Source organism: Macaca thibetana, chromosome 18 (assembly GCF_024542745.1).
Source record: "Macaca thibetana thibetana isolate TM-01 chromosome 18, ASM2454274v1, whole genome shotgun sequence".
NCBI lineage: Eukaryota > Metazoa > Chordata > Mammalia > Primates > Cercopithecidae > Macaca > Macaca thibetana.
This window is the reverse complement of record NC_065595.1, coordinates 45408848-46487280: the sequence shown is the minus strand read 5'-3', so window position 1 is coordinate 46487280 and position 1078433 is coordinate 45408848. Positions and strand designations below refer to the sequence as shown.

Sequence of the window (1078433 nt, the reverse complement as noted above, 5' to 3'; positions counted from 1 at the left end):
GGGGGACGACTCCAGCAGGGTTTCCATGGAGATTCCTCTGGGTCTAGCCTAAAAACAGCAGATCAGCTGACACCATTAGCTCAGGACCTAATTACTGCTTATTGGAGCAACAAATGAGGGAGAGGGCCAGCTGCAAAGGAAGAGTTTATCCCCCCACCCCATTCCCCCATCTCCTCCTTTCTCCCCCTCTCTCCATTGCTCTTGAGTCCCGGGTGAATTCTCATTAACTTGCAAGATTCCTGCAACAACAGCTCCCCTTCTCCAGAGGCCACCCCGACTGCTTTTATTCTTTTATTTCCTTCTTTTGTATTAAAAAAGTACTAAAATAAATCAGTTGTTCTCAGTCCTTGAATTTTTGTTCAATACATACTAGACCATAGAGCTCAGAGAAGACACTGTCCAATAAGTCACAAGTGAATCTAATACAAGGGACACAGGGGAAAAATATCACTTTCAATTTATTGAGGTGAACAATAATCTTTAGATATTTCACGTTAAAAAAATCTCAATATCTTAAATACATAAATAATTTTAAACACGCAATTGGACAGAAGAATATTCTGAACCACCCTTCTAGTGGGGTATACTTCACAGGAACAACTCTGTTAAGTTTCCCTTTGTGGCATTAGGGCTCGATTTAGTTAGATATTGGTCATGTGTTTCCTGGAAGTTTCTGGAAAGATAATTGGTCCTGGGGTAGTCATTCAAGAATAAGCTAGTTCTATAGATTTCACTTACTCATATGGTTATAGTTCACAGTTACAGAATTATTTTATGCAGCTTTTCATCTGAAAAGGCATCCCATCCCCTCTAAGCTTTATTCCTATACTTTCAGCCTCCAAAAACCTTCCTTAATCATTCAACTTAATATTACTTTCTTCTATATGCCTCTGTATTGTGTCTTTCAAACATTTTTGAACCCTGTCTTGTAGTTAGGTATACACTTTACATCGACATGTAGTGCATACATACATTTGTTCTGCAAAAATTGTATGAAAACATCTATTTTATTATGTGCAATATACATTGCACTGATTTTTGCCTTTTTCCCTCCTATTTGTTATTATTATTTGGTAAAGTATGGTCCCAACCAAATAAATGTATTTTATGACCCAGCAAAAAATGAATGGCAACCTACAATTTGAAAAATACTGTTTTAGATTATAGTGACTACACTGCTCCTTTTACCTTATTTATATTTTCATGTGAGTATGTTTTGTTGTTCAAATTAAATTTTAATTGGAAAACCCTTGAAAGTTTATGTCTTTTTTCTTGTTTTGTGCGGTGAACAATGTACACAGTAAGTGCTTAATAAATTGAGTTAATAAATTAATGAAAGAAGGAGAATAAGAGTAAGAGAAGGAAGGAAGAGGGTAGGCATAATCTTTGTTCTTTCTTGTTGGCTTTTGCTGGGTAGTGTTTGGTTGAAGTTGGTCCCCCGTCTTAAGGAAATGCCAGGGCTTTACCACACACACACGTTGTTCATTGTATTTATAACTATACTTGACACCCTAATGCATAGCAACTAGAACACCCTAGACATACAGAACTCCCAGAAGATAAAAATGTCATCAACCCCCACTTGTATTCACTACATTTGATATACAAGCACAAAAACCCCACAAAATAAAATACATTATATGAAATACATTCTTTTTAAGAAAAGTTAAATGATTAACTACTGAAAGAGTATTTGCATTGGGAGGAAAGGAATACAGAGTTCAAAGATTTCAAGGGTCGTAAGTCTTAGAGCCTTGCAGATTCTCTTGTTTCTAGTGGAACCCAAAGTGTAATATGCTCTGTACTTGCACCCATTATTAATCGTGCTGGCTGAGCCAACACCTTCAACCATATCTTGTCTACGTAGGAGGGTAGGCACCTAACAAAAATCTAAAATCTGCTTCAGCAACTTACTCTGGATTAATTTTCCTCCTTTGAACTTCTCTAGAGTCAGGTCTGCCCAGCCCCATCTCAGGGTCATCCTGAGCTGCTTCCTCAGCTATATGGTTCATGTGAACAGGCTGCCTGGGATTTAACCTGGTATATTCCCAAGACACTTTCCTCAGAATTGCCTCGCTACAACGCATATCTCTCCAAAATGTTTTTCTTCACCCCATCTGAATGCCAATTCCCAATCTGGGCCCAGGGGTCCTGTCTGCCTGACAAGCAGAGGAAGAAAAGAGAGGAAGAGGAAGGCAAAAAGGCATGTAAACTTATATTTTAATTTAAAATAATCCAAAACGTGGGCTATCACAATATGATTTTGTTATAGAAGTAAAATTTCTTCCAACTTCATGGTCAGTTTATAAGTGACATTTTAAAAATTCAGAAAATCTTGCACTTTAGTATCAATCACAAATATTTACATAACACTATGCATTCATCAGCAAAATGTTAGAGTACAAACAACATAGAATCTGTGATCAGAAAATCCGTGTTCAAAGAATAAACAAGCTTTCATTCCTTCAAATAATTGTGGATTTTATTAAACAAATATTAACCAAGCGTCAGTTACTCTCACAGGTTCTAGGGTTAACGTCGTTAGCAAGACAGAGGTATATGCATGGTCCTCATCTCATGGAACATAAATTCTTGTAAGGAGAGCAGACAACAACGCAAAAAATAAATAATTAGAGCTTTATGTAAGTGCTACGAGGCGGAAAAATGGCAGTGTAAGAGAAAACAGTGGCAAGGTAGAGAGACTTGATGAGCTTAGGGAAGATCTTTCTGAGTAGGTAGCGTTTATTATGAGACCTGAAGATTCAAAGGAGTCAATTATGTGAAGCCAGGCAGGGGAACTATAGGCAAAGCGCAAAGGTCCTAACGTAAAAGAGCTCTTGGCATGTTTGAGGAATAGAAAGGCGGCCAGGGCAACTGGAGCTTGAAAGAGAAAGGTAGAACGTGAGATCTGAGTAGCCTTCTGCAGCCAGATCTTGTAGGGCACTGCTTACATTTTATTGATAAGTGCTTGTATTTTATTGGTCCAGTAGAAAACCAGTGAGATATCTCAGGCAGGAGAAATGATATGATATGATATGATATGATATGATGATATATGATATGATATGCATTTTTATCCGTGTCACTGGCCACTTTGAGGAGAAAGGATTGGAAAGGGACAACCATGAAAGCAGGAAGACCAGCTAAAAAAATGGTGATAGTTGTAGTAGTAGCTTAGATGAACTATTACGGTGATAGATTAGAGTATTAACAGAGGAGGTAGAGGGAGAAAAGTGATGGGTTGAAGATACAGTTCAAAGAAAGAATAGAGCTTCCTGAATGTGTATCTCCTTCATTCCCCTGCCCCCACCCACAATCCATATGTTGAAATCCTAACCCCCAAGGTGATGGTATTAGGAAGTAGTACCTTTGGGAGCTGATTAGGTAATGAAAGCAGAGCTGGCCATGAATGGAATTGGTGTCTTTATGAAAGAGGTCTCACAGAGCTCCTCTGCCACTTCCTCCATGTGAGGACCCTGAAAACATGACCATCTATGAAGAGGAGTCTCACTAGACATACATTTGCCAGCATCTTAATCTTGGACTTTCCAGCCACCAGACCTGTGAGAAATAAATTCCTGTTGTTTATAAGCCACCCAGCCTATGGTATTTTGTTATAGCAGCCCTAGTGAACTAATACACTGATGGACTGCATGTATTAGATGAGAGAAAGGATTGAATCAAAGATGACTACATGATTTCTGGCTTTAGTAGTGAGGCTAGTGAAGCCATTGACTTACAGAGAAATGTTTGGGGGAGGAACAGATTGGGAGTTGGAGGCTGAGGGAGGAGCAGAAGCAAGTTGGGGTGGAGAGGCAGGAAGAAAGAATTTAATTTCAGAGAAGTTAAATTTGAAATACCAGGAGAGTTGTTCATGTAGGAATTGAATATAGAAGCTTGAACTACGGAGAAAAGTCTGGACTGGAGATATAAATACAGGGAATTTAAAGCCATAGGAATGAATGACATCACCTTTGTCCACATTTCCTACAAAAAAGGGAAAGCCCCCATCTTTTGATATTGCGTTTGTATATACTAATACCTTATGACTAAAACAGAATGTCATGTACTGAGCAGCAGAAGTTGGCTTCTATTGCTATAATACTGGTATTGGGAAAAGCCTGAGAAAAATAGCAAAGCAGTTTGGATGAATCCTTGACTAGACCTAAACTGTTAGTAATTTCCAAATTTACATGGACTTAAAATCATTTAAAACTTAAAAATGAAGCTGTGAAAGCTTTGGTTAGACCTATTCTGGATTAGATCAGGACCTGGAGGCATGCTAAAATAGGAATCAAATTTTAGGATGTCCTGTGATCACATTTCCCACTAAAGGGGTTGACCAGAGACTTGTCTACTGAGTTCAGTTCATGAAAGAATTTGAGCCTTTCAGCCAGATTAGAGATTATGGAGGATAGTACTTGCTACTTTGAAAGCTGAGGTTCTGAACATCATTATGCATTCTGAGGGTTAAAAGTCTGTTACTAACCCTGTCAAGGAAAAGAAAGTTGTAAAGGAAGCAAATGACCAACTCAATCAGCAACTTGATTATTATATAATTTATTAACTTTTCAAAATGAACCAGAATAAACAAAGTTAAAGCAGAAATGCCCTGTTCATGCAGGTGGAGAAATTTGGAACTATGTAAAAATTGTCACAAATCTGATTTTATTAGTTGACTTCCAATGTATTGACTCTTCTACCAAATAATTTTGAAAAGAGCCTGTCTTTAGTATGCAATAGCTATCCTTTAATTAAGAAAAGAAACACTTTTGAGCGAGTTTAAATATTTTTCTGATCTTTATGGCTGCTATTACTAAGACACAGAGAAACACGTATTTTAATTTGTAAATTGTAATATCAGTATCTTTATTCCACTTTCTAACCTAAAAGAAAAGATCAAAAAATTGATGTTTGTTGTTTTGCCCAAATTTACTGATATTGATGTTTGGCAAGAATTTCATTAAATATTATGCATTAACCAAAATTTAATTTCCATAAATACTTAAGTGTGCAAATTAAGACCAAATTAGATTTGATAGTCTAGTTGATTTTCTAAATTTCTCTTTAATTTCTACTTTTAACATGATCCTATGAGCAAGTCCATGGTACAGCCAGTTCCTGCATTTTGACAGCGGCATATGGATTTATTCAACATTCATCCACCCGACATTTTCATCTAGCTGCAATAGCTATGATAAAGTCCAAAGTTAACAGTCTGGTGTTCGTGTCCCTTGTAACAGAGAAGAAAATACATTTTTTTCTGGCCCCAAATATTGCTTTATTTCCCACTAGCCATATGGCTTATCTTTTCTTCCAAAATATATGTCTTAAAACAGTAATCCACATATTCGTCCTCAACTCAGTGGACAGTACTATTATAGAATTTTTAGATTATTTTTAGAAGTTATTTTGTCAAAGAAAATAAAAACTATTTGGGGATGAAGAAGCAACACACCTCTGCTCAATTCCCATTATATTTTCGATACTTCTAGTTTTTATTCTGATTTCTATTGAGTGAACCAATTCATATCTTACCATCATCATGTAGCCCTTATATCTTATTTTAAATGCATGATTAATCATTTTAGGACATTTGTTTAACTTGCAGTATAAAAGTGACAAGAATGGCACACAAAGATTTCTTGGCTAAAACCACAGACTCCAGAAATAGTTTTTACAGGGGAACCATCTGAGCTTAAACACCAGAATCTGTAAAATAGTGGTAACAATGCTAACTTTGAAATAAGGGAAGCTGAAGGAATAACCACCCCCAGTTTCCCTGGGACCATACTAATAGGATTTAAGAGCAAGGTAAGGAAAAAAAGTTTTAGATTTCCCTTTTATTTTTTCTCTTCTAAAATGAACATCTCCCAAGTCTTTAAGAACGTCTTTAACTAATCTTCTTGATCAAAAAACAGAGTAAACATTTAGAGGTTCCAAAAATTTAAGTGCTTATTGTAGTTTATATGGAGTTTTGGAAGTGAAAGCTAACTTAAAAAAATTAAGTGTTCATGTTAAATGTAAAAATACATCGTAGGCAATTAAACTTCAGCTATCTCCTTTCCTGACTCTGCTAACCTGATAAAGAAGAGCACCAACATGAGGGTGATACACTTGCATTTATCTTAATGAATGTTGTTTTTGGATTAAATCAATCTTCAAGGCACAGTCTTACACATTTGTGAATGACACAGAATTTGTCTAACATATTGCACAGCATAATTTATTAACAACCTCACTAGTACAATGAAGCTATGAATCAATCGAACATTGAAGAGTCATTTTAGCCAGTAATGTATAACTTGGTGTGATGATTGGAGCAAACACCTACATAGGAAGGGAAGATGGAACAGCTTCTCGCGGGTCAATGGCAGAGAATGCGTTATGAACAAAGCTGTTTGAGATAATACTTATGTATGTATGTGTACATGTAGGAAAACAAATACAAATGAATTTTGAAATATGGATGACCCTTGAAAGTGCAAGATTTATTTCAAGAACACGTAACAGTTTTTTAACAGTTTATGCACCTAACAACAGTGCCTAAAAAATGTCAGGCAAAAATTGATAGAATTGCAAAGATAAATAAACAAAGTCACTACTATAGTTGAGAATTCAACATTCCCCTGCCAGTAATTGATAGACAAAGCAGGCAGAAAAATCAGTGAGGCTATAGGCGACCTGAACAGTGCTATCAATCAACTTGATTGAAGTGATATGTTTAGAGTATTCCTTCCAATAACAGGAGAATGCACTTTCTTCTCAAGCTCACATGGTATGCCAAGGTATAACACATTTTGGATGAAACAACAAAACTCACAAACTTAAAAGAATAGAAGTGATACAACATATGTCCTCAGACCACAAGAAATTAAATTAGAAATCAATAACAGAAAGAGAGCTGAAAAAAATTCCCCAGATTTGGAGATCAAACAAAACACTTATGAATAGCAATTGGGTCAAATAAACTTTGACAGAAAATTTTAAAATATTTTATACAAAATTATAATAAAAATGCATCTTACTAAAATTTGTGATATGTAACAAAAACAGTCCTTAGGGGGAAATTTATAGTTTTAAAAGTGTATGTTAGAAAAGAAGATCTAAAAGTGATAAACTAACATTCCACCACAGGAAACTAAGAAAGATCAAATTAAGAAGAAGAAACGACATAATACAAAATTAGAGCAGAAATTATTGGACTTGTAAATAGGAAAGCAGTAGAGAAAATCAGCAAAACCAAAATCTTATTCTTTGAAAAGAGCAATATAAATTTTAAAAAACGTATAGCCAGATTAACCAAGAAAAAAGAGAGAAGACACAAAGTACCTAATGCAGAAATAAAAGAGAAAATAATATCCCATGGACACTAGAAGGATGGTAAAGGAATAGTATGACAAATTCTACGCTCATAAATTTGATAACTTAGTTAAAATGGACCAATTTCTTGAAAGACAGAAACTACCAAGCTTAAAACAAGGATAGATCAACAAGTTTAATAGATTTATATCTATTTATAAATTTGATTAATCAATTAGTGATCTTTCCAAAAGAAGGAACCTGACCCAGATGATTTTATTCATGACATTTTTTCTGAATTCTACCACTAAAGGGAAAAATAATTTCAATTCTCCATCATATCTTCTTGAAAATAGATTCAAAGGAAATACTTTCTAACTCATTCTGTGAGACCTTCATCACCTTAATACCAAAACCAGATAAAGACATCTGAAGAAAGAAAACATACAGACCAATATGTCTCATGAATATAGACGCAAACATGCTCAAAAACACTAGCAAATTATGTACAATATATGTTTATAAATACATCATGACTACATGAGATTTATTCTAGATATTGAAGGCTAATTCAATATTTGAAAACTAATCATTGTTATCCACCAATACAGAGGTTAAAGAAGAAAATTCATATGACCATATCAATTGACATCAATAAAGCATTTGACAAAATCCAACACACATTTGTGATAAAATTGTCATCTAATTAGGAATAGATGAAAACTTCCTCAGCGTGATGTTTAATGATCTACAAAACTTCTAAAACTAACATCATACTTAGTGGTGATACTGGACACTTTCCAAGTAGGGAGCAAGGCAAAAATATCCAGTCTCTCCACTTCTGTTTAATATTGTATTAGAAGTCCTTTCTAGGCCGGACGTGGCAGCTCACACTTGTAATCCCAGCACTTTCGGAGGCCGAGGTAGGCGGATTACAAGGTCAGGAGATCAAGACCATCCTGGCTAACAGGGTGAAACCCTGTCTCTACTAAAAATACAAAAAATCAGCCGGGCGTTGTGGCGGGCGCCTGTAGTCCCAGCTACTCAGGAGGCTGAGGCAGGAGAATGTCGTGAACCTGGGAGGTGGAGCTTGCAGTGAGCCTAGATCACACCACTGCACTACAGCCTGGGTGACAGAGCGAGACTCTGTCTCAAAAAAAAAAAAAAAGTCCTTTCTAGTACAATGAAACTATAAAAATATATATACAGATTGGAAAGAGAGAAAACTATTATTCCCAGGGAACATGATTGTCTATGTATAAAATCATAAATAATCTACAAACCAAAATTCCCAGAGCAAATAAGTGAGTATATAGCAAGGTTTCAGGACACAAGTTCAAGATACAAAAATCAACTACTTTCCTATGTACTAGTAAGAACAGTTAGAATTTCAAATTTTAAATTACCATTTACAATACACCAAAATAAAAATACCTGTGTATAAATCTGACAAAATGTATAAACTTTACTTGTAGAAAACTACAAAACTCTAATATAAGTAATCAAAAAAGATCTAAATCAATGTAGTGATGTCCCATAGTTATGAATTGGAGATTTGTATTTTAACAATGTCGGTTCTTTCCAAATTGTTTATAGATTCTATGAAATTCCAATCGAAATCCCAGAAGCTATTTGTAAATATCAACAAGCTGATTCTAAAATTTATACAGGGAGTTAAACGAACTAGAATAATCAACATACTACTAAAGAAGAACAAAGTTGGAGGATTTACCCTATCAGATTTCAACTTGTTATAAAGCTACAATAATCAAGACAGCATGCTGTTAGTGAAACACCAGACACATAGATCAATGGAATAGAGAGGCCAGAATTAGAATCAAACAAAATATAACTGATTTTTGCAAAAGTGCAAAGACAATTCAGTGGAGAAAGGTAGTCTCTTCAAGACACAGAGCTGTAACAATGGGATGTAAACGTGCTTAAATATGAACCTAGACATAGATCTTACACAGTTTACCAAATGAAACTCTAATGGATCATAGACTTAAATGTAAAATATGAAACTATAAAATTTCTAGAAGAAAACATTGGAGAAAAATTGCTGGAACCTTGAGTATGGTGAGGAGTTTTCAGACAAACACTGTAAGTACCAATCCATGAAAGAAGAAAAAATAGGTAAGTTGGTGTTTTAGATTAAAATACTTTGATTTTTAATTTATTTTTATTTTTTCAAATTTATTTAGTATTTTTAATTGACAAAATTATATATATATATATTTTTCATATACAAAATAATTTGAAGTACATATACATTGTGGAAAGATTAAATCTAGCAAATTAACATATGCATTACCTCACATAGTTACCATTTTTGTGGTGAGAGCACTTCACATCCACTCTCTTTTGCATTTTTGAAGAATACAACATTAGCTTTAGTAGTACTTCTTTCCAAGTAATCTCCTATGCAAAGACTAAACACCACTAAAGACGAAAACTATGGATGTAATGTCCTTATTTGGAAAAAAAAAAATCAGTGTGTTTACCCTGTGAATTTGTGTATAGAAGACCCTTAATACTCAGACTTGAGATTATTCAAATTCAAGAAACTGCTTCTACTCCTGGTTCCAGGGCAAGTCATTTAGAAGACCAAACTGTTTATGTAAATTATCCATCTGCTGATTGGTCTTTAGATAGAATTTAAGGGTGCATTTTGCTGACGAGTAGCAAAAAGAATGTTTTTCTTAGTTACGTCCAGTTTTCTTAAAGGGTATAATTATTTCTCTCCCAGTTATTTCCTAACTATAATACTTACACATTTTTTAACCGACATTTTGAGTCAGTTGACAAAGAAACAACTGAGAATAAATCAAAGAAATAAATTATAAGATTTTGGTTTTCTTATCCAAAACATGATGAACTTTAAATTAATTTTTTTACTACTCTATAAGTTACAAGACACATTTACATATATTATCTTATTAAGCTATTTCAAAAAAACAAAGAAAGTGTAAACATAATATTTGATAATTCTTTTGCAAGTAAAATAATTACATTATCTAAAAAGATACAAATCTAGGTTATGTATCAAGTGGCAGAAGGACTGGTGCCCCAAATAAAAATTCACAATCCATTTTTTCCTATGAAGCCACAGTAAGTCTAGTACTCGAATATTTTAGAGAAATTATATAGTGTCACAAACTGTGTACATTCTCTTTTTATTATCTCACACAAGAATTTAGCGAACTTTATTGCCCTCTTTCATCTATTTGCATTACATGAATCAAAGTAAAAGACCGCCCTTTTTTTTAGAATTAAGATTCTGATGTTTAAAAATTATATGAATCGCTGCCTGGCACAGTGGCTCACGCCTATAATCCCAGCACTTTGGAAGGCCAAGGTGGGTGGATCACAAGGTCAGGAAATCGAGACCATCCTAGCTAACACACGGTGAAACCCCGTCTCTACTAAAAAATACAAAAAAAAAAAAAAAAAAAAAAAAAGGGCATGGTGGCGGGTGCCTGTAGTCCCAGCTACTGGGGAGGCTGAGGCAGGAGAATGACGTGAACCCAGGAGGCAGAGCTTGCAGTGAGCCAAGATCCGCCACTGCACTCCAGCCTGGGCGGCGACAGAACACGACTCTGTCTCAAAAAAAAAAAAAAAAAAAGAAAGAAAAGAGAAAAAGAAAGAAAAGAAACAAAGAAAAAATTATATGAATCGCTTCATTATAAAAAAATAAAGTTGAAGGCTTATCCCACATTAATTCCTGTGTAAGATGCTGGTGATAAAAAGTTGAGTAAAATAAGATCCCTTACTTTGAGGAAGTAAGGAAGTTTCTCTTTTTTTTTTTTTTTTTTTTTTTTTTTTACTAAATAAGTATACCTCCCAGTAGTCGCTGACTTGAACGACTGAGATACAGGTTTGGCCTTTAATTCTGCAAAGGTTTGAAAGAGGCCTCAGGTGAAAATAGTACATAGAAACAAGCAGGTGAGGCTTTTTAATGAAAGTCTTACAAAGGCAAGTTTGATTCTGACTCAAGCATTGACCTTGCATCATGGTGCCTTGGCATGACCTTTCTTTATCCTGAAGAGGGTCTTTTTAGAATAGTCTTTTTAGATCATAGACATAGAATATTGATTTTTATATTTACTTTTGTTATGATGACCACAATAACATTGATTTTTGCAGGGCTTTGTTTTTTCACTTTTACATGTCTATGATCGTCTCACATCTTTGTTGGTTCTGGGATTCTTATGGTGTCCAAAGACAATATAAACAGCACTTGTTTTTAAATGACTGTATTGTAATGATGGTGAGTACTGGAAAGACAGCTGCATTCTGCCCTTAGGAGAGCTGCACTTTACTGACTGGTGGAGTGATGGACGTAATTTAGAAGACAGCTGTGGGGAATTTCTTCGCTCACAAAGCAAGAAGCACTTTACTTCACAAAGCACATTAAAGCTTGCTCAAATTTTCCAGGTTTGGCCACTGGGAGCTGTTGTAATTGGCTCCTGTGTTCCTTTGACATAACTTATCACGGTTTCTTATTTTGCTTTATGGTTTTGTTTTGTTTTGTTGGTCTTTACATTCTGGCACTACAAGATCTCCAGGATCAACTTTAATATTAATTTCCTGCCTCAATCCAATAATCAGCCATTTCGCCAAGAAGTCCTGGTTCCTTCTATTTTACAAGATCTCAGTGTTAGCTATGCCCATTGCTGCAGGGGTGTTATTCCAGACCCTCTCAGATCACAGAGCAAGGAAACATACATGTGTATACACTACCTTATATATTACATACCTATAAACACTTCCACATGCAGCTGTCTGTCTGTATTAAGTTAAAACTTGAGTTAACACTGATGTCTCCAACTCTAATCCATGAACACATAGGTCATTCTAACTCCCTCCACTTGCTTATCTGTAAACTTCCATCCCAACAGTGGGAAATCTGTCTCTTACCACCTGACATCCATTTACTTAATTGTTCAATTCATGTATACATGTATATAAGCATCAGCATTGTTAACCCTTACCCTTATGGAAAATAAATTTATTAACTGAATACTTTCTTTTGCTTTTAGTTTCACAGACTCCTTATTTCCAAGGCTACTTAGGTTTTCACCTCTTTCCACTTCAGTGAGATTGTAATCATATATCTGTAATATAGTTTTTTGGGGTTTTTTTTCTGTCCTATTCTGCATTCCATCTTGGGATTCCCTGACCTTGGAAATGTTTTTCTTTTTTAAATTTGCATACTTTCAGGTTCACTCTGTAATAAAGGTCTATGGTTTTTGGTAAATGTATAGTATCTTATATCCACCATTACCGTATTTTCCTTTAAAAACTCCCGTTCCTCACTTATTCAAATCGTTCCCATTCTAATCACCTGGGAACCACTGATTGTTTACTATCTCTATGGTTTTTCTGTTCCAGAATGTCATATAATTAGAAAGAGATAGTATGTAATTGTTTTAGACTGTCACCTGGCAATATACATTTAAGATTTAGCAGTGTCTTTTTATGGCTTCATATTTCATTTTCTTTTCTTTCTGAACAAGATTCCCTTGTATAGATGTAGCACAGTTTGTTTACCCTGTCACCTACTAAAGGACTCTTGGTCGTTTATAGTTTTTGATGATAAAGCTGGTATAAACTTTCACAAGCAATTTTTTGTGTGGACATAAATTTTCAAATTACTTGGGTTGAAAGCTAGGCATGCAATTGCTAGATGATATGACAAAACTATGTTTAGCTTTGTAAGAAACTGCCAAACTCTTCCAAAGCAACTGGACCAGTTCGCAAGCCCATCAGCAATGAATGAGAGTTCCTGTTGCTCCACAACTCCCAGAAATTGGTATTGTCAGATTTTTTTTAAATTTTAGCCATTCCAATAAGTATATCATGGTATTTCAATTTTGTTTTAATTTGAAATTCCCTAATGTAATATATATTGAGCTTCTTTTCATAGGCTTATTTGCCATTTGTATAATTTCTTTCTTTGGTGAGGTATGTGTTCAGATCTTTAGCCATTTTTTAATTAAGTTGTTTGTTTTCTTATTAAGTTTTAAAAGTTCTTTGTATATTTTAAATATAAGTACTTTATCTTGTATATGCTTTGCAAATATTATCTCCCAATCTGTAGCTAGTTTTTCATTCTCTTAATAAGGTCCCAATCTCATTTTTTCTCAGATCATGCTTTTATTATTGTATATAAAACTCATTTCCAAACTGAAGTTCACATAGACTTTTTTTCTAAGTTTTATAGTTTTAGGTTTTACATTTAGGTCTATGATACTTTTTAGTTAATTTTTATGGAAAATATAAGGTCTGTGTTAGCCTTTTCTTTTATTTTGCATATGACTGTCCAATTGTTCCAGCATCATTTGTTGAAAAAATATCTTTTATTGCATTGAATTGCCTTTGCTCCCTTGTCAGTATATTTGTGTTCATTTCTGGATCTCTATTCTGTTCCATTGACATGTGTCTATTCTTCAGCCAAGATAGACACATGTTATCTTGATTTCTGTGAATTTATAGTAAAATTTGAAATTGGGTCTTGTGTGTCTCCCACATTTTTGTTCTCCTTCTTCAGTTCAGTGTTGGCTATGCTAGTTTTTTTATAATACTTTCTACATAAATTTTAGAATCAATGTGTTAATTTCTACAAAATAATTTGAGTTTGGTAGTTTTCTGCATATAGATTTTCTACATCATTTGTTAGATTTATACCTATTTCATAGTTTTCTGGTGCCGTTGTAAATGGTATTTTAAAATTTCAAATTAAAGTATTCATTGCTGCTTTATGGAAAAGCAAACTGACTTTTGTAATATTGATCTTGTACCTTGCAATCTTGCTGTAATCACTTGTTTTTTCAATAAAATTTGGTTTAAAGATTATGTAGGGTTTTCTTCATAGACAATCATGTCATCTGCAAACAAAGGTAGATTTATTTCTTCCCTCCAAATGTACCTTTTATTCTGTCTCTCTCTCTTTTATTTTATTTTATTTTTTTCATCTTATTTCACTAGCTAGGGCTTCTAATACAATGTTAACTAGGATTCCTAAGACAGGACATTCTTGCCTTGTCCCTGATCTTAAGAGGAAAGTGTCAAGTTCTCATCATTTAAGCATGTTAGCTGCAGTTGGTGTTTTGTTTTTCAAATGTTAATCATTGAGTTACAAAAGTTTCTGTCTACTCCTAGTTTGCTGAAAGATCTTGTAATGAATCGGTGTTGGATTTTTGTCAAATGTTTTTATCTATGTCAATTGATATGATATTACTTTTCTTCTTTAGTCTGTTGAAGTTATAGAAAACAATGATTGATTTTCAAATGTTGAACCAGCCTTGTATACTTGGAATAAATCCAAGCTGGCTGTGGTGTATAATTGCTTTTCTATGTCATTGTATATAATTTGCTAATATTGTGTTGAGGATATTTACATCTTTGTTCATGAGAGATACTGGTCTGTAGATTTCTTTTTTCAGATGTTTTTATGGTATTTATAATACCTCACTTCGGTATTAAAGTGATGATGGCCTCATAGAATGAGTTAGGAAGTGTTCACACTGTCTCCATTTTTAAGAAGAGATTATAGAGAATTGAAATAATTTATTCCTTAAATGGTATACTTCCATAAAATTCACTAATGAAACAATCTGGATCTGGTAACTTCTCTTTTGAAAGGTCACTAATTGTTGATTCAAATTCTTATTATTTTCTTCATTGTTTTGAACTGTTATTTTAGATTCGGGGGTACATGTCCAGGTTTGTTATTTAGGTAAACTTGTGTCACAAATTTCATCAGCCATGTATTAAGCCTTGTACTCAATAGTTATTTTTTCTGCCCTATTTCTCTCCCTCTCGCCCTCAAGTAGACTGCAGTGACTGCTGTTCCCCTCTTTGTGTCCATGTATTCTCATCATTTAGTTCCCACTTATAAGTGAGGACATGCGATATTTGGTTTTCTGTTCCTGTAATAGTTTGCTAAGGATAATGGCCTCCAGATCCGTCTATGTTCCTGCAAAGGACATGATTTTGTTCTTTCTTACAGATGCATAAATTCTCATGGTATACACTCCAATCTTCTTCATATAACTAGACAGTTATCCCAGTACCCTTTATTGAATAGAGTTCTTTCCCAAGTGCTTGATTTTGTCAGCTCTGTCAAATAACAGATGGCTGCAGGTGTGTGGCCTTATTTCTGGGCTGTCAATCCATTCTATTGGTCTATGTGTCTGTTTTTGTACTAGTACCATGCTGTTCTAGTTATTGTAGTCATGTAATATAGTTTAACATTGGGTAAGGTGATGCCTCCTTTTTTTTGAAGCAGCTAGTTGACTGGGGTTTATACACTGGGGTTTGTTGTCACTTGCCAGGAAAATTTAAGACATGAACACACATGAGGAGTTTAGGAGCGGAGTTCAGGTAGAGGAGAAGAGAAAGAGAAATGGCTTCGTTTATAGAGGAAGGGGTCGCTGAGCAGAAAGGACCAGCTTTGTGAATGCCCCAAATGTTATAGTCCAGTTTGAAGAGGCCATGTCTGATTTACATAGGGCTCATAGACTGGTTTGATCAGGTATGACATTTATACACGGCACAGGGAAGGCTTGTTGCCCCACCCTAATCTTATTATGCAAATAGGCTTTCCAGTTGATCCCTGCCATCTTGTCTACTCTCAGTACACGTGGTTGGCAGAGAAGGGAAGATGGAGTTGCCATGTTGAACATTTCTAGTCCTTAGTTCCTGCCGGCATTCATCCCTTGCAAGCTCCCAGCTTGCTTGTCTCTGTCTGGGGCTCAACTTTACAGGCTGCTCTTTGTTACAAAATGATTTGGAGATGCTTTTCATTAAAAAGAAAAGCCTGGACCGGGAACAGTGGCTCATGCCTATAATCCCAGCACTTTGGGAGGCCGAGGCAGGTGGATCACCTGAGGTCAGGAGTTTGAAACCAGTCTAGTCAACATGGTGAAACCCATCTCTACTAAAAATGCAAAATTTAGCCGGGCATGGTGGCAAATGCCTGTAATCCCAGTTACTCAGGAGGCTGAGACAGGAGAATTGCTTGAACCTGGGAGGCAGAGGTTGTAACTGAGATTGCGCCATTGCACTCCAGCCTGGGCAACAAGAGTAAAACTCCATCTCAAAAAAAAAAAAAGAAAAAAGGAAATAATAAAAGAAAAAAAAAGGCCTTACTGAGGACTCCTATCATAGTCTTGCTATCTGCTTAAATAATTCCATCTTAACTCCTATATCATTTTGTTCTTTTTGCTTAGGATTGCCTTGGCTATTCAGGCTGTTTTTTGATTCTACAGGAATCTCAAAAAAGGTTTTCTAGTTCTGTGAAGAATGTTGTTGGTAGTTTGATAGGAATAGCATGGAATCTATAAATTGCTTTGGGCTGTATGGCCATTTTAATAATATGTATCCTTCCAAACCATGAGCATGGAATGTTTCTCCATTTGTTTATGTTATTTCTGATTTCTTTCAACAGTATTTTATAATTCTCATTATAGAGATCTTTCACCTCCCTGGTTAGCTGTATTCCTAGGTATTTTATTCTTTTTGTTGCAGTTGTGAGTGAGATTGCATTCCTGATTTGACTCTTGGTTTGGTTGTTGGTGAACAGGAATGATAGTGATTTTCGTATGTTGATTTTGTAGCCTGAGACTTAGCTGAAGTTGTTTATCAGCTGAAGGAGCCTCTGAGTGAAGACTATGGGGTTTTCTAGATATAGAATTACGTCATCTGAAAACAGGGATAGTTTGAGTTCCTCTCTTTCTATTTGGATGCCTTTTATTCCTTTCTCTTGTCTGATTGTTCTGTCCAGGACTTCCAATATTATGTTGAATAGGAGTGGTGAGAGACCAGATCATTATCTTGTGGTGGTTTTCTTTTGTTTTTATTTTTATTTTTATTATTTTATTATTTTTTTTTTAGACAAAGTCTCACTCTGTCACTCTGTCGCCCAGGCTGGAGTGCAGTGCTATGATCTCGGCTCACTGCAGCCTCAACTTCCTAGGTTCAAGTGATTCTTGTGCCTCAGCCTCCTGAGCAGCTGAGAGTACAGGAACCTGCCACCAAGACCAGCTAATTTTTGTATTTTTAGTGAAGATGGGGGTTCACTGTGTTGGCCAGGGTGGTCTTAAACTCCTGGCCTCAAGGTGATCTGCTTGTCTCAGCCTCCTAAAGTGCTGAGATTACAGGCATGATTTACCTTGCCTGGCCTTGTGCCAGTTTTCAAGGGGAATGCTTCCAGCTTTTGCCCACTCAATATGACATTGACTGTGGGTTTGTCATAGATAGCTCTTACATTTTGAGGTATGTTCCTTCAATACTTAGTTTGCTGACAGTTTTTAACATGAAAGGATTGAATTTTATCAAAAGCATTTTCTGCATCTATTGAGATGATCATGTGGGTATTGTCTTTAGTTATGTTTATATAATGAATCACATTTATTCATATGTGTATGTTGAACCAACCTTGCATCTCAGGGGGAGAAGCCTACTTGATCATGGTGGATTAGCTTTTGATGTGCTGCTGGATCAGTTTTCTAGTATATTGTTGAGGATTTTTCCATCAATGTTCAGCAAGAATATTGGCCTGAAGTTTTCTTTTTATGTTTTGTCTCTGCCAGGTTTTTGTGTCAGGGTGATGCTGGTCTCATAGAATGAGGTGGGGAGGAGTCCCTTCTCAGTTTTTTGCAGTAGTTTTTGTAGGAGTGGTACCAGCTCTTCTTTGTAAATCTGGTAGAATTTGGCTGTGAATCTGTCTATGCCTAGGCTTTTTTGTTATTATTTATAGGCTATTTATTACAGATTTAATTTCAGAGCTTATTATTGATCTGTTCAGGAATTCAATTTTTTTACTAATTCAGTCTTGGGAGGGCGTATGTGTCCAGAAATTTATCGATTTCTTCTACATTTTCTAGTTTGTTTGCATAGAGGTATCCATAGTAGTCTCTGATGGTTATTTATATTTCTGTGGGGTCAGTGGTAGTATCCCCTTTGTTGTTCCTCATTGTGTTTATATGGATATTCTTTTTTCTTGTTCATTATTCTAGCTAGTGGCTTATCTTACTAATTTTTTTTTTTTTTTAAAAAACCAAGCTCCTGGATTCGTTGATTTTTTGAATGGTTTTTCATGTCTCAATGTCCTTCTGTTAAGCTCTGATTTTGGTTATTTCTTGTCTTCTGCTAGCTTTGGGGTTGGTTTTATATCTTGCTTCTCCGGTTCTTTTAGTTGTGATGTTAGGTTGTTAACTTGAGAGCTTTCTACTTTTTTGATGTAGGTGTTTAGTGCTATAAATTTCCCTCTTAACACTGCTCCAGCTGTATCCCAGAGATTCTGGTATGTTGTATCTTTGTTCTGTTTAGTTTCAAAGAAATTCTTAATTTCTGACTTAATTTTATTACTTTCCCAAAAGTCATTCTGGAGCAGATGTTTAAATTTTTATGTAATTGTATGGTTTTGAGCAATTTTCTTAGTCTTACATTTCATTTTTATTGTGATGTGGTTCTAGAGTGGTTGGTATGATTTCAGTTCTTTTGCATTTGCTAAGGATTATTTTATGTTCAATTGCTAGGTCAATTTTAGAGTATATGCCATGTGGCAATGAGAAGAATATATATTCTGTTTTTGCATAGAGAGTTCTGTAGATATTTATCAGATCCATTTGGTCTAGCATTGCGTTCCGGTTCTGAATACCTTTGTTAATTTTCTGCCTTGATGGTCTGTCTAGTACTGTCACCAGGGTGTTGAAGTCTCCCACTATTATTGTGTGGGAGTCTAAGTCCCTTTATACGTCTCTAAGAACTTACTTTATGAATCTGGGTGCTTCTGTGTTGGGTGCCTATATATTCAAGATAGTTAGATCTTCTTATTGATTGAACCCTTTATCATTATGTAATGTCTTTTTTTGTCTTTTTTGATCTTTGTTGGTTTAAAGTCTGTTTTGTCTGAAATTAGGATAACAACTCCTGCTTTTTTCTCTTTTCTATTCGCTTGATAGTTTTTTCTCCAACCTTTTATTTTGAGATTATTGGTATCATTGCATGTGCGATGGGACTCTTGAAGACGAATACCGATGGGTCTTGGTTCTTTATATAGCTTGCCACTCTGTACCTTTTAATTGGAGCATTTAGCCTGATTACATTTAATGTTAGTATTGATATGAGTGGATTTGATACTGTCATCATATTGTTAGCTGTGTATTATGCTTATTTGTTTGGTTGTTTTATAGTGTCACTGGTCTATGTACTTAAATGTGTTTTTATATTGCCTGGTAATGGTCATTCCTTTCTATATTTAGTCCTTCTCGCAGGAGCTCTTGTAAGGCAGGTCTGGTGGTAACAAATCTCCTGAGCATTTGCTTGTCTGAAAAGGATCTTATTTCTCCTTCACTTCTGAAGCTTAGTTTGAAGGGATATAAAATTCTCATTGGAATTTATTTTCTTTAAGAATGCTAAATATAGGTCTCCAATCTCTTCTGGCTTGTAGGGCTTTTGTTGAGTGGTCTGCTGCTAGCCTGATGGGCTTCCCTTGGTAGGTGACCTGTATTTTCTCTCTAGCTGCCTTTAACATCTTTTTTTCATTTTGACCTTGGAGAGTCTGATGATTATGTGTCTTGGGGATAATTTTCTTGTAGAATATCTTACTGGGGTTCTCTGCATTTCCTGAACTTGAATTTTGTCCTCTCTAGCTATGTTGGGGAAGTTCTCATGGATAATATCTTAAAATATGTTTTCCAAGTTGTTTCCATTTTTCCCATCTCTTTCAGGGATGCCAGGGAGTGGTAGATGCACTCTTTTTCCATAATCCTGTATTTTTTGGAGATTTCGTTTGTTCCTTTTTGTTATTTTCTCATTATTCTTGTCTGTCTTATTTCAGAAAGCCAGTGTGCAAGCTCTGAGTTTCTTTTCCCAGCATGGTCTATTCTGTTATTAATACTTGCAATTACATTGTGAAATTTTTGTAGTGTGTTCTTCAGCTCTACCAGGTTGCTTACATTCTTTTCTATGCTGGATATTTTATGTCCAATATTATTTTATTATGGTTCTTACCTTTCTTAAATTGGGTTTCCATGTTCTCCTAAATCTTGATTATCTTTGTTCCTATTGATGTAATTAATTTTATTTCTGTAATTATAGCCATCTCAGCGCAGTTAATAACTCTTGCTTGAGACTTAGTGTGGTTGATTGGAGGAAAAACACACTCTAGCTTGTTGAGTTGTCAGAGTTTTTGCACTGATTTTTTCCAATATTTGTGAGCTCATGCTCCTTCGATCTTTGAAGCTGCTGTTCTTTGGATGTGTGGTTTTTTTTTTTTACTTCATCATATTTGATGACCTTGTGGGTTTGATTGTGGCGTAAGGTGGGTTCAGGTAAATGGCTTAATTTCTGGAACATTTTAGGGTGCCACAGCTCATCTCAGGGCTCCTGGACTACATGTTTAAACTTTGGGGAATTGGTGTTGGACCCATCTTTTTTCTTTGGCTTCTCAAGTTTGGGAACATTCTGCAATGGAGGGGGCAAAGTGCTCCTGGACTGTTGTTCATAACACTCTGTTGAGTGGTCCCAGCCAAAGCATGTCATAGGGTGTTAGAAGCAGGATTTATCCTCATTTACACCTGCCAGCACCAGCAGCAGTATGGGGGGGCAGTGCACACTTGTCAGTCATGGCAGGGTGGTAGTGAGTGCCATGGTGCCAGCCTCCATGTGGATGTTTGCAGCAATGACAATGGCATCATGGCTCAGAGGTCCTGGGGGCCTGCACCAATGACTGTGCATACATTTGTGCCAGTGGTGGTATTAGCATGGAGGCAGGACATTGATTGGTGCAGGATTATGTGCGCCCTCTATGCACATTGACATTGGTGGCAGTGACCACTCAGCGCAGGAGGTAGTCCACTGTTCACTGTGCTTCAATTAAAATTATTTAATAGATATAGGTCTATTCAGCTTGTTGATCTTTCCTATTTTAGGCTTGGTAGTTTTTGTCTTTAAAGGAATTGTCCGTTTTAACTACATTATCAACTGTGTGAGCATATAATTGTTCATACTATTCCATTATCGTCTTTCTAATGTCCATGGAATAAATAATAATGAACTTTCATTTCTTCATTAAGTACTTTGTGTCTTCCCTTTTTCTATGTTTAGTATATCTACAGGTTTTTTCTTTTATTGTTCTTTTCAAATAACCAGCTTTTGGTTTTGCTGATTTTTCTCTACTGTTATTCCTATTTACAATTTCATCAATTTCTGCTCTAATTTTGTATTATGTCCTTTCTTCTTGTTTTAGGCTTAATTTGATCTTCTTTCTGAGTTTCATATGGTGGAGGATCAGGTTACTGCTTTTAAATCCCCCTTTCTAATACATGCATTTAATGCTATAAATTTCCCTCTAAGGACTGTTTTTGCTGCATCTCATAATGTTTGGTAAGGTGTATTTTCATTATCATTTAGCTCAAAATATCATCAAATTTCTGTGAAGACTTCTTTTATCAAATGTTATTTATAAGTTTTTTCTTTCAATTTCCAAAATTTGGAGATTATTTTTATCTCTCTGTTGTTGATTTCTAACTTAATTTCATGTGGTCTGAGGACATACTTTGTATAATTTCTTTACTTTTAAGTTTGGAAAGTTTATTTTATGTTCCACAATGTAATATGTCATGGTAAATGTCCCTTGTAAGCTTGAGATGACTGTCTATTTTGCTATCTTCATATATAGTGTTCTATAAATGTCAGTGAGATCCTGATGATTGATAGTGTTTTCAGATCATATACAACCTTGGTAATTTCTTCCTACTCTATCAATTACTGAAAGCGAGGTGTTGAAGTATGCAACAATAATGGTGGAATTGTCTATTTTCCTTTCAACGTTTTCAGTTTTAGTTTCTTGTATTTGAAGACTGTCATCAATTACATATACATTAGAGACTGTTATGTTTTTGGGGGTAACTAACCCATTTATCGTTATATAATTATGCTTTTTACCCATTATAATTTTTTGTTACGAAGTCTGCTTTGTCTAAAATTAATATTGATATTTCGGCTTTCTTATTATTAGTGTCAATATGGTATATCTTTCATCACTCTTTTACTGTTAACCTGAGCCTTTACATTTCTTTTTTTTTTTTTTTTTTTTTTGAGATGGAGTCTCGCTCAGTCACCCAGGCTGGAGTGCAGTGGTGCGATCTCGGCTCACTGCAAGCTCCACCTCCTGAGTTCACACCATTCTCCTGCCTCAGCATCCCAAGTAGCTGGGACTACAGGCACCTGCCACCACGCCTGGCTAATTTTTTGTATTTTTAGGAGAGACAGGGTTTCACTATTCACAGGATGGTCTCGATCTCCTGACCTCATGATCCACCTGCCTCGGCCTCCCAAAGTGTTGGGATTACAGGCGTGAGCCACCGCGCCTGGCCTGAGCCTTTACATTTAAAGTGGGTTTCTTGCAGATGCTGTCAAGTTTGGTCTTGTTTCATTATTCACTTTGATAATTTCTACCTTTTGTTTGTCATTTTTGGAGATTTACATTAAAATTGATTAATAATATTGTTTGATTAATATCTACAATTTTTTTACTATTCATTGCAATTGGTTTCTGTTACTTTCTCCTTTTCTCTTACCTTTTTTAGTTTGAGTTTTGTATGATTTCATTTTACCTCCTCTTTTAATCTACCAATTACAATCCTTAAAAAAATTTAAGTGACCCTAGTGTTTACATGACACAGTTTTTACTATTCTAAGTTTACTATCACATAAGTCATGACCATGTCATGTGAAGTACAGAAATCTATGAATTTTTTAATCAATTAATTAATTTTTAAATTATACTTTAAGTTCTAGGGTACATGTGCACAACATGCAGGTTTGTTACATATGTATACATGTGCCATGTTGGTGTGCTGCACCCATTAACTTGTCATTTACATCTATGTATCTTATAACAGAATATTTCCAATTCTTCTGTCTCATCATTTGTGGCAGGGTGTAAATGGGCCCACATTTGCCTGCTCGTCAATCGAAAGCCAGATGCAAGAGACAAGGATTGGTAGTAGGAAAAGCATGTTTAATTGTACAGTGAGAAATTGAAGAAGATGGCAAACCAGATTTCTGAAGTATCATCTTAAATTATAAAATTTACCATAGAGTTTGTATTAGTCTGTTCTCATGCTGCTAATAAAGACATACCCAAGATTGTGTAATTTATAAATGAAAGAGTTTTAATGGATTCACAGTTCCACCTGGCTGGGGAAGCCTCACAATTATGGCAGAAGGCAAAGGAGAAGCAAAATCACATCTTACATGGTGGCAGTCAAGAGAGATTGTGCAGGGGTACTCCCATTTATAAAACCATCAGATCTTGTGAGACTTATTTGCTACCAGGAGAACAGTATGGGGGAAACCACCCCCATGATTCAGTTATCTCCACCTGCACCAACCCTTGACATGTGAGTATTATTACCATTCAAGGTGCTATTTGAGTGGGGACACAGCCAAACCATATCATTCTGCCCTGGTCCCTCCCAAATTTCATGTCCTTGCATTTCAAAACAAATCATGCCTTTCTGAAAGTCCTTCAACATCTTAATTCATTTCAGCATTAACTGAAAACTCCACAGTCCAAAGTTTCATCTGAGAAAAGGCAAGTCCCTTCTGCCTATGAGCCTGTAAAATTAAAAGCAAGTTAGTTACTTCCTAGATATAATGGGGATACAGGCATTGGGTAAATATACCCATTCCAACTGGGAGAAACTGGCCAAAATGAAGGGGTTATAGGCCCCACACAAGTCTGAAATCAAGCAGGGCAACCATTAAATATTAAAGTTCCAAAATGATTTCCTTTGACTCCATGTCTCACATCCAGGTCATGCTGATGCAAAAGGTGGGTTCCCATGGCCTTGGACAGTTCCACCCCTGTGGCTTTGTAAGGTACCTCCCTGCTCCCAGCTGCTTTCATGGGCTGGTGTTGAGTGTCTGTGGCTTTTCCAGGTGCATAATGCAAGCTGTTGGTGGATCTGTCATTTTGGGATCTGGAGGACGGTTGCCCTCTTCTCACAGTTTGACTAGGCAGTGCCCCAGTTGGGACTCTGTGTGGGGGCTCCAGCCCTGCATTTTCCCTCTGCACTGCTGTAGTACAGGTTTTCCATGAGGGCTCTGCTCCTATAGCAGACTTCTGCCTGGACATCCAGGCATTTCCATATGTCCTCTGAAATCTAGGTAGAGGCTCCCAAGAGTGCACCCACAGGCTTAACACCACATGGAATCTACCAAGGCTTTGGTTTACATTCTCTGGAGCAGAGGCCCAAGTTGTATCTGGGGCCCTTTTAGCCACGTTGGAGTGGCTGGGACACAGGGAGCAGTGCCACCCTGAGATTATGCAGGGGAGCAGGGACCTGGGTCTAGCCCACAAAACCATAATTTTCCTTCTAGGCCTCAAACCCTATGATGGGAGGGGCTGATGTGAAGTTCTCTCAGTTGCCTTTAAGGCATTTTCCCCATTGTCTTGGTTATTAATATTAAGCTCCTCTACTTATGTAAATGTCTGCAGCCAACTTGAATTCCTCCCCAGAAAATGGTGTATGTGTTTTTGTCTTTTTGTATGAAAAAAAAAAAACATTTTCTGGGGAGGAATTCAATCTGGCTACAGAAATTTGCATAAGTAAATTTAATCATGCTGCAAACTTTCTAATTTTTTCTGCTCTGCTTCTCACTGAAATATAAGTTCCAGTTTCAGATCATCTCTTTGTTCAGGCATATGAATATATACTGTTAGAAGCAGCCATGTCATATCTTGAGCACTTTGCTGCTTAGAAATTTCTTCTGCCGGATACCCTAAATAATTATTCTCAAGTTTAGAGTTCCACAGATTCCTAGAAGAAGGGCACAATGCTGCCATTCTCCTTACTAAAACAGAGCAAGTGTGACCTCTAAACCAGTTCCTAATAAGTTCCTCATCTCTGAGACCACCTCAGCCTGGACTTTATTGTCCATATGACTATCAGCATTTTGGTCACAACAATTTAACAAGTCTCTAGGAAGTCCCAAACTTTTTCCTTATCTTCCTGTCTTCTTCTGAGCTCTCCAAACTGTTCCAACTTCTGCCCATTACTCAGTTCCAAATTCGCTTCCATATTTTCAGATAACTTTATAGCAATGCCCTTGGTACCAATTTTCTGTATTAGTCTGTTCTTGCACTGCTATGAAGAACTAGCTGAGACTGGGTAATTTATAAAGAAAAGAGGTTTAATTGCGGTTCCACAGGCTGTACAGGAAGCATGGCTTGCGAGGCTTCAGGAAACTCACAATCATGCCAGAAGTTGAAAAGAAAGGAGGCACATCTTATGTGGCCAAAGCAGGAAGGAGAGAGAGAATGGGGAAGTGCTACACACTTTTAAGCAACCAGATCTCATGAGAACTCACTCCCTATCATGAGAACAGCATGGGGGAAATCCACCTCCATGATCCAATCACCTTCCACCAGGACCCTCCTCCAACATCAGGGATTACAATTCACCATGAGATTTGGATGGGGAAACATAACTAAACCATATCTGGAACATGTGGAGTTGAAAATATTCATGAGTCTCTGGGCTTACGGAAGAGATCTGCTGGAACATCATGAGATGAGGGGTCACAAACTTTTGTGAAAGCTTGTCTTGCATTCCCATATACAGTGTGTAACATCAATACAGTTTACAGCAAAACTTATTCTTATAATCATAGCTAAAATCATGAGTAACTTTTTCCACTAGAAGGGGACTGATAAAAACCATGAAGACAGTCATTGTTTTAAAGACCTTGTGGGATCAGCCATAGCATTAATTTGCTTGCGCATGACTTGTAGGGCTAAATACATGTTTCCAGAGTTATCCAGAACGTACATATAGCATTCAGTCTTAATTACAGCACATATTCCCGACTCTCGATTATACCCAGAGCTCTTGTGTGTTTATGATGACAGATTGGCTATGATACATATTTCACAGGTTACAGGAGAAACTTTGAATATTTAGGAAGGTAGTCCTGACACATGTGTTTTGAAAAAATATGCATGTAACATATGACCCATGTTCATTTTGGGGTGGAGACTTAACATTTAAATGTCGTTATACATCAAAGGAGTTTCTACTAGGATACAAAGGCAAACAAGTATACAAGTTCTAGCAACTGGTCAGAATGAGTTCACAGTCAGTAGTCTTTTTAGCAGGAAAAAGTAACTGAAATCAGCCTCTTGTTTAATTAAAGCTATAGTTATGGCTGGTGGAACAGGGGCTAGGGGTCAGTTAGTCAGCATTTGGTACAGCTGTAAATTGTTTCAATATTGCTTATCTTGAAGTCCGTGCTTATTTGGCTGCTTGGGAAAAATAAAATCCTTGTGGCAGTTAGAACATGGTTCACCTTTTAAGTGTACAAGTGTCCGACTTAACCTTTACCTGTCATAGTCTTATGTCTGGTTTATGATTTGGTATCTTATTATTACAGAGAGTCTGTTTTGTCGGTTTTATGATCTCTATTTTAATGTTAATGTTGGTCAGTTGTACCTGAATTCCAATGGGGGGAAGATATAATGAGTCATGTCCAACCCCTTCCTGTCATAGCCTGAAACTAGTTTTTTAGGTTTCTTTGAGATCCCCTTACCTATAAGGAGGAAGGTCCATTCAGAGCATGGACTTGGGTTTTTTTGTTTTTGTGTTTTTTAGTTTATCTTCCTCCTTTTTTGGTCAACATATGCCAGGGGCAGTATCAATGGCCAAGTGTTTATTTTGTTCCATATCAATGCTGGGGTGCTGTGGTTACCTGCACCAGATCTGTCATGTCTCTCAGTGGAACTCGTATGGCAAAAGGACTTAAGAGTCAAAAGACTTACAGATAGCCAATTAAATGTTCTAGGCCAGATGGGAATGAAAGTAGGCTGGCGCTCATTAACCCTTTGAGCAGTATGAGAGCCAAAAACTAAAAGCCAAACTCATTTAAGCAAAATAAGAGCCCAAAACCAAAAACCAAAAACCAAGGTTATAAAACTGACTTGTCTATAAGTTCTATATACTGAGCCAAGGGTCCTGAACCCCCAGGCCATTGATTGGTACTGCTCCCTGGCCTGTTAAGAGCCAGGCTACACAGCAGGAGGTGAGTGGTAAGTGAGCAAACATTATCATCTGAGCTCTGCCTCATGTCAGATCAGCAGGGACATTAGATTCTCACAGGAGCATGAACCCTATTGTTAACTTCACATGCAAAAGATCTAGGTTGTGCACTTTTTGTTTGTTTGTTTGTTTTTGAGATGGAGTCTCCCTCTGTCTCCCAGGCTGGAATGCAGTGGCGTGATCTCTGCTCACTACAATCTCCACCTCCTGGGTTCAAGTAGTTCTCTGCCTTAGCCTCCCAAGTAGCTGGGATTGCAGGTGCCAGCTACCACGCCCAGCTAATATTTTTCTTTTTTGTATTTTTAGTAGAGACGGAGTTTCACTATCTTGGCCAGGCTGATCTGGAACTCCTGACCTCGTGATCCACCTGCCTCAGCCTCTCAAAGTGCTGGATTACAGGCATGAGCCACCACGCCCTGCCAGTTGTACACTTTTTATAAGAATCTAATGCCTGATGATCTGTCACTGTCTCCCATCACCCCTAGATGGGACTGTATAGTTGTAGGAAAACAAGCTCAGGGCTCCCATTGATTCCACATTATGGTGAGTTTGTAATAATAATAATAGAAATAAAGTGCATAATAAATGTAATGCACTTAAATTGTCTTGAAACCATTCCCCTCTCCCATCTGTGGAAGAAATGTTTTCCACAAAAGTGGTCCCTGGTGCCAACAATGTTGGGGACGCTGTGTTGAGCATCTGTATACCTGTCTTTGATTTGGGGGTCTGAACTAATTTTATCCCTCAAAACTGGCCCTTAAAATCATGCACCCACCTCTTCCACAATAGGTCCTGGGCCTGGAGGGAACAAGACATAAAGAATTAGCAATGTGGACCAAATGCAGTGGCTCATGCCTGTAATCCCAGTACTTTGGGAGGCTGAGGCAGGCAACATGATGAAACCCTGTTTCACCAAAAATACAAAAATTAGCCAGGTGTAGTGGTGTGTGTCTGTAGTCCCAGCTACTCTGGAGCCTGAGGTAGGAGGATTGCTTGAGATTGGGAGGTCGAGAATGCAGTGAGCCAAGATCATTCCACTGTACTCCAGCCTGGGTGCCAGAGTGAGACCCTGTCTCAAGCAAACAAATGATCAATGTTTTAAACATAAAGGTCATAAGCCCTGCCTAATTCTGAGAATGACAGGAAAAGGAAGCTCACATGTAGCTAAACCTTTAAATTATTTAGTATGAAGGTATAGAATACATTTTATTAATATCTATTAATAATAATGCATTATTAATAGATGCAAAATTATTAAATGAATCTTAATGTTTTTGAATACAGGCCTATCTCTTTGTCTCATGAAAGCAGTTTACTTTGATTGTCACCTTTACTAGGCTCTAAAAATGAGGCATTGGTTAATTTGAATTTGGTGTCAGATAGTGGCAGGAGTTGATGCCTTCTTTAGATGAGATATGTTTACTCAAGACTCAAAGCCCTGTAACTTAACAGCACAGGATTAGTTAATAGCATGTGATAAGGACATTTTCAGGGAGCTGGAGGTGGTGATACTGACTCTCTTTATAGTTTTTATCAGTCCCCTCCTGGTGGAAAAATGTTATTCATAATTTTAGCTATGATTATAGGGATAGGTTTTGCTGTAAACCATATTGATGTTACACACTATGTATGGGAATGCAAGACCAGCTTTCCCAAAAGCTTCTGACTCCTCATATCATGATGCTCCAGCAGATCTCTTCTGTAAGCCCAGAGACTTTCTGTGTTCCCTTTGAGTTATTTTAATTATCACTCTTGGTTAAATGAATGATTATTTTACAATAACTTGTGATTCTGTTTTGATAAAATGTGTTGAACTTTTTAACATCTTTGACAAATTTTCTCAAAATCAAATCTTAAATTAAGTCTCTGATTTATTGCTGGGGCTTATCAAAGCTATAAAAATTAGGGGCCGGGTGCGGTGGCTCACCCCTATAATCCCAGCACTTTGGGAGGCCAAGGTAGGTGGATCATGAGGTCAGGAGATCGAGACCTTCCTGGCTAACACAGTGAAACCCTGCCTCTACTAAAAATACAAAAAATTAGCCAGGCGTGGTGGCAGCGCCTATACTCCTAGCTACTGGGGAGGCTGAGGCAGGAGAATCGCTTGAACCAGAGAGGCAGAGGTTGCAGTGAGCCGAGATGGCGCCACCGCACTCCAGCCTGGGTGACAGAGCAAGATTCCATCTCAAAAAAAAAAAAAGCTATAAAAATTAATCACTGCAAGATTGTAAAATCTTTTACAGCTTCCACTGAGTTGATGGACTGACGAAATTGGAACCTGTCCACATGGCTAAACTTTGTTTTCCCCCAATAGATACTCCAGTGAAGGCTGTGGATCAAGATCTTGGGTAGTTTCCTTAGCAGTTTACTTTTTGAAAAACCTCTTTTACCCCCTTTTTAAATTCAGTTTCAAGTGAATTTCCAATGTTTATATTTTAGCTAGAACGGGCATAACTGTATAAGAAAAATAAAATATCTTTGGTATCTGACACTAAACTCAAATTAATCCTTGATTAGTGAGTTTTATCTCAACACCAGTAGCTTAATAACCTCCGGTTCAAAGTAGGTAGAAAAGATAAATAGATACACAGCTTTAGAAGAGTCTACTTAACAAAAAAGTTGCAGGATAACCATTTCAGCTCTGACTTTTTCTTGCTGTAATTTACCTATTAGTTTAAGATATGTACAAAAACTGACCATAACATGTAATTAGCTGGAGCCCCAGAAAACTTACCATGCCTTTGAATTTTCCATGTTATTAAACATGTAAGCCCAGGATCCACAAACAGACAAATGCAAATGAACTAGTTCTCAAATTGGTAAAAGTCCAACAACTACTCATCTCTCCAAAATGTTACCCCAACCAAAAAAAAAAAAAAAAAAAAAGTAGTTTATTCCAAGGAAAAGCCCAAATGGGAAGGAAGGTAGTTCTTGGTTGAACACACCATAGTGACTTACCAACCTTTCAACCTGTTAACTCCTCAGACACCACTTTTCCTTGCTCCAACAAAGCATTTCAGGCAGCTGATGCCAGAAAGGGAAAAGATGGGAGAATTCCCAAGACAAAAGCGTTCTTGGCAGCTGCTGGGACATCTCTGGAGTCACAGCCATGAAGTCACCTAACCACGAGTAGTTGGCACTCATGAGCATCTGTTGCTCTGCCTGGTAGCATAAATGGGTAAGCCCTGGCACACTGCTGTAGTAAATTGCTCCATCCTTTGGAAATCAGGCAGGCTAGACCACCCAAAGTGCAGCCCCACATTTGGGCACTGAATTTCTAACTGAACTTAGGTGGGGCTGCTCAGTGCTTGCCAGCAAGACACGAGAAGTGAGGGTTGGAGCAAGGAAAAGTAAGTTTAATCAGAGAGCCAGTAAACCAAGATGATGAATTAGCATTCTAAAGTAACATGTTAAATTTTAAATTTACCATAGGGTTTTTAAAGGGAAATTTGGTACAGGAGGCATGGGAGTGGTGCAGGTTGCAGGGTGTGTGTGTCTTCGTTCTGATGGCTGTCTTTGGTAATTGCACATCCAGAAGTCTGGTTGGCATTACATTGAGTTCAGCCTGACAATTCCCCTAAGCAGGAAGCTTCTGCAATTGGGGCTCCATGCCTGGTTTGTTCCAAGATTAGCCACTGAAATTTATAAAACAAAAATTTAATTAGATAAGCATGGATTGTCAGAAGGGAGTGTCTAGAGAGGGAAGAAATAAAAGGGTAAGAGGGGAGGGAAGAAAGAAAAAGAAAATGGATGATTAAGATATATTTTAAAAACTGAGGTCCTTGGTGGTAATAACTGTTATTCATTTAATGTATCCATATGATATAATACCTCAATACATGAATATTGCTTTAAACAATGATTATCTTTTAGATCAGCTAAGAATCAGCCAGCCAATGGTTATCTTTTAGATCAGCTAAGTCAAAGAAAAATATTATTTTATCTTCTTTTATTCCTTATCTAATATTCTTTCTTTCTTTATATAGACCTGAGTTTTTCACTCATTTCATTTTCTTTCCCCATAAAAATTTATTTTAATATTTCTGGAAAGGAAGGTCTAGTGGTATTGAATGACCTGAGATTTTGTTCATCTGAGAAAGTATTTCTCTTTTGCTTTAATTGACAGTTTCTTTGGATATAGAATTCTAAATTTGTAGATTTTTTCTTTCAACATTTGAACACTTTTCTTTCACATTATTCTTAGTTGATTTCTGACAAGATGTTTGTTATAATTTCTATCCCTGTTATTATATAAATGTATGTGTTTTCATCCTCTGGCTTTTTTCAAGATATTGTCTTTGTCTTTGTTTTTCTACAGTTTGAATATGATATGGATAGGCGTATGGGGGTTGTTTTTGTTTGTTTCTTGTGTTTATCCTGCTAGTGTTCCCTGAGCTTCCTGCTACTTGAAGTGTTTGTCTCTCATTAGTTTGACAAATTCTTGGCCTTGTTACTTCAAATATTTCTTTTGATACATTATCTTTTTCTTCTCTTTCTGGTATTCTAACAATGGGTATATTATACCTTTGCAATATTGTCCTACAGTCCTTGGATGTTCTGTTACGTTTTTATCATTGCTTCTTCTTTCCTTTTTTATTCTCTTTTCTGTTTTTTTTTTTTTTGTTTTTTTTGTGTGTGTGTTTTTTTTTTTTTTTTTTTTTTTGCATTTCAGTTTGGGAAGATTTTACTGACATATTTTCAAGTTCACTTATTCTTTCCTCAATATGTTCATTCTACTGATAACCCATCAAAAACTTTCTTTATTTTTGGTACATTGTTTTTTATTTCTAACACTTCTCTTTGCTTCATAGAGTTTCTATCCCCCTGCTTACATCTGTCTTTTTGCATGTTTTCTATTTTTTTTGCATTAGAGCACTTAACGTAATCATCATAATTATATTACATTTTCTGTCTGACAATTCCAACATTTTGATCATATCTAACCCTATTCCAATGATTGCTTTGACTCTTCATACTGCATTTTTTATTGCCTTTTAGCATGCCTTGCAATTTTTTGTTGAAAACTAGACATGTATCAGGCAATAGGAACTAACATAAATAAGCTTTAGTGTGAGTAAAGAGTTACGCTCATCTGGGTGGAAGTGAAGCTATATTTAATGTTTACTATAGTTATAAATGGCGGAGACTTCATAATCCTTTAGTGTCCTTATTTTTGTCTCACCTCTTGATTTTGGTCTTCTTTAAGTACTACGTCTCAGAGATAGTCTGTGTTTTCAGCTTTCTCAGCTATAATCATGGATATTATATTGGAGCCCTACTGGGAAAAGAAGTGGGTGAGGGGACTTTCTATAATTTTTAAATAAAATCTCATTTTTTCTCAGCATGTGTTTTCAAGCTGTGACCATCAAAAGTGTTTTCCAGTGGTATAGCTTTTTATTTCTCTTGGCCACATACTCCCTTCCCTGAAATCCCGACCCTCTACTAACTATTCCCCAACCTTGCCCCTTAGGTTAGACAGAGAAGTTAGAGGGAGATGAAATCAGGCAGCGACCCCTCCCCCAGGGAGCCTGCAATAAGGCTCTGGCAAGGTCTTTTACTCCAGAGGTAAGCCTTTGTTTTGAGGAAGGCTTCGGGCCATATTTCACAATGGTTACTCTTTCCCAGCCCCTGCTAGATCTTTGAGGATATCTTTCTTGGATCTTCATCTTGAGAACTTAGTGAGATTCTTAGAGGAAATAACCAGGAGAGTATGGGTAACCACCTCAGACTGCATCCTCATGAATTTTTCTCTCAAACTAGTCCACATTCTCTCTCAAACTAGTGCACATTCAGTCTCCATGAATTCATCAAAATTAATGTTTAAGTGTTTTGATCAGTTTAGGATTCAGTGACTTCTGTTCCAGTTAGCACATATTAGCTGCACCTGGCTGGATATGTCTTTCTCTCCAGATTTCAGAAAAGTGATTTGCCCTGCAACTTCAATTTTCTGATTGGTCCAAAAGTATGTCCTTTGATTTTCAGGTTTTTTCCAGGTTTCTCTTGATGTAATTAAAAGAGTGATGATTCCCAAGTATCTTACATATCAGATTTAAAATCAAAAGTCACAAAAAAGTTTTAGATTTGGGGTACCTGGGTCAATAAAAGATGCTTCAATATTATAATGAAAATTGTTTGAAGTTTTGCAATATTTATATTCTGGATTAGCAATTGGGTCAAAATGGAGTTAGAATGAGTCTTTTTATTTATCATAACATTGAACTGTGTACACCAGAAACAATAGAGACATAATACATTAATCTTACAATTTCAAATTAATATTTAGACCAATGTTTGTCAATGTGTAGTCCCCAGGACTATCCGTGTCAGCCTCACCCAGAAAACTTTTAGAAGTGCAAATTCTTAGGCCCCACCCCAGACCTACTGAATTAGGAACTCAGAAGTTTGGCACCAAAGAGTCTTTGTTTTTAACCAACTCCCCAGGTGGTTCTGATGCCCTCTTGAGTTTGAAAACCACTGATCAGCAGTTACGTTTAACTGTAATTGTCTAGTCCAGTTATAATTTGAAAATTAAATTGTCTGTTAGCTTTTTACCTGTTGTAAAAAAAAAAAAAAAAAAAAAGACATTACGCAGTCACTTTTAATGATTTTATTACTCTAGAGATTTTCTCAAACAATCACAAAATGAGCTCCTAAAATCATACAAAAATTTGAATGTGTGAAGATAGAATGAAAGATTTACACGTTTTAAGTCTTAATGGACAGAAAGGAAGTTTCATTTTAATTGATAAAGTGTTTTTAAATTAAGATACTTTATATCAAATTTTAATTTTTAACTTCTTTATTTTGAAATGATTTTGTATTTGCAATAATAGCACAAAGAATTCCGACACAGCCATGATTTAGCTTAGCCCAAATTAATACTTACAATAACCATAGGGTAATCATCATAACTGGAAAGTTGAAAATGTATTAAACTATAGACATTTAAATTCCCCAATTATCCCATAAATGTCCTTTTTCTGACCGAAGATGTAACCCAAGATTGCACATTGTATTTAGTTGTCATGTCTTCTTCTTCATTTTTTTTTAAGCTTGCTTAAGGTTTTCTCCTTTTAAAAAAAAAAAAATTATCCTTTAAATTCTGGGGTATATGTGCAGAGCGTGCAGGTTTGTTACATAGGTATACATGCGCCATGGTGGTTTTCTGCACCCATCAACCCATCACTTACATTAGGTATTTCTCCTCTTTCTGTCCATCCCCTAGTCCCCCACCCCTGAACAGGCCCCAGTGTGTGATGTTCCCCTCCCTGTGTCCATGTGTTCTCATTGTTCAGCTCCCACTTATGAGAGATAACATGCGGTGTTTGGTTTTCTGCTCTTGTGTTAGTTTGATGAGAATGATAGTTTCCAGCTTCATCTATGCCCCTGCAAAGGATATGAATTCATCCTTTTTTATGGCTGCATAATATTCCATGATGTGCCATTCCATATATGTGCCACATTTTCTTTATCCAGTCTATCATTGATGGGCATTTTGGTTGGTTCCAAGTCTTTGCTATTGTGAATAGTGCCACAATAAAAACACGTGGGCATGTGTCTTTATAGCAGAATGATTTATAATCCTTTGGGTATATATCCAGTAATGGGATTGCTGGGTCAAATGGTATTTCTAGTTCTAGATCCTTGAGGAATTGCCACACTGTCTTCCACAATGGTTAAACTAATTTATAGTCCCACCAACAGTGTAAAAGTGTTCCTATTTTTTCACATCCTCTTCAGCATCTGTTGTTTCCTGATTTTTTTAATGATTGCCATTCTAAGTGGCGTGAGATGGTATCTTAATCTCTCATTTTCGATAGTTCTTTGTCTCTTTGATTTTCATGACCTTGACTTTTGTGAAGAATGCCAGCCAGCCAGTTACTTTGTAATATATCCTTCAACTTAGGTTTGTCTAAAGTTTTCTTATGGTTAAATTCAACTTATGCATTTTGGGTAAGAATAACATTGAAATGATACATGCCCTTCTCAGGATCATATCAATGCGCTATTATGGGTGCAGTTAACTTTGATGACTTGGTTAAGATAAGGTCTGCCAGATTTCTCCATTGTAAGGTTACTATTTTCCCCTTTATAATTAATAAGTATCTCATGGGAGAAATGCTTTGAAATTAGAGATTCTCTTTCTCATGATAGTTTTCCCATTAATTTAAAAAAATTCATTGACAATTCTTGTCTACAACAAGCATCACTGAAATGGCGATTACACCAAATGGTGATTCAAAGATATATGTATCATTTCTTCTGCACTTGTTAAATGGAATTCTACAGTAATGAAGAAATATTCTTTCCTTCCCTTTAAGTTTTCATTCAATTATAATAACTATACTAGCATAAACTCACTGAAAATTGTTTTATTCTACTGGCTATACTTCATCACTGTCACTTATTTTGTTGCTCAAATTGAACCAGATACAGCCACTGGGTACCTCAAGTTGGCTAGTGTCCTTTCAAAATACTTTCATCATTTTCTGAGCTTTTCTTTACTTTCTGGCCCCACAAAGTATTCAAGGCTCATTTTGTACTTTCTTTGTCCCAATTTTGGAATCAGCCATTTCTTCAAAACACAGGTTTGTTTTATTAAAGAATGATATTTAGAACCCAAGATCTAGGCAGTAGGTGTGCTCATGCTACTAAATTGTCCTTTCTTCCAGACATTCTCAATGGAGAAAGTTGATAAATATATGTATACAAACTTACCTGCATCCATGTGTATTTTAAATTTTAACCCTTTCCTTATTGGTAACTACTTTCCATAAAAATATCTGGCTCTCATTATCCACAGTACATATATATATATTTGTTCAGTGCTGAAATACACATAAAGTAGTTTCAGAATTGCTAACCCATACCTCTTTGAAAAATAAATTACAGTCTAAAGTACTATAAAGTTCTTATTGTTTTTCATTTGGACAGGTATATATTTCCAGAATTTCGGATCTCTAATTTTGCTATTTAACTCAAAGTTGAACACAGTAAACCCAAAGATCTTCCATCCGGGTCTAAAATTTTCCACTGTTGCCACCTAATTTGTCGCAATTACATAAAATTGTGTGTCTTTCATTTCTCATAGTCAAGCTTTCTTTATTTTTCTGGATTTTTTTCCTCTCATTTTTATTTTAAAAGAGGACAAAGTGTAATAACATGTAAGCTCCACAAAGGCTGGAGTTTTGTTTGTGTTTAATTTTGTTTTCTTTTTTGTTGTAGACCTTGTGCCTGAAATAGAACTGAGCCTACAAATGCAATTCAATAAAAATCAGTTGACTAGATTATTGAAATAATTAGACAAACACTTGTATAACAATGACAATTATGGCAAAATTAAGTTGTTAGTGGATATGCAATCACCACTGGTTGACAACACTATAAAACATTCATACATTAGCCAATGTACAACTGTCTAAATTTGTCCTAGATAAGGAAAGTTAATCATGTCACTATGTAGCGCACAGAGCTTGACATAGGGAAATCTTGGTATATCTATATAAGAAAAGCATTAAATAGAATGTACAAGCCTAGTAAGTGATCATCTATGATAATAAGATTAACATTTTGGGAATTGTAGTTCTGTTTAAAATAAGAAATTGGGTTGGACCACAGAGAACTTTGTCTTTAGACAAAGTGAATAGGATCGGAGTAATAGTGAAATCAGAGAATGAAGTAGAAGCTGCTAAAGCCTCAGGGATAGTAATAAGGTAAACATTAACCAAGAATAACTTGAGTGCTTTAGCGTTAAATGAGATCCTAAGTCACTGCCAAGTTGAGTAGTAAAGCAACATGTAGGAAATGCTGGTAATATTTTGTCTCTTTTTAAAGAAATGAGAACATTGAGATGAGTGCATTCTTAATGTCATATAGCTATTCTGACTCTGGAATCCAGGCTTTTTCCCACTACTTAAAACATCCTCTTGCTTCCAAACTCTTGGTAATGTTAATTATTGGATTGGAAATAGTGTCTAAAATTGCTCCCATGTTGGCCTTTCAAAACCTCTAAGAAAACTACACTATAGCTGATTAAGGTTTTGTTTTGCTTTAAACTTATGTGTAAAGATTTTTGCTTAAGAATGTTGACTGTTTCAAAAGTATGTGAATTAAAATACACAAATTTCATTCTTTTTCATAAATAGGAGTTTTAATAATATGTCACAGTTTTAATGAGAAATTAAAAAGTGAGGGTGAAAGTAAAATATTCACCTTAAATTGTTTCTTCTCTGGGGAAAAGAGAAGCTATTTGAATAAAGTATGTTAACCCAGAATTCTGCTTTCCACATATTCCTAGAGAGGAGAGATGACTTTACTGCTAAGTGGGACGTTTTTCCCTTGAAGGTTTTAAGTGCATGTGTTGAATTATAAAGAGAAGAAGCATAACAAAACATGTGACATATTTTGTTTACATTTACTGTGTTCCATTAGTCTCTCCTAGAGTATAATTGATTGTTTTAAGATAGTTAATCTCTCTCTCTCTCTCTCTCTCTCTTTTTCTTTTCTTTTCTTTTTTTGATGTGGAGGTCTCACTCTGTCGCCCAGGCTAAAGTGCAGTGGGGTAATCTCGGCTCACTGCAACCTTCGCCTCCGAGGTTCAAGCAGTTCTCCCGCCTCAGCCTCCTGAGCAGCTAGGACTACAGGTGCGTGCCACCACGCCCAGCTAATTTTTTGTATTTTTAGTAGAGACAGGGTTTCTTGATATCCTGACCTCGTGATCCGCCCGCCTCAGTCTCCCAAAATGCTGGAATTACAGGCATGAGCCACTGCACTCGGCCAAGATAGTTAATCTTTCACAAACCTAAATATAATTTTAATAAAACATGTCTAAGAATAAAAGACCAATTGGCAGTATAGATTTGAAGTAGAAAATAACAAGAAATGTATTATTTTGGTCCTTCATTATTAAATCTCAATGTGTTTGTCTTAACTAAGCTTTGGATATCATTTACGTCATTTACCTATGTCTAAAATGATTAATTGAAATTTAAAAGTAATCGAATTTTATACTTTTAGCAGAGAAGTTAGTATTTCCACATAATGATAGCTATAAACATGCAACAGGGTAATATCTAAAGACACAAATGGAAAATTTTTAATGTTAACTTTTATTGATTTTTCTCATTGTTTCATTAATTGCCAGATTTTTATGTTATATTCCCTCATTAGTAAAAAAGTAAGAAAAAAAGATGACAAAGATGCTCATGTGAAAAGATCCAAAGTGGAATAAACATCACTTGTTTATAATAAAAAGAGTTAAATTCCTGGATAAATAAATACAATAGATACTCATACTCAAAATACTATGCAATTTTGCTACGTTTAAATAATGCATAAAAGGAGTAACTAACTCCTATATATACTGACAAATGAAATACGATAAATGAAAACACAAGTTATTGAAAGATTGGTAACATTAATGTAATCACAAGCACATGCTTTGCACATGTATTATGTACTTTATAATGTAGTTACAAATTATTCCAATAAACTAGACTCTAAATTATGAAAGCATTAACTTCATACTTTGTGAAAAAGATAAGTTCACACAGTGGGTTTTGGCAATTTATTTTCCACAGGAAATGGCAAATTGACAAAAATAATTAGATGAATTATAATCCTCAACCATTTATGAATAACAGTTAAAAATATAGTTAATATTGCCTATTATGTACTCTAGGTATATCTTAAAGTACACAACCAAAAACAAAAACAAAAACAAAACCCTTCAAAGGACCAAATAAAAATTTTAGATTAAAAAATATTCTTATGCTATAATTTGCTATATACCTAGTGCTCAGGATAAACAATTGCTGAAATTTTGCTATATGTGTGTGTGTTTATATGTAGGTATATATATTACATATATGTGTGTGTATATATATTCTGAATCATTTTGAAGTGAGCTGTCAGTATCGTAACACTTTATCATTAAGTAGTTCTGCAGGCATTTGCTAAGAATAATAACTTGCTTCTACATTGATACAATGTTGTAATGGTTAATTTTATGTGTCAGCTGGACTGGGCCACAGCGCCTGGTTATTCGGTTAAACTTTATTCTTGGTGTCTGTGAGTGTATTTTTGGATAAGATTTACATTTAAATCAGTGGAACTTGAGTAAAGCAAATTGCCCTTCATAATATGGGTGGGCCTCATTCAATCAGTTAAAGGTCTGAGTAATACAAAAGCCGACCTCCCCCAAGCAGGAGGAAATACTGCCAGCACACAGTCTTTGACTTGAACTTCAACACTGGCTTTCTGGTTTACCAGCAGACTGCAGTTGAATTTGACCTCTGATATTTCTCCTTAGTCTCCTTCCTGCCAGCTTCCTTCATCATATTTTGAACTGAGCAAGTTTCCATAATTGATTTGTTTTGACTCTGTATCCCCACCCAAATCTCATCTTGAATTGTACTCCCATAATTCCCATGTGTTGTGGTAGGGACCCAGTGGGACATAATTGAATCATGGGGGTGGTTTCCCCCATACTGTTCTCATGGTAGTGAATAAATCTCATGAGATCTGATGGGTTTATCAGGGGTTTCTGTTTTTGCATCTTTCTCATTCTCTCTTGCTGCCACCATGGAAGAAGTGCATCTCATCCTCTGCCATGATTGTGAGACCTTCCCCAGCCACATAAAACTGAGTCCAATTAAACCTTTCTTTTGAAAATTCCCCAGTCTCAAGTATGTCTTTATCAGCAGCATGAAAATGGACTAACACAGTAAATTGGTACCAGTAGAGTGGGGCATTGCTAAAAAGATATCAAAAAATGTGGAAGTGACTTTGGAATTGCGTAACAGGCAGAGGTTGAAATAGTTTGGAGGGCTCAGAAGAAGACAGGAAAATGTAGCAAAGTTTGAAACCTCCTAGTGATTTGTTGAATGGCTTTGACAAAAATAATGATAGTGATATGAACAATAAAGTCCAGGCTAAGGTGGTCTCAGATGGAGATGAGGAACTTTTTGGGAACTGGAGCAAAGGTAACTGTTGTTATGTTTTAGCAAAGAAACTGGCAGCATTTTGCCCCTGCCCTAGAGATTTGTGCAATTTTGAACTAGAGAGGGATGATTTAGGAAGAAATTTCTAAGCAGAAAACCATTCAAGAGGTTACTTGGGTACTGTTAAAAGCATTCCATTTTAAAATGGAAACAGAGCATAAAAGTTCAGAAAATTTGTAGCCTGATGATGCAGTAGAAAAAAAAAAAACATTTTTTGAGGAGAAATTCAAGCTGGCTGCAGAAATTTGCATAAGTAGCAAGGGTCTAATGTGAATCCCCAAGACCCTGGGAAACATGTCTCCAGGCCATGTCAGAGACCTTCATGATAGCCCCTTTCATCACAGGCCTGGAGGCCCAGGAGGAAAAAGTGGTTTCATGGGCTGGGACCAGGGTCCTCATGCTGTGTGTAGCCTAGGGACTTGGTGTCCGGTATCCCAGCTGCTCCAGCTGTGGCTGAAAGAAGCCAATACACAGCTCGGGCCATGGCTTCAGAGAGTGGAAGCTCCAAGCCTTGGCAGTTTCCACATGGTGTTGGCCTTTAGGTGCACAGAAGTCAAGAATTGAGGTTTGGGAACCACCACTTAGATTTCAGAAGACGTATGGAAACACTTTGATGCCCAGGCAGAAGTTTAATGCAGGGGCGGGGTGCTCATGAAGAATGTCTGCTAGGGCAGTGCAGAAGGGAAATGTGGGGTTAGAGCCCCCACAAAGAGCATCACCTACTGTGGCATCACCTAGTGGAGCTGTGAGAAGACGGCCATCATCCTCCAGACCCCAGAATGGTAGATCTACTGACAGCTTCCACTGTTCACCTGGAAAAGCCACAGACACTCAATGCCAGCCCATAAAAGCAGCTGAGAGAGAGGCTGTACCCTGCAAAGCCACAGGGGCAGAGCTGCCCAAGACCATGGAAACCCACTTTTTGCATCAGCATGACCTAGATGTGAGACCTGGAGTCAAAAGAGAACATTTTGGAGCTTTAAAATTTGCCCAGCTGGATTTCAGATTTGCAAGGGCCCTGTGACCCCTTTCTTTTGTACAATTTCTCCCATTTGGAACAGCTGTATTTACCTAATACCTGTACCAACATTGTATCTAGGAAGTAACTAGCTTGTTTTTGATTTTAAAGGCTCATAGGTGGAAGGGACTTGCCTTGTCTCAGATGAGACTTTGGACTCTGGACTTTTGAGTTAATGCTGAAATGAGTTAAGACTTTGGGGGACTGTTGGGAAGGCATGATTGATTTTGAACTGTGAGGACATGAGATTTGGAGGGGCCAGTGGCAGAATGGTATGGTTTGGCTGTGCCCCCACCCAAATCTCATCTTGAATTGTACTCTCATAATTCCCACATGTTGTGGGAGGGACCCAGTAGGAGATAATTTGAATCATGGGGCAGTTTCCCCCATACTGTTCTCATGGTAGTGAAAGAGTCTCATGAGATCTGATGGGTTTATCAGGGGTTTCCGCTTTCGCATCTTCCTCATTCTGTCTTGCCGCCACCATGTAAGAAGCGCCATTTACCCTCCACCATGATTGGGAGATCTTCCCCAGCCATGTGAGTCCAATTAAACCTCTTTCTTTTGTAAATTGCTGAGTCTCGGGTATGTCTTTATCAGCAGTATGAAACGGACTAATAAATAATCATAAAAACCAAGTCCCTACAATAAATCTCTCTCTCTCTCTCTCTCTCTGTATGTGTGTGTGTATATGTGTATACGTATATATATATCTATCTATCTCTATAGATATACATAGAGATACATATATATAGATGTGTATCTATCTATCTACACATCCTCTTGGTTATGTTACTCTGGAAAACTCTGACTAATGCAAACATCATCATATTTTTTAAATTACCATATAGATTAAGCATCCCTAATCTAAAACCTGAAATCTGAAGTGATCCAAAATCCAAAACTCTTTGAATACTGACATGACACCAAAAGTGGAAAATTTTACACCTGACCTTATGTGATGGGTCACAGTCAAAATATGGTTGCACAACACAGTTTATTTAGTGCCTCCAAGGGAAAAAAGACCCTCTCAGCTCCCTTTTGCTGTGGTATATTGTTTCCACACATGTCCGGATTCCCCCATGAAGCACATGCACAAACAGTAACAAAAGAGCTTGTTTGCAGGCTGGCCATAACAAGAGCAGGTTCCCCAGTGCCCTGCATAGGACCAAGACCTAATGCATTACTCACTGTTTTGTTTTGTGTGTGTTGTGTTGTTTTTTGTTTTGTTTTGTGCTGTTTCTTTGTTGTTGTTTATTCTCTATTCTATGGTATGAAAGTATTGCTGAGATGTTAAAAAGGCCTGCAGATACTCCTGTGATAACAAAACGAGGTGGCATTTATATTTATCTATAGCACAGAAAGTCAAGCTGTTGGAGAAACTGGACAGTGGTATAAGTGTGAAACATCTCAGAAGAGTATGGTGTTGGAATAGCCAACATGTGTGACCTGAAGAAACAGAAGAATAAACTGTTAAAGTTCTATCCAGAAATTCGTGAAGAGAAGTTAATGAAAAAAAAATTTTTTAAGCCACATACACCTAAAAATGAAGATCTCAATTGTGTATTGAAAGAGTGAATCCAACAGGATCACAGTCCATACATGTACCTTAATCATATGCTGGTCATGAAGCAACAAAGATCTATCACAATGAACTGAAGAATGAAGGGAATTGTAAATATCCAACAGCCTGCATGAAGAAATTTTAAAAAAGACAGAACATTAATTTTTTTAAAGACTTTTGGTGACAAAGCATCTGCTGATCATGAAGCTGTGGAGAAATTCATTGATGAGTTTGCTAAGGTCATTGCGGATGAAAATAAAACACCAGAACAAATCAATAATTCTGACAAAATATCGCTGTTTTGCCATTGCTGCCCTAGAAAGACATTGAGTACAGCTGAAGAGACAGTTCCTACAAGAATGAAGGATGTCGAGGACAGAATAACCATGCTGGATGTGCTAATGCAGCAGACACACATAAGTGAAAATTTGCTGTGATAGACATAAGCTTGCATCCTCACTGCTTTCAAGAAATGAATTTCTTCCCAGTCCATTATTATGATAAAAAAGTATGGATTACTAGGGAAATCTTTTATGATGGGTTTCACAAACATTGTGTACCAGTGGCTCATGCTAACTGCAGGGAAGCTGGACTGGATGATTACTTGCAAGATATCGTTATTCCTTGAAAACTGTTCTGTTCATCCTTCAGCTGAAATTCTCATCACAAATGATGGTTATGTTGTGCTCATCCACAAAATGTAACTTTATTAATTTAGCAATGTGACCAGGGTATCTTTAGATCAATGAAGAGTAAATGTAAAAACACTTTCTTGAACAGCATGCCTAGCAGCAGTGAACAGAGGCATGGGCGTAGAAGGTTTCCAAAAGGAGTTTAGGATGAAGGATGATATATATATAGTTGCCAATGCTTTTAACACAGTGACTAGAGACACAGTTCTGGATGCCTGACACAACCTCTGGCATGCAACTATGTTCAGTTATCATGATGAACAAGGTGGTGACTTTGAAGGATACTGCATGTCAAATGAGAAAAAATGATGCCTGAAATCCTTATATTTTAAAAAATATGACTTTAATCAGTGAGCTGGAGAAAGTAGATATTGAAGTTTTTAACATCAATAATGAGGCTTCATTTGTTCATTCCTTGACTGATGGTGAGATAGCCAAAATAATTCTGAACCAAGGTGATTGTGATAAGTAATGACAATGAAGGTGGCATTGTTAACACTATAGAAAAAAGTGCCTATAGATGACGTGGTGAAAATATATAATGGGCTTATTGAAGAACTAGAACAGTATGCATTCATAACAAGAAATTGTGTCAGCTTGTACAATCAACAAATCAAAGAGTGACTTCTAAGACGACAATTGTTGTTAATGAGGCACATGACTCTAGGAAACATTTTTTAAAAGCCATCCAGAATAATGCCTTTTCATCAGTAGAGAACCCACTTTCTGGTCCCTCAACTGCTTCTGATGTTTCTTCTCACCTGAGAAAACTATCAAAATAGAGTGTATAGTAACCTTTTAGCCAAAACACAGCATTGTAAGTGGAGACAGAAAACCTGGCATTGTTCATTGTTGTTCTTGTTTAGCAGCTGAAACAGGTATTTTAGTGATGCCATTGGGCTGCTTAGTTAACCTGGACACACTATTTTTTCACTGTATTAATTACATGTCATACATTTAATCATTAAGTACTTATGTGAGAATAAGTGCAAGAAAATTATTGCTTATAGCATACAAATTGAGTCAGGAGTGGCAGTGATGCCAAACAACCACAGATTGTCAACATGCGTGACTGAGATAATGACACCTTTGCTTCCTGATGTTTCTATGTACAAAAGCTTTATTTAATGCACAATATCATATAAAATATTGTATAAAATTACCTTCAGGGTATATGTATAATAAAATGTGTAATGAAAGATAAATGAAGCTTGTGTTTAGACTTGGGTCCTACCCCTAAGTTGTCTCATTATATATATGCAAATATTCTAAAATCTGGAAAAAAAATTCTCAACTCTGAAACACATCTGATCCCAAGCACTTTGGATAAGAACTACTCAATCTGTAATTCTATAATATTATTTAAGAGCCAGTCCATTCTCAAATTTTCTCAGTTTTCTCCAGAATATACTTTTAGCTTTTTTTTAGAACTTTGACTCAATCAAAATTCACACTGCCCACTTCTCTTTCTCTTGTGCATTTGACATTTTGAAGAGACTTAGGCAGTGTAACCATACAAGGTTCCACAGTCTAGATGTGTTCTTTCCCTCATGGTGTCATTTTTCTAACCCTGTGTATGTCCTACAACACAGGAAGTTAAAGAGAGAGGCTTGACTTTATCCAGGTGAAGAACGCTGGGCAAGAATAAGTTGCAGGCCCTGCCCCCATTTCATCAGGAAACATTTGATGTCAAGCAGTCCACTGTTAGAGAGACTGCTTTTCATCCATGGTCAAGATGATGACTGCCAAATCTTTCCATTTTAAAGGTAAGTATTTTTCCCCTTCTTCATGCAATTAGCAAGTGATTTTGTTGTGATGCTTTGCTTTTAGTAAATACCCTGTTTCTCCAAAACATTTCCTTTAATGACTTTAGCCTCTAAGTCCTTTTCTGAACTATTTTACTCAGGGTTACAAAATAATCATTTTCTAATTCCCTCATTCCCTCCCTTCTCTAAACTGGCATTAGTAAACTTCTGGTATTTGTTTGTTTGATTGTTTTTAAAGACCTTTATCTCATATCATGGTCTGAAATGTACTTCCTCCAAGCGTTATAACAAATGATTAACTTTTCCATTAATTACTAATATTAAAATTAAATAGTATAATAATCTCCTCATTGCGGCACGTCTCTTACTGTCTGACACCATGGTGGTGTCATAGATTTTTATGTATTTAATGTTTATAGTCAGTTATGTTCATTATCCTTTTTGATGCTCAAATTATTCCAGAACTGATTCTGGGTTTTTGTGCATGTCTCCATTAATACAGAGCTTGCTTGTTTTCTGGCATAACAGGATGTATCAGGTTCACTGTGTACTCTCCATGAGCCAGTCTCACAGCAGCCATTTCTCAAAAATAGTATTTAGAAACCACAATCTGGACATTAGGTGTGCTCATTAGATAAAATATTTTTAAAATAATTTTTAAAAGGAATGGTTGAGTTGGCAGGAAAATAGAAGCTTTTGGAGGCATCAAAAGAGGTAAGAAAACACTTATGGTGGTGTAGCATTTTGGCCTTTAATGAGCCACAGACATGGGGAACAATCAAAATTACTGTTTATGGAGCACTCAAAAAAGAAAGATAAAAACAGAAACCACCACACAGAACCTGATATCCTGAAAGGCAATGCAGTGTGTGGTTGAATTAGGAAGATTAAAAAAAGAAGAAGAAAGAAAAAAGCAGAAGGACATGGTAGAATATTTGCCTAGTTTAGCCATGAATCTATGTAGAACTAGAAAGAAAAAGAAAATTTTCCCCTGAAATTTTCCAAATATTAGTGTGCCTTTACTTGAGATTGAGAAATAAATTAAGTAGCATACCTTTCTGGTCAACAAGTTCTGTAACTCAAACACTAAGTAATCCTACCCCCCACACTCAACTATAGAAAACAGAAACATTCTTCTCTGAAGAAATGGGTCTTACATCTCAACCTCATAACATTTTCACATAAGCAAAATAGCTACCATCAGAGAAAGAGAGAAAAACTGAATTATCAGGAGGGAATTTTTTAAAACCTACAGAATATTGCCCCAAAGATACAAATATTGGTATTATCAAGTAAGGAATATTAAAACAAAAGGCTTAAAGAAAAAAAAAAAAAAACAGGTAAATGTATAATACAGAACAAGAGATTATCAAAAATAACCAGGGAGATATTTCAAAATTTCTAAATAGACTTTTTACAATAATTAAAATGAGTAACTCAATAGATGGCTTAAAAGCAAACTCTAGGGGTCAGGCATGGTGGCTCAGCCTGTAATCCCAGCACTGTAGGAGGCCAAGGCGGGCAGATACTTGAGGTCAGGAATTTGAGACCAGCCTGGCCAACATGGCAAAACCTCATCTCCACTAAAAATATAAAAATTAGTGGCGGGAATCCCAGCTACTTGGGAGGCTGAGGCAGAAGAATCGCTTGAACCCAGGAGGCGGAGGCTGCAGTGAGCTGAGATCGCACCACTGCACCCCAACCTGGGCAACAGGGTGAAACTCTGTCTCAAAAACAAGAACAAAAACAAGAAGCAAACTCTTGGCCACTGGGTAAAGAGAGAATTTATTTAAGAGAATATTGAGCTTAAAAAGTGACGCAAAGTGTAGCACAAAATCATAAAGAAATGAAAATATGAAATAGAGGTTAAGAGCTATTGAGGATAAAGTTAAAAAGTCACTATATGTCGATTCATAGTTCCTGAGAGGGGAATAGGGAAAATGGATAAAAGGCAATATCCAAAGTGATAATAGCTGAGAATTTTCCAGAAATGATAAAGACACCAATTCTGAGGCTCAGAAAGTCCAATAGATTTTAAATAGGATTACTGAAGAGAAATATACGCCTAGATGTACTATAGGAACTACAGTGGCACTGAAGATCAATAAAGAGAAAGTGAAGACTTTAAAAGCAGTCTGAGGGAAAAGACATTCTTTATGAAGGAACAACAAAACAGCTGAATTCTCAAAAGCAAAAATAGAAGCCAGAAGACAGCTGAATGTATATCTTCAAAGAAGAGAAAATAGATGCCAACCAGAATGTTATGTCTTCCCAAAACTATCATTCAGGAATGAGAGGGATATACAGACATTTTTAGCAAACAACAACAAAAATGAAGATGAAATAGAGATTACTTTGCCACAAAAATAAACACAAAATCTTATAAGAGAACAGTGAGCGAATATACTTTAGAAATACAAGGTTTCAGAAGGAAGGCCCGAGATACAAGAAGGCACAGCTATCAAGTTGCCAAATTTAAACAAAAATGGCCCTCAGGGTTCAAGGAAAAATTAAAATTAAATTCCAGATAAAAAACTGCATCACAATTAGGCTACATGATTTGAATTAAAGTATCAGAAAATATGTGTATAATGATAAAAGGCCCAATTCACCAGTAATATGTAAAACTCTAAACTTTATCCAGTAATGTATCTTTTGACTTTCTAAAACAAAAGGACAAAACTATATGGTAAAATTGACAAATTCACTATTATAGCAGACTTTAATATAACTTTCTCAGTAATTGATATAGGTCAGACCAAAAAATTTGAGGATGTACAAGATTTAAATATCACAATTCACAAGCATGTTCTATAGAAAAAACACACTCCCTAAATTGAAAGTATATGTACTTTTCAAGCACTCAGAGCAAAATTTGCTCATTTAATGAACCACAAAACTAACATCTACAAATTCTAAAACATCATTACCATAACAGCTAGATATATCTTTTCTGACTACATTTAAGCTAGAAATCAGTTATGAAAATGAACTTTAATCACTCACACATTTGAAAATTTTAAAATATGCTATTAAATAATTCAGATCATAAAATAAATCTAAAAAAATAGAAAATACATTGAAACAGTCATCATAAAATTACTATGTACCAAAAAGTATGAAATGCAATAAAGCATTACTTAGAGAAATGCTAATGTATTTAACATTCTTATACTTGAAAAGAAGAAAAGCTGGAACTTAATGAGGTAATATTCTAATTTAAGACTTTAGAAAAAAGAAAAACAGAATAAATCCAGTATAAAGCTAAAGACAGAAGAAATGAGGAAATAAGAAAGATAGCTCTGAAGTTAATGGAAAACTAAAATAGCAATACTTTCTTCTGAATAGTAGTTCTCGGAAAAGGCCGATAATCTGACTGTCCTCCGGTAAAACTAATCAAGAAAAAGAGCACGCACTATAAATGTGAAATGTATAAGAAATTTGTTTTTTTGTTATTATAACAAATTTGTTTTACTATACTTAGTTTCCTGTATATAATCTTGTGTGTTTATTTTTTGCATATTTAAACATATTATTTTGCCAAAGGGTCTATAGGTTTCTCTAGACTACCATGGGGTCCACAGCACAGAAAAGTAATAAACCCTGTTGTAACTTAAATATTGGGTTAAAGAGTTTTAGGGCCATTATCTTTTTCCTTACCTGGAAGGCTAAAGAAGTTGGATATTTTTTAGTTTTCTTTAAAACTCGTTGCATAGATACAGGAAAAGCAGGATGAATAAAGCAATAAGGAGACAAATATATGGATGAATAGACAAACAGATGTACATATCTACAAAATATTGGGCTATCTACTACAAACATACTGACAGTGCATATTAGGTCTGCAATTACCAGTATGTCCTAGGTTTGTTTATATTAATGATTCTAAATTTTTGATCTAAATGATTACACTATATTATATATCTTAATTACTGTTTTAGCAATATCTTGCCTTATTCTAGGTCATAAACTTACTGAATCTACTCATTAATGTACTTCAACATATTGATATCTATATGCATTTTTCCTTTTAATTAATTAAAACCTATCATATGCTCATCAGGGTTTTCAGTGTAAAAGTTGTCAAATTTAATGCAAACAACTATCTCCATTTATTTTTGAGGTCCACTGAAATGTTTTTTAATGAAAATTAGAATACGTGGGGGAAAGGTGAGCCAACAGTATACTAGAAAGTTTTAGAGAATATAGCAAATAATTTGGATAAATTGGGAATAAATAATTAAATTGGGATCAATTATATATGAGATCAATTATAGCAATAATTGGAAATAAATAATTGGGAATACAGCAAATAATTGGGAAGAGAAAACAGGACAGAGAAAGCCTCAGCTCTAAACACTAAATGAAAGATCTGTCCTTCTCAAAATAACCAAGGATTAGCTCAAAATTTAAACAGTCAAAACTGTTCCATTGTTTCATGCTCAGTAACCTAGAGAGCAATACATTACTGACACATACTCTCCGTATGAACAAAGCCCCCCACCCATAAAAAATCACACCTCTCATAATTGAAGGTCTGTTAGGAAAACAATACACTAACTCTATTAATCATCCTAATTTTTCATTCAATAAATATAAACTGATATCTAAATATCACCACATATTGGAGGAAAACCAACAGCATCCATAGCAAGAGTCAAAATAAATAAACCAAAAAGTTAGCCCCATAGGAAACAAATAACTTAGGAACCAAAATGAAAGTTAAAAATATTCCTATTAGTTCCCTCAGAGAAGTTAAAGATGATATTGCATCCATAAAACAAAAATGACCTATTACAAAAAAAGAAACACCAGAGAATGAGTTTGTAGAAAATGAATTTTAATTGTGATTACAAAAGAAATAAATTAATGCATTTAATAAGAAAATAATCCAGCAAGACCAAACTTAGTATTGAAAAGATTATGTTTTAAAAAAAATCCAATGCTATTTATTTCCAATATTTAATTCCAATATTTATTTATTTATTTATTTATTTATAAAGTTACAATATGCAGGTACAATTCCTGAGTGCCAGTGTTAATCTAACAAGCATTTCAGGAGGGGTTAATGGAGGAAAGAAAGTAATCAAGGAAATAATAGAAATAATAGAAAAAAATTATATTGAAAGGCCCTATCAGGTGCTGAGCTGGTTACATAGCAGAAAGTTACATATCGATAACACTAGTAAAATTTCAGGACTTTAAGGATAAAAAAGAAATCAATAAAATTTTCAGGAAAATATAATAAGAAACATGTACAACAAAAGAAACCAAATTTATTTCAACAAAATTGGATGCTCAAAGACAGAGGAAAATATTAAAAAATTTGAGTGGGAAAATGATTCTAAATAAGAATGCTATGTATAGTTAATCTATTAATCAAACTTGTATAAAATAAATACATTATTAACCGCCAAAGATAAAAAAGTTGTACAAATCCTTCCTGCCCACTATGAGAAGTAACACCAGGAAATTACAAAATAAGAAAAAGGCATCCTGGCTAACACGGCAAAACCCCGTCTCTACTAAAAATACAAAAAAATTAGCCAAGCGTGGTGGCGGGCACCTGTAGTCCCAGCTACTTGGGAGGCTGAAGCAGGAGAATGGCGTGAACCCGGGAGGCGGAGCTTGCAGTCAGCCGAGACCGCGCCACTGCACTCCAGCCTGGGCGACAGAGCGAGACTTCGTCAAAAAAAAAAAAAAAAAAAAAAAAAAAAAAGAAAGAAAAAGAAAAAGAAGTGCAAGGGAAAGAATGTCATAAGAAATGAACACCGTGAGTATGAACTAGAATAATGGTCCTCAACTTTGCACAAACATTAGGATCACTTCTGGAGCTTTTAAGACTATTGATGTCCAGCGAGAAGTAGCATCAGGAATTCTGGTAATATTTATTGTTTGGCCAAGGATTATAGGTACACCGATGTGTTTACCTTGTAATGTTTAATCACAACAAATACATATGCCTAATTTTCACTCCAGACATCAATCAGAACATCTAGGGGTTGGGTCTAAGAGGGGGCATTGTTTAAAAGCTCCTTGGGTCACTACTATTTGCATTCAGTATTGAACCACTGCCCCCAAAGAAGCTAAAATGCAAACAAATTAGTACTTTTTGAACCCCTGGTGCAGAAGGTTAAGTTAATCATACCCCTTAAATCATAGCATGCTGAAATCCCTTTTGTTTTAGTGATTCATTTATTGATTTTTTAAATTGTCATCTCCCACTCCCATTCTCCATTCCTTCCCTGACAGTCATTCTATTGTGTTTAGTGTAAAACTTTTTGTTTATATGTTTTCATGAAATATGAATTGTTATGTATGCTTGTAATTTTATTTATTTATTTTTAATTTGTGTGGGTACATAGTAGGTATGTATATTTATGGGGTGCATGAGATGTTTTGATACAGATACGAGACGTGAAATAAGCACATCACGGAGAATAGGTTATCCATCTCCTCATTTGCTTATAATTGTTTTAAAAGGTATTGTGTTTGATATCTCATTCTGTTACTTCAGACAGCTACTGCCTGAAATGGTAAATTAAGACCCACAAAAATAATGATAATGAGTATGGTGGTTAACAACACAATGAGCTATAAAACAAAGTATTTCAAAATACTACTTTTAGACACTAGAGCTGAGCAAGGGAGTAGATTTCTTTCATTTTATTAGACACTAATTTTCAAGATGACTTCTCAGAATAATCAATTGCTTTTACTTTTAGGGGCACGTAGTGCCATTACGGCATAGTTTATGTAATACATGTTTAATTATTATTCCTCTGGCAAAGTTTTAATTTGCATATGACTTTTTTGCCTTATTAATGTCATGTTTTGGACTAATTTTTATGTTCATGTTTAGGCTAGCATAGAGTAATTTCAAAGTCCATGGACTGGTCATAGACCTCTATCTTGAATGTGGGAAACATTCTTAAGTGACATTTTTCTTTCATTGCATTACTTTGCTGAAAATATTTAGCTTTCCCACTGACAAATTCATGATTTCTTGAAAACAGTACATTAAAAAGTAGATCTGTCACTGGATAAGTATAATAGTTTGTTCTAAAAACAGGCAAATATCTATGTGTTGTACATATTCTAATACATACACACTGGAGAGCATTTAATTGGACATAGCTAAATAGTAATGCATATGTTTTAAAAAGGCAAAAGAACAAAATATATAGAAATATATGAATTCTTTTGTTATCTATAATATGCTGATCTCTTATTAACACATGTGGAATGATTAGATAAACTCTTCCATTCCACAGATGCTGGGAGAAGAACAGCTTCCATCTTCCATTGAGTGAGACAGCTACTTACCCAGGGATGCCTTAAGAGTCGGTCAAAATGGTCATAGACAGTGAATGCCAAGCCAAATCCCCAACAAAAGGAAAAGCAATTGTATATGTTCATTCTAATGAGAGTTTTCCATTGAAATACCTACATAATTGAAGTTGGAATTGTCAAGACCATGTTGTGATATGATGTAAAATATTAAGTACAGAAAAATTTTTGCAATGTAGAACAAACATGTACACAAGCATATCATATTTGTTTCCAAACATAGGACTTTAAATCAATTAAAATTAGACCTTAATCTCATTTGTTGATTACTGAGTAAGTTTGAACAGTTATCATTGATGAAGAGATTAAGAAGGTGTGCATTTTTGGAAGATGTATTACTTTTTCAATGAAAAAGTGAATTAACCTACTCTATACAAGCCCATAAGTAGACACATAAAGCAGAATGCATTTAAAAGAGAAATTTGGAGGAAGGTTGAATCTGATGACCCTATTACCAACTGTTAGTGTGTGTGTGTGTATATATATATATATCATTACGGAGAATGAAAGAACAAACCATGTAGACACACACACACACACGTATGTATATATACACATACTGATTTGATCTATTTAATAACCTTGAAAAATAAATAGCAGTAGAGTTATTATTTCCATGTTACAGTTGAAAAAATTAAGAGGAATAGAAGAAATCAAATGACTTGCCCAAGGTGCTACAGCTAGAGGCAGTACTGGGCTACTGGGCAAACAGCCAGGTCATCAAATTTAATGTTATTCTGCTTTATATTTTATCTTGTTACTTCAAATAACCACAAGTAGCTGCTGTTTCATGTTCATTTTTAAAGTAGTCCCTAGTTCTCTGTCTTTTTAGCAACATCATCATGCTTGATGCCTTGATTACAATACCCATACTGCGGAATAATAGCCCCCAAGAATGTCCACATTTTAATCCCTAGAACTTGTGAATATGTTAAGGCTGCATGACGAAGAGAAATTAAGATTGCTAATCAATTGACCTTGAAATAGATGGTCTTGAATTATCTGGATGAGCCCAATGAGATCATGAGGGTCCTTGAAATTAGAAAAGGAAGGCAGAAAAAGACATTCAGTAGAAGATGTAAGTGTGGAATAATGGTCAGAGATGCTATATTGCTAGCTTTGAAGATGATGGAATGGAGCCATGATCCAAGGAATGTGAGCAGTCTCTAGAAGTCAGAAAAAGCAAGGAAACAGATTTTCTCTAGAGTCTACAAAAGAGAACATAGCCCTGCCAATATCTTGATTTTAGCCGAGTAAAACTCATGTCAGACTTTAGTCCAAAAGAACTAAAGAGAATGAATTGGTGTTGATAAAGTTACTAAGTTTATGGCAATTAGTTACAGCACCAATAGAAAATTAATACATATACCTTATCATCTCATAATACATACACCTTATCAGTTCACAATGGCAAACACATATTTCTTGCTCAAATCACCTGAGGTCTGCACGTCAGCTGTGGCTTTAACAGGTTCTTCTCAGTTCTGTGCTCTGAGTTTCCTTTCTGGAAACCACTCTGAAGAAGTAACCACTGTCTGGGTCATGCTGTTCTCAATTAAGGGAAGCCACAAAAGATCCAAAGCCAAGCTAATGCTAAGATTTTGCTCAGATGTATTTGTCAAATTTAACAGGGCCTTTTGAAGAATTGTAAATAATTCTTAGTTGATCCTTCCTCCAATCCCCTCCCTACTATGCTACATACCCATTTATATCCATTACTAGACCATGGGCTCCTACAGGTCCAAACCTATCCCCCTAAAAATACAAACATGTTTCCTGGGAAGAATACTACTTAACTCCACAAATAAATCCACCCATTTGACACTTGTTAAGCTTACCTTCTACTCAAAGCAATGTGCAGGTAGCAGGGCATACAAAGCAGAAAAAGATACAGTTTCTGTTTCTAGGCAGCTCGCATTCTTAGAATGGAGACATCTACATAAACAAACATAATGTGAAGCACTAAGTGCTTTGTGCTGGTTCCGAGCTGGTCCACCTTAAGATTCATGCCTCCTCCTAGCTCTGTTCCACCCTGGAACACAGGAAGCTAAGCCCTGAAGGTGATGTTTCTCAGGATACTCTGTCAGCTGGCTTCCTGCTAGATTTAGCCAAAGGAGGTGCTAGCTAAAGATTGGAGGACATAAAATAAAGGTGAATAAATTAGTACCTATTTTGTTCTTACCCTCACTTTTCCTCTTGATCTTGAGAGGATATTTTAAGTGTGAATGGCCATAGAAAAGAGTATCTGGAGCAATGCAGTTCTGATGGATTAGCATGTAATTAAAAATAGGAAAGAAAGGAAAAATGGATGTACGTAGGTATCTACATAAAACACAGCCATGGGAGGTGCATGCATCTGTTCTTATTTGAGGGTCACTTCATTAACTGAAAGAAAACCATTAGAAACACTGCAAAATTCTACATACGCATAATTCTATAAATATACGAATAAGTGAAGAGTATCAGAAATGTACCAAATATGAAATCCTTGCTGTGCAATATATATTATTTGAGGGAAGATAGTTGATTTGGTACAAAACGAGCTTAAGCATTATGCTTAACCTCCTGGCTGGGCGCTTAAACAGAGCAGGCCAAACTCTGAAGAAGCTCTTTTCTCCCTCACCCAGAGGTGGTTCCCATAGAGACCACGGGAAGGCACCGGAGTGAGCTGACACAGATGGTTGTGCGCCTATCCTGTCTGGTTAAATCCCTATCTGTACCAAGTAGCAAAAAATGACTCCAGAAAAATCTTACATTCATCCATTGTTTCTTAACATCTACAGTGTGCCAAATACTGTGCCAGGGATCCGGGTTACAAGGATGAACAAGTTAGGCATGGTCTCAACTTAGAGTTGAGTGAAGAAACTGAAGAGTGGGGAAATTTTGGTTTATGACGTTGCCAAAAGTCACACAGCTGGTAAAGAGCTGGCCAAGGTTCGCACCCCCATTTGACTGCCCTTGAAAGTCCATTCCCTCAACCCCTACCCTATGCTTCCCTTTCTTTTTCCTTTTACCCTCTGAATTTTTTTCTCCTGTAAACTTCAGGATAACAATTTTTATGGTGGCAGTTTGTCCCACTGCCTAATGAATGTTTCTTAAAATATACATTGAAGGTCCTTGGAATTGTATTAGGTTGCAATTTTGTGTTATCTGATAAGCAGCATGGGTCAGGGTCTGCCAAGCCCTGCCTTGACTGAATTAATCAGCCCGAGGCTGTCCCAGGGAAGCCAGCAATTCTGCAGTGACTTTCCCCATACAGATGGCCCCTTAGTCAGCTCTGAAAATGCAGAGGGAAGTCTGGCATGGCGTTACAGCAGCAGACTGGGTGGACAAAGGCCTGGGTGGACACAGATGCCCAAGCAATTGTATTGCATCTATTTCCTGTCATTTAAACCCAGTGTCATTTATTATTCAACTCTGAGTGTATTTTGGAGATTCAATTTGTAGGGTGTATGACACACAGAGTAAATTGGTGTGTGTTATCTCAACTCATTTGCTGGAGGACAGGTGTTCACATCACAAGAACCAACAGCCCCATCCACAGTAATTGGTGCCTTGGCTGGCAGTGTGAGCCTAGAGGGCAAGGACCAAAAGTGCATGAAGAATGAACCAATAATAATTTCCACACGTGGCATAGTGTGTTTTACTTGAGGCTCTCAAAGCACATTTTAGGCATTCATTCTCTCTCACTACAATACCGCCCAGGCTTGCTATTACTCTCATGCTACAGCCAGGAAAACAAAAGCAGAGAGTGGCTGACTCAAGAGCACAGAGGGACACAATGGTAGAATGGGGAATAAAAATTCAGGAGGCCTGATCTCTCATTCTGTCTCCTTGGAATCTCCCCACATCCATTCTCCTCTCATTTATTATTTAATGTCTTAGGCAGGATATTATTAAGGAACCTAGACTGGTGAATTCAATTTTGTTCAGGTTAATTAATTTCAAAATGCTTGCAAGTCTGCATAGTGAACAATATCACACTCAACACAAATAATAGACCAAAAAAAAAAAAAAAACAAATATAGTTGCCATATGTTTCAAATGTAAGTAGCATACAAACAATAATCACCACAAGCTATTGAACACACTTTCAGTAACATGCATATTGTGTATGAATAAGTATTTCCATGTGCACGGAGTGTAGTCAATCAAAGTAGGATATAAAGATTTGTATGAAGTGAAGAAACTCCAGAGCCAACATATCATCTTAACTACATAGCTAATCGTCATTTCAGAAAATTTTGCATGCAAAATTCACTTAAAATATGAAATTTAAAAACCCTGTACTTGTGGGGTTTATTAATAATGAGCAGGGAAAAAATGGAACTTTTGCCCTGGAGCTCAGGTGAAAAGACGTAATTAAAAATACTGCACTGGAAAAAGTGATTTCTACTTCCCAGATGGCATTCAGTTTCCTCATACTTACAAATAGCCATATAGAGCAAAACCAACATATTCCATTAAGCTCCTTCCATTTATAACAAATGCAGGTTTCTTTATCACTGCTTCAGAAATTCCAAAATAAATAAATAAATACATGAAAAAAGAGATTGACTGCCATCTTCTCTTTTTGGGTTAAGGTATGCAAACGTGAAATAATTTAAGAGATTTCTCACCACTAGAAAATTAAATTTTATGTATAACATGACAAGGGCATACAGGGTCACTACCCACAGCCATACGGGCAGTACACAGCACAACCTCAGGGAACCCTAACATAACCCAGGCTGAGAATGGAGACCTTGGGGTTGAACAGGTAGTACTTAGGCATTATATTAGGAAAAGATAAAATTCCTTTTCTATTACGTCCAATCTACCTGTTAACTGACCAAGCCTAGGCATAAATGCAGAGTATAAAGTTATCTAAACCTCTTCATGGAGGGGCACCAGCTTTTGTTTTACACAAATACCAAGATGTCATGAGTGATCTCTACCATAACAATATTTTCAATGTAATTTTCATTTTCATCTAAAATGAAAGTAGAAATAAAGGAAAAGGGGATAGTGATACCTTCACAATAGCACTACAATGTGTTGGGGGAAGAGGGAGAAAGGCTCAGGAAGTTAAAGTAATGGGTCCACAGTAGTAATCAGAGGATCTAGAAAGATGTGATTCTATGTAATAATCATGATTTTCCAATTTCCCGATAAGTTGTGGGATTTCAAACTATTAAGAGGATATAACCTTATTGAATAAGTTTCTTTCAAAGCTGGTTTCCACAGCTGAGTAAAGTTTTATTTGTGGGTTAAGCCTCATCTGTAGCTCTAAGACCTGATATTCAAGAGGAACAAAAAATGAATCAAGCCATAAACCTGGTATCTCTCTAGCCGAACACTCTGCATTAATAATTAAACCCTTACCTTGTTTTGGGGACATATTTTCCATCTGTATCCCATCTACAGTGCAACTTGCTGAACTTTTTGATGTCTCAGTTCCTCCCATGAAAGCCTGATTGCCTGTTTTTGTCACTGCCTTGCCACACCCCTGCAAGGGCCTGCCTGGTTCCTGGACCACGGCCTCTACTTGCTCACCATGGTGGTCACCATGCTTTTAGCTTTAACTAGTCTGTCTGCATCTGCATTTGTCATTGGAGAAGCCAGTTCCCCAATACAAAACAGAAGAGCAATAGAGAATATCAGAGCAAGGAACAGGAAGGAATGTGTTCATAGCTACCATAATTTTATTGATATCAATAATAATTTTCCATATGGTCTTTGTCTTCATCCCACATTTTGGCCCTATAACAAAGGCAAATGTTGAATTCATTTCCTGACTACATGTGGCTTTCCGTTGGTCCTTTCTTCTTCTCCATCAGTAGACACATTTATCTTCTGCTCATTAATTCAGCTGGCATGGGTTTGCAAGCATATGTTCACTGGAAGAAATCTAAATGATAGTGACCTCAGCCTCAAGAGAAAAATCTCTAGTTATTTAAATAATTTTAACATAGTTAATACACTAAATGCCTGATAGATCATGTGAAGATCAGACATGTCTTTATTCATTCAAAAACTAAGAAATGTCAAACGAATATTGATGGCTTCTGTTTCCATTAAGAACAGAAAATTCCTTGGTTTTTACATGCTTGTCGCATCTAGAACAGTGCCCAGCAGGTAAAGGGCCCTCAATAAATACTTGCTGAATGAATAACTTAGGTAAATGGGAATTATTTATTGGCAGATTTCTTCTCTTCTCAATATTTTCTTTCCTTCTTTTGCATTCCCCATAATATAAACTGGAGTTTTCCATGAAAAGGTGATGAATGCCCAGTGAATGGACTGGTGAATGAGAGACCCAGTAATGCCAGCTATAAACTCTTTCTGTATTATGATCTCAAATATATCTAAACACCTGTATATAAGCAGAGAAAAACATTGCAGAAGGGAATGCAGCAAAATCTGAACAGTGGTTGTCCCTGTGTTGTGTGATTTTTTTTTCCTGTTTCAATTTTTCTATGATGAATATGGATAACTTTAACATGTATTATAAAAACCATCACACATAATAAACAGAACTCAAATGATATCAAAGCTGTTTAAATATAAATTGTTTTCATTTCAAACCCTGTTGCCCAGAGATAAATATTATTAGTACTCTGATGTAAATATACACACACACGTGCACATGCACACATTTTGTACATAAATGTAAAATGGCTCAGTCACACTATATATACCATATTTGAACCTACTTTTTTCACTCAGTGACAAGGGCTGTTTGTGTATATTTATATATTTATATATAAACTTATTTGAACAATTGCCAATTATTTCATTGAATTGATGGGCCATAATTTATTTTTATAAGTTATTATTTAAAAATTTTAAACAATTATTTTTAATAAGTAATTATTTCCAATTTTTTGACTTAATAAATATACCATTTTACACTTGACTGATTATTTTCTTATGTGAAATTCCTATGAACATATTTATTATTCATAGAGTCAGAACATAGTTAAATATTTTGATGTATTTTTTTCAGATAGTTCTCCAGAAATGTATCAATGCACCCTTATGTGTAAAATAAGTGTGATGTGTTTCCCTGTGACATTTACTAAAATCAGACATTGAAAACACTGTTGTTCATTTGATAATGTTAACATATCTTATTGCTGTTTTGTGTTGTTGTTTTTGTTTTGTTTTGTTTTGTTTTGAGACACAGTATCGCTCTGTCAGCCAGGCTGTAGTTCAGTGGCATGATCTTGGCTCACTGCAACCCCCGCCTCCCTGGTTCAAGCAATTCTTCTGCCTCTCGAATAGCTGGGATAACAGGCATGCACCACCATGCCTGGCTAATTTTTGTATTTTTAGTAGAGATGGAGTTTTGCAATGTTGGCCAGGCTTGTCTTGAACTCCTGACCTCAGGTGATCTGCCCACCTTGGCCTCCCAAAGTGCTGTGATTACAGGCATGAACCACCCCACCTGGCCTGCTGTTTTAATTCATAAATCTTTGGCTCTTATTAACATAATGTATCTTTTCATTTTTATGGGATGTTTATTCAATCATGAATTGCAGTTGATGCCCTTTGCCCATTGCTTTTCAGTGGTCTTTGGGTTTTATGTTTTGTTAGAAAGCACTTTCTACCTCAAGAACGTTAAAGTAGTCTACATTTTCTAACAGTGTTACGTGTTACATCTTTTATATTTATATTGTAAGTACATCTAGAATTGAGCATGTGTGTATAAGAGTTGCAGATACTTGAATTAACATTTTGTTGTTAAATCGAGAGCTAATTTTTGCCAATGCAATTTATTCGACAATCTATTTTCCTGCATATATATGGAATATCACTGCTATTCATTGTATGCATCCATATATTCATAGTAACTTCTTAGTACATTTGTAGATTCATAAGAAAATATATTAATTTTGAAATCTAAAAAATATAGCATAGAAAAAAGAAAAGCATAAAATTAACAAAAACTAATGAAAAAAAGCATGAAATGGCATGAGGTCCCTCTGCTATTATACATCTTCATAATTTCTGGCAATTTTCCATCTATAACCTCAGTATATTTATAATTTCTCATTCTATTTCCTCTAATAAACCTTAAGTACTCAAAGGCAGAGACCATATCTTTGTTATTAATCTCAAAACCCTGGACTGCAGATTTCCCAACATATAGCAGGTATTAATGCTATTCACATGTTTAATGAATAAAGTGCTCCTGATCTTACAGAATTAGCCAAGAGAGACATTTCTGATGCCAGAAAGTATAAGGTAAAATTCCAGAATGAGTAGTGTAAATAATAAAGTGCCAAAATATTTCAGAAGACAATTCAGCTTCATACTTGTTGAGCTGATCTGATGTTGGAGTGTTAGCAAAGATGTCCTAAAGTATTTCACTGGGTTCTAAAGCATGGATTGGAATTGTTTGGTTAAATGGAGGAGAGAGGAGTCCAACAAGTTAATCTTTGGCATTGCTTGGGAGACGAATTTTATCAAAGAAAATTGAAGAAACCAATTGGGTGAGTCATGTGGATCATGTTAAAGAGACTATGAAATGCATTTAATTATATAGTGTGTTAGACCATTCTTGCATTGTTATAAAGAAATACCTGAGGCTAGGCAATTTATAAAGAGAAGAGGCTTAATTGGTTCACGGTTCTTCAGTATAGGAAGCATGACATCTGTTCAGCTTCTGGTGAAGGCCTCTGGAAGTTTACAATCATGGCAGAAGGTGAAGCAGGAACCTGTGTATAACATGGTGAGAACAGGAGCAAGGTGTAGGGGAAAGGTGCTACATACTTTTAAACAACTAGATTTTCTGAGAACTCACTCACTATCATGAGGACAACACCAAGCCATGAGGAATCTGCCCCCATGACCCAAATACCTCCTACAAGGCCCCACCTCCAATGTTGGGGATCACATTTCAATATCAGATTTGAGCATGGATAAATATCCAAACTACTACATCATTCAGCCCTTGCTCCTGTGCCCCCAAATTTCATGTCCTTCTTACACTGCAAAATATAATCATGTCTTCCCAATAGTCCCCCAACATTTTAACTCATTCTGCTATTATCTCAAAAGTCCCAAGTTCACGTCCAGTCTATCATCTGGAGATAAATTCATTCACCTATGAGTCTGTAAAATCAAAACAAGTTATTTACTTCCAAGAAACAATGGGGGTACAGTCAGTCATTGGGTAAACAGTCCCATTCTAACAAAAGAGAAATCACCCAAAAGAAAGGGCTACAGGCCCCGTTTAAGTTTGAAACCCAGCAGGGCAGGTATTAAATCTTAAAGATCCAAAGTAATCTCCTTTGACTCTGTGTTCCAAATCCAGGGCACACACTGGTATGAGAGGTGAGATTCCAAGACCTTGAGCAGCTCTATCACTCTGGCTTTTCCATACTGAGGTTGCAAGCTTCTGGTGATTCTACCATTCTGGGGTCTGGAGCACAGCAGCCCCCTTCCCACAGCATCACTAGGCAGTACCCCAGTGGGGGCTTTGTGTGGGGCTCCAATTCCACATTTTCCCTTACCACTACCCTAATAGAGGTTCTCTGTGAGAGCTCTACTCCTTCAGTAGACTTCTGCCTGGGCACCCAGGCTTTCTCATACATGCTCTGAAATCTAGGTAGAAGCTTCCAAGCCTCCTTTACTTTTGCACTCTGTGCACACACAGGCTTGACACCACATGGAAGCCATCAAGGCTTACACCTTGTGCCCTCCAGAGTGGTGGCCCTAGCTGTACCTGGGGCCCTTTGATCCATGACTGGAACTGGAGTGGCCAGGATGTAAGGAGCAGTGTCCCAAAGCTGCAGTGCCCCAGACCTGGCCCCCAGAACAATTCTTTCCTCCTAGACCTCTGGGTCTGTGATGGGAGGGGCTGCCCTGAAGATCTCTGAAAAGTTTTCAAGGTCTTTTTCCCATTGTCTTTGCTATCAGCACCTGGATCCCTTTTAGTTAGGCAAATCTTCCTAGGTAGTGGTTGCTGTGCAGCCTATTTGAATCCTTCTCCTGATAATGCTTTTTATTTATGTGCTACATAACCAGGCTGCACATTTTCCAAAGTTTTTTGTTCTGCTTCTTTTTTTAATATAAATTTCAACTTTAAGTCATTTGTTTACTCTTACATCTGAACACAGCTTGTTAGAAGCAGCCACACTATTTCTGAGGGCTTTGCTGCTTATAAATTTCTTTGTTGCTTATAAATGAGATATCCTAGCTCATCACTCTTAAGTTCAAATTTGAATTCTGCTATATCCTACGTCATCACTCTAAAGTTCAAATTTACATAGAACCCTAGGGCATGAACAGAATTCAGCCAAGCTCCTTGCTAAGACAGAACACAAGTGACCTTTGATCCACTCCCCGATAAGTTCCTCATTTCCATCTGAGATCTCATCAGCGTGGACTTCACTGTCCATATCACTGTATCATCATATTGGTATAACCATTTAACCAGTATCTATGAAGTTCCAAACTTTTCCTCATCTTTCTTTCTTCTTGTGAGACCTCCAATCTCTTCCAACTCCTGCCTATTACCCAGTTTCAAAGTTGCCTCCATGTTTTCAGGTATCATTATAGCAGCATGCCACTCTTGGCACCTAATGCTGATTGGTCTTCACCCAAGGATACGTAATGATACATGATCAAAACCATGAAAAACCAGACCTTCACTTCCAGTAAAAGCTTATGCACCCCAGGTATATCTAGGTTGTATTAAATTGACCTTGGTTTGTTTGTTTGCCTGTTTGTTTGTTTGTTTGTTTGTTTGTTTCTCCCTATCCCTGAGCATTTGGGTATTCTTTTATGGAAGGGTGACATGGTGACAATCTTTTTCCTTTAGTTATATGTGCTTACTTTAATAGTATCATTAAACCCATTATTTTTATTTTATTTGCCCCACAAGGCTATTATAATCATACAAATAGAAATTATATGGGCCTAGGCAAGAAAAGTAAAAATGTGAATGGAAAGAGGAAGATTAATGTGAATTTGGAGTGAAGACTCAAAGAGACTATGTGAACAATAGAATACAGAAGGTCATGAATATAGAAAAGCCAAAGACAACTCTAGTTTCCATTCCTATTGGCCTAGGTGAAATCTATCACCACTGACAGACAGAAAAGTCACTAGAGGAATCTTCTTAGGGATCAACAACAACAACAAAAGATAATGAATTCTCTTTAGAAACGTTGACTTTGAGACAACAATAGATTTTCCAAACAGTGGCAGTGGCGTTTGTCAGTTATCAGATGGGGCATTAGTCCTCTTAAACACTCTAAATGAGACAGCTAGGATGCTAAGACTAGAGAGACCCTCCAGAGGAAAATGAAAGGACCAAAAATCATTCAGCAACAGGTGATAGGAGGAAGATAAGTTGAGCATCAGGCATGTCAGAGATTGCATAATACCTAACAGTTCAGACAGGCAGTTTGTGGCATAAGAAGACAAAAGTGGTAGAAATTCTGCCCTGTGGATTGCTGTTCATGGCCATAGTCCTATTTTTTTTGGATAACTTGGAATGACTGTTTCCACCACAAAACAAGGACTCATGTGTAGAGATACAGGATATGGACCAGGAACATCTAAATTAGTATCCTACTCAGACAAACACAGTGAAATTTGCTCTCTAAACATGGCTTTTAGTATCTCCATGACAGTGATGAGCTCTAAAAAAATGCTTACAAATAGCTTAGGATAATGCATAAAAATAACTTAGAAAAAAATAATCATTAACCTCAAAGATTGCATTTATGTTTTTAGATGCTTATTTAGTTTTCTGCCTTGGAAACTCAGAAAATGAGAACAGTAGAGTTTGAAATCTTCACTATTACTGATACATCTTCTTTCAGTATATTTAATGGCAGTTTTTGTTTTTAAATGTCTTTACATCTACCATTACTTCTTGGTTTTCAGTGGTGCTTGTGGTATTTCCTAATGTGTGATCTTCTGCAAATTTTGTTACAAGCTGTCTACTCCTACAATTAATAGAGATGTTAAATAAGGTAAGCTATAAAACTCATATTGCTCACCACCACCATTAACTTGGTACCTTGCCATTTATTAACATCTTTGTTTTTGTTTGTTTTGTTTTGTTTTTTGAGATGGAGTTTTGCTCTTGTTGCCTAGGCTGGAGTACAATGGTGTGATCTCGGCTCTCTGCAACCTCTGCCTCTTAGGATCAAGCAACTCTCCTGCCTCAGCCTCCTGAGTAGCTGGGATTACAGCCGTCTGCCACCACGTCCGGCTAATTTTTGTATTTTTAGTAGAGATGGGGTTTCACCACGTTTGCCAGGCTGGCCTCAAACTCCTGTCATCAGGTGATCCACCCACCTCAGCCTCCCAAAGTGCTGGGATTACAGGCATGAGCCACCATGCCCCGACAACATCTTTGTTTCCATCCTTCATCCAGATTTCAACCCCTGAGAAGGTGCTTGAACTTTATCCAATATCAATTGATATAACAGATTTCATGAGAAACATAGTCCTGAATGTTACTCAAATATTGGTTTAGTATACGTTGATTAGTATAGTCTTTCTATGATATCAGAATGGCAATTACTTTATACATATATGGTTTGTCCTTTAGAATACAGTGGCACTTGAAATTTTAAAACAATAATTGCCAAGATTAATCATTAGTATTTCATGATATACATTGTTTTATCATGTTTAATTGTTTTATATTTATACATTTTATCTATTGAACAAAAAGCTATGCATTTGTGGGCTCTTTCATTTACTCATTTATCAATATTTATTAAATACCTAGTACATTGAGATCCTGTCTCCTTTTCCTTTTATTTATGGATATTTGATTTCAAAGTATTAACAAAGATTTTATTACACAAAAATCCTCTATAAACATTAATGTAAACACATGAGGAATTAAAGACATACTACTTTCTTTAGAAAGTGATCTTCATTTTTATTACCATTCTAAATTGTTTTGATAAACTAGTCTTATTTTTTAATACCAGTAAATATTTTATTATCAAAGAATGTGTTAAACATATTTTAAAGCTAAGTAGTTTTTTTCTGAGTTTAAATTTTAAAAATCAAGCATGCTCTAGCACAAAAATATATACAATATTTAGAATATTTTGTGCCAAGATCCAATATGTGCTGCATGAAAACTGGAAAGATGTTCGTCAATATTATTAAGATATATATAAACTGAAACTTGATGGTAAGACCATGAAAACATACATGTTAAAGTAAAAAATAAATACCATGGAAGATATATATTCCATGGAATAATAAGAATAATAATAACTTATTGAACTTACAATATGTGCCAGGCAATCTGCTAAGTACTTCACATAAATTATGGCATTAAATATGCACATATTATTTTATTATACAGGAAACTGAGAGTCTGAGGCATTAAATAATATAAGAATACCTAGCTTGTAATAATTAGAACTCAGTGTTGATTCTAGGTCTGTTTCATTCCAAAGCCTGGGTTCTTAACCACTCTGTGATACTACCTTTATTACGAAGAAGGTGGCATGCATAATTCTATGGAGAAAGAATAAGAAAGAGAGTCTGTAATTCTTTTTTCTTTTTTCTTTTTTTTTTTTAAATTGAGTGAGGGTCTAACTATGTTGCCTGGACTGGTCTAGAATTCCTGACTCCTGGTGATATGGTTTGGCTGTGTCCCCACCCAAATCTCATCTTGAATTGTAGCTGCCATAATTCCCACATGTTGCAGGAGGGACCTAGTGGGAGATAATTGAATCATGGGGGTGGTTTCCCCCATACTGTTCCTGTGGTAGTGAATAAGTCTCTTGAGTTCTGATGGTTTTATAAGGGGTTGCCCCTTTCACTTCGCTCTCATTCTCTCTTGCCTGCCACCACGTAAGATGTGCCTCTTGCCTTCTGCCATGATTGTGAGGCCTCCCCAGCCATGTGGAACTGTGAGTCCATTAAACTCTTTTTCTTTATAAATTACCCAGTCTCGGGTATGTCTTTATCAGCAGTGTGAAAATGGACTAATACACCTGGCCTCAAGTGATCCTTCTGCCTCAGCCTCCCAAACTGCTGGGATTACAGGTATGAGTCACCATGCCCAGCCTATAATTCTTAATATGCCCAAAATTATTTATGAAACTCAGAAGGTTCAATTTACAATTGAGCAGAAAATGCATCCTCTCCTCTTTATGTGCTTTGTCTAGAATTCATATATGTCAAAAACAAAAACAAAAACAAATCCCTCAGGAGTCTTACATGTATTCAAAAGTCCAATTCAATTTGTTTCACTTTATCCCTGGAAATGAAACTCAAAAGCAACCCTTCAGCCTGGTGAACTCCTTAACCACTGCCAGGTTCTGGTTACCCTAGAATGTGCTCCCATTGACTTTCTTTCTCTGCCACCAAAGATGGAGGCCTATGTCATAGCTGAAATACATACAGTGTATAAATACTAGGGTTTTGCTGCTGCTTTCATGTTGGAATGTCATGACTGCTGTTTTTTCTCAGACACTGGGGCTTCTGCTCTGGTAGCCTCCATTACTGGTGGCGCAGACTTCTGCACAGCTGAGTGTTTTCTTTGGGGTGATATTAAGGATGATTCCCATTTCTGTAGTATGCTCATTCAGTCATGCAGTACTCACTATAAAACTGGCTCTGGCACCCAGTGATATAGCGTCTTAGATTCACCAGATGAATCTTCCCCAGGGCATAAGCCTCCTACCCTGTAAGGACACCCTATAAAAACAGGTTTGGTTTAGGGCTTCACACAGCTAGAGCTACCCTTTGGTCTCTTTATCCTTATCCATGCTGCAAATAATTGAATCCAATTAGAGTGAATTGGCTGATAATGGGTAAGTGAAATAATTATTGGAGAAAAATTACAATATCACATTGGAGTTCATGATGATGTAGAGAAACAATGCTGATTATGGGTCTGTTTAAACAAAAGTTTTAGGAAAACAGAGTCCCAAATCAAATGAAAAAATTATATATGTGGTCTCATGGGCAAAGAGAAGGAAACTAAAACAGAAGAGTGATTATACTCTCTAAAATAAAATTCTGACCTGAAGAACTAGTTCCAATATAAGGGAAACAAGCATGCATGTCTAAGGAAACCAGATATATTGCATTTGGAACATTAAGATGAATTCATATTAAAAAGATAGGAAAGATGATGAAAATGTTGCAAAAATGTTAAAGTAAAATAAAAAGTTTTGGTGAACTTATAAGAATTTCAGAAAGACTGAACCTCTAAATGACATGAGGCTTAGGGGAGAAAAGGACAAGAAAAATATACACAGCTTAAAAAAAATCATTGAGACATATCTTACATATGGTAGAGTGTACAAGATTTAAGTGTGCAGCTTGAATTGTACATACATCTATATGCACATAAACCCAAATCGAGACATAAAATTTTTTTAACACCCAAGTGACTCTCTCATACTTCCTCTACAAGTCAACAGTCCTCCAAAGGAAATTGTTATTCTGACTTTCATCACTGTATGTTAGCTTGGCTTGTTTTTTGAAATTTTAGGTAAATGAAATTATATGGCATGTATTCTTTGGAATTTTGTTTGACCCAACAATATGATGAGTTACTCATTGTTGAGTTTTAGCAATGGTTATTTTCCATTGCTGTGAAATATTTTTTTTAATGAATATACCTCAACTTATTCATCCATTCTGCTTAAGCTGAAGACCTGTTAACTAAAAGGACAAGCCATCTGCCCTATTCTTCCTATCCTCCTCTGACACCCAACAAACAGTACAGGGTGATGACAGTTAATGCCCTTATATGGAAGAGTGGGGAATGGGAGGCATCTAGCAGTCTTTGGGTCAGAATAATTCTGAAATCTTGAGGTATACATGTTGTAGGAGCCCTCTATTCTCACGGTGAAAATTGTTCCTTGATTAGACCTTAGTTTTTGTTTTGGGGAGTAGCTTCTTGGTCCATTGTTTTCTGTAACACTTCATTCTGCCCTCTGGGAGGTCCTTCCTTTCCCCTCTTGGCCACATCTGAATAGGCCACAGCTATGAGTAGTAAATAACTTTCTCAGCTTGTTTTGTTCCCAGAGAAGACTGGGGACCTGAGGTTAGTTTAAGGCTCAAACAATTACTGTCAATTTTTATCCACGATGATATTCCTTTGGCAGTAACACTCTTTGAAAACAATAACTTTTAATCTATTTGATTTTGTTCCATGTGCCAATACCCACACCAACAGTTCTTTTCAAGAGATGGCTCTTTCTAGACTTAGTTGTAAGCTTAGTAGTCCATTGGAGAGCCAGTTCTTTAGTCTCTTTGTTCTGAGACATTTTCTTCAACTAAAAAAATTAGCTGGGTGCTATCTGAATCAATATAAAGTTTTTAGCAAAAGGCCTGGAAGCCACACCCAAACTTGCTAGATATGAGAAAAAGTTGAATCTTCTACCATGCAAAGTTCCAGAACTTGTGGCCTGTTCATGTTTTCTTTCATCCTCATATTCAATGCGGCAAATTCTTTCTAAAGGTCACCTTTTTCTTGTAGAGTATTTCAAATGACCAAAGCACACAACCAATATTATTTCCCCCACCCATTCTTAAAGCACAGGCTCTTTTGCAACATTATCTGCTTCCTAAGTTATGTCAGTGGATTGTTTTACCAAAGGCATTTTATCTGCATAATGTGAGTTGACATATTCTCAGCCTCTAAACACAGTTTTCTTGCCACCTACTGCCACATCCTGTAACCAAAGTCACAAAATTTAAGCTTCTTCTATATGGCAGCACCCCACTCCTAGGTACCAATTTTCATATCAACAAGAATAGGCAATGCTATGTTATAGTAATCTGTAAGTTTAAATCTCAGTGGCTTACAAAAATGAAATTACAAGTTTCACTCACAGTATATATCCACTGTAGGTCAGTCTGCTCCATGTGTTCTTCATCCCAGTACCCAGGCCAGCAAAGAAGCTTCTATCTCAGACACTGATAATCTTGTAAGGAGAAAATGTTTAAAGGCAAACTTGAATTTTGACACTTGGAGTTATTCTCTGAAAGTGGCACATGGCACGTTTGTTCATACTTTACTGGCCAAAGCAAGTCATATGGTAAAGCTTGATATTAAACAGATGAAGATAAATACTCCTTTCATGGGGAAGAATAATTCATACTTTGAACAAAAAAAGTACAATCTACTATAATAAGGTGCAACTTTCTAGCAATTAGAGATGAATAGCAGTATAGTGAGCAATAAAAATATCTCAACAAAAGCTGGAAAATCTTCACTATTATAATAAATATAGCTACTATTCATTAAATATGTAATAAGATTCTAGATTCCTGTCTTCATTTAATCCTCGTAAAACATAAACAATGATGGGAACGTTGTTTACAGAAGACACTTTACTCAAGTGGCAAAGCTAGAATTAATAGCCAGGTCTGAATTGAAAGACTATATGCTTTCCCCGCTTTCCCCATTGCAGAACAAAATGGTAGCTACAAAATTGTTTAACATAGTGAATGAGGCATCGGATTGATATCACCTATCATTGGCTTCACCACTGAAATTTTTTATTGTGGACACTTTAAATAAAAATAGCGATTAACCCTTTATTGGGTTAGTATTTAGCAAATGTATATTTGGAAAGCAATATCAATTGTTAAATATTTAAAGATTTCTGACTAGCTAAATAACATTGTCCAAAGCCCCCCAGTATCAATTTCAGACATGGCTGTGGTCCCCCAGCACCACATTTTGATTCAGCAATTAAAGGTTTATTCCTGTCCCATAAGGGTTTACTCAGGATCCTGCTCAAATGTAAGCTTTTGGTAATTGGTCAATTCTTGCCCCTTACTGGCTGTTAAATATTATGAAGGCCAAACTACTCAATAACTCTCATTGTTGACTAATTAATAGATTAAGTAGAGATTATGAGTCTTCTGAAAGGAAAAATGAGTTAACTGGGACCAGCACTGTTCCTTAAAAAATTAAGATTGTTAACTATTGTATGTGAAATATAAAAGGGTCATATTTTTAAAAGGCTTAATTGTAAAAATGCATAATTTAAATTATTTGGTTGCAATGAATCAGATTAATAACTAAATACATACTTCAAAAAATTGAAGATAAAATGAGAACTCTGTTAAACCAGTTCACGTTAGCTTTTTCACAGGCTATTTCATGTGATCATTGATATTAAGCTGAACTTTAAATATTATATCACTAACTGGTTCTAAATAGGACTCAGCATCATTAACTCAAAATATATTCATGTTGGATAAAGAAAGGCAGAGAAAGATGGTAGAATAGAATCTTTCACCAATCATCCCTACCACGGGAACACCAAATTCAACAACTGTCTATACAAAAAAGCAATTTCATGAGAACCAAAAATCAGGTGACCTATTACAGTACTGGATTTTAACATCATATCACCGAAAGAGGCACTGAAGAGGGTAGGAAAGACAGTTTTGTATCACTGACAAACTCCCCCATCCCCTGGCAGCAGCTGCATGTCACAGAGAATCTATGCGTTTGTTAGAGAGAGAGAGAGCACTGCCATTACAGCACGCTGTTTTGAACTTAGTGCTGTCCTGTCACAGCAGAAAGTAAAACTGCTGAACTCAGCCAATGCCTGCCCATGGAGGGAACAAAAATTGGAACAGCCCTAGCCAGAGGGGAATAGCCCATCCCAGCAGGTGGAACTTGAGTTTTGGCAAGCCTTGGCCACCACAGGCTAAAGTGCTCTGGAGCTCCATATAAACTTGAAAAGCTGTCTAGGCCACAATAACTACAATTCATAGGCAACTTCTAGCACTGAGCTGAGCTCAGAGCCATTGGACAAGAGGATATGAGACCTACTGAGACACCAGTGAGGGCAGCCAAGGGAGTGGTTGCACCCTTCCACAAGCCCAGGCAGCATTCCTTCATTTTGCTTGAGAAGAAGAGAGGGAATAGTAAAGAAGATTTTTTCTTACATCTTGGATACCAACTTAGCCACAGTAGGAGAGGCATAAGGCAGAGTTACGAGGTTGCTATTCCAGGCCCTAGCTCCCAGACAATGTATCTAGACACACCCTGGTCCAGAAGGAAATCCACTTCTTTGAAAAGAAAAAACCCAGGACTGGCAGGATTCATCCCCTGCTGATTAAGAGCCCTTGGGCCCTAAATAACAAACAGTGATACCCAGGTAGTACACTGCAGACCTTGGATGAGACTCTGAAATGGGCCGGCTTCAGATGAGTCCCAGCATATTCACAGCTGTGGGGGCTACGATGAGAGACTCCTTCGGCTTGAGAAAAGCAAAAGGAAAAGTAAAGGGGTCTTTGTCTTGCATCTTGGATACCAGCTCAGCCACAGTAGGATAGGGTGCCAGACAGACTTACAAGGCCCCTATTCCAGGACTTAGTATTGAGACATATCTAGACTACCATGGGCTAGAACGGAACCTACTGCTTTAAAGGAAGGGTGAAATCCTGGAAAGATTAATCACCTGCTGACTGAAGAGCTCTTGCACCCGGAAGAGCAAGCAGCAATAATTGCAGATAGTAAGCCATGGGCTTTCAGTGAGATTTTGAGACATGCCGGCTTCAGGTACGAGCTCAGCCATAGTGGAATAGAGTACCATATGAGCTCTTGGGATCTATCATTTTAGGCCTTGGCTCTTAGATAGCATTTATGGACCTGCCCTGGGCCAGAGGGGAGCCCACTGTCATGAAGGGTGAACCTAAGGCCTGGAAGCATTCACCACAAACTGAGTGAAGAGTTTTGGGGCCTTAAGTGAACATTGGCAGTAGCCTGGCAGTACCCCCCAACCATGATCTGTGATAGTGATGGCCATGGGTGAAGTCTCCTCTGATGTGAAAGGGGGAGGGAAGAGTAGGAAGGACTTTGTATTGTGGTTTGCACACCAGCTTAGCCACAATAGAACAGAGTGCCAGGTAGATTTGGAAGGTGTTTGACTCCAGTTCTCAGCTCCCAGAGAGCATCTCTGTGCACATATGGGGCCTGGGGGAGCTTGTCACTCTGAAAGAGAGGACATAAGACTGACTGGTTTCACCATCTGCTGATTGTAGAGCCCTAGATCTTTAAGCAAACATAAGCAGTAGCCAGATAGTGGTTACAGGGGGCCATGGGCCAAACTCAGTGCTGTACTAGCTTTAAGTCTGATTCAGCACAGTCCAAGTGGTGCTGGCTACAGGGGTGCATGTCTCCAACCACCCCAAGTTCCAGGTGGCTCAGCACAGAGTTTGGGAGAAAGTCAGGGAAGAGAACAATAATCTCTGGTAATAATCTGGTAATCCAGATAATTTTTCCAGATATTATCTAAGGCCACCATGGCAGTACCTCCATGTGTCTGGAAAAAATCACAGCATTACTGGGCTTGCAGTGCCCCTAATGCAGATACAACTTATACCACAATACCCAAGACCCTTTGAAAACTTGGAAAGCCTTCCCAAGAAGGGCAGTATAAACAAGCCCAGACTGGAAAGACTACAATAAATACCTAACACTTCAAGGCTTAGACTCTGATGAATATCCACAAGCATCAAGACCGCTCAGGAAAACAGGACCTCACCAAATGAACTAAATAAGGAACCAGGGGCTGATCGTGGAGAAGCAGATATATGTGACCTTTCAGATAAAGAATTTGAAATAGCTGTTTCAAGAAAACTCAAATAAATTTAAGATAATACAGAGGAGGAATTCCGAATTCTATCAGATAAATTTAACAAAGAGAATGAAATAATTAAAAAGAATCAAGCAAAAATTCTAGACCTGAAGAATGAATCAGAGTCTCCCACCAGCAGAATTGATCAAGCAGAATATAGTGTTAGTGAGCCTGAAGACAGTCTGCTTGAAAATACACAGTCACAAGAGACAAAAGAAAAAGAATAAAGCATACCTACAAGATCTAGAAAATAACTTCAAAAGGGAAAATCTAAGTTATTGACCTTAAAAACGAAATAAAGAAAGAGATAGGGGTAGAAAATTTATTCAAAGGGATAACAGATAACTTCCCAATCCTACAGAAAGATATAAATATTTAAGTACAAGTAGTTTATGGAACACTGAGCAGGTTTAACCCAAAGAAGAATACTTAAAGGTTTTTAATAACCAAACTCTTAAAGGTCAAGAATAAAGAAAGGAAAAGCAGCAAGAGAAAGGAAACAAGTGCCATACAATGGAGCTCCAATATATCTGGCAGCACACTTTTCAGAGCAAACCTTAAAGGCCATGAGAGAGTGGTATGACATATTTAAAGTGCTGGAGGAAAAAATATTAACCTAGAATAATATATTCAGTGAAAATATCCTTCAAACATGAGGGAAAAATAAAGTCTCTTCCAGACAAACAAGAGCTGATGGATTTCATCAACACTAGACATGTCTTATGAGAAATGCTAAAGGGAGTTATTCAATCAGAAGGAAAAGAATGTTAACAAGCAGTAAGAAATCATCTGAGGGTACACAACTCACTGGTAATAGTAAGTACATGGAAAGACATAAACTATTACAACACTGTAATTGTGGTGGGCAAACTACTCTTAAGTAGAATGACTAAATGATAAATCAACCAAAAATAATAACTAAAACAACTTTATAAGGCATAGAGAGTACAATAAGATATAAACAGAATAAAAGGTAAACAGAACGGGGATGAGTGAAAGAGTAGAGTTTTAGTTTTCTTTTTACTTGTTTGCTTGTTTGTTTACAATCTGTGTTCTGCTGTCATCAATTTAAAATCATGGGTTATAATGTAGTATACAAGCCTCATGGTAATCACCAATGAAAAAACATACAATGGATGCTTAAAAAATAAAAAGCAAGAAATTAAATTCTACCACCGGAGAAAATCACCTCCACGAAAAGGAAGATAGGATCGAAGGAAATAAGGAAGACAAACCACAAAACAACCAGAAAACAAGTAACAATATGATAGGAGGAAAAGTCCTTACTCATTAATAATAACTGAATGTAAATGGACTAACTCTCCAATCAAAAGACATAGAGTGACTGAATGAATATAAGAACAAGACCCAATAATCTGTTGCCTACAAGGAATACACTTCACCTATAAAGACACACAGGCTGAAAATAAAGGGATTAAAGAAGATATGTCATGCCAATGGGAATTTCAAAACAGCAGAAGTAGCTGCACTTATATCAGACAAAATATATTTCAAAACCAAAACTATAAGAAGAGACAAAAAAGTCACTACAAAATGATAAAGAGGTCAATTCAGGAAAAGAATATAACAATTATAAATATATATGCACTCAACACTGGAGCACCCATATACATAAAGAAAATATTATTAGAGTTAACCATATACATACAGAAAATATTACTAGAGCTAAAGACAGAGATGGACCCCAATATAATAATAGTTGGAGAATTTAACACTCCGCTTTCAGCACTGAACAGAACTTCCCAATATAAAATCAACAAGGCAACAATGAACTCTATCTGCACTATAGACCAAATAGATCTAACAGATATTTACAGAATGTTTCATCCAATGGCTATAGAATACACATATTTCTCCTCAGTTCCTGGGACATTCTCAAGAATAGACCATATGCTCAGTCACGAAACAAGTCTTAAAACATTTTTTTAAATACTGAAATAATATCAGATATTTTATCTGACCACAATGGAATATAACTAGAAATCAATAACAAGATGAATTTTGGAAACTATACAAACACATGGAAATTAAACTATATGTTCCTGAATAACCAGTGGGTCAATGAAGCAATTAAGAAGGAAATTGGAAAAAGTTTTGAAACAGATGATAATGAAAACACAACATTCTAAAACCTATGGGATACAACAAAAGGAGTACTAAAAGGGAAGTTTATAGATACAAGTGCCTATATAGTAAAAGAAAAAAACTTCAAATAACCTAATGATGCAGCTTAAATAACTAGAAAAGCAAGAGCAAACTAAACCCAAATTTAATAGAAGAAAAGCAATAATAAATATCAAAGCAGAAATCAATTAAATTGAAACAAAGAAAACAATTCAAAAGATCAATGAAATGAAAAGTTGGTGTGTTGAAAAGAAACAAAACTGGCAAACCTGTACCTACACTAAGAAAAAAAGAAAGAAGACCCAAACAAATAAGAAATGAAAAGGGGGACATTACAATAGATAGCACAGAAATTCAAAGGATCATTAATGGCTACTAAGAACAAATACATGCCAATAAATTAGAAAACCTAGAGGAAATGGATAATTCCTAGACACATGCAACCTACCAAGATTGAAACATGAAGCAATCCAAAATCTGAACAGACCAACAACAAATAACAAGATTGAAGCTGTAATAAAAGGTCTCCCAGCATAAAAAACCCCAGGACCCAATGGCTTCACTGCTGAATTTTACCAAACATTTAAAGAAGAACTAACACTAACCCTACTGAAAATATTCCAAAAAATAGAAAAAGAAGGAGTACTTGCAAACTCATTCTACAAGGCCAATGTTACCCTGATGCCCAAACTAGACAAATACATCAAAAAAAAAAAGAAAAAGAAAAAGAAAAAAAGAAAAGAAAAGAACAAGAAAGAAAGAAAAAGAAAAGAAAACTGCAGGCCAGTATCTGTGATGAATATTGTGGCAAAAGTTCTTAACAAAATACTAGCCAACTGAATTCAACAACACATTGAAAAGGTCATTCATCATAACTAAGGGGGATTTATCCCAGGGATGCAAGGATGATTCAACATACACAAATTAATCAATGAGATACATCATATCAACAGAATGAAAGACAAAAACCATATGATCATTTCAAATGATGCTGAAAAAGCATTTGACAAAATGTGAAATCACTTCACGAAAAAACCCTAAAAAAAAATTGGGTGTAAAAGGAATACACCTCAACATAATACAAGTCCTATATGACAGACCCACAGCTAGTATTACACTGAATGGGGAAAAAACTGAAACCCTTTTTACTAATATCTGGAACATGACAAAGATGACCACTGTCACCACTGTTATTCAACATAGTACTGGAAATCCTAGCTATAACACTCAGAGGAAAGAAGAAATAAAGGACATCCAAACTGGAATGGAAGAAGTCAAATTATCTTTGTTTGTAGATGACATAATCTTATATTTGGAAAAACCTAAAGACTCCACCAAAAACTCTTAGAACTAATGAACAAATTCAAGTAACGTTGTGGGATATAAAATCAGCATACAAAAATTAGTCACGTTTCTATATGCAAACGACAATCTGAAAAAGAAATCAAGAAAGTAATCCCATTTACAATAACTGCAAATAAAATAAAATACCTATAAATTAACGAAAGAAGTGAAAGATCTCTTCAATAAAAACTATAAAACACTGATAAAAGAAATGGAAGAAATAAAGGGCAAAGTATAAAACACTGATGAAAGACTGATAAAAGAAATTGAAGAGAACACCAAAAATGGAAAGATATTCCATGTTCATGGATTGGAAGAAACAATATTGTTAAAATACCTATAGTAAGCAAAGCAATCTACATATTTAATGCAATCCCTATCAAAATACCAATAACATTCTTCACATAAATAGAAAAACCTATCCTAGAATTTATATGACACCACAAAAGACCCAGAGTAGCCAAACCTCCATTGAGCAAAAAGAACAAAACTAGAGGAATCACATTACCTGACTTCAAATCATACTATAGAATTGTAGTAAGCAAAACAGCACGGTACTGGGATAGAAACAGACACACAAACCACTGGAATGGAGTACAGAATCCAGAAACAATTCTTTACACCTACACCTACACCTACACCTACGGCGAACTCATTTTTGACAAAGGTGACAAGAATATACACTGGGGAAAAGTCAATCTCTTCAATAAATGGTACTGGGAAAACTGTATATTCATATGCAGAAGAATGAAACTAGATCCCTATCTCTTTCCATATACAAAAATAAAATCAAAATGAAATAAAGACTTAAATATAAGGCTTCAAACTATAAAACTACTAAGTACAAACAATGGGGAAAGTCTCCAGGATATTGGAGTGAGCAAAGATTTCTTGAGTAATACACCACAAACAAGGCAACCAAAGCAAAAATGAACAAATAGGATCACTTCAATTTAAAAAGCTTCTGCACAAAAAAGTAATCAATCAACAAAGTGAAGAGACAACCCACGGAATAGGAGAAAATATTTGCAAAGACCCTATCTGACAAGGGGTTAATAACCAGAATGTTTAAGGAGCCCAAACGGCTCTATAGGAAAAAATCTAATAATTAAATTAATAAATGAGCAAAAGGTCTTAATAGACATTTCTCAAAATAAGACAATACAAATGGCAAACAGGTCTATAAAAAGGTGTTCAAAATCAGTGATTATCAGAGAAATGCAAATACAAACTATGAGATATCATCTCACCTCACTTAAAGTAATTTTTATTCTAAAACGGGTAATAATAAATGCTGGGGAGGATGAGGAGAACAGGGAACCCTCATACGCTGTTGGTGGGAATGTCAGTACAATCACTATGGAGAGCAGTTTGAAGGTTCCACAAAACACTAAAAATAGAGCTACCATATGATCCAGCAATCCTGCTGCTAGATATATGCCCACCCTCTCCCCTGCAAAAAGGAAGTAGTATATTGAAGAGATGTCTACATTCCCACGTTTATTGCAGCACTACTCACAGTCAAGATTTGGAAGCACCCTAAGTGTTTATCAACAGATAATGGACAAAGAAAATGGGATTCATATATACAATGGTACTATTCAGCCATAAAAAAGAATGAGATCCCATCATTTGCAACCACATGGATAGAATGTAAGATCATTATAAGTGAAATAAGCCAGGCACAGAAGGAAAAACTTCTCATCTTCTCACTTATATGTGGGAACTAAATATTAGGACAATTAAACTCACAGAGATAGAATGTAGAAGGATGATTACCAAAGGCTGGAAAGGGCAGTGGGCTTGGGATGTTGGGGAAATGGGGATGGTTAGTGGGTCTAAAAAATAGAAAGAATGAATAAGATCTAGTATGTTCTAGTATAACAGGGTGACTATAGTCAACAATAATTTAATTATTCATTTAAAAATAACTAAAAGAGTATAATTTTATTGTTTGTAACTCAAAGGATAAATGCCTGAGGTGATGGATACCCCATGTACCCAGATGTGATTATTACACATTGCAAGCCTGTATCAAATATCCCATGTACCTCATGAATATATACACCTACTATGTACCTACAAAAATTAAAAATAAAAATTTTAAAGTTAAAAAGGTAAAATACACATTAAAGTTGGAGATTTAACACAGGAAATAGAGAAAACACTTAAATGTCGCCATGTCAGTAGTTCTCAACCTTGGCTACACATTGGATTCACCTGGAGAACTTGTATAGCCCACATCCCAGAACAATTACATCAAGATTTCTGGTGTTAGGACACAGGTACTAGTGGTTTTTAAAGCTCCCCAGGTGATGCCAATTCACAGCCAAGGTTGAGAACCATAACCCGACATCATCTAAAATGCTATCCAGTCCTTTCTTTTGGTTATGCTCCTTAGGTTTTATCAACTGCATTGCCCTACTTCTCAGGTTTCTGATGCACATCTGCAAATAGCTCCTGGAAACAAGAATGAAAATATACTAGGAGCTAGTGTGAGCAACCATCCTGATTTGCCGAAGACTGGGAGCTTCCCAGAATATGGCTTTCAATACTAAAACCTTAACTGGCATAGTCTCCTCTGCCCTTTCTCTGGGGTAAACTCATTCTGGCTCACTCTTGGTCTGGGATCAAAAATAAAGTTAAGAATTTTATTATTGATATGGTCTGGCTTTGTGTCCCCACCCAAAGCTTATCTCAAATTGTGATCCCCAGGTGTTGAGGGAGGGACCTGGTGGGAGGTGATTGAATCATGGGGGCAGTTTCCCCCATGCTGTTCTCATAATAGTGAGTTTTCACAAGATCTAATGGTTTTATAAGAAGCTCTTCCCCCTTCACTTCCTCTCTCACCTGCCACCATGTAAGATGTGCTTGCTTCCCCTTCATCTTCGACGGTGATTGTAAGCTTCCCGAGGCCTCCTAACCATGCTTCCTGTTAAGCCTGCAGAACTATGAGTCAATTAAACCTCTTTCCTTTATAATTACCCAGTCTCAGGCAGTTTTCTTTATAGCAGTGTGAAAATAAATACATTATGAAAGGAATTGAACAAATTCTCTGTTCCTTTATGAAACAGTTTACACTCAAGAAGTAATATAGAAATGGTGACACCTATGAAAACTCTAGACAGTGGAATTTTTCCATCATCAGGAGTTTAATTTTGTAGAAGCCTAAAATACTTGCACATATGATAGCAGTTTGACTTTTTAAATTCTTCTTATACCCTCAGGCACTTGGTCCACTGGCTGGGCTAGAATTTAGCAAGCTTTGCCAAAATAGGCCAACATCATCGACATTAAAAAAAAAAAAAAAAAACTATTTATGTGACTAGACTGTCAAAAGGGGAAAGCTGTAAAATTGTTCTGTAACTTCATGGCTTTCTGTTTTGTTTTTTTAAACCAGTTACACCTAGCCTTCTAATATTGTGTCTCACACAGCTCAGTCAACAGTGTTTGCATGCAAAATCCTTTGATTCTTCAATTTGCACTGAGTACAAACAGAGATGTTTGCTGGGAATGGGGAAGTTTTGAATCATGGTGTAGGACAGTTTATATGCATCACCTGATGACTGTCTACTGCAGCGCTGACATCAGCACTCTACCCTATTAAAGTGAGCTCTTCTCTAACAATAGTGAATGGGCCACAGACAGCTGTTGGGTTGCCTTAAGCATGACACTACTTGAATATTGATGTGCTTTGAGACAATAAAAATGAATGAAATTTAGCTTGCCTTCTCTCTAAATGCTTTCTATAGAGGTATACAAAACCATTTGCATACCTACAGTTTTGTTGTAGTTTTTTCTCCTGAGTTCCTACAGTCTTAACTGTGGCACAGTGATGCCCTTGGGAAGAACAAAGGTGAATACCATACTGCCATTACAATTTGCCTTCCATTTTTTTTTCATTTCCTTTACTGCCACCATCTTGCTGCTATTGCTGCAACTCCTTACTGATCCCTTTGTTGTGTTCACTTATTTTTTTTTCTCTTTATTTCTTCCATCACCTTGGCTTGCACACCAGCAACTTGGCTTTAAAATCAAACTTGTTTTTTTCTGGTCAGTGAACTAGCCAGTGGCTTTATGTCTGATATAGTCTTGGAAGCTTCTTCAACAATGTTTTCCAGGAGCTGTCCATCCTACCAGTGTCTGTTTTTCTGGCTCAGGCTTTTTACATGCTTTTAAGTTACATGAAGATTGGCTTCTACGTTCATGAGGCATTATTATGTTTCCGTGTATACAAGCATTATGAATTCACGTTATTCAAAGAGTTGCCTGTCTGAACCAAGGAAGAAGTCTCGTATTTTGGAAGAAGTTTACAAAAATAAATAATTTCCCTCAAAATGGAAATAATGGTGGACATGGAGAGGATAATCTGTAGATTATTACAGCTATGTGTTCTTTTTTTTTCTTTTTTTCTTTTTTTGAGATGGAGTTTCGCTCTTGTTGCCCAGGCTGGAGTGCAATGGGATGATCTCAGCTCACGGAAATCTCCTCCGCCTCCTGGGTTCAACCAATTCTCCTGCCTCAGCTTCCTGAGTAGCTGGGATTACAAGTGCCTACCACCACGCCCAGCTAATTTTTGTATTTTTAATAGATTCAGGGTCTCGCCATGTTGGCCAGGCTGGTCTTGAACTCCTGACCTAGGGTGATCCTCCTGCCTCAGCCTCTCAAAGTACTGGAATTACAGGCGTGACACCTATGTGTTCTTTTATTCCACATGCAGTCATTAAACACTGCTCTACATTAGGCATTAGGTTGGGTGTTGGAAACACAAAGATGTCAGAGTTTGGGTTCTCAGTAAAACCTTCAGCTTGCCTTGGAGATAGACTCACAAACCATGAATATTTCATTTTCTCTTAAACTTTCTATTTACTCATTTATGAAAGTCATATTTAAACAGCTTTTGATTTTAATACCTTTTATTAAGTATTTTTCTCACATTGTAAGAATGATTCTTCAAAAATAATCTATCAGAATTAAAACCATGCTTTTCACATGTGGGCATTATGTAGCTATCTTTTGACGGTTGCTTGGTATTCAAAGAATAGAGGATATTGATCATTACTGTCATTCAAAAAAATGAAAGAAAAATACATTTGACACTATTCAGAATCTTTTAATCTCAACAATGTTACTAAGTCATAAGATGTGTTAAATTTCATGAAAACATTCAAATTCTTTTTATTGATTTTAATACTGTTTATATAAATGTTACTATGTCTATAGGTATAAGTCATGAAGAATAGTAATCTAATAATTGTGTGAATATGAAACTGGGTAGTCATCCCTTGGTATCTGTGGATGACTGGTTCCAAGACATCCATGCATACCAAAGCCTGGGAAGCTCACGACCCTAATATAAAGTGGCATAGTATTTGCATATGACCTACCGACATCCTCCTGTGTAGTTGAAATCATCTGTGGATTACATATAATACCTAATGCAATGTAAATAGTTGTTAGAATGTATTTTATTTGTATTATTTTATTATTGTATGGTTATTTTAAATTTTTTATTTATTTTTGATCTGCAGTTATTTGAATCTGTGGATGTGGCACCTGTGCAGACAGAGGGCCAACTATAATTGCTACTCATAAAATACTGTATATGTGAGTGCTTCTGTGTGTGTGTGTTTGTGTTTATGAGACAGATAAGAAAAAACAGATTTCTCAAATACCTGAACTAAAACTAAATTTAATAATCAAGTAAAGACATAGCTCATAAATCTTAGGACTGAACTATATTATGATTCTTTTTGGAAAATAGACTAACATATAGAAAATACCCCTAAGGGGCACTGCTTTTGATATCTTATAAATATGTTAGGAGGTTAAAATGTTTTAATAAATTGCCTTTTATATTTTAAAATTCACATACTGGCATAGAAAAAGTGAGTCTTCTTCAAGTTTTCTATTACATGACATATCTTGAAGTCCATTGATACTGGATGCATCTGTGATTCTATTAGCTTAAAACATCTCTGAGATAGGATCTTTCCACTCACTTTCCTCTTGGAGCTCTCTCTATGAGGCTCATTCTGTGATACATTTTTCAATTTTATACTTCAAATCTGATCTTGAGTTACTTTATTTGACTTACATTCTTGTAGAATTTTTTTAGCATTAATTTTATCAGCCGTTTGCAACACACTCTGGAATTCATCACTTGAAAGACACTATTGAAGGGGAGCTTAATTGGATGAGATTGATTTCCCCACACACATCATTACACATGCTATATATATGTATGAATGCTGCTAAAGGAGAAATGGGGGAAATATGTTATTCTTTCTCTGACACACTATGTAAATAATACTATTAACTTGTTAATCAGTACCAGGAGCGATGTGGGATGTATAGATTTGGTCTTCTGAATTCTGAGTGACACTGAAAATCAAGTGATAGCTCTTTTAAATTGCTACTCACTGATTTAGAATGAATGCTTATCCATCTAGAATAAAATAAAATCTTTCTGAATAATCAATTTAACCACAATTATTTATAGAGAAGTATGATGTGTCTATAAAACTTCAGTAATCATACTGAAGCATGGGTAAGCTGGTTATACTAATACACCAATTAAGAGTGTCATAGAGTCTTTATGATTATTCAAATATTGTACATTAATAAATTCTAAAACACTCTGAATATACCACATTTATTTTTCTTTTCAAATAGCTACACAGTTTCTTACTAACTTCTGGGGGTGGAAGATGAAGAAAGCAAGCATACAAATGTCATCTCATTTGCCTTCAAAAATGGTTCCACTTTTTACACAAATATCAGAGCCCAGCATTTGGGGAAATCATAAGAGTACATAGTGGAGGCTTCCTGGGAAGAAAAATAAATCTAGGATAGGGGAGAATAAAAGACCACACAAGGCAAAGCAAAACCTAGAGGACTAGAGCACAGCCAGTGTGGGATAATCTGAACATGGTAATGACAAAAATATATAAGCATGCAAATATTTTACTACCTGTTCAGAATCTTCCTTGAGTTTGAATTGCTTGGCTGATGGAAAAAGTCAGACTTTTATTTTCAAAGTCTCAGAACGCTCAGTAGTTTTATCTGTTCGTGTATCATTTTTGACACTGACAATTTACTTTTATCACTATGTATGGAAGCACCAAGATACACTCCAGGGAATTCCCTGGGTTGCAGAAGAACTAGTAGCAATTTCCTATTAGCAATCTTAGTTCTGATAGTAATCAGTTCCAATTCCTTCTGCCAATATCGTACCTCCTTTCTTTGTGTGCAGACGCACTAGCAGAAAGAGCCAAAAGTGGTCAAGTGATAGTTAGGTTAAGTGGAATCTTTACTGTGTCCCTTAATGGAAGTATCTCCCACACCCAAAGAACTAAGAGTTTTATTCAGTAGGGACTAAAATTGCTAAGACAGAAAGCACAAATTTCATAGGTGGGTTGCAGGGAATATAGTGAGAGAGGCCAATCTTCCTTTTACTCCTTGCTTCTCAGATCTGTGCATTCAAGCTGTTTTGGAATATGGTGCCTTAATGTCAGCTATTGGCTCAGTATAAATACCACCTCCTGGAGGTAGCATTCCTGCCCTACATGGCATTGTCCCCAAACTGGCACTTCTATGGTATCTTATAAACCATTCCATCATTCAGTGAGGTTGACCACTTTCAGGCCATATAGTGTATGTTAGAACTGGTAGATCTTATGTTCATGCAGTCATTGTTACCCTTATTAATTGTAAAATGTGTCCCTTTGTCTGATGTAATAATTTGTTGCCACTGAACAAGTCATCCTGTCTCCCTAGTTGTTGATTGTCTCCTCTACCACAGATGCTCTCTGGTAAGCAATATCATGGCGTAGAGATCCTTATGTTTGTGTCAACTCTTATATGTCCATCCTGAGGGGTAATAGTATGGTGGCAGTCCACTTTCACCTAGAAGCAACATACACAACCATCCATTTGTGAACCATGCCTCGGATTTCATTTCTGCTAGGTGGTGACAGAGAAAATCCATTTCCCACTACAAGACTATATGTGTGAGCTGAGAGAGAAGAGCATGCAACAGAATTAAGGGGTATGGGGATCTAAATCACTTGTTCATGTTACTTAATAATGCCCTTTAGACCTCACTAAGCCCAAACTCATATGTGCTATTTCCATCCTATGGGCAGATTGCTATTGTACTGTTCATGTTTCTTACTTGGTGAGTGTGATAACACCTGGTTTAGGATGAGAAGCTTTGGTCACATAATAACTTGATATTCCATGATCAGGCACTCGTCCTCTAGTAGTGCCCAGGAGAATGGCAGAGACTGCTTTTACAAATGGCAAGTAGTTCTCTAACTCACAAGGTACAGACTACAGGATGTTGCTTAAGGATTCCAGGCATCTGCCTGTGCAACGGCTCTTCTTGTGGTACTAGAAAGAGACTATACACAGCCTTCGAAGTGTTGGTCACATGGATTGACTGCAGAGTTCTCTCTTACTCTGGGCCCCATCTAAAAGCCTCAGCCTTCCAAGGTGCCCGTTATGTTGGTTACAGCAGTAATCCTAAGCTCAATGTGTGTAGCCTCTAAGATTCAAAAAATCTCACCAACAGGCGTGTCTTTTTGTGGGTAGGAGTACATGGGTGACAATTCTTTGCCTTAAAGGGAATGCTACTCTGCCCCAGACCATTAGACTCCTAACATCCTTACTGATATCACAGGTTCCCAAATCTCCACAGTTTTATTCTCCCACTTTCCCTTACTATGGAATACATAGTACTTGCCACTTCTTGATCACCAAGTCCAATTAGCATATTTCATCAATATAGTAGACTGATGCAATATTATTCAAAATATGAAAGTAATCAGGATCCTGGAGAATTATATCATGACAATGATCAAGAAAGTTAATAGAGCCCTGGGGCTACAGCCTTCATAGTCTTCCAACATAATATAACTGCTTTGGATCATCTTTATGAATAGATTGGAAAACAATGCCAGTTCAATATGGAACCCTCATCAACGGTATAAGTGCCCTTATAATGGAGAGCTGATAGAGCTCCTATGCCTTGTTTACCAGGTGAGGCCATGAGACAAGGTGCCATCTATGAGGAAACAACCCTCACCAGTTACTGAACCTGCTGGTGCCTTAATCTTGGACTTTCCAGCCTCCAGAACTGTGAGAAATAAATGTTTGCTGTTTATAAACTGTCCCATTTCTGGTATTCTATTATAGCAGACCAAGCAGACTAAGAATGCTCTAATCTCTGCAGTTTTACCTGGGGTGTGATTTTCTATTTTGGCTGGGCTGGGATCTGGGCGAGAGGTAAGACAGTTTCTGGGACGTCTACTTAGCCTTTCCTACAATAATGGTTATTACTCCACAGGTCAGTGAACCAATGTGAGGGCTCTGCTAGCTGCTAAGTACATTCACATCAACCATATACTCAGGAAATGAGTAAATAACCTTAGAGTAGGTTCATGAACCCATCATCAGAGACTTGAACCAGAACTTTGTATATTTCCTGGTCTCTAATTACTCTAACCCTTGAATCATGTTGAACTGTTGGATTTTTGAGTGTCAGGTCAGATCTAGTGTCTAAAAACACTCAAATTGTTAAATATTTCCTTTCCTCCAGGTAAATGGCTGAAGATTCCTTTGGGGGAAGATCAGGTAACATGATTATTGTATATATTTGCAGTAGTACTGCAGGGTTCTTCTTCAAGGGGACTTGACTTCCACCTCAATCAATCAGTTTGGATCTGAGTGTTATATCTGTAAACCAGTGGAATTATACACTGGCTTGAAGCAGCATCAGAGTTACCAAGATTTTCATAGGTGGTGGATTGGACTGAGTGCAATGGAAGATGAAGTGTTGGCTTTTCTAATAGCTGCCGTGCTTCAGCAGTACAAGGACAATGGTAATAAGGGCTGTGAAGTCGACTTGCTTGTATAATACAAGTGCTTTTAGTAGCTTTGAAAATAGAAAATAGGCTTTGAAAAGTGCTCAGGTCAAACAACCAAACAAGGAAAGACACATAAAAAGAGACTATAAATGACACCTTTCTGATGCTATTGGAATCTTATTTGGATCTAAGCTTCCTAGCTGGCCTCCCATTCATGCTTAGGCTTGTTAATATGTAGAAAGTGCATGAATAAAGATTCTGTAGCAGAAACAGATCAGCTTTCATAGCATTTACCACCATTTGTTACTGACATGCGCTGGTGGCTTTATAGGAATGACTCCCCACTGAACTGCGAGTTCTTGTGTCATGAGTCAGGGATGGGAATCGTGTCTCTGCAGTTTACTGTGGCACATGGCTTCGCACATGGAAGCAGCTCAGCTTTTCTCAAATGAATAAAGAATAAATGAACTCGTCGGGGAAAACTCATGGTTTTATATCTCAAAGTAAAGTTTAAGTAAATAGGTTTGGAGATGGGATGAGTCTATTCTTACGGGTGCACCTGCTGGATGAAGTTTAATTCAACTGACTGCTTTTTCGCATGTTGTGTAAAACCACGGTGTGGGTGGATTCATTCTCAGGATCAAAATGCTACCTCCCAATTTTGGATGATGTGACACTGGAGCTGCTAAAACTAAAAGAAAAGGAAGCAGGGAGGGGTAGACTTGAGTATTTGAGTATTTTCTGTGTTTAGAATTTAGATAAGTGTGTGAAAGGTTTTTTAAAAGAATTAATCTCATTGATCACTAAAAGAGACATTGTCTTTGTCTCAAAGAAATAGGAAAAACTTAAAATGAGAGACAGAGACCAGAACAACCTCTAGGAGACCCATTATCCCACCAGCTCTGCCACTACCTGGTCGAGTAGATTTTAGCCAGGTCTTTTCATCTTGTTGATCATGTTTCCACATCTATGATTTAAGGGGGTTTAATGAGATGATTCTTAAAGTTTCCTCCAGCTCTAAAATTCAATGACACCATGACTTCCTACCCCGGTGTCCACATATCTTCATATTATATAGGTCCACTGGAAATATAGTTCTATAGCTTAACCAGTGGGACTTAAGGACCCTACCAATTCCTTCAAATGGGAAGGGAGTGGTTATTCTGATGGGGTATTAGAGGAAAAACCTGAGTCCTATATCCCATTTGAAAGCTTTTTTTTAGCTAACACTGACCTGAACATTGTCTTATTTCCATTTCCCTGAATATGCTATTCCCTCCCATGACCCTGTTTATAATTCACCTACCACCACAAATCTGTACCTTCTTAGGATATATTTCATCCAGTTGGAATTTCATAAATTGTCCACGATTTTGCTGATGGTCAATAATTTTAAATGACTCATTCTGCCCCTGCCTTTGTGACAGTTTCCTTACTGTGGAAGTCACCTGCCTTTTTGTGCAACTTCTTTGAAGTTTAATTTGCTCCCTTCATCATGATTGCTTATGCAGAAGCTCCACCATGCACCATTTTGCTTTAAAAGCAGAGTCTTCTGACCTCCTATCTTCCCTTGCCTACTCCCCAGCCCTCTGTCAGCTAGCCCTCAATTGGCTTCTAATGTCCTATTCATTGGAGCCCCTTGTCTGCAGGCACATGCTGTCACTTGCAAGGACATTTTTCATCCTGCACACTGAGTTACTTTAATACCAATATATTTCAGAATTTGCAAGGGACACCATGTGCTATAAGTACTCAGAGATGCCAAGATATTTAGCATCTCCCCCTTTCCTTAATATCTTGATTTTAACAAAAGTATTAGACTAAGTGCTACATGATGTAAAGCTACTTTAACATGGTCCATTGTAAAGGCAAAGTGAATGTGGGAAGTGTTCTGGTGCTCTTTCTAATCAGTGGGTTCTTCAAGTTACTGATTAAGGAGCTAAAAGAAGCACCTTTTTACCCAGGGAAAGCTGGATTATTCTATGGCAGCAGCCATCACTGCCCTGGCCTGTAATTCAGTTGCTGTAGGGCTTTGCAAAGGCCTATCCCAGGTGTATACAAAGACGGCCTTTTGAGAAGCAGAGACTATTTTAAAAATTAGATGTCCAAAGCTTTGTAATTTCTGACTTTAGATTTATGTTTAGTTTTTGCTTTTATAAATAATTATACACAAAAGAAGAGGTTTATTGCTTTCTTTTTAATACAGCATCACATTCACATGCACAGATGAAAATAATCTATAAAAAAACAAGTATCTGGCATTCTAGGTGTGGAATGTCACTATTATCAAACAAGTACCTGAAATTCAATATTTTTGTGTTGGATGACAGAAAAAGAACTACGGTCAGTTTCAGAAATAAATATAAAAGCTGAGTTTTAGCAGAAGCCCACTTGAACAGATATCATATGCTAGAGAGAAGGACAACAGATCCGACAGTTCTATGTGTATAAGAAACACAAATAGACATAATTATCTCTGCCCCAGGGACTTAACCCCTCGGGGAAAAGACCAGGCTTCCAGGCTCCTTATCAAACTAAAATAATTTTGAAATACATTTTTCATTTCCTCCAGCTCTGGTTTAAAAATGTTTGCAGATAGATACTGTTTGTTGTTGTTGTTTTTTTCTCCCTTCATTTTGTTTTCAGTGTTCATAAGGACAATTAAAACCCAGGCTGTAATAAGGCATCTGTCGTAAACAAGTTCAGACAAAGGAAGCAATTTCTCTGGCAAGTAGGAGGCATAAGGAGACGTAAAGGCCTACATTATAGAAAGCATAGATAATAACAGAAAATAAACCCTTTTCACCTCCACCCCACTCCACATACTGTGTGGATCTCATTGGCTAAAATTATCAACCTTGTAAGTTGTTTTTGGAATCATTAAATAGCAAATATATTGTTAATCTTTAAAATTTACATTATGGGTTCTGGCCACAACCTGTATTTCTCCATTCTAAATTAACAGCAAATAGGATTTTCCTGCATTTCTCCAGTCTAAATTAAGAGCAAATAGGTATTTGCCTACAGCATCAACAAGAATACACCCTGCTAGAGTCTCTTCCTTAGTGTGTGTGCGCACAATCACATACACAAACACACAGATGCGCACACGTGAGACACACTGACACACTGCGCCGCGAGCACAGACTTGTGCAAGGAGATACACGTGCACACATGTGCACAGATATGCACAAGTGCACACTCACATACATGCACAGAAATGTATCCACAGAGACACGCTTACACACAGGCACATGCACCCACAAACACACACAATTCCCTGGCCAGTCACTGAGAGGAGGTATCTGTCTTTCCAAGCTCTGTTTTAGGCCACCGGGCTTCTGAGCTTGTGCTCATTTTCATTGCTGAAAATAATCATTTTCAGCCTAACTCGCCTCAGTGCCTCAGGGAAAGTTCATTCCTATTGCTTCCTCAATATCCCTTTCCCACATGAGGCCCCAAAGCCAAATCTTTCCATTTCAGAGAAAAACTGCTGTTCACCAAACTGGACAGCATCGATATTTGCCCATTGGAAGATGCTGCTTTTCACATCTTTCGCTGAAATACAGGTACAGGACAGTGACACACAGTTCTTAGAGTGTTCCTTTTCAGGAGACAATTTAAGTGGTAACTTTCTGCCTCCCTGCTTCTACTGGAAAGCCAGTGGAGTGGTCATCAAAAAACTAAGTCTATTCCCTCACTGCCCCGGGCAGGGATTGTGTCTTATTCATCTTTACCTCTACAGTGCCTAGCAAAGCGCCTGCCACAGAACAGAATCCAGTAAAGATCTCTTCAATACATGCAATTTCAGCATTAGATCCTTCTCCCTCAATTTCTCAAATGTGTGCATGCGTACTCACAGGGGTATGCACTTATGTGCCACGGAGCATGAGCAGTCACAAGATAAACATAGAATCTCTCCAGCTTCTTGGAAAATCCATTTATTTTCTAAGTCATGTTTAAGAGATTATTTTTCTATTAAAGCAAACATTGGATAAGGAGAATCTAATAAATGTCATGTTGGTAGTTGTGGTAAAGATCATGAGCTTTGAAGATAGTTTTAAATTCTGTACCTACCACTGATTGGTGATATGACCTCAAATACATTTTAAAAAATTCTTCCAAGCATTTTTATTCTCAGTTGTAAAATGAAGATAATCATAACTGTTTTATAGAGACTTGGGGATTCAAATAAGAGAATATACGCAATTGTAGTTAATGATACTGGAGATAGTCACCGTGGCACTAAATGTGATTGCAGCAGTATACTAATATTGGTAGTAGCCACAATAATGTTGAGATTAGCAGGGGCAACTGTAACAGCCACAGAAATAAATAGCAAAAGGAGTGAATGAATAAGCAATTGAATGCACAAATAAATAAGACAAGTTAACCTAAATGTAAGGGCACTAGCTTTTTAAGTCAGTAGCCACCAGTGAGAATTGCTTAATCCTACTAGTTGGTTTTACAGGTACAGACAAGGAAACTGAGACTCAGAAAACTTAACGAAGTTACTCACCCAAGTTCATCACACTTGCTGACAATATCAAGACTATAACCCCCTTATTCCAGGTTTAGGGGGTATAGGTTACAGTATGATCTCTCATCTCTGAATATCATTATTATCCCTATGCAACAGTAAAGAGATATGCCCAGGCACAAAAGTGGAGAATTGACAGTCATGCACACTGTAGCAAAATGAACCTGGACTATAGAGCCTGAGATTGAAAATCATCTCTGCCATTTCCAAGATTTCTGTCTGTGGCCCAGTTATTTAATCTCTCTGAAAATCGTTATCTACATGTGGGGTAAAGACGATACTATCTGCCTTGCAGGTTGATAAGGGAATTAGAAAAACTGTATCAAAGTGCCTTGTAACACATAGTGGTAGATACTAAATGATAGTTTTTCTATATCCATTTTCTTTATTGTCACTCATTTTTAATGTCTTTTCAAATACAGTTACCAATCCCATAGGAAAAATAATTATCATGCACAGGATGTATTCCAAACATGACAGGAGCTACAGTGATAGAATACATTAGAAATTCAGGGGGTTTATGGCCTCATCCTGACAGTCGCTGGAGTTTCAATGATAATACTTGACTTTTCCAAGTGGTAAATTTCTTCACCACTGCAGGAATTAATACAGGGTGGGGTGAGGGTATAAAATAAATCGAAAATTTTAAAGACAGTGAATTTTCTTAAGAACAATAATAACTAGAAAGCAGACTAAACACTTGATATAGTTGTCTCATACTATTTTTATTTTGAATGTGGTTTTCTTTTTTCCTGTTTTAAAGGAATTCTCTCACATTCTGAAGAACATGATGTCATATTTGTCAACCAAGCTCTGACCTGGAAATCAAAAAAATTTATATAGCTAAAAAGTGAATTACAGAATAACAGGACAAATCAGTTCTCTGTGCTCTATGTAGCTCATTCCTCACCATCACCAAAAAAAAAAAAAAAAAATTAAAACATTAAAAAAAATTTTTAAATGGTGGAAGTAGGCAGTATGATCACATAATAAAGGAAGATTATTTAAATCAAGAATAATGTTATTGAAAACTTACTAAATTATTCTTATTTTCTTCATTTTCCCTGGGCCTGGTGACAAGCCTATTTGGAGCAACACTGGCTGCTTGGAAGAGGCTAGCAGGGCAAACTAGAAGGCGATGGCCACACCAATCACCCTCTGTGTGACCCTGAGCTGTTTCTGAACTCCTCAGTCTCAGATACATTGTACTCCTCTCTAAAGTCTGTTCCAGTTCTAACTTTATATCCTCTGACTCAGACCAATAGAGTGCCTAAGAACTAAAACTATAACCCTTCCTCAGGCAGGGTAAACTGGGACTCTCTCCTTAGCTTTACTGTACGCTGGTGTCAGAACAGGTGTAAGGCAATGAAGTTATGAGGAAGCCACTATTTTGAGGTAGTACACTGACCCTTGGGGTATCCACACCTTCTCCCAGTCATTCAATCAAATGCAAATCTAGGTTCGCTGTGAAGGGGTCTTGCAGTTCCACTGAAGGACCCATGTCAGTTAATTTTAAGAAATGGAGGGATTATCTGGGTGGACCTGATATAATCAGTCTCATTGGTCCTTTAAAAGCGAGAGATTTTTTATTTTTTTCAAGCAGGCCACAGAGGAAGAAGTCAGAAACACATTTTCTTCTAGGCCTGGAAAGAAGCAATGCTATGCTGTGAATTTCCAATAGGAGCCACATGGCAAGAAATTGTGAGTGGCTTCTAGGAGCTGAAAGTGGTCCCTAGCTGACAGCAGGAAAATGTGGACCTTAGTCACAGGACCACAAAGAACTGAATCCTGGCAAAAACATTGAGCTTGGAAGCATCTTGATGTCAACGCTGTGATAATTAGAGCACAGAATTCCACCATTCAATTCCCAGACTTCTGATCTACAGAACTGTGAACTCATAAATGGATATTTTCAAGCCATTAAGGTTATGGAAATTTGTTACACAGCAGTAGAAATCTAATATGCCTCTATGATTAGAGAAAATAGTAGATAATTTAATAGTTGTTTCTTACATTGAAAAATATTTCTTAGGCATTCTACTTATAATTTCCTCTTCATGTAGCTCAGCTGAAAGGTCATTCTCATCCACAGTTTGAGATAATACACTGGCCCCTGGTGTACATGTACCTTCTGTTAATTATGTATAAATCACCAGGTCAGCCTTTCTCCAGGTAGGCAGAACTGGACCCTTCTCTACCTTAAGGCCGTTTCTCTCAAGGGAAAAGCAGAGGATTCCAGGAGGCAAAACACAAAACAAAACGCTGCTATTTCAGAGCATTCTCTACCCTAGGACTGTTTGCTTTGTGGAGACTAGGAGTCTAAATTTAAATAGCCTCATACAAGGACTCTACCCATTAAACTTTGTTTTTCTTTATCGCAGTAGTACATTTTATTTCAAGATGGCTAGAGCAAGTGAGCAAGCTGTTGGTCAGGAAGCTGGGGTGTGCTGGAAATTCCCCGGTGATTCATTTACAGGGAGAACGACAAGAGTTCTGAATGGACAAGAGGGGAACGGTGGCCACAAGAAAGCTCTGGGAGTATCATTAAACCAGTTTCCTTATTGTTCAGAACCAGGCAGGTTCCACCTGGTCTTCACTCTTGGGTCCAGGAGGCTCCAACTGCATGAACCAAAATAAAGGGCATCTGCAGGTTTTCCAGAGGGAGAATGATGCAGAAAGGAGGTAAAGAAAACATTAAAAAGAACACTTATTTTCTAGGACCATAGAAAGCTGAGTAGTGATTATTTTTTTTAACTTCATTTTTTGATCAACCCTTTTCTTGAAAAGAAAACGCTAGCGATTTCACTTAAGACACAACCAGAGCGCCACCATGTGGTGGAGTCTTTATGGACGCACGTGGGCTTAGAGTGGGTTTGCAGACTGTATTGCAAGAAAATTGTACATCGTGACAAAAGCCAGAAAACTTAATAATAAAGATCATGCATGTTTTCAAAAGTTTGGTGATAGCCTTGTTTATTTTATCATCATATTTCCATAAGGTGTGACAATGACTCTCACATTTAACACTGCATAAAGTTATCATTGGTGTCATTTTTAAAGTGAAGTTATTTTGTTTAATTGCCTTATTTAAAAAAACAGAACAGAGCTAACACTAGTACACAGGAACAGAAAAGTATATGCTCTAGTTCATGAAAACTCACATTTTTTTGCAAATTCCTCATAGAGATCAGCTGGTATTAGCGGATTTCTGGATTATTTGTTTAGTTGTGAGGTTGTTGTTTGTGAGCAGATAGAAAAAAGTGATCTCATTCATCAATTAGAATAATCAGTTCAATCATGATGTGTAACACTCGGCTTTAGGTTTAAATTCTGGAAGAGAGTGCGTGATTAGCTTTGCTTCATCTTCTGACCAACCTTTGTCCAGGGGCCTTGACTTACAGTCTGGCCAAGACTACATGCAATGAAGGGTAGTTCACAAACTCAGAAGTAGGGTTAGAATAGTAAGGAGGTAGGAAAAAGCCAGCATATGACTAGTGTGCTTTGTGTCATTTCAGGGACTAGTTTATCCCTGGATACCACTAGGAACCAAACGTATGGCAACATACATGTCCTAACTCCCAGCGTCTACTCACTGAATGATGCAGAGCCTCCTGAGCTGCCTGAGATCTTCTGGTCCATGGACATTCTGCCACTGTGGGGTCCTGGTCAAATTTTAATCTCAGAGTCACTGAGGTCACCTGCTACTATATTATAAGCTTCCCGGAAGTTCACGTGATATCTGCTTTCACTGTATCTCAGGTCCATTTCTGGCCTGAAGATATTCATGTTTTGTTCTTATGCTGCATATTTAGGTATTTCAATGGGAAACTACCTAAAAAGGACCTGGAACCTTCTGGACACCTTGGTGAAATGGCTTTTTCCTTTTGCAGGGAGATTAAGTCATCATTAATGCTGTCCCTGTTGCTTTCATGCAGTGTGCTTTGTGTCCTTGCCAAGAAAGAGCATCTTGTGATGAAAAAGACCCATATAGTGTCTGAAGGTTCCTTACTCTTTCAAATTTTGCTTTGAAAATTACAATGTGTTTAAATATTCTTTGCCAAAATATGTCCCTTTCTTCGAGGACTTATGACTGCTTATTCTTTTGGTTATTTTACAATATACATATATATGAGGCAGAAGTTGTGATCAGTGTCCCAAATCAATGAAAAAAAGTTGTTATAAAATGTCGCTTAATTTATCACCTGGTTGAAAATTATAATGGAGGTCAGAACATTTCTTCCCCACATTTTTCTGCCTTCCCAGGAATTATCCAGTTGTACCCCTCAAGAAACTTCTTATTTACAGGCCTGCAGTAATCTCTACCGCATATACCTTCATGGCTGTTTCTTGATATTGCATAATTGCTGTATCACTGTAATCAAAGAATATCTTCAGAGAGAGAAAGAGAGAGCCAGATTTGCCAGGAGAACTGGAAGTCTTCTGACTGAAGTCACGGCTTTCCTCATAGATGACTTTGCTTCTCCACAGTTGTGATCTTTTCTCTTACTGATGTCTAAATGACATTACTCTTATGTTAGAAAATACTGAAAAAGAGATTATTAAAATATCTAATCAGCTCGTTATAATAATACATCTATGCTATTTGGTAGCTTTAAAACCTCTTTACAAACTGTTGGTGGTGGGTTCAGACAATTTCTGAGCAGAAGAAGCTTCTATTCCCTTAGTAGCACATGCTTAATAGTTGATTTTGAAACATTCTTTGTCTTGGAGGATTATTTTTTAAACTGTCTTAATGACGAAGTGTCAAATTATAAAATATACTGAGCTACAGGGTGGTTTTTCATTTTTGCACTTGACTTATTTGAGCATTTCACCTAAGTGCTGCTTTTTCCAGTAGCTTTTTCCCCAATTTCTATAGAAATGTCATTAGAAGGAGTAATTTTCCCAAATGCCCTATTATTTCTAGGTGAGTAACAAAAGTAAATTGTCTGCTGAAGACAGAGTAGGCTGAGAGGATATATCACTGACACATGTGCATGCTGCCTTTCTCAGGTTCTTGGTACTTGCTGTATGGACAAAAGTGTACACAAAAAAAGTTATAATGTGTTTTTAATAATGTAACCACAGCCTGGTGGCTCACGCCTGTAATCCCAGCACTTTTGGAGGCCAAGGCAGGAGGATCACTTAAGGTCAGGAGTTCGAGACCAGCCTGGCCACATGGCAAAACCCCATCTCTACTAAAAATACAAAAATTAGCTGGGCATGGTGGTGCATGCCTATAATCCCAGCTACTTGGGAGGCTGAGGCAGGAGAATCCCTTGAACTCAGGAGGCGGAGGTTGCAGTGAACCAAGATCGTGCCACTGCACTGCAGCCTGGGAGACAGGGCAAGACTGTCTCAAAAAAAAAAAAAGAAAAGAAAAGAAAAAAAAGATCTAGCCACTGCTAGCCATTAAAAATGCTGAAATCAGAATCTTTATTCACTTTGTGTGGTTTTTTTTTTTAACAGACTTTCTTCTACCACTGACTTTGGAAGATGAACACGTTGATTTATACAGATTTTAGAGGACAGGAGCTCATTTTGTAACTCCCTGCAGGGTAAAATCCAACTTCTTACTTTGGCATATGAGAGTTTACCAAATGTAGCCTTAATCATTTATGTGCAGCTCATTTGCAGCATTCCTTATTCCGGCTATATTCAGGTTGCTATTACCCAGGGATACAGACACTCTCTTGCTAGTGAGCTTTTATCATACTCTTCCTTGTGCCAGAAACACCTTGATCTTACTCATCCTCCCTGATCTAGATTAGGGATTAGCAAACTATGACCATGGATCACATCTGATCTGCCACTCTACCTCTTTTTGCAAGTAAAGATTTATTAGAACACAGCCATGCTCATTTATTCCTATATTGTCTATTACAGCTTTTGCACTATGACTGCAGAGTTGAATATGTACAGCAGAGACTAGCCACAGAGCCTAAAATATTTCCTATCTGGCATTTCACAAAAAAAGTTTGCTGATACATGGTCTATATTATTATTATTTTTCTGGTGAAGCAGTCACTCTATCCAAGTGTCCTAGTCAACTTATCATTCCTATAGTACTAGAGCATTCTTCACAAGCCACTAAAGAGTAACTAGCATTGTTAGAAAATGTGTTTATTCTATACTACAAGGCAATAGTAACCAAAACAGCATGGTACTGGTACAAAAGCAGACACATAGACCAATGGAATAGGTTAGAGAATCCAGAAATAAAGCTGCACACCTATGACCATCTGATCTTTAATAATGTCAACAATAACAAGCAATGAGGAAAGAACTCCCTATTCAATAAATGATGCTGGGATAACTGGCTAGCCAGATGCGAAAGAATGAAACTAGACACCTACCTTTCACCATATGCAAAAATTAACTCAAGATTGATTAAGGACTTAAACATAAAATCTAAAACTATAAAAACCCTAGAAGAAAATCTAGGAAATATTATTCAGCACATAGGCTTTGGCAAAGATGTCATGATGAGGATTCCCAAAGCAATTGCAACACAACAAAAATTGATAAATGGGACCAATCTGATTAAACCAAAGAGCCGCTTCACAGCAAAATAAACTATCAACAGAGTAAAGAGACAACCTACAAAATGCGAGAAAATATTCACAAACTATGCATCTGAAAAAGGTCTAATATCCAGCATCTATAAGGAACTTAAATAATTGAACAAGTGAAAAACAAATAACCCCATTAAAAAATGAGCAAAAGACATGAACAGACACTTCTAAAAAGAAGACATACAAGCAGCCAACAAATATATGAAAAAATGTTCAACATCAGAGAAATGCAAATCAAAACCACAATGAGATATCAACAGTAAAATAACAACAGATATTGGCAAGGCTGCAGAGAAAAAGGAATGCTAATACACTGTTGGTGGAAACGTAAATTAATTCAGCTAATGTGAAAAGCAGGTTGGAGGTTTCTCAAAGATCTTAAAACAGAACTACCATTCAATCCCAATACTTGGTATATACCCAAAGGAATATAAATAATTATACCATAAAGACACATGCACATGTACGTTCATTACAGCACTTTTCATAGTACCAAAGACATGGAATCAACCTAGATGCTCATCAGTGGTAGAATAGGTAAAGAAAATCTGATACATATATACTGTGGAACACTACACAGTGATTAAAAAAAAGAATGACATCATGTCCTTTGCAGCACACAAATGCAGCCAGGGGCCATTATCCCAAGTAAATTAACACTGGAACAGAAAACCAAATGCTGCATGTTCTTACTTTTAAATGGGTGCTAAGCATTGAGTACACAGGGAAACAAAGAAGGGAACAATAGATACGAGAACTTACCTGAGAGTGGAGGGTGGGAGGAGAATAAAGACCAAAAAACTACCTGTTGGGTACTATGTTCATTACCTGGGTGACAAAATCATTTGTACACTGAACTCCAGCAACACACAATTTACCAATGTAATAAGCCTGCACACGTACCCTCTGAACCTAAGGTAATAATAAGAAAAAAAAAAAAAAAGACAATTTGTTTAAGAGTCTATCCATCCCAAAGCAACTTTTCATTTCCTGTAGCTCAAACTATTTTATTTTATTTATTGCTACATGACCAGTTCCAAGAACAATGACAGAAATAGAGAAAGTGCTCAGGCAATGTTTGTGGAATAGTGAATAAAGTATTTGAGGATCCAACTAAAACCCATACAGGAGGAAATGAGAAGTAAAATAAAATATTTTCCACTTTTTTTTCATTGGATATGTTACTCATTATAGTTTTACAAGAATTAGATATTTCTTTGGGGATAAATTGCCCTCTGGTTTAGATAACTTCCATAAAGTGAAATCAAATGGTGCTATAGTCCTATTTGACTAGGTATGTCAAGATGACTATTTCTAGGCAGTTCAGTGTACAAGGATAGCTATAAAATATTGGTACTGATATTTTAAAGTGGCATCAAACATATGAACTGGAAAAATTTTTCCAGTCTTTGGCACATGCATTTATGTCTCCGATGGTGGTAAATCCTCAATCTTGGGGTGGGGGATGAAGGGATTTAGTTTTTTAAATGTTCCATAGTCATCTGGTGACACATGTTATGAATAAGGTAGGTAACAAAGTTGAGAAATATTTTTAATCTAACAAGGAATATTCTTATGAAGGAACAAGAATGATGTTTCGTGTATATCTGAACTTCGCTCATTCAACAAACAACAATTGAGTTCTTATGGTATAAGAAGTGTTGAGAAGGCAATTTCAGATGAGGCCTTCCCCAAATGTTGGAAGAATGCAGGATCATAAGAGTATAAGTAAGGCCCAGCACACATGTGATGAGTATTTACAAATGAAGATGAGCCAGACAGACTCAGATATGAGTGGAGGACTGATGAAAACTCCTACTTCTTCATACCAAAATTGGGCAAGAGAGCACTGGCTCTTATCACTTGAGAAGGAGTGGTGTCTTCCTCCTTTGTTGGGTCAGTCACAAGAGCACAGGTGGACAATGCTAGGCTGGTATGTGGGAGTCAGAAATAGAACACATAGGAGGAAGGGGCAAAATTGAGGCTAACGGCAGATTTGAGGGTCAAGTTGGAAAAGTTGAAGTAGAATTTGATCTCAGAGGCAAGTGTTAGGCTATAAACAGGAAAGTCAGAGGTCAAGAGTCGAGTGAATACAAATGAAGCAGAATAGGGGAAAAGAATAAGATGAAGGGTCAGGCACGGTGGCTCATGCCTGTAATCACAGCACTTTGGGAGGCCAAGGCAGGCGGATCACAAGGTCAGGAGATCAAGACCATCCTGGCCAACATGGTGAAACCCCGTCTCTACTGAAAACACAAAAATTAGCTGGGCTTGGTGGCATGCACCCGTAGTCTCAGCTACTCGGGAAGCTGAGGCAGGAGAATCTCTTGAACCCAGCAGGCGGAGGTTGTAGTGAGCCAAGATTGCGCCATTGTACTCCAGCTTGGTGACAGAGTGAGACTCTGTCTCAAAATAAAAGAAAAGAATGAGATGAAGGAACAGGGTCCAAAACTTTGGTTATGAACATCACTTGGGCTCCTAGAGTCCCCTTGTATTGGATGTTGACAAAGTAGAGTGTATGGGGTCCGCATGGGCTAAAGGCACAAGGTCAGAGCGAACATAAAGAAACTGTGTTCAGATTGGAGGAAACAACTAAAGGAAAATGTCAAGATTATCACTCTTAATAGCAACCTGCTACTTCTATTTTTTCATGCTGAAAAATTATTTACAAATACATGTTTAGGCTACTTCCTAGGACACAGTCTTTAAAAATTAGTAAATACAAAATGCTTCCACAGGAAACTTCTTCCCTGACATTTTCTCATCTGTCGTCTTTCTTTCTTCCAGCCCTCAGAACAATCCTATCAGATACAGATGAGAAGTCTCTGTCAGGAGGCACTCCCTTTATGATCCGAATATTTATAGTCTCAGACACCGTAAGACACGTAACTCCTCTACTAACCCACAGAAGGTAAGGTCTCCCTTAAAAATTAGAAAACGCTTCAGAGGCACAAACCACTGTTTCATTTTTTTTTATTTTGTCAAACTGGAGGTTATATTCACCAGCAAATGAGGTACAAAGAGTCAAAATCTTTGATCAGAATCAAAGATCTGTGCTTACTAGTTACCTTTTTACTGACAAGGAACTTCACACAAATAGAACAGCAATAATGTTTATTTTCCTGGCAGTCAAAACCATAATACTCTTACAGATATTCAACTGCCTATAACATTCTTGAAGAGTAAGAAAGGAGAAAAATGACTAAGCAGCCAACAAGGTGAGCAAAGCATTCAGGACTTCATATGTGGAAATATCTAATTTTTAAGCACCATGGGTCATCTTAAGCCCCAAATGACTTGTAAGGTAGGCAGGAATACGCCTAGTCTGATTTTCTAAAAAGGCCCGCTTTACAAACTGGAAACTTTTTATAACACCCCCTTCCTGACCTGTCCTGAGAAAGAACTAGACTTTAGTACTCTCCCGAAAGAATTAATCTCTAAAACAATAATCGCTAGGAAAGGAACTTGAGAAGACATCTGGAGATAGGTTTCCAAGCTGGGCGAATTATCACATTCCGTTGGGAGCTATCAAAGACTACAGAAATAAAGGGAGCAAATTTGTGGGCTCCATCCCTAGAGAATGCTTCATAAACCTGGGGTGTGGTTCAGACTTTTGCATATTGAAGGACTTCCCAGGTGACAGTGAAGATCAGCCATGTTTAGGAACCACTGATTCATTGTATTCTCCTCGCACCAGAAAAGGGCACCCCTAAATTACCCTCCACAAAAAAAATTTAAAAAACAACAACAAAAACTTTAAAGACAAAATTTCCTAATTTCTTCATGTAAAATATATTTATACTGTAAAGCCGATTTAGAAATAATCGACACATCTAGAGTCTATTTAAATAGCTACATTTAGATTAAGATTTCCCTTTACAAAGTAATTTGTTTGTGAAATTACACACATGTTCTGTCTTTTACTGTTATTGTATTGCATTTTGGAAGGCATAATAAAATATAGTCAAGTACAAAGATAAAAATCCACTGTCCCAAAACAGAATATGTTGGCTTATTTTTATATTTGCTTCAGGTCTTTTTTGTTATTGTCAGTTTGTTTTGGAAAATAAAACTGGAGTAAAAATTAAACCCCTCCATTTCTTTCACCACTTCTACCTACCATCTCTCCTTCTCTTCAGTTAAATAAACACTATCATAGATTTGCTATATAGTTTAAATGTTTATTTTCTACCACACACCTGTATCCATTAACAATATACACATATTATTTTTTAACTTATGTAAATGGCATTATATTGTATTTAACACTTTGAAACTTCATTTTTTCTTTCAACATTGCATTTTCAACATCTATCCATGTTGAAAAATAAACTATATTGAATTCATTTAAGTGCTATATGAACATTCCATCATATAAATATGGCACCACAATGTAGCAGACCATTCACTTAATGGTAGATATTTGAACTTTTCAAAAATGTTTACCTTCAGAAAAAATGCTGTTAGAGTGTCCATATATTTCCGCATTAATGCACATACACAAGAATTTCTGTAGGTATTTTAGTTCAACTGCAAAGTTATAAGATATGTACATTTTCAAATTTACTAGAAAATATCTAATTTTTTTCCAAAGTACTTATGAAAACTTTAATCAGCAATATATGATAGGTGTTTAGCTTCCCACAGTTTTGCTAACACTGACATTTGCAGTTCTTTGTGAATTGTGTCAATATGATGGTGTCTTAGTGTTGTTTTAATGACACCTCCTCAAATGCTTGTGACATTGGACATATTTTTATGAAATTATGTATTCAACATTCTTTAATACATTTATCTTCTGAACAAAAGTTTTTCTCTCAGAGAAATGTCTTGGTCTGCTTCTCTTCCTCAGTTTTTGTATCCATTCACTTGGTTGTTTGTATATATTATCAACAACAATGGACTCATTTAGTATAAAATTCTATCAGGATAAGAAGATTCTGAAAACAATTAAATGAAAATACCAAAAGCACCTTAAAATATTCTATAAATATTTATTGAACACTTACTAAATGACAGTACAATATTATGATAAAGGGTGCAGTCTTTGAAGCTGAACCACATGGTTTTAAATTCCAGCCCCACCCTTTTATAACTGGGTGAACAAGGAAAATTCCTTAACCTCTCTGTGCCACAATTGCCACATACATAAAATGGACATCATAATGGTACTTTTCAGTCAAATGTTATATAATACACATAAAACATTTAGCAAAGCATATAGTACATCCTTCCCATTAGATGCTCCTTCCCACTATAATACAGTTTCACTTTAATAGGCGACTTTCTTTTCCAGCAAATTGATGACTACATCATACCCCTTATGTCATGTTTCCCTCAAATACATAATATCAATTTGTTAACTTCTTCATTGTCTACATTGTCTTAGATTGGCATCCTTTGAATATTCTTGGTGTACACTGCCTCATTAAATTACAAACTCATGGTTACTATAGTCATGAAGATGTCACTATATGTGGAAAGAGAGTAGTGGTGATTGTCAGGAGCTTTGTTCCTGAGAAAGTAGAATCTAGATAGAAATTAGCATGCAGAAGCTTTATTAGGATGTGCTCTCGGGATTACCACACTGAATGCAAGAAAGACAACAGGACTGGGCAGACAAATGAGATTGCTAATGTTGCATGTTTTGCGGTGATTCAATACCTATATTTGCAGCTTATCAGAAACACGAAAAATACTGCCATTGAATCATAAAAATTATAAGAAGAAGAAAGAGGAGACAGAAGGGAAGAACAAGAGGAAGAAGAACAAAAGAATAGTCCCCGGCACTATTCTAAACATTTTACATATTAACTTATGTAATCCTCACAATATTTATAAGGATAATCCTGGTTTAACAGATGACAAAAGTGAGGTAATTTAAATAAATAGTCCATGGTCCCACAACTAGGATGTCATATAGCTAGATTTTGAACCCCAGCAATACAGCTTCAGAAACCATGTTCTCAACCACTATCCAGTATAGTCAGAATGAATGTCAATACCACTAATAAACCTTATCAGTTTGTTATTGTGATTTCTATTATTGTTCTCTACCAGACGTTTTGCTACGTGTTTTACTTACATTACCTCACTTAATCAAATTCTTGTAGTAACTCACAAAGGGTTATCCTCATTTATAGATGAGGAAAGTAGGCGATGTTTAGTTACTTTCCCACAGACAAGTTATTAGTTGAGCAAGGATTTTACTGTGTGCTTGTTTGGCTTTAAATCCCTTGCTCCTTCCCACTATGATACAGTTTCTCTTTAATAGGCGACTTTCTTTTCCAGCAAATTGATGACTATATCATACCTCTTATGTCATGTTTCCCTCAAATAAATAATATCAATTTGTTAACTTCTTCATTGTCTACATTGTCTTAGATTGGCATCCTTTGAATATTCTTTGTGTACATTGCCTCGTTAAATTACAAATTCAGAATTGAGCATGTAGAGGTTTTGACAGTTTTGAGTACCTAATGGGAAAGTTGCCAAGTACTTCCCACACTCTGAATTCTCATTTAGCATGCCAATGCCATAATTACTTCTTTAATAACAGAATCGCTGAGCTGACTCATATTTAATATACTTCTGAAGTGACCAATGGACTTCTTTCTGTGGTGCTCTTATTTCAGATTTCCTACATGTTCTGTCTGTATAATTTGCTTTATAACTATCCTGAGAATTTTTACCACCTATCAAGTTTGTGCAGCTATTATCCACTCCTAATCATTTTATTTTCAAATTAAAGTGTTTTATAAATATGCAATTTTTAAAAAATTTGAAGGCTTTCCTACTAGATTTATCCGAGTGAAAGATTTTATATAGATATGGTATAAAAGATGGAATATATTACATAAATTATGAATATTATTTCCTTATCACTAGCCATAGGTGCAGCTTAAAACCCTTAATTCTAAAGATGCACCTCAATCTACTTCTTGGAAATGTTTGTGTGTGTTTGTATATATGTACTTATTCACAGATGTATAAATTGATATAATAGGACTCTTAAAAGTAGGAACAGTCTAGTCTTGACAACTTACAAACTTCAGTCCTCTAAGAATATCTTAAATATATCCATGAGAAAAGCTGTCATATTATATTATAAAACCACCACCATGGGCCTTTTTGTTTTGCACAAATAAATCAATTGCAACACCTTTTTCCTGAAAAATATCTTAACTGCAGTGTAATTTAAATGCAGTTGTTTCAGTCAGAGACCATAACTATTCTGGATAGTCATATAAATTACGTCTCCACAGATTTTGATGCTTTGGTGGAAAAAACGTTCTTTTTCTCAGTATGAATTTAGTGATTTGTACTTGTGCTTAGATATTTTTATTGAAACAGTTAGCATTACAAAAACTGTAAGTAGAGACCCTAGGGACTCTTTGTGGAATGCAGGTATATTCCTGGTCTCATACTGGAGGAGGAGCTGGAAGTGTCTGAGAATGGATGGATCTCGGCTTGATGCAGCTCCATGCTGACAGATCTGTTGGTAACCCACCATTCCTACGGAACTACGAGATTGCAGGAAAAGTTCTGAAGCTAGATTAGTTTATTCTGATGGGTTTTGAGGGCTCTAGAGCAAGGCCTCTTGCCTCTGGATGGGGATGTAGTTTACTCTTAAGGGGATGGATTTACCTACTGAATTGTCAACCATGCCTTTTATATCTGTATTTATTCCAGTCTCATGGTTTTGAATAAAACATATGCTGAAAACTTCTAAATTTTTAACTTCAGTCAAAATCTCTTCCTTAAACCCCATATTCATATATCCAATTGCCTTGTCAAAATATTCACTTGGATGTTTAATACATTTCAAACTCAATACGTGTTTAAAACCGAGCTCCTCATGTCCCCAGCAAACTTATTCGTCCTTCAGTTTTGTTCAGTTTTGTTCTTTCAGTTCCAGACAATTCTACTCCTTCATTTGTAAATAAACCCTTAGATTCCTTTCCATGTCTCACACCTCGTATCTGACACATCTCTCAACTCTATACTCAAAGTATCTCTTTAACCTGATCAATGCTTAGCCACCCTGACTGCCACCACCAGTCTATACACGAAAATCTCTCCCCTGGATTATTGCGATAGCCTCCTAACTGACTGCTGTGCTCTGCCCTGACTCCCCTACAGGCTATGGCCAACAAGGCAGCCTAGTAACTCTCAATCCAATGGTGTTACTCCTCTGCTTGGTGCAATCCACTCTTCCTCAGAGCACCTGACAATGGTCTACAAGGTCCATTACAATCTGATTCCCCTCATATCCATTATGCCCACCCCCAATCCCATCTACCCACATCTCTGACTTCATCTCCTAATATGGCCCCATTTTTCATGTCACTATAGACATATTAGCTTCTTTACTATTCCTTACACATGTGAGAAATTCTCCCAATTCAGGGCCTTTGTATCTGTTGGTCCTTGTGCCAAGAATGCTTTTCCCCCATTAAATGGACTGAATATTTGTGTGCCCTCAAAATTCACATGTTGACATCATGACCCTCAACATGATGGAGATGAGGCCTTTGAGAAATAATGAAGTCATGAGAGTGGAGCCCTCCATGCATGTGTTCTAACCAAAGACTGTGCTAAAATCCATAACACAGAGCTGTTCCATATAGTTCAGAAACTTTAGTTTTAGTTGAAACAAACTACTACGGGCACATTTTACTTGGGAAACACAAACATTAAAGAGATCCAAGGATACCCCATTTTTTTCCATCAGTGAAATATATTTCAGAAGGATATAGGGAGGCAACACCACTTTAGGATGAAATTTGAATCCCCATTTTTGATTTAGGGAAGTGGTTTTACTAAGAGTGTACCTCAGGCCCCTGAGGATGAATCCCAGTAAACAAGATCCAATCCATGGGGCCTGATCAGACACCATGTTCTCCAACTGACTGCCAGTGTGGGACCCTGGTTATAATCCAAAAAGATGGAGCCATGTGAGTACTTTAACCTCGTACCGATTAGGACTTACCAGAATAGAATTGCTCTTGGGGGTGGGGGATTGTTGAAATTAAAAAAAAAAAAAAATATATATATATATATATATATATATATACACACACACATATACTGTGTGTGTGTGTGTGTGTGCGTGCTTGTATCTGTCTACATGTTCACACAGTATATACATTCTATTTGTGAAGAGAAAAGGTTTAGACATACTTTTAGGGTTATGCAGGGCATAAGAATTGTATAGCCAAGGTGGATTTTTAAGGGAAGTGAATGATACAGCAACCTATACAACTATATATATTTACAAAAAAGTTGATGGCCACTGCCAAGAGAAAGAGTATGGGATATCTAGGACTCAGAATTGAGGTTATTAGGTAACCAGAGAACTGCTTGGTTTACCTTCAAGTTTGGGGCATGTCCCTGGCTCTGTATGTAGAGATATCTTGCATCATGTTCCTCTGGGAACTCCATTCACCATCCAGATCACCCTTAAACCTAAATGCAGGTGCTTCTGAACCTTGTTTAGTGCTTTGTGAGAAGAGATTCTGAGAAAACTGGTGAAGGGGCTGGGCTTTGTGGCTGAGTGCAGAGCAAAAGGAAATAGCGTAAGCAGGTGCGGCGTCCACCATCAGTGATGACCATGACTGAATAAATTACTTATATTTCATGAGGCAACAAAGTTCCATTGACTTCAGGGCTTTCGAGTGAGAACTTAGGAGAGAGAAAGAAAGAGAGAAAGAAGTTCCATTGCCTTCAAGGGCTTTAGAGGCAGAATTTCGGAGAGAGAAAGAAAGAAGCAGGAAGGAAATAAAGGTCAGTATATATTTCTAACCTTTCATCCCAAGCATTTCCTCACAGCATTTGCTGCCTGCTTCTCTTGCTGTCCACACAATATCCACTGTGGGAGTAATGAAACTCTTCCAGGAGGCTATGTAGAAACCACTAAAATGAGTAAGCAGCTCAAAGCCCCATTCCACATCCAGAGAGCAGTTAATCCCATGCCTCTTGTCCCCATCACAGCCTCAAATGCCAGTCCCTTTGTCATCTCCATCTTTCTAGACTCATTCCCTAATGTTTGATTTTTCTTTCCAGCTGACTCACTTTTGACCTCAGCAACGTTTCACCTAACCTTCCCATTATTCTGAACTTTTACAATATGTGGTTGACAGGGCCTCAGTTGAGAGATTAGACACCGTTGGTTTTAGGAAGCACTCAGACACGGGTGACTTTCTAAAGCTCCAGGAGGTGATTCTAATGTGCAATGCAGTAAGAATCTTAACCCTCCATGCTCCCCAGATTCTAGTCCTATCTTCAACTTAGTTTTCCTCTCCAAATACTGCCCTTCCTCCAAGTTCTTTCAAGTTTGGACTCTTTCTCAGAAAGCCCAGATGCCTCAGGCCGGGAGGTGTGACTCACCATCTGGCTCCTAAATGCTGTATGAAATTCCTGAAATAACTCATCCTCCTTGGAGACCTGCCTTTCCTGACCCCCACATCTTTTTCCCACCTGCTGTTCATTTTCCAAGCCAACTTTTACCATCATTCTGGGGACTTCTATGAATGTGTAAATCACCCATTTTTTACCCTGGCTTCATGGTTCTTTGACCTTCACAATTAATTCCAATTGTCTCCTTATTTCCTTCTCTTCAGCATGAACACAATTTGAGCTTTGTCATTACCGACAACTGTCGCACCTCAGAAAGTGTATTCACCAACACTAACCTGCTGAGCATAATCTCCTGTCCTTCCAGCTCATACCTGCAATACCTTCAGTCTACACCTAGTATAGACCATTTGATGTGGTCTCTGCACTTCTCCAATTTCTCCTGTCTTGCCCCTGTTCAGGGCTTCACTTGATTCAACCTATTCCACTAGGCACATTATATTAATCATTTCCACACCATCTCTCTCAATCCCCTCTGTCCTGCTATTCCATTCCCACCCTCTGTGATATACACATTTATGGTACCTGATCTTGGTTTTGTGGTCACAAAGAGAATAAATATATTCTAACACTTGCCAGTAAAATATTCTGTTAGCCACAAAAGCAAACATAATGTTATTGTCACACCAACCTTAAGAGGCAGTTGCAATTGTTATTGCCATTTTACAGATGAGGAAAATGAAGCTTAGAAAGGTAAATAACTTACTCACAGCCACATAGGTAGTGAACACTGGAGCCTACATTTAAACCATTATCCGTTTAACTCTTGAGATTGAGTTCTTGAGCTGCTCTGGCTACAATGCCTCTATATACACCATTACAACTGTTTTCAAAGGGGTCCAAACAATAAGGTTGGTCTTCAAATTTTGTTTCTCTATTCAATCAATTATGTTACAAAAATATGATTTGGTTACATGTTATATTGCAAAATTACTTGTAAGGTAAAATATTGAGTATTTTCTGTTTAAATCAAGTTGGAATGTTATTAAACTTCATAGACAATCTCTGCTAGTCTCACGACTTTTCCTATCTCATTGATCTTGTGGGTAGAACTTACTCCATCTACTAAAAATCGTCTACTTGAATGCTTGCTTTCTTTGGAACTGGGAGACATTTTTGTAGATTCAAAAGATACCAACTTCTCATGTCAAAATCACACAGCTAGCAAATTCAGGTATAACCAAGGAACTGAGAATGACTTACATATTTTAGAAACTAGCTTAGTGACCACTACTTAGGTTTTTTAAAAAATAATATTTATTTATTTATTTATTTTATTATACTTTAAGTTCTACGGTACATGTGCACAGGGTGCATGTTTGTTACATAAGTATACATGTGCCACATGTATATATAAATTAGAAAATTTGTATTGGCTTGGATTGGGTAGTAACTGGGTTATAAGGAAATAAGGCTATTCATTTTTTTGTATGTGGATAAGAAAGAGATTTTATTGACTTCATTCTTAAGTTATGAGTGGTATTCTCCTATTTATACCTAATCATATACCTTAAAGGAAATCTGGCCTAAGTTCTATAGGTACAAAAACTTCAATGCCCATTTTAAAGCTGAGAGACTACTAATTTCAGAAAGCTAAATGGCATCCCGATAAGTTGCGTGATAGGATGGCCCTAGAATCCAGGTTTCTTCCATTCACATCCATGTATTTGATTCCTAGTCACATTAATACCCATGGAAGTGGGAGGGGGTGGAATGCACCCATTAACTCATCATTTACATTAGGTATATCTCCTAATGCTATCCTTCCCCCCTCCCCCGACCCCACAACAGGCCCTGGTATGTGATGTTCCCCTTCCTGTGTCCAAGTGTTCTCATTGTTCAATTCCCACCTATGAGTGAGAACATGTGGTGTTTGGTTTTCTGTTCATGCGATAGTTTGCTGAGAATGATGGTTTCCAGCTTCATCCATGTCCCTACAAAGGACATGAACTCATCCTTTTTTATGGCTGCATAGTATTCCATGGTGTATATGTGCCACATTTTCTTAATTCAGTCTATCATTGATGGACATTTGGGTTGGTTCCAAGTCTTTGCTATTGTGAATAGTGCCACAATAAACATACGTGTGCATGTGTCTTTATAACAGCATGATTTATAATCCTTTGGGTATATACCCAGTAATGGGATGGCTGGGTCAAATGGTATTTCTAGTTCTAGATCCTTGAGGAATCGCCACACTGTCTTTCACAATGGTTGAACTAGTTTACAGTCCCACTAACAGTGTAAAAGTGTTCCTATTTCTCCACATCCTCTCCAGCACCTGTTGTTTCCTGACTTTTTAATGATCACCACTCTAACTGGTGTGATATGATATCTCATTGTGGTTTTGATTTGCATTTCTCTGATGGCTAGTGATGATAAGCATTTTTTCATGTGTATGTTGGCTGCATAAATGTCTTCTTTTGAGAAATGTCTGTTCATATCCTTTGCCCACTTGTTGATGGGGTTGTTTTTCTCTTATAAATTTGTTTGAGTTCTTTGTAGGTTCTGGATATTAGCCCTTTGTCAGATGAGTAGATTGCAAATTTTTTTTTCCCATTCTGTAGGTTGCCTGTTCACTCTGATGGTACTTTCTTTTGCTGTGCAGAAGCTCTTTAGTTTAATTAGATCCCATTTGTCAGTTCTGGCTTTTGTGGCCATTGCTTTTGGTGTTTTAGACATGAAGTCCTTGCCCATGCCTATGTCCTGAATGGTATTGCCTAGGTTGTCTTCTAGGGTTTTGATGGTTTTAGGTCTAACATTAAGTCTTTATTCCATCTTGAATTAATTTTTATATAAGTTAACGAAGGGATCCAGTTTTTTTTTTTTTTTTCAAAATAAAAGGAATGTGTTTCTGGAACTAACTAGGCATTGGAATGGACAAGCCCAGCCCCTCACCACTTCAGACTCCACCTATTTCTCAGCAAGACTCCCCACCATCTCTCACTATTCTTATGCCCACAGTCACTCTGTTCACCTTCTGAAATGGCAGATGTGCCAGTAATCACTCAAGCTGTAAAAACCTGAGAAACAATCAAACTAAGGTATTAAAGAAAATAATTCCACCCCTCCCACTTCCATGGGTATTAATGTGACTAGGAATCAAATACATGGATGTGAATGGAAGAAACCTGGCTTCTAGGGCCATCCTATCACTTATGCACCTTATCGGGATGCCATTTAGCTTTCTGAAGTTCAGTAGTCTCTCAGCTTTAAAATGGGCATTGAAGTTTTTGTACCTATAGAACTTGGGTCAGACTTCCTTTAAGAGGTATGATTAGGTATAAATAGGAGAATACCACTCATAACTTAAGAATGAAGTCAATAAAATCTCTTATCCACATACAAAAAAATGAATAGCCTTATTTCCTTATAACCCAGTTACTACCCAATCCAAGCCAATATAAATTTTCTAAAAACTGAATTGAATTCACATTTTCCAACTCATCTTCATCATATGCATTTAATTCTTCCTACTTCCATAATATTTTAAAATATTTTTAAGATAATGAAAGGTGGATGGTGGTAACTACTGTGGAGGTTAAATAACTGGTAAGAAAAGTGTCCAGGGACATAAGACAAAACTTCTAACCTTCAAATAAAGTGTTCCTAATAATTATGCAAGTTTGGCTGTGCAAAATTATTCCATAGATTTTACATATTGCCAGTGCCAGTAACATATGGGTAGTGGATGATTTCTGCCCACACTTTGTGAGCAGCCTCCTCATAAATCCCAAAAGTTAATAATGACAAAAAGCAGTCTTGTCTATTCTCTTTAAAAGCCTGAAGCAATTTGTTCAGCAACCACACTGCTAAGGTAGAGATAAAGAAAAGGAGCATTGAGGGCAGAAAAAAAGGATCAAAAATGTAGAAGAATGTGTATGGAATTAAAACAACCATGGTAAAGAGAAACTGCTCGTGGACCATTTCACCTTATTACTCTGGAAATATATTGCTAGTTATAAGGGAGAATTAGGAATTGAAATTTTAGGAGAACAAATTGTGACTCATTCCTCTGTGCTGAGTAACTTCTGACTCCAAAGTCCATTCATTATTTATTCAATAATTGCAAAATAAATGATTATAAGTTCCTCACAGCAATTTTTACATGTAATGCATGGTAAACCAAAACAAAACAAGAAAAAAAAAAAAAAGAAAAACACACAGGCATCATTTCTGTATTCCAGACATGCCCCTCCTTATTCTAACTGTATAGTAGCAACCAATTTCCTATTGATAGGAAAATATAACACACCCAGTACAGTCTTGTCCTTGTTTGTTTCATGATTCAATGGCATGAGACACACAACTTAATCAGGTGACCATCTCAGCTTCCAATTCAATTGAATTATATCCTCTAGTAGAAGCCTTCTTCCTGTTGTAATTAAATGCTAACAAGTAGAGCCTAAAGTTATGGGAATAGGGAGAAAACATTTTGCTAGTGGACTTACAGGGTTAATATTGAAAACAGCCACTTTAATTTCTATTCCATGATTTCTGGACCTAATCCTGGTTATTGGAGAAAGAGCACCAAATACTAGATTCTGATTTAGCACATACGCCATATCCTGGAAGACACTGCCAACCCCAAGTTATTGTACCTGAGCTGGTGCCATAATCAAATTCTTAAAAGGCCATTCCAGCATCCTAACAAGTCAGCTCTTTCAGGACAATGGTGTCATATGATACGTCAGTGAATTCCATGGGCATGGGCTTATTGCTCCAATTCATTTGCTGCGAAGTGATTTCCTTGGTTATCAGCAATGCTGTGTTAATGTCATAGTGATGGATAAGACATTCTGTAAATCCATAGATGGCAGTTTTGGCAGAAATACTGCCAACAAGGAAAGCAACTTGGGAGCAGCTTGGGTACTAAGCCATGACTACTGCCAGACTGGCCTTAGTGATTTAAAGGTTGTTTGCTGAGCCCATGTTTACCCTCCCTTCCTGTCACAATGGACTCTTTTCTCCTAAACCCGACAGGCAACAACAGGAATGGCTGAGGATGGAAGTTCACTGACATATACATAATAAGTCATCTTTTCCACCTGACTATTAAAATCTCCTCCTGCTGAGATCACTCTTGGGTGAGCATTCACAAGGGACATAAACATCTTTACACCAAGGGCCCATTCACGGAGGACTAGTGACATATGTCTCTCCTAGACTTATTTGTAACCAATTTTCCAATTATGTTCTTTCCAAGTTCCAGACTATCCAGCCAACCCTTTAGCTGTAGTCCAGAAATAGGTATAGAACCATACCTCTGGCCAGCTCTTCCTTTAGGAAAAATAAACAGCTTGAATTTCTGTCCACTGGATGGCTTCCCTTTATCACTGCTTTTCAGGGCCATCCTGGAGTGGAGCTACAGTGCTACAGCCATTCACCTTTAGGACGTGCCTGTATATTTTGCAGAACCATTTGTTAAATTAGGCCTGGTTTCTTTCTTCTATAATCAATTTGTCCTAGGGAACTTCCTATGAGATTAGGTTAAGAAGTTTGAAAGAAATAAGACAATGTAACAGGAGAAGAGGCCATGGGCATCTGAATCTTCCTCATGCAACTCAATTGTGCCTTTGGGACCTACCTGAGCCTAATCTAGTATGTTCGCCCTTTCATTTGATAATGGATTTCTGCTGTGCATGCTAAAACTTATGGCTTAATGGGTCAAATAATACCAGTTTGTGATGGGCAGCACAGATTGCATGGTAACTTGGTAGCCTGTGGTCAAATGTTCAGTCTCCACAAAAGCCCTGTAGCAAACCAAAAATGTTTCTCAATTGGAAGGTTGTAATTCATAGAGGATGGCAAAGCTTTCCTCCAAAATTATAATAATCTGCTCTGTCATTTGCCTATAGGAGCCTGGAAAACACTCCATACAACATTCCTACTCACCACTGCCTTTTCAAGTAGGAACTAGTATGCTGGAGGACCTGTTGATCTGGAGGATTCCCTTTCAAGATGGTACACTCACACGGCTATTGGCAGAATTCAGCTCAGCTCATTGCTAATTGAGCCTCCACACAGGGCTTCTTGAATGTGTTCCCCCAGAACAAATAAACCAAGAGTGAGATTGCAAGGATTAAACAGTGATGCATTTTACAGTCTAGTCACGCAACATCATTTCCATCATATTTTGCTTACAAGAAAAAAGCAACTAAGCACAGACCTCAATCAACGGGAGGTGAATTTGGTTTCACCTTATGGAGGGAGGAGCTAAAATATTTGTGGACATATTTTAAGCATCACTATATCTTATGTATAATATTGAAAAATAAAAACATCCTTATGCAAAAATCTTTTCTCTCATTAATACATAATAATGCATACATATGTGATACATTTGATATTTTGGTATATTCTTATGATCTGTAATTATCAAATCAGGATATTTAGAATATCCCTCAATGTTTATCATTTCTTTATGTTGAGACCATTTCAAATATTACCTTCCAGTTATTCTGAAATATACAATAAATTATCCTTAACTACATTTATGCTATGGTGCTATCAAGCATTGGAATTCATTCCTTCTGTATAACTGTGCATTAGCACCATTAACCAACCTCTCTTCATTCCCCTCCTCACTCATTTCAGCCTCTAGTAACTACTTTCCTACTCTCTATCTCCATGAGATCAAACGTTTTTAGCTCCTACATATGAGTGATAGTATGCAGTATTTGTCTTTCCGTGCCTGGATTATTTCACTTAAAATAATGACACACATCACGAAATGGAGAGAAAATATAACACAGAATACCAAATAACTCAAAAAACAAATTAAAAAACCCTAAATAACAAAATGCATACATAATCTTGGGTAAACAAACCAGCATTGACATATACATTAGAAACATATTTGAGTATATGCGTCTATGCTTGTGTAGGGAAAGAAAGTAGAAATCCTTTAACTCAGGGTTAACTGCACAAATAAAAGTATTTCAGGGTTTTGGTGCTAATTTCTCTAGCCTATTTTCGTTACTCTGAGAGATTTCCATAGAACTTCCTAAAAATTGCTAAGGGCAGAGAAATCCTGACCCTGGAATAAAAGTTCAGGCTGAATCTGTCAGAAGGCTTTCATTACATTAAGAGATAATTCTACATTTCCAATTACTTTTCTTAATGGAACCACATCTAAATTGAGTATACTCACATGGGATTTATATCTTGTATTTGTCCAAGGAAGCATGTGAAGAATCTAGGAAATCTGCCACTCTCTGTAATATGTTAACACATGCATGTTCTTTACCATAAAGTTCTAAGAGTCAGAAAATATGCAGCCTAACAAAGATTGCTTTATCAAAATTCACACTTTATCAATATTGCCTAAGGATGTTAATATGCATATTCCTAGATTGATCCCCAGAGATTCTAATTCACTAGGTTAGGGAGAGGACCTGATTATCATTCTGGTGATTCTAATGCAAGGAGCCTGCAAAACATACTTGAAAAACACTGGTTTACATTGACAAAAGTGGCAATGTCCTTAACCCTGACCTAAGCTATTTTTTTGTATACAATAAGGAGCAAAATGAATTAAAACCTAAAATAAAATTGAGGTAGGAAATCAGAAATGATAAGGGGGATACGACCACTGACCCCACAGAAATCCAAACCACCATGTGACAATACTGTATACACCTCTGTGCACATGAACTAGAAAATCTAGAAGAACTGAACAAATTCCTGGACACATACACCCTCCAAATGCTGAACTAGGAAGAAACTGAATCCTTGAATAGACCAATATGAGTTCTGAAATTCAGGCGGTAGTAAACAGCCTACCAACTAAAAAATAAATAAATAAATAAAAGTCCAGGACCAGATAGATTTACAGCTACATCCTACCAGAGGTACAAAGAAGAGCTGATACCAGTTCTACTGAAACTACTACAAAAAATTGAAAAAAAGGGACTCCTCCCCAACTTATTTTATGAGGCCCGCATCATCCTGGTACCAAAACCTGGCGGAAGTAAAACAAAAAATAAACTTCAGGCCAATATTCTTGATGAACATTAGTGCAAAAGTCCACAATAAAATACCGGCATACCAAATCCAACTTCATCAAAAACTTATCTATCACAATAAAGTTGGCTTCATCCTTGGGATGCAAGGTTGGTTCAACATATGCAAATCAATAAATGCAATTCATCGCATAAACAGAACTAAAGACAAAAAACACATGAATATCAAAATACATGCAGAAAAGGTTTTTGATAAAATTCAATATCCCTTCATGTTAAAAACTTTCAAAAAACTAGGTATTGAAGGAACATATCTCAAAATAATAAGAGCTATCTATGAAAAAAACAGTTAATATCATCCGAGTGGGCAAAAGCTGGAAGCATTCCCCCTAAAAACCGGCACAAGACAAGGATGCCATCTCTCACCGTTCCTATTCAACATAGTATTGGAAGTTCAGGGTAATCAGGCAAGAGAAAGAAATAGTGTATTCAAATAGGAAGAGAGGAAGTCAAACTATTCTTGTTTGCAGATGACAATATCCTCTATCTAGAAAACCCCATAGTTTCAGCCCAAAGTTTCTTAAGCTGATAAACAACTTCAGTAAAGTCTCAGTATACAAAATCAATGCGCAAAAATCACTATCATTTTTGCATACACCAACAACAGGCAAGCAGAGAGCCATGAATGAATTCCCATCCACAATTGCCACAGAAATAATAAAATACTTAGTAATACAGCGAACAAGGGAAGTTAAGGACCCCTTCCAGAACTACAAACCACTGCTAAAATAAATCAGAGAGAACACAAACAAATGGAGAAACATTTCATGCTCATGGATAGGAAGACTCAATGTTGTGAAAATGGCCACTCGGCCCAAAGTAATTTATAGATTCAGTGCTATTCCCATTATATTGACATTCATCACAGAATTAGAAAAAAAACTATTTTAAAATTCATATGGAACCAAAAAAGACCCCAAATAGCCAAGACCTGGGCACCCCTGTGCTCTTGGAAATTGGGAGTAGGCAGGAGCCCTGCCCTCCTGGGCAGGGCTGCAGCTGCCCAAATTGTGGCTGTGGATCTTGGCCTCCCACCCAACAGAGAGGGCAGAAGCCCTGCCTCCAGGGTGCAGTTGCAGCCACCCAAACCAGGGCTGCAGACCCAGGCATCCCTGCACTCTTGGGGGACCTGGGAAGGCCCCCTTTGCCCATGCAGGCCCTAAGATCCCTGTTCTCACTGCCTGGTTTCTCCCAGCTCCTGGAACCTGCTCCAATCTTGGGGGTTGGGACCAAACCTGGGCACTGTCACAGCCCAGCCAGGTGTGCACCCGCTCAGGGCAGTGCTGACATGCCAGCCCCTTGCTGCCTCTGCCCCCTCCCGACTTTGGGGCCCCCTCTGGAAGGGGAAGCTGACGTGAGGTTGAGGGTGGCTGGGCACTGGCCTGCAAGTGATCCTTGGTGCCAGCAGCCTGGGCACCATAGATGGCCACAGGAGGCAGACAGCCTCCTGGGTGGAAGGGGGCAGGTCTCCAGTGAAACCCCATCTCCAGGCCAGGGCAGGCCTGAAGCCTGGGGGGTGGGCTGGCAGTCCTGCACCCTGCAAGGGGAGCTCATGATGCTTTATCCTGGGCCCGCTCATGGCTGCCCATGGACCAATAAGCATACACTTCCCCTCTTTGAGGCCCATAAAAGCCCTGGGTTCAGCCAGAGCAGAGCAGAGGATGGGAGGACCAGCTGCAGAGGCCCTGGAATGAGCTGCTGGCAGAGAGGAGGAGTCACACTCTCCAGGGCCTCCTCTCTGCTGAAAGCTGCAGACATCGAGAAGACAAGTTGCAGAGAGGAGCTACCCTCTCCAGGACCTTCTCTCTGCTGAGAGCTGAACACTTGATGGGATGATGATCTGCCTACAGAGAGGAGCTACCCACTGCAGGTCTCCTCTGAGCTATTGTAACACTCAATAAAGCTCCTATCTTTCTTGTTCACCTTCCACTTTTCTGCATATCTCATTCTTCCTGGATGTAGGACAAGAACTCGGCCAAAGGCACCACTGGCCACAGAGGTTTCTGGCCAGGAAAGCAACACCCCAAAGATCTCATAACACCAATGCCATGTCAGTTTACTATTGCCATGGCAACACCTGGAAGTTACTGCTCCTTTCCATGACAAAGACCCAGAAGTTACCACCCCTTCTCTAGAAATTTTGGAATAACCCCTTAATTTGCATGTAATTAAAGTGGTTATAAATATGAGTGAAGAATGGGTACACTGCCTATGGGGTAGCCCTGTTTCACAAAGAACAGTATCTCTGCTGCTGCTGTACACTGCCGCTTTAATAAAAGTTGCTGTCGCACATCACTGACCTGCCCTGGAATTCTTTCCTGGGCTAAGTCCCAATTTTGGGGCTCTCCTGTCCTGCATCAAAACTACTCTATTCTATTTGGAAATCAATTAAAATCCTGGCGGGCCACAGAAGATAACAATAGTCACTGGTTGCTGTTGAAATCTGATCCACTTCCACTCTACCTCACTTTCCCAGCTCCAGAACCATTCTGACACGGGGCGAGATGCCGTCAAAATCAGGTTATCTCCCACTTGACTTCATCATCAAATATTCCCCACAAACATGTCAGTTAAAAAACTCCTAGGCAATTAAAAAAAATCTCCATTGTGTCACCATGAATGTAGTTCATTGCTTCTTTTACTCTTAGCAACAGCAAGTGGAAACAAAATATCAATAGTTCTATATTTTATTTTGCCCTCATTTTGTGAAGTATCTACAGGACTTCTTCATTCTCATGGGAAGGGTTCTCAGAAGACAAGTGATTTTGTAAATGCTCTAACAGAAATTTAATACAGGCAAAGTGATGGAAGGGATGATGTTTATAGTCCTCTCCACCGGCTCAATGTTTTTCCTCTTCCTCTCTAGCAGGTGTGCACAATTGATGCTTGTAGTTGCAAGGTGCTCATTATCCTGGACCTTTGAGAATGTACATAGACGTCAACTTCACTGTATTTAGCTTTGTGATTGATAGCTTGAGTTCCTGACAATGCACCTAGAACAGTGACTGTAGCATTTCTCTCTGATTGTTTATTTATAACATTTATCTGCTTTTAACATTTCATTTAATGTTAACTATTCCCACTTACAGAGAAATTGAGGCCAGGAACTCAGACAGGCTCGTTCTGCTTCAGCAACCCTCTAATTCAAACAAATTTCATCCCAATGCAAATATTTGTTCATCAAACAACAAACACTGAAAAAATATTTTATCTTCTGTAGAGAAAAATAGGGCTGCCTCTATCCTGTTTTCATATTTCTTAGGGCAGCTCACAACATTCAGTAAACAAAATGTCTGCCAGGGGGCAGCAGAATGTAATGCTTTCATTCCCAAGGGATTCTAAAGGGTTTTATGAAACCTACTAGCATATTATGATAATTAACTTGAAATTAAGGCTTCATGATAACCATGTTACACCGCATTTAGAAGAAAAGGCTTGTCTGAGGGTCTTTTATTAAATCATATTAAGGGCTTTCATAAACTGAAGCTATATGTTCAGACATAAAAATCAAAGGGAAATTCGAGTAAGTTGGTGTTGCTTAAATCATTTGCTCCCTAATTCTGTCCTTCATAACTCCCCCCAAGTTTCCTTGCTCTTTTGAACCATCTGTGGACAGCCACATTGCTTTCTATAAGCAAAATAAGATATTTTTAAAATTTAAGAATACTTGGCTATGGTCTCAAAAAACGTGACTCATCTTGAAAGAAGTTGGGAATTGTTATTTTTGTTGCTTATGACAGAAAAAATACTTCCATAATAAGCTGTCATCTGGCAAATTATTTTTGCAAAGAACTTCAAGTATATGTGAATTACAGAACTGCACTGTAGCAGGACAGTGCCTGGGGAAGAGGGAGGCTTGAGAGAAAGAGGATCCATATTGCATCCTTTTGAAATCTTGTAAGTCTAAGCAATATTTATATAGAATCCCTGGCAAGAGTGCTTTTAAGAACATCCTTTGCCTGCCTGTGTATTGTTTTTTGTAATATGCACTTAAAAAGGGGCCCCCAAGGTAGTTATTTAGGGAACTTTAGTGGCTGGAACTGATGTCTCAAATTTTATAAAGTGGGCCTTCAGACTTACCTATTTGTAAGTAATTAGTTTTAATCTACTTGAAAGCACTATTTATTTTGTTTACAATGTTCTATTCTGAGTAAGGTCCTTTAAGAAAATGGTTTCTAGAGATGTCTGGTTAAAGATACAAAATAAATTAATCCCTTAAAAACTATAAAACCACTAAGACAAAATTAACAGCAGAGGAATTAACTGAAACAGAATTCTGGAAGCTGGCAAGCAGATGGGTTGGAATAACTGCTCAGAAAACTTGAGATGAATTCTGAGCTTCATTGGTAGCAGTTGTGCAGCAATAGAATTTAACTATGGAACATCCAAACAGTTCAGAAGCTGATGGCTTTGGAGGTAGCGATATGGCTGAAAAGCAGGGGATTGTTTAAATGCCATTTAAAGGAGCAGTTGGACCCTTAAGCCCCCATTCTTGCTCTGCAAGCTAGGAGACTGCCCCAACAAAAAATTGGAGGTTTATTCTTTGGAAAGGAAAGAAACAAAGATCTTGTGGACCAGAGATGTTTATCTAATCTATTGCTGTGTAACAAATCATTCCCCCAAACATAGGTATAACCATCTACCATTATACCTCATGGTTCTATGAGATGATAGAACTCAATTGAGCACATCTCACTGGGTCTCTCTAACATAGTTCCAGTCAGATGTCTATTGTCTGGCCTGGAATCTCCGAAGACTTGAATGATTTGGATGTCCAAAATGAGTTCTTTGCTCACATGCCTGGAACCTCAGCTGGGATGGCTGGAACAGCTAGAGACTGACCAGGTGCTACTCTCTTCACACTGACTCTCCATATGGCTGGTTTGGCCCATCATAGCTTGGCAGTCTCGGAGAAACTGAAACTCTTCCAGGGAGGTTGGCTTCTTCTAAAGCAAGCATTCCAAGAGATCCAGGTGGAAGCTACAAAGAGTCTATGTCATAGAGTTGGAAGTCATGCACCATCACTTCTGCCACATTATATTGGTCAGAAGACACTCAGAAGGCCAGCACAGATTTAAGATGAGTGGAGCACACAAAAACATGACCACCAGGAGATGTGGGTTCATTATGGGGCAGAGCCATTTTTGGAAACTCATTACCGCAAGGAAACACCAGGTACAGACGAGGACTGAAGAATTTATTTTTATTTTTTTTCAAGTGAAAGTAAGTTTATTAAGAAAGTAGACAGAGTTTACTAAGTTTATTAAGAAAGTAGACAGAACAGCTCCAAGGATTGCTGGTTGCCCATTTATATGGTTATTTCTTGGTTATATGCTAAGCAAGGGATGGATTATTCATGCCTCCCCTTTTTAGACCATATAGGGTAACTTCCTGACATCACCATGACATTTGTAAACTGTCATGGGGCTGGTAGGAGTGTAGAAGTGAGGACGACAAGAGGTTACTCTCATCGTGATTTTGGTTTGGGTGGGTTTTGGCTGGCTCCTTTACTGTAAAACTGTTTTATCAGCAAGGTCTTTATGACCTGTATTATGTGCTGACTTCCTATCTCATCCTGTGATTTAGAGTGCCTTAACCATCTGGGACTAAAGGATTTAAAACAGAGAAAATAAGTAAAATATTAAACCTTATCTTCCTTTCTTCATTGGATGCCCAGAATTTAGGCCTCTAGGCCTTTGCCTTCAATATAGGAAATCTGAAGAATTTGCTGCAGAGTATAAATACACAGTCCTTGGAGGTCATGGGAAAAAAATGGTCCCACTGCACCCATCCAAACCATCCAAGATTAAAGTGCACTAATTGGCAAGCCCTAAATGCACACAAAGTGCGTCAGTTCAGCTAGTTATGCTCCACTTCTCATTTACAAAAACAGATACCCAAACAGACACAAAACAAAAAGGAAGTGAGTAAACAATGGCGGGTGAAGAAAACATCAAATAATATCACTAATGCCATTAGATGGAAAAGGCAATATAATATGATCTCGAAACAAAAGCACAATGGTATAAAAACTAACATAGTAAGAGAATATAGAAGAGTCCTTAGATATACACATAGACCTAGATAGTGTGTGGGTGGGGTATTGTGGGTTTGTAGACGATAGGAAATATAAAACATTAAATTAAAATATTGAAAGGTAAATGCTTTAAGAGAAAGAGATGAAAAGGAAGAAATAAGTTAATACACCTAAAAGTTTGCTTCACAAGTTCTATGATCAAAATAGCAAATGTTCCAGAGAGAACACAATAAACAAAAAACAGGAAAATTTTCATAGAGTCAATTCAAAGAAATTCTCAGTATTAAATAATTAAATTTCTAATTCAAAGGTGCTATTACGTGTAAAAGTGCACTGAAGTCCTAACTCCCAGTAATTCAAAATAGAATCTTGTTTGGAACTATCATCTTTCCAGATATAATCAACAAAATATGAGGTCATTAATCCTCACCAGTCCAATATGACTGGTGGTGTCATTTCAAAAAGGAGAAATTTGAACACAGCCCTAGAGGCACACAGTGAGAAGGCCATATGGAGATGCAGGCAGAGATGGGGTGAAGCATCGACATGCCAAGGAATGCCCAATATTGCCAGCAAACCTCCAGAAGTTAGGAGAGAGGCATGGAATAGATTCTTCCTCACAGTTCTCAGAAGCAACTGTCAAATGTAATCTCAGTCTTACAGCCTCTAGGGCTCGAAGACAATAAATTTCTGTTCTTTAAGCCACTCAGTTTGTGGTACTTTTTTACAGCAGACCTAGGTAAATAATACTGGGTCCACCAAGTGTCCAATAATACAGATGAAAATAGATCCACAGGAAAGCACATTACAGTGCAATTGCAGGATCTGAGCGAGTGTAAAGAGAAGATTCTAAAAACGGGGGAAGGGAGTAGAAGAGAGCTGGTTTTGTATGAAGGATCAGTAATAAAAATCTATCCGATTTCTCAATAATAATGGAAGTAAGAAGACAGTAGGGAAATGTCTTCAAATTTTGAGGGAAAAATAGTAATTTCTAACCTAAAATTCTTAATCAGCTAAAACACCAATAAAACGTTAGGGTAAACAAGGACATGAGATTGCAAACATTCATTTCTCAAGCATCTATCGAATGGCATGGTCCACCAAAAGGATGGCATAAGCAGAGAGAAGGAAGACATGGGATTCAAAGAATGAATCCAATGTAAGAGAGAATGGTAGAGTGGCCCAAGGCAATTGTTGAGGATTCTTCAGAATGGGAGCTGTGGAAGAGGCCCAGGGAGCACCCAGCTCCTTTTGGAACACGTCAGATGACAAACAAGAAAGAGGAGGAGGAGGACAGTGAAGAAAAAAGGGACAAGGGGGAGGAGGAGAAGTTGTTAATTAATTAATGATACCTGATTTGTTTGAGAAATTTTATACTTACGACAGGGGATAGTAGATGAATGAATAATCACTCATCAAGAAAGAAAACTTAAGGGATTTAAAAAGTAAAGTAAAAGAAAAAAATTAAATCTCTAACTACAGTTGTAAATAGGATTTTTCATAGTCATATCAATGTAAACATTGAATATGGATTTAAACAAAAATTATAAATCAAATTAGGACAGCTAAGGGAGAATTTTGATTATATGGGGTGGGAAGTAGAGGGGAAAGAGTGCTAAATACTCATCTTTTATAGTGAAAACTTAGTAGAAATATGCTCAATATTAAAAACAGTAATGACAGAAATATAAAAATAGTATCTATGAGTACAAAATAAGTACCCCACCAAAGATTGCCTTTGCAGAACCAGAATGGGGGAACAGGTGGGATACTGTCGTTTTTAATCACAAGCCTGTAAAGCTATTCTACCACTTACATATCATTTATATATAACTTTGAAGAAACTAGAAGTTATTAAGAGAGAACTTCTTCTGAATAATTCTATATTTGAAGTGTAGAGGTAAACCTTTGGTCATTTAATCTAGGCCAGTATAATGTAGCCAGGAATCACTTGGTATTTGGTTAAAATGCAGGGCTAGAGTAGGACCTGATATTGTACATTTATCTTAAGCTCCCAGGGAGTGTGAATCCTGCTAGTCCCTGAACTACATTTTGATAGCAAGGCTCTAGAACAGCATTTTTCAACTAATTTTCAACTATTGAAGTCACATGAGGACCTTTGTAAAAAGTGTAGATGGCTGGGAATTATTACATTCTTAATGGCTCCTATATTGCTTGTGGCCTGGAGTTCAAACTCTCAGAATGGCACACAAGGCTCCTCCACACAGAATCCTGTCTGCTCTGCTACAACTACTCCATTTCTTCTAGTAGCTCCAACTAGTCATCTCCCCCAAGCCCACCATACTTCCCGTAGAGATGACTCAAAGATGACCTTGGTGTATTGGTCTCTAAATTGTTTACTTCTTCACAGCAGGTAGAGTTCTGTTAGCTCAAAGCCCACTCCATACCAAACTCGAATTTTTGTACAGTCATTTCCTTCTTATCTGCCATTTTGCTTTCTGTGGTTTCAGTTACCCTTAGTCAACAAAAGTCTGAAAATATCGAATGAAAAACTCCAGAAATAAATAACTCACAAGTGTTAAATTACTGACTCTTCTGAGTAGCATGATGAAATCTAGCTCCATGCTCTGTCTCGCCCAGGACATTAGCCATCCCTGTGTCCATTAGATCCGCATTGTGTATGTTCCCTGCCCGTGAATCACTGAGTAGCCGTCTGGGTTATCAGATTGACCCTGGTGGTATCACAGTGCTTGTGTTCAAGTAGCTCTTATTTTATTTAATAATGTTCCCAGAGAGAAGCAGTAGTGATGCTGGTAAATTAGATATGCCAAAGAGAAACCATAAAGTGTTTCCTTTAAGTGAAAAGGTGAAAGTTCACAACTTACTAAGGAAAGGAAAAAAAATTGTATACTGAGACTGCTAAGACCTAGAGTAAGAACAAATCTCTCTGTGAAATTGTGAAGATGGAAAAAGAAATTCATATTCATTTTGCTGTCACACTTCAAACTGAAAAGTTATGACCACAGTGTGTGATAAGTCCTCCGTTAAACATTGTAGGTATGTACACACAGTGAAAACATAGTATATATGAGGTTTGGCCCTAACCAGTTTCAGGCATCCACTGGAGGTCTTGAACTGTTCCTCCCAGGTTAAAGGGGAACTATTCTGTAGGAAGGCACTCAGAGGAGATTGTATATACAATTATTTTTTTAAATAGCCTAAACAAGCACATTTTTTAGCTGCTGTGAGCCTGTCCGACCCTTACCCACCCCAAACCTCACCTCACATCTGCTGGAGAAAAACAAGAGAAGGCCTGGGGCATGAAGATCCCTACCTGCTGCTGACCTTCAGAGATCTCTGACCCAAAAATTCCTCACTGCGCTGCTGAGCTGACGTCACCAAACACGTAAATCTCCTTTCACGCTCTCTCCTCTGACTGTCTCCTGGGAGTTTCTCTGCCCTTCTCTTCTGAGTAGCAACCTCTATGCCTTTGCCTGAGAACACACTCCTGCTGGAAGGGACTTCCCCTGCATCCAAACCTGTCCAAGTGTCACCAATAAAGCTTGTGTGTGCTACTGCCACATCATGATCATATTTTTTCCATGATCGGCCTCCACATCTCAATCTCCCTATAAGGCTTTAAACACCCTGAAATTCACTCCACTTTAATTGGCTAACTTCTTTTCATCTTTTAAGACTATTTTTAGGTGGCAAGTGCCACAGGAAGCTTCCTTGGCCTATAACACAGAGAATTAATTAGTGTCCTGCCTTGTAGCATCTCTGCATGGAACATAATCACAAGTCAGAAGTTTCAAGGCCTATTTTGACCTTTGCTGATCTAAAAATACCTTGGGGAAAACCGTTCTTTTCTTATAAATGGTTTTCTTTCAATCAAATGAATAAAATGTTTATTGAGCAGTATCTATGCAAATATATATATACACAAATATAGCCTCTGGATTGGATTTTCAATGATAAGAAATAAAATATTGGAGATTCTACTCCCGTGGGGTTTATAGTTTACTGAAGTAGGCAGGCATTCGTCATACAAATAAGTATAAGTGCAATTGAGATAACTTCTCTGGAGGAAGTCACTCAGAGGAGACTGTGGACCAAAAATTATTCCAGCAGTGCAGAGTACAACATAGACAAACATTTTTAATTTCATCCTGTCTTGAAGCTAGTAGTCTTCAGACTGTTCTCTTTCTGGACTATGCCTTTGGATGATCAAGCTAAAATCACTATGCCTGTGCATTACAATGAAGAACCCTGGGCCTTTGAGTTTATTTATTAATTGGGCTGAACCCAGATGGACTTTCAAAGAGAACTCTTGGCACAGCTGCAGGTGCTCTCTTGGCCAAACCCAGCATGAAAACGGGGTTGCCATATATCAGGCACATATTCCAATGAAGATGTTCTTTATTTCAACCATCTTCTGATTATATATGTCATACATCATAGAATACTTTGAAAATACAATTCAGTTCTAAGAAGGAAATAAAAATCACCTATAATCACAACCTAAATGAGCACGGTTGACATGTTGCTGTATTTCCTCTCCTTTGTTGCTATGCCTCTGTAACAGAAGAGGTATATTAGTTGCTGTATCCACCCAAATTCTCCTGCAGCCATCATCTCCTCACTGGACATGTGATTTCCCTACCTATTTCCAGAACGATCAGTTAGTGAACTGCCTGTCGGAACCAGTTGGATGGAGGCAGATGATCTGGGGCACCAAGCTGGTAGTTGGTAAAACTCTCTGACCAGCAACAAGAGGACTCTTCGCATTGTGTCACCATCTATACTTCCCTGGTACTTGCAAAGGAAGGTTCTGTTTTCTTCCCCAAGGATTGAGGTATCTCAGTTCCTTCCTCCCATCTGCTTGTTCTCTCAGCCTTCTTCACTCTCTTCCACAGTTACACATCTTTCAGGGAGTAGAAAAAGCTGCTCCTCAAGCAAGCCTGTGAGTATTTTTATGCAGCACATCAGTAGCTTGCAACTTCTGTCTTTGAGATTTACAGTTGTTAGAGCTGTTTCTGAAGTGGGTGATCCATGCCTACAGTGTGAAATAGGCTTGGAAAAAGGCTCCTTGGAGTAGGAATGAGAGAATTCTATGATCTAGATAGAAAAGAAAGACTGAAAAGAATTACAGTCTAATAAAGATTAATAACCCCACCACACACGTATGTACCTTTATTTTACAAAATCACGAGCATACATAGCCACTTTTATGTCTTGATATATTTTTATTCATTATTGCCTTATAAACATTTTGTCAAAGTCTTACAATTTTGTTTGAGAATTGAATTTCAAAGTTTTTAGAATATTCCATCCTCTGATCTGTAGCTGCTCACCTGGTTGCCAGTCAGTAATTTCATGTAGTGGTCAAGAACACAGGATCTGGATTCATGTGACCTAGACTGGAATCACAAGACTCTCACTCACCACTTTCCTGTGACCTTGGAAAAGGTGCTTAACCCCTCAGTTGCCCTCTCTGTTAGATAGAAATATTAATATTATCTGTCTCATAAAAATCTTAGGAAATTTAAAAGTTAAGATATGCATAAATAGCTAGATTGACAGTGAATAGTCAATATGTGTAGTTGTTGCTGTACTAATCTTAGTTTTGAGTTGTTTCTAATTATTATTTTTTATAAATAACTTGATTATGTATGTATTTAAAATTTTTATCTTTTTCTTTTTTACCTTTCTAGATAGAATTGTAGAACAGACCAAGGGCTATGAATTTTTAAAGGTTCTGGATATATTTTGCCAAATCGTTTATCAGAATGATTACATAATTTTACACCCACACAGCAGTTAAATGTTCTCCCTTCAATGAATTTTCCATCAGTAAGAAGAGTAATCTTTAAAAAAAAAAAAAAACAAAAACAAAACCCAGACCGGATGGAGTCCCTCCTTAAATCTTTGGTATGGCTTTGTGGGACCTGAGTATGCTGCCCCACTCATCTCGCCCTCTCCTCTTGCACTTCTTTCCTATTGGCTCACTGTCCTCCAGCCATGCAGGTGTCCTTTCCATTCCTAAACAAGCCCACTTTCATCCAGCCTTTGGACTACAGAGTCTGTAATCATCCTATTCCGTCTACCTGGGATATCTCCCCTTCCACATGTCACCTCCACTCCCCAACTTTGTTTAGTTCTTAGTCACACACACACACACACGTGCATCAGAACTCGTTATTCTCCCTTTTTGTATCCTCTCACAGCACTGTCTTTTACTCCAAAGCACTTAATGCAAGTGTAATTCATTAACTGATTATGTAATGATTTCTTTAATGTTCTTTGCTTAGTTTGTTTCTAAGCACATGACAATAGGAACTGTGACTAGTTTCTTGATGACCATAGTATTTGTGTTGTCTATTGCAGATGCAAAGTAAATACTAAATAAATACTTGTTGGGTGAATAAAAGAGGAAACGAAACAAGATACACATGACTTGATCTTGCTTTTCTGTAGGTTAAATTTGTCTTTCAAATGTCCATTCACCAACTGAGGTATACCTTTTATACCTTTCTCCTGTATGTAGATACCCCATTAGAAAAATCAGGACTGTACCCGTAACTTCAAGCAATATATTACCCCACCCCACTCCCAATCCAGAATTTAAGCTAAAGACAGAGCCCTCCTTTTTGGACAGGAAAGGCTGCAGAGAGATTCTGGACATAGACCCAGAGGCAGGGCTGGAGTGAGGCAAGTTGCGATCATGAAACAGGGAGTTTAATGGAGCTCTCTCCCCAGTTCCTTTCCCCATTCAGCTCATTGATCACTGATATGGGCTTATAACCCAACAGAGGTTGAAAGATTTCTGTCTTAGCAAATTGGCTCACTCAGGATCCTGACCTTTGAGGGTCCCCACAGAAGGGCTACATTCACACCTGGTGATCCATCTAAGTATGGAGCTGCCAGTTAACAAATCCTATCAAAGTGTACAGAGCTTCCAATCAAATTCAAAGTACCTCACTCTTAAACCTGAATAGAGAACCAAGGACCACCAGATATTTGAAGGAGGTATCTAATGTGAAAAAAGCAAAACAAACAAACATAAAATGGAACTTGGAAGAAACAGGAACAATACAGATAAAAAAATAAAACTTCTATGAAAATAAATTTGCCATGGTACAAGAGATAAGATAATTTAAAAAGAATAAAATCTTTTGAAGAATATTTGAAAAACAGGAAAGAACTACTGGAAATTAAACATGGAATACCAGAAATTAAAGATTCAATTGAAGGTTTGGAAGATATATTTGAGAAAATCATTATGAAAAGAGAAAATAAAGACAAAGAAAAAATATGGGAAGAAAGATAAGAAAAAAAGAGAATCAACATAGGATGGGCAATATCTAAATGACAAATGTTTCTGAAAAAATAAATAAAAATTTATTATATGGAGAATACAGATGAGGAAATTATCAAAACAGTAGTATCGATTATGAAGCTAGATTAAAACATTTTTCAGAAATTCAAGATCTCAATGATGAGCTTTTCCAAATGAGAAAATAAAAGAAGAAGAAGACATGAGATCCTGGAGATAGAGAATTCAAGACAGGAGAGAGAAGGCAGTTCCAGGAATAATGGCGGATAGAAGTTTTCTAACAGCTGAGCAGCAGATGTGGGGAATAGCCAGGTAAAACTGCAACAGGGTCATAGAAATGCCTTGATAGGATATGACATGCCTGGAAATATTGAAATGACTTCTACACTCTTTCAGAGACTTTTAAAATAAATAAATGACAGGGTATTTTATCAAATCTAAGTGATCAGATTCTAAAATGTACCCTCATTTTATGTACTACTAAGAAAAAAGATGGTTTACCAATTAAACATGACTGATGTTTTATTTTATAATTATTGAAATTCAGACTTTTATAGACATAGATTTATATCACACTGGCTGTATATAAAGAGGATATAGAAACAAAATAAACTGATCAAGGCATTTCTAAACTCTTGTTTATGGAGTTAGGATTTCAGGTATGTTAACATGAAGAAAATGACGGAGAGAGCATGGCTGAGAATCCATAAATTGTAGTAGGAGAAAAAAAACAGAGCAAATAAAAAACAATGAAATATAAGATGTTTAAGATAGGAAATGTAATAATGGAAGAACATCATGTGGCTGCTCTGGTGGAGTAATATTTAGTCAAGACAATGACATGTACAATGGCATTGTGACATGAGAAGTATACAAAATAAAATTGAATGCTATTCATATCTGTAGCTGTCTGGATCCTATCAAACTTGAAAAATATTAAAAGAATTCAGAATTTGATCAATGAAATAATCCAATCAAAGATGAAATAACTTGACCTTTGGATTATAGAGCTGGAGGGATTCAGACTCAAATCAAACTTGAACATTAAGTAATGAGTAATAACTTTTTTTAAGGCTTTACCTATAAAAAATATAATTCTACACTTTGGCCTGGGCCAGCACCATCTACTGAGGTGAGAATCCCAATTGTTTCAGAAAGAGGTAATTATTTCCTTAGTGTAACGGTCTTTAAAGTATGAAATAATAGATAAAATATAAAATAATACATTAAATATATCCCATAATGAATTCTTGAATATCTTTGTTGTAATTAAATATTTAAGAATTTGGCATGCTAACTGATTAGTGAATTCAACAGATTAGTCCTAACATTCTGGAGTATTTGGTTTTGTCTTGTTGGAAATTATGAGAGAATTTTTGAAACTATATCAATCATGTTGGGATGTTTAAGGTAAAAGGAGAATCACCATAGTTACAAGTTTACTTTGCTGAATTTATTATGAATGCTTAAGTTCTTGGCTTGATTAGTCAGCAAAACAAAATACTTTAAAAATATTAAGTAGAAAACAAAGTTTAAAGTTATTTACAGAATTTTAATAAATTAACTTTGTAAATGAGACCAAACATTAATATAAGGTCCCTTTACACGTAACTGTCAATACTAATAGATTACGGATAGAAAAATAAAATTTGTAAGCTGAAGTTAAAAACTTACAGTAACACATTTAAAAATTGTTAACACTAAGAAATTGAATCATGTTTGAAATCCAAAGTAAACACAAATATTGTTGTAAGTGTATACAAATGACTATCTTGAACACACACAAAAAATGCCTTCTCAGCGTCTCAATAATGTAAATAACTGTGATAACTGCAACAAATATAGTTGTAAGTGTATACAAATGACTACCTTGAACACAGACATAAAAGGTCCTCTCAGAGTCCCAATAATGTAAATAACTGCAATATCGACTTAACCCCAAATTGCAGAACAACTATATTTGGGAAATGGAAAAGAACATAGCTGTATGGAAACGGAGGGTGTGGTGATAAGTGGATTAATTACTCCTCTTTCAGAGTAAGAGTCAATAAAATATGTCTGAGATTAAAAAATAGAGACAACAATATAAGTATATTATTTAGAAATATGGAAGAAAATAAAAGAAACAGTTTAAAGAGTTGACAGTGATTGCCTCCAGAGAACCAGAATCAGGAGGGAGGAGGGTCAAGGCAAATTGCTGTTTTTCTAAATGCGCTTATTGAAACTAAAAAGCAAAACAAAACAAACATGAGTATGTATTATTTGATTAAAAATAAACATTAAATTTAAAAAAGAAATATTGCGAAAATTACTCAGTTTTGAATTATCCATACATTGAAATTTTAGTATATTTTTGTTATCCTCTAAAACCTCAAATTATTAATTTTCTTGATGTTTTCATCCCCTTTTTCTATTCTCTTGCCCAGGATTTTTTCTATCTTCTCTCCTTCTGCCAACTCTAACCATACCACCAAAGCACATGCAAGCATTTATCATCAGGGGTTAAATACAAAAAAAGTTCCTTGTTAAGAAACAGTTAAACATTTGATGCATCTGGAAGTGGATATTTCCACCCATGGGGTTTCAGGATGAGATGTGCAGCCATTTGTGCAGTGGAGCCTTAAAACAATCAGAACTACATCCTCCTAGCTAAAGCTAGATTTTGACAAATTAATAGCAAATTGATTCTCATTTGTACTCAAATCAATACACCCTCAGAGATCAGCAGGCTTTATACCTTCTGCTTGGGCTACTTTCTCAAAAACCTATCCACCTGTTAATTCAAATAGAAGTTGTTGATTTTTTTTAAACGAGTATTATTTATATCCCCATAAGAACATTTTTCTAATATAATTCCTAACCCATTCATTACAGTTAGTCTTTTTCCTTACCATCCTTTAAAAATATTTTATACTCTGCCAAACCAAAGGGATTTAATTCATTAGTCTATTATTTTTAAAGTCACTGTTAGCAAAATGAGCAGAATCATGATGTATTTACTCTCACTTATGCCTGTGCCTAGAATTTTCTTCTGCTGTCTGCCTACCTGGTAAATCTGTCATTAATTTTCATGATGCAACATAAAGGTAACCTGTAAGTTTTTCTTGATTCCACCAGGGAGAATTGGCACCTCTTTTCCATGTGTTTCTACTGCTTCACCTATTCTTCTCCCATTCACACTTTCATCCTAGCACCTGAGTGTCTGGTGAGCTTTATCAGACTCTGGGTCCCTTGACGATAAAGACTACACCTTAGTCATCTCTATCTCCCAAACTCATAGCACAGCGCATGGTACAGAGCAAATACTCAATAAAAAATTGGCAACTGAGTGAATGACAGCAACTACAATAAATTACGGGGCAGAAGACAGAGAGTCTAATGCTAGTTTTGCAGCATATTAGTTACGGAACTCTCTAAAATTGTTACTACTTTTATAATGTGGAATACTAATACCATTTATTTTACAGTTACAGAGTGATCGCGATCAAATGAAGGAATGAATATAAAAATACCTTACAAGTTGTAAAGGAGTACACAAAGTATTGTTTCCTCGCTTTAGTCATTCATTCAACAAGCACTCACTGAACACCTGTTTTGTGCTAGGCATTATTTTAGGCACTGCGATAGATCAGTGAATAAAATATAAAAATATCCCTGTCCTTGAGAAACTCAATTTGGGGATGGTTGGGGAAGGGGGAACAAACAATAATCAAATCAGTAAAATATATAGTCTATTAGATGGCGATAACTGCTATCAATAAAAATAAAATAGAAAGGGGGAACGGAAAGTATAGGTGAAAAAATGGAAGCTGCAGGAGAGAAGGAAGAATTGCTGAAAGACTGAGCTTGAAGAACTATGAGAGAGCGGGATCTAGTAGAGGAGTAAGGACAGCTCATCCTTGGCAGCAGGAGAGAAGGTTGACCGTGTAAGTCTAAACACAAGAAGGTGGTTGGGGTGGTAGTATGGCCTTGTGTAAGTTTTCTTCTCAGTAAAATCAGAACAAGAATCTCAGTTGAAAGTGAGGGGAAGGGCAGCAGTGTTCGATGTTCAAATAAAAAGGAAAAATAGTCTTAGAAGAGTATGGGCAAATGGAGGAGACAACTATGGGTTTTTTCCAGCTGAGATGTTTATTTTACAAAATTTTTAATGATTTGATTATTATATGATATATTCATGTATCAAAACATCACATTGTACCCCATACATGTGTACAATTATTATGTATCAATAAAGAAACAAGCAAACAATAAAAAGAATTATGGTTTAATTGCCAGGCAGTATTAAGGAACCACTTAGAGATTACGGATTTAAGGTATTACCAGTTACCATGGTTGTGTTTTTCTTCACCATTGATTGACTCTGCAGGTGAAAGTACGGTAGAGGCAAAAGTTTGGATTTAACTGGATTTTGACTTAGATAAGGGAGTAGAATCCAGTGGGAAGCAAGAGGTTTGAGGCCATCTGCAAGGGACAGTGGCTCATCGTAGGCTAGACATCACTTTTCATTTTGGATCTATGTAAATAATATGTTTAGCACAATGTAATAAATATAGAATTTCAGAAAGAATAAAATATTTTCAAATCATTTTTGCAATCAAATTCCTTAGTTCTGTTCTATCATTTGAGATATAAAATTGCTTCTAATAAAAAAAAAGAAATGAAAGACAAATACAGTGAGACTAAGACTGCATTCATTAATTCCACAAAGGCTTATGAATTATCTATTGTTATGTGACAGGCACCATGGTAAGTCTACTGGTACAATAGGGAGCAAATAGTTGGCACAGTTTTTCTTTTTCATGAATGTTACAACCAGTGAAGACATACAACTTAACCAAATAATTATACGAATTAATTTCAAACTGAAATAAGGGCTACCAAGGAAAAGAGAACCATTTTATTACCTCAGTTAAAACAAAAAAAGGAATTTAAAACTGAGGACAGAAAAGGACACAAAAGTCTCCTAAAGAAGTGATTCTTGTTCCAAGATCTACATTAGAAGGAGTTAATCAATAAAGAGATGGGACAAGAAAGGAGGAGAACATTTCAGGCAAAGTTTTCTAGAGGAATGTAACATCTCCTTCAATGGTCTTATAAGATGTCATTCTACCCCACTCTTCCACATTGCTAGCAATGTCTCATAGGCTGCATTATCCAAAGCAGTAAGTGTCACTAAAAGCCTGGCACATTGTCTTCTTTATGAGGATGGTGGGATTTTTTTTTTTAAGTTCTTAAAAGCAACATTATTTTGTGGTTAAGAGCGTAGCCAAAGCTAGACTACCTGGATTCAAATATCAGATTGGTATTTATTTGTAATAAAGGGATCTTATCAATATATCATTGCTAATGGCTTAATAGAAATGTGGGATCTTGGGAACACCAATTAGCCTTATGTGACTTAATTTGTAAAATGATTATAAACATAGAACCCATTTCATTGGGCAGATTAAGTCAGTTAAAGTACACAAAGGCACTTAAAATAGTGCTAGGTGTATCAGAGACAGTACGCACAATAGGAGTATTAACTATTTTAGAAATAGTTTTCCTTCTGCTAAGAATTTAATCTGGTTTTACTTTATATATGCTATGAATTATGAATTATGTTACAGATCAGATGTAAACTAATGTATGTATCTTTCTTTGGATTTGATGATAGAGAGCTTGGAACCAGTTTGTTTTGACCCATTGGTATAACTGTGTGCACCCATATTTTGACTAATATTTAAATTTTGTTTGTTTGTTTTTTCAGTTGAGTATACCTACTGTCACAGAAATGTTTACCAACTGGAATGTTATACTGAGCAAATTGTTCAATAGAGTATAAAGTGGTGTTAATCTTGCTGCAACAAGGTAAGAGAGTCCTAAAGAAAAATTAAGCTGGTACTAAAAGGAAGGTGTTTAAAGAGCATGCAAGACCTTTGTCCCATTATTTATAGAATAAGGCCTAAGCAATAAACATTTCTATTTAAGCAATGGCTGTGCTTGAGGACAATCAAGTGTTCTAACCACGATTGCTTTAATAAAAATGGAAGATAGAGTTACAATGGGGCAGTGATTGTTATATAATTATCGGTTACATAATTAGTCTTCTTTTGATTCTTTTAATCCCCTCAGAAATGCCACCAAAAATTATAGCATTTGAAAGTAAGATTTAGACCCAGAGTTTCAGAACTACTGATGTGGAAGTCAGAGGAGGTGTACAGGACCTCATTCATGTGCATTCTCAAGTTGATTAAATGTCCACATCCATTTTATATCTCTATCAGCTTATTTCTTTGTCATATCCTTTTCACTTCGTTTCAGTTTGTGTCCTTTTGCTATTTTTTTCTTTTTAAATAAATTATCTTGTAGTAGGCGTAATAATGATCCCCAAAGATGTTTACCTCCTAAACCCTGTAAACTGTGAATATGTTATGTTCTATGGAAAGGAGGCATTAAAGTTGTAGACAGAATTAAGATTGCTAATTAGCTGGCCTTGAGCTGGAGAGAATATCCTGCATTACCCAGGTGGACCCATTGCAATTACAAGGGACCTTGTAACTGAAAGATGGAGGCAGGAGAGTCAGAGTCAGACTGATGGATTGATTGATGTGAAAACCCAACTCATCATTGCTGGCTTTGAAGATGGAGGAAGGGGACTGTGAATTAAAGGAATCTTGGCAACCCTCAGAAACTAGAAAAGGAAATGGATTCACCTCTACAGCCTCCAGAGGAACATAATCCTGCTGACACTTTGATTTTAGTCCAGTGAAATTCATTTTGAACTTCTAAACTCCAGAGCTATAAAATAATAAATTTATGTTTTTTAAGCCATGAAATTTTTGGTAATTTGTTACAGGAACAATAGGAGACTAATGAAACCTTAAAACTTTTTTGAAACATAGCGATTCTAAAATTTAAAAAGTTTTATTAAAATATGGTAACCAACTTAAAAAAAAAAACTAATGAAATATGCCCACGTTCAAACATTAACTCAGAGTAGGCAATTAAAAAAAAAAAAAACACTTTTAAAATTCTTAGTAGCTATAAAGCTGAAGTTTTAGCCATTCGTTTACTTATTTTGGGGACAATTGATTATCCTGCAGATATGCCCATTGCCCCATCCAGCTATTCAGATTTTCACTTTCCACTATTCAAAATAGCAATGATCTCTGACTTGGAACCCAAAAAAGGCATATTTTGCTTTCATCGCTTTGGCAAATTACCCTGTTTCTGAGTGTCTGAAGAACTCACTGTTGTTTCCTTCACTATTAACAGACACTTGCTCACTGCCTTTAACACATTCTGTCGTCTGCACACTTGTCATTCATTATTTTAAGAAAAAAAGAGGAGAGAAAAATAATTATGAAAATAGCCTAAGAAAGTTTTTCTTAGGTTTTCTTCCAGAATTTTTACAGTTTCAGGTCTTAGATTTAAGTCTTTATTCCATCTTGAGTTAATTTTTGTACTTGGTGAGAGACAGAAATCCAGTTTCATTCTTCTGCATGTGGCTAACTTTCCCAGCACCATTTATTGTATAGGGTGTCATTTCCCCATTTGATGTCTTTGTTTACTTTGTTGAAGATCAGTTGGCTGTAAATTTTTGGATTAATGTCTGGGTTGTCTATTCCATTCCATTGGTCTATGTTTCTACTTTTATACCAGTACTATGCTGTTTTGGTTACTATAGCCTTGTAGTATAATGTGAAGTTGGGTAATGTGATGCCTCCAAATTTGTTTTATTTGCTTAGAACTGCTTTGGCTGTTCAGGCTCTTTTATGGTTCCACATGAAATTTAGAATTGTTTCTTTCCTAATCCAGTGAAAAATGATATTGGTATGTTGATAAGAATTTTACTGAATCTGTAAATTGCCTTGGGCAATATAGTCATTTTCTCAATATTTATGAGTAAGACATCAAAAACAAATGCAACAAAAAGCAAAAGTACATAAATGGGACCTAATTAAACTGTTACTAAAAAGCTTCCACACAGAAAAAGAATAAGCATCCATGTAACCAAAAAGTGCTTGTACCCATAATGCTAGTGAAATAAACAAATAAATAAAATAAAAAATAAAAAAGGAAATAAGCAGTAAAAGATAAATCAGGAGATTTGACCTTCAAATTGATACACTTTCAAAAATGTTTTTATTCAGGGAAGGTAAAGGCTGTGCATAGACATTTGCTCGGAGCCTATGTTCTGGCACAGTTCTCAAATGTGGGTGGTGTTGGCGCTTGTGTGCCAAACTTATTCTCTAGGAAACAGAGATCCTCTGATTTGAGAAGCCCTGAGCTGGCATATTCCATTGGCTTTAAATTCAGCATAAAAACTCAGAAAGAAAATTGTTAAAAGGACACCTCTATGGAAAACACTGGGACCAAACTCATGGGGTAGAACAATGTGTTTGAGCTGAGTCACTGGTAAGACACATATCCCCCTGGATCTCTCAAAAACTTTCAGGCATCAGGTAAGAGAGACAAGGTTTGCCATCAAGTGTAAGGTCTGCTTAATATTATTTGCCATATTGAAGACAGATATTGGAGACATTTCTCTCAAATTTCAAGGATATTTTAAAAAGGAAAGAAAAGAAAAACACAGTAGGGCATTGTTCTTTGCATACCCTCACATGCACAAATTAATGCTGATCACATGCCTACATCTACAAAGCAATCGGGCCAAAAATAAAATTGGACAGATTGCAAAAATACAGAGAAAATCACAACCTCTTCAATCAGGATTTCAGAAACCAGTAATATGATTAACATTTTTCACATAATTCCTTTCATGAGCCATCATGTTTAGATAAACATGTAACCTTTCTTCAGAGTTTGTTCATGTACTGGCAGATATTTACAGGCACCCAATACATACAGTCTCTATGATGAACACTGAGACTTCAAAGTCACAGGTATGTGGTACTGGATCTTGTAGGCCTAACCAAGGGACAAGTTAGACAAATATTATATCATGAAGAGATGTCTTTTTAAAGAAATATGCACGGAAATCTGCTATTGAAGCAGAGAAACAGATACTTATATCATGAGGAGGGGCAGACATGTGTTACTCTTTTCAGCTGCTCAGCATCTGTCTATCTGAGTTGCCCCAAAAGCTGACACTGAGAAAAATATTCCAATGCAAGGTAATTATTTGAGAAGTAAAAGAAACATTGCCAGGAGAGGGGAATTGGCTTAGGGAAGGGATGACAGCCAATTAAGAGTGTGTTTTCAAGCCAGCTGACACAGTGAGAGATTAGAATTTAACCTCACTTGAGAATTCTGGGAAATGGTCTAAAACACATATCTCGTAGTTATCCCACCCAAAGAGAGAGGGGAGAGGGAGCTCCCATCAGTCATTGGCTGGAGACTTCTTCTAGGGTGCTGAGTTCTCCCAGTGCATCTGGCCAGCCCTGTGACCAAGCTGAGTTTCTTTACTGACTTTCAAAATAGTCTTCAAGCAAAGACTCTGGAAGTTGGACGTTACAGTCATCCAGAGCCTGACAAAGTGGTAAGGTTAAAATAAGAGCAAGCCACCAACAGTTTCATCTTCAGCCTCTGAACTACTTCTTAGGCTTAGACAATTTCTAATTGTATAACCCTTAGTAGAAAAAAGAGATACCTAACACTATAGAAACAAAATGTGAGATGTATGCTTTCTCAGCCTCCCTTGCAGCTAGGGCACAGGCATATGAACTAGGTTCCACCAATCAGACACACCTGATTGATTTAAGCAGGAGGCTCAGCAAAACTCTCTCCTTCCATCAGAGGTGATAGCTAATTTATCTATTAAATATTTATTTATCTTTAGCTATCAAAATTCAGTATATCAACAGATGGCTTTTTCCAGCTTTCTTCTGTCTCTAGCTTTTGTCTTTCTGCTGCTTTCTGAAACCATGTAAAATGTGCTTCACTCTTTCCCATAAATGTACACACACATGGCTGGCTACAAAACTTGCAGAGCCTAGTGAAAATTAAAATGCAGTGCTTTTGTTTAAAAAAAAATAGGAAGTGGCCTTAAAAGTACATGTACAGCGTTTTTCCTGTCTTCCATGATCTCCCTCTCTCCATTTGTCACGCTGGTTTTTTTCTATTTAATGTAATTCTAAGTACTGCATAGTAAAGTTAAAATGTTAAATTTCTAGCGTAAGTTTTGCCATTCATGTTTACACTGTGCAATGCCAGTCATAAATGCAAATATCAGCACATTTAATTTTTATGTGTCGTCACTAAAATCATAAAAGTCATGTTTTGTAGTTCATCCCCAGAGAGTGCCTTAAGCTATTCAAGATAGACAAATACAACCCAGAAAAGTTGAAAAGAAGAGCAGATCCCTCCAGTCACATCCTGACAGCCTGTGAGTAAAGACACTGACAGGTACCCAGGGAGCTCCTGCATCACGTGGGGCATTTGCGCTGGCTACTGCCTTATGACAGCCAGGATCCCCTTTGCACCAGCCCCACCGATGCACCACAGGGGTGGGGGCTGGAAAATGTAGTCAGGCATCATCTCCCTTTTTCATAGGCTTGTGACTCCAAGTCACAGCAGATGGGTGAAACCTAAGGATCTTTAAACCTCCATGCCAGGAAGAAGTAAATACCTGCACAGTGGTGGGTCAAAGATGAGCTATCATATGGCCTCTGTCTAGCCACTCACCAAACACTCTGTGATACTGCCAGCTAGCATGGGGACAGCTGTCACCATTCCCAGCCCTAAGATGCAGCAGGACTTCTACACCCAACCCTGACCCTTCTCATGCCTCATCCAGGTTCCTTCCATGGGCGAAGGCTATAGCAGCTACAGATGGGGAGAAGGGAGGTGAAGGCCAGGTGGACCCAAAAGGCCAGAGGATTGGGAATAGGATAGCAGAAAGCTTCTCCCATGGAAGCAGGAGGTAGCAGGGTGAGGGATAGCTCCAGTACATGTTTCATTATCTGATCAGACCTCACAAAACATAAATTAAATATGGAGTTGTTAAGAATCTCAAGATAGCATTGGAAGGGCATTAAACCCCAAGTGTGGGGCCCTTCCTAGCATAAACCACCATGTGACTGTACTGGACACACAACCCTACAGTGGGCTTAGTATATACATACACAACCCCCTTGACCACAAGCAAAGTTCCTTTACAAAATTGATACATAATAGTTGTACATACGTATGGGGTACATGTGCTATTTTGGTACATGCACACAATGTGATATGGGCAAATCAGGGCAATTAGGAAATGCATCATCTCAAGCATTCATCATTTCTTTGTGCTAGGAATATTCAAGAAGAGACTACGCTGATCAGCTGTCGTCTCCTAGCCCATTCACATCTCAACTCCTATTGGGCTTCCATCACCAAAATCAGGAGTGACTTAGGTTTCATGGGACCTAAAGCTTACAGTTTTGAGGCCTGCTCAAAGAAATGAGTTACAAATTAGGAATCTGAAAGGGAATGTGCATTCGAGTGATCCTGATGCTTAAACTCCATTACCTACACAGTAAATCCTCCTCTGCTCACAACTTGTCTCCAACTGCTCCCCTACTTTCCCTCCATTTTTGTGAAAGATACGCAGAATTGGTTATTCTAACAGACGAATTTCAGTCTGAATCTGACTTGATTTCTCTCCTGTAATTGGTGTGGATAATACTGATCATTCCCTCCTTGAAATCATCTATGTTGCCTTCTAAGACATCATCTATTTTGATTCATTCACGTCAGCATCTTTCATTTGCTTTCTCTTTTCTATCCCTTCTACCTGTGGTACCTGGATAATTTTTAGTACACAGATTTAATTTAAGGGAAGATATTGGTTAAAGCCATGATGATATAATATGTAAGGAAGTACTTCATAAATTGTAGAACGTCATATAAATATGAAATATTATTATTACTAGGTGATTGATTCTATAATTTGTTCAGCAAAGACTTTATCTTGACTTTCCAAATGATCTTTTTATGTCCTGAAAGAAATATGTATGTAAGGGATTCATGCAAGCTGTATAAATGACTTTATGATTTATACAGTCTTTTTATGTGTTTTACATATTTTGTATTACCCATTACAAAATAAATAATACTGAAAAATTAAGGGATTGACATTTATTGTGTGTATATCTCTGTTTCTCCAGTTATAAGAGAGAAATTTTTATTTTTATGGAAATTAATTGCATGAAACTCAAGCAAATGTGCCTAAATGTGACAGACATATTTCCTCAACCAAAAGTTAATCTGTCCGAAAGAAAAACAAACCAAAAGACAAGATTTCTTCCTCCTTGAGTTTGTTCATTTATGTCCCTCAAAATAATGATTTCATTTGGCTATAAATAATTTTTCTGCTGAATTTCTTGGAGTAGTTTTGTCTCTGCACTGATCAGGATCAATTTCTCTGAAAGCAGAGATAACTTACAAATTGTTATTATCTCCTTGCCTCAAAGTTAGTCACAGTTTCAAAGGGTGCCTTCACCATAAAAAATAAAATCTATTTTGGTTTATGAATTATTTCATATGGGGCAATAATACTCATAAAATAATGAATCTATGCCTTACAGCTAAAATATTAATTACCAAAAGAAAAATAATAGATTCCGATTTATAATGGTGATTTACTTTTTCTCTGAAGAGTAGAAACAGCATTCATGATCTTACTATTTGGGAATACAATTATTTTAATTGAGAAAGCCGGTTTTTGTGGCAAAACATTTTTTTTAAAATTATTGTTAACCTTCTGAAGAGTGGAAAAGAAAGTTTTTGTGGCAGAATATTTGTTTAATTGCCATTAAACCCATTGCTGTCTTCATTACAAGTTTTGTTCAGATTTTGGTGGTTTTTTTTTTTAACCTCAAAGGGAAAAATATCGATTGTCGTCCTATAACCGTAAGTTTTACAGATATATATGGCTTCAATGCTGATCTTGTTCATCGTTTTCCCACAAAGTAATAAATCATCTTTCCTATGGTTACTTCCTTAATAAATTCAATGGGTTTGGAAGGTATCACAGAATTACAACAACTAGAATTTAACAACATTGGTAGCTATTGATTTTTTGTCTTAGTCAGTTTGGGATGCTGTAATACCATAGAATGGCTGGCTTATAAACAACAGAAATGTATTTCTCATAGTTTTGAAGGCTGGAAATATGAGATCAGGGTGCCATCATGTCCAATTCTGCTGAGGGACCTTTTCTAAGTTTCCAACTGCCATTGTCAAATTGTCTCCTCACGTGGTGGAAACCGCCCCCAGAGAGCTCTCTGAACTCCCTTTCATAAAGGCACTAATCCCATCCATAAGCGCTCCACTCTTATGACCTAATTACATCTTGAAGGCTCCATTTCTAATGCCATCACAATGTGGGGTAGGAGTTCAACGTACTCGTTTTGGGAGGACCCAAACATTCAGTCTATAACAGATTTTATAATTTGTTTCTGGACTTCTTTGACAAGCTTATTTTGGGTAAAGGCACCATGACAACTATATTGTACTGGATTCTGACAAAATTCAGATTTTCAGGCACTATTAATTCAACAAGTTTAAGTCTGGTACTGTTTGATGGGCACAGACATCTTAGGAAACCTGCCCAGACATTACTTTTTTTCCCATAAGGCAGAGATAATCTACAGATTCTGACCAGAATAATTATGTACATTTGTGGATCTTCCACTGTAAAGCTAACAGCAGAAATGAGATCAGACATACCTGTAGCTGTTATTAAGAGTCCCAGCTCAAGAGGACTGTATGCAGTCCCTATCTTTCACGAGTTACAGAATACTATCTGACATCCACTTTTAAAATTAATTTTTATTTCTATTTCTGGGGTCCAAGTGCAGGATGATGCACACATATTTTTACAAACAAACTTTTATGTGACAATCTTCCCGACAGGCTACCAAATTCCACACATAATTACATATATTATACCCCAAATTACATGTTGAGAAACAAACATCTTCATTAAAAAGTTACACAGAGGCTAGGTGTGGTGGTTTATGCCTACAATCCCAGCTACTAGGGAGGCTGGGGCAGGAGGATCACTTAAGTACAGGAGTTCAACATCGGCCTGGGCAACACAGTGAAACCCCATCTCTAAAAATATTTTAAAAGTAGCTGGGTGCAGTGTTGCATGCCTGTAGTCCCAGTTACTCAGGAGGCTGAGACTGGAAGATTGCTTGAGCCCAGGAGTTTGAGATTACAGTGGGCTATGATCATGCCACTGCACTGCACCCTACGTGACAGAGTAAGACCTTGTCTCTAAAAATAAATAAATAAAAGTTACACAAAAAGTCTCTGGACCTTTGTCTCCCCTATCAACTTCACTTTGTAATTAACTCAATGTATTATATAGGAAATGACTTTTCCAACTTGGCGCTATGAAAATTTAATTCTAGACCCAAGCAATTGAATTCAATGTTTTATTTCTGTTACCTATTTAAGTTTCAAAAACTAAGTTTGTGTTGTTGTTGTTTTGCTTGCATTTTTCTGCACACTTTAATGTTACTGCAATAATGACCTATCTCCCATCTCTAGTCTTCACACTAATCTTCACATGTTAAAATTTTTGTTGCATTTGGAATGGTGGATATGATTTATTTCTTTCTTGTTTCATCTTCCCAATCCATCATTAGTAAGCCTTCACATAAAAGAGAAGCCCTACTTCCTGTAAAATGTATATTAAATATGGGCAACTTTGCCCCTGGTAGTGTAGATAGACAGATAGATAGATAGATAGATAGATAGATAGATAGATAGATAGATAGATAGATAGACAGACAGACAGACAGACAGACAGAGACACACAGACAATATATACATTTATATGCTCCTGACTTACATTCAAGTGATGTCTAAAATGAGGTGGTCCTAATCTTTTCTGTGGTTTATCTGTGCTTCTAACTCTTACTATCCAAAATTAGGGGATGGTAGTAAATTTGTTACAGATCCTTTGCTATTTTCTCTGTTTCTATACCCCTTAATTAAAAATAAAATTTGTGATCTTGCTTTTTGTGTAAAACTATTTCTCTCAACACTATATGTAAAGGAGGTTTCTCAGAATCTATAAAGTTTGGAAGGCATCATGTTCTGGGTTAAGTGCTGATGTAACTTTTCATGCTTTATATTTTTATTCCTTCATTTACTATAATTAGTTTTAGGATAACATAATTGATAGAAGTCCTTCTATAATATTTTAATATTATGTTTACAAAAGAGAAGATGGAATATTACTCACAATTTAAGTTTTTCATGAAATATATAAATTGCAAGAAAAGGCAAGACATAAGAGCTACACATTGTTTAATTTGTAGAACTGAACTTTTGCGTTTAACTTCCAAATAAATTTTTTCTTGTAGTTTAAATGTGTATTTTAATGTACATTGTAGTACATTTTATTTTAGATACCAATCATCCAGTCACTAATTTTATTTCTCATTTGGATTCTTTTTTACTACTATCCAAAATGCCTCTTTTATACTCACAAATAAGATATAATAAATGAGAAATTGCATGATTCTGTCCAGCTCTGTAATGTTAATGGAGCAAAAATATTTTAGTTTAGATATTTTAAAATATAACTTTTGTTAATAATTGGATTAATCCATAAAAACTGTATGATTCTTCAATGAGATATACAGTATACAGTGCTACACAAATATTAGTTACATTACACTTTTTGCATTCATTTTCTATATTAATAATAAAATAGACTCATTCTATCATCTTTTCCAATAATTTAACTATATTAGGCATTAGATATTTTTATTTTGGAAATAGCAATAATAATTAATAGAAATAAATGTTGATTAAAGTCCTACCAAGTAATTCTATACTATTCTGTACTTGTAGTCAGCTTTGAAACTGATTTGTTATATTGTTTATTGGCAAAAATCACTAGTGATATGTTTAAGAATTGTTTAACTCAATGCCAGATTCTAAGTGAATTAGTTCTTCTTCTAATTTTCCCATTACTGTAATAATCAAATAGACTAGTTTTACAAAATCTGATCTTTCAAAGAGGCAAATAAGAGCCCAGTGATGGTCCATCTTCTCATACTTTGTTCTCCTCTATCATGGCCTACCCGCTCAAGGCTTTTCACGTTGCCGTGGTGGGTAGAGGGTCTTTCTGCCTTGGACAGACTAAACAGACTCTGCTGACAGTCTTACTATTAAATACAAGCCACTTCTTAGGCCCAGATTCAATCTTTATACTTGTTTACTCTCCCTGTTAAAAGGTCCCAGACACTCATTTAGTTTAATTTCTCTTCACAGTTGGTTCAGACACACAATATTGCCCAACTCCAGTGGGCACCATTCGCAGTTTTAGTTCGCAGCTCAGAAACCCATAAAGTTGCCACCACCCACTCTACATATTGAAATTTTTTTTCTCATGAGATGACTATCTACAAAGTAGAACTTAGTCTTCCCAGCTGTCCTTTTCCTTGGGGACTCCGTAAACCAAAAATGTTTGGTGGTTTTAGGTATCAAGGAGCCAGAAATTCAAAAATAGATCAGACATAATCCATACCCCGAATGAATGGTGGAGACACACAAATAAATAAACAGTGGCAAGATAGCATGAAAATTATTATGGTAGAAGTATCTACAAGAAAATTTGAAAACATACAAGAAGATGTGATAAACATCTCCTCAGTTTGAGTGAAATAATCAGAGAACACCCCTGGAGATGACACTAATGCTCAACTTCTCTTTAAGCCCCACTTAGGGAGGAGCTCTCCAGTCTAAACAACAGGGTCATATCAGACAAAGGAAACATGTGCCTGAAACCTCATGTCATGTTCAGAGGTCTTAGAATGGTTTAGAGCAAAGGTCAACAAAGTACAGCCCACAAGGCAAATCTAGCTCTCCACTGTTTTTACACAGCTTATGAACTAAGAATGCTTTTTATATTTTTTAATGGTTGAAGGAAAAATGAAAAGAAGAAGAATATTTCATGGCACATGAACATTTTATGAAATTCAAATTTTAATGTTCATAAAGATTTATGGGAATACAGCAATGCCCATTTTTTTCTGTATTGTTCACAGCTGCTTTTTTGCTACAACGGCAAATGTCTTTGTGGCAAACACTTTGTGGCCACAAAACTTGAAATATTTATTATCTGGTCCTTTACAAAAAATGTTCCAAGTGTTGGTTTAGCAGGACCAGAAGAGAGAGCCTTGGGCTGGGGGGATGGTGTGACATAAAGCAAACAAAGAAGAAATAACAAGGGACCTACTTTCTTCATGCCAGATACGTAGACTGTAGGTGAGGGAGCTATTGAAATAGGAAAGTTCTAAATAGTGTAGCAACGTATTGGGTTTAAAGTTTTGGTAGCTTGAAGGAGCAAAGCTGGAAAGAAAGAGAATTGTTTAATGATCAGTGCTATGCTTCCAGTAAATAATGGTGAAGGTCTGAACTGGAACAGTAACAGTGGGACTGAAGGGGGAATGGTTGGAAGACAGAATTAATAAAACATGATGAAAAAAAGGGAAGACAGTAGATTCTGATTTGATGTCAGGATTACTGGTGGTGCCATTAGCAAAGACACATGATAATGCTATCATTTAGAATGGATGGAGACAGAGAGAGAGAGACAGATGGAGAAAGAGAGAGAGACAGAGACAGAGACACAGAGAGAGAGAGAGAGAGACAGAGAGAGAGAAGATATATCCCAGACTTCATCCCGGGGCAGGAATAAATTATATATAAAACAAATACCACCCTGGGTGTTCTTCATTAAATTATAAGATCCTTCTTGGATCTTATAGTTTCTATTCCTCTACAAGATCCCAGAGGGGTTCTTACAAGAACTACAAGATTCTTGAACAATACAGACAAACTGAGAATTGCGATTAATTAATAAAAACTAAAATTAAGGCATATAGAATGCCAAAAAAGGATGTATGGGAGATATCAAATGAGGCTGGGGGTGGGAGAATGCAGAGGTTCTTTCTAAGTGTGGGAAAGGTATCGCCAGGGGAATACTTCAGGTAATTTAAATAGCATGTGCAGAAAGCCAAGGTATTCTACAAATAAAAGATATTCAATATACTTGGAGCTTATATTATGAGATGATAAATAGTGAGGTAAAGATGGAAAGTCCATTGGAATCCTATCACACAGACTTGTTTATCAAGCTAAAGAGTTCTTTATGAGGAAAGGACCTCATGAAGGAGACAAAGGCACCACCAGCAGACTGAAGGGAAGTGTGGCGCCACAGTGTGGCATGGCAGTCTCTCTAGGGACTTTTTGCTATCACCTTCCCACTGGAATTTTAACACGCTCAGAATCTCACATTAAACACAATCTCCCTTCACAATAACAGCTGACATGAATAGAGTGTGAACCTGGGGTCAACCCACGTAATCCTCACAACTCCATGAGATAGGCTGTATTACTACACACACATATACACACACATATTCCCTTTTGGTTTTTTAATTTTTTATTGATACATAATAATTTCACATATTTATAAAATACCCTTTTTAAATAAACAGAAACTGAGCCATAGAAAGACTGAGAAATGCTTTAGACCGTGCAGCTAGTAAGATTTAGAACCCAGGCTGTCTTACTCCAGAGTTTGTACTTTCTGACAACTACACTGACCTGCCTCAGCTTCATGGCCTTCTCTGGCTTGTTCCCTGTTTTTCTCTCCCACTTCATAGTCAAAGGTGGTATTACTACTAAACCCAGGGGAAAATTTCCATTTGTGTCTTCATTATTCTTTCCTCTGCTTCAGAAATGATTTTTTTTTTTTTTTTTTTTTTGCTCTGCATCCTTTTCCTTCCCACCTTTTATTTTTTCTGCCACATTCCAGACAACACATACACACAGTCTCAGTGGGTGATCACAACCACTGACAAGGTTTTCATCATCATTTACAGACATAATTACAAAGTTCTATCTCTATTCCAGAATACTCACTTTGGCTCCTATAAAGGTTTCTCTTTATACACACCACAAGGACCTCAAAAAGCAATATTTCAAAATCCAATCTCATCACAGTCTCTTCTGTTTCCTGGGTTCCAATGAAAGGTGTAATTATCAAGCAGTTGCCCAAGCATGACACCAGAGATACACCTTTGAAAGTATGTCAGGAGAGGTATGAAGTATCACTGAACCCTCTTGATTTCCGATTTACACTCTGAAATTCTCTTGCCTGCCTCTGTCAATCTCTTCTGATTAAGCAATATTCTCCTGTGATAGCAGGGTTTTCTAGTGTCAACTCTCCCCAGTATATTCTCCATACTACATTTAAACTGATCATGCCTTTAAAATAAACCTTATTATCATATATTTCTGCCTAAATCTATCAAAATTCCTCACTAAACAACTACAAAACTCTTTAACAGGGGATAAATGTCTTCCCCAGTTGACGTTTCCACCACATCTGACCATTCCCTCCATCTATCTGTACTTCAATTTGCTTCCCTCACCAAACTCTCAAACTCTTTGCTTCATTGTCACAGAACAAGTTGCAGTTCTGTGAACAAACCTTCCTTGGAATTATGTCCATGGTGCTTATATTTGCAGGTGTAAGGTTTCTAATCACATGCTTGGAAAAATGTGTAAACTAAAAGTAAAATCCTAAGCCCTCCACCAAGTGAATGGACTTGCTCTTGGCAAATGAGACCCCGGAAAAAACTTAAAAACGGAGTTCCCATCCATAACAAGACAGGAGTTCGCACACACTTCATTATAACCCTTTCTTTTTGCAATTTAGACACAACACTTGACCAGCATTCATGTTAAAATAGAGATCTCAAGACTGACAAAATGGACTCTTTGTGGCAATAAGATACCAAATTATAAACAAGGCCTAAGATCATGCCAGGCAAGGATTAACTCATGCACTCCTACACTTAGAGAATAAATGATGTTCTTCTCTGTAGACTTTACAGAGAATTTTACTGTAGACTTTACAAACACTGTCATAAAGTTTTTCTTTTTCTCTCTTAGCTAAACAAGCACTGGTCATAAAATAAGCAAGATAAAAACAATTGCAACTCATCCAGCTCACAGATGCCAAGTAACCAAACACCTGTTTCACCAGCCTTAACTACAGCTTTTATTGAACAAGAGACTGATTTCAGTAACTTTTTACTGTTAAGAAAACCACCAACCATGGATTGGTTCTAGCCAGTTTACAGAAGCTGAGCCCTTGAATGTCTTTGCATCCTGAAAAGACATTTTGACATGTAGGACCTAATTGTAATACATGTAAATGTTAAGTCTCCACCCCAAGGTGAATGTGGGTCATATATCACATGCATGTTTGTTAACATGTATGTGTCAGCACAATCTTTATGAATATGCATAGCTCCTTCTGTAACCTGCTGAAAATGTATATTTAGCCGTTACATTCAACATAAAGCCCTTACCTCTTCTTCAAAATGCCTGTCTCTGGTCTTTGCTGGAGCTTTCCAGCCTACAGCATGGCCACTGTGCAGGCTACAGCCTTTTCTAAGAAATCAAGTTTCCTTTTCCAAATTCATAGATCTTGTGATTTTTAAGGTAACAAATGCAATGTTTGTAATTTCTCTCCAACTGAAATTAAGTTGGTTCATGAGTTCTGACACATCTCTATTAGCAGAAAACATAACCTTGCCAATTCAAAAAACATGTTTAAGAACAAGTCCTATAATTTCAACTATGGCCTTCCTCCGTCTCTTGCCACTAGAGAGATATACGTCTTCCTCACATTTGGAAAGGGGTGTCCAGCCCCAATGCGGTCCTCTATTGGTGGGCTCTGCTGATAGATTTGTCTCTCCTTGTCATGGTGTTGCCCTTGGCTTTCTCTGCTGAGGACTGTTCTAAGTACTTCTCCATTTTCTCTGCATGGACGAAGTAAGGTGGTCACTGGGGCAAGGCCAGCATGAGTGGCCCATTCTGCTAATTCATCCCCTCTCTCATTACCAACCCTCTGGATGGAGAAGGGAATCCCCCAAGAAGCATGCTGGTTCTTCCCAGATCTCTTCTGCACCCTGCTTTGGCACACTGGAACTTTTTGGTCTATATTATGTCACACAGAGGCTGAAAGACTTGGGATGCCACATCATCTCTTACCTTCTCTACATTGCCCCTCTACTCTGCTGGCATTCAGGCAGGCTGCAATATTGTCTCTCCTCAGAGTTCAGATCTCCAAACCCATACAGGACTTTCATTGCCCCTCCTTTTTCAAGGTCCTCACTCTGAAGAAGAGGCCAGAGGACAACTGCAGAACTCTACACTGACCTAAATGTTCTTTTTGCCCTTACCAATGTTCTTCATGTTCCACCTCAGTTAAGAAGGATCTTAAGTCTTCTCACTGTATAACAGAAAAACTATTTTTTGTCATTATACATCTTTCTGTTCCCTGTGGTTAAGAGGTGGAATTCAATGCCCTGATTCAACCAGGCTTTACACTTGACATGTAAATAAAAGTCCTTAGCATTCCAAAGCATTTTTCTCTCTCTCAAGTGTCTGCCTCTTGCAATTCAGAATTACTTTCAAGATACTGCCTGCTATGAACTTAGCAAAAAGTACATAATGAAACTCAAAATGAAGAAAAGAATTGACTCCATTCTCCTTGGGTTATTTTCTTCCCTTTCCCAAGCAATAAATCCAGTCTTGAAAAAAAAAAACAAAAAACATTTATTTACATTAATTCAAAATGTCTAAAGCACAATATGTTAGAGTCCATTAGCATATAATTTTAGGATTGACATATACACAAGTATATGAACAAATGCTACTTTGCTGGAACATAGGTTTTATAAATTATTCAGACACGTTGGCTTTCACAGCCACATACTTATGGCAACAAACCATTATGATTTTAGACTTTCAATAAGGACTTTAGTACAATGCCAGGAAATGTACAGAACGAAAAGAAAACCATAAAACAAATGTAACTTTCTTACATGGTAACACCATGAAAGGTATGGTATTACAGAGTAAATTTTATCAATATAGTCTGTTGAATCTGGTCTGAAATGATGAAGTTAGCTGAATAATTCCTAAACATTACTTCACTTTGTGCTTTATAAATAAAAATTGCTTTATTCTTTTTTCTACATTTCTAAGAAATAAAATAGAACACTGATTCTTTTCTTTAAAATAATTCAACTTTGGTTTTAATAAGTCAGCAAAGTCCATTTTTAAGAACATTAATACATGAAGATTTCTTCCTATTTTTATTTTTTGAAGTCTGGTTTTAATGTTGGAAAGGTTTCAGGGAAAAAGAAGTCACAGAGAAAGAAACACACATTTTTCAAAGTAATAATATTAATATTTCAATTTATCAATCTTCTATACTCTTTCATATTGAAAATATTATTTCTCTCATACCTAACCTGGTTTATTTGAACTATTCCTTCAGCACTCAATCAAGAAAAAACTTTCTGAGGATACATATTTGTACCTTCCCACAGCTGTACTGATGGCAACAAGAGGCAGCCAAATTCCTACGCAGATAGGAGCAGGTCCCTGGTGAAACCCACCTCCAAGCCAAAGGCAGTTTAAAGCCTGAAAGCCAAGCTGCAAGTTAAATCCTCCCATAGGATTGAGAACTTGGCTTCCTGTCTGGCACACTTACCTCTGATTGGTTCCTATCCTTCACCGGTTTTACATATACCGACCCTTTCCTAATTGGTTTTCTACACTGTCATGCCCACCTTTGAGTAGTGTCTTTAACCTTTTTTGCATACTCACAAACCAGTCAGCATGCACTCCCCATTCTGAGCCCATGAAAGGACATGGACCCAGTCATAAGGGGAAACTTTCTAACCTTTGGGCACCAACCCCATGTACCCTGTCTGCTAAAGCTGTTTTCATCATTCAATAAAATTATTCTCCACCCTCCTCACTGTTCAATGTCCAGTATATCCTCATTCTTCTTGGGCATGGTACAAGAGCTTGGGAATTGCCGATCGTGGGTACAAGCTCTAACACGGGTGAGCTGGGGCATGCCAGCATGTTCGAGCCAGGCCCAGGCAGGGCACTGCTGGCTGGGGGTCTCCAGCTTGCAAAGTGAACAAGAAGAAAAATCCTACATCAGTACTAGGTGCTTTGTCATGCCTACTTATACCTATGGCACCTAGCACCTACCCTCGTATGGCATGTATCATCCTACATTGTAATTGCTTGTTTAGCATTCTTTGTCTTCCCATCTAGAGTGCAATCTCCTTGAGATAGGAAGGATCTTATTTGTTGTTCTCTCTCCCATACCGGCATATTTACCAGCATAGTAGAAACTGAATAAATAGTTGCTAAATAAGTAAAAGAGTGGATGTTGGTACCACCTTATAGACAAACAAACTGATAGCAAAGAGATAAATTGTCTTACATAACATGCCAGCTATAAATCCAAAATCAGAACAATAACTATAGGCTATTTGCATAATTTTACAGAAATATTGAAACACTAGAGTGGAAGCAAAAATTCACTTTTTCTTTACTTAAACATTCAACAATAACTATACCCCAAATCAGAAGCTCGCTTATTGACTATAAATTAGATAGTTAATTTAGACTTACAACAAATTTATTTAGTCATATAAATAAAAATTATACTTTGGCAGAGATATACATTCAAATTCTAGCTGTTTGACTTACATGATTTAGTAGAATTCTCTGAGCCACAATTTCTTTACCTGTGAAATTTAAAAGAAGAAAATTGTGAGGATTAAATTGGCCCTTATAAAATAAAATTAAAATGTAAAGCAATCTTTACAAATAGAAAATAAAATGAAATAAATGAAACTAAATCTGTATCTAACTGGTGGTATAACCACATATAAAAGAACCACTCTAAGTGACCTTAAAGCAGAGTAATTTCACTGCCTGGTAGGGTATAATTTAAGGACAAAAATAACTGTAAAAACAAAAACAAAACTTTACTCTTTTTTCACTTATTATATTATTGGCAGTAGTGTTGGTAGTTGGCATGTTGGTATTGTTATTATGAAACAGTTATTTGTGAGTTGTGGAATAAAGTAATTGAGTAATTATGTGATATTCTAGTTCTATAATTCCCAGTGTGGTATTAAATCCTGATTCTTGATTTTTGGTGTAGGAGGATGAAGAAGTTTACACAAAAGATGTTAGGTTAAAAAACAACAACAACTAACTCATCAAAATTAACCCTGTAGTCCTGAATTCAAATTTGAAATAGATGTATCAATAGAATTCATACTGATATATACATATATTTATATTAATATTTATACAGATTTTTTATATTTTGGGCTATGTATATTTTTTACTTTATCCTCTGAAAATAATTTGAAAACAATGATAAAACCGATAGAAAGGAGCCCCTTATTATGACCCAGGTTGTGGTCTCTAAATGCTACTTTCCACTAAAAGGAAACAAAGATCCTTAGAGAAATGGCTGATTCCAGATCTAGGGTTAGCAATGTATAACTCTGAAACATCTTGTTATACCAGATAGCAAGGAAGTTCTCAATGACTGCTAACGTGATATCAATAGGACTTAGGGCTTAGTTAAACTGGTACACAGTGGCCACAAATGGGTTACTTTTAACTTTGGTAATAATTACCATAGATTGAGAAGTCAACCATGATTAAGTCCATAAGTTCATAATAGCAATAAAAAAAAATCTAATTAGTCACCTTCTAGACTATTTTGTAATAACACTTAGCTTAAAACACATTATACATCTATACAAAAATAGTTTCTACCTTTATGTCCTTATTCTATAAGCTTTTTCTGTTTTTAATTTTAAATTTAAAAAAAAAACTATTTTTGTTAAAAGCTAAGACATAACACACACATTAGCCCAGGCCTACACAGGATCATCAATATCACTGTCTTCCACCTCCACATTTTGGTCCCTGTAGAAATTCTTAAGGGGCAATATCACACATGGAGCTTCATCTCCTATGATAGCAATGCCTTCTTCCGGAATACCTTCTGAAGGGCCTGCTTGAGGCTGTTTTACAGCTAATTTTTTAATTTTATAAGCAGAAGGAGTACACTATAAATAGTGATAAAAGGTACATTACAGTAAATACATAAGCCAGTAACATAGTCATTTATTATCATTATCAAGTATCATGTAGTGTACATAATTGTATGTGCTAGGCTTTTATATGGCTGGCAGTGAGGTTAGATTGTTTACACCAGCATCACTACAAACACATGAGCAATGCATTGCACTAGGACATTAGGACAGGTATGGTACCACTGAGATATAGAAATTTTTCAGCTCCATTATACTCTTACAAGACCCCCACTGTATAGGCAATCCATTCTTAACTGATACATTATTATGCCGCACAAGAATGTAATAGGTAAAGAGAACAAAAGAAACTTAATAAAAGTATCCCAAATAATAAATGACCAGAAAAAAATGGTAGTTAAGAATACCATTTTTATATAATCCCCAAGAACTAATGGATTTAGACAATGAGTAACTACCAATGGTTGCTGACATCACCAAATGAGAAACAGCCAGACCTTGAACACCTCCTGATGGAAGAATTTACTGTCTTGCCAAGGCAATCATACCTGAATCTGATCAAGTCTCTGCAGCTAATTTTGATTGACAGAAAATACGTAACACAGAGCGACATGATGAACAATTTCACAAGGATATAATCTGCACAATCCAAACTGTGGGAAAGTCCAGAGAAGCATTACCAATCAATCAGAATATATGACTTACTAAATCCTGACTCAAACAATTGGAGAAAAAATATATAAACTGTTATGATGGCTTAAAAAAAGAAAAAAAATACATAAACTATTATGATGGCTATGAATAATTAACGGGTTAAGTCAAAGAGTCAAAAATGTTGAAAATTTTGTTTTCTGTTATAAAATATATGCCTAAGGAAAACATAATTTTGATGAGATTAATAATTAGCATGGTCAGTATGAAACATGTGACCACAGCAATAGCTTTTTTCTCTTATATGGCCTGTGGAAGCTTTTATTAGTTATGATAATTTGTGTTTTTAATCTCTTCAGTTAATATATCCAGAGGCAGCGGAATTTGAGCAGCCAAGAAGGCGTAAATAAATACAACATCCTGCATGAATTCAAAAACATTAAAAAGCAACTCTATTCTTTGAATTTTGAAATTAAATAGGTCAAAGTGCTTAAAGAAAACTACAAAACTTTTCTCTTCCTTTTTGATCACTAACCTTTCTTATCACACATACAAATTACAAATTTTAGTGAGTAAATCTAATGTCTGTAAAAATAGGAATATTAAACTCAGATTTACAGCATTCATTTCAAATGAAAACACTATTCCAGAGTGCTGATTGTCTTCTTGGAAGTACTGCTCTATTTGCTTATGTTTCTGGGAAATCATTTTCCTTATTATGGCACCCTCCCAAATCTCAGTGCTTTGAAATTTAAGAGTAGTTACACTTTTGTAATAATGTATTTAATTGTAAAAATTGTATTATTATGTATCAGTCACCATGCTGTGTGCAATAGATCCACCAGAACCTATCTCTCCTATCTAAATGAAATTTGTACCCTTTGACCAACATTTTCCTTTCCTGGCCCACACCTTCCGCAAGACCCTGGTAATCACCATTTTACTGCCTACATCTACAAGTTCTACTTTTTAAGATTCCATATGAAAGTGAGATCATGCAGTATTTATCTTTCCATGTCTGGTTTATTACACTTAGCATAATGTATTCTAGATTCATCCATGTGTCACAAATGACAGAATTTTCTTCTGGTTTAAGACAATTGGGTTGATGGGATTTTAAATGTTCTCACCACAAGCAAATGGTATGTGAGGTGATGCATATGTTAATTAGCCTGATTTGATCATTCCACAATATATACATGTATGTAAACATAACATTATACTCCATAAATATATACAAATGTCAACTTAAAACTATTTTTTAGATTAAAAAAATTAAATAAATATTGCACACAATGCGTGACTTACTATGTTTTCTTTGTCTGTAATAGGGAATGCCATTAGATATCTCCCTTAGTTTTAAGCTCAGATGCCTCCAGCTTCACCAGAGTAGTTTCTCCTCTAATGCTTGCATTAGATCTTTGAAGCTTCCAATTCTGAGTTCTGAATACTTCAGGTAAAAGCAGTTCTCTTTGATTCTGAGTTATCAAGCTAATTTTCACTTCTTTACTCTAAAGCTGCCTTTTCTCACTGGGAGAAAAAAAATAACCATTATTCTCCTACCAGCACACACTTGATGGAAGAAATAAGTATACTCATCAAAAAGATACTAGTCTTCTTTTTATTTTTTTCTACAAGAAAATAATAGTTCATAGTCATACTCAGGCACCATCTTCTCCTTCTGATTTGAAGCCATCTTTAAGTCTTTTTGTATCATCTCAAATACTTTCACACTAAGGACATGGTAAACTATAATATTTAATGGTAAGTTCAGTAATATAAACATTTCTCCAAACACTAAGCTAACTAACTCTTCTGAAGTCCATTGCAATAATACATGTAGATCATTATTTTTCACATTTCAAAGAATATACTTAAAAACAAAATAATTTCTTTTTCTCTGACTCTTAGACAATACTATTGTCCCCTTTTAGAAAGTAGAATTGAATAATTGCTCAAAGAGACCATTTTCTCCCTTATAGAGAAATAAGGAGATATTTTATCCTTATAAGGAGATAAAATTTATATTAATGAAGGATATCATGCATCTTTTAAACTCACTATTACTTATTTACTAAGACTTCATTTCAGTGAATTCTAAATTATTTTTGAAGCCATTCATAAAAAGAATGAAGAGGTTTAACAGAAGAGTAACAAATATTTAAAAACCATACAACTTCTAAGCACAGAAGTCATAATTCATTAATATTATGTGCCCACAACAGTTTATGGCTCATAGTATAGCCTCAAACAATATATTCTGAATGAATATGTGAATAAATGTTATAGCAATTTCAGCACAATAAAATATAATGACTTTTTAAAATATATGTACATTTAGCCAACCACATTGTGAACTCTTGGAGGACAAGAAAAGTGCTTCATTGCTTGAACAAATTCTAGAACATAAGAGATGAAAAGTAAAGACTAAAGGAACAAAAGACATGATGAAGCCTAACTTGAGAAAATTATATGTTAATGTTAGACACAATGTTATAGTCATTGCTATCTCTGTGAAATTAGCTTTTACGTGATAAAGTGCAATTACTATTTTGCACAAACCATTAAATTCTTTATCACAAATATACTGTAGCTGTTGTATTACCTTGGCTGTTTTTAAACTTAGTGCTAATATTTACTACCATTAGATTGAGATATAAGGAAAATCATAAAATTTTACAGAGAACTCCCTTTTCAGATGATACATTATTAATGTATACAAATGCAATAAATTTTTATGTTGATCTTTTTTATCCTGAAACTTTACCGAATCCGATTATTCATTCTAATACTTTTTTATAAAGTCTCTAGGGATTTCTACATAGAGGATCACGTCATCTGCAAACAGATATAAATTTACTTCTTCTTTTTCTGATTTGGATTCTTTGTATTTCTTTTTTCTTGCCTAATTGCTCTGGATGGAACTTCCAGTACTACATTAGATAGAAGTAGTGAGAGTGAACAAACTTGTCTTGTTCCTGATCTTACAAAACAAGCCTTCAGTAGTCTCTGTAGTCTCCAGGAGGATGTAGTCATAGATTTATTTGAGATTTCAGTAATGCCATCTAAACGACCAGATTCCTTAAGGCCATGATAACTAGAGCTATCCCGGGTCTAACAGAGCCTATCCTTCAGAAAATACCAAGGCAGAATGCCATTTCAAGTGAGCCTTTATCACAGGCCTGTTAATAGGCAATGAATGCATACATTTTCAGTTAACTAAATGAATAATATGATAGCATAGAAAGTTATCTGTGATGAGCAAAGCAAAAGACAAGATATTCTAAAAGCATAGAATTAGTGGTTTGAAAATATGTGTATGCATCCACGAAGCAAAGACAGAAGTTATGCTACAGGAACACAAGTATAAAACCTCACACTTCGAGGAGCTACTTGAGTATGAGATGGAAAAAGACACATTGGAGGTGATGACATTAGAGAGGCAGGAAGTCAGTTCATGTAACTCAATGTTCAACACATGTGACAAAATGTCAAGAACCGGGAACACAGGACCAATAAATAGTGGTCCAAATGATCAACTGCTTTGTGGTCCAGAAGCCAAATTTTGAAACATATAAATTAAAAAAATCTCCATATGTTACAGGTGCTATGATAAGATTTATAACTGGGGCAGAGGATAGGACAGAAAGTAGGGAGTGTGAATTATTTCCAGGTTGGGGGAAGATTGAGAGGAAAGCCTTGCTACCAAAAACCCAGTGGAATAAACAAATAAGTAAACAACTAAGACACAATGTACCTGGCAAGATTAGGTTATAAATCATGATGTTCGGATGCAACTGTTAAAGGCCATGAATATTTCACAGCCTAAACATTTTAAAATTAAATTTCAACTTTTCAAAATTATCAAACAGTGTATAAAACAGGCTCCTTTACCATGTCTTTGAACTTCATTCCTTGTCTAAATGTTGTCCCATTCCTGAGCCCGGATCGGAGCTATGGAAATATGAGAATGGATTCAGTGCAGCGATTGAGTGAGTGACTGATACAGATGAGATATAATGCTTTGGCTTGTAGGGTCACAAATAGCTGGAATGCTAAAATATCTACTAAATCCCAATGTCAGGTACTGCACAGAAAAGACTTTCAGTAGACATCAGCTGGGTTCTGAAGGATGACTGAGAGCTGCCCAGGTGAAGAGATCAGGGAAAGTAGAAGAAAGCTGTGACAGGCAGAAGGACCGGGTAGGTGGTGATGGAGAAATGTTAGAGAATGTGGCTCCTCTCACTTTGGATGGCTGGAGGTTGGGAAGCTAGGGCGGGAACCTACGAGAGATGAACCAAAATAATAATCAGGGTTAGAGATGAGACCAAAATAATAATCAGGGCTTTGCGTTGTGTTCTCAGTAAAGCATGATTATCATTTTGAACACTCCTGGGAGATTGTAAGCAGGGGAGTGGAATGACTATATTTTTGTTTTATAAATATTAATACAAGATCAAAAATCCCTCCTTTGTCAAATCTATATTGCACACAATTATTTTATATCATTAGCTACTGTTGTCACAGGTTTCTCAAAGTTTGTGATACAGTTACTTAGGGGTCCCTAAAACCCTTTAAGAGAGCCCTCAAAGACAAAACTATTTTCAAAATATTACTAAAATCACAGGTTTCCAAAATTTTGCAGAGGAAGCACTTCAAATGGAAACCCTCAGTTGTCATTTGAGGTCCCTGAAAGATTTTGCAGATATCTCTAAGAAAACCAACATTTCTAACCTTGCCAGTATCAGAAATTTGCTGGTCTCTCTTATAGCAGATGCTGTGCTCTCTCCATATAGAACTTGGTTCACAAGTAAAAGGATGGATATACCCTTCTCTTGTTTTGGCTTTGGCCCCAGGAAAGCAAATCTGTATCAGACCCTCTTCTGGTTCAGGGATCTTGCTAAATACACTTGAATATGCCTAGCTTTTGCAGTTGATGTTTTGGAATGCATACATACTTAACTTAGTCTGACAAACCACCAGATATTCAGGATGGAAAGATCCCTGAGATTCTGAGTTACCAAATCCTTACAACCCTTATGAGCTTCTGTACTATCATCCTGCCAAGTTACCACAAGGGAGGATATTTACGAAGAGAATACCTTTACACAGCAGTTCTCTAAGTATGATGCATAGATAATTGAGTGTCCCTGAAACCCTTTCAGAGGGCCCTCAAGGTCAAAACCATTTTTACAGTAACACTAAAATGTTGTTTGCCTTTTGCACTGTGTTGACATTTGCACCAATGATACAGAAGCAATGTTTTGTAAAACTGCTGGTGAGTTAGAACAAATCAAGGCAGTGGCAAGAAAATTGTACCAGTAGTTGTAACTTTACCACCATTCATTTTTTCATTTCCAATGCAAAAGAAAAAAAAAGGCCAAGTTCAATTAAGGATATCTTTAATTTCACAGTAAAAAAAAAAAATTACATTATTAAACTCAACCTGTGAGTGCATGACTTTTGAATATTCTGTATGACTAAATAGGAAATACACATAAACAACTTTTGCTACATTCCAAAGCATGAGAGTTGTTGCAAGCAAAAGCTCCAGAGCTCAGCTGAGCTGAGAGTTGAGCCTTCATGTGACAAAGTAGCTAATTTAAGCAATAAGCCAAAAATGGACAAGTAAGGGTTGTAATCAGTTACTGTGATGATATAAGCAAGAAGCTAAAATAAGGAAGAAGCCAATTCCCCTTTTCCACTTCCCCCCACCAGAAAGGCACACCAGTGGAGGGTCGGGTAGATTAGCAGGGACATGGACGTTGGCTCACCATTGAGGGAGCCCCAAGCAGAAAGCTCTGACAATTTTATGGACCCTGAGTTGAGGTAGGAGAGGGTGAAGGAAAGGACTGGGAGTGGAAAAGTACTGGGTACTGAGTCAGATTGAGGAAAAGTATCTTCAAGTTTTCTATCTCCTCCCTGCATAAAGTGGCTCGTGAAGACCACTACCAAAGCCTTAGATAAAGGGACCTAGAAATGAAAGTCCTGGAGCTAGTACTGTGAATACGGGAAGAACAAGACAAACCAGGTGGCTGAGTCCATGACCACAACTGCTTTCAGAGACTGCAATATGCTGACCATGCACCAACCATGGTGTGGAAAAGGCAGCGCTCCCAGTGAGGGGTGCCAGGTCAAGTTTTTATAGCTGCCTATGGTCAGGCTTGAAAAGTCACACATATGTTTTTAACCAAGAGACTGACTCCTCATTCACCATGTCACAGGGAAAAGTCACTGAGTTGCAAGCTGAACTAGCTCCTTTTTAATGAAGCACCATTTTTATTTGAAAGAACTACTGACAGACAAACTGGCTACTGAAACTTAAGTATTTGGCAGGCATTTTCTTAAAAATAAAGTGAGCCTGTTGCTTCAAGGAAAATAACTAAATAATAGTATTTATTGTCAATGATAAATTGCAATCTGTCAAGCAAAAATCAGAATTTTGTAAAACTTGTAGCCATCACTGTGATCTTGATCTCTTCATAATAATTAAAGACTTCTTTGAATGAATTCAGTGGTGATATTAATGATTACAATTCCCATGGGTTGAATTTTGCTCCTTCCAAAAAGATATGTTGACGTTCCAATGCCTGTTCCTCAGAATGTGACCTTATTTGGAAATAGGGTCTTTACAGAAATAATCATGTTGAAATGAGATCGTTTAGATCATTAGGGTTGGATGATCTAGGCTCTAATACAATACAGCTGATGTTCTTTTAAAAAGGGAAAATTTGGACACAGAACAGATATAAATATAGGGAAGATTAAGTGAAGACACACAGCAAGGACACCATGTAAACACTAAGAATTGGAGTGATGCATCTGCAAGACAAAGAACATTAAAAAGTGCCAGCAAACCACCAGAAGACAGGAAGAGGCAAGGAAGGATTCCTCTACAGGTTTCAAAGGGGAACATGGCCCACTGACATCTTGATTTCTTCCTTCTAGCCTCCAGACCTGTAAGACAGTAAGTTCACTCAGTTTGTGATATTTTATGGCAGCCATAAGAAACTAATACAGCATTTATTTTTCATACTGTTAAATGAAACTGGGTCAACTTTTGGAAGATCTCTATGTTAAAGTGAGCTAGTATTTTCCAAATAATAATGTGTGAAGTTATAAAATTATACGTGGATAACAGATCCATTCAAGGTTGTAATGGGTTTTAATGTAACAGTGCAAAAAGTTCATTAAAATGGTTTGTCACAATATATTACAATGAAGTTTTTAAAAACTAACACTTGTTAGCTTTTGGTACAGCATCAAAGAAGAAAATCTACAACTGTCTGAAAAATCTATTAAAATATTTCTTTTTGAACTATATGTCCATATGAGGCTACACTTTTTATGTGCTTCAAATAAAATAACACTTTTCAACAGATCAACTGCAAAAGAATATGTAAGAATTGTCTTACATTAAGCCAGACATTAAATATATTTATAAAACCATAAAATACCTCTTCTCGTAATTTATCTTATTTGGATAAATGTATTTTTTCAAATAAAAATGTGCTAATTATGTTAACTTATAAATTTTTAAATCAATTAATCTTTTAAACTTCCTCAATTTTAATTTCTAATATGGTAAAAACTGATAAATTGAACATAAACAAAAGATACTCGTAATTTTTAACAGTGTAAAGGGAGAGTGAGATTTTAAACAAATTTGAAAATCAATGCTGTAGCAAATGTCCATTTTTATCACTAGCTGAAGTTTGGGTTCCTAAACTCTGTTCTATCTGCCACCTATGAACTGAGCTAGACCATGAGTGAGCCCTTCCTTTCTCATTCTTAGGCCTAGTTGTGTTTTCTGATTCCTCTGCTAAAGAGTGAAGATGGAGACATCTGAATTCATTTACTGCATGTGTCACATGGGACATGCCTCTAAAGATGGAAAGCCAAGCCTACATGAAAACAGCATGGTGCTTGTCCCACAAAAATCCTACTCCTAACCCCTTGACCTACTCCCAGTTGGTTTCTGAGTTCCTCTTGGCAGAAGAGGGAGGGAAGGATTCTAGGAGCCTTTCCGTCATCATCACTAGCAATAGTGGATCTTATAAAGGTTCCTGGGACCCAACCCCAAAGAGTCTGCAGATCTGGAATAAACTCCAGCATCAATATTGTAACGAGCAGCCTAAATGATTCTGAAGCAGATAGTGCCTGGACCATTTGTGGAATACACTGTGTTATGGGTGAGAGTGCACCTCTGACCATGGTAAAATATGAGATAAAGGTTTTGTAGCTTAGAGCTAAACATTAAGTGATTATCAGGATTAACTGTTCAATTACATCCAGAAAGAACACCTTGCCTCCTGATTTCACATAGATCAAGGGAGACGTGTGCTGACTGCCAGCAGGACATGAAGACTGATCTGGTTAAATCTGAGAGGAGTTAAAAATGGATTTGCCAGTCTGGGATCCTAGCTGGAAGAGTGAGCCCTTGAAATAGATTAACTCTGAAAATAAAACGTATGCAAAATAAATGTCAATTACCATGTTCCAGTGGGCCTGTCCATCTTTGCTTAGTTTTTGAAGTGTCATTTGCTGTGTTTACTTCCGTAAACCATCCATGAGGGTAATATCTGAGTGCCCTTTAGACTCTTGAGAAATGCACAATTCATTTAACTATTGAGTGAAACACAACCTTTGCTTCTCTTCACACAGAGGCATAATGACAGTGCAATAGTAGGTAGAGTTGGAAAATCATTAATACTATATTGCATCCCCATATATTTTGCGTGAATAATGATTTTTAGAAAGGGTAGAGGATATCAGTATCACATACAGTAGATGTCCATATTGTAGAGACCTTATCACAAGTAAGTAAATTAACATTTTGCCTTGGGAATCAGCCTTTTGCACTATGTTATTGTCCCAGACTTTCAGAGCTCAGTTTTGGGATTTACACCAAGCCCCCCAGCTCTCACTCTACTCTGTTTATCAAACATATCTAAAATTAAAGTCTATGTCAGTTTACTCTGCTGACTGTTCATTTTGTCAGGCAAAAGCTCTTTAGTTTAATTAAGTCCCACCTATTTATCTTTGTTTTTACTGCATTTGCTTTTAAGTTTTTGGTCATGAAATCCTTGCCTAAGCCAATACATAGAAGGGATATTCTGATGTTATCTTATAGAATTTTTATAGTTTTGGGTCTTTAAGTTCTTGATCCATCCTATCTTGAGTTGATTTTTGTAGAGGTGAGTGATGAGGATCCAGTTTCATTCTCCTACATGAAGCTTGCAAATTATCCCAGCATCATGTATGTAATAGGATGTCCTTTCCCCACTTTACATTTTTGTTTGCTTTGTCGAAGATCAGTTGGCTGTAAATATTTTGGTTTATTTCTGGGTTCCCTATTCTGTTCTATTGGTCTCCGTGCCTGTTTTTATGCCAGTATCACGCTGTTTTGGTGACTATGGCCTTATAGTATACTTTGAAATCAAGTAGTGTGATGCCTCCAGATTTGTTCTTTTTGCTTAGTCTTCCTCTGGCTATGCAGGTCTTTTTTGGTTTCACATGAATTTTAGGATTTTTTTTCTAGTTCTGCAAAGAATGATGGTGGTATAGCAATGGGAATTGCATTGAATTTGTAGATTGCTTTTGGCAGTAGGGTCATTTTCACAATATTAATTCTACCCATCCATGGGCATGGGACGTGTTTCCATTTGTTTGTGTCGTCTATGATTTCTTTCAGCAGTGTTTTGTAGTTTTCCCTGTAGAGGTAACCAGACTACCTACAGAGTGGCAGAAAATCTTTACAATCTATACATCTGACAAAGGACTAATATTTAGAATCTACAATGAACTCAAACAAATTAGCAAGAAAATAAAAACAATCCCATCAAAGAGTGAGCTAAGGACATGAATAGACAATTCTCAAAAGAAAATATACAAATGGCCAATAAACATATGAAAAAATGCTCAACATCACTAATGATCAGTGAAATGCAAATCAAAACTACAGAGCAATAGCACCTAATTCCTGCAAGAATGGCCATAATCAAAAAATCAAAAAATAATAGATGTTGGCACGGATGCAGTGGAAAGGAAACACTTCTACAATGCTGGTGGGAAATGTAAACTAGTACAACCACTATGGAAAACAGTGTGGAGATTCCTTAAAGAACGAAAAGTAGAACTCCCATTTGATTTAGCAATCCCACAACTGGGTATCTACCCAGAAGAAAAGTCATTATGTGAAAAAGATACTTGCACACACATTTATAGCGGCACAATTTCCAATTGCCATAATGTGGAACCAACCCAAATGCCCATCAACCAACAAGTGGATAAGGAAACTGTGGGTGTGTGTGTGTGTGTGTGTGTATATATATACATGGAGAGAGAAATATATATATATGTGTGTGTGTGTGTATATATATATATATAGACACACTACTCATCCATGAAAAGGAAATAATTAACGGCATTCACAGCAACCTGGATGGAATTGGAGACTATTATTCCAAGTGAAGTAACTCAGGAATGGAAAACCAAACATCATATGTTCTCTTATAAGTGGGAACTAAGCTATGAGGATGCAAAGGGCTAAGAATGACACAATGGACTTTGGGGACTCAGTGGGAAAGCGTGGGAAAGGAGCGAGGGATAAAAGACTACAAATTTGGGTTCAGTGTATACTGCTCGAGTGATGGGTACACAAATTTCACAAATCACCAATAAAGCACTTATAATCAAATACCACCTGTTCCCCAAAAACCTACAGAAATAAACAAAATTTAAAAATATAAATAAAAAGTCAAAATAGGGTTTTAAAAAAAGTCAATGTCAGGTCTTTTTATATTATGCCAATGCCACCACACTGCTCTCCTTTTCTGATTACCTTCTGTGTGTTAGCAGTTCAGTCAGGCGGTTTGCACCTACGATTACTTTTCATCACCACAGATCCATAGGGTTAGTCTTATTCTCCCCATTTTGCACTTGTAGAAGATGAGGCTCAAAGAGTTTAAGCAAATTCATCTAGACCAATAAGGCATTTGCTACCTGAGCGAGAAACTGCCCAGTTGGAAGCATCCGGTTTCTAAGCCCATATGTTATCACTTCCATTAGCCTGAATGTGCTTAGGTAAACTGACACTATGAGATTGCTAAGGAAAAAAAGAAAACCAAAAAAAATAAAACCTGAGATCAGTTTCCTTGACTTATAACTCCTGAAGCCCGCAGTTGGCTTCACCTATTTTCCATAGTAGGAAAATGGAATTCCAGTGGAAAACAAAGTACACAGCAGGATTAATCTGGCTTCACTAAAGTCCCATCAAACCACTGAGTGGAGTCAGAACTCTTCCTGCATTGCCAAGGATAGTTTTGTGGCAAGCTATTCAATCACACAGCAGCACAATAAAAATAAGAATGACTAATACTTTTTGGCCTCTGTCACGTACTCTGCCAATTAGCAAAAAATAGAAAGATGTTCCCCAAATGCCACATTAGGAAGAGTTCAGGAATAGTTCCCACACTGTATGTGTAAATATTACTGCAGCCGGGGGACCACCGCTGATACATAGATGTGATGGGTAATCCTGCTGTTTTTTTAGTATTTCAGGTTCTAGACCTTTTTCAGTAATCCAATGTGCTATCTTTTTTAAATGAGCCCGAGCATCAAGCTTGAGAAATCAAAATTATTTAAGGAAAAGAAAATAGTCTTTCAATATTATGGTTTCTAATGCTGTATTATGTTTTAAAAAATAAATTGGAAATGCCAGTACTTGCTATTGTACTTGTTTCTATTTTTGAAGAATGTCTGTGGTAAAAAGTAAACAACAAAATAGAACATACGTATCCTTTGAGTAACTCAAATCCCTCTGAAGTTTTCTTGTGGTATTATTTTTCAAGTCAGGACACTCAAAACTAATTAGTCTCTTTGTATCTATTACCTAATCAATAAGAAATAAAACCTCTCCTTCTAACAAACTGCCATTTCAGCAAAAAAGGATTTATTTTTCTTGGCCTGTACTTTCTCATTAGTAACGTAAATGCAAGAAAGTCTGATTTTTCTGGATTTTTTCCCCACTGAACAAAAAGTAATTTGGCCGACCTAGAGTTTTATTTTTCATTGTATTTGTATTGTAATTTTTTAATTAAAACTGGCCAATGGAACCTCTCTATCCCCAAATCACTGCATGTATTAAATTTCAAGGAATCTTTAAACAACCCAAGAGACTTTTATTTTTTGCAAACTGCAAGGCACTAAGATCAATAAATGATCTGAAGATGCAATTAATATGCTAGAAGCCTTTAATGGAAAAACAGAAGATTTAGTGTTAATAGCCATTACTTCTCTCAGTTTAAGAAATTTCTAAGCCTTTGCTTTACTAAGTGGACTATGTAATCAGGATCATTGAATAAGTAGTTGTATTTTCATGATAGTTAATATTAATTAGCGTGTTTATTCTTGGTATGATTACTATTAATGTACAGATTTGGATGCCGTTCCCTGTACAGTTTCTGTATATAATTCTTAAGCAAGAATACATCCACTGGCAAGGTGAGGAACTCCAGGAAAGCATTTAATTCATGATATTATTCAGTAGCTGACACAGTATAAGTTTAACCAGGATCTCTCTGGATCAGATTTCCCTGCAGTCATCTCCATTAACTCCTACATTGCTTTTCTGTAAAGATGATAAAAATAGTGACATTTAAACATGTTTTGACATTCATTTCGTCTTTTAAAGGTATCAAATTATTTTAGTAATTACAAATCAAAATATAACAGGCTTAAGGCAATACATGAGACTGCAAAGCTGGTAACGGGTGCTGAGAAGACTTTAATTTGAACTCCAGCATGAGGAGTTTACAGACTAGTAGAGGTGATACATTTTCTACCTACATGCTGAGATCTCACAGTTATTCACAGATGAAACTCTATATCCTTTGGAATGGAGCAGGCTGGAATTGACGTCCCAAATTGGAAACTCCCACTTACAGGAACTGAGGCAAATCACTCTGACTCTCTATTTTCCAGTTCACAGTCTATGAAATAAAAAGACTATCTAACATGCAACATTATTTTGACAATTATTTGGGATGATGTACATCAAAAATCTAGGTGTGGTGCCTTATATAGAAAACAGGTGTTGGGAGTGAACCTACTTTCCCCCTCCTTCACACTACTTTCACCGCATTCCAAACTTCAAGCATGTGCTATTAGAGAACACATTTTCAGGTCAGTTCCTTCATCCTCAAAGGAGGTCGGTGAACTTGGACACCAACGAAAATACAACACATTTTCATTAATTTCATCTGGAGAACTGAAATTTTGCATGTCTTTTAATGATCACTGTAGGCAACAGACAACAATGGTATTTGCAGTACCTATAGCTTCGTTACTAATATAAATGATGCATATTTTTATACCACATTACCCTGTTTACCAAGATATAAAAATATCATTTATATGTTGGGCTCAATGTTAGATATTTTTATTTAATGCATTAATTAAAAAAACACATACATAACCATAACACAAATTTTAAAGATTGTTTGATAACTGTTCTTAGTAGTATTGGTTCCCTTTATTCTAACAAAAGGCTATCAGGCTATACCAGGCCTCACAAAAGGGAGACGGAAAAACAGTTAAGAACCCCCAATCCCACTGCCACCATAGAGACAGCCTATATCTAGATGCTGCTAAGAACTGTTCTGGTAGAATCCCTGATAGAGAAGCCACAGTGTAAGTAATTGGGAAGCAACTCTTCAAATATAGGAACAGACATATCAAGTGACTGTAAAATCTCTGGGCAGATCTGAAGGATAAGACCAGGGAGACAGGACTTTAAATACTTAACAGCATTCTTGGGTGAGTTTTAGGTGATACTCCAATTTGTAGGTGGCAATTCCATTCTTCCAGTAGCTCAGGTTCACATAAATACATAAACGAGAATCTTTGTTACCATTCCCTTTCTCTCCACAACACCTAACCAATCTAAAATCAAATTCTGGCTGTTCAGTCTTTAAAATGCACCCAGGTTCTGATCATTTCACCCTCTCCCAACACTGCTACCTGGATCCAAGTTACCATTTTCTGACACTTGGATAATTAATTGACTCCTAACTGCTCTTGCTATTCCAGGCAAGGCCTGAAACATTCATACAGTTTGGGGATCACATGTTGGAGGTAAAGGATTAACAACGCCTCTTGCAAAAGTGTAGAGAGGAGGTTCTCTCATAATATATCCCTGGGGTTCAGAGAAGAAATGGAAATTAAAGCGATCCGAATGTGATGGATTAAAAATACAACTGAAAATAAAAAGTAAATGTCAATGTGATGGATTAAAAATACAACTGAAAATAAAAAGTAAATTTCTGCCTGTGGCTGTTGCCAGCATTGCACCTTTTAAAAATTGCAAGAAGTCAGTCAAATGTCACCATGAGAGAAGGTAATAGGCATAGGTGAATGTCTGTTCCCCAGATACGATAATGAATCTCTCATGCAGGGAGAGTTCTCCCGACTGTTTATTTTCAGGTCATGGACTCAAGACAACTGGCTTAGATTGACTGGGATTCTGGAGAAGCAGATATCAAGGTTTTCCCTGTCTGGTCCTTCTTCCCTCAGGATTCACTACATCTCTATTATGACAACATTAAGTAACGGGTTCTGGCAACATATATTTTCCTTAGAATACTTCATTAGGCATTAGCAATGTGTGCTTCATTTTTAAACATCGTGAGTGAAAGGGTGTGTGACCTGTAAGTGCTATCACAGTGAAGCATGTCAGAGCCTAAAAGGAATTGTACCCACTCCAGTGAATTTTAACCCCAGATGTGGAACTGAAGAGTCTAACTCTACAGGAGGCAAAATGCCTGGACATAATCTGGGGTGGTAATAGAATAGGGAGTGAAGTTTTAGTCTTGAATACAGAATACAGAGTGGCCCTGGAATCTTTTAAAATAGCTCTCCATGCATATTCCCAAGTCTTCTGCTACAAAATAGTGACCCCGACAGGAAATCCACACAGGTGTGAGGTTTGAGAAGCAGGACCAGGAAGGTAGAAGCAGGACTTTCCAATAGGGTGCTGATCACCTCCCCAGAGGAAAACAGATACACCTGTGCACACCTCTGAGCGACCAGGGCTCAATGATTAAGTCCAATCAATTAAGAGACAAAAAAAAAAGCTAAGTAGTGTTGTTGGGGAATGTTTGGGTTTTCATGAGGAAGGACTATCACTAAATACTATTGCCTTCTCAAGTCTTTCCCACAAATGTGAAATAAATTACCTGACAGTGAATTTGAGAGAGGAACTGGATATTCAAAGTCAAGTTCCTTTCTTCCTTTTCCACTTGGGAGTCAGTTGCATACAAAGTGCGGAATGGAGTCTCTTCTTGTACACCACAAATTGTACAAAGCCAGCATTGCTGATGACAAGGTAAGTAGTGCTAGAAATCACGTTTTTGCTTTATTAGTAATTAAATGGCTATTTGATTCATCTGTTAGACTCTTATTTGTCACTTAGTTCAAAACGCAGGGAGAAAAGAGATAGCTGTGTGTACTGGGCCACTTTGAATCCAATGTATTAGCTATTTGATACACAGTTCCTTAAAATAGTCAAAGATTAGCAGTAATGAGTGTCATAAGAAAAATCCACATGGGTACAGAGCTGTGACAGCTGAGAGAGAAATAGATTTTCCTGGTTGATTGGTGAAAGGAAAGTTTCACTGTGAGAGTAAACCATGAGGTGGGCCTAGAAAAGGGGAAGAATTTACACATGAGAAATCAAGAAAAAAATCCTAAGCAGTTTGACATAAGCATATGAACAAAAGCGTGAATGCATGAGAACATGGAGCAAACCATAAATATGGACCAGAGAACAGGCCAGTTTTGTTAACACAGAGCAGGGCCTTGAAAATCAGTTCTACTCAAGGACATTGAGTTGTATGCAGTGAAAAATAAGGAACCTCTGAGGTCACACAAAGATCCTAAACGTTGCAATCAAAATTAATCTTTAGATGTCTGTGAAACATTAAAGAAAATCCTTATGAGAGTACATTTATGGGACATACATAGTAAAATTGGAACAATAGGAAGAAAAGTAATATGGCTCCTTTATAAAAATTTATGAAAATCTCTATTGGTTTAATGTAATATAATCCATTTTATACACTTGAAAATTGTGCAGTCATTAAAATGATGTTTTTGAAAAGTACTTGCCAGGCTCAGTGGCTCACGCCTGTAATTCCAGCATTTTGGGAAGCCAACGCAGGCGGATCACCTGAGGTCTGGAGTTCGAGACCAGCCTGACCAACATGGAAAAACCCCATCTCTACTAAAAATACAAAATTAGCCGGGCGTGGTGACACATGCCTGTAATCCCAGCTACTCAGGAGGCTAAGGCAGGAGAATCTCTTGAACCCGGGAGGCACGGTTTGCAGTGAGCCAAGCCATTGCACTCCAGCCTGGGCAACAAGAGTGAAACTCCGTCTCAAAAAAACAAGATGCTAATGACCTAAGAAAATGCTAAAGATATGTAAAATATTTAAAAGGCAACTCAAAGCATTATAGTAGAATTCCAATTTTCTGAAGGAAAGAAATAAAGAAAAATGTGTTTGGGTATGTAAAATACAAAAATTGAATATGTCAAAACATAAAATGCAGTATGTGGAGTGTTAACATTGTTTGTTTTATTTTTCAGAAATTCCTTATAAGTTTGTAACTCTATAAAACTCTGTGTAATATCCTTCAAAGTACAGAGACCTCTGCCTTATGAACCATTCACATATATCTAATTTTGGATGCCAATTAATATACTACTACTATATATTTCCAGAAACTTCTTTAGTGATAGTAGTAGAAAAATAATGTGTACATTTATTTATGTAGTTCTTTATAATTAACATACCTTTTCAGATGGCTCCTGGGCCACTATGTATAGTTGGCACCATACTAATAAGCAGTATGTAACTATGTGCTTGAAGAAAGTGTATTCCAGAGAAAAATCTATGTTTCATATTCATACAGAATCCTCCTCCTAAATAACTGTGAAACTTACACTTTCACAGATATCATGGCCAATTATTTAATTAGTTGTATCAATATAAGTTAAGAATCTCATTAAAATTAGATTATCTCTGAGTTCTAGAATGTAATCTATCTGCTGGTATTGAGGAATATAGTAGGAAGAGAAAGGATTTGATGCAGTATATGGTTTGAATACTTGTCCTCTCTAAAATTCATGTTGAAATTTAATCCCCAATGTGGCAGTTTTGAGGGGCGGAGCCTTTAGGACATGACTGAGTCATGGAGGTCCTGCCCTTGTGAATGGATTAACCCATTCATGGATTAATGGATTACTGGGTTAATGAATTAACATGTTATTGAGGAATGAGAATGGTAGATTTATAAGAAAAGAAAGAGAGACCTGAGCCAGTACGTTATTCCTCTTGCCATGTGATCCAGTGTGCTGCCTTGGGACTCTGCAGAGTCCCCACCAGCAAGAATGCTCTCAGCATATGCCACCCCTGGACCTTGGGCTTCTCAGCCTCCATAACTGTAGGAAGTAAATTCATTTTCTTTATAAATTACCCAGTTTCAGCTATTGTTATAAACAATAGAAAAGGAATTAAGACATAGTGATATAACGGTTAAATATGAATCTACATATTTCTAAATTTTGAAGTGTATGACTTTGAACAGTTATTCTAAGCTTTATTTATCTCATCTATAAAATATGGAGAATAATTCCTACTTTATAGGATTTATGTGAAGACTGAATTAACTAATGTTAGCCAATAATTAGCACAATTTGCAAGGAGCTCAAAAAAGCCACATTTATTCCTTTGTTCTGCTGGATAGGTTAATGCCCTCATGTCTGTAAATGTTCTCGCCCATAGCCCTACTATTTCCCCATCTTATAGGCTAGGCATTCAGACTGTACCTGTTTCAATGAGTTCTATAAATAGCCATATTCTGTTCCAGAAGAACATCTTTTCTTGGCCACTGCAAATGGAAATTAAATTATTACTTTACCCAAGAAAGAATAATCTACAGATTCTACAATGGCTTGTAAGGTGGCTTGTATGAGAATTTTTCCCACCAATGGTTATGCTGATTACATCAATAACAATAATGTACAAAATTCTATCTTAGAAGTTTGACAATGGAATAGATATTGAGAACACATTATGAGAAAGAGTGCACATATACTATACATCTGTAAAAAGCAACAGTAAGTAAAAGCCATGCAACTAAGAAGAATTAGAAAAATTAGTTGATAATGGCTGAAGCAACAGAAAAAAAAATTAGTCCCCTCCGTGATTTTTCTGTCATGTAGAATGTAATACTCCTCAAATTACAGATGAGATAAACAGTATTCTCCAATTACATAGTCTTTTGACAAAAAAAGAAAAAGCTAACTTTGTTATATATGTTTCATGAGACGGTTTTTGTTGTTGCTGTTGTTGTTGCTGTTTTCTTTTGTTGTTATTTTGTTTTTTTTGTTTTTTGTTTTTTGAGATGGAGTCTGGCTCTGTCGCCCGGGCTGGAGTGCAGTGTCGCAATCTTGGCTCACTGCAACCTCCGCCTCCCAGGTTCAAGTGATTGTCCTGTCTCAGCCTCCCAAGTAGCTGGGACTACAGGCATGCGCCACTACGCCCAGCTTATTTTTGTATTTTTAGTAGAGATGGGGTTTCACCATGTTGGTTGGCCAGGATGGTCTTGATCTCTTGACCTCGTGATCCTCCCGCCTCGGCCTCCCAACATGCTGGGGTTACAGGTATGAGCCACCGTGCCTGGCTGTTGTTTTTATTGTACTTTAAGTTCTGGGATATATATGCAGAACGTGCAGGTTTGTTACATAGGTATACACGTGCCATGGTGGTTTGCTGCACCCATCAACTCATCATCTATATAAGGTATTTCTCTTAATGCTATCCCTTCCCTAGTCCCCCACCCCCAACAGGCCCCAGTGTGTGATGTTTCCCTCCCCGTGTCCATGTGTTCTCATTGTTCAACTCCCACTTATGAGTGAGAACATGCGGTGTTTGGTTTTCTGTTCCTCTGTTAGTTTGCTGAGAATGATGATTTGCAGCTTCATCCATGTCCCTGCAAAGGACATGAACTCATCCTTTTTAATGGCTGCATAGTATTCCATGGTGTATATGTGCCACATTTTCTTTATCCAGTCTATCATTGATGAGCATTTGGGTTGGTTCCAAGTCTTTGCTATTGTGAATAGTAAACATATATCTGCATTTGTCTTTATAGTAGAATGATTTATAGTCCTTTGGGTTATTGTTTGTTTTTTATTTTTAACTTTCCCACAAAACTGAAAAACATTATTTAATGCTTAGAGTTAGGTGTTATTTTCTCCCTCATGGTGAAAGTTTAAATAAACTTTGTATAGAAGCATATTCCTGGATATTATTAAGGATGGTTACTAGAGAGGCGTTTCCTGCATTATCAGTTTTAAGAGCAAAAGGAAATTTACAACAAAGTAGATAAGAGTTGTCTTCCAATGTTATATGTGTCTCCCCTCTGGTTAATTGAATGTAAAAGTCATTGTTCGATGTGTTTCTTTGTTTGTGGTTTGTAATAATCTAAACGAGTGATTCTCAGGTTTTTGTACTTTCATAGGCCAGAAAATATTTTCAAGAAAAATTGAGAACCAAATAAAGCTACTAAAAATAAAACAAACCTACCAAAGATTATCATTGTAATTTACTAAAGAAATTTATTTTAAAAGTACAATTTAGAATAAAGAACTGAGTTAATTTTGTTTTAATTAGAAAAATTTTCTAAAATGCCCTTATTTATTTTATGCCATTATACACCAATAAAAATATTTGCAACTGCTTTTACTGGTCTGTTATAATATTTCAAATCAATAATGGTGGTCTTTATTTGGTGGGTGGGGTCCAGAGAGTAATTTTCAAAAAAAAATAATAACTTACAAGATTCAGCAACAACTCACCTATAATAAATAAATAATTTTTAAAAAAATTCAGAAATTTGGTAGATGATGATTTGGTAAAACCTGTAAATGACTATTAGCCCAAACATGTATATCCTCTACTTAGTGGTTAAAAAGAAAAAAATCTAAATATCTAACTCAATCATTAAAACAACATGATTGAAAGAGCCAAATTAGTGACAACTTTGGAATTCCCATATACATATTTTAAACAAATGTCATTGATGATGTATAATCATACAAAAAATATTGTATGTGATGTTTCTCTAATTAGACTTTCTATCTCTGAGAAAAAGATTGTATTTTTTCCAAGCACCCTAACCTTTAGGGGTGATTATATCATGCTAAACATTGAACAAAAAATTTAAAATTCAGATATACTGATATTTGCAAATATTCATAGTTGTGTTATTTAAACATCTGAATGTGTGATTGATTTTTTTTTTTCTGTTATGTCTGAACTTTTGGTCCACATAGGACTATTACCAATAAAATTGAGTTAGGATTTGTTTTCATAGAGAGAGCTCTAACATGTTAAATTTTGTAGCTTAGAAAAAAAGAAAAAGTCTTCAATCAGGGCTTCAGGTTTAAATATTTAAATAAGATAATAGCTCACTAAAATTCAAGTGCTAATTAAAAATCAGAGAGAGTTTTCAGTTTTATTTGTTGTCCTGTTGCAATAAAGCTTACCTTAAGAGTATGTGATATGATCTAGAATGTAATAGTACATTAAAACAGTGCCTTATGGTTCAAAAGGGGCATTTTTTTTAAATTTTACTTTAAGTTTTGGGGTACATCTGCAGAATGTGCAGTTTTATTACACAGGTATACACGTGCCATGGTGATTTGCTGCACCCATCAACCTGTCACGTGCATTAGGTATTTCACCTAATGCTTTACAAGATAATTTCATTGTGTGAACTAACTTTCTTACTTTCCCTAAGAAGGCAATGTCCTTCCATTTTACTTCCAAAGTAAACATTGGGAGCCTAAGAGTAACCAAATTTGTCTAAACCAAATGTGTTATATTAATATATTTCCTATAAAAGATTTTGGTGTTTTTAAAAAGTTATGGCTTGTCTACTGGCCATTTTGTTTTCATTTGAGAAAAATAGTAATTAAAAAAATAAAAATAGAATGTTTATTAATTAGTAAAAATAAAAATATTAATTAATGCATTCAGAAGATGTGACTATGAATACAACTTAAATTGAAAATGTCTAAACCTAAATATTATTTTTTCCTTCTCCCTCACCCTCAACATCTTGTCACAGTCCCAATAGTTCCATTTTCAAATTCTTCCATTCCTTTCTCTGACCCCAATATTTTCTGAGGAATAAGGAATGAGTATGGGAGAGTCAATATGGCGGTGAAAGTTTCAGGGTTACACCATGGACTCTTAACTGACCACCTGGATTCATGTTCTGTCTCCACTAAGCCACTGTGTGACCTATTCATGTTCCTCATCCACTCTCTCTATTGGTTATCTCCTCTAGTTTTTACTATTCCATGCTGAGGTATAGAATTCTTTTCATTTATTTCTTTTTATATTTACTGGGCTTTCTTCTTTAGTTGGTGTGGTATTTCTGTCTTTCTAGAAATTTTCCCATTTCATACAAGTTATCTAATACTTTGGCATACAATTGATCACAATATTTGTTGTAATCCTTTTTATTTTTATAAATTTGGTAGCAATGTCCCATCTGTCATTCCTTATGTTAATACTTTGAGTCTTCTTTTTTTTTCCTAATAATTCAAGATAAAGACTTGTCAGTTTTGTTGGTATTTTCACAGAGCCAATTTCTGATTTTACTGATTTTCTCCATTTTTTTCTAGTCTGTATTTCATTTTTATCTGCTCTAATATTTTTCTTTCTTTCTCCTTGCTTTAGATTAGCTTTTAGAAAAGTAATCTAACTTTAGATTTTGTTTTCTCTTCTTTCTCGAGTTTCTTGAGGTGAAAACTTAAGTTGACTTGAAATCTTTTTTGTTTTCCGCAAATATGAATTTCCCTCTAAATATTACTTTAACTGATTCTCCAAGTTTTCATATATGATGTTTTCTTTTTTATTCACTTCAAGATGCTTCTTCTCTTGTGATTTCAACATTTTAGTTATCTTATGAGTTTGTTTAATTTTTGCATCCTTTTGAATTTCTCAAATTTACATCTGTCATTTGCTAGTAATTTCATTCTATTGTGATTAGAGAACATGCTTCATATATTTTATATTATTCAATTATTAAAATATTATTAAGGCTTATTATGGCCCAGCATATAGTCTATTTTGGAGAATGTCCCATTTGTGCTTGGGAAGAATATGTATTCTGCTTCTATTGAGCAGCCTGTTCCATAGATGTTTCTTAGGTTTAACTATATATATGGTTATACATACACATGTATAGTGTTGCTAATGTCTTCCATTTCCTCGTCAATCTTTATTCTAGTTATTTTATTATTCATTATTGAAAGTGGATTATTAAAGTCTCCAACTATTTTTGAATTTTCTATTTCTTCCTTCAATTTTGTCAGGTTTTGCTTCATGTATCTTGGGATTCTGTAATTGAGTACATATACATTTATAATTGTTGTATCTTTCTTTAATCACTAGGAAATGTTGCTATTTTTCTCTAGTAACATATTTATTTATTTCAAATTACATTTTGAATAATAATATAGACATCCCACTTCTCTGGTGTTTGCTATTTATATCATAGGTCTTTCGTAGTACTCTCAAAATACTTGTATTTTTTAATGTAGAGAGTCCTACAGACAACATACAGATAAATCTTTTAAAATTCAGTTTTATAATCTCTGCCTTTTGATTGTATTATTTAATCCATTCACATTTAATGTTATTATTGATATGGTTAGAATAAGTCTGCCGTTTTGCTTTTTGTTTTGAACATCTCTCAATCTCTTTTCCTTTCTCTATTCCTCATTTTACTATATTTTTAAATTGAGTAGATGTTTTCTAGTGTAACATTTTAATTTAACAAATTTCAAATTGTATTTAAAAATTATTTTATTAGTGGTTGGTTTTGTCTTATACCTTTTAACTTATCAAATATCTAGTTCAAATGTTAACTAATTCCAGGAAAATATAGAAACATAATTCCTGTATAGTTCCATTCCTTTTTTCTCCTTCTGCCACTGTTGTTATACATACTGCATTTGTATATGTAACAAAATCAATAATGCATTGTTATAACTTCATACAATTTTATGTTTTTTAAAAGAAGTTGAAAGGTGAAAGGAGAGCACAGGTTTGTCATATTAACCTTTATGTTTACTATTTCTGATTCTCTTCATTTCTTTCTATGGAATTGTGTTACTATATGGTATTATTTTCTTACTTGAATACAGCTTTGTTTCTACCTGCCTCCTCTATGCTGGTATTGTTTAATGAATTTCACTTGTATATGTTATTAACCCAACTATACAATCACATACACACAGTTATATACCTATATACACACATATATGTACACACATGCACACCTATATAATTGTATAGTTGGGCTAATAACATATGCAACGTGTGTGTGTGTGTGTATACGTATAGTCTTACAGACAACATACAGATGAATCTTTTTAAAATTCAGTTTCATTTTCTCTGCCTTTTGATTGTATATAGATAATTGATTTTTAAATAAGTCAGGAGAACAAATGAGAGTAAGTACAAAATTACATTATTGTTAATAGTAGTCTACAAATTACCTCTATCAGTGCTTTTTGGGTTTCTGTGTAGATTCAAATTACTGTCTGGTGTCACTTGCTTTCAGCCTAAAAATTTTTCTTTATTTTTCCTTGTAAGGAAAGTTTACTAATAATTAATTTTATCCCCTTTTGTTTATCAGGAAAGATCTTTATTTTGTCCTCCTTTTTGCCTTATTATGCATACTAGATTCTTGGTTCATATATGTAGTTTGACTTTCAATACTTTGACTATAGAATCCAATTTTCTTCTGGCTTCTATTGCTACTGAAGAGAAATCAGCTCTTGATGTTATCACATAGTGTGCAGCCTCTGAGGTTTCTCCTTACATTTTTTTTTCTTTGCTTTTATCTTTTAGCTTGTCTACTTCTACATCACCATGGGTCAGCATAGGTCACTTACTGGTTAAAGGCTGTATCTAAGCCGTCTTGGCTAGTTAGACTTCAGTGTTTTATCGTTGCATTTGTATGTGATTTGGAGGCTGCAATCACAGTTTAAGGAGTTTATGTTTGTTTTTAGTTTCTGAGATGCTAGAGATAATGTTAATTAGCAGCATCAATGAGTAAAATACTATGGTGCTGTCACTTTTTGTTATTTTCCTTTTTTATGAGTTATAATGCACATGACATAATCCACTCATTCAGTAGTCTGTGGTACCCTCTCAAGATTGTACAACCAACCCCACTATTTAATTCCAGAACATTTCTTATCACCCCATAGTCGTGAGCAGTAACAGTCTACTCTGTCTTCCCCCCAGCTCCTGGCAACCACTAATAAGATTTTTTTTTCTCTATGGCTTTGCCTGCTTTGCACATTTCATATAAATGAAATTACATAATACGCCGTTTTTTTTAATCTCTAGAATCATGTTTCTACTACACGGGGCTGGGCTGTGGTGATAAGAAATGTCTGTGGCCTGCCCCTCCCATAGCCCTAGATTTAGAGCTGGTGGGAGAGAGAGCACTATCTTCTTGTCTTCACTCTCCCACAGTAGTGGCCCAGAGAAAAGATTACATAGATGGGGACCGGGCAGAAGAGTAAGTTGTGGCTCAAGTGCTACAAATTCTTGCTGTTCTTTCACTGACTTAATTGATTTTCCTAGATGATTATTTCGCTATTTTCTTGATGCTCTTATGATGACGGCCGTTTCCACCAACTTTAAATAATTGGTTTCTTTTTAATCATTTTATCCAGTTAGATGATTACTTTCTGGGTTGGTGGGGAGTCTGCCACGCTCATCATTCTGTCATTCTGAAAGTCCTGACTTTCATGATATGGTCTTTTACTTGCAAAGCAAAGCAAACACAGAAACAAAAAAACCCATAAACTATAACACATCATGCGCTTAATTTTGCATGAAATTTTTTTTTCATATTATGATGTATAATCTCATTAGGCTTTGGTTGATTTTAGGCCATGTTAATAACTCCCATTCTTGGAATTTTTTCTTTCAAGGTATATCCAAAATCTATCATTCCATTGTATAACTTTTCTTTTTCTTTCATCAGGATTATAATCTCTATGCCTCCTGAGATGCCTACGGATAACCTGTTTCTAATAGATGTATTAGTTAAGCCTTCCTCAAAGAGTTTTAGAGCAGGGCTTAGTTACACTTCTGGTCTCCGAAACTCAACTTCACTGCATAAAAACGGTGTGGACTTTGCAAGTCACTTAGCTTCTCTAAAATAAATTTTTTTTAAATCACTTTATCTGAAAAATGTGGATGATATTAGTAACTATCTGCAAGAATTATTGTCAGGATTAAATGAGGTAAAATGTTTAGACCAATCAATGTCTTGCACGCAGTAACTACCAATAAGTGTAAGCCCTCAGTAGGTCAGGCTTAAATAACCTAGGTGGGCAAGAATATGATACACCATTCATTCTTTGAGGTTTTATTTTCTATAAAAATGAAGGATTTATTTGCAAAGCACATATGCTTAAATTATACCAATTTCTACCTGTAATTATATATGATGAAAAAATATAAAACTAAAAAAACTGATTTAAATAGTCATAATGGTAAAATGAGTAAGTGGTTTTTAGACTTATATACATAAAATGTTGCTATTTTTTTCAAATTCACTCACCTTGAAATACCTTGGGATTATACATTAGTTTGTTCCCATCTGTTATCAGCCTATTCTCAGTTGGTGTTAATTAAGCAACCTTATCTGTTCTTCTCAACATATATCAGAAGAAGAAACTACTTCTGATTTCTTCAAGCATATATATATGAAGGAGGAAGAACAAAACAATGAATGATTCTCAGAGCCCACCAAATCAACACAGACCATTGTACTCCCATGCATAAGAAGTTTAGCCCCAAATTAGTTTTCCTAAACAGACTTCTGACTCTTTATTCCATTCCCCAAAATTTCCCTAATAGAATACTGATGACTATAAGAAGGTACACAGAACCCAAGCAAGCATCATTCTCCTCCTCTTCCCTAATAAATGGTAACAGTTTTGACCGCCTAGAAAATACTTTCATTTCTTCCACAATAACTGAGTTAGAATATCCCTGCTACACACACAGACCTCCAGCCCCTGATTCATGGTTGCTGTCCCTGTGATCAAGGCTGCAGGAGCACAAATACACTGAGAACTTGAGGGTTTCGGCACAGAGCCTGATTCTCCAGCATTGCTGGGTATTACGTGGTCTTTATTCAGAAAACTTCTGAGGAGATCATGTGCTGCATCTGTGGCAGTCAATTTTAGTCCACGCCCTCAGATTAAACTGGGTAGGATCCTAAACAGAAAAGCACACTCTAGGAGTGGTTACGTGGCACAGAAAAGCTGCTGTCCAGAACCCACCCTCCAGGAAGGAGTCACAGATACATCAACTCTTCATCCCCAATTAACACCATTTCCTCCTTCCTCCTTCATATATGCTTGAAGAAATCAGAAGTGTGTGTGTGTGTGTGTGTGTGTGTGTGTGTATATATGTTGGGGTCCACGTGTTTCCTAAACAAAGGAATGAACACACAAGACAAGACAAACATGGCGGCCACCTCAAATGGTGCACTCTGCTTTATTTTATACAGTCGTTTGTGGAATGTTGCCAAGTCACAACACACATTGTTGTTTTTCTGACCTTTCCCTGACTTTCTGGATTTTCAAGATGTTTACACATAAACAAGCCCCCAGGGTCTGCTGTTTGCAGCTGGCTCCTTTGTCCTCCCTGTTTACAGGGAAGGAACGCCCAGCTTCTTTTGCAAGAGCAGGACTTATCAGGAACGCCCTGCTTTGTTTGCAAGAGCAGGACTTATCCGAACGTCTCGTTTGCGAGCACATAGTCCTCTACATATATACACACACACATACTTCTATATACATATATATATATAACTTTACTGCCATCTTTCCAATGTCATTCTACAATATAATCATTGGCTCTATAATGCACGTGAAGTACTCATACATTTGCCTAATGAACGTTTTTACTCAATCTGGGTAGATAATGGTTTCTAATAAATGTCAGTTTTCCATTTCCATCTATATGCTTAGGTTTCAGTTCTTATAATTAATGACATCTAATTCTCCCCTAGGTGTCCATTAAAATTTGTAAATTGTGACTTTTGTCTGTTATTCTTAAGTATAGTAAAATCTTGAAGTCCATCTCCAGCAATTAGTTGGAAAACATATATATATATATGAAATATTATTGTGAAAAACCTCTGTCTAGAAATTACACTTCTTTTTTGATGTTTTTTAACGAAAAAATACACAAGAAAATGACTTAAGATCCCAGAAATTTTATCCTTCCACTTTTCCTCCCAAATTCTGAACCAATTATGCAAGAAGAAAAGTTAAAAAGCAGGCGGGAAAATAAAAGTATGACTTTTAGTTTTGGTAGAACTGTATTGAGAATGTGACATACTTCTGAACAAGGCAGATATGACACATGTGGGCCTTCAAATATCAAATCTGAGTATCGGACTGACAAAGCCAGTGTAGGACCGAAAACAAAAAGCTTCCTCACAGAGGAACCTACTCAGTAAAACTCATGGAGGAGCTGATCAGAAACAAGTCCTGTTGTACAAAACGGTGTTATGCTTGATTGTCTCTGAGTTCCTCAAACAACCTCAGGTTCCTGTGGGTGAGACATCTATATCCACATTAGCTGAAGTGACCCTGGTGACCAATGCAGAGTCACTGACATTAGTAGCCCACTGGGTCACAGCCACCTGTTTCCCTTACAATCAAAGATCCTTTACTTCATTAATCCTTGAAGTAAAGATCAAAAAAGTGATAACTTTTTTTTTTGTCACTCTCTGTATCCTTTTTTTTTTTTTTTTTTTTTTGAGACAGAGTCTCACTCTCTCACCCAGGCTGGAGTGTAGTGATGTGACCTCGGCTCATTGCACCCTCCGCCTCCCAGGTTCATGTAATTCTACTGCCTCAGCCTCCCAAGTAGCTGGGACTACAGGCAATGCCACATCACACCTGGCTACCTGGCTAATTTTTGTATTTTTAGTATAGATGGGGTTTCGCCGTGTTGGCCAGGCTGGTCTCAAACTCCTGACCTCAAGTTGTCCACCCACCTTGGCCTCCCAACATTCTGGGATTACAGGTGTGAGCCACTGCACCCGGACTGTATCCTTCTTGAAGATATTAGTGGTTTTTTTTTTTTTTTCAGTGAATATTATAGACCATATTTAAACAAATAGATAATGATAGCAAAAACTTGTACATTGTTTACTATGTGCCAAGCACTTTTCTAAGCATGTTACATATATTAATATATTTTATCCCCAGAAAAAGAAATATTAGCCATAGGTACTAATATTATTTCCATTCTACAGATGAGGGAAAAGGCTTAGATGAATAAGTAACTTCTACCAGGTTATACAGGTTGTAAGTGTGGGTCTCAGATTCAAATCACATGCTCCAAAGTTTATATTCTGAACCATCATCCAGTATCACCTCTCAAGGGGAAAAACTCATAGGCAGAAATAAATAGCTAATAGATGCCAGATGAAAAAAATACCAACTTCTCCATAGCAACAAATCACAATACATATGTTTTTGTCATTTTAATTATTATAAATATATCATTGCATTGGTAAAAGTTTCAAAATAAATTGTGAAATACAGAGACATAGATGATTAAAATGGTAGGGAAGAGGACACATTACTTGATTGTTGTAGGAGTGAAATTTTCCAGGATAAGGTACTCATCTTTTCTGTCATTTTATTTTCTGACCTTGTAGACTATTTCTGATTTTTACATTACTACAAAATAAAACCAGGATTTATGTTTTATAATTTACATAGCTGCTTTATGTAGTTTTGATAGTTGCCTTTTTTTTGTTGTTGTTGTTGTTGTTGTTAGCCTATGGGAAGGAAGAGTTTGGAGGGCCTGGAGGAATTCTTGTGGGTGGTGAGTGACTCTTCTGTTTATATATGTTCTCATTCTGATTTTGCTTGTAAACCTAATGTCTTGGAACTTACATATAAATTTTAATAACATAGTTAGACAAGAGCTTAATAGTATTTACACAGTAGTCTTTGCTTCATTTTTTAAATCTAAAATTATAATGCAATTCAGCAGAAAAAAGATGTCTATTTGAAGTTAGGAATAAATTCCTTGACTACTCAGTGTAACAAATGTTAAAAAAAAGTTACATTTGTCCTTAAGTCCTTCAACTTTATCCTGTGAGATTTTTATTTAAATCATCAGTGATCTTCATTACATTTACTTTTCCAACTTTTATATTGTTAAAGAGGTTAGGTAGGCTTTTATCCCTTTGTTTTAAATGAATCTTGATAAATGTAACCATAAACAGCTTTGTAAAGTTCATATAGTTTTAGACCACCTATTAGAAATGAATAATAAACATATTTATTAGATGTTTTGAAAGTTACTATAGCTAATTACTCTAAATTGAGTCTTAAAAGTTTCTGGTGTATTATAGGACTTGATGAACTTAATTGGCTCTAAAAAGCTCCCACAGGCAGTGCATGACTTTTATGAAGAATAAATTACAGAGAAATAATAATTTATCAGCTCTCTGTTTAGAAAAATAAGATCATGAAAAGTCTTTTCTAATACCTGAGAAGTTTAACAAGAATATTCTGTTAATAGGAAGCAGTTAAGTTTTTTTTATCAGCTCATATCCAATTCAGTTCTTCAGAGTTTCCCCACATATTGATCATTCCACTTAGATCTTTCTTTACCAATGCAGTGATAGCACACTTGTAACTAAATGAAGTTAGCCCTTAGAAATGATTATACCTTTTCAGTCAGCAAATATGGAATTTCATACTTATCTATCTGCTTTAAAGTCAAAAAAAGAAATAAAAATTCTAGATCCATACAAACTTTGGATAAATGAAGACAGATAAAATATGGCAAGTTGCCCTAGCCATTTGTGAAAAAGGTGTTCCTACCTGATTTGTAAACAAATAGAAATTCATTACTAGATAGCTTGAAAAAGACAAATTACCCAGAATTTATGGGAGAGTAATTTATTTCCTTTAAGTCATGATAATGACTCTCCATTATCCACCATTTTTACTTTACCCTCAGACCTCAGAAATTGGAACAATGATTATAGGCTTTAGTGAAAAATGTTTCCCATTTTCTTTCTTTGATTCTCTTAAATATTAGGAAATGGGATTCTCTTTGGGCTTATCTTTGCTGAGTAGAGGATTTTAGAGATGAATGTGCCATATGTTAACATTATTTCTAAAAGTTATTGTTATTATATTATTACTAAATTCTGGAGGAAGAAATAAAAAAGGTTAACAATTCTCAATTTAAAAGCACATTACATTTCATTACATTGTCTTGATTTCATTTTCTTTAATATTTGAAATATATTTTCTTGTAGAAGGGATATTACAAATAGTTTATTATAGTAACTTGCTTCCCAGTTAAAACCAGAAAGGCTTGCTCCATAATGTAGCCAACCTATAAATATACAGATTTATATTATCAGTAACAGAGTAAATTTATCCTCTTATCCTTCCTCCCTCCCTCCCTTCCTTTCTTTTCTTTCTCTTTCTTTCTTTCTCTCTCTCTTTCTTTCTTTTATTCTTTTCCTCTTTTTTTTTCCAAGACAGAGTCTCGCTCTGTCACCCAGGCTGTAGTGCAGTGGCACAATCTTGGCTCACTGCAAGCTCCGACTCCCAGGTTCACACCATTCTCCTGCATCAGCCTCCCATGTAGCTGGGACTACAGGTGCAGCCACCACGCCCGGCTAATTTTTTGTATTTTTAGTAGAGACGGGGTTTCACTGTGTTAGCCAGGATGGTCTCGATCTCCTGACCTCGTGATCTGCCCGCCTCGGCCTCCCAAGGTGGTGGGATTACAGGCGTGAGCCAACGCGCCTGGCCTCTTTCTTTTTTTTAACCAACCAGCATAGCCCAGTACCTCTTTTACATAAATACATATAAAGAAACTCTCATATCTATACATGTTGAGATATGTCTATGGGTGTTAAAACCAGCAGTGTTTGTGGTGCCAAAATCTTGGAAACTACCCAAGGGTCTATTCTATTGATAGGTGAAAGGAACTAGATCAATGTTACATATATATTTATTTATACATAAAAAGTTGAATATTTATATAATGGAATGTTGTACAGCCTTTAAAATAAGTAAAGTTTATCTACATGTGCCAACATGTATATTAGGGCATACTGGAGAGAGGAATAAAATGGTTTGCATAAAAAGATGTTTAACATAATAAAATATATAAATATAATGTAGGTAATGTTTGAAACCACCTAAAGTGGTACATATTGTGGATCAATATGTACATATGCTGAAAAAGTTTACACACACTATGGTAAGAATGCACACTCACTTAGGATAGTGTTCCTCTCTAGAAAGGAAGAGGGACAAGTAAGTTTTAGTTTGGAGGAGATAGGGTTTTAAATATATCTGCATTCTTCACTTTTTAAAAATCTCACCCTTTGAGGTAGTTTATGAGGTCAAAATTCAAAAATGTTAGTCTTTTTTATTGGGCTAACATTTGCACAGATGGTACAAAAACAAGGTAAGACTGCTGGCACCTTAGCATGATTCAAGGCAGTAACACCCAACTGTGCCAGTAATCACAGATATGCCTCCATCCATAGTGAAATATAGATTCACTACAAAATGCCATTTAAGTAGAATTAAAAAGTTCATTATATTACATTCCAAATCTCGAGTGCATATACTTTTAATATTATGTGCAACAAAATTGGAAGTTTGCATAAAGTATTCTGCTGTACTGTGGAATAGGACAGCTGTCTTGAGAAGAAGCACTTGTATGACTGAGTTGCAAGTTGAACAAACTTCACATTTTATGGAACGCTTTTTTTACTTGTCAGAACAATTTGCAGACACACTATGATTATCAGACTAGAGTATTATCGACATCTTTTTTAATATAAAGGTAAGCTTCTCATTTTAAGAAAAGCAAACATATATCAAGATGTTGTTTTTCCTAAAATTGTTGTCAAGGACAAAATTTTGCTCTCGAGAGAAAATTAAAATTTTGGAAACCTTGTATCTGCCACAATGACATTTTCAGTTTTTCAATACTTAGCACATTTTGTGATGAATAAGTGATGACAGAAACAAAGGATTTTAAAAATATATTATGATGAAATGTGTCAACATTTAGATCTCCATGATGTATAGATGTTACAAAACCCTGGTGGAGAAAAACATCCATTCAAAAGGCAAAGCTGATCAATGGACTTTAATATAATCAAGCACATAACAAATTAAGCAAAGTTATTTGATATTTTTTCAGATAAGACATCACAACTAAACTTTAAGAAATTATTGTCAAGTTTTGGTGTAGTATCAAAGAATATTCACAACTATCTAAAAAGAAAGCTATTAAAATACTGCTGCTCCCTTTTCCAAATACTTACCAAACATACCCCAATCAAAACGATAAATTGCAACAAATTGAACACAGATATGAGAATCTATTAAGCTAAATGTTAAAGAGATTTGCAAACATGTAAACCAATGGTGCTCTTCTAAAGCATTATTTTTTCATTTGGAGAAACTACAGAAAATAAAGACTATTAAAAATTTTTAAATACGAAAAAAGAGTAAGAGAAAAGATAGGAAAAGAAAAGAAAGACTGTCCAGGATCTCTTCCCATTTATAACCACAGGCAACAGCTTGATATATTTCATTTCAGACACTATGTTTCTTAGCTTGGACTTAAAAAATGTTTGTTCTCCATCCTGAAGTGTCTCCAGTAGCTGCTATCAATTGATTAGGGGAACAGGCAGGGAATGATCCCGTTTTTCAAGCAAGCATGCCCACACATGTTATAACCTCAGGTTAGAATGACAGATGATAACTATACATAGACCTGAGAAGCATGGATGTTGGGCATGGCAAATTCAATTTAACTAATTTGTGCTTGAGCACATTAAATGAATTTAAAGCTTTACTCTGTAAACTTGATACATATTTTTGCTACTATTCTCTTGCTATATATACTCTCAACTTGCACAGAGTGTCCAGAGAGTATCCCACACGACTGCCTTCTGTCTTTTCACGCATTTTTCCATCTCTATAGCACATTGACTCTTCTTACTATCTCCTCCCCCGCCCTGCCTCACATAGTCCTCACTTACACTTTCCACACACACACTTTCTTTGTAGTCAGGGAAATCTCCATAGACTCTTTTCCTTCCATTCCTTCTAGGATTCTAGAGGCTGATTACGGGTGGGGGAAGAGGATTGGTGTTTTCCTTTGTTTCATACCCAAAAGGGGAAGGTAGGTAGAAAAGGAATCCAGGAGGGAGGGAGGGAGGGAAGGAAAGGAGGGAGGGAGGGAGGGATGAAGAAGGGAAGGGAGGAAAGCAGGAAAGGAAGGAAAGAAAGAAGGCGGCAAATAATTTTAAAAATCACAATTTAAAAAGGACAAAAATTCCTTTATTGATTCCTGAATGTGGAGAAGAAAGAATGGATGTTCAATCCTTTCGCACACTTTGTTGAGTGGGACGCTTTGCCACCTAGCAGAGGAGAGTAGAAGTTTCCCCATTATCTCTTAGGTGAAGAGGAATTAGAAACTCCAATTTGGTATTGCAGCCTGTGCACCAAGCAGTGTGAACTTAGCAGGAAGGTACCTTTCGCAAACATTTCCAATCTATCATTATTATCTAGATCCCAGTGAAGGGCAGGTTTCTACAGAGGGTTGACCACAGCTATTCTACTTCTCAACTAGTTCTTTCCTCCTTCATGGTCTAATGCATCATACAGCAAGCTTTTTCTTTTCCTCCATTCCATCCATCTTTTTTTTCCACCTCCATAGTGCCTTGATTTCTTCATTACTGCCCTTGCATTGAAGTCTGCCAAGGAAAGCATGCCAAGTTCCCCACCATTTTCATAGGTTGATGGGTGGCCAGCCTCAGGAGGCTCATGGCACCCCTGGTCTTCACTGTCATTTTCTCTCTCACCCTGCGTTCCTAGCATAATGGGAGCCTCTTTATAGATCCATTTGAAAGCATATTTGTTGACATTGTTTGAAGGTTAATATAAGGATTCTTGATGCGATAATTTAATGAAGTAAATCATTTATTTTAACTTTCTCCTATGGCATTACGTTGTGTATTCTCTGTCTTGCAATCAAATATTCTTAAAAGCAATAAACCATGTCTTCTTACCAAAAGTCCATGAGGGTACAAATTCAACTATCGTCTCCTTAGCAATAGGCAGTAATTTTCTTTTTAATCTTTCCTTATTTGATATATAAAAATAATATCTAGTTATCTAGTTATTTTCATTTTCATATTCTACTTGTAATTGGACTATTTGTTCATGTATTTATTAGTCATTGGATTTATCTACACATGATCTTTTCGTGGTATTTGTTCATTTTCTTTGAGAAGATCATGAATTCTTCATCTATAAAAAGTATTGTAAACTTTTTGTCATATTTATCATAAATATTTTATCCGAATCAGTTGTGTCTCAAAAACCATTTTGAAAGACTGAATAAATATCATGTAGATGGGCCAGGTGCGGTGGCTCATGCCTGTAATCCTGGCACTTTGGGAGGCCTAGGCAGGTGGACCACCTGAGGTCAGGAGTTCGAGACCAGCCTGACCAACATGGTGAAACCCCATCTCTACTAAAGATGCAAAAATTAGCTGGGCATGGTGGTGGCCACCTGTAATCCCAGCTAGTCAGGAGGCTGAGGCAGGAGAATCGCTTGAACCAGCAAGCAGAGGTTGCAGTGAGCAGCACCATTGTGCTGCAGCCTGAGTGACACAGTAAGTCTCCATCTCAAAAAAATATATATCATGTATATGGTTGATGAGTGTTGAGCATATAAATCATCCTAAGACTCTGGTATGTCATCCCAAAGCTTTGAGGTTTGCAGCAAGCAGGTCAATTTTAGAATGATTTACTTTCAAGCTACTTTTACTCACTTCCAAGCTAATTAAAGTTCATCTACATTATATTGTTCTCTCCCGTTTAGGTTCCAATAAACTTTTCTGATGGAAAGAAAAAGAACTGAGTTAGTAGCCTTGATGGTAATTGAACATAACTTTACTGCCAAACAGGCGGTATCTCACTGGAAATATCATCTATTTGGGGGTCTGTGGCAGAAAAGTAATTGAGAGTTGCTGCTTGAACTAATGGAACTGATAGAAGTTCTATGTGATACATCATGAGCCCTTATTATGCTTTATGGTAATTAGTTTTATAATTGTCTTTCTTCCCTACTAAATTATAAACTCTATGAGGACAAACTTGGATGTCTTGTTCATCATTATATCCTGGTACATAATTGCTGAATACATGGATGAATGTAGAGCAAAAATAAAACAGTCGTGTAGTATACTTCAAAATGTGCCATTTTAATAGTTAAAATCAGAGCAGTAGAACTGGCATTTCAGTTTTCCTGTAAGTGATTTGGCTGTGTAGCCTTGGCTGTTTGACTGAATTAAATGTTACAGAAAAAAATCTTCCAAACCCTTAAAAATAATGTATTTATTTATTATCTATTTATTTATTTATTTTTTCCATTTAAGTTGGAATACACATTGAGAAGAAAGTAAAAATATCTGAGAAACCTTACTAAAAATGGTGAGCTGTTTTCCCTCTTGAAATGTAAATAAATGTTAATTTCTGAGAAATTAACACAAAACCTTGAGTTTAGACTAAAAATGAATTGCAATATGCAACAGGTCCTCGAATAACATTTTCTTGTAACGTTGATGAGAAAAATAATCAATTCCTTCTGAGGTCACTGTCTGTTTGGAGTTTGCACATTCTCCTCATGTCTACATGGGTTTTCTTCAGGTCCCCTGGTTTGTTCCCGTATCTCGAAGCCGTGCACATTAGGTTAATTGGCATGTGTATATTGTGTCAGTTGGCATGAGGGTGTGTGTGTGTGAGCGTGCCCCGCAATGGAATAGCATCATCTTGTCGGGGGCTGGATCCTGCATTGCACCCTGAAGTGACCCTGAACTGGAAAAAGTGGGTTGGAAAATCAATGAATGAATGCAGATGATTGTAAAATAATAATTTATAAAGTATAAGATAATCATACAAATGCATTGCAATAAATGATGCAGGAGAAAAGAGCTCAGCAAGCCCACCATGTTTTTATTATACTTTAAGTTCTGGGGTACATGTGCAGAAAGTGCAGTTTTGTTACATAGGTATACATGTGCTATGGTGGTTTGCTGCACCCATCAACTCGTCACCTACATTAGGTATTTCTCCTAATGCTATCCCTCCCCTAGCCCCCCACCCGCCAACAGGCCCCAGTGTGTGATGTTCCCCTCCCTGTGTCCATGTGTTCTCCTTGTTCAACTCCCACGTATGACTGAGAACATGCAGTGTTTGGTTTTCTGTCCTTGTGATAGTTTGCTGAGACTGATGGTTTCCAGCTTCATCCAGGTCCCTGCAAAGGACATGAATTCATCAGTTTTGATGGCTGCATAGTATTCCATGGTATATATGTGCTATATTTTCTTTATCCAGTTTATCATTGATGGACATTTGGATTGGTTCCAAGTCTTTGCTATTGTGAATAGTGCTGCAATAAACCTAAGTGTGCATGTGTTTTTATAGTAGAATAGTTTAGAATCCTTTGGGTATATACCCAGCAATGGGATTGCTGGGTCAAATAACATTTCTAGTTCTAGATCCTTGAGGAATCGCCACACTGCCTTCCACAATGGTTGAACTAATTTACACTCCCACTAGCAGTGTAAAAGCATTCCTATTTTTCCACATCCTCTCCAGCATCTGTTGTTTCCTGACTTTTTAATGACTGCCATTCTAACTGGCATGCGATGGTATCTCATTGTGGTTTTGATTTGCATTTCGCCAATGACCAGTGATGATGAGCATTTTTTCATATGTTTGTTGGCAGAATAAAGGTCTTTTTTTGAGAATTGTCTGTTCATATCCTTTGCCCACTTTTTGATGGGGTTGTTTTTTTCTCTTATAAACTTGTTTAAGTTCTTTGTAGATTATGGATATTAGCCCTTTGTCAGATGGATAGATTGCTAAAATTCTCTCCCATTATGTAGGGTGCCTGTTTACTCTGCTGATAGTTTCTTTTGCTGTGCAGCAGCTCTTGAGTTTAATTAGATCCCAGTTGTCAATCTTGGCTTTTATTGCCATTGGTTTTGTTTTTTAGACATGAAGTCTTTGCCCATGCCTATGTCCTGAAATGGTATTGCGCAGGTTTTCTTCTAGGATTCTTATGGTTTTAGGTCTTACATTTAAGTCTTTAATCCATCTTGAGTTGATTTTTGTATAAGGTATAGGGAGGGGTACAGTTTCAGTTTTCTGCATATGGCTAACCAGTTTTCCCAATACCATTTATTAAATAAGGAATCTTTCCCCCATTGCTTGTTTGTGTCAGGTTTGTCAAAGATCAGATGGTTGTAGATGTGTGGTGTTATTTCTGAGGCCTGTATTCTGTTCCATTGCTCTATATATCTGTTTTGGTACCAGTAACATGATTTTTTGGTTACTGTAGCCTTGTAGTATAGTTTGAAGTCAGGTAGGGTGATGCCTCCAGCTTTGTTCTTTTTGCTTAGGATTTTCTTGGCTATGTGGGCTCCTTTTTGGTTCCATACAAAGTTTAAAGTAGTTTCTTCCAATTCTGTGAAGAAAGTCAGCGGTAGCTTGGTGGGGATAGCACTGAATTTCTAAATTACTTTGGGCAGTATGGCCATTTTCACAATACTGATTCTTCCTATCCATGAGCATGGAATATTTTTCCATGTTTGTGTCCTCTCTTATTTCCTTGAACAGTAATTTTTAGTTCTCCTCAAAGAGGTCCTTCACATCCCTTGTAAGTTATATTCCTAGGTATTTTATTCCCTTTGTATAAATTGTGAATGGGAGTTCAGTCATGATTTGGCTATTATTGGTTTATAGGAATGCTTGTGATTTTTGCACATTCATTTTGTATCCTGAGACTTTGCTGAAGTTGCTTATCAGCTTACGGAGATTTTGGGCTGAGATGATGGGGTTTTCTAAATATACAATCATGTCATCTGCAAACACAGACAATTTGACTGCCTCTCTTCCTATCTGAATACCCTTTATTTCCTTCTCTTGCCTGACTGCCCTGGCCAAGAACTTCCAATACTATGTTGAACAGGATCGTGACAGAGGGCATCCTTGTCTTGTGCTGGTTTTCAAAGGGAATGCTTCCAGTTTTTGACCATTCAGTCTAATATTGGCTATGGGGTTGTCATAAATAGCTCTTATTATTTTGAGATATGTTCCACTGATACCTAGTTTATTGAGAGTTCTTAGCATGAAGAAGTGTTGAATTTTGTTGAAGGCCTTTTCTGCATCTATTGAGATAATCACGTGGTTTTTGCCATTGGTTCTGTTTATGTGATGGATTATGCTTATAGAGTTTTGTATTTTGCGTATGTCCAGCCTTGCATCCCAGGTATGAAGCTGACTTGATCGTGGTGGATAAGCTTTTTGATGTACTGCTGGACTCTGTTTGAGTTGAGGATTATCATATCGATGTTCATCAGGGATACTGCCCTGAAATTTTCCTTTTTTGTTGTGTCTCTGCTAGGTTTTGGCATCAGGATGATGCTAGCTTCATAGAATGAGTTAGGGAGGATTCTTTCTTTTTCTATCGTTTTGAATACTTTCAGAAGGAATGGTACAAGCTCCTCTTTGTACTTCTGGTAGAATTTGGCTGTGAATCCATCTGGTCCTACATGTTTTTTAGTTGGTAGGCTATTAATTACTGCCTCAATTTCAGAACTGATTATTGGTCTATTCAGGGATTCGACTTCTTCTTTGTTTAGTCTTGGGAGAGTGTATGTGTCCAGGAATTTATCCATTTCTTCTAGGTTTTCTAGTTTATTTGTGGTGTTTATAGCGCTCTCTGATGGTAGTTTGTATTTCTGTGGGGTTATTGGTGATATCCCCTATATCACTTTTTACTGCATCTATTTGATTCTTCTCTCTTTTCTTCTTTATTAGTCTGGCTAGTGGTCTATTTTGTTGATCTTTCCAAAAAACCAGCTCCTGGATTCATTGATTTTTTGAAGGGTTTTTCATGTCTCTATCTCCTTCAGTTCTGCTCTGATCTTACTTATTTCTTGTCTTCTGCTAGCTTTTGAATTTGTTTGCTGTTGCTTCTCTACTTCTTTTAATTGTAATATTAGGGTGTCAATTTTAGATCTTTCCTGCTGTCTCTTATGGGCATTTAGTGCTATAAATTTCACTGCACACACTATTTTAAATGTATCCCAGAGATTTTGGTACCTTGTGTCTTCGTTTTCACTGGTTTCAAAGAACATCTTTATTTCTGCCTTCATTTCTTTATTTACCCAGAAGTCATTCAGGAGCAGGTTGTTCAGTTTCCATGTAGTTGTGTGGTTTTGAGTGAGTTTCTGAGTCCTAAGCTCTAATTTGATTACACTGTGGTCTGGGAGACTGTTTGTTATGATTTTAGTTCTTTTGCATTTGCTGAGGAGTGTTTTTCTTCCAATTATGTGGTCAGTTTCAGAATAAATGCTATGTGGTGCTGAGAAGAATGTATATTCTGTTTATTTGGGGTGGCGAGTTCTGTAGGTGTCTATTAGGTCCACTTGGTGCAGTGCTGACTTCAAGTGCTAAATATCTTTGTTAATTTTCTGTCTCGTTGATCTGTCTAATATTGACAGTGGGTGTTAAAGTCTCCCATTATTATTGTGTGGGAGTCTACGTCTCTTTGTAGGTTTCTAAGAACTTGCTTTATGAATCTGGGTGTTCCCTTATTGGGATTGGGTGCACATATATTTAGGATAGTTTGCTCTTTTTGCTGCATTGATCCCATTACCACCATTATGTAATGCCCTTGTCTCTTCTGATCTTTGTTGGTTTAAAGTCTGTTTTATCAGAGATTAGGACTGGAACCCCTGCTTTTTTTTTTTCTTTCTTTCCATTTGCTTGGTAGATTATTCCTCCATCCCTTTATTTTGAGCCTGTGTGTGTCTTTGCCTGTGAGATGAGTCTCCTGAAATCAGCACTCTCATGGGTCTTGACTCTTTATCCAGTTTGCCAGTCTATGTCTTTTAGTTGGGGCATTTAGCCCATTTACATTTAAGGTTAATATTGTTATGTGTGAATTTGATCCTGTCATTATTATGTTAGCTAGTTGTTTTGTCCTTTAGTTGATGCAGTTTTCTCATAGTGTCAATGTTCTTTACAATTTGGTATGTTTTTGCAGTGGCTGTACTGGTTGTTCCTTTCCATGTTTAATGCTTCCTTCAGGAGCTCTTGTAAGATAGGCCAGGTGGTGACAAAATCTCTCAGCATTTTCTTGTCTGTCAAGGATTTTATTTTTCCTTCACTTATGAACCTTAGTTTGGCTGGATATAGAATTCTGTATTGAAAATTCTTTTCTTTAAGAATGTTGAATATTGGCCCCTACTCTCTTCTGGCTTGTAGGGTTTCTGCTGAGAGATCCCCTGTTAGTCTGATGGGCTTCCCTTTATGGGTATTAGTCTGATGGGCTTCCCTTTATGGGTAACCCAACCTTTTTCTCTGGCTGCTCTTAACATTTTTTCCTTCATTTCAACTTTGGTGAATCTGACAATTATGTGTTGCTCTTCTTGAGGAGTATCTTTGTGGTGTTCTCTGTATTTCCTGAATTTGAATGTTGGCCTGTCTTGTTAGATTGTGGAAGTTCTCCTGGATAATACCCGGAAGAGTGTTTTCCAATTTGGTTCCATTCTCCCCATCACTTTCAGGTACACCAGTCAAACATAGGTTTGGTCTTGTCTCATAGTCCCATATTTCTTGGAGGTTTTGTTCACTCCTTTTTATTCTTTTTTTCTCTATCTTGCCTTTTCTCTTTATATCATTAAGTTGATCTTCAATCACTGATACCCTTTCTTCCACTTGATCAATTCAGCTATTGACACTTCTGTATTCTTCATGAAGTTCTTGTGCTGTGTTTTTCAGCTCCATCAGTTCATTTATGTTCTTCTCTACACTGGTTATTCTAGTTAGCAATTCGTCTAACCTTTTTTCAATGTTCTTAGCTTCCTCGCATTGGGTTAGAACATGCTCCTTTAGCTCAGAGGAGTTTGTTATTACCCACCTTCTGAAGCCTATATCTGTCAATTCATCAAACCCGTTCTCTGTCCAGTTTTGTTCCCTTCCTGCTAAGGAGAGGAGTTGTGATCCTTTGGAGGAGAAAAGGCATTCTGGTTTTAGAATTTTCAGCCTTTTTGCGCTGGTTTCTCCCCATCTTTCTGGATTTATCTATCTTTGGTCTTTGATGTTGGTGACCTTCAGATGGGGTCTTTGAGTGGACATACTATTTCTTTCTGTTTGTTAGTTTTCCTTCTAACAGTCAGACCCCTCTGCTGAAGGTCTGCTGGAGTATACTGGAGGTTCACTCCTGACCCTGTTTGGCTGGGTATCACCAGCAGAGGCTGCAGAACAGCAAAGATTGCTGCCTGTTCTTTCCTCTGCAAACTTTGTCCCAGAGGGGTACCTGCCAGATGCCAGCCAGAGCTCTCCTGTATGAGGTGTCTGTTGGCCCCTCCTGGGAGGTGTCTCCCAGTCAGGATACACGAGGGTCAGGGACCCATAGCACTGCTCTCTTCAGAACTCCAACACTGTGCTGGGAGGTCTGCTGCTCTCTTCAGAGCCATCACACAGGAACGTTTAAGTCTGCTGAAGCTGTACCCACAGCCACCCCTTCCCCCAGGTGCTCTGTCCCAGGGATAAGGAGGTTTTATCTGTAAGTCCCTGACTGGGAGCCCACCATTTTTATGACTGTTTTTGAACTGCATGGTGGTAATGACAATTTTTGCTTGGCAAACATTTATTCCTTGAAAATGAGAGCAAATGCAAAAGTTAGCAAAAGTTCTTCAGCAAATGCAAAAGAACTAAAATCATAACAAACAGTCTCTCAGACCACAGTTTAATCAAATTAGAGCTTAGGACTCAGAAACTCACTCAAAACCACACAACTACATGGAAACTGAACAACCTGCTCCTGAATGACTTCTGGGTAAATAAAGAAATGAAGGCATTTATTCCTTGACTTAACCCATCACCACTACAACTTCCTTCATTCCTGATTCACCAAAAATTAGGTAAATAATTATGTTACTCGTTTTGATTAATCTTTCTTAAATGTATATATAGCTCACATTTATTTCAATGTTTAATATAAGTGCTTGGAATCTTTATTTAGAAGTGTAGTGAGGTTTTCTGTGACCAGAAGTATGCAGTAGCAACTTAACTCTTATGTCAATTAGCCTATGGTAAAATTGGTTTCATTAAACATCATTTTGCTTCAAGTTGTGGTTTCCAAGTACCTATGGACAATAGTGAAGATTTACTGTACATGTTTTCAGATAAGACCCATTACAGTTAATTCCCTCATAGATATGTTATAGCTACTCTGCTTTATTTATCTAGCTCTGGTGAAGTTTCTTGACTAGGAACTCTGAACACTTTTGTTTAAGCTTATTTATAAAGTGTTATGTCCACTCTCATTTTCTTTATAAAATGACAATTATACTTCTTCTGTTACCCTTCTTTGCATTAATTATCCCAATACATGTAACTGAAGAAGGAAGCAGGGGATGATTAGGGTCCACACAGCGAAGCGGCCACCATGGTACCATGTTTTATTCTATGTGGACTGCTCCAAGAGTTCAGTTTCATCAATTCTCCCTGAACTGATAAGACAAATTTGTCAAGCCCACAAGACACTGTTGAAACCAGAATGCCGGTTTACTAATTTAAATTAGAGTGTACACCGATACCTCAGCCCATTAGCCAGGGCAAATCTTTTCCTATAAATCAGACGTTCAGGAAGTGAATCAGAAAAATCTATTTAGTGAGCATAAAATAAAAGATCATTGGATGTTCTTGAAAAATATTTCACTCAGATTGTAGGAAACTCTATCAATTCCCCACTATAGAGAAACTCTCTTCAGAGACAGAGTACTTAAGCCTGCTAAATTAGTATTTCTTTCTCCCCCTAGAAGAATGTTGCATATATAGATATATATATATATATAAATAAATTGATGAACATTTCTGAGTAGATTGCAACATTCTGTGTATCACTGTCACTCAAGCTGAATTTGTATCTTGTATATATTTATAAGTAGTCACCAAATGTTATCTACTATTATTATAGTTTTGTATATCAGTGCCTATCATGGGCCTAAGATAACTGTCTACTACAATCTTTGTATAAATCAAAATTTTCCCAGGTTCACATCTGGGTCAAATAATCTATTTTACAGACTAACTTTCCTACTAAAGTATCGTTGTTAAGCAATGCATTGTCATGTACATAAAGAAAATGTAGATTATGCTTTACTTCTCAGGTTTATTAACATTTTCTGTATCACTTTAATGTCTGCAATATTTGTAAATTTAATTTAAATGATGGAATTATGTTTATGAGTCATTTGAAGAATGTGTACTAAATTTGAGTCTGAATTACCTTATGACTATAATAATGATTTATCATCTGCTAGGTTCATGATTGTATTCTAAGCAGGCTAAGAGAGATGAATAAATATTAGCAATAAAAATTACATCATTCTCCTCTTAATACATATGTAAAATGTAGTAAGAATGATAGTTTAAATTAATTCAGTTGGAATCCTAAAACCACATCTAGAAAATTGACTTGGCATTCGTTCGTTCAAATATGGTTATACATTTTAAAACTAATTCATCTAGTTTATTGCACAAGATTCCTCATGAATAAGCCAAATATTTTCAACCTGAGGATATTTTATTGTAACCAATGTAGATATTCATTGGTTGTCACCTCAGGATCCATTCCTATTTCTCACCAATGTTACTCAGATTTTCCATAAGGAGTTTACTCTACTCAAGTCCTCAGCCTGTAGTTGGGTGTAAGATGAATCCCATCTCCAGCCTTTGAATTAAGCCCTCTGATTTGTTCACAAATGCAGACTTGTCCAATTTTGGACCAATAAAGAGAAAAAAAAGCCTATGATGTGCATAGCCATGATCACTGATCTTTGTCCTTTTAGGTAAGATGTAAGTGTGTGAGGCTTGGGGATGCCTTAGGTGTAGGGGTAGAATATGATGTTTTGATATATGTCTACAATGTGAAATGGTTAAATCAAGCTAATTAAAATAGCCACCAGCTCACCTATCTTTTTTTATGGTGATACATTTGAAATTTACTCTTGGCTATTTTGAAATATACAATACATTGTTATTGACTGTAGTCACCCTATCCCTCCTTTCTATCTGAAACATTGTACCCTTTCATCAGCAACTCTCATTCCCTTTCTTCCCACCACACTCCTCTACCCCAGCCTCCAGTAACCACTAGTCTACTCTATTTCTATGGTTCAATTTTATTAGATTTCACATGTAAGTGAGATCATGTGGTATTTGTCTTTTTGTGACTGGCTTATTTTACTTAATACAGTGTCCTCCAGATTTACCCATATTTTCACAAATGACAGGGTTTCCCCCCTTTTAAAGGCTGAGTAGTATTCCATTGTGTGTGTGTGTGTGTAGTATAGTGTATATATATATAGAATAGTATTCCGTTTGTTTGTGTGTGTATATATAGTATATGTGTGTGTATATATAGTACCGTATATGTGTGTGTATATATAGTATTATATATATCATATTCCTTTGTGTGACACACATATATATATATATATATATATATATCACATTTTATTTATCCATTCATCTGTTGATGGGCACTTGCGTTGATTTCGTATCTTGGCTATTATGAATAGTGCTGCAATGAACATGGGAGTGCAGATATCCCCGACATAATTTATTTCAGTTCCTTTGGATACGCACCCAAAAGTGGAATTGCTGGATCATATGGTAGTACTGTTTTTAGTTTTTTCAGGAATCTCTATACCATTTTCCATCATGGCTATACTAATTCACATTCCCATCAACACTGTGCAAGAGTCCCTTTTTCTCCACATCCTCTCTAACACTTATCTCAGTGATATTTAATTGTGGTTTTATTTTGAATTTCCCTAATGATTAGTAATGCTGAACATTTTTTCATGTACTTCTTCACCATTTGTATGCCTTCTTTTGAGGAATACCTGTTCGAGCTTTTCTAATTTTTTAATTAAGTGGTTTTCTTGCTATTGAGTTTTTCGAGTTGTTCCTTTTATATTTTAGATATTAGTCCCTTATCATATGCATGGTTTGCAAGTATTTCTCCCATGCTGTGGGCTATTTCTTCATTTTGTTAATTGTTTCCTTCGCTGTGCAGAAGATTTTTAGTTTGATGTCATCCAATTCATCTATTTTGGTTTTTGTTACCTGTCCTTTTGGGATCATATCTCAAAAATTATTGTTCAGGTCAATGCTGTGGAGCTTTTCCCCTACGTTTTCTTCTAATAGTTTTACAATCTGAGGTCTTATACTTGAGTCTTTAACCCATATTGAGTTGATTTTCATATACAAGGGTCTAATTTTTTTTGCATGTCAATATTCAGTTTTCCCCACTATTGAAGAAACTCTCTTTTTCCATTGTATGTTCTTGTGCTATTGTGAAAAATCAATAGACTAAGAATGCAGGGGCTTGTTTTTCGGTTTTCTTCCTGCTGCTTCAGTTGATGTCTGTTTGTATACAAATACCATGGTTTTTAAATAACAATTGCGTTATGTTTTGATATCAGAAAATGTGATACCTCCAGTTTTGGGGCTTTCTGCCCAAGACTTTTTTGTCTATTTGAGGTCTTTTGTGGTTCCATGTGAACTTAAGAATTTTTTTCTATTTCTTTGAAAAATAATATTGAAATTTTTATAGGGATTACATTCAATCTGTGAATTGCTTTGAATAGTATGGACACTTGCACATTGTGAATTCTTCCAATTCATGAACAAGGGTTATCTTTCCATTTATTTGTGTTTTCTTCAGTTTCTTTTGCCAGTGTTTTATAGTTTTCAGTGTACAGGTCTTTTACGTTCTTGGTCAAATTTGTATCTAAATATTTAAATTTTTGTTACGATTGTAAATGGGATTGTTTTCTTAATAGCTTTTTCAGATAGTTAATTATTTAAATATAGAAATGTTACTGATTTTTGTATGTTGATATTGTATTCTGCAACTTTACTGAATTTGTTTATCAGTTCTAACAGTTTTTTTGGCAAAGACTTAGTTGTTTTTTGACCAGCAGGGGAATCACCATGTAGTTCCTAAGGATAAAGCTGGCATAAGTGAAGGCAGAACAGAGAGAGATAATCCAGATGTTAGTAATATTGTTTAAACAGCAGAGTAAAGTTTCATCCAGAGCTAATTGTACTACTGGATTTTTAAGATGTACAGCCAATGTATATTTAGTTCATTTGTGTATTTTAGCTTTTTGATTTTGTTTTCTATTCCATGCAACCAAAAGATTTCTTACTGACATAGGAACTGACAGATTTGATTTCAGTATTACATGGAGTTATTATGTATATGTATTTAAGAAGAAACAGAGTAGAAATTCATTTCTGCACTTAACAAATGTTTATTGAGTACCTATTTATTCCAGGGAATGTAGTAGTACTGAAGATACAGGGAGTAAACAAAACCTGTCTGGTACCTGTTCACAGAATATTCTTCTTACATTCTAGCAAGCAAGAAGATATTTAAAACTAATCACACATTAATACATTCATCTTAATTTTGAAAGGGCTGTAAAGAAGAGGAACAAAATCTCATGGAGGTTTATAAAAGTGAAATAGATCTAGTCTGGGGTAAATTAGCTTCCTAGGGCTGCCATAACAAACATCCACATACTGAAAACAGCAGAAATTTATTCTCTGACAGTTCTGGAAACTAAAAGTCTGAAATCCAGGCGTTGGCAGGACCATATTCTTTGTGAAGGCTCTAAGGAAAACTCCGTCTCTGCCTCTTTCTAGCTTCTGGTGGTTGCCAGCAATCCTTGACATTCCTTGGCTTGTAGCTCCATCACTCTGGTCTCTTCCTGAATTAACATATGGCCTTCCTCCTTGTGTATCATTATGTCTCCAAATATCTTTCAACTATCTTTTTGGGGGGACATAATTTAATCCACAACAGGGGTTTAGGGAAGACTTCTCTGAGGAGATCATCTTGAGCTGACATCTAAGGATGAACCTGAATTTCTAAGGCAGGAACAATGAGAATGTGTATTCCAGCTATATATTGCATTTGTTGCTCTTCCATTATTTCTGCCTTCATCCATCATTACTCCTATATTATATTTTAGTCTTCCATCTGGAACCCCAACATTTTAAAGAGAAGAAATTGTGGAAGGGCATCTCCTAATAATGGTCATGATAGCATCTCTTGGACAGTCACAGAGTCAAATGATAAATGAAGCCTGTATGTGTTTGTATTCACTAAGAATATTTTTCTAAAGCTTTTGTTTAGAATAAGATAGGATTAGATTATGTTTTTTATGTAACTATGCATTGTAAGTGGCAGAGGAATTTGGAATATCTCTTTTTTCCCCAAGCATAAAACTGTATTTAATTGTTATTTTAATTTTGGAAGAAATACACATATAATCTATTTTCTACCTTGATTTTCACTGATAATGTTAAAGTATTAGCACATAAAATTTGTTAATTGCAGGAAATAATTTAAAATTTTCTCTACTAAAAGGTCTCAAAACAAAATTTCAATGCACTGCTATTTTTCCAAAGGAACCCTGAGTTTAGCCACTTAAATCAGTGAGTTCTTTTACCAACTAAGAGCTTTTATTCAGAACAAAATCTTTCCACATAACCTTGTGTCTTTCTCCCTCATACCCTAGGAGCTGAATTCATTTTTTTTCTACCATAGATTACTTGTACATTGGGTTTATTCAACACTTTACTACTTACTGACCATGAAAAAAATAAATTAACATCAACTTTTAGAAAAAAAATTATGAGTTAGGATTTCTCATTTGTAATAAAGATAATAGAATTTTTTCAATTATTTAAATAAATTTCACTGTGAGTGCAAAAACATTTTTTAGGTCATGAAACAGAAATATGTGTATGGAATCTCACTATTATTTATTAAATCAGGCATTTTATCACACTTATTTTGCTGTCTGATTTTTACAACTTGGCTTCATGGGTGGAAAACTGAGGCCCAAAGTTGCATAACAAGTAGATATGCTGAAGTAGAGAATAAAAATTTAGGTTTGACTATGAAACCTGCTCAGTTTTCCCATAGAACTGATGTTCATGGTTCATTTTGAATAAATATAAAAAGCGACCCTCCCAGTCTTCAAACTTGAGAAATTTACAACTGTTTTATCTGAGTTCCTTTCTCTGGAAACTAATCATCAGGCTGCCCAGATAGTATCAAGGAGCTGAAACTTACCAGACCATTGCATCTAAAAAATAAAGAGCCAAACCTCTTACCCATCATGATTGCTAATTCAATCACCTGCTTCCTGTTGACCAATTCCTCTTCCTTACCACTCCTTAATTCCTCTTTTCTGCATCTAGTTACATTTTTGCTACAAAACCCCTTAATTTCAGTCAGACAGGGAGAAGGAGCTGAGACTGATCTCCCATCTCCTTGGCTGTAGCACCCAAATAGGTCTTCTTCCCGGGCAATACTGGTTGTTTCAGTGATTAGCTTTCTGTGCACTTAATAGCAGAACCTACTCTGAACACCTGGTATTTTGGTAACAACCATCTTTAATGAAAACTTAATTTTTAATTAATGCCATTTAAATTTTTCCCAGGGCTACATACAGAGAAACTAACACTTAAATACTTAAACTTTATTTCCTTTTTTTTTTTTTAAGTCAAGTTCTCCCTCTGTTGCCCAGGTTGAACTGAAGTGCACTGCAGCCTCAAACTCTTGGGCTCAAGCAATCCTCCCATCTCAGCCTCTTGAGTAGCTAGGATTACAGGCATGCACCACCATGCCCTGCTAAGACATATATTTTTTCTCTCACTATATTGCCCAGGCTGATTTCAACCCTCAGGCCTCAAGCAATCCTCCTGCCTCAGCCTCCCCAAGTGTTGGGATTCAAAGTGTAAACTACCACGCCCAGCCTACTTAAATGTTTTTAAAAGTATACATTATCTCCTCTTTAACCTGTTATTCAGTAGCTCTTAAGGGATTACTTTAAGTTATGTGCTCTCATAAAACTAATGTTCCAGGAACACGTCTTCCTTCTCATTAGTTTTAGCCCCCTACTATGTATAAAACACTGGACTAAATGTTTATATCATTGAAAGCACAGGAAACTGAATTCTGCCACTAAGGGATTTATAATCTATAAAGGAAGTCAAGACACATAAGGTTATTATCTAATTTAAAATTCTTAATTTACTTACTATTGTCCCTAGCATCAGGTCCAAACTCCCTAAAAGACTGCATGATCTAGTCTCACTTCAGCCATTCAGCTTTACTCTTTTCCATGGATGACCCCTTTTCCTTACCCCAAATTCTAATATATAGCCATAATGAAATTCAGGCTCCTACACCCCTATTGCTACCCTCAGCAATGTCTTTGGGACCTCTAGCAATCATTTGATCAGGTTTGCTCCTACCATCCTTGACTAAATTGTGAGCTACATGGGTGTAGGTTCACGTCTTCTTTGTCCACTTTGGTAGTACTTGGAACATTGAATATGTTCAACTGTTTATAGACCGAAAAAGATCTAAAAGATCTGGTTGGTTGCTTGGTTGGCCAGTTTTCCAAATAAATTCATCCTTTGAGAAATATATTTTATATAAGTAAGTATAGTGTTTCTATAATGATGTCTACATTAGGGAAAAATTTGTAATGTCTTTTCATGTCAAAGAAGACTTTTTAACATTGTTATAATTTTTTAAACTAATTCTATGTAATAAAAGAGAGTTACTTTCTATCATTAAAACAGTTTTATGGACTGATCATACAACTTCAGACTCTGAATTAATTAAAGAAAGTCATATTTATCTGTTTCTTCTAATTCTCCATCCCATGCAAACATTCATTTATAAACACTAAGGTATTTAATCAATCTGTGAATTATACTCTCTTATAACTATAAGTATACTAGTTAATAATGATGTGATAGCACAATACAATTCCAGCTTCAGAATTTTTTGGTGAAACCAAATTGTAAAGTTTTAAATTACTCTTTAATGCTTTCTATATTTTCTAGATGTTAGCATTGTGTTTCTTTTAAATAAAGAACTATTATATGCCCGGGCATGAGGCAACCAACTTTCAGTTGCAATATTCAATATCTCTAACAAATGTTTAAATGAGATTACTCTGCCTTATGCTGAGATCTCGAAGTCTAAGAACCATACAATTGACACCAAATATTTTTTAGATCTTAGAGTGAGAGATTACATGCAAAACGTACTACTCAACTGTGAAACTGGCTCTGCCAACTTTAGATCACTTCCCTCTTTGTTTAACAGGGAAGAAGAGACCACCTTTGGAGAAAATCCTTGAAATGCTAAAATCTTTCCTCTCACTACAAGCTAAGGTAAGAAGAGCCTAGAAAATAAGGAGTCCAAGAGAAAGTGAGTTTGGGGATACTTGTTGGTGGGCTGCATGTATCTTCCACCCTCAACCATTCCCTACAGGGGTATCATAAACATTAACTGCCAGAGAGGCTTGAAGGAGATCGATCACTCAGAGAACCTGATGAGTGTCCCATGGAATTTTGGCCTGAAGTCAGCAAGGAAAACAAAAAAGTAGAAGGAAACAGTACCTTAACCAAAAAAAAAAAATGGGGCAAGGAAGCATGAATTTTCTCTTGGGCTAAGCTAATCTTTGGGAAAACACAAACCCGAGGGAGGCCATTGTAAAATAAAAGGAATTCTGCTCAAGAGGGTTACTTTTCTGGAGAACAAAGGAATCCCAATAGGGATCATCTGTGTGGACAGGAAAGCCAGAACAACAGCAGGTGGAGGGAGAGCAAAAAATGGCCATTATAACAGAGACATTCCCCTGGACCAGGAACACCATTGAAAGATCTCCAAAAAACAAAAAGTTTTAAAAATGCACTCATGAGAAAAAAGAGTCAGCAATTGTGCATCAGCCCCCAAAGAAACAGCCAAGGGCCATGCAACATGGTGCTTTCTCCCCTAATGCTTCTTTCCTTGAGCTTAATCCTAGTGGGATCAAAAATGCTGCCTAGTACACAGAGGACATCTATGAAACTAGGATCAAAGAAGGAAAAAAAAGAAACAAGAAGAAACTCCTGCTCCCTGCCATCACTGCAGGCCCCAAGGCCTGAGCAGGGAAGAGGTGAAACTTCAAGTTGAGTGACTTTAATGTTTTGCTTATTATACTGGAGGACGCATTTAAATTGCTGAGATGAAATTTGTTCTTGTGACTAAAAATGGTAAGAAAAACTATGGGGCATATCAGCAATCTTATGTAGGAAACATAAAAATGAATGTATGTAAGCTAGTGTAATAGGCAAGTAGCAAAACAAAAAAATATATATACTGCCAATAATTACTAAGAAAAGAATTACGTATTTATCAGTCATTTACTACGTATCAAACAGTGCTAGGACACATAATTCTATGGATATCTATATCTATATATAGATATATAGATATAGATATATAGATGTATATAGACAGATATCTATCTATCTATATATATCTATATCTATATATCTGACTATCTTCCCTTCAAACCCCTTGGAAGATGATATTATTATTATTATATGCTTTTACAGATACAGAAATAAAGCAGTTGACTTGTACAAGTTACTCAGATATTACCATGAGGAGGTAAAATTCCCACACGTTGCCTCTATGAGGCAGAGTTCAGTATGAAGTGATGATGTAGATATTTATCATTCCATTTCCAGCTCTGAAATGCCCTCTTGCAGTACATATGATCTAATAATAACTGCACCTACATTAAGCATATGCACCAGGTATATTATATATTAACTCTAATACCCAAAACTCCACAAAAGGACATTGATTTCATTTTGTAAATTTACTTGACAAGTTTGAGTAACCTGCTTGAGATTTCACAGCTAGTAAGATTTCACAGTTCTTAGAACCGTGCTGTTTCTAATACTCTATCTGTATTGTTAAGATAAATTTCCTGACATAGGACATAGAAGCTACAGATGTTATCAAACTACAAATGTTGTCAATCAAGTTTAAATGACAAATTTCCCATTTAATGATATGTTTAAATAAATTAAATAATTTTCACATCCTTAATACCTGAGCAATATGGGCTATCATTATTTACAGTCTACTGATAACTGAGGCCCCCTGCAGACTGAAATATTCACAGGCACAATGTGAGTTAATGACAGAGATGAAACTAGAAAATATCCTGATTTTCCTGTCTAGTTTATTTCACAATATTATGCATAATAATGGAGATTATTGGATAAACGTGGATAGGTACCCAGGCAGTGGTTGTCCCAACTAAAATGGTGAGAGAAAGAGAACTTTATTTAAACGTCCTTCTTCAAAATAGTAGGAAAGAACTGTGTAGTTGTAGTTAACTCACTCTCTCAAACAGTGAAAGTCTGAATATGAAAATTACAGTAGGCTGGGTGTGGTGGCTCACGCCTGTAAACCCAGCACTTTGGGAGGCCAAGGTGGGTGGATCACTTGAGGTCAGGAGTTTGAGACCAGCCTGGCCAACATGGTAAAATCCTGTCTCTACTAAAAATACAAGAATTAGCCGGGCATGGTGGCATGTGCCTATAATCCCAGCTACTAGGGAGGCTGAGGCATGAGAATCGCTTGAACCCAGGAGGTGGGGGTTGCAGTGAGCCGAGATCATGCCACTGCACTCCAGCCTGGGGTGACAGAGAGCTAGACTCCATTAAAGAAAAAAAAAAAGAGAGAGAGAGAGAGAGAAAAAAAAAATTATAGTAAAAAACTGCAGGCTATTTACTAGTTGTAAAGTAAGGATTAGGACAAAATTTCTTTACAATGCTTAGGATATGAAATATTTTCACAGGAATTTTACTGACCACTTTGTTATGGCAACATTTTTTCTGGACCTTTTGTAATAAAGTTCCCAGACAGAAAATATTTGGTGTCAAAATACATAATTTTGCATTCAAGATTTTAACAGCTGCCTTATTTCTATTACAATTTTGTAGAACAGAACTTATAAACCGCAGTTATTATAAAGCCAATCTGAGAATTGAAGCTTCACAAGCCAGAATTACCTCTGTGATTTAAAAGTCATTATCTGTATTTGCCCAGTATTTCATTGTAGTTTTACACAATCTACATTTAAAAGCTGAATTATGAACCAAACAGTCATGGCTATGTTTGTATTTCCTTTCTTTTTTTTATTTACAAAAATAAAATTTAAGAAATACGGCAGTTACATTCTATTTCCGAGATTAAAAGAAAAAAAAATGAACAAACTTATCTACCAAAACTAATGTTTAAATTATGTGGATAACTCTGAGGGAAGAAAATAGTACTACCCTGGTTTATTTCATATTTTTATATGTAATTTCCTCCATGCTTAGTGATCAGGCTATTTTTCAAATTAATTGTAGTATTTTCATGACTGTTTGACTTTGCAGGATAATATGTGTTTTCATTTTCCATAACACTCACCTCCTGCACAAAGGATAATATGTTTTATATGTGCAGATAGCTTGATGTTGTCTGGTTTGAAAAGAACTCACATTTGTTGTATTATCTTCAGTGAAATTAGTTGTATCTGCACTGTGGTTTGCCTTTAAAAATAGCCATTTCAAACTACCTGTTGACGGAAAACAAGATAGAGGCAGCAAAACTTTGGCATAGTTCAATTTTAGCCACCATCCCCAAATTTTATTGGCATTTTGGGTTATAAAAATTAGAATGTCACTGAAAAAAAAGGCAGTTTTTACTGTCAAAGACAGTTTTTACTTCTTCCTTTGCAATTATTTTCCTCATGTATTTTTCTTGCCTTATTACATTGGCTAGAACCTCAGTAAAATGCTGAAAATAAGTGATGAGAACAGACAGCCATACTTTGTTCTTAATCTTTAAAAGAGACCATTCAGTCTTTCACCATGAAGAATGTTATTAGATAAAGATTTTCCATAGATACCCTTTATCAATTTGAGTAAGTTCCCTTATATTCGTAGTTTTCTAAGAGTGTTCATCAGGAACAGATGTTGAATTTTGTCAAATATATTTTATTTACCTATTGAGATGATCATGTGGTCTGTTGATATCATGAATTATGGTTGCTTTTTGAATATTAAACCAATCTTACATTCCTGGGAAAAATCTCACTTGGTCATAATGTATTATCCTTGTTACATATCGCTGGATTCAAGTAGCTAGATACATTTGTGTTAAGGAATTTTGCATCTATTCTCATGCAGGATAATGGTATGGAGTTTTCTCCTTCTACAAGGTCTTTTTTTCTAATTTTGTATCAGGGCAATGCTGTCCTCATAAAATTAAGTAAAAATAGTTCACAGGTATTTTATTTCCTGAGGAAATCTGTGTCAATTTGTATTACTTTTTCCTAAATGTTTGGTAGAATTCACAAGCAAAGGCATCTGAGCCATAAGGTTTTTTGTAGGAAAATTTTGAGTAAGTAAGTTTCTTTACTAAATATAGTTTTCCAGATTAAATTTTTGTATGAGTGAGCTTTAGTAGTTTGTGTATTTCAGTAATTGTTCCATCACATCTGATTTGTTTATTACCACATATTGCTGAGATTATTTCCTTGTTATATTTAAGTGTTTTGTAGCATCTTAAACATCATTTGTATTGATGTTTCTTCTTTCATTCCATATGTTGGTAACTGTATCTTTTTTTTTTTTTCCTGACTAGCAGCTTATCAATTTTACTGATTTTTTTCAAAGCTTTTGGTTTCACTGATTTTCTTATATTGTTTTGTATATTTCCCAATTTATTAATTTTGGAGTTTTTATTATTTCTTTCCTTCTTCTTACTTTGATAAGTCTGCTTTATTCTAGTTTCTTAAGGTAGAAGTTTAAATAACTGATTTTAGACTTTTTTATGACATAGGTGTATAATGCTGTGAGTTTTCCTCTAAGAATTGCTTTAGCTGCATACCACAATGTTTGATAAGTTGTATTATCTCAGGTTCCCCAAAAGCAGTTTTAAAAATAAGGTTACGTGTTCAAGAAATTTATTGAGGGGCAGATATGTTTCGGAGGCAGATATGTTTCGCAAAACTTCAGACTAAAATGCCTATGTGGTACGTGTGAAAGGAGAGAAGGAAGGAAGATAAATTGGTTAGAAAGAATATAAAACTGTAATAGAGCTCTGTAGCAATCTTATCAAGGCCACTGAATAGCCTCAGTGAAAATACTGCCTATTAGAGGAACTTTCATTAAGCAAGATGGCCTAACTCTATATCCCCACCATGTTCAGTAATAGCCAAGAAACAGCACAAGAAGAGCAAGGCCTTCGAAATTAGTGCTGCCAGAGATTCCAAAGATGTTACCTAATCACACTCTTCAGCAAGTTTTCTCTTGTGGGAGAATCTAACCAGCATACTCCCATGGCTGCCACAGCTCATCTTTTCTGCCACAATGATCCATTTCTTCATTTATTTTCAGCAAGCAACTTCTCCACAATTTCTGTGGTTCTTTCCCTCTGAGAGAAAACTTACGAAAGGGAAAGTAAGACAAATTCCAGTCCCCATCACTCCATTTGGTCTCCAGATCACAAGATGTTCACTGTCTTTCCCCACTATCTATTCATTAAAAGTGCCCTCACCCTTAGCTATCACTTCTGAAGATCTTAGTAGCTTATCCACCCCAACTTCTACAGATCTTTATAGCTTACTCACCAGGGCACTCCATCTACCTAACAGTAGCTTACCCTAACCCTCACTCCTGAGGGGTCTAATTTACAAGAAAATCATCAGCTTCTTAGGATGGAGTCACTGTATGTGTTTACTCACATTTACAACTGGACAAGGAATACCAAAAGGGACCTAAATGGATCACCTTGGTTCCACATGTAGCCCTTGTTCCCCACTGTAAAAGCAGCCTTACTCCTCCTGCTAATCAGGGTCAATTACCCCTGTCAACATGCTGACTTCTTGACATTTGGTTTCTGGAAACAAGGAGACAAAAGTGGCAAGGCAGTATCTGTGGCTTACAGTTCAGATATATCCATGCTATGTTCCCTATCAAGAGGACATCCTCTTTGCAGACCAGGACCTTTAACCAAGCAGATCCTAGAGTTGTGTCAATGTAAGACACAAAGCTTTCCAAATGGGTCATTGGAAGTGGTAAGTGAAGTTAATCTGGCTTCAATTCATTGGTTTCTAGACCCATAAATTCTTCCTATTGGAAACACAGAGCCATAGGAGTCTCTGATGTAGAGCATGTATTGTGAAGCAAAGGATGACACCCCATCATTGCAGCGTATTGCTTTGGAGCTTGTGCCTCATTCATGACTCCACAGACCATTTTAATGCTCCATTGGACAAACTTCTTCTGGATGGTGTTGCATGTTATATTTTTTAAATTAATCTGAATCTTACACCTCCTTCACTATGAAATGAGTCATCTATTTACATATTACAATATGTAGGATTCCTTACCTATGGATCAGGCATTCCTACAACCTCCCAGTTAGTGATACTGGCTGAGGACATTTTCCTTGGTCACCACCACTAAATTCTTAAGAAGGAAGGCATCATCACCTCTCGTTAGAGATTATTTGTGCACCACATTGCAGCTAGAGAGTGGGTGATCCAGTCGCAAAACTCAATCTTATTGCCTATTTTCTCAGACCTTTACCAGTATTTGCTGTCAGTTTAGATTCCTAAGAAGCAGATGTCAATACAGAATTTGATACCTAATAACTTCCTTGGGAAAAACACCTGTAAGCAATAAAAAGGAGAAGGAAACAGGAACAGGTGTGGAGAACCTTCAGAATATGATGGAGAAAAGTGAAAAGAGTGAGGGGAAAAATGATTGGATGGAAAAAGCCTCCTACTGAACGAAAATTCTGAGTATCATAGCAAAGCTGATAGGGAGTCCCAAGGTAAACATTACTCATCAAAGTAATTAGAAGAGTTTCATATTGGGTAAGAATGATCCAGTCTATGTTCAGCAGTTATTGATACAGCAATTATTGACACGCTCATGGGACTTGGGAACAAGGGGAACTGATGTAAATATGCTGATTCTCATGTTGTTTGCTAAGCCGTGGGTAATAAAGTACTCTGTCTCTAATCTAGCATTTAAGAAACTGTGTTAGGTTTCTTAACTTTAACGCAACTTGTTAAATTAACAACTTATTTAACTAACTTGTTAAGTTGAAAGCACGGTAAAAATTCAGATTCTTCACAGTTCTCAATAAGTTTTCTTTTACAAGCTGTTCCAAGAGGCACACTCCCATGGCTAACACAGTTACACTTCCAATCTCAATCACTTCAAAGTATCCTTTCCCCTGTGATTTCTTCTCTGATTTATTGATTCAGAAGTATGTTGTTTAATTTCCCAATATTGGAGGATTTGATGGACATCCTTTATGTTGTTGATTTTTTAATCTAATCCCATTGTCATCAGAGAACATATTTTGTTTTAAATCCTTTTAAATTTGTTCAGATTTGTTTTATGACCCACACTATGGTCTATCATGTAGACCATATGGTATTCCACATGCATTTGAAATGAATGTGTATTCTGCTACTATTGAGTAAAGTGTTCCATAAATATCAATTTGGTCCAGCTGTTTGAGTTGTTTAATAACTGTAGGGATTTTCTGTTTATTTGTGCTACAACTTACTGACAAAGGACTGTTGAAGCCTTTACTTATTACTATGGAATTTTCTATTTCTTGCTCAATTCAATGTATAAGACTTTTCTGTATGAATTTTTAAGATCTGTTAGTGGGTGAATACACACTTAAGCTTTTTATGTCTTATTGGTAAATTGAGGTCTTTATATAATGTCTCTTTTTATCCCTCATTTTGATTCCTTTCTCCAAAGTCTAGTTTGTCTAATAGCAATATAAATATTTCAGCTTTCCTTTAATTAATATTGTTGTGGTAAATCTTTTCTATCTTTTTACTATTAACCTATGAATCTTTATATTTAAAATGGTGCTCTTATATATAGTTTATAGTTGAGACTTGCTTATTTTCAACTCCATCTTCTCTGCCTTTTAATTATAAATTTTATACCTTTACATGTAATGTAATATACTTATGCAATTAAAATCTAATATCTTATGTGTTTTCTATTTCTTCTATTTGTGGTTTCTTTTTCCTTTTTCCTATGTTTTTTGCATTTAGAATTTTTAAATTCCATTTATCTCCATTAATGTCTTATTAGGTATGACTTTTTGTTGTGCTTGTGTAGTTATTGATCTAGTCTTTAAACTATGCTTGAGAGGTAATATGATTTACCTTTGGCTGATTTTTAAAATGTTTACAATTTTTCTCTATCACTGGTTCTCAGCAGTTCAATTATTGTATATCATTGATTGTAGTGTGGTTCTCTCCAGTTTATTACCTACAATTATCCTGATCTGTCTCTCTGTGCAGCTTCATCTTGGGGTGTTCTGGCACAGCAACCTTTGCCTCCCTAAACACCTATCTTTGTTTCCTCAGTTCAGTAAGTCTGCTGAACTCAGTCCAGGTTCCCCATTTTTAAACTGTGGTGTCAAAACTCTACCAGTAAGCCAGGGCCAAGTGGTAGGCATAACCTCATTTGTTTCCCTTTGTTAAATAATCAGTCATTTGCTTTCTCTTTTCCAATGTTTAAAAAACATTGTGTCAGCATTCCATCTATTTCTCTTGTTTCTGGGAGGGCAAATCCTATACCCATTAACTCTTTGTGGCTGGAAGCATAGATTATGCCTACTCAAATGTATTCAGTAATACAGAAATGCACAAAATAAAAGGTAGAAATATTCATCCTCCTTATTTGTGCTTAGATGCATATTTAGAATATATTACTTGAAAATGTGTTCCTATGCAAAATAACTTTATGAGTACAGTTACTTTTTGTTTTTATAAAATTAGGACTATACCTGGTTTTCTTTTGAAATTTATCTTTCTTAACAAGAAACATGGATAAAGTTCTGTTTCCATATATATAGCTCTATTGTCAAATTTTAGACTGTTGAGTCATATTTTATCTCTCCCTCAATTTACATATCTAATTCTTTAATGAACTGCATTTTGATATTTTTCATTTTTTCTCTATTACATATTATGGTACAGTGTATATTCTTGCCTTACTATTTACTTTAGTCACATTACACTTGAATTTTTATAAGAGAATGTTTTAGATGTGCTGTATCAAAGACTATGTAAATTTATATTTTTAATGAATATCACCACCCTCACACTTCTTCCAAATACATTGTCATACTTCATCTGAATGAAATGGGTTTCCAGAATTTTTAAAGCATTTTTGTTGCTCTTTATGTGCTTAGTTTAATTAAAACCAAATGAATTTAAATATTGTGATATAGCCACTAATTCTCTATCATCATATAGTCATAATCCATGTTTCAAAAATAGACATGCATAGGTTTAAATGCATCTAGGATCACTGATTCTCAACATGACTTTAGAAAGTCACTCCATTTGTGCTATTCAAAATCACAATTCAAAATAATTGTGAGTAAAAAAAGACTCAAGCATGTGATAGAGAAATTGATTCACATTCTTGAAAGTCTTGTTTCTATAATGGTATGTAACTGCTTTATATTTAGGTATGTGCTTCTTAATATATTCCATTCCTTTTGCAGAATGTATTATTTTACCAGAACAGCATGTCTTAATATATTCCTTTCATTCTAATAGTACCTCGTACTATAAGTTCAGTTTTTATTTTATCCTAGAGCAATATATATAAATTTGATCTTTCACCCTCCATGCATAACTAATTCCTTCATTAGGCCAACTAGAGTTCAAGTCTAACCAAGTGAGCTGAATAAATGCCATGTTAAATCACTTCTTATTAGTGTCCTGGTGGTAGGCAGAGAGAGAGAGAGAAAGAGAAAGAGAGAGACAGAAAGCATGCCAACTTCTCTTGGATTTTCAAGGTCTAGAAAAATGATCAAAGAAGATAAAACATGACACCAGTATTTTATGAAAGCTACTCTGAATTGTTTCCTTGTCAGCTAGGGTTATCTCTGCTTCATGCTCAAGGTGACAAAAGGGGAGCATAAATAGAAACGACTACCACACAAAGAATTGATTAAGATATAGTAAATTACAAAAATATATGAGTTTAACTCATATCCCCTTAGATATTAGAACTTCATTTCTGCATTTCAAAGATTTTCTAAAATACCTTCAAATTTTATGGCAAAAATTTATATTTAGCCATCTGAGACATTCACTCATTCAAGAAATATTTATTAAGCATCTATGATAGTTCAGACACCATTTTAAGCACCACTGAAACACATCAGTGAACAAAACACATAAAAATCTCAGGTCTCATTAAGCTTTTATTCTAAAGAAGGGAGATTGACACCAAACAAAAATAAACAAGGGAATTGTATGGTATTTGTGTTAGAAAGAATTCTAAGATGTCACCTAGACCCTTGCCCTTGTGTGATCCTCTGCCCTTGAGTTGGGATAGAACCTGTGAATGTGATGAAACATATCACTCCTGTGATTATTTCACCATATCTGGGAAAATATTTTTTTAATGTAATTAAGATCCTAAATGAGTTGAACTTAAGACAGGGAGATTATCTGAGGGGACCTGACCTAATCACATGAACTCTTTAAATCTGGATCTTAGAGTTGGAAACAGAGAAAGATTCAAAGTGTGACAAAGATTCAATGTGAGGAATTATTATCTGACTCTGAAGGTGGAGGAGGACTACATGGCAAGAATCTGAAGGATCCTTTAGGAGCAATAAACAGTCCCAGGCTGACGGCCAGAAAGAAAAGGGGGACATCACTTCTGCAACTGCAAGAAACTGAGTTTTCCAACAACTCAATTGAGTCCCAAAACAGATTTTCCTTAGAGCCTCTTGTCGAAAATTCAGCCCTGGCAATCCCTTGATTTTAGCTCTGTGAGACACTGAGCAAAACATTCAACCATACTATGCTGAACTTCAGAGCTTCAGAACGTATGCTAATAAATGGCTATTATTTTAACTTGCTAAAAGTGTGATAAATTGCTACGCAGCAACAGAAAATGAATACAGTATTTTAGGGGCTAATCAGTGCTATGTAAGAAAGAGAAGAAAGATGACAGGGAATGCTAGGAATGAGAGTGGAATGGGTAGCAATGCAAGTCTAAAAGTAGGCAAAATGTGAGTAAAATATAGAAAAAGGTGAAGGATATCCTTGGATATATAGCCTTGTGGATATCTGAAAGGAGAACTTTCCAGCATTGAGAACATCTACAAAGGCCTTAAGGCTGGAGTATGCCAGGGGTGTTATAAATCAATTAACAGAGTCTATGAGTTACACTTTGATGAAGTTCCTATGAGGCATATATCCTGCCTGCTGTAAAGGGTTCATAGTTTAGATGAAATGGGTAATCCCTTCTTTCCTACCTACCTTTCCCTTCTTCCACCTTGTTTTCTTCCCTTCTTCTTTCCTTTCTTCCAACCTTTTTTCAATAAGTGCTTACTATATGTCTATTTTGTGCCTGGAATTGTGCTAGGCAATAGAAATATAGTGAGATGGACGTAGCCATTGCTCTCGAGTTTACCCTCTAGAGACAGTAAACAGGCAATCAAGAGCAGTATGGTTGTGTGTCATACAATCATACGTTGCATGACAAAGAAAATACACTATGGTATAGAAAAGCAAAGGAAGAATGACTAGTTCAGAGTTGGTGACCTAGGGAAGTTGTCTACAAATGAGTGATGTCTAGGCTGAGACCGGAGAAAAGAGTGTTATCCAAGACAAGGGAGCCAGAAGGGAGACCACATTTCCTGGCAGAGAGAAGACTAACAGACTCAAAGATCCTGGGGAGGAATAGAGCATGCTCACAAGAGGAGCTTCAAGGAGATCAGGGTGACTGAAGCATGCAGTACAAGGGACATGGGATGAAGAGAGTGGGGAAATCTTAAAATAAGCCTGGGAACAGAATGTACAGGTCTTGTAAGCCATGTTAATGAGTTTAGATTTTGCCCTAAGAGTGATAGGAAGCCATGGATGGATTTAAATGGGGGGAATTTGCCTTTTAGAAAGATCGCTTAGGTTGTTATATGGGGTATAGACGCATACGAGTCAAGACTTGGGAAAGGGCATCTAGTTAGAAGGGAAATCCAGCTAACAGCAAGAGAAATGTAGACGGCTTTGGTAGAAATAGTGCAAATAGGGAGAAACTGATGGATTCAGTAGAAAGGTGGGGAAAAATTCGAAAAAATTATGTGGAGGGACTGAAGATTCCAGAATTGCTTCCAGGTTTCCGATTTAGCCCACTCTGTGAATGTCAATAACTGAATTGTGTTCAAGATATATATTAATTTTCTACATAATCAAGTACGTTATCAAGGTAAGTGGTACTGTGTAAAAACTGTAAGCGTTGAGGAAAAAAAAGAGGATTTTGGACATGGGAAATGTTAGAGAAGGCTTCTGAAGAATACGAAAACTGAACCCAGATGAAAATACAATTTATGGCACAATCACACAGAGAGGCACAATTCCCAGTGGCTTCAAAGTATAATAATTTGACTCAGATATAACCTAATACAAAAAGAAGTGCAATTATTATACTCATAATTCAGCCATTTTAAATAAACATTGCTGGTGGTAGTGCTACTACAGGTATTCTTTTTTGTTTGTTTGTTTGTTTTTTGACAGTCTCACTCTGTCACCCAGACTGGAGTGCAGTGGCATGATTTTGGCTCACCACAACCTCCACCTCCCAGGTTCAAGCGATTCTCCTGTCTCAGCCTCCCAGGTAGCTGGGATTACAGGCATGAGTCGCCACACCAGGCTCATTTTTTTCATTTTTAGTAGAGACAGGGTTTCACAATATTGACCAGGTTGGTCTCGAACTCCTGACCTCAAGTGATTCGCCCGTCTCGGCTTCCCAAAATGCCGAGATTACAGGCAGGAACCACCGTACCCAGCCTACTACTAGTATTCTTAAATTGTTATATACAGGTTTACCTCAGCGATATTTTGTGGTCTCCTCCAGCACTGCAATAAAGCAGATATGCAATAAAGCTAGTCATGCAAATATTTTGATTTCCCAGAGCATACAAAAGTTATAATTATACAATATTATATTAAGTGTGTTATAACATTATGTCTTAAAAATGTACATACCTTAATTTTAAAATACTTCATTGCTAAAAAGATACTGACAATTATTTCAGCATTCAGCAAGTGATAATCTTTTTGCTGGTTTGGAATCTTGCCTCCATGTTGATAGTTGCTTACTGATCAAAGTGGTGGTTGCTGAAGGTTGGGTGGCTGTGGCAATTTCTTTGTCTTTTTAGACATGGTCTTGCTCTGTCTCTCAGGCTGGAGTGCAGTGACATGATCATAGCTCACTACAGCCTTGAACTCCTGGGCTCAGGTAATCCTCCTGCCTCAGCCTCCCAGGTAGCTAGGACTACAGGCATGTGCCATGATGACTAGCTAATTTTTTATATTATTTTTTTGTAGAGAATAATACATGTCTCATCATGTTGCCCGGGCCAGTCTCAAACTCCTGGCCTCGAGCAATCCTCATGCCTTGGCATATGTGTGTTCACTGGAGTAGCACTTTTATATACAGGCATGAGCCACCACACCTGGCTGTGTGGCAATTTCTTAAAATAAGACAACAGTGAAGTCAGCCACATCAATTGACTTTCCTTCTCACAAAAGATTTCTCCGTAGCATGTGATGCTGTTTGATAACATTTTACTCACAGTAGAACTTCTTTCAAAATTCAGTCCTCTAAAACCCTGTCACTGCTTTATCAACCAAATTTATTTAATAATCTTAATCCTTTGCCATCATTTCAATAATGTTCACAGCATTTTCACCAGGAATAGATTCCACCTTAAGAAACCACTTTCTTCGTTCATCCAAAAGAAGCAATAGCATGAATTAACTTCTCATCAATTAAAGTTTTATCATGAAATTTCAGTAATTCAGTCATATAATCAGGCTCCACATCCAATTCTACTTCTTTTGCTATGTGTACTACATCTACAGTTACTTCCTTCTCTGAGGGAGTACATCAATTTACTTAGCCCAGATTTCTCAAATATATCCTTATATATGGCAGCTAGATGCTTACAAAATGTATTTCTTAAGTAATAATATTTTAAAGTCAAAATTACTCTTTGATCCAAGGACTACAGGATATTTATCGTGTTGTCAGGCATGAAAACATTAATCGCTTTGTACATCTCCATCAGAGCTCTTTTGTGACTAACTGCATTGTCAATGAACAGTAATATTTTGAAAGAAATCTTTTGTATTCTGAGCAGGAGATCTCAACAGTGGGCTTAAAATATTCAATAAGCTGGGCCGGGCGCGGTGGCTCAAGCCTGTAATCCCAGCACTTTGGGAGGCCGAGATGGGTGGATCACGAGGTCAGGAGATCAAGACCATCCTGGCTAACACGGTGAAACCCTGTCTCTACTAAAAAATACAAAAAATTAGCCAGGCGAGGTGGCGGGTGCCTGTAGTCCCAGCTACTCAGGAGGCTGAGGCAGGAGAATGGCATGAACCTGGGAGGCGGAGCTTGCAGTGAGCTGAGATCCGGCCACTGCACTCCAGCCTGGGCGACAGAGCGAGACTCCGTCTCAAAAAAAAAAATAAATAAATATTCAATAAGCCATGCTATAAAGAAATGTGCTGTCATCCAGGCTTTGTTGTTTCATTTACAGAGCACAGACAGCAATTTAGCATAATTCTTAAGAGCCCTAGGACTTTCAGAATGGTAAATGAGTATTGGCTTCAATTTAGAGTCACCTGATGCAGCTTTTGTAGCTTTCAAGCCAGGAGTTGACTTCTCCTCTCTAAGATAGTCTTACGTGGCATCTTCTTTAACAGCCAATTGTTTTATCTATATTGAAAATCTGTTATTTAGTGAAGCCATCGTTCTCATTATCTTAGCTAGATCATCTGCATAACTTGCTGCAGCTTGTACATTAGCACTTGCTACTTCACTTTTCATGTTCATATTACAGAGACAGCTTCCTTCCTTAAACCTCATGAACTAACTTCCAGTAGCTTCAGACTTTTCTTCTGCAACTTCCTGAACTCTCTCAGCCTTCATAGATTGGAGAAAGTTAGGATCTTGATCTGGATTAAGCTTTGAATTAAGAGAATGTTGTGGCTGGTCTGATCTATCCAGAACACTAAAACTTTCTTCACATCAGCAATGAGGCTGTTTTACTTTCTTATCATATGTGTGTTCACTAAAGTAGCAGTTTTAATCTCCTTTGACAAATTTTTCTTGCATTAACAATGCGGCTAACTGGTGCAAGAGGCCTACCTTTTGGATTATCTCGGCTTTTGACATGCCTTCCCCCTTAGCTTAACCATTTCCAGCTTTTGGTTTGAAGTAAGAGATGTGCAACTCTTTCACTTGAAGACTTAGAACTCATTGTAGGGTTATTACTTGGCCTAATTTCAATATTATAGTGTCCTAGTGAATAGAGAGGCCTGAAGAGAGGGAGAGAGATGGGGAAATGGCAAGATGGCTGTAATTAAAAAGTCAAAAAATAACAGATGATGGCGAGGATGTAGAGAAAAGGGAAAACTTATACACTGCTGGTGGGAATGTAAATTAGTTCAGCTACTTTGGAGAACAGCTTGGAAATTTCTCCAGGAACTTAAAACAGAACTACCATTTGGCCCAGCAATCCCACTATTGGGAATATACCCAAAGAAATATAAAGTGTTCTACCATAAAGACATATGAATGCATATGTTCACTGAAGCACTATTCACAACAGCCAAGACATGAAATCAACTTAGATGCTCCATAATGGTAGACTAGATAAAGTAAATGTGATACATATACACCATGGAATATTGTGCAGCTATAAAATAGAATGAGATCATGTGCCTGCTTTTGGTTTTCTGACCTCATGGACCGAGCTACAGGGGATTATCCTAAGCAAACTATGGCAGGAACAGAAAACCAAATATTGTGTGTTCTCATTTATAAGTGGGAGATAAACACTGAGTACACATGGACACAAGGAAGGCACAATAGACACTGGGACCTACTTGAGAGTGGAGAGTGGGAGGAGGTTGAGGATTGAAAAACTACCTATAGGGTACTACAATTTTTATGTGGGTGATGAAACAATATGTACACCAAACCCCTGCAACATGCAATTTATTTATAGAACAAACCTCCACTTGTTTCACTTAAACTAAAGTTAAAAAAAAAAGTTTGCCATGTTATACGAGTGCAGTTCTTTGCATCTCAAAACAATTACAGTAGTAACATCAAAGATCACTGATTACAGATCACCATGACCAATAAAATAATAATGAAAAAGTCTGAATTATAGCGAGAATTATCAAAATGGACACAGAGACACGAAGTGAGAACATGATATTGGGAAAACGGCACTGACAAACTTGGTAGACACAGGGTTGCCATGAATCTTCAATTTGTAAAATACAGTATCAGTGAAGCACAATAAAGCAAATTGTAATATAATGTTGTATGTCTATACACATTTTTGGACCATAAAACAAATAAAATTACATGATGCTCTAATTTTTATTCCCAGTTAATTTGAGACTTGCATTCAGTTCAGGAGAAAAGTAACTCAAAGGCTGACTTTGAGTTTGCATTTGCATTGAAAATATAAACAAAAACTCAGGATGTATTTCAAATCTTAATTTTCCCCTGAATTCTACTCATTGAAAGGCCTAGAAACACTGAGCAAAACAATGGTAATACCCTTAATGCCCAGATTCTGATCCTGAAAAACCATTTTTCAGATAGATAGATAGATAGATAGACAGACAGACAGACAGACAGACAGACAGACAGATAGATAGATAGATAGATAGATAAAATAGGGATCCTTGGAGAAGGAACTGATTTCTAGGGCCAGGAATGTGTAAGATGAGTTTAGAACATCCAATAGTGAGAAAGCTGTCAAAGGCTATTAGAATTATGTCAATCAGACATGTAACCAACTTGAAGAAACTCCCACTAGCCAAAGATACGCAATTGAACTGTCAATAAGAATAACTGAAGAACATCCATAGTTTAATACATGAATTCATAATAATATTAAAATACATTCATTAGTCACTACTGGAGGGTATAAGCCAACTGAATATTCTGAAAATAGTAATTGGGGCCAGGCTCGTGCTTGTAATCTCAGCATTGGGACGCTGAGGCAGGTGGATCACAAGGTCAAGAGATCGAGACCATCGTGGCCAACATGTTGAAACCCCGTCGCTACTAAAAATACAAAAATTAGCTAGACATGGTGACGTGTGCCTGTAGTCCCAGCTACACGGGAGGCCAAGGCAGGAAGATCGCTTGAACCCGGGAGGTAGAGGTTGCAGTGAGCCAAGATGATGCCACTGCACTCCAGCCTGGTGACAGAGTGAGACTCCGTCTCAAAAAAAAAAAAAAAGTAATTAAAAAATTCAGCTCTTCCAACATGTACTGTACCCCTGAACAACCAAATAGTAGATGAAAAGTTGTGCTTCTCAGTTTTCATTTTTTAACAGAAGTAGCCTGGTGACAGAGTGAGACTCCGTCTTAAAAAAAAAAAAAAAAAAGTAATTAAAAAATTCAGCTTTTCCAACATGTACTGTACCCCTGGACAACCAAAGAGTAGATGAAGAGTTTTGCTTCTGGGTTTGTTTTCATTTTTTAACAGAAGTATTCCAACCAATAAATGAAGTAGAAATAATAGAATATAGCTCTTACCATTTTGCAATAACAAATGGAACCACACTTTGAGAATCAATGGCTACTAACACCACTTAAAGAGAGGCAACTAGAGATTAGGTGTTTCCTGATGAAAGAATAAACCACCACCACCTGTGAAATGGTCCTTAAAACAAAAAAAGGCAAAAACTAGCCTGAATCTGACAAAGTCCTACCACCTTCTAACTACCAGTTTAACAGGAAATACAGTTTAGAGAGACATATTGCATTAACACTATGGAGATGCAAACAGCAAATTTCAAATGGTGAGAAACTTTTCAAACAAATAAGTTGCAAGGGAAAAAAGAGAAATGAAAGAAAACTATGAATGAAAACAGGATTAAAAGACATGATAATCAATTGAAATATAAGAACCTTATTAAAATCTTGGTTCAAACTATTAAAAATATAAGACAGTTGAAATTTTGAGCACTATACATTTTGATGACATTAAGGAATCATTCCTATTTTTATTTGTAACAATGGTTAATGCTAGGTATTTTTAAAAGATTCCTGACCTTTTAGAAATACCTGACAAAATATATAAGATTTCTTCAAAATAATATGGAAGGCACAAGTGGATGGAGGTGTATATAAAATGAGATTGGCCATGTGTTGATAATTATTAAAACTGACTTATGGGTATATGTGGGTTCATTATATTTTTCTATGTACTTTTGTATATGTTCAAAATTTTCCAAAATAAAAAATAAATGTAATATTTGGGCCATCAGCTTAAACTACACAAAACAATTGGTGAAATTATCTAAACATCAGCTTGAACTTCAAATTTTACTCTCACTAGAAAGAATCACAGCTATGAGATGTGCAAGTGCTCAATACAAAGCTGACTGGCATGAATCTGCTTGATGCAGAATAAATAAGTAGATTATGTACAATCTGATTTTCTAAAGAAGAGAGAGGATTTGGATCAAAATCAGGAAAGGCATTTTCCTAGCTACTCTTAGATTAGGATGTCACTAGTACTCTAATTAGAAGGTAGACCAGGCAGTGTCGAGGCAGGAAACAGATAAGATACCCCAACTCATTTAACTAAGGAGATTTCAATGAAAAGACTACTTGCAGAAGAGAGGGCAGATGATGGGACCAGTAAGGGTTAGGAAACATTCAGGAGGTGGGACAGCGGGAAGCTGAATCCAGTAAGAGCTGTTGCCCTGCAAGAGATCTGCCCTACAGGAGCTGTGGCTGTGAAGTAGGTAACCACTGCCAGAACCACAGTGAGACAACACTGGAGAAATGACATAAATACCAAACTTGTGTCTCCCACTGCCCTCTGATCTCCCGCAGTTTTTTCCATTGACAAAGACAACTAGAAGCCAAAGGGCAAAGCAGCCAGTGTGATGCAGTCCTCAGAGGTCGTTCTCTCAAGGCAGGACACAGAAAGATAGACAGTGGACTCAGAAGGGACAAGCTGACGATAACCAGAACAAAATGTACTGTTCATCAGCACCAAGTCTGTACTGTACATTTCAAATCATTTGTTTGTATTAAATGTGTGCACATATTAACTGTACATTTCATGTATTTTGTATATATTAACTTTATGCATATAGAAACACATGTCAGCTTCTCTGTGTGTGTGTGTGTGTGTGTGTGTGTGTGTGTGTGTGTAGCGAAAGATAGATTCAGAGTATGGATTCAGTACACCTTTACCTCTAATCTTCCATTTTAAGATATTAAAAATAATTCACAGCAAAAGGAAACATAAATGTCTGATAAACTATAAAACAATGTTCAGCATTGCCAGAAATCTGTGAAATTGCAAATTAAAATAAAAAGACACTTTTTTGTTCATCGAATTGGCAAGTATTTAAACATTTTATAATATCAATTGGTATTGGTAAAGCTGAGGGATAATGGGAACTCACATACAGGGATAAGGATGCAGGAAAATCTCAAAATTGGGGCTCAGCCAGACAGGGTTCTTACCTTCAGGTACGAACAAATTCAAGAGTGAAGCGAAAGCAAAGCAAGTTTATTAGAGCAAGAGTACAGGAAAATGGCTGCCCCAAGAGCAGGGCTATCTCATAGGCAGAGTAGCACTCATGGATTGAGGGCTAGCTATATTTATAACAACTCTTTAACAATATGCTAAATAAGCAGTGGGTTATTCACAAATTTTCTAGAAAAGGGATGAGGAGTTCCTGGAACTGAGGGTTCCTCCCCTTTGAAACCACATAAGGTAACTTCTGGGTATTGTCACGGGATTTGTAAACTGTCATGTCACTGGTGGGAGTGTCTTTTAGCATGCTAATACATAATAATTAGCATATAATGAGCAGTGAGGGCAACTGGAGCTTGCTTTCATCACCATCTTGGTTTTAGCTGGCTTTGGTTGGTTTATTTAATGCATCCTATTTTGATCGGTGGAGTTGTGACCAATACTCAGAAAACAAGTCCTGCTGATTGCCTCCCTCACCTGGAAGGGTGCAAATCTGCTTAGGTACTTGTTCAGTTTGGTAGTATGTATTATAGAGAGAGCATAACAACATGGTGAAGCGTGCAGACATACTTTGGGTTCAAATCCTTGTTCTACTACTTAATCTCCATGTAATCTTCAGCAGGTTCCTTAATCTCTCATGGCTCAGTGTGGGGAAAAGAAAGAGAGATCAGCCTCTTACTGTGTCTATATAGAAAGAAGTAGACATAAGAGACTCCATTTTGTTCTGTATTTGAATTGCTGTTAATCTGTGACCCTATCCCCAACCTTCTCCTTGCAAGAGACATGTGCTGTGGTGACTCAAGGTTTAATGGATTTTGGGCTGTGCAGGATGTGTCTTTGTTAAACAAGTGCCTGAAGGCAGCTTGCTGGTTAAAAGTCATCACCATTCTCTTAATTTCAACTACCCAGGGACACGTACACGGCCAAAGGTCGCAGGGACCTCTGTCTAGGAAAGCTAGGTATTGTCCAAGGTTTCTCCCCATGTGATAGGCTGAAACAATGCTGCTAAAAGGTTTATGGAGATGTTTGCATATGCAACTCAAGGCACAGCCTTTTCCTTTAAACTTATTCATGTCACAGAGATTTTTGTTCATATGTCTTACTGCCGATTTCCTCCCTACAATGATCCTATTGTCCAGCCACTCCCTTATCTTTAAGATGGTAAAGATAATTATCAATAAATACTAAGGGAACTCAGAGACCAGTGCCGGCGTGGGTCCTCTGTAAGCTGAGCGCTGGTCCCCTGGGCCCACTTTTTCTTTCTCTATACTTTGTCTCTGTGTCTCATTTCTTTTCTCAAGTCTCTTGTTCCACCTAATGAGAAACACCCATAGGTGTGGAGGGGCAGGCCACCCCTTCACCTCGGTTTCTATATTTTTATTAAAAATACTTAACCTCCCTATGTCAGACAGTTTCCCTGTCTGTAAAATGGAGAAATAACAGCCTACCTCAATTCATAAGACAGCTAAGTACATACATAAGTGCTCCATAAACACAAAAAACGCAAATACACCAAGAGTTAACAATTTTACTGCTATGTACAAAGAAAGCAACACAAGGATATTTATTTTGCTATTATTGTACTGATTCTTATAGCACATGAATGAAAACAAACTTTCATGTTCATTGCTAGCTATGGAAAAATTCTTGACACAGTGTTGAGTGAACAAAATATCAATGAAAAATATGTTTTCCATGGAACTCTATTTGTATATACTAACAGCTATAATATATTTATAGGGTGCATCTGTATAAAAGTTTAGAAAAACTCTGGGGTAGTATATCTAACTTGACAATGGTTCTTTCTGTAAAGTGACTGGGATTGGAGGTGGGGAAAGATTTAGATTTCAATTCATCTACTGTATTTGAATTCTTATCACGAAAATGTATTCAGAAGGCACTTGTGTGATTAAAAATTAATACAGTTTTGAAAAACAGTTCAGGTACATCTCACTCCAAAACCAATGCATGCCATCATTAAACATCAGAAAAACATTTTTACTAACCAGGAAAGCTTTTTTTCTATGGTTGTTTCTTCATTCAATCCATAAAAATTGAAGCCATGTTTAAAATTGTTTTCACATACTGGATTGCTGAAGTTTTGATGTTAATCATTTATTTCCTGCTAAATGTGAGTCCTATCAAGATGTATGAATAGTAGCAATGATTTGTATCACTTCCATTAGTCCATATTACTTCCATCTTTACTTTAAAACATTATTTTTTCTTGAAAAAATAAAAGAATGACAATAATACTAGTATACACTTATAGTTCATAGTTACCCAACATTCTCATATAAATAATAGGAATATTAGAAAAGTGACTTAATAATTTTTTCTCTAAAGAGTCATAAATAAGATTTAAAATGTATGCTATGGAATTAAAAATCAGAGATGGAGACTGAATAATTTTGACTAATTCAAAGTTCAGAGTGAGTGAGATGAAATCTGAAATAAAAAGATAGGAAGCAGATGAAGTTTGGTCAGGGAAATACCCAATTATAGTCAGAAGTTTGAATTTGCTTTACAAGTTGCTGAATAATATGATGATTAAGATATGTCTGTAAGCATTAGAAAGTAAACAGGGACAGTTATTCTTTATTTTAATAAAAATATTTTATGTCATTAAAAGCAGAAAATGACTCAATTGTGTGTTTACATCTTTTTCTCTTTGGGATTTTTAATTCAAGGAAAGCGTGCTTTTTGTAAACAATTATAAGCTACTTTTTAAGGTTCATCTGAGAGCAACTACCCTGATATGGTTTGACTGTGTCGCCATCCAAATCTCATCTTGAATTATAGCTCCCATAATCACATTTCATGGGACAGACCCAGTGGGAGGTAGAGTCATGAGGGCAGGTTTTTCCCATGCTATTCTCGTGATAGTGAATGTCTCATGAGATCTGATGGTTTTATAAAGGGCAGTTCCCCTGCACATGCTCTCTTGCCTGTTGCCATGTGTAAGACATGAATTTGCTCCTCCTTTGCCTTCCACCATGATTGTGAGACCTCCCCAGCCATGTGGAACTGTGAGTCCATTAAGCCTCTTTTCTTTTATAAATTACCCAGTCTCGAGTATTTCTTATAGCAGTGTGAGAATGGACTAATACATACCTAAAATAGGGTCTTAAGGTTTGCAAGGAAATTGCCTCATACACAATCAAGAAGGCCAAGCGATAAACCCATAAATCAGCTGTCACCAACATTTCAGTCAGTTCAATTACTCTCTTGGATGTTGACATTCTCCTTGACTATTATTAATATAACCATTTGAGAACTATATACTGTATTATTTATTATTTGTTAACTTTGACATCAATTTTACTTTATTCTTAATAATACAGTAACACCTTTGTATTACAGAATTGATGTAGAGGAAAAATTTAAACTCTATATATTAAATATTTTATTTGTTTTTTTTATTCATTATAGTCATTTTACATTTGTTAACAACAATACCATAAAAATTAGAGTTCTCCTTTAGGTTGTCCCCAACCCCCAGATAATCTTTCCCTGTTTTAAAAAGTACTAATTTGAGGACTGAATAATTCAAATTTTTACTCTTAAAATATGGTGGCATTATTTAATGTTTTCAAAATGTAATTAATGAATTTTAGCAGTTCATTATCACCATATAGTGCAACAACTGGTTATATTAGGGGTGAAATATATTAAAAATAGATATTTTATCAATTTTTACATGTTTAATCTGTTGAAGGACATGGAACAAATTCCAAAGAGCTGATTTAAGCAAATTTCAAAATACTTGATTTCACTTTCCTTTAAAACTTAAAAATCCAGTAAGTAGATTATGTGGTACTTTACTTGATAAACGCCAATGAGTACCACTTTAGGCTAACTGATCATCTTCTCGTCTTTCTTCTACTCTCACCACTGGGATATAGCATTTTTTCCTTGCTGCTGCAACCTCAGGGGTCCCATACTCTCAAATTCCTCATATGTTAGGCAATGTTAATAAAGATAAATTTTTAAGGAAGGAAAGGCAGCCTTCGCTTGGAACCTAATTATAACGTTTAAATATTTCTGGGAGGGTTCTTTTTTCCTAAATTCACTCTCATTTTCTGTGTCTCTTGCCAGCCATTCTTCCCCCCTGTAAGCCCCAGATACTGTTTAATATCATTGAATATTAGCAGCAGACGGTATTAAAATCACACGACAAATTATTGAGAATACCCAGACTGTTTCATTTTGTTTTTTAAAATTTGATTTAGATTTATTTCATTTTTAAATATGCAAATTTTTTAAAGATACCAAAAGAAGTTTAAAAATCCCCTTTGCCTCACTGCCTACAGGCATTTACAATTAACATTTTGTCTAGTTCTTTCCAGAGAGTTTCCTATATATATGGCTATCTACATATTTACTTCTTCTAATAAACACAGACGCCTTTTTTGTATAAACTACTTAATAACAACATATCGTAATTTTCTTTGCATATAAATATTGATTTACAAAAATTATTTTAATAGCATTATAGTATTTAGATTATTGTATTAGTCCATTCTCACACTGCTGGGAACAAATGCCTGAGACTGGGCAATATATAAAGAACAGAGATTTTTTTTTTTTTTTTTTTTTTTTGAGACGGAGTCTGGCTCTGTCGCCCGGGCTGGAGTGCAGTGGCCGGATCTCAGCTCACTGCAATCTCCGCCCCCCGGGTTTACGCCATTCTCCTGCCTCAGCCTCCCGAGTAGCTGGGACTACAGGCGCCCACCGCCTCGCCCGGCTAGTTTTTTTGTATTTTTTTAGTAGAGACGGGGTTTCACCGTGTTCGCCAGGATGGTCTCGATCTCCTGACCTCGTGATCCGCCCGTCTCGGCCTCCCAAAGTGCTGGGATTACAGGCTTGAGCCACCGCGACCGGCCAAGAACAGAGATTTAATTGACTCACAGTTTCACATGGTTGGAGAGGGCTCAGGAAATTTACAATCACAGTAGAAGGTAAAGGAGAAGCAGGCACCTTCTTCACAGGGTGGCAAGATAGAGTAGTGCAAGGAAGAGAAATGTCAGATGCTTACAAAACCCATCAGATCTCATGAGATTCACTCACTTTAAGAAGAATAGCATGTGAGAAACCACCGCCATGATTCCATTATCTCCACCTGTTCTGCCTTCAACACGTGGGGGTTATGGGAGCTACAATTCAAGAGAAGATTTGGGTCGGGATATAAAGCCTAACCATCTCGTTCTTCCCCAGCCCTTCCCAAATCTCATCTTTTCATATTTCAAAACACAATCATGCATTCCTGACAGTCCCCCAAAGTCTTAACTCATTTCGGCATTAACTCAAAAGTCCACAGTCCAAAGTCTCACCTGAGACAGGCGAGTCCCATGAGTTTGTAAAATCAAAAGCAAGTTAGTTACTTCTAGATACAGAGGAGATACAGGCATTGTGTAGATACATCCTTTTCAAATGGGAGAAACTGGCCAAAACAAAAGGCTACAGGCCCCATGCAAGTTCAAAATCCAACAGGGTAGTCATTATACCTTAAGGTTCCAAAATGATCTCCTTTGACTCCATGTCTCACAGCCAGGTCATGCTGATGCAAGGGGTGAACTCTCTCAGCCTTGGGCAGCTCTGCTCCTATGGCTTTGCAGGGAACAGCCCCACTCCTGGCTGCTTTCATGGGCTGGCATTGAGTGCCTGTGGCTTTTCCAGGTGCATAGTGCAAGCCAATGATGGAACTACCATTTGGGGTCCAGAGGACAGTGGACCTCTCCTCACAACTCCATTAGGCAGTTCCCCAGTGAGGACATTGTGTGGGCCTCCGATCCCACATTTTCCTTCTGTACTGCCCTAGTAGAAGTTCTGCATGAGGGCTCTGCCTTGCAGTGAACCTCTGCCTAGACATCCAGACATTTCCATACAGCCTCTGAAATCTAGGCAGGGATTCCCAAACCTCAGTTCTTGTTTGTTTTTTGCATATCTGCAGGACAAACATCACATGGAGGCTGCCAATGCTCGGGGCTTGTACCCTCTGAAGCAATGGCCTAAGCTGTATCTTCGCTCCTTTTAGCCATGGCTGGAGTGGCTGGGATGCAAGGCACCAAGCCCTAAGGCTGCACACAGAGTGGGGGCCCTGGACCTAGCCCACAAAAGCATTTTTCTCTCCTAGGCCTCCAGGTTTGTGGTGGGAGGAGCTACCGTGAAGGCCTCTGACATGCCCTGGAGACATTTTCCCCACTGTGTTGACAATTAACATTTGCCTCCTCATTACTTATGGAAATTTATGCAGTAGGCTTGAATGTATCCCCCCAAAAATTAGTTTCTCTTTTCTACTGCATTGTGAGGCTGCAAATTTTCCAAACTTTGTTGCTCTGTCACCTCTCAAACACTTTGCTGCTTAGAAATTTCTTCCACCAGATACCTTAAAATATCTCTCTCAAGTTCAAAGTTCCACAGATCTCTAGGGCAGGGCAAAATGTTACCAGTCTCTTTGTGAAAGCATGCAAGATTCACCTTTATTCCTGTTCCCAGTAAGTTCCTCATATCCATCAAGGACCATCTCAGTCTGGACTTCATTGTCCATATCACTATCAGAATTTTGGTCAAAGCCATTCAACAATTCTCTAGGAAGTTCCAAACCTTCCCACATCTTTCTGTCTTCTTCTGAGCCCTCCAAGTCTCTAGGAAGTTCAAAACTTTCACATATCTTCTTGTCTTCTGAGCCCTCCAAAATGTTCCAATTTCTGCCTGTTACCCAGGTCCAAAGTTGCTTCCACATTTTGGGGTATCCTTATAGCAGCACCCCATTCCTGGTACCAATTTACTGTATTAGTTCGTTGTCCCACTGCTATGAAGAAATACCTAAGACTGGGAAATTTATTTTTTTTTTTAAAAATGGTTTAATTGACTCCATTTTGCATGGCCAGGGAGGCCTCAGGAAACTTACCATCATGGCAGAAGGAACCTCTTCACAGAGTGGCAGGAGAGAGAATGAGTGCCAGCAGAGGAAATGCAAGAAGCTTATAAAACCATCAGATCTCAAGAGAACTCACTATCCCGAGAACAGCATGGGGGAAACTGCTCCCATGATCCAAAGACCTTCTACCAGGTCCCTTCCAGGACACATGGGGATCATAGGATTACAATTTAAGATGAGATTTGGGTGAGGACCCAAAGCCAAACCATGTCAATTGTATAATATCTAACATGTTAAATAATATATAATATGCAATTTGTAATCTATAAACATAAAATTTTGATAAAAGTAAAATTTTAAACCCTATAAATAAAACTTTAATTTAAAAAAAAATGTTTCCCAACTTAAATATTAACTATTAGAGGACTGTTTAAATTTTACTTGGTTTCTCAGTTACCCAGATCTGCAAATCAAGTCTTCAGATAATTATGCAATCTCTGGGAATAGTACCTTCTCTTTCTGCTTCATCTGTTGTTGGGGAACATTACTCACTTTGGACTCTGTACCTGCCCATTTATCCTCATCATTAAGAATATTTAGTGTTTTCCCCTTTGTTCCTTCATTTAGCAAATATTTATTGATCCCCTAAAGTACTATAACATTGCCATTACATTTCTTTTTGAAAATTGATGAGGCTTAATTTGCAAATTACACTGGGGAATCTTCTGTTTCCCCCTCCTCTTGGCATTATATTTTACCTTCCTTCTCCAGTTACCCTGGGAATACCCTAGTAAGTAAAGAAGCATGTAAATGATGATGGTTTAGAGAGAGGGTTAAAAAGGAACGGTGATAATGGCAGGCTAAACAGGGTGAAAATAAAAATCAAGTAACTGGAAAAGATTAACTAAAAGGAGGTAAAGCAATGCCCATTTACATGAATAGTCATTTTTTCACCCAACAATCTTCTTTGATTATCTGATATGTGCTGCACTGTGTGATGCATCAGAAAAAGAAACATCAAAAAAGAGATTTAAATTATCAAAAAGAATCAAGTGTAAATTACAGAGTTGAAAAGTCCAATAACTGAAATAATAAATTCACTAATGGGGCCCAACGGTAGATTTAACTGGGCAGAAGAATTAATAAAGTTGAACCAACAAGACCTAACAGGCAATATAGAACACTCCACTCATAGCAACAGAACCTACATTCTTCTCAAGAGCACATAAAATATTCTCCAGGATAGACCACATGCTGGGTCATAAAAGAAACCTCAATACATTTCAAAGGAAAAACACAATACAAAGTATTTTCTCTAAATACAATGTAATAAAATTATAAATCAATAGCATAAAAAACTGAGAAATCACAAATGTGTATAAATTAAACAACACACACCCACATAATCAACGCATCAAAGGAGAAATGAAAAGCAAAATCAGAAAATCCTTTGAGATGAATGAAAACCAAGATAAAACATACAAAAATTTATGGAATGCACTAACACAGTGTTTAGAGGAAAATTTATAGCTGCAAATGTCTATGTTATGTTAAGAAAGAAGATCTCAAAAAATAAAAAGTCATCCAGATTGGAAAGAAAAAAGTAAAACTATTCTATTTGCATATGGCATGTGCCACATAAAGAAAATCTTAAAAATTCACTGAAAAATTATTAGAACAAATTAGCAAGTCCACCAAGCTAGCAAGGTGTAAGATCAGTATATGAATATTAATTGTATTTCTATACCCTTGCAAAGAACATTCTGAAAATGAAATTTGAAAGATAATCCCACTTCCAACAGCATCAAAAAGCACAAAATATTTAGGAATAAATTTAACAAGAGAAATGTAAAATGAATACTCAAAAAACTATGTAACATTGTTGAAAGAAATTAAGGAACATCTGAATAATTGGGAAAATGTCCTGTATTCATGGATCAGAAGACTATTTTAAGATAGTAATACTCCCTAAACTGATCTACAGATTCAGTATAATATCACCATCAGAATACCAGATGACTTCTTTGTAGAAATTGACAAACCGATTCTAAAACTTATATGGAATTGCAAAGGACTGAGAATAGCTGACAGAATTTTGAAACAAAAAACAGTAGAATGATTCACAATTTTTTTAAATTTCAAAACTTACTAGAAAGCCACAGTAATCAACACTGTGGTAGCTGCATGAGGATAGACATGTAGTTCAATGGAATAAAATTGAAAGTCCAGAAATAAACCCAAACATCTATGGTCAACTGATTTTTGGCAAGATGCTAAGACCATCCAACGGTCTCTTTTCAACAAATGGTGCTGGGACAACTGGATAGCCACATACAAATAAATTAATTGCCACTCTTACCTCAAACCATATACAAAAATTAACTCAAAATGGATCAAGGAACTAGACGTAAGAACTAAACCGTAAAATTCTTAGAAGAAACCATAGTAGTAAATCTTGATGACTATGTACTCAGCAAAGGATTTCTGGATAGAACACAAAACCCAAAAGCAACAACAAAAAAAATAACTTGGACTTTATCAAAATTAAAATTTTTTTTTTTTTTTTTTTTTTTTTTTTTGAGACAGAGTCTCGCTGTGTCTCCCAGGCTGGAGTGCAGTGGCGTGATCTCGGCTCACTGCAAGCTCCGCCTCCCGGGTTCACGCCATTCTCCCGCCTCAGCCTCCCAAGTAACTGAGACTACAGGCGCCCGCCACCACGCCCGGCTAGTTTTTTGTATTTTTAGTAGAGACGGGGTTTCACCATGTTAGCCAGGATAGTCTCGATCTCCTGACCTCGTGATCCACCCGCCTCGGCCTCCCAAAGTGCTGGGATTACAGGCTTGAGCCACCGCGCCCGGCCCAAAATTAAAAATTTTTGTGCTTCAAAGGACACAATTTAAAAACTACAAAGACAGCCCACAAAATGGGAGAAAATATTTGCAAATCATGTACCTGAAAAGGGACTAGTATCCAAAATTTATCATGAAATCTTCTATCTCAATAATAAAAAGACAAATAACTCAATTTCAAAATGGTCAAAAGACATGGTAGACATTTCTTCCAAAAAAGATATACAAGTGGCCCACAAGCACATGAAAAGATGGTTCATATCATTAGTCATCAGCAAAATGCAAATCAAAACCAGTGAGATATTACTCACACCTACTAGGATGGCTAGACTCCAAAAGTCGCATAACAACAAATGGTGGTAATGATGTAAGAGAAATCAATACCTTTTTCGCTGCTGGTGGTAATATAAATGGTACAGCCACTTTGGAAAGCAGTCTGGGAGTTCCTCAGATGATTTAACATATAATCCAGAAATTCTACTCCTAGGTATATACCCTAGAAAAATGAAAACATATGTCCATGCAAAAAACTCATACACAAATGTTTATAGTAGCATTCTTCTTAATAGCCAAAAGGTTAAAACAATCCAAATGTCCGTCAACCAACAAAATGTGATATAGATTTTAAATACAATATTGTTTGGCCATAAAAATGAAAGAAGTATTATACATGCTACAACATGGATGGACCTTGAAAATATTATGCTGTGTTAAAGAAGCTAGTCGCAAAAGACCACATATTATATGATTCCATTCATATAAAGTGTCCAGAACAGAGAAATCTACAAAGACAGAAATTAATTTAGTGGTTACTTAGGGCTGGAGAGTGGAGGATAATTGGGTAATTAGAGGGATAACAGTTAAAGGCTGGGAGGTTTCTTTTTGAGGTTATGAAAATGTTCTAAGATCGACTGTGGGAATGATCACACATCATTGAATACTTAATGAGTGAATTATAAGGTATTTAAGTTAGATTTCAATAGAGCCTTTTTAAAATATATATATACATCATCTGAGTTATGGAAAATAGTTCTTCTTTTCAGAACAAGCAAAGTTTTTTAATTCTGTGATTTATTTATTTCTATTTTTAATATTTTTACTGAGGGAAAAATCAACTGCATTAGTTTATAGTTTGATACACACTTATTAATGTAATATTCATGTATCTGCCACCCAGATAAGAAACAGATCAGTTCCATTACCCTAGCATGCACATTTTTCCTCCTTCCCAGATATACTCCCTTCCAAAGGTAACCCCTATTTTGACTGTTATTCGAGATTAGTTTTGCCACCTTTTAAGTTCTACATATATGTCCTCTCTTTTATCTGGCTTCTTTTGCTCAACATTAGTTCCCCAAGACTTGTTCATGTGTAACAGTCATTTATTCTTCTTTGTTTTTATTACCTGAAGCCCACACTTTACTCAGATTTTCTTAGTTTTTACCTAATGTCCTTTTTTCAGTTCTAGGATCCCATCAAGGACACCACAATATGCTCGTTAGACCTCTTTAGGCTTGTTGTGGCTGTGTCAGCTTTCTAAGCTTACCTTGTTTTTAATGACCTTAACAGTTTTAAGGATTACTGGTCAGGCATTTTGTAGGATGCCTCTCTACTGAAATTTATCTGATGTTTGTCTCATAATTAGATAGCAATTACGAGGTTTCAGAAGGAAGGCCACGATAGTCAGGTGCAATTTTCATCTGATCTTATCAAGAATAAATATAATCACATAATTTGTCACTCTTGATACTCACCTTGAGCACCTAGCTGAAGTAGTCTTTGTCAAATTTCTCCATTGTAAAGTTACTTTCCCCCCATGTCCATACTATACTTTTTGTCAGGGAATGACTATATGTGCCCATACTAAAAGAATGGGAAGTTATGCTCTGCCTCCTTGAGGGTGGGCTAACTATATAAATTACTCGGAATTCTCCTCTACAGCAGCGTTTCCCCTAATGTATCTATTTACCTATTTTATCATTTATATCAGCATGGAGTCTGTATATTTACCTTATACTCTGGACTTCAATCCAGTTTTTTTTTGCTCAAACTGTTTCAACTCCTGTGTCTCTTTGACATTCTCCCATGAATTTTTATTTCGCTTTTTTCTTTTCTTTTTGAGCATTTTTTTTTTAATTTCAACTTTTATTTTAGGTATGGGGGTAAATGTGCAGGTTTGTTACGTTGCACCCAGGTAGTGAGCATTGTGCCCAATAGGTAGTCTTTCAATCCATGTGCCCTTTTCTCCATCCCCCCACAGTAGTGTCCCCAGTGTCTACTGTTCTCATGTTAATGTCCATGTATGCTCAATGTTTAGCTCCCACTTGTAAGTGAGAACATTTATTATTTGGTTTTCTGTTCCTGAGTTAATTTGCCTAGGATTATTGGCCTCCAGCTCCATCCATTATGCTGCAGAGGACACGATTTCATTTGTTTATGACTAGGTAGTATTTCATAGTATACATGTACCACATTTTCTTTATCCAATCCATCATTGATAGATACCTAGGTTGATTCCATGTTGTGATGGTTGTCAACTTGATTGGACTGAAGGATGCAGAGTATTGTTCCTGTATGTGTTTGTAAGGGTGTTACAAAAGGAGATTAACATTTGAGTTAGTGGACTGGGAGAGGCAGACCCACCCTCAGTCTGGGTAGCCATCATCTAATGAGCTGCCAGTGTGGCTAGAATAAAGCAGGCAGAAGAAAGTGGAATGAGAAGACTTGCTGAGTCTTCCGGCCTTCATCTTTCTCCCTTGCTGGATGCTTCCTGCCCTCAAACATCAGACTCCAAGTTCTTCAGCTTTTGAACTCTTGGACTTGCACCAGTGATTTGCCAGGGGCTGTCAGGCCTTCGGCCAGACTGAAGGCTACACTGTCAGCTTCCCTGCTTTTGAGGTTTGGGGACTTGGACAGCTACCTTGCTCCTCAGCTTGCAGACGGCCTATTGTGGGACTTCACCGTGTGATAGTGTGAGTCAATTCTCCTAATTTGTGTTGTCTCTGATTTCTTTCCTAATAAACTCCCGTTCATACATACATACATCCTATTAGTTCTGTCCCTTTAGAGAACTTTGACTAACACACGTGTTCGCTATTTGAATAGCATGGCAATGGCACATGAGTGCATGTGTCTTTTTGGTATAATTACCTACTTTCCTTTGGGTATATACCCAGTAATGGGATTGCTGGGTCAAGTTGTAGCTCTGTTTTAAGCTCTTTGAGAAATGTCCAACCTGCTTTCCACAGTAGCTGAACTAATTTACATTCCCACCTTTTCTATGCAGCCTAATCAGCATCTGTTGTTTTTTGACTTTTTAATAATAGCCATTCCGACTAGTGTGAGATGGTATCTCACTGTGGTTTTTATTTGCATTTCTGTAATGATTCGTGATGATGAGCATTTTTTCATGTTTGTTGGCCACTTTTATATTTTCTTTTGAAAAGTGCCTGTTCATGTCTTTTGCCCACTTTTTAATTGGTTATTCGGTTTTTGCTGTTTTGGTTACTGTAGCCTGTAGTATAGTTTGAAGTAGGATAGTGTGATGTCTTTGGCTTTATTCTTTTTGCTTGGGATTGCTTTGGCTACTTAGGCTATTTTTTGGTTTGATATTAATTTTAAAATAGGTTTTCTTTCTAATTCTGTCAAGAATGACATTGGTAGTTTAAAAGGAATAGCACTAAATCTGTAAAGTGCTTTAAGTAGTATGACCATTTTAATTATATTGATTCTTCGGAACCATGAGCATGGAATATTTTCTCCATTTATTTCTGTTGTCTCTGATTTCTTTCAGCAATATTTTGTAGTTCTCCTTTTAGAGATATTTTACCACCTCGGTTAGCTGTATTCCTGGATATTTCATTTTCTTTGTGGCTATTGTAAATGGGTTGTGTTCTTGATTTGACTCTCAGCCTAGATGTTATTGGTGTATAGAAATGTTACTGATTTTTTACATTGATTTTGTATCCTGAAAAATTGCTAAATCATTAATCAGTTCTAGTAGCCTTTTGGTAGAGTCTTTAGCATTTTGTAAATATAGAATCACATCGTCAGTGAAGAGACATAGTTTGACTTCTTTCCCTTACTTTTTGGCACAACAAGAAGTTTCAGGCTCATTTCATATATTTCCACCTCCAGTCCTAGAATCAGCCATTTCTACAAGAATTTCTGGATCCTTTTATTGGAGAATGGTATTAAAAATGAAGATCTGAGTGCTACATATGTTCATTGTAACTCGGGTGCCATTAATTCTAGTCCCTGTCAGCTGACAGAGCAAGGAAATATATGATTGTATACTAACCCATGTGTACATACATTATCTATAAATATTTCTGTATGTAAGCATCTGTATTAGTTTCTTGTTGCTTCTGTAACACACTGCCAAAAATCTAAATGCCAAACGTGTATTATCTTTTTAGTTCTGGAGGCTAGAATTCTAAAATGAGTTAGCTTGGCTGTCATCCTTCCAGATGCTCTAGGGCAGAATTGTTTTCTTGACATTTTATGTTATAGAGGCCGTAAGTTCCTTGGCACATGTTTTTGGCTCATGGCTCCACATTGCACTTACCTCTGGTTCCACTGTCACACCTCTTTCTCTGACTCTGACTGTCCTGTCTCCCTCTTATAAAAACTCATGTGATTACATTGGGTTTGCCTGAATAATCTGGGATAATGTTCTCAACTCAAAATTCTTAATCACATTTGCAAAATCCCTTTTTCACATAAAATAATGTATTTACAGTCTGTGAGCATTAGGATGTAGATTTCTTTGAAATACCATTATTAAGCCTACAGTGGGCTAAATTATGCGCCTCCAAAATTCACATGCCTAAGTCCTAACCCCCGATATCTCAGCATTTGACTATATTTGGATATAGGGCCTTAAATGAGGTCATTAGGGTGGGCCCTAATACAATCTGACTAGTGTTCTTATAAGACGAGGAGATACCAAAGGTTCACGCACACAGGGAGAAAGACCATAGCAAGAAGGCAGCCATCTGCAAGCCAAGGGATGGAGCCTCAGAAGACACCAAACGGGCAGAAACTGTGATCTTGAACTCTAGCTTCCAGAACCATTAGAAAATTAATTTCTAATATTTAAGCCACTCAGTCTGTGGCATCTTGTTATGGCAGCCCTAGCAAATGAATACACCTACAATACCATATGTATCTATATTAAGCTAAGCATCAGTTCATACTGATTTCTCACACTCTAATCTGTTATCCCTGTCTCATTCTAGCCTCCTCTGCTTACTCATCTACAATCTCACATTCCAAAAGTGGGAAATGTGGCTCCCAACATCCACCATCCATTTATATAATTGTTTAATTCCAATATATATGTGTGGTGGTATCAGAATTATTAACCCATACCCCTGTGGGAACAATTTTATCCATTAGAATACAATGCTTAGTACAGTTGTGCCATTAGTTTTACAGACTCCACACATTTTCAAAGCTACTTATCTCAGCACATTTTGCCCTTGCCCCCTATAATTAGATTGAGATTGTTTTGTCACGTTCTGTATTCCATCTCTTAACTTTTTAAATTACTTTTTAATGTGCATAGATTAAGTATTACTTTATAGCTTAAGGCCCTATAGATTTTGGCAAATGCACAGTGTCATATATTTATTATTACAATATTATACAGAATAGATTCAGCACCCTGAAAAATTTCCTGTGCTTGAAGCACATTCCCTTGCTACCTCAAAAAAAATCCTAGCAAATATTGATCTTCCATTGTTTTGCTTTATTTCATAATGTCACATAATAAAATCATATATTATGTAGACTTTTTATGCTGATCTTTTTCACTTAGTAATATGCATTTAAGATTTATTCATACTTTGGGAGGCCGAGGCGGGCAGATCACGAGGTCAGGAGATCGAGACCATCCTGGCTAACACGGTGAAACCCCGTCTCTACTAAAATACAAAAAATTAGCCGGGCACGGTGGCGGGCGCCTGTAGTCCCAGCTACTCGGGAGGCTGAGGCAGGAGAATGGCGTGAACCCAGGAGGCGGAGCTTGCAGTGAGCCGAGATGGTGCCACTGCACTCCAGCCTGGGCGACAGAGTGAAGACTCCGCCTCAAAAAAAAAAAAAAAAAAGATTTATTCATGTCTTTTCATGGCTTCATAGCTCATTTCTTATTACTAAATAATATTACATTGTATGGACGTACATTGTTTATCCATTGGCTTATTGATGACATCTTGGCTTTTTCCAATTTGGGATAATTATGTTTCTATAAGCATTCAAATGCAGGTTTTTACATGGACATAAATTTCAACTAGTTTTAGTATCGTTGTAATGCTAGCTTCACAGAGTAAATTAGGAAGTGTTCCCTCTAGTTCTATTTTCTGAAAGATACTGTAAAGAATTGGTATTATTTATTCTTTGAATGTTCAGTACAACTCACCCGTAATACCATCTGAGCCTGGTGCTTTCTTTTTCTGAAAAGTTACTAATTATTGATTTAATTTCTTTAGGAAATATAGGCCTATTTAGATTATCTAATTTTCTTTGCATGAGTTCTCGTAGTTTGTATCTGTCAATGAATTGGTCCATTTTATTTTAGTTATTAAAGTTTTAGGTATATGTCTCTGTGCTGTGACCTTCATAAGTGCATCTCTAATATCATAACATTTTTTCACCCTTAGGTAAGATGCTAAGGCTCAAGAGAGCTGAAGTAACAGCAGTGTGCTTACCCCAGCTGAGAGAATACTCGGTTAAAAGATATAGTCTTCCTTGGAGAGTAGAACTTTGTTATGGAGAATGCTCTGGGCTTTTTGCACAATTATTACCCTACTCCTTCTCTTTCTAGAGCCATAAGGAGATGTTTCTTAGCTCTTTTTCATGAAAATTTGGAGGAGTTCCTGAAAGTAATACCCATAAAAGTGTGAGGCCCCCAAAATGCACCCCCAAGAATTTCTTACCCTCATACTAGTCCACATTCAGCTTCCAACAATTCATCAAAATTATCATTTAAATCTTCCCATAACCGCAGTTTTTTTCAAATTTTGTTTTATTTTTAATTGACAAATAATAATCATATATATTTATGGGTACAGTGTGACGTTTTGATGTATGTTTACATTGTGGAATGATTAAGTAGAGCTAATTAACATATTCATCACCTCACATGCTTGTCAATTTTTTGTGGGAATATTTAAAATCTAGTCTTTAAGCAATTTGGAAATCTAAAGTACATTATTATTAACTATGGTCACCATTCTGTGCAATAAATCACTAAAGCTTATTCCTCCTGTCTAGCTAAAACTTTGTACCCTTCCACCATCATCTCCCTTTTCCCTATCCATTTGCCTCCCACAGCACCATTCTACTTTCTACTTCTCTGAGTTCTACCTTTTAGATTCCACATATAAGTGAGATCACATGTTATTTATCTGTCTGTGTCTGGCTTGGCTTATTTCACCTAGCATAATATCCTTGTTGTTCACAAATGACAGAATTTCCTTCTTTTTAAAAAGTGATAATATTCCACTATCTTATGTCCCACATTTTCTTTATCTATCTGTTGATGGACACTTAGCTCCAACCTCAGTTTTTTGATGGATCCCAAGAGAGTCATTAATTTTCTATGTATTCAGCAAGAATAAATAGGAATAATGAGTTCCAAGCTCTTTACATGTTGGTGCTAAAACAAGAACAATAAGCAAGAAGTTTATTCTTTTTATTGCTGAATAGCATTCCATTATATAAATATGGCAATTTTTTTATTCACTATCCTGCTGATGGATTTTTTTATCGTTTCAAGTTTTTGGCCATTATGTATAAAGCTACTGTGAACCTTCTTTTAACTGGCTTATGATGGACATAAGCAATCATTAATTTTATAATTCCAGACTCAGACTAAACCACAGATCACAACAAGGCACTTGTATATAGTAAAATCTCTTTACAGAAAATGAATCACACACAACATAACGAGCTTTGTAACTCACTAGGCACTGGGGGACTGGACATTCTCTGCAGAAAACAGATTTGAATAGAACATCTAACTTACTGTTAATAGGCTTCTTTCTGAGAATCATCAATTATTATGGCACAGGCCATGTACTCAGGTATGCATAGAAGTAACTTTATTTTCCTAAAACATATGTTTTTGTTGAGCCACCAATTGACTTGGTGACAGCATATGCAAGCTTAATCTTTTCTAAGTAAACCAATTGATTCAGGATTTCACTCAGCCAATAAAAATTTCGTATTCTTACTTGTTCTCTTCCCCTTCCTCTTCCCTCTCCCTGTCATTTCTCTCCCTGAATCTAAGCTCTGGAGTATAGAGAGTGCCATTATATTGGAGAAGAGGTGACATCTTGATCTTCCCTCTCTGGAACTTGCTGAAAAGAAATTCTCTAGAGGACTCTTTATCTCATTGGTGTTTACTCTTTTTTGAGAATTTATATACTATTTCATTATATTAATACTTTGTCAACTGAAAATATTATTTTCATAAGTTATAATAAATTATCAAATATCTGCAATTATTTTGTGTGTAAAACTTAAATCGCAGTACAAACGTTGTCTGGAAATCATATCCCTTTTAACTTTAGGTTATATCAAATCATTCAGGTGTATCTGCAGCTGATTCACTTTATGGTAGTGCCAGCTGGCTAAGAAAATATTCTATAACCAATACAATCATCTGTAGTAGGTTATTTCAAAGTCAACATAGAATGTATTTTAATTCTTACTTTTAAGAATGTTAATCTATAATGCGTACAAAAATACACTTAGAAGGAATAAGTTGTAGTGTTCAATAGCACAGTACGGTGACTGTAGATAGCAATAATTACTTTTTAAAATAGCTGGAAGAATTGTAATGTCCCCAACACAAAGAAAAGATAAATGTCTGAGATGATAAATAACCCAATTACCCTGATGTATCATTACACATTGTATGCATGTATCAAAATATGACATGTACCCCATAAAGATATACAATTATTATTATCTATAAAAACATACATTCTTCAAGAATAAATGTTTAATGGGTACCCAGAATGAAAAAGAATGTTAAGTTGTATGTGGCAGGTTCTATTTATCCTTAGTATAAAGGAGAATAATTCTGCTCTATCACTATCATTTCTTATAAAAGGCTATTTTTTACCAAGTTTTAGTTGACCTACTTTTTACAGTCATCTAATTTGTCCGCAAACCCCTAAACACACACACACACACACACACACACACACACACACTCTCTAATAAGGCTTGAGAGAGTTTAACATGCTACTTAAAAGCCCAGCTTCTGAACTCTTACTAGAACTGATCATGATATCCGCAAGATAAACTGAGCATTTCTTTATTGGAACCAGGAAAATTACTTAGAGTCAATGAAGTCAGTTCAGAACTTGTTGCTAGCCAGTCCACAGAACATCTAGGAAACTGAGCTTCATTTGGATTTTCTTGAGATAGTTTATGATAGCCAAATTGGGCAGATATTTGGTCTTTAGAAAATTTTAACTTGACCTAAACTTATATAATATGGTAGATGTGAAATGAATCACCTAATTTTTAAATAACCATTAGTATAATTCTCATTAGATATTAGTAAATATAAACCTAAATTTTTCTGATTCTTAGTTTCTTCAATGTTAAAATGGTACAAGAGGTAAGAAGTTGAACTAAATTAACTCTAAAGATTCTTTCCAGTTAAAAATGTTGTACTTTTCACTTTCCACTTAAATTTACTTCTACCAGAACAGAGGAGAAGGGAATGCCTATAAAACTAAGAAAATGGCAAAAGATATAAGGGACAGAGAGTACACGACATGTTTGGGAGATAGAATCAAGCAACTGGATTACAGTAGAGGGTTTATGTTGAGATTAGTACAAAGTATAGCTTGAACGGTAGTTTGGAGCAGAATTATAAATAGCCTTGAACAGTGGGCTAAAACGTTTGTGTATCATTCTACAGATAATGGAAAGCTATTTCAGGAGTTCGAGTTAAAGTGAGCATAATAATGGTTTAAAAGGAATGATCTAGTGTTAACAATTACAAATGAATTAAAAGTGAGATAGGCTGGGAGAAGAAAAATCAATAGAGGGGATGTTTGTAAAAATAGGTGTGAGCTAATTATAGTTTCAGCAAGGTGATGTCATAGAATAGCAAAAATTCATAGACTAACAAAATCTTGTGGAAAAAAGAATCAGTGAAACTGGCTGATATACCAAGCTAATGAGAAGAAAGTCAAAGACAATTCCAATTTTATGTTGGGAGAAATATATTTTTACTTTGTTCAATATGGAAAGCTCTTAGAGAAAACACAAAATATGAGTTCAGTTTTAGAGGCTTTTAATTTGAAGCATAAATAGACAGAAAGGAAATATGCTGTTTGCAGTGAAAAATGCAAGCCTGGGTGAGAGGTCAGAGTTGTATCCATTTTAATTTTAAATAAAACTTCACTTAAAAAAACAGATAAAATAGTAAGGTTTCAATTTGAACATCGTATTGAAAAACTGAAGAGATTTAGTCATTTATATTACTTACCACGTTTTTAATTTATACTCAGACATATTATTTATCTTCTCAATTCAATCATGTCTCTTTTATACATGTGCTTTGCTGGAACATTGTAAGCAATATCTTCTGATTTGGCAGAGCTTAGCTCTGTAAACTGAATGTTTATTATCAAAGAATAATTTTTACCATTTAATTAAGTGTTCCCAATTAATACTTTGAACAGAAATGAGAAGTGCTAGTTTTCTTAGCAAAAGAGGTCTCTGAATATATTGTGCCTACTAGGGCCAAAGTAACTGGTTCAAAGCAGTGGGAAAATAATTCTGTTTTATGGAACTGATTGCTTAAGTCCCAATCAAAGCAGTTAATTTAATATATTTGGGGTAGCACCACACTACGATCTTCTTCCAAATCAATATAATTTCTTTTTGCATGTTAAAGAGCCTCAGAACACGTAAGTGGTCAAGTCCTGTAATTAAACTAGCCCCAGTCTCCTTATTTGTGAAATGAGAAACTGGAATGATGGCTAAGTTCCCTTTCAGTGAGTATATTTTATTACATATAAACACTACATCATTGAAAAAAAAGAGCTTATTATTGAATATTTCAGGCATACTAAAAATGTGTCCAAATTTAAAATTCCAAGAAATTCTAAAGTCATGGAGTCTCCTCACTAATATCACCTGGAATTTATTTTATTAAGTTGGTACAAAAGTAATTGCAGTTTTTGCCATTGAAAGTAACAGTAAAAACCACAAAAACTTTTGCACCAACCTAATACGCAACGTATTCTATCTAGCAAATGTAAAGATTCCCAGGGTTGCATTAACTACCTTTTTAAAAGGGAGGAAATAACAGCAAATATCCTAAGCCCCATCTCAGTTGACATACCAAGCAAGTCTGTAGTATAATCTAGCAACTGAAGTGTGGTCTTCAGATCAGCAGTACAGGCATCACCTGGGATCCTGTTAGAAATGCAGACCCAGATTCTATTCCAAACTTGCTGAATCAGAATCTGCATTTTAACCAGATTTCCAGGTGATTCTTATCAGCACATTAAAGTTTGAGAGACAGTGATATATAATCCCACTAAATCTACACCCCAAAAATAGGGAAATTCATACCATCTATCTGTAGCAATCCCATCTGTCTTATTTGTCTTCAGTTAATTAAATTTTACGATACCACCCACTCTAATGTCACACACTTAGTAAATGAAAATATGTAAACCTGAAGAGGTCCTTCATGAGGAAACAGCTTGAATTAGACTTCTCTTAAGAATGATGCAGGCCGGGCGCGGTGGCTCAAGCCTGTAATCCCAGCACTTTGGGAGGCCGAGACGGGCGGATCACGAGGTCAGGAGATCGAGACCATCCTGGCTAACACCGTGAAACCCCATCTCTACTAAAAATACAAAAAACTAGCCGGGCGAGGTGGCGGGCGCCTGTAGTCCCAGCTACTCCGGAGGCTGAGGCAGGAGAATGGCGTAAACCCGGGAGGCGGAGCTTGCAGTGAGCTGAGATCTGGCCACTGCACTCCAGCCTGGGCTACAGAGCAAGACTCCGTCTCAAAAAAAAAAAAAAAAAAGAATGATGCAGAACATTTATGAAGACCTCCTCCACTCTAGCCAAGAAACTAGTGCCTGGAGAAACTTAGCTTAAAATCTTAATCGAGGTCCTTTATTATTTGTACCTTCATTCACCAGGACAAAAGCAAAGTGAATCCAGAAAGCTACACAGAAGATCCATATGTTCTTATTCGTTTTACAATAAATGTTCCACTCTTATCTACTCTACAGATTGCTTTAAGTAACAAACAAATGAAAATTTCCACTTAAGCTTCATTAAGCTTTATTAACATAGAGGGTTGCATCTATACTTGAAAACTAGCAAACTGAGCTGTTTGAAAAGAGTACTTGTTTGATTTGTTATGAATACCAGAAGGATGAGGCAATACAGAAATAAACTAATATTTCTTGAGTATGCTAAGTGCTACAGTAGCTGTCTTATATAAAGAGAGTCTCTAAACTGTTAAATTTGAGATCTGCTCTCTAATCACATAAATGTGGCAGTATTGTGATCTGTTAAAACTATACAAATACTGATTCCTACTCATTTGATGACACAAAAATCTATGTGTTTAAAACTATGCTTTATTATTGAATAGTAACATGTCAAGCCTTTCCCATCTCCCCAGCTAGGCATTATTCAGAAATATCTAAAAGTAGGACTGAAGTGGTCTTGTTATTATAATTTCCAAATAAAATGTCTATTTTAGCTCTTAAACAAGCATAGAGATCTGATGTGGACCCCTGTGATTATATTGTTTACCTGGTTGCAGTCCCTGGAAGTATCTTTTGAGACTATAATTAAAACCATTTTGCTACCTAAGTTTTATCATCATGAAAGACATCATTTTGGTCATGCAATGTTTCACCCTTTCATTCCAGGCATATCTATTGATTGCTTCCAATTTGTCACAAAATTTTAACAAAACAGTCTGAAAATAAATAAGTACAAAGACATAGCTATAACTATAAATAGTTACAAATTGTGAAAAGGGCTATGAAGTAAAAAAGCATGAGACCATTATAGAAAATGATCAGGAGAAAGAGTTCCTCTTCTGATGTGGACAAAAAAGATCCAACAAGAATAATCCTTCTGAAGACAATTATAGACTCTGGACAAAAATATAGGCAGCCCGCGTGTTACCTAAAACTATGTTAAAAGTCATGCGTATCAGAACCAAGTCACTGCTTTATATAGTTCTATAGTATCAGTTAATGTGCAAAGAGAAGACGCAGTTACAAAATTCACAGGTTTCCACTGACACAGTACTGTGCATAGCAAGGACTGTGCATAGCAAAGACTGCCTTTATAACAAAACAATCATTTGAAAGCACCATAGAGTGAACAAAAGCAAATGGATATCAGGGGTGGTCAACACTTTAAAATGGAATAACGCAGAATATTTTACCTTTTTTACAGCTCTTAGGCTAAAAGAATGCTGCAGCAGGCACCATGCAGAGTGGATACAATTCCTATAGAAAATCTACAAATTTCCTGACTCAAAGAAACAAAGGATAGAGTTCAAAGACACCACAACTTGTGAAAAGTAAAGGAATAATCCCTGGAAAGGAGAGACAGAGAAAAGAAACCCCAAGTTTTCTTAACAAGTTCTGCAGAACCCTAAAACATGCATGCACGAGGCAGACCACAGAAGCTAACTAAGAATGAACTAACTATATTGAGATTTAAGCTGCTGCAAAACACATTGTTTGCAGCTTGACTGCAACACACATTGTTTGCAGCTTGACTGCAACCAAGTTTATTACCTGCTAATACAATCGAATGAAAAAAATCAACACTCTTTGGAAGAATTTAAAATAGGTTATTTCCAACATTATATACACAGTGTTCAGATAAAATCCCAAATTACTCAAAAAGCAAAAACAAAACAAAAAAAATGTGAGCCATTCTCAAGGATGAAAAACGTAGAAACCAACTCCAAGACATTCAAGGCATTGGCATGAGCAGACAAAAATTCTGAAGCAGCTATTGTAATTACGCTCAATGACATTCGGAGGCAGAGGCAGGAGAATCGCTTGAGCCTGGGAGGTGGAGGTCGAGGTTGCAATGAGCCGAGATCGCGCCACTGCACTACAGCCTTCGCGACAGAGACTCCATCTCAAAAAAAAAAAAAAAAAAAAATGCTCAATGACATAAAAGAAAATATTCTGAGTAAAAAATGGAAATCTCAACAAGGAAGTAAAAAATATCAAAAATAACAAACTAAATACTAGTATTTAAAAATAAAATATATGAAATAAAAAGTCACAGCATAGGCTCAAAAGTAGAATGGTGATGACAAAATGAGACAGTAAACTTGAAGATATATAACTATAAAGAATGCAGTCTGCACCTGGCATGGTGGCTCAAACCTGTAATCCCAGCACTTTGGGAAGCCAAGAGGGGTGGATGACTTGAGTTGATCAGCCTGTGAAAAATGGTGAAATCCATTTCTAAAAAAAAAATACAGAAATTAAATGGACATAGTGGTGCATGCCTGTATTTGCAGCTACTCTGGAGGCTAAGGTGGGAGACTCACTTAAGCCCAGGAGGTCAAGGCTGCAGTGAGCTGTGACCATGTCACTGCACTCCAGCCTCTACAACAGAGTAAAACCCTGTCTCAGGAAAAAAATAGTAATAATAATAATCTGAGAATAGATTGAAAAAATTAACAGGGCCTCAGGTTCCTATGGAATAATGCCAAATGGTTTAATATATATGTAATTAGAGTTTATTAGGACAAGAGTAAGAATATGGGGGCACAAATAATATTCTAATACATAGTGGTTGACTATATCCAAAATTTGGTAAAACATATATTTACCAATTGCAGGTTATAGAATTACATCAGGATAAAAGGAAATGATACTAGAGAGAAACTCAGGTATTTAAAAAGAGATAAGAACATTAGAAATAGCACATATCTGGGTAAATATAAAACACTATTGATCCCTCTTTATTTTTTTAAAATGCATATTACTGTTTCAAAAAATTACAAATTCTGGGATGTTGTTGTTTGGATGTGGTTTGTCCATGCCAAAACTCATGTTGAAATTTGATCCCCAATATGGCAGTGTTGGGAGGTGGTGACTAGTGGGAGGTGTCTGGGACATGGGGTGAATTCTTCATGAATGGCTTGGCGCTTTTCTCCAGGTAGCAAGTGTGTTCTCACTCTTGAGAGACTGGATTAATTCTCACAGGAATGGATTAGTTCCCCTGAGAATGGATTTGTATAAAGGGAGGTTCCTACTAACGTCTGGTCCCTCTTTATAGGTGTCTGCTTTTATATGACCTTCCACCATGTTTTTACTCAGTATAAAAGCTCTCACTAGAAGCTAAGTAAAAGCCAGTGCCATGTCCTTGAACTTCCTAGCCTGCAAAATCATGAGCTAAAGAAACCACTTTTCTTTATAAATTACCCAGCCTCAGGTATTCTGTTATAACAGCAAAAATTGGATTAAGGCATGGGGCCTATACCATAAATAGAAAAAATATATACAAAAGTTTTATCATCAAAGTTAAGGTGGGGGAATACATTGACCTATATGTTTGAAAGATTTATATACTTTACACAAAGTGGTACAATAGAAACTCTGAGTAGATTGTAAAAAGGTAAGAATGTATGTTGTAATTCCTATAGCAACCATTAAACAATAATTCAAAGAGCTATGTTAAAAGCCAATATATTCAAGATTCTAAAAATATTCTATGACTCACAACAAAGACAGAAAAGGAGGACAAAGGAGACAAGTTGAAATTAAATAACAATATAGGAAACCTAAATCCAACCATAATAGGAATTACATTAACTGTTAATTAACATCCCATTTAAAATACAGTGATTTTCAGAAGACATTAAAAAGCAAGACCCAAATGTATGCTAAAAGTTGTTTCTTCGAGAGTATCAACAAAATGGATTAACCTAAAGCAAAACTGTTCAAGAAAAGTAAGACAGAGAGAGAAAGAAAATCAGGAGAGAACACAAATGAGAGAGTGAAGAAAAAATTAAGGTCATTTGATAGTGAAAAGGGAGTCCGTTCTGCAAGAGAGTGTAAGAATCCTACATGTTTATGCACCTAATAAAGAGCTTCAAAATGCATTAAGTAAAAACTGATAGAAATAAAAAGAGAATGCCACAAATCCACTATTGTAATAGGCAGCTTCTGATCTGGCTCCCAATTATCCCATCTTCTAGTGTTCATGCCCCTGTGTTTGTGCTGAACCTCATGACTTGCTTCTAATCAATGGAATATCGTAAAAGTGATAGGATGTGACATTTGCGATTAGGATACAAGGTCTTGCTAGAACTCCCTATCTCCCTGGCACTCTCACTTCTTCTTTCAATTCCTCACTTTTTTGAAACCACTGCCAGGTTGTAAGATGCTCATGTGGAAAGGAACCAACTGGGCAACAGCTCTTAAAAATCTGAGGCCTCGGCCCAACAACCCAAGAGAAACTGAGTCCTGCCAAGCAGCACATGTGTGAACCGGGAAGTGAGTCCTTCCCATCAAGCCTTGAGAAGACTGAAGACTTGTGAGAGATCCAGAGCCAGAGAACCCAGCTAAGCACATTCAGAATCCTGACCCACAGAAATTCTGAAATAATAAATAGATGCTTTATGTCACTACATTTTGTGGTAATCTGCTATGGGGCAATAGATAACTACCATAGCCATTACAGGTTAAAGGTTTCAACACCCCTTTTTCAATAATTGATAAAATAAATAGAAAACTCAGGATGTATTACAGAAGACTAAAAATATTACCAACCAACTTACCCTAAATGTAATTTATACACTTCATTCAATAACAAAAGAAAATATTTTCTTTTCAAGTGAACACAGATTATTCATTAGAATAGATCATATTCTAGCCCATAAAATAGTCCTCAATAAATTAAACAGGATTGAAATCATTCAGAGTAGGTTCTTTGTCCACAATGGAAAGGGAAATCAATAGCAGAATAATGTCTAAAAACAACCACCCAATATACTGAAATTTAAATCACATTTCTAAATAAAACTGATCAAACAAAAGCCACTGGAAAAATCAGGAAAAAATAAACTAAACATAAATGAGAAACAGCAAATCAAAATATGAGGGATGCAGCTGAAGCAGTGCTTAGAGAGAAAATTATAACATTAAACTCTAATATTAGAAAAGATGAAAGCACTCAAATCAATTATCTACATTTCCACCATAAGAAACAAGTAAAAGAAAAGTAAATTAAACCTCAAGTAAGCAGAAGGTAGGCATAAGGAGTAAAACCAATTAAAAAAAAAAAAAGATAAAAAAGACAGTCAAGTAAAACCAAAAGCTGAGTTTTTGAATAGGTAAATGAAATAAATAACCTCTGTAAGACTTACCAAGTATTTATCAAAGAAAAGTGAAAACGAGAGGTGGCAACGTGCTGGCAGACCTCGCTCTCGGCCCCTCCTGGGCCTCGGCACCCACTCTGACCGTGCTTGAGGAGCCCTGCAGCCCGCCATGGCACTGTGGGAGCCCCTCTTTGGGCTGGCCGAGGCCGGAGCCGCCTCCCTCTGCTCGCAGGGAGGTGTGGAGGGAGAAGCGCGGGCGGGAACCGAGGCCAGAGTGAGTTCCGGCGGGCGCCGGCGCAGGCTCGGCAGGCCCCGCACACTGAGAGGTTGTCCGGCGCCCCGGCCCAGGGCAGTGAGGGGCTTAGGATCCGGGGCAGCAGCTGCAGAGGGTGCCGGCCGGTGGGCACTACGATATAGTTCTTGCCAGGCCTCAGCTGCCTCCCCGTGGGGCAGGGCTCAGGACCTGCAGCCCGCCATGCCCAAGCCCCGCCTCCGCCGTGGGCTCCAGTGCGGCCCAAGCCTCCCGGACGAGCACCGCCCCCTGCTCTGCGGCTCTCAGTCCCTATCAACCGCCCAGGAGCTGAGCTGAGCAGTGCGGGTGCAGGGCGCAGGACTAGCAGGCAGCTCAGCCTGTGGCCCCGGTGAGGAATCCACTGGCTGAAGCCAGCTGGACCCCTGAGTCTGGTGGGGACTTGGGGAACTTTTATGTCTAGCTAAGGGATCACAAACCCACCAATCAGCACTCTGTGTCTAGCTCAGGGTTTGTAAATACACCAATTGGTACTCTGTATCTAGCTAACGTAGTGGGGACTTGGAGAACTTCTCTGTCTAGCACTCTGTGTCTAGCTCAAGGTTTGTAAATACACCAATCAGCACCCTGTCAAAATGGCCCAATCAGCTCTCTGTAAAGTGGACCAATCAGTGCTCTGTAAAATGGACCAATCAGCAGGTTGTGGGTGGGGCAAGATAAGGGAATAAAAGCAGGCTGCCCAAGCTAGCCAGCAGCCACCTGGTGGGCTGACGTGTGACGCTGGAAGGTTTGCTGTTTCTCTCTACGATAAATCTTGCAGCTGCTCACTCTTTGGGTCCACGCTGCTTTTTCTGGGTTGTAACACTCACCACGAAGGTCTATAGCTTCACTCCTGAAGCCAACGAGATCAGGAACCCACTGAGAAGAACGAACAACTCCAGATGTGCTGCTTTTAAGAGCTGTAACGCTCACCACGAAGGTCTGCAGCTTCACTCCTGACAGCGAGACCACGAACCCACCAGAAGGAAAAAGCTCCAGACACATGTGAACGTCTGAAAGAACAAACTCTGGATACACCATTTTTAAGAACTGTTAACACTCACTGCAAGGGTCTGTAGCTTCATTCTGGAAGTCAGACCAAGAACCCACCAATTCCGGACACAAAAATATAGATCCAAAAAGGTAAAACTGATCATCTATTTACCCAAGAGTTAAAAATAGAAACTCTCAAAAATACTTATACAAAAATATTTGTAGCAGTTTTACTCATAAGTGCCAAATCTTGTAAACAACTCAAATGTCAATCCACATGGGAATGGATGATCCAATTGTGATATATTTACACAACGGATTAGAACTGAGCAAAGAAAAATAAAAGAAACCAACTATTGATACACGCAATAACACTGATGAATGTCACAGACATGATGCTGTGCTGAGAGAGACGCAAAAACATGCAATACTGTATAATTCCTTTTACACAAAATTCTAGAACAGTCAAATCGAATCTATAATGGCAGATATAAAGCAGACATTACCTCTGGGTGGAGGAGATAGGCAAGGATTTACTAGGAAAGGGCACAGGGAATTTTCTTGGTGATATCAGTGTCTGCGTCTTGATCGGTTATTGGTTACATTTCTCAAAAAGTCAGATTGCACTGAAGATCAGAAAGAGCTAGAGAAGAAGGGAAAAGGAGGCAGAAAGTGGGGAAAGTGGGAGAGAAACAGGAGAGAGAGAGAGAGACTATAAAGGGACAAAAAAAAGAAAAAACTGGCCAGGTATTAGGGGAAAAATTTAACCTGGATCAGGGATAAAAGCATAGAATAGCAAAACATCAACTTTGAGAAAAATTCAGAAATAAACACTAAGATAAAAAGAAACAGCCTTTAGAGAATGGATAGAAGCTTCCAGGAATGAGCAATCTAAGTTATTTACTGTATTTCTAAGCATATGTAATTGTGTTTGTGTAATGTCCACTTTAAGTATCACATCGGCTTTAAGCATGTACGTGTGCTGCAGTAGAAGACAAGATTTTTAGAACCTCTATGCACAGAAAATACAGTTTTCTGACTTACCTACTCACATAATGTAATTTTAAATTAAAATTGTAATAATGATATACTATAATATGGATGGATAGATCTTCTTTCTAGTCTATGCTTCAAAATAATATGGATAGAGGGATGAACGGGTGTGTGGAAAGTTCGGCCATGCATTAGTAATTGCTGCACCTGGATGATGGGTACTGTTATACATGTTTGAATTCTCTGTAAAGGAAAGCTAAAAAAAAAAAAAAAAAAAAAAAAAAAAAAAAAAAAAAAGCCAGGCGCGGTGGCTCACGCCTGTAATCCCAGCACTTTGGGAAGCTGAGGTGGGTGGATCACCTGAGGTCAGGAGTTCAAGACCAACCTGGCCAACGTGGTGAAACTCCGTCTCTACTAAAACGACAAAAATTAGCCAGGCGTGGTGGGGCATGCCTGTAATCCCAGCTACTCAGGAGGCTGAGGCAGGAGACTAGCTTGAATCCCTGAGGTGGAGGTTGCGGTAGGTCGATATTGCGCCATTGCACTCCAGCCTGGGCAACAAGCATGAAACTCCATCTCAAAAAAAAAAAAAAAAAAAAGCAAGCTTAAAAAAAAATGTAGTGACCATAAGATCAGTGTGCTAATTCCAGAGAAGTTTTCATTTAAAAGAATCTTTTAAGTATTTTAGTACCCCTGTGGCTAATGTTAAAAGCCCATGCATAGTGCACCTACTGGATTATCCTGTTCCTGTTAGACTGAGGATTGCTGGTTTTGCTTGTTTTAAATCAGGAAAGTTTCACAGGTTAAAGGTGCCCCAGGGTGGGCAGTAAAAATAAAAGTGAAGGGAATGAGTCAAATTCTTCATCACTGCCCAGTAAGGATCATCCCAACTAACAGGAAAGTGACTGGAAATGTGTTCATGTCAGATGGGGTGAAGGTAGCGGTGGAGCAGGTCCTAGTGTATTTTTTTTTTCTATCCAGGATGTGAAAAATACTATAATTTGGATTTTTATTTTAGAAAAGAAAACTCAGGTTGAATTTCCTGAAGACTAGATATTGTAGATAGCAACTCTTTGATATGACCTATTGTTAAACAAATGTGCTTATTATATATTGGGCATTCAATAAATATTTTTGATTGTTGAAATATTTGTTCATTTTTGAACGAATATAAACCATTTTGTAATATGATTGACAAATAATTGAAAAAGTAAATCAGCTTAAAATTTTAAATTATCAAAAATTTGTGAGAACAAAGAAAAAATGGCAGAGAGAAAATTGTATTTAATTAAGTCCAGATGCATTTTTAGAAGTTTCTTAATATAAGAAATAAAATTACATTACTCAACAAGAATGGTAACTACAGTAATCCTGTCTGGTTAAGGTAGGAACTTAAAAGAACACATGTACAAATAAATTGATTTTGGTTTAATTTTTATTTATTTATTTATGTATAAATACAGATACAAAACTTATCAGTTTTATGACATTATTATAAACAACTTTAATGCTGTACTAGGAATATATTTAAATATTTGGAAACTCATAGAGATTAATAATAAACAGAAAGAGAAGAAATTACTCTTTCCTATTTGGGGCACTGTCATGTCACAATAGCAGTCTATTTTCAGTTAATCAACAAAGCTATCAGCAAGTATTTCTAGAATAACTGCAAGATGCTGTGAAATGTACAATTGGTATATTGGATTAGAAGTTTACAATCTTGATGTCTAATACACATGAAATGGTTAGATAACAATATAGCACATTATATGAATAGGTTTTAAGATAGTATTTCCATGAGTAAGTCTTTGATATGAGCTCAAAGAAAATAAATAACACTGGGCTGAAGGATGCACTTTGAATGATGGTAAGAAAATGAGAGAGAATATTTATTATGGAATACTTTATGTACCATAATCCTTAAAGTATTCAGTCCACTTCTACTATAAAACAAGTAAATTGTTTTTATTTTCTTTGAAATAAAAAACAAAAGATCTTAAACTATCCACTATTTCTTTTATATATATCTTAGCGTAGGGTCTTGCTCTGTCACCCAGACTGGGTGCAGTGGTGCAATCATAGCTCATTGTAACTTTGAACGCCTAGGCTCAAGTGATTCCCCGCCTCAGCTTCCCAGGCAGCCAGTACTACAGGTATGCACCACCATGCTTGGCTATATAAAATATTTTTTAAATGCTTACAGTCTTTGACTGTAATCATTTAAGACATAGATATAAATAAGGGAAGTTACAATTATTTTTCTTCATTAAACTAAAGAAGTGTCATTACAGTAAGAAGTAGACTGCTATGGTATTGATCACACAATTTAAATGAATACCTTTCCATATACATAATTCTGCCATCCAAAATTTTTTTGATTTGTTTTAAACATACAAACCAAAAGGTACTCCAATGGCAAAAGCAAACCAAACAAGGTATCCAGTTCATCTTGTTCATATAAAACATAAAAACATGATCTGTCAAAGGAATTCACAAGCTCAAAAAATTATTTCCATATGCTATGTAATGCCAGAGGTAATTTTTAAAAATATTCCTATCATCCTAATCTTATAAACATTTTCCAAGCACCTTCTACATGATATAAACATGCTTGATTTTCTAGGGAAGAGAAAAGTAATAGAATGTTTTTCATTATAGACACTGTCCTTGAGAATCTTAAAACGCTTTTTGAGATATGTGCAAATGAAAATAGTAACAATTTCAATATCAGGAAATTTTCTGATATATCTACTGAGTAGCAAAGACAATGCTGACGGCAGACTAAGAATTGGGTACAAATTAAAGCTTTTGGTTTTTGGTTATGATAAAACACGTAAAATCCCTGCTACCCCTGTTTCTTTCAGACTACCTGATTGACATAAAAAAGAGGGAAGTTAAAGCAATATGTAAATGAAAAAGCACTGAAACAAGGTGGACTATTCAGGCTGATCTGGTGATGCAGGCCAGGGGCAAAAAAGAGGAAAGATCAAGATAATCTTGTGTGATATTTGTGGCACATATAAAATACAAGCATCTTGATTAACAAAGAAAATTTGCATATTATTAGAAAAATCATTACACATATAAATACACTTTGAACTATCTCAAAATGTATCCCCTAAAGGCTAAAATATTCTATTTCCCAACAATAAGTTTTAATTATGGATCTACCCACATATTTACTACACAGTTTTAAAGATGACAAATTGGTTAGTTTAGCTTCATCCTCCCTCCTTTATTTTTCATTTAGTTTTTCATAACACATAAGGCTTCTCAGCATCAAATAAATTATATGGTATTTGCTGTAGGAATTATCTTTCAAATTAAAATGTGTGCTTGTTAACATAGTTCCTGATGGTCTACAAGAGATTTGGGCTGTATCTACTTGATATGTAAAGAATCATTTCAGTGGGAAAAAATTAAATCAGGCAAACTGATTTTTCATAAATAAAATTGTTTTGACTAAGCTTTTCACTTTGTAACAGCTTCTTCGGTATTTTTTAAAAACATGAGGTTTTCTTTAGAAATCATCAAAGAAAAATTTGACATTTTCCTGAAATAAGTAGATAGCTATTCAGATAATTAATGTACAATAAGTAATAGGGGTTTTCTGGTCTTTAATTATTTGGGTGAGTCATCTACATTGATCACATTTATTTGCCAGTATTTGCCACTGATATCGCTGATTTATTCAATATAATCCATGGTTACATGTATCAAGATATTCTGTATTCTTGGGCATAAACACACACACACACACACACACACACACACACACGCACACACACACACATTCAGCCAAAAAGCAAATTTAAAGTAGAGTTAAAAACAGTTTTAGCAGGAAAGTGAGTAGATTATAAGCACCTTCTGAAAAGCTATTCTTCAGGTGACTTTTTCCTGCTGTGGCTTCACTGTGACAGTGCATTAAAGTTTCATCTAAAACATTTGTATTTTGTTTACAGTTCATTGAGAAAATAAATTCTCCCAGGAGTAAAGGGAATGCTGGTGTGATGCCATTGAGAGATGTGAACACCATAATACGTATTTAATGAATTGCCATTATAAGGTGGACTTACAGCCATTTAGAATGTCAACAGATTTGTTCATTCTAACACTAGGAAACAAAATATACTTGACCGCTTATACCAGTTCTGAAGCTAGGTTCTCTCCTTCAGTTCGAGAAGACCGCGGAGAATGGAAACAACATTTCTCCTGAGGTTGTCAGCCAGACAGGAAGATCAACAGAGGAGATATCACAACAGAGCACCATAATAAGCACTGCCAGGGACTGCTGAGCTCGGAGGCCCTGCCCATGTGCAGGGGGCTTCAGTCTAGGTAAGGAAACAGAGCATAGGTGGGATGAAAGGAAGACCACCTCTGCTCTCTTGGACTTAGCAATTACCCCCTAACAGCTGACAGGGCCATGTCTTAATGCTGAGTTTCACAGGCAAATACATATTAAGCTTATATAAATATACACCTTGAAGTGATGCAGAAGGAGACTGAATGGACAGACACCTTTGGTGGTTTTTTTTTGGTTTTTTTTTTTTTTTGAGATGGAGTCTCGCTCTGTCGCCCAGGCTAGAGTGCAGTAGCCGGATCTCAGCCCACTGCAAGCTCCGCCTCCCGGGTTTACACCATTCTCCTGCCTCAGCCTCCCAAGTAGCTGGGACTACAGGCGCCCGCCACCACGCCCAGCTAGTTTTCTTGTATTTCTTTTAGTAGAGACGGGGTTTCACCGTGTTAGCCAGGATGGTCTCGATCTCCTGACCTCGTGATCCGCCGGTCTCGGCCTCCCAAAGTGCTGGGATTACAGGCTTGAGCCACCTTTGGTGTTTTTTAATACAAACACATACTTACATCCCTTCGGGTTTCATGAATACTTAGGACACCATTTACACATTTCAGGGGAGGTCAGAACATGATATCTATCTTACACTGCTGATGAGTTCCACAATGCGGGTATGCAGAAAAGCGAGAGAACAGCAAGTGGTTGCTGACTATCCCTGGGAGCCCAAGGACAGTCAGGGCTTCTGCAGGAAGAAGGAGACATTGGGGAAAAAAATGGAGAGAGACAAAATTCATCTCCTTCATAATTCTGCCTAGGGCCCACCTTAGCCTCAAAATTTGGTAGTGCTCACAAGGAAAAAGAACTAACCATGAATTAATTAATTCCCCAAGCCACAGCTCAGCTGATCTATTTTCTTGACCTGTGTGGGACTGCTAACATACTTCTCATTCTTGAAAGCTAACCAGTTGGTTGGGGAAGCAAAATTTATGTATATTTTGTTTTTCAAGACCCCATTCTTCCCTGAAACAGTCTACATCCAAGGGGTAAGAGTTTCTAATTGATAAAACAGCAGTGCCTTTATTTTTTTTAACTCTTTTGAATTATTTAAATACTCCAAAATTGTTAATTCCTCATGCCCCCAAACTATTATCAGTTCATAGATAATAGTAAACATCCCCATTTGATCTAAAGCACATGTATACTCTATATGTCATTACATATTAAACCATAGGTACACACATAGAGTTTTACTATTAACATAATATAGTGAACATTCTGATTTTACCCATGGCCATTCTCATATCAATTATAATTTTAAAAAGCAAGAAATTATAAGAGCAAAACAAACATCAGGAATGTATTTTCATTGATAATGATAGTTTAAATTAGTATAAACCGTAAATGTTTGTGCATAACCACATTAAAAATATTTTTCCCTAAATGAAGGAATTCTGACACAAGCTACTAGTAATTGTTGAGCCACTGAAGTTGTAATGCACTTCTGAAACACATGTAATAATCATCAAACCTAAATATATCTCTAATTAAAACAAATCCTGCTATGAGTATGCTGATCAAAAGGAAAGTGCTCTTGATATATTGCTGTTCAATTTAGCCCTCCATCTCTTTTGCGGAAATCTCCCAGGATGATGCAAAGCCATTAGAGTCTGCTACACACTAAAGCTTCTAGTTTAACTCCAATGGCATGTGTAAAATCCTGGATTATAAATCAGTGTTACAATCTATGCCCAGAAATCCATCTAGACTTATTGTTTAGGAGAAGTATTGGAAGAAGATACACTAAGCAATAGTTAGAGTTGACTTATCAGAAAATATAATAGTTTCAAAACAATGAGTGAAAATTTTCAGTACTTCTCCATTCAACATGTATTATAAAAAATTAGGAAGAATTATCACTTCAAAAATGAAGTCCATAAAGGGGTCTACTTCTGATTATTATTAGACTCCATAAAAATGTATGAAAAGATCTGGAAAAATCTGAAAGTACTTTAAAATATTTTATTATTAATATTATTTTCTTTAAATATTGCAAGCTTATCTCTTCATTGCCTACTTTATTATACCACTGTCTTTGCTTTCCCATCTATCTCCCTGAATTTCAGTGTTAATTTCTTCTTAAAAATGTATATGCCATGGCTATTTGATCCCACTGTCACTTTTATTATTACATTATACTAATAAGTCTAGTTATTTCTTTTAGTGGATCCTATACTTTTTTAAAAATTGAGATCTTTCAGTACATCCTCTGCAGAACCGACGCCTGGTGTCATTGCCATCAAATTCCTGTAAGTTTGTTTAAGAAAGAAAAAATTCAGTAAGAAAGTCCACAATTTCCTGAATTTGTTTTCCATGCACCAAAATTTGGAAAATTTTAGCTTTCACATGAAAGTTGATCCTCTTTTTCTTCTCCTTTTGTTTCCTTCTCTTCTTTACTTTCTTATCTTGTAACTTCATTCCCCCTCCTTTTCCCCCCTCTTGACTCCTTTCTCTTCTGCCTTTTCTCTGACCATTCTCTCTTTCATACTATTTGTTTTCTTTTTGGGTTATTAGAAGGCTAGTTAGCTGCTGGAATTTCTTATCTACACTGAAAAGAAGCTACCCAAGAGTGTTCTTTCTGAGAACTTTTACAATATAAATCATTCCCCATTTACTGTTTATGTGAGTATGGTGAAAGTGTAAGAGAAGGGCAAGGTTACACATAATTACGTTGGCCATTTAGAAGGTAGGAGGGTTAATGACAAGACTGAAATATAGGGCACATAGGCAAATGAGATGATTTTAACATGGAAGAGAAATTAAGTAAAAAGAAAATAAAAGTATCTTGTGCTTTCTTTGTGATAACTCACAACACCAAAATAACAAAGATTTTTATCTGCAGTCATTCAGTATATGTATCTTGTCTCAACAACTAGATGTAAACTAAAAAGTACTTGTATTAAACTTCTTTATGTCCTTCAAAATGTAGCATAGCTCTTCATATACACCAGGTGAAAAGGGTTTCAATGACATATACAAATTATGAAATTGGTGACTACTTCAGAAACATTGGCTCAATTTGCTAGAAATTACTATCTAAGCATTTAAACAATGCAACTGGATATAAATGTACGCATACACATGCATACACACAACACATTCCCTGAAAAAGAAATAAAATTATATGAAAACGTGAAATTGGAAATACAATACTAGAGAAAATTATATGAAAACATACATATAGTAAGAAAAAATAATTTTCAGTCTTGGTAACTTAAAAATAATCAACAATGTTTTCATTATTTTCAGTAACCTAAGTATCTGAGAATTGATTACAGTGAAAAAGCAACCTGTGAGTAGCTGTGCAATTAATATTTATAGTGAGATATTGACTTATTATGTGTACTTGGGTAGGTCATGTTATCTTACTTATGCTTCTGTGTCTCTGAAGTGACAATACTATTTGCCTTTTCATCTACCTCCTCTGCAAAGATGCTCTGCAAATAAATGAGGTAATGTTTGGGGAATGTTTGCAGCTTGGGAAAGAAACCCACTGCATACATCTAAGAATATTCCATATTCAAGCCTGGTATATTTTGCCTCTGTTTTAAATTGAAATTGTACTGTTTAAGTTCTTGGGTTCTGACCAAAATCTGGGTCAACATAAGAGAATAATTATTTTTAATTTTAATTCTGAGTCTCTGTTCCCATCTCCTGCACGTGTGAGGGAAAACTGGAGGAAATAAACAAAGCACATAAATCAAGCTTTGGAAGAGAAAAATCTCTATCTGGAAGGATTTCTTTTTTTTCTTTTTCTTTTTCTTTTTTTTTTTTTTCAATGATGAGCGTGCCCACTATTTCCCTAGAGGAATATTTCGGTCCAGGAAGGAGGATAGTGCATTCAGTGTGAGAGTGTGTGTGTGTGTGTGTGTGCTGTGCGTGCGCGCCCGCGGAGAGAGGGGCGGGGGAGGCGGATGAGGAGGATGAGATCATAGTTTCAGGATCCTCAGGAAACCCTGGTACTGGCAGCAGCCAGCCTCTGCTGTGCCCACATGACCCACAACTCTGGCAGCGGACCCGGCACTTCCAACATTATTAAATAATAAGAAAGCGGCTCCTACTCCAGGCTCAAACCTCCCTGCAGACCAATGGACGCCTTCTAAGAGTTTGGCGAGTCGGTGACTGAAGCGCCCGTCCATTCCAAGGTGTGTGCAAGGCGTTTTCTTCCTTGACAGCTCCAGAGTGGGGGAGGGCGCGGGGGTGGAGGAGGTCCGTGTGCCGGGCGAGGAGTGGGCGCGAGGCCGGGCTGCCGCGCTGCCCACGGCCGCCCGGTGCAGCGGGGCCCGCCGCGGGGCGGGAGGTGCACATGACGCGCAGCCCCGAATGCGCAGGGACCGCAGCCGCCCACGGCGCCGGGGCGCGGGCAAAGGCGGCTCGGCGCTGGAGCAAGGGCAGGCGCCGCACACCGACCAAAGTCAAGAGTGGAAGCGGGCGGAGAGCGCCGGCGGGGGCAGGGATTCGCCTCAACGCCCACTCGCGGGGTTCCCACCTGTGCGCCGGCGCCGGCCGCGGCTAGCGCAAAGCATGTGCCGGGCGCCGCAGCCAGGACTGCGGCGCGGCGCCTCCCCGGGCGGCGGGCGGCGCCTCGGGCCCGCGGGGCGGCGGTAGCGGCTGCTGCAGGATGTCCGGCCTGGGGGCGCGGGGCCGCGCAGGTAAATCTCCGCCGCCCTCGAAGGCCCCCGCAGCGCCGCAGCCCCCGCTGCTGCCGCGGCGCCGCTCGGGGGGTGGCGATGGCAGCTGGCTCCCTCGCGTCGCGGGTTGAGTTGTTTTTGTTGTGGTCGCTGCCCTCTTGGTCATCCTCGCGTGCTGAGCTGGTGGGAGGTGGCGTGTCTACCTCCATTAGGGATGATACTCACGTCGGGGAACAGTCTGAGGGGTATTGACCGGGACATCCGCGATGGGTTCCTTTGCAGCCAGCGGCGTCCTCTCGTGTTGCAATGCACTGCGGTGCCCGGGCCGATGCCAGAGTGGGAGTGGGCTCTGGGCCCTGGGGACGGGGGGCGGCGGGGACGGGTGGGGACGGGGGTGAGTGTCTTCGGCGTTTATAGCCTGTTGCCCACTTCGAAGTTTTCTGCTGGACAGAGGGCAGGCGGGAGGTTCCTTCTGTTATCCGGAGTGGGAGGTGGAGAGAGGTGTCTGTCAAAAGACCAAAGCCAAAGAGAGAAGGGGGTGGCGACCCCGGGGCTGGGAATCAGTGGTACCACTCCTGGGACTTGATGGTAAAACTTTGCTCTTTGGCAGGCTTAGGGTATGACTTTGGGAAGATAACTGTAGAACTTGGCAGGGAGGGGGCAGAGGGAGGCGCAGATATTGGATGTACCTTGCAGTGAAGCTTACCATGCTTTAGGCTCTTACTCTAAAAATTGTCTTTTAAGTTGATGCTTATGTTTTCCTGTTATATGTCATCACTTGGCATTTAATGTGCTTGTGTTTCCTTTCTAATCTAAGAGATACTTGTACTGTTGAAGTGTACAGTTACTGATTTCTTTAAAAAAATAATGTTTTTTTTTCTTTTGCTTATTCCAAAGGTGGAAACTTTAGGAAAAAAGTGTTCCACATGTTCCACGGTTCTATATGGTTTAGATTGATTCACCGTCTTAATTCTTAGACCACCAGGGGGGTAGATAATATTAATAAACAACTTTTGCAGGTGAGAAAATCCAGGCACAGAGAGGCAAAATAACTTACCCAAGGTCATACATTTATTAAGTGTTAGAGTCTAGTTGGACTTTTCATGTGCCCCTAATCAACTCATTATACCTAAAGTCTTCTATATTGACCACATCTTTCTATGAAGATGAGCCTTAATAGGTATGTGCTGCATGTTCAGAATAATTAACTCTTTTTCCACTTTTTCTTCTTATTCTAACTTTCAATACTAAAATTATGGCAAATAATGTTTGAGTAGTTTCCTTTCACCACAATTAACCAAGTGTCCTACAATAATTAAAGTTGCATGTCCTACAGTGACTAAAGTTGCATTTCACAACAAAGTTGAGATTCTCAGCAGGTAAGATGTATCAACAAGGTAAATTATTGTAAAGCAGATGGCTAAAGCTATGTGTTTGCAATTAATTTTAAATTTCCTAGGTTATTAGTCTGTTCTTTGTTCAGATCATGGCCATCGTTTTCTTCAGAACACCACCATCTTGCAGATTTTTGAGCAAGTTTAGTTGTATTTAATCCACTCACTCTGGCGAGAGTTGGGCAGTTTTAAAAGAATTATGCAATTCTCTTTGGACTATCAGTGATTAGAAGCAAGCTGTATTTTAAGGGCATTCGAGTTTGTCATGTCATTTAGCCAATTGTATGTACTTTATACTGAATTGTGTAGCAGTGAAGACTGAAATCAGATTTTCTCATTAGTTCTAAGTTGAAATACTTTTAAAATCTCCACTTGTTTTAAATGAACCATGATGTGAAGAAAGGTCTCAATGGGGTGAGCTCCAACTTACATGGAGAATTACTCTCACATATTTAGAGAATTACTCTTTATTTGAGCTTATCATAGAGCTTTCACAATATTCATTTTATTGGGCAGATGTCTCTTAAGTCTTCATCTGTTATTTTTTTTTCAAGTAAACTTTAATTGCTTCTTCACATAACGAGTTTCAAAATTATTTTGACATTCATAGATTTCCTTTAATTCTCATCTTTCACTTTAATTAAATTCAATATATATAATTTCAAACTCACACTTACTCAACATTATAAGTAAAAAGAGACTAGAATCCAACTAAACGGCATGGAAACATGATCTGTGGATACGAGAAAAAATATTCAGCTCTTCAGTGGTTAACCATCCCCTCCCCGAAACACACACACACACACACACACACACACACACACACCCCAGAAATATGGCTACATCTTTATTTTGGGATGCTACAGTGCAGTCCTGTGGTCAGAGTGCTTGTATGCCATCAGTCACAAGTATTTTTGATATTGAAATTGAATTGATTTTTCCAAGTCCATTTATATATAGTGTTGATTATTATCAAGACAAATTCTGTGATACATACATATATCCTTTCTTAACTCAGCGTTCCAGTTTTCTAGCTTCTGTTACTTATTTTAGAGACAGCTTGCTACTTTTATCTCACTTGGTAGTTTTGACATGACCTTTTCCTTTCAAGTCCCACACCTCTAGTTTGAAAGAACTGTACTGTCTCTGCTTCTACAGAGCCTCTTTTCTCCAGGTGTGAGGTGCAAGAGTGGGGTTCAGTAGTGAGCAGAAAGATCTGTGAGCCCTGACTGCACAGGGGGACAAGCTTTAATAAAATAATTATACCAATAAATTATTACTTGTAAGTTGAGGTAGGTTTCCTGAATGAAAGAAGGAGTTCTATGAGAATATCTATTAAAGGATTCTGGACTAGACATGGAGGTCAGGACAAGGTGCCTGAAAAGTCACATATTTGTGCGGGAATGACACGTGAGAAGGTGTGTAATAATTCCAGTAATCTTTTACTAAATGCTTGCATGTTAATTTTCTGAATTATGTTCTGAATCAGAGATATGTGTCACTCTAGTTATCTCTTTACTTCTGTATTCACCAGGAGACATACTGTTTCACCTCATTATCCATCCGTGGACATGGGGGGAGGGTTTACAAAACTATCAGTACTTTTTTCAAAGCACACGGGGCATGTGCTAGCTTTATGTGGTTACTCACCTATTTGCAAAGAGTGATTTAGGTTTAATGTAATATAGTCATTTTCTTTCTTTTCCTTGGCAACTACTTTCAAACTAAAAGAAGTAGTTCTGTGTAGTTTGGGAGGTTTGTTGTTGTTTTTGTTAAAGTGCCAGGATGTCTCAAAATAGAACTTTAATTGGTTTATCACACAGTCACTGACATTCTCTCAACTACCCAAAAGAAGAGAGGAGGCTCCATAGTGATGGAGATGATATTGAGTGCTGAAGATGCTGGAGAAATTCATATTAATGAGTTCAAGCAAACATAGGAGTGACTAAATTTATTGAACACTTACTATGTACTGAGCGTCATTCTGTGGTCTCTATATAAATTATGTGATATATTCTTTACAAAAGCCATATGAGGCTTGCATATCATTATCTCAATTTTATAGAAGGGAAAACTGAAGCACAAGGAGGAGAGTAACCCTGACCACTGTCACATAGTTTGAGATGGTCTTTAAAACAAAGCATTCTGATTCTGTATTTCATACTATTAAATATTGATATATAATACCTGGCTCAGAATCTTACTGCTGAATTAAATTTCCATTGCTGTTGAAAATCATAACACTACCTAATCTGATATTTTGATTGTTTTTTTTAAAAAAAGCAGTGGAAAAATAGAACTTCCTTTATATGAATATTTTTGCCCCATATTTTATAGGTGAAAAATATACAAAACATGAAGATATATAAATGCTAGACAAAAACAGATGACTAATAGATTATGAGAAATGTTTCGTTATATTATGTATTTTTAATTCAAAAATGGTAAATTAAGCAACATTTGAAACTATTAAGGTTGTTAAAATCAAAAGTGTAAGAGTATCTATATTAGCATTTCAAATGATCAGGAAAATATCTTTAACAGCTAAAGATTCTGTGATCATTAATTAATGTAAGAATTTTAAGGCTGGGCTCGGTGGCTCAAGCCTGTAATCCCAGCACTTTGGGAGGCCGGGGCGTTGGGGTGGATCACCTGAGGTCAGGAGTTCGAGACCAGCCTGGCCAACATTGTGAAACCCTGTTTCTACTAAAAATTCAAAAATTGACCAGGCGCGGTGGCTCATGCTTATAATCCCAGCACTTTGGGAGGCCGAGGCAGGCAGATCACAAGGTGAGGAGATCGAGACCATCCTGGCTAACATGGTAAAACCCCATCTCTACTAAAAATATGAAAACAAATTAGCTGGAGTGGTGGTGGGCGCTTGTAGTCCTAGCTACTCAGGAGGCTGAGGCAGGAGAATGGTGTGAACCTGGGAGGTGGAGCTTGCAGTGAGCTGAGATCGCACCACTACGCTCCAGCCTGAGCAACAGAGCGAGACTCCATCTCAAAAAATTAAAATAATAATAATAATAATGTAACCATCTAAAAATGATTTATTCCTCAATTTAAAAGTAGATTCATCAATAAGTGATGCTCTCATTCTTTTCCAGTGAGAGTTGTATTTAGTCAAGGAATAATAAAAGCAATGGTTTATTTTTGAGTGAATGCATGTGGTAGCCTATTTGACAGCAAGTGAAAGCCAAGAACAGTGCCAATACCTGCCCACAGCAACCAAATTGGGTTTTCTGAACAGATTTGATAGTATCAACATGGTACAGAAATCAGAACAGCTATGTGTGTATCTTTTCTTATCACCTACCCCAAAATAGACAAAAGTATAATTTCTGCTATCACACATTGTTATAAAAAGTATGCAAACATATAAATCATACTATACATTTATTTTGCGTTGCCAAATGTAATCTGCATAATTGGAATATATTCAATCAGTACTTTTAATTAAACACTTTATTTGGAGATAATTCGAGGTCCATATGCAGTTGTAAGGAGTAATACAGAGATCCCGTGGTCCCTTTACCCAGGTTTCCCCAATGGTAAATTCTTGCAAAATGATAGTACAATATCACAACCAGGATGTTGACATTGACACAGTGGTGAACAAATTCCAGCACCAGAATGATAATTCCTATTGCTCTTCTATGGCCACACCAACTTGGCTCTAACCACCACCCACGTCCAACCCCTTAATCCCTTGCAATCATTAACATGTTCTCTATTTCTATAATTTTGTCATTGCAAGAATATTATATAAGTGGAATTATACATTATGTGAACTTTTGGGATTGGTTTTTCCACTCAGCATAGTTTTCTGGAAATTCATCTAGGTTGTTGCGTGTCTCAATAGCTTATTCCTTTCTGTTGCTCAATAGTATTTTGTGGCATACATGAGCTATAGCTTGTTTAACCATTCACCTATTGAAAGACATCTGTTTTGTTTTTTTTCCAATTTTTTTAACTACTACAACTAAAATGTTTTGTAGTACTATAGACATTCATGTAAATATTTTTGTATTAATGTATTGTAAGTATTAATTTCTTTGGGATAAATTCCCAGAAGTTGCATGTTTACTTTTATAAGAGACTACCAAACTTTTCCAGAGTGAATGTGCCGTTTTACATCCCCATCAACAGTATATGAGAAATTAGTTTCTCTGTATCTTCACTAGCATTTGATGTTATTGCCGTGTTGTATTTTAGCCATTCTGATAGGTGTGTAGCAATATTTCGTTGTGATTTCAATTTGCATTTCCTTAAGACTGATGATGGTGAACATCTTTTAATGTGCCTATTTGTCATTTAAATATCTTCCTTGGTGAGATGTCTTTTCATTTTCTATTTGGATTGTTTGGGAATTTTTATGCTATGTTTTGAGAATTCTTTATATATTGTCAATAATGGTTCTTTGTAAGGTATGTGGTTTGCATTAGGAATATTTGTTTGGATTTATTTTGGGGTTTCTTATTCTTTGGAAACCTATTATATAGATTTACATATAAGTAACTATTGAACTCATAATAGATTGATTCCTCCCACTTTTGTTTTTTTTTCAAAATTGTTTCAGCTATTCTGATTCCTTTGACTTTTCATATACATTTTAGAATTATCTTGTCTATATTAACAAAAAATCTTAATGGGATTTTGATAGGAATTATGTTAAAACTGCTTAGCAGTTTAAGGATAATTGATGTTTAACCCATACATGTGGCATGTTTCTCCATTTATGTGAACATCTTTGATACCTTTTATCAGTGATCTGTAGGTTTTGGGATTAAGTCTGGTACATATATTACTGGACTTACATATGAGTAACTTTTAAGCAATTTAAAATAATAATGTATTTTTAATTTCATTGTTGAGGTATTCAGTGCAAATATATTGAAATTTAATTGATTTTTATGTTTATCTAGTATCCTGGGAACTTCCTGAACTCGCTTATTAGTTCTGTGTGTTTTTTTGTGTGTGTGTGTGTGTGTGTGTGTGTGTGTGTGTGTGTATAGTTGTTGTTGCTTGTTTTGATACTGAGTCTTGTTCTGTTGCCCAGGCTGGAGTGCAGTAGCATGATCTATGCCCACTGCAACCTCTGCCTCCCTGATTCAAGCAGTTCTCCTGCCTCAGCCTCCTGAGTAGCTGGGATTACAGGAACCCACCCCACGCCCACCTAATTTTTGTATTTTTCGTAGAGAGAGGGTTTCACCATGTGGGCCAGGCTGGTCACAAACTCCTGACCTCAGGTGATCCACCTGTGTCAGCCTCCCAAAGTTCTGGGATTACAGGCATGAGCCACCGTGCCCGAGCAGTTCTGTACTTTTTTGGCACATCATAGTTGTATATGTTAATGAGGTACAATGTGATGTTTTTATATGTGTGTTCAATGTGATATGTTGAATCATGCTAATTAACAGATTAATTAGGAGATGGTAGACCACCATCATGTCATCTGAAAACAGAGACAATTGTATTTATTTCTAATCTATATGCTTTTTGTTTCATTTTCTTGTCCTATTGCACTGGCTAGAACTTCTGGTACTATATAGAATAAAAATAGAGAGTGCAAACATCTTTGCCTTTTGCTAATCTTCAGTGGAAAGCATTCAGTCTTTCTGCATTAAGTATAATGTTATCTGTAAGTTTTATGTAAATGTTATTTATCAAATTGAAGAATTCCACTTTGATTTCCATTTTTTCCTGAGTTTTAAAAAAAATCACAAATAGGTATTGATTTTTGTCAAATGCTTTTCTTCACCACATAATGTGATCATATGATTTTTCTTCTTTAGCTTCTTAATATGTTGGAGTACATTGACCAATTTTAAACTATTGGACCAGCCTTGCATTCTTGCAATAAACTCCATTTATTCATTATGTATGATTAATTCTTTGTATGAATTACCAAATTGATTTGCCAATGTTTTGTTAAAGATTTTTACATCTATATTCAAATGAGGAATATTGACTTGTAGTTTTCTTTTTTTTTGGTACTGTTTTTGGTATTAGTATCAGGATAATACTAGCTTTATAAAATGAATAGGGATGTGTTCGCTCTTCTATTTTCTGAAAGAGATTACATAGGATTCGTGTTATTTTTTTAAAAGACCTTTGGTAGAATTCTCCAGTGAAATCACCTGGGCTGGGAGATTTCTTCTTTAGGGTGTTTTTGGTTTTAGTTATGGGACTTGATTTCCTTAATATCTATATGAGTGTGCTAGGGCTGACATAAAATACCACAGACTCTGTGGCTTAAACAACAGAAATTTATTTCCCCACAGTTCTGGAGGTTAGAAGTCTAAGGTCATGGTGTTGGCATATTTGGTTTCTTCTGAGGCCTCTCTCTTTGGCTTGCAGATAACTAAGTTCTCACTGTGTTTTCACATCATCTTTTCCTCAGTGCTCAAGCATCCCTGGTGTCTCTCCGTGTGTTCGAATTTCCTCTTTGTGTAAGGACACCAGTCAGATTGTATTAGGCCCTAAACACACCCTAACAGCTACATTTTAATTTAAACTCTTTTTGATCTTAATCAGTTTCTTTTAGAGTCCTATCTCTAGTAGAGTCACTTTTTGAGATCCTGGGGGTTAGGACTTCAACATATGAATTTGTGGGGTGACACAATAATGGTCTGTTTCATATTGTGTGAGTTACTGTGGTTTAAGTTGATGGAGGAATTGTTCATTTCATCTCAGTTTTCAAATTTATTTGTGTAGAATTACTCCTAATATTTCAAATTATTCTTTGGATGCCTGCATGGTCTTTAGTGCTATTCCATGTTTCATTCCTGATGTTACTAATTTGTGTCTTCTCTCTTCTTTTCTATCAGTTTTTCTAGAGGATTTCAATTTTATTCATCTGTTAAAAGAACACATTGTTTCATTAATTTTTCTCTATTATTTTTCTGTTCTCCATTTCATTGATTTCTGCTCTTATAATTGTTATTTTCTCCTATTTTTCTTGAAGAAAGATAATATCTTTTTCTATATTCTTGGCAGGGAGCTAAGATTATTGGTTTGAGATCTTTCCTCTTTTCTAATGTATGCATTTAGTGCTGTAGATTTCCCTCTCAGTTCTGCCGTCATGGTATCCCATACATTTTTGTATATTGTATTTTCATTTTAATTTAGTTGAATGTATTTTTAAATTTCCTTGAGATTTCCTCTTTGACTAATTGGATATTTAGAATTATAGTGTTCAATTTCTAAACGTTTGAAGATTTTTCCTGCTTTCTTTCCATTATTGACTTTTAGTTCGATTCTGTTGTATTCAGAGAACACATGCTCTATGATTTCAATTCTTTTAATTTGTTGAGGTTTATTTTAATGTGTTATACCTTGGTATATGTTCCATGGGCACTAGAAAAGAATGTAAATTTGGCTGTTTGGGGGCAGAGTGTTCTATAAATGCTGATTAAATCACGTTGGTTGATGTTGCTGTCAAGTTCTTATGTCTTTGCTGATTTTCTGTCTAGTTTTCCTGTTAATGAAAAAGTATATGCCGTATCCAGTTATAATTGTGAGTTTGTCTATTTCTCCCTTCACGTCTACCACTTTGGCTTTACATATTTTATAGCTCTGTTATTTGGTGCATACATATTTAGAATTGTTATGTCTTCTTGGTGTATTGACTTTATTATTAAATAATGCCCTTCTCTCTTTCTGGTAGTTTTATTTGCTCTGAAGTCTACTTTGTCTGACATTAATATAGACATTTTAATGTCATTTTTCCTTTAATGGATGTTTGCATATCCCTTTTTCCATCCTTGTACTTTCCACTGGCCCATATTTTATATTTTATTTGAGTTCCTTGTAGACAAAATATAGTTGGCTCTTATTTTTAATGCACTCTGCTAATATCCGTCTTTTAATTGGTATATTTAAACCATTTACATTTACTGTAAATATTAATACCATACTTTAGTGCTTACATCTGCCATTTTTTGTTTGTTATCTCTATTTTGGATTTCACTGGGTTTTTTTTCCTACCATCCTGTTATTGAGGATTTATAGAATTCCACTTTTATGTGTATAGTGTTTTTAAGTGTGTCAGTGTATAAAGTTTGTTTGTTTGTTTTTTGAGATAGAGTCTCACTGTGTCGCCCAGGCTGGAGTGCAGTGGTGCAATCTCGGCCCATTGCAAACTTTACCTCCCGCATTCACACCATTCTCCTGCCTCAGCCTTCTGAGTAGCTAGGACTACAGGCGCCTGCCACCATGCCTGGCTAATTTTCTTTTTTTTCCTTTTTTTTTTTTTTTTTTTTTTTTTTGTATTTTTAGTAGAGACAGGGTTTCACTGTGTTAGCCAAGATGGTCTCGATCTCTTGACCTTGTGATATGCCTGCCTCGGCCTCCCAAAGTGCTGGGATTACAGGCGTGAGCCACCACACCCAGCCAGGTTTTTTGTTTTCTTTTTTTTTTTTTATCATCACTCTAAGTGTTACATCATATACACATAATTTGTCACTGGCTACTGCTGTTGTCATTTTATCAATTTGAATGAAGTATAGAAACCTTACCTCCCTTTACAACCTCCATTTATAATATGATTGTCTTAAATATTTCCTCTACATACGTTTGGAACCACATCAGACAGTGTTACAATTTTTGCTTCAGTAAGCAAAGACAGAAGGTCTGTTGCACTTGTTCATATGTTTTGCTTACCATGTTCTTTTTTCTTGAAGTTCTAACCTTTCTTGTTTTATTGTTTCCTTTTTGTTTTAAGAGCTTTCTCTAGCCATCCTTTGTGAGCAGGTCAGATCTGCTGGTGACAAAATATTTTTGTTTTCCTTTAGCTGAGAATGTCTTGATTTTTCCTTTCTTCCTGAAAGATTTTCACTGGATATAATATTCTAGGTTGACAGGCCTTTTCTTAAAGCAATTGAAAAATGTTGTGTTACTTCCTTTGTACTCCATGTATTCTGATGAAAATCCATTGTTGTTCTAATGGATTTTCTCCTTTGGTAAAGTAACATTTATCTCTTGCTGTTTTGTCTTTAATTTTCGTAAATGTGACTATAATGTGTCTTGGCATGGATATCTTTGGAGAGTTTTTTTTGGCATTCAGATTTACTCAGGTGTTTAGGTCTGTAGGTCTATGACTTCTGTCAAAATTGGGAAGTTTTCAGCCATTTTTAGCAATTTTTCAGCCTCGTCCAATTTTTCCTTTTCTTCAGGTCTCCAAGACATGAATGTTAGACCTTTTTATTTTATTGTCACACAGTATATTGATTTTTTTTATGGCTACTGTAACAAATTACCATACAGTTCATGCCTCACGGAAGTGCACATTTACTTTCTTGTGGTTCTGAAGGCCAGAAGTCAAAAATCAGTTTCATAGGGCTAACATCAAGGTGTTAGCAATGCTGCTTCCTTCTGGAGGTTCTAAGGAATAATCTGTTTCTTTGGTTTCTCTAGCTTCTAGAGGCACCTGTATTCTTTGACTTACAATCCCTTCCTTGATCACTCCAATTTCTTTCCGATGTCATCGTATCTCCTACTTGCTTTTCTGTGGCCAGATTTATCTCTGCTCTCTGCCTCCCTCTTTTAAGGACACTGTGATTACATTTAGGACCCACCTAGTTAGTGCAAGTCACTCTCCCTATCTGAAGAGCTGTAGTATAATCACATCTACCAAATCTCTTTTGCCATTCACAGCTGCCAGGGATTGGAACCATTCTGCTGAATATCTTTGGGAGCCATTATTCAGCTTACCACGCACAGGTTTCTGAGGCTCTCTTTCTCTCTCTTTTTATTCTCTAATCTGTTTTCTCTGTTACTCAAATTGAGTGATTTCTATTTTTCTATCTTGTAGCTCCCATGTTCTCTTCTGTCACTCACATTCTGCTATGGAACCCACCCACTGATTTTTATATTTTGGTTATTTTTTTCAATTCTAAAATTTCTACTTAGTTTTTCCTTATGTGTTCTATTTCTTGGCCAAAGGTTTCTGTTTTTTCATTTGTTTGAAGCGTGTTTATAATCATTCAATTGAAATGTTTTTCTTATGACTGCTTTAACAATTTTGTCAAATAATTCTAATATCTCTGGGATCTTGTTTTTGACATCTGTTGATTGTCATCTTTCATTCAGTTTGAGATCTTCCTGGTTATTGGTATGATGAATGATTTTCAATGGAAACTTGGCCATTTTCTTTTTTTTTTTTTTTTTTTTTTAAGACGGAGTCTCGCTCTGTCGCCCGGGCTGGAGTGCAGTGGCCGGACCTCAGCTCACTGCAAGCTCCGCCTCCCGGGTTCCCGCCATTCTCCTGCCTCAGCCTCCTGAGTAGCTGGGACTACAGGCGCCCGCCACCTCGCCCGGCTAATTTTTTGTATTTTTAGTAGAGACGGGGTTTCACCGTATTAGCCAGGATGGTCTCGATCTCCTGACCTCGTGATCCGCCCGTCTCGGCCTCCCAAAGTGCTGGGATTACAGGCTTGAGCCACCGCGCCCAGCCGGCCATTTTCTTATATGTTAAGAGACTCTGAATCTTATTTAAACTTTCTGATTTAGCCAGATTCCACTAACATCACCTCAGTGAGCATCAGTGCCAGGTGGGGAGTAGAAATCAGGTTCCTCACTCAGTCTCCCTTCACACCTGAAGGGACTTCACATTACTGTAGGGCAAAGTGGGAATCCGGGCTTCTCACCAGGTCTTCACGGATTCTTCAAGCTGTGAAGGGTAGAAGTGCCTCCTTTGTGTTCCCCATGTGGTCTCTCCACTGACACACTACGGGGACAGAAGAGGTGGCCTAATGACTGCTGGGTCTTAATGACAGTCCTGACTCTCCATTAAGTCACCCGTGACACCATTCCAGCAGAGAAGGAGAAGGGAGACTGAGTACTGCAAGGTAGGCGTAGAACTCCAGGATCCTCCCATAGTTACTATTGACAACATAGTGGTGGGGAAGAATAGGGGAGTCTTTATTACCATTCGTGAAAATGAAAGTCCCAGCTTTTTACTTGGCCTTCTATGGCATCATCACAGTGGGGATGCGAGAAGTTGGGGTGTCTCGTTACAGCTTGGCAAGGGTGGAAGTGTAGGTTTCCTACACAGCTTGTGTTGGCATCGGTGTGGTAGAGGCACAATTATTTCTGTCATCTGTGGCTATAATAGAGCAGTTATTGCCTAAATTGGTTTTTTATCTAGCTATGCTGCTCCTTTCCTTTTCCTTAGGTCAGGGAGGGTATAGTTTTGTTGGCACCCTTTTAAAAGTTGTACCTGATGGCATTTCTGGGTTTCCAGTTTCTTTAGCCCCAAGTATTGGATATGTGAGGCAACATATCCAATGAATTTCAGGGAACTCACCATCTTGTCATTCCTTGAGCTCCGAGGTACCCTAGCTGATTTGTCTTCTTTTCTCCAGCTTTCAGTGTCTTTGTATGTTTATTTTATGTATAAAATACAGGGGTTTTAGTTGTACTTAGTAAGAGGAGTAGGGAAGTGTTTTTTCTCCTTCTTCACAGAAGCAAAAGCCCAATCTATATGTTTTATGCAAGCGTAATCTGAGAAAAATCACTCCCATTGATTCTCAGAGGATAAATCTCAGAGGGTTACTGCTTATCTGTTTCTGAATAATCAACACTTGACAGGTAACTGGGATGAGTGAGTCCTCAAGTGGTGATGCAGATAGATGTGTTCACAGTGCAGTCCGTCAGTGTAGGATTCATGGACCTTAGGCAGGTACTCTTACTCCCCCAAATCAATTCTCTCTCCCCTCCTGGAAAGCCATTACTGTAGGCTGTGGCATCGTTGGAGATTTCCCCCACTCTCAGAGATGTCTTCTCTGGTGGGATTCTGGAACCACATCATCCCAGCTCTTGCACTACTCTCACTAAATGCTCTTTATTTGCAAGAATACCATCCACCTGAAATGTAGTTTTGAACCAGTAAGTGCGTGAGAAAATGTTCATAAACTAAGAAATCGTGAACACAAAATCCATATTTAAACTCTGAGGAGCACCTCCTAGAAAGCATTCTTATTAATTTCTTTTGATGTAAAAATTATGCATTAAAAATAAATGTACTGATTTGTCAAGTTGTTTGATCACTACTTGGTAGGTTAAGTACAAAAGATGGAGCTAAGAATTCCCTGCTTGAAACCAATATGCTGAGGAATTACAGCTGACACAGAGGAGATAATAAAGAACAACAGTCTAGAGAAATTCATAAAAAAGACAAATCAAGTTATTAACATTGTAGCCAACCTTGAAATTCTCACTCTACCAGAGCAGTGGTTCTCAAAGTGTTGGCCTCAGCAGCATCGGCACAACTTTGGAACTCTTTGTTAATGCAAATTCTAAGTGTCTATCCTGGACCCACTGAATCACAAACTATGGGGATAGATCTCACAATCTGTCTTGTAGCCAGCTCTCCAGGGGATTGTGCTACACACTAAAGTTGAGAACCACTGCACTAGAGTAACCCCTCCAACCATTGTAAAATATGCTAAATTTATGCTTTCAGTGATCCTTGACTTATCAGTTTAGGTTTTTGGAAAATGTATTTATTGTGTTTAACATTTTGTGTGCTTGTATTACAAATGTTTTTTCAAGTAAATATAGTAAGGAAATTAAAAATGCATTACCTGAAACTATTCCTTGGTTGATACATATTAATGATTATGCAGTTATTTTCTGTCCTTAACGCAGATCTACTCCATGTCTGATTTTGTGGTTGACATCAAAAAAATGAGCCAGGCCTATACTTCCCTCGTGTTGTTTCTCATAGTTGCCAAGTCATACATTAATGGATTTTGTAGCTGTTTTTATGTTCTTTTCTAGAGGTGACACCCGTCATTAAGGTATTTGGAGGTGAGAGTGGGGGTGTCTCTGCATTATTTGAAGAAGATACTTTTTAGGAGATCTTGTCACACAGTATTGTTAGAGACAGATGCGTATGTGGATGTCCAAATTAATCATTGTCATTACCACATCAGCTCCACCATGGGGGATTCACTGTTTACTGTATGCTGGCATTTTTCTCTGGGGTCATGTGAGATTAAAGGAAATCTTGGCTAAAAGGCTGTCCTGAGGAAAGAAAAGCTGCATTTTTATATAGATATTTTATAAGTGAGATATAGTTCCAAACCCCAGGATAGGGTAAGACAAAATCAACAAGAAGTAAAAGGTTAAAAGGTTTTAAAATGTTTTGTGATGGTACTGAAATATGGACAGATACAGATTTGAGAAGTAGTCTGTGGCTTCCAGCCCTGAATATGGTTGTTTCATTGTATTTTAAGGACAATATTTTATATAATTTTACACTTTCAGCTAGCAATTTGCTAAACTGAGAGGGCATAATTGGTATTCACATAGTATCCACCTCTTCTGATGAATAGTATTTTAGCTTTTGGATTAGGCATCACATTTTACTGTGTATAAGCTGAATTTTTTAGTTTCTATAAATCATATGTTTCAATTACATACACCATTTATACACTTTTTTGAAAATGTCTTGTTCTGTGTAAACTGAGTAAATCTGCTTTTCATTTAAGATGACACATATTCTTGGTTTAGAAAAATATTATTTTCTGTCCTTTCACTGTTCCTCACCACCAGTTGTCTTAGGCTCTTTTTATTCCTTCTGTTTCATTTGTACTTTCAATTTGATACTATTTATCATTTACTCATTTTGCTTGGGCGTTTAAATGGTTGAGCCTCTGCAATGTTTTGGGGATAAGACTTTTCCAAACCTTCATTATACAATGTTTGTTCAATAATACCATTTGGGCAGGTTGGAGGAACCACTCCTTTAAGAACAGATTTTTAAATGGTATAGCAGATGTTTCCTCTTACATAGAGTCATCCTTTCTAAAATAAAGGCCCCCAGCCATGGCAATACTAATCAGATGTCTTCTTTCTTATAATCATTACTTGGTTGACATTTTTTAAATGTGGTAATTAAATCACTACCAAAATGCTTTGATAGGAAGTGCACACTGTGCCTTCTGTGGGTAGTGGTCCAGATTTTCCCCTACTGTGTTCATTGCTATTTATAAACACAAAATGTGTCAGGTGATTTTTTTTCCACATGCAAATAAATTCTGCCTCCTCCTTTTAACCCAAACACTATAAAAATAATGTTTATCATAAAAGTGTGTACAAAATAATAATTTTTGCTCATGATGCTAAATACCCTTTAGGAAGCAATATATGAGTCAGATTGATTTTGAGAATTTTATCAAAATATGAATCATTTTCAAAACAGGAAAACATTTCAAAACATCTAGCTGTTCTCTTTTTTTGTTTGCCTTAGTGTCAACATAGTGCTTAAACCTTTTTTTGTTTCTGCTTTTTGTTTGCTTGTTTTGGGTTTAAGTTTTTGTTTCTGTTTGATGCCTTACTTTCCAAACATATGATGTAATAGCTAAAAACAAAAGTTCTCTAAATACCTTTAATATTTCAGATTGAGATTAGATATGAGATTGAGAGTTGTCCCATGTTTCTACAATCTGAATCCTTGTATAGACAAGGAGGAAAAACAACTGAAGTGAACCCAAAGGAAATGGTATTCTGTTACCAGTCTGCTATGGACTGGTTTTATAGTGGTTATAAAAGCAAAATAATCTAACTTCACTCAGCCAATAGTAGTTTAAGGGATAAAAATAGTCCTGTGGTTTCATGTGAGTGAGTATGTGTAATTTTGTGTGTGTGTGTGTGCGCGCGTGTGTGTGGTTTTTTGGTTTTTTTTTTTTTTTTTTAAGACTGAGCTCGGTCACAGGTGGGAGAAGGTGACAGATATCAGCGTTTCACTTCTTTCTTAGCTTTGACTGCTCCTGCCCATTTATGAAGAGATGCTAATCTATACCAGTTAGATTTTTTTTCCTACAAATTTATCTGTTCTCTCCATCCATTTTGTTTTTGTGTGTTTTCTGTTTTTCTCTGAGTTTTCATCCCTCAGTACCCCAACTAGCATCTAGCATCTTGGATGGTCATGAAAGGAGACATGCTTCTAGCATAGTGAAATTAAGAACATTTTGGTTCCTTGCTTGCGCTTCTTAAAGCTTTCACCAAGGCCCTGACAAGACTGCATATTTCAGCTTTCCTTCCTCCCTGTTCCATCAGTCAGTCATTCCATATTATTTACTAGGAGTCAGTATTTTATAATCAGTGACAGAACTAGTCTTTGGCATAGTTTATCCTTGCCACGCCTTTTGTTAGCTCCTGTGGCTCAATGTGACTAGGACACTGGCCATTTTTTTTAGGTGCTTCTCAAATATATTTCAAGGACCACCTGCATCAGAATCATCTGGGGGCTTTGCTAAAAGTACGGGTATCTAAAACCCATTCTGGAGCCACACATTGAATCAGAACCTGTCTTTATGAGTTTAGAATTTTAAGGCTAACAGTAATGATAGGGGCTAATCCAGATCTGCGAGTCACAATCCAGGCAACTTTAAAAAAATCGGAATGCATAGATCTCATCCCCAAGTTTCCCAGTTAAATGGCCTTGTGTATTTTAATCATGCAGCTGATGGTAACAACCAGAAATGTGCTGTAGAAGTTGAAATGTAAGAATGGAGATTGGTATTGACAGAGAACCATTACTTTCAATGAATTCGTGAAAGTCCATGGATCTATCTTCATTTATAAATTCAGAACCCAGATCCTTCTCTGAAATACAAAGCCACATTAAGCTTATAGAGACTGAGCTATAAATAAGAATTTGCTTAATCACAATTAGAATTATCATTGTTACTAGGATCAGCATGAATAAGGCAGTCTTACCTTACTGGCTGCCATGGAAAGAAAACTTATTGTAAGTTTCCTCTTGAACCTGGAGTCAGACTAAAGAAAGTTATTTGAATAAAAATGATGAATATATACTTAAGACTTATCTGTCATGAACAATTCTAAACATTTCATCTGTATTATCTCAATCCTACTCAGTAACCCTTTGTGCTAGTATTATTAGCTCTAATTTCTAGATGAGAAAAAGATAGGAAAACGGATCCTATGTAACGTGTTGAATATGACAGAGCCACCAAAAAGGTAGAGCTGAAATTCCTGGGCTGTATGACTTAGTTATTTGTAAAAAAAGAAAGAAGCTACTATATAACTTAAGAGTTCGCTGGGCTTTAGCATCTAAGTAAGCAATCAGGTGGGGCCAGCATAGCTCCTAGTTGGTGAAGAAGAAAGAAATGTGCAAACTGCCATTCACATGGATAGGATGCTTTCAAGTCATGTGTAGCTACAATGAATAGCCCCTGGGTGGATCAAGAGTGATATCGTGGTCAGAACCTTGTGGTTTGTCTAAATTACCTCTCCAGAACTGTGATTAAGTGAAAGATGTACAGAATCAGAGTCTGCTCTCAAAGTTGCTTTTGGAAAAATGAATCACAGTTTATAGAAACAGCTAGTATAAATATTAATATATAATAATAGGGGCATATCTAAATATATTAGGTGAGTATGCATATATCAGTTTCTTGCATGTCCCCAAGTCCTTAGGTCACTTTGACTCAGAAAATTTGAGTGAAATTGGCTTAAACTTCCACTAGCTCCAACTCAAGCATATTTTCTGTTATTGGGGGGATTTTTGTGGAGCTTACATTTCTCCTGTGACTCTGTTCTGAGTCTCTGCATCTACTGAATGCCCAATCATTACTCTGAGTTTTATTTCCTAAGCACAGTGCCAACTTAGGTCACCCTGCTGGTTATGCCCTGGATTTTTTTAATCCCAGAAGTCCCACTGGCTCTAGGCTGTGTTTTTAGGAGACTTTGCTGTAGGTTTAGGCAATGGAGTTGTGTTATGGGACAAAAATGTTAGATATCCCTAGTATTGAAACTCCCTCAATCATTATTTTTTTCTAAAAATATAGTTCTCCTTTTTAACTTAAGCTTCTGTACCTTACTGTATGAGAAATGGGGTTATTTATAAGTGTACAAATTCATCCCCAAACGGCAGGTACACACTAGTAAGTCATATTTCTGGCTTTCTGTTTTCCTCAGTTAGTCGGCTAGGAACTATTAGATTGTTAGCTACTATTGAAATGTAACCCTTACTCTCTCAGAAAGGAAAAGTGAATGGCCCTCTCATCTATGAAATAAATGTCTGCCGCCAGCAGTCCCTGAAAACCCCTCAGCATAAACAACCCTTACCTCTTTTATGGTGGTGAATCCAGCAGATGGATGGCACAGTGGCAGTGTGTGGTATTGCAGTTGATACTATAGGATTCTTTTAAGTAGGAGTGCAACTGTAACTCCACAATGGTGGTGGTGTTACTGTTCTCTGGAAGGTATATGTGAGAATTATCTAAATTGCTGAGCATGGGAAACTTTAGTCATAAAAACTTTAGCTCTAGTCATAAAAACATGGTATATCCTTGAGTTGATATCTTTCAGAAAACAACCCTTTCCAATGCTTACATAAGCATTGTTTGCATCTTGCAGGTTATAGTTTACCAGATTTTGCATATTTGGTCAAAAAATAAAAATAAAAATATTCCCCTGTGATGAAAAGTAACCACTGCTTTATGGAATACAAATTAACAAACCAGTATAGAAGAAAACTGGTTTCACATAAGATGTGACCACTGCTATAATCAAGATGACAACAGTGAATGAAGTTTGCTTGCATGAATCTAATAATCCATGGAAAATTTTAATAGTTGCCTAAGATTGATGGTAAACCTAACAGCAGCACTGTTTTAGATTGTCATGTGTTTTTAAAGACATAGCTATTAGAGCTCTGTTTATTTTCCCAAAGCCTTTTGCCTCGTGTCCATTAACACTGCCAAGGTGCACATTACTGTGAGCTGGATTTGTTATGCTAATCCAGAAAACACTGGTTGAGATTGATAGAAATCTGTAACACAAGCAGAAAGCTTAATTAACAACACCTATATGCTAATAGTAAATTTGACATAGAATAGTTGCAAAACTAAATAGTTATGGTCATAACATGTACCAGTCTTTACCTAGTGATAGGCTAAGAGGAAAATATGGCAAATTTCAAATACAAAAGTAGTGTTTTATTGGTAACACCATTTTCTTTAGCAATACCTAAAGTGTTACTCTGACTCTGCCAGATACAAAGCTGGCAATTGAATGATTTGCTCTAAATTCTCATTAGGCAAGCCATCATCTACTGCAAGGTGACATCTCAGCTATCTAGGTGATCCAGTGTGGGACTGGAGGAAGATGAAGGCATCTGCTCATCAGTGTCTATGTACAGTTGGACCACACTGAACACCTGGAGACACCACTCCCTTGTCCTTAGGGAGCTTACATTCTACTTGGGAGATGCAATTAAGAAACAATGAAACAACATGAGATGAATAAAGAAAAAATTGTGTTGTATGAAACATGAGAAAATATCTAAACATTCTGAGAAGCAGGAAGGTTAGGAGGAGATATGTGACAACATTTTAGTGGCTTTCTTGAATCAACAACTGCATGAACAAGTAGATTTTACCGTTAACTATTACCTGCACCCTACCTCAAATCTCTTCAATAGAAACCTAGATAGAACTTGAGTCCTACTTGGATACTTCCAAATTCTAAGTTCTTTGCCTGTGCGGGTAATGACTCCTAATAAGATAGATTTCCCTACCTGTAGGAAACTGGGAGAATGGACCAGAAAAAGATAAAATCTGGTTTAAATTGTGTGTAGAGGTTCTAGTGGTCAGAATTCACTCCACAGTGGCTATTTAAGGACTCTAAAGTTTGCTCTTTGTTATCTGTTATTTTATTAGGCTGAAGGATCAATTTCTATCTTTAAGGAAATCTATGATTTTATTATCTTTGTCCTAATTCCACACCAACTCTGTGTGTGCATGTGTTTGTGTGTGTGTGTGTGTGTGTGTATAAATGTGTGTATAAAACAGTAGTTCAAACCTTTAGCATGCATAAGAATTACCTGGTTGATGGGGGGAGCTTTTGAAAACAGCTTGCTGGGTCCCACTGCCAGGGTTTCTGATTTAATCGGTCTGGACTGGGAACCAAATATTTGCATTTCTAACAGGTTACCAGACAATGCTGACACTGCTGACCCAGGGACCACACTTTTAAGAGTCATCAATATGACACATAAAGCCCATGGTGAATCACAGTGGCTTTATTAAAAAGTAAATCATTTAAATGCAGTATCTAAGGCAGTCTTAAAGAAGAAAGGGGGTACTGAAATGTTGCCAAATGAGTGTGTCTTAGTCTGTTCAGACTGCTATAGCAAAATACCATAAGCTGGTTACTAAGAAAGAACAAGAATTTATTTCTCATAGTTCTAGAGGCTGGAAAGTCCAAGATTAAGGCAGTTTTGGTGCCTGGTAAGGTCCTGTTTACTGGCTCATATATGGCACCCCTTGCCATGTCCTCACATGGTGGAAAGGGCAAGGAGTCTCTCATGGGACTTTTTTCATAAGGGAGTTAACACCATTGATGAAGGTTTTGTCCTCATGACCTAATTACCTCCCAAAGGCTTCACTCCTAACACCATCAACTTGGGTGTTAGGATTTCCACATATGAGTTTCAGGGGGACACAAATATTGTGACCATAGCAAGATGTGTGTTTTAATAGCCCATGACACTCACCCTGTGCTGGCCTTGAAATTTTGCAGTGTCGGGTTGGGAGGGTAGACTGAGTGTATGGGTTGATAAAGCTTTGGGGGTTTGTTTAGTTCATCTATTAGAGTAGACTCCCTATGCTTGATGCCTTTTAAAATTCTTGCTCAAAATATTGCAAAACAGCTGGCTCAACTCATTCCACCTGACTTTCTCTTTCACAAGCTCTGACCCATTCCAAACAGGATTTTTCACTTCTCTCAGTAAGCTCGCTGGCTTTGTTTGGCTTGTTAGATGGCAAACTCCCTTGAGTTTTCTTCCCTTGAAGAAGAAACTCCCTTAATTTTTGTTTGGACTGCTGGTCAGCTAATCCTTACAGTTTTAATTATTGCTCAGGAAATCTGGGTCCTTGTGCATCTCCAGTTTTAACTTCCTACAGAGACCTTTCCTTGCAAAATACTATTACAATGCAAAAGGATGTTAGTACTTTCATCAATTATTTTAAAAATACTTGCACACACATGCACACAAACACAACAAAACCATTCTTAAAAACATCTTACTATTCCATAGTCATAGTTGTATTTGTGAAATAAGCCTTGTATTCAATTATATTGTGCAGCATCCTGATCACTATAATAGATGAAATGTGTTACTATTGTTCTCTACTACTTGTATAGTAGTAGAGAACAGATTAGAGATTAGAATGTCTTGTAAACAACAAATGCTGTCCCAAAACCACCTTGGCGGCCTTACCAAAAGGAAAGATTCTGCCATTTTCTTCTAACCAGGTCCCCGTGATATATTTCATATTCTTCGGTCGAACTCGGCTCTTATCCTCTTTCTTTTGTCTTAGGATCATGATGTGCTTGTGGAACATTAAAATTGAAAGAAGCAGAGGTATCATTTAGCCCCACCCTTTTATTTAAGAGAGAAGTTAGACAGACTGCTCAAGGTCAAACACTAAATTAGTCACACAGAAAATGACTAAGGGTCAAGATCTTTTAGCCAATCCTTTTCTATAACCAATGTTAACTAACACAGTGAATCTCAGTCATCCCCGTAACTGTTGGATAAGATTAACCAAAGCAGCAGCTGCTGGTCAAAAACTTGTTGGAACTTCTTAAGCTGAAGCTGCCCGAAATTTCTTTAATACTCTTAAATGCCTTCAGTGTTTAAAATTTTTTTATTTTCAGATAATTATAGATTCACATGCAGTTGCAGTAAATAATACAGAGGTCCCATGAACTTGTCACCCAATTTACCCAATGGTAACAGCTTGCAAAACTGTGATAAAATATCGTAATGAGAAAATTGAGATGGGCATAATTCATAGACCTTATTCAGATTTAACAAGTTTTATATACACATGTGTGTGTGTGTATTTAGGTGCATGCAATTTTATCTCATATGTAGCTTTGCATAAATATCACTAAAATCAAGATAGAGAACAGTTCCATAGTTCTGCCCTTTTATAGTCATGCTCATTTCTCTTCCCGTCTCCATCCCTCCATCCCTAACCTCTGACAACCTGTAATCTCTTCATCTCTATAATTTTATCATTGCAAAAATGTTATATAAATGGAATTTTACTATATGTAAAACCTTTTGAGATTTTTTAAAATTCAGGATAATTTCCTTGAGTTCCATCCACCTTGCCCCATGTCCATAGTTCATTCCTTTTAATTTCTGAGTAGTATTCCAAGGTATGGATATACCACATTTTGTTTAACCATTCACCTGTTAAAGGACATCTCAGTTTTTTCCAGTTTTTGAATATTGTAAGTAAATATGCTATGAACATCTGTGAATAGGTTTGTGTGAAAGTAAACTTTCATTTCTCTGGGATAAATGCCCAACAGTGAGACTGCTGGATGTTTAGTTTTGTAAGAAACTGCAAGCTATATTTCAGAATGGATGTGCCAGTTTACATTCCCATAAACAATGCGTGAGAGATTAAGCTTCTCTGCGTTTGCCAGCGTTTAGCGTTAACACTATGTTTTATGTTATATATTCTGATACATGTGTAGTAGTATCTCCTCATGGTTTTACTGTTTCCTTAATGACTAATGATGTTGAACATCTTTTCATGTGCTTATTTGCCATCTGTGTAACCCCTTTTTTGAAATGTCTCTTCATATCTTTTGCCCATTTTCTAATTGGATTGTTTGTCTTTTTACTGGTACGTTTTGAGAGTCCATTACATATTCTATATGTTGGATTTGTGGTTTGCAAATAGTTTCTTTCAGTATGTATCTTGTCTTTTATTCTTGTTATCTAAGTCTTTCACAGAGCAAATAGTTTTAATTTTGGTGAGGACCATTTGATAAGAACCCATTTTTATTTTAATGGCTTGTGCTTTTGGTATCAAGTTTAAGAATTCTTTCCCTAAATCTCTATCCTGAAGATTTTCTCTTTTTTTCCCTAAAAGTTTCATTATTTTACATTTAAGTCTATGATCTATTTGGAGTTAATTTTTGTATAAGGTCTGAGGTTTAGGTTGAGGCTTATTGTTTTGCCTATGAATGTCCAGTTGCTCCAACAAAAATGTTTTCAATTTTGACTTATTGTTTTTTTTTAATTTGGCAAACTTTTTATTGTGTGTGAGAAGCGGCTATGTGTGAGACACTGTTAGGTAGTAAAGATAGGAATATTAATAGAATGCAGCACTGGAAATATCTCCTGGTATAGTTGGGGAGGTACATATAGAAATATTTTCAGAATTGCAGGTTAAATTATAATATAGAAGAATGCACAGAGGAAAAGGACTTGAATGATACAAGTGGATGCAGGCAGAGTAGGTGTAAGCCATTGCTATAGCTTCATGAGAGATAATTAAAGCAGGAGCTTACAGACAGAAAGGAGTGAATAGATCTGAGGAATATTTATCAGAGACTTGCAGGGAATGGTTTAGTGAGAAGGAAGAGTCAAAGGTAAACAGAGTGGATGGTGATGTTATCCAAAAGGATAAAACAAGGAACAGGTTTGGATTGAAGATAATGATTTTGTTTTAAACTTCTTGAGTTTGAGAAAGCCATTAAACATCCAGGAGGAAGTGTCCTAGTAATAGTTTTCCAATATGAAGCTAAAGCTTGTGGGAGAATTTCATGGCAGACAATTTTTGAAAATTGCCAGAAATCGCTTAGAGCTAAGGAAAGATGTTACAAATTTAGGCTGTACTGTTTTAAGTCAAAAACAGAAATCATAAAACTCTAGAAGGAAACATTAAGGATTAATGTAAAAGTTGTGAGCTTTGGTGCACTTCAGGTATGAATCTGAAATAGAGTGATTCTGATTACAAACTTCATTAGATAAATAAATAAATAACTCTTCTGAGCCACAATTTCGTCGTCTCTGAAGTGGGCGTATTCATGGCCCTAGAGCTTTTGGGATTGCATTGAGGATCAAATGAGATGACAAGCCTAAAATTCTTGGCCTGTAATGAAGGTTTAGCACGTGTTAGTTCCTTTGTTCCTACAAGATACTTTTGAGATTATTTACTATAATGTTTTACAAGCTACTTTTTTTAAAGGAAGGGAACTCTTTTTTCAAGTGAAGTCTCATACAGAACTGGAAAACGGTTAAAAGCAAAGCAGTCTCCTCTTTACCCAAGTTTTCAATTGAAGCAACAATGTGGCAACATAGGACTCTCGTAAATCACGAAGATAATAAGATCGTCCATTTAAAGTTAAGAATACTGTGATCTAAGAAGGTAAAGAAGGTTTTCTCAAGTCACATGATTTGCTGGAGGCACACCCAGGTTTAAGTCCTTGGTTATCTCATCCCTTTTTCATATTCTTTCTGAAATACCATAGTACCCATAACTCACATTATAATGTTTACTTGCATAGGTGACTGTAGTTATAGTTCTAGAAGAAGCTGATATCTTAAATGTTCTTTGAGGTACAGTGGCATTTCTGTGATTTGTGGCCTCCAATGCATCCTTCTGAAAAAGCCTCTTTTTGATAGGTACCTTCTGATATATTTAAGAAATGAGCTTTGTGGGCCCACTTGATATAAAAGACAATCATGATACTTTTTGTGGCCTGCTCTCTTAACAGCCAGTGCTGACAAACATTTCCCATTTTAGTTTAGAAGACTGTGTCCTTGGGTGGCGGTTTCAAACATGCAGTTATCCAAGGAACACTTTTAAATAATAGATTCTGGGATGGATCCTTGAAGACTGAGTCAGTTGATCCAAAGTGGATCTTTACCATCTCATTTTTAAAATCTTCCCAGGGCCAGACACAGTGACTCATGCCTGTAATCCCAGCGCTTTGAGAGGCAGAAGTGGGTGGATCACCTGAGGTCAGGAGTTCGAGACCAGCCTGGCCAACATGGCAAAACCCTGTCTCTACTAAAAATACAAAAAAAAATAAATAAATAAATAGCTGGGCGTGGTAGCATGTACCTGTAATCCCAGCTACTAGGGAGACTGAGGCAGGAGAGGATCCCGGGAGGCAGAGGTTGCAGTGAGCCGAGATCTTGCCACTGCGCTCCAGCCTGGGCAACAAGAGCAAAAACCCCATCTAAAAAAAAAAAAAAAAAAAAAATCTTTCCAGGTGAGGCTGGAACATTTGAGAACTCTTTCTCTATTGTTTATCTCAGGCCTCTTGAAGTTTTAATTGTTGTTCTCCTGCCATTTCCTTCCTTGGTAACTACTGCTTTTGAACACTTCATAGTTTTCCTCAGATTTTCTCTCTAGTTCAGAACTAGAACATGTGCTGATAGATGTTTTAAACAATTCCTACCCTATCTGAGTCCCGCTGCTCCCATATATCAAATTCCTTCATAAAGCAACATCTTAGAGGCAAAAGATGGTGTCAGTTTGGTAGTAACAATAACAACCACAACATAAAAGCCATCACTTATTGAGCATTCACTAGGTGACAGATGTGTCTTTAGTGTTTGGACTGTATTTTCTGGTGATAGAAGTCTCAGCCATAGACTTTTATTTACAGCTGCTTACTCAATATTTCAAACAGAACTCTTGATTACTCCTTTTCCTGATATATGCTCCTCCTCCAGGCTTCCCTCATCTCAGTATGTTTCCAGCAGTCATCCAATGCTGAGTAGGTGTTATTCTTGTCCCCCATTTCCCCTGACACTTCATAACCAATCCATCAGTAAGTTCTGTCAGCTGTGCCCTCAAAATATATCCCAATCTAACCACTTCTTACTGACTCCACCAAGAGCCGTTCAATCCAAGTCACTATTATATTATTTTGGTAGCTGGATGACTGTATTCTCTGCTCCTACTTTGGTTTCCATGGCTAGTCCTTCAGAATGAACCAAGAATAATCATATAAAAGTATAAAGCAGAGATAATATCATTCATTGACCTAAAATGTTCGTCATGTCCCATCACACTTAGGTTAAACATCAGTTCCCTTGCAAAACATGACTTGTAAGTCCTAGATGACCTTGCTTGGACCTCCCTCTCTAGCCTCATCTCATATTACTCTATTCCTTGCCTTCCATCCCTCTGCTTCACTGCTGTTCTCTGAGTAAGCCAACCTTTTGCCCAGCTCAGGACCACTGCACTTGCTCTGACCCGTACCTGGAACACTTACTCCAGATCTCCGTGCCTTTCTCTCTCACTTCACACAGGTCTCTGTTCACATATCCTCAGTGATGCCTTCTCTACCGTTCTGCCTAATACAGCACCTTGTCTCTCTCTATCCACTTTTCCTGCTTTACTTTTCCTTACAGCCTTTTTTACTACCTGACATTGAAGCATACATGTATTGGGGCTGTTCATTGTCTTTCTCCCCCACTACAATGTAAGCTGCACAAGGGAAGGAATTTTTATCTGTTTCTTGTTCTCTTTTGTATCCCTAGCACCTGGCACAGAGCTGAGGCTCATTAAGTATTTGTTGAATGAATGAATTAGTAACTATAGCAGTTGTCACTCTCCTGGGTTCTTCTGCAGCAGTGCCTTTGATGCTTGTGCGTGAAATTCCTAAAAATTTAGATGGCATGTCTTGATCTCTGTCAGTCACTTTATTCAGGATCTTGTTTGCCTTTTGTAGCTGCACTTTAATATTTATAAAGAACTGAGCCGTGCCTAGATAAGTTTAGTCCTTAAAATATTTCACTGTTATCCCTTTATTATAAAGTCCTGGGCTTTGCATCCTGTCCTTGGCTTTGGGGCTCTCAGATTTAGGTTGAAAGAGGGCTATAAAGAGGGCATGCTATATTGGGTCGACAGTGACCCTAAAGACAGGGGAATACTCTGAGTACATGTATTGTCTCTTCTAGACCTTTATAGAACTGTATGAGAGAGGGAAATGCACTTTTATGTGGGATGATAAAATGCTCACACTGGGACTTTCAAGCTAACATTGCTTCTTACCTCTCACACTAATAATAGATAAATGGATCATTTTCCTCCTCCCTTTGTCCGTGGCCTCCTTGTCCACTCTGAGCCATTTCCTACAGGAAGTTTTGCATGTGTTCTATGTTCACTGATGCCTGAAATATTAGTGCAGCTCTTCCCTCTTTTTATTCATGCTAGGAGCATTTGTTTTATGACATATGAGAGCCAACAAGTGTGGTCAAGTGCAAATAGACCCATATGTATGTTGGGTGGAAGGGCTCCTTGCAGAAAGCTAGCTCTCACCACAGTATACCCACACACAGACCCTTAGAAGGCTGGCAGCTCTGCTGAAGTAAGATGGACCAGCTTGCCAATGGGCACTTTGCCATCAGAGCAGATGGGCCCAAGCAGGGGCAGGCAGCAGAGCACGCATGTCTGTTCTGGACACATGCACATATTTATCATTCGTGTCTTTCATTTGCAGGAGACAAATTCTTGAACAGAAAGGCTGAGTTATAAACTGAGAGTCAAGAAAGATGAGTTTTCAGCCCCTAATTAAAACATTCAAGCAAAGAAATCAGTGTTTCAGTGCCACTTTAGAAAACTTGTGAAGTAACTTGTTAGAGAACCTCTTAACTCCCAGGTCACTCTTCACTAAAGGGGATGCTGTGTCTTGCTTAAGCAGTTTTTCACTTGTAAATCATGAGGTAACCTAATATTTTCAAAAAAAAAAAAAAAAGACCAGAGATGTAGGAGAATCACTGTATGCAATGAAATTATTTTTACCAATATACTCCTTTTTATAAAATATTATTAAAATTTTTTCCAAAACTATTCTCTTTTTAATTTTCTTGTTTTAATAAAATGAGAACTAAATTTAATTTCTTTTCCTGCTAACTGCTGAAGGTGACTATATGGAGACAGGACTCAGCTTGTAGTACAGGCAAAAACATTTACACCTTGAAAATCTACTTTAATATCACCTGTGTAATGTTCCATTTGCCCGAGTGGAAAATCAGAAAAAGATTAGAATAATAATAATTATTTAAAAATGTGCAAATTACCTTAGATAATTTATAAGCATCATGTCCATCTAAATTATAAAAGAAAACCTCTCACAAACCCTACATAAGATTCACAGGTATTTTCTAATAATATTTCACATTTATATTTCACCTTGCACTTGCCACAGTTTTCATATATATTAACTCCTTTGAACCTCTCCATAACCTTGTGAGGTAAGTAAGGCAGGCCTGTTGGTCTCTCTGCAGTTGAGGAAACTAAAGATTGTGCAGATAAAATGACTCGAGCTCAAACTTCAAGATCATTTGTCTTTTATTATATTAATTTTAATTTGAAGGCTATTTTATAATAAGACAATATCTAGTGATGGCTTTTAATATCAAATGATCATAGTCTTACAATCTTGCTTTCTGGTTTTGATTTTGCTAATTAAATCTGGCAATGAAGACTTTAGGGAAACTCTTATGTTTCAAGTGTTTTGGACATTGATGGAAATTCAGCATTTGAGGGCTGCTGGTTGACTTCTCTTTATGTTTTTGACAACAGTAAAGTCCTCTAGGGATTTGAGTAGGTCACTGTGTTGCCTAGTGTGTGTTAAATTATTGAGTAAACATGAAGAATGAAGATGGTTGTTCCTGATCTTTAGTTTATTCTCTATGGTTTCTCTTAGAGATCTTAAAACAGTATTACTGCTCTTCAAAAGCTGTGAGTTGGACCATATTACACATAAACACAAATACGGACTTTTGTGTATTAATAAAATAACAGCAATAAATAGAACTCTATAGTAGTAAATTGCTGTGCACCTTTGTATGAAAATATAATTTAAAATTATAAAAGTATTTTATAATTTTGTACTACTTTGCATGTGATTTTTTCCCAACTGGAAATGCTATGTTCTTATTTTGACATGCTACAAACAGTGTGTGATAATTACTATTTATATTTACCATTAAAAATTACAGATTTTTGCCTTTGGACATGAGGCTGATAATGAAATTTTCCAGTCTTAAGAACCAATCAAAAAATCTTTTGGAAGCCAACTCCCTTAAAGAAACCTAGAAAACCACTCTCCTCATAAAGCTTGGTAGGATATCATCTGACTTCTATTATAAATAGCCTGTTTGAAGAGATAAGAGTGAGTTAAATTACAAACTGTTTTCCAAGTAATTGATACCCATTACTGGATTTGGACAGAGCAAAATTATTTTTTCTGGTGGCTAGTGCTGTGGTGTGCAAACACAGTATGTCTTTTCTGTTGTCAGAGACTTGCAGAGAAATTATAATTTTTAAAACTTTGTAGAGACATGAGAGAGTTTTTTTAAAGGTTTATATGTTTCTGAATATCTAAAAGAAAAATATTCCTGGAAGCTGTGACAACCCAAACATTTGTGTCCGACTGATAGAGGACTAAATGTAATCACTTGTGCAGAAAACCAAGCACTTAAAAGCAAGTGAGTTTGGGGCATACTGGATCTGTACATAAAAGGTGAATTATTTAGCATGGATTGGATGAAAACTGAATTTCTAAAACCCACTAATTCCTTAATTCTGCTTTGAGATCATAAAAGGGGAACAATATTCAAAACAAATCTGAAAGAAATCAAATTTTTGAAAGAAATCAGAAGTATGTGTTCTTTAGAGTACATGTGGAAGTGATCATTCATATGGGGACTGAGATGAAGTTCTTTGTTGTTCAACCTTGGAAAGTCTCCATGACTCCCAAAGAATAATGAGCAAAGAGGGAGTGAGTAAGTACTCCACTCTCTAGGACATCAGGTGCCCCAGAGGTTCAGGGAGATCCACAGTAATTGTTTCTGGCCTGCAAAATCAGGGGAAAATATGCTGAACAACCAGGGCAGAGGTGCCATTCCTCTGCTACCATTCCTTTCTCCACTACCCTTCAGACTCTTCTATCTCTCACTGGGCTTTCTCTCACACTGTCTCTCCTCCAGCTTTAATTCTTCCTTTGCCCTCTGCTGCCCTTTCAGCTCCTTCTATCTGAGCCCCACAGTTCATCAGTACCTGTGTTATACTATTGTGATTGTGATTTATCCCTGCTGGAGGAAATATTGAGATCTTTGGTTCATAGGTTTTGAAAATGCATTGTAAGACCAGAGGTTTTTGTTTGTCCCTCAGGTTTTTCTCTTAAAGGAGGGCGTATTCCACAATAGATTGTTTTATAGTGGGAAGTTCCACAATTCAAGTAAAACTACTCCTCTGACACTGAGTGGTAGAACTAGAAATAAATAATTCCTCAATTATTTTATTGACCCAGAAAGATTCAATAGGTTTTCCAGGAATCCAAAGAGAATGTGACCTATTTGGACATAATGAAAACACAGAAATTGATTGGCTACTCAGGGTATCTTCTAGGAATTTTAAATTATCCACAAATCTGTCTTCTCATTCATATATTTACCCTGGCTTTGAATAGATTGGTATCATTTCCACATCACAAAACCGAAACGGGGCTCAAGTCCCGGGGCACTGTTACCTAGCTCAGTGCTGTCTTGTAGGTTACTCAGTGTCCTAGAATTATAAGGGCAGGGTACATCCCTGAACTCATCACTCTTTCGGAACACGAAGCTATGGTCTTTAGCAGAATATTTGACAGTAGAAAGGAGTGACTGGTGCTACATGATAAAGCAGCATGGCCATGTGTGTTCTGGGTAGAAATCAAAGATCCATTATTCACTCGGGCTTTTGCTATTAGGCTCTTGAAAGATTAGCAAAATTTCATAAAATGTTGTTTCACTCAGATGAAGTTGGAGACTTAAAGAGAAATAGTTGTGATTTAATGACTTTTTTGTCTTCTGGAGTATGCTGTCCTTACACTTTTCAGACTAAGATTAATTAATTTAAAAATAAAACATTCTTAGGAGTTCAGTATCATCGTTAGGAGTAGGGATTCTAGACCCACATTGACTGATGTCAGATATTAGTCTCAATTGCATGTTTTTGGGCAATTAGCTTCAAACATTATTATGTGTGAAAATAGGGATAATGATGGTACCTCCATCAAGGGTTTTGGTGAGTATATGTATACTAAATATAAAATACTGATAACAGTTCCTAGCACATATTACACTAAGTATTACCTATTACTGTTACTAGAATTAATCAATAACAGAAAACGGCCATATCCCTATACTTACATAATCAAATAAATATTAATTATAATAATAGGAATAAGTAAAATTATGGTTTGGTGGAACTATATTTCATAGAGGGAGTCAGTTTTATGCAAATAAGATCTGACTACCCCCAGCATAAGAAGTTGACCCTTCTGTTGTTTAAGAAGGCGTGATTTGTGTTTTTCACTCGTTCTCAAAATTTTGATGTTTTCTCAATGAGCAAGAGAGATGAGAAGCCATTTTTATGGAGGCTATTACTTTTTTTCAGTCTACGTTTTTATTTAAAGCTGGAACACATTTTGCAAGTGTATTTGGTTTTCATCTGTAAGAGGTGCGGGGAAGAATTTTCAATGCTGTGATTTGTTGGTTCCACTAGTAAGGAACATACACTGAAATCTTAGGCAGATCCTCGTGAAAAACTCTCTTTGCTTTCCAGGCTATTTTTCTCAGGTTTGATATTTTTTAAGCATTTGACCATCCTTTTCTTCCCACTCTGTTGTCTCTCTACAACTGTCCTTTCTGTAACACCTTAAACCTCCTTTACCTCATGTGCGAACACACAGGTATATGTGTGCATGGAAATGTGCAGTACGTGTGTTTCCATACTTGGATCTAGTAGGTAAGATCTCTCTGCTAAAGGAGTGCAACAGTAAAACACATTAGACTGGAGCTCAAAAGGTCATTTAGTCAAATCCTTTTATCTCAAGTCATACCTCCCACAAACCAAAGAGAACTGCCTGCTCATCAAGAAATAGATTTCCTATCTTCCCTTTGTCCCATACAAAAGCATATTTTAGTGGTTCACCAGATGCTGCCAAAAGTTAATAAAGAATGGCATTTTAATAGTAGACATTCCAGATATAGACAGAAACTTCAGCAAAATGAGACAATGTTTCATTTTGTTTTTATTCAAGTCCCTGTGCTTCCTACAGGGAAGGTGAAATTATTTAGGTTGCAAAACAAATCTGTATTTAGAGTTCCAAAATATGTTGAGATATCACTGAAGACATTGTTACTCGTTTAATGTTTCCAGTTTTGTTACTTGTATATTTGATCTACGATTTTTTAGAGTTATTTGTATTCTACAGAACAAAAATGAAAGCTAGAGAAGCAGTTCTGTGGAGGTGAGTGCCTGGTTCAAGGTCAGAGAAAATCATTGGTAAGACGAGTTTTCAGTTATTAAACTGTTACTTAAACCACTAAGCCATGATAAATGAGTCCAGATACTGCAGTTAGGTAAAATCCCAAGCATTGCTTGAACCTGTATCAAGCTCAATAAAGTCACCTATTTGGGGAAATTCTCTATGAATTGCTTCTTAAAGTGAAATTACTTACACCTCTATTGTCCATTGAAAGTGCTTTTATGCCCAGCATTTAGCAAAGGACCGCAGCATCAGTTTTTTTCTCTTTTTGGAGTACACAATGTTAATATACTTGTTACTATGGTTGATTTATTATTTAATTCTATTTTTGTATCTTATTTTAATGAGTTAGAGTCTCCATACTCCTGTTTTAAAAACTCCATCTGTTTCTAATACATGGCTGCTATGAAGGCATGCCCTTGAAACCTGGATTTCCTGTACAACTATTATGCATTGTGCAGGACCTTGAAGTTAGACAGTTGACTGGACTCAAGGAACTTCTGCCAAATCTATTAGAATTAATTGTTAAAGTTACTTGGAACTGAAGAAGAGAATAACTTCATGGCTTGGAGCTTGTTCCATTAAAAAATTCTAGAATTGTCACCTCAACTGGTAGTGCCTTCTACAATCATGGGTTATTCCTATTAGCTCATGCAAGAGGGTATGGCTACAAAACAAAGCATGGGAATTGCAGTAAAAAGAAGCCAAAGAGGTAGTGACCTATGATTTTCACCTTCAGCAATGCATGTATATATATACAGACACACACACACACACACACACACATATTTTTTTTCCGACTTAAATAAGGCTAATCAAATGATGATATACTCTGGATAACTGTGTGTTAGGTTGAAATGCTTTCTAAAAAGGGGGGAAAAAAAACTATCCAGAACTAATGCACTAGTGGCATGTTTCACAATTGGCTCAAGCTTCTGGGGCACAGGACCTGCTAAGTTGTCTAGAAAAAAAAAATGCCTTTCCTTCATTGGGCTTTTTTTTAACCCCTAAATCAAATCACTAATTGTCTAAATACTTCTGTTTTTTAAACACAGGCCTACGTTTTCCTAGAAAATTGGAAAATAGATAATTTGACTTGAACTTAAACTTACAGTCGAAAATTTGCCATATTTACATAGTTGATACCAGTAGCATAATTTATGTTTTCACATCCAATACCTAATTCCAACCCAACTGACTCACCTGACCCTGCTCTATAGGTTGTAAATGTTACAGATTATTTTTTCTGATCTCCCTTATAAGTATGGGTGACAGTGTGACTCAGGCATAGCCATTGAGATGTAGGTGGCTGTCCACTGGCCCTGCCTCTGCCCCTATTCCTTTCATTTTTTTTCTAATAAACAGCAAAATTAGTGGAGCTGCACAGCCATTATGTTAACATGAGGAAAAGACCTAACGAATATAAGAGACATTAAGTCCAACTTGTTTGAGCAACAGAAACCATTCTAGTGACTGCTTACTTTTAGAATTCTTGTTATATTAGAACTCTATATATTTATATAGGCTGAGATATGCTCTGCCTTTTATCCTAGTACATATCATGGTATAACTTCTTTATTAGAATAATTGATTAAGTCATTCATTATGATACAGTATATGATTGAAGTCAGTGTATAATATGGCAAGGTAAACTAAAATTTTAATAAAAAGAAATATAAGTTAAAGACAATATAATGGTAGAAGAGTAAAATAAAGCCAAAAGAACACAAAAATATGTCTAAAAGATTTATATATATTCTTCAAGATCAAACAAAGATTTGCCTCAAGATTTCCAGCATCCAGTGCAAAGGGGAAGACAAGATGAATTATACAATTTGCAGTGTCCATAAGAGAATAACAAACAGATCAGTTGCTTAGCAGAAGGCCGACTGCTACTGACTAGGAAATGATAAGAGACGTTTTCCCCATGGATAGTCACAAAGTGGTTATTGTGGACTGTAATGAGCAAAATCTGTGTAACCATTGTCATACAGTTACATTTTTATACTTTTTTTATACTGTCTCTTCATATAAGCTGATATTACAGTGTCAAATTGCACGTTAGTAAAAGCAACTTTGTAACTCACCAGTATGATGCAGTACACATTCATGCTTCTCTGAAAGTCTACTTTAATCCAGGGTAGAGCAAAGAGTATTTAGAAAAATGGAATATGAGAATATGCTTCAGAAGTACCTCAGTTCTCTCAACCAAAGTTTTAGTAGTTATTAAGAAACATTGTCATAAAATATTTTCAATACATGTAACTACCGAGGGCTTTCCTAGCTTCTTTGAGTACATGGATATGACAGTGTGTGCCTTTCATTCTATGAGATTATATACGAAAGCCAGAGCTGCGTAGTCCACTGTAAGCCACTTTATCCTTCAGAAAACACTTGGTGGTGATGGCATTTGTACTCCTGCTCACAGCTGATACAGATGAGCTGGTCAGGCAGCCCTCTGTCTGCCCGGACAGAGCAACTCCCACAGTGTTCAGTCAAGGCTGATTCCCAAAATGAGGATGTGAACATCTTCATCAAGGCTAATTTATCCTAACTGGGGACTTTAATGAATGGTGACGCTTTAATAAAAATGGTAAATCTTTTAAAGGGTCCTTTTACTCTTAGTCCTCTCTTTTCATAAATGCTCCGTCATTCTAGATCCCCCTGAAATTTACTATAGTTCTTTTTTCTTCTCCTTCAAGGAAAATAAAATCATTGTGAAATCATTAGCTTATGGTGTGTTCGTCCCGTGGAAATCAGTCTCCAAATCACTTTTAGTGTCTTCTCACAAGTACTTGTCCTTTTCTTTAGTTACTTATCTCCATCCCCAACCCCCGTTTCTCCTTTCTATCATATTATCATACATGGAAAAGCAAAATTAATAATTCTATACTACCACTAACAATAATAGCTAAATTAATGGGGAATTATCAAATGCCAAAATCCATGCTGAGTACTTTCACATTTATCATTTAACCCCTCTAACAATGCTTTAAAGAAGACAGCTATTTTTATCCCAATTTACTCATAGGGAAGAATGCTTGAAGTCACACTAAATAGTAGAGCCAGAATTCACACCAATGCTATCTGATCCAGTTCCTACCATTCTTAACCATTCTGCTAATTTCTAGAAGTCCAGCTGATAAAGTGTAAAACAAAAGTTGTTTATTGCTGTCACCAAGAAAATATCAGGGAATGCTTCTACTAATACATCAGCAGCTTCTTTTCTTCTTCCCCTCTCTCCTCCTCTCTCCACCCAGTTACAATCTACAGGTGCTTCAAGCATCAAATTGGACATTTCTGTGCAGTCATAGAATAGTTGGAACTTAAGATATTTATTTTTCTGGAAAACCATTGATGTGAGGTAGATATGATTACACAGTCACTTAGGTCAAGAGATTTGTCTGAATGGAAACACAATATTGAAAGTGAAAATGGACACATGAGAAACATAGTTTTCCTGGAAATCTCTTACTTTAGTGTATACATTCTGTGTTGTAACCCTGAATATAATTCATGATGCTTTTTTGGAGGCATCATGACCTGACACTATTGAGACAGGTGGAGGACTGATGGTCAGGAGATGTAGATTCGAATCTGTCTCTCATTAGCTGACTGTGTGACTTTAAGCCAATCATTGTTACCTTATGTCTCTCATAGATACATTCAGAACTCTGATAGGGCCTCCTGGTGCATTAGTATTTTGAAGACATAATTACATAAGCTATTTTTTTCCTTTGAAAATTTAAAACTATCTCATAAGTAAATGAAAGCAAAAGTATTTTACTCTTCTTTTGTCTTGCATTTGCTCATCCATTACGCAGTTTATAACTTTCTGTTCTCTTTTTGTTTATTAACTATGACTTCATTCATTGGGCTACATTCTATGTAAATTATTTAACTCTGCAAAGTGGGAACACAAAATATTTAATAAATAAGACTCTGTAGACAGCAAGCACAAGGCAGTGTGAACATCACAGTTAGTTTCTGTCCAGTTTTTTGAAGTCATCTTAAGTTCATTTATTATTCTCTGTCCACTCAGACAGGAATTTTAAACCCTTTCTGACTTTTGGTTTCAAAACAATTTTTAAAGCATCTGAGAAGCCCTGAAACAAAGAGTGATAATACTTTATTTCTACATAATTTTTAAGTGGCCAAACAGAGTTTTTTTGCTTTTATTTCTGTTAAAAAACCCCTTCTTCCGAGTTGAAAAAAAGAACATGAACATCTTCTGCCAAAAGGTTAAATCCTTTAAATAGAGGGCTTTTCAGGGAAGTGCCCAAAGATCATGAAGAATGAAAATGCCTTCTCAACCATTTTAATTTAATTTAATTCAAACAGCATTCACAGAGTACCTCCTAGGTGCTGCCCATTATTGTAAAAGCCCCTTTGGGAATTACAAAGATGAATGAGACATGGCACCCGCCTCCTTTTAGTGCACAGGGCAATGGGAGAGAAAGATGTATGCGTAGATTAGTTTAAAACGGCACACTGGTCAAGGGAGGAAAAATGACATAAATTAATTCTGATGAAGGCATTTTAGTAGACTTCACTGTAGAGGTAGGAGCATTTAACCTGTTTTTTGAAAAATAATAATGGGGAAGAAAGCTGCTCCAGGCTGAGAGAAGTAAATGTGCAAATAAGTGGGAAAAAAGTGCTGGTGCTTGGGCTCTTTTGTGGAACTGTAAAAAGACAAGTCGGCTAGATTATAGAGTGTGGAAAACTGCTCGAAGGCTCAATTGAGATCATTGTATGAAGGGTTGGAATGCCAGATTGCAACTGCAGAATTTGGTATCCACCACTTGCAGTAAGAAGCAATTGAAGTTTGTTGTTTTGTTTTGTTTTGTTTTTTAGCACTTAACACCCGGAAAGAAGTCTTTGTTCTTATACTCCTGTCCCTAGTCCATGCTACTGCCTCTTCTCTAGTCTCATACAATGTTGTGCATATCAACAAAAATAGCATGTATCGCACCGTGTTAAAATCACCAGCTCACCTGGCTACCTCCCTAGTGGGCTGTAAGACCTCTGAGAATGAGAACTCTCTCTCTATATATAGAACTATATATATATAGAACTATATATAGAACTATATATATAGAACTATATATATAGAACTATATATATATAGAACTATATATAGAACTATATATATAGAACTATATATAATATATTTTATATATTATATATATTTTATGTATTTATATATAATATATATAAAGTAGAAACTATATATAAAGTAAATATATATATATAGTAAAACCTATGCATTTACATATATGCATAGAACGAATAGATTTTAAAAATTAGAAGCCATGTGGTCAGGGTTGTGTTTTAGGAAGAGAAGCCTGTTGACCATATATAGGATGGAATTGAAGGTGGAGAGGTGAGGAATGGTTGGATACAGGGAAAGTTTTTGTAGCCCTCCTGGGAGAAAGGAAGAAGGACCTGAAGCACAATGTTGAGGGTGCCATTTGGACAAGATTTGGTAATTTCTTGGGTTTGGGACCAAAGAAGAAGAGATAGGGAGAATGAAGATTTTTTTTTTTTTTTTTTTGAGTTTTCTAGTTTATAAAACTGGAACAGACTATGCTATCAGCTAGGTAGAAAATAGAATAAAAGGAGTATGTTTGAGAGAGACATATGGTAGAGGGAAAGGATGAATTCTGTTTTGGATATAGTGAATCTGGGGTAATCATTGTCAATGGCTACTACAGTATTAAGTATTTATCAGTTACAGAAAGTGAAATCAAAGATAAGCAATGGAATTAAACCATCCAAGTAATCGTTGTTTATTTACCTGTAACATTTGCTGGATGCTTTTCCAGATACTTTATACATGTGTTGGCTCACTTGATCTTTAAATAATACAATAAATTGATCATTATGATTATCTCTCTTTTATGATAAGAACATGGAGGCCAGCAGAGATTATATGATTTGCCCAGGTTCATGCAGTTGTCAAGTGCTGAAGCCAGGATTAAAACCCGCACAGACTAACCCAGGGGCTTGGCTCTTTACGATACCATTAGTGCCATAATGCAGGGGCTTGACTCTTTACGATACCATTAGTGCCATAATGCAGGAATGCAGGACACTTATGCTGGCGAAATAATTTAGGAGACTTTGGGAGATATCAAAAGTAGACTCACTATTTCATTGATCAGAATGCACAGAGTGGGGCTGGGTGCAGTGACTCATGCCTGTAATCTCAGCACTTTGGGAGACCGAGGCGGGTGGACAACCTGAGGTCAGAAGTTCAACACCAGACTGACCAACATGGTAAAACCCTGTCTCTACTAAAAATAAAAAAAAATTAGCTGGGCATGCTGGCGGGTGCCTGTAATCCCAGCTACTTGGGAGGCTGAGGCAGGAGAATCGCTTGAAACTGGGAGGCGAGGTTGCAGTGAGCTGAGATCACGCCATTGCACTCCATCCTGGGAGACAAGAGTGAAACTCCATCTCAAAAAAAAAAAAAAAAAAAATACACAGAGTGGGACATGAAGAAGCTTACGAAGTGTAATGGCCCCAGTGTCTGGTGTCTTCCACCACGCTGGTTCAGGATCAGCAAGTAACCGCTGCTAAGTCTAGTTGGTAGCTCTCAAATATGTGTAACTGGGATTAGAGGCAACCATATGGCAAAAACTATATTTTAGTATGCCTCTGTAGATAATCAAAGACTTGAGTTGAAGTATTGTAATTGAGTAACTTATTTGCAGCACATGTTGTCTGAAAATGTAGTCTTTTTTCACAGTAAAAATATATATACACAGAAATCATGATAGTGAAGAAGGGAAAAATCTGAAAATGCATATAGTGTGTATATAAACCATACAAGAAACAAAATATATGGTCTGTATGTAAATATCTGATCCTGTTCTGGACATTATTACAAAATATCTTGATTGAAGCACTCTGTGGTACAGATGGAAATCTTATGACAATCATTCTAAAAATAAACGACTTCAATTCTTGGATATCCTTGTTAACTTTCTGTCTCGTTGATCTGTCTAATATTGACAGTGGGGTGTTAAAATCTCCCATTATTAATGTGTGGGAGTCTAAGTCTCTTTGTAAGTCTCTAAGGACTTGCTTTATGAATCTGGGTGCTCCTGTATTGGGGGCATATATATTTACAATAGTTAGCTCTTCTTGTTGAATTGCTCCCTTTACCATTATGTAATGGCCTTCTTTGTCTCTTTTGATCTTTGTTGGTTTAAAGTCTGTTTTATCAGAGCTAGGATTGCAACCCCTGCCTTTTTTTGTTTTCCATTTGCTTGGTAGATCTTCCTCCATCCCTCTATTTTGAGCTTATGTGTGTCGCTGCACGTGAGATGGGTCTCCTGGATACAGCAAACTTATGGGTCTTGACTCTTTATCCAACTTGCCAGTCTGTGTCTTTTAATTGGAGCATTTAGCCCATTTACATTTAAGGTTAATATTGTTATGTGTGAATTTGATCTTGTCATTATGATGTTAGCTCATTATTTTGCTAGTTAGTTAATGCAGTTTCTTCCTGGCATTGATGGTCTACATTTTGGCATGTTTTTGCAATGGCTGGTACCGGTTGTTCCTTTCCATGTTTAGTCGTTCAGGAGCTCTTGTAGGACAGGCCTAGTGGTGACAAAATCTCTCAGCATTTGCTTGTCTGTAAAGGATTTTATTTCTCCTTCACTTATGAAACTTAGTTTGACTGGATATGAAATTCTGGGTTGAAAATTCTTTTCTTTAAGAATGTTGAGCCGGGCGCGGTGGCTCAAGCCTGTAATCCCAGCACTTTGGGAGGCCGAGACGGGCGGATCACGAGGTCAGGAGATCGAGACCATCCTGGTTAACACGGTGAAACCCCGTCTCTACTAAAAAATACAAAAAACTAGCCGGCCGAGGTGGCGGACGCCTGTAGTCCCAGCTACTCGGGAGGTGGAGGCAGGAGAATGGCGTGAACCCGGGAGGCGGAGCTTGCAGTGAGCTGAGATCCGGCCACTGCACTCCAGCCTGGGTGACAGCGCGAGACTCCGTCTCAAAAAAAAAAAAAAAAAAAAAAAAAAAAGAATGTTGAATATTGGCCCCCACTCTCTTCTGGCTTGTAGAGTTTCTGCTGAGAGATCCACTGTTAGTCTGATAGGCTTCCCTTTGTGGGTAACCCGACCTTTCTCTCTGGCTGGCCTTAACATTTTTTCCTTCATTTCAACTTTGGTGAATCTGACAATTATGTGTCTTGGAGTTGCTCTTCTCAAGGAGTATCTTTGTGGCGTTCTCTGTATTTCCTGAATTTGAATGTTGGCCTGCCTTGCTAGGTTGGGGAAGTTCTCCTGCATAATATCCTGCAGGTGTTTTCCAACTTGGTTGCATTTTCCCCGTCACTTTCAGGTACACCCATCAGACATAGATTTGGTCTTTTCACATAGTCCCATATTTCTTGGAGGCTTTGTTCATTTCTTTTTACTCTTTTTTCTCTAAACTTCTCTTCTCACTTCATTTCATTCATTTGATCATCAATCACTGATACCCTTTCTTCTAGTTGATTGAATCGGCTACTGAAGCTTATGCATTTGTCATGTAGCTCTCGTGTCATGGTTTTCATCTCTATCAGGTTGTTTAAGGACTTCTCTGCATTGGTTACTCTAGTTAGCCATTCATCAAATCTTTTTTCAAGGTTTTTAGTTTCTTTGCACTGGGTTCGTAATTCCTCCTTTAGCTCGGAGAAGTTTGATTTTCTGAAGTCTTCTTCTCTCAACTCGTCAAAGTCAAGGATATCCAGGAATTGAACTGAACTCTGCACCAAGCAGACCTAATAGATATCTACAGAACTCTCCACCCCAAATCAACAGAATATACATTCTTCTCGGCACCACATCACACTTATTCCAAAATTGACCACATAGTTGGAAGTAAAGCAATCATCAGCAAATGTAAAAGAACAGAAATCATAACAAACTGTCTCTCAGACCACAGTGCAATCAAACTAGAACTCAGGATTAAGAAACCCAATCAAAACTGCTCAACTACATGGAAACTGAACAACCCGCTCCTGAATGACTACTGGGTACATAACGAAATGAAGGCAGAAATACAGATGTTCTTTGAAATCAATGAGAACAAAGATACAACATACCAGAATCTGTGGGACACATTTAAAGCAGTGTATAGAGGGAAATTTATACTAAATGCCCACAAGAGAAAGCAGGAAAGATCTAAAATTGACACCCTAACATCACAATTAAAACAACTAGAGAAGCAAGAGCAAACACATTCAAAAGCTAGCAGAAGGCAAGAAATAACTAAGATCAGAGCAGAACTGAAGGTGACACAAAAAACCTTCAAAAAATCAATGAATTCAGGAGCTGGTTTTTTGAAAAGATCAACAGAATTGATAGACCACTACCAAGAATAATAAAGAAGAAAAGAGAGAAGAATCAAATAGATGCAGTAAAAAATGATAAAGGGGATTATCACCACCAACCTCACAGAAATACAGACTACCATCAGAGAATGCTATAAACACCTCCACGCAAATAAACTAAAAAAACTGGAAGAAATGGGTAAATTCCTGGACACATACACTCTCCCAAGACTAAACCAGGAGGAAGTTGAATCCCTGAATAGACCAATAGCAGGCTGTGAAATTGAGACAATAATTAATAGCCTACCAACCAAAAAAAGTCCAGGACCAGATGAATTCACAGCCGAATTCTACCAGAAGTACAAGGAGGAGTTGGTACCATTCCTTCTGAAATTATTCCAATCAATAGAAAAAGAGGGAATTCTCCCTAACTCATTTTATGAGACCGACATCATCCTGATACCAAAGCCTGGCAGAGACACAACAACAAAAAAGAGAATTTTGGACCAATATCCCTGGGAACATTGATGCAAAAATCCTCAATAAAATACTGGCAAACCAAATCCAGCAGCACATCAAAAAGCTTATCCACTATGATCAAGTGGGCTTCATCCCTGGGATGCAAGGCTCGTTCAACATATGCAAATCAATAAACGTAATCCAGCATCTAAACAGAACCATAGACAAAAAACACATGATTATCTTAATAGATGCAGAAATGGCCTTTGACAAAATTCAACAGCCCTTCATGCTGAAAAATCTCAATAAATTCGGTATTGATGGAATGTATCTCAAAATAATAAGAGCTATTTATGACAAACCCACAGCCAATATCATACTGAATGGGCAAAAACTGGAAGCATTCCCCTTGAAAACTGGCATAAGACAGGGATGCCCTCTCTCACCACTCCTATTCAACATAGTGTTGGAAGTTCTGGCCAGGGCAATCAGGCAAGAGAAAGAAATCAAGGGTATTCAGTTAGGAAAAGAGGAAGTCAAATTGTCCCTGTTTGCAGATGACATGATTGTATATTTAGAAAACCCCATCATCTCAGCCCAAAATCTCCTTAAGCTGATAAGCAACTTCAGCAAAATCTCAGGATACAAAATCAATGTGCAAAAGTCACTAGCATTCTTATACACCAATAACAGACAAATAGAGAGCCAAATCATGAATGAACTCCCATTCACAATCGCTTCAAAGAGAATAAAATACCGAGGAATCCAACTTACAAGGGATGTGGAGGACCTCTTCAAAGAGAAATACAAACCACTGCTCAATGAAATAAAAGAGGACACAAACAAATGGAAGAACATTCCATGCTCATGGATAGGAAGAATCAATGTTGTGAAAATGGTCATACTGCCCAAGGTAATTTATAGATTCAATGCCATCCCCATTACGCTAACAGTAACTTTCTTCACAGAATTGGAAAAACTACTTTAAAGTTCATATGGAACCAAAAAAAAATCCTGCATTGCCAAGACGGTACTAAGCCAAAAGAACAAAGGTGGAGGCATAACGCTACCTGACTTCAAACTATACTACAAGGCTACAGTAACCAAAACAGCATGGTCCTGGTACCAAAACAGAGATGTAGACCAATGGAACAGAACAGAGCCCTCAGAAATAATACCTCACATCTACAACCATCTTTGACAAACCTGACAAAAACAGGAAATGGGGAAAGGATTCTCTATTTAATAAATGCTGCTGGGAAAACTGACTAACCATAAGTAGAAAGCTGAAACTGCATCCCTTCCTTACACCTTATACAAAAATTAATTCAAGATGGATTAGAGACTTAAATGTTAGACCTAAAACCATAAAAACCCTAGAAGAAAACCTAGGCAATACCATTCAGGACATAGGCATGGGCAAGGACTTCATGTCTAAAACACTAAAAACAAAGGCAACAAAAGACAAAATTGACAAATGGGATCTAATTAAACTAAAGAGATTCTGCACAGCAAAAGAAACTACCATCAGAGTGAACAGGCAACCTACAGAATGGGAGAAAATGTTTGCAATCTACTCATCTGACAAAGGGCTAATATCCAGAACCTACAAAGAACTCAAACAAATTTACAAGAAAAAAACAACCCCATCAAAAAGTGGGCAAAGGATGTGAACAGACACTTCTCAAAAGAAGACATTCATACAGCCAACAGACACATGAAAAAATGCTCATCATCACTAGCCATCAGAGAAATGCAAATCAAAACTGCAATGAGATACCATCTCACACCAGTTAGAATGGTGATCATTAAAAAGTCAAGAAACAACAGGTGCTGGAGAGGATGTGGAGAAATAGGAACACTTTTACACTGTTGGTGGGACTATTAACTAGTTCAACCATTGTGGAAGGCAGTGTGGCAATTCCTTAAGGAACTAGAAATACCATTTGACCCAGCCATCCCATTACTGGGTATATACCCAAAGGATTATATATCATGCTGCTATAAAGACACATGCACACGTTTATTGCAGCACTATTCACAACAGCAAAGACTTGGAACCAACCCAAATGTCCATCAATGACAGACTGGATTAAGAAAATGTGGCACATATACACCATGGAATACTATGCAGCCATAAAAAAGGATGAGTTCGTGTCCTTCGTAGGGACATGGATGCAGCTGTAAACCATCATTCTCAGCGAACTATCGCAAGAACAGAAAACCATATACTGTATGTTCTCACTCATAGGTGGGAATTGAACAATGAGAACACTTGGACACAGGAAGGGGAACATCGCACACTGGGGCCTGTTGTGGGTTGTGGGGGAGGGAGGAGGGATAGCGTTAGAAGATACACCTAATGTAAATGACGAGTTAATGGGTGCAGCACACCAACATGGCACATGTGTACATATGTAACAAATCTGCACGTTGTGCAAGTGTACCCTAGAACTTAAAGTATAATAAAAAATAAATAGATAAATAAATAAAATAAAATACAAATAAACAAGAGCTTTAGCTTTTCTGTGTTGCTTAAGTTTGGTGAGACATTTTTGTTTGGATTCTGTAGGAGCAATTTGAATGGCTTTGAGAAATGAATTAATTTTTAAGAGAATAAGGATTTGCTGGTTTTAGTCTTCTAAGACCTTAACTATGTTGAACCTCACTTTTTGTAGCTCAGAGTGGGAACAGATGGGACTTCAAAAATGCATTCTTGGCTGGGCATGGTGGTTCATACCTGTAATCCCAGCACTTCGGGAGTCCGAGGCAGGCGGGTAACTGAGGTCAGGAGTTTGAGACCAGCTTGGCTAACATGGTGAAACCCCATCTCTAATTTAAAAAATATAAAAATTAGCCGGGCACGGTGGTGCACACCTGTAATTGCAGCTGCTTGGGAGGCTGAGGCAGGAGGACCTGTGTTTTCACCTACTGTTCTTATATTATTGAGGCTTCTGTGCCACTCACTTAAAGTAGTATTTTTTAATAATGTTTTTACTGATTAAATTCACTCTGCTATTAAAATATTTTGAAAGTTTTAAAATAATATGATTGAGAGCATGAAACATCAGGACAGCCCTTAGTTGTGAGACATTATCCCATGCAGACAGGCAGGACATCAAGCTTCAAGTTTTTTTTTTTTACTTTAAATTCTGGGATACATGCACAGAACATGCAGGTTTGTTAGATAGGTATACACGTGCCATGGTGGTTTGCTGCACCTATCAACCCATCATCTAGGTTTTAAGCCCCATATGCATTTGGTATTTGTCCTAATGCTCTCCATCCTCTTCCCTCCAACTCCCCTACAGGCTCTGGTGTGTGATTTCCCCTCCCTGTGTTCATGTGTCCTCATTGTTCAACTCCCACTTATAAGTGAGAATATGTGTGTTTGGTTTACTGTTCCTGCGCTGGTTTGCTGAGAATGATGGTTTCCAGCTTCATCCATATCCCTGCAAAGGACATGAACTCATTCTTTTTTATGGTTGCATAGTATTCCATGATATTTATGTGCTACATTTTCTTTATCCAGTCTATCATTGATGGGCATTTGGGTTGGTTCCTTTGCTATTGTAAATAGTGCTGCAGTAAACACATGTGTGCATGTGTCTTTATAGTAGAATGATTTATAATCTTTTGGGTATATACCCAGTAATGGGATTGCTGGGTCAAATGGTATTTCTGGTTCTCTAGATCCTTGAAGAATCTCCACACTGTCTTCCACAATGGTTGAACTAATTCACACTCCCACCAACAGTGTAAAAGCGTTCCTATTTCTCTACAGCCTCACCAGCATCTATTGTTTCCTGACTTTTTAATAATTGTCATTCTAACTGGCGTGAGATGGTATCTCATTGTGGCTTTGATTTGCATTTCTCTAATAACCAGTGATGATGAGGTTTTTTTCACGTTTCTTGACTGCATAAATGTCTTCTTTTGCGAATCATCTGTTCATATTGTTTGCCCACTTTTTGATGGGTTGTTTTTTTCTTGTAAATTTAAGTTTCTTGTAGATTCTGGATTAATATCCAGAATGGATGTCAGATGGATAGACTGCACAAATTTTCTCCCATTCTGTAGGCTGCCTGTACACTCTGACGATAGTTTATTTTGCTGTGCAGTAGCTCTTTAGTTTAATTAGATCCCATTTGTCAAATTTGGCTTTTGTTGCCATTGCTTTTGGTGTTTTAGTTATGAAGTCTTTGCCCATGTCCTGAGTGGTATTGCCTAGGTTTTCTTCTAGGGTTTGTATGGTTTTAGGATTTACATTTAAGTCTTTAATTCATCTTGAGTTAATTTTTGTATAAGGAAGGGGTTCAGTTTCAGTTTTCTGCATATGGCTAGCCAGTTTTCCCAGCACATTTATTAAATAGGGAATCCTTTCCCCAATTGCTTGTTTTTGTCATGTTTTTCAAAGATCAGATGGTTGTAGAGACATCAAGCAGTTTTTACGTCTGCCCCATAAATACCAGAATTCAGTATTTTAATTTGACAAGTAGCACGTGAATGTGTTCTCATGATAAAGATTTAAACTACAGACATTTAGAGAGTAAAATTATCTTCTTTTATTCTAATAGTTTCTCTCGCTTCCTGAAAAATGAGTTTACCTCTGCTTCTTTCTGTTTTTGAAATTTTATGCTTCTTTTTCTAAGAATTTATAAATACACACACATACATAATTTTCTTTTTTTTTTTTTTGAGACGGAGTCTGGCTCTGTCACCCAGGCTGGAGTGCAGTGGCGCGATCTCAGCTCACTGCAAGCTCCGCCTCCCGGGTTTATGCCATTCTCCTGCCTCAGCCTCCGGAGTAGCTAGGACTACAGGCGCCCACCACCGCGCCCGGCTAGTTTTTTGTATTTTTTAGTAGAGATGGGGTTTCACTGTGTTAGCCAGGATGGTCTCGATCTCCTGACCTCGTGATCCGCCCGTCTCGGCACATACATAATCTTCTAACATAAGGTGTAAAAATACATTTTTCCATTTTTTAATTTAATTTATTGTGACAGTGTTTTTATACTTCAATATAAGGACCTTTCTCATTTTAAGTGGTTACCTGATAAATTATAAATAGATGCTTGTAATTTGTAAAATAATTTCCCTATTGATTGACATGTCATTTGATTCTAATTAAGCAAACTGAATGTAAATTTGTCTTTTTTGAGGCAAACATCTTCCTGCTCATTGCCAACTTTTTTTTTCGTGGATTCCTGGAAGTGGAATTTATCTGATACTACAAGCCTTTCCGCTAAATGGTTTTTCAAATAAACTTTTATTAGGCAATGAGTGTTCTAGGTTCTTATTCCTGGACCATCAAAACATGTTATTGATTCTTTTAAATACTTTCCCAGTCTGATCCGGGAAAAGTGAGAGCTCATTATTTTAAATTGCATTTACTCCTGACATTTAGCATGTTTTTATATTGGCCGTTTGTATTTCCTTTCATAAATTTCCTTTTTGTCCTATTGAGTTATTTTTCTGTCAGTGTGATATTAGTTTTACTATAATATAAACACATCCTCTATTTTCTTGTACCTAGAAAACAATTCACTTTTCTCTCATAATAAAGTATGGCTATTATCTAATTTGAATCTAATTTGACTTTCTTTTTAAGTTGCACATGAGAAATATGTACTACCCATGTGTTAAATAAATAAAAACCCATATACCAAATTACTCTCTTTTATGTGCTATAACAATAATATTCCTAGTGCTTATGAAAAAGTGGCCAAATATATCAGAGCAAAAATATTGTCCTTTGTTGAATAGCAAATAATATGGGAGGAGATGGAAGAAAGAGGATACAGGTGTCTTTGTTGAGTTTCGGGCACAGAGATAATGTAAGTCAGCCAGCTGCTTTTATACTAGCAGCATGACGTGGAAAAATGAAAATAAAAATTCAGGGACAATAAAAGATATTTTCTCCTTTGCTCTCTTGAAGTCAAACTGTGTTCTGTGAAGTATCAGTACAACTTGCTATTACTAGCTACACCTGTCTAAATCCCCATGACTATTAGGGTAAAGCTGTGTCCTTTTTAATTTTTGAAATGCTGGTTGTTAAACTCCTTCAGCTAATAGACTTAGATGAATTTTTACATCCTACTAAAGTTACTGTTAACTCAAAACATGAGTACCTAATCTATTCTTAAGGCAACAGAGTCTATTTGTAATTTTCTATTAACTATCTTACTCTTTCTTGCTGACATAGCAAGCATAGCAATCTACAGAGAGAAAATTGCAGTGCTGAAAATAATATGAGTATCACAAGAAAAGTCATAGAAGCATGACTCAATAGCATTTTTAAAAAGGAAAATAATTAAGGAAATGGTATTGTATTAGTGCATTAAAATACAATGCTGATTAAAAACATAAATAACATGTTTTTAAAAGCAAAAAAAAAAGCACATTTACAATCCCATATTCTCTACAAAGAAAGTTGTAATTATCAGAAATTCACCTCAATGCATTTAAATTCTGAAATTTTAGGCACCTCAAATGTGATAAATGCAGGAAAATATAAAGGCATGGCAATAGTACAAAACACAGAAGATAGGTCTGCTGTAAAATTAACAATAACCTGGAACTATAATTTCAGATGACTTTAGCACATAGTTGGGATCTAGTAAAGGGGATAAGATGGGGAAATGGAGGAAACGTGTGGTAATGCTTTTATAGGAAGGAGGAGAGAGAGGTAGATTATCTCTAGACTTTGATGAAAGATTATACACTTGAAAAAGTATGTTATAAATGTATGAGTACTTATTAGAAGATTACAAATAAGATGCATAACTTTAAAATCATTAGAGGGAAAAAACAAAGATCGTTTTCAAAATGATAGGAAAAGGCAAAATGAAGCAACATGAAAGTATAATATATTTTTAAAATAAATGTAAGAAATAAATTCCAATTGTCAGCATTCACGATACGCTTGAACACATCAAATAATCTGAATTTCTCGGTCTGATTAAGTAGCTCTATGCTGTTTAATAAGAGCTATGCTCAACAAAATGGTAAATAAAAGTTGAAAAAGAAGGAAAAATGAATAGACAAAGTTATACGAGGCAAGTACTAACAAAAAGAGAGCAGTTTTGCTAATCTAAATATGGAATTGTTGGCACAGATTCTCAGGCCCCAACCCAGACCTACTGAAACAGACACTGTGGGGTTAGGGCCCAGCAATCCAGCTTGGAAACCACAATTTTATATATGTCCTGAGTCCCAAATTCCATTTCTCTTTAAGTTATTGTGGGATTAGAACAAAGACGATGCAATCGCAGATTTCTTAAAAATGGAAATTGATCCTTTATCCTAGTAAAATACTGTGAGAACTAGGAGCAACTTTTACCTAATGAGTCCTTAAATATTAACAATGGAGTGGGTTCTGACCGGTAGAATCTCTATGCAGTGAGCTTGCTTGAGTTCAAATCATAGTTTTCTCATGGAGCTTTATGACCTTAAGGAAGTTAATAACCTGTTTGTTTTAATTTCCTCATATGAAGATAGTAAGAAAATAAAAAAGTCTTGTATAAATATTGGGAGGGTTAAATTTGGTAACCCATTAAAAATAAGTATCCCAATGCCTGATGTATGGTAAATACCCCATATATGTTCTTTGGTATTATTTAAACAATATTTACCTCATGCAAAAATGAATTCCACATGGTCTAAAGACCTAAACATAAATCAATTTAAGCATCACAAAATAATATATAATTGTATGTTTACAGTCTTTGGGTAGGAATGATCTTCCTAAGAACAAACAGCAAATGCCGAATCCACACAGGACAATTTTGTCCAATTTGCTTATTTATAAACTAAAATTTTCTCAACACAAGAGACACTAAAGAATAGTAAAACAAATACCACACTCAGAGAAAAATAGTTCAACAGAACAAAAGGGAAATTTTATTAAAAGAATATGCAAATGACCAATAATGAAAATATGTTAAATGTCACAAGTAAATGCAATGTAAAATAATGAATTATCACTGTTCACATATCAGATTGGCAAAATATTTAAAATGATCAAGAATATGCATTGATGATCCAGGAGTAAGACAGCACACTGATGTCTTAATGCAAGTTTTCTTGGGAAAACTGTTTTAGAGGAAAGGTTGGTAGAATCAGTGAAATTTTACTTCTAGGATTCCATTCAAAAAAAAAAAAAATGTTGGCAATGAATATGAAGATGTTTGTCCAAGGAAGACAGATTTGCATTTTGAATTCAAAATTTGGATTCTAAATTTGATTCTAGTTTCTAGTTTCTTAAAGTTAAACTGAAAACAAAAAAGTACTCTCAGATGTCCACTGGAAATTTTATGAGCTATAAAGGTAATGGTGGTTGGCTGACTTGCTAATTTAGAAAATTAGGGGCAATCTAAATTTCCAAGTTTCTTTCAAGTAATCTAATAAAGTGTCAGGAATCAGAGGTTCCAGGCAGGCTAGTTCAGTGTGATTACTAAGGTCATTATGCTTAGGATTCCATCTCCGTTAACCTAGCTACTGTTCCTTTGGCCTGTGGAGGCAGTTATGTTGTTTCCCGCATTGATCTTGACTTCTAAGTTACCAGCAGTAGTTCTATCATTGTCTATATGAATGTATCTTTTCCTTTTAGGGTAGGGTGTTTAAAGATGTAAACTTTGGACTGAAATGATTCAGGAATTCTGTTAAAGAAGTCCATGAATTGGAATCTGTTGTCTTTATGTTTTTTTCAGTTGCAATATATAAGCACTAAAAAATGTTGCTTCTATTTTACATATTATTCAAAAAGATTTTTTTCTACTTAAATTTAAGTAGAAATTTTGACTGGTAAATTTAATTTATGCTATATGCTTTTAAGGCCACTTATCAATATAGTCACTATAATTAACAACAAAAAAAGTAATTAAACATAATACTAAACCAAGTGACAAATCTGGAAAACATTAATCTGATTTTTGAATAATTCATTTTTATGAACTCTTGGATATTAATATTAAATCTCTTTGAACTTTTTATTTAATAAATCACCTTCATTGAAAATAATATTCCATAAAATTGAGGATCTCCAAAAAATGTGGACTAATGCCTATATTTTCACTTACTTAATTTCTCCCTTTATTACAAAAGTAATGTGACAGAGATCATATAATAAAAGGGATTTTAAAAAATTCAAGAACCAAAAATATTAAAGTTGAGGAAAGGAAAGAATAGAACACAAACATGCAAGCTGTAAGATTTTATGTAGCTCCTAATAGTGGATATTAACATTTATTTCTGGGCTTCTTCTTGTCCACAATAAAAAAAGAAACGTATCATTTATATGATTTTCATTGTATGAAACATAGAAAATATACTGAACCTCCATGCAAAGAAAAGTTTATCTTGGAACATCACCTTACTGGGGACTTTCTGTAACAGACACTCATACAGTGGATGGACAGTGACCTTATTAACATCTCTTCAACATACACGTTATCGTAGTCCATAAAACAACATCTAGTGTCATCTTCAACAATAGTTAAGGTGTGACACCAAAGCATACAACTAAATAGAAGAAGATCTGTGGGAAGTGAAGAATATATGACCCAAGGTTACCCTTTATGACAGTCTACTTTAATCCACAGGGAAAATCTAGATTGTTTAGGCAAAACATAAACTATCCAGAATAAAAAATCAACTTCATATCATTAAAACTGTGCCCTATAAAAACTGCTTCTCTAAACCAGACGTGCTGGACAACCAAGAGTTTGAGATTTTATTGTAATCATTGTGCATGTTTAACACATTAAACATTTTCAGTATCCAGGTTGCTCCTTGAAGGTAGGGTCTCCATCTTGCACAGATTCTCTGATTCTCTTCTGCATTTATAATTGACCTGAGGACCTGTTAAGCCAATTTAGGAATCCTTGCTGGATTCAACGATATTAACATTTTTATGGGTTGTAAAAATTGGGCTATGCAGTAAGACATAATATTCTTCAGCGGTGAGAACGAAATGGGACTTTAAAAGCACTGTAAAATGTTAATCCTTTTTCTCTCTCAAAACACCATAAAATTACCAAAATAAAACGTTTAGTTTTGAAAACAAAATTCTACATATGATAAACGCAACACTGTTTTACAAGTTGGGTAATGATACGAATGATACAAGTTGGATAGTTACAGGAGTCTGGGCCCACAGTTGAGATACATGTTCTTGAATTTCAACTAGAGCAAGAATGTGATGGGAACTCATATGGTTTGGCTGTGTCCACACCCAAATGTCACCTTTAATTGTGATAATCCCCACGTGCCATGGCAGGGCCAGGTGGAGATAATTAAATGATAGGGGTGAGTTTTTCTCATGCTGTTCTCTGATTGTGAATAAGTCTTATGAGATGTGATGGTTTAATAAAGGGGAGTTCCCCAACAAGCTCTCTTGCCTGCCACCATGTAAGATGCTCCTCAATTGCCTTCAACCCTGATTGTGAGGCCTCCCCAGCTGTGTGCAACTGTGAGTCAATTAAACCACTTTCCTTTATAAATTTCCCAGTCTCCAGTATGTCTTTATTAGCAGTGTGAGAACAGACTAATACAGGAACATTCAGGAAATAGGTTAGAAAATAAAGGATTTTTTCTGATGATAGACACAGGGAAACGGTCTAGGGCTTATTAAATAGTGGAAAATAAAGTGAGATTAGAAGATATCCAGAGAAATGTGAAGAGAGTTGTCCTTGAGAAAAAGGATGGCATAGGAGCTGTGGACTTCTGATTGTGACCAGAGTAAAAAAGCTGCAAGGTGTGATGGATCTAGTCCGGGTGACTGATTAGGAGTGAAGGTCAACAACCCTAATTAATGCCTCCTTGGAAATAAGCAAATCATAGAAAGTTTGTGGCATGAGGAACAGGGAGACTCCAGGGGCAGTGGGGAGGAGGCAGAGAAGAGTGGTGTCATGGGAGCACGCAGAAATCTCTGGGCATCCCCTCAGTCTAGCTGTGGACAGTGCCTTCATTGGGCTGGGAGAGGTTGGGAGAGAGAGAGCTCATCAGGAACATGTAGTAAGTTGTTCCATTTTTACTGATGCTGATTTCTATTTATTCTTTTGCCTTATATTTTAGTGTCTACTAAATTTAGATTTAGTAAATAGTGTAAATCTAAAACTCTACAAATTCACTTTTATCATTGTAATTTGCCACTGAGAATCCACAATTCAGAACAACAGTCCAACTTCAAAGCTTCCAGAATTGAATCTCATTAAATTCATGGAAGTTGGATCAATGTGCGTGGGTACTGTGGTGATCCATTCCCTCCTGTGGGCTATGTCTCCTTTCTGAACTGAATGCTTCTTTGGCTTTATGTCTACTCATTAATGACTACATAGTAACTCACTTCTCACGAAGGCCAGTCTACACTGCCAAAGTGTTTCACTTAGCATGCCTCCCAGTGGAAGCAGAGGTGGAATTCAAAGTTTTCAGTTCATGTTCTGCTTCATTCAAGTTACTGAAGAAATGCTGTTTCAAGTTACTGAAGGAAGTTGTTTCTGTTCTGTGAAAAAAAAAAAAAAAAGTGAAAAATTAAGAATTAAGAGTGGAGACGTATTGTCACTGGTGTTGCCAGGCTTTGGGGTTTCATATACCTGTATAATTTTTAAAAATGGAAAAATGGGCACAGAATCAACAACCATTTAAACAACCACCACCACAACTAATACCTGCTTACAGCAGCATTTTATTAAAGAATTGCTATTTTCACACTTTAAAAAGCAACTACATTTCACATTATGAAAAACATGTATGTCCTCATTTTTTGTCTTATTTCTACATCATACTAATGAAAAGTCCAGCATGGATCTCCAACAAGCTGCAGACCTGAGTTAGAGAACCTGAACTAACTGACCTCTGAGCCTTTACAAATATGATATTCTGTAACAATCTTATTTAGTAGTATAATGCATAATTGTGTATTTGGTTCTGTACCAAATACAGTCTGCTTTATTAATCTCACTTGTAGCTTTAATAAAATTTCCAGAAATGATATTAGAAATTACATCTGGATGTTTCTCTATGTATTTACTTTGCTGCAGTGTTGTCAGTCATTGCACAAGACCTGATACTGCTGTTCAGACTGTTCAAGAAATATATAAAATAATGAAATTATTTATTAAATATAGTAATTATTTTAAACCATCATGTAGGCAATACATAATTTCCCCAAATACATAAACCATCATGTAGGCAATACATAATTTCCCCAAAAAATACTAACAAAAGAGGAATCTCTGAAAAAGCTGTCTTTGAGCACACAATAGATCAAATATGTGTAAAATAGCATGAAGTTCTAAACCCAGCTGAAAGTTCATACAGCATTGTTAACACAACGCATTTGTTCTTTGATAGGAAAGCTGTGCTGATGAAAGTACTCTATTTGCCTTATAGATTAATACACCTGCACCTGTTACAATTCTCATGGATATTAAACAGCATGTCATCCAAAACGAAAACCGAGAATACTGCCTGTTGCCCCATGCTGTAGCTACCTGCTAACCACAGTAGAATAGAGTATATGAAAGGGCCTTGCACAATTTCTGAAATATAGCAAGCCCAAATAAGCATTTATTAATTCAGTCAGTGTACTGGATTTAAAAAGTGTGGACAGTAGGTGACAACAGAAAAATCCCACCAAATGGAAGCATCATACAAATACTGCACACACACATACAAAGAAACAATTGGAATTTAATATTCGATTCACTGAAAGTGCTTTTCAACTTTGTAGCAGGGCCAGTAGACATCTGGGAACCCATAAAAATGAGAAAAATTAGCCTGAGCTACAGCAATCAGGATAGAAAGGTGTGAAGGAAGGGGGCTGTTTTTGCACGACATTTGAGAGCCAGCTGTTAACTTCAAGAGGAAGTTGCAAAGAGTGACAGCTGTGAAAGCAATAGATTCTCTTACATAAAAAGCCAGTTAGTAGGTGTGATACAGGAAAATATTGATTATGCAAAGTGGAAATGAGAGTACTTCCTTAGTGAGAAGATTGTGCAGATTAGTATTTTCTAGCCACTGACCTAATGGAAGCCATCATCTGTGGCATCATTAATAAGTACAAGGACTAGCAGAGGTTGGGCAAGCCTGGGGTTTTTCATGTAAATCCCACTACACTCCAGTATGTCTTAATTTAAAAATACCTAATGTATCACACTACAATGTTATATATTTCTTTCCTAAGTCTATGATTAAATAAATACATTTTTAAAAAATTAAGGATAGAAACTCTTGCTATAGCTGAAGCCTACTGACATATTTACATGTCTTGTTTCAAAGAGCACTATCCTCTGAAAAAGGAAATAATGCAACGCTCAACAAACTCAAGAGAACGATACTTGGGAACTCTCCTTCAATCTTAAAAGGAGAACTAGAAAGGAAAATCAAGGAATTCCGTCTCAATGGAATTTTCCATATAATTGTGGACCTTTTATGGAACATTCTAAACTTTAGTTGATAAATCAGAATTTTAAATTAAAGTACATATATTTATAATTACATCGTATTGAGGTTTTGAGAAATTATCTTTTTGAAAAAGCCATTTTTCATAACACCTTTAGAATCTAGTGAGTAAAGTTTTAGATATCTGTCTCTGCATTCATAAGGAAGCAACTCATAGTGTGTGTTTGGCTATGGTAATTACTCAAGGTCAGGTAATTACTGGGCAGAAAAGAGTGCTGGTTTCTTGGTGTTGAGAAGAAAGCCTGGAGACTTGCAATGGGTAAAACTGACTGGGCAGTAAATGCCCATTACCAAGGGGCCCTTAGGATACTCTCAGAAGCAGTTGGTATTGACTGAGTTATCAACATTTGCAGTTGTGGCCTCAAGAAAAGATGATGTTTAATACTGTGATTCCAACAAGTGGTAGATAAAGTTCAAGGGTAGCTATCCTTGTCTAGCAAGATCCCCTACAAAGTGAACGTGGAAAGCACAAGTGCAGAATCCTATCAGTAGAGGGGGATTGATGTAAGTCCTTGGCAAGATACCGAATTTCAATTTAGAGCTTGTGGGGGCTAATGGGAAGGGGATATAGGGAAGTATGAGTCCAGGCAGCACTTGGAACAAGGGATCTGATAAGCAGCAGGGGTGATGGTAGTGATATGAGATGCCCTGCAGTCTGGCTAGCCAATGAATACTGGATCTGGAAGTTCCAATTAATCTTGAGTCCCTTTGGAGTAAAAGGGAAGAACCACTGCTGGGTGTTGCAGTCAGTGGAGGACAAGGATATGATGTAAACCCAAGTTTATATTCCTACTAGGATATGTACTCCATGGAAAATTATTACATTTTTAAAATGTCTCACTTATATTTTTGTTGTATATTTTCTAAAGTGTGATGAACTTAACCAGGCACCACAGTAGTTAACAACAACAAAGAAGCATTAGTTTAATTTTAATTATAGAATGCATAACTTAAAAAATAGATCTAGCAATTTATTTTCATGGTAGCATGTAAAACATCGAAATGGTTAATAGTGTATCTTTATTCTACCCTCCTTGTTTAAGGAATATGAGTAACAAAATGTCACATATGCAAGTTTGTATTTCAGAGCTGCCCACTACCTTCAACTCAATCTTCTGCCTAACTCTAAGATTTTATAAATTATATTTAATTTCTTAAATATTTTTATTATAAATGCAATAGGTAGAGTTTAATGCAGTTTGTTCAGTTGTGTCTATTTCTTTTTCAGGTAAGAAAAAATTATTCTATTGGTTTCTCAGCAAGCTGTAGGAAACATTAATAATTCATGGGGTCAGTTTCTTCTGTGTCAACACTTTCTGAGCACAATACCAGGTCCCAATACACAGCTTTCTCAAAGCACAGTGTGCAGCACACTTATTCAGAGATCATTCATTAAGGATCTATGGGAGGCTTGGCTCTGTAGTACTCATATAATCATACTGTGGGAAGAACGTTTAAAATAGTTTCCTGTAAATTGGTACAAGAGCATAAGAAATGGCCAAGTGCTTCGAAAAATGAACTAATTGGTATATGAGCATAAGAAATGGCCAAGTGCTTTGAAAAATGAACTTACTGACACACGATAAAAAAAAACATGGGTCTCCCCTTCCCCCAGCAATGAGAACATATTCCTTCTCATGTTGTCATACTCCCTCCTTCTGACCTTTGTCTAACCAAAGGCATACATGTCATTCATCCTAACTGAACACCTTATGTTCGTTCTGCAACTCTGGGTCAGTAAAGCTGGCTAATGTACATGGAGATCTGCCCTATAAAGTGAGCCCAATCAGTATAGTACTGAAACTCTGAATCAATCATGCCTCTTTAATCAATGAGAAGGAAGAGTCTCAAAGATTAATTCAGATCAATGAAAGGATCTAGAATCATGCATGATTTCCTGCTTGACTGACTCTATGCTAGTAAATATGCCACTGAAAAATTAGTCACATAGGTTCAATATCCCAAGGAAACTCAGAAATAAAGGCATAATCAATACATCCAACAGTATCTCACAAACACCAAGTCATCAACCAAACCTTTAAACAAAGTTGAAGTGACATTTTGTGGGTAAAATGTGAGTAATTTGAGTAAGGTCCATGGGGGAGGGGAAGCCACTCAGTAATTACCTGCCCTTATTTTGTTGTAATTTTCTTTTTCTTTTTTTTTTTCTTTTTTATCTCAGCTCACTGCAACTTCTGCTTCCCAGGTTCAAGCGATTCTCATGCCTCAGCCTCCCAAGTAGCTGGGATTACAGGTGTGTGCCACCATGCCTGGCTAATTTTTGTACTTTTTAGTAGAGACAGGGTTTTGCTATGTTGGCCAGGCTGGTCTGGAACACCCAACCTCAAGTGATCCACCCACCTCGGCCTCCCAAAATGCTGGCATTACAGGTGTGAGCCACTACACCCCACTCTGTTGTAATTTTCATGATTATAAATTTGCTGTTATGATATTATCTAAAATGATATAGAAAGAATAAGCGTAACATAAGTTACCATATACTGGTGATTTACTGCAAATATAGACAATTTTCAAAAGATTGGAAATTTGTATAATAATTTTTTGAGAGAACTTATTTTCTGCTTTTTATAAGTTTGATCAGGCCCTCTTACCAACAAAAGAAAAATATATACATATTTCAACAGCATAGAGAGCTGCTTTTATATTATATGATACTTTTTAAAATCATTAAATTTCTAACTCTTTATGCCAGGGAGCCTCAGTCAACCTGTCAGTTTCGTGCCATCATTTCCCCCCATGTTCATCACAAAGAAAGCTGTAAGTAGCAAAAATTGATCTTTCCACGGATTTGCTCTGAGCTGCAACGAGCCAAGGAATTACTCTATTGTATGTGTCACTGTGAGATATCTTGGGAGAAGTCTACAGGGTGGGAATTACTCTGTGCTCTGACCTGTGGGCGTAAGGCCTAACTCAATGAAAATTACACGTTGCCCTTATACTGGACAAGTTTATGAAAGACATCCATTATTATTTTTTAAACTATATTGGGTTCCGGGAAATATACCTTACTGTTATCCTTGAGTGAGTTGGCTTCACTTTTTCTTTGTCACAAAACAAACCTGTTTACATAAACTGCTTCTTCATGTATAGATGAAGGACAAATTCAACATTTGAAAATCACTTCTAAAAAGACATAGGACTGAGCTTAAATGACAGAAGTTGGAATAGATTGTTTAGGAGAAGACTATTGGGTATTAAGCCTTGGCTTTATGAATTTGAATTTCAATATATCCTGGGTGCAATCTGTCTCAGCATATTTCAGCTAAATTGTAATCACAGCAACCAAACTAAGTGTTAACCCAGCCAGAATCTTTCTTGGATGCTTTTGAGATAAATCTAAAATAAATGAGACAAAACAAGGATTAATGGAAGATTAAAAGACTCATATAAACATAGCTAAATGTTAATGATTGAAGACAATATTTTTGGAAGTTGGGGAAACCTTTTACCTCCTGTTTCTTGAGGCTTAAGAGATTTATTTTTGGGTAGTTAGAGACTTTGATTTTCCTCTTTTAACGAATGACTTCTTCCTCTTCCATGCTGCCTTATATGTATTTTTGTGCTATAAATTTTGTAGTAGCACATTTAATTGAAAAATTGTAGGCCTACCCTGTCTCAAAAGACAGGATTGTAGTCTTGCCTGAAGGTGTCCCTGTACTCTGGTGATTCACATAGGTTAGAGGTGTGTCCCAGACCAGAAAGCAAAACTGAGGGTAAAGGCCACTAGAAAGCCTAAAGATGGACAGCTCTATCTCTTTTAATCTGAATTCCTTTCAATATTTTTCTTTCTCAGTAGAAACAATCTCATTTGAGGAAGACTTGATGATAATTAACATTATGTAAAGCATTTTATAATCGAAGCATTCCTTTCAGTGGTTAGAGTATTGAAAGGAAAATATCAAGTGATCAAAAAGGAAATCAAAGCATGTGCTTTGATTTAAAGGCATTGAAAGAAATATCCATCCTTTTTAATGTTAATTAAAAGGCTTCCCTCTCATTCACAAAGTCCCTGGACTGCATCCTAACTCTCTCACTTTTCTGACTCTCCTTTTAATCTAGTTTACAGGAGTGCCTGGATTACCATTGCTGTTTATATTGCTTTGTTCCATAGTTACATCCTACTTGTAATTCAGACTCAACTCAGTCCTGACAAAAGACTTTTATTTTAGCTCTCTTATTTCACAATTGCAAGCTTTAATTGTAATTTATTTCCTTTCCTTTTGCTGATTTTTTCTACTTTGCTTCTCTGAGCATTATTTTAGGGTCATATCAGATAAAATTTTTAATTATTTGTAACAACTGTTGCCATTTATTACTAACGATAATGACTGTAGTACTTGAAAAGTTAGTCTTTAAATGGGGCCTCATAAAGGGTAACTTTGAAGCTGATCTGGTGATTTGTACATTTGGCAAGTGAATCAAAATTTGAAATTAAATGAATGAATTTGTCTTGATGAATTCTGGCCTTTAAAAAAAGATTTAGAGTAACTATTATCTGAATTTAGATGTCATCTTTTGTTCCGTGAGTACCTTATTAAAGAAATGTTTGAAATCATACTCTCTGCCTTAAAAATCCCAAAGTGTTGTCTGGGAAGATAGATAAACAACTCTAGAAAGCTTCTAACAGTGATACTTTATCCTTTTTCTTTTATCCTAGGGTACAGCCTCAGTTGGATTAGGCCAATTCCCTAAAATTTCATAAAAAGGAACTTGTTTTCATTGTTATTAACTAGAGAGTTTTAGGAATTGGCAGGACGAGAGTGGGATTTTCTCCGCAATCCTTCTGTCAGCATTTTTCATACACTATTTTCTAAGGGACTAGTGAGCAAAGAGTACTCCTGAGTCCACTGGAAGGTGCATGGAGTTGGTTGATTGATTTATTGATTTTTGGCTAGGAGATCTATATGCAGTGCTACACTGGACCTCCTTGCTCACCCAGAGCAAGTAAGAATGGATATTGGATTATCAGAAAAATATCCAGATTTTAACTTAACAGTTGTGTCACATCAGGGTGGTGAGAAGGTGAATGGACACATTTTTAAATACATTTTCCAAAATTGCCTCATTAAATTCTTAGATGCCTTTTGAGTCTGAGAATTGTCATTTTGGGCCTGTCTACATTTTAATAAATAAACCAAATTAAATGCATTGTCAAAAGAACAAGAAAATTAATCTAGTTTTGTTCTAGTGTTCTTACCTAAAATGAATTAAAACATCAAGTGATTTCAGCTCTTCAGATACATTGCATTGTTATTCAGGGATCTTCAACTTTTTTCTATTACTTCTAAGAGCCAGTAGAACCCCAAATAGTCTGGATGTTATATTTCCAATCAAAAATATCTTTAAAAGATTATCTATCTCTTTAAAAGAAAAAAATGTCATTTTTCTATTATATTTTGCTTTGTCCTCACTTTTTCTGATCACTATATTTATTCCTGTAACTATTCAGTTAATTGTACAGCTTTCATTGATGACGTTGCATTCTGTATTGTTCAATAGAGCCTCTTCTTAGGCACTGCTTTTAGTCTCATATTAACTCCAATTTCTTTTAATCCAGATTGTCCTTATTTACTTTGATATGAAACATAAGGCCATCTGTTGAGCCTGAGCTTTTACTATTTTTATCATCACTATGAATAGACTGGCCTCCATTCATGCTCTCCTGATGGATCTGTCTTGTCAACCATGAAGACAAAAGAGTTTTGTTTTAGCTCGCCTATCTTATTTCACAAGAGATTGATAATTTCCCACTCAAGCTCTTACAGTTTGTGTCTCATTCATATGAAGGCCTTTCTCTCCACCCTACCCATGTGTAGGCAAAAAACAAGTCAAGTGGTTCTGCCTCCAAACTATATCCCACAGGTATTTGCCTCACCACAGCCATCACTCAAACCAAGTTCCCAAAATCACTTACCTCGGCTATTGCTGCATCTTCTCCACGGGTTCTACCACTCAGCTAATGCACTCTCCATTCAGCAGCCAGAAAGCCTTTTTGTTTTAGTTTTTATTGGAGATTTTTTTTTGTCAATGCTTGTTGGCATTTCCAAAGTATTTGCCTCTCCAGTGCGCAATCTGGGATGTATAAGGTGAAAAGAAGACTCAGGGAACTCATTGCTGCATTGTTCCTCAGAAGCTGAAGTCCCTAGCAGCCTGTCTTCAGCTCTCCAGCTTTCAGAATATACTTGTATTTGCTTTATATATAATGTCTAGAGTTTTAAGCTGAACCTAGCAGGAGGGCTAGGAAAAAGTCTATCTTTTGGTCTAGATCTGAAAGTCCTGAATGTCATTTAAAAATATATATCACATTACATCCTTGTACCAAGCTTAAAACCTTTCAGTGACTTTCTGTTGCTCTTAATATACAATGAAAATTTACCTCTGTGACGCATAAGACCCAAATAATGTGATCTTGGCCTGTCTCTGCAATATTTATATGACAGTGGCTCTCATTCTATTCAGTTGGCCTTACATTTCCTTGAATAAACAAAGACTCTTTTCCCACTCAGAACCTTTCCCCATGTTGTTCCCTTTGTCTCAGCCATTTGTCATCAATGCTGTCACTGCTTGGCTCCATCTCAGCCTCTGGTTTAAACGCTCCCTCCTTTATAATGTCCTTCCCAAGCTACCTTATCTCATATTCTTCTCATACTTTCCTGTGTTTAAATTTTCTTCAGAAATTAATATTTTTCCATCATTACTTTTCATAATCTATATGAACAGGTTCCCAAATTAGCCTTTTAATCTTTTGAAAGGAGCATTTAACGAACACCTCGATGGAAGATGTTAGTATGTTGTAATCAACCATTTCATAAACAAATAGGAAAAAAGCCCCTGCGTTATAGATCGCCATGTCATCACGGGCCCAGTTGCTAGTTTTAGTTTGCTTATTTTTAATTCATTGATTAATTCAATGAATATTTACCAAGTGCCTGTTGTGTGTCAGACACTATTCTAGTTGTCAGTAATACAGCCACAAACAAAAATATGTTACTGCCTTTATGGAGTGTACATTCTACTGGAGAGAAAATAATACACAAATATGAAGTGAATGCATAATATATTATGTGATGTGAATACAAAACAAAGCAGGTTAAGACAAGAGAAAGTGATTGGAGTAGGCTGGGGATAGGAAAGTGAAGAATTTTTTACATACAATGATCCAGAAAGATCTGTTTGTCATACGGTGGTATTTGAGCAGGGATCTTAATGAAATTGAAAGCCAGCCCATGCAGATATCTAGGGGAAGCAAAGGGAAGACTAAGGACAAACTATTCTGAGACTGAAATCTGTGTGCTGTTATTGAGGAACAACAGGAGACTGATGTGGCTGGAGCTTAGGGAAGGAGGAAGCAATGCTAAGAGATGAGGCCAGTACTAAGATAGCCAGAATAAGACCATTGATGGAGATGGTTGACAGACGTTGCCTATAACAAACTGCATATGCTTGTTACACATGGCCACTCTTAACGTTGGTCCATTGGAACATGGCAACAGTTTCACCAGTAGAAGCAAGCTGTGTGGTGAGATTTAACTCAAAACATTATTTGATAACTAAGTTCTAGTAACGATAATACATACATGATACCCATAATGCCTGATTTCCCTAATTGACTCTAGAAAGGTAGATAGGATGAAGAGAAAGTGAAGATAATTAGGGCATATTATAAAAAAGTAATTAGAAATAGTTCTAAAAGGAAATGAACTAATTGTTTCAAAGTTATTTAAAATTCAAAACTCACAGTTGTTTAATTGCTTTCTTATATTGCAGTGTCATCAGGGTAAGCAACTGACTCAAGTACTGTGGATATATGGGGGAAAAATGAATAGAGAATTAAAGTATCCCAAAAATACTGAATGGGCATTTAAATGTGTGCAACCTTTTTTATTTCTTAATTGAAATATGAAAGCTGTGCTTCGTGCACAAATGAGTGTTATATCCTCATTTTGTAGATGTGGGATAAGGATTAAATGTTATGTCTAATACTATAAAGAGAACACGCTGCTGTTCTGGACAGGAAATTCAAAAGGAAATAAGTGCCTGGTTTCACTCTTTGGTATAATTATCAATTTCCTTCATGCACCAAGACCCCTATAATGAAGACCTTTAAATCTGACGTTGGCTATGTTCAACTGAAACAGAAATAGGGGTTGCATCCTCTCTTTCCCTTACTGTAGTTCCTCCTGAAATCAGAACTAAGGAGAGCCAGTTTCCAGAGGTCTTTGGTAAACACAGTCTCACAACTAGACTTACATTTCCTCTTTTGTCATCCATTTCTTTGCTAGTAAACTGGAGTTAATGTTGCATCTCCTCTGTCATCCCATACATTGTACCACAAAATATGTATAGGCAAATACAAATTATAAACTGCTTGAAATATATTACTTCCTGTTTTAGAATTACTATGATTGTAAACTAGGTTGTGCTGACCTTAATAAACCACTAGAGATTCTGGAATTTCACCTTGTTCCTTTTCAGACATACCCTTTCCCATATAGACTTTTCCCTTTATTTGATATGCCTTCCTTTCCCATACTACCATGCTTGGCCTGACAAACTTTTATTTATTCTTTCTGGGCTGAGGTTTTAAGTGATCTCACCCTGTAGACTTTACCTAATCATCCTCTCTAGGTTTGATACCTCTTTACACCTCAGCTGTGTTGATTTTCATTTTAGATATGTCTTCTGTAGCAGACCACAAACTCCTTGAGAGCAGGAACTGTATTTTCATTTTCCTTATATTCACAATATATACTACAATGCCAGGAACATAGCTGGGTGCTACAAATATTTGTTGAATAATTGAATGAACACAATTTCAAAACAAATATATTATTTAACCAAATAAGTTAGTAATGAGAAAGTTATAAATTCCAAGGTCATAAAGATACTTATAACTTAGAATGCCTTTTAAAGTAAATGCACTTCAGTGTTATCATAAGTAATTGAAATAAGCCCACACATATTTTACTCAATTATTTTGATGTTCATTGAGATGAGTTTTGTTTCCACTAAATATTCTGAACATATCATACATCTTAGTTTTTCATGGTAGTTATAGAGAATCTATAGCAATGTAAAATTTGAATAAGAGGCCGGGTGCTATGGCTCACTCCTGTAATCCCAGCACTTTGGGAGGCTGAGGAGGTTGGATAGCTTGAGCTCAGGAATTGGAGACCAGCCTGAGCAACATAGTGAAACCCCATCTCTACAAAAAACACACGTGCGCGCACACACACACAATTAGCCAGGCATAGTGGCATGTGCCTAGTAGTCCCAGCTACTTGAGAGGCTGAGGCATGAAAATCACTTGAGCCCCAAGATATGGAGGTTGCAGTGAGCCGAGATCATGCCACTTGCACTCCAGCTTGGGTGACAGAGGGAGACCCTGTCTCAAAAAATAAAATTTGAATAACATCTCTTGATTTCTTTCCATTAAACATTGACATTGAATCAAAAGAATCTAAAATTATTTGGTTTAACATATTAAGTTCTATATTTTCATTTTTGATCTATTTAAATTGTATGTTAATTATTATCTGCACAATAAATCTGATAGTTATGAGATGTAATTTGATAGTGAAGAGGATAGCTTTACCAAAAAAGAAAAAAGTCCTATTTTTTGAAGATGTGGCAAAACTTTACAAATATATACTACAGCAAACATGACTATGACAACAGATTTTAGCATCACTTGCAAAGATAAAATAGGTTCCCCTAAAAATAGTCCATCTTCCTAACATTTAAAAAAAGGATTCAGATGAAGTTTATAATGCTATCATTGGGAGCCTTAAGAAGTTTACAGAACTTCTCAGTACTGAAATCACTACTCTCTCAGGATATTTTTGCATGTGTCTTAAAACACATGCTGTAGTGAAAGATTATACTTTTAGAATTTTGAAGTACGGTAAAATAACTTGTTTAACTCTTCTAAATTATATATTTGATATTTGCTGCCTTCTCAACATCATAGTTGAGTTGAAAAAAGTAGTGGCTTACTTACAGTGCTATTGAAATAGCATTATTTCAATAATAATGAGTAACAGGTTGGGCATGGTGGCTTGTTATTGTTTCAATAATAATGAAGTAATGCTATTTAATGGCATTATTTGCTTTGTCTTCTTTACAAATCAATGATTGAACAGTATAGGAAATAATCGATTTTTATCATACCTCATCATTTATAGAAAAAGTATTAACATTTTGCTGCACATGCTTACTACGTTAGAGAAAAAGGTTATAAATGGATGCTATAGCAACATCCTGGCATAATCCTTCATTTATTGACAATTTTATTGAATACTGTGATTTTTATTGATTTAGTAATAATTTCATTTTTGAAACTACTTTTATGTACTTATACTTGTGCCGAGGGAAAGTGAGAATGTTGTATCATGACAATTATTAAATTAGAGAATACATTTTAATCCAGTTAAATGAATGCACTTTTTTCTTTCCACTCTCCAAGTTATCTTTATTTGTATTTAAGGGTATTAAACTAATTTCCTTTTCTTCCATATACTAGAGACTGTGGTAAAGTTATGTGGTGTTTTCTGTAAAACAAGTTTGGAGCCATTAACTGTTGCTCTACTGTCAAAGGACATTTATATATTAAAAAACTGTTTCTTATGATAAAACTTTACAACGACAATCAATTTAACAAAAAACTTCTTTAAAAGAATACATACACATAAATACACACACATACATCTTTAAATAAATTTTAAAATATTAAAATAAGTTAAGAAAAACGAACCCTGACCCTCATTTCACCACATTTATTACTCTCCATTGAAGTTGCTTTAAATCCACCAAAATTTAGAAACACAAAATATGAGGGATAAAGAACTTCCTGTTATTCGAGTATGAATTATAGTTCTGCAGGAACTTTAAACTAAGAAAAGGTTGGTGTAATCGTTCCACTTTGTTCTATTCTTAGACTTCGTCATCAGTCAGAAGTTAATAATAGATATATGATGCCACCGGAAGTGGCATCTCCTTCCTTTTCTTTCTTTACCATGCAGCTTTCTACTTTTCTCTGCCATTCATAACATTGGCAGAAGGGAACTTGATAATGAGGGAAAAGGTTTTTCTCCCTGCAAGTAATAGGGACTCTTACCTGATGATCACTTAGGGCAGTAGTTCTCAAAGTGTGATCCCCAGGGCATCCACATCAACATCACCAGGGGCTTGTTAAATACACAAATGTCTGACTCTGAGGGTGAGGCCCAGCAAATCTGTATTTTAACAAGCCTCCTGGTGATTGTGAAGAATACTAAAGTTAGAGGACTATTTATTTAGGGAATAGTTACCATGACAATCACGTTAATCACCCATTAGAGACTGCACAAATAATTCTATGTTATCCTTAAAGATCTTTTCCAAATTTATTGTTTAAGTGCAGGGGAAACGATATAATGAAGTACTGTACCTTTGGACAAATTGCAAATTAAGAAAAGTTGTCCCTGAAAACTTTTGACAATGGAGAATTTACCTAATGAGTTACGGCGTGAATTTGAGAACTTCAAAGACTGAGAACTTGTACTGGATTGACTAGCATCCTCCAAAATGTTCCCAGTGGCAGTTTCACGTGGAACTACCAAATGTGACCTTATCTAGAAGGAGGGTTTTGCAGGTATAATAGTTAGGATGAGGTCATACTGGATTAGAGTGGGCCCTAAATTCAATCCCTGGTTTCCTACTGGGAAGGTCATTTAGAGAGGCGCACATGGAAGAAGATTGTGTGATGATGAAGGCAGACATTGGAGTTAGGCTGCCACAAGCCAAGAAATGTCAAAGATTGCTGCCACCCACCTTTGCTAGGAGAGAGACATTAACAGTTTCTCCCCCAGGGCTTCCAGAAGGAACCAACCCTGCTGACATCTTGATTTTGGATTTCTGACCTCCTAAACTATTATGGAATACATTTCTGTTATTTTAAGCCAACTTGTTTTTGCTTAATTGTTATGGAAGCCTGGGGAAACTAACAGAGGTTTTTGTTGGGTTTATATTTTAAGAGTATTCTTTGCCTTGCTCTTAGTCTATAAAGATCTTCTCATTAAAATGTGCTTTGTAAAGAAATGTGCTCCATCCTTCCCACCTCATCAGTTCCTCCTTCCTCTTCTGCTGTATCCACCCCACACATTTGTTTGTTGGTTTTAAGTTTCATTGGGTTATAACTGACAAATTAAAAATGTATTATTCAAGGTGTACAAAGTGATATTACTCTCCACTGAAGTTGCATTAAATCCACCAAAATTTAGAGACACAAAACTACATTCAGAAAATGTGGAGCAGGGGAGAAATTCCCCTGTTTTTCAAATATAAAGTATGTTTTTACTTCTGCAAGAACCCCCAACTAAGAAAAGGTCGTTGTAAGAATTCCAGTTCATTCTATCCTTACAGTTCTTCATCAGTTTAAGGATATTCATATCCATCACTTCACACAGATGCTTGTGTGTGTGTGTGTGTGTGTGTGTGTGTGTATAGTGAGGATGGTTGAGATCTACTCTCTTAGCAAATTTCAAGTATATACTACATAATTATTAACTACAGCCACTATGCTGTACGTTAGATCTCCGGAAGGCAGAAGGCATTTATCGTACAACTGCAAGTTTGTGCCCTTTGACCAACATGTCCATACTTTATTTATTTATTTATTTATTTATTTGAGATGGAGTCTCACTGTATAGCCTAGGCTGGAGTGCAGTGGCGCGATCTCGGCTCACTGAAACTTTCGCCTTCTGGGTTAAAGTGATTCTCCTGCCTCAGCCTCCCAAGTAGCTGGGATTATAGGCATGTGCCACTACGTCCAGCTACTTTTTGTATTTTTAGTAGAGACGGGGTTTCACCATCTTGGCCAGGCTGGTCTCGAACTCCTGACCTCAAGTGATTCGCCCACCTCAGCCTCCCAAAGTGCTGAGATTACAGGCGTGAGCCACAGTGCCCGGCCCCCACACTTTTGAAGGATCTTTGAAGAGTCTAGGTTCAGCTGGGAAAGTCATAGTCTTATTTATGGTTGGGGAAAAAGAAACTCTACTGGGAGCATATTAAATACAAAGCCCTTTTCATTGTGGAGAAACAAAGCATTTGTGTATTTTTAGTTAGAAATTATACCTATTATCTGCCATTCATCTGTCTTTCAATAAAATTTTAAGTTGAGGTGTACTATGCTTCTTAAGCTGCTTTATACTCATTTGTTGAAATACATACCAAGCCTTTTAATTAGACCATTTGGCTATTTTATATGCAAATAAGTAGTACTATTAAGTGTATCTGTGCCTCCTTCTGTTGCTGTTTTAGTTGTGTCATGAATGCGCTGACCCTCCACAAACAGGGTTAATTGGAGTGTGGGCGTGAGTGCATGCATGTGTGTGGCTGCCTGCTGTAGACTTAAGTTAAAGAAGGGAGATTTACCAAGCAAAGTTTTTATGTCTTAAAAACAAAACATATGTAATTATGAGTGATATATTTAGGAATCTTGCCTTAATAAAATTACTTTGCATGCAGTCTACCTTATAGTAATAGTTCTGAGTGACTTTGCTATTTTGTCCCAAACAGCTTAGCAAAGCGTCTATATTGTAATATGTAAGTAGCCATTTTTAAAAGTCATACAAATGAAAATAAACATTTAATAAGAAGACAACTGCACTAAAATAATTTAAATGACTTAAGAGATCTACCTTTATTATATGTAGATTTATGCTATTTCTCTAACCAGTAAAACAAACATACAAACAAATCCCTGTTTCATTCTTTCAGCACTTCTACTATGTGCTAAGTATTAGTTATTAAAAATAGAGAAGAAATTCAGAGTCTTGCTTTCAAAGAGTGATAGTTTTAACAGGGAAGAGGAATAATAAACACACAGTTCATAATCTGCTTAAGGAGAAAATTGGGCCCTTGGACTGGAGGAAATTTAGAAAGGGTGCTGTATTGGCTTCTTAGGGCTGCTGTAACAAATTAACAGAAACTTGATGGCTTGAACAAACAGACATTCATTTTGCCATGGTCAGGAGGCTAGAAGTCCAAAATCAAAGCCCCAGCAAGGCCACACCTTCCTCTGCAGGCTAAGTGGGTGGTTCCTTCCTTGCCTCTTCTAGCTTCTGATGGCCCAGAGCATTCCTTGGCTTATGGCAAAATAATTCCAATCTCTGCCTTCCTCTACATGACTTTCTTCTCTGTGTCTCTCTGTCTTCCCTTTTGTCTCTCTTACTAAGAACCTGTATCCTTGGATTCAGAGCCCACCTTAATGCAGGATAATTTCACCCCAAGATCTAACTTAATTATGTCTATAAAGACCCTTTTCCCAAATAGTGTAATATCCACAGGTACTGGATGGACTTATCTTTTGGAGACCAGCATTCAACCTGCTACAGCTACCTAGGGTAGGTGACACCTCCATTGCAGACCAGGTTTGAGGAGAGAGGGAAAACACATAGTGAGGTCTCTTAGGCATAGACAATGTGAGATGTCCGAGTCTTTCCCATTGACATCATAATGCCTGGCAAATAGCAAGCACCCAGTGACTGTGGGAATATTAATGAAATACACTCAATGAAAATGACCACTAGCAGGTGGACATAAGTCTAGTAATCAGGAGAAAGTCCTGGGTTGGACAGACAAGATTACCAATGCAAGCTGTGTAAGAAGCAAGCTGTATGAGAAGCGAAAAGAGAAAAGAGTAAAGCAATGACCAAGTAAAGTAATGTCCATCCTTGAGAAACTCTGAAGATGAGGCCAAGAAGGAGTTTCTGCAAAAATAATAAGGAAACCAGCAGAGAAGGGTGGCATAGGAGAGAAGAGAGAAATTAATCTTAAAAAAAAAAAAAAAAAGGTGTCAGATTAGGTTAAGCTGATTAAGTAGTATAAAGGCTGCATTTGGGAACTTTGATGTACACAGTTTCAGAAGTTAAAAGTCCAGTTGTTCATGGATTAAACATGGTAGAAAGTTTGACAAACGTCTACAATTTTTTTCCTAATGGACAAAGAAATTAAACCAATACATGGCCTTCCCTTCATAACACTGAATGCACATGTTTCAGAGAAAGTTCTTTAAAAATTCTGTGTGAGGACACATGTCTGTGACCTGTCTCCTTTGAAATATGAGACAGACTGTGCAAGTTGCCACAGATTGTTAGAGCCACTGTGTGGGAGTCGTCTACTTGTAACCTCTCTTCTCGTTGCAGGACATCTTATTATATTCACAGTGGGAGAATCCAGTTTCCAAACTGTAATTCTAACTCTGATCTTCCATGTAAAAGCATGTTCTCCAGGGATCCTACTGAATCCGCTATGAAAGATCAGTCAGGCCTACATAAAGTAGATCAGAGACCTTCCTGATCAGCAGTGTGAAAGATCTTGAGAATAAAAGGAGCCTTAATGTTTATACACCATAGAGATTGAAAACTGCATTATACTTTAAAGGCACCATCACCTTTTTTCTCTGCAATGACATCTGTTGTTAAGTGCATTTAGTTTTTTTAAAGTTAATAATTGAAATACCCTGATCGCTGTAATCTCAACTGTTGGAAAGACACTGAACAAATCATTCCATGGTATGTCATCAATGTACCGTAAATTTTGCCTTTTCAATTCCATGTTAAGGAATGGCTGAACCCTGAGGTTTCTTTTGACCACTTGATATTCTCCCACAAAATTTTTGAATTAGTCACAATGGTAGCTATGTTCTAGCGTGCTAGTGTCAACTAACTTTTTTTTTTTAATTTAAGGAGGGTAAATTTGGGCGTTTTAGGTGTCTTTATTTTAATTGTTAACAATCAGTAAGTTTTTTTTTTTTAACTTATTTATTATTATTATACTTTAAGTTGTAGGGTACATGTGCGTAACGTGCAGGTTTGTTACATATGTATACTTGTGCCATGTTGGTGTGCTGCACCCATCAATTCGTCATTTACATCAGGTATAACTCCCAATGCAATCCCTCCCCCCTCCCCCCTCCCCATGATAGGCCCCGGTGTGTGATGTTCCCCTTCCTGAGTCCAAGTGATCTCATTGTTCAGTTCCCACCTATGAGTGAGAACATGCGGTGTTTGGTTTTCTGTTCTTGTGATAGTTTGCTAAGAATGATGGTTTCCAGCTGCATCCATGTCCCTACAAAGGACACAAACTCATCCTTTTTGATGGCTGCATAGTATTCCATGGTGTATATGTGCCACATTTTCTTAATCCAGTCTGTCACTGATGGACATTTGGGTTGATTCCAAGTCTTTGCTATTGTGAATAGTGCTGCAATAAACATACGTGTGCATGTGTCTTTATAGCAGCATAATTTATAATTCTTTGGGTATATACACAGTAATGGGATGGCTGGGTCATATGGTACATCTAGTTCTAGATCCTTGAGGAATCGCCATACTGTTTTAGATAATGGTTGAACTAGTTTACAATCCCACCAACAGTGTAAAAGTGTTCCTATTGCTCCACATCCTCTCCAGCACCTGTTGTTTCCTGACTTTTTAATGATCGCCATTCTAACTGGTGTGAGATGGTATCTCATTGTGGTTTTGATTTGCATTTCTCTGATGGCCAGTGATGATGAGCATTTTTTCATGTGTCTGTTGGCTGTATGAATGTCTTCTTTTGAGAAATGTCTGTTCATATCCTTTGCCCACTTTTTGATGGGGTTGTTTGTTTTTTTCTTGTAAATTTGTTTGAGTTCTTTGTAGGTTCTGGATCTTAGCCCTTTGTCAGATGAGTAGATTGCAAAAATTTTCTCCCATTCTGTAGGTTGCCTGTTCACTCTGATGGTAGTTTCTTTTGCTGTGCAGAAGCTCTTTAGTTTAATGAGATCCCATTTGTCAATTTTGGCTTTTGCTGCCGTTGCTTTTGGTGTTTTAGACATGAAGTCTTTGCCCATGCCTATGTCCTGAATGGTACTACCTAGGTTTTCCTCTAGGATTTTTATGGTATTAGGTCTAACATTTAAGTCTCTAATCCATCTTGAATTAATTTTCGTATAAGGAGTAAGGAAAGGATCCAGTTTGAGCTTTCTACTTATGGCTAGCCAATTTTCCCAGCACCATTTATTAAATAGGGAATCCTTTCCCCATTTCTTGTTTCTCTCAGGTTTGTCAAAGATCAGATGGCTGTAGATGTGTGGTATTATTTCTGAGGACTCTGTTCTGTTCCATTGGTCTATATCTCTGTTTTGGTACCAGTACCATGCTGTTTTGGTTACTGTAGCCTTGTAGTATAGTTTGAAGTCAGGTAGCGTGATGCCTCCAGCTTTGTTCTTTTGACTTAGGATTGTCTTGGAGATGCGGGCTCTTTTTTGGTTCCATATGAACTTTAAAGCAGTTTTTTCCAATTCTGTGAAGAAACTCATTGGTAGCTTGATGGGGATGGCATTGAATCTATAAATTACCTTGGGCAGTATGGCCATTTTCACGATATTGATTCTTCCTATCCATGAGCATGGTATGTTCTTCCATTTGTTTGTGTCCTCTTTTATTTCACTGAGCAGTGGTTTGTAGTTCTCCTTGTAGAGGTCTTTTACATCCCTTGTCAGTTGGATTCCTAGGTATTTTATTCTCTTTGAAGCAATTGTGAATGGAAGTTCATTCCTGATTTGGCTCTCTGTTTGTCTGTTACTGGTGTTTAAGAATGCTTGTGATTTTTGCACATTCATTTTGTATCCTGAGACTTTGCTGAAGTTGCTTATCAGCTTAAGGAGATTTTGGGCTGAGACAATGGGGTTTTCTAAATATACAATCATGTCATCTGCAAACGGGGACAATTTGACTTCTTCTTTTCCTAACTGAATACCCTTGATTTCTTTCTCTTGCCTAATTGCCCTAGCCAGAACTTCCAACACTATGTTGAATAGGAGTGGTGAGAGAGGGCATCCCTGTCTTGTGCCAGTTTTCAAAGGGAATTTTTCCAGTTTTTGCCCATTCAGTATGATATTGGCTGTGGGTTTGTCATAAATAGCTCTTATTATTTTGAGGTACGTTCCATCAATACCGAATTTATTGAGCGTTTTTAGCATGAAGGGCTGTTGAATTTTGTCAAAAGCCTTTTCTGCATCTATTGAGATAATCATGTGGTTCTTGTCTTTGGTTCTGTTTATATGTTGGATTATGTTTATTGATTTGCGAATGTTGAACCAGCCTTGCATCCCAGGGATGAAGCCCACTTGATCATGGTGGATAAGCTTTTTGATGTGTTGCTGAATCCGGTTTGCCAGTATTTTATTGAGGATTTTTGCATCGATGTTCATCAGGGATATTGGTCTAAAATTCTCTTTTTTTGTTGTGTCTCTGCCAGGCTTTGGTATCAGGATGATGTTGGCCTCATAAAATGAGTTAGGGAGGATTCCCTCTTTTTCTATTGATTGGAATAGTTTCAGAAGGAATGGTACCAACTCCTCCTTGTACCTCTGGTAGAATTCAGCTGTGAATCCATCTGGTCCTGGACTTTTTTTGGTTGGTAGGCTATTAATTATTGCCTCAATTTCAGAGCCTGCTATTGGTCTATTCAGGGATTCACCTTCTTCCTGGTTTAGTCTTCGAAGAGTGTAAGTGTCCAGGAAATTATCCATTTCTTCTAGATTTTCCAGTTTATTTGCGTAGAGGTGTTTATAGTATTCTCTGATGGTAGTTTGTATTTCTGTGGGGTCGGTGGTGATATCCCCTTTATCATTTTTAATTGCGTCGATTTGATTCTTCTATCTTTTCTTCTTTATTAGTCTTGCTAGTGGTCTGTCAATTTTGTTGACCTTTTCAAAAAACCAGCTCCTGGATTCATTGATTTTTTGGAGGGTTTTTTGTGTCTCTGTCTCCTTCAGTTCTGCTCTGATCTTAGTTATTTCTTGCCTTCTGCTAGCTTTCGAATGTGTTTGCTCTTGCTTCTCTAGTTCTTTTAATTGCGATGTTAGGGTGTCAATTTTAGATCTTTCCTGCTTTCTCTTGTGGGCATTTAGTGCTATAAATTTCCCTCTACACACTGCTTTAAATGTGTCCCAGAGATTCTGGTATGTTGTATCTTTGTTCTCATTGGTTTCAAAGAACATCTTTATTTCTGCCTTCATTTCGTTATGTACCCAGTAGTCATTCAGGAGCAGGTTGTTCAGTTTCCATGTAGTTGAGCGGTTTTGATTGAGTTTCTTAGTACTGAGTTCTAGTTTGATTGCACTGTGGTCTGAGAGACAGTTTGTTATAATTTCTGTTCTTGTACATTTGCTGAGGAGTGCTTTACTTCCAATTACGTGGTCAATTTTGGAATAAGTACCATGTGGTGCTGAGAAGAATGTATATTCTGTTGATTTGGGGTGGAGAGTTCTATAGATGTCTACTAGGTCTGCCTGCTGCAGAGATGAGTTCAATTCCTGGATATCCTTGTTAACTTTCTGTCTCGTTGATCTGTCTAATGTTGACAGTGGAGTGTTGAAGTCTCCCATTATTATTGTATGGGAGTCTAAGTCTCTTTGTAAGTCTCTAAGGACTTGCTTTATGAATCTGGGTGCTCCTGTATTGGGTGCATATATATTTAGGATAGTTAGCTCTTCCTGTTGAATTGATCCCTTTACCATTATGTAATGGCCTTCTTTGTCTCTTTTGATCTTTGATGGTTTAAATTCTGTTTTATCAGAGACTAGTATTGCAACCTCTGCTTTTTTTTGTTCTCCATTTGCTTGGTAAATCTTCCTCCATCCCTTTATTTTGAACCTATGTATGTCTCTGCGTGTGAGATGGGTCTCCTGAATACAGCAGACTGATGGGTCTTGACTCTTTATCCAGTTTTCCAGTCTGTGTCTTTTAATTGGAGCATTTAGTCCATTTACATTTAAGGTTAAGATTGTTATGTGTGAACTTGATCCTGCCATTATGATATTAACTGGTTATTTTGCTCGTTAGTTGATGCAGTTTCTTCCTAGCCTCGATGGTCTTTACATTTTGGCATGTTTTTGCAATGGCTGGTACCGGTTGTTCCTTTCCATGTTGAGTGCTTCCTTCAGGGTCTCTTGTAAGGCAGGCCTAGTGGTGACAGAATCTCTAAGCATTTGCTTATCTGTAAAGGATTTTATTTCTCCTTCACTTATGAAACTTAGTTTGGCTGGATATGAAATTCTGGGTTTAAAATTATTTTCTTTAAGAATGTTGAATATTGGCCCCCACTCTCTTCTGGCTTGTAGAGTTTCTGCCGAGAGATCTGCTGTTAGTCTGATGGGCTTCCCTTTGTGGGTAACCCGACCTTTCTCTCTGGCTGCCCTGAAAATTTTTTCCTTCATTTCAACTTTGGTGAATCTGGCAATGATGTGTCTTGGAGTTGCTCTTCTCAGGGAGTATCTTTGTGGCGTTCTCTGTATTTCCTGGATTTGAATGTTGGCCTGCCCTACTAGGTTGGGGAAGTTCTCCTGGATGATATCCTGAAGAGTGTTTTCCAACTTGGTTCCATTTTCCCCCTCACTTTCAGGCACCCCAATCAGACGTAGATTTGGTCTTTTTACATAATCCCATACTTCTTGCAGGCTTTGTTCATTTCTTTTTCTTCTTTTTTCTTTTGGTTTTCTCTTCTCGCTTCATTTCATTCATTTGATCCTCAATCGCTGATACTCTTTCTTCCAGTTGATCGAGTCGGTTACTGAAGCTTGTGCATTTGTCACGTATTTCTCGTGTCATGGTTTTCATCTCTTTCATTTCGTTTATGACCTTCTCTGCATTAATTACTCTAGCCATCAATTCTTCCACTTTTTTTTCAAGATTTTTAGTTTCTTTGCACTGGGTACGTAATTCCTCCTTTAGCTCTGAGAAATTTGATGGACTGAAGCCTTCTTCTCTCATCTCATCAAAGTCATTCTCCGTCCAGCTTTGATCCGTTGCTGGCGATGAGCTGCGCTCCTTTGCCGGGGGTGATGCGCTCTTATTTTTTGAATTTCCAGCTTTTCTGCCCTGCTTTTTCCCCATCTTTGTGGTTTTATCTGCCTCTGGTCTTTGATGATGGTGATGTACTGATGGGGTTTTGGTGTAGGTGTCCTTCCTGTTTGATAATTTTCCTTCTAACAGTCAGGACCCTCAGCTGTAGGTCTGTTGGAGATTGCTTGAGGTCCACTCCAGACCCTGTTTGCCTGGGTATCAGCAGCAGAGGCTGCAGAAGATAGAATATTTTTGAACAGCGAGTGTACCTGTCTGATTCTTGCTTTGGAAGCTTCCTCTCAGGGGTGTACTCCACCCTGTGAGGTGTGGGGTGTCAGACTGCCCCTAGTGGGGGATGTCTCCCAATTTGGCTACTCAGGGGTCAGGGACCCACTTGAGCAGGGAGTCTGTCCCTTCTCAGATCTCAACCTCCGTGTTGGGAGATCCACTGCTCTCTTCAAAGCTGTCAGACAGAGTCGTTTGCGTCTGCAGAGGTTTCTGCTGCATTTGTTATTGTTTACTGTGCCCTGTCCCCAGCGGTGGAGTCTACAGAGACAGGCAGGTTTCCTTGAGCTGCTGTGAGCTCCACCCAGTTCGAGCTTCCCAGCAGCTTTGTTTACCTACTTAAGCCTCAGCAATGGCGGGCGCCCCTCCCCCAGCCTCGCTGCTGCCTTGCAGGTAGATCACAGACTGCTGTGCTAGCAATGAGGGAGGCTCCCTGGGTGTGGGACCCTCCCAGCCAGGTGTGGGATATGATCTCCTGGTGTGCCTGTTTGCTTAAAGCGCACTATTGGGGTGGGAGTTACCCTATTTTCCAGGTGTTGTGTGTCTCAGTTCCCCTGGCTAGGAAAAGGGATTCCCTTCCCCCTTGCGCTTCCCAGGTGAGGCAGTGCCTCGCCCTGCTTCAGCTCTCGCTGGTCGGGCTGCGGCAGCTGACCAGCACCGATCGTCGGGCACTCCCCAGTGAGATGAACCCAGTACCTCAGTTGAAAATGCAGAAATCACCGGTCTTCTATGTCGCTCGTGCTGGGAGTTGGAGACTGGAGCTGTTCCTATTCGGCCATCTTGCTCCGCCCCTCCAACAATCAGTTTTTAATCCTTTTCTCAGCTTTATGAACTGAGATTATGGTAAGTATGTTTCTTTTAAAAACTTAAAGTGGATTTATTATTTGTTACCTTAAAAAGTTGAGCTTTAAAATTAGGTGAAATAAATGATGTTATTTAAAAATCAGCTTTCTGGCTGTTATGATATTTTTAGATTGACAATTTAATAATTTAAATGGGATTATGAAGGAAGTCATTTAAAATTTTGTTTTATAAATACTTTGTGTTAGACTTAATAAACCAGAATTTAAAAGTATACAGATTGGTAAGAAATTTTTAAGTTGAAGCATATACAAAATCTGATTATGGAATTGTATTATGTCACTTGTAATGACTGATAACCTATAGACTTGGAACTAACATCAATCAACAGGTCAACAGCCTTTGTCTTAGGGTTAAACCATGCAATGTTACAGATCTTTAAAAAATTTTTTTTACCTAACTGCTATTTTGACATCAAATTCAATTAAGAAATTACTCCAAGACTTCAGCATGTCTTAGAAAAATTCAATAGTGTATGTTTTCTACTCTTTTATATTCACAAAGCACATATATGTAACTAATTAGAATTTAAGAAGCCTTTCACCCAAGAGAAAATTTTGGTCTCTGTAAAGTTTTATCCTTGCCCTACTTTTAATGTCACTATCAAGTTCGTTATTCTGCAGGGTTTTTAAAAATACAATTATACGTTATTTTCCTGCATGTTGCAATTATGCAGTTTTCTTACATGAATATTGCTTTATGGAGAGAATGCTCTTTGAATTTTCAGAAAAAAAATGAATATTGTTTCTGTAGAAATAGGAATACTCTGAGCAGTAGATTGGGAAATGAGGCACATTTAGTATGAATCTGAGTCTTTGTTGTTCACCCTAGATGAAGGGTAATTTTATAAAAATAAGGCCAGGAAAAGAATGAAATACGGGATTTCATAGTTTATAAGTCAAGCCATTTTATTCTGCCAATAATTCAGCACAATGTAGCCTCAAACCACTCTACACCCCATGTGTATATGTGTGTGTTTGTGCAGTGATACGATTTGTCTGGCATTAAAAATTTGAGAGAGACTTAGATCTTTACTGGATTTTGGTTGTAAATCATGTTATTTCATAAAGAAAAAGATAAGGTCTTAGGTAACGTGAGTTCCTGGCGCCTCTGTTCAGGGTTTATCTCATTCCCTAGAGTTTCCCATCTGCGACTCATCTTCATTTTATCTCCAGATTTCCTATCCTCTATCCTCCTTCTCTTTTGTCCTTTTATTTTCCTACAGTTTCCCCTTGCATAATCATAAACATCTCAATTTATAATTACTCCTTTTAAAAGTTTATCCCTAAAGCATTTATAATTATTTTATTTTCATTTATTTAATTTTTTTGAGGCAGAGTTGCTGTCGCCCAGGCTGGAGTGCAGTGGCACGATCTTGGCTCATTGCAACCTCCACCTCCCAGGTTCAGGTGATTCTCTTGCCTCAGCCTCCTGAGTAGCTGGGACGACAGGCACGCACCACCATGCCTGGCTAATTTTTGTATTTAAATAGAGATGGGGTTTCACTATGTTGGCCAGGCTGTTCTCAACCTCAGGTGATCCGCCTGCCTTGGTCTCCCAAAGTGCTGGAATTACAGACATGAGCCACCACACCTGGCCCATTTCTCATTTACTAAGTGATAATTAACTAATCAAATATATTCATGACTGTAAATCAAGACTCTTGAACAGCTGAGGAAACCCATGTTACTACGCTGAATCCTTGACATTTCCAGCACAAAACTTTGACCCTTAACAGGAGGCCATAAATGCAAAGTCAAGTAAATTGTGCCCTTACCTCTTGTGGAATGGCCTGGCAGGATCTGAGCTCGTTGGATCCAGCCTGTCTAGAGACTGAGTCATGTTCATGAATGCACACACCCAGACATTTGTGTGTGTAGAAATGTGTGTACAGGAGAAGGCTTGAGTGAATTGTAAGCAAAAGGAGAGGAGGAGAGGTTGCAGATGTGAGAGAGGAGATCATTATTAGACCGAACTCCCAACAGAATGCTTGAGAAGGACCTGGAGCACAGGTGGAAGGTTAGCCCTAGGAAGGAAAGGGAGTACTTTTCCTCTTACACAGAAAAGGAGGAGTGAACCAATAAAGAGAAGGGGAACCTTTGAGGTAAATGGAAACAGTTGAAAGAGATCATGTTGGATGACATCTATTTCTTGGTGATAGTGATAAAAAAAAGCAAGGGGTGGGACTGAGTCTTGAGAAGAACCAGGAAGGATTCATCTGACTCAAATGCATACTGCATTAGTCAGGATTCCACAGAGAAACAGAGCCAATAGGATGTGCACATACAGAGAGATTTATTTTAAGGAATTGGCTCATGTGATTATAGAGGTTGACAAGTCAAAAATCTACAGAGTGGGACAGCAGTCTGGAGACTCAGGAAGAATTGATATTGCAATGCACATCTGAAGGTTGTCTCCTGCTGAATTCCTTCTTGGTTGGGGGAAGTCAATCTTTGTTCTATTAAGGCCTTTAACTGATGGAATGAGGCCCATTCACATTATGGAGGCCAGTCTGCTTTACACAAAGGCTACTGATTTAAATGTTAATTTCATACACACACACACACACACACACACACACACACACACACACACACACACACAAAATCACGGAAACATTCAGACTAATGTTTGACCAAACATCTGGGCATCATGGCCCAGCCAAGTTGATACATAAAATTAACCATATGACACATGCATTCCATTAGCTGCCAGGCTAACTCCTTGTTCTTCAAAAATCAGTTGTCCTGTCTTCTCTCCAGGAGGCCTTCCTGTAAACTTATCCCCATGTGGGAGTTTGCCTTTTTGAACTAAATTGCCAAACTATCCTGTGTTTACTTCTGTCATAAAAACATCTTTCTTGAATTCCCCCCACCAAAATCTAAGCCACTAGTCATTTGGGGAGTTTTTTCATTCATGCCTGTATCTCCGGCACCTACAATGTCCCCAGCTGCATTGTAGGCACTCAATAAAAGAGATGGTTAAAGAGGTAATAAGTTGCATTTATTTTCTATCAGTTTTACTACATTGTGAAGTCTTCGAAAGCAGGGACAGAGTCTTAATTACTTTTTTATACCTAACGTCTAGCACAAATTAAGAGCTCAGTAAATGCTTACTACAGAAATAATGGAAATGTGACTTACCAAATGTTTACTGTATATTTTTCCTTGTCCCTGAATACTTCACTTTTATTCCAAAGATTTTTTAAAAACCACATTCTGAAGAATTTTCACAGATTTGCATTGCTGTATCTGGAGAAATAATACTAGCGATGAGGGTTATAAATCACAAAATACTGGTGGTAGGATTTTTTAATCAGCATTTTTTAAATACCTGCAGGTGATTCCAGAGGTCATAAATCCTTGCACTAGATACAGTTAAAGTGGAGAAGTTGTTTAGGAAGTTTAAAAATATTGGGTACCTCTATGTAAGGCAGAGCTACATGGGGATACCGGGTTGGAAGCTTTGAGTGGTCTCCAGGGGAGGAGTGAAGGATACCTAAAGAGAATAAAGAAGTGCTGAAAAGAAAGCTATGAGGTACTTTGTAAGCACCTCCGAGTATCTACCATGTATCAGGCACAGTACTAAGTGCTTTACATTCATTGCCACTTGTCTCCATAGTAGCCTTGTAAGGTATAGTGTTACATTCTTGTCACAGATAAGGACACTGAAGTTCAGTTAAGTTCCTCACATCAAGCCAACAGAACAGCAAAAAATTCAAGCCTATATTGACTGGCTACAAAGTTTATGTTCTTTCCGATACACCAGCGGTTCTCAACTCTAACTACAGAGCAAAAGCAGCCAAGTCTACCCCACTTAAGATCAGTTATATGAAAAGCTCTGAGTAAGAGACACAGGCCTCCATATTTAACTTTAAGTCTCATCAGTATTTCTAAAATGTTTCCAGGGTTGAAAACCACTATCAGAAACATCATAGATACTCTTCCATTTTGCCAGCTCTCATACTGTGTGCTTACAGGTGTTCTCACCCAGAAAAGAGACTTGACTCAGTCAGTTTATGAATGGCCCACCCTAAATTCAGATGAAATATCCTGAACAGACTGGGTGTGGTGGCTCACCCCTGTCATCCCAGCACTTTGGGAGGCTGAAGCAGGAGGATGGCTTGAGAGTCCAGGAGTTTGAGACCAGCCTGAGCAACATAGAGAGACTCCATCTCGACAAAAAAAAAAAAGAAAAAAAGAAAATCTTAAATAGTCATGCCTTGGCCCTGTGATTTGAGGTGCTCTTAATTGGTGGCTGCTTTGATGTTAGCAAGAGTTTTATCCTATTTACTTTAAATTAATGAAATGGATTACATCATGCCTAGTCTCTGATTCTCTGCAAAGGGTCCTGCTCAGTACCATTCTCCTTTGTAAGCTTTCTAGCACAGCTGATGCTTTTTCAACCTACCCCATTCCAAAAAGTAGGTGCTACCTGGGCCACACACACATTCACCGTACAAATTAAATAGAGTAGGTATCATGAAGCAATTAAGTTTCATATCAGATTTTCTTCCATTAATTTTGACAACACAGCCTTCATTTTTCTTTGTATTATAAAAACTTGTAACTAATATCCAGGGTCCCCAACCACATGTGAAACAAAATGCATTTGTGCAAGCCCCTGACATCATATCAAAATTTATTCAAGTATCTTAATGCATATATATATATGTAAAAAATCAAGAGAGACTGGGGAAGAAAAACACAAAAATGTGAGTAGAACGGTAAAAGTTCTCTACCCTGGTTGCGCATTAGAATCTGGGAGGATTTTTTCGATAAACACATGCTCAGAACCCAGCCCTAGAGATTCTGATTCAGGCCCAGTCTGACAGGGCCCAATCGTTGTTATCCCTAAGTGATTCAAATCTGCTGTTTTTCTTACCTTTCTCGGGCTTTCCACTGTTGTAGAAAATGTGTATTAAATGAGAATACTCTGATTCATATATTTTCTGTCAACCATGATCATGATGATAGTTACTCTAATTGAGCTTGCTATGTGCTAACCAATTTTCCTAAGTCTTTTACATATAGTAGCTCATTTAATATTCACCACAGCTACTGGGTGAGGCGAATATTATTATCTTTTTGCAGATAAAAAATACATTTATAGAGATTAAGTAACTCACTGTAAGGCACAGCGGAGGCGGAATGTGAGTTCAGGGCTTCTAGCACTCCGTGCTCTTAGAGACTCAAGTGAGTTTATGAAATAAACCATATTATGTCTCCCCAGCCCTCCCATCAGGTTCCCCTTTCCTCTTGACTTTTGCAGAGTCTAATCTAGGTATAGGCTCACCAGTTCTACTGTTAGGTGCCTAGGAGGTTCTCCCCCACTTCCATCTAACTGCCATACCTGCTGTATTTACCTTGCAGTGGAACAGAACCAGGTCTTTGGGATTCAAGGAAATACAGCTAGGTAGTTCATCTGCTTTGGGAAAGTGCCCTCTTTATTCCTGAAAACAGTGGAAAGAATGTAAGGCTTAAGAATCACACAAATATAAGATCAAATTTATGTACTTTCTCGTATTAATCCTGAGCCCAGTGCAAGTCACTTAATCTAACATTCCATTTCTTAATCCATAAAATGAAAAGAATGATTTCTAAATCACAGGATTTAGAAGGATGAAGTATAATAACATATAGAAGGTTCCTTTGCACACAGTAGGTGCTCGGTAAACATGGGTTCCTTCCCTTTTGCTCTGCTGCCATGTCACATATACAGTTAACTTTGCACCTGGCAACTCTTGTTTAGCTTCTACATTTCTGCTTTCCTTTATTCCTTTTTTCCTTTATTCCTCTGTGTTTAAAAGGCTGTGCTAAGTAGCCAAAGTTTTGTATGAGAAAGGTCTGCTGGGCAAAGCAGAGAGCTACACACATAACACAACTTTAGGGCCCTAAATAAATATGAGAAACAAAAATGCCTCTCAAACCTTTACAACCTCTCCTGCTTCCCTCCTCTCCTGCCACTACTACCACCAATATATCCAAATGCCTAAAATCCCATTTTAAGATCTCTCCTAAGGAACTTATGAAGAATATGCATTAGTCTAAATAGGCACCTGTTACCTCATTTTGTTTACACATAGCTACGTGTTGTCATACTCTATATGCTCTAACCATTAATTGACATGAGAGTGGGTAAAGGACTGGATAAAGGGTAGGTTCTTTTTTAATTCTTCTAATTGAAAAATTAAAATTGTATACATTTATCATGTACAACATGATGCATTACAGTATGTATATATTGTGGACTGCCTCAATTGAGGTAATTAACTTGTGCATTACCTCATGTAGGTATCATTTTTTTGTGGTGAGAACACTTAAAATCTGTTTTTGTGATTTTCGAAATATCATACATCGTTACTAACTACAGCCACCATGTTGTACACTGGATCTTTTGACCTTATTCCTCCTGCCTAACTAAAATTGTGTATGCTTTGACCAACACCTCTCCAAACCCTACCCATCCAGCCCCTAATAACTAATGACCATTCCACTCTCCACTCTCGAGTTCTACTCTTAGATTCTACATATAAGGGGAGGTTCTTTGCTTGTTTCTGTGTACATGGTACTGAAATGTATTAGAACGTGCTTTCATACAGGCGCTGGGACTTGCCATGGTGCTCCTCATGTATAAAGTATGGACATTCTGCCAATTCTTCTAGAGTGACACCAGGAAGCTGACAGTGAAGTGGGTGTTACATACAAGCTCATCATCTGCCATCTTTAGGGGGCCAATGGCCATGGCCAGACATAGCCCTCTTTTCATCTGGAGCTTGATTGTGGGCTCTACCTCATCAACTTTGGCCAACATATTTCTGTTGTGTGTCAGCAGGGAAGGGAACTTGCCAGCCTTATTTGGGCCTGGGCCAAGGATCTGTGGGATCTGCTTGATCTGAGACTCCAGGGCCTAATGGTACCATACCTCTTGGCCAGCCTTTTCTTCTTGTCGATTTTCTCCAGCACCTCCAGGTCCATATGGGGGATTCCATAGCCTTGGCCTGTCACAATGCTGCTGGCCCTCAGGATGCGCACAGAGGAGTGGAAGTGGGGTGTGGACTTTATCTCAATGATGCCCCAGAAGTGTTTTTTTTTCTTAGAGTCACAGTGAACAATGGTCTGGGCCACACCCTGCAGGAGGCAGTGCTAGGGCCATCCAGGAACCTCACACGCCCACATGTTTTTGGAAAGGTGGAGCTGCAGAACAGCTTGAAGTCAACAGAAATATCTCTTATTATTATTATTATTATTATTATTATTATTATTTTATTTTTTTAACAGTCTCACTCTGTCATCCAGGCTGGAATGCAATAATTATTTGATCATAGCTCAAGGCATCTTCTAACTCTTGGGTTCAAGTGATCCTCCCACCTCTGCCTCCCAAGTAGCTGGGACTACAGGCACAAGCCACTATGCTCAGCTGATTTTTATTTTTATTACTATTTTTGTAGACATGGGTTCTCGCTATTTTGCCCAGACCTGTTTCTATTTTCTGGCCTCAGTTGATCCTCCTGCCTAAGCCTAGAATTACCTCTTAAAGTTTCAGATACCTCTAGTTACTGTATTGTTCATGAGAAATGCCTGTTTTTCTTAATGTCATGGTAGTCTGGTTAAACAAGTCATAATATAATGCTTTTACTAAAATAGTACAACAACGTAGAAATAATTCTTTTCTATAGGTGTCCAGCTCCTCAGCGGCATAGCTGATCTTGTATCTGCTTTGAAACATTTCTTCTCTCTTTCTAGAGTCTCTTTCCTGTAAGGTGAACTTCTTGTGAGGTTTCATTTTGATAAAATTCCGTCACTCATTTCTTGTCAAGCTTTTGAACTTCATTTTCCATCTTTGTATTTTCAGATGCACTCTTGCTTTGGAATGTTTTAATATAATGCATAAGCTTCTTTTAGTGAATTTGCTATATATTTGATTACTTTTTCAAGAGTTTGTAAGGAAGTTTTTACGTGATGTTATGCATGATTCTTCAAAACTCCTCATCTAAGTTGTCTCTTATTTCTGACTCTCTTATTATATCCAACACCTAATGACCACTGTCCATTTCATCTCTAAGGACAGCAAACAAATCTGTCATCTTCAGCAGACATTCAGTCAAATGCTAGATCTGATGTTCCTTCTCACATATAATTTTTTCCAAATATGGTTTTGAAATTTCAACCTCCTTTTTTCCTATGTAAATTGAGACCATTCAGTCTTCCTTTCCCTTTGTATAAAAATTATTTTCCATTTTTCTAAAGATTGGATTTCTCATCAAAACTTTTCTTTAATACTATTTATAGCTGTGTTTTACTTTTCTGACATAAATTTCAAGATTATTCTGGTTTACCTACTTGGGATTGGATGGATTCTGATTTATCCTTCAATGACTGTATTATAGCCTTTGTGAAACATCAACCGTCATGCCATCTTCTTCTGGATAGTTAGATTTTTCTTCCCCATTTTCCCCTAGAAAGTCTATTTTAACCTCAATAAAGAGTAGGACTAATCAGTTTTTAAATATCTGTCTCCAGACAGCATTTCAAACAAATTTATTTCAAGTCTGGCCTTCAACCAAAACTTCTCCAGTGCTTAATGACCTCTCTTAAAATGCCAGAACTTGTCAGAAATTTTAAGTTTTTCTTCATCTGGAGCAGAAAACATTCCATGATGTTCTTTCTCCCTACCTTTGTAAAGCAAGCTTTAGTTCTGTGAAACCCAGTGAGAGCTGCCCATAGAACCACCTTCTGGGGAAAATCCTAGAGTCCTGATCATGGGCTCACACCTGCAGGCACAGTGCTCACAGTGCTGCGCAGAGCCTTCAGGGTAAGCCAGTGGTAAAGCTGTGTGCCTATTGCATGGCCTCTGTCACACAAGTGACTGCCACAGAATTGCCTCTGATTGAGAATGTCCTATTGATCCCCGTAGTCTTCCAGAAACCCAGAATGTCCCACTCAGATCCCAACTCAGCAAATGACAATCAAGACAAACTTGCAGGGAGGGAATCAAGGGTATGAACACATTTTTTCCTCATCTTTGTTTCATCGTGGAACACAAATAAATTGATATGTTTTTGTTTTTGCTTTGTTTTATTTATTTATTTATTTATTTATTTAGAGATGGAGTCTCACTCTGTTACCCAGGCTGGAGTGCAGTGGTGTGATCTCGGCTCACTCCAACCTCCTCCTCCCTGGTTCAAGTGATTCTCCTGACTTAGCCTTCCAATTAGCTGAGATTACAGGCACATGCCACTATGCCCAGCTAATTTTTGTATTTTTAGTAGGGATGGGGTTTCACCGTGTTGCCCAGGCTGGTCTTGAATTCCTGACCTCAGGTGATCTGCCTGCCTCAGCCTCCCAAAGTGCTGGAATTGCAGGGCATGAGCAACCATGCCCGGCCGTAAGTTGGTGATATTTGTATGACAATCAAGGTAAATGGATGAGGTTGTTTATGACTCATTCCACCTAGAGGCTGCAAGGGACAGACAACCCATGTCTTGTCATACGTGTGAGCATTCTAACTTTGCTGGCTGTCAGAAAACTGTGCACTGAGTCTCCCACATTTTGCATGAGACTTCTAGGCTACAGTCTTAGAGATACAACTTGCCTTGAAAGGTCCCAGAAACTTCTCTCTCAAAACACATCCCACCCCAGTTTATTGTGGGTCAGTAATAGTGTTTGTGTATGTGTGTTGAAATAAAGGGCCTCTAAAGGATTTCTGCTTGCCTTTAAATAATGGTTACGGTTTGTCTATTCTCACTTTAATTTTGTTCATTTTAGCTTTATGTATTTGGAAGCCCTATATGTATTTTTAGTTTTATATCTTCTTGATGAATTGACCCTTTATCACCATGAAATATCTCTCTTTATCTGATAATATATTAATAGTTTGTCTTGAAGTCTAACATATCTAATGTGTCTTACATAGGCACACAAATATTTTTATGGTATATCTTTTACCATTTTTAAACTTTCAATCAATATGTGTTTTTATATTTAAAGCATATTTTTTTTATGAACAGCATGTAGTTTGGTCTTGGTTTTTTATTCAGTCTGATAATGGAATATTGAGTCCATTTACAGAATTCATTTTTAATTTTTTATTTCCATAGGTTTTTGGGGAACCGATGGCATTTTGTTACATGAGTAAGTTCTTTAGTAGTGATTTTGGGGCACCCATCACCTGAACCCAATTTGTAGTCTTTTATCCCTCACCCTCTTCCCACCCTTTCCTGATGAGTCCCCAAAGTCCATCGTGTCATTCTTATGCCTTTGCATCCTCATAGCTTAGGTCTCACTTATGAGTGAGAATATATGATGTTTGGTTTTCTATTCCAGAGTTACTTGACTTAGAATAGTAGTCTCTAATCCCATCCAGATTACTGTGAATGCCGTTAATTTATTCACTTTTATGGCTGAGTAGTATTCCATTGTGTGTATATGTATAAATACATACACACACACACATACGTATATACATACCACGGTTTCTTTATCCACTCATTGATTGATGGACATTTGGATTGGTTCCACATTTTTGCAATTGTAAATTGTGCTGCTATAAACATGCATGTGCAAGTATTATTATTATTATTTTTTGTATAATGACTTTTATCCTCTGGTTGGATACCCAGTAGTGGGATTGCTGGATCAAATGGTAGTTGTACTTTTAGTCCTTTAAGGAATGTCCACACTGTTTTCCATAGTGGTTGTACTAGTTTACATTCCCATCAGCAGTGTTCCCTCTTCACTGCATCCATACCATAATCTTCTTTTCTTTTTATTTTTTTATTATGGCCATTCTTGCAGAAGTAAGGTGGTATCACATTTTGGTTTTGATTTGCGTTTCTCTGATCATCAGTAATGTTGAGCATTTTTACATATGTTTGTTGACCATTTGTATATCTTCTTTTGATAATTTTCTATTCATGTCCTTAGCCCACTTTTTGATGGGATTTTTTGTTTTTTTCTTGTTGATTTGTTTTAGTTCATTGCAGATTCTGGATATTAGACCTTTGTCAGACGTATATATTGTGAAGTTTCTTTTCCCACTCTGTGGGCTGTTTACTCTGCTAACTGTTCCTTTTGCCATGCAAAAGCTCTTTAGTGTATTTAAGTCCCACTTATCTTTGTTTTTATTGCATTTGCTTTTGGGTTCTTGGTCGTGAAATCCTTGCCTAAGACAATGTCTAGAAGGGTTTTTTCGATGTTATCTTCTAGCATTTGTATAGTTTAAGGTCTTATTTAAGACCTTGATCCGTCTTGAGTTGATTTTTATATATGGTGAGAGATGAGGATCTAGTTTCCTTCTTCTACTTGTGGCTTGCCAATTATCCCAGCACCATTTGTTGAATAGGGTGTCCTTTTCCCACTTTATGTTTTTGTTTGCTTAGTCAACGATCAGTTGGCTGTAAGTATTTGGGTTTATTTCTGGGTTCTCTATTCTGTTCCATTGGTCTGTGTGCCTATTTTTATACCACTACCATGCTGTTTTGGTGACCATGACCTGTACATTTAATGTAATGTTTACTCTCATTAGATTTAACTCTATCATCTTGGTATTTGTATTCTATTTGTCACATCTGTTTTTTGTTCCTATGTTCCTTATTTGTTTGCTTTCCTTTGAGTTAATTAAATATTTTATTATTTCGTTTTATCTCCTCCATGAAGTTTTCCACTATACCTCAATGGAGTGTTTTTATTTTTCATTGTTGTGTCTTAAGATGGCACACATGCCTTTATTATTGTTTACCTTTAAATAATATTTCAAAAGTAACCGTGTAAGAACCTTTAGAAAGTATAATTCTATTTACATGCTGTCCTTTGCTTTCTTGTTGTCATGTATTTTATCTACTTATAGGTAACAGATACAAAATGTGTTGTTATTTTTGCTTTAAATAGTCACAAGTTTTTAAAATGTGAATAGATAGGTAGATGAGGATAGATATGTAGGTAGGTAGATAGATGGTAATTTTTAAAAGGTCTTTTATACTTACCCATATATTTAGTCATTTATCCACTCTAATAATTTTCAGTTCTCCTTGTAGATTCAGGCTTCCAGCAAGAATTCACCTTGAAAAATTTCCTTGTCTCTTGTAGTACATATTTGCTAAAAATAAACACTCTCAACCTTTCTCATCTTATTTCACCCTCATGTTGAAAGATATATTTGTTGAACATAGAATTCTAGATTAAGAGTTGCTTTCCTTCAATACTTTGCAGATATTGCATGTCTTAAGGCAGTCAGTATTTTAGTTGAAAACTCAGACGTTGTTCCTAAGGTGGTTGTTGCCTGTGTGAAATGTGTTTTTCCTCTGGCAGCTTTTAAGATTTACCCTTTATCCTTGTTTTTCAATAGTTTAATCACAGAATGCTTCAATGTGTTGTTGTTGGTGGTGAAGTTTGTTTTGTTTGTTTAGTTGTTTGTTTTTGAATTTTCTTGCTTGGATTTTACTTAACTTTTTTCATACATGGGTTGATATCTTTTACCAGTTTTGGAAATTGTTCACCTATCACCTTTCCAGGTATTTCTTCTCCTTGATTTTCTCCCCGCTACCTTTCTGCGGCTCCAATTACAAATATCTTAGATCATTGGTTATTATGTTGCAGTCACAGGATTTCTGTCCCATTTTCTTCACTCTTTTTTTCTCTAGTGTTTCAGTTTGAATGATTTTATTGACATATCTTAAATATTACTGGCCCTTTCTTCTGCTGGGTCAGTCTGCTGTTTGACTCCCTAAATGAATCCTTCATTTATTATACATAATTTTTATCATTTCTATTTTGCACTTTTTGATAATGCCCATATATCGAAATTTCCCAATGTTAATGCATGCTTCTCACTTTTTCATTATATCTTTTAACATATCTATCATAATTTTTAAACAAATCTCCACCTGCTATATCTAACATTTGAGCCATCTGTGGGTCTGCTTCTCATGTTTATTTTTTATTTCATAGTCATATTTTTCAGCTTCTTCATGTGTTTTATAAATGTTTATTGTATGTCAGTGGGTAAAAGCACAGAAATAAATAATATTTACTCCCATAAAAGGGCTCATCGCTTTCTCTATTGGGCTGCTAACGTGTGTGGTGTCGGGGGGACGCAGGGCGACTGGATTAATCTAATATGATTAGATATGAATGTAAGCTTTGCTATAGCTTTAATGTGATTTGTCATTGGCTTTAGATGTATTTGGGGAAGAAATAGAAATTTATCTTTAGGAAGACTGACAGTAGCATTGCCTCAGAGATGTCCTCATACTTAAAAAGCCTACCTGATAATATTTGTGGACCATGGGGGTTCTCTTTCTTCTTTACACTCCAGCACCCAGCCTTCCAGGTGTATGGATATCTCTCTTCACTTCTGGAGAACTGCTACTGTGCACTGAATGAAGACCTGTGCACCTTGAGGGGATCTCCATCAACTCTCTTGCCCTGCCCCAGCCTGTATCAACCACCCCCAAATATTCAATTTCCAATCTGTGGAAAGGAATTAACAAGAAGGCTTGGATTCTTTCTGTGGTTGAGGGGCCTCAGTATTCTAATCTGTGGTAACTGCCCACTTGCAACTGTGGAAACTGTGTTAAGGCCAGGCGCGGTGGCTCATGCCTGTAATCCCAGCACATTTGGAGGCCGAAGCAGGCAGATCACAAGATCAGGAGATCAAGACCATCCTGGCTAACACAGTGAAATCCCGTCTCTTCTAAAACTACGAAAAGAAATTAACCGGGCGTGGCGGTGCGCACCTGTAGTCCCAGCTGCTGGGAAGGCTGAGGCAGGAGAATGGCATGAACCTGGGAGGCGGAGCTTGCAGTGAGCTGAGATCGCGCCACTGCACTCCAGCCTGGGTGACAGAACGAGACTTGGTCTCAAAAAAAAAAGTCTGTTAATAGCTGGGCTGGTTGTCCTTACCCAGCTCTGTGGCGAAGGTTCTCCACCTGTTGCTGTGTCCTCAGGAGTGACAACAACTATAGAATTCTTCTCTCCAAGAAAAGGTTAACCTCATTTTGAAAATTAATTTATTTGGATTTTTGTCTTCAGCTTTCTGATGTGTTTTTTTAAAATATGATTTTGAGACTTTTTGTTGTTAAGGACAGATAAATTTGATAGAGAAGAGAAAGTGTGGGAAGGCACATAGTTACTTTTAGAACACTGCACTATCAATGTGGCAGTCAGACATGCCCCTAGTATTTTTTTTCTTTTTTCTTTTTTTTTTTTGAGACGGAGTCTTGCTCTGTCACCAGGCTGGTGTGCAGTGAGTGGCGTGATCTCAGCTCACTGCACCCTCCACCTCCTCCTGACTTCAAGTGATGATTCTCCTGCCTTAGCTGCCCAAGTAGCTGGGACTACAGGTGCACACCAATATGCCCAGCTAATTTTTGTAATTTTAGTACAGACAGGGTTTCACCATGTTGGGCAGGATGGTCTTGATTTCTTGACCTCGTGACTCACCCGCCTCGGCCTCCCAAAGTGCTGGGATTACAGGCGTGAGCCACCATGCCCGGCCTGCCCCTAGTATTTTGTAGGACCTGAGGCACGAATACGAAGAGGGACATACAAACAATATGTCTAAATATTTAAAAGCTATAAAGCAAACTTATAAATTGTTAAACCAAATATGTTTTCCTACCTTAATACATGTATCTTCATAATGATTTTTAAGGCCACTTTCATATTGAAATTCTCTTAAATATGGCCGCTCAGAGAGAGAGAGAGAGCACCCACTCTGCCTTCTCTTCCCATCCCTAGTTCTGTCCTGTATCTGAAAGGGCCTTGCACTAAGGTGTGTATGAACACCTTAGCTCAGCTCCTACCCCCTACATCCACATCCCCAAAAACAACTACTCTTCAACTACCCTTAAGCATCAAAGGTGTGTATACTAGAGGCAGGTTCACCTTGGGAAGACAGACCAGGATGCAGTCTCAAGGCCTTTTGAGCAGGAAACTCCAGAGTCTCACATGCTCAAAGCTTGGTTAGAAGAGGGACACTTGTTTTTCTTCTAACTCATAGCTCTTTGGGGATGACATAGAACGCAGAGGAAGACAACAGCATCAAGGCCCTCTAATGTGTGAGGCCCAGGGCAGCCCATCCCCACAACCTCTCAACCCCTTTGACTGTGTCTTCGGGCAGTACTGATGGCAACAGAATATTTTGGAGCTAGATGAGCAGACTGCATAGAGAGTGCAAATGTGGGAATAAAGTAAAGGATGCCAAGAATAACCTGTGATTCTCTCCTCAGGGCCAACTCTTGCAGTTGGATAAATAATTGGATGTGTATATCTCTCTAAATGTAAAAGGTAGCTTCAATGTTGATGGGATACTCTTGAACAAATAGGGTACAATATTTCTAGAAGACTGATGTCTCCAGATTGACATATTATAAGGAGCAAAACTGGTATATAAAATGATTCAAGACAAACCTTCCCTCAAATAACAAAATACACAAATGTGGTCCATATGCGAATCATCATGACAACTTGAAAGGGAAATTAGTTCACTATTAGGTTTTACATTGTCTTCTAACAAAAAGCAAATATAAAATGACTGCTAAGTAATTTTACTTGTCTTGACTAGGTTATGACTTAATTAATAGTTTAGGGAGAACTTCAATTACAAAAGAAATGTATTTTTCACTTTTTAAGATAGATAGTTTTGCCTAGGAAGGAATTATTTATAATTATATATGTTCAGATATTTAATTCCACAGATAAATGATGGAAGTTTTAATATAGGGAACAACATGTAACTTCAGAATAAAAGGATCTCCTTATCCTAATTGAATGTTGTACTTCACTATGTCTGATAGAAATAATTACATACCTTGCTGGGATTTAGCTTTTCATTTTAGCATTGGGTGTACTTGTGGAGAAAAATGAAATATTGTGTTGCCCCCATTGGCCCCCACCCCCAAACACACAACTGCTGAATTTGGTGGGATCATTTTGGAGAGATGTTTGAGAATGTGTTCCCTTTATAAGGCAGTGGCTAAAGAGTGAAGGCAGAGAATTGCAATTAAAATGGTGGATGGGACACTCGCTTAAGTCTACCCTCTGCCTCTCAAAGGAACTCCTATAATGACAACTAAAAAAAAGGAAAGAAAAACTCACTTTCTAAAGAAAACAGGAGAGAACACAACAGCAGAGACCTACTGACTTTTCTTTTTAATGGAAATGGAATGAATAAGTGGTATGTGTTTTAGCTAAACAGAGATGTAGAAACCCAGGTGTCTGCAGAGGAGATGCCAAAAAGAAACAAATGGGAACTCCATTGAGAACCCTGGAAAGCCTCAAAGACTGGAGGCAAAAAGGATTGCTGATGCTAAGGGACAGACTTGAGGTTGAAAACAGGACTGTTTGAAATTCTTAACAAGAACTGGACTCCCACATCCCCTTCTCAACTCTTTGCAGCCTGACAACTACCCCTCTTTCACGCTGTAAGACAGATGGGGGGGGGGTATTATTCTCTCGAGTAACTTAACTATAGAGGCTACAAGCTTAACATTACTGGCGACAGTGGCAGGAGAGGGTGAGATACAATATAGAAATCTAAGAGACTAGAAATCTGCATGCCAAGTAGTAACAAACTCTCCTTTTCCTTCAAGCCTTCTTAGGGGGCTCAGCTCCCAGGACACTGGCAACCAGGCTGTACTTCCCAGGTGGAACATTGGAGGGGGCACCTTTCTAGAGGGTCTGACTACCCAAGGGGGAAGAAATCTTGCTATTCTTGAGGACATTTCAGTGAAACAACACAGCTTTGTCTAATGGTTTTATGGTAATGTCCTGAAGCCCATAATACATTGCTTGAGCAGACAGCTAAAGAATACCAGATACGGAGGAAAGTCTCCAACAAAAAGAGACCAAAGCAAACTAACCAACAGGAAATTGAAGGAAACAAAGACTCTGGAGAGAACAGAAAGCTGTTACATGTAGCTTTAAAAAGCTGAAATGTGTATTATATAGATAGTAGAATAGAAATGGTGTTCATGAAACTAAACATGGTGCTATGAAAAAGGAGAAATTAGAGAAAATTAAATTCTTAAAAATTAAAAATGTTAGGTGAAATAATATAATCAACAGAACAAAGATGAGAGACTCTTGTAGAGATAGATGACAAAAAGAAGATAAATAGAAAATAACGTTAGAGTTTGAGTCTAAAAGTTAGTTTCGGAATGAAAGAACAGAAGAAATAGAGGTCAGAAATTGCTAAAAGTACATAACAAAATTTCCTGGAACTGAATGAATGAGTAAAAGTCCCTGAATTTCAAACACAATCAACTGGGGGAACTCGTGCATATCACACCAAATATACTGTAAAAAGACAATAGAACACCAGGGATAAAGAAAAAATCGTAAGTGTTTTCAGAGAGAAGAAAGAGAGAGGGAAGAGGAGAAGGAAGAAATGAACAAGCAACAAAAGGAACAAAGAAAGATAGAAAGTCAAGTAAAATGAATCAGGGAACAAAATAACTTCTTAATAACACTGGAAGCTAAAAGACAGTAAAATCTCTTGAAATTTCTGAGGAAAAAGTATTTCTAAACAATGAATTATGTATAAAGTCAAAGAAACAATTAATGTAAGAAGAGAATAAAGAAATATTTTCAAACACCTAAGTTCTCCAAAAATGTGTTTGTCCCAAACATCTTTCTCGGGAAGCTCCGGCATGCTCACCCACCCACCCATGAGGGAGTCCATCGAGAAAGAAAAACAAAGAATTCAGGGAATGGGACCCAAACTACAGAGAGGCAAAGAGCGGTCCTAGGGTGACAGCTCAGTAGAATCTTGCCACAAAAAGCATGAGGGTACTTAAAAAAAAAAAAGAAAAAAAGAACTAACATATTTGACTGTATTAAGAGGATGTTGCATTTCTATTGGAGAATTTGAGAAAATATAAGATGGGCAGATGAAAAATTAAGAAAACAAAATATGACACAACTAATGTCAGGAAAAAGAAAAAGAAAAATGTGTAAAAGAAATATAATCATAAATTCCCATGTGGCTTACATGTGGATGATATATGCAAGTTAAAATAATGTAAACACGGCCGAGCGCGGTGGCTCAAGCCTGTAATCCCAGCACTTTGGGAGGCCGAGGCGGGTGGATCACGAGGTCAGGAGATCGAGACTATCCTGGCTAACATGGTGAAACCCCGTCTCTACTAAAAATACAAAAAACTAGCCGGGCGTGGTGGCGGGCGCCTGTAGTCTCAGCTACTTGGGAGGCTGAGGCGGGAGAATGGCGTGAACCCGGGAGGCGGAGCTTGCAGTGAGCCGAGATCACGCCACTGCACTCCAGCCTGGGAGACACAGCGAGACTCCGTCTCAAAAAAAAAAATAATAATAATGTAAACACTAATTAGTGCTTTATCTAAGATTGTTGTGTGGTTAAATTGGGAAGATTAAGCTAAGGGAAGCATGTGTGTGCTCATGTGTGTGGTATGAGAATGAGAAAACGTGACGGGGAGGCAGGAAAGAAGAGAGAGAGAGATAGGAAGAGAGGACACACACGCTGGAGGAAGTATTATGTATAATATCCTATATAGAATCCTTATCTCCCATAGTAGGAGGCCAACAGATAATATCAACATATGAAAATCAAAAAGTAGGTATATGAGTATTATGTGGGAATATGGAATCATCATCATAATGAACAGTTAGATGAAGATAGTTGCCTCTGGACTTCAAAGGTATAGAGAAGTGGATAGGAAATTCTTTTAAGCTCTACAGTTTTATGTGTGGTTTTTAAGAATATGTGCATGAATTTTTATTAATATGAAAAAGCTAATTGTAAAGAACATGAATGCCATGAATACTAGAGCTCTGTGGTTTTCAAGCAGTGCTTCCCAGGTTCATGGAGGGCTCCTGGAGTCCCCACAGGGAGTGTCTCGTGGAGGAGGGGGCTGAATAAATGGGGCCACAGGCTTTACACCTGTTACTGCTGATATGCCTTGTCATTGTTATGTTTCAGTGAACTATTTCCTTTGAAGAAAAGGTTCCATAGAAAACAACAGCAAGTTTGAAAAACACTGATAGTAGTATGCTTATTTGGAGAAAAACTGTTCCCAAATTGCTGTGGTTGAAATATGATTTGTCCCCACCAAAACTCATGTTGAGGCTTGGTTCTCAATGTGGTGGTGTTGGGACCTGGGGCCTCCAAGGGTAGATTATTAGGTCATTAAGAGGGAGCAATGCCTTTCTTATGGGAGTGAATTCTTAGTTACTTCGAGGTTGTTACAAAGTAAAGCTACCTCTCCTGTTGGGGTGGGGGTGTGTGTGTGTGTGTGTGTGTGTGTGTGCGCGCGCGCGCGCGCACATTCCCCTCTCACCTTCCCACCCTGTTACAAAGCAGCATGAGTTCCTCACCAGATGCAGCCACCCGTCTTGGACTTTCCAGCCTCCAGAACACAAATGAATATGCTGACTCAAACTACCAAACTCCATCCAGTTTGGTTATCACCTGTCATTTTCAGAATTGTCCTATTTCTAACCCTGGATAGATCTTTTAAAAAACTTGAATTAGAACCAGTTTTCACTTGGATTTCAAATATGGATTAGATATTTGATTATGAAAGTTTGCATGTTTTAAATGATGACATTAAGTATATTTTCATTTTGCTCCACAACCAAATTTTACCCTCACTTCTTTTTTTTTTTTTTTTTTTTTTTTTTTTTGAGACAGAGTCTCGCTCTGTCACCCAGGCTGGAGTGCAGTGGCCGGATCTCAGCTCACTGCAAGCTCCGCCTCCCGGGTTCACGCCATTCTCCTGCCTCAGCCTCCGGAGTAGCTGGGACTACAGGTGTCCGCCACATCGCCTGGCTAGTTTTTTGTTATTTTTTAGTAGAGACGGGGTTTCACCATGTTAGCCAGGGTGGTCTCGATCTCCTGACCTCGTGATCCACCCGTCTCGGCCTCCCAAAGTGCTGGGATTACAGGCTTGAGCCACCGCGCCCGGCCTTACCCTCACTTCTTAAGCAGTATCACATACAGTATATGCTGGCAGAGTTCAAATAAGTAATCCAATAGAGGTGGTCCTCTGTCCCTGGGATGAAGTTGAACATTCTGGTTTCACTGAGTGGTGGGTATATTTATGATTGTGCTCCAATTAGAGCTGCCTTTGGTTCCACAAAGGAAAAGTATCTCCACCCCCAAGGTATAGAAAAAAAATACAACAAAATCTTTAGTTTTTATTTTAATTTTTTATTTTTTGGAGACAAGGTTTTTCTCTGTCACCCAGACCTGGAGTGACACCCAGACACCTGGAGTGGTGTGATCACAGCTCACTGCAACTCCTGGGCTCAAGCGATCCTTCCATCTCAGACTCCCTACTTGGGTAGGTCCCAGCTACTTGCTGGGACCACAGGTAAATGCCACCATGCCTGGCTATTTTTTTTTTTTTTTTTTTTGTAGAGATGGGGTCTCACTATATTGCACAGGCTAAAAATCTTTATTTCTTTCATACTGAAGATAACCCATATGTTTTGCAAGCATGTTATATTGGTTGTTACTGGGGCTTTATAACCACTTAAAGACAAAACATCCTTAACTTGGTGAGTTTAATCTAGGAGAAAATCAAATGCTAAAACAGACACTCCTGAAAAAATGTACATCCTTAGTCAGTCTGTCTCTTTCATTCTCTTTGTTCTCCTCTGCACTCCACATAGTGTGAAATGCTGTGCCTGTTCTTTATGCTTCCATTATTTCTCAATATAAAGTAATTAAAATCTGCTTTGAAAAATATATGTAATCTAGTATAAAGTTTATATAAAATATATTTGCTATAAAGTATAGATTTACACATTTTATGTATTCTGAACTTATATGCATATCTCATTTGAAGTTGACAACTCTTTGAAGTATTATTATTCTCATTGTAGGGATGAAGAAATAGTGACCCTTGGTGGTGGACCTCTCCCAGGTTGTGCAGCTAACAAGGGATAAAGACCAAATGAAATCTTTATTTTCAGGGTTTTGGTCTACTTGGGCCAAACACTTTCTAATTAATAAAAAGGCTAATATTTATCAAAAGCATACATATAACTTTAAAACTTCCAGATCACATATATAGGATGACCAACTCTGGTTTGTCTGGGACTTTCCTAGTTTCAGGGCTGAAAATCCTGTATCCCAGGAAGTTCCTCAGGCTCAGACAAAACAGAATGGCTGGCCACTTTACATTCAGCAGTCAGTCCAAGAGACTGTAATAGATACCCATCATGGGAACTGAGAGAGACACAGGAAAGGAAATGCAAGTAGAAGAAAATGATCCAGAAAGTTTGTATAGACAAGAGTAAAACTGATTTCTTACCCTATCAAAGAAAACCAGTTGTAACAACCACCACAACCCAAAAATTGGCACCAACTTTTCAAAAATGTTTATGTAACCAAATGCATCTATACATTTAAGATTCATGTCTATATCATGAAGTGTCCCAAAGACGCACAAGCTTGGTACTACCATATCTTCAAAAGTAAAACCTCTCAAGTGTTTTATGAGAAGAAATCACAAAACGCTCAGACAGATATCCTAGGGTCAAATATCCTAAACATCTTTTTGAGATCTTGATCTCCTCAAAGTCTGCCTCATTGAAGTAGCTACTCCCCAACCCGACTTACAGTCTGCCCCCAACCCCTACCTATAGTGTGCCAGATTCTGTTTCCTGCCTGCTCTTCTCTCATTCTCACTGTCTTAAGAGTGTTCTTTTTCTTGGGTATTTCCCTTCTTTCCCTTTCTTAAAACCAACATAAGTCCCATTAATCTTCTTCTATGTCTCTTTAGACATTAAAGAGCATATTCATCCCCTTATGCTCCTCTCCCCCATAAGCTCCTGCAACAAAGATCCAGAGAACTAGAAATGCCTCTTCAAAGATGAGGAAGAGGGTGAGGAATGAGGAAATGCTGCAGTTATTTCTACTTGAATATTATAGTGTGTGTGTGTGTGTGTGTGTGTGTGTAGATTATGAAGGTAAAATAATGTCATTACAGAAAATTTACAAAAAGTGAATTAAGATTTTTCATAAAGGATCCACAATCATTTTGATAGGAATTTTTCAGCCTTTATGTTCCTCTCCGGTGCCTACAGGTGTTCTAATAGAGTTGAAATCATGGTGCACGTACACATACAAGCTGATTTTTAACCTAAGTAAGCATTAGCCTATACCATTCTGTTTTTTATCAAAACTATCATTGTTAGGCCGGGTGCAGTGCCTCAGGCCTGTAATCCCAGCACTTTGGGAGGCTGAGGCAGGTGGATCACAAGGTCAGGAGGTGGAGACCATCCTGGCTAACACGGTGGAACCCCGTCTCTACTAAAAATACAAAAAATTAGCCGGGCGTGGTGGTGGGCGCCTCTAGTCCCAGCTACTCAGGAGGCTGAGGCAAGAGAATGGCGTGAACCCAGGAGGCAGAGTTTGCATTGAGCCGAGATCACGCCACTGCACTCCAGCCTGGGTGACAAAGCGAGACTCTGTCTCAAAAAAAAAAAAAAAAAAAAAAAAAACCTATCATTGTTCCCCATTATTTGCTATCAAATATACTAATTATATTTTATATTAATACTATATGAATTATATTTATAATACTCTACTAACTATATATATAATACTAAGTATCTTTTGTAATTAGTATATTTGTACATACAGGCCTTTGCATGATTACAGTTATTTTCATGTGATAGGCATATATAACAGGTGTCCATTTCAACCAATGTTTAAGTTTATTGGCATTTAATAGGATTATAGATAGCATGCTGCTGTGGTTTTCATTTTTAAAATGTATGTGTGTAAGGTATACATGATGTTTTGATATACTCGTTTTGATATATATAGTGAGGTGATTACCACAGTTAAACAAATTAATATTCCATTGTTTCCTATACTTTCATGCGTGTGTATGCGCACATGTGTGTGTGTTGAGTACCTAATAATCCACTTTGGGAGGCCGATGCGGGTGGATCACGAGGTCAGGAGATCAAGACCATCCTGGCTAACACGGTGAAACCCCGTCTCCACTAAAAAATACAAAACATTAGCCGGGCATGGTGGCAGGTGCCTGTAGTTCCAGCTACTCAGGAGGCTGAGGCAGGAGAATGATGTGAACCCAGGAGGTGGAGCTTGCAGTGAGCCGAGATTGCACCTTAGCATACTGTATGCTAAATCTCTACACTTATTCATACTATATAGCTCTCTTTTTATACCTTTTGATCTATATCTTCCCATTTCTGCCTGCTCCTGGTAACTGTTGCTTTACTCTATTTCTATATATTTGATGTTTTTAAAAGATTACACATATAAGTGAGATCACGCAGGATTTGTCTTTCTGTGCCTGGCTTATTTCACTTGGCATAATGTCCCCCAAGTTTATCCATGTTATAGCAAATGGCAGGATCTCTTTTTGGAGGGCTGGATAAGATTCTGCATGTGTATATCACAATTTCTTTTCTCTGTCAATGAACACTTTGGTTGTTCCCACATCTTGGTTATTGTGAATAATGCTGCGATGAGCATGGAAGTGCAGATACCTTTAGGAGTTGGTGTATTTCCTTTGGGTATATACCCATAAGAGAGATTGCTGGGTATATTTTTAAGTTGATTGAATTTAATAAGATAATAAATAGCATGCTGCTGCTTTGAATCTTCCATATTGTTCGTAGAGCCCCTGTTTTCTAATGCAGTTTATGTATAGTTTTTCTACTTTTTCTTGGACAGTGTCTATTTTAATTACTTTTAAATGACTTGGATGTACTGATGTTTTCTCTTTTAACAAAAATCACAATTATACTCCAAATTATTTTTGCATAAAAAGTATATGCTTTTAAAAATAAGTGATATGACAAAAATATCAGCTATAAAACTATCACCATGAGAATATTTCCTGTCCTAGTCTCTTAAGGATATTTATTACAGAGGAAAAAAATAACAGAAGTCATTTGCTTTTCAGTGACCATGTTCTTCATACACATGGATGTCTCACAGATCAGCTAAGACCTGTGTTTGAACACCTTGGTCACCCCTGCAAGGAGCCTGCTACCAGCATTTGCCATCCACAGAACTGTGCTAATAGAATCTATTTCTGGAGAATGGAGGAGAGATTAACTTCTTGTTCATGATAAATCAAGGGTATCTGATTTGCCTGTTACATGCCCAGTTTTCTCTGGAAGCAAGCCCTAGAAGCTGTTTTTCTGATCTAATCCTGACTCTCATGTTAGTGCTTATGAAAGAGAAAAACATTTACTCATGATAAAGACTGAGTTCTAGCCATTGTAAATCTTATCAATGGCCTTGTGAAGGTTGGGGGAAAAAGGAAGGAAAAAATTGATTGTGCTCACTCACACTTGCATCTGGACTAATGCTCCTATTCCCGTTGCAGAGTGTTCTGAGATTTCTGGAAATAGCAGCAGAGATAAAGTTGGGAATCTTAGGAGATATTTGACTGATGAATGTCGCACTATAAGGAGTGGCCAGTAACAGTTCAATAAGGAAAATTGTTATAGTTTACTCATTACTGGGAAATATTAGCAAACCTAAACATTTCATTTTTTTCTCTATTTTTCTTATAAGCCACCAAGATTGGTAGAAGTGCTCTTAACAAATATTTGCCATGTTAATATTTAGAAGCACACACATGCATACATACATACATAAGATGTATGATGTTTTTTTGGCTTCAGTAAAGGTACTTGGTACATACTATACATTCTATATAATATTTTGGTTAATTGCTTGAAGAGAAGCATATTTTTCCCAAGACAAATACAAAACTTATTTATCTAAGATGTGGGCCAACAAATAACCGTTTTCCGTAGGTTAAGATGTACACTTGTACATGAGCAGTTCTTCAGTTTCAACAACCATTTTTTGAGTATCAGTGATGTGCTAGTGCTCACTCTGAGATACAACAAAGGTGAACAGAGCAGCTGAATGTGAACCATCGGTGGCCGCACCTCTGTCCACCCTTCTTAGTTCGTTTGTGTTTTGACACCATGTGTTAGCCTTGAGAAGGCGTGTTTTTGACAGAGGGATAAAGAAACACAGGGACAGAAATGTGTACTTTCTGGACTATAGGGTTATTTCTTTCCATTTATTTGTGAAGTCATCAGAATGCCTGTCTGTCAGCATTACATAGAGCCTGCAGTTTCCCTAAGAAACTGTCAACTTTGGGGACAAAATTAAGGAAAGTTTCTTACTCCTCGGTTTCTATCTTTTGATCTTTTTAAAAGACATCTAATAACAAAGTCAGGCTAAAAGGCTAAAAGCTGGTTGGCCACCAATCTGTATGGGGCATCAAAATATCACTGAAATAGGCTAGTAATATGATGCCAATTCATCAAGTTTTCCCTCGTGGTTTCTCAAAATGGTATTGCCCTAGATATGGTAAAATATAACCTAAAATAGAAGATTCAAAACCATCAACAAACAAACAAAAACAGAAAGCTTGCTTTCTGGCATCACCGTTTTGCCGTTGAATATTTTTGAGATGTCCATGTAAGTTCCAAGGAGCAGCTGCAGCCACACCACCACCCTGAGCCCAGCCAGCTGACAGTTGCCTAGAGCTGGCAGCCACAGCTAGCTGAAATTTGGAAACCCCGAAATGCCTAGGGTTGAGATGTGTCCAATTACCAAAATTATAAAGCCTTCATTAGGCTTTTGAAGAAGTTGTGTGGTCTGTAGAATTGCATGTTTTGAACATAAAGTGGTTAGTTATTTTCAGAGGCAGGAGATCTTTTGGCCCCAGTTACCACTAAATATTAATAAATATTAAACACAAGTTAATTAATGGTGATTTAAAGGGACCCATTATTGTTAATTCATGTCAGACCCTATTTGATGAAATGTATCTTTTTCCTTGTTTCCATTCACTCAATTTCTCTTCTTTCAGATATACACGTGTATAACACACACACACACATACACACACACACACATACACACACACACACACACACTCATTTCCTTTTCCAGTCCGTGCTCACGTTTTGCAAGACAGTCCTGAAAAAGAAGTTTCAATAGGAAGGTAGAAGTGGTTTTGCACCCTCTCCCGTTGAAATCAGTTTTTCCACAATTCTTACAGCAAGTTTTTCTCTAACAGAAAATGTACAGATTGAACAGTTGCCCTCCAAAACACTGGCAAGCAGGCGGCACGATGATTTCTTCCTCTTAACGGATCCCAACTCATTTACTAAGACTCATTCAACTTTTAACAAAAAATTTGCCATTTCCCTTTCTTACTACAGTCATAGCCATTCTCTGTAAAATTATATGTGGATATTAAAACTTAAATGCTGTCCTACAATAAAAATATTTTTAATACCCTAGAATATTTTTTCAGTTCTCCTCAAAGTTAAGAAAAAAAAAACTGATTTGTATTTTGTGTACCTGGGAAGTTGTTCATGCTGAGTAACAGTACAAAACTTGAGCTGCCTTGCTTTCTGCTTCCAGGAATGCCAATCAGAGAACATTCTTTTTCAGGCAGCCAAGTTTGGAAGTCAGTTGGTTTCTGGCAGTGAGTAGGGGGAGGGGATGGCAGGCGAAGCACAGTGAGTCCTCGGGCTGATGTTCAGCTTCCAAGTGTTTCCGTAATATCCATCAATGAAAGCATCTCCTTTTACCCACACAGAGACAGGTAAAAAGACAGCTGAGTAAATCAGCATTAGAGGTAACAGCGGAAGCTCAGTCAGAGGGAGGGGGGAGGGAAGGCGCATGAAAGCCTGCCATTGGCGAGCTTACCAAAGGCATCTGCCAGTGGGACTTCAATGGAATGTGAAACCAAATCATTTTCAAGTTAAAGATAGACACAGTATACACCAGGATCTAGAGGCTGGATTTCATACTCATAGCTCTCCCTAGAAGTTCAGGGAGTTCTGTTATGATCTCTGTTGTAATTAACAATTTGGTTCAAGTTTGTTCTTTAAATGGATGTGCTAAGAATTCATGTATGTTCTGGATGTACTGGAATTAAAAGGATTTAAGAAATCATGGTGTGCATGCTGTAGGGTAAGTGAAAAGATTGGTTTTTAAGGTGCATCGCTTTTCTGGGATGGTTAATGTTGAATTTTTCTTTTTATCGGTGTGAATGAAAAGGCGATAGTAAAGATTTTTCACTGTTGTAGCTTGCTTATCTTTCTTAAGATAGTTGGTATTTTACATTTTGTGCAGCAGAAAGAGGATTTTAGCTTAGTTTTGAAATTTACATTGCAGGTCTGTAACTTCAGTTTCGACTTTATCCTTATTTGTTTTTTCCTCTATTCTTCTCTATGCACTATGAGTTTACTGAGTTACAATCTCAGTAGTTTTATGTCACAACACAGACTGAGTGTTACTATGTCTATTATGCCATTGGATGAAAGTATATTATTGTGAGATGGAGTTCAGTTTCCCCTGCATGGTACTAAGTCACTTCCCAATTTGAGAAACAAAAAAAGAAGGAAAAAGGAGAGGAAAGGTGCTCTTAAAGGTGACCTAAAACTGCATAAGGAGCCTTTAGAAGATATTCTACTTTTTAAAAAGCAACTGAGAAAAAAATAGGCAGTTTTCAGAAAGAGAAGAATTAATAGAAGTTATTTTTTAGTGTTGCCTTATTAATTCCAAGCAGGTTCCCCTCCTTCAAAAGAGAAAGAAAAGCTGATATTTGCTAAGTGAATGGAGGCATTCTGATTTTACAGAGCTTCAGAGAAGACGAGGGAGAGGAAGGGTTGTCTGATTTTGCTGTTGTCGCACTGTTCTAGGATTCCAAACTTCTTCTTGAAAAGAATGACAAACTTTAGTTCTCTTCATGTTTTGCCCATGTATAGGTTTTGTGTCTTGTTTTGTCAAATGACCTCTCCCTCTGCTCTTAGAGACAGCTTTTCCAAACTTGCACAGCATTCCTTCTGAATAAATACTGTCCATAATAGTCACAGAGTACATGGTGTGAATTGGAAATTCTACTTTATATGGGGAAAATAAATCTGCTGACGCTGTTATTACAGAGTGCACAGATGAACAGTTGTTAAATGTAACTGGCCAGTTTTTTGTCTTGTCAAATAGACTAGATTCTAATGAGCTAAGTTGGCTAAACTAGGTACAAACAATGAAGGGGCTTATTATGGATTTTTCATTCAACTTTGATGAGAATAGTAATATACTGTGTTACTCTTCTAAAATGAAAACTGGTCATTATATTGATAAAGTCATTTGATTTTACAACTGCTGAGTAATCTAGTAAGGCCAAACAAATGTGAAGTTGGCAGAGCTCAGTTTTGATGCCCCTTTCCTCCTTTCTCTGTCCAATTTTCCCTCCCTCTCAGTCCTCCTCCTCCCTCCAGACCTCTGATGAATATGACTACTCAGCCCCCCTCTTTTCTTGTCAAGCAAGACCTATACTCAAGAAAGAATCTGACTTGAGAGTTTTAAAGTCAATGTACTAAGTCCACCAGTATTTTGCTTTTCAGCATAAACATCTGACTTTGTGACAGTTTAGACAATTTGTTAAATGATAGTTAACCTTGGGTAATACTTACAATTAACCCCTTTAGGTAGCAAACAATTGCCAATTGTGGTTAATTTTCATTTCCCCATGACCAGGTGTTAACTTTGTAAATTTTCTGTGGTCACATTGGATGCCTTGTGACATTGCATTACCAATTGTGTACTGAATGGTTGACGATAAGAATGAACCTGGCAGAAATCACACGTGCTTCCAAGAAGTTTGTGAATGCATGCACCTGGGTGCTTACCATACACTCGGGTACACACACAAACACATGTAGGCATGCCATTTATGTAACTAATATGTGTTTGATTGAATTATATAATAAATGAAAATATGTTAGGTTTATCAGTGTGGGATTTGGGTTTTTTTTCAGTGTGTCAAAAACAAAACACATACACAAAGAGAATACAAAATGTAAAATTCTAAAATGAAGAATTTTAAACTGTGTGGCGAAACAGTGTTGAAAGAAAAGGAGACAATTTCTCTGCTACCATTATATCACTTTTATAGTTTCTAATTCTTGTATAAAATTGTCAATCTTGGCTTTTATTCCTTTGAACATCCTAAGTGTAGTTTTATAATATATTTCTGATAATTATATTATCTCAAGTGTTACTGAATTTGTTTCTATTATTACTGTTCCTACTAGTTCTCATTCATGGTGTCTTAATTTCGTGGTTGCTTGGGTATCTGACTCTTTGCTGGAAATGTATTTTTAAAATTACATTATAATTAAAGATCGTAAGAGTAAGTTGAGACCTAAGTGATAATGTTTTCCTCCAGAGAAGACTTTGGTTTGCTTCTGCCAGGCACCTGGGGGCGATATCAGACCAGAATCGTCTTAGACAAAGTACAGCTCCTGATGTTCCCTGAATCACCTCTGTGACAAGAAGGCTGCAAATCAGTGAGAGGAATGGCAGGTTCACTCCTCCCCTAAAGGAGAGTATGACCTTTCATGACACCAGCATAAAGCCCCACCTGAGGGCCAAGGACTTTGACTTTTCTATGAAGCACAGACAGCTACTTGAAGTATAAAGCTGGATTCTCAGATCTTTTTTCCTGATAGTCATATACCCAAGGGCTTTTAAAAGTGACCTCACCTCTCTGATTTCTGATCTTCTCCTAAGTTTTCATGTGCCAAATCTTCACCATCTTATTAAAGGCTCTTTGCTGTTTTTTGTTTGTGGTTGGTTTTTTGTTTTGTTTTGTTTTGTTTTTACTCTGTTGCCCAGGCTGGAGTGCAGTGACATGACGTGATTGATCTCCGCTCACTGCAACCTCTGCCTCTTGGGTTCAAGCGATTCTCGTGCCTTGGCCTCCCAAGTAGCTGGGATTACAGGCGCATGCCACCATGCCTGGCTAATTTTTGTATTTTTAGTAGAGTCGGGTTTTCAACATGTTGGCCAGGCTCATCTAGAACTCCAGGCCTCAAGTGATCCACCTGCCTCAGCTTCCCAAAGTGTTGGGATTACAGGCATGAGCCACCATGCCCGGTGTCTTTACTGTTTTTATATCTCATATATCTTACTACATCGGGTATATCAATCCAAATTCTCTCATTACTGTTACCAGAAATGGAAATTCATCCTACTGCTATTATAGTTGTTGTTGTTGTTGTTTTTTACACTTTTCATTCTAGAGAAGATATCGAAGTTTGCTGATATCATTAATGATTTCAGATAATTTTTCTGATTTTATTTTTTAGTTGTGACCTGATATATTTAGACTTTTTGGAGAAAATTGCATATACATGCTGATTGAAAGATTCGTGTTTTCTGACTTTATTTGAGCTGTCAACACCACTTAAAAGTTCTTTTTTTATTATACTTAAGTTGTGGGATACATGTGCAGAACGTGCAGGTTTGTTACATAGGTAAACATGTGCCATGGTGGTTTGCTGCACCCGTCAATCTGTCATCTACATTAGGTATTTTTCCTAATGCTATCCCTTCCCTAGCCCCAAACTTCCCGACAAGCTTCAGTGTGTGATGTTCCCCTCCCTGTGCCCATATATTCTCATTGTTCAACTCCTACTTATGAATGAGAACATGTGGTGTTCGGTTTTCTGTTCCTGTGTTAGTTTGCTGAGAATGATGGTTTCCAGCTTCATCCATGTCCCTCCAAAGGACATGAACACATTCTTTTTGATGGCTGTGCAGTATTATTTGTCCCGAGCTGGCCCCTTTCCTTGGCAATTTCTTTAATCTCGAATCCACCCCACAAGCATCCTTCACTCTCAGAGGTTGATTTTGACTGTTTCTGCTTTCTCTTGGCCTGTATCCAGTATTAAGACATTTTAAAAATCATCTTAAATCCCATGCTTTCCATTCTCTCTGCAGTTGCTCTACTTCAGGTCTTCATCATTTAACTTGGCTATTATATGGTCTTCTAGTTGTTCTCCTGTCTCTAAGGTCCATCCACATCCTCACCCTGCCACTACACACACATCTTGCTGAAACCAACATACCCATTTTCTAAAAACTATAGACTTCAATTAATTGCTCCCCTACTTAAAAATCTTTAGTGGTTCATGACTCCCTTCAAAATAAAACTTACTGTCCTTAGTATGTCTTAAAAGGTCCATCCCAAAGCCTCGACCTATTTCTCAAACATTGACTCCACTACTTCCCTGGTTGTCACCAATACTTCAATCACACACAATGGCTGCCTCCACAACATGCCATATACTGTCTTAGCTCTGTGCTAGTCTACCTCCTTCCTCCCCCCTCCCCCCCAGAATGCCTATTGCTTCTCTCCTTTGTGGGAAAACCCTACTTTTCCTTTAAGGTTGACCTCATAAGTCACCTTCACTGTACTTTCTGTACTTTCTTTTTAAGTGTAAAACTCACCCACTATTCTGGGAGTCCCTAATGCTGTGGCTTGTGTCTTACACACTTTTTTATTCTCAGTAACTGACACATAGGAACCACTGAAAAAATGTTTAAGAAATGAACAGATGACTATTCCAAAGAAGTTTGTTTCTGAGGCATTTCTTTTGTTAATATATTCTTTTCCATTCTAAACATCATTTTTTCTTTTGACCTTAGACTCTGTCTAGAATAGTGATCATTAGTAATCCTGTATGTCAAGTGGAGTCAGTAAAAACATGTTTATTTGTTTGATTGTTGTCACTGTCTTGGGGAAAGGGAGTTCCTTATTTCCTTTTTTTTTTTAACCAAATATGATGTATAACTTGATTGTGATGACAAGAGAGAGAGAAGGAGTTTAAATATGGTGAATCAGCTGCATATTATCAGAGAGATTCATAATCAAAAGAGTCATAGAGTGGGAAAACTGACATATTTCAACAAATCTACTCCAGAATGTTAAATAGCACAATGGGAAAATGTCAGTGAGGCACAACTAAATGAAAATTATCTCATTGCACACAACCTCAGTTTCAGCCATTAGAAAACACTGGGTTGTTTCAAATCACAGTGTGGTGCTACAAAGAAAGCAGTTGAGTGTTTATGTAATATAATATTGTGACCCTAATCTTGAAAGCTTGTGGAAAACTTTTCTTAAAATTTTTAAGGCCTTGGCCAGGAACGGTGGCTCACACCTGTAATCGAGCACTTTGGGAGGCCGAGGCGGGTGGATCACGAGGTCAGGAGATGGAGACCATCCTGGTTAACACGGTGAAACCCTGTCTGTACTAAAAAGTACGAAAAATTAGCGGGCGTGGTGGCAGGCACCTGTAGTCTCAGCTATTCGGGAGGCTGAGGCAGGAGAATGGCGTAAACCTGGGAGGCGGAGCTTGCAGTGAGCCGAGATCGCGCCACCGCACTCCAGCCTGGGTGACAGAGCAAGACTCTGTCTCAAAAAAAAAAAAAAAAAAAAAGTAAGGCCTTGAAGTGCAATTTGAATATCATCTTTCTAAAAGCCTATGCTAAGCAAAGAAAAACGGTATTTGTTTATTAAACATTGAATATAGTTGATGGGAACCAGAGGAAGAGGAAATATAAGTTATTAATTCCAAGGATGTTTAATTAATTTTATATTCTTTGGACCACTTATAAACTTTTTACACATTTATTGTGAATCTTTGATATGCCAACTTCTAAGATTTGGATAAATAAGAAACTTGGCTTATATTATTTCTCATACAGGACACTCCTACCTTCATAAAGAGAAAAGCCCCAGTATGGGTGGGGCCAAAATGTATCTTCAGAAAACATCTTTGAATTTAACGAAATATTCAAACTCAGTGTTTGAGATCCCAAAATTCTTCATCACAAAATATGAAAATATGATTCTGGCCTTTCTTTTTTGCCTCATCTATGAAAGCACTCTAAACTAGCTCTTGAATAATGGCTGATTTCTAAATCATAACTTCCAAATAGCTGAACTCATTTTTCTCATTAATTCAATAATTTGAGCTCCTATCTTTTGTTCCAACTGTGTAGGCAATGAAATTACTTATTCACCCCCTTCACAGGACACTGGTACTGAAGGATACCATGTTAAAACAATGAATTTAATTAATAGTTTTTTTCTTTTTTGTTGTTGAAAAGGGAAAACAAAACCTTCAAACCTGAAAAATTCCATATCCCTTCATTTTACTTTTTCTTATTATAGAAGCAATGTAGGAAAATCATGACTTTACTTGTTTGGGATTGTCATTGTTTTGTGTTCTTGTTGTTGTTTCTTTTTTGAGACACTGTCTTGCTCTGTCGCCCAGGCTGGCGTACTGTGGTGCAATCTCAGCTCACTGCAGCCTCCACCTCCTGGGTTCAAGCGATTCTCCTGCCTCAGCCTCTCAAGTAGCTGGGATTATAGGCATGCACCACCACACCTAGCTAAGTTTTTGTATTTTTAGTAGAGATGGGCTTTCATAATGTTGGACAGGCTGATCTCGAACTCCTGACCTCAAGTGATCTGCTCGCCTCAGCCTCCCAAAGTGCTGGGATTACAGGCGTGAGCCACCGTGTCCAGCCAACAAGTTTCTTTATGTATCTTTCGTTGATATTTTAAATGTATTTGTCCTAATCTCCACACATATTTAAAAAGTCATTTTGCCTTTCTCAACAGCTAGTATTTTCTTCTCAGAAAGTTAAGTTAGAGGATAGTCTTGAGATTCTTAAAAAAATCTCTTGTTTAGGAGATACTTTTATTACAGAAGAGTTTAAAGATACCTGAATAAATTCTGATAAATAGTTAAGTCAAATGTGTATTTCTTATTACATATTGAATTAAATCTTAACATAAAGTAGAAATACATTTATTTGTATAAATAAAGCTGGACTTGGCATTTTTACAAAATAAAAATGATGTAAAGATGACTCAGACACTCTGAATCATGAAAGTTTTGTAAACCTCTAAATATTTTAAAAAGAGCAATAGAGTTACTTTATTTTTCTAAGTCTCAGTTTATTTTTTATACTCATTCCTATATAGTGTGATAGTTCATAGGTTTATAGATGCTGAAGCAATGAATTCACTGAATGAATCACAGTTCAGGAACACAGATACCTTAATTAGTTTTTTAAAAGATATAATTTTGAATGAAATTTATCTTCCAATGCATATGAACTTCCAGGTCTTAGATTGTTCATTTCTACACATTTGTAGAATCATGTTTACTAACGAAAAGATATTTAACACCTCAGATAAGTGTAGCAATTCTTCCAAGATGCATCCAATGTTTGAAGTTATTTTGTAGGTAAGAGACATATATTTTATTTTATATATGATAAAACTAAGATGTAGACATATGAAGTGTTCCAGATACACTATGGGTCATTTCCTCAGGTAACAAGCAACTCTCAATTTCAGTGACATAGAGAAACCAGATTTCCTTCTCACTTACACAATTTAGCCACCACAGACTGGCTGAAGGTTTTTCTCTACACAGCTATTTTCACCTGGAAATGACTCATTTTCCTTATGATCACATTCCCTTAGCCAAAGCGTGCCATATGGCCACACCTAACTTCAGTTGGATGGGAAGTATACTATGATCCTACCATTGATCTAGAACAGGTGAGCCCCAGTACTGGGACTTAGCCCAGGAGGGTTTTTGGCTTTGGCTAGGGCAGGAAAGAATTCAAGGGCAAGCCAGTGGTGTTAGACAGCAACTTCTACTGGCAGTGTACATCAGCAGCAGAGGTGCTGCTCCTTGCAGAGCAGGGCTACCCCAGAGTGTGTCCAGAGTAGCAGCTGAGACTCAGTTTTGTGGTCATATTTATATTTTAATTATAAGCAAATTTAGGGGTGGTTTATACAGAAACTTTTAGGAGAAAGGTGGTAACTTCTAGGTCATTGATCATTGCCATGGAAAGGGGCGGTAACTTTGGGTGTTGCCATAGCAATGGGGAACTGACATGGCATACTGCTAAGCATGTCTTCTGGAAAGCTGTTTCCATACTGGCCCTGTTTTAGCTAGTCCTCAATTCCTTCCAGTCTCTGAGCCCAGCCTCTGGAGTCAAGTCCCTCCCGCTACCCCACCATGTGCTTAGAAAGAGAAAGGACTGGAATATTTATGTAGAGCTCTAAGGAATTTCTACACTATTGGATAATAGGCAGCCGAAAACTCTCTTAGTAACACAGACTTCGGCTTAAAGTTATATATACCTGTGAACAGGTCCATACTTGGTAAATGTACGCTACCTGCAATTTGATACTAACGTCCATTGCCTGTTTACATCTTTTGGCTCTCATCTCCACTGAGACTTTTGAGCTGTTTAAATCTTTACCATTTCCATGTCTGTGACCTTTTCTGTCAGCTTCTCCACCACTATGGAATTCTAGGATTTTACCACTCCTTATACTTAACCACTCAGGGAGTCCTGCCCATAAACAGTTTTGGGAAGTGAAAGGAGACTCCACTAGGGCAATTCCTACAGAATGTAGAGAGCAAATGTGAAGTGTTAAGCTTTCCCATCTCTGGGAACTGCTCATGTATAGTAGAGAAATGGAGAAAAAGGAAATTGAATGCAATTCTAATCTCCAGCCCCCACTTTTACCAGTAGACAAAGTAAAAGGACTAGGCTCAGGGAATATAGCACAGAGGAATGGTGATGTATATTATATATTAGAAATACGTAGTCTTGAATAGCATTTATATTATTGGTACTCTACCCTTTGCTTAGCATTTAGTTTTAAGGACTAACTATAATAGATAAAACTCAGGAATTTAAAGATTGAAACACTTAAGAGTTGAAAATTTTTAAGCCAATATTTTAAGGCCCTTTGAATTGCAATTTAAATCAGCAAATCCAATTTGTGCCCTTGGAAGCCAGTAATTTTAGGAAATATTATGTGTGTGTTGGGGGGAGGGCTGGGGTAAGAATCTTGGATCAAATGAATTTGGAACATGCTGTATACCATATCCCTTTCTTGGAGATTTAGGTGAACATTTGCATTAAGAATGCATAAAAGTTCTACACTAAAGGGATGTGTTTGACTTTCCTTGACCAAGTGTTTTCCAATGTAATTTGACCGTGGAACTTTATAATTATAGATAGGTACACAGATAGATAGAGATATATCACATTTCAACACCACAAAACACACTTTGGTAATTCTGGTTTCAACAACCTCTAAGGCTGAATGGTGCGGTGGCTCATGTCTGTAATCCCAGCACATGGAGGATCATCAAGCCAGGAGTTCAAGACCAGCCTGGGAAATGTAGTGAGAGCCTGTCTCTATAAAAAAAAAAAAAAAAGATGTCTGGCGTAGTGGCTCATGCCTGTAATCCCAGCACTTTAGCACTTTGGTAGGCCGGCAGATCATGAGATCAGGAGTTCGAGAATAGCCTGGCCACATAGTGAAACCCTGTCTCTACTAAAAATAAAAAAATCAGCCGGGCGTGGTGGCAGGCACCTGTAATCTCAGCTACTGAGGAGACTGAGGCAGGAGAATCACTTGAACCGGTGAGGCGGAGGTTGCAGTGAACCGAGATCGCACCATTGCACTCCAGCCCAGGTGACAGTGTGATACTCCATCTCAAAAATAAAAATAAAAAAAATTTTAAAAAGTAATTTCAAAAAAGAAAGAAATTTAGCTGAGCATGGTGGTGTGTGCCTGTAAGTCCCACTCAGGAGACTGAGGAAGAAGGAACACCTGAGCCCAGGAGTTTGAGGCAGTAGTGTTTGTGCCACTGCTCCCCAGCCTGGGCAACAGAGTGAGACCCTGTCTCTAAAAGAAAAAGAAAAGAAAGGAAAAAAAATCCCATTTAAAAAATAAAAATAAAATAATTACCTCTAGTACATTGTATTAATAATTAAAAGTGCAATAATATTGCAGCTCATGTAGTACTTTTAGAACATAAAGCTAAGGATTTTAAAGGACTTTTTAAAGTATTCTTAGTATTTGACACTTTATTTTCATTCTCTTTTTTTTACAGTTTTTATTCACCTAAAATCTACATATAAAATTTACCATCTTTACCATTTTTAAGTGTACAGTTTAATGCTAATACATTCGTATTATTTTTTTCACCTTTTTTGGTTTTCATTCTCTCGTTAAATGGCATTGATTTTCAACACCAACAGAAATCAAACTTTAAATTGACAGAGCTCGCAATAATATTTGTTTAATACTATTGAGGAATATTATCTTTGATACACCACAGGTAAGGAGATTGGTTGTGTTCTTCAGAATGCAGAATTCTAAAGTGATTTGCTCCATTTTACCTATTTCATTCAAAAATCTAAAACTATTATTTCATTTTAGAATATGATCACACATCGTTAAATTTATTAGACTTATTATTTCTTTATGAAGACCTTGTGAAGAGAAAGATCATCTTCAACTTCAACTTCTCTTTTCTGGTCGTTTTTCTTGGTAGTTTCCTTTAAGTTCAGAAGTTTTAAAGCTTAAAAAGAAAAAAATTATTGGGTTTCAAAAAAAATTGCTCTACTGAAGTTATCAAGTATGGGAATTTTTCTGTGCAAGAAGAAAAGCAATAGACTAACAAAAACAAAATATCCACCATTTCTTTTTAGAATATGTGTTATATTTGTGAAGTGTTACGACCCTTTAAAATGAAGCATCTTGTTCCATGAACTGTTATACTACCAACAACTCCATTCAAAGAAAACCCTAGATATAAGGTTCACCCAGAAATATTAAGGTGGCTTAGGTGTGACCAGGTGTGTGTCCTTTCATCACTTGTCCACTCTGAGAAGATAATCCTGCTTTTCATTCATTAGTAATTTCAGTTCCTCTCCCATCATTTCAAAATAAGAGACAAATCAATACTTAAAAAAATCTTTGGGAAATATAACTTTGTTCTGTGCCCAAAAAAAGAGAGATCATTCAATCAAAACTGGGGGTAGCATAAATTCTTAGCACACATTTTTTCGTCTAATTAATTTTTGCTTATATTTATTCATAGGGCCATAATGAGATTCAGAGGCTATAATGATGTCAGTAACTCCTCTAAAATTTTATTGCAAGAGGATCTGAAGATCTCTGTTCAGCATTGCAGGGCTGAATAGCCACACAGCAGAATTCTGTTTCTTGTTTGCCAAATTATGAAGTTAATTGTATTCATATTCTGAAACTGCATAGCACCTAAAACATTTGGAATGCTGAAAAATATCCTATGTAGCCATTTGCCAGACACCAGGACATAAATCTAAGTTACTTAGATTTACAGTATTACCGTTTCTCCTTTAAAAAGGACATGAGGGAAATGTTTAACTTAATGAGGCAGAGGATCCTGCTGTGCAAGTTACATTATATTTTTCATTGCACAAGAGTAAATTATTGCTCCAGTTTCCTATATGGTACCCCAGTGGCCTCAAAGACATAATGTAGCTTCCCGAAATGCCAACTTTTGTCTTAGGCCATAACTTACTCTCAGAGAATATGCTTTCTGAGAATTACCCATAACATTTCTTACAATAGGCTGAATTTCTTGAAGGTCATTCATAGATACCAACTTGACTTGATTTGTCTTTTTATTTCTTTTTTTTTTTTTTTTTTTTTACTTAGAAACATCCAAGTGGTAAGTCTGCATACATTACTTTACAAAAAGGAAAACCAATGGGCATTTTCTTTGTCTCAAACATTTAGAAAACCAGCAAAAAATATCTGGGTAAGAAATTAAATTATAGGGCATACAATTTTTTCTTGGCATTTTCCCACTGTTGCTGCAAACTTTTTAAAATAAATAAGCATGGGTCTTTTGGAGGTGGTCTTTGAGGATTTAGAACTATAATAATTAAATATATTGTTCTATATTTGTAAAAAAAAAAAAAGAAAAACTTATTTTGAATATCAAATGTATGGACCCAAATGTCCAAATGTGTGTTTGAACTTTTTAAACAAGCTTTACTTTCTAATCAGGTAATATAAGAATGTAATTAAAACAAAACAGAGTCCCCCCACCAGTCAGTGTTGCAACATTTGGGTAAATTTTAGAGCTTGACAATTTTCAAAGCAGAGACATTACTCCAGGCTTTCTGCCAAACCATTACTGGTAATCTGATGACAAGGGATGAAGCAAATGAAAGTGCTGCTGTCTGGCTTAGTAAGATATGCATTTTCTAGAAGAGAAGCCAACACATTTCTTATGCAAACCATCAAAATTGCAACTCAGGCACACACACACACACACACACACACACACACACACAGTGCTTTTACAAGTCTAGGAATATACACATTAAAATACAACTCCATGCTTAAGGGCAATGAAGAAGTAGCAGACACAGCTAGGGTTGACTGGATCCTTTCTTTACCTTGAGTGGTTTTAATAAATAGCAACATTCCTCTCAATGGCTGCAGTAGAAATAATTAAATTACTCATATCTGGACAGGATTTAGCATTGCCTTCACATGGTTAAATTCCAACTACTACCCAGAATCACTCATTGATAAGTGGGTGATTTGGGCTGCTATTGTCTGTGGTTTATTTAAATGATTTAAATAAACATCTATTCTCCTATAGTGCTAAAAAACAATTTATGTAATATTAGTGGAAAACATCCAGTTCAGTTAGTATCTATGAATGACCTTCAAGATAGGGATATAAGAAAGTAATCAAATTAGGCATGTTTTACAAAAGGAAGACTTTAGAGTTTTGTAAGTTCTGTGGAGGGGAAAAATACTGAGTAAATAACTGTGGGTATTTGCATGCATTATTTTGACCACGGAAGGGTCTATTTTTTTTTTTTTTTTTAGCTATTTCTTTAGAAATCTACTTGATATAGCTGCAATTTCAGTATAACAAATTTAAATCTTGCCATTATAAAGTCTATATTGTCTCTTAGCTCATATGATGGTATATATTTTCAAAATACAAATAAAACAGATTTAATTTACTATGTTCTTTGACTATGTCACAACGAAAATATTTCACAACAAAAAAATGAGAAATTAGCAATGTGTCTATTTTTTTATAGTCATTTCACAACCAAGACTCATGTCAAAATTACACTATCAATAACATGTATATTGGAGTAACATTCCTAAATCTCAGCATTATACTGTATATTAGAAGTCTTAAACAAACTTCACAGTGCCAAGTCCCTGCCTTTGAGGAATGCACTGTCCAGTGGGAAGACAGATACATATGGTGATGGTTTAGTTAAATTGTAGTAAGTTATAGACAGAGTATTAAGGTGCCCAGAGAAGACATCCGGAAAAAGGTGATGCTTATATTGGATCTTAATAGATGAGTAAGAGTTATTTAGATAAAGAAAGATGGGAAGGGCTTTCAGGATTGAAGGATTAGCATGAGCAAAGATATGAAAGGGCATGGCGTGCAGAGGAGATACCCAGCAGTTTGGTGTTATAATAGGGTGAACTCCGAGGCTAAAATGAAAGGTGATGAATTTGGAGGGGTAAATAGGTATCCAGACATGGGAGGGTTTTCATGTCATTGTAAGGGCGTTGGTCTCTATTCCCTAGAGGTTTAGTGCTTCCGAAATCTAAAACCCTCCCCCAAAGTAAACAAAGCAAAAATAAATGAATACATTCCCACACAAGGGACTGAAGCCACAGCTCAAAATGGCCTCCCATCTGTATCCAGTTCTTTGAATTCTCAAGTATTTGCATTTTACTTCGTAATGAATCTTTGTTTCATTCAGCATAAAAGTATTTTTCTCCACATTTCTAGTAAGATGCACCATTTTTATCCAATAGCTCTCATCCCTTGAAATACTGTTTGTGTCCTTAGAATTCTCTCTGATTACAAATCTTGTTTGATTGAGAAGTGCAGCTGTAGGTAGCAAAGATTATTTAAACTCAGAGTTTCAAGAAATGTATTTCAGATAAATCGATCACTCTGGATGGTGATTTTAAAGAAGGCAAGAATACTGACTGAAGAGAAAGAAAATATCGCAATACTCTGCTCATAAAATGTTAGATTTAACAGATTTCATGATGCCTAGTTAGATGGTATATTATTTTGACCACTGAGGGGAGCTCCCCTATTTTTTCTACTTTGATTCTGTAGAAATCTAAGTGATATAGCTGAATATTTTCCAAACTTGTTCCAAAGCAGACATTCTAAATAAATATATAAAAAATGGACCACATTTTATCATTTTCTCATAGTTTCAGCCCTTCCACAATACTACAAATACTTACTAGGAGACATGGGAGAAATGTTTGTCACTGTTACCAGCATTTATAACACAGAGAGAGGTGTTTGTTCTGAAGGGTTCCTGATTTCTTCTCATGACCTCTTGACATCTTGTGACAGTCTTCCACAAACACTCAAAGTTCTGGGTTTTGCTGGAAATTGGGGTACTTTGTTTCCTCATGCATTCGCACAATCCACTTTATCTAGTGTCAATAGATCAGAAGATAGAGAATAGCATACAACAACAAGAAAAAAGGCCAAGGAGGTAGCATTTCAATACTCAGTGAGGAAGGCTTTCTACAGATGGCTCTGTTTACTAGATACAGTAGTGAAATGCAAGATAGAGGATTATAACAGTGCTTGATCTAGAAGTGGCAAGGATTCCAAATCCCTATGATTTGAATCTTAAATTGCTATGATGGATGCCAATTAAGGGAAGCCCAGAAGGTCTCTCCAATCCCTGATGAGGCTACCCTACTCTTTTGACAGACTCAATTATAATTTTCAATCTTACAAAAAGAACTGTGCCATGTCCTCCTCGTTTTATAGATCTAAGTAACTGGGTTGGTATTTATATGAATTGTAAGCATGCTTATGTGCCCAAGCCTACATAAAGATAGGCAGCCTGACCTGTGATGACGTGGTTTTGCTATCACAATCAGGAGTAGTCTTAATAAGTAGCTGTCTGTTACTAACTGCTGCCAGGAAGAAAGATTTTATTTTATTTTATTTTTTTTTTTTTTTGAGGCGGAGTGTCGCTCTGTCGCCCAGGCTGGAGTGCAGTGGCGCGATCTCGGCTCACTGCAAGCTCCGCCTCCCGGGTTCCCGCCATTCTCCTGCCTCAGCCTCCCGAGTAGCTGGGACTACAGGCGCCGCCACCACGCCCGGCTAATTTTTTTTTTGTATTTTTAGTGGAGACGGGGTTTCATTGTGTTAGCCAGGATGGTCTCGATCTCCTGACCTCGTGATCCGCCCGTCTCGGCCTCCCAAAGTGCTGGGATTATAGGCTTGAGCCACCACGCCCGGCCAGGAAGAAAGATTTTAAATTAGCAGTGCTAAAAATAAAAGATATATCCTTTATTCAAATAAGCAATACTAAATAATCCTGTTAGGTCAATTTGTGCATCTACTTGAAATATTTAATACCCTGGAACAACCACAATATGTCTTTCTACTCAAATATTCAGAAATTTGTCAAAAGTATTTGTTAGTTTTGTTTTGTTTTTTTTTTTTTTTTAAATGGATTCGGGCAGTGTAATGGTGAGAACTATTCATAAAAATTTCTAGGCCCAAATTGCTTCAATCATGCTTTATGGGACTTACGAAATCACAAGAGCAGATTCAGAATTCTTTCTTTTTTCCTTTTTGAGGAAAAAAAACAGTTTATCTATGTATTAGAGTGACCCATCCCTTTGTCAGAATAAAAGTCAGGTAGTTTTCCCATCAGAATGTCAACTCTGCTGCCTTCTCACCTGCTATTTAAACGTATAGCTCTTTCTTCAATCAGCCATGCAGAATATCGGCACTTAAAACAGCTATCCACAAATTTAACCTTGGATTGGCTGTGCTATAGCCAAGATACCTTCTCTAAGTGCTATTGTATATTGGATCTCAGACCTATAGCATATTCGCTTAACACTTTCTCTGCCTAATCATACACATATAATGTCATTACTGAGTAACTATTTAATTTTATGCCCTTGATTACTGGTGAAGTTTACCATAAGGTGTGAACAACTGCAGTAACATTGTGCTAAATGCTACTTGCTATCTTCAGAATAAGGAGCTAAGCCCACACAATTCTCATAGGAATTTTTTTTTTATTATTATACTTTATGTTCTAGGGTACGTGTGCACAACGTGCAGGTTTGTTACATATGTATACATGTGCCATGTTGGTGTGCTGCACCCATTAACTCGTCATTTATATTAGGTATATCTCCTAATGCTATCCCTTCCCCCTCCCCCCCACCCCACAACAGGCCCCGGTGTGTGATGTTCCCCTTACTGTGTCCACGTGCTCTCACTGTTCAATCCCCACCTATGAGTGAGAACATGCGGTGTTTGGTTTTCTGTTCTTGCGATAGTTGGCTGAGGATGATGGTTTCCAGCTGCATCCATGTCCCTACAAAGGACATGAACTCATCCTTTTTTATGGCTGCATAGTATTCCATGGTGTATATGTGCCACATTTTCTTAATCCAGTCTGTCATTGATGGACATTTGGGTTGGTTCCAAGTCTTTGCTATTGTGAATAGTGCTGCATTAAACATACGTGTGCATGTGTCTTTGTAGCAGCATGATTTATAATCCTTTGGTTATATACCCAGTAATGGGGTGGCTGGGTCAAATGGTATTTCTAGTTCTAGATCCTTGAGGAATCACCACACTGTCTTCCACAATGGTTGAACTAGTTTACAGTCCCACCAACAGTGTAAAAGTGTTCCTATTTCTCCACATCCTCTCCAGCACCTGTTGTTTCCTGACTTTTCAATGATTGCCATTCTAACTGGTATGAGATGGTAGCTCATTGCAGTTTTGATTTGCGTTTCTCTGATCGCTAGTTATGATGGGCATTTTTTCATGTGTCTGTTGGCTTCATAAATGTCTTCTTTTGAGAAGTGTCTGTTCACATCCTTTGCCCACTTTTTGATGGAGTTGTTTTTTTCCTGTAAATTTGTTTGAGTTCTTTGTAGGTTCTGAATCTTAGCCCTTTGTCAGATGAGTAGATTGCAAACATTTTCTCCCATTCTGTAGGTTGCCTGTTCACTCTGATGGTAGTTTCTTTTGCCGTGCAGAAGCTCTTTAGTTTAATTAGATCCCATTTGTCAATTTTGGCTTTTGTTGCCATTGTTTTTGGTATTTTAGACATGAAGTCCTTGCCCATGCCTATGTCCTGAATAGTATTACCTAGGTTTTCTTCTAGGGTTTTTATGGTTTTAGATCTAACATTTAAGTCTCTAATCCATCTTGAATTAATTTTTGTGTAAGGAGTAAGGAAGGGATCCAGTTTCAGCTTTCTACTTATGGCTAGCCAGTTTTCCCAGCACCATTTATTAAATAGGGAATCCTTTCCCCATTTCTTGTTTCTCTCAGGTTTGTCAAAGATCAGATGGTTGTAGATGTGAGGTATTATTTCTGAGGGCTCTGTTCTGTTGCATTGGTCTATATCTCTGTTTTGGTACCAGTACCATGCTGTTTTGGTTACTGTAGCCTTGTAGTATAGTTTGAAGTCAGGTAGCGTGATGCCTCCAGTTTTGTTCTTTTGACTTACGATTGTCTTGGCAATGCAGACTCTTTTTTAGTTCCATATGAACTTTAAAGTAGTTTTTTCCAGTTCTGTGATTCTCATAGGAATTGTGCCAAGAAAAAGTTTATCATTCAAGAAAACCTTGTAAGCTTTCTTTATTGTACAAGAGAAACTATATAATCTATAAATTTCCCTTTTTGTTTTGACTGCTTTAATTCTTTTTATTTTTTATTTTTTATTTTTTTTTTTTTTTTTTGAGATGGAGTCTCACTCTGTCGCCCAGGCTGGAGTGCAGTGGTGTGATATTGGCTCACTGCAATTTCTGCCTCCCGGTTTCACACCATTCTACTGCCTCAGCCTCCCAAGTAGCTGGGACTACAGGCGCCCTCCACCCCACCTGGCTAATTTTTTGTATTTTTAGTAGAGACGGAGTTTCACCATGTTAGCCAGGATGGTCTTGATCTTCTCACCTCGTGAACTGCCTGTCTTGGCCTCCCAAAGTGCTGGGATTATAGGTGTGAGCCACCGTGCCCAGCCACTGCTTCAATTCTTAAAGCTAAATTTGAATGCTCAGTTGTATTAATGATCCAATTTTGGGTGCCTGATATAGCTACTGTCTTCAAAATTTGTTTTGACTCATACCTTTGTAGAGTCCCCTTTATTTCCTCTTTTATAACCTATATCTCATGAAGGTGGAATTCCTTCCTTGTCTACTTGCTTGTGATTTTGGACTGAGGTGATAACTATCTAGTGTTCTACTGTTTGTCATCATCAAGCAAATAATGTTTAGTGAATTAACATTACTTTGCACTGTCTTGTATTTTTAACAATGAAATACACCATTTTGAAAATAGAGAGTAAAATTCTAAACCATTAGGAATGATTAACAAACTAATTAACTGTTGAGAATAATAAATAAAAACAATAGCAATTCTAGGGACACTTTGAGACCAATTTTCTCCAAAGAGCTTAGTGATATCCTCTTATCCTCCCTCCATTTTTGCCCAGATCTATATATATTATTTTCAGTCAGGTCACATTTTACTGTATTGAGTTTTATTTTCAGCAAGTTTTAACTTTGTTGGAGTTTGCATCAGAGGAATCTAGACAGAATAGTTAAGCAATAAGGTCATGCTTGATTACAATGTGTTTATGTCATCAGTTTGTCCTATTCTTACAGCCAAGGCCACTAGTCAAGTACGTGAGGAGACTTCTACAGGCTAAGGAAGATTTCACCTGTGAGGCTGTATTTATGAGAACTGGGGTGTGTCAAACCAACCAAGAGCTGGTGTTTCTCTCATGGAAATCTTTTGACATCTAAGGAGACTAAGGCAGGAGAGATTAAGTAATTATCCAAGACCAGAACAAATCAGTCTAAATGGAAGTATAAATCACAAATTTTCTGGTTTAAAGTCCAGAACTCTTTTTAAGATGCTTCCCAGATGTGTCTCATAAATTCTCTGAAACAATGTATTGAGAAAAAAAAAAAGTGAGCATATGGAGCATGATTTTGAAGTGTGGTATGTTGTCAACTTATCTTTTGTACCAATAGCATATACAGTTTGTTTTCAGGTACATTTTAAAAATATATAGATCCAAAGGGATCTGGGAAGGGGTGCAGAGAACTATATAAGTAACAGTGCACACTTGAAAATGAAATAGTTAAGAAAACTGTGATAAATCCACTCAGTAAAATAATATGTGGCTTTTTATGCATTTAGGCTGTTATCCATTTCTTTCATGATCTAGAACAAAAGTCTTGCTCTAAACTGTATGACTTCAGTATAACTTATTTAACTTTTTATTCTCATCTCTTAAATCGGGACAATAATAGAGCTACTGCCTGGGATTGTTAAAAAGATTCAATGAGATAATCCATGTAAATAATTGATGAGCTTATATTATTACATATAGTAAAATAACGTCTATGAAAAGTGTTAATTACATAGGGAAAGGCTGATGTCACAATGTAACAATACCGTAACCAGGAAACAAATTATGCAGTTAATTAGAATTATGTGGATATATTGATAGAAAAGGCTAAGATGGAAACATTAATTGCGGTTACTTTAGATTTTGAGAAACAGGAGATTATTTTATTTCTTGTATTCACCTGTGTTGTGCAAATTTTCTATAAAATATATACAGCATATGCCCAGAAAAAATATAAAATTCATAAATATAGATCTAAGCGCTCACAAAAAAATTCTCTTGGATCTCAACAATTCTTGGATTTTTTTGGAGGTAGCTGTGTGGTTTATTTGCTTACAGACCTTTACCTGTGAGTGTACATCTCTAATACACCAAGGAAACAGTACCATTCAACTGTAGTGCAAATCCCTTCTAGCTTTTTAGACAAGTTCATTCACCTGTAATGAAAATTTAGCAGGTAGAGAGTGATTAAATCCTGGTGTCAGAAGTTCCTCCAGTCTCAGGTGCTGAGCTCTATATAACTTTATTCATATGAACTCATTTCTTTCTTTAGAACTTGTGTCACTCTTAAGCAAGGAACAAGTTCAGAAGAATCATGTATTCCTGAAGGACATGGGGGTGTGTAACTGTGAAAAGTGGCACCTGAGACTCCAGGCGTACTCTGTAGCACCGCTTTGCTAAAGAAATGAAAAGCACCAGGGGGAAGACCCAGAGTGGAATCAATCTCAGAAGGGGCACAGGGGAAAAACAAAACAAAACCATGTGGGCTCCGGAGACAGGAATCAGAGTATCTCGGTTTGGGAACCTGGTTCCCCACTTAGTGGTGTGTGGCCATGGCGGAACTACTTCACCTCTCTGAAAAATAAGTGAGATGGCAGATATAGCAGGTGTGGAGATGCTGGGCACACACCTCGAGCAGTTTCCAGAAGACTGCTGGCAGAGGGGTCTCGGGCATCTCACTGGCAGGACGTGCCGCACATCACGTGCTACCTGGGCAGTCACGGAGCTGGGCTGGCGGCATGTACTTCATGGGGACCGTGCTTCATGGGACTCACTGATGGCTGTCCACCTGCCCAGCCCGGGCTGACCGTCTGGCCTCCTATGACTGCAGTCTGTGGGCACCACCCGGCCTCACCCAGCTGCTGCTCAACGGCAACCAGCTGACGCGGTAGCTCACCGAGGCTGTCAAGGACACCACAACGTTTCCCACGCTGGCCTGGGAGGACCTGGGCAACAACGGGGACCTGGCCTCCCTGGTCCCTGGCTCAACCCCTGTTGCTTGGCCTGCGCACCTTGCTCCCCACCGTCTACAAGGGCCTGGACCTCGAGCCTAGGACCCCTGGGACCCCACAGCTGCTGGCTAGAACCCGAGACCCAGGCCTGCCATGCCAGGTGACCCACAGGCCACCTAACTCACCGCTACTGACTTGTGATGCTCTCATGCACATGGGACAGTGGGTGATGGTGGCCGAGGAGGTCTCAGAGGCCCCCGGGGATCCAATGCCCAGCCTGAGATTAAGGGGACAGAAGGAGAATGGACTCATAGGAGGCCAGATGGTCAGCCCTGACTAGAGTCTCAGCCTCCCCTCAGCGGAGGGGACCCTGGCATCCACAGTGTGGACCCTGTAATAAAGGGTGATGCCCACCTCCATCTTTCTGGAAAATAAAAAAGAAAAAACGGGGAGAGTATTTTCTGCCTATGCTGTGATTAGCTATATTGAAAAGCAATAAAGAAAGATGTTGTCATTAATTTTGCAGCACTTGCACTCATCAGTAAACGTTATTACACTTTGACATTTTCATGGTGCTGAGCTTACCTGTAAACATTTCCCCAGCAATGCGCCTTGCTCTTGCCTTATAATTATGAAACACTATACATATTAATCTAAATGAAGATACTGTACTCATTAGAATTAATCATGACTAGGAGAGTTTTCAGTGCATAAATCAATTATAATGAGTCCACCTTCATGCTATACTCATATTACTTTTAAAAACAAGTACAGGCATATTTCATTTTATTGCAGTTCACTTTATTTTCATTCACAGATACTGTAATTTTTACAAATTGAAGGTTTGTGGCAACCCTGCATCAAGCAGGTCTATCTGTGCCATTTTCCCAACAGCATGTGCTCTCTTTGTGTCTCTGTGTCACATTTTGGTAATTCCCACAATATTTCGAACTCTTTCATTATTATCCTATTGATTATGGTGATCTGCAACTAGTGATCTTTGATGTTGCTATTATAATTGTTTTGGGGTGCCATGAACTACACCCATATAAGACAGATAATTTTAATCAATCAATGTTTTCTGCATTCTAACTGCTCCACTGACCAGCCATTCCTCCATTTCTCGCCTTATCCTCCAACCTCCCTATTCTCTGAGACACAGTAATATTGAAATTAGGCCAAGTAATAACCCTACAATGGCTTCTAAGTGTTTAAGTGAAAGGAAGGATCCTGTGTCTCTGACTTTAAATCAATAATTAGACATGATTAAGTTAAGGAACACATGTTGAACGCCAAGAGAGGCTGAAAGCTAGGCCTCTTGCACCAAACAGTCAGCCAAATTGTAAATGCAAATTAAAAGTGCTACCCCAGTAAACCACACGAATGATAAGAAAGTGAAACAGCCTTATTGCTGATATGGAGAAAATTTTACCCATCTGGGAAGAAGATCAAATTAGCCACAACATTCCCTTAAGCCGAAGCCTAATCCAGATCAAGGCCCTAACCCTTCAATTCTGTGAAGGCTGACAGAGGTGAGGAGGCTACAGAACACGAGTTGGAAGCTAGGAGAGGTTGGTTCATGAGGTTTAAAGAAAGAAGCTGTCTCTATAACTAACATAGCAGAACAAGGTGAAGGACCAAGTACTGATGTGGAAGCTGAAGCAAGTTATCCATAAGATCTAGCTAAGAAGACTGAGGAAGATAATTCCAGTAAGCAACAGATTTTCAATTTAGACAAAACAGCTTTCTATTGGAAGAAGATGCCTTCTAGGATTATCATAGCTAGAGACGCAAAGCCAATGCCTGCCTTCAAAGCTTCAAAGGATAAGATGTCTCTTGTTAGGGTCTAATGAAACTGATAACTTTAAATTGAAGCCAATGCTTATTTGTCATTCAAAGACCCTAGGTCCCATCAGAATAATGCTAAATTTACTCTGCCTGTTCTCTATAAATGGAATAACAAAGCCTGGATGATAGTGCATCTGTTTATAGCATGCTTTACTGAATATTTTTAAAAATATTTTAAGCCCACTGTTGATACTTATTGCTAAAAAGAAAAAGATAGCGTTCAAAATATTACTTCTCATTGACAATGCACCTGTAGCATCCAGGAACTCTGATGGAGATGTACAATGAGAGTCATATCATTTTCATGCCTCCCAAGACAACATCCATTCTGTAGCCCATAGATCAAGAGTAATTTCAACTTCCAAGTCTCATTATTTCAGAAATACATTTTCCAAGGCTGTAGCTGCAATAGACAGTGATTTCTCTGATGGATCTGGACAAGGTAAATCAAAAAGCTTCTGGAAAAGATTCTCCATCCTAGATGCTGTTAAGGATATTTGTGGTTCATGGGAGGAGGTCAAAATATCATTAACAGAATTTGGAAGAAGTTGATTTCAACCATCATGAATGACTTCGAGGGGTCCAAAATTTCAGTGGAAGAAGTAACAGCAAATGTAGTGCAGATAGCAAAAGAAATAGAATTAGAAGTAGAGCCTGAAGATGTGACTGAACTGCTGCAATCTTTTGATAGAACTTGAACAGAAGAGGAGCTAGTTCTTACAGAGGAGCAAAGGAAGTGGTTTCATGCCTATTCCTGGTCAAGACTCTGTCAACATTGTTGAAATGACAAAAAGTAATGTACACTATTTCATAAACTTAGTTGATAAGGCAATGACAAGGTTTGAGAGGATTTGCTCAAATTTTGAAAGAAGTTCTACTTTGGGTAAAATGCTATAAAACAGCATTTCACAGTACAGAGAAGTCTTTCATGAAAGGAAGAGCCAATTGATGCAGCAAACATCATTGTTTCCTTACGTATTAGGTCCTTCTTGTATTACTATAGAGAAATACCTGAAGCTGGGTAATTTATAAGAAAAGAGGTTTAATTGACTTATGGTTCTACAGCCTGTGCAAGCATAGTGCTGACACCTGCTTAGCTTCTGGGGAGGCCTCAGGGAGCTTTTACTTACAGAAGAAGGCAAAGCAGGAGCAGGCACAACACATAGTGAAAGCAGAAGCAAGAGAAAAAGTGGAGGGGAGGGTCCCACACTCTTTTAAACAACCAAATCTCACAAGAACTCACTATTGCAAGGACAGCACCAAGCCATGAGGAATGCGCCCCCGTGACCCAAACACCTCCGACCAGGCCCCACCCCTAACTTTGGGGATTACATTTCAATGTGAGATTATGGGGGACAAACATCCAAACTATATCATCTTATTTTTTAAAATTGCCATAGCCACCCTAACCTTCAGCAACTATTACCCTGATCAGTCAGCTGATATCAGAAACAAGGCAAGACCCTCCATGGGCAAAAAGGGTACGACTCAGTAAAGGCTCAGATGATTGTTGGCATTTTTTGGAGGTAAACATTTTTTTAACTTTTATTTTAGTTTCAGAGGTACATGTACAAGTTGGTTTTATAGATACATTGCATGTCACGGGGTTTGTTGTACAGATTATTTCATCACCCAAGTAATAAGCATAGTACTCAGTAAGCAACTTTTCAGTCCTCAAACTCCTCCCACCCTCCACTCTGAAGTAGGCCCTGGTATCTATTGTTCCCTTTTTTTGTGTCTATGTACTCTAATGTTTAGCATGAAATGTTTGGTTCTCTTCTTGCATTAGTTCACTTAGGATAATGGCCTCCAGCTCCATCCATGTTGCTGCTAAAGGCATTATCTCATTATTTGTTATGACTGCATAGTATTCCATAGAGTATATGTTCCACATTTTCTTTTCTTTTTTTTTTTTTTAATTTATTTATTATTATTATACTTTAAGTTGTAGGGTACATGTGCATAACGTGCAGGTTTGTTACATATGTATACTTGTGCCATGTTGGTGTGCTGCACCCATCAACTCGTCATTTACATCAGGTATCACTCCCAATGCAATCCCTCCCCCCTCCCCCCTCCCCATGATAGGCCCCGGTGTGTGATGTTCCCCTTCCTGAGTCCAAGTGATCTCATTGTTCAGTTCCCACCTATGAGTGAGAACATGCGGTGTTTGGTTTTCTGTTCTTGTGATAGTTTGCTAAGAATGATGGTTTCCAGCTGCATCCATGTCCCTACAAAGGACACAAACTCATCCTTTTTGATGGCTGCATAGTATTCCATGGTGTATATGTGCCACATTTTCTTAATCCAATCTGTCACTGATGGACATTTGGGTTGACTCCAAGTCTTTGCTATTGTGAATAGTGCTGCAATAAACATACGTGTCCATGTGTCTTTATAGCAGCATAATTTATACTTATTTGGGTATATCCCCAGTAATGGGATGGCTGGGTCATATGGTACATCTAGTTCTAGATCCTTGAGGAATCGCCATACTGTTTTCCATAATGGTTGAATTAGTTTACAATCCCACCAACAGTGTAAAAGTGTTCCTATTTCTCCACATCCTCTCCAGCACCTGTTGTTTCCTGACTTTTTAATGATCGCCATTCTAACTGGTGTGAGATGGTGTCTCATTGTGGTTTTGATTTGCATTTCTCTGATAGCCAGTGATGATGAGCATTTTTTCATGTGTCTGTTGGCTGTATGAATGTCTTCTTTTGAGAAATGTCTGTTCATATCCTTTGCCCACTTTTTCATGGGGTTGTTTGTTTTTTTCTTGTAAATTTGCTTGAGTTCTTTGTAGGTTCTGGATCTTAGCCCTTTGTCAGATGAGTAGATTGCAAAAATTTTCTCCCATTCTGTAGGTTGCCTGTTCACTCTGATGGTAGTTTCTTTTGCTGTGCAGAAGCTCTTTAGTTTAATGAGATCCCATTTGTCAATTTTGGCTTTTGCTGCCGTTGCTTTAGATGTTTTAGACATGAAGTCTTTGCCCATGCCTATGTCCTGAATGGTACTACCTAGGTTTTCCTCTAGGATTTTTATGGTATTAGGTCTAACATTTAAGTCTCTAATCCATCTTGAATTAATTTTTGTATAAGGAGTAAGGAAAGGATCCAGTTTGAGCTTTCTACTTATGGCTAGCCAATTTTCCCAGCACCATTTATTAAATAGGGAATCGTTTCCCCATTTCTTGTTTCTCTCAGGTTTGTCAAAGATCAGATGGCTGTAGATGTGTGGTATTATTTCTGAGGACTCTGTTCTGTTCCATTGGTCTATATCTCTGTTTTGGTACCAGTACCATGCTGTTTTGGTTACTGTAGCCTTGTAGTATAGTTTGAAGTCAGGTAGCGTGATGCCTCCAGCTTTGTTCTTTTGACTTAGGATTGTCTTGGAGATGCGGGCTCTTTTTTGGTTCCATATGAACTTTAAAGCAGTTTTTTCCAATTCTGTGAAGAAACTCATTGGTAGCTTGATGGGGATGGCATTGAATCTATAAATTACCTTGGGCAGTATGGCCATTTTCACGATATTGATTCTTCCTATCCATGAGCATGGTATGTTCTTCCATTTGTTTGTGTCCTCTTTTATTTCACTAAGCAGTGGTTTGTAGTTCTCCTTGAAGAGGTCCTTTACATCCCTTGTCAGTTGGATTCCTAGGTATTTTATTCTCTTTGAAGCAATTGTGAATGGAAGTTCATTCCTGATTTGGCTCTCTGTTTGTCTGTTACTGGTGTTTAAGAATGCTTGTGATTTTTGCACATTCATTTTGTATCCTGAGACTTTGCTGAAGTTGCTTATCAGCTTAAGGAGATTTTGGGCTGAGACAATGGGGTTTTCTAAATATACAATCATGTCATCTGCAAACAGGGACAATTTGACTTCTTCTTTTCCTAACTGAATACCCTTGATTTCTTTCTCTTGCCTAATTGCCCTAGCCAGAACTTCCAACACTATGTTGAATAGGAGTGGTGAGAGAGGGCATCCCTGTCTTGTGCCAGTTTTCAAAGGGAATTTTTCCAGTTTTTGCCCATTCAGTATGATATTGGCTGTGGGTTTGTCATAAATAGCTCTTATTATTTTGAGGTACGTTCCATCAATACCGAATTTATTGAGCGTTTTTAGCATGAAGGGCTGTTGAATTTTGTCAAAAGCCTTTTCTGCATCTATTGAGATAATCATGGGGTTCTTGTCTTTGGTTCTGTTTATATGTTGGATTATGTTTATTGATTTGCGAATGTTGAACCAGCCTTGCATCCCAGGGATGAAGCCCACTTGATCATGGTGGATAAGCTTTTTGATGTGTTGCTGAATCCGGTTTGCCAGTATTTTATTGAGGATTTTTGCATCGATGTTCATCAGGGATATTGGTCTAAAATTCTCTTTTTTTGTGGTGTCTCTGCCAGGCTTTGGTATCAGGATGATGTTGGCCTCATAAAATGAGTTAGGGAGGATTCCCTCTTTTTCTATTGATTGGAATAGTTTCAGAAGGAATGGTACCAACTCCTCCTTGTACCTCTGGTAGAATTCAGCTGTGAATCCATCTGGTCCTGGACTTTTTTTGGTTGGTAGGCTATTAATTATTGCCTCAATTTCAGAGCCTGCTATTGGTCTATTCAGGGATTCACCTTCTTCCTGGTTTAATCTTGGAAGAGTGTAAGTGTCCAGGAAATTATCCATTTCTTCCAGATTTTCCAGTTTATTTGCGTAGAGGTGTTTATAGTATTCTCTGATGGTAGTTTGTATTTCTGTGGGGTCGGTGGTGATATCCCCTTTATCATTTTTAATTGCGTCGATTTGATTCTTTTCTCTTTTCTTCTTTATTAGTCTTGCTAGTGGTCTGTCAATTTTGTTGATCTTTTCAAAAAACCAACTCCTGGATTCATTGATTTTTTGGAGGGTTTTTTTTGTCTCTCTCTCCTTCAGTTCTGCTCTGATCTTAGTTATTTCTTGCCTTCTGCTAGCTTTCGAATGTGTTTGCTCTTGCTTCTCTAGTTCTTTTAATTGCGATGTTAGAGTGTCAATTTTAGATCTTTCCTGCTTTCTCTTGTGGGCATTTAGTGCTATAAATTTCCCTCTACACACTGCTTTAAATGTGTCCCAGAGATTCTGGTATGTTGTATCTTTGTTCTCATTGGTTTCAAAGAACATCTTTATTTCTGCCTTCATTTCGTTATGTACCCAGTAGTCATTCAGGAGCAGGTTGTTCAGTTTCCACGTAGTTGAGCGGTTTTGATTGAGTTTCTTAGTCCTGAGTTCTAGTTTGATTGCACTGTGGTCTGAGAGACAGTTTGTTATAATTTCTGTTCTTGTACATTTGCTGAGGAGTGCTTTACTTCCAATTACGTGGTCAATTTTGGAATAAGTACGATGTGGTGCTGAGAAGAATGTATATTCTGTTGATTTGGGGTGGAGAGTTCTATAGATGTCTATTAGGTCTGCTTGCTGCAGAGATGAGTTCAATTCCTGGATATCCTTGTTAACTTTGTCTCGTTGATCTGTCTAATGTTGACAGTGGTGTGTTGAAGTCTCCCATTATTATTGTATGGGAGTCTAAGTCTCTTTGTAAGTCTCTAAGGACTTGCTTTATGAATCTGGGTGCTCCTGTATTGGGTGCATATATATTTAGGATAGTTAGCTCTTCCTGTTGAATTGATCCCTTTACCATTATGTAATGGCTTTCTTTGTCTCTTTTGATCTTTGATGGTTTAAAGTCTGTTTTATCAGAGACTAGTATTGCAACGCCCGCTTTTTTTTGTTCTCCATTTGCTTGGTAAATCTTCCTCCATCCCTTTATTTTGAGCCTATGTATTTCTCTGCGTGTGAGATGGGTCTCCTGAATACAGCAGACTGATGGGTCTTGACTCTTTATCCAGTTTGCCAGTCTGTGTCTTTTAATTGGAGCATTTAGTCCATTTACATTTAAGGTTAAGATTGTTATGTGTGAACTTGATCCTGCCATTATGATATTAACTGGTTATTTTGCTCGTTAGTTGATGCAGTTTCTTCCTAGCCTCGATGGTCTTTACATTTTGGCATGTTTTTGCAATGGCTGGTACCGGTTGTTCCTTTCCATGTTGAGTGCTTCCTTCAGGGTCTCTTGTAAGGCAGGCCTAGTGGTGACAAAATCTCTAAGCATTTGCTTATCTGTAAAGGATTTTATTTCTCCTTCACTTATGAAACTTAGTTTGGCTGGATATGAAATTCTGGGTTTAAAATTCTTTTCTTTAAGAATGTTGAATATTGGCCCCCACTCTCTTCTGGCTTGTAGAGTTTCTGCCGAGAGATCTGCTGTTAGTCTGATGGGCTTCCCTTTGTGGGTAACCCGACCTTTCTCTCTGGCTGCCCTTAAGATTTTTTCCTTCATTTCAACTTTGGTGAATCTGGCAATTATGTGTCTTGGAGTTGCTCTTCTCGAGGAGTATCTTTGTGGCGTTCTCTGTATTTCCTGGATTTGAATGTTGGCCTGCCCTACTAGGTTGGGGAAGTTCTCCTGGATGATATCCTGAAGAGTGTTTTCCAACTTGGTTCCATTTTCCCCCTCACTTTCAGGCACCCCAATCAGACGTAGATTTGGTCTTTTTACATAATCCCATACTTCTTGCAGGCTTTGTTCATTTCTTTTTCTTCTTTTTTCTTTTGGTTTCTCTTCTCGCTTCATTTCATTCATTTGATCCTCAATCGCTGATACTCTTTCTTCCAGTTGATCGAGTCGGTTACTGAAGCTTGTGCATTTGTCACGTATTTCTCGTGTCATGGTTTTCATCTCTTTCATTTCGTTTAGGACCTTCTCTGCATTAATTACTCTAGCCATCAATTCTTCCACTTTTTTTTCAAGATTTTTAGTTTCTTTGCGCTGGGTACGTAATTCCTCCTTTAGCTCTGAGAAATTTGATGGACTGAAGCCTTCTTCTCTCATCTCGTCAAAGTCATTCTCCGTCCAGCTTTGATCCGTTGCTGGCGATGAGCTGCGCTCCTTTGCCAGGGGAGATGCGCTCTTATTTTTTGAATTTCCAGCTTTTCTGCCCTGCTTTTTCCCCATCTTTGTGGTTTTATCTGCCTCTGGTCTTTGATGATGGTGATGTACTGATGGGGTTTTGGTGTAGGTGTCCTTCCTGTTGATAGTTTTCCTTCTAACAGTCAGGACCCTCAGCTGTAGGTCTGTTGGAGATTGCTTGAGGTCCACTCCAGACCCTGTTTGCCTGGGTATCAGCAGCAGAGGCTGCAGAAGATAGAATATTGCTGTACAACGAGTGTACCTGTCTGATTCTTGCTTTGGAAGCTTCCTCTCAGGGGTGTACTCCACCCTGTGAGGTGTGGGGTGTCAGACTGCCCCTAGTGGGGGATGTCTCCCAATTTGGCTACTCAGGGGTCAGGGACCCACTTGAGCAGGGAGTCTGTCCCTTCTCAGATCTCAACCTCCGTGTTGGGAGATCCACTGCTCTCTTCAAAGCTGTCAGACAGAGTCGTTTGCGTCTGCAGAGGTTTCTGCTGCATTTGTTATTGTTTACTGTGCCCTGTCCCCAGAGGTGGAGTCTACAGAGACAGGCAGGTTTCCTTGAGCTGCTGTGAGCTCCACCCAGTTCGAGCTTCCCAGCAGCTTTGTTTACCTACTTAAGCCTCAGCAATGGTGGGCGCCCCTCCCCCAGCCTCGCTGCTGCCTTGCTGGTAGATCACAGACTGCTGTGCTAGCAATGAGGGAGGCTCCGTGGGTGTGGGACCCTCCCGGCCAGGTGTGGGATATGATCTCCTGGTGTGCCTGTTTGCCTAAAGCGCAGTATTGGGGTGGGAGTTACCTGATTTTCCAGGTGTTGTGTGTCTTAGTTCCCCTGGCTAGGAAAAGGGATTCCCTTCCCCCTTGCACTTCCCAGGTGAGGCAATGCCTTGCCCTGCTTCAGCTCTCGCTGGTCGGGCTGCAGCAGCTGACCAGCACCGATCGTTGGGCACTCCCCAGTGAGATGAACCCAGTACCTCAGTTGAAAATGCAGAAATCACCAGTCTTCTGTGTCGCTCGAGCTGGGAGTTGGAGACTGGAGCTGTTCCTATTCGGCCATCTTGCTCTGCCCCCGTAAGTCAATCTTTTAATTAAGACACAAAAACCATCTTTCAAGCTTGGGCCTCCCACCCGCTGGTCAGCACGCCGATGGCCTTGCCGGACCCGGAGAGGTGCTCCAGGAACTTCCACAAGGAGCCCTTGGGGGCCCGGGAGTCGTACGCGTCCAAGGCGAGGAGGCCAACGGGAGCGCAGCAGGTAATGGAGGCCCTCATGTTCCACATTTTCTTTATTAAGTCCACTGTTGATGGAGACCTAGGTTGATGGAGACCTAGGTGTTCTACCACCTTTGTGATAGAACAATTTATATTCCTTCGGGTATATACCCAATATTGGGATGGCTGGATCAAGTTGTAGTTCTGTTCTAAGTTATCTGAGAAATTGCCAAACTGTTTTCCACATGACTGAATTAATTTACATTTACACTAGCAACATGTAAGTGCTCCCTTTTCCTCCACAGCCCAGCCAGCATCTGTTATTTTTTACAGTTTAGTAGTAGCCATACTGACTGGTGTGAGATTGTATCTCATTGTGGTTTTGATTTGCAGTTCTCTGATGATTAGTGATGTTGAGCATTTTTTTATATGCTTGTTGGCTTCATATATGTCTTCTTTTGAAAAGCATCTGTTCATGTCCTTTGCCCAGTTTTTTAAGGGGGTTGTTTGGTTTTTGCTTGTTAATTTAAGTTCCTTATAGATGCTGAATAGTAGATCTTTGTCATATGCATAGTTTACAAATATTATATACCATTTTTTGTGTTGTCTACTTACTCTGCTGATAGTTTCTTTTGCTCTGCAGAAGCTCTTTGGTTTAACTAGATCCCATTTGTCAGTTTTCTTTTTGTTGCAACTGTTTTTGCATCTTCTTCATAAAGTATTTACTGGGGCCTACCTCTAAAATGGTATTTCCTAGGTTTTCCTCAAGGGTTTTTAATAGTTTTAGGTTGTACATTTAAGTCTTTAATACATCTTGTGTTAATTTTTGTATATGGTGCAAAGAAGAGGTCCAGTTTCCATCTTCTGTATATGGCTAGACAGCTGTCCCAGCACCAGTGATTGAATAGGAATTCCTTTCCCCATTGCTTGTTTTTGTAGACTTTGTTGAAAATCAGATGGCTATAGGTGGGCAACTTTATTTCTGGGCTTGTTATTCTGTTCCATTGGTCCATATTTGTATGTCTATTTCTGTACCAGTACCATACTGTTTTGGTTATGCAGCCTAGTAGTATGGTTTGAAGTTGGGTAATGTGATGCTTCCAGCTTTGTTCTTTTTGCTTAGGATTGCTTTCACTGTTCAGGCTCTTTCTGGTTCCATATGAATTTTATATTTTTTTCAGTTATGTGAACAATGTCATTAGTAGTTTGATAGGAATAGCATTGAATCTGTAAATTGCTTTGAGCAATATGGTCATTTTCACAATGTTGATCCTTCCTATCAATGAGCATGGAATGTTTTTCCAATTGTTTGTGTCATCTATGATTTCTTTGAGCAGTGTTTTGTAATTCTCATTGTAGAGATATTTCGCCTCCCTGGCTAGCTGTATTCTAAGGTATTTTATGTTTTTGGAGCTAGTGTAAATGGGATTGAGTTCTTGATTTGTCACTCAACTTGAACACTATTGGTGTGAAGAAATGCTACTGATTTTTTTCATTGATTTTTGTATCCAGAAAGTTTGATGATCTTGTTTACCAGATCTAAGATCTTTTGGGAAGAGTCTGTGGGGTTTTCTAGGTATAGGATCATATCTGCAAGCAGGAATAGTTTGACTTCCTCTCTTTCTATTTGGAGGCCTTCAATGTTATTCTCTTGCCTGATTGCTTTGGCTAGGATTTCCAGTACTATGTTGAATATGTGTGGTGAGAGTGGGCATCCTTGTCTTCTTCTGGTTCTCAAGGGGAATGCTCCCAGTTTTTGCCCATTCAGTATGATGTTGCCTGTGGGTTTGTCATAAATGGCTCTTACTATTTTAAGGCATGTTCCTTCAAAGCCCAGCTTGTTGAGGGTTTTAAACATGAAAGGATGGTTTGAATTTTTATCAGAAGCCTTTTCTGCACCTATTGAGATGATCTTGTAGGCTTTGTTTTTAATTCTGTCTATGTGATTAATCACATTTATTGATTTGTGTATGTTGAGCCAATCTTGCATCTCAGGGATAAAACCTACTTGATTGTGGTGGATTCGCTTTTTGATGTACTGCTGGATTCAGTTTGCCGGTATTTCCTTAAGGATTTTTGCATCTATTTTCATCAAGGATATTGGCATGACTTTTTCTTTTTTGTTGCTTCTTTGCCGGGTTTTGTTATCACGATGATGCTGGTCTCATAGAATGAATTAGGGAATAGTTCCTCCTCCTCAATATTCTGGAATAGTTTCAGTAATAATGGTACTGGCTCTTCTTTACATGTCTGGTAGAAGTCAGCTGTGACAATAAAGTATTTTTAATTAAGGTATCTACATTGTTTTATTAGACATAATGCTATTGCACACTTAAAAGACTACAGCATGATGTAAACATAACTTTTGTGTGCAGTGGGGAGCCAAAACCTTTGTGTGATCCTTTCATTGTGATATTTGCTTTATTAGTGGTCTGCCACTTAACCCATGATATCTCTGAGGTATACCTGTATGCACAGTTTTAGAGAAGTAATTTATCTGCACATTTTCTTCATCTTTTTAGAATATAATTTTCCAATATTATACTGAATACAGAGAAGCTAATCTCTGGGCTGGGTCACCAAATGTTAGAGCTGGGAGCAGGTGTAGACATCATCTAGTGAGTAGTTCAGATTGTTAACTTTCCAGAAGAAGAAACCACAGTCCAGAGAGATTAGCTTTGTCCAAAAGTACAAGGGTCAAGAGTCGAACTCAATCTAGTTCTGTTGTGTTAAGATCTTTGGGCCTTTAAAATATTCATGTCAACCATTTTTGACACATATGATAATGATTTGCCAGGCTAAAATATCTCATTTTATGGGGTTCATTCTGCTTCAATTATTTGTAGACAATACTATGAAATCATTTTGATGACAAAAATCCAGAGACAGAAGGATTAATAATTGTCAGCAAATAATTTTAAATCAGTGGTGACTATAAATTACTGCTCCATTCAAACATGGTATCAGATAATTCTCTATATATAGAGCAGGCAAATGGAAGTGTGTCCTTCACAGGCTGGAGTAGATAGGTCATAATTCTGTGACTCACTTTACAATCCTCTCAGTCTCTCAATCATGTGTTATTGTTCCTTTCTGCCTATGTCACTTTTGAGGGATTATGCCAAACTGTTCATTTTTAGGATGTAGAATTTTTGGTGTGTTTAAGGGCTTTGTATTGCAGATGAAGAAAGAACTTCAAAACAATGTCATGTTGTGATAAAAGAAAACAATTACTTGCAATATTGACTTAACATTTTTCATTTTCATAAAAATATTGCTCAAGTAAATGACCCTCAATAATGAGGAAAACCTGTATTTTTAAAATTTATTTTCATTCATTCATCATGCACTTTGATCACCAGCCATGTACCAATTACTTTATGAAGTCTGTGAATGCAATCTCTGCCCCAGGGAGCTCAAAAAATGTAGGGGAAAGATACATACAAGCAAATCGTCAATATTTCATGTGACAGATACAATAGAAGCCCCAAAAGGCGTTATAGAGGAGGCAGAGGATTAATTCAGGGAAGGATAAACGTAGTGAAGGTTGGAAGATGACTACAAGTATGTCAGGCAGATTTCCGTTTGTGTGTGCCTACAATATGAATGTAAAATAATATTCTGGAAAAAGTAAATATCATTTAAAAAGTATTGGAAGGGCAAGAGTATGATATCTTTAGTTAAATGCAAATGGTTTAGCATTGCTAAAGCCTAAGATATGTTGTAATGAGTGGTACAGAATAAGACTGGGCAGACTGGGAGAAGCATCATAAAAGGTCTTTAACACTGTGTTAAACAGGTTAACACTTATACTGGGTCAGTGGAAAACCGTTTAAGAATTATGAACATGCAATGGCATAACCAATCTCAAAGTTAGAAAAACCACTGTTGCCACATTCTGAAAGAAAGGATGGAAGGCAGAGAATCTCAAACCAGGAAGAATAGCAAAGAATAAATATACCACAAATTCCAAGCAAGAAAAAATTAGAGCCTAATGTTCTAAGGGAATCACAGTGATCATGTCAATGAGATAGGAAAAGGAGGATAAATTTAAGAGATACTTCATAAATAGAATCAATGTGATTTAAAGATTGGATGGGAGGCCAGAAGGAAAAGATGTATCAAGGATGGTTCCCAGGGCTCTGACACAGAATGGATGTTAATGTCATCCACCGTGATAGAGGATGTGGGAAAAGGTTCATGTATGGAAAGGATGAACACAATGGCTTTGGACATTTTGAGTTGGAGGCTTTAGTGGGATATCCAAACTAAAATATCCAGTAGTCATTAGGATAAATGGGATGAAATATCTGGTGTGGAGATACTGATTTAAAAGTCATTTGTATGTAAGTATTTAAAGCTATGAGCAGTATGAGTTATCCCAAGAAGCATGTGTATCAAAAAGAAAAGAAGGATGGGGAAGAACCCTAGAGAACACTTAGGATTTTGGTTGAGAAAAAGGAAATGTATCATCAGGAGACACTGAGAATAATTAGCCAAAGAGATAGAGGGGTGAAAATAAGGACAGAATGGTTTTACCAAAACCAAGGGAAGAATTTTTTTAAGGGAGTACTGCAAGTGGTATTATATGAAACAAACAAGATTGGTAAAGACAGAAGTGCCTGTTGGCTTCCCCAGTTCAGAGGTCAGAGACAGTCTTACTAGGAACAGGTTCAGTATAGTGGTGGGAAAACGAGCTAGTTTTCACTGGGGTAAAGAGTGAAAGGGAGATGGACAAGTATAGACAGTCAACATAAGATTGCTATTTGGGAAATTTGATGTTGTAGAAAGGAAAATGAGAGGTAGCTAAATGGGGAACCCAAATTGGAGAACTTTTTTTAAATGTCAATTTTAAATAAGGTAAGTTTGAAAATATTTGAATGCTCATATCAAAAAAGTTCATGGAAATTGATAATTTGAATACACAGAAAATAGAAAATGATTAAGTTACAGAGAATGAAGAGAAGAATCCATAGAACAGGTATTTGTGTGAAATACAGCTTACTCATCGTATTAGTTTATTCTCACATTGCTATAAATAAATACCTGAGATTGGGTAATATATAAAGGAAATATCTTTAAATGCCTCACAGTTCTACAGGCTACACAGGAAGCTTAGTGGCTTCTGCTTCTGGGGAGGCCTCAGGAAACTTACTATTATGTTGGAGGGTGATGAGGAAGCAGGAACATCTCACATGCCCTGAGAAGGAAGAAGAGAGAGAGCAGGGAGGTGCCCTACACTTTTAAAGAACCAGATCTCATGAGAACAGCACTAGGCAGAATCTGCTAAACCATTTATGAGAAACCGCCCCTATGAGACCTCCCACCAGGCCTCACCTCCAGCATTGGAGATTACATTTCAACATGAGATTTGGGTGGGGACACAGATCCAAACCATACCACTTATTACAAACCAAAATGCATATTGCATAGTTAAAAATTTTTCTAATTAAAAAAACGTATTTGGAGTAACAGAATTGCTTTGGGAGCTATTGCATAAAATACCATTTAAAAAAAACCAGCTATTTATTACAAATTTCAAATGCTATTTTTTCTTACCAAGGGAAAATTGGTAGATAAAATGTGAACCACTGATCCAGAAAAATCTCCTTCTCTCAGTTCTACAAATGATTACATAGTATTTGAAACATGATTTCTTAAGGACCATCATATATTGCAAATATATATTATAAATAAAAATATATATAATATGTATATATGTAATATATGTACATATTTTATATTACATATATACTGTGAGTAATGTGTGTGTGTGTGTGTGTGTGTGTATGTGTATATATATATATATACTGGTAATGCTTTCTTAATAAATAGAGCTGGTCCACTCCCACGTTCATTGCAGCATTTATTATTCACAAAAGTCAAGATAGGGAATCAACCTAAGTGTCCATCAGTGGATGGATGAATGGATAAATGTGGTAGAGATCTGCAATATCTACTATGTAGCTTAAAAGAGAAGGAAATTCTGTCATATGTAACAATGTGGATGAACTTGAAGGACATCATGTTAAGGGAAATAAGCCAGGCTCAGAAAGGCAAACACTGCCTGATCTCACTTACATATGGAATCTAAAAAAGTTGAATTCATAGAAATTGAGAGTAGAATGGTGGTTACAAAGGGCTGGAGAAGAGACTGGGGAGATGTTAGTCAAAGGATATATTTCACTTAGAAAGGAGGAATAAGTTCAAGAACTCCATTGTACAACATAGTGACTATAGTTAACAACAATGTATTTTATTCTTGAAAATTGCTAAGAGAGTAGATATTAGGTGTTCATTATAAAAAATAAGTATATGAAGTAATGCATATGTTAATGAGCCTAATTTAACTATTCCACAATGTATACATATTTCAAAACAACATGTTGTACATAATATACAATTTATATTTGTCAAATAATAAAGACAAAGTTGAACTCATAGAAGCAGACAGTAGGACAGTGGTTGCAAAGGGTGGGCAGAGGGGAGGAATTGGGAGATATTGTCCAAAGGATACAAAATTTCAGTTAGGAAGAGTAAGTTTTGGAGAGCTATTGGTGACTGTAGTTAGTAATAATATGTACTTGAAAATTGCTAAGAGAGTAAATCTTAAATGTTCTCATCACAAAAACATAAGTATGTGAGGCAATGGGTGTTAATTAGCTTGACTTAATCATAGCACAATGTATACATATATCAAAACGTCCCATTGTACACTATAAATGTATGCAATTTTTATTTGTCAGTTAAACCCTAGTGAAGTAGGGAGGTGGAGGGATCAGAAGCCCCCTGTACATCTAACTCGTGTTTTAAATTAGTGTGCTTTACCATCAAAAGAACAACTTGAATTGTTATCCATAGACAACACTGGTTTAGTAAAAAGTGCTATGGTTTGGTTTACGTGACAGTGAGATGGCTAATTGGAGGTGTCACCTTGACCTGATTAAGGAATACATAGAAACTTGATAAAGCATTATTTTGGAGTGTGTCTGTGAGGGTGCTTCCAGAGAAGATTAGCATGTGAGCCTGAGTGGGGAAGATCTGCCCTCAATGCGGGCAGGTACCGTGCAATCTGCTGGCAGCCCAGAGAGAACCAAAACAGAGACAAGGTGAATATGTTTTGTACCTGCTGGCAGCCCAGAGAGAACCAAAACAGAGACAAGGTGAATATGTTTTGTACCTGCTGGAGCCGGAGTATACTCTTCCTCTCCTGTCCTCGGACAACAACTCCAGGCTCCCTAGCTTTTTTACTTACATTATTCCCCTTCCCCCTCTCCACCCATCTTCTCAGGCCTTTGGCCACAGATAAGAGTTATACCATCGGCTCCCGTGTTTCTGAAGCCTTCAGATTGGGCTGAGCCATGTTACCAGCATCCCAAAGTCTCCAGCTTGCGGATGGCATGTCATGGAACTTCTCAGCCTCCATAATCATGTATGCCACTTTGTTTAATAAATCCTCTCCCATATATCTATATCTGTTTACATCCATATCTTTATATACCCTATTGGTTATCTTTGAAGCACCTTGACTAATACAGATGGGTAACATCAGACTCTCTTAAAAATAGGAAATATTTTTTCTTCTAAGAAATACCCTGGGATAATGAACATGACGTTGTGTTAAGGTACATGACACCCCCATGGGGCAGATCTCCCAGGGCACCGTTCACATGGAATACATTTGGAGCTGCATAACATGATAACCTTGCCAGTGTAGAGTCAAGGGCCAAAAAATGCAGGCTTCACCTAAACAAGGAACAAAAATCTGATTCAGGAATGACACCTGAGCCTTGAGCAAGAAAAGACAGACTTTAGAAGACTTTTATTTTGGTTATTGAGAGGCTGCAATAAACCTCAGAAGCAAATCAAGGGAAACTTCATTCATACTGTAGATTTTTGGTGTTGGAGTTTCATAGAATTTTCTAGCAGATAGAAGTGTTTTTCTAACAAAATGTATAGTACAAAAATTTTCTTTTCTTGTTTGTACAAAGTCACTTTATCTTTCTGGAACCTCTGCTGCTCTATTTAGTTTTTACCAATTAGTCTCAGGAGCTCAAGGGCATTTTTATATTCGGAGAACATTCTAGGCTAGAATCAGTAACTACAGTTAGAACACATAGAAGAAATAAATGAAAACAGGGCTTTCAGGGCTTTTATATCCTTAAACTCACTCATTCACTCATTCATTCAATCAATAAGTACTTTTGAGCAACTGTTGTGTGGCAGGCAGTGTGCTATGTCCTGGCCGTGAGCCTAATGAAGAAACTAAGAGTAGGCTAATGGTTCAAGGAATTAAACACATGCTGAGAAAGAAGACATCATGTATAGCAAGAAATGCAGTCACACCATTGAGTGAGGCATCAGTGTTCTCTGAAAGCTGCCTTTTAAAAACTGTAATTTGGAAGATCCAAATGTGTTGAAAATTGTCCTTAGAAGCTATTTTAACTTTACACAGATGCGGCGCTTTTATAACAGGAAAATGCTCATATTTTCAGCTCAAGTTCTTAAGTGGGGAAAACATGGCAGATGCTTCTGGTAAGCATAAGAGATTGACTTGAAATGAATTTTTAATTAAAATTACCCAAAGGCCTAGTGAAATGATTTCCCATGACTGTCCAAGTCTATGAAAAGTTCTTCCCACCTCTGAAGAAAGAAATAGTGTCATATTTACATCAAAAAAGCAAGAAAAATACAAGGTAGTCGGTTATGGATGGATTGTGTCATGAAGTTTTCTTGCATGATACGATGAAAATTCAATTTTCAGTTCACTTTTGCCAGTTGCAGATCAATGAATCTCAAAATCTTCAGTGTCTCATAAAGACTGAAGTAAATAAATTAACAATAATGTAAAATCTTATGCTGAGAACTGGGTAACACATTGATATATTAACATTTCTATAGAAAGTACCTACTATGTTGAAGTGTCTGTTATTGCATTTTTGATATGGCAGCTGCCCCTTAAGTAAAGATGATCTGACAGCACAACTCACTAACTTATATTTAAATCTAGACTTTAACATTATTTTTGAGTAAACAAATTAGGAAAGCATCAAACATTTTCTTCTCACATGCCAAATGCCAATATAATTTCAAGTATAATCAATGTTATCTGTGGAAATGTTTGTTCCGCAAAAAGATGGCTATTGAGAAGGCTGATATGTTAAATAAAGTTGAAATTTAATAGAAACATAATTAGCAAGGACTGTTAAATTCTTTTTATAAACAATGCTATCTTAGGTACTTTGAGAGAGAAAAAGATAAATTAGACACGACTGTGACTCATCCAGAGCTCACAATACACAGTGGGAAACAGCTGTGAGGAGTGCTTTAATAGCTGAATAAACAACATCAAGGCTGAAAGTATTGCAGGGAATGGGGTAATTAATTCCAGTTGGAGACACTTTTTTGTTTGTTTGTTTTGTTTTTTGAGACAGAGTCTCTGTCACCGAGGCTTGAGGGGAATGCAGTGGCCTGATCTCGGCTCATGGCAACCTCTGCCTCCTGGATTCAGGCGATTCTCCTGCCTCCTGAGTAGCTGGGACTACAGGCAGATGCCACCACAGCCAGTTAATTTTTTTTTCTTTTTTTCTTTTTTTTTTTTGAGACAGGGTCGCATTCTGTCACCCAGGCTGGAGTGCAGTGGCACGATCTCGGCTCAATGCAACCTCCACCTCCCTGGTTCAAGCAATTCCCCTGCCTCAGCCTCCTGAGTAGCTGGGATTATACCACCATGCCTGGCTAATTTTTTTGTATTTATAGTAGAGACGGGGTTTCACCATGTTGGCCAGGATGGTCTCAAACTCCTGACCTCAGGCAGTCTGCTGGTCTCAGCCACCCAAAGTGCTGGGATTACAGGTGTGAGCCACCACACCCGGCCCAGCCAGTTAATTTTTGTATTTTTAGTAGAAACGGGGTTTCACCATGTTGCCCAGGCTGGTCTTGAACTCCTGGCCTCGGGTGATCTGCCTGCCTCAGCTTCCCAAAGTGCTGGGATTATAGGCGTGAGCCACTGCGCCCGGCCAGGGACACCTTTTAAGTGATGTACATCAAGTGAAGCATTAGGTACCACAGAGGACAATAATACAAACATATGATGTGACCCTTTCCTTTGGGGAACTTATCTTCTTGGAAACATAAGACATACATAAAATACATGTCTACATTTATACACTTATATATACACAAAATATTATCAAATACACAATTGCATGCAAAAGAATAAAAAGTCTTCGGTCAGAATGTAGAGTCTCTGAGAGTTCAGTAGAAGGAGAAGTTGGTATCAACGTGAGAAATGAAGTAACATCTTGGAGAAGGCGGACCATGATATGGGAGAGGAAGTGCTGGAAGTACTTGCAGAAGCAGCCGAAGGTAAGACTTGAAATGATGAAAACAGTGAATGAAGGCAGAACTGACTACAGCCTGTTCCATGAACCTCAGAGACTGGCCTGGCCAAAGCATGAGATCTCCTTTGGGCAACCTTGGAAGAACTAATTGGTTGCATTAAGGGTAGGATGGAGGTGCTTTGTGAATGCCAAGACAAGGAATCTGGACTTGATCTGATAGGAACAGGAAATTCTTGTAGACTGTCAAGCAGCCTAGTGACACATGAAAGCAACTAGAAAGATTAGGCTTGTGATTATTGCTTTTTTGAGGAATTGTTTTATATAAAGTTCCTCTAAACAGTTTGGAATCTATAAAGCTATAGACAGATGTACAATAAATGTTATTATTACATCAGACACATACCGAGAACTAATGAGTGTGTATACAACCCTAACACTCGTGAACGTCTTCTGTAAAATCTTGTAAGTAAGTCTTAGAAGAAATCATTTAGTTAACCTGCTCTACCATAAAGGAATAGATGAAAAACAGAGATAATGGATTAACATTTGTTAAAACAATGTCAGAGAAACCAAAGTGGAAACGCTCCATGAAAAGATTTATGTCCAAAAAGGGCTTATCACAGATATTTTAAGAACCTTCAGAAAGTGTCCTGAAGTTAAAAAAAAAAAAAAAAAAAAAAAAGGAAATTTCCTTTTGTAAGACTTTTTTTTTTTTAAAGAGGGAAATATCTTTGAGAGTTACAAACTGCTCATTATACCTTTAATACCTGAGAAGAGGCAGACCCAACTGGTTGCCAGCAACCAGCAGAGCATTTAATGTAGGTGGCAATCTACATGACCTTATGAAGGGAAAGTCAGGGCAGATCAGTTCAATTTCCACCCAAAACAGAGTGATAGATCTTAGTGATAAGGAGGCCATAATGTGGCTGAAATTTTGTAAGGCTTTAGGGTCTGCTCCAGTTGGCATTCTTTTTAAGAAGCTACACAGATGCCGCCTGGGGCTGTCACACGTGGACATAGATGATGAGGGTTTGTATCCAGATATTATTTGTTGTTTGAGGGTGTCTCACCATTAATATGGAAACATTTGTCTGTAGCTGATAAGCTCAGTGATCAAAGGTATGTGCTAATGGCATCAAAGTAATGGAAATCCCCTCCACGTGGACTCACATGCTCCTGCAGTCACATTACCAGCTGGGCTCACTCCTTCCCAGTGACTCATAATGCATGTTTTTATAGCTAGAAGAACCTGACAAAAATGATAGAACAAGATAAATTTGTCATCACCACTAGAAGAAAAAAAATCCATAAATTCTGCTTAAGCAAAAGTCTATATCTACGGATGAGTCTGAGAGTAAAAAAAAAAAAGTTGACTCATTCAGAATATCTACCACTTCAAGAAAGCTGATGATTTAACTGACTTGATCTTTTTTGTGTTCACTTGGTTGGTCAAAACAAACAAACAAATTTACCCTTGGAGCCAAGAATATCTGTGTGAGAATGTGTGACAGTTGGGGAACCAACTATTATTCCGAATGGTACCTGTGTAAAGTGTGTTCACTTTCTCTTACTCCACTACTGAAGTCTCCACTGCTCCCTTTAGCCAAGGACAAACTCTTCCCAAAACCCCATGGTTCCTTCCCAGTCCAGTCTTCTCAGGGCCCTGTCAGTTCCCTTAGCATCCTCCCAGTCAGTGCCCACATATCCATTCAAGATACTAAGTTTAGGTCCACCAATATCAGTAAGCCTTAGAGATCATAGAGGGACATGCTATCTGAAAAGTCCCTTTCAATATCTACAAATGAAATTATTCTCAGATCTCTGGCCCCATCATCTTTATAAAGCCCAGGCCAGTGTTCTTTGTCCTTTGCCTCTCTCAGAACACGGTGCTCAACCTTGAGTCAGGGAAGGATGATGCACATGATCTGTGCCAGTGCAGCTGTGCTTGTTGAGAATTCCACCCACAGCCCAGCCTCTCTTTTGAATGTGTGCTAAGTCTGGGCAAAATATGAAAGATTTTCTTTAAAAATCTTCATTCAATTTTTGACTTTCCAATGCTGCTTATATTTCTTCTAACATTAGTTACTTGTAGGAATTCCATGGTACACCCTTCTGTCTGACCGTATCCTAATTCTTTTTTGGTGGGGGGCATCGGGGGAAGCTATAGAGATGGGATCTCACTGTATTGCCTAAGCTGGTCTCCATCTGCTGGCCTCAAGTGATACTTCTGCCTCAGCCTCCCAAAGTGCTAGGATTATAGGCATGAGCCACTGTGCCTGGCTCAAATTTATTAAAATATGAATTCTAATCCTTAAGAATACTCAAATTATTTACAATAGCTATTAAACACCCAGCGGCTTCTTTAACTCATTTCTCTAGATTTCATGAAGGCCACTTAAAAATCCTTCTTATGCATTCCCTCTCTGCTAACCAACATCTATAACTCATCTTATTGTTAATACAATAAGAAGTTAGAAGATACAAAATTGCTGTGTGCCAAATCAGTTCTACTGAAAGGTTTTCAAATGATTTGGTAAAGGATTCACATATTCATGTGACACAGTGATTTCTTTTGGTCTTCTTTTGCCATAAGGATCTTTAGACGTGACATGCAGTTTTATAAAGAAAGCTAGCCATCAGGTTAGGGATCCATTTGTGGAGAGAGACTCATGTCCCTTGGCCTCTACTTACACAATGTTCAAATTGCATTGTTTATTGAGATTTATTTCATTGATCCAGATAAATCTTGCTTGATGCCTTTTCAAAGAATTGCTTATCAGAGAATTTCTAGTAACCTTCTGGCATTTTAAAATTGCATATTCCCTGAATAACAACTTTATTTGTTGTAATTGTCAAGTTTCAGTGTTTCTAAAGATATAGCTAATGCAGAAAGACATATGTGTGAAGCATTATTGGATGCCTGGATTTCTTACAAACTCTGTGCATTCTTTTTTTCATACTTGAACTCGTTTGTCACACTTGGTAAGCTTATATTTTCAAACTGGTTGACATACCTTATACCTACCATACTCATAGTTTAAATAATTTAAAATGCATACTATTCACTGGAAGCCTGGATAGAGGCAGTAGCACAGGAGGAAAAGAGTGTCAGTTTCCTGAGACATGAGTGAGATAAAATCAGGAGGATGTAGTAACCTCTTGGATTTAGAGAGGAGCGAGTAGTAGAGGCTGACTCCAAAGTGGCTAGCTTAGGAGACTAATCGGATTGTAGCTCTGTTCATTGTAGCTCTGTAACTGAAATAATGTTAATAATTTTATCTAGAACCTTTCTTCTTAGTAGCATAATTTCATGAGTTTAACTAATAATCAAATATTAAATTATGAAATGGCATATCATATAAATATTTTAATAATTAGAATAATTCTCTGCTATGTTTACACAAGCTCTTTTATTTTCTTTATTAATAAAGAACAATTCAGTCCTCACTACAGCTCAACTTCAGTTTCAATAAAACAGAAAAGCTTACTACATTATTTATATTAAGAATTTACCCAGGTTTTTCCCAGTGCTTGAAAATTTTTCTTATTGTAAATTGCCTCAAAAGGCCTTTCAACTAAAGCAATACTTACCAAAGTGTTCTCTGTTAGTCTGTCTAGATGGAGTTTCCATAAGTAATTGTACTAAGAGCCAGTGAGTGAGGTTGAGACTTGGGAAAACTGGTTTTATTTTTTATCCCTTTATCTTACTTTCTTTTTATTTTATTGCCATCGTTGTCCAGATTCCTAATGAATATGGTACTTTCAGCCCTAGTTCAGAGGATATCTAGAAGTGGTCCCAGGAATTCACTCAACATGCTATCTGTTCTCCTGGGATAGGATTTCATCAGAAAAACCAGTAAATTCAAGTCTTAGTGAGATATTTTCAGGCAAGCATAAGATGCCCATTCATCTGGGCTTCCAGGACAAGTGCTGTTTAAAACCTGCAATCTGTGGCCGAGTGCGGTGGTTGACGTCTGTAATCAATCCCAGCACTTTGGGAGGCCGAGGCGGGCGGATGACGAGGTCAGGAGATCAAGACCATCCTGGCTAACACGGTGAAACCCCGTCTCTACTAAAAATACAAAAAAATTAGCGTGGTGGCGGGCGCCTGTAGTCCCAGCTACTCGGGAGGCTGAGGCAGGAGAATGGCCTGAACCCGGGAGGCGGAGCTTGCAGTGAGCCGAGATCGCGCCACTGCACTCCAGACTGGGCGACAGAGCGAGACTCCGTCTCAAAAAGCAAATAAATAAAACCTGCAACCTCTTCAGTCCTCCAGGCCACCCATGCCTGTTACCTGTGGTCAACTACAACCCAGCATATGAACCTCCCCAGTCCTTCATTTTCTCGTGGGCTTCTACCACCAGACACAATGTCGTGAACCACCTTACTCCTAACTTCTTCCATTTTGAACTGACTGCTGTTCCTGCAACCCTCCACACTGTCACTGTCTTCACTGAGCATCTCTCTCCATCTCCTGGGCTTGACAGATGCCTGCTGAGCCTCTGATTCCATGCTTCCCCAGCAGCCCCGTCCAGAGAAAGCTGCTTATTCTATCTCATGCTCTGTGCCTTAGGGTTAAATAATGTGGTTGGCATTTTTCTCCTTCCCAAAAGTGGTTTCCAGGCCGTATTCTACCATCACTGGATGAATATCTCTTTTTGGGATATATGGTATCCACCTTTACTTCTCTGTACCTCAGTTATCACCACTGTAAACCTACTTGTTGAAGAGTTCAGAAGCCAGTACATTTTTTTTTAATCACAGCCCTAGCAACTGCCATCATCTTAAGTGACTTCACGTCTGGGCGGGTGATTTATGAAAAGGAGAGCTTATAGGGCCTTGGCTTCCCTGACTCTAGTCATCTTCTCTATCCCACTTCAGGCAACCCACCACCCAGCCACATCACAATATTGAGTAACCCAATTCTCCTGAATTCGTAAAATCATAAATAACTGATCCTAACTCTAAGCCTTAGCTGCTAATTACCAGCAATGTATGATCATCTTACTCTCTAATAATCATACATTATGTTACAAGGTTACTATGAGGGTTAGCCCAAGAGTTGGGAATAGTGATGGAAAGGGTTTGAAAGGGGAGACGAGTAGCAAAGAGATCAGTGGAAAGTTCATTTTATTTGGAGCGAGGAGGTTCCTGGAAGCCTGGATAGAGGCAGTAGCACAGGAGGTAAAGAGTGTTAGTTTCCTGAGACATGAGTGAGAGAAAATCGGGAGGATGTAGTAACCTCTTGGATTTAGAGAGGAATGAGGAGTAGAGGCTGACTCCAAAGTGGCTAGCTTGGGAGACTAATTGGATTGTAGCTCTGTTAATGCAGCTGGAAGGTGAAGCAAATAAATGATACATTTCAGGTATCATTAAGTCAATGTGTCAAAAAAAAAAAAAAAAAAAAAAAAAAGGTAGATGTATGTGTTTGGAATTCAGAAGAATAGCCGGAGTAAAAGATAAAGCTGTGAAATCATCAGCGTATAAATGTTATTAAAGTTATGAGAGTAGATGAAACTACCCAGGGAGAGGGTGTAGAATTAGGAAAAGAAAGGATAAATTTCTGAAGGACCCCGACATCATAGGCATGGCTAGGAGACACAGAGTCAATCACAGGGCCAGAGAAGGAGTAATGGTTACAAATGAAAGTGATTTAAACAATAATACTAGCTAACATATATTGAGTGCTTATTATTACCAAGTAGTTTTGCCATGCATTTTATAAAATGCATATATAATGCATTTTATATGCATTATAGTAGAGGGATTCAAATTACAATTCTACCACTTAGTAGCTATAGCCATTACCAAATTACTTAAGGGCTCTGTGCTGCTATGGCTTGAGGATAATAAAAGTGCCAAACTTACAGAGTTGGCATGAAGCCTAAAATGGTTAATGGATCATTTAAGGCAGTGTCTGACTCATAGAAAGCCCTATGTAAGGATTAACAGTAATTTTTATTATTCCAACTTTAATTTCACAATAACTCAATGAGGAGGCATGAATTTTATCCCTATTTTTAAATTGAGGAAACTGAGATTCTAAAAGGTTACTTATAGCAAGTGTCAGCATTGATCTTTGAAAGAGATCTACCTAACTAGAGAGTCCAAGTATTTAATGAGCAGGAAAGGATGTTGCAGAAAACAAAAAAGCAAATAGTTTTAAGAAGCAGAGTGACTAAAAGATCTAAATACAATGAAGTTGTTGTGAAAATAATCCATAAAGCACATTCTTTTAATTCATCTGGTCTAATAGTAGCAATAGAGATTTGATGAAGATAACATGGTTTCAGAGTTGGTCAATAACAAGGAACTGTTACCACATGGAAATTGAGCTACAAAGAGTCTATTTACAGCCGGGCGCGGTGGCTCAAGCCTGTAATCCCAGCACTTTGGGAGGCTGAGACGGGCGGATCACAAGGTCAGGAGATCGAGACCATCCTGGCTAACACGGCGAAACCCCGTCTCTACTAAAAAATACAAAAAAAGCTATCCGGGCGAGGTGGCGGGCGCCTGTAGTCCCAGCTACTCGGGAGGCTGAGGCAGGAGAATGGCGTGAACCCGGGAGGCGGAGCTTGCAGTGAGCTGAGATCCGGCCACTGCACTCCAGCCCGGGTGACAGAGCGAGACTCCGTCTCAAAAAAAAAAAAAAAAAAGAGTCTATTTACACTCTTTCCCTGAGCCGGGTACCAAGGACTCCCATGTGCAGACTTGTTCATCACCCAAGAGTCACTGTGCACAGAAGGGCTTACAGATGTGATCTGCAATTATGTCCATGCAGTGAAACCATTGGCTTCTCCTCGAATTTAGTCAGCTATATTTCTATCGGGAGTTTCACGATTCTCCGTTTGGCAGAGAAGTTTTTTCATACTATTTTGCACCATTCTCATGGACTTCATTTTTTAAAATTATTGTCTTGGTGCCTCATAACATTTTCAATTTAGTATGCTTTTAGATAAAGAAAGTATAATTTATTTCTATTTTTCTTTAATCCGTTTAAATTAATCCATTTCAATTAAATTAATAGAATTTAATCCATTTGTAATATAAACTTTCACAAAATGGATTTATAAATCCCTTGGCACCGGAAGCAGATTACAGGACATCATGCTTTTCCTTCTCCTTGTATGGTGCCACAGACGTAAATGGCTCATACATATGGGACATTTTGTGTCAACTTTTCCTGACCAGTCCATGAAGCTTATGTTCTCTATGTTAATGGTGATTTAAGGGGAGGATCATTTAGCAAGCAAGCCAAGTGGTTCCCATTGCATTTCAGCTCTTTCAAATGTGGTGGCTGCAAATGATGCTGCTATGCTTTGTTGTAGATTTCTATATAACGCTGGGCATGGTGCCTTATTTAACAGTTCCCTAGTGCTATTTTGGAAAAGCCCTCTGCAGAAAATGCCAGAACTCAGCTTGAACTCTTGTCCCCTGTCAGAGAGAATCTTTCTATCAGCGGGATTTCTCAGCTGTTTCAGAAATCATTCAGCCCTTTACTGGTAAATTTTGTTCCTGTAAAATATGCCACCTGTGGCTTATCCTAATTGTTCATCCTAAGAGCTTTAGAAGCAAAAAATTTCATCTGGGAACTTCAACATTTGCTACAAACTTTTATATAGACATCTTAATTTTAATTCACTGAAGATTTTCTCTTGTTTTTCCTCTCACTTTTAAAAATATATTAATGCTTATTTTCATTTTCATCAATAAAATGAGATTTTCTTTTTCTGTTCAGCTAGTCCACCTGCAATTAACAACAATAATATGCTAAATTAAGAATTAGTATATCCTTTGTTATATTATATACCAGATTATCATTCATTTTTATTCTTTGTGGTGCTATTATTATCCCAATTTAGCAGATAACAAAACTGAGACATAGAGAGGATTAAAAAAAATTCTGAAAGTTAGTAAATGGTAAAACCAATATTTTAATCCAGGTAGTCTCATTCCAGAGCCATATTCAATGAATGAGGAAGATCTAGAACATTAAGTTAATGTATCTTCCTTGTGATGAAGCAATGGTAACTATTCTGGTATCTGGATTAAGACAATCCTTTACAACCTTTGGTGAGTTCCAGAAGTCCAGTGTGAGTTAATTATTTGGAACTCAGAATACAATGCTAGAGAGGTCAGGTGCTCTGCCCCACCCACAAAATCTCATTTGAAATCTAAGGTCAGTGAAATGCAGTATATTTATAGTAATCAATGTCAAAGCTATGATGTTGCAATATCAGACATCAAGGAAAACATAAAACAGTAAGAAACCTTTAAAAAGTTTTAATGGTATTGCTTGAATAAATGTTAGGTTTAATTATACAATGAAGGGAAATATAAAGATTATAGTAAGAAAGCCATAAGAAAAGAACTGAATAAGATACATTATGAGACATGCTAATTTTCAATGAAGTGGAAAAATTGCAAGCTGAGAAACAGAAAAGCAGGCAGGTAGGGATGGCAGAGGGAGAGGTGGTATGCAGAAAACTGTTTGAATACACACAGTACTAACAGGTCATGCACCCAAAGGGTTCCTCTCACTTTTAAGTATGGTATGTTTTGTGGAACACACACACACACACACACACTACCCTGTCTGACCATGTAACATTAATTGCTCAGAATTGGGCCAGCCCAAGGATATCCATGCCTGAAGGACTGTAGAGTAGTGAACAGTGTCCTGAGTTTCCAGCCTAAGAAAAAAGAGAATAAATGGGAAAACAGAGCATACCTTTCTTAAAACTTCAATCAATTGTTTGGGCATCATCAAAATTGGTTCCTGTGGGCTTAAGTAGGAATAATATCAATTTAATGGATTATTGACATAATATGGAAAATCTACAGTACGTTTTACAGCACATAGTAGATATCCAGTAGGTGGTAGTTAATAGTATTACAGGAGAAAGTAGATGTGCTTCCTCAAGCCCCCAACCAAAAAGGAAAGAAAACGTAGTGCATATCTATTTGGTGTATTTTAAGTCACTTTTTGGATTTGAGGTTGAGATTTGGAAGATAAAACCTCCAGAGACGTTTGTCTTTCATTCATTGTGGTTGCATTTTTCATCACGTTTTCTCTAAAGCATTTACTCCTTTGCCCAAAATGCATTTCTGTACATTAGCTATTCTCAAACGTTTTAGTCTCTGAGGCCGACAAGTTTGTAAAAATTATTCAAAGGACTTTGTTTGTACGAGTTACATCTGTTGATATTCTTCAACTTAGAAATTAAAATTAAGAAATTAAAAAAATTTTTACTTATGTATTAAGAATAACAAACCATTTACATATTACCATGACACTTTATTAAAAATAAACTATAATTTATAAACAAAAATTTAGTAAGAAAGACAGCATGTTTTAAAATTTTTGCAAATCTCTTTAATGTCTGGCTTAATAAAGAACAGTTGAATTCTCATAATTGCTTCTGCATTTGATCTGTTGCAATATGTTGTTTTGGTTGAAGTATATGAAGAAAATCCAGTCTCACACGTATGTGTAGTTAGAAAAGGCAAGAGTATTTTCATAGCCTTTTCAGAAAATTGTGGATATTCTTTTATATAGCACCTAAACTCAAAAAGTGGTTGTTTCTTTAAAAAAATTTTTTTAATTAATATATATAAATTGTATACTATGTACAAAATGTTGTTTTGAAATATATATACATTGTGGAATGGCTAAATTGAGCTAATTAGCATATGTACTACCTCAATCCTTTTTTTATAGTGAAAACACTTAAAGTCTATTAGCAATTTTCAAGAATACAATACATAGTTATTAACTATAGTCACTGTGTTGTGCTGAAAGTTTTACTCACCATTATTCTTGCACCATCAGTGTAAACAGTAACACAGTGAATAAATCTGGTAACATGTTAGCATTATGATTTATTTCTCCTTTCTAACTGAAATGTATCCTTCAACCACTATCCCCCCACTCCCCATCCTAACTCCTGGTAACCACCATTCTATTCCCAATTTCTATGAATTAAACTTTTTAGATTCCACATTTAAGTGAGATCATATGGTATTTGTCTTTCTGGGCCTGTCTTATTTCACTTAGTATAATGTCCCTCAGGTTCATCCATGATGTTGCAAATGACAGGATTTCCTTCTTTTTAAAGGCTTAATAGTATTCTACTGTGCATATGACACATTTTTAAGCCCTTTATCTGTGGATGTACACTTAGGTTAATTCCATATCTTGACTATTTTAAATAATGCTGCAATTAATATGGGAATGCAGATATTTCTTTGACCTACAGATTTCATTTCTTTTGAATATATATCCACTAATGGGATTGCTGGATCATATAGCAGTTTTATATTTAATAGGAACCTCCACACTGTTTTTCATAAGAGCTGTACTAGCTTACATGGAACATGTGATTGTTTCTTAAAGATGAGTTGCAGTGTGTAGAATCTTAAATCATATTAATAAACTTTGCATAATTTATTACATTAAAATCCATTATCTGTCTCATAGTTCATATATATTCTTAACTGAGGTATGATGTTATAACATCATGCATTGATCATTTGGAGAATGTTGGTTTATAGATCTTATGTAGGCCTTCCAAATATTGACCCATTTTACTTAACAATAACAAAAACACGACTTTTGTTAATATAACCATTGATCTCATCAATCTTTCATCTCAATCAAAAGTACTTTAGGTACTGGGAAGCTGTCATGCTCATGGAGACAAAGGCAAGTTTTCCAAAATTCTAATTTTTGCTAGAAAGTTCCAATTTTATCACTGACAACAAGTACTGTCGTTTGTTTTACTTGAAGTGACAGCTCAATTCTTTCATTTTTTCAATTTTCTTAAAAAAAAAAAAAAAAACCTGTGAAATAGCCAAGCTTGAATAACCTTAGTTTGTCTGTCAGTCTTCTTTCACTTAAAATGATGTTCCACAAAAACGCACCTAGCCTAGTTTGCAATCAGTTGCACAGCTGTTTCACGTGTGTGCACACATATACTCTTTGTTGTGTAGCAAGTCTTTCTGTATACTTTCCATTTCATCACGCAAAATGTTAAAAAGACATATATTTGAGGGTGATATTTAAGAAAATTAATTTTTTTGAGACAAAGTCTTACTCTGTCACCCAGGCTGGAGTGCAGTGGTGTGATCTCAGCTCACTGCAGCCTCCACCTCCAGGGTTCAAGCAATTCTCCTGCGTCAGCCTCTGAGCAGCTGGGATTACAGGCACCCACCACCATGCCTGGTTTATTTTTGTGTTTTTAGTAGAGACAGGGTTTCACCATGTTGATCAGGCTGGTCTCGAACTCCTGACCTCAAGTGATCCTCCTGCCTCAGCCTCACAAAGTGCTGGGATTATAGGCATGAGCCGTAATCCCTCTGTGCCAGGCTGAAAATTAATAATTTTTAATGTTTCATCAAGGACATCCTGAAGTAAAACAAAAACTGTAATTAAAAATTACTAGTGAAGTCTGAGGTAACCCTCTCAATTCTTGTGGAGGTGCTGAAAGTTTTACTCATCATTGTTCTTGCACTATCAGTGCAAATGGTAACACAGTGAATAAAACTGGTAAGATGTTAGCATTATGATGAAGAGAGTGTTGATTTTATGGATACCCTGAAATAGTCTCAGGGTCTCCCAGGAGCCCATGGACCACACTTTGGGGAACAGAACCACACAGAATGCTTCTTTCTAAGTTTGCCTTGTTTTGTCTTATTTTAAAGCATCTCCCTCCTCACCTACAGCTTTTAAGTCATTGAGTTACAGAATCCAAAATCGTGACTATGCCATAAGAATATTCAGAATAAAATTCAGATAATAGGTGTTGGTTAAAATGAATTTAATAATCCATTTGCTGACAGTTTTGAAATGCTGTAGGATACATTGATGCTCAATGGATACTTAATAGGAGACTCTGTCACTGATTGGAACTTCTAGGGCATTTCTTCTGAAAGGAGCCCAGAGAAGAGAGATTAAAATTGTTGGCACCTGCCAGTTGCCTAATATCCTCCAAAAAGACTGAGTTTCTAAAGAAATAAATGCCATACTTAACATAATACCTTGCTTGCTTAATTGCTGATGATATTTGCTCCCTAATTGTTCCAAGAGAAAGGAAATGGATGGAATTATCTCCTAACATTGTGCCAAGAGCAAAGAAACTAGGTATATCTTCAGCCCTACACATTATTTGTTTCAGGGCCAGTCTGTTGCTGTCAATGGCATACTCTGCTATTTACTTTTAGCAACCAGGATTTAATTAAATGCAGTTCGTTGCCCCCTTCACAGTTCTCATCAGATCCTTCAGAAGTGTAAAGCCACTGTTGCTGCCTAAAACATGCTGCCCAAATGGGAAAATTGCAGGAAAAATATATCTATTTCTTCCGCAGAACTGGATGGGAAAGTACCCAAAAGGAGAATATATATAAATGAGTGAGTTTCTTATATATGTAAATATGGCAAGTTAGTTAATTAAAGCCCTATTCCATTTGGCTTTCAGATACTATTAGGCTAAAAATTTGCTTAGCTCTTAGTCCCCACTCCACAAAGCACTCGCACCCTCACCACCACAGTCTGGCATCTAGCAGCGTTTCCTCTGAGCGTTAGAGTGCAGGACCTGGACCTGTTGATTTGAGGCAGAGACAGACACAGTTCTTTCTCAGAGGTACATTTGTATTATCCCAGCTTATGAAACCCCAAAGCAGTTTATTAAATTCTGTAGTGATAAGTGTAAGTGTTACAAGGATACTCTCCATAGAAAGGGAAATAGAACCAACTTAATAAGATTCAATCAGAATAAGGCCAATTAGCTGGGTCATGCAAATATTTGAGAGCACTGAGCTAAGCATATATTTCAATAGCAAAGGCAAATTTGTCATTACAGTGTTTTCCATGTGAACTCGTCATTGTCATTTTTGCCTGGGCATCTCCTCTTCACACTGAAAAGAGTGAGGCTTGTCCATTGTCAGTTAGGTCCCAGGCATCTCAGCACTACTTCTTATCGTTGTCTGTCCTTTGATTACTACTTACCCTCCTTCAGCTAAAGAGTATTCCTAGAAATTAAATGAAGTTATGGATACGGAACACATAATAAAATGCCTGGTGTAAGTTAGGAGAGGAAGTATTAATCCCCTTTCTGATGCTTGCCTTTTCTATGCTTCTGACGAACACTTTATTCTCTTAGTTATGCAAATACCCTATGTGGAGTTATTATTCAGTCTTGTCAATAATGGTTAATATTTACTGAGTGCTCACTGTGTGCTAGGCATTACATTTAAAAATTTTTTAAATACATTATTTCCTTTACTCCTCACAGCAGTCTGTGACAAGTGCTATAATTATTTCCGTGTTATAGAAGAGGAAACTGAGACACAATGTTTAACTAATTTACCTGTCTGGAAAAGGGCAGAGCTGAGATTGGAATCTAGGCAGTCTAACTCCACCAACCATGTTTCTGCTTGGTACCCTACACTAACACTCAAGTGTGACCTGTCTGGGCATCATTCTTTATCTTCCCAAGGGGACTTTGCATACTCTAGCTCATTTCATTATGTGTTGATTTACAGTTGATTTCTGTGTTTATAATTCTCAGAGGACATCTTGATTCCTACATTTCTATATTCTATATGGGAACATGCTACCATCATCTCAATTCATAAGCATTTCTGATTGCTTAATTCATAAATTAGAAAAACGTGGTACTCATGCCCATAATGAAAGAAATATTCCACTATTCAGGATAATAGGTTTGAGCAATTATCCTGGCATACATTCACATTTTAAATCAGTATTTCCTGATCACCTACGGTTTTCCAGGCATTGTTTTCATTTGTTTGTTTTGGTTTTTGAGGTGGAGTTTCGCTCTTGCTGCCTAGGCTGAAGTGTAATGGCATAATCTTGGCTCACTGCAACCTTTGCCTCTCGGGTTCAAGCGAATCCCTAGCCTCAGCCTCCCTAGCAGCTGGGATTACAGCTGTGCGCCACCACGTCCGGTTAATTTTGTATTTTTAGTAGAGACGGGGTTTCTTCATATTGGTCAGGTTGGTCTCAAACTCCTGACCTCAGGTGATCCGCCTGCTTCAGCCTCCCAGATTGCTGGGATTACAGGTGTGAGCCACCACTCCTGGCCCCAGGCATTGTTTTAGGTACTAGCGATACACTTTAGACTAGAGATTGTCAGCCTGTTCACATTGACATTTCAGGCAAATCATCCTTTGTTGTGGGCAGCTGTCCTGTGCTTTGTGACATGCTTAACAGCATCCATGTCTTCTACCCATGAGATGCTAATAGCATCACCCCCTCTCCTGTTGTGACAACCAAAACTGTCCCCAGACATTGCCAAATGTCCTCTGGAGAGAAACAGCAAAATTGCTCCTGGTTGAGACCCTTTTGCCTGGGCCCTGCTTTCACGAAGCTTCTATATGAATGGACTGAAAAAAGAAGACAAGGATAAATAATAGAATTGCAGGTAATATTGATAGAGCATGAGGGAGGGGCCTATTTAAGTATGATAGTCAGATACCTCACCTCCAAGCCTTCTTCACTCCCCAAAGCACCGCTCAAACTAAACTCTGAATTAAGTGGCATAGTACTGCAAAATCTCCTTCGGCAAAAGGTTTTTATGGGCCTACTTCGATTATAGCTCGTGTTCAAGCTATAAACACAGCTCTTCCTGACCTACTACAGGACTCAGAAGGAAAGAAATAAAAGTTAAATTAAACTCAGAATTGGTGGCAGTGTTTTTGTTTGTTTTCCTTGTTCCTATTCTGCTCCCATGGAGTCTCAGTGATTCTCTCTATTTAGAAATGAAGAGGGACTGCAAGCTCAGCTGCCAGCCTGGCAGATAACAACAGCAGAAGTTGTGACATCACCTGGCTTCATTCTGTTCTGTTTTTATTTGGACACATTTCCCTAAGATTTACTGAGATGGGATTAGGATAATAGTTCAGAGATTACTTTCTGCCTAGCCCAGTGAATACTTGAAAAAACAAACAAACAAACAATCTTTTCAGGTATAAAAGATTACACTTCAAAAGTTCTAATAAAAGCCTTTGATGCAAATTTCTCCTGAGCTAAGTTTCAAACTCTGTTAATCTACAGTTGGATAATCAGAGATAATGATGCTTTTTATATTTTCATATGATTATCACCATTTTGTCAGCAGTTTCCTATTTGCACCTTGTAGACCGTTTCATGACCTCTCCCAAAAGCAGCTGTGGGATGGTGTGACTGACTCCCTGCCTGCCTGTCCCTCCACTGAATTCTGTCTCCTTTTCCTCAACACTCTCAGGCTGAAAGACAGGCATCCATAGATTAACAATTCTCCCTCATTGGTCTGTAGACAGTTGTGCTTCTGGCCTTACTCTGTGTTGATGCTCCAGGTCCAATAGCTGACCCTTGTTGTCCTTCCTACCCTCTATCTCTATTCTTATAGGAACTGAATTGTCAGCAAAAATACCAAATGCCCATGGCAAGGACCTCCCCTGCCAATCACAGATATTCATTCTTTCACTTAATTGCTCATTCATCCTATAGACATTTATGGAACGTGGCTGTAATTCAGACCACATGCTAGGTACAGATACCCCTTGATAGTCCTATCAATCTTTCTGGAACTCTTGCTGTTCGGTGCTATGCTTTGACCAACTGCCTAGAATGTCTCCCATGATTTGAACCTAAGCCCCGGTTATTGTTTGCTTCATCTTCAAAAACCAATTTGAAGTTTATATTCCTTCCAGCCTTGACCTAGCCTACCCCAGAACTGACTAGTCTCTATTTTCATATTAAAGTTTAAAAGTGTATTCTAAAAACAAAGGTTTATTTTTTTCTTATGGATTTCTAGCTGCTTTTCATTGTATATGAAGGACTAATTGGCAGTGGTGGATGTTGTTGTTTGGTTTGTTTGCTGTTGTTTGCTTTTTGTGGGGGGAAGGCATTTGAATTTTACCAGGCACCATCGATTTACTATCTATAAACTTGGCATAAAGACCTTATTATTAATCAAATAACGGATGTGCTAATTTATAATAAATGTTGCTACTAGTAAAAATAAATATTAAAAAAATCTATCTAGCATATTTCTAGAACAGAGTAGATACTTTGTGAATATAAGGGTAAGACAGATAATAAGTTTTTAGCTATATTGAATCATAGAATCTCAAAGATCTACAGGAACTTATTAGTGACTTATCAAATCCCATGCCTAAAAATAATTATAACTCTTAAAAATGTGATCACTAGCATTTAATGAAGAATTTCTGTGTACTCTGTTATAAGTGAAGCATATGATTGATTTAACTAAATACTGGAAATTTCTCCTCTCCAGCACTGGGAACTGGCCACTGACCACAGCAGCCCCAGAGTTTTCAGAGCAACTCTGAATATTACAGTTATTCAGTTTACCCAGGCTAAGCCTTCCCCCTCTAGAACCTGGCCGATCAGACCTAGTCTCTCTTCCTATGACAGCCCCTTAAATATTTGACAACAATCATGCTTTTCCTGAATCTTCTTTTCTCCAGGTGGAACAATATCAATAATTCATTTAGTCAATCTATCCACTTATAGGATGAGATTCTTTTCTGGAGGAATTCCCCCAATCCGGGGACTCAACCATATCCCCCCTATCAAACATCACTGCTTCTCAGATAGTGGCCCAGATAACCAACCATTGTGTTTCAGGCATAAACAGAGCTGGGGAATTCTCTCTTTGGTTCTTTATTTTATTTTAATGTAAATAAGCTGATATAAGGACTTCAGCTTGGCGTTGAGTGGTGGAGAGAGAGAGAGAGCAAGGATAGAAAGCATTGTTTGCCAGAGAGCTGAGTTTCATAAATTAAGTTACATGTGTGCTAACTTTCATGTATGCCAAGAGTTTAAAAGTAATCCCTGAAAAACAGTCACATAGAACAAAGTTATGGCAAAGCACACCATAACCCACCAAATAGGCATTACTATCCTTCCCAGCACCATTATTATATAAGGATTGTACTATATTCAGAACTCTTGTTTAACTATTTTATAGCTGCCTTTCAAATAATATACATTGATTATTCACTGGATATGAGGTACTGCTACAATAGGCAGAAGCTTTCTAATGAAGTCTCACCACATTATTCTCAAAGCAGCAGAGAGTCTGTGAGGAGCCACTGAAGCATTCTAGGAACCTTCTAGGGCATCCTAGAGCCAAATTGAGTGTGGCATCAGGATGACAAGAATTCAGGCACTTGGGAGCTGCACTGGGGTCCCCCCTTAAAGGTTGTCCAACTAGAAGCTGGGTGTCTCTGAGAAACTCCCACCCTTCATGTTGGGGTTATCTGGGCTTTAGAAGGAGCCCACTGATTTGAGGAAGAGCACTTTTCTTTACTGCTTAAGACTCTTGAATGCCATCTTACTACCCAATATTACTACCTTGGTAGAGGGAACTCAGCTTCTCTCTACCACGAGGAGAACAACTTTCACATTCCACTTTACTTCAGACTGGCTTTCTTTCTTTATTTTTTTCTTTTCTATTTATTTATTTATTTATTTGTTTATTTTTATTTATTTTTTTTGAGGCGGAGTCTCACTCTGTCTCCAGGCTGGAATGCAGTGGTACAATCTCGGCTCACAGCAACCTCCGACTCCCTGGTTCAAGCAATTCTTCTGCCTCAGCCTCCCGAGTAGCTGGGATTACAGTTAGGCACCGCCATGCCCAGCTAATTTTTGTATTTTTTAGTAGAGATGGGTTTTCACCATGTTGGCTAGAAGGGTCTCGATCTCCCGACCTCGTGATCTGCCCGCCTCAGCCTGCCAAAATGCTGGGATTACAGGCGTGAGCCACTGCACCTGGCCCAGACTGGCTTTCTCAGGGAATCATGCTGCCTTGGCTCCAGTGTGAAATCTCTCTGCTTACAGAACTTCAAACCCTCCCAGAAATGTCATAGCAGCACTGCCCTGTCCCAAACTTGTTAACACTAACCTGGAATTCATGCAAGTAACTAGCATGCCATAACTAAGCAGTAGGCTATTGCAGACATCTCTGAGTATTAGGTATAACTAGAAACAAAACAAAAAGGAATTTGACAACTATTCCTGGTAACGTTCTGGAGACATGGCCAGTCTTTAGTGGGTACAGTGACTATGTACCTAAGAGTGGCAAGATGTGTCATGGCACTAGGTTCCTCAGGGCCTCTCCTGTGTTAACCATTGCTGCTTTTAATTATAGTTAGAGCCCATGGGTTCTTATCCATGGTGGTAAAGCACATGCCCAAATATTTTGAAATCTTAATAAAAGAAGAATGCATGATGTTAGTTTTAATTTTCAAAATTAACACTCATTAAAAAGTATGTGATTTGGCCGGGCGCGGTGGCTCAAGCCTGTAATCCCAGCACTTTGGGAGGCCGAGACGGGCGGATCACAAGGTCAGGAGATCGAGACCATCCTGGCTAACACGGTGAAACCCCGTCTCTACTAAAAACACAAAAAATTAGCCGGGCGAGGTGGCGGCGCCTGTGGTCCCAGCTACTCGGGAGGCTGAGGCAGGAGAATGGCGTGAACCCGGGAGGCGGAGCTTGCAGTGAGCTGAGATCTGGCCACTGCACTCCAGCCTGGGCGACAGAGCGAGACTCCGTCTCAAAACAAAAAAAAAAAAAAAAAAAAAAAAAGTATGTGATTTGCATTAGCACATTCTTATTTTGTGATAAGAGTCTACAAGAATCACTCTTAAATTATGGCAGCAGCCTATCCCCAGTTCCTAGGCTTAAACACAATATGACAAAAGATCCATAAGCAATGTGCTAATTAGTCTGTTTCTGATTTTACCTTCCTTTCCACACGTTTCATGATTTTAAGGAAATCCATTTATTCTTTATTATTATTTGCAGATGTTTGGAGAATATATTCATTGGGCAAACCAGAAATGTTGGCAACAAAATCCCAAGATCCAGTTTCCCTGTCTAGGCTGTTGGTCAGAAGCATCTGACTAGTGTCCCAGTTTTAACCTTAAACATATTCCAGATTATGTGACAGAAACTGTCTTTTTTAAAAGCGGAGATTATGTTTTCTGCTCCGTATTTTGGGAGTAGATGCCAACATGAAATCTTAATAAAATTATCATTATGTATGTAGTTCATAGCAATCAGATTGTATATTCCTTAATTACATGACTTGTTAAATATCCATACATCATTAAGCATCATCTTTTATACCTATAAAATTATAAGCTCCTGCTACATAATATAACCCAGATATACTCGGCTAGAAAACAACTGTATAATTCATCAAAAATTACATTTTTCTTCAGCTATATATTATATTGTTCTCTCTAAATTATCTGTCACTCTTATCATGGCCAGTGTAATTGGGGGGATATTAGAAAATGGGAATAACATTGATATTTTAAATCAAAAAATAAGCTAAATCTCTTTTGAGTGAGTAGTTTCAAGCTTCCCTCACCAGATCATGGTCCATTTATATCCTTTTATTGTCCTGTTCACCCTCTAGTGGAATTCTTAGTAAGTAGTGGAAATACATATATAGAGAGTGAAACTGCAGAAATAAAGGAGATAGCCAAAAAGCCACAAAACTGAATAATTCATAGAGCATGTAGGAGTCAACTGTATTATCATCAAGAGGATGTTTTGTGAATGTTAATTATTTGTGACTACTTGTAATGTTTATGTTTATTAGTTGAGGAACATAGAGAATAAAATTGCATAGCAGCTAATAAAATAACTTTTAAAAGATTCCAGTTTAAACACACTCATTAGTTCGAAAGGCTTTCTGGGATTACAGACATTAAAACATTTAAATCTTACTGGGGAGCCAAAAGGCTCTCCAAGGATTTGTAGTCACTTAAACATCTCTAAGTCTATTTTTGAGTTACAAGTTTGGGTTAGTCACTGTTGATTTGTATATTTTTAATCATCAAAAATATCAGAAATACACAATTTGGCACCTCACTTTATAATCTGAAAAGAATATCAATGAGGTTTAAAAAAATTTTTGAGCAAAAGAAGAACATACTTTTTAGTTCATTTCAACCAGTCTTTTTCCTTCAGCCTAATATGGATATAAAATGTAACTGGCATTAGTGTTTCCTAGTATTGCTGCAGCCTGCCAGAATGTTGAGACCTTTGCACAATGAATCCATTATTACAATAAATATGAAAAGACGACATAATATTCTAAACAGCTCATCACATTGTTTCTAATGTTCCCTGTACTCGAGAAAATATTTTAATGTATACTAAGTATTTGAATTTATTTTCAAAATAGTAAATTCATGCTTTCAATTGTTGCCCTTTAGGAGTCCTTAGTGCACATTTGTAAGGTTATGACAAACTGAATCTTTAATAATGATCATAATGATCACTTTCACACTGGAAGAAAACTCAATGTTTTCCTAAGTTTCTCAAGGTCATTTTTTTTTTTTAACTCCATAGCTTTTCAACATAATGTAGGAGTTGTCATCTTAGGAATAAGGATTTTCACAAAGTCAGGCTCCAGCCTGTCTATTCTGATTCTGGAAGACCTTTGGCAGTTTTCATGCTAGGTGGAGAACTTTGTTAAATAAATAGTGTGATGTTAAAGGTGCTCATGATCCTCAATATTAAACACGTACAGTGAACCCTGCATATACCCACTAGGGCAGTGTTACTTATTATTAATAAGATTTTTGTATGGGTTTTTAAGCCTGTTCATGAAGTTGGCAAAAGCTGAGAGTGTTATTTGTCCCACCCTGTAATGTAGGCAGGTAATGGAGAATTACTGTTGACTAAGGGAAGAGGAAAATTTAAGCTTTGTTGAAGGAATATTAACTTTAGTAGTATTCCTTTCCATTCTAGATATCCAGATTCATAGAAAAACCTACAGATATGTATAAATCCACATAGAGGATAGAGAATAAATCTCAAGAAGGGATCTGGTAACGCAGATGGTGTGTGTACACTACACTCACAGGTGGATTAAAGAGTTTCATCAACACCAGAAATGGAGAGGGGTTCCTTGATCAGAGCTTTGAACAAGCACACCCAATGAATATTATTGAAGTAAATAGGGAGTCTCTTCAGTTTCCTGCAACGTCTTTTCTAAAAGGCTGTAAGAGAAGAAAAAAAAAGTAAGCAGATGCTTTCTCAGCTGTATTGACTTTAGAAGCTGGCTTACATCATTTTCCACTCTTTAACTCGTTTTCTAGTTTTTTAACCATTTTTTTAAAAAACTGGATCTCATTTATTAATATTTTCCTTTTGGATTCTCCTAATCTAATCTAAAAATCAAGAAACAGAGACATACATCCTGGCCCCCTCCTATTTATGCTTCTAACTGCATGGGATGTGATCATCTGAAATGCATTGACTGCATATGTAGTCACTTAGCTGGTATTCTTTTTATGGTTCAGTATTTTAAGAAATGTTTTATTGTGCTTCCTGCCTTTTCAGTAACCTATACTCTTTAAATCAATATTTTAAAAGGTCATTTTGACAGTTACTTCAGAATAAACAAATGACAATACAACATCTCTCAATAGATGAAAATCACAGTGAAAACTGGACACATTACTTAAATTCCTATCTTTTGTTTATAATAAACTAAAAAAATTTCATGCTAAGAATAAATAATTAGCTTATTTTCTAGATGTAAGCGTTTTAACTTGGTAGTTTTAAAATTAGGACGATACAGCTCATACAAATGATAAGAAACCATATGTGTTATATTTTACATTTTATTGTGAAAAAGGGCATATTTCACATCCAGTGCTGATTATATTTAATGTCTAAAAGTTATTTTGAGCTATTAAGTAAACTATATGAATTTATCAGAGTAATAATCACCACTTTCAACTTTACTTGATTTGCCACAAGTCAATGCCTCCTATAAACTGTACATTACAGATTATTTTAGAAGCAATATAACATTGGAAGTACCAAATATAGTGCTACAATTTTTTTAAAGCACAGACTGCGTGTTCAAATGATTTATTCTTGTTTACAAATCTCCATCTGAAGCTACTAGTTTTATTATTGTTGTTGTTGTTGTTATTATTATTATTATTATTATTTGAGACGGAGTCTCGCCCTGTCACCAGGCTGGAGTACAGTGGCGCGATCTTGGCTCACTGCAACCTCGGCGTCCCGGGTTCAAGCAATTTTCCTGCCTCAGCCTCCCAAGTCACTGGGATTACAGGCGTGCGCCACCGTGCCCAGCTAATTTGTGTATTTTTCATAGAGACGGGGTTTCTCCATGTTGACTAAGATGGTCTCAATCTCTTGACCTCGTGATCCGCCCGCCTCGGCCTCCCAAAGTGCTGGGATTACAGGCGTGAGCCACCAAGCCCGGCCAGTTTTATTATTCCTAAGAGGCTCACAGACTTCTGAGAGGAAGTGAGATAGACCCATGTTTTCATTTGAGTGAATGTGAACACAAGGGTAACTGTCCATGGCCCCTCTTTAGGAAGCACTCTCAGGATTCAAAAAGAGAATAACACACGGTAGCCACTTTGGCTAAGATCCTTAAATTTTAACACTATTAGAAAAGCCACATATATAATAAATTAGGTGGGATGACAAATCCTGAGATGTCTCCACCCACCAGTCCAGGATGGGTGGTCCTCATGAGCAGGTGGCTTTCCTCTATGTGATGATTCGGAGAGCCAGGCCCATTTCATCTCAAAACTCAGCCAACCTCTTGGACCACAGAAGTCCTCAGATTCTAACCACCAGTAGGGGGAAAATGGCATAGAAGGGCGCACAGGGCAGCTTTACAGGAGCAGGCCTAGAAGTACCTCATATCCTCACAACCCATTGGCTACAACTTAACCACATGACTTCACTGCAAAGTAGTCTGGGAAATGTAGTAGAACTGCATGCCAGGAAGAGGAGAACAGCCAGTGGTCTCTGCCACAGCTACTGTTCCATATGTTCCTAAAAATGAGGAAAGCACTCACCTGTTTTGGACTGGCTTCTGGGGCTAGTTCTGTCACTAAGGAATTATGAAAACTTTAGCGAGTTCTGACCTCTGCCTTTTGTATGATTTGGTCTCATAAAGCTGACAGTCTTAAAGAAAAACATTAAATCAACACACAAATAAATACATCATTACAATTTTTAGCTAATATAGGCTCTAAGAGAGCTTGGACCATGCTTCTCTGGCACTTAAAACAGTGCTTGGTGCACAGTAGGTGCTCAGCAATAGTTGTTGAATTAATGCATACCTACCTCCATGCATGAATGAATGAAAATATATAAGGGGGAAAAAATAGGTTCTGTGAAAGAAAGCGGTAGGGGAATCTAAATTAGTTTGGCCATCAGGGAAGGTCTTTCTGAGGAAATAATATTGACATTATAACATAAAAGCTGACTAGGAGTTAGCAAAAAAAAGTTTGGGTGGTGGAGAACATTTTTTAGGAAGAGGAAACAGCATGTTAAAGCATCTGAGTTGGGAAGAGATTAATACATTTGAGGAGCTGGAAAAATGCCAGAGTTACAAGACCCCAGAGGGGCTGAGTGGTAATGGCAGAAGTGAGGTTAGAAAAGTAGGCAAGCGGCCAGGCGCGGTGGCTCAAGCCTGTAATCCCAGCACTTTGGGAGGCCGAGACAGGCGGATCATGAGCTCAGGAGATCGAGACCATCCTGGCTAACACGGTGAAACCCCGTCTCTACTAAAAAATACAAAAAACTAGCCGGGCGAGGTGGCGGGCGCCTGTAGTCCCAGCTACACGGGAGGCTGAGGCAGGAGAATGGTGTGAACCCGGGAGGCGGAGCTTGCAGTGAGCCGAGATCGCGCCACTGCACTCCAGCCTGGGCGACAGAGCAAGACTCTGTCTCAAAAAAAAAAAAAAAGAAAGAAAAGAAAAGTAGGCAAGGGCTCTATCAGGCAAGGTTTATATGGTATGTCTAGCCTTTTGGTCTTTCCACTGTCATGATGAAAAGTATAAGGAAGGAAAGGGGGTGATGTGATTATATCTTAATTTTAAAAGATCGTGCCGGCTTTCTGTGAAGAGTAGGTTGAGGTGGGGTAAGAGTAGAAGCGGTAAGTTTGACTAGTTGGGAGACTATTGGGAATTATCCAAATAGGATACCTAAATCAGTGCAGTGGTTTAAAACAAGGTGGAAGCAGAGCAGATAGAGGGATTTGAAATACATTCTGTAGATAAAGGAAAATTGGAGTAGATGGGTAAATACAGCAATAAAGTCCTCTGGCTCTATTTGTCATTATTGTTCTCTTTAGAGATGCCATTAAAATGACTGTGCTGCCACTAAAAGTAGACCTTTCAAGACAGTTAGTGTTGCTTTCTTCAGATTATTTTAGAAGCTTTGTTCCAACTCTCAAGATTTTTCAAAAATCAGTCAAATAGCAAGCATTTAAACTTAAGCTGGATTACTGGGATTCTTCAAAACTTGTTCCAAATTATATTGTATTTCTGTTTCCCTTTGTCTTCAAGAAATAGATTAGGTAAGCTGCATAATCATAGTGAAGAATTTTGTGTGTGCATTGTATGTGCAAATGTATTTTTAAGTACCCACATATATTACCTTTAAAATATTTTTGTTAAAAGGTAAAATTTTGGACAATCTTTAATATTTTTCTAACGTGGTACTGTTGGTTCTCATTTTTCAATTTAATGTTTTAGCAAGTGATTCAAATATTCTGATAGTGTTAATTGAAGCCAGTGTTCTGCTCTTTTGGAGCCCATTCTAATGATTCAGGTGTTTATTAGAATTTTTTTTTTGGAGATAAGAACACTGTGTACAGAAGGCTAGAAATTTGATGTTCCTGGATTCCATTCTGCTCTCTTCTCTCTCCCCATTCATTCTTGGGTTACAGATTTATCTCTGTCTGTATGTATCATCTTGAAATGGACATTATAGTGATTTCCCAGAGGTATTGAAAGAGCTATTTCAATGTTTATAAGTCAGCTTTTAAGATGATGTGCACAAAAGAAGATTATGATCTTGGGATTGATATATCTGCAAAATGGCTGCTATTGCACAAGTAAGAATGCTGTGAGGGCCTGGTGGATTTCCTGTGGGGACGTTATACCCACAATCAGTGGCATACTTCTGGTAGGTTCCCTCCCTCATCCTAAAGATAGAGCCTCATTTCTGTGACTCTTCTGGCAATAGCATTTACATGTGTTAAATGTTGTTGCAATTTTAAATAATTTATTTGAATAATTTTCATCCAAAAAGCACTATTTTGAGCTACCAGTTGTTGGATTAAATTAAGCGCTTATTTGCATTCTGTAGAAAAAATTGAGGGAATTACGATTTCTACAGAAAAAGACTTTTGGTTGTTTCTGCCAAACACATTAACGTTTATAACCTCATTTTTTCATTTCATGTCTATTGGGATATCCTTCACTTTCTTTTCGATATCTACTCCAGTTTAACTTTTACCTACATTCTGTTTTTAGAATTTTTTCAAAGATCTCTTTAAATTATTTCTTTATTTTCCATCACTTTTTCCTGTCACATAGCCACCTCACTTCAAGATTATGCTATATGTGATCCAAAGCATAGGAAATTGAGGGAAACTTATAAATATACTTTGTTGCTCTGACTTCAGTTTGTATGTGATTGTGGGATAATAATATAAAAATGACATGTGTTTGCCTTCAAATTCCGAGCTGTGAATTGTAATTCCTGGCAGGTATTTCACTTATTCCAAAACTGGTAGTTCACAACCTAGCAAAAAAAAAAAAACAAAACTGATGTCTTGGATAAAGTCCTTTACACAGGAGAACTTGAGAGTCAAAAGACTTATATTTGTTTCAAGTTTCTCGGTTGCGCAGATCAGCCAAGCAGATCTCTGATTACACTGCTTTCTGGCACCTGGCACCTGAAAATCCTCACTTCCTGAAAGCCAAGTGTTTGAAGACAAAATGTTGACCTTCCAAGCATCTGGATTTACTGCCAAAACACTAAATAAGAACTATAAGCAGAAAGACCATGAGTCAGTTGAACTCTTCATTTTATTTCAAGGATGAAGTTCCAGATACATGAATCAACTGTAAATAGTGAAGAAATGTGTGAGTGTGTGAGTGTGTGTGTGCATGTGCATGTTTGTGTGTTTTCCTACTTGTAAACACCTGCTTTGTTCCTACTTCTCCTTTTGAGACACAATCTTTTTATAGTAATGGTGGAAATTAGATCCTTTCCTTTTTAGACACTCTTAATCATCGTTTGAATTTGAAGCCAATATCTCTACTTCAAAATAGAATGAAAATTCAGTTTCTTAGCCTGTGGCACCTTCGGGCACTCTCTTAGCATTCAATAAACATTTATTGAGCTTAGAGACAGACACTATACTAGGCCCAGAAGGCAAAGTTGCTGCAATTGGATGTTCTGTCCTAATATTAGTAAATAACATAAAATTAGTGCACTGAATCAGACCCTTTGTCCTGCTAAAACCACATTTTTTCTATTATAGTAGTACTAAGATATGTGTTAATCCAGAATATAGTTATTCTTTTTACTGTCAGATTAAGAATTTACCTCTAATTCTTCATGTACATTAGTAATTTATTATAGTTCTACTACTCTGAATCATTTGAATGTTTAAAAATTATTTTCTATTTTCAACCCCATCCTACTAATATTAGTACTACACCCTTTTATGGACCTTACACTTACCTCTTGAAACAACAATAGATTTCTAGTAGATAAGCTCATTGTCATTTTTTCCAGACCATTCAAAGCTTTCTAGACTTTACGTCTTCTTTTTGCAAACAGAATGCCCCATATTTTTGTAGTCTGTCTTTATACAGCTACTTCCCTATTCTCCTTGGACACTTCATGTATATCTTGTGAGCTGTGGCAACTAGAATTACAAGTAGTATTTAATATGTAGACACAATGTTTTTGTAAAAATGGCCAGATTTTGTTCATGTATAATTGCATTTATGATAACATTTACTTATTAGCAATACCTTCCTAATAAGATTACTATGAGAATAAAATAAGGTAATACGTGGAAAGTATTAGCACAGTGCTTGACATGGTAAACACTCAATAAATGTTAACAGTCATTACTATTTAATTTTGATTTTATAATATTTTAATGGACATGCTCCATATGCTAGCCACTTTTATTTTTTAAATCCTAGGCTTTCCTCATTCAATAATAGAGGATATGCTTGAGTCAGATCAACATTGCTAAGACTCATTTCTGATCTCGTTTGTTTCATTCACTTAACAAATTAATTTAATTAATATTCCAGGCATTGACCTATGTACTGGAAATACAGCTGCCGGAAAGGCAAGGTCTCTGCATTCAAAGGGCCTACCATAAAATGGAAAACTAATAATAAAACTTCATTACGCTGCAATGAGAAGTGCAGAATCAATGGGAGAACACAGAAGGGGAGGCTAACCTAATACAGGGACCATTGTGGTTTCCTGGAAGAAGTGATGTTAAAACTCCGACCTGAGCCGACCATGGTGACTCACACCTATAATCCCAGCGCTTGGGAGGCTGAGGGAAGATTGCTTGAGCCCAGAAATTTGAGACCAGTCTGGGCAACACAGCGAGACCCTGTCTCTGCAAAAACTATAAAAATTAGCTGGGCATGGTAGCCTACACACACATAGTCCCAGGTACTCAGGAGGCTGAGGTGACAGGATAAATCACTTGAGCCAGGGGGGTCAAGGCTACAGTGAGGCATGATCATGCCACTGCACTACAGTGTGGGTGATAGACTGTGACCCCGTCTCAAAAGAAAGAAAAGAAAAAGAAAGAAAAGGAAGGAATGAAGGGAGGGAGGGAGGGAAGAAGAAAAGTAAAAAGAAACCACAAAACAGCAACAACGAAAACTGAGACCTGAAGGTGAGTAGGAGTTAGCCAGACAGAGGGCTGGGGAGGAGGACAAAAGTGGAAAGATCACCAGAAGAAACAGCATGTGTAACACTTGGAGGTGAAAGAAAATACTGTTTATTGAGGAACGGAAAGAAATTCAGCATGAGCTCAGAAATCATCAAGGAGTTCTCTTCATCCATCCAATAGCATTCAGTCTTCTTAGCTGGATTTTGTGAAATTTGGCCCTATCCACCTTTCCTATTACTTTCCTCACATACCCCACCCAGTGTTCATTCCTACATGCCCAGTTGTTTGCTTATTTCCTTGACTAGAATGTTCTTCCTCAAATTTTAGAATTCAATTCAGGGAGCATTTACTGAGTAACTGGTACATGCCAGGCATTGAGCTATCACCCTTCCAATGTCTTTTCTTTTATTCTTTCGATGAGAATGTATTAAGCACCAACATATACAGGGTGCCATGCTACTTTTCCACCACTAGTTTAAATGATACTTCTGTGAAGGTACCCAGATGCTTCAACTGACATAATCTCTTCTAGTTTTCTTCATTCTCTAAAGTCCTAATAACCTAAACGTGCCTCTCTTCTGTCTGTTGCCACTTTTTATACTGCGTGACAGCTAAGCAGTTACATGAGTCTGAAATCTCCATGAGACCTCTGTTCTAGGTGACTAAGTCCAGGGATCCAGTCTATCATCATGTAATGCTCATCACCCTGCATTAGCCTTGGAGCTGCAAAGTTCATAGTAAATATCCAAATGGGTGGATAACATATTCTGAAGCTGGATAACGGTAACGTTATTTTGGTACTTCCTAATGATCCACATTGCCAGAACAATGATTTATTTGTCTCAAAGTGATCATATCTGAATCTAGTATAATTTCTCTTAAATGTCACTATTTCCTGCAGGATTCCAAGATTTACATAAAAAACCTGATGGGAGAATAGTATGTTATTACACGTTACACATCTAAAATACTTTAAACTGTATCACCACTGCTATCAGTTCCATACTACGCATTTACTCATGCTTTTTATTTATTCTTATAATCATGGTAAATCAAAAAAGGGGAAAAAAGAATAGGCTTCTACCTGTTGATTGCTAAAAATAAAATTCAGCCTCACATTTAGGATTTCAGTTTTATAGTCCTCTACCTGGATTTATAGCTAATATTTTTAGTGATTGCTTCTGCATTTCCTAGGCACACCAATCTAACTTCTAGCAGGTTCTGTGATTCACAGTGAATACTAAAATTGAATTCTACTAGTCTCTACAGTGACTACTATAGTTAAGGCTTGATTCTTTCCAGTGTATTATCCATGTGATTGAAAGAACAAGAAAAACACTTAACACTAAAGAGTTTTTAAAAAATATCGCTGAGGGTCAGGTGCAGTGGGTCATGCCTGTAATCTCAGCACTTTGGGAGGCTGAGGTGGGCGGATCACTTGAGGTCAGGAGTTTGAGACCAGCCTGGTCAACATGGTGAAAACCTGTTTCTACTAAAAATGTAAAAATTAGCTGGGCGTGGTGGCACACACCTGTAGTCCCAGCTACTTGGAGGCTGAGGCATGAGAATCACTTGAACCCAGGAGGCAGAGGTTGCAGTGAGCCAAGATTGTGTCACTGCACTCCAGCTTGGGTGACAGAGTGAGACTCCATCTCAAAATAAATAAATAATAAAAATAAAAAATACCACCGAGGACTCCATGCTAAAATATCAAACAGCTTTGAATTGGAGACTCACAAGACAGTATATGTCATCAGATACATTGTCCCACTTCAGTCTCCTTGTATCTACCCAAAGGGTTTTGATGAGTTTTTCTTGTCAGCCATTTCAGATAATTTGCTAAAGCCAATATTCAGTGTTTGTATGAGAGGAAGCCTTGGGACAGGGATGACTCCCCAAGGAACTGTGGATTTATTTATAGGGCTTGGGTGGTCTCAGTAATTCACCTGGTCACCTTACTCAGTTTTTTCTCCTGTCATTGGCCAACTATCTTCCAGCTGGATTAGTGACATTCTCAAATAGCTGATATGATAGAGCTGTTGCAAATTGGCAGGAAGATTTTCACCTTGGAAACGGCACTTTGGAAATGTCCCTGTGACCCCATTTCAATGTAGTTATTTCCCATGCCTTACCTTAGTTAATAATCCTAGAGCTGGTAGAGTAACTGGTAACTACCAGTTACTGAGTGACAGTCATGTGCTAGGTACAATACATTCATTATCTAAATCAAAACTCAACATTAAGTAAGCTCTATTATTACCCTTATATTAAAGATGAGGAAACACTTCTAGAGAAAATAAGTCACAGATGGAAGTTCATGCTGTTGGTCACTATGCTGTACTTGCCAGTGTATACTCAGAACACACCCAGTACCTTTAACACTAACTGCAACAAAGCTTAATTGTGAAAGTTAATCTCTTGGGAACATTCTAAAAACATACCTCTGAATCCAAATGCAGATTTTATAACTTATCTTCCATGTGGGATAATCTGTGTTCCACTTTGTATATGTTTAGAAAGTAGACTGTAAAAGCTGTAAATAATTTTTTTTTTTTTTTTTTTTTTTTTTTTTTTGAGACGGAGTTTGCTCTGTCACCCAGGCTGGAGTGCAGTGGCGCAATCTTGGCTCACTGCAACCTCTGCCTCCTGGGTTCAAGTGATTCTCCTGCCTCAGCCTCCTGAGTAGCTGGGATTATAGGTGTGTGCCACCACACCCAGCTAATTTTTGTATTTTTCATAGAGACGGGGTTTCACCATGTTGGCCAAGCTAGTCCTGAACGCCTGACCTCAGGTGATCTGCCTGCCTCGGCCTCCCAAAATGTTGGGATTACAGGCGTGAGCCACTGTGCCCCGCCTAAGTTTTTTAATAGGGATAATAATATTAAGGAATTTTTTTTACTAACATGTAGTTTTTCAGAACTCCATAACATGCAGGCAATATATGATGTTCAATTATTAAATCAGGCAAAAATGTAAACCCCAGTTTAAGTAGACAGGTAAGTAAACTGCTAGGTTCAAGAGGTGACCTTCCCACACTCTGCCTACCTACCCAAGCCCTTCTCTGAATCAGTTATTGGACATACTCACTGCCTCCTTCTCTCTTACATAATTGGTGGTACTTTAGAGTAAGGGGAAGATAAGCATCACCCAAACGTAACTCAGACCATTCCAGCCCACTAGGGCCTCCTCCCCCACCTCCCACCTCCACTTCCCTGCTCAAAGATGCTGAGAATGCTACTTGCTTAACTTTATCTGTTAGAGGAAATGGTGGCTAAAGGCACAACTAAGCAGATGTTTCTGATATTATGTTCACCTGTATTAGCTATGATTAAATGTAAAAGAAAAGTTCTCAGATAGATAAGCAGACTATTGTGCATTTTACCCTTGTATCTTTCAATTTACTCATGTGTTTTCACTTTTTATCACAGAAATTACATGGATATTAATTTCTAAAAATATCCAAAGGGTAACTGCTCATGTTAAATTGTGTCCTCTTTTCTATAAGTACATAGGTTTGCTATTAATAATTAATTAGATAGTAATATTCCTGGCAGCTGGATTGCCCAAGTATTGTTTTAACCAAATAACTCACTGTATTTGAGCACAATAAAACTCTTATTTTTATTGGAGTGTGAATGGGCCAGTCCTGCCAGGAGACCCATAACCTTGCTGTGGAATAGACAGACTTTGAGGAAAAAGTTAATTGTTCATATATACAAAGAAATTAAGTCTTCATTTTACCTATTCTCTAACTTGTCAACTTTCTCATTCTACTGTTTTAAATGAGCACAAAAGGGAAGCTTTACACACATAAACACATGTTTACACATACGTGCACACACCAAGTGATATTTTATTGTCAACTGCTTCTCTTGCTGCAGATGAATGAATCAAATTATGTGAATATATTTTATGTTCTTGACAGTAATTCTGTGGTTTGCATTACAGGATGGTTTATATCATTACCAAATGTTAGCAGTTTATAGGACCCTTTTATCAAGTTATAGTTATAAGTTGCTTTTATCTCTTTAATTAAACATGTATCAGTTATGAATTTTATTTCCAATTTTAGTGTTACTAAACAGTAAGCACAGATGTCAATCCTGGAAGAGTAAAGTAAGCCACTCATGAAAGTGGTTCATCCAAGTCAGTGAAGGCTGGCTATACAGTTTAGATTTTATTTTCTGCACGTTGTCTTGCTAGGAATTGGAAAAACAGAATACCGTAAATGTCTGACAATTGTGTTGTTTTCCTTATTCTCTTTAGGGAAACAGGGTGCTAAAAAGACTTGAAATGAGCTGCCAGTCACCATTAACCCCTTCCCTTCTGAACTTCCAGGTCAGGGAGCAGTCCCCAAATGCTTTTTACTCTCATATTGAAGTTCTCCTAGCCCTGCCATGTTTCCTAAACCACATTTCACAGATGTCACAAGCTTCAGTGGTGTAATTTTTCTTTGTTATATTTCTCCAAAAGAGTTTCATTAACAACACATAAACTTTTAGAATATACAGGATTCGTTATTTAAAATTTCTTGGTTACAAAAACTGAAACAGAAGAGAAAATTATAGTTGTTAGATGTTGAGATGCTTTTTTAAAACATAGTAATACAGTTACCTAAAAATTTAGTGAAGTGATTTTAATAGTCCAATAGTCTATTTTACATAATCTTTTTATAGTTGCATAGCCTTTGTTTGTTTGAGACAGTGTCTTGTTCTGTCGCCCAGGATGGGGTTCAGTGGCATGATCTTGGCTCACTGCAAGCTCTACCTCCTAGGCTCAAGCAGTTCTCATGCCTCAGCCTTCCAAGTAGCTGGGACTATCGGTGTGCACCACTATGCATGGCTAATTTTTTGTATTTTCAGTAGAGACAAGGTTTCATCATGTTGCCCACGATGGTCTCAAAATCCTGAGCTCAGACAATCTATCTACCGCAGACTCCCAAAGTGCTAGGACTAGGCATGAGCCACCGCACCTGGTCATATTTGTAAAGCCTTCATCAACATTTTTTTAACCCCTACCTTTGGAATCAGATAATGTAAGGTTGTTATTGTAAAAACACTGGAAGCTTGTCATAGCTTGCTTTCACTTTTCTTGCTTTTGTGTATTTACCAACTATGGTAATTTTTGGTATTGCTCAGGAACACTTGTCAAGAATTTGAATTTTTTAAAAAAACTTGTCAAAAAGCAAAATGTGTTATAAATCAGTCAGTTTGCTTTCATTGTCCAAACTGAAAGAGTTCAGAAACAATTTCCTTAGAGTGGTAAAAGTAATCTATTTTTATTTATCATGTAAATACTTCCATTGTAATACAATGTCTTTTTTAATGAGAAAGCAAAAATATATTTAAAAACATTAGAATACCAACCAGTGAATTTTTCTTTAAAATATTTTTATAACTTTAAATGGACACACTAGATTTTTCATACCTCACTCTCCATTTAGAGAAGAGAGACTACTAAACAGAGATTTTAGGGGAAAACCATGAGCCAGCCGTTCTCTGATAGAAGTGTATCCAAATTTCAGTTTCTGAAAATGAGGGATGAAATTAGGTTATGCATTTGGGAAGGCGGGGAGACATCGCATAGTTCTGAATGAAAAATAATCTGAAGAATTTCACGCCTTCTTCCCAATAGTTCAGGAGCCACACACACTGCCATCTTCGTATTGCTAGAATACACTTTTGGACAATCATTCAGGAAGGCCTGGCCACTATTAATGAAACCTCTACTCAGCTACTTGCTTTCCAGCTTTGCTCATAAAAATTAAAGTCAATAGTTAAAGTTAAAATGGATGAAAGAGAAATTTCAGGAGAATTGGCTGACTTCAGAGTCTCAAATTGGCATCTGTTTGACTCCAAAACTCCAAAGTCTTCAAAGTAGATATTGGCTAAGAAGAAGATGAAAGAAGCTGACTAGTGAAACTGATTCAAGCACTGAAACTAAAAAGGAGAGAGCATGCAGCAGGATACAGGAGAAAGGCTACTAGGAATCCCTGAACACTAGCCAGAATTTAGGGGGATAATTTACTAACAGTGACAAATCAGACTCAAAGCACAAAAACATAGGCAAATCTAGAAATTACAATCTTTCAGTAGCTGATTAAACAGCCAAATTAGTATCCAAATTTTGCTTTTATCAAAATCCTTTTGTTTCTTTGTTTGTTTTTTGAGACAAGGTCTGGTTCTATCACCCAGGCTGGAGTGCAGTGGCGTGATCTTGGCTCACTGCAACCTCTGCCCCTCAGGTTCAAGTGACTGTCATGCCTCAGCCTCCCGAGTAGCTAGGACAACAGGTGTGTACCATCATATCTGGCTTATTTTTTGTAGTTTTGTAGAGATGGGGTTTTGCCATGTTGCCCAAGCTGGTTTCAAACTCCTGATCTCAAGCAGTCCACCTGCCTTGGTTTACCAAAGTGGCGGATTACAGGCTTGAGCCACTGCACATGGCCTTTATCAAAACCCTTATTAAGTCAAAGTTTTAGCCCAATATGTTATAATACTGTCTTGATCACCACCAAAGCAGCCTTAAGAGCATTCAAGTCTAAAACAGAACAGGAAAGTCCAGAGAACAACACTAATTTATTTCTACAGAGCTCATCTTGTTCTTCTGTGAGAGTGGCATTTCTCAGCATCTTGAACAGTGCCCTTTCTTTCTTAATAAAATGGCCAGAATTAAATGCATGTGGCTGACACTCTTTCTCCGCTGTACCCACAGCTGAGGCCTAATGACAATTCAGGGTAGAATATCTTTCAGTGCTATGGACTATGTTGCACTCTTCTTTAGCTTAGAGAAAGGGGATCTTCAAATCAGCACCTTAAGTGGAATTTCACAGCCTCCATTTTTAAAACACCTACTATCTTCCTATCCATTTACTGTACACACATGTGTGTGTGTTTGTGTGCATGCGTGTGTGTGTTATGACTAGGAGATGATATCAGATATCTTCCTTTAAAGTAGTACTATCCAATAGAAACAGGATGCAAGCCACATATGTAATTATAAATTTTCTAGTAGCCACATTAAAAAAGGAAAAACAAACGGGTAAAATTAATCTAAATATATTTTACTTAGTCCAATATATCAAAAATATTATTTCAACAGGTAACTAATATAAAAAGTTATTAATGAGGTCTTTTTATTCCTTTTTTGTACTGTATGCTTGAAATCCTGTATAGATTTTATACTTCCAACACATCTTGATTTGGGCTAGCCACATTTCAGCTGCCCAATAGCCACATGTAGCCAATGACTACTGGACTGGACAGCCCAGGTATAAGGCAGGCACTTCTTTGTACAACAATATCTTATTTGGAATGCCTAGCTTCAGATATTTCAGCTCTCAGTTTGAACATGTTTTTCCTTACAGAAGAAATCCATATGTATAAATATTTCAGTCTAGATTCTAACACATACACACACACACACACACACACTCATTTAACATCTGGGTTTTAACAACCTATCCTGATCTTCTTCTAAATAAACCTGAAAAATAAAATGTTTCCTCTCACCAGCCCTTTCTGAAGGAGCATGTGAGCCTGTTATCTTGCGCATTAACCGGTGACCGTATTTAGTGTTGTCAGAGCTGCTGACTCATTGCCTGTGAATGGCCCTGCTGCCAGTGGTGATTGTTTGACAGAATGCCAGTAATGGCTGCCGAGGGCTGCTGAAAAGCTGACCTTGTAACAACATCCACATTCTTTTGGCTGCTTTTGCTGACATACTCTCAACTCAAAAACTGTTTTCAAAACAAAAGTATAATGAAGTATTGAGCCTTTAAAAGCGATTGTATTTCAGTTCTTTAAATTATCTGAGTGTATGAAGGAGGGCAGAAGGCAAAGAAATGAGTATAAAGGGAGGGAATCATCCTTGAAAGTCGACATTTGACCTACAGGCATATACTTGGGTAGTGTTCTAAGACAGCATGGGCATCCAAATGAAGCAAAGCTGTGTAAACTAAAAATAAAATTCTAAGCCCCCCAGCCATCTGAATGGACCTCTCCTCTCAGTCAAGGGCATTCCAAAGTTAACCTGAAAAACTAGTTCAGGCCATGAGAGGAAGTGGGGGGTCAGACATGCCTCATTATACTCTCCTCCCTTTGGAATTCAGGCACAACTGACCAGCATTAACATTAAAACAGAGATCTTAAGACTTGTTATAGCAATAGGTCACCAAATTCAAGCCTGATCTAGTATAGCACCACCTGACAGACAGCAGGCCCTGAAAGATATCAAAGTATTTTACTCTAAGATATATTTATTTGACATATTTTGAAATAGCCCTGCATAGCTATTGCTTATAGGGAAAATCTACATTCTGTAGAGAATCCCCTTCCCTTTCCAGGTATTTTTTTCTCATCCAGGAGAGAATCAACTAAGAGTCTGGCACCTTTTAAGTCTGATAAGAAACATTTATAATCTAATCTCTCTGAAGCCTGTTACCTGGAGACTTCTTCTGCATAGTAAGAACCTTGATCTCTAAAACCCCTTATCTTAGCCCAGACACTCCCTTCTGTTGATTCCACATCTTTAGACAATAACTTAAGTCTTCCAACCAATTGCCAATTAGAAATTGTTTGAATCTACCTATGACCTTGAAGCTCCCCACCCCTGCTTTGAGTTGTGCCACCTTTCCTGACCCAACCAATGTACATCTTACATGTATTGACTGATGTCTTATGTCTCCCTAAAATGTATAAAACTAAGCTGTAGCCTGACTACTTTGGGCACATGCTCTTAGGAGACAGGGCTGTGTCACTGACCATTGCCTACTCATATTTGGCTCAAAATTTATCTTTTCAAATATTTTTCAAAGTTTGACTCTTTTTGTCAACAATTATTATGATATCTACTTTTTATCTTTCTCAGTATCATTTATTAGCTCTGTGTTACTAACCTATTTGAAATTCTGTTTATTTGCAAAATGTATTCCATTCTCCACCCTGAAAACATTTTCCCCAAGTGAAGCTTCTAAACAAAGAATATGAGATGCTCTCCATTAATTAATAAGAGCTAAGGTACTGTTAAATACTTAAAACAGGGATCAAATTAGCAGTACTTACTAGATACTGCTCTGGCTAGCGGATACATTGATCATTCACACTATACTCAACTTTAACCATAAAATTTAACGTATGCCTTCCAGCTGCAGTATGTATTGATGGCCCTGCCTCCTGTTAGAGTACAAGTTTTCAGATTCTTCTCTTTTCCTGGTGACTAGGTCTGGAACGCTTAAGTCTTCTAAATTCCTACTTGGGCTGATATCCCTGCTCCCTCTTTCTGGCTTCTTTTACCCCAGAGTCTAATCTGTACTGGTAATAATATTTCCTTTCAGTTCACATCTCACACATAATAGCCAGAGTCTGTTTTGCTAATTTTAATCAGACAAAGGATGAGTTTCGCATAAATGAGTTTTCAATGAACAGGATGAATGAGCATTCAGCTAGTTGTTTTGGCATATTTTCACCACTAGAGGGAGATAAAGGCGCCTCTCCATCCACTATTCCCACTCCCTTTGCCCCAAGATAGGAGAGGTGACAGAGGTAAGTGCAGAGGATAATGGTGAGTGAGATCATGGAGGGAAATTAAGTTATATATTTGGAGAAATCAAAAATGTGGCACCTTGAAAACCCTGCCAGCATGTTTTATGTGGCCTACCCAGTTTGGGGCAACATTTATAAAGTGGAAAATTTCACATAAATATCTGGATTTCCACCCTGAACTTGAAAATAGAAAGATGTGGCCACACTGTATATCTGCGCCTCTGTGTGGCAGTCGGAGGGAGCTTCTCTCTATAAACAAGGCACACACTCTTCATTTCAACTCCATCACTATCACTCTCTATTTTTCTAACACCAAGATTAAATGTAAGCTGTTACTTATTATCAAGCTTGCATCATTTTGTTGTTAAGGACTGTTTTTTTTTTTTCTTAATTTTTGTACTCAAGTCAAAGATGGTAAAAATAGCAAGCAAGCCTCTTGTAATTTCAAGGAAAATGAGGGAGAACACATTTCTTGGAGGCAGTAAAAAATATTCCTAAGAGTAAAATATGGAGGCACAATGTGACTGGTCTCCTTGACTTACACTTACCTGTTTCCATCATTTACATCAGCTAGATGTCCCTATGAGCTTAGCATAACCCTTTGGAAATACCTGCTTCCCAAACATGCTATGGCAGGAAGAAGATCAGGGACTGGGTGTTCCTAGGACCCAGTCAAATACCATCTCTCAGTTATCCCCACTAACCAGTGACTGAGAAATATCTCTCATGACTGATTACCCGAGGATTTGCAAAATTGACATGTGAGGGACAAAATCTCAGTCCTGCTCAAAATAGCAGGAAAAACGTATCTGCATGTAGCTTGTACTCACAGAAGAATTGCAGAACTAAAATTTGGATTTAGGTAGGATAAGTTCCAACACACAGCTGATATTCTGATTTACTCATATCATTGCTTCTTGAGCTGAAAAAGAAATACTATAAATAGTAGTAATCATAGCTAACATCTGTTGAGTTGACAGTTGTGTCAGACTCTGCGCTAAGTGATGTCCTTTAACCCTGAGGAACAACTGTGTTATTCAACCTCAGAGACTTGTCTCAGCCACCTTAATACATGCCCTTCCTTTTAGGACAATGCTTCTCAACATGAAGACACTTTCCCAGGATTCTTGAGGTTAAAACTATTTTAATAACAACTAACATATTATTTGCCTTTTTCACTATGTGGACATTCACACAGATGTGCCAAAGTAATGGTAAATAAAACTGCTGGAACCTCATTACTAGAGGTTGAAGGCAATGGCACCAAGCTCTACTGGTAGTTATATTTCTTCACTCCCATGCACTTCCAGTGAAAAACAAAGCAAGCAACAGCAGCAGCATGTTATTAAGTCTTGGAAGTGTAAATGATGTTATTTTTTATTTTTTTTTACATTTTATTTTTTTGAGACAGGCTTTCACTCTATCATCCAAGCTGGAGTTCATTGGCACAATCGTGGCTCACTGCAGCCGTGAACCCCTGGGCTCAAGCGATCCTCCTATCTCAGCCTCCTAAGGTGCTGGGACTACATAAAGGTGCATGCCACCACACCTAGCTAATTTTTTCTTTTTTTGTAGAAACAAGGTCTTGATATGTCTTGCTATGCCCAGGCTGGTCTTGAACTCCCAGGCTCAAGTGATCCTCCTGCCTTGGCCTCCCAAAGTGTTGGGATTACAGGCATGAGCCACCATGCCTGGCCACATCTTTTTAATAGTGCAAGGAAATGGGAAGTATGCATAAAGCACTTTGGAAATATGTTGAAGTGCAACAGTTGTCTCCAAGTATTATTGTTCAAGGTACAAGTGGAACTAGTCACTTCTTTCATAGAACATTTTTATTTAAAAGAACAATGAGCAGACAACTATGATTATTTCAGCAAGGGTATTTGACAAATTTTTTTTGAAAATGAGTGAAGTAAGCTTGTCACTTCAGGAAAAACAACTGATAGGAATTTCTGACAATGATAAAATTCAAACTTTCAAGTAGAAATTAGAATTTTGAAAAGCCTACATCTGCCACTATAAGCTTGACAGCTTCTCAGTACCTTTCTGATGAAACTCGTGGTGATATTAACAAAAGTGATTTTTTGTTATTGAAAATAAAATGTAAACATTTGGGAAATCTGCTTTACTAAGTGAGCCAGAACAATTCATTCTGTCATAAACTCATATATAGATTTTTTAAAAAACTATACCAAGTATGAGACAGATAATTGAGTTTACTGTAATAGATATATGTTTCAGATTCCACATTCCATTTTTAAGGAAGAATCAGTTGTTGAATTTCACTGTTGTATCAAAGAAAACTGTCCATAATAATCTGAAAGGCTATGAAAAGACTCTGCCATTTCAAACTACATGTCTATGTGAGCCTGGAGTGTCTTGATATTTGTCAACCAAAACATATTCCAGTAGATTAAGTGCAGAAGCAGAGATGTAAATCTAGCTATCTTCCACTAAGCCAGATATTAGGGGATTTCCAAAAAATGTAAAACCATGCTTATCACCAAAATTTTGTCTTGGAAAATATTTCTATTTTATTAAAAATATATATTATTTATGTCACATGTAATGGGTTTATCATTGTCACATAAATGAATTTATACACCAATTATTTTAAGATGCTCCAATCACATGGCTTATTAAATCAATTTTAAACGTATAATGAGAATCAAGGGAGGAAAGATGGGGTGGGTTAATGCACTTAGAATAGTATGCAAGTGGGATAAAATGAACTGCACAACCTGAATGCTGGGTTATATGATGTCCATATGTCTCATTTCTGCTACACTAGCCTTCCAAACTGGTGGTGTGGTTATGGGGTGAGAATAGGGTTTGAGGAAGGGGTCTAAACAGACAGGTGGAAGGTGTCTGGGGGACAGACTAGGTCTACCACAGAGATACAAGGGCAAGTACACGTATCAATAGCTTTAACTTTCCATTAGCTTTCCAAGTAGCTTTGGGTTTTATCTGCAGTGAATTTATAAATAAATATTTTTAAAGTTTGTAAGTTTTCATTTCTAATAGGGTAAATATTGATAGGTATAACAAACAAACAAAAGCTCTTGGGGTCTTCAGAACAAAAAGTTTAAAAACCTCTGATGTAGGATACGGGATCACTTTTTTTAACCCCAGAGTAGCAAGGCAATTTATTTATACCAAGTTAAATGATTTATCTTCTATCTTCTTCTTCTTCTTCTTCTTTTTTTTTTTTTAAAGGTACTCATCTCCCCGGAGTCAGATGAAAATGCTAAGTCAAGCTCTCAGTAACCCTCAGGTGGCTGCTAAGGCATATGTCATATGCAAGGCCACCAGTTAAGGTAGAAATGCACCACTAATGGGCAAGACCTGAGCATTCGTTCCAAGAATTAGATGCTTCTGTCTTTTTATGATTTCCAGTAAAAGTATCTCTTTGTCTAAGAGAACAACCACCCATATTCTGCACACAAATTTTTTTTCCTTAGGGAAACAAAATATACATTACAAACAATGACAGCAAAATATTAAAAATCTGATTTTCATGCCTAAGAGTTTGTCAGTGAAATTGTGTCCAAATAACCGCTACATTTGCATACACATTTTTTATGAAAGCAAGCTTTATGATTGGGGTTTAATGCATATTAGAGAAGAATGATGTTTAAAAATGTGGAATTACCTATGCTCAGTACAAACTTATTCATTATATTTGTGGGAAGTATGGTACTCTGCTTGCAAACGTTTTCTCTCCTCTCCACTCACCCTGTTTTTTGTGTTATTAATGTAACTGATAGAGTTCCTACAAAATCTTTTTTTATTTTGCCTTTTTTTGTTCTATATCTAGTTTTATAAGGTTTTATCCTTTCTTTATTTCTTCCTTCCTTCCTTCTTTTCTAATTGAACTTTACATCATAGTATCAACAGACAGTTATACCAGATCATACTGTATCAGTCTCTTAGAAGTGTGCAGTGGGCTTTCTCTAACAAATGAATGCATGGAAATTATGAGCAAAATCATGATCACATAGTATCAGAGAGATTTCAATAGACTCTATGGTATACTGCTTGCAGGTAACTACAAATATGGCTTTTTAAAAGCCAGTTAGACTAACCTTTGACACATTTTTACTTAACCTGCAAAATTCAATTTAATTCTTTTTTCGGCCAATTTGGTGGGTGTAATGAGATGCGGGAGACAAAAGACTGCACTTGGGAAAACGTTGTTTTTTTGTCCTGATCAGCAAAAATACATGAATCTTTCTGCCTTGGAATTAATTTCAACATGGAGAATGTAAAGCTTTAATGAGATTCATCACTGTGGGGTGGCATTTATCTATACTTGGTTTTAGTTGCATATTGCCCTACTTACATTCATAAAAGGAGATTTTCATCTAAGAAAACCTGAGATACTTACGTTTAGTGATTATTTGTGTAGGTAAATACACGATGAGACTCTCATTGGTTTCTCAATTGTATTTTTTAAAAAGATACAAAATGAGATAATCACTCCCTTTAAAAGTGTATTCTAAGAAAGTGACTCCTATTTTTCTGATATTTTGGTGCCTGAGTTTTGTACAGTAGCAATTTCTATAACAAACCTTAATATAAAAATGAAATAGTGACTTACTGCTTTACCCTGAAACGTAGCTGACATGTGTTCTGTGTGAATATGTGTATAAAGTACGTGAATAAAATAAAGGATCATTCAGCCACTACTGATGTCTCAGATCTTCATATGTATCATATGCTTTAATGAGCAAGTTGAATAAAAATAATTTCATAGCCATAAATGGAGGAAGTATTCATGCTGAATATGTATAGATTGCTAATAGGACATAAAAGTTTCAAATATTAAAACAAAATTATATATAGTTTACAGTCCCTCAACTACTTTCTTAAAAATTATGATGTGTGTGTATATATGCACAAACATATGCCTGTGTGTGTGTGTGTGTGTGTGTGTGTGTGTGTAAAACTGGAAGTAAATGTATAAAATCTTCATAGGGGTTTCCTGTGAGGTGGAATGTGGGTGATACTAATTTTCTTCACAATTTATCGTATTTTCCACATTTCCTAAAAGGAAAGTTACTTTGATTAAAACACACACACACACACACACACACACACACGCACACACTTTAAAAACTCCATGTTTGTTGTCTCTTATCTATTTTTAATAAAACTTGATTTTTAATAAGTATTAGCATATAAGCCCAATTATTTTTACATTTTGTTTGTTTGTTTGTTTTTTGAGACAGGGTCTCACTCTGTCACCCAGGCTGAAATGCAGTGGCACAATCTTGGCTCACTGCAACCTTCACCTCCTGGGCTCAGGTTATCTCCCACCTCAGCCTTCCGAGCAGCTGGGACCACAGGTATGCACCACCATGCCCAGCTAATTTTTGTATTATTATTATTTTTTTTTTATTTCTACAAAATTTCTGAGATACTTAAGTAAACTTAATCACTGGGGTTTTGTCATGTTGCCCAGGCTGGTCTCGAACTCCTGGGCTCAAGGGATCTGCTTGCCTTGGCCTCTGAAAGTGCTGGGACTACAGGCATGAGCCACCTTACCTTTTAAAAATGCAAGTATCATCTCGATAACCAACTGTCTTAACCTTACAATAAAATGCAACAGAAAGATACACAGAGCCAGTCTTTCAGAAATTAAAAAAAAATGCTGTGCAAGAAACAGCTGGTAAATCCTTTATAAACCACCTTCATTTTTCTCAGCACCTTTAAAACAGTTAACTGGATACCCAGCTGAACTGAGATTGACAGGCAGGCCATCATATTATTTCTTAAGTGTTCCTGAATGTCAGCAGGTCTTCGGCTTTGTGGCATGAAAAATTCTACATTCTTTGCTGAAGGTATATATTTTTTCCTGTTGACAGCTATTTTCTACAAATATTGTTCTCTCTGCCTTATCTTACTTTAACCTAAGTGATAAGGTACAACTTTTTATCCACTTCTATTGGCGAAATATCAAGAATAAAACCGAATTCTCTGCTACTATCTTATACTTCTCAAATATCTTCTTGCTGTCTCGTTAAGTTCTATCAGAGATAAGTATTAAAGTAGGTATCTGAAAAGTGAGGCACAGTAGTGGCCTATATGGATACCCAGAATTGTGAAGTACACACATGTTTCTGCAACCATTGGGCTGTGATTTGATGGAAACAAATTATAGATGCACAACCTCTTCTGAGATTAGATTAATTTCCCTGATTATTTGTCCAAAGATTTAAAAACTTCACAGAAATGAGGTTGCCGCCCAGCATAGGAGCTGATGCAGCCAGTCTCAATGGCACTTTCCTTCGGGCCCAGAATCCCTAATGGGAGAGGCCTGCCTGACTGTGTGATCTTGCCCTTCCGCGAAGGTGCCACACTGGATGTGAACAACTAAACTGTCACAGCCACAGCCCCTTTATCCTAGGGGCTTGAAGAAATAAGCTATGCCCTTAATAGGAAGTAAAGACACCCAAGACATTTCTGCCTCTCATACTGAGCTCTGTGTCAACAAGAACAAGTCCTTAAAATAGAGAGGATGCCTAAGCATCCAATAGCACTAATTCTGTTTCCAGCTTTTAACTGTCCAAAAAGCCCATTTCTCAGCCGTCCTCTCCCTGACTCTGACTTAATATCCTTGCGTCTGGGGTGATTCTGGGTTTAGTCCAAGGGCCATGATTCCAAATCCATTTTACTACAACTTTCTAAGCCACTTTGACGTTCTTAGGCCGATAACTAATAATCTGGTGAAATTACTTGCGTAAGTTTATACTGCAACTCTGTACAGGAACCAGATGTGAAAACATGAGCTTCGTGTTTGCTAACTGTTCCACCATCAATCATTTATTCAAACAAACATTTAGTGATGATGGCTATTCATCATTAAAAATTATGTGCTAGAGATGATGAAAAAACAAGCATTAAGTCTCTGCCCAGAGTTGCACATATTCTTATAAAGGGATAAGAAAATTCACAGTAATTTAAAATGATAACAGGTGCTGCAATGAAAGACCTCCCAAGAGTGGTGTGGCAGCACTCAGGACTGGAATACAGAGAGGGTCTAAGAGCACAGCTGGGAGGTGCAGGAAGGAATTCACGTGGTATATAGAGTTGCAGGAAGCTTCAAAAGGGAATTTAGACTTACCTTATTCAAATTCAGAGGTCTGGATGGGACCTGTGGTAAAATTACAGAATAGTATTAGGACTCAAAGGAACTTGGACCACCTACCAGGGTATCTCAACCAGGGTACAATCAACATTTTGGACTGTTCATTATTTGGCTGGGGGTTGGGAGGTGGTAGTCCTGTGAATTTCCAGATGTTCAGCGGCATCCTGACCTGTACCTACTAGATGCCAGTTGCATGTACCCACCCTGCACAACCAAAAATGTCTCCAGACATTGTCATGTATCCCCTGGGGGCAAAATCACCCTGATTGAGAACCACTGAACAAAAGTCACACCCTCAAAAGAAGTCCTGGAGAGCACCTTTTTATTCCTCCTTTTAATATTTAGGCTACCCATTCTTGAATAATAATGAAAGTAGCTAAAATTTCTGCTTGGATTCCTTATATTTTTAGTGTGAATAAAATAATCATGAATTCCTCAGATTGTGATGAAATTATTTTTAATATGGTGCAAGTTCACAGGGGTAAGAGAAAGGAAATTGAACCAAATATTTATAAGAAAAAGAAGACAAATTTTAAAATAAGAAAGTGTAATAGGATTTTTCTTTTACTACATTCTTGCTAGTTAATCGTATATTTCACCCTATCTTGTTTATTCTATGTAGAAATAAAATCATCATCTAGAAGCTTTAATCTGACTTGCAAATCTTTGTGCGAAAGAAAAATACAAACTTCTTAGATTTAAATTTGGTGACAACCAAAAATGTATGTTCATTCATACATTTATTTGTTCATGCAATAAATATTACTGCAGGCGTACTGTGTGCCAGCCATCATTCTAAGCATCAGGTGCACAACAATGAAAAAAGTTGCTGCCTTTGTGGAGCTATATTCTGGTGTGAAGAGACAATGAATAAATAATAATCAGGTAGTGGCAGTACAGGGGAATATATCAAAATAAACAATAGAGAGTGAGGACAGAGCGCTATTTATGGTAGGAACATCAGTCCAAGCATAAATAGGAATAATAACACAAAGGTTAACTCTTCTCCAGTCTAATACTTGGCTAGGTCCCACAGAATCTGGGTTGAGAGGACTACATATCCCAACTTGTGTATAATAAGTGTGTGATAAACATGTATGCTTTACCAAATCCCACCACTACAAATGATTATTGAGCCTCTATTTAAATTGATATCATTGATATGAAGATCACTACCTTTTTAGGTGGCCCATTCTGTTTTTGCGTCCTCCAATTTGAGGGGGTCCTCTTATTAAGCAAAAATGTGACTCCGGCAACTTCCATCCAACCTATATGCCTAAAATGCAGCACCCAAAATAAATGAAATACTTCTTTCTTTATGGTACTCTGTGGTAAGACACTGGCTCCTAACTCCAGTCCAGACCCTGGCTGAAAGCTTTTATGGGAGCTTAGTAAAGAATACAATATTTTTATTTTATACCATGACACTAAAATTTAATTTCTAACCACAAGTCAGCCATCCTGGAATTTAAGTTAGCTGACCTGTAATTTAAATAAGAATTTAAAGAGAGAAGGGGCCAGGCACGGTGGTTCATGCCTGTAATCCCACCATGTTGGGAGGCTGAGGCGGGCGGATTGTTTGAGCTCAGATATTTGAGACCAGCCTGGGCAACATAGCAAAATCTCATCTCCAAAAAATACAAAAATTAACTGAGTGTGGTGCTGAGCACCTGCAGTCCCAGCTACTCAGGAGGCTGAGATGGGAAGATTGCTTGAGCCTGAGGAGTTTGAGGCTGCAGTGAGCCACAATCATGCCACTGCACTCAGTATGGGTAAGAGAGCAAGACCTTGTCTCAAAGAGAGAGAGAATGGAGAAAGGTATCATTTTTATTCCCACCCAATGTTCATGTGACAATTTTGCTTTGCAAGTGTCCAGTAGGCTGCAGGAAGAGTAGAGTAGGATTGATGCCTTTAATTCACTAGCCACTTGGGAAGCTGCCACCCTCAGGTGAAAGAAAGAGTAGAAAGAATTGAGGGTATTTAACTCTGCATACTCTGGAGTTGCCATGCAGGATAGAAGCCAAGAATGGTAGGGATGGATCTGCCTCCAGATTAGACAACTAACTTCTTTTAATCACTATCTGTGGTATATGGGGTGAAATGGGGCCACTTCTTGGTAGAAGAGGAACAGCAGAATCTAAAGCTGGCTTGTGATCCAGAGACCACCCAAGGTGCAACTTTTATGAATCATAGATCCTGGTCAAGATGTCAACCTGGACCACCCATGTGGTATTTTAACACAGTGTCTCTATCTGAGCATTGTTTAGGCCCCCTCCAAATCTACTGCAGTCTAGAGTAACCCATTGGACCTGCACAAAGAAAAAAGAAATATGCAAGTCATCCTTCCCAAAATTGTCAGGTACAGGAGCAACAACCAGCAGCCAAATCCTAAGAGGTCCCTAGAACAATACCAGGTGATTTCTTGAGTGATTCTACATCACCAGATAGAGCTGGATATAAGTTTATCTCACTTTATTATATACATAGATATAGCCTAAGGTGAAAATATAATACATTAGATTGTATGCGATTTTCATTTCTTTCCAGGTACTATGGCTTAGAGAGCTGTGTTCATGAGGAGAAATATTTTTAATATATAACTTATTCTCAGATATATAGGTCTAATCTACTCCAACTCCAATTTTAAAAGAAATAATAGCATGTACTTTAAGAAACAAAAAATATCTGAAAGTACTACTGTTGTAATAATACATTTAATTCAAAGAATGTCAAACAGATGTGTGTGCCTAGAATCATAGCACGGGGAAAGACTGTTGGGTCCGAATGTCACAGAACAGTGGTTAATTGTGTAGTGAATGTCTCTTTATATCATATTAAATTGTATTAGGTCATTCTCACACTACTATAAAGAACTGCCCATGACTGGGTAATTTATAAAGGAAAGAAGTATAACTGACTCAGTTCCAGATGGCTGGTGAGGCCTCAGGAAACTTACAATCATGGTGGAAGTGGAAGCAAACACGTCCTTCTTCATGTGGCAGCAAGAGAAAGAATTGCCGAGCAAAGAGGGAAAAGCCCCTATACTGTCACAAGAACAGCATGGGGATAATAGCCTCCATGAGTCAATTATCTCCTATTGGGCCCCTCCCATGATATGTGGGGATTATGAGAACTACAAGTCAAGATGAGATTTGGGTGGGGACACAGCAACACCATATCATAAATAAACCTCACGTAATAATGAACATGCCTGATAACTTAGATAAGAGGAAGGGGAAGATTTTGTTATAGAATTTTCTTTATGTACCTCAAATCATAGGAAGCCTGAACCCAGTCATGAAAGCTAAAATAATTATTGTGTTCATTTTAGATAACCTGGGTTGGGAGAGGAAAGCATGGGGTGGGAGTCAGAAGCAGAAGGCACCCATCACTCAGCAAAGGTGCAGAGCTGGGTTCCTTCCATCCCTTTCCTTTCCATCCCCATTGCCACCAGATGCCTTGTCCCTTTTACTTTACTGTGTCCCTCCTCCCCACACTTTTCCTGCATCTTAACATGAGATTCCCTAAGCTTCAAAGTTTTGCTGCTTCAAGCCATCTGGCACCTGGGATAGTAACACCCAGCCTGTTTGTTCACAGGAAGAAGCAAGGAGGAAAGGGTGAGGAGGAAGAGAACACTGGGGAGGACTGGCTGAGGGGAGATGATGAGTGGGGTGCCTGGGTCACTCCCAGGCATAGGGTTGGGGATCTTGGGCATTGGGGAGGGCAGTCTAGAGCTGTGTCTTTCAGTTCTTATTTAGAAATTTTCTCAGAAGGCAAAAGCATATAAAATCATTCAGCTTAGTTAAGAAAAATTAACAGCCAATCTTGTGAAATATTTACAATGTATATGTCATTACTATACAACATAATCATATGGATTATTAAGTAACATTAGGTTGCCTTTGTAGTCCACCTTGTTGTAGTCCACTCTTACAGGGTATCTACTTAAGACTGCTCAAGCTCAATCCATCAGAGGAAATGTTAGTCCAAGGGTTCTGATCTTAGTAGTACTTTACTTGGCTTTAGTAAAAATTGTGGCAATAAAATATTCCAGAAAACTATCTGCTTGGAAAACAAAGAAGATTCCATGTTTTCCCATTTCTGGTTTTACAATCAACTAAATCCATAGAGCTATATCAGGAACCCGAGGTTCCAGGTCACTCTCTATCTTTAACCAGCTTTTAAATCTTGGATGATCACTTCATCCCTCTGGGACTCACTGTCCTCATCAGTGAAATGACTTCTACCATAAATGTCTATTTTTATAAATATTTCTTATACCAAATGAAAAGCAAAGTTCCAAATTGCATATGTTATTAATAGAGGATATGGGGATTTATAAAATATCATATGTTCTAGATCTGCCAATTCTGGCTTCCTGTTTGTGTAATAAATATAGAAGTATGAATTGCTTAGCTAAATAAAAGTCTACTTTCTCATTGCAGATAAATAGGATTTACCAATCCTTGGATGAAGTGCTTGGGAAGTCTTTAAGTGCCATAATCAACTGCCATTTCAAAGAATATAGATGGTTTTGAAAAGTTCATGCTGTCCCTTCATTGAATTTTAGGTGAGTGTGTTTAAGACAAAGAACTTAAGATGAATATTGAACTGTTTCTCTTTAAAGTGATCCTCTCCTTTGCTTGAAAAGAAAATGGGTTTAAATATTATCAATGCTGAGGGGGAGCAAGATGGCTAAATAAATATTATCAATGCCTTTCAGTTTCGCACCTTTAGTGAGGTTCCAGACAATGAAAGACTTACTCTCTTTATTTTTTGTTTATTTATTGTTAGTATTATTATCAGAAACCATCTGAACTGTGAGCTCTATAACATGGAAGTTGTCTTGACCATCACTTCCTGGTTTCTATTAAGCAAATGCCAAAATGCTTCATTCTATTCTAAAGGTTATATGATTTGTAAAATATAAAATGTATTTAATATCAGAGTAATAAACCAGAATGAGACAAAATTTTTGATGGCATAAACTGAATGAAAATTTGATGGTGATAATAATGGTTTAATCACTAACAAATCTGTGTTTGAGATAGGGATAACATTTTAGATGCTGCTTATTGGGAGATTTTACTTAGAATTAAAAGTAGGGCATGGTTGAAGGCAGGTGTGCTAAATTTTTAAAGTGCTATGTACAATTAAGCACCCCCCCCACACACACACACATTAAGCTTTGTTTTGTCTGGCCATAAAATGGATGAATAAATATATTTTACATCATCATATGTCATCACCTTTCCATGTTAGAAAACAGAAGAGCCTAAAATTGGTGCTTTAATATTAGTCTGATATATGCCGTCGCCATTTTTCAGCAGAATAGAGGGGAATGGAGAAAGTGAGTGGTGGTCATATTGAGGATATTGTGTGGCTTTCTACCTCCTCCTAAGTCTAGTTTTCAAAGTGTGGCTTTATTATGTACTTTGAAGAAAGGTGACCTTCAGAACACCAGCATATACCTATGTTTACAATTCCAATAAAATAATGCAGCTGACAGAGCATTGGCCACTGTCTAAATCTAATCTGAAAGGCAGAGATGCTTCCTTAATACTTTTGATTAGCTTCAAAATGATGGCAAATAATGCTTTCATAAACTTACGCGTGTATAAATTTGGTTTATGGAGATTGGATGTAGAACTAAAATGGTAATTCTATTTATTTACAAGATGTGTGTTGAACGCAGTTCCCAGAAGCTAAACTTGGTGCCCATCAAAAATACCAGTAAATCAGTTTGCCTAGTGTAACAGTTACTGTAGAAGAAGAAAATGAAAATGAAAAACTTTTTTTCTGAATCCTTTATTTTCCACCTGTGCCCATCTGTGCCTGTTACCTTCAGGGCCATTCCTTGCCCTGCCCCACCTCTGTTCATTCCACAGGAACTGACCCTATGGGCTGTATTTTCCAGCCACAGCCTCCCCTCCACTCCTACACCTTACCTCCAGCTTCTTCCAGTGACCCTGAACCCTGAACCTCATTAACACCACCTCTTCCCTTTTATCCCTTGAGAATCATGAGTGATAGTGCCTTTGGCTTCCTGAGACTGCTCATCTTTAATTTGATTCACCGTTCCCAATTTAGCTTCTCAGTTCTTTCATCTTTGTAATCATTTCCTTGTATTAAAGTTTATCATTTTAAATACTTAGAATATTTACTTTTCCCTTGGTTGAATCCTAACTAATCCATCAATACTTCATTAATTTCTTCCAAAATTATTGGAAGAAAAATGAACACGGATTACTTGCTGCTTAAGAAAACAAATGCTTCCTAAGAAATTAAATTTAAATGTAAAGTTGGGCAGGGTGTTTTTTCCTTTTTTTTTTTTTTTTTTTTTTTTTTTGAGACGGAGTCTCGCTCTGTCACCCAGGCTGGAGTGCGGTGGCCGGATCTCAGCTCACTGCAAGCTCCGCCTCCCGGGTTCACGCCATTCTCCCGCCTCAGCCTCCCGAGTAACTGGGACTACAGGCACCCGCCACCTCGCCCGGCTAGTTTGTTTTTGTATTTTTTTAGTAATACTTTATACTAAGACATTGAGATATACATACAAAGAGGTCACAAGTAAGTGTATATCTCGATGAATTTTCACAAAGTGTATACTTCCAATCAGATCAAGAAGTAGATTACCAATGCTGCCAGAAGTCCTGCTCATGTGACCTTCCAGCCATTCCTCCAACAGAGGAAACCATCGTCATGGCTTATATGACCACTAACTAATTTTGCCTATTCTAGAAGTTTATCCAATGGAATCATACAGTATGTCATTTATTTATTTAGTAAAATTTATTTGAGAGCAGTTTAGGTCACCCAAAAATTGAGTGGAAAGTACAGTTTTTATATATCTGCCTACACACACACACACACACACACACACACACACACATACACAATGGGCATCCTCCACCAGAATAGTATATTTGTTACTATCAATGAACCTACATTAACCCATCATCACCTGAAGTCCACAGTTTACATTAGGGTACATTCTTGGTGTTGTGCATTCTATGGGCTTTGACAAATGCATAAATGACATGTTTCCATCACTGTGATATCATACAGAATAGTTTCACTGCCCTGAAACTCCTCTGTGCTCTGCCCATTCATCCCTCCCCCGCACCTCACTCTCATCTTTTCCCTGGCTCCATAGTTTTACCTTTTCCGAAATGTCATACGTTGAAATTATACAGTGTGTAGCCTTTTCAGATTGGCCTCTTTCACTCAGTAATATGCATTTAAGTCTCCTTCATGGCTTTTCATGGCTTGATAGTTCATTTTGTTTTAGTGTTGAGTAATATTCCACTGCCTGGATGTACCACATTTAATTGGTGTATTCACCTATTGGAGGACATTTTTGTTGTTTCCTTGTTTTGAAAATTATGAATAAAGCTGATGTAAACATCCAGGGTAGGTTTTTGTGTGGACATAAATTTTCAACTCATTTGGGTAAATATTTTAGGTTGGTGCAAAAGTAATTGCGGTTTTGCCATTACTTTTTGATTTAACTACTTTTGCCCCAACCTGATATCAAGGAGTGTCATTGCTGGATCATAGGGTAAAAATACGTTTACTTTTGTAGAAACTGCTGCACTGTCTTTCAAGGTAATTGTATCATTTTGCATTTCCACCAGCAACAAATAAGTGTCCTGTTGCTCCATATCCTCTCCAGCATTTGATGTCAGTGTTTTAGAATTTGGTCAATCTAATAGGTGTATACTTCTGATTTTAATTAGCAGTTCCCTAATGATGTTGAACATCTCTTCATATGCTTACTTTCTATCTTTGTATCTTCTTTGGTGAGGTGTCTGTTCAGATCTTTGGCCCATTTTTTAACTGGGTTGTTTTCTTATTGTTGAGAGTTAAAAGTTCTTTGTATATTATGGCTAATAATCCTTTATGACATGTGTCTTTTGAAAATAATTTCTCTTATCTCTGTCTTCTCTTGTCATTCTATTGAAGGTTTGTTTTTTTAAAAAACTGAAAAAAAAATTAAACTTAATATATTTAAAACTATATCCTCAGCTGTTGAATATTGTAACACTAATTCATTGCTGTTAACACAATCATTGTCAAGTTTCCCATTTTGCATATCAAATTAATGGGAAGATTTTTAAATTTTCAGATATATCCCAAGTATTATTTTTATTTTTAAAATATCCTCATTTCACAAATTTTACTATGTATAGTATAAGAACTTCTTAATCTCATTCCAACATTCACATTTAAATCAGTTTCATTCCAGCATTCACATTTAAATCTAAAGCTTCTGATTTACTTCATTTTGGTTCTTTTCACCTACAGTTGAAAGATCTGACCTCTCTATTTTAGTAATGGTTGTTTGCTACTTGAAGATGCTTTATGATCTGAACATTTCAAATTTCCTATAATAAATACTGGATGTATTGGAAAGCAATGTGACCAAGATCCCAGTGTCTGTCTTTCTTGATAACTAATCAGTTCACTCTATCTCAACAATTCCATTCGTTCTAAAGAGATTCCTTGGTATTAAAGTCGCTTTTCACTTAATCATTTTGGTACTTCATTTAGTTATTTTAAATAGAAGGGCCTTGCTATTTTCATTTCCTTCTCATTTATTTATGTAGACGTGTTCCTTTTCAATCTTGTCTCAGAGGTCATCTCGACTGCTCATCTGTCCATTTTAATGTACTGTGGTTGGACTCTAAAGGACATGGTGTTCCTTCTACCAACAATTTTCATCTATTCAACCAATGTTAATGTTGAACCTGCAATGCCTAATTTAGAATCCTTTCAGACAATGTGCAAATGCCATCATGAGCAGAATTTCTAAAACTCCTTTATCATCCTAAAGCTGAGAGACACAGGTATGAGGAGCTTCATGATACAGTTTAAGACAATGAATAACTGATATTGCCAATACAAGTCTTCCCCTTATTTGATACAGCTCTAAAAATTCTAACCATTAACATTTCTCTCTAGCTTATATAAATGAGATTTTATAAAATTATAATTTTTAAAAAGTGCCCTTGGATGGAAAAATGCACCCATTAATTATATATACTACATAATATGTAAATCTAATGAATTAGCAAGGAAGAGACCCCTGAAACAATGGTACAAACATTCAGCTCTGGAAGTTTTGGTACACATATGTAGGAAATGATCACACCAACTTTATGATGTTGCCTGTTGGGTCAAGGGAAACACCTGACATCAAAGATAACTCAGGCTGAACAGATCTTAATGTCACATTGGGAGAGAGGGGTGAGAAGAGTTGGAGGTATTAGTCCTTACAATAATGAACAACATTGTGATGGGAGATTTTTTAATATATATATGTACTTTAGGTTCTGGGATACATGTGCAGAATGTGCAGGTTTGCTGCATAGGTATACAGGTGCCATGGTGGTTTGCTTTACCCATCAACCCATCATCTACATTAGGTATTTCTCCTAATGCTATCCCTCCCCTTGCCCCTCACCCCCCAACAGGCCCTGGTGTGTGATGTTCCCCTCCCTGTGCCCATATGTTCTCATTGTTCAACTCCCACTTATGAGTGAGAACACACAGTGTTTGGTTTTCTGTTCCTGTGTTAGTTTGCTGAGAATGATGGTTTCCAGCTTCATCCATATCCCTGCAAAGGACATGAACTCATTCTTTTTTTGGCTACATAGAATTCCATGGTGTATATGTGCCACATTTCCTTTATCCAGTCTAGCATTGATGGGCATTTGGGGCTGTTCCAAGTGTTTGCTTCTATGAATAGTGCTGCAATAAACATACGTGTGCATGTGTCTTTATAGTAGAATGATTTATAATCCTTTGGGTATATACCCAGTAATGGGATTGCTACGTCAAATGATATTTCTGGTTCTAGATCCTTGAGGAATCGCCACACTGTCTTCCACAATGATTGAATTAGTTTACACTCCCACCAACAGTGTAAAAGCATTCCTATTTCTCCACATCCTTCCAGCATCTGTTGTTTCCTGACTTTTCAATGATTGCCATTCTAACTGGCATGAGATGGTATCTCATTGTGGTTTTGATTTGCATTTTTCTAATGACCAGTGATGATGAGCTTATTTTCGTATGTTTTTTGGCGACATAAATGTCTCCTTTTGAAAAGTGTCTGTTCATATCATTTGTCCACTTTTTGATGGGGTTGTTTTTTTCTTGTAACTTTGTTTAAGTTCCTTATAGATTCTGGATATTAGCCCTTTGTCAGATGAGTAGATTGCAAAAATTTTCTCCCATTCTGTAGATTTCCTCTTCACTCTAATGCTAGTTTCTTTTGCTGTGCAGAAGCTCTTTACTTTAATTAGATCCCATTTGTGAATTTTGGCTTTTGTTGCCATTGCTTTTGGTGTTTTAGTCATGAAGTCTTTGCCCATGCCTATGTCCTAAATGGTTTTGCCTAGGTTTTCTTCTAGGGTTTTTATGATTTTACGCCTTAGATCTAAGTGTTTAATCCATTTTGAGTTATTTTCTGTATGAGGTGTAAGGAAGGGGTCCAGTTTCAGTTTTCTGCATATGGCTAGCCAGTTTTCCCAACACCATTTATTAAATAGGGAATGCTCTCCCCATTGCTTGTTTTTGTCAGGTTTGTCAAAGATCAGATGGTTGTAGATGTGTGGTGTTATTTCTGAGGCCTCTGTTGTGTTCTATTGGTCTATATATTTGTTTTGATACCAGGTCCATGCTGTTTTGGTTACTATAGCCTTGTAGTATTGTTTAAGTTAGGTAGCATGATGCCTCCAGCTTTGTTCTTTTTGCTTAGGATTGTCTTGGCTATACAGGCTCTTTTTTGTTTCCATATGAAATTTAAAGTAGTCTTTTCTAATTCTGTGAAGAAAGTCAATGGCGCTTGATGGGAATGGCATTGAATCTGTAAATTACTTTGGGCAGTATGGCCATTTTCACAATACTGATTCTTCCTATCCATGAACATAGAATGTTTTTCCATTTGTTTGTGTCATCTCTTCTTTCCTTGAGCAGTGGTTTGTCCTTCATATCCCTCGTAAGTTGTATTCCTAGGTATTTTATTCTCTTTGTAACAACTGTGAATGGGAGTTTGCTCATGATTTGGCTCTCTGGTTGTCTATTACTGCTATATAGGAATGCTTGTAATTTTTGCACGTTGGTTTTGTATCCTGACACTGCTGAATTTGCTTATCAGCTTAACGAGGTTTTGGGCTGAGACGATGGGGCTTTCTAAATATACAATCACGTCATCTGCAAACAGAGATAATTTGACTTCCTCTCTTCCTATTTGAATACCCTTCATTTCTTTCTCTTGCCTGATTGCCCTGGGCAGAAATTCCAATACTGTATTGAATAGGAGTGGTGAGAGGGCATCCTTGTCTTGTGCTGGTTTTCAAAGGGAGTGCTTCCAGCTTTTGCCCATTCAGTATGATTTTGGCTGTGGGTTTGTCATAAATAGCTCTTATTATTTTGAGATATGTTCCATCAATACCTAGTTTATTGAGTGTTTTTAGCATGAAAGGGTGTTGAATTTTATTGAAGGCCTTTTCTGCATCTATTGAGATAATCCTGTGGTTTTTGTCATTGGTTCTGTTTATATGATGGATTACGTTTATTGATTTGTGTATGTTGAGCCAGCCTTGCATCCCAGGATGAAGCCGACTTGATCGTGGTGGATAACCGTTTTGATATGCTGCTGGATTCAGTTTGCCAGTATGTTATTGAGGATTTTTGCATAAATGTTCATCAGGGATATTGGCCTAAAATGTTCTTTTTTTGTTGTGTCTCTGCCGGGTGTTGGTATCAGGATGATGCTGACCTCTTTAAATGATTTAGGGTGGAGTCCCTCTTTTTCTGTTGTTTGGAATTGTTTCAGAAGGAATGGTACCAGCTCCTGTTTGTACCTCTGGTAGAATTCGGCTATGAATCCATCTAGTCTCGGGACTTTTTCAGTTGTTGTTGTTGGTAGACTATTAATTACTGCCTCAATTTCCGAACTTGTGACTGGTCTATTCAGGGATTCGACTTCTTCTTTGTTTAGTTTTGGGAGGGTGTATGTGTCCAAGAATTTATCCATTTCTCCTAGATTTTCTGGTTTATTTGCATAGGGGTGTTTATAGTATTCTCTGATCGTAATTTGTATTTCTGTGAGATCAGTAGTGATTTCGCCTTTATCATTTTTATTGTGCCTATTTGATTCTTCTCTCTTTTCCTCTTTATTAGTCTAGCTAGCGGTCTATCTATTTTGTTTATCTTTTCAAAAAACCAGCTCCTGGATTCATTGATTTTTTGAAGGGTTTTTCACGTCTCTATCTCCTTCAGTTCTGCTCTGATCTTAGTTATTTCTTGTCTTTTGCTAACTTTTGGATTTGCTTCTTGCTTATCTAGTTCTTTCAATTGTGATGTTAGGGTGTTGATTTTAGCTCTTTCCTGCTTTCTTCTGTGGGCATTTGGTGTTATAAATTTCCCTCTAAACACTGCCATAGCTGTGTCCCAGAGATTCTGGTACATTCTGTCTTTCTCCTCATTGGTTTCAAAGAACATCTTTATTTCTGACTTAATTTTGTTATTTACCCAGTAGTCATTCAGGAGCAGGTTGTTCAGTTTACATGTGGTTGTGCGGTTTTGAGTGAGTTTCTTAATCCAGAGTTCTAATTTGATTGCATTGTGGTCTGAGAGACAGTTTATTATGATTTTCATTCTTTTGCATTTGCTGAGCAGTGTTTTACTTCCAATTATGTGGTCAATTTTAGAATAAGTGCTATGTGGTGCTGAGAAGAATGTATATTCTGTTGATTTGGGTGGAGAGTTCTGTAAATGTCTATTAGGTCTGCTTGGTCCAAAGCTGAGTTCAAGTTCTGAATATCCTTGTTAATCTTCTGTCTCGTTGATCTAATGTTGACAGTAGGGTGTTAAAGTCTCCCATTATTATTGTGTGGGAGTATAAGTCTCTTTGTAAGTCTCTAAGAACTTGCTTTATGAATCTGGGTGCTCCTGTATTGGGTGCATATATATTTAGGATTGTTAGCTCTTCTTGTTGCATTGATCCCTTTACCATTATGTAATGCCCTTCTTTGTCTTTTTTGATATTTGTTGGTTTAAAGTCTGTTTTATCAGAGACTAGGATTGCAACTTCTGCTTTTTTTTTTTTTTTTTTCCGCTTTCCATTTGCTTGGTAAGTCTTCCTCCATCCTTTTATTTTGAGCTTATGTGTGTCTTTGCACATGAGATGGGTCTCCTGAATACAGCACACTGATGGGTCTTGACTCTTTATCCAATTCGCCAATCTGTGCCTTTTCATTGGGGCGTTTAGCCCATTTACATTTAAGGTTATTATTGTTATGTGTGAATTGACCCTGTCATTATGATGCTAGCTGGTTATTTTGCCCATTAGTTAATGCAGTTTCTTCATAGTGTGGATGGTATATACAATTTGGTTTGTTTTTGCTGTGGCTGGTACTGGTTTTTCCCTTCCATATTTAGTGCTTCCTTCAGGAGCTCTTGTAAGGCAGGCCTGATGGTGACAAAATCCCTTAGTATTTGCTTGTCTGTAAAGGATTTTATTTCTCCTTCACTTATGAAGCTTAGTTTGGCTGGATAGGAAATTCTGGGTTGGAAATTCTTTTCTTTAAGAATGTTGAATATTGGCCTCCACTCTCTTCTGGTTTGTAGGATTTCTGCTGAGAGATCCACTGTTAGTCTGATGGGCTTCCCTTTGTGGGTAACCCGATCTTTCTGTCTGGCTGCCCTTAATATTTTTTCCTTCATTTCAACCTTGGTGAATCTGACAATTATGTGTCTTGGGGTTGCTCTTCTTGAGGAGTATCTTTGTGGTGTTGTCTGTATTTCCTGAATTTAAATGTTGGCCTGTCTTGCTAGATTGAGGAAGTTCTCCTGGATAATATCCTGAAGTGTGCTTTCTTAGTTCCATTCTCCCTGTCACTTTCAGGTACACCAATCAAATGTAGGTTTTGAATTTTCACCTAGTACCATATGTCTTGGAGGCTTTGTTTTTTCCTTTTCATTCTTTTTTCTCTTATCTTGTCTTCATGCTTTATTTCATTAGGTTGATCTTCAATCTCTGATATCCTTTATTCTGCTTGATCGATTCAGCTATTGATACTTGTATATGCTTCACGAAGTTCTCATGCTGTGTTTTTCACCTCCATCAGGTCATTTATGTTCTTCTCTAAACTGGTTATTCTAGTTAGCAATTCCTCTAACCTGTTATCAAGGTTCTTAGCTTCCTTGCATTGGGTTAGAACATGTTCCTTTACCTCAGAGGAGTTTGTTATTACCCACCTTCTGAAGGCTGTTTGTCAAACTCATTCTCTGTCCAGTTTTGTTCCCTTGCTGGCAAAGAATTGTGATCCTTTGGAGAAGAGGCGTTGTGGTTTTTGGAATTTTCAGCCTTTTTGCACTGCTTTTTCCTCATCTTCATGGATTTATCTACCTTTGGTCTTTGATGTTGGTGACCTTCAGATGGAGTTTTTGCGTGGTCATTTTTTTGTTGTTTTTGATGTTGATGCTATTGCTTTCTGATTGTTAGTTTTCCTTCTAATAGGCCCCTCTGCTGCAGGTCTGCTGGAGTTTGCTGGAGGTCCACTCCAGACCCTGTTTGCCTGGGTATCACCAGTGAAGCCTGCAGAACAGCAAAGATTGCTGCCTGCTCCTTCCTCTGGAAGCTTCATCCCAGAGGGGGACCCACCAGAATGCCAGCCAGACCTCTTCTGTATGAGGTATCTATCGACCCCTGCTGGGAGGTATCTCCCCATCAGGAGGCATGGGGGTCAGGGACTCACTTGAGGAGGCATTCTGTCGCTTAGCAGAGCTCAAGTGCTGTGCTGGGAGATCTGCTGCTCTCTGCAGAGCTGGCAGGCAGAAATGTTTAAGTCTGGTGAAGCTGTGCCCACAGCTGCCCCTTCCCCCAGGTGCTCTGTTCCAGGGAGATGGGAGTTTTATCTATAAGCCCTTGACTGGGGCTGCTGCCTTTCTTTCAGAGATGCCCTGCCCAGAGAAGAGGAATCTAGAGAGGCAGTCTGGCTACAGTGGCTTTGCAGTGTTGTGGTGGGCACCGCCCAGTGTTGTGGTGGGCATCGCCCAGTCTGAACTCCCGGTAGCTTTGTTTACACTGTAAGGGGAAGACCCCCAACTCAAGCCTCAGTAATGGTGGATGCCCCTCCCTCCACCAAACTTGGGCGTCATAGGTTGACTTCAGACTGCTGTGCTGACAGTGAGAATTTCAAGCCAGTGGATCTTAGCTTGCTGGCTTCCTTTGGGGTGGGATCCGCTAAGCACTTGGCTTCCTGGCTTCAGCCCCCTTCCCAGGGGAGTAAACAGTTCTGTCTCACTGGCATTCCAGGCACCACTGGGTTACAAAAAGAAAACTCCCGCAGCTAGCTTGGTGTCTGCCCAAACAGCTGCCTTGTTTTGTACTTGAAACCCAGGTCCCATGTGGCGTAGGCACCCAAGAACATCTCCTCGTCCACAGGTTGTGAAGACCATGGGAAAAGTGTAGTAACTGGGCCAGATAGCACCCTTCCTCATGGCAAGGTCCTTCATGACTTCCCTTGGCTAGGGGAGGGAATTCTCCGACCTCTTGCACTTCCCAGGTGAGGCGATGCCCCACCCTGCTTCGGCTGGCCCTCTGTGGGCTGCACCCACTGTCTAACCAGTCCCATTGAGAGGAACTGGGTACATCAGTTGGAAATGCAGAAATCATCTGCCTATTGCGTTGTTTTCACTGGGAGCTGCAGACTGGAGCTCTTTCTATTCAGCTATCTTGCCACAATGGGAGATTTTAAATAACTTGTTCTCAAGTAATTCAGATAGGTGATTTTAATCATGATATAATCTCAAGTACCTCTGCTGAACCACAGAGTATGATGTTAGAAAACACAAATGTGTTTAAATGCAGAAATCATCTTTTATCCATCTTTGTATCCCTGGAAACTAACACAGTGCTTGGCACACTATTAATACTTTCTAAATAAATGGCTGGTGATTAAGGGCAAAGGCACAAAGCAATGCTGGCTAATGCTTACTGAGTTATTATTTTATGCGAGAAATTGTTCTATATTCTCTCTTTCATGCCTAAACAACCCTATGACATAGGCACTATTATTATCTCCTTTTTTAAGGATTAGGAAACTCAGGTCCACAGAAGTTAAATAACCTGCCTGAGGTTAAGTAAGTTGAAGGTGAAAATTCAAATCCAGACAGCCTGGCTTTGGGGGCTGAGCTACTAATTATGATGCTCCACTGCCTCTGAGGTAAAATAATCACCGAGTAATTTTAAAACACAGAAGCAACATTTTGTATTATTTAAAAACATTCTGTCATTTCAGAGTACGCCTGTATTAACAGACCTGCCCAAATCATGAACGCTCACTTTGAACAGAAATTCCATCTTTTCTGTATTCTTCCTCCCCTTTCCTTTTAAAACATGACTGACTAAACTAACTTTCTAACTTACGTTCAGATCTCATCATTTTCTTTCTTCAGTGATTTGTTCTATCTCAAATATCCCATTGCTCCTTTTACAAGTTTGCTTAAGGATGTGTAATCTTGAGCAAGTTACTTAACCTCTCTGAGTGTCAGTTGACCAAGCTGAAAAGATAAGTCTATTTCATTTCAAGGACTAGGAAACAATACCTATAAAACAAAGCACAATGGAGTTCCTGATGCATTGCATGTACGAAACGAGCAGTTGAAAATATCATCTAAGTACTCTCATCCACCTTGGTTTCAAAGCCAGCATTGACTGCCCCATCCGAAGAAAATCTGTGTCTTGTGTTCCTTAGCATGTCATAATACTGGTACAAGGGACCTCTTGGGTCTCACTGCCTACCTTTGCTCCCCATCAGCTGATCTTTGCTAATACAAGGATATTTTGCCTTTCCTAAGCCATGCTCTTATTCCTTTACTTCTGCACATGCTGGTTCTTCTGCCTAGATGCTCCTCCCATCCACACTCCACCCCCAAATCCCCCTTATCCACATACACTCATGTACTCTTTCGTAACTTGCAATATGCTAGTCATCTTTCAATATCCAGCACAGCTGTTGCTGTTACCCTTTCACTAAAGTCACTGATGAACTTCTCATGGATTATAGTTATGTGTCCTGTCTTTGAATGCACATAGACTTTGGGGTATTTTTAGGAGATCAGCACCTAGTGTAGACAGCAGAAAGAAAATCAACCTTCATTATCAATCACAGCACCATATTGTAACTTCTCATGTTATTTGTCTCTCTTTCTTCTGAATTTTTCATCAAAGACAAATGCCAAGTCTCCTCCTGTTTGAAGTTCCTATACCAAGTTCAGAAGTAGTCTTCCTTTCTGGTTTTGAATGAAGTATGGAGGGTCATATTTTGAGATAAATTTGAATGCTTTCAGTGTAGTTAAGATCATAATATTTTATCCAGCCATTAGAAGTAGAAGAGGAGCTCCGTCCTGGGGAAGGAAACCTCGCAGAGGGGGTCTGTGGCACTCTGTGCCAAGCACCAAAGCAGACTTTCCATGAACATTATCTTATTTAATCTTCATAATAACCCCACAAATTAACTATTATTATCCCTGTTATTCAGAGAAAAAAACTGGGGTTCCAGTAGCTTAGCTAACTTGCCAATGTTGTATTTCTGGTAAGTGGCAGAATGAGAATGTTAGATCTTTCCTCTGCAGCAAACTGCCACTCTAAAAGAGCTTTCCAATTTAATCCTATAAGAAGAATGTGTATGTTAGATAGTGTTAAAAATTTCCATTTAAAACATTTCCCGAGGAGTAAGCTATTTATAACTGCACAGATCTTTACTCATTGGCAAATAAGTTTATGTTTAGGTTGACGCTAAAATTAGCATTATTTCTGTTCAACAAGAGTTAAAAAGATGTAGCACCTTGTGGTTCTGCAACCTACTTATACAAAATCTTCTTTATTGATGTGCACATAAGCCTGGAAATGATGGTATCTAAAGCTGTAGAGTGATAGAATTTTAGTGCTAAATGTTATCTAAGATTACCACTGGAGGTGGAGTCTCTTTAAGGCAAGAGTTTCTGTCTCTCTTTCTTTTTTCTCCTTAAGAACATTTATGAAATAAATATTTATGACTAATTATAAAAGAATTTGTTTAGAATGCAAAAACATTTCCTAGATATAGTGATACTATTAGCACTTCTTAAAGAAATACATAAACACATTCTGAAATTTTTATAGCACTATTCAAGGGCCATGCATAAGAATAATAATGTATATGAATAAGCTCAAAATTAAATTTAATTGCAAAAGTCAGCATCCATAGAGAAGGGTTCTTTCCTTTTGGGAAAAATCGTAAGGATGCATAGGCAGCATTTATACCTATAAAGATCATTCATTCATTTTTTAAACATATATTGCACATCTTTTATGTTCCCTGGCTCTATGTTAGGCACCTGGGAACCCGAGATAAAGTATAATTATTTCAAGTAATATCCTAGTTATATTTGCCATAGATTATATCTTAGAGACATAAAATATCATAGAACTGAAGCATCAGAAAGGATATTTCAGATGATGTAGCCCAGACCTCCTAATTTTTGGCTTGAGGAAATTGAAGACTAGAGAGCTTAAGTACTACCCCAATAATTAGCAGCAAAGCCACAACTTGGACATGTCTGAGTCTCCTACTACCCAGCTCCTCTCTACTGTACAAGAAACTAGCTAATATTTATATATTCTTGAATTTATTTTCCCCCAAGAGAAGATTCCTGGTCTAAGGAGAGAAGACTGAGAAAATAAAGTTGATTTTTATTTTAAATATAATGAATAGAAGTAGATTTATGATTCATCAAGCATTTATTGAGAATTAACTAAATATCAGGAACTTTCCTAGGAGCTGGTCATATGTATGAGAAAAACAGAAATGTCTTTCTGGACCACATCCTGCTTACCATCTTGTGTGCAGTGTGTGTGTGTGTGTGTGTGTGTAAAACCCTAGCCTAAAGGTACTAAACTGCCCTTTAATGGGAATATTAAAATAGCCCAGGCACTGGCAGATATACTGTAATGCTAAAAAATGGCAACTAAAGTGATTAAAACATATTTATATTTACTTTTTTAAAAAATGTAGAACAGTGCAATTCTTAAGCACCTTATGTATTACATTGAAAAGATACATGTATATGTCTTTGGTCTCCTACTGTTATACGAATAACTTGTTTTATGACTATTTCCTGTTAAATATTTCAGAAGTAGAAAATAATTTTTTAAAATCTCAGTACATATCTACACTGCTATATCTCTTTGAGTAAGATAAACATACAGTATTTTAGAAAAATAATGAGAATTCTGTTCACATTCCCACGTTATGTTCCTGATTAGTTACCTTTTGTTTGTGAATTGCCCCTTTACTTCGCTAGAAGAGCTTTGCAGAATGCTATTTACCTTTTCATAAGTATGATTCTTAAAACTATATTATCACAAGAATGGATGGAGCAATGTTTTTTCATCAAAAACTAGAATTCTGATGGGTTTACAAAAGTGAGTAATAATGTGATTTAATGTTAGTGCATTCTTAGTAACGACAATTTACTGTTTGAGCTTGTATTTTAGCCATCAACTGATTTTTGTCACTTTCAAAATGCAAATGTTAAGTCTGTACAGAGTTTATTTTAGTGAAATCTTAAGCTGTAAATCTGATAGTTTCAAATTAGCAAAGCAGATAAATAATGTAGCTCTCAATTTTGTCTATTTCTAACAATTCTCTAACAGTAGGCTAGAAATTTTACTGCACTTGTGTCTGTGTATAATATGCCTTCAGACTCAGAAAAAAACTTGCAGTATTTTTACTTCCAATCCTAGTTGGATAAGTAAGGTGGCTGTCTTTTTTTTATGAACGGGTTTTTATTATATCATGTCTCCCTAATGTATGTAAACAGCTCTAGTATCACATGACTTCCCTTCTGAAGTTGAATTTCTTCCCAGGGTAGTAGCATCCACAAAGCATATATTTGGCAGCAAAACAGCACTAGTACATTACAGATAAGGTTACATTCTTCCCATTCAGCCACAGCAAGTGAGCCTCTCATCCCCTCAGTTAAACACGTTCTGGTTTTATACTGAAGCAGATTTAGCCTCTCTCAGTTCCTTTTCCTCCTGTGTGGTCAAGGGTGCCACCATGAGAAGAATGGAGCATGCCACCATCTGAATCCCTGACATATTCTCACAGCACTTGGAATTCTCCTTTGGCAAAAAACATTTGCAGACATTAAGTACAATGGTAAAATTACTATAACAGCCTTCCCATTCTCTCCTGGATTCTCCCTTCCTATTGTGCTAGAAGTGAAAAGACCTGTGTAGCAGGACTTGTAAATGCCCGCTAAACTCAGTTCTTAACAGGAATTCTTCCATCTGATAATTACACTTTGCGATTTCCCATATCATCCAACCCTGGGGCTGTTGTGTGTAAAGTTGTAACTGCAAGCATGAAGGTTTTTCATTAGACTATTATTAATCCACCTCCTGAATCCACCTTCTCCCTATTTTGTCTTACCTAATAACAAAGGTAATAGTCTAGCTCAGCTCATGATTGCCTTCTCATTAAAATATTCAGATCCTTTTCATACACATACCTGGGGTTCATGTGTAACATATACAACCTTAATAAGCTGTGGTTGCCTAGTAACCAGTGGAGGTGCTAACCAGTGGAGACGGGTCAGAGAGCCTGAAGAACATAAATAACTGAAGCATTGACATTAGTTTCAGCTGGGTCACCCAAGCCTTAATTCTGCACTAGCCATCCCAGACATTTCTAATGGGCTGGTGAAACAGTAGCTTTCTCAGAAGTAGCTCATTAAATCATAAAAACAAGAATTAGTGTTTAACATAATGTCCTTCTCTCTGGTCTGATAGGAGTTTGGGGAATGACCATGGAAATAACAGGACCAGATCCTAATGCCTTTGAAATACTTTTTATAGAATACAGAATGAAATGTTTGCAAGGACTCAACACTCTCAAACAGCTTTTTCCATGTGCTCCTGATTCTGTTTGGTCAGTTTCATTAGGAAAAATTTTTTTAGCATTGACCCGTTCTCTAATATTATTCTTTTTCATGTTGAGTGGTTAAGGATTCTGAAACATTTTCCCTTGTTTTCAGCGGCTCTTGCTTTAAAAAGCAATGTAGAAACAAAGAGAAAAATGTTAGAATAAGCAGACTGATAGCAGGATGGAAAAATTAACCCATAACATAAATAATACCTGATAACTTCTGAAGAAAACACATACAGCTTGAAGCGCACACAGTGCTTTTCCTTATAACTGGGGCATTTGGCCATATGCTGGGACTTCCAAAGCCCCAAGATAAGATACCGCTGTCTTAAAGTGTGTTACATTTCAAAGGGAAAAAAGAACATTACATTTTTATGAAAACAATCTGAAATACACTATTGACTTGAAAGCAAAATTAGCATGAGTTCTTAAGGGGAAAAATAAGATAGGCCAGGCATGGTGGCTCATGCCTGTAATCCCAGCACTTTGGGAGGCTGAGGCATGCGGATCACAAAGTCAAGAGATCGAGACCACCCTGACCAACATTGTGGAACCCCCATCTCTAATAAAAATACAAATATTAGCTGGACCTGGTGGCACACACCTGTAGTCCCAGCTACTCAGGAGGCTGAGGCAGGAGAATCACTTGAACCAGGGAGGCAGAGGTTGCAGTGAGCCAAGATCGAGCCACTGCACTCCAGCCTGGTGACAGAGCAAGACTCCAGCTCAGAAAATAAAATAAAATAAGAATAAGAATAAGATAAAGGAATGGCAGCATTGGAAAGTAATTCTGTCACCAGACCCACCTCATATACTGCCATTGCTTCACCTTCCCAGCCCATCGAGTGAGAAATTTGAAGAAGTACAGCTGTAAGAGATAGACATTTCACTGTTTGGAAAGAAAGATGATTTTTTTACTTAAATGAGAAAAAATGTCACTACTCATAACAAAATAATTTGTTTGGACTCTGCCCTACATATAAGCAGGACAGGAAATTATTAACCACTGTTTATTGAGAGCTGTTCAGAGGCCTGCCCACTTTACTCTAAAGCACTGGTTCTCAGCCAGGGGCAGCTTAGCTGTCCAGGGAACATTTAGCAATATCTGTAGGCATTTTTGATTGTCCTGCCTGGGCGTGGAAGTGATGCTAGCATCTGGTGGGTAGAGTCCAGGGATGCTGCTAACAATCTACGATGCTCAGGGCAGTCCCTAAAAGGAAAGAATGATCTGGCCCAACGTATCAATAGTGCCAAATGTTGAGAAATTCTTCTAAAAAGTACTAAGAGCTAAAGTAACTCTGTACCAGGCTCAATATGTGGTATTTTTCATTACCATTGAATCCCCACCACCATTCCATTAGGTGGGTATTACTGTTACCTCCATTTTCAGATGATGAAGTGGAGGCTCAGAAGGTTAACTTGCTCAAGGCCATGCAGTAAGCAAGTAGTGGACCCTGAATTCAAAAGCAGATTAGTTTCCACAAGCCAACTCCTGTGAGGTCACTGTGCTTCTTTCTTCAAAAATACCTACATAATTGCCTTCTGTGCTTTCTGAAACTCTTTGTCTCCACAGGGCCCCTATTAAAACGCATGTGTGTCATTTTTGCTGGCTGACAAGATAGTTAATCAAGGCCCATGATTCCATTTGCAGAGTAAATTTACCGGGTTCTAGGGACCTGGACTGGAGAAGAGATGACATTGTTAGAAGGGGAGACAAAAGGTTCCTGAAAAGGGAGATTTCATTTCTTAAAGACCCTCTTTGATGGAGAAGATGGGATTCCAGGACAGGACTTAGAGTGCAGAAAAGGCCTAATTGTGCACCAGGGATTTGATTGTATGAAATAGAGTAAGGCTATGGTAGTAAGTATTGCAGGAGGATGTGACAACTTCCTTGTTCTAAAGGAGAGGACAGGCAGATTCTTCCTGCTAGAGGAACCCATTGGCCCGCTTGTGGCATGCCCCTGAGGGAATCTAAGCTATTGGAAGACCAAAGAAGGCAGTCAGGCATGGGCACAGAATAAGCCCAGGAAGTGTTGGTGATCCCAAAACAGGAAGCTGACAATCCACTTTAGCCAACACTTGCAGTGAAAGAACCTCATCATCTTCAGCATGTGAAAAGGAAACAGTAACGTTATTTTCAGAGAATGGTTCTGTTTCTTGACTCATCATTCCCTTGACCCACTCTTTCACATGATGCGTCATCTGCTTGTCAGTGCTCCTGCTGATGGCCAGCTGGGCTCTATTACCTTTTTGGGCTCTTGTTGGATCTTGACTTTCCACTTGTTCTGTGCCCAGCCATACAGAACCATTCATCACCCCCCTGACGTGTCAACATTGTCCTCCCACCCTGTGGAGTCCCTTTTGTGAGTGAAGAGACCTTTCCCAGAAACTACCTGCATTAGTTTCCTAGAGTTGCTGTCACAAATTACCACAAAGGTTAGTGGCTTCAAACAATAGAAATGTATTCTGTCATAGCTTTGTAGGCAAAAGGTCTGAAATTGAGGTGCTGGCAGAGCCATTCTCCCTACAAAGGTTCTGCAGAAGAATCCCCCCTTGGCTCTTTCTAGCTTCTGTGGGTTCCAGCAGTCCTGGCATTCCTTGGCTTGCAGCTGCATCACTGCAATCCCTGCTTCAGTCTTCACATGGCTTCCACCATTTGTATGTCTCTTTTTATGTTCTCTCCTCTTCTTATACAGATACTAGTTGTATTAGTCAGGGTTCTCCAAAGAGACACAACTAATAGGATTGATGTACATATAAAGGAGAGTTTATGAAGGAGTATTGACTCACACGATCACAAGGTGAGGTCCCACGATAGGCTGTCTGCAAGCTGAGGAACAAGGAACAAAGCTGAAGAACTTGGAGTCCGATATTTGAGGTCAGGAAACATCTAGCCTGGAAGAAAGATGTAACCTAGAAGACTAAACCAGTCTAGCATTTCCACGTTCTTCTGCCTGCTCTTATTCTGGCCATGCTGGCAGCTGATTAGATTGTGCACACCCAGATTGAGGGTGGGTCTGCCATTCCCAGTCCACTGGCTCAAATGTTAATCTCCTTTGGCAACACGCTCACAGACACACCCAGGAACAATACTTTGCATCCTTCAATGCAATCACGTTGACACTCAGTACTAATCACAACAGTCATTGGATTTAGGGCTCACCATAACCCAGTATGATCTCATTGTGATCCTTAACTGATTGTACCTGAAAAGACTCTGTTTCTAAAAGAGATCATATTATGAGTTCGAGATACGAATTTTTGAGGGATACTCCTTGTATTAGTCAGGGTTGCCCAGAGAAACAGAACCAATATGTAACTCAAATGTGCACACACACACACATCTATAAAACTATGTATTATAAGGAATGGGTTCATGTGATTATGGAGACTGAGAAGTCCCCAGGTGTGCAGTTCAAAGGCCTGGAAACCAGGAATACTGACAATGTAAGTTCCAGGCTGAATCCAAAAGCAGGAGAAGACCGGTGTCCCGGCTCAAAGACCATAATGCAGAAAAAGCACACACTCTCTTGCTCAGCCTTTTGTTTTATTGAGACCTTTAACAGATTGGATTAGACCCACTCACACTGGGGATGGCAATCTGTTTTGCTTAGTCTACCAATTCAAATATTAATCTCATCCAGAAATACCCTTGCAAATACACCAGAATAATGTTTGACCAAATACCTGTGCACCTGGTGACCCAGTCAGGTTGACACATAAAACTCACTGTCACACAACTCAAATACATGACCCCCAGCAGACATTCCCTTGCTGCAAAGCCTGACAAGGGAACTGCATTTGCAGTGATTGACTTAAACTCTTCCCTGAGACTTTGGTGGAGGCACAGACAACAAATAATTCAGCATTTTGCTAGCAAAGAAAAGGGGGAGAATGGTCATTAGGTAAGTAGCTAACAAATCTGTTGCATTTCTATATATTTCTTTTTGGTGAAACAGACCTATCCATATTAGTCTATGCTTTGTATTTTCAAGCAACAAAAAGGAAAACAAAACAAAACAAAAAGACTTGGCTAGCTTAACAAAAAAGGGACAGTTGCACTTTAGACATGGATAGATCCAAAGGTTCAAAGGTTATACTCAGGACCCTGTCTCTTTCCCCCTTTCTCAGCACCATTTCTCTTTGGCATTCAATTAATAGTTAAGAAGGTTCTATCTATGTAATGATGAAGAAAATCAGCAGACCTCAAAGCATAAATAATCTACCCAACTATAGATCACAGAGAAAATAGCTTAACTTTGACTCCCACAGAACTTTAATTGGCTCTCCTTAGGTCATCTAAACATTCCTACTCCACCTCTTGTTTTCAATCTTGATTGCTGCAGGATACCTATGATATGAATGACCCAATCAATACCCTCCTCATATCCAGAAAAATATTCCTCCATTTGACCTCAGCCATCCACTTGTTTGACCACTAGAGCTGGTTACCTTCAGGAAATTAACCACTTCCACAATCAAAATAACATGTTCCTGTCTCCAAATACCACATGCTCCACTTCTAGCTCTTTTGCTGTGATTCTTTGTGTTCATTCAAGGGTCTTTTTGGCCTCTTTCTTTCTCCCTATCAGACTCCTCCTGTCTTCACTTTCTTACTTACTTGCTTCTCTTCCATAGTTTATCCCTTATACAAGCTTTCCTTTTATTACCTTCAAGTCCCTACCTCCTGTCCTGCCATCACATTCACCAGGCATTAGTGAACTCACTCACCTGATTTACCATTATTTGTGTCTATGTAACTGAGCTTTGTTGCAGAAAACCACACAGCAGACCACGCCAAAATCCTACTAGGCTCATGATAAGCACTTCAGGTGTGCTTGCAGCACTCCATGGCTATCCTACTATTTCTATAGTCAGCTCACTCTCCTCCTCTGCATGGTGACTGGTTCATCACTTCCCCATTTGCATCACACTTCTTCTCCCCACTCCATGTCTGAGCTACCAACCTTGCTTCTTACTTCATTGAAAACATAAAAGTCATTAGATAGAAACTCCCTCTTCCTTAGGATTCCAAACATGCGAGTATACCATCATCTGCAGCCTTCAACTCCTTTTTCTCTGGTGCCGCAGGAAAGGCAGTTTCTTGCCACGTACACTCTGTATCCTATCCCCTTTCATCCTCTCAAGGACTGAGTGCATTCAACCAGCCATTTTCTCTCACACATGCTCCGTCTCTCTGCCTTTAGTGGACCACTCAGCAGGTAAATATTTTTAAGAGTCTCCTATATTTAGAAATCTTTCCCTGACTTCATATTTCCTTTCAATTGCTGCCCTACATTTGCTCTTGTACAAATTAAAGTTTCTAAAGAAACAAAAAGTTGTCTACACAGGCTGACTCCACTTCCTTGTCCTCTATCCTTGTCTGCTTCCTCAGCATTCCCTCCAAGAAAGGTTCTTACTAAGTCATTGTAATCTCCATATTCCAAAGCCAATGGATGCTTTTTCCATTCTCATCTTACTCAACTTCTCAGTAACTTTCAACTCAAGAATCACCCCTTTCTTCCTGAAAAATTCCCTTGTCTTAGAGTCCATAGAAGCACACTCACATGGTGTTTCTCCTACTTCCTAGGCCTCCCTGAGCTGGGGTGGCATCCTAGGCATGATTCTCTACATGTGCAATCTCTTCTTCTCCCAGGGATTAAAAAAAATTCCTCTCTACCTACAACTTCCACATGTGTATCTGCATCCAAGTCCTATTTTCAGGACTTCAGGTTTATACATACACAGCCTATGTGACATCTCAAATTCAAAACTGTCCCTGGCACACACCTCTCCCCTCATTACATTCCCTCAGCGCATTCCTGCCCCAAGCCAGCTTCTGCATTAAAGTAAATAGCATCTCCATTTATCTCAGAATGCTGGGAGGTTTTTAAAATACTTTATTCTCACTCGTTTTCCCACATTCAATCTATGACTGATCCCTGTCCATTCTACCTTCAAAATATGTTTCAAATATGTCCGCTTGTCATTGTCCCCATCATCAGCATCCAGTTCAGCATCATCCGTCAGCCTCCAAACTCGTTTCACTGTATCCACCCTTTCCTCTGTCCCATCCACTCTCCACACCATAGACAGAGTGATATTTTAAAAATAAAAGTTGTGTTTTATCACTATTGTCATTCAAATTCTTCAGAAGCTTTGTGCTGCCCTGGGAATAAATTTCAGAATCCCTAACATGGCCTTCAAAGTCCTGGTCCCTGTGTGACCCTGTCCCCCATCTGCACAGTGCTCCAGCCACACTGCTGTTCCTGCATTCCTCCATCACACCAGGCTTCCTCCCACTCATGGACTCAGGTCTCCCTTTGCCTGAAATCCCTCACCTCCTTTTTCACAGGTGTCGTCTCAAATGTCCCTTTCTCAGAGAGGTCAGAGATACCACCAAATCACCTCAGAGGTGACATTCTATCCTCATACCCCATTCCAAGCATGGACACAGACTTAATTATCACTGTGAAGTTGCGGCCAGCTCCCAAAGCTTTCCTAAAGTTTGCACAATAACAGAGACAATACAACTCAGAATAATTGAAATTAGTCTTCAGCATAAGTGTTAGTTGAACTGTAAGTCTTGCCCTTCATAAGACAACTACTAGATTGGCCTTTTTTATTCATCCTAATAATAGAATCTATTGACCGTTTCTTCCTAGACTACCATTTTTAGAACTTGCTTCCCCCACAGGTAGGCGTTTGCTTTGATCTGGCCCTTATCCCCACGTCCAGCACCTCAGCACCTATTCTCTCCCTTGATCTATCCCCTAGTCCCTTCCCCATTCCAATTAATAACTTGTAATTTTTCACCTATATCACCCATAATAAACACAGCATTTTTTTCTCTTTTACATAAAGTGTCTTAGTTTCTTTTCCCTCCACCTCTGTCTTCCAGACTAAGCTATATATAAGCAATACACCTATTAAAATTTATTCCAAAAAAGAGCAATCATAAAGCCATGAACTCTGTAGCCTTCCTTAAAATCTGGGAAAATATACAGTTTTAAAGGTAACAATTCATTTTACCCAACCTGCATATTTACATAGAGACAGATAGGAAATGGTAACTATAAAGATGTTAACTGTGGTTGTTGGGATTATAAAGGATTAGAAAATATTTTTGCTAACTTTTATTTTTAATTGGTCTGCAGTGTATACTGAGGATGTCATAAAGTCTGAAACAGATAAAACAAATAGTCTTTATGTTCATTCTTTACATATGGTTGCTACAAGTATGACAGTATGGGTGGGAAGGCCCAACCACAGGATTGAATGTATATTGTCGGCTTTCTCTATGCTCTGTATGTATGTATAGAAGAATTTAAATACAAAACCAGGTCATCACTGGGATGTAGAACGTTCTTACATGTACTACAAATATAAGTGGCTAATATCCTTTGAAAAATCGTCCTTGATGAATAATATAGAATGTTAATGTCTTCCTGACTTGTATACTTATAAGCTAGAATTTTGGTGCTATATTAGGAGCTTCTTCCTAATGTCTAGCCTGGCAAAAACATACTATGGTAGCTTCAGTAAAAAATGAAGAACATCTATTCACCATTATTTTCACTGGGATATACTTGCAAATGGTCAAGTGCCTCTCTCACAGGCTTCTCTTCCACTGTTCTTCCTGTTCATTGTTCACCATCGTACCTTCTCCAGTTTCTCCCTTTCACATGTCACTATGAGGCTCTAAACAGAATGCAGTGGCGTGATGGAGAAATGACCAGTGTGGAGCAAGGAGCATGCCTCCCAGATTGACTCCAGGGACCTCTGAAATACCAGATGCACAGTCCTTGCTGGCAGAGTATTTGCTACCACAGACACCCAGAAGGGTTCAAAGTGCCTGTTATCTTTATATTATGGGTCAATTTATATGAAATTTGTTCAATCACTAGATGGACCTTTTTTATTCATTCCAATAATGGAATTCATTTAAGTGTATGGTATGAAATTCCAAATATTCATATATTGCTTGTCTCAGTTTTGTCAAACAATTTCCAGAATAGTGTGCATTTCTTCAGTATTTCCTTTTTTTGTATTCTCCCCTTCTTGGGAATTTTGCTATGTGTTTTCTTGAACCACGTATGCTTCTCTTTTTCTTTCCCCCAAATCACCTTATATCCCTTTCTAACTGTTTCTTAATCTTTGTTTTACCATAATAATTTATTCTGCAGTCTTCCCTTAATTTTTTCTAACTTGCTTTATTTTCTCATATTCTTTTTTTGTCATAATGTCATCAGTAATTAACTTTGTGTGTCTGCAGTGTACACGACATCACATTTGCATTTGCTTCCCAGTTCTCTCCATCCCATTTTCTATGATGCATACACACATATTACTTGATATGTGGTTATAGTTCACCCTCTCCTTACCCACTGACTACATAATTACTTGTCCTTTCCCCAGGGAGCCTTACAAAGGAAGGAAGAGAGAAAGTCAGTGGCCTCTGTCACTCCTACATCTCATCTTGGTCACTGAATATGCTTTTAGAGTACGTCAGGCATTTCTCCATGGAGCTTTAGAATGTGTACTATGCTGATGTATTCCAAGTCCCTGAATACAAAGTAAAAGAATCTGGGAAAATACACCTAATATCCCCCAAACAAATGCTTTCCAAGCTCAGGGGACACTGACTGGGTAATTTTTCCCTTCTTCACTTTCTGCGTAAACTGACCTAATTAAATTCTCTGTCTACTCTCAAATCAGTTGGTCATATTCCTTCTCATGTATTGTTATAGCTACAGTTAATATTTCCTTTTTCCATGTTCTTATCTCCCCATCTAGATTGGAGGCCATTTATATTTCTTTGACTACACCTAGTTCATTAAGTGATTTTAGAAAGTGCTTAATTAAAAGGTACTGAATCAGAACATCTCATTTTAGAATAAGCCACGTAGAAGAACCTAAGAAACAACAATCTCTAGTACTTTGTATCCAGACTAAGAAAATGAATTCTTTTAAAAGTGAGATCTCAGGAATCTGCCTGTTTCCTTGACTTCACAGGTAGACTTAATTTTCAGAAGTATCCTTCCCTTTTCCCTTTAGCTGAGAGAGGATATATCCATCAAATGGAGATGTCATGGCTGTGCAAACACACCTGGGTTTACAGGATATGGGACTGTCACAGAGAGTGACCAGACAGGTATTTGTTGAGTCATCTGACAGTCTTCCACTCAAAGCACATGGATTTTCTGCTATCCCAACATGCTAAAAGGCTGTAAAAGAACTTAGAGGCCCTGAAAGAGCCCTAATAATTTTATATCAATCTCAGCTCACTAACTTGATGAGCACCCTGACCCTTCAACTCTCGTGGAATTTTTCCATTTTGTTTTCCACAGAACAGATTTTTATCTGGGAGAATATTTACTTCTCAGTATCCATTCTGTCTTGCCACCAATGGAAGGTGCCTTTAGATATACTGTCATGTGGGTTGTCCCTGATAAAAAAAAAAAAAAAAAAAAAAAAAAAGCATCACCCACCTCAAAGTAACTACCATTCCTGATTTGTACTCTGGAACACATCCATGGGGTTTCACAGATGACATCAAACTGGAACTGAGAGGGAGGCCCTCAGAGACGAATTGCCATTTAGAGTCAGCATGGTAAAATTACAAAAAGCAAAGTAGACTCACAAAGAACGCTGTTTCTGTTCTAGCTCTAGAGTAATTTCATGCTGGAACTTTAAGCAAGTTATTTCACCTCTTTAAGCCTCAGCTTCCTCATAAATAAAATCAATCAAGTGAGGTATAAGACTAAATTATGAGTATTGATTCTGCCAATTTTTAAATTTTATTCTTAGATTTTCTAAGTTAAACTCAGTAATCTCCCTGCACTTCCAGGAATCTATTCTAAGGAAATAACCCAACGTATAACCAAAAATTTATATACAAAGATATATTGCTTATAATTAGAAACCTGGAAAAGACTAAACATATGTTAGCAATAAGGGATAGTTAAATAAATTCTGATATATAAAAATATTAAAATGTTATGCAACAATTAAAAGGTATTTTCAAAGAATGTATAATACCATAGCGTGCTGATTTTACATCTCTTTCATTCAGTGAAAAGGCAATATTCAAAATTATTCTGATTTTTTTTTTTTTGAGATGGAGTTTTGCTCTTGTTTCCCAGGCTGGAGTGCAGCAGCATGATCTCAGCTCACTGCAACCTCTGTGTCCCGGTACAAGTGATTCTCCTGCCTCAGCCTCCCAAGTAGCTGGGATTACCGGCAATGCGCCACCATGCCCAGCTAATTTTGTATTTTTAGTAGAGAAGGGGTTTCTCCATGTTGTTCAGGCTGGTCTTGAACTCCTGACCTCAGGTGATCCACCCGCTTCGGCCTCCCAAAGTGCTGGGATTACAGGATGAGCAACTGCGCCGGGCCATGAAATTTTAACATATAAAGAAATACATCAAAATGTTGATCCTGGTTATTTCTGATAGTTGAATTATAAGTGCTTTTAATATTATTTCATAAATGTTTTCTGTATTTTTCAACTTCTCCACAATGGACATGTAACATTATCTTTTCATGAGAACATGGAAAGGTACAACTTTTTATTATTGAGTTTAAAAACCAACATATTTTTCACTAAGAATACATCCAGAATATAAGTATATAATTATGAATTTTAAAGACATGAAAAAATACAAAAACAGAGGCTTGAGAATAAATTTCCAAAAATGATATGGCAAAATGATTCAGAGTTCACAATAGGTTATCTGTAAGATATGGAGCCATCAATTTCATAGTGTTATTTAAAAACAGATATTTTCTGTCATGTGCTCACAGAAGAAAAACATAAAGAAATCCTTATTATTTATAGCCCCATTATTACAATTCAAAGGAAAAGTGCATGTTTGAAACATCTTAAGGGTAAAATAGAGTATCTTGATATTAAATTGTATAAATTGAGATGGCTTGCAACACACTTGTTCTTTCATAAGAAATTTTTATGAACAGAATAGATACTAATCCGACTAATATTTTTTAGGTCAGCTGCTCAAAGTGGCCCAAGAAACAATGTGCTTGCAAAAATTGTTCAGTAGATCACAGTCTTTTTTTTGATGCTGTCAATACACTTTCTTTTTTAATTTAAACCAGTGCCTTAACAATAAAGCACTTTATGGTGTGAAAAAATAAATAATAGTTCTTGAATATGATGTGAAAATTGCATTTTCAGAGTTTCAAGTTGTTTTGCTTGTTTTAATTTCATTAACACTGGCCGTCGGCGTTTTTTGTAGCCATGTTGTTTAATTTAAGCGAGTGACCTCTGAGCGCATGTTGTTACCTCAAGTTTGTGGGAAATTAGGTGCTCTCACATCTGAAGAGAGAGCAGTGAAGCATATAACCTTGAAGCTCCCTCCTCCTTCTATGGGACTAGGATTTGGCAAATTGACTTCCTGGGGAACCTTCTGAAACATCACCACCTATGTCTCAAAAACTGTTTCTAAGTGATTGAATTCTTCATATGAAATTAAGTGGGTCACAACAGCACAGGTTATGTTGCATATTTTGTTCACATGAGGGGGAAGTTTAATTTTAACATTTGCAAAACGTGGTTTAAAACTTTCTGAAACCAAATATACTAGCATCATATTCCCTAGGGGTTAAAAAATCAACAGTCACTTTAACATCTGACAAAGGATGTACCTTCTGTTTGCAATCAATCATATTAAATGCTCTAATAGCAGTGTACCTTAACTAGATCAATGATAGGCTCTTACATTTACAAAATGAAAAACAATGAGATACACATAATGGCCACATAACCAATCTGTAGGGGAAAAAAATGTACATGGTAAACACTCCTGATGAAATGAATGCAGGCAGTGAGAGAGTCTCTATTCAGCCAGCCACACATGAGAATAGGTATGAATTATTCAAATTGAGGTTCAAATTATTCAAATAGTCTCTCCTTCATCAACTGTTTTGAAGAGGATTAGGGAGTGCTAATTTTCCGGTGTAGCTGCTCCCTGCCTTTTTGCCTGGTCGGCCTCACACATTTTATAGGATTGGATCATCATGAGTCACCACACTGAAGGATTTTTTCAAGGTTGGAGCAGTGCCAAAGCTATTTTAATCATCCCAACTGATTTGTTGTAGGGCTTTTCTTTCTTTCTTACTTTTTAATGATAGAAAAATCTTGCAATGTGCAACATTCACTTTATTCTTTCTGGTAACTTCCTGCAATGAAAAAAAAATTGTTTTTTTCTACCACAGGCTTTTTTAACCCCTGGCTGCTTCTTTGTACCATATTCTTCAAAGAGATTTTAATGCTGATTTTCCTATGCCATTGGTTTTGGTGTCAGGTAATTTCCTGAATTTGATGACTATGGAGAGAAGCAGCTAAAAGTCTACACTGGTGAGCAGTTTACAGTACTTGTTAGAGATCAAGGTGACCTTGTAAAGGCTGCTGTTGACACAATATTGGTTAATTACTAAAAATGTAATCTATGTATGTAATTTATATTTTAAAGACCTTTATGATGAAGATTCTTTACACTTCATCTTAATTTGAGAAAGTATCATTAACAAATAACATATAGACCACTTTTTAAGAATCCAAAATGAATACCACAATGAACTGCTTTACTTGTGTTTTGCTTCCATATTTAAAGATGAAAAAAATTAACTACCATGTTTAACGTTCTTCCCACAGCCCATTTCATACTAGAAATATGCATAACCTTTTGACTGATCGGTTGCTCCTAGCTGGATGCAAGGAGCAAACAGGTTGGAGCAAACAGCCCTTGCTCTTTGCCTGAAAAGGTCTCTATATTTATGCTGTGGTGTTATGTAAATCTATGTTAGGAAACATAGGATTGTTAATGCGTATCTTGTTGAAAATGACACTTTATTCAGCAAAGGGAAGTCACATGCCAGTCAGCTTTCTCATGGTCCCTCTTGTTCAAAAATCACATATTTACTAAATAATACTAGCCAGAATTTATTGAGTATTTAGTATTCTTCAATGCTTGGTGCTTTCCTTGGACTATCTCATTTAATCCATTTTCATTCCTCGTTAAAGTAGGAATTTTACAGAAGAGTAAACTGAGGGTTAGAGAGGTTAAGTAACCTGTCCAAGATCACAAAAGGAGTATGGGCGAGAGCCAGATTTCAAATCCGCATCTGCTTGATTCCACAGTTGCTCTTCTTAAGAGCTCCTCTGCCTTGCCTCACTTTGTGATGTGATGTACTAAGAAAAATTCTGTGCAGATCTCTCAAGGGTTTAAGCACAGCGAGACATGCTGTGAAGACAGTCCTGGAGGAGGTGAGGGAAAGCTTTCAGATGCCATCTTTATCCATTGAAGAAGTAGCCCTACCTACTGCCAAGTCTTTTGATGGTTACTTGGTAGAGAAAGATGAGTAAGACAATGTTCCCCTTCCTTGGGGAGTCCATCTCTAAAGAGAGAAGATAGATATGCAAACAAATTATTGTGAAATATGAGCTAAGTTTGGGAAATAAGGAAGGTTGTGCAAGAGCAGAGTGATAATGCAAGGCCTGAGGGATGAAGCAGCCAACCCTGGAGGACTGGGGCACCCATTGGCTGGTGAATGTATCATGGTGGGAGGAAGGATCGTGCTGACATGCTGGCATGCGCGGAAGTTCCAGTCACCTGGGACTCCCTCAGCCTTTCCCTAAAGGACTGGTAATGCACTGAAGGTGATTCCTTAAATCCTAACTACATAGCCATTGGTTTGGGGAGTCCCAGGATTGCTCAGAGTTCATATTGTTTCAAATCCAAGACCGTTGCTCTTAATATAGAGCACCCCCCCGCCCCCCACCGAAATATAGCCTGGTCGATTCCAACAGGCTGTGTTGCCTGCTTTAAATTTAAATGATAAATTTTAAAAGAACTGAAGTCTGTTTAAATAACAGTTAAACACAGGGTTTTGATGAAAAGAAAATGAAGAATTTTACCTCCCACATCTAAGCTGTGATTAGAAGTTTGCTCTAGAAAAAAAGCACTTTGAAACTAGCCCTTCATATACTGATGTAGTGTTTTCAGCATCTGTGTTTACTGAATACGTTACTGCATTTTTTAATGTTTTTTAAAGGAGCTCTGGGATTATTGCTGCATTTCCTATCGAGTTAGTAACTGACATTTAAAAATATTTAGTTGGCTGATGTAGTAGTAGATAATGCTCAGTATTTCAAAAGATTAGTGGTGACTTAAAATGCATAGAGTTATTTCATTAGTTAGTTGGGAAACCTTTTATTCTTATACTTCTGTTATTTTTTTCTTGTTCATGAAGTTGAGTCAGCAAGAGAAGCATATTCAAATTAGACTTGTCATACAGAAAAAAAAATCTGACTTTGTCAGGGTGGGTGGAGGGAAGAAAAGCAACTTTTTGTCAGTCTTTTGTATTTCAGCAGCTGGATTCATTGCTACCATGGTAACGGACCACATGATGAGGTGTATTAGATTGCTGTGTGTTGAGCACAAGGGGAAGAATGAACACAGCTTTTTATTGAAGTTAAAGGTTACTTTGGAGTTTCTTCTCTGGAAATGTGTAAGGTCAAATACTATAGTTTCCAGCTTATGTAGTACTTCAGAGGAAGAATTAGGGGCATATTGGTGCATTTAACTACAAAACCAGGTAAGGTACAATTGAATCTATGAAACTGAACTCTCTGACTTCTGTCGCAGTGGCATAACTTGCTGGGTGGAATTTCACTGTCGCCCCCACACCCACCCCCACATAGGCACCCGATATATTTCTCCTGCCCACCTCCCCAGCTCGTCCACCTCCGGTTTCAGCTGTTTTTAATTTGAAAGTCTAAGATGTTGTGAAATGTTATAGTTTTGTGGTAGTGTGTGTGTGGGGAGGGAGTGTGTGTGTGTGTGTAAGTCAAAGAAAGAAAACTGCAAAGGAAGTAATAAGAATACAATAACTGGTATCTTCAAATCAATGTAGACCTGAACAAAGTGTTTTCTTGTTTTGTTTTTTGAAAATGGTCCGCTTTTCTTAGCGGACACCTTATTAGTGGCATTCGTCCAAAGCTACTTGTCTCTTCTACTAAATTAATCAGTAGGACCAACTTTTCCAGCATGTTATTTAGTGTGCTTATTGTATGTGAGCTTTTGTTTTTCTTCCTTTCATCATATTATTGCCAGCCTCATCTAACATGTATAGTCCGGTTTTATCTATATTTTTAAAAACATCTATTATTTCTATTAGCATTCTAATCTTTTAGGCATTGTGGCTGTATGTATGTTACAGGGTTTAAAAATAGAAGTAAATACAACATGGGCGAGTGTAAAATGAACTCTTTTGCTTAGAGGCTGGTAGAGACTGAATGTAAACAATTCAATGTGGCTGTGTGGAGCATCAGTTCCCAGAGCGCAGACGCCTTCTCATGCATTGTTTACGTATCACCCTGGCAGCTTGTTTCAAAATGGGAGGCGTTGGTACGCACAGAGCAAGTTAAAAGAGAACAATTTCTTTAATAATAACTTATTTCGATTACTTGTTCATAGTCTCTACTGATGTTTGATGTTTGACTTCCTCATAAGATATTAGGATTTACTCTAATTATAGCCAGGGGTTTACTTATGCAACTTCTTTCCTTCCTCTTAGAACAAAGTTGTCTTAGCAGCTTTTAGAAATAAAACCTAACTAAATAGTAGCAAAGCCCTACTGTTATTCTAGTATATTGACTACCCACCTGAAAAAGTGCCGATATAGGAAAATCTTTTTGAAAAATACTTTCTTAGTGAACTAAAATCAATTATATGCCCTTAATTGGCACTAATTAGGATAAAAGCCAATAAATGATCCCAAGTTTGTTCATACAGCATGCTTTCTTAGAAAAAGAAAACTTAGATTTTATTAAATGTATTTATGCTCTGTGATTTTCATTGCTATTTCCTTAGTCTCTCGAGTTTCCATGTGTCCAAGCCATTTTCTAAGTTTAAGCAAGGAGTTATCATTTTTCAAAAAACTTATTTGCCATGATTTCAAATAAAAACTGTTTCCATGATGACCAATATCAAAAGCATTATAATAGCACCTAACATTGTAAATGCTCATGCTTGTATCTGAATTTATTCTTTTCTTTTTTCCTTTGTGGTTGGAGTACAAATGAGCTATGACCATATAGCTTTCATAAGCATAAGTTGTTATTACTAGAGAATAGGGAGTTTCTAAAACTTAGTGAAAGATGGTACCTGGCAAACTATTTTAAAGTATGAAATTATTGAAACTGACAATATCTGAGGTAGAAAGTGTTATGTTTTATTAAAAGAAAAATAAAAGAGGGAAAGAAGAAGTAAGACAGAGACACACAGAGAGAAAAAAAGAAATGAAAAGATAGACAAAAGGTAAAGATAAAAGTGTAAATGATCTCTTACCCAAGCGTTTTTCTTTCCCACCAGTACTGGAAAGGGTTAAATCTATATATGTCAGAGAAGAGAGTAGTATGGATAAGGGAAATTACTAAAATTAAATTTTTATTTCACTATTCCATGTTTAAAATACATGATAAAGTATAGATAGTTCCTTTCTATTAATTAAAATGAAAAAAATTTCTATAGTGAGTTTGTCTCAGTCTTTGTAGTTATGGGCTACCAGCCAGCTTAGATATTAGAGCTACAAGTGTGTAAAAACCAATATGTGCCCAAATTTCTGTGATTTTTATTCGTCTGACATTAGGCCAAATGTACACAAAAACTTCTGAAGTAATTTCAACTGAGAGATCACGAGATGGAAGATTCTTTTAGAGTTGTTCTGGTATTTACATTCTTAAGAAGCAAAATTGACTTTTGATGTACTTGCTTTAAACTGTAAATTTTGTCAAGATGTTTTAATTGCACAATGTTTGTTTCAACTCTTGTTTAAATTATGCTTTCTTGTTAATTTTGAATGATTTGTAGTGTTTGCTAACATTTAGCTTTAATCTCTAGAGCTGCCTAGAGTCATAGACCAATAGATAATTATCTGCAAACATTTACCTCTACTAAGGCGATAGATATTTAACAGTTTTCTAACACGTTAAAAAAGAACCATATTGAGTAAAACAGTATATAGCCTCTTCTAAAAAATTAATGATATTTAAACTCCAGGAAAATATTTCTAAAATTGATGAAGATCGAGCCAATGAATGATGACTCGATATCATCTAGATACTCCATTTTTAGGAGTTAGTTTTTAACCTATGATTTTATTAAGGTGAATTTTATTATTGACCACTATGTAATTTTTGATATGAAAAGAATTGGACTTTTTTTTTTTTAGAATTCTAAGACTTTTCAAATGAAAATGAAAGTAATGGTACCATGATCATGATGATAATGATAATGACAATAGTAATTAATTTGGAGAATAAGATAGACTTAGAAAGCTCTTGCCTCTTTGTGTAGTAAAAGGCCACTGTTCTTAGAAGGAAAGTGGAAATTACTAATGGGTAGTATGATTCTCAGAAATCAACCCTCAAATTTAATTAATTCTATTAATAGCATTTATAAGTCACTAGGAATAGAGGTGCTTGGTATGTTATTATCAGACTTTATTATAAAATATGTTGGCTTTGTTCAATAAGCAATAGAGGCTGTCATCAAAAATGATTAAACTTATCAAGAATTGTACAATGTGTGGGTCGGTATCTGACAGGAAAAATGTAAACTCATTTCTAGGAAAGAAGAATTCATTGTATTTTTAGTATATAAAGGGGCAATCAACTGGTCTTCACTTCATGGTATTATTAGCTGGATACTTTAGAGTGGTATTATTATAATAATTCCCCACTCTCAAACACACATATTTTGAAATGTTCAGTAGACACCATTTCAATATTTTAATTGTTTTTAAATTTTAAATTATTTATTTTAAATAAACAACAATAGTTTATATCTGAAACCTGTTAATTTTGATTAGTTTGGTGGAACATTTATTCAGAAAAATTACTTAACTCTGCACACCCCTAACATGAAAGAAAAAACTGGATGGGTTGGCAATTCCAGTACAAAATGTGGATCCATGAAAGCAGTGAAAGAAAATATAGAATTTACGATAGAAAAGGATGACCTCGAAGACAAAAATCATAAAGGAATGGTAATATGAAACCTTATTCCTTCTAGAATATGTTACATACAAAATTAAAAAGATAAATAGCAAATTAGAAGCAATATTTGCAACATATATGAAAGAGAAAAAGTGAATATCCATGTTATGTAATGAGGTCTCATAAATCTGTAAGAAAAAGCACTTCCCTTGTTATTTTAAAAATAGCTACAAATTAAACAAATGCCATTTTAATAATTAGCAACTATTTTTTAAAGGGGAAAGCAAAAGGAGGAAGGGGGAGATAATGTCTGGTTTAGGAAAAGTCTGGAAAATGGGAACACATATACACTGCTATATGTATATGTATAGTATATTCTCCATATACATATGGCAGTGTACCCTGGGTGCGGGTTGGGGGTTGATCAGGCTGGCAATGTGTAGCAAAGTCTTTAAAAATTTCATATCCTTGGCCCCTACAGTTCTACTATGAGGAATATGTCCTAACAAAATAAACAGTCAAACATATTTACATGGTTTTTCATTGTTGTCATATTTATAAGTATAAACAATGGCAGTCTGAAAAAGAAAATCCAAAAAATGTGAAAAACACATGAGCTCATAGTTCCTCTCTAGAAGCTATAAAGCTGTACAAAGTCAGCCAGCCATCTTGGCTCACACCTGTAATCCCAGCACTTTGGGAAGCCAAGGCGGGTGGATCGCCTGAGATCAGGAGTTTGAGACCAGCCTGGCCAACATAGTAAAACCCCTTCTGTACTAAAAATACAAAAAATTAGCTGGGCATGGTGGCAGGCACCTGTAATCCCAGCTACTTGGGAGGCCGAGGCAGGAGAATCACTTGAACCCGGGAGGCGGAGGTTGCAGTGAGCTGAGATTGCGTCATTGCACTCTGGCCTGGGCAACAAGAGCGAAACTCCATCTCAACTAAAAAAAAAAATCCTGCAAGAAGTCATAGACATGGCTATAGGCTATATGCTGGTCTAACTGTTGACTTCCCAACTCTTTAGATGGAACATGTATAGGCAACATGGTGTAGAAAAAGAGTCTTGGCTTAAGAATTGGAATGCCTGAATCACGATACTAACTAGCAGAGTTAATATAAGTATGCACATTTATGAAATTATTAAAATAATAATGTTAAAGAGTAGAAAAGTCTTGAGTCCCTTCACCCACCTATATGTGTTTGTCTTCACCACCGATTTGCAAATAAGAAGTCTCATATCAAGTGGGAGGTGTGCGTTTTTATAATTTCACTGAAATGCAATACCAAATGGTAAAATCTGGAATGCCTTGACTGTGAGAGAAAATAACAAAATATTTTAAATGCATATACATTCCAATTATTATTTTTTGAAATTTATTCTAAAGAACTTTCTACTCATATAAGGATGGGCAGAGGATAACTGGGCTTGAATAACTGGGCCATACCGACGTTTAGGTGTGGTGGAGAGGCAGAGCTCCAGAGCAGTGCTGTTCAAAATTCTGTGATGCTAGAAATGCTCTCTATCTGCATAGTCCAATATAGAAACTACTACTATATGTGGCTACATATGGCTATTAAGCACTTGAAAGGTAGCTAGTGCAACTGATGAAACAGATTTCAAATTGTATTTAATGCTAAGTAATTGAAATAGCCATGTGTGTCTAGTGCTATCTTATTAGACAGTGACACTCTAGAGTTAAGCACAACAAATAGGGTATTTTATGTAATGTCGGAGGTTAATTTCAAGCACCTCTGATAAATTAGGATGATATACATAGGACAAGAAAGTGAGTATTCTTTGTGAAATTTCCCTTTTCTCTACAGAAATACAGATCAATGAAATCCTTTGATTCTAGTGACTGCAAGTCCACGATTTTCCAGAGAAGTGTTGGTCTCAAGTAGTCTGTAGTTTTGTTTGCTAAAGAATTTTAATGCTCATTTTCTCATTTATTTTTTTTAAATCCTTATATTGAATATATTTGTGTTGGACACTGACATTGAAAAGATAGTAGTAGTGCAGAGTTCCTTGATTCAGGAAATCCTTGGAATATCCTTAGGAGTAAATGGTGCAGAGCAGAGATTACAGAGGAGGGGAGAGAAAATGCTGTGTGGAGAAGGAAGTACTAAGATAAACCTTAAAGAAATAGCCAGCGTTCAATAGGAGGCTGGGGAAAGGAGGATCTTGAGAAACAGAACAGTGTGGAAAAACCAGGGAGAGATGAGAATCAGAAATGTCTGGAAATGTAATAATGGCAGCAGCACAGAAAATAGACTAATGTGTAGACAGAAATGAGTCCAGAAGTTAATGTTACAATTCAGGACAAGAATGAGGGAGGTTCTGAGCTAAGGGGATGAAAGTAGAATTTAAAAACAGTAGACTTGAGAGGTATTTTGTCTGTTGTTTCCTCTTTACAATGAGTCAGGAAGAGAACATCTGATTTATCTTTTAAGCCCGCTTAAAAATTATCAATTTGCATACAATGCTAGAGCAAGGTTTTTGTGGCCAAGGAAACTGAGTATATCTTACAGTATGCAAGTTTTTCAAACAGGACCAACTTACATAAATCATCCTCTTGGAAGCAGGTACAACTACATCATCTATGTAGTCGAAATGTATGGCACATGACAATATTGTTTAGGGATGAATGTAACTGAGGTAGATGGAAACTTAATATTTATGAGACTTCCTCTTTCGTTAAAATCTTAACATTCTTTGATTTTGACAAATGGTGTTTTTATTTCTTCCAAAAATACAAGAATTTTAAAAGTATATAGTTAGGCACCATTTAGAAAGGTCAAAAAAGCAATCTTCTAGTTGAATTTATGATTTGGGTACATTATTATTCTCCAGTCTTTACCCTATTTTCATGGATTTTTTTTCTCTTGGCAGTATATCCAGGTTCATTTAAGGTTGAAAGACCATAGAAGCTGTTATTCCAGCATCAAAGTCCCCACTGTTTTCCAGTAAGAAGTTAGGTTTGATTTCTTCCAAAGCCTTATGATCACTGCAGTCAAAAAAAGAAGGGTGGAAAAATGCAGAAAATGGTGGAAGAGGTGGAGTATGGTCTTAGTCATAAAGAACTGAAAGGAGAAAAGTATTAATGAAGAGTGTGGGCATTAGTCTGACTGTAAGGAGGACTTTGGCAGTAACTACAAGCCAGAGTGAGTGAGGAAAGAATAGCAGCCATTTGGGCAATGTGCTGACCATGTAGTTAGTTTCCATGTGTGGCGTGATGGTAGGAAACCCAAACATACAGCAGAACAGAGAGGAGCACATCATGTGAGAGCTCCATGAGTTCTCGGATTGAATAAAATAGAAGACTTTCTAAGTGCCAGATACTGTTATAAGTACTCTTTGTTTAACCTATTTAAGGTAATTACCCTTTTTATTCGGAGAAAAGTCATAGCACATGGAAATCACTGAAGAAATACAAGTAGTGGTGGGATGCAGTGGCTCACGTCTGTAATCCCAGTACTTTTGGGAGGCAGAGGTGGGTGAATCACCTGAGGTCAAGAGTTCAAGACCAGTCTGGCGCCAACATGGCGAAACCCCGTCTCTACTAAAAATACAAAAACAAAACAAACAAAACCTAGCCAGGCATGGTGGCATCAGTCTGAAGTCCCAGCTACTCAGGAGGCTGAGGCAGGAAAATCGCTTGAACCAGGGAGGTGAAGGTTGCAGTGACTCGATATCATGCCACTGCACTCCAGCCTGGGCAACAGAGTGAGACTCCGTCTCAAAAAAAAAAAAAAACATAAGTAGTTATTATCTCTCCATTAATCCTCACAACAACCCCATGAGCAGGGTACTTTTACCATCTTTATTATACAGATGAGGAAATTAAGGCCCGAGAGGTTAAGTAATCCCCCAAAGAGCATACAGTTAATCAGAGAGAGCGCTACATTTAATGAGCTCAACTAATACACCATCCTGCCTACTCTTAATCTATGTTAATTTTATAATGTGTGCAGAGATGATACTTGTAACGTGCTCACAAAGTGCCTGACATATAGTAAACCTGCAAAAGTGTTAGCAATTATCATTATGTAATAAGATTTAGAAGACTTTCCGGTATTTATGTCATTCTACACCGACACTGCTCAGAAATAGTAACAAGATTTTTAGGGCAGCTCTGGATTTTTCTTATGTAAAGTGTGAAGAAAGCTTTGTTTGGGAGCATGCCCTTATAAATTGGATAAACTTTTCTTCTACCCAAATACTATCAATCAGTTTGACTGGCACAGTTGAAGTTTTTACCTCAAAGAATGGGCCTCATTGAAATGTTCTATATACTCATCTACATGGCTCTGACCTTCTAACAGAGAATGACTGCTGCTAATGGTACTAATGAGAGCAAATGAAATTCCCTTCCAAGCTTAGTATTTGAATAATATGTCAATTTGTTCATTGCCGTCTTACTAGGAATTAAATGCCCTGACATTTTTATAACCTAAGGGAGCTAGTGCAAGTTTGGCAGCCGGAAAAGGTAATCAGGCCAGAGGCTGGCCAAGGCATAGTCATGAGGGGATGGAAGGGTAACAAAGTCAAAGTCAAGCAGGTGGATCCAGGCGGAACCCAACCAGACTCTAGAACAAAGTTAGGTTCAGAGTTGGATTCTTATCTCCTTTCCCTATAATGTGGACTGGTAGGGGTGGGTTGGTTTTCATCCTCTGTACAAAAAGAATTTTATGGAAAATTGGCTAGCTCTGAAATCTAACTGAAATAAGAAAGTCAATAAAAGCAGAATTAAAGATACTTAAACATTATAGATACAGGCAATGCAAGAACAATGCCTCTGTTGTACTGGATTTCCAGCAGGGAATAATGCTGTTTGGGTTAAGACACAGGTGAGGCAGAGGAGCTTTGAGGATACCATGGCTCAGGAAGGAAGAAATGTGAGAAAGCTAGAGAGGTACAGGAGACTGCAGAGGAGAAGGGAAAGGCAAAATCTGGATTCTGAGTAATCAGAAGTTGTCGTCTACTTTGTTGACTCCTATAGTTCCCTTTGTCTTCATCTGTGAATTGCACTGGGCAAGTGTGCCAGGCCGACCACCCAATAAGAGGACAAGGAAGAGAGAGTGGAAGGATCAGCAGAACTGTCACCACTCTGCGTCTGGGGTGTGGGAGCTGGGGATGCGGGGTGGGGAATCTCTCTCTAGAGGTTTGTTCTCTGCTATGCTACTCCCATCTGTGACAGCTTTTTCTCCATGAGCTTAAATGATGATGGTTTTCTTCCAACTATTAGGGAATATGTTGATAGTGTTAGTGATTCATAGAGTCTCTGAAATAATCTCTGCAAATGTTGTGTGTAGTTGATTATCTGGAGAAGTAACCAGCTTTTATCAACCATAATAACTAAATTTGTATGGTGATTTACTGTTTGCAAAATATTCAATTATGTTATATTTGAATCTCCCACAATCCTAGGAGGTAGATGACAGCATCAATTCCTTTATAAGGATGAAGGAAATCAAGCTCAATTACTTTACTAGAGGCACTGGGTTTGATAGCAAAGCACAAATTTTAATTTACTCGTTTACTGATGCATGCTGCTTCATTCAACACCTTTTCACCTTTAAAAGTAAAAATTGTCTCAGTGATAGCTATTTACCTTTAGAAAATTGCTATTACAAATTAAGAACTCTTAAATTTACTCAGATTGTTCAGATTAAATCCTCCCTTTAAACATACTTTCAAGGTAGTTTATGTACACAGTAGGTATTTAATAAGTGTTAACTGCTTGATTATTGTCTCTTTGTACTCCTCCAAAGTAATCATTCTAATTCTTACACGTTGAATTAAAAGGTTGTTTATTTGGAGTAGAAAGGAATACTCTGCAATTACAATTCCTAACATGGGAAACTAATTAAAAAAAAAAAAAACCTGACGCAGCTCTTTTTAACTTAAGAAAATTATCTAACCTCTAACATATAAATGAGTAGCCTTAAAATAACTGGACAAAGCCAGAAGGCGACAAGGCAGACATCTTATACTTAGGCAAAACCAATCAAAGGAAATTATCATGAGCCCCAAAACTACTCTACTTCTCATATCCATGCAACACCCAAACAATATACGATTTTATCTTGCCTATGAAATTCCCAAGTATATTCCTAGGTATGTGTTTGTCTTTGTATCACACACTGTCTGTATTCTTTAAAACCTTCCCTTACCCGACATTGCCCTTGAATGTAGCTATTTTCCTTGCCTATTGGAGACATCAAAAATGCTCCTCCCCTGGCTAATTCTCTGTGGGAACCAGTGATTAAAGTCTGGGCAGGAGAAAAGAAGGCGGGGCATATGATTGTCAGTAATAGGGTTTTCCGGTTTGGCTAAAGTGAAGCTCCTTACTTCAGCTAGTATTGGAGCTATTTGGGCTCCCCTTTCCTTATACTCCTTCCTAAAATGTTAAAACACAAAAATCCAAATTACAACATTTATTACCTTTCTCATTTAAAATTGTATTAAAATAATCCTTTGGGTTTAAATATTCTCTTCTGATAGTAATGCTAAGATCTGAGATTCTTTTGATTAGGGTTAAGGCTAGGCAGGAAAGGAATATTAAAGAAGAATGTCACTTACCAACTATTAAATATACTATAAGCTATAATCACAATTAAGTTGAACTATAATTTAAAAGGGTGTTAATACAGACAAACCCTGGAGTATAAACAAATACTTGCATAGGTATCAATATATGCTAGAGGAGGTTGTGCATAGCAACAGGACAGATTATTATTATTATGCAGTAAAATACTATTGGGAAGGAAAATATTTTCATTCATACTACAAAATGAATTCCAGGTAGAGTTAAATGCTTACAATAAATCAAATTATAAGGATTAATAGAAAATATACAGGGATTTTAAAAGAGCTTTAATGAACTAAACAATTTAAATTGTACAAATTAATAGGTTTTGACATACACACACACACACACACACACACACACACACACCCTAAGCCATCTTTAGAATCAAGATAGTGAACATATCCATCATCACCAAAAATTTCCTCAAGCTCCTTGGTAATGACTCCCACCTGTCCCTCCCCCATCCCAAGCAACCACAAATGAATTTCCAGTCACTATAGATTAGTTTGCATTTTCTAGAGTTTATGTACATACTTTTTTGGTCCGGTTTCTTTCACTCAGTATATTTATTTTGTGACTCATCCACGTTGTGTGTATCAACAATATGTTCATCTTTATTTATTTATTGTTTATCCATTCATCTTTGATGAACATTGAGGTTCTTTCTGGTTTTTGACTATTACAAATAAAACCACTATGAACATTCACGTGAAAATCTTTAAACAGATACATATTTGCTTTCCTTTTGAGTAAATGCCTATGGGAATTTTAAATGATCCATGAAAGAAAAAGGACTTTATAAATACAAGGATTAAAAGTTCACCATGGAAAATATTATATTTGACAACATTAACATTTTAAATTACTGCAACTCAAAAAAAAAAAAAATGTTCTTAACCAAACTTCAGGTTAAATGATAGTCAGAGAAACTATATAATAGCTAACAATGATAATAACTTGCCGTAAGCAAAGCATCGGCAGCTCTGTCTTATCTATCAGTTGATCTTCACAACAGTCCTGAAAGGTTAAACACTATAGTGCCACATCCTGTGTACTTAACCACTGCTCAGTGCTGCCCCCCTGTGTGGAGAAGGAGTATATATTATATATAGACGGTATATTTGTCAAAAAAAGTTCAATATCCAATCGTAGGAAATTATGGGAAACATAATAGAAATAATTTATATATTGTATATCTCTGAAATACATGTGTGAGATGATATGTCGATAACCTAAATATAATTTGTGCAAAATATGTAGGAGAATACAAAGGCAATAAAATGGGCAAGGGACATAAGATGTTCACAACTAAAAAAAGTAAAAATAGGGCCGGGCGCTGTGGCTCAGGCCTGTAATCCTAGCAGTTTGGGAGACCGAGGCAGATAGATCACTTGATGTCAGGAGTTCGAGACCAGCCTGGCCAACATAGCAAAACCCCGTCTCTACGAAAAACACAAAAATTAGGCGCGTGGTGGCGGGTGCCTGTAATCCCAGCTACTCAAGAGGCTGAGACAGGAGAATTGCTTGAACCCGGGGGGAGGAGGTTGCAGTGAGCCGAGATCGTGCCACTCCATTCCAGCCTGGGCAACAAGAGTGAGACTCTGTCTCAAAAAAAAAGAAAAGAAAAGAAAGAAAGGAAAAAAAAATTAGATGAACAATATTAAACTTTATTCTTAGTCAAATACATTAAAAATAAAATCAAACTGTGACACCTATCAAATGAATGAATATTTTTAGATATGCCATTATTGGTTTTTATTGCTTTATTTTAATAGTGGTAATATGTAATGTTAGTGAAGTTGAAAGCCATTCTCACACTTTATTGGTGGTGAAATATAAATTAATACAATCATTCTGGAAAGCAATTTGGCATATCAGTATGTATAAATGACTTGACAATAATTATGCCCTTTGATAAAAGATTTTATTTTTGAAATCAACTGAAGCAATAACCTTAAATGGATATAAAGAGTTATGTACAGAATGTCTTTTATAGTGTGACATAATGTCTTATAAGAGGAAAATGAATAGCTAAAGTCATTTCATAGCCAAAAATCCTGTGCACCTACTAAAGAGGTCTTTACTAAGCATTATCATAAACTATTGGTAGAAGTGAGAATTACTACAAATTTATTGAAGAGCAGTGTGATAATTTTTAATTTTTTTTAATTTATAAAGAAAATAGGTTTATTTGGCTCACAGTTCTGCAGGTTATACACAAAGCATAATGCCAGCATCTGCTCCTGGCAGGGGCCTCAGGAAGCTTGTAATCATGGTGCAAAGTGAAAAGGAAATAGCATGTCACATGGCAAGAGAGGGGAGAGGTGGCAGCTCTTGGTATGAATTGATACAGTGAGAATTCTCTCATTACAGTGAAGACAACACCACGCCATTCATGAAAGATCTATCCCTAAACACTTCCCACTAGGCCCACCTCCAACATTGGAGATCACATTTTAGCATGAGATTTAGAGGAGCCAGATCTTCGGCAAAAAGAACAAAGCTGGAGGCATCACGCTACCTGACTTCAAACTATACTACTAGGCTACAGTAACCAAAACAGCATGGTACTGGTACCAAATCAGATATATAGATCAATGGAACAGAACAGAGGCCTCAGAAATAACACCACACATCTGCAACCATCTGATCTTTGACAAACCTGACAAAAACAAGCAATGGGGAAAGGATTCCCTATTTAATAAGTGGTGTTGGGAAAACTGGCTAGCCATATGCAGAAAACTGAAATTGGATCCCTTCTTTACACCTTATACAAAAATTAACTCAAGATGGATTAAAGACTTAAATGTAAGACCTAAAACCATAAAAACTCTAGAAGAAAACCTAGGCAATACCATTCAGGACATAGGCATGGGTAAAGACTTCATGACTAAAACACCAAAAGCAATGGCAACAAAAGCCAAAATAGACAAATGGGATCTAATTAAACCAAAGAGCTTCTGCACAGTAAAAGAAACTATCAGCAGAGTGCACAGGCAACCTACAGAATGGGAGAAAATTTTTGCAATCTATCCATCTGACAAAGGGCTAATATCCAGAATCTACAAAGAACTTAAACAAATTTACAAGAAAGAAACAAACAACCCCATCAAAAAGTGTGCAAAGGATATGAACAGACACTTCTTAAAAGCAGACATTTATGCAGCCAACAAATTTATGGAAAAAAGCTCATCATCACTGGTCATTAGAGAAATGCAAATCAAAACCACAATGAGATACCATCTCACACCAGTTAGAATGGCAATCATTAAAACATCAGGAAAAAAACAGATGCTGGAGAAATTGTGGAGAAATAGGAACACTTTTACACTGTTGGTGGGACTGTAAATTCAACCATTGTGGAAGACAGTGTGGCGATTCCTCAACAAGGATCTAGAACTAGAAATACCATTTGACCCAACAATCCCATTACTGGGTATATACCCAAAGGATTATAAATCATTCTACTATAAAGAAACATGCACACATATGTTTATTGCAGCACAAGCAAAGTCTTGGAACCAACCCAAATGCCCACCAATGATAGACTGGATAAAGAAAATGTGGCACATATATTCATAAAAAAGGATGAATTCATATCCTTTTTAGGGACATGGATGAAACTGGAAACCATCATTCTCGGCAAATTAACACAAGAAGAGAAAACCAAACACCACATGTTCTCACTCATAAGTGGTAGTTGGACAATGAGAACACATGGACACAGGGAGGGGAACATCACACACCAGGGCCTGTCGGAGAGTGGGGGCCTGGGGGAGGGATAGCATTAGGAGAAATACCTAATGTAAATGACGAGTTGATGGGTGCAGCAAACCCACATGGCACATGTATACCTATGTGTCAAACCTGCACGTTGTGCACATATACTCCAGAACTTAAAGTATAATCATTTTTTTAAAAAAGAAAAAAGATTTGGAGGCGTCAGAACATCCAAATCTATCATTCTTCCCCTAGTCCCCAAATCTCATGTCTTTCTTACATTGCAAAATACAGTCATCTCTTCCTCATAGCCTCCAAGTCTTACCTCATTCCAGCATTACTCAAAAGTCCAAAGTCTCATGTGAGACTCAAGGCAAGTCCTTCTACCTATGAGCCTGTAAGATCAAAATCAAGTTATTTGCTTCCAACAACAATGGTACTATAGGTATTGAGTAAACGTTCCCATCCCAAAAGGGAAAAATCAGCCTAAAGAAAGGGGTAAGAGGCCCCATGCAAGTCTGAAATCCGCAGGACAGACCTTAAACCTTAATGCTCCAAAATAATCCTTCACTCCTTGTCCTGAAACCAGAGGACACTGGTGCAAGGGATGGACTCCCAACACTTAGGTCATCTCCACCTCCATGGCCATGCAGACTGCAGCCAAGTGGCTGCTCTCATGGATTGGAGTTGAGTGCGTGTCGCTTTTCCAGGCTCAGGATGCAAGCTGCCAGTGGCTCTACCATTTTTCCACCTGAAGGGCAGCAACCCCCTTCCCACAGCTCCACTAGGCACTGCCCTGGTGAGGACGCTGTATGGGGCTCGAACCCCACATGTCCCCTTAGCACTGCCCTAGGAAAGTCTCTTTGTGGAGGCTCCACCCCATGTCAAGCACCCAGGCTTTCCTCTGATACATCCTCTGGAATCTAGGTGGAAGCTGCCAAGCCTCCTTCACTTGTGCATTCTGTGTGCCTGCAGGCTCAACACCATGTAGCAGCCGCCAAGGCTTAAAATTTGCACTCTCAGAAGTGGCAGCCTGTGCTGTACCTGAAGCCTTTTAAGCAAAGGCTGGAGCCCCAGCAGCTGGGTTGCTGGAAGCAGTTTTCTGAGGCTGCACAGGGCAGCAGGGTTCTGGGCCTGGCCCCAAAACCCATTCTTTCTTACTGTGATCCTGGACCGGTGATGGGAGAACTGTCTGAAGACTTCTGAAAGGCTTTTAAGGCCTTTTTCCCATTGTCTTGGCTTGATGATATTTTTAATTTGCTTAAAATACTTACGACCATTGACTAGTAATTTTACTTTTAGGAATGTCTAAAATGGAAATATTTTTGGCCCAGAATTTATAAACAATGATACTGATCCCAGTATTATAATATCGTTGTGAATCAAGGATATTGATTCACAGTATTGTGAAAACAAATTTTCACTGTAAAACAAACTAAATGCCCAACAATGAAGAACCGGTTAAATAAATTATGGAACATCTGCATGATGGAAACCATTTAAAATGTCTTTTTTTGTTGTTTTTGTTTTTTGAGACAGAGTTTTGCTTTTGTCAACCAGGCTGGAGTCCAGTGCCTCAATCTTGGCTCACTGCAACCACCACCTCCCAGGTTCAAGCAATTCTCCTGCCTCAGCTTCCCAAGTAGCTGGGATTACAGGCAAGTGCCACCTTGCCTGGCTGATTTTTGTATGGTTAGTAGAGATGGGGTTTCACCATGTTGGTCACGCTGGTGTCGAACTCCTGGCCTCAAGTGATCCACCCACCTTGGCCTCCCAAAGTACTGCGATTACAGGTGTGAGCCACTGCACCCAGTGCCTAAAATGTCTTATAAAAATGTTTTGTGAAAGAGATATGCTTTTTATAAAATACCATTTACTATCTAATCCTAATATTAAGAGGGAGAGGGGAGAAAAGGCAAAAAATGAAAGAAGGAAATAAAGCAAAATATCTTTAATGGCTCTCTGTGGGTAATAGATTAATTTTCCTATCTTTCCTATGTTTTCTGAATTTTCTTCAGCAGATATGTATTACTTTCACAATGTTGTGATATTAAATTAAAAGTGAGAATTTGAAATTGCATACTCAATGTGAATGCAGCTACATATAGAAGAGGCAAGAAGACTATCAGCAAAAATGTTAATAGTATGGTTTTTATCTTCTTTTGTATAATTATTGGAGTTTTTCTATATGTTAAGAAGTTAGGACAAAAATTATTTTGACAAAGAAAGGGCAAAAAACAAGGCCCACTTCTTAGTTTTTGAAAAGCAATATAGGAGAACAGAAGGGAATTATAATAGGATCCTCCTGTTGCAGGTTTGAGCAATACCACTTCAACTAGTTTAAAAAATTTAAAAAAATTAAAATAAATAATTTTTAATGCAGAAATATTTTACATGAAAAGTAAAATTTCCCCACCCAAAATTTCTGTTCTTATCCCAGTATAAAACTGTTGAGGGCTTTGTATATTTCATTCCAGTACTTTTTTCAACGACTCTTATAAAATAAAGTATTTTTCTCAAAAAAATAATAAAAAGGAAGAATCAGCTTATGTAAATAACAAGGACTTAGGTACAGTTGGCTGCAGACTTATTTAGATCCAGAGGCCCAAAGGACATCCCCAAGTTCTCTCTCTCTGTTTCTAGGCTCTGCTTGTTTTTGCTTAGCTTTCTTCACAGTGATTCCTACTCAAACAGCAAAACCAAATCTTGTGCCTCTCACTAGCTCCTGGAAGGAGGCTTCCCAAACAGCAGGTAAGATGGCTGCCAGTAGCCACCAAATCACACCCCACTAGCTTCACTTTCCCAGCAGGGGATTTTTCTTAATAATCCTAAGATCCCAGCAAGTAAGTGACAAAGCCTGGCTTGGGGTGTGTGTACAGCCCTGAATGGTCACCATGGTCAAGTGGGAGGGGGATTTTGACACCCAGGGTCCCTTCAGTTGTGCATCTCTATGTCTGAAGGAAAACACAGGCAGCCCCACCACAATTACCTGGAAGAGAGTCCCATAGAGTTCACGAGAGAAAAGAAAAGAGGAAAAGGAATATGGAAAAGAGAGTATGATGCCAATGTCAAGGCAGAAACTCATAGGCATAATACCAAATGTCTTACAAAATCATCTTAGTCGGTCCTCATGGAATTATATAAGGTAAATTATTATGTGCACTTTCAAATAAGGACATGGAGGGTAAGAAAAACTTAAGTTATTTGCTCAAGTACATGCAGGTAGTACATGGCAGCAAGGAGATTTAAACTCAATGTGTCTGATTGATGACAATGTGTCATCGTCAAACCTCCCCTCTAAAATGTTTTGTCTTTCTTGAGTTCTTATGGCTGCTTTACCTGCAATCAAGGGGCAGAGAGAGGCATTCTGCGTTTCTGTGTGTGAGAAATGGCACGGGGGCAACTAGAAGTTTTAATACCTTCCTATACATGACCAGTTGCTGCTCTCTCCCTTCAGAACCCTGCTCTGAGGAGAGCTAAGTAAGAGAACAGGATGTCAGAGTGTGTGACTAAGGTACAATGTTGTACATTTTTCACACATTAAAATCAGATGTAGGATTCAAATATATTAAAATAATTTAACATTCAAATTTTTAAAACTTCTGAGGGAGGCTGGCCACATTCCATACTGGGCATTCAAAGAGTATTTTCCATGGCATATGAGGCACTCTCAAAGATACAAAAGTAAACACACTCCAAATTAGGACACAAAGAAAATACGGAAGATGGGAAATTCAAGGTAGAGAGACATAAACGGCAACCAGAAATAACAGTCATTGTAGATCTGGCAGTTCCCCAGCCAAAGCAGACAATCTAAAAGAAACCTAAGGTTATTTATACCTGCCGAGGATTTACTCTACCCAGTGATTAAACCTCCAGGACACACTGGATAAGTTGAGAAGAGCTTTAAGACTTCAAGGTTTGTGTTTCCTTAACCTTGATGTTTGTTGTCCTTGGTTCTGCATGAAAAAACTCATCTCTCCACAGTTCCAAGGAATAATTCCAAAAATAAATGTAGGCATTTGCTTGAACCAGGACACTGTGTCCCCAGTTTTCTTTCCGAAGCCTACAGGATGTACAAGTTGCTCTTGAAGCCTGTCTACAGCACAACAAATCCAAGTTCTGCATTTGCTCCCCAGCTGAGTGACCGCGCTGGGCAAAGCTGCACTTAACAGATAATACCCATGGAGGAACTGCTGGGTGAGGAATTTGTAGTGAAAAGCACTGACAACAGCTTGAGATTTATTTAGCACAATTTATTTAGTTCTTCATTCAGAAGAAGTAAAATTCCATGCATGAGGTAATGTATGCAAAAGTGCTTTAAACTTGAAGTGTTAAAGCAGTACACAGTTGCTGGGGGGCTCTGATGTGAGAATGGCCAGCCTGTACTCTGGTTAGTCTGGAGCTAATTCCTTCAAGAATCACAGGTCAGAAGTGTTGCATTGTGGCCCCTTTTTTCTTCTTGACAAAAACTGAGGGAACGTGGCAAAGTAGGAAGAATATAGACCTTGGAGTCAGATTTGGGTTCAAATATAGTAATTTCCGTGGCTCTGGGACCTCTCTGTGTCTGTGTGTCCTCATTTGGATAACCCAGTTGTCAGCTGGGACTTCCTAGTCCCTTGAGCGCTCACGTAAAGTTGGCTCAAACCAATTCGAACCCTTTTCACCACCTTTGGGAATCTTAGGGTTACTGTCCCCTAATCTGTTATTCCTCTTACCCTAATATCTACGTACATTGTATTCTTTTTTCACCCTTTATCAAATTGCAAGTGAAGCTCTGTCCCTTCACTAGTGACCACCAAAGAGCCCACTCATGTTGGTGTGTCCAATACCTTCACTGAAGGTTTGGGGTTGGCAAGGACTGGTGTGGGAAGCCTCATAGCCTTTGTTGTCTCTCCAGAAACCTCTGTCTTCTTTTTTCACTCTTCACATATGCCTCTAGATTGTTTCCTAGGAACATAAATATTTTCCCTCTTACCATGCAGAGAAATTTAGCTCTCTTCCGTGCTTGTTCCAAGTTTTCATACTCAAATGCATCAAGATGCCCAGAACAAAGGGTCTTCCAATGGCCTCCTCTGGAAGCCTCCTCTCAAAGCTATAAATAGGAAAAAACGGGTTATCTGTTATCTTTTGAAAACGGTAATAATTTCTACCTTGCTATTTTTCAAGATTTTGCGAATTTTAGATAAAAGGGATATACAGTACTTTATACAATGTACAGCACATAGCAAGTGCATAATGAAGAAATGATGATGATGATGATTCTGTATTAGGTAGCCAGTGTTTGCAGTAACTGTACATCTCTGAGTGTCACTTATCACAATTATACTTAATTATTTGTGTAATCATCTCTTAATGTATGTCTTCCTGAAGTTCCCTGACGGCAGAAACTGTTTCTGTCTTGTTTACCTGGGTGTCATCAGTGCCTTGTACAGTGCCTGGCCCACATATTTAACTCTTTATTGTATTCATGAATAGATAAATGGACAAATGGAGAGTGTTAAATGTGGAGGGTTTTTCTTTCTTTAGAGGTTTGACTTTATAGGAGAAAGAAATGACAGGGCACGTGAGGGATGATGAAAACACTTAAGATGTTGTTGGAACGTTGTCAGCTGTCTGTTTGGGAAAGATTAGCAGAGACTCCATTTCTTTATTCACTCATTATTTCTGTGCATTTTCTACTCTCACAGCCCAATCAGTCTCCTCCCTATTCACGTTCTACTTATCATTATCCCTGAAGCTGAAAAAAAAAATAGAATATTTATTTGCCTGCTTCCACACTGTCTCACTAACACTATGATCAGTACATTTTCAGACTAGTCCAGTAAAACCTATCTTAGCCATAATTTATTTGAAATAGTTTATTTTTCCCCCTTATATTTTTCATGGCGGGTATTTTGTTTTTCAGCTAACTTGTTGGATTGCCTAATAATCTAACTTTAGTGTTATAGCTTTTTTCTGAAGAGGACAATGTGCTCTGTGCTGTAATGAAGCTTGTAAATTAACTCTAGGAATATAACTCATTCTTATACAGCAGAGTCACCTGTATATGCCGAGACATCGTGATCCAAAGCAAAGACACTGGATTTGCAGTCACCTTCCTCTGTGATCCTCCTTTCCTCATCTAAAATGAGAAGCCTAAGCTAAAGAAACAAATGTCAAACAGTAGCAAGGGATGCAACCTGGACTGAGCTGGGTTCTGTTCTCCTTCCCTGTGAGAGCACCTCCCTGCTTACATTTTAGAAGCTTGACTTAGGTTATGGAATTCGTTTGAATTTAAAAAAAAAATCCATGGCAAAAATAAAAATCAGCAAGCTGGAAAAGACACTCTTCTATAATCCCAAGCAAAGGAAATTAAATCACCCAACAAATATTTTCTAAGTCTAAAGTGCTATGTTAGTAGGAGTATTAGATAAAGCACAAGAGGCCCAGTTAAATTGCAATTTCAGATAAATGGTGAATATTTTTTAGTATAAGTGAGTCCTATTCAATATTTGGGATATACCTGTTGTGGGGGTTCTGACAGCTGCTAAGTATGTCTGTGCCAATTATGCATTCTGGCACTGGGGAAATGACCACAGGATGAGTCCGGGGACCCACTGGACCCACTGCAAGTCAGACCTGTGATAAAACTCCATTAATTACCTGAACTCCATAAGTCCCTATTTTAACTAGAGGACCACAGTGACGTTTTGGGTCTCCTGGAATCAATGTCAGCTCAGAGCCAGTGTCCAGTAGTCCCTGAAATGTCTGATCATTTCCCTTTCCCCAGTGCACAGTTACCCTGGTAAAAGGCTGGAAGTCTCCTTGGGGGAAGAATGGGAGAAAGATTCACTGCATAAATTGTCAGTAATGTAGTGGGGTTCTTCCTCAAGAGGAGCCAGCCTCCCGTTCATTCAAGGGGTTCTGGGTCTGCAAACTGGCTCAAGTCTGGAAATTGATTGAGGGACTGTGATTCTCTGGTTTTATAATTCAAATTAGTCTTTTGTCCATTTGACCTAGAAGTTGTCTTCTTGTATAAATTAAGTAGGAATGCAGTAGGCTTCCTATCAGTTTCACTTCTAGGAACACCGTGATTAATTAGCCAATGCCAGAGCACTACACAAGTCAGACTATTCTGATTGAAGCTCTGCTTCTGCTGTCCATTATGGTAGCTATGCCCACCATGCGTTTGATGGTTGAGTGCTGACTTGGACACTGCTACCTCGAGATCCAATTATGCCCATTGTATTTAAATTTTATAGTTGAGTGACTGCAGTTCCCAACATTAGATCTGACATACAGAGAAGAGCAATTATAGGGCTCTTCAAAGATGCAGGTGCTGCCCTCACAAATCTATTTCACAAGGCATTGGTCCAGGGTATATCTTCTAGACCCCCCCAGCTGTGATGGGTAGGTCTAAAGTGACTAATCCACTCCACCATCCCAATCTGTCTAACCTTTGGATCCCTTTCTTTATGTTAAACCTGGGAGATCAGGCATTTCCAGCTCAATCACAATGGGTCATCTTTTAATCATATTTCAACTAACCAAGCAAATAAAGTATTAGAATCTTTTGTAACTCCCTGAGCTGCAACATTAAAAGCAGAGTTTCTACTTAGTGGGCCCAAATTAAAAAATTCATCCTGATCCAACTCTATGTTTTTATCCCACACCCTTAAGATCCATTCCCATGCCTGTTCTCCAGATTTTTGTTTATATAAATTAGAGCACTCAAGCAGTTCTTTTTGAGTGTAGAGCACCTCCTCATGGGTCACACTCTCAACCTCACCTGTACGGGACTGCTGCGACTTTAGTTATAGGTCTAGAAGCAAACAGAGGTATTGAGGGTGGCTCCTGAGGAGAATCAACATTATCTTGCTTGACAACTGTCTCAGGAGAGTCACTGTTGCCTCAGGCAGTGCAGGGTTTATCTCTTCAGACAAAGGTGGAAAGGCTGATGGCAGTATGGGTCAGAGATGGGATATTGCCTCTACTGAGGATGGGAAAGCTCTTCTGGCAAAAAAAAGGTTCATCAGAGTTTACAAACTCAGTGTCCTCAGTTTCATCAGAGTCTTCCCACACGTCCCCATTCCAAGTTGCAGGGTCCCATTTCAATGCCCTCACTTTAACAGTAGTCAGCTGGTGAGGCTATGCATGCATCTTTCATTGCAGGTCAGCCACTTGCATGATAAGAGCTTGTGTCTGTTTTTCCACAATTTCAGCTCTTTCTCTACAGGAGATAAGACTCTCACTCAGGGAAATCTTAGCAGATTTGAGGCTCAGTATCTGCTTCTGAAGCTGGGAGACAGAATCCCCGAGTTCATCATTTTCTTTCATCACTCTGTCCACTGAAGTTAGAAGTAACCAACCAGCTTCATTATGTTCCTTGGTTCTCCACATATGGTCAAAGGTATTATGTATAGAGTCTCTAAACTCCTTGCCTCTCAGGAGCGGTGAATCAGGAGTGTTAAATGCATTTATTTTGCATAACTCTCTAAACAGTTCACACCAAGGACTATCAGTGTTCTCCATACTATTAGAAGTAGAGTCCTTAGCATACTGTGGTCTAATCATATTAAGCAGCCAAGTCCAGAAACCTCAAAACCAATGAAACAACTCCATTCTTAATATTCTTTTCCTCTAGAACCACTCCTGGTACCAAAATCTGTATTAGTCAGGGTTCTCTGGAAGGACAGAACTAATAGAATATATATATACACACACATATATATACATGTGTAAGGAGAGCCAGTCCAAGTCCCAAAACTGAAGAACATGGAGTCCGATGTTTGAGAGCAGGAAGCATCCAGAACAGGAGAAAGATGTAGGCCAGGAGGCTAGGGAAGTCTCCTTTTCACGTTTTTCTGCCTGCTTATATTTGCTAGCAGCTGATTAGATTGTAGCTACCAGATTAAGGGTGGATCTGCCTTCCCCAGCCCACTGACTCAAATGTTAATCTCCTTTGGCAGCACCCTCACAGACACAAGCAGGATCAATAGTTTGTATCCTTCAATCCAATCAAGTTGACACTCAGTATTAACCATCACACCTATACTAAAAAACTGTTTGCCAAGTGTGGCAACCTTATATGCTAGGCTCTTAGGGACTAAAGGATGTGTGTTATAGACCAAGAAGAGCACAAAGACATTTTTTAATGGATTTTTTTGCTGTTGATTTTCTTTTATTATTATTATTACTATTAATTCATGTGACTCTTTGCAGTTCATTGCATTATTTCATTGCCTGGCCTCATGTTGCAACACGTTATCATTCTGTGGACCAGCCAGAAGAGGCAGCTGTCTCTGGACCTAACATTTTTATTTTCATTTTTAGTTCTGGAGTACATGTGCAGGATGTGCAGGTTTGTTACATAGGTAAACATGTGCCATTGTGGTTTACTATACCTATCAACTCATTACCTAGCTATTAAGCCCAGCATGCATTAGCTACTTTTCCTAATGCTGTCCCTCCCACAACCTAACTGTTAAGGTGTATTCTTCAAATAAGATGGCTAAAACAGTGCATGAGAAGCTAGCCACTTCTTCACCTTCATCTCCTTTTGTTATCTCACACAGGATCCTCACCCCAACTCACCCCCAGAGACACCACTTCTTTTGACTTTACTACCTTTGGAATTTATTTCTCATTCAATTGAAGCCAATAGGAAAACAGTGTCCAACATACAGAAAATATACCTAGAGGACATCTATACCGTGAAGTTGAAAATTCTGGTTCAATGCCCTGCATGTGAAGAGCTCTCACAAACACTAATGACTGAGTACTGTAGTTTGTAGCTGCACCTTCAGATTGGCTAACACTGATAAATCTTATAAAGGAGAGCAATACCACATTAAATTCTGAAATGTTACTTTCCCTAATGAGTATTCACACATTACGCATATGTATGCATGCACTATTTGTCATTTGTTTTCATTTTTTAGAGATTTCATTTCTAAAAGCTGTAGGAGAATCTTTTCAAATGAATTATATATGAGCCATAATTAATATGAATAAATCCGCTCATGCAAAACATTTCAGGAGGTACATTTCCCATTTATATTATCACCAAAGGAGGAATTTCATTATTTTTCATAGCTATTTTGTCATGGATCTTAAAATGGAGTCACAGATAAGGGGAAAAAATGGAAGATTGTACAGACAGAATTCCGGGTTCTAAAATCAGTAGGGTGGACAGAGACAATAAAGTCAACTTTTTAAAGGTAAAAATCTCAGTATTCTGAAATTTAAGGCCTCGTTTAAATGCCTTGAACTTCTTAGGATTAAAATACATTTGCCCAGTATGTTCTTGGGATATTCAAAATTGTGCATTAAAATAAACATGATATTATGAACCTCCAAAAAGTGTTCATAGTACATTTTGGCCAAAAACCGTGTGAATCAACCAAGTCATCTGAGCATAGGTCCTGTTTAAAAGTAATGATGGAAAATTCAGTAATGGATTTAGAAAACCTAAAAATAGTCTGTCTGGTTCTAGAAATGACAAAATCTGGGGGATAACTTTGTTCCTGTTCTTCATATAATTTGATCTTCCTACTTTGCCACAGGACATCGGTTTTGTGAGAAGGGCATATAGTGCAGGCAGCATTTCTCACCTTGTATGGCTTGGGAAGAATGGGCTTCATTCAAAACCAGGGAGTAGTAAAAGTTCATTTGTATTCATTTTTTAAACAGGTGTATAGTGAAAGTATTAGTATTCTAAGGATATTTGAATTCTTCGAAAATATTCAGTTATCCAAAATTAATCATCTGGGGCTTAACTGAAACAGTACTGTATATGTTATACATAAAAGGCTATCTTAATCATCAAAGGAAGCACTAGCTAATATGTATTAAGGAAATTGAGGCAAGTTGTACCTATGAAGGCTGTTATCTAAGTTCATATCCACAAACAACATATAGTTTAAAATGTGAAATGATATATGTGTACAAAATTACTTGGTAAAGTGATTGTAAAGCCTCACTTAAGTGAAATAGTAATTATTTCTTCTAAAGACGGTCTGCTCCTTACCACATTTTTCTGTTCCTTATAAATATTTTTGAAGCCATAAGGATACAAATGAAAGATCTCTCTTGTTTTCTAAGTAGTTCCCTTAGCTCCAACTGAATCATCTGCTTAGTGTCCTCCCTCTTACAATGCATACAACCAAGGGATGCTTAGAGAAACGAAGCCTCCCAGTTCTTGGGAATAGGCCTCGATGTGTGAGTTCTCACTGCCAGCCCTTCCAGGTCAAATCTTCCAAGGCTTTAGTCTCCCTCCCTCTCCGATTCATCCTGTGTGTATACCGTTGGATTTATATTCTGTAATTACTGCTTGCATTGTTTAAGTCCTGTTCGTAGGAGTCCTCGCAGAGCTCTTTCTTTTCTCCACTATGAAGTATAAGCCACCTGACCCGGCTGTAGTCAGTGTAGTGCTCCCTAACTTCACTCATTTTAGGCACAAGTGGCACTAGTGAACATCATGGAGACACGCCTTCATGAAACCGACAGTCCTATGAATAAAACAGACACCAACAAAAAACCATTTCATAAAGATTTTATGACTGCAATTGCTATAACTGTTAGACAATTATGGGGATGTCATAAAAGGGTATATTCGAGTATATACTAGAGTATATTAGAGAAATTAGGAAAAGCTGCACTGTGGTAGACATGCCTATTGGAACTAGCCAGGTTTAGGGCTAAGAGTGGTTAGGATATGCACTGTGAAGAGAAAAGAGAATATTCCAAGCAATGGGATCAGCAGAAGGAAAGGGCCTGAGGCACATATGAGTGAACACAGAGACATGGGCCTAGGAACCAGATGGCTCAGACATACAAAGCCACTTTAAGGATTTGGGACTTCAAATTAAAGGCAGTAGGAAGTCCATCCTGCTTTTCCTTGCCATTCTCTCAAAAAGCATCTTAGTTGACCCCAGAGGCCATCAGATACAACAAGCATGTCTACTAAATTAGCTCATGTAATATGAGCTGCAAAATAGAGGCATAATATCTAAACAGAGGAAGGTACACACAGTACAGGCCCAGCTAGTGAGGAGGATATTCCAGGAGCCTCAGAAACAAAGCAACATAGTATGTTTACTTCATTTAAAACAAAGATGCCCATATTGGCTTTTTGCCATTTAGAACATGATTTACTAAAACTCTAGATTACCAAGTAAACCAGGCTGAGTTCAGGCACTTTGTTGAAGCTGGGCTGGAGGCCACTCTCCTTCTGCTCGTCTTTCTTCACCCTGTTCCCTCTTAGCTGCACCTTAGTCTCTTTATCCTCTCCTTCTATCTGCTGTCCCGATGTGACAAATCTCTCCCTGTGCTGTGTTCAGAGTTTAGGATGTCTGATAGAGGAGAGCGCGTGATGGTGAGGAATGCCAGTCTACTAGTCATGCCTTTTTGCACACCTCTAGCGTTTTGTGCATACATAGTTAACAGTCCGGAGCTGCACATTAATGAAGGATTAGTGCAGAATGCATGCCTAGAGAAAGTTTCCGAGATCATGTTACAAATCACTTCTGACCAGTTTTGCAGAGAAAAGCTGCATAATTCACTTGAACTTTTTTTGCAGCCTTTATTTTATATTCAGTAGGTATATGTGCAGGCTTGCTACCTGAGTATATTATGTGATATGATGCTGAGATTTGGGGGTATGAATGATCACCCAGGTACTGAGCATAGTACCCAAGAGTTAGTTTTTCAACCCTTTCTCCCCTTCCTCCCTCCCCACTCTAGTAGTCCTGTTTCTATTGTTGCACACCATGGAATACTACGCTTGGGCTTTTTTAACTAAAATATGCATGACTGATTCTCTGTGATTAGGATATAAGTGGGATTTATATTAAAAATAAACACATTTGTCCTTCTTTAAAAGTGACATTTAAAAACTTAAAGTAATCATCATTGTCTTCTTGTTTGGAGGTGCAAGGTCTAGTTCGTTTTCTATTCTTAACTCTCACAGTCTTCCCCTCACACACTTCCATAAAATATTGGTATAATCCTAAAGTTTAGACAAACAAAGGCACATCATACTTTTAAAAGCTTTGTCGAGAATGATGGTTGAGAATGATGGGAACCATTATTCTCAGCAAACTGTCGCAAGAACAGAAAACCAAGCACCGCATGTTCTCACTCACAGGTGGGAATTGAACAATGAGATCACTTGGACACAGGAAGGGGAACATCACACACCGGGGCCTATTGTGGGGAGCAGGGAGCGGGGAGGGATAGCATTAGGAGATACACCTAATGTAAATGATGAGTTAATTGGTGCAGCACACCACATGGCACATGTATACATATGTAACAAACCTGCACATTGTGCACATGTACCCTAGAACTTAAAGTATAATTAGAAAAAAAAAAGCTTTGTCATTCAAAAGTCTCATTTGCTTGCCTGCTTTGCAGACTATTAATGGACCTTGGAGAATAAAAACCAAACTTTAAAACATTTCCAGGCAGATGTGCCATAGAGCAATGACTTGTTTCCTTGAAAGGACTTCTGGGACCCCTGTAATTATGACAATCACTTGCAAACTCCAAGTCTCTCATTCCTCACCTTCCCAATCCCTGACATCCCATATTCATTTCATGATAGGCATTCTGAAGTGTTTTTTACACTAGAAGGAGGAGCTGGCTCAAAGAAATAGATCTCTAAATCAGAAAACAGAAAAACATCTCTAACCAGGACCCCAAAATGTTAAATTCTGGCTTTGGCTTTGCTGTTTCACTAGGCAGCCATGGACCTATTGCTTGACTTCTGAGTTCCATTGTTCCTATCATGTGACAATATCAAGTTGGGAACAGTAGTACAGATACCTATTACTAGAGGGGAAGTAATGGTGAGAAACTTCTTGGTGTGACTCCATTATTCACACACCATTCTTGTTTGCCCTGACATGTTATGCAGGTCTGGCTTTTATTTGAGATGTCCTGACCTTATATAAGAGATAGGACTGATTCATATTTCAAGCCTAATGATGTAACAGCTCTCAGCTGGAAGGGAGCATCTCTGAGATTGATTCCTACACTGTGGGAGTTCCAAGTAGATATTCATCATATATAGTAAACTTTCTAAGTCCCAGAATCCTTTTCACCACCTTTTGGGAGCTTTTATAGGACAGTTTTTTAGTAGTTATTTCTTTCAGCGTCTAATCATTTCCAGGTAGTAGTTTAGACTCATTAAATCTTTGAAGTCACTGGTGCTATTAAGTGCATCATTGCCTCTGTGCATTGAAGGACAGTGAAGTGGTGGTTGCTTGTCTGTGTGCCCAGAACCATCAGGAAATGGCTTGAGTACCACTGGGAAAAAGGCTTTGTTAAAAAGGAACTGCTTGTTCACTCTGGGACACTTAGCCTCCTGCTTATTAGTCCTTTTGCTGTGTTCTCACCAGGTTCGGGGACATTTGTTTCCATAAATGCAGACACTGAAGCTGGAATCTGGAACATGTACTTTCAGTATTTAGAGATTTGCTGAGTGGACACATATTGACACATCACAAGCATGATTGTTATGGTCTCAAAAGTGTGGGAGGATATCCTGAGCCCAGGAGTTTTGAGACCAGCATGGGTGACATAGTGAGACCTTGTCTCTATGAAAAAACTTTAAAAATTAAAAATTAGGGCATGACGGTGCACGCCTGTGCTCCCCACTACTCGGGAGGCTGAGGTGGGAGGATCATTTGAGCCCAGGAGGTCAAGGTTGCAGTGAGCTGTAATCGCACCTCTGCACTGCAGCCTAGGTGACAGGGTGAGATCCTGTCTCAAAAACAAAAAAAAAAAAAAGAAAAGAAAAGAAAGAGTGTCCACAGTAGTGTTAATGCCTTTTGGCTACAAATATTTTGTTCATGTGCTACAGTCTTATTTTGTATCCTGGTGACTGTTTCTAGTAGTGTGTCTGTGGAATGGAGGTGATTTGAGGCACAGGCATCATGAATCAGAGGAGCATGACGTATGTATGGGTATTTTTACTTGTTCCATTTACAAACTCTAACTTGGTGGAATTACAATACAAAAATTAACTTTGTATTCTGGTTGTCTGCACAAGTCCATTTTCTACATAATTGTATTGTATATAACTTTGTCCTTTATATTATGGTAAGAATAACATAATGAAAGGATGTGATATTTTAATTAGGTTAATGTAATTCACTGAGGTACTGGCTTTTGGGGATCATAAAGTTCCCAGGAGCATGCACTTCATTTTCGTACCCTTTGGCTAACTAGCTACTTTTATGTTTCATAATATTTGAGCTAGAATAAGCAGGGTATCCTCCCATTCAGGCAGTTCTTGATATGTGGTATTGGGGTTGCAATGATTCTTCTATCATGATAGCCAAATATGTGGGCTGATATTTTAATAACCTCAAAATAATCTTTGCTATATTTACCTCTATTAAATTTGTTCATATTAATTAAGCAATCAGAGCTAACTAAATATATTGACACTTAAATGGTTTCAGAGTGTAGCCTAGCTACTTCTTATCAGGAAACTCATGAGTTTGCAAAGCTTTTATCAAGGTAACTTTATGTCCAAGGATTTCATCACCAACCCTTTGGAGCAGAATATTCCTGGAGCATAGTCGATACGGTGACTCCTCTGTGAGCCTTCTAGGTGTCTTCAAGAATTACTAAGGTCCAAAGTACTCAAATTTGAGTTTCTGTTTTATGCTGGCATTTATCAGCTATGCAATAAATATTCACTAATATTCATGTCTGATATTAGTTAATATATTATTAGTCTGTACTTTCCTGATATTAGTCAATTTATTAAATATTGAGTAATGTCTGATACATAATAAATATTAGTCAAATAGCAATATGATGAAGAGGCTAAAAGTTGGAACAAAGGTCAGTTAGACTGACGTGGGTTCAAATTTGAGTTCTTTAAATTTGAGTGCTTTAAATTTCAGTTCTCTAAGCCTGAGTTTCCTCATCAACAAAATGAGGATAATAACACCAACTAACTTGAAGATAAAATTAAAATTAGGAATCACAGTAGGCCTCTCTAAAGGATACTTAGGAGCTAGTAGAGTCTAGGGAGGAACAGGGAGGTAGTGCAGCCTGATGGCTAGGAAGCCTCCGGAGAGACTTGTTAAGTACAAATCCTGGTTCTGTGACTACCTGCAATGTGATCTTATGAAAATTTCTTCACCCTTCTCAGTTGTATTAGTTTCCTCTTGTTGCTCTAACAAATAACCACCAGTGTAGTGGCTTAAAACAACACAAATGTATTATCTTACTGTTCAGAGGTCCAGAAGTCTGAAGTGGGTCTTACTGTACTAAAATTAGAGTGTTGGCAGGGCTGCGTTCCTTCTGGAAGCTCTAGAGGAGAGCCCATTTCCTTGCCGCTTCTAGCTTCTGGAGGCCACCCGCATTCCTTGGTGTGTGGGTTCTGCCTCCATCTTCAAATCCTCAGCCTTTTATGAGGACTCCAAATAATTGCATTGGGCCCACCAGGATAATTCAGGCTAATTTCTCCATTTCAAGATCCTTAACCTAATCACATCCATAAAGTCCCTTTTGTCAAGATAACATATTCACAAATTCGGGGGGTTTAAGATGTGAACATCTCTGAGGGTCCATTATTCTGTCTACTTCGTCAGCCTTTGTTTTCTCTTCTTAAAAACAGGGTAATATAGTATGGCCTCTCTCAGAGTTAGGACAAGAAATAAATAATTCATGTGACATGCTTAGTACAGAGCCTACTCACATAGAAGAAACACTTAGTAAATGTTTATTATTATTGTTATGACATTCAGTGAATGAATCTCAGGGTCTCTTCCGGCTATATAACCCAGGCATTCATGCCTCTGCCTCACCGGGACAATGCAGGAGGCCTGGAAGGCTGAAAAAGAAGGCTCCTTCCCACCAGCTATTCTTCCTCACTCAAATTCTTGGCAGTCACCAAATGAGAGCCATGGCACTCTTAAGAAACACATTTCTCTCAGTCTTCCCTTAATTTCAGAAAAAATTCTCTTCAATGGAAGGGACATAACTAAAAGCTTTATAATTTATAGGAACAGATCCAGAGGCAAGAAATAAGGGCTGCCTCTGTTTCTTCTCTTTCCATTCTGTATTCCTGTCATTGCCAGTCAACCCTGGTCTTAGGAAAAGGAACCATGGTGTGCAAAATGCCGTTGTTTACTGCTGGAGATCTTGCAGCCATAACTTTTGGCTGCTCATACTCCCTGCCTGTTTCTTTTCCATGTGGCCTATTTAGTTTTGGCATCTGTGTTTTCATTGTATAACGATCATCAGAGTCCCTACAATGTTGTTTTTTCTAGGTTGTTTCTAAATATTGCTATTTTCTAAGTTGTTTTATATTCTATCAGCCTAAGATATCCACTACAGAAAGAATTTAAGTGGTGGAAGGAAAAGATAGAATAATATTAATTAATTTCATATTTAGCTATGAATTTATCTCTATTCCACATGTTACTGATAGATAAAACTAGATTGTAAACTTGTTAAATGTAGGTTCTCTTATGTCCTCATTGTAAATGCATGTTTATTAAAAATCAAAATATCTCCTTCTGCAATCTAGAATTTTTGATACTTTTTAAAAATATTTTTGGTACAAATAAGTTTGCAGAAACATATAGTAGAATCAGTAGGGAGGAAAGGGATGTAAAAGAAATTTTTAATAGACATACTCTATCATCTTTTCCTACCCTTCTTGTAGTGACTTTGGAACCCTGTGCTCTTAAGTTTTGCTATTGGTCTTGAATCTGTAGGTATACAGTGATGGTCATATTGACATCCTCCCACCCACCCATCTTAGCCCTCATCTGCTGTTGACCCTCTCATCTTCCCTATCTCAAAAGATGCTTTCATTCTGTGGCCTCTGGAGAGTATCGTCCAGAGCTAGACTCCTCAGAAAGCAGGCAAGAGCCATTATTATTTCCTTTTCCCAGTGAATCAAAATTGCCACCTCTTCACTGTGTTTATCTCAAGCAGGTATGAAGAAGAAAGCAACCAAATTAAATATACGAATTCTGATTTTCCCAAGGAAATTTGCTTTATTAATGACATAAAATAAACTTCCCATGGTGAAATTTCAAGATACATCTCAGTGATACATAGTAAATGAGAGGTTTCATGTTAAAGAGAATTTTCTAGTTTCACTAAAAATCACCCCAAATAAATGGTAACCCCCTCCATCCTCACTGATTCATTCAAGAATCTTCATGACTGTGCAAAGGCACGTCTGTGCTCTGAGTATACAGTGATATAAAGCACCATGCCACTGTTGGATTCACACATCATGGATATCATGACTGTTAGGAACTCTCTTGGTATTTCTTTTCCCACTATACTTTCCTGGTCGAGCTTGTTAGTTTTAGTCACATTCCCTATAATACACATAGAAATGAGGAAGGTGAATAAAGGGACAGAGTTAAGGAAAGGAAAACAAAGAGCAGGGAGGGAAAGTTGGAGCAGAGAATGGGAGAATAAGATGGAAAGAAGAGGAGAGGTGGAAGAAAATGGGGGAATGCAGAGGAGATAGGCACTTATGGCTCACAGGTCTCTTTCCTTGGCAAAAATGGGCCATTGCACAAACCATGAACCCCATCCTGCCCAGCTCCCCTCTGGAATTCACTTACACATGTCTTCAGTTATGCTTTAGCCTATGTCCCTGTGCATCTGTGTGGGCAGTGCCCCACCACCAGTACCCTCGGGAAAAACAGGGCAGTTCCTTTGAGTCTTTTTTCATACAATTCCATTTTGGTCAGTGGGATCTGTAGTCAGACATGTCTAGTCTGAAACCTTAAATTGTCCACTTAAGCAACATCTTAATCTCTCTGAATCTTGGTTTTCACATTGGTAAAATGAGACTAACAATACCAACATGATGGTGTTCTTACAAGAACACAGTGAGAAGGGGCCTGCATAGTACTCGGAACATAATAAGCTTTTTAAAATGATAATTGTTTTAAATAGTGTCGTGGCTATTACTATTCTTATTTATTATTATTTCTTCTCCCAGAAGTCTGATATTTTGTCCTATTGCAGAAAACAATATATTCTCCTGCCTCTCTGCTTCCCAACTCTCCAAACTCTGCACTAAAAAAAGAAGATAGAAAATGTTAAAACATACAAGCCTCCCTAGCCTACATCTAGTTCAATGCTACGCTTTTACTCTCTCTCTATTTTCCCCAATTCTCCTATGGAAATCATAATTTCAGAAGCCCAGATCACAATTAGCCCATGGCCAGTAGCAGCCCCAGTATTTTTGTTCAGCACATTAGAATTGGACGAGGAAGGATCTATTTCTTTCTACTACTCTAAGATCTTCAAAAACAAACAATGGTTTAGAATTCTTTAAGCACCAAGAGTCATGCTAATACTGTCCTAAAACACTTGGGATTTTCAGGATGCAAGTTTCTGCCTGACCATCATATTGGGTTGTGTATCCAGGCACTCTGGTTCCCAGCGTATGAGAAGCGCCTTCTCCCACCATCACTCTTCCACCTTAGCCTTTGCAGGTCGCCAGCAACCTTCTTGCCCTGTCCCATGGGCAGTTGCTCTGTAGATGTGTCCACTGTAATTGGCTGCTGCCATTTCACTAATAGTTGGCACTCCACATAAAATAAAACTACCTTTGATTCTCACCAAATCCTGACTTTCTTCTCCTAAACCTGCCCATGCAAGAACTGTAATTCCTTTAGTTGTGTGTATATAGACATGAACATTTTGGTGGGGTCCATACCTTCATCAGCTCATTAAAGGGTCTAAAATCTTTAAAATATAGACAAGGCAGCATCATACCACTTAGCCAGCTAAATACCTGCTTGTGCTGTTGCCTCTTTGCTGGGATGCCAAGTTTCGCTCAGTCACTTGAAAAAATTTTGGAATTACATTTTTAAAAGTACTCCAAAATATTTTACTTTTATAAATGTTTATGCATATATACAATATACTCCCCACTTTGATAAGTGGAGTTCAAAAATTCAATTACAAAATTCAGGGTTGTCTTTCAAGGTTGTCTTATTGCAAGGTTAATAAAAAACAGTCTTCTAATTTGGGGAGGGGAACTTTTCAATTATTTGGGTTTTTTTTTTTTCATTTATACCTAATCCTGCAGATTATTTGTTTTTATTTATTTAATCTGTAGGAAAAAGAAACAGACATGTTTTATGAATAGTAATGGCCTACGCTGAATTGAGAAAGTGCCAAATGATCAGAAGGCAGTCATTTCCTAATACCCTTTCCCCAAGACAAGGACTTGGCTACCCCAGCAGGAGGACAAGAAAGCCCCTCTCTCCAGTGTGAGGCTCAGCCTTCATTCCCCTGTGACAAAGTGGGCCTATGTGTATAACAGTATTGCTAGTGAGAAATACAGATGCACACACGTACACAGTCATTTTCCCAAGATACATCATATTGAATAAAACATGATTATCTGAAAAAAATCTGAGGTCCTGGTGCAGTTCTAAAGGCAGCAGTACAGCTGACCCCGCCTACGATAGTCTCCCCACAGGGACTCTGGAGGTCCTTTTGATCAAGCTCAACCTTTGGCAGGGCTCCCCAGTCCCTCTGAGATACTCTAATAACTTTGAACCTCACATGCATGACAGAGTCTGAATTTGGATCATCATCCTTCCAAAAAGTTCCTTTCTACCCTTGCCAATCTGCTCCCAGCCTGGCTCTGCAGTCTTTCCTCATAGTAAGGGGAGGTGTGATGTGATACCAGCTGCTATAAAGCAGAAGTACCTAGCCTCTTACCAAGCCAAATGAATCAAATGAAACCAAATGTCCTTAAGCAACTTGTACATTCTTACCCAGAACAAGAGGTTTCTTCCTGACTTGAAAGAACCACTGAGAGTAGTTCTGTAGAGAATAAAAATGGTTCTGTCATTTTTTAAATGGCATTTTTCTGTTTCTTAAAGTTTGCCTCATTAGTTACCCATATCAATGTATGTATGTGTTTATGTATACTTATATTCCTCTAAAAGAAAAAAATATCTTCTCCCTTGGCTCAAAGTAGATTTTAAAGTGGGTCTTGAGTTATAGAAACATATTGCAAAGCAGCATAAGAATTCCAACCTAACGTTGTACAAGTAAGTTCATGTTCAAACTCAACGAGCATATTTCCACTCAACCCTAACCATGTATTGGATGCACTTAGGGTGTTTTGTTTTGAAAAAAAATTATTTCAATAGTTTTGGGGGGTATACGTGGTTTTTGGTTACATGGATATGTTTTTTAGTGACTATTTCTGAGATTTGGTGTACCCGTCACCTGAGAAGCAAACACTGTACACAATATGTAGTAATTTATCCCTCGCCTCGCTACCAGCCTTCTCCTCTGAGTCCCCAAAGTCCATTATGTCATTCTTATGCCTTTGCATCCTCATAGCTTAGCTCTCACTTTAAGTGTGGATATACGATAATTGGTTTTCCATTCCCAAGTTACTTCACTAAGAATAATGGCCTCCAGCTCCATCCATGTTGCTCCAAAAGACATTATTTCATTTTGTTTTATGGCTGAGTAGTATTCCATGGTGTATATGTTATGTATACCACATTTTCTTTATCCACTCTTTGGTTGATGGACACTTAGGTTGGTTCTGTATCTTTGCAATTGCAAATTGTGCTGCAAATTGTGTCTTTTTCATATAATGACTTCTTTTCCTTTGGGGATTGTTAGATCAAATGATAGTTCCACTTTTAGTTCTTTAAGGGATCTCCATAGTGTTTTCCATAGCAGTTGTACTAGTTTACATTCCCAGTAGCAGTGTAAAATTGTTCCCTTTCACCACATCCACACCAATGTCTATTATTGTTTGACATTTTAATTATGGCCATTCTTGCAGAAGTAAGGTGGTATCTCATTATGGTTTTCATTTGCATTCCCTGATAATTAGTGATTGAGCATTCTTTCATATGTTTGTCGGCCATTTGTATATCTTCTTTTGAGAATTGTCTATTCATTTTCTTTGCCCACTTTTTGATGGGATTAGTTGTTATTTTCTTGCTGATTTGTTTGAGATCCTTATAGATTCTGGATATTAGTCCTTTGTCAGATGCATAGTTTGAGATTTTCTCCCACTGTGTGGGTTTTCTGTTTATTCTGCTGAGTATTTCTTTTGCTGTGCAGAAGCTTTCTAGTTTAATTAGGCCTCATTTATTTATTTTTGTTTTTGTTGCATTTGCTTTTAGGCCTTAATTATACATTCTTTGCCTAGGTTAATGTCTAGAAGAGTTTTTCCAATGTTATCTTCTAGAATTTTTATGGTTTCAGATCTTAGAGATAAGTCTTTGATCCATGTTGAGTTGATTTCTTAATAAGGTGAGAGATGAGGATCCAGTTTCATTCTTCTACATGTGACTTGCCAGATTTTCCAACACCACTTATTAAATAGGGTGTCCTTTCTCTAATTTACGTTTTGTATGCTTTGTTGAAGATCAGTTGGCTATAAGTATTTGGCTTCATTTCTGAGTTCTCTATTCTGTTCCACTAGGGTATGTGCTTATTTTTACACCAGTAACATACTGTTTTGGTAATGATTGTCTTGTAGTTTAATTTGAGGTTGGGTAATGTGATACCTCCATTTGTTCTTCTTGCTTAGTATTGCTTTGGCTATGTGGGCTCTTTTATGGTTCTATATGAATTTTGGGATTTATTTTCTAGTTATGCAAAGAACAATGATGGTATTTTGATGGAAACTGCATTGAATCTGTAGATTTCTTTGGGCACCATGGTCATTTTCACAATATTGATTCTACCCCTCCATGAGCATGGGGTATGTTTCTATTTGTGTCGTCTGTGATTTCTTTCAGCAGTGTTTTGTAGTTTTCCTTGTAGATATTTTTTACTTCCTTGGTTTAGTATATTCATAAGTATTTTATTTTGTTTTATTTTATTTGCAGCTGCTGTAAGAGGGATTGAGTTCTGGATTTGGTTCTCAGCTTGGTCATTGTTGGTGTATATCAGTGCTACTGATTTGGGTACATTGATTTTATATCCTAAGACCTTACTGAATTTATTAATCAGATCTAGGAGCTTTTTGGACTAGTCTTTAGGGCCTCCTAGGTGTGCAATCACATCATTAGTGAAGAACAACAGTTTGATTTCCTCTTTTCCAATTTGTATGCTCTTTATTTGTTTCTCTTGTCTGATTGCTCTGGCCAGGTCTTTCAGTACTATGTTGAATAGAAGTGGTGAAAGTGGGCATCCTTTATTTAGTTTCAGTTCCCAGGGGGAACGCTTTTAACTTTCCCCCATTCAAGAAGCTCTTAGTATGAATGCTCAGGTCCAACTCCAGATTCAGTAGCTCCAGGTACTTGCATTTTTGATTAGGTCTCCAGGCTAGTCTGAGGGGCAGTCATAGCTGAGAACTACTATGCTGGACACTTGATAAGGGAAACCAAATCCTGGATAACCCATCTAGCTGGTCGCTACACTAAAGTAGTGAGCTCATGCACCTCTCTCCAAAAAAAATAATAATAAGACACCAGTTCCAAGAGTAGAAGATGACGTGCAAAGTAAAAGACAAAGTCAGAAAGTCATTATAACCTTGTATTTTAGTAACAGCATTTTTGTACTGTCACGGGCTCATCTAGATAAAGGACTAGGAAGTAAAATCAAATGCAATTATATTTTGCCTCAGGAAAGAGCTCTGAATACTTTTTTATTATATTGCCAAAGATTAGGACTAGAATGTAAATCTGAGAAAGTAATATCAAAGGCCTTCCTCATTAACAGAAATGGAAACAGGCATTTATATGCCACCAATAAATCAATTAAAGGAGGAAAGTAGCTTGAAATGGCCTTCATTGTGGTTATTAACTTCAGGGAGTGTAGCAGTTGGGGATTGCTGAACGCAGCATTTTCTTGTCTTTCACCTGGAGCAAAATGTAGGAAAATAAAGCATGGTAATGCTGTCATCATATTAAACCCAAAGTCTGCTTAAGTGTTTGCTAAAGTGGAGCAAAACAAAGCAGAGCCAGACGTTTCCAAAAACATTGTCCCACTTCTGTGGATTTAAATCACGAGACTGTGAATCAGTGTGTGACTTGGTGTGTTTCTATGTGTCTGGTTTACATATATACGGACACTGGGAATTCTTTTAATCTCCCTGATTATTTCCAGTATAACAATGTCCTAAAACAGGAAGATTCCATTAAGAAATAATACACAAAGGAACTTCCCAGTGAGGTTTGAGAGAGCTGTGACCCTTCTCCATCCTCCTTTTGGCCCGTTAATCACCAAGTCCTATTTACTGTTTTCAGTTTACCAATTTCAGAACAACTTAATTTGCGTTGAACAGTAGCATCTGGAACAAGATTACTGGTAAATGGAATCTATACTAGCTTAGGGATTTAATAATTAACAGAAAAAAGAGAATTCAATGTCTTGTCATGCCAGAAAATACCTTAGGGTTTTTAGGCAGCCACTTTACCTTCTTGAGTCTTAAGTTCCTTAGCTATAACTTGAGAATGTAGTATCTTTTTGACTTCCTCACAAAGTTACAGGGAAAAGCATTTTATAATCTTTAATAAGTTATACAAATGTAAGGCACCATTAGTTTCAGCTTCTGCCTTTAAAATTTCTGATATGTCATGTGTAATAGTAATATGCATTTATTATGTATGGTGTTGGATGAAAGGTGTGCCACGAAGGAAGTAACTTGAGGATGTGATATTTCAGTGTGAATTCATTTCACTATGCCAAAATATAGTTCACATTTATTCTAACACCCTGTGCCCTACCTTTGGATTTATTCTTTATTTCTTACTGGTTCCCGAATTGGTTTACTGTTATTTCATCCTTCCCCATACATGGGGGCAAAGAGTGGGAACCATCCCTGTCCAGCGGTGCAACCCTCTTTTAATGACCATTCTGAAGAAGGGTGACTTGGTGACTTCACCTCCTACAAATTCATTAATGCCATGGGGGCAAAAGATTATTTCCTAATATGGGACAGAAAAAGCTGAGGTCCTCTCGTCTGCCATTCTCTATGTGGTCTGGCAGTCACCAAGTCCTATCAAATGTGTCTTCTAAATCTCTCTCAAATCAATGCTTTAATGCAAGACATGAGTCTCACTCCTGAAGCACAGAAGTATCCAACTCACTGGACTCTTGCCTTAGTCATGTGCTCCCACCCCTACCCTCCTACCTACCCAGTCTTCCTTCCATTCACCATGCTGGAGTTGTTTCTTAAACCTGAATCTCTATACATCAATTTCCTACTTAAACCTTGGATGGCATCTAGCCTCGACTGGAAAGCCCTGTATTGTCTAAACATGACAAGGATCGCTTTCTAGATTTGATGCCTGTTAATCTCTGAAGTGTCTCCACTCACACTTGCACCCAGCAATATTGAGCAACTGCCTGTTCCCAAATGCACCATCCTGTTTCAAAGCTCCCGGCTTTTCTTCACGATTTTATTTGCCCTTCCTCCACTCTTTTTCATCTGAAAAAATTCCCATTTATCTTTTAAAATTCTGTTTCAGAGTCCCTCTTTCTTTGATCCTCTTTCAGATCATCCAAGAAATAAACTACTACATCTAACAGTACATATTTTCATTATGGTACATATTACTCCAAATTTTAATTATTTGTTAGAAAAATCTGTTCCCCCTTTCAAAGTTGCGAGCCTCTTGAAGACAAGGATCATGTTGTATTAATCTTTGGGTCTCAAGAAACTACCAGTGTATTTGACAAAGTATAGCTACTTTATAAATATTTCTTAAGTAAATGAATAGTTGGGTTCTTATAAGTGAAAACAACATATGTCCTGTATAATTTGTGGGACTGAGCTTTAGTAAAGGAAACATCTGACAGGGCTCATCACTTATTTATCACTGTTAGTTCTTTTCACCCTTTTTACATTTATATAATCTTCTTGTAAAATCTAAGGTTGCAAGCATCTTATGTGCATGAAGGAGCAACAGAAACTGACCAAATTGGGCTCATCGGTGAGCCATGTGCCCTGTGGCACACATTAGTGTCATCACAAATGGGTTATCTTCCCCTTCACCTCCTCCATATGACTTTGGGCAGCTGTTGTTGTACTGAAATTCATGAAAAGCAGAGTTCCTTGTCAACTTCCCTCATTTCAGAAACAAAACTGCTCTCTGTAAAAGCACCTGGTCCTTTCCCTACAGAATGACATGCTCTTCTCTCTTTCCAAGGCAGTGAGAATATAGTCAGGCATTGTGTGTCTCAGATCCCATTGATCAGAGTTAAATTGGAAACCAAGGAGCCCACAGTGGTGCTCCCTGCCTGTTGAACGCATGAGCTTACTTTGTCCCAGAGTCCCCCTACTGAATCAGTGTAAAGTGTAATCTAGCAGGCCTCCCGTTTTTACTATTACGACTGTGATCAATGGGTAATAGGTGAGTATTCTCAATTTTATCTGACTGCACTACTTCCCAGAAAATTCTGGGGGTAAAATGAGAAGTGTGTTATTTTTCTTTTATATTTATAATTATATTCTGTGCCTTCTATTATTTCATACCACAGAGGTTTTTCCTGTCTCTTCCAAGGTACCCATTTGTCCTAGAAGTGAGAATTAATACCTATTGTGTAACTAATGATGGTTCTTTTATGAGTTAGTTAATCAAAAAAAATTAGGAATAAAACAAAAGTTGACATCAATGTACTTTGCATCTTTTTCAACTTCTTCATAAGACTTGATTTTGCTTTCAAATGTATGGTCCTAGATTATAAGCAATGTAAATTAGTTTCTCTCATTTCAAATAATTAATCTCTGAAACTAGTACAATTTGAATTTCACTCTTCTATAAGTCAGATTTGGGAGATATAACTGAAAGTTCATTTCATGGAAACCAAACTTAGCTTGTTTTGCTGTTTTCTCTCTTTCCTCTTTTTTTTTTTTTTTTCTCTTTCATTATTTATTCAATAAATGCAAGCTGGCCATATCATTTGTTGGTTGGATTTTGCTGGGCACTGTGAAGAATTAAGATATGTGAGGTTAGTGCTCTCAAAACCTTACAGAGAAAGAGACAAAATGTTAAATAGGAATAGAGTTGTCACAACACCACGAAACAAGTAGTACAAGCAGCAAGGCCTGCAAGTTCAGATGCCAGTCTTTACCTCTGATATTTTCTATCAGAGCTCCCTGGACTGCCATCCTTTGTGATTTATTTTTAATCATTCTTTTCATCTCGTTCTAACACAGAGATCCAGGAACACATCACTCATTCTATCCTCTATCTTTCTTATTGCCTCAACTCTACTTCTGAGCTCTTGAAATAAACTTTGGAAGCTATATTCATACTACTTTGTGAAAGTCAGTATTATCTACCCACTTCTGAAATAAAGGAGATGAGGTTATATGAATTAGGAAGGGTGTGTTTTTTTCCAGATCTATATACTAACTTTACCTGCATATATGAAATCTTATAAAAAGCAAGTTTTTGACCATATTCAGCAACAAATTGTTACCAAATTGATGAAGCTTCATTAATAACTCTACTCCTTTTCAATAGTTATTTAGGATAGTCCCTGGTATATTATCTAACCCATTGTGAATGTGTGCACTCTCTTCCCTTGACTCCATAAACCAAAGCTGTTCCACAGCCTTCCTTCCCTTCCTGGCAATGGGCTTCACCCATAAAAGCATCTGGTCAGGCTACTGAATCAATTTGATAAACATCACTTTTACCACCATTTTTATTTTAAATTTTACCCTCAGTTGAGTCATTCTGTACACAGCTCATTACCTTTTGAGCAGTCTTCTGCTGTAGTTTTGTTAAATTTATCCTCAGGAAATCAACCCCTCTCATGTTCACATCTTTCTTTCCACTTCTATGGCTGTAATTACTTCATTGTGTCTTAATTGCTTTTATGCTTCTGTATCTCTACCACTACAGTATAAGCACCTTGAGGACAAGCACTGTGACTTGATCACTGTAGTGCACTCAGAGGACAGCGGGTCCTGACTTGATCACTGTGATGTGCTCATAGGACAGTGTGATCCTGGCTTGATTGCTGTGGGGCACTCAAAGTGTAGTAGGGTTCCTGGAGTATGAAAGGCACTCAGTAAAGGCCTGTTTTATTTTCATTCATTTATTTTTAATTGGTAGATAATTATTGTGTATATTTATGGGGTACAATGTAATGTGTCGATCCCTGTATACATTGTAGGAAAAGTCAGTCGAGCTAATTAACATATCCATCACCTCACCAACTTATTTTTTGTGGTGAACGTGCTGTTTGTTGAGTGAGTGCTCAGAATTGAAAGGCAATGCATGCTGTGGAGATGCAGAGGACAGGCACCGAACCCAGGCAGTTGTAGAAAGTTGGGGAAGATTTCAGAGGAAGATAGACAAACTGAGATTTGACACCTCACCTTGCTGAGGGTGACAGCAAGTTGGCTTGGCATAGGGAGAAGACGATCCTGTCAGAAAAGAGCATAGACAAAGTCCTAGATTTGAGAAAGAGCAGAGGCCATAGAGGCACAGGCAAAAAAAACCCATGCAACTACACCTTTTGTTAACTATGCCTGAGAATCAAGGCAGAAGTCAGTGTGGTAGACATACATGTGCATCTATATATGTGCACATGAGAGGAAACTTTGGTTTTTAAAAGTTTAATTAGATGTAATAAAAAGTCAAATCCATCAACCTCTAAAACTCTTGATATTTAGCCCAAAGCCCTCTACACGACTAAACATATCCATTAACTTTCTCATTATTTAATTTTAATTTTTTCTATCATATTTTAATTCTGTGTTTTAACTGTTGGCATTTTAATAGTATATTTTATATAGTTCCACTGCAGACAATAGTATGGTTAAGGAAAGATATTTGAATCTAACCACCTTGCATGGAGTTGTTATGTACAGGAACTGTTGCAAGTTCCAAACACTCAACTTAGAAATGAACATTTAGAAAACTACCTGTTTATAAATTGAGGTTTTGAGTGCATAAGGAACAACTGGCAACAGGATGAGATGGAAGCCATAATGGTCTTAGAGTCCAAACGTCTGCATCCTTCATTCACCAAGTTCATGAGACTCTTGGTTTCATCATCTGTTGAATGGGATCCACAATATCTGTTCTCCAGTCTTAGGTATTCTTAAAATTGAAAGAGAAACTGAATGTGAAACAAATCACCTAACAGATGGTAGATGGTTGTATTTAGTTATAGCACAAGGTCATTTGCTACAGTAGTTACTTTTATGTTAGACGATAAAAATTTTATACCCCCTCCAACAACTACAACAATAATATATATGGAAAAATATGTGCAGCAATTTAGGTTAGTAAAAGTAAAGCTGCACTTTTTAAAACAAATGGTTTTCAATAGGTTTTCTATATGTTTGTGCCACAAGTACAGCAAGTATGTTTACAGAGAAATGGCTTCTTGCCTCAATAGCGTGAGGATAATATGTGTTGTAACCATTTTGTCTCATAGAATGATTGAAGATAGTGGGAAAAGAGGAAATACCATGGCAGAAAGAAGACAGCTGTTTGCAGAGATGAGTAAGTATGGATCTTTTAAGGAACACCCTGTAGTTTCCATTGAATACTCATGGAAAGGCTAGAAATAACCACTTATCTTTATGATACTTGTACTTTTCCTTGGATCCTAAGTCCCTTTCATGAAGTGTACATTTTGGCCTTTTTTACTTCTTACTTGGCAAGAGTTCAGTTAGTCAGTAATTCATCCTAATTTGTTATTAGACTGTATATTTTATATGGAAGAAAATGTTTATAGACCTCTATATTTACATTCACACATATGTGCACATACACAGACACTTGATAAACACTATTTAGTATTGACATTAATATAGTCCACTAAACTTTAAAGTCTGTGTTCATCCCCCTGCACTGTCATAGCAGCTGGCATATTGTAGGCACTAGATAAAATTTGTGAAATGAATTATTGACTTTCTTCCCTGCGAAGTGATATCATATGTTTACGTGGAAAGGAGAAGTTAGGCACAATTACTGGACCAAACTATAAACTGTCATTCAGACTTCATGTTCTACATGAGGAGAATCTATTCTGCAAACTGGTTTTTTAAAAAATACTAAGGAAAATAAAAGATAAAGGGAGCTTAGAGGTGACCTGCTACACAAGGGAACCCAAACTAAGTTACTGACTCCAGTGAAGAATCTATTCAATAAAGGCTATTGGTTTATGTAAGTGCACAGTTGCTGTATAAGTAATTGGTTGGTAGCATCTCCCTTGTAGACCATTTTTCTTTTTCATAAAGAAAAAGAACTTGACATTAGGGGGAAAACCACACATCTCAAGTTGAATGTTGTAAAGGAAAAAGCATGGTTCTCTTCATGTCTTTTTATCTCTTCTTCCTGCATATGGAATGAGGATGAGCAGGAGTGAGTGGTAAGCCTTTTTCCCTAAGAAGGCAGTAGACAAAATTAGGTTCCTACTAAAGATTGAAAGGGATTGGCAAGAATGAGGGTCAGAACAGAAAAAGTTAAGTCCCAGATAATAAGATTCATATTTTCCTTTATCATTCCCCAATAATCTGGTGGTACCAAGACAGCATTAGAACTAACAAAGAGGAAAGAAAATTAAAATTGATGTGGGGAATCTCAATCGTGTTCCTTGCTTTTTCCACTTTTAGAAATGTGCTTAGAGTGTTTGGGAGAGTTTCAGCCAGGCCTTGCAATTTCTTAGACCCCATGTGTGGTACTGTGTCTTCACCTGGAATTGTGGCCTTTGTGCAGTTACAAATCCAACAGAGCAAGGAGCCTAGTGAGTACCTGTCCATCTAAACAAAATCCAAAGCAGCACAGGTATCCTCCAACAGCACATTCTTGTATTAAAAAGGCAAGAGTACATCATGGGACAGTATCTTCTCAGACACAGTAGAAAAAAATATTTACCCTAAAAAGGCAATAAAATCTCGGGGGAAATCTTTGAACTTACCATTATAACACTAAAGACTGCATCAGACAGCACACTGTAAGAACTATAAAAGTATGCTCGTTTCATGATTTTGTAAATCCTTTGAGTTTACGTATCCCAATGCTTTCTGAACCTGATATAGTGCCTGGCTCAGACAAATACATACGTTACAAATGTTTATTGAATTAAAATTGTCCAACTCAAAGAAAGCTCAATATGGTTTTTGGAGACACAGAAATAAGACAACTCTAAATTTTTTTTCAAGTGACAGAGACTTAGGAAAATCGTGCATTCAGTTCCCAAATTATAAGTTTATCTTTTCATAGAAACATTACAGTGATGTCTTGCAGCTTTATTAGTTCTATGAGTTCTTGTGATTAATGGTCAGAATAGATAAACAAGCCAAACAAATATGTATCTTTCCTCCCTGGGTGTTCCAAATCAAATGTTGGCAAAAACAGCTAAACATGTCTGGCCTTAACAATTCATTAGTTTGAGCAACATGTTTATATCAGCACTAAGTATGACACATCCACAATAAGTAGGATTCTGCTGGATAAAACAATTGGCTGGTTTCAAAGGGAGCAATTGATTTTGACATGTAGACTGTCATACAAAAGAGAAAGGTAATATCATTGAGAATGTGTTAAATGGTTGAAAAATATATGGGTATTCCAGCTGTATCAGCAGCACACCAAAGAAAGGAAAGGAAACCCTTATCAGAGAAGACTGACATCAAGATTCGAAAAGTAACTTCTAGGAACTTGTGCTTTCTAGACAGGGAGCAAAAAGGACTAGACTTGTAAATCTTCTCATCTAAGTATTATATAGAAATATTTAAAGAAAAAACAACAAAAGAAAGTGCCAATGAGATTCTTTGCTTTAGAAATTGCAAATGTGAAAGAAAAGTTGTAATGGACAGAGTTAAACACGCAGGGAACACTTTTATCCAAGACTATTGCAACAGGGAAGAAAGACTGAACTCAACTTCCCTGGAACAAAAGGCAGGAAGGACTTTTAAGCACTGGGGAAAAATACTGGAGGACTTCAGGGAGGAGATTGGTCAATGTGATTAGGCCATCTGTTTGCTAATTGTCACATTTAACAGTTAGGCTTCTACCCTCTCGATAAGACTTGGAGATAGAGGTGATACCTCCTTCAATGATTATATTTCAAAGGGCTGGCACCCACATTCTTGAGAAAGACATTCCTGGGTTGTAAACTTGGCAAGATATTTACATCTCAAAGGGGCAGAGAAAGAATTTACAATGAAAAGTTTTCTAAAGTAAATGCTGTAAGAAAACAGAGGTCAGAAGCCTAGAGGAAGGAAGAAGTCTATCTAAAGTCAGGCAAGTTGAGGAGGTCTTGGTCTTAGAAAAGGTAAAGAACAGCAATTGATAACAAAAATTGATAAGAAAATTTGGCAAATTCAGGTGATTGCAGCACATATGTGTTAAACATTCACTCTGAGCTCATTACTGTAAGCAGCAGAAGCAGGAAGAAACAGCAAAGAAATGAAATTAAGAGAAGCATAGACTAAAAAACAAACAGAAATAATAGCTTTATATAAAAAATTGGGTGATCACCTACTTTGATTTAAGAAATTCTGTACAAGTTCTCCCTTAACCAAATATTGTCTTCACAATAATGCCGTAATTATCAGTTTGCTTACTACCTTGGATTACAGCTGAAAAAAAGAAAAAAGAAAAACCCTCTAGTTAACTATAAACGTCATCGGCTGGGCGCGGTGGCTCACTCCTGTAATCCCAGCACTTTGGGAGGCCAAGGCGGGTGGATCACGAGGTCAGGAGATCGAGACCATCCTGGCTAACATGGTGAAATCCCATCTCTCTACTGAAAATACAAAAAAAAAATTAGCCGGGCGTGGTGGCCTTTAGTCCCAGCTGCCTGGGAGGCTGAGGCAGGAGAATGGCGGGAACCCGGGAGGCGGAGCTTGCAGTGAGCCGAGATCGTGCCACTGCACTCCAGCCTGGGAAACAGAGCAAGACTCCGTCTCAGAAAAAAAATATATATATATAAACGTCATCCTCACCTTGGCTTTTTCAGCCATCAAATAAGTTTAGCAGCTCAAGTAAGTTTATCAGACTGACTTTTAACAGAATAAATTGTTTGTTCTTGGAATTAAACTCTCCTTTTCTGTTTTTCTACTCTCAGAGCACATTTACTTAGCCTTTTATGGTAGTTGTGAACATGTCCATACCACTCACTGCTGTGAACTCCTTTTTAGGGACAGACCTAGGACATGTACCTTCAAATCATTCACCTTAGATGCTGAATCAATGCTCGTTTAAAAGCCGATGGGGCACAGGATGGGTAGGTTTTAATGGAAGGGACGTGATTGGAAAACACTCTTTGAGAACATGGAATTCTGCCTAACAAGGTAAGGAAGGTCTTGGGGAGAAATGAGAGTGATGCCACTGGCCTCTCAGCAGAGGCGGGACCTGAAATCAAAGGGAGGCAAATGAAACTACTCAACAAATACTGTTTTTGGCTTTTGTTTTTGTGTATGTTTTGAGACACAGTTTCACTCTGTCGCCCAGGCTGGAGTGCAGTGACGTGATCTCGGCTCACTGTAACTTCCGCCTCCCGGGTTCAAGCAATTCTTGTGCCTCAGCCTCCCGAGTAGCTGGGACTACAGGTGCACCACCATGCCCGGCTACTTTTAGTATTTTTAGGAGAGACGCCCTGGGTTTCACCATGCTTGATCAGGCTGGTCTCAAACTTCTGACCTTAAGTGATCCACCCACCTCGGCCTCCCAAAGTGCTGGAATTACCGCGTGAGCCACTGTGCCGGGCCTAAGTACTGTTGAATTATTTGAAGGCAGGCCGTCCTTGAGAGTGTTGGCTGGAGTCAGCACATGCACGATTGGAAAGGAACCTAGGGCATGATTTTTGAAATGCACACTATGAATTTAAGAACACCAATCTCAAAAATTCAGAAAAATGACATGAATGACTCCGCCACCCTAGGTTATCATGGATATGATGACTGTTTTCACGCGCTTCTTCGTTTCTCATGTTCCTCAGTCTCTTTAAGATATTAACACCATGGATTGCCACCCGAGAAATTCTCTCTGTCACCACCCTAGCCTAGTCTCCTGCTTTTTCTGTCTCCTCTACTTCTCTCTGTCTCTTAGTACCCTCTAGACACTGAAGTCAGAGAATTTAAAGTTTTCTTCTTGACCATTTTTCTCCGTATACAATTTGTCTCTCTCTCAAGTCTTTACCTTTATTGCTATGACTCCTGAGTGTTCAGAGTCCCCCAAAACAACCTCCCATTTCTCATGAGCCAGCTTATCCAAAATAGCACATGAACTAAACTTCCCTTCCAGCCTTGCCTACTTGTTGTCAAGTCTTCTGCTAATGAAGCAGCTTGAGGAGGGCTCATTGTCACTCCACTAATAGTGCCCATCACAAAAATACCTATCATCCCTGCCAAGACGGCTGCCTTCTACTGTTCCCAAAGCCACGCGGTCTTTTAACAACTGCCAAGCAGCGGGGCACAGTTCAGAAGCGAGGAGGACACTCCAGTTCCCAAGTTTGTGCCTCATTTTGTCACTAGAAATATAGAATAGCCCTACTTGTGCAGAGTCTCCTGTTGGTAAAATATTTCAGTCTTGGCCCAATCGAGCACACTACTACATTTTGTGTGCTTATTGATAATTTCTGGAATATACTAAAGCACTAATCCTTATATCCAACTGTCCTGTGGATATCTCCACTTGGACATCTTACCAGCAACTCAAACTCTTTAGCCCAAAACTATCTTCACCCATCAACAAACCTGTTCCTCCCTGTTTGTACTTTACTTAGCTCAATGGGGAAGACTCTATCCCATTCAGCTACCTAAGGTAGCAATTAGTTTTCACCCCTAAACTCCTTAACCTTCCCCTCAGTATCTCTCTCTCTCTCTCTGTCTGTCTCTCTTTCAGTATCTCTCTCTCTCCCTCCCTCCTTCACACACACACACACAGCCAGTGATAAAGTGTGGCAGAGTTCAGGCAGCAGGTTCATCATAGGCTTCATTTTTATTCTGTAAATATATGTTTAGCAAAACTTTTAAATGAATGAGATATTTAAGAATCAAATGGCTATATATTAATAGAAGGTTTTATAACAAGCTTTCAAAATATAGAAGGCAAAACATACAAAAACTGTGTGAAAATGTTCAGAGTGCAAAAGCTAAAACCAAAAATTAGGTAAGACTGGTTGGTTGATGTATTGGTTGATTGGTTGGTTGAATGAACGAATGAATGGGTAGGGAAAAGGTGGAAGGAAAGAAGGGAGCGAGAGGGAGTGAGAGAGGGAAGCAGGGATAGAGGGAGAAGGGAAGAAAGAGAATCTTTTTAAAAAGGGCTAAAGAAAGGAAAAAATCACCCAATGTTTTATATAAGCTGCTAACAGTGCAAACAATCAGAGTTTAACTGTGTCTTTGTTGTCATATTTATTACTTCCTTCCAACTATGACATGGGTACAAGAGGCTTGAGGAGATGATGCAAGAGCACTAAGTTGCCTTAAATAAATTTGTTTTAGTTTTTCTTACTATGAAAAGTTTCAAATATATGTAGAAGTAGAGAAAATAGTATTTATCTCAACCCTTAATTATGTATGCCATCCCCCACTGTATTAGCATGAAGCAAAACTAGGAAATCACTTAAATGAGTGGAATCTCCAGATTTAAAGAATTATATCCCAGTGATACAATTCAGAAAACAACCACTATCCATTATTTCGAAAAATAATGAAGAGTACATTGAAAAAAATGGATGGGAAAATTCTGTACTTTTTTATTAAAAAGTATAGATTCTTTGGAGTTTAGGGTATGAACTGGTTATAAGTTTTGTAATGAAATGGATGTTTTTCTAGATCTTGGCCAAAATATAGTAGTAATTCTAGACATGTCAACATGCTAAAAGCAAAGATTGCTCTGCTGATTTTATTTCTTTACTCATTTATTTAAATTCTATCTTTTTAATAAATAAATTAAGTCAGCTAATAACACTTTTTAATGAGATTACCAGACTGCTAGATCAGGAAAATACCATCTGATAAAAATTAACATTAATTTCAGCAAGATATTGACAAAAACTCTTAGACTGTGCATGTGTTGGGGAATTGTGGACTGGGTCACAATACAGTTAGGTAGATTTATAGGGAATGTCATGACCATGTCTAAAGCCACAACTAATGGGTCTATCAACTTGGAGGAAGGCTTCTAGTAGTATCCTGGAAGGCCCTGTTTGTGGCCCTGTTCTGGTCCTTGGTTTTAATCAGTGACTCAAATGAAGACACAGAAGTCACACAACTAATCGCAAGTAGGTTTGGGGGTTTATAAACTTTCAAGAAAAGACCACACATGTAAAACTGGGTTAAGTTCATGGTTTGTTGGGGCAGAGAAAAAAAAATTTATTTTGACAAGGTAGCTAAACAGAGTAAGAGGCTATGTATCATATCTCAGCCCAGCTTCTTCTGGTCCCTTTCTGGATGGATCCTGCAGTTAACACATACATTGATTGTGCATGGTTGTGTGCTGCTATATCTGACACACTAAATTTTATTGTTCACCACATCCCTTTTAATATTCAGGGCTTACATCATCAATCAGGAAGAATTTATACAACATTTATAGACCTACAGACCTCTTCCTGATTCTTGAACAAAACACAGGGTCAGTTAAGTCCACATAGTGATAGGACAGGAGAGAGCAGTCAGTGCACTTCAGGCCCAAAGCAGCATCTCCACATCCTTCTTTACTGCATCCTGGAGAAGTGCACCTTTGCCATATTTCCCCCAGGACTTCCATCAGAGGAAAGTGCAGAGGTGCCAGGGTTACTGTGCTCAGAGGGTAAGGTCTTGCGGAAACTGAGAAACTTAACTATGTAGCACATCACAAACCTCTTTTCATCTGGAGCTTAAATCATTATGCTTGAAGAACTTACACAAATAATCTATGCCCCTAATGTTTTCTTTTAAGTGATTATTTACAGATACTGAGACTCTCCTGATTGCTGAGCCAAACTTAGCACCAATAAAAGTACATCCTCATCTGGGAGCAAAGGCAGATTTAGCATTCAGGTATTTCTGATAGTCTCTCTGTCTCTGGTTATCGGGCACCCTAGAGAGCTCATTCCCCACATGAGTCTCTCAGATTTACAGAGGGCATGAAACTGGGAAAGATTTTTGAAGTTCCAGTGACAACTGAAGAATTTTAAAAGATTCAGAAAAGTTCAAAGTATGAGCTAAATTTTAAAAGTAACTAACCAGATACATACGAAGTCCTACCCTTAGCTCCAAAATAGGCATTTAAATAGCAAATAGAAAAGATTTGACTTATATAGAAGTGCATATGATTTTTCAAAGTAGTTTTTTTAAATGAACTTCAAACTTAATAAAAGTGGCATAATAAGCCATCTATTTTTTCAAAAAGATCACATTAGTTAGGAGTCCTTATCAAAGGTAGTAATAATTGCTTTCTATATATTCTATACAGGTAAAGCAATCGCTATTGGGATTAATTTCGGACACCTAATTTTACAGAGATTTTAGCCAGTCACAGAACAGGGTGACTAGAATGTTTAGGGGTCTCAAACCATGCTTGATCATAATGAAAATAATAATAACAACTGCCATGAATTGAAGCCCTACTGGGTGCCAGACAGATAAACACTATACCTGAAATGGCCGTGGAGTTGAACATCTTTTACCCTAAAAAAAGCCAAGGAGAAGCTACCTGCCCAGCTAAATTTTAAAGTCCATGATGACAAGAACTTTTGCACATAATTTTCAGATGGTAATGAAGACACTAATAATGATAATGTAGCTGCTTTGCAATATTTGAGAAATGAATTCTCAAGTGGCAGGGGGAAAGAGTATGTGACTCCAGGGGAAACCAGATCAAATAAGTTGAAGTTACAAGGAGGCAAATCAAAGCTCAAACATAAAAAAGACACTTCTATCACATATTTTTGTTCAGAAATGGCCCATTTACTGTTAAGTGGTCATTATGTTCCCAGTGCAGAAGTCAAGACTTTATATCTGTCTATTACCAGCCAGTAAAGTTGATATTTTTATCTTGTTTTATCCATGAGGAAATTGAGATGCCATGGAAAAACTTGGTGAAACTCACACAACTGGGAAGTGACAGAATTAAAGTTTACTTACTTTAAAGTTCATTTATTTTCACAAGTAATAATCTTCTCTATCATTAGAAATAATCCTACATGGCCATTGGCTAAATGTTCATCTCTTGAGAACATTTCTAAGGGAATTCCTGCAGTGGGTGAGGAGAGTTCCCCATCTCTTTAATCCCTCAAGTGCTCAGTGTTGCTAAGCCTGTTTGTCAAATAATAAGCTGTATTAAGAGTGACCATTTAATGATCTTCTTGATAAAACCACAAAGTAATAGCACTATTGACAACACTTTCAGTGAATCTGAAGATACTGGTTTGAGTTGAGGAAATGCTAAATCCCCTAGTGAGGGACACTTGCTAATTCATCCTGAGTTTCACTGGGAAAGCACTTAATTGGCCTTCTAATATCATTGCTTCCAGGATAGTTCATTTACTTGCTATTCTGTTTTACTCTAAAGGATTCACATAGCACATTTTATTAGTATACGACTGGTAAAGATAAAAGTTCAATACATGCCTTTATATCTGTTATGAACCACAAACATGGGCTTAGAAAAAACAAATATGTAGAAACTGAGAAAAGCAGACATTTATTGAAAGTCTAATGTGTTCTAGACAGTCTAGAGATTAACTCATTCAAAGGAGGGTGGGCGGAATACTAGGAGCTCAGGTCTTGATGTAACAAGCAGCCCATATGCAGGGTATTGAGACGAGACTGACCAAGCCTACCTAGGAGAGATTCTGTGGTAGAAAGTAGTGGGCAATGTCCTTAGGTAGGTAAGCCAGAAAGAACCTGCAGACAAGCTTGGATTCTGAGCAGAGCTTTTAGACCTGATGTTCTGGGCATCAGGAGCCATGCTGGACTCCTAAGTGGAAGAGTGTAATAAAGAAAGTAGTGTAAGAATACAGTGAATATGCTTCAAGTTAGGAAGGAACTGGAAGCCACAATAAAAAAAAGGGTAGAGGTTGTTTTAGAAAGGCATCTCTTCCTCTGAGAGTGACAGGAAGGATCGCAAGAAAGTTATTGGTAATAAAAATGAATACTTATGCAGCATTTACTGTGTGCCAGACAGTGTTTAAGTGCCTTAGGTATATTCACTCATTTATCCTTACAACAGTCCAGTGAAATAAGTACTACTATTATCATCATCCCCCTCTTCCAAGTGAGAAAATTGAAGCTCTAAAAGCAATTGGCCTAAGGGCATACAGAGAAGATGCTCAACAGTTAGTACATGGTCACCTAACAGCCACGTTCTAATGACCAATAGCAATGCACTTTAAATGCTTATTTGATGATAGTATGTATATGATCTAGCTGTTTCACTGTAGGTCACAGCTTGAGCAGATTGTTCTCAGAAGTGGTGGATACAACAGGGATGACACTGTGTTTCTTGATCCATGAATATGGTTTACAACCTGATCTCCAATGTTGATTACATGTGTGTGCTCTTTTTCCCTAGAACCTGAAGAACCTGTCCTTGAATAGGACAGACCTGTTCAATTCTTAAAGTTATATTTATATTCTAATAAAAATAAAATTAGGTGTAAGGATATCTGCAGTTGTTTTATTTGTAAACATTGTAAATTTCTTTCTGCGCACATGGCATACCATATGTGTCCTTTTTCCCCGCACTAGGGGCTCAAGATCTGGATCGCATCCGACTCTCCACCTACAGAACAGCGTGCAAGCTTAGGTTTGTTCAGAAGAAATGCAATTGTAAGTATGCCAGTTGATTGGTCTAATTACCATCAGGAATCCTAGAGTTTACATTTGGTACTAAGTTTATTAAACTAGATTATCTTACAAATATTGATAATATTCATATATGTTTACACAACAATAAAAGGGGTATTATGCTGTAGAAATGGTAGAGATGACTCCTAAGTAGCCTTGAAATCTGAATTATGCTTAAATACTAAAGCATATGAACTGTTTAGTTCATACTAAAAGGATGAACCTCTGGATACATATACAATATAATTCTGACCTTGGAAGGGTTTAAATCTGGATGGATGTTTTTCTTCTTTTCTCTAACCTTGGTATCATAAATGCAGTGCCATCAAAATGGTTTCCAAGAACTTTATAAAATATCAAACACTAAATCCCCCTTATATTTGTACTTTCTGTTACAAGGACAGGAAAATATTTTAAAGCTTTTGGAAAACATTTAAGTTTTTTTTCTGAAAGAGCAAAATTAGCCCTTTGTGTCAGAGTTTTAACTACATTTGCGTACATCAGACAAAAATAAGAAAAGAGACAATACTTAAAGAAGCAAAGGAACTTGCTCCAGTTTTTTTTCAAATGTAAAAATGTAAGCAGTAAGCTAGATCACTAGTCACAATGAGCAGTCTTATCTCTGCTGGGCCAACACCTCCATTGTATTACCATATCCATTTTCTCTTGGAAAAAAATATTGATTCATAGTTCATATGTAAGAACTTATTCTTTTCTTTTTAAAAAAAACTTATAAAAATTAATAATGTCTCATTTTTTAATTAATACTGGATGAATTCTTAAAAATGAAAACCGTAATGTTCTCCTGATACACACACATAATTCTACTGTAACTGGCATGGTCATTAGACTCACGGTAAAGGTAGAAACCAGGCGTCTCCACATGTCTACCCTCTCAGAGTCTCCAGCAGGTGTTTCTTAGGGCCCTGGGCAGGCCACCTCAGCCCCAGGCTTCTAGGCTTACAGCTGATCATGACTGTGAGGATGCAAAGTATGCATCTATTCCTCAAGTTCTCATCTACATCTTATTCCCCAGCCCCAGTGGCTAAAAATGGGACTAAAGTTTGGGGAAGGAGAGGTTAGAAGAAAAATATAAGTTGGCTGTCTTATTTTCATTTTCTGTTGCTTATAACAGAATACTTGAAACTTTGCAATTTATAAAGAAAAGGAATTTATTTCTTACAGTTATGGTGGCTCAGAAGTCCAAGGTCAAGGGGCTGCCTCAGGTGAGAGTCTTCTTACTACTGGGACTCTCTGCAGAGTCTCAAGATGGTGCAGGGCACACATAGCAAGGAGGCTGAGCATGCTAACTCAGGTCTCTCTTCCCCTTCTTATAAGGCCACCAGCCTCACTCCTGTAATTACCTATTAATCCATGGGTGGATTAATACATTCATAAGGACAGAGCCCGCATGACCAATCACCTCTTAAAAGCCCCACCTGTCAACACTGCCTCATTGGGGATTAAGTTTCAACACGAGTTTCAGAAGGGACAAACATTCAAACCATAGCATTGGTCACACATCACATATGTGTTTTGACTCCTCACAGGAAGCTAAAGCAATCTAAAATGAGTAGTGAGAAAAGTATTACAGATGTTGAAAGAATTTCTTGCTCTATTTGTAGTCCTAACGAGTCAATGAAGCCATTTCCAGTGCTGGTGTTAGGGGCCAAGGAAAATGTTCCCACAGAAGAAGTTTCCTCTTCCCCCTCAAACACATCACCCAGATTAAAAACAAAAGGAAGAATCTCCGTGTTTTCAGCAATTAAAAGGGATGTGATTGTCCCACATTCTTATCATGTGTTACCACTACAATGGCTTTAAAATTGGAGGGGAAGGCAGAGGGTAAGTGGTAGGAGCTCTGTCCTCCTTAGAGCTTTGCCAAGCAGAGCCTTCCTTAGGCTCCTTTCAGGAGAGCTAGAGATTTCCAATAAAAGACTACAAAATGGTAAGAAGGAACCCCCAGAAAAAGCAAAAAAGGAAAACAAAGAAAAGAAAGAAAGGAAGTGAAAGGAAGGGAAGGGAAGGGCTCAGGGAATCAGGGACTTGGCAACACTGCACTCAACATTAAGGTAGACACACCGTGTTGTCCCCAGTTGTGGTCCACAGGACTTATCCCATGCCTCCTGCTCTCTGAGAAAGACCCTTTCTCATTCTTGGCCATTTCCTTTTCCTCTTTCTATACTTTTCTGGTCCACATCCTTTCCTGCATCTAGAATTGTCTTGGAATTTCTTGAAAAACAGTAGGGAAGAAGTGAGGATGCTAATCCATCCCTGGGTGAAAATAGAAGCTTATACCTGTCCAGTGGCCCTTCAGTGTGTCCATTCACTGACCTCTTAATTCAGTAAATGTATAATGAGCTCCTGCTATATGTTTGATATTGTGCTAGGTACCAAGGATAGTGTGATGATGAATGACATGTAATCCCTGCCTTCAAGTTGCTCAAAATCTAACTGAGCATGTGGACTTTTAAGCAGATGTATAAAACCATGTAGAAAGATAATGATAGAAATATGTACGTGGTATGTGAGAGCTTCAGGGAGTCAGTGCCCTGACTTGTTGGGGATGAGGGTCCATGGTAGGACTTTCCTAGAGAAGGAGATATCAGGAAAGTCTTACTTGTTTTACAATGTACCTTATAAAATTCCTGTATTTCAGGATAAGAAAATATATTACATTCTACAAAAGTTAGACAAAGTTAAGGTCCAAGGAAGAAAAATAAGCATATTGTGAATGCTTTGCTAAAGTAAGCTTTTAAAAAATTGTTTCTACCCTGATCAGAGGCATTAAATGCAAGTACTATATGCCTTTGCAGAGTTTTCCTTTCTAACAATAAATACAACAGTTGTGATATTCAGAGGTATTTGTAAAATGCTTACATAATTGATCTTGGCTTATCTTAATCAAAGTTGCAACCTTCCTTCTAGAAAGTTAACCAACCAGAAGCAGTGATGTTTACATGACATAACATTAGTCAACATTGAATATATGACCTGATTAGAGGAAAGTAATTTTAGTCTGCAGTAAACCTAACCCACAATAAATTATGATACCTTATAATGGAGTTTTACTCTACAATAAAAGAAATAAGAAACAAAATGTAGGTAGCATATTTGTAAGTGCTTTTTTTTTATTGGAGAGTATCTTATTATGTTTGGGCTGCTCTAACAAAAATACCATAAACTGGGTGGCTTATAAACAAGGTTTATTTCTCATAATTCTGGAGACTAGAAAATCCAAAATCAAGGCACTGACAGATTTGGTATCTAGGGAGAGGAGCCTTCTGGTTCATAGGTGGCCCCTTCTCACTGTGTCCTTCCATGGTTGAAGAAGCAAGGCAGCCCTCTGGGACTTTTTTTTTTTTTTTTTTTCTTGGACAGAGTTTTGCTCTTGTTACCCAGGCTGGTGTGCAATGGTACAATCTCAACTCACTGCAACCTCCACCTCCCAGGTTCAAGTGATTCTCCTGCCTCAGCCTCCTGAGTAGCTGGAATTACAGGCATGCACCACCACGACTGGCTAATTTTGTATTTTTAGTAGAGACAGGGTTTCACCATGTTGGTCAGGCTGGTCTCGAACTCCTGACCTCAGGTGATCTGCCCACCTTGGCCTCCCAAAGTGCTGGGATTACAGGCGTGAGCCACCGCGCCTGGCCTGGGGCCTCTTTTATAAGGGCACTAATCCCCATCATGAAAGCTTTGCCCTCAAGTCGTGATCACCTGCTAAAAGGCCCCACCTGGTAATACCATCGCATTAAGGGATTAAGTTTCAACATGAGAATTTGGTGGGGACACAAACATTCAAACAAGAGCAGAAACTTATTATAGTATTTACTTCATAGAAGTCAATGGATCTTCAATGAAAATAGATTGTTTACTTTTAGCTCCATACCTTATTTAAAATTCATTGCATATACTAACAAAACTAAGTATTAAAACTACATAAAGGAGGAAAAAACAAAAACTGGCTCTTGTAAAGCTATCACCTAGAAAAAGATGAATATTGTCTGGATAAAGCACAGACTGTGTAGGTTTTCAGGAGATTTCTTTTTTAATCTATTATCTAAATCCAAATTTCATAAATGTTGGTTAATTCCCTATAGTTCCTTCCCCACAGCCCTTGCCTACTTTGTTTATGATTTTCCATATGGACAACTGGCTCCTATCACTGACATTCATGTTTATTTTCTTCTATTCAATTCCTAATGTATGCCGAGAATAATCAGTTCCCAGGGTTCTAAAAGGACTCTGAACAAGTGGCCACTGTCACCCATGAACTAAATGTGGCCCAGAACCTACTTTTTTATAGAGAATGAACTAATGGATTTTACAGATGAATATTTGTAATCGATTCAATAATGGAACACTAACTTGTAACCCCAATTTTTAAAAATGTGTACTCCCAAGAAGAATTACATTCTTCTCATTGATAGGCCAGTATTTTCTTCATGTACTCAATTATTAGATATTTAACTTCAGCAAAAATGTTGTGTAAATTCTTTTTCTCTCTTGTTATATATGTACTGATATAATATCCCTGATTTTGTCTCTTGGTCCACAAAAAGAATGTTGACCAATCCCTGCTGTAAAAGACACTTATAAGGCTGTATGTGGTGGCTCACGCCTGTAATCCCAGCACTTTGGGAGGCTGAGGCGGGTGGATCATGAGGTCAGGAGATCGAGACCATCTTGGCTAACACGGTGATACCCCGTCTGTACTAAAAATACAAAAAATTATCCAGGCGTGCTGGCGGGTGCCTGTAGTCCCAGCTACTTGGGAGGCTGAGGCAGGAGAATGACGTGAACCCGGGAGGCGGAGCTTGCAGTGAGCCGAGATCGCGCCACTGCACTCCAGCCCGGGCGACAGAGCGAGACTCCGTCTCAAAAAAAAAAAAAAAAAAAAAAGACACTTGTAAAAACCCATCTTTTTTTTTTAAGTCAAAGGGTTCTCCTTTCCAAATCGCTTCTTTCCCTTACCATTTATCTTTGTACCCTGCCATACCTTCCCCATGGTGTAACTGGCACATTCTCTAACAGAATAAAATAATGAGTGTTTCTAAAAAATTAGGGGACACCAAGTTGATTATTTTATATTCTAGAAGGAATAGAGCAGAACAAAGAATACAAATAATATTTTAAATAATCCTTTTTAATCAATAGTCTTCTCTTTAGCTTCCAGATTTTTTGTTAACTTTCCACAAAAATTAATACCCCATAAACTCTTATAAGGATATATAAAATGGCATCATCTCAGCCTTTATTTTAGACAAATAGATGTTTCTACTAGAACATTATTTCCTTGGTCAGCATTGACGTGGTTAATGATCCAGATAGCCTGTAATGTCAGCAGATCTTTTTTTTTTTTCAGAAATTACTTTGGAGTCAATGAAAGGCAGCCCTAAATTCGTGAACAACAAAGGACAACAAGAGAAATAAATCAGAAATGTCTAATCCCTCCTGTTTAATAGTAGGAACAAAATTCAGAAGGCAAGGGAACACTCCATCCTACACCCACAGCTAACATTGCACCATCTTTTAGCCCTATTGGTTATAGCCTGAATTTTCTTTCTGTTAGTCATATCAACTAAAATTTAATTAAAGTTTTGTTTAAAAGGCCAAGAGGAGTCTATAATTGTATCTGGACTGTCAGAGTTTCTCAGCATACTCTTCTTCTAGAAATTGAAATATTTTAAAGGTATCCTTCATTCAGATATGTTATTAGAACACCTACTTTTTCTATGTTATTATCTCTGAGTTTATTTTCAAATTTCTTGTGAACCAAAAAAATGCAGTTATCTTTTTACCTAAATGTTTCTCTATCACCATAAAAGTAATCCAAGTGAGTCCCATATAACTAGTCGGTCCTGAATCAATATTCTGTGAATGAATGAATATGCTCCACTAGATTCATTTCTCACTGAGTCAGGTGAATAGAAGAACACTTGTCTTTTGTGGCAAGAGTAGCCTTGAGCTATGTTTTTCATAGTAAATAGTTATATCCCACTCATTTTTCTTCCAGTTAGTGTATCAATATATTCCTCTTCCCTGCTTCATGTTTAAATATGTGGATTTGTAGCTGCCACTATGAATTTTCTATTCTTGGGTAACAAATTACCATAAATTTAGCAGCTTAAAGAAGCACACATTTATTATCTTACAGTTTTTGTAGGTCAGAAATCCAATGCAGCATGGCTGGATTTTTGGCTTAGCTTTACACACAACTAAAACCAAAGTACTGGTTGGGTCTGTGGTTCTCATGTTGAGGTCAGGGTTCTCTTCTAAGTGCATTCGTTGTGGGAAAATGTTATTTTCTTGTGGTTGTAGGATTGGGGCCCTGTTTCCTTGCTGGCTGTCAGCTGGAGACTACCTTCAGTTCCTAGAGCCTCCCTTATTCCTTGCCCCATGGCCCTGTCGGCTGCTCAGGGCATGGGAGTTTGTGGCTTCTTCCAGCCCAGCTAGTGTGTCCTCTCTGACTTCCCCATTTGTGACTAGCCAGAGAATACTCTTTGCTTTTCAGTGATTCGCGTGTTTATATCAGGCCCACTCAGATGATATTCATGTTTTAAGGTCAACTAATTTGGGATCATAATATCATCTGCAAAATCCCTTCACAGCAGCCCCTGGATTCATGTTTGAATAAGTAGGAGAAAGTATGTGACACCACGCACCAGGAATCGACCACACCGCTCAAGAACATAGACTCTTGTGTTTCTCAGATAACGATGTATAAAATCTTGGATGTAAAAATAAAGTTGAATGTCGGAAATAGAGGCAAGAGAAATCGAACCAGAGAAAGAAATGTATTTAAAGGAGAAGGATCAGAGGATTCTCCCTAGTCAAAGAGGCCAGCAGGAAAAGCGGGAATATTCACAGTTGGGGAAATAAACTGTAGATGACTAACCTTTGGAGCACAATTATCTTTGTTTGTATTGTTGCAAATGTTTTTACTGCATATTTTCATTCCTGATGTTGAATCATTCTGGATACTTGTTTAGAATAAAGGAAGGTGCATTGTGCTAGACTGCAGTGTTCCCAAAAATTCCCTGTGGGAAAGTTGGTGGTGGCAGTGGAATCTAAACAAACCTATTAAAGATGCTTATGTAATAGGACGATGGAAAAACTGCTCGTCTCTGGCACCCTGGACCTATGGCAAAATTATTTCCCCTTAATCAGAGTAAACCTCTGGATGACAAAAGCAATGATTTTAAAGTCCTGATGATTATGATATGGGTTTCATTAAAGCTACTTCTTCCCTTTAATTGTTTTTAAGATCTTAAAAATACAGGGTTTTGTTTCCTTGTTAGCAGACTTTTGTTTTAGAGAATGCTGGAAGCTTTGCTTAAGCTGCTACCACTGCATAACCTGTGAACTAAGCCACACCTGTAGTCTCGTTTCCAGGCATCTGGATGTAACACACAATGACTTCCTTCCCTTTCTTCCGCTTCTGCATTATACATGGAATCTGTGCCAACTAAACACTTTTACTTTCACAACTGAGGAAAAACCATCATCTTAAAATGCTCCTGTCAGTTGGGAAAGAGTGATGCATACAAAGGAACGTATTTCAAGCTTCCCAACCCTATCGAACAGGTGCCAAGGCAAGATTCAGTGACCTTCCCCTGGTTGTCTGCCAAGCCCTGTTTCTGGGAAACTGCCTGCTTGGCTTGGAGCCAGTCAGCAGAGCAATGAAGGGATACCCAGAAGGGGTTCTCCCAATGCCTGGCTCCCGGGATCTCAGGCCTCCAGCACACACTGAAATAAAACAGAGGTCAGTAGGGAGGACGGGGATGGGAGAGCAGCTTCTCCCAAGAAATCACAACTGAGATTCCATCAGAAAGTCACTCCTGATGTCACCTTGGTTCACTCCTCACTGAGGTTTTGTTAACATTCGTTGTTATTAGCAATCACTCATTTATTTATTCACTCCACAAACAGAGACTGAGCATTTGCTGCATGCCAAGCATTATTCTAGATTATCGGGAGAACAGTGTGAGTACAAAGTGGATCATTCGGAAATTCATCCCTATTTGCATATTCTCTTACTGAAACTTTACGTAAATGCATGTTTGTTTTAGTATACTTCTTCGGCAATAAAAATTTCTTTTTCAATATATTGTTCTCACTTGTTGAAGAGTAAAGAAAAAGAGAGATAGAAGTTGGTAATAGAAAAGTGGAATATTTATTCAGAGAATCCTTTTAAAAGAGAGGTTGCTCCCACAGGATACCAAGACTCATCAAGTTTCTCAAGCCATAAATCTGGGCGTCATCTTTGACCTCTTATCTCAACCCAAATTGGATCAATTATAAAAATCTCATCAGTTATACTTTCACATATCTCTCAAATCTATGCACATCTTTCTGTGCTGACTACAAATGCCTGGTCCAAAACATCTTTACTTGAATTACAATCTAAAATGGCTCCTAAAATTTCCTATCCCCTGAGCAATCCCATGAATAATCCCCAGAACTGGGAATTTAGTGGAATTTACTCCTGTGATTAGATTATGCTACATTGCACAGTTGCAACAAACCTTAAAATAGGGAGATCACCTGGGTGGGCCTGAACTAAACACATGAGCCCTTTAAAAGCAGAGCGTTTTCTCTGGCAGCCGCAGAAGAGAAAATCAGACGTTTGAAGGGACAGATGAATTTGTCATGCCATTGCTGGCTTGAAGATGGAAAGTGCCACATGCTCAATCACTAGATGTTGGGAGACGCCTGGCTCACAGCCAGCAAGGAACAGGGACCTCAGTCCTATGATCAAAAGGAACTGAATTGTGCTAACAAATGTCTTGAAAGTATTTTTTTCCTTAGAGTTTCTCAAAGAAAACTCAGTTCAGCCAACATCTTGATTTAATCTTGCGATACCCTGAGCAGGGAACCAGTCATGCCGTACTTAACTTCTTAACTACGGAACTGTGAGTTAATAAGATTCTTGTTTTAAGATTATGACTTTGTGGTTATTTGCCACACAGCCATAAAAAACTATACACAGTAAAGCATGGACCTGCACTTTCTGCTATACACAGTAAAGCATGGACCTGCACTCCAGTGACATCTGTGAGAAAGAAGACTGCTCAGATGTGTGAGAGCCACTGGGACATATGCTTTGTATAAAACTCAAAGCAGGACTGAGACTGAATAACCCTGTAGGTTTAGAAGGGGAGTGGACACTTTGTTTTACACAGCTGATGAGGTTCAGCACTGTTTACTGAAAGCTTTTCCCATATCAAGTTCCAAGTCCCTTATCATCGTAGAGGGAGAAAAAGGAACCAAAGGCAGGATCTGGACAAGGAGCAGGATAACAAAGGTGGGAGAGAGAAGTCAAAAGTCAACCATTCTGAATAACAACACCCCCAAAACATCCTCCAAACATGGAGAAGCTGCACAGGGAAATAACACATGAGCATTTTCTTTGCGAGACAGTCTCGCTCTGTCACCCAGACTGGAGTGCATTGGAGCGATCTCAGCTCACTGCAACCTCCACCTCCCAGGTTCAAGCGATTCACCTGCGTCAGCCTCCTGAGTAGCTGAGACTACAGGCACATGCCACTGCGCCCTACTAATCTTTTGTATTTTTATTAGAGACAGGGTTTCTCCAAGTTAGCCAGGATGGTCTCAATCTCCTGACCTCGTGATCCTCCCGCCTCAGCCTCCCAAAGTGCTGGGATTACAGGCATGAGTCACTGTGCCTGGCCCACATGAATATTTTCTACCACAAAATGAAGTCAATCTCCATGGGACATCTAAACCCGAATTAGGTCTTGTCACTTCTCTGCTCAGATTCCTGCAGTGGCTCCCCGCTTCCCTCATGGTAAAAGCATAGTCCAGAAAATGGCCCAGTTGTCTCCACAGGCTCAAGTCATTTTTCTGTTCTGCCCTCATCTCCTCCCACTCTCCTGTCTGGTTACTCTGCTTCATCCACCGTTGGCCTCCTTACTTCACCGGAAACATACCAGGCATGTGCCCACATAGGGCCTTAGCACTGGCTGTTTCCTTCACCTGGAACTCTCTGCCTGTAGAGAACTCAATGGTGGACCTCCTCATCTTTCTCAAGTCTTTGCTCACTTGTCATCTTCTCAGTGAGCTCTCTACCTTGGCAACATCATTTAACACTCCAGTTCCCCTATCCGTCTTGTCCTACTGCTTGTGTTTTTCCTAAAGTATTTATTACATTCTAATAGATGCTATGCTATGTAATTTACTTAGTTGTTATGTTTATTACACCTTCCCAACTTGAGTGTAGGCTTCTTAAGGGCAAAGATCAGTGTATGTCTTATGTACTGACATAACCCCCATACCTAGAACATTGTAAGTGTTCAAAAAAATACTTACTTAATAAGTAAATTAACCTTTTGGGACTACTGAGGAGAAGCTCTTGAATAAGAAAATGATGTCAAAGAAAGTGTATGGTTCAGTACCTATTAATTTTAAATGAATAAATTACCACTGGTGGTCTACCTAGTGTGTTGGCATTAAGTTGTATTTCAGAAATGAAAAATATTTATAGATCTCTTCTAGGTTTACCCCAATGCTCAGTATTAGTCCATTTTCACACAGTATTAGTTCGTTTTCACACTGCTATAAAGAACTTCCCTGAGACTGGGTAATTTAGAAAGGAAAGAGGTTTAATTGACTCACAGTTTCACATGGCTGGGGAGGCCTCAGGAAACTTACAATCATGGCAGAAGGGGAAGGGGAAGCAAGGACCTTCTTCACAAGGCAGCAGGAAAGAGAAGAGAGCAAGAGAAGAACTACCAAACACTTATAAAACCATCAGCTCTCGTGAAAACTCACTCACTATTATGAGAACAGCGTGGGGGAAACTGCCCCCATGATCCAGTCGCCTCCCTCCCTTGGCACGTAGGTATTACAGATCCCTCCCTCCACATGTGGGAATTACAATTCAAGATGAGACTTGGGTGGGGACACAGAACCAAACCACATCAACCCCTAGGTCTGTTTTCCTCTTAAATGATCTGAACTTTGACTTTTCTTGCCATAAGGCTTCTAAAACACTTAGTAGCTTTAAGAAGCTAGCTATTGAACCTATGACTAGAAGGCCATGTAGCAAAACCCCTCACAGAGAAAGCCCTGTGGATTTGTGAGGTTTCACAGGGGCAGAAGGGTCTTGCAGCAGATTGAGGTTTTCTTTTCCTAAGTTATTTGGGAGACTTCAGAATCGACTGGAACTTAAGAGGATCATTCTAAAGCTTGATACATAGAAGCTCCTACAGGAGATGAGGAGGGATGCTTACATTAAGCCTTAAAAATACAAATATTAAAAAAAAAAACCAAGCCAATTTACCATCCAAACAGCAACAGCTAATGTATTCAGGCAAAAGACTTTTTAAAAGACAATTGCATTTTTTATTACATTAAGTGCAATGTAGAGTGGCACCGATTGTCTCCACTCTTTTTATAGCGTATTTTATCTTTTTCTAGTTAAATGTATTCAATGCTTTTTAAAAAGGTTGTTAAAATGTGTGTAACATTTTAACCATTTTAGTGTACAGTTCAATGGCATTGAATACATTCACAATGTTGTTCAAGCATCATCACTATCAATTTCCAAAATTTTTTCATCATCCCAAACAAAAATTCTATACTTATTATTTTTTTTAACATCCTGGAAATGTCTCAGCCATTGTTTTCAGTGATGGCCACCAAATAGACTAACCTCTGGGGTATAGACTAAAATGGCTAAAAGTCAAGCACATGGTTAAGTGACCTTCATAGTACCCGTAAAAAATATTTGTGAAAATAAAATTACTTTACAAAACAATCCTATTTGTCAATGACTTGTAATATAAAAGCTATATTCTATAGGGAAAGTTTTTTTTGTTTGTTTTTTTGGGTTTTTTTGGTCTGTTTGTTTGTTTGAGATGGAGTCTTGCTCTGTTGCCCAGGCAGGAGTGCAGTAGCATGATCTCGGCTCACCGCAAGCTCTGCCTCCAGGGTTCATGCCATTCTCTTGCCTCAACCTCCCAAGTAGCTGGGACTACAGGTGCCCACCACCATGCCCGGCTAATATATATATATATTTTTTTTTTTTTTTGTATTTTCATAGAGACGGGGTTTCACCGTGTTAGTGGGAAAGTATTTTTAAAAATCGTTCTGCAACTATGTATGGATCACCTTCCATGTGCCAGGTGCTCTGTAGACAGAACAGTAAACAAAACAGAAAAAACATTCATGTTGCTTGCATTCTAGCAAATAACAATTCCAGATAGGCCCAAGTAATCTGAGGAAAACAAGACAGGATGATAAGAATTGGTTTGTGTCTTATCACTGTTTACATCCTCCACAGTGTCTAGCACACAGAATGCATTTGACCCATATGTGCAGATGGGCTCATAAAATGTCTATTGAGTAATGACTCTATGCATGACACTTACTGAGTACCTTGAGGGACATGGAGATTATTCAGATTTGGAGCGTCACTTCAAGCTCCTTGTAAATGATCATAAGAAACCTGATATGCACATTCTAGAGGTAGCTATCTGATAACTTACTTAGCTTTTTCCTTGGCCTAAACCCAGTTTTTATTTAATTTTTCTTTCCCTTACTCTAATTTCCCAGGCCCTTTCCAAAATCTTTGCTCAGCATGGTCTGTACAACGTACTTTAGCATCTTCAAAATGTTCAGCAGTAGCAAGAAATCTAAAAGCCGTAATTGTCCAATAAAGGATTCTCCCTTTCTTCCCTTTTCAAAGCTCCCTCCCCCAATAATAACAACAGTCCATCCTCAGGAACAGTTAGAAGTGTGTCAATCAGATAGTGTTGGTTCTTGGCACTATCTTTGCATTTAAAAGGGAAAAAATTTAACTGGGGTAGCTTAAGCAGAAAAGTGCAGTGAGATTTTTCTATTACTTTAAATTATTCTAGATAGTAATATTCCTTAGTATACAAATTTAGTAATAGAATAACCTCAAGTTTACAATCTAACATATGTGTTCTATTTATTATAATGCTTCTGATTTTGTAGATCGGTAGTATCAAACAGTGGATAGTGGATCTACTATCAAATAGTAATTCCACTCTCATACTTTGCTGCGTAAACTGATATCTGCCCTATCAATCTCATGAGCCAAATGTCATTTTCTGAAAGAAAAAGGGGTTACTTATAATTATGGTAGTTACAAAATCAAGTATAACTATAACATGTTTAAATAAATTGTCTGTAGCTATTTTTAACCATTGATGGTGTTGGGCTAGGCACTTCTGCTTTATCTCCTTGTCTATCAGAAATTATAAAGTTCTATTTGTTCAAGGTGAGGAGAGCATAGTACAAGAGATATTAAGTGGCTTCCCTTGGGTAAATACCAGATAAAATCATGTAATTACAGAGCCTTCTAACTTCCCAATATTATCCAAGTGGTATAGTAGACAGTTAGTGTCCTACAATGTCTGTCAAGCCTTGTCACCGAAAAACACTGGAACATTGAGAAAAGCATGTGGACCAGCAAACCTGCTGTAAAACTGATAGTAATGGCACCATTCCTAAGCAGCTTACTTTCTCAGAAAAATAATCAACCTTTTTGATATAATCAAATATGATGCATTTTATCTTTCAATTTAAACAGTGCTAAATAAAAAACAGTGATATTATATTGCAGTGAAAAACAAACTGAGAAAAATTTATATAACTAAACAAGAATCAGAATCTGCTTCCAACATGGTCACAATCATCATTTTCTTCTCGTTTATTGTTCTGGGAGGATTCAACCAGGAATAGACAAGAGACTTTATTAGGACCAGTGTTTAGTCTGTTTCCCCAGGAAGCAGACCTCCAGACAAAGCTTGCATGGAAGCAGCTCACTGGGATAGTGAACACAGAACACACTGAAACTAGGAAGGGAGGAAAGCTGATAGACAGTGCAGGAATTTCCAAGAAACCTTGTCCAGTGCACTCCCGAACTGCCCATTCAGGAGACAAAAGGAGGGAGTTCTAATCTCGCTGCTCTGTCCTGCATTGATCAATGGTTACCTACAGGAGTTAATGGCCTCATGCTTCTAGGTTGCATATGTGTGAGTGGTAGCTAGGTTCCAGGTGTTTGTACTGAGACATCAGAGGTATGCAGAAAGAGCCTGAGGCCAGCCATTGTCCGGTTGCAGCTGTATCAACCTGGTTGAAATCTATGTGGTACCAGTCACATGTGCAGGGGCAGGAGAAAGAGGCAGGGCCAAGAGGATTTCAAAAGGTACACGAGAGGAATCTGAAATACCACCCCCTTGATTTTCATTATTCAAGGTTCTTCATCACTATTTTTCATTGGCTTTTTTAAAAAAATTGTTTTAATTGAAAAAGAATAGTATACATTAATATGTATGGAGTACGATATGATGTTATGATAAGGTAGACATGTGTAATTATTAAAACAGGCTAATTGACATATACATCTACCTTACATACTTATCATTTCTTTGTGATTAGAGCATTTAAAATCTAATCTTTTAGCAATTTTGAAATATACATTATTAACTTTAGTCACCATGCTGTGCAATAGATCACTAAAACTTATCCCATTGGCTTTTAATTTTTTTTAACAAAAGATACACTCGTCATATTCTTTATGCTATATTGATTTATGGATGACCTCACTCACGATAACTAATGACCTGTACTGCTGATTAACCACCTAGAGATCTCTTCATCCCAAATTCTAGTCCTATTTCCCAAGCAATTTTCTGTGCACTAGGGAGCTGGGCCACAGCTATTTTCTGAATGAAGTAATAAATAAAATAGATTTTTTGTTATTTATTTGTATTTATTCTCATTGTACAGAGAATTGTATAGATATAGATATATGTACAGAATGAATGCAGAAAAAGTAATACAGTTGCTGCTTACTCACTTTTTTCAATGGCCAGGTGTACTTTGTCTATTTGAGTTTATGTTGGCCAGGTGGGCACGTAATTCAGGGTCAGTGAGTTCAAAAATTCTAAAGGACAAGTAGGAGACAATTCCTCATGGCTGCTAGCCCTATTGATGCTCTTTCAGAATGTGGCCTCTGGCTTCTAGGATTCTGGCCACAGCTCAAGTTGCTACATAAGAAATAAGAAAGGTGCTGTGGAAAACTATGTCCAGTAAAGCCTTGTGGAGCTTTCTTAGAACACTGAGGTCAAGGGAAAGCTTCTAAGGATTATGTATAATGCCGGGCATCCAGTAGGTGCCCTACTCTATTCCATTCACTAAGCATTATTGAGAACCCAGTTTGAACAAGGTATTATGCAAAGAGTTGAGAGGAATGCAAAGATGAACAAGACATAGCCCATGTCCTCAAGACGCTAGCATGTAGTACTGTGGTTTTTAAGTTTACCCCACGTATCTTTTGGAGAAACTGATGAAAGCCGTAGACATATGTTTCAACACATACATGACCCTAAGCATAAAATTTAGCTCGTAATTTTATATTTAGCTCATGATTTTGTATGAATTGGAATTTTATAATTCCAATTAGGAATGTATAAAAAGTTCAGGAAAAAACTTGTCTATTAATAACTATGGAAAATGTGTAGTGTCATAAATGGTCCAATAGATATGTGAAGGGCCCTGGGAGCAACAAAGGGGAGAAAGTAATCCTACCTGAGGGTATCAGAATGAGCATCCTCAGGGACATGGCATGTGTGTGCTACCTTGAGGGATGGTGATTGTAGGGAACACCTGGTGGAGGGAGCAGGCTGAGTAAAGGCACATACAAGAAAGCCAAGGGAATGTTCTGGAATTTAAGAAATCCGGTGTGGCTAGAGCATAGGACTGTTGCAAGAAGCTGGAGAATAGTGGAAGATGGGACTACAGACTAGTAAACTGAGGTCCAAACACTGATTTTCATGCTTACCCTGTTGGGTTTTACTCAATAGGCGATAGAGAATGGCATGACCAGAGCAGAACCTTACAATATTTCTTAGGATAGATAGAAAGAGACAGAAAGTGGAGGTGAGTAGGAGGCTTGCTTCTAAGTAGAAGGCTTTTACAAGCCTGGATTAGGGCACTGGAATGTAGGGAATGGTAAGACCACATTAAAGATGTGAGGTCTAAAAGTCCTTTATAAAATGACTATCCACAGCAGAAATAAGATACAAGATTTTCTTGCTTCTAAACTGATTAATATTCTGAATAAAGTTAAACACTGGCAATAAGAAATTAGTTATCATTCAGATCTGTCTTTTCATTTACCTTCTCTTATTATTTTTATAATCCTTGGTATAATACTTTGAAAATAATGGGCTTGATAAATGCTTGTTCAATTGAATGTTTTTAGATTTAATTTATAGTTGACAGTTATTGAGTCAACAATTTTTATACCTCATTTTGAATAATGATACTGGTCTACAGACACAATTTAAGGAATACTGAATACCTTTTCCAAATAGGCAATGGATGTACTACCAGGGCCTGTGAAGATTGGCATGATATTCAATTTGATTTTACACCAAAAATATGTTGTAGATCTTTTCATGAAGGTTTATTACATCACCTTAACCAGGAAATTAAAGTGAAACTAAAATGTTATCTCTGTATGACATGATGCTTCTCTGTAAGGATCCTTAGCAAAGAGAATTGCCTTGGAGATAAAAGCATGCTTTCAGAGTCAGAAAGACATTGAGTTTGGAAGCATAAAAATGCTTGGTGAGCTACTCAGCTATTGTTTGGGTTCACATTTTATAAAGGTATAGCTCATGCTCACTAATGGAAAACAAATCTGAAGACTGTGCCTTTAGTAACATTTTCTTTCCGATTTCAATGTTTGGTTAATGTGGGTGATGGCTAATAGCTTCAGTGTAATCACATCAAAATATATCTATTGACCCTGGCAAAGCATACCATTTAACTGAGTCCTTCTTCCCCAAAAGATTTTTAAATACTATTTTCTCATGATAAGAGGCCTGAATAAGGGCATAAAAATAAATTATTTATTTTATAACTCTTAACTACTAGGTAATTTGCACCTGGCTTTCTTGGCCACAATGCTCCCAGGAAATTCCTCTGAATCAAAGGAGCATCAGTTTTCTGTTCTTCCTGTCTCTTGTCTAACTCCACTCTTTAAGTTGTGCTCCGTAGCAGTGGTTCTCAAACTTTATTGTCTAACAAAATCACCTAAGGAGCTGATTATACCTAGGGATGCCCTGGCCACACTCAAGACCTATGGAATCAGACTTGATAGTTTGAGACCCACTCTTGGCTCTAAAGCACAGCCCTGGTTTCCACCACCATACTTCTCAGCTTCAGATGGGGCTCTGAATTAGCTCACATAGTAGTCTGAAAATGAAATTAAACATTTAACTTTATGAGATTCAAATCTTTAATAAAATATAAAAACAAAGATATTCACTCATTGAAAAATTAAGAGCATTATATACTGGGCAATAGAAACAAACAGTTATAGACCCTGCTTTCCTCTAAGCCCCAACACAAATTTCTCTGGCTCTATCAAGTCAATAGAAAATCTAAATTCACCATCATCGTTCTTTGCTCTGTGCCATTGTTCACCGAATCCACTTCTTCCTGGAGTATCCTTCCCTCCTTATCTCCATCTGTGTTTCTGCTGTGTTTTAGGAAATCAACTTGAGCCTTACCTCCTCTTGCAAATCTTTACATAGTTTCCAGCCCACAGTAGCATTCCTGTATTTTGAGCTCCTGTAGCACTTTTCTTTTTAATCTGCACTATGGATGTGGGCTTTGGATAACAGAGTGTCTTGTGGTGATCTTCAGTTAGGTCATCTGAGTGTGTCTCTCCCCATAAGACTTACAATCTTTTTTATAGTCAGGCTCTCATATTTTGTTAAATCATCAATAACATCAATCACAATGCATTGTAGAGCCTTTAAAATGCTGGTTGGATTTAATTTCTTTGAAACTATTATGGAATCTAGCTGCTTGTTCCATTTCCCAGCTCTGTGTGTAAATGCATATGGCAGTCTTTCTCCATATGTTACAGCCTGCATGTGTGATTGATGCATGGCAACTAGTGATACACTGAAATATTCTTTTTTTCTTTTCTTTTTTTTTTTGAGACAGAGTCTTGCTCTGTTGCCCAGGCTCCGGTGCAGTGGCGTGATCTAGGCTCACTGCAAGCTCCGCCTCCCGGGTTCACACCATTCTCCTGCCTCAGCCTCCCGAGTAGCTGGGACTATAGGCGCCCGCCACCACACTGGCTAATTTTTGTATTTTTAGTAGAGACGAAGTTTCACCATGTTAGCCAGGATGGTCTTGATCTCCTGACCTCGTGATCTGCCCTCCTTGGCCTCCCAAAGTGCTGGGATTACAGGCGTGAGCCATCGCTCCCAGCCCCTAAATATTTAATTTGAAATTGTACTGAACTAGTAATGACTGTGATACAGTCTCTCATGGATTTATAACATCATTTCATCCATTAAAGGGAAAACAAACTTCAAGTTATAGAAGAAAGTTCATATTAAGGGACAAATATCTTTATAACTGACAGAGTGAGGCAAATAATTGAAAGAATTTTTGTGGGTGGAAAATGTTTATAATTCTATCTGAATATGACAGTAAATTTTAATGCCTCTCTGTTTGCTCTCAAAAATAAGAATAATGCCTAAAATTTATATAGTACTTTATATTTTACTGTTTTCCCATGTACATATTCATTGTTCCTCAGAACACTATCAGAAAGGATGTTATTATTGCCATTGTACAAATGAAGAAACACGTGAATCCCAGTCTATCTCTCAGTTCATGTTTCTCTATAAGAGAAAATAAATAATATGTATATATAAATATCAAATCCCATTGTATACCTTTGAATATGTACAATTTTTATAGGCCAATTGAACATTTTGAAATCTAAAAGGAGAGAATATAGATTATTATTCCATGCTCAATGCACTTATTTAATATCTCTATCGCCTCCCTCTCCAACACACATAAAAGTTCTGTGTGATCAGGGTCCTGCCTGTCTTGTACACTCCAATTCTAGAAGCCAGAACAGCACTGCAACACAATAAGGACTGAATAAATACTTATTGTATGAGAGAAGTTATAAGACTAAGATGGAAGGCTATAAAATACGCCAGTGAGCGGCTTAGGGTAATGAGTGTGAGGAACCTAGTGTCACTCCTGACATTCTCAAGGGGCTGAGTTCCTCTCCCCACCTCCTCACACCCCAGTTCTGTGAAGCCTGGCCCACATATGAGCTCCTTAAAAGCATTTTTACTTAAAGTCTACTTGGTGCTTAGAATACTGAATGAAACTTTGCATTTGAGAGTTGTCGTAGGAACAAGACAATGCTTGTATGCGTGTTCATCTGTTCGTTCTAAGGACGTCGGAACTTTGTTGGATAGCTAAAAGAATGAATCTCCATAATTAACTTTTCTACAAGCTAGCAAACGTATTTTAAGAATCTGCTATATGAAAGAACACAAATTGGCACTTCAAACCCTCTGTGTAAACTAATCAGAAATATTACCTCAACTTTGTTATTGTACTCTGAAGAGTGTAGTTGCAATGGAAAATTCATGCTGGGAATATTGCACTGAAGGTCAGGAAATTTATATCTAGGGAGGGGAGAACTGGATGCATTTTCAGGAGAAACAATTTATCTTTGTTGCTATGGGGATTCCTGCATATACCTGCATATCTCAAAGAGGGGAAAACAAGTCATAACAGAAACCTCAGACACCAGTCGCCCTCACTTTAAGCACTGAAGGCAGGGTAGAGATTGAGGGAGCATGTGCATGGAGGCACACACACACACACGCACAAACACAACACTGTCTACACGCAAGAGGATATATGTATTCCCAATAACAGATCAACAGATTATATCCAATTCCTAGCATACCTACAATTTCCTTTTCTCCTAACTAAAGCATATCATAATGCAATGAGTGACCTTCTTATGGAGGTAAGCCTCAAACCCCTCTAAAATAATATATATACACATAATTATACAAATCACTCTTAAACTGCATAAATTAATTGATGGGAATCAGCTTCTTGCAATACACCTCACAACCTATGAAGACATATCGGGCTGTCTTGATGCCAAAGGACTGAGAACTACTGACTTCAAGAAGTGCTTCTTGTACTTAAATGTGAATACAAACTGCCTAGATATGTTGCTAAAATGCCGATTATGATTCTTTAGGTCTTTGTGGGAGCCTAAGATGCAGCATTTCTAAATAGCCTGTGCTTTGTTACTACAAATGTGGTGTTGGACCAGCAGTATCACCAGGAATCCATTTTACAACCTTGTAGGTGATCCCATTCTGCAGCCACCGTTGAGAATCACTATTCCATAATGACTAAAGCTAAGTCACTATAAGATAATTGTCTACTGACCTTTCTCTCAGCTACAAGCTCTTTGAAAACCTTCTAAAAGTTTATAATCAGTGGTTGTCAGAATCACCCAGAGAGTTTTGTCAAAACCCTTTTCCACTCTCTTATATTTTGGAATCAGGAGGTGGTAGAGTCTGGGTTTGAGAATTTTGAGATCACCAAATGCTTTAGAAAAAGAATATCATGCTTAGATTCAGAGACTTGGACCCAGCCTCAGGGGTTCAAGAAAGGCTGGCCCTGGACTAAATCATAAAATAGACTAAATCTTGAAGTTGTCTTTTTGATATTTTTCTCCCCCATATTTTATCCAACTTATATGATTCTACTATTTCTAATAAAATTTATGACATCAGCCCTCTCTATCTAGGTATAACTAGGTTTGTCATTTTAGCACTTTTCCCAAGGACGCTTGGATTTAAGTCATCTCTGTGAATGAAGGACTTCATCTCCCATTAAAATAGCACAAGATGTCAGGAAACACATTAAAAATATCTCTTGAGATCGACAAACTCTCCTTTACCCATCTGCAACTTTCCCCCCAAACACCCAAACCTAGCCCTTTTCTACCTGAGATTGCCTGGATTTATAGAAAACCATTGAAGCTTTGTCTATTTCCATTTATGTATATAAAGACAAACTCTTAGGTCTTAATAATTACTGCCTGAAATCAACACTAATGTTACTTTTAAGATTCCACAAAGAACTAAATATTAGGTTAAGAATGCATTTTCTCTATTCTCGATGTGGTTATTGTTAACTAAGGAATTTCATTATGTAAAATGTTGCCTTTCCTATATATTAATGTAAAATATACGCGATTGTATAGATGAGGGAATTCCTCCTATTTCCCGTGCCTAGTAACAGGTGCTCTACTATGGACGACTGAAGTTTGATAGCTATTTAGTAAAATATGAACAGTGCCATCTAGTGGTTCATAATCATTATTGCACAACCTAAATACCTAAAATGATTTAAGGAGCACGACAGTAAGCAACATATTTATACAACTGTCAGACTTTTAAAACAGACTTCTTAATAACTTCCTAACGAATCTCAACTTAGCATTTCTCAGTGTCCCTATTTAAATAAACAAAAGGGCCGGGCGTGGTGGCTCACGCCTGTAATCCCAGCACTTTGGGAGGCTGAGGTGGGCGGATCACAAGGTCAGGAGATCGAGACCATGGTGAAACCCCGTCTCTACTAAAAATAGAAAAAATTAGCCGGGCGCAGGGGCGGGCGCCTGTAGTCCCAGCTACTCGGGAGGCTGAGGCAGGAGAATGGCGTGAACCCGGGAGGCGGAGCTTGCAGTGAGCCGAGATTGCGCCACTGCACTCCAGCCTGGGCGACAGAGCGAGACTCCGTCTCAAAATAAATAAATAAATAAAATAAACAAAAGGCCTATGATACTTAAATTTCTCTATAACTAATGTATACTGAATGCTTATTATACGATGCTTATTATAAGCACTATGTGAAGTGCTTTATGTGAAGTATCTCATTTGATCCCCGAAAACAACCATGTAGTGGAGAAAATAGTATTGTCCTCATTTTACAGGTGAGGAAACTGAAACCTAAGGAAGTTAAGTGACTTGCCCAAGGTCATAGGGACAGTCAGTAGGGGAACTCAGCCACTGCCCCGGTTCCCGCACCTTCTACACTATGATTACACCTCCCAAGGTAGTCGCCAATGAAATACAGTTGCCATGAAACCTTTATGAAAGATAGCCTCCTCACCAGGTTTCTAATGACCCGATATGGTGAAATCAACTTAAACTCCGCTAACTCAAAATTTACGACAACTAAACTGAATTAAGTGTCTGCTTTTGCGGCTGCAATGCACTTTGTGATTCTTTTACTTCACCCACATAATACGTCATCAAGATTGTGGGTTGAGTAAATTATTGAAATTGGGATACTTGGCTAAAATTTAGTTTTGGACTCACAGATCTTATAAATTAATAATAGAATAGTATGGCTTTAGATCGGAGTGTATTTAGTTAACACAAATAGCTCATTTCTTGAGCACCTATTATGTAAATACATGTTCTCTTTTAATCTCACTATAACTGCCTCTGGATGGCATTCGTTTCCTCATTTATAAAAGAATAATACAATATATAAACAAAATATTATTACATTTTATTTTTATTAATAAAATTTGCCCAGTTTTGCAGTTATTTCTGGAGCCAGGAATGAAACCTTAATCTTTGTGGCTGCAAAATTTGAATTCTTTCCACTATGCCACCGCTGGAAAATATGGGTACAGTGTGTATGACTACAGTATTTTCTGCATAGTACCACCTTGTATACAAAAATACTGCCATCCCTTATTGGAACTAAAACAATATGCTCCAACTACTTCCCACTGTGTGTCTGTCCGTCTCCACTCCTTTCTTACCTTAAAGTCAGAAATGACATTTTTAAGCTGCATTCCTTATCATGTCACTGTCCTACTTAAAACCCATGTCTTCATACTCAGCATAAAGAGCCACATCCTTATCACAGTTATGGTGCTCCTGCAACCTGATCTTGTTCTCCTGGCCCCATCATGACCATATCATAATCCCATTTTATACCTAGCATACTATATGTCACAGTATGTCACCATTTCTGATCATCCTTTTGTGTGATTGAGTCATGTCTGTATTCCCCCCAGACTGTTAGCTCCCATAGGCAGGAACCACATCTGTATTGTTTGTATTGAGTCCTCACGATCTACCATAGTGTTTGCACATAATTATGAAAACTAGTTTTACTTAAATCATTTTTTAATTATCTATTCTCACAGTTAGCCAGAATTATTTTATTTTTAATGAAATATTTTTCTTTTACGTTTCCTTATATTAGGACCTTGAATATGTAAGCACGTAAATGCAGCATATTTATGTTTAATAACTTTTGTATGATTTCTAGTATTTGTTCATAATAATAAAGTTATTATCTCCTACATGACATGCCCTATTCCAAGTTTTTACAGGCATTATTTTATTCAGTTCTCATAGTAATCATCTGAAAGTAGATGCTATTTTCAGCTCCACTTTTCTAACATGAAGCTTCAGAGAAGTTAAGTAATTAGACTGACGGGATACCCAGGATTCAAACCAGTGTGTCTATGATTCTTCATGACTATGCCTTATTGCTTTTTAGAAAGCAAATGCATCCTTAGAAAACCCTGTTTCACTGTTGAGTCATTTCTTTGTCATTCTGTCATTTAGTCAAAAGACATTTACCAAGTTCCTACGTGTAAGGATGTGTAAGGCAGTGTGAGGGGCACTAGGGGTGTGGACAGTTATCGCAATAGACACAGTCTCGTCCTGTGCCACATGCAACATAGAACGAGAAACAGACAGCCTGTTGGTCCACCCAAGAGTGCGCACTACATGCTGTGATGGGGAAGGACAGAGCTCTAAGGTGGTGCATGTGAAGGGTATAAAACCTGGAGACAGGTTTCTGATCCAGCCCAGAAAGATATCCTTGAGGAAGTGATGTTGACAGATATCCTTGAGGAAGTGATGTTGACACCAAGGTAGAGTAGATGAGATGTAGATGACAATACACAGGGGCTAGATGAAAAAAGAAAAGAAAGAAAAAAAAACTGCAATCCTTGTTTAGATTTCAAATTAATGGGAAGTTATTAAACGACTTTAAGCAGCATACAATTTTTTTTGTTGTTTTGTTTTGTTTTTGTTTTTTTTGTGATAGAGTCTCGCTCTGTCACCCAGGCTGGAGTGCAGTGGCACAATCTTGGCTCACTGCAAGCTCCGCCTCCCGAGTTCACGCCATTCTCCAAGCAGCATACGATTTTAAGCAGCATACAAGTGACATGTCAAATTACAGTTTAGAAATCACACACTGGTATGTGATGTTCCCCTTCCCGAGTATAAAAAAAAAAAAAAAAAAAAAAAGAAATCACACTCTGGCTGCAGTGAGTAGAAAGGGAGTACAGAAAGAATGAAGAACTGACTCAGCCAACCAGTAAGCATGATAGCATTGGGTAATGAAATTGGGTGGTGGCAATAAAGGCTCATGGAAATGGCAGGATTACAGTGATGTTTAGGAGATATACAGTCCATAGGACTTGGTCATTGATAGAAGCCAGAAATTAAATCTCCCTGGAGGGAGAAGAGGGAGCGGGAGGATGATGGCATTCACCAAGGAAGGGAATCCCAGGGCCGGCAAGGGGAGAGATGAGTACAGGCTGCTCACACTGAGGCTGAAGTACCTAAAGAACCCTTATGTGGGCATGCATATGTGGGAAACTTTATGTAGGCCACTCCTGCGGTCACTCCCATGGGCCTGGATAATTCCACCCCTGGGAATTCTAAAAGGGTTTCCTGTTCCTTACAATGGCTCATCGAGAGAAACTTAAGCATCCAGATTCCCTTCCTCTACCAGTAGCCATTTAGCTTTCTTAACATATACCCATCTCCCTCCCATGCTCAAGTTCCCAGTCCATGCTCCTCTCCCCAGATGCCTGTTCCCCAGATGCCTCTCCCCAGATGATCCACAACCAGGAACTGGGTGAGAATGGGTCACAGGGACCAAGCAGGATGACAGGCTGGATGTCATCAGCACTGCTGTCTTTGCATCCTGCACCCAGACACATCCTGATGACTAGATTCAGAAAATTCACAGATCAAATCTATAGGGAGTAATTAGAGGAATCCCAGCTCTTTCCCACTAGAATTTTAATTAATTAATTAATTTTGTTTATGAATGCCATTTCCCTGGGAGTGTTTTGCTTGCTAGATTGAAGAGTTGGATAAATAACACCAAGAAATACAAATAATTTCCTGGTTGATTAATTCTTGATACACAGAGAAGGTTGCAAATTTGAAATCACTTAAATCTGAATTTTTCCAAAGCTAATAAATATTTAAGTATTTTAGTTGGTATGTGATTTGTACTTATCTGCTCCAAATCAGAGATATATTGCAATATATTTTTCTTTTGACATGACTCACATTATTCACTTGTTCATCTATAATGCATTGTCTGCTAGGTACCAGGAACTACCACTTTTTACTCTATGCATTTTTCCCTTTTAGGAATGCCAGCCCCATTTTATAGATGAAGGAAGTGAGACTCTAAGTCTTAGAGGCTAAGAGGTCATGCACTTGTCATAGAAGAGCCAGATTTGCAACCTAGGTCTTTGGACTCCAAGTCCAGTGCTCCTTGAGTGCAGGTATCTTCCCTTCATAACATAAAAGATTATTTTGAGTAATTGTTAAAAGTAACAGCAAAAATACAAGTAAAGGACACAGTAACGGTTCTATGTAACCTGTTTTTTGTTTTGTTTTGTTTTGTTTTTTTAGTTCAGGGATTTGCATAATCCACTTATCTGTTAGATCTCAATATGCACACACAGTTAGTTATGAGAGCCACACTTTAGGATTTTTTTTCATCATGCCTATTTTAAAATCAGAATGTCTGCACAGGTTGCTGTTTCTCTTAGGGTCCTGTGATTAGAGATCCTGCAATTAAACTTAGCCTGGGAAAAGGATCTGACTTCAAAAGACTGTTGGCTAGTTGGCCCATTTGTGATTATAATGGAAGAAATTGGTGATAAGGTTCTCTTATACCAAAAGTCAGAAACCATAGATCTGTTCTGAAAAGCAAACGTAAAGAGAAAAGCCAAGAAAACAGTCACATAGCTCAATTCATAGTAGAAGCTGATGCTAGTTTTGCTTATTAGGTGTAGAGCCAGGAGTGAGCAATGAGGTAGAAGACAGAAAATAGGGAGCTGTTAGTGAAAAAGTACATATACAGTCCATATTTCTCAAGAACGGAAACTAATTGTTATATTTCATTGAGAATAAACAAAATAGTTATTTGCAAATGCAAAAGCATAATGAAAAGTCAACCTTAAATGGTGAAGATGTGGATAAACTGGAACTCTTGTATACTGCTGATGGGAATGTAAGATGGTTCAACTACTTTTGGAAGATACCTTCGAACTCTCTTTAAAAATTAAACATACACCTACCGTGAAACCCAGCCTTTTCATTTCTAAGTATTTACTTAAATTTTTAATGATTTTAATATTTTAAATCCCTCATTATCTAAGAGAAATGGAAGTCATGTATCTATACAAAGACTTGCACATGATTGTTCATAGCAACTTTATTCATAAACAAAAACTGAAAAATGACCCAAATGTTCATCAACAAGTGAAATGATAACCAAATTTTGATATATCCATATAATGGAATACTACTCAGCAATAAAAAGAGGAAACTATTGATACTTTCAGCAATACATGTATGAATTTCAAAATAGTTAACACTAAGTAAAAGAATCCAGCCCCCAAAAAAGAGTGTTTACTATATAATGACAGTTATTAAGAATTAAAATTTGCAACAGAAAGCAAATCAGTGGTTGCCTGGAACAGGGAACGAGGATAGATTACAGAAGAGCATGAGAAAACTTTTGAGGGTGAGGACATGTTCTTTATCTTGGTCGTGGTCATAGTTTCTGGGATCTCATAACAAGACCTCAGGTCAAGTAGGGAAGAAAATAGAAACCGTTTTCTGGACTACCCTAGTGAAAGTAACCGTGACTTAAATCAGTTGGTAATAATGTAGCCAAGAAACTTCTTGTTCTTGACTAGCCTAGTTCAGTGATCTGTGACTTAGTTCTGCTGCTCGGGCAGTGTGTACATAACTTTTCCTTTTTACCTTGTCTTCCTGCCTACCTTAACTTTTTTTTTTTTCTTATTTCCAAAAGCATACTGCTAAAAAACACATAAATAAATGAAAACATTTTAAATACTCAAATGTGATTTGGACATCCTTTCAAACACTAGAATTTCAGTGTTGGTCTTTTTTTTTTGAGGGGGCAGGGTGTGCAATGGAGAAATAACTTTTAAACCGATAGACTTGGATCTGAATGCCAGTTTTGCCATTGACTCCTCTTCTACCTTTGCATTTGTCAGTTCAGCTTCCAGATCCTCAGTTCTCTTACTTGTAACATAGGGATAATAGCTGTATTTCAAGGGTGACTGTGAAGATTGGAAATAACTATCTATTGTGGTGGTCAGTAAATCATTTGCTTGCTATTATATAATGCACATCAAGTCTTAGAGATAATGCACAGCCTATGTTCATTTACTTATGTTGACCCCCTACAACAGCTGCACACATGTGAGATACCTAGAAAAAAACAGGACAGAGGGACAAGTAAACTAATGTATTTGCCTTCCATGACTCTGGGCTGATGTGTTAACTCTGCTTTAATTGTAGTGCACCTGGTGGACATATGGAATGTCATAGAAGCATTGCGGGAAAATGCTCTGAACAACCTGGACCCAAACATTGAACTCAATGTGTCCCGCTTAGAGGCTGTGCTCTCCACCATTTTTTACCAGCTCAACAAACGGATGCCAACCACTCACCAAATCCATGTGGAGCAGTCCATCAGCCTCCTCCTTAACTTCCTGCTTGCAGCGTTCGATCCGTAAGCACTGTCTGAATGTCTGTTCCTCTCTGCATGTTTGGCTTCCACTTCCTCTCTTACTTGGTCTTTTTCCCAAATAATTTTCTATCTCTCTCTTTTTTTTAAACTCTCTTTTTTCTTACAGTGGATGCTTATGTCAGTAAAGCCTCCATGTGTTTAATATAAATTTGAAATGCTGTGAAAAAGACTAGAGAGTAAAATGGTGCCAGAGGAACTTGAGGACAGTTGTATTTTATGTACTGACCTTTAGTTAACTCATCCCCTGCTTCCTGGAAGCTGTGGATGCTGGAGAGGATTGCCTGTGGAGCGATTTAATGAAGCGGGAAGTGGGAGGATGTTTTTAACTGTCGTCTTTGCAAATTGTTTCAGACAATGTTTCTGAGGTGTCCTAACAAGGCCCTACAGCAAACAAGAAAGAAATTGAAAAGGGTTTCTTAACTATCCCAGTCAAAGTAACTATGACTTGCGTTAAATGAACTGGTCAATTTAAGTGTTTCAATCATAAAATAATGGGATGCTGTCCACAGACCACAACTGAAGCTCAGCTTCATTTTTGTATAATTTGCCCTTTTAGAATCAGAGAATTTCAGGGCTGCCTGAGACTGTTCGTCCAAATATCTCATTTTACAGATGAAGGAATTGAAGCACAAAGAAATTGTCACTTGTTTGGTGTCTCGCAGCATGTTAGTGGCCGAGTGGGGACTTAGGTGTTCAACAAAGGTCTCTTTACCAAGGTATATGTGGATTACCCTGAATTACGTTCTCAGCCTACAATTTCAAGAGGGCTTTTTGCCAGTAGCCTCCAACCTGGACTTAGTACCACCCCATCCACTTCCTCTGCTTGTTTTGAATATTAAAAAGGAAAATTGCTAACCTGACCTTTCAGCAATCGCATTTTAAGATTCTCAGAAGGTGTTACTTAGTCTCATTTTCTGGCCAATGCTTGGAAGTATTTATCCCCGCAGTGGAGATGTTCCAGCCAGGCTCATGTTATTTTGCAATTCACAAAAGCTACCAGCTGTCACTTTGCAACTTACAGTGTTAACAGAATCGTTCCTGCTCAGTTTTTCCAATGTGCATTATTGTGTTCGTGATGTTTATATTTTGAGAAATTCCTCAGTTAAAATCAGCAATTTTACAACTAGCATTCCAGGTTGGTAGATTCTTTGCGTTGGCTGTGCACACTTCAGAAAGAGATGTACTGCTCTGGCTTAATCACTATGGTAACTGGATGGTGAGGCAGGTAAAGAGGACTGTGGTTCCACATGACAGGCAGCAGAAGCAGCAGAATGGAACCTGGCCATGGCATTTCTGTAGTGGCGTTTCTAACCTGGCCCTGTGACAAGAGTGTGACAGCTTTCAGATTTGCCCCTAAAGATGTCAGGGGAATTATTTGTTAGAAATGTAACAATGGAAACTGCAAAAAGAGAAATATAATATCTCACTAAATCCTGGAGTATTGCTAGAGAACTCATAAAGAATCAAAGCCGAAGAATCATTTGCACCCACTCCACAAATATAGACCAGAAACCAGACTAACAATAAGGAAGGGGGTATTTTGTGAAATATATAGGATTCACACTAATATAGTTAGATTTTTCTCTTTTGGTCAGAAATACTGGCTAGATCACTTCTAAATACAGATCTACGAATGGTGTCTAAATAGCTGCTGAAAATATAGCTGAATCATTTCAAGACTGATGAAAAGCTAAGTTTGACATCTATCCCAAGGTCAGGAACAATTCATAAAAAAAGTTCAGAAGAAATATTTATGTGGTACCTATTCTTCTTACATATAGGAAGCCTCCTGATGTATACTTTCAATAATCTCATTGTAGTAGATTTATAAACTCATCCACATAGACAAATTTCACTGCAAAGATTTATAAACATATCCATGTAGAGATCCTACTCTGCAGACACTTCTGCGTTTGCTCCTTTAGCATAGCAAGTGAGCATAGGCAGTTCTACTGACACTCAAATTTTCCATCTGATGGCATGGAATTTTGGATGTGAGATGTAAGCCATCAGGAAGTACCACTAACTGGATATGTAACTTAGAAGTGAATATAAGAAGATAAACCTAAGAATAAAATAAATGTTCAAATTCTATTTCTTATAATAGTGAACTCCTATTTATCCAAATGAGACCCAGCATGGAAATCTGATGCCACTTCCTACCACCTGTCCCACGACAGAGTCCAAGTGTTTAAGGGAACCGTCTGTATTTTGGCAGGCATGAATGATCCTGATACTAGTAAAATAAAGATGTGCTGTTGCTATTACAGAATCACTGAGACATTTAAGGGATTTTCTCCCATTTGCCATATTTTTAATTGACCTATAAATAAACAGGGAAAAAATCCAAAATAAAAATTAGAGATGCCTTAAGAACCTAGACTCTGAAGAAATAACACTAAAGATAAATAAATAAAAAGGAAAGGCAGTATAGTGATTTAAACTCATGAAGAGTAAGAACTTGGATTCAAAGAAACCTGGCCATTTTGGGGGGAAGGGGGTGGTGCCTTAAGATTCTCTAGACTCCCAGGCAGTTGAACTCTGTGAAGAAAGTGGTAACCTGAGATGAGGATTGATGCCTCCTTTACTGGGATGTACTTCTGAGAATCAGACTTACCTTCCCACAGCCATAGCTCCCCAAGTATAACATTCCCTCTCCCACCAAAAAAAAATCTGGATCTCAATTTTCATACCAGGATGCTCACTGCAGACTGTAATCAGTTTCCTGGTTACAAGGTTTCTCTCTGCTCATCGGCAAGTCAGCCTCTCAGAAGCTATAACTACATCTGTAGATGATTTGTACAATGTTGGGGGTGGGCAGTGAACCCCAATGTTTTATGCTCCTTCTTGCCATTCTGTCCCTGAAGACACAGTTCCTTGAGTCAGAAGATTTTTGTTCTTTGTGACATTCCTTTTAAAAATGGCTGTATTCCTAGGAGGGGGTCACCCAGAGAGCAGTTACCAACCAAGTTCTAAGCAAATGTCTCCACGGCCAGATGTTATTTTTTTAAGGTGTCTAGGGGAATGGATGAGTGTGCCTGAGAAGGATGGGAAGAGAGATATCAGAAATAAGACCAGGGGCTGAGAGGGAAGAACCTATGTGAGGGAACAGCCAGAGTTTGAGCCAGTCTCTTCCTCTTGTCCCTTTCCTCCAATCACCCCAGGAACTGGCCTCCCACCTCCCCTTCTTTGCTGCCAGGAACCTTCCACTCCTCCGTCTCCTCCAGAATGCCCCCAGCAAACTGGCAGCAGCTTCTTCTGTCACCTCTTGTCCATATTCTGTTGAGGAGTGGGAAATCTCTTTGAAGTCTTCAAAGGAACTTTAACATTGTTCTTATTATTTTGTAGGAAATAGAGAATAACTCAAAAGAAAGTTAGAAGATGAAAATAATTCTTAAAAGTCTATAATGTGCAGCCTTTTTGAGAGGTGCAGTCACAAACTCTGAGGCTCTGTGAAGCCCTTCGCCTGCCATGGCCAAGTTGATCACCTTTCCACAGGTCTGCCTCTCCTTGCACCTGATTCTCTATTGTCTTATAGTGCATGTCTGTTTATATGACTGCCTCCCACAGACTTCTTTAGGAAAGGACCATATTTTATTCTACTTCTAATGAACAGCACCTGAGACCATAGCCAACACAAGAATGAATCAATGAATGAAAATCCAAGGTTGATCTTTCTTAGCTCTTGTCATACTAATTTATTTTAACAATTTTTTTTTTTTTTTTTTTGAGACAGAGTCTCACTCTGCCACCCAGGCTGGAGTGCAGTGGCAAAATCTCGGCTCACTGCAGCCTTCGCCTCCCGGGTTCGAGCAATTCTTGTGCCTCAGCCTCCCAAGTAGCTGGGACTACAAGCATGCACTACCACACCTGGCTAGTAATTGTGTTTTCAGTAGAGACTGGGATTAACCATATTGCCCAGGCTGGTCTCGAACTCCTGGGCTCAAGCGATCCACCTGCCTCGGCCTCCCAAAGTGCTGGGATTTACAGGTGTGAGCCACCATGTCTGGCCAGTTTTCTTTTAATTCCTTTTCTGAGATTAAGTCTTCCTTGATCTCCAGTATATTACAAAGACTAGCGAGTCCCAGTCACCTAGATTCAGACCCTCTATTTTTACTTCTGCTCCACAGAGAAAAAGCACAAGTGTTCATGGTTACCATTGTGGGTGATCCTATTTTTACAAAAGAATTATATGTACTTCTCTCACCTTCTCCCTGCTTCCCCAGGAAACACTAAAAACAAGTTGAAATTGAAATGAAATCTCATTTCAATTCAGTAGTATCTTCTTTCTTAAGACAGCTCTTCATAAAGTAGATTATGTGACTGTAGCCTTGTTTCTAGCAAATAACATTATCATATATACTCACTCAAAAATCATAGTATGACCATAATAAATATTAAAAGGAACAGTGATTTTCCTATTTTCAGAGGTCAAGCTATAGTCTTCCATGATAATGATAATAATTTTATTAATAAATAAGATGTACTCAGTATTTACTATATGTCAACAGTCTTGCTGACTTGGCATTATATTATCATGATTTTCTAGTAGGGGAGATAGAAAGAGGTTAAATAATTTGCAGGTCATACAGCATCATACTAAATGAGGTAAATGGGGGAAAACTCATTTTGTTTCAGGAACTGTTTTCAGCTCAGCTCTATTCATGCTTTCTGTTTCATTTTTTTAAATGAAAATTAATTAACATTTTTTCTCCCAGACTTGTTGTGCTAATTACAGGATATTATTCTTATGCTCACATTCCTAATCTTTCCAGTTTCTGGTATTTAGACACATTTGAAAGAGTATATGTGGAAGAAATATTTGGACTTAACATGTTTTACATTGTAACATTAGGATCAGTTTTATGACAGCTACCCAGAACTACAAATCCATCTAATAAAATCTTGTTCTAGTGAAAAATACTTCGTTCAAAATTTCTACGTGCTGCTAAAATGGCTAAATTCAAGGCATCACATAAGTGCACAATCTAAAAGAAACAGCCATAAAGCCAATCATTATCATCATATTCAAACACATTATATTTCTCAATATAAATCTTAAGTGGTAAATCAGAAAGTTGCTTCTCACTTGTGCATTCATTAATTGAACTGACATGTAAAGAGCTTGCTATGTGGTAGGTGTTATGATAGACTGGGAATAAATAATAAGTAAGACAAGATGAAATGAGATGAGATACCCTTTGAAAAATGTGTTGTATTAAAATTAACTGTTTCTGACCCTTTATCTCCAATATGTTATGAGCAAATGAAGGGTAGGGACCACACCTTTTTCGTCTGTATATTCCCAACCTCTAGGGCAATGCTAATCAATATTTATTGAGCAACTAAATGAGTGATCCATATGAGCAAAATAATTTTCAGATAAAAAATGTGTTATAGTAGAGGCGTGTTGTGGAAGCAGAGGGAGGAAGCAATTCTCTCCGTTAATTAAGCCACCAAAATGTGTGAGAAAGAGCAGTTTGAGTGCTGTGCCTCTGCTTGTCAAAAATGCTTACCAAATGTTTTTGTAAAATATGTTGGTAAAAGAAGAGCTTCTGATTTTAGTACTCTTAAATAGAGAAATAATTCCTTCTGCCTGTTCAAGAAAGAATCAGTCAGAATTCAAATCTTACTTAAAAGAACTTCGAATTTCTCATGGGATTTTGTAACTTCAAACAGGAAACTCTGTTGGCAATTTGGAGAAAATTTACCTTCTGTACATAGCATCCACACCTGTCGATCAATATCTATTTGTTGTTTTTCCTTCCTGTCAATAACAAATATTCTCTTCCCTGCAACTTTTCCATATAAATAATATATTCTTAGTTGAAAGAAATCAGTTTGTCTCTTTATAAGATTATGGGAAACCCAGGCCAGACTAAAGCAGTTTCTCACGTCTTATTATGACAAGTCAAATTTCCAAGTAATCCACATTTTTAACATAAAACACTCTATAAATCACTATACATATTTTAACCAAAGAGTAAGTGCCTTCCTCTTTCCATTTTCAATCGGTTGTCCCCTAGAATAACTTGAAAAGTCTCACAGTGAGAAAACAAAATGTAAAAGAAGATAAAAGATTTAAAGAAACATTGATTTACGAAACCATTTCAGTTTGTGCTTTCGATAATTTGGTTCTCTTAAATACATTGTTACATGTTAATTATATGCCAGTACACAATTTTATTGAGATTTTTTGAATGTCAATCTAGAACAAGAAAGTAAAGTTTGTATAGGCAAAAGTTCCAGGGTAATTGGCTTAGAAACAAAACAGATTCCACTATGCCAAAAGAATAATGGAGAAAATGAATAAAGTGTGTATTATGCACTGTGTTTTCTCTCTACATTGAAATGGAAAACATTATAAGTATTATTATTTTATTTTAAAAATAAAATTACTTTTTTTTTTTGAGACGGAGTCTCGTTCTGTCGCCAGGCTGAAGTGCAGTGGTGGGATCTTGGCTCACTGCAATCTCCACCTCCTGGGTTTAAGCGATTCCCCTGCCTCAGCCTCCCAAGTAGCTGGGATTACAAGAGTGCACCACCATGCCCGGCTAATTTTTTGTATTTTAGTAGAGACGGGGTTTCACCATGTTGACCAGGATGGTCTTGATCCCCTGACCTCTTGATCTGCCCACCTCAGCCTCCCAAAGAGGTGTGAGCCATCACACCTGGCCAATTATTATTTTAATAATAAAATGGTATGCTAATATTAATTCTTTAAGCTTTTACTGTGCTTTTTATATTACCGAAGAATTAACTGTACTAGCAGCCTTAATTCACAAAGAAAGACTTAGGTGGCCATGTGATTGAACCACATCACAGACTCCTAAGACTGACCACGTCCCTAAAAGTCTGTGATTCATCCAGACTTGTGCCCTGTGATGCATCCAGTCTCAAACACATCTGGCTTTATGTCTTGAGATAGCAGTCAGAATTGCACATGTAGTTGAAGGCATACTGCCATGGCTTTTCATAAAAGCGAGAGAAGTATATAGACTTTTTCTGTGCACCTCCTGATGCTGCCCCACTCCCAGGCCGTTTGGCCTGAAGTTTTAGGGAAAATCTATGTTTTTCAACCTCAGCACAGACTGGTGGGTTGGCTTCCTGGGTTGCAGCTGACAGCCAGCGTTCCATGGGTGCAGTTTTACTACCTTACTGCAAAGGCATTGCCATAGACATAGTCACTTTGGAGCAATATGCTGCTTTCCTGCTCGTTTGCACAGGACTCTGAGGAACTTCCCATTGTCCATCCTCATGCACTTGTCCTTCTGCTTCCTAGACACTTAACAGATTTTATTGGCTGTTTGTAAATCAAACTGGTCCCAACTAATGACAATTCCTGATGAGCATAGCTCTTAAATTTTTCCATTTGGGATGTATCAGCTTTTCTCTATCTTTGCTTCCTATGTTAATGCCAATGCCTTTTTTCACAATGAAATAGGGGCCCTGGTCTCATGTTTTGCTCAAAATATGGGCTGATAACCAGAGGAATATATGCCACCTAACTGTAGTTGGCTAAGTAGCCAACAGAAGACACTTTTCACTTTGGATTTCATAAAATAATTTCGTGCAGAATAATCTCACAGCCTCTATGATTTATTTAAACAAATCTTCAGAAACATAATTTTTTTGTTAGAGAATTCCTGAATTTGAAATTAGAGTAACTAACTATAGGGACTTTTTCATCACCAATTTTTTTCAACCATTATTTCCTACTCACAATACAACTGTGCTTATGTGATATATTTACTTTTCCAAAAAAGTTGATATTTTTTAAAGGCCCCCTCTTTAAAATTGGACACTCTCCTCTTCACCCTATTATATTTACAAAAAATGTTCTTTTTAAAAAGATCCATTTGTATTTAAGTCTTTAGTGCTCCCATTCTCTGTTGTAGAGTCAGTCATCTCTGCTCACTCCTCAAACGCCATAAATATTTATCCAGTGCCTGGGGTAAGCAAAGTAGGAACTCACCCAGTGTTGGTGTGCTTACCATGACCTAAATCCCTGCATACCCTCAGAATCCTTCTTCATGACAGAGTCACATTTGCAATCTGGCACAGTAGCTTGCATAACAATAGATTCCAGTGGCCTAATTTCACCCTTGAGTTCCTGCACAACTCTCATTCAGCTGCCCTCCACTTGGTGATTTATCTAGATTTATTGTGTCAATTTGGCAGAATAGCTCTGATATAACCACTGTTGGATCTAATATCATCAATCTTCCATTTCCAGGAATAATACAGGACTGGCAATCTCCCCATGATCTTCTTCATTAAAAGCGAAGGTCTAAGAGTACACCTATGAGCTATCATTGTTTCATCCTTTGGAGAACTCTCTGTTCCAAAATCATCGATGGTCCATCCTCTCCTTTTAAATAAATTATTCTCTCTCGGATTCATTGAAAGGAACTGTATTGCTCTTGAAGCCTCACATATAATACTCCTCAATTTCTTTGCATTTTGAGGACCACGTTATTGCTAATTTTCCATACCTTGTAGACTTTCTCATTATTTGAACCATGCTACAGTTTAGGAAAAAAGCTAATTACTTCCTGAAGTCAGATGTTTGATACTTCCAGTTATCCATGTAATGGGAGGACAGGAATAATTTTGAATAGGATGGTTTTTACAAAATCATTGCATTTCTATTACAGCTACCTGCACTAAAATTAATAAACAACTCACTGAGTGGTTGGACACTCAAAATTCTAGGTGTAACTTTTATCATGATTACTAATCATTCCTTAATATAAGAAATGTATTAATCACTAACTCTGTGTAAGACCAAGTGCTAGGCACTAGGAATTCAAGCAATTCAGAAAACGTCATCTCTGCACTGAAGGATCTCACAATGTAGAATCCAGTCACATTGCAGACATGTAAAAAAACACATCAAGGTCATTCAGTGTGACAGATGACACATAATAGGTAAAAAGTGAAGGGCAGAGTGATTTCCTAGACATCTAGGAGAAAAGCTGTTTTCAGAGCAGGGTGAATAATGATATTGAGTGGCATCTTGACAAATGGATGGGAGGGTTGTGGGCAGACCATGTTAGGAAGGGGAGGGGCCAGGAGGCATTGAACAGTTTGACCATGGTGTGCGGTACAACAACAGAAGTGGTAGCAGAGGAGACTAGACGAGACTGCTGGGTGTGCCAAGAGCAAACGTTAGAACTTCATCCTGAGGGCAAAAGGTGGCCAGGGGATTTTAAGCAATGAAATAATATGGTCAAATTTGTGATATGAGTGTGCAAGCAGAGAGAGCATTTCGGAGGTTATGACCGTGTTAAAGCAAGAGCTGATGGAAGCAGTGACAGTGGGAATGAAAAGAAGGGAATTGATTCAACATGCAGGTAACAGGTCTAGCTGAGTCCTTCAAACATTTGTTCGGGGTGGTAGTAATTAAGGAAGAGCAAGAAATCAAAGGCGACCCCAACTCAGGATTCATTTTCAGGTAACTAGGTACGTGGTGCTTCTAATAACCAGCAGAAGGACTGCGGGAAGAACAGCAGGTTAGTACTAAGGTTAGTCTGAGTATTATGGAAGAGCTCTGTAAAGATAATGAGTTCTCCTTTGAACATACTTAGTTTGGCATGAGGTATCTAAATGAAGGTTTCCGATAAATGATTACATAAATCTGGTGCTCAGGCTTAGAAATAAATAGGAAAGAGTCACTAGCATAGGGTTCAGTCAGTTTTGCATTCTGGCTGGTTGTACTTGAGGTATTACACTAAGAATGACAGCAATAATGATAAAAACACATGATCCCTCTCTGAAACATAGTAAGGAACAAAACCACAATTATTTGTATCTTATTCCTCTCATATATAAGGTATATGAATCTTATTCATGTATTTATTCCATGTCCTAAAATAAGGCTTTGCCAATACAAACTTTACTTACCTTTCAGACACATTATTATTTTAAGTAACTCTTTTGATCATTCTTAAGATTAGCAACTATCAAATAAATAAATTACTAATATGGTATAGTTTCTGATTCCAAAGTATGAGAATAAACAGTTGATTCCAGCTGGAAAATCATTTAGCTGAAACATTATACTTTTTATCATATCCCCTTTATATCACATTTGTGAAGGACAGATTTGTTATACTTCCTGAATCAATGAAGATTTGGCAGCACTTATGTCATTTGGGTAGAAAGAAAGTGTTCAAACAGAGCTTTTACTTTTTTTTTTTAAGACAGAGTCTCCTTCTGTCGCCCAGGCTGGAGTGCAGTCGCATGATGTTGGCTCACTGCAACCTCCACCTCCTGGGTTCAAGCGATTCTTGTGTCTCAGCCACATAAGTAGCTGGTATTACAGATGTGCACCATCACACCTGGCTAATTTTTGTATTTTTGATAGAGACAGGATTTCACCATGTTGGCCAGGCTGGTCTCAAACTCTTGACCTCAGGTGATCTGCCCACCTCAGCCTCCCAAAGTGCTAGGATTACAGACGTAAGCCACCTTGCTCAGCCAGAGCTTTTACTTTTGCCCCTTTAAAATAGCAGCTCTCTTTGAAAAGTAAATATATCACATAAGCACAGTTGGCTTGTGGGTAGGAAATGATGGTTGAAAAAAATGTGTGATGAAAAAGTCCCCATAGTTACCCTAACCTCAAATTCAGAAATTCTCTGACCAAAAAAAAAAAAATGATGTTTCTGAAGCTTTGTTTAAGTAAATTATAGAAACTCTGGAATTACTGTGTACAAAAATCGTTTTATGAAACTCCAAGTGAAAAGCTTGTTCTGTTATTTAAATCCATAGTTAGCTAGTAGATATTCCTCTGGCTATCAGCCCATATTTTGAGCAAGTGACATATACAAAGAATAAGCTAAGAGATTCTAATGTCTCTTAAGAAAAGGAAACATTAAATAGACAGTTTTTCAGATATGTGCATTGAATTGTTTTCACAACCTTTTATAAAATGGATGTGCTCACATAAAGCATGCAGCTATGTATCCTGTGATTTCCACAGAATGGAAAATGTCAAACCTTGTTGCTGGAAGTGCTCCAAATTACATCATGTTTTTTTTTGTTTTTGTTTTTTCTATTACCATTAAACAGGGAAGGCCATGGTAAAATTTCAGTATTTGCTGTCAAAATGGCTTTAGCTACATTGTGTGGAGGGAAGATCATGGACAAATTAAGATGTAAGTTATTATTCCTTGTGTCTCTCTTTGCTTTTCCCTGCTAGGTACTACCCTTTTCGCTCCCTCATTCCCCCATGTCCCCTGCCCATTTGTATCCTTCCTCATTCTATGAGAGTTGTTTGAAATACATTTTTCACTGATGTTTGGATTTTGTCATAGCAATATTTTCATATTAAATGCTAAGGAAATGAATGTTTTCCTCTACTTAAAACCTGTTGAGTATCACCAACTGGCCTCTTTCTGAAATTAAAGTAAAATAAGCGCTCTTTGCAGTTAATTGTGCTATACTGCCTTACAGGTGGTACAGGATGATAGGGACATGAAGGCTTAGTGGGAAACCAAACCTTCCCCTTTAAGTCTTCTAAAAGCAAGGCTCCTGGCACATTTCCTCATTCTTCTCAGCCAGCACTACTCAAATCACTAGGAACTCCAAAGGTTTCAAAGCCAACAATGTCAGGAAAGAAGAATAGGAATTACATAGAGACAGCACTGGCAGAGTCAACTAGATGCCAATAAAAGCATGGTAGCTAAAGTACATTGAGTAATTGTGGGCCTTAATGAATATTTTGTCTCTAAATATGGTAAGTTCCTTAACCAACAACACATTGGGGATTGTTTGTTTGTTTGCTTTAGGTAAAGAAACTGAGACTCGTTTAACCATATGGCTAAGATGACATGAGGATTTGAACCCTGGCTTTTTTTTTTCTACACCAGTGGGTCACAAATTTTAGTGTGCATCAGAATCACCTGGAGGGCTTTGATAAAACGTAGATTCCTGGGTCCCACCCCAAGAATTTCTGACTCAGTAGGCCTAGGATGAGGGTGGGTGACAACAATATTTATTTCTAACTGGTTTAAAATGATGTTGATGCTGCTGTTTAAATTTAAAATTTCCATTGAACCCCATCCTTTCCCCTAAATAGTATGAGTTGGGGCTATAATACTGTGTTAAAAAGGGCACTGTTCTGGGAATTGGGAGTTCCAGGTTGCAAGCCCAGCTGTGTGACTAATTTTCTGAGTTATCCTTCGGCAGTTACTTCACTTCTTTAGTCCTCAGCCTCCTTCTGTATCCTAAATTTTGGGATTTTGTGAGATACCCATAGAGTCACACCTGGCTGCGTGCAGCCATCTGTGTGGTTCACAGCACACGGCTCACCTGCTGCCTGTCCTCTTCTGAATGAGATCTCTTGCTTCTTGATCCACCCAGAAGGAAAGAAGAAAGACAGATACAGAAAAAAACCTTTTGTTCCTTTGAAATTTCCCCGGAGATGCTCCAGGGATGAATCATTTCAGTGGACCAGTGAGTAAGTGAAAGGGACAGCAAAGCCTCAGGGAGCCTCAGGTAGCCACACAGCTTCCCTCACTTCTGGGACTTCCCTCTATGGAGAGCCAAATGCAGCCAGGATTCAGAGAAGCCTAGCCAGACCTTAGGAGGAGCCATGGAGCTTCTCTTTTGTTAGCCTGAAAGATATAGAAAATTAAAAACTGTCTACCTCAGTGCTTATTTGAGAGATAAGGTGCTGACACCAAGGACTTTAAAAAAAAAAAAAAAAAAAAAAAAAAGCTTCAGAGTAATCCTCGGGCATTTCCTTCAGGGTTAAGCCAGAAAGAGAAAGTTTAGCAAAATGAACCAAGGCTGAGGAAGGAAGTTCTGAGAACCTTGTCTGCCAACCCCAACTGACCATTTACAAAGAGGACATTAGATAAATGTAAAAAAAAAAACAAAAGCTAAACAAAAAAAAAACCACTTGGGAGATATCTGAAAATACCTATTTAATATTATATTAATAGGCACCTGGATAGAAGGGTCCCGTATTAAAATAGGTTTGAGGAAAACTAAGAAAACCAGTTTTCTGCATCTCAGAACGTCTGTCAACCTTTAACATACCAGGTGAATTCTGAGCCCTCGAAGTCCTGGTGTTTGCTATCTTTCCACTCAGCTTTGCTCAGTGTAAGATTTCATCCTCCTCCGACGAGTAAGGGTGGAGGGTGGAGGAGGGGGGCTGGTGGGGGTGACAGTCACAGGAGTCACATCTCACTACAGAGGTCCCCCAGCCCTACAGCTCATCACCTAGGGTGGCATCTCAGACCAATTACTAAACTAGTTACTGGTTAGAGAAAAAGTATGACAGCAATGGTCATTGTATAGTCCACTTTTACCTCTTGGGCTCAGAAGGGCCGTCCCTTTCCCTCAACCCATGAGTAACCCACGAACAAATGTGGGACAAATAAAGATGAAGGGAATGGTTGGTAGGTAAGGGACTAGCAATGTCAGCACTGTTACAAATCTCAAGATATAACTAAGTTATTGATCAGATCTTTACAATTGTGAAAACCCTTCCAGTTCTCTCTTGGGTCCAGGAGTTCAAAGGAAACAGTATAACTGCTACAATGCTTTCTCCTCACCACATTCCATCAACCTCCAAAAAGCACTCTTTAGTGGCCAAAGTCTATCCTCTTTAGGGCAGTGAAAGAAGCAACAAATGCATGTGTCCCCTTGGAGGTAAACTAAGTTTTCTAGTCTGCAGAAACAAGTTCCACAATATCACAGACTCCGTAGAGCTACAGATAGTGTGACCCCAATAAATCGCATTCCCCACTTTGAGAGCAGCTGCACCTGAATCACACCCTTAAGTGTCCCTGGTTCTCTGACTGAGGAGTCACTCTTTGTATAGTTAATCCTAGGAAGATGGTTTTAGCGGTTTCCAGGTAATTTGGTTAAAATCAATTTGACCACAAACAATTTAATTAAAGGTAATTTGGTCACAAAAATCTCTTCAGAATGTTAGCTGGTCAAAAATGAATATCCTGAGTCATGAATATTTCTAGTTTCAGTGATAATTATTAATTGAGTGAGCGAATGTGGGCAAATTTACCCACAAAATCTACCCACAGACACCATGGCTGCCCCTTGGTGAGTGGGCTTGTGAGTGTTCCTATTGTATTCTTTTGCTGGCTTGCATTTTAATGATAAAACAGGTAAGTTAGCCAGGCATGGTGGCACATGCCTTTAGTCCCAGCTACCCAGAAGGCTGAGGTAGGATGATCACTTGAACCCAGGAGGCAGAGGTTGCATGAGTTGAGATCACGCCACTACAGTGGGAGACAGAGCGAAACTCCATCTCAAAAAACCAATTCAAAACAAAACAAAACAAAACAAAAAACAGGTAAGGTCATGATTTTCTACATTGCTTCTGTAATAAGAAAAAAGTAAAATGAAGGGATATGGAATGTTTCAGCCTTGAGGGTTTTGATTTCCCTTCTGTAAATTTTTTCTAATTCACGTTAAGCCAAAATGCCAGCTGTGCTTGTTTGGCAATTTTTCTATTTTTGTGCATAGGGATGAGAGCTATTTAGCTTGTTCCAGCTACTCCCTTATTGTTGGGGAACACAGAGCAAGAATAATTGAGAATGTCAGAAATTTTAAAAAACAAAGAGAAAGCGAAAATTTGAAGTTGATTTTCTTAATGCTTTAAAATGCATTAAAAGAGAAAACAACACTATGTTGCAACATAATTTCCGTTAATTATGGCTACCATTCTCTGGTAGGGTGTTCCCTGTGTAATTTCAGGGAGCATCATTGACACAGCCTAGGAGATGAAGGGCGCCCCCTGCAGTCATGTGCCATGGCAACCTAAACATAAACTTACCTAATAATACTGCTTTTTTGTCAGATTGTTCTTGGCCCAATTATAAACTGTTTTAATGGGTTGGAACATTTGTTTATACTTCTGCCTTAGGGATCCTGGGTAGTTCTAGGGATCTTAAGGTATTCTAAATTCAATGCTGTAAGCCTAGTATGTCATGTGCTGTTCTAAAGCTTTGGGGAGGACTTGTTTTTAAAATACTAGTATTATGGAAAATACTGCATATTTATTGAGTTTCTATTACCAAACTGGTTGTTTTGCCTCTATGCCTACCCCTAGGGTTTCTAACGCACTGACCTACTTTAAATTCTTCAGTGTCTCCCTCAACATCTTCTGAACACAACCTAAACTCCTCAGTAGAATTCAGCCATAAAAAAGAACGAAATCCTGTCATTTGAGGCAACAGGGATGAGCCTGGAGGACATTATGTTAAGTAAAATAAATCAGGCATGGAAAGATAAATACTGCATGTTCTCACTCATATGTGGGATCTATAAAAAAAAAAAAAAGCTGAACTCATGGAAGTAGAATTGTGCTTATTCCAGGCTGGGAAGTGTACGGGGCTGCAGGGGGTTGAGGGAGATAGGGAGAGGTTAGCTAATGGCTACAAAATTACAGCTACATAGGAGGAATACGTTCCAGTGTTCTATAGCACCGTAGGGTGACTATAGTTAACAAAAATTGATTGTATATTTCCAAAAAGCTGAAAGACAAGATGTTGAATGTTCCCAACACAAAGAAATGATAAATGTTTGAAATGAGGGTAATGCTCATTATCCTGATGTGATCATTATACACTGAACACATGTATCAAGATATCACTCTGTAGCCCATAAATATGTACATTAATTTTTTTACTCAGATAGAATCTCTGTAGTCTTATGGTTAATAAACTATTTGAAACAGCAGAAACCCTTTATAAATGGAATATTTAATGAAAATGAGAGTCAATTCGTGTTCTCAAAACCATAATCCAATAAAAGCCTGTGATATGCTTAACATCTGACCTTGGTGTAAAAACAATGTTCCCAGATTACATTTTGACCTTGAAAAATTAAACCTAAAGTGAATAGAGGTAGCACATTCACAGCAGTTTATCCCAGCAGCTGTGCTGGCTTGGTGACAAGCTAGTTAGCATGGTGACAAACTATATAATAGCAAACCCTTTCATTCTAATAGTGATTTGCACAGAGGAATTATAAAGCACCTTGGAAAATTATGTCATTAATATTCATTAAGTGCACATACTGGCAGAAATTGAAGAACAGTGGTTCGGTGAAGCCACAGGCCCTTCAGAGAAAGATCCAGGACCCTGACTTTACCTCATTGATCATCCACAAGGCCAGGCTTCCTCTTCACTACACGAGTCAGAAAACCCTTCCCTGTAAATCAAGTGCCTTCCACCCAGAAAACTGTAATTTATAGAAAGTTTTCTGCTTCTGTAGGAAGTTAATCAGGTGTTTGTCATTACATCTTTATCCTCACCGTGTCTTTGATTTTTCACATATCTTACACCAAAATCTGAAAGTTTTAGTGATAATATAAATTGGTAAATTTCTAGCTAGATAAATGAATGTACACACACCCCAAATTTACAGTAAAACTCTCATTGTGTTTCAAATGAAGTCAGCATCTCTCTCATATATACAAAAATTTCTCCTGTTGAACTCCATGAGTCAAAACAAAAAGATAGTGTCTTATTAAAGACATTTAATAAGTGTCTGTCTCTTATTAAAATGTTAGTCTTACCCAAATTTGTGATTGCTATGTGCCAGAATCATCTACAAAAAGAAACCAGAGAAAACATTATGCCAGGAATATTTAAGCATAAAAATTAGCTTTTATATCGTTCTTTCATTAAAAAAAATCTGTTTTGTTACTTTTTTGTCATTTATAGCAGATGTATTGAACAAAAACAGTGGAGAATGTTCATGTGATGAATAAATGTCTTTCCTTTTCCTTTCATCAGATATTTTCTCAATGATTTCTGACTCCAGTGGGGTGATGGTTTATGGACGATATGATCAATTCCTTCGGGAAGTTCTCAAACTACCCACAGCAGTTTTTGAAGGCCCTTCATTTGGTTACACAGAACAGTCAGCCAGATCCTGTTTCTCCCAACAGGTAGGAGAAAAATATGTTTAAGGAAGTATCTCTTTCAAACAGTGGTTGCTGTCCTTCTAGATGTCATTCCAGGTCACAAATACTGGGACAAATTCTTCTATGTGATAGCAACCTGTAGTGTATTTTTCAGCCTCTGACAAATGACCTCTGAACCAGTCACTAAACCCAGCACCCCTGGATCACAATAATAGACAGTGTTTACTGACCATGAGGCAGGCACTGTGCTAAATTTGTTCATTTCATTGTCTAATTTAATCCTTACAACAACCCTTCTGTATTAGTCTCTTTTCACACTGCTATAAAGACATACCCGAGACTGGGTAATTTATAAACAAAAGAGGTTTAATTAACAGACTCACAGTTCCGCCTCCGGAAACTTACAATCCTGGTGGAAGGTGAAGGAGAAGTGAAAACCCACCTTCTAAACATGGCGGCAGGAAAGAGAAAGAATGAAAAGCCCAGGGGAATCTGCCATTTATAAAACCATCAGATCCCCTGAGAGCTCCCTCACTATCACAAAAACAGCACGGGGGAAACCGCCCCCATGATCCAATCACCTCCCACTAGGTCTCTCCCTCAACACCTGGGAATTACAGTTCAAGATGTGATTGGATGGGGACACAAAGCCTAACCATATCACCACACCCTCAGGGTCATTATTTTCACTATCACTGCACTTTCAAAAGGGCTTAATTGTCTCATTCAGCCTCATGTGAAATACATGCTTGACCCAGCAACAAGCTTTAACATTGGTTTAACAAAGGATACCAGCAAGGAATCCCAACATCTGCCACATCATGGCCTGAGAGGCCCAAAATATGGCAAACACAGCTGCCTAAATCTTCTACACCATGATATATTTGGGGTTCCAAGTGATGTGTTTTAACTGGGTATGGCTCAAGCTACCCTGGGAAGCTGCATAGTGTAGGGGGCTATCTATGTGCGTACCTCTCCGGTCATGTAGAAGAGACTCCAGGCCCATTCTCCAGCATAGCCCAGAAGTAGCATCGAAATCCATACATCAAAGGTTAGTTTACCATTTTTTGAAAATCCAAACTAACATTTTATCCACTGAAAAGGCCTCTTGACTGAGTGTGGTGGCTCACCCCTATAATCCCAGGACTTTGGGAGGCTGAGGGTCAGCAGCTCAGGAGTTCAAAACCAGTGTGAGCAACACAGGGAGACCCCATCTCTACAAAAAATTTTAAAAACTTAGCCAGGCATGGTGGTACATGCTTGTAGTCCCAGCTTCTCAGGAGGCTGAGGCAGGAGGATAGCTGGAGCCCAGATGGCACCACTGCACTCCAGCCCAGGTGACAGAGCAAGGCCCTGTCTCAAAACAAAAAAAAAAAAACAGGTATATCCCTACCCCATAAAATGCATACAAACAAATGCTCACTACACTGTACTTTACTGATTAAGAGTCAGGAAGTCTTTTCTTTTTACTGAAATTAACTTTTAAAAGCGTCAATCGGCCAGGTGAGGTGGCTCACGCCTGTAATCCCAACACTTTGGGAGGCCACGGCAGGCAGATCACAAGGTCAGGAGTTTGAGACCAGCCTGTCCAACATGGTGAAACCCCGTCTTTACTAAAAATACAAAAATTAGCCGGACATGGTGGTGGGCACCTGTAGTCCCAGCTAGAAGCAGGAGAATCGCTTGAACCCGTGAGGTGGAGGTTGCAGTGAGCCGAGATTGTGCCACTGCACTCCAGCCTGGGAGACAGAGCAAGACTCCATCTCAAAAAAAAAAAAAAAAGGTCAATCACTTCAAAACACAAATCTATTATTTCATTCAATTTTACTGCTTTCCAACTTTTCTCATGGCATGCTAAATGTATGGCTCCTTTTATTTTATAGTGCTTTATGCCTCACAAAGTGAATTATCTGATTTATGGCTTGCAACAACCCTGTGACCTAACAAAGAAAATATGATTCTTTTTTAACAATATAAAGTTCATAGCTAGTGAGGGCAGGGGGCTGTTTTTAACTCTGGTCTTCTGATTCCATCTGTTAATATTACTCTTGTGTTCTTGTTGTTGTTGCTTTTGTTTTGTGCACTTTCAGTTCATATTTACAAATATGCAGATGATCTGACTCAAGGAAATGTAACTACCTGTTGTATTACTTCACCCAATCATGGAAACAAGAATAATTTCATTTATATCTGAATTCTTGAATTTTAGGTAGTGTATTATAGAAGAATTGGTAAATGTGCTAATGCTTCAGAATACATCTCATTCAAAATCAGCTGGAGTAATAGGACGGGGTTTTTTTTAAAAAAAAGTCTTAAAATGACCTGTGCTGGGTGTGGGACTCACACAGTAATCCTAGCACTTTGAGAGGCTGAGGCAGGAGGAGAGCTTGAGTCCAACAGTTCAAGACCAGCCTGGAAAACATAGTAAGATCTCATCTCTGAAAAAACAATTAAAGAATTAGCCAGGTGTAGTGGCACACACTTACAGTCCCGGCTACTTGGGAGGCTGAGATGAGAGGATCCCTTTAGCCCAGGTGTTCAAGGTTTCAGTGAACTATGATTGTGCCACTGTACTCCAGCCTGGGCCACAGAGTGAGATCCTGTCTCTAAAAAAAAAAAAAAGAAAAGAAAAAAAAGGATCTATGTATTCAAGAATTATATGTGATATTGCCATGTTCAAAATTCCTTTTGAAATATCCTCTAGACTGTTCTATGATTTGTACATATCCTTGATGATAGGCAACTTATACGTGTTGAAATCGTAACAACATTGTTGGAAACTTCCAGGAGTGATTTTTAGCCAGTATGACAAATAGTCAAAAGGAATAAGATCATTTCAAGTATGAAAAGAGGTAACATAAAAATAATAAGACCAGTTTATTTTTGTACTTAATGAATTGGCTATAACAGCTACTCAAGAGTCTGAGGTAGGTAAGAGGAGATAGGAGGATGGTAGAGACCAGGAGTTTGAGTCCAGCCTGGGCAACATAGTGAGACCCCCATCTTTAAAGTAAATAAATAAATAAATATTTTTTAAAAATAAATAAATAATATTATCCCATCCCCTTTGATATTCTAGTTCAAAATTTCAAGTAGTGATTTTTGCATATAAATATGTATTTTGTTATTTATACTATTACAGTACATGCATTAATATAGCTTTCTTACTTTTATCATTTTGAAAGGAACTTACAGATACAATGCATTCCTTTTGTACATCCAAAAGGACCTGGATATTGAGAAAGAAGCAGACTGAATTGAGAGGAATTATATATAAAGTAATAAAAGGAACGAGTTTTAAAAAATTTAGATGGTTCTAACATCTAAAAATTTAGATGGTTCTAACAGGATTCCCTCCTGCTCCTGTATAACAGAACCATTGACATTAACCACTAAATATTTAGTACTTAAGGAAGTTGAGGAAGCTCGAAAGGGAAGTTGTTCTATAAATTTAGAAGACTGACTGATAGGTAAATTATAAAGTGAGCTATGATGCATTCTTGAGTAAAATTCCATGGAGAATTTCAATTCTTTATTTTTCTTCATTATTTTTATACTGTCTTTCATATATACAAATGATGCTCTCAGAATTGTTTTTCTCCTGGTGCTACTATTGACTCAGCCTCAGTGGAGAGAATTCAGTCCTATGTATGCTTAGGTATAAAAAGCAAGCAATGTTTTCAGTTCTGAACTAGTTTAATATTGGCAAGTTCTGTTTCTTCAGATATTAGAGGTTTATTGAGTGCTCTTTTGTTTCAGTCTCAAATGATATGATATTTACATAGCAGGTAAATTGAGATGATTCTCTGTCCTAAATTTATGTTTGTTTGTTTTTTTTTTTAATGCAGAAAAAAGTCACGTTAAATGGTTTTTTGGACACGCTTATGTCGGATCCTCCCCCGCAGTGTCTGGTCTGGTTGCCTCTTCTGCATCGACTAGCGAATGTGGAAAATGGTGAGTAGTTACTACCGAGCAAAGGTGATTTTTTAAATTATTGAAATTAGGCCATTAGTTCTACAGTTAGTAAGCCCAGGTCATTGTTTTAGGGAAGCCTATTTAGTGCCTCTTAGTTTTGTTTAGGAGAGAACTAACCCATCTCCCTGTTCGGGAAGGCCTTAAAGGACCACTGAAAAATTAGGACTGTCAGTTCTAAAAAACTTAGTAAATCTCATGGTGTTCTTCTTAATTACAAGTCAGGTGTGGTTAAAAGACTTGGCACAATAGAAGGCGAACTTCAACAAGGAGTGTGACATTATTTTGTATTTGTTTTAGATCTGAATTTCTCATATTTGCATACATGGCACTGATTATTTCTTCCCAGCCACTCAACCAGAAATAGGTGGGAGAAATGAGAAAAAAAATAGATGATAGCACCCTGTTAATCTTCAGTCATATGTTCCAGATTGTGAGCTTTCAATAGTTGTACTAACGTTAAAGATAAGAGTAAAATAACTTTCGTATCATGTCTTTTTTTAAAGCAAGTATTTCTAGGATAAAAGGAACTGCTGTTGGCATATCCAGATTTAAGTATGAAATACAGTTTGGGGCAAATTTTACAGAAATTTAAACATGGAACTGTTCAGTGCCTCCATCTCATCTTTAGGTGTTCCTACTTACTGTTCAATGTAACTCTGAAATTTCTCCAGACTTGACGAGGAAATAATTTAGTCTATATCTCTTACTAGAGATTTAACTTAAGTCTCTATATATTACTCAACTTCTGTGTATTTCTTTAATATACATTGAAACTAAAGTTAGCTTAATTTTAAATTATCATTCAAAATTTTGAGCATCTGCCCTTATTTATCTCAGTTAGTTAAAAGTTATGAATTTATCCTGTTTTTCTAATGGAGAGAATTTAAAGAATGAATTTACTTTTTTTTTTTGCAATCACTAACAATCATAGCTTTTTTGTTTATCCATATGCAGAAGTGAAGAGCAATCAAGGTCCATGTTAGTATGCAAAATGAGTTCATGTTACTGTTTACAGTTCTAGAACTAGTCATTTTCCAATCATAAAGCTATAATTTCATTCCTTCTCTCTCAGCATTTCCTGCTGCAGGAGATCAGTTTCTCAGGCACTGTTCCAGAACAGTTGTCCCTAGATTCAAGTCCCACTCTAGTCTTTCTCAAGAGCCAGAAAGGAAGGTTATGACACTTGTTTAGAAGACAGGGCTTCCAGAGCTAGTTATGTCTTTGTTTTTACACTTTGCTTTTTATCTTCATTTATTATTATTTGTAGTGTTTTTCCTGACTGGTTAGGCCAGAGAATAGCTTTACCAAAGACAAGAATTGTTATTGTCGTTTTAGTATCTAGCTCATAGCATGTAGATAATTACTTGGATTTGATCACTTAAATCTAGTATTTTACTTTGCTTCAAATCTAGTATTTTGCTTTGCCTGCTTTATAATTCAAATTTCCTATCAAAGAAAGTTAACTGTCTCTTGAGGTATCTGAATTATTTAGAACTGTTTTCAGATAACTTACACATCTTTTTTAGGGCCCTATACTCCTGCCTCAGGAAAGAAAAAAAAAAATCTATTTGTCAGATATAGGCAACACCAGTCGTTAAGTAAGCCATTAGTCACTCTATTTTTTAAAAAGTAACTTAATTCTCACATCCACATCCAGTTTTCCAGTCTCTGCCCGTCTTCCTTTCTTTTTTCTTCCTCTCATTCTCCATGTCTCTGATATTTGCTCTCTTCCCACTGGACAATCGGCATTCACCCCTTGTGTTTCTGAGTCTTCCAGTGAGCTGTGCTGGTCTCCTGGAGACAGAGGGCAGTTTGGGGTAAAGGCAAGTCTGTTTGGGCAATTTAAATTCTTGTTATGTGAGAGATGGGAATAGAAAGAGCAAATGGCATTACAGAGATTGTTGTTGTTAAAAGGACATCTCTTCTCCATCCCATTTCATTTCATTTCCCCACAGGCATGATTGAAAAGGGTTGTGGGAGAATCCAGGAATGAACTAAATGTTTTTCTGAGCCCAAATCAACTATCATCTGAAATCGTGGTGCAGAGAAGAAAGGTACAATTCCTGTAAGGCTGTATTTTTCCTTCTTCTGGTTCATACTTTTGTTTTCTTGTTTTTTCTTCACTTACTTCCCCCTTAGTCTTCCATCCGGTGGAGTGTTCCTACTGCCACAGTGAGAGTATGATGGGATTTCGCTACCGATGCCAACAGTGTCACAATTACCAGCTCTGTCAGGACTGCTTCTGGAGGGGACATGCCGGTGGTTCTCATAGCAACCAGCACCAAATGAAAGAGTACACGTCATGGGTAAGGCAAGGTCCAGGCAATACTTGGAGTTGGATGTGTGAGTGTTGCCCAGAATTAAAGGGAATATCAAGGATGGTGGCAGAATTAAAGAGCAAACTTACCTTCTATCCCAGGTCTAGTATTCAGTCCCCCTTCCTCCCACCCTCCGCCCCACTGGGTGCTCTTACTTATTCTGTTGGAACCCAGTGTAGCTTCCTGAGACTTAAAATATAGGAAGACTCAAAACTATGTTACTTCTTGGAATATAGATAATTCAGTACCGATTTAAATAACAACTGAACAGCAAGGACCTTCTGGAACATAGTCTTACATTCACAGTAAGTTAAAATCTTTTCCAAGTTTTGTTTTGTGGAAACGGCTGAAAAATTATTGTTAGTTTTATTTTTCTTAGATTCTGGAGTTCTTGTAAGTGCATGACTAGAATATTAAAGAAACAAGTATGAGAGAGGAGAGTGTGGACTTAATAATACTGTTCCATTTTACTTTTCTGCAGAGGGTGGGGAGGGGAGATTGTGGTTATATTAGCAAACCATCTTTTCATGAAGAGTCTGAGTGACCAACCTGGCAAAGGTGGCATGTGAGTGTCTGTGTGATAGATGTCTTCTCAGGAGCATGTGGCACCAGGTCTGTGGGAGGAAATGTGATTCTGTGAGCTCATTGTTCAAGTGGATTATGATTTACGGACGTTTATCTTAGTTAAACTCAAAGATCAGTTCCAGCAGTATTGCCCTTGTGCATCTCTTCAAGGATGGGTTTTTGTAGGGTGTGTAGATTGGATCTTGTGGGATATACCTTCAGCCCTTCCAGCACCTCTTGGAAAAGTTCTGTCACAAGAAAATCCAACCTATTTATGAGTTTTGCTATATTTTAATGTATTTCAATTCAACCTGTAGTCTTTACTTAAAGAAGTCTTCAGAATATACCTCTTAAATCAAAATAGTCTTCCTAGGAATTATTATTGGGAACTAATATTCAGTATAAATATACTAGTACTTCATCACCAGTCAGATTCTGAATTCAAGTAACAGTTCTTCACCAAGGCAGAGTATACTGAGAACTTGCCAATTCCAGTGCAACTCCTCACTGTTGTTTATGTCATGCTGAGGATAGATAGATACATGAACACGGATCATGAACTACAATTTAGTTTAGAAGATAGGAGCTAACACTTTCTATTTTCTTATTGTTAGCATATTACCAGTTTTCAAACTTCGACCCCATATCCTAAAAGATTTGGTGTTTGAAAACTAATCAGATTTAGTTGTTTTATGTAAATGCTAAATCCACATAAGGAGCCTCTTTCTTAGGGGTTGTAGACTCTAAAATTATATTCCAGGGCACTATCCATACAAAGAAGGATCAGACTTCTTGAGAAGACAGAAGGCCCTATGGTTTGTGGTGCAAAGAGCTGCTGTTGCTGCTATCTTAACTGTTCTAAGAATTACATCTCCTAACAAAAGCCACAGGGATTTCTTGAGCAATGCTCTTATTACTTAGCTTTTAAAAAATGGGGATAATAGTCACTTCATTATATTACCAATTAAGGACTCTAGATGTAAAAGAAAGTGACAAAATTTGAAATGGTTCCTTATGGAAAGAAAAAATATGGTTAAAGTTTTATTATTATGTTGGTGCAAAAGCAATTGCGGTTTTTGCCATTACTTTCAAATGGCAAAAACCACAACTGCTGTTGCACCAACCTAATATATGTGGTAGGCTGCTTTTGTATAATTTTGACTGCATAATGTCAAGATAAACATCCCAACAATCTAAACGAAAAAGAGGCAGCGTGATTCTCTGGAAATAACCTGAATTTCAAATTCTGAAGACTCAGATTGAAGTTTCATTTTCACTTCTAACTGGATGTGTTCAGCCACACCTGAAACATCTTTCTTGCACCTGGATTCCTGCAAAAGCTTCTGCTCATCTTCCTTCCATACCTATTTTCTCACAAACCATTTTCTGTTCTTAAGTGAGAGCAGTCCTTCTAGAATCAGGTCTGATGCTGTCATGCCTGTGATTTAAACTCTTCATGGTCTCCCTCTGTCCTGGGGATAAAGAGACAGTTCTTAACAAGCCATATAAAGATTTTGATGATCTGCCTCCTGCTTTCCTCCCCAGAAGGACTCCCTTCACTGTTGCTGCTTCCTCCATCTCGAATGACCTTCCTAGTCTGCTGAGTTTTTGTCAGAAGGACTCCTGCAGGCCCACTAAGTCCCAGCGAAGGTGCCCCATGCACAATGCCTGCTCCCATTTATTGTAGCATTTGCTGACACTGAGCAGCAGGAGGCAGCTTGTTCAGAAACCCTCTTCCCAGCATTGAGCAAACTTCCGGACTCAGAGTCAGCACTGAAAAGGATTTCTTCCATGAATGAATATCTATTATGAAAAGCAAATCATTTGATAAAATATTACATAAATATTAGCTGTTGTCACTTCTACCTTCCTTCTTCTTTCCAGAAATCACCTGCTAAGAAGCTGACTAATGCATTAAGCAAGTCCCTGAGCTGTGCTTCCAGCCGTGAACCTTTGCACCCCATGTTCCCAGATCAGCCTGAGAAGCCACTCAACTTGGCTCACATCGTGTGAGTATCTCTACCCTCCCAGTAAAGAGAAAATTTTCTTCAAGGGCACATGTCTGGAGCCACACAAAGGCAATTCCCTATCAGTGGTCAGCAACCAAGATTTTTCATTTAATTATTTTAAAAAGTCAGAGTAATGCCCTTACAGTTTTTTGTTGTTGTTGCGGTATACAGTACTTCCACCAGGCAGACAAGTGAAATATGCAACACTAACAGAATTCGCCTGAAGGTGGAAAATATTTCAGAAAGCTTAGTTACAAAATATGGATGTTAGTGGTGCCTGCACATTGGAAGTTAACAATCAATGGGATCACTGTGGTAAAAAATTATTTACAGCATATTGTTCCTTAATTTCGTATGTGCCTTGAGTTCCAAATATAAAAGCTCTTTATTGCTCTGCAGACCCAGTTTAAGATGCCAGCAAATCTAGAAATTACTTTTGTTTTTCATCCCAAGCTATATAACTTTAGAAGAATCATAGCCTGTGCAGGGGAAGGGGGAGTGTTGGGAAAATTTACCAGAATATTCAAAGATTCTTTTCTTCAAAGTATGTGTGAGTTTCGTGGCAGAAGGTGTTGGACCAGCAAACGGTCCTTCCAGCCATCCCTGCTACCTCCCAGAAGTTTCATGCCTTTGAACCTCTCTCAGGCCTGGGTGTCCAAGATAACAAGGGGGCTTAGGTAGAAGAAACAATTTTTTCCTTGGTGTTACCTTGGGCTCCTAAGAAGAAAGAGTCTCATTACCTGCTTCTATGTACAATTAGATAACATGTAGTCACAGATGCCTCCTTATGAACTGCCTGTTGTTTTCCACAGTTCAGTGGAACCTGTCACACCACAGGGCCTGTGTTTGCATGTTGACATCAAGAGGTGGGCTGATGGGACCTATCAGTATAGAAATTCAACAATGCAAAGTTCATGCTTCAGGCAGTTCAGCATATGATCCAGAAGGGGCACTGTGGTGGGTATGAGACCTTCATGGAAGCAGCACCTACATTCTCCAACAGACCTTAGCAAATACCACCAAACAATTTGTGCTGCGTCACATCTGTGAGCTTTGTATAAATACTTCGGGGCTTTGTTTTGCTTGTTCCTGCGGGTGCTTTGAGACATCTCTGACCTCAGCAGTATACACAGCCTGAAGGCTCCTGTTTCTCAGCTTACAAGCTGGCATGGGCTCAGCCTCCAGAAGCTAATGTAAACTAATTCTGTAGAATGTGGTTAACTTATTTTTGGAAATTATGCTTCTATAAATAAACCTTAAAATAAGCCAGGGATAAATAAATCTGGGGAATGTCCCAAAGGGCCAACCACTTGCAGCAATCTACCTCACAGGAGCTTATGAACGATTTTATTAAGGTCTAGACTTTCCTTCCCATAGCCAATTAGACACAATCACTAAGTTGCTAATAAATGACCACAGCAAAGTGAGAGCAGCTGATGCTCCCTGAGCTATGCTGAGAGTAATTTCCTACCAGCCCTGCTAGGAGTTTCACCCCAAGAAAGCAGCCTTCAACGGAACTGCTGGGTGTCATGAAGATAGGGGGTGTGGGTGTGAATAGCCTGGCTCTAAGAGCTTTTCTGCTTCACACTCCTCCAAAGAATTAGGAAGTGATGTACTGCAATGTAAAAGTCTGTTTCACAGTGAGTCACATTGGAGTATTATCTAGCTCAGGGCCTTGTATCCAGTGGGTGCTAGGATTGGGTGGTGTGTGTGTGTGTGTGTATGAGAGAGAGAGAGAGAGAGAGAGAGGTATTTAATTGGCTGAGTAATAGTTTTTAAATTTTGACTTATGGGGCAATATAATCTGTTTTGTCATTTATTGAAGTAACTGAGGGCTAAGCTACACAATACATTCTTAGTTTATGTTCCATGGAGAGATTTTAAAATTCTGTACAAAATGTGTCTTCTTTTGAGCAAACCTCTATGTATTTTACCAGATCCTCAAGAGTCCTTGAATCAGAATACTGATCTGTACTCACTGATAACATATTTTCCCAGGGTGAAAGTTTTAATTTTAAAATTCAAATTGTACAAGATATTTAATTGTTGAAATAACATACAAGACATTCTGGATGTAGAATGTCAAGTCTATTTTAGAACAGAATATTTTTGTTCTATTTTTAGCCATAGAAATTTTTTCCTTATTTGTTTCTTTATTCAAATGCTATTTTCATGAGTAGATATCCACGTCTTTTTTCTGAGACTTCTAATTTTAAAATGCATTGCTCATTTAACTATTCTAAATTATCATAGGCACATCAAGGACATTTAAATAAAAAAATAAATGGTATTAAGCCTTAATCATTTATAAAAAAGAATGCTCTCTTAATCTGCCATAATGAACATGTACATGGAATTAATGAATATTCACACTTCTTCCAAATGTATGTAAATAATATTTTGATAAATTAGACAAAAATATATGACATTCCATACCATGTCATTTTATAATAAGCCATCCCACTACTTTTATACAGTGCTGTACAGTGAAAATAAGTGAAATTTAAGAAATAAAACACACCAATACTCCCACCTCCACTTAATGCCCTTAATTTATTACTCCCAAATATGACTTAAATTATAAAGATCTTATGCAGAAGGAATATTGTCGTAGTGCAGAAATATGTGAAGTAAGCTTTATCATTGAGTCTCTAGCAAAAATCACCCTAAAAGTATGTTCCATAGAACTATACATAGCAATAAAAATATATTTTCTAGCTGTAGCTCTGTCTTGGTCATCCTCATTCCCTCTCTGACCTTTCCCTGTGCTTTCCTAAATAATTTATTAAGCAACCTTTAATTGTAGTACAAACCACATCTTTGTCATTCTTTGGGTGTAGTGTCACAAAAATATCCCAGTCCGTATCAGTTGCACCCATGGATAAGCTTACAGACAGAGGTAAGAAGGGAGCAGTGAGTGGGGTGCAAGCATTGGCAATATTGATGGGCATACTCTGTCCTGTGCTGATGACCTGAGGTTCTGGGCATTGGGAATTATAGCACAGACTCAAAATAAACATTTTGTTTTTGCCACTGTGAAAAAGTGTGTTGATTTTGTAAATTAATACAAATTCTTCAAAGACATATTCAGAAAAAAAGTCCATGATGTAAATGTTTAAGTGAAGGATAACGGTATGTCCTTACATAGTGCTGAAATATGTAGAACATTATAGAGCTCATGGACATAAAATTTGATGTTGAACATTATACAGTCTTCTTAAATGCACATCTTGCTGTTTAATTATTGTGTTAAAAAATGCTGGCCAGGCACAGTGACTCATGCCTGTAATCCCAGTACTTGGGGAGGCAGAGGCAGGCTGATCAAGAGGTCAGGAGATCAAGACCATCCTGGTTAACACGATGAAACCCCGTCTTTATTAAAAATACAAAAAATTAGCTGAGCGTGGTGGCAGGCAGCTGTAGTCCCAGGTACTAGGGATGCTGAGGCAAGAGAATGGCGTGAACCCAGGAGACGGAGTTTGCAGTGAGCCGAGATCACGCCACTGTACTCCAGCCTGGGCAACAGAACAAGACTCCGACTCAAAAAAAAAAACATTGCTACTACATGGCGCATGTATACCTGTGTAACAAACCTGCAGGTTCTGCACATGTACCCCAGAACTTAAAGTAAAATTTAAAAAAAAATTGCTACTAGTCCTCTAATACATAGTGCATCCAAAGTTGAGCAGCAAAAGCATTATAAGATATAAATAAAATTGAGAAAATAATACATGGAAAATGCTTTATCAATACCTAATGAAAACATTAGAAAATATTTTTATTACTCATTTAAAACTCAAGTTTCAATTTTTTCTTTTTTTTCTTTTTTTTATTTTTTGTAGAAATAGGGTCTCTCTATATTACCCAGGCTGGTCTGGAACTCCTAGGCTGAGATTATAAGTGTGAGCCACCACACCTGGCCACAACTTAAATGTGAAAAAAGTTGCAAAAATATGGCACAGTCTGACTATGTAACAAATTAACATTTTACAGGTAGACTTAGATATGGTAAAAAATAAATTTTAAAAAGAGAGACTGAATCAATAGGATTTTTAAACAGGTTATAGTACTAATATCTCTGTCACACACAAACACACACGTACATTTGCATATGGAAATGAAGCATGTGACACACAGAAAATGCCTTTTTTTTTTTTTTACTATAGCCAAGGGATTTTCTACCCATCTTGTAGAGAGGTGCTGCCAGTCATGAATTAGTCCTTAAATAGAAATGAGCAGGTGGTGACATTTTGGTACTTTGACATTTGTTCTTAACTATTGTATTGCTTGTAAATGTTACCATGATTAACGGTCTGTATTCTGTTCAATTTCTCGCTGCCAAAAGTGATACGTGGTAAGTAGTGCAGTAGTTTCCAGTCTACTTATGAAGATGTATAATCATGATCATAAGTGGGGATGAGACACAAAACAAGTGAGCAATATGAGGCTAGTTTAGAAATAAGTCTTCTTGTGCTGTACACTCAGTTTACAAGGATGACACATAAAATTGTCCTCTGTGAAGATCTTGTCCAGAAGGCCCCTGTGACTTACTCTATTTTGTGGAGCTGTTTCTTTTACATAAAACCAAATATGTCCAAAATTCCCAGTGTGGGCCATTTGTTAGATAAGGTAACTTGTCATTTGATTGTGGAAGAAATAGGAATTTCAGTTCCTCTGAAAACCACCATTTGGTGCTGGGGCTAGCCATTCTTTGTCCCAAGTTCAACATTTCAATGGTAGACCTTAAACAAAGCCATTTGCTGAGAAACCTTGATTTCAGCTTTGTAGTGACCGGATTCAATAGAATACATTTATCAAGCTAGTTAAAAAGCATTCTAAATCCACTTGTTTTCTCATTTTTAGACATGGAGGAAGATGGAAAAGTAAAAAAAAAAAAAAAAAAGACAAAATCAGAAGTGTCAGGTCAAGTATTTTTTTCAACTCTTTGCAAAGCTACGATGAAGATGTTATACTCTGTTCACTGTTTTAAAATCTAGCAGATCAAACTTTTCATAATTCACAGAGGACATTTGTATAAAATTAGCATCCTTCTTCTAAATTGCTAGTGTTCAACTCAAAGCAGAGTTAGTTTTAAACTAGCCTTGTGTTGCTCCCTTATATATCAAAGATGCATCTTAGATAAGTAATGCAAAACACTAAGATTGTTTTCAGAACTTCAGTTTTGTCTAGAGTAGATGAAATAGTGAATCTGTTGTTTTGGCTTCGTCCAACAGATGATATGTCTTACAAAATCTCAGAGTATAGGTTAGCACCAGCTACCATGAAAAAAGTTTCGGTGAATTTATGTTATTTTTTATTTTTATTTTTTTATTTTTCCCTAAGTTATTGGGGTACAGGTGGTATTTGGCTACATGAGTAAGTTCTTTAGTGATGATTTGTGAGATTTTGGTGCACCCATCACCCGAGCAGTATACACTGCACCATATTTGTAATCTTTTGTCCCTAACCCCAGAGACTGTTATTCTAAGTCTCAGTGAATTTTTGCATGTAGTGCTGACATTTTAAAACCTGCAGAGCTTCATGTCCATTCCAGTCAATACATTGGGATATACAAGTCTATCTTTTTCCCAGAATGTCTTCGTTGTAGAATCCAAAGCTGTTCTCTAAAGTGAAAATTAAACCATTTACAAATTTGGCTCTTAATCAAGCCAACATAAATTGATTATTTAGGCTGCTATAATGTCTCATCTTCAAAATGTTCTATACTGTCAAACTCAAATATAGAATTATAGTGAAACTGAAATTTCCTGTGATTCAGAAAATGCCCCACCTCATTTTCCATCTTTTGAATTCTAAATCCCATCTCATATTACCATTCATTATCCTATATTGAACCTAAAAAAGACTAAAAATGCCTTGGAGATGAGATATGGATCTTAGTCCTATCATTTTACCTGACCTAAAACATTCATGATAGGAAAAGAATGACAGAATGAAATGAAAAACAGACCAAGGAAGATGGACTCCATGCAGTTGGTGTTTAGAACCATGAACAATTCTGAGGAAAATTGAACTCTGTTTTCCTTCTCTTATCATAAGAAAACAAGTGAAGCTTATGGGATGCTGTACACCATATACTCTATCATATGGACCACCCAAACAACAGAAACTAACTTCATAAATCCTTGTGGAGCTTACTTGCCTCTTCACTTAGAGCAAAGGCAAATAAGGTATGATATGATTGTACAGCCTGTGTCCTTTCAGACCAGGCATGTTGGAGAGGCCCGTCATCATGGAGAACACAGAAGGAACCTTCCAAAGCCTCCGGAAACTTCCTCTTTCCAAGAGAACGTAGATTCAATGATCAGGTCTTCAAGGCTTCTTGAGAAGGCAGTAGAAGTAAAACCACTGCCTTCTTCAAAATCCTTGTTTCATTCCAGAATATTATACAATGAAACATCAAGGCTCAAAGCTCACATCAACATTCACATGGTGTCTGGAGATCTGCCTCCCAGTGTTTACCTGAGATTATATATTGTCAAGGAAATGTTACTTTAAAACACTTAAGGAATTTAATTGGAAAATGTAAGATTTCTTGTTGATCCTGGGAAAGATAGAACTCAGATCTTCCCATCCCCTTTCCTGGAAGGATGAGGGAGAGTTTTAAATGTGTGACTTTTATTTGTTTTAACTTTCTATTCACACTGTCTTTTGTTTTAGGCCTCCCAGACCTGTAACCAGCATGAATGACACCCTGTTCTCCCACTCTGTTCCCTCCTCAGGAAGTCCTTTTATTACCAGGAGGTAAGTTCCAACCCTATTATAAAATAAGCCCTTTCTTTGGTAATGAGCCTTTATTTTGTGGTAACAAAAATATTCTCATGCAAGCCAAGGGCAGAATATTGTTACTGGAAACAAGCTTGCAAATATCCATTATAAGTTTTCAATTTCATTCATTTGTATGCATTTAAAGAGGGGTATGGTGGCTTTGGGGATTAATGTCATATCTGGAAACCTGCATTTATAATGTATCCACAGTAAGAATGTGGGGTATGTTTCAGTTTTACTGCTGACACATATGCTTCCCATCTTATTAAGGAAGTCACTTTCATAGTCCTCAGAGTGGTCTGTTGAAGTCAAGAAACTGGAATTTCAAGATGCAATGGTGTGTTATTATATAAATGGTGAAGCGTGTCATTATTTAAAGCTAAGATACAAAAGAATCCTTTGTTGGTGAACCCTGGAGTTCCTGAGGCTAGAGGCTAAAGACCAAACTTGGAAATGTAGTTTCCATATAAGCAATGTCATCGATAATAATAATCACTTTTTTAAAAGGTGGATCTGCATCTCATTTCTTTGCACAAGATCCATTCCCATGTGAGCAAGAAACAGGAGAAGCAAATATTTCTCTAAGAGTTAGCATCAGACATATGCAGGGTCAAGAGGTGCTCTGAGTCATTTGATCAAATAATTGCGAATCAAGCACCAGATAATTATTTTATAAATACATGAAGAAGGCTCATGGGAAAGCAAAAACAAAGGTAAGGAAAATTGGAGTGAGTAATTGAACATAAGATTTCAAATGCCTTTCAGCAGAAAAAAAGTACAGCCTCATATTTCACAAAATGCACATAATTCATCTTTTCCCTGAAGAGGTTTATAAGGTGCCAGTTTCACTCTAATATCCTGGTACATTCAACTGAGGATTTGAAGACAATGAGACTAAGAACACAGCTGATTTTTTCTTCTGAGTTCCTGTATGTGCCCATCAACAGGAACCTGAGATGAAGATGTTCCCCATAATTGTAATTAGCAGAATAAACAGAATATGGTGTTTCTGATGTATAAACAAGTTCTGTAACAAGTGGAAACGAGGAGACAGTTTTATACAGCAGAACATCCACAGTAGAATAATATGGTTTAGGCCCTCAGTAACTTCCTTTTAGCACTCTTTTTTAGAATCACCAGCAAATTCAACCTTTTTTTTTTCTGGAACGAAATCATAAAGTCTGTAAAGAGACACAGGTGTGCATCTGTGTAGGGAAGACCTGACGTGATGTTTAGAAATATGTATTTTTATTAGGAAGCTCTGCATTCTGCAAATGTCAAGCAGAGGTAGACCCCATCCTTACTGAAGGTCATTTTATATCATTTCAGCTCGGACGGTGCTTTTGGTGGATGCGTCTAGATGGATAACATGACTTCTTCTACCCTAAAATATTCCTATAATACTTTGAGCTGTTCTGGTTCCTCCAGGGTGCATGGTACCCATTAACCCAAAATATGATTATTTCCCTTTTTTCCCATTTTCAGTCCTTTTGGAATGTTCTCTGTGAACCACAGATATGTTGTTTAAAGCTCACATTTCTTTCTATCACCACAGAGATTGGCCTACGGTTTCTGTTTTGAGGGTGCTATTCAATAAAGCTGTGTACACTAAATGTCTTTCCTCTCTGAGTGGGCCTTGCTCTGTCCATGGGAAGTTTTAATGAGGTCTCATTGTTTGAATCCCTCAGGTTACCTGAGGGGATAAGTGCATCCAGCCCTGTGGCTGAAGAGCATTCCCTCATAAAGCAGTACGTAAATCAGCTTGATCACGGTGCACGGTCAGTATCCCAGCCCTGAATTGCTAATCATAGTAGTAGTTCCATAGCTAGACTCATAGTCATTCTACTCTAGCACTAAAATCCTCTCGTAGTATGTCTTATTGGAGATAGAGGTCTTCTGGGGTTTAATGAAATTGTGTTGAGATTTTTCAACTTGAGCTGGACTTTGCAGCTCTTTCCTCTCCTTTCCACATATTTTATGGATTTCATAGCTTCATACCAGTATATAAGAGATGTGTATATGTGAAGTGTATCAAGCTGGATCTTGTTTGGACAAGTCTCTGCTTTTGTACAATTTGCAAAAACCCCAGATGGTAATTTCTAAGACTTTTGAATTAAGGAGTCTATTGGAAAGATCATTAACTAGGTGAGGCTAGGACAATGTCATATAGCTGGACCTCATTGCAGTTAAAGACTTGAGGACTTGTACCTTTCTGTACCATTGGACCTGATCCATTTTCCCCCTAGGGAGGACAGTCTGATTCCTAATGAAGTAACAATTTCAAAAACAGTTGCTTGCTCTCAGTGCTTATTCTCTATCACTTGATAATGCTGGTGGTAAATCACTTTTGATTTCTTCATCATGTTGATAAACTCAGATGGATAGAAATCCATCATGCCAGATGTAGGCAAAAGTTAAAGGTCCTGTACTTCTATCATTGAAACAGAACCAAAGAAATATGACCTACGGCTCTGCCCTCACCCCTAGCCCATCCCAACAATGAAATAAAACCTAAGCAAGCCAAGTATAGTGCCGGTCAGTATAGGGCAGCACCAAGAAAGTAGGTAAGTTCTCCATATTTTCTTTAGCCTAAGTTCAGTCTTTTGTATCATGACAGATCCTAGAAAGATAAAGCCGAATGAGGATGAATTGAAATCCCCACTCCAGAATCCTCCCCACAAACTCCTGGCATTATTCACCTAGGGCTCTTTACAAGCGTACCACTTTGATCTTCAAAAGACACAGGGATAAAACTTTGAAATCTTTCGACATCCTAGTAATCTACTTCATACAGATTTATGAGTGTGAACCTCTGGTTACCAGCATCATCTGTCTCATTCCCTTTTCTTACATCTTTTTTAGCTATGTACTTGATTCACTTTTCCTTTACTTAAAAGGAAAAAAAAAAAAAGGGATTCTCAAAGGCACTCTCCCTTGGTCCTTTGAAGTCTTCTTACATGTGTGTATGTCTGTGTGTGTGTGCACATGTGCACATGTGTACATTCAGTGCTGGTTAGAAGTTAGGTAGAATGTGGGTCATATAACATAATCAATGGACCGATTCACTTCATTCATTTTCTTGATTGTAAACTATATGCCTAAATCTATTATGTTTTCTTATAAATTTATAGGAAAGAATGGCTGATTTGAGGGAAATCTATTATCACCACTAGGGAAAGAGCTCTAAGAGCTATGTATGGTGAGCCAGCAACATTATCTAAGCTTATGAAAGATAGCTTATTATTATTATTGCAGATATTATTGCAAGGACTGACCACAAAGCCAGGCCCCAAAGGCTCTTTCTCCCCTTCACTGCCCACAGCTCTGTGCCTCTTAGGATCTGCTATCTTTTTTGGCATCATGCCTCCTTTTTAAAATCTTAATTATCTTGCCATAATCCTTACTTAGTTTAGATGAGAAAGTTAACCAATACTTTTTAACGTCAAGTAAGCTTCTTTCACTGTGACCAAACTTCTTCATTAGTCACAGTAAAGACTAATAAAAAAAATTAGTCACACTCCTTTTACTTCCAATTTTAGAAACATCATTTAAAGTCTTCACAGGTATTTTCATAGTTGCAACCTCTAAAGTGGTAAGCACTCACAAAAGGAATCACGTTGACTATACTATATAACATCTAGCCAGGTCTTATCACTCCACCAAATATTAGGAAATTGCTTATAATTCATATTGCATGTTGAACACAATCTAATATGCTAGTTTTTGGTTTGCTGCAATAACAAGTAATTATTTAATCATACTGTATTAGATGTCCGGGCATGGTGGTTCACGCCTGTAATCCCAGCAATTTGGGAGGCTGAGGCGAGTGGATCACCTGAGGTCAGGAGTTCAAGACTAGCCGGGCCAAAGTGGTGAAACTCCATCTCTACTAAAAATACAAAAATTGGCCAGGCACGGTGGCGGGCGTCTGTAATCCCAGCTACTTGGGAAGCTGAGGCAGGAGAATAGCTTGAACCTAGGAGGCAGAGGTTGTGGTGAGCCAAGATCGTGCCATTGCACTCCAGCCTGGGCAACAAAAGTGAAACTCCATCTCAAAAATAAATAAAATAAAATAAATTTAAAAATGATACTGTATTAGGCTCTGTAGTTCCTATGAGGAGAGTGCACCCACCCCAGATACTTCCCAAATCCTGATCCCTCCAAGAGGAGCAGCAGTTGTGAGTTATTTTTTGGGTTGACTTGTTGGTCAGTTGATTGATAGGTTTGGGTTTTCAACCCAGGAAATGCTAATTCAATGTGCCTTTTTCATTTTTAAAAGATGTTTTTGCTTACCCAGAGATTCTTCACTTAACAACCTGGCTTTTAATCTGACTCAAAAAGTTCAAGCTACATTTTAAATAGTTGTGATTTGGTAATCAAAAGTGGCTAAAAATAAATTTGAGACACTGAATGTAGCCTTTCCTTTTGAAAATCAAAGTTTTCTTCATATCTATTTTTTTCTAAGATTAATGCCCATCCATTTTCAGTCATAAAACAGATAAATTTTTAAATCAACATCTGGCACCACCCTGAAGATTTCTCACTCTTTTCAAACTTTCTGGGCATGTTGTATGAAATTTTATGAATTTGAAATAATCACTCTCTGCCGATAATTCTTTACTTCATGTAGCCCCAGAGCTCCACTAATATGTTAGATTTTTCCAAACCAGAATTACACCAGTCTACACATCAACCCTAACAATTTTCTATACTAAAATGTTAGTGCATGATTAAAACCACAGTCACCTATCTTGTTCAGTTCAGTAACCTTTATTTTCCTACTAGACTTGCTTTGGCTATTGTCTCTGCATGCCCTGTACCAACAAGCAAACTTTCCTAGAGGCTGTCTTGACTAAAGTGTAATTGGTGTGACTTGATAATACCTGGATACAATGTAGTAAATTAAATATGACCTAATAATTCTTATTTTTTCCATGGTACCTGTTTGAGATGGTTCAGCTTCTATGCCAGCCTGAATTGATGACAGCTAATTTTCCCACTGAGACACTAACCTATTTTTTAATACTGGTCTATGAATTTTCAGGTAATAGATATTTTATATTTCAGATGTAAGCTATTGAAATCTAGAAAAAAAGAAACAGAATGTTTCAAAACATTATTTCTTGACAAAACAGATTTGTGGATTCTTTTTTATTGTATTTAAATTAGTGTGATGGCCTTACTACTAAACTATGTAATTCTAGTGAGAAGGAAAATTTCATACACTATAGATAGTTACTTAAGGAGACAGCCAACTTTGTAAGTGATTCTTCACAAATCCAAATGTCACACAAGCTTATTAATAATTTAAGAATAGAAATGAAAATATCTGTTCTTAATTTGCTATATTTCAAATATTGTTTTTCTTTTAACCATTGTGATAATTATTCTATATTAATATAATTTGTTTCTATAATATTTGTTCTCTGTGAGACTGCAGCCAGGCCTTTAATATCATGTTCAATAAAAGAAAAATAATCTTTGTCAAGGGCTAATATAGTAACTCAACATTAGCAGAAGTGGTTTTTAAAAATATATTTCATGTATCCAGGAAGCATCTGTGTGTGATTTTGTTACCTTTGGACCAACCCCCAAATATTTTCACTGAAGTAAAACTATTGGCATCAGTCATCACCCTTCAAAGCTAAGGGGATAATTTTTTTAATAAGTATGAAACATTTTGAGATTGTTCTACGTTTCCAGAACCCATTGTGTCATTGTGTGTGTGTGCGTGTGTGTGTGTGTGTGTGTGTGTGTGAAAAATTTTGGAAGAAGGTTTTTTATGTTCATCTTTAGATATGCTACTTTCCAAAGGTCTAAAAAGGAAATGATGAGAAGCTAGAGGATTTTTGTTAGAAAAAAATGTCTAAAGGAATATTTCCTACCTTTTTTCTTTCAGCAGATATATGAACTTCAAAATTTACCATGCCATGCCCTCCAAGGTATGGCTGTTCCCACAACCATCAGTGATAATATGTGTGTGAAAGGATATGCTCATACAGTGGCAAGGGATTAGTGAAAAGAAAAGGATGATAAGAAAAAGAGATTTGTGTGCATATAATTTTAGAAATGATAGTCTTGCTTCTGTTTGAAACTCAGATTAGAAAATGTGTATCCCATGGTCAAGTTGAACCCCAAATAGTTACCAGTTTCAGAGCTTAAAAGGAAGAATACATTCTGATTTGAAGACAAGGCATGTAGAACAGAAGAAGCTTTTGAAGCTCAGGCTGGGTTGTATGAAAGCCATTGTCACATTCTGACACAATGATATGCTGGAAGCACTCTTTCCTTAGTCAGGAAGTAGGTTCCATTGTGCCTGATCCTAAATCCCACAAAGAATTAGAAACTTAACTTCTCCATGCAAACCGCCAAGCTACAAAATGAAAGTTTAGAATCGAAATTAGTCTATAAAAGACTGTGATAATATAGAGCCTTGAGGGATCATTGTAAGCCCCACATCGTTACTGTTTTAGTCCTTTGTGTTGCTATAAAGGAGTGCCTGAGGCTGGGTAATCCTCGAAGAAAAGAGGTTTAGGCCGGGCACAGTGGCTCATGCCTGTATTCCCAGCACTTTGGGACGCCACAGCAGGTGGATCACCTGAGGTCAGGAGTTTGAGACCAGCCTGGCCAACATGGTAAAACCCCATCTCTATTAAAAATACAAAAAAAAAAAAAAAAAAAAAAAAAAAGCTGGGTGTGGTGGCGGGTTCCTGTAATCCCAGCTACTCGGGAGGCTGAGGCAGAAGAATTGTTTGAACCCAGGAGGTGGAGGTTGCAGTGAGCCGAGATTGCGCCATTGCACTCCAGCCTGGGCAACAAGAGCAAAACTCTGTCTCAAAAAAAAAAAAAGAAAAGAGGTTTATTTGGGTCATGGTTCTGCAGACTGTACATGAAGTATGGCATCAGCATCTGCTTCTGGTGAGACTTCAGGCTGCTTCCACTTACAGCAGAAGGCAAAGGGAAGCTGGTTTGTGCCAAGACACAGGAGAAGAGAGGAAGCAAGCCACAGAGAAGAGGTGCCAGGCTACTTGTAACAACCAGCCCTCAAGGGAACTAATAGAGTGAGACCTCACTCATTGCTGTGAGAATGGCACCAAGCCATTCATGAGGGATCTGCCCCCATAACCCAAACACCTCCCGCCCTATTTCCAATATTGAAGATCAAATTTCAACATGAAGTTTGGAGGGGTCAAATATTCAAACCATAGCAATCTCTGTTTTAACAGCAACTCAAGAGAAAAAATTTCACTTTGCTGGAAGAGGTTCTGGTGGAAAGTACTTCAAGTGAAAAGACTTTAAAGACCCAAGTTTTAAGTGAAACCTGTCTCCCAGTCAACTCTCAAGGTTCTTGATTCATTTCATTTTGAAAGGGTGGCCATTTTTGTCTTGTTTTCATCATGCATTTGGCTTCCGCTATACGTGGTCATATTTTTGGCTTCCTAGAAACAGATGATGAGAAGAATTTGAAGCTAACTCTAGAAATTACAGAAACTATGTGAACAGTGAGTATCAAAAAGTTAGAAGTTCTTCTGGCACTAGAAATTAAGAGCTATAGCAAAACAAAATAGTTTATTTCCAGAAACTCATAAATGTTCATGGTGTAACACCCCTATTTTCCAAGAATTGTTTTCTCTAAGAATCCGCATGGGAAAGGAAAGGAAGATAAAGGTTTTAAACTATTTCTTTAAACCAACACCGGCAAGGGCCAACACAAAGAAAATGACAGCAAAAGTTAAGAGATGTGTATACATAGAATATGTCTCATTCCTTTGAGGGAGGAAGGGACCCGGTTAGAAGAAGGAAGAAAAGGAAGAGGAGAGGGGAGACAGGCAAGTGGAGTAGGGGAAGGAAGAGAGGAGCCCAAAGATTTGAAGAAAAAAAAAAGGAGAAGGCCACCAAAGGAAAGTCCGGCGTATTGCCCCCTTTTCTCAGCCCTACCCCTACACAATACTGAGGCTAGGGCTCCTTCATGCTTGGGCTTTGTCAGTGGTGGGTGGTGGAACCACATTTCTGGGCCTTCACTGACACATCTTCTTCCTCCCATAGAACTTCACCAGAATAATTTGTGGCAAACACATCTTCGTGGTTGACCTTCCTGTGTTTCTTTTCTCTACTGATTCTTACTTGTTATCTTGCACATTCAGTGTGAGAGGTTGTCCCTGTGCAATTATTGCTTAAGAAATTATTGCCACAATTTATGGGATTCAAGGAATAAAGAAGCATAAGAAGGCAGGGAGATAGTTTAGTTTGGAGGGAAGACTTACGGATGTTTCACACAGTGTTTTGAATGGTTTTGCAAGCATCTGAAATAAATTATGTAATAGATTCATCTATCTTTAGTTACAAAAAATAATTGGGGGGATATTGGGCAGCAGGGGTACTGTAGGTACTGCATAATGAATGTATGGAGATCTGCTTCAGTAGACATAGTTTGGAATGCAGTTTTGGTGGGTAATGGTATATCACAGAAAACAGAAAGTGTTTTGGTGGGATAATGGTACATCACAGAAAATGATGGCTGAAGGTGGTTATTTGGCCCTGATGGGCAGGTTTTGCAGTTTTAAAAGGAAAACATCAATATGCTGGATAAAGATAAGTATTAAGGTCATCAGGAAAGTAAATTCTCCTAAAACACAATCTAATTTATTCTTAAAGCCAATTTTGGGCCAGGCATGGTGGCTCACGCCTGTAATCCCAGCACTTTGGGAGGCCAAGGGGGGAAGATCACTTGCGGTTGGGAGTTCGAGACCAGCCTGGCCAACATGGTGAAATCCCATCTGTACTAAAAATACAAAAATTAGCCAGGCATGGTGGTGTGTTCCTGTAATCCCAACTACTCAGGAGGATGAGGCAGGAGAATCATTTGAACCCGGAAGGTAGAGGTTGCAGTGAGCTGAGATCGTGCCACTGCACTCCAGCCAGTGTGACAGAGTGAGACTCCATCTCAAAAAAGAAAGTCAATTTTGTTTGGATACAGTTGAACTTTTTAAGTACAGCAATAATTTGTCTAACAGATGCCTTTCTGAAGAGCTGAGTGAAAATGTCATTCATCTGCCAAACATGCATGTCTACTCTTTGCTAGTCATTTTCTTTACAAATCAAATTTAATATTAAATTTATCAGAGACCTCACTATTCAAGGAATCTTTTTAATATACACTATTATAAAGCAAGAATTCCAACTATAATGTACATAGTTCTAATGTGATATGTATAAATTTATATTTTTTAGTACTTCATGGCCTGAAAGAATGGTGCTTTATAATAGAGCCTTAAAACTTGTAGTATAAAGTTTTTAAGATTTTAACTAATTTATAAACCATTATATATATTTAGTAGATTTAGAGTTTCTTGAAAATTTTTGGCAGAACCTCGTAATTTATGTCCAAGTAGTTAAATATTTGGTATTCAAACAAAGACAGACAATTTATTTTTCTATTTTCCATGAAGGAGTAGGTAATTTTAGGTTTACCAGTATGCAGGGCAAATTCTTACTTAACCTATAGAGGAGCAAACTTTCTTTAAACACATTACCAACCAATACAACTGTAATACTAAGAATTAATACCATATTTCTCAATGTAGTGTGACTACAAATTGTCACAGTAGATTTTGGATGACTTTACTGTAGCCACACATAATGAATTATTATTTATATTTCTGTTTGTACTTTAATAAAACTGTATTTTAAACTTTAAAATTGCCCTTTAAATTACTAAAGAAAATGAGTAGTTCCCATAATGAATATATAATGTTAAGAATTTGCTTTAGCAATGAGACTATATTCACTAGCTTTGTATTAATATAAACATAAGAAATAACAACATATATGTATAAGACTCAAAGGTATGTTTCTCTGAAAATTTTCTTTGTAGCTCCACAGCCAAGACCATGTGGCTTTTGCTTGGAGTAGTAAAACACTTCCAATACAAAGCAATCTCTAGCTAGGTAATTTTCAAGTCTTTCTATTCAGCACAGAAAGTTGGAGGATGCAGGGAAGGCTAAAGTTCTTGAGTGGGATCTAAAGGCTGGCAGGACTTAGTGAACTGCTGGACTGTTTACATGCTAAGCCATGATAAATGTTGAATGAATTTTCATTATGTCTAGACATACCCAGTATAAATGCTTTCTTGTTAAGCAAATAGCAGAGGTCAAATCTGGGATCATGGTGATTGCGGTTGTGTTCTCAGGCTGGGTTTCTACTCCTACTTGAACTCTGTGGAAATCTGAAAACATCTTGAACATTTCAAAATAATAAGAGATCTGTCCAAATGGAACTTGGATCTAGACTTGGGAGTGTCTGTTGCCAGTTTCTATTCTTGAATGCATTGCGGTGTTTACGCTCTTCTTGGCTTTCCCATCTTATTAACTAGCTCTCCTCCCAAGGACAGTGAAGTAGAGCAGAACAAACTGCTGGCTAGGGCTGCTCCAGCATTTCTGAAGGGCAAAGGGTAAGTTTCAGCCAGAGTGTACTGGAACGCTGCATTAACTAAACTAAAAATGGAGATTTCTTTTGTCAAAAATGCTTTGTGTGTGAAAGACCATCTTTGATTCAGTAAAAGCAGCTCTGCTCTAACCCAATTAACAGCACTAAGTAGTTATTTCCAGTAGACACATCTGTGTTGTTATTCACTTTCCCAGATTTGTGTCTTTTTCTTTTTTGAAATGACTAAGCTGAAGATTTGATTTTCTGAAGGATATTTAATCTTTGCTTGCAACCCATTTCAATGTATTTACTGTACAGATGAATACCTTGGCCTTAGTGGTTGAAAAATGTAAATCTGTTTTCTAAAACTTTATTTGAGCTAAATGGAAGTCTTTATTTTTAAAGTTAGTGAAATAGAATTGTGGGTTTTATTGCCTGGATTTCGCTTGTGTTTTTCATAGCACATCACTTACTACCCTTCCTTTACTTGCTTGGTTTTCTAAATGCCTTTTCTACCAAAAACTCACTCCTACCTTCTCTGCTTATTTCTGTCCACCTCTCTTAACAACACCCTTTCTTTCCCCCTGCCCTGTTTCAGGATACAGTACAGCCTGAATGTGGCAGACAGGCTAGCTGATGAACATGTTCTCATCGGGTTGTATGTCAACATGCTCCGGAACAACCCCTCATGGTTAGTGCAGGTTTGGCTGCTTGACTGTCCTTAGAGAGGGATGCAGTCTGAGCTGGTGACAAGCAGTCTCAGCAAGGAGCAAGGTCACTGGATGCCAGTGGTGACCCTGAAGCACTGTTAACTGATTCAATTAAGAAGTCTTTTGTGGTGTTAGTTTGTATACTTCCCATGAAGAAACCATAAGATTCATATCCTTGTTTATATATTAGCTAAAGCGAAAACTTGCATAAAGGGATGCCTTGCTAAATATTAGCCTTCAGGTAGATTCAGGACTCCGGGCCCCACCATTCAGTTCTGTGCTAACATGTCATGCCAAATCACCACAGGATGGTGATACAAGAATTTGTCTTATTCCAAGGACATGGATGTCTCTGCTGATTTGGAAAACAATGCTTCATTTTACTCAAGCCAAGAGTGAAAAAGAAAAAATGTGATGTAATTGAATCACAAAATGGAAATCATTTCTTTAACAATGATAACAGTGGGAACAATTGTCTTTCAGCAATTCTATTATACATGTCTCTGATGATCATCCTGCTAAAGCCTGCTTTTACATCTTGGAATACACAAAACTTAGTTTCAGAAATGTTAAATTCAGAAATTAAGATAGCCCTGTGTGCTTGGATAAAGCCATTCAAAAGGCTTTTCTCCATTTTAATTGTGACATAGGAGACTCCTTCCGCTGGTTAAAGTTACTTGATGTTAATAATAAATGTAGATTTGCAACTTGAATTAAAGGAAAAGGACAAACTATGTATTTATCATGTGTATTTTTCAATCCAGTTCAGATGACTGTTTTATAAACATATTTGGCAAACCAGTTCCTTGAAAATATGTCAATTTTTCTCAACCACTTCAATTTTCTCTGAACTAAGGACCCATGGATTTTCCATAGTTATAATTATTAAGAGAGCCAATGGGTTCAATTTCCATTAAAATGTTTCAAACCATTAGCATCGCAAGTCCTCTTTCCTCTACTATTAGAGGAAAAGTAATTGGCAAAATTAATGACAATTACATTAAAAGTAATGGCAAAAACTGCAATTACTTTTGCACCAAGCTAGTATTTCACCAACGCATCCCTCAGTTGCTAGGCCATTGCTCCATGCTCCTTGCCCTCACCACTTGATGTTATTAGCCCCTGGATCTCTCTCCTCCTCACTTGAATATTTTCAAAATTTTCTTCCTATTACTGCTTCTTAGACCTATTTTTGCAAGATTAGTACATGAGATAATTTTTAGTTCTCATGAACTGATGAACATTTATGTGCTTTAGTACATACATGTATCTAAATTTATGTTTTTAATAATGTATAACCAGTATACTAGTTTAATTTTACCTTAGATCCTGCTGTTTAAGGTGATAAAAATGCACTCTTCGGCTGACCTAAATCCATCCCTTTCTTCAAATTTTGTGAGCTTCTAGATTAAATAGTATCCACTTTTTTACAACTCAGCCTCTCAAAACTACAAAATTGCTTTATTCCCAAGGAGTTTGGTACTCCAGTGTTACATGGTAGCTGAAACAGTAGAACTAAGCACTGAATTTTTTTTGTTAATGGTATTGTTCATCTTTGAAGAAGAATACAGTCAGTATAGATTCAATTGTAAGGCAATGATGCAATCTCACCCTGTGTCCTCTTCCCATCATTCTAAGCACACTCCAGTTATTTCTACTGCTCTTTCTTGACCTTTTCTTAATTAAGGTTGTAACAAATAAATCTCCAAAGAGAAAAGCCCAGAGTTTGTCACTACCAGCCATTTTCTCTACTCAAGTGATTCATCATATTGACTTGATGGTTACTTAAGACCATAAATCTGTCTCAGCAGAGACACCTTGCATCTGCTTGATGAAAGCTAAATGTGATTTGTATTTTGAAAACAAAGCAGAATTTAAGACCAACCAATCAATGAAGGAGGTTTTGTTTTAATAGCTTCACCCTCTGTATTTCTCATAGTTTTTTTCTATCCTTAAAAAATTCCAACTTTTTCAAATTTCTTATGTTTTCTTCCCTTTTCTTTATGTTTAATTAGATCCTAACAATTCCTCACAGCTGTCATGATTCTATAAGTAACGTAATGACCTCTTACCTCCTTTAACATCATTGTAGCTACAATGCTTTACCATCAAGTCACAGTGAGACATATAATAATAGTAATAATAATCGTGTTTTTAAACACTTACCTCATGCCAAGCTCTATGTTCAGAGCCTTGTATACATAATTTCTCCTTAAACTAGTCCTTAAATTAGTTCTTAAAGTAAGCCCATGGAGTAAATAAGATCATCCCCCTTTTATAGATAAGTAAAGGTATCATTTTAGAGAGCTTACCTGACTCTCCCATAGTCCCACAGCTATAAAAAGTGGGACAGAGATTTTAACCATTATCCATCCAAGTTCATAACCACTGTGTTTCATCACCTTTTTTAAAGTCTTCATCAACACATGCCTTTCAGGATCTTTTGTGGATACCTCCTTCACACTGCATCCTCCACGTATTTACTGAAACTGCATATCTTATTCTAGCGTTTTTATTTGATTTTAGCAAACATTTTGAGCACATACTAGTAACAGGAATGGTGATTCTTAAAAGTTACCTTTTATGTATGCAGTTCCTTGAGTTGTGACTTCTCACGTTAATTGTAAGCTTCAAAAAGGGCAAGAGTTTTGTCTTCAGTTTCTTTTATCTCAACAGCTGGAGTATGAATACTAAATTTTGTATTTATAAAATGCTTAAAAAATTACAGAGCCTTTTTCCACAAATTATTTAATTTACTTCTCATGGTCCTAGAAGGTTGGATATGATTATTTCCATCTCACTGTTTAAAAAATATGAGCTTTGAGACATTAAGTGACTTATCTAAAGTCACATGCTAGTAAGTGCTTGCAAACAGGTCCTATGACACTGGGTCCCATCTATTTTCCACCCTATTCCTTAGCCTCCTTGTCTGTGCACCCCTCATGAGATGCTCCGCAAACAGGAACCTTATAGCCATTCTCCATCAAAAGCTTTGTTTTTGCCGTTATTCAGACATAATCCTGATTAACTCTATGTGGGGGTCTTCTACCCTATATTAACTACTTAACACAATGGGAAACTGACTTATTTGTAATAGTTGGCTACTAAAGAAACACTTATGTCATTGCTGGTTCTGATGTCAGATAAGTAAAATAAATAAACTGCAGCTCAAGGGAGAATTTCTGCTTCCTTCCTAATTCAATGAAGTTTTAAAAGCCTTAATAATTTGTATGCATCTTCTTCATTGCAGGAGAAGGAGTCTGAAAATGTGATACAGTAGGCTTTTACTACCCACCCCCAAAGCTTGTCAAGTGCCTGGGCTTGCTAGTTTATAGCCAGGGTCTGTAGTGGACCAACCAAATGATTTGAAACCAGCCCAGAACTTCTATCTCTAACCATTGTCACTTGATTATACATCTGATGTCATATGACTAGGTTAAAATTATTCTGCTTATATTTTCCTCAAGTACAAGAAAGTGTACATTTGTGTTGCCAATAGATTTCTTATTAAGTGGATTAATAATCCATCTAGTTTAAAATTGTTCCATAATATTTTATGCTTTGGGGAAAAAAGATGTCTAAGAATGCCTATTTCAGAATTTCATTTACGAGGTCTAAATTTTAATTAACTTGCATGCCTAAAACTGTTTAATAGATTCCTATTGGACCTAGTTTACAACCCAGACCACTCACCATGGTGTACAAATCTGCATGTAACTTAGTCCTTGCCTATTCCTTTCTCAGCCTCACATCTCTTGGGGTTCTCCCATTCAATCACTACATTTATTCATGTCAGTTTTTGATCAATTCCTCCAACGAACCAAGTTCTTTCCTGCCTCAAGACCTCAATACTAGTTCTCCCCTCTGTCTAGAACATTCTGTCTCATTTCACCCCTACAATATGCACATGAACTTGCTTGTCTAGCTTCCAGTCTTAGATTAAAGACACCTCCCCCAGTAGGTCTCCTATATTAGTCTCTATTATAGCATACTATTTTTATTTTCTTCTTATCAGCTGCAATCATGGTTTGGTTGGTTGGCTGGTTAGCCGGTTGGCTGGTTGGCTCATTGGTGGGTTGGTTGGTTGGTTGGTTGGCTGGCTGGTTAGTTTGTTGGTTAGTGGCTGGTTGGTTGACTCACTACTTACTGTATCTTCAATGGGGCAGGGACCCCCTCCAACTTGTTCACCACCTTATCTCTGACATCTAGCACAGTGCCAGGCACATAGTAGGTGCTCTATAAACATCTGTTGATATTGTAGAATATCAGTAGTGCTGTAGCTAAAAAATTCCATCTTACCCTAAACAAAATTGTTAGGAGTAGTCAGAAACTTTACTAGCAAAATTAGAATTTTTACTATTTAAAAAAATCACTGTTATAGAGTAGCACTTAAATTGAACATTTCGTATAGGAGTATAAAATAGATGAAAAATTGAAGTATTAAGCTTCATGTAGAGGGTAGACATAGGCAAAGATAAGCACCAGCAATTCACTGATATCGACAGAGCAACTAATAGGGTGTTCCAAAATTTTTTTTAAACTTAAAGTGATAATTGGGCAAGAATTTTTTTTAATTTTAATGTCCCCTCGATTCTTCATCTTTGTATTAGTTTGCTAAGAATGCCAAAACAAAATGCCATACTTGATGGCTTGAACAGCAGAAATTTATTTTCTCACTGTTCTGGAGGCTGGAAGTCCAAGGCTAAGGTGCCAGCAGGGTTGGTTTCTCCTGTCCTTGACTTGCAGAGGGACACCTTCCTGCTATGCCCTTAAATAACCTTTTCTCTCTACCCTAGTGTCTCTTCCTCTCCTTAAAAGAACATCAGTCCTATGAGATTAGGGCCCCACACTATGAACTCATTTAACTGTAATTAAAGGCCCTATCTCCAAACATAGTCACATTCTAAGGTACTGGGGGTATTCATATGCTTTAGCATATAAATCTTGGGGGAGACACAATTGAATCCATAACCCATTTCACTACTGAATCCACTGAATTGTATGCCTTTAATATTTTTAATGTGTAGGTCAAGATTTGACTGACTGTCTTTAGTACATTTTGTTGATTTTGAAAAATGTGAGTTTACTGCAATCTTTTGAAAAAGAAATTATAATCTGTTGAAAGAAAAAAAGAAGAGTTATCTGCGCTTACTGACAGTGTCTCTTTTATATGAGTTTTCATTTCCTGTTAACACAACTCCTTTTCTTTAGTAAAATTTTTAGGAACTTCAATTATAGAACTGGACTTCTGAGAAAGGTATTTCCTTAGAATCCTGGAAATAAAAATCTAAAGACTGTCACATCAGGAACAGTTGGAGTAGAAGGAAATGGGGGAGTCTGAGAGTTTTTAGAAGGTAGAATGCATGACCTTGACTGTAACATAGAGGGTTATTGAAGTCAGGGTCTCAATAAAGGAGTTTAAAGGTCTCCCTTAAGGAAGCCATTATTGTGGTAAACTCTTATTGTTATCCATGAAGATTGCCATTTCATGATTTCCTGTCTTCTTTTGTTGTTCGAAACCACTCACAAAGGGCCACTACACTAAGCTTTGAGAGTTAGTTTCTTTCCCCATTCTTCAGTCCCATAAAACCACTTCTCAGTCCCCATTGTCACTTTGTTCCTTTCTACCGTGACTCTCTTGAGCTCGCTGACTCCTAAATGCCAAAAACAAGTGCTCTATTCCCTTAGCATTTTGCTCTAAACCAACTGCCAAAGACAGGAAATAATCTAATAAAGCAATCTTCCATTTAAGTTAACTAATAATGCTTTCTCAGGCACTAATCCTTTTAATAGAAGAGTAGTATATGAAACTCGATGGCATTCTAAATTAATTTCTAGTGATAAAATTCCCATCACTATCCAGAATAGTAGAAAAAATATGAAAAAAAATAGAAACATTTATATATGCTTTTTCTTTTACATTTATATATGCTATATGCTTTGGATCACAGTATTTTCTGGTTGACTACCCTAAACTGGAAACCAGAAAAGGCCCAGAAAAAAGTCAAAGGAATGTGAACAAACCCTGAGTTCCCAGAAATCTTTGCCAAATCACACTTTCACAAGCCCTAGTTCAGCTGGGGCCACTTGAGTTTCCTAGAATGCCATGTTGAAATCACTGGCAACAGACACTGGCCATGCATTTCAGGTAGAAAGTGGAGTATTTTCAAAATAATGGATTTTCCTGCTCTGAAATGCAGTCAACACTGCAATCACTTTTTAATTCATCATAGTCTTGTAGCAAGATTACTGATTATAAAGTCCCGAAATGAATAGCTAGGGCTGGAGAAAGTGTTGGAATTGGTATTTATTTTAATGATTTAGGGATTATTGACCATTCATTTTCAACTATTTGTAATTGAAGTCTTGAAATAGAGAAATTTATCAGAGGAATGCCTCCTTCACCCTTGTGTAATTTGAACATGCTGAAATGGCACATGTGAACCCATAAATTGTTCATGTGCACAAAGGGGTAATATATCACACAGGCCCTCATTCACTCAGTGTTGGGGGAGGAAAGGCGTGGAAGTATGAGTTATCGCTTGCTATACAGAATCCCATATTTTCACGTCTTACATTTCTAGGAGGCTTTTTAAAAACATAACCTTCATATTACTTACACTAGCTAGTCATTCATTTTAAAAGATACTTTTATCAGAAGTTTTTATCAAAGTTTTTAAAATTATTTATCAAAATACAAATGTTTCTGACAAAGTCACTTTCAAGGTGTCAAAGAGATCACGTTCCTGGGCCTGGAGCAATGGGCATTGTAATCCGCACACACTGTGTTGAATTAGATGTATAGTCCCTAATACATGAGCCAGAAATGATAAACATGTTAAAATCAAATTCAGTTGTCTCTTCGTGGGGTAGTTTGATGTCTAAAGAAAAGACAGTGTAACTTTCTCTTTTTCATTGAAGCTGTAATAAGGAATTTAGTTATTATTTTTAACCATTGCAGAATGCAGACATTGTTTTATAAAGGCAGACATCTGCTTTAAAGCATCAGTTTTCCAGAGCTAACTCTGCCTTTGCTCTTAAAATTATTTTCTTACTCCAAATCTAAACTTGTGTACTGAATAAAATCTCAATCCACTGGGATTGATACTATACATTATGTAAGCCCGATATCTGACAATTTTCTGTCTTAAGGGAATGTTTGTTTCTGTTAAATACTCATGAAAAATGCTCTTTTTTATATCGTTTATATTTTGGCTTCATTTCACGTATTTGTTTTCCATTTTGTTTTCAAGATCTTCTAGATCCTTGATACTCAGTGTTGAACCAGTACACTGGACCAATATTGTCGACATTTCTTGGAAGCCTGTTAGAAATGCATTTTCTCAGGTCCCACCCTCCCAACCTCCCCTACCATACCACCACAGAACCAGAAACTGCATTTTCACAAGATCCCTAGGTGATATGCTTACACTTTAAAATTTGAAAAGCACTGCTCTAGATAATTGTCAGATGGCAGATGATATTTTGAAGGAGATGAGGATTACTAATGGATATGAACATGTTACTTAAAAGGCAAAATAATAATAATATTGTATTAACTAATATTTTTGAGCACCTCACGTGTTCCAGGCATCACACTCTTTTGATGCTTTTTGCACATATTATCTCATTTGAGCAAAAGGAAAGAGAAGCCTCTTTTTCTGAGGAAGGAGAAATCAGTTGTTAGATAGGGAAATCCAGGAATGTTCTAGTTATTTATTATAGCTCAGAGAAAAGGGCTAAGTCTAGAGTGCAAGTATGCACATGAAGACAGCTATAGCTTATATATGTAAGGAGTATAGGCTAGAGCAGAGATAATGAAGACAGGAATGTCTTATGAATGACCGGGGTGGGGGGGGAACCTGTTATATAGTGGATTCAGCCAACCAGAGAATAGCTATTTGGAAGTGACATAGCCAAAATGCTGGAAGAACATAATTACTCACTCATCTTCTCACTTCAGAACAAAGGTTAAAACACTGTTTCATGTCTACTCTATTTGTAAATGTACATATAAATGATATAATAGTATGTTACTTGATATGGATCTAAGTGATTACAATGAATAATTCTTACAACCTTAATATTGGCATAAGAGGGTGTCTTTACAATATGTATTTATGAGTTAATTTCTTTAAGGAAGAGCCGTAAGTATAAGAACGGATGCAGAAGAATATGTTTATGAATGAGAGGAACTAGTTTCTGATCTTGATTCTGAACTGAAACATACCACAATAACCGATAAGCCAAACTACAACCAAGTAGTCTGTTAACAAGATTAGTGCTATTGGTATGTTTCATAGAATTATTTTTAATGGCACCCAAAACTTAGTCTTGAATGGAGGATTTCAGAGAATGAAGTTTCCTGAAATACAGAAGAATTAATAATGCTTCTATTTGCATTAGTTTTTAGGAACTCAGATCATCCTTATTCTAGTATGAACAGTTTCTGTAAATTTATAGGAGGCACTAAAAAATTCCATTAATGTCCATTGGGAGTCACTACTATAATTCGGTTTCTCTGAAGTAAATATAAAAGGCAGGTTATAAATAGGTAGTAATAGTATAGATGAGACTTGTATTAGTTACCTTATGCTGCATAACAAATTATTCCAAAAGTTAGTAGTTTAAAACAACAAACATTTATCATATCAGAATTTCTGTAGGTTGAGAATCCAGGTTTGGCTTAGCTAGGTGCTTCTGGTTCAAGGGCTTCCATGAGGTTGCAATCAAGATGTCACTTCAGGCTGTGATCTCATCTGAAGGCTCTACCAATGGGGATTCATTCACGTGGTAATTGGCTTGCTTGGGTTTCTCATCGCCTACATCTTTCCGTAAAGGCTGCTTTATGACCTGACAGCTATTTTCCCACCAGACAGACCAAGAGAGCTAAAGAGAAAGCAAGCAAGCCCAAGATGGAAGCCATGGTCTTTTAAAATCTGATGTTGGAAGTGACATTCCATTCCTTCTGCCATATACTATTCATTAGAAGCAGATTAGTAAGTCCAGCCCATCCTAAAGGGGAGGAAATTACATGAGAATATAATACCAGCAGGTAGGGATCCCTGGACATTGACCACAATGATTTTTTTTCTTCCTGCTTTCATATTTTCTAACATGTTAATTTTGGACATGTGTTACTTGTGTAATAAGGAAAGAAAAAACATTAAAGGCAATAAAAGGAGAAATTCTTCTTACATCAGATGTATTGATCAGAATAGTCACCTATGAGGCTTTCTTAGTAAGACAATTGAATTGACTGAAGACAGGATTTATTAATGACCTTCCTGACTACATACTAGATCATGTTACAAATTTAAGCCGAGATTGTTAATCTAACAGGGTTTTATGTCACTTGCAAATTTTTTGCAATGAAACATTGAAATAGTAAAAACTCCTGGTGGTAATATGACTGCAGCAATCTTTCTCAGCTTCCTAACAGTCTCCTTCTTGCTCTGTTCTTAATAGCATGCTTGAGAGTTCAAACCGGCTTGATGAAGAACACAGGCTAATCGCCAGGTATGCAGCAAGGCTGGCAGCAGAGTCCTCTTCATCTGTAAGTAGTTGGAGTAAAAGGATTCATCTGTTGGCATCTGGGATCCTTGAATTTTATATGTCATGTTTATTGTTATTATAGCTGGTGCTGATTACCAGGACAATTTGTGCTAATTTATTGCGCATGTGTTTGTTGCTATGTTTATGGTGTCTTGGTGGTGAATTTACAGTTTAAAAATGGCAGACTTGAGAAACAAAACCATCCACAGTAGTGTGACCCTGGAGTCAAGCTGGAATCCTCGCATCCCCCTTCACTCAGTGTCAACTCCATATGAAGGCCCGAGGAAGGGGGCAAGGACTGGTTGTGACTCCTTTAATGTATTTAAAGCAGGTGTGGTTAGTGAAAGCACTAAATTTAAGGTAGAGTAGTTGCAAGTGATGCTTAAAATATACCAGTAGAAATAATAAAGCTTTCTCCATTTGTGTCTGTCTCTGAGACAAAAGCAACTGTCAGCTCGACACATTGATTCGGAATTCATCTGTGCTGACTGAGGGTGAGTTGCAATTAGTGCGTCAAAAGAACAAAGAGTGGCAGGGAGCAAGTGAGGAAGCTGTTGCCTGCACCTCTCACATCAGATGTTGCCGTTATCAGAGCCCTTCCTGCTGAGCATTTAACCAAATGATCCCAGATGGGAGCTGCATAATGACCCATTGCATTAGCCCTGGCACGTGCTCTCTGTGACATCCACGACTGTAACACTGTTAGAAACTACCATGAGCAAGATGGAAGGGATCCAGGGCAGGCTAAAAGTGTGCTATGTGCCCCCAAAATCAGATGTGGTGAAACAGAGATGTAATTGGAGTATATGAAATTTTAAGGGACATAAGTAAGAAGCAAACGTGTTAAAATCAAAATATAAAATCAGCTGAGAAAATGGGAGAACTAGATTTTAGGACAAGCAACGCCTCCAGGAGTCACTTGAAAGTAAAAGCAAAACAAGGTTTCTGGAAAAACCTCTTTTCCAAGTTTTCTTGCCTTTATCCATGCATATACCTCTATAAACAGAGGCTATGTTATACCAAGATATGGGATTAGCAATGTGTGTCCCAGCTCTCCATGACCTCATGCAAAGCACTGCTTGAGTTCAGTCTCCTCGTCTGTACATAGGCGTAAATATGCTCATTATATATGTCAGTGCTGCCTGTTATTAGCATCCACTGAGACAGTAAAATGTATGAAAGTACTGCATAAACCAGCAATTACAAAATGGCAGCCTGCAGACCAAATTTGTCCCCCAGAAATGTTTTGTTGAGCCCTACAGTGTTTTCAATTCTTTATTAGATGTCAGGACTTACAAATCAGATGGTGTTCCTTGAAAGTCTGGATTTTCATCTTATCTTAAAAGACTGACCAGATCAGATGCATATTCCTTCTGACAGCAGGCAGCTGGAGTGGAGGCATTCCTCTGCTGCTTCGGACAGGGCAAGCGTGTGGCACTTTGCCACAACCCTTACCCTGGCCCACCTCCCTCCCTTGGGTTACTTCCCTGCCCCTTTCAGCCTTTGAGTTAGTGATCCCTGGCAGACTGCTAAATCTCCATGCACATGTTATTATTTATATGTGCACTAACTTCTCCAGTCTTGTTCCATTTCTTTCTAGAGAACATTAGTAACTTGTGTTCCTTGCCTACATATACTATATATAACCTTTGTGGATCCATCATAGGAAAGATACCGTCCACACATTAATTCTAGTTCCTTTGTAAATCTCTTCATAACCACATATTAAGAATAGTATGATTAGCTGAATAAATCATGATTAGTAAAATGACACTTGGTTAGAAATGAGATAGAAAGGTCATTTACTTGGGTCAATGTTTTTCTGTATAATTCCTGATCAATTAATATACATAGCAAAGCAATAACTGAAATTCACAACTGGCTCAGATAAGTTTCTACCATTTATCAATATATAAAGTATACGCCAGAAAAGGAAGTCTTATGTAATGAAGTCAGAAGAAAATTTTGAACCACAAGTCAGTGCTGCCATATGCCAGAATTAGCTATCGAAAGTCATTTAGAATCTAAAATGTAGGACCTCAAAATTTCTTGTTAGCTACACAAGTCATTCTTTGCTGAAAAGAGGTGTGAATTAAAATGCATAGACAGCTTTATAAAAGCAAAACCTTTACAAAAGTTAATCTTTCCTACAGTTAGGTTTATGGACATTAAAAAGCAGGACAAGATTCTCTGCATCTGGCTTAGGCAACAGTTGCCATTTTTAAAAGCTTTGAATTCTTCGGTAGAAAGATTAGTTGTGATTTTTAAAAAATTTTTTTAAAACAATAAAAATTGGTGTGGAGGGCCGGGTGTGGTGGCTCATGCCTGTAATCCCAGCACTTTGGGAGGCCAAGGTGGGCGGATCACGAGGTCAGGAGATTGAGACCATCCTGGCTAACACGGTGAAACCCCATCTGTACTAAAAATACAAAAAATTAGCCAGGTGTGGTGGTGGGCACCCGTAGTCCCAGCTACTTGAGAGGCTGAGGCAGGAGAATGGCGTGAACCCAGGAGGCGAAGCTTGCAGTGAGCTGAGCTTGCACCACTGCACTCCAACCTGGGTGATAGAGTGAGACTCCACCTCAAAAAAAAAAAAAAAAAAAAAAAAAATTGGTCTGGAGGAACTTCCAAAATGTACTGTAAGGCAAAGAAAGCAAGACACAGACAAGTGTACATAATCTGACCCCATTTTTGTAAAACGACACCAAATAAATCCTTGACTGAATATACATAAACACACACACACATATATATATATGGTATGATATGATTAATGATATCTATATTTATCTGAGAATGGAGAAAGCTATGACTGCATGTATACCAGTTGTTAAAGCTGATTGCATTACTGAAAATGATAGGCTGGAGTGGTGTGAAGGTAGAAGAAGCAAATCAAAGAATATACATGAATACGTGAATTCATCAATCTAAAATTACATGTGTGAATAAAGAAATACATAAAAGTTTGCTGATTAGAAGAATCAGAAAAGCAAGTCTTACTATGACTTTAAAACTGTATTTTTATTTATTTATTTTTGTGAGATGGAATCTCGCTCTGTCACCCGGGCTGGAATGCAGTGGCATGACCTCAGCTCACTGCAACCTCCACCTCAGGCTCAAGCGATTCTCCTGCCTCAGCCCCCCTAGTAGCTAGGATTACAGGTGTGTGCCATCAGGCCCAAAGAATTTTTGAATTTTCAGTAAAGGTGGGGTTTCCCCATGTTGGCCAGACTGGTCTCGAACTCCTGACCACAAGTGATCCGCCCGCCTCAGCCTCCCAAATTGCTGGTATTACAGGCGTGAGCCACCACGCCTGGCCTAAAACTGTATTTTTAACTGTATATTACAGTAATTGAACAGTAACTCTAGAGAACGCACCCTCTCAACAGTGCAACATCTTTTAAAGCCACCTGTAATGAAAGAATAGGTACCATGGGGATAGTGTGGCAAAAATAAAATCACTTTCAAAGAGAGTCAGAAAACTGAAAAATCATTTTTCCTACCTTTTGTGTATTTGCCTGCCAGAGAATTCTGTTCTGTCTTCCACCTCGCAGATGTGCTCCGGATCCACAGAAAAGTTGGTCCATAGGAGAAGAATGGCAATTGAATTTTATGTATTTGCTTTCTTTGTTTTGATAGAAATAGTTCCCTCCTCCTTGTCTGCATATCTCGTGACTCCTGCCTTCCCAAACACATAGGTTCACATTCTCAATATGAAATCTTCCAAACTACTTATTTTACAGCAGCCAACTCAGCAGAGAAGTGCTCCTGACATCTCTTTCACCATCGATGCGAATAAGCAGCAAAGGCAGCTGATTGCTGAGCTAGAAAACAAGAACAGGTGAGGCTTTGTAGACGTGCTGGCTTGTTTGATCCACGTGCGCATTCATTAATAACCTGTGGTCGTGCTTTAAAGTTTCAGGGCTTTACACCCTGTATGCATACTCAAGGGAAGACATCTACAGTCAGTGATGCTCACTTCTGAAAAGCTGGTCTTTAGATCTTTAGAACTTCAGAAGCTTCATGAGAAAACTGCGTGTGCGTGTGTGTGTATAGTTCTGAGATGTCAATGCAATTAATGTTGCCCCTCTAGACGGTCTCACTTCCCTTTTGCTGACATACTTAATTTTGTTCAAGAGCTTCTAGTGCAGGAGGAGCCTCCTGCGTACTTGGTAGAAGGTGTCTCTACCACCCAGAAACAGGTAGGAAGCTCGCCGGAGACGTCCTGGAGGGACCCTGAGCTAAAGAGGCATCTGGAGAGACACCACCATCACCCAGTTACTCTATCCAGACATGCAAAGATCTCCACCTGCAGCCCATCAGCAGGTTCTTCCTCTATTCAACACAGATTGACTCACAGTCTGCCTCCACGGCATACACCCCAAACATTGTCCAGCTCATCTCCACCACCACCCAGTTCAGCCTGTCCTTTTCAAAAACATCAGTCTTATGTTAGTTATTCCAGGTTTAAACCCTCTAATGTGTTCCCATCACACTTCAGTTAAATCCCACTCCTCCTACCGTGACCTGCAAGGTCCTACCGGACCTGATTCCCTCCTGCCATTCCAGCCTCAGCTCACCTTGCCCAGCACACTTCCGCCTCCCATGTCTTCCTCCTGTCTGACAGCCTTTGAACTTGTCATTCCCTCAGCCTGGAAAGCTCTTCCTCCGGGTCTCTGTGTGAATGGCTCCTTCTCATCACTGAGGTCTCAGCTCATATATCACCTCCTAAAAGACCACCTGTCTCATCCTGCCCACTCGCCCCAGCCCAGAAACTAGTCTCAATTACATCCCCCTGTGTGTGGGGGGAGGGCGGCGGGGGGTGTCACTTATCAGCGTCTGAAATAACCGTGTGTGTTTCTTTGTTTATTGTCTGTCTTCCCTGACTGAAACGGAAGTTCTTTGAGAACAGAGTCCATGGCTAAATGGTCCCTGGAGCCCAGAACCAGGCCTGGCAATTGTAGGAGCTCAGTAGACATACATTGAATGAGAAAATGATGAACAGCTGAGTTAAATCTCAAACTTGGTGCTGAGGAAACCTAACGTGGAACAATTTGTACTAGGTTGGTGCAAACGTAATTGTGGTTTTTGCCATTATGTTTAATTACTTTTAATGGCAAAAAGCGCAATTACGTTTGCACCAACCTAACACATTCTAGTAACATGTTTCTTGAAATGGCACTAAAACATTTCCACGCTTAATCCCATTCTTAAACACTGATGTGACATTTGAGGTCAAAGTAGTGGAGTAAAGGAGGAGGTTGTGATAATTATTTCATGCCTGTAAAGTTTAACCTGAGAATTTGGGGATAAATGATCAAAGTATTCTTTAAAGTTCTCAAGAAAGAATAAAAAGGAAGGTGCAAACTCTAGTTGGCACATTTTCATTTTTTTCTAGTAAGGAAAGCTTTTGGCTTAGTTGTCTTGAGACCTGGTTGTCATCATTAGGAAACCGCAAATTAGGATAGAAATAGCTTCATAAATGTGACACCATGACTCCATCACCTTTGAAACTACTGCTCTACTGTGACCCCCGGGGAGATGTGCTCACATCAGAGCTGGAATAAAAAAATAAAAAAATTAAATTTAAAAAAAGTGTGTCACATGTGATCCCTCTCAATGTAGCAAATAATAGGAGGAAAGAATTAAGAAGGGAAAAAGTAGACGCATAGTGAAGAATTAGAAAAAAATAGCCATACAAATTGGAAGTTGTTCAGGATAGTCACAAGTCCGTAAAATTACCTATTCTATTTTCTATAACATTTATTGTATCTACTATGTGCAAGTAATTGTGCCAAGTCAGAAACAAGCATTGAGAGTGGGAGCCAAGGTTTCAAATGAGCAAAGGCACTTAAAATAAGGTAGGAGAAGGAACCCACAGAAAGGAAAAGGGTAGTTGGGGGATGCAAGTAAAAGTGGGGACAGGCAGGCATTGGAGAAAGTGTATGAGCTGAGCTGGCAGGCAGAGGGCTCAAGGCAAACAATGTAAAAGAACCATTGGACTTTGTGGTTCATAGAAAGCTTGTGTGAGTATTGATGACATTGATGGCAATGGGGCGTAGGAGAATGGAGGGGCCATCCTCAAATATACTGATACTTTACATCAATTCGGGCTGGAAATATCATGGCAAGAAAAAGCAAAATAAACCAGTTTTAAATTATTGACAATTAGACTTAATCCAAAGTTTCGGCTTTTTTGGAACAAAATATTATGGTTGATAACCTCAGCAAATGTTAGAATTGGAATGTAAAACAGTTTTGTTTTATTTTGGGGTTTTTTTTTTCAGTCCACAAAGTAAACCAATAATATATGGTGGGAAAGGTTTATTTAAAATGACTCAGAATTAACAGATGTCAGTAAGTCAGTCAGTGTCCCAGAATAAGGCAACAGAAAGAGCTAAAGAAGAGAGGCGGAAAGAAGTGATAAAAACAACCATTGTATCTGCTATTGGAAGGCTATGCCAGCTTGAGGCCTGAATGAACACCAGAATTGAGGCCATTTTCTGAAGAAGGACTTAACTTTCTATGTAGTCCGTTCATTTGGAGTTTCTACCAGACATCATTCCGTAATCCCTTCTCCATCCCTTAGTCCCTTTTCTCTAAGACATATTATGATTGCTAACGAGCATGGAGCCATCCAATGGGGAAGGGACCACAGCTGGTATTAATAATATATGCTCACAGCTTCCAGGTGGCAGCAGTAAGAAACCTGGGTCTTTGTTTTAGGGTGTTGAAGCGAGAATAAGGACAACTTTAAAATACATTTAAAGTACATGTGTACAAATATAGCTTCGTTTCATCCTCAGAACAACTATTTAATGTAGGCAGATTGACTATTATCATCCCCATTCTACAGATAAAAATTTAAATGTGAGGTGTTATTTCTACTCTTTTTCCCCAACATGACCCACTTCACCATCATTGTGGTCTAGGTTGTGTAGGGCAAACTTCATGGGGAAGGTGAGTTTTTAGGACATTTCAGGACAGTGAAATTTTGCAGTGAAAGTTCGGAGATAGAATTCCAGGTAAAAATACAGACTTTGAGAAAAGCAACAAGACACTTGCCAGGCTAGCACTGAGGAATCGAATAAAGAATAAAATGAAAACGTCAGTATATGAAGCTTGTATACCAGACCAAAGAATTTTAATTCTATCCTGTCATGATGGACAGCAGTGGTCAGGCAAGTGACAGAATGTCCGCATGTTTATGGCCAAGTAATCAGCTCACTAAATATGCAGGTTGCATTTACAAGGGGTTGACCAGAAGCTGGTGGGAAGTGATGAGGAACTATGTTAGATAAGTGGTCCCAGAAATAAAAATAAAGGAACCCAAAAAGGAGATGATTAGACAAAAGGCAAAATAGTGCTGAAATGTTAATTTACAAGATTCTATTACTCATTTCTAAACTTCCCACTAGGGATTCCAGATTTTCCAACGACAGCCTTCACACAACTCAGATTTTACTAGCAATCCTCTTTTCTTTCACTCTCTTGTTGTTTCCTTCCTCCTATTCATCTGTCCCAATACAAAGAGAAGGGATAAAACGTCAAGGTCAAAAGGGGCGTTGTGGGATATCAAAAGGAGGTTAACCCTGACCACAGTTTTCACAAGCTGCAGCAGCAGGCCTACATCCCTTCTTAGAAAGAAAAGACTAACAGAAATTCACAAGCTCAAGAATATCTTATCTCGGTTGCGGTGTTAATTAACCTACTCTGCCACTTCTTCAGAGCACTTTGTTTTCCCTTCCGATACTCTGCTTCCACTCAGGCATGGGGATAACACATTTGAGGGGAAAGCAGGACTTCTTTTGAGGAAATACCCCAGGGATATCTGCCTCCATATGGGTCTGTTTCTGATACCAGAATCAGCAGGAAGCACCATGAAGGCCCCCAACAACCCTGGTCATGCCTTAATATCACTCTTGTTGCTTGTTTCCTGAACACTTTTGGATCACACTCTCTAAATCCATGTCTTTAAGAACTAGAGAGAGAAAAAAGAAACAGGAGTGAGAAGCAGAAAGAGAGATACGTTCTGTCCCTGAGTTCTTTTGTGGTTTCCAGAGCTCCCCCAACCCATCTCTGATGAGCAGCAAGTGCATCCTGAGCTCATCTCTCTGAGTCAGCAGCCTGGTGCTCTCTAGACATCCCAGAGCCAAAAGCTCCTTCAGGTAATACTACTGCACCGTGGAAACCCACCCAGAGAACCCATGTTTCTAAGGTGACAACCCAATAATCAGGTCTGTGAATTTAAGGGGAGGATGGAGTTCCTCACTTCATTTAATGACTCTGTCTACCCCAGGTAATCACAGACATTGCAGCAATGATCTTTAGAAGATAATGGTCCCTTATAGCACCTTTGGTGGAGTCAATCAGTTAGTATTAGGAGTACCAGGAATCTTCAAATTGTATTGTATAAGTCACAGCCTGTCGTGGCTAGACCTGGCAAAGCAGGTACCAGAAGACTGAGGCAGGCTGATATATGTGGACTTTCGGGCTAGCCAGCCTGGATTCACATCACCTCTACCATCTCCTTGTTATTGAACTCGGGGAAATCTTTTAACTGGTCTGTGCCTGGGTTCTCTCATTCATTAAACAGAGATAATAATGGTACCTATATATAATAGAACTGTTACAGAATGAAATAAAATAATATTAAAGCAGACAGCAGAGTTCCCAGGTACAGACTAACTACTTGATGCATGTTACATATCTCTTCTTACTTTTTCTTACCAGAGCTGCTGCTCTCTTTTCCTTCCTTGGACTACATGGCTCTGTCATGTTTCTGTCTTTAGAATCAACAAAGAGAATAGCAGGAGTCATAGAATATCAGGGTGTTAGCCCTGGAGGAAATCTTGGAAATCCCACTGCGCTGATTTTCCGGCTGAGCTCTATGGTATCCTGAGGGCTCTGCAGGGGCACCTGGGAGGGCAGAGCAGGTCCCAGCAACACAGGGACTTTCTTTAACCCCAGCAGCACCCCTCCCCTTAAACTGTCTGACATATTGGGTATCCATGGCATATTTCTTTTTAAAGAAAGGATTTCTCCATGGAATCTCAAAGAGGAGAAAAAAAAAAGATTGAAAACCACTGAATTACAGTTCCATCTTCTCACCACACCCACGAAAGGTATAATGACTCACTAGTCATTAGCCTCCTGATTCTGGGGGTTTTGTGAAGCAAGCAGTTTTAAATCAGCCTCCCAAAATGGAAAGCCACTTCCTTGTCCACCAAGTTCACCTTCCATTCGCAGTACTTTGCTCTATCTTACTGGCTCCTATGCCTTTGGTTGAGTAGGAAACTGACACCCCCAGCTCCCAAGAATACATGACTTAGAACACTGCTTAATGGCTTCTGACTCGCTCAGGGATAATTTGCCTTGCCAGGTCACATAACCTTTATGGCTAGCCTAATGCTCACCCAAATGCAGGGAAGCCCGGGCTCTGACATCAATAGTTGACTGACACATCTCACCTCCGACAGAGGTCACACCAATCGGACTCTATGTCACAGACTCAATTACAGTGAATCTTTTTAAAAGCACTTTCCTTCTAAGGTGGACTTCCCTGAGATCCATTGTTAAGCCTGAGAGATTTAAGAAAAAAAAAAAAAAGAAAGAATTTTGTCTAACTCAGGTTTTCTCAGATAAATTCAATATGAGAAGTCCCTTCTTGGTGAGAGAATGAGGTTACTTAGTTTTGTGAAATGAGCCCCATTTATCCTTATTTTCCCTTCAGGCTCCTTTTACTTGGTAGCTGCAGGTACTTCATGGTGGCAGAGTGTGATCGTAAATAACAGGAAGATGCACTTTTGTCTCTTAAGCAGCACACTCTTCAAAGTTGGACGCATTACCACTGCATTACATTACTTGCTAGAGAGATGACTGGGTCCTGGTGATTTAACTCAACGACATGCTGCAGAAGCTTCAAGGTTTGGATGTACTGGAAATGAAGTCAATCTTCCCGTCACCCACAGCACCCACCTAGCTGTAGTCAGCGCCTCTTAAATACACTGGAATCTGTTGGTTAGGGAAGGTCGGTTCTGCTCCTAAACATAGGATGATCCCTTCTCCCTTTGTTCTGGTGGCCTTGATCTGCTCCGACGTGAGTGTCCTGAAAGCTAACTAACCTTGGTTTCTCACCTTCCTCCTCTCTCCCAAGAGAAATCTTACAGGAGATCCAGAGACTTCGACTAGAGCATGAACAAGCTTCTCAGCCCACGCCAGAGAAGGCACAGCAAAACCCCACCCTGCTGGCAGAACTCCGGCTCCTCAGGTGAGAGAGCACCCACCTCATCTCAGGGAACATACATGCGTGAGATCTTTGAGAAAGTCTAGCAGTGTCTAGCCAGAAAACGGTCCTCAGCTACCTTAGCTGCTGACATTTGTTGTTGTTTTTTTGTTTTTTTTTTGTTTTTGTTTTTGTTTGTTTTTTGTTTTTTGTTTTTTTTTTCATAGCACACACCTAATTGCTGATACCTGGGGGATTTAGAGGGAAGCTGCTTCTATTTTGTTCTTTCATTTGGTACAGGGAAAAGCAGTGTTTGTTTTGTTTTTGTTTTTTTGAGACTGAGTTTCGCTGTTGTTGCCCAGGCTGGAGTGCAATGGCGCAATCTCCGCCCACTGCAACCTCCGCCTTCCAGGTACAAGCAATTCTCCTGTCTCAGCCTCCCAAGTAGCTAGGATTACAGGCATGCGCCACCACACCCAGCTAATTTTTTTGTATTTAGTAGAGACGGGGTTTCACCATATTAGGCTGGTCTCGAACTCCTGACCTCAGGTGATCCACCCGCCTCAGCCTCCCCAAGTGCTAAGATTAAAGGCATGTGCCACCACACCCGGCCAGCAGTGTTCTTTAGATCAAAAACAGCATGTCTCACTAGGAACAATTTGAACTCAGCACTTTTTAGAAATAACTGGTTAAATAAACATCACAAGTTTTTAAATGTAAACATTTACTCCAACTCTAAAAGGAGTCTGATTTTTTCTCAGTCTTGGTCTCTAATATCTTTATATTCAGATCTTTAGTGTTAGGCATCATACCTTCTTGTACTGTAAATGAACGTAAAAGCCTAGTCTTGTTTAGCCTGTCGTCATAAAATACTTGAGTTAGAAGGGACTGTAGAAGTCATCTTGTTACCTGTGAAGGGTCTTGACTACGAAGTTGTCCAGGGTCTTGGCATTTTGAATAAAGAACTGGACAGAACGCACAAACGAAGCAAAAAAAGAATGAAGCAACGAAAGCACAGATTTATTGAAACGAAGTAGGAGCCAGCTCCTGTAAGCGGTTCAAGAGCCCTGGTTACAGAGTTTTCTGGGGTTTAAATACCCTATAGAGGTTTCCCATTAGTTACTTGGGTACACCCTGTGTAAATGAGGACTTGGCCCAGGACCACTGTGATTGCTTGCAGGAGGCGACCAATCAGAGGCTGAAGTGAAGTTGCAAAATTACATCCTATGCAAACATTTGATTGGTTGCAGGAGGGGACCAATCAGAGGTACTTGCCATTATTCATCTGCCTCACCGTACAAAGGGAGTAGCCTCTGATCCTTTTGTTACTTGGGTGTGGAAAGGTGAGGTTTTCCTTTTCATTCAGTTCTAGGAAGTCAGTATAAATCGGCCTTAGTTTCGCTGCCTCCAGACCCTGTTCTTCTGCCTCAATCAGATTCTGCCGCTGCATTTCAGTGCACTTCTCAGAGTCAGAAGCTAGGGAGTAGCAGGCCTTAGAAAAGAAATGTGGTTTCTCCTACTACTCCCACGCTGCAAAATGAAAGTCTTGCTGTGGGTTCCATTTCAGACTAGCTTCATACCATGCCTTGAATAAGGCTGGTATTCCAGTGTATTTATGTGGCAAACAACACGAAACTAAATTCAAAGACATTCCCTCATGTAAGTATCATACTGATCTTTCACAAGGCACCTGTAGTTGGAAAGTATTGATTACATTCCTTTTTTTTTTTTTTTTCTTGAGACGGAGTCTCGCTGTGTTGCCCCAGTTGGAGTGCAGTGGCGCCATCTCGGCTCACTGCAACCTCCGCCCCTCCAGGTTTAAGCAATTATCTGCCTCAGCCTCGGGAGTAGCTGAGTAGCTGGGATTACAGGCGCGTGCCACCACGCCCGCCTAATTTTGTGTGTGTGTGTGTGTGTGTGTGTGTGTGTATATATATATATATATATATTTTTTTTTTTTTTAGTAGAGACTGGGTTTCACCATCTTGGCCAGGCTGGTCTTGAACTCCTGACCTCGTGATCCACCTGCCTCGGCCTCCCAAAGTGCTGGGATTACAGGCGTGAGCCACTGCGCCCGGCCCATTCTTTTCATCTTTCAGTTTGGGTGCCAAGTATGTTCCAGGTATATCTATAACTCTGAGTCACACTTTTTATAGTAAGTACAGATGCCTCTTCGCAGAAACCCTTGTCAGAATTAGTCCCGTTTTCTTCTGCCATACAAAAAGACGAAATGAAGCAGGTTCTTTATGACTATGGATTTTACCAAGTTCCTGTTGGTTGTGTGGATGTTTCCGGGGGCTCTATCTTTGCTCTGCTCTTCAGACTCTGTAACACCTGAGCACAGCAGAGCTTTGTTTTTCATTAATGGATACTTTCATTTTTATCTTAAAACCACAATGAACGCTCTCAACGATCATGTTTCCCTTTCCCTTTTCACTTTCGCCACAAGAAAACTGAAAGCTGAGTCACAGCCAGAACTGACAATGAATAGGAATGACAGGCATTTCTATGCGCTCATCTGACACTTTGCTGCATACTAACTCTACATACACTGTCTCATATAATTGCTATAACAAACCTAGGAGATAGGCAGTATTATGCTACTCCTTTAATAGATAAGGAAACTGAGATTCACAGAAGTCACATAGAAGTTGCAGATATCATACCTTTCACTTAGTGTATATATTTATGTATTTATATATGATATATAACAAGAGAAATTTTTTCTTAAAAATTTTGTATAATTGTATGTAATTTATGTATATATTTTCTAAGAAAAAAATTATCTTGTATGACCATGATACCATCTTCAATTCAGGAAAGTTAATGTTGATATATTGTATTCAATATAAACCCATATTAAAATTTTGACAATTGTTCTAACACTGTTCTAAAAGAAAGTAGGTTTTAACGGCCGGGAACGGTGGCTCCCACCTGTAATCCCAGCGCTTCGGGAGGCCGAGGCGGGCGGATCACACCTACAGTTTTAGAAGGTTGCTTTAACCCTCTTCCCAAAGTGCTTCTGTGGCCAAAGGGCAAAAATTACAGAACAGTATCAAGAAGAGAACTGGAAAGAAATCAGAAACATTATCTGCTCTTGTGCCAAGGACTACTGTGGATGTACCTGGAACACCATACACAGATAAGGTCAAAAAAAAAAAAAAAGAGAGAGAAAGAACACCTCCTGGATTTGTCACTGAGGAATATGCTTGAATGGGGCAAGACTTGAAATTCGAATGCTTCAACCCAGAAAGACAAAGACTCAAATAAGATACCATTAAAGCATATAAAATTACAATGTTTCTCATCCTCTGGATTCAGAAAAGAAGCAATTTTAAAGGAAATTTAAAGAAGGATTGCTTCAAGAGTAAGCAGTTCTTACTCTTGTAAGGATTGCTTGTAAGTGGCAATAATAGTTAAAAATATAAATTTAAATATATTTTATAATTACAAAGTTAAAAATATAAATTTATTCAAAAAGAATTGAGAAATGTTTATAACTTTTAAATTCGTAATTCATTATAGAAGAAGCCTGTAAGAAAGTAAATTAGAAATGACTCCCACTGCTTTGGGAGGCAGAGGCAGGAGGAGCTCTTGAAGCCAGGAGTTCAAGACAAGCCTGGGCAACATAGTGAGAAACTACATCAAAAAAAAAAAAAATATTAGTCAGGCATGGTGGCACATGCCTGTAGTATCAGCTACTTATGAGGCCGATGGCAGAAGATTGCTTGAACCCAGGAGACTGAGGTTACAATCAGCTATGATTATGCCACTGCACTCCAGCGTAGGCAACAGAGTGAGACCTTGTCTCTAAAAAAAAAATAGAAAAAAATAGAAAAGTATCATTTATATCACTAACCTGTCCTCCCACAAAATATCTTTCCATTGAATGAGTCATTGACCTAGCTCACGGTGACATTTTTATATCATCAGTTTTTCATTGCAGAGTTCTTGTCATAGTTTCATTTAATATGATCTCTATCATTGGGACTAGCCATATCCATTTATACATTAATACATACATGTTTAAAGCCTCTATGCAGTTTTAGTATATAAGTATGAATCTTTCAAACTCAGACAGAAATCTTTGGGGCAATGGGAAAATTATATGTATTACTTATTCAGTAATAATCATTCAGTAATAGATTTGGAATTTATTTGAAAAGTATACATATATTTCAGAAGTGTGAACCATTAACATTCCTCATCATACTGTTTCATTTCTTTCCCCCTTTAAATATATTTTTGGTACCTCTTAGTGTCAATATAAATGATAGTATAGATTGTCCTTAGTTGTTTTCATTCTTGCTGACAGTTTAATAAGAGGTCTGTAAAACAAAACAAAAGTAAGCATGAACCTTATATATCATCTTCACTTGCTGAACAAGTATGTAGAAATGCCTTTATTTGGACTTCACTTTATGAAATCAAACTGAAAACCAAAAATTTTAATGGATTGTATCTATGTGCTATTAATATCTCACCTCTGAGAGACACCTCAATGGGTGCTGAAGATTTCAAATGTACTTTTCTAAATCATATTTCCAAATACTAAGGTATCAATATTTTCTGTGAATTTGCAAAAGGGTTCTTAGATTTGGAGAATCTAGAGGATTTGCCTTTTTCAGTGACAATTTGGCTTCTGTTTGTTTCAAGGGACCCCATGGCCCATCACAGGGCCCACTACATAGTAAGCATTCAGAAAATATGTCATTCAATGGTTGATTAATTCAGGGTAGAAAGGTCTAAAGGAAGCGAAATGTCTAAAAGGACTTTAATTCTGATGTAGTGTGACTGCTAACAACTAAAAGAAACACCTCCAGCTATCATTGTTCATTCATTTGATAACAGTTCCCTGCCTGGTAACTGTGTCAGAGACCCAGAGATGCCCTTTCTCTGGTAGTCCACAAGTCCCTCAAGAATGGGAATGTGATTAGCCCAGAGAGTTGCATGCCGCTTCTGATGTCAGCTGCTTCTTTCTTAGACAGCGCAAAGATGAGCTGGAACAGAGAATGTCTGCTCTCCAGGAGAGCCGGAGAGAGCTCATGGTCCAGTTGGAGGGTCTCATGAAGCTGCTAAAGGTAAGACCTGCCAAATAAATTTTTCCTAAGCTTATTTTCCGTGTCATCTGTGAACATTTTTGCACATAATGTGCAATGGTTTTTCTAATCGCTGTATGTGATTTCCCTCAACATGTTGTTTCAAACTCAGATGTAAAACAATTTCTTAGACCAGTGTAGTAGTAGCTGTCAGTAATAGAACACATTCTTATCCATTTCCTGAAACCAGACTGCTGAGGGCCTTCATGGGGCAACTTCTTCTTGGCTTATTTCCAGTTTCTTTATGTCTGCAAGTAATAGAACTGGATTTATTTAGAAATATTTTATATTTAGTAGCTTTCAGCAATTCTGATTAAATTAAGAGGAGTGACTGTTAATATCAGTAAAATATTTTATTCCATTAGTGTGCTTTATCAGTAAGTCACATGATTTCTAGTGATCTCAAATGCAAACTCTATGAGAGAATATCTCCTTTCTCTTCTGCAAGTAAAGTGTTTAATAAGATGATTTATACAAGTCTTCTGTAGAGTGCTGTAATCTATTTTTCCCATTGGGAAGTGGCATTCTTCTTTTAGTAAAGCCTTATTCCCTTCTTTAGTATACATTAAATTGCATTTCAAGTCAAAGGCAGGCAAATTATGGCCACATGTCTATAGTCAGCCCATGTGATCAGTGCCACGTGATCATCCTGCCTGACATAAACAAGCAAGAACCAGTATGGATTGGAACTGTGACATGCCAAAGGCAGGAAATGAAACTTCTGATAGGAGAATGACGAAGGGAAGACCCTAGGGCAGCTCATTTGCGAGACAGGGTCTCCCAGCTTTCAGTCCGTGGATGTCCCACAGCCCCAGCACACCAACATTTGTTGTTTTTATTTTGTCTGTCCTTTCTTTCTCTTTTTTTTTTTTTTTTTTTTGTTTGTCTACCTTTCTCTTTTCTTCCCTCTTTTCCTTCATTTTTTTTTTTTGTTTCTTTCTTGGTTTCTCCCTCTTTCCTTCTTTCTTTAATTTTTTAACAAATATTTTTTGAAAGCTCCTTTGTCCCAGCCACTGTTCTTGTAATCTTTCTTTTGTTTTCCTTACTCTATTTTATTCCTTAGTCAACTTTTCCCTCCATCAGTATCCTCTTTAGCGATTGGTATTGGGAATACTTTATCTTTACTCAACAAAATTGACTTTTCAGTAAATTAGATTTTTGTTGATCTATCTTGGGCAAAATAAGACTAGACAATTCATAACCTGCTGCTGCTTCTGGCCTGTTAATCTTATTTGATAACCCCCCCCCCAAAAAACTCTCTCTGCATCCCTTTCTAAATATACCAAATGAAAAGGACTGAACCCATCTCTCCCCTCAGTGAATGACAGGAAGCTTTGAAAACTGCCCCCTATGTTTCTCCTGCTTCTGTCATCATAGCTATGACTCTTTCCCTATGAGTTAGAAGTCTATTCCCCACCAGCCATCTTGGTATCAACCAAGCCTAACAGAGCACCGCCTTTTATCAAGATGTACACATGTCAGGATAGAGAGATGGATTGTGTTGAAAAATAGTTGTACATGCAGAGAAAAGAGATGGGCCTGTAGTCTCAAGTAACCAAGTAGACTTGGAGTGATAGTCACTGAGGTGGCAGAGGCCTGGACCTGCCATCAAAGCTGTGTTGATGTTTCCCCATCTTGCATTCCTTCACACTGTATACATGCTCTTTTTGGAACCCTGGGTAATCTAACTGTTATTGATTCAATCTTTCTGTAGGAAGAAGAACTGAAGCAGGGAGTAAGTTATGTCCCCTACTGCAGGTCTTAACTAACAGTGGAGGGGCCTGCCGACCTGCGGTTTTCTCATTGCTTTTGCTCTAATGTATGTTCATGCTTCAGTTTGGAAAGAGAAAAAAGTCATACTAATTTGCTTCTTTTTCAATGTAGTGCTTGAATTGAGATATATAAATTTAGCATTTTTATAACTATCACTACTATCAGCATCAAAAGAAGAACTATGACATCTTTTAGAAAAGGGACCGAATCGTCATTTCTTGGAAACATTTTAGATCCCCAGAGGTATAAGTTTCAAACCAGTCTTATGCTTTTCAAGTTGTTGATCAGACCCTTCTCTTAATAGAGAGACACTCAACACAGTCACTAGAGATACACTGAGGTTCATGTCATCCCCAAACCTGCAGCACTCAGACGCTAACCTCTACACCCCCTCACGCCGTGAGTGTTCAATTTGGTTTCATTTTACTGAAAACCTGTGAAACCTCTTTTTATAAAAATCAGGCAATTAAATCCCTTTTCACCACACAATTATTGAGCCTTGTTCCCCGTTGCTCACCAAAATGCGCTCAATCTTGCGAGGGAAAGACTGTACTCCGTAACTGACTGTTCACTACCCATCTTTTTGGCTCTTCCCCAAAACAGAATGCTTACTGTTGGTTGACAATAATCTATTTTTAAAAGGAACTCCCAGCTTTTTCCTTAGCACCAGGAGCCTTTCTGCTCGGGGAGATGAGAGGGTCATTACATACTTTGTTTTTTGGGTTTTTTTTTTTTTTTTTTTTTTTTTTGTCTGGAAATAGGGGCATTCGCATTTCCAGTTTTTCTAAACTGGAGCTGTCTGAACCTGTGGTCAGGCTCAAGAGCCAGCAGGGGGAGCAGCATACTCAAGGAAAAAAAAAAAATCAAATCACATTAAATTAAATCAAAGCAAAATAAAAGCAGCTTTAATTTCAAGTGCATGTACTATGCTGTGTATGACAATATATCCCACTCACTAGCATTATTTAAAAGTTTCACATTATTTCCATGGATCAAATTAGAACCACAGCCTGTCCAATTTCAACATATCTTTTATTTCTTCTGTATGCTCTTTTCTATTATTCATTATGTGTGTTTGTGTGTAACAAAGAATGTTTGGAAAATGCTGGACACATTTTTACCCTTCATTCCCATGGTCTGTAAAAAAGGAAAGTGTAAAATCAATCTGTAATGTCAGACAATAAAGATAATGTATTACATTATTTTGTATTTTGTGAAAAAAATTACTTTACTAAATTAAAGTCAAATTTTACGGAAGACAGTCCCCCTGGGTGAAGGACACATAACACTTACAGCCTGTATAATTGCCCATGAATGTATACATGGGGTATTGCTATTGTATTTCCAATACACTTAGATCATGGTAAAGAAAAATGCCTTCTTCATGATACTTCTCTGCAAATGGCTTCTTTCCTTTCCTGTCTCTTACTTAGTATGTGCATAGAAAAAGGAAATAAGGTTCAATTATAACCTCCCTCCTCCTAGCAGAGAGAGAGGGCAATCATCCTGTCATCATCAGCCTTGCTTTAGCCATTTCCCTTGGGGATACCTTCCTGGCCATTTCCCAGGCAGCACAATCTTGAAAGGCTCCTGTGGACCAGGAAGTTCATAAACAGATGGATGCACAGAGCCAAACTGCGGCAGTGCCCCCAAGGTGGCACCACTGCCCCTCACCTTCCAGTTCCTCTCCACCAAGCCCCTCCGCAGCTTCTGCATCTCGGGGGGCCAACGGCGGGTACTGCGGTGTAGGTACCTAAGGACCAGGGGCCCACATCACCCAGATGTCAGCAATACATCGTCTAGGTGGTGACAGAGTTTGCCTATTTCACTCATTTATCTTTTTGCTTTTATACACAGCCTCTTTTCAAAAAGGACCTGAGGCAGCTTACAACAAAAGATATAAACAGTGACTTCATAAAATTGAAATAGAAAAATCAAAAACTAAAGAAAAGAAAATGCGAATATGCTAATCTTAAGGGACAAGGATGTTACTCTGCACGTTCAGGCAATGAAGCAAACAAAAGAAAATATCGGTGGTTTTATCAGTACAGAAATACCACTTCTCAGGGGAACAAAATTTCTGTTGGCATAAAATATGAAAGAAAGTCTTCACTGGGAGCTTTATAGGAGTACTGGACAATAAAAAAGGAAAGAAGCAGTCATAGATTTCATGTGGCTGTTTCTTATACTGACCTCAGTCAAAATTAAAAGCAGAACCTTATCAATCCCAGCCCTAGAGAGGCGGTTCTGCAAAGAAATAAACAAATGCAGTCCAAATATAGACTTCTCATGGTAAAACATGATCTAAGGAGAGAATTTAGAGGTTTTAGACTGGCATCTGCTTCTAAATTCTGTTTTTATTTATGATTGTTTCTCCCCTTTGGGGACATTATCTTTGTAAAACCAAACTTAGAACACCCCCACACAACAAATTGTACTTGATTTAATAACCTCTACTTGCTTTATCATAAGTCTGTGTGGTTCAATGTAGTGTTTTATTATACTGGCATATATAATTTCTACTTCATTCTTTCTTGTTAGAGGTAATGCATGAATTTATCCCTCTCGAGGATAGAACATGAATTAAAAAAAATAGTGCCTGTAATATAATTGATGATTATGATATCACAAGCAATAAATTTTTTTTTACAAAACTTGAATTGAAGTTATCCTACCCTCTTTCTTCTTTGTGTATCTTTAAGATTTATTGAAGGAACCATAAAAGGAACACTCATAAAACGTTTAATAATGAAGGCAGCTGGGGTATAATTGCAGTACCAATATGTTCCAGTTTCTGGTACACTTCCAGTTCCAAATATTATGTACCAGTCTAAAACTGAGTAGCCTGACTTTGATTCCACAAAGTAAGGTCTCAATATTCGTTTTCTTAGCAAAGTTACCAGAATTAGACCTGAATTACAGTGGTCCCAGAGTTTTGCTCACAGCTATAAGCTTAACTTACATGGTCATTAATTTCAAACTATTGATAATCCATGGCTAATAGGATTATTGTATAGATTTTAATAGATACTGGATGTGAAAGCACTTTGTAAACTCTTATATGTCAGCTATAAGTATGAATGTATGTATATAGGTATACATACGCATAGGTATATACAAACTTTTCAAATTTGATCCATATTTTACACATACCCACATATACATACACACACCCAGACACACATTCACTTCTCTTCCTTACAGTTCATTAACAGTGTCTCCATCAGGGAAAGAAATTTGAAAATGACTTTTGTTTTTTACATGTAATTGCTTTTAACAGTAGAAAAAAAGAGTCATTTTTATGTTAGACAAAGTGACAGACAAGTTCAGTAAGTTTATATTTTCCTATTTCTGGTAACATCAGATATGATCCTAGATATACTAATATCTACAGAGTGTGGCTTTCACCAAAATTTGAGTAGGTATATTAAACAGCTAATACAGTGAAGGGCTGCCAGTAACAGATATTCTGTATGAGTGCAGTGAAACATCTGATATTTTTTCTGAAAGTTTTATCTATAATAAACATTTTTGTTTAAGAGAGGTGATTAGTACAGGGTGCATATTTTAGTCAAGGATAAAACTAAGTTTAGGTTAATTTGCAGAACTTTTTTTCAGACTTACAATAAGGATTCATTTTTTTAAACTACATTTTAAACTTTGGGATCAAACTGTTTCTTATTTGGGAAAATAATGTCTATACATTGGTATTATGTTAAGTAATACAATTGTTCTAATTTGGTGGGGAAAAAAAGTCAAGCATCATTCCAAATTCCATCTCCTACCCTTATTCTCTTCTCTGTTTATAACTGGATGGTCCAATTAAGTCAGGAAATTGTAGTCATCAGGTTTCTACTTCTTCCAAACACTTTGTGGAATACTAGCAGGCCAGCAATAACCAGCTTGGGCCTCACTTTCCTGGCTTTTCCTCGCTCATCCTCTCTGGTGGGTATTCAATGCAGGCATGAACCAGTCAAAAGTGAGGGAGAGGGATAATTCACCTCATAAATGATCAACTGCAATATAAAGATGGTCATCTAGTGTTCAAAAACATACCCTCCCAGACTCACTCTTTTTAAAATTAAGTATTGATTATTATAATTAATTCTAAATAAGTAAATAATATTTCTCTGCTTAAAAGCCTTGGAAGATGACTCTCTGGTTCACAATAAAGTCTACCCTGGAGGTCCCCAGACCTGCCCGTCTCCCTTTTCTAGCCTCATTTCTCTCTACATCCAGCAGCCAGCCTGACACCAGAGCCACACAATGGTGTCAGGCCTTCCCACCCTCTCCACAATACGTCTCAGATTTCCCATGCCTTGCTCCCGCTATTCCAAGGCCCAGGTTGCTCTGCTCTTTTCTTCTCCCCACACTTTCTCATTTCTGCCTAGAAATCTTCACTGTTAAAGCCCAAGTCGAATGATGCCTCCTGCCTGAACAGTCAGAATTAATCACCTCCTGTGTATCCCCACAACACTCTATTCACAATGACTGCTTTAAAAAGGCTGATTATCAAAATTATCATCAATGTGAGGATAGTCAGTGCATTTATATTGGAAGACTAAGGATGAAAACAGGGTTGAATGCTGCTAAACACTGCTTTGCTGCACCTTCCCAGGATGCTAGGTGCAGCCAGGCATGACCAGACTGCACTCTCAGCCAAACTGAGAGGCAGACTCTTCAGGTCAAGCGGGGAGGGGGACATATAATTCTCTGCTCTTTCACCAGGGGGTCCTGATTCAACAATTAGACATTTGCTCCTTTTCATGAAGCATCCTTCATTTCTGATGGTGAATAGAAACCAAAACACTTCCTGGAAAATATCAAAAAATGTATGAATCTTGTCAGACTTTTAAAAATTTGATACAACAGCAAGTTGAGTAGACTTGGAGGATGGTGCATAGAAATTAATCTTTCATTTATTCTCCAGGAAGTGAGCTATTTTAAATTTGCCAAGTGTGATATATGTTTTCCTTCTTCCATAAATCAACTCTCTCCTTGGGAATTTTAGATCTATATATTGATCTGCATGGACCGTTGTCCCTTAAGTCTTTGCTCCATTAATCATTGAGTAATTTCCAGGAAAGGATATTCACAGAGATTATTCACTCTAACTCTTCTACAGTTGTTAGCAGACAACTATGCCTCATGACCAGGCTGGAAGCCACCATTCCACCAAGGCCACTTCCTGTGAAAATGAAACTCAGTGACATCATCACTGATCTGCCCCAATGCCAGGAGGCCACTGCCTTTTCCTAGTGTTCCTACAAGAACAGAACAGAAAGGAAGGCCAGAGATGGCATTCCTCACAGTGGGTAGGCACTAGGAAGATGCTATGCATCGAACTGGACAGTGTCCTGACATGGAGAGATGGAGCCGTGATCACCCAGGGTCAGTGTCCTACCCCCAAAAGTCTGGTTAAAGGCTGGATGTGACATGGGAGTTGCCAGTTGTGGGAAAGATGCAGCTGATTATTCTCTTCAGCACAGGATCTTCTACCTAAATTCTTCACATAATCATACTGCACAAAATTGCACCAATTAGAGATTCCCTTGGGAAATGGTGGCTATTCATCATTCACACATTGGTGTAATTTAGATTCAGTCAACTGTTTTTCTGTTAACACACAACGAGAGCCAATTATTTTCTTCTTAATGTAGAACCACTAATGGGAGTTTTGAAAAAGAATGCCCACAGAAAGGAGTAGCAAAAGTTGCCTTTGAGACCAGGCACTGAGCAGAGAGAGGTAGGGTGGGGCATGCCTCAGACCCACAGGAATTAGCAGAGGAGCCCAGTGCACTAAGAGATGGGGAGAGGCTCACAGAAAAGGAGGTGGAAGAGCCAGACATATGAGTCTACTTACAAATGCTGCCTAGAGGGAGGAGCCCCCAGCTCCCTGGAGAACCTGGTATAAGAGGTATAATCAAGGCTGGTGTGCACTACAGCCCCGGAACAGACATTAAAGTAGTGAAATAAGGTCCATAGCCCCATATCTCAAATCACTAGATCCAGACATGTTCCAGAATTCAGAATTTATCTAGTTTTGAAAAGCAATATGATGCAGATATCATTATCAGTTGCCTCACATCCATTAAGACCAAATTCATTATGGAATGACCAGTGTTTGTCAGAGCTTTTTTGGCTTTCAAAATTGCAAATAAGAGATTGTAGGCCTGTACTTCTGTACCAATCGATAAACAGTCCAAAGGCCCTCCCACCACCCTGAGCATCCACACACCTTTTCTGTGATCCAGCAACTAAAAGATACTGCCTGGCCCAGTAGCAGGAACCCCTAGGACACTGCTCCAGCACCACAAGGTGGTCGTGCTGGGTCTGTGCCCTGCGCCTGTTCCCTCTTCAGGCTGCTAAACCTTTCTACACTAGTGAAGCATAGATGGAAGCATATGATGGCTGGCCACAGTGCCCACAGTCCTTAGAATCAGCATGGCGAAGCCTGGGCTTGGAGTCTAAAGACTAGGGATAATCTCTGGCATTCTCTTGCTCAGAAACCTTGGGTAATCCAGTTATCTCCTCTGAGCCTCAGTTTACTAATATATAAAGTGGAAATAATAATACCTCATATGGTTGTTAAGAGGATTACATGAAGTATGAGGGGCTAAAGTGCTTTACAGACTGCAAATTGCTATTCAAATATAGGATAGTACCACTCCTACCATTGTACTAGGAAAATGAAACAAAACAGTGTATGTAAAAGTGCTTAATACACTGTGAATTACTTACAAAAGTGGAGTTGTATTATTATTGTGAACTTCCCACCATGGAAGACAATCTGGGTCCCCAGGGATGAGAATGTAACCCACACTGATAGCCAAGAGAATCCTACTTCTTAATAACCACTCCGTCCAATTTCCCTTCTCTAGTCCCCACTCCCAGCTGTGATTATTGGTCCCTTAATAAAGAGGACAGAGACAAAAGGCTCAGGAGCCCTGCTAAGGGCCCTGCCTCGAAAAGGATGTACAAGAGGAATTGCCAAAGTAGGAAGAGCTCAGGGCACTTCATCAGCATCTGTCTCCATTGAGGGACTTTTTGCCAGCCATGGCCATCAAGGCTCCTGCAGCCCAGGGCACTCAGAGCCCCTGGGCTCAGCCCCAGCCCTGCTGCTCTGGCTCTGTCTCCTGATGAAGCAATTATTTTCACCTCTCTGAGTACTGGGCTCCACAACTTCACATTCAGAGTGAGAATGCATGGAGAGAAATCAGTGAGAGTGTATGTGAAAACCCTTTGAACATCATAAAGCTTAACGCAAATGTGAAATTATTTATTATTGGCATGGGAAGGTCAAGGATGTAGTGGTAGCTCAGAAGCAGAAGGTTTCAAGGTAATGGGGCTGAGCTGCCAGAGTTTTCTGGGGAAAACCAGACCCCTCCTTGAGCAGGCCGAGGGAAGCAGGCTGCAAAAGCATCACAACTGGGCAAAGTTCTCTTCCTTGGGCCTGGACAGACCATTACAAGGTACTGTTGAGAGTGAAAGAATGGGACACTCAGCCCATTGGGCACCCCATGAGATATTTTCTGTGCTCTGTTCTGTTTTGCTCCATTTTTAATTCTGGATTTTTCTGTTGATGGCTTTAACAATTATGTGTGATGCTGAGCCCTGGAGCTAACAGCATGGCATTTTTTCAGGATTGATGTGGTGTGTTTTAACCACAAACCACTGAACCCAAAGCAAATATCTAAATGGAATATTCCAGAGCATTGCTCTGGTCTGGGAGTTTGAATGGGTTAATGATGACTCTCTGGGCCTTGCTGGAGAAGAATTCTCACTCTAGCAACCATAGCAAACAGATTGGGATGGAATTGATGTGAACACCTAATCTGTTGTGTATGCACTCAAGGGTCTCTTTGCATTTTCTTACGCATGTGACTGACTTCTTTTATCAACTAATTATTAAAACAGGGAGAATATTTACAAGGCACCTCATTTAGAGACAAATCCTTAAGATTCGAGGTGTGACAGTCTCAGAATAGTTTCATGCCAAAAACTGTAGTGCAAAAATAAGTTCCTTTAGTTGTTTTCTACTTTTTTCTTTACTCGTCTTTAAATCCTACTATTCTTATTGTCCTGATAGAATACTGCTTTTTCGTAGGAGAAGAGAAGGACATTTCCTGCAGGAAATAATACCAAAAAATTAGAAAACAAGGTTTCTTCTTCTTCTTCCCCATTGGAATTCCTGAGTCACTAATTTGACAAAATCAGCTTTTACTGTAAAATAGAGAGAAAACAATTTACACTTCATTTGATTCTTAATTTGAGACTTAATATGCACAATATTGTATGACATGATTTAAACTCTTATCCTCTAAAGATGATGCTAGTATAGTCAGGTTGAAAATTTAGAAAGCATCCATTCCAAATAGTCTTCTAGTTTGTATTTTAAACTTTCTCCTTAATGTCTTCTTATTCCTGGGAGACCTTCTCCTTCAAGGAGAAAGTATCCACACCTTGTAATTATCTGCATTTAACAGTACCTTCATTTTATGGGCACACGTCTCATATACTGTAGAGCAATGCTCTACTAATATTTTTGGCTTTCAATATTTAACCCAAACTTCAGATTACGTAGAAGAGCCTAAATTATCTGCACCTGCAAATTAGCTTTAGGATTACCAACTCAATTACCTAGGATTTCCTCCTGCTTTGAAATTTCATTGTCACTGTTTTCAACCATCAACTGAGGCAGTGGGGATGATACATGACATTTTCTTGGGAAAGCAAATTAATGACTCGCATTGTCTCTCCAGACTCAGGGGGCTGGCTCTCCCCGCTCCTCCCCCAGCCACACCATCAGCAGGCCAATTCCCATGCCCGTCCGGTCAGCGTCAGCCTGCTCCACCCCGACGCACACGCCGCAGGACTCCCTCACAGGGGTAGGGGGAGATGTACAGGAGGCATTTGCACAAAGTAAGTGGCTTTATTTTTTGTTGTGGTCTGCTTTTATGTGACAAATAGGTCACCAAGGTCTGTTGAGTGGTCAAGAGTTGTCAGAGCAACAGGTGACTTCATATTGAAGAGTCTTTCACGGCTGGTGTCAGAGCCGGGCCTGCCAGCCGTTTTGGGAACTCCCTACCCCGATTTGTTCTCACTTCACCATTTTACCTTCCTTTGGCTTTTGTTACCCTGTCTTATTTTTTAGTAAGTCTTTGTTCATCAAAAGACAGGAAATCTTTTCACCAGGACCCCCAGAAAACTTCATAAATGTAATCCACTTTTTTTTAATTCTTAGAGATTTTATCTCATATTGTCTTTTCTTTATATTAAAGTCAAGACTGAGATAAGTAATCACAGCTCTTTAGCAATGAGGTAAGCAAGAAGGACATGTAGTCATTTGACAGATTCCCTGTTCAGATTCCCCAAAGAGCTGAACCATTGCTTCTGTAAGGTAGGGCTACAGGGTTAGGCCTCTGCAGTTAGAGGAGTACAAAGAGGGATGGGGATGCCAGCCAGCACTTTCCCACGACAGGGAGAGTGACTGTATTAATTTAGAAATATTTTTAACACTTTTTAAAACCTCTTCTTACTATCACTTTTTAAATTTGTAGAGAATAAGAAAAAAAAAATCATTCTGTAGATCTTCACCCGGCAGCTTTCATTCCCAGAAGTAACCACTACTAACAATTTGATCCTTCCCAAAGTTTTGCTTATGTGTAAATAGATATGTTTAAGGATGTGATTATAGGCACATACTCTTTTCTGGTTTTTTTCACACAAATAGGATCATGCATTGCATTTTGGGGTCTACAATTTGCATTTTCTTTAAATTAGCAATCTATCATGCACATTCTTCAAAGTCTTCACATAGAGATCTAAGGAAAAGAGAGACATGTTTGACTATGAGTTTTAAGGCAAAGGAGATCATAAACAAAGTTAAAAGACAGAAAACAGTCTTGAGGAAACCATTTCCAGCATATGTGTCAATCAAGTTTCATAATTTCACAAAAATCACGTAGAGATCAGAAAGAAAAGACACCACCAAAACAAAAACAGGTGAAAGATACGGACAGACAGAAGAACAAAGAGAAATTGCCAATAAATATATGAAAAGATGTTCAACCTCTGATATAATTGCAGAAATATAAGTTTTAATAAGTATCGCTTTTTGCCTAGAAGATTAAAAAAGTGTTTTGAAACATCATAATATCCAGGGATAGCAAGAGTGCGAGGAAACAGGTACTCTCATCCATGTGGAGGGGTGATAAAATCTTAACACACTTCAGTGAGAGACAATGATGAACTCTGTACTCTCTTATGAGGGAAAAGGAAGGATCTATATTAGAACTTTTTCTTCTAGGCACTGAACATAACTCAAGAGTTTTTAAAAATGTAATTCACAAAATAACCTTTTTATTTTAATTTTTAGAAAGAAAAATATCCCTTCTCTAAATCATATTTTAAAGAAATTTACCATATTTTAAATCAATTTGTGATTTCCATTATAATAAATGTTTTACTTAACTACTGTGATTTTTTTAAATTTAAACATATTTATTATTTTTAGTTAGTATTACTTTCTGAAAAACGACAGAATGAAATGTGGCCTGTAGGCAGCCTTTAACTTATAAAGAGTTCATGCCACCTAAGTTCATTTGTAAGTTAGGTATTTGGAATCTTGAACCATTTTTTTCTCAAAGATGTTATGGTAATTATCTCTCTTTACTTTCCCTACTCCCAGGCTGGATCACAAGCATCCATTTAAACCTTAGTGTGCCTGAAACAAAAGAATAATCATTCTCTGCCATTAAGAAACATAGTCTAAGTTCCAATTCGTAGTATCAGACATGTATCTGCCCATGTCTTGGCAGAAGAAACAAGAATCCTCACCCCTTTCTCACACTCTGGGGGCATTCAGTGCATGTGGGTTTCCTATTCCCAAGTGGTACTTATACTGGCAGGAAGAGCTCCAGGAGCCCTGATAGGAGACAGGGCATGTCCTAGTAGAGACCAGAATCAAAAGTGCTCAGCCACCAGGTAAGGGCAAGAACAATAATAGCAGCTAGGAAGGCACAGCTCTCCTGGCAAACCTGACTTTTCATCTGTGTGGATTATTCTTTTTTTTTTTTTTTTTTTTTTTGAGACAGAGTCTTGCTCTGTTGCCCAGGCTGGAGTGCAGTGGAGCAATCTCGGCTTACTGCAAGTGCCGCCTCCCGGGGTTCACACCATTCTCCTGCCTCAGCCTCCCGAGTAGCTGGGACTACAGGCACCCGCCACCATGCCCAGCTAATTTTTTTGTATTTTTAGTAGAGTCAGGGTTTCACCGTGTTAGCCAGGATGGTCTCGATCTCCTGACCTCATGATCCGCCCACCTCGGCCTCCCAAAGTGCTGGGATTACAGGCATGAGCCACCACGCCCAGCCAGGATTACTCTTAAGAAGGGTGACCACACACACTGGTGTACCTGGGACCATCCCAGTTTTGCCAGGTCAGCCAGTCTGATTCATACTGCTCTCTTTCACTTTCAAAATTGTCCCCACTTGGACAAATAATATATGAAGCTCCATCATTATCCATGTCTTCTTACCGCAGGACCCACTGCCCTAAGCGGTGTTTTGTTGCTGTTGTTGTTTTTTCAGGAAATGAACCAAAGCACTTCTGAAAAGGAGAAGTCTTAGAAGTTTTCTTGCTTTAGGTTATTAATGGGAAAGATAAACAACATAAAAATTTAGGATAAAAGGAAGGCTTTGGTTTTTTAAATTATTTCTTCTTCCCTGAAGGTTCAAGAAGAAATTTAAGGAATGACTTGCTAGTGGCTGCGGATTCCATCACTAACACCATGTCCTCTCTTGTGAAAGAGCTGAATTCTGGTGAGCTCCTGATTCCCTTTCATTTGTCTGCTCATCATGGAGGGGTCCGTAAGTGCTAGGGGCCTCTCCTAGAGATCTGCTCATTGTCTAATATCAAAAGATTGTTTAAAGCTGTCCGTGGTATTTTGTTGGTCCATTCAGATTTGAGGGTTTTTTTTTTTTTTTATTATTTTTGTTTTGTTTTTTGAGACAGCGTCTCTCTGTGTTGCCAGGCTGAAGTGCAGTGGCACCATCATAGCTCACTGGCATGTCAAACACTTGGGCTCAAGCAATCCTCCCACCTGAGCCTCCCTAGTAGCTGGGACTACAAGCACATACCAGCACACCTGGCTAATGTTGTTTGTTTGTTTTCATAGAGACAGAGTCTTTGCTATGTTTCCCAGGCTGGTCTCAAACTCCTGGCCTCAAGTGATCCTCCTGCCTTTTCCTCCCAAAGTGTGTGAGCCACTATGCCTGGCCTATTCAGATTTTTAAAGTAATGTTTATATTTTGCTTATTAAAAGACTATTAATACATACTCAATGTAGAAAGTTTGAAAAAGGCAGAAAAGAGCAACGAAAAATATTCAAACTGACCTATAATTCTGGAATCCAAAGACAGCCACTGTTCACATCTATGGTGACCTAAAACAACATGATGCTAAAGTTATTTTATAGGGTCAAATGTTTTATTTATTTATTTATTTATTTATTTATTTATTTATGTTTTGAGATGGGGTCTTGCTGGTCTTGAATTCCTGGGCTCAAATGATCATCCTGCTTCAGCCTCCCAAAGTGCTGGGATTTCCAGCCCTCATCTATTTAGGTTTCATTAATTTAGAACACCTGATCATTTGAATTTGAATTTCAAATTGAAATTTACCTTTGCAATATCTCTGAAGATAGATCTGCCCAGAAATAAATGCATAAAATTTAAGGAGACTTTTTATCCTCCTAATACTACAAAGAGTGTTCAAAACTTTAGCAGTATGAATATGCAAATAAATATCCTACCAGTTACTAATGCATCTCCGTCTATTCCTTAAGGCCGACCTAGCAAGAGATTTGTCTGGCAAGACTATGGTCTTATGGTAGAGATTACAACAGCTATAAGAAATAAAACTTCAGTATTAAAAAAATCCTGGACTTAAATTTCTTAAAGCCTCTCAATTGAAAATTGTTGCTACTAATTAAGATTACCAAACAGAATTAAATGATAGTAGTTAATACATCATGATTAATGGCAGGTAGCCATGCCCCTAGCAAATGATGAGTATGAAGTTATCCTTGGTGTAGCAGTCTTAAGCACTGTTAGTTTATACTCATAATTCTTTAAAGTATTAAGTGATAGGGTTCACTTCATATTTTAAGTTCATATTTGAGGCATTTTAGGTGAATACTTTATGGTTAGGTTTAGGTTTTAACTCATATTTCTTAAATTAGTGTAATATTAAGCAAAAGTAACAATTTTAGTTAAGTCTCTTACAGAAGGGAAAAACCAGAAGTTTTAAAAAGTTAAGTCAGTTACTAAGATGGCAAAAAATTCCTCATAACATTTCTGAGATTTAAAAAATGCTGTATACCAACTGATTTTGTAGTAATTCACGTCAATATCAATTTGTATTTTGAAAAAATAAAAATGTACTTGATTAAAATATGATAACTGGTTAACATTTTACACAGCACAGGTTGATTTGTTAAGCCTACTCCCTTATTTGCAGGTCATAAAAAATCTAACAAGTCACTCTTTATTTCTTCAATTGTATCTGCTAGAGGTTGGGAGTGAAACAGAGAGTAATGTGGATTCTGAATTTGCACGGACTCAGTTTGAGGATCTTGTTCCCTCACCAACCTCTGAAAAGGCTTTTCTAGCGCAAATCCATGCTCGAAAACCTGGGTATATTCACAGTGGAGCTACCACAAGTACCATGCGTGGCGACATGTGAGTATCTTCCGCTTGGAGGCATTTTCTCAGTAACAAAACAATCCGTAGGAGGCAATAAGAAAGTAAAAGCATAATTGTTTAGGGGTTTTTTTTAACCTTCAAAAGGGGTGACATAGTTTTCTTTTCTGCCAGAGATACAGAATGGTGCTACATATAAATTCAGCATTGTAATATCTCCCCTCTTACAATTTCCAGAGAGTTATCAATAACCTAAACCAACCAGTGCCTATCAAGAGCCTGCCTTGCCCAAGGCACAGTGCTAGTTCTATACAAAATAGTATTAAAAAACTGCTGCCACCCTTTTAGGACTCAGACTACTTCAGGAGATAAATCATCCTATCTTCTGAACTTATTGTATTTGCACTTAGAGGATACCATGACATTGGAGAGGTCTCTGTTCAGAATTGGTGTAAACAACATCATATAAATATTTGGAATTGAAATAAGTACATGTATAAAATCTCATTATAAAGAAATCCAGTTTGGTTGACTTGTTGAATATGTATACATCTGACCCTCTAAAGACTTATTTGCGAAAGTTTCCACCCAGTTCTGGAGCTTGTCAGAAACCAGCAGCATCAGTGACGTCCTGTGACCACTAGACTTTCTGTGACCCTGGATCAGCTCAAAGTAGTCAGCAGAAAAAACCAAAGCTGAGAAACAAAGGCAAAGCTGGGACAGAGCTGCAGAGCCCAACTTGGGAGGGAAAGGAGGAAAACAAAAGAAGGGAAGAAAGTGGCCCGTTAGGAGACCATGGTTCATGGAGTTACGGGAAACGTGGGCAAAACCTGGGGGAGGGAGCGTCTGAACGCTAAAAATACTACAGAAGGGTGGTGTTGCTTAATACGAAAAGTACTTCAGACTAGTGTATAAAAATAAACTGGCCATGTTAAAGACTCAGAGAAGAAACTAACCTGAGGCCTTTCTGGTGTCTGGCTCCCAATCCCAGCAGTGAATAAACGATCAGTAATCATGGAGAATTATCAAGAGCTGTGGTCTGAGAGTCAGCTGTGAAGCAGCAGAGAATAGGATCAAAACAAAACCATTATAATGGGACTTAACATGGCAGTACGCTGCTGCTTAATAGAGTTTGCTTTCTTGTCCTTTCTTCTGTATTCTAGAATTGTTGGATTTGTTATTCAAAATAGTGAATTAGTTGTCATCTGTTTTGTCTGGTAAATGCATATCTATTTGACTTTTTATTATTAAGCATTTATATGGCAGTTAGCTAGAATTTCCTTGTCCCAATTCTAAAGGCCAAGGCTGTTGGGGCCACCCTAATCTGCTAGCCCTGGTACGCTGAGTGGCAGTACCAGCTACCAACATGTGACTCAGGAGTTAGGGAAGGAAAGTTAACAGAGGCCTAGGCAGACCCATTTAGGCTGGCCCCAAACCTCCAAAAATAACCAGAACAAGTTGTACAGCTATAAATAAACATGAACAACGACGTTCAAGTTCCAGCCTAGAAACTTCTTCTTGACCACTTATTTCATTTTAGGGAATAATTTAATATCTCTATTGTCTAAACATATCCTTGTGTCTTACCCTGAGAATCTTTTAGTCCTCTGATTTAGGTAGCAAGCTTATGTCCAGCCCCATGAAGAGCTTTGCATAGTCTAGGATGAATAGATGGAGACAGAGTTCCACATCAGGGAATGAAGTCATTTTTAACTATTTATTTCAGAGTGGAATTGGATAATTAAAATGCTTTTTTTTTTTTTCATATTTAGAGCTAAGATCAAGAGTTATGGGTTAGTAGCCCTCCTGGCATCGACTAGCTGATATTCTTAGACTTAATTCTGTAAAAATAAGGCATGAATGTGGTGTGCATTCATATGTGTATGTGCATGTGTGGGTAACACAAAAGAGACTAAATTAAAACCAAATGTCCTTAAGCATTACTTCACTAGAGGGCTCACTCTCCATACAGAAAGTGATCTTGGGTTCTATTTTGAAGAAGAATAAAAAGAGCCCTCTGATTGGGAAAACTTTGTATCCCCTCAAAAGATGTTTGCCATTTTTTAAATTATAGAACATTTAAAGGGCCAACCCATTTCAGTAAACCCTAGGAAAAAGAGAGATGACCTATGACCACAACTGCCATAAAAAAATTGTGTATGAAAATACCTTGATCATATATTGCTTCCAACCTCCAAAATGTTTCCAAGTTTTTCTTTAGGTATTACTAAAGAAGACATGAAAGTGACTTGGAGAACTAAGGAGAAATAAAGGTGCCAATAAACTACAGCTCACACACGAATCCCACTTGTAATTCTCTTTTAAGATTCACTCTAAAATGTCATCTGTGGTTTATTCTCAGGGTTACGGAGGATGCAGATTCCTATGTGCGGCCTGAGGATGAAAACTACGAAAATGACTCTGTCCGGCAGCTGGAGAATGAGCTCAAGATGGAGGAATACCTGAAACAGAAGCTGCAGGATGAAGCCTATCAGGTACCGGGATCCAGGCCCACCCACCCCACCTCTTCTGCCTCAACCCCTTGGTAGCTGGGTCTTTGACATGACTTGCAGAATCAGGGCCTTCTCCTTCCTTCCACCCTCCCTTTCCAAAATATGCTGATTTTACTCCTTAATCCATGTCTTCTAGACAGTACAAATATTAAATGCTTTTTTTTTTTTTTTTTTTTTTTTTTGAGACAGAGTTTCACTCTGTCACCCAGGCTGGAGTGCAGTGGTGTGATCTTGGCTCACTGCAACCTCTGCCTCCCTGGTTTAAGCAATTCTCCTGCCTCAGCCTCCCCAGTTGCTGGGACTACAGGTGCACATCACTACGCCCAGCTAATTTCTGTATTTTTAGTAGAGACGAGGTTTCACCATATTGGCCAGGCTGGTCTCGAACTCCTGACCTCGTGATCCGCCCACCTCAGCCTTCCAAAGTGCTGGGATTACAAGTGTGAGCCACTGCACCCACTTCTTATAACTGTCACTCACCATGTATTCTTTTAAATTCCGCCATAGAAAGTGATAAGTGGCCTTCTTATATTGGAAAATAACATGGTAACTAACAGTCCAAACTCTTTCAGGCCCATTAAGAAAGATGCTTTTTCTCATAATTATTTTTAAATGGATGCAAAGAGCAGGGCACAAGAAAATTGAATAATCATAAACCCATCACCTCCCTTGAATTATTTGCCCTCAGCCTTCCTCATTGCCCACCTCATGCCAAGTGTAAGTAGGAGAATGGCAAACCTCATGGAGAAATGTTGGGGGAACTGCAGGCCTGTGTTCAGCAAGGTGTGGACGGACAGATTTTCAGATGTACTGGAGTATGTTAGCCACCTGAAAATTCACTGAACATGACATATACAATTGGGAATAAATGGAACTAGCGACTCATCCTAAAGGCCACGCATTTCCCCGTGGAGATCGTTCTATTGCCTTGTTTGTCTTCCTCATGTGTTCCTTTTCCCTTTAATTCACAGGCGTTTGCTTGGGGTTCTGGTATTTCAGGGATGTTTGCCTGGTTGAGACCAGCTTTTTCCTGGGCCTCATTGGTTATTTTATCCTGTCAGACTTTCTGTCGAATGGCCAGACAAGTTTTCTGCACATTATTTTGCTTTTTGTTTCTTTGTTTTGTTTTGTTTTGTTTTTTCTTTTTGAGACAGGGTCTCATTCTGTTGCCCAGGCTGGAGTGCAGTTGCACGATCATAGCTTACTGCAGCCTCGAACTCCTGAGCACAAGCGGTCCTCCCACCTCAGCCTCCTGTAGCTGGGACTACAGGTGCACACCACCACACCTGGCTAATGTTTTTATTTGTTGTGGAGACAGGGTCCACCATATTGTTCAAGCTGGTATTGAACTTCTGGTCTCAAGCAATCCTCCCACCCCGGCCTCCCAAAGTGTTGGGATTACACGCATAAGCCACCATACCCAGCCTTTCTGCATATTATTAGGGTGCCCTCTCTTACTTTGTTATTGAAAAAAAAAAAGAGAGAGAAGCAGAAAGAATAAATTATCTCCTATTTCTCATATGTCTATAGATAAAGCCTTGAAATAGTTTTCCAAGAAGATTGTAGCAGGAGAGAAACGGAAGCCCGCCAATTCCATCCCAGCAATATAAAAACAAAGTTTTGCCTCTTTGGAATGTTCCATTTGCCTTTTCAGTTTAACCACCACATTTCAGAAGCAACTAAAATGTTGGTCTAGCCATACCAAAGAAAGAGGGGAAAAGAAAAACAGAAGTGACTATGTATGTAGAGCCAGGCTCCCACGCTTCAGAAACAAAGTTGTCTGATTGCAAACCCGTGGAGAGTGCAGTTTTCCTTGCGCCTTCTGTGGCTCCTCCACAGAAGGAAACCAGCCTGCAATGAAACTGCCAGGGCATCTCTGGGAACTCTGAGGGATGGCATTCCTACACATAACTCATTAGGCTCTGCTGTGTAGAAAGAAAGAAAGAAAAATGTGGCTAAATAACCAGTGTTCTGGTTCATGCTATCAGAAGCGTCTATTAGGCCTCCCTCTTTGAGCTCATGTCACTTTCTGTATTTCAGTGGCAGCAGTAACTGAAATTCTAGGGTTTTTTTTTTTCTTTAAGGGAGGCAGGCTTACACTATTCCATATAAAATATTAGATTTTTATTCATTTGAATGAATTAAAAATGTAACCTTCTATGTGTAAAATGAAGGAAATTTCTACTAATGACTTAAGATTCAACTGGAGGTTTTACCATCGCTCGTAAATATTAAGCTCCCTTTCCCTCTCCTTTCTTTTCCATGCCTCATGACTTCTAAGAAAAGGACAGGGAAGAGGCTGGGAGAATGTAACAGGCCTGTGTATCTCCACTGAAAACATATGCCCTGGAGGATCTCAAAGTGGTTTTCCTTGAATGCTCTGTGAGCATATGGTTGTTGGATGGATTGGAACGCTACTCTCATTCAATAGACTCTCTCTCTTTGTGTCTTTGTGCATGGCTTCCTGCCAAATAATTCACCAGCTTGACTGCATCACAGACTTGACGTGTCACCTTTCTCGTTTGTGTCCTTTGTCACCCACAGGTCAGCTTGCAAGGTTGAATGCAATATCCTTTTATCACACTCCTCTCAAGTAAGTACCGTCTTATTTAGGAGGAAATATGGCCACTGTACACTCAATTCTGATAACTTGTAATGTAAATTCACAATCACTTCTCTTAGTCATTTCTTTCTATGTGATAAAATATCCTCCTTCCCTGCTGATATCAAAGAATCATCTCAGTCTATGGAGTGTTTCATTATAAACTAGTGGAGATTTGCCAGACATCCTTGGGAGTTGACTTCTTACTCTATTAGCTAGAAAAATTGGCACAAAACTTCTAAACCTAGAGATGTTCCAGTAATCCTCTGTGGCTATGAAACTTACCAATAAGTTTGTCACATCACCAATCCATGACAATATCAGAGTTTATAGCCACTCTAGCACTTGAAAAGGAAAAGTCAATACCTCTAGAGATGGGCCAGCTTACTAGTCATACTATACCTAGGGCTCAAGAGATCAAATGTGTGTGTCTCAATGAGTGAAAGAAGAACCATGCATTATTAAAAAGAACAAAAGAGCCCAAACAGAGGAAAAATTCTGCAGCCGTATGTTTTTGGAATACCTGATTCAAATCCATTGTGGAATTCAGCAGTATATAAATTAATTTAAAATATGATTTTCACGGCATGTGAAACCACTCCAAAGCCCTACCTAAATATGTGGAGATCCTCAGTAATTTTTTAATGCAGAGAGATTAGCACTGGACTGGCAGAATCACTTGACTGTAGTGGTCTGAACCTTAGGCGCCAGACTCTAATAGACCCATTTCAAATATGGATTTCACCAAATCCTAGCAGCAAAACTTTGGGCAAATTATTAAACCTGTATTAGCCTCAGTTTCCTCTGTACAACATATTGCATAATAGCCTCACAGAAGAGGCTGGTATTATGTATCACCACAGAAGAGGCCCGTATTAAAAACCACATCCTACTCACTGGGATATAGTTTTTAAAGAGCTTGGCATAGTGCAAGGCACATTATCATTTATTATGAACATTCACATGTATGCCTGCCCCTATGTTCAGTGCTTTATAGCACTTCAACACCTGGCAGCTGCCATAGTGTTTACCTAAGTGTACGGGAAACACTGAGACCCAGAACTGGCTTCCTCTCTCTTCTACTTTTATAAACAAGGCTAGGATGCAGCTACATGTGATGACTTGGCACACTGTGGGCCACACTGTTCCATAAGTCTAGATTTTTTTCTCTGGCTCCAGTTAATAGCCAATTAGATACCCCCATGATAGTTCAAAGCAAATGTACCTCTCAAAGGATTCTGACTGCACTGGCCCAAACATTTGAGCTTTCCCAACCATGGAATCCCATAAGTCTATGGTGTAGTGGACAGTAATGCTATCAATGCTGGTTGCTATCAATAATTTGAAAAAGGAACAAATATCTGTTAAATGACATACTAATTAAGAAAGAATACATGCTCATGCAAATGCTACTGACATCCTGTCTCAGTCCTCAGGTTAAAATTAAGCAAGTGAAAATCACGGAGTAATTGCTATGATCATATTATATACTTTATGAGCGGTGAGGAAGGAGCTCGTTGACCACTCTCTATTCTGCCTCTCTTGGATTTGAGAGTGCCACGCCACATGCTCTCTTGACTAGAACGAAAAAATTCCCAGGAGCCGTTTCTGAAAATATTCACTCCAGTTATAACAAACTTAGTCCCAAGGGGCAGGCCTTTTCCTTTAATAGCATTTTCTTTCTCTTAGCTTCAGCAATTTGATCATTGTTGTTCTGCACATTATTTAAACATCAGTAGCTAGTTCTTAGAAAAATATTTTTGAAAGTCTAATAAAATGTGCTTGCCTTAAACTCAGATAAAAAGTAGCATTTGGTACCTAAAAGCCAAAAATGTCAGTACGCTAGAAGTTCCTAGGCCATTTTTTAAATCTTCTGTTGCAAATTTAGCAGTGAAAAATTAGACAGTTGTAGTCTTTGCCATTTACTGCATCCTGTAGTCCACCTAGCTGGAATTCCACAGAACTCTGAACAAGAACCAGCCTGTCATTCAATCAGCCACATAGGCAAATTCATTTAAAACCTGATAGAATGTTACAAAAACTAGTGGCTTTTCATTTTTGCAGCTGGCTCTATCCTATTGTACTCTTTCTTAATGTAACCAAGAAGTACAGGTACATTTTAGACTTGTTTATTTTATTAAAATATTTCTGTTTAGACTTCCTGACTATACTGCAAGACCAGAAATTATCCCAAAGTATATGTGTCTCTTATCCAAGGGTCTGAAGCCAGTTCATCAGCTTGACATTAGCCATCCGCGAAGGCAGAGGGAGCCTTGCATGGGGAAGGGGCAGAAGGTGGATGCCAGAGACATAGAAGATGCAACATCTGCTCAAAAAGAGCTTTAGACCTATTTGAAAATAAGCACGCACTTATCAACATACAATACTAAAAAGAGTGAATAGTTTAAAACCTGGCTTATTGGTTTTCAACTAGCCACTTCTGAAGAAACAGGATACATAATGGCACTCAGCTTAGGGTCCTCCAAGACTCAATTTTGGCCCACTTAGGTATTGAATTTGTTCCTGTTACATCCTCTGGCCACATGGTACACCACTCTCCTTGGCCACTCACATCCTAATGGAAAATAGAGGATTGGACCATCCACAGTAGATTTTTTAAAAACCAACGTGGCATCCTAATGATGGGTCACTGGTTTTATCTCTTTGTCCAAAGGACAGCACAAATATTTCTGTTTGTGTTGCTTTTCCCCTCCAGACGCCTCCGGTACCCACTAAGAAAGAGATCCACATAGAGGACTTCCTGTCCTCTCTTCCAGAAGATGCAATAGCACACAGTGTCCTAGGACATTAATTCCTGATTGTCATAGGAAAGGAGTGTGTGTGTGCATGTGTGTGTGTGTGTGTGTGCACGCATGTGTGCTTTCTTCTGTATTGGGGAAATGGGGGGATCCTAAGCTTCATAACCCTAATTTAGAAACAGTTTGCATCTTTAAAAAAAATTACACATTCCTTATTCCCAGGCAAGCTATAGTCAGACAGATGATGAAAGTAACATGAAAACTGGTGATGATGGAGAGCCCTGTGGCCACACAGAGGAGGAAGACAGCAGCCTGGCAGCAGCCTCACCGAAGAGAGGAGCCACCACACCCAGCAGCTCCCGACAAACCCCCCACCCCTAAAGATGTGTTCTGATGACTATAGTGCAGCTAACTTTTTGTTCTAAGATTTTTAGTGCATAGGTGTGTGTTTCGAGAAGGAAAAAAAAAAAAAGACTTTTGTTCAAAGTTAACTTATCAGCTACATCCTCTGTAACATGGTTCATCTCTGGTTAAAAAGCAAACAAACACAGGCTGAAAACCCATGCTGCTGTTATACACAATGGCAGTATTAACAAGCATTTTAAACCTTTGCACATGATATTGAACCTGTTCAGTTTACAATGACAATATTAATACTGTTTATAGCTAGACGTTTGATTTCTGAATTGTTTGGATTTTAGCAAAACAGTTTATTATACACTGTACATTTTTTTTCACAGCAATTGGAAAAAAACAACCACTTGCAATCATTCACTAACCCTGAAGAATTTGGTTCCTGAGTGTACAAACTCAGAGCCTGGAAGCCAAGAAGGGTCCTTGGCCTGCACGGTCTGTAGTTGACTCCAAGTCTCTGTGAGCAGTGACTTGAACCAAACACACCAGGAATAATCTATTCTTTGGGGCCTCTTTCCAACTTGGGGTTGTTTTCTTTCAAGATACTCTAACAAATCAGCCATAGAATTTAGTGTAAATATTTTTTTCCAAATAGATACCATATTCAAAAAAGGCAACATTCAAATTATATAGAATCTAGTTTTTAAAAATCAGCACAGATCTTCTTAAAAACTGTGAACTATGTTTTGAAATACTCGTTACTAAAGCTGTTTATAAACCACAGGTGCCATAAGATCCCCCAAACGGACTAAAGTTATCTCTGCTCTTCCATGGTCTTGTTCCTCTCGTTTTGGCTTTAGGAAGCATGTCTTTAACAGCACTGCTCGTTCACAAGTTCCCCTATCAAGTTGTTTGGAGGCCTTCAGCTTTAAATGTACAGGCTTAAAGTGCGCTTGCAAACGTTCGCTCTCCTTTTATTTCTGAATGTTGATTGCCTTAGCTGGCCACCTGGTGTTCTGCATGTAGCCTTCTGTGGTCATGTGAAAGGAGACAGGCTCTTCTAAGTTGAGTTGGGATTTTGCACTCAGTGAAAAGCTGAAGTGCAACAGAACTATCAAAGACAAGAGGATAAAAGACTGGGATAGTCTTTTCTAAGGACCCTCTTTAGAGGGCCCTAAAGACCTCCTTTGGGAATTCAATTCTGGGGAAAATGAAAAAGTAATCTTCTAATTGCTTCAAGATTTGATGTTTTTAAAAAGCCTGCGACATATTCAACACATTAGGCTTAAATTAGCAGTTTCTCTGGAATTCCTGTCTCTCCTTTAAAAGAAAGGAGAGAACATTTTAGAATAATTCTCAAAGTGTGTCCCCCGGACCAGCAGCATCTGCAACACTTAGGAAGGTCTCCGAAATACTAATTCTAAAGTCCCACCTCAGGCCTACTGAATCAGAAGCTCTGGGGGTGGGTCCAGAAATCTGTTTTAATCAACCCTCTAGGTGATTCTGATGCTCGCTAAAGGTTGAGAACTACTGCTTTAGAATGAAGTTCGTATAATAAAGTCTCTGAAAAGGCCTTATTCAGAATAAGCAAGAAAGGTTCTGTGACTCACTTTTGCTTCTGGGACTGGCAAAAACCTTCTCCAAACCCACATAAAAAGTTCGTAGTTGGTGGATGCCCAGCCGAGTCCTGACATCTTCATGCCCCCTCTGCAGAGGGCGGCTGTACGATGTTCACATGTCTGCGTTTGGTCAGACATCATCTCCTTGGCTGCCCTTTGAAACCAAATCACTTGCCTTGGGGATAAAGCACTCGATTGGCATTAGTGAGAGGCCCATCCTGTCCCTTGACGTACTTAATCATACATCTCTCCAGAGAACCCGCCTGAAAAATGTCCCTAAGCACAGGCTGACACCAAAGTGGCACAACTGCACAGTTCTCAGATTTCTTTGCACAGATTGATTTTTATTGCGGGTTTTGTTGGGGTGTCTTAATGTTCATCTCTTTTCCACTGCCCATCCTCTGTGAACCCATACCTCTCTAGATGGAGCAGGTGGCCACTGGTGCCTCATACTCAGTACTGAAAACCACTACATCCCAGCTACCTATAATGCTGTCAGCTCGAAATCATAGCCAGGTAGTTCTTGAACTCAGAACTTAAATCCTGCACGTGGCACTCCACCACTGACTGGACCGAGCTGGCATATGTTGTTTCTTTGTGTTTCTACATCAAAATGTTCGTCTAAGATTTGAACTGTTCTGCTGATAACCTTCCCCGTTGTCATAGCTATTTCATTGCCAACCAACTCCATCACATGGTTGTTGATACCATCATATAAAGCCATTGCAAGGACTCTGGAAACTGCCGCCAATGACCAATTTCTGACTAACCAGCCACCTTTTCTTTCTCTTAGCTCCACGTCAGCACTGAGACCAGACTCAAGCACCCCTGTCCTGTAACCGAGACAAAATGGCGTGTGTTATTTTGGGGTTTTGTGTTTTTTGGTGGGTTTCTTTCCTTGGCTCTCCAGATTTACTTTTGGGGCCTGTTCTAAGTGCAAACCCAGCAGGTTTCACTTGTCGTGTCCATTAGATACAACTACATCTTGTGGGGGTTGTTTCTTTCTTGTTCCACAATGAATTGCACATCCATCTCCATCAGAGCTGGTAGCCTATTAATAAGCACTGGTCTAACACAGCCAACCCTCCCCCACAGCGCCATGTTAATGGAGGAGGGGAGGAAGGTGAAATCTACTGCATGGGATTCAGGAAACAGTTGTGGTTGGTCAGGACGGAAGTCGGGGTAAGTTTGGTTGGTCAGAGGGAGTTGTGCTGGAGATTGTGAAAAATGGATTCTCGAATGATCTACTATAAGGCAGGGAAGGTTCATTTGTAAGTAGTAATGTGAACTGAATTGCATTAAGAGTGTGTGGCCTTTGTTGTGATATACTATGTATTTTCTTATATGCATGAGCCAAACTGTTGCATCATAATTTAGCACTGATGTCTGCTTTTATTTTGATCATCTTTGTCCACCCTTATTAGTTCTTGGCTGTTAACTATAGATAGATCTTGTAAATCCAGCAACCTTTGGTTGCTGCATTCACCTTGGTTCGATTCCACACCAGGAGCCACAAGTGAGAACTCCACTGTCCTTAGAAGAAAGGGCATTTTTACTTTTGAACCAAAAAGAGAAAAAAAAAATCAGAAGTGTTACATCTTGAGGCGAATTAACTGTAAGACATTTTTAATTATGACTACTGCAATTTGACACCATTTGAAATAATTCAGAGACACTAAAGATTTCACAATATTCATTGGTATTGTAAAAAAAAAACCTACTATTGTATGGATTTTTGTATTGCTGTTAAGTATTGTTTTGTGTGTATGTGTGTGTGTGTTGGAACCTCCTGGGGACATGTTATATTTTGAAGTGATTAAACTATTTAATTGTGTGTCTATATTTTGGAGTGGAATTATTTCTTCATTAAAAAATGTTTTTAAAAACACTATATCTTGGGTGTTTTATTCCTTTGTTTCAATGAATCTTTCCTAAAGCAACCTGGGAAAGAAGGAAGGCAGGTAAGTACTTGCAGTTTAAAGCAGGACCCATTGATGGAATATTGAGCCACTGAGGCAAAATAGCTCACCTTCTCTTGCCTTGGGGGACACATGGTTTTTAACCATTCTACTGTTTTATTAGCATCTGCGAGTATCTGATAGAAATACTATTCTGCTGTTGATGGAAATCCTTATTATAATTGATATGGAAGTGAGTTTGAAATTCTAACAGCTAACATTTCATGTTTGTATCACACACTGTTCTTAACACTTTATGTGACTTCACTCAATTCTTTGAATCCTCTGCATCTAGCCGTGTATTCTGCAAATATTAAGTGCTCAATGGTTTTTTTGTTGAATTACTGAATAAATGAATTTGTGGTGTTTGGTTTGTTTTTTTTCTAGAGCTAGTGATAAAGGAGGATCAGCAGGCCTAGGAGGTCAATGTGGTGACAGCAACAGCAATCAAATTAAGAGATCCAAGGAGAGTGTCAAGAGTCCACATGTTAAGTGTTCTTATCTCAGAAACAAACCACAAAGGGACACAAAGAAACTTTTGGAGGTGATGGCTATGTCTATTACCTTGATTATGGTGATGGTTTCCCAGGTATATGTATGTCCAAACTCATCCAATTGTATATATTAAATAGGTACAGATTATTGTATATCAATTATACCTCAATAAAACTTTAAAACAAACACATACAGATATAAATCTTGCATGCACAGATGGAAGAAATAGAGTCCACAGTGATAATCACTCCTTCCATTCACATCTCTCCCTCAGAACCTCTGTGAGTCCCATGCAATGGAAGGTTGGGTGTTTCACTTGCTCAAAGATCTGTTTTCTTTACAGGACCTGTGAGTCTGGCTCCACCCTTCAAGAATAGCATTTTTGGGAAATCTGACTCTGTGGTGCTGAAAGTCTGTGCTCACAGGGTTGGATTGATTTGAAGTCCATGGAAACAGCTGTCAACACTCTAGAGGCACTAGAAAGAGAAATTAAGAAGTTCTCCATCCTGGCCGGGCGCGGTGGCTCAAGCCTGTAATCCCAGCACTTTGGGAGGCCGAGACGGGCGGATCACGAGGTCAGGAGATCGAGACCATCCTGGTTAACATAGGTGAAACCCCGTCTCTACTAAAAATACAAAAAACTAGCCGGGCGAAGTGGCGGGTGCCTGTAGTCCCAGCTACTCGGGAGGCTGAGGCAGGAGAATGGCGTGAACCCGAGAGGAGGAGCTTGCAGTGAGCTGAGATCCGGCCACTGCACTCCAGCCTGGGTGACAGAGCAAGACTCCGTCTCAAAAAAAAAGAAAAAAAAAAGAAGTTCTCCATCCTTTGGGAGGCCGAGACGGGTGGATCACGAGGTCAGGAGATCGAGACCAACCTGGCTAACACGGTGAAACCCCGTCTCTACTAAAAAATACAAAAAACTAGCCAGGCGAGGTGGCAGGCACCTGTAGTCCCAGCTACTCGGGAGGCTGAGGCAGGAGAATGGTGTAAACCTGGGAGGCGGAGCTTGCAGTGAGCTGAGATCCGGCCACTGCACTCCAGCCTGGGCAACAGAGCAAGACTCCATCTCAAAAAAAAAAGAAAAGAAAAAAAAAAAAGAGGTTCTCCATCAATTACAAAGGCAAATACTGACCTGAGATAATCACGAGAGGGAACTCACACAGTCCACTCACTTCCCTTTGAAGGTGAGAGCCAAGGGCATGTCCAGCAGCTCCTGTCCACACCCCTTTGGGCTGTATTTCAATGACTCACCACTTCATCTCTTAGGCGCCACATTTAGCTCTGCCCTACCTCAGCATTTCCCAAATTTATTGAATTATGAAAGCCTCCTGAGAAGTTGATTAATTCTGATTTGGCAGATGTAGAGTAGGGTCAGGTAATCTGGATGGTATTTTTAATAAGCGCTTCAGGTGATATGGTCTGACCAGTTTTAACAAATGTTATTTCTTTGCTGCTCAAAATACAGTCCAGTGACCAACAGAACTAGCATCACCTGGACTTTGAGGATTCCTGTATATAGAACATAAAGATACCCTTCCCAGATGTTGCCATCATCTAATCATGTGGTTGATCTTTCCGGTGACCAGTCCCCATTCTGAAGCTATCTAGGAGCCTACAGAGATTCACCTCATTAGCATAAAAGATATACTCTTGTCACCCAGGTAATTCCAAGGGCTTTTGAAGCTCTGTGCCAGGAGCCAGGTACAAAGACCAGAAAGACCACATATATTCTCCATTATACTACACAATAATACTTGCTTTTATATTTGCCCATGTAGTTACCTTTACTGTAGATCTTTATTTCTTCATACAGCTGCAAGTTACCATTTAGTGTCCTTTCATTTCAACTTGAGGACACCTTGTAGCATTTCTTTCAGGGCAGGTCTACTTGCAGTGAACTCCCCCAGCTTTTGTTTGTTTGGGAATATCTTAATTTCTCCCTCACTTTTGAAAGACAATTTTGCCAGATACAGAATTCTTGGTTGATAGATTTTTTCTTTCAGCAATTTAAATATGTCCACTGTTTTCTGGCTTCCATAGTTCCTGATAAATAGCCAACTGTTCATCTTACTAAGATTCCCTTGTACATGATAGTTGCTACTTTCTTGTTGCTTTCAAGATTGTCTGTCTTTGACATTCAACAGTTTGATTACAATGTGTCTTGATGTGGACCTCACTGAATTTATTCTACCTAGAGTTCATTGTGCCTGTTGGAAATATAGAAATAAATTTCACAATTTTTCAGGGAGATTGGTTAGGACATCATCGCAATAATCCAAACAAAAAGAAATAATGATAGTTTAGACTAAGGGTAGAGTAAAAATGGTTATATTTTAAATATGTTTTGAGGGTCCAACCAACAGATTTTGTGGGTAGATTGGATGTCTGTGAGAGAAAGAGAAGAAATAAGGATAATAAAGTAGTCTGAGAGCCCAAATAACTGGGAGAATTAAGTTAAACTACTAAGACCAAGAACACTAGAAAGAGCAGAATTTGCGTGGGTATAATTTCAGGAGCTAATTTCTGGACATAATACCTTCGAGATGCCTATTAAACATTCAAGTGAAAAGAGGGAGGAGTACTGGAAATACAGGCTTGAAATTCAGGAGGAAAGTCTGAACTGGTGCTAAAAATCTTGACATCATCACTACGGAGATAATAAAAGAGACTGAAACGGAATGGTCAGAAATGTAGGAATAAAATCAGGAGCTGTGGTGGTGATCAACTGTGTTGATGCAGCGGATAAGTCAAGTAAGATAAGAACAGGGAATTAACCTGTCACATGAGTATTGACTTGAATTGATTTAATCATGTTCAAAGAATCTCTTTGCTATTTTAAAGCTTGAAGAACTCCTATGTTCTTAATGAAATCTTCAGGAACACTGAGTGAAAAGTCATGTTTGCTTTTCCTCTAAAAGCCTCAAGGGAGTTGAGTACTATAATAAATCCACAGAGTTGATTCTGATTTCCATCTCCACACACCCTCGCAAGCCTGCTCCTTTTCCTAGTTTCCATTTGGTGAGATCAATCCACAAAGATAGTGCTGACAATCTACATATTGTTGATAGGCTTCTAACAACCAAGTTGATATAGAAAATATTTCCCTATTGACTCTCTAAATAGCTTTTTAGTGAAAAGGATATATGTAATCATTATTTTTGGAAGAGGAGCCTTTCTTTTATGACTTCCGCAATTTCATCTGCCTCCATTATTTTCAGAGGAAGAAAGGCTAAGTTATAAAACCCTCCCCTCCTCTTTGATGTGTAAAAATAAACTTTAAAAAATGACTGTGCCACTTTATGGCAATATGTGTTTGTTTAATCTTACCTATTGGTTACTTTCAGAGATAAATTAAGTGAAAAGGTACATACAAAGCACCTAGCAAGGTTCCAGAACATGATGGAAGATCAACAACTTCATTTCCTTTCCCTTTTTCCCTTCTGAAGCTTGTGACCCTTATTTATAAAATGAAGGTGATAGTTTTTTGTTTTCAGAAAATTCACACAAAAGTAAATTACCTCAAAGATAAATATGAAAAAATATATTCAGCCTATTTAGGAATAAAATGACTGGAATTTAAAACTGTGTTATACCTGTTTAAAAACCTATTAAATGAGCAAAGTCAGTCAATGCTAGGGAAAGTGGAATATCTGCTACTAAAAATATGCACCTGTGAAAGATTGTGTATGGTGGGGTAGTCAGGCAGAGGGGTTGGGCAATGAAGGAGGTAGAAGAGAGATTCAAAAACGTTCATGCTTTACAACTCAATAGCACCACATCATGGACTTTCAAAGACATTAAACTTGTTAGACACAAACATAAATACTTAAAAATCTGACAACAGAAAATAGTTAACTGAATCATGGTATATCTAAACAATGCAATATTTTGCAGCATATAAATATGTATGCATAGACATTAAAATGGTTATGAACTGGTGAGAATGTATAATGATGGAACCACTTTGGAAAATAGTCTGACGATTCCGAAAAATGTTAAGCATAGAGTTACCATATGACCCAACAATTCTACTCCTATGAAAATGAAAACATGTATACACAGAAATATGTACATAAATATTTATACCAGCATTTATTCATAATAGCGAAAAGAGTGAAAACAATTCAAATGTCCATCAACTGATGAACGGATAAACAGAATTTGGTATAAACATGCAATGAAATAATTATTTGATGATAAAAAGGAATGAAATGGGCAGGGTGCAGTAGCTCATACCTGTAATCCCAGCACTTTGAGAGGCAAAGGCAGGCAGATCACTTGAGGTCAGGAGTTTGAGACCAGCCTGGCCAACATGGCAAAACCCCGTCTCTACAAAAATACAAAAAATTAGCCGGGTGTGGTGGCACACATCTGTAATCCCAGCTACTTAAGAAGATGAAACAGGAGAATCATTTAAACCCAGGAGGCGAAAATTGCAGTAAGCCGAGATCACACCACTGCACTCCAGCCTGGGTGACAGAGTGAGACTCCATATTAAAAAAAAAAAAAAGGAATGACATGCTGATACATGAAACAACATGGATAAGCCTTTAAAAGACTATGCTAGGTAAAATAAATCAGTCAAAACAGACCACATATTGTATCATTCCATTTACATGAAGTGTCCAGAACATGCATATTCATATCCACAGAGGCAAGTAGATTAGTGTCTGCTTAGTGTTGTGGAGAAAGGAAGAATGACTGCTGGTGAATATGGGGTTTCTTTCTGGGGGAGGATGAAAATATTTTTAAATTGATTATGTTAATGGTTGCACAACTGTGAATATGCTACAAAAAATCACTAATTTGTACACTTTAAATAGATGAATTGTATGATGTGTGAACTGAATCTTGATAAAGCTGCTCTATAAATGACTGAAGAACTTAATAACAGGATCAAACACTTGTGTCTGCTATGAACAATCATTAAAGTGGGATTTAAAAAAATTATATGAAACATTCAACTATGTAGAAATACGCACAGAAAAAAGAGTAGGAGCTTCTGGATAATATATTTAAAAGGCACACATTTGGAGAAAATGGAAGAGGAAATAACATTTTGGAAACTGGAAAGCAAATGAGCTCATGGTCACTAACCTAGCAAATCAGAGCAGGCCGACTCCTGTGCTGAGAACCAACCAGAATCCTCAAGTCTCAGGAATTGGCACCAGGTACCTCTGAAAATGGGACACACAACAGAGTTTGTTGAAAGCTCCTGAGGAAACAAATCCTAGATCCTCTTCTCTTCTTCACCCCACTGGGTGACTGTCCTTCTCCCACTCAAGTGAAAACAGGAGGTTCATACTACAGAGAGGGCAAGATAGAGGGGTCTGGTCTACTCTAGAGGATACCAGGCCTAACTGAAGGATGAGTATCGTACAAACACATGGGAATTTTGTAATCCTATACATTGTAAATTCTGAGACCCTCCAGCCACCTTTCTCAACACACAGAACGCTGGCAGTCAGGCCTTTTTACCTTCAGATCAGAGATGAAAGAGCCTTCTTTGGGGCATCTGACCAATCCAAAAGAAAAGCCCTAGACATACTGACATGGGCCCAAGCAAAGCACCCCAAAGCAAAGCTCGTGTTCAATCAGCTCCACTCATATGCTAAGACTACAAATCAGCTACTTAGACCCCCACTCTTAAACAGGAGCAGACAATCAAGTATAACCAGATATTTGAGTAGATCCTTTCACATAAATGTTAGAGACCAAGACAAAGAGACAAAAAAAAAAAAAAGAAAGAAAGAAAAAACCCTAGAAGAAAAGTGGTCTATGGTGCAGAAATTAAATAAGATAATCTCAGCTGTTACAAAATCAAACCCGCATAGAACAATGGCTTAAACCCCAAAATGGGAGTTCCTGATTAGTAGGCAGCTCTCCTCCAAGTATTGATTTAGGGATCCAAGTTCCTTTCACTTTTTGAAAATTTGCAATTGCATTTCTTAGCAGATTCCCAAAATTGTATGATGGTCATGCTGAGAAAAACCTGCCTTAACCCTTATTTACATTTAGAAAATAACTAAAAAAGAAAAACTAGGTAATTATTCATCCCCAAATTGTTCAAGAAAACTAATAAGGCCCAGTGCAGTGGCTCACGTCTGTAATCTCAACACTTTGGGAGGCCAAGGTGGGCAGATCACCTGAGGCCAGGAATTCCAGACTAGCCTGGGCAACATGGCGAAACCCTGTCTCTACTAAAAATACAAAAAATTAGCCTGGCATGGTGGCAGGCACCTGTAATCCCAGCTACTTGGGAGGCTGAGGCAGGAGAATCGCTTGAACCTGGGAGGCGGAGGTTAAAGTGAGCCAAGATCACCATTGCAATCCAGCCTGGGCAACAAGAGTGAAACTACATCTCAAAAAAAAAAAAAAAAAAAAAGAGAAAGATAGAAAAAAGACTAATCATAGTAAGCCATATAGCTCAGCTTTGAATCTCATCTCCAAATAGCATATGCAATATAATAATGTAAGCACGGCATGTTAATCAACCAAAATCTCTATGGAGAAGATGGGAGATGATACACATACATGGTAGAGGGGTAAAGCTAACTTCTCTGCCATTTTCCATAATGGGAAGTCCATAGACAATGCCTAAAACTTATAAAACAAGAAGAAACATAAATATGTTATTTAGAGATGAGGTAAATACAAAAAGAAAAAGCTTTAAAAAGAAGTGGAATTAGTTGTTTCTGAGAAAGGAAATTTGGGGAGAATGAAAACATTTTATGCCATGTGAATACAATTTTGATTTATAAATAGAAAAAAATGGTGGAAAATATTTTAAGGTATTAACAGTGATTGTCCCTGGGTAAAGGACTTTGGATAAATTTTTAAAACATTTTTTCTTCATCTATATTTTCTGCATATTCTAAAGTAAACATGAACTATTTTTACAACTGAAGTATTAAAGTGTAAAAGTAACATGTTTGTCTCAAAAATTGTAAGAGTTAAATGTGCAATGTTTTTAAACAAACTGGTATTTTTAAATTTTAGCTATTTGAATTAAATAAAAAGGAGATGAGTTTTTTTGAGGTGAAATTGCTATTCCATATGATAGAAAATTTGGGTGTATTAGATCCTTTTGTAAAACATACCAGATTGCCACTCTTATTTTCTGAACTATCTTGCCTCTTTTTTTTCTTCATAACAAAATAAATGTCCTTCCAGCGAGTACCATAATGTTTAGGGTTATTTTGAGGCAAACACTTGACTGGTATATTAGTCTATTCTCATGCAGCTAACAAAGACATATCTGAAAACTGGGTAATTTACAAAGGAAAGAGGTTTAATTGACTCACAGCTCAGTATGACTGGAGAGGCCTCAGGAAATTTCCAACCATGATGGAAGGGGAAGCAAACACTTCTTTCTTCACATGGCAGCAAGCAACAGAAGAATGAAAACAAAGTGTTGGGGAAGCCCCTTATAAAACCATCAGATCTCCTGAGAACTCACTCACTATCACAAGAAAAGTGTGGGGGAAATCACCCCCATGATTCAATTACCTCCTACCAGATCCCTCCCATGACATGTGGGGATTATGGGAACTATAATTCAAGATGAGATTTGGGTGGGGACACAGCCAAATCATATCACTCTGCCCCTGGCCCCTCCCAAATCTCATGTCCTCACAATTCAGAACATAATCATGTCCTTCCAATAGTCCCCCAAAGTCTTAACTCATTCCAGTATGGTCTCAAAAGTCCAAGTCCAAAGTCTCATCTGAGATAAAGCAAGTCCTTTCTGCCTATGAGTCTGTAAAATCAAAAGCAAGTTAGTTACTTCCTAGATACAATGGGGGTACAGGCATTAGGTAAATATGCCCATTCCAAAGGGGAGAAATTGGACAAAACAAAGGGGCTACAGGCCCCATGCAAGTCCAAAATCGAATAGGGCAGTCATTAAAACTTAAAATTCCAATATGATCTCCTATGACTCCATATCTCACATACAGGTCACAGTGATACAAGAGGTGGGCTCCCACAGCCCCGGGCAGCTCCACCACTGTGGTTCTGCAGGGTATAGTCCCATCCCAGCTAGCATAGAGTGTCTGAAGCTTTTCCAGGTGCACAGTGCAAGCTGTCAGTGGATCTACCATTCTGGGGTCTGGAGGACTGTGGCCCTCTTCTCACAGCTCCACTAGACAGTGCTCCAGTAGAGACTCTGTGTAGGGCTCCAACCCTGCATTTCCCTTCAACACTGCCCTAGCAGAGGGTCTCCATAAAGGCTCCACCCCTGCAACAAACTTCTGCCTAGATATCCAGGTGTTTCCATACATCCTCTGAAATCTAGGCAGAGGTTCCCAAACCTCAATTCTCGACTTATGTGTGCCCACAGGCTCAACACCACATGGAAACTGCAAAGGCCTGGGGCTTGTACCCTATGAAGCAATGGCCTGAGATGTACATTGGCCCCGTTAGCCATAGCTACAGTAGCTGAGATGCAAGACACCAAGTCCCAAAGCTGCACACAGCAGGAAGGCCCTAGACCTGGCCTAGGAAACCACTTTTCCTTCCTAGGCCTCCAGGCCTATGATGGGAGAGGCTGCTGTGAAGGTGTCTGACATGCCTTGGAGACATTTTCCCTATTGTCTTGGTGATTAACATTAGGCTCCTTGTTATCTTTGCGAATATCTGCGTCCTGCTTGAATTTCTCCGCAGAAAATGGGGTTTTCTTTTCTATCACAATAGTCAGGCTGCAAATTTTCAAACCTTTATGCTCTTCTTCCTCTTGAATGCTTTGCCACTTACAAATGTTTTTTGCCAGACACCCTAAATCACCTCTCTCACGTTCAGAGTGCCACAGATTTCTGAGGCAGGGGCAAAATGCCACCAGTCTCTTTGCACGGCAAGAGTGACCTTTATTCCAGTTCCCAACAAGTTTCCCATCTCCAATCGAGACCACCTCAGTCGACTTCATTTTCCATATCACTATAAGCATTTTGGTCAAAGCCATTCAACAAGTCTCTAGGAAGTTCCAAACTTCCCCACCATCTTCCTGTCTTCTGAGCCCTTCAGTCTCTACGAATTCCAAGTTTTCCCACCTACTTCTGAGCCCTCCAAACTGTTCCGACCTCTGCCTGTTACCAAGTTCCAAAGTTGTGTTCCACATTCAGGTATCCTTATAGCAGCACTCTACTCTCAGTACCAATTAACTGTATTACTTCATTCTCACACTGCTAATAAAGACATATCCAAGACTAGGTAATTTATAAAGGAAAGAAGTTTAATTGACTCACAGATCAGGATGGCTGGGGAGGCCTCAGGAAACTTCCAGCCATGGCAGAAGGAAAAGCAAACATGTCCTTCTTCACATAGCAAAAGGAGAGAAAAGAATGAGAAATGAGCGAAGTGGGAAGCCCCTTATAAAACCACCAGATATTGTGAGAACTTTCTCATTATCACGAGAATAGCATCAGGGAAACCAATTCCATGATTCAATTACCTCCTACTGGATCCCTCCCATGACACGTGGGGATTATGGGAACTACAATTCAGGATGAGATTTGGGTGGGCATGCAGCGAAACCATATGAACTGGTAATTAGAACAATCAGCAGAGCCAACTAAATGTATAAAATTTCCCAACTCACAGCATCATTTCATGTCATTTGTTTTTGTTTCTCTGCCATGCATGTATAAGCATCTCAAGGTAAAAAATCCACACACCCTCTCTTCTTCCTTCTCTTCCTCTTGTTCTTCATTTCTCTCTTTTATTCTTTCCTCTCAAATTTCAGATACTGAGAAAAAATAACTAACATTGGTGGAGTGTTAAGGTAACATTTACAATTTCCACAAAACCTATTTTCTTTCCATTTAATCCTCACAATACCCATTTTAGGAGGTTGGTAATATTCTCTTCTTTTAATGATACAGAAAACAGAATCACAGAGTGATTTGCCTGGAACACTCCATGGGGAAACCACAACTGGAACCTACATGGCTTCATCTTCGTGATGGTTATTTACAACAGGTGTTCAATAAATGTAGCTCAGCCAACCATAAACTGAGAAGAACCTGGGATACTCAACCTCTAGTTAGTCCAGATTATGCTTCCTTTTGTTCACTAGGCAGAAGAGTGGATAATTATCTGTGAACTCTCTTTGTGGTAGAAAAATCTGCAGACAAGGTAAAAATAGGAAAGAAGACCAGGCATGCCATCAAACAAGAAACAGAAGGCAAAACGCAAGACATTTCCCACTTATGAAAAGATGGTATGCTTCTGGAAGGAGTTTCAAAAGCAGGTTTCTCTCTCTATGCACAGGGAAGTAGACTTCAGCTCGCCCCCACCAGATATGGCATCAGCCAAGATTAAGATTTGCCCAAGGAACTGTGCTCAGTTTCTTGGCTTCGGTTTAATTCCTGCTGCTGTCTTCTGGTCGCCCTAGCAACACGTATTAAATATGAAAATTTTTGTTTTAAACACTATTTGTGCTAGTAAAAGAGAACTGGAAGACTAGGGAAAGGTGAAGAGATATTTTCAGTACCAAATGTTTTTCTAAGACATCAGACTCTGCAGAAATGCTGTGATGTACACTAAGAACCACAGAGTCTCAAAACCTTCCCCTAAGATTTCATTGGCAAAAGTCAGGAGTAAGAGGGCGGTCCTGGTTGTAGAACACTAGAGAAGCTTAGGGCAAGAACTTTTTCTGATTCATAGTCAATTTCAGAACAATGGTCCTCTGAAAACCAAAATACTTTATAGTCTTTTTTTTAATTTTTTTATTTTATTTTATTTTATTTTATTTGAGACAGGTTCTCACTCTGTCACCTAGGCTGGAGTGCAGTGGTGCAATCATAGCTCATTGCAGCTTCTATCTTCTGGGCTCAAGCAATCCTCCCACCTCAGCTTCCCAAGGAGGTGGGACTACAGGCATGTGCCACCATGCCCAGCTAGTATTTATTTATTTATTTATTTATTTATTTATTTATTTACTGAGAGAGGGTCTCATTCTGTCGCACAGTGGAGTACAGTGGCACAATCTCAGCTCACTGCAGCTTGACCTCCAAGTCTCAGGTGATCCTCCTGCCTCAGCCTCCCAAGTAGCTAGGACCACAAGTGTGAGCCACCATACCTGGCTAATTTTTGTATTTTTTGTAGAGATAGGGTTTCACCATGTTGCCCAGGCTGGTCTCAAACTCCAGGGCTCAAGCAATCCACCCACATTGGCCTCCCAAAGTGCTGAGATTACAGGTGTTAGCTACCATGCTTGACCCCTTTATAGCCTTAAATAGAAAAAGAATGCTGTCTTTGAAGGGGTTAGTATATGGAAGAAAAGAAATATTCTCCCTCTGTTGCAAAGAGAGCCCTTGATGGAGAGAGATTAAAATATTTTAACACTATAAAAATGAGAATATCATTTTACCGGAAAACTAAATCAAGGCTAAGAAAAGATACTGAAAACTGCGTGTCAAACTTATCTTCATTTCCTGGCTCTCACTGTCCACCACAAGGAAGCATATTTGTTCAACTGCAGATGATTTTCCAGCCATGAACTCTCTGAATTGTCCCTCAGTATCCACCAAGGATAGGTTGCAGGAACCAACCCACCAACTGATACCAAAATCCCTGGGTGCTCAAGTCTCTGATGTAAAATAATATAGTATTTGCATAGAACTTATGCACATCCTCCTATACAGTTTAAATCATCTCTAGATTACTTGTAACACTCATACTATGTAAATGCTATACAAATAGTTGTTTTACCATATTTCTTAAAATTTGTATTTTTTTATTTTTTTTTTTTTCCTGAATATTTGTTATCTATGGCTGGTCGAATCTGTGGATGTAGAACCCACAGATACGAAGAGCTGACTGTGTTATACAGATCTCTGTTTAATGAATATTGAACTGTGTAAGGGATAGTTCTCAATTTTTTTTCTGAAAAAGCATAAAGTCGTTCTTCTTCATACGACCACTTAGCAGAAGGCTAAATTGCAAATCTGTGAAGGTGAGTTGTACAAAGCTGACAGAATTTATCCTAGGACCATAGCTTTGGCCTGATTTGACCAGGCCTGATGAAGGGACAAAGCTTTGTTAATAGTGCTTGTTCACTCATTTGCCTTATCAGATTCTAACCCTGTGGTAGGCAGTATCTGCCCTCATTGGAAACATCACATAACCCAATGCCTGATGCAAAGTGATTGAGCAAAAATTATAGAAGAAATGAAGAAAATAAGGAGGACAAAGTATTCCCCGGGCTACAGTCAGGATCTTTCATGAAAGCTTTGGAATAGAGGAAAGTCTATTTGGATAAGACCCTGATAAGCACTAGAAGCAGGAGGTTGATGCGGCAACCCATGTGCTCTAAAATTAGGTGGAAGTGATGCTTGTTTTAAGAAGTAGAGACGCTGATTTGTATTCTGACCCCTGAGCTACAAAAATATCTGACAACAGAGCCAGAACTTTCTCAGAAAGTGACTCAGCAGCTTGCCTCACATTGATCCAGTTTAGCACTGAAAGCCCCAAGTCCTGAGAAATCCTCAGTTCCCGTCAGATCAAAACATTGGTCACCCTAGAAAACAGAGATGTTCGAGCACTCCAGCAGGTAACAATTCTCAGCTGAATTCTGCATCATACAGCATGTAAGTTGTTAATCTAGAGTGGGACATTTTGAGGACAAAATAAAATTTTTTTTTTATTCTACCACGAACATATCTTTTTTATCAAAAGCTTAATTTTTAGAAAGATTTCATTCTGATGTCTTGCTGGAATGCATTAGTTGCAGAATTCACTTGAAGGTATCTAAAATGAGAACACCTGTGGATTTACTTTGGTGTTCCTAAAATGAGATAACCTAAGGATTCGAGTTTTTTACACATCTAGATAGTAAAGTCCATTAAAATGAAGTTGAATCTCAATAACTGATATTGAGATTTTTTTAAAGACAGTGATTGGCTATGAGAATCAATTTACTCTTGAGACCACCTCCAAAATTTTGACTAGATCATTAACTTGCCCTCCCATTCTCTTGAAGGAAAGACATCATTTAGTTCACGTAAGAACAGAATCAAATTATTCAGACATGAGTTTAGACAGAAGGGCTGAGATGCAGCCCTGTTTTCACCACTGCGTTGTTCCCATCCCACCCCCTGGAAACTCAGTGGGGCATTGAAACTGACTCAGGAAAGACACATGTGAGCTTGGACTCTGCAGAGGGAATATACAGTCTGGCCCTTAGAGATTTTTCCATATTGAATCAAAGACTAGTAAATGCTGTAAAGACTTCTGTTCACAATAAGAGTAACACCCTGACATTTCTGGAAAAAGTTACTAACATACAGTGGGATTCATATATTACATTATTGAATGCCTCTATCCTGCAATTTCTGGAGGAAACTTGTCCTAACATAATTTATTTTTAGTTTTTTAATAATTCAGGGTTTGAAATACATAATAAGCAAATTCTGATGATCCAGAAACTACAGAACAAACAAATTACATAAAAGTTCTCCAAGACTTCCTGGTAAGATGCTTCAGCAGTTACTAAAGAGTTCACCTCTGAATGAACTTCCATCCTTACCAGTAGCTGATTCTTCATTCAGATGAAAATTCAACTGAAAATACTTTATGTTCTATACAGCATGTATTCCTTGAATACAAAAATAAAAAAACTAAATCCTTGATATTTTTATATCAGAGGGAGTATTTTTCTGATACATATATCAATATACATCCATTCATTATAGTGGCCCAAGGACCTTGTGGTCACAGTAATGATATGAGACCCAGAGTTTTCCTTGTTTATAAGTCAGTCATCAAAAAAATGATCCTTTTTGGAGTTTCATATTATCATTCCACTTTTTTGGATGAAAGAGATAATCTACAAATCACAAGGAAGAGGGCTTAAAGTTTATATTGTATGCTAGGCTAGTGATATGTAAATTACTCACCTACGTTTGATACAGGAGCCACTTCAGGTGGAGCATGGGAAAGCATATGTGTGACTGTTCCTGACTGTAAGTAGATGGGAAAGCCTGAATTCAAGCATGAGAAATGCTGTGAAAGAAGAAAAAATGTTTTGGAATAATAATGGTTATTCTATCTGAAAAGGTATATCCTTAGTGAATTGTTCCTAACCATAACCTAAATCCTTGCATTTTCCACAAATTAGCATTTACTGAACAAATGTAAGAGGATAAATGATTACCATTCCCCCTCTAGGAACATCTGTTTCCAAAGGAATTTTGGCAGAGATTACAAGTGATGTCAGACTGCTAGGCACAAAGATTACAATCTGGCTAATTCTTGCCTTGGCATTCCTAGCTCCAGGGGAGCCTTCACTACAAAAAATGCAAGCCAGAGTTTGAAATGGGTTACTATACATTCTCACTGGAAAACAAACAAAAGGCTGGAGGCAGGAAGTGCTCATAGCTGGAGTTTTACTGAATGCCTCGAATGTTTACATTCAACATTCCTCAAAACATCTATTTGGGAAGATGAATAAAGAGAAACATTTCCCATTATGATGTTTAGCATCAACAAATATTTATTGAGATAACTCCTTTGAGATAGAAGGAGCCTTTAGGTTCTTTCTTTTTTTTTTTTTTCTTTTTCTTTTTCTTCTCTTTCTTTTTTTTTTTTTTTTTTCTGAGACGGAATCTTGCTCTGTCACCCAGGCTGCAGTGCAGTGGCACAATCTCAGCTCACTGCAACCTCTGCTGCCTGGGTTCAAGCAATTCTCCTGTCTCAGCCTCCTGAGTAGCTGGGATGACAGGTGCATGCCAACATTCCTGGTTAGTTTTTTGGTATTTTTTAGTAGAGATGGGGCTTCACCATGTTGGTCAGGCTGGTCTCCAACTCCTGACCTCAGGTGGTCCGCCTGCCTCCCAAAGTGCTGGGATTACAGGCATGAGCCACTCCAGGTTCTTTCTTTATGGACCAATGTGGTTCACAACACTCATAGAATAGTTACACTTCAGAGGGGTAGTTGGCTCACCGGAATTTCGTAGGATTCTATAATTACTTTTTGTTCATCAGCTTTCACTGGGTCTTTAGAAATGTGGTCAAGAAAGGATTTGGAGTGGATTACTTAGACCAGGGACTCCAGCAACCACTTTAGACTGGGAAGATTCATTATTGTGAGCATATATTGTGAGCGTTTTAAATATGGATGGAAAGAGGTGACATTTGGGTTTAGTCGTAACCTGCAAAATATTGGTCTAAAGAAATGCAACTCCTTCAAAGTTAAGGTTTGGTGGACAAAAGAGACTTTGCCCTAAGCTAATACAAAAGAGAATTAAAGAAAAGACCACTGAAATCAAGTAAAAAGTCTGTTTTGATACAGAAAAGAAAATGGAATAGAAAGGAATGTGCCATGTGCCATCACTTGGACCCACAGAAAGCAGCAATGATGTTTCCACGGCATTTTTTTTTTCCAGGTTAAAACTGGGTACATTAAAGAACAGGGAGTGCTATAGAGATTTTCACTGGATGACATATAGTCGTTTGATTGTATCACAACTGTCGAATCATTAAGTTTGGCTAGGTGACTAACATTCCATAAAGTTAAATGATACATTGAAAAATCAAGGGGCACCAAGCATCCAGTAGGAAACTGGCTTACTTGACCCAAGGCAAATCACGTACCTTCTTATTTTCAATAAACTTCTCATTGAGGGTATGGATGCTTGCTCTAAATTCTTTACAGATTTATGGTGATGACCAAAATATAAATATACAGTAATTTATGATCATATAAATGAAAAGCACTATGAAGAAATAAAATTCACCCTTCAAATATAATGCACTGTTATTACACACACATCAGTTCCAGCACTATAAACTTAGTTAATTTTTATGTTCAGAGAACTTACTGTGATCAATTCCTTTCACCTCTTTTAAGAAGTCAAGGGCATTCGTTCATTTAATGAATGACATTGTTTTTAAATTATTCACCATAGAAAAATGGGTCTGACCTACAGACACCAATTAACATTGTAGTGACCCTTGCCCCCTCCTAGGTTACCAGTCCCACTCCGTCACCTTCTCCTCCCCTTCAGCTGTCATTCTTCAGGCAGTTAGGGTAAAGGTTATGTAATTGCAGCAGTTCCTCCACCACTCATGATTAGAGGCCAATGTAACTGCCAGCCAAGAAGCTGAAATAAACTCCACAATGATTACACTCCACTGTTCCTGAGATTTAACAGAAATTGTCCAATTAGAACCAGAAAAACATATATATATCTATATATACATATGTAAGAAGACAAGAAAATCTGACCCAATGCCAAAGGAATGTTGTCCCCCTCCTCTAAGTAAACACAAATGTGTATCTGGTTATGAAAGAATTGTCCGGGAGAGTTCTCAGGCTCTGGTGTGAAGAATCCTGCTGATCTGTCACTCACCACCATCTCCCCAGCCCCAAAGGTTCAGACAGGAAGTCAAAGGACGCATGAGTAGAAACGATAGAGGGATTTTTTGTTTTTGTTTTTAGGAGTGAGATATTGAAAGCTGGCTCCCATTCCATGGCTGCAGGCCTCCTTTAAATATAAACAGCAGCAGGAGCGGAGAGTGGCTGCCATATTTCAATGCCAAAGAAACACAAAATGATGAGCGCAGATTTTTGGCTTTATATTAAAGCTTGGTTTTTTCAACAACCCCTTTTGTTGCCTCTAAAGACAATGGTCTCGGTGTTCCTGAGCCAGATTCCTGGGACTCAGAGCAGAGCCTCCCTTGCCGCACCCCAGCGGAGTTCACTCCACAAGCAGGGCTCGTGTCCCTTTTGGGTTGAAAGCAAGGCCCACTGCTGTAGAAGCATTTGTTTATTGAAGGTAAAGAGCAGTGGTATATGACACTCAGAATCTGCAGACCAAGCCCCAGGGTAGTTTGGTGAGGGATGTGTTCAGTGGTTTCTGCTTGGTTGGGAAACGGTAATTTCATCATGAGTTCTGCAATGGATTCATGTGGATGGAGTTGAGGATTTATCCACTTCATTAATTCATTGTAGGTTTAATTTTTTTAATGAATGTTTAGCATTTTAGGTTTATGTCACATAAGGTAGCAATAATCAACTTCACTAGATAGAACTACCAAGCTTTTTACTCTCCTTCCAGTCTAGCAGTTAAAACAAACCAAAAATTCTCCTAAATGCTTAAGTATCTCAGGCATTTTACGTAGTTCACTGTCTCAGTGCACATATTTGAGCCACTCAAATACGAAGAGGTATGGTCATGCATATTCCCTTATCCCCAGGAACTGCCTTTTTTAAAAGCACTACATTAGGATTTCAAAGTTCTACTGCAAAAGCACTTAAATACTGTGTGAGGGTACTGGTTTCTTATACTTTCCTTGTAACTCACAAAGGGTTCCCCCTGATGATTTTTAACCTCACAGATGAGAATGGAATTCAAAATTGTATACTAATATTTTAATTATTATTACTTATATAACATAACCAATTAGCAATTAATATCTAATAATTATATATTAAATTTTTAATAATTATATATTTAATAATTCTTATTCTTTAATAATTACATATTTAATATATATTATAATATATTTTTATATTATATATAATATAAAAAATAATTATAGAGTGGTTATAATTATATATACTTATAAATTTAAGTATTTAAATAATTTAATTAATTATATAAATTAAAAGAAATTTATTTAATAACATGTTTAATTATCAGATTATGTAATACATTTAATATGTTATTAAGGGAAATTATTTAAACATAAACACAGTTAACATTCATTTACCAGGTTTCTATTGTCTTCAAATTTGGAACAATAATAACCTAATGGGCTCAAGGCCCACCCAGTGGCACCTTCACATTTTGTCCGTGAAAAAAGTGATAGTTGTAATACCTGATAATTCTCACCATTTCTATAGCTCTTTCCAGTTTACAACACACCTTGATAACCATTATCAGGTTTGATCTTCAAAACCATCCTTGTGAGAGGATTATTATCATGTCCATTTTATACAAGAGAAGACTGAGTCTTAGAAAAATTAGGTGATTTACTGATAGTCATGCAAATAACATGGCAAACTAGAATTCAAATCCAGGTCTCTTTATTATGAATTTAGTTTTCATTTGGGTAGAGCATGCTACATGAATACCTGGAAATATAAATAATACAGAGTTTGTAAACCACCTGGTGGAGCTGGACATAGCATTGTTCTTATTGATGCTGTTAAAAAAATACAGAATACATTTATTTTTCTTCAAGTATAAACAGCCATTTTGTCAAAAAATAACAGATGCTGGCAAGGTTGTGGACAAACAGGAGCGCTTTCACACTGTATTTGGGAGTGTAAATTAGTTCAACCATTGTGGAAGACAGTGTGACAATTCCTCAAACACTTAAAGACAGAAATGTCATTCAACCCAGCAATCCCATTACTGGGTATATACCCAAAAGAATATAAATCATTCTATTGTAAACACACATGCAGATGTATGTTCATTGCAGCACGATTTACAATAGCAAAGACATGGAATCAACCTAAATGCTCATCAATGATAGTCTGGATAAAGAAACTGTGTTATATATACACCATGGAATACTATGCAACCATATAAAAGAATAAGATCATGTCCTTTGCAGGGACACGGGTAGGGCTAGAGGCCATTATCCTCAGCAAACTAATGCAGGGACGGAAAACCAAATACTGCATGTTTTCAGTTATACGTGAGAGCTAAATGATGAGAATGCATGGACACATAGAGGGGAACAACAGACACTGGGGCCTACTGGAGGGCAGAGGGTGGGAGCAGGGAAAGGATCAGGAAGAATAACTAGTGAATACTAGGCTTTATACCTGAGTGATGACATAATCTGTACAACAAACCCCCATGACACACGTTTACCTATGTAACACACTGGCACATCTTGCACATGTCCCCCTGAAGTTAAAATAAAAGTTAAAAAAAAATAACCATTTTGTACCAAATGATAGTTCCTCAGCCATTCACAGTATAATAGTTGGGTCACTATGAGAATTATCTGAAGAGGTCATTCCCAACAGACTTCCTATTTATTTATTTATTAATTCATTTATTCATTTACTCAACTTTTTTTTTTTTTTTACTTATTTGCTTTTCTATTCATTTACTTATTTATATTAGGAATTTTTTTCTCTCTTACTTGTACTGTCAGCCCTGGTATCAGCCCTGATGAACTAGATTCTAACAATTAAAGCATAAAAAATAATAATGCAGCCCACTTGAGAAGTCTGTTGTGAAGAATAACTAACAAAAATTAATAAACACTTAGCAATCACCAGGTTCTAGGCAGTTTTACAAACACCCATAGTGGGTTTCAATGGAACATTTGTCCTTCTCATATCAATCTATTTTCAACTCAAATTTCACTCTAAAGAACACATTATCATTCCATCATTTCTTTCAGCATTTGTAGTAGAACCATAACTCATCTCAACAATGCAAAGAATTCTTTGCAGCTAAATTACATTAAATTTCAAAACCAGCATTTGGCATGACAAAACTGAGTTCACTACATCCTCAAATGAAAGATTTTGTTATGGAGATCATTTACTATCCAAAGTTTTTAATATCCATGCATGAAATTCATAAAGAGAAAGCAAGAAAACAGAAGGTGATGTTCCTAAAAGGCATACATTCTCTGCCTATGTGCTCTCTACTTGTGACACAAAAGCCCAAACTAAACTCTGGATCTGGTGGAATTAAAATGAAGCTGAATTTCTACATAAACTCAATGAACTGTGGACCAAAAGCTTCATCAACAGCCAAGTTCTTCTTCCGTGTATGCTTAAAAAGTACTCTATGTAATTTTGTACCCTAGACAATATTTTCTGAACAAAGAAAACAGCAACACTTAACCCACATCCAAGAGCTAAGATTCTTCAGTTTCAGTTGTGTTCAAAGACCTGAGCAGGGGCAAGTGATCACGCGTAGATAAACTTCACATTGGATAAAACTTCAATTTTCAGAACAAACTATTAGGAGAGAATGATAGAAGAAGTCTGGATTTTTGCTAGACTTCTTATCATTGGTGATGTAGGCTTAATATATCTTTGGGCCTAGAAAACTTTAATAAGCCAATAAAATTCTCCTTAGGCATGGCCTATAATTAACAAACCAAGGTGACAACTCAGAATTCAAGAAATGACATCCATATTCTGAAGAAGGAAAGAACTGAGACCATCGTTTTTTTTCTAATAATAAAAATTTTTTATTAGAAAAAAATGATGGTGTTATTAGTGTTTCTTAAACACTTCCTTTCAGAATCAGCCTAATTTATGTTTGCTTCTGGGACTATGACCATTGTCCTTACCAAAGAAAATATGAAACTGTAAGGAAAGAGTAAAGGATAATTTTGAGAACAACATTCACTTAGGAGATGATAAAAAATATCACTTAAATATCATTTTGAGGTGAAAAACTGTCCTAGAAAGTTAATGTGTGTGTCTTCCAAAATTGTTCTTATAGACCAATGTATAAATCTAGGTTGTTGATATTGTTTGTATTAATGATGATGACTCAAAAATAAAATAAAATCAGAGCCCTATACAACCAACATCTTTTTTTTTTCACAATAACGTAAGTCCTAGTACAATTGAATTAAACTTGGCTATGAATAGTTTCAAAACCTAAGGGAGGGGAAAGTGGTCAGATAGGAATGCAAACTTCCCAATATTTCCTACTGGGCACTTGTATTTAATTCTTCTGCCTTCAGCAACTTTCTATTACCTCTCTCTCTCTCTCTTTTTTTCTTTTTTCCACCTCAGAAAATCTCTTCAGAAATCTCTGTATCACCCTCCCTCCCCAGCTGCCTTTTGGCCTTTCAGTCTAACCTGTCAGTACTACGGCCTTTGAAGTTGGCCCCTGCCTATCCTCTGAGCTGCTCTATCAAGTACTGTCAGTTAATGAACTTTTAAGGGAAAGGACTAGGAGAATCTGATAGCGGTCTTGTGGGGTTTTTTCTCTCTAGTTAAATAGAACTAAAGAAAACTTTCTCTTCCGGAAGCCACATAGGGACAGGAGAGTTAAATTGATTAAGACTATGATCTTTTAATTGCATTTCCTTCCCCAGATAACACCTCCAGCAAAGCAGAGGTGTTTGCTTTTTAATTCTGATTTCAAAATCTCTTGTGCGACCAGACCTAGTGCTCTGTAGTCTCTCTGTCAGGGAGGGCTTTCCCACCCCAGTTTCCTAGGGCTTCTTCAACACAGAAAGGATTCTTTTGATCAAAATTTGGCTTTCAGTTCATCTACCAGCTGAATCCACACTCCCAAATTCAGTGCTTGACTTTACAGCTACCCAAGCTGATACCACTGCCCAGAGAAGGAATGCAAAGATGTCAGAGAAAATCCTGGTCAAGTGTGCAGCAGAAAGAGTACTTTCTGGCATCTCACCCCAGAACTCTGAAAGTATTTCCCCATAGGGAAACATATCTACAAACACACACACACACACACACACATACACACACAGTAAATGGACAAAGACCAGAAAGGTTTAAAGAGAATTAGGAACCCTAGGGAATTTTTTTTTTGAGACAGAGTCTTGCTCTTGTCACCCAGGCTGGAGTGCCCTGGTGCAATCTCAGCTCACTGCAATCTCCACCTCCCGGGTTCAAGCGATTCTCCCGCCTCAGCTTCCGGAGTAGTTGGTATTACAGGCGCCTGCCACCAGGCCTGGCTAATTTTTGTATCTTTAGTGGAGATGCGGTTTCATCATGTTGGCCAGGCTGGTCTTGAACTCCTGACCTCAGGTGATCCACCTGTCTCGGCCTCCCAAAGTGTTGGGATTACAGGCGTGAACCACCGCAACTGGCCAGAGAATTTCTTTTCTTTTTTTCTATAATTATTATTATTATTATCATTATTATTATTATTATATCTGAGATGGAGTCTTACTCTGTCACCAGGCTGGAGTGCAGTGGTGTGATCTCGGCTTGCTGCAACCTCTGCCTCCCAAGTTCAAGCGATTCTCCTGCCTCAGCCTCCAGAGTAGCTGGGACTACAGGCACAAGCTTCCACGCCCAGCTAATTTTTGTATTTTTAGTAGAGACAAGGTTTCCCCACGTTGGCCAGGATGGTCTAGATCTCATGACCTCGTCATCCGCCCACCTCAGCCTCCCAAAGTGCTGGGATTACAGGCGTGAGCCACCATGCCCTGCTGGGAATTTCTTAAACAGTCCTTAAAGGAAATACCATTCCAAAAAAAAAGGGGCGGGAGAGGTTAAGTTAACTTTAGTCGTTAAGCAGGGACCAAAGACTCAATTAAGTCTTGGTCCTACTCTGCTTATACTGGTATCTTCCTTCAGAGCACTTGACTTCACAGAGTTAACTTCAATTCCCAACTTTGATCTTTGCCTCATTCTGTCTTCCCAGGTTTTGAGCCCGAACTTTCCTGTACCCTCTCTGACTTGGCCTGACCCTCCAGTCGCAACAAATCCTATTGCACTCGTGCTTCCATTTCTAAACTTATAGACACCCATTCGTACCAGGGCCCAGTAGACACTGCTTCAGTCTTCCCTGCCTGTCAGATGGGGTAAGGCATACTTGCCCATCACACGGGACTCTTCTGAATGCAAAGGGTAGACTTTGTCTCATACAGCAAAGAGAAGATGGGACTTTTGCACTTAAAGAAACTATAACCACAGAGGAGTAAGGAGTTGAGGAGGAACCAGCAGCATGTCTCCATGTAGGACTGAATCAGAGCCTGTCTCAAAGTTGCTACAGGGCCGTGTGTTTGCTTTTCTGTCACACTCTGTGCACCCACCCATCCTGTATGCTATAGAGAACTCCCCAACTCTCCAAATTTACCATGGAGAACCCAGTGGGAGATTTTTCAAGTTAAAAAAAAAGTCTCCAAATTCATTTACTGGAGTCGGGTTTAAGGTAGCAACAGGTCCCTGCTGTGTACAAGACAGAGCTGCAAACTGCAGAGATGGACAGAGAGTAACAAACAAGGAAAGCATTAAAAAAATAAAAAAAAAACTTGTGGAAGTTTTGACATCATTTCCTCCAATGACCGATAACTATTTTAAAAGAAAATATTGGAAAGAGTACTAACCAAAATAGTACTAACCAAAAACCTGGTAATAATAAATTCTTGACCATTATCCATAAATGAGATCATCAGTCCCTGGATAATATAATGTAATACTTTTGTTAGAATTGAATTTTTTTCAGAACAGACTATACTTTAGCATGATCCTAGCCTTCCTAGAAGCTCTTTTCTTAGAGAAAAACACATGAGTGTATTGTTATGTGAGGACAACTTTGACCTGAAAGGGTATTTAGGCATTTTCCCAGACAAGCTGTTGCTTTCCACATAAAATTGGCAAAAGAGAGAGCCATCTGGGATAAAATGTTATGCACACTGTTGGTGCCTCACTGTTAAGAAGTGCATTTCATTTTGTACCACAAAAAAAACTGATATTATCCTACTAATAGTTGTTATTTCCCAATAATCTCTAAGATCAGTTGCACAGACTTACAAGGAATCCAGGATGGATGTATTCATTTTACCTATTTCAAAATCTAAAACATAATTTTTTAATTGAGCATTTAATGCAACTATCTACTTACCTACTTTCAGAGTTTTCTATAAAAAGTATGCTCAGTTCCCAGATCCCATGGTACCTAAGCAATAGAGACCCATCAAAACATTTAACAAAGAGATAAGAGATCTGGGCCTTAGCCATCATTCTACCATTCACTAACTATGAGATATTGTGTAAGACATCCAATATTTCCAGATATACAAGTTAAGATAACACCAGCTGTGGAACAAATACCAAAATTTCATTGGTAATAGAAAATCGTTTCTTGTTCATAGGACAGTTCAATGCAAATATTCAATGCAGGCAACTTTCCTCCATACAATGATTCAGGGATTCAGGCTCATCCAGTTTTAAAAATTTCTCCATCCACTAGGGCTTTAGAGTTATCTGCTTTTAGCTAGTGGAAAAGAAAACCGAGTGTGGAGAGGTCTCACTTGCTTCTTAGGAGTCTGGTCTACAAGTGACACATTTCGCTTTCACTCACATTCCAATGTCTAGAACTAGCCAAATGGCTATGCTTGATTGTAAGGTTGGAGCCAGGGTCTGAGAAGTGTGGTCCAGCCAGGGAGAGCATGCACTTATAATGCATTTATAAATGTTTCTGTCACACCAGACCTGTACTTATTCATCTGTGAAATCATAATTTCAATACCTGACCTGCCACCCCAATAGGAACATTGTGAGAAAAACAAGTAATAAGTATTAATGTGCTTTGTAAATAGTAGCAGAGAAACACACCTCCACAAGATATGTACATCAGAAAGCGCATACCATTTAGACTACGACATAATGCTTTCTTATTACATAACTGTAAGATACATCTTGATTTCAGAAATTTAAAATTTTTAAAAATGGCCAGACACAGTGGCTCATGCCTGTAATTCCAGCACTTTAGGAGGCCAAGGTAGGCAGATCACTTGAGCCCAGGAGTTCAAGACCAGCCTGGGCAACATGGTGAAACCTGATCTCTAAAAAAATAAAATACAAAAATTAGCCAGGCATGGTGGCATTCACTTACAGTCCCAGCTACTCAGGAGGCTCAGGTGGGAGGATCACTTGAGCCTGGGAGGCGAAGGTTGCAGTGAGCCATGATTGTGCCACTACACTCCAGCCTGGGTGACACAGCAAGATCCTGTCTCAAAAAAAAAAATTATTTTTGAAGAAATGGTTCGTGGTGACCGCCTAATTTTGAATCTACCATTCACCCTCCACCCCCTGAAAAAAAAACATAAAACCAACAAAGAGGCCGGGTGCGGTGGCTCACGCCTGTAATCCCAGCACTTTGGGAGGCCAAGGTGGGTGAATCACGAGGTCAGGAGATCGAGACCATCCTGGCTAACACGGTGAAACCCCGTCTCTACTAAAAATATAAAAAAATTAGCTTGGAGAGGTGGCAGGTGCCTGTAGTCCCAGCTACTTGGGAGGCTGAGGCAGAAGAATGGGGTGAACCCGGGAGGCGGAGCTTGCAGTGAGCAGAGATGTGCCACTGCACTCCAGCCTGGGGTCTCAAAAAAAAAAAAAAAAAACAACAACAACAACAAAGAAAGCAAATAAAATCATACATAATCCACTCCTTTAGCAGTATTATGAGAGAGAATATCATGACACTCAAATTCTCTGTAAGTAGAACAAATAAAACAACTCCAGCTGAGCTCCTGATGCCTACCTACCACTACAAGCCTGTGGGTGAAAAGAGTTGGGGAGGCAATCCTTAAGAGACTATAAAAAGATCAAAGGGGTATAGATAACTGAAACATGGTACAAACAAAAGCATCCCCAGAAAGAGAAAAATCCAGCAGTAAACACTAATCACAGGGGAGAACTTGATAATTAACAACACCAAGTAAAGGCGAAGGGGTTTGAGGATGATGGCACCAGAAGCAACAGTCTCTGAGAAGCATTACTCAGGGGAAGAATTAGTTGTACAGGAAAGGAGATGTAACCCTTGGAAACATAAGCAGTAAAACAAAAGTAGAATGTGAGAAAAGAAAATTAAAGATATTTACTAAATCAAATAAAATAAACAAAAAAAAACCAAAGCACACTAATTTTTTGTCTTCCTGACACACTATCAAACATCACCATCCATAAAAGCAACATAGAGGGTAGAACCATCAGAATAGAGAATTGTCAAACTAGGAGCACTGACTACAAAATGAATAGTAATACAAATAGCAGACCACGTCCATACAAAAACTGGAGAAAAATTCAGAAAATGTGAGTTGAGACATTTTAGTTAATAAACCCCTCCCCCCAAAAATCAACCACAAAGCTGAAGAAATTGTAATACAATACTCCAAACAGAATTAAACATTTTTACACAAATATTTGTAAATATGAAAAAGTCTTGAATTACAAACACAAAAATCAGAAATAGAGGGGAATGAGAAAGAAATAGAGGGGAATGAGAAAGAAGAAATAAAATGAAAGTTGACGGAATTCAAGAAAGAGAGAAAAAGATAAAATTGTATCAGAAATCAAAAGGTACCCAAAATTAGATTCAAATGAGAATTAAAAAAAAACATAAAAATGAAATAAAGAAAGAAGTAAAAATGAACTCTCAATAGTATAAACACAGAGATCCATACCCTGACTTTTTTTGGAAAGACAAATAGAAAAGAAAATCTTGAAAGCAGCAAGATAAAAATGAATTGTCCTCTACAAGAGAATCCAACTAGATTAACAACTGTCTTTTCATCAGAAAAGATGGAGGCTAAAACAGGTGGGATGAAATATCCAAAGTGCTAAGAGAATCTGTCAACCAATAATCTTGCATCTAGCAAAACTGTCTTTCAAAAATGAAGAGAAAATAACGTTGTTCCCAGATAAACAAAAGCTGAGAGAAGTCATTACTAGAAGATCCACCTTATGGTAGAGAAATAAACTGGCATCAGCCTTCTCAAAAACAACATACAAAACAAGGCAACAACTGACCCACTGTTTTAGTACATTTTGTGTCACTATAACAGGATATCTGAGACTGGGTAATTTATAAACAAGAGAAGTTTATTTGGCTCACAGTTCTGGAGACTGGGATGTTCAAGAGCACGGCACCAGCATCTGATGAGGACGTTCATGCTGCATCATCCCATGATGGAAGGTGGGAGGGCAAGAGAGGACAAAAGCAAGAGAGCAAGAGAAGGCCAAACTTGTTTTTATACCAAGCCCACTCTTGAGATAAATAACCCACTCCCATGATAATGACACTAATCTGTTCATGAGGTTAAAGCCCTCATGACCTAGTCACCTCTTATTAGTCCCCACCTTCCAACACCATTGCATTGGGGATTAAGTTCCCAACACATGACCTTTCAGGGACATATTCAAAACATAGTAACAACATTTTCAAACAAAACTAAAAATGTGTAAATTAAGAATATTATATTCATCCAAGCTGTTCTTCAACAATGAATGCTGTAAACAAATGTCTTTGAGCATGCAAGAACACAAGAAATTATTTCCTAATGTACTCATGTGCCCTTCCCAAAAGATCTCCTGAAAAATGAACTTGATCCAAATAAGAAATGATGGCAGAAAAGTTTGGCAAAGAACAATACATTGTCTTGTAAGGTAGTAGAGATTTCATTCCCTCAAATGGATTGCAGGAGGGACAGAAGAAATAGCACAGTCTCTATGGAGGGGAGTTTTTCAATAACTAATAAAAGCAAATATGCATTTAGCTGTTTATCCAGCAACTCCATGTCTAGAAATTTACTATGAAGATAGCTCTCCAACATATGGAAATACATGTGTGGAAGAGGCTTTTATTGAGGCATTATCTATCATGGCAAAATATTGGAAGCTATCTAAATGTTGGGGCATAGGTGATTGAAAAAAAACTATGATACATACACATATGGAGTATTACATGGCTATGAAAAAGAAAAAACAATATGAACTTTTATGGAGAATTTTCAGGAGATATTGTTAACTGAAAAAAGCACAGTACAAAACAACACATAGAACATGTGCCTTTTCTGTAAGAAAGAGAGGAAAACAAGAAAGGATGAATTTACCCGCTTATCCTTAAAAAAGAAGTTCAAGGAAGATTCATTAGAAAGCAATGAAGTTGGTTACCTCCAAGGGGTTGGGAGCAGAGTGAACAGGGTGGAAGGGATGTGAGAGGGAGTAACACTTCTCTGAGGATAACTTCCCATTTAATTTTTCTTTCAGAAGGTTGTTAATGTCCTGACAAGATTAAATTAACAAGGTTGGGAAAGAGGAAAAACTGTAGCTGAAATAAAACTAAAACAAGTGAACCCAATTGTAGTTCAAATAAATAATCACATGGAAGGAGAAAAAGAGAGAGAGGGTGAATCTAAGTCATGTGTGAACACAATATTTTATTATATACCCTCAGGCTTGGGGAGGCCAGGGGACAAGGAGAAAAACAAACAAACCCTGAACTTTTTTTTTTTTTTTTTTTTTTTGGAGATGGAGTCTCACTCTGTCCTACAGGCTGGATTGCAGTGACACGATCACGGCTCACTGCAACCTCTGCCTTCCAGATTCAAGCAATTCTCCTGCCTCAGCCTCCTGAGTAGCTGGGACTACAGGCGCCCGCCGCCACTCCTGGCTAATTTTTTTTATTTTAGTAGAGACGGGGTTTCACCGTGTTGCCCAGGCTGGTCTCGAACCCCTGAGCTCTCAGGCAATCCGCCTGCCTCGGCCTCCCAAAGTGCTAGGATTACAGGCATGAGTCACTGTGCCTGGCCCAAACCCTGAACTTTTAAAATACGTTTGGGCCGTGCGCGGTGGCTCATGCCTGTAATCCCAGCACTTTGGGAGGTCAACACGGGCGGATCATGAGGTGAAGAGATCAAGACTATCCTGGCCAATGTGGTGAAATCCCGTCTCTACTAAAAATACAAAAACTAGCTGGGCATGGTGGCACGCACCTGTAATACCAGCTACTCGGGAGACTGAGGCAGGAAAATTGCTTGAACCCAGGAGGAGGAGGTTGCAGTGAGCCAAGATTGCACCACTGCACTCCAGCCTGGCGACAGAGCGAGACTCTGTCTCAAAAAAAAAAAAAAAAAATACAATTGGATGTGTTTAGTGACAAAGAGAAGCAATTGTGTGAAATTATTTCAGATGCATTACAGGACTGAGCAAATGAGTAAGTATGTTGATGTTGTTGAGAGTCAAATTCTAACTGTAAAAGCAGTAAGGATTAACAACCCTGTGGAGTGGATTACAATTGGAGGTATAAGTGTCAATACACAATTTCTAAACTAGAAATAGAATATGTAGGTGTTTGTGTATATGCATGTATATGTGTACACTGATGTATATATGTGTGTGTACATGTACATGTAGGTATCCATATTTACATGTGTGTATATATTTTCTGCCTCTGCCTCTGGAGCCATGCCAATAGCAATTTGTATGCCTAGCACCCAAATATTAGTCTCCATGCCCATTCCCCCCTAACAAATACCAGAGATTCTCAGAAAAACAGCTGAGTCTGAGGTTGGGCCAAGGAAAGTACAGGTAATCATTAAACATCTTGTTTTTCCAGATGGCAAAAATGTACTTTAAAAAATTTCATGGGGACATGTCACAAGATTCAGGTTTCAGTTGGAAAAGTCTATCACTGGCCAAATCTGGGACAATTTCATGACTAAAACAGGAATAGTAAAAAAGTATAGACTATTAGAAAAACTATATCAGTGGGTCCACACCAATAACAAATAAAGAAATAAGACAGGGGAGTATTCTTGCTTATAGAACTGACTGATAAAATGTGGAAGGAGTGCAGTTTTGGAAAAATCACATTTTGTTATCATCATAGCAAAGATTGATTCCAGTAAATTATCAGTGGATGCCAAATCCTGGGGAAATTTTTCATGAGAAACAGGATATTTGCATGGTCTTAGGTAACTCCTGACAGATTGTTTATGTGCTTCAAAATAATATAATAATGAGGAGGAGAAGCAGGAGAAATTGGACAACACCTACACCAGGGGAGCAAAATTAGTGTTGCCAGTGATGGGCAGATGGACTTGATGTGCCTCTAGATGTGAAACCGTGAGAAAAATTCAACATCGCTTACGTAGTATTTCAGTCTGGCACATATATCTCCATCTGACCATGTGGAATCATCAGCGGAACCCCAAATGGGGAACATTCTGTATTCTTCAAAGAAGTCAATGCTATAAAAGACAAAGAGAGGCTGCAGAAATGTTCCAGATTAAAAGAGACGAAAGAGACATGAAAACCAAATACAACACGTGATCTTATACTATATCCTGTACAGGAGAGGGGAAGAATCTGTAAATGCTATTACTGGGTCAACTGACAACACTGGAATACAGATGTTAGATTTCATTAACATATTGTATTACAATTAAATGTGCTGAAGTGGCTAACTGTACTGAGGTTTTATCATAGAATATTCTTAGTAATAAAAACATGCTGAAGGTTTTAGGGGTAGAACGCTATGATGACAAAATGCAACTTACTCTAAAATGGCTCAAAAATATTATATGTGCATGTTTTATGTGTGTGTTTTCTTGTGTGTAGAGAGAGAGAGAGAGACAGAGGGAGAGAGAAACAGATAGAGGAGGCAAATAATAAAACTAATGAGACTAAATGTTAACACTAGGTGAATCTGAACAAAGGGTACATGAGTATCCCACATAGTATTCTTATTATTGCAACTTGTCCATAAATTTGAAATTAGTTTCAAATAGAGAATAATTTTAAACGTTTGAAAAAAACGTAGAAATTAGATGAATCAAATTGTATCACTCCCATTTAAAACCCTTTAACAGCTTTCCAGTGCTCTTAGGATCCAATCCAAGCTGCTCTTCCTAACACCTAGAGGATGCATCCCTCACTAACAGCCCCACCCAATCTTGGCGTCTCTCCTCCCACAACCTGCCACATTCGTCCTCCATCTGTTTGGAACTCTTTCAGGCTTCAAGAGTTTTCAAATTGGGGATGGGGGAGGGGGAGGTTGTTTTTACCTACCCAGAATCCGTTTTCCCTCTGGTAAAATCCTCCCACCATGGGTTCCTGTACTCTGGGCCCCAAGCAGGACATGGGGCCTTGGCCATGAGCGTGGTGAGGGCATGACTCAGAATGAAACTACTACACAGGAAAGCAGAGCTGTGAGGCGAAGAGCAGGACCAAATCCTGACCACATCATTTGAATCTTTGACTCCAGCCCTGGTGGGAATGAAATCTACCCTTTGACTTTTTGCTGCCGTTCCCTCTGTCTGGAAGGCCTTTCCCCTCTCTCTTCATAGGACTAACTCTTTTCATCCCTAGGTCCCAGGTTAATGAAGCCCTCCAAATGCTTTCATGAGCGTCCTACCTAAAGGAGGTCCCCTCTTCAAATGTGTTTTTCTTAGCCCCTTGATTTTTTATTTTATTATTATTATTATTATTATTTTTGACCTCATTACACATAACACAATTTGGACCATTTCATTTAGTTTTTATGTCTATTTCTTTTCAAATTGTTCCCCTGATTTGAGTTAAGGCAGGGGTTTATAAGGTGGTTTCAGGTTGCTTTTGTTCCTCAGGGCCTGGGATGTTACCTGATCACATAGCAGATACTCACTATATATTAAATAAATGAGTACATCTTTTTTCCTCTTTACGCTAGGTCTTTTAATACTGAAGAATCTACGTTGTTTAAGAGAGGAAAATATATGAATTGGCACACAATATGTAGGCCTAGAAACTATTTTGCTAAATTATAAGATCTCTAAGGAATATGTTTTATTGCATTTTGTTTTCTGCTCATCCCAAATATCTTGCATTATGTCTTATACATAGCATGTGTACAATAATGGGAATTTTTGCTCCCAATTCCTATGCCATTTAAGTCCCTAAGGAGCCAGGCAATACTGAACCGATAACAGTATGCCAAAGCTTAGATCCTCTTTTCAGAACTTACTGTTCGAATCCAATGGGGCCAGGTTGACATTCAGAAAAGAACATTTTCCAGGCAAGGATTAGGGCTTTGTAAATATTTGTTGAATGAATCATAAGTCACTTTAGCTAAACAAATTCTGGAAAGAGACGAAGGGAGGGAGGGAAGGAGAGAATCTAAAAGCCTTAGTCATTGAGCCCAGATAAGTTGAACTCATCTGCAACCCCATAATTAGCTGTGATGATAGCTGTGCTTTCAACATTTGAATTTCCAGGTCCTATGAATCAATTTTCAATATCTATGAAAAAATTACTTAGGCCTCTTCTTCCCCTTTTCCTTAATCCCCTCATGAGGCTGGCCACAGAGCTGAGTCATGGGTTGGGTTGAAAGGTCAGGTGCTGCAAAGCTGAAACTATGAGATTTAAGGCAGAGCATATGATGTGAGTCCTCATTAGTTGTGGTCAAGTCATGTAACCTAACGAGCATCTTTTTCCTCATCTATAAAGTAAGAATTCATAAGAACACCCAAGCTATGTACCTCAAAAACTATTTCTATAAATCTAATCATATAATACACTAGTAAAAGTACTTTGAGTCATACAAATATCAAAATTCAGTTGTGATACATAATCTGTTATTTTTATTATTACTGATATAAAACTATGCTCAGATAGTTTTAAAATTCCCTAGTTACTTCAATTTACCACAAAGACAAAATCTTTCTAATTATATAATTTGTATAGGCACCTATGAGCTGTTTAAAAAATAAATGTGGTCCAACCACCTGTGATAAAAATGTCTGCAGAAAAGAGTTCCAGATATTCATTAGCCCTAAATTGAAATTCAGATGGTTTGGCTTTCTTTTTTATAATATTTTCTTAAAACATGTGGTCTCTTCAAATTTTTATCATGCAGAGAATCATGAAAAAATCATATATGAGATATCTGGACAACACAGCATAGATTGTCCCTTTGAATGGCAGAGAGAGTCGGCAGTTTCTTTTAAGTCCCCATTGTCCAATCTTAGGCACAACCCAGATTAGAGTTGTTGGTTGCAAAGGATTCTCAGAAAAGAGTATGTTCCCCAGCCTCCTGACCAACCATAGTAGACCAAGGAAGAAAGTACTTTTTGGTGGGAAGGTGCTAAAAGGAATGAGCCTCGTACTAGTCCAGCTTGTTCCCTAACCTCAGCAACATGGAAAAGAGCCACGGGAGTGATACACAATAAGCACATACACTCACACAAATATTATTTAGCCTTAAAAAAGAAGGAAATCCTGCCATTTACAACAATATGGATGAACTTGGAGGATAATATGCTAAGTGAAATAAGACAGACACAGAAATACAAATGTTGTATGATCTCACCTATATGAGGAGTCTAAAATAGTTAAACTCATAGAAGCACAGAGTAGAACAGCAGCTGCCAGGAGTTGGGGGCTGGGGGAAATGGGGAGTGGTGATCAAAGGATACAAAGCTTCAGTTATGCAAGATGAATGAGCGCTGGAGATCTACCATAGAGTATAGAGACTATGGTAAATAATCCTGTATTGTATATTTGAAATCTGCTAAGAGGGTTGATCTTAAGTGTTCTGACCATACCAAAAGCAGCTTTGGGAGATGATGGAGTCTAGAGGCTCCCTTCAAAATGATGACTGAAGGACCCAGTCTAATTCCTTGTTATACCTATACCATCTAGAGCACATGGCTTCCAGGTCACCACAGTGAAGAAGAGAGAACTGGAGCATCACATACCTGTTAATAATGCTTTCTCCTGGAAGTGAACTATATCAATTCTACTTCTACTTCCAACTCACTGACCATAACTGGTCACATGATCCTATTTCATGATATGGGTATTAGGAAATGTGTGTAGGTATTTTGTGAGTAATGTTTCTGCTCAATCAGTCATAATGACTAAGCTAGGTCTTAAATGTATAGGCAGAAGGGGAGACGGGGGAGAATGCAGCTGCTGTTTTTTCCCTTGTGAATGTCTTATACTTGTTACATTCACTCTTCTCAGTAAACTGAAAAATCATGGATTTTAAAAAAAAATTGTACTCCCACCACTTAGACCACTCTGACATAAAGGTGTTAAATAAATAAGAGAGCTGGTACAGCTTACCCACATTGCTGCAAGATGACTGAGAAGTCTGCTACCAGGATCCCATTCCAGCGATGAAGCTGATTTCATTATTAGAAATGTAGATACATTCATATCGTCATTTGAGAAATTACCTGAGGGAACAGCAATCAAAATGACACAATCTTTTCATTGTTTACAGAAATGAGCCAATACTACATGTCTCTACACTGTACATTAAACTACCTAACGCTTCACTTAGCATTTCATCGGCACCAGGGTTTTCCTTGTCTTTTTTAGTGTCCTGCTCGAAAGTCTTCTGTTTGCCCTATAAATAATTTATAAGGAAAAAAAGAAAAAGTTCTTATGTATTTCCTTCAAAAAATTGTAATTGATATTAAAGGAAAATATTTAATTCAGTTATTCTTATAAAAAAAATAACATTCTTTCACCTTAAATGTTTCCTGTGTCATGTTCTTTTTGTTGTTTAATTTCTTATCTCTCCACTGAAGAAAAACTTGAGAGCCACTGTTCTCCACATCTTAACCTTTTCCATTTTCCAGGTCTTAGAATGATGTCATTGTGGGTAACTACATCTTTATATCTTTTAAACAACACCTTAATTGCCAAAGGAAAACAATGCTTTTATTTTTAACAAGGACATACATCCTTCCCAAGCACAATGCCTGGAACATAATATTTATTCAAATGTGTCCAAGTCCTAATTCTGAAAAATCTCTAGAAATGGCACCCAACTGGAGATCCCCCCAAAAAATCAAAAACTGATATAAAGTCCAATCATTATTTTTATCTATAATTCATCAAATTGTATTCCCAGATGGCTCACCATCACATCCATTTAAAATAACAAATGATTTAAAGTCATAATGCAAATAGATTTATTGATTTCAAGATTTCATCAAAGCATTTATCTTAGCATTTAATCAATAGTGCTACTTGGTGAACAGCTCAATCCAATAAAATCCATATGTTGCAATTAATTCAGGTCTTGTAATGCCACTTTCCACTGATAATAAAGAAATCTTGATCACTTATAATGCATGGGTGTTCTCCATAGCCAGAGTCCTCTAGGCCAGCAGTTTTTCAATGTGCTATTGGAACAGACTGGTGTACAATGATCAAATGCATGGCTTGCCTTAGTGAAGTATCAACATTTTAAAATGATTTGCTTCTTTTCAGATATATATATAGAATGACTTCATGCATGTCCTTGTATCTTTCTCACTCACTTGCTTTAGTTATGTGAGAACTGTGTATAAGCACAGCTTAACCTGAATAGCAGTCCACAATTTGCTATGATACAGTATGAAGTTAATAGTTGTAACAACTGTCCACTATAATGTATGAAAAAAGACTGAGAATTTCTTCAACATCTGGATATTCACATGGAAATCTATCATGCGTATATCATAGATATCGCAAGAGGGAATATTCCTGGTTCTCATTTACTGCTACATTTAGTCTAAAGCAAATATGATTTTCCCCTTGGTTATACCTCTGTGATATAAAGTTTTCATATTCAGTAACTTAAAAATTCATATCTAAAATGTCAAGTTAATAACTTAGTTTTTCTCTCTCCTCTACTGAAACTATTTTTAAAATAATTTCATTTCTGTCATTAATAGTACATCCCATTTACTTGCATGAAACTACTAACCCAAAGCCCTCTATCAATAATGCAAACATTCTGCATCTACTTCCAACAGCAAACAGAAAAATGGACAGCATTTCAGTTCAAATATATCAATTCAACGACTTTTAAAATATCCCAAATGCCCATTCATGACTCTCTGTTATGTCAATATAAAATTGAAACCACAGCAGCATCATGGAAATAGACTGACATAAATAACACATTTCTTATGAAGTACAACACTCACTCTTATGCAGAAAAAGTTATAGGAATTCAAATGACTTATTTAGGGAAGAAAAAAAAAAGCCCACAGAGGTATTCCTTAAACCAATAATACACTTTCAAATACATCTAATATTATGCAAGATCCCTTAGCAAGCTCTGATAACTGCCAAATGCAGTTTAAACATGTATTTTAAATACTGTTCTCCATATTTTCACAGCAACATTCTTCCAATTGACAGGTCGGAGAAAATGGCTAATATGCAATATATGGCCACATAGCTTACATGAATTTCTCTAATTAGTGCCAAACTGTTTTCAATGAGTCTGTGTGTGAAAAAAAGAAATATTTATGTGATTTTAAATTGTCCTAAAGCAAAAAGGACTCTAGTTGCAAGGAGGTATTATATAGTGTTTTAATAAAAGCCAATTGAAGAATAAAAATAACTCCCAACAGATCTGAAATCACTTGTATCTCCTATTCCATATACAAAAGACAGACAAATCAATGTACAATTTATTATATTTGAAATACAAACTACTTCCAAGCAGAGTATTCATCCAGATGAATATTTATAAAAATTATCTATTCTTCAAAAAATATATGTGTTTATAATGTCAAACTTTGCCAGAATCCTTAACTTTAAGGCTTGTTACTTGAACATTTTCTCACAACTTTGCTTGGGAGAAAAATATTGGCTCATTAAAAATGCTTGAGAGTTATTAAAAACTATTTTAGAAAAGCTAGTTAATAAAGATATTAAATAAAAAATTCATCCCAAATCCTTTCCATGTGACAAAATATGTTCTTAAACCATCTTTGTGGAGTTTCGAAAATAGTTGAATGATAGACATACAAATGTCTCTTTTTATTTCTGCCTAATGTGTTTATAAATTGATAACAATTTATTTTATGGCCATTCCAAGTTTAAATATATTCTGATTATAATCAAAGTGGCAGAACATGTAATAGTTCAAAAGAATAAATAATAAATGCAAGTTATAGAAATATTGACATTAAAATTTTGATGATGATTATGATAATTGTCCCATAAAACTTTACACAGAAAAATTATAAGAGCACTCATGCCAACCACTGGTTTTGACAATGTAATACAAACATAGAATAGAATAGATACTTTGGTATGAATTCTGGTATGCAATTTTATGTGGTTTGTATCTGTGGGTCTTTGTACCACCTAGAATCCCTCCCAGCCAGCTGTTTGTAGCCCAGTTATCTCAGTCCTGTTCTCGTTCACAAAACCTCCAGGACTGGGTTTGAGGCTTCCCAACTGTTCCCATGTATCCCATTGCAGCACTCACCACACTGAAACATAATTGTCTCTTCATTTGGGAGTATATACTGTTAGCTAAGATTCTTGATGACTGAGGCTAGGTTTAATTTCTTTTTTTTTTAATTATTATTATACTTTAAGTTCTAGGGTACATATGGGTAAAGTGCAGGTTTGTTACATATGTATACCTGTGCCATGTTGGCGTGCTGCACCCATCAACTCGTCAGCACCCATCAACTCGTCATTTACATCAGGTATAACTCCCAATGCAATCCCTCCCCCCTAGGTTTAATTTCTTATGTATTTCTGGCTTCTGTAATCTAGTAGATATTCAATAAATAATTGCCAATTACTACTAAGTGGATGTCGGCAAACATACAACATAAAGACTAGCACTTGAAAATCACGCAAACGATTTATTTTAGTATCAAGAACATATACATTTTGCCTGAAAATGATAGTTCTGCCACCACACATCCAATATAGAAGCCTGGCCAAGGGCTTAGGGAAAACAATATTATTTTGTGATTATTCTGCCTATTTAAACAATCTGTACAATAGATTCCACACAATCTGCTTATAAACCTCATTTTTCTATGTATCTTAATAAAAAAAAGTCATAATAGTGTTGTTTGTTCTTTCATTTTAAGTACAATTTCATTTTTTAGCCTTAGTACCTCTCAGTGACTGTTCCAAAATGCTGACATCCTTTTTGAGTCCTTGATTAACCCTCCACATCATCTTTAGTAGATGACCTTAATTCCTTAAATTTGGTCTTCAACTCTGCCATTCCCTTCCATCCCCTCAAATTTTCTTCCTCTGATTACTCCCTATCTCTTTCCCTCAAGCCTAAAATGGAAAGGTATCTGGCTTCTGGATCTTGGACCCCACATCCTTTCACAATTTCTGGCCTTCCTCCATCAGTTAGAATTATTAATGTTAATCTTACTGGTTCATATGCATTCTAGTCAGTATTGTTTGTTAGATCTTCATTTTCCCTCTTAAAATACAGTCAATTCTCATTATTCATGATAGTTGTGTTCTATAAAGCCACCACAAACACTGGATTAGTAGATCCTGAACCATTGCTCCTAGGGGAAATACAGAGTTAGATCCCAGCAAGCTTCTAATCACAACGTTTTCATCAACTGATCAATACATAACCTTGTTTTTCTGTGTTTCTGTTTAAAAACACCTTATTTAATATATATTGCTGATTCATGAGCATTGAGCTCACAGCCAATAGTTTTGTAACTAATGCCTGAAGCAAAACTGACACATATGTTTTATCTGTAAAGCATATTAAAGCTTTCTTGCACTTAAGAACTCCAAACAGCACTTTAGCACTATGCTTTGGGGCCACTTCAAACAGCACAATTATTAACAAAAAGCACAAAAGTGTAAAAAACATGGCACTAAATAGACCACTAGAAGGACACTTGTTTACAGCATGAGAGCTGAAGCAAGAAGGCAGACATCACCTTGCTCACTCAGCTGGTAACATTGTGGTGGCTCCTTTTTTTTTTTTTTTCCACTCTGCACATGTCCATGAGCGACCAGAAAACATTGCAAGCATTAATTTGGGGTTATAAATAAATGTGAAAATCTAGAATCTGAGAATAATGAAGACATTGTAATACATGCTAATGATAAAAAATATATATCGCTAAGGTTCCTACTTGAGTCTAGGATACTCCTAGTTTCTACCTCAGATCAATAATGTTTGGGAATTCCTTATGTTGGAAAAGGAGGTGGGTTTACAAGGAGCCAAGTTCTGCCTAAACAGGCAGGGAATTATGCCAGAGATATTTGGGTTACTACACTTAATATCTTTATATACAGGCAAGTGAGGTCTAAAGAAATCTGGTTTCAGCAAGAAAAATACAAACAAGGAAATGAAAGTTATATATAATCCCATATACTTCTTTTCAATTATTTTCTACATGTTTTTGCCACGGAATCACACAATACACACATAAAATTGGGTCTTCTGTTTTTGCTTTATCACTAAAATTTTTCCCATTTGGTTCTCAGGAGTAGTTGATCAGAGACTTGCTTTGTAACATCAAGTATGAAGAAGAGTGAATGGTAAAGTTACTCATGCAAAGAAAAGGCAAACTCAGTAACATGTCCAGGCCCTGTCGAAACGCAAGATCAGCCATACAACCAGGCTCTACCAAGATTAGAACCTAATTACAAACTACAATGTCTTCTAGCATCCAAGGCAGTGCTAACAACTACTTTGCTGTCCCTTTAGTGGCAGAAATGCATTACTTAATTAATGGGCACCATTATTTGACTCAAATACTCACTATTCTACTCTCACAATTAAACTTTCACTCCGTTGTTTGCTCTCAACCTCTTGACAGAAACAATACAATTATCCATTAATCACTTCAATGATTTTGAAAAGAATTTTTACTCCATAACGTCTTACAGGCCACTGGCAAATCAATACACGGCATCAGCTGCTCACTGAGGTCCATCATCTCTCAGTGTGCTGGGGCCATATGGTACCAGTCTGGTGACCCCAGGCACAGTATGCAGAAGCCACACCATAAAAGGAGTTATAGACCCTAAGAAGCTAAAGAAAAAGTCAAATTAAAACCAAGTAAGTAGGAGAAATAAAATTAAAAAGATGAAAGCAAAAATCAATAAAGTAAAAAAGAGAGAGTAGAGTAAAATAATTAAACCAAAACCTAGCCTTTGAAAAAATAAATCATATTGATAAACTTCCATCTAGAATGATTCAAAACAAATTAAAAACAGAAGGTACAGATTACCAATATCAGAAATAGCAAATGGATATCAGTACATATCCTACAGACACTGGAAAAATAGGGGAATGTTATGAACAACTTTATTCCAATAAATGTGATAAAGAAATAGGCAAAATTCTTAAAAGATGAAAATTAACAAAAGTGAGTTCAAAGAAATAGATCTTAATAGCCCTATATTCTGTTAAATGAATTAAGTTTATTTGTAATTAAAGTCTTACCACATATTAATAGAAAGCTTTAGGCTCAGATGGTTTCATTATTGAACTCTATAAAATACTTAAGCAAAAAATAATACCAATTCTGCAGAAACTGTTTCAGAATTTCTCCAAATCAAATTAAATTAAGATGGCAATTTTTCTCCAAATTGATCTATAGAATCAACACATCCCCAATCAAAATTTCAGTAAGCTTTTAAAAATTAAATTAACATAGTGATTTTCAATCTTATATGAATATTCAAAGGATATAGAATAGCCAAAACAATTTTGAATAAGAACATAGTTGGAGCACTTACCCTACCTAATGTCAAGACTTATTATAAAGTTAGTTACTAGGACAGTAACATAGTAGTGAAAGATAAATTGAACAAAGCAGAAAACCCAAAAATAGACCTGTAGGTATGTGATCAATTGACTTTTAACAAAGGTGCCAACATAATCCAATGGGAAAATGCTAATCTTTTTGATAAATGGTGCTGAAATAATTAAATATCCTATATAGAAAAAAAAAACCAACATCTTTATATCCTACATGAAAATTACCTCACAATGGATCATTGTTCTAAATGTAAAGCTAAACCTATATAACTTCTTTTTTCTTTTTCTTTTTCCTTTTTTTTTTTTTTTGAGACACAGTCTCACTCTTGTTGCCCAGTCTGGAGTGCAGTGATGCAATCTCAACTCACCGCAACCTCTGCCTCCCAGGTTCAAGCGATTCTCCTGCCTCAGCCTCCCAGGTAGCTGGGACTACAGGTGTGCGCCACCACACCTGGCTAATTTTGTATTTTTAGTAGAGACGGGGTTTCTCCATGTTGTTTGGGCTGGTCTCGAACTCCTGACCTCTGGTGATCTGCCCACCTCGGCCTCCCAACTATATAACTTCTAGAAGAAAAACAGAGAGATTTTTTTTCACAACCTTGGAACAGAAAACGATTCCTAAGTTATAAAAAAAAAATGATTTTTTTTTTGAAAAGTAGTCAGACTTAAAATTTTAAATGTCTGCTCTTAGAAAGATATCACTAACAATACCATTTAAAAAGCCAAGGACTGGAAGAAAATGTGCATAATACTTCTATGTGACAAAGGGCTTGAATCTGGAATATGTGAAGACTTGCAACTCAGGAAGATGAAGGCAAACAATTTAATCTTAAAATAAGCAAAAGATTTAAATACACAACACTTAAAAATAGATACACAAATTCCCAAAAGCATATGAGAAATGCTCAATATCATGAGTCATCACTGACACACAAATTAAAACCCCAGTGAGAGACCACTGCATACCCATTAGAATGGCTAAAATGTAAAGAAGGCTGATTTATCAAGGGTTGGGAAGAGTATACAACAACTGGAACTCTCGTACATTGTTGATGGGAATGTAAAAAGTGTATAGCCATTTTGGAAAACAGTTTGGCAGTTTCTCATAAAGCTAAACACCACTTACCATTTGACCCTATGATATAGCAATTCCATTCCTAGGTATTTGCCCAAGCAAAATGAAAACATACGTTCACACAAAGGCTTGTAAATGAATGTTCATAGCAGCTTATTCTTAACAGCTGAAAACTGAAAACAACTTAAATGTCCATCAACTGGTGAATAAATGTGCAAATTTGGTATATTCATGACTTCACTACTCAACGATAAGAAGGCATAGCTACCAATATTTGCTTGCAACAACATGGAAGAATCTTGGAAACATAAGAGTGAGCTAAAAATGGCAGACGAAAAGAGTACACACTATGCTATTTAAAACTCTAGAAAAGACACATCTATGGTGACAGAAAACAGGTCAGGGATTTCCTATGGCCAGTAGCAGTGTGAGGATGAACTAGGAAGGGGGGAAGGGAACTCTTTAAGGTAATATAAGTGCTTTTTATCTTGATCATGGTGATGGTTACACTGGTGTGAAACTTGTCAGAACTTTTTGAAATGGACACTAAAATGGGTGCATTTTCTTACATGTAAATTATGCCTGAATAAATATGATTTAAGAAAAAAAGTGGGGAGGAACATCTTGAAAGGGCTCCTGGGTATGACAAGTATTTTGAGCTTGTCTAACCTATCCAACGTAAAAACGCAATAATTTTCATCTAAATATTCTTACAGCAGCCAATGGAAATTTTCTCAATGTTGAGTATGCAAGCAGTTACCAATTTTTTGATGCTAAAATTGTACAAATTTCTGTTTATTTTATTTTTAATCAAATATTCAAGATACAATTCTAATTGTGGAGTTTAAGTTATAGAAAAGTGTTCAAAGCATTTAAAACTAGGATAACATTCTAGAAATGAAAGTTAAAGGATATAGTATATATTTTTTTAAAACCTTTAAAACTTCCCATTTACCTTCTAGAATTTGAAAGATTGAAATTAATTCTCTGTAGTTTCTATCTTTCCACATCTACTGAGTCTTTCTGCCCAATCTACAAAAATATTCATCTCTCTGACACTTGAAAAAACAAAAAAACAAAAACGCTATGCTTCCCACTGAATAAACTGCCCTCTCAGTGCTCTTTCTTTTTAGTCAATATTCCTGAAAAGGGTAGCTCAGGATCATTGCCCTACTTTTCTACTCTTCATTTACTTCTCCACTCATGACAATCTAGTGTCTGTAACCAGAATGCGCCTTCACTAAAATCAACAAGAGTTTGTTAATTTCTGAACTCAAAGTTAATATTTCCATTAACTTCCTTGACTTCTCCACAGCATGTGACCCTATTAGTCATTCGCCCCCGTAGTTCTCTCCTCTCTCCATTTCCATGGTAACATTTTTCTCAGCTTCACCCCCAGCTTCTCTGACCATTCCTCCTTAATCTCCTTACCAGCTCCTCTACCTCTGCCTGCCCCTTAAATGTTAGTTTTCCTTAGGGTTCTAACCATTGCCTCTTTTTCTTCCCTTTCTATACCTGCACTTCTCAAACTGAATACACAGAAGAAACATAGATAATTTTATCTGAAATTTTTAACTATAATCAGTAGTAATCAAAACATTACTTTTAGATTAGAATGCATAAGGATGTAGCATAGAAAAGAATGCAAAATTTGCATGGAGAAACAGGGAAAATACCCTAAGTGCTCGCTCTCACTCATTACATCCTATCACCCATGAAGCTGTGACAAAGTCAGCTCCTTAAAATTTCTCAAATGTTTCTTTTTTCTCCACTTGCTTTAGTCTACGTCTTTGTCATTTTTTACCTAAACTACTGCAGTAACCTCCTACCTTGTGCCTCGTTTTCCAGTTTAGCTCTCCCATCATCTTTCACACTTTAGCCAGAGGTTCTTTTATTGAAATATATAACTGTGCTGCCTGAAAACCTCAGGTGGCACCCCAGCTCTTAGAGACTGAAGTCCAAACTCCTATAGGTGTGATCTGGTCACTCACTATTCCAGCCTTCTTTCCTTCATTCATTTGGCAGCATCTTTCCCCCAAGCAGCCACACAGTGGGAGAGCTGTGAAGATACGTTGTCTTCTCTGCCTGCATGGAGAACGTGTGCATCAGGTGGCTCACTTTCTCCTCCCTCCCTCAGTGCCCAGTTCTGCAGGAGAATGATTACCTAACATCATATCCCAGATGAAAAACTAAAGTCCAAAAGAAAGAGGACTCGCAAAGATTTTTACCTAAAAGCATGAATATGAAAGGGAACTTAAAGTTCATCAAGTCCGAACCCTACATTCTATAGCCAAGGAACAAGAGACTCTGTAGAGGCAAGAGGCTTGTCCAAAGACAGACAAGATTCCAAGAATAGGAAAATTTCCCAAGCAAAATTATTGCTCTCATTTTTCCAAAGGGGGAAAAAAAGCATTTGTAAAAAAGTGTGTGTTAAAGTATAGGCAACAAGTCGAGTTTGACATAATCTGTATCTGTCTATGCAAAATGAAGTAGCTGTCTGAATACTTTGTGCCAAAAATAGATTTGGCTTAAGTGTCCAGGTAATTAGAGCTTTGTAAATGCTTTTGCTTGAATCATCTAAATCATTGCATTAGTTCTTTACTTCACTTTAGAACATGAACACCATTGCAAGGTGCAAACTTAAAAATGCTGTACCTTTTAGACAGATACCTCCATCCTTAGAGCTTATTAATATTTGTATTTCAATATTAAGTCTCCAGAGCCCAATCAGGTAGCAGATGGAGGCCAAGATGTCTAAAAAAGGGAACATATTGAAAAGTTACAGACTCATCAGCAAACTAAACCTAGAAAAACTTCTGTAAAATCTGTGACTTGACTATGAATGGCATTTCTAACTTGCTGAACTAATAGCTCCCAGTCAGCTAATTTGCCTGCTCTTATTATCTTAACACATCAGGAAATTTTCCAAAATTGCCATGCAGGTCATTTATTCATTCTGTCATACATAGCAAAGAACAGTATGCCTATACAGAAAATACCTCATTCATCTTCCATCTGTCACCTACCCAAACATCCAGGACAGATTATATTCTCTCTTATTTTTCATATCATTTAAGAAAAGGACTAGTGCATTTTAAATAATCAAGAGCAGCATTCCTTCATCTCTGGGATGGTGGGGACGCTCTGCCTCTAACCTCTTAGTTCAGTACCATATAATTTAATAATAAAGATCATAAATGTTTAGTGTCTCTTCATCTGAAAGTAAATGCCTTGAGGGCTTTTATTCATTTTTATTTTATTTCTGAAACATTTCAAGCCTACAGACGAGAATAGAAGAAATAAAAATAGACTTCCATGTCCCTACTACCAAGATTGAACATGTTATTTTTATGATATTTGCTCTAACCTCCATCCTCCATCCATCTAAGCCTCTCTCTCTCACTTTTTTCCTTCTTCCACAGAAGTAGACCACCCTTATGTATATGAATCCTATGAACAAGGAGAAGGGGCAAGAGGGGCAGCAGCAGGAGGAGGAGGAGAATGAAAAGGAAAAGAAGGAACAAAAGAAGGAAGAAGGGAGGAGAGGGAAGAGCAAGAGGAGGTGTTAAGTATTTTCCAAATTTTTACAATCAGCATATACTATATTACTCTTATAATAAGAAAAAATATTTAAAATAAAAATTAAAACTAGAATATTATCTTCTTATTTCAAGGAGTGCAGATAGAAAATATTCCTGAAAGATCATTATCTATCGCCATTTAGGAAAATACGTGTAGACAGACCTGGTTCGTGCTACATGAGCAGGCAGTGTATAGTCAGGGCTGCTCCCACCACTCTGAATGTGTTGCACCCCTCCGGTGGGTGATGGATGAGGCCAGCACTCTCCCTCCATTCACTCAATGTCCAGGTGAAGGAACTCCTGACGTCACCGTTGTTACAAAGCACAGTCTACATCAACACTCCATTGCTAAAATGTGTTACAGGTCATTGTTCCTTTAGATTAGGAAAGTAGGAGGCCATTAGCAACCCTGGTGAAAATAGTTTCAAAAATTAGTTGAGAGGAAGGATAGTCTGTTCAACAAATGGTGTTAGAACATTGGACAATTATAGGAAAAAACCTTGACCTAAACTTCATGTAGGGAAAAAGAAAAAACTTCATGACTTGGAGTTAGGCGAAAAGTTATTAGACATGACACCAAAGACATGATCCCTAAGAGAAAACAACCAATGATTTGAACTTTAACAAAATTAAAAACTTTAACTCTGAGAGCAATCCTGTTAAGAGAATAAAAAGACAAGCTATGAAAGGGAGATAATATTTGCAAATCATGTAACTGATATAGAACTTTATCCAAAACATATCAATAATTCTAAACTCAGAATTTAAAAAAAAAAAAAAACACAGAAATCCAATTTGAAAGTGGACAAAAGACTTGAACAGTGTACGAATGGCAAATGAGCATCTTCAGTATCTTTAGCCATCAGGGAAATGTAAAGTAAAGCTACAAGGAGATACCAGTGCATACCTTTGAGAATAGCTAATACAAAGATGCTGATAATACCAAGTTTGGGGAGGATACAGAACAACTCTGTACTATTTTTTCTGCCCTTTATATGAGTCTTAAATGATTTCAAAATATGGCTGGGCTTGGTGGCTCATGCTTGTAATCCCAGCACTTTGGGAGGCCAAGACAGGTGGATCATTTGAGGTCAGGAGTTAAAGACCAGTCTGGCCAACATGGTGAAAACCTGTCTCTACTAAAAATACAAAAAGACAAAAAAAAAAAAAAAATAGCCAGATGTGGTGGCACATGCCTGTAATCCCATCTACTGGGGGAGGCTGAGGCAGGAGAATCGCTTGAATCCGGGAGACGGAAGTTGCAGTGAGCCAAAATCACGTCACGGCACTCCAGGTTCCATCTCAGAAAAACAAAACAAAACAAAAAACACTTGATTTCAAAATAAAACATTATTTTATAAAATGTGGTGAGAATGGAAGCCTGATTGCAGGACTGATCAGGGAAAGGGAGATGAGGAAGTGGAGTCAATGAATGAAGATCATGCTGGAAAATCATCTGATCAGCAATCTTATAGCACATGGCTCTGAACTGTGGACTCTCTTGGCAGGCAAACCCTGAGGTGGGACACAGTAGCCAGGCTCAGCATAGCACAGGGTTAAAGAGCATGAGCTGCTGGGCTAACTTCTTAGGTTTGATGCTACTTAAAGTTGTGCAACCTTAAGACATAACTTGTGCCTCAGTTTCCTCATTTGAAAACAGGCAAAACAGTAGCATCAAATCTTAAAGGGTCATTTTGAGAATTAAATGGAAAAAATTACATATATAACATCATACTCAATACATTTTAACTTTATTATTATTATTCACCTAGATTTTACCTAGAATTAGCAGTTCTCAAAGTATCTCAATTCATTTATTTTATATTCTTACTCCCCACTTTCAAAAACTCTCTCTCATTACACCTCAGTTCCTGTTCCTGTCTGTATCTTCTCTATGTAGAATATTATTCCATGTAATTTATACTCTTTAGTGATTTTTAGTTTTATTCTAAATGTAAATTTTTTAGTTTTTAAATGAAATGATCTAAAATGGATCTTTTAAAAATAAATGCAGGCCAGGTGCAGTGGCTTATGCCAGTAATCCCAGCACTTTGGGAGGCTGAGGCAAGAGGATCGCTTGAACCCAGGAATTGCAGACCAGCCTGGGAAACAGGGAAATACCATCTCTACAAAACATTTAAAAATTACCCAGAAGTAGTGGTGCATGGTTGTAGTCCCAGCTACTTGGGAAGCTGAGGCAGGAGAACTGCTTGAGCTTAGAAGGTCGAGGCTGCAGGGAGCTGTGATGTCACCGCACTCCAGACTGGGCAACAGAGACCGTTTCTCCAAAACATAAATAAATAAATATTAAAATAAGTAAAAATAAATGCATTTGAATATACATATATATATATCTCTGTGGGCAAATCCATACAGAACCATTGTAATTTAAAACAGTTATAAATAAAGTATGAAGAAATAATTTACCCAAGATGATTACACTGTAAGGAAATAGATTAGTTAGTTGTATGCTGACTTTTTCTGTAGAAAGTAAAATTATTTTCTCTGTCCCTCAAGGAGTCACCCTTCTTATGAACAAAAAGCACGCCTTTTTCCCCCACAGCCCCACACCCTTAGGAACCTTTATGTATGATTTAAGTTGTCAGCAGATTAATTCAAACTTTTCACCAATAAATTATTCACATTTTTTCCTCTAGTAATGACTAATGGAATATGTAGGAAGTGTGAAATATATTCACATTCTGACAGTCATTTTTATCAGAGTACTGAAAGCACATATTCTTAAGCATGTATCACTGAACTACATTAAAATTAGTAGTACATGAAAAGAAACAATAGATAATCATTATCTAAATTCCTGAAGTACATAATGATGTGGTTATAACCTTTAATTAACATAATGCTTTACACACAGGTAGGTCTTTCATATATGCCTTTTGTTATACACACTGCAGCTAAGTGTTTATGTGATCAACATTAAAAGCCCTGAGTTTATAAAGTGCTGGGTCACACATATTTAAATCTCATGATCTTTAACCAGGGGAAGGCCACATTCCAAATGACAGAAGCATTGAAATATACACAGAATATGAAAAAATGGCATCATATTGCCATAATGTGCTTTTCCTCATACTTTGCCATATTTCTTCATTGCCTGCTTCTCTGAAGCAAAAATAACCAACTGTTGCAAAACATGGCCGGGTTTTATAAAGTGATCTTTTGTCATTTCCGGGAAGATTGCCCATGATCTCCACTGACCTAAAGCAGACTACCGTAGAGCTACCAAGTGTGGGAGCTGACCATTCAAACAGGCCAACTTTGGGGAGTATAAAGAAGATGTTTGGATAAAAGCTTTTATTTTCCTTTAAAAAATGATTTCACTACACTTCAAAGTTTGGAGTTTGGATGAAACTGTCAAGGGGCTGCTACTGGTATCTGGCAGGCAAGTATAGTATGTTAAAGAATGTCTATCAGATTATCTTGCAAATCAATCTTTTTCCAATCTAGAAAGGTGGTATTGAGCAAATAAAGGGCTAGATGGAAGAGCCTCATGCTTAAATAAAAGTTTTTCCTAAAAACAGGCTCATTTAAGACAAAATACAATGTAAATATTTATTGATTCTTTTCATCAGTTACTATTGCCCTACATTTAGGTTTCCATCTGTATTTCTTGAGTTCTTTGACCTTTTCATTGATATGGCATTTTAGAAGACAGGGCTTAAGTATCTTTATTTATTTCAAAATGGTTGGTAGGAGTAAATATTTTAACAATCCAGGAATAAGTCTGAGTACCCTGATTACACTGTTTAAGATTGTTCTGAAAGAGAGGTTGAATACTAGTCAGAAAGAAAACAACCAAAAAAGTGTGGAGAAAATATTATTTGTATCCCTAATAGCAGTGTTTCTCAAACTTTAATGTGGTTAGGCATCAAATAGGGATCTTTTTAAAATTCAGATTCTGATTCTGTAGGCCTAGGGTGGAACCTGGTATCCTGCACTTCTAACAAGCTCCCAGGTGGTACTGATGCTGCTGGTCTAAGGACCTCTCTGTGGATAGCAAGGTTTTGTCCCCTTATACCACTGGAAGTTGATCATCAACAGGGAAAATAAAAGAGCAATCTATCTGTAAAAGAGAGTCTTTGAAAGGTCTTTTTCCCAGTCAATGCACTAGCATTGTCTTCTAGCAATTTCCTTAGACCCAATTCCTTAGACCCAATTTCCTCAGACCCAACTACTTCTGAACTACTATTTGACACACAATGTGAAAACAAGGCAAACAATTCTATGGAAATAAAAATTAATGATGGTAATTTTCACCTTTTAGCCTGTAAATGTGTTTGTTTGATATGCATTGACTAGAAAAAGCTTTTGCATGAAAAATATACCTATTTTTTAAAGACAAAATTATAGTAGAAATGAAATTTAAGCACTGAATTAATCAAGTATCAGTAAAATCCCTTTACTCTTTATTGAGCCAAGGAAATGTAGTGGTTGATTAGATCTTTTTCAAAGGCAGGAAGCAATTGCAGTAATAAACACCATAAGTACATACATTTGCTTATTTGAAATAAAGGTGTGGAAGTGGCATTGACCCTTGACAGATTTTCCTCTTGTTCATAGAAAGGAGGGTGTGTTGGTTCTGTTAACTCTATTGTTGAGCAACAGTGAGTTTCTCTAAAGTTTCATGAATATCATTAGAACTAGTTATAGAAGTTAAATCTCTATGCTTTAGAAATATACTTTTATGAACTCTTTGAATTCTCAAAGTGCACCATCTAGGTATTAAACACAGCTTACATCTAATGCGACACATAAGTCAAAAACACCTTATCAAGGGGAATCTGAATACAAATGCATCATCTAGTAGTTATTTTTGTCTCAGGGGCTCTTTACACTTTCTATTTATGTGGGTTATATCTATTGATATTTATCACATTAGAAATTAAAACTGAGAAATGTTTTAAGTATTTATTTATTTAAAAATAATAATAGGCTGGGTGTGGTGGCTCACGCCTATAATCCCAGCACTTTGGGAAGCTGAGGCGGGTGGATCACTTGAGGTCAGGGGTTCAAGACCAGCCTGGACGACATGATGAAACCCCATCTCTACTAAAAATACAAAAATTAGCTGGGCGTGGTGGCAGGTGCCTCCCAGCTATTTGGGAGGCTGAGGCAGGAGAATCACTAGAACCTGGGAGACAGAGGTTACAGTGAGCTGAGATTGTGCCACTTCACTCCAGCCTGGGCAACAAGAGCAAAAACTGTCTCAAAAAAGATAAATAAAAAATAAATAATAACAATAGTAAACCCATCACGTGTTAAATTAAATAACATATTCCTGTGAAAAATAACATTTAGCAAAACAAAAATATTTAAAGAGTAGCATTGTCTTATAATTTTACAAATCTCCTTAAGGTCTAGACTAATGGATGACACTTGGATTCTCATAGCTGCTTCTGCATTCAATCTTTTGCAATATGTTGTTTTAGTTGTTTTTTTTTTTTTTTTTTTTTTTCTTTTTGACACAGAGTCTTGCTTTGTCGCCCAGACTGGAGTGCAGTGGTGTGATCTGGGCTCACTACAAGCTCCACCTCCCAGGTTCACGCCATTCTCCTGCCTCAGCCTCCTGAGTAGCTGGGACTACAGGCGCCCGCCACCATGCCCAGCTAATTTTTTGTATTTTTAGTAGAGACGGGGTTTCACCCCGTTAGCCAGGAAGGTCTCAATCTCCTGACCTTGTGATCTGCCCGCCTTGGCCTCCCAAAGTGCTGGGATTACAGGCATGAGCCATTGCACCCGGCCTAGTTGATGTATTTTAAGAAAATTTAGACTCTCACAGATATACACTTGGAAAGCAAAGGGCTATTTTAAAAGTCCTTTCCGATAATTGTGAATATTCTTCTTTGATACTATACCAAAACTCAGCAGGTGATGTTTCTTAAAGATTAGTCACCACATGAAATTTGAAATCCTATCAATGAACTTTGCTGCTCTGTTACATTAAAATTCATTGGTCCATCTTGCCCTTTGAATGTACAATATAATTTTGTAACATCATATACTGGTCATTTGAAAAATACTGGTTCACTGAATAATTCAGATCTTCCAAATACAGACATAGTTCATTATATAATATTTTTAAAGCACATTTGTTAATATCACTACAGATCTCATCAGAAAAGTATTGGAAAACTGTCATACTCATAGCAGCCGATTCAAGTTTCCCAAAATTCTAATTTGCACTTGAGATATTGGGTTTTATCGTTGCCAACAAATTCTGACTGTTGTTTTCCTTAGAGTGACAGCAAATTCAATTCATTCATTTTCTACAAATATATATGCCGAATACTTAAGTCTAAATAATCACATTTGTCTTACAGTCATTCTTTGAAGTAAAATGGTGTACCATGAAAAAAAGTTTAGTTTAGCTCACAAACACAGGAGTGCTTTTCCTCAATACAACAACATACTTCAGTATAAAATGAAAACGTCTGTAGGTACTTACTATTCTGTCACACAAATGTGTTCTCAAGGGTCAATATTTGATATAATTAATAATTCTACTTCATTAAGAATATTCCTAAATGAAACTGACTTTTTAAAACTGTGAGCATTTTTTACACTCTCGGTGCAAATGTCTGCACAGTGATAGGAGTAAATAATGTCTTAGTATTATTATGAAAATCATTTTGACCTCACAGACTTCCTGAAAGAGTCTCAGGGAACCAGCACCATATACAACTGTAGGAATAAATGGAGTATTTTAAACAGATCAGATATATTTGCATAATCTATCCCCTGGGAAAGGTCTTAATATAAACGGGCCAAGATTGGAAGACAGAAAATGAGGCGGGATTAATGATCTGGTGTCCTGGCTGAACATCAACTATTGCCTGTATCCCCATTCCCAGACCTGAAGTCTCCAGGCTTGAATGAGATGACTCTCCCAGCCCGCTTGTTTCCAGGTGCACAGCCATAGTGCTTGTAAATGGCATGAGCTTTCTAGGCAGACAGGTCTGTGTTTGAGTCCTAGCTCTACCCTCTTCTACGTGCAAAATTTAGTTACAAGCTTCAACTTTCTAATCCACAGTATAAAGACAACATTGCATTATACAACTCCTGATAGGGTTGTTGTAAAAATAAAATGAGTTAAGATTCATAAAATGCTTGACACAGTGCCTTGGTTATAATAAACACTCAATAAAGGTTCGATATTATTAATGTCTGAGATTGGTTTGTTTGTTTTGTTTGTTGTGTGGTTTTTTGTTTGGTTTGGTTTGGTTTTTTGTTTGTTTGTTTGAGACAGGGTGTCACTCTGTCACCCAGGCTGGAGTGCACTGGCACAATCACAGCTCACTGCAACAGCCACCTTCTGGGCTCAAGCAATCCTCCCACCATAGCCTGCTGAGTAGCTGGGACTACAGGTGTGAGCTGCCACAGCTGGTTAATTTGTGTGTTTTTTGTAGAGATGAGGTTTTGCCATGTTGCTCAGGCTGGTCTTGAACTCCTGAGCTCAAGAAATCAGACACCTCGGCCTCCCAAAGTATTGAGATGATAGGCATGAGCCACCGTGCCTGGCCTTGTCTCAGAGTTCTTTATGACCAATAAGTTAATGGCAAATATGGCCCCACTCTCTTTCCTGAAGCAGCAAGAGCAGTTGACTTCTCTCTCTAATCATTTCCTGCATGGCTTTGGATCTCATCATTCGGCCAACAATGCTGAACTGCTACTATTTCCCCAACTAAACCAAACCATCTCTCTCCACTGTGTCTGTGTTTGTCCCCTCTGCCTATATTCCATTTCCTTCACTAAGAAGCTTTTTCTCACCAGCCTGTGGTCCATGTTGGACAGGTGTCATTCTCTTCTTTGTTGCCACATTGCTATAATTAACTATAAGTACTTCTTGGAAGAATGTGCTTGTAGCCCCAGGATCAGTAATGGTGTATGTGTATAATAGTCACTCAATAAATGTGTGTTGCATGAGAGAATTAATAACTGTATAACAGCTGGCTTGGAAATAAGTTACTGTTCTTCACATGAAAGGCAAAGCCTCTTGTGTATTCTCACCACAAATATGTTTGTAAGGTGATCAGGCCACCTACCAAGTCGTCTCTCTCCACAAATCTTCTACACTTTTCATGCCCCAAACCTGAAGGAAAGCACTCTTGAATCTGATTCCAGTATTTAGTCCACCAAGCCTGCCCTTTCTACTGTGTTCACTGCCTCCAGCCACTCTCTGTCCCTCCTCTGACTGACCGGGGAACTACTTCCCACCTGGCTCCAGCCCATCCCATTTTCCAAGGGCAGATCCCTGCTCTCATTCACCCCTACTTTGCTTCAAGCAAGTTCCTTGGAGTGGCCACGACTCAGATATGAGCTCTCTCACCATTTCATCTCTTTACTTCCAAAGCTGAGTTTCAGTCATATGTCCTACCTAGTCTAATGTTCCTTCCTTGTAAACAATAGGCACTGGAGTCTAAATTGGTCATGGACTTTACTTTGGTTGTAGGATAATTCTGTTCTTAGTTTCCAGCATCATCACTAGGCTTATTTCCTGTAGGATGTAGTTGGGGATCCTTCATTCTCACCAGCTATCAAAGAGGACCAGATATTCCAACCTCCTGCCAAGGCCAAATCCTTGCATTTGCCAGTATTGGTGAAGCACAAGGCACCTGCTTAGGCCAGTGTGCACCAGCTTGAGACAAATGCTTGTCAGCAATGTCAGCACAGTATGAATACAGTGTAAGCATATTTGGAGGCCATTCATCTCAAGCCAGTGAACCCACGTCAGTAGACATGAAAATATACATAGGGTCCAGGGTTTGATTACAAATGAAAATTAAAATTGATTAGTACTATCTATCACTCCAATTTATTCTAGTCTGAATAACACTCATCGATTCAATAACTTGGGTCTCTCCTATCCTGCACGTGTTAACTGACTGACCCATTTTCATCTGACAAAGAGTCAAGACACAAATACAGATTATGCTTTGCATTTTCGTTTTGCCTTTTAAAAAATTCATACTCAGAGACATAACTGAAGAAATGTTACCTTTTCCTTAGAACCAGATTTAGCTTTGTTTCTTGGTCTTTGGAAAGCATGTTAAGCACGGCATTTGCTCTCCTTTCTAAGCAGCTCTATGGGAGATAACAGAGAAGGTAAGCCTCAGACCTGGATTGTGCTCAGAAGAGTGTCTGGGAAGGATGCAATGACAGAGCAGATAACTTCCTCCAGGCACACAGCACACCTGCTTAATATCATTACACAAAGATGTAGACAGGACTACTGACTCCTCAGTGATTTTACTGATCTGAAAAAGTGAATAAGCAGATCTGTTCATCTACCACCATGCAATTGGGCCAAGGCAATCACTATAATCACAGTCAATGGTTTAAACAAATTGGATTAATGTGGAACAAGGAACTAGTACAGATTCAATTGATTTCATAGAGTTCATTTTTGCCAAAATATACTCAGTGCTACTGAGTATTTGTAGGCATCTCCATCCACTTCACCCCCATCTGCAGCCACTTAGAGATGCTGTGAAGGGTAAACTAGCTCCTTTCCAAATGGAAAACATTGATTGCCTAAAAGAATTTCCATTAGGGAAATACCTATCTAGCAACATTTGTGTTATAAAAAGTCACCCAGAAATTTTTCTCTGGGGTTCCCATTCACTTTTCCAACCATGCATAAACAATCATTTATTTCAGCAGCCACTGAAGTTTTGTTCAGCGTCTAATTTTTATGGTGGAATCACCTTAAAAAGTGTCATAGATAACACTTCTCTACAAAGGTCCAAAAAGTCACCATTGTTCTTTTGCTTAGGATTGCTTTGGCTATTTGGGCTCTTTTTTGGTTCCGTATGAATTTTAGAAATTTTTTTTCTAATTTTGGAAAGCAGGTCATTGGTAGTTTGATAGGAATAGCATTGAATCTGTACATTGCTTTGGGCAGTGTGGCCATTTTAACAATATTGATTCTTCCAATCCATGAGTATGGAATGTTTTTCCATTTGTTTGTGTCATGTCTAACTTCTTTCAGCAGTTTTGTAATTCTCATCATAGAAAACTTTGTTAGCTGTATTCTCTTTGTTAGCTGTATTCCTAAGTATTTTATCTTTTTTGTGGCTATTGTGAATGGGATTGAGTTCTTGATTTGGTGCTCAGCTTGTGTGTCATTGGTGTATAGAAATGCCACTGGTTTTTGTACATTGATTTTGTATCCAGAAATATTAGAGAAGTGGTTTATTAGACCTAGGAGCTTATGGGCAAAGACTATGAAGTTTCTAGGTATAGAATCATATCATCTGCATACAGAGATAATGTGACTTCCTCTCCTCCTATTTGGATGCCTTTTATTTCTTTCTCTTGCCTGATTTCTCTGGCCAAGACTTCCAATACTATGTTGAATAGGAGGGGTGAAAGTGGGCAATTTTGTCTTGCACCAGTTCTCAAGGGGAATGCTTCCAGCTTTTGCCCATTCAGTATGATGTTGACTGCGGGTTTGTCATAGACAGCTATTACTTTGAGGTATGTTCCTTCAATGACCAGTTTCTTTAGGGTTTTTATCATGAAGGGATGTTGGATTTTATCAAAAGTTTTTTCTATATCTACTAAGATGATCATGTGGTTTTTGTTTTTAATTCTGTTTATGTGGTGAATCACATTTGATTTGCATATGTTGAATTAACCTTCCATCTCAGGGATAAAGCTTACTTGATCATGGTTGATTAGCTTTTTGATGTGCTGCTGGATTCAGTTTGCTAGTATTTTGTTGAGGATTTTTGCATCTATGTTCATCAAGGATATTGGCCTGAAGTTTTGTTGTTGTTGTGTCTTTGCCAGGTTGTGGTATCAGGATGACGCTAGCCTCATAGAATGAGTTCATCGCAGCACTATTCACAATGACAAAGACATGAAATCAACTTAAATGTCCATCAATAGTGGACATAGTGGACTGGATAAAGAAACTGTGGTACATACACACCATGGAACACTATGCAGTCATAAAAAGAATGAGATAATGTCCTTGGCAGCAACGTTGATGAAGCTGGATGCCATTATCCTAAGTTAACTGATACAGGAACAGAAAACCAAACACGGCATGTTCTCAGTTATAAATGGGAGCTAAACATTGCGTACCCATGGACACAAGAAGAAAACAATAGACACGGGGGTCTGCTTGAGGATGGAGAGTGGGAGGAGGAGAAGGATCAAAAAACTACCTATTGAGTACTATGCTTATTACCTGGGTGACAAAATAACATGTATACCAAACCCCACGACAGGCAATTTATCTAAGGAACCGACCTTCATATGTATCCCTGAAAGTAAAATAAAAGTTAAAAAAATAAATGAAATATAGTTTGGAAAGGGAAAAAAGTCACCATTGTAAGAGAAATAGCTGAGACAGGGGCCTTTTTTTTGTACTGAGTCATAAGCAACCTACAGACAGCAACTGTGGAACTTGACTTTGTATTATTCATAGTGCCTAATAGAATGTTTTTCACACAATGGATATGGATGACAGTATGGATTTCAGTAAATGGAAAATAAAATGCTTGCTGTGTGATAGCAAAAACTGGCAAGTAATGGTGGCAAGTCAGAAGAACCGATTTTGCTTTTCCTGTAAACACAAAGATGCTGATAACTTCTATGATTTAGTCAGAACACCTTATCACAATTAAATATGCCTCCTTAATATCTCTTTGGAAAATATGCCTAATTAGAAAATAGCTCTGGCATAAAATTTTGTTTTAGGAAGTTTATTGACAACCAATATCATACTCCTTACTGTTGACTCTGATTTACAAAATTTTAGATAACCAGAAGTTTCAATATGGTCATCACATTAACCCAAGACCAGCCCTAGATCATATATTATTGGTAAAAATTTTCTCAAATCTCTATTAAATGTGTTCCCTCAACAAACAAAAGACCTACAACATTTAATTTCATCATGGAAAATAGAAAAATAAAACATTTCTGTTTTCATTGTTACTATCTTATGCTACCAGAAGGGTACCAGCACCTAATACTAATTCATTTACTTGTCCTGAAATAGGCACATTAATTCCCAGCAGTGCTCATTTCTCTCTAAACAAATTCCTGTGTGTCTCTATGCACATGACTCATACTCTTTCCTTCCTCTAGTGATCCAAGAAACATTTTTATTCTATTCCTTTACATCTACATCTGGGAGTCTTATTAGCAGAGGTAAAAATAAATAACTTAGCTTAATAAATAACTTAGCTTAAATAGCTCAGCTTAGTGAATCTGCCTTTCCCAACAAATTCATACTTACTAACATCCTGAAAATGCTTTGTAGTTATTTAAAAGACTGAAAATTTTGGAAATTTTAATTCTCATTTTATCTAAACATCTATTGTCAAACCGGAGCAAAAACCTCAACAACAATGTATAAGGAAGGCTGCGAGTGTCCCATTTATATCCTCTCACCCTTACCACTTCTGTGTATGTGGGCCGAGCTTCCAGCTCCCAATTTCCTTCCCTGACGGCTTTTTATAGCCATTTTGCAACAGGTCAAAAGTGTCAGGGGCCCTTAGCAGGAGCCATCCACCAATGTGGAAGGAAGTTACTAAATAAATACCCCAGATCCCTTACTCCTGGGGGGCAGAGGATAGCACTGAGGCATCCATTCTACATAGGTCCCAGAGATCCCCCAGTGAGATTAAATTCCAGTTGCCCACAGTGGTAACTAACCAGACAATGCACTTTTTATCGGCTGCCTTCCCTCCTCGTTTTAGTTCCCAATTCTCTTACTGATATTTGCTTCATCTCTCAAATAAACTTTTTGTTCTACCATCTTTCTTGCAGCGTATGTTTCTGTGATAGCCCAAAGTAAGTCAGTTGGCAAGGGAAGATATTCTAAGAAGCAAATTTTCAGGATGGGATTCTAGAATTGAACAATTCACCAACCAGATGGCAACAAGGGCTCCATTACTGGTGATAAGTGGAATAGTACCAATATTAGGCATTCTGTGGCAACTCAACTATTAAGATTCTCACTTATTATTAACTGGAATCTGATACAGGTAGAAGATGGTGTATTGGATAATGCAGATCTCTAGTATTTGAGAGACTTGGGGAAAATGGTCATTAAGAACTACGAAACTAGTTTGTCATAAAGTACAATGAAGTTCTGAAGGAAGAAAATGACAGGCAGGTTCATGCTTCTACCAATTCAGCTCCTATATGTCTTTGCCTGAGAGCATTTTCTGCCCACTGAAAGCACTTTGTCCTCTGTGCCATAGGTTGAAAGAACTGGAAATTAATGACCTCCAGGAACAGCATGTAACCCATGACTGACAGGAATTGGTACATAAATACCTCACCTCACTCACCTCTTGGATGAGATGACTCTGAAACATGTGTTCTACACTGGTTCCCAGAGTTCCCTCATTGGCATTAAATTCCAGTAGCCCACAGTGATAACTGGCTTGACAACACAATTCTTATTGGCTGGCTTCTGTCCCTGTCCCACTTCCCAGTGTTTACTTTGTATCCTACTTAAGCTGCAGTCCTTTTTTCAGGGCCTACTTTCAGGGGCACCCAAACTAAATCAAATGGTCTTATCCATCATTACTAGGACTTCAGTTTTGTAGTTGAAGAACAAGGCAAAGCCATGATGATTATGCAGAACCCAATCAGATGTCATCTAAATATTTATAAGAGTTTGGCCCTATCAAGGAAGAAAACTATGAAATGAATTCAGAGTAGAATCAAGAGATACAGAAATTAGTTGAATTCTATCAACTGGTAAAGCAATTATGAGAAGAATTGGATTTTGTAGAGACTGAATCTTAGGGGCTAGCATGGGTTGTGAAATGATACTTTTTCTCAGTGATAGCCCTGTTAAAGACACCATACAGAGGGTTCACATTGCCCTCAGGTCCTTGACAGTGTCTCAGGACAATAAATACCCTACAACCCAAACAAAATTACCAGCAGATATGCAACTTGTCCATTTGAGGAGGTCTTGGTAGAGTCGCCCCAATTTACTGGGTAGAAATTTTTTCCTTTATTATTTCCCCAGGAAAATGTATATTAAAGGAGACAGATGAAAAAGTAAGTCAAATATATAGTATTATTGTGTTAAGTGTTAGAAATACATATGCATAATTAGCATTAAGAGCATATAAGAGAACAAAGAATACATTAAATGAATCTTGTGATTCCAATTTTAAATGAGCAATCAGGTGATTCATTTAGACCTATGATTTTAAATGCAAATTCATAAAAGAATTATGGGTTTATAAGCAATATGACAACATTTAGAATAAAAAATATTATAGTTTCTTCATGTTTATAAATATAATTTAATAGATTTTAATAATTTAAATACTTGAGAAAGTGCTATTTGATGTGATAATTTAATCACTCCAAAAATATCAAATGTATTAAATGTATACATCTTCCTTAAAATTAATTTTTAAATGATACCAATTTTTTAAACAGAATCATTAGATTTATAAGTTTAAATTTAAGCTTAAGGAAGAACTAAAGTTTGAATTTTGCAACTTTAGTAAATCAAATATTAATTTTAAAAGATCAAACCAGTACAAATAGTCTATGAACAAAAGTTGCTCCCAAGAACAACCAAAAGACTCACCCTAAGGTTGGGATACAATGAGCCCGTGTTTATAACCACTATGGACTTTGTATCTTTAAATAGGCCAATCTAGCAGCCCACAAGTACCTGAATTACCAGTTCTTCTCAATAGTTTTCCTTTTCAACCCCTTCACCACCCTGTCTGGATTACAACTAACCTATTCATTGTCTGATTCTTTTTGGAATTATTTCCATATTTTTTCTATCAGGGCCACAACTTTCAGAAATATGAAGATGACCTCCAATTGGATTCTGCAACTATGTGATGTACAGGTACAGACTTAGCCATGCTGACATTCTATACACCTCAACCATCCCACCTTAAAGTAGGCAAGGCACTTCGTACCTCCATTGCTTCTTCCTCTCCCACTTAAAAATAATATTTTTTTTTTTGCTCTCTCTCTCTCTATTGCCCTGACTAGCTGAATTTTCACACTTACATGAGGTAAAAGTACCAATTTCTCTAAATAAACAAAACAGCTTTATGTTCAGAATGTTAGGTGTATGTGGGAATTTTTTTTCTTTTATTTTTCATTAATTACTTTGCTAAAACATTTTCTTACCTTATTAGATGGACTCTTTTTTTGTATGAACTTCCTATAAGGTTACAGGGCATTGCCCAAGTAAATAAAACGAAAAGCCCATTTATGTAAATCAAATTCGACTATTACTATTCAGCACTACCTAGAAAAATAGGTAGTACTGAAATTTTTCTAGGTAGTACTGAATAGTAATAGTCGAATTTGATTTACATAAATGGGCTTCTCAAAGAAAATAAGTAAAATGTTTACTTTTTAAAATGCTGATTACTTTTCAAAGCCATTAATCAGTCAAAAGTTGAAAGACCAAAACATTCCATCTCTCTAGTTCACTGCCACTCTTTTACATAAAATGGAAGCAGCGGCCAGTTGAGAAGTCCTCTTCTATCCTACCCCAAACCAAAACCCAAACCCTATGGCTGCCAAACTCACCTGGAATCCCAGTACTACCTGGAAATCCTGTGGCTTAAACTTAAAAATTCCCATGTCATGCTTTCAAGCTCCCAACCTGATCCTACTTCTTAACTTTCAGAAGATAAGCCCGCTTATTTCACCAAGGAAATAAAAGCCTCCTTTATCTCTTCCCACATAGCCATGTAACTAACACATCTTTAGTACCTACTATGTAGCAGCCAGGCAGTATGCTAGAAAAAATCTACGCCTAAGAGAAAAATAAGATGCAGTCTCTGCATTCAAGAAATGCATTACCTGATAAAGAGGAGGATGTAGAAAATAATTAAAACAAAATATAATAAGTGTAGCTGAATGACTTGGGACAGTAATTCACAAAATGTGTAGAGTTCTTACAATAGCAAGTATATGTAAAAGATGTAGTTACCGGAGATTTTTCCCTGAATTCATTCTAACTACTAGCTATCTCCTAATTTATGATTATTTTTTGTCCATTGTCTGTAATTCCTGACTAATCTAGTTTAAAAAAAAATAAGAGAAAGATGTGAATCATTAAGAACAAAGAAGAAAAAATAAGTCACTATTATTTATAATATGACATTCCAATTCTGAGTTAATATTTAAAATGTTACTGTATATCTTTTGAAAGGGAAAATGTCTTAAATTTTCTCTTTCTCATGTGAGTGTGGTTAAATAGGATGAACAGAAAAATACACAGAAACATTTAAAAGAAAGATGGACCTGAAACAACAACATATTTTAATGTATTAACTGATTTAGTTCCTACCATCCTGTACTTCCTGGCATCCCAAGATCCTTTCCTTAAACAAACAAACAAACAAAACCTTCCAAAAGAAAAAAAAAAGTCAGAAAAACCCAGTAGTATTGTGGCTACCTATTGATGTGCTTAAAAACCACCCCAAAATTCAATGTCCTAAAATAGCAGCCATTTTATAACCTCTCATATTCTGTGAGTTGACTAGGCTCAACTGGGTGGTTCTTCTGCTCCACATGATATTGACTAGGGGTATACCCTTTCTGGACTCAATTGGATTAGAACATCCAAGGTGGCTGTTTACATGTCTGGTGCTTTGGTGAGAATGACTGGCAGGCTAGGCTCAGCTGGGAGGACACCAGTATATCAAGAGGTCTCTCTCTCATTCATACTGTTTAGCCATCACAAAAAATATATTGAGCCCCTTCTCTATATCAGGCACTACTCTAGGCATTAGCAATACACTGGTAATCAAGAAAGAAAATCTCTTTGCTTTCATGAATTTAACTTTTAGCATGGGAAAAAAAATAGTCAAATAAATAATAATTTTTAATAGCTATAAGTACTGTGAAGAAAATTCAACAGGTAATGTGAGAAAAATGAGGGAGAGCCATTTAACAAGTGTTTCTTAAATGAATAAACAAACATTTAGTTTCTCTCTCAGAAACATAGGACCATTATCAAACTAAATAAAAATGAGAAAATTATTAACATTTTGCTTAAATTAACATATTAAAATTATATAACGTATTTCAAAATGAATTCTGTGTTAACATACAATTCTGTGTTAATCAAGGAACAGAGGATATGATTTATTCTATTTGCCACTGATAAATTTTACCACAGACACTGATAGATTCTGTCACAGCGCTAACATTACTCATAGCTCATAGAATTTCAGAAGTAATTTTTTGTGCACTGTTACTGTTCATATCATTTTTATCATGATATAAAAAACTATCATAGACATAGTTAACCAATTCTGGTCAAAGATACATATTCCAAACCATTTTAAAATTGAAATCAATCCAATAAATTATAGTAGCATTTAAGATTTTAGTTCCTGAAATAGTTTATTGTTGAGTATTTACAGCATAACACTGAGTTATCACAAAATAAATAAGGTCTTTTAAAAATTAGTGAATCACAATGGCCTCCATTCTCCAATGACATTTTAATGGCAGAATATATATGTGAACAGAAAGATAGTCACGAATTGATAACTATAACCTTGAACTAGGGTTCAAAAACTTTAAAATTGTATTCTATCTTTGCTAATGACACAGGTCATAACTTCACGCAATAAAACTTCATTTATCAGTCCTTTCTTTCCAGTCCATTGGAAGTCCTGTCTCTACACCGACTACTCTGTGACAGAAAGTCTCTTGAATACTAAGGGGATCATAGTATCATGCCTAACTCACAGAAAAGTTACAGAATCAAATTATATAATAGATTGAAAGGTGTTTTAATACCATACGTACATGTGCATGATACGATTTTACTATTTAATGCTCATATATGCAAGATCTTGAAATGCCATGACTGAGGAAGTTGATTTTGAAGCCATTTGAAACAAAAAGTCATATAAAACAATAGAGTACTCGAAAAAGGAAACAGATATTAAAAATCATTTACTGCTAAGCTATTTCAAACAGTGATCTACAGTTTTTGAAAGGAAAACATTTGCCCTCATTTTAATAGCAATAATAAAGTCTTCTATATCAGCCTAGCTTATATTAGTCTTAGCAGTACAGCAAAGCCAAGTTCTAAACTTCTGATTTCTTCTTGGACCAATCTAGAAATGTAGGGTCATTCAGGTCGCTATATGGTGCCAGTAGTATATGCCATATCCTTCCAGGTGTCCTGGGCATTGGCATTCCATCTTTCTTAAAAAATACTTTGATCAAGTCTAAAACATTGTTTTTCATCAAGTCTAACGCATCATTGAATATGACAATCAATGTATTATTATTACACATAATAGATATATATAGTTTTAGAGAATGTGATAATACATTCATATAATTTGTAAAGAGCAAATCAGTGTAATTGGAATGTCCATCATCTTAAATATTTGTCTTTTCTCTATGCTAGAAAAATTCAAATTATTCTCTTTCAACTATCTTGAAATATACAATAGATTATTGTAAGGTATAGTCACCCTACTGATCTATCAAACACTAGGTCTTAATCTATCAAACTATATACTTGTACCCATGAATCAACTTCTTTTCATTTCCTCCTCTCCCCTACTCTTCCTGGTCTCTGGTAACCACCAGTCTACTCTCTATCTTCATGAGATCCACTTTTTTTCTTCTATATGAGTGAGAACATGTAATATTTATCTTTCTGTGCCTCGCAACATTACTTTTTAATGTATCCCATGAATGAAAGTTCTATTAAATTATGACATACCATGGATTGTTTAATACATGCCAATTTCAAGGATTTTAAAAGGTAAAAAAAAGTTTGTCTTAGAATCGATGAATATAATAATTACTTTGTTAGCATAAAAGTAATGTATATTTGTTAAAAATCTGAAAAATATTGAGTATTAGCTGAAACATGGTTGCAGGTAACAGAAAAGCTTGATTATGTAATAAAAATGCATATCCCTGAAAATCCAGAGGAAGGACAGAGGTTAGAGTTGATTTAATTCAGGAACTAATGGCTATCACAACAGCAGTTTCTTTCCGTCTCCCTGCTATGTCTCCCATAGTGTCAGTCTTCTTGAGACAAGCTTCTTTCATGGTATCTGTTCCAGGTTTCCCATCTGCACCCCCTAGACTACAATGGAGACAGAAGTTCTATCCTAGCATTCTAAGCAAAAAATCTTTTTTTTTTTTTTTTAAATGAAGTCACGCTCTGGTCCCTTGGCTGGAGTGCAATGGTGCAATCTTGGCTCACTGCAACCTCTGCCTCCCCAGTTCAAGTGATTCTCCTGCCTCAGCCTTCTGAGTAGCTGGGATTACAGGCACCTGCCACCACACTGGCTAATTTTTATATTTTTAGTAGAGACAGAGTCTCGAACTCCTGACCTCAGGTGATTCACCCGCCTTGGCCTCCCAAAGTGTTGGGATTACAGGCGTGAGCCACTGCACCCGGCCTCTAAGTAAAAATTCTAATATTCATCTGCTAAGGTCATCTAAGTCATCTCAGTTCACCTGATTTGTAACCATTGCTAGGAAAGTGAAAATGTACATGAAATGTATATGAACTGAACAGGAAAAACTGAAAAATGTTCTTATTACTAAAAAAAAAAAAAAGAATGTAAAAATGAATGCTTGAAAAGTGTGATGGTTAATTTTACTAGTTCACTCGGCTAGGCAGTGGTGCCCAGTTGTTTCGCTTCGGCACCACAGGCCAAACACACACACACACACACAAGTATATATACAAAGAGAGAGATTGAATGATTTTTGACACACAAAAGCCAATAAAAATGTCCGTTAAAACTTTGGGAGGCCGAGGCGGGTGGATCACCTGAGGTCAGAAGTTTGAGACCAGCCTGGCCAACATGGCAAAACCCCGTCTCTACAAAAACACAGAAATTAGCTGGGCATGAGGGTGCGTGTCTGTAGTCCCAGGTACTCGGGAGGCTGAGGCAGGAGAATCGCCTGAACCCAGAAGGTGGGGGTTACAGTGAGCCGAGATCATGAGATCGCGACACTACACTCCAGCCTGGGAGACAGAGTGAGATTCTGTAAAAAAAAAAAAAAAAAAAAAATCCCCTATAATCAGGAATATCACCATTTTAAAATGTTTTCTTCAACTTTATCTATTTACTTACTTTTCTATGCATGAAAACATATGGGAACTTACTTTACTCAAATGACATCATACTGCATATATCAGATTCAAAACCTTGGAATCTTGTTTTTGTCCCGTAATATATTAAAGTGATCATTTTTCCATGCCCCTAAATATCTTTAACCTAAATACCTAAATATATTTAACTGCTGATTTTTTTCGGCAGTTACCAAATAATCTATCACATAACTGAACTATAATCTGTTTAACTAGTTGACTATTTCCAGGCTTTTTGATGATTTCTTTTTCTTCTTTAAATACACAGTGCTCTCTCCTGATTTGAAAAAGCCAGTTAGACACCGTTTCTGGAATCTGAGGTCTCTAGAGGTCAGGATCAAAAGCGTTGCGCTTGGTTCCAGTTCACGCAAGCCAGAGCTCATTATGAATAAAAGAGCATGTTGCTAACCTGGCCTTTAGCCAGAGTCTGACCTGGCATGAAAACATATCGCTGTTCTGGAGATAATCACAAAGATCTGCAACCATCATAAAGGTTTCTGTGGCAGTGGTGTGGACTCCTGATCCCTGCTCCTATGTCATCATTGCTATTATAAACATGCATTTGTATTAAACTAACATAGTAATGTTTGTGACTTGTCTAAAATGTGTCTAATCTTACAAGATTCTTGTAAGAAAGAAAATCAACAAATAAAGGAGAGGAGGAGTATGAATATACCTGTTTGGTATCTCAGTAAGAATATATTTTGTATTCTATATTTATTCACTCTCCCAGTTATGAGACAAAACTAAATGTGTGCTTGTGAGTGATGAAGAGAATGGATGTTCTTGGAGAACAAAGAAACACATGGTAGCATGTGAGTGTTTCTCCAAAGCACAGTTGACTTGGGAGTTTCAGGGCCCATCTCTCCCATCACTGCAGATTTGTTTCTCTATCCATTATCCTCATTTACAGAAGTCCTGATCCATATCCCCAGAGCCAACATACAGCTCACAGCAGCTAGATTTCCCTGAGACAATTAAGTGGCTTTTTTCCCAATTGCTCTTCCCAGAATTTAGATGGGAGAAAAACATTTTGCGAAATGTTAATACTCTAATGGCAAGAATTAATTTGTGGATGTGGTTAAATGCTATCTTAGCAATGCCTTGAAATGTAGCATATGATTAGCACTTCACTGGTACAGATAGTCATTGTCTTTAAGAAATTCATTTTAAGGTCTCTTGTTCTATTATTGTTATATACTATATTTTATGCCTTCCTTTTAAATTTCGTATGCCATATTCTAAAGAAAACTGTTTCTTACGAATGCTGCATTTTATTTTTCAGACTAATCTTAACTTGCCTACCTCTTGTTTGGAGACTCATATAAGATGTTTGTTGTCTTCAGGATGTCTGTTAGCTAAAAGAAGATAAAAAGGACATTTTCTCCTACATGCTGAATGACTGAAACTTGTATATGTGAAAGTTACTATCTTACAATAAATTTATATTACATTGTGTTTTTAAAAAATGGAGTCACTCCAGCCTAGCCAATATGGTGAAACCCCGTGTCTACTAAAAATACAAAAATTAGCTAGGCGTGGTGGCGTGTGCCTGTACTCCCAGCTACTCAGGAGGCTGAGGCAGGAGAATCGCTTGAACCCAGGAGGCGGGGCTGCAGTGAGCCGAGATTGTGCCACTGCACTCCTGCCTGGGCGACAGAGTGAGACTCCGTCTCAAAAAAAAAAAAAAAATTGGAGTCACTAAATTACAGAGAAAAAATACAATGTGGTAAAGAAGATTTGGATTAAAACGACAGGAAAATAATTCAAATCAAGATATATTTATGAATCTATTCTGTTCTTTTATTTATTTATGTATTCTTTTGTTCATTCAAAAGTATTTATTTATCATCTGTCATATCTCAGACACAGTTCTATACCCTGCAGACAGACCAGTAAACTAAAAGACAAGAATTCTTGTCCTCTTGGGCCCCATATTCTAGTGGAGACAGAGACATTCCTACACTAAAATAAATTCCAATTTTATAAGGAAATCACAGCATAAGTGCTGGAAATATTAAATAATAAAATGCCACAAAACATAAGAAAATTCAAAATTTAAATAAATATATTTTTGGCATAAAATCATATTTATGAGATAAATATTACAAATAAAATTGTATGAAGCCTGAAATTTTACTAGTAAATTATCCGCAAGTGCTTAATAAGTATAAGATAAGGGAAACACAAATACTTTTTCTTCTCTTACAAAGTTGACACTCTCACACTTTTGGCTACCAAAATGTTGGGGAGTGGGCTTCTCCACACACCAAGCAATTCTCCAACAGACACCAACTGGACATCCTACAATTTAACTCAATTCTCACACTACCTACCTAGAAATAGCATCACATCGCACAGGTTAAGGGCTCACTTCGACAAAACTACCCCGAACTGGAAATGCCAATCACAAATCTAGGCCTCCACAATTTCTGAACAACCATCTATAAACTGGGAGTTCCTACAACCCCCTCCTTGAGTTTGATTAATTTGGTAGAATGGTTCATAGAACTCAAGGAAACAGATTACTTCCATTTACCAGTTTATTACAAAGTATATTAGAAAGGATACAGATGGACAGCAAGATGGAAGTGATGCATAGGGCAAGATACGTGGGAGGGGCGCAGAGCTCCCATGCCCTCTCTGAATGAGCTATCCTCCCAGTACCCCCACGTGTTCAGCAGCCCGGAGTTCTATGAACTATGCAGTTCAGGGATTTTTATGGAGGCTTCATCACATAGGCATGACCAATTATTACCTCAATCTCCAGCCCCTCTCTCTTTCCTGGAGCTTGAGGGAAGAGCTGAAAGTTCCAAGCTTCTAATCATAGCTTGGTCTTTCTGGTGACTAGCCTCCATCTAGGAGCCCACAATAGAACAAGTTGCCTCATTAGAACAAAAAATGTTCCTACCTCCCAGGAAACTCCAAGGGATTAGGACCTCTGTGTCAGGAGCCAGGGCCAAAGACCAAATATCAGCACAAAAGATGCACCTAGCACCACTATCGCTCAGGAAATTAAAAGGGTTAGAGGAATTCTGTGCCAGGAACCAAGGCACAGACCACATATATATTTCTTATTATATCACAATATGACAGTAAGAAATGTGTAGAAATGGCATGGCTTGAAAGGCATTGTCGTAACTCAGCAAGAACATGCTTTGACAGGTTGTTCAATAACAATACGGAGAGGATAGAGTTAAAGAGGAATCGTGCTTTGGTTTTACAATGCTCATGGTTCCGTAAGAAGGAAAGGCAGAGTTAGGCGCAGTGGCTCACGCCTGTAATCCCAGCACTTTTGGAGGCCAAGGCAGGTGGATCACTTGAGGTCAGGAGTTCGAAACCAGCCTGGCCAACATAGGGAAACCGCATCTCTACTAAAAATAGAAAAATTAGCTGGGTGTGGTGGCGTGTGCCTGTAATCCCATCTACTTGGGAGGTTGAGGCAGAAGAATCATTTGAACCTGGGAGGTGGAGGTTGCAGTAAGTCAACATTGTGCCACTGTACTCCAGCCTGGGTGACAGAGTGAGACTCTGTCTCAAGAAAAAAGAAGGAAAGGCAGGATCAGAAAAATCATTATTTCTGTAGCACAATGAAAGAAAATAAATGACCCATTTGCACAAGGTTTTAGGTGATGCAAGAAAGACAGATTATCTTACAATATACTGCAGTCTAGAGAACCCTTGAGGAATAACAAAATAGTAAACATGGAAAACCAGAAAAGAATGATATACTTTTAAAGAGGTCATTAGAGTGTAAAACTAGCCTAAATATCCACTTAAAATTCTAACATTGTTTGGTAATGATGTAATGCCATTACCATTATACAATGCAGTAGTTGATTCTTAATCATTTTCATTATAAATAATTATAAATGTTAAGCTGTTACATTAATTTGTCTTTAAAGGAAGGGCTATTTTTTAAGGTCAGCTGTTGTAGAAAGGGCTACAGATTGAGAAATTAAGGCTACTGCAAAATCCGTATCTTTAAGCTCTCCTGAGCTTACGATTTTTATTTAAACCACCCATTAGACATCTTTCCAGAATCCCTTAAGGACCTCTGACTTGACATGTCCTAAAGTGAACTCAGTATCATGCTTGATATCCCATTTCATTGTCTCTACTAACAGTTCTATCTACTTAGACTGGCTAGCTACAAACCTGGGAATAACCTCTCTCTCTCTCTCTCATTCATACACACACACACACACACACACACATACACACACACTCCTACTGAAGATCACATGTTTGGTGATCTCTCCTCTCTATCATCATTATCACTGTTTTAGGCCAGGTCCTCATCAGTTTTCATCTGGATCATGATACTTGCCCTCTGGCTGATCTTCTGGACTCCAGTCTCTCATCATTTGTTTCATCCTGTGGCTGAAGTCATCTTCCTAAAAACAAACCAGATCACAGACACCATTTCTCTAATACCTTTTTAGGTTTTCCTTCTGCCCATGCACTCCTATAAGTAAAATATTTATCTCAAATATACACATCCATTTGTAAATAGCATATATTATACAAGTACTGCATTAACATATCATACACATAAGAAAACATAAAAATTGAAAAATTAAAGGATGAGATGCAGATGAAATAACCTCTATTTTATATGCCATTTATTTATTATTATTATTATTATTTTAAATAATGTCGTGCTCTGTTTTCCAGACTGGAGTGCAGTGGTGTGATCATAGCTCACTGCAGCTTCTAACTTCTGGGCTCAAGCAATCATCCTGTCTCAGCCTCCCTAATAGCTGGGCCGACAGGTGCATGCCACCATACCTAGCTAATTAATTTATTCCATTTATCACTGGTATATAAAAATATTTTGCCATTACTAAAATGTTGTTTAGTGAGAGTAATATGGTTGAATATTCTTCACATTTGTTGGAAATTTTTATTGTTATAAGGCAACTTACAAATATATTTAGTTTTTCTGGCTATCAGAGCTGCAGAATACACCTCACATAGAACCACATATACAAACAGAGGAAGCATTCATTGGATGAGCTTATGAAAGTATGATCCTCATTTTTCAAAGACCATCCACCAGTTTTGCAAGGACTTTTGTTAAAATTTATTAACATTTGAAATATTCATGTTATTTCAATCTTTTTAAGTCATTTGTCCATTCTGTGAGGCTTAGGTCAACCCAGATAATGTAATACATAAATCCACTTCACCAAGTACACATAAATTGCTGATAAATGGTAATTTGCTTTAAGAATGAACAAGGTTCTTAAGGACACCTCTCAGTGCTGTGGATCTCAACCTTCCCTCAGTATTCTTTGCACGTAGCAGTCCCTCTGTCGGTCTGATATATGGACCAAATGAGAGTACCAATGTCAATCCACGTTGCTTATTAGTAAAGCATAAATCCTTTCTCACATTTTTGGATAGATAGCCAAGTTTTAATACTTTCTTCCCACACCCCAGTATATCACTCACTAAGCCCTTCAGTGGTTCTCACCCCACTTTGGAGACCACTGGCCATTGTATTACATTCAAATATCTCAGCGGACATACAAGGACTTTCCCAGTCACCCCAAGCAATCTCTCCAATTCCTCAAAGCCTACTCATCAGCCACATTGAACATTTCATCATCCTCGAATCTGGTTATAGCTTTGTCTTTCACATTTTCTGTCTGGAATACTCTTACCCACACACGCCTTAACCAAAACCATCTTCACCTAGTACACTCTTTGTCATCCTTCGAGACATGCACAAATTAGTGCACTTTGATGTTCTTTCTGCCTGCCCAGTGTTCTGGGCACTCTGTTCACACCTTTTAATGCCCCTTGAACCACACTATGGACACATCTGTCTTTCCCTATGTGGGAAGCCCCTTGGAGCCAAAGACCATTTGGGTAGTCACAGAGCCTGACACAGAGACTTCCTAATAGAAAGCGCCACAAAAAATGTCTCCTGGATATTACAACTTAGAAAGATTGAAGCAATTTAAAATATAAAAAGCCAAAGAACAGCAAATATTTGTTGAAGAATTGAAGACCAAGAGAAAAAACTTCTGAGGAGAGTCAAGGAATCAATTCCCTGTTATTCTTACCCTGGCTGACCAATTCATAGATGGGATATAAGGGAGCTGCAAAGAAGATGCAACTGGCAAGGTTAGGTTTAATTAATCAAGAATAGCTTTTGATTCAAGAAAAACTGGCTACATCGTCTTCCAGAAGATCCCATGATGAGATGATGGTGAACCCAGTGACCCCTAGAAAGCATTCGGGCATTGTACTCCATAGAGCTGCAACAGAAAACTAGAAATTCCATCTCTCAGCCTCAGAGACTGAGGGGGACTGAGAAGACAGCTTTACCGTCTAAGAGATAATTACTAATTAATAACTTAATTAAACACATTGCCTTCAAAATGTATAGAACTGATTACCTTCAGCTACACCTGCTCCAAGCAGCATATTAAAAAAAATTCAACTTATTTCTTTGCATGTGAGTTTGTTTTCAGTGTGACATAAAACCATAAACATTTCTATCACATAGTGGCTTTGCATAAGCAAAGGTAACAATTTTTCTCCTTTTGATGTACATTAAACATAGCTTATAATATACACCCAAATATATATCATATAATAATTTTGTTTTTCCATTCTATGTTATCTTATGCAGGCAGCAGTTTTTGCCAGTGGTCATAGTTAGAAATTAGGACATGGATGAGTCATTTAAGCTTTCTCCCGAACTTCACTTATAAAATGATGACACTTTTTAGCTAACTCACAAATATTCCTAAGAGCCCACAGAGTTCTTTGAAGGTGGTATTATTTTTTATTGCAACACTTACTCCATGAATAAACGCTAGAGTCATCATAAAGCAGTGATCCCTGCAAGCTGTTATTTCATGCCACCTTTGCTACTCATCTTAATAAACACTATCATATCTTGGTAATGAACACTTCCATCTCAGTTTCACAGGGTATTGCCAATATATTTATAAGTAGTTCACTGTAGCATATTTCTTGATTTATATTTAAAGCAACTTACAACTTAGCAAGGACTCAGAGACAAAAATTAATTATATAAAATTAAAATAATTTTAGTAAACACCTTAAAACATTAATTGATAAACTCTGCCTCTCCTTAGTCCCTTGTGCTAGATATCCTTGGAAATGTGTGATTGAAACTCTCAGAATATCAGCTTTGGAAAGATGCTCATATTATATAAAAATATTTAATTGGTAGCAGTCTTATAAAGAAGTAAATGGTTTAAAAGGAGAGTAGATGTCACTGATGGATGTGGGCAAAGACAAACAAAATTGTTGAGATCAAGAACATTATTCAGTGCCCAGAAACACATTACAATATCTTATATCTGCATAGCACTTTAGAGTTTACAGCATCCATCAGTCCTTTATCTCTTTTAAGCACATGAAGCGCAGGGAGATGCAGGAAGGAAGTTTAGTTGACATAATCTCTGCCCTTTGGAGAAAGAAACCCAAAACTTATTGAAAACCATGACTTTATTTTTCTCACATTGATATCCATGTTTTTTCCCTTTATTTACGAACTGAATTTTATTCACAAAGCTTTATTTCAACATTCCCATGAACATGACAAGAAAATTATTTGGCAACGCATAATCAGACAATCATGGGAAAAACATAGGACAATTTGACACCACTAAAATATTTCATTCTTTATACACATACCTTCACTCCTCAAGGAGCAAATGACCAACAATGCCATCAAAATTAGCAAATTTATTTGTGTTAATGTAACCTTACTTACCTAACGGTTGGTGTGTGCCCTAGGGTATCATCAAGATAGATGATCTTTGCCGAACGCTGTGTCACAGAAGAGTTTGGATGATAAAACTCCACTCTTGCCTGGAGTAGACTAACCTTGGCTAAATCATAAGATAACCCTGACAGGCAGAGAGAGAGAATTTGTCACCTTTAAGTGTTTTTCTACATGATATTTTATAATGATAACAACAACATTCATGTTTCCCAAAGACTTTACAAGTAACTGAGTACCTACCTTGAACTGGTAACCTATTGCTTATCCCCTGCTATAGCTAGACTATTTCAGTCTAACTTTATCCCCAACCCTCCTAGGTGAAATGGATCCCTGTGGCAGCCATTACTCACAATCACCAAGATTCCTACTTTCTAGGAATCTTGGTGATTCCTAGAAATGTAAACATAGCCCTTAAAGTTAGGTAATGACCATGTAACTTTCCTTGACCAGAGAAATGTGAGAAGTGACCTGTATCATTTCTGGGTGAAAGCACTTGAGGTTTGGTGCATAGTCCTCTGCATCCTCTCTGCCATGGTGCTCAGGGAAATTCACAGGAATGAAGCAGGCTAGAACAATGAGTCACTGTGATAGCAGCACTGGAAATTTTGCATGAGGAGGAAATTTACTTTTGTTGTATTAAGCCACTGAGATTTTGATGGCATTTGTTACAGCAATATAATTTAGCCTGCCCTAACTGATACAATCTCTCACTAGCTCGGTCACCATTTATGTAGCATCCCACAACTGCATATGTTACTGTTACACCAGTAGGTGGTATATACATATACATGAGTTGACACCAGTCACTGTTGAGAGCAATATCTCAAAGAAATACCTGGGAACAGCAGGAAGGTAGTTGGGATAAATCACACTGGGTTCCACACCCTTGCCATGTCCCTGGATTAGCACTGAGGGCTCTCCAATGTAAATAATCATCTTGATTTATCATCAAGGAGGTATCAGTTTTATGGGAGGAGAAAGGGGTTTAATTTAGAACACACTAAAATCTAGTGGGCAGCCACATTGACCAATGGAATAGAATAGAGAACATAGAAATAAAGCAACAGATTTATAGCCAACTGATCTTTGACAAAGCTGACGAGAACTTGCACTGGGAAAGGACATCCTCTTAAATTAATGGTGCTGAGAAAATGGAATAGCCACATTCAGAAGAGTGAAACTGGACCCCCTATCTCTCAACATATACAAAAATCAACTAAAAATGGATTAAAAACTTAAAGGTAAGACCCCAAACTACAAAAATACTAGAAGAAAACTAGGAAAAACTCTCCTGGACATTGGTCTAGGTAAAGAATTTATAACTAAGATCTCAATAACACAGACAACAAAAACAAAAATAGACAAATGTAATTTAATTAAGCTAAAAAAAATTCTGCACAGCAAAAGAAATAACAGAATGAAAGACAACCTGTTGAATGAGAGAAAATATTTGCCAAATATTCATTTTACAGGGGACTAATATCTAGAATACATAAGGAACTCAAACAACTCAACCGGAAAAAAAAAAACTAAACCCATCAAAAAGTGGGCAAAGGACATGAGTAGACCTTTTTCAAAATAGGACTACAAATAGCCAACAGGTTTAAGGAAAAAAATGTACAACATTATTAATAATCAAAGAAACTCAAATCAAAACCACAATGAGATATCATCTATCATACCACAGTCAGAATGGCTATTATTAAAGAGACAAAAAAATAGCAAATGCTGGCTGGGATGTGCAGAAGAGAACTCTTTAATACACTGTTAGTGGGAATATAAAGTTGTATAGCCACTATATAAAACAGCATGGCAATTTCTCAAGAAAACTATAAATAGAATTACCATTTGATCCAGCAATCCTACTATTGGGCATCTACCCAAAGGAAAATAAATCAATATATCAAAGAGATACCTGAACTGCCATGTTTATTGCAGCACTATTCACAACTTCAAAGATATGGAATCAACATAAGTATCTATCAACAGATGAAAAGATAAAGAAAATGTAGTGTATATACAGAATGAAATATGATTCATCCATTAAAAATAATGAAATTGTGTTATTTGCAGCAACATGGATGAAACTGGAGATTATCATAAGTGAAATAAGCCAAGCACAAAATGATGTAGTATGTTCTCACATATTGTGGAAACTAAGAAATCTGAACACATGGAATTAGAGAGTGGAAATACAGACAAAGAAACTGAGTAAGGTGAGTGGAGTGAGGGGGAGGAGGATGAAGAGAAGTGAGTTAAAGTGTACAAAAATATAGTAAGATAAAAAGAGGTAATTTAATGTGTGCTAGAGAATAAGATGACTATACTTAAAAATATATGTATATACACATATTATACTCAGGTGATAGACACCGTAAATACGCTGACTTGATCACTATGCATTATATACATGTGAAAATCTTTCGGGTACCCCATACATTTACACAAATAAAAATAGAGTTCAAGTGGAAAAATAAATAAATTTTTTAAAGCCCATAGAAATGGAAATTCCTAACAAGTAAGGGAAAGGCAGAAATAAGGCTTGCAAATAGGTTAAGAATATGGGTACAGATTCAGAAGTAATCCACACACACTTGAAAGATGAACCGAAGACACACATAAAATTTCTAATGAAAATGGCAGAGTGGGAAAAAAGACAAGAAATGAGTCTGAGGAAACACTATTGGAGGACAGAGAGAGGAGAAGAAGCAAGGAAGGAAGATATGAGAACTATGATGACAACAGCCATTCATTTTCAGAGCTAAGAATACCAAATCTTCATTAATAAATTCATTTAAATTTAAATTTCAAGGTTTTTAATGAAGATAAAAAATGTACTAAACCTTAACAATCCATGTACTGTCTCAGATATTAAAATAGATTACCCATGTGACAGGCAGCTGGACATTATCTGTAATAGAAAGCAAAATGATTTTTAATTCAATGTCTCAGAACTAATTTATCATGATTTAAAGGAAAAGCAGAACTTTTTGAACACATATTATCTGTTCCACATTATAGTCATTTATTTATTCGTCAAACATATCCTACACATCCGGCACATACCAGGCACTGCAGGGCACAGTCCTCGTTCTTGGGCTGGCGACCTCACTCTCGTGCCCATTTCACACATTGCTTCCCCTGCAGCCATGCTGCACCTGGTGCCAGCTTTCCCCCTGCAAGGATGACCTCCACAGTGAATTAGCTAGCATTTTCTGAACCCTAGCTATGTGTGCCAGGTACTACGCTAAGTGCCTTATATGGACTTTCTCACTTAATCTTCAAGACAACCCTATGAGGTGGAAATTAGTATCATCCCTATTTTACAGCATGTGAGGCTTAAATGTTGAGAAACTTGCCTAAGGTCATACAGCTTGCAGGTGGTGTAGTCAAGACTCAAAATAGACTGGCTAATGCCAAAGCGAGGATCAACACCTCTCTACTGAAAACGTGGTCCTCAAACTAGCAGCAATGCCATTACCTGGGAGTTTGCTAGAAATGCAGAATCTCAGGCCCAACTCCAGACACGCTCAAATTTGGCTTCAACAATATCCCCAGGTGATCCCTCTTAAAATTTGAGAAGCACCGTGCTAAATCACTCCACTACGAAGACTTGGCTTTAATGAACGCTGGGGGAGATACAGACAATCTTTCCTCCTGAGTAGCAATTTGTAGGGCGCGGGAGGAAAGGTATATAATGTGTTTTCCAAGAGCTAACAGGATTCAGACAAATCCTTGCTGTTTCAAACACTTAGAGATCACTGCGACCAGCGCGGGTCGGGACCACTTCCAAAAGCAGCAGATCTTGAGCTGGATCTTGAAGCCAGAACATGTTCTCATTTCATTAAAAATAGCTGCTGTTCCAAATGGACAAGCAGTAAACTTCTGGAGTTCGCTTCTCCAGCCTGCACTCCACTTTCCAAATAGAACCCAAATATCAACAGCATCAACAAGCAGATTTTAAACCCCAATAAAACATGCTATTATTAAATTGTTAGTTGAATTAGAATTGCCTAGTTTAATTAGTAATATTCATGACAAAACTAGTTTGCCCCTTATTATGAATCTTGCTCCAGGTAGAAGTACAAACACTTGGTGTAAAAAGCAGATGCTCCCCGGTTGGTGTGCAAGCCCCCGTTTGCAGGTACTTAATTCAGGGTGTGGCAGCGCCTTTTCAAGCCCCCCTCTGCAAGCCGCGCCTCCTCCCTCACGAGTGGGGTCAAACTACTTAGTTTATTTCACCCGCTGGCACTTTCTTCCCTGTCACGAATTCATCCTGTCTTCCTTTGGCCTGAGACAGCGTCTTTAGGCGGGTCGGCTCGGACCTGCCCAGCGGGGCGCCCACCTGCACCCGCACCCGCACCCGCACCCGCACCCGCACCCGCACCCGCACCCGCACCCGCGGGAAGGGGCGGCGCTGGCCGGGCTCTCTCGGGTGGACTCGCGGAGCGGCGGCGGCGGTGGCAGACTGCGAGTCACGTGCGACAGAGGGGGCGGAGCGCGGCGGGCCGGGTGGGTGGAGAAAACAAAGCCCCCAGCTGTCAGCAGAGGAAGGAGGCGACAGCGCCGGAGCAGGTGAGTCAAGTGCATTTAAAGCGGTACCGCCCTGGCTCACCCCGACACCCCCTGCCCTGGAGCAGTCCCTCCCAGGCCAGGGGCTGGCCGCCCCTCCTCCTGCCGCTGAGTTCTGCAGCCCACGGGGCTCCGAGCAAGCGGAACAGGGGGTCCAGAGTCCAGCAAGAAGTTGTGCAGGGGTCGGCTAGGCGGTCTCGGTGTGCACCCCGCCGCGCTCCCGCGTGTAGCATCTCTGGTTCGGGGCCCCAGCTCTGTGCACCCCAGAAAAGGGGAGGGAGGGAGTTGGGGCTGCCACGCTGGCAGAAGCGAAGTGGACTGGTTCTAAGGGGTGAGGCTGGGGCTGTCCAGGGTAGGAAGACGGCGTTGGTGAAGGAGGGGGGCTCGTGATTGCGCGACCGCGGCGCAAGATCCTCCAGGCTCTAGCTGGGAGCCGGGACTGAGAGAGCTGGGGGCGCTGGCAGGGGCTGCGCGCTTGGGGACAGATCAGGAAGTGTAGCGCGCTGGCGCTCGCCCGCCTGGGAGCATCCCCCGGACCCCGGGCACTTCCCCTTCGGCAGCCACTACTCTCCCACTCCGACACCGGCCACCATCCGCGCTCCCGGGACTCAGGAGCCGGGTGGGCGCAAAAGGAAGCGGGTTGTTATTCTGCGCTCAAGCGGCTCTTCTGCAGGGAGCACGGGAGCGCAGGGCGAGGGCTACTCAGCGACTTCGCACTCCGCTCAGTGGGAAATTCTTCGGTCTACACTTAGAAGGGCTATGCTGAAGCCAGAAATCCCACAAAGAGCCGGGAGAGGGGTGGACGCGGAAAGCCGTCCCCTCTGAACCTGGGGTGCTCGATAAAGCTGACTTTCAGACCCCAAAAGGGCTAGTGGGTTTGGTCACTCCTCCAGTGACTTCGTCAATCCAGTGCCGAGGGCAGAGCCGTAACCTCGGAGAAGGGGCGCTGCAGCCATTTGATCAGGAGAAGCCTTTGTCTTAACCCCCAGGCCCCTCCTGCTAGTCCTCGCAGGGTCAGTAGCGCGGGGAGTAATTAATATTCCGAACGTTAGCCGTTCCTTCACCTCCGCACCAGCCAACACTGCTGTCCCCTCCCTGAGTGTCTTCTCTATCACTTGCTCACATCTCCTTTTCCAAAAAAAAAAAAGAAGAAGAAGAAGAAGAACAAAAGGAAAATAGTGCAGACCCGCTAGGCAGGAAGAGGTCACTAAAAACACTATCGTGCTGTCAATGTAGAATCAAGGGTTAAGCGCTCAAACCCGCGCCAGCGCGCACCGAAACGGAAGAACTTCCTTGATTAGCATAGTATCGACCTTGGGGCCGCGCTGCGAGGCGGAGGTTCGGTCCCAGCTGGGGTGAAGTGTGCAGACCGGTCGCGATTGTGGTCAGACGCAGCACCTACTTCTAATCTGAGGACCCGCAATTTACACCTTTGCTGAACAGGACACTGTGGAATGAAACAGAACAGAGATCAAAAGGTAATCTGAAGAATGGCAACATTTCCCCTGCTTCTCTTGAACGCTAAATTTGGCCAAATTTTTATCAAGCAAAAGGGGTATGGTTCTTGGTTAGCCTGTGTCCCCTCTGGAAATGAAATGCTTCCTTACTTTGCTTTCGTTCTTTTCTGCCAAACTGATTAAAGACATCAGTTAGGGGTAAGATAAGAGGTCTGGGAGCTCACCAAGTGATTGGTAGATAAGCTTAACTGGTAAATTTTTCTTGTGTGGGTCTCTATCAAAGCACTGGTTCTAAAATTTTGCTGCATATGGAATCACCTGGGGAGCTTTGAGAACTCCTGATGTCCTGATCACATCCCAAACTATTTAAATCAGGTTGTTTGGGAGTGAGAAATAGGCATAGTATTTAAAAGCAAAAACAAACAACTCCAGGTGACTTCATTGTGCAGCCAAGTTGGGAAAACTCTATAGCAAAGGAAGAGTTCAGTGGCCACCAGCAAGCAGCAGGTATTGCAAGACAAGATGCCACTTTAACTACTTGGGTGGGTGAGAGAAAAGACGCTGAAACTGGAGTGCCGATGACTAACACCCTGGGGTGGGGAGCTGTGATCTAGCAGCCTAGCTGGTGGTGACACCTACCACATCATTTTTCCCTTGCCTGGCTAGGGTCTGATTGGAAAGATCGAAGCTTACTTCAATGCCTGGTTTCTGCACTGTTGTTAAGGGAAACGGATAGAAACTTCCATTCCTGTGATGACTCATGTGTAGCAGGCAGTAGGGAAACCCAGCAGAAACATACTCCAGCAGCCTGGTGAGTCAGCAGGCTGCACAGCGATCCCTGTGAATAGGAAGTAATTACAGCGAGTAGTTTGTTGACAGGCACAAACTCCACTCCTTTGAAAGCACATTTTAATATCTGATCAGGATCTACTAGCTTGCAGGAGCCACTCCCTTTAAGTACCCCATTCTGCCTGTTTCATATAATGCTCTCTTCTGTTAGAAGAGGAAACACAAAGCTAACTAGACATCCTGTAACTTCCTTGGTGGGAAGCATATAAAAAAAAACTGTTGGGAAAGTGTAAACTGGTTTGGGTTATTTCAGTTATGTGAAGTAGGATGAATATGTAACACATAACTTTTGCATACAAAAAAGTCAAATATTACTTAATTATACATCCAGGAGTGGATTAAAGGATCTATTTAAATAGAAATGGTTACACTTAACATTTTACTTAAAACCTTGTATTGGCTATTAACCAAAGGTTTCTTGCCTTTAAAAAAAAGTCATCCCAAAAGAATGACTCCAGGATAACCTGTTATTTCTGGTTCTTTGCATCTTTAAACAGGTTATCTTAGAGTCGTCAAAAAACAAACTTTCTTTTTCTTCTTTCAGTTTTAATACCAATAAATAAAAATAGTGAAGACACTATTTTTAATGTCACTGTCACCCTCTGTACTGTTGTCTAAATGCTTTCTTCCCCATCCTGAATTTCCTTTTCTTTTTTTTTTTTTGAGACGGAGTCTCACTCTGTTGCCCAGGCCGGCACAATTTTGGCTCACTGCAACCTCTGCTTCTGGGTTCAAGTGATTCTCCTGCCTCAGCCTCCTGAGTAGCTGGGATTACAGGCACACACCGTCATGCCCAGCTAATTTTTATATTTTTACAGAGATGGGGTTTTGCCATGTTGGCCAGGCTGGTCTTGAACTCCTGACCTGAGGTGATCCACCTGCCTTGGCCTTCCAAAGTTCTGGGATTACAGGCGTGAGCCACGGCACCGGCCCTCAATTTCTTTAAGGAGGAACAACGGTGTCTTGCACACAGCAAGCACTCAATATTGTTGGCCGTTGAACTTCATCTGAACCTCTCTTATAGCATCTATTGTAGCTTGCTTGGTATTCTATTTTCTCGTGGGGGCCTTAATGTCTGTAGCCCCCAAAGCAGGCGCACAGACTTTGTGAGTTACTGATACTGCTTGTTCGTACTGAAGAGTATCAAAAGTTGGGGAGAACACTGAAAACCAAAGCGTCCTGAGTACATTCAGTTTGTTGTTTTCCAAGACAGACATTCCAGATATATAAAAGCCGAAGTCCTGTTACAATTCTTTCTTGTTATGATAGCTCATTTGTTCACTTACATTTTATACCCAACAATTTAGCATTTTGAGCATAACTAATAATTATTATCACATTTAACCACACTCTGATGGGCCAAAGAATCACTTCACAAAATTTCACTCTCTGCTTATTATTGTGAAAAACCACATATGAATTTAATGAGCTAGGAGAGACATTATAGAATAGATTGACAGTTAAATAGCTTTTATTTTCACCTGTGTATTGGCCATTGAACTAGCATAAGTACATTTAAATCGCCAGCATATTAAAAGTAAGAAGTTGGATGTATTTTGTGATAAGTACAACCAAAACTATATGTTAATAAGAATTTCCAAAGGCCAAAATGATATAAATGCATTCATTCTCACTTCTATGTAGCTTAGAAAAAGAACTGGAGAGGCACTTCTGAAATGTCAACACCTTTTTGGGAGGCATAAGAGATAAAGTAATTTAGAAAAACAGAACTAACTTTGGGAGGCCAAGGTGGGCGGATCACCTGAGGTCAGGAGTTCAAGACCAGCCTGGCCAAACATGGTGAAATCCCGTCTCTACTAAAAAATATGAAAATTAGCTAGGCATGGTGGCACACTCCTGTAGTCCCAGCTACTCGAGAGGCTGAGATGAGAGGATCACTTGAACCTGGGGAGGCAGCAGAAGTTGCAGTGATCCAAGATTGCACCACTGCACTCCAGCCTGGGGAACAGAGGGAGAGGCCATCCAAAAAAAAAAAAAAAGACTAATCAGATTACTTCATATTAGTGAGAAACTGTTTCTCAGAGTATGATATATACATAGCTCTGTAATATTTACAAGTAGGCTAAAAGGGGTAGAGTAGGAGAAAGTGTGTCATCTCAATTTTATAAGCTCTAAAGTGTTTGAGAACAGATGAGAACCACCCAGTCTTATTACCTTAAATTTATACAGCCCTCTGGTCTTATTAACATATCAAAGCTTAAACATAATTGGGTAAATGGTATTCCCAGGTGCCAAATTACGCAAGTGAATCCAACAAGTTAGGTGATCCCGGCAATGCCAAGGCATTGACTCCTGGATTATTGACTCCTTTTCCAGTGTTTATTGCATCATATAGGTTTTGATGCCGTCTTGCCTTGAGGCTTTGGCTACACAAGACTGGTTTGAATTAACTCCTTCCTCAAAAAGTAGAAACTACTCTACTCACATACATCATTCTCTCAGCGACTTCGTTCTTTTTTTTTTTTTTTTTTTTTTGAGCTGGAGTCTTGCTCTGTCACCCAGCCTGGAGTGCAGTGGCGCCATCTCAGCTCACTGCAAGCTCCACCTCCCGGGTTCACTCCATTTTCCTGCCTCAGCTTCCCGAGTAGCTGGGACTACAAGCACCTGCCACCACACCTGGCTAATTTTTTGTATTTTTAGTGAAACGGGGTTTTACTGTGTTAGCCAGGATGGTCTCGATCTCCTGACCTCGTGATCCACCCGTCTCAGCCTCCCAAAGTGCTGGGATTACAGGCGTGAGCCACCACGCCCAGCCAACTTTATTCTTAAGTAATTAACCTTTGGAATTAACCAACCCCAAACATTTTGAGCCATCTTTAGCTTTTTATCTAGGTAACCATAATAATAAGTTCTTCAAATCTTTTTCCAAGTCATAGAAGTGTAAACTTTACTAGAGACCCTTACAGATTAGTTCCACCACCCATAGAAATCTTAAATGCCTGGTGCCTCTTCACTAAGGAGTCTTCCAATTTATGCTTGACTGTCTCCCTCAAAGCACATTCCCATCTCTCCTTGCAGCATTCACCTATTGGAGGCCACAAAGAATACATCCAACTCTATATAATTCAACTGCAACCATCTTAAACATTGAAAGAGAATTTATACTCTTTAATCTGAGATAATAAAAAGTCTGGCTTTGGTATTTCAAACCTCTTCATTTCACAAAATTTTTGTTCCAAATTTGCAAGATTTGAGAAGTATCCAAAATTATGTTTCTTACACCAGAGCTTTATCGAATATAATTAATTGGTAAATTTGCTTCCAATAAACCTAATCTAGTAATCTATTACTTCTAAAATCACTGACAAACTTCATACAATTACATTAAGCTGTGTTGAGATGAAACTCACGACTCCATCTGTTTCTAGGATCAGCAAACTGTGACCCATTGTTTGTTTTGTATGACCTTGAAGCCAAGATGGCTTTTTATATTTTTTCAGTCATGGAAAAATATTCAAAGAAGAAAATACTTGAGGACACTTGAAAATTATATAAAATTCAAATCTCTGTGTCCAAAATAAAGTTTCATTGGACTGCAGCCACACTTATTTGTTGACATCTTGTCTATGGCTGTGGCAGCATGGAATTGTTGAACCAGACTGTATGCCCACAAAACCTAGAATATTGACAGCAAAACTGCAGACCTCTGATTTACCCCAGTTTAACATACTTCAAATTTTAAATAAAAATTTCTTCACTTAAAGCCTTAGTTTTTTTTGTTTTTGTTTTTGTTTCCCTTAGAGAAGGTTAAGAAAAAAGGAGTTATCAACTATAGGTCAACTAATCACTAAAAATAAAAGAGTTTATTTTCATATTCTTCTTGTGTACGTACTTTGCAAAAAGCAGTATATTTCTAAATATATGAATTTTAGTGATATGGTCAACCGTATAACTTCTGAATCCAAAAAGCCCAAATAGTGCAATACTAACTAGTAATCATTTCCAGAGCTCTAGAAGATGTGAAAGCATGTCCTTAAGAGCCATCCCAGTGTGAACACTTCCCTTAACTCTTTAGCCAATGTTTTTCCAACCTATGAGGGCCTTCATATGCTTGTTTTAGTATATTAAGACATAATTTGGAAATTTATTCAGATTTAGAAATTTTTATTGACTGTCACTTCAAACACTTAACATGATGTGGAAACTTGCTGTTTTTGGAAATAGCACTACTATTTTCCTTTTCATTGAATTACATTTATTTTGTTTTGAGACAGAGTCTCATTCTGTGGCCCAGGCTAGAGTGCAATGGTGCGATCTCAGCTCACTGCAACCTCCACCTCCCAGGTTCAAGTGATTCTCATGCCTCAGCCTCCCAAGTAGTTGGGATTAGAGGCACACGCCACCATATCTAGCTAATTTTTATACGTTTAGTAGAGATGAGGTTTCAGCATGTTGGCCAGGTTGGTCTCGAACTCCTGACCTCAAGTGATCCACCTGCTTCAGCCCCCTTAAGTGCTGGGATTACAGGCATGAGCCACAGTGCCTGGCCTGGAAATAGCACTACTTTTCTAAAACATACATTTAATGTAAATTGCTTGCTACTTGTAATGGCAAGGATCACTAAATCCTAAAAAGATATACACATGGTTACTAACACTGCTAAAGTTGACATTATGCTGTGGACAATTTTGTTTAAAATTTCCAAATTCAAAAGTAGACCAGATTATAATCCAGAAATTCCAAATTCATCTTAAATTATTTCCAGTCTGCTCAAAGCTGGAAAGATTACTATTAAGATTCTAGAAAGGATATTAACTACATTGATGGGAAGGAGTCTCAATTTTTTATTTTAAGTGTTGCTTGTCATAAAACTTCCTTCAGCTAAAAGAACTTCCTCCTTTTGATGAATTGTTAATGTCACAGAATGGGAGTTTGCGATGAGTTTCACTTAGATAATAGAGCAACTTGAAGGGTTGTATATAACGGGTGTTCTCTTCACCCCTTCCAGAATCAGCTGCAATTTGTAGACTGAAAAGACAAAGGGATTCCTTTCTCACCAAATCAAACAACACATTATACTTAATGTAAGTTTTGAGGTACCTAACATCAGCTAAATTATTTCTAAAAACAAAAAATTGTGTGTATTTAATCCCATCCTAAGACTATTGATAGTAATGGCATGTTAGGTCACTGACTTCCACGTTAACCCCTAGTGCTTCTGATGGGGGAAAGGAGGAAAGGGATGGCTGGAGATTGATGTGTAACTCCCATGCTGACTGGGTAAGGAACCAATCCAAGTGAAATTAACTGCCCTTCCTTATCATAATCTAGATTCACATTTTAATAATATATTATTTAATATATTATATACATTATATATTGTATATTTTAATATATAATATATATTTAATATATGAGATATAATATATTAAATATATAACATATTTTATATATAATATATTATATATTATATATAAATTATTATATATTTGTTTACTACCTTGTTGAAATCCTTAATAAGCTGTCTCTTTTAACCCCCTAGAAGAGAGGTAAAATATCTTCCAGGTATGAAATATATAGCCTGTTCTATACACATAGCATTAATAGTTCTCTCCAAATTAATTTCTAAAATTAGAAAATAATTAGACTTACTATATTTTTACTACAGCAGGGACTTCATAATTATCAATTGCTTAAACAGAGGCAAAACATCCAACAGTGTTCTGCTAACAGGCAAACCTTGGCCCCAACTTACTATAAACATCATGGCAGGAATGACTATCGGTATTTGAAGTAGGTAGGAGGTGGGTAAATACACAAGAAAAGGCACCTAGAAATGAGTAGATGCCTTTGTTTTGCTGAAGTACCCGAAACTATTTACTGCACATCATACATAAAAATGAAATCAGAGGATTAGCTTGCCCCTTTAAAAGCTGGTCAAGGCTTTCAAAAACTGTTAAGAGATGACAGGGCCTGAAACCACCTTGTACATTCCTTCCTTCTTTCAAAGATCATCTTAAATCTGATCAACTTAACAGCATTTGATATTAAGAAGGAAAACCTTTCATGATTCTTACCAAGAAACTACTATCTTAGCTTTCCCACTGAGCTGCTTCAGCTCTCCATAAAGTGGAAAAAAAGAGAGACCTGAGAAGGAAGACCTTGCTGGTTTTGCTCCACCTGGTTCTTCCCGGGAAAGAAGCTATTGATATAAGTAAGACTCTTCGGTAGTTTCACTTCCAGCTTGCCCTCTATCGTGATTTTTTTAAAAGTGTGGTCTCCTGGGCACAGATCCCCTAAAAGGAGCGTCCACAAATTAGCAGCCGTAATAACCACGTGTGTGATGTAGTATTGGCAAATCCAGAAGCAATTCCCTCTACAGTTGAAATGTTTAGGGAACATGGTCAGTGGGTCTGTTAATTCTCCATCCCAGCACCTGGCCTTCAGCACTTCAAGATAAATTAGAATTTGGAGGTATGCTTTTCTCTAGGGTTGCAAGGTAAAATACAGGATAACCAGTTAAATTTGATTTTAGATAAGATTTGTTTTAATGTATCTGAATTTGAATTAACTGAGCATTTCATTTTTTTATTTGGTTTTTAATTTTTATTTTTGCTAAATTCAGCAATCCTACTTTTATGATACAATAGATTTCAAAATGACTAGCTTTCCTGGTCTGTAAAAGAGCTGAGGTTATATTTATGAGATAATGAATTAAAAATGTCTTAGCTGCCTTCACCTGCTAAAGGAAAAAAGTCATTAACTGAAGTTTTTTTGTGCAATGTACTAAACTGAGAGGAAATAAAAAGTAAAACAAGAATTAGAAAATTAGCAATCTTTTTTATTTTGTAAGATATTTTAAAGTACTTTCTATTCTTTCACCAATTTTTTGATAGAATAAATACTTCAATAGGTATATTGTTAGTTCAAGTAGGGCTAACGTGAGCAATCCATCAACGATGTCAACAGTATGTTCCTAATCAAAATGAGATTCCAAGTGATTGCAATGATGCCTTGCTACCCAGATGAGGCATCAGCATCACCTGGGAGTGTCTTAAATGCAGCATTTGAGGCTCCATTCCAGACTTCCTCAATCAGAATCTTAATGTTAACAAACGAACACAGGTGAATCATATGCGTGTTGAAGTTTGAGAAGCCCTGAACTAGAGGATTCACTTTTCCCACACATTAAATTGGTATTTTTGTTTGATACCTTGTTGAATAATCCTTAATAAGCTGTCTTTTTTCACCCCCTAGAAGATAGATAAAGTATCTTCCAGGTATGAGACCACTGTATTTCTATTTTGTTCATATAAAATTCCTTAATGGCCATTTATAGTATTATGAATCAACTTGAAAAAATAATTTTTTTTTGAGACAGAGTCTCTCTCTGTTGCCCAGGCTGGAGTGCAGTGGTACAATCATCATTCATTGCAGCCTCCACCTCTTGGGCTCAAGTGATCCTCCCACCTCAGCCTCTTGAGTAGCTGGGACTATAGCCACATGCTGCCATGCCCAGCTAATTTTTGTATTTTTTGTAGAGATGGGGTTTTACCATGTTGCCCAGGCTGGTCTTGAACTCCTGAGGACAAACAATCCACCCACCTCGGCCTCCCAAAGTGTTGGGGTTACAGGCATGAGCCACCACACCTGGCCTATAAGTCAACTTTTTCAAAGACTCTCATGGAATAAATGAACAGCCTAATATGTAATTCTGGATTGTCCTTGATTATTAACCTGTTAATTAGGTGGATCACAATTCCTGGCACTCAGATCACCAGCAAATCTCTTTTGTTTTTCGTTTTATTATTGTAACTTACAGAACAGTATTTATATACCAATACCACATATTCATATACTTGTATCCCCAGATTCCTCTAAAACTGGACAAAAGGAGATTCAGTTGGGTCTATGGGAGATTCCAAACTATTCTTGTGAAATTTAAAGTTTTTTAAAGTAACAAAAAGAGTCCATAGATAATTCTTTTTGAGTTCTAAAACCTAACTTCTTTATGCCTGCTTTCCTGTCTTTTAGAAGTTATAGTATTATATCATAGAATGAATTCTGAAATTGGAACAAGAATGCCAAGTAGCTGGAGTTTTAAAACTAGTTCTGCTGCTAACTGGGTGACTTTAGAGATGTTATTAATATCCTTCATCAACATCCTTCAAATTGAGTTTTTTCATCTGTCAGAGAAAGCAAAGTCTGACAAGAGTTACGAGATCAGATAATGTTTGTGTACATCTTTATGACTGTAGGATGTACAGTGATGTCCTAAGACTTGTTTAATAATCTGCTTCATGTAGGGCTGGCAGTTGACTATTATAGGATGTGGTTTCCTGCAACATGCCTGATTTGGAAGAAGGGTGATGTTCATTTAACTGTTCCATCTACACACTGGGAATGAAGCCACAGAGCATGTATCTTACATGTAGCTGCTGGCTATATATGTCCACATCAGCCACACACTCCCTTCTGCTCTCCGAACCTTAAAGTTCTCATGGCTGGGGAACAGTGATGTGCTCCAGGGTACCAAGCAATGGATTCCTCAGTAGACATTGCTCTGTGAAATCAAAAGACAGGTTTTGTTTTGTTTTGTTTTCTTCTTCTAGAATTCTGTATAATCTTGCCTGCACTCTTTCTCAGGAAATGATTATTACTACATTATTACATAATTGTGATTAGTTATTAAGTAGTTTTTTATCTTATCCAATCATACAACCCCAAATTGGAAGAGCCTGCATGGTCATTTTCTTAAAACATCCCAGGGTGGAATTTCCCCCACTAGCACGCAAAGGAGAAATCTATTTATCCTTTTGTTGTTTTAATAAATAAATATACATTCATTAGTGAGAGTTCAAACCAAAAAGCATGGGTGTGGGAGGAAGTACTCCTAATGTTAACCACCCTTGTGCAACTATTGCAAAAACTATTTTTATTATTGTGTAAAGTTCTTCTTGTCTGTATTTACATTCAACAATATCTTACATAAAACATTTCCTTAGCATTTTTAATGTTCCCTTTATCCAGCTTAATGTCTCTAGCTTTGGCGTCTTTGCCTGTGCCTTCTCTCGCTCTTCTGTCTTGGATGTCTTAGTTGATTCAAGTTTGGACTTTGTCTTATCTCAGGTTCTTGGTATGCAAAATGTGTGATTCACCTGTGTGTGGTGGCTCATGCCTATAATCCAGCACTTTGGAAGGCTGAGGCAGGAGGATTTATTGAGGTTAGAAGTTCAAGACCTGCCTGGGCAGCATAGCAAGACTCTATGATTACCAAAAAATTTTCAAAAAATTGCCAGGCATGGTGCCATGCTTATAGTCCCAGATGCTTGGAAGGCTGAGGCAGGAGGATCACTTGAGCCCTTGAGTTCAAGGCTTCAGGGAGCTATGATCACACCACTGCACTACAGCTCGGGAAACAGAGTGAGACATTCTCTCTCTCTCTTTTTTTTTTATTGTGGTCCACTGACCAGTGGCATCAGCATCACCTAGGAGCATCTCATAAATGCAGAACCTCAGGGTCTTCCCCAGACATCCTCATTCAGAATCTGCACTTTAGGAGGATCCCCAGGTAATTATTGTTTGGCATTAATATTTGAGAAACATTGATATGGAAAGCCTTTCCTAACCTCCTAACCATGGCCTCCACCCATCTCAATGGAGTGAGTTAGGTGACCCATATTTGGTTTGCTTTTCATTCTCCCTGCATGTCAACCCATTGAAGATTGCAATAAACTTGTATTCATCTCCATATCCCCAGATTCTAGTACAGTGCTTGACACAAGATTTTAACTTTGGGAATTGTTTCATTTTCCAATACAATGATTTGTAGATGAAGAATTGCAATGAGAATCTTCTTGTGCACTCAGAAAGGGTGCTCTCCACCATGGGACTGCAGTTTGTTAGAGGGTGCCCTTTCATTGCAGTCTTTTTTTTAAAAAACAGGCTTGGTGGGGAATGCTTCTCTCTGAATAACTTCTGGAAGTCCACTGCCAAAACTTTATTTCTTCTGCTTTGTTAAATACTAATACCTCTGGGAGGAATGACATTTGAGGCTTGGTGTGAGAGTTGACCAGTTGGCAGGTTTTGGTAAGGGTTTAGGAGGAAGAGAATGCTTATCTGACAGGAGAGGATAAGGAGCACTAGGAAAGATATATGGTGGACTGTTGGAGAATTGATTTCTAACTCTGACAGGTGTTGGGATATTTTTATCTGGAATCTTAATGTAGGTCATTTTTTTTTTCATTTAGAAAAACCAACATTTCTTATCTAAAAATCTCAGATGTGACTTTTTTCTCCAATCCTGACTCTCATCTATGATAAATTTCATCTAGCACTACATTCAATGTAAACCACTGATGCCCTAGGGAATTTTTTTAGATGTTTGTTTTAAAATTTTAGACAGTCAAAAGCACGGTACTTCTACACTGATGTTTCTAAGTTATATTAAGATTTATCAGGCTGGGCATGGTTGCTCATGTCTGTAATCCCAACACTTTGGCAGGACAAGGCAGGAAGATTGCTTGAGGCCAGAAATTCAAGGCCAGCCTGGACAATATACTGAGACTTCATCTCTATAAAAAGAAACACAAAAAAACATTAAGCAGTAACTGAACTCTAGGGAGCTTTCACTGTATCCACGGATCCCTTGGCCTTTTCATTGTGGAAGGAATGTTTTGTGAACTTGGGGACAGATAATGTGATGGAGGGAGAATCAGCTCCTGAGCCTCTGCTTTTTGTTTTTCAACTTCTATTTTAGGGCACATGCAGATTTGTTACAACGATACATTGCAGGATGCTGAGGTTTGGGGTACAATTGAACACATCACCCTGGTAATGAGCATAGTATCCAACAGGTAGTTTTTCAACCCTTGTCCACTTCCTCCTCCCTCTTTCCTCCCCTCTTCTTCCTCTTCTCTCTCTCTCTCCCAGTTACCTTTTATAATCCCCAGTGTCCATTGTTCCCATCTTTACATCTATGTATACCTAATGTTTAGCTCCCACTTCTGAGAGTATGCATTATTTGGTTTTCTGTTTCTGTGTTCGTTCACTGAGCCTGTTTTGAGTAACAGGAGAGACTGATTAGAGCTTTGGAACCAAGTTGTGCTCAGAAACAAGAAACGTCTGTCCTACAGAACTATTATTTGCTTTATTTGAAAGGAACAAGAGGCTCCTGGTACTGCTTACCAACAGCTCTCACAATTAGCCACACAGACTGCAAGACTAAAAGGAGTATAATTCCAGAATGTGTGGCCTTTTTTCTCCTCTTGGGAGTCTACTGCTATATTATACTTACCCATCATCATGGGCACAGCTCCAGGCGAGTTGTGAATTGGGGTTAGGTTCATCTCTTTTGTGGAAGAGTATATCAGGCTTTCTGGAATCTCTTATCTGAGTGTCTGTGATGATACTATTCATGGTAATTTGCCCAGACCTGGGACCTTGGGTGGGGTTTGTTAAGAGTCATCTGGCATCTTTAGAGTATAACTTGTTGAGCAATCTGATGCAGGTAAGCCACGTGGGATAGGTAAAACAATTGTTGTGTACTGTGCTCTATAACATCAAGTCATATTTTGAGTCATATTTTCCCTTGGGGTTTGTGGCCCATCCCAGTGGGAAGAGATTTTTAACACTATATTATTGTGAGGCCTAGTGGTGTTTTAAGTGTTGCTATTGGAATCTGAAAGCTGTGTGAATTTTTTTTTGCTTTTTATATTTCGGGTTTTCTTTTAACGTTAAAGAATGATTTTTAGCCCTAAGCTTTGTTACCACCCTGTTAATAATTTTGTGTGACTTTGGTTGAGCAACTTTTGAACGCCGATTTCTCTAGCTGAAAAATTATGTAAATATTGTTACTCATCATGAGTAGAAGCTCTAGAGATTAAAAAATTAAAACAGCAAAAGTATTACAGACAAGTAAAATTCGAGAAATGATAAAGTGGAGGCAGCAATAGCTACCAAAATATTCAAAAGAAAACGTGAAGTAAGACAAAGAATGGTTGTTTCTAACTACCCCTCTTAGTTCAAAGTCTGTGCAATGATCTTCACTCAAAACTTTTGCAAGTTGGGCACGATATCATTCTTATTGTACTTTATTATATGAACAATAAGTCAATTTGAACTGATTGTCAAGGGACCTAGTTCTTGCCCCAGCTGTGTTTAAAGTACAATCTAAGCCAACTCAATTCACTTTTGTGACCTCCGGTATCACAATAAAATGAAAACATCCTACATAACTTTACCCATCCTCTCTCCACAAAATATCCCAGTGCTTTGAAAGGTGCTTGTTAATTCATTTTCTTATAATAAAATATAATAGAAAATAGAGTGGGAACTATATATTTTTTCCTTTGGGGAATCCATAAATTACATTTTAAACATGAGGAAAATATGCAGTTTTGATAGTCCATTAGCACACTGAATTCTTTAAATTGGAATAGGCAGATGCAGTGATAAGTTTAAACATCGATTTAACATATGGAGAATGCCATTATAGCTGTTCAAAATACGAAAGCAGTGTGATTTCCGGCAGATCAGACACATTTTAAAAAGCACCCACTCAGAAAACTTCCTGAGCTCACGTTTCCCTGTGCATGTGGTTTTTAGTGTTGGGTTGCCTCTCCCTTGGTTGGCCTAGGCTGACAAATAAAGAATCCATATATCACGTCTCATTAGAGATAAGGGAAGACATGGAAAAAGCAGAACCACTGATGGAGTACAGGAGTGAGTTGAATTGTGCTGCCTCAAAATACAGGTCAAGACACTAAGGCTTGAATCTTGTGAGTTTGTGCTGCTGCACAATTAGTAGACACTGATTTATTTATAAATGAATGAATGAGTGAGACAGGATCTCACTCTGTTGCTCAGATTGGAGTGCAGTGATACAGACATAGCACACTGCAGCTTCAAACTCCTGGCCTCAAGTGACCCTCCCAAATAACTGGCAATAATATAGGTGTACACCACCATTCCCGGCTATTATTATTATTATTATTATTTTACTTTTAACAGAGACAAGGTCATGTTTTGTTGCCCAGGATGGTCTAGATCTCCTTGGCTCAAGGGATTTTCCTGCCTCCGCCTTCCAAAGTGTTGGGATTACAGGCGAGAGCCATTGTGCCTGGCCTGGGCACTGATACAGCACCTGCCTGAGGCACCAGAGCATGCAAGAACAAGAAGAAAATAGACTTAAAACACCAGGAGTGAACCAACTATAACAACCTTTTATTTGAGCCTAATCAAAGGGACTTCCCCTTTTTAAGAGTGTAGTTGAGTCATGCTAGTGAGTATAGAAAGACCATACATCAACAGTTTTGAACAGAAGTGGGAATCATTTCTTCTCTTATGGCCCTGTCACCTAAAAATTAATGCCAAATGATGCCCAAAGGGGGGTCTGTGATGAGCAAAGCCTTCTCCTGATTGGGCCGTGGTGTTACTGTACTCTGGACCAGAGGTACAGCTCCATGACACTTTCTCACTCCTGAGGGGAACAAATGAAGCTAGTTGTGTTCCACCCATCTTGAATGTCTGGCATAATTAGAGGGTTGACAGAGAGGGTCTCACAAAATCAGTACATAACTCTTGAAATATATGCCCTTCATTATTTATGCCAAATAGCAAATTAAATAAATCATAGTGTTTTAGAGCTGAGAGCAACCTTGGAGATCATCTCATTTAATCCATTTTATAGATGAAAAACTGAGGCATGGATTTTTTTTTTTTACTAAAACCACTCGTAATTGCAAAGTTTTAAAAGTTTATAGCACATCATTTAGTTTTGACAGTGTTTTGCGGATCATCTGAGCTGCTTCCTGGCTCTCCAGCACATTGTACTAACTGGGAGGATGGGGAGACTTTTGCTATCCCCATGGGGAATGAAAAAGGAAACCATGTGGGATGGGGAGGAGCAAGAAAGAAGAAAAACCAGCTTCTCTAGGCTCCAAAAAATTTGAGGGAGATAAAGATATTAAGCACTGTGTTAGATGAAGTGATAGCTATAAAACATGTAATCCGTACAACAATCTTATGAGCACTATTCAACCTTAAGCTAACAGAAGAAGTCTCAGCTGTGGTCAAAAGATAGTTTTGTTTTTTTGGTTTCTGTTTTTTTTTTTTTTTTTTTTTTTTTCTTTTCCTAGGCTGCCAACCTTAGAGAGATGGTGGTCAAACTGGGGCTTGCCAAGGTCATGTATTACAGAAGAGGCAGCAAAAAAGGCCTTGGCAGGGCCAGAAAGGCCAGAGAAGGTCCTGTTCCAAGGATTCCTTGGGGCCCTTTTCATCGAGGCCACATCCACACCATCCCTCAAGATAGGTATTCCCTCCTATTCTGTTTAAGCTGTTAGTTTTCCCTAGATTTCATTCTATTTTAGTATTTTATATCCCTATAATCAGGCCCAAGGAGAAATGTTCAAATTCAATAATAATAATGATAAATTTAATAAGTATTTTCCATGTACATAGAAATTTATAGTTGCTAAAGAATTTTTATATGTAGCAGCAGCTCTTTAAGGAGCTGTACTTTACAGAAAACTGTAAAAACTGGGTCCCAGAGTTTAAGTGGCATGCCCAAAGTCACATAATTGGGAAAACCTCAAACCCAGGGAATGATATCCCAAGTCCCAATGCTCTTTATACCAGGCAGCTTTACAAATGATAGTTGGATTCTCAGGGTAGCCCTCAGAGATTCCTTTAACCCATAAAGGTATTAAATTATACCAGTATCTTAACCTCTAACCAACTCATATTTCCGTGGAAACATGCATAGGGTTTTAAAAACTTAGTTAAATACATTTTCTGGACACATCTCCCTGTAGATGAGGACTCCTGATATTCTAGCATCGGTGGCCGGTTCTTTTCCCTCAGTTTGAAAATGCAAGTGCACCAAGAGAGGAATGTTACTATAAAGTGTAGGCAATCTCAAAAGTCATTTTGAGCCTGATACTTTTAGGCAAAATAATGGTCCCAGTACAGTATACAGTTGTGGAAACAAGTAATGCAAAGTTTTTAAGTTTTTAGCTCATTGTTTGCTATTCACGGAATTTGGAAGGACATCCAAGCATCTTCCTATCTCTCAAGCACTCTGGATATATGTGTGGCAGCTTCAGCTGATCCAATTGTCTACACAAAAAAATAACAGTGCCCTCATTGAGGGTGCCCATTTAACAAGATCCAGAGACAGCCATCTCGGTCCGCAGAGAAAAAAATAACAAATTTTTGTTAAAACATTCTCTAATGCATTTGCACAAACTCATTAATCAATTAAATACATATCATCTTCAAAAGGGGAGAACTTCCCTAAGAACCTGGAATTCTAGGTGAATATGTCACCACTGGGGGCTAGGAATAAATACGGGAAGGAGGAGAAAGAAAAAAGTGGTGTGCACCAAGGATGGACTTCACATCCTTAGTTTTGTTTGTTTGGTGGTTAAGGTCTAAGCTATATGTTTGTGTCCATTGTTTGGTAGTAAGGTCTAAGCTATACATTAGTTTGTCTCAGTTGGGATCATGTGAGTGAGTGGCTCCTTTACCAAGTGCATGTTAATCTGCCACCATAGCAAATTTTGGAAGGAGCCTGAAGCACAGAGAGTGTGTGTATGCCTTGCAACTCAAGGTGTGGTCTCTAGACCAGCAGCACCACCTAGAAGATTTTAGAAAGGCAGATTCTCACACCCCTCAACCCCTAGACGTACTGAATCATAACCTGCATTGTAACAAAATTCCCAGGTGATTCATAAGTCAGGAAAGCACTGTCACAGATGAACATGATAGTTAAAATGCTTGTTTTTCTCTAATTTTCAGAATGAGAAAAACAAATGATCTTCAAACTCTATATGCTCTTGAAGAAAACAGCAGTCAGAAATTTTTCCACTCCTGCTGTCAATATCATTGCATTCACAGCGCTGTGATATGATTATTTTATGTCTATTACCTCGGTGTTCCCCAACCTTTTTGGCACCAGGGACCAGTTTTGTGGAAGACAGTTTTTCCATAGACTGGGGGTGGGGTGGAGGATGGAGGATGGCTTTGGGATGAAACTGTTCCATCTCAGATCATCAAGCATTAGATTCTCCTAAGGAGCATGCAACCTAGATCCCTTACATGCACAGTTCACAGTAGGGTTCACGCTCCTATGAAAATCTAATGCTGCAGCTGATCTGACAGGAGGCAGAGCTTAGGTGGTTACCCAGCTGCACTGAAGTCCTGGGTGGCTGTTCTGTGTCTTGTTCACCCTTAGAATCCCAGCACCCAACATGGTACTTGGAATCTAATAGGTGTGTATGGCGGTACTCAAGAGTCCCAGCTTCAAAGTACGACAAACATGGGTTGGAAGCCTCAGTTCATGCATCTATGAGATGGGATAAAGAATAACACCTCTTATAGGCTTATTGGGAGGAGTAAATGAACTGATGCATGTGGCATAGCAGAGCACTTGGTGTGTTGTAGCTACTCATAAGTGGCTAATATGTTGATCAAATGAAAGAATAGAAACCTTGTATACAAAGTCTTCAGCGGTCTAAAATGTGGTGCTCTGTTGCTTCAAATATATGAAATTGCATTTAAAAATAGTATGCAAAGGAAGCCTGATAAACATAGGAAAGAGCTAGAATAGATCCATGAGAAAAGCCCGTGATTTGGAATCACAAGACCCGTGTTTGGGTTTCAACTCTCTCCTTTACTAGCTGTGTGATCTCATGCAAGAAAGAAACTTCCTGAGCCTCAGTTTCTTCACCTAAAGGGTGGGGTTAATAATCCTCTTCGTTTCATGACGTTATGCTTTAAAAAAGGGGGTGGGAGGTTTACAACTTGCAACATTCATTCATTATTCATTTTTGTATCTCTTATTTATTTTTGTATCCTCCTTATTCATTTTTGTATCCCTACCTCTCCTGACAAATAGCAATGGTCAATAATGCCTGTTTGCTCGAATGGATTACAGCATAAACTCTCAAGGGGAATGAAAACTGGATATTGCAATGGCTTGTGGCCTCCAAAGGTTAACTTTTATGGACAAAATCTCATTCCATAGCATTAGGGAATCCTAAAGGATTTCTTAGCATCCTTAGGGGATAGAAAGGCTCCTTGTGAGTGGGGAGGAGGAGTGAGGAAGATGATTTTTAAAAACTTTGAGAAGCACAATTAGAGCTTTGACTCTTCAACTTGGTACCACATAAGAGCTCTTCGGGAAAAAGCATAAGGAGGGAAAAGCAGCTAACTAAAAGGCAAGCAGAGTGAACCTCTAGAAGAAGTCATAAAAGAATTACCATTTTAGCTGGGCGTGGTGGCTCACACCTGTAATCCCAGCACTTTGGGAGGCTGAGTCGGGTGGATACCCTGAGGTCAAGAGTTCGAGACTAGCCTGGCCAACATGGTGAAATATGGGCATAGTGGCGGGCACCTGTAATCCCAGCTATTTGGGAGGCGGAGGCAGAATAATCTCTTGAACCCAGAAGGCTGAGGTTGCAGTGAGCTGAGATCACACCACTGCACTCCAGGCTGGGCTGCAAGAATGAGACTCCGTCTCAAACAAATAAACAACCAAAACGAATTACACTTTCAAGATCTGGGTGATGTGATATATATAAAATAATTTTGCAAAACTAAGAGCTATAAACAAGTATAATTACTAAAGGAAAAGCCTTTAAGAAGTATTTTCAAGTTCTATATGTTACCTGGATTTATTTCCATTAATACATTGATTTCCCCAGTAGTTATTTTATCCCTGACGGTGTAATTGGGGTACCTGCTCCACAACTTCACTGGGATATTTCCCAGTTGAGTGGAATTTAGCATGATTTTTTTTCTATCAAGGAATTCAGTTATTGATGTGGCCCCCAAACATTTTGAAAGTAGATTCCTTTGTAAGGCAGACCCCATAGCAGGGACCCCAAGAGCAGGGCTGTTTGTTGTTATATCAGCATCCTGGGGTCTTCACATTGGCTCAAACAGGAAACTGATGCACAGAGGCTATGCAAACATTCCTACAGGTCTCTACAAATCCCATTCACTCACTTTTACCAGCTTTTTTTTTTTTTTTTTTTTTTTTTTTTTTTTTTTTTTTTTTTTGAGGCAGAGTCTCACTCTGTCACCCAGGCTGGAGTGCAATGGCACAATCTTGGCTCCACCTGCAAGCTCCACCTCCCAGGTTCATGCCATTCTCCTGCCTCAGCCTCCCGAGTAGCTGGGACTACAGGTGCCCGCCACCACACCTGGCTAATTTTTTTGTATTTTTAGTAAAGACAGGGTTTCACTGTGTTAGCCAGGATGGTCTCGATCTCCTGACCTCATGATCCGCCCACCTCGGCCTCCCAAAGTGCTGGGATTACAGGCGTGAGCCACTGCGCCTGGCCTAATTTTTGTATTTTTATTAGAGACAGGGTTTCATCATGTTGGCCAGGCTAGTCTCGAACTCTTGACCTCAGGGGATCCGCCCAACTTGGCCTCCCAAAGTGCTGGGATTACAGGCGTGAGCCACTAAGACTGGCCGAAGTTGCAATTCTTTTTTTTTTTTTTAAGACAGTCTCACTCTGGACTTGGCCAAAAATGTTAAAATATAATTTGAAAAGATTTCCACAGAGCACAATACAGCACAAAAGGTCACAGCAGCCCTTGATACTCAATGTCTTTTCAGCCCTTTTGCTATTGTCAAAGTCTTACTTAGATTTCACATGTAACCCTTAGTATGTTACTGTGTTCCTTCTTTGCATGGTCAAAGGAGTTACAGACTATAAAGACAGCAAGCATGGAAAGCAGGGCTTTAGTTTCCACTGTGACCCAGACACTAAACTTGAACCCTGGGCTCTGAAATTGAACCTGAAATCGAACCTCTCTCTGTGCTAATTTGCCATGTAACATGCATTCTGCCACGTAACATGCATTCTGCCACATTTCATCATCAATTGCACACATGAGGAGAGGAGCTATTCTATGCTTATGACTTTATTTTCAAAAATATCTGATTAAAAATGGATGAAAGGATAAGTGAAAATTATGTAATTATAAAAACACTTTACAGAACTATATGTGTTGTTTCTCATATATGTAGTTTTGTCTCATGTAATTTTTTTGAAAGAATTTTACTTTTGTACATTGAGCACTATAAATATTCTATTCTAAAATAGAAAGGGCAATCTTAAAAAATATTTTAATTCTGATTCACATAGAAAGTAGCAGATGGATAAATGATGATTCCAAGAAGAAAGGGCTAGGCTACATTTGTATGAAAAGAAGTGAATTTTTATTTTATTGTAGCTATCATTTTAGGTATTTTCTGGGGATTATCTTTTATTTTTATAGAAACCTAAATCATAATGACCATCAGTTTATGACATCATTACTATTCTTAATATATACCACCAAAATCCATTTAGCAGTGAGCTATAATTTTTTTGAAGTCCTTAAATATACAATATAGGTCATTTGGTAGTTTGTCTTTCTTAAGGAGAAGAATGAGTTGTACCAGACTTAACCCAATATTCAGTGTAATCTGACCTCCTTTACTTGCCAGATACGCTCATTTGGTTTTTGGTTTCCCTGATGTGTGCTCAGCTCTGTGCTTCCTGGCAGTCTTGCCCTGGAGGATTTGCACAGGAGAGGGGAGGGAGTCTAGGCCTCCCCTCTGCTGCCGCTAGAGAAGGCCCTGAGCCCAACCCAAGACCACTAATTGAGGCAGTGCATGGAGGCAGGGCTTTCTGAAAGATTAATATCTAGTAAGCTCCACCTCAGGATTAATGGCCTGTGACCTTCTGCTAATGCTGCAAGCTGCTTTATTCCTAGAAAGCTATGGACCTCCCACACTAAAGAATGTGATCTACAACTGAAGGGATTCAATATGTCAAAGTGGCCATGGGGAGTTTGGAATTCAGGATACAGCTTATTCTGGAGATCCAAAGACAGCTTACTAAACTCCCTAGAGGAAAATTTGAGCTCAGGCCCCAGTACTGTTCTCTTCTTGGAAAAGCTGTGAACAGTTGGGGAGGTGGTAATGCTGTTTCTTTGTGAGGAGGATGCTTTAGCCTTGTGTTGACCAGAAGCCTCATTGGTTAAGCACATAGCAATGAAGAAAGAATGAAATCTTCTTTCAATGGCATGGCATTATTTGAAATATTTTTACAAACATGTTTTTCATTCTGATGTATCTTTCATGTTCCTGTAGTTTTTGTGGCCAGACATGAAAGTAGCAGTCTTTGCCAGAGGATGGGGGGACTCCCCAGCTAGGATAGAGGTTCCGCTGCTGTGCCTTGGACATGGGATGCTGGAATTCTGGATTTGTTTGTCAAAGAAAGAGGATTTGACATTTCTAGAGGATGGGGAAAATGGACCTTTGTAGAAACAGAGAATATGCTTTGTTAAAGAGTCATGACTCTTATCCTAACAAAGATATTTGGTCTTTTCAATGAAAACAAAACCAACAAACGAGCAGAGCCATAAGCCAGAGAAAGCAGCTGGCTTATGGCTGCTCATTTCTGAGGAGCTGCCCTAGTGCCCAGAATGGCGAAAGGATAAAAGTCAATGTGATCTTTCCAAACATGAAGGGGGACTTGGCAAGTTCCTCTGTGTGTTGGCAATTAAAGTTCTGTCGTTATTTAGTGTATGGTCCAGTTTAGAATACAGAACACCTGCCTTGTCATCCATAAAATAGTACCACAAAGGATAAAATTCTACTCCATACAGGTACCTGTAGTCTCAGTGACTTGAGATCCATCCAGAGGCAGGTGGATCACTTGAGCCCAGGAGGTCAAGGGTGCAGTACATGGGGATTGTGCCTGTGAATAGCCTCTTGTACTCTAGCTTGGGCATCACTGCAAGATCCCATTTGTAAAAATAAATGTTAAATATTCCATTTCTACGCAAATAAGATGTGGACATTTTGTAAGATTTTGAAAATTCCTAGATAGTGTGAACTTAAGGGTATGAAAGATCCGTTAAAAAATACAGGATGTATTGGCTGGATGCCATGGCTCACACTTGTAATCTCAGCACTTTAGGATACCGAGGCAGGCAGCCTCACTTGAGGCCAAGAGTTCAAGATCAACCTGGCCAATGTGGCAAAACCACATCACTACTAAAAAATACAAAAATTAGTCTGGTGTGGTGGCACATGCCTGTAATCCCAGCTTCTCGGGAGGTTAAGGCACGAGAATCACTTGAACCCAGGAGACGGAAGTTGCAGTCAGCAGAGATGGAGCCACTGCACTACACAGCCTGGGTGACAGAGCAAGACTCTGTCTCAAAAAAAAAAAAAGATACATGATGTATCAAGCTGCTATTTCAAACTCACTTCTGGTTTTGAATATGTGTATTATGAATTTTAGTGGATTGAGAAAGTACATGAGGGAGAAAGGGGAGTAACAGCAAAGAAAATTCCAACATAGGCAAGATTGGATAGCAAAACACTGGCAGTGGTTTCTGAATGCTAAGTTAGTGGGTGAGTTATTTTTTTTCTTGGATCTGTGCAAAATGGAGCAAACTCCTGATCCAGGTTGCCCACTGCTTTGGGGCTTTTGCTTTTCTTTGAAAAGGTAAGAAAATAAAACTGAGGTATCTTGCTCAATTCTAGTTCCTGTCCAATTATCTGATTTAAAAAATATATACATTTTGAGATAATTGTACCTTAAGATGTAGTTGTAAGAAATAATATAGAGAGATCCCATATATTCTTTATCCAATCTGCCGTGGTAGCATCTTGCAAACTTATAGCACAATGTCACAACCAGAATATGATGTCCATGCAATCAAGGCTCAGAACATTTCCATCACCACAAAAACATTTGTGTTGCCTTTTATAATCATACTCATTTCCCTCCAGCCCTCACCCTCTCCTCTTAGATTAGGCAACCACTAATCTGTGCTCCATTTCTATAGCTTTCCCATTTTAAAAATGTTAGATAAATGGACTTATGCAGTATATAGCTTTTGGGGACTTTCTTTTTTCACGCAACCTAATTCTCTGGAGATTCATTCCGGTTGTTACTTTCTGTCAATAGTTGGTTCCTTCTTATTGCTGGGTAGTGTTCTGAAGTTTGGATGTAGCACAGTTTGTTTAACCATTAACCTGTTGAAAGATATCTGGGTGGTTTCCAGTTTGGGGCTACTAAGTATAAAGCTGCTATACACAAGTTTTCATTTCTCTGGGGTATATGCCAAAGTGAGCAATTGCTGGGTGATATGGTAGTCGCATGTTTAACTTTTAAAACTACAAAACTGTTTTCCACAGTAGCTCTACCATTTTACATTCTCACAAGCAATATATGAGTGATCTAGTTTCTTCAAACCCTCGCCAACATTTGGTGTTGTCGCTATTTTTTATTTTAGCCATTCTGATAGGTATGTTGTGATGTCTCATGTAGTTTTAATTTTCTTTTATCTATAGGCTCATAATGTTGCATATCATTTAATATTATTTGCTCTCTATATATCCTCTTCAGTTAAATGTCTGTTCATATCTTTTTCCCATTTTCCAACTAAGTTGGTTTATTTGGTTGCATTTTGAGAGTTTTTTATTTTAGACACTAGTTCTTTGTCAGATATTGGGCTTGCAAATATTTTCTCCTAGTTTATATCTTGTATTTATATCCTCTTCACATGGGCAAAAGTTTTTAAATTTGATGAAGTCCAATTTACCAATGTTTCCTCTTACAGCTTGTGTTTTTGGTGTCAAGGTTGAGAACACTTTGCCAGCCCCAGTCCTAAAGATTTTCTCCTGTTTTTTGTTTTTTCTACAAGTTTTGTAGTCTTACATTTTACATTTATGCCATGATCCATTTTCAGTTTGTTTTTATGTAAAGTGTGAGACTTGCAGACACTAAGAGCTCTACTCCTGCCAAACACAACAGGAGCAAGCTTTGCCTCACTCCTATCCCCACTAGCAAAGGCTGGATGGGAAGGCTAGACCTCTATCCTTGCAAGACTGGACCTTCTTGAGCACCTACCATATGCTAGGTCCTGGACTTATGACGGTGGAGTGAAGGCTCTCCAGGTATTTCTAATCTACGTCAAATGACTGCTATTAAGGTATTTTAGTGTGGACACACAGATGAAAGAGAAAGGAGTTAGTTTCTGGTCTGCCAGACTCAATTAAAAATCTATCCCTTTCTAGCTGCCTGATACTGGGCAAATTGCCCCACTACTCTGAGCCTCAGTTTCTTCATTTACAATAAGACAGTTTTGAGGATTAAATTAGATAAAATATGTGAAATGACTGGTGCATAAGGTGTTCAATAAATAATGTCATTCTCCAAACTGATCCATTGTGGATGCTGAAAAATTAGCAATGGACCATTGTCAGAAAATAGAAAAAGGCCAGTTGTATACAGACAATTCTGAATTTTCTAAGGGCTACTTATCTGCTTTATAGATAAACTAGAAACCTTACGTTCCTGCTTCATAGCTTGGTGGCCAGTGGCTTGCACAGCTACTAGGTACAATTAAATAAAGTAGATAAATGAAAATTTTATTCTGATTCAGTTCAAATTTCTGGAAAATTGAAGGACTTAAGAATAGAAACTGACATGGATGGGAACCAATATTGTTAAAATCTGAATTTTAGGTTTATCAACTATCATTAAATTATAGAAAGATATAAAGTAATCATAAAATTAAATTCTGCTGCAAAATATGTAAGGAAATTCAACTTATTGTATCTGAAGGAAAAAACTTAGATTGTAGTCAATATACCTAAATTTAGTTATTGATACTATTTAGGTACACTATTCATGTTAAGTTTTCTGATTTTTAAACAAGCCCAAGTTTATTAATTATTTTTGAAATCCTTCACTAAGTAGTATAACAATTCAGCTGTCACCTTTACTTTTATTCTCTTGACACTTGCCATTTTGTTCTTTGCCTTTTTTTAACCATCTCCTTTTTCCCTTAGAGAAAAACTATAAAATATCTACCTCCTCCCTTTTAATTAAAAAAAAAAAAGAATTCTAACAGCAGCATCTCCAGAACTATGTCTGGGGATAATCACATCGTGTTGGATCTATCACAAATATTTTATTTTTACGCAATTGATTTTAAGCTAAATAAACACCTAAGTCATTTCTGAAATGGTCATAGAAAACACAGAAGAGCAATGTAGGGCTTAGGTGGAAAGTGGGGAAGAGAGTTAAGACTCACACGTATATGCAAGTCAGGTGATTTATAGCAGCATTCCATTGAACCATAGCAACCTCCTCCGTAACCATTCATTCCCCAAACACTGGACTCTCAAAGCAAACTCAAAGCTCATGCATTTCTCAGCCTCCAGAATTGGATTTGTCCCTCATCTGTTTCCTGTCTTACTGCCTCATTTAGTCAAAGCATGTTTTGAAAATAAATAGCTAATTCATATAAAGAAAGTAAATTGGCCGGGCACGGTGGTTTACGCCTGTAATCCCAGCACATTGGAAGGCCAAGGCAGGCGGATCACGAGGTCAGGAGATCCAGACCATCCTGGCTAACACACGGTGAAAATCCGTCTCTACTAAAAATACAAAAAAATTAGCTGGGCGTGGTGTCAGGCGCCTGTAGTCCCAGCTACTCGGGAGGCGGAGGCAGGAGAATGGCATAAACCCGGGAGGCACAGCTTGCAGCGAGCCGAGATCGCGCCACTGCACTCCAGCCTGGGCGATGGAGCGAGACTGAGTCTCAAAAAGGAAAGTAAATTACTAAATTACTGCTTTTTGATACGTACACTTTTAAAGTCGTTTATAATGCTTATCCTGTCGAAATTAAAAATCTTTTTGACTAGAAAAAGGCTGTGTTGATACTAGATATAAAATCTGGATAAACCTAAGTTTGGGAAATTCAGTACTTTAATTGATGTTGGTATTTGATACCCCACTAGAGGCACTGCTTCTTGGGGTTATCTGCCAACATGATTCCCATCACATCAGACTATCAGGCAAGGGGAAAAATAAAAGAAAAATTATTTTCATAGGAGTGACATTATACTAAGTTTTTATCAACTATTAATCAATGTGAGAACTGATCTAATAATAGAGATTGAGAGTATAATTCTATTATCTGGCTGACTTAATCTCTTTCATATGGTAAGATCGATTGACTTTTGGATATTTGGCGCGTATTTTTTCTTTAATTTTTTTCCATTGCTGGCCACACCCACTGAACTAAATTATAACTCTTTGCTTCCGTATTTTCATGATATTAAATGCTTGCACTCTCTTTTTCCTTCCATTTTTACTATTCCAGTGTCCTGTTTCCCAGAGGAACAGTTCATTTCCACAGACAGGGAGAAAGCCTGGATGCTCAAGGTAAGGTTTATATAAATTATGTTGCATGACCCCTTACTCAAAAATCAATTTAAAGTGAGTAGTAATATTGTCCTTGTAACAAATTTATTTTCAAAATTCCAGTATACAATTAAAGCCAATATTTGAGTAAATACACTCTTTTAAAACACTATTTTTTCAAGCCAAATTCCATTTCCCAAGTGTACGAAGGGCTAATTAATTGCTATTAGCAATTCCTCTAAAAATGGTCCAGCCAATTAATTAAAGTTTGATTTTGAAAAATCTTAGGATAGGTGGGGAGGGTAGAATATCAAGATATAGTCAAAATGAACTCATGACATCGCTATTTATGAATAAATGATTTTTATTTGGTATGTTAAGAATCAAGGAAGCCACTCTGTTGGCTTTGAGAGGCAGAAAGAGAGAGAGAGTGAGAGCGTGCAAGCATGCTTGTGACAGAGATGAGGAACCTAGAAAGTCTCATATTTTTCAGTTTAGGATTTGTCTTTGAGATGCAATCATTTTGACCTTCAGTTATTTCCGAGTAGTACTCCAAGTCTCTCTAAGTAATGCCTTCAAGAGTCATCTCCAGGAGCCCTTGGAACAAAGGAACAATTAACTGAAATTCCACCAGATGGCAATATTTGGAAAGCCATTCAGAGAGGTCTCAAAGCTACAAGCTATTATTGTTCACACAGAATAGTCTCACAAAGTGTGGTGTGACATCCTATATTTCATCAAAGGTGCTCTAAACATCTTTTATTTTACTCCTATTTCTCCACAGCATCAAACATTTTTACTTAAAAAAAAACAGTGTGGGGTGGCGTATTAGTTTTCTTCTTTTTACAAGAATTCTGGAATGATAAAATTAGAAACCTCATTCTTAAACAGTAATTCTCCAAACAGCAATGGTGAATATTAAAAGCTCAAATCAATGAATAATATACCATATTTGTTTTGGGGCCTCATTGTAATAAATGCTATGACTGGTGGTCATTTTTTAAATATTTGCAAAGAGAAACTGAAATTCTACTACTTAAAGGACAATAACATTTTAAGAAGTTGTCTTGATATTAAAATTTGCAGGTATAAAATTTACTGTATTGACTTGGAATAATTAGGGTTTTTTTAGTGGATGAATAGATGTTTTCCCCTTTTACTCTAGTGAAAGTGGAAATATGGAGCACTTTTGTAGGCTGAGGTGGGCGGATCATCTGAGGTCAGGAGTTCAAGACCACTCTGGTCAATTTGGCAAAACCCTGTATCTACTGAAAATATAAAAATTAGCTGGGCGTTGTGGCACATGCCTGTAGTCCCAGCTACTCGGGTGGCTGAGGCACGAGCATCACTTGAACCCAGGAGGCAGAGGTTACAGTGAGCCAAGATCGCACCACTGCACTCCAGCTTGGGTGACAGAGCGTGACTCCGTCTCAAACAAACAAAGTGGAGATATGGTACCCTGCATGGTGCCCCAACAGCTGGAATATTCGGGGGCCAGAGCAGGCTCTAGAGCAGAGTTGGGACAGGGGTCAGTGGAAAGGTACCTGAGGGCATTAGAAATAGGAAGAACCAGGAAGAGAAACCGTTGAAGCTTTCTGTGTCTGCAGCCACAGATCATGAGTGCCCTTTGAAAACTGATCTTGTACTGCTAGCCCTTATAGTAGATGGTCCATATGTGGGGTCTGTCTGGGACAGTCCTGATTCAATTCTGTATTCCTGGAAAATAGTCTAGGTAGCACCCCCTTTCACCCTCCAAACGTTTCATTTTGGATGATAAATTATATGATCATCCTATCTTGCAGGGTGGTGAAGAGAAAGTAATAAGAAAAGGTGGCCCATTACCTAAATAGGGTGTCACTTTATAAATCTCCTTATATATGGGGTATGGGACAAACGTGTATTTAAAGAGCCAAATTGTAAATATTTTTGCCGTGCTGGTCATATAAGTGTTAGTCACAACTGTTCAACTCATTGTAGTGTGAAAATAGCCAAAGATAATACATAAAGAAATGGCCTTGTCCAGGCACCGTGGCTCATGCCTGTAATCCCAGCACTTTGGAAGGCCGATGTGGGCAGATCACAAGGTCAGGAGATTGAGACCATTCTGGCTAACATGGTGAAACCCCGTCTCTACTAAAAATACAAAAAAAATTAGCTGGGCATGGTGGCGGGAGCCTGTAGTCCAGCTACTCGGGAGGCTGAGGCAGGAGAATGGCATGAACCTGGGAGGCGGAGATTGCACCACTGCACTCCAGCCTGGGTGACAGAGCAAGACTCGGTCTCAAAAAAAAAAAAAAAAAAAAAAGGACTACACTTGGCCTGTAGACCATCATTTGCACATCCCTGATAGATAACAGAAATGGGTTAAGGTGGTCAGAAATGGCAGAGAACCAAAGAGACAACCATCATTAATCCCTCTCCCTTCTCTCTATATCCCTTCTGGGTTGCACCCTCCTTTATTTAACCCTTTCAGGAACTGGTACAGTTGACCCTTGAACAGCATGGGTTTGAACTGCACGGGTTTACTTATAAGTGATTTTTTTTCAGTAAACGCAATCGAACCTCCATATCCGCGGATTCCAAATATGCAACCAAAAGTGAACTGAAAATATAGTATTCATGGTATGTGAAACCCATGGACAGCCAGCTTTTCATATCACTTGATTCAGTGGGCCAATTGGGAGACTTGAGCATGAATGGATTCTTGTGGGGGAAGGAAGGTTCTGAAACTAATTCCCTAGGGAAAACTGTATTGCTCATTTCCTCGAGTGAGTGATCCTATCTGCTGTTAAGTAGTTCCTGAGATTCCTTTACTGGGTGTCCCTTCTTGTTTCTCATCCAAATTTGTTCCTGCACCACACACAACATGGTTGTACTTTATACCTCATGATGTATAAGACTCAGGTATTACCTGAGTCTTAGCGTTAAATACTGAAGCAATAGTTCATTGGTAGGCAATTTAATTTTATGCTTTGATCCTCACTAAACAGTTATCTTTGGGAAATATAATCAGTCACATTAAGGAAAAGTTCATGTTGACTATAACAAATGTTTTATCATATTAATGAAAAGTAACATAATACATTTAAAGAAAACCTTGGGGAGAAAATCACCCATAACAACACTAGCATCCTAAATTAACTGTTTTTCTATTTTTGCATATTTGGTCTTCTTACAGGCATTCCTAATGTTCCACAGTGCATATCATAATAAGCGTGAACTTTGTATTTTACTTACTGTGAGTCACAGCATCTTTTACTTTCATGGGTCATCAGAACTGTCATTGGAATAGCAGTATAATGTTATATCAACATGCCATAGTATATGCTTTAATTCTTACTATCTTCCCATTTTCTCTATAAAAAATGCTATGCTAAATTTCTATACAGATCTAATTGTTGGTTTGGTTTGGTTTGTGTCTATTCATCTATTTTCTAAGGTCACAATTCCAGAAGTGAGATTATTTGTCAAGGATAGACCATTTTTATGACCCTTAATCTAGTTTACCGTATTTTTCCCAAAGATTTGGAACAATTTACAGACATTTGTAGTTTTAGGCTACCAGTTTCACCATAACATTTTCAGAAAGCATTTAATTTATTCAATAGCATTTGCTGAATGACTACTAACTGTAAAGCACTGTGCTGAGTGTTTTGGGGTGTATGTGTGTATGTGTGTGTGTATATATATATATATACACACATATATATATATATGAAAGATGTGCTCATTCTACTTTTATTTTGTGCCTACTATCAGCTAGGTATTGTAGTTTTTCAAAGGTGAGCAAGAGATAACTTCTATCTCAGAGCATTTGATTTTACTGGGGAACTAAGATATATGTAAATGACTGTAATAAGAAAATGAGATGTACCATAGGAGAAATACAGTTATAATGTAATGGGAGTTTGGGGAGGGGGAGGTAGAGATGACATCTGAGCTGAGCCATGAGGGTCAGTTGGTTTGGAATACTCAGGGATCATGAGGTTAGCTATTCATTCCATAAACATGTATTGATCACCAACTCTATGCCAAGTAATGGTAAAAGCTAGGTATATAGAGGTGACCAAGGTAGAGCTCTTAAAGCATACTATCTAATGGAGTAAATAATCTTTTTAAAAAAAATCAGTATAAGGGTGGTAAGCAGGCTAGCTTGCCTGGCAGAGGATTCACAGGGTTAGGGATGAATGCTGGTTTCCTCTGGAATGAAACTTTTCCATGGCTTCTCTTTCGAAAGACACAGCCTTCATCATCAGTTATTGTGTCAGAATCTGTGGGACACCTGCTTCTGGAGGTTTGAAGGTTTTGAAGTTTCTTGTAATTGCACTTGTACTGACCAACATTCTAATTAAAGCTAGCCTGCACTGACAGTCCCCCCAGTGAGTACATTTACTGGGAATGCACAGAGGATAGGCCTGGGATCAGTGAGACGTACAACTTGGCCCTCACCAGATGATGATGGAAGTAAATCACTAAGAATTGTAGGTTTCATTTGTGTTTTGTCTTTAAAACAACTGGAAGGAACCTCATTGATAATCTAATCCAAAATCTCATTTTACAGATGAACGTTCTTAAGTGAGGAGAGGTTGAGTGACTTTTCTAGGGTTAGACAGTGGCATTACCACAGCACCAGAACCTTCACTTCTGATTCTTCTTGTTCTATGGTCACTTCTTTAATTAGCCCTGCCTCATCTATACCATAGAGGTAGTAAGAATTAGGACTAGATTAACCTAAGCATCCCTTGTATACATAAAAGCAATCAGATAATTTTTACCTATCTCATACCACAGTAAAAATTTTTTTAATTTATAATGTTTAACTAAAATTTTATTTAGGCCAGATATGGTGGATCATGACTGTAATCCCAACACTTTTGGAGTCTGACGCTGGAGGATCACTTGAGGCCAGGGGTTCAAGACCAGCCTGGGCAATATAGCGAGACCTCATGTCTCTACAAAGAAAAAAAGTAAAAAGTAAAAACAATTAGCCAGTGTGGTGGCACATGTCTGTAGTTGCACCTATTCAGGAGGCTGAAGCAGGCAGAACCTTTGAATCCAAGAGTTCAAGGCTAAAGTGAGCTGTGATCTTACCACTTGTGAGCTGGACAAATAGCTTGACCTCACTAAGCTCCATTTTCATCTTCAAAGTAGATATATAATACATGTTGTTTGTTGTAGGAATAATTAGAGGTAACATAATTGTTGGGTGCATAATGGACACTGAGAAAATATTGAAATATTGATTTTCTTTCCCCTTCCCTCCTAGAGCTACAGGTTCTTCATGGGATTCCTCTTGTTTATTAATCAAGTTGCCTTATAAGACTTCTGATAATTAAATGATGGAATGAGGGTACATTTATAAACTGTGATGCAGAGATTAACAGTCTCATTTCTGAATTTTACTTAACTAGGCTTAATTAGAGGTTTAGAGGATTTTCTTTATGGTTCCTTTTCCTCCATTTCTTCAGTAGCTTATCTTACATGTTCTACGGATGTGTTGGTAAGACTTAAAAATTCACTCATTTTCTCTGTGTTTTATCTTAAATATTGTGTCAAATATACAGAGGTAGATGATTAGATAAAGAAAATATGGCTAAATATTAACAATTGCTGAATATAGCTGGTGGGTATGAAGGTCTGTTATACTATTATAAGATTTTTTTTACTTTTCTGGATGTTTGAAATGTCTCAAGCAAATTTTTTTAAAAGCATTATGTATCAAGTATTAATTAAGCTTCTAAGCTTCTACCATGGCTCCATCACTGTTCGGAGGCAGAGGATAGATTTTACATGAGACAGTCAGGGATCTCAGCCCTGATGGAGATATGGCCCACTGTAGGGAATGTTAATGAAATAGGCAGTTCCATTCCAGAGTGCTGAGTGCTGTGATGGGAGAGTACAGGTTGCCTTGGGAGTCCTCAGCAGCAACAGTTAAGCCAGAACTGGTCTGCAGAGGTCAGACAAGGCTTCCAAGTTCAGTGGCATCTAATCTGAGACCCAAAGGAAAAGGAAGAACTAGCCAAGTGTTGGGGAGAGGGGGACTTCAGAGAAAGGGAAAATGTTTGGGAAGAAAGAGTAGCAGCTTCAAAGATCTGGAGGGAAAATAAGAGAAGCATTTGGCATATTAATGAAATGGAAAGAAGTTCAGTAATGAGCTGGAGCATTGAGGGAATAGTGACAGGTAAGACTGGACAGATAGACAGATCAGGAAGGGCCTTGCCAGGCTAAAGAAGAACCCTGGGTTGTATTGTAAGAGATGTTGAAGTCCTTTAAGCGTAGAAGTAAAACTACCTGTTTTATATCTTAGAATGGTCACTCTGATGGCTGTGTAAAGGAAAGATCAGGAAGGGACCTGATTAGACAGCAGAGAGTCCAGGTGGAAGATGATTAGCATCTGGCTATAGTGGTGACAGCTGGGGTAGAGGTTAATGGGTGGATTTAAGTACAATTTAGGTGGCAAAAAAAAAGTGGAAAAAACCACTGTTACTTTTGCACCAACCTATAGAAAGGATTGGGGAAGGAAGACGTCAAGGAGTTATTCATTCATCCAACAAATGCATATTGAGTGCTAGCTATGTGTTAAATGCTGTTTCAGTACTGTGAAGAAAAGTAAAGAAAGGGTGACAGGAATAGCGCCTGAGGAGGTGGTATTTTATGTAGGGGGAAGTAATAGAGAGGGATTTTCTAGAGGAGAACACATTGATCTTTAAGGACCCTCTTAAGGGATGGCAAAGTGAGAAGTAGTCACCTAAAGATCTTGGGGTTCAGTGAGATCCCTGGGAGCTCCATAAGTGGCAGTGCTGTGGTTGGCAGAAGATAGTGCCCAGTGTCTGGCATGAGTAAGTGGGGACTTTGGTGAGTGTTATTTACTGAGACAGGACACACTGTAAATGTGAGGACAAGAAACAGAAGCTCAGTATTGCTCATGTTGAGTTTAGGGTGTCTGTGACATTAAAAAAGATATGGATATAGATATCTTTATATATATATGGATTTGAGACCTGAACCTTAGAAGAAAAAGAAATGAATTACAGCTTTGAGAGTCACCAGCATGTAAGCAGTAAGCCACAAGTATAGATAAAATTGCCCGAGAGAGTATAGAATGAGAAAGAGAGGCCAGAGTAGAACCTTGAAAATCACCAATAATTAAAATGTAGATTAAGAAAAAGAGAGAGAACACCTGTGTTCACAGTAGCAGCATTCACAGTCGCCAAAGGTGGAAACAACCCAAGTGTCCATTGAGAGATGAATGGATAAACAAAATGGGGTATATACATACAATGGAATATTGCTCAGCCATAGATAGGAAATTCTGACTCATGCTACAACATGGGTGAATCTTGAGGCCAATGCATTAAGTGAAAGACACCAGTCACGAAAAGACAAATATTGTATGATTCCACTTATGTGAGCTATCTAGAGTAGTCAAATTCATGGAGACAGAAAGTGGAATGGTGGTTGCCAGGGGCTGAGAGGAGGGGGAAATAGAGAGTTAGTGTTTAATAGCAATAGAGTTTCAGTTTAGCGGAATGAAAACATTCTGGAGAAGGATAGTGGTGATGGTTGAACAAGAATGTTAATATATGTAATGCCACCAAACTGTACATTTAAAAATGGTTAAACTGGTAAAATTTTGTTATATGCATTTTACCACAATTTGAAAGTGAGAGAGATGAAGATTAGCCAGAAACACAGGAGAAAGTCCAGTTGAGTATGCTATCATGGAAGCCAAGGGAAAATACCATTTCAAGAATGAGCAGGGTCAGGACACCCAAATGCCCATAAAACTTATATAAAATAATAAAAACTAAAAATACCTATTGCTTTAGCAACAAAGAGGTTGTTAGTGATCTTGGCGAGAATAATTTCAATGGCATGATCAGAATGGGAGCTAGATGCAAGAAGTTGAGGAGTGAGGGAGAAATTGAGAAAGTGGAAAGGGCAGGTTTAGATAACCCTTAAGATACTGACTATAAAGATGGAGATAGAAATCAGGATCTGTGGGGAAGAACAGTTGATTTAAGGTAGAAGAGACCTGAGTGATTTAAACGCTGCCTGGAGGGAGCCAGTGGGCAAGGCCTAGGAGAAGCTGGTAGAAAATTATAAACCAGAGCTTTTTAATTTTATTAATTGACAAATAGTACTTGTACATATTCATGGGGTATATAGCGATGTTTTGATCTGTGTAATGTAAATAATTATATCAGGGTACTCAACATATCCATCATGTCAAACGTTTATCATTTCTTTCTGTTAGGAACATTTAATGTTTTCATTCTAGCTATTTGAAACTACATGTTATTGTCAACAATAGTCAACCTACAGTGGTAGAGGACACTAGAATCTATCCCTCCTATCTAGCTGTAATTTTGTATCCTTTAACAAATCTCTCTCTATCCTCTCCTTCCCCCTACCCTTGCCAGTCTCTAGTATCCTCTCTTCTACTTTTTACTTCTATGAAATCCCGTGTGTTTGTGAGAATATGCAGTGTTCAACTTTCTGCTCCTGGTTTATGTCACTTAATATAATGACCATCCACGCTGCTGTGAAAGACAGGATTTTTTTTTTCTTTTTCATGGCATTGTGTGCATATACTACATTTTCTTTATTCATTCATCTGTTATTGGACATCTAGGTTGATTTAATATCTTGACTATTGTAAACAATGCCTCAATAAACATGGGGGTGCAGAGGTCTCTTTGACGTAATGATTTACTTTCTGATTTAAATATACCAGGGCTTTGAGAAGGCGGGAGGCAAGAGGGGAGGACATAGCCGTTTATTGCAACAAGCAAGAATCCGAATAAGATGGCTGTCCTTTGGGTAAATACCTAGGTTTGGGAACAGAAAAGTTAAATTCTGGTCTAATGGTTTCAATACCTTCTGTAAAGTCAGATGCAAGGCCATCTGCTGAGGGAGGTGAAGATGGTAGGGTCAGAGATATAAGGACACTGAAAAAGTATTGAAACATCTGGTTTATGAATAATGACGGAATCCAAACTAGGGAAACAGCAGGGTGATTTAGAAGCCTTGAGACCCACTGGGTTTGGAGGCCATCAGTTGATTGTTGTGCTGGTCTTCTAGGCAGGGTGATTTTTTTTTCTTTTTAGTCCCAGCAGGTCTCGGCAGTCCATATGAGGCATATATACCTGGCAGATAAAAATTAAAAATTGTATAAAAGCTTTTCTTTGGGGAAACATGAAAATTGATCATGAGGGTAATAAATCTATTTTTAAATGGACTAATGCTTTACTTCTTTCTCTTTAAAATTTGTAAGAGCCAAATGACTGGGTTAAGAGTTCTAAATTGTTTGGTTTATAATGAGTTTGTTATTGGTACAGAGATTGTAATTAACTCTCCAGAGACCTCTGTTGACTATAGAGGTTATTGGGAACCAGCCTTAATTATCAATTGATCATTGATCTGAGTGAAACTTTGAACAACTTACTGAGTAGTTTGATGGTGTTACAGTCCCCCCTCACAAACTTGTATTCCCTTTAAGGGTACTGTGGTCCCAGGGACAAGCACTGTGTTGCATATAGAAATACAACTGCCCTCTGCTTAGTGCATCTTTATCATGTTGTACATTGCCATAGATTTTTGCCTTTTGCATAGAGTACCAGGATCTAGTTAAGTAATAGTCATTTTTGCTAGCAAAAATGTCACTAAAATTACTCTGAGGTTGACATGTCTTATCAAAATGTTCTGTACAAGTAGGCTGTGGTATGTGGAAAGAATGCTACTGCTGTCTCACAGGTCAGTGCCTGGAATGTTTGTATATATTGAGACCCCTAATCAAGAAATGTGTTTCCTCTACCCCACTTCACTTTCTGACTTTACTTTCCTGGCCAGAGAGTCACTAAAAAGAACAAGTCCTGCCATTAACAAGTTGGTGATAGCCTAGGGATTCTGGATCTGGTGAAGGTGAGTACAGGGGAAGGAGCAAGGCCTGTAAACAATCCACCAAGCCAAGGTGGATTCACCTTCATTTCTACCTAAACTGTGTAATACCTGAACACCAGACCCCTGTATACAGAGGGAAAATATGTGGGAGCATAAACTTTATTTGACGCCTACTGTGTACCAGATACTCTGCTAGCAACTTATCCTCATATGTTCTACATGAAACTTTGTTGATGCTTTTTACAAATGAGGACATTTTTTCAAAGAGGTTACTGACTTGTTCAACACATATAGCTAGTAAGTGGTAGAGCCAAGATTAGGACCCAAGTGGGTGTGAATGCAAATTTGTTATCTACCCTAATAAATCACGTTTTATTTTCCTTCTAGTCCTCATTCACATAATTTTACACAGTTGGTGGGTGTGTGTAGGGGTGGCAGTGGGGGGTGTGCGTATGTGCGTATGTGCGTGTGTGCGTGTGTGTGTGTGTGTGTGTGTATTTTTGCCTTTAAGCCCTGGTTGGGAAGAATTTTTTCCTTTCTACAGTTGTCAGACCATGAACAAAAGTTCAGAACAAACCCCAATAAATTGCGGAAACACTAAAATCAAATGCCATTTTTTACATTTCTACTTTTATTTTAGATTCATGGGGTACACGTGCAGGTTTATTACCTGGGTATATTGCATGATGCTGACATTTGGGGTATAACTGATCGAGCCACTTGGGTACTAAGCAAAGTACCCAATAGCTTTTCAACCCTTGCCCCCTTCCTTCTTCACTCTAGTAGTCCCCGGTTTCTATTGTTACCATCTTTATGTCCATAAGTACCCAATGTTCACTTCCCACTTATGAGAATATGTGGTATTGGTTTTCTATATCTGTGTTAATTTGCCCAGGATAATCGCCTTCAGCTGCATCTATGTTGCTGTAAGGGACATGATTTCATTCATTTTTATGGCTGCACAGTATTTTATGGTATATATGTACCACATTTTCTTTACCCAATCCACTGTGGATAGACTCGTAGGTAGATTCCATGTCTTTGCTGTTGTAAATAGTGCTGCAATGAAGGTACAAGTGTATGTGTCTTTTTGGTAGAATGATTTATTTTCCTTTGATATGTATACATATCTCCAGTGATGGGATAGCTGGGTTGAATGGTAGTTCTGTTTAAATTCTTTGAGAAATCTACAAACTGCTTTCACAGTGGCTGAACTAATTTACATTCCCACCAACTATGTATAAGCATTCCCTTTTCTCGATGTCCTTGTCAGCATCTGCTGTTCGTTAACATTTTAATAATATCTATTTTGATTGGTGTGAGAGGGCATCTGTGGTTTTGATTTGCATTTCTCTAATTAGTGATGTGGAGCATTTTTCATAAGTTTGTTTGCCACTTGTATGTCTTCTTTTAAGCAGTGTCTATTCATGTTTTTGCCCATTTTTTGATGAGGTTATTTGTTTTTTGCTTGTTCCGTTGTTTAAGTTCCTCATAGACTCTGGATATTAGACCTTGTTGGATGCATAGTTTGTCAATATTTTCTCCCATGCTGTAGCTTATCTGTTTACTTGTTGATAGTTTCAATTTCTTCCAGATTCAATCTTGGGAGACTGTGTATTTCCAGGAATTTATCCATTTCCTCTAGATTTTCTAGGTTGTGTGCATAGAGATGTTCATAATGGCCTCTGAGGATCTTTTGTATTTCTCTGGGATCAGTTGTAATGTCACCTTTGTCACTTCCAATTGTACTTATTTTGATCTTCTCTCTTTTTTTCTGTGTTAATATAGCTAACAGCTATTGATCTTGTTTATCTTTTCAAAGAACCACCTTTGGGTTTCACTGATTCTTTATATAGATTTTTTGGTCTCAATTTTATTCAGTTCTGTTAGATTTTAATTATTTATTTTCTTCTGCTAGCTTTGGGGTTTGTTCTTGTTTCTCTGCTTCCCTTTGGTATGATGAAGGTCTTTCTTTTTGAGGTAGGCATTTAGCACCATAAACTTTCCTCCTAACGCTGCATGTGCTGGATCCCAGAGATTTTGGTATGTTGCATGTCTGTTTTCATTTATTTCAAAGAAATTTTTAGAATTTTTTTTATTTCTGCCTTAATTGTGTTGTTTACCCAAAAGTTATTATGGAGCAAGTTGTTTAACTTCCATGTTATGTACCTTTGAAGAGTCTTCTTGGTATTGATTTCTATTTTTATTCCACTGTGGTCCAACAGTATGTTTGGTATGATTTTGATTTTCTTTTAATTTATTGAGACACTTTATGGCTGAGCATGTGGTTGATATTGGAGTATGTTCCATGCGCAGAGGAGAAGAATATATATTCTGTGGTTGATGAGTGGGGTATTCTGTAGATGTCTATTAGGTCCAATTGTTGAATTTGAGTCCAGAATTTCTTTGTCAATTGTGTATTCCGTGGTTGATGGAGTATTCTGTAGATGTCTATTAGGTCCACGTGTTGAATTTGAGTCCGGAATTTGTCAGTTTTCTGCCTCAATGATCTATCTAATGCTGTCGGTGAGATGTTAAAGTCCCCCACTATTATCATGTGGCTGGTTTTATACAGTTGTAACCAGGCCTTGTCATATTTTATTTTCTTCTTTTTTACTTTATGTCATAAGCAGTTTTCCATGATACAGTACATATTCATGACTGTAGATATGTTTTAATGTCTGTCAAATAGTCTGTAAAGCTGACCATTATTTATCCAACTTGCCATTGTTTGCCATGTGGAGTCTGTTTCAAAGTTAACTTTGGTGTGCCTGAAACTTATAGATCATAACTGGTTAAATAATACTCTGAGTGGCAATTTCATACCTATGTGTCCACATATCCCTGTGAATATAACATGTTTTCTATTATAGCATGGAATTCCTGATTGGATATTACCTCAGATTTTTAAAATCTTTTTCACATGTGTAATTTTTGCTTTCCAAATAATAATATCCTTAAGAACAGTGGATGAGGAATTCTAGTTTACTTATCTCCCCAGACATTAGATACTTAATACATGCTTCTGAGTTCTGTGTAGTCTATCAAATCAGCTCAGCCTCAGGTTGCCTGGCTACTTGTACTGTGGATGACACAGATTTTCAGCACCCCTTACCTCAAATATCATTCTGCTTAAAATGTGTGCATGACGTGTTTGTCTCTGTTCTAAAATTAGCCGTGCTTCAGTCTTCAAGAAAGCAATTCAGATGAATCATAGATTATCAGGATAATATCAAACTACAGAAGGAAAAATGAATAATACAGGTCAAGATAAGCCCCAGAGTGCCTCCCTAAAGAACTCAATTCCAGGCCAGGAGGATATTTTATTCTCCAGCTGGACTCTAAATCCTACTTTGGATGCTGATTTGTTATTCTGTTCTGATTTTTCAAGGCAATCACTATGCTTTATATTTGCTTGGTAGTTTCTCTCATGGAATTCTCTAACTTTGTTTTTGCCCTTGGTGAGTGCAATGTTCAAACTATGTGAGGTAATGCCATTCATGCAACATTACTTCGGTTTATAATCTGGCCTGAACCATTTGCACCCTCTTTTAGTGAGTACTTAGCTTACAGAAAAGCTTTCCTTGGCTTGTCAAAAACAAAACAAAACAAAACAAAAACGGAGTGAGTGCTTAGAATATTTGTGTACTGACATTATTGCCTCTGACCAGAAGTAATCTATTTCTGTAAAGGTGTCTTTGAATGAGACTGTCTAACCACTCTTGCCTCCTACTCAAGAAAACATATCCCCTCAATTATAAAATAAAAATTTCCTAGCTCAAAAACACTACTTTATTTAAAAGGCTGTGTCCATAAATTTGATATTTTCATTGTATAGTGAGACATAAAAGCATGAAGCATTTGCTTTTAAAATTTCATTTAGGTAAAATGATTTTAGATTATATAGTAAAAATGGCAGAGAAGAAAATTCTGGTTGGAAAAATTGTCATTGCTGGCACAAGAAACAGAATTATTATCTGGATGGAACTCAATACGTATTTTTAACTGATACAGAATTAGGGGTATCCTGGAATGTTCAAAAAGACTTCAGAAGATGTGGTCTTTGAGCCGAGCATACCTGTGTAAAATGGTAGATGAAAGAAAAGGGACATTCCAGGCAAGAAATGAAATGTAGGCCATCTCAAGGGGGCAGAGAGAACCTGATACTTTAGTGTGAATAACAGAGGATTAAGGAAGAAAGATAAACTAGGGTCAAACTGTGCAGAGTCCCAAATACCAGACCATTATTTAAGCTTTATATTTTAGACAATGAGGGAAATATTGAACATGATGCAAGTATATTCTAGGAGTTTTAACATGGCAGTCTAAATACAGTTTTGCTCCCATCTTTCTAGCTCTTCAACTGAAATAACAAAATTTAAAAAGGAGAGCAAATCCATGACACTTATGGAAACATGAATGGGGACCAGAAATGGACAAAGTTCTGGAAGACGGAAAGGGCATAGGATTACATTGCCAGCTAAATAAGAGCAAAAATTGAAAAAAAAAAAAAAAAGTAGCTAATTTAGATGACGTAATTCAGAGAATAGAAGAAAAAAATTAACAAATATCCTTAAACAGACAAAATGTATTGCATCCGTTAAACATCACTGCCCCACTCCTCCCAGAAAAAAACAGTTGCTATGAGTAAAAGGTGGTCAGAAAGTACAAGAACTTTGACAAATTAAAAATATAATTAAATCAAAACTCAATTGGACTTAGTGTGGCTAAGAATATCACAGGGTATAAAGCAAAAGATGAAAAGACAGAAAATACTAGAAAAATATTAGAGAAATAGAAGAGTGATCTAAATGGTCCAGCATTCTTTATGAAGAGTGTTAAGAAGACATTGAAGACAAAGAAAGGTATAAGGATTCATATTAAAAGAGGCTACTGAATGTTGACCACAATGAATTAAAAAACCCAAACCTAGGTCCACCCTCATGAAATTTAAGAATAAAAGAGATCTTAGAGCTTGAGGGTCAGAGAGAAGAGTGATTACATACAGAAGAGTCATCACCTGCATGTTGCAGACGTCAATATGCAATTCTGGAGGCTCAGAAACAGTGGAACCATGCTTTCAAAGTTGTCAGGGAAGTGATTTTGGACATTCCAACTATCAATAAAACATAAAAACAAATAGATAACTTCTAACATGAAAAGATTTGAAAACTTTACCTCTCTGTATCTCTCAAAAAATAATTTCTAGATGGACTCCAGCAAAGTAAAAGAGAAAAAATAAAGAATGACATAACATCTAAAAAACTATGGAACTAATGAAAGAATCTAATTACAAGATGTATAAGAAATACCAGGATGCTAGCAGGGATATCAAAGTAATTTGTTCAAATTAGTAAGTTTCATGAAGAATGTTTTGAAGAAAAACCCAGATTCTATGGCTTATACTTAGACGTAGAATCTGAGTATTTTTTATCATAAGATAATGGCATATGCTTCTTCTGTCAATAAAAAAGTAGTTAAAAGCTCTAGGAAAAAAATGTATGTTAAGATTCAAGTTTGATCTTAAACTGAATCATGCTTTTGAACAATAAATGGCATGTGAAAAGAATCCATTTGACTTTGATGTTTTTATTGGAATATTCTTTGGGTTGCAAGATTTAATGAGAGGATTATATTGCCTTCTCTATGGAGGTAATACCACTTGATTCTGGAGAGGATAAGAAATTATATAATCTTAAATCCTCTTTACTAGATTTCAAGCTTAGAAGCAATCTGTAGTCAAAACAGGGAAGATAACCATAGTCACAGAACATAATAATGTAGATGCTAGTCATTTTTATAAAGAAAACACAATCAGAAAACCATACTAATTAAAAGTAGGAAAGGCTGCAAGAAAACATAATAGAGAGTCAGTAGGTACTGTGCCTTGAAATCAGCCAAGAAATATAATTTTAAGAATTTTACTTAAAGGTTGTAAAAGTAACCACGAGAATAATTAAAACTATTACCAATAAAATTCAGAGGGGAGGTGAGAAGTAATTAAAATGTTGTGTAATAGAAACACTCTAAATTTCTTTTATAATGCAAAATAGATACTATGTTGATAAGAATAGAATATACCTGAATTTTTAGAGTGACAATCACAAGCTCAGAAAAACTAAAAACAGAAATAATTTTAAAAACATTTACTCTTTAAAATGGGATTGGGTAAAGGCAAAGAATAATAGTTAAGAAAGATGTTTACTTTTCATATTATACATTCTGTTCCTCAATTTTTAACATGTGTCTGTCTTATTAAAAATATAAATTGTTGGCCGGGCACAGTGGCTCACGCCTGTAATCCCAGCACTTTGGGAGGCCGAGGTAGGCGGATCACGAGGTCAGGAGATGGAGACCATCCTGGCGAACACTGTGAAACCCCGTCTCTACTAAAAATACAAAAAAAATTAGCCGGGTGTGGTGGCAGATACCTACAGTCCCAGCTACTTGGGAGGCTGAGGCAGGAGAATGGTGTGAACCTGTGGGGCGGAGCTTGCAGTGAGTGGAGATTGCGCCACTGCACTCCAGCCTGGGCGACAAAGTGAGACTCCGTATCAAAAAAAAAAAAAAAAATATATATATATATATATAAATTGTTTACATATATTAATGGATTGGAAGGAAGGGGAATAGAAGTAGAGAGATTCTTGGAAGTTATTGCGCTTATCTACATTTCAAGTAATATGAACATGTTGGAAATGAAAGATTGAGAGAGGCAGTTGGAGAAGCAGTTGGAGAAGAATTGGTAAGATTCGGTGGTTGAGTAGATACTCTGAAGAGGACAGGTTAAAAAAAGAAGATGAAGCAAAGATGAATAATATTTTTAGATTCATTAAAGAGGTAATTGAAACTGAAGCCACTGACTAAATGATGCCCAGGATGATATTTTAATTTTTTTTATTTACTGATGCCTTGCTGTTTTTCACTGAGTACTATTTCTCCAGGATAGCTGACAAATCAAAATATAACCATTTTACTATATTGTCAAATATGTACCATAATAAGAATATGATAACCTAAATTTGTTTTTTATTTAATCACAAATGTCAAATATACTACAATAAAGAACCACTGTAGGGCACAGTAAAAAATAATTTTTTGGTCATAATGTTCCTATAAACACTGTTGATGCTTCAGGCTAACAGTGTCTGCTGGCTCTATCAGATACCTTTCAATGATTTGGTTTGTAGCAGGGGGAAAGTACCCAAGTGTTGTTGCATTAGAAGCACTCAGAGTTCTGGGACTATCTTGTTCTGGTACCATAAACTGGGATTTTTAGCAACATTCAGGTCTTCATCCTCATTCCTAAAGGTTTTTAAACTCCTAACTTGAAACTAGGAGGAATGGACATTTTCTCCAATCCCTCTGTAAATGATGAACTCTGTGTCCCTCTCCCTTTTATTCTCACCCTGACAGCATCCTTTACTCATGAAATATCTTTTGCAATATTTGCTGAAAGCCTTTTGACTATAAATGCTGTTTTCTTCAGACTGAAGTAGAACAAAGCATTTTGTACAAATGAACCTATTTTGGTTCTGTTGATAACAATATAACTTGCTTTTCTTCAGTGAATGGAGAAGAGAATCTGAAGATGAATAAAATTTACTAAGAGTATCTGCAGATCAGGATCTGAAAGTTCATTTAACCTTCATTTCTCATTTTGGAGAGAATTCTAATCATGCAAAAAATTTGGTCTTACATTTGCCTGGCTGATATTCAAGAGGAATTTAGAAATAGACCTTTTCAGTAAATTTAGTATCGTCCTTTATATCACAGACAATGTTAAGGATGGCAACATCTCTCATTGTTATGGGACATTCTCTTTTGTCAGATAAACTAGTGTTAACCTCTGAGGGGACTGATTCTTTAATTCATTGCTGCTTGTTTTTTTTTTTCTCCATGTGGTGAACAGCTATTAATACTATGATGAATTTGCTTGGAGGGTGAGTGGGGAAAATATAAAAAATACAGATTAACTATACATTTTAGAATTACATAATTGGGGAATGCTAGAGGGTTATTCCGAAGTCTTTTTAGTGAAATCCTGCTTCTCACCTTGATTAGTACTAGCAAAGCCATATTTCTACTCTTGATCCAATGTGTCCTTTATAGAGTATTTGTACGAAGCATGACATAAGCATGGATTTGCAGCTGTTTCATAACCATGAATAGTAACTAGCAACAACCAAGCCCATATATTCTTAATTTAATCACTAAACTCTTGTCCAATGTGTTCCCTTTAGAGAGTACTGTAGGGTACAGTAAGCATTGACATAGATTTTTTGGATATGCAAGCTGTTCTTCCATAAACCACTAGTTAGTGCTTCTTGGCTAACAGGGTCTGCTGGCTCTATCGGCACTCCCCTCTATAGCTGATTTGGTCCAAATTGTAGCAGGGGGAAACTACTTCTCTCGTAGTAACTGTTGCACTAGTGGCACTCGGAGGGGCGGGGACTAACTTGATTCTGGTACATGTGAATTGGGATTTTAGCCCAGGGGTTCGGTGTTCATCTGCGTGCAGAAAGGTTGAAAAATGCTGCTTGATACAGCTAGTTTGTGTCCAGGAATGGAAATGACTGTCCAAAGAAACTAACGTGTTTTGTTGGAGCTCTGTGTCATCTCACCTTCAAAACTTACCTGACACCACCCTACACCTCCCCCCCCACCCCCCCTCTGGGAATATTTGCTGAATGCCTTTTGACTATAAATGCTGTTTCTTTCAGACTGGAAATAGAACAATGCATTATGGGGGGGGTGGGGGGGGGGGGGGGGGGGGGGGGGGGGGGGGGGGGGGGGGGGGGGGGGGGGGGGGGGGGGGGGGGGGGGGGGGGGGGGGGGGGGGGGGGGGGGGGGGGGGGGGGGGGGGGGGGGGGGGGGGGGGGGGGGGGGGGGGGGGGGGGGGGGGGGGGGGGGGGGGGGGGGGGGGGGGGGGGGGGGGGGGGGGGGGGGGGGGGGGGGGGGGGGGGGGGGGGGGGGGGGGGGGGGGGGGGGGGGGGGGGGGGGGGGGGGGGGGGGGGGGGGGGGGGGGGGGGGGGGGGGGGGGGGGGGGGGGGGGGGGGGGGGGGGGGGGGGGGGGGGGGGGGGGGGGGGGGGGGGGGGGGGGGGGGGGGGGGGGGGGGGGGGGGGGGGGGGGGGGGGGGGGGGGGGGGGGGGGGGGGGGGGGGGGGGGGGGGGGGGGGGGGGGGGGGGGGGGGGGGGGGGGGGGGGGGGGGGGGGGGGGGGGGGGGGGGGGGGGGGGGGGGGGGGGGGGGGGGGGGGGGGGGGGGGGGGGGGGGGGGGGGGGGGGGGGGGGGGGGGGGGGGGGGGGGGGGGGGGGGGGGGGGGGGGGGGGGGGGGGGGGGGGGGGGGGGGGGGGGGGGGGGGGGGGGGGGGGGGGGGGGGGGGGGGGGGGGGGGGGGGGGGGGGGGGGTTCCTTCATTCATTGGTTATGTCTTATTTCATTATAACTGTGGTTATTCTTTTTTTCTTGGAGCCAGAGAATCTGAAAGATGAATAAAATCCCCTACTGAACATGTATCTGAAGATCTGGATCTGGGAAAAGGTTTTTTTTAATAAGCTTAACTTCATTTGTGATTTCTGGAGAGACTTCTAATATGCAAGGTACTCGGAATCTATAAAATTGGCCTGGCTGAGGGTGGGGGGGGGGGGGGGGGGGGGGGGGGGGGGGGGGGGGGGGGGGGGGGGGGGGGGGGGGGGGGGGGGGGGGGGGGGGGGGGGGGGGGGGGGGGGGGGGGGGGGGGGGGGGGGGGGGGGGGGGGGGGGGGGGGGGGGGGGGGGGGGGGGGGGGGGGGGGGGGGGGGGGGGGGGGGGGGGGGGGGGGGGGGGGGGGGGGGGGGGGGGGGGGGGGGGGGGGGGGGGGGGGGGGGGGGGGGGGGGGGGGGGGGGGGGGGGGGGGGGGGGGGGGGGGGGGGGGGGGGGGGGGGGGGGGGGGGGGGGGGGGGGGGGGGGGGGGGGGGGGGGGGGGGGGGGGGGGGGGGGGGGGGGGGGGGGGGGGGGGGGGGGGGGGGGGGGGGGGGGGGGGGGGGGGGGGGAAGAGGAATTATACCGTAATTGGACCTGAATTTCCCACTTTAAATTATGTCCTCGTCTTCACCCAGGGAAGGGACAAGGGACTCAGAGGTGGCAACATCTTCATTGATACTGGGGGACCATTTACCCATTTTTTAAAATTCATCAGAATGTGAACCCCCCAGGGGTGATTATTCAACTAAATGGCTATCTTCTCTGTAGCTTTTTTTAATAAAGCATGCTGGTGAATAGCTTTTCAAGAACTAGCTTGAAGAATTTGCTAGGAGGGTCCAACTGGGAACACAGTTTCAATGGAGTAATCAATGTAGTACTAGATCTTCCATAGTGCATTTTATGAGAATTACATATTTTTCTTGGCTGTGCTCCACGGCACTGTGTCCAAATTTCAGGAACTCTTCTCGAGTACTGTGAATGTGGAAGGAGGCCACTTGTGGAATGATTTACTTTACCCAGAGTTGAGTGTTTTGCGTGCAGAATGTGAAGCTGCTGTTCAGCTGGTTGTGTCCAAATGGAAATGACTGGCCAAAGAAACTTTTGTTGGAGCTTGTCATCCAGCCTCAAAACTTACCCTCTGTGGAACTTTGCATGTTCTAACCCTCAATAGGAAATAGCAATGCTATAAGTCTTCATTTCTTCCAGCCAATAATCCCCTCTGAATTTTTTAGCTGATATTTTAATAAGCTTAAAACATTGTGATTCTGACTTTAATGATGTACTCGGATTATAATTAAAGCGGTTATAAAGATGAGACAGTTGTGGCTGAATGTTCCCAGCTTTATGTCCTCTTCACCCTGGGAGGACAGGGACTCAGAGGTAGCAGCTCAGATACTGTTAACATTTACATTTACATCATCAGAATTCATTTCACTAAATGGCTATCTTCTCTGTAGCTTTTTAATAAAGCAAGCTGAAGTTATTTTCAAACAGCTTAGAAGTCTAGCAGTTCCACTGAACACAGTTCAATGGAGTAATCAGATGTAGTAATAGATTCTTCCAAGAGCATTTATGAAGGATTCCAAATAGGAATGTTTACAGGTTCTTCTCTTTGTTTACCAAGTACAGAGGAAGCTTTGCTTATGCTGATACCAGGTGGCAGAACTAACATTCCAGGTTAGGCCGAAACCAAATGCAATCTTACTCTTTCTGTACCCGGTGGGGGGATACGTTTCTAAAGGTAGTTAGGTTTTATAGTGCCAAAAGAAAAACTTAGAATTTTTGTCTTGAAATGATAGGGAACCACTGAAGACTTCCAAAAATGAAAAGAGGGAAGATAGAGCTGGTGGTGAGATGTGAACTGATTGTGAAGCAAGGAAACCTCTCCAGAGAGACTCATGAGGTAGGTGTGAGGAAGGAGTGTGTCTGGAGCAGGGTGTGAGCAGCGGAGAGGAATGGGCGGGACATACGTGTTCCCCTGTGAAATGAACAGGTATGATGTCTCAATCAGACAGATGGATAGACAGGGAAAAACATTCTGAGGATGCAAAACCAAGTGCTGGCTATGAGTTCAGCTCAAGCAGGAGATCTGGAGAGGGAGCCAAGTAGGAGAGAAGCTTCCTCATTAAAGGTACCGTGTGTTGTCTAAACAAATGGCCACAACCTAATTTCTGTGCATGCCTCTGACCTGCTTATTCAGGAAGTGAGAGAATACAGTGATGAATATAGGCACCACACCACAGTCTCACATTTTTACAAGGTGCTTCTGGAAACCTGAATGGAGATTTGACTTTTTTTTTTTAGTTGCTTCCATGGCAACCCTCCCCATGGAAAATAGGCACAGTCTGCAGAGGCCTGTTCTTTTCTGTTGATGTTTGTCATTACCACATGGGGTCAGGTTTGTTCTTTCTCCCTCCCCCACAATATTTACTAGCTCTGCGGAAAAATTGCTGTTGCCCTAAACACTTTACCTGCATCTGCACCCAGCGGTTCCTGTGCCAATGTGACTAGGGACCTTCTGTGTGGCTTTGGCATCCCTCAGGGTTCCACATATAAAGCAGAGGACAGGTTCCCTCTACTCTCAAATTCCCATGCCAACTTGGGGCATGGCTGGGGATAGGAGAGCAGGCAGAGTCCCTCTTCAAGGACACTCACCAGCTCCTAACCCAACATCTCTAACCAGCCATGTAGTCTTGTGGCTTATAGCATGAACTTTAGGTTCTGAGTCTTTGAAAGATCTTAAGCTTTTGATAGTTGAAAATCAGACCCTGAGTCTCATAAATTTTCTTTGGGTTTTTTCTCTGCCATGGGCTTACAAGTTGATTTTGAAACTTGGAACTTGAACACTGATTCTTTTCTTTCTCTCTTGCATTCCTGCCCCATGCTGAGAACTCAGGGAGTAAAGAAGATTCAGCAGGTGTGTGGGGCAGGTTTTCTAAAGTGGGTTACTACAATCTCTCCCATCCCACCGGTTTTTCTTGCAGTGTGAGATTGACGTTCCTCCTAGTTAGGTTACCAGTGGTGTTGATAGCCCTTCCTCTTGAATCTGGGTGGAACTTTGTGGCAGCCCGGACTGGCAAAATACAATGGAAGTGATGCTCTGTGACTTCCAAGACTAGGTTTTAAAACTGCCATGCCCTTCTGCCTGCTTATTAGGGATGATTGTGCTAGAAATCCAGCCACCATGCTGTGAGGAGCCCAGGCCACATGGGGAAGCCTTGCATAGGTGTTCCAGCCAGAGTCCCAGCTGAGGCCCCAACTAAAAGGCAACATCAGCCACCAGTCGTGAGACTGAGGAAACCTTTATGATGACTTCAGTAGTCAGTTATCTTCCAACCACAGCTACATGAGAGACCATGGGTGACAACCACCTAGCCAAGCCCAGTCAACCTCCAGAATTACAAGAGATAATAATAAAATGATTGTTGGTATTTTAATCCACCAAGTTTGGAGTCACAATAGAGAACCAACAGGGTTTTCCTGTTATCTGTTAATGCATAACAGCCTGCCCCAAAACTTATTAACTTAAAATAACCATTTGTCATACATTATGGTTTTGTGGACCAGGAATTCAGGAAGGTCTTGGCTAGGTGGTTCCTTTCTAATCCATATATCCATATAGAGTCAGCTGTGGTGGGTGAAGATGCAGGAGCCTTGGTACTCTTGGTGGTCTCTCCTCTCTTCCCCTCCCTCTCTGTGGGTCCCATCCTCTGGGCCTCCCTACCTGGTTGGTACTTCCTCCATTGTAGCTGGACTTCTCACAGGGCAGCTGACCTGCCTTCTCACAGGGCAGCATGGTAGTTCCAGGGTAGCTGAACTTCTCACAGGGCAGCTGACCTTTAAGAGACTAAGGCAAAAGCTGCCTGTCATTGTAAGGTCTAGGTCAAGAACTGGTTGGCATCATTTCTACCAAAATCTATTGATCAAAGCTGCCATAGTGATTCAAAGGGAGGAGAAATAAATCCAACCTCTAGAATGGAAGAGTAAGAAAAAATTGTGGCCACAGGGGACAAGGCAGGAACCTAGGTTTATATTTCAAAATGTTACCTAGCAAATCTTATTATACCTGTTTTATGGGTGAAGAAGCTGAAGCTAGAGGAGTTAAGTAATTTGGCCAAGGTACACAACTTGTAAGCACCTGGATTCAAATCCAAAGCATATTCATCGAAACCATGAACTCAGAATTTTGCTATTCTTCTGTGTAAAATATAGTAAATATATAACGTATACTATATTTTCTTAATTCCTAAGTACTACCTTTTATAAGGAAGATACCATCCCCCAACCCCCCAAAAACATACACATTACAGTTCTAATTTTAGAAAAATCTAGAGAACTATTCTAAATGACCTGATTTGGGTCATAGGCCTTTCTCTGAATCAATCCTCAGGGTCTAGAGGATGGAATAATTATATTTGGCAAGCTCTGCTACAACCACAGGGTTTGAAGAAATAATTTCCCAAAAGAGGGAGGAGCAAACAAAATAATATTCATTGTGCATACTCTTTATACTACATGCCATTATTTCTCATTCATGATTTCATTGCATCATTGAAGGCAGATAGGATCTGCCCCAACGAGACTGGAATTGTGGGCTGGTGGGAATGGTGTGAAGACAGGCTGTGTAGAGAAGTTCATTCCAAGCTTTGATTCTAGATCTATCAGCTATTAACTCATATGTCTCACATATTAAGACTAAGACCTCTGGTTTTCCTAGGGGTCTGATTCCTTTATGTAGAAGTTAAATGGAGGCTTCTTAAAGGAGGCCCATTATGTTTTCGTGTGCTACACTATGCAGTTGGACCCTTCGTTTCCACTTTCTGTACATGTTGAGTCAATGTGAATTGAGAACAGGAAGATGCTTGGTGTCTAAGCACTTGAGGAAACAAAACATAAGCTCTAATTAAAACATTTCTGATGGAAACTTAGTCTTACTTCATGATTTCCAGTTGCATTTTTTTCCTAATGAAATAAGCTGCTTTAATTTTGTTTTAAAAAATTTTATTTGGATGAGGTCAGAAAATGAAGAATTTCTCTTCCATTACTCACACTGCTTTCCAGCTGTCGGCCTCATGTTCCCTTGACACGCTGTGGAGGAGCCATCCACAAGCCATAGCACTGCCGTGGTACACATCAGACTTGACAGAAAAGTTCCAGGCTCAGGAAGACACTTCCTTCCAATGTCCCTGGTTGCCACTTGATGGCCTGGGTTCTGAGTAGCTCTGAAGGTCCCTGGCACCTGGTGGAATGACCATTTCCCCACTTTCTCCTGACTTCCTTTGTATTTATATTAAGGAGTTGCCACTCAGCTTGCACTCTTTAATATCAAAGTCAGAAATAAAGCCCAGTGAGTTAGTTGATTTTTAAGAACCTAAGGAAATCTTCTCTGGGAAGCTTCTGAATTGTCTGCAAGATTATTTATTTGTTAGCAGTACTTGGAGTCTCTTCATTTCTCTTGATACCCAACTGAGCCCAAGATGCCTTTTAATCCCTTTTAGCTGTCCTACCCAGTCACTTCAAAAGGATACATTTTATTTTAAGATGGAAATAAAATAGAGAAAGGAAATAGAGGAATTTCATGAAATTGGACATAGACACATTTTAACGAGAGCACTCAAATAGACATGTCTGTAGCTGGATGGTTGAATTATAACAGTCTTGGCATAGTGAAAATGAAAGCAGATTGTAGCTTTGAATACAAATACCAAAAAAATGCCTGCGGTTTCCTTTCCCTCCAGAAGGTATCAAAGAAATGGACATTGCTAACTGAGGCTTACTGAGAAATAAAATAGCTAATCACTATAAATAAGGATAAGAAAATTATTTTTTTCTCTATCAATCGCATATACTGCTAACCCCAAATCCTAGCATTTCTTCCTCCCTCCCCTCCTCTTTTTTCTTAACCGTAATTTACAGCTCCTCTCCCTCCATTTCTTCCGATCTCTCACTCTCATGGATACTGCTATCCTGTACAGCCTCCCATCCCTGGGTCCTTTTTATTCTCTCTGTCTCTCAGCCCTGGTATGGTTTTATTTCCTTGCTCCCTACATGGAAGTGTTGTTTTATGGCAGCAGTCTCTTGCCTCTGCAACCATCTACCATCTCATCCCTGCCACTCCCCACCCTGGATTCTGCATTCTTCCTTCCAGGTTAATCAGACCTTAGTGGAAGGTAGACTGAGCTAGGAAAGAAGAATGACATGTTTGACATCTGGCAAGTGTGTTTGTGCTCAGCTCTGCCATTTCCTGTCTGGTTATCTGGCTAAGTTATTGAACTAGTTACCTCCTGTGACAAATGGGACTTAGAATAGCCCCTTTCTTGTGAGAATAAAATACCTCCTCATTGTTAAGCATAGCACTTGGCCCATAAAAAGTATTCAAATATTAGGTGTTGCTTTTAATGTGACTAGAGAATATCCCCACATCACTGTTGCCACTGCTAACACTCCTGCAAATGCCTGGTTTCTAACTTTGGTTTTAAGCCAAGTTCTTTACAACAGACTTTCAAAGCCCTGCACATTCTGGTTTCTCTGTGATCTTTCTGACTTTATCTTCTACAGCTCTCTCTCCCATCCCCAGAATACACACACATTCACACTCACTGTGCTGCATACATGTGACCTGACTTTCTTCACGTTTCTTGAACAAATCATGCTCCTACCTCAGGCCCTTTGCACTTTCTGTTGGCTTTCCCTGAAATATTCTTCTGATATCACAGGTCTGTGTCCCTTACCTCTCTCAGGTCATCGATTAAAGATTACCTTCTCAGGAATGTCTACCCTGGTCACCCCATTTAAAATTATGACACCCTTCCTCTGTAGTCCATGTCCTCCTTCCTTGCTTTAATTGTCTCTATAGCATTTGCCACCATCTGACACACTATATATATTTTACTTTTGTATTGGCTGTCTCCTGACCCTACCACATACACTTGCTCATACACTCAAGTGTAAGTTCAGGGAATTTTGTCTACAAATTTCTGCATCTCTGATGCCTAGAATTGTTCCTAGCACATAGTAAGTGCTCAATAAATATTTGTAGAATGGATGATTGAGGCCTAATTGAAATATTACTATCTTAGTGAAGCTTTTCTAGTACCCCCAGGCCTGGTTACTGTCTTTTCTATATTCCTAATACTTAATACACTTTTCTATTATAACTTTTATCAGACTGTATTTTTGTGGAAAACATATTTAAAGCTCTTAAATCTAGCCAGATGGTATAATTCAAAAGCACATTTTTATTTAATAGACTGAAGCCTCACATCGTACAGATTTGATTGAATGATTACAGAAATCATAATGCTCTGAGTGTTTTTAAATTGCATTCACATCATATTCTATGAGTTATTCTACAAAATTAAATCCAAGCTTGCGAAAATCTAAGAAAAAGCAAATTAGAAATAAATTCCAACACAGAGAGAAATCTTATCTCATGCAATGGCGTGTTCTGTGTTTTAACATCATGGATACCTTGCTATTTTGCCAGCAAGTAGGAGACTTAAAAATTCTGCCTTTTGAGCATGAATAATCTGCAAAGACAAGTAATCTCAAAAGTCAATTCTAGAGGAGCATACCTGTGCCTGTTGGTTTTGAAGACGGCTTTCTTCATCTGGAGGAAAATATTATTCACCAATTTTTCTTAAATAAAATGCTATTACTTAAGGCCAGGAGGTATTTGCATGTCATGGAAATCTCACCAGATCCAGAAGAACTAATAAAATCTTCCTATGCCTCTGGGTTAAAGGTAGTGAGGAAGAGCCAGTCTCAAATACATTTCTGTGCCACCAGTGCAATTTCAGTGCCAGTACCATTGGCCGGCCAATCATATACTTTTTCACTGCTGTCGTTTTGGGTGTGAAGCATATATTTCAGCCATTGATAACTACTGTACCTGCCATTCCCTACTGGAAAATATCTTAAAATATACACATGGGGGGAATGGCTTGTCTCGAACCAGCAGAGGTGACTGCTAAGTGGAATCTTCTGTCTGTATTTGAGGTGATAATGATCTAAGGAAGCCCCGATCTAAGGTGATGTGACAGCTGTGAATGCCTTTGACAGCAGTGATTATCAGCTTCAGCGAACACATTTTTAACCTGAAAAAAGGCATTCGTGATGAGTAGGTGTTTCTGGGACTGAATCAAGATTAACATTCATTCCTGTCTAGTGAATTCATATCTTCTCTGCTATCATGGTTTAGAATTTCTCAAATCCAAGGCAATGCAAAAATCCCTGTTCTAGATGAACCATATGTGTTGGAGAAGTGGAGGGATGATGATTTCTGTCAATACAGAATTATTTGTGCTCTCTGGCCTAAGTTCTAAGAGAAACATGATTGTGCTATAAGCTAGGGACTCAAAATAAAAATTTGAGTTAATGCCGGGGTTCAGTCTTCCTCGATTGCACCTGTGTGCTGGGACCTCTTGCTGATTTTTCTTTTTTCTTTTTTTTTTTTTTTTTTGGCTCCCTGTTCTCATGCTTCCGGCTCTGTATCCTCCGAGTCCATTTTAGAAATCCAGTTCTACAAACAGGCACTTTAAACATTTGTTGTTTGTTTGTTTTTTATTTTTGGTGGATCTAGACCTCAAGAGGGGCCTGAAAGTAGGATCAATTCATTTGATGCTTAACAGTTGGTCATTAATTAATACATCCTTCCTGTATTGCTGGGAGCTTTTTAGTACAAATACTTGCTGATTCCCATTAGTTGCAGATACGTTAGATACACCCCTGATTTAGTATATCTCTTCCTGGAATATCTTGCTTCAGTCATAAAATTCATGTTTTTATGAAAAATTGCAGTGCCTCCTACCTGTTAAAAGATTTCATTATTTTATTCAGTAGTTATTGATGTGTCTGACCTGAAACCCAGCCTCTTAAAAATATCTTTAAGAACATCTTATCAAATCTAGTAAACATATCTTTTTCCTTATCTGATTCATACTCTCTGTGACGTTTGACCTTAGAGACCTCTCCCTCCTTTGTGAGACCTGCTTCTCCTTTGGGCCCACTGAAACCACTCTTTCCTGTGATTTGCACTACTAGGTAAAACCCTTCACGGTCTCTTTCTGCAGGTTTCTCTTTTATCATCAGCCTTTAAAGAGTTTCATCTCAGGTCTTCTCTTTCTCCCTGAATGAGAGAACTCACAGCTGTAATGACCTCCTGTTATATAACTTCCTCCAAATAATATGTATCTCCAAGTCAAACACATCTCATCACATTAAGACCTATATATTCCCTTATTCAACAAATACTTAGTGAACACCCACACTACATGCTAGTATTGACCACTAGCATGTTCTAGAGGTACTTCTCTGTGTCCAAAACACATTACGAGAACCTTTCTTCCAAAAGAACAATTTAACCTGTATTCCTTAGCTTGATAAATGGTACCATTATCTACTTGGCCACGCACGTCATACACTTGGGATTCATTTGAGCTGTCTCTTCTTCCTTCATTATCCACTCTTAACTCCTACCAACGATTGCATCCACATCCAGTTAGTCACCAAATCCTGAGTTATATCCTATGAATTTTACAACCCCTTGCCTCTGTCTTAGTTTAGGTCTTCAAAATGAGTCAAAGAGTGATGAAGACCTAAACTGCTTCTTCAGTATATCCACGATACTACTGTCAACATCAGACTTTTTTGTTATGATGCAAGTGTCACCATAAATTTCCCTTCTTACAGCACTTTGTGGTTCCAGGTCACCTTCAGAATTAAGATCAAGCTCCTTCGCTTGGCCATAAGACCTTTCTGCACCTTCATCCTTGCCCCATCTCCTGCCACTGTGTTCTCTGTCCATACTAAACAGCCTGCTGTTTCCCAGAGATGTTATAACCTTTCCTACCTCTGCATGTAGGAATAGTTGCTTGAAAAGCCCTTTATCTTCCCTCTACACTGCCATTCCTCTTTTAAATGACAATATAGCCTAATGGATAAGCGTGTGAACTTTTGGGCTAAGAAAACCTAATATCCAATCCTGAATGAGTTGCTTCTCATTGAACTTAATGTTTTCTCATTAGGGTTGTTGTGAGAATCAAATCAGATTATATTTGTTGAATAAACGAATTCATTATATATTCATTGAGTGCCTACTATCTGCCAGGTCCTGTTCTAGGAACTGCAGATAGAGCAGTGAACAAAACTCCTGAAGCCTTTGCTCTAAGGGATCTCACATTCTGTCTGGTGCATAGAAATGAACTGTAAAAAAAAGGTTCCTATTATTACTCATCCAATATTTTAGGTGTACTTTTCAGACTTACTTCCAAGTTTCCATTCTGACTTAGGTGCTCACCTTCAATGGTCCCATCCCACCCTATGTGGTACCATTGCTATAGCACTTGTGTTGTAATCATAATTGACAGTTATTTTTACCCTTGCTCACCTACAACACTGGGAGTTCCTTGAAGTGAAAGCCTGGGACTTTTCTTTTTCACCAGCTCCTAGTATACAAGGAAGTCCGTTTGAAGTTTCAAATGGATGAATGAATGTTTTAGGATATGCCTAATATATTACTTAAAAATTACATTTGCCACTAAAGAGCATTTGTTATATAGCCACTGGGGTAAGTGCTTTAAATATGTTATATAATTTAATCTCCATACAGCAGCACTATGGAGAAACCAGCATCATTACCTTACTTTATCAATGAGGAAACTAAATGTTAGAGATACAAAGTAACTTGCCAAGGTCATAGAACCTGCATCTGGTGAAGTCAAGCCCAGGACCCAGGCCCCCTCTTTAATGCTGATGCTTGGTGACAGGAGTTATTTTCCAATAGGCAGTTGCAGGTGAAGGGCAATGGTCAGCACATGCTTTATTTTAGATGTACCCATGCACATAAGACAAAACCTGAATCCACAGTCATATGTACAAACACATTTTAGCTTAGTCTTTTTTTCCCCCTCTTAGGATGACCTGGCTAATTCTCCCTACCCTGCTGGGTAGTGGGGAACCAGAAATAGTGTTAAACTTACTAGTTCACAGTATTACAGCCTCTTCCATTGTAGACCATCTTTGGATGGATGGTCTAAATCATCTCTTGGGTGACTATTCGGTCTCTATATATCTTTCCTTTCCCTGGCCCCTCTGCAAGATGGTGTCTATAGGAATAGGTGAGTGGGGCTTATAGGAACACAAGAGGGTGGGAGAGTAGGGGCCTCCTGGTCTCACACTGGTTCTTGGGCTTGTAATATCTGAGTCTGCTGAGGAGTCACTGGTCTGATCTCATCCATGGGCATTCTGCTGGTGGTCTATGCTGACCCCTACAGCTGTAGTATCTCTCTCTCTACAGGTGTGGGCCTGGCCCTGTGTAGATTCCTCAGAGCTGGCTATTTCTCCTATTTGGGCTCTGCCTTCAATGTTCCATTCTGTGGACCCACTTAAATATCACTTCACCTCTGCTGTAAAGACACTCCCTCCTGACACCCTCTACCCCCACCACCATCACAAACTCAGCCCTCTGATAGCAACATCTGCTCCACTTCCTGATTATCCCCTTATAGGACAGACAGAAACTTCTAGATACCTTCTACATTGCATGCTAGCAAAAGAAAAGTCTGAGAGTGAAATTTAAGCCTACCCTCTCCTTAGTCATACTAAGCCACCGATTTTAGTCTTTACTGTGATGAGGCTACACCTTGCTTGGTGTTGGGGAGACCCTCCTTATGGTAGTGGTTTCCTAGAGTATCAAAAGGGAAATGATGCAAAAGGAGTTCCTTAGGTTTAGGCTTTGCCTTCAGCCTATCCAATGTCTCCCTTCTAGGATTTGAGCCTAGAGACCTGGAGCTGGGAGGCCCTGCCTTGTCCTCCCTTCACCCATTCTTTCTACCCTTAGTTGGGGCTGGAAAGGGTGAGTTCTTCCCTCATCCTTCCTGCATTTTCTGTACTTTCCCTATATCATACCATTCTGCTTCTCCAAGTGGAATTTGCCCTCCCTTTTCCCTAGGGCTCAGCTGGAAAATGGCTGCCAGGTAACCTGATTTATGAGGAGAGGAACGAAAACACATCTGTTTAATATTTTCAAATTATTACCCCTGTTACCCCTGCATCTCAGAGGGTAATCACTGGTCTCTGGAGTTCTGTGGGTCCCTTTATAGTAGTGTGGCTCAGAGCAGTCTTAGAGGAAGATTTACAGGGCCCTTGGGGCCCTTCACCTGACTCACAGCCCCTCCCTTTTTAGACCATCAGCCCAAATTCTTGGCCATCATCCCACCCCTTCCTTCATGAGCAGACTAGAAACAAAGTGGGTGTGTTCTCTCCACAAAATTAGTTAGTATGATCAATGAACTATGCATTCAAATTCTGACAAATTTAGTCCCCACAATGACACAAATTATGTTTTACATATTACTTAAATATGGGATCATGGAAAAGTGATCTGTACTAAAGAACCCAGATTGAGAGCATACTCTGAGGACATTAAATATTTGATTTGTAGACTGTGCCTTTCAATTTCAGACTGTCCCCCCTAAAAGGGGAAGTTTTGTGAAAGGGAGCAAATTAGTAAGGAAATTGACAGCAGCAGGTCAAGTAACAGAAACAGTAAGAGGAAGCATGGGTCTTTGCAAGAATGACTACACTGTCATGCCCCTTTAGCTCATAGTGCAATGTGAAGCTTGGTGTGTATCTTTGGTACTTAGATATTCATCTGTGTACCTTGTAAGTCTTAGGTCAGAATTGGATCTGATTGTATAAGAAAAAAAATCTTATGTAAAGTGAGATGTGGATGAAGGAATCAACTTGTGCACTGTGGACTAACTGGAGAAGCAAAAGATAAAATTATTAAAATAATAGCCCAAGAGGAAAGTATAAAATAGAAAGGAAAAAAGTAGGGCCCCTTGTTTGAGATCATCATTACCATCTGGGTTGTAAAACATTTGATTCTAATTCCAGAAACTTGATACCAGAAATAACTTATTACCAGGGACATATGCTGAAGAATTGTCAGGAATGACAAAGTATTTACTTGTTTTTAATATCTGTATCACAAAATGATAAAGCTGATAAACCATACAATGATATGGAGTGAGTCATAGCTTAATACTTTCTGACACATATATTTATGCTGTATCTTTTACACCCCAATTCTTCTTCCCTTTTCACCCTATAAAAGGTCAGAGACCACTGCTGATAAGCAGAGAATCCTTCAAAATCTCTCCTGGCTGGGCGTGGTGGCTCATACCTGTAATCCTAGCACTTTGGGAGGCCAAGGTGGGTGGACTGCCTAAGCTCAGGAGTTCGAGACCAGCTTGGGCAACACGGTGAAACCCTGTCTCCACTAAAATGCAAAAATTAGCTGTGTGTGGTGGTGTGCACCTGTAATCCCAGCTACTTGGGAGGCTGAGGAGGGAGAACTGCTAGAACCCAGGAGGCAGAGGTTGCAGTGAGCTGAGATTGCGCCACTGCACTCCAGCCTGGGCGACAGAGCGAGACTCCGCCTCTAAAAAATAATAATAAAAAAAAATCTCCTCTCCTCTGTGGAGGACAGCACTGAACATATGCAGGGTCTTTTGAGTTTATAATCTAACCCGTAGACGGCACAGTGCTAGCAATTCTGTTCACAGTTATCTTTTCACAACAGTCATCTTGGAAGTACTTAATTCTTACCTTGATTTATAATATTTATTGAGCTCATATTACAGATCATTACTGTCCAGTCACATTGATAAAAGCATGTCACTTGGAAGCTTCAGTTCACCTCCTAGTTGTGTGACCTTAAGCAATTTACTTAATCTTACTAGTTTACTCATCTTTAAAATGGGAATAATAATAGTATTTGTCACATAGCCAATATATTTGAAAACTGCATTGCAAGGATATAGAACAGCTTGAATGTTAAGCACTTTCAAATACTAAATGAGGTGATCACTTGTGTAATTCAAATGGAAATAGAATAAATGGCAACGAATTAATGATCTGTATCAGGAGGCAGCATAAAAAATTTGAATTGGAGGGTTTTGGGTAACTGTGATGTTCTAAAATGGTGGTTATCTTTTTTTAACAGAAAACCCCTCTTTGGGATTCCTTTGTACAGATGATCTCTTAATTTGCCATCTTTAATCCTCACATTATTAAAGGCTACATTGATTAGAAGGAAATACAGCTTCCTTGTAGGTTTTTGCTTTTTGGCTTGTTTTTGGGGAGATGGTTGCTGCTATTTGGAGAAAGGGAGAAAGGCAGAAATGTTAACCTCTTAGTCTGATACCTTTTCTACAAGCTGGCAGGTTTTTCTGAAACCTGACCAAGTTTAATTGTCATGGCATAAAAACTTGGTATTGAAGGAGTTAAAGGGTCTCCTACACCCCTTTGCATGAATCGTTCTTTTGTGTACACAGCTGCAGTTGGAGCACGGGTCGGAAAGGAAATGGTTAGAGGAAGAGCTGGTTTTCAGACAAGGCGAGTCTGCGAGGGGGGCTGCAGGGTGGCCTGGGGTTTTACATGCCAGATGTAGGCCTACCCCGGTGCCTGCCTGGAGCTGCTGGCGTGGTCACGCCGCGGCCCTGTGCGAATTGAGGCGAGGTGATGAGTTAGCGGGTTGCCATGGCGACAGGCCGGCCACGTGACCAGGGTGCTGCTGCCGGCGCTCTGACGTCAGCTGCCAGAGGGCGGGGCCGCAGGAGGGCGGGGCGCGAGCGGGAGCTGGGAGAAGGCAGTGAGCGAGCAGGCGGCAGGCACGGTCCGTGCGGAGCAGGCAAGCGAGCGGGAAGACGCAGCTACCTTCCTCACCAGCCAGCCCACAGCAGTTTGTTCCCTTTCTCGGGAGTGCGCCAATGCCTGGGCCGACCCAAACCCTGTCCCCAAATGGCGAGAACAACAACGACATCATCCAGGATAATAACGGGACCATCATTCCTTTCCGGAAGCACACAGTGCGCGGGGAGCGTTCCTACAGGTAATGGGGCTGGCACGAGAGCAGCGCCGGGGACCGCGGTGAGGGCGCGCGGAAATCCAGCCCGTTATATAATGGAGCAAACACTGCCTGCGACCCCTGCTGCAGGCATACATTTGTGAAGGCGGTTGTGATTATTTGGTATCTGTTTCCATGTGTCATGTTGGGTTTGCATTGAGGCTCCGCGACTGCAGATGGAAAGCATTTTGTGAATAGGTTTGCTGCCTGCAAGGGGTCTCCCTCCATCTCTTTCCTTCCACACTGATAAAAATGCATGCTGTTTTCCCCCCGCTGTCCAAAGGGAGACAGGCAGTAGCACTTCCTTTCCTCCTTCCCTTTTAGATTTTAAAGGAGCCATTAGGTAGCTGTGCCAAAAGGCAGAAAACGGGAGGATGGGGAGAAAAACGTTTGCGCTTAACCTGGAGAGTGTGCAGGAAAGATGGAATCCTCTAGATTAAGCTGCAGTCTGTGATGTTAAACCGCCAGATTGATGGAGCTTTGTAAGAATTCTGCTCGCTGATTGGTGCAGGGATTGACAGCAGAGGTCACAGTGTCAGACATTCACCAAAATTTTCTCCATAGAACCCTAGGTTTGTTAGAAAGAGACTAGACTGTAAAGGACTTGAAAAAAACTGGGCGCTGTTTTGCATTTTCTAAGGAGTTTATGGCCACCGCTTGGGTGGGGAGCCTTTCCTTCTTATTTACAGTAGGAAGGTAATTCCTCGTATTTTACTGAGGTCTGTTTTGAGGATGGGACTGATCTTGGTCATTGTATTGTGAGCCTTTTGATTAATGAGTTGGCCTGTACAGTTGGCATCATTTTTACATTAACATATCTGGCAATATGTTCTAGTAGATAAGCTCATTAAAATTGTTTGCATTGTTTGATAAGGATAACAATGTAATGGAGAATGCAGCTAGAGTCTTATGCAGCTCAAGGCCAGACTTGAAGGGAGACTGATAGCTTCAGTCATATTTCCTCTGAAGTTCTTTTGTACTGGGGTAGTTATTTTTAAATGTTACCTTGATAAACGCTAACAATGCTTTTGCTTTGAGGCAGAGCACACATACCTCTAAAGCGCATCCTCTCAGCTAATGAGCAACAGGAAATAACTCTTTTTTTCCTTTTTAGAGCCGTCATCTAAACATTTAGATGGCATTATGGGTAGAATATTGTGTGTATAAATGTTGCATATCACAAAATAGGACCAGAAAGTACCCTACTTCCTTTCTCTTTGGCCAAAGAAATGCACTATTTGTTGACTCAAAAAAAAAAAAAAAATTATAAGCAACCTTTGCCCTGTCATCTCTGGCAGTTATATAAATACTTGAAGTTAATTTTGGCTGTGCCCATGAGGTCACCAAAATCTCATGCCTTATGGTTCCAGCTAATGTGTTGACATGGCATTCTTACAGATTTCAAGTGCTTGTTATTCTCTTAATGTAAATCAAAATTGGTCCACAACTTCTGGGGCTCTCCTTTCAAGACCCTGTGATTGGAAATTTGGGCCTCTGCTCTTCTTACTCCTCCACCTTTTTCCTCCGTGACCATCCCAAAGCCTAAAAATAGAATTTAAAAACAAAAAACTTGAAGCGATTTTAAATCTTACTTGTTTGAACTGTTTTTTTTTTTATAGAAAATAAATTTGAAGCCTTTATTTTCTAGATGATTTAATCCCTGCTGTGTAGGTAGCAGTTGCTTTTAAGACAGAGTTCGAATTTTACCCCATGGGCCAAAGGAAGTTGCCTGGTTGGGTTTTATTACTCATGTAAACTAACTTGAAACGGCAATGGAAAATCATTTGACAGAAAGGTTAAATGTTACGTTTTGTTGACAGATTATTGCTTTAAAATGAAATTTTATTTACCTCTTTAATTCAACCCAAGCTATTATTTGCATTTCCTAAATTATTTCCAGTTTGCTTTCTGAGTCCCTATAATGGTGTTCAAAATTATGTAAAAACAAAACTGAATTTTAATAAAGATCTTATTGAACAAATTCTTAAGTCACTAAGAGCATCACTGCATTTGTATTTGATATAATAGGATTACTGGATGATATAGTGAGAGGTGTCATAGACTAAATGAAGAAGGAAGCCTCTCAAATTGCATTTGTCTTGTGTTATACAAAGGGTGCACATGGAGTCAGACACATAACGATGTTTTCCTTCGTCTGTTTTTCTTTCAAAGTGGATGTCCAGTGTAATAATTACCACTTATTTTCTTGGAGGGGCATAGGAAAAGGAAAAATGTGATACATTTTTCTATCCAGGAAACATTCCATCATGATTTTGGCATCCCAAGACTGGAATAATATAGCCATTTAATTGCTGAGGAAACTTGGAAGGCAATTTGAAAGTATGAGTAGAGAGTTAACCAAATAAAAGTTTTGCCTTGGCTATAGGTTTGGTATAGCCCTCAACAATGAAGGTATGCCTGGAAGCTCTGGGTGGAGTCCCTTATGGTGGGGTGGGGTTGAGTGAGCCCAGTTCCCGGGCAAGATCAGAGGGAATCTCTCCCTGGATCCTTTACTGACTCCTAGGTAGGTCCCCCACAGGTCCTTTATCTTAGGCTTTTCTTTTTTTTTTTTTTTTTTTTTTTGAGAGAATTTTGCTCTTGTTGCCCAGGTTGGCGTGCAATGGCTCAATCTCTGCCCACTTGCAACCTCCGCCTCCCAGGTTCAAGAGATTCTCCTGCCTCAGCCTCATGAGTAGCTGGGATTACAGGCATGTGCCACCACGCCCGGCTAATTTTGTATTTTTGGTAGAGACGGGGTTTCACCATGTTGGTCAGGCTGGTCTCCAACTCCTGGCCTCAAGCGATCCACCCGCCTTGGCCTCCGAAAGTGCTGGGATTACGGGTGTGAGCCACCGTGCCCAGCCTTAGGCTTTATTTTCTACCTTTGCCTGTTACATATAAAAATATCTAGCCCCCGGTCTTAGAGGATATTATGAGGCTAAACTCAATATTTAAAACAAATAATTTCCTTCAAAAGCTATGTAAACATAAGAATACTGTTGTTACTGAAAAAGGGCTCTTGGACAAGAACGTCTCACCTTGCTGGCAGCACAGGTGAGAGGAGGAGCGAACACCTAGAGGATAGGGTGGCTTCCCTGAGAATTGTTAATGGGCAAGCAGTCATTCTTTGGAGGAGGAGACATTACTGTTATAGCATTTGCACCATATTGTTCATAAGTAAGTCAAATTTGGTTCCTGACCCACGTCTCTTAATCCAGGTATCCGACAGTGTAAACAAAACCCATTTTCACAGCATGGAACAGAATGGGCAGCAACTCATTAGTGAAACTAGTGTGCACCTTGATTAGAAAAGCAAGTTTCCTTTAGAAAATCACCCCTGGATTAGTCATTCCAATTGAAAAAAGTACAAAAATGGCTTTGCAGAGTTGTAAGGACATGTTTTCACTCCTGTGTGATCTTCCCAGCCTCAGCTTCCTCCCTGTGTTTATGAATGCTAGAAATCTATATGTTTTAAGAGCTGCTTAAAAAATAAATGTGGTGTGGGCCATCCGAGGTGACACTGTTTAATTCACAGAGTGAATGAGTCGTGCTCTGGATCTCCCTGGAGAGGATACTCCCTATAGCTCTGTTTCATGCAGATGCTAGTCGGAAATGAGATTTATTAACTGGCTCTCTGCCTACTGCATCTTTGTTTGTATACTCCAGGCTTTTAAGAATGAATGTATAAGTCTAGAGGACTGTTTCCACATGGGGGTTTTGAGCATCCGACTACAGTAGCACATGTTTCTGAATACTTAAAAAAAAAATTACTTGGCCCCAGGAAATGGATTGTAAAGTAAAGCAAAACTAAAATGTAAGCCTAAAGCATTGGCCGTAACATCCAGCTTTGCCAGTTTTAAAAAACATACTGTTGTTAAGGAAAACAGAGAAATATCGTAATATTGTGCCGGTGTGTGTGGTTTTTTGTGCACATGTGTGTATAAAAGAGTTGTGAAAGTGTGTTCCATTCAGTAGAGGCTATTGTAATGTGGCTCGCTTTTATCAGAACATAGGCTTCACATCGCATTCCCCAAAACAGTAGTTATAGATGGCAAAAGTCTTGGTTCATGTCTTTATTATGTATTTGTTAGTGTCATCTAGGTTTAATACTGTCAAAGGAGGTTTTCAAAAATAAAGATTTTTGTCCTTACTATTTTTCTTAGTGTTTGTAAAAATCAGAAGATTACTTGATGCTTTAGTACGTGCCCAACTCTGGAACTTCTTTTACAGATTTTCAGAGCTTCTGTTAAATGGGATGGTCTTCTGGGTGCTCTTGCTTTGGGGAGAGGCTCTTACAGCAGAGCTGTGAGATTGTCCTCTGAAATTCGGAAGGTTGATTTCCTTATGCAGCATCTTTTCTTTATAGGGACATCTTGAAGCTGCAGTGAATAATTCTATTAATTGGAACGGGAAATTTGGGACTAATTTAAATATTCTGTTTGGTTTAGAGAATTAATTAATTGGACGAATATTTGAAAGTCTGCTCTGGCCAAGGTCTGTGCTAGATGCCCCTTGAGGGATCTTGAGTCCTAGTAAAGTCAGATGGGAAACAGCTCATTTTGTAACAGACTTACAGTGTTGTTGGTATTTTGCTTAGTCTGATAGCGAAAGTGGTTTGCATTTCCTGAACCCCCAGTGACCCAAAGGGGGAAGAAAGTTTCTCTGAAGGCCAGTATGCTGTAGGAAGCTAAAAGACACTGTGAGAAACCAAAAAATTTGCTGAAAAGAATGTAGGCTTTAGGATCAGGCAGAATTTTCATTGGCCTGGCCAGGTGTGTTGGGCAGTGGTAGAAAATAAAAGCATTGAAAAGCAGGCGGGGTAGTTGAAACTTGGAAATAAGAAGCTACTGAAAGTTTATTGACTGAAGATAGTGTAACGAAAACAGATGCCTACTGCAGTGGATCTTCAGTTTTGAAATGAGAGCTGAAGAGACAACGGGGTCCACCAATGCCCCACTGTGTGGGTGTAGAATCGCTAGAAAATACTTAATGCCATGTGAGAGCTTGAGCCCCCTAATGTGCAAAGATCAGGACAAGGTAGATGTTCTCTGGCTCGCGATGTCTTTCCTTGAGTAGAAGCAATGAATGCAGCTTTGTTCCATAATGAGACTGGTACTTAGCTTAGACAGTGGCGTTTATATTTGCAGATGCCCACTTCATAGCTATCAGTCTAACTTTTAGGAGTGGCAAGTGTGGAGAGTTTCCACTATTCTGATCTTCCTAAACAATGAACCAGGTTTCTGGTTCATTATGAAGCATCTTCCCTTGGCATTTAATGCCGTAAAAAGTACAGATATGGCTGAAGAAACTGCTCAGAACACTCCCTATGACTTTGGGGCCAATTCCTCTGACAGTTAGAAGGTTATCACCTTGGTGGCAGACTCCGGAGTGGATGAAATTTACCCTAAATAGTGTGTGTGTGTTTACTACTTCTTTTAGTCTATTTCACTTTAAAGGACAAATTGATTTTCTTCTCTCCTGTGAGAAGTGTCTTTTTTCTATGGTGAATTAAGGTAGAATATATATCTAAGAGTAGTTTTGTTCTTCCTGACTTCAGGCCATCTTTCAGGCATCTGCCTCTGTAATGGTACACTGAGTATGTCAAACTTAGCCAATATCTGAAGCACTATTCCAACAGCTCTTTTTCTTTCTAATACTCCACACACGTCCCATTGGTATCATACAAACCTTGTTTCTTAGCTCATTTTAAAATTTTGATTGTTTATCTTAGTGTTTCTGGGCCCTTGGTCTTTATTATTAGATTGAGAGAATTCTCTCAAAGTGGAAACCTACAATTCACATAGGCAAAAAATTATGCAACATTTGCCTTATAGCATAAATCAAAGAAATTTCTCCTAAATATGTTTTTATAAAATGCCTCCCCAAAGATGGTCATTTACTTTAATGAGAATAAATCATTAGCAAGGTAAAGACTGAACAGAGTTTTATAGGCCACCAATACATAATTTCTTAGTAGGTTACAAAAAAAAAAAAAAAAAAAAAAAAAAAAAAACCACTGTGTTTTCAGTGTCAGGTCTCCCCAAGTGAATTAAGATTTTACTCACTTGAACCAGGACAGAGTTTCTTAAAGAATTATTCTCTTTTCTAAAGGAGCAGAAGTTTGTGATAAATACATGAAATGATCAAGTTGACAGCAGCTTTGAGTGATGGTGTCGTCTAATGCTAATCTAGTTAAGAAAATATGGCAAAAACTCAAACTTTCTGTGATTTCTAGGCCTCTCTTGGTTCCAGCAGGTAAAATGACCATGCCGGAAGAGTCTGATTTTAGCAATGACTTTGGAACAGAAAGAGGACATGGCAAGAGGTTTAACTGGCTCACAGTTCTGCAGGCTGTATAGGAAGCATGGCACCAGCATCTGCTCAGCTTCCGGGGCGGCCTCAGGGAGCTTTCTCTCATGGCAGAAGGCGGAGCTGGAGCAGGCATGTGTTATGGCCAGAGCAGAAGCAAGAGAGAGGGAGTGGAGGGGGAGGTGCCACACACTTTTAAACAACCAGCTCATGTGAGAAGTCACTCAGTGTCATGAGGACCTCATCAAGCTATGAGGTACCTGACCCCATGACCCAGACACCTCCTACCAGGCCCCATCTCCAACACTGGGGATTACAGTTCAACACAAGATGTAGAGGGGACAATATCCAAACTATATCATATATTTATATAATATTAACACATATACTATATATATGTGTGTGTCTGTGTGTATTTATACATACATTCACTATAGAAAGTATATATACACATACACTTTTAGAAAGTATAATTATATGTGTTATATATAGTATTAACACATATATTACATATACATATACTATATTCACACATATATAGTAGTAGCAAATATGTATTATGTGTGTATGTATACTACATACATATAATATATATGCTATTAACACATATATTTGTGTGTATATGTTTATAGTATATGTATTAATACTATACATACACTATACACTATACTATATGTATATACTATTATATATAGTATATGTGTTAATACTATGTCTAACACAGCAATGGTGAGAACTGGGCATTTATAGTATGTGTTTATATATATCTAATGTGTATGTAACACATAGATATGTATATATAATTATACTTTCTTTTTTTTTTTTTTTTTTTTTTTTTTTTTTTTTGAGACAGAGTCTCGCTCTGTCGCCCAGGCTGGAGTGCAGTGGCGCAATCTCGGCTCACTGCAAGCTCCGCCTCCCGGGTTCACGCCATTCTCCTGCCTCAGCCTCCTGAGTAGCTGGGACTACAGGCGCCCGCCACCGCGCCCGGCTAATTTTTTGTATTTTTAGTAGAAACGGGGTTTCACCGTGGTCTCGATCTCCTGACCTTGTGATCCGCCCGCCTCGGCCTCCCAAAGTGCTGGGATTACAGGCGTGAGCCACCGCGCCCGGCTATAATTATACTTTCTAAAATTATACTTCCTAAAGGCATTTTGGCTATCCATAAAAATTTATACAGCAGAAAATACACATTTTTATAGAAATTCAAATTTTAATTGTGCGCAGAATCGATCATGAAATTTAGGGCCAGTGTTTGTTGTTGCATACAACTAAAAAGACGGTGCTGTTGATATGAGACACCCTTTGGATTTCCGCGATCCTATTTCATTTTTAATAGAAGTAACACTTGTTTTTGTTTTGTTTTGCTTTAAAGACATTAATTTTTTGTTCTTTATTTAGTGTCAGCCTACCCTGGCAAAGCCCTAGGAGGTAATTTGTCAAAAACGCCAGAGATACTGACATCTCTGGGAGGCTTTCCTATGTTCACAGCTATACTGTGATTATGAACAGTGGTATCCCTCATTGAAAGGCCCTCTATGATTCCCTGTGAGGCCTTCATTGGTGCTGTGCAAATCAGGAGAAGGTGAAGCTAAGTGGACTCCTTCCCCTACTCCCTCACACCATCTATTTCCTTTTTATCATTTTGGAATGCCAGAAAGTGTTTTCAGGTTCTAATAATGTCATTTTTAAAATCCTCACTCTTGGGTTTTACACAATTATTGTTACATTAAAGTTAAGCCAAAATCCTTCTTTTAGCAGACTTACCAAATTCCTTTAATGTGCCAACCTTCCTCCATGCTGGGCCCTTGGAATACAGAGATAAATACTGCACAACCCTCCCTTGATAAGAGCCTCCAGGGGCCTGGACAGCGGGCAAAAGTGCCTGGTGGGAGGGATGTGAGATGGAGAGGTTTCCACACCTGACCCCAGAGTATACACAGGGTGCGTGTTTTGTTTTTTGCTGAGGTGTGGCTGTCATTGGTTCAGAAGTCTTCCTGATAACTTGTCTGAATAAAAGTAATTTTGTGATTATTGTGTTGATACTTGGGAAGGGCAAAATTATCACTCCTATAATTTTCAAAAGCTTTCAGAAATGGAGCGTGTAAGTAAAAATGAGTGTGTACCCTACTATGACCTCTATATTTGTCTTACGAACATAGCCTTGAGGCACAAGCTTAGGCACTGTTGAGTGTTTTTTGTGGCAGGAAGTTCATTTCTCTTTTTCAAAAAGTCACTTGAAAAGTAAGAGGCTTATTTATCTGTTTTGCTCCTCCAATTTTTATATTTGTATTGGTTATCATTAGATTAAAAATACTTCAGTATACTATTACATAAAAAGTGAAAATGAGATCATATATTCATACTTCATTTGTAGAGAAACTGAAAGGATATAAACTAATAATGTTAAGAACTGGGAAGATTAATCACTGTGTACTTTTGTATGTTTTTTTTTTTCCTAAACTGAAACTAAATGCATTACCTCATCAATCAGTGATGTTTCAATTAACCCTTTAATAGCATAGATTTTTAAAGTTAAATAAGTTTCAGTTTGAACTTAATGAGGTTTGCATGTTGAAATATGTTAGGAAACATCTCACAGATATTCATGGACTTACCGAAGTCACATGGATGACAGTAAAGATTTGTCTAATGCAAGTACCATTCTTACATTAAACATCAGTAGTCACAAATGAAATGTGCTCCTATAGCATCTGCCTCATTTAGCCCTTTCAGGTTTCACACATAGCAATCCATAGTGCAGATTTTGTTTCATTTTCTCCAGAGTACATTGAAGCTGCCTGTGTGTTTTGTGATGCGTCCAGCCTGTTTAGTATGCTCTGTGAATCTTACACTAACTGCAAAATAATACTCTCTGAGGATTATTTTAAAATACCCTCTTTGCATTTTTGTTTTCTTCTCATTTATCAGGCTCCTGCCATTTATCAAGTACGGCAAGGGGCCCTGAAACTGAGATTGCAGGTAATTGCCAATTTTTTGGCCACTCTGAGTGCAGTCCTCTGTCCTCCTCCAACTCAGCCTAATCTCCCACCTTAGGGAACTTAATTGGGCAGTATCTGGCCTTCTTGTGACCCCTGCGTGTGATGACGACCAGGAAACAAGCCATCTGCATTCACCATGCATTTCTGTTTCAGCCCCCTCATCCAGGAGTCTGGATGAAGACTGAGAGAACCCCCAGGGAGACTGACCAATTAAAAAAAACAAAGAAGAACAAAGCTTTGAATGTATTATCCTCCGTATAGGGACCTGCTCACTGTCAGCAACTGAAATAAAAAAAACTTGTGGAACTTACGAGCTGAATGTCTCTGCTAGAAAAGGAGGAAGCAGAAGGCAGGGTCATTGGGAGATGGAGTGTGATGGGAAGTGAGTGCAGCATGGAGGAGGGTGAGGGTTTCTTGGGCTGAACATGCCAGCCCCTAGAGCGAGTTCAGTTCTCTGCCTCCCTACCCCCACCCCATCTCTCTGCCTCTCTTTTCAAGGGCAGAATAAACCTTCCCTTCAACACTTGTTCTCCAAGGACAGAAGAAAATGAAGAGCTCTGTGTTAGCCTAGGCAGGGGCCTGGCAGCAGAAGGGAAAGGGAACCAATAAGTCTCTCCCAAGTCCCTTAATGGGGCCTGGAATACACAGTAAATTGTTAAGTTTGGGTTTGGGAAGCCAATTTGGGATGCCAAATTGATAAGTTTGGGTTTGGGAAGCCAATTTCTGAAATTTTTGACAGGCAGATAGCATTGTCATAGCAATGGCTAAGATGTCAGCATGTACCTATTTCCAGCCTGTATGGTAAGTGTGTCACTGCTACCTCAACTCCAGTTCAAAATTTGGTCTGTACCAAAAAGGGAGCCTGGATCGTCCCCTACCTCCTTTCCTAACCCCCAGGAGGACAGTTGGGGTCCTCAAAGTACACAGCCAGGAAGTTGCTTGAAGAAGCAGTTAAGTATAGTGGGCAAAGCTTGGCTCTGGTGTGAGACTTTTATTTTCTGTCCCAACTCCATCCCTTTCTAGGGCAAAATTTTTTTAGCCTCTCTAAGCCTCATTTTCTTACTGTGCATATGGAAATAATAGTAGCACCAACTTCCCAGGGTTCTTATGCAGATTAAATGAGTTACAGAACGTAAGGTGTGCCAAACGGTGCCTGGTGCAAAGTAAATGCCTCAAAGAATGTTAGCTAGTAGTATTGCTTGCAGCTTAAATCTACTCTTTTACCCTGTATTGATAAAAATCTATAATCTTTTTGTTCTAAGTACCCTGTACAATACCTTGCACATAGCAGATGTTCATTAAAAGTTCAAATTGAACCTGGAAAGAAGTCAAACAAATTATACTATAGTCTTTTATTTCCCCTCATCAACTTTATTAAGAATTTATGTACAATAAACTGCAGCCATTTAAAGTGTCTGAGTCAGAGTTTTGGCAGTGTGTCCACCCTGAAGCCATCACCACAGTCAAGATGCGGAACATTTCTATCACCCCCAAAAGACTCCTTGTACCCTTTGCAGTCCAAATCTTCTCTGCCCACAGCCCCGGGAGCCAGTGATCTGCTTTCTGTCACCACAGATGAGATTACCTTTTATATAAATGGGATCACAGAGAATGCACTCATTAGTGTCTGACTACTTTGACTCAGCACAGTGATTTTAAGATTCATCCATGTGGGGTGTCTCAGCAGTTCATCACTCTTTATTGCTGAGTAGTATTTCATGGTATGGCTATACCATGTTTTGTTTACTCACCAATTGATGAACATTTATGTTGTTTCCACTTTTTAGAAATTATGAAGAAAGCTTCTACGAATGTTGTTATACAGGTCTTTGTGGAGGCGTTTTCATTTCTCTGGGGAAAATACCTAGGAGTGGAGTGATTGGGTCATATGGCTGGTGTTTAACTTTTTAAGAAACTGTTTGGTAAACAGTTGTCCAAAACGGTTGTACCATTTTACATTCCTAGCATCCCAGAATGAGAGTTCCGATTGTTTCACATCTTTGGCAACACTTACTATCAGTCTCTGAAATGTTGGCCGTCCTTATGGATGTATAGTGGTATCTCGTTGAGATTGTAATTTCTGTTTTCATGATGACTAATAATGGGTATCTTTTCATGTGCTTATTGGCCATTTGTGTGTCTTCTGTAGTAAAGTGTTCAAATCTTTTTCCATTTAAAAAAATAGTTTATCTTTTTAAATAGAATTATAAACATATTCTGGATAATAATACAGTCTTGAACTGTATTTTAATATGTATAGGTTTTATATTCTTAAATTGAATATAAAGCCTTCCCCCCCACCCACACACAAAAGACCTAGTCTTTGTTCACAATGACTTTTACAGCAATTAGGTACATGGTCTGTCTCTCAGTAAGTACATATTAAATGAGTCTATTTAGGCCAGGCACTGTGGCTCACGCCTGTAATCCCAGCACTTTGGGAGGCCGAGATGGGCGGATCACTTGAGGTCAGGAGTTTGAGACCAGCCTGGCAAATATGGTGAAACCCCATCTCTACTAAAAATACAAAAAATAACTGGGCGTGGTGGCACTTGCCTATAATCCCAGCTACTTTTGAGGTTGAGGCAGGAGAATCACTTGAACCCAGGAGGTGGAGGTTGCAGTGAGCTGAGGTCATGCCACTGCACTCCAGGCTAGGCAACAGAGCGAGATTCCATCTCATAAAAAATAAATAAATAAATAAATAAATAAATAAATAAATAAATAAATGTATTTAATGTGTAAATAGAGGGTAAAATAGTAACAGAATAATTATTTTAGCTGAGAAAAAAAAAAAACAAACCACTGAATCTACCTTAGAAGTTTTATAGGAGAGTGTTAGGTTTGGTAGGTAGTCTTGGTAGATAGGAGATGCTCTTCTAGTTCTGTGGAGAAGAGCCCTATAATTAAGATATTCTTTTGTTTGTGTTGTGTGTCCCCTTCTTGCTAGATTCTGTGATTAAATTTAAGAGGAAAATGTGCATAGAAAAACTTTTTTCTTTAATTGTAACAAGGATACCTACTGTATGTTCTCACTTACAAGTGGCAGCTAAATGATGAGAACTAATGAACACAAGAGAACAACAGGCATTGGGGTCTACTTGAGAGGGGAAGGTGGGAGGAGACAGAGGAGCAGAAAAAAATAACTCATGGGTAGTGGGCTTAATACCTGGGTGATGAAATAATCTGCACAGCACACCCCCATGACGTGAGTTTACCTATGTAACAAACCTTCACATGTACCCCCAAACCTAAAATAAACATTTAAAAAACTAAATAAAAAGAGGGGGGAAAGATAAATGTAACAAGGAGCCATTTGCATGCTTCCAAAATTTTGCCAAGAATAGCCAAAGCACTGGATGCGCCCCTTTTAAAGAATTTTGTGGTGAAGATCCCCAACCTTGACCTCGTTCCATTCCCATTCCATCTAAATTTGGCAGTTTTGTTGTTGTTTGGTTCCTGACTTCTCTAACTCCCTAAGAAGAAATTGTCTCAAGTAAAATTTAGAGCCTGGGAAACAAAAGCTTAGTAAGGTCATAGGTTTGCCTAAAAGGATCGACTGAGGCACCTTGTTTTGGAGAAGATGAGGATCCTTGGCTCCCAGAATCTGTTCAGAAATCTTTCCAGCTAAAAGCCAGTTTCTTAACTACATATGTTTCAAAATCCAAAAATACAAAATAGAAGTTTACTAATGATATCACAAATGTCCTAGGCCTACTACTAGGTTTCGTGGGTGCCGCTTATTTCATTGGACGTGTATTCATTTTATTGCCAAAAGCTTCAGACCGAATTTCAGGTGAGTCGCTGCCTCCATGGTGGCGGTAGTCAGATGATTTCTCTGTGTTCTGGTTGGGACTGAGCAGACCACAGCCACTCAAGGATCCCTTGAGAGCTGCGAGTGTTCTTTTTGCTTTGAGGATGTGCCGTGAATGGAAGCCAAATACTAATAGACAGTACATCCTGTGATTCCCTTAGTTTACGATGGCCAAGGATGTTTGGGATTTTTTTTTTTCTTTTTTTTAATAAGATGATTACTGCTTTTTTTCCTGTTAACAAGGGAGCCCAGATGATGATGTCCATTTGGCTTTTAGGACTCTAACTAGCAAACAACTAAGCCCCTGCAAAATCACATGAAGACATTGGAAAATCTTTTTATGTAAGACAGAGATGATTTGGTCATCGTTCGCAATGAAGTGACCGTCAGTTCTGTTGGCTTGAAATAATAATGAACCAAAGAGGGGAAATGACCAAAGTAGAAGTGGAAATTAAGCATGTTAAAATAAAATTCTGAAATCTAGTATACTGTAGTACACCTGTACACTTAGGTATTATGCAAATATTACATGTGAAGAAAATATGAAAAAAGTTCACAAATGTAAAAATGTTAACAAAAGCAAGATGATTATTACAAACGTGTATATGGATTATATTAGTTTTCCAGGGCTCCCATAACAAATTACCACAAACCAGGTGGTTTAAAATTGGTCCTCTCACAGTTGTGATGTGGGAGGCTAGAAGTGTAAAACCAAGGTGTTAGTAAGGTCGTGCTCCCTCCAAGAGCTTTGGGAGACCCTTCCTTGTCTCTTCCGGCTTCTGTTGGCCCCTGTGTGCTCCTTGGTTCGCAGCTTCGTCACGCCCATCTCTACCTTTCATTATCATGTGGCCTTCTTCATTTGTGCTTTTTACATGGTCGTCTTTTAAGGAACCAGTCATTGGATTGAGGGCCCATCCTAATCCAGTATATCCTCACCTTAACTAATTATATCTGCAAAGACCTTTCTCCAAATAAAGTCATAATCTGAGGTTCCAGGTGGATATGAATCTTACGGGGGACACTATTCAGTTCTCTGTGTGTGTGTGTGTGTGTGTGTGTGTGTGTATACATATGAACCCATTTTTATAAATGACTGTATGTGTGAAACACATACACACATGTACCCTCCACCAGACACACATAAAAGATGTTTAGGGCCAGACGTGGTGTCTCACGCCTGTAATCCCAGCACTTTGGGAGGCTGAGGTGGGCGGATCACAAGGTCAGGAGTTCGAGACCAGCCAGCCTGGCCAACATGGTGAAACCTCGTTTCTACTAAGAATACAAAAATTAGCCGGGTGTGGTGGCATGGGCGTGTAATCCTAGCTACTGGGGAGGCTGGGGCAGGAGAATTGCTTAAACCCAGGAGGCAGAAGTGGCAGTGAGCTGAGATCATGCAACTGCACTCCACCCTGGGTGACAGAGCAAGACTCTGTAAAAAAATGGTGTTTAGGAAGATATGAATATGAGTGTTATAACTGGGTGATGGAACAGTAGAAATTTTAAATTTTATTTTTTATCTGTATTTTCTGCATTAGTGAAAATGGACAGATTTTTTAATAGAAAAATCTGGCCTTTTGAATAAACAGTAGCACTTTGACATCGTAAAAAATTGTAGATTTTTATTTTTACTAGTATCCTACTTTAAGTTTGTTGTTCCTTTGCCCCATCAAACTTTAAGGAAATATTTTAACTTTAACTTTAAATAATTAATCCTTTGTAGCATATATACATAAATAAATATATAATGAATCCATTAATATATTTGTGATATTAAATGTTTATTATGCTTATTATTATAACAATAACTAAAGCTGAAATAATGCAAAGTAAAATAGGTCTTTGAGACATTGAATCAACCAGTGTGATTGTCAGGTTTTTGGTTTAGGTTTGGAAAGCCAAAAAAAAGAAAATAAAATTTATAATTCTCAGTTGCTGAACTCAAACCTTTTTTTCCTTAAAAATGTTTTTAAAGTCTAAATTAACCCTAGGAACCTAGAAACTCGGTATGGAATCAGGATGGGGAGGCATTTTACCAAATTTTAAAATTTCATCTGTTCAAATTGGCTGAAACACTGGGTAACTTTTAACACATGTATCTACTCTAGAACTGACTTCATCCACTGACCCTTCTTAGTTAGACATTTTTGCCTATAGTAACATCTCTAGTTATTTAGTCAAAAAGTTTACTAGGTCTTGTGGTCATTTCCTTTTTCTTAATTATCTTTGAATGCTTGTTAACTAATTGTTACTGTTCTGTCTTTATCCCAAGTTTAACAAAACATTCTCAATTCAGTAGTGACCTCATCCCTAACATTGTTGAACTACTGCAGTATACTGTATTAAAAATTTTGTCCTTTGCTCCCGTAAGTCCTCATAGCATAGCACTGCAGAATCTAAAGAGGAGACTGCAGTTCAAAAAGCTTCCCTGCTTCCACTGTCCTTCCCAAACCCATGGTCTTACCATGTATCTGCCCCTCCGATTTTTTTTTTTTTTTGGAGACAGAGTTTCACTCTTGTTGCCCATGCTGGTGTGCAATGACACGATATCGGCTCGCTGCAGCCTCCATCCCCCTCCCCCACCCTGGTTCAAGTGATTCTCCTGCCTCAGTCTCCCGAGTAACTGGGATTACAGGCGCATGCCAACACGTCTGGCTAATTTTTGTATTTTTAGTAGAGATGGGGTTTCTCCGCGATGGCCAGGCTGGTCTCAAACTCCTGACCTCAGGTGATCCATCTGCCTCAGCCTCCTAAAGCGCTAGGATTACAGGCATGAGCCACCACGCCCTCTGTTATTTCTATACCTGATTTGGTTTGAACATGGCACAATTTTTATCTACTTTTTACTGGCATGCTCAGTTTCTATACTTCCCTTTGAAAATTGTAGTGATATTACACTGATGCTAGAAATGTAACTTTACTTTTGACCTGTGACATGGTAGTAGAGAAGGAAAGCAGAGATACTGCAAGGAGTGTGTGTGTGTGTGTGTGTGTGTGTGTGTGTGTCTAAACTGATTTTTGTCAGGGGCTGCTAGGTACTTCTAATGCAAAAGTCTGTCAGTTCATTCTTCATTCCAGTAAATAAATAGAGATGTTTAATGATTAAAAAAATTCTTCTGTTCCATATACAATATATACAATAATGGTATCTGGTTGCCCAAATGAGAGTACCAGAAGAACAGGGAAGGGAAAAGAAGGATGAACTCTGATCCTGGGGTGGAATTTTAAGAAGATATGAGGAAATCCATTCTCTGGCTGAAATGAGAGAATCATTTCACACGGGAAAAGAAGTTTTGGGGACAATGCACTAGGGAGCTGGTAGTGAAATAATGCTGCTAGTTTTGGTAGTATTTCCCCACTGCTCCACCAACTTACCGTTTATCTTAGCTCAGCTGTAGCAATGACCAAAATTTCCATTTGCTACTTCCTCATAAAGTGCAGGAGGGAGCCTGTCTTGTATGTAATTCGCAGTTTCTTCTCTGGGGTTGGAGCATGGGTTTGATGTAGAAGCAGATCAGTACCTTGCCAACTGAACCCAAAGAGGTAAGTTTAATGTTGTGCTATTTCCCAATTTGAAGTTTTCAATTTTGATTCTGTGCCAGAGTCTACTGTGGAAATAATTAAGAGGAGTAGATAAGCACAAATACGGCTGAGGGCATAAGGATGTCTTTTGGAGTCAGATTCACTGGAATATTTTTTGCCACTGGCCTGTACTTCCCTCAGCCTGTTAATAGGCTTAATTTTATTGTTACTTCATTTTCCATTTTCATTTCAAAATGTTCTCATGAGTTTAAAACTCAATTTTACCATAATGTATATACAGACCTTTGGACAGGCACCAATCTCTAAGAGTAGAATAGTGAGAGGTTTGCTTATTTTTTTTTTTTAGAAATAGATTTTTCTAAACACATAGTCAAGATACCAATCTGAAGTCTTTCATTAGCTTTGAAAAAATTATAAGCAGTATAATGTACATGGTCTCTGTCCATTTTGACTACCACAAAAAGCCAATTGAGAGACTTGAACTCCAAATCTGTAGTGACTAGAAATGTGCGATGTGATGATTCCTACGATATTAACATAGCGTATATGTTATAGCTGGCAGCTTTGCCAGCCAAAAAATCATTCCCAGCAATAAACTGAGGAACTAGCCACCCAAATCTCTACATTTTGAGCTTTTCTTCACAGAACTTAAAATCATCTTGGTTAAAGTGAAAATGTAAAATGAGGTCTTGGTAGAATTTAAAAAGACAAAATGGCTTTCTTAAAGACAATTGTGTCCTCACTTGGAATTCTTTTTTCTTCCTGCTTAATCTCATGACATAAACATGAGAGCAAGGAGAGTCTTAATTAAAAGCAAGAATCCTAGAATTCGTCCTAGGTCCAAATCCCTGCTCTGCCACTTAATAATTGTGACAAGTCACTAAACCTCTGAGTCTGTATCTTTTCCTACATAACATAAAAGCAGCAGCGATCCCATGGCATTGTTGCAAAGATTAAATGAGAAAATTCCTGTGTTACTCTTTCATTAGGCATGTGGAAAGTTTTCAATAAATATTAGTTATTGTAACTTGTAATCTAGTTCCCCTGCTTTACTAGTGAAGAAAAAGAGAGCCCAAAGAGTTGAGACACGTGCCCATTTATCCAACTGGTTGATAGTTTTGGAACTAGAAGCTGGTGACCTTGATGCCTAGAACAGAGCTCTCATTAAGCTGCAGTGCAGCTAGGGAGCTTTTGGTATGTGTGTTCCAGACATTTCTCTACTCACCTTAAAAAAAAAAATACGTAGAAGACAGGGTCCTTTAGTTCACTCAGCCCCAGTCTGTTCCTAGCCATCTCACATAGCACTAGGGACACGTATTGATAATTGCCTTTTGTATGATTTGGGGCACCTTTGTTTGCATTCATTCAGCATTTATTTATTGTGTACTTACTGTGTGCCACACACAGTTCCAGACACAGGAGATACAGCTGTAAACAAAACATATTCTGTGAAGTTTCTGCCTTCATACAGCTTCTATCCTGGGGGCAAGAGGAGTGGACAGATGGTAAACAAACAAGATAATTACCAATGGTGTTAGTATCACCCAGGGCAGAGTAGAAAGATGTGGGAGTAACTGGAAGCGGCCACTTCAGAGGTGGGCATGGAGGGCTCACTGGAGAGTTGACATTTGAGCCGAACCTGAAGCATGAGATGCAGCCTACCCTGCCAGGTGCCGGAACGAGCTGCTCTTCCGTTGCATAAGGTCTTGAGCCCCAGTTATCCCTAAGGATGAAACTTGAGGCTGTGGTCTGTCATTTGTTTCTTATTATGAGAAGGTTTAGAAAAAACAGACACCGAAGTGTACCTGAGAAGGAACTAGCACCACCAAGAGTACAAGAGAGCTCAGAACCAGGAGGTGCGGACCACTCCTATAAAATGTGTGCACCACAGGACTTTGCCTAGTGGCAGCATGATGGCCGCATACACTTCTGCTATGTCACATGCACCTCATTTTATGCAGTGGACTAACAATGGAGCATGACCGCCCACTATGGTACCAGCAGCACCCATGTCCTGAAAGGTTGACCCAGGACCCTGCTGGTTGGGGGCAGTGTGGGCATGACTGGAAATGACTTGGGATCATGGGAGAGAGCTAAGGTCAGGGTAAGAGGGAACGAGGCCAAGTAGGGCTGGGAAAGTAAACAGAAGGCATATGGTCAAGAAGGAGTGGATGTGCTGGGAGCTGAGTTGGCGGGGGAGGGGGTGCTGAGAAAATTTGGTGCCCTGAGGAGACCAGCCAAGCCCTGTGGCATGGGAATGAGCTCTGGGTCATTGAAATTATTTTCAGAGCATGGACAAAGCCACCCACTGCTAGAAACAGATGGACATTTAGGCAAATGTAATCAGCTGCATTTCTAACCATATGAAGAAGCGTATGTCTATGTGGGGCAGGGAGGGCTTAGCCTTTTACTCTCTCATTGTACATGTCAAGTTTCATTCACATCCATGGACATTATGAATGCCACAAAGAACTTTTTTTAGAATTCCAAAATTTCTTCATACCCTGGGTAAGAGCCAAATTTCCAAGTCATTTCAGGGCTGTAGCTATTGACTTGTTAAGTCTGAGTTTAGAAAACAAAACAAAAATCCACCCGTATATGCTGTTTTAAAAGTTTGTCTTTTTTTGTTTAGTTACCTTAGGGTGGCTAGCCAAACTGAGCTTTGTATGCAAGGAGCTGCCTAATGAATAGTAGTGGATGAGGTTAATGCAGATAAATAACAATGAGGCTGTTAAAAATGGAGTTGATTTTCAAGGTGACTCATGGAATGTCCTATTGTGGGCAGTTGGAGAGATCTGCCTTTTAATGATATTGTTTTTTTTTTTAATTGTATGTAGAATACTTGGTGATATGGCAAGAAAGAGCTTAATCTGGGTGTTTTGAAAAGTAATCGTTAATGGTAAAAGGGATGGGCACCCTGAAATAGAGTATTATTTTTCTGTTCATTCTCTCTCAGAGGTGGCAGTTATTAGCTGGCATAGGAGTTCTGATTGTCAGACTAAATGGAACTTTGTACGCACATTTAAAGCATTATCATTAAGCAGTGACTGATAATGAAGAGCACGTTCATATTGGAATGATAGGCCTCCTGGAAAAGCCTGCAGTAGAGAGGAGGCACCTCAACCCTGATAAAACTCACATTTATCTCATCGTCCTCTAAACAGCATAGTTTTCAACATTCTTACACTGGTTTTCTTCACTAGTTCAAGACCATCAATGTCTAATTTTGAGAAAAAAAAATAGTATATTTCGGTGTCTATATTTTAATGAAGTATGTGTATGTTGTCATTATGGACAGTGTCCTGATGTTTCTCCGTCATCCTTGTGTGAAGTCAGTTCGGTGCTCACGCCCCTGCCACATGGAGAGGCCTGGCCACAGGGAGGGTCTGTGCCTGGAGGAGTTGGTCTTGCATTGTCTGTCTAATCCCATCACAGTCATAGAGAAAAAATAAAATATGTGCAGGTCTGCCCACAGCAGCTGTGTGTGCTATTACCTGGAGACAATAAATGACTTCTTAAATTCCCATTGCAGCCCTAGGATCCATGCATATGGCAGTTAGTCCACAAGTTAAACAGAAGCTTTACTACCCAGTTTTAGGCAAAACTCCACAGTTCCTGTAATCTCTCTCCAGGAGATTTTATCCTGTCAAGGTTTTTCTTTCAAAGACACCCTCTTTGACTCCCTCTTTGCTCCATCCTGATCTCCCTCCTCAAACAAATACTTTCTCTCTGCCCCACATTGCAGGTCACAAATAAAGAGAAAGTGATGAATCTAGAATGATCTGGTGATATTCTTTCCCTGGGTGAAATGTTTAAATCCTGCCTCTCGAGGTATTGAGCCTAGAGAATGAATTAGGCGCAGATGAAAAGCAGGATGTTTCTGGTTCAGGAGACACATTTACACTGTCCCTCCCTATGGAAGCCAGTTCATTATTAGGGGAGGCTGTGGGAGATTTAACGTCAGCCTTTTGTGGTGAGGACGCTGGGAAGGAGGCACACAGGCAGGATCTGTGTCATGCATGACAAGGCTTTTCAGAGGAAAAGACGTTTGAGGGGATGTCTGTGATGAGACTGAATTTCTTCATTCCCTTCCGGAGGATAACATATATTCTAATGCAGAAATAGTCTTTGAGAAAAACTTTTGAGGTTTCTTCCTTTGGCTAAGTATTTAATCTGTTGGCATGAATGTACAGTTTGCAGGTTATTTTAGAAAGATGCCACTTCTAAGAGAAGAAAATATTGATGATTGATAAATCTCTTTTAAAATTCTTATAATATTTGCAGATACTTAGAAATGTTTACAAAACGGCTATTTCTGTTAGAATAACACAAAATTCTTCTAAGTAAAAAGCCTTCTTTACAAGTGCATTTGAAATAATGCACCTCACTTTACCTGGTATGTTAGAACAGGCCAGCTTTGACAATCTTAAAACCTTTAACCAGGGAACAACTCTGTGAAATGAGAATTGACAGTGTAGCCTTGACCTGGACCAAGCAAAAGTCCAATGACTGGCAAAGAAAGGCATTCTTTTGGATCACAGGTCCTTCTCCCCTGTTGGCATGTGTAGAAACATTTTGAAAGGATCTCAGACACCTGGTTAGTTGGACTTAATTTCCAAAGAAGCATCGATATTTCTAACCATTACCTTAATAAACCACTTTGGTTATAAGAAATTCAGAAATCATTATATGCTCAAGCCCAAAGAAATAAGTTTCTTAGGTGAAAGAAAAATATACTTTTTCTTTGTATCTCTCTTGTAGTCTGCTCATTGTTTCATTTGCATGAAACTGGGTGAAGAGTGCACTGCATGTATTTACCCTAAACTGTTGGTAGTGGATTACTTTCCCCAGTGATGGGAGAACATGTTGAAAATAGAGATTGTTATGAGAGAAAAGAAAGACAGTTACACATATCACACATATGAGTATGGTTCTCACTGTCACACGTGTGAACAGAGTACATTGGTATGCGGTGGGTTGAACTTTCAGAACATTTTATATTGAACATGAAGTTTCCAGTTGAATGTGGACTCCTTCAAGGAGTGACATAAAGAAGGTAACTTTAAAAAAAAAAGAAGAAGAAGGTAGCTTAAATCCAAAAGGCCCTTTAAAGGCTCAGCCTCCAAGTGGGTTTGGTGTAAGAAAATCCAGGCCAAATAGGGTCTCCTTACAGAGCAGCAGATAGCCGTCAACCACTTATGGAAGGTGTTCTTCTGCAGATGAGCATGCCTAAATTTGGGAAGTTTGATGAACGCAGACTTTAGATGATATAAAAATGAAAAAATCAGGCTGGGTACTGTGGCTAACACCTGTAATCCCAGCACTTTAAGAGCGCAAGTCAGAAGGATTGCTTTTTGAGCCCAGGAGTTCAAGATTAGCCTGTGCAACATTGTAAGACCCCTGTCTCTACAAAAAAATGAAAAGTAAGCCGGGAGTGGTGGCATATGCCTGTAGTCCCAGCTACTTGAGAGGCTAAGAGGATCGCTTTAGCCCAGGAGATTGAGCCTGCTGTGAGCTGTGATGGCACCACTGCACTCCAGCCTAGACAGCAGAGTGAGACCCTGTCTCTTTAAAAAATTTTAAAAAATAATACAAAATAAATAAATAAATCTGTCCAGTGTGGGGGTTCACACCTGTGGTCCTGGCTACTCAGGGGTGCTGATACAGTAGGATTGCATGAGCCCAGGAGGCAGAGGTTGTTGTGAGCCAAGATCTCACCACTGCATTCCAGCCTGGACTGCACTCCAGCCTGAACAACAGAGCAAAACCTCATCTCAAAAAAAAAAAATCAGAATAAGTTCCACGTTAAACCCTTTTCCTTATAGCCACACACGCCAAATGGGACCAGAACCAGATCCTGGGACAACAATTGGCCTATCATTAACCCCGCTGGAAAAAATATACATATATGTGTATATACTGTTTTGTCCTCCAAAATAAGGGATCGATGAAAGTGCGAAAAGAGAAAATGAGGACAGGCAGCCCCCTCCCCTGAAGTATGGCTGATAGTGTGTTTGCAAGGGGTGGGGCAGGGCAGAGAGACAAAATGAATTACATAAGAAGAAATTATTTCAGTTAACACTCGTAATGCTAGCTAGGACATTTTATATATTTGCTTAATTTGGAAGAGCCACTTCTCTGGAATAATTCACAAATCTTGCCAAATTTGTTCTTGGACAAAATTGTTGAATATTTTGTAGTTAAATTTTAGGTGCTGAACTGGTAAAGGTGGTAGAATTCATAGTTTCCTCAGTAGGCTAACTCAGGTCTCATTGACTCACGTAAAACTCCATTTGTTTTAGTAAGCAGAAATGCAGTGTCTAATGTGTCTGATTCAATCACTACTGCAGAGCATAACATTGCTGTACCTCTCCACCCAACACCACCGCCAAATACTGAATAAAGGACGAAACTGAGCAAAATCTACACATTGGCCCTTAGCTGGAGGCTGTCCTTTTTCTAAAGTCGTGTGTATCAGTGTTCACTATCCACAGACAAGCTAGAATCGTGACTTTGCCTGATAGAGGTCTGAAGGGATTTGTGTGTGTGTGTGTGTGTGTGTGTGTGTGTTTTTCTCTCTTTTTGCAAAACAAAACAAAAAACCAGCTGGGTGCAGTAGCTCATGCCTGTAATCCCAGCACTTTGGGAGGCTGAGGCGGGCAGATTGCCTGAGGTCAGGAGTTCCAGACCAGTCTGGAGAACATGGTGAAACCCCGTCTCTACTAAAACATACCAAAAAAATTAGCTGGGCATGGTGGCACGTGCCTGCAATCCCAGCTATTTGGGAGGCTGAGGCAGGGGAATTGCTTGAACCAGGGAGGTGGAGGTTGCAGTGAGCTGAGATCGTGCCACTGCACTCCAGCCTGGGCGACAGAGCGAGACTGTCTCAAAAAAAAAAAAAGACAAACACTTATTCCCACCTTCCCAGAAAGACATTCTAACATTCATGTAACAAGTGTATAAATATATTGTGATTATTAGTTTATTTTCAAGTAGGGGCAATAAATGCAAATTTGTTTTAAAATAAAATTTAAATACAATATTAAAGTATGGTGACCCAAGGACTGCAGTGCTAGGAAAGTGTTCCTCCCTTATCTCCTACTTGCTGTGGTGTTGCACTGACCAGATGTTTTTTTTGTTTTTGTTTTTGTTTTGTTTTGAGATGGAGTCTCACTCTATCACCCAGGCTGGAGTGCAGTAACCCAATCTCAACTCACTGCAACCTCTGCCTCCTGGGTTCAAGCGATTCTGCTGCCTCAGCCTCCCTAGTAGCTGAGACTACAGGCGCACGCCACCACACCCAGCTAATTTTTATATTTTTAGTAGAGACGGGGTTTCGCCATGTTGGCCAGGCTGGTCTCGAACTCCTGACCTCAGGTGATCCACCCACCTTGGCCTCCAAAAGTGCTGGATACCAGGTATGAGCCACCGCGCCCGGCTTGCACTGACCAGATCTTAAACAACAGTGATCTGGCTGAGATTCCAATTGAAAGCCACAAAGTGGGAGATAGTTTCTCCTTTGTAAGGACAGGACAGAGAGATGCTCGTGTCCCAGAGGCCATATGGCAAGTCACCTAAGAATAAAATGTTGTTTCCATGTAACAGACATGCTGAAGATCCAAACATGAGAATAAACCCTGCACAGTGAGTTGCTCCTTGTTCTGTAATAATTGGTATAACCTTACCTTTCATAGCCATTTATCTTTCTTGACTGAGTCTTTGGGAAGTACTCCATGAATTAAAAATTAGCCTTTTGAATTGTATAATTCCTACCTTCCTTAGGATGTTGATGTAATTGGTAATATCCTTAAGGACTAGCAGTCCTGGATTGAAGTTTGTGTCCACGTTTGTGGCTAAGGGAAGAGTATGATTCCTGCCCTGCTTTCCTCCCAGGATTCTTCCAAGGGTCAATAGAACCGCTTTATCTGTAAAAAGATATAAAATTTCCCTGTGTTATCCACGCAGCGTTTCTGCAGACTAGGTAGGGACAAGTACTTTTACCTTTATATTGTCATATAGATTGAGACCACAGAAATCATAATGAAATCTTAGGATTTTAGAATGTATCCACCTAGGGACTAGAACAATTTAATACTCTCTCACCTGAGTTTAACATTTGGAAAAAATATATAAATGTTCTTCTGTGAATGTTTTAGCCACTTGTATCATTTAGGTTTGACTATATGGAAAGCACACCTGTAGAAAAAGCAGGAGCTGAAAGAATTGGGAAGACAAAAGGGTGAATGGTAGTGCAGGAATACAATCCTTTTTCCACTTTGGCTGACACTTGACTTGTCCTGACACTTGACTTGTCCTGAACTTGGAGGTTCAGGACGGTTCCCCTTCCAGGGAAAGTGAGTCCAGACTAAGAACTCTCAGGCCTCAAATCAGAAGAGCTGGCTTGTTTGGATTGGGGGCCAACAATGGGAGCAAAGACAGCCACAGGGTGAAGTGGGTTTAGAAGTACCTTGCTGTAATTTGGAAAGGGGAAGATCGATTATAAGAATATTCCCATCAGCAGGGATGTTAAACAGAAATTAACTATATTGATTTCGTTGCTATTAATTTGAAATAGGTATTTAAGTCTACTCATTTAATGTGTTATTTTATTTCTCACCTTCACTGGTTCATTTAATCTGTCTTCTAAACCAGTTACCCCACAAGTCCCTTAACACATGGTGGCCCCTGCCGCAGGGCTTGTGGGGACTACAGCTGTGTTGGCTAGCGAGGGGGTATGGTGGAGATTTGAGTGATGTGCCTGGTAACTAAGTACCCAGAATTGTTCTAAAGCCCAGATCTGGTGCTGTTTTCATTGTTTACCTGATCATCTTAATGAACTACTTGAAGACAGACAGTGCCTTGACTTGCCTTTGTGAGCTGAATGTCTGTTTACATTATGAAAGGACAATTGTTGTCCTTAAGTGAATGTTATCAACAAAGACTTGGAGGAAAGTGTGATTTATTGACAAACTGCAGCAAATGACTTGCTTCCTTGTTCATATGGATTTTTAAAAAGATGTCATTACTCTTCTACCTGTACTTCTGTTGCATATTACTTTCTGTTACGTAGCCACAGAACGTTTTTACTCACTTGCGTATGGGTTATTTTTCTAAAACACAGATCTGTTTGTGTCTTCTCTGCTTTGCATTTAGATTTTTTTTTTTTTATCATTTGGATTAAAAATTTCATCTCAATTTGGTTTGGTGCCATCTAGCATAACCCTGGGCCTCGACACCATATCCTCCCTCAGTACACTGCCTGGTAATGCAGAAGCTTTCCATTACTGCCTGAAGAAGAAACCGCTAGAAAAGCCCATCAGCTGCCAAAAGTTATGCCAGTATATTGTAATTTCATCAGTCCAAAATATTTTAAATTTTGAATTTTTTACCCTTACTAAGATTATACATAATTTGCATAGGTGATTTAAAAAATTGACTAGATTTAAAAAGCAAATGGTTTTGTTTAATAAATGATAGACTAAAGAAAACAGTGGAAAGTTATTAACCAAAAGGTAAAAAACCTTTAATAGTGGTGTAGAAAGCAGTAATTATGGTCACACTATCTGAGATTCTAATGCTGTGAGATTTTTCAGATCTTTACGAGAAAACAATTCAGAGATAAGGGTGCTCCTGGGAATGAAGAGATAGATATTTATTTTTACATTTATTTCTGGATAAAACCTTCGTTTAGCACTTTAAGGTAGAAAGCAGATTTTTATTGCTTTCATAAGCATAAATAGAAACTCCAAGCACAACTATTTCATAAAATATAGATTTTTGTCTAAAACCTATATACTATAGATTTTGCTATTATATCTAGTCATGTTTAAAAATATTACTTCTGTATCTCTAAATACCATTTTTCACTAAAAGGAATCAGGAATGCTTGGAGAAATTACTGGTTTTAGATCTGAGGCAAGAAGGCCGGGCGAGGTGGCTCAAGCCTGTAATCCCAGCACTTTGGGAGGCCGAGACGGGCGGATCACGAGTTCAGGAGATCGAGACCATCCTGGCTAACACAATGAAACCCCGTCTCCACTAAAAATACAAAAAAATTAGCCGGGCGTGGTGGCGGCGCCTGTAGTCCCAGCTACTCGGGAGGCTGAGGCAGGAGAATGGCGGGAACCCGGGAGGCAGAGCTTGCAGTGAGCCGAGATCGCGCCACTGCACTCCAGCCTGGGCGACAGAGCGAGACTCCGCCTCAAAAAAAAAAAAAAAAAAAAGATCTGAGGCAAGAAATATATAAGTTGGGCTTGGAACATATTGTCATATTGGAAAAGAAGAAGGTTATCAAAGACCACTAAGACTGTGTCAAAAGAACTCAGAAGCCAGCTTGAATAAGCTCTTGCAAGCTTTTATCAATAAAGGTATAATTTCAATGGATTGAAACATGTCAAATATGTTTAAGTCCGTGGATTCATAGTTATACTTCAAAATATAAGAACAAAAACTTGGTTGGTCATGTTTGGGGAATATTAGGGAACTACTCATCACTTTGAAAACTGGCCAAGAGAGAAAAAGAGTTAGGCACCTCTCCTGCCTTTCCTCGATGACCTGTATCTCAGGGTACCTCAGAGGGAATTTCTCTTTGTAGAATTGTTCCAGCTAATAAATCAAGAATGAATAATAGAATATCACTTTGAAGTTTTAGTGAATTATTAGATCTAGGCAAATATCAGAGCTAACAATATCATGGAAGCGGGCAGTCAGAAATTATAGTTATATGCCTTCTGATGGAAGTTCAAAAATGCCATGAAATAGTCTGTTTGATGTAATTGTCATATACTGGCATAACCTTTGGCAGCTGATGGGCTTTTCTACTGGTTTCTTCTTCAGGCAGTAATGGAAAGCTTTTGCATTACCAGGCAGTGTATTGATGGCAGATTAGGTGTCAAAGCTCAGAGTTGTGCTAGATGGCATCAAATCCCCATCCCATTAGAACTTGAACAAGATCAAGGCTCTAGATGGAATTATCAGTCTATAGGGATGCAGAGGACAGAGAAACATTTTAAACCACAGCAGTGTGATACAATGAGAAAAATCCAGAATGTGAAAACTCCAGACAACCCAGTTCCTTCAACAACTTTTTTTTAAATTGCAAGGAAAGATTAGAAATAGAGAAGAAACTTATAAAGAAATTTAAAGAACATATCAAAGAATCATAATGTATGAACCTTATATGAATCCAGATTCAAGCAATCTGAAGTTAAATTTGAATTATAATATATTGAAATGCCTATTTGATATAAGTAATTATTTTCATTTTTAGGTGTGATAATATTGTGCTTTTTAAAAAAATTATTTTTCAGAGACACACTGAAACACTTATAGGTGAAATTATGTGATGATTGGCACTTACTCCAAAATAATCTGGCTTGTAGACTAGGATGGGATTGACACAAGGGGAGTTGATAGGAGTATAAATCAAACAAGATGGTCAAGTATTGATAATTCTTGAATCCAAGGGGTAAACCTAACTGGTTTTTTATTCTCTTTTCTCCCCTTTTGCATGTATTTGAAAGTTTCCAAAATAGAAATTAATACATAGCTATAATATATGCATATACATATATACAATATATCAATATTTATATATTCCACAAACTAGGTAAAATTGCAAATTTTCATCCAGGTTTAAATATTTTTTTTTTAATTATACTTTAAGTTCTAGGTTACATGTGCACAACGTGCAGGTTTGTTATATATGTATACATGTGCCATGTTGGCATGCTGCACCCATCAACTCATCAGCACCCATCAACTCTTCATTTATATCAGGTATAACTCCCAGTGCCATCCCTCCCCACTCCCCGCTCCCCACAATAGGCCCCGGTGTGTGATGTTCCCCTTCCCATGTCCAAGTGATCTCATTGTTCAGTTCCCACCTATGAGTGAGAACATGCGGTGTTTGGTTTTCTGTTCTTGTGATAGTTTGCTCAGAATGATGGTTTCCAGCTGCATCCATGTCCCTACAAAGGACACTAACTCATCCTTTTTTATGGCTGCATAGTATTCCATGGTGTATATGTGCCACATTTTCTTAATCCAGTCTGTCACTGATGGACATTTGGGTTGATTCCAAGTCTTTGCTATTGTGAATAGTGCTGCAATAAACATACGTGTGCATGTGTCTTTATAGCAGCATGATTTATAATCCTTTGGGTATATACCCAGTAATGGGATGGCTGGGTCATATGGTACTTCTAGTTCTAGATCCTTGAGGAAAATTTTCATCCAGGTTTAAATATTTTTAAAATAATCCTTTGTCACTACACACCTACTAGAATGGCCAAACCGCAAAACACTGACGTTTCCAAGTCTTTGTAGTGAGTGCTATGAAATAATGTATGAAGCTAACAGATTACTCTGGTGTATACTGCCACAAACGAGGTAACTTTTTAATATCACACCTAGACCTACAGTCAAAAGGGAGACTCTAAATTGTGTTATAAATTAGGAATCTCAGAACCTGAAAAACATTTTATTTAATTGGAGAGATATAAAATGGTACTGCATGAAAAATATGTGAAATTTAATAATTTTAATGCAAATATGTAAAATAGAAAAAGAAGCTAAAGGGCTTAGCCAGAGCAGGACTTTTATGTCCCTGGAGTCCTGCCAGGATCTTGACCTTGAATAGGTATCTTTTGTGTTTCTGAGTTAATTTCCTTGTTGGTAAATAAACTTCTTTGGTTTTTTTCTAGTTGGGGAATGGCAGTCAATGTGTATTCTACCTCGATAACCCAAGAGACTATGAGCAGACATGACATCATTGCATGGGTTAATGACATAGTATCTTTAAACTACACAAAAGTGGAACAGCTTTGTTCAGGTAAGACATATTCTTTTAAGTGTTTACCTAAATGTTTACAGTCTGTCATGTGGAATGTGATTTTATGAACCACAGCTGCTGTATTTTGGGTAGGAAAAGGTATATATTCTATTGGCATGTAATCAAAGGGGGAAAAACTCAGATATAACTAAAGGACATATTGAGAAAAGAGTTTATAAGCATCCAGGAGCACAAGCAGAGCCACGCGGACACGTATTGGAAAGATCTCTTGCTTGAGCTTTGTAATGCCTCTCACTGGCTCCTAGCCTCTTCTCTGTCATTCCGTCTGCCATCACACTTGCCTCCTGAAAACACCAATTGGTTCTTACAACACTCCTACTTTAAAACCTCCAGGGCTCCACATTGTCCTCATACAGGATAAACTTCAAACTCTCTTCGTAGACTAATGAAGTCCTTATTAGTCTCCATTCCACCCTCCACATCTCTCTCCCTCATACCTCAGACCCACAGAATAATCTTTGTTCCCTAAAGACTCTTTCCCTTGTGTATCCCATAGCTTTTTTCATGGTTCCTTTGCTGAGGTCTTTCCCCTTCTTTTCATTGGTGGGAAAATCTTGCTAACACTTTAAAATCTGGTTCACCTGCCACCTGCTCTGGGAAGCATTTCCCAGCCTCCCAGGCTCCGTGGTGTTCCCGAAACACTGTGCTGCTCATCCTACAGAATGACACTTGCCACGCCGTGTTAGGATGTCTAACTCCTCCTAGCCCTGAAGGTGCTGAGAATCCCTGAGGACAGGACTGCATTTTGTTCCTTGTTGAATGCCTGTAGTTGCTTCTACTTGGTATGAGGTAGGTCTGCAAGGAATATATATTGAGTTAAACTTGTTTAAAAAATAAAAATATTTGACTTCAATGAGAAAATAGGAGGATGTTTCGAAAAGCATGCTGCTAGGCCAGGTGTTGGTGACTTACGCCTTATCCTAGCACTTTGGGAGGCCAAAATGGAAGGATCACTTGAGCCCAGAGTTCGAGGCTGTGGTGAGCTATGACTGTGCCACTGCACAACAGCGTAGGTGACACAGTGAGGCCCTGTCTCTAAAACAAAACAAAACAAAAAATATACTGCTAGTAAATTAATCCATTCTTAGGTCTGAGTATTTATGAAAGAAATAAGCAGTCCTCCTTTGGAAACAGGGAATGTTTCCTTCCAGTAAACAAATAGATAAGAGATTTCTTCTTTCCCTTTGGCTTCAACATGAAAATGGTATTAGAAAATAGAAAATACCACTGAAATGTATTTGTGTGAAATTTCATGAGTCAGAGTAGATATGAAGAAGTCAACATTGCTCTTTTTCCCAGAGGGTCAAGTAAAAAGATTTTTATACAGTGCAGTTAGAATTTCAAAAGCCCCCAGTAGTCACTTTCAGATGTTGTCTGAGTCCAGCACCCACCAGTGTAAATATTCTCCCTTCACCAGGTCTGGATTTAATCAGAATACTCCTAGAGAACTAACTTTGAATATGATTGACATCTCTTTCCCTGTGATCATTTTTCCCACGAGGAAGACGGTAAGGTTGGCCAGAACTTAGGCGTTGCCTCACCCACAAATCTATGCGTAGGTCTCAGACATGAAGTCTTGTGATTTATGAGGTCAGTAGTGGGTGCTAGCTAACCACTCCTTTGCCCTTCAATACAAGATGGAGAAAAGCTGACTTAGACTATGATGGTTATGTACCAGGCATATATATTGTTGATCTACTGAAGTGTCTCTAAAAGTTACTTTCGGAAACAACTTGTATTGCAGCTTATGCAACTTCAGATCTCTACATACCCAAATATTACTGTGCTGTACTTGCTATGCATTCTTGAGCTCTCTAATATTTTATTTTTAACTTGCTGCCGAAAAAGAAACCAAAAACAGTTTCTGTTATTAGGAATCACTTTGTTGATAACGCATACCCCTTTGTATTGTAATTGTGAAATTGTCTGTTTCTTCACGATGCCTAATGCATGGTTTTCCCTCAGAAATACTCATTTTGGAGATGAGTAAACTGCGATTTGCAACTGCTAAGGGGCAAAGACAAAAATGTGTATCTTACCCACAGAGTGGGTATGTGTGCGTTTGGATAAGGGAAACAAGGTTGGTTATCAAGAAAAAGAGACATAGGAAGGAAGGGGATAAGGAAAAGGCTCCCAGAGAAAATCCCCAGGCATGAGTCTTAAATATTAAAGGAAACCATGAGGAACTTCCTATGCTGAAATACACTTGGAGAGTTTTTGGTAGCAAATGAAATAAGAGCAAATTGTAATTTTTAGATTCTGTAGTAAATGTATTTATAAGCAATATGCATAATCTTTGCAGATCTTTAAAATTTCTCATAAAGGAAATTCAACAAAATTTTAAGGGACGTTTGTAAAGGATTCATATATGGTTATCTTAAAGCATTTACAGCTTTTGTAGCTGCACTGCCATCAAGTGTGGCTTGATTTACAAACACAAAAAACCTGTAGAAGCAATTTTGATCACTATTTAACAGATACACATAATTACCATTAGAATAACTTACTGGTTGCCTAAAATTACAAGATTGATGGTTCAGAAGAATGAAGTAGATTTAAAGTTTCCTTTCTGCTCTGAAATATGTTTCTTGCTAGAAGAAAAAAAAAAAAAAGGAAGTTAATCTCCATAATAGAGAGACAGGTCTTTTATTTTAGGTAGCAGTTTTCTCAAGGTATAAACTAGAGACTCTGTGCTTTTATAATTTCCTGGGGAACTGATGAAAGAAAGCAGATGACCTTCTAAATCAGTACCTCTGAGTGTAGCCTAGAAATCTGAGTTCAACAAGTACAAGTTTAAGTACTTCTGTGCCGCAGCCTAGAGCTTGCAGTACATTTTACCCTAAACCAATAAAAATGAGGTTAAATTATCCAAAACGTCCTTGGAAGTTTCCTTGTTCATAATTTAATCTGTGACTTTTGTCTTTAGCATTTAGCAGGAGGAAGCTATCTTTCTGTTTATTTATTTATGAAATTATTTATTTATACCCTTCATTGTTCTAGAAAATATTTAAGGCAGCTAGGACAGTGCTATTAGGATAGGAACAAAGCCAAGTATTGTTGACTTAAGTGACTTATATTCCTCATACTTATGAGTAGTCAGATTTCTTAGGTAATATTTTTCTTCAATGTTTATTTTAATTTTTTTAGTTTACTGTGTGGGATTTTATTTTAGCAGTATGCCCAGGAAAAACATACACGAAATACTTTCTCATATTTAAAATGATTTAAAATTTCAACATCATTTCTTACTCTCTTTCCTGAAGACTTATGCTCCAATCCTGGTGGTTCCCAGTTTGAATTTTTTTCCTATTGCATTATTTCCTATTTCTGTTTTTAAAATTTTCCAGCTAAGAGATCTCCCTCCAGCTCGATATTAAAACTAACACCAGCTTTTCTTTAATTCATGAAGAGCTAAAAGATTGCCTCACATTGGTGTTGTGTTTTACTGAGTATTTTCTGCCTTTATGTAACATCTAATTTGTTTCCATGTAGGCATTTTTAAAAGCTTTTTAAAGGAAAGATGGTGTGAGAAAGTAGAACCCTTGGAAATATGTTTGTAGTAAGTTACAAAACAATGAAAATGACTCACTGTTATCTCCTGTTTTTTTATCCCAAGAATATAACCTCATGAAAATTTTCTTTGAACCTCAAATCTGGGTCATATAATTATATGCATATCTGGTTTTCATTTATTTCTTGTGACAAACAACTTTTAAGTTTCAGGTAAAAATGTGAGCTGTGTAAATGGAGAGTGAGCTATTAATGAATGTGAATACTACCCATAATAATTCAGCAAACTGTTGCTCACCTAAATCTATTTTGAAATGAATAATTGCAGATTTTCCATGGTGGAGTGAGAAGGTTGAACCACATGTAATATCAGATTCATTCAGCTTATAAATATTTTATATTTTAATTCAATTGCTTTATAAAAGTTATAGGGCTTTGTAGGGGGTAATAGGGAATTTTTTTGGTGTGTGTTAGTACTAGCTCAAACTAATTTACTAAATCTTTTATAAGGTAGTGATGAGGGTGAATGGACAGCATGGTGCTAAAAATCTCTAAAAGCTTTAACAACTTTAGATACCTTAGTGGAGGTGATAGAGGCGACTTAGAGGGGAAGAAAAGGAAATGGGGAGGGAGAAGTAGCATGGAGTGGGGGAAAGTGCGTCTTTTACTTCTTTTCCTCTCCCTGACTCCTCACCTCAAACCTCCTTTGAGACTTCTTTGTGACATTAATTTTCCGTGCCCTGATCTTCTGCCTTAGGCTAGAGCTAAGCAGCAAAGTCACTGGGTCTATTGCTGGGTCATCCTTGCTGCTTGGCAGACTGAGCACCTCCCTTGACTCCCATCCTCACAAGGCTGGTGCAGCCTGCCCTTTTCTCCCTGTGCACCTTCCCTCCCTCATCCCCACCCCTCCACTAGCTGAGCAGACACTTGCCTTGCGGCAAATGCTAGATACAGTCTGCATGTAGGGCTGGCACTGCCTGGACTGTCACTATATCCTGGACCGTCACTGTCTGTCACTGAGAGCTGTTATTTTCCTGAACATTTTAGTATTTTAATAAAATGTCATTTGAATTAAACCATTTTTAGATGGAAAATTGAGATATTTTCTTGACTTGCTTTAAAAACATGAAAGAGAAAATGATCAGGATTTGATTCAGTTTCAATTTGTGCTTCACTAAATTGGTGCAAGCTTTGTCTTGGATCAAGTCACTGGTATTTTGTTCTTCCAGGAGAGCTTCTGAATTTGGCAAATGATATTGCAGTCACATTTGCAGTTCTGGTTACGGGATGGCTGTGTGGAAGGAGCTGGTATTTAGAGTACACTCTGGGATTCACACAGGTGTAGCCATCAGATGCCCCTGGTGTAGGTCCCAGGGCCTACCCTGATGACCATCATTCCTGAGCCCAGCAGAGTGTTCTTTGTGACCATTTTTGGCCGCAGATTTGTGCCTGTTAAATAGGTTGATCCCAGCCTCATGTGTTGCCCCTGTGCCTCCTCTCTTCCATCCACAGAGACCTCTGTCAGGACAGGTTACTGATGAAATCAGCTCAGAGTCTAAATTTAGTAGGGCTTGTCTTACTGGCTGTCTGGTATTGAAACCAAGTAAGGATATTCTGTCAGTGTCTGTAAGCGTAAGAGTTTACTTAGCTTTATAAAATCATTGTTATTTGCTGTAAGAAAGTTAGATTATATTACTATTGTTAGGGAGATAATTGTAATATAATGAAATATTATTCATAGTTGTGATACATTACATAGAGTCTTTTTGGGTTTTTTGATGAAGTTTTTTTCTCGAATTATTTGACTTATGCTAATTTAAAAAGTTTATATGGTCTCAGCATATCAACTAATTGGAGAAGAAGGGGACAAAAAAAGAGTTGGATAATGGTGGGGAGGGGTCGAACCTCATGTTCAGTTGCTCCAGGCAGTAATATATGTAATATACTCTATTGTCTCCACTAGTACACTGGTTGAAAGGGAGTTTATTTTTGGAGCAGGATAGATAACACAGTAGGTTTTTTTCCCCTCCGAATTTGTTCATTTATGTCTTGACACTTTGCTACTGAAGATAAACAGAAATTGATGTTTCTATTTTTCTTGGGGCTTTTTGTTTACTGTCTTTTGTAATGCTAAATACCATGATGGTGAAAAGTGTGTATGCATTCACCTTCATTTACCAGATTGCTCTATAATTTTTTTTTTACACCTATGGATGATATATCTTTGAAAGCAACCAGCCACATCTTCGTTTATGTCTTTACTGCATTCAATTCTGATAATCAATTTAGTTTTATTTAACAGGCATATTTTGAGCCTTTCTTTGGGGTAGGCCCTGGAGACCCAGTGATAAATGAGACATAGTCATTGCCCTCAAAGAGCTCAGTACAGCAGAGTACTGTCTTACAAAAGACCAGAGACCACACTGTGGTAAGTGCTGGTTTGCAAGTGCTTTGAGCATACAAAGAAGGAAGTAAATGAAGGGAGGTAGGGACATAGGGAGTCAGTAGAGAGATTTACTCAGATCCTTTGGGAGTGGCTGGGTGCTTCTGGATGACTTAGAATGGTCATCGTTTGGGGAACACCTCAGAAATGCCCTCCTCCCTCTTGAGTCAGATGGGGTGACAAGTGTGTATGTGGGATAATGTGTGGGGTACTTAGTTTCATCTACCCTGACAGACTCCCCAGGCTAGGGTGGCCTTTGTCTTACGACACAGGGACTCTAGTCAGTAAAATGCATGTGCTTTAGTAGGTACAGCCCTTAAGTACATGAAGCATATTGTCATCTCTAAAGAAATATAAAGGATTTTCTTGATGATCTCATCACATGAGTATGTGAGAATTGTTTTTATTCTACTTGTTTGAAGGAACTAGGCATGCATGTGGGATATTCTCAGGAAACCATAGAATCAGCCACTTATTTGGGAGGAATGCACCAGATCCTTTTTAAACACTAAAGCCAAACCTCAGTGATAACTGCTTGGGTCTGTAATGGATAGATGTCATGTGACTGCATTAGTATTTATCACAGGAACAGACCTACAGATACATCCCTACATCCTATTACCCATTTCTGCTGGAGCCTCTCCTGGTTAGTGACGAACACCATAAATGAGGGGAAATTAGAAAAACAGGCCTAGGGAACAATAGATCACTTGGAATGCCATTATTTTATTGAAGACTAACAATATATATACTGAACAAAAAATCAAGGAACATGTGATCACAATTTATATAGTGCCTTAACAGGAATAAGCAAATCAGTGACATATTAGAAACAGGATTAACAATTGCCTCTGAGAAGTCTCAATAAATTCTCTCTCTCTGTCTCTCTCTCTCTCACACACACACACACACACACTCCCACACACACACACACACACACACAGAGAGAGAGAGAGAGAATTTGTACAAAGCAATACCCTTTGTGGAAATCTCATATTTTTTTCCCCATATGTGGGAAAATTCCCAGATGTCTAGGTGAATGCAGTCTTTGAGGTTCTTACTGAGTGTATCAATAATTCACAAACACTATTGTATCTACCCTACTATAGTAAGACCCTGCTGAGGTCTTACTGCCCCAAAACCATGAATAGGTAGGTGGTTATGAGCCTAGAGATGAAAACTGTTGTACCAAGGGATGGGTCATCCAAAGAAATCTAAGTTGGATACAGTTGATGAGAGTGATACTGACCTTAGTACTAAGGAGTCTCTAAAGCCTCATCATTGATTTCATTAACTTCGGTGACTGGAGCCCTAACTCCATAGCCCCAGGGATCTTGGCAAAGGTTGTGAGAAACCTTGCTGGAGTCCAAGGACATGACAGGTTTTAAGACTCATTTATAATTCATAATTCTAATTACAGAAACCTTTAGAGCCCTTTCTCTTCTGATTTTGTCTCTGTTATATGATAAGTTGCTTTCTTTTAAAGTACATAATGATGTGCTTATTTTGGAATCATTCTCCAAGATCACTAAAAACCAGTATCTTAACAAGAAAAAGATTTATCTTTCAACATATTGAAAGTTATTTTAATTTTTTAAAAACCTGTCAATCACTTTATATGATGGATATGTTCCTTATAAAATATTATGTTGTATTTACTGTGCTACTTTTTCTTTTTCTTTTCTCCCTTTCAGTTTAAATTATCTAAAGACTTTAACAGGAAGAGTGTAAATTTGGGGAAAAATAGTCATTTCCTTTTATAAATGAATTTATGATTACTTAAGCACCTCATATGTTTATCTGAGGAAAGACTTAAGAATTAGAGAAACCCTCAAATGTTTTTCCACAGATAAACTGGAGGATCTTAGGAATGTGTTCATACCCTTTCTTGTCTGGTAGGAAGCCAAGGACCTCATTTTATTCTTTGGTTCCTTGTCCTTTGAATCTAAAACATGCATTTTGGAGATTCATGTTTTGTATCTGAAACAGTCCAATTCAAACCCATTCGTTTTTATAACTCTAATTATTTTAACTAGTTACATACTATATAGTTTTATACATTAGAGGTATAATGATGTCGTAATGCCTCGGCTTTTGTTTCTCTCTCTCTGCCATTTTCAGTGTGTTTTTATATGTATTATTTCTTTGAATTCATATAACAACTCCATGAGGAAGAATAGGAATATTTTATTCCTATTTTATGAGGCTAAAAGCTCCAAGAAGCCATGTTCACAGCTGATAATGAGAATTGAGGTGTCCTTGGATCATAGCCCAGCACTCTCATGCTATATGTGTGGCAGCTGTGGATGCAACGAAGGGTTCACTGTGTGTTTGCCCATGTGGATGTGTTTCTGATTGTTTCCATATCCATTTAGCAGAAGTCCTTTAAGCATCTCCTCTAGGAAAAGAAGAAACGTCTTTATCTCCATCCTTTACATTCTACTTGAAGAAATGAGACATATCTGGTAATTCTACTAATGATAAGGCTGTGTCCCAATGGTATCATCAAGAACTTTCTTACCAAAAGTAATGAGACAGAGACATTTGCTCCTAGTCTAATGAAATTCTTCCTTCTCCACCTACTGCAAGTAGAGTGGGGAAAGAGCCGCCTGTCCTCTCTGAATGTTCTCCTTGTTCCTTTTCTTCCTCAAACTTATTTCCCTCCAAGCAAGATAAGGTGGCTCTGAAATTTTGCCACCTGCCATGGAGGAACTTTACATCTCTCTCAGAATAATTCTTGGCCAGTGAAACAGCAACCAGGATGATGCCTCCTTAGACATTTGCACGTGCACATCTCTGCACTGTCTACATTTGAATCCCAAGAATATGGTCCTTTCCTTATTTTTATCCGAGGCTAGCTTTTGAGCAAGCTTGTACCTGAGAGGACTGCACATCCTTGTTTCCTCCTTTCTATGCTATTGAGGAAATTACAACATCTCCTAGGATAGTTTTCTTACAAGCTTCGTCCCCACAAAGGATTTACTTACCAAGTTATCACTGTTTTCCATGTATTTAATCCAGTTCAATAAACCTGTATTGCAGTAGCCATGCTAAGAGGCTCCCTCAGTACTTCTTCAACCCCTTCTTTAATATGAAAAGTTGATGGTTTCTTAGTCTTATGTAAAAGGACTTACTAATACAACATTCAAGAGTAGACACCGATTTCCCAGCCAGCTGTATCCCCTCCTTCCCATGTCTTGTTTCCCAATGCCAGCCGGATTGCAGCTCCTGAACTTTTTCCATATAGACATTCTAGATCTGCCAGTGGGTATGGTGGCAGACACTGTGCTAGTAAAGTAGAAAGATGAATTGAACACCATCCCCAATCTTAAAGATTTACTCACCAGTCAGCCAGGAGAGATAACTCATTAAAATGCAAGTAAAATCCCTATTAGATTTCTGTATCCAGTATAGTGAAACAATTCTGTGTTGGAAACAGGAAAGCTTCATAGAGGAAGTGATGTTTTGACTAAGCTTTTAAGAATGAGAAGTTATTCAAGTATAAAAGAAGACAAAAGGACATTTTAGACAAAAAGTTTGATCAAGGCAGAAAGAAGTTGCAGTGTTTTATGCATGTACATTGCATGTGTTAGACGTCTGTAACATATATTAAAATTCAAGGCAGCAAAAGAGGGACAGTAATGCTTCAAGTAATAAGTGCTGTATTCAAAGAAAGGAAAGATTATTTCCATCTAGAAAAGCTTTTTGTCTTACCCTTGTTTGGGTCTTTGGCCAAACAGTCATTTAAATTTAATGGATGGTCAATAAATATTTATGAAGTTGAATTGAATTGAAATGCTATTCAAACTAGGATTTTAATATGGATAGGATTCAGACAGAGAAGATGATGGTGATTTTGAGGAAAGTTACCATTTAGATATCATTTGGATGTTCTGCACATTGCTTTATTTATTCCTGCATTCAGCAGACATTTATTGAGTACCTACAGTGTGTCAGGTGGTGAATTAGGATTGGAGGATACACCACTATACAAAAAACAACACAGATCATATCCAGTTAGGACCTATCCCTTCATTACCAAAGTTCTCCTTGACAGGTCTATTCAGAGAGAGCAAGTTCCTTTTTCTCAACTTACCTGAGTATGAAGCAAAGGCAGAGAAAGTCCCCCAGAGAAAGGTAGACGTCTAGCCTGTCCCACCATCATTCATTGTAGGACACTAATGGGCAGTCTGTACATGGCAACATCTGAAATATTAGCAGGCATCTGGTTTCTACACAGTTAAGATAATCAAGCCAAACATCTCCAAATTCTCCTGCTCTTCAAAAGAAAACTTTTTTTCTAACCAGTTTTTTTCTGAATTGTGTTTTTAAATTTCTAGTTTCTCCGACATGTAGACAGTATTAAAAAGGAGTGTCAGAAATCACTGTCAAATGTTTGGGCATGTCAGAATTGCATACCTGGAAACAGAATAATGAAATTGCTTGGCAACTCGTAAAGTCACCATCGTTTTTCAGATTGGGTTCTTTTTCCACCCTGAAACCATTACGTAATTCTGACAAATAGCAAATTACCTCTTTGTCCCCTCCCTCCCAAGGATGTGTTCTTACCCAAATATTTAATACTCACAAGCTTTTTATGACCAAATTATTTGACATGAGAAGCATATAAATGTGAAACTAATGCCAGTCCTGTTTCCTGCAGTTTCTCTTCTCATTCTGTGTGAGGAGGATCGTTCTCCATTTTCATTTCTTCTAGATTACATTTCTGTGACAGCTCATGGAAGAACTTTAGAAAACTGTGGAAGGAGCTAAATTTTAATGAAAACATGTACATCAACTTTAAAATTGCACAGAATGGTGTTAAAATCCACTATTTAAAAAACGCACAGAAATCCTTTCCTGCCTCTTTTCTTTCCAAAACTTATTCCGTTCTTTTATTTCTACTGTGGTCATATGATTGAATCCCTGAAGTAAATACTGTATATTCTTCATACTGATTTGGGATCCTTCTAATACTAGAGTGTACCTAGAAAGCAAAGTATATTTTGGGATTATCCTGGGAAATATAAAGAAAGCAACTCACAAAGAACAATGTTCTCTTAGGTATCACAGTCTGCATGAATGTTATGTGGTGCCTGAATGTGAGTTCCTCTGTAATTGCTGGAGGCTTCCTTTGGTGCCACACCTGGCCTTCTGGGCTTTCTCTGGACAGGACTTTTCTCAGGGAGCTGTGGGGGAAGGAGCACTCTCCTCTGGAAAGTGGTAATGGGGATATTATTGGTGTAGGTGAAAGCTAGTGGACTGGATTGGGGAGAGTGGCCATACGTATGGAGTTCTCACCTGCAAGTCTTGGGGAGAGGGTGAAATGGCTGAGATCTGGGGAAGAATCCAGGGATAGTGACCTCAGCCACAAAATGAGCAACTTGAGAAAGTGGCACGTTGTGTAGACGTGGACTGTGGGTTTGCACTGGTCCACTCATACCAGTGTATTTTACCTTATACTAAAAGCCTCTCTGGGGGCTACCATACATAGAGTTCATGTAGTGGCCTGGCCTGTATAACTGTTGATAGTATGATATGGGTAATGGTTCTGTAGAAATTCTCTGAGAAAGTGGGGAAAGTGATCAGCTTTAGGTTTCTTACTTGTAATTTAATTTGACCTAAAAGTACAAATGGTCTGAAAATTAGAACTTAAAAGTGGCATTCTCTGATGACGTTTGTGTCCAGAAATCAGCATTGGTTTGCCTACCAAATTAGTTAAGCTTCTTCTTTTCCTGGCGTTTAAAGCCTTGAGCAGTCTAGCTGCATTCCACCTTTCCAACATTTATCCCCACAGCCTCCCTACCCATAACCTACATTTCCTCAAACACACCTTTCACTTATATGCCCTGATTCCCTGTCTTTGCTTAGAGTATCTCCTTTGAAATTCATATCAAATGCCACTTTCCCCTATTCTTCCTGGTCACCTTCAACAAAATGTGAGCTCTCTCTCTTTTCAATGTTCAAACCTTTACAAAGCCTTAGGCTCATTGAGCACTTGTTTTAAGTCTTCAGCATTAGGAGTTAAGCTCCCTGAGGACTGAAGTGATCATGCAAGTTTGGCTTGACTTTTTCTGTTTGATAATGCTGATTACTCTTTGTTGGTTTTTTATTGGGCAGACTTTGAACTAACTGTATGGCCTAGATACTAATATTTATCTCGGCCATACAGTTTAGCACTTATAGTTGTTTTGTATTTTTGCTGTTTTTCCATGTGTGTTTCTCCAGACTCTCAAGACTAAGTTACTTGGTTCTTATTAAGACTAAGGTCATATTCCTCAATAAGTATTTGCTGGTTTGTTTTACATTGTTAAATAAACAAAGTGACATCTCTCCATGCCACCTACACATGGGCATTTCTTTAGAGGTGACCTGTAACTACAAAAATTAGATAAGATCTCATATCTTTTCAGAGTCTTACCTTCTACTCAAGCTCTTCTTAAGTCTTACTTAAATTTAACTCTTACCTTAAATTTGACCTTACATACTTAATCAATACTTTAAAAAAAAAAACACCTTTTTGTCCATTAAAGTAGAAAGGTAATACAAGTGTGTGAGAATACGTGAGTGCACATGTGAAGAAGCTGTATCCCATGATATTACAGCTTTATGAAACTTTCTGTTTTCATGACCCGAATGGGTTTCATATGTAACTTTCGAACTTGTTTTTCATTTGTAATAAAGGCTTTTTATGTCCCCTTTGCTCCTCTATCTGGAATGCCAAATTCTAACTTTAGCTCCACTCTCAGACGCTAGCCTTTGAAACATCTCACTGCCAGTTTCAGTATCAGCCTCTGTGGAAGCCAGTGACATTTTGTTCTGCACACCATTCCTGCCCTGTGCTCCCAGTGCCTCTCCTACTTCTTCCTTCTTGACTTGGCTGGAGAAGCCAAATCATATTTTACCAAGTCAGACACCTTTTTTTGGTAGAATTTGATGAGCACATTATCCTACAAGAAATCACTGGTGTTAGAATCTAGCTATGAAACTGAGCACTGGCCCCTGGACCATTAATCAGCAGATGAAAAGCAATCTTTGAAACCAATGAGATATTTTACTTGCCAGTTTAAACATTCTTTCAGTTGTCTGAATCTTTTTCTGTATCATTAAGACACGTTTGAAGTTTTATATTTTTTTCTTAACGCTTTAAACTACCAGTTTACCTTTACAAGTTATAGGGTCATTATGATTTCGTTGAATAAAACAGCTGTAAATAGTCCAGTTCCACTTCAGTTTTCTTTTCAATGTTCTAGTTTTCAAAACAGATTTGTAAGAGTTAATTTCTTTGTAAGTTGTTTTTGCAAATACCATTATCAGCTCCCTTGTGTGTATTGTACATTTCAATCTGTTATAATCTCTATTTTTCTAAAATTTACTTCTTAATAAAAATATTGATACCTAAATCTTAAGGGCTATTTGGTATATAGGTTTTTACTCCATTGACATTTCCTTTTGAAAGATAGAAGAAAATATTCTTTATTCTTCCATGATGTTTCTATGAAGAAGCACTTTTAAAATCAATTTGTTACAGTAATATTAATATCTGATCAATTTACTCTACAGCAGGCCTAACATTTAATGTAGTTCTGCAGGCTTCTTAATAAAATTCAGATTTAAACATAACATTACTTTTTGGTGAAACCCTGTCTCTACTAAACATACAAAAAGTATTATTGGTTCTTGTTGAAAGCAGGTTATAAACAGAGGATACTGGCACCTTTAACTGCAGTTTGGTGCAGCCTTATAAGATTCTTAAAAAGATTTTAAGATGATGTCAATTAATGAAAAACTGAGGGCATTTATCAGATAAAAGACCACATGGTTTGACAAGGCCTTTTAATTTATCTGCTGATGCTCTTAAAAATCTGCCTCTCTGCCTGAATAATCATTGCTAGCTTATTTCTTTTCCTGTACAAGAAAAGAGATGAAAACGTCCTTTGACAGTTTATTCTGTGTGTTCAAGGGAAAAGATGGGGTGCTTTTCAGCACTCTCTTCAGTTCACCTAAGCCACCGCTGTGTCTGCAGGAGTCGAAATCTTCCTGCTGGCTATTACTCCTTTTCCTCTACATGGGATCAGTTTGAAAGCTGCTTGTCTTTGGACTTATTTGCAATAGGAATAAAAAGTTTCTGACAATGCCAGGTAGTGGAGAGAAGCAGGAAGCTCATCTGAGGACCATGGGAATTCAAAGGAGCGATCTCGGTTGAAACCGGATTTCTGAACTCTTGGTCTTTATTTTTGCATTTGTGGCTCAGGGCAGGTGAGGTAAACAGTGTCCAAAGTTCCCCTTAACAGAGTGAAATAATACTGTGGTAGCTGAAGCTATCAAGCTACTCCTCATGCCAGGAATGTGAAGGATGGCTATGAAAACAACAAAAAGCCACTACTAATTTAATCAGATTTTTGTTAGATTAGAACCATACAGTTGAACTTTGGGATTTTAAATTCCTTTAAAATGTTCATCTTTCAAAGCATTATTTCACAATTGCCGTTAAACTCCTTACACCATGTATTTCTGTAGGTAGAGAGATTTCTACTGACGTGCTGGAAATACGTAACCTTGTATTTTGCAGCCTCACTTTCTTCTTTAGTAAAGCCCTGATTTCCCAAAAGGGAATACTTCCTTCAGCACGAGGTTTGGGCTTAGGTAATAGTTGCAGTTCTGCAGGAACATCAGTTCAAGGAATGATGAGCTGAATGCCAAAATAAAGCTGGGATGATTTTATGATTATTGTGTATGAACAATATTCTAATATGAAGGAGATTTTTCATTGCTAATATTCAACTGTTGGACAGAAAATATGGCTATGTTACTGAGTTTGTAAATGTCAAGATCCCAAAGAAAAGTACATGGAAGATAGAGTCACCAGAACTGAATCTGGAAAGAGTGTGTGTGCCCCCAGGAATATTCCACCAGAGGCGGCAGTGTTATTAGTACACTAGTCTCCTCTTACGTTAACTATGACAAAAGCCAGTGATGGCTAGAAGCAAGAGCGCTGGCAAACATTTTAGTCATATGAAGATGAGCATCATTGTCTCCTAATTAGCAGAAATATCAAGTATCCCTTAAAAGAGAACTTGGTGACAGACTGAGAATTAGAAAATCATCTAATTTTAGAACTCAGAGATCAGGCCAACACTGACGTTTTGCAGATAAGAATACTGTAGGCTTAGCAGGGTGTGATGAAATGTCACAGTTCATTCAAGATGGGAAGGTTCAGATCCAAAGGCCAACATAGTTTTCTGTTCCCGCCTCCCATTGTTTGTTGATATTAGCTTGAGATAGTACGCTTTTTTACAAATCATTTACCTGTAATGATTCAGATCATGAAGAGTGTGATCACATGGATGTGTCCAGTTAATTGAGGTTGTTGTGCTTTTCTTCTATCCCTTCATTAGTACCAAATAAGATTATGGAAAGTGAAAAGTTGTAACTAAATCCCTCAGTGATATAGGCATCTCTGTAGATAGTTCCTTGGCCTGTGAGGAAGTCAGATGGGCAATTTGAGTGGCTGTTTGTGGCGGAACCCCATCTGGCTTGATGTGTTTTCCACAGATTGTGTTGCATTTCTGGAAAAATGCTGTGAGACTTTTTTTGACAGCAGTAAGATATATACATACATGTACATATGAGATTCATATATAGATATGTGTCTCAAATATATGGGCGATCAATAAGATTATATATAGAGATGATGTTTATTTTTATATACACATTGTATATATGTAAAATGAAATTCTTATGAGTATATATACTGAAATGGAAAGTCGTGACACTGGAGCAGATTAATGATCTATCGAGCCCAAGATTCTACTGTAAGTAGGAAAGATGTAGCTGATACTCCTAACACCAGTCCAAAAAATTTATGTTCTCTTGCATTTTCCTTTTAGAATCTATCTATAAAAATTTCTAAAACTTAATCTATAAAAATTTCCAAACACTCTTTGAACCTTTTAATTTTTACATATAATTTCCTAAAAGCAGCATAGAAAAAAGGAATGTTTTTCTTAAAAAAAAAAAAAAAAAAATTGAAGTTCATATCAGAATTTAAATTCCACTCTGCAGTTTCTTAGCTGGGTGACTTTCCGAGCCTTGTTCCCATAACTGTAAAACATGGGAATGATAATAAAAATACTTACCTCTTAAGGATACTATGGGATTCAGAATGTTTAACATACATATGAAAGCACTAACAGATTTTACACAAATGTGGGTGTTTTTATGTCTTACATTTCTTGCATAATATATTCCATAAATTTATTATTAGGGTAATATTTCCTCTTATCTTAAAATTTCCACTTTAAAAATGTTCCTTTTTTCTGATATTACCCTATGGTTGAAGTCCTAGGATCTGGTGAAAGTGAGATTGTCTTATGCTTTTCATGATTTTATAGAGTTAAATCATACACTCCTGAATCCTTTGAGTATGAATGTTCATTTTTGAGCTCTGCCATCTTCATACAGCCTCCCAGCTGTTCATTTTTTATTCCTGTCCCCACACTTGTCAGCTTCGTTATGTCACTTTTGATGTATAACAACTGAAACCAATCTTAGGGCTGTAGGGGTACAGACAGTGTAGAAAGAATAGTTTTTTTCCCCCCTGCTTATTTCCAGATCATTTCAGAATCTTGTAGACTTTCATAATTGCAGCAGCACCTTGAGCTTATGGGCTCAATATCCCATCATAATTAACCTCTTGGTAAGCACAACATCCTACATTTTGGGTTGTGTTACTTGAATGCGTTACCCTATGCTTAGCCTTTTAAAGCTTATCTTTTACTTTTCTGCAGACTTGGTCTCTCAGGTGATTCTTATTTTATTTGAGTGGCTTTAAATTTTTTTATTTATACCTGATCAATTTTTAAAAGAATTTTTAGCAACTCTTCTCATAATATCTCTTTGGGGAGTTTGGCAACATAAGAATTTTACTGTTTACCAGCCCTTGTTGTGGTTCAGCTACTATGCAGATCTTCATTCATTAGCCAGATACTTATTGAAACCCACTTATGCCAGGTACTGTATTAAGTGTTTAGATACATAAGGGACCAAGACAAATAAGGCACAAGTATTCTTGAAACTTATATTGCAGTGAGGGAAAAAATAAGCCACAAACTCTCTTAGTGTGTTTTAGGCTGCTATAACAGAATACTTCAAACTGGGTAATTTATAATGAACAGATATTTATTGTCTTCTGCTTCTGGAGGCTAAGAAGTCCAAGCTCAGGGGACCAGCATCTGGCAAGGGTCCTCATGCTGCATCATTCCACGGCAGAAATGCAAGAGAGAATAGGGGAGAGAACAGGAGCCAAATTTGCCCTTTTATAATGAATCGGCTTTCCCAAGAATGGCATTCATCCATTCAGGAGGGCCGAGCCCTCATGGACTGCTTACCTCTTAGTGGTCCCACCTCTTAATACCATCACAATGGCAAATAAACTTCAACATGCGTTTTGGAGGGGATGTTAATGAGTTAATACAATGCCAACATAAGAGTTAATAAAATAAAACAGGATGAGGTGAAAAAGAGTGACTAGAAGGCTACTTCATATGGCATGGTAAGGGAGGACCTCTCTGAGGAGATGACATATAAGCCTTCATCTGAATGTCAAGAAGGTCACCATGTGAAGTTCTAGATGAAACTGTGTGTGAAGGTCCTAATTCAGGAGCAAATCTAAAGTGTTCTAGGAACAGCAAGGAAGCCAGCATGAAGGGAGCTTCCTAAAAGGAAGTTAGACAAGGGAGAAATAGACAGAGGCCTGATAACAGGGTATTTTAAGCCAGGGAAAGAATTTGGATTTTATGATGGTTTCATAGAAAACCACTGTGATATTTTTAGCAGGAGAGGGATGTGATCTGAATAATGGTAACCTTGACATAATGAGATAAAAGTGGGTTTATTCAAAATGTACATCACATTATTGCAAGGGTAGTTAAATGGCACAAAAGTCTGTATATCTGTTAATGAGGAACATTCTGATTTGTGGCTGAGTAAGACTTCCAGGACACTGGCAATGACTCCTGAATTTTCCAGTTTGTTGACTGGAAACATTAATTTTATCTGATTAAAGAAGAAAAGAAGAAAATACAGAATTTCAAGAGCAAGAGAGGTGGTCAACAAGACCAGATACTATTAAGAGGTTGAGTAGGATGCAGAAAGAAAAACAGTTGTTTGATTTGATAGCAGAGAAGCTTTTGATGACCTTGACCAGAACATGGTGAGATTGGAAGACAATTGAATTTGTACTAAATTGAATTGGATGTCAGATGAAACAATGAAAACAGGGACAATTTGAAGTTTTACTGTGAAGAGGAGGAGATAAATGGTACAATAGCTCAAGGATGATGTGGGATCAAGAAGCTTTGGTTTTATTTTGTCAAAGTTGAATGATACTGGAGGGATTTAGGAATAACACATATGCAGGAAGAATTTTGCATTGCAGGAGAGAATGAGGATAGCAGCAGGAATGACTCAATGAGTAAGAGGAGAGTTGACCTTTGATAGTAACTATGCAGCTTCTAAAAGAAAGTGTAGGTGTAAATCGTCATGACCTTGGATTATGCAGTGGTTTTTGGTTTTAACAACAAACGCACAAGTGACAAAAGAATAGCTAAATTGGATTTTATTAAAATATAAAACATTTGTGCTTCAAATGATACCATCAAGAAAGTGAAAAAACAGTCCACAGAATGGGAGAAAATATTTACAAATCATATATCTGATAAGGAAATTATATCTAGAATATAGATTCTTACAACTCAACAAAAAAGCAACCCAATTAAGAAATAAGCAAAGCATGTGCTTAGACATTCCTCCAAAGAAGATATACAAATGACTAAAAAGCACAAAGGAAAGATGCTCTATGTCATTAGTCATTAGGGAAATCAAAGCAAAACCACAGTGACATACCACTTCACATCCATTAGGGTGGTTAGAATCAAAATGACTGACAAGTGATGACGAAGATGTGGAGCTCTCGTCTGTTGCTGGTAGAAATATAAAATAGTACACCTGCTTTGGAAAACAGTTTGATAGTTTTCCAAATTGTTAAACAGAGGGACCACATGACCCAGCAATTTCACTCCTAGGTATATTGCCAAGAGAATTGAAAACATGTCCATGCAAAAATTTGTACACAACTGTTCATAGCATCATTATTCAAAATAGTCCAAAAGTAAAAACAATCTAGATGTTCATTAATGAATGGATCAGTAAAATGTGGTAATTCATAAAATGGAATATTATTTGCTGTAAAGAAAGAAATAAAGTTCTGATACATGGAACAACATGGATAAACCTTGAGAAGATTTTGCTGAATGAAAGAAACCAGACACAAAGGCTGCATGTTACATGATTCCATTTATATGAACTGTCCAGAATAGTCAGATCCATAGAGACAGAAATAGATAAGTGGTTGCCAGGGCCTGGAGGGAGGAGAGAGCATAGAGAGCGACTGCTAATAAGTAAGAAGGGTTTTTTTGGGCAGTAATAAATATCTTCTGGAATTAAATAGTGGTGATGGATGTACAATTCTGCAAGTATGTTAAAAACCACTGAATTTCACATTTCAAAAGGTTGAACTTTAGGGTATATGAATTGTATTCTAGCTTTACTAGGATAAGATCTGGAACATGACAAGGATGTCCATTTTAACCACTTCTATTCAACATTGTTCTGAAAGTTCTAGCCAGAGTGATTAGACAGGAGAAAGAAATGAAAGGCATCCAAATTAGAAAGGAAGAACTCAGGGCCGGGCACGGTGTCTCACACCTGTAATCCCAGCAGTTTGGGAGTCCAGGGCAGGCAGATCACCTGAGGTCAGGAGTTTGAGACCAGCCTGGCCAACATGGTGAAACCCTGTCTCTACTAAAAATACAAAAATTAGCCAGGCATGGTGGTGGTTGCCTGTAGTCCCAGCTGCTCGGGAGGCTGAGGCAGGAGAATCGCTTTAGTCTGGGAGGCAGAGGTTGCAGTGAGCCAAGATCCTACCACTGCACTCCAGCCTGGGGGAGACAGTCTCAAAAAAAAAAAAAAAAAAAAAAAAAAAAGGAAGTCAAATTGTTTGCAGACAGCATGATTACATATTTATATCCCTAAAAACTCAATTTAAAAAAACTGTTAGAACTAATCAACAAATTTTAGCGTTTCTATATGCTGATAGCAAACTATCTGAAAAAGAAATTAAGAAAAACAGTCCCACTTACAATCACTACCAAAAAAGTGAGACACCTGGGAATAAACTTAGCCAAGGAGGTGAAAGATTTCTACAATGGGAACATATAAAATATTGATGAAAGAAATTGAAGAGGACATAAATAAATGGAAAGCCATGCCATGTTTATGGATTGGAAAAATCAATATTGTTAAAAAGTCCATACGGGTTGAGCATCTCTAATCCAAAAATCACAATGCTTCAAAATCTGAAATTGTTTTAGTTCTGACATACCACAAGTGAAAAATTCACACCTAATCTCATGTGACAGGTCACAGGCAAAATGCATTCAAACTTGTTTTATGTACAAAATTATTAAAAATACTGTATAGGCCGGGCGCGGTGGCTCAAGCCTGTAATCCCAGCACTTTGGGAGGCCGAGACGGGCGGATCACGAGGTCAGGAGATCGAGACCATCCTGGCTGACACGGTGAAACCCCGTCTCTACTAAAAAAATACAAAAAACTAGCCGGGCGAGGTGGCAGGCGCCTGTAGTCCCAGCTACTCGGGAGGCTGAGGCAGGAGAATGGCGTGAACCCGGGAGGCGGAGCTTGCAGTGAGCTGAGATCCGGCCACTGCACTCCAGCCTGGGCGGCAGAGCGAGACTGTCTCAAAAAAAAAAAAAAAAAAAATACTGTATAAAATTACCTTCAGGGTATGTGTATAAGGTGTATATGAAGCATAAACGAATTTCATGTTTAGACTTGGGTCCTGTCTCCTAGATATCTCATTATGTGTTTGCAGATATTCCCAAATCTTAAAATATCTGAAATCTGAAAACACTTCTAGTCCAAAGCATTTTGGATAAGGTGTACTTAACCTATACTACCCAAAGCCATCTATAGATCCAATGCAAATTCCTACAAAAATACCAATGGCATTCTTCACAGAAATAGAAAAAGATAATTTTAAAGTTCACATGGAACCACAAAAGACCCCGAATAGCCAAAGCAATACTAAACAAAAGAACAATGCTGGAGGGGACTGCAGCAGACGGGTGGGCTCCTTTGACTCCACTTTGCCTCCTTGTCAATGAGTGGGCTATCCTGCTCTCCCATGGCATCTGTATTTAAAAAAAAAAAAAAAATACTGCAGGTATCACATCGCCTGACTTCAAAATACACTACAAAGCTATAGTAGCCAAAATAGCATCATACTGGCCTGATGTATTAGCCTATTCTTGCATTGCTGTCAAGAAATGTCTGAAACTGGGTAATGTATTAATGTTAAGAAAAGAGGCTTAATTGGCTCACAATTCTGCAGGCTATACAGGAAGCATATTGGCTTCTGCTTCTGGGGAGGCCTCAGCAAGCTTCCAGTCATGGCAGAAGGCAAAGGGAAAGCAGGCACATCTTATGTGGCTGGAGCAGGAGCAAGAGAGGGATGGGGGAGTTGCTTCACACTTGCTACACACATTTTAAACAACCAGATTACAGGAGAACTCGCTACTTACTATCATAAGAACAGCACTGAGGGAATGGTGCTAAACCATTCGTGAGAAACTGTCCCCGTGACCCAGTCACCTCCCACCAGGCCCCACCTCCAAAATTGGGGATTGCAATTGAACATGAGATGTGGGTGGGGACACGGATCCAAACCATATCACCTGAAAATAGATACGTAGAACAATCCAACAGAATAGAGCACACACAACGGTGCCAGGAACATAGGGAAAGGATAGTCTCTTCATAAATGATGCCAAGAAACCTGGCTATCCATGTGCAGAAGAATTAAACTAGATCCCTATCTCTTACCACATACAAAAATCAACTCAAAATGGGCTAAAGACTTAAGTGAAAGACCTAAAATGATAAAACTACTGGAAGAAAACATAGGGGAAATACTTCATGACATTTCTGGGCAAAGATTTTTTGGGTAAGACCTTAAAAGCACAGCTGACAAAAGCAAAAATAGACAAATAGGAGTATATCGAACAAAAAAACTCCTTCACAGCAAAGGAAACAATCAGCGGAGTGAAAAGACAAACTACAGAATGGGAGAAAATACGTGCAAACTATTCATCTGACAAGGGGCTAATACAAGGAACTCAAACAACTCAGTAGAAAAAAGAACGAAATAAAAAATGGGTGAAAGACTTGGTTAGACATTTCTCAAAAGAAAACATACAAATGGCCACAGGGATAGGAGAAGATGTTCAACATCACTAATCATCAAGGAAATACAATGGGAACTGCAGTGAGACATCACCTCATCCCGATGATTAGAATGGCTATTATCAAAAAGAGGCCAGGCGCAATGGCTCACGCCTGTAATCCCAGCACTTTGGGAGGCTGAGGTGGGCAGATCACTTGAGGTCAGTAGTTCAAGACTAGCCTAGCTAACATGGTGAAAACCCATCTCTTCTACAAATACAATAATTACCTAGGCATGGTGTCAGGTGCTAGTCCCAGCTATTTGGGAGGTTAAGGCATGAGAATCACCTGAACCTGGGAGGTGGACGTTGCAGTGAGCTGAGATCATACCACTGCACTCCAGCCTGGAAGACAGAGGAAGACCCTGTCTCAAAAAAAAAAAAAAAAAAAAAAAAAAGGAATGACTATTATCAAAAAGACCAAAAAAAAAAAAAAAAAATGTTGGCATGGATATGGAGAAAGGAGGACTCTGATACACTGTTGGTAGAAATGTGAATTAGTACAGCCATTATAAAAAACAATATGGAAGGTCCCCAAAACATTAAAAACAGAACTACCATATGATCCAGCAATCCCACAACTGGATATATAGCCAAAGGAAATTAAATCAGTATGCCCAAGAGATATCTGCACTCATGTTTATTGTAGCACTGTTAACAATAACCAAGAAATGGAATCAACCTTAATGTCCATCAGTGTGATGAATGGATTTTTAAAAAGTGATATAAATACACAACGAAATATTGTTTAGTCACATAAAAAAATGAAATCTTGTCATTTGTGGCCGCGTGGATGAACGTGGAAGATGTTGTGTTCTGTGAAATAAGCCAGGCACAAAAAGACAAATACTGCATGATCTTCCCCATGTGTAATCTAAAAGAGTTGATCTCATAGAAATAGAGAGTAGAATAATGATTTCCAGAAACTGGAAAGGGGAAAGGGGAGGGAGGAATGGAGAGAGATTGGTCAGTGGGTACAAAGTTACAGTTAGGTAGGAGGAATAAGCTCTGACATTCTATTAGACAGTATGGTGACTAAGGGTAACAATACTGTGTTGTGTATTTCGTATCCCCCTTGCCCTCAAATCCCAGGAGTGTACCCTATTTAGAGCCAGCATCTCCCTGACTTGTGTTGACCTTTCTCAAGACAAGAGTTTTTCAAATCATAGCATTATTTGTAATTGAGAAAAATTGGAAAACAAGCACAAGGTTAAATAAGCAATGGTGAAATACCAAATAAAATATTTTGCAGCCACTTGGGAAAAAAATTAGCGATTTTGAATGTTCTCACCACAAAGAAATGATAAATGTATGAGGTGATGGATATGCCAAATACCCTGATTTGATCATTGCACAATGTATATATGCATTAAAACATCACACTTGTACCCCATAATATGTATAATTATTTATCAAAAACAAAATACAGATTAATAAGCTACCTATTTTTTTGAAAGCTATTATTTTTATATGCCGTGAATAACAAATTCAAAAATATAATGAAAAGAATAAATGGCATGATAAAATTTAGGAAAATTTTGAGAGTAAGAGGAGGGGAAATTATTCTATAGATAGTAATACATGTTATAGAATTTTAAATAAGAATGTGGAACTGCCATGGAAACAGAAAAGGCAATTTAAAGTCTAGAAAGGGCCGGGTGCAGTGGCTCACACTTGTAATCCCAGCACTTTGGGAGGCTGAAGAGGGCTGATCACGAGGTCAGGAGATTGAGACCATGGTGAAACCCCGTCTCTACTAAAAATTCAAAAAATTTGCCAGGCACAGTGGTGGGCACCTGTAGTCCCAGCTACTCAGGAGGCTAAGGCAGGAGAATGGCCTGAACCCGGGAGGCGGAGCTTGCAGTGAGCTGAGATCACGCCACTGCACTCCAGCCTGGGTGACAGAGCGAGACTCCGTCTCAAAAAAAAAAAAAAAGTCTAGAAAGAGATCTAGGTACATGTATTAGGAAGGCAATATATAGTACAAATAGTGCTTCTCATTGGTGGGGAAAGAATAGATTACCTATTAAGTTGTGATGTTCAACACCTACTAACTTTATCAGTTAGTGGTTTAGGTTGAAAATAACAGAAGTTAATCCTGGCAGGCTTAGGTAGAAGAAAATGTTGGGTAGCTCAGAGTCAATGGAAAGCCGAGCTCAGAAGATGGACAGGAACCAAAGGATGCTAAGGAGCTGGGAACACAGCCTTTCTTGTGTCACAAGAATTGGATGGCACTGTGCTGCTTTTGCTGCTCAGGACTCTGGACCCCACCACTCTGCCACCACAACTAAACTCTAATGGTCCCTGTGTGTTTATATCATTCCCTCAACTCAGAGACTGAGGCAGGATTCAAACACAGAGCCTAGGTCATGGGCCTGCATCCTTATCGCTCTGAGGGAAAGGGTAGCCTGCCCACTTTCAGCTTCTATGGTGGGGGGCAGGGCACGATAGCATCTCCCCAGGTAGTAGGTGTCCAAATCCTGGGGAGCCAAAAATGACAGATTTCCACCATTTGGAATGACTAAAATTAGAACCATACTTTATATCATAGACAAAAATAAATTCCACATGGATTCAGAATTTAAATGTAAAACTTGAGACCATAAAAGTACTTGACGGAAATATGCATGAATATTTATGTATTCTTGGTTCAAGAAAGTTGATAAGCAAGATAGAAAAATAAGAAAGCCATTAAAAATATTGATAGAGCATATTAAATGACGCAGAAAGAGAATTATGGTCTGTTGAGTTTCAGAAAGTTTACGTTAAAAAATGGGTATAATGTGATTACATTTTTAAAATAGGATCACATTTTTAAGAAAACACACACACACGCATGCACATACACACACACACACACACACACACACACACACACACACACACACACTCCCAGAGAGGATTAGAATGGCATATACCAGAATATTTTGAGTGGTTATTTCTGGATGAAGACGCTAGAGATGATTTTTCCTTCCTTCCCTCACTATATGGAAGAGTTTCTTTTGTTTTTTGTTTTTTGTTTTCCAAAAGCTGTTATTTCTTTTTAAATCTGAAATGTGAGGGATTTGATTGGTTGGTTTGTAAGAGTATATAGTATCTGGGTCTCCATAGATAAATTTTATGCTAAACTCTACAAAAGTGAAAATAACTTCAAAGACCAGGTAATGAGGCAGTTGTGTTTCAACAATCCCATCCGTTTAAAAATAATGTTAAAGTGGCAATTGGAATTTGCTCCATCTGGTGGCCCTTCAAAAGAAAGAACTGGATAGTGGGTGATGACTCAAAGAATACCCTCCAGATCATGATGTTTCTCTTACCTCCCCCAGTGTCTTTTTTTTTTCTTTGGTTTGTTTTATTTTGTCTTCTTTTTAAGAGAACCCATCTGCTTGACTAGGAACTTACTAGTTAGTATTCAGGGTATGTTATCTAAAGGGAAGCCAGATGCAGAGACTCTGGAGATATTTGTTATGGCCTATGTTTCACCACTTTATGCTCTTACCTACAAAATAGGAGTTGTCCCAACATTTCCTGTTTTAACAACCCTTCGATTCCTGATGTCTTGTTCTCTCTTATCTCAGATTCCTGTCTCAGTAAAGGATGCCTAACCTTTATTTCTCATAAGAGACAGAGCAGGTCTTCCTTCCTAAAGTGAGTCACCCAAGTAAAGGACTGGCTTTTCATGGAAGCCTTGATGGTGTAAAGGATGAGGAGAGACACTTCATGTTGCAGAAAGACTGATCATGGGCACATCATAGAAATAGACCAAGAGGTCTGGAGATAGCAAAGAAAGAATGAACCTAAAAATGGTGGCTTGTTCCTATTCTTGCCTCTTGGTTTTCTTTCTTGTAAAAGAAAAAGAATCATTCTGACTTCCAATTTGTTTTCCTAAATGCCATTAGCCTGTACTAGTAAGAAGATATGCATCAGTAAACACAGCTTGCCAGAATTTCCTAGTTGTAGTGGTCTTGTTGAAGAGCTCTTCATATATTTTTTTAAAAGTCCCCTTTTTCTATGATCATTTCCTCAGGGGGCTCATTGGACATTTCTGTCGTGTTTCTTAGTCATAAAGAGCATGACTCTGAACTTCCATAACTTTCAGTATCCATGTCTTCATACTTCATGTTAATGTGGAAACCCCGCTGCTCTAAACTGGAATTAAATTGGTATTAATTTGGCTTGTAACAAAATTTACCGATTAAATTTACCAATTTAATACTTAATAAGTGTAAGTAATAATAGTTAATAAGTATAATAATAAGTATAAGTAGTGATAAGTAATGTTTAATACTTAAGTATAAGTAATACTTAATACTTACATTGGTATTAATTGGCTTGTAGTTTTCACCTGTGAAAACAGTTTGAGCATATGTGTATTTTTTGAGCTACACGTTTCATGAGAACTTTCGTAGTTCTCTCATGTTTACATTTTCCTCTCTTTTTCCTCTTTAGTTTATTTTGACGACTTGGAGCAGGTGATAGCCAGGTGGAAGAAAATGTATATTTCTTTTCTCTGGTAGAAGCTAGGAAGAACTCCTCTTACACTGGTTTCCTTGGCTTTATAGTGTGAGGTTCTGTTTGTTGGTTGTGGAAGCTGGTGATATTCTGATGCATGCAGTACAATACACGGAGTTCAGGGTTGGGAAGTGGCAGGTGCTGCGTTGTTGAGGAAGTCCCTTCCCTCTGGCACTCAGCTCCTGTGGACAAGGAAATATAAGCGCATTGGCAGGAAGGACACACACAGCCAGGAGGACTCTGCTCTGAGTGATGATGGCACCTGTAAGCACAATCCCCTTCCAACCTAGCAGTCCTCTACCACATCTGGGTACAGTGAGACTCACTCCGGTACTGTTCTTGTTTCTTCCCAGGAGCGGCCTATTGCCAGTTCATGGACATGCTCTTCCCTGGCTGCATTAGTTTGAAGAAAGTAAAATTTCAAGCAAAGCTGGAACATGAGTATATTCACAATTTTAAACTTCTGCAAGCATCATTTAAGCGAATGAACGTTGATAAGGTAGGAGACTTGTACCTCCATAAAATGTGTTGTTGTTTCTTAAAATTGTTTTTGTACATAGATGCAAAAGTCCAGGAGCATACCGATGGGATATATCTTGATATCTCAACCGTAGGCGGGGGTCTGTACCTAGCATAAAGCATCACCCTAAGTTCTTGTATTTTTATGAGGTTTTCATTTCAGATTTTCTAAACTTGTAGCCAGGAAACTAAAAACTAACAGGGCTCACAAATGTTAAAGTGTTATTAGTTATATTTAGCATTGCAGATGAGAAACTTTTATGTTCGCCAGATGCCACTGTGGTTCTTTGTATTTTGTTCCTTCAGAGAAACATCGTGTCATGGCAGAAACAGCATGGGTTTGAATCCCGGCTTCATGACTTGAGCAAGTTATTTAAATTCTGAGTCTCAGTTTACCCATCTGTACAATGGGACTAAAAACCCCTTATTCATGGTTATGAAGTTGACATGAGAGACAGTGTCCAGTATAGTGTGTGCGCTCAGATTCTCAATGTCCATAATTTGCCTTTTTTTCTCCCATGAATTATTATACTTTTGTCCTGGAGTGGTACAAATGGCCTGGAGTACTTTTTCTCTCAGTAAGGGATTATTGCTAAAACTCAGCCTCTTTCTGCATGTTTACTGCTATTTAAATACATACTCAAACGATGTTCCTTATTTAGGAGATATCTCTGAGCATGAATGAGCTTGGAAAGAAATGAATTTTGAATAAGGGGAAAGAGATAAACCAGCAGGGGAGAAATGGAAAACTGTTCTTTGCATAAACAGGGGTAATGAATAGGCTACGGAAATGAAAAATAAAATACCAGATTATAAAAATAGAGATTAAAGGGAAGTTTGATAAACTATGTATTTTGTAAGCTAAGGCAATTAATATCTTCTTAATGACATTCTTATCAATATAGTAAGAAAATCCTGACTTCTCATTTTCTTGGAATTTTTATTTCAAAACATACATTCTCTTTAACATTGTAGCCCTTTGGATTATTTCCAACTTTATGTCCTTTGTCATGGTTAATTTCCAATTAGCTCTTTCCATACGTATTTAAAACTAGGGATGTATAGGTTCTCCTTACTTTTATAATACCTCTTGTGTCTTTTTTATTCATTTCTCTATACATGCTTCTAGATTAGAAAGAAAAGAAACACCTTTTCATATGTTTATTGATGGAACTTGTTATACCTCAAATTAGTGGGTTCCATATCGCTCTAGAAGTATGTACACACAGAATGGATGAGCAGTTGTTAAGAATGTTGAAGAAAAAAATTATTGCAGTGGAAGGAGACTGGCCATGACGGCCTTTGTTAGCCTCTCTAGCTTTAGTATGCAGTGATTTGATCCAAAAGTCCTGTGAGAAACAGCATTAAGTACCCTCATTCATGTGTGTCATAGCCTGATGGCATGATGGAAAGTTCTGTGCTTTTGCTTGCCACCTCGGGTTTTGAACTTTTGCCCCTGAAGCTTACATGTTGATAGGGAATGCAAAATTAGGTCAACAGAAGTAAATGCCTTCTTTTCACAGCTAATATACCACCAGTGTCTAAAACTATTTTTAAATTTTCTTGTCTGGCAATAGACAAAATATAGTATTTGTTAGTTAAAAGCTTTTTATGCTCTAAAAAGTTGATTTCTAACAATCAATATCAGCATAAACAAAAATTTTAAACTCAGAAGACATAAAAGTGATTAAATAATACAATTAAAAGTCAGTTAAGGCTGAGAGCAGTGGCTCACACCTATAATCCCAACACTCTGGGAGGCCGAGGTGGGAGGATCACTTGAGGCCAGGAGTTCTAGACCAGCCTGGTCAACATTGCAAGACCCCATCTCTACGAATTTTTTTTTTAATTGCCAGGTGCAGTGGCACATACCTGTAGACTCAGCTACTCAGGAGGCTGAGGCAGGAGGATCTCTTGAACGTACGAGTTAGAGGCTGCAGTGAGGTATGATCGCACCACTGCACTCTAGCCTGGGCAGCAGAGTGAGACTCTGTCTCTGAAATAAAAAAATAAAAATTTTAAAGCAAATGAGTGCACATGTGGCAGGAATTCCTCCTTGTAAGCAGACTTCACTGAAGTTTGGGGGAAGTGAGAGAAGAGCAACATATCACCACCAAAGTCTAATTACCGGAAGAATGTTCATGAAAAATATGGTCTCTTCCAAAAGATTGCTTCTCTTTCTTTTGCTCTGTACTTGGTTTAGTTTCTATTTTAGCTACATAAAAAACATTTTTGCAAAATTTATTGCTAATTATTTAGTTTAATGCATGCTTCAGTTGCTTTTTTCTTCCCAGTTTTCATTGATATGTAAGGTCTTTCTACATTTTCTAAAGCTAATTATTTAGTTTAATGCATGCTTCAGTTGCTTTTTTCTTCCAAGTTTTCGTTGATAGGTAAGGTCTTTCTAAGTTTTCTAATGTACATTTTAAGATGTCAATGATACATAGCTCCCATAGTGGCAAGGTCTTATTCAAAGTTTAATTTCTATAGCTTCCATTCATATTATCGCACAGCAAAGCTGTGAGCTGTGTGCTTGTCTGAATCACATGCTCACACACTCACACACACAATCTCACACTCTAGCTTTGTAACTGTCTCATGATTCACATTCAGCTAGTATTCCCACCCGAAAATGTAAAAGGTAAGAATTCAGTGATAATATAATTCACTTAGCTAGATACCTTTCCATTTTCTTTAAAAAAAATAGCGAATTACACCAGTCAGAATGGCCATTACTAAAAAGTCAAAAAACAGATGCTGGTGAGGTTGTAGAGAAAAGGAAATGCTTATACACCATTGGTAGGAGTGTAAATTAGTTCATTGTGGAAAGCAATGTGGCGATTCCTCAAAGAGCTAAAAACAACTACCATTTGACCCAGCAATCCCATTATTGGGTATATACCCAAAGGAATAGAAATTGTTCTACCATAAAGGCATATGCATGTGAGTGTTCACTGCAGCACTATTCACAATAACAAAGACGCGGAATCAACCTAAATGCCCATCACTGACAGATTGGATAAATAAAATGTGACACATATACACCATGGAATACTATGAAGACATAAAAAGTATCTGTTTTTATTGATTTAAATCTTATTCATCTGCACTCTCTAGTAACTATAATCTTTGTATGAGTTTATCTCAACACAACTGGGCTACATATTGCAAAGAAATTTAAAAAGTTTATCGGCCAGGCACAGTGGCTCACGCCTGTAATCCCAGCACTTTGGGAGGCCGAGGCGGGTGGATCACCTGAGGTCAGGGGTTCAAGTCCAGCCTGGCCAACATGTGACACCCCGTCTCTACTAATAAACAAAAATTAATCCCAGCTACTCGGGAGGCTAAAGCAGGAGAATTGCTTGAACCCAGGAGGTGGAGATTGCAGTGAGCTGAGATCACACCATTGCAGTCCATCCTAGGCGACAAGAGTGAAACTCCATCTCAAAAATAAATAAAATAAAAAGATAAAAAGCGTATCAGTCTTGAAATAGCACAACATCCCAGGCTTCTGTTTTTCCGGAGAGATGCTTTGATGATAAATGTATTATGAGTGGGACCAGCCCCTCTTGACAACTGAGAATATTCCTTTTGTCTGGCTTGTTCAGAAGTACTAAATATTCCAAGAAAACCAACAGTGATGTTTTGGTTTAGTTCTTTTTTTTTAGTTTTTAATTTTTGTGTGTACATAGTAGGTGTATAGATTTATGGGGTACCTGAGGCATTTTGCATGCAATGTAAAAGAAGCACGTCATGGAGAATCGGTTATCCATTCCCTCAAGCATTTATCCTTTGAGTTACAAACAATCCAAGTACACTCTTTAAGTTATTTTAAAATGTACAATTAAGTTGTTATTGCCTATAGTCACCCTGCTGTGCTATCAAATAGGTTTTATTCATTCTTTCTAACTTTTTTGTACCCAATCACCATCCCCAACTCCCCCTTTCCAGCCACTGGTAACCATCCTACTCTCCATGCCTATGAATTCACTTGTTTTGATTTTTAGATCCCACAAATTAGCGAAAACATGTGATGTTTGTATTTCTGTGCCTGGCTTATTTCATTTAGCATAATGATCTCCAGTTCCATCCATGTTGTTGCAGATTACTGAGTCTCATTCTTTTTATGGCTGAATAGTACGCCATTGTGTATATGTACCACATTTTCTTTATCCATTCATCTGTTGATGGACACTTAGGTTGCTTCCAAATCTTAGCTATTATAAACAGTGCTGCCATAAACTTACAAGCGCACGTATCTTTTTGAGATACTGTTTTCCTTTCTTTTGGGTATATACCCGAACATGAGATTTGTAACTCACATAGTGATTTTTTATTGCAGGTAATTCCAGTGGAGAAGCTAGTGAAAGGACGTTTCCAGGACAACCTGGATTTTATTCAATGGTTTAAGAAATTCTATGATGCTAACTACGATGGGAAGGAGTATGATCCTGTAGAGGCACGACAAGGGCAAGATGCAATTCCTCCGCCTGACCCTGGCGAACAGATCTTCAACCTGCCAAAAAAATCTCACCATGCAAACTCCCCCACAGCAGGTATTGTCACCATGAGATTGCAGGAGTTGCTTTTATCTTAGAGAATGGCTCAGACCCTTCTGTGCTTTACCATGTGTTTCTGATTGATTCTTCCCAGCCGTCAATATTTTAATGCCTTTGGATGGTTTCTACTGTTGTCTGTTTCACCACATTTATCTTCCTGTGACCCATTTGTCATTAGTCTAACCATCTTCATTTAAACTATTAAAAAGGCAGAGCTATTTGCATTATATCACTGAAGGTGGTAGTGAAAATAATACTCCCAGGATAGATTTCTTTTTCCTTTTAGTTTTTCAAGAAATTTCAAGTAGCCTGTTTAGATTTTGACTGAAGTATTTTTACTGCTTAATTGCTGACAGTACAGAGCAGAATATGAACTGAACTATGTTGTTAAATATAGATCATCATCTCTAACCCTTCATGAACTGTACATCCTATCTCCTCTGTAGGCAGTGGCAATTTTTATGTAGTAACATTCAGCAATACCCTATTTATCCAGCTTTGTCCAAAAGTGAAGTCGTTGAGGAAAAATACCTGGAACACTAAAACTTTAAAAACTTCTGTGGACAAAAAAAAAAAAAAAAAACTTTCTAAAATATATTATAAACATCCTTGCCATAAATAGCAGGCTTTACCAAGCAGAATGTGTTCTTATAAAATTGGGTCATTATTATAAACACGAGTTGGGTACTGCACAATTAAACATTAAATCATCCAAAATCATGTTTCCATCTCAGTTGTGGAACCCAGTGTTCCAACTTGTTAAATCAGTAACCTTAATTTTGTAAATAAAACAGATTTCTTATTTATGCCCAAACTGCAATCAGAATGGAGTACAAATGGTTAACAGGACCACATAGGTGATAATAGCTTTGAAATCACAGTTTTGCTCACTGTTAAGCAGCATTTTTATCATCTTATTTCTGGATTTATGGCTGTATTCCAGCTGGACTGAAACCATTGGAAAACTGACATGACTTTTTGAAATGTTTTTAATATTTTAAAAATATTTTTAAGGATAACAGATGAATACTTATACTCACTAGTATGAATTAGATGAATTCTTCATCTGCATTAAAATAGTACTAACAACTCTAGAAGAGTTGTTAGGAGGCAAAATAGACTGGATGTTGGTAATGGCTGAATACTGGGATAAAAGAGAAGGAGATGTTAAACATGGCGTCTTACACAACTGGAAGGATTTGGAATTTTATTCAAGAAGTGCTGAAAGAGAACCAGATTTGGGAAGAAATCTTGAGTTTGTTTTGAACATACTAAGTTTGAGATTCATTTGTGACATCTAAGAGAAGATCAACATAGGCAATTTTTGTGTTGGGGGTGGTGCACATGTGTGTCTGGAGCTCAAAGGAGTTATAAGCTAAAGAGAAACATTTGCGATTCTTCCATATATTGATGTAATGGATGCTGGAAGCGAATACTGAGTGATAAAGGGTAGAGTGCCTTAAGAAACTTGGGCATTTACTGATTGAGTAGAAGAGGAAGGGCTTGCATAGGAAGCAGGGAAGGTGCCAGAAAGAATGAAGGAAACTAGGAAGTGATGTGTCAGGGAAGCAGAAGGTAGGGAGCATAATGGTCAACAATGTCAACATCTGTTGAGAAGTCAAGTTAAATGAGGCCTGAAAGAGTTTATTAGATTTCTCAATTTGAATGATTTCTCCATTCAGTAGAATGGTAGAGCCAGGAATGGCTTGAAGACAAAGTTGGAGGAAGGAAATTGAGACAGTGGAAAGATCTGACTTTGGAGCCATAATGGGTGAGCCTATATAGAATAAAGAAAACTAAACACAGATCTTTGGAAATATATACACTTAAGGGGGAGGAGGAAGAAGAGGAAGCTGCAAAAAAGATGAACATCAGGAAGAAAACCAGGAGAGCTCAGCATCAGAGAACAAAAACAGTAGGAAATTTGTAGACAGAGGGGTCAACAACAGTGCCAAATATTAATTGTGGCGATATCAAATAGGATGAAGCCTGAAAAATAGGCCAAAGTCTGACTCCTAGGAGGTGATTAATAGTCCCTCAGAGAATTGGTCCATTAAAATACTGAGGGCATAGGCCTAGATTGTAGCAATTTAACAAGGGCTTGTGGAATTGGAGACAGTAAGAGTATATTCAACCTTTAACAAATGTGTCAGGAAAAAAAATGGGGGAAAATAAACACATTTGGTTTGTGTAGGGAAAAGAGTGATACCAGCTTCAGGAAATAAGATTGGAAGGAAAATGGTATTCTTTTTCAACTGTTCTTGTTTGCTTTTAGGATAAGGCAATATAAACAGGTTTGTAAGATGGGAGACATGTCTGTGGAGAAGGAATCATTGAAAATAGGAAAAAGAGGGGAAACTGGAGTATGACGCTAAAGCCGAAGGGAAAAGATGAGATGTCAAGGGCATAGATAGAGGGTTAGAAAAGAAAAGAGAGGATATTTATTTTCTTGGAGCCAAAGTGATAGGAGAGGCTGTAAAAATTAAGCCACAAAGATTTTGGGAAGCAAACCTTGATGGCAGTTCAGATTGGCCTTCAAGTTTTGTCAGCAGTTTTCATCAGTCTAGGAGCTGGAGTGGAGGAAAGGGGGATGCTGTGCCCTCTCCAGAGTCTGGGATTCAGGAAGCATGTGGGGTGGGAGGAAATAAAGGTAAGAAAATCAAGGGTGTCTGATATTTCTCATCTTAATGTCATTCTCTACAGTTGTGAGTGATGAATAGCTTGGACTCAAAACTCAACTGCCATTTTTTCAAGTTTTCTGTGGTGAGATTGGACAGACCTCAGAATATTTTCTTCCACAATCATAACCTGTCCTTAATTTTTTACCCATTGGCACCAATACTCCTCCACACCCAGACAGCCTGTTACTGTGCTGCCTTGGCCTCATTTTCTAGAAATTCCCTCATCTGTCTTTCACAAAAGCCACAGAGAAACGTGTGCCATTTTGATAGAATGTCCATGAACCTGAAAGAGAAATATATATTTTCTACAGCTTAACCTCTTGGGTGATAATGCTCAGGAAACCCATTAAAGTCAACAGATAATAAATTTTATTTTTAATGTTCTCGAAGGCAGTAATTTCCTGACACCATGTTCCTGATACCTTGACCATGTTTACATTATTGGCATTAATCAGGGAGAAATGATATTAGAAGTCAAACAGCCATTCCCTTTTTAATAAAATATGCTCTCGTTTTTGGGCATCGTGGGGTAGTAAGACTATACTGGGGATATATCACATATAGAGTGTTGTTATTAAAAGCCATGATAGGAGAAAGGCTCCTATAAATGCATTAAGACCTCATTTTTTCTAGAAGTCATATATCCAGTTATTGGGAATACAGCCGAGATAATGTAAGCCAAAATGTCTTCTAAGAGTCAGAATAAGTGTTGTAAAATCTGTGCTGTAAAATGTGTGCACTTCAATCTTCATTCATTAGTTTCTGAGGTACTTACTCAGGGTGTGTTTGCTCTTTCTTAATTTAGGCATAATTGTAATGAAGATGGGGATGTGGTTTCTTAGCACATAGCTCATTAGGGCAAGGAATATACAGGTATCAATAGAAAGTACAAACCTCAGTTAAAAAAAAAAAATACTTAGCAAAACCTTACTAAAGAGCCTCGTAGTATCCTGGGATCTGTATTACAAGATCAAATCGTTCCATTGCCTCTCAGTAGTCTTTAGTATATGTATGACACCAGCAGGCAGTGATCAATACTCTCATAGGTCCCTTACACTTCTTAGAATTGTCATAATTCTCTGAATATTGACCCTGATTTATTTCCCTCATGAACTCTATTTTTACATTATCCAAACTGGCGCCCCCGCTTCTGGTAGTCACTCAAAGCCATTCTCTTTATACACAGTCTGCTTTTGTTCATCTGAAATTTAGAGCAAATGAACGGTGATGGTCAGCAGTCTGGAAAATTCACGTATCTGTATCACATTTATCTCACAGTGTTGCCAGGTCACTAATATATAGCAGTAATTTTGTTCCCACCTCTAAGCCTTGGTCATTTCTTAATTATCTGCATTAGTGTACATAAGCAGTGGCTGGTATAATTGAAAACAGGTGATGGTCCTTAATTTTTTTTAATTTGAGTTTGGAATACTTGATTTTTTTTTTTAGTGGATTTATCTCTCCCCCAAAATTTCCTCAGGCCAATATTAAAATTAGCTTGCGTGTCCTAACTATTATATAGTAAGAGCAGTAAGTGGCAGCTCCCAAACATTTTGTATGACAGAGGGACCAGATTAGAGTGGAAAAAGTGATCCTGGAGTAGATTGTCACCATTATGATAATTAAGAAAGGACTTAGTCTACATTAGCAAGAAAAAAAAATGTGCTTTTACATCGTACAGACTACTTATATAAGCATGCAGCAGAGATTGCTATGTATAAAATAGATATATTCTAAATACTTAGTGCATCTTGTTTTTGTAGGAACATGCTAGATTTTTCAACCATTGTGATACAGAGAAAAGCTTTTCTTTATGATTCAGAGAAGCCTTAGAATAGTTTGGCTGTGGCTTCTCTGTGCGTTGTTGGGGACTTTACTGTAACAAGCTTACTGCATAAGCAGAGGCTGTCACCTAAGGGCAAATGGCTGCTTGGTAGGTTTTATTGTCTACATTCTGAGGAGTTGCATCTTGAATTGGTTTTAATATACCAACCAGGGACATGTATTAAAATACACATTTTCATAATGATAGATATGTAAGTACATGCATCATTGTGACTCATGATGTTTGTAAATTTATTGCTATGAGCCATATCTGCAACTCAAGATAACTGTTGGTGCGGATTGGTTTTTATGTGTGAACACTTACTAAACATAAAAGGAAATTCAAAGTTATGTAGTTACTATAGCAACGACAGCTTAGACACATTGCAGATTCACATACATTCATGTATTTAAATCAAACGCCCATATATAAATATAGTGTGATAGATTTAGAGTTGCTATGGAAATTGAGTTTGAGCTTTCTGCTTTCCTTAGGGACTTCAGTGTTTCAGCCTTAAAATCAGATTAATAGGAATGCTAGAAAAGTGGTTCCAAAAGGAAGCAACCTAAGTAGAATAGAATAAAGTATCTGAACAATCGTAATTAAATCCCTAAATGTAGATTTGAATAAATCCTAAAGTGTTTTTCAAGAACATTGTTGACTATTTGAATATTCTCACAATTACCCTTAATGTTGAGTTTTCTAAGGCTGTTTGTATGACTGTAAAATGTAATCATGTTTATTCATTTATTTATTTAGCAATGTATGAGCATTTGTTGAGCACCTGTCATCTAAGTACTCATCACCTCTCACCTTCTTTTGGGAAATAAGAATTGCTTTACTTTGTTGGGGTTTTTGTTTGTTTGTTTTGCTTTTTAAGAGAGGCAGTAAAAATAGCGGTAAGAGGTGGTTTTTATCCTTGTCCTGATCTTGGCTTTATGGCCCAGAATATAGTCTTTTTTGGTCAGTGACCACATGCACTTGAAAAGAATGTGTATTCTGCAGTAGTTGGTTTGATAGTGTTTTAGAAATATTAATTAGATCAAGGTGTTTGATAGTATTAGTCAGATCTCCTATGTGTGTTTTTTCCTTACCTCATAAGTTACACTGTCAGAGTAAACAGATCTGTGTTTTATGGATTTTTTTGTTGTCCTGTTCTAACATTTGCTGCAGTCTGTTGAATTTTCATGCATTGATCATGGAATTGTCCATTTTTCCCTTTAATTCTCTCCATTTTTGTTTCTTGTATTTTAGTACTCTATTACTAGATGTATACATATTTGTGAGTGTTAAGTCATCCTGTTAAATTGACCTTTTTTGTCTTTTTTTCTTCTAAAAAAATGGGATACATGTGCAGAATGTACAGGTTTGTTACATAGGTATATGTGTGCCATGATGGTTTGCTGCACCTATTGACCAGTCCTCTAAGTTCCCTTCCCTCACCCACAACACCCAAACAGGCTCTAGTGTGTGATATTCCCCTCCCTCTGTCCATGTGTTCTCATTGTTCAACTTCCACTTATGAGTGAGAACATGCAGTGGTTGGTTTTCTGTTCCTGTGTTAGTTTGCTGAGGAAGATGGCTTCCAGCTTCATCCACATCCCTGCAAAGGACATGATCTCATTCCTTTTTATGGCTGCGTAGTGTACCATGGTATATATGTACCACCTTTTTTTTTATCTAGTCTGTCATTGATGGACATTTGGGTTAGTTCCATGTCTTTGCTATTGTAAATAGTGCTGCAATAAACACACGTATGCATGTGTTTTTATAGTAGAATGATTTATATTCCTTTAGGTATATACTCAGTAATGGTATTGCTGGGTCCAATGGTATTTCTGGTTCTAGATCCTTCAGGAATCACCATAGTGTCCTCCACAATGGTTGAACTAATTTTCATTTCCACAAACAGTGTAAAAACATTCCTGTTTCTCCACAGCCTTGCCAGCATCTATTGTTTCCTGATTTTTTAATAATCACCATTCTGACTGGTGTGAGATGGCATCTCATTGTGGTTTTGATTTGCATTTCTCTAATGATAGTGATGTTGAGCTTTTTTTTTTTTTCATATGTTTGTTGGCTGCATAAATGTCTTATTTTGAGAAGTGTCTGTTCATATTCTTTGCCCACTTTTTGATGGTTTTTTTTTCTTGTAAATATGTTTAAGTTCCTTGTAAGTTCTGAATATGAGACCTTTGTCAGATGGGTAGATTGCATAAATGTTCTCCCATTCTGTAGGTTGCCTGTTCACTCTGATGATAGATTCTTTTGCTCTGAAGAAGCTCTTTAGTTTAATTGGATCCCATTTGTCAATTTTGGCTTTTGTTGCAATTGCTTTTGGCATTTTTGTCATGTAGTCTTTGCCCATGCCTGTGTCCTGAATGGTATTGCCTAGGTTTTCTTTTAGGGTTTTTATGGTTTTGGGTTTTACATTTAAGTCTTTAATCCATCTTGAGTTAATTTTTGTATAAGGTGTAAGGAAGGGGTTCAGTTTCAGTTTTCTGCATATGGCTAGCCAGTTTTCCCAGTACCATTTACTGAATAGGAGATCCTTTCCCCATTGCCTGTTTTTGTCAGGTTTGTCAAAGATCAGATGATTGTAGTTGTGTGGTGTTATTTCTGAGGTCTGCTCCATTGGTCTATATGTCTGTTTTGTTACCAGTACCATGTTGTTTTGGTTACTGTAGCCTTGTAGTATAGTTTGAAGTCAGGTAGTGTGATGCCTCCAGCATTGTTCTTTTTGCTTAGAACTGTCTTGGCTATACAGGGTCTTCTTTGATTCCATATGAAATTTAAAATAGTTTTTTTTCTAATTCTGTGAAGAATGGCAGTGGTAGTTTGATAGAAATAGCTTTGAATCTATAAATTACTTTGAGCAGTATGGCCTTTTTATTGTGTGAAGTGTTCCTCTTTATCTTTGATAATATTCTGTGTCTTGAAATCTATTTTATCTGACATTAATCTAGCTACTCTAGCTTTTTTAAGCTTACTATTGCATGGCATAATCTTTCTCCATGATAATTTAAATTTCTACCTGTCTTTGTCTTTATATTTAAAGTGCGACAGCATGTAATCAGGTCTGCTTTTTTATTCATTCTGATAATCTCTACTTTTTAATTGGAGTGTCCAGTCCATTTACATTTCATATAATCATGTAATTATTGATTTGGTTGGATTTAGATCTACCACATTGTTTTCTGTTTGTCCCCTCTGTTTCTTGTTTTGTTGTTTCTCCCTTCCTGTCATCTTCTGGATTTTTAAAATATTTTTTAGGATTCTATTTTAATTTACTTACCATCTTTCAGACTACACCTCTTTGCACTTATTTTTTAGGTGTTGCTCTAAGGATTACATATATATTCTTGTTTTTTCACACTATCCTTAAAATTAATACTGTATACCTTTATGTAAAATGTGGAAACCTTGCAACCACCCCCCCATTGTTCTTTGTTATAGTTGTCATATGTATTACATTTATATACATTATGAACCTCACAAGATAATGTTACAACTTTTGCTTTAAACCTACACTATCTAATACACGTTGGCTTTTGAACACTTGAAATGTGCTTGTTCATCATTAAAATGTGCTGTGTGTATAAAATGCATGCTGAATTTAGAAGACTCAGTGTGAGAAACAGAATGTAAAACATCTAATAATTTTTATATTGATTACATGTAGAAATTATATTTCATATATGTTGTATATATTTTGCATATGTTAAAATCATTGGAGTTTTTTTACCTTTTTGATGTGGCTACTAGAAAATTTATGTGGTTCACATATTTCTATTAGACAGTTATGCTTTAAACAGTCATATCTGTTGTAAAGAAATTATGGGAAAAGTTGTTTGTTTCATATTTTTACTATTTTCAATGTTCTTCATTTCTGAACACCCAAGTTCCCTACCCGCTTTGTTTCTCTTTAGCCTGAAGGCCTTTTGTTGGGATTTCTTATATTGCAGGTCCAGTGGCAAAAATTATTTTAGATTTTTCTTTTTCTGACAAAAAAAAATGTCTTTTTTTTAACCTTCATTCTTAAAGAATATTTTCACTTGATAAAGGATTCAAGCTGGGTTTTGTTTTTCCTTTTGTTTTATTTTTTGCCTGTAAGCACTTTAAAGATGTTATTCCACTGCATGTGGCCTCCAAAGATAAGAAGTGCATACTCATTCTACCCTGTATGCAATACATAGTTTTTCTCTAAGTGCAGTCAAAATTTTCTCCTTATCTTTGGTTTTCAGTAGTGTGACTATGATGTGCCTAATTATGGTTCTCTTTGAATTTATCTTGTTTTGGAGTTCATTATGCTTCCTGAATCTGTGAGTTTATGTCTTTGGGAAGATTCCAAGCATTATTTTTTCAAATTTTTTTTCAGCTCCATTCTTTCTCCTATCCTTCTGGGACTTCATTTATCCATATGTTAGAGCTTTTGAAATTATACCACAAGTCCCTGAGGCACAGTTGATTTTCTTCCCAGTACTTATTTTCTCTCTTCTTTAGATTAGATGGTTTATGTTGATGTAAATTCAAGTTTACCCTCTCTTTCCTCTGTCATCTTCATTCTACTGTTGTAGAAGTCTTCATTTTTAAATTTCAGCTATTGTATTTTTCTGTTTACTTTTTTTTCTTTCTCTGCTGAGTTAGCCTATCTTTTCATTCATTAGGAGCCTATTTCCTTTACTTGACTAAGCAGGCTTATGGTAGCTGCTTTGAAAGTTTTTGTCTGCTAATTCCATTATTCTGGCCATCTCACAATTGACATCTGTTGATTTTATTTTTCTTTGAGAATATATCACATTTTCCTGGCCCTTTATATGTCAAATAATTTTGGGTTATGTCTTAGTTATTGTGAATTTTAATGCTCTGAAGACTGGATTTTGTTATATTGCTGCAAAGAAGGTTGATGTTTGTGAGTTAATAGGCACTTAACTCAATTAGAGTCCAAGGGAAAAATACTCAGAAAGTTAACTCCCATTCAAGGGGATCTAACCTTAGCCTCAAGCCTGTGCCTTTATGTAAGACTTCCTTTTCCTTGTTACTGCAAAGATGCACTAAATCTTCATTTACCTTTTTGAGAAACTCCTTAATTTAACCACAAATGTTGGTCTTTCCCTAAAACCATTATTTACTCTAAGAAATTAACTCTAGGACAGTCTATGATGCCATTTGACTTCCCAGAGCCCTGTAGGGTGGGTACAGTTACCCTTCTTGTCCCTTGATGGTCTTGCCGTCAAGATGAGTCATGCCTGTTTATTCTTACAGTTTGCCAGTAGATGCCTGCTTGATACTGCTATTTTACAGTCCCCAGTCACTTACCCACATACTCTCCTACCCAAGTCCCTTACATATGTCTTTAAGGATCAAATATTAATTTTAGAAATCATGTAATAATACAAGGAAGAGATGCATTTTTCTTACTAGCCCCATAATTAGCAAGACTCCTCTTCAAATCGATGTTAGTACTTCTCATTATTATGCAGAACACTGTTTCTTCCTTTTCTTTTCTTTTCTTTTTCTTTTTTCCTTTTTTTTTTTTAAATTGAGTCTCACTCTTGTTGCCCAGACTGAAATGCAATAATGCAACCTCCGCCTCCCGCATTCAATCAGTGATTCTCCTGTCTCAGCCTCCTGAGTAGCTGGGATTATAGGCATGCACCACCACGCTCGGCTAATTTTGTATTTTTAGTAAAGACAGGATTTCTCCATGTTGGTCAGGCTGGTTTCAAACTCTCAACCTCAGGTGATCCACCCGCCTCGGCCTCCCAAAGTGCTGGGATTACAAGCGTGAGCCACCACGCCTGGCGGAACACTGTTTCTTTTACCCAACCCCTACCCCATATTTGCATTGCATCCTTTTGACCTGTTCATATTAAGAAACTATTCCATTGCTAAGCTGCATACCATTTAATGGCTACTCCCTTAGCTACATTAAGACTTGGAAAAAATAGAAATATTCTAATGGCTCAACTAATTAAATTCTTATAGAAGATCCCCTACTCCCTGGAAGAAGAGAGGTAGCAGTACTTTTGTTCTTCTGGTTACATATGTAAGATGTGTAAAAGACACTGCTAGACATTGAGATACTTTTCTCCTCAAAGAAGAACTGAAACTGCATTTCCCTACATTTTAGTCTGTTCAGGCTGCTGTAACAAAATGTCATAAACTAGGTAGCCTTGTATAAACAACCGAAATGTATTTCTCACAGTTCTGGGGACTGGGAAGTCCAAGACCAGGGCACCAGCAGATTCAGGGTCTGGTGAGAGCCCTGTCCACACACATGGTGCCTTCTGTTTCCTCAGATGGTTAAAGAGGCAAAGCCCCTTAGGCCTCTTTTATAAGGGCATCAATCTCATAGAGATCATGATCCATTAGACCTCCCAAAGACCCCACCTTCTTAGTACTACTGTGTTGGGGATTAGGTTTCAATGTATAGATCTGAGGGGGACACAGACATTCAGACCATAGCACCTACCTCTTATGATGATAAAAACCACAGCATAAAATATGAGCAGTGCCCTGCCTTGCCAGTACACTGAATATTTCCAAGTTTAAAATATTGAGCAGAGAGAAGAGCAGAAAATTATGAAGAATTTTGGAGTTTCAAATGGGAATCTGCTGGCAGTGTCTGTAGAAAAGCCCAAGGGCTTCTTCCTAGGAAGAGCCGTACATTTTTCATTGCCATCCTAATTTCTTTGCTTACTGAGATAGAATTTTTGACAGATGATTTACTAATTCAATTTGCAATTTTTAATTATTTTGGCTTTCTGGGTCAAAGTATGTACATTTAAAAAAAACTAGAGTGTTCTAAAGTTTAGAGATCAAAACCTACAGAATGTGGTGGTACTATTACTATGCAACTCAAATCTGAATCTTAATATGAATAGAATTTTTCATGAAAGTTAAGGAAAATGAAAACATTTAAAATGTAGGAGAAGGCCAGGCACGGTGGCTCATGCCTGCAGTCACAGCTTTTTGGGAGGCCAAGGTGGGAGGATTGCTTGAGCTCAGGAGTTTGAGACCAGCCTGGGCAACATGGCAAAACCCCGTCTCTACAAATTACAAAAATTAGCCAGGCATGGTGGCACACACCTGTAGTCCCAGCTACTCAGGAGGCTAAGGTGGGAGGATCACTTGAGCCTGGGGCTCAAGGCTGCAGTGAGCCATGTTCATGCCACTACACTCCAACCTGGGCAACGAAGTGGAACTCTGTCTCAAAAAAATAAAATATAGAAGGAGTCATCAGTAATATTAGCAAATATTTATTGAGCACATATTAAGTGTCAGCTATTATCCTAAGAACTTAATATGTATTCAGCAATTCTAAAAGACAGATCATATTATTACCCTCCACTTTAAAGTTGAGGAAACTGAGGCATGGAGAGGTTTAGTAACTTGCCAGGGTCACACACTAGAAGGAGAGGACTTAAGATTTAAGGCCTGACTCTGTGATTCCAGAACCCATGCGCATTCATCATTATATTATATTGTGCCTCTCATATGTCATGGATGTGGTCTTGTTTTCTCCTCTTACCTCCTCCCCACACTATACTGAACCACAGTAAATTTCACAACCAAATTCAAATTACATGGTATATGGAGGATATAAAAAGCTCTGCAATGTTACTTAGGCTTGAGACGACAGAACACATGCTGTTCTATTGAGATGACATTTATTTTTTTATCGTGATTTTTCAAAAGTTCAAAAACATTTCCTTTCATCCTTCCAGTAAGTTCTAGGGTGAGAGAGAGTTACTATACTGTAGAGTTACTGTCTACATTTATAGATGCAGGAAATGTTAAAACCATTTGTTCCAGGCCTCCTATTAGCTCAAAAGCAGAAGTGTATATAAAGCCAAGAATATTGAGCCCTAGATTAGTAGAATTACTAATCTCTGTTTTCTTAATCCTTCAAGTCAATTAGCTCTCCATGTGAATGCTCTGGGTGATTTGAAAGTAAAGGATAGACACCATTGGCATGTATTTGGGCACGTAGAGTCTGTTCCTTCACACAGGGCTCTGCAGAGGAGGGCAAGGGTCTCCATTGTTGTCCTCCCTGCACTGGCAGACCATCCTAGCCCTTTTCAAAACAGCACTGGGTCATTAATCTTATATAGCTGTTCCTGATATGTGTTGAAATATTAATTCTATAACTAAACCCCATGTCCTCATCTGATGGATCATTCCTTTACTCTCCATAGGTATAATATCAGATTTTACTTCCAGCCTAACTGTAAACCTCGCCAGACCACACAAGACGGTGACTTAGCATTCATTCTTAGTTTCCACAAGCAGAATGTCGTAGATTGTCTGTGAACCTATTTTTTTTTTTTTTGAGACGGAGTCTCACTCTGTCGCCCAGGCTGGAGTGCAGTGGCCTGATCTCAGCTCACTGCAAGCTCCGCCTCCCGGGTTTACGCCATTCTTCTGCCTCAGCCTCCCAACTGGGACTACAGGCACCCGCCACCTCGCCCGGCTAGTTTTTGTATTTTTTAGTGGAGACGGGGTTTCACCGTGTTAGCCAGGATGGTCTCGATCTCCTGACCTCGTGATCCGCCCATCTCGGCCTCCCAAAGTGCTGGGATTACAGGCTTGAGCCACCGGGCCCGGCCCCCTATTTTTCTTTATTATTGATACCTTTTTTGTTACTTAGTATATTGGGCAGGAATCGAAAACAGCTTTGACTTGTAGAATTTTCTAGAATCCCTTTGAATTGGGTGAACTACACTATAACTCAACTCTGTCTTGTTCAATCATTGTTCCCCCGTTGCCTGGCCTGTAGAAGGTCCTCATGTAATTATTGAGTTGATGAGTTTAAGCTGAATCTTTGCAGCGTTCATCTGGATCAAGGAAGATGTCCTCAGTCAACACATGGCTGTGTTTGAAGTGCTCTCGAGTCATAGCCATTACCTGAGAAGCCTCTTACACTGTAACTTAGAAAGTATGCTGGTACACTATGCAGTAGCTCAGAAAATGTTGCCTTTTGAAATTTTATTTCAATAGTTTTTGGGGTACAGGTGGTTTTTGGTTATATGGATAAGTCCTTGTATGGAGATTTGAGTGCACCCATCACCTGAGCAGTATACACTGTACCCAATATGTAGTCTTTTCTCCCACACTCCCTGCCAACTTTCCCCACCCCCGAGTCCCCAAAGTCTATCATATCACTCTTATGCCTTTGCATCCTCATAGCTTAGCTCCCACTTAGAAGTGAGAACATGCACTATTTGATTTTTCATTCCTGAGTTATTTCACTTAGAATAATGGCCTCCAGCTCCATCCAAGTTGCTGCAAAAGATATTATTTCATTCCTTTTTATGACCGAGTAGTATTCTATGATGTATGTATACCACATTCTCTTTATCCACTCTGGTTGATGGGCACTTAGGTTGGTTCCATATCTTTGCTGTTGTGAATTGTGCTGCTGTAAACATGTGTGTGCATGTGTCTTTTTCATATAATTACTTCTAGAAAATGTTTCTTAGCAGTTCCTACTTCTTAGATTCCTTGCCCTTTTTGTGAATTTACCTGAATTCTCATTTTTTTTACTAATTGATCTAGTCTGTCAACAGATGTTTGATGATGCACTGTAAGAGATTCTGGAGATACACAGTGATTCTAACAAGACCCCTGTTTTCAAGGAGATTACATCCTAGTGGGAAAAGTTGACAATAAATAGGCAATAATAATAAAGGGAGGCGAGTTCCCTCAGCATGTATAGGAAGAACACCTGGGCTAGTCTTAAACATCTTCTATAAAGGTTTCTGAAATAAGTGAAGTTCAAGCAAAACTTAATGAATAAGTAGATGTTAGCCAAATGGAGGTGTGTTGAAGAGCATTCCAGGCAGAAAGACAAGGATGCTGAAGTCAAAAGAATGTGCTCCATTCAGTAAAGTGCATGTTGTTCGGTGTGGATGTTGAGCTATGAGACTGCAGAGGGAAGCGGGGCTCTTCTTACTGCTAAAAAAATAAAATCACAAACTTAGCAGCTTAAAATAACACTTATGCATTATTTTATAGATTCTAAAGTCCAAGCAAATCTTAGCTGGGTTCTCTGTTTTAGGATCTCACCAGACTATAATCCAGGTATCCACTGGGGTGGTGGTCTCATCAAAGGCTCAACTGGGGAAAGATTTGTTTCCAAGCCCCCTCAAGTTGTTGACAGTTTTCTTGAGGCTGCAGGACCAAGGCTTCAGTTTCTTGCTGAAAGCACCCTCAGTTCCTAGAGGCCACTTGCACCTCCTTACCTTATGGGCGTTTCCAACAAAGATGCTTACTTCATGGCAACTACTTCTTCAGGGGAATAGGGGAGGTCTCTCTGGCGTGTTTGCCAGCAAGATGGTCATGTAGTAACATAATGGTGAGAGTAACTCCCATTACCTTTGCCATGTTCTGTGGGTTAGAGTCAGGTCACGGGTCTTACATACACTCAAGGGGAGGCTGTTATACAAAAACATGAACACCAGGAGGTGGAGATTATTAGGGTAAGGAGATTACTGTAGGATTTGTTTGTCACACCGAGATTACACTTTATAGTAGGGAGTCATGGAAAAGTTTAAGCAGCGTGCTTTGTATTATAGAAAACACATCAGAGAGGGCACAGTTAGAATCTCGTAAACCAGCTAAGAGGCTTTGCTGCAAACCACATGGGAGAAGACAGTGGCCTTAATGAAGGCAGTAGCCATGTGGGTGATGGAGACCCTAAGATGATACAGTCAGCAAAATTGGATGATTAATGGGATATGGGAAGTAAAGAAGAGGAGGAAATCAGGGATAAATGTTACACACATTTCTGACTTAGTAGTCGGTTGGTAGAAGCAGAGATACCTGGACCAGGAGCCTGGTGAGCATGGGGCTCACCTCGGAATTCTCCCTTCCCTGAGCTCCAGCCTGCCCTGTGGCCTCAGATCATGTCTGTCTTAGCAGGAGAGTCTGGATAAGATGGTGTTAATGGAGCACAGCAGGCTGGCCACCATCAGATAAACAACCACAAGCACTAGTCTTGCTAGTTGTCAGTCAGTAGGGGCTCTGGCTGGAGTCTAAAGGACATATTATAAACTTAGTACTTACGTTCCTCCAAAATAACCATCCTAGTGTATAAACTTTTTGGTAAATGAGTACTGCATACCAGGAGTGCAGTAGCACCCTCAATGTCATTGTTGTGGTAATGTCTGTGTGTCATCTGCCCAGTGGGCTGGCTCAGTGTGCTGGGCTCCGTCACCATCTTCCCCTGTTACTGCAGTGAACAGGCTGCATTATTTTATATATAATATATATATTATATATATTATTATATATCTAAATTATTGTTGGGATGGGGTGAGTGAGCCTTACTATTTCTGTTGCTCTGAGAATGATCGAAGAATAATATTTTAAATGAAGATAGTGATTGGATTTGATACCTAATGTGTTTCAAAGGACACTTAATTTTTTTACCAAGATGTGAGGTGTGAAAAGTAGTTTTTTTTACCAATATGTGAGGTGTGAAAAGCCCTCCCCTTGGAATCAGTAGTTTATCGAAAGAAATAGATAGCGTGTTGAAATAACTATTTAAAAGATAGAATTTTTAATACTTGAGCCATTGTAAGATGCAGAACACTTTCCTGCATTTTTCCCCCTATGAAAAATTCTCTGAAACCAGAGTGACTCAAGCAGAGCCTGGAAAATACTGGAGAATCACATGATGGCTAAAAATAAGCACATCATCTCTAGCAGGGACAGTAAGCAGGGCAGAAGTAACTCGGTATGTGAAGGCTCACACTCACTGGACATGCTCAGGAGAGTCAGGCCCTCTGTCCTTGGCAGGGGCAGGCTTTGAGACCACCGGTCAGCGAAGAGAGGTCCTCAGGAGCTGGTCATTCCGTGCTGCAGTACCCATGCCCTCGGCAGGCCCCCGACCTGCAGTGCACCTCACTCGTACGCTCTCCCAGGGGCAGAGCCATTTATTTGACACTGTAATGACCCCTAAACAGTGGATTGGGAGGGAAACAGGCTGACTCATAGCTCTTGTTACTGCCCATTTTCTCTTAAGCCCTCCCCTTGGAATCAATAGCACATGCCATTGATCACAGAATGTCTTTTTGTTGCTGTTAACATTGCAAAACGTGTATTTTGTGAAATTGCTGGACATTTGGTGACTGTTCTGTAGGATATAGGATAGGGTTTCCTAAACTATACCATTGCAGGTACTTTACCAAAAGCACAACGAATCTTGTCTTAGGCACTCGCTGCTCATACCCAGGGAAATTACTGCAGTAGCCCCCTAGCTGGCCTTTCTGCATCTCCCCTCAGCCTCCCTGGTCTGTTCTCAACACAGCAGGCAGAGTGAGCCATTTGAAAGCAAAGCTAGATCATGTCACTCTGTTCAGCATCCTGCACTGGCTTCCCTTTTCCCCTGCAAGGTCCTTTTTGACCTGCCCTTCCAGTACATGTCTGACCTTCTGTCTACCTGCAGTATCCCATTCTCACCCTGCCCTACCCACCTGACCTGGCTCCTGAGTGGGGAAGGCAGGGCCTTTGCACCCCCATTCAGCATTTCCTCTGCCTGGCCTGCTCTGCTCCTGGCTGTCCAGACAGCCACCTTCCTCTCCTGCCTCAGGTCTTGGCTCAGGTCTCACACTCACTGTGAGAGACCTTGAAGAAGGAAGGGTTACTCCTGCAGCTAGCATGTTCCCTGCAGGGATCCTGGAAGTTGTGACTATGGAGTTTGCTACAAGAGCTGTTGGCTTCTGTGAAGAATGAGACTTTTGAGCCACAGTGACCCCACACAGGAGGTTCTCGCCTCCTGTGTGTGTGCCAGACTGCTGCGGGACTCCCAGCAAGAGGGGCACCTGGCACTGCCCTGCTAGTGCTTGCTGTTCTGACCTCTGTTCTTCTGGGTGGCCTTGGTGTGAGTGTGGCCCGTGAAAGTACCATGGGTCTGAGTTGAAAAACTGAAACTGGAGGAAGAACCGTAGTGGATGCTTAGGCCTTCCATGAAATTCCTATTTAAAATTGCTACTCGCCCACCCCCAACCCAGCTCTCTCTACCCAACCCTGCTCTGATTTTCTCTTGTTCATAGCACTTATTTTCTAGTTTATTCTGTCACTTACTAATTTATGTTATTATTTATTGTCTAGTTCCCCTGTTAGAATGTTAATTTCACAAGGACAAGCATCTTTTGTGTTTCATTCATTGTTTGATCTCAACTGCCTGTTAGCTTTCTCAGGTGCGTAATAGGGTTATGGCTCAATAACAGTTTGCACAAGTGAACGAATTAGGATAATTTAGAAGAAGCACAGACGAAGATAGATAGGGAGTGCATGGAATGGACGGAATCTATGCCTTGGAGTCCATCGGTGGGTTATGGGTTAATCACATTTTTTGGTTCTAAAAGCAAATTTGTTGAAGCTGAGCATATTTACATGATGCAGTTGTGCATCTTTATACAATAGTTGTTCACTGTGTAAAAACTGGGTTAATCAATTTTTGTAAAAATGTTCTTTAAATAAACATGAGCCTTATTTTCTTAGTATTTCAGCTGTTTTATTTTAGTAGTATCTAGAAATGGGAAACAAGTGTACTTTTGCATCATTAGTTGAATCAGGTCTCATTTGCTGAGTAATAATAGTAATGTAAGCTACCATTTATTGAGCACATACTATGTGCCAGACCCTTGTGTAATCATTTTCCAGGTATTAAGTCATGTACCCCTCCCAACTCTGGGAAGTTGGCACTGCTCTTCCTTTCTTAAATGTAAAGCAAGCAAGGTAGCCACAAAGCTACACCAGTCAGGAAGTAGTGGAGCTGGGACCCCTAGGAAGGCTCTCTGGCTGCTGAGCCCCCACTCTTGACCACTGCAGTCACTCCCTCCCTAGAGGCAGGTGAAGGATGTCCAATTCCTTACCAGGTCTTCATTCCCACGAGATTGGCATGGCTCGTGCCTGCTGTGTGGAGCTGCCCCTAGCTGCTCAAGGAGGACTGCCCACTCCTAAGAGCCTCCACTGAAAAGGAAGAGCTGCAAACCTGACCACTGGCTGCATTGGTCAGAACAGAAGCTGTAAACTGCCAATTTCAGAATTAAAAAACCAACCTCCTAATGATCTCATGAATCAGGGCATCCCAGAACCCTGTTAAAGTTTCATTTGGCCTGAACTCTGTCCACTGAGGTGTTTTTTTGCCCTAAACTCAGAGCAAATTACAGAATCTACAAAGTGAAAGTATGGAGGCAGTTTTGAAGGAAAGACCAGGTCAATGTAACTTGAATTTGCAGTAATCAGAATTCTGTAGGGACTGGCAATCCTTTTGCAGTCTGAGGGCTCTGATGTCAGTTCAGTTTCCGAGGAAGTCCTCTTCCTGTGGAATTCACCCTCCTCATCAGTCTAGCCCACACCCTTTCTCCAGCAATGACATTACTTTTTTTTTTAACCAAGCTCATTATCTGTTAAAAAATATAATCTCCTTGTCAAAGTGCGGGGGATAATAAAGTAATATCAGATCCATCCACAGTGAATCAGTACAGATGCAGTGTATCTTCTGCCATAGTTATTCAGCTCTGGGTTTTCTTCATTTGAGTGAGAAGGGCTGGGGGGGTGGTTTGGGAGGGGAAAGGACTCTCAAGTAGAGAAAAATTGGGAATGACCATAACCAGAAGAGTAGTGGCCGCCTGCATGTGTGTGTGCACACGCTCATGTTTTTCATGTCTCTGTGGTTCTTGTCAACAGTATTAATGTCATATTTTTAGCTCCTCTGTTTATGATTTTGGCAAAAGGAATAATATGGCAGATTATGTGAAAAGAATTTCTAAATTCCAGCAGAGTCTTGGCTATGAAGGATAAAGCCAAGTCCAGTGCTTTGATTTGCTTCATCCTTCTGAATCCATTGGGCCTCATATGCCCAACATGTTGCAGCATTTTCCATAAACATTAAGCAAGCTACTAGTTATTGACATTAGACACGGCAACGCCCAGGCTTCACTGAGGCAGTGAATCCGACCACTCCGAATTGTTTTACAACTATGGTTAAAATGTCTTAGAATCATATTTATACCCCCAAATCCTAAAGGCATTAATTAAGACACAACTGCTCAAAGACTAGCATTGTAAATCATGTCCAGTGAGCAAATTCAGAGAATTACAGGGACTTGGACAGAATTGATGCTTATTTTCCTCTGCTTCTAAGATTCCTTTTTGTTTTGAAAGGTAAAATTAGGGAGGTAGAAAAGCTTGAGGGCAAAATGGTTACTTGCAAATAGGGCCACCGCTCATTATGTTCTCAGGACATCATCAAATGCAGCTTGAAAAAAAATTGAAATATTTGAATCAGCTGCAAGAAAAAAAAAAATCTATATCTGTATTATAGCCAAAGTAGGTGCACTCTCTAAAAGCTATTATGTAAATGTTTTCCACATAAGCATCCTTGAGCCAAGAGGCCTGGGAAAGGTACAGCAGTCAAATCACTGATGGAGTGGGGCATTCTGGGAAGCAAGAAGATAGCTTTTGAGGACTTCAGTATCTAAAACCAGGATTGGATGCTATCAGAGACATGTTGGGAGCGGTTTACGAGATTGGAATGCAGATGGTAGCTCACATAAAAGTCTTGTATCAGTGTTAAGTTTATGACATTGATAACTGTGCAGTTTTGTGAGAACATTCTTGTTATATTGCCCAGGTAAGGGGGAAGGAGTATCTGGCAGCCCCAGAAACTTTAGAGTGTGGTTGTTAGAAGACAGCGAGACCTAGACAGCAAATAAACAAAAACAAGTTCTTAACTCTAAAGAGTTGTGCTATATGTTAGGATATTGTCCATTATTTATTCTGAAAAGGAAAACATGAAATCATTGAATATAATGAGGACAAAAGGTTTCATTTTTATTTTTATACATTTAGTATTTCTTAATCATGTGACAGCTGCGAGGGGTAAATTACTTCCATTTCAAATTGCAGCTTGTGATGATTTAATGAGCCCACTTTACATTTATTTGAAAACGAGCTTTTAGTTTAACTGTTAATTATGGGGTTTTTGTTGTTGTTGTTGTTTACCCAAACCTCGGAAGATAACTAAACTCTTTCCCATGCCTTTCCCGTTCTTTAATTTCTTCACATTTATTCATCTGAAGGTAAAAATGTAGTTAAGTAGGCCTGATTTCACATATCCTCATGCATCGTTTATTTTCCTCTGTTATCAGTTTTTTTCCAAACAGTAGAATTTCAAGATCCCTCTCATTTTAAATATCAAATACTAATTACTTAAGTGATCGATTTTTAAATGTTTAGAATTTTTTCCATTTCTTCCTTCACTCAGCCTGCACTGTGTCCCCGTTAGCAAGGCTTAAGGGTGGGGTAGAAGCGGTTCTTCCTTCCCACGTGTGTGTAGGTGGTGGAGCAGCAGAGGTTGCCAAGCCTGATTTTCATCGCCTGCACCTCTCTCATCTCAAAGGGATCCAGGAGGTGCACATGCTGTGTGCCAGTGGGAGAGCCCTGGGGCCCTAGGCCACCACCTGACCTTTGCCTGATTTGTGAACACAGATGCCATTTTAGGGCTGAAGCACATCTTGGCGAGTCCAAGCCACACAGGCAGGTTGAAGTTGGGCCCTGTTAACAGCAAGGGATAGTTCCTCAAGGGAAGAAAACAAAACAAAGCAAAACCTGTTTCCCCAAGTGACTGTGTGTGGCTAGAATGGGGAGAGCATCAGTAACTGCAGCAGCTGCACCCTCCCTCCCTGCCATGAGCTGTGCTGAGCGCCTCCCGCAGTCGGGGATTCTCCCTGCGTGTCTCCTCACTGCGCTCCTGGCCAGTGTCCTCTGCTTCTTCATAGTTGCTCTTCCCTGATCATGTGGCTTTGCCCTGGGGTTTGGCTTGCCACAACCCCTTCTACATCTTATCAAACATTTCATTTTTTTTTTTTTTCAAGCTCTATTTGATGATATCCTGAGAATATAATTAGTGGTAGCCCTGTATTATAAGCAGTCAGCTTCGGTTTCTTCCATCACTTTTTTCTTTTTAAATTGACATCAGACTGGATAAGGCCAGATACCAGAACATGAGTGTGTCTGATGATCCTAGCTCAGTTATTGCAACCACTTTGTTGTTCCTGACCTGCCTATGAAAGACTGCCAGGGTAGGTGGGTCATCACATGCTATCTAGGGGAGCCCCCTCTGCAAGGTTGTGTCCCTCAGGAAGGGCCAGTGAGCATGACACAGGCTTGGACAGGCCAGCACAGAGCACTCAGAATTAAGCATATACTGACTGACTGAGTTTACTCCACCTCTCCTGATTCTGTGTAGGTAAGGAGCCTAAGTAATTTACAGAAGGTAATCTTGAGAGGAAACCAAGGAGGAGCTCTCTTTCTGGGAGGCTGATCGTTTTTATTTGGTTTCCTTCTTGTCTTGCTGGTTCTTTGTGTCTGTGAGTTTGACATTGGCATCAGCTCCTCAAGCTTCCCCCAGTGTCCTTACCCTAAAGAGATGCCTCTGCTAGGTCTTATAGAATGAATTATAAAAACTATTATTGAATGTCTCTGGGTTAGGCACTGTGATTGGTGGTGAGAGCATAAGGTGACTAAAACAGATAAAACTCCTATGTCCTGGCGTTTCTGCTCGTGGGAGAAGTAGGCATTAAAGAAATAGCTGTACCACAACAGTGGAAAGTGTTCAGGGCACTTTGGCCTTCCAGACAAAGTGACATCTGAGCTGAGACTGGAAGGGTGGTAGACCTGCTTGCTCAGAGGAGGTAGGGGACAGGAAGGAGGCAGAGGGAATACAGCCTGAATTGCATGGTGTATTAGTTCTTACAGTGCCATAAAGAACTGCCCAAGACGGGATAATTTATAAAGAAAAGAGGTTTAATTGACTCACAGTTTCTCAGGGCTGGGGAGGCCTCAGAAAACTTAAAATCATGGCTGAAGGAGAAGCAAACATGTCCCTCTTCACACGGCAGCAGGAAGGAGGAAGTGCCAAGCAAAGAGGGAACAAGCACCTTATAAAACCATCAGATCTCGTGAGAACTCACTCACTATCACGAGAACAACATGGAGGTAACTGCCCCTCACGCTTCAATTACCTGCCACAGGCTCCCTCCCACAACATGTGGGGATTATGGGAACACTACAATTCAAGATGAGATTTGGGTGGAGACACAGCCAAACCATATCACATGGGATGGTCATGGAGTCGTAGAACCTTGGCTTATTCCTGAGAACACTGAAGGTGCCACACCGGGAATTCTTAGATAGCTGTTGCTCATGTGAGAACTCAGCTGGAGAACAAAGACTGCATCTCAGGCATTTTTAGGGGCCTCCAGTGCATGGCCCATGGCAGGCACTTACTAAGTGTAATAAGTGTGTGTAAGGGGTGTTGATCATAGGCAGTCTTCGCACTGCTTTCTGTTAGACTTCCTTTATATTAAAATATGAGGTATTGCTTATAAAAAGATCTGAACGAACTTGATATTTCCGAGCTCTCTCCCCACCTGTTAGGCTGGTGGCTGCCTCAGAGAAGGCTCTTTGCCAGATCAGGTGTCCTCACCCTGCCTCCCCTACCTGCTCGTCTACATTGTTTTCTTTACCCAGTTGGTTTGCCTTTGGGTTAAAGAACTTGGTCAGCAGGACATGGAAGGTAGTGTTCCAGGAGTGTTTTATATGGGCTTCAACAGAGATGAAGAAGGTTCCTCACGGCCATATACCAGGCACAAATAAAGCAAAACGTCAGCCCTCTAGAATCCTTGGGAAGCTCTTCTGCACAGGTGAGGTTTCCAGGGATCTGCAGATTTATCCTGAGAAATTCAAACTATTTTAAGTCTTTCCCAATTTAACCATTCTCATTTTAAAGTATATTAGGCACCTCCCTGTGTTTTTAAAGAAGTTTATTTAAAAAAAATTGTTTTTAACCGAAAGGCCTGTATTTTAAAGGCTGTCATGCTGTCAGTGTTTCTAGAGGGTGTGACTTGCATCCGGAGCTAATGACCCCAGGCACCTGAAGACACAAATATAAGTTTTATGGTCTTCCTGTTTTCTTTTTTTTTTTTTTTTTTTTTTTTTTTTTTGAGACGGAGTCTCGCTCTGTGGCCCAGGCTGGAGTGCAGTGGCGCGATCTCGGCTCACTGCAAGCTCCGCCTCCCGGGTTCACGCCATTCTCCTGCCTCAGCCTCCCGAGTAGCTGGGACTACAGGCGCCCACAACCGCGCCCGGCTAATTTTTTGTATTTTTAGTAGAGACGGGGTTTCACCGTGGTCTCGATCTCCTGACCTTGTGATCCGCCCGCCTCGGCCTCCCAAAGTGCTGGGATTACAGGCGTGAGCCACCGCGCCCGGCCGGTCTTCCTGTTTTCTACTTTGTAATTAGGATGTTGGTTGAAACTTGTAACTGCTGTCTTTATAACCCTTCGGCTCTTGCTAATCTGTTGATACTAATAAACTGTGAAGTTGGAAATAAACTGTAAAATTGGAAACCATATCACTAAAAGTTTTATTTGCTTGTTTATATAGTTAAACTTTTGCTCTTTAACCAAATACATGTTCAGTTGAGCATTGTGCTACGCACTGGGGTTACAAAGATGAATAAGATGTGTTTCTTGCTCTAAACAAGAGCAGGGGTTGGGGTATTAGGCCAGTGGGAGCACAGAGAAGGAGCACCTACACCAGACTGAAGGGATGGTGAAAAACAGAGATGCTACTTCACGGGGACTGTGTTCAGAGGAAAAGGGAATGGGCAGGCCCCCAGTAGTGGCTTGGAATTTCATAATCCATGAAGTACATTGCGTATACATTGGGACTTCTATTTTGGCCGCAGAGGCCATTCTTGTGTCTGTGCGTTGTTCTAGGTAGTGAGAGTCTACTGTGAGCTGAGCTCCAGATAGGTGAGGTCTTACCTGAAACCAGTGGTTTTTCATTTTTCCACTTCATAACATTATTAGTGATGCTAAATGAATCACTTGCTTAAGGTGCTGACCCTCAGATCTCCTCATTGTAAGGGTGTATTTTCCCCTTTAGAGTAACACATGTAAATATCTTGTTCCCCAAAACCCTCTCACCTAAAGTTTACATGTCCAATGATGAGCCCTTTCTGAATCGCCTATTAGTTACGGATGTCACAAAATTGTGATTTATTTTCTAGTTCCAGCATTTCTTGTACATTTACTGACTGCCAGTGTTCCTTAAAAAGGATTGAAAAGATCTTTATATTCTTTTCTCTTCCCCCTCCCTCTCCCTCTCCCTTTCTTCCAGCCCATCTCTCCTTCAGTCATTGTAGATTAATAGATTTTATTTACCCAGTGCATTACAATAAATGAAGCTATTGTTCTTCCTAATATTCAAACTGTCCCAAGTGTGACTAGTGGGGAGCCCCTTTGAGCTCTTGATATTAATCCTGGAGCACCTCCTTGTTTTTTGACACAAGATATCCTCAGCTTACCCTGAACATTCCCTGCCCCATCCCTAGAATCAGCCATTTCTCAAGAAGCCCTTTTATTGCAGAATAACCTTTAGAAACCAAGGTTTGGGCATCAGGAGTGCCTGCTGCTATGGAGATGTCATTGCTCTTAGGCATTTTAGTGGCTAAAGCTAGGAAATGTTTTAAAAGAGAAAAAAATACATTTGTATTGATATTTCTTCTGAAGTATTAATCGGTTATAAGATCTTTTGTTTGTTAGAAATTCAATTAGGGTGATATTTTTAAGCTTATCTAAAAACCTTTCCTCTTAAAAATCTTAAAATTTGTTCTGTTACTCTTACATCTCCAGAGGGAGAAGGGACAATGGCATTAACCTCATGTTACTTGAGGAAAAAAAACAGCACTCACAAAGGTGAGATAAATTGCCCAAAAGAACCATACTTTTAACTGTGTACACTCCTGCTGAAATATTTGTACTCCTTCTGTATGGGAAGGGATCACTGGAGGTATCTATGTTATAGTAAGCTTCTTTTATATCATTCATTTTCTATATATCTAAAACACATTTTTAATATTACCAGTATTTATCATTTATTCTGATTGCTTTCAGGTGCAGCTAAATCAAGTCCAGCAGCGAAACCAGGATCCACACCTTCTCGACCCTCATCAGCCAAAAGGGCTTCTTCCAGCGGCTCAGCATCCAGATCTGATAAAGATTTAGAAACGCAGGTCATACAGCTTAATGAACAGGTAATGCATCAGCTCTGGCCACACCTCTAGGAGCAGTGACGTATGTAAGAGGTAGGGGGCCTAGGATCCCCTAGGACTGAGGTAAGGGAGGGAAGGTAAGGAGGAATCCTTGGTTTCAAGTAAGTAAGAATATAAAGAATTGTTCGGGAAGACAAAATCAGTAGCCCATGATGAATAAAAAGTGTTAGTCACAAATCTCAAAGTTGTACATTAAGATGGGGCAGATGGCTTAGCCTTGCTGCAGACTTCAGGTCACCTTCCCCTCCCCTGTCCCTCAGGGCTGTCATGAGCTCCGGCTAGACCATAGTCCATCCTGCCCACCTCTGACCATTCTAGATAGTGCTGCATTGCATTAGGGTGAGTCTGTCTCCCTCCCTCTCTTTTTAAAGGCTGAGTCAGGGTTAGTCTGTCTCCCTCCCCTTTTCTTCTTTCCCTCCTTCCTTCCTTTCTTCAGCTATTAGTAGTTGAGCTCATTCTATATGAAAGATATTACACTTAATGCTGGTAGAATAATGGTAGTAAAATAGATACCTTTCCTTCCATCATAGAACTTGTAGATAGCAATTGCACACAGTAGGTTATTACATGAGCTAAACAAAAAACCTGATTACTTCCCACAATGGCAGAAGTTGGGTGCTGCAGGAGCACCAAACCCAATATTTGGGGGATCTGAAAGGCCACAATTGTGTTTTAAGTAGAAGAGCTTTCCTTTTAATTTAGCATTCCTCACAGTTATGGTAAAATCTAGCTAGCTCCACTGTCTTTGAAATTTTCATTATAAAATCTTAGGTACTTCTCATCTTTCCTAAGATTATATGTAGCTTAAAAGTAATAAAAGCAACGGGTAGTGGAGGGCCCACACAGGAGAGCCTTTTATCCTGGCTACCCTGCCGCTATGAGAGGAGCCTTTACTCCAGGGCCCCAGGCTGTTCCCAGCCACTCACTGGGCCAGTCGTGGTGATTAATCTTATTCTTGATGAGCCAGCAAGAGTTTAGAAACAGCTTTTGTGATAATTGTATATTTATAATCAAGAATCTAGTTTAATGAAGGCAGTTTCTTAGCTAGGGTGTTTCTTTACAATTCTGATCACTTTATGGAAAAAGGTGTAAAAACTTAAGCCATCCAGCAGGTAGGACTTGGATTTGGAAACTGGAATGTTCTAATTACCTGCTGATTCTCAGTTTGAGTCCTGTTTCCAATAATGATTTCTTCTCAATTAAAAGGCAGTAAGGACAGTCATAAAGAGCCTTGGGCCACATGTCTCAGGCTCCAAGAAAATCAGAGTAGACCTAAAGGCTGTAATGCCTTGGACCTAAATCTCTGTAATGCCTTGGACCTAAAGTTGGTCCTCCCATATCCATGGGTTACCACATCTACAGGTTCAAGCAACCAAGTATTGCAAATATTCAAAATAAAAAATAGCGATACAAACATAAAAACTAATACAAATTAAAAGCAATACAACATAACTATTTACATAGTATTAGGTATTATAAGTAATGTAGAGATAATTTAAAGTATACAGGAGTATATGCATAGGTTATATGCAAATATGATATCCCATTATATTGTTGTATATCAGGGACTTCAGTATCCATGGGTTTTTGTATCTGAGGGACAATCTGGAATCAATTCCTCTCAGATACCAAGGCATAACTGTAGAACTCTTTTTCCTTAAGGAACCCAAATTCTTTTGGTATCTTTCTTATCTTGTGTTTCTTCATGACTCCTCCCTCTCTTCCCATCTACCACACCCAGTGTCCCACCTCTCCAGCCCAAAGTATGACCACGTGGAAACCTTGAGGTTCTCTCCCCCTTACAGCCTGACCCAGCCAGCCCCACTTCCTCTCCTTGGGGCTGGCTCTAGGCTCCCGTTAGCTCTCCAGATCACACACAGCCCATCCCCAGGGAACCCAGACCTCTAAAATGCCTCCACTAGACCATACTGCCATCCACAATGCAACTCAGAGAACCGAGTGAGAAGAGAGAGGAATGGTCCAGTGCCACCTTCCTGTTATAATCCCTTCATTACTTCCAAAAGGCCTCACTCCCCATTTCTGCCCCCTGACACCTTCACACCAAGGAGTGTGCCTCCCCCTGTCTGTCCCTCAGAAGGAAGACACACCCTACACTGTGAGTCCTTCAATCAATATTACTGAGCACTTACTCCAAATTTATATCCATGGTTAACTGTTGCCGTTCCCTCCTTTTTCTGTCTTGGAGCCAACAGGATGCCCCCCGAGTCTGGGAGGGGGCCCCCACAGGCATCATGGTGTTGGAACAAAGAACACTCAGGTGAGGAGAGGCTTAGGGGAGACCCTGATGCTGAAGGGTGAAGCACAGTCTTCACTGAGAAAGGGACAAGTGCCATAAACTTGGAGGATTCTCATTTGCTTGGCCTCTTGCATTTTCTCAGGCAATTTCCCATGATGCACTAAGGAAGTAATACTATGCTAGACCAGTCCCATGAGAGAAATGAATCAAAAGACATACAGTAGGAAAAGTCATAAACAAAATAATTAGGGACTTGTTCTGGATAGGGCCAACCAGAAGTGGGTTGGAGTCAGTGGATTAGCCAATTGGAAGTAGGTTGGTCATTGCTCAGGGAGCGCAGGTGAGGCCGGGGATGGGTGTCGGTTAGCCCAGGCAGAGACTATAGCCATCACTGAAACAGCACGGCCTGCAGGAACCTGCAGTCTGTGGCCACACTGGGAGGAGTTGGAAGAATCATAAGAAGAGAGCTGCTTCTCCTTTTGTAAGATCCATCTCCAGCATCTCCTTCATCGCTTAAGCATCTGCCACAACACAAGAGGGACGAGGCTGGCATTGGTCTTTGTGAGTGGGACTATGACAGTGGAGTTTTGCTTGCCAATTGATTTTCATCATATAGGTTAGCTAGTGTTGGTTTTTACTAGGGAATGTTGGTAGTGGCAACTGTTACCTAATGCATGTGGAATATCACTGAAGCCTGATTTGCACTAAAGGTTTGTCTGGAAAAGCCTCAGCTATTTGTTCAGTGTGCAGAACAAAGCCCTAGGGGGCCAGACAGACCTAGTTTTCGTGGGTGGGATGTGTCCTTGCCTGGGACAGGGGGCTGAGGGGTGGTGACACACCTAAGCTGCCACAGATCATCTGCTGGCACTAGCACAGGATTGAGATGGATTTTGTGTCCAAACCTGGGGAGAGGTTGGTTTGTTTTAAAGCAGGAAAGGATTTCTAGAATAAGAGTTTTCTTTTTTCTGGAATTTAAGCTGGTCACCTTCACTTTTTTTTTTTTTTTTTTTTTTACATCTTACAAATGTGCAAGCTATAATATTAATAGAAATGAGTTAAAAGCAAACTGGTTCTCCACTGCTTTGCAAGCAGCCACCTGGGGGCGTCAGTGAGGGTAACGCTGAATCTACAGGATGGATATGGTTTGCCAGGTGCACAGGAAGAGGATGGACGCTGCATGGTCTGTGTGTGTTTGAATGAATCAGTAATTCCAGATGGATAAAGCATACACAAAGGCCCAGAATTATTAGAAGGAGAGAGTAGGACATTTTGCATTCCAAATGTAATTTTTTGAAATTCTATTAGGGGCGATTTTTAAGATAATGACAGAGAGATTTTACCTAAGGAGGGCCATGAAAGATTTAATTTACCACCTGAAGCATATACCCTACATAAAAATAAACAAAGGGTTTAAGCAAATGGAGATCCTCAGAGACCAGGAACGGTGTAATAGTTTGGGCCTGAGTGTAGCTGCTGTGCCTGGTAGACCGAGATTTGAAGCCAGATCTAGTCACAACCCCATCAGGGTTTCTTTAGCTCTGGGTGTCCGAGTTCTTGGACCCTCTTTTGACCACTGCCTCCTCCCTTCACTTGGACTGTTCTGTAGCCACCCTGAGAAGCTGCACATCCCTGGAAACTCTGTGAACCAGGATCGAGAGGAAGAAAGAAGGAATGAGGGTTACTGTGGTGAGGGAACAGGCCTTCCTTGCCCTCCTGCCTTCCCAGTGACCTACCCAAAGCCCGAACTAGAGAAACTGAGACAGATCCACTCAGCCAGGCTTTCGGTCTCACCCAGTTTTCCTCGTGTCGCGAAGCCCCACTTTCTCCCTGGAGAGAGATTGTCTAATGTGGCTCAGTATCATTTGTGAAAGGGTCTACAGCGAAGGGCGGCTTCCATGCAAGTGATCTAAGGGAGGGAGAGTCCTCAACATAAATCTAAATAGCCGTGCTTACAGCCTGTCTCTGCTGCTGCTCTTTCCTCCTCCCATTCTCCATTTCCTGCAGAAGATGAGCAAGTATTTCAGTCTGTTCAGGCTGCTAGAGCAGAGTACTGTACACAGGGTGGCTTACAAACAACAGACATTTACTTATCACAATTCTGGAGACTGGGATGTCCAAGATCAAGGCGCCAGCAGATTCAGCGTCTGCTTGAGGCCCCATTCTTCATAGATGGCACCTTCTCGTTGTCTTCACATGCTGAAAGGATGTATGAGCTCACTTGGGCCTCTTATCGGGACACTCATCCTATTCATCAGGGCTCTACCCCCATGACAGCCACCTCCCAAAGGCCCCACCTCCTGACATCATCACCTTGGGTGTTAGGATTTCAACATACACATTTTGAGGAGATACAAACTTTCAGGCCACAGTAACAAGTTAGAGGAAAGAGGTGTTCCCGCCTATGTTAGCAGCAGATGAAAGCTCACTCCCAGCCTGCGTGGAACGGCACAGGCAGAAGGCCCACTCTGTCCCTGGTTAATAAACGCCATTTGCCTGAAGGGAATGATCAGAGTGCGGTGGAGAATTGGACGTTTTGGCCCAGGGTCAAGCTCCAGACAACAGTCCTGTTGTTTTTCCCTCAGACTTACACATCGGTTATTTCTGCCTCTCTCTCTGTCTCTCCCCCTCTCTCTGTTTTGGATTTTATTTACAGGAATTGCTGGTCACTTCTTTTACTATATTTTGGGTGGTTTTTTTTCTTCACTCTCACTCCATTGCAGGTACATTCATTAAAACTTGCCCTTGAAGGCGTGGAAAAGGAAAGGGATTTCTACTTTGGGAAGTTGAGAGAGATCGAGCTACTCTGCCAAGAACACGGGCAGGAAAATGATGACCTCGTGCAGCGACTAATGGACGTCCTGTATGCTTCAGAAGAACACGTGAGTGTGAGGAGCACGTGACTCCTGTGTTCTAAAATGACTCTCTTGGTCAAAGCACAGTAGATCAGCACGCCTTAGAACACGTCCTCAGGACCTCAGTGAGAATTACCACTCAGCTGAGTGCGTTTGATAGTCCCAAAGGAATAAACCTCATTATCATCATGATCCATTGACCCATGCTTATGGGACAGGCAGTCATACATTAATCTGGGAAGAGATGGGTGGGGTGGGGAAGGCTTTGGCAGAAAGATATGCTTATGCAGTTCTCTGAGCAAATGAGCATTAAGAATTTGTATATGGATTCCTCCTCCTTCCTGCAAATTCGGAGTGTAGTTAAAGGAGAAAATAATCTAGATGCTTTTCCCATCCCCAGAAGGCCCATAACTGACTGTTTTTACTTCGTAGCTAGTTGTCTTGGTTACTCATTGCCAGGACAGACCAGAGCTGTGGGACAGCCACATGCACACCTCCTTTTTGGGGAGGACCTGCCACCAGAGTTGCTGTTCACAAGTGCTGATGGAGACCCAGGATGTGGCTGTGTCAGGGTGATGAAAAGCAGATGTGAGAAACGGGGGAGGAATAAGAATCTAGGAAGCAAGGAGAGGAAGGGGGCAGGATGCATGGCAGAGACTGAGGCAAGGCACCCTGGGTCTGCCAGGGGCAGGAGAGAGAGGCCCAGCAGCCAGAGGCGGGGGTGGGAGCCTGATGTGGCTTCACCTTCCACTGAGCCAAGTTGAGGGGTTGGGGTGTCCAGCTTCTTTCATGTCAGGCTGATGCTAGTGGAAGCGTCCCAGTCTCTGGGCTGGAGGCCTGTGATGTTCTGAGGGCCCCCGTGGAATTGTATGTGTTGAGATCTCTATAGGACGTAGCAAGCCATCAGCACGTTTGCTTTCTTATTCCAGCTGAATCCCAGGCAAATGTTTACTCCATTTATGCCTCAAAATACTAGCACTGAAATTCTCCTAAACTGTAAGGCGCACTGTATCTGTGGTTTGGAAGCTCTCTACCACTTTTTTTTTTCATTTCTTCCAAATATTTTGGTTTAAATTAATTCTTGGTTATCAATAGCTCAGAATTTGAAGCCCCGAGAATCCACCTGGTTTCCATGATGGCTTCATAAAATACGGTTCTCAGTATTTTCAGATCTGATGGAAGAAACCAGAGACTGATTTGTAGTGTGTCTGCAGCTGCCACAGCGTCACATATATGATGTCCTGTGTGTACAGAGTGCTTGCCCTCTGTAAGCACTAGATGGACTATGGTTATTCTCTTCACAAGCTTGTTTGAGGCTAAATCAGCTGAGGTCTCCTCCACAGCACCGTGAGGCTGAGCGAATGGCGCTGCTGTCTGCTGTAATGCCTGCTAGTGGGAATAAGGCCAGCATGCAGGATCGAATCTTCTTCCCAGCCCTGCACTTCAAACGAGGGAAACCCTGAGTCTAACCTCATGCCAGATTTTGTCCCAAGAGGGAGTCCATGTGCAGGAGCACTGTCTGACAGTGAGCTCCAAATGAAGTGTTGGAGAGGTCCACTGAATTCCCGGCTAAGGATAGGTGGACAGCCTCAGGCAAGAGCTCTTGCCTCCTGGGTGTGATTTCCAGGGGGTCTACCTAGATGACCATACTCAGTTTCTGTTCCGCCATACCCGTCACCACCCGACCCCCCCCCACACACATCCCAGCACCACCTTGCCACCATCTGGATTGAGAGAGCAATTCCTGCAATGTAAGTGCAACTAAAATGCAGGCATCCCAAGAAGAAATAACACTTTAGGCCAGGCGCGGTGGCTTACACCTGTAATCCCAGCACTTTGGGAGGCCGAAGCGGGCGGATCATGAGGTCAGGAGATCGAGACCACGGTGAAACCCCATCTCTACTAAAAATACAAAAAATTAGCCAGGCACGGTAGCGGGCGCCTATAGTCCCAGCTACTCGGGAGGCCGAGGCGGGAGAATGGCATGAACCCGGGAGGCGTAGCTTGCAGTGAGCTGAGATCACGCCACTGCACTACAGCCTGGGTGACAGAGCCAGACTCTGTCCCCCCCCGCCCAAAAAAAAAAAAAAGAAGAAGAAGAAATAACACTGTAAGGCCTCATCATTCATTAAGACTGAATAATAAGTTTAGCAGACACCTCTTCTTCTGAGGCACCTGGGTTGGGGTTTGAGGTAGAAGGGCCTAGGGCTTGATGTGTATTAGCTTATTAGCTCCTGTAATTCTCTAGAGAATCCTGTTAGGATTGTTAGCTATTGTTGTCATCCCATTGTACAGATGAGGGAAACTAAGGCAGCAGAGAGGTTAAATAATTTTCCCAAGTCTATTCCATTATTCCAAAATAATTCTATTCCAGAATAATTTCCATTTGAACCCTGAAATCTGAATCCTGAGTTTATGTTCTCCCTTCTCCAAGTCTGAGCCACCTTTTAAATGGTATTATGACAGTAGTAATGGCTAATACCGATTAAGCATTTAGTATGTGCTAGGGATTGTATTCATGTCCTACGTAGATTTCTGATCTTAACCACATCCCTGTGAGGTGAGTAGTTACTTATCTACATTTTATAGTTGAAATTACTTACCCAATGGCTCATGGTTAATAAGCTCCAGCACTAGGATTTGAACCCCTATTTATCTAACTCAGAGGCTAAAATCATAAGGACTATGTTACCTCCCTCGCCGAGTATTGGTTACCATGGAGCAGGGAGGAAGTGAACATAGTACCAATTGGGGAAAGCCTCAACACTGACTGTCTACTTGACAGTCTTCAGTTGAACACACAGAAAGATTCCAAATTTTTACCTGGGTTTTCTCTAAATAACTCCCCTTATCTCGTTTTACTGATTTGCACTTTCAAAAGCCTAGTTGTGGCCTCTTTTTCTGGGCATTCATCTGATTTTAAATCAGCATCCATGAAGAACTTCAGTTTTCTTCTAGCCAGTTTGTAACTTTTTTAAACCCACTTTGTTGTATCTCTGGCACTGCACTGACATCGTCAAATAGATTTAAGGGAGGGAAGAGAGAGGGAAAGAGACAGAGGCATTGCCCTGTAAGATATGCTGGGGAGTACCCAAAATTCAAGAAGAGAATTACTCAGAGTAACCAGGCAGTTGAATCTGGCAGAGAAAACAGCCTTAACATAAATTGCATGTGTGGGTTACCAGAGCAAGATGTTCAAATGCAGTTGCTGGCTTAATTTTTCTAGTTCCAGGATATTTCTATTGCAACTTTGTGTCTGTAAAACTCCGAAAGAGACACATCAGGCTATACTGAGTTTTCTACAGAGAGGAAGCCGTTTGATCTGGAATATGCCAGGTGTCCTTGTCTGGAATATGACAAGACCCATTTTTTTAAACCTTGGTTTTTATGCAGAAAGAAAAGGAAGACTGCAGTGGGCCTGGACGCCGTGCTGGGTGCTTTCCATATCCTGTGCATGCATGACTCTGCCAAGAGGCTCAGGAGCAGCTAGATACTCTCCTTTCTGCCCCTCAGCACTCCACCTCCCGTAGGTCCAAGAAATCATCCGAGATATCTTAAAGCCTCCAAGCATTTTCATTTCTCCCTGAGAATATGGAATCTGGTTTCTCTGGAACCACCCAGAAGCATATAGCCAGTCCTACTCTGGGGGAGTGTGCCTTCCTAAAGCTGTACCCTCGCCTACCTTCCCCTATGTCTATGGTCTGTAAAAGCATCAGGTTTGAAAAGAATGTGCTTAGTGGTTATGATGCCACCATACAGCACTGCCCCCATCTCTGGGAATCCTGCTTTTGCCTCACTGTGCTTTCCCCTGACATTGTGTCCTGTTTTCTGGCCAGCCCCACACTTGGGTGATGGATAGATTTGCACCCATGTGCAGGGATGATGTGCATGGATGATGGGCCTGGCGTCTGGCAGGAAGTGCCAGCACTTTGTTCATGATGCTGTTGGTACAGCTGTGTGTACAGAACTGAGATGGCACAGATGCCTGGTTGTCTGCCTTTCCCAGAGCCCTCCTGCAGATAGAAGGCCAGGTTGTAGCACGTGCTGTTCAGCTGAACATAGATGGACATGCTTTGCTTTGACATCTGAGGTAGGAGGATTTGCTGGGGAGATCTCTTCCCCTGAGTGATTACTTAACACTTTTATTTAGTGATGATTGGCCTCTGATTCTTATATTTAAGCCATCCCAGAATATGATGTGTGGAAGATGTAAAAATCCAGGTGGGAGTTTTGAGTAGAAAATAACAGAGGTGGTTGAATTCCCAGTTGTAGAAACCTAATGGAAGTTTCCAGAGCAGATACTTATTCTCATTATGTTTTCCCCTGATACTTAGCTTGGAGCCACAGGAGTCTGGGCTGAGGCATTGGCTACCTGCTCCCTGTGGATTCTGTCAGCTGAAGGGCACCAGCTTATGAACAGTGACTTGTTTCCTGCAGGGACAGGCTGTGCTTTTGTCACTGGAGGTCCTCTTGTCACTGGGCTAAGTGTTGGCTATAGAAAAGACCCAACCCCACCTCAGAGGAGCTCCCAGTCCCAGTAAGGGTGACAGACAGGGACATGACTAACTGGAATATGTGTCAGATGATGACAAATGTGATCATGGAGACATAAATAAACTTGCGTGGGGAGCAGATAAAAGCTGCCTGGAGGACCACACAGAGACTTCACAGCAAAGTTGGCATTTGTGTTGGATGTTACAGGGCGACTGGGAACATCAACAGCTATAGAGCTAAGGTAGGGAGAAACTGCATGAGCAAAGCAGAGGAGACAGCCCAGCAGCCACAGCTGGCATAGTGGCAGGAGACGGCTGCAGGGTGGTGCCTCCCACAGCTAGGAAGCCAGGAGCCATTGGAGCTTCCTGATGGGCCTTCCTCTCTCCTTTGCCCCCATTTTCCTCCCACAGTGGCCAAGAGCCTTCTTCAATACCGTCTTCCAGTTTGCCTCTCTATCTAATGATTATAAGGAAACTAAAGAACGATAGTCTTCTTACAGTCACTCACAGCTAAACGGAAAGATGTGAATAGATCGATGCGCACATAGTAGAATTATTAAGTGATGCTCTGGTGCATTAGTCTTATATTTGGTATAGGTTTTGCCTGGCCTCCTACTTAGACATGGGTTTAAGTTCTTCATTCTTGTATGAGGCATAGAAAAAGATTGTTTTTTCCCGTGAGCCTGCAGTAGCATTGTGTGGGCTGTGAGCTCTCAGCTGTGATTTGTAACACCTCAGAATTACAGATGTGTTCTGCCAGACTCTCAGACTGCCTTAACTTGCACGCCAAGCATGAGCAATCCATTGATAAATTGGGAGCTTTGCTGATATTTCCCAGTGAGAGCTGTCTGGGGTCCACAGTTCCTGCAGATGCATGACATCACAGAGGGGTCCTGTGACTGAGACTTAAGCTGGGTTTGCATGAGGAGCAGCTGCCCTGGGCATCTGGAAGCCTCAGAGCCATAGACAAGGCCAGCAAAACTGCCGTCTTGTTAGATGTGTTTGGAAAGGAGGCCTAGCCTAGTGGCTTCCTGGCCCTCTAGTTTGTTACGGGCTCAATGATTACTTGAATCTAGGTCTTTCAACTTTAACTCCATTAGCCCACAATAAACTCCTGGTTGTGACGTGAGCAAACGAGAATTTCTGCAAAATGTAAAACAGATCCTCATTTCTGAAATCTTTTCAGCAGTCTAACATGCACAGAAACAATTATATAAAGAAAAGCATACTTGAGACCAACTGAAGTTTGAGCAATACAATATGGAAGACACCACACTCACGCTCAAGAGTTAGGATGCCGAATAAAACAGCATACCTCACCGCGGGGGGCTCAGAGCCTGGCTGGAGAGACAGATGTGTAACCAGCCACCCAGCAGGAACACGCAGGACTGTGGTGCGCCCTCCCACCGAAGCAGAAACCGAGGATAGGAAGCTTGGGGAGGGAAGCCATTAACTCGGGGGTGCAGGCAGCGAGAGAGGCTTCAGGGAGGAGTGACTTTCTCGTAATGTAGAGGAGTATGTGGCAGGACAGACAGCTGGGAGTTCCCAGCCCACCATTCCTGTCAAACTCCCGTGAATGTTAGTTTCATTCTTCTCCCCTGGATGAGAGGAGAGCACTGGCTTAGGAAGGCCAGTCACTGTCTCTTGTCCTGCGCTGGTCCAGGAAGAAGTTCTCTCCTGCTCCCCTGAGCGTGTACGGCCACGCTGTCAGTGAGGCACTGACTCTGAGCTGAGAGGACCCGCCTCACATGTGCCAGGCAGAGGGCAAAGCACTGTGCAGAGGAAGCGCCAAGAGCACAGCTGCTGTGATGCCTAGCGGTCTGGGGTCGATCCAGCAGAAGGGGAGTAAAGAGGGGATCAGGGCTCTGAGATCTCCCCGAGGTCAAAGAGCACCTGCAATTAAAGAATTCAGGAGTGCAAGGGTCAGGAAGACACATGATGTGATCAGAGAGAGCAAGAGGTTGGGCCTAACATTGCAGAGGTGGAGGCAGTTCTAGGTGGTGAACACAGGGTGGCCATGGGGTAGGGAGAGCTCACATTTGCTGAGTAAGGGGCCTGTCGGCACAGTAAGAGACAATGCCAGATTTTATCCCAAGTTTTCAACACAATGTCACTGTCTACTGTTGGTTGTCACAGAAACGGTTACTTTTTTAAAAAATTACTTGCACTTCTAGAATATATTCCAGAGTTTTCCCACTAAGAAATAATAACCACAGCTCACATTTCTGTTTACCATGTGCCAAACACTCTTCTAGGCACTTTACCTATTTTAACTCATTAACTCCTCTATTGGATTCGAGGAGTCCTTTGATTCATTGATTAATGAAATGCATTGAAAATGCTCCTACATGGATACTCTTATCCCCAACTTTACAGATGAGGAAACTGGGCCCAGAGCAGTTAAGTTCTAGGCCCAAACCCACACAGCCTGTAAATAACAGAGCTGGGATGTGAACTTGAGTCCATGTTGTAACCTTAACATTCTACTTACTGGCTCTCAGAAAATAAGTGGCTTATGACCTTGGCTGATAGTCCGATAGTCTCAGTCATTCATTCTTGAATCCACTGCGATTTGTTCCTCTCAACACAACATGGATTGAGTCTTACATAAGAAAGAAGTGGCACCAAGAATCCTATCCCTGACTTCAGTAACCTCAGCATCCAGTGGATAGGGCCAAAAGGGTCAAGACAAGATTCCAAATCAGTGTCATAGCAGAGGAAGAAAAGAAATGCTGCAGGAGAAGAGAGAAGCGCTGATCTGGAGAGATGATCATGCCATATTTGAATTGGCTAAAGATGGGTTTGTCCTAAGCTCCAGGGAAGAGGGGCCCGACAGACAGGGAAGGGCTTGGGCAGTTCAGTGCTCAGGAGTCAGCATGCCAGGTGTGGGAGGCGTGTGCACTTCTGTATGTCCCAGCACATGCTCCAGACTGCATCACAGAAGCTGTGTGCCCTTACTGAGGGAACAAGGAGCTCCTCTGATTAGCCATGCTCCGTCAGCTTGGGTGAAAAACAGCAAATATTTTGTGTGAGTTCAGAAAATGAATGAATGTACAGATATGGCTGACTGAGGCCAGCGCTCCCTGGAGTTGGTGTTCATGACGTGCTTCACTGGGTTAGGCAGAGGAATAAATAGGGCTGTTTATTTCTAAACAGTGGGAAGAGCAACTCACCTATCTGATTCTCAGTTAAGTCAAAAGGGCCCCAAGCAGTCTTAGTAGACGTCCCAAAGTCCTTGAGCTAAAGCTCCTGAGCTCCCTCGTTGGGAGGGGCCTCCTTGCCTGGGGCAACCCATGAAATGTGCCTGCTGTCCTTTCCTTAGCCTGGGAGCCTCTAACACTGCTGCTGTAGTGTCTAAGCCTACATCAGGTTAGTAACACAACAAAGGGTCTCCTTCAGGCAGACACTACGGAGCAGGAAGAATGACAGCGAGGGAGGGACTAGGAAATGGAGCAAAAGCCCACATCCCTATCCATTAGTGAGGAGCGACACCCCACCCCCAACATACCACAGAGGCCAGGGGTGCTGCTTTTATATTACAGCAGCTTAACTCATGGTTGTCATGATGCTCTAGGGTCACTGTTTGGTTTACTCTTTTACAAAGGTTAGGAAAGTATGCCATGTATTCTATGAAGATTTCCTTTGGAAACAAAATAGTTGGGTGCCTAAAGCCTGATGACTGTGCTTTCTAGAATGATCTGTTTTTTGATCACATGGAGAAGCTAAGGCGTCCCTGCACATGTATCGGCCACCAGAAGCTGGGAGACATTTGCATGGCGAGTTGTGTCTGACTAAGCCTGGTGCCCTCCACAGCCTTGAGACGCCATGCTGGCAGTGGCAGTGGGCTGGGACGCTGCAGGGCCCCATTCCCAGTCAATTATCTCAGCTGACACTTCTCCCTTGCCCACAGGAGGGCCACACAGAAGAGCCGGAAGCAGAGGAGCAAGCCCATGAACAGCAGCCCCCACAGCAGGAAGAGTACTGACCCGCCCCGGCTGCTCTTGACACTTCCATTGTGCGTGGGAACGTTTCTTCTGGAGAATTGGAACATGTGTGGCCCCAAGCTCAACAGAAACCAGTTGTTCCCAATCTGCCGTTACCATCAACGCACTGTTGCATATGCCAGCCACTGCGCTTGGTTCCCATTTTCTTTGCCAAGGTGTATTAGCGGACGGCCCTCTGGCCGCCTACCCGAGAGATCATAGGGTCACATACATCCAACTTCACCACTTGGCTGCTTGAGATTGGTTCTGCTCTTTTCTTATTTCTTTCCAGAACAACTCTTTCCCACCCCAACACCACTGCCACCACCCCTCTTTTTATCCTGGTGTGAAACAATGGTAATTTGATATATGGTATTTATATTGGCATTTTTCAACCCAGTGTCACTAGATGTCACACACATTTGTGGTGCTTTGATGTTTGCAAGTCTAACCTCTGAACATAAATTTGGTCAAATGATTGGAACAAAGGGAAACAGATACTTGATATGAAAGCCATAATGACGGTGACTTGTGTCATGGGGGAAAACATAAGGTCACTTTCTCCCTCTACTCACAATACTAAAGGGAAAAAATGGATTCAAAGCTAGGATTTCAGGGCCCAGCAGTGTTCCTCCATCAGCATGTTAGACAACTACACAGTATGTTGTTAGTTTTGAAAGACATTCACTCAAGGAAAACACCATCTCAACTTTGCCCTGTCACCATGTCCTTTGCCCCCCATGTAGCCCATTTCCCAGGTTATGCTGTTTTGTTTCTCAGGGTCCTCTTTGGTGGGCAGCCACTCTCCCCGAGATGTTGCCATTAGATTTCTGCAGTCCAAAGAGGGTCTGGTTAGGTACAGGTCTTCCTGCCTCATTCCTCTTCCTCTTTGTGTAGGTTTCAGCCACAAAACTGTCATTCACTCTAGGGGATCCCTGCTAAAGGATAACTTCAGGTGTGCAGCCCTGAGCTCCAAGGCCCTGCACCATGCCACACACGTGCTGTAAGGCTAGAAGTGAAGACCTTATTAATAGGAGCATAATTGCAAGGGAGGATCATGGTTCTGCAGTCTGGAGTAGACACTGGAATAACAGCACAGAAAAATCTATGACTCCAGTATCTTCTAGAATAAAGAATTTTCCCTCTTTAACACAAGGGCCCTTCTTGTCATTGACCTTAGCTAAACCATGGCAATTCATAAATAGAGGAAACATTAATGAATTAAAAGCATTCCTTATTTTTTTAACTAATATTTGCACATTTTCTTAGTCTCTTTCCAAGTCTTTGCCTCTTTTCTTTCTTTATTTTTATTTTTTCCTTTGACAGATGGTATCCCTTCCTGGATCATTCATTTCACCTTGGTTTCTAACTTTAGGTTTACTTTCACTTGTTATTTGACTTAGCAGGTGCAACAAAAACAAGAAACAAATGTGCCCACCCCACTTTCCGCTTAACTGAAAAGCTTAAAATAAATTTCTGAATTATGTATCCTGAAGCTTTGAAATTTCTTAATTGATGAAATATGAACTCTAAATTCTAGCATTGAAGCTTTTCACCAAAAGAAGTCTCTCCAAAATAAATCTTTTACAGCAAAGTGATATTTATTGAGTTATATGGAAAAGATGGCTTGTATTTTTGAGATTACAACACACTGTGCAGACTTGGACAGATGTTCCGTGGTGTTTGGTTTCCCTTTCTTCTCTCTCCTGCTCACTCTGCATTATAGCAGCAGCTTATTTCTCTAAGGCTGGACAGCCTGGCTCTCGGCAGTGACGTCCTCCCACACCTGGTCACAAGTAGTAGTGGCATGTGCTATACACAGCATCATGCTTAACAGCGTGTTGCCCTTCTGAGCCTGTTGTACTCACTGATCTCTTTAAAAAAAAAATAGCTCTTGTAAAAGGTCACAATAACTCTATGCAGCTGATACTGCAGTGGTTCCTAGGCCATTCTTCATCTGCTCTGGACATCTCAGTCATACCCAGTGCTCGGTGGATCATGACCAAACCCCTGTCATGTGGATGCGTGTGAATGGGTAGCAGGGAGTCAGGATCCTGCTTTCTCCAGCAGCCCCTTACTGCTGTATAGCTTGCATAAGCCTCCCTGGTGACTCTTGCAGGAACCACTCCATTGTCCTCCAGCTCCCCAGCCTTCTCAGTTATCAACATGCTGGCCAGATCTCTTAGCCTGCAAAGAGAACTTTCCCCAGTCACTATAGTCCATTCTCCTTCCCAAGGCTTGGGGCAGACCATTCGTTTATTTACAGAAGAGCTATACAGTCTTCTTTCTGGCCCCATCTTAAACGTCTTCTGCCGTGCTGCATCCCAGATGATGTCTCAGATGCTTTGGGGAATCTTTAACAGCTGAATTTGAGTCGGTCTTCTTAGGCTGCACCTCCAGCCTCTGCGCAGACCCCCACTCATTTCCCATGGATGGTGGGACCCCATCATTCTCTCATCTCGGCGTTCAGGGCATGCTTTCCTTGGCGGCCCCTGGTCACATGTCATCAGTCTGGGCGGGAAGTGTCCCTGGGTGCGTGCTCCACTTCTCCCTCTCAGGAAGCCCAGTTTCATCCTTAGTCCCCTCTCATGCCCACTGTCGGCTGGTTGTAGCACTTCCACTGCTGCTGTCAGATAGGAAGTGATCGAAGCAGGGGGCAAAGAGAAAGTCCATGTTTGTTCTAAGCAGAAAAGCAGGAAAAAAAAAAAAAAAAGAAAAACACCTGTTGACCTGAGAGAAGTAAATTCCAGAAGGGAACCAAGAACTCTTCCCTTCCCTGGTGAGTATTTCCATTATTCCGTTAAGGTTTAATATGCATTCAGATTACTTTTACTAAATAGTACACCATAAAGCTTTTGTTATATATTAAATGTAAACTGAAAGGAATGTAAACATATGTATTGTTAATTATAAATATAGATAAGTAATGACATAATAGATGAAAAAGTCTTATTCAGATGTATCACATTCATTTTACATTACCCACCTATTGTCGCATGGTAGAATAGTTTTTTGTCTCTGAATATGTGAATAACTTGACTTGCATTGATCTTTTTACATATTTAATAAAAAAAAAGTATATGTTAAAATCTGCCTGGAGTTACAGATTCTTACATTTTTATGCTGAAGATTCCCTTCTCAGTCAGCATGCGAATAGCAATAGATTTGTGTGGATTTACACATCTACCCACATTTTATTATGATTTACACGGGGAGGTGTCTTTGTTCTTATTGATGGCAAATGTTGTTAACAGGAGTCACAGACTCATATTTGATCTCAAATGTAGCAGCTATAATACCTTACAAAAAAGAAAACATTCCCTTGGGAAACATCCCCCATGCAAGCAAACAGAATCGTAGGTCTTGCAGGTCCGGCCTGCTCCATCTGGACGAGACAGTGCTGGGCAAATAGAAAACTGAGAGAGAAGCAGGCAGGTGTGCCTAAGTACAGCTTTGTGGCAGAATGACCTGCTTGACAAAAGCCCTTTGAGTAAGTGTTTGTTGACGTTAAACGGCAATGATTTATCGACATGAGCTATAATCATAATAACAATTTCACAGATACAGGAAGAGGTGAAAAGAGAAATGTATTTCAACTGGCCCAGTCATCACCTGTGGAGACTGCAGAGCAGGTCACAGTGGGATGCAGACGTTACCCTGGAGCCTGCAGGTTACTGGACTTCAGCTAATACCCTTTTCACCCTGAAGGGTGCCAGCCTTCCCTACGCTGCTTCCAAGCACCACCTAGAGGCCAGTTTGGTTTCTCTAATGTCCTTTGGCCACTATTTTCCAGTCGCTTGCCTTTAGGCACATTTCTATTAAAGTAAGTGGGAAAATAACAGAAGGCAAAGATGTTACCCCTCTTCTCCATCTACATTCATTTCCTCCCAAGGTACACTTGTGACAGAAGTTTGTGAGCCATGACCTGGGTTTGAAATCTCATGCTCCAAGTACACGTGTGTTTCCCGTTTAATCCACCAACTCTGGGGTTTTAAACACTTGATCTTATACCTAGACATTTGTGCACAGACAAAAATACATGTGATTCAGCTTAAAAAATATACACTGGTGGACTCTAGTAAATCTGTCACTGATGGTTCAAAGGTGGTGAAATAATATGCTTGTTCTGCGTTATTAAATCTGACATCATCTCTGAAAATTTGTTGCTTCTGGTACTATGAGTAGGCTCAAGTTCAGAGACACCCCTTCCCAAAAAAAGTTAATGGAATTCCACTGAATTTGAGTTATAAAATGCCAGTTCTCTAAAACACAGACAGACAACTTAGTTTCTGACTTTATTTTTAACTGCTAGAACACAACTATGATCATTAATTAAGGCTACTATCACTCGTAATAACTTTTACTGACCCAGTTTCTCAGCACTGAGGCAATGTTGCCAAACAGCACAAATGATGGATAAAAACATCCCTGGATGTCTAATAGCTCCTGTCTTGCTGAACTAGGAACTCATAAAAGATGTTTTCCACTCATTAGAGGAGTCCTGGCTTTACTTGCCTAAAGAAAAGCAAAGCTAAGGAGAAAATCCATTGATTCCTGGAGGACCCTCACGTGGCACCGGGACTTTGGATCACAAGACTGCCCCATGGGCAGACCCCCCAACTCTGAGCCGGACCCCATGTTTTGTATAGATTAGGAGTACACAGAAGGTGCATTTACTGAGGCTGTGCTTCTGTTTTGGGTTTACAAATGTAATCAAAATGGAAAGCCCAGCTGAAGTTAATTTGTTGGATGCCTTTTTCTCTCAATTCACTGGGAAAAAAATGTTAAACTTTTTAGCTTCCAAGTTTTAATTTCTAAAACAGGTTTCTTGTGGTATTTTGCAACTATTTTATCATCAAACCTGGGAATAAATTGTTTTTAAAGGGTAATGATATATTAATGTACCTTTGAATTTATGATTCTCAGTAGGAAACTAGCCCAAGACCTAAATGTTTTCTTTTCTAGAGAATAAAAAAGTTAAGTACATGTTTCCTTCTGTGTAGCTAACATCCTCATATTTTCACACTATGGTATTTCTTTAGGTCTTGAAGGTTATCCACATAAAATAAAAAAATTTTAAGATATGTTTAGTAAAACGTTTTTGTCAAATCTGAGAGCTTAAATGAAACTTTGGAAATTAAAAAGTAATGAAAAGGTTTCATAAATGTGTTCGGAACTTACTACTATGATGCTGTCTTCTAATCTGATATATTTATTATGCAGATGAAACATGAGCTTCTAATGGAACAGTTTGTCTTCCAGCTTGAACTTTTAGAAAAAGACCACAGAAAACCAGGCCAAATGTTAGTCTCTCATACACTAAGTTATGTCAAGATAGGCTCAGAGGCCATCCTGTCCTGCAAACAAAGACATTGTCCAGTCACCTGAGCTTAAAAGAAAATACAGAGAAGGAAAATGTGAATTTTACCCCAGAACTTTTTTTTTTAGTATTTTACTTTAAGTTCTGGGATACATGTGCAGAACGTGCAGGTTACACAGGTATGCATGTGCCATGGTGGTTTACTGCACCTATCAACTCTTCATCTAGATTTTAAGCCCCACATGCATTAGGTATTTGTCCTAATGCTCTCCCTCCCCTTGACCCCACCCCCCAACAGGCCCCAGTGTGTGTTCCCCTCCGTGTGTCCATGTGTTCTCATTGTTCAGCTCCCACTTTTGAGTGAGAACGTGTGGTTTTTTGTTCCTGCGTTAGTTTGCTGAGGTTGATGGCTTCCAGCTTCATCCATGTCCCCGCAAAAGACATGATCTCATTCTCTTTTATGGCTGCTTAATATTCCATGGTGTGTATGTACCACATTTTCTTTATTCATTTTCATTGATGGGCACGGTTTGATTCCATGTCTTTGCTATCATAAATAGTGCTGCAATAAACATACGTGTGCATGTGTCTTTATAATAGAATGATTATATTCCAATGGGTATATACCAAGTAATGGGATTGTTTGGTCAAATGCTCTTTTTGGTTCTAGATCTCTAAGGAATCACCACACTATCCTGCACAATGGTTGAACTAATTTACACTCCCACCAACAGTGAAAAAGCATTCCTACTTCACAGCCTCGCCAGCATCTGTTGTTCCTTGACTTTTTAATAATCACCATTCTGACTAGCATGAGATGGTATCTCTTTGTGGTTTTGATTTGCATTTCTCTAAGGATCAGTGATGATAAGCTTTTTTTCATGTTTGTTGGCCACGTAAATGTCTTCTTTTGAGAAGTGTCTGTTCATATCCTTTGCCCACTTTTTTTTTTTTTTTTTTTTTCCTGAGATGGAGTTTCGCTCTTGTTGCCCAGGCTGGAGTGCCATGGTGCAATCTCAGCTCACTGCAGCCTCCACCTCCCGGGTTCAGGCGATTCTCCTGCCTCAGCCTCCTAAGTAGCTGGGATTATGGGCACGTGCCACCACACCCAGATAATTTTTTTATTTTTAGTAGAGACAGGATTTTGTCATGTTGGCCAGGCTGTTGTTCTCAAACTCCTGACCTTAGGTGATCCTCCTGCCTCAGCCTCCCAAAGTGCTGGGATTACTTTTTGATGGTTTTTTGTTTTGTTTTTGTAAATTTAAGTTCCTTGTAGATTCAGATATTAGACCTTTGTCAGATGGGTAGATTGCAAAATTTTTCTCCCATTCTGTAGGTTGCCTATTCACTCTGATGCTAGTTTCTTTGCTGTACAGAAACTCTTTAGTTTAATTAGATCCCATTTGTCAATTTTGGCTTTTGTTGCAATTGCTTTTGGTGTTTTTGTCATGAAGTCTTTGCGCATGCTTATGTCCTGAATGGTATTGCTTAGGTTTTCTTCTAGGGTTTTTATGGTTTTGGGTTTTACATTTAGGTCTTTAATCCATCTTGAGTTAATTTTTGTATAAGGTGTAAGGAAGGTGTCCAGTTTCAGTTTTCTGCATATGGCTAGCCAGTTTTCCCAGCACCATTTATTAAATAGGGAATCCTTTCCCCATTGCTTGTTTTTGTCTGGTTTGTCAAAGATAAGATGGTTGTAGGTGTGTGGTGTTTCTGAGGTCTCTGTTCTGTTCCATTGGTTTGTATGTCTGTTTTTTACCCATACCATGCTGTTTTGATTACTGTAACCTTGTAGTATAGTTTGAAGTCAGGTAGTGTGATGCCTCCAGCTTTGTTCTTTTTGGTTAGGATTGTGTTGGCTATACAGGTCTTTTTTGGTTCCATATGAAATTTAAAGTAGTTTTTTCTAATTTTGTGAAGAATGTCAGTGGTAGTTTGATGGGAATAGCATTGAATCTATAAATTACTTTAGCAGTATGGCCATTTTTACGATATTGATTCTTCCTATCCATGAGGATGGAATGTTTTTCCATTTGTTTGTGTCGTCTCTTATTTCCTTGAGCAGTGGTTTGCAGTTCTCCAAGCTTGAAGATGTCCTTCACGTCCCTTATAAGCTGTATTCCTAGGTATGCTATTGTCTTTGTAGCAATTGTGAATGGGAGTTCATTCATGATTTGACTCTGTTCGTCCATTGTTGGTGTAAAGGAATGCTTGTGATTTTTGCACATTGATTTTGTATCCTGAGACTGCTGAAGTTGCTTATTAGCTTAAGTTTTGGGGCTGAGACGATGGGATTTTCTAAATATGGAATCATGTCTTCTGCAAACAGAGACAATTTACAATTTGACTTTCTCTCTTCCTATTTGAATACTCTTTATTTCTTTCTCTTGCCTGATTGCCTTGGCCAGAATATTGTGTTGAATAGGAGTGGTGAGAGAGGGCATCCTTATCTTGTGCCAGTTTTCAAAGGGAATGCTTCCAGCTTTTGCCCATTCAATATGATATTGGTTATGGGTTTGTCATAAATAGCTTTTATTATTTTTAGATATGTTCCATCAATACATAGATTATTGAGAGTTTTTAACATGAAGGGATGTTGAATTTTATCGAAGGCCTTTTCTGCACCCATTGAGATAATCATGTGGTTTTTGTCATAGGTTCTGTTTATGTGATGGATTACATTTATTGATTTGCGTTACGTTGAACCAGCCTTGCATCCCAGGATTGAAGCCAACTTGATCGTGAGGGATAAGCTTTTTGATGTGCTGCTGGATTCCATTTGCCGGTATTTTATTGGGGATTTTGGCATCCATGTTCATCAGGGATATTGGCCTGAAGTTTACTTTTTTTGTTGTGTCTCTGCCAGGTTTTGGTATCAGGATGATGCTGGCCTCATAAAATGAGTTAGGGAAGAGTCCTGTCTTTTCAATTGTTTGGAGTAATTTTAGAAAGAATGGTACCAGCTCCTCTTTGTCCCTCTGGTGGAATTTGGTTGTGAATCCGTCTAGTCCTGGGCATTTTTTGGTTGGTTGGTAGGCTATTACTGCCTCAGTTTCAGAACTCATTATTGGTCTATTCAGCAATTCGACTTCTTCCTGGTTTAGTCTTGGGAAGGTGCGTGTGTCCAGGAATTTATCCATTTCTTCTAGATTTTCTAGTTTATTCCCATAGAGGTGTTTATAGTATACTCTGATGGTAGTTTGTATTTCTGTAGGATCAGTGGTGATATCCCCTTTATCTTTTTTTATTGTATCTATTTGATTCTTCTTTCTTTCTTATTAGTCTGGCTAGTGGTCTATTTTGTTAATTTTTTCAAAAAACCAGCTCCTGGCTTCACTGATTTTTTGGAGGGTTTTTTTTTGTTGTTGTTGTTTGTTTGTTTGTTTTTTGTCTCTATCTGCTTCAGTTCTGCTCTGATCTTAGTTATTTTTTTGTCTTCTGTTTTGGATTTGGTTTGCTCTTGCTTCCCTAGTTCTTTTAATTGTGATGTTAGGGTGTCGATTTGAGATCTTTCCAGCTTTCTGATGTGGGCATTTAATGCTATAAATTTCCCTCTTAACACTGCTTTGGCTGTGTCCCAGATATTCTGGTACGTGGTCTCTTTGTTCTCATAAGTTTCAAGAGCTACTTAATTTCTGCCAGAATTTTGTTATTTACCCAGGAATCATTCAGGAGCAGGTTGTTCAATTTCCATGTAGTTGTGTGGTTTTGAGTGAATTTCTTAATCCTGAGTTCTAATTTTATTGCACTGTGGTCCGAGGTACTGTTTATTAGGATTTTAGTTATTTTGCATTTGCTAAGAAGTGTTTTACTTCCAATTATGTGGTCGATTTTAGAATAAGGGCCATGTGGCACTGGGAAGAATGTATGTTCTGTTGATTTGGGGTAGAGAGTTCTATAGATGTCTATTAGGTCCACTTGATTCAGAACTAGGTTCAACTCCTGAATATCCTTGTTAATTTTCTGTTTTGTTGATCTGTCTGATATTAACAGTGGGGTGTTAAAGTCTCCCACTATTATTGTGAGGGAGTCTAAGTCTCTTAGTAGATCTCTAAGAACTTGTTTTAGGAATCTGGGTGCTCCTGCAATGGGTGCGTATATATTTAAAATAGCTCTTCTTGTTGCATCGATCCCTTTAAATGCCCTTCTTTGTCGTTTTTGATTTTTGTTTAAAGTCTGTTTTATCAGAGACTAGGATTGAAACTCCTGCTTTGTTTTTTTGTTTTTTTTTTCCTCCATCCCTTTATTTTGAGCCTATGTGTGTCTTTTTATGTGAGATGTGTTTCCTGAATACAGCACACCAAAGGTGTTTGACTCTATCCAATTTGCCAGCCTGTGTCTTTTAACTGGGGCATTTAGCCCATTTACATTTAAGGTTAATATTGTTATGTGTGAATTTGATTCTGTCATCATAATGCTAGCTGGTTATTTTGCACACTAGTTGATGCAGTTTCTTCATAGTGTCATTGGTCTTCATATTTCGGTGTGTTTTTGCAGTGGCTGGTACCAGTTTTTCCTTTCCATATTTAGTACTTCCTTCGGGAGTTCTTGGAAAGCAGGCCTGGTGGTGATGAAATCCCTTAGCGTTTGCTTGTCTAGAAAGGATTTTATTTCTCCTTTGCTTATGAAGCTTAGTTTGGCTGGATATGAAATTCTGGGTTGAAAATTCTTTTCTTTAACAATGTTGAATATTGGCCCCCACTCTCTTCTGGCTTGTAGGGTTTCTGCCGAGAGATCCACTGTTAGTCTGATGGGCTTCCCTTTGTAGGTGACCTGACCTTTCTCTCTGGCTGCCTTTAACATTTTTTCCTTCATTTCAACCTTGGAGAATCTGATGATTATGTGTCTTGGGGTTTATCTTCTTGTGGAGTATCTTAGTGATGTTCTTTGTCTTTCCTGAATTTGAATGTTGGCCTGTCTTGCTAGGTTAAGGAAGTTCTCCTGGATAATATCCTGAAGTGTGTTTTCCAACTTGGTTCCATTCTCCTTGTCTCTTTCAGGTACTCCAATCAATTGTAGATTTGGTCTTTTAACATATTCCCGTATTTCTTGGAGGCTTTGTTTGTTCCTTTTCATTCTTTTTTTTCTAATCTTGTCTGCATGCCTTATTTCAGCAAGGTGGTCTTTAAACTCTGGTATCCTTTCTTCTGCTTGATTGATTCAGCTATTGATACTTGTGTATGCTTCATGAAGTTCTTGTGCTGTGTTTTGCAGCTCCATCAGGTCGTTTATGTTTCTCTCTAAACTAGTTATTCTAGTTAGCAGCTCCTGTAATCTTTTATCAAGGTTCTCACCTTCTTTATATTGGGTTAGAACCTGCTGCTTTAACTCAGCAGTTTGTTATTATCCACCTTCTGAAGCCTACTTCTGTCAATGGGTCCATCTCATCCTCTGTTCAGTTCTGCACCCTTGCTAGAGAGGTGTTGCGATCACTTGGAGGAGAAGAGGCATTCTGGCTTTTGGAATTTTCAGCATTTTTGCGCTGGTTTTTCCTCATCTTCATGGATTTATCTACCTTTGATCTTTGAGGCCTATGACCTTTGGATGGAGTTTTTGCATGACATCCCTTTTGTTGATGTTGATGTTTTTTTCTGTTTGTTTGTTTTTCTTCTAACAGTCAGACCCCTCTTCTACAGGTCTGCTGCAGTTTGCTAAAGGTCTATTCCAGACCCTGTTCTCCTGGGTATCACCAGCGGAGACTGCAGAACAGCAAAGATTGCTGCCTGCTCCTTCCTTTGGAAGCTTCATCCCAGAGGGGCATGGGCCTGATGCCAGCCAGAGCTCTCCTGTATGAGGTGTCTGCCGACCCCTGTTGGGAGGTCTCTCCCAGTCAGGAGTCACAGGGGTCAGGAACCCACTTGAGGAGGCAGTCTGTCTCTTAGCAGAGCTGGTGCACTATGCTGAGAGAATCTCCGTTGTCAGGATCAGCTGCTCTCTTCAGAGCCAGCAGGCAGGAAAGGCTAAGTCCACTGAACCTGCGACCACAGCCCCCCTCCCCCCAGGTGCTTTCCCCAGAGAGATGAGAGTTTTGTCTGTAAGCCCCTGACTGGAGCTGCTGTATTTCCTGCAGAGATGCCCTGCCCAGTGGGGAGGAATCTAGAGAAGCAGTCTGGCCACAGCCACTTTGCTCCACTGTGGGGAATTCCATCCAGTCCAAACTTCCTAGTCTCCTTAGCACTGTCAGGGGAAAACCACCTACTAAAGCCACAGTAATGGCCGTCACCCCACTTCCCACCAAACTCAATCATCCCAGTCCGACTCCAGACTGCTGTGCCCGCAGTGAGAATTTCAAGCCAGTAGTTCTTAGCTTGCTGGGCTCCATGAGGAGGGACCCACTGAGCGAGACCACTTGGCTCCCTGGCTTCAGCCACCTTTCTAGGGGAGTGGACGGTTGTCCTGTCTCACTAGAGTTCTAGGTGCTGCTGGAGAATGAAAAAATCCTGCAGCTCAGTGCTTGCCCAAACAGCTGCCCAGTTTTATGCTTGAAAACCAGAGCCCTGGTGGTGTAGACTCAGGAGGGAATCTCCTGATCCGTAGATCGCAAAATTCTGTGAAGAAAGCGTAGTACCCTGGGCAGGTAGCACAGTCCCTCACTGCTTCCCTTGGCTGGGGGAGGGAGGTCGTGGACTCTGTGCTCTTCCCGGGTGAAGCGACGCCCCACCCTGCTTCTGCAGCTCTCAGTGGGTCACACCCACTACGTAACCAGTCCCAGTGAGAGAAACTGGGTACCTAGGTTGGAAATGCAGAATCACCCCCGCCTTCTGCATCGGTCTCGCTGGGAGCTGCAGACCGGATCTGTCCATTTTCAGTTGTTCTTGGGAGAATGGTTTTGAAATATCACAAGATGTTTCCCAGTCATACCTAAGACATCATCACCACAGCACCCAAGGTTTTGTTTAGTTTTACTTTCTCAAAAGTTTGGATATCATTTACTTCTGGATGAGAACCATTCCTTTTAAGCCAAAGATTTAATAGGCACAGAGTGAATGGTTGTGTTTGTCATATCCACAGTAGATCTTAAAAGGCTCAAATATAAGAATTATCTCTGCTGAGAAGACAGTGGTAGAAATTGACAGGCATATCGTATCTCCACCATTTTTTACCAAGCAAAGACTCTACAGTGTAGGTAACTCCTAGTTGGGACACACGATTTTGTTACATAATAGCCAGTTTACATACAACCTAAAAGCAATACCTTGGACCACACAGCTATGCACTCAACATATAACATTGTGAAATAACTTCATTTAAGTGCTAAAAAGAGAATGATTATCAAAATCCAGCATGCTTCTTTGTGATGTTCTGTGACCCAAACTGGTTTCCAGGCTGCTGTGAATGTTTCTCTCATTTTCTTGTGTGACTGTCTTGCATTCCACAAAGCCAAAAAAGAAAACAGTGGATTTATGTATAGAAGTGCCCCAAACCCAATATGTATGTGCTTGTAGGCCTAAACTTATTATAAACTTTGGAAAACCTAGAATGAGGGCTCCTGAACGGTTTGCCAGTATAGGCTTCTGCTCCCTGGTTGACTTCCGTTTTCCATGGGAGTCCTTTTACGTAGTTTTCCTTCTTAAGGAAAGAGAGAGAATGGAAAAGGTGACAATCATATGAGATATGGTCCCTCTTGACTTCAAGATATTTTAAGAATATTCATGTGTCTGGGCACGGGCGCTGTGGCTCACACCTGTAATCCCAGCACTTAAGGAGGCCAAGGCGGGCAGATCACCTGAGGTCAGGAGTTTGAGACCGGCCTGGCCAACATGGTGAAGCCCCATCTCTACTAAGAATACAAAAATTAGCTGGGCGGCCAGGCACAGTGGCTCACGTCTGTCATCCCAGCACTTTGGGAGGCCGAGGCGGGTGGATCACCTGAGGTCAGGAGTTCGAGATCAGCCTGGCCAACATGGTGAAACCCTGTCTCTACTAAAAACACACAAAAAAATTAGCTGGGTGTGGTGGCGGGTTCCTGTAATCCCAGCTACTCGGGAGGCTGAGGCAAGAGAATCGTTTGAACCCAGGAGGCAGAGATTGCAGTGAGCTGAGACCGCACCATTGCATTCCAGCCCGGGCGACAGAGCGAGACTGTCTCAAAAAAAAAAAAAAAAAAAAAAAAACTAGCTGGGCATAGTGGCGCATGCCTGTAATCCCAGCTACTTGGGAGGCTGAGGCAGGCGAATCCCTTGAACCTGGGAGGCAGAGGTTGCAGTGAGCCGAGATCGCACCATCGCACTCTAGCCTAGGGGACAAGAGTGAGACTTCGTCTCAAGAAAAAAAAAAAAAACCATGTGACCTTCAAGTCACTTGTTCCTGTTTTTGAAATAGCATGCTGAGGGATTTGGTCATATCATTAGCCCAGACATAGCCTGACAAGACCAGCCCTTGTGTAATGAGATTGGTTTGAGGTAGGAACTGTACTTGCTTTGTAGGATGGGCAAGAGGAGACTCCAGGCTCTGGATGGGAAGCTGAAGGCTGACCAAGGGTGGATGAGAAAGAGGGCCTGCAAAGGGGACTCCACAGAGGCCACACGCGGGACAAGAGCAGCACCCGACTCCAGGCTGCATCCATCGTATGGAGGTCTGTGGTCATTTCGCCCATTCACCTTTCTCCTCTGGAGAACCTAAACCCCAGAAACCAGAGGGAATCGACTGCTGCTTCTCAGGTAGGGTTTCATTCATGGTCACGTTTCTGTACTGAAAAAGATGGGTATATTGAAGCGTTGACTGCCTCCTCAAGAAGAAACAGAAAGTGATCATTACCAAACAGAGGCTCCCTTTAAATTTAAAATGTATAGCCAAGATAAGCAGCTAACACTACCTAAGAAAGACCCCAAATAAATGTTTAAGCTAAAAAAAGCACAGGGTTGGGGATAGGGCATGTTTTTGTTTTGTGTTGCAATTTCGTTGTTTTTAAAGGCTGAGGACCAACTATGGGTGAAGCACAGGACTCAAAAGTAACTTTACTCCCAAAATATATCATTATCCTTTTTTTATTATTATTTTTCTTGCTCTGTCACCCAGGCTGGAGTGCAGTGGCATAATTTGGGCCCACTGAAACCTCCACCTCCTAGGTTCAAGTGATTCTCCTGCCTCAGCCTCCTGAGTAGCTGGGACTACAGGCGTGTGCCAACATACCCAGCTAATTTTTTGTATTTTTTAGTAGAGGCAGGGTTTCACCATATTGGCCAGGCTGGCCGAAGTGCTGGGATTAAGGCATGAGCCATCACGCCCGGCCTCATGTCACGATCTTTTAAGTTATTCTAAAGGAGCTCTATAGAGTGGAGTATTCTGAATCCATTAAGTTAGGTCTTGCCTTAATCCAAAAAAATAAACTAAAGCTGTCTGCATGTTTTTAAGGCAGTATATTACATATAAATGAGGGAATCGGCATGAAGGGAAAGTAAGGCGGGGGGAAAGGATGATGCCAGAGGTAAAGTTAGGAGCCTTACACATGCCCTGAGGTCTTCTAGACTTTACTGGGACTAAAGGAGAAAAAATGATCTCTATCCTTCCTAGCAGCCAACAGAGAGGAAAGTACAACCAGCCATCTGTATCTGCAGGGTCCACATCCACAGATCAACCATGTATCAAAAATATTTTAAAATAAATAGAAAATAATACAAATTTTTAAAAAATACAATATTAGAGAGTCCCTGATATACAGTGGTTAAACTTTCCATTTTTGGACTTTATGATGAATTTATCAGGATATTGAATGCATTTTCAACTTATGAAATTTTTGACTTAAAAGTGTGTTTATTGAGAAGTAACCCCATTGTAGGTGAGAGCATCTGTACTTTACTTTTACATTGCATTAGGTATTATAAGTAATCTAGATATGATTTAAAGTATATGGGAGAATGTGTGAGGGTTGTATGCAAATACCATACCAGTTTCTGTCAGGGACTTGAGCATCTGTGGATTTTGGTATCTACAGAAGCAGTGTTTGGGGGGCTGGGGGGGCAGATGGGGGGTCCTGTTTAAACAAATCAGTTACTTGGGAGTACAGATACTTAGCCTAAGAGAAATTTCTCGGTGTTACCTTCTAGAAAGAAATTGAATGATGTAGGGAGCCTGACTTTAACAACGTCTCACAGCAAATACAGTAACACTGTAATAGGACTGCTTCCAACTATCCCTGATGACATAATGCCAAGATGCGGTTCAGTCGAAAGCAATCTACCAGGGACTGGAGCTGTCTGTGCATGTAAACTGCTCCTGGGAGGTCGGGCTTCATCCCAGCATAAACTATAGAATCACGGGACAATGAGGGGGGCGAGGGGAAGGGCACTCCAAGCTACTCCCTGCAGCCTAAGTTTAGTAAATACTGAATGGCAGTGTGACCTTGGCAACTACTAGAGGACAGACGCGGAATGCTGCTGGTCAACACCCGGTTCCTTTCCCAGCAGTCAGCACATGGAGGGGAGGGGCTGTTCTCAGGCTACAGGCTGAGGAGCCTGGCCAGGCCACAAGCCACAGGCCACCCCACCCCTGGTGGGTGGGAGGAGGGGGGCCACGGGCCGGGTCACACTTTTCCCCAGAAGCATCATAAGGGTTTGACTTTTGTGAGTCTGTTTTGCGTTTGGTTTTGGTTTTTCAATTATCCTTGGCAATTTACTGATAGGGAAATTTTCAGTGTAGATTACAGATATGAAGCTATTAGCTGTTCCACACTCCTGTAAGCCTTAAAATTGTCCTGGAGAAAGCCCACTGACAGATGGTATGCTTCCTGAATCAAAACACAAGTCTGTAGGGGAAAAGAGAATAATATTTTAATAAAAATCTTTTTATATCTATGAACCTTTTACAGGTTACAAAATGGCTTCAAAGATGACAATTATTAGAGGAGAAAGAGAATAGGCTTTGAAAATTACCTAACTGGATTCCAATTCCAGCTACACCAATTCTACCTGTGTACTTTTAAATAAATTGCACATAATTTCTGAGCCTCAATTTCTTCATCTGAATATATAGATGATACCTACCTTGCACAGTTTTGAAAAATAAGTGAAAATGGTGTGTATAAAGTACCTTGAACGTAGTTGATAATAAACGGTGGCCAGGCGTGGTGGCTCACACCTTAATCCCAGCACTTTGGGAGGCCAAGGTGGGCGGATCATTTGAGGTCAGGAGTTTTGAGACCACCCTGGATGACATGGAGAAACCCCATTTCTACTAAAAAAAAAAATGATACAAAAATTGGCCGGGTGTGGTGGCATGCACCTGTAATCCCAGCTACTCGGGAAGCTAAGGCATGAGAATTGAACCCAGGAGGCGGAGGTTGCCATGAGTCGATATTGCGCCACTGCACTCCAGCCTGGGTGAGAGTGTGAGACTCTGTCTCCACAAAAAAAGGCCGGGCGCGGTGGCTCACGCCTGTAATCTCAGCACTTTGGGAGGCTGAGGTGGGCAAATCACAAGGTCAGGAGATCGAGACCAGCCTGGTCAATATGGTGAAACCCTGTCTCTACTAAAAATACAAAAAATTAACTGGGCATGATGGCGGGCGCCTGTAATCTCAGCTACTCGGTAGTCTGAGGCAGGAGGATTGCTTAAACTTGGGAGGCAGAGGTTGCAGTGTGCCGAGATTGCAGCACTGCACTCCAGCCCATGTGACAGTGTGAGACTCTGTCAGAAAGAGAAAGAAAGAAAGAAAGAAAGAAAGAGAGAGAGAGAGAGAGAGAGAAAGGAGAAAAAGAAAAAGAAAGAAAGAGAAAGAAAGAAAGAAAGAAAAAGAGAGAAAGAGAAAGAAAGAAAGAAAAAGGAGAAAGAAAGGAGAAAAAGAAAGAAAGAAAGAGAAAGAGAAAGAAAGAAAGAAAGAAAAGCAAGCAAGGAAGAAAAGTTAGCTATTTTACTAATTTTGGCTTCAATAGCAATCCTGTGAGGGAGGTAGTACAGATATTATGGATATTATAATAATAATCTTGTTAGCCTGATGCTAAACATTTCCACACTTCCCACTGCTTTCACTGCCCTGCAGCAAGAGCAGTCCTAGGCAGCCATATGTTACGTGGTTCAGAGTGGGTGTCTAACCCAGGGCCAGTTAGTATTTAGGATTTTCAAGTGACCACATAGTCTGCCTCTCTAATGGCAATTAGATCCTCCCTCTGCTCTCCCCTCCCCTCTCATTTGCACTAAGGATTGAGGACCTTAGCAGTGAGTACCAGAGCTTGAAAGGATGCACAGGGAACGAAGCCATGAGGAAGGATCACAGCATGCTGATGTTATATATGAGCAGTTGCTCTGAAATAGAAAAAAGATGAAAGTGGCCAAAAGAAAAGAGAGGCCTGGGCGCGGGGACTCCCACCTGTAATCCCAGCACTTTGGGAGGCTGAGAGAGGAGGATTGCTTGAGGCTAGGAATCTGAAACCAGCCATGTCAACATAGCAAGACCCTGTCTCTACAAATAATGTAAAAATTAGCTGGGTGTGGTGACACACACCTGTAGTCCTAGCTACTTGGGAGGCTGAGGCAGGAGGACGGCTTGAGCGCAGGAGGCTGAGGCTGCAGTGAGCTAGGATTGTGCCACTGCACTTCAGCCTGGGAAGCAGAGCAAGACTCTCTCTCTAGAAGGAAGGAAGGAAGGAAGGGAGGGAGGGAGGGAGGGAGGCAGGAAGGGAGGGAGGAAGGAAGGAAACACAGACAGGAAAGAACCAAGGAAGGTTTTAAATAAGATTTTCTGGAATCTGGTTGACCAGATTTATAGAGCTCACATTTATGTGTAATTAACATAAGTCAGAGGTAACTTAAATGAGTCGCTTCCTTGCAACCTAAGACATTCTCATGAAGTGAGGCTCTTGAAAGGAAATAACTTTCCCAAGTTTATAGAACAGAAGGGACCTTCAAGATAATCCAATACCAAGCCCAGCTGAGCGCCCAGATGACAGCCAACATCACCTGCCAGCCCAGTGCGGGAAGAAGCCAACCTGGACATCCAGCCCCCTCGGGCCTTCAGATGACTCCGAGCATCTGTCCATCTGACAGCAACCACGGGAGAGACCTCGAGCAAGAACTGCCCCACTAGCCCATGGCACCATAAGAGATAATCATAAATTGGTTCACGTCACCAAGTTTAGGGTGGCTTCTTGTGACACAGCAATAGATAACTAGAACAATGTAGTTGACAGTGAAGGATAGATTTCATTTTGTTATTTGTACAGGCATTAGGCAAAAAGAATGTGAATTGTGTCACATTTATGCTGTAACAGCTGTGAAATAATTTGAGCATATCACTTTGGTAAGCTTCATAAAATTAAGTGTAAAATGAGAGAATGAGACGAGGTGATCTTTGACATCCCTTCTGGCACTTAAAAATTCTGATTCCCAATAAACTACACAGTGAAAAACAACATGGCCCCCAGGGGATAGTTCCCTGAGCTAGGCAGAGCTTTCCTACCCTGGAAGCGGAGGATAGGAGGGGTAGGGAGAAGGAAAATAGGAATCAAATACAAGTGTTTTTTATAGGCTGCTTCCCAGCACACTGTAGATGCCCCAAAAAGTTGTTTGAATGAAATGTCCCTTTCCTGGGTGCTTTGATTTAATTTGTTTTTCTCACTCAGTTATTTAATCTGAGGTCACTTCCCACGCAAATGAAATAAGAAAGAGGAATCAGAAACACAGACAGGTCCAAAGTGAATTTTCGACACGAATTAGTTTTTAAATGATCTCCATTTTGTTCCTTCACTCTCCTCTATAGACTTGTACCGAAGTTCCCAAAGTGTTCCAGGCAATGGGCATGTCTAAGCAACCTGCTGCCTCTTGAGTTATCCCACTCAGGGGGCTGAGCAGGTGGAAGTCGCAGAGAAGTCACACATTATATACAACACTCATTCTTCATACAACTCCCTCTCCGCAATAAAGAAGTGGCCACATCTGCCTCCACCTCATTTGTGGCACTTTTTTTCCACTTCCTGAAAAGAAACAAAGCATCATATATTTACCACGCACACTGTGTCGTGGCCATTACTCAGTTTTTGATGCAGTGAACGGGACAAGTGTCATCTCCTCCAGCCTTTCCAGAGGCCCTGTAACTGCACAGAGGATCACGGGTCCAGGAGAAACAGGGCCAGTGAGAGACTCTGATGTCACTCCTCAGACCAACATCACTCTGCACTGTTGAACAGCAAACAAGCACACATTATGGTGACCAGGGAGGTAGCTGGGCTAAAAGAAGCTCATTAAAAATCACCTTTATCTATAAACATTTCCCCTTCTTCCTGCCCTGCTCTCTCCCCCAAACTTCCTTTTCCTGAAAATACCTTCCTTGAACTAAGAACTAGAAAACCTGGGTTATTTCCAAAGGGAAGGTCATGGGAAACGCTTCCTTTGGACAGATTTCTTCATTGGTTATGATTTAAAAAACAGCTCAGGGGTAATTTAAAACACATATTTTACTGTACATGCTGTTCACTTTCAACACAGAAATCACGCTGTATACCTTTCTCCATATTCCCAACTTCTGAATATCCAAGGAGGAAATCCAGTCATTGCCTCATTCATCAGGATAATGGCTCCCAATTGCCCAATGAGAACCCACAGAGCACTCTGCTTTAGCCACCTCTAATGATAACAAAGGCAGTGACCCACAGATGGTCTGTTCTCTGATCCTTCCCACATGCACTGAGTCATTCTTCTACCAGCACAGTGAATAAGGACTCATCTTTTAAGTGTGGCAAGTTATTGGATTATTTACTGAAACTTACTCAGCTTCCTTCTCTGGACCTAGAGACAATAGCAATAGTCTTGTTGCATGCTCACAGCCTGGTATATAATAGGTGCTCAATGAATAATAGTTACATACATGTGCAGGGCATAGTGTCTCATGCCTGTAATCACAGCGCTTTGGGAGGCTGAGGCATGAGTATTGCTTGAGGCCAGGAGCTGGCCAACTAGCCTGGGCAATGTAGTGAGACCCCATCTCTAAAAATACAACAATAATAATAATAATAATAATAATCAACGAGTCAGTCATGGTGGCAAGCACCTGTAGTCCTAGCTACTCTGAAGGCTGAGCCAGAGGTTCAAGTCTGTAGTGAGCCTTGATCAAGCCATTGCACTCCAGCCTGAGTGATCTCTTAAAAAAAAAAAAAGTTACATGTATGTGCACAGTGTATAATTAACTACCTATATATAATTACTAGTGAGATTATTTAGCTAATTTCTTTTCTTTTTTATTTTATATAGAGACAGGGGTCTCACTATTGCTCAGGCTGGTCTTAAACTCCTGGCCTCAAACAATCCTTTCACCTCAGCCTTCCAAAGTGCAGAGATTACAGGTGTGAGCCATGGCGCCTGGCCCGTTTGGCTAATTTCTAACCTTTTACTACTAAACTCCATGCACCATCACCATGTAGATTATGTCTGCCTGGCTCACCATCCTATCCTTCGCACCTAGCACACTTAACTGATACAAAGAAGGTGCACAATATACTTATGAATGAATGGAATGAAAAGTGCCTAGATGTAAGGTTGCTAAGAGGATGTAATCAAATAATACATGCGAAGAGCTTATTATTGTGCCTGGCACATAGTTATACATTGTTACCTGCTGCGATTAGTGGTGGTGATGGTGGTATTGATATAATTTATCTCAGTCCATACCCAAACTCAAGTGTGATGTGCAAGAGAGAGACTCTCTCTGTTCTCCAGAGACAGCCACCCAGTGATGGCCCCTACGCTGCTGCTCCTTGACAGGCCCCCAGCACAACCATTAGCACTTCTAGCTCTAAATTCCTGCCTCCCCTTCCCACAGTTCATCTGCCTGCCATACGTTCAACTTTCTAATGTATGTTGAGTCCCCAGAAGAATAAAGACTTTCATGGTTAACTGCTGGGTGGTAAGCTTTCTGCTCAACACTAGGCACTGGATCTACAGTGCTTTTGGGATCCACACATTCTAAATGGTCTCTTTTGACAGAAGGGGATTGGAGGTCATCAGTCACCTACCATTGTCTTAGAAGTGAGAAGTACCTTGCCTCAGGTCACCACAGGTTTCTCCTGAAGGGGTTAGATCTTCTCTCTTAACACATCAGGTTGTGATTCTGGTGCTGAAGACTGTGCTCACCTAGGGTGTGATTTTAGGGGTGGAACCATTTTGTCTACAAATTTAATGTCCCCAGCACCTAGCAGTTTTGAGCACATAACAGAACTCAGTTTACCAACCAAAAATAAACGAGAGAAGGGAAAAGGTGAAGTTTAACATCAGTTATTTCCTGTATATTCATTTTTCTCTCCATTAACACAGAGAACAAAAATTTAATTTTACATTAGAGAAAATTTACAATCCAGGTGGTCAGAACAAGAGAGATGAAAATGCAGAATTGCAGAGAGGCATGAAGTGTAACTTGACTCTCACGAGCATGGAAGTTTAACATCATGACTTTTAAAAATCTGTCATTTATCGTATGATGTGTTTTCAAGCCTCAGAGACTGAATTCCATCAATGAATATTAGATTCTGACTGCGTGATTGTGTTTGATTTTTGAACCGTCCTTATATAAACCTCAAAACCAAAATTGAAAGGCCATGTACAAGAAAAATAAAATGTCAAGTTAGAAAAAGATTTAGCAGTCTTTTTTGGTGGTACACCAATGATTTCAAATGTGATTCTGAGACTCTTGGGGAGTCCCCAAGAGCTTCTTAGGAAATCTTCCAAGTCAAAATTATTTTCCCAATGAGCCTGAGATGTTATTTGCCTTTTTCATTCTTATTCTTTCACCAGTGTACAGCAGATCTTTTCCAAGGTTACGTGAGGTGTGATATCGCAGCAAATAGCATGCAGAAGCAGATATCACAGTCCAACTGTCTAACAGTCCAACTGGCAGAGAAGTAATGCTTCTAGCAGTTGAGAGCAGCCACGTCGAGATTGGAGAAGTCAATGAACCCAGTGCTAGATGGCGGCTACTAAAGGTGGAGATGTCCTGCCAATATCAAGATACAGGACTGCAGTGGTGGTGAGTGGTCAGAACCAGTGATGTGGATTTGAAGGTTAGTCCTCTGTAATGACAAGTAGCACCCCAGCAGTGAATAAGCCTAGGGAGTAATGAATGCATGGAGCTGTCCAAGGCAGAACCTGTGGGGACGGGCACATTTTGGAGCAGGAGATAAATAAGAACCTAGGAGATGTCAGGAAAGACTCACTCAGTGACCAGCTATGCAGGGCCCTGAAAAAAAGTACCTTGGCATGACATAGCTGAGAGATGGAAGGAAGGATGAAAGAGAGAAAGAAGAAAACCAGAGGGGACAGCTTCAAGGAGGATTGGTCAACAATATCAAAGTCACATGAAAGACGCGAATGATAAACTCAGATAAGCTAATGGATTTAACAAGAACTGGGTCATTGTCAGCTTCAAAAGAGAATTTTTAGTATAGTAATGAGGTCAAAACAGCACATGAAAACTGCATGGGGAAAAGTTTAAAAGCAGAGCCCAGCACGGTGGCTCAACTCTGTAATCCTAGCACTTTGGGAGGCCGAGGCAGGAGGATTGCTTGACCCCAGGAGATCCAGGCCACAGTAAGCTCTGATGGCACCACTGCACTCCAGCCTGGGCAACAGAGTGAGATCTTGTCTGTAAATTTTAAAACTTTTTTGAAATAAAAATATCTAAAAGCAAAAGGAAAAAAATAAAAAGGATACAAAACCAAGCAAAGAAAGATTTTGGGTTTAAACCAAGACCATATACGGACATGAAGGCAATCCCCAAGGGCCTCAGAACCACCGAAGGTGCTGAAGGCAAAGGGAGAGTACCAGGGTATCTTGTGGGTACCAGGACACAGACTCTTCTCTTAAAACCATCCTGCTCATAAAACTACTTCCTGGTCCATCAAAACAGAATCCTAAGGAATCCTATTATTCACAGGTCAGCAAATATTAGGATGATGATGTAATGGTTAAAAGATCTACTCTAGTCAGATATCATTTAAAAGGCAACATTCAGATTTGATCAGGTCTTTTCTTGACATGAAGTACAACTAATAAAAATCCAAGTATCAGAATTTCATGTAGGAAAAGAAATTGCTATGACAACCACAACTCAGTCTCCACAGAAAATATAAATAGGAACCAGAATGAGAAAATTATAGAGAATTTTTTCTGATTTGGAAACAATTTCAACTACGATTCTTTAATGTTTTGCTCATTTGGCTCTAATATGAGAACAAGAAAATATCCTTCCACTTCAATAGCTTCTTTGTATTACAAATTAAAATGATCAGACCACCATGCATTGGAATGAAACTAGAAACCAACACCATCTAGTGACTTACTCCACCAAGATACCCCTGTTCCCTTCACTGCTAACTTCTAATATTTAAAGGACCACACGTAAAATTGAAGAATAACTTGCATCAAATGTGTTCTATTTATATTACAGGCCAAATAGTAAAAGCAGATAACAGGGGAGGTGAAATCACTGCGTCTTCAACCGCCAGGTTGTAAAGCTTCGAGTCATTTGTAAAGGACCAAAGTTTCCTACATTTTCTCCAGCATTTTCCTTTAACCATGACTATCCTGGACTCCTGCTACGAGGTTTGCTATTATTTGGATGACGAGAGAAGGCAGAGTAGGGCAGAGTCTAATATTCCCATTACTCTCAGGATAACCGAGGCACTCCCTGGAGCCCACCCTCCAGAAGCCAGAACAATGAGACCTGCAAGCCCAGGGATTCGATCTTTTGCACATGCTTTTGACTTAAGACATTTTCATTGCAAAGTGAGTAAGCGGGCTGTATATAGCTCTGTAATTAGCCAGGTTGTCCAATGCTGCCCAGGGCCCTTTAGAGTTCTGCCTCCGACCTTCCCTTGTATATGCACTCACTCAGTCCAGTGTCCTCAGATACAGTGCCCTCACTTCATGCCTAGTTTTTCTCTCCCTCCACTGGCGTGCTTCTCATCTGGTCTGGCACCTTACTCAAGCTTTGGCTTCAATTCTGTCATTTAATCGTCCATGACTCTGTGCTGTGCAGCTCACAGGCCAAGCCAGCCCTGCTCTTCGCCTAAACGCATCTCCAGCTCCAGGAATCTGTTTGGAACTTCAAGCCGCTTCCTTGTTGGGTGGAGAGGTTTGGACATGGACCAATTCTAACTACGGGCATTCTCCAACAGTACCGAGCTTCCTCCCATCGCGCCCAAGTTCAACACCTTCCCAAACAGAAGGAAAATGATTCACTGATTCAGTGTGCCTGACAAAAACAATCAGTACATAAGAGAACTTTTGATACTGCTACTGAACCGTAAGGAGAATCATCCCCTGTATTAGCCAAACTAATTAAAATCTGTCAGCTATGCCATAATAAATAAATTATAAATTAAAACATTAATGTCACTGTATTCAGAGTATATTTTGATAGATCTTCCATCAGTAAACTTCCGTAACTTGTAATCATTAGCAGGTACAAATGTCAAAACATACAAGTCACCTGAATTAAGTTCAAGTTCTATGAATCCAAGATCTTTGGTTCTGAGAATCTTCTATACACCCACCCATATAAACTCCAAGTCTTAATATAGGGTCATCAAAGCTCAGGGCATCCTGAGATAACTTCAGCCATCCCTAGCACCTGAAGGCCTGGGCAACATAGTAAGACCACCATCTTTAGTAAAAATTGAAAAAAAAAAAAAAACCACCTAAATAGCTAGTCATGGTGGCATGCGCCTGTGGCCACAGCTACTCAGGAGGCAGAAGTGGAAGGATTGCTTGAGCCTGGAGTTCAAGTCTGCCGTGTACCATGGTAGTGCCACTGCACTCCAGCCTGGGAAGCAGAGTGAGACCCTGTCTCAAAAAAGAAAAAAGATAGATAGCTAATAAATATGCAAGGTATATTCTGCCTGGATTTATCAAAGCAAGCTTGGTTCAAGGATTCACATCAAACTTTGGAAGAGCCTTTGCCAGGGAAATGACAGTAACGAGGCAACACCGAATAGGAATATAAACATGGGATAAAGCCAGACATAAAGTAAGGACAAAGAACAAGAAGGCGGGAGACACCAAAGGGAGCAAAGCTTCCTGCAACCTATCTCTCTTCAGGTTTTTCTACAGATATGCCCTGCAAAGAAAAACACATACACTAGCATTTGAAGACTTTCTAGTGATCATGCTAACTCTCAGAAGTCTAACATGCTTTCACCTTTGCCACACAGAAGTATTTGAGCTAAATACTATCTTTTAAAAACATCAGGATCAGGCCAGGCGCAGTAGCTCACGCCTGTAATCCCAACACTTTGGGAGGCAGAGGTGGGTGGATCACCTGAGGTCAGGAGTTCGAGACCAGCCTGGCCAACATGGCAAAACCCCATCTCTACTAAAAATACAAAAAAAAAAAAATTACCCAGGTGTGGTTGCAGGCACTTGTAGTCTCAGCTACTTGGGAGGCTGAGGCAGGAGAATTGCTTGAACCCAGGAGGCAGAGTTTGCAGTGAGCCAAGATCACGCCATTGCACTCCAACCTAGGTGACGGAGCGAGACTCCCTCTCGGGGAAAAGAAAAAAAATCAGGATCCCCATTGTTGAACATACTCTGGTTTTCCTGCCTCAGGGCTCTTTTCCTTTCCACCTCTGATCTCCTAGCAACCAGTGAACAAGGTGCAAGCCAACAATGGAAAAGAAAAGGGAGAATGGGAGAAGTTCAGACATTGCCCTTAATCTGCTTCACTGCTCTTTGTTCCCACTAAGGCAGCAGACCCGGCTGGGAACTACAGTTTATCTTATGAAAGATCCCTCTTACTGAACACAGAACCTATGTCAAGCAGAATATCATGAGACTCAGTGTCTTTCTTTTTTTTTTTTAAACACACCATTGCTGGCTTGAAGACTATGTCTTTTTCCAGAGGATCTAAGACAGAAACTGTGCCACACAGCTAGTGAGTTTCACAGCTGAGCTTCAAATTCAGCCCGATCAGAACCAACAGCCCCTTACTTTTTCCTCTAGTACTTTCTATTTTACTTTTTAGGTTTAAATTTACCCGTAAATGCTGTGCAAAGTCTGCATAAAGGCAAGAAAGCCGACAGAAAAAAACCAGACATTTATAAATGAAGACTTGTTTTAATTCCACAATAAGTTGTACCATAGTAAAAACAACAGAAATATTTTACTGTCTTATCATAAAATAACATAATTCTTGACCAGACACACTAAATTGCTCCCTGTAGCAGTAATGGCATCACTAACATAATAATTGGTGTTGTTATATATATGTTATTTTAGAAGTACCAGCTAATACAGGTTGTTAAGGTTTTTTAAAACCAGATGCCCAGAATTCCTAATGAGAACATGATAGAAAGCTTAAATTTCAAAGAAAATGTCAATGCCAAAACAACAAATAATTTTAAATGTTCCTCCCACAGAATGCTGATTCTACATACCATGGCCAAGTATACACATGTAATCATTAGCAGGTTCACTGGCGCACAATGGACCAGATGCAAACACGACTCTAAATCGCTAATTTAAGAATTCTGCACATGTACCCCAGAACTTAAAGTATAACAAATAAATAATTTTTAAAAATAAAAATAAATAAAATAAATAAAATTTTTTTTAAAAAAATCAAGCTCTCCAGATGCTGTTGGTCCTGAAAGACTGAATCAAATGAACCAATAGAGCACATAGAGTGGGAAGGGGGATGTGGACGTCATCCAGACCAATTGCCCATTCAGCACATGAGTCTCCTTATAAGATCCCCAACATTCAGTCACCTGGATGCATGCCAGAGTGAGGCCAGTCACCCAATGACACTGACGGGGAGCTCAATACATCCCCCTTTGAACAGCTCTATTTCATGATTCGTTGTAACCATCAGAGTAAACAAATCTGTGATTGATCTGAGGGCATAGCATTGAGTTTATTTTCCTCACTAACACAAATAAACAAGAATGTCTCCAATCAAGTAAATCTAAAGGTAATTGTGACACGTATGTTTAGCCTAGTTGAAACAGATCAGGTAACTGGGCCAGCGAAGAAAGGATACCTAAACCATATGAACAAGCTCACATGAGGCATTCACATTATGCAGAGTTTTTGTCCTCTTAAATAAATTTGCCACCAACATAAAAAAACAAAAAAACAACAAAAAAAAACCACGCAGATTTCTGATTCAGTACTGATCAGTAAATGCAGCATTTCAGCCAAAGGAGCTGGGTTTCATCGTTTGTATTAGAGTCGTTGGGTATAGTGGATCTTTCTCCAACCAGCTGACCTAGGGAGGGTGGATGCGGCATGGAGCTGACACTGGCAACGTGAAAGTTGCTGAACTACTCAAATGGTTTGTGCAATTCGCTGAAATAGTAGAAGAACTAGCTTTCTAGATAGAAAATATAGGCATTGTGAACTTGGAATATAGAATGTAAAGAGTAATATCTTACCCATATTACAGGCTGCCCAGGTAATGAACTGACACTCATACCAGTTAAAAAAAAAAAAAAAAAAAAAATTAGTGAACCACTTTTTCAGTTCTTAAGCACTTTTTTCATCTTTAATATTTTTGTTTGTTTTTCAGTGTCTTTTTCTCAGAGGGAAGGTTTCTCCCTGAAATAGTGGAACAGTTTAAGGGTTTGTAATCTAAGTAAATAACCTAAATATATCTTCTCCACATGTACATGCTCAAGATTACAACTTGTATTCTCTGAGCTTAATAAGCACTAGAGTTTGACTGTTTCTCATTAAAAAGAGAATGGGAGTAAGGCAGAAATTCAATAAATGTTCAAGTAAAATACAGCCATCCTAACATCTGTATTATATTAGAGGAGACACAAGACAAAACATTGACTCTTGAGGTTAAATCTAAATTTCCTGCTGCAGTCCTCAAAGAGTTTGAGAGTCTAGATCAAAAAAGCAACAAAGAAAATGGGACCAAAAATGTCTTCAAGCATATTTTAAAAGCTATTAAATGCCTACACTTAGTTATTTCTTAGAAGCACCAACTTAATCAGCAATTACCCAATAGCCACAAACAAAAATCAATAAAAATTCTGTGCCATGCTCAAATCCTTTTCCAAGTCAGAGAATATGCACCTGGACTCTGTGTATCATAGGAGGTGTCAAAGCACCTCCTCTGATTCTCATCTCTCTTACAAGATGTTGTTGAATTTCCACATCTTCTTCTGTAGTATATTTTTACATCACCCTTGAATTTCAAAAGATATTATTTCAGCCTCCTTTTGGAATTGACTGATCTTTAATTTTATAACTCATACGGCAAGAAGAAAATCCGAGCTCTCAACGGGTCAGAGGGCAATAAGCAAGACAGATTATCATGGCAAAAACTAAAGAGCATGAAACCATGACCAAGATTCGGGATATTCTGTCCTTAAGCCTGGCTTGCAAGTCTACAACCTCTTCCTTGTCAAACTGGGGAGGGAAACTGAGTTTTAAGGAAGTAGTGTTCACCTCCTATTTGGCTATGTGGAAGCTTCTCTAAAATGTTGCAATTGATCAAAAGTATACAGAGAGAGAGAGAGAGAGAGGAAGAGTTTGTTATTCTGAACTCAGAATGAAACAGCCTGTCATACCAAATTCCATGGTAGAGTGAGGTGCATATTTCTAAACCTTGCACATTAGAAAAATTTTCTCAACCATGAAGATTCTGATTTAATCAAGAAGGAGAGATTTACCATGAAGTCATTTTTAGACAAGTCTTACATCAATTTTTTTTTTTTTTTTTAGATGGAGTCTCACTCAGTTGCCCAGGATGGAGTACAGTGGTGTGACTTTGGCTCACTGCAACCTCTGCCTCCCAGGTTCAAGCAATTCTCCTGTCTCAGCCTCCCAAGTAGCTGTGACTACAGGCACATGCCACCATACCCGGGTAATTTTTGTATTTTTAGTAGAGACAGGGTTTCACCATATTGGTCAAACTGGTTTCAAACTCCTGACCTCAGGTGATCCACCTGCCTTGGCCTCCCAAAGTGCTGGGATTATAGATGTGAGCCACCACAGCCAGTCCTAAATCAATTTACATTTCAGTTTCAGCATCTAAGAAATCTAGATTCTATGCTTGATCTTCAAGACCTTTTACTAATTTATTTATTGTCCTATCTCGACAGATTATTAGCTCTCCACTGGAGCCAAACACATCCTATCACTATTCCTTCTACCTCACTGGTTACTCCTTCTCAGTCTGTTTTGCTGGTTTCTCCCCTTAAAGTTGGAAGGTCCCAGGGCTCAGCTCTTGGTTTTCTGCTCTGTCATTACTCACACCCTTGAGAGCTCATCCAATCTATAATGCCCAGACTCTCAAATTTATATTTTCAGCTCAGACCTCTCTCCTGAACTCCAGACTTCCATCAACTGCCTATTTAAAACTCCAACTGGATGTGTAATAGACATCTCAAGCTTAACATGTCCCAAATTGAACTCCTGATTTCTCCCTAACCCATCCTGCAAACATACTGCCCCTACAGGCCTCCTGTTCTCAGTGGATGACAGCTCCATCCTTATAGTCCTCAAGACAAAAACCTTAGTGTCGCACTTAACTCTCCCACTCCATATTTGATCCAGCAGAAAACCTGTTCTGGAGGCCAGAAATCTGAAGTCAAGGTGCTGGTTGTTGCTTTAAGCCATCCAGTTTGTTCTGTTGTTACAGCAGTCCTAGGAAACTAATACAGCCATTATTTGGGTGCCATAGATTGAGCTGAGACCTGGTTAGATCTGCACATTTTGAAATTATGCAGATTGTAACACATTCCCTGAAACTGAAGTTATTCAACTAATTGTCTTATTTCTGAAGTGATTTGTAATTATTACTTTAGAATCATTTCATTGATAAAATACATCATTGGGAATAAAGGAATTGTCTTTCTACTGTAGTTATCATAAAAATCCTCTCATTGCAAAGAAACAAGAACACTAATACACTGTTGATGGGAGTGTAAATTAGTTCAACCATTGTAGAAAGCAGTGTGGTGATTCCTCAAAGAGCTAAAAGCAGAATTACCACAGCAATCCCATTACTGGGTATATACCCAAAGGAATATAAATCATTTTACTATAAAGACACATGTACAACAATGTTCATTGCAGCACTATTCACAATAGCAAAGACACGGAAACTTACATGCCCATCAGTGACAGACTGGAAAAAGAAAATGTGGCACATATACACCATGGAATACTATGCAGCCATAAAAAAGAATGAGATCATGCCTTTTGCAGGAACACAGGTGGAGCTGAAGGCTGTTATCTTTAGCAAACTAACGCAGGAACAGAAAACCAAATACTGCATGTTCTGACTTATAACTGGGAGCTAAATTATAAGAACTTATGAACACAAAGAAGGAAACAACAGACATTGGGGTCTACTTGAGTGGGGAGTGTGAGAGGAGGGAGAGGAATAGGAAAGATAACTATTGGGTACTGGGCTTAAGACCTGGGTGATGAAGTAATCTGTACAACAAATGCCCATAACACATGTTTACCTATACAACAAACCTTCATATGTACCCTCAAACCAAACAAACAAACAAAAAAGGTTAAAAAATAAAAACCAAAAACAAAAAGATCTTCTCTTGTGAGTCCAAGAGAGGATGACTAAACGGCCTTATAATTTCTACAGGCAAGCTGGCCTACAAAGCTGAAGGTTAGAAAACATTCCTCACTATTAATTGGCAAGTACATGCTTGAAATGGATTCACAAAGGGAGAGAAACTTTGGAAAATCCTTCAAATTTTCCAAATATGACTAAATTCAACCTAATTGGATCAAATTTTAGAAAAATGTCTGGCTTGAGTTACCTGGACCAACAGTCCTTACTTTCTAGAATAACATGCAACTAAGCTTTTGGCTTTGACAGTATGGTACAAACCATATTCTAAAAAGTAACAAACAAGAGCTACTGTTTTAAAGTTTGTACTTCAGGAAAAAACTCAGTTCCTTTGCAAGCTGAGCAACTCAGCTTATTAGACCTTTCATAGATAGGAGGATAAGAACGGAGTCACATTTGGGCATGAAGGACTTTGAATTGTTTTCTTCCTGCTGTGCCTTCAGATCAGATGACATCTGCCCAGCCTCATTTGTTCCTAGAGCTAAATGTCAATAACTAAGTTTTTCCACGACTGCACAGTGCACAGGTCTAAAAAGAGAATAGTTAAAGTTTAAACACGCCTGTCAGTTACTGGATATTTTCCAGCAAATGAAGAATCACAATTAGCAAATCAGATAAATAAACATCTTACTAATACTGCAAATTACAATAATAAGTCTATCATCTATTGAGCAGTTTTACTAAAGCTCCAGATGTTTTTTAGACATTATCTCTAATCATCACAAAAGATGCAAGAAAGATGTTATTCTCCATTTTACTAGAGAGAAAACGAAGTTCAAAAGGTTGACTGGCAGAATTAGGGTTTAAACCGAGAGCAGCCTGGCTGCAGTCTAAGCCACTGAACAACCGCCATTACAAACAGCCAGTTCCCACTACTTTCCAGAGCTTTACCTGTATTACCTGGGTCTTTAGTTTTCAGAATAACCCTCACAGATGGGTATTGCTATGATCCTATGTCACTTATGACAGGACAGGAGCTCAGGAAGGTTAAGAGACTTGCTCAAGGTCTCACAGCTAGTGGGCTATGGAACTCAAGTTGAATTCTAAAGCGTTTCTTTCATTAATATAAATACTTCCCTGTATTGAGCATTGGCCTAAGCTACTTAGAACCATTATAATCCACCCTACAAGGTAGTCCGTCTTCTCCCCATTTGCCATATGAGGAAGGTGAGGTCCAGAGAGAGGACTTGACCTTTCGTGTCACAAAGCAATCAAGTGGCAGAGCTGGGTTGAGCAGCCAGGTCTGAGGATTCCAAGCCCACGCTCCCACCACTGCCCCAGGGTGCCTTGCACAGGACATTTAAGAATTAAGCCAGTATCTCACAGAACACCAGGCTAACTGTCAAGGGCCTATTAAGGCAAAGGAGAGCACTTGAGGTAGCATGAAGAATTCAAGTGAAACAATTTGATGATACAGTAACGGGAAAAAAAAGTAAGATCCAAGGCAGCAGAAGGCACTGCCATTCACACTGCCAATGCACAGAGCAGCAAACATTCTCTATTTTCCAAGTAATCATGCTCTTAATTTGATTTGCATACATTGAAATAAATAAATAAATAAGTAAACATACATAAGTAGAGGAGGAAGGTATACCTTGCAAGAAATGAGCTAGGTATCAAGTGAGAGAGGCCAATATCAAGAATTTCTATTTGTTTTATTGATTTTACTTCAGTTTCAGAGGCTCATCCCTGCCCGTATTCCAGCCGTTGCTTTCAGTAACAGAATTCTCCTGCCTCTAACCCAAACGTTGGTTTGGCAGGAAATGAGGAGAAGGATCCTTTTGAATTCAGACTATTGCTCTATGATAAACTCTTCTTCCTTGGGTGAGAATCTGAGCTCCTTTTGCCAAAAAGGCAAAGGAAAGAGTAAGTTTACAAGACAATACTATTCTTTCTGTGCCATATTACAGTGTTACAAAATACTTCCACGTACATTCTCTCACTGGATACATGCTCTTCCTTTAGCCTTAGGAGGCAGACAAAGCCTACATCATAATCCTCATTTTACTGAGAATAAAACTGAAATCCAATTAAGTGACTTGTTCAAGATCATACTGCCAGTAAATCCCAGATTGGGACCCAGATATTCTGTTACTAAATCTCAGGTCCTTCCCATCCCACAAGGGCACTAGGTTTTGTTTTGTTTCGTTTTGAGGCAGAGTCTCATTCTGCTGCCCAAGTGGGAGTACAGTGGAGCAATCACCACTCACTGCAGCCTTGAGCTCCTGGGCTCAAGCAGTCCTCCTACCTCAGCCCACTGAGTAGCTGGGACTACAGACGCACACTACCATGCCTGGCTAATTTTTTTTATTTTTATTTTTTGTAGAGATGGGGTCTCACTATGTTGTTGCCCAGGGTGGTCTCAAACTCCTGACCTCAAGTGATCCTCCCACCTTAGCCTCCCAAAGTGCTGGAATTACAAGCATGAACCACAACACCTGGCCCAGCATCAGGCTTTAAATTACCTGTGATGTATCTGTCATCATTATTACTTTGGGAACTAATGTTACCTAGGTTTCTGTCCTCCATCACCACATTCACCAGCCTCTTCAGGCCACCGCTCACTGAGCATGGGGTTCCCAGTCCTCTTACTTCTGTCTAAACCTTCACTAACTCAGAATGCATAGTTCAACTAGGCCAGACTGATTAGAGAAACTGAGGCACATTTCTTTAGCTTTTACAGCCTCACAGTAACTACTGTTGCAACATTATACTAATAATAGTGCTGATGCTATTAATAATAATGATAATAATAACTTATTAAGTTCTGATTATATGTCAGGTACTTTACATATTTAATCCTCTCCAAAACCTTATAATAAAAGCTCCACAATCCTTATCCACAATTCTGAAATACAAAAAGCTCTGAAAACCCAAATGTTTTCCCTTAGTATATGGCAAACTCTTCTTGTAGTAAAACTTGACCTGAACCAACATGAATTTTTAAAAAATAATCTTCATTTATCCACTTAGAGTGAACAGTCATACATTTTGCTGTCACAGAGGTCACATGTTTGAATTAGGGAGTGCTGCCCTAGGCCCTCCTGGCATGTCACATCTTACGTTCTTTGGAGTATATACACTTTTTTTCTTTCTAAAATCAAAATTATCTAAATACCAAAATACAACTGGCCACAAGAATTTCAAAGATCCCCACTTTTCAGATAAATAAACTGAGATTCAGAAAGAATGCATTTTTAGTACACATTTCCTCTAAGTCGTCAGAGCCCTTTAACTAATGTAATAGTCGATACTTGTTATAGGCTGAACTGTGTCGTCCCAAAAGTTGTATGTTGAGACCCTAATCCCCAGCATGACTGTATTTAGATATGGGGCCTTTGAAGAGGTAATTAAGGTTAAATGATGTCATAAGAGTTGGGCCTTAATCCAATAGGGCAGGTGTCCTTATAAGAAGAGGAAGAGACACCGTAGCGCGCTCTCTCTCTCTCTCTCTCTCTCCCCCCACCCTTTCTACCTCTCCCCCTCCCTCCCTCCTTCTCTCCCTCTCTTCCTCCCTCTCTCCCTCTCCCCCCACCCCTCCCCCACCAACTCCACCCCCCTCCCCACCGCCTCCTTGCACAAACACAGAGGAAATGTCATGTGAGGATGCAGTGAGAAGGCAGCCATCTACAAACCAGAAAGAGAGGCTTCACCAGAAACAAATCCTGATTTGGGGACCTTGGTCTTTGTCTCCTAGCTTCCAGAACTGTGAGAAAATAAATGTCTATTGTTTAAACCACTCAGTCTGTGGCAGCTTTCTTTTCTTTTTTCTTTTTTTTTTTTTTTAATGGCAGCTCAAGCAAACTAATACAAAATTTATTTTTTTAATTGGGAAAAGGGGAGCTATTATGTCTGCATGTAAGCTAATAGTTGTAGTTAAGTGGATCACTTCAATGTACACCCCCTTCAAACTATTTTAAAGGCCACTGGCTCATGGCTGATCTGAGAGAGCTGGGCTTGCATTTATCATCTGTTGTCACCCTATCCAGTCTTTTGTGAGAAAAATTCAGCAAACAGCAATGATTTACTATGTGCCAGGCACTGTTCTAAGTGTTTCATGTATATTAACACATTCAGCCTTCACAACAACCCCTTGAGATGGACATTATTATATCCACTTTACAAATGATGAACTTGAGGCACAGAGAGGTTACATATATTGTCTCGCTAGTAAAACTGGCAGAGCAAGCATCTGAATCTCAGCAGAAACCAAACAGGAAAAAATCCTTTTCCTCATAGTGCTTGTAGGGAGAGGTAGGGCAGAAGGCAAATAAATAAAATAAATAAGCAAATTATATAGTAAACTAAAAGGTTATAACTCCAATGGAGAGGAATTGTCTAAGCGTTTAACAACTAGACTGGGCACTGTGGCTAGCCGGGCATGGTGGCTCACACCTGTAATCCCAGCACTTTGGGAGGCCAAGACTGGTGAATCACTTGAGGTTAGGAGTTCCAGAACAACCTGGCCAATATGGTGAAACTCCGTCTCTACTAAAAATACAAAAATTAGCTGGTGTAGTGGTGGGCATCTGTAATCCCAGGTACTCAGGAGGCTGAGGCAGGAGAATTGCTTGAATCTGGGAGGCAGAGTTTGCAGTGAGCCAAGATTGCACCACTGCACTCCAGCCTGGGCAACAAAGTGAGACCCTGTCTCAAAAAAAAAAAAAAAAAAAAAAAACCTGTCTCACAGTGAATGGAATACCAGGTCTGGTGTCTGAAGGGTAAATGAGAAATGTCAGCACCAATATACTAAATAATAAACTCAAAGTAATCAAAACAATGCCTAAAAATAAATGTATTTGTTCAAGAAATACACAAGAACGTTATGTGAAACTACAGAAGAACTATGATGGAGTCACAGGGACCAGATTATCCCCTCCTACCTGAAAGAATAAAAATTTTTAAAAACCAGACTATATATATGAAACGATGATTCTCAAGACACTGGATATCAGGTGCTGAAGGACGGTGATTCCTGAGAGATAAGAAACAAATAAAGTGAGCCCTGTGATTTATCCCGCCTACTGACTTGAGAGAAATTGCAGGCCATGGTGCAGGGATGAGACACCACAGTAGAACCCATTATGAGATGCCACTAAAGCAGTACTTGAAGTCAAATGTGTAGCTCTAACTACCTATAAGAGAAAGAGAAATGAAGAAAGGTTTTCTTTGAAAACCTTTGAATCAATGACCTCAGCTTCCACCCTAAACTGGAAAAGGAAGAGCAAATTCAACCCTAGGTAAGATGAATAAAGAAGATGATAAAGAATAGAGTTGAAATGATAAAGTAGAGAATGGAACAACAATAAAGAAAAATAGATAGAAATCAAAACGTGGTTCTTTGAGAAGATGAATAAAATTGATAAATCTCTAGCCAGGCTGATCGGGGAAATAAGAGAGAAGAATCAAATTATCAATAATCAGGAATGAAAGCAGGGCTATCACTACAGAGTCTACACATATTTAAAAGATTATAAGGGAATATTATGAACAACTTTATGCCAATAAATTCAACAACTTAGATGAAATTAACATACTCCTTGAAAGACATAAACTACCAAAGCTCACTCAAGAAGAAACAGATAACCTGAATACCCCTATAAATACTAAAGAAATTTAATTTATAGATTAAAATGTTCTGACAAAAAAACAAAACAAAGAAACAAAACTTTTCAAGCCCAGCTGGCTTCACTGGTGCACAGGTGGATTCAACATTTTCTCAGCTACTAGGGAGGCTAAGAAAGATCACTGGAGCTCAGGAACTCGGAGCTGCAGTTAGCAGTGATTGTGCCACTGCACTACAGCCTGGGCGACAGGGCGAGAAAGTATCTCAAAAAGAAAGAAGTATGATAGACCAAAATATAAAACTAAAAACTATAAAACTTCTAGAATAAAACATAGATGAAAATCTTTATGACCTTGAGTAAGACAAAGATTTCCTAGATACAATACTAAAAGTATTATCCAGAAAACAACAAGTTGATAAATTAGACTTCACAAAAACTAAAACCTGTTGAGATTTTTTAAAAAGCCACAGACTTGGAGAAAATATCTGCAAAACATATATCTTATAAAAGACTTGTATGCAGAATATACAAAGAATTCTCAAAATTCTAAAATGAGAACACACACAACCAAATATAGATATGGGCAAAAGACATGAACACTTTATCAAAGAAGATATACAAGTAGCAAATAAGTACATGAAAGGATGCTCACCCTCATTAGTAATTAGGGAAATACAATTAGAACAACAAGAGATAGCACTACAGACCAAACAGAATGGCTAGAATTACAAAGACCCACAATAGTGAGCGTTAGGGGTGGTAATGAGTACCTCTCATATACTGCTGGTGTGAATGTAAAATAGTATATTCAATTTGGAAAACAGTTTGTTAGTTTCTTCAAAAGTAAAATATATACCTACCACGTGATCTAGTCATTCCACTCACAAGTATTAATATTTACCCTAGAGAAAAGGCAGTGTACATACATACAAAGATGTGTACACAAATGTTCATAGCAGCTTTGTTTGTAATAACCAAAAACTGGAAATAATTTAGATGCCAATTAATAGGTGAATGATTAAACCAATTGTGATATATGCTTACAATGAAGTACTCCTGAACAATGAGAAGGAATTTACTTATGATACACATAACAATGAGGGTAAATCTTAAAACAATTATGCTAAATAAAAAGAAGACAAAAAAGCTTTCATATATATGAAACTCGAGAAAACGCAAACTAATCTGCAATGACAGAAAGCAGATCAGTGTTGCTGCCTATGCTGAGGAAGGGGAAGATGAGGGTGGGAATCAGGAAGGAGCAATTATAAAAGGGCACCAAGGAAACTTTGAGGGATGATGGATATGCTCATTATGTTGATTGTGTTGATGGTTTTATCAGTGTGTACATAACACCAAAACTTACCAGCACTATCTGTACATACTGTAAACATGTGAAGTTTATTATATGTCAATTGTAACTCAATAGATCTTTTTTTTGTTTGTTTTGTTTTGTTTTGTTTTGTTTGAGACAGAGTCTCGCTCTGTCACCCAGGCTGGAGTGCGTGGGCGTGATCTCCGCTCACTGCAAGCACCGCCTCCTGGGTTCATGCCATTCTCCTGCCTCAGCCTCCCAAGTAGCTGGGACTACACACCCGGCTAATTTTTGTATTTTTAGTAGAGACGGAGTTTCACCACATTGGCCAGGCTGGTCTCGAACTCCTGACCTCATGATCCACCCGATTCTGCCTCCCAAAGTGCTGGGATTACAGGCGTGAGCCACCGCGCCTGGCCAATAGATCATTTCTTAAAAACTTAAAACACAAAAAGCTAGACTGAATTTTTCTGTCAAATTTAGTGATATTATATTCCTTTTACAGATAGGCATGACTGACTGCAAATAAACAAGTGGGCCCTGTACAAAAGCTGGGAAGGATTTAAAGTTCTTCAAAAGATTGTTATTAATGGGTCAGATTCAGAGACAATCGACTAATTCTAGTTCAAGTAGGAAGAGATTTGCTATCTTTCTTTGCCTTCCTTATAAAAAAAAATCAAGATTTCAAATATTTTATAAACAACTTTTAGCATATTCAATAAATTTGTTTATTATGTATTCTGATTATCTACTGCTACATCAAAGCCCACTCTAAAACTTGGTGTCTTAAATGCAGTTTGGGCAGAACTCGGCAGGAACAGCTCATCTCTGCTTTACTCAGAGCAATTTAGACTGGAAGCTGGGACTATCTGAAGGTTCACTGATTCAGCTTGGACGGATGAAATTGGCTGTCAGCTGAGACCTCAGCTGGGGCTAGATCCACAACACCAAGCCTCTCCATGTTGCCTGGGCTTCCTTACAACATGGTGGCTCATCCCAAGAGAGTCGATCAGAAGCTGTGTCACCTCTTTTAACCTAGTCTTTTAAGTCAAAGAATTTGCAGACAGGTTTTTAAACCACTATACTGTGCTTATCAAAAATGCAGATTCCTCACCATTCCTTTCAAATACATGGCCATATCAGGAGCTTTAATAAAAGGAGCACTGCACCGAGACTCCGGGAAACTAGATTCAAATTCTGATACAGATTCAAGACTTTCAACATTCATGGATGTTAATTTTCCATGTTCAGAATGACCTCAGCTTCCACCCTAAACTGGAAAAGGAAGAGCAAATTCAACCCTAAGTAAGATGAATAAAGAAGATGATAAAGAATAGAGTTGAAATGATAAAGTAGAGAATGGAACAACAGTAAAGAAAAATAGATAGAAATCAAAACGTGGTTCTTTGAGAAGATGAATAAAATTGATAAATCTCTAGCCAGGCTAATCAGGGAAAAAAGAGAGAAGAATCAAATTATCAATAATCAGGAATGAAAGCAGGGCTATCACTACAGAGTCTACTAGACTAGAAAACTGGTATGTTACAGATGAAGTTGAAGTGGGACAGAAGAACAGAGAGATGCAAGGAGGCAGATGACACAGTTCAATATTTAGCAGAGAAAAGCAGTGAAGGCAACTGGCAAAACACAGTATCTAAACTCCAATAAGACACTTAAAGCCACTGATGGGCCAATCCCATGAAAGCAGAGTGGAGAAGAGTGGTAGGCACATCAGCAGCCACCAGCAGTGACATCTTGCAGCAGGTAGCAGATGACTTTGAGGCCACAATTGGGTTTTGGTACCCCTGTCCCTGGGCAGAACTGTGCTTCCTCTGGACATTGAACTTTCTGCTATTATTGAATCAAATCATACAGAACTATCATTGCAGGCTTATATGACCAACTCTCCTACTAAACACATATGTTCCATATAGGCAGGGAATATATTTTATTCATTTTTGAATCTCAGCACCTGGCATGTTACCTTCATTGCCTGGGACTTAGCAAGTACTCATAAACAAATGGAACTGAACTATCAAGGTCAGAATGGAAAACCAGTCTCAAAGGAGTAAGAGTTTAGGGTAGCTTGTCAGGCCAGGATTTAGAACTCAAGATAATAAAGGCCCAGTTATTAGATGTTGTATTGGTCTAAATTCTATAACCAAGACAGACCATCAGTTACCTGATTCAGTGCTGAGGTACTGAGTGTAAGTGGCAACAAGGCCAATCTGCCTGAACTCTTAAATAAGGGCTCCTTAATTTCCCCCAAAATGAATCCTAAAGCCTGGAGTGTAAGCCCTCAGGAAGGGAACAAGTAGCAGAGATAGGAAGATCTGTAGCTATCCCATGTGAGAGAGAGCCGCAGGCAGCCTGTGAGACTCTTTCTGCTATTTGCTTCTAAGATCATTCTGCTTGGAAATGGGGCTGCTTAAGACCCAGTACACTCTGGATAACATGACAGGGCATCTCCGACTGTGCCATGAGGCTTCTCCAGGCCAGACCTCTCTGCCGTGAGCCCATCTATCTGACTGCTTCTAGACACCCACAGGCATCCAATAGAGCTGATCGCCATCCCCCAAACCACTGTGCTCCTCTGCATTCCCTGACTCTGACTCTGAGCAACAGAATCGCCCCCAACCAGCTGGCCAAGCAGAAGCCAGGCCTTGAGCATGACTTGCCTCACTCATTCCCAACTTGCAATCCTGTTCCTTATCATCACTCAACATGGTCTCCTCTTCCAAGACATCCTTCCCTGACCCTGAAAGAGTTGCTGTGCCCTCTCTCCTGTCTTCCCATGGCATACCTTGATCATGCCCTGCCATACTTCCGACTTCCCCACCAGACCGGAAGTATCTTCAGATCCTGGACCGTGTGTTACTACACTGACCAAATGAAATGTTTGCTCCACAAATGTTTCTTGGCCAATGAATGAACAAACAAATTAATCCACAGTTCTTGTAAACCATGCCACCACCTAGCACTTCCTAACCGCTGCCCTTTCTTCATTTTTCTCCATAGCACTTACTGCCTTCTAACGTATCATAATTAACTTCTTTCTTTTATTTGTGGTCTCTTTGTCCTCAACACCACTCCTTGAATGTAAGCTCCATGACAAAAGGGTTTTTTTGTTGTTGTTGTTGTTTTACTTCTGTATCCCAAGGGCATGAATCATGCCTGGCACTTAGTAGGCACTTAATAAATAAATATGAATGAATGCTGAGCCTGTGCTGCTCAGCGAGGTTCAGATGGCCATGGCATTGTCTCGGCAGCTGTTACCCTAGGTTTTCTAGCAGTCATGCCTCCCAGTGTGCTACCCTTTCCCCATCTGGGACATACTTTCCTCATTGGCCTGAACAACAGCTTATTTTAGGGCAGCTGCTACTGCTGCAGAATCAGCTACCAAAGAAAACACTTCTCATCTTAGCATCTGGAAAACTCACTCTGGGTTTCAACTCTTATGCGCTCATGTGCCAGGAAAAGTACCTTTTTCATTTTTTACAGTCAAATACTCAAGTGACTAGAAAATATTATTTTCAAAATGCATTTATGGGGAACTTGTTTGTTCCTGAAAATTCAAATGTTTGTCAAATTTTAAGATTTTTTTAAAACTTGGTTTCAGGGAATATTAAATTTTGATGTATGTTCCGAAGTCAGTGCTAGGAAAATCACCTCTATTTTTATAATTACAAAGTCAAGGTTAGTGACTGCCTATAGTCAGGAAAAGTATGTTCTCTATCTTTTTAAAAAATTCATAAGAGGTCTAAAATGCCACTAAAATGATGTTTTCATGATTCCTTACATAAGAAAGGAAGAAACTGTTTTTCAGCACTTTAGATTTGGCATACTGTTTAATTCTCATGACTCTGGAATATAAGTATGACTACACCCATTTCAGAATTGAAGAAACTCTAAATCAGAGCAGTTTAGTAATTAATGTGATATGTTAATCCTCAACAAAAGAAAGAGATCTGAAATTAATATGGTAAAATAAGATTTGACACAGAGAAAGGGTGGGTACGTAGTTGTTCTCATATATATTTTTTTGTGAGCTTTGAGATGCTTCCTAACAAAAAAATAAATCAATAAATGATGGCAATACTTCACCGTCATTACAGTGCCAATTAGGAGCAGAGCCTAGATACAAATTCACACCTGTTTAATTCAGAAGTCTATGTTTTTTCCACAATATTGTGCTGCCTCCCCTGAGTAGAAACTATTATATATGCTTGAAATAATACATAACCAAGTTGGAAGACCTGCAAGGTCGGTGTAAGTCATCATTAAATAGAATTCTTATTAGCAGTACTAATAATACAAATGTGACAAGTATTTTGGATTCATATACTACCTTTTATCCAAATCATTGAAGTGATTCTGTAACCCTAGACAAGGAGATTTGGAAAAGTATCCCCTGTTCCTAATAGCATCTTAGGTTATTGCCTATAAGCTTAAAACCAGACTCTTTTTCTTACAATTCAAGACAGAATTAAAAACAAGGAGCATTAAATTTAGGAAATGTTATAGTCAAAGAAGAAAATGTGAATAAACCAAAGAAAGTAAGTAGGTAGGAGGTAGCTGAGAGTGAGTTCTGGAAGAGGAATGAGAGAGAATGTTGAGACTCAAAGAATAAGAATAGGAAAGAGTGGGAGGGAAATGATTATATAAAGAAAAAAAAGCATTAAAATAAGCAGAAAGTGAGGTGAAGTCTGAAGGTGGAGAAAGACAAGAGTTAGAGAAAAGAAAAGAAGTACAGAAGAAGAAAAATTAAAAATTAAAGGAAAGAGGGGGGTAAAGAAATCATGAGGGAAAATGAATGGCATAAAGGAAAAGGCAGACACAGTCTGCCAATCATTTCAGAAATGAGTCCCATGTCCTGCCATGTGGATTTTTCCCTCCCTTTACTGATAGTAACAAGATAACAACTTTGAGTGATACATTTTGCAATAGCAAGGTAATAAATTAAAAGCATCAGTGAGCAAACAGACCTGTCACAATGAAAATTAAGCACTGAGGAATGCTAATTCAATTCCTACACGACATAATGCTTAGAAATGTGGCGTGTGGCACCAAAATATGATGTTGTTCTGAAACCGTTTTCAATTCTGCAGCGAGCCTCCAGACCACAGGCTGCTGCTACGGACTTGATTTCTTCCATCCCTAGTCCAGTCCACCAAGCTGTGGATTGGAATCTGACTCCATCTTTACTACCAAACAAGCAGGAGGAATCCTCATAGCATACCCCTAAACCCACACAGGCTCCTACCAGCATTCTTAACCAGCATGATGATGCGTGGAGCACCGTGTTACATCAGCAGGAACACACATCAGTGTAAAGGTGGACTGTTATGAATGAGTTTTTCTTTCTCTTTTTCAGGGGACTTTCTTCCCCCCCCAGAGATTTGCTCTGTCATACATACAATTATAAATTTATCAGTTTAGAAAATTTTTCAAAAAAATATCAGCCATATGCCAGATGATCTGTTAAAGATGATCTTTATGTATAAGCAGTTTCTTTTTTTTTTTTTTTTTTTTTTTTGAGACGGAGTCTCGCTCGGTCCCCCAGGCTGGAGTGCAGTGGTGCCATCTCGGCTCACTGCAAGCTCCGCCTCCCAGGTTCACGCCATTCTCCTGCCTCAGCCTCCAGAGTAGCTGAACTACAGGCACCGCCACCACGCCCAGCTAATTTTTTGGTATTTTTAGTAGAGACAGGGTTTCACCGTGTTAGCCAGGATGGTCTCGATCTCCTGACCTCGTGATCCGCCCGCCTCTGCCTCCCAAAGTGCTGGGATTACAGGCGTGAGCCACAGCGCCCGGCCCTGTATAGGAAGTTTCTAAGGAAAAGTGACATAAACATATGTACAACATATATACACATATGTGACCATATAAGCAGTATGCACATCTCACCCACTTTGCCATTATTTCAAGCTCCTACCACTCACTTAACTTGTTAAGTTAGTTAACAAGTGGGAGAACCACTAACTCCCAACCTCCCATTGTGATGTTGAAAACTACCCTAAGCGGTACAACCACCAGAGCCCTGGATCTTCACTCCCAGGCCCTTTCCTTGTACCTTCAGCCCTATCAACACTGCAGCCCCCTTGGCAGATTCCACCCATCTCCATGACTGACCCAGCCTCTCACCTGCCCAGCCAGCGCTGTTCCCTGCATGGACACCCTGTGTGAAGCCCTGAGGGCTGCACTGCTGCCGCAGGTCAGGAGCGGAGTGGACACTGTCCTCAGGCTCAGAAGAGCTGGGTTGGAGCCCTACTTACTAATTGTGTGGCTGTGGGCAATTGATTTAACCTCCTGAAGCTTCAGTGTCTTTACCTTTAAAAATGGGAACAGGATCTCCTCTACTGTCTTCATAGGATTATAGTGAAGACTCTGTGAGCCTAATATATGGGAAAGTTTCTAAATATTTCTAAGTGCTAAAGTGATATATACCTACTCACAAGCAACCTTTTTACCAATATAAGGTGGTAAACAGTGGCCCAGTTCTACAAATTACAGTATAGTGGAAAGGTCACTGACTTGAAAGTCGGGAGATGTGGATCTGGTCTTGCCTTTGCTGGATAACCCTAAGCAACAGCCTTAACCTCTCTGATCCTTTGTACAGTTTAATAGTGTTACTAAATTTGAAGATCTCTGACAACCCCTCAAGTACCAATAATCTGTGAGTTTAGAGCAGCATTGTTCAACTGCGCATGTGTTAAGTAAGCTTTTAGGAGCCAGCCTGGGAACAGAACTAACCCTATAACATTGCTTATATGGAAAAATGAGTTCTGAGCGCTGACAACTAGCTTTCACGTGAATTTCTGGAACAAAATCAATTCACAGTTTGGAGATTGCTTTTGTCACTATGATAGATTTCCATTACAAACAAACAAAAGACTTAGGGAACTTGGGAAATATCTCCATGCTGTTCTGGAGTTGATTTTCCACAACATTGGTGCTCTGACACTGGATGAGACTCAATTTTTAGTTAACCAAACCACCACCATTTCTAAGGACAAAGTGGATTTCCCCTTTGGTAGATGATTGTGTGTGTGTGAGTGTGTGTGTGTGTGAGTATGTGTGTGAGTGTGTGTGTGTGCGCACGCATTGCAGGGGCAGGGGAGGGGACTGACATAGGATTTTATTTAAAATGTGACATTATACGAAATTATGTTATAAAACGTGCCCTGAATTTTTAGAAAAAGAATTCTGCAATAGCCAAACACACTTTTATTGCTAATCTTTATATTTTTCCTTATATTATTCTGACATTACTTACTGTTTAAAGTGAAAAAAGAAAGTGGGTAATGTATCCCTTAAAAATTCTAATAAAGGCAATGGGATTATTACTACTCTCTGAAATTAAAAATTAATATAAAATTAAAATACTTCCTTCTTCAATTGCCCTCCTCCTAGCAGGGAAGATGTGGACTTACATTAATCCAAGGGTGCTGAGAGCAGCAGAGAATCTCTGGGCTGACTGCCCTTATTACAGTGATGAACAGATAACAATGTGCTAATGGATGGAATCCCAAAACATAGAAAAGTAAGTCTCTGATTTGGCTGGCCAGATTGCTCAAAATTTCAGTGGGATTATTTTCTTACTATAAGAGAGATTCAAACAGTTGTAGTAACTGTTTGAAGGTACGAAGGAGGGTGGAGATATCCTAGGATATTGTTGTCACAGAAGCTTAGGGATATAGAACAAAATCTTACCCTTGCCAAGCTCTGAATGGGGGACAACCCAGATGGAGGAAGAACCAACAGACCCAGAAACCTGATTTTAAAACCCACGTAGAGTGGCTCCCATCCAATTTCAGAACCCAGTTCAAGTGCAGCCTCCATTCTGCCAATGGGCCATGTCTAACTCAAGGAGATCTGGCACAAACAAAACAAAACAAAACCCTTTTGTTCCTCCTCCAGAATCAAGAATCCAAGGAGCAATGAAAATGTCACAAAGCAATATAAAGAAACCTCACTATTATGACACTGGAAAATAATTCACTTACCCGACTATCGATCCATTCCCTTCGAGGTCCTAAAGATCGCAGGCTCTTCCTGCTCCCCCCATCCATCATAAACCTCCATGGCACAGGCGAAGTCTCCCTGAATATTCATGGCAGAAAGCCATTCCATCATGACGCAGTTGATCACAGCTGCTGAGTGGCAGAGGCACCAAATATATCATCAAAAAAGGAAAGTTGATGGACGTACAGGGGGAAATAATAGACACTGGGGACTCCAAAGTGGGGCGTGGGGTAGGAAGGGGGAAAGGGTTAAAAAGTTACCAATTGGGTACAATGTTCACTATTTGGGTGACAGGTACACTAGGAGCCCACACCTCACCATCATATCATATATCCATGTAACAAACCGCACATGTAACCCTTGAATCTACAAAAATTTTTAAATTTTAAAAAATTAAGGAAAGGTTGTAAACACTGCTTCCAATGAAGATCTCATAGCTGTTTCGTTACCTAAATCGATGTGAAGATGGCAAAATTTCAGTGGTAATTTTTAATTATTCTGGAAACAGAAAAACATTCTCCACAGAACACTATTGGAAATAATTAAATCAATGCCCCACAGACAGAAAGAAATTCTAACATTCTTTTTCTAGTGTATTAGTTTATTTCTCTATGCTGGATTTCATTCCAGAAAGGACTTGTGGTAATCAGAATGCCTTACAATCACGTGTTAAAGGCTCTATTCCTGAAATGCATTGAGTTTGTTCTTCAGGGTAAAACTACTTTGTTCTTGGCATTTCTTATGGGAACTGAGAGAGCTGAGAATCTCTGGGCTGAATGTTCCTCCTACAGTGATGAACAGGTAAGAAGGTACTGATAAATGGAATCCCAAAACATAGAAAAGTGAGTCCCTAATTTGGCTGGCCACATTGACCAAATTTCAGTGGGGACACTTTCATATTATAAGAAGAGAGAATCAAACTGAAAGAAACAGAGAAAGGGCCTGTTGTTTATAATGGAAAAATTGAGTGTCTGTAATAAGTAGCTAAAATGCAGTGTTCATGGGCTCATCTTACATGTTCCAAAATTAATGTTTTGGTGGATGGTTTTTAGGATAAAAATAACCACAACCTAAGAAATCACAATTTTATGAAGACATGTTACTGTAAGACATTTTTCTCACGTATTTTCTTTCTATTGCAGATTAAGCTGTATACACTGTTGAGAAGTTAATGCTTTCCCATTCAACAAAATTTTATGTTCTACTCATTTTGTGGCTTATGATGAGATGCACAGATGTTTTTTCCAAAGTCATGTTTAAAACATCATATTTCTAAACAAAAATAAAATGAACTATCCATGGTTAGGTTCCAGAAATAGTCCACCACACAGTTTTTCAGAAATGGTGCCAAGAATCCTGGCAGCTAATGTATAAAAGTCACTGTGCTTTTGCCTACCATGGTGGTATTCTGTGTCTCATGTGCTTTCCAGAAATTATTACCATCAAGTAGATATTAACATTGTCACCCTCTGAAAATATAATGTATTCATGGAAATGAAAAATCAAAAACAAAAAAGGTGAGTAATATCATTTTGTCAATTGTCAGGCCTCTAATAGGAATCAAATTAGGGCTTCCAAGATTTAGCTGACTGGGCACAATGCTAGGCAAAGCGACAGCACTAGCTGCTACTTCCCCTCTGCAAGAGATCAAAACAGCCCCTCAGGGGAATCTTTGTCTTAGTCAATAGATCCTTCTGAGACTAAGACCAAAGCAGGCATGTGTTAAAAATATGATCGTTGGAGGATTTGATGAGCTGATTACAACAAAGATGACACTGAAGTGGCTAGCATGTATTGATTATTGCTATGAGTGAAGCCTCCTACCAAAGGCTTTATATAAATTAGTTCTTTTAATCCTTACAACAACCCCTTGGGATAGGATTATCAACACCATTTTACATATGAGGAAATAAGTGTGTAATGACTGACTACCTTGCCCAAAGGTACATGGCTAAGAATTAGTAAAGCTGTGATTCAAATTCAGATGGGTCAGTGTGCCAGGTTCACTCTCCACCTAACTGCAGTGCCAGGTGGCCGACCTCTATAAACTGCATCCGTGGGTATCAGTGTCCTTCCTTCTGGATTCCAGTTGATTCATCCAATGGGAGCCAATCAGGAGATCAGAGGCTGAGGTTCTTATTCCCTGGGCTTCCCTGCTGTGGAGTCACCTCAAGCTGTCTATGTCCCTCAACTGAAGACCACTGTGCTTCCCAAGATGGCACTCTCTACAAGACTCTCTCCCTCAAATTCCAGGAACCAGTCTCTCCACTCCTTCACCACTTCAAGTCAGAGGCAGTAACAGCTATACTGTTGCTAGCTCTGAGGTTCTGCACCATCCAATGTGATTTCACTCCATCCTTATATATAGTCTGTGAATTAAATCTCTCATAAATTAAAATAATTTGAATGCATCTGTTGATTCCAGCTAGGACCCTAACTAATATAGTCTGATTCTACAAGTCATGCTCTCAACCACAAGGTGAAACTCCCCACTAAGTTATTTCAGAGTCTTAGGCGGTCATGCTCTAGGATAAAATTAACTGGACTCCAGTATTACCAGTATAAGGTGAGGTCCCTGGAATTAGGGTCTCTGTTAAATCATTTCCTTACACCTTCTTTGTATTACTTTATTCCTTTCTAAGTCATATTATATTTTATATTATGGATGGAATTATCAGTTTAAATATTAATAAATACTTATAAAATCAATAATTTCCACTGAAATTTGATCTTTCAGAAAAAAATGGCATGTTTTTCCTTTCTAGGTCTCAATTGTCTAGGACTTGGTTTTCTTTCTTTTGTGAGAATCTAAGCAGTAAAATAAAGACTGCTGTGAATATTCATGTTCAAATTTTTTAGAATATTGAATGGCAAAGTAGCTTCTGCTGTCTCTTCCTCTTTCTTTTAAGGATAGTGGCCATATTGGATTAAAGCCTCATCCTTATGACCTCATTTAAGCCTAAATGCCTCTTAAAAGGCCTTACCTCCAAATACAGTCACATTCTAAAGTACACATAATTTAATCCACAACAGATACATTATAGACTTTGTTGTTATAACAGGTTTTTATTGTTATAACAATGCTGCAATGAACAGTCTTGTAAATATATCTTTGTACATGTGTGAGTATATCCATATAACAAACTCCTAGAAATAGAACTGCTGAGTCAAAGAAATACATGTACGTATATACTGCCAAATTGCCCCAAATTTGAACCTCCATCAACGGTGTCTGCGAGCAGTCACTTCCCCTCACACCCAACACATGGCATATTATTGAGCTCTTTTTTATCTTTTCCAATCTGTAAGCGAAAAAAATACCTTATTTTGATCTGCTGCGTTTAATTATAAGTGAGGTTTTCTACAATATAATTTTTAAAAAGATGATACCATCCTTTTTTTATACATTATCATATTTATAGTGATTAAGTGCTTACATTCTGTATATTATTTTAGGGAATTAAAACTGATAAAATATATTTACTTGAGTCTTACAGGCCGCTATTGGCACTTTGGTTCCAATATATCTAATCCAATATAAAAAAGCAAGGCCAAACATGCTTTGCATAGAGTCTGTTCTACATAAGTCCTTGCTGAATGAAACTGGTAACTGATCCCATTTACTATCAGTTCTCAAGGCTAACAAACAAGTCCCTAATTATCAGTTCATTGTTGAGTGGTTATGCGTCTCTCAATATCTTTATGTTAAGTCAAGTCTTTTTTCCTCTAGTGATTATTTTCCAGTTGGCATGTACGTAGGACCTAACCTAGTGTTTTCAAATTGGTTGAAAGAAAAAAAAAGATTGTTTTTAACTTTAAACTTACCTAGAAAAGTTGGGCAAATACATCAAATTTAATGTTTAGCCCAGGACTAGCACATACTAAACTGTTTTTGTGCACCACTATGCTTTTAGAGCCTCTGTAAGACATGATGCAAGAGCAGCCTCAAGATAGGAGTCCCTATTGGAAATGGGCATTCAGTAGGAACCAGGACAAGTTCAAATGAATAGGCAAGTTGTTGGGAGAAAGATAAGTATGTTTATTATGGAACATAAAATTTTAAAAAGAAAAAGACTTTTTAAAGACTTCGGCGTGGGTATATTTATTGGAATGGGGGCCCCATAGTGAAGGAGGAGATCGTTTTTATATTTAATAGAACTGTCCATGTTTCCCAAGTGCCTCTTAATAGCAGCAGTAATATTTACGAACAGATACACTAGTCAATTCTGTTTGCCACATGTAAATCTAAAAGTGCATGTTCAGTTTCCCATGTTCCAGGATTTCATCATATTTTTGGCAAGCACACATACACATAAGGAGACCTTTTGTTAAACCACATAACTCTGATCTTGTTTATGAGCTCTAAAATTAAATTATCTTGCATAAATGCTCAGAAGGTAATTTTCATATTAGTCTCAATGGTCCACAGTACCACCACAAAAGATTCAGTCACAATTCATTCTGTGACACTGGGCAGCCTGTCAGCTTCATTGGTGGTACAATGTGCTGCTTCATGGGAGTTTCATGACCTACAGACTCTCAGGCATCTGCAGAGGGAAAGAGTAGCTGGAAACACTTTTGCCAGATCTGTGGCAAACACATTTACTATTGAATAAAGAAAATATACTACATACCAATGCAACAGAAGGAAGACTACAGTTCAGAGCCTGCAAACTTTTTCTGTAAAGGGCCAAATAGTAGCTATTTTAAGTTTTACAGGCCATACAGTCTCTGTCACAGCTACTAAACTCTGCTTTTGTATCACAAAAACAACCATAGACAATACATAAATGAACAGGCATAGGAGTGTTCCAATAAAACTTTATTTACATAAAATGCATGGCAGGCCAGCTTTGGCCTGTGTGCCACAGTTTAACAACTCCTGCTTGAGACTATATTGATCCCTCTCTTCTCTGGGATCGTCCCTCGTAAACATACACAGTTACTATGTGTAAAGCTCAACTGAGCTTTTTAAAAATAATTCCATCCTCAAAACAACTCTGCTATTATTATCTCCCCAATTTCATAGATGAGAAAACTTAGGCACAGAAAGGTTGAGTAACTTTCCCAAGGTTGTGCAACTAGTAAGTGGCAGAGCTAGAATGCAAACCCTGGCAATCAGATCTCAGAGACCACAGCTTGCCACCCTCTCCTGTGAGGTTTTAAACTGTGCTAGAGTTTGCAAAAATTCATCTGCCCTTCCAGGTTCTTCAACTCTGGCTGGTACCCAGAGCAGATTGTTCTTGAGGTCCCAGGTTGACTCTAATCCCTTGTTAGACTTCTAGAAAAGAAATACAAGGAGATTCTGAGGTTTCCAAGTCTACCCTGGTATTTGGAGGTTCTCAGATGCCTTGTAATGGGCTCTGGAGCTTTATCCAGCACCTTTTCTCAATTTGCTATAAGTCAAGATGTTACTGTGTTGCCTAAGAAATAATTTAGGATAATATTACGCTACCAAAACATGCTATTTAAAAAACAAGAGAAGACACTAGAAACTTGCCATATTTCAGGTAAAATTAATGACTATAGAAATAAAAATGCAGGCCCGTTCATCATGTGAGGACATAGCTAGAAGGTGCCATCTATGAACTAGGAAGTAGCCTTCACCAGACCCAAATCTGCAGGCATCTTGATCTCAGACTTCCCAGCATCCAGGACTGTGAGAAAAAATATCTGTTGTTTATAAACTAGGAGGGAGAAAGAGATTTACCCAAAGTTCTCCTATAACCCAAAAGTATGGTTCATCTGAATGAAAACAGATGAACTTTGTCATCTTAAGTAAGGGGATACCATGGTGAGGTTTGGAATTTATCTCTTGTAAATCTGAAAAAAGTAAACAAATCCTAACTATTGATATTCTGATAGCACTGAGGACAGGAGTTGAATTGTAAAGTGCTGCTTACCTAGCATTCTGCATGACTTGGTCTTCCCTCACCACCCTATCTTACCATCGGAATTTTTCTTTTGATTGACACTTACCTCTTTCAGTAGGATTAAAACCACCATCCCAGATAATTAAAGATGAAAGTAAACTGAACATTCCCTTTTGGAACTTGGAAACTCCCTGCGGTTGCCAGAAAGAACTTGAAATGCTTTAAGATTGAGATTATACATTCAGTCAAATCAGCAATTATAAATTACTAGCTTTGTGCAAGGCTTTAGAACATAAGTAGAATGAGAAAAGAGGTTATTCTCTGAAACAGCCTCTGGGAAGGGGAAGTGGGTGTTTTCACATCCCATTCATAAAACCTAAGGACAAGTCCATAAACTTTTCTCTGGCCTTTACTGCAGAGCAAAGAAAATCCACTGTTTCTATTTGTTAAAAAGCTTCAGCTTTTATGTCTTGTGAGAACAGAGAATGCTTGACCCTAAGGGGCCCACAAATCTTATGCAGGACCTTTTTTGTAAGTTAAAAAACAAAACGAGGATATTTTATCATGCAAATGTGTCTTGTCATTCATTAGAAAACACCACTGTGGTATTGTGACCTGGGTTCCTAATAAGCTCTGAAGTTTTCATCGAATAGGAAAGATATGAAAGAGTGGAGGAGGAGAAAACATATGAGGCCTACTATGTGCCAGACGCTGTGCTAGGAAATGTAATATGCATTGTTATACTAAGAAAATAGCTAGCTGTGGCCTGGCTCAGTGGCTCATGCTTGTAATCCCAGCACTCTGGAGGCAGAGATAGGCAGATCGCTTGAGGCTAGGAGTTGGAAACCAGTCTGGACAACATAATGAAATTAAATTAAATTTCTTTAAAAGAAGAAAAAAAAATAGATAGTTGAAAATATCTTCTGTCTTCACTTTTTTTTGTTTCGTTTTCATTTTCGATTCATTTGAGGTGCCCAGGCACCATAAAGAGAACTCTTGGTCTCGAACTCCTGGTTCAAGGGATCCTCCAGCTTTAGCCTCCAGAGTAGCTGGGACTATAGGCACACACCACCACGCCTGGCTGTGTCTTCAGTTGTTGAAGATTGCCGATGATCATTTAAAATACTTTGTCATTTCAACTGCTCTCTGGAAAATATTAATTTTATAGGGAAAGCATTTCTTTCTTTTACACGAACACCTTCATTTAAAGCAGGCCGAGGAAGACTTCACTTCGAAGTCTTTGTCTTGCTCGAGGTCAAGGATTATACCTGCCCATTTTGTAACTGCTGTGAGAGCAATGGAAGCTCCGCAGCACTTTCAGTTATCAAGCCCGTCCTTTCCATCTCCCAACTCCCATTATAGACTAATATATTTTTCAATATGAAGGCTCTTGTGTGTTCATGACTGTGATAAATGAAGCATGGCTGAAGTGGCTTTGCAAGCAGCTGGAATATCCCCTGGAGAAGTCATTTACATACTTAAACCTTGGAGCATCTGAACATGGTTCAGACTGTGACCTACTCTTGCATCTGAGGTGCCTCAGAAGCAGTGTTGTATCAAACACACCCTGCAGCTGCTTGATCAGCTTTGCTTCTCTATCAAGCCTTCTCATTGTGACTTGGAGAGCTTCTTCAAATACCACCTACGAGCCGCCTTTTCTTCCCATTTCCCACTTTGATTTTGCTGAAAACTCACTTTCCTTAACTTAAACTAATTTAATCTTTTTGCTGTTTTCTGTGTGCCCTGGATATCGGAAGGATTATTTAAGTTGTTTTAATTTTTAAAATAAAGAATATGGGGCTCTGATTATAATCATTTACTGAGTACCTAGGAATGAATGTCATACTCTTTGCTTTGTTTGGACAATTTATGTTTTCTTTATACAGATAATTCAGCTCCCTCATATAATCCCCACAGCAACCCAGAGAGGTACATATTATTATCCCTATTGTACAGAAGAGGAATCTGACCCTTACAAGTTAAGTTAGAAATGGGTGGGACAGGCCGGGCGCGGTGGCTCAAGCCTGTAATCCCAGCACTTTGGGAGGCCGAGACGGGCGGATCACGAGGTCAGGAGATTGAGACCATCCTGGCTAACACGGTGAAACCCCGTCTCTACTAAAAAATACAAAAAATTAGCCGGGCGAGGTGGCGGGCGCCTGTAGTCCCAGCTACTTGGGAGGCTGAGGCAGGAGAACGGCATGAACCCGGGAGGCAGAGCTTGCAGTGAACTGAGATCCGGCCACTGCACTCCAGCCTGGGCGACAGAGCGAGACTCCGTCTCAAAAAAAAAAAAAAAAAAAAAGAAAGAAATGGGTGGGACAGTGATAATGACTGAAACCTAAGTTTTGACTCCTGAACCCCACTGCTCTTAACCTTTAGGCAATATTGCCCATCAACTTCTCTTTATTCAAAGTGCCGAACACAAAACCACACATAAATGCATCCTCATAAATTATCTTCAGTTATGTATTTAAACTATATCTTTTTAAATTACTGTTGTAAGTCTACATGTAGATAAGCTAGTTCTCAACATTATTTTGTTTGTGGATGCCATAATTTGACAAACACTACGGACCCTCCACCCAGGCAAAAGCACACATGCCACACATGCAACAGGTCTAGACGGCTGCCAACTTTAAGGGTTTCTTTCTGGCAGATTAGAATCCTTCTCAGTCGCAGGCTAACGTTGCCAGGCCATCTCTCTGCAGAGGTGACCAGCAGGCACTCCCATTGTTCGCTTTTATTTCTACTGAAGTGAAATGTACCCTTTCATTACTACACCCTGGCCATGACACAGGGAGATGGCTCACAATAGACTTTCACACTGCTAAGTCCCCATGTCTTTAACAATGACATTAAAAACAGTGTGACTTTCTGCTCCATCAACCTCAAGAATGTGGTGTTGTTTTGCTATGCCAGTACATTTTTCCCTCCTGTTGAAATAGTCTTGACTTGTATATTACAACACATATAATAATAAGGCACAATTCGTTTTCCTAACATAGAAACTTTCAGAGAGAAAGGGTTTGACCACAGGGCATTAAAAAAAAAAAAAAAAAAAAAAAAAAAAAAAAAAACCTAGATATGAAAGGCAGTCTAGAATTGCATGGTAGTTAAGAGACCAAGTTTTGGCTTAAGGTGGCTACGAATTCAAGTCTAGGTTCTGCCACCTACTTCCTATGTGACCTTGAGCAATTTACTTAACCTCTCCGAGTTTCTTAATCTGTGAAACAGGGACAATACTACATTCTGCATGGTGTGAGTTAATGTTAAATGAGATTTGATGAGAAATACACGGAGCATAGCATAGAGTAAGCACTGAATGATGGGTGCTATTTTTATGTTATTCATAACAACAATTTTCAATGTGCTGGCTATCTGGCATGATTACAAAAAAAGGTATTCTAGTCAATAGACATTTTCCATATATATATTTATCATTGTTAAACATAATATGTGGATTTAAACTGTGGACTTTTTGCCTGTAACCAAAAGGAAATTCAATTAATTGAATTACTTCTTTTTATGGAATTAGAACATAACAAAAGTGCTTAAAGATGAAATTATATGATTACCCTATATTTTAATCATTTGGAAAGATCCTCTGGGCCTAGGGGTATAGTAAGAAATATTAATCATCATTATGATATAACAGATAGGAAGAAGTACAGAGTGAGAGAGGCTACCTGATGACAAAATATCAATTATTATTTTACTGTAGTAAAATATTCTATGATGTATCCTTTCATTAAGAAGTCATCTGGAAGATTTACTTATATTGAATTAAAGGTCAAATTGAAAATTGCAGATACCAGGCACTGCCTGAGCAACTTTATGTATTCCCTGTTATCATGACTCACAGCTCCATAGCAGGATAAAGATTATTATGACTCCTTAATGTTTAAAGCAATCGTGTAGTACACTACACAATTGTGTAGTATAAAGTAACTAGTACACTTGGCCCTCTATGTCAAAGTAACTAGCACAGTTCTTCCTGGATATTCATGGGGAATATCCTCTGTAAATACTAAAATCCAAGGATGATCAAGTCCCTTATAAAAAATGATGCACTTTTTTTTTTTTTTGAGATGTAGTTTCACTTGTCACCCAGGCTGGAGTGCAATAATGCCATCTCGGCTCACTGCAACCTCACCTCCTGGGTTGAAGCGATTCTCCAGCCTCAGCTTCCCAAGTAGCTGGAATTACAGGTGGCCACCACCACGCCCAGCTAATTTTTGTATTTTTAATAGAGACGGGGTTTCACCATGTTGGCCAGGCTGGTCTCAAACTCCTGACCTCAGGTGATCCGCCTGCCTCAGCCTCCCAAAGTGCCGGGATTACAGGCATGATCCACCATGCCTGGCCTAGTATTTGTATATAACGTACACATATCCTACCATACACTTTGTTAAAATATAATAAAATATAAAGAAGAATCTCTAAGTGAAAGGTTTTATTTGGGAATATATATAAAACCAGAATTGCAATTCGGGGCATACTCACAGACCAGGGTGGTCTTCAGTATGTCCAAAGAACAAAAGAAAAGATTGAGGTTTCACTGGGAAAGAGAAATGTAAAACATTTCGAAAGAAAGTTCATTGGCACTAATGAGGTCTTTCTGAGTGGACAAGCTGTGATTGGTGAGTGATGGCCCTAGGTAAAGCTCTTAGAGTCACGGCAGGTCCATTCCGCAGCTACTAAAGCTGGTCTTAAGATTACAGCTGGTCATTTCAGCGTCTGGGCTTGCAAGACAGTTCCTGCGGCAGGTACTTTGTGCCCTGGGTGCTTTTTTTCCCCTGTTCCTTCGACTTCGGTTTAGTTGGTTATGAAAAGCATAACTCCAATTTGTATAATCAATTTTCACAACTTTATATATTCACTATATTACTTACAATAGCTAATACAATGTAAGTGCTATGTAAATAGTTGTCAAAATGTATAGTTTTTTAATTTGTATTCTTTTTTATTGTTGTATTTTTTTCCCAAATATTTTCCATCAGCAGTTAATTGAATCCATTATGAGAAATCCACAGATATAGGAGGGCCGAGTGTAATTAGTACATCAAGATTCCAATCTTGGCCTAACTTCCAAAACCAAGTTGTTGCTACCATTCTCTGCTGCCTGCCACATTGTACAAGGAAAAATAAATAATTTTCAAACCCATCAGGAACTCTGCTAACAAAATGTCTTACTGGTTCCATCATCAATCTGATAACCTCCTGAGGAGGGAAATGGCAAAGTTTAAAGAATATGTATACAGAATCTGCTCTCTCTAGAATAAAGAGGGAGATTTCAAATTCGGAAAATAGAAGGTAGGAAGTTCAATAGAGGCTGAAGTGGTGGCTCACACCTGTAATCCTAGACCTCTAGGAGGCAGACAGTGGAGGATTGCTTGAGGCCAGGAGTTCGAGAGCAGCCTCGGCAACAAAGTGAGACCTCCTTCCCTACAAAAAGTACAAAATTAGCTCAGCATGATAATGCGCAGCTGTACTTCCAGCTACTCAGGAAACTGAGATGGGAGGATTGTTTGAGCCAGGAGTTCTAGGTTACAGTGAGATGTGATTGTGCCACTGCACTCCAGCCTGGGTGACAGAGTAAGAACTTGTTTCAAAAAAAGAAAAAGAAAAAGTTCAATAGAACTCTGATCTGAGACAACAATTCAATTCAAAAATACAACACTCTTTTTCTGGTTTATAAAGTGGCTTCATATGAATGAGCTGCCATACCAAACTAATTAAAACATCAGTTGTAAACCAAACTTGGCAATTTGATTACTTACTAATTTGAATAAAGCATCGCAAAGGGCCCATGATAACTGTATGCACAAATCATGAGAATTTCTCCAATTTTAATGAATCATATTTTTAGGAGATAAGCCACAGTTAAAGGTTAGTTTACGTGCCAATTAAGGAAGCTTTAATCATAAATAATTTGCCTATACCTGGAATAAAATTTAATCAATTTACAAACATTTCCTTTTCATCTGTGCAAAGAAAAGAGTAGCAACTTATTTATGTAATTATCACCAAGAATTTGAAAAAATAAAAAGCATTAGAATTCAAGGACTAGAGTAGAACCCAGCATCAACTGGCAATCTAACATGAACTAATAATTCAGGCACTTCTACAGGTGCTGCTTAGCCCTTGAAGTGTCTCCTGTATAGCCATATAGCCAAGAAGGCTAATGAAAGATAAAGATCTGTTATGAGTTTTGCTAAGTCTCACAGAATACAGAGAATAAAGAAATTCTGTAGATTTAATTGATTTTATCCCCTTGATACCCCTGGCTTCTCAAAATGGTACCAGGCCCCTTTGTTGTTGATGTTATCTGACTTAATTTTTCCATTAGGATCAAATTGTTATCAAGAGCCAGAAGTGTAGGTACAAAATGAGGTAAAATGTCTAAAGGTAAAATAATGCAAGTTAAGGCTCAGTTGGAAAAGCCAAGAAAAGTACTTAGATGCTTTGTTTTATTCAGGAGACTGTGCCAGCAATCCCTGACAGAAATGAACCAGTCAGGAAATCTCAGCCAAAGCCAAATATTTCTCTAGAATTCAGTCTTCTCACTTGAGCGTAGCTGTGTCATGCAACCTAATAATAAAGTCCAGAAACCATATTTTTCATAACTTTATGATAATACACAGACATGTTCAATGCCATAATGACTGCATTAATAGAAACCAAAGCATAGCACTGTGTCTCTGAATATAACAGAGGCAATGAAAACTTGCAGCCTGGACAACTGTTCTTAACTTTAAGTAGCAACAGAATTCAATAGCGGAGGAAGAGGTGATCAGAGCTTAGGAAACCTCCTCTCATGGTTGCTTAGGCATTCATTTTTCCAGCTCTTCATTTTTCCTTAATTTTCCTTTTTAAGCCACAGAAGCACTAAAGAAAGTTTGGGAAATAATTAAAGATCATCACCCATATGCCTGCCACCTTAAAGCAATTACCACTTGTAATATTCTCATGTAGCCTTATTTTTTCATATATATAAAACCCCACTTTTTATATCAATAGGAATGTATTACATGCACCTTGCTTTTTTTCACCTAAAATGTTTCTTAGAGAGAATTTAATACTGGCATGTAGAGCTGTCTCATTCTTTCTAACAGCTACATATTTGTTTGATGTATGGATGTAGCATAATTTATTTACCCAATTCCTACAGAATAAAAGGAATTGGGTACATTTTGCTATGACAAATAACACTGCAACAAGCATTCTAGTACCTAAATCTTTATGCAGATATGCAAGATACTGGTGGGATAAAATCCTAGGAGTGGATCTTTCGCTTGAAGTTTTATGTAATTAAAGTCACTGAATAGACACATAGTGTCTATTCAGTTTTGCATCCTGGATATCTCATAATGGATATTACACACTGTGAACATTTTCCATGTTGTTGTATAGCCTCCAAGATTAAAGTTTTAATGGTTTGTTATTTCTTATTAAGCGGATACCCTCAACGTTCCCTCTATTGTTAGACAGTTCAACTGTTTCTAATTATGTGCCTCATAAAGAATGCAACGACTCTCCATATCCCCTGTGTCTTACCCTTGGCCCACTTGCACTCTCTTCTCACTGTATTTTTCTTCACAGGGAGAGGAACCTCCATTCTAGAACATGGATGAGGCACCCCCATTCTAGAACATGCTCCAGGTCCCCATGACTCTGGAATTCCCAAATTGATCCCAAGTCCAGTTTCTAGGCCCATGTATCCCTCTTCCCCGTGTGCCAGGGGTGGCTGTTTGGGGAGATGCAGAGGATGTGGAGCTAGGGCTGCCAGCTGGGTCTCCACTTGCATGAACACAAGGCCTATGTCCAGTAGGACATAAACCAGGAGTGTCAGGAGAAGCAGGGAGCAGTCCCTGGACCTCCATTTATACTAGTTTACCCAGGCCCCCTAAATGTTGGAAAGGTTCTGCTGTAACACCCTTACCTTCTTTTCCCAGATTCAATAGAGTTCTCTAAAGCAGACTACTGAATTAAAAGTAAAATGGACCAACTAACCAACAACAACGACAACAACAAAACCCAAAACTTCATTTTCCAAAGTTATTTGTAAACTTACCTCTTTTGCACACCTGTCATATATTGCCAAAAATTATCATTTGCCAAATTTAAAGTCCTGTGCCATGAGAGATGATTTGAAATTGCATAAGGGACAGTGGCAAGAGGAGCAGTTGACTTCACTTCTGATCTGTACTATCAAAATCCTGCTATAGGGACAGGCAGAGTGGCTCACACCTGTAATCTCAGCCCTTTGGGATGCCAAGGTGGGCGGATCACCTGAGGTCAGGAGTTCGAGACCAGCCTGGACAACATGGTGAAACCCCATCTCTACTAAAAATATAAAACTTCACTGAGCGTGGTGGTGCACACCTGTTGTCCCAACTACTAGGGAGGCTGAGGCACAAGAATGGCTTCAATCCGGGAGGCAGAGGTTGCAGTGCCAAGATCACAACACTGCACTCCAGCCTGGGCTACAGAGCAAGACCCTATCTCAAAAACAAACAAATAAACCACCTTGCTCTATGAATTAGAGATCACTTTTCATGCTTGCATTTTGTTTGTTTCTTTTTTTTTTTTTTTTTTTTTTTTGGAGGTTTTATTAGATGAATTCCAATGTCCTTTTTAATTTTTAATTTCTATGATTCTACATAACCAATTCAAACTTAAATTTTAAAATGCATTACTTTTTGTTCAAGCTCCTGGAGACTTTTACTGATCTCCTATTTTGTATACAAATGTTTGGGTGTTTGTTCTTCGCTTTTCATAGTTCATTTGAACTTGTGTTCCTCTTAAGTGAAGAACATTAAGGGGAAGAGAACAAAGAAATAATGAATGGCTTCTCTCTCAAAATACTTACAATGAGGCTCACCTTAAAAATGAGGCTCACAACCTGACACTTAGCTTTTCTACACCTAGGCAAACAGGGGGCAATGTACATCTAGTGCTAATTAAATTAAATATCCAAATACTGGGTTTTCAACAAACACAAACAAATTCAGAAGCATGAACTATACTACTTTACTTGGAATATCAATGACAGCCTGAGTAACAAAAGAATAAACCTGGATAAGAAAAATGCTCTGCTTACGGACTTTCCCTGGTAATATGCTGATTACTATCGCAGTTGATGCTGATCGGTGGGGTTTTCATCCCAAGGAAAGGAATATGTATTTCCATCCCAGGATTCAGACTTTTACTAATGACTACAATTAAAGCCACTGTTCAATTAAGGGCTTGAACAGTAGACGGTAACTACATAGTATAACTATTGGCCAATTTGGAGAATTTGGAACATAATCAATGAAACAATATCAATATTTACCATCCTAATTGTAAGTGACCTCCAAAAAACAACATGATGTTACATAATCTTTACATCATCCCTTTTTACTCTTGAAAAATCAAGAGAAATTCTTAGATTATGATTTCTGTAAATTGTTAGCAGAAACATGATTTTCTCTGAATCTTGCTGCTTGGTACAGATCATAACCCTAAGGAAAAAAGGAGCCTCCAGTGTTGTCTTTCTCTGGTGGGAAGTTAAATAAGACAGTGCTCAGGAAGGGACCATCGTAGGCATAGACATTTGTTCTCTCAACACAGAACTAGACTGAGATCTCCTCACATGCTTCTATCTATGGAATCTAGAATGAAAAAGAATTTTAAAAACAAGTCGAACTCGAGAATGTTTTTAAAAATTCTACTTCGTGGATTTTTACAGTCAATACAAAATAGTCTTATGGTTCTTTCAGCATATATACTTAAATTCAGCCTATTAAAATAGAACTATATGAATTAGACTTATTAACCAAAATTAAGAGTACATGGTGCTAAAACAATTGGTTGATTCAGTGGCAGTATTTATAAGTATACTATAAATAATTCCCAAACTGGCGATCATCTTTAGAAACTTTAAATTTTTAATGTTGCTCAAGTCTGACTCTAAGCTTTTGGGTTTTCCATCTTAAGAAGCTCCCCTCCCTTACTCCTACATTGCAGCCCACTACATTATAGAAATATTCTCATACAGCTTTATTTGTTACATTTATATCTTTATTGCATCCCACTTATCTGTATTTGAACAACCATTGCAAAAAGATACACAGCAAACTGTTAGCTTTGGTTATCTAGACTTTGCCTTTACACTGTATAACTGGATCCATTATTATATATATATTGCTTAATAAAGAAAGAAAACAGGCAAGGTGCAGTGGCTCACGCCTGTAATCCCAGCACTTTGGGAGGCAGAAGCGAGAATATCGCTTGAGCGCAGGAGTTCTAGACCAGCCTGGACAACATGGCGAAACCCCATCTCTACAAAAAATACAAAAAATAGCCGGGTGTGGTGGCATACACCTGTAGTCCCAGCTACTAAGGAGGCTGAGGTGGGAGGTTCACTTGAGCCCAAGAGGCGGAGATTGCAGTGAACTGTGATTGTGCCACTGCACTCTAGCCTGGGCAACAAAGAGAGACCCTGTCCAAAAAAAAAAAAAAAAAAAAAAAAAAAAAAAAAAAGGCAAGCAAGAAATGAGAAGAAAATAAAGAAAAAGAAAAAAAACAAAAACAAAAACAAAGAATACTGTCTAGCTTTAAAAAACCATAAATGTAAACATTACCATGTTCACTGCCAAAATGAGAAAAAGAATAGCATAAAACAATTCATTGGGGAATATTCAAATGTAAAAGCCAAATATTAATCCAGGTTCTAAATAACCAGTCCTTGTAAACTATAGAATAGTAACTTTTTTTTCTTTTCCCTCAAATGATTTGACCAAATGGAACAATAAATAAACCCATGCCAGACAAAATTAAACTGTGGTTCATCTAAAGATCAAGCTTAGGCTAATTAGTAAAAGGGGCCAGACCAGACGGTGATAACCAGCCCAACAGAAAGAGAAGCACATGATTAAGCAGGCAGATGGCCACTTGCAATTTAATGAGCAGACACTTTTTGATTTGGTTTGATGGCCCAACTAGGGAAGGTCTTTATCTTAAGCTTTTCCCTTGAGAGCCCTGTATGGCTGGACTCCAGTGATTTGTTCAGGTTTGAGCCCTTTTCCTCCCAGAAACGGCTTCCACAATTCATAAAAAGCTTAATGTCTATATCAAACAAGCACAGATCAGGGCGCCACACTCGTTTAGATAGCATGCTAACTTACTCTTTACTTCCGGCTTCTGGAAAAAGCAGAGTGGAAGGAAAAATAAAATGCTTTTTCATCTTCCAGCGATCCTGTTTTTAAAAAAAAAAAAAAAAAAAAAAAAAAAGATTAAACAAAACTATATCTTACTTAAATCATTTCAAGACCCACCTTAAGTCAATGTTAGCAAAAATTTGTCGAGAGCCATATGAAGGTAGAATCAGCCCGCAGGACAAGGCCCAAGGATAGAAATGGATGAACTCAGGAGAGAGAAACAAGGTACAGATTTAAGAAGGGGCCAAAAACATGTCTTCATATTTCTCAATTTTGTTTAAAATGAGCACATCCTGTACCATTTATGATCAGCTCCAAAAGCTCTTCCCCGGAGCGAACTGTCCATACAAATAAAAAAGTGCCTGTTTATTAAATTGCAAGTGGCTATCATATATATTAGAAAGAAATACCAAACAAAATCATAGATATTTCTGACAAGATATAAGCAGAATATATACACCTTTAAGTATTTTCTCTTTCACGTAAACATTTATAAAAACCAGGTGAAGAAATGAATGTGCAGAAAAGGGATTATGGCTCAGTCCAGCTATGAGTTTTTCAAGGGGTTGCAGCTCAAAAAGTATTTAAATAAAGAAAAACTGGTGGTTTTTAAAGTCAGTCTGAAGTTACTGTCATAGTATCTTGGGTTTTGTTTTTGTTTTTGTTTTATTTTTCTAGATTTACATATATACAAAGCTAGGGAATGTAAAGAATATAATATATATTATAATATATAATAAAGTATACGTTATATTCTTTTTCTAGCTTTATATGTGTACATATATGTGTTACATATTTATATATGAACGTATATAAAGCTAGGAAAAGAATATAATATATATTTAAGTGTATATATAAATATATATGAAATAATATAATGAAATAATATACATACATAATAATAAATATATATATTTATTCATACATATATATGTGGTTGTCTGCATTAATTCCCCTTAAAAACCAAAATTTTCCAAACTATTTCTGCCAGAGTCAATATCCTTTTCATTCACAGCAAGTTCTAAATTGAAGACTTACAAATTAAAACTCAAACATTTTTTTACCAAATAACTTCACAAACATGTTAAACAGGAAAAGGAAGTTAGAGTTAGGAATTGCGAGGCTATAAGAATATTTCTTTCCTAAAGGATTGGATACGACTGCCAACAATTCCGTGGTTTTAGCTGCTTTCAAAAAAAGGAATGTGATAATAGCTCCTGGGTGGAATAATTTTGGCTGGACTTGATTAAATCTAAGCTTAAAACTTACAGAGAACAGCTTGGACTGCATTTTTTTTTTTTTTTAAGAAACAGCATTGCATTTCATTTGACTGTGTCTTTGTCAGATTTGGGGCCTTTGAGGAGTCTGGCACTAGATTAGACACTAACAAAGCGAGCTGGAATACCCTGGGTAATATGAGTTACATAACTCCAATCAACACTGATGAGTGTGTGTCTATCTAAAACCCTGCACGTGTAATTTTGGAAAGGAGTTCTAAATGATTTTAAGGCCCCTTCCTTTCACAAAGGGCTATCTTATTCAGCTCCCAGAAAGTAATCATTCCAAAAAGCACAGGGCACACCCAGCTGGTATTTTTGTTTGTATTCTATTGTCTTTTTCTTTTGGTAAATAAATCATCTTACATTCCCTAGAAAAGCATCTACATTTTGCATCCAGTATCTTAAACTTTGTTCTTGACATTTTTCTGGTGACTTCAGGACACATGATTTTAACACCACTGGTGAGAATTTTAGAATACTTGAAAAAAATCAACTATATATTAAAGAACTCCTCAACTCTTTGTTTTCCAAATTCTAATACAAATAATATTCAATATGGAATACTGTTCTATGAGTTTCTGGGTCCAGGACAAGACAGATTTCTCCCCACTACTTCTGCTAAGTACAGCTAGAATCTCTGGTTATTATATATTAAATACACATAAAAAGACTCTGAAAGGTAGAACAAAAAAAGCAGCCTGTCTATGCACCTCATGATTCAAGAAAGATGCAGTGATAAGTTTCTTGGGTTTTCTTTTTCTTCACATATTCCAGACTTGGAGCTGGAAAAGCCAGCAGCTTAGAAACACTGAACAGCCCAGAAACAAACAAACAAAATCTCTCAAGAAAAGCAAGCACTCTCTAGCCAAAAGACCTAGAAGCAGCAGCCTGAAAGGAGAGAAAAGAGAAAACTTTTTTAGACAATAACTACTCTACTCCAACCAAACATCGTGAAAAAAAAAAAATGTGAACCCCGCCAAGCCCCATTAGCAAAGGCCAAAGGGCAAATGGGAAGCTTACACTTCCATCCGCATCCAGCTGTAATAAAGTATCACTCCCTCTGCCAAGCTTGTGTCAGACAAGAATAAGTAGGGAGCTGGGACTTTCAACCCTGCTTGACAGTAACAAAGCACTCTTCTCTCTACGTGGGTAGTTTCAGAGAAGGCTGAATGAAAAGCCTGGACTTTCACCAACAATATAGCATCTGTGAAGGCCACCTGGAGAACAGTAACAAGATGCCCTTCCCTGTCCCAGCCAGTGTGGTGTCAGCAGAGGTCTAGCAAGAAGACTGAACTCCCATCTCTATCCAACAGTAACAAGGCAGCCTCTCCATCCTGGATGTCAACAAATGCCAAATGAGGAACCTGGACTCCAACTCCAATATGGCAGTAACAAGGTTGCACTACTCTTGCCCCACCAGTGTGGTTTCATAGGAAGCCTACTGAAAATACAAGATTTAAATAGGATCCAGAGTAGTCTCATAACAAAATACCTAATATGTGCTAGATATAATTGATCATCATACCTGGATCATCATACCAAGAACCAGGAAAATCTCAACTTGAATGGGAAAAGATAATCAATAGTCACTGACACTGAGATGTTACAAATGTTGGAATTATCTGACAAGAATTTTAAAACAGCCATCACAAAAATGGCTAAGAACCCACTTGAAACAAATGAAAAATACAAATGAAATAAAGCAAGTCTCAGCAAAGAAATAGAAGATATAAAGGAGAACAAAATGGGAATTTTAGATCTGAAAAATACAATAACAAAAATGTTTAAACTCACCAGATGGACTGAATAGCAGAATGGAGAAGACAGATAAAAGAATGAGTGAATTTGAAGATAGAGCAATAGAAATGACCAATTTACCAATCCAAACAACAGAGAGAAAATAGACTGAGAAAAAGATGAAGAGAATTTAAGAATTTGTGGGACTATAACAAAAAGATCTAACATTCATGCAACTGTGGTCTGAGGAGAAGGAAAAAAGGGCAGAACTGAAAAGGCAGTTTTTAAATGTATGCCTAAAAATTTCCCACAGTTGGCAAAAGACATAAACTTACAGATTCAAGAATGTAAATAAACTGTAAACAGAATAAACACAAAGAAATGTATACCGTGACACAGAATGGTCACACTGAAAACTAAAGATAAAGAAGAAAGTCTTGAAAGCAATGAAAAGAAAAAACATCTTACCTATTTTGGGTGGTGAGTGGAAAGCAGTGGAAGAAACAATTTCATTGTCAGCAAATGTATCATGAGAAACCATGGAGGCCAGAAGGAAATGGCACAATATTTGTCAAATGTTGAAAGAAAAAAACCCTTATCTAGTAAAAATATCCTTCAAGAATGAACAAGAAATCAAGATAGTCTCAGATAAAAGAAAAGTAAGAGAATTTATTGTTAGCAAACCTTCTCTAAAAGAATAGCTAAAAGAAGTTTTTGAAACAGAACAGAAATGATAAAAGTTATCTTGAACATCAAAAAGTAAGAACAAAAAAAGTAAAAATTGGAGTAAATACAATAGATGTTCCTTTACCTCTTAAGTTTTCCAAATTGTGTTTGATGGTTGAAGCAAAAGAAATGTTAACATCATTTGATTTGTTTCTTAATACCGGTAGGGGAGATATTTAAGATTATTACATGATAAATGGGGGTAAAAGGGCCTTTAAAAAGTAAGGTTTGTGTACTTTATTTGAACAGTTAAATGTCAATACCAGTAGACTACAATAGGGTGTGTGTGTATGTGTGTGTGTGTGTGTGTGTGTATATGTATATATAAATATATATATATAAAATATATACGTGTGTGTGTGTGTGTATGTGTGATATAACACCCAGAGCAACCATAACAAAAGAAAACAAAGACATACAATTAAAACACCACAGGTAAATTAAAATTGAATTATTTGTAAAAGTGTTTTAATAACTCACAAGAAGGCAAAAGAGAAAAACAGAGGAAACAAACAAAAAATAAAATGAAATAATTAACTGCTAACATAGCAATAATTGCATTAAATAAAAATAGTCTAAATTTACCAATTAAAGAGGTTGTCAGAGTAGATTTTTTTTTTAAATTTAAAAGCAAAAATATGACCCAACTATATGCTGCCTACAACAAACTGCACACAACTTGGATGATACTCAAGAGCATTATGGTAAGTGAGAAAATCCCTTCTTGAAAGATCACATGATATATGATTCCATTTATATAACATTCTAAAAATGGAAAAATTATAAATACAGAGAACAGATTAGTGGTTGTCAGGGGTTAGGGATAATAGGGTTGGAAGGTGGAGTAACTATAAAGGCGTAGAATGAAAGAGATCTTTGTGGTGACAATTAGTTCTTTATTTTATTTTATTTATTTTATTTATTATTTTTTAAGTCCTCTCTCCATCTGAGCTGAGGGAGGCAGGAGGCGAAGGGCTAATTCCTTAATTGCAGTGATGGTTACACAAATCTACACATTATAAAATGGTATAGGTCTATACACACACATTGTACCAGTATCAATTTTCTAGTTTTAATACATTTTTCCAATTTTTTATTGTGGTAAAATACACATAATACATAAAATAAAATACATGTAAGAATAAAAATCTTAACCATTTTTAAATATACATTTCAATGGCATTAAGTACCATTCACAATGTTATGCAACCATCATCTCCAATAACTTTTCATCTTATAAAACTGAATCTCTATACCCATTAAGCAATAACTCCCCATTTAGTAACCCTTTCCTCCCTCTATGCCTTGGCAACCACCATTCTACTTTCTGTCTCTATAAATTTGACTACTCTAAGTACCTCATATAAATGGAATCATGTAGTATTTGTCTTTTTATGACTGGCTTATTTCACTTAGTGTGATGTCCTGATGGTTCATCCATGTAGTAGCATATGTCAGAATAGCCCTTCTTTTTAAGACTGAATAATGTTCTATTGCATGGATATATCACATTTGTCTATCCATTCATCCATGATGGACAATTGGGCTGCTTCCATGTTTTAGCTACTGTGACTATTGCTGCTATGAACATGGGTTTAGAAATATCACTTCAAGTCTGTGTTTTCAGTTCCTTTGAGTATATACCCAAAAGTGGAATTGCTGGGTCACATAGTAATTCTATTTTAAATTTTTGGTGGAAGCCACAATATTGTTTTCCACAGCAACTAGACCATTTTACATTACCACCAACATTCCACAAAGATTCTAATTTTTCCACATCCTCGCAACACTTGTTTTTTCTGTTTTTTTTTTTTTTAGTTAGTAGTAACTATCTTAATGGGTATGAGATGGTATCTCATTATATTTTTGATTTGGATTTCCCTAATAATTAGCTTTTCATGTGCATATTGGCTATTTGTACATCTTCTGTGGAGAAATGTCTATTCAAGTCCCTTGCCCATGTTTGAATTGGATTGTTGTTGTTATTGAGCTTTAGGAATCAGAATCTACTTATTCTGAATATTAATCTCTTATCAGATATGTAATTTGCAAATATTTTCTCTCATTCTGTAGGTTACCTTAGTTTTTTGGTTTTTGTGTTTGTTTTTGTTTTTGTTTTGAGATGGGATCTTGCTTTTTTTGCCCAGGCTGGTCTCAAATTTCTAGGCTCAAGGGATTGTCCTGTCTCAGCCTCCTGAGTAGTTGGGACTGCAGGTGTACACTACTGTGCCCTGCTGTAGGTTGCTTTTTCACTCTTTTGATATTATCTTTTGATGCACAAAAATCTTTAATTAAAAAAAATCTTTTTTTTGAGATGGGGTCCTGCTCTGTCACCCAGGCTGGAGTGCAGTGGCATGATCAAGTTCACTGCAGCCTCGATCTCCCAGGCCCAAGCAATCCTCCCACCTTAGCCTCCTAAGTAGCTGGGACTATAGTCCCATGGCCCCATACCCAGCTAATTTTATTTCTTAAGTTGAGATGAGGTCTCACTATGTTGCCCAAGCTGGTCTGAACTCCTAAGCTCAAGCAGTTCTCCTGCCTTGGCCTCTCGAAGTGCTGGGGTTATAGGCATGAGCCATCATGCCTGGCCAATTTTTAAATTTTCATGTAGTCTAATTTGTCTATTTTTTCTTTTGTTACCTGTGTGTGTTTTACATATCAGCCTACAGAGTTTTTAGCTCTTCTGCTAACCCCCAAAGTTTCTAATGAGAAATCAGCTGATAATCTAATTGAGGATCCCTTGAATGTGATGAATCTCTTCTTTCTTACTGCTTTCAAGGTTCTCTCTTTATCTTTGTCTTTTAATGGTTTGATTAAAATGTGTGTTTCAGTATAAGTCTCTTTGAGCTCATCTTACTTGGAGTTTTCTAAGCTTCTTGGATGTTTATATTGATGGCTTTCATCAAATTTGGGGGACTTTGAGCTTTTTTTTTTTTTTTTTTTTTTGAGATGGAGTCTCACTCTGTCACCCAGGTTGGAGTGGAATGGCACCATCTGGGCTCACTTCAGCCTCCGCCTCCTGGGTTAGAGCAATTCTCCCGCCTCAGCCTGTCTAGTAGCTGGGATTACAGGGCCCACCACCACGCTCAGCTAATTTTTGTATTTTAGTAGAGATAGGGTTTCACCATGTTGTCCAGGCTGGTCTTGAATTCCTGACCTCAAGCAATCCACCTGCCTCAGCCTCCCAAAGGGCTGGGATTACAGGCGTGAGCCGCCGCACCTGGCCACGCCATTATTTTTTCAAATATTCTCTCTGTCTCTTTCTCTCTTCTTCTTCTAGAACTCCCAAAATGTGTATAGTCATCTGCTTGATGGTGTCCTACAGGTCCCTTAGGCTCTATTCACTTTTCTTCAATCCTTTTTCTTTCTGTTTCTCAAACTCAATAATTCCTATGCCCTACCTTCAAATTTGCTTATTCTTTCTTCTGCTTGCTCAAACCTGCCTGTGAATCCCTTCAGTGAATTTTAAATTTGTTATTGTATTTTTCAGCTCTAGAATTTATTTATTTATTTTAGCCTTTCTATTTCCTTACTGATACTCGATTTTGCTCATGCATCATTTTCTTGACTTTCTCCACATCTTTCTTTTGTTGTGTGAGAATCTTTAAGACAGTGGTTTTTAAATCTTTGTCTAATAGATCTGCCATCAGGTCTTTTTTCAGGGACAGTTTCTGCTTATTTTTTAAGCGAGCCAAACTTTCCTGCTTCTTTGTTTTCCTTGTGATTTTGTTGTTGTCAAAAACTGGATATTCAAATCAAATAATGTGGTAACTCTGAAAATCATATTCTCCCTTTGCTGTTTGTCTGCCATTGCTTCTGTTTTTCTTTTTGTTTTTCTGATTGTTGTAGGCTGTTCCAGTGCGTTTTTCTAAGCAAGTGTGGTCACTTTCTAATTGCGCTCATATATCCAGTTACTTTTGAATGTTCCAGTCTTTAATGTCTGGCTCCCAAAAGGGAAAAATGAAAAGAGAAAAAAAAAAAAAAACTCAAGAGTAGGGGAAATATAGAACTGGCTCTTTAAATCCCCTGGATGTCACTTCAGCCAGAAGGAGAAAGGCTTGCAACAATGGGGGAGGTGTAGCAGAAGCAGCAACAATGGAGGGAGGTGATCAGAAGCAGCACTCAGCAATCAGAGCACACAGATCCCCCGTATTTGTAGAACACAGTCCTTTTTGCCCTCCCTGCTTCCACAAGCTATGTGCAAGCTGCTCCAGGAATACATAAAAAACTATCACAGGACTGGAGGTGGGGGATATGAACTGTTACTGTCCTAAGAGCTGAAATTGATTTAACTTAACCGCAGTTTACTTGTACAAGCCATTCTATAGAAATTGTAAGCTTTCAATTCAATAGATGCCAGAGTTCCAAAAATATTTACATCAGACAGATTCTGCCAGTGCAGTTGCTGTCTAGGTGAGAAGACAGATTCCTGAGACTTTTTACTCTGCCATCTTGCCAGAATCCTCCTAGTTTTAATATTGTACTCTCTAATGAGATGTAACTCTTTACCCAGTTTCCCCAATTGCTACAACTTGTGGTTAAATAAGATGGTTATATAAATTATATAAATGTTGACATCTTATGTGCATCTTCTCCAATGACAAAACCACTGGGGAAAACTTGGTAAAGTGTACCTAGGACCTCTCTACCATTTTTGCAGTTAACTGTGATATTTAGTTATCTCAAAAACAAAACAAAATAAAAAAAACAGAAAAAAAAAAAAAAAAACACCTTGCTGAACTTGAAATTCAGGCTCTATCACTGTTTGTGTGAACTTGGGCTCATTTAACCAATCTGTGACTTGGTTTTGTCATACATAAAATAACCATATCTACCAAGTTATGGTAAGAAATAACTGAAATAACATATCAAAAGAAAAACAGTTTAGTTAGATCCCAGTTGTCACTGTTTGCTTTTGTTGCAATTGCTTTTGGCGACTTCATCATGAAATCTTTGCCTGTGCCTATGTCTTGAATGGTGTTGTCTAGGTTGTCTTCCAGTATTTTTTATAGTTTTGGGTTTTACATTCAAGTCTTTCATTCATTTCGAGTTAATTTTTGTATATGGTGTAAGGAAGCGGTCCAGTTTCAGTCTTCTGCATATGGCTAGCCAGTTCTCCCAGCACCATTTATTGAATAAGGAATCCTTTCCCCATTGCTTGTTTTTGTCAGATTTGTCAGAGATCAGATAGTTGCAGGTATGTGGTCTTATTTCTGGGATCTCTATTCTGTTCCATCGGTCTATGTGTCTGTTTTTGTACCAGCACCATGCTGGTTTTGGTTACTGTAGCCTTGTAGTATAGGTTCAAGTTGAATAGCGTGATGCCTCCAGGCTTTTTCTTTTTGCTTAGGTTTACATTGGCTATCCAGGCTCTGTTTTCGTTCCATGTGAATTGTAAAATAATTTTCTCTAGATCTGTGAAGAATGCCAATAGTGGTTTAATAGTAATAGCATTGAATCTATAAATTGCTTTTGAGCAGGACGAGCCACAGACAAAACCCCTCAAACACCAAGATAGTGAAGGGAGTGGCTTTAATCAGCTGGGAGCATCGGCAGGCTAGCATCTTAAAATCCGAGCTCTTCGGGTGCTCAACTTCTGTCACTTTTAAGAGCTCACAACTCTAAGGGGGTCCGCGTGAGAGGGTCGTGATCGATTGAGCAAGCCAGGGGGTACGTGACAGGGGCTGCGATCACCGGTGGTCAGAGTGAAACAGAACAGAACAGGAAGTTTCACAATGTCCTTCCATACAATGTCTGGAATCTATCGATAACAACAGTTGCTAGGTCAGGGGTCGAATTTTAACTACCAGGCTTAAGTCAGGCAGGCCCGGGACTGGTTTCGGGTCTGTTTCCTTGCTTTAGGGTCTGGTTCCTAGGCACCAGGCTACCTGCCATTAGTTTCACTTCTCTTTCCTTTTCTGAGTATAAAACAATATAAAACAATATGAGAGGGTCTCTCTCTTCCCTCACTTTGGGCAATATGGCCATTTTAATAAAATTGATTCTTCCTATCCATGATCATGGGATGTTTTTCCATTTGTTTGTGTCTTCTGTGTTTTTTTGAGCAGTGTTTTGTAGTTCTCCTTGTAGAGGTCTTTCACCTCCCTAGTTAGCCGTATTGCTATGTATTTTATTTCTTTTGTGGCAATTGTGAATGGGAGTTCATTCCTGATTTGGTCCTTGGCTTAACTGTTGTTAGTGTATAGGAATGCTAGTGACTTTTGCACATTAATTTTGTATCCTGAGACTTTGCTGACGTTATTATTTAAAAAAAAATTAAAAGATAACAGATGCTGACGAGGTTGTGGAGAAAAGCGATAACTTATGCACTGTTGGCGGGACTGTAAATTAGTTCAGCCATTGTGGAAGACAGTGTGATGAATCCTCAAAGACCCAAAGACAGAAATATCATTCAACCAGCAATCCCATTACTGGGATCCCATTATACCCAAAGGAACATAAATCATTTTACCATAAAGACACATGCATGCGTATGTTTATTGCAGCACTATTCACAATAGCAAAGACATGAAACCAACCCAAATGCCCATCAATGACAGAATGGATAAAGAAAATATGGTACATATACACCACAGAATACTATGCAACCATATAAAAGAACAAGATCATGTCCTTTGCAGGGACATGGATGGAGCTGGAGGCCATTATCCTTAGCAAACTAACACAGGAACAAAAAACCAAATACCACATGTTCTCAGTTATAAGTGGAAGCTAAATAATGAGAACACATGGACACATAGAGAAGAACAACACAAACTGGGGCCTTTTGGAAGTTGAAGGGTAGGAGAGGGGAGAAGGTTTTTAAAAATAACTAGTGGGTACTAGGCTTAATACCTGGGTAATAAAATAATCTGTACAACAAACCCCCATGACACAAGTTTACCTATGTAACAAATCTCCACTTGTACCCCTGAACTTAAAATAAAAGTTAAAATAATAAAATAAAAAAGAAAAAGACAAAATAGAAGAAAAACCATTCTGTGAGTACTTAAGTACTAAGTGATTACTCTCATGTTTCTGTTTTCCTGTGTTGTAGAGCTTCTTTCAATCTTTGATTATTTGCAAGACCTAGTGCATGTCCAAATTATATAACTATTATCCAAAGCCTACATGACCAATAAAATGTTTTCAGCATTTCTCCAACACATCTTAGAAAACATTGTCCTTCAGGATAAACACAAAAGGACTAGACACAGAGTATACCAAGGTGCAGGCACAGGCAGGCTTGTCATCGGACTTTATTCACACCTTACCTTAATGATCAAAATATGCCTTCCAAAACACAGGATGCTTACAACCCCGTGTTATTCATCAAACAAAAATAAACAAAAACTGTATTAATGTTTAATAGATCAAAAGACAATTAGGAAAACTGGCACATGTATAGCCAGACAAATCCAGAGAAAAAGAATAAAATATGAAGCCAAGAAATCAATCAAGCACATATGGGGAGTTAGTACATGAAAAGGGTGCCATCTGAAATTAATGAGGGGAAACATGAACTATTTAATAAATGGCATTGTAATAATTCGCCACCTAGAAAATTATATATGTTACACCCACCTTCTATATCAGGACAAATTCTAAATGGATCAAAGATTTAGATGTGAAAATATAGCAATAAAAGTGCTAGAAGAAAATAGAATATTTTTTATAATCTTGAAGTAAGAAAGACTTTTCTAACCATGACACAAAATGAAGAACCCAAAGAAGAAACAAATGATAAAATTCACTATATGAAAATCAAAAAGTTCTGCATGGTAAAAACAAAACAACAAAAACAAATCCAAAAACCAAAAAAAAAAAGAGGAAAAAATACTCATATAACACAATAACAGAAGGTCAATAATCTTCTTCTAATATGCATATGGTTATTTCTTATAACATTGCTTATAATAGTAAAATATTAGAAACAACCTAAATTTTCATCACTAGGAGGCTGATTGAATGAAGAAATTATGGTTTAATAAATTATATGTTATAGAATATTAGGCAATTGTAAAAAAACTGAGAAAGCTCTTTAAGTAAATAATATGGAAAGATCTTTAGGTATATTATTAACTTTCTAAAAAGCAAAGTGCAAACCGGATGTATAGTATGCTACCTTTTGAGTAAAAGGGGTAAAATAAGGAAACGTACTTTTTCATTGCTTCTGTAGACATAAAGAAACTCTGGAATGATTTATAATAAACCAATCATGCTGGCTATCCAGAGGGTAGGCAGGTAAGTGGGAAATGAATAGGTAATCACAATTTTTTATCTTATGCCTTTTGTAATTTTTTGACCCATTAAAAAATATATCTGTTCAAAAACTGGATTACAACAACATTTAAGCAGATGAGGAAAATATTATTTTATTCATTTTAACCTCCACTAAAAAATATCCCAAGAGATTCTTTTTTAGACTGAAAATACTCTGGAAAACACCATCTAATCAGAGACCAGGAGACTCAAGATACTACAAAAAGTGCCTGGATTAAAATGCTGAAAGATGACTTCCCATTCAGTTGTCTAAGAAATTAGTTAAAATTTACTTTAAAATACGAACAATGGGCTGGGTGCAGTGCCTCACGCCATAATCCCAGCACTTTGGGAAGTTGAGGTGGAAAGATTGCTTGAGTCCCGGAGTTCAAGACCAGTCTGGGCAACATGTCACGACTCCGACTCTACAAAAAATACAAAAATTAGCCAGGTGTGGTGGCACATACCTCCGATTTCAGATACTTGGGAGGCTGAGGCAGGAGGATCCTTGAGCCCAGAAGGCAAAAGCTGCAGTGAGCCATGATTGTGCCACTACACTCTGGCCTGGGTGACAGAGCCAGGCCTTGTCTAAAAAACTATTAACGGTAAAGTAAAATAAAATAAAACATGAACATCATATAATTTTTTGCAAATCTTAAAGGCATTAACAACTGAACCATATAAAATTCTGAGACCTAGCAATGCCATACTATATTAAAGGGACATAAAATACAAGAAAAAGATAACAATGAAGGTAAGCAATTGTGGGAGGGGAGAAAAAGGCTTTGCAGTAGACAGGTGAATAGTAGAAAAATATCAAAGATTTGCAGTTCATTACAGGAGTAACTAAAGTTTGATAAAAATATTCCAGCAGGTCATCATATGTGCGTATTCTGTGTGTGTGTGCTCTTATTTGTTCATTTATTTATTTATTTTATTCATTTATTCATTCCAAACTGGCAACTTTTCTTTTCATTTTAAATACACAATTTAAAAGCAGGAAGGAACTGTATTCCCAAAACTTATAGACCTACAGAAATAAAAATTGACTTAGAGGCCAGGAGCCCTGGCTCATGCCTATAATCCCAGTGTTACTGGTGGAGGGTATCCAGGTTCTTGGCGTTCTGAACAAAGAACTGGACAAAATGCACAAAGCAAGGAAAGAATGAATCAACAAAAGCAGAGATTTATTGAAAACAAAAGTACACTCCACAGGGAAGGAATGGGCCCGAGCATAGGGGCTTAAGAGCCCCAGTTAAAGAATTTTCTGGGGTTTAAATATCCTCTAGAAATTTCTTATTGGTGAGTTGGTGTACACCCTATGTAAATGAATCAGTCCTAGTGGTTGTAGAAAGCTGCCAATCAGAGGCTGAAGTGAAGTTACAAAGTTACATCTTATGCAAACATCTGATTGGTTGTGGAAAGCAACCAATCAGAGGCTTAAATGAAGTTACAAAGTTATACTCCTATGCAAATAAAGACTTGGCCCACTACCAGCTTGATTGGTTGTGTGAGGGGACCAATCAGAGATATTTTCAATTTTTCATCTGCCAGGCAGAAAAGCAGGGGCAATAGAAAGGGAATAACCTCTGGTCCTTTTGTTACTTGGACATGAAAAGTTTGCGTTTTCCTTTTGCTTTACTTCCAGGAAGTCAGTGTGAATTGGCCTTAGGTTCTCTGCCTCCAGACCCTATTCTTCTGCCTCGCCAGCACTTTGGGAAGCCAAGGCAGGCAGATCCCTTGAGGCCAAGAGTTCAAGACCAACTTGGCCAACATGGCGGAACCATGTCTCTAAAAAAACACAAAAATTAGCCAAATGTGGTGGCACATGCCTGTAATCCCAGCAGCTCAGGAAGCTGAGACATGAGAATCACTTGAACCCGGGAGGGAGGTGGAGGTTGCAGTGAGCCAAGATCACACCACTGTACTCCAGCCTGGGTGACAGAGTGAGACTCTGTCTCAAAACAAACAAACAAACAAAATCTATTTAGAGAAGCAGTCTTTACAAAACATTAACCTAAATTGTAAGATGGGGGACAGCATAATTATAATATTGGTAAGTGACCACAAAAAGCAAACATGATCATTCCTAAAACACTGACTATTAAGTCCAGAGAGATTATAAACATACACGCTTTTATAACTGCTAGTCATTTCTGTCTAAGCTTTAGTTATTAAGTTAAATTATTTACATCTAAACCATAGAAAGAATTCACAATTTTTCTGAAGTTTTTTCTTCAAGAGAAGAAAGAGAAGGCAATTTTACAATGAGTAACATACACTTTGGATGGAAATCTAACAATATAAAATTGGAGTTTAAATTTTTTATGGGGCCAGGCACGGTGGCTAATGCCTGTAATCTCAGCACTTTGGGGCGCCAAGGTGGGTGGATGACGAGGCCCGGAGATTGAGACCAGCCTGCCCAACATGGTGAAACCCCATCTCTACTAAAAATACAAAAATTAGCCAGGCGTGGTAGTGCGCACTTGTAGTCCCAGCTACTTAGGAGGCTGAGACAGGAGAATCACTTGAATTCGGGAAGCAGAGGCTGCAGTGAGCCAAGATCCTGCCACTGCACTCCAGCCTGGGTGACAGAGCAAGACTCCGTCTCAAGAAAAAAAAAAAAATTGTGGAAGATGTAAATTTAAGTCTGTAATTTTCAGCTATAAAGTAGCCTACCAATTAAAAAATATTTACATTAATCTGGTGATATGGTTTGGCTATATCCCCACCCAAATCTCATCTTGAATTGTAGCTCCAATAATCCCCACACATCATGGGAGGGCCTCAGTGGGAGGTAACTGAAACATGGGGGCAGTTACCCCATGCAGTTCTCATAATAGTGAGTGAGTTCTCATGAGATCTGATGGTTTTAAAGGGGGCTTTTTCCTCTTTGCTTGGCACCTCTGCTTCCTTTCATCATGTGAAAAAGGATGTGTTTGCTTCCCTTTCCTCCATGATTTTAAGTTTCCTGGAGGCCTCCCCAGCCATGCGGAACTGGGAGTCAATTAGACCTCTTTCCTTTATCAATTATCCCAAGAGTCTTAGGCAGTTCTTTATAGCAGCATGAAAATGGACTAATATATCTGATTTGTCTTTTATTTTCCATAATCCAAGTTGGAGTTCAGAGTTCTTCCTCAATTCTCCCTAAGCACTCTATATGTATTGTACCTTCTTTTATTGTTCTAGAATACTCTTGATGTCTCTGTCTTGCCCCAGATGGATTCGAGAGGCCCAGACCCTGTGTCTTTTATTTACGGTTGACCCTTAAAAAAATTTTTTGAACTGTGTGGGTCTGCTTATATGTGGATTTCTTCAACCTTTGCCACCCCTGAGACAGCAAGACCAACCCCTCCACTTCCTCCTACTCCTCAGCCTACTCAACATGAAGAGGAGAAGGTTGAAGACCTTTATGATGATTCACTTCCACTTAATGGATAGTAAATATATTTATCTTCCTTATGATTTTCTTAATAACATTTTCTTTTCTCTAGCTTACTTTAAGAATACAGTATATCGGCCGGACGCGGTGGCTCAAGCCTGTAATCCCAGCACTTTGGGAGGCCGAGACGGGCGGATCACGAGGTCAGGAGATCGAGACCATCCTGGCTAACACAGTGAAACCCCGTCTCTACTAAAAAATACAAAAAACTAGCCGGGCGAGTTGGCGGGCGCCTGTAGTCCCAGCTACTTGGGAGGCTGAGGCAGGAGAATGGCGTGAACCCGGGAGGCGGAGCTTGCAGTGAGCTGAGATCCAGCCTGGGCGACAGAACGAGACTCCGTCTCAAAAAAAAACACAAAAAACAGAATACAGTATATAATCATATAACATACAAAATATATTTTAATCAACTGTTTATGTTATGGGCAAGGCTTGCAGCCAACAGTAGGCTATCAGTAGTTAAGTTTGGGGGGAGCCAAAAGTTATATGTGGGCTGGGGCACAGTGGTTCATGCCTGTAATCCCAGCACTTTGGGAGGCTGACGCCGAGGCATGAGGAGCACTTGAGGCCAGGCATCAAGACCAGTCTGAGAAACTTAGCAAGACTCCCCCATCACTCTCCCCACAAAAAATATATATGTATATATGTTAGTCTGGCCTGGTAGTGCACACCTATAATCCCAATTACTCAGAAGCTGAGGCAGGGGGGTCATTTGAGCCCAGGAGTTCAAGGTTGCAGTGAGCTATGGTTATGCCACCGCACTCCAGCCTGGATAACAGAGTGAGATTCTGTCTCAAAAAAAAAAAAGAAAGAAAGAAAAAAAAAACTGCGGTTTTTTTTTTTTTTTTTGTTTTTTGTTTTTTTTGAGACAGATTCTCTCTCTGACACCCAGGCTGAAGTGTGGTGGCATGATCTCGGCTCACTGCAGTCTCGACCTCCCAGGCTCAGGTGATTCTCCTCAGCCTCCCAAGTAGCTGGGACTCAGGTGTGTGCCACCACGCCCGGCTAATTTTTTGTATTTTTAGTAGAGATGGGGTTTTGCTATGTTGCCCAGGCTGGTCCTGAGCTCCTGGACTCAAGCAGTACTCCCACTTTGGCATCCCAGAGTGCTGGGATTACAGGTGTGAGCCACCGTGCCTGGCCGATATGCAGATTTTTTACCTATATGTAGGTGCATGAGTTCCCCTAACCCCCAAGTTGTTCAAGGGTCAACTGGGACTGTGGTATTCACAGAACCTAGTACACTGCCTGGCTCACTGATGCTTAATAAACTTTTTTTAATATTTAATTAAGTGTTTAAAAATTAAGACATAGTAATATTTTGTATATTAATGACATTTTAAATACCCAACATTTTCATTTAGGCCAAAGTTATTTAGTTTTCACATACACCATCACTCAATAAGTGATACTGAATTTATAAGACTAAATAAGTATAAGAGAAATTCAGCCTTAGGAGATTCACTGTAAAATTCTAGTAAACAAATTCTTCAGGGCTAATTTTCTTTCTCTGTTCATGTAACTCAAAAGTAGCTATGATAAAATTTGTTTGTTTGTTTTTTGTTTTTGTTTGGACAGAGTTTCGCTCTTGTTGCCCAAGCTAGAGTGCAATGGCGCAATCTCAGCTCACTGCAACCTCCGTCTCCCAGGTTCAAGTGATTCTCCTGTCTCAGCCTCTCGAGTAGCTGGGATTACAGGCGCTCGCCACCATGCCCAGCTAATTTTTTGTATTTTTGGTAAAAATGGGGTATCACTATGTTAGCCAGGCTGGTCTCGAACTCCTGATCTCAGGTGATCCGCTGGCCTCAGCCTACCAAAGTGCTGGGATGACAGGAGTGAGCCACCACACCCGGCCATAAAATTTATTCTTTTACAGCATCTTTGTATTCAAGTGTTTTGTAGAAAGTATTCAAGATTATTTGGTTCCTTGGGATGTTATATAATTTTTATTTACAATTAAAATATTTGATAAAGCCTTTAGACATTTAAAATCCAAATTTCTATGTTCAGAAATTATGTGTTACTGGGAATGAGAAATTACACTGCAGGCTTCACCAGGATCCTTCTGAACGTGCCCTGCTTTAAATGGCCAACAGGGGGCAGCATGCTCTAGGGAAATGTCGAATCCTGCAACAGTCTGTGATGAAAACCAGTCGCAGAACTGCCACCAGAACTCTTGGACTGTGGAATGCAGGGTAAACAAAAATCTATTTACTCTACTGTCTCCAGTCAAACTACTTCTAAAGCAGTAGAGGTCATCTTATGGTTTCAACCATTTTACAATTAGTTTTAGTATCACCACTAATTATCACCTGCTTGTTAATGCATAATAATAGGTGAATGTAACACAAAATAGCAAGTTTCCTGTCAAGCCAGAGAGGAGAGAAGAAAGAGCTAAAAGAATCCTGGGAACATGAAATATTGAAAAATGCTTAAGTAACCTGGAACAATTATTATTTGCACACTTAATGACCTTTCAGTCTAATAAATATGATGAATATGTGATGTTTTACTGTTTATAATACTAACCCCTTATATATATTATTAACATAAATACTACTAATAGTAATGCACTCAAATAACTAAGAACTACTGAGGATTTTTAGGCTAATTAATGTATTCATTCCTTGTACAAGTAAATTCTATAAAAACAGAAAAATTTATTCTATGAAATAGATTGACATTCAATATCATATATTTTACTATAACTATAGGATGTTACTAGTATGGGGTCCTTTTATGGACTAATATACAGTAGTAAAAATTGTGGTAAAATTGTAGGCAAGTTAGATTAGAAAGATAATTACTTTTTTATTTTGTTCAGTTTGGCTAGATTTGTTCTTTAGCAAAAGGCATTCATTTGTGTATATTCTTAATTTTACTCTGCTATGTTGTCATGCTTACCTACACAAACTGTTAATTAATAGTACCCTTGATTGTGAAGCTTGAAGAGATCCTGACATTCCCTCTATTTAAAGAGTCTTTGAGTCCCTACTTTTGATGTAGTTTCCTAGGATACTGAGAAATCAGTTGCTATTTAAACATTGGCTAGACTTGTCTAACTTCATATAATTTCCTTGAGACTTGTTTAAAATTATATTAGCCACTAAGCTTAGAAATGTGTCAAGTAGGAGTCAGGTTATGACCTTGTACTTCAAATGAAACTTGAAGACCTGAAGATGTGGTTGGCTCCCATAATCTCAGCTAGTCCTCACTGATGGCTTCATGGCAGCGCAGCACTGGAGAAGTACAATCAGGAAACATCACTCTAGTTCTATTATACAGTTCACTCAGTTGATGAGTGTTGAACCAATTATTAAATTTTTCTGTACCTCAATTGTATATAAACAGTGTAGACATTTGTTAAATGTTTGTCAAAGTGATTATGACAATGATGATACTACTTTCGTTTTCTAAGAAATCCAAAAAGGAAATTTACAAATAAAGAACTAAATGGTAATGAAAAGTTCCTTTTAAGGATAATTTCTAAATATGAGTAATTTGAATTTTTAAAAAGAAATTAACATTATGCTCAAAGTGCTTTGCCAGGTCCTGAGAAGACTAACATAAATAAGTCAAGAGGAGAAGTGGCTCACACTTGTAATCCCAGCACTCTGGGAGGCGGACATGGGTGGATCCTTTGAGCCCAGGAGTTCAACACCAGCCTGGGCAACACAGCAAACCCCATTTCTTTTATATATATATAGTTATTAGCTGGGTGTGGTGTCTCGTACCTGTAGTCCCAGCTACTCTGGAGGCTGAAGTGGGATGATTGCTTGAGTTGGTGAGGTGGAGATCGCAGTAAGCAGAGATCATGCCACTGCACACAGCCTGGGTAACAGTGAGACCCTGTCTCAAATAAATAAATAAATAAGTCAAGAGGAGCACATCATAACAGAGCCCTTCCTAGGGAGCTGAGGAAGGTTTCACAAGGAAAATCATGTAATCTGGCCTGAAGGATGCTGAAAATTTCAACCAAAAGCAAAAAGATTATTAAAAATAATAGGCCTGGCGCGGGGGCTCACGGCTGTAATCCCAGCACTTTGGGAGGCCAAGGTGGGCAGATCACAAGGTCAGGAGATCGAGAGCATCCTGGCTAACAGGGTGAAACCCCGTCTCCACTAAAAAATACAAAAAACTTAGCCAGGCATGGTGGCGGGCGCCTGTAGTCACAGCTACTCAGGAGGCTGAGGCAGGAGAATGGCGTGAACCCAGGAGGCGAATCTTGCAGTCAGCCAAGATCGTGCCACTGCACTCCAGCCTGGGCGACAGAGCGAGACTCTGTCTCAAAATGAATAAATAGACAAACAAATAAATAAATAATAATATTTGGAGCAAATTCCAGGAAGTTGGACAGAATAGGATAAGAGAAATGGCACATCACCTTTGGTGCCTGAGTATGTGGGGTGAACATGGGTTTGGGTCAGAAGAAGGAATATGTTGGATGGTATGGCAAGGGTATGTACCTTGTATTTGGTGGACATGGCAAAGCAGCAAATATTTATAAAACAGCATGATTACATAATCAAATTCATATTAAGACTCTGGCAGCAATCTGAAAGATGCATTGGAATAAGAGGAGAGATAGGAGACAAGGACTAAAAAGCTATTACAAGAAAGACAGCAAAGACCGGAATTGAAACAGCAGTAAGAAAAAGAAGATAAATTTGAGCTATTTCAAATGATGCTTCAATAGGACCACAGTTAAAGAATGGCCAATTTTTCTGGTCCCTTACACTGCCCTAAAATTTCTACTTAGTCTTGACAGTGTGATGCAAAAAGGAAAGTTAAGAAAGTAAGATAATTATTCTATTTTAATAATTCATAATAATAGCAATTTATGACTAATAATAAAATTTAAGATGGGGGAAGGTAGTCGAATTGGATTTGGCTGTGTGAATGTTGAGACATTGGTGAATTGTCCAGAACAGATGCTCACACAAGTTGGATATTAAGATTTGGAGCCTGGTAGACAAGTCAGGGTTGGAAGTACAAATTTGGGGATAGTTTATGCATAAGTGGAAGAATGAAATCACTGCCAGAGAAGGAATATATATGGAGAAGAGAGGAGTGTTGAAGATGACCTCAGAAGGAAGTAACCAGAAAGGAGGAGGCAGCTAGCAGTAGGGCAAAGGTGTGGATGGAGAGGGAGAGGAAAAATAGTGCCCTAGAATCTAAAAAAAATGGACAAGCTATTAACAGTGATAAATGCTAAAATGCAGGAAGGCTAAGGATTGAGAAGTCATTATGTTCAAGGATTCAACTTTAGTGGAATGGTAACAGGAAAGTGGATTGCCTCAGGTTGAATAGTAAATGAGAAGTGAGTTTGTATCCTTCTTCCAATACTTCCATAATTTCCAAAAATCATACTTTGTGTGAGAGTAAATTATAGCCCTAAGAGTGTTCAATATACTCTGTAAAGAGATGGAAATGTACAATATAACTAGAAGGTTCAAAATGTGATAACTCTGGCTCTTGAAGAGGTAAGCTTCAGCTGTCTAAAATGCCACTAGAATGAACATCTCATTTCCTTGACAGCAATGTCCAAAATGCATTTTTGTTTTTAATGTTTTTAAATACTGTATTTAATGCATGAGCACCAACAGTAGAAAGAAGAGAAAACCACCATAGCCAGTGGAAGATATATCCAGAATCTGCAAATCAAAGGATAAAAACTGCAATACTCAAAAGATTACAAGAAAATCGTATTTTATCTTTAATGTTTATTTTTCACAGTATTAAATTAAATAGCACTCTTACATTGATCTTAATACTAGTGTTCTTTAATTCATTTACTAAAAAACAAACAAAACAGGGTTTCTGTTCCCGTTTTGATCTTAGAAGTAGATAAGGACAGCAATTATATTAAACTGAACTCCAATTCAAATCACTGTCAAATACTTTTTGGTATTCCAAATCTGGTAAATATGGGCTGGGCATGGTGGCTCATACCTGTAATCCCAACACTTTGGGAGGCCAAGGCAGACAGATTGCTGAGCCCAGAAGCTTGATACCAGCCAGGGCAACATGGTGAGACCCCATCTCTACAAAAAAAAAAAAAAAAAAATTACAAAAATTAGCCAGGCTTGGAGATGTGCACCTGTCTTCCCAGCTACTCAGGAGTTGAGGCAGGAGGATCGATTGAGCAAATTGACAGAGTAAGACTATGTCTGTAAAATAAAAAAAATAAAAAATAAATCCATTAAAGTCACTCAATGAGGCCCTGGTTGGTGCCTTAGAGTGGAAATCCCAATATATACTATAAGGTCTATAAGGATAAACGTAGAAATATTTTTATCAGATTTAGTATCTGCTGTAGCCAAAGAATGGTACCTGTAGACATTTACACATAATTGTTTAATGGATGGATCAGCATCCACATCTGTCTGACACTAAAGCCTGTACTCTGTCTACCATATCACAGTTTCCTAAACTAAGTGATACTAAGAATCATCTGGGGTATTTGCTAAAAAAATAGGTGTTCTGATTGAAGACATAGAAAGGTTTATTTTTAATAATGACCCTAAATTGTTCTTATCATTGGGCATATCCAAACCTGCAGAAATATTCCTTCTTCTAGCCTCCACATTCTCCCCACCGACTCAATACCTCCTCCCACAAATAACAATACACATTTATTGACCACTGTTCTAAATGTATTGATTCACTTGATGCTTACAACAATGTTATGAGGTAGACACAATAATCATTCTTATTTTTCAGAAGAAGAAACTGAGGTATACAGAGTTTAAGAAACTTGTACAAGGTCACAGAGCTAAGAATTAAGAGAGCAGAGATTTGAACCAGGCTTTCTTCAGAACCTGACCTTTTAAACACTGTATTACTCTGTCCATACTCACTTGCCCCTTCCTCCCCAAGGTGCTAGCCCCAAAAGTTCCCTTTGGATAATCATTTCCAAAACCAGTAATGAAAGTCAATTTATTGTCTGTATACTTGATTACAAATTTCAAACTGGTAAACTATAAATAAAGGAAGTTTCACAAGAAGGTATTCAACTGGATATTTTAAATATAAGAAGTAGCCATTTACAAGAAAAGTATGACATGCAGCAGTATAATCCCAGTCATAAAAACATAATATAAGGCCGGGCGCGGTGGCTCAAGCCTGTAATCCCAGCACTTTGGGAGGCCGAGGCGGGTGGATCACGAGGTCAGGAGATCGAGACCATCCTGGCTAACATGGTGAAACCCCGTCTCTACTAAAAATACAAAAAACTAGCCGGGCGAGGTGGCGGGCGCCTATAGTCCCAGCTACTCGGAGGCTGAGGCAGGAGAATGGCGTGAACCTGGGAGGCGGAGCTTGCAGTGAGCCGAGATCGCGCCACTGCACTCCAGCCTGGGTGACACAGCGCGAGACTCCGTCTCAAAAAAAAAAAAAAAAAAAAAAAAAAAAACAACATAATATATAAAATAATATATAAAAATAATTTTTAAAAGCTACACATATCCAGAAAGATAAGCAAATTATATTGTACCACCTGAAAGATATTTAAAAATAAAAGTATATTTGGCATTTAGGAGGCTTTAAGGTAATTTGGGGGAATATGTAAATTAGTTATTCATTTACCACTATGTTGCCAAGCAAGATTAAAAGAAATAAATTTCTTATTAGACAATGTCAAACAGAAACCCAATGAGCATTCAATAAATTCATTGTCTATCAAGAATTCAATTAAAATCTAACTCTCCTTTTAATAATGATAGCTACAACAAAAGAATTTAGGCAAATAATACAAGCTCAAGGCAACCAGATTGGATTTTTAAAGATATCCACAGATTAGGTTTTTAAACATATCCACCTTATCACATATAATAGGTATAATGAAATGAGGTGAGTGTCTTTTATCACTTAATTCCTACAGCTTTTTTTTTCAATGCTTTCTGTCCAAATGCTCAAGTTTTCTACCCACAAAACTACGAGAACATGTGTTTTTCTTTTTATTACTCATATTCCACGCATTTAGGCATTGCCTTTTTTTTTTAAGTTCTTAGAATGTATCTATGTGTCATTGTTGAATTATCCCTAAGACAGAACAGAATCCCAGTGGAAGATCTTTCTGAAGTGACTGACAGAATTAAGAGCTGCGGTGGGACCCTGTCAAATGATTTATCACTGTGGTTAACCTGCAAAAAGTAAAACAATAATAATAGCCTACCTGAAGCTTTAACTCTGTTCTATACTTGATAAACACAAGAATAAATGTCAGGAGAAACCTCAAAGGCTTTCTTTGACATTAGCAGCCAACAGAAACAACTTAGTAACTAAGGCCTTTGTTTACTGTTTTGGATACTACAAATAAGCACTGTCATGCTCTGTTAATACATCCTATTATCTGTCTCTGAAAAATACAACTGCTAAATTAGTGACATCATGGAAGAGCCATAGAATACAATAGTACAGTGACTATTCTTGATATCCTGTAATTGATGATGTGGTAGCTTATAGTCACTGGCCAGTGCTGGAGGCTCAAGGTTGTTTATACCTCTACCATCCCTGTGTTTTCTCAGGACCTCAGAAATCTCACTACAAACCCTCCAACCACTAGCCCCAATATGTGTGTTTTGCTTCTTGCCCGCACATCTCCACTTTGCAACTTACCGCCACTATAGTAATAAAGGCTTAGCATCAGTTCGTTTCTCACTCATTCTCACTCTCCCTGCTTCTCCCTGCAAGTGGTCCCATGGCATACCATGCGTCTTATCCTCTAGAATTGTAATAAACAACTCTTCTTGTAAAGGCAATGGCCTCTGTGTCTGTCATCTTACCATAACTGATAAAAACAAATCCTGGGTTCATATTAAAATAGTCTAAGCATATTATTAAAAATGTTCCTACATGTATACTCCATTTCTTTGAATGCTTCAAATACTCTCACTAGTTTTTGCATCAATACTTCGTCTTGTATATATGTATTATATATTCATTCATTTATTCATCAACATATCTACACAATGCTAGGCCGTGCAGGAGAGACAACAATGGAAGACAAAAGCCTTCCCCTCATGGAATTGATACTCTAGGAATTACAGTGATGAGTGACGGGAAAGGGCATATATTTTACTTCATTTGAATCCCTACTTTTCTTCTGTGTTTCACATATACCAATATTTCATAATATTTGCTGAATAAGAAAATGATTTGGCCAGGTGTAGTGTCTCATGCCTGTAATCCCAGCACTTTGGGAGGCTGAGACGGGAGGATCACTTGAGCCCAGGAGTTTAAGACCATCCTGGGCAATATATTGAGACCTCGTCTCTGTGGAAAAATAAAAATTTCTATAAAAAATAAAAATAAAAGAAAATGATTCCTTTCCTTTGTGCATCAGAAGCCATTTTCTCTATCCTTTATTACTGAATAGTTGTTTACAGTTAAGAGACTTTCAATGGGCTTATCTCACTTGATAAATATCATAAAGTAGACCGATGTTGCATGATACAGTAATTCAAGCAGTTGGACTTCACTGAATGAGCAACCTTACTCACTGATCACTGATAATGCCTGGAGCTGACATTATTTCACATCTGTCATACATATCATTAAAAAAACAGAAACAAAAATTAAGAACATCTGAAGGAGAAAAACAAAAATTATACTTCTCTAACCTTGATTCAATAATTTAGCAAATATTTTCATATTAAAGCAGACTGGATATGTGTGAGATTGGGGATGGGGGAAGATGGAGGGAATGATTTCAAGGGCACTGATATAATCGATAGCATTGAAAGTTAAATAAGTCATGGAAATTGTTGGCTAAGGCCGTTAAGGGGCTCTAAGGAGGCCCTAAGGCCCTACAGCCCTACGGGGTAATCAGTTGCTATCTCAGTGGGAACTTAAACTATGTCCCAGAAATTAGCTCTAAATCTCTAGTCTACATCTCTTGCAAGTAAGTAATTATTAATATTTTATATTTTAAACATATGTAACATCTTATAAGGAAGGACAGGAGTCTGGATTTTTTCTCAGTGTCTCACTTTCTTACCTATACAAGGGAATCAGATTACCTATCAAAGCAGATATTACTGTTGCAAACTCAACATTCATCTATTTATATCCCTTTTCTGCCTTTTTAACACAGCCCTAATTTCATGCATTCTCCCTCGAGTGTCTGTGTCCTTTAGGAGAGGCTGGCCTTCTCCTTAGCCCTAAGATATAAATTGCAATTGTCCTAATCCCACCATGGAGGCCTTACCTCCCTTATCAGTGATAGACGTAAGCACTCAAAGCAATTTCAGTTAATAAGACATGACAAAGAAATCTGCCGGGGAAAAAGAGTTTCCTTAATCTTTTAAAGGGGCAGAAGATAAAGGTGTTCCCCTTTTTGGTCTCTGAACATTATCTGTAATCTGGAACTGAGGGAATCATTTTAGGACCATAAAGCAAGCCAGACGGGAAAACAACACACTTAAAGATGGCAGAGCCAAAAGAAGAAAGAAACTTGTGTCCTTGACAATATTGTCCAGATGCAGAAGTAACCAACCCTGGGAATGATTTTATCTCCATGCATCTAGCTATTAGGATTTGTTTTAAAAAGGCTTAAACAATAAGGACATCTAGTAAGGTTCCTGTTACTGCAGCCAAAAGCATTTCAACTGATATGCCTTCTCTCTTTCAATAGTCTCACTCTTACGTAGTAGGTTTCTCAATATAACAAGGTGTGTTAGGTTAGATGCAAAGATAACTGCCAAAATTTCCTCCTACGATCAAGCCGCGTAATGTCTATTTCCCTTTTCCACCATTCTAGTCCTTCTGTCATGGAATACTGCAGAAGAATATAATGCCAGTTCCAGACTCAGGCTTTAAGAGAATTAGCATCTTTCCTCCTCCTTCACTCTTTTGGAAGCCAGTCATCATGTAAGAAAGCTTAGGCTAAACTCCTGAATGGAGAGAGGCCTTGTGGAGAAGAATCAAGTAACTTCAGCCAAGAGGCAGCACCAAGACTTCAGTAATGTGAGTTAAGCCATCTTGGACCTTCCACCCCAGTTAAGTGAAGATAGCTGACACCTCATAAAGCAGAGACTAGACATCTCCGCTAAGCCCTGCCTGAATTCCTGGCAACAGACCTGTGAGCAATAAAACATCTGCTGTTTTTAGTCACTAAGTCTCAAAGTGGTTCATTATGAAGCAATTGATAATTTATAAGCAAATTAATATTTTTTTTGCTTTGTAAAATTGCTGTAGTCATTTCACAATGATAAAGAATTATTTAGTGAGTCACTAATAGCTTTGAATGGTAACGAACATTTTTTCTCAAATATGTGTGTTTTAACAGTCTTGGCTGACAAAGGAGAATTTGTTTCTATGTGTGTATGTATCGCTTTGTTACTATCCTATGTACTTTTTAAAATATAACATTTTAAATATGTAACATTTAAACATGTAAAATGTAACATTTTAAAAATAAATACAAATAAATGGGAAACAATTTGCAACAAATGAGTTGCTATCCTTAATAAGCAAAAAATTCTCACAAAGAAAAAAGAAAAATCTTACCCCCTTAATTTTTTAAATGGGAAAAGCCATCTCTGAAGAACCACAAATGGTCAATAAACATGAAGGGGGACCATCTTAAGCTCACAAAGTTGAAACATGAGGCATCATTTTTCGCCGACTAAATAACCACAGAAAAATTTAAACAGTAAGACTTAATACCAACTTCCACTGAAGAACGGGAAGACCCTGAAATAGGCTCCTGGAGTCTATGATACCAGTCTCCTTGAACTATGGGGACGTGGGCGTCCCTGGTCACAAGTTGCCTGACTTTGGACAATGTCTACGGCTGTAAATTGGGGACTATATAGCCACAGCACAAAGCTGTTGTAAGGCTCCAGTGATACTCATAGGCAAGAGCAATATAAGTGACTGTTAGTTTTTGTTCAGCCTATTTGCGTTTACTTTTGTCAGAGATCTCGGAAAAGAACTGGAATCACAGGAAAATCTTAATTTTTTTTTTGAGACGGGAGTCTCCCTCTGTCACCCAGGCTGGAGTGCAGTGGCGCGATCTCACCTCACTGCAAGCTCCGCCTCCCACGCCTCCCGGGTTCACTCCATTCTCCTGCCTCAGCCTCCCGAGTAGCTGGGACTGCAGGCGCCCAGCAGCACGCGCGGCTAATTTTTTGTATTTTTTAGTAGAGACGGGGTTTCACCGTGTTAGCCAGGATGGTCTCGATCTCCTGACCTCGTGATCCGCCCGCCTTGGCCTCCCGAAGTGCTGGGATTACAGGCGTGAGCCACCGCGCCCGGCCGAAAATCTGAATATTTTAATGGAAAATTGGGAGTGGGATTCGGGAATTACTCGACACCAACAATCGTGGGTGGCGCCGGGAGAAAGCCAGGGTGGCGACGGCCCAGGCGGCTTGCGGGGCCCCTGAGTGCCGCCCCTCACAATGACCCCGACTTCTAGCTCACCCTCGCCTGGGCTTGGAGGTTCCGCCGGGCTAGCGGCCGCTGGGAGAAGGCAGTGGGACCAGTTGATCCCGCGGCTCTGATTGGCTACCTGAGAGCAAGGGGCGGAGCGGCGGGGAACCCGGCGCGCACGAGAGCGGAACACTGCGTACGCGCACTTCCGGTCTTTGTGGCTTGCCGCTCTGGGTCGGCGGCTCATTCCCTGGCCGCTCCTGGGCTTCGCGGTGAGGGATTTGGGCCCCTAGGAAGGGGGAGGTGGGGTTAGGAGCGCGGGCCGGACAGTGGAGGAGCCCCGCTGCTCGGCCTGCCCATCCCCAGGTCCCGGCCCCTTGGCCCGCGCGGCGTCTCCAAGCGACTGGGGAACTTAGAGGAGGCCAGCACTCAAAACCCTGCTTTCCAAAGGAAAACGCAGTTCCCCTGACCCCGTGACTTGGCAAATGCTGCGGGTTTAACCAAGGATATAAAAATAGAAGTGCGAGTTAGTGCAGCCTAACTGGTTAATAAACCTTAAATTTGTAGGCTAAATATGCTAATTAATCTCTAACGTTAATCGTAGTGTGAGGAATGAATTTTACTCATCTGTCCTGACAAACTAAGGGCATACACTCCTATCGATATCTCGCCATCCTAAAATCAGGTCAAGTTTGGTCTGTTTCACAACATTTAATACAATAACTATTTGTTACCATATTTTGCTTTTGAACATTTTTACTCCTGGGATATTCTAGGCTTTTTCAGAACTGATACTGATCTTTTTGTTGCTTTTGTGTATGTGGTACCTATCATGTTTTTGAACACGTGGTAAGCATTTTACAGATACGTCTTTGTTCTTGGTCAATTCCTCAGTAGACTCATTTATTCATAAGCAAAAACCTTAACCTAATGCTCAGTAAGTGCCTCAGTGTTTGTTGAAGTAATTTGGTAAACACCAAATGTGATCAAATGACAAATACCCAATATTTACATCAACTCATGTTTAATGTGAACTTAAAAAAAAAAGTTATTATTACCTTAAATGAAAATCAACATTACTTACTTTAGATAGAAAGTAACTAAAAATAAACGTTTAAAATCAGTATTACTAAATTCTGCCTAAATATTTTTACCCTTGGAAGTCTGATTCTGAAGCCTATATTTCATTTAAAAGAAAGTTCTACAAGTTGTATTAATATATACATGTTAGAGATAAATTTTTCTCCTTGATACAATCAGAATTAAAAGAATTGGAAATTTTCTCACTATATGATTGATGTTAATGTTGCATACACATTCTTTGGCTTCTAAAATAATTTTTTCTAACATTAATGGTAGGAATTCTTCATAATGGGAGACACTGATTGAGGTTAATGATTTTTAGTTTATCATCTCATTGTTTTATTTAGTGATAGCCCCAAATCTGCTCCCTTTCAACGTATTACTAAAGTTACTCATCTTTATTATTACAAGTTTTTAGAGATTTTATTGATTGCTGTAAGTTAACTGCTTTTATATCCTTCAGGAAAGAAGAGATTACTCACACTCCTTCTCAAGCACTGAACCCAGTTGTACTGAGCTTTTTGCTAAGCTGTTTCAGCCAAGAATGGCTGTGGAATCTGTAGCGATTTCAACCCTGATACCGCAGGATCCTCCAGAACAAGAACTAATACTAGTGAAAGTAGAAGATAACTTTTCCTGGGATGAGAAATTTAAGCAGAATGGGAGTACTCAATCCTGCCAAGAATTGTTTCGTCAGCAGTTCAGAAAGTTTTGCTACCAGGAGACACCTGGGCCCCGGGAGGCTCTGAGCCAACTCCAAGAACTTTGCTATCAGTGGCTAATGCCAGAGTTGCACACAAAGGAGCAGATCTTAGAACTGCTGGTACTGGAGCAGTTCCTGAGCATTCTGCCTGAGGAGCTGCAGATCTGGGTTCAGCAACATAATCCAAAAAGCGGCGAGGAAGCTGTGACCCTGTTGGAGGATTTGGAGAGGGAGTTTGATGACCCAGGGCAGCAGGTGGGAACAGAGAAAAGTGATGTGTTGTGGGAAAAGGAATTTACAGCCTGGAGCATGTAATGGTATAACAGTAGGATAAAAATTTTTATGTCTCTACTGAAGCCTAACCTGAAGTGACTAGTAGAGCCCTACTTGTCTATACCCTTGAATGCTCTTTTCTCCCTGGAGATGTCATCATTGACTTCTTTGAGATTTTTACTAAGCAAGTTTTCCTAGGGATTTTCTCACAAAGCTAACCATATTTTCCTGATTTCAGGTCCCAGCTAGTCCACAGGAACCAGCAGTGCCATGGAAGGATTTAACATGTCTCAGAGCATCCCAAGAGTCACCAAACATCCACCTCCAGCCCTTAAAGACACAGCTGAAATCCTGGAAACCGTGCCTTTCCCCTAAAAGTGGTGAGGAATAGGAAATCATCTGGAAACTCTTGACACTTAGGTTTCTGTTTTTGAGAATGCAGAATTAATTGCACTTGATAAACTTGCCACATGTGAGCATCACCTTTATTATTCTAAACCAGAGGTGCTCACTTTAGCGGCTTTGTATTCACCCCTCATGAATTGCTGTGAGCCCTCCTGTGTCAGTTTCCCTGTTATTCATTCACTCATTTCATTATGTTGTAATTTTATAAAGCATCAGTACATGTCTGGTACTGTGGTAGGCCCTGGGTTTAAAGAGGTTTCAGGTCTAGGTGGGTGATGGACAAGTAAAAAGGCAGTTGCAATGTAGTAAATTATAGAATAAAAGTAGGCACTGGGAACTGTTGGAGCACATCTAAAGGCACCTAACCCAATCTTAGAGGATCAAGGAATACTTCCTGAAGGAAGAAAATCTAAGCTAAGACTTGAACTATGAGTAAGAGAAAGCCAGGTAAATGGGTGGGAGGAGGAGTAGCCCAAGTAAAGGCCATACCATCCCGAAGGTGTGAGAATACAACCCATTCTGAAAATTGCAGGTAGTTGAATTTGACTTGAATGGAGAATTGACAGGTGGTAAGAGAAGAACCAGAGAGGAAAATAGGATCCAGGTCGTAAAGACCTGTATGTCGTGCTAATGGTATAGTTTCTTAAGTGGAGTGGTGTGCCGTTGAAGGATTTTGGACAGGGAGTGACATAGTTTGATTTGTAGTTTAGAAGTTAGCTGCAAATGGAGAATCATGCGAGGAAAGCAAGAGTATGGTCCTATTAGAGACTGCTATAATCCAAGTGGCCACAGTGTATTCAATCAATATGTCTTACGGTGAGCGGTGGAGAACATAAAAGCTGACTCCTGTTCATCAGCATTTAAATTGCTTTGCAACATCTGGTAATTATTAAAACTAGAGTGTGAGGGAGAGGAGTTGAGGATGATACTGAGGTTTCAGTCTTGAACAATCTGGTTAATGGTAGTACTGTTCATGTAAATGAGAAAACATAAGGAAAAACAAATACATCTGATGATTTGTTTAGGTTGGTACATTTGGTGCTTGTGAAATATTCAAAAGTAAAATGCCCAATTAGCATAAGACTTTAGAGCTTAATAAAATACGAATATAATTGGGGATCTGGGCAGGCATTAGTCAGACAATAGCTTACAATATAAGTTGTAACGGAAGCCAAGGGTAGAGGCTTTGTAGAGTAAGGATACATGAGAGTCCAAAACAGAATCTGGAGGAATGCTCGTGTTTCCGAGTGATTTACCCTAGAATCTAAGAAGGAACAGCCACAGAAATCAGGCTAATATCACTGGAAGAGAATGTCTCTAGAAGGAAGGTGTGATCCTCAGTGTCAGTGCTACAGAGAGGCTAAGTAATAATCTAGAAAGTACCCATTGGATTAAAGAGCTATGAAGTGACCCTGATGAGAGTAGAATAATAATCTAGAAAGTACCCATTGGATTAAAGAGCTATGAAGTGACCTTGATGAGAGTAGAATCAGTGGAAGTAGGGGACGGGGCAGTGGGGGGCAGGGGAGGATGGTAAAGCAAAAACCAGATTGTGGAATGAGGATACTTTCACTTGAAAGGCTGCAGACAACTCTTTCAGGAAACCACTATGAGAGAGTGAGGTTGTGAAACCACTATGAGAGAGAGGTTGCTTGAGGGAGATATGTAGGCAAGAAGGTTAATTTTAAAAGGTGGGAGACACTTAAGCTTATTTAAAAGCTGATGAACAGGAATCAGTTGAGAAAGAGATTGTAAATAGTAGAAAAAAATTGTAGGTAATTTATCAATCGATGTCTCAAAAGAGGCAGGAAAGGATGAAATTCAAAGTGTAGATGTAGACTTTATTAGATATGAGAGACCCTCTTTTGGCCAGTTGGAATAAAAAGATACTGGAGGACATGACATCTTTGTAGGTAGAAGCTTCTGTTTTCTCTCATGTAGAAAGTATTGACAGTGACTAGAGAAATGTAATATCTGTTTGTTTGCTACTTATTGTTTCAGATTGTGAGAACAATGAAACAGCAACAAAGGGCATCTCAGAAGAAAAATCACAGGGACTCCCTCAGGAACCTTCATTTCGAGGAATTAGTGAGCATGAAAGCAATTTAGTGTGGAAGCAAGGAAGTGCTACAGGGGAGAAACTAAGATCTCCTTCCCAAGGGGGCAGTTTTAATCAAGTGATCTTCACAAACAAATCTCTAGGAAAGAGAGACCTTTATGATGAGACTGACAGATGCTTGATTCTAACTACAGACTCTATAATGTGTCAGAATGTTCCTCCAGAAGAGAGACCTTATAGATGTGATGTATGTGGGCACAGCTTCAAGCAGCATTCCTCTCTAACACAACATCAGAGAATCCATACTGGAGAGAAGCCCTATAAATGTAACCAGTGTGGGAAAGCCTTTAGTTTGAGGTCCTATCTTATTATTCATCAGAGAATTCATAGTGGTGAGAAAGCATATGAATGTAGTGAATGTGGGAAAGCTTTCAATCAGAGCTCAGCCCTCATTAGACATCGGAAAATCCATACTGGTGAGAAGGCTTGTAAATGTAATGAGTGTGGCAAAGCATTCAGTCAAAGTTCATATCTCATTATACATCAAAGAATTCACACTGGTGAGAAACCTTATGAGTGTAATGAGTGTGGGAAAACCTTTAGCCAGAGCTCAAAACTCATTAGACATCAGCGAATTCACACAGGAGAGAGACCTTATGAATGCAATGAATGTGGAAAAGCTTTCAGGCAAAGCTCAGAGCTGATTACTCATCAGAGAATACATAGTGGAGAGAAACCCTATGAATGTAATGAATGTGGAAAAGCTTTCAGTTTGAGCTCAAACCTTATCAGACATCAGAGAATTCATAGTGGAGAGGAACCTTATCAGTGTAATGAATGTGGCAAAACCTTCAAAAGGAGTTCAGCCCTTGTTCAGCATCAGAGAATTCATTCTGGGGACGAAGCTTATATATGTAATGAATGTGGGAAGGCATTCAGGCACAGATCAGTCCTTATGCGCCATCAGAGAGTCCACACTATAAAGTAATTTGTGAATACTGTGAATAGTGTAAATACTTAAGTCAAATTTTTATGTTTGTTAGTCAAAAGAGTTTACTTTGGAGCAAAACTCCATAAAGGTTATAAAATACTAGGTCTTGAGTCTAGCTTGCTTTGTTCAGTATTTCCCAGTGCTAAAGTGTCCTTTGAAAGCTTTTCCTGTGACTAATCAGAACAGAATACAGAAGAATCATTACTTCCAGCTCTTATTAGGAATACTCAGGAAATATGAAAAATGGGAATGTAATATTGAAATCTTATTTTGTATGAAAGTGTCATGAAAAGAATATAGCAACCTAGGCTCTGTCACTGCATCTGATTGTTAGTGTACCAGGTTATGGGGCTGGTGTGGACTGTGTGAGGCACTTTGTCTCAGGAACTAAAAAAAAAAATTTACTGACCCAATAAAGAACAGTGACAGAGCAGCAAGAAAGGTGGGGAAATGGCTTCATCAATGATTTGTTGAGCCCAGGGCAGGCCAGGAATTAGATAGGCGTGAGAAGAAAGAATATAATTTACCCAAAGGTTATTTTTTGAGTACCTACTTTATCCCAGGGACTAGGAATACAGTGGAAAACAAGACTGTAATCTCTATAGTCTAATGGGCAAGGCAGCCAAACAGGCAGTGAAAGTGGAATGCTCCTATGTGACCTTAAGGAGCCTCTGACTCAGCCTTGGATAAGGAAATGGGGGAAATGGCCTGAAGGATGAGGAGGAGTTAGCCAAGGTGGTACTCCAGGGAAGAAGAGTCCCAGTAAAGAACAGTAGCCAAAGGCCAGAAACAAAGTGTGGAGCATTCCTTGAGTTCCTGATGTAGTGAGGTCTTGTCAGAGAAGTCTGGGTCTGGCCAGACTCTTAAGCAGTGCCAGTGGAGAAGTTCCTGTTAATGGACAAAACCTGGAGCCCTTGGACCACAGGGGAGTCAAGAGCTTTGTCTTGGTTTATGTGACCCCAGGGAAAGGGCAAATATGTGGTTTCCTTGCCAAACCTGTAGGCTATCCTAGAACTTCCATGAGGGTAGTGGTGGGAATGAGGGTGAGAAAGAGCCCATACTTATACCTCAAGAGTCTGAGTGTTAAGACTGTCTCTCCCATCCTTAAGATTCTCCTTTGATTCTAAAGTCAATATCAGAGTTGCTGTCAGGTTTCCTATAATTCCCAAGACTCTAGATCAGAAGCTGCCATATCATTTGTTTCTGGGGCTGTATGCCCACGATTCCTACACATTCCCTTGGGCTTTGGTGCTCAAAAAGTATTTGTCAGTTGCTGGGTCTGTGACTTTCTTTGGGCACCTCGCACATGTTCAGTTTTGTTTTATGTCACCAGTATTTCACAATATCTTTTGCATTTTTTTTTTTGAAATGGAGTTTCGCTCTTGGTGTCCATGCTGGAGTGTAATGGCGTGATCTTGGTTCACCGCAAACTCCACCTCCTGGGTTCAAGCGATTCTCCTGCCTCAGCCTCCTGAGTAGCTGGGATTACAAGCATGTGCCACCAGGGCCAGCTAATTTTGTATTTTTAGGAAAGGCAGGGTTTGTCCATGTTGGTCAGGCTGGTTTCGAACTCCCAACCTCAGGTGATCCACCCACCTCAGCCTCCCAAAGTGCTGGGATTACAGGCATGAGCCACCACACCCAGCCATCTTTTGCAAATTTTATTAAAGACTGCTAAAAGAAAGTGACAACTGAAACTAATGGTCACAATCAGTCGAGACTTCCCTTTTCTAAGGGGCCTAGCAGGAAGAGAATATTTAGACTGATGCTTAGTGTAAGATGGAATGTTGTGCAGGTTAACCAGCAACACAAAGACATATTCAAAAGACCTAATAGGTAGGAAGAATAACACACCACACCAAAAACAAATCTGTGTGGAAATCTAGAATCCTGTGCATAAAAAAAGAATTTTCATGAGGATAAAAAGAAGCAAAGAGAAGTAATGCTCTTATTGGGGCATACATCAGTGGACATGTGCTAACCAGTAAGAATGGCAGGAGGTCTAAATGCCCATGTTTGGGGAGAGAATATGGAAAAAATGGATGGGATTATTTGGAAAAGATGTAAGATATTAAAATACATGGCAAGAGCTACTCAACTCTTATTTTCCTCCTCTTCCACAGATAAAGACCTGAACAAACTGAAAAGGTAGGACATTAAGTAGGAATTGTATATTGTAAAACGGAAATACTCTTTATGTAAGAAAGCTCTACTGTATGTTAGTAAGCAGTGTAATAGATAGGCCAAGCACAGTGACTCACACCTATAATCCCAGCACTTTGGGAGGCCAAGGCTGGAGGATTGTTTGAGTCTAGGAGTTCAAGCCCAGCCTGGGCAGCATAGTGAGACCCCATCTCTACAAAAAATAAACAGAATTTGCCAGACGTAGTGTATGCCTGTAGACCCAAGTATTTGGGAGGCTGAGGTAAGAGGTTCACTCAGGCCCTGGAGGTTGAGGCTTCAGGGAGGCAAGATCACACCACTGCACTCCAGCCTGGGAGAGCAAGACCCTGTCTCCAAACCGAAAAAAAAAAGGAAAAAAAATAAATGTCATAGATACTTGCTAAGGGCTTTGTATATAATTATTAATGTTATTTCTCATCACAGCGTGTATGTAGCAGATGAGGAAATGAAGGCTAAAGGTCATATATCTAAAAAATGGGGAGGTCAGACTTTGAACCCACAACCTGACTGTGGAGCCACTTCAGTATATTCTCTCCCCATAAGAAAGTTCCAATAGAAAAAAAATGCTACTTAAGTAGGGAAATCACAAAATAAGTGCCAGTGAACAATAAATGTTCAACGTCACTACAGTTAAAATGTATATTAAAGCAAGAGTTGAGATGACACTTCCTTATAAAACAGACAGGGATTCAGGGACATTGGGACTCTAATGCTGCTGGTAAGACATGAATAAATACATACTGTCTCTGGCAACCAATACCAGAAGCCTTAAGCATTGCCTTTTGACTTTGAAATTGTACCTGGAAATGTATGTTTCAGAAACCATCATGAATGACACAAAATCCTAAAACTTAAAACTGATGTCACAGGCCGGGCACAGTGGCTCATGCCTGTAATCCCAGCACTTTGGGAGGCTGAGGCAGGTGGATCACCTGAGATCAGGAGTTCAAGACCAGCCTGACCAACATGGTGATCCCGTCTCTACTAAAAATACAGAAAAATTAGCCAGGTATGGTGGTATGCACCTGTAGTCCCAGCTACTCGGGAGGCTAAGACAGGAGAATTGCTTGAACCCAGGAGGTGGAGGTTGCAGTGAGCCGAGATTATACCACTGTATTCCAGCCTAGGTGACAGAGTGAGACTGTGTCTCAAAAAAACAAAACAAAAAAACCTGATGTCAATTAATATTAAAAGAAGTATTCGTGATATATTGTTAAGTAAAAATATTACAAAACAATATGTACAGTATGATCCCATGTAAAATATATATTTATGTATTAAAACCACTAAAAACATAAATTCAAAGTGCTATATTGGTTATCTCGGTGTGCTGAGGTTGTAGGTGATATAATTTTTTTCTTGTGCTTTTCTGTGTTTTTCAAATTTTTCTATAGTAAACCTCTAATACTCTTAAAATTAGGGGGGAAGAGTGAATGGAAGCCCAGGATACTTGAGAAAATATTTTAAAGGCACTTGCTTTTCATAGCATCTCTGTCTCAGGAAGACAAGTCTCAGGAAATTAGCTAACTTGTTAACTCTGATCCCTTCATCACTGGTAAAATGACAATGGTAAACATATCCATTTCACAGGTAGTATATTAAAAAGTCTACAAATTATAAATCCGGGGGCAAAAGGAATTACTTCCCTGAAAGATTTACAGTTGAGAAAAGCAATAGCTTTGAAATGGAGATCTTTGATTATTAGAGCTTTTCCATGTATTCTGTAGCCATAAGCAAGTCACCTTCCAACTCTAGACCCTCACTTTAAAGGAGCTGATGTAGATGATCTCTTATGGTCAAAGCTTCAACATTCTACTTTTTATGAAATGGAAGGGGCACCAATATAAGGTGGATGTCAAAGGAAATTTTTTCTTCTTCACCACTTTTGCTTGGAAGAAAAGTAATTCATGCCTTTCCCTTCTGCTCAGGGCTGTCCTTTTTCTCTTGGTATAGAAGCAGTCCAGGGAGTAATGATGTCTACCTTAAATGAGTCTTACATAGATTTTAAAAGATAACGTGCAATTTAGGCAGTGTACTTAACTTTGGTTTCCTGCCTTTCCCCTTCTTCCTCATTTCCATAGCCTGCAACTAATACATCCAGCTGAAAGGATTGGAAATTTAAAGCAAATCTGACCCTCATCTCTCCAAGTTCATTGAGGACCTGCTGAGGGAGAAGGAGGTCATGGCAGGTCCACAGGTCTAAGCTTGGTCCTTCTCAGCAGTTAGTGTTGAAGATTCCAGTCTGGTGCATGTGGTCACCTCCACTAAAGGGAAGAGACAGTCCTAATTCTGGTGGACACCAGATGTGTTTGTGTTTAAAGAGGCTCCTTCTTGCCCTCATTCCCATTGTCTTTCAACAACTAAATCTCAGATGCCCCCTCACTTTGGTTAACCGCAGCCCCAGAGACTGGCTATTTTAATTTCCTGATATTTTTTGGCCCAGGAAATAGAAACTGAGAACACCAATGTCAGGCCTCTGAGCCCAAGACAAGCTATCGCATCCCCTGTGACTTGCACGTATATGCCCAGATGGCCCGAAGTAACTGAAGAATCACAAAAGAAGTGCAAATGCCCCGCCTTAACTGATGACATTCCACCACAAAAGAAGTGAAAATGGCTGGTCCTTGCCTTAAGCGATGACATTATCTTGTGAAATTCCTTTTCCTGGCTCATCCTGGCTCAAAAAGCTCCCCCACTGAGCACCTTGTGACCCCCACTCCTGCCCGCCAGAGAACAACCCCCCTTTGACCGTAATTTTCCTTTACCTACCCAAATCCTATAAAATGGCCCCACCCTTATCTCCCTTCACTGACTCTTTTCGGACGCAGCCCGCCTGCACCCAGGTGAAATAAAACAGCCATGTTGCTCACACAAAGTCTGTTTGGTGGTCTCTTCGCACGGACATGCATAACATTTTGGTGCCGTGACTCGCATCGGGGACCTCCCTTGGGAGATCAATCCCATCCTCCTGCTCTTTGCTTCATGAGAAAGATCTACCTACGACCTCGGGTCCTCAGACCCAACAGCCCAAGGAACATCTCACCAATTTTAAATCAGGTAAGTGGCTCCCTTTTTACTCTCTTCTCCAACCTCTCTCCCTATCTCTCAGCCTCTTTCTCCTTTCAATCTTGGCACCACCCTTCAATCTCTCCCTTCTCTTCATTTCAATTCCTTTCATTTTCTGGTAGTGTTATGCCCAGACCGTTTATTCCCCGAAGAAGACCACCTGAGTCCAGAGTCAAAGCTAAGCAGCAAGGATCTTTATTACAGGTTCGAACCTGGAACTCTCCCTCGCTCGTGAAACGAGACGGGCAGGAGAGCTCCCCCACTCAGCGCCGAACAATGTTATATAGTCTAAGAAAAGTGGGCATAGAGTTATTATACAAATCAGATATATGATTGGCTAGTGTTTGAACAAGGCGATTTGGCTAACTATGATTGGTTCCTGCCATTTCGGATATTTTGGTTCAAACTTTGAGGTGGGAGAGCAGGTTTATGGCAGCAAGAGTTTATCTTACTTAAACACGTCTTGTGACCTTGCCTCAGAACTTACAAAATCTCTGGTATGTGCAAAACAAAATCTCTGGTACGTGCAGAAAACCAGGTACTCACAGAACTTACGAAATCTCTGGTATGTGCAAAGATTAGAGAGCAGAACAAGGGTGTAGCGGGTGGGGGGTGGGTACACATCTATCTTTGTGTCCTTTCATTCCCCCCTTCTCATAAGTAACTGGATGTCCAATCTTGGATTTCCAGAGTCTTATAATATAGCCTCACTTTCTGGGTGCAGGAGAGGCTGGTGATGGCTACGGAGGACCATTAGTTGGATGGTATCAAACCTTTCTCTGACAAATTGTAAAATTTTATTTACCACACAGGGGCCTATAGTGAATAGAAGTAGTAAAGACATTAGGGGGCCTAAAAGGGGTGCCAGAAGGGAAAACATTGAAGAGCTCCACCAATTGTTAGCGGCTCTAGTGAATTGTTGCTTTTTCATTTCTAAGCTTAGTTCGTGTAGGCGTTGGACTCTTTCCTCAACTAACCCTGACTCATTTATATAGAAACAGCATTCTTCTTTGAGGAACATACAGGTACCTCCTTTCTCAGCCGTGAGTAAGTCTAAGGCTCTGCGGTTTTGAAGGGTGACCTGTGCTAGGGAGGTGAGCTGCCGCTGAAGGGAGGCTAGGGAATAGGCGGAGTCTTCCATAGCAACAGGGAATTGTTGTAACAGCTTGTCGTTTTCTATCATGGAGTGTTGTAGGGCCCCTCCCGCTAACCCCGCTGCGACGACAGAGGTGGTTAAGGATATTCCGGCAATTAGTGGTAGAAAAACTGCTCGTCTATGTCGCGCAGTTTTAGTTGGGGCGGTCCCTGCCCAGCCTATGAACTTTGCCGGGGTTAGCAGTGTCAGTCGGGGAACTAGGGTAACAGGGATACACAACTGTCCGTCAGAGATGCTTTTGGACAGAGTTTTTAACAGAGTCATATTACACCAGAAGAACACACCAGGGGGAGCATATATGGGACTATTAGGGTATGTAGCCGATTGGTTACAGAGGCTGTTGCTAAATGCCGAATAACAATAGGGGTATTTCTCTTGGTATGGGTCACGGTACAGGGCCACATCGGGTATCGTGACTATCGATGAGTTAAAACCTGTATAGTTTGTGGGAGGGGAGGATAGAGGAACAGCCGTTAATGGTGGTCTTCCTAGGGTTGCACACATAAAGCAAGAGGACAGGTCGCCTAAACCAGTGAGGTTGGCGAATGCTAGCCCTTCCCGTAATAGAGTTAGCCAGGAGAAGGGCTGCAAGTCTTGTGATAGCTTGGTTTCTTGCCTGTGGATTTGTGTGTGGATTAAGGGTTGAATCTGGACTAGACTTCTCCACAGATATAAATGGCTACTGGGCCAGGTACTAGTTGATGAGTAATATACTCCCCCATGTTGTGGGGTTGTCCACCGAGAGTCCCATGGGTCTCTAATTATCCAAGTGTAAGTGACGGGAGACTCAGTTTTGTAAAAATACCACCCTTGTCGTTCTCTCCAGTATCGGACAGAGTGCGTCTTACAGTAGCTATATGGGCAACCTGCACTCTGGTACCACCAATAATTTTTACAATTATATTCAGTTTGATCATATTCAAAACAGATCATGGGTATTGCTGGTTGGGCAATCTGGAACCTAGTGAAATTGAGGTAAACTATAGTATTACACCCTGAGGGGGGGCAGTCTGTGCTAGCTAGCAGTTTACCCGCTTGGGGGGTTTCCCCGGGGTGAGTTTTGTTCTCTTAGAGCCAGAACCTCCAGACATAGGGATTAGACGGCGCAGCAGTGAGGAGAGTCAGATGCATAAGGCATAAAAGCATAGGTAAGCTAGACATGGTTACGGCTATGGGGATGACGGCGCAGGGTTAGCTTTAAGGGATTGTTCTTAGCTTTGTCTACAGTCCATGTAACCGGTGCTCCAGATGGCTCGAGAAGGTCGGATGTTGGGTCCACTGGTTTGACGTGTGTGTAGTGGATCCACGAAGCGATGCCTTCTACTTTGAGAGCGGTGGGAGTAGTCAGGAGTACTTGCAGTGGTCCTTTCCACCTGGGTTGAAGAGTTTCTTGCCAGTGGCGCTTGACTAGGACCCAGTCTCCCGGCTGGAACGGATGAGGCGTCGGCGGAGGTCCTGCCTCGTACAGTTCTCGTAGTCTGGGCCAAATTTCCTGGTGAATTTTCTGTAAGGCTTGTAAGGAGAACAGGAGCTCAGAGACATTTTCAGTTTCAGGTTTGAGTAAGTCATCTTTTAGACTGGGGACCAGGGGTGGGGGTCTGCCATACATGATTTCATATGGTGTGAGGCCTAGTCTGTAAGGGGTATTTCGAGCCCGGAACAGAGCGTAGGGGAGAAGTACTACCCAATTAGCGCCAGTCTCCATGGTCAATTTAGTTAAGGTCTCCTTCAGAGTCCGATTCATCCTTTCTACCTGTCCTGAGCTTTGGGGCCTATAAGCACAATGTAATTTCCAATTTGCCCCCAGAATGGAAGCCAAATCCTGACTTACCTTAGCAACGAAGGCTGGTCCATTGTCTGACCCTATTTGGACGGGAAAGCCATACCTGGGGAGGATTTCTTCCAAAATTTTCTTTGCTACAACCTGAGCAGTTTCTCTCTTAGTTGGGAACGCTTCTGTCCATCCTGAAAAAGTATCTCAGTCTCTGACGTTACAGCCGCTCCTGCATACCGCTGGCCTTGGTGGACGTAGCTGCTGCCATCAGTGAACCAGGTGACTTCTGTGTCGGGGAGCGGACGATCTTGCAGGTCCTCCCGCACCCCATGCACCTGAGCCAGTATCTCAGTGCACTCATGGGACGGGGCGTCCAAGTCTGGATTTGGCAGCAGTGAAGCAGGGTTTAAAGAGGTTGGGGGCAGAAAAGTTATTCTGAGGGGGTTTAACAGCAGTCCTTGATAGTGGGTGAGCCGGGCGTTACTCATCCATCGGTCCGGCGGCTGCCGGAGGACGCCTTCAATGGCATGCGGGGTTATAACGCGCAACTCTTGCCCCATGATAAGTTTATCAGCGTCTCGGACCATTAGGGCGGTCGCCGTGATTATCCGGAGGCAGGGTGGCCAGCCAGCAGCCACTGAATCTAATTTTTTTGACAAATAGGCAACTGGCCTCTGCCAGGGGCCTAGGTACTGTGTTAACACAGCTTTTGCAACACCCTTACTTTCATCCACGTATAAGTGTAAGGGCTTGGAGACATCAGGGAGCCCCAGCGCGGGGGCTGATAACAAGGCAGTTTTGATTTGCTGAAAGGCCAGCTCAGCCTCTTCCGTCCAATTGAAGGGCTGCCGTTCCTTTGTTGCCTGGTATAGGGGCTTGGCTAACTCAGCAAATCCGGGTATCCATAACCTACAGAACCCTGCCGACCCCAGGAATTCTCTCACTTGCCGTGTTGACTGGGGTCTAGGGATGCGTAGGACTGTTTCCTTTCGGGCTTTGGTTAGCCAGCGTTGCCCCCCTTTTAATAGGTACCCCAGATAAGTTACCTCCGACTTGCAGATCTGAGCCTTCGTTGCTGAGGCTCGGTAGCCTAGCTCCCCCAGAGTCTTCAGGAGGTCCTCAGTCCCTTGAACACAAGTTTCCAGGGACCTGGCCGCTATTAAGAGATCATCAACATATTGCAAAAGAGTTATTTCAGGGTGTTGCCGCCGGTACTCACCCAGATCTTCATGAAGGGCTTCATCGAACAGGGTTGGCGAGTTCTTGAACCCTTGTGGCAGTCTGGTCCATGTTAGCTGACCGTTGATGCCCCTCTCAGGATCCGTCCATTGAAATGCAAAGAGTTCTTGACTTTTGGGAGCCAGAGGAAGGCTGAAGAAAGCGTCTTTTAGATCAAGAACGGTATACCACTGTTTTTTGGGATGTAAGGCACTCAGAAGGGTGTATGGATTGGGCACAGTGGGATGTATGTCCATGACCCTTTTATTAACTTCTCTTAAATCCTGTACTGGCCTGTAGTCCGTACTGTTGGGTTTACGAACAGGTAACAGTGGAGTATTCCAGGATGAGTGGCAAGCCCGTAGGACTCCCTGGTCTAGGAGTCGGCGGATATGGGGCGTAATTCCTTCTCTTGTCTCCAGGGGCATAGGATATTGCCGAACCCGAACCGGGTCCGTCCCTGGCTTAACTTCCACAAATATGGCAGGTCGATGTTTAGCTAGCCCCAAACCCCCAGTTTCTGCCCACGCTTCAGGGAAACGCTGGAGCCAAGAGTCAATTCCCTGATCGGGGGGCTTTTGCTCTTGATGGAGTCGGTACTCATCTTCTAAGGTGACAGTCAGGATAGATATTGGCCTGTTTTGGGAATCAGTTATCTTGGGCCCTTCTGGCTCAAAGTGGATTCGGGCCCCCATCTTTGTCAGCAAGTCCCTCCCTAGTAGAGGGCAGGGGCTCTCTGGGATAACTAGGAAGGAATGGGAGACTTTTCCCGTTCCTAAGTCTACAGTCCTCTGGGTTGTCCAGGGGTATTTTTTGATGCCTGTGGCCCCGTGCACCCAGGATGTTTTCTTAAGACATTTTTCCAATTGGTTTGGTTAGGACTGAGCGTTCCGCCCCAGTATCGACCAAGAAGCAAACTGGGGACCCCTCCACTTGCAAAGTTACCCTGGGTTCGGGGAGGGGGTCCGAACCCCGTCCTCCCTAGTCGGAGTCCTGGGTAACGAGTACGGAGGTAGGGTTAGCTGGTCTCCGTTTCTTTGGGCAGTCGTTAATCCAGTGGCCACGTTCCTTGCAATAAGCACACTGATCTTTTTCTAATCCTTGCCTAGGGCCTTGCTTTTTCTGCTTTCTGTTTTGGCCATTTCCTGCCTGGGGGAAAGCTGCTACTAAGACTTTGGTCATTTCTTTGGTTGCCTTGAACTGTTTTTCTTCTGGAGTATCCCTATTATTATAAACTCGCTGGGCCATCTGAAGGAGGTCCTGAATCTGCTTTCCCTCTAAACCTTCTAATTTCTGGAGTTTTCTTTTAATATCTGGTGTTGCCTGGTTTACAAAGGACATTACTACCGCTGCCTGATTTTCCGGTGCTTCCGGGTCCATAGGGGTAAACTGTCTGAAGGCTTCCATTAATCTCTCTAAATACACAGCGGGGCTTTCTGTCTTACCTTGTAACACAGAATATACTTTAGCCAAATTGGTGGGCTTGCGAGCTGCAGCCCGGAGACCCGCCATTAGAGTCTGGCGATAAATGAGCAGTCGTCCCCTACCTTCTGCCGTGTTGTAGTCCCATCTGGGCCGGGTCAAAGGGAAAGCCGCATTAATGAGGTCAGGATTTGCAGTTGGCTGGCCATCATCTCCTGGAACCAGTTTTCTGGCCTCAACTTGGATTCTTTCCCGCTCCTCCGTTGTGAACAGGATTCGGAGGAGCTGTTGACAGTCATCCCAGGTCGGCTGGTGAGTAAACATGACACTGTCTAACAACGAGGTTAGATCTTTGGGATTATCTGAGAACCGAGCATTTTGGGACTTCCAATTGTATAAATCACTGGTGGAAAAAGGCCAATACTTGAGACGGGAGAGCCCGGTATCGAGCGATCCTATTTCTCTGAGAGGCAGGGCTACAGTGGAGTCAGGGAGTCGGGAAGCTTGGTCCCGCTGTACGCGGCCTCGCGTTCGGCCGGCCGGCTCCCCCAGGTTACTTTCGCTCTCGGCTGCTTCCGCTTCTCGGTTTCCCTCTACGGAAGCACCACCCTGGGGGACTGGGTCCTGCGGGATAAGGTGCGGATATGGTGGGGGAAATGTGGGTTCTAACGTTAGGGGGTCCTGGCTGTCCGGCAGCACAGGGGCCGAGGGAGCAGAGGGAGTCTTTTGTCTTGTAGGTCGCGTTACTAGGACTTTGCAGGGCTCAGGGATGAATGGAGTTATCCAGGGTGGTGGGTTTTCCACAAGATCCTGCCACACTAGAATATAAGGAATTTGATCAGGATGTCCTGACTGCCCTGGCAGGAAAATCTTAGTTTTTACCTTAGTAATAACAGAGAGACAGAAAGTTCCTTCGGAGGGCCACCCTACGCCGAAAGAGGGCCACTCCGAACGGCAGAAAGTAACTAGCTTTCCCTTCTTTAGTTCTACGCTTAAGTTACGCCCCCGAGCCTTCACATCCTTAAAATTGGTAACAAGGAGTGAGAGCGGCGTGCTCTGGTTGTTGCCCATCTTTGGACTGCTCCTACAAAGAGAAGGGGGGACGAAAATGAGTGTGAAGCAGAGGGGAGTATCCGACAGGTCCGGTCCTGGAAGGGGAAGAAAAGGTTTTATGTTTCGTTTTGGGCTTACACTTAACACTTAACAATAACGGACAGACAGTAATAACGATGAGCATTCGCGAGCGCGTGTCGGACTTCCGACCTGAATCAGACGGGGCAACCAAGGATGGAGGCACTGGGGAACGTCTCCCACCAGTCCCGAGTGGCTGTCTTCTAGCGCGTCCGCCAAGACCGTGCCACTTACAGAACAGACCAATACAGATTACAGATTACGGATTTCGCGAAATTTCAGGGAGACAGACAGAGACAAAGACAGAGACAGTGACAAAGCCGGCTTACCTACAGATTAAGATCCGTTGACTTGGGGGTCTGGTGGGCTTGGGGGAAATCCCGGACGAGCCCCCATTTGTTATGCCCAGACCGTTTATTCCCCGAAGAAGACCACCAGAGTCCAGAGTCAAAGCTAAGCAGCAAGGATCTTTATTACAGGTTCGAACCTGGAACTCTCCCTCGCTCGTGAAACGAGACGGGCAGGAGAGCTCCCCCACTCAGCTCCGAACAATGTTATATAGTCTAAGAAAAGTGGGCATAGAGTTATTATACAAATCAGATATATGATTGGCTAGTGTTTGAACAAGGCGATTTGGCTAACTATGATTGGTTCCTGCCATTTCTGACATTTTGGTTCAAACTTTGAGGCGGGAGAGCAGGTTTATGGCAGCAAGAGTTTATCTTACTTAAACACATCTTGTGACCTTGCCTCAGAACTTACAAAATCTCTGGTATGTGCAAAACAAAATCTCTGGTACATGCAGAAAACCAGGTACTCACAGAACTTACGAAATCTCTGGTATGTGCAAAGATTAGAGAGCAGAACAAGGGTGTAGCGGGTGGGGGGCGGGTACACATCTATCTTTGTGTCCTTTCAGTAGAGACAAAGGAGACACGTTTTATCCGTGGACCCAAAACGCCGGCGCCGGTCATGGACTGGGGAAGGCAGCCTTCCCTTGGTGTTTAATCATTGCAGGGACGCCTCTCTGATTACTCACGCACGTTTTAGAGGTGTCTGACCATGCTGCAGGGATGCCTGCCTTGGTCCTTCACCCTAAGCAGCAAGTCTCACTTTTCTGGGGGAGGCGCAAGCACCCCGACCCCTTCTCTCCCTGTTTCTACCCCTTCTCTGCTTTTCTGGGGGAGGGGCAAGAACCCCAACCTCTTATTTTTGCACCCCCCTCTTATTTTTGCACCCTGACTTCTTATTTTTGTGCCCTCATCTCTTATTTTTGCACCCCAATACCTTATTTCTGCTCCCCGACCCCTTTCCTGCTTTTCTGGAGGGCAAGAACCCCCAAACTGCTTCTCTCTGTGTCTGTCTCTTTTCTCTGGGCTTGCCTCCTTCACCATGGGCAACCTTCCACCCTCCACTCTTCCTTCTTCTCAGTAGCCTGTGTTCTCAAGAATTTAAAACCTCTTCAACTCACACCTGATCTAAAACCTAAATGCCTTATTTTCTTCTACAATGTCGCTTGACCCCAATACAAACTCAACAGTAGTTCCAAATAGCCAGAAAATGGCACTTTCGATTTTTCCATCCTACAAGATCTAAATAATTCTTGTCGTAAAATGGGCAAATAGTCTGAGGTGCCTGACGTCCAGGCATTCTTTTACACATCAGTCCCTCCCTAGTCTCTGTTGCCAATACAACTCGTCCCAAATCTTCCTTCTTTCCCTCCCACCTGTCTCCTCAGTCCCAACCCCAAGCGTCGCTGAGTCTTTCTAATCTTCCTTTCTACCTCTTCCTCTTCCCTCCTTGCCAGGCCGAGCTAGGTCCCAATTTTTCCTCAGACTCTGCTCCCCCACCCTATAACCCTTTTATCACCTCCCCTCCTCACACCCGGTCTGGCTTACAATTTCGTTCCGTGACTAGCCCTTCCCAACCTGCCCAGCAATTTCCTCTTAAAAAAAGCGGCTAGAGCTAAAGGCATAGTAAAGGTTAATGTTCCTTTTTCTTTATTCGACCTCTCCCAAATCAGTTAGCATTTGGGCTCTTTTTCATCAAATATGAAAAACTTAGTCCAGTTCATGGCCTGTTTAGCAGCAACCCTGAGACGCTTCTCAGCCCTAGACCCTGAAAGGTCAGAAGGCCGACTTATTCTCAATATGCATTTTATTTTATTACCCAGTCTGCTCCTGTCATTAAATAAAGCTCCAAAAATTAAATTCCAGCCCTCAAACCCCACAACAAGACTTAACGAACCTCGCCTTCAAGGTGTACAATAATAGAGGCAGTCAAGTAGCAACTTATTTCTGAGTTGCAATTCCTTGCCTCTACTGTGAGACAAACCCCAGCCACATCTCCAGCACACAACTCCAAACGCCTGAACCGCAGCTGCCAGGGGTTCCTCCAGAACCTCCTCCCCAAGGAGCTTGCTACAAATGCTGGAAATCTGGCCACTGGGCCAAGGAATGCCCGCAGCCCGGGATTCCTCCTAAGCCGTGTCCCATCTGTGCGGGACCCCACTGGAAATCGGACTGTTCAACTTGCCCGGTGGCCACTCCCAGAGCCCCTGGAGCTCTGGCCCAAGGCTTTCTGACTGACTCCTTTCCAGACCTTCTCGGCTTAGCGGCTAAAGATTGACGTTGCCTCATCGCCTCAGAAGCCTCCTGGACCATCACAGACACTTTGGGCAACTCTTACAGTGGAGGGTAAGTCTGTCCCCTTTCTTAATCAATACGGAGGCTACCCACTCCACATTACCTTCTTTTCAAGGGCCTGTTTCTCTTGCCTCCATAACTGTTGTAGGTATTGACGGCCAGGCTTCTAAACCTCTAAATTATCTGCTTCCCTGACTATTCCTAGGCTACAGCCACACCTCATTGCTGCCTTTTCCCCCAGTTCAAAGCCTCCTTTGCGTCTTCCTCTTGTATCCCCCCACCTTAACCCACAAGTATAGGACATCTCTACTCCTTCCCTGGCAACCGAACACATGCCCATTACTATCCCATTAAAACCCAATCACCCTTACCCTGCTCAACGCCAATATCCCATCCCACAGCACGCTTTAAAAGGATTAAAGCCTGGGCCGGGTGCGGTGGCTCCAGCCTGTAATACCAGCACTTTGGGAGGCCGAGACGGGCGGATCACGAGGTCAGGAGATCAAGACCATCCTGGCCAACACGGTAAAACCCCATCTCTACTAAAAAATACAAAAAACTAGCCGGGCGAGGTGGCGGGTGCCTGTAGTCCCAGCTACTCAGGAGGCTGAGGCAGGAGAATGGCGTGAACCCGGAAGGCGGAGCTTGCAGTGAGCTGAGATCCAGCCACTGCACTCCAGCCCGGGCGACAGAGCAAGACTCCTTCTTAAAAAAAAAAAAAAAAAAAAAAAAAGATTAAAGCCTGTTATCACTCGCCTGCTACAGCATGGCCTTTTTAAAGTCTGTAAACTCCTCTCACAATTCCCCCATTTTACCTGTCCTAAAACCAGACAAGCCTTACAGGTTAATTCAAGATCTCTGCACCTTATCAACCAAATTGTCTTGCCTATCCACCCCATGGTGCCAAACCCATATACTTTCCTATCCTCAATACCTCCCTCCACAACCCATTATTCTGTTGTGGATCTCAAACATACTTTGTTTACTATTCCCTTACACCCTTCATCCCAGCGTCTCTTCGCTTTTACTTGGACTGACCCTGACACCCATCAGGCTCAGCAAATTACCTAGGCTGTACTGCTGCAAGGCCTCACGGACAGCCCCCATTACTTCAGTCAAGCCCAAATTTCTTCCTCATCTGTTACCTATCTCGGCATAATTCTCATAAATACACACTCTCCCTGCTGATTGTGTCTGGCTAATCTCCCAAACCCCAATCCCTTTTACAAAACAACAACTCCTTTCCTTCCTAGGCATGGTTAGTGCAGACAGAATTCTTACACAAGAGCCGAGACCGTGTCCTGTAGCCTTTCTGTCCGAACGACCTTACTGTTTCAGCCTAGCCCTCATGTCTGGGCGCAGCAGCTGCCACTGCTTTAATACTGTTAGAGGCCCTAAAAATCACAAACTATGCTCAACTCTCTACAGTGATCATAACTTCCAAAATCTATTTTCTTCCCCCAAACATCGCTCAGGACAATGCTTATGCTGATAAGTTAGCTAAAAAAGCAGCTAGCTTTCCAACTTCTATCCCTCATAGCAGTTTTCCTCCTTCACATCGGCCACTCGCACCTACTGCCCTGCTGAAACTTCCACCTATCAATCTCTTCACACACAAGGCAAATGGTTCTTAGACCATTTGGTTCTCCTTCCAGCCTCACAGGCCCATTCTATTCTGTCGTCATTTCATAACCTCTTCCATGTAGGTTACAAGCCGCTAGCCTGCCTCTTAGAACCTCTCATTTCCTTTCCGTCCTAGAAATCTATCCTCAAGGAGATCACTTCTCAGTGTTCCATCTGCTATTCTACTATCCCTCAGGGATTGTTCAGGCCCCCTCCCTTTCCTACACATCAAGCTTGGGGATTTGCCCCTGCCCAGGACTGGTAAATTGACTTTACTCACATGTCCCGAGTCAGAAAACTAAAATATCTCTTAGGCTGGGTAGACACTTTCACTGGATGGATAGAGGCCTTTCCCACAGGGTCTGAGAAGGCCACCGCGGTCATATCAGACATAATTCCTCAGTTTGGCCTTCTTACCTCTATACAGTCTGATAACGGACCAGCCTTTAATAGTCAAATCACCCAAGCAGTTTCTCAGGCTCTTGGTATTCAGTGAAACCTTTATATCTTTTACTGTCCTCAATCTTCAGGAAAGGTAGAATGGACTAATGGTCTTTTAAAAACACACCTCACCAAGCTCAGTCACCAACTTAAAAAGGACTAGACAATACTTTTGCCACTTTCCTTTCTCAGAATTCAGGCCTGTCCTCGGAATGCTACAGGTTACAGCCCATTTGAGCTCCTGTGTGGACACTCCTTTTTATTAAGCCCCAGTCTCATTCCAGACACCAGAACAACTTGAACTGCACCCCAAAAACTTAGAGCCTAAAAACTCACTAACCAAGCAAGTAATTATGCTGAACCCCCTTAGGCTCTCTCTAATTAGATGTCCTAGGTCCTCTCAATTCTTAGTCCTTTAATACCTGTTTTCTCTCCTTCTCTTACCTTGTGTCTTCCGTTTAGTTTTTTAATTCATACAAAACTGCATCCAGGCCATCACCAATCATTCTATACAAGTGTTTCTTCTAACGACCCCACAATATCACCCCTTACCACAAAATCTTCCTTCAGCTTAATCTCTCCCACTCTAGGTTCCCACGCTGCCCCTAATCCCGCTTGAAGCGCCCTGAGAAACATCGCCCATTCTCTCTCCATACCACCCCCCAAAAATTTTTGCCGCCCCATGACTTCAACACTATTTTCTTTTATTTTTCTTATTAATATAAGAAGGCAGGAATGTCAGGCCTCTAAGCCCAAGCCAAGCCATCACATCCCCTGTGACTTGCACTTATATGCCCAGGTGGCCTGAAGTAACTAAAGAATCACAAAAGAAGTGCAAATGCCCTGCCTCCTCTTAACTGATGACATTCCGCCACAAAAGAAGTGAAAATGGCTGGTCCTTGCCTTAAGCGATGACATTATCTTGTGAAATTCCTTTTCCTGGCTCATCCTGGCTCATAAAGCTCCCCCACTGAGCACCTTGTGACCCCACTCCTGCCTGCCAGAGAACAACCCCCCTTTCACTGTAATTTTCCTTTACCTACCCAAATCCTGTAAGACGGCCCCACCCTTATCTCCCTTTGCTGACTCTCTTTTTGGACTCAGCCCGCCTGCACCCACGTGAAATAAACAGCCATGTTGCTCACACAAAACCTGTTTGGTGGTCTCTTCACAAAAAAAACCTGTTTGGTGGTCTCTTCACACGGACGCGCATGACAACCTCTTCCCCATTGTCCTAGCATTATCTCCGTTCATGTTATTGTGTTCCCTATTCCTGAATGAATAATTTCAAAGCAAACTTTTAAAACTCAACTTTTATTACAGTACATCTTGCATTACATTCTAATAATAAACGGCTGAAGTATATACTGAAAGTATAATTTTTGAAATTAGTTACCAAAAATCATTTACTAAACAATAGTTTTACTAAAAATACTAGGATTGGGAAAAATAAACACTAATAGAAAGTACTCCAAAATGTTAACAACGTTTCTATGGGCAATGGGATTGGGGGTGATTTACACTTTCTCATTTTCTGTATTACCAACACTTAATTCGCAATCAGGAGAAAAACCTATTAAATGATATTTAAAACATTAAATCTCTGATTGTCACCTATAGAAAAAGGCAACGCACTATCCATTTGAAGGATCCCTTTAGACTTCTGATCCACCTCATTCAATAACTGCACAACCTCTAGACACAAAAAGGCTGAATTGTCCCCCCAATTTCACCTCCCCTATTACGCACAACAGCAGTGATATAGTTTGGCTCTGTGTCCCCACCCAAATCTCCAATTATAATCCCCAGGTGTTGAGGGAAGGTCCTGGAGGGAGGTGATTGGATCATGGGGGCAGATTTCCCCCTTGCTGTTCTCATGATAGTGAATTCTTATGAGATCTGATTGTTTGATAAGTGCCTGGCATTTCCCCTGCACTCTCTCTCTCGCCACCTTGTGAAGAAGGTGCCTGCTTCCCCTTCGCCTTCCACCATGATTTAAGTGTCCTGAGGCCTCCCCAGCCCTACAGAACTGTGAGTCAATTAAACCTCTTTTGCTTATAAATTACCCAGTCTCAGGTAGTATCTTTATAGCACTGTGAAAATGGACTAATACAAGCAGTGATCACCAATTCTTCTTTAGAAATGACATTATCTAGAAAGATATCTTAGAAGAGGAATCAAACTTTCTCTTAGGTATTAATTGCCCTCAGCAACTGTGGGTTAATTAAAACTGCCAAAATAAAAATTAACAGAGAGAGTTACAGGCAGAGGTTATAGCCCATACAATGGCATGAAGATAAGATAGGATCTGGAGACACCCCTTCATCAGGACTCTTCTCTCCAGCAGGAATTAGTTGTCAGAAAGCCTGGCTCAGAATCCCCATGTGTTGGTTTCGCTCTTCCTACTTAATAATCACTGAGTTAGGGAGCCTATCCTAGGCCCAGAATGACCCATGAGACCCTGAAATGCTCAGAATTAGTGTGGTAAAAGACTCTGGTGCATCTTATGGGAAAAGGTATATATACACACAGGGAAAGAATGCATATCAGACACTAGAGAGACAGTGGGGACTGGAGTGTTTGTGTCCCATGACTCTGGGACTCGGGAAGTGGGGAGCATAAAGGAACGCAGTGATCTGCCTTCCCAGGCTCCACTATTCCCCATTCCCTGCCCCCTCCTCTCCTTACCAGGCTTGCAGATCCTGAGCTATTACACTTGAGGGCAATAAATATTTGTTGAATTACTCCCTCAGATTCCTTTTTTAAAAAATTAGGTCTATGACAATTTCTACAGTAGAGAAGAGTCTTGATGGAGTGTCTCCAGATCCTGTTCTTCTCCCCTGCCCTTGCTACCTTCTACCCAGCTTTACATCTAACTGAGATCCCATCATATCCAGGAAGTCTTTAGTGACTGATTCTCAAGACCAGGTGTAGGTATCCCTGCCATGTACTTTGATGGAAACCCACATTTTTCCTACCAAAGCACTTACCACACTTTACTGTAATTACTGTTTAGTATATATGCATGTCCTATTAGCCCTTAACTCTGGGAGGGCAATGACCATGTCTACCTCAATGCCTAGCACATAGCAGGTGCTCAGTAAACAAGGAGACCTGAATTAACCTCAGCAGGAAGCTCAAGATTGAGAACTGGCAAGGGGACAGAATGAGGCACCATCCCTCGGGTACTATTTAACTGCCTTAGACACTATTTAATCGCATAATTCAGTATTTTCACAACCTCTCAATTCAACATTTCAGATAGCTGAGTAACTCTCAGCACATGCCACCACCTGCCAAAATACAAATGCTCTTGCCAGGCACATTTGCCATCTTATAAGAAGCTCTTTCAGGATCTCTGCCCCAATCCTGGCATTACTGTTAAGGTGCCCAACGGGAATTATATCTGAGGTGGCAGAGAGCGAAGGGGATATTGATGAATCTCATCCAGAAATGGGTTAGGCATTTCAAGGAAATATCTACCATTCTTTTTGGAGAAGACTTGGGTAAAACTTTTCTTCCATTTACACTTCAATAATCATAACAAACATCTTTGTGTGGATGTCTTCTTCTAGTACCAAACTGGGCTGAAAGGACAGAAGTCCTGCTCTCAGGAAACTTTTCTGTGGAGTCTCACCCCTACAGTGAACTCCTTGCATTTCACAATTGTACCACTCTTACCCACAGAGTTAAACTCTGGTGTGTGTTCTCTGATGCTGCATAAGGCCTGACCTATGCCTAAAAGTTTTTCTACATTCACTACATTCATAAGGCTTCTCTCCAGTGTGAATTCTGTGGTGCTGGGTGAGGGCTGAGCTCTGATTGAAGGATTTTCCACATTCATTACACTCATAAGGTTTCTCTCCAGTGTGAATTCTTTGATGTTCAATAAGGATAGAGCTCCTACCAAAAGCCTTACCACACTCAATACATTCATAGCCTTTATCTCCAGTGTGAATTTTCTTATGCTGAATAAGGGCTGAGCTCCGGCTGAAGGCTTTCCCACATTCTCCACATTCATAAGGCTTCTCTCCAGTGTGGATTCTCCGATGCCTGATGAGCTCTGAACTGCCCCTGAAGGCTTTTCCACATTCACAACATTCATAGGGTTTTTCACCACTGTGAATTCTCTGATGTCTAACAAGGTCTGAGCTCAAACTGAAGGCTTTGCCACATTCTTTACATGCATAAGGTCTCTCTCCAGTATGAATTCTCTGATGTCTAATCAGCTTTGAGCTCTGGCAAAAGGCCTTCCCACAGTCAAAGCACTCATAGAGCTTTTCCCCAGTGTGAACTCTCTGTTGTGTAATATCATTTGGATTCATACTGAAACTTCCTTCACTCTCATGAGATTCAAGGACACTGTGTTCTGTGGGGATTCTTCTGTTGAAGGTTGCCAGACTGATATGTCTGTCCTGGGAAGGAAGCTCACTGATTTTGTTCCCTGCAGCATTTCCCTTTTGCTTCTTAGAGTTGTCCAGACCTCCCAAAGCTTCTTCAGCTATCTGTTCGGAAGGTGTTTCTCCAGGAAGTTTTCCTGGAGATATCATGGCAGCTGAGGCTACACATCCAACAATTTCTTGCTTTGCCATCAACACTTTGCCAGCCACCATCTTGCTGTCTAAAAATGTGAATAGAAAGTGCAAGTATCATTTACTTCCCATGACAGAAGAAGGGAAACTGTCGTAGCAGGAACACAAAATAAACCCAATGAAATAGGTATTTACCTGCTAGAAAATAGTTCTCAAAACTAGATTCCCAATCTAGAGTTCAGAGAAGGGACCTAGGGTAGCAAAATATGACACCCTCAGAGAGTAAGGTAAACAAATAAATGAATTAGTATTGGAGAAGAGGGATGGTGAACAAGGAAATACCTTAGTTAGAGGGAATGGTGACAAACAGGAATATGGGTGATAAACCAGGAAGCTGGGAGTCAGTCTTGGGTTAGAGAAGATACGTTTTTAGGTAATGAGATAATCGGGAAAAAAAATTAAAAGGAATGATCAGGATAAAGAAAGATATCTAAGAGTCTTAAATCTGTGGTCTTCTAGCAACATAGGAGAGCAGAAGATATGATTAGGAAATGCTTTGGGAGTTAGCACTGAACAGAGGTAGGTGAGCAGGAACTAGAAAGCATTAAGGTGATTTCAGATTCTGATAGGTTCCAAATGAATCAAATAATTATAAGCAAATGGAGTAAGACACAGACCCAGAGAAAAGAAATACAGGTTCCTGACTCATTCTCAGGTCAGGTGGGAATTTTTTTTACCATTAAAAAAATTTTTCACCTAAATCATTCATGGAATACAAAAGAATCTTATAGTTTTACTTTTTAAAATGTGTATGTGTCAAAGAAGGGGATGGAGACAACTCCTTCCTTGAGCATTTATACATAAAAACATGACTGCCCAGAGCCAAACCTTCTGGCTCTCACAAAACATGCCCCATCTCTAGTAGTCTCCTGTTATGAGTTACTGGAATTCTTTCTGGATAACTACAGTAACTCATAATAGAAGGCTACTAGAGATGGGGCATATTATATCAGCCATCTACTAGTTATATCTAGAGATTTCTAGTAACTAGAAATGGCTGATATAACTTGAATTATTTTATTCTGAAAAATACATCTTCCCAAAAGTCCTCTAAATGTATATGCATTTTACAGATCAGGAAACTGAGGCTCAGAGAAGTTAAGTGAGGCCATAGAATTAATAATTGTTAAGAGTTTGGATTCAAATAAACATTTTCAACATCAAAGCTTGCAATCTTTATGCTACCTGCCTTCCCTATTGGAAGGATGCAGGGCTATAGTTGCACTGAAACAAAATATTACTTAAAAATCATTTAAATTTGGCTTTGGAAAAGCATCATGCTTTTATATAAAAATGAATACCTATTTCTGATATTGTGTTCACACTTCAAACACAACAATAAAGCACCACAGTTGATACCTGATCAAAGCAGAGGGCTGTCTGGCTTCCCGTTTCCCCATTCCTTACCAGAAATTAAACACAGACAACATCACCTCTAAAATTCGTACTGTCCTTGGATTTTAGATAGAAATTTAAATTATTCACGGTTTCATTTATTTAAAAAGAAAACATTTATCAAAAATATACTTGTATACAATAGAAGCATAAAAATTAAAAGTACCAAATAGGTTAAAGTCAGAGACCAGACAACCTAATGAGAAATTTTCTGAAAGTAATAACTAGGTCAAATTATTAAGAGTATCAATTATAGGGTATAAAGTGGCAATATAATTGTGTAGGGACAAAATTAAGGGCAATGAAAATTAGAAAAGCAATGTAACTTATGGTATTTAAATATATCTTCAAATTCTATAACTACATGAAGTCAAATTATGAGACCAGAGAAAAACTTTGCCCTCAGATGTATACATCAGGAAGACATCAAGATTTTTATTTGTTCAACTATACATTTATTATTATATTTAAAAAATTGGAATAAATAACTAACTAGAGTAATTCTTAGAAAACACAAATAGAGATTACAAGTAGAGGCTGGGCACGGTGGCTCACACCTGTAATCCCAGTACTTTTGGAGGCTGAGACAGGCAGATCACTTGAGGCCAGGGGAGTTCAAAACCAACCTGGTCAACATGGCAAAACCCCGTCTCTACTAAAAATATAAAAAATTAGCCAGGCATGGTGGTGCACGCCTGTAACCCAGCTACTTGGGAGGCTGAGGCACGAAAATCACTTGAACCAGGGACATGGAGGTTGCAGTGAACCAAGATCACACCACTGCACGACAGAACAAGACTGTCTCAAAAAGAAAACCAAAAAAAAGATTACAATAAGAAATGGTCACTTGATTATTTAGAAATACTTGCATAGAGATAACCCAATTAATATTACCCAAGAATGAAAACTAATTCGTAATCAGGTCCAAGTCTGGAGGCTGGAGGGTGGGGTACAGATTTACAGGAGGCTGTTTGGAGGAGAAATAAGGCATAGGTATCTCTGTTAGAAGAGCTATTCTGTTTTTGTTGTTGTTGTTTGTTTGTTTGTTTTTGAAACAGTCTTGCTCTGTCACTCAGGCTGGAGTTTAGTGGTACAATTATCAGTCACTGCAGCCTTGAAATCCTGGACTCAAGGGGTCCTCCCACCTCAGTCTCCCCAGTAACTAAGAGTACAGGTGCGCATCATTGCATCCAGTTAATTTTTAAATTTTTTTTGTAGACACGGGATCTTGCCATGTTCCCCAGACTGGTCTTGAACTCCTGGGCTCAAGCAAGCCTCCTGCCTCAGCCTCCCAAATTGCTGGGACTACAGGTACGAGCCACTACACCCAGCTAGCTTTTCTGTTTAACACACCTCCTGTTTTTCCTACTTGTTCTCTGGGGTGGCTCCTCAGTGAGTTCTGCCAGCTCAGCAGTTCAGTGAGCAATTCCATCCTGTTTAGTTTAAAATCCTTTTAACTAGGGATGTGGCCTTCAGTTGCATATTGACAAGTATGCTTTTAGCCTTAATGCTATGTCAGTGATGCTCCACTGCCCACCCAGTTCCCCTTTACCAATATGATGCCTCCTTCCCTCAGCCACTGTGAATGTTGGCTCCTCCAATGATGTGAATGTCTGTGTCTCCCCAAAATTCATATGTTGAAGTCCTAACCCCCAAGGTGATGGTATTAGGAAGTGCGGCCATTTGGAAGGTGACTAGGTCATGAGAGCTTAGTGACCTTATAAAATAGCCCATAGGGTGCTCATTTGCCCCTTCCACCGCGTGAGGACACAGTGAAAAGGTGCCATCTATGAGAAAGTGGGACCTCACCAAATACCAAAGCTGCTAGGATCTTGAACTTCTCAGCCTCCAGAACTGTGAGAAGTAAATCCGTGTTGTTTACAAGCCACTCAGTTGATAGTATTTTGTTATAGCAGTCCTAACTGATTAAGACAGTTCCTAACTATACAGAGGTGCCTCCTTCTGTGGAGAATTACCCTGGCTGATGAGAGCCACTTGGCCCAGGAAGTAACTTCCACCCTCATTGCCCCATCTCTGCCTCAAGAAGAGACAACTCTGCAGTGCAATTATGCTTCAGTGGCCCATGAAATGCTCCAAGAATTAGACCAAGGCTAGACTGTAACTGAGACCACATCACTGCTTGCTCTTTTCCCTTCCTAATCCTGCTTTTCTCCCTCTATTACAGATTTTTCCTGAAGAACACATCCTCAATAAAGCACCGGCATCCAAATCTCCATCTCAGGCTCTACTTCTGGCAAGGCATACTATGAGGCTAGTGAAGCACCTACAAGAAACTTATAACTCAAGGTTGTAAAAATGGTATGGTGACTCTTACAATCATATCACAGTGGGACCCTCCAGCAATTTAACCCTCATGACCTAGGTGAAAGCTGTAAAAGGATCCACGTTAATTCTTCAGAGGCAGGGCTAAGACTTTCAAGACTGAAAAGAGACTAGCATAAGCAGACTTAACAGGAACCCAGTCAAGGCCATTCATGGCCATGGGACCATGCATAAATGGAGAATGAGTAAATTTCGCTAAGTCTAAGGACATCGGAAAGATAGAACCACTATTACTGATAAGGTGACTGAATCAACAACATACTGCCACTATGAAGTAATAAGCAAATAAAAAGTTAAAAAATGTAACAGATAACAGCTGGAGGGTGAATATATTTTAAATCAATCAGATCCTCATTAGAGTATTTTATTTTGTCTTGATCCCAAAACTTCAGATGAATGTGGAGAAACTGAAGCATTTACAGAGAAAAATGGCAAGATATCCAGACAGACAAAACAAGATGGGATCAGAGGGAGTGAGAGGCTTAGTTAAAACAAGGTCAGGGGGCTGCACACGGTGGCTCATGCCTGTAATCCCAGGACTTTGGGAGGCCAAGGCAGGTGGATAACAAGGTCAGGAGTTCGAGAACAGTCTGACCAATATGGTGAAACCCCATCTCTACTAAAAATACAAAAATTAGCCAGGCATGGTGGCAGGCACCTGCAGTCCCAGCTACTAGGGAGGCTGAGGCCAGAGAATCGCCTGAACCCAGGAGGTGGAGGTTGCAGTGAGCCGAGATTGCGCCACTGCACTCTAGCCTGGATGACAGAGCAAGACTCCGTCTCAAAAAAAAAAAAAAAGGTCAAAGTGCACTGCATTCAAGTACAGATTGTGTTTTATGAGGACTCTGTAAACTAAAGAAAGTGGATTATGAATAAATTAAAGCTGGGAGTATTTCATATGGACATAAGAACTTCAATATGTTTGCTAGGGCTTCCATAACAAAATACCACAGAATGGGTGGTAAACAATAGAAATCTCTTTTTTCACAATTCTAGAGGCTAGAAGTCCAAGATCAATGTGTCAGCAGGTTTGGTTTCTTCTCTCTCCTTGGCTTGCAGATGATGACCACCTTCTTCTTTTTTTGTTGTTGTTGAGACAGTCTCACTCTGTCACCCAGGTTGGAGTGCAGTGGCGCAATCTCAGCTCACTGTAACCTCCACCTTCCAGGCTCAGGTGATCCTCCTGTCTCAGCCTCCCAAGTAGCTGGGACTACAGGCATGCACTACCATGCCCGGCTAATTTTTGTGTTTTTAATAAAGACAGGGTTTCACAGTGGTCTCCAACTCCTGACCTCAAGTAATGTGCCTGCCTCAACCTCCTGAAGTGCTGGGATTACAGGCATAAGCCACCGCACCTGGCCACAGATGGCCACTTTCTTGCTAGGTCCTCACAAGGTCATCCCTTGATCTGTGTTGTGTCCTAATCTCCTCTTAAGGACATCAATAATTTTGGATTAAGGCCAACCCTAATGACTCCATTTTAACCTTTATAAAGACCCTATCTCTAAAAAAATGCAGTCATACTCTAAGGTTCTGGCTGGGGGTTAGAGCTTCAACATACGAATTTTGGAGGGACACAACTCATCCCATAACAAACACCAATATGAAAAAGCCCAAGAAGCACTTACCACAGTCTCTGTTCCTTAAGATCTTAAAAAAAGAAGGTAAAAATAATCTACCTAAATGATTTCGACATTTACCTGATTTAAGGCAGGGGACTTGATGAGATGAATTTTCTTTTTTAAAAATTTAAGTTCCGGGATACATGTGTAGGATGTGCAGGTTTGTTACATAGGTAAACATGTGCCATGGTGGTTTGCTGCACCTATCAACCCATCACCTAGGTATTAAGCCCCACATGCATTAGATATTTATCCTGATGCTTTCTCTCCCACCCCCCAGGCCCCAGTGTGTGTTGTTCCCCTCCGTTCCCATGTGTTCTCATTGTTCAGCTCCCACTTATAAGTGAGAACACGTGGTGTTTGGTTTTCTGTTCCTGTGTTAGTTTGCTGAGGATAATGGCTTCAGGCTCCATCTATGTCCCTGCAAAAGACATGATCTCATTCCTGTTTATGGCTGCACAGTATTCAATGGCGTATACATACCACATTTTCTTTATCCAGTCTATCACTAGTGGCATTTGAGTTGACTCCATGTCTTTGCTATTGTGAGTAGGGCTGCAATGAACATATGTATGCATGTATCTTTATAATAGGATAATTTATATTCCTTTGAGTATATACCCAGTAATGGGATTGCTGGGTCAAATGGTATTTCTGGTTCTAGGTCTTTGAGGAATTGCCACACTGTCTTCCACAATGGTTGAACTAATTTACATTCCCACCAACACTGTAAAAGTGTTCCTACTTCTCCACAGCATTGCCAGCATCTGTTGTTTCTTGACTTTTTAACAATCGCCATTCTGACTGATGTGAGATTGTTTCTCATTGTGGTCTTGATCTGCATTTCTCTAATGATCAGTGATGTTGAGCTATTTTGTATATTTTTTGGTGTATAAATGTCTTCTTTTGAGGTCTCTGTTCATGTCCTTTGCCCACTTTTTAATGGGGTTTTTTCTTGTAAATTTGTTTAAGTTTCTTATAGATTCTGGATATTAGACCTTTGTCAGATGGACAGATTGCAAAAATTTTCTCCCATTCATAGGTTGTCTCTTCACTTTGATAATAGTTTATTTTGCTGTGCAGAAGTTCTTTAGTATAATTACATTCCATTTGTCAATTTTTGCTTCTGTTGCAATTGCTTTTGACACTTTCATCATGAAATCTTTGCCCATGCCTACGTCCTGAATGGTATTGCCTAGATTTTTTTCTAGGGATTTTATAGTTTTGGGTTTTACGTTTAAGTCTTTAGTCCATGTTAATTTTTCTATAAGGTGTAAAGGAGGGATCCAGTTTCAATTTTCTGCATATGGCTAGCCAGTTTTCCCAGCACCATTTATCAAATAGGTAATCCTTTCCCCATTGCTTGTTTTTGTCAGGTTTGTCAAATATCAAATGGTTGTAGATGTGCTGTCTTATTTCTCAGACCTCTATTCTGTTCCATTGGTCTATGTGTCTGTTTTTGTACCAGTACCATGCTGTTTGGGTTATAGTAGCCTTGTAGTACAGATTGAAGGCAGGTGGCATGATGCCTCCAGTTTTGTTCTTTTTGCTTAGGATTGTCTTGGCTATAAGGGCTCTTTTTTTTTTTCTTTGTTCCATATGAATTTTAAAGTATTTTTTTTTCTAATTCTGTGAAGAATGTCAATGGTAGTTTAATGGGAATAGCACTGAATCTATAAATAACTTTGGGCAGTATGGCCATTTTCATGATATTGATTCTTCCCATCCATGAGCATGGAATGTTTCTCCATTTGTGTCCTCTCTGATTTCCTTGAGCAGCAGTCTGTAGTTCTTCTTGAAGAGGCCCTTCACTTCCCTTGTTAGCTGTATTCCTAGGTATTTTATTCTCTTTGTAGCAATTGTGAATGGGAGTTAATCATGATTTGGCTCTCTGGTTGTCTACTGTTGTACAGGTGTGCAGTACAGACATAGAGATATAGGAATATCTGTATATAAGAATGCTTGTGATTTTTGCACATTAATTTTGTATCCTGAGACTTTGCTGCAATTGCTTCTTGGTTTGAGAAGCTTTGGGGCTGAGATGATAGGGTTTTCTAGACATAGGATCATGTCATCTGCAAACAGAGACAGCTTGATTTCCTTGCGATGAATTTTCAAAACCCGTTTTAATGTAGCACCTGCTTGGTGCAGAAGATACTTAAGAGGGCCTGCTTGGCTAATGGTAGTATCAGGGTATGATGCCTGGGGAAGGTTGGGAGGGAGTTTCCCAGAAGAATTCAATGGATGGATGGTATGGATTCCTTTGGTGAACTGCTGAGGTCCAGTGTCTGGCCCTTGGGCTTATGTCCTCATATACCTAATTATATCATCATACAAAAAATAGATTTATCTCTTGGGGTAGACTCTCATTAACTAAGCCCGTGAAACTCAGTAATAAAAACAGAATGAGAATTAATGAGTAATGTAACCATCACATGGACCAGACTGAACAAATGCATTTTCTTATTACAGCTAAGCTTCATGGGATTAATAAGATTGCTTGGTGAAGATGAAATCAGAAGGGTAGTCAGATGTAACAAAAGATTAATGAGAACAAGCTGGTATGCCTGATATATCTGCTGCCCATAAGGATGATTTTGCCAATAACATAATCAAAGTCCTTTCAGTTCTAATCCCTGGCATCTGTGACAGCTATCAATTTATTGCCTCAGTTTCAAATCTACCCTTCATTGCCCTGTCTGTGATACTGGAATATTTGCCAGCTGGCATGATGTGAGCTTTATCAATAAAGGAGGTTGCAGAGGAACTGGAAGAAAGGGCTTTTCTTCCTGGTTCTGGCATGTTCTTTGTGTTTGTTTCTGTAGCACATGGGACACCCAGCAGTGCACACCCCAGTGAGTTCCAAAGGTCCCATCCCTATGGGTAGCTTCCTAGCAAGTTCTGTACCAGGTCAGCTCCCCATGGGGAGCTTCTACCACTGCAGAGTGTGGCTCCTCAGTGAGTTCCGCTAGCTCAGCACTGCAGTAGCATCTCCATTCAGTGGGCTGTGGCTGTGCCCTCTCCAGCCTGGATCTCAGACCCAGCAGGAAGGGGGAAGTTGTGGCACCTGCCTGCAGATTTGTTCTTACCTTGGATGTTCTGCCTCAGCCCTAGAGACACTCTATATCTGTTATTCCTGTATTCTTTTGAGTTTGACTTTTTGTTATAACACTTAGTAGTTAACAATTCTTAATATTAAACTTTCCCTGTTCAAGTAATTATGTGGTTTCTATTACTGATAAAGTATTCATCTCCATCTTAGGGACTGTCTTGCCAATGAAACCAAAATTAAATAACAGAATACTGAGCTTTGAATATTATGGATATTTAGCCAGGCATGGTGGTGTACAACTGTAGTCCTAGCTACACTGGAGGCTGAGGCAGGAGGATCACTTGAACCCAGGGGTTCAAGGCTGCTGCAGTGAGCTGTGGTTGTACCACTGCACTCTAGCCTGGGTGACAGAGTGAGATCCCATCTTAAAAAAAAAAAAAAAGAAAAAGAAAAAAATAATTCTGGGTATTAGAGAATTTTACTAAAGACTTTAATTCTTAACCCAAAGTTATAAATGATACTGGAATTTCAGATTCTAGGCAGAGCCTAAGGAAGAATATTTCTAGGCAAAGAAGGCTTTCCACAATACTTAGTGATAGCCACAAGTGGCTGTCATTAAGAAAATGAACCGTGCCACAGATGATAGCTCTCACCTCCATCATCAACCCCAAATGGACTGGGGCTTCTCACCTCTCTCCTGGAAAGCCTGGGACTCCTGAGTCTCACTCTTGCACTGGTTCTCTAAGGGCTGCACCGGGCTATTCAGAGACTTCACTGCTCCTGTGGATGTCATTTCCTGCCAGAACATTTCTTGGTCATGAGTTGTGTCCTAGGAGTAATCAAGTACCAGCACTATCATTCTGAGCATACACAAGCAGAAAACTCCTAGATCAACAGTGCAGGACAGGAAGAATCAAAAACGCATTCAAATGATTAGAGAGAAAAAAACAGGACTTAAGAGCCCTAGTGACTGGAACCCAATGAGTGAATAATTAATAACCCAAAAGAAAGAAACTGTATAATTCTCTGAGAGCCGAGTCAATGCCCCAGTCATAATTAGGGCTTCCCCATTAACTTACAATAGATCAAACAAACAAACAAAAATGTCTACTTCTTACCTGTTGCCTTGGCTCCTCCAGTTCTTTTCCCAGCTCCTCCAGCATGATTACAGCTTCCTCTCCATTCTCTGGCCGATGCTCTCGCACCCAAGCTTGCAGCTCCTCAGGAAGGATGGCCAGGAACTGCTCCAACACCAGCAGCTCCAGGATCTGCTCCTTGGAGTGCACCTCCGGCCTCAACCACTGACAGCAAAGCTCTCGCAGCCGGCTCAGAGCCTCTCGAGGGCCAGTGGAGTCAGAGTAACTAAACTGCCTGAACTTCTGCCGGAATACCTCTTGGCTCCAGGGGTTTCCCTCAAGGCCAAAGTCCTGGCCCAAAACATAATTTTCTTCTTCAACCTTGACAATTAGAAGTCCTTCCTGTTCTTCTGGAGCATGGTAGGCCAAGACTGTGGCCTCTCCTGACATTCTGGGCAGAGATAGTCTGAAAAGGCTGCCCAGGTGAGGCAGGGAGGAGATGGAGATTTGCGTCCGAGAGATTCCTTCTGAATTCCAACTCCTCAGGATGCTCCTGAGGGTAGACAATGGTCACGTTACACAGGGAAAATAGGTACTTGGAATATAAACACAGGTTTTTGAAGCCCAGTTGCCAGGGAGCATAGTGCTGTAAAGAAAACTGATTAGGCCGGGCGCGGTGGCTCAAGCCTGTAATCCCAGCACTTAGGGAGGCCGAGACGGGCGGATCACGAGGTCAGGAGATCGAGACCGTCCTGGATAACACGGTGAAACCCCGTCTCTACTAAAAAATACAAAAAACTAGCCGGGCGAGGTGGTGGGCGCCTGTAGTCCCAGCTACTCGGGAGGCTGAGGCAGGAGAATGGCGTGAACCCGGGAGGCGGAGCTTGCAGTGAGCTGAGATCCGGCCACTGCACTCCAGCCTGGGCGACAGAGCGAGACTCCGTCTCAAAAAAAAAAGAAAACTGATTAACAGGGCACTTCCACATAAATGATACATTTAGAGATGACTCAGGATTTTTTCAGGATATGAAAGAAAAATGTTAGTATGGCCAAAATCAATTTGGCCTTTAGTAATACTATTAGGAACAACATTAGGGATAATAAAATAGTGCTTGTAGATTATAGAAAGCAAGAAAACCACTACAGTATATGGTTACATCTCAGAAATAACCACCATTTTATTAAGCACTAGCTGGATACTTAACATAAATTTTATATGCTTTCCCTAACAACTCTATAAGGACAATCAAAATTATGCCGATTTTCCTAACGAGGCTACTGAGTCATAAGTTGACCAAAGACAGCCAGCCAGTGAGCAGCAGAAGTGGGCTCTGCAACCAAAGTTTTTAGCTCTTTCTATTATGCTATGGGGCATCCCAAAAGAAGGGAACTCACACTCAATAAACACCTACTATGGGCCAAGCACTTTACAAATACTATTTTACTGGAGCTTGACAATAACACCATGAGGTATTATCACCTCAATTTTACAAATGAGGAAACCAAGGTTCTTAAAAGCCAAGTTTTGTCCAAGACTACAAACTGGTAAATAGCAAAATCAAGACATGAACCCAGGTTGCTCAGCTCTACAGTACTTGCTCTTTTTACTTCTTTTTATTACAGAATGGGTTGATGCCCAGGACAATCTTGGTTGACACTAAATTATAAATGATGGCAAAAATGTTAGGAAGGCATCATGGAGAATGGGCAAGGTGAATGTAGAAACAAGGAAAAATTATTCTTGACTTTTAAGTCACAAGGTTCTGAAACAGTACAAAGAAAAATGTATTATTTCAACAAATACTTCAGCATTTACTGTGTGCTAGATAGTGTACTAAAGAGCAGTCTCAGAATCAAAAGATCTGTACCAAAGGACTCTTAGTTTATTATGGGAAAACAACAGGTAAACACAGTGATAAATCCAAGGACGGAGTGAAGTAGGCAAGGTAGCAAAAGGGAAAAATGACTGACCAAGACCAAGGAGAGAGGGATGGGAAGACCTAGAAAGAGATGCCTGGAGGAGACATCTCCCAGAGTTTGAGTGAGCTGAGTGAGATGGAGAGGAAGGTCACTCAGGCAAAGAGAAAACAGGTATGAGAGAATGTGGCCCACTGAGGAAACTGAAGGTAGTTTGGGGAGACCAGACTAATGGTTGTCATTTCTGACTGCTGCTCAAAATCAGCCATGAATCATGAACCTCAAAGCAGACTTCCTGAGTCAGAATCTCCATGGGTCAGGGCCCTGCGCCAGACCCTGGGGTATAGTTAATGAATGGTGAAAGAGGAGGTCTGAGAGGTTGTACTACAGAGTTTGCATTTGATCCGCATGGCCACAGTGATGGCTGGAAGGTCTGTGTGCTCACCCAGAGAGTGGTGTGGAGAAGACATGGGAAGGTGTTTGTTGCAACCATTCAGGAGACAGACAGTGAGAGACTGAGCCACGGGAGGCAAAAGACAAAAAGATGGGAGATTTGACAGGACTTGACACACTGTATAAGGGTTTGGAAGAGAGAGGGGTCAAAGACTCAAGTTTGTGGCTGGCCCTTGTGACTAAAGGATGATGGTGCTATTTGCTGAGGTATTCATTAAGAAAGTCAGGTCTGAGATGCCTACAAAGCAGCATCTCCTAAGCTGTGCTTTGCCAGATATTAATAGATTTTTCATACACATCTAAACGCAAGAAACCTGGGGATATTTCTCCTCTTAATTTTTTAGTGTAAAATACTAGAGACCAAGCGCAGTGGCTTATGCCTGTAATCCCAGCATTTTGGGAAGCCAAAGGCAGGAGAATCACTTGAGTTCAGAAGTTTGAGACCAGCCTGGGCAACATAGTAAGATCCCATCCCCACAAAACATTTAAAAATTAGCCAGGTGTAGTGGCATTCACCTGTGGTCCCAGCTACTCAGGAGGCTGAGTTGGGAGGACTACTTGAGACTGGGAGGTCGAGGCTACAGTAAGCATGATCGCTTTACTGAACTCCAGCCTGACAGAGTGAGACCCCATCCCTATAAAAAAAAAAAAAAAAACTACACACATTTAGTTCTTATTATGTGACAATAGACATTTTTAAAATTTCATATCTTACTCTGAGCAGGGTAATAGGAAAATAAAAGTTTTTAATGAAATTTTGTGACAACCAATGCATTGTCAGATCTGTGCATGGATGTGGACATAGCATTTCTCAAGAGCTACGTCACATTAATGTATGTTCTTCAGTTAGTGACCATTAGTCTATGTTATGTACTTTGCCTTTTAAATTCAATATATGTTATATTATTCAATTTTATTGTAAATATTATGCCTCACCAACTAGTCCTCCATGGGTATGTGGCTGAGGAAGGTCTTGGTCATAAAGACTTGACGTCTGCTCCTTCCCCATCTCCTTCACAGGTCCAGCCTCTACTACATCAGTCCATCAGGTGAGCCCTAAGTCCTCTATTGTCACTCTCTACTTTCCTCCTAGGCCACCTCATTCTAACCTTCGGTTACCATCCAGTCTAGACCTCCTATCTGAACTCCTGACCTATTACCCACGGTTCTTCACTCCCACCATAACTACTCTTGAATTTCTCAAAAGGACCTCAAACTCAGCACATGCATAACCAACTCGTGATTCTTCCCACCCTAAACCTACTCCTCTGCCAGGGGTTCCTCTCAAGAAGCAGGAACATCCATTTGGCTGCATAGCCAGAAACGGGGAAGCATTCCTAACATTGTCCTTTCCCCCACCTCCTTCCTTCCTTTAAATCCTGTTGATTTTACTTTCTCTTCAAGAATCTGCTCTTCCCCATCTTGCAACCATCTTCATCCCAGCAACTATCCTGTCACACTGCACAAGAACTCATCAACTGGCTCCCCACATTCACTCAGTCCCCATCAGTCTGTATGCTACATTGTAACCACAGTGATCTTTACAGATTGTAAATCCGATCACATTCTTCTGACCAGTTTTTTAAAAAGTAAAAACAAAAACCTTCTAGCCAACGTGAGCTTAGGTACAGCCCTTCCCTTTGGGAGAAAGTCAATCCCCAATGCTAGCCCAAGCAACCCAGATGGAAACTCCAGGGTACTTTTGGACAATCCTGACTGTAGCAGCATCACTGCTATTATAATGTATCTGCATTATAATGTAACAGATACTATAATGTATCTGTTTGCTTAATTGTAATAGAAAACGCTGAGGCTTCATTACAGAGTCAGGCCCTGTCTACCAGCTTTAAGTGTCTTATTTCATCTTCAGAGCACTCTATGGTGTAAGTTCAACCGTTCAATTGAAGACGAGAGACGTTATGTAATTTGTTCCAGGTCATGCAGCTTATAAGTGATGTAGTCTGGACTGTTTAGAAACCAAATAATCTGACTCCAGAGTCCTTACTTAGACGCCTACTCTGCTAAAATGCCTTTTTACATCTGGACTCCCCACCAAATCAAAGAGCCCTTCAGAAGAGGGCCTTCGTTTTTCTCACATTTGATATTTGAGTGCCTATTTGTGCAGGTATTTGTGCCAGGTGCTGACCAAAAAGTTACGAACAAGACAGCGTCTTTGCCATTACAGAACTTAAAAACAGTAGAGAGAGGCAGACGTTAAACAGAAAGCATTACCTAATTTAATTGTGACAAAAATTACAAAGGGGAATGCAGAAGGTGTTCCGAGAGTGACTGAGTGAGAAAGGATCTAACCCAGACTCGGGGAGTCAAGAGGCAGGCCGAGGCCCGTCTCAAAAGCGCTGCGTGAGAAGTGGCAGGAAGGAGCCCACTGGCGCGTGTCAGACTCCTGAGGCTGCAACCCGACACAGGACACGCTGGGTAAGCGCCTGAGGCGTCAGCTGACCGAAAAGGCGGGTGGCTGAGCGGGCAAGTGGAAACGGATGGCGGGATTGACCTACGGAGCGGCGGGCAGGACCCCAGACACAGCCGAGGCCCGGCCTGTGGCCGAGGGGTCGAAAATAGGCGGCGCGGAGGCCTGATGCGGGATAGGGGCGGTTTTGGGAAGCAGCCAGGACCGCCCTGCTAAACCGCCCCACTCACCCTTAGCTCTACCGGCGGCAAGGAAGCACCCACCCCCGGGAGGGAGAGCAATGCCCTGCCGCACGTGCGCCGGAAGTAGGGGCGGGGGACGCCCCTCTAGGAGCCCGGAGGACCGCAGCTCTGTGGCGGGCGCGGATCGGGTCTCGCGGGTAGGGGCGCGGGTCCGGCTCAGACCTGGCGGGGACATCGCAGAATCCGAACGGTTGACGCGCTGCTGAAAGGGTGGGGAGCATAAGATACATATTAAATATAATTATATATTCGATCTATTTTTTTAATATGTAAAAATATACGTATACATCCAAACATATTTTTCCTCGTTCTGTCGCAGGCTGGTATACCATCGAGAAAATAAACACCGAGAACCCATGATCTCTACATTCTGAGAGGAAGGAGCTGATCACGCTCACCGCAGACATGCTGACTGCGAAGACGAGAGTCCTAGGAGCTGCGGGAGGGCTGGGGCGGGGACGGGTCCTGCCCAGGAATGCCGAGGACGCCAGGTGCTGCGGAGAGGTCCGGGTGGGGTGCGGGACGGTCCGGGTGGGGTGCGGGGCAGGAGAAGCTTGTAGGAATTTCGTCGTGGACTCTGCCCTCGAGCTGCGCATGGCCGCGTGCTGGATGCTGACACAGGAGGAGGAGCGCCACGGGTTTCCCGCGTAGGAAGCGGCAGGAGCCGAGGCACAGCGGGGCGGGGTTCAGGGCAAGCTCGGAATTGGCCCAACATCTTGGCTGGCCAGAAACTAGGCCAAGGGGCTGGTTAGAGTGAGTTAGGTTGTGGAGAGTGTCAAATACCAGGCTCACGTGTTAGCAATGCATTGAATCATCAGTGCAGGCTATTCACATATAACATGGCTAGAACGGTGTTCAGGGCGGTGTCTGTACCGTGTAGAGTGGATTAATGGGCAAAAGAGATGAAAGAATACAGGTGACACATGAATTGAGCAAAATGTAATAATCTGTGAAAATATGATTGAAAATAGGGCAAGGCATGACATCGCCTCCAAGGGAGGTCTTTTGGAAAATAAACGGGATTGTGAAATAGTAACGTTTTGGAATGGGGAAGGAAAAAGAGTTCGAGAAGAGGAGCTACTTACAGAGCGCCCAGATGGTTCAAACATCATAAAAGCAGCAGTGTTTCAGGAGAGGGAACAAGTGACTAGCAGATGCTGCAGAGAGCCGAAAGAGGGTGAGAACTAAGCTGATGGTGGAATTAGGGGGAATGACAGAGGAGGGCAAGAGAGAGAGATGTTACCTGTGGACTCTCCTTTCCAGTGGTTCAGAAGAGTTGGTAAGACTGAAAATAGACAATAATCTCTTTTGAGAATTGTGATACTGCAAGAAAGGAAAAAGGATATTGGTTGAACTAAGCAACCGAATTTAAAGTATTCTTTTTTTCAAGGGTAGTGGAGAGCTAATTTCTAGAAAAGAAAAGGTAAAGTTTAGTAGGCACTAGAAATTGAAGATGGAAGAAAAGAGATACCGCTGATGGGGAGGGAATGAGACCAGATAGGCTGGTGAAGTTGTTTGTTTCAGAAAAGAAGGAAGTGATTTGTTCCTGAATAGGAGGAAAGTAGAGGGTGAGTGAGGACAGAAATACTGCAAGAGAGAAAGGAGAAGTTGAAGATGTTTCTGTCAGATGATTCAGACCACAAAGGTGGTGCAATTGAGCCAGATTTTGAAGAATGTTACGACGGCCAATGACTGGAAGAGACGACTTCAAGTTATGTTCTGTATCTACCATCCAATATGGAAGCCATTAGCCATACATGGCTATGTGTAGGAAAGCAGCCTGTTGCATGACAAGAGTAATGCCATCTTGAAGTGAAACATAATAATAACCAGTGTTTGACTCTTGCATACCAAGGCATTCCCCCAGCAAGGTCAAGAAACAATGCCTATAACATAGATAACCCCTCATAAAGAAACAATATCTGTAGCATAGAAACCCTCTCGTAAAGATCCTGATCTAATTTTCCCACTGGTCAGAGTTTTGCAAGAGGGTCTCAGACATGACCAGCTGCACATGTTTTACCAAAAAAAAAAAAAAGCTTGCTATAGAAAGAATAATTCCCGCAGGGCAGGTATGGGGATCCACCATCTTCAGTCCCTTTGTCCCTACCAAATGTTTCCTTCTGGGAAACTGCATTTGTCAGCTCAGCTCTCTCAACCTCTGGGAGTAGGTTTACATATACTTGCTCACTTGATAGATGGCTGATAGGAACTGAGGAAGTAAAATTTTCATTTCATTGAATTTTAATTAATTTACATTTAAATTGTCACATGGGATTAGTGGTTCCATACTGGACAGTGAAGCTAGCCTATACTGGTTAAAAAGAACCCAATGAGTGAAATGAACAAAGTAAACATTAGCAGTTTCTAATGAAGCAGATAAAATAATGAGTGGCCCCCCCCCAAAAAAAAGACTGTAAAATTGTCTTCTATGTAAAAAGCCCATAAGGTTTATATACAGAACATACTCAATTTGTTCATTCCCTAAAAGGATCTAGCAACACACTTTTTAATGTAAGTACTCAATTTCCCCATTTTTAATGAACAGATGAACACCAATATTTGCTAACACTGTGGGGTGGGGAGGGGAAAGTGATATATACCTAAGAAAACTAGCGACTTCATCAATAATAAACATTTCTCTATCATTTATTTATCTTCTTTTAAAAAATGTATTAACATCTGAATAATGCATGGGCTTTAGATAATGAAGTATCAATTTTGGTCAACTAATTTTGACAAATATGTCATATCAATGAAAGATGTTAATAAAGAGAAATGAGTGTGAAGGTATATGGGATGTCTCTGTACTATCTATCTTTGCAATAATAGATAAATTGAATTTTAAAATATCTTAATAAAAAGAAGGCAGGAATAGGGGAACAAGGGAACAGATACCTTGTCTGCCCTTCTTTGCTGTGGGGCTTCAGTAACCTGTTACACTTACACACCATATCCTCTGTATCTCTTATCTGCTCTTTTTCATTTTTGTTTCTCATTTGCATATTTTACCACCTATTTTCCAGATCACTAATTCTTTCTTCAGTGATAATGTACTTTTAAACATATCCCTTGAGTTCTCAATTTCTGTAATTGAATTTTTTAATTCAGAATTTCTTTTTGGTTCAAGTTCATATCCATTATTTTGTTTTATTTTATTTATTTTTTGAGATAGGGTCTCACTCTCTTGCCTAGACTGGAGTGGAGTGGCGTGATCTCAGCTCACTGCAACCTCTGCCTCCTAGGCTCAAGCAATTCTCCAGTCTCAGTCTCGCTGGGATTACAGGCGCAGGCCACTACCACCTGAATGATTGTTTATATTTTTAGTAGAGATGGGCTTTCACCATGTTAGCCATGCTGGTCTCGAACTCCTGACCTCAAATGATCCACCTGCCTCGGCCTCCCAAAGTGCTGGGATTACAGGCGTGAGTCACCACGCCCCGCCCATTTTAGAAAGATTTTTATGGTAACACACACATGCCATTAAATTTACCATTTTAACCATTTTTAAGTGTACACTTCTGTATTCGTCCATTTTCACGCTGCTGATAAAGATATACCCGAGACTGGGCAATTTACAAAAGAAAGAGATTTAACTGGACTTACAGTTCCATGTAGCTGGGGAGGTCCACAAACATGGTGGAAGGTGAAAGGCATGTCTCACATGACAACAGCAAGAGGGAGAATGACAGCCAAGCAAAATGTGTTTCCCCTTATCAAACCATCAGATCTCATGAGACTTATTCACTTCCACCAGAACAGTATGGGGGAAACTACCCCCATGATTTAATTCTCTCTCACCGGTTCCCTCCCACAACACATGGGAATTATGGGAGTACAATTCAAGATGAGATCTGGGTGGAGACACGGAGCCAAACCATATCAACTTCAGTGGCATTAAGTGCATTCACAATGTTGTACAACCTTCACAAACATCCATCTCCAGAACTTTTTCATCTTCCCAAACTGAAACTCCATACCAATTAAACAGTGATTCCCCATTTCTGCCTCTCCCGAGCCCCTGGCAACCACCATTCTACTTTCTGACTCTATAAATCTGATTACTCTTAAGTACCTCAAATAAGTGGGATCATACAATATTTGCCTTTTTGTGACTGGCTTATTTTACTTAATGTCTCCAGGTTTATCCATGTTGTAGTATATGTCAGATTTGTCTTTCTTTTTAGGGCTGAATAATATACCATTGCATGTATATACCACGTTTTATTTATCCATTCATCTGTTAATGGACACTTGGGTGGCTTTGACCTTTTGGCTATTTTGAATAATGCTACTATAAGAGTACCTTTAATCCATTTTTAATTTCTGTATATGGTGTAAGGCAAGAACCCAACTTCATTCCATTGTATGTATCCAGTTTTCCCAGTATCATTTCATGAAAAGGCCACCATTTCCACCATTGAATGGTCTTAGAACCCTTGTTAAAAATCAATTGACCATATGTGTGAGGGTTTACTTCTGAGTGCTCTATTTCATTTGTCTGTATGTCTATTCTTATGCCAGTATCACACTGTTTTTATAATTGTAGCTTAATGAAATCAGGAATTAAAGTCTAATAAGTCATTCTAAAAATAGCTTCTGGTTTTCTGTCAAATTCTTCTCAATCTTGTCTTTTATGTCCCCAAACAGTATTTTAGCCAAATCTAACTATCCTAACATAAGAAACTCCAGTGATTCTACTTCCATCATCAATAGTTTCTGCTGGTTGTTCTTATCTCGTTTGCCAGGTTATCTTTTATCAGGAATTTCCATGAAAAACTGACGTGGAAATAATTTGAAGTTGCTCCTCTTCTTTATTTTATATTATTTTTTGAGATGGAGTCCCGCTTTGTTGCTCAGGCTGGAGTGCAGTGGCGCGATCTCGGCTCACTGCAAGGTCTGCCTCCCACCATTCTCCTGCTTCAGCCTCCTGAGTAGCTGGGACTACAAGCACCTGCCACCATTCCCGGCTTTTTTTTTTTTTTTTTTTTTTTTGTAGAGACGGGGTTTCACCATGTTAGCCAGGATGGTCTCGGTATCTGTCCGCCTCAGCCTCCCAAAGTGCTGGGATTACAGGGGTGAGCCACTGTGCCCGGCCGAAGGTACTCCTAGAAAGAATCATTGTTTGCCTCTGCCATATATCTGGGAGCTCCAGTAATTGTAGGTCATCACAAACCAGTTTTAGGGACTGAGATTTTTCTGGGTCAACCAGATGACTTGCGGTTGGGCTACAGTCTGTGGAAGGGCTGGTTTACTAGAAGTTCACCTTTATTCCTAGAATATAGTTGCTTTTCGGTATAATTCCAAGTACCAAGGTCCCAACCCTTAGTCTCGGATTCCAACTTTCTTCTCTCTAGTCCTGTGAGGTATCAAAAATGCCATTCAGTACCCTCAGCTGCCTCTTCCAGATAAGCAAATAATCTGAAAGTGAAAGCCCACTAGATGCTTTGGTTCACCTCACTGGACTTAGATCATTTCTTAGATCTTGTTCTAGTATTCTGTACTACCTTGACAGTTCTAATGCCTTTCAGCTGATTTTCATATTTTTTATGGATTTACTGGTTGTCCTTAAGGGAAGTGTGATCCACATTACTCACTCTACCAATAGTGGAAGCTGAGTTCTGTGACTTTAATTTTCCCCTAAAAGATAGTATCTTTTGAAGAATAATAAGTTTTTTATTTTAATGTAGTCCGACTGAACTTTCCTTTTTACATATATTGGGCTTTATTATCTTTTTTAAAGATTTATTTCCCTACTCTGAAGTCATAAATATACTTTCACATATTTTCTTCTACAAATTTTACAAAAGGTTTGCTTTTCTTCCATGTATTTAATATACTTACTATTTGCTTTGTGTGCAGTTATGAGGCAGAGATCTATAATAACTATTTCTAGATGAATAATTATCCATTAATCACTTACTGAATTGTCCTTCTTATCCACACTGGTTTTCATGCCAGCTCATTCACCTACATTATTCATCTTTGATCCCACATATAGTGTTATGATGGAGATGGCTATAGGCTATTCCATTCATCTATAAAGTTAGCATCATAAGAATGATTAAGAATGCATGAACACTACAAGTCACTCAGTATTGCTTACCAATCTTAGGTTTTTCTAATAACCTCACCTTTGCACAAAGTTTATTTCAAGCCATCTTCTCAAGCATTATTCTCCTCACCCCTCATTCTTAAATGATGATATAACCTCCTTCTTCCCAATGAATTGGAACATCCTCAGTTTCCCACTAACCTACCTGAGCTTGCACTCATTCTCTCCTATCATCTTAATTAGCATAGGAGAAGGGCCACTCATATCTAAACACTTATTCTTCCACTTGTACCTTGGATCCCATCTCCTTCCCCATCAATCATATGCCATCAACAGTTCATTCTCTTCCTGTGTTATCTACTCTCTCTCCTGGATTCTTCCTGCTATCTTTTACACATTTACACATTACATATCTTTCCTATCTTAAAAATAATCAAGCCACCAACCAAGCAAATAAACCATCCCTAAACTCCACTATTATCCTATTTCTTACTTTCTTTTATTCATAACTGACTTGTTGAAGTTGGTCTATACTGACATTCTCCATTTCCAGATATCCCATTTTCTTCTCATGCTGGTTCTCTTCAAAGTTTGTTTTTTATGAAGAGGTGTTGGATTTTGTCAAATGCTTTTTCTGCATATTTTGTCCTTTATTCTGTTGATATGGATTTGGTTGATTTTTAAACTGATGCTTAGATGGATCCCTGGGATAAATTCCACTTGATTGTGGTAGAAAATCTTTTTTATATGTTACCAAATTCAGTTTACTAGTATTTTGTCGAGAATAAGAGATAATGGTCTGTAGTTTATGTTTCTTGTGATGTATTTGACTGATTTGGGTATCAAAGTAATACTGGCCTCATGAAATGAGAGGAAGATGTTCCTTCCTCTTGTTTTGGGGCAGGGGAGAGTTTGTAAAGAACTGGTATTAATTCTTCTTTAAATGTTTGGTAGAATTCACCAGTAAAGCCCTTGCACCCATTCTCTCCTATCATCTTAATTAGCATAGGGCTTTTCCTTGTGTGTCTTTTTTTTTTTTAATTACTAACTCAATCTCTTTATTATACATCTATTCACATTTTCTACTTCTTCTTTAGTCAGTTTTCTGTCTCCAGGGCATGTCAGAGACCTTCACAGCAGCTCCTCCCATCACAGGCCTTGGGGCCTAGTAGGAAAAAATGATTTTGTGGGTGGGGCCCAGGGCTCCCCTGCTGTGTGCAGCCTAGGGACTTGTTGCCCTGCGTCCTAGCTGCTCCAGCCAAGGCTGAAAGGGGCCAATGTACAGCTCGGGCTGTGGGTTCAGAGAGTGCAAGCCCCAAGTCTTGGCAGCTTCCACGTGGTGTTGAGCCTGTGGACACACAGAAGTTAAGAATTGAGGTTTGGGAACCTCTGCCTAGATTTCAGAGGATGTATGAAATGCCTGGGTGTTGAAGCAAAAGTTTGCTGCAGGGTCAGAGCCCTCATGGAGAATCTCTGCTAGAGCAGTGTGGAAGGGAAATGTGGGGTTGGAGTCCCCACACAGAGTCTCCAACGAGGAACTGCCTAGTGGAGCTGTGAGAAGAGGGCCCCTGCCCTCCAGACCCCAGAATGTTAGATCCACTGAAGGCTTGCACCATGCACCTGGAAAAGCTGCAGACACTCAATGCCAGCCTGTGAAAGCAGCCAGGAGGAGTGCTGTACCCTGCAAAGCCATAGAGGCAGAGCTGCCCAAGGCCATGTGAGCCTACCTCTTGCATCAGTGTGCCTTGGATGTGAGACATGAAGTCAAAGGAGATCATTTCAGAGCTTTAAGATTTGACTGCCCTGGCCGGGCGCGGTGGCTCAAGCCTGTAATCCCAGCACTTTGGGAGGCCGAGGCGGGTGGATCACGAGGTCAGGAGATCGAGACTATCCTGGCTAACATGGTGAAACCCCGTCTCTACTAAAAATACAAAAAACTAGCCGGGCGTGGTGGCGGGCGCCTGTAGTCTCAGCTACTTGGGAGGCTGAGGCGGGAGAATGGCGTGAACCCGGGAGGCGGAGCTTGCAGTGAGCCGAGATCACACCACTGCACTCCAGCCTGGGAGACACAGCGAGACTCCGTCTCAAAAAAAAAAAAAAAAAAAAAAAAAAAAAAAAAAAAAAAAAAAAAAAAAAAAAGATTTGACTGCCCTGATGGATTTCAGACTTGCACAGGGCCTGTACCCACTTTGTTTTGGCCAATTTTTCCCATTTGGAATAGGTGTATTTACTCAGTGCCTGTATCCCCATCATATCCAGGAAGTAAGTAACTTGCTTTTGATTTTACAGGCTCACAGGCAGAAGGGATTTGCTTTGTTTCAGACTTTGGATTTGGACTTTTGGGTTAATGCTGGAATGAGCTAAGACTTTGGGGGACTGTTGGAAAGGCATGATCATGTTTTGAAATGTGAGGACATGAGATTTGGGAAGGGCCAGGGGCAAAATGATATGATTTGGCTGCGTCCCCACCCAAATCTCATCTTGAATTTTAGGTCCCACAATCCCCATGTGTCATGGGAGGGACCCAGTGGGAGGTAATTGAATCATGGAGGCAGCTACCTCCATGTTGTTCTTATGACAGTGAGTTCTCACGAGATTTATGGTTTTATAAGGGGCTTTTCCCCTTTTGCTTGGCACTTCTCCTTCTTACCACCATGTGAAGAAGGACATGTTTGCTTCCCCTTCTGCCATGATTGTAAGTTTCTCGAAGCCTCCCCAGCCATGCTGAACTGTGAGCCAATTAAACCTCTTTCCTTTATAAATTACCCAGTCTTGGGTATATCTTTATTAGCAGCATGAGAACAAACTAATACAGTAGGCTTGTGTATCTAGGTTTGTGTATGTATACTGTATGATGTTCACACAAAGATGAAAGCACCTAATGATGCATTTATCAGAATGTATCCCTAGCATCAAGCAAAAGATGACTGTACTTCCTTCCTTCTGCTGTTTTGTTGCTGTTTTTAAATTTGCTCTCATTTTTAAAGTTTCTTAGGGTGGAAGCTTAGGTTTAGATCATTTTTTTTCTTTTCTAATATAGACATATTAAAGCTACAAAATTTCCTCTAACCATTACTTTTGCAGCATCCCATAAAATATTTTATGTTGTACTTCACTTTTATTCAGTTTAAAGAACTTTCTAATTTATCTTATGATTTCTTCTTTGGATCATGGGTTATTTATATTATGTTATTTAATTTCCAAATATTTGTGGAGTTCTCAAATTGTGCTGACTCAATATGCCCTCTGGGTCAGTGGAATCCTCACTGTCCCCAACCTCTTGGTCTATAGAGACCCAACTGGTCCTAGCTTCTGGACTCTTAAGAGGCTTCACTGGTCCCTGAGCCACCCTCAGCTGAGGTGGCCCTGCCATCTCTGCCCTTGGTAGTGTCCCCATCCTCTGGGTACCCCATTTCCTGCTTTTAGAATACCAGAAGTTGGACAGCTTTTCTTCTTTTCATCCTGTCTCTGTCATCTTCAAAATTAGCAGTGTTTCTGGGGATAGCATTGTCACAATTCTTGTTAGTTTTCCATAGATTTTAAGAGAATCCATACGATTAGGCACAAGGATTCTCTATAGATCCTTCCTGGATAACCCAATTTCTATCCTGGAGTCTGCTGAAATAGTTAATTGGATCCACAAATCACACCTAATCGCTTCACCAAAACATTCGTCCCAGTGCTGTCTCCAGAGCATGCTATCTGAGATAGGCTGAGAAATTTCCAAATCATCAAATGATTTTTGCTTAACAGTTTCCTCCTCAGTGTATCTCTTTCCTCTCATATTTTACCATAAGAAGGAAGGAAAAGACAAGCTACACCTTCTACCCGTTGCTTGGAAATATCCTCAGCTAAACACTCAAGTTCATTAGTTACAAGTTCTACTTTCCACCCAATAGCACAGCATGATTCAGCCACATTTCCGCCACTTCTAACAAGGATTGCTTGTTCTCTAGTTTCTAATACATGTTCCTTCTTTCATCTGAGATCTCACCAGAAGTATCTTTAATGTTCATTATTTCTAGCAGCATTCTCTTCATGGCAATATATGTGTTCTCTAAAATGTAACTTTCTCTACTGTCCTCTTTACTTCTTTCTGAGCCCTTACCAGAATCACCTTTAATCCTCCTATTTCTACAATCTCTTCAAGGCTTTTTCTATTAAGAATTTCAAAACTCTTCCAGCTCAATCACTTACTCAATTCCAAAGCCACATCTATATTTTTAGATATTTGTACATAGCACCCCACTTCTTGTACCACAAACAAGATGGCATAATACAATAGAAATGTATTCTCTCATAGTCTGGAGGTTAGAAGTGCAAGATCAAGGTGCCAGCAGGGCCATACTCTCTCTGAAGGCTCTAGGGAAGTGTCTGTTCCATCCCATTGTCTGAGCTTCAGGTTGCTGGCAACCATTGGCATTCTTTGCCTTTTGGATGCATTACTCCAATCTCTGCCTCCATCATCACATGCATTCTCCTCTCTGTCTCCTCTGTGTCTGAATTTGCCTATGTTATAAGAACACCAGTCACTGGATTAGGGCCCACTCTAATCCTTTATGACCTTAACTTGATTATATCTGCAAAGGCCCTGTCTTAGGTCATTCAGGTTGCTATAACAAAAATATCATAGCCTGAGTAGCTTAAAAACAACATAAATTTATTTCTCATAGTACTGGGGGCTGAAAAGTCCAAGATCAAGGCACTGACAGATTTGGTGTCTGGAGAGGGTCTGCTTCCTGGTTCATAGACAGCCATCTTCTCACTGTGCCCTCATATGGCAGAAAGCCTTGGAGTGCTCCAAGTCCTATTTCATAAAGACAATTAATTCCACTCATAAAGGCTCTGCCCTTATAACCTAATTACCTCCCATAGGCCCACGTCCAAATACTATCACATAAGGAGTTACAATTTAATATATGAATTTTTGGGGGACATAACATTCAGCCTACAGCAGACCCTATTTTCAAGTAAAGTTACATTCACAGGTAATGGAGGTTAGGGCTTGAACCTATCTTTTAGGGGGATACAATTCAATCCACAACAATGTGATAAGTATAAACCAAGATTTATTTAAACCACTGTGGGCCAGAAGCAGTGGCTCATGCCTGTAATCCCAGCACTTTGGGAGGCTGAGGTGGGTAGACTGATTGAGCCCAGGAGTTCAAGACCACCCTGGGCAACATAGTGAGACTCCGTCTCTACAAAAAAGTAGAAAAATTAGCCAGTCATGGTGGCATGCACCTATATTCCCAGACACTTAGGAGGTTGAGGTAGGAGGATCACTTAAGCCTAGGAGGTTGAGGCTGCAGTGAGCTGTGATCACACCACTGCACTCCAGCCTGGGTAACACAGTGATACCTTGTCTCAAAAAAAAAAAAAAAATAGAGAGGGACAGAGAAGGTAACCACCATTTATAAAAAGAGAGAGAGAGAGAGACAGGTGGAGAGACAGACATAGAAGGCAAGCAACACTTATTGAAGAAAAAGAAAGAAAACACACACACACACAAAACACCATGACATGCCTTTCAGTTACTTAACAGATAAAGATTTTTCAAGGTGAGGCCAATGACCTCACTGATTAAAAACAAAGGGAATTATCTGACCTGAACTGAACTTTAAAGATCTTGGGGAATTATAGTATTTCTTGACACAAGGCCAGTCACTTCTGTCAAAGTGAACCTTGGGAACTGTGATTATACTGGCCTTTATTTTCTTTTCTGAATCAGAGTTTTCAGCACTGGTTCTGATTTTCAGGAAGTCAGTGTGAACCAGACACGCACACTGACATGTGAAAGATGTCTTATTACCCATAATTTAAAGATCTTATTCACAACAAACATGTTAATACTTGTTAATATTTATTTCAGCAGCAGTCTACTTGTTAATATGAGCAAAAGGCAAGTTAATTTTTAATGTGGCTTCACAATTTTGACTTCCTTTTTTTTTCCAGAACTGGAAATTGATTTTTAAACTGAAATCCCTTCCTTGTGAAAATTGTTGCATAGTCTAACTATCAAAGAAAATTAATTTCCAATACAATACATGATAAGCAAAAGTCCACATGTAGGTCTTTATGTTCATTTCTCTGAGGAAGAAGTTTGCAGTTTTCATCCTTTTTAAAATAAATTTACTGTCTCAAAAAGATTGAGAACCACTGCTCTAGAACGTATACCTAAGTTAGACATATGTTAATACATATGTTTGTTTGACCTAGTTTCCCCCAAGTGAAATGAGAAATAGAATTCAGGTAGAATATTGGTGGTGGCCTATCAGTTTCATTCTTGAAAATTTATATCACTCCCCATGCCTGTATTATCACTCCTAATCTCTCTGGAAACCCTTCATTTCCATTTACTTACGGACCATAGTTGGCTCTAGATTTGTTTTGGCCAGTCCAGCAAACAAACTCCAAGTTAGCTCATCAAACTCACACACAGAAAGCAACATCTCTGGCAAGACTCCACAAAGCTACAAATCTAACATAATCAGAAAGAATGGTTTGGCTTCCTTGGTCAAACACCCAGAAAATCTACATCCATATCATCACTTTTGGGCAAAAGGTTAACAAAACACTTTACCTTTGTATATGAGAATTAACCTTTGGTTAATTTTCTCATTCTGTTTTATTGAAAACTTATTCATATGTCAATTATGTTACCCAACAATACTGTTTATGGTAAAAATGATTCCTGGTTACCAAAAGAATTATAAATGAACTATAAATACTGACTATAATGGATACTGTAACTTTGGGCCTCCCTGAGTATACTGACTCGTGTAATTGGCATGTCTCTTGTAGAAATTCTAGAAGCTATGTCCATGGAGTTGTTATAAGACATATTAGCTCCTGTGGAAGTTTCTAATCCAGATGCATCCCACAGCTGCCCAGTGTAAGTCTCATCTCCTTGCATCTGAGCTGTCATCAACTCGGAATGGGAAGGCCAAAAAAAAAAAAAAAAAAGCCTGGATGCTTATGTAAAACACTGTGAGTACCACTTCCACAGAAGAGGAGTAGGTGCTGCCTGCTGGTCAGTTGTGGTTTCTGTCCTATCCTTCTAAGTGAATCTGATGCCAAGGGTGATCTGCAGTAGTCTTGAAGGTCTAAAAGTCTAGTTGAATTCAAGAAGAACATTCTGGGGGGCAATGATATACACCCAGCTTCTTTTGGAAACTACTCGAAATTTATGTTTCTTCCTTCTCTCATCTTCTTATCATCTAACACAATATGTGGTAATAGTTAACTATATATGTCAGTATTTAAGTTATAGGACATGAAAGAAGGAGTGTTATCAGCTAGGAGCAGAATGAATGCCATTCATGGGCCAAAAAAAGACTATTTTCCTCTTTTGGGAAATGGTTAACATGTTAATAGTTATGTGATAGTAGTGTTATGTAACGTGGAAGCACAACTTCATTATCATCATAATTTGGAGAATTAAAGCATGGCTCAAAGAAACATGTATGGTACTAAGTTGACAAGGGGCAGACCATGATGCTTTTATAATGTGTCATCTTGCCTAGAGTGCACTAGTTTTCCTAGGATTATTTTATGTTTACAGTTTGGGTGGGCCAAAAAGGCAATTTTTGGGAGATGTGTAATGTGGAAAGGAAATAGTAGCCATTTGTAATTCACATACGTAGTTGCTGACTGGCGACTCACTTAACTGACTCATTTTGTTGCAGCTTGGCCTGCAACTACTCTACCATCCTCTAGATCCTCCTTCAGCTTCTCCAACTCCTGGCCTATGTATGTGTTTTTATGACAAACAGTCGCAGCTTCTGAAGGATACCCTCACCATCAAGCTCAAAGGCAACAAGAACTAACATGGATTTCAGTCCATTTTCATGAGGTTCAAGTTTGTACTTGTGACTTCCAGGCTGACCCTGACGTCTTCCATTTTACTTCCATCTTCCTTTCTGACTACTCTGCCAACATCAAATTCCAGCATCAGACACAACAGCATTATAAGACTGCCTAACCAGCTCTCATAATTGTGCAAGCCAATTCTCTTTAACGAATCCATATATACATGTACATATATTTAATTACTTGTTGTGTGTTTCTGGTTGAACACTGACTATCAGGGATAAAGAAGGTCATTTCATCATGAAAAAGGAGTCAATCAAGAGGCATAACAGGCTGGGCATGGTTGGTCACACCTATAATCCCAGCACGTTGGAAGGCCGAGGCAGGCAGATCACCTGAAGTCAGGAGTTTGAGACCAGCCTGGCCAACATGGTGAGACCCCGTCTCTACTAAAAAAACAAATACAAAAATTAGCTAGATGTGGTGGCACGCACCTGTAGCCCCAGCTACACTGGAAGCTGAGGCACAAGAATAGCTTGAACCCATGGGGTGGAGGTTGCAGTGAGATCATGCCACTGTGTCACAGGATACTTTGGGTGTTGCATTTCTGGTCAGAAACCCCTGTGGCCAGTGGTACCTTTGCCTGAGTTTTGCTTGGGCCCACTGGGATTGTTCTGCCCACTCAGGCTGCGCTTGGCTAATGCTACCAGCCTGGATCTCACCCCTGCCAAAGGCGAGCCAGCTGTGGAGTAGCAAGGGGTGTGTGAGAAAGAGAGTGTGGGGTCTGGCCACTGCACACAGTCAGGCACGCTGGCTGCAGCAGGGTGGGCAGCTCCAGGTGCTACTATGGGACCTGGCTCACTGTGAGGCTGTGACTGGACTAAGTACACCGCAGTGGTGCCCAGAAGCTTGGAGACTCCAGGAAGTGCAGGGCCCCAAAGGGAGTCACAGTTCTGGCTCAGGAGCTTCCTGGTCTGGGCTCCCCGAAGGGCCACAGCTCTTCTCTCCTCTTTGCCTGCAATGTGGTGAGCAAGGGGCATGTTTCAGCCCTGTTTGTGTTATAGCTCTTTCAGCCCCACTATTCAGCAGGTCTCAAGTTTTTGTCCTGCATCCAGAAAGAATGAGGTAGGCAGACAAGTGGAGGCTGAGCAAAGTGAAGAGGAGCTTTACTGAGAAGGAAGAGCTTTACTGAGCAACAGGATAGCTCAGAGGAGACCCTGGAGTGGGCAGCTCCTTTCTGCAGGCAAGACATCCTGTTGTCTCTGCAGCTCTCAGCAGAAAGAAGGCCCTGGAGTGGGTAGCTCCACTCTGCTGGCAGCTTGTCCCATCATCTCTGCAGCTCTCAGCGAAGAGGAGGCCCTGAAGTGGGTAGCTCCTCTCTGCAGGTTGGTCCTCCTGTTGTCTCTGCAGCTCTCAGCAGAAAAGAGGCCCTGGAGTAGGTAGCTCCCCTCTGCTGGCAGGTCTTCTCCCCAAGTCTGGCTGAGTCCAGGGACTTTTACGGGCCTCAGAGAGGAAGAAGTGCATGCTGATTGGTCCATGGGCAGATCCAAGAAAAAGCACCACCAGTTCCCTCTCCAGTCAGGGGGACTGGTGGCCTGGTCATTAGGCTTCAGGCCTTCCCTGGGGACTTGCCCCTTTCTGCCCCAGAGCATGTCGCCTCCTACTGCTTTCTATGGTGCCCAGGCTGTTTGTGGGAAGAAGCACCTGCAGGCCAATGCCAAACTGCCCTCGGCCTCCCTCCTATGTTTGTCAGCACCCAAAGTCTGGAGGGGGCTGAGGCAGCAGGGGAATGGCCTGTCAGTACTGCCTCAAGTATGCGCACAACTGGCTGGGCTGCAACAGCACCCTGGCTCAGCCCCAACCTTGCTCCTAGATGGGAGCAGTCACCATGAGCAGGGCGAGGCCAGGCAGCAGAAGCAGATACCTCTAAGCCTGCTGAGGTGGGGGTGCCTTCCCAGGCCCATAGCGTGCAGAGATATCCAGGTTGGTCCACAGCCACAAGTTGGGTGGCTACAGCTGCACAAAGGAGGTGGAGGGATGCAGGCGGGGCTCCTGCCTGCTCCCAGCCTCCAAGAACATGGTCTGTAGCAAGGACTCGGGTGGCTGCAGTTGGACCTGGGAGGGTGGGGCTCCTGCCTGCTCCCGGTCTCCAAGAACACAGGGAGGCTCAGCCAGCAGCCATCACTTGGGCAGTTGCAGCTATGCCCGGGGAGCTCCCACCCACCAACTTGGAAGGAGCTGGGCTCCTGCTTGACCCCATTCCCTCTGGCTCTGTGAAGCTCACAGCACGGGCAGAGCCTCCCGGCTGCAGCCAGCATCTTGGCAGTGGCCACTCCAGATGGTCCAGATGGCCCACCATTGCCATCAACAACACTCCAGCCTGGGCAACAGAGTGAGAGACTCCATCTCAAAGAGAAAAAGGAAAAGGAATAATAATTCTAAACATTTATGCAAATTGTGAGCTTCAAAATACATAAAATTAAAACTGATAGAATCACAAGGAGAATAGACAAAACCACAATTATTGACAGAGAATTCAATACTCATCTTTCAATAATTACTTTTAAAATTAGTAGAAAATCAGCAAAGCATATAGTAAACTTCAGTAATACCATTAATCAACTAACAATAATCAAATAGTCGACCCAACGGCAGCAGAATATATTAATATATCCTTCTCAAATGTGCATGGAACATTTATGAAGACAGACCATGTTTGGGGCCATTAACGAGTCTCAATAGATTTTAAAGAATTCAAGTCATACACAGTATGTTCTTTGACCACAATAAAATTAAATTAGAAAGAAATATCAGAAAAATCTCTAGAAACCCCCCAAATATTTAGAAACTGAAAAAATCCAAGTTCAAAGTATTCTGAACTGAATGAAGACAAAAACACAACACATCAGAATTTGTGAGATGCTGCTAAGGCTGTACTTAGGGGAAAATTTATAGCACCGAAGTTCTATAACACAAAATAAGAAATATCACAAATCAGAGACCTCAACTTCCACTTAAAGTAACCAGAAAAAAAGAAAAAGGCAAATTAAACCCAAAGCAAGGAGAAAAAAGGAAATAAAAGGGGCAGAGTGGAAATTAATAGACCAGAAAATGAAAGACAATTTTTAAATAAATGGAAAGCTGGTTCTCTGTAAAGATAAAAATGACAAACCTCTGGCCTATCTGACAAGGGCAAATGGGAGAAGATACAAATTACTAAGAGCAAGAATGAAAGAGGTAACATCACTGTAGATTCAACAGATACAAAAAGGACAAAGTAATATTATAAACAACTTTATGCCAACTTATACAAAATTGGCTGATTCTTTAAATGATACAAAATACTAAAGCTTACCCTAGAAGAAATATATAACCTGAATAGCACCATATCTATTAAAGAAACTGAATTTGTTAAAGTCTGGAGGGGGCTGAGGCAGCAGCTACCACTTAGCCACCCACTATTTTCTGAAATCTCTTCTTTCCCCACCGGACAGGTTAATCCAAGTCACACGTCTCATTGCTCTCAAACCAGAAATGAGATCCTAACTTCTCATTTCCTAAGATATTTATATGAACACAGCAATATCCTTTCCTACCCTGATTACCCCGCACCCTCCATTTCGGGTCCTTCTCACCCTGATCAATGAGAATTGTTCTAGGAAGCAAACCTTAAATAGACCTCGTACCCTTTCTAGATTGCAAAGTAGATAAAAATCCAACTTTCCGTTAATTCAGGGATTAATTACTGAGCATCACTTATTTCTTGCGCATTGGTTCTCAAAATGTGGTCCCAGGACCAACAGCTTCAGGATCACCTGAGAATCTGAGCTGCCACCGCCCCCTCCCCCACGACTAAATCAGCAAGTCCGGAGTTGTGGGGCAGAAGTCAGTATTTTAACAAGGCCTCCAGGTGATTCTGATGCGCGCCACTCTTCTGGGGGTGTAAAAAACCAGAGAGGACAGGAAGAAAGTTAGAATTAAAGCATACCTACGAGTCAGACAAGCTTCAGGGGGAGGGGCGGTTATTTAAAAAACGATAACTAATTAAGAACTTGTATGTAGTAAGAAAACCTACCCTGCCCCAGAGAGCTTTCCCGAAAGATAACGGATTCCGACATTCACCTCAAGAACCGGCAGACAGAGCAGCAAGGGATGTGTCGCTGGCCAAGCAGGTCCCTGGCTAAGGCACTGCTAGGGACAGCTCGCGGGTTTTCGGGGGTTAATTCTCGGCAACCCTCCCTCACCCGATGCCCAGTCGCCGCCCTGCGCCTGCGCAGTGACGCGCCATAGAGCTGAGCACTCCTCCCAGATTCCTAGAGCTGACAGAGCGATGGCGGGTTCGCCGGGTGTGAGGCTTCACAGCGGTCCGGTGACCAAGTCGAGGTACGGGTGATGTCGGCTCGTGGATAGCAGAGGAATTCCGGATGATCTTGCCTAACGAGCGGCCTTACAGCGCCGCCAGGAAACTGTGCGTGGTTTCTCGAGTCCTTGGAGAGTGAAGGCCCCCGGGGTCGCTCCTGGGCACGGAGAGCCGATTGGTTCACGGCCTAGTGTTGGGTTTGTCCCCAGTCAGCCCTTGCTGGCCTTGGGTTCAACCGAATGAACGCCAGAAACTCTGTGGGGCGGGTGGAGTCACCAAGCGTGGTGCATCCACACAAATCAGCCTACCGTACTGGGAAAGAGCCGCCTGAATTTGTGAGTGTTGGAAAAAGCAAAAGGGGAAGAAAAATGATCAGTAGTGTCATTTTTGGATAGGAAGGGCAGCGAATAACATAGTGTTAACCACTAGAATTCATTGTAAAATTCCCCCCTCTGCGTTATCTTTACAGTTACACCTTTTTTGGGTAGCATTAACCCCTAATTTTGTTTGAACATCTCTAGACTTGGAATGGGAATGTGTGTCTTAAGTGGGTTAATCCCTGGTTCATCGATGATGAGGAGGAAGCCTAATACATTCTGAGAGAAAAGCAACTGGAAGTCAAATGAGATTTTTTGTTTTCTCCTTCTATCTTGAGGATTTTTCTGGTGGTCTAGTCTCAGAGATTACATCTGTAGTCAGCACAATGATTCCCTTCCAAGCCCAGTGGTGCCCAGTTGCCTCCAGGTCCCAGACCTTTATGTGGACAAGAAAAGCTTACAGAGGAAATGGTAATTCTCCACTTGCACCCTGAGGTGTCCAGTTGCAGCCCATGGAGATCCAGTTCAATTATGAATCTCAGGAACACCACCTTCTGTCAGGTGAGAGGCAGGGTATTATGTCTTTCTTAGTGGCTTTGGCGGGGTGGGGAGGATGAGGGGGTGTCACCCTATGCTAGTGTCTTCAAATGATCCCCCTTAACTCTGTTAGGCACTATTTCCTCTTTAGTGTACCAAGCATAGTCACGTGACTTTATTTCAAAATCAGGCAATCAAATTCTCATGCAGCTCTCTCCACTTTTTAAAGACCCCAAAGTCATTCATTTTTCCCTGTATAATGACCTCATTGCTAATCTGTCAGTTTTGATCATTTCTCTTATCTACTGTAGGGGCATAGTTAAAAGTTCTGGAGTCTGACAAACTGGATTCAAACAGTAGTTTTGTCACTTAGCTAGCTCCAGTAAGTTACTCATATATTTTACGATTCTGTTTCCTCACTTTTCAAGTGTATAGTAATTCATACCTTGAAGTTATTTTGAGATTTATATCTAGGTATTACTCCAGAATAAAGAACCCCAAAATTTAGTGACCTGAAACATCAGACTTTTTAAATCACATTACTTCTTATGGTTCTGTAGGTCATCAACTTGAGCTGGGTTCACCTGGTCAATTTTTTTTTCTCTTGATCTTTTCTGGGGTCATTTATGCAGGCATCTCAGGGCTGACTCTTCTGGGGCCAGAGTCTAAGATGGTTTCAATCACATTGTCTCAATGTCAGACTCTTGGTGCTGGCTATGGCTTGAGTCCACATATCTTCAGCCGGTGACCCTGGACTTTTTTGCAGGACAGCTTGTTTCCAGTCAAAGAGAAGGCAAGCTCTCCAATACCTAGCACTTTTCATACCTATGTTTGTGTTTCATCTGTTAATGTCTCATTGATGAAAGCAGGTCATATGACCAGTTCTGAAGTCATTGTAGAAGGAAACTACACAGGGATATAGGTACTGGGAGATAGGATTCACTGGGGTACATTAATACTGTAACAGGCCAGGTGCAGTGGCTCACACCTGTAATCCCAACACTTTGGGAGGCCAAGGCAGGAGGAATGCTTGAAGCCAGGAGTTCAGGACCAGCCTGAGCAACAAAGTGAGACCCCATTTCTACAAAAATTTAAAAAATTAGCCAGGCATAGTGGTGTATGTGTGCCTGTAGTCCCAGCTATTTGGGAGGCTGAGGTGGGAGGATTGCTCGAGCCCAGGAGTTCAGAGGCAGCAGTGACGTATGATTGCACCACTGCACTCCAGCCTGGGCGACAGACTAAAATCCCGTCTCCAAAGAAACACCAAAAAAAAAAAAAAAAAAAAACTAAACAAGATCCTTAATGTAAAACTCTGAGCACAGACTTTGCTTACAGTAATTCTTTATAATTGGTAGCCACTATTATTTTAAGTAAGATAATTTTGATCTCAACTTTTTTCAGGTGTCCTGTAGGGTCTCATTTCCGCATCACATTACTTCTTTTTGGTTTGTCCTCTTATTGCGCTGTTTTTCCTATGAGTCACCTTCCATTGTCCCTTTTTTCACTCTAGATCTTCTGCTTCTTTTCAGTCTTGGAGTGTCTTTATTTTATTTTACTTAGTTTTTCTCTCCTATATCTAGAGCTTGTCCTTCCTTAATAATCTATTCCAAGACATCTAGCTCTTATCTTTCCTGAGAATCACTGGAGAATTGGACCTCTTCCTTGCAGTTTTACATAAATTGATATACTTAGTCCTTGTGTTTATGTCTCTTAGAATATGTATAAAATAACATTTTATTATAGAGAAATACAGTTATACTAAAGTCAATTTGTAAAGAATAGGAGAACACAAAACAAAATTTAAATAACCTTCAGCTCCACCCTCTAGAGATAGTCACTGCTAACATTAATATATCCTGAAAATCATTCATTTAATTCTGTTTACTAATAAGATCATACCTTATTAATTACTAGCCATATAATATCAGTTATTAAGGGTTTCCTCTGTGCCAATAACTGTTCTAAGTGCTGGCGATATAGCAGTGAGCTGAACACACAAAGCCTTTGCTGTCAAAGTGCTTACATGCTAGTGGAGGAAAGGAGAAAATAAATGAAGGCTCATTATATTATTAGATAATGATAATGGTTATGGAGAAATTAAACCAGGATATATCAGTCAGGATTCTAGCAGGAAGCAGATGGCTCATTCCAGTGCAGTAATTCGGAGTTTCATGAAGAGGATGGGGATGATTACAGAAGTCAGCAAGGGGATGATTACAGAAGTCAGCAAGGGATGGAGAACAGCCATAGATCAGACAACACTGGGGAGCAGTTACTACCTGTAGGTCTTCAGGGACCAGGGGAGAGATTGATTACCAGACCCTGGAAAGTACAGCTGTAGGATTTAGCCATCTGATAGGAGCTCTGGCCTTTGCTAAAAGGCTCAGCTACTGGCCCAGCAAGGAGAGAGCCAGGATGTAGAGTGACCAGTTCATCCCAGTTTGCCTGGAATTTAGCACTGAAAGCCGCAATAGCCCCTTCAGTTTTAGGCAAACCAGTACAGTCAGTCACTCTACTGTTTTCCCACTTGTGCCCAAACCTACTTGCATACCAGAGGGCATGGAACCCCAGGTGGTACAATCTGTCAACATCAATCTCCTGGTACAGAGCAGGGTAGGGCACAGAGCAGGGTGGAGAGTAGATCTGGAGAGGTAAAAGGAGAATATTCATTATAATCCACCACTTTTATCCTGCAATATCTACCCCAACATAGCGGAATAACAAAGTCCCTTAAGCTGCCATTTAATTTCAAGTTGACATAATTAAATCATATTCCCACTGGAAACCTGGAATTTAACTCCCACTAGTGCCCTTCATATAAAATGGTGAGGGAAAGGGGGAAAAGGCATAATTAACATAAAGCATGATGGCTACTGTTTTTGCTATTCACAAAGCCTAAATTGATAATCCTAATTATCTTCTTCCATTACTCATTTTATATCTCCCTTACTCTCTGTCAGCACCTCGGTGGCATAAATTTCTTTACCTAGTTAAGTAATATAAAGCTGCTTTCCTGGATGATCTGAGTCCTCAGTAATCCTGCTTCTTTCAGGCTGCTTCAGTGTACCATTGACTAGGCCTACTAGACATGAGAGGACTAAGACGCATCCCATTGAATCCTCTTGAGTTCCAGACATACTCTTTCTATAAATGCCCTTCCTGTGTTGCAGCAACCAGTTCCCCTTTGGTAATTGAGATCAGTCATCCTGGACAGTAAAGTGATCCCTTCTATGTTGGTTCAGCAGCATGAGGATCCCAGAATGACCAGGTGACAGTTTCATCTTTGAAATTAACAAAATCATGACTTTGTTCCATGGTGGAAACATTTCTCCTTTGAGCATGAGCATGAGAACTTCAAACTCACCATGCCCACAATTCGGGGGATAGAAAGCAAAAATAATACAAGCAAATTATTAGGTCTCTAATAAGAGGAACCATTCTCACTCTTCCTCCACCCTTGGTTCCTGTACCTGTGTATGTATTCTGGCCATGGTGAAAAAAACAATATTTATTGTCCTTTGATTTAAGGCATATATTGCATCTATATGACAGCACCCCAGACTTACAGGGTGTTGTGTTGTTGACATAACTCAGCCTTTAGCAGATAATTCCACATACTTTTTGATTAATGGGCATATGGCAAGACCTATGAATTACGTGTATGTGAACTCACTGCTATACTTTTTTTCCTGAAAAATGAGTTACTTGGAGGCAACAGTATCGAATACTGTGGTAATAAACATAACCTTAAGTCAATGCAAACTTATATCTGGACTATGTATTTAATACTTTGTAAACAAATCGCTGCCCTCTTTTTGATAGAAGTGGTTCAGTGTAGTGAATCTGCCCCATTTCTAGGGAATGGTACCTTTTTAGGGGCTTGGTTTTGGTCTTGGCTGTTAGCTGCTTGGGCACATAGAAGTTGTGATAGGCATATCAGCCTTAATGAGGGGAGGTCCATGTTGTTGAGCCCATATATAGTTCTCATTCCCACTGCCATGACTACTTTATACATGAGCCTGTTGGATAAGCATTGGAAAAGAGACTGGTTGACAGTCATAAAGTAGATCATCATATCTGTCTGACGGAAAGGCTTCTCCACAGTAGATGCCCTTTGGTGAGGATTCACATGCGACACAAATATATTCACATTCATTGCCCATTCTGGGAATTCCATCCTCACTCATACTTTTCCCCTAGAATCTTTGCTTCCAGTCCTCCAATCTTGTTCTTTCTAGGTACCTCCATAATCAAATAACCCATTAGTCACTACCCATTAATCAATATAAACATATCTTAGGCTATGTTACCTTTCGTGAAAACTGGACAACTAGATACATACGTGAAATTCTGCCCACTGGGAGGATTTGCCTGCACCAGCGTGTTTGAGGCCACTTGTGAGTAGAGGTGTAAGTGAAAGCTGTTTACTTTTGGCTGGTGCCACTCCCCACCATCTGTAAACCAGTTCTATAATTTTTCCTCAGCTGTTAACTGGTAATAAGGAATTCCCATGAGACCATAAACACAAATTGAGGGGGAGAGGTTGTGAAGCAATAAGACCAGGTACTGTGGAATTCTAGTCACTTGCATATGGAATTTACTTTTCTTCTAGACTTCCTTTTGCAATGGAACGTTACTTTGTGTGTGATTTGGTGGAATAACAACCAGTACACAATGAGCAGTCTGTAATGTGTAGTCACTTGGTGCTCTGTGTTCAAAAGTGAAATCTCTATTAGTACCCAATAGTAAGCCAGGATCTGCTTTTCATATAGAAAATTGTTGCTGAGGCCGGGCGCGGTGGCTCAAGCCTGTAATCCCAGCACTTTGGGAGGCCGAGATGGGTGGATCACGAGGTCAGGAGATGGAGACCATCCTGGCTAACACAGTGAAACCCCGTCTCTACTGAAAAAAAAAAATACAAAAAACTAGCCGGGTGAGGTGGCGGGCGCCTGTAGTCCCAGCTACTCGGGAGGCTGAGGCAGGAGAATGGCGTAAACCCGGGAGGCAGAGCTTGCAGTGAGCTGAGATCCGGCCACTGCACTCCAGCCTGGGCGACAGAGCGAGACTCCATCTCAACAAAAAAAAAAAAAAAAAGAAAATTGTTGCTGACAGAAGATGTGGCCCTACTCCAGGGTATTCTCTATGGTAAGAGGCTCTATGCAGCATCCATGACTGCCACCAGCACTTCCAATACCATTAGTTATCCTGGTAATAAGAGTCTCACTCAAAATTAGCAACCTTACAAGTTAATTAAATTGGTCATTTCAGCTCATTGAGCTGTGGTATCTGTTACCTCAAAAATGCAGAGGTGCTCCAAGTCTTGCACCTCCCTGCAGTGGTAACATTTGGGTAGAGCTATAAATGAAGTGAGAAAACAAGCCATATGACTATCTGAGAGTGTTCCAGGAATAGGGAGTAGCAAATGCCAGTGGCTCCTAAATGTATCGGGAACAGAGGGAGCCTGGGGTAGACAGGTATTAGGGGTGGTAGTGGAATGAAATGAGGGCAGAGAGAAAAAAAGGGACCAGATCATGTGGAACCATATAAACCATAGTAAAGACTTGGAATTTTATTCCCAATGTAATAGGAAGCCATTGGGGTTCTTTATACAGGATAATGAGAAAGGTAAGTTAGGGAGAAGAAATCAAATGTTTCAAGAAGAGAGTAATCAATTATTCAAATCAATCCAGAATAAGATTGAGAAGTGACCATTGGATTTGTCAAGATAGAGCCTATTAGGGACTTTGATAAATCCAGTTTTGATGGAGTTTCAGAGACAAAAGCCTAATGACAATGGACTAAAAAGGAAATAGACCAAATGTTGGTTACAGCATAGAACAATGTGAACTCCTCATACATAATCCTGATGGAAGTCTAAATTGGTCCAACTACTTTGGAAATACCTAGTTGAGACCCAAACGAGTCAACATTATATAAACTTGATATATAACTTATAGCTTATATAACCTAGAGAAACATTTGCATATGTGTACCAAGATAGATATACAAGCATATTCATAACAGCATTGTTTATAATAGCAAAATGTTATTGTTTATTGAAGGAGAATAGGTAAATAAATTGTATGTTATGCTTTAGTAGCAAACATGAATGGACTACAGCTACACACATCAACATGGGTGGATCTTCCAGGCATAATGTTGAGCAAACAAAGCAAGCCACAGAATACAAGTATAATTCTATAAATATATAAAGTTCAAAAACATCCTATATTAGTCTGCTAGTGCTGCCATAACAAAATGCCATCTACTGGGTGGCTTAAACAACAGAAATTTATTTTCTCACAGTCCTGGAGGCTGAAAGTCCAAAATCAAAGGACCAGCAAAGTTGGTTTCTCCTGAGGCCTCTCTCCGTGGCTTGCACATCACTTTTCTCTGCACATGGAGATTGGCTTTTTTCTGCATGTATGCCTCCTGGTGCCTCTTCACTCTTCGTCTTCTCCTGAGAACACCAGTCTTATTGGATTAGAGCCCTCCCTGTGACCTCATTTAACCTTAATTACCTTCCTAAGGACCCTCTCTCCAATTATAATCGCATTGGGAGTTAGGGGTTCAACGTATGAATTGGGGATGGTGGCAGGGAGGGAGGGGGCAGTACACAAGCACAAGTCAGTCTATAACACATGCACAACCAAACAACACTTTCTTAAAAATACAAATATTTGGTAAAGCTTTGAAGAAAGCCAGAGAAGGATAAACACAAAATTTAGCACAGTGATTACAAGAGTAGGTGGCGGAAAGAGATTGGAGGAGGAAGACAGGAACAGGGAAGCATGCAGAGGGGAATTCTAGTGTACTGGAAACTTTCTGATAACTTTTTAAAGTTGAATGGAAGGTTCAATTTTGTTTGTTGTATTATTCATTTTTTAATTGTACGTATATGCATAAAGATGTATCCATATTTTTGTATATAAAATAATAAAAAAGAAATGAGAAAGTTTTTCAAGGAGAATTGCTATAAAGGGAAACAAATGAAGCAATAGAAGGATGGAATATAAGGTCAGGGTTTTTTGTGTTGTTGCTGTCTAATATATTTTTACTGACTTTTATTAAATCTACTTTAGTCAGGCATAATTTATGGACAATAAAACATACCTCTTTTAATTGTGCATTTAGATGAGAATAGAGTCTCCCTCTGTCACCCCAGCTGGTGTGCAGTGGTGCAGTCACAGCTCACTGCAGCCTGAGCCTCCCAGGCTCAGCTTAATTGATCTCCCACCTCAGCCTCCCAAATAGCTGGGATTACAGGTGCACATCACCATGCCAAACTAATTTATTTTGTAGAGACAAGATGTTGCTGTGTTGCCAGGGCTAGTCTCAAACTCCTGGGCTCAAGCAGTCCTCCTACCTCAGCCTTCCCCAGTGCTGGGATTACAGGTGTGAGCCACCATACCCAGCTTGCTTTCGATGAGTTTTGACATATCTATCCACTACCCTCACAAGCAAAACATAGAATCTTTGTATCAACACCCTTCTCCCAAATTTCCTTCCAGTCCATCCCCATCCCTAGAAACCATTAATATGCTCTCTGTCACTATATATTTGCTTTGGCTTCTCTAACATTTCATGTAAATGGAATCATACTTGCCTGCCTTCTTTAGTTCAGCATAATGTTTTTGAGATTCAGCCATATCGTTGCTTTATCAGTAATTCTTTTTTATTGCTAAGTAATATTCCATTGTATGGCTATATTACAATTTGTTCATTGATTCACTTGATGATGAACATTTGGATTGTTTTCATTTCTGGCTGTTAATAAAGCTGCTCTAAATATTTTTGTACAAGTCCTTGTGTGGACATTTGTTTTCATTTCTCTTGGATAAATATTAATATCTAGAAGTAGAATTGCTGGGTTGTATGGTAAGAAAATGTTTAACCTTATGAAAAGCTGCTAGAATTTTCTAAAGTAGGTATACTATTTTGTATTTCCATCAGCAGTGTTTGAGAGTACCAGTTGGTCCACAGACTAGTCAGTATTTAGTCATTAACTATGTTAGTTGTATTGTCAGTAATGGGTATTTACCAGTACCCTTCAGTTCCTTGAGGCTGAATTTGTGTTTCCCTGATGACTAGTGATACTGAGCATTTTGTCGTGTGCTGACTATTCATATTACTTATTTTGTGAACTGTATATTCTAATCTTTTGTTCACATTGTATTATTTTTGAGGTGTAAAAGTTATTTGTATATTGTAGATACATAGTCATCAAATGTATGCTTTGTGAATATTTTCTCGCAATCTGTAGCTTGACTTTTTTTCTCAGTAATGTCTTTTGAAGAACAGAAGTTTATAGTTTTGATAAAGTATAACTTACATTTTTTATTTTATGATTAATGCTTTTGGTGTCATATCTAATATCCTTGCCTGCCCCCAAATCATGAAGATGGTCCTCTGTGCTTTCTTTCAGAAGTCATATACTTTTAGCTTTAATGCTTGGATTTATATTACATTTCCAGTTAATTTTTGTGTATAGTGTGAGGAAAAAGTTAGGGTTCATTTTTGTCATTATGATATCTACTTCTGACTGTTTTGTTTTGTTTGTGTGTTCATTTGTTTTGGAGACAGGGTCTTGCTCTGTCGCCCAGGCTGGAGTGCCGTGGTACAATCACAGCTCACTGCAGCCTCAACCTCCCAGGCTCAAGCGATTCTCCCACTTCAGCTTCCCAAGTAGCTGGGACTACAGGTGTGTGCCACCACACCTGGCTAACTTTTATATTTTTTAAAAAGTTAGGGTTTATAAAGACACAGTTTCACCATGTTGCCCAGGCTGGTCTTGAACTCTTGTACTTAAGCGATCTACTCAGCCTCCCAAAGTGCTGGGATTACAGGCATGGCCCACCATGCCTGGCTTAGTTTCAACACTTTTTGTTGAAAAGAGTTTGTCTTTTCAATACTGAATTACCTTGCCGCCTTTGTTGAAGATCAGTGGTACATAACGTTTTTGGATCTATTTCTGAAATCTGGTCTGTTCCATTAATAGGTATGCCTGCCCTTAGGCCAGTGCCACCCTACCTTGGTTACCATAGCTTTAGAGTAAAGGTTGAAATTTGGTAGTGTAACTACTCCAGTTTTGTTCTTCTTTCTCAAAATTGTTTAGCCTCTTCTGTGCCTTTCTACATAGAGTTTAAAATTAATTTGTGTTCCCCAGTGGGCAAGTGGATGCATACCTGCCCCCAAAGTCCAAAGGAGCTGAGAGGCCACATAAAGAGGCTAACAAATCCAGTTTCGTAAAAAGAATCACTTACTAGAGATGAGGAGAAGTCATGTCTGAGGCGGCCTCAAGATTGTAGATCCCCACCCTCATCCTCCAGAAAGCACTCTTTATGTAACAAGCTTTTATTTTTATTTTTATTTTTATTTTTTTGGTAAACATGTGCAGCTCATCATGTCTCAGACCCCCTTAAAAACTCTGACCTCTTGGGAAGTTAGATAAGCATCTTTATGAGGGGTTATCCCTGCTGCAGGCAACATTTCTTTATGAGGGGTTATCTGTGCTACAGGAATACCTTGGTATACAGGAGTCAAACATAGGTCATTATGGTGGTTTCATCTCAAGATGGCATTACTACTATCGTCAACAGGCTGTTTTCCTCGAGTTTGTCAGTTCATCCAAAAAAAGACCTGCTGGGATTTTGATTGGCATTGCTTTGAATCTGTAGATCAGTTTGGGGAGAATTACCATCTTAACAATATTAAATCTTCTTATTTGTAAGTAATTGTATATTTCTGTTCTTTTTTAGTTTCTCTGAGCAGTTTTGTTTTCATTATGCAAATGTTGCACATATTTTGTTAAATTTCTAAGTATTTCATTCTGGGGTACAATTAAAAAAACATTTTAGACTGTGATTGTTAATTGCTTGTATATATAAATACAGTTGGGTTTTGTATTCTGTTTCAGTAAACTGATTTAAAAGTTGCAATAGCTTTTTTGAGATAGGGATTTTTCGGTGTATGTGGTTGTGTAGTCTCTGAAGACAGTATGACTGTTCTTCCCTATTTGTATGTGTCAGTTATTTTTCATGTCTTATTTCATTGGCTAGGAATGTTGAGTAGAAGTGGTACAATATTGAAGAGAAGTGATAAGAGTAGGCATCTTTGCCTTACCCCATTGTTCCTAGGAGAAAGGCATTCAGTATTTAACCATTAACTATGTTAGTTGTAGGTTTTTCTTTGCTTTTTAATGGAGTAGTCAATTTGCATAGAATATAATTTATATGCTTAGATTTAAATGTACCAACGTACTTTGTTTTCTTTGTTTTTTATTCCATCTATTTCTTTTTTTTCCTTTTTGTCCAATTTTAGATTATCAAGTTTTTGCACTTTTTCTTCTGTTAGCGTATTATTTATACAGTCTTCTATTATTTTAACAGTTACCTCATCCTAGGCTTTCTCACATGTGATTCTGTGAAAAAATTAAGCCCCAATGCTATCAGGCTCTCTTATACATCTACTATGGTATTAAATGTGTACCATCATTGGAGAATTAAGAAAATAGTCACTCAATTCATTTTCTATTTCGTTGTCTTTTGGAACTCTGGTTGAAAAAGGCTGCCTTAGAAATTAGAACATGTACACTGGATTTATTACAGTTTAGTTTACTACTTCTAAGACAATGCTGAGACCCTATAATACTGTAGTTTTTCCTACCCCGCCTTGTGCTATTTTTGCCATATATTTTAATTCTATGTATTTTATAAACTCCTCAAAACATTCATATTGCTTTAATCAGTAAGTACACATTTAGATTTACCCAGACACTTTACTTTTCCAGTGCCCTTCATTCCTGCATTACCTTGCTTGCATCTGGGATATTTTTTCTTCTTGAAGAATTCCCTTTAGTATTTATTTTAGTGCAGGTATATTTTTAAAAACCTTTCTTGGTTTTTGTTTAACTGAAAATAATTTTATTTTAACTTTTCTTTCAGGCATTTTATCTTATTATTCAAGTCTAGGTTGGCACTTCTTTTCCTTAAGCCCTTGGCAGATGACATTCCATTATCTTCTGGTTTTCATCTGTTAAAGTTATGGTTGAGAGAGAATTCTCTGTGGACTCTTGTGTGTCTGCACATCTTTTAAGCAAAGGAATTGCCTGCATTTGTTCTGGACTGTTTTTTAAGAATGTTGTGGCCGGGCGCAGTGGCCCACACCTGTAATCCCAGCACTTTGGGAGGCCAGTGCGGGCGGATCACGAAGTCAGGAGATTAAGACCATCCTGGCTAACAGGGTGAAATGCCGTCTCTACTAAAAATACAAAAACAAAATTAGCCGGGTGTGGTGGTGGGCGCCTGTAGTCCCAGCTACTCAGGAGGCTGAGGCGGGAGAATTACTTGAACCCAGGAGGCAGAGGTTACAGTGAGCTGAGATTGCACCACTGCACTCCAGCCTGGGCGACAGAGCAAGACTCTGTCTCAAAAAAAAAGAAAAGAAAAGAATGTTGTATAGCAAGCAACCTTTGAATATAGTAATAGTGTCTCCCTCTAAAGCAGAGGACAGGTGTCCTTATGTCCCTGCCTCAGGGTTCCTGTCCTGCAATACAACTTACTTACATGTGTCACCTTATGAGAATTAGGGTTCAGGAAGACAAATACTGCTATTCTGTCTAATGCTGTTGCTGTGAGTAATAAACTGTCCTTTGTTTCTTATCTAGGATTCTCATGTCTTCTGCCAGGGGCTGTGAAACTGCGGTAGATTGACTCATTAGCTTGCAAATAGGGTCAAATCCCAGATTTTTCAGTTTTTGATAGTGTTGGTAATAATGATGGGATGCTGACAGAGACATGACTTTCTGGAAGAGGAAATATAAAGGCCTCACGGGCTCTTTAACAGATTTTGAGGGAAGTCTGTGAGAATTGGTAGTGAACATGTTGACCAAATTGTATGGTCAACAGAGCAATAAATGTTTCTTCATTTTATTGCCTGTTAATGAGTAGGAATTCAGGAGGTGGTTGCAAGCCAAATCCAGTAAGCATGTTCAAAGACAGCTATCTAAACAGTGCCCTGATTGTTGCTAACTTTCCTCCAGGGGAACTTCAATTTAGTGGTCAGCCTCAGGTGTGTGCCATTGTAACAAATAGCAGTTAAGATTCCTATTGGGTGGACAAAAGTTTCCACCCACTTTCAGACAGTTACAGAGACTTAGCAGTGGTCAGCCTCAGGTGTGTGCCATTGTAACAAATAGCAGTTAAGATTCCTATTGGGTGGACAAAAGTTTCCACCCACTTTCAGACAGTTACAGAGACATGTAGCTACACTGAGCATAAAAGGAGAAAAATTGATGAACACTATGGACAGAAACCAGGTGAATTGTTAGAACTTTGGTTTGCTTGGGTTGGTTGCTTAAAGATTAAGGAAGAATGGAAATAGCTGAGCCGTCTTACTATTTAGCCCCTCCTGTAGTCTGTCATGCCAACCTCAGATCCCTTTGGAGATGACAGTAAAAGTCATTTCAGAGTCCTTTTGCAGTGGATCTAAGATGTGATAGAGGAACTTTGGCACCCTAGGAGAGAGGGGGCTTTCCCTCAGACAGACAAAACTCCTGCGAGATACCAGGGACAAGATACTAACTCGTATCCAGGCTCTTACATCTCCACACTGGAATTACAGTGCTGATGAAAATGACCAACTTGGTATGAAGAATTAGATAAATTCTAAAGAGTCATTTAGAAAACTCCGTTAACCCTTATGTTGAAGCCAAGCAAGAATTTAAGAGGTGTTATCTTGACAGTAGGGTAGCAAATGCTACCTTTAAAAGAGTCACCACTGTCCAAGTCAACCTTGAGTCAATCAAGAGTCATAAACCCTGCAGCTTCAATCAGAAACAGTATGGCTGTGACTTTTTAATCAAGAGGCCCTAAAGCAGAAACAAATGGTGTCAGTAATGGTACCTTGCCACCTACTACAGACTTTGGTTAACCAATAACATTAGATAAGTTCATTTGGTTGACCTGCAAGCAACCATCACCTCACTTGAAACCAAAAGTAAAATATGCCTTATATACTGATTCAGAATCTTTTTTCCATTTGTGCTCTCTGATTCTGTCTAATTCCTTATCCTGACCTCAGATGCTTTAAGGAGAAATATGATTGGGATAGCACTGAAGTCTTCCTGTCTCTAAGGGACACTGGAAGCCATAACCTACCCATTCAAATATTGTGGGAAGCTTCAGGAAGAGGAAGGAATGAAACTTAGTCTCTATTAAATACAGGACCCCAAGTTGCCATTCTAGTCAGTCCACTGTGGGGAGGAAGCACCTGAATTCACCTAATGGGATTTGGGCAGGGTTCAGCAGAAGGGAGGCTAACATGGTTTGTCAGTGGGGCTCTTTAGGCCAATTCAGTATACTGTTGTTACTGCTTCTACATCTGAATGTTTAGTAGGTATTCTGTATTTCAGTATCACTTAAGTGCCAGAGGGGATCCTCCCTATTGGGAAGAACTGAATATAGAGAAGTGCCACAAGTCCTTTGGGACCCCTCACAAACCTAATGACTCCTTTGAGGTAGTCTTTATTTATGACTAATGATTCTGCTAATTGGAGCCTTTGGCAAGACGGAAGAAGCCTCCACTTGGAAGTATCCCTTTAGGTTTTAGACTTTCACCCAAATTGGACGTGTTTTCAGCTCTCCAGACCATTTGTAGTCTGACAGATATGACTTTTGTAATAAACACCACTCAACAATGGGCTGATAGTCAAGAAATTCAGTGGGAACCGGTACTGTGGCATAAGCCTGTAATACTAGCTACTTAGAGGGCTAAGGTAGGATTGTTTGAGCTCAGGAGTTTAAGATCATTCTGGGCAACCTAATGAGACTGCATCTCAAAAAGAAATTCAGTGAAGCTTTCATGTGCCCTACAATCATAGGTATCTGGTATTGTTGAGTATAGGAATGGCTCCTCAGAAGTCAACTCAGAAAAGATATAGACTCTACCTTCCTAACCTTTTTCTGGTTCACACTCCTTAGTAAGGAAGTTTGTTCACTGAATGTGGCTGTTGCCAGAAAGGGATTATGTCTTCTTGGTCACTTCCTTAGAAATAACCAGGACAAAAGAGGTAGAAATTTATTATAGAACTGATTTTGAAAATTTAAGATTCTGTTCTGACCATTCCTGGGCATGATGTTTCTTTCTTTCTCCTAATGGCAGTTGCTGGCCAGCCTGGTTGGTGGTAGATATACCTTCCTGGTTACAGCCTAGCCAAAATGGAGCTTATGGGGTTCAAATTTAATTCTGGTCCAGCTATCTGGATTCTTTTGTTGGATAGCATGTCCTAAATCATAAAGATAATGATCACTCAGTTGAGTGCACTGCTTGTGAAGTACACTTACAGTGGCTCATATAGACCATAACACAATACATTTTCTTGCAACCAATTTTCAGAGTGATTTATATTATCACTTTGTGGTCTGTGTTTACTACTACAAATTGTCATATACAAATATAGATCTCTTTTTTTCCCATAATTCAACAGTTTTATTTACTTTGGTATGTGAAAGGAAAATAAATCTCCAGACCCCAAAATCACTAAGCTAAAAGGAAAAGTCAAGCTGGGAACTCCTTAGGACAAACCTGCCTCCCATTCTATTTAAAGTCATACCTCTGCTCAATGAGAGAAATGCATATCTGATTGCTTCGTTTGGAAAGGCTAATCAGAATCTCAAAAGAATGCAGCCCTTTATCTCTTATCTACCTATGATCTGGAAGCCCCTCTCCCTGCTTCGGTTGTCCCACCTTTCAGATCGAACCAGTGTACATCTTAACATATATTGATTGATGTCTCATGTGTCCCTAAAATGTGCCCTGACCACCTTGGGCATATGTCATCAGGACCTCCTGAGGCTGTGTCATGGGCGTGTCCTTAACCTTGGCAAAATAAAATTCTAAATTTACTGAGACCCATCTCAGATATTTGTGGTTCACAGGTATATTCATTTTTAAAAATAGCTAATGCATGCAAGTGATGAAAGAGTCAAACATTATCAAAGTGTTTGCAATAAAAAGTTTCTCAGAATTCCTCATACTCCTCACCATGTGACTCCCAGTTTTCTTCAGGTGTAACCATTATTATTTTCCTGGGTATTCTTCCTAAAGACATTCCTATGGCAGAACTAGGATGGCCTTCCATTTGAGTGAAAATAAAAACCATAATTTTCATACTAAGATGGAAGGTATGCAGCATTATCCCATTTGGAATCCTATTGATGTTTTCACATAATAAATTCAAACAGTTGTATGAAAACTCAATATTTAAGTGATTGCTGTACTTAAGGACTGGGATCATTCTCGTTTGTGGCTTTATTATATAAGGTATTGAGAACATAGTACATGTTCCACTGGTGTATTAACAATCAATTGTGTACCATTTCTAAAAATTGATAGAGAAGATACAAACAAAGTAATTGAAGCATTTTCTTTTCCTTGTTTTTCTTTTTCTCTTTTTTGTTAATACCATACTTTTAGCCCAAATCGCTGGGTAGTACTAGATAAAGCCCAACCAACTTTTTAATCTTTTTTGAGATTCACTCTGCTTGCCTTATATATGTTAATAAAATACTTATGTATTCATTCTAGGATTTAGTCACAATTTACTAATCACTAATTAGGCTTCAGAATTCCTAGATCTCCTGTGACAAACATACAGAGCATATCTGGTACATCACTTCTATAAATGATTAATGTGATCCCTTACTTATTGAATCTTTCTAGGTTTCCTCAGAGGGTAATGTTCATTTTTTGGAATACTCACACTGTGATCACATTTTATGGGCAAATACTAATCTGTGTCACCTGAAACTTTCTTACAATATACAGAACGCATTCCATTTGGATTTTGTTTATTGTTCCAGATGGTGAGAACAAGACCAAGATTGGAAAGCCAGCTTCAGAGGAGGGAATTACAGCAAAAACTGAACCATTGACAGAAGAGTCTAGCAGTCTCAGAGAGAATGTTCTCCAGGATTCTGAAGGCAGAGAATTCTGTGAATTTGGGGATAAATTAAATGAAAAAGGTCAGAACGTCTTTAAAAGGAGACCTCATAACTGTGACAAATATGGGCAAAGCTTTGTTTGGAGTACAAGCCTTTTTAGGCATCGAAGAACCCGTTGTGAGAAACCTTATGAATGTGATAAGTGTGAAAAGGCCTTTAGTGTGAGCTCAGCCCTGGTTCTGCATCAAAGAATTCATACTGGGGAGAAACCCTATTCTTGTAATTGGTGTATTAAAAGTTTCAGTCGGAGCTCAGACCTTATTAAACACCAAAGAGTCCACACTGGTGAAAAACCTTATAAATGTGATGAGTGTGGGAAAGCCTTCAGTCAGAGCTCAGATCTTATTATACATCAGAGAATCCATACAGGAGAAAAACCCTATCAGTGCAGTCACTGTAGTAAAAGTTTTAGCCAGCGCTCAGATCTGGTTAAACATCAGAGAATCCATACTGGAGAGAAGCCTTATACTTGTAACCAGTGTAACAAACATTTTAGTCAGAGTTCTGATGTGATAAAACATCAAAGAATTCACACTGGGGAAAAACCATATAAATGTGATGTGTGTGGGAAAGCCTTCAGTCAGAGCTCAGATCTTATTCTGCATCAGAGAATCCACACTGGGGAGAAACCATATCCATGTAATCAGTGTAGCAAAAGTTTCAGTCAGAATTCAGACCTTATTAAACATCGAAGGATCCACACTGGAGAGAAACCCTATAAATGTAATGAATGTGGGAAAGCTTTTAATCAGAGCTCAGTCCTTATTTTACATCAGAGGATTCATACTGGAGAGAAACCCTATCCTTGTGATCAATGTAGCAAAACCTTCAGTAGGCTTTCAGATCTTATTAATCATCAACGAATTCACACTGGAGAGAAGCCTTACCCATGTAATCAGTGCAATAAAATGTTTAGTCGAAGATCGGATCTTGTTAAACATCACAGAATTCATACAGGTGAGAAACCCTATGAATGTGATGAATGTGGGAAAACCTTTAGTCAGAGCTCCAACCTTATTCTTCATCAGAGAATCCACACTGGAGAGAAACCTTATCCATGTAGTGATTGTACTAAAAGCTTTAGTCGCCGTTCAGATCTTGTTAAGCATCAAAGAATACACACTGGAGAGAAACCATATGCATGTAATCAGTGTGATAAAACTTTTAGTCAAAGCTCAGACCTCACTAAACATCAGAGAGTACACTCTGGTGAAAAGCCTTATCATTGCAATAGTTGTAAGAAAGCCTTCAGTCAGAGTTCTGACCTTATTCTTCATCAGAGAATTCACACTGGAGAAAAATCATATCCATGCACACAGTGCAGCAAAAGTTTCATTCAGAACTCAGACCTCATTAAACACCAGAGAATCCACACTGGGGAAAAACCATATAAATGCAGTGAGTGCAGGAAGGCTTTCAGTCAGTGCTCAGCTCTTACTGTACACCAGAGAATCCACACTGGGGAGAAACCAAATCCATGTGATGAGTGTGGCAAAAGCTTTAGTCGGCGTTCTGATCTCATTAACCATCAAAAAATACACACTGGTGAAAAGCCGTATAAGTGTGAGGCACGTGGGAAAGCCTTTAGCACATGCACAGATCTTATTGAACACCAGAAAATCCATGCTGGGGAGAAACCTTACCAGTGTGTTCAGTGCAGCAGAAGTTTTAGCCAACTCTCTGAACTTACTATTCATGAGGAAGTCCATTGTGGGGAAGACAGTTAAAATGTGATGAATGTGAGAAAACCTTTAGTATATATTTCAACTCTATTCAGTACCAGAGACACCATACCAGGAAAAAATCTAATGAATGCTGTTCATTATTGATGAGTATGAAAAAGTTTTTTAATCAGTGGTAAGCTCTTATGCTACATTAAAACCACATTGGAGCCAGGCGTGGTGGCTCACAGCTGTAATCCCAACACTTTGGGAGGCAGAGGTGGAAGCATCACTTGAGCCCAGGAGTTTGAGGCTACAGTGAGCTATGATCCCACCATTGCACTCCAGCCTGGGCAACAGAGCAAGACCATGTCTATTAAAAAACAACAACAACATCAAACAAACAAACCAAAAACATCAGTACCACACAGGAGATTAATTCAGTTTTTATAATGAAAGTTTAACTCAGAGCTCAGACATTACTAAAATTAAGAACAATTCTCCAGCCTGGCCAACATGGTGAAAGCCTGTCTCTACCAAAAAATAAAAAATAATTAGCTGAGTATGGTGGCAGGCACCTGTAGTCCCAGCTATTCGGGAGGCTGAGGCATGAGAATCACTGGAACCTGGGAGGTGGGGGTTGCGGTGAGCCGAGATCCGCCACTGCACTCCAGTCTGGGCAACAGAGTGAGACTCTGTCTCAAGAAAAAAAAAAAAAAGAAGAAAAAGAAAAACTCTGAGGAAGAGTCCTGTGAGTTGTGGGAAAACCTTCAATGTGAAAAAATTTTTTACTGAATGTGAGTATACAACAATAGAAACAAATTTCTATCTTTTCTATAATGTTGGAAAAGCTCTAGTCTTATTCAGACATAACCTACAGGAAGAGAGTCGTATTATTGTGAGAGATCTAATGCAGAACTTATCAAGTATTGTAAAAATCAGTATGGGAGGTATTCAGTCAAAAGTCAGAAGGAAATGTATTATTGTTATAATCTCAAACCTTTAGAGAGCTTAAATTACCAATTGCATATCAGAAATTATTTTAGATAATGTAGGGAAAACTTAAATCCCCTCCATATCTTAATTGGCATTTATAATAATATGACACTTAACCCTGATAGCTAGTCTTACTTTATGCTAATGCTAGATATCTATTTTTAAATTCCACGTGTGTAAACATGCTATACCATTCTGATATTAAACTTACTAAGTACATAATTCCAGTGCCTCCTTTTCTCAGAAGTTTTTTTTTGTTTTTAGTTTTGGAGGGTATAGTTTTGGTTTTCCTAGTGCACATTAGTTTGTGCAAGTTCTCGTAATGTTCACAGGAAATATAGATTTATTTTGCTTTGAATAATACAGCCCATAAATTCTATTGGTTTGAAAGTTCTTCACTACCATTTAATAACAGCTGCTAAACCTGTGAAACAGGATCTTTAAAAAAATTTTCATTATGTCAAAATGTAGAGATGTTTCTAGCAGCATTTATCTTCTCATCTATAGATTGAACAAAAAGTAGTAGCTGTGAAATTGTGATTTGTAATAAATATATATCTGGTCTTCATCCCCTAGTACAGAGCTCCTAAAACCCTTGCAATTTCCTGAGTGGTAAGAGTAATTAGGATGACAAGCCCCTTTAACCACACCTGAGTTTATGTTAATGAGATTACTTTTGGAAAGACAGAACCACAGGATGGGGACTAGTTGCCAGGAGAATCAACCATGTGATTAGAGGGTTGGAACTTTCAGATCAACTCCACCCTACGTTGACCTCTAGGAGGAAAGAGGCTGGAGATGGAATTCAGTCACCAGTGGCCAGTGATTTAATCATTCATGCCTACGTGATGTGGCCTTCATAAAAACCTAAAGGACAGGATTCAGAGAGCTTCCAGTTGAACTTGTTGAGGTACTAGGAGGGTGTTGTACCTAGGGAGGGCATGGAAGCTCAGTGTTCCTCCCACACACCTTGCCTTATGCATCTCTTTCATCTGGCTGACCCTTAGTTGTATTCTTTTACAAGAATCTAGTAAACAAACTTTTCCTACATTCTATGATCCATTCTAGCTAATGCTGAAACTCAAAGAGGGGATTGTAGTAACCTTGGATTTATAACCAGTTGGTCAGAAGCATCAGTGAAAACATGGACATGAGATTGGTGTCTGAAGTGCAGATTAGTGTCCGAAACTGACACAACTGGTTTCACTTGTAGAACTGAGCCCTTAACCTGAAGCATCTATGCTGATCTGATTCCAGGTAGATAGCATCAAAATTTAATTACAGGGCACTTAGTGGGTGTCCATGGAAAATTGGAGAATTGCTTGATATGGGAAAACCTCATATACATCTGGTGTCAGAAATATTGTGAGTATAGAGAAGACAATAAGTTTTTCCTATACAGTAGCTAAAGTACCTACATGATTAATTTGTATAGTCTATTCTGTGTAAAAATAAAAAGACTTTCTGATATTTTTTTCAAGTGGCAACATTCATCAGACTTTTTTGATTTCTGACATACATCCTGAAAACAGGCAACACACATGCAAAGTTTTCCACTGAAAAATAGAAATAGTTTGAAAAAATAAAAAATTCAAATTGTCTTTCTGGTATTAACAATTTGATAAGTTCTGCTACTAAATAATAGTACTACAAAGTTGTTTACTCTGTCCTCCATAATTGTCCAATTAATATTTTAATTTAGCATTGTTATATTACTTCCTTAGTGTGATGCTAAGGCAAGACCTTTTGGGAGGTTTTGTAGTACATAAAAAGAATATACTGTCTCTTCCAATGAAGTGTATATTGTATAGTGATAGAGACTAATATGTACAGAAAACACATGGCTCAATGTAATCATAAAAGTAGGACATGCTTGTAAGAACTCAGAGGAGTCAGGGTTCAATTCTGATTAGAAGGAAAAGGGAGAGCTTTGTGGAAGTCCTGAAGTCCTTGAGCTTTGAAGTCCTTGAGCTTTGAAGGATGGGAATAGAAGCATAAATGCAGGGAGGGAATAATCACAATGGCACAAAAGGAAGTGCAAGAAATGTGGAGCATGGTGGTTATCACTTATTTGGTAAATATTCAGTGTCGGGCACTCTACTGGTTCCTATTGAAGCGGGGCAGGGGAAGGGCGCCTGCCCTCAAGAAGGTCACAAACAGTTACGATGCATTATGAAAATGCTTATTGAAACATACATTTTGAAGGGTAAGAATAATGTGGAAATGAAAATCAAGTGGGGAAAAAAAAGGATTGTGATGCTAAACAAGCAGGCACTTTAATGGGCTGTAGCTTATCTCTAAAACAAATGTACCTGGTGGGTTAGACTAGATTTTATGTTTCTGCATTTTATTCTCAAAGTAATGAAAAGCCATTAAGGTCGTTGAATGATCTTTCTGCTTTAAAAGAAGTTTCAGATTAAAAGGGGGAGAGAAACTAACAGGAAATCCATTTTTAAAGTCTGGAAATAAAATCATGAGGTCCAGAAGTAGAGGAGCTAAAAGGCAT

General features: G+C 38.5%; 5 protein-coding genes and 4 long non-coding RNA genes across 49 annotated transcripts; 6 read left to right on the top strand and 3 right to left on the bottom strand.

The window, feature by feature from the left end:
* The first annotated feature begins 12738 nt into the window (after positions 1-12738).
* Positions 12739-53026, top strand: LOC126941067 (uncharacterized). Its single transcript, XR_007721079.1, has 3 exons — positions 12739-13117; positions 49581-49627; positions 52732-53026. It is a non-coding gene; the product is annotated as an uncharacterized LOC126941067 (long non-coding RNA).
* Positions 53027-262660: 209634 nt separating this feature from the next.
* DTNA (dystrobrevin alpha) lies at positions 262661-666142 on the top strand. Of its 26 annotated transcripts, none has more exons than XM_050767216.1 (25): positions 262708-262935; positions 457964-458088; positions 532226-532293; positions 542481-542561; positions 570125-570338; positions 581430-581515; positions 587132-587286; positions 591111-591216; positions 593377-593543; positions 596004-596128; positions 602810-602893; positions 604606-604695; positions 613290-613367; positions 613941-614033; positions 623521-623608; positions 627351-627448; positions 633764-633877; positions 638817-638913; positions 640646-640666; positions 649467-649626; positions 652434-652523; positions 654275-654443; positions 656767-656899; positions 659462-659510; positions 662501-666142. In XM_050767216.1, the coding sequence occupies exons 3-24, from the start codon at positions 532227-532229 to the stop codon at positions 659477-659479; spliced, it is 2334 nt and encodes a 777-aa protein (XP_050623173.1). In that variant the 5' UTR covers positions 262708-262935; positions 457964-458088; position 532226; the 3' UTR covers positions 659480-659510; positions 662501-666142. The 26 variants fall into 26 exon arrangements, with proteins under 26 accessions (XP_050623168.1, XP_050623173.1, XP_050623174.1 ...); XM_050767217.1 differs by having other exon boundaries at positions 665045-665114; XM_050767211.1 differs by lacking the exon at positions 659462-659510 and having other exon boundaries at positions 262661-262935; positions 665045-666142.
* On the top strand, positions 542575-550129 carry LOC126941069 (uncharacterized). Its single transcript, XR_007721081.1, has 2 exons — positions 542575-543805; positions 547948-550129. It is a non-coding gene; the product is annotated as an uncharacterized LOC126941069 (long non-coding RNA).
* On the bottom strand, positions 649622-743579 carry LOC126941064 (uncharacterized). 9 transcript variants are annotated; one of them, XR_007721074.1, is made up of 9 exons: positions 732771-743579; positions 720348-720433; positions 711495-713614; positions 700641-709835; positions 700231-700516; positions 696275-696374; positions 655361-655454; positions 653099-653146; positions 649622-650528 (listed from the first exon to the last, which is right to left on the bottom strand). It is a non-coding gene; the product is annotated as an uncharacterized LOC126941064 (long non-coding RNA). The 9 variants fall into 9 exon arrangements; XR_007721071.1 differs by having other exon boundaries at positions 653099-655454; XR_007721070.1 differs by lacking the exon at positions 649622-650528 and having other exon boundaries at positions 651765-653146.
* A 94-nt stretch (positions 743580-743673) lies between these two features.
* MAPRE2 (microtubule associated protein RP/EB family member 2) lies at positions 743674-909326 on the top strand. 4 transcript variants are annotated; one of them, XM_050767299.1, is made up of 8 exons: positions 743674-743814; positions 771270-771331; positions 834959-835086; positions 862287-862432; positions 866795-867008; positions 892495-892634; positions 897630-897788; positions 906165-909326. In XM_050767299.1, the coding sequence occupies exons 3-8, from the start codon at positions 834966-834968 to the stop codon at positions 906237-906239; spliced, it is 855 nt and encodes a 284-aa protein (XP_050623256.1). In that variant the 5' UTR covers positions 743674-743814; positions 771270-771331; positions 834959-834965; the 3' UTR covers positions 906240-909326. The 4 variants fall into 4 exon arrangements, with proteins under 4 accessions (XP_050623256.1, XP_050623255.1, XP_050623254.1 ...); XM_050767298.1 differs by lacking the exon at positions 743674-743814 and adding an exon at positions 745053-745289; XM_050767297.1 differs by lacking the exons at positions 743674-743814; positions 771270-771331 and adding an exon at positions 805270-805571.
* Positions 909327-969039: 59713 nt separating this feature from the next.
* LOC126941065 (uncharacterized) lies at positions 969040-997012 on the bottom strand. Its single transcript, XR_007721077.1, has 4 exons — positions 996946-997012; positions 990472-990563; positions 988254-988368; positions 969040-969110 (listed from the first exon to the last, which is right to left on the bottom strand). It is a non-coding gene; the product is annotated as an uncharacterized LOC126941065 (long non-coding RNA).
* Positions 997013-997085: 73 nt separating this feature from the next.
* ZNF397 (zinc finger protein 397) lies at positions 997086-1006735 on the top strand. Of its 2 annotated transcripts, XR_007721062.1 has the most exons (5): positions 997086-997166; positions 998441-998935; positions 999192-999333; positions 1001360-1004556; positions 1006674-1006735. XR_007721062.1 is itself a non-coding variant. In XM_050767260.1 (4 exons), exons 2-4 carry the CDS (start codon positions 998522-998524, stop codon positions 1002403-1002405), a joined length of 1602 nt encoding a protein of 533 aa, XP_050623217.1. In that variant the 5' UTR covers positions 997086-997166; positions 998441-998521; the 3' UTR covers positions 1002406-1005038. The 2 variants fall into 2 exon arrangements, 1 of the variants encoding a protein (XP_050623217.1); XM_050767260.1 differs by lacking the exon at positions 1006674-1006735 and having other exon boundaries at positions 1001360-1005038.
* Positions 1006736-1020369: 13634 nt separating this feature from the next.
* Positions 1020370-1056265, bottom strand: ZSCAN30 (zinc finger and SCAN domain containing 30). 3 transcript variants are annotated; one of them, XM_050767291.1, is made up of 4 exons: positions 1056131-1056265; positions 1033191-1033701; positions 1032763-1032901; positions 1020370-1023689 (listed from the first exon to the last, which is right to left on the bottom strand). In XM_050767291.1, the coding sequence occupies exons 2-4, from the start codon at positions 1033596-1033598 to the stop codon at positions 1022758-1022760; spliced, it is 1479 nt and encodes a 492-aa protein (XP_050623248.1). In that variant the 5' UTR covers positions 1033599-1033701; positions 1056131-1056265; the 3' UTR covers positions 1020370-1022757. The 3 variants fall into 3 exon arrangements, 2 of the variants coding, with proteins under 2 accessions (XP_050623248.1, XP_050623249.1); XM_050767292.1 differs by having other exon boundaries at positions 1056178-1056265; XR_007721064.1 differs by lacking the exons at positions 1020370-1023689; positions 1032763-1032901; positions 1033191-1033701 and adding an exon at positions 1043532-1049050.
* Positions 1056266-1056365: 100 nt separating this feature from the next.
* On the top strand, positions 1056366-1077571 carry LOC126941043 (zinc finger protein 271). Of its 2 annotated transcripts, XM_050767245.1 has the most exons (3): positions 1056368-1056438; positions 1057071-1057293; positions 1073130-1077571. In XM_050767245.1, the coding sequence occupies exons 2-3, from the start codon at positions 1057245-1057247 to the stop codon at positions 1074995-1074997; spliced, it is 1917 nt and encodes a 638-aa protein (XP_050623202.1). In that variant the 5' UTR covers positions 1056368-1056438; positions 1057071-1057244; the 3' UTR covers positions 1074998-1077571. The 2 variants fall into 2 exon arrangements, 1 of the variants encoding a protein (XP_050623202.1); XR_007721061.1 differs by lacking the exon at positions 1057071-1057293 and having other exon boundaries at positions 1056366-1056438; positions 1073130-1073283.
* Positions 1077572-1078433: the final 862 nt, after the last annotated feature.

Coding starts and splice junctions, on each gene's coding strand:
- ZSCAN30 (XM_050767291.1), bottom strand. CDS start 1,033,598: ATGTCAGGAGAGGCCACAGTCTTGGCCTACCATGCTCCAGAAGAACAG. Junction 1,032,902..1,033,190: donor TGGAGGAGCCAAGGCAACAG/GTAAGAAGTAGA, acceptor GATTACTCCTAG/GACACAACTCATGACCAAGA. Junction 1,023,690..1,032,762: donor CCAGGCTTTCCAGGAGAGAG/GTGAGAAGCCCC, acceptor TCACATTTTTAG/ACAGCAAGATGGTGGCTGGC.
- ZNF397 (XM_050767260.1), top strand. CDS start 998,522: ATGGCTGTGGAATCTGTAGCGATTTCAACCCTGATACCGCAGGATCCT. Junction 998,936..999,191: donor TTGATGACCCAGGGCAGCAG/GTGGGAACAGAG, acceptor TCCTGATTTCAG/GTCCCAGCTAGTCCACAGGA. Junction 999,334..1,001,359: donor GTGCCTTTCCCCTAAAAGTG/GTGAGGAATAGG, acceptor TTATTGTTTCAG/ATTGTGAGAACAATGAAACA.
- LOC126941043 (XM_050767245.1), top strand. CDS start 1,057,245: ATGGAGATCCAGTTCAATTATGAATCTCAGGAACACCACCTTCTGTCA. Junction 1,057,294..1,073,129: donor GGAACACCACCTTCTGTCAG/GTGAGAGGCAGG, acceptor TTATTGTTCCAG/ATGGTGAGAACAAGACCAAG.
- MAPRE2 (XM_050767297.1), top strand. CDS start 805,450: ATGCCTGGGCCGACCCAAACCCTGTCCCCAAATGGCGAGAACAACAAC. Junction 862,433..866,794: donor AGCGAATGAACGTTGATAAG/GTAGGAGACTTG, acceptor TTTTTATTGCAG/GTAATTCCAGTGGAGAAGCT. Junction 867,009..892,494: donor TGCAAACTCCCCCACAGCAG/GTATTGTCACCA, acceptor GATTGCTTTCAG/GTGCAGCTAAATCAAGTCCA.
- DTNA (XM_050767211.1), top strand. CDS start 532,227: ATGATTGAAGATAGTGGGAAAAGAGGAAATACCATGGCAGAAAGAAGA. Junction 591,217..593,376: donor ACTAGCGAATGTGGAAAATG/GTGAGTAGTTAC, acceptor CTTCCCCCTTAG/TCTTCCATCCGGTGGAGTGT. Junction 656,900..665,044: donor TGCAGGATGAAGCCTATCAG/GTACCGGGATCC, acceptor TCTTTCTCTTAG/CTCCACGTCAGCACTGAGAC.